General features: G+C 41.5%; 7 protein-coding genes and 1 long non-coding RNA gene across 15 annotated transcripts; 6 read left to right on the forward strand and 2 right to left on the reverse strand.

Moving 5' to 3' along the window:
- Nucleotides 1-45074: 45074 nt before the first annotated feature.
- Nucleotides 45075-634322, forward strand: LOC119649052 (inactive dipeptidyl peptidase 10). 4 transcript variants are annotated; one of them, XM_038051060.1, is made up of 13 exons: nucleotides 45075-45848; nucleotides 53297-53792; nucleotides 561883-561997; nucleotides 601012-601110; nucleotides 601246-601340; nucleotides 601439-601524; nucleotides 615229-615503; nucleotides 615580-615724; nucleotides 615818-616957; nucleotides 617019-617213; nucleotides 621519-621679; nucleotides 629320-629525; nucleotides 633289-633429. In XM_038051060.1, exons 2-13 carry the CDS (start codon nucleotides 53727-53729, stop codon nucleotides 633427-633429), a joined length of 2724 nt encoding a protein of 907 aa, XP_037906988.1. In that variant the 5' UTR covers nucleotides 45075-45848; nucleotides 53297-53726. The 4 variants fall into 4 exon arrangements, with proteins under 4 accessions (XP_037906988.1, XP_037906980.1, XP_037906971.1 ...); XM_038051052.1 differs by having other exon boundaries at nucleotides 45075-45777; XM_038051043.1 differs by having other exon boundaries at nucleotides 45075-45747.
- On the forward strand, nucleotides 69645-72414 carry LOC119650851 (SCAN domain-containing protein 3-like). The gene is made up of 3 exons (XM_038054001.1): nucleotides 69645-70028; nucleotides 70858-71790; nucleotides 71949-72414. Exons 1-3 carry the CDS (start codon nucleotides 69735-69737, stop codon nucleotides 72204-72206), a joined length of 1485 nt encoding a protein of 494 aa, XP_037909929.1. The 5' UTR covers nucleotides 69645-69734; the 3' UTR covers nucleotides 72207-72414.
- Nucleotides 326144-372112, forward strand: LOC119649088. The gene is made up of 3 exons (XR_005249088.1): nucleotides 326144-326249; nucleotides 326320-326386; nucleotides 371655-372112. It is a non-coding gene; the product is annotated as an uncharacterized LOC119649088 (long non-coding RNA).
- A 3150-nt stretch (nucleotides 634323-637472) lies between the features above and the next one.
- LOC119649075 (dysbindin protein homolog) lies at nucleotides 637473-647875 on the reverse strand. 2 transcript variants are annotated; one of them, XM_038051082.1, is made up of 4 exons: nucleotides 647274-647875; nucleotides 647041-647202; nucleotides 637878-637954; nucleotides 637473-637784 (listed from the first exon to the last, which is right to left on the reverse strand). In XM_038051082.1, exons 1-3 carry the CDS (start codon nucleotides 647779-647781, stop codon nucleotides 637905-637907), a joined length of 720 nt encoding a protein of 239 aa, XP_037907010.1. In that variant the 5' UTR covers nucleotides 647782-647875; the 3' UTR covers nucleotides 637473-637784; nucleotides 637878-637904. The 2 variants fall into 2 exon arrangements, with proteins under 2 accessions (XP_037907010.1, XP_037907001.1); XM_038051073.1 differs by lacking the exon at nucleotides 637878-637954 and having other exon boundaries at nucleotides 647274-647874.
- On the forward strand, nucleotides 646692-668109 carry LOC119649045. Its single transcript, XM_038051023.1, has 7 exons — nucleotides 646692-646981; nucleotides 655880-656522; nucleotides 665268-665556; nucleotides 665617-665720; nucleotides 665781-665831; nucleotides 665891-666376; nucleotides 666439-668109. Exons 1-7 carry the CDS (start codon nucleotides 646940-646942, stop codon nucleotides 667914-667916), a joined length of 3093 nt encoding a protein of 1030 aa, XP_037906951.1. The 5' UTR covers nucleotides 646692-646939; the 3' UTR covers nucleotides 667917-668109.
- Nucleotides 668110-681055: 12946 nt separating this feature from the next.
- On the forward strand, nucleotides 681056-681632 carry LOC119661267 (protein POLR1D-like). The gene is made up of 2 exons (XM_038070525.1): nucleotides 681056-681213; nucleotides 681272-681632. Exons 1-2 carry the CDS (start codon nucleotides 681113-681115, stop codon nucleotides 681567-681569), a joined length of 399 nt encoding a protein of 132 aa, XP_037926453.1. The 5' UTR covers nucleotides 681056-681112; the 3' UTR covers nucleotides 681570-681632.
- A 10544-nt stretch (nucleotides 681633-692176) lies between these two features.
- On the forward strand, nucleotides 692177-707169 carry LOC119646697 (XK-related protein 6). 3 transcript variants are annotated; one of them, XM_038047261.1, is made up of 6 exons: nucleotides 692177-692601; nucleotides 692667-692750; nucleotides 693603-693677; nucleotides 693738-693868; nucleotides 693933-694085; nucleotides 706564-707169. In XM_038047261.1, exons 1-6 carry the CDS (start codon nucleotides 692294-692296, stop codon nucleotides 707013-707015), a joined length of 1203 nt encoding a protein of 400 aa, XP_037903189.1. In that variant the 5' UTR covers nucleotides 692177-692293; the 3' UTR covers nucleotides 707016-707169. The 3 variants fall into 3 exon arrangements, with proteins under 3 accessions (XP_037903189.1, XP_037903190.1, XP_037903191.1); XM_038047262.1 differs by lacking the exon at nucleotides 693603-693677; XM_038047263.1 differs by lacking the exon at nucleotides 692667-692750.
- An 11105-nt stretch (nucleotides 707170-718274) lies between these two features.
- LOC119646650 (prostaglandin reductase 1-like) lies at nucleotides 718275-738402 on the reverse strand. Of its 2 annotated transcripts, none has more exons than XM_038047167.1 (6): nucleotides 738130-738402; nucleotides 721513-721615; nucleotides 721250-721450; nucleotides 720879-721152; nucleotides 718608-718713; nucleotides 718275-718550 (listed from the first exon to the last, which is right to left on the reverse strand). In XM_038047167.1, exons 1-6 carry the CDS (start codon nucleotides 738233-738235, stop codon nucleotides 718321-718323), a joined length of 1020 nt encoding a protein of 339 aa, XP_037903095.1. In that variant the 5' UTR covers nucleotides 738236-738402; the 3' UTR covers nucleotides 718275-718320. The 2 variants fall into 2 exon arrangements, with proteins under 2 accessions (XP_037903095.1, XP_037903096.1); XM_038047168.1 differs by lacking the exon at nucleotides 738130-738402 and adding an exon at nucleotides 737782-737854.
- Between the last annotated feature and the right edge of the window lie 100230 nt (nucleotides 738403-838632).

The following is an 838632-nucleotide window of genomic DNA, read 5'->3' on the forward strand; positions in this document are numbered from 1 at the left end:
CAAGGAAACGGACTTGGATGAGCTGGAAAGACTTCAAAAAAGGGTCATGAAGGCGAGAAGAGACATCTCCGATACCTGAAAATTCTATAACGGCAACGCGCTTAAAAATAATGATACGAAATAACGAATAAGCTTGAAATAGGGTTTTTTTTGTGTTCGTTATTTCGAGCGTCTAACTTTTATACAAAAATGTTATACTTTTGCTACTTTTTGTGAAACAAATCCGGAATCTTCTGGAAGGACCAGAGAAGACAACTGATTGCAGAATGGGAGATTACGGAATTAAAGAAAAATTTGCTTTTGTTTTTGTCTTCCTCCCCTTTATACTAATAATATCATAACTGACATATACAGAATATTATCGTTCGTTCCCTACCGTTTTGAATCTTTCTGTTATTTTTATGGCTCTATTATTGCAAAAGAAGGCAGTCTAGTGAGATGGTTCTCCCCTTGGCTTTAAAATAAAAACGATAGCAATAAAATTTTCTGAAAATGAAAATCAATAATCGAATGCTTCCATAAAATAACACCCAAACTGAACCATACTCTAACTGGAACAAAGATCTTCCTACCAAATTTTTCACTTTAGTCGTTTCATAGCTATAATACAAACGGAAAAAGGAGGAAAATTTTGTAGATAGACATTGAAGTTAGTTTATTAGAGCTCTCATTATGATTTCTGGACTCTAGAGGCAACCCAATACTAAGCCATAGATCCCTTTGTCCACATTTCTCACCCGCAAACCCCACATTCTGGCGTCTCTGTATTACATACTTATGTCCAGAACAGACGGAAACCAACAAAATTAAAATGGGGTTGAGTGAAGTGTAGGGGCGAAAACATGATATTGAGAGGTCTAACGTAAATGTGTGAGTAGGTCATTTTGAATTTATTCCCTAGGCAATCTAAAAATTGACTGCATGCTCACAAAGATAGCCTTGTTGTGTGAGTTGTTACAGTTCTTTACAAGTGCTTAATGCGTTAAATGCTACACTTCCCCAGTTTGCAATAGTTTTCAGATGGTATTTATTTTACAAGCTTCTTTGTGCCTGTTACGCATTGTTATCATTACTTGACCAAAACGTTAAGAACACTTTTATGCAGCCATTACTAATTAGGTAAGGCCTTTTTGCCAGAAAATTCTCTCAAACTTTAAATAAATGTATAACTTTCATCAACTTAAGTTTTGTAGATTTTCAAATTCCACGAAAAATAGGCAGTGGGGCGTAACTGTCAGGATGAGCAGACATATTTCTTTAGAAGTTTTCACTTTATCCTGTGCAAACCCAGCCTTCAGTTTATCCAAGAAGCATAATGAAGACACTTCGCCAAGGTTCTTCTATGAACATTCCTTAAGCAGCAAGAATTTTAAGAATTTCTTCCACTGGAGGTATAATATACAATATCTGCGGATGAAAGATATTTGTTGAACTTGAGAAATGTATTTACACAACTCCCTCACTTGCAATAGAAACTCTTGAGTAGAAAATCGGGTTTTCAAAACACATCACACAGCACAACTTGGTGTGAAGCCTACATAACTTCTGCTAACTTGAAAATGTTTATTTTAATATCCGAGTAAACGTAACTCATTACGAGTAATGGGTACGAACCTTGTAAAAGCGGATGGGTTGAATGAAAGCGAGGTCAACGAAATCACATACATACCATATGTCTTCACATATTATTATTGGATGAGTTTAAGAAAATCGATGCATACCCCTTGAAAGTAAAATATACGAGTAAATAGAAAAGAAATATGAACACATGTGATTGCTGAGAATCCGCAGCTGGAGGACTAGAAAATTATTCGGAACAATGCCTTCTGGATGTAAAAGCGTCGATAAGAGAGAAAAATTTGCATAAATGTTACAAAATCCGGGATTGACATTTTCTCTTATTTTCGAAAATTGTCCAAACCATGCTGTTGATTTGAGAGAACAGGGGTATTCTGTCATACCTGTACATACTGTCTATCTTTGCCTGAGACTTTGAAGGTTTAGTTACATGCGAGTAAAAATCTAGTTAGCGAAGACAAGAAACGTTTTTCAACGATCATTGTACGTGGAAGTCGTGTGGGTGTGGCCGTTGGAAACTATCTGCACAGCAAAAGGTTCTAATAGGGCGTCAAAAGCTCGGTAGAACAGTAAACGTCGAGGGTTGCGGGAATGTAGGGAAGGTTAGTCTCTAGTATACGGACCCTGGGCAATTAAGACCGTTACTCTGATGCTAGCTAGCCAGGATGTACATTTTTCCCAGATTGGACGTGAAACCTAGCCATAGATTCAAATTTCAAAAACGGACCACGATAGGGGTTATCATAGAGAGAACATCAACATCGCCCTGGATCGAAGGGGGCATAATCATCAATGGACTCCAAAGCAAATAATACAATTTATGTCGTCGCACAAGATACACTGAATACCCCAGGAATAGCACGCCTTTTGTATTTAACTTGAATTCCGGTGACCAAACCGTGGTTAAACCGAACCAGACGGGATGGGAGAACGTCTATATCTCCTCGCACAGCTCCGCTGGAAGGATTGCAACATCTGACATTTATCATCGCAGTGAGGAATGCCAACCTGTTGATAATCAGCGATGCCAATGCGAGGCACACACTTTGTGGCAGTTCGGAAATCAACTACAGGAGTTAATGTCTCTTCGATTTGATTGTGAACGTAAACCTCCCTACTTATGTAACAGGGTTAGTATAACAGGCTTTACCTTCCCTAGTTCGGAGAACTATGGCTGTTGGGAGAAGGCGAGGATTCAACGAAGGCTCTATAGACCGCTGCGCACGATGGCGGGCGTGATATGCTCGAAATCCGATACTGACCGGAAATCCGAGAAGTTCAGCGTAGTGTGCGCCAAAAGAAACTTTGGTATTACGCTGGTCAGGGAAGCGGAAGATTACGCTGTCGCTCGACATTACGATGAGACGGTAAACATAGTGAGTAACTCTCCTGAGAACATCGATGAGCATGGCAAAGTCATCATCAATGCTCTCTTATCGGGTGGTGCATAGGTCGTCGGTCACAGTCTGAAGGGGTGTCATAAGATCTGAAAGACTGCAGAATAATGGGAGAGGCCCCATGAACGGAATGGGTTGAAGGCTTTATTTACCGCTGGGAGTGATGAAGGGCATGATGCGTTATCTGCGTGCTCCCTGCCGTAGCAAAGATAGTAACTAAAATAACCCTAAAACGCAACAATGAACATCTGGAAACTTAACCGGCAGAGATCAGGCTGGTTTTCGCTTCGGATCCTCCTGCAGTGACCACGTGAACACTCTCCTGATCAATTCAGAACATTGCACGAAGTTTAGATCTTCGCAGCACCTGCTCTTCATCGATTTTGTTTTTGGGTCATCACATTCGCCCAATCTGCGTACACGGCCCGCGTATCAAAGGCATCGATCAATTTGTGTAACTAGGAAGGATGGTTTTTACCGACGGTGGCACCGAACTGAATGTCACCCGAGGAGTTAACAGCGCTAGTTCCGCTTTTGATGGCTTTTCTAAAATCTGAAAATGTAGCTTTCCAAAATCAGGTTGAGACTGTGTTGTGCGAGCGCTCTTTCTTTGATGCTATATGAGTGTAACATATGGAAAGTGAACCCCACTGTTACTCAAAAGCTCCTAGCCTTCGTCAACACCTGTCTGCATCGCATCATCACAGTACGCTGGCCTGAAACTCTCACAAACGACGAACTTGTTGTTGGCACGCATGCCTGACACTCGAAGGCGGAAGTGGCAGTACATAGGCAACACCTTAAGGAGAAATAACAATTGCAAGTTTGGTCCAAGTGTAGGTCCCTAGCTTGGTACCCATAATGGATCAGAAATCCTGAGACACGCCTGCTAAACTAACATCAACAGATCTACTACCAAACCCCATCTCTATCTCCATGTGAGCACCGCTGCGGATTCTTTCTTAATGAAGAGCTGCAGATGGAGAAGGATGATGGCGAAACTCTCGCGTCTAAGAACGGGGCAAACAGTACCAACTGGTCCTTCAGGTTGGGGGTTGGGTAGGCCTGACAACCATGCACGGAAAACAAACTTGTTACGACCTGGATGGATTTTACAACGACGAACGACAACGCTCACTGTACAGATCGGATGCCGCCCAGCAGCTACCCGATACCCTATCCCAATATAAGGCTATTGTAACCGGGTTGTGAGTGATACGTTGAACCAGTAAACCATGTGTCCAGAGTATGTTCCCTAGGCAATCAAAAAATGAAATCGGCTTCCTGCATACTTGGTGATTTGAACAGCCATGTAGGAATGGAACCCGATATTTTGGCTCCCGTAGCTTACATAAGGATAGCGATTACATGTACATTACATGTACAAACTTACTTAGACACTCCAGACGAGACTACTTTCAATCATATTGACCGCACATTGAATGAACGTAAATGCGAGAGGCACGATCCTCTTTAAGTCCACCCAACTTCAGGCCTATGCTAACGATACCAACACCATGGGAAGAACGGCCCGAGACGTTCAAACTGCCTTCATGCAGATCGAGCAGGCCGTGCGAGGTCTTGGGCTGCACATCAATAAAATATATCGTGGCGACGTCACCTTAAAAAACTAACCAAACAACAACATCAAATCGTACTGGCCAAATAAGAAGAATAAAGATTGGAGAGTACAACTTTGAGGTCGAAAATCACAACCGATAACAGCTATGATCATGAAATCCGCGCACGGTTGTTGGCTGCCTATTTCAGCTTACGAACGCTGTACTGTACAAGACTATGATTTTGCCAGTTCTCATGTATTCCTCAAAAACCTGGGTTCTTAGCAAGCAAAGTTGGAAAAATTGCCACGTTCGAGAGAAGAATCCTCCGAAGAATTTTTGGCCCCCTACATGAGGATGGACGATTTCGTAGCCTTCATAAAGATGAAATCTATGAGCGATACCACGGCCGTTTGGTTGTGGACAAAATCAGCTGTTGGGGTGGGCGGGTCACTCAATCCGTATGGATGAGGATGCTCCAGGCCGGAAAGTTTATAAGGGCAGTATCTATGGTAGAAAAAGAAGATGTATAGAGTTCCTTATTAAGGCAGGCCTAGACTGGATACCGGTTATTGCGCCGTTGATGATGATTATGATGACAATTGTATTGACAATTGCATTGCAGACTACCTCACGTAGGGGAATTCACTTTCCTAAGATTGCTTACGAGTGGGTCAGCCCTAGGTTACTTGGCCCAGAACTGTAGAGGGGTAGTGTAGACGTCGCGGGAAATCGTGGCGGGAGCTGAACGGCATTACAGGTAACCTCGGACGCGCAATAGAGGTGAAGGTGGGGTAAAGGTGTAATTGAGGACCATATATGTATATATAGGTGACATAGGTGAATCACAGTTCGAGACTTTTTAGGCAGCATCACACTGACGAGGTTTTCTACTCTTCCAGAGATCACAGAAAGTTTGGTCAACTTATCCAGGTCAAACTCTGCAGTGCTCTCAATGGTACTACCATTGACAGCAAAGACGAACAGAAGTTAAAGGTTAGTGTTTTGCAGAAGGTATTCAAAACCGGGTGCTTCTGCGCCAGCGAGTCATACTACAGAAAAAACAAGAGAGGGTTGTCTCGTTGTTTGTGGGTATTTATCAAAGCTGCATATCGTGCAAATATGTTTAACTCCATCACGGGAATGTATGGATGTTCCCGAGGGGAGGGAGAAGTTTTCAGTAGCTTCCATCAGTATTCCCCATCCTCCATAGCCGGTTTGCTTTTGTTCGTGAAGGCTACGTGCTGGGTCTGAAGATCGATAACGTTCGATAAAGTTTAGGTCAATGAGGAGAATTTTGAATATATTTTTTCTAGAAGGTGCTGGTAAAGGTTTTAGAATTATTTTTTTTGCGATTGCCGAACGTGGCAAGGATTTTAACCTCTAAAATGCGTGACAAAACAACTGCAACTACATTGTCTTTGCCAGACACGTATTCGAGGTGTCCGAGTTGGTGAGGGGACGCTTTATCGGGCTTCTGCTTAAAAGGGAAGGTAAGAGGCTTAGCGTCCGTGAATACTGTGAGCGTCTCGCTTCTAAGGAGTATCGGAAATATTTTATTGCCATGTACGCGGCTAATAGCTCACGATCGTAGTTAATGTAGCTGTATTCAATTTTTTAGACGGTCTCTGTAGACCGCGCAATCACGCGTAAGTCTTTGTTCTTGGGTCCAGACAAGTAGTCATCGAGGTTCGCTTGATGTTGTGCGGCTTGACCAAGAAACGACCATTGAAGTTTAACCTGTCCAAAAACCTTCGCAGATCCTTGGCCGTTTTAGGTTGTGGACGGCCTTGCTTGGATCCGGTGGAAATCCCGCAAAGGAAAACCTGTGGCCTAAAAACTTTATCTGCTGTTGAAGGAAATTGCTCTATTCAACGTTAAGCACAAGATCGGGTTCAAGGAGACGATGAAAAATACATTCGAGATGTTCCAAATACAGAACAAAGAAGAGGCGAATGAAACGTCATCCAAATACACTGATGAAGGGAACAAGTGGTTCCCGAAATATCGGTATTTGCAAGAATAAATACCCACACCAACGAAAAAGAAACAACAAGTTTTTATTACTTCAATTAATTAATCGTTGGAAACACCGCATAATTTCACTCTGACAAACATGTCCGTTCTTGCAGTTTTTTAATCACCAATTTACTTAGTTAATACTGGCGGCAGACTCCACCTGCCGTCAACAGGTAGCAGGCGCGTGAGTTTCCAGCCGTGGTAAACCTCGCTAACCTGGTGTGGAGCTGGGAAGAGTTTTCGCTAAGCGGGTCCACACTAGAGCACATCCACAGTCGCAAGAAAAGTCGGAAAAACGGTTGGCTCGACGATGAATGTAAGCTAGCAACGGAATGAGAGAATGTCGCATACCGAGTTATGTTGCATTCTCAAAGAAAGCCGGCACGCGCGGAAGCTTATCACGAACTCCGTCAAGCGGGGAAGTGACTTCATAGATAGGTAAAAGGAAGCCTAGGAGAACCAACAAGTCTGTGGACTCAAAAAGTACAGGGAGGAACCGCACCAGGCGCGCAAGTTTTACCAACAAGTCATCTATAAGGTATTCTCCGCTATCTTGCTAGGTCGGATAGACCTTACCAAATAGGCCTCACTCCAGGCAAATCAGCAACAGGTCAGATTTTCTCACTGCGGCAAGCGATGGAAAAACTGTTGGAATATGGACATCAGTTGCACCATCTTTTTATCGACTGTAAGGCCGCTTATGATACCATAGCCAAGGCAAAATTGCAGCATCACTCCCGACACCATTCGACATGAACAATGGTCTGAGAAAAGTGGACACCCTGTCATGCATCCTCTTTAATCTGGCCCTGGAAAAAGTAACCCGTGATGCGGAGATAAATGCAAGGGGCATTAAGTTCACCCAAATAATGGCCTATGCTGACGATATCGACATCATGATTAGAGCGACCCGAGACGCTCAAATTGTCTTCATGCAGATCGAGCAGGCGGCGTGAGATCTCGTGCTGCACATTAATGAGGGAAAGACGCAATATATGGGGGCAACGTCAGCATCGAAAAACCAACGAATCAAGGACATTAAATCGCACTGGTGAAACGGGAAGAATAAAGATAGGAGAGTACAGTTTTGACATCGTTAATAATTTCTCCTATCTGGGGTCGAAAATCACAACCGATAGCAGCTACAATGATGAAATCTGCGTACGGTTGTTGGCAGCCAACAGAGCCTATTTCAGCTTACAAAAACTGTTACACTCGAAACGTCTCACCATAGGGTCAAGGCTCTTACTGTACAGGACAATGATCTTGCCAGTCTTCATGTAGTCCTCGCAGACATGAGTTCCTAGCAAGAAAAATTTCGAACTCTTAGCCGCGTTTGAGAGAAGAATCCTTCGAAGAATGTTTGGCCCCCTACAAGGGGATGGACAGGGGACAGGGGATGGTAAGTACAAAAGAGAAAACTTGAGTCAGCTTTTTTTATTTTCTATATTAGTTCTCGCTGACTTTTTACTTCCCGATTGCTCTGTCAGCCTCGTGATTCTCACCCTGCTACCTACAGGTAGGGAAGCCACTCAGGCTGGTGTGCTAAACTGCATCGTTCCCATGCCGAGCCCGGACGAATCCGTGTTAGTTAGCCTGTGCCTCCACAGAACGATGGCGTAGGCAGGACGCCCGACAACTTTTAGGGATATCGAATTGGTGAAACTCGGCGCAAAACCAGGATATATTGAGTGCCTTATTATGGTGGAGCTAGACTGGATACCGATTGTTGTGCCGTTGATAATGATGGTCAGAGACAGTTCATTCTAATATCTGCCCAAATAAAATTAATAATCTATATTTTCGAAAAGGCTCCAATCCAAGGTCGTCCTAGACTAGTAAAATTTGGCAAGAACGTAGATGATGGTATAAAGTGTATTACTGCTAAGTTTGTTTAAATCCCACTAAAGTTAACAAGTTATAGTAGGATGGTGCAATGAATAAAAGGGTGAAGGGCTTGTCTCTTAATCTAGTTACCCCAAGTTCAAATCTCAGTCGCAATTAATGTTTGTAGTCCGCTGGTGTATGTCATGGGCTTGTCACTTGCGCAGCCGCCTACTGAGATACTAAAAGCTGATATGAACGGAGGGCTGCATGGGAGCATCTTACTTTTATTTTCTTAGGTTTAATATTATAGCGAAAATAAAACCTTATTAAAGTCGGTTCCCCGAGACAAGAAATTTTGTAATGGTCTGTAGACTTATAGTTAAAGCAAATTATCATTCGGGTTGACCAGGATCAATTACGATGTGTGAGCTTTCGCAAAGCCTAAAAAATATCGCGAATCAGGGCAGGTCTTCGGAAGCATTTCTGCGACATGTGCTTCTACGCCTTTGTTCCAGCTAAGTTCGGCTATATCGGATGTCGTTTTAGACATTTTAGTATCTCAGCCGTTACTCAATTAAATGAAAGAGAAATTCCATGTTAACAATAAAATATAAATAAATGTAAGGATTAAAAATAAAATGATAGAAAGTACTGTATATTGATTAGAAAAATTAAACTATAGGTTGTTGCAAATGAAATGTCGGATATTTGAGTAAAATTTCAAAAAACTATAACTTTTATGAAAATTAATTTTATTAGTCAAAATAAGAACCAGCAGCTTCAATGCACTTCTCCCAACGAGATACAAGGGCATTTATTCCAGTTTCGTAAAAGTCTGGGTTTCTAGAGCTAAGAAATTCTTCAAAGGCACTTTTGACAACTACTTCATTGCTGAATTGTTTCCCCGCCAAAAAGTGATCCAAATGCTTAAAAAAGTGGTAGTCGGCTGGCGAGAGGTCGGATGAATATGGTGGATGAGGAAGAGTCTCATATCGTAATTCATTTAATTTTTGGACCGTCATTCTGGAAACATGAGGTCGGGCGTTATCATGGAGCAGTATCACTCCATCTCTGTTGACCAATCTAGGCCGCTGAACACGTAATTTCTCGTGCATTTCATCAAGTTGGGCACAATATTTCTCTGCCTTAATTGTTTCACCACGCTCCAAAAACGAATAATGAATAATTCCAGATGCAGACCACCAAACAGTTACCATTACCTTCTTCGGGTGAAGGCTCGGTTTTGGCATGTGTTGTGGAGGCTGATCGGCATCTAGCCATTGCGCTGATCTGCGACGGTTGTCGTACAATATCCACTTTTCATCGCATGTCACTATTCTGCGCAAAAAGTGATTGTTCCTGTTGCGGTTGAGTAGAGAACTGGATATTTCCATTCACAGCGCCATGTTTTGCTCGTTGAGCTCATGCGGAACCCACTTATCAAGCTTCTTCACCTTTCCAAGCTGTTGTAAGTGCCGAGATACTGTCGAATAGTGTACGCCTATTTTCTCTGCAATGTGACGAATCGATGATCGGGGATCAGATTCCACTATCAAACGCAACTCGTCGTTGTCGATCGATGGTCCTGGGTGTCCACGAGGTTCACTTTGGAGGGTCATGTCGCCTGATCGGAATTTTTCGAACCACCGCTGTGTCGTTCGTTCGTTTGCTGCGTCAGCTCCAAATGCTCTGCAAATGTTTCTGGTTGCCTCCGCTGCGTTGTGACCAAGTTTAAATTCATATAGAAAAAGTAGACGTTTTTGACTCCCTTCCATGCTTTTTTCTTTGAGTTTTACTTGGAACTTCAATGACGATTGAAACTGAAATGACTCCTTGATCGAACGAATGACTATTTATACTCAATTATCCCATACCACCAGAGTCACCTTGCGGCAGTTTTAAACATTAAAATCATAACTAACTTCACTTCATTGAAAAATCCGACATTTCATTTGCAACAACATATAGAATGAAAATGATGGTAATAATAAGAAAAGGAAAAGAAAATAAATGATTGAAATAATGAATAAATAAAAAATACAAAATAACAACGAAATAAAGCAAAAAAAAATAAACTGACACTCGGATTATGTGAATGAGCCCCCAGGGTAGGCTCTTGAAATTATATAGGTGCATGAATATTATAAACTATAATGGACATTTTTTGTTACGGGGTGGGTCAGAAGGACGAACAACTATATTTTAGTGAAAAAGCCCTTGAAAGTGGACATTAAAATCAGAAATTCATTTCAACATAAATTTTGACCTTGCTTAGATTGCATTATTAAAATTATTCAACAGAATCAAAGTTGTTTGTTTTGTCCATCATAATCGTTTCAATATCTTATCGAGCATTCGAGCTTTTTGAAGAAGCAATCATTAAACTGGCTGGCTGAAACTGTTTACAGCAATGAATGAAATGGAAACAAATCTACATTTATCATGGGGAAAAGGCCACTATGAATAAAAGATGATGGAAATTGAGGAAAACCTTACTGTCACTTAACCAAATGAATTGGAATTGATCTCTAACCCAGTAGCCACCTTGTTTATATGCGTCTGTTGCCAGTACAAAGAGATATTCTTCCATTTGGTAGCAGGATTAGCTCATCCAGACTGTATCCTTCACTTTTCAACACTAGTAGGAATCGCATACATACCATTTCCGTAGGTCGTAAAAGTTTTATATTAAGTAAAAAAACATATAATCAATATTCTAGGCATATTTATAACCCGACCCGTATTGCTCTAATTCTGAAACCTAACTGAGCCTTTAATATTCCAGGATTTTCATCGGTCATCAAGTATTCTAACTAACTAACTCTACTCGTACACAATTTTTGTTTGAGCGAATTTAAATAGGCATTGCCATTCTTTTTCAAACTGATTTTCGTTACAGTCTATATATATTTACTCACTTTAAAAGGGGGTCTGAAATGTGTTTTTGCTTAGGATGAAGACAATAGTTGTACGACTAAAGTATTGTGGGTTCGATAACTAAAGGGCCACATCTGATTTGGCTAATTTAACCCGAACCAATAACTAATAATCTATGACTTTTTCAGAATTGTCAACAAATTTGAGAAGGCCATTACTCACAGTATCAACGCGTAATTTTAGATTCAGTACTATTCCGCGCTGGGAATACTGCTGATACTGGGTGTTGTTGTTGTGAATTCTTCGAAAATTATTAACCAAAGGCTCTCCATTAAATTTATGTTTGACGAATACACACGGTATAGCAGAATATAGATTCCTAGAGCACCAAGCGTATAACTAGATTCCGACCTGGAATATGAAATCGCTGATAAATGTAAGGGTCTAGCTTCTTTCGGATGACTTCAACATACTTGAAGTTATTTACATGAAGTAACACGCTTTAGGATAATGTCAAAATCACACACAACGTACACTTACAGTATGGACAGCAAATCGTTGCTCCTACGTTGAACATTTCGACCATCCAAAGAAAACTCCATATTTCGAGTGCGCTACAATAGGAAGGTTATCCAGAGAGACCTATAGATTTGTATTAATAAAGAAAAAAATAAAAACAAATCTGATTGTGAAAACTTCCTGTGGTTTCCCCTTAAAGCGCGGAATAGTGTCAAACAGTAGTTGATATAATGTGGGACATCATATTCTGAAACTTATTGGCAATTCTGAACAGCTCATAGATTAGTAAATATCAACAACCTTTTGCATCATTATGAGTCACATTCCGCGATATTAAAAAGTTTGATAAGATTTTTATCATTAGTAACGAGGTTATACCAGCACGCTCTGTGAGCCGGAGAACTGTTTGCGCAAAAGGCGACGTAAAGGAATGAAAATTTGTGGCCTGCAAATTTCGAAACCACATCGCTACCAAAATGTCAACAATGGTTTGAGTAGTGACTTACCTGATGGCTTTTGATTTGTTTCCGGAAGGAATTTTTTTAAAACTGATTTCTGCAACTTTCACCGCCACCGCGCCACCGCTACATTGAAGCGTGAATGGTCGGACACAGCGCCTGCAGCAAGCCCAATTAGGTTCTGTCTGAGCGACTATGGACATCTGAGCGACCATGATTAGTAGTAGATTTGGAATTTCTCTTCTGAATTTTCATAACACAAGCATTGTTGAGATTGCTCCCGAAATGAGTCATGATACAATGGTTATTTACTTTCTTTGGGGTTTCCCTATTGTACCTCATCGCTGGGGAATAAAGCGTGGGCCGAACAAATTCAGTACCGACCATCTCCGCAATTTAATTATCTTTCATCAATTAGAAACCCTTTTTCCAGCGAATGCGGTGCCAACTTTAAGCAACTTGACAGAAAATGTTTGTGAGCATTCGACCACTTAAAATAGGCCCATGATAATCATTCTCTTATTCTACTCACTGGAGGATATGTCGGATTCCCAGGAGGCTCTGCAGAAATTGCAGGAGCTGCGATGGTGGGTTCCGCAGGAAAATCTTTAAGTCCAAATGCCCGTCCTGAGTGCATTTCTAGCGGAGATTATTTCACTTTTTCTATTCTGATAAAGGTAAGCTTAGACCAACAGAAACAAGTCAAGAAATCGGAAGTTCAACGCTTCATTGTATTGTATACGCATTTAGCATGCCTTTTTGCTACTCTAGGATAAACTTAAGAGGGGTTTCTACACAATTTCCCCAAAAAGATAGCAATATACTATCAGTAAATTAATTTGAGCGATATGAAGAGTACTTTCAGGCCTGGACACCGTATAGAGGTAGCTTCATGATTTTTGCCAGATTTTTCAGTTGCGTAGTTTCTGACAATGGGCCCGTTAAAGAAACCAACACTTACGATCCCACTCCCCCTTTCCAACAAATGCCAAAACTAACACTTTCGTCGAAAAGTGCTAATCAAGGCCTTTCATTTGACATCCAATATGACGACATTCGCTAAAAAAATTGTACACTCTCCCTTTGCATGTATGAGGACTCCCCCCACCCCCGGCCTAATCTCAATGCAGAAAAATGTACTTCATTGCATATCGTTCAGATTTTCCACCTTCTCACCAACTTTCGTATTAATCGGTTTAGCCGCTTCTGAGAATAGTATAGTAGACAGTTGTACAAGCAAAACCTTAAACAAGTCGGAATACCGCAAGCTCGCGGTTCGGGTATAAAGGTTTTGTGTTCATTTATGTAAGAAATTTCAACGCACATTTTTCTATCCGTATATAGCTACAAACCCAACATATTCCTTCACATTTTTCCAAATTACGAGACATACGTACATATTACAGCCATAGATATTACGCTCACCCTAAACAAACAAACTGCCTATTTCCGAATACTGTACACATATATGCACGTATATAAATTGATCGTACCCATATTTCCGATTTACGTCTTATATATATCTATCTGAATTAGGCACTACTTGCAAAGTTCATTAGCACGCATATATTATATACCTACATATACACATGTCTGGTTGACAAATAACTAAAAAAACTAAAACAAAATAATTCTCTGGGACCCAATTCATAAGAACTTATTTCGTCGTGGTATTGACGAATATGTGATGATGACGTCATACAGCTTGTAGAGTGCACGAAATTCACAAAAAATTGTAAAGTTTCACCCCCTATAACTTTGTTAATAATGGTTGGATTCTTCAAACTTGATCAAACTGTGCATTATGTTCTTGATTACACGCAGGCCAAATTTTGTACTTCTAGGATGAACATAAGGGGGGTGCCGGGTAAATTTCTAAAATGTGGAAATATACTGTGATTAGCTTTATTTGTGCAGATATCGGAACCGGATATATTTTGAGGCCTAGATTTCGTAGAAGTACACCACTGTGATTTTTTCAGATTTTTCGGTTGGATAGGTTCTGAGAACGAGACCTGTTACACTTTTTGGGGGTCATATTTTGAGCCCTCACTCGCTTATGTTTCACCCAATATCAAATATTGAACCAGTTTCGATAAGTACTAATTAAGACCATGGCTACATCCTGTGAAAAAAAAATTTGGACCCTCCTTTCACTTGTATTGGGAGCCCCCCTTAAATTTAACACAAGATGGCGCCACTTGCTGCATGTAAAGGGAACACCAGATCACATACTCTCACCAATTTTCGTGATAATCGGTCTAACCGTTACCGGATAAATCGGGTGTGACAGACAGACAGAGACGGAACGCGTACGTTGGTAATAACGAACGTGAATTGGAAGCGCTGTGAGAATTAAATAGCATAGGAAGTGAAAAAAACAAGGATTGTTTTAGTTAAATTCCCGGAAAAAATTGACGGAAAGTGTATGGTGCGCGAGTGCTTGGAGATGAAGTGAAATCAGAGCCACTTCTTATTTAAACCACGAACAAAAATAGCAAGTCTTTCTTCTTTTTATTTGTTGTTTCCTCGCTGAACCGGTCACTTGGTAGCACAGGAACAGATTTCACAACGTTGAGAACAGCTGGGTGGCAGCGCGGTTGCTCGTGGGCAAGTAGCCGCTGGTTCGATTACATTCGTAAGCCTTTTTAAGGTTTTGTGTAAACACAAAACCTTATTAAAATCGGTTTACCGTCTGTCTGTCTGTATGTCTGTCCGTCCGTCTGTCTGTCTGTCTGTCCGTCCGTCTGTCCGTCCGTCTGTCTGTCTGTCTGTCTGTCTGTCCGTCACACGCATTTTTCTCGGAGACGGTTATAGCGATTGACACCAAATTTGGTAGAAAGGTGGGAACTGTAAACGCTCACACATACAGTAAGTTACATCCTTTTACGTTGAATGTTAGGGAAGGTCCCCATACATGCAAAAGGGGTGTGTAAAATTTTTTTTCATCAAATATAGTCATGTGGGGTATCAAATTAAAGGTCTCGATTAGTACTTTTCGAACCCGGTCTTAGTTTTGACATTTCTTGGAAACGTGGGGAGTGCGGGGGGTTGAAAATGATAATTTCTTTAAGGGGGCCATTCTCAGAAACTACCAAACCGAAAAATCTGAAAAAAATCAGGAGGCTGCCACTATATGGTGCCTTGGCTCCGAAATACCTTTCATACCGATGTCTGTTCAAAGAAAGTTAATAATAGTATATTACTATAATTTTTTGTATTTGGCTGGAAACCCCCCTTAGATTCATCCTAGCGGCACGAAATTCTGCAGTGATGTAGACTATAATGTAGAGCATGATCGTACCATTGAAATCACACTATTACTAACAAGTTTATAATACGTCGAAGTTGTTGCTTCTTTGAAAATTGAAGACTATCAATATCACCCGAAAGTGGACATATGCATATATTACGTGCTACGTACTAAGAAATACACAAAACCTTTCGTACCTGAAGCTATGATCTATTTATTTCTATTTAAACAAAGAAGAAAATTACAAACAAAAAATCGTAAACTGGATCAAATCGAAGGTACATCTAAGTTTTGAATCGGTCTTTGGTTCGTTGGTGGTTGGAGAAACCGAAATACAACGGGAGCAACTCTTCCGCTTTATTCAGCTCTCTCGCTGAGTGTTGAATTGAATTTTTTCTAGTCGACTTCATTGAGTTTAACAATTACGTGGTCTACACTACGCAGAGCTTATGCTTTCAAGTAGTGCGCAGCTTAGAGGAAGCACGTTTCGCCCCTGTTTCTCAGGATCGAGGTTCAATCACGGGCTGCAGTGCGGGACGATTCTTTTTTTTTTTTGTTTATTGAAACATCTTAGAACCATTTGCGGGTGGAAAGCCCTCAGTTCGATCTACAGTCAAAGCAAGAGCGTGTTGGAATCAACTGCAAATTTGTTTGTAAATTACTTCACTGCAAGCAGTGGAGGAAGTCGAGAATTTCCGGGGGCTTCCCACTAGCAAAACGGCTAGTGGGGAGTCGCCTTTGATGGTTTTTAGCTTTAATGATCCTTTTAGGCGGAGCGGTAAATTAGTGCGATCGCCTCCAGCGAAATCGAGTGAGAAACATATGTCGGATCAAAGGAGCAGCAGCGGTGGAGTCAGTTCTTTAAATGAGGCTGACGCGTTCACACAGCTGGAAGCAATGATCCAAAATCTGATGGAGTACGTTGGTCAGCGAAATAACGTCCATCACGCTATCAAAGATCAAGTGCGCTCTATCAGGGCGAAGTACTTTAAGGCTAAAGAGGATGTAAAAGCACGCGAAGAAGGTATACTGCCGAACAGCCAACAGAAAGTGATGGTTACTGTAGCAACACAAACTATGGTGAAAACATCTCTTCCCAAGAGGCTCTTTGACAAAGAAGGTATCCAAGATTAAAGAGACACCTCAGCAATGCGCAATAAGCGACAAAGAGATCCCAACGAAGAGGTACAATCACCCCAACGGACAGCGAAACGCAAAAAGGAGAAACCAATTCCGGCGCAACCTAGGAAGACAGGAGACGGAAGCTTATCGGTCCACCCGGAAAAGGCCACTAACCGCGCCGAAGAATCTACCTGGACTAAAGTAGAAGGTAAGAAACGGTTGCAAAGGAGAGCCAGGCCAGACGCGCTGATCATAACAAAAACTAGCGAGCTGGCGTACGCGGAGATTTACCACTGAGCGTAAAATAAAAGCAGATACCTCCCTGACTGAACTAAGTGGTAATGTTACGCGTATCAGACGTACGCAGAAAGGTGATCTGTTGCTGGAGCTTAAAGCGGGTGCAGATGTAGGCGAAAATCTACGAAAAAAATCGAAGTGGCACTAGTTGAGGCTGCGGTAATCAAAATCAGCAGAGATTCAGTGGTGATAGAATGTAAGGACTTGAATGAAATCGTCACGAAGTTGGAGATCTGTGAAGCCTTGCAATCTCAATTAGGACTACAGTCAGTGAGCGAGGCCAACGTGCTACCACTTAGGAAGGCGTACGAGGATACACAGATAGCGTCGATAAGTCTTCCTGTCGAAGCAGCAACAAAGGCGATAGCAGCAGGTAAAGTTCATATTGGATGGGTGGTTTGCCGGATACGAGAGCAAAGTCAGGTGCATAAATGTTTTAAGTGCTGGCAGTTCGGCCACATTGCGAAAGCCTGTACCAGCTCACAAGATAGATCTAGTCTGTGCCGCAAGTGCGGAGAGCAAGGCCATTTTGCGAAGGATTGCAACGGAAAGCCTAAATGCGTGTTCTGTGTCGAAATGGAAAATAGCGACAGCGCCCACATTGCAGGAAGCAGTAATTGCCCAGTATTCAGAAAGGTGTTAATAAATAAGCACAAATGAAGTTTATGCAACTAAATCTGAACCACTGTCGAGCGGCCCAAAACCTGCTCTCCCAGAGCGTGTTTGAAAACAATGCCGACGTAGCTATTGTATGCGAACAATATGAAAATCTTCATAGCAGAGTATGGGTACCTGACAAAAATAGCAAAGCCGCGATATGGAGCTGCTATAGAAGATGTAAAAAAACATCCAGAGAACGGATTAACACGTGCCAAAATGGGAGGTATATACATCTATAGTTGTTACGCAGCCCCGAGCCTCACGCTGGAGGAATTCACTTTATTGCTTGAGAAACTATTTTTTGATGCCAGGCGCTATAGTCCCAAAATAATTGCCGGTGATTTCAACTCATGGGCAGAAGAATGGGGAAGCAGAAAAACAAATGCAAGGGGGCAAATACTGCTAGAGGCATTCTCGCGTCTAAATGCCGTACTTGCGAACTCTGGGGGAACCAACACATATCGGAGGGGAGAATTACAATCGGTAGTAGACCTCACTTTCGTCAGTGACACCCTTATCAAAGACTTGCAGTGGCATGTTAGCGAAGAGTACACACACAGCGATCATCAGGCTATTGTCTTCCAAACCTCGCGTAGGAATTATATGAAGCCACCAAAAAGAATAACGATGAGCTGGGTAACTAACAAATTCGATGAAGAAATGTTCAAGGAGGTACTTCTAGATGACACATTAGTATCGGGAAGCGCACAAGAAAAAGTTTTACAGGCCGCGGAAAAATTGCAGCGGGCATGCGATGCCTCTATGCCACGGCGTAGCGCGTTCCGAAGACGAAATCCCAATTTCTGGTGAAATTCAGAAATGTCGGAAAAACTGCCTCAGAGCTAGGAGATGCTCCCAGCGCAGAACAAATCAACCTGAATTCGTTGAGCTGCACATGCAATACAAGCACGCGAGGAAAAAATTGCAAGTAGTTATCACGAAGAGCAAATCCGAAGATTTCAAGCGGATGTGTACCGAAGCTGATTCTGATCCATGGGGTGGCGCCTACAAGTCTGTGATGTCATCACTGAAAGGCAAGCGCTCCCCACCGATTACCTGTCCAAAATTACTACAAAACATATTGGACACTCTCTTCCCAGAGGATGTGAACTACACAAATCTGCCTAAAGTGCATGTAAACCCCGACGAAATTCCTGAAGTGGTAGAAGAGGAAATTTTTGATGCAACAATGAAATTCGCTGAAAATAAGACCCCAGGGCCAGATGGAATCCCGAATATCGCCCTGAAAGTGGCAGCCAGGTCAGCACCAGGTATGTTTGCCAAAGTTTTTACGGCATGCCTTAGAAAAGGAGAATTCCCCGAGCAATGGAAGCTGCAAAAGTTGATACTTATTTCGAAGCCAGGGTAAACCATTGGGAGACCCCTCCTCATATCGACCGATATGTTTGGTTAATACCATTGGTAAACTATTTGAACGAGTATTATACAACAGGCTGCTCGCTGTTGCGGAAAAGGAAGGAGGCATATCCGACAAGCAATTCGGGTTTCGTAAGGGGAGATCAACCATCGATGCAATCAGCATGGTGACTGGCCTGGCTCGCGCTGCAATACAAGATGACAAATGCTGCGCAGTGGTGACACTCGATGTAAAAAATGCTTTCAACACTGCAAAGTGGACGAAAATCGTAGAGGCTCTAACCAAACTAAAGGTTCCAAAGTACATTGTACGCATCGTTGTTGCATTTCTTCTTGAAAGAAGATTATATTGCGACTCGGACGATGGAGAGAAATTATTCCCAATGATGTGCGGCGTACCACAGGGGTCTGTCTTAGGTCCCTTACTGTGGTTAATTATGTACAACGGAGTGCTGACGCTACGCTTTCCTAACGGCGTGACAACTATTGGCTTTGCGGATGATATCGGGGTAACAATAGTGGCAAAACGCTTAGACGAGATCGAAATCTATGCAAATGAAGCGATATGGGAGATCAATTCCTGGTTGAAAAAGTCCGGTCTATCACTTGCTGATCATAAAACGGAACTAGTGCTAATCAGCAAGAGAAGGAAAGACACGACCGTGAAAATTAAAGATGGTGAAAAAACAATTTACTCCCAAGAGTCGCTTAAATATTTGGGAGTAATGATTGACAAAAGACTCAACTTTAAAAAACACATTGATTACGCTGCAACTAAAGCATCTTCCATCGCTGTAACGATCTCGAGGATACTACCGAACATTGGTGGACCAAGACAAAGTCGACGTCGTCTTATTTCAAGGGTAGTTAATTCCGTGCTACTCTACGCAGCTCCAGTTTGGGCAACCGTTCTGGAAAACAAATCAAACTGCGGAAACTAGGAATGGCGTATCGACTAAGTGCACTCCGGGTATCCAGTGCTTATCGAACGACATCAGGAGAAGCAGCATATGTACTGGCAGGCACAATCCCCATAGACATCTTGGCGGATGAAGGTCGGCGTCTCTACGACAATATGTATGCAATCGGTGAGTCTATTGTACTTCGACGGCAACTACCACGGCGAGAATCCATCGCAAAATGGCAAAAGAGATGGAACGAGGCGCAAACTGGCCGTTGGACCTACCGTATCATTCCACACATTCGAAGATGGATGGAAAGGAATCACGGGGAACTAAGCTACGAGCTAACACAGTTTTTAAGTGGACATGGAGGTTATCGGACTTATCTTTATCGATTTGGACACGACGAGTCACCATGGTGCCCAAGATGTGGTAACGTGGCTGAGAATGCGGAGCATGTTGTGTTTGAGTGCCCAGGGTTTACACCGAACACAGGGTTTACACCGAACATACCGAACTAGGCTGGAGGCGACCGCAGACAGGCGCTTAACACCTGGAAATATAGTGGAGTTTATGTTGGAATCAACGGAGGCTTGGAATCAAGTGGTAATTGAGCTGAAAGTGATTCATGAACAGCTAAGGCATGAAGAACTGCGAAGAAAGCAAGAAAGGGAGCGAACAATAATGCGCCGCAGTTAAGAACTGATCCAGCCCCACGATGCAATGCTTATAGCAGTCCCGTGGGGAGAGTGGAAGAAGAAGGACGTGGTTTTAGTGAGTAGAAGTCTCACATAACTGTATGGCAGGAGGCAGCAGTAGGTTTTGAACCTTTTCACCTTCCAACGATGACAAAAAAAAAAGACAGACGGACAGACACCGTCTCGATTCTAATAAGGTTTTGTTTCACACAAAACCTTAAAAAAGCACAACGTGACTACGAATTATTATATATTGAGCGCAAATCCGCCTTGTTGGCCAGAGCATGGGCAGAGCTGAAAATATTTTTTTGAGAATTGTGGGGTCCTAAGACCGCATCAACTTAATTCCGGACTGGCCCAAGTGGGAGGCAAGTTACTACAGTACACTGTAAGAGTCAGCATTGCGCTTGCCCGAGATTATTACCCTGATTTGACTCAGGTACTCATTCACAGCTGAATCGACTGGTATTCGGCGTCAAACCACGATACAAATCCCACTGCTTCTAGTGAGATATGAACCGCGACCATTCGTACGACAGCCTTCTGATCTAACCATTCAGCTATCCGGACGGTATGTTATTTACATATACATACATATAATTTATAACTCGTGGTATGTTATCCACGACATTCGCTTGGTTGAAGAACGGTTCTGGATCTTTCAATTTTGATAAGTATCTCTTTACATTTTGCGTAGTTCTATAGCTGTGTTTAAAAAAAATTCGCGGGATTATTCCCAGTCTCTTTGAAATGTATGAAACGTGGTTCAGGTGAAGAATTTCCTCGCCCTATTCTTTTGCAAGCACTTTTCTGATCATCATCATCACCGGCGCAACAACGGGTATCCGATCTAGGCCTGCCCTTAATAAGGAACTCCAGACATCCCGGTTTTGCGCCGAGGTCCACCAATTCGATATCCCTAAAAGCTGTCTGGCGTCCTGGTCTACGCCATCACTTCATCTTAGGCAGGGTCTGCCTCGTCTTCTTTTTTACCATAGATATTGCCCTTATAGACTTTCCGGGCTGGATCATTTCCATCCATACGGATTAAGTGACCCACCCACAGTAACCTATTGAGCCGGATTTTATCCACAACCGGACGGTCATGGTATCGCTCATAGATTTCGTCATTGTGTAGGCTACGAAATCGTTCATCCTCATGTAGGGGGCCAAAAATTCTTCGGAGGATTCTTCTCTCGAACGCGGCCAAGAGTTCGCAATTCTTCTTGTTAAGAACCCAAGTTTCCGAGGAATACATGAGAACTGCCAAGATCACTGCCTTGTACAAAAAGAGCTTTGACCCTATGGTGAGACGTTTCGAGCGGAACAGTCTTTGTAAGCTGAAATAGGCTCCGTTGGCTGACAACAACCGTGCGCGGATTTCATTATCATAGCTGTTATCGGTTGTGATTTTCGACCCTAGATAGGAGAAATTATCGACGGTCTCAATGTTGTATTCTGCTACTTTTATTCTTGCCGTTTGACCAGTGCGGTTTGATGTTGTAGGTTGGTTCGTTTTCGGTGCTGACGTTGCCACCATATATTTTGTCTTGCCTTCATTGATGTGCACCCCAAGATGCCGCGCCGCCTACTCGGTCTGGATGAAGGCAGTTTGTACGTCTCGGGTGGTTCTTCCCATGATGTCGATATCGTCAGCATAGGCCAGTAGTTGGGTGGACTTAAAGAGGATCGTACCTCTTGCATTTACGTCAGCATCACGAATTACTTTCTCAAGGGGCAGGTGAAAGAGGACGCATGATAGGGCATCCCCTGGTCGTAGGCCGTTGTTGATGTCGAATGGTCTTGAAAGTGATCCCGGTGTTTGAGGTTCAGCCTAGTCAGTCATATTAATTTTGTCGGGATACCGAATTCTCTCATGGCCGTGTACAATTTTACCCTGGCTATGCTATCATCATCATCATCAACGGCGCAACAACCGGTATCCGGTCTAGGCCTGCCTTAATAAGGAACTCCAGACATCCCGGTTTTGCGCCGAGGTCCACCAATTCGATATCCCTAAAAGCTGTCTGGCGTCCTGGCCCACGCCACCGCTCCATCTTAGGCAGGGTCTGCCTCGTTTTCTTTTCCTACCATAGATATTGCCCTTATAGACTTTCCGGGTGGGATCATCTTCATCCATACGGATTAAGTGACCCGCCCACCGTAACCTATTGAGCCGGATTTTATCCACAACCGGACGGTCATGGTATCGCTCATAGATTTCTTCATTGTGTAGGCTACGGAATCGTCCATCCTCATGTAGGGGGCCAAAAATTCTTCGGAGGATTCTTCTCTCGAACGCGGCCAAGAGTTCGCAATTTTTCTTGCTAAGAACCCAAGTTTCCGAGGAATACATGAGGACTCGCAAGATCATAGTCTTGTACAGTAAGAGCTTTGACCCTATAGATAGGAGAAATTATCAACGGTCTCAAAGTTGTATTCTCCAAACCTTATTCTTGTTCGTGTTTGTGTTTGACCAGTGCGGTTTGATGTTGTTGGTTGATTCGTCTTCGGTGCTGACGTTGCCACCATATATTTTGTCTTGCCTTCATTGATGTGCAGCCCAAGATCTCGCGCCGCCTGCTCGATCTGGATGAAGGCAGTTTGCACGTCTCCGGTGGTTCTTCCCATGATGTCGATATCGTCAGCATAGGCCAGTAGTTGGGTGGACTTGAAGAGGATCGTACCTCTTGCATTCACTTCAGCATCACGGATCACTTTCTCTAGGGCCAGGTTAAAGAGGACGCATGATAGCGCATCCCCTTGTCGTAGACCGTTGTTGATGTCGAATGGTCTTGAGAGTGATCCTGTTGCTTTTAGCTGGCCTCGCACATTGGTCAGGGTCAGCCTGGTCAGTCTTATTAATTTCGTCGGGATACCGAATTCGCTCATGGCCGTGTACAGTTTTACCCTGACTATGCTATCATAGGCGGCTTTAAAGTCGATGAACAGATGGTGCAACTGTTGTCCATATTCCAACAGTTTTTCCATCGCCTGCCGTAGAGAGAAAATCTGATCTGTCGCTGATTTGCCTGGAGTGAAGCCTCTTTGGTATGGGCCAATGATGTTCTGGGCGTATGGGGCTATCCGGCCTAGCAAGATAGTGGAGAATATCTTATAGATGGTACTCAGCAACGTGATACCTCTATAACTGCTGCACTGTGTGATATCTCCCTTTTTATGTATGTGACAGATTATGCCTCGTTGCCAATCGTCAGGCATTGATTCGCTGTCCCATACTTTGAGCACAAGTTGATGGACCACTTGGTGTAACTGGTCGCCTCCATATTTAACCAATTCGGCTGTAATTCCATCGGCTCCTGGCGACTTATGATTTTTTAGCCGATGAATTGCACAGACTGTTTCTCCTAAACTTGGTGGTGGCAGTATTTGTCCGTCGTCTTCAGTTGGCGGGACCTCCAACTCGCCGATATTCTGGCTGTTCAGTAGCTCATCAAAGTACTCAACCCATGGCTCCAATATGCCCATTCTGTCGGAAATCAGATTTCCCTCTTTGTCTCGGCAGGATGAGCATCGAGGTGTATAAGGCTTCATCCTGCTGACTTTTTGGTAAAACTTCCGCGCCTAGTGCGGTTGCTCCCTGTACTTTTCTAGTTCACAGACTTGCTGGTTCTCCCAGGCTTCCTTTTTCCGTCTGTGAAGTCGCTTCTCCGCTCGACGGAGTTCGTGATAAGTCTCTGCGCGTGCCGGCGTTCTTTCAGAATGCAACATTACTCGGTATGCGGCATTCTTCCGTTCCGTTGCTAGCTTACATTCATCGTCAAACCAGCCATTCCGACTCCTTTTGCGGCTGGGGCCAAGTGTATTTGTGGCCGTATCCATGATAACGTTCTTCAGGTGGTTGTGAAGATCATTAGTTGATGCTTCATCTCCAGGTCCTCTGTTGACTGCGGTTATTGCGGCATCCATTTCCCTCTTATAGGCGTCGCGGAGGGTTGTGTTGTGGATGGCTTCAGTGTTCACTCTCACCTGATTGTCAGAGGGGATTCTAGGTGGTATTGTTATTCGGGCTCGGAGCACCATGCCAACGAGATAGTGATCCGAGTCTATATTGGCCCCCCTATATGTTCTGACATTCATCAAGGCTGAGAGGTGGCGGTGTTCGATCAACACGTGGTCAATTTGGTTGAAAGTGGTCCCGTCTGGAGAGGCCCACGTATGTTTGTGGACCGCTTTCCGCGCAAACCAGGTACTTCCAACAACCATTTCGTGTGACCCTGTTAATTGAATAGTCCGCAGTCCGTTATCATTTGTTTTTTCGTGTGAGCTATGGGAGCCAACGTATCGCCTGAATACGGGCTCCTTCCCTACTTGGCTGTTAAAATCCCCAAGTATGATTTTGATATCATATCTGGGACAGGCTTCGAGGGTTCTTTCTACTGCCTGGTGCTATCATAGGCGGCTTTAGAGTGGATGAATAGATGGTGCAGCTGTTGTCCATATTCGAACAGTTTTTCTATCGGTTGCCGCAGAGAGAAAATCTGATCTGTTGCTGATTTGCCTGGAGTGTTTTGTTGGTTTCTGATGGTTTTCGATAATGTTAAAAATAGTAATAAATTCAGAAATGTTTCTCTAAATTTCTATATAGTTTAATTTAGTTAATTTAGCAAAAAATGTATACACCACTAACACATATGTTTTATTCTGTTTCAGGTATGTACATGATAAATTGACATTTGTGCACCTCAGATTGAATTACAATCTCAAAATTTGGTAAGGCTCTTACGGTTAGCTGATTTTCAAATGTTTATTTAGTATAATCATGCAATGATATTCCCATAAAGATAAAGCAATTCTTAGCGAATATTCATTTTTGAGGTTTTATGCATACAGCGAGTGGCATAAATTTATGTGAAGTTTAAAGGGGGGCTCCCCATACATGCAAAGGGGAATTCAACATTTTTTTTCACAGGATATAGTTGTGACATTAGTTTTAGCATAAATTGCAAAGTGCGTGAGTAAGGAGTCACAATGTACGCACTTTAAGGACTCATTTTCGGAAACTGTCCAACCTTAAAATCCGAAAAAATCAGGATGGTGCGCCTAGATGAAATCTAGGCCTCAAAATATGTCCCATCCTCATATCTGCTCAAATAAACTTACTAATAGTATATTACTACTTTTCAGAAATTTACTGAAAAATCCCCCTTAAATTCATCTCAGGATTTCTGAATTTTGTACCAGCATAGAGGACAATATTTCGTATATATATGCATTTCGTGGAAATCTGGCCATGAACGCCAAAGTTATAGCAGTTCAAACTTAGCAATTTCGTGCGAATTTACTGCTTCCAAAGCCATGCAAATCAGATGCTGAGATCATAATTACCCGGAATAATTGACATTCGCCTGAAATATTAAAGTCGCATTTATGAAGAATCTATTTATTTGCAGCCCTTTTTAGGTTTTATGTAAAACACTTATATGAAATCTAATCTTCGAGAGATGTCCCATTCCGGTATCTGCTCAAAAAATTTACTAATAGTACATTATCAACTTTTAGAAATTGACTAAAAAACTCCCCCTAAGCTCATCCTAGGTGTACCAAATTTTGCACCGGGATAGAGGACAGTCTCGTGCATACACATGCCAAATCCAACTATTGGTGTCAAAGTTATAGAAGTTCAAATTTATCAATTCCATGCTAACTAACAGCGTTCTAAGCCATACAAATAAGATGCTGATGTCATAATTAACGAGAATAATTAAAATTCCAGTGAAATATTAAAATTTCATTCAAGAAGAATCTAATTCTCCCTAACCCCTTTTAAGGTTTTGTATAAAACAAAACCTTATTAAAAGCGATTCAATGTCTGTCTGTTTGTCTGTCACATGCATTTTGCTAATAACATTAAACTCAGAGTGTGAAGCGTATGAGGTTGTCCATTATCAATACAGGGCCTTCCATCAAATGATTTATTTAATCGCTTTCTAACAAATAGGGGGCATTGAATTTTTTAGTCATGTGACACGGAGCTGTCGTGCACTCGCCGCTCCTCACATCTTTTTCTTCAGCTTTTGTCCCGTTCACAAGCGGGGTCGGCTCGTCGTGATCGGTTTAGTCATTTTATTTTATCACATTCCTGATCAGGATGTAATCGCGAGACCTTTAAATCCCCATCCAGTGTATCAAGCCACGATTGTTTTGGCCGGCTTTTTGGTTGCTTACCATTGACTTCGATGTTCTGACCAATACCGGTTATTGAATCCTCGTTAGCGGGAATTACGTGACCACACCATTGAAAACGCCTCTCTTGCAGCTTTTCAACGATCGGTACAAACGCACATCGATCGCGAATATTCTCTTTTCAGACGTGATCAAAACGTGTCACGCCACCAGTGCAATGCAACATCTTAGCATCTATATAGAGCGGCAGACGGACGACATTGCGGTAAATTTTAGATTTGCGTGCGCTAATACGTCGATCACAAAGAACACCAGTTGGGTAATGCCGCTTCATCCAGGTTGCATTAATTCGTGAAACAATTTCATTACGCAGTTCTCCATTGGCTGATAGCATTGACTCGAGATATTTAAATCGCTAAGTTCTGGCAATGGCAATAACCTGCCCTTCGAGATATTTAAATCGCTCAGTTCTGGCAATGGCAGGAACCTGCCTAGAACTGAGCGATTTCAATATCTCGGGTCAATGCTATAAGCCAATGGAGAACTACGTTATGCTCCTCACATAGGGAAACACAAAACCTTTTATACCTGAAGCGTCAAGCTTCCGGTTTCCCGACTTGTTTATAAAGATCCCGGGAAACGAACAAAAAGTGGTCAAATTCCAACCAGTTTTGACTGATAAAGCAACTCAACTACACTTATGGGGGGAAATCACATTAGAAGGCTTATTTTCAGGTACTTTTCGAGATTTTTTCTAGTGAGAAGGAATCATTGAAATTGCGTCAATCTTGGATTTTATATTAGTCATAGCTAAAACAACTTTTAAAAATTTTTTTGAAGTAACCATGGTTCTCCAATCGCGGGACACGGGAAGGTGTAGCGACTTCAGTTTTTATTTAAAGCCAAAAAGATTTTTTTAATTTATTTTCTGTGAATAAGAACCACAATTCAGCTGAAAATAATCAAAATTAAAAATTTTACTGCTGTTGAGAGAACAAATTTAAATTTCCTCCATTTTTCATTACTAATAATGCAGTAAAAGCACCCTTAAAAATATGATATCCTCCTAAATTCCAACGGTCTATTATCTTTTAAGTTAGAATTCCTGCAAACGTGAAAAATGTGTTGGAAAAAGAAATTGTTCGAAAAGTAGCTTCTGAGATATGAAGGCATTTATCACCCTGAATTAAAAACACAATAATAAGGGAAGAAACCACATTAGGTGGTTTTCACAATCGATTTTTCTTGGCTATATAGATCGTTTACGTAGCCATTCCAGAATACGCTGCTAAAATGTCGAAGCGGTAAGCTTCAACAAATAGTCGAAACGTATGAACAGGGTGTTTGGCTTGGTATGTCTACGTTCGCTAACGCTTTCCGCCGATCCGAACGAACTTCGCCGACGTGGAGCGCTTATTTGTATGTTACAGTTGCAGCTATTTTTTCTGCTTACTTGCTTTAAAAGTGAAATTTCTGTTTTTTTCTATAATATGCTTGTAAAATATATAATAATATTACCCACTTACCCAATGAAGTTGATATTTATAGCACCGCCCTGTTGTGATTAAAACTTTTATTCATTTCACTGCCCTTGTGTAAGAAGAATTACCAATTTTAAAAAAAGTTCATGCGCAAAAACAAAAACAGAAGAATAACTAGTCAGAGAAACTGGAAGCTCAGCGCTTCAGGTATGAAAGGTTTTGTTTGCTTCTTTTGTGAGTATATTTGAGTGCAGAACTATGCCATTTGTACGTAGCAGATTATGTATATGCAGTTAGCATGTCACACTACTCACTTTAGTGTGATATTGATATTTAGTTGCAGTAAATTTACAGGGTAAAGTCAATTTTGAGCTACTGTAACTTTGTTAGAAATAGTATGATTTTGACCAAACTACTCTCTACTTTTGTGCGTCTGGGATAAACTTAAGGGAGTTTTTACTCAATTTCCCCAAAAATATGGTAACATACTATTATTAACTTAATTTGAGCAGATATCGATATGAAGAGTATTTTGAGGCCTAGACACCATATAGAGGCAGTTTCATGATTTTTTCCAGTTGGGTAGTTTCTGAGAATGGGCCTGTTAAAGAAATCAGCGCTTTCCACCCCTCCCACTCCAAGCCTTTCTAACAAATATCAAAACTAAGATCGGCTTCGAAAAGTACTAATCGAGACCATTCATTTGATACGCATCACGACTATATACGGTGAAAAAAATTGTACACCCCTCTTTTGCATGTTTGGGGACCCCCCTAAATCTCAACGTAGAAAGATATCACTCACTTCATTTCTGAGCGTTCACAATTTCCACCTTCTCACCGAATTTCGTGGCCGACCGACAGACAGACAGTCATTGAACCGATTTTAATAAGGTTGTGTTTTGCAAACAAAACCTTAAAAATGTATATGTACGCGCACTTCCACCAAACTTCCGAAATGTAATTCGCCCACAGATTCCATTTAGATCAATTAGCAATAATAATAAATGAATCCTTAAGGAAGCTCTGCATTTGGTTGTTGCGGCAAACAGCAAATGTGTTGGGCTAAGTTAGTACTAACAATATACGTGCAAACAAGTTGTCAAGTTACAATTACAGCGAAATTGCACGTCTGCGGACAAGAAGCAGTTGGTTGATCAGGTTGCCGAAACCGCAACATTAAACTAGCAGAGCTAAAAAGACAAATTAAAAAATCGCATCTTCTTTAGTCGGAAATCCAAAATAAAGTTACAGCAAATAACTATAAGTAAATATTTTGAAGTCCGGTCTATTTCTAGATTCGATTAGTACTTTCCGAAGTCGATATTAGTTTTGGCATTAGTTGTAAGTGGGGGAGGGCTGCGTGGATGGAAAGTGATGAGTGATTTCACGGGGCCATTCTCAGAAACCACCCAATCAAAAAAGCTGAAAAAATAACGAAACTCCCTCGATATGGTGCCTAGAGTTCAAAATATTCTAGATACTACATTAGCATATTTTTGAGAATTGAGTTGAAACCCCCTCGAGTTTTTCCTAAAATTATAAAAGTCTGCAACAATATAGGCTCTTATATAAACCATGATACTGCCAAGTTTGCTGGTAATGTAACAGTTACTAACAAAGTTAGAATATGTCAAAATTGCCGTTTTTGTTCCAATTTATTGCATTCTAAGATTTTTGAATGATAACGCACACTAAAGTGAAAAATCTGACTTACTAAATACATAAACATTACACCTGGGTACAACTGGGACAAATGTCTATTCAAATATGTATATTTGAAATACAGAAAATCTTCCATACCTGAAACGATAAGCTTCCCATTTCCGGACTTGTTTTTGGATTAAATAAAATTCTAGAGCTCTTTATGGAGGATATAAACTAAATGATTTTAATGATACTGAAAAAAAATGCTAAACTGTCTTTTGCTTTTCCGCATGATGACTTGATTACTTCGTTGCTGAATTATTCTTCTGTATTCGTTCCTTCAAAATATGATTTATGATGGTTAAACTCACTGAAAAAATAGTAGATGGTAGATGGTCGAGGTGGTTGAGCACCAGCTTCTCGATGCCGGGGGTTCGAAGCTCAGTTTGTATGAATAATAACTGAAATGAGTTTGGTCGATAGCCAGCCAATAAAAGCCATAAAAAAGACTCAGCAGGCAATTTTAGAAGATCCAGGGCGTTTTGTTCGAAAAATGGCGGGAATTGTGGGTATGAATGGTATGACAATGCGTAGAATTTTCAAAACAAAACTCCAAACCATTCCTACATGATGAAGGTTAGGCTGTACTGTCTAAGAATTCGAGAATGAAGCGAGTGGATCGCTGTCACCTGCTTATCTTTTTCTTGAAAAATGAATTAGCGAACTAATCAGTTTTTTTTTAGATGAATAAATGTACACTGTTGATGCAAAAGTTAATTTTAGAAATGATCTGTGGCCTGGCCGCAACCCCCAGGATATTCCTGTTCTAGTTAGAACGAACTAAGTGTTGTGTCCGGTGAGGGTGATGTCATGCCACCTAATTTTTTCCAAAGAGGAGAAACTGTAACCAAAAAAGTTTATCTAAGAGTTTTAGAAAATATTGTCAAGCTGTAGATAGAAGACGTTGCATTCGGAAGACGATATATTTCCCAACAAAACTATGCTCTGGTTCACACGAGCCATTTGGCCCACAAGCGGTTTCCAGATAACGGAAACATATATTGGTCCAAGAAATTTTTGGCCTCTCAATAGTTCTGACTTAAATTCCACGCATATTTGGAGGATAGTTGAAGGGGCACTAACAAGTCTCGGCCCCCACCTAAACTCATTCATAATTGCGGAAATGAACAGAGATACCGTGAGGAGGCCTTGCGAGCGATGGTTTGATACGAATTATCAACAAAATTAATCAACATAAAAAAAAACAAAATTAACTCTGGAGCTGACGAGTTTGTACAAATTAGCCGCAAATACGAATTATCGAAATAACACTGTAGTTCTTCCAAAATTATGCCTACAGAATTTATACTGATGCCAAGTTCTGTACTTCTAGAATGAACTTGAGGGGGGAGGGGGAGCTTGGGTAAATTCCTAAAATATGCTAATATGTATGACTTGCGGTTTCGTCCAGGACAGAGGCAACTCATCAGAGGCTGCCTCACCTTTGCCCTGGGAGCAGAGTGACCGAAGTGGTTACAAGGTGGCCTCCCTTATATTAATTCAACAACACGACATGTGTATGAATTATAATGAACACAAGACCGCCTTGTCAAACTTTAGGCCTAAGCCGGCCGAGGCTAAACTAAAATTTTGTTCAAGAATCGAAGGATTCCTAAGTCCGTCATCCACTTAATGGGGGACCAGACCAGTTGGAAAGCAACATGCCTCCTCGGTTGTGGCCAACGGAACCCTCATCCTTGGGCAAGCACCCAAGTTACAAAATAATAACATGGTAATATGCCATTATTAACTTGATTTGAGGAGATATCGAAATGGGATGTATTTTGAGGGCTAGATTTCTTACAGATGCACCATTATGAATTCTTCTTTTCGGTTTGATATTTTTTCAGAACGAGACCTGTTTCACTGTTTGGAGCATCTATTTTGTTTCACTCAATACCAGTTTTGCAAAGTGATACTCCTAACTATACATAATTTTATTTGGTAAAAAAATTATCACTCCCCTCTCACGTGCAGGGAGTTTCCCTAAAATTCGGTGTTTTACACAAATCCTTAAAAATTGGAAAACCATGCAGCAGCATTAAAAGCATTATTGGGGGAAAACCCTGAAATTTTCCACAAGTTTGCGTTAAGTCTAATAAACTTTAATTTTCTTCATTGAAATGGTTTCCCAACTTTCCGTTCATTATTCTAATTATCCTTTTTAAGGTTTTGTGTGAAGTAAACTCTTACTAAGATCGATTCAATCTCTGTTTACTCCAGGATAATCTATCATAGATACGCATCTAGCTACTACTGCTATACGCGGTCTTAATCGCAGTGGATTCCCTCCTGTTTGTTTTTGTCGTTCGTCCGTTTCACCTTTGCAACCGCCGCGGTCCACGCAGTATCTAATTTCACAATGTCGCTTACCGTAATTCCTTAAACGGGTCTTTGGCGCAATGCCGACCACATTGCCTCCTATAGGGTATTGTATTCCTGTAGGGCACCGTTACGGTCTTGAATGAAGCGGTCTAACTCAATTCCCCTGCCCTGCTCCAATCCAATTGTGGTGCCAACGATTTTTATTATTATTTAACGAGTCTTTAATTCAATCTTGAGGTTTCTATTTAAACTTTTAAATCTGGGGCAGGTGAAGAGAACTTCTGCATTTTCGCCTGAAGCGGAACTATTCAGGTGCGTGCGATTAATGTAGATAACTTCATATATTAGGCTGGGAACTATGGAAGAGAAATGGACTAGAAATAAAAATCGAAAAGCTCTATTTTCCACAGTGTTTTTTACGTAGGTAGCGACATACTCTATAATGGGCCTTGCCACAGATCTGTAGAGATTGATGGCCTTAAGGAGACCCCAAGAAAAACCAGTTGAAAAATTAATCAATCTACCTGCCTTTATGGTTCTAGGAATAATAGGGTTTAAGTGGCCTCTAACCGAACTCGACGTAGATTTGCCTGCCGAATAGGCATAGCAGTTAGCAGGCAGGACTTTGTATTCATCAATGAAATTATTTATACCACCCTTGATCATGAAGGTAAGCAGTTTGACAAACACATTAATGGGAGCAATATGGCGGTAACTGGTCAAAAGTTCTGGGTTCTTAAGTGCTTTCGGGATGGGTCCCACCAGAATAATAGACCAGTCAGAAAGACCCAACCTGCACCAAATGAGGTTAAGCCCCTGTAACAGTGCAGAGTATGTACTAACTTGTTAGCACTGATGACGGGAACAAGTGGTTTCCGAAACATCGCTATTTGCAAGAATAAAAACCTACACCAACGAAAAAGAAACAAGTTTTTTGATTATTCCAGAGTATGTACGCCAACCAGCGTACATGTTGATAAGTGATATTATCCGTACCAGTGGCGGAGGCACGCTTGTGCCTTAGCAATGCAGCTGTCAACTTTTCTAGAGAGAAGGACTGAGAAACAGTGGGCTATCTAAGGACATTCGGAAGAGAGAGGGAAGGGGAGCTGTACTGCCCAACCAGAAAATCAAGATATTCAAGGCTTTTCTTAGGATCCCAACATGGGGACTTGTCGCTGAGGTAATCACGAAAACCTTTCATCGGTTTCCAGAAGGACTTGACATCTTTCGTCACAGATAAGTCAGACTAAATTTCACGCCAACGCTTCTGCTTCGCGTCAGCAACAACCACTTTCCTTCGAGCCCGATTGATTATACATAGACGGAGGATTGAAAAAGTGGGCATCCCATTATTAAGAAAATTAAATGAGAAAATGATACCATCCCTTCGCCACTACCGAGATGGTTACCCAGATTTTTGTATCTAGGATTAACATCAAATTTAAAATTTATCGTAATATCGTCCGCCCTGTCGATCTCTGAGTACATTCTTACACTTGTCACAAAAAGTGAGATACTGGGTGGAAGATAGATGGACAGGATCACGAAATTAGAAGCAAGGTTGAGTGTTTCAGCTGTAACAATATCATAATCTGAAACATAGTTGGCTTTGCGTAAACGGATGGATTTGCGCCAAAATGACGCCACCGCAGCTGTCTTTCCCAAACTTTGCTAGGTAAAAACGCAAAATAAACTTTGAGAGGGGAGAATGGTTAGAAGTAGAAGTTTCTTGCAGAGCAAGAAGAAAGAAGTTGTTGCTAGGATAATATTCTATGTTTGATTTATTTGCCCTTCTGCTTTAAATATTATATAGAAGTATTTTCACTATTTTTACCAAGGGAAATTGAGTGATCACATTCCAAGCCGCTCCTTGAAGAGGACTTTAACAGTCCTCCAACTAGCCTGTACAGAGTGGACGACGTTCTGAATATTAACCCGTTTGATTTCATAATGTAACTTCAGTGAGTTACCAACAAAGTTATAATAAGTCAAAGTTGTCACTTCTTTAAAAATTCAAAAGTTTGAGTGACAATATCACTTGAAAGTGGATATTCTCATATAATATATGCAGTGCTACGTACTAATGAAGCAAATGTATACTCAAATGTCTTTATAAAAGGAATACACAAAACCTTTCATACCTGAGGCGTCCAGTTTCCGGTTTCTCGACTTGTTAAATTTTATCACTATCTTTCTGTTCAAAATATAAATGATAAAATAATTAAAGTAAGGAAACGCACGTACAAATCTATTGCTTTTTCCCCCAATAAATTATCTAAAAGTATAATCTGATTTTCAAGATATATGACTTGTCCAATCTCTAACAGCTCGCAAATATTATATATGGGAGAATATTATGAATTTATAACTGTACCATCATCATCCACGATGCAACAACCGGTATCCGGTCTAGCCCTGTCTTAATAAGGAACTGCAGACACACCGGTTTCGCGCCGAGGTCCACCAATTCGATATCCCCTATTGTGAGACGTTGCGAGCGAAACAGTTTTTGGAAGCTGAAATAGTCTCTGTTGGCTACCAACAACCGTGTGCGGATTTCATCGTCATAGCTGTTATTCCCTGTGATTTTCGACCCTGAATAGGAGAAATATTCAACGGTTTCAAAGTTGTAATCTCATTTCTTCTTCTCGTTTGACCAATGCAGTTATCAAACTTGATTCTTGATTGGTTGGTTTTTGGTGCTGACGTTGCCGCCGCGTGCTTCACCTTGCCTTTATTGATGTGCAGCCCAAGATGTGCAGCCCAAGGTAGACTGAATATCTCGGGTCGTTCTTCCCACAATGTCAATATCGTCAACGTAGGCCAATAGTTGGGTGGACTTAAAGAGTGTGGTGCCTCTCGCATTTATGTCTGCATCGCGAATCACTTTCTCCAGAGCCAGGCTGAAGAGGACGCATGATAGGGGATCCCCTTCCCGTACACCGTTGTTGATGTTGAATCGTCTCGAGATTGATCCTGCTGCTTTTATCCAGCAAATTGTCAGTCTTATTAGTTTCGTCGCGATACCGAATTCTCTCATGGCCATATATAGTTTTACCCTGGCTATGCTATCATAGGCGGCGTTAAAGTCGATGTAAAGATGGTGCAACTGATGGTCATATTCCAACAGTTTTTCCATCGCTTGCCGCAGAGAGAAAATCTAATCTCCTCTTGATTTACCTGGAGTGAAGCCTCTTTGGTATAGGCCAATGATGTCCTGAGCGTATGGGGCTATCCAATCTAGCAAAATAGCGGAAAATATCTTATAGATGTTACTCAGCAACGTAATACCCATCTAATTGCTGTACTGCGTGATATCTCTCTTTTTATGTATGAGATAATGCCTCGTTGTCAATCGTCAGGCATTGATTCGCTGCCCCATGCCTTGAGCACAAGTTGATGAACCACTTGGTGTAGCTGGTTGCCTCCATATTTAACAAATTCGGCTGAAATTCCATCGACTCATGGCGATTTATGATTTTTAAGCCAATAAATTGCAGGGACTGTTTCTTCTATACTTGGCGGTGGCAGTATTTGTCTGCCGTCTTCAGTTGGCGGGACCTTCAACTCGCCAGTATTCTGTTTGTCCAGTAGTTTATCAAAATACTTAACCCATCGCTCTAATATACCCATTATGTTGGAAATCAGACTCTCCGCTCGACGAAGTTCTTTGTAGTCTTCTGCGCATGCCCGCGTTCTTTGAGAATAAAATATTACTCGGTATGCGGCATTCTTTCGTTCCGTTGCTAGCTTACATTCATAGTTAAACCAGCGGTTTCGACGGCTGGGGCGAGGCATATTTATGGCCGTATCAATGATAACGCTCATCTCCATCATGTTTGCTGGGGTTATTGCGGCATCCATTTCCCCCTTATCGGTGTCACGGAGGGCTGTGTTGTGATTCGAGCCCGGTGCACTATGCCAACGAGATCCGAGCTTATATTGGCCCCTATATGTTCTGACATACATCAAGGCTGAGAGGTGGCGGCGTTCAATCAGCATGTGGTCAATTTGGTTGCAAGTGGTCCCGTCTGGAGAGGCCCACGTATGTCTGTGGATTGCTTTCTGCGCAAACCAGGTATGTCCAACAACCATTTCATCGCCTGAATACGGGCTCCGTCCCTACTTGACTGTTAACATCTCCAGGTATGATTTTGATAGCCTACTTGGGACAGGCTTCTGGGGTCCGCTCAACTGTTCTCCGACTGTGCAGTCTCCTCCGTACGGGCGTGAACGTTTATGAGGTTTATATTTCTAAATTTGCCTCGCAAACGCAGATTGCATGGCCTTTCGCTTATATTTTCAAAGCCCATAACAGTAGGTTTCATTTTTTGGCTGATTAAGAAACCCACTCCGAACACATGGCTTAGTGGTTGGCCGCTATAATATATGGTGTAGTGGCTCTTCTCCAGGAAACTGGTCCCTGTCCAACGCATTTCCTGCAACGCTTTTACATCAGCTTTATATTGGGACAGGGTATCGGCTAGCTGCTTGGTAGCTCCATCTCTGTACAGGGAGCGCACGTTTCATGAGAAAATGCACAAATCATTTTCTGTTGTCGTTGCCGGGTTCTTTTGTGGCTTCGTAACATCCACGGGGAGGTAGAGGTAGAGTTTGGTGGTAGAGCTGTTGATGTTTGTTCAGCAGGCTTTTCCCAGATTTTGTGCTCCATCGTGGGTACCAATCCACGATTCGCCCTGGGACCTTTTTGCCCTTTGACCACCTTTTAGTTCTGTACAAATAGAAGAACGTGCATTAAAACTTCCTTCCATAAAATACAATACAATACAAATAAATACAAACCCTTCATACCCACAGCGTCTAGCCTCTGGTATTCTCACTTACTTGCCTTTTGTATTTAAGATTTCTGTTTTCTACGCATTCCATTAAAATCAGAATCCATCTGATCAATAAAGATAAATGAACCTTACCGTTTCAAGTACAAGATTTTTGCATCCCACTATACATATACTACATACTTTGTTTTAAATGGCATATTTGTATTTCAATGAATAACGATTATATTTTATTGACTATTTCGTATGTGCTGTTATTATACTTAGAGTAAAGTTCCCAAATATGTAGTAAAAATCATTCTTCTCAAAACTCGCTTATTTCGTGTCGATATAAATCACACATTTTGCTTGTGCAACCCAGCCCGAGCAAAGAACACTCCATATTCTGATTAGCATATTCTTGATATTAAAGTTATATTAGGCAAAATGTGACATCCAACAGCCTCTGAATTTTAATGCAAATTATACCTTTTTGCCTGTTTGCTGTTTTTATGTAATTTTGTGGAATTCTTGGGTAACCATTCACCCTGGGTCAAATGCAAATCCTTGTGCTCAGCATCTTTCTCTTCGGATCATCTCCTTCTAAGAACACAAATCATATGAAATGTTGGAAGAGCATCCAATCCAATAAAAATAAGTTTCGGTTATACAACATCGGTGTATACGTAAACATGTACAGATGTTTGTCAATCTATGTGCAAATGTGACAAACAATTTACTACACATTTATATGTATATGCACATATGCTGAAGTATAGTACTACAACAATTTCACATGGAATATTGTATACAAATGTCCTGATGTGAGTCCTCTGATTTTTGTCTGGAGGCCACTTTTATCGTTGATATGATAAGGGTTTATAAGTGGAAGTACGTCGTTTTCTTTCCAACTTTGATGTGATCTATTGGAAAAATTATGGTTATTTGAATTGCCTATTTGGAATATTGGCAATTCGTCTTATTTGCAGGGATTTTGGTGAGTGTATTTCTGTATTGTGAAACGATATTTCGCTTGTGATTCAACAAGTTATTTCGAAAGTACTTGAGGCAACCCGAAGTTGGCAAAACCTTTTATTGGGTAAATATAATTAACAAAAAGTTTCGCTGGGGCGTAATACAAAATCTAACGCATCTATTGTTTTGTAAGATCAAGTGGCTCTAAAGAAGAAATTATATCCAGAGACACGGAACTCTCATCATAAGTGTAAATTACAAGCTGTAATGATAAACTTATGTTCTTGACCGAGCAGTAGCCAAGAACATCATTTGAAGAGCATCCACATTGCTTAATATTGGAATTTCGTCACAAATGTGTGGGGCAGAATTTTAGTTTGTAAATCATCATTAATGGCCCAACCACTGGTGTCCGGTCCACGCTTACTTTAATGAAGAATTCCAAATATCTCGGCTTTGCGCCGGGGTACTAATTTTATATCCCAACCTCGCTGGATTAGAGGCAGGGTCTACGACGTATATATTATAGATATTACCCTTACAGACTTTCCGGGCTGGATTGCAGATTAAATGACCTACCTATCCGTCGTGGTATCACTCTTAAATTTGACCGTTATGTAGACTACGGAATCTTGTAGGATCTATCTATCTCCATTGAGAATATTTCAACTTTATACAGCAGTAAACACCAAAGAATAACAAAACAAAACCTTATTATTGGAGTGATATATGTATGTAATATTTGGTTTTAAATGACTATCCAATGACCAATGATGTACCATCTATCCTTAAAGTTTTCATTAAAATGTATAAATGTAGTATTTCTGCATTGATATACCTTGTTTTCAGATAGGACCAACAATTTTTCATTAGGTTTAAGTTAGGAGAATTGCCCGGCGAAGGCAGCAGATCCAGATTTGGGGAATTTAGACAATTCATGCTAGCTCTGGAGGTATGGCAAGGGGAACCACCCTGCATGAAGGCATATTCTGTACGAAAAAGCTGCAAATTGTTGATATGTGGCACACATACTATACGTTAATATAGTGCTCCGACCGCGTTGTATCTTCAATAAATTGTATTGCTTCAGAGCCTTCTTTAGGAAAGCAGCTACAAATCATTACCGCTGGTGAATATTTAATCTTCGTCATTAAAGATAACCTACAAAAAATTAAAAAAAGGCAACGTTTTAAATTTAATTTTCTAAACATGCTCGAACTGCAATCCTTATATGCCCCCCTCTTTAGTCTTCTAAAACTAGCTGGTCTACCCTTTAAGTAGCTTTCCCTTTTCCCTTGACATTTTTTCTTCTGGTTTATCGCGAACAACACTGAATTTTCTTGCTATTTCAGCCACTGATGATTTGCAACCACCGACATTTAAAGCAATCGCTATATAACATAGCTTTTCGTTCCCTCTTTCAAAAGGAACACAATTTGCATCTTCTGTTTTACGTTAATATCTCCTTTCTTACCCATTTCCTGTTAATTTACCGTACGGGTACGGATTCTCTCGAAAATTGGTGAAAGTATGTAATCTGGTGTTCCCTTTACATGCAGTAAGTAGCGCCATCTTGCGTTAAGTTTAAGGGGGGGCTTCTCATACATGTGAATGGAGGGTGCAAATTTTTTTTCACAGAATATAGCCATGTGGGGTATCAAATGAAAGGTCTCAATTAGTACGAAACTGGTTCAAAATTTGATGTTGGGTGAAACATAGAGGAGTGAGGGCTCAAAATATGATATCCAAAAAGTGGAACAGGGCTTGTTCTCAGAACCTATCCAACCGAAAAATCTGAAAAAAAACCACAGTGGTGAATCTCTACGAAATCTAGGTCTCAAAATATATCCGGTTCCGATATCTGCACAAATAAAGTTAATAATAGTATATTTCCACATTTTAGAAATTTACTCGGCACACCCCTTATGTTCATCCCAGAAGTACAAAATTTGGCATGCGTGTAATGAAGGACATAATGCAAAGTTTGAAATCCAACTATCAGTAACAAAGTTATAGGGGATGAAACTTTACAATTTTTTGTGAATTTCGTGCACTCTACAAGCTGCATGACGTCATCATCACATATTCGTCAATACCACGACGAAATAAATTCTTATAAATTGGGTCCCAGAGAATTATTCTGTTTTAGTTTTTTAGTTATTTGTCAAGCGGACATGTGTGTATGTAGGTATATAATATATGCGTGCTAATGAACTTTGCGGGTAGTGCCTAGATATAAGAAGTAAATCGGAAATATGGGTACGATCAATTTATATACATGCATATATGTCTACAGTATTCGGAAATAGGCAGTTTGTTTGTTTAGAGTGAGCGCAATATCTATGGCTGTAAAATGTACGTATGTATCGTAGTTTGGAAAAATATGAAGAATTATGTTGAATTTGTAGCTATATACGGATAGAAAAATGTGCGTTGAAATTTCGTACATAAGATGAACACAAAACCTTTATACCCGAAGCGCGAGCTGCCGGTATTCCGACTTGTTTAGCTTTTTTAAGGTTTTGTTTGTAAAACAAAACCTTATTAAAATCGGTTCAATGTCTGTCTGTCTGTTTGTCTGTTTGTCTGTTCGTCTGTCTGTCTGTCTTTCTTTTCCCCCCCGATAGGAGGTGGAAAGCTTCAAAAGCTACCGCGGGCTCCTGCCACACGGTTATGTGGGACTCTTACCCACTAAAACCACCTCCTTCTCCTTCCACTCTCCCCGCGGGACTCCCATTTGGTATTACGTCGCGGGGCTGGATCAGAATTTGTTCCGGGCTCATGTTCTCGTTGCTCGTGTTCCTCTCGCGTTCATCCTTTCAGATGACTTCTTCCTGCCTGAGTTTCTTTCCGATGGCTGCAATCACTTTTTCGACTTCGGTCCATATCCCCTTGGCTTTCACCATAAGTTCCATGATATTCTCGGGTGTAAAGTGTTCCCCGGTTGTAGCTTCTAATGTAGCCCTTTGGGCTTCGAATCTGGGGCAATGAAAAAAGACGTGTTCTGCGTCCTCTGCAATATTTGGGCACTTTGGGCAATATGGCGAATCATCTAGCCCAAATCGATACAGATATCCGCGATAGCCTCCGTGTCCACTCAAGAATTGAGTTAAGTCGAAACCTACTTCGCTGTGGGGTCGCTCGATCCATTCTGTCTGTCTGTTTGTCACAGGCACTTTTCTCAAAAACGGCTATACCGATTGACACGAAATTTGGTGAGAAGGTGGGACCTGTGGACCCCCAGACATGCAGTGAATGATATCCTCCTATGTTGAGATTTTAAGGGTGGTCCCCAGATATGTAAAAGAGGGGTGTAACATTTTTTTTCACCAAATATAGTCATATGGGGTATCAAATGAAGGGTCTCGATTAGTACTTTTCGAAGCTCTGAGATTTTTTGGAAAGGCGGGGAGTGGGAGGGGTGCAAAGTGATGATTTCTTTAACGGACCCATTCAGTAAATTGAGTAAAACCCCCCTTAAGTTTATCTCAGAGTTATAAAAGTTGGTAGTAGTATAAAACATAATATGAAGTATATTATTTCCAAGTTTGATCAAAATCATACTATCAGTAACAAAGTTACAGTAGCTCAAAGTTGTCTTTACCGTGTAAATTTACAACCCGAAGTACTAATTCTGACATGCTAAATGCATATACATAACGGGCTACGTACAACAAATACGCTCAAATATACTTTCAGAAGAAGTAAACAAAACCTCTCATACCTGAAGCGCCCAGCTTTCGGTTTCCTGACTTGTTTTTAACTATTTGTATGTCAGTATGAATTACTCGAGACGTACATGCGGCTTCTATATGTATGTTTGCGGGTAGTGTAAATAGGATAGACATGCGTGAAGTGAGCACCAGTGGTATTCACTTTAAGGGCATTCATGTTTGCTTTTGTGCACGGAGTAAAGTGGAAATGTATGTAGAAGCGTTATGGCCTATCTCCATGTTTGCCAAGCCTTAAGAAAAAGTCGCAAATGCAAACGTGTGGATAGTGTATTTGGCTTAGTTGTAGCGTTTGTAGACGATCTTGCGCATCCATGCACTTGCCAAACCTCAGAAAACCATCCTAACGAAAGCGTCTGGATAAATTATTTGGCATGGTACCTAGCGTTTGCCATCAATCTGATGGAGTGCCGCTTTTTAAAAGGGTTTGTGTGCGAGATAAAGGAGCGGTTTAAAATGCAGTTTGTGAACGAACTTTGCAGACTTTGGAACGAACTTCGTCCATGTGAAATTTTAATTGTACATTGCAGTTGCAAGCGACTTGCAGCGGACATCGCACGTTTCCCAGCAGGAAACGAATCCATCAACAATATTTTTGTGACGCGGGGTTAAAAAACAATACATTGCTTTCTTGTTTTAAAAATGAAACTTATGTTTTTTTCCAATGAAGTCTATATTTATAACACTACACTGTTGTAACGTTTGTTTATTTAGGATGAGTACATTATTTATATCTTTGATATAAAGACATCGTCTTCTTTTTCAATCACAACCTTTGCACTTTCCCTGCTGGCTCATCCTTACCCATACGGATCAACTGATTCGCTTTCATTAATGTGCAGATCTCTCACCGTCTGCTCAATATGGCTGAAAGTAGACTACACTCTCAGATCGTCCCTCATATAATATCAATATCGTCAGCACATATCGTATATCGAATTCTCTTATGACCGTGTGCAGTTTTATTCTGGTTACTCATATCATAGGGGCCGTTGAAGCCAATGAAAGGATGGTGCAACTGATGGTCATTTTCCAGCGAGTTTCCCATCAGTTGTCATAAAGAGAAAATCCAATCTGCTGCTGATTTGCCTTGAGTGAATCTTCCTTGGCGGGGGCCTATGATGTTCTGAGCATATGAGGCTATCCGGCCTAGCAGAATAATGGAGAACATCTTTTAGATGGTTTAATATTGTTTCATTTCGTGATATTTCCCTTTTTCTTTACGAAACAGATAATGCCTCGTTGGCAGCCATCAGGCAATGATTCGTTGTCTCACAGATTGAGCATTAGTTGATGGACTGCTTGATGTCGCCTTCATATTTAACCAGTTCGGCTGAAAGTCGATGGACTCCTGAGGACATTAGGTTTTTAAACCGATGAGTAGCACTAACTGCTTCTCCCATGGGTGGTGGTAGCAACATTTGTTCATCGCCTTCAGTTGGGGAACCTCCAACTCGAACCTGCACACTCGCCAATATTTTGGTAATTGAGCAATCTGCCAAAGTTCTCAAACAATCTCATCTATATGCCCATACAATACAAAATTAGATTTTTCGCTTTACATCGGCTGGATCAGCATAGATAAGGCTTCATCCTGATGAATTGTTGGTTAAACTTCCGCGTTTAGTGCGGTTGCTTTATTCAGGCTTCCCTTTTCTGTCTGCGAAATTTTTTCTCAATTCGGAGGATTTCGAAGTAGTCATTGCCCGGTATGCAGCATTTTTTCCTTTCCATTTCTAGCGTACATTCATCGTGGGACCAGTCGTTCTAACTTCTTTGCGACTGGAGTCAACTATGTTTGTGACTGTATCATTGATATCATTCTTCAGCGAGCTGTGATGATCATTTGCTGATGCTTCATTTGCAGGACCTCTGTTAGCTGCGATTATTGTAACTTCTATTTCCCCCTTTTAGGTATTACCTAGGGCTTTGTTATTAATGGTTACAGTGTTCACTCTCGATTAGCTCGTGGTCAATTTGGTTGAAACTGATCCCATCTAAACAGATTTATGTTCGTTTGTGAACCGCTTTCCTCGCAAACCAAGGTTTTCCAACAACCATTTCGTGTAATACTGCTAGATGAAAGATATGGATTCCGCTGTCGCTGGTAGTTTTATACAAGCTGTGTGTTTATAATGCCAATCTGAGCTTATGGGGCTCAGCATTATTTAAGGACTTATTAAGAGTTTCTACCTCAGGAAGATACACTATTTCATTAAAAAATGACAGTATGAACCTATCTAACGGTATCTTGTATTCTGCTTGAACGCAATGTAAATAAGAGACACAGTCAACCTATTGCTATGCCAACCGCACAAAACTAAGCTATAGACAGAAAATAGACTTCAGGGGCTGCTTAGAGCGAAACCGTAAACAACAAAAATGGGGAGGGAAAAAACTTGACCCAGGAAATATCTATGGTATCATCTTGAAGGTTGGATTCTTGGTAAACGGTTGTTGCCTTCACTAATTGTGGTATTGAGGACATAAAAGTACATCGATGTTTGCCACTGTCGGATAAAGTTTCTTCGACGAAATGTCCTTGCTTAACTTCAACGCTGACATAAAAGAGCTTTATCCGTGACTGAAAACCTGAAAGAGGAGGATAAAACGTCCATGGTACTTATATAAAGCTTCCATGCCATGTGCTCCCTTTTATTCTTCGGTGCAAACACCGCAATTCAGGACTTGCGCCTTAGATCCTTCTTAGCACACTCAACTCACCTAATGCCGACAAAATTTGCATTCTTTCTCTGTGCGTAGGCCTACTCTTTAAAGCTTCTTCCACTTCTGAAAAGTTTTCGTCTCCGTTTACAAAACATACATTGGATTCTTGATGTAATATTTGGTGCTTGTCATTGAGCTTACCCCAAAATAACATCGCGGCTTTGTATAACAGCCTGTTGCTTCACTACCATACATCTCCACACTCACTCACCCCAAACGCATGTTCAAGATGTAAACAATCACGGTGAGCCATGTTGGGGTGGATCAGAAAATATGGGAAGCAAATTTTTCCTTAAGAAATACCCTTTCAAGTTAATGTGAGAAGAATATATGTGGGAGACTGGTGGAAATAATCAGGGTAAGAGTTGTTTATGTTGTCTTAGACAGGAAGCAGGCATTAATGGGAGAAGCCTTGGCCAAGTCTCTATGCCTACCTTCAAAGTAAATGATTGAATGTTTTAATTTAATGCAATGGAAACAGTCTTGAACGAGAGCGAACAAAGTTTCCGCAAAGGGTGTGATTCTTTCTGGGCTTTTCGGCATGGTTTTTGCTTCACTGCGTAAGTCTCCGTGAAACGGCATCCTAACCTAGCGGAGCTTTAACGCCTGTCTGCTCCTTGCCGTCTTGTTTAGTTACGGCGCAGCGTTCATCTCGTCCGGACACATTATAATTCCAATTGTTGGGTCCTTGCGTATGTTTATCTCCGATGAATATAACAGTTATCATGAATATCGAAAACAGTTTTTAAGAAAGGTTAAGTCCTTTTGTAGTGTGCCTATAACCATGGACCCACCTAGGGTACCCGAAAATGCGTCCAGCATCATTTCGTTTGGATCGCAAGCCGGCTCGACGCACGCAATGCAGCATTCTTCTGCAGATGTTGGAAGTAAATAACGTGACTTGTGTGCTGAGCAGTCTTCCTTGAACCATTCCTGCGGTCGGGAAGAAGGTTTTCGTCGTCCTTCAGCAGTTTGGTCTCGTGACAAACATGCGGCTCTCTTTAAGTCGTCTAGTTCTTCCGTATTCCTAAGTTTGGAATGGTCTTTTCGGTGAAGCGTGCTAATTTTAGATTGTGTTAATCAACGAAAATGTTTTAGGAAAGTGAATTCCTGTGGCAGTGGCGTTAACGGTTGTATCACAGCGGTTTTAGCAATTTTGTGTGGATGTTGGCTTAAATGCTGTTAGGCCTGAAGGCTAATTGTTTGTCTTAATTAAGCTAATGTCTTGCAGTTGAGTCCGGAAGTTGCTTCGCTTAAATTTTGCCTATTTCGTTGGTTTATGGTGGCAGTGGAGTGAATCCTAAAGCCGATGTATTTGGAGTGAAATTTATTGTGTAATAAATAGAACAGCTTGTGAAGTTTGGGTATGTTCACTTCGTCATATACTACGTCAGAAGTTAAACTCGCATTTTTATGGTAGTTCATAAAATCAAAGGTTATATACTCGCAGTGTATGCTCACTTGTATGTAATTCCACATATTTCTGGGAAGCTTTATTATTGCGCTTACAGAAGAATATTATACGTCCTATAACTTTTATGTGACAGTGAAGTGACTGGATAGCAGTTTTAATTTTCATACTCCTCGAAATTACAATATCTAACTCCACAACTTATTTTATGAAATGTAAAAAACAGGACCAAAAATCTAAAAAGCCAAAAATGTCGATGCATTTTCTTTGGGAAATATATATATTTCTATTCACTTTCGCAATAACGATAAATAATCAAGTCGACTTCCCGAAACTGAAATTCTGCTGGTGAAAGTAACACCAACTCTTACTTTTACCTATATGAGTACAGTCGACTTTCTATCATGTCTAAAGTTTACCACAATTCCTTCCAATCTGTATAATTAGCCACAGTTTTGTTTCCGTGTTTCATAGAATGGAACTTTGGAAGCAATCTTTCTCTTCATCTCCTTGCTTTCTTATATTCCTTCCATGGTCGCGAATCCTGGACCGTCATGGATGTTTGTGTTGGTCTTTGTGCTGTCCCGCTGCGTAGACTTATCACTTACAAAGCGTTAAGTGTTAGGTTCTGTGGATGTTCTATGCCGCGTAAAGGAGTAAACAGCGGCATTCGTTATTACCGATATATAGATAGATATATTCCCGGAAGGAACTTCTATGGTTTTTGGCCTTTTTATGAATACTCCCTTCATCTTCAAGTTAGTTCGATCGTGTGGATGTCGAAACAAGTGATGGTGAGAGATAAGTTTCGCCAAACATTATGAGGATTCAACTTAAACAGCCATGACCGCTTTTGGTTGTCGAATATCTTACATAATATATTATTGTCACTGAATTCCAATCATATCATAGATACTAACTCGATCCATAGTATTTTTTCTGATCTCAGAGAACTCACACAAAGAGGTAATGAAAACGTAGTTGGAGTTACTCCCCTATGCTAAACCCTACCTCGCCCATCGTATAACCTGTCTCTTTCAAGAAATGCCGGCCAAGAAATACATTCAATGTCTCTTTAAAAAACACTATGCATTGAAAACTTTTGAGAAATTCTAGTGCGTTCTCCCCAGTCGACACAAAATGGTGGGCCCGATCTTGTCGGGAAATGAGCAAGGATTCTTGTTTCATGGATGGCGTCAGGACATAAGTTCGCACTAACCAAATAAATTTGTCTCTGCACGCTGAATTTTGATACTCCCACTGGGAAGACGCTGGAAAAAAAATTAGATGGACAATGATAAAAGCTGCGACTTGCAGAGCAAATGGGGTAAAAATCGTTATAAACTTCTCAATTTTGGTAGCCCACACATTCAATATGGTATAGGTATTGTGTTTTCTGGGGGTTTCTGTGGCGTTATTAAAAAAGTCGAACGATCTAATAAGCTGCTGATGAAGCTCACTATTATAACATTTGATCGGACAATTCATTCGATCATCGCGTCCCACAGACAGGTCGATCCCATCCCTTCTGGTATCTGTTTGACACAATGATCCTTATTGTGCCTGCTGATGACTATATGAACCTTTTAATTGTCAACAAAGGATTTACTGAATGGTTGTCGCATCTTCCATCACTTTTTGTAGTGGAAACATTGAAACGAATCTTCCATGGTTTACTGGTAAATTCACAAGAATAGGCACTCGGAACCAGGTATATTTCGAACACTGGTTCACTGAATTTTTCAATCGCGTTATTGAGGAAGGTAGAGTACCATCTGACTGTCCAGGAAGCACAATCGTTACAGTATGAAAAAGAAAAGCATACCAGCAGGATTTTCAAATTACCTACCGATTTAGTTGTTATTCCATACCAGAAGATTTTTGAACACATTGTTGACGCATTTGCTATACCTTGACACTCAGTCAAGCCGGTTTTGTCAATAATTGGGAAACTACTCACACACCACATATATACGTGAGAAGTATCGCGTCCCCTACATTGCGTGTGCAACACAATTTCATCTGATATGCATGGTGGCAACGCCTAGTGTCAAAGGAACTCGCGCGCTGACTTAAATTGCTCCACCGAAATCCAAACCCGCGGATATTCATTAAGAAAGCACCCTCTCGCTGTTCACCTCAGTTATTCTGGTGGACACGGTTATTATTCTGTTAAGGGGAAGTGACATCGCGTCCTTAAAGAACTATTGAGCCTCTTTTTCTGGTTGCGATGTATCTACTAACAATAGTGTCTCAAGCAGGCCAATAACCGTTACTAATTTTAGTATATTCCCTACTTCCAAACCTTTCTCTTGTGCATCTGATATTAAGGTTCTCCTAGTTACCCCGACCTTCTTTGCACAAGTGCCGAACACTGTCCCAAAATGTGCACAGAGGTTTGATTATACTCCGCGCAAAACCTGCAGGTAGCGTTCATAGATAACCCCAGCTTCCCAAGGTGATAGTTTAGTCAGTGACTAGCGAGAATTCCCGCTATGATTCGGTGGTTCTTCTTGGTGGTTCTTCTTGGGTTCACTGGTAAACCCGCTCAATATAATTCCCTTAGCTGTTCCTCTTCATTTTTTAATGTCATAGCCATAAACTCGTTTCCGATTCCACAGAAGCGTTCTGGCTCATGTATAGGCGTCCCCGTTTCCTTCTTGGCTAGTTCGCCAACTGCCTCATTGCGTTCCAACCCAACATTGCCTAGATCCCAGAGTATCCAGACCTTATTAAATGAGCCAAGCGTATTTAGTCCCTCAAGGCATTCCCATACCAGTTTAGAGTTCACCTAGTTGGACCTAAGTGCCTTGATTGCCACTTGGCTGTCGGTCAGAATAGCAATGTTCTGTCCCCTGTAGTTCCTTTGCAAATTAAAGGAGGCACATTTTTCTATGGCGTATATTTCCGCCTGGAATATGCTAGTGTGCTTAACCATTGGCTCCAAGTCATTTTCCTTAGCCCAAAGACCCCGGCATTTGCTCCATCTGCTGTGAGGAATCCAGTGTGCTAAATAATCAGCTGCTGATTTAAGCCGTGTGTCACAGCTACTGTTACTCCAATATGTTATCCCTTGGTATCAATAATCGGGGTACCGCTTAGAAAGAATATCAATCTCCCGACCACCCTGAAGATTGCCCGTTCGGATGAAGAGGAGACCCGCCATCGATGATAAGATTATTTTCAGCATTGAAGTCGATGGAAGACGGAAAAGACAACAACGACTAAATACGGTGGTTAATGCAATCGATCGAGACTGCACGGGACAAAGGCGCATCTGTAATATCCGTTTCACTTGACTGCCACTAAGGCTCATTGGCACAGACCACCTTGTCGCAAATAAAATTTCGTTAATTCGTTATCCCCTGCTTCTCGTAACTCCTGTTGTTTACATGAAAGGGACCTTACAAATTAAACTGAGTTTAGAGATGCCAAGGAATTTAAGAGCGCCCAGGTGTTTATTTCCTTCATTAAGGTATTTTTTTGTGAAAGTAAACTTGGTGGTTTGCAATTTGTTGCCTCACTTTTTTCATTCATTCGAGCCTGGAAAGTTTTTAAGTTAACCCCCGGCTTCTACTATACTAGTGAGTGACTTTTAGTCTCCAAAACCACTGCTTCTTTCTTCGCTTAACCTGCATGATTATCATTACGCTAGTGACAATAAGTGACCTGTGCCACTTCTACTTGTGAATCTGCACATCAACGAGCGCCAGGTCTGGACGCCTATCCCTCGATTTTCATTAGTTATTGTATTAGACTGAAATATCCCGATGATTTGTCGCAGTCTTGAATTGATGATAGCTTGGATTTTTTAAGTAACAGTGGTGATCACCTTCCGTGTCCAACTCCCATATGATACCACAAAGACAACACTGGTCCTGAATTGCATGACCAAGCAAGTATCACTATAAAGGTATAACCTTGGCTGACTCCGCTTTGGGCTTTAAATTCCTTTAGAGATAATGATTTCGTGTTTCTCCGGAATGTCCTTCATACGTAGAGCACTCCAGATACATTCCAGGCTTTCGCTGTTGAAAATCCATAAAGAGCAGGTGAAATGGAAGTCTACCCTCCGCAATGGTACTAGGGGTGTTGATGTGTTCAGTGTAGAAGGATATAGGGTAGAAACCAGCTTGATCTCTGTTGATCTAGCTTTCGAGATCTTCCTTGATACGGTATTATTTTAGTTACTGTCTTTCTTCAACTATTGCACTCAGGATGAGTTTCCCAGTCGCCCGCCTTTGCCGCTCTTTGGCAAAGGTCTCGAACGAGTAGAACTAGTAGGTCTGCATAAACTGGAGGAGCATTAATGAATTAAGCTCTGTGGGAAGATCGTCAAAACCATCGGCTTTACTCCATGTAAATGCATTTATGGGACTAACTTCTAAACTACCTAACGACTAAATAACTTCTCTCCTATTTGGAGGAGCACTCCCTATTCGCATATTACGGTGATTAACTATTTCATTCACAAAAGGTGAAACTTCTAGGATTGTGATTCGGTTGACAACCGTAGTTTTTTTCACCTCTTAAGCTACTCATCATCGTGAATGAGGAGTCGGTCACTAGCGTCACTCCCAGGACCATTGGAAGATATGCGAGCACATGTAAACTCTTTCGTGATGCGGTATGCTATCTATGCTAGGTTTTGCTTCCTTGGCCAGAGCATGCTGAACTTCTCGGAGTTTCGCATAATATTGGAGCTGGAGCGCATTATGTTCGCCTTCATTCGCGGCGATCAATAGAGTTCTTTTATCTCTTGCATTCATTAACCCGCTTCCATAACCCTGCAGTCAGCTCGATCTTGTCACGCCCATTCGGAATGTGGGAATGTGTAACGACTTGAGTAATGCTCGAGAAAATAACATTTTTAATGGCTGCCCAATGACCATCAATCTTTTCAGGTATATTATTGTTGCTGTCAAGCAACAGTTGGATCATATAGTTAATGCTTGACCTGGGGTTCGCAGCTCTCCAACCTTACGAGAAGCGCCAGACGGAACATGCGGGGGGTTGCAATCAATTCTTAGGTGGTGATTCCTTCCGAGGTCTATATCAGTACCTATCTTGTTAGGTACATCCAAGAGACAACTCATAGATTTACTGCTGACCTTAATGTGGTTTATCTAATTGTTGATATATTGGCTATCAGTCGAGACCCAACTGACTTTATGGCAAGCTATGTACTCGAACAATGTGCAACCAACGAGGCGGTAAAGTCGCAGAAATCTACAAAATCTTTCATCAATATCATTACGGTCGCCAAAACGATTCCTCTCCCCAACTGTATTCAGTTTTTAATAGGAACCTGACTTCTCTTGCATCAGATGTCTGGGTTGATACGTAACATTTTACTATTGAAATGCTGTTCATTCTTAACCAAAATCCTATCCTGTCGGAACTAAAATATAATAACAACTCTCGTTGCTGTAAGTATTGATCCAGTACTGGATTCGCACTTACTTACGCCAGGCTTCTGGACCACAATAGAGAGCAGTGCACTACAGAGCCCCACCGATTAACCTAACTTCACTTAAGTGTATATGTGTATATGTAGCCTGTAACACTGCAATGTGTATATGTAGCCTGTAACACTGCAACTCACTCAACTTGACGAAAGGGCAGCATTCAGGGGGCCTTCGGGGCCATTGTCGAGGAGTATACGCACATTACAGAAACCAACTCGTTTCTTTTTAGGACAGTCAAACGTAGTTACCGGTAGATCAGTGCTTATCCAAGACATGGATGGATTCCATACGAATGGAAAATTTGAAGTCTGCAGGTTACTTGCCCACAGATTTATATCCCTTTTGGGAGGGGTTTTAGGACAAGCACTTTGAGTGAAGTCGTAATTTTCACTTTACGGGAAAGTCACTATCTAAATACTGTTGGAGGTCTCACTTACTCTTCTCCCTTAGATATCTGAGCGTTAAACGACCCCTCAGACTTTAGTGACTCGTCGCTTCCCTGTGGAATAATAAATATAATTTTTCCTAGAAATACTGCCTTTTTCGACAATTCCGATAACCCCAATTGGACCTGAAGACTACATCTTCAGACTGAGGGCTTATTATTATGCGTTCCATGCTTAGTTTCACCACAAATTTAGGAGAATAGCTGGATTCACAATTCAAATGTTCGCCCTGTTACATAAACCACGTAGCTCGCTGATCGAAGTTGGGGCACATGTCTATCAAGTTTTAATGCACACCATAGCAGCTTTTTTCGCTACTTCCTTTAAGGGGTATTTTAGTCTATTAATTAGTCCAAGACTAGCTTCAGAGTATAATATCAATTCGAAAATATCCCAGTCATGAAAAAACACCATTTAAATGTTTATCTAATGTAGAAAAGTGAGTTAGAACTAATATCTTATGGGCAATGGATGGATTGGAGGTGGGATTGTTGAGAGGATTGGCCGTCAGCCTTTCAATATCGCTGCCCTGGCTTTGAATGCAATTTGTCATGGGTATCTGTGTTCATCTTGTGTTTGTATCGTCGCTACTATGAATTTATCACTTGCACGTTAAGTGTGAAGTCCAGTCCACTAAGGAGTGAACAGGAAGCGCTAATGGATGGATTACATGATCAAATTTTGTCAATAATAGTCTTTCCTTATCCGTGATGGGCTTTCTTTTTACCATGTCCTTCGGTATCCGCCAGGAAAAGTCTCTGTTTTTTACATTTAGGACATCTCTGAACCAATCGACCGAAAGAGGTCAAAGATGAGAGAACTGACCTAGATCGTGCCCCGAAAACAAAAAAAGGAAAAAAATAAAATGATGAATTTCCCTCCTCCCGTGCGAGATCGAGCCTTTCTTGTTGTGTTATTACAAACTTCACGTCGCCGTCGGTTTAGATGCAGCAAGTATGAGACTTGTGAAGTTGATACATGACACGTGAAGGATTGAGGTGCTAAGAAGGACCTGCATGTAATTGCAGGCCGACAGAACACTTTAGTTGTCCTGAAGTCCCACGAGGTCTGAACGGGCAGCCTTCTCTCATTTTTATGTATTTTGGGTAGTTTTTGGTATATTTGCAACTGTTAAGCTACCGAGATTGAAATTGCTGGAATTTTTCGAAGACGTTTAAATTTACGCACTTTGATATCGATTTTAGACTCCAGAAAATAATTTAAAAACTTAAAAAATAGAATTTAAATAAACGGGAATCTATGCATATCTATGTAGTCGAAAATATGTTTTTCTTATAAAATATGTTTGCAATTTTAGTTTGTTTAAACGCATAAATTATTTGGTGTATGTAAATTCTTCCAAAAGTACTCTTAAATAAAATTTTCTTGCTGCAAATTATCACGCCATAGACGTAAAGTAATGGAATTACATACAAGTTGAAAACTTAAAAGGAAGTTGGTGGTCGGAAATTTAATAACTTAGTGAACATACCTAAACATTCCTAACTGTAACCGACTGGTGCAACGTTTCTCACCTCACACAATTTCTCTCGTTTAGCTTCAGCCTTTCGTCAAGAGAAAGCGGCTCCGGTAATTTCAAAAGGAAATGTGAAAATTGCTCAGACTTTTTGCTTCTGCTTTTTCCCAGCAAACAAACTTTCCTCATTTTCACTAAGTATCTGTTTGACGGTCATACTACACACGCTTCTATGTACATATATACCCTTAACGCCATCAAGGACCTCAGCAACATTGTGTGTGACGACGATGTTGAAATCTAATCTTCGCATCCACTTGACGATAACAGCAAGAGTAGAGAATATTTATAGTGGGACAATGAAAGTTGCGTTCCTGCGAAACAAAACTGTGCAAAAGGATATTGGATACAAACAACGACTTTTCGAGCAATAGTCGGGCGAAGGCAGTCGGATTAAGTGGAGACGTAGAAGGAACAAGAGCTGCCTGGTTAGTTTACAACACTTGACAGCATGAATGCGGCGCAAAGTGGTGGCCACACCGGCTCGTCCGTGGGAAAGAAAGGATCTCAGTTGGAGGTAAGGTAGATTTTGGAAAACAACCACTTGAGGAAGATGTTATTTGTCGGAATTTCCAAGAAATTCTGCACAGACAAAATAATTCTGTAATTTACTCGTGTTATTACATTTTCTATGGTTTCTTCAAGTTTTGGGAAAACTGCTTGGTTGATAAACGTTTCAGTGCAATTGATTTTTGGATTAAAAGCCATCTGGTAGTCGACATTCAAAGTACGTGTTTAAGCTGTACATTAATATAGAAACAGCATTGTTAAGTGGGGCAGAAATGAAGCTAAAACATAACAATAGTCCGGTCGGGCCCGAAATTTAAGCATGATCCATTTGATTGTACGCTCATCAATGATAAACTTCCAATCTGTTAGAATGCTCAAATTAAGCTACTCGTAAACTGTCCCACGTTTCATGCATATTTGCCAACAACTTCTATAATAGTATCACAGCGATAACAAGTTTATGACTTGCATACATGTGGCTAAATCTCCCATCCAGAATGCCGCTATCCTAAAGGGATAACAGCAATGGTGGAACACTTGGAGTTTCAAACAATAAAGTGGCCACCGCCAAAATGTTTTTATCGTTGACGACTATCTTTTTAAACACAACAATAAAATACAATAGCATGAACCTTTTTCAGATAATTTGGTATCTAGGGATTTCGGCCAAAGGTCGTTTCTTCTATATCTGGTTTTCTATCTTTTTGTAGATTGAACTTTTTCGAAGGTTCCGAATTTATTATCTAATTAGAGAAAGTTTAATTTACTTTTTGTGAAATTAATGAATTTAAAAGAAAAAGTTCGTAAATACAACAAAACTTTGGTCCTTATTTTTCCATACTCAACGATCTCTTTGAAGTTTGCTACTGTTTTTCTTTGGCCCTAGAGAAGTTATCAAAAATAAATGCAAAAATAATACGGAGTACGTGGGGAACGGCCGGGATATAACTCCACTGGAGCAAACTATGAAAAATGTAGATATGAGTTTTGCCTCCATAACCCTGGGAAGAAGATTTGCGTTAGTTTTTACGATTCAAACTAATGACGATAGGATTGGAAGAATCCTTAACTAGGAATCAAAGTGAAATTCATTACGTGCCTCAGACCTAAAATAACATATTCTTCTAAAGCTGCTGAAGGTTGAGTAACGAACAATAGCAAAGAACATGTTTCATTGTTTCTTCTCTATTTAGTTCTTACAGTTACTGTTAGCTATAGGTCTCATCTTGTAGGCACGAGTATCATCTACATAGTAGCCTTATGTTGGTACTTTTACGCTAGACATCTCAGCTTTATAGTTCTCGACTGTATTGGCTTTTGCTAGTGTATAATATATCCGCTAACTTCGTTAGACCACTACTGACTGACTAGTTTCTTAATTACTTGTATTGACGCAAAAACTTTGTCGTCTCTTCACTTGCAATTTTGTCATACAAATCTTAAAGTTCAACTCTATTGCAAGCGCATTCGGATTTATCGATAAAGGTATAATTTAATCACACCTGCTGGCTCTGTACTTAAGTCTTCGCATCAAGCAGTATCGCTTAGTTATTGTTTCTAAAGTTTGGTAGAACCTAAGGCAGCTTCTTCCACATTCTACCATAAATGCTGCTCTTAAAGGCTTTCCAGGTTAGATCATCCTGGCTCATGCGATTAGGTGATCCGTCCACTGCAACTTATTGAGCCGAATTTTATCCACAATCAGAATTTCGACGTTATAAAGGTTTCCGAATCGTCCTTCCTCATGCTGAGGATCAAAAATTCAACAGAGGATTTTTCTCTCGAATGCGCAAAGATTTCGCAATTCATTTTGGTAAGAACCCAAATGTCCGAGAAATGCATAAGCACTGGTAAACTGTTTATCATGTGCACTAAGAAATTTGACACTATGCTGACATATTTTGAGCAGAACAGATTTTATAAGCTGAAAAAAGCTCTGTTGGCTGCCAACAGGCCTGTGGCACTTTTGTCGTCATAGCTGTTAGTGCTGTTTGATGTTGTTTCGTTTTGTGGTGCTGACGTTGTCATCATGTAATTCATCAAGCTCTCCCTAATGTACAGGCCCAAATCTCTCGCCAATCGCTGCCTGCTCGATCTGGGTAAAGCCAGTTTCTACATCTCGAATTGTTCTTCACATGATATTGATATCGTCAAATAGATATATATAGGGAAGCAATTGAATGGACTTAAATAGAATGGTACCTCTCTCATTTACATCAACATCATTACTTTTTCCGGGGCTAGCTAAAAAGGATGCATAATGAGCATCTTGCCTTAGGCCATTGTTGATGGTGAAAGTGGTCTGGATCTGCTTTTTTCTGGCCTGATCCTTAAGCCGATGAATTACACAGATCGTTTCTTCCATGCTTGGTGATGGCAGCATTTGCCGATTGTCGTTAGTAGTCGTTAGTTTATCCTTTTTCCTTGTCAGGTGCGTGGTTGTAAGATCACTCTAGTCCAAGACTCTTTCTGTGACTCTGTAGCTGTAGTTTCGCGGTTAAGGCTATCAGTAGTGTTGAAGTTTTAGTACCAGTGGTACTAATTAGCACCTTTTCATCATCAGTACCTCAGTAAATAGATTAAATAGGTACTTTTCAACCGAAACAGAAATATAGTTAATATTTGGCCATATCACGTTTTGCGGAATGAAAAAGGACCGCAAATTTGAACGGGCAACCTTTCGCTGCCTGCCATCACTTGTTGAAATAGGCCAAAATTTCCGTAAAATTGCAAAAACAAAATAACGATTTCGGTGAGTGCAGTCCATCATAGCTAGCAGTTCAAAAACAACGCAACGTCATTCCCGATTCACATAAAACTCAGTTGAAGAGAGCCATAACATTGGAATATGTCGGAACAAGTACGAACCGAGTTGTTCGTTTCTAGAGCATGACCGGAGTATTGTGAGTAGCGAAGTCTCATAGTCGCCGGCCAGAAGAAAACCGTTCATCTTCTAAAATAGCCTGCCTCTGTGAAAAGGGATGTTATCAAAATCTTTGAGTAGTAGGTATTCAGTTCCGTGATTCGGCAAAAGAGAAATTAGGAATCTGTAGGTAAGCCAATGCGGAGTTTAAAACTTACGATATAAATGCAAGCTTCAAACATGATGACGGGAATCAGTTGGGGCTCAAACGCGGCAAGAGTGAATAAATTGCTATTTATTGACTAGAACATGAAGCAGAAGTATACTCTAATGTACCCTGTTTTAATTAATTACAAAACGCCACTTTAGGCATAAAACAACCGTTTGTCTTTCGGTAGGACCAGAACCGCACTTCCTTCTCAACACGAGAGTGTTATTTGCTCCAATTCCATATTTAGATTCGCGTTCTTTAACCTCCTCTCTCCTAAAAAAAATGTAAAAACAATGTTGGCAGCCACAATATATGGTACATAATACAACTGATTATCTCATTAAAGTCAGCGCCTTCCTGAATTCCAGGCATTTAGTACTTCCGGAAATATGCCGGTTATCCGGTCTATCCTTGCCTTCGCAGAATAAGCATTTGGGACCTTTGCTCTCTTTGCCAATATGGCCTTTCTCCTCACCTTTCCTGCTTCGAACAGACTGATCAATGCTGCTGGTTCATGCTTTCGCGAAATTACCAAACGTGATCCACTTGAAGCACCTCTTTAAAAAAATTTGCTCTCTCAGCCGCCAGACAATCCATCCGATTCAAACTTTTCTGGAAGTCAGTAACTTCTACGCTGCGTCCTGTGGCGATCGCAGTGTGGCCGTTTCAGTATTGCTATTGGTTTTTCGCAAGCTCACCATGGAGTTCTCGGCAAGTTCCTCCAACTTGAACTGTTCCTTCATGACAGTGCACATTTCTCCTTTGTATGTCACTTGATCGGCATCCATCTCATGTAGACTTCAGGCTCGTACTGTGACACTCACCCCAAGTGAGTTCTTACCTTGGGTTCGAAAGCCATCCGTTTTCCCTTGCTGAATTTTTTTTTCAGTTCAAACATGAGGTCACCCTTCTCCGTCCCTTAACTCTTGGTGACATTGTCGCCTAGCTCTTTTAGGTAGGGGTCAGATTTCCACGTACGTCCCTGTAGGGAAATTCGCACTTTTGCTTTCTTCTTCGCCTTTTTATTAATTATATTGGCTCATACATCGTTCCATTCCGGTTGAATTTTGAATTGATTGCAGGAGCTTGCATTTGGGAGACCTGCTTTCTCTTTTCGGTGCTTTTAGTTTCGGTTTTCGAAACTATTAGTATGCTTTTTTACCTTTAGGCACCTGTTGATTTTCTAGAGGATTCACATCTTTTTCCCGCACTCTCTTCTTTGCTAGCTGGGTTGCCTGTGGCACCATTGGGGTAGCAGGTTGCGGCTTGTCCTTGGGATTTCATTCTTCTTGTTGCCATTTGTTTTAGAGCACTCTAATAGCTCTCACCATATTATTTATGGTTTGGTGCATGTTGTGTTTGTCCTTGACGAACTCGGGCGGCTCAATAATTTTTTCACCAAGCTGTGTGAAAAATAATTTCTCCGGGTCAATGTTGTGATCTCCATAAGCCCCAGTGGGATTACATTTTTTAAATAGTCCTTCACCTTTGGAATTCATTGACCTTCCCTCCGCACCACCTTTTATGATCTTTGGGATTAGCAGAACTGTCAGAGCTGACGAACTCCCCTCAAATAGGTCCTTTTCTTGGTGGTGAAGTACTTTCTGCTGTCGCTTCTCCTCAACAGATGCGGTTAGTGTTGCTCTTGGTTTTGTCGTCCAGCGATCATCTTTCTCCGATTTCGTTGCTGGTGTTGTAGGTAGAATGATAGTTCGCTTGAACACCTTCTTTTCTAAATCTAAAATTCTTGTGGTATTAAATGCCACTGCGGCCAAGTTGCCCACTGCGGAGGCGCGGTTTTACGTTCTGGGTATCCTTCCCATAGCCACGTACCAGAGATGAGCAAATACTAATCAATGCACAGCCAGAAAAATGTACAGTTAAGTCCTCGGTGTTTTACGTAGGTACCTGTCGTGGAGACTTAATCCTACGGTCCTCTTCAGATACGGATTGATTTTGTGACCATAATCCGAGCCCCGCTGAGACAAGCGCAAGGGTACCAGTCTATACCAAGTGCATGGCTTAGCATTCATACTGGTGGATGCAAGAATTACCTAAATCTCTACCGAACTATGAAGTACGGTACCCGTGTTGACACGCAACACCACGTCGAGGCCCGAAGGTCTCTTCTCGCTTGAGCACAACGACAGCCCCATGAAACTCCCACTAGGGAGCCAACCGCAACCAACCGAGCTGTACTCAGATACGACAGGAATTCTCAGGAAGTATAAGAGTCCAGGGGCTACCTTGGTTCCCATGGTACCAGTATACCCCTGGTAAGGTTTCGTGACCGAAGCCACTTTAGATGAGTCCCCGTGCAGACTCGGGTCTGATTGCCCTAGCTAGGCCTACTGCATCACGGCCGGCAAGCCAATGCGATACAGCGTTTCCTAAATAATCTCGTTCAAATTTTTGGACACCGTAAAAGTGTTGGGCATTAGTGCAGGAAGAATCTTGTTATTACCAGGCCGATAAACCTTTCCATAATAATAATCGTTGGCGGGAAAGTCCAATTGAATTTGGACCTTGAAGCATATTAGAGCACAGCTGAGTCGATTGGTATCCGACATCCAAAATCAAATCGCTCCCAGTGAGATTTAAACCGCCACCTTCTGCTGCGACCGTCTAGCGCTCTAACCACTAAACTATCCGGACATGGAAACTGTTGTTCAAAAGTTTCTGTGCATTTCCCGAGTATTTTCTGGATTCAAAAGTTCAGTCCAAATACAAGAATATCCCCAAGTTATAATATAAGAAGAAACCGAACTGCGCTTCCGTGATTCCAGCTACGAGCTCAGGTTCAGCAACACCAGGAACCAGGCGCTGTGCTAATTTCGGGGACGTGACCGCCCCGTAATTGAGTTTTACCGAGGACGTCCCATATCAACGCCGACTGGAAGTGCTGAAATCAGCCACCAAGAAGCGGAAGCTGACTTCGACGACGTCGCCACAGGGAGCCGGATTCGCCGTCAAGAATCAATCGCAAGTTACGACGGATTCAGTTGACAACAGCAACAACATCAACAATTCTCATCGGGGGCGTTGAACAATAATTATACAATTTATATTAATTATGAAATCCAATAAGTGTTAAAATTAATAATCACCATAAAACCGCCGCAAGGGACGGCGTTGATACTCTAGATTTCCGCTCTTTTGGCGAGTTCTTTATTTTGGTCTGCGCATCAAGCGTCCGCTTCGGGGTGCGTCGGTGGTGTCTCTTTTTCTGTCGAACGGGGCATTTGTGGGTGCGGTCTGCCGTAGTCAGATTCGGGCCTTTAAGAATTCGGTCTTCGACAAAACTCGGGTCATAAACTTAGCTGTTGTTATGTCGATGGAAGACAAAGACGCGGGAGGCCCATCGCTGTGCGCGTCCCTCCATTTTGGCGGCGGAATCCGAAGCTGTGGTTCATCCATCTGGAGGCGCAATTCCAGATGTCCGGAATAACGGCGGACGCGACAAAGTTTAATTATGCGATTATGGGCCTAGATGAGGAGTCCATCCTCCTGGGGGCAGACATAGTAAAATTGGCCTCCTACACGATATTGAAAACAGAGTTGATAAAGCGCCTGTCGGTAAGTGAGTCAGCTAAGGTGGATAACTTGCTGGCAGGTTTGACGTTGCGCGATCGAGTGAAATGAGGCAATTCGGTGGGAGCAAGATCGACGACGATCTGTTGAAGTCACTCTGGCTGCGACGACTTCCGGTGAGCCCCAGGCGGTCCTCGCGTGCGTCTCCGGTTCTTTGGCAGCTGCGGCCGATAAGGTGCACGAGGTGCACGCGCCTCCAACTATAGCGGCCGTTCAGCAGCCTTCCAACGAAGTTGGCGAGCTGAAGCGCGAGATGGCCACGTTGTGGCCAATATGGCTGACATGAGGGTGACGCTGGACGCTCAGCATTCGGGCTCGCTCGCGGTCTTCTGCTCGAAAAGGGCGGTCGGGTAGCAGGTCGTCAGGAAAACCTACGGACCGAAGCATTTGCTGGTACCATCGCAGATTCGGCGAAAAAGCCACCACCGTGTAAATTCGCACCCACCTCAAAAAACTAGGTTCGCGGGGGTCCTGGCGACGGCCACCCAAAACGCAGTGCCACGTCTCAGCAGGCGCAGGTATCTTGTAAATACTGGTGCGGAGGTTTCGGTTCTTCCCGTATCCCGGCATCATCGGCAATTTCCTCAACCTTTGAAACATGCGGCGGCATATTCCTCGCGTATTAACATCTACGGATACAGGCAAGTGGACGTGAGTCTTGACTTGCGTAGGACGTTCCTGTGGCGATTCATCTTGGCGGATATCAGCTTCCCCATTCTAGGCGCAGACTTCTTATATCACTATGGGTTGTTGGTGGACTTACAGAACAGATCCCTTATAGACTCCACAGCCAACCTTAATTCGTCAGGCAGAATCTCATCTCTTCCCGACAGCAATCTTTCGGTACTTTTGGAGAACATAACTTAATTCAACCAGATTACTACCGAATGTAGTCTCTCTAAACCAGTGAAACACAATCTGCAGCACCGCAATAACACTACTGGTTTCCTTATCTTCTACCACCCCAGAAGCTGGCTATTGCACGGAAAGAGTTCGAACAACTTATGCAACAGGGTATCTGCAGACCTTCGGACAGCTGTTGGTCTTCCCCACTCCATATGGACCCTAAGCCAAATGGCGCCCCCGTGGGGATTACAGAAGGCCTAACGCGCAGACTGCTCCAGACCGATATCCTATTCCACTCATCCACGACTTTGCGCATCATGTCGCAAACTGCCGCACCTTTTCGACCTTTGATTTAACCAAGGACTATCACAAAATCCCGGCAGCTCCAAAAGACATCCCAGAAACGGCAATATGCAGACCCTTTGGACTCTTCGAGTTCACACGGATGGTTTTCGGGTTGTCTAATGCACCGTAAACCTTTCAAAGGTTTATGCACTAGGTCTTGCGAAACCTCAACCTAGCACTTAGCCCAACTCGAGTGCATTTTTCAACATCTCCTTCAGGCCGGTTTAGTCCTAAACGTTGAGAAATTTAAGTTACTTCAGACACGGATGAGATTCCTCGGCCATTTCATTTCCCCTGAAGGAATACAGGCCGGCCCAGACAAGCTGCAAGCGATCTCAAGCTCTTCGCGTCCGAAAACCGTGAAGGATTTGAGGAAGTTCTTGGGCATGCTAAACTTCTATCGTTGTTTTCTGCCCAAGGCCACCCAACACCAGTCCGTTTTGAACGCGTACTTGTCTGGCCCCAAAACCAAAGACACACGAGAGATTGTATGGTCTGAAGAGGCTGTCCGCGCGTTTGATAAATCCCGCCAACAACTGGCTGATGCTACGCTCTTAGCATTTCCTCGAGAAGATGCTCCCCTAGCCGTTTTTGTTGATGCTTCTGATATCGCAGTAGGTGCTGCTCTTTACCAAAAGGTGAAGGTCTGGCAGCCGTTGAGCTTCGTCTCCAGACAGTTAAACCTCGCTCAACGGAACTACAGCACTTACGATCGGGAACTGCTCGCCGCGTACTTGAGCATTAAGTACTTCCACTTCTCCCTAGAAGGCAGGCCGTTCACAGTGTTCGCGGACCATACGCCTCTCACATATGCTTTGAAACAGAAGCCCGACATATGCTTTGAAACAGAAGCTTCGACACCTGAGCTTGATAAGCCAGTTTACGTTCGACATACAGCACGTGTCCGGCAAGGACAACATAGTTACTGACGTTTTGTCTCTTGCCTCCGAGGTTAATATCCCCGCCTCACTCGACTTCCCGGCTATCGCCAAGGCGCAGGTGAACGACGCAGTACTTCAGAGCCTCAAATCCAACCCCAAATACAAATTTCGGGAATTGCCCATCTTCGGCTCGAACCTCTCTCTCTGCTGCGAATACTCAGAAAAGGGACCCCGGCCATACAATCCGTCTACTTTTTGGAAGGAAGTGTTCAACGCGGTTCATGATGTAGCGCATCAGGACATCAACTCCTGGGCCAGAGAGTGCATTGTATGCCAGAAGTGTAAATTCACCAGGCATGTAGGGAAAGAAGTGGGCCTGCATTCCCCTGCACTACCAAGCAGTTCCACTCTATACACCTCGACATCGTAGGCCCTTTGCGAGACTCGCACGGTTTCAAGTATTGCCTTACAATCATCGACAGGTTTACGCGGTGGCCTGAGGCAATACCTCTGAAAGACATTACGGCGCAATCTTGTGCCGAGGCCCTCTGTCGACAGTGGATCCCTCGCTTTGGCGTCCCTGCAGTGATCATCACTGACCAGGGAATGCAGTTTGAGTCCACCCTTTTCTCGGAGTTAGGGAAACTCAAAATAAACGTCGCGTTTGCTTCGCCGAATGTGGTGCAGCAGGGTTAACAACATTCGAAAATTTCTCTCTTAACGAACTCCTGGAACATTGTTGCGTGCGCAATTGAAGTTATTATCATGAATCCAACACTGATTTCATGTCCTCTACCGCAGGGTTAACTGACTGCTATTACTTTATTTAGACTTAGGATTTCCATGTGATGACGTTGAGATTTTCGGCCAAATTACAACAAGGAAGTATTCGCCGTACCCTAATATGTGGTCTACAAAAAAGCCCCTATGTGGGGCTTAGGGCGTCAACTATGCCTACGTGTCATCGCGTTTCGGCTGTACATCTTTTCTGCTGTTCTGTATGTACGCCGACCTGTTGTTTTTTTCATTAATTGTTGTCCAGGCCATGATGGCACAACACAGCCATGAACTGATGAAAATTTATAGCCTTTGGGTAACAGTGGTGACAACTTTCCGAGTAGTACTCCGATACAACAGTGCAAAGAGAAAAATTCTATACAAAACAGCCAAGGCCGGTTGAGTGTTGTTAATGCATCGGACGGCACCAAGTTCGGTGCTACTGGGGACAAGCAACGCTTGCTAGATATGCAAATTGACCAATGCCTTGAATGCGATTCATGCCCATTATTGCAAATAGGAAGATTGGGTGATCAGTCTAATTTAGAACCTAGATTTTGTTGGTGTTTGTGCTTCAATCCAATCCTTTCCAGATGGAGAGCCATTCGGCCAAAATTCATTATCCCATGAGAGAGCAAGCAAACCTTGCTGTATAAACAAAAAGTTTGAGGAACTATCGCATAATTCATTGAAGCTTTCCTCATCCTGCGATGAAGGCATTATAATAAATGTCACCGATAAAGGGAAAAAAAGTCTCAGCCACAAGATGTAACCCTGACGTATTCCGCTTTGGACCTCATATGTGGATTTACTAATTGATAAACTAATCTCCGGAATGCCTCTCCTGCGAAGAGCATGCTAGATACACTTCCTGTTCAGGCTATCCAAGGCTTACTCGAAATCAGTAAAGAACAGGTAGAGCGATGATTTAAACTCCGCACACTGCTTCACAACGATATGTAGGGTTTAATGTGGCCGGAATGCAAGCAATGAGGGCGAAACGAAGCCTAGCAATCAAGTTTTCGAAGTGTTTTTGGTAGAAGTAAAGAATGATTTTACCTTATATCTTCGCGCCAGCAACAAGAACACAAATGCCGTTCTCGCGGGTAACCTTTTTCGAAACATAACCATCATCCCCCTATTGCAATCATTGGAAAAGATTTCATATTTCCAGAAGTTGCAAATGCGATGAAATTGCTGCATGAAAAAGCTTCACAGGGAAACTGTCAAGGCCGATGGCTTTACTCTGTTTAAGCGCGTTGATAGCAAAGATGATTTCTTTTTTGTTTGGTGGTCTTGTGGCCTACCATATCATTCAAAAGTGGTAGAACTGTATTACTTCTTCATCTGTTATCATCGCCGATGGAGGGAATATTGTCAACGTTCCGTGCAGTAGAATCGAGTTCTACCACACCCACTAGTGCAATGGTGGAATTCCTTTTGTCCCGGCTCGCACTATGTACTTCTCATACTTTTTCAAGGTAACGGAGCTCCCATCTCCACGTTTCCACAGTTAGTCAGGTCTTGTAACGTCCTTTTCGGACGTAGCCGATAATTTCATCCTGGTCTGAGATGGAACACTTTGGACTTCGGCACAGTGCTGATTCTTATAGAGTCTGTGTCGTTAACAGCCGAATGTGAATGACGGCCGTTTTGAGTTTTGGCACCAACGCTCGCCTGCGAGCAGATGTTATAGTGACACCGAAGCGACGATGAGCGACCACGAGGTGATTATCCCTTTTTATTACCCATATTCAGAAGACAATTTTCAAATCTATTGCTGATTGCGATATGGTCGATCTGATTAGATATCCGTACCCGGTCGGTCGAAACTCAACATATTTTGTACCACTCGCTGTTCTCGAACAGTGTACTGCTGACGACCAGAATGGCAAGATGGTGAAAATTGCAGAAATTCACAAATTTTCACCATTATTGTTGCGTTCATCAAGGCCCCATTACGTGCCCGTACAAAGTTTTCACAGAGCCCACCTTGGCATATACATCACTCATCACCATGTAAACGTCACCTACATCGAAAGCATCTGCATCCACCCGGTTCACCAGAGTACACAAGTACAGTGACGCAAACTCTCCAGAATACTATTATATCATGTCACTTCTCCCTCGATTTGGAGAAAGCGAGTATTAGATGCCTTATCCTCCATTACAAATGCATAATTTGCCGCTTTTTAGCACCAAAATGTAATTTATGCTGCTTCTTGTATTAGTTGGATAATGAAGGACTTACCGAGGGTTAATAGAATCTTCCAGCTATGAACCGCATATTTGAATTTCGTCATTGTTCCTTAAGAACTTTCGAAAATAGACGAATATATTGACGGTTGGTGGAGTGGCAAAGTCAAACGGCGACCCCTTTTCTCCGTATTTCACTTGAAAAACTTGAAATAAAGTTTGTTTAGGCGCATATAATTAGTCGTTCATTAATTGAGAAGTAGGGTGGAAACAGGAAAAGTTCTCCACAATTTCGGCACAAATTCTAAATTTTGGCAAAACAAAAATATTAAACGTATGTGTGTGCAATAAGTACATTCCAGGCCATTAATTTAACTGAGGCAATCCATATTTCTAACCATGATTGAATTTTAATTACAATATTACCATTAGCACCCTACATTCAGCTTCACATTTATTTATAGCACGAATAATTGACCCATTATCTAATGCAGGTTTTGTAATCGGTGCGCACACATATACCGTATTCGGTGGTACATCATATCGAATTCTACATATCTGCAAATATCTGCTACCATTAACTAAATTTTCAAATCCTGCATTGCATCTGAATCGAATGCTAACCCCATTTATCTGTTCGCTAGCAATGCACATAAATCCTCATTATCTGATTGACGTTTGTTTATTTACTGCTTCATTACTATGTGCCTTAGTCCTATTTATCCAGCATGTTGGGTTTCCGCACAGATACATTTCGTTCATTCTTTTATCCGGTCCACTAGTCATAGATAAAATCCTTTGGCATAAAAAATGGAGGAACGTGTGGAGATGTGAGATTCATCGGATTAACCGTATGTGTTTGCGAGAGTTTACCGATTTTCGGACTCGAGGACTTTTATCGATACAGGATGAGTTCGAATAAATCGATGTTAACTTGATTTGTGTGGAACGAAGGAAACTTGAATTTAATGAGAATTGCACTTTTAGCAGGGCTCGAAAGGGTTCGGATTTCAGATCAATTTTAATGGATTGCGTGGGTTATAGGTATACGTATTACAAGCGTATTGAATGATTTTGGTTTATTGGAAATTTTTGGGTTTATCTGGAGTACTTTGTCACTTCAGAAAAATAGCAAGATCATTCCTATAGATATCAATAACGTACGTATTTATGTGAATAAACTAAGTTAGCTGGAATAGTGAGAAAAAGCAAAGTATCCATCGTAATAAAATCATCATAAACTATTATTTTCATATCTTCTACTTAATATTTTGACCCCAGAAAGGGAGGAAATTCTATTGAAGTGTGGGGCAGTTACAGCTACAAATATCTCCGGGCAAACATGTATTAAAACGTGACGCATTGACCATTGAACTTGAAACTTTGACATCCGTTTTAGTCCATTCACAAATACTCGTAGCTTCCCCTGGTTCGCAATGGATGGGAAAAGATCTCGGAATGAAAAAAGATTTATTCACTGGCCTGGAAACGAGGGCAAATGGAATAATTTGGTTAGTCAAATGATATTGTGTCTACTATGAATAATATTGTGTCTACCATGTTAGTCGTATGTGTATGTAATTACACACATGGGTATACCCACGCAGTAAAAGGAGCGTCACAAACTTCATTTCCACCGAGCTTATGTTTGCCTTGACGTTTCCTTGCATCATATACATAGCTCCTAACAATGTTAATTAGAGATGCTACTTATATAAGGACAAAATTGGATATCTGATCAAATTAACAAGCACAATAAAGATATCAGAGTTTCCGAGAATCTCCCAAAATAAAATTTATGAAAAACATGGGATTTATATAATATAGGCAGAGCTAACCAAAATGTTTTTTTAGATTGAAAAATATGGTTTAGGTCTACCCACACGTAAGTGCAAATACAGATACAAGCTTGCTCGCCCCTTTGTAAGCCATTTCTTTGCCGCCATTTAAAAGTCTTGCATTTTAAATGGCGGGAATCTGAGCGGAACAGGCTTTACATTAGCTTTTTATTGATATATCGATGCAACATAATAACATAACACAACAGTGTTCAGATTCCACTCATTCACTCCATAACACTTTAAAATAGTTAAACCTACAATTTCGGCTAAACCCCTCGATCACGCTACATCAAAGAGAAGAAGGACGCGCGTCACCCAGTCTTGATCTGGCATTCAGTCTTGCCCATCGACTTCAAAGGAATTCAAAGGAAGGAAGGGATGGCTTTGTCCGCTATCATCTGCCTTCTGTCTTCTGTTCTGTGTCCGGTGTTTGGTATGACCAATCTAAAAATGGGCAAAAGTTAACATTCAAAGGTCCGCGTCACAGCGATTACTTCAAGTAATGGCGTGATGCTTTCAACTGCAGAGACATGTACATAGTAAAAAGAAGACAGTGCGCATCTAGAATAAAACCCACTAGGCCAGACTGTTACCGAACAACACTTGTCGGACTATATGACAGGTTATAAGAATTTTTTTTCTAAAGACGTGGAAATCTTCAAAACACTAATCCTAGGATTCATGTTCCCTAAGAATGTGGGATTTTTACCCGCTTAAATCACCCCTCGCCAAGCTGCAACTGAGCAGCAGATTTTTTTGCATATTTAAGTTTCGCTTTTATTGGGAGATGGCTCTGTCGTCAACCACAGCACTTTGGTTGGCTTGGCTCATTATCATTAGGCATCCTTCGTGTTAGCAGGTCGTTTAACTTTACTCTTTTCAGCCGTCTGATTATTGCAGAGATATCAGTCAATTTTCAGGCTTCGTTATTTTCTTGTAAGTGTAGCTAGCGGCTATCCGTATTTACTTGCTCTACTATGCTTTTAAGCGCTTTATTTTGGAACGCTTGTTTGACCATTAGGTTTGACTCTTTGGCACAGCCCCAGAGCTGGATGTCGTCCGTTCATATTTGACTTAGGATCTGCTTGTAAATTAGCAACTTATTTCCGACGGTCACGCTGGGAATTCCTCCCCAAAAACCAGCATATCTGCATCTGGCATTTAATTCGTCTTTCTTTCTTAGCATGTGTCTTTCCCAACTGAGCTTAACATCGAGTATCATACCCAAATATTTGACGTCACTCGGCTGGGACACAACTTGTCCGTTTATGATAACTTTAGCAGGATTTTCTTTTTTTTTGTGAAGATAATATGCGTTTAATTGCTTAAGTTTAACTTTATTTTCCATTTCTTGGTGTATTCTACAATGTGGTCAATCCTCCGTAGTCTTACCCGTGGTAAGAGTAGCTTTGCCATCCGCAAATGTCGCTATGTCGGCTTCTTCACAACATCGCATGCCATCGGTATACAAAAGAAATAGTGAAGTAGTGTCCGTGGCACTCAGGGGTGCAAACTCTACTTATTTATAAGGAGATCTACTTATTTTCGACTCGATCTACTTATCTCCTTATTTTTGCATGAAATCTACTTATTTTTACACGCTATGATTGATTTTTCAATTTTTGCAAAGCGCATAAATAGTCATTGAAGTAGAAGGTTATATTACAACAATTTTCGTTTAGAGTAGAATGGATCTTGATGCTGAACTAAAAACAGTAGTATAAAGACTACCATGGTAGTTCAACGGTCAAGTCTTGTGGCTTGTCACTTGGTTTGTATATGCATGACATGAGGCCGTGCATGTGTATAAATTGCAGTTGGAAAATGTGTCAAAGTGTGTCAGAGTGTGTCATGACATGATTGTGTTTTTTACTTGTTTAACTGTTCGCACTTTGTTTAGCGCCGGTGAGCCGGTCGGTTTCGTTTGAATTCTATGAGATTGGAATTTAAATTTATTCATGTAATCGTAAGTTGCGTAAGTAAGAATTGAAAATTAAGTTTAGCATGTAACTGTAAGAAAGATAATTTTAGGCATGAAAATGAAAAGATTTTTCGAAGTAGTTTCGAAGGACCCGCAGCGGACATCTTCAAGTTCTTAACCTGACTCGGAAAGCACCGAGGGAATTAATGAAAGTCCGGAAAAGGATAAGGAATGTGAAAAATCGAAAAAGCAGAAATATGAACAAAAGTACGTAAAATACTGGGAAAGTAAATTTAAATGGTTATCTGAAGGAACAAAAGGTTGTCATTATGCATTCTGTAAAGTGTGCTCTGTAGATGTATACATAGGGAAGATGGGTAAAAAAACGCTGGAACGATTTCATTAAACCTAGTGCAACAAAATATTGAACCATTATTTAGTTCAGCATCCAAGACTGCTGTTATTGATGCCGAGATTATGATGGCAGTATTTGTTGCGGAACATAATTTGGCATTCCAAATAATGGGTCACTTACCGCAATTCGTTAACAAAATTACCCCGGATTCGAATATTGCCAAAAAAGTAAAGTGTTCTAGGACGAAAATGGTAAACATTTTACGGAACGTTTTGGGAATATCTTACATAGAAGAAATTGTTGATTTGTTAAACGCCAATAAATTTTCTTTAATTATTGACGAGTCCATAGATATATCTTTAGTAAAAACCTTGTGCTTGGTGGTTAGAGTATGTAAAAATTTTAAAGTACATGACTTGTTAAGGTTTTGTGTAAACACAAAACCTTATTAAAATCGGTTTACCGTCTGTCTGTCTGTTTGTCTGTCTGTATGTCCGTCAGTCTGTCTGTCTGTCTGTCTGTCTGTCCGTCACACGCATTTTTCTCGGAGACGGTTATAGCGATTGGCACCAAATTTGGTAGAAAGGTGGGAACTGTGAACGCTCACGCATACAGTGAATTACATCCTTTTACGTCGAATTTAAGGGGGGGTCCCCATACATGCAAAAGGGGGGTGTAAAATTTTTTTTCATCAAATATAGTCATGTGGGGTATCAAATTAAAGGTCTCGATTAGTACTTTTCAAAGCCGATCTTAGTTTTGTCATTCGTTGGAATGGTGGGGAGCGCGGGGGGTTGAAAGTGATCACTTCTTTAAGGGGGCCATTCTCAGAAATTACCAAACCAAAAAATCTAAAAAAAATCAGGAGGCTGCCACTATATGGTGCCTGGGCTCCGAAATACCTTCTATGCCGATATCTGTTTAAATAAAGTTAATAATAGTATATTACTACAATTTTTGTAATTGGTTAGAAACCCCCCTTAAGTTCATCCTAGTACCATGAAATTTTGCAGTGATATAGGCTATAATATAGAGCATGATCTTGCCAAGTTTGGTGGAAATCGCACAATCACTAACAAAGTTATAATACCTCAAATTTGTTGCTTCTTTGAAAATTGAAGACTATGAATGTCAATATCACCCGAAAGTGGATACTCACATAATATATGGATATATTACGTGCTAAGTACTAAGAAATACACAAAACCTTTCGTACCTGAAGCGTCCAGCTTCCGGTTTCCCGACTTGTTTTTTGATTTAATTGAAGTTGAATCTGCAGATGCTAGTAGTCTGTTTTCTGCTGTAATCAATAGTTTCACGAAGAATAATATCATGTACAAACAAAACATGATTGGTTTCGCAGCTGATGGAGCCAATGTTATGATGAGTAGGAATCATTCCGTATCTACATTATTGAAAGCAGACATAAATGATCTGTTCGTTCTTAAATGTGTTTGTCACAGTTTTCACTTATGCGCCTCATACGCATGCGAAAAACTTCCCGGCGAAGTAGAAGATTTGGCGCGTAATATTTTCAATTATTTGAAGAGTTCATCGAAACGTCTTAAGGATTTTTCTTCCTTACAATATTTTTTTGAATTCAAAGCAAATAAAATTTTACACCCTTCTCAAACGAGATGGTTATCATTATCTGCAGTCGTAAGTCGCTTAATAGAACAGTATGATGTGCTTATAGCATACTTTTCTATTGCAGTCAAAGAGGAAAATCTACAAACAGCTAAAAATATTTTAACGTCGCTGAAAGGTCCTATAACTAAATTATATTTATTGTTTTTAGAATTCGCACTTCCTTTTTTCATTAAATTAAATAAACTTTTTCAATCAGAAAGCTCACAGATACATAAGTTGCACAGTTCGGTTAAAGAAATAGTAGTAACATTGTTAGAGTGCTTTGTAAGGAAAGATTATATTACAATGTTTTTAGATAGTACCTCAGAATTTAATCTCCCTCCAGAATGTTTGTTAGATTTGGAAAGTATATACCTCGGTATAAAAGTTGAATGCTTTCTAATTACGAATGAAATCAATGTCATTGAAATAGATACTTTTAAGAATAAGTGTCGTAACTTTTATATTGAGGCCGTTCTGCAAATATTAAAAAGATTCGATTTGAATAACTCTTTTTTTAGGAATCTTTCCATAATCGCACCTGACAATGTATACTTTTACAACAAGTCCCACGTTTACTAGCTGACAATATACAAGAAATTGACTCGGAATACCGTACTCTGATAAATTTCGTAAAAGATAAAGAACAAATTTTTGACATTGAAGAATTTTGGCGTATGGTTGCTCGCATTGAAATTGGTAACGAGCAAGCATTCCCGAATTTAGTTAAATTAGTATTTGCTATTTTGTCCTTCCCACATTCGTCTGCAAATGTTGAAAGGGTATTTTCCCAAGTAAATTTAATGAAAACAAAAATCAGAAATCGATTAGAGAATGCAACCATTAAAGCATGCTTACAAACGAAAGGGTTACTAAAACTACAAAACTCTGATTGCACAAATTTCAAAGTGACTACTGAGATGAGAAAAAAGTGCAATAAAGCTATGTATGATATTCCCAAATAACTTAATTTAATTTTTATTGAATTTTTATTTTGTTGGTTCCTTTTTTATTTTGGAATTAAGTTTTGTTTTTCAATGTTGAATGAATTATTTTACATTTTATTTATTGTTATATTTTATCATTAATTCTGAATTATGTTATGTTTTTTGTGTTCTGTACCTAATACTTTGAATAGATTAAAGTTATAAATAATATTACGAATTTTTTTGAGGTAACAGGGCTCTTAATGGCACAAAAATAAATCTACTTATTTTATCATCAAATCTACTTATTTTTTTCCTCAATTCTACTTATTTTATTTTTTTTGAGTTTGCATCACAGTGCCACTGGCACTGCCCTGTGGTAGACCGGCTGCTGCTTTTCTAGTTTAAAGTGCATTCCTTCGTGTTCCACTCTGAATATGCGGTATGATTTCAGGATATAGAAAATTCTTCTGGCAGGTTGCCAGGCAATTCATATAGTAGACATTGGTGCCATACCTTATCGAATGTCTGGGCGACATCGGGAAAAATTGCTATAGCATTTTATATCAGGTGTGTGATCCTGCGCATCTGTGGGGTTGTGGAATGCTTCCACGTAAACGGAACTGGTGAGGTGATATTCAGTTTCGATCCTCAATCATTTGTTTCCATGTCTTAAGGAGAATTGCAATGCAATTTTCGCCCCTTCTTAATGCATGACCTGCTACTTCTGTCATGCGGTCACAGTGCGGACCAGTGTCATGACTGTGCGTCGACCAACTCCTTTGTTTGAAATACTATCAGGTCAGAGCACTCCGATGATATGACACATTCAGGTATTGATGAAACTTTGGAGCTTTCGGGCAACAGTGGAGTTCACTTTCCATGTGTTAGTTCCATATAGTAACAGAGAAAGAACACTAGCACAGAACAGTTTCAACTTGATCTTGGTGTTGATATAACTGCATTTCCAGATTTTAGACAGGGCAACGAAGTTGGACGACATCCGGTTCGTGCCTTCTTCGGCAGAAACGTCCCTTCCTAGGTATCTAAATTAATCGAAGCCTTCGATGCTTTCTCCATTAATGCAGATAGAGAGAGTGTAATGACCCGTCAGACTGAAAACTTTGGTTTTGTTGGCTTTTTCCATCAATTCAACTCTATTTTCCTGTCTTTCCAAGTTCAGAGCAATTTAACGGGGTGAGAGAGCAAACAGATGTCATGAGGGTAGTCAAGGTGATTAAGGAAGTACGTCATTGTCCATTGAATTCCTCCAAGCCCTCGGAGCAAGGCAGCTTGATAAAAGTCACCGATAACAAGAAGAAATAGTATTGGTGACAAAATGCAACTCGATTTGAACGGTGGTGAATTATTCTTTCCACCTTTTCAGTTCTTCATGATCGTGGATGAGAGGTCCTTCTTACTACTGACCAGAGCAATAGCAGATTCTTTCCTGTCACGCGTTCACTACACTAAATTTCTCGAGATTTCTCGCGTCAAGCCCGGCATCACTCGTTGCAGTCAATAGAGCCTTCAACCCCTTCCGTTCATCAATCCGGTTCCACGATTCCGCAGTCAGCCAGATTTTATGACGCCCCCTCGATCTGTGTAGCACACGCGAAAAGAGCATTTTTAATGACAGCCTAATGCTCATTGATATTCTCATGCGGATTATTCAGTACATCTTTCGTTCGATCAGCGAGATAATTCTCCCACTGTGGATCGACAATTGGGTCATACCAGCGGTCGATGTTGAACTTTGGGGGTCGCAGCTCTCCAACTCTGCGAGAAATGCAGGCACAACATACAAGCCATCTACTGCTTATCGCGAAGTGATTGATCTGATTGCTCGTGAGGCTTTGGTCAGCTGAAACCCAACTGACCTTACGGCAGACTCTGTGCTCGAAGAATGTGCCACTAGTGGCGATTCCTAGGTCGAGATTTTGCGCTTGCGGAATCCGGAAGAAGTAGCCCGACACCAGATTCACGTCTGCTACCGCGTGGCTTTCCAGATTACAAAAGTCTTAAGTTGCAAAAAGCGAGCCTTCTGAGGACCCTCGGTACCGTAGTTGAGGAGCGTGTGCACATTCCTCTAATTAATCATAGTCCATTTTCGATAGTCAAAGGTCGTAGCCGACGGGTTGTTGACGTTTCGTTGGCAATGAAAATTCAAAATTTGTAAGTTGCTAGCCCACAATCCCTTCCATTGCCTCTTACAACGTGCAGCGATATATTCTCGAGTCCCAACTCAGGGATTCATCAACCGGGGTACTTGATTTTGGCATATCGATGTCGAAATGAGGGTCCGTGGAAAGAATAATTTCTACCACAAATTTCTCGACAACAAAACGCTAGTCACCTGGCAAATTTATAAGAATAGCAACGGGGGAACAAAGAAACCGATCGCTATCCATTAGAAGGATTTTTACGATAAACTGGACACTCGGGATGGTGAAAGAGATGTCAAAAGCTGACACGAACGTACACAGGATATTGAGCATGTTCATCCTCCTGTCAACGCCACTGAAGTCGAGGAAGCAATAAAACTAATGAAACCGGGGAATGCAACAGGACCTGACGTCATTGCATCTGAGCGCTGGAAAGCAAAGAAGAGAGCCAGCCCTGTGGTTAAGTGAATTCCTCAATTGGGTTATAGAGGAAGGTAAAACAACATCTAGCAGGCAAGAAAGTATCACAGTTTCAGTATGGAAAAGGAAGGATAGTCCAGCAGATTTTTTCGAACACTTGCTTATTATGTTTCTTGGTTGTCCAACCACAACTGCAGTTTTATTGTTTTATTTTGTCCTTTATATTTATTTTGTCGAGTATACTTACTGCCTTACTTGTTATTGGTGGGCCTTTCCATAACAAATGTAATATCCATTGCGAAGTTGATATTCCTTATCATATTTTATTTTGTTTGTAAATCAGGAGAAGGAGGAATTTGTTGCCCGGTACGAATAACCAGTGGGATTCGTCCCACTTTGCAACTGGACGTAATGGATAGCATTGCGTCGAAACTGCTAATCGTGGGGCGGTGTGGCGTCTATGCGCCATGATGACCAGGAGGATGGGTCCGCCTGCTGCAGCTGTCTCGCAAACAATCTGTGCGACCACCTCATGAGATTCGTGGGCTACGGATGAGGAAATGAACCCCTTTATCATCCGCTCCTACAACGAACTAACAGCGGGGCCAGGTACACTTACTGCACCAGAGATTCATCGAGCGTTTGGGTTGCAGACCAGGACCGCTTCATTACTCGCGGCGGCACAATTTCGGCCATAATCAGGGAATATTGACTTGAGATCATCGCGGAAACTGGTGGCCAAAACTCAATGGGGACAGAGGCGCGGCATCAATTACACCTCGTGGCAATGCAGGCAACCGTTTCAGTACCCACCGAAGGACTCTCTTTCAACATCCAGCAGAAGTCTCCGCTACGGAATGGGACGAATTCCAAAGGGCGTGTGTAGACTCCATGCTCTATTTCAAATCAATGATGAGATTGCATCTCGACTGTGTTGATATGCCGCTGCTGCAACTGCAATCACTTGTGTATTTCGATGCAATTGCGGCTGCCAGATTGCACGTTCAGGAGATTTGCTTTCATGTTATTGGTTTGTGTGACCGAAGAGATTAACCATGGAAAATTCGTCTGGAACGTTGGCATGACTCACAGGACAGGCCATTGCCAGACTGATATCATATCTGGAAACGCCTGCAGACGGATGACGTGGGCAGAACTTCAGCCGCAGAACAAGTAACTATAGGCCAAAGAAATCTCTTTTGCTGCTATATCGATTATGCCAACGCTTTCGATAGCGTTCCGCATAGCTGGTTAATCGATGCCCTACATCTGCATCACATTGATCCGAAACTAATAAATTTTTCCGCGAGAAGGGAAGGAGAAGGGGGCATATCACATTATCATCGCATTCATCTGTCGATTTGCATTTGTCGTACTGCTAGTTGACAAGACGGGTCGATCCGCTTATATTATTGATGTTGCTATCCCCCATATCTGTCCAGATAGTTCAAATTTTTAAAGTGCTGGGCTGTCGTAGCCGAAGGTCGCAGATCAAATCTCCCTGGTGGCAGAGGGATTTAGTATTATGACTAGATGTCGGATACCAGTGAGCTCAGCTCTGAATAAGTACCTGAGTCAAATCAGGATAATATTTTCGGGTGAACGCAATGCTGACCATATTGCATCCTATAGTGTACTGTAGTGTAAACCTGACCTGATCTAATGTGGCTTGTTGCGCCAACGATTATTATTATTATCCCCCATAATAACAACATTGAACGGAAATACGTGGAGAAGAAGGTCTACTATGAGCAACTGGCTCGGGAAATGAAAATGGTTGTAGTCCCTCCGCTACACGTATTGTACCCAAATCCCTTTCGGCTTCCCTTGGTGTCTTGGGGTCTTCTCATGGTCTAGTTCATGTCGCGGGGAATCCTTGGCGAATTCTCTTTTTAACCTAGCACAGACCACCACTACGAGGCTCTTTTTATCTTTTAAGTTTTCGAGATCGTGCGAGCCTAAATACTTGACACCAAGTGGTAGTCGTAGCTAAAATCCAGCATCCGCCGTGATTGTGATAACTGGGGAAAACAAGATGAAATACATAAATATATAAAATAATCGAAAAGGAGAGAAAGTAGAAAAATAAGAAAACATTCATACACGAATGCAGGTCCTACTCCTTCTAGAGCTCCAAGAGTTCATTTCCACACGATTCCAAAATAGATCACATCTAAGGCTAACACATTGTCATTCAATATGATTTTATATGAACACAAATTACATTTTTTTGAGAATTTCTACCAGTGGACTGATTGGCACTTCTGTGTTTTAACCAAGTGGCTAATTCTGGCTTGAAAATCGGAGTTTGAATTACCCCGAAAGAAGAGCAAATAAAACAATAAGCATTCTGAACCTTGTTAAAGCGGTGCACCATGAATTACAGGTTGTTTTTCCAAAAAATACGGTCGCCTTTGCCATTATAATTTGAGAAACAAACAAATTGTACACTTTCTTGAGGACTTTGCTGAACGAACGATTTTCATCACTTGATCACAAACTTTTTGGCGGATCGCTAACGAGGAACAATTTGATCCAGGGAGGCGATCTCCATCATGCCACCGCAGCAGAACTCCTGCGTCGTTATCCCACTTCGTTCACTTAGATGATGGCTTCGCCTTCTTCGACAGCGGATTCCTGTCTTCACATCCAGAATCGCTGTCTCTGGTGCTGAAGGCAGGTGGTTTAAACATCTATCCACTTTGGACTTTAGGGAATTTTTCTAGGAAAATTCGGATCCATAAGGTGTTCGCGGATTACAGGTAAAAATAAACTGCCAACTCGAAGCCGACGCGAACCAGACGACACCACACCAGCCGTTTCTTTTTTCTTTCCTATTCAAAGCTGAATGAACTCTCCCGCTTTTGTCAGGACCCAGTGCGTAGGTCCGGACACGTAAATTTTGGTATAACGACACGGGTGGGATCGAAGTGCTTGAAGGTCCTCTCCCCTGAGCCTGGCTAATACAAAGGCGTGCAGGCACGTGCCAACGGAGCACTTCGATGTAGCTTCAATATTTGCGGGCGGATCCCTTTTGGTCTTCTTCAGCCACTTGGTCTTTGACCATCATAAATCTCATTCTGTCCTTACAAACTGAAATCTCAGATCAAAACCTTCCAGAAAAAACTGGTAGATATGAATGCTTTGTAAGGTTGTGTAAGTGTGAAACAAAACCTTATTAGATTCGATTCATTGTCTATCTGTCCGTCTGTCACACCCGATTTACTCGCAAACGGCTGAATTGATTGTTACGAAATTTGGTGAGAACGTATGCTCTGTGAACCCCTTTACATACAGTCCTTGCCATTTGTACTGAGTTTAATGGGGGGAGCGGCTCCCCATACATGTGAAAGGGGCCTGTGCATTTTTTTTACAGAATATGGTCATGTAAGGTATCAAATGAAAACCATTAGCATTATACTTTCAGAAGCTTATCTGATTTCTGATACTGGGCGAAACAAGGGAGTGAGGGCTCAAAATGTGCGAACCCAAAAATCTGAAAAAATTAGCAATTCGCAAAATACGAAATCTTACCCTCAAAGTATATCACATCACCTCCCCCCATATCTGCTTAAATAAAGCTAATAATAGTATATTGCCTTATTTTATAAATTTGTTCGACCCCCCCTCGGAGTACAAAATTTGATACCGATATAGGTAATAATATAATACAAAATTTTTGAGTTACTGGAGAACTCTTATTAACGAAGTGAATAGCAGAGCTAGAGTTTGGAAACACATACATATATCAAAGAATATTTTGGATTTTTAGCCATGGGCAAATGGGAAAACCTGAATAGGAAATTTTCCACACAAGATGAACACAAACTTTTATACCCGAAGCTTTCAGTAGTCTGAATTATTTTTTACTGCGCTCAAAGTAAGTCGCCTGTACAAATAAACCCATGAGCTATGAATGAGGTGTCCAGTTATCCCGAGGTTTCGTGGCATTTTTGAGTGAATTCCACTCCACACCTTTGGAAGAGAATAGATTATGTATACAATGTAAATGCATTGCAACTTTCTGTTTCCGTATTATCGAAAATTCGAGATAAATATCTGTAAAGAATGTGCTTCTGTTCGGTATGGCTATGAGGTTTGCTGACCCATTAAATCCATTACTCGTCCAAATATTATTAACACCTGAAATATTTAACAAATGGATTGCTCAGTTGTGACAGAAAACACATCTGATGCTCGCCTTGCCGTCGTGAGCGATTATTCCGTCAATTCAGTGGAACTGAACCGAAGTCGTTGATGGATTGGATTTGTTAATATATTAATGCTATTTTTTAGAGAAACATAATAGCTGGCTGTTCGGATGGAGCCAACGCTTTTATAGTTTCATCAATATCGTTTGTTTGCGAATCGAATATTATGAAAGCACCAGCAATGCCGAATAACAAGCATTATAAGGCAGATACACAACTTTTTATGTTATCCTTGTTGTGTAATGTTCTGTAATGTAATCTTTTTTAACACCTATTTCATGTCAGGTTCCATTTGTGATGAGCAAGTGCTGCTTTAGATATCCGGAATATCATTTTCCAGTTAAATTTTACTAACCATTACAGCAGAATTTAATCTGCGTAAGGTGAAGTCACCATGTACTTTTGCACGATTCCTCCCAACCCAATGTGAGTTGTGACTGTGCCTTTGTGGTTAATAGAAACCCATTGAAGCTGCTCATTAAATATCGTCAAAAAACCTCAATCATTTAAGGATAGGTTGCATAAGAAATGCAAACGCATTTAAACTGAACATACGATATAACTACTTTCTAAGGAATCTGATGCTGATTAAACTGCTTCGCCATCACCAAGGATTTACTATATGTTGCTTAACCTAGTTAATAATATTTACGGGCACAATGACACTTCATTATCTTCGTTATTTCGCTGAAGCAACATTGCCTGATCGGGTACATGTACATATCCATACGCTACTACTGCACCGAACGAGTCAGTCATTATCGGAAAAACTGCAACATCATACGATAAACTGGGTGGTACAAGGGTACTTTTAATCTTCCATAACTTTTTAAGAAGAGGTCATAAAGTGGGTAAATTGGAATTAGTACTGTGTTGCTTGTTGTGGTCTGCTCCCAACGCTTCATGTTTCTGCTGTGATGGCCACGTATGAGAACCCCATGTGAATAATAAACGTACATGTTGCAACAATCCTACCCGTTGTTTTTTATTCATCTGCATAATCCCGGAATGCATATGTATAAACACCTACAAGCAAGTTGAATAGTTAAACTTTTTGAAATGAATTGCATACAGTTATGAACCTACATTTCAGGACAATGCAGAGCAGCTTATTGTGAAATCCTCTACAGACTTCTAGCACGAACGCATACACGCCTTTCTGTTGAAATGTACCACGTCATTAATGAGGAGCTTAACGCTTCCAGTCAGTTTTCCCTTTCAAGGTCTTCTAGCACCCGAGGCCTTTTCTACTTCATCACGATTTTCTGTAATATTTCAATTACTTTCAAATTGGCACTTACTATTCAAATCCATTCTATACTCGTATGTATTCATTTGACTGTATCTGAAATTTCGGTTGTCAAATTGAACAGATTAAAATAATTGGAACTTTAGTTTCTTGAAGTTCATGTGGATGATTCTTTTAATTTAGAACAAAACATTATTGAAATCGATTCAATACATAATTTATTCTGAAATGTCATGAAATTTGCTATGACCATTTTATTCTGAGTTTAAAAGGGAGTTTAGGGGAAAGCTTCCCTGCGAAAAGGTCGAGCATTTTTTTTCCTTATGGTAGAATATGGTAACATGGACTCGTAGGGAGGGAATGTCTCGATCAAGATCAGCATGAATGACATAGAATATGCATATTATATATCATCGTCACCATCAACTTCACAACAATCGATATCCGGTAGACGCCTGCTTTAAGAAGGAACTTCTGATATGCCGGTGTTCGGTCGAGTTCCATCAATTCGCTTCCATCAAAGCTATCTGGCATCCAGGCCTACGTCATCATTCCATCTCAGGCAGAATCTGCAACGCTTTTTTTTTCAACCGTAGATATTACCCTTGTAGACTTTCCGACCTGGATCATCGTCACCCACACTGGTAAAGTGTCCTATTGAGCCGTCGTGATATAGACTACGTAATCGTCCATCGTCTTGTAGGGGGCCAACAATTATTCCAAGGATTCTTCTCTAGAACGCGGCCAAGAGTTCGCAATTTTTCTTCCTATCTAGTAAGAGCTTTGACCTTATAGTGGGTCGTTGCAAGCGAAGCACTTTTTGTAAGCTAAAACTGGCTCTGTTGGTTGCCAAAAACCGTGCGCGGCTTGCATCGCTTGAGATTTCCGACCCTAGATAAAAGAAATGATTAACGGCCTCAAAGTTGTACTCTCCTATCTTTTTTGTTCTCATTTAATCAGCGCTATTTGGTCTTGCTGCTGCTCTCATTATTTTTCGTTCTGTCGTTGTCACCATTTATTCGTTTTGCCTTCATTAATGTGCAGCCCAAGATCTTGCACCGCCAGCTCGATCTGGATGAATACAGTTTGTACGTCTCGTATCGTTTTTCCCATGATGTCGACATTTTCATCATATATACTTACCAGTAGTTTGGTAAACCTTAAAGAGGATGGTTCCTCCTGCATTTATCTCAACATTGCGAATAATTTTTTTCCAGAACCAAGTTGAAAAGGACGCAGATAGGGCATCCCTTTGTGTTAGACCGTTATTGGTATGTTAAATGGTCGCGAGAGTAATTTATCTGGTATCGCACATTGGCCAGGGTCAACCTAGTCAGTCTTATTAATTTTTTTGGACACCGAATTCTCTTATGGGCATGTGCAGGTTTACCTGGGTTATACTATTACAGGCGGCTTCGAAGTCGATGAAAAGTTGATGCAACTGACGTCCACATTCCAACAGTTTTCCAATCGCTTTCCGCAAGGTAACTACCGCACTGTATCATTTCCTCCTTTTTATGTAATAAATAATAATAATCGTTGGCGCAACAATCCAATTGGATCAGGGCCTTGAAGTGTGTTAGAGCACTTCATTCAAGACCGTTACTGTACACTACAGAATACTGTAGGAGGCAATGTAGTCAGCATTGCGCTCGCCCTAGGTTATTACCCTGATTTGATTCAGGTACACATTCACAGCTGAGTATGGGAGAGACAATATGTCATTGCTAATTATTTAACCAGTTCGGCTGTGATTCCGTCCGAAACAGTGGAGTTATGGTTTTTAGTTGATTTGATTTGGGATTTGATTTGGGAACTGTTTCCTCTATGCTTAGTAGTGGCAGTATTTGCCGTAGTCAGTTGGCTAAAACTTTCGTGCCCGGTGCGGCTGCCCCCTTTACTTTTCGAGTTCACAGGCTTGTTAGTTCTCCCAAGCTTCCTTTTTGTTTCTGTGAAGTCGCTCTACTTGATGGAGTTCGCAACTACTCGTATTCTTCCGTTCCGTAGCTAGCTTACATTCATCGCGTCAATGGTAACGTTCTTCAAGTGATTGTGAAGGTGATTTCGAGATGGCTCATTTCCAGGATCTTTATTAGCTAACCCTTTATAAGTGTTATGGAGGACTCTGCTGTGGATGGCTTCATTGTTTACTCTCACGTAACTGTGAGAGGGACTCGAGGTGGTGTTGTTATTCGAGCTCGGAGTACCATTTCAGCGAGATAGTGATGCGAGCCCGTGTCCGGATAGCTGAGTGGTTAGAGCGCAAGGCTGTCATACGGAAGTTCGCGGTTCAAATCTCACTGGTGGCAGTGGAATTTGTATCGTGATTTGACGTCGGATACCAGTCGACTCAACTGTGAATGAGTACCTGAGTCAAATCAGGGTAGTAATCTCGGGCGAGCGCAATGCTGACCACATTGCCTCCTAGTGTACCGTTTCGGTCTTCAATGAAGTGCTCTAACACACTTCAAGGCCCTGATCCAATATGGATTGTTGCGCCAACGATTATTATTATTATTAGTGATGCGAGCCCATATTAACCCCCTATATGTTCTCACATTCATTAAGACGTTCGATTAATACGTGATCAATCTGGTTGAAAGTGGTCTATCAATCTGGTTGAAAGTGGTCTCGCTTGAGAGGTCCAGGTTTGTTTGTTGAACGCCTTCCGAGCAAATAAGGTACTTCCTACAATCATTTCTTGTGACACTTCCCACTGAATAATCCGCAATCCATTATCACTACTATACTAAGAGCTATGGGCGCCGACATATCGTTTGAATACGGGCTTTTTTCCTATTTGATAAAATCTCCAAGTATGATTTTGATATCATACCAGGACAGGCTTCGAGGGTTCGTTTTACTGCCTCATAGAAGGTATCCGTCTCTAACTCTATAGTCTCTTCTGTATGGGCGTGAAGGTTAGTGAGCCATGTATTTGGAAATTTTCCTCGAAAGTGCAAAATGTGTAGCAATTCTTAGCTAGTGACGGTAGGTTTGATTTTTTGCCTTACTAAGAAACCAACTCTTGTGGAGCAGTGTGCAGAGTTTGAACCACCGCTTTACCTATTCTCAATTGATTTCCGCCTGGTTTTGGATGCGGTTAGCAGGACGTGTATTTCAGTTTCTTTGCGCAGCAGAAGCAGTCCGCGAAAGCTTATAGCTATTATGAGACGGACAGATGATGGCACAAAATGTCATGTGCTTCATCGCTGCTTTTTTTAGCTGGTTGTGGGGGGTAGGAGGGTAGGTTGTGCTCTCAGTTATTTTCGGAGATGAGTGGATGCTTTCTGGTAAGACGACTATAAATCTTCGTTACCCATAATATCGGTCGGGGCGTGTTGTATTCTCTTCCTCTAATATCGTAGCGCTTTTTAACTTGCTTCTTTGTGAATTGCGAATAACGTTGCGTTGTTTTCGAACTGACAGCTTCCACGGTATTACGTTTCACTTTATGCTCAACTCGGTACATTATGTGATATGGTTGTTGTTTTTGCGCTTTTACTCAAATCTTGACCTATTTCAAAAAGTCACCACAATCTGCATAACGCTCAAATTTTCTTTCATTTTAACATTCAGCAAAACGTAATATTGACAATAATGATAGTTTTATGGTGAAAAGTACTCATTTAACGAAAAAGTAATGAAAAATGGGAAACGGACCTGATCAACTTCAAAAGGTACTAAATTTGCCATAGCTGGCACTAGAAAATCCGTAGGCATCAAGTCCATTGACCAAAATGGGGGATTTTGAAGTGTCAGATACTTTAAGGTTGAAATGTGAAACCTTATTTCAAGGCTAATCAAAAGAAATGTACGATCTCTGCTGTGGACTTAGAACTTCGATGATTCTCAATGCAATCGGTCGAATTAGTTAATTTTCTATATGAGCTGTTACGATATTTCAACTTAATGTCACAAATATAAGCTTTCATTACGCTAACCGTACATATGAGGTTGTATCATCAACGTCAAATATTAACACTCGGCAGCCCATGAGACCAAATTTTATTTATTATTAAAATAATTTTACCTGTATTTATTACATTACAATTCCAGACATCCCGATTGTGTGCCGAGGTCCACCAATTCGATATTCCTAAAAGCTGTCTGGTGTCCTGACCTACGCCATCACTCCATCTCAGGCAAAGTCCGCCTCGTCTTTTTTTTCTACCATAGATATTGCCTTTATAGACTTTCCGGGCTGGATAATCCTAATGCATACGGATTAAGTGACTCGCCCACCGTAATCTATTGAGTCGGATTTTATCCACAATCTCACGGTCATGGTATCGCTTATAGATTTCGTCGTTATGTAGGCTACCAAAAATTCTTCAGAGGATTCTTCTTTCAAACGCGGCCAAGAGTTCGCAATTCTTCTTGCTAAGATCCCAAGTCTCCGAAGAATACATGAGGACTGGCAGGATCATTGTCTTGTACAGTGAGAGCTTTGACGTTGAGACTGAGAGACGTTTCGAGCGGAACAGTTATTGTAAACTCAAATAGGCTCTGTTGGCTGACAACAACCGTGCGCGCATTTCATGGTGGTAGCTGGTATCGGTTGCGATTTTTTACCCTAGATAGGAGAATTCTTCCCGACCATGACCAATGCGGTTTGATGTTGTTGGTTAGTTGGTTTTTGGTGCTGACGTTGCCACCATATACTGCTGATTTGCCTGGAGTGAGGCCTCTTTGGTATGGGCCAATGATGTGTGAGCATCCCCTTATCGTAGACCGTTGTTGATGTCAAATGGTCTTGAAAGTGATCCTGCTGCTTTTATCTGGTCTCGCACATTGTCGCCTAGTCAGTCTTACCAATTTCGTTGGGATACCGAATTCTTTCATGGCCGTGTAAAATTTTACCCTGACTATGCCATCATAGCCGGCTTTAAAACCGCATTCATAACGTAAAGTATATGACGGCGCCAAATAAGTACTAATGAAAAATAATGAACCTTTTAATAAAAGATCCCATTTGGATATAAAATAATAGACAGTTCAATATTTCCACATGAAAAAGACAAGGAATCGTGATTTTTTTTTAACGAATATTACTTCACTTTGATGGTACCTTTGCTTCGCATAATTAAAGCTTGCCTATCACACACAAAATTGAAACCAACTTTTCACATCAAAGTCCACCGAGAAAACAGATTGTACTAGGAAATATTACGTAGACCAACGCCGTGCACACATCAACCAGCATTCATTTATTCCAACTCCTTATAACAAGTCAATTACTTAAAGCCTTTTTGGCTTTTTCCATCCCCATATGCACAAGCATCCAAAATCACGTTCTAGCTCGAAGCCATTGGGCTGGAACAGCTCCAAAGCTTGCTCGATACTCGGCATCGGGATCTACAACTGCCGCCGAGACTTGTACTGCGAAGGGTAATGTTAGGGATGCTATATTACAACATCACTTTTGTAATGCGGTCGTGATAGGTAATAGAGTGATGCTTGGTAATGCGGTCATGTTAAGTGATGCGATAACGTGAGGTAATGCGGCAAAATAATATTAATAAACGGAAAGCAGATTGCAATTCCACTATACTTCCCAAAGGAATGAATAAAAGACATACATTCTAGATTTCAGTAGTTGTTACCAACTAGTAAGTATACTATTAAGTATATCATAGTTTCAATGGTTCCACCATAGCGTACATATTTCATTTCTACTCTTCTGTCGGGATCACCAACAACGATTTGAGTTACTCTGGTCATGCCCCGACTGAATGATTTGTGTCAACTTCCCAAGGGTATTGTCTGTGAATTGAATAAAAAAATGTTAGCAAGTCATTCCGAGAATTCGAAATTTGCTTGGCATAAAGATTGTTTTGAATGTTTGTGCAGCTATAATCCAATGATGAAAAATTTGGTTCCGAGGATATATCACTTTTTTCTTGTAGAGTTACCCAAGGATATTAACAGCATCACTTCTGCCACCATCGACGAAAGAGTGATGAAGTGCATAATAATCCTTGATGGTACACGGAGAAATCTTAATGAATCCTTGCTGCAGCAAGGAAGCCATGAACAAATGACACTGAGTTATTTAGTACACTTCACCTGCAAACTTCGTCAACCTCTTCAGCGCCACCGCAGGGCGTCTGGTTCTGGTTTCTTTAACTTCGTTCCTTCGTACTCCCTTTTACAAGAGAGGGAAACTTTCCTTTGATATGACATATTACGTTCCAACTGTTCTTCAGCAATCATATTTAAAACATATCATCTATGTACGTATGTAGATGCCCTCATATTTCCTATTTATGAACAAAAATTGGATATCCTCTGTATTGTCGACGACTGGAAGTTTCAAAGTTAGAGGATGTATTCACGTATGCAAATTCTAACATCCGAGTGGAAAAAAACTGAAAGAGAGCGTAGAATGGAGGAAATGGAAGCTTTGGAGTGTTTTATATCTCCTCATATGAATATGTTCGCTGGATAAGTTGTTGATGTAAAATAAAGACCTCGTGCCGGCTGTTATTACATTCTGTCCTACATATTTTCCCTTGGATTGGTCACCATTTCTTTGTTGTGTCTCGGCCCACATCGTTTAAGAGTCAGTTACATTGGATGCTTTCTGCTGATATTAACTTCTGTGCTAGCGTTATTGGCAGTAGATAGATTTTAACTTGGAAAAAGCCATGGAAAGCGTTGACCTTTGTATGAGTGCCAATATCAGGGAAATATTTCATCGCCTTTAAGAATAATTCAGAATATTGCCTCATGATTTTTTTGGGCATAGATTCCGTTCCATTACAGAGCTTAATTGGTCAAAATATAATATTCCTTGAACTTCAGAAAATGATTCTCGATTAAAAGTGAAAGCCTCAATTTTGGAAAATTAATCTGAATTATTAAGGACTGGAGCATCAGGCGTGTCACTTAAATTCAGAATACTAAATGGTTTGATTGCGTTTTATCTACAGTTTTTAATTTTTTAATTGTTTAATGAATTTATCGAACTGAAATGTCGAAAAAACTGAAAAAGTAGAAAACTAAAAAGTACCCACACCCATTAGTGTCCGCGTTTTTGTAAAAGAAATATAAAGTAAGCTTTCTTAACAAACTTGCTTTCAAGCTTCGAAAATATGCAACTTCGACCATTAAGTAAATTAGATTCAATCTTTCATATTCTTTCAAACACTGTTCCAAGAGGAGGAATGTCGGTTTTTTGGGAATAAAGGAATGCAGAATTATAAACATACATATTTGTTTTTGTTCGTAAACGGAGGTGGAAAATCTTAGACAGACATGTCCGCCCAAGCTCAGCCGCTCGAACGTCAGAGTTGAGATTTGCCCATGCTAAAAACCACCTCCGATCTCCAGCTCCAGCCCCGTGGGACGACTATGCAGCTATTGTATGTTTAGGATTGCGGAGGAAGTAGTCGTACTCCTTCAATCCAGCATCTACGCAGCTATATTCTCTGGGCTTACGCTCTTTCCCCCTCTTCACAAGGAACCTACCCTTTGGTAGATTTGTCTCATCTGCGTCGCCAGAGATCATACGATTGTGACTTGCCGCATTCTGGCTTTCTGTGTTCCCGTGCATAAATCTTACTTGGTACAGCAAGCTCATTTCTTTCCACGACTGAAGTTCTAAAAGCATACGCTCCACATACACTCCACGAATGCTTCAAGCAGTACACAACCTGCCATATTCATTATTGGGCTGACCCATTCCAGAGCCCACGCGTTAAAATCCTTCGCTTTGATTTTCGTCCCGTCTTTGACCCAAATGCTAATTTCTACTATACTGCTAATTATCGCGATATCGATGTTTTTCTAGTGAATAGTTTGCGAGACTAGGTTCTGCGTCGCTTAGCAGTAGTTGGGGCTGATTTGTATCAACTTCATCTACAATTTACGTTGAATGCTCTCGTGTACCTGCTTCTGTATGCAATGTGTCGATGTTTCACACTCCCCTTCCTTCCTTTTCCTGTAAGAAATTTAGGCTAGTTCCACAGTTCTTCGACCTGTCACTTGAACTGGTGCATGCCTTCGTAATCTAACTCGGCAAGCCAAGGTATTTAAATCATCTACACTGCCACCTACAATGTCCCCTGCTCTCTAAGCCGACATACAATCCAGTCTGTTTTTACTCTGCCTACTGCCAACAGTTTAAGTGTTACTCCTACTGGTGGGATGATGATGGCGGTTTATGTTCTACCGTAGGCTTTCCTTAGCTTTTTGATCATTGTCTCTTTTAGTTGGATAAGTACGAATTGCTTTTCCAAGACCTCGTGAATCTCATTCTTCTTGGTGATCTCATCTATATCCTTATATACTATAGTGATTTGCGACCTACAAATGTTCCCAATTTGGCCCCTCCGATTTTTTGAACTTCAACCGAGGACGGTTTAATTCGGCTATCGTTATCTTCCAAATTGGTGAGTTCGGGCTCTATCTTCACTCTCCTCAGAATGTCGGCGTATGACCCTTCACCTGGTTTCTTCCGGATCTCTCTTGAGAGATCCACTCTCTTTTCCCGGGACCAGCCAATATGCTTCAGCCCTCTTCCAGCCCTCGCTTGGAACAATTCCTCCTGTGCGCTTCTGTAAGGTTCACATTACTGAGGTATTTCGCCCTTTGGATGTCGACAGCCGGGACCTCGACTCCCCGCACCATAACTTTATTTCTCTTCTGTTTATCCATGTTTGCTTTTATTTCTGGATACTGTCCCTATAGTCGATTTTTATCCACGGGTAGGCATTTTGCTCCCACCTACCCCGCCTGTGCATAAGCATGCCCATACATGTACATCTCCGGAGGCATGTATGCGAATCCCCATAACTCATCGTCCGATTATTTCTTTACGAGATGTTTGATGGCAAACTCCACACAGGATAAACGTACATATATTATACTTACTATGGAACCTAGTAATATTTCTCAACAACTTCATTTCAATAAGAAATAAGGTTTCAGGCTTTGAAGCGTCAGAAAACTTGCCAACTTTATGGGAAGGATTGAAACTGAACTATGATGCTTCTCCTCTTGGGAAACAGTATTTGAGTAGGTAAACGTAAACATAATAAATTCCGACATACTAAAAAGAGTGACTTTTATATAAATTTAAGGAAATTAGGTAAAAACACAGCTTGAATTATCACCTAGCCTTAAACTTACTTACCCCCTTACTTTAAATTCTTAAAGTAGAACACTAAATAAATGGAAGAACTCTTGAAGATAACAGCAAAAATTACCTTTTTACCTGTGGGGCTTAAGCTAGTACTTTCAAAAGGCCATTGCATCTAGCATTCTTATGTTGCACCGAACACATAAAAATATGAAAGCAAACGTTTTTTTTGCTGAACCACACTCGAAAGCGACGGTCACCTACTTCCACAAAAAAGCCCTTGGCGTAAACAAACATCAATTATTATGGTTGAAAGTGCTGCACTTGTTTATATTCGTTGAAAACGTTTCCTCTTGGGAATAAAAAAGCCGAACCGTAAATTTAAAGCAAACCTACCAGCTTTGTCTTCTAAAATGCGAAACAAACATGGAGAGCTGGAGTTTAAATCTGTGCAAGTGAAGAGTAGTGGAAACAGACCAAAATTGAGTAATCAAATGAGAGAAAAGTTCATTAATTGAAAGTCTAGTAAATCGTAAGCACTCAGCATCGTAACTCAAAAAGTGTCCGTGACAGAAAAAAATAGTTAAGGAAGGGGAGGGCTATTAACGACAAGCGAAGCAGAGCTATTTGAACTCGGTGCAGAGTTGCGCTTTCTTTATACCGGAAACAGATTCTTCAAAGATGACATAGATATCAGGTGAGCTTGGTATCCACGTATAAATATATCAGGCACGAATTAGCAATAGACTGTTTAAAGATGGGCAAATCGAAACAAATGTCTGTTTTTGTCTTCATTTTTTTCCCACCACGAATTTGGATTTTGCTCCTATTTCTTTCATTTGAGGTTTAGCTGTTGATTTTAGGTTGATTTTGAAATCAAGTCAATTCTGACAGTTGATCCTTTGATGTCTTTTTCTCTGCATTTAAGATCAAACGGGAAGCAAACAAATTTACTAATGCATTATCCTTCTCCTCACACTGGGATCCTCTGTCTCTGATGTCTGTGGCTAAATACCATGATAAATCTGCTCATGTGCTTAAAGACTGGATTTGGCTAGGACTGACAATCCTAGATAGAAAAGCACTTGTCGCAAAGATGTCTCGGATTCATTTTGCAACGGCAGACGTGGAAACGGAAACGGACAGTGGTTTAAAAGAGAGGTTTGAGAAGTCAAAAGCCGATGGAATTACAGCTGAACTTGTGTCCCTTTTGCTTGTATGGAGACTCCCCCACCCCTAAACTCATTGTAAAAGAATGAAACTCACTGTATGCGTGAGCGTTCACAGTTCCCAGCTTACTACCAAATTTGGTATCAATCGCTGTAGCCGTCTCCGAGAAAAATGCGAGTGATGAACAGACCGACAGACAGACAGTAAACCGATTTTAATAAGGTTTTGTGTTTACCACCCAGCACCCTACACACTACTATATATAGACGACGTTTTCCTAACGTCTAATAGCAAAAATTGAATGGTCGCCTGATGAAACACGGTCTCAGATTGAATCTGAATAAAACTAAATTTCTGACGGCCGATCCTCATCCCTCTCAAACAGGCACTATCACTGTAAGTGGCACTGACGTGCTCAGAACCGAGCGATTTGAATATCTCGGTTCAAATTTATCAGTCAATGTAGAACTGCGCTGTGACACTATTAAAAGAAAAAGTTTCCGGTTTTACCATAGATTTATCGTGGTTTTTTGAAGGAATGCAGACACGTGTTTCGGGCACAACATGTGTCCAGTGCCTGTTTTGTACTAATATATTTCACTTAACTGTATAGCCATATATATTTTAACCTATGAAACCAAATGATCTATAAATAATTATCTGAAATGGTAATGCCCCTTAATTACCTGGAAGAAGCCCATGTCGGTGTTCAACAACCTGGCGTTAGTTTAAATATTTCCAGGCCTTCTGCGGCATCTAGTTTGTGGACTTTATGTCGTTGTCCCAGGAAATGTTTGCTTTTTTTTAAAAAAACACAATAAATCTATAGTAAAACCAGAAAATTTTCTTTTAATAGTTTTACTAAAAACGAACTATAAAAAATAATACTTTTATAGAACTTGCTTAACGTAACTTGGAAGAAATGGCGTTCCACAACTGCTGTTTTTTATGACGGACGTAGGGTTACACCGATCGTGGAAAAAATGCGAAAGAGGTATCTTTGATGGTATGCTCACGTAATTCGCGCCAAGGATAATTCACTTCTGAAAATTAGTCTGAACATCGAAGTCCAGGCATCCAATAGGCAGGTCGAAATAACAATAACTTGATACACTGGCGGTGCTCCCCCGTTAAATTCAACTTCCGGAAAGCCAACTTTGACGGTCCAAACTCATCCCTAGCGTCAATCAATTGGGATCATATATTGTCAAGCTCTTGGCACCTTTTATAATATCCCGTCCGATCTCCTCTCCTGTTACGTCCTTTCTTCTCCTACTAGCCTTCCTTCTTACAAAACTTATTTCACCACGGAGTTTCTTACTAAGATCCGCCTAAGCGTACTTTGCGGGAAAAGTTTCGGACTTCAAAAGAAAGACACCGCCCTTTCTCATTTCAAGGCTATAGATATTTGTTTAGGGTCGAGGCCGCCCTTGCCGGCGGTAACTTGAAATCATCTTGGTGCCATATTTGTCATTCCCGCAATCCCACCCAATCTTTCCCTTCTTCCATCAATTGTACTGATTCCACTGCTAACCAAAAACCTTAAATTATTTGTCTCTGTTTCGTCTCCGCTGGATTGTGCTCACTTGTGTTTCAACCTTAACTCTTTGGTCCATTAGTGCTCGGGAAATAAGCTCGACCTGAATATCGACAAATGCCACCTGGTGTGCTATTCACCTAAACCCTCCCCGCAACCTTTCCCTACTATCTTGGCGAAGAGCCCCTTTCACAACTGACCTCCGTTCTAGACCTCGGTGCAATGTTCGATGACAAACTTCGTTTCAGTTCCTACTTCAATGACATCTTCAATCGACCTTCCAAAATATCAGATTTTACCGTACATTCCATCTCCGACTTTACGTCAATTCAGCCCTCCTTAACACTTTTCAACTCCCTGGTCAGAAACATCCTTTCCCTTTTTCGCAAGCGTTGAAGTTATACAAGGTAAATTCGCCCGCATCATTGATATGTGTACCCTTTTCAAACTCTGTAATTGCCTAATGGACTGCTCTACCAACTCCGATATTATTTTCCGCATCGCCTCTGGGAGTAGACGTAGCGCGGTTATTTTTTAGGTACCCTTCGCGGAGCTCGGCGTATACTTTGACTCGCCGATCATGAAGCTATACTGGATGTTGCTCGAAACATTCACAGCACTAGATATGCTTTCATTGCCCTGTGTAAAATCTGAAAATGCAGTTCTCACAACACTAAGATCAAGTTGAGACTGTCCTGTGTTAGCGTTCTTTCTGTGTTGCTATATGGGAGTAGCCCATGGAAAGTGAACCCCACTTTCACCTAAAAGCTCCAATGCAATACTTGTCTGCGTCATATCATCGAAGCTAATGTCTCAAGCGAAGAATCGGCCTCAGTCTTACGTACCTGTGATCGATAGATTGAACTGACAGTCGATAGTTTATACAGTGGAATCCATTCTCAAAAAACGGCCAATGAATGGAGAGGGGAGTGTGAGCGTTTCGGATGTCCTGAAGGGGATTTCAGGTAATCGTGAATGATAGCGCGGAAGTGTGGCAACCATATATATACACAAGAAGACAAGAAGGTCAACACAACAATACTCATCTTTAAAGGCAATGACTAAATTGAATGACCACAATTACGGAAATTAGGTAGCTATAACGTAGGAGAATGAAGAGGTGAACCAGGAAGCAGAGGCTTTTTTGAGGCGCGTGACAAGTCTGACATTACGAGAGGCATAGAAACAACAAAGAAAAGCTGTATAAAGTGTGTTGCTCTTAAGGGAAACACATTGAACAGTCACACTTATTTTTCACTTTGTGGGTACTACATACTCTACTCTTGGAGTCTAAAGAAACATTTTGAATTTTTAGTTTTACACGAATGGAAAAATGAGTTCCTCAGTTAACAGAAACAAATCCTTTCATACCCGAAGTGTCCAGTTTCTGGTTTCCCGACTTGTTTATTTTCATTTTCATTTGTTATTCTCGTCAAGTAGTCAGTGCTGAATTCGAAATATGAAATAATCATCTATTTGTTGATTTTTATTGAGAGAGGCAATGTCTCCTCTACGCCATAGTGTCGAGAAGCAGAAATCCATTTTTCCAAAACAACATTTTTTTGAACAATTCTTGAATTTTTAGCTTAAAATTCTTCAAATTGTCAAAGTTGCATCTGAAAATAAAACGTTAGTCTTTTTAGTCCTGCTAAAAAATGCAATTTTGGACACTTTTGCCTTTCATGCTAGGAGATATGAATTTATCCATATTTTTCTAAAAATTTACACCGATATCTGTTGTGTTTATAGAAATGTCACACAAAAGCTGCAGAAGTATCGGTAAAGTATATTATGCATATAAAATATATTTGCCAGTAAAAAAATAATTTTCGCAACATCATCCTGAGGCTTTGTCCCGTTCAAAAGTGGGATTGGCTCATCTTAATCGGTTCCGCCATTTTGCTCGGTTATATTCCTGATCTAGATGGAGCGGAGAGGCGTATTACGCCACTGACGCAATGCAACATTTTCGTCTCCATCACCGCGAGACGCCGTTCATTACTTTTTCCGGTCAGTCAACACTCCGAATCATATTCCAAGTATCTGCATTACATAATCGTTTTTCCAGGTTTAATTCAATAGATAAGAAGAAGAATTTCTCTCAAATTTCTGCAGGAACAAGCTTATCAGGTCTATCAGTGGAGATCTAATTGAGATGAAACTTCCAAGTGGCGCTTCACAGATTATAATGGAATATTCATTTAATCACTCACAATGGGCTCAATTATTGTTCCTCCTTACGTTCCATTACACGTAATCTACCCAGAGAACGGAAGTGAATAGTGGGCTAATTTTCGATGAGTAAGCATGCAGTCTCCGGGCAGCGAAGGATAACGTTGAAATAACTATAAAAGCAAATGTAGAGTTATCTCATGAGATCATTACAGTAGCATTGTATGGAAAAAGTGAAAGAATATCACGGGCTTTATGCATGTAGCATCATTATGGGATGATGAGCTTCATGAGGGCATCAGCGAAATAATATGGATAAGCACAGGCAAAGCGAAACAGTTTTCTCCCTGTATGTAGATGTAGCAATGCTGACATCCCTTTCTACGTTGCTAGTAATTTCATTTCGGGAAAAAATGTGGGTTGTAATTTGATTTTATTGTACAAAAGAATTGTAACGGAACGTGAAGAGAATCCCAAGGATACTTCGTGCTTTGTAAATCCACAGAAGTGAAGCAAGCTTTTACATTCCATTCCCTTTGGCGGCTTTCTTTATTCATTTTGATTATGATAATTTCGGTGATTTGGTACTTTCCTCAGGGTGGCTGTAAACTTGATTTCCTGATAGCATTTGAACTATGCACAGTAGGGAAGTACATTCTTTTAAAGTTCGTAATAATGTAAGATTTTTAATTTATTTCATGTATATACTTTCCTTTAAACCTTTGAATTATAATCAAGCAGGCGAACGGAGAGAAATAGGCAACATATTTATTTAAGTTATTCCTCTAAATTTCCCTACCTGATTTCCACTTGCAATTAGCAGTTATCATTATAATCGTAGGAAATTAAGGTGAAACAGTCGAAACTTTGCCAAAATATTCTAGAAAGGGCGAAAAGTAGGCAAAAAGCGGAATTGAGATGGTACGGCCAATTTGTTATCAATAAAATTGTGCACATTCATCAAACAAGTCCTCCAACTTTTAGTACGATTTTTCAGCAGTTTGTCGTTACTAGTCGAAATCGTATTTCTTAAGGTGGCCATCGACAATCTTGCAGACCTGTCAGTTACGCCTGGGTAGTCTACATTTATTCGATAGCCCCAAATGTGAGTGGAATCCGTGCCTGTTAGTTTGGACTGCCTGTGATCGAATGAAAAAGGATTCGGCTATCCGGAGAGATCACGCAAGCCGGTATGTGTGTGACTTAATACATCCCACCAACGGTCGCCGCATAGGCCGTTTAGGCAGTGAACGAGAATTTCATTCCCAAATTTATCGCTGGTAAACATTTTTTCTAGATGCTCAAACACAAAATTATCTTGAATTTGCATCTGAACACTTTCACGGCCAGAGTTTAACCGCTGGTATCGTCCGGCATGCCGGTAGGTGGATGGTGTTTTCAGTCCAAAAAGGCAGCCGGACGGACTGCAGACTGTTTAGGTGTAAATGACCGGCCTGCTGGATCGTAGATAGCCGCCTTTAGCGTTTCCTTTGATGGGGAGCACATATGATTTTTGAGCGGAGGTGTATATTAGCAGCTGGGCATGGATCTAACTTATGCTTTATATAGCAATCTCTTGCCATTATGAGTCTATGTACCATAGTTGGCTTTGACGGAAGAGCGATGTAACGTTAGAGATATTTCATACAATTTAATATTGGCTTATTTCTGGTACACTCACTGTACCCGGCAGTACTTGTCGCATAATATGCTCTATATTGCAGAGCATCAGTGGACCTGTTTGGAAATACCGCGTCATTGATGTGTTCTGAATTCTTAACGTGTGTCAGCCTTTTCGTCCATTATTGCTGTATATTTTCTATGCTCATTATGTTTGGCTATGTCCTGCAGTGATTTTATGCTTCATGTGCGTGCGTAGTGAAGATATAATATTAAGGATGCTCAAAACGAACATTTGATTTGACGATTTGGCTGTATAATAATTCCCGTGAAAATTTGTGGTAAGTGTGACTTCAAAACAACATTTACTTACACGTTTTTATCTCACTATGCTAGTTGCTTCAGCAATGTGAGCAAGGACCTTAGTAATCATTCTCATTTTCGGTCATTCGCAATATTCTCTGATTTTGAACCTGGCACATTAAAAACTTGACCAGGATAGATCCTAAAATCCAAATATCTTTTAGCATTGCGAGTATAAAAGTTCTGATACCGCGATCGAACTCGAGTGGAACAGATCTCGTGCCGCCTACTCAATCTTCGTATAATGTCACTATCGTCAGCGTAGACCAATAATTGGAGGGACTTGAAGAGGATGGTTCCCTCACATTCACATTTCCATCACGAACCATGCATGAGAAGGCATCTCCTTTTCTTAGACCGTTGTTGGTGTTGAATGGTCTCCAGCGTGATCCTGCTGCCTTTATCTGGCCTAGCACATTGGTCATGGTTTAGTAAGTGGATCATCACCGGGATGCTGTTCGTTGTTATTGCCGTGGATAGGTACGTTTCAGCCACCTTCTTTGCTTGGGCTTGGCAGGCTTGGCGTAAAAAGTTGTATCGCTATCATTGATATAACGACGTGAAAAACTTTCTGTGGAAAGTCCTGAAAGGGATCCTTCCGCACCACTTGTCGCTCGCGTATTTGCTGTTGAGAGGGTTCTTTCGACTATTAATGGTCGACTTCTCGTATTCGTGGTTCGGATTTCTTTTCCTGCTTAACTATGAACTTCTATTCTATTCTGTAAGCAGCAGAACTGATTGAAAGTCGACGGCAAATTTAGAAAGCGGTAAATCAAAAAACAATTTGCAATTTAACAACAACATTCAGGATCTCAGGTGCAACGGACTTAAGGGCTGGGACAGAGTTTCTTAAGGGGGTTTTGCTATGTGATGCTGGATATTTCAATCTTCCTATTGAATTTCTTTTATGATAAAAAGAAATGTAATCTCTTCAATTCTTCTATATGTTATTATTGGGGTCTTGAGTTAGGATATAAAATTGTTAATTAAGATATTTAATTATTATTTGTATTTGTTTTTTGCGATCAAATTGGATTCCTTGGGAAAAAGTGGTTAGCTTGAGGGAGCATATTCCCATTCGTAGTAATTTAAAATCTCCCTTTATCATCCGGACTGCGATTATAATTTTAGCTTACTAAACATTAAAATGGCGAAGTTGTAAAATTAAATTTGCAAAAATTGGGTCTATTTTTCATACAAAATCCAGAGTATAAAGAAGAAATTATTAACGGAGATACTTAATCGTTGTTCGGAAATGTCTTCTCCATAGATATAAAAGAAAAAAATGCATTTCTGAGAACAGTCACATAGAAAGACTCCTGCAATAAATCCAAAAGGGAACCCAATTAGATAATTCAGGCCTTCCAGTATGTGAAATTGAGGAACTCCACAACTCCTACGGAATCCCATTGAAAATTTCTTTTTCTTTTGCTGGTGCCAGAAATAAACAAGTCGGAATACCGGAAGCTCGTGCTTCGGATATAAAGGTTTTGTGTTCATCTTATGTAAGAAATTTCAACGCATATTTTTCTATCCGTATATAGCTACAAATCCAACATATTTCTTCATATTTTTCCAAACTACGAGACATATGTACATATTACAGCCATAGATATTACGCTCACCCTAAACATACAAACTGCCTATTTCCGAATACTGTATACATATATGAACGTATATAAATTGATCGTACCCATATTTGCGATTTACTTCTTATATCTATCTGAATTAGGCACTACCCGCAAAGTTCATTAGCAGGCATATACTATATACCTTAATACAAACATGTCTGGTTGGGGTAATTGATATGCAAATGACTAAACAACTAAAACAAAATAATTCTTTCCGACCCCATTCATAAGAGCCCATTTCGTTGTGGTATTGACGAATTGATATGTGATGATGACGTCATGTAAAGTTTTACCCACTATAATTGTGGTAATAATAGTTGGCTTTTCTTCAAACTTGACCAAATTGTGCATTATATTCTTCATTACACGCACGCCAAATTTTGTACTTCTGGGTTAAACATAAGGGGGGTTGTCGAGTTAATTTATAAAATATGGAAATATACTACTATTAACTACTATTTGTGTAGTGATGTTAACTACTATTTGTGTACTATTAACTGCTATTTGTGTAGATATGGGAACCGGATGCAATTTGAGGCCTAGATTTCGTAGATGCACCACTGTGATTTTTCGGTTGGATAGGTTCTGAGAACGAGACCTGTTACACTTTTTGGAGGTCACATTTTGAGCCCTCACTCGCCTATGTTTCACTCGATATCAAATACTGAGCCAGTTTCGAAAAGTACTAATTGAGATCTTTCATTTGATACCCAACATGGGTACATTCTGTGAAAAAAAAAATTGCACCTTACATTCACATGTATGGGGAGCCCCCCTTAAACTTAAGACAAAATGGCGCCACTTACTGCATGTAAAGGGAACGGCAGATCAAATACTCTTACCAATTTTCGTGACAATCGGTCCAGCCGTTTTCGAATAAATCCGCTGCGACAGACAGACAGACAGACGGACAGACAGACATCGACTCGATTCTAATAAGGTTTTGTTTTACACCTGTGTATCTTTGTAAACGCCTGATGATAGTTCTGTTCTATCACAATAGGGAACTAGAAAAACTTGTATGAGATCAAATGTCTCTGTGGAGTTTAAATTCTGGAGAATTTTGCTTTTTTGTTTACAATTCAAAGAATGCACTAAATGGAAAGAAATAGTACAAAATATTATAGATGTCATATTATCCCATTTTAAAGCCCTGGAAACGAAATTTGGGTTCATTCCTGCCCTACCAACGAGATTTGACAATATGAACTGATAATGCAGGACCAGAATTCGTCTTTCGTCGTAAAAATGGTTATCATCAATTTTGCTTGGCTTTCCAGAAGCTTTCCGACAATGGATTAATTTTCTGTGATACTTCGTGTTCCCTAAGCCGTAGCGTCAGAGTCCTTGGTTTCAATTAAATGACCGAGCGAAAATATCGGAATTATATCATAAGTAGGAAATTCCAATATCCGAAAATATGCAAATGCACAAAAACACTTCTGAGTACTAAAAGTTGTAAAAATTACTGTCAAGCCATTATTTTATGCATCAGCCTTTTCTCTTCCTTCTGTAGTTTCACCTACCCCTGAATCAAGAAAAAAGTTTGACTTGTCCGCTTACTCAAGAACCATTGAATCATTCCGATTAAGCAAGCACTATGAGCGCCTTTAGAAGCGCTTCCGCCATTAGTGCAAAACTATTAAGAACAATTTCATTCACATCAAAGTTCTAAAATAACGTTCAGAATCAGAAATAGGAAACCCACTTCAGATACCCAAGTGATACCGAGCACGAAAAGGTTTCACGTAGAAGTTTCCGAAAACATCTTAAATAACGAATCTGCTACGAGCAAGGCAAGAAATAAATTCGTTAAATGGATGTAGTAATTTAATCGATTCTCTCCAAGTTTCCAAAGGCACGGAGATATAGATGTTTTCGTTCAAATTGTCCTTACGTGAGAAGAATTCGGCACCATAGTCGTTTTTAACAAAAGTGTTTTGAAGGAATTTTTGACATTATCATGAAAGAGCCAAGCGTTAATTTCAAACTATTTATTTTTCAGTATCTACGTAGAAAGCCAAGTAATAATAATCACTAAGGTTTCTCACCATCCACTGCCCTGCGATAGCGCTAGTTCTGCAAACTGTGTACATACATTGTCCTACGAGATTGGATCTAGATTCAATGGTAGCAACCCTGGATAGCTGTAAATAAAAATTTCATTATTTCTATGTTTTCTCTGCCACAGTTCCCGGCGATTGAAAAATATTTGCTACAGGATAAAATCCTCTTACGCTCCATCATAGTAATCAATTTTATGCACACGCTTGTATTATGAAACCCACCAGGGTTTGGCTCTTGCAATCACTTTGCCATTGCGGATGCAGTTTGCGTCGCACTCTGTGCAAAGTCGTGGTCGGCGCCAGCGAACCCCAAGAACCATTTTTCTTCTGCTCACAATGGCCGAAGCGTGAATCTTTGCAGTTCTGATCGCCGGTAAAGGAATGGCCAAGCGATATCTATGTATATGCATATGCATGCATCCACGTAGCTATGTGAAGAAAATAGGAAATTTATTGCGACTGCTTTGAAAAATATTGTGGAGCACGCCCTTCACTCGGCGAAACACGATATGGCTGGGAGGAACTAGAGTGCCAGCCAAAACAGCGAAATGGGATTAGCCAGGTTTCGCCATCAGAATATTTTATGCGCGTAAACTTCACAGAAACTTTTTTAGAACAAAACCGATGAATACAGGGCGGATTAGAAGTTTACTGATTTGCATCAGTACTCGAATGTACTAGCAGATACATACATATATAGAAACAGGTTTACATCTGTAGGATAGGTTTGTTATTTTCAAAGTTTTCGAAAAAAAATCAAATTCACAAATCCTCTGTGATCCTATCTATGTACATAAGTATTGGTTTGAATTGCATGTATATGCAACATCTACAATTTGTGTACTATGCTGTGCAAGTAGATATTATATGAACATAGACAGTCGCTAAACGTGCAACAACTGTCACCAAAGATGCATAGAGCCAAAGCATATACGAAAATTGTAGCTAAAACAATTTTCCCAGTAAATCCTGTCTTGAACCAAACTTGAATGGGTACATTTATTAACAAAAACCTGCATTTAGAGCATTTAAGTAAAGCTACCATCATCATCATCAACGGCGCAACAATCGGTATCCGGTCTAGGCCTCCCTTAATAAGGAACTCCAGACATCCCCGTTGTGCGGCGAGGTCCACCAATTCGATATCCCTAAAAGCTGTCTGGCGTCCTGACCTACGCCATCACTCCATCTCAGGCAGGGTCTTCCTCGTCTTATTCTTCTACCATGCCCTTATAGACTTTCTGGGCTTAAATGGCCCGCCCACCGTAACCTATTGAGCCGGATTCATGGTATCGCTCATAGATTTCTTCGTTATGTAGGATACGGATTCGTTCATCCTCATGTAGGGGGTCAAAAATTCGTTGGAAGATTCTTCTCTCGAACGCGGCCAAGAGTTCGCAATTGTTGTTGCTAAGAACCCAAGTCTCCGAGGAATACTTGAGGACCGGCAAGATCATAGTCTAGTACAGTAAGAGCTTTAACCCTATGGTGAGACGTTTCGAGCAGAACAGACCACAGACCACTTTCTCGAGGGCCAGGTCAAAGAGGACGCATTATAAGACATCCCCTTGTCGTAGACCGTTGTTGATGTCGAATGGTCGTGATAGTGGTCCTGCTGCTTTTATCTGCCCTCGCACATTGGTCAGGGTCAGCCTAGTCAGTCAGTGTACAGTTTTACGCTGGCTATGCTATCATACGTGACTTTAAAGTCGATGAAAACATGTTACAAATGTTGTCCATATTCCAACAGTTTTTCCATCGCTTGACGCACAGAGAAAATCTGATCTCTTGCTGATTTGCCTGGAGTGAGGCCTCTTTGGTATAGTCCAATGATGTTCTGAGCAGATGGGACTATCCGGCCTAGCAAGATAGCGGAGAATGGTACTTATCAACGTGATACCTCTATAATTGCTGCACTGTGTGATATCTGCCTTTTTATGTATGAGACAGATAATGCCTCGTTGTCAATCGTCAGGCATTGATTCGCTGTCCTATACCTTGAGAACAAGCTGATGAACCACTTGGTGTAACTTGTCGCCTCCATATTTAACCAATTCGGCTGTAATTCCATCGGCTACTGGCGACTTATGATTTTTTAGCCGATGAATTGCACGGACTGTTTCTCCTAAACTTGGTGGTGGCAGTATTTGTCCGTCGTCTTCAGTTGGCGGGACCTCCAACTCGCCGATGCTCTGGTTGTTCAGTAGCTCATCAAAGTACTCAACCCATCGCTCCAATATGCCCATTCTGTCGGAAATCAGATTTCCCTCTTTGTCTCGGCAGGATGAGCATCGAAGTGTATAAGGCTTCATCCTGCCGACTTGTTGGTAAAACCAGCAATTATAGAGGTATCACGTTGCTGAGTACTATCTATAAGATATTCTCCGCTATTTTGCTAGGCCGGATAGCCCCATACGCCCTGAACATCATTCTCCCATACCAAAGAGGCTTCACTCCAGCCAAATCAGCAACAGATCAGATTTCCTCTCTGCGGCAAGCGATGGAAAAACTGTTGTAATATGGTTCCACCATCTATTCATCGAATTTGAAGCTGCCTATGATGGCATAGTCAGTGTAAAACTGTGCACGGCCATGAGAGAATTCGATATCCCGACGAAATTAATAAGACTCACTAGGCTGACCCTGACTAACATGCGAGGTCAGATAAAAGCAGCAGGATCACTTTCAAGACCATTCAACATCAACAACGGTCTACGACAAGAGGATGCCTTATCATGCGTCCTCTTTAACCTGACCCTCGAGAAAGAGATCCGTGATGCAGAGGTAAATGCAAGAGGTACGATCCTCTTTAAGTCCACCCAACTACTGACCTATGCTGACGATATCGACGTCACGGGAAGAACCACCCGAGACCTACAAACTGTCTTCATCCAGATCGAGCAGGCGGCGATTAGCGCGAGATCTTGGGCTGCACATCAATGAAGGCAAGACAAAATATATGGTGGCAACGTCAGCACCGAAGACGAATCAACCAACAACATCAAACCGCACTGATCAAACAGGAAGAATAAGGATAGAAGAATACAACTTTGAGACCGTTGACAATTTCTCCTATCTAGGGTCGAAAATCACAACCGATAACAGCTACGATGATGAAATCCGTGCACGGTTGTTGTCAGCCAACAGAGCCTATTTTAGCTTACAAAAACTGTTCCGCTCGAAACGTCTCACCATAGGGTCAAAGCTCTTACTGCACAAGACTATGATCTTGCCAGTCCTGATGTATTCCTCGGGAACTTGGGTTTTTAGCAAGAAAAATTGTGAACTCTTGGCCCCCTACATGAGGATGACGAAATCTATGACCGATCTATGACGGTTGTGGATAAAATCCGACTCAATACGTTACGGTGGGCGGGTCACTTAATCCGTATGGATGAGGAGGATCCAGCCCGGAAAGTCTATAAGGGCAATATCTATGGTAGAAAAAGAAGACGAGGCAGACCCTGCTTAAGATGGAGCGATGGCGTAGGTCAGGACGCCAGACAGCTTTTAGGGATATCGAATTGGTGGACTTCGGCGCAAAACCGGGATGTCTGGAGTTCCTTATTAAGGGAGGCCTAGACCGGATACCGGTTGTTGCGCCGTTGATGATGATGATGTATATATATCGGCACGAGATGTATTTTCAGGCCTAGATTTCGTTTGGATAGTTTCTGAGAACGAACCTGTTATACTTTTTGCGCCCCACTGTGTTTGCCTACGTGAGGAACTATGAGTGCACAGCAGCTGCACTTCAATAACAATTTAAAATTCAACTGGTTTATAAGTTTGGCGCTATTGGCCGGATTTTCATGATACTTGGCATGCGTATGCGGGACATTGTCCTCTATGGTGCAATCTAAAGGGGTCTTCAGTCAATTTAAGAAATTTGATAACATACTATTAGTAATTAAGTGGTGAATCGATTTTAATAAGGTTTTGTGTAAAGCAAAACCTTAAAAAGACAGAGAGACAAGCAGATTGACGGACAGACAGACAAATCGATTCTAACAAGGCTTTGTTTTACACAAACCCTTAAAAAAGGCTCAAATGGCAAAAGCGCTGGGAAGAAGCAACTTCTTCCTATATGGAACTTTGATATTTCATTCGAATGTCAATTATTCTCGTTAATTATGACGTCAAAATATTTTTTACATGGTTGTAGACACATTAAATTGGCAACTTTGAACTGCTGTATTATTGAAACTAATAGCCGGATTTTTTAAAACTTTGCAGCTTTGTGCGCAGTACTGTCATTTATGCTGCTGCAAAATTTGGTAAACCCAGGATATGTTTATCGGAGGGAGGTTTTCTTTAAATTAAGAAAAGAACTAGGTTTTGTTCTTTATTCTATAATTTTTTTATTTTCGTTGCTCGTACAATTATTTCGGTGACCACGTGTCTCCTTCATCAGTGCTAATACCTAATTAATTAATCTGTCTTAAACTAGCCCTATTTATACGGTCACTTTTAACTCTACTAATTACTCGGTAATTGTTTTTCATTTTTGCCACCTTCCCGTTTTCCCCCTATTTTTTATTACCTATCATACCAAGCTCGTTGCGCAGTTTCCTTCATCATGATTTAAGGTGACCTGCCTCCCTTCTTTGATGCTTGAGCTTGAGCTTGCCGCTGTATCCAAAAGTTATTAGCACTGATGAAGGAGGCACGTGACATAAATTTCAACTTCTGGTCAGCTTCTAAAAGTTAGTTACATTCTATCTAAGTTTATTTGAGCAGATATCGGAGTGGATCATATTTTGAGGCCTAGTATGAAAAAAGTGCACGGCGTTGAATTTTTTAAGATTTTTGGGTGGGGTAGTTTCCGAAAATGAGTCCTGTCTCACTTTAAATCTGCACATTTTGCTTCTTGCATGCGCATTTTTCAATTTACCTCAAAACTGAAAGCTGCTTGTGAAAGTACTAATCGAGACCTTTCATATGATCTCCCACACCGGGTACATCAGGTGAAGAAACCCCTTTGCATCCCCATGCAAGCAATGCCCCTTTAAACTCCACCTACATTTTATCACTCACTGCATGCGTGGGATTTCCCATATGTCCATGAAATTTGGTTTGAATCTTTGCACGAGAAAAGTGCGTTTGACAGACAGAGAGACTGACAATGGATCGATTTTAGTAAGGGTTTTGGTTTGGTTTAGTTTTTAATTTAACAACTTATTCGTCGATGCCCGGCTGGTAACATCATGGTTAAACGAGGGCAAAGCTAATCCAAAAATGAAAGGAGAGACAAAACCCAACCGAGTATATCCGCCAACATACTCAGCTCCGTTAAAGTATGGCGTCGACATGTGCTTGCACATCTCTGTACTAACGAAGTTCGGGAATTTCTTCCGCACGAGTGTATTAAGGCACACACTCATGGGGACCAAATTCCTAAACTTGGCCAGTACATATGAAGCGCTTGGATCACACAGAATTTGATGATCTGACGCTCTACTGCACGTATGGAGAGTGCCGTAACCGGGGAAGGAAGAGCCACGACGGATCACATCCCCTTCCAATATCTCTGGTTCAGGTGTCGATTTAGTATTGTCTATGAGGTTTCCTGTCAACCTGCGATCCTCCGTTCATTTTTCATAACGCACTCAATTTCTTTTACGATATTCAAGAGTATATGCTTATGACTTAAACTTAACGCTATGACTCTTAAAGATGTCAATTATAAAATTATACCTAAAGATAAACCTATTGCTTAATTCTATGCTTAATTTAACGTAATACTAACTTAACTAAGACTTATGACAAGGCCAAGGCGATATTTGCTGTATGGACGGTTGACTAGAATTAGCCTATCATCGTGGTTAATGCTTGGTAATGATGTCGGGAGGAGTGGGCCGTGGGGTCTTCTTGTATGGTGGTGTAGGATCGGATAACGTCGTTATCATGACATTGGGAACTTAATGAGGATTTGTTGAAGTGGGAGAAGAATCTGCCGATACGGATGGAGTTGATACTGTCATAGAGGAACTGGTTGGAACGAAGATAGGAATCGGAGGTGGCTGGACGGAAGAACTCCCTCTCACATTCGTGTCTTCGCTCCATTTGGTGAGACAAGAGGTCGCACCATGGGAGGAAATTGTATCCGATCAAAGGTCTTATCAGTTGTTTATAACAAAACAATTTTTGTTGAGGATGAACCATAAAGTTGTTAAAACAGTGCGATGTTGGAGATTATGGAGGTGACGTGAGGATTTGGTGATAACCGGGAATTTAGATGTACACCAAGGTACTTGATAGAACGATAAGAGGGGATAGAAGCTGCTCCGACATTGATATTCACGCGTCATGCGTCTACTTTCATCTTCCGGGTAGAGTGGGCTTTGGAACTGGGAAGACAATAGCTTCGCACTTGGTTTGGTTTAGATGGAGTTTCGAGGAGTGAAGGACCCTATTGAAGAACTGGATATTAATGTTAAGTCGGATTTGAGCGGCTGGGATATTATGTGGTGCGGTGTACAGGATCAGGTCGTCGGAAATGTTTGTAGAGTGTTCAAGTGGGATGTCAGCAGTATAGAGCGAGAAGAGGGTGGATGACAAGACTGATGCTTGTGGGGTACTTACTGGAGAGGAGTATGGGTCGGACAGTAAGTCGGAAATATAAACGTGAGATTGATGGTTGAAGATGTTACTTAGGATTTATTCGCAAAGGTGGGGTGTAACTTGAAGGAATTACATAACTTAAAGATCAGGCCTTCGTGACAAATGGAGACGAAGACCTTCTGCATTTCAAGGGGGCAGGCAGTGGTGTGGATGTTATTGTTCATGTTGGGGTATATCGTATGTCAGTTTTAAGGATAATGTGAGCGTTGGAGGTGCAATAGGTTCGTTTGTTGATTTGGAAAGTTTTTTATAATATTATTATAGGAGATGTGGGCAAGGAGTATGCCCTGGAGAACATGTTTTAACATTTTCAAAGTGGTGTTTAAGTACAGAAATTCGCCATTCGTTGTTCGGCAAGGAATGTTGTTTTTTAAGAATGGAAATAATTTGGATGTTTTTCGAAGTAGTGGGGAAATGGGTTGTAAGAATACATGAATTAAAAAGATGGGAAGGAAGGCGAGTTATTTTGAGGGATAGGAATTTTTGGGTGTACCAATTGGCTAACCTATTACCGGTCAGTTTCATGGTGGTATTGTACAACGAACTATGTTTATGTTTAGGTCGCCACTTAATACGAGGGAGGAACGTTTGTTTTGTGTGATTGGGAGGGTCCTGAGATAGTGGGCCAGGTGTGTAGTATCCGTTAGCAAACATTGTTAGCGGAAACCTGACAGTGGAAGGAGAGTATGTGGGGAGGAAGGAACTGAGTTGGGCGACTAGTTGGGACGTGGAAAAGGGGCTTGGATTTCTAAGTTTGCGTCAAAAGAAGTGTGAGGATGTCTAGCGCTTCTTGGGAGGGGTAGGGAGTAAAGTTAATGAGTTTGGGATGTAGGGTAGGTTTGGTGAGAGGAACGTTGCCTAGTTTTGAAGGGAAAGACATTGACTGACTTAAGGTGGCTTGTCTTATACAACAAAAGGAGATGCGCTTTTGCCGTGTCATATTGAGTTTGAGACGAAACGAGTACATGTTTGGAGTTTACAGATGTTTCTTTTAAGGTGAGGCTATTGGGCAAGTTGGAAATTGGAAGGTTGTTTGTAATAGATTTAGTGGCTGTTGAGCCTGCGCGTATGATTAAGGACGGGAATTTCTCTTGACTTACTCCTCTTGGTTGGGAAAAAAAATTAAAATTTCTAGAGAAATAAATCGGACGCGACTGAAAGAGCGACCGATGTTGCTCGTGGCTTTTCGAACACTGTTCTTCCGTTAATTGACTATAGAGGTGCCTCTTGTATGTGAGGCTTACAGGGACTTAGGACGGGTAGGGATAAAGTGCTACATACCTAAATATAACATGAATGCGTCAGTTGCGTCAGATTAGAAAGTAAATGATAAAAACGCATAGCTTACTTCTACTTCAAAAGTTTCATGTATATAAGTGGCGAAGAAACAGGTGTTTAAATAGCGAGTGGAGATCAATAACAATTAAATAATTCAACCAACGATTCTTAAACTATCCCTCTCCAATTATTGCTTCTGTAGGCGATCATTTTTAGTTGGTCTAGTTTTCGTATACAATTACCGTCGTCTGTGTTCAGCAATTTCTCCAAACCGTTCCGAATTTTTCCAATCTTTGTCAGGGGTCGCATGTGTGAGCGTTATTCACATATCGTACTAGTTTCGAATTATCCCTGGTTACGGAATTTCTTTCTCCGATAATATGCATTGTTATTGCCGATTTAATCAAATTGGCTCTCCCATTCTTCACCATACCTATTTCTTTTACGTACATTTCAGTCAGTGTTCACTCCTTAGTGGAGTTTAGGGCAGTGAGCAGTGAGATTACGAGGCTAGCGCTCTACTCACTCAACCATCGCGCCATGCTCTTGTTATTATAAGTAGATTTGTCTGTCCTATATCAAATTTATCGCAATCGCCGCTGTCGAGATTCAACTTTTCTGCTTTATCATTTCAACACCACATCATCTACATTACTGAAACGAGGGTGGATGATAGGATTTTAGGAGCTGAGCTCCTCGAAGGTTACTCTGTCTTTCGAAGTGACAGAGACTGCGCTGCATTTGGCAAGTCAATCGTTGGAGGTGGATGGATGGTCATTGAGTCTCCTTTTCGTGCCGAAACCATTTTTTCCTCCTATTCTTCCACCTATCATGTTTCTTCATCGTATCCTGTGTATATTTTGATGGCCCCTTTTTCCTGTACGAAAATTTTTACCACAGATTATCAAAAGTTCTAATCGTATTGTTCCCTTCTCTTCCTTTCCGGCTTTGTGGTAATTTAAACCTTCCTATGTTACTTATGCTATTCTAGATTGTTCGTCCTGTGTCTGCACATTATGTTTGGTTTTGTGTTGGATGTCGAGTTTTATACATTTAGCAGAGCGAAAGCGAAGCGAAAGAAATTAAATCAGAATTTTTGAAAAAAAAATATAATTGCATAAAAGAAGCTCTACCAAGTAATGGATTTCCTGCAAAATCTACTAGCATTGTAAATCGCAAAATAGTCTTTCAGCCTCTTTATCACATTGAGCTGCCACCATCCAACCGTAATTTGGAATCCCATGAAAAGCATGCGCTTTGCAATTTTCGTTATTTACTATGTCGAAGTACCTCGTAAAAGAATCGGTTCACTTCAGTGTCAAAACTTTCAAGGGCTCGGGCATACAAAAGCTTGCAATCGTTTCTGATCCGCGCCGATTTGCAGTCAACATCGAGCTACGAGACAAACATTTTATCATTCCCGCAATTTCTGAATCAATTCATGAAGTCTATACAAATAGATAGAGGAATTATTTCACAACCAGTCGTGAATACTTCCAGTTTTACCCAGTAAATGAACATCCTCAAATCATGTCATTGGAATGCAACTGGTATAAACCAACACAAACCCAAATTGGAATGCTTTTTTAACAAAAATGAAATGGATATTATGCTCGTCTCTGAAACACACGTAACGGACGAATACAACTTCATCATCAAGGGATTCACATTCTCCAATACGAAAGATTCTGAAGGTAAGGCTCGTGGTAGTACCGGGAACCTTATCAAATCCTCTAAAACATCATATCTTTGAAAACTATCGCACCACTAACCAGAAAGCAACTTCTTTTCGCGTAACAGAGATGGCCGATGAACTAACTTTATCATCAGCCTACCTTCCTCCAAAGTTAGCACCAAGAATTTCAAGACTTTTTTGACTTTGGGCAATACGTTCAATCCGAAAGGTAAACGGCACAAAAGACTATGATTTTATTTTATCTGGGTACCAACCGCCGCAAAATCCTCAATCATATCGATTTCGAAATTACAAAGATTTTCCTCGAAAAACGATTTTAGCTGAACCATCTTACCCGCTCTCATCCGATCACCCTCCTGTCATCATACAGCTGTTCGAACAGCGTTATAGAGGAAGCAAGACATAAGCTCTAACAAACGAGGAATGTTACCTGGCTGCATGACTATCCACGAAGCCAATTAAAAATTAACCGATCGATATATGCCCTCAAAGCTGATCCTAGGATTGATTAACAAAAAACGAAATTCGAGACGTGCAGGGCAAACACATCCTTCCCCAAGATTAGAATTTGAATTATTAGCATCAACAAATAACCTGCAAAGCTCTAAATGCTCAGCAGTATAGAAAACTACCTTGAAGTTTTAACTGAGACAGTGGACACCGATTATTCTCTTTGGCAGGTTTGTAGGAATCTAGAAAGACTGGAATAACGTTTACCATCCTTTCGCCTAGGAAATGGTGAGTGGGCTCGTAGTGACGCTGAAAAAGGTGCTGCACTCGCGGCCCACTTAGGAAGTGTTTTTAGACCAAATTCAGTAGAAAATAAAGTTCAACTTCCGAAATATTCACCCTCATCTGCTAAAATAAATACCGATCCTTTAAAAGGCATGTGGCTGTGACAAAATTGCAGGAAAATGGTAAAAGAGCTCTCTTTCCATGCCATCAAGCATTTTATTAAGATCTTCAACGTGATGACACTTATTGGTTACTTCCCAAACATGTGGAAAATGTCAGTTATAATTACTGGCGTAAAACTAGGAAAAGATCCGACGCAAGTAGCATCGCACCGTCCGATAAGCCTATATCATATCCTGTCAAAAGTGTTTGAAAAATTACTGGCGTCTAAGATTTTGCCGTTGCTAAAAATTCTCAATATGATCCTCAACCAACGAAACAGGTTCATCGTATCGTTTCGGCAATAAGACACGGAATAACGGAAAGGAATATTGCTACAACATCTTTCTCGAAATTGCCCATGCTTTCGGCAGAGTACGACATACAGGGCAATTGTATAATATCAGAAAATGTATGATATTTTGAAATCCTATATCGAAGGCTGGTCATTTGAATTGAAATACAGAACTTCACATTCAAAGGCCAGTCTATCAAAAGAGGTATCCCTCAAGGAAGCGTACTAGAACTATTACTGTAGCTGGTATGTTTCTGACGTATTAGTTGACGCAAACGAAATAAAAGCTGTCATGTTACATCCACACTAAATAGGAAAACGTGCCCATCCATTTCGTTAAATGGAACAAACAATTCTACAAAGTGACAATGTCAAATATATTAATTCCCATCTCGATCGACGTCTTACTTGAAGAAGACACATCGAAGTAAAAAGAACACACGTAAAGCTAAAGGAGAAAAGTGTCTACTGGCTAATCAACTAAAATTCTAGCTAGCTAGTTCAACCTATCTAGACCTACAGAATTCAGTTATGGAATGCAACGAAAATTAATAACATCAAACTGCGCCAACAAATGCACTCGAATATCCTACGAATGAAAGCAAATGTACCTTGTTTCATAAAAAATATTAGCCAACATCAATCTCGAGATCTAAATGCTCCTCTCATAGATGAGGAACTACTTTGTCAAGTTAAAAAATGTCAAAAAAAACTCAAAGGGTATCCACATTATTTTTGCAAAGAACTTATTACATGGTCCTCTTAACATGTTATAATTAATGTTCGTAATTGTACCTGCGAAGACCTTAGAATATTGGGAGGGAATTTATATGTTTTTGTTGTCGGTAAGGTTTGATCATTTATAGTTAAATCTATAAAAACAGAAAATACAATAATATGCAGTTGTAAAAAAGAATGTTTTTACGTGCCTCCAGCTTTTTTCTTTGGCAGCAGTTATTTCTACCATGATGTACCTCATGCGTTCGCTACTCAATACTAGGCTGTGTATTTTATGCATGTTGTCACCTTTCGAAAGTTCACAGCCTTGCATTCACATTCTCTTATTAAAATATAACATCTGGTATTATATTCTCCAAGGTGCCTAAAACCTCTTTTCCTAAGTACCGAACACTGTGTCAAAACATGTGTGGAGGTTTCATCACTCTCATCGCAGAATCTACAGACAATGTCCGTAGATATCCCTAGCTTCCCCAGGTGACAGTTTTGCCTGCAGTGGCCAGTGAGAATTCCTACTATAATTAGGAGGTTTTCTTGGTAAGGTTCAAACAATGTTTCAAGTGCTTGGGTGGGTACCTCCCATCGGCACACTGGACTGTTCCATACCCGGTAAGTTCTCTCAGCCGTTCCTCTTCATTTTTCAAGGTCGTAGCATTGAACCCATTTCCGACTCCACAGAACGGCTTTGGCCTGTATAGCCATAGCGGCGTCGCTGCTCCTTTCCTGGCCAGCTCGTCCGCTGCCTCACGGTCTCATGGCATATATGTAAATTTTGTAGAACGATCCGAACGTATTTACTCTGTTAAGGGATATCAGTTTGGAATTTAACTGGTAAATGCATTAATAATTGGCTGTCGGTTAGCATACCAAAACATTGCTATCACTGCGCAGAATACTGCGCTTATAGTTCCTTCCGAGGTTGAAGGAAGCACATCTACCAATGGCATATATTTCCGCTTGGGATATGACAGTGTGGCGGCACATCGGATGCGGGAATCTGCCGCCGCATTGAACGACCGTGAAAGAGCTGAAAGCCAAAGTGTTGTTATTATCAGAAAACGGATTTTATTTATCATCGTCAACGGCCCAACAACCGGTATCCGGTCCAGGCCTGCCTTAATAACGAACTCCAGACATCCCGGTTTTGCGCCGAGGTCCACCAATTCGATATCCCTAAAACCTGTCTGGCGTCCTGACCTACGCCATCGCTCCCTCTTAGATAGGGTTTGCCTCGTCCTCTTTTTCTACCACAGATGTTGCCCTTATAGACTTTCCGGGAGGGATCATCCTCATCCATACGGATTAAGTGACCCGCCCAACGTAACCGATTGAGCCGGATTTTATCCACAACCGGACGGTCATGGTATCGCTCATAGATTTCGTCATTGTGTAGGCTACGGAATCGTCCATCCTCATGTAGGAGGCCAAAAATTCTTCGGAGTATTCTTCTCTCGAACACGGCAAGAGTTCGCAATTTTTCTTACTAAGAACCCAAGTTGCCGAGGAATATATGAGGACTGGCAAGATCATAGTCTTGTACAGTAAGAGCTTTGACCCTGTGGTGAGACGTTTCGAAAGGAACAGTCTTTGAAGCTGAAATAGGCTCTGTTGGCTGACAACAACTGTGCGCGGATTTCATCATCGTAGCTGTTATCGGTTGTAATTTTCGACCCTAGATAGGAGAAATTATCTACGGTCTCAAAGTTGTATTCTTCTATCCTTATTCTTCTTCGTGTTTGTGTTTAACCAGTGCGGTTTGATGTTGTTGGTTGATTCATCTTCGGTGCTGACGTTTCCACCATATATTTTGTCTTGCCTTCATTGATGTGCAACCCAAGATCTCGCGCCGCCTGCTCAATCTTGATGAAGGCAGTTTGTACGTCTTGGGTGGTTCTTGCCATGATGTCGATATCGTCAGCATAGGCCAGTAGTTGGGTGGACTTGAAGAGGATCGTACCTCTTACATTTACCTCAGCATCACGAATTACTTTCTCCATGGCCAGGTTAAAGAGGACGCATGATAGAGCATCCCCTTCTCGTAGACCGTTGTTGATATCGAATGGTCTTGAGAGGGATCCGGCTGCTTTTAGCTGGCCTCGCACATTGGTCAGGGTCAGCCTAGTCAGTCTTATTAATTTCGTCGGGATACCGAATTCTCTGATGGCCGTGTACAGTTTTACCCGGGCTATGCTATCATAGGCGGCTTTAAAGTCGATGAACAGATGGTGCAACTGTTGTCCATATTCCAACAGTTTTTCCATCGCTTGCCGCAGAGAGAAAATCTGATCTATTGCTGATTTGCGTGGAGTGGAGCCTCTTTGGTACGGGCCAATGATGTTCTGGGCGTATAGGGCGATCCCGCCTAGCAAGATAGAGGAGAATATTTTATAGATAGTACTCAGCAACGTGATACGTCTATAATTGCTGCACTATGTGATATCTCCCTTTTTATGTATGAGACAGATAATGCCTCGTTACCAATTGACAGGCATTGATTCGCTGTCCCATACCTTGAGCACAAGTTGATGAACCACTTGGTGTAGCCAGTCGCCTCCATATTTAACCAATTCGGCTGTAATTCCATCGGCTCCTGGCGACTTATGATTTTTTAGCCGATGAATTGCACTGACTGTTTCTCCTAAACTTGGTGGTGGCAGTATTTGTCCGTCATCTTCAGTTGGCACGACCTCCAGCTCGCCGATGTTCTGGTTGTTCAGTAGCTCATCAAAGAACTCAACCCATCGCTCCAATATGCCCATTCTGTCGGAAATCAGATTTCCCTCTTTGTCTCGGTAGGATGAGCTTCGAGGTGTATAAGATTTCATCATGCTGACTTGTTGGTGAAACTTCCGCGCCTGGTGCGGTTGCTCCCTGTACTTTCCTAGTTCACAGACTTGTTGGTTCTCCCAGGTTTCCTTTTTCCGTCTGTGAAGTCGCTTGTCCGCTCGACGGAGTTCGTGATAAGTCTCTGTGCGTGCCCGCGTACTTTAAGAATGCAACATTACTTTTTGTTCTTAACACATTCAATTTATTTTGTTTGATTTTGTTACAGGTAGTTTATGACTAAAATTAATACTAGACTTATCTCTAACAGCTTAACTTTACCTAGAAATTAACATTTTGCTTAATACTAGACTTAATTTACGGTGGTATTAATTTATCCTATGGCTAATGTTATAGAGGGGAAAGTCAGGAAAAACCCCTCTTATGTTGTTGTTTGTTCGTTGGATAATTGTGTTGCATGAATGGATGGAGGAAGGATACATATAGGGGAAGGTGGTGTTATTGGGCGGTGGAGTAGACGAGGCCAGGGCGATGTCGATCGTATGGGCGGTTGAATATGATCATCTTCCCGCCGCGATAACTGCTGTTTTGGGAGGAAAGGGTTAGGAGGTCTGAAGGGAGGGGATGGTGGCGGTATATGGGGTTAGTGTTATGGTTTCGTATGTGGGAGTAAAACTGGATGAGGTTGTTTTCATGGGCTTGACATTTGATGAGGAATTTGGTTAGTGAGGTAAGGAGGATCTAGTCTATGCGGGAGCACTTTACCTCGTCGTAGACAGCTTGGTTGGAGTGGATATTGGATTGGGAAAGGGAGAGGCGGAAGAACCTCCTTTCGCGTACCCGAAGGCGCTCCATTTGAGCTGAGGAGACGTCACACCATGCGACGAATCCATATGTAATTAAGGGACGGATTAGCTGCTTATAGCAGTAGAGTTTCACTTTAGGGAGGATGGCGGAGTCTTTCTTAAGGATGGGCCATAGGGTTTTTAGTCCTGTTAGGGTCTTTGAAATGATGGAATTTACCTGGGGTATGGGTGATAGGCGGGTATTGAGGGTCATTCCCAGGTATTTAGTGGATTTGACGGAGGGAATGGTAGAAGGTCCGATCTTGATAGTGAGGTTGCGGGTGTCGGCCAGCATCTTGCGGGTAAAGGTGGCTCTACCGCGGAAGACGATGGCTTCGCATTTGCAGGGGTTGAGTAGGAGTTTCCAGGATTGGAGGAATTTGTTGAGGGTTTGGATTGAAGTATTGATGCGGTTTTGGGCGGATTTTATTCTCCGGGAAGAGGTGTAGAGGATCAAGTCGTCAGCGTATTGGATGGTTTTGACTGCTTGGGGGGAGATGCAACATTACTCGGTATGCGGCATTTTTTCGTTCCGTTGCTAGCTTACATTCATCGTCAAACCAGCGGTTCCGACTCCTTTTGCGGCTTGGGCTTGGGTGTTTGTGGCCGTATCCATGATAACGTTCTTCAAGTGATTGTGAAGATCATTTGTTGATGCTTCATCTCTAGGTCCTCTGTTGACTGCGGTTATTGCGGCATCCATTTCCCTCTTATAGGTGTCGTGGAGGGTTGTGTTGTAGATGGCTTCAGTGTTCACTCTAACCTGATTGTCAGAGGGGATTCTAGGTGGTATTGTTATTCGAGCTCGGAGCACCATGCCAACGAGATAGTGATCCGAGCCTATATTGGCTCCCCTATATGTTCTGACATTCATTAAGGCTGACAGGTGGCATCGTTCGATCAACACGTGGTCAATTTGCTTGAAAGTGGTCCCGTCTGGAGGGCCCACGTATGGATTTTATTTATATTGGGGGAAAACTTATCTCCAAAACTGTATACTTACCCATTCACTTGTTAAAAATACGCTTTCCTTGGACCAATGATCCCAGCGCCCGCTCCCTCTACCGGAAGGGATTCGTGAGAATACCTAATAATCAGTTCCTGGTGTAAACCATAGATCAATGCCACCCTCGCCGAGTTTGCCTTATTATTCCTACGTGTTTCAAACTTCTTTTCGAAGTGAAACCTAGTTGTTATATTATCCCTTGGTATCAGTAATTCGCGATTCCGCATAAAAAGAATATCAATCTTCCTTCGATTTAGGCAGCTTCCCACCTCACTGGTACTCCCGAACCTTCTGAAAATGGCCCTTCCTGCGTGCATCTGTATGTGCAGATAGAGCGGATTCAATCCCAGAAGGATCTCTAAGGATGCCGTTGGACATGTCCTCATTATCCCCACTGATAGTCTTGATGATAGTCTTAGAAGTTTATGTAACTCCCTGGATGTTGTACTAAGTTTCGTTCTGTCTGCCCAGATTAGGCCCCATAGATAACCATTGCGGTTTATATCCAGCGGAGCATTTTCGGAGTGCCTCTCCATTTTCCCGCTGTGGAAATGCAAGTCATCAGAACCCTTGTAGCTTTTCAACATATGTCTTCAATATATGCCCTCTAGGATAGCTTTTGGTCTAGTGTGATTTCTCGTCCATGCCATGTCATCTAATGACTCTCAGGTGGTCAAGCTTCTACTTGCTAGTGAATGGTCCAGTTTGGATTCTGTCAAATACGGTATCCCCTACAGATTAAAACAACTCTACTAGGAGTTCATCAAATGCTCCACATTATTGGTAATAATACCCCACCTTGTGAACAGCCTTCGGTAGTGTTCCTGATAATAGAATTTGTACCTGTCGGCATTTCTATTTGCCTACTTTCTAATATTTTACCCATCCAGGGGCCAGGATGTTTTTTATTCCCTTGCGGAGTAACTAATCTTGTATCTCTCTGTGCATTGCGTTATCGAAAACTCCTTCGATGTCTAAAAACGCACACAGTGCTATTTCCTTTGTTTCTATGGCATCATTTAATACATCTCTCAGCTGCTACGGGTCAATTTCGGTTAACCGTCCTGTCCGATAAGTGTGTTGGCATGTATGTAGGGGATTGTACATTAGAACGTAGAAGTTCTAATACAGTTGTCTTTGATCTTCTCCAACGTTTTAAGTAAGAACGATGTCAAGTAGATTGGTTTCAAAGATCTAAGATGAAAAGAATCTTTTTGGAGTAAAGACCAATTTTGCCCTCCTCCTGTTCCTTACTCCTTACTCTTAGGGGTAGTGCTGGGCAAATGTCATCTACTCCGGGTGGAGTAGGATCTCGGGAAATGAGTTCTGAAAAGCAAAGGTGCCATGTTCTCCTCATTCTTAATAAAGTCCCATCCTTTTTCAGACAGACCGAAGATATTGCTTCGTCTTTGGCTATAGTTTTGTATAGCAGGGATGCTTCTGTGATTTGTTCCATCCCTTCGCAGAATTCACTGAATCTCTTCTGATAGCACTGCTAATCGTCATCAGGGCTCTTTTGTACCTCTACTAGTTCCCGGTTTGTTTCGCCCGGTTGGAGAGTTTTCGCACCTTCTGTCGCATTCCGGCTGAGCTTCTATTTCACCAGGATACGTCCCTTAATGACTTGACTCTCTTTATAGCTGGCCTCATATGCATCAATAGCAGCTTTTTTGAGGCTTTCCACCACTGCTTTCAACTTTATTTCGCTCCTGATGTCACCGGCCACCTCAAGATATCCCATGTGTTCACTAAGCTGCCTTGTGTAGGAATCTTCTCCTGGGATTCCTTATTACTCTATCTAATTTGGAGTTGCCGTCAATTGCGAATCTGATTATTCTGTGATCTACAAAGAAGGCTTATCCAACATCCTCCAACTCTTGAGCAACCCGCTCTTCGGAGTGTTTCCTAGGATTATGTCTTGTACCTCTTGCCTGGTACTAGTCACGAATATTAGCCTGTTTCTTACATTATGTGTTTCTTACTTGTTGTTACGAATGAATTCACTTCTTCGATTGATGTCGCTGCTTCCCTAGATCTCATGGTGGGCGTTGGCATCGAATCTGCCTCTCTTCGCAGAACTTTGCAGACTAGCGTCTAATTCCGGAGGAATCTAGATGTTGTCTACTAGGAAGTATCCTAATGCCATATCTAGCTCTTCCCGCGGCTTCCAGTGCAACTTGGACAGCCACAGGTTCTCAAGTTAGAAGCTCTTCAAGAGTGACTTTGAAAGTGATGCAAGCTCTTGGTTTTTTAGAAGAGGAATTCCAAATTACTTGCATGCTTCCTCTTTACAGACCGCGAGACTGCCCCAGTACAAATCAATGTTATCATTGAAATTCCTTGCCCTTGGTATTACTGCAGATGCGGTTTTTATATGATGGTGTTTTAGCTGGACAATTTAAGTGCTGGCCATAGGCTCCGTTAGTGCTTGGAGCTCTTCTCCGCTTCCGATATTTTACTTCCTTTCGTTTCACTGTCCGACTTGAGCCCTAGAAGGTCTAGATCATTCTGCTTTTCTTTTTCTATGAGCAGCAGGTTCACTTTATTGCTCAGCCCTCGTCTTTCAGCCTCGATGGCCTCGATGATTCTTTCATGCACGTCGGGAAGCTTGTCATCCTGTGTGTCCTGCGAAGATCCCTAATTAGTTTCTCCCTACGCACATCCGCAGATATACTACCAAATCTGTAATTGATCGGGCAGTTAACGCGTTTAATTGCCATCACAGACTGGTCGTCTTCCCAATCGGGAGGAGTTTGCTTTTGCCCTTTCCTTTGCTTCTAGAAGCTCCTAAATTTTGTGTGAAGATCCATGGTTTAAGTGATGATACGTAGAAGCTTCCTTGTTTCAAATGTTGCGGCTTTAGAATGGTAGAGCGCCACCATGTATGTCCCTGGTTTATCATCGCCACCACATGTTGACAGTTCCATTCTCTTCCATCCTGGCAGTTTAAGGGCGATAGTTCTAAGTCCACGTGCCCTCCGTAGTGCAGTCTATTAGTATAAGACCTGGATCACAACGTGTACCGGTGTACTCATTATTCAATCCCTCATACATTTCCACCACGATGAGATGTTATTTCCTGCTTTTCAAGAGTGAGTATTTGCTGAGGAAATACCTTAAGCAGTATGGTCAGTCGAGTGGTCTTTACCGCATTAGTGCAGTTAACGACGAGTCTCCTGCCTCCTATCTTCACCTTAACCTCTGCGGGATTTCCACTTTAAGATTCTTAGGAACATTTTCCTCTTGCGGCCTCTCCCTTTTTGGATGTAATCGCCTGCCTGACAGTGTTACGGAGATGTGCATCCGCCTAAAGGGCCAGTTTGTGTGCAATTCGAAGTTCCGCTTGTTTGTTCTTTGATTTTTTGCTTTGTTTTATTGTTGTATTCATCCGACAAGTGCCATCGGCCGTGCCATAGCCCACTGTAGCACAGCAAGGTCAAGCTTACTCACTGAGGCAACCAGGTATCAGCGAGTCTCCATTTGAATACAATCAGTTACTCCCGATAGGAAACTTTACAATGGGGGCGCATAACAGCCGGGATTGCGGGAGGTGTTTTTCGACTCGCCAATTTTGTTTCCTAACGCTTTGTTAATAATAGATTCCCCCACTTAACTCCTGAAGAGGCACATATCAACCCCACAGAGGGTTAGGTTGGCTCCCAGTAGGCTGTATTCCGCATTAGTCTATCCTGCTTCTACCGCTTGATCCCTAATGGTGCTCATGAAACAGACTGAAATCTCACGCATATAGTTAGTTTAGTGGGGTTAGGGGGGTTTAGGGGTTTCGTATAAAAGTGAAAAGGTGGTGAAGAGAGTGGAAATGACTAACGATCATCTAGAACGTCAAATCAACGACATTTGGTAGTTTGCAGCATCGAGCTGAGCAAATGCCCTTTTCTTTTGTCATGATACATTGTCTTCACCTATGAGTAGTACATATGCGAAATAAATGATAGGCTTACAATCGTGCAATTTAACAATTTAAGCACATTTGTAGGTTAAGAAGGGGCTGTTTTTGTATATAAAAGATAATTTTAGTACTCATTAACATGCTCTTGATCTCCCAGCTTACTGAATTTTCTAATACCAGAGAAACTTAAAGTTCAAACCATAAATCATTCTGATTGATACCTACTTTTTCATACAGCTTCGATTCATCACGTAGTATTATCATCCTTAGCGATGGTGAACACTTTCCTACTATATGAAGTGAGGCAATAAAGGCCAGGCTGAACTCAAACTGCTTCAGTTTGTCTCAATAAGACTTGAAGCATAATCATCCTTCAAACAGCTACACGGAGCTTCCATTCCAGGACATGTATGTGGTGATTTAAATTTTCCAAGAGGCTTCTCCACCAAATGAGTCTGTTTTCGCACTTGAGATAGATACGAGAAGGTATGCACTCATCATCACCATCATTTCCTTATTCTCAATTCCCCACATGAAATTGACAGTCGCAACGGTTCAACACGATTCTCATAAATGACCTTTAAAAGAAGAAATATACACAAGAATACACTGAACTGTACAGGATTCTATTTTCGCATAAGTACGTATGCTTTGTGCTTGTGTATACATGTGTACATATTCGTACGTATGTATCCGTCCACTTAAATTGAATACGCCAAGGGAGCGAAGGAGGAGGACTGATGAAAAAGGAATTACCCACCTTCTCCTCAAGGACTCAAGTTCTTTTCGTGCTTTTCGCATAATTCAAAACCAAGGATAAAAATGAAAAATTTACAGGCCTCCGAGCGCGCATAAAGACTTCTGGAAAATCGAAATAGAAGTGGATGATGGAAAACCGCATTGAGTGGTGCAAGTTTCCACTGGTGTTGACATAACGGGTGACGTATAAAGGTAGATTATCCTCAGGGTTATGCGAGAGCTCCACTGGAGGAAAAGAGAAGGAGGTTGCTCAACGACCTACTTTCCCGCAAGCCGTGTGCAATTAAACACAAAGTGTCCATTTGGGTATTTAAGGAGTTCATTCCTTATGGTGGACGTCGCAATTTTCCATTTCCCTCCTTTTCTTCCTTCACATTTGGCAGTTAAAGCGAAGTACACACGTAGCAATGAAAGTATACAGACAACTTTAAGCGTTATCTAGTGGTTTGCTCCACGTTGAGCTCGTTTTTCTTGACCGCATAGACCTTTTATTATGGCAAATAATGATTCTTAAACCGAACGAAATTCTAAGGAAACCATGAAATGCGACTTCGTATTAAATGTGTGTAACTCCCCTGAAAGAAAAGTCACGCCCTCACTCAAATGCTGCTTGAATGGGAAATCACGACATTTGCATATTACTGCTTGATAAATGGCATTAAATGAAATCTTGACAGTCGGAAAAGTGTACTGGCCTCCATTTCCTCCCTCTGCCCCAACACCGGATTTCCATTCTATTTTCAATCGCAGTTCCGCCGTGGTGTCTATGGTGTTAATTCCATAGTGCGATTCTTATAAATCGATTTAGTGCTTTCAACCTTTGAAAAATTGAATAATAATTTTTCGTGCCTTGGCGTTTCCTTGCTGATATTATTTTCGTACACAGAAACCTCCGATTGATTCCTCCAGAAGATTAATGAGCGAGCCCAGCTTTTCGGCGTTGTTCTATGGATGACGGCATTAGCAGATATGCTTGATGTTTATAAACGAATGTTAATGCGATAGTTTCAGTTTAATAGAGGACGGATTTGGTTGGAGGTAGTCACGCACAAGGAACGTTCTATTTTTCTTCCCGTTACTAATGAAGGGCTCTAGAAACCTTCTGCAATTAACAAAGACTTTCAGGCAGAAAGTCACCGTACCGTAATTAGACTCTCCCTTAGCGAAAATAACTTATTCAACCTACTTTTGAAGTGGCCCAGCGTTAACCGTACGAAAAAAGGGTCGCTAAATGGGACAATTCGTGGTTGGCACGAAATATAATCCTGGCTCCTTTGCCAAATTCATGTTCTCCAGAAAGGTGCAATCTGTTGCTGAAAGGCGATTAAAATTGTTAAGGGGCGATACGATATGTTAAATTAGGTCATAAGTACTTTCATTTAAGGATTCAAGGTATTCCGAATACTGAGCTCAGGTTGCGGGGAATGTGAAATTAAATTTCAATCAGATGCGTAGAATATTCAAACTATGTTTAAGATGTCGTGTAGTACTCGAAATTTTAAAGTTATTTCACTTTACACGATTGTTTCGAAATATTAATACAACTTTGAGAGTTTGAAAAGTAGACTCCTTGAAAAAGGTAGCCACTTTCGGAGGAGTACGCGACCTTCTGTGGTGGTCCAAATTCCAAAAAGAGGAATTTCTTTCTATTCTGTACACTTGCCAAAATATGCGGAAACTCAAATATGCAAATATATTTCAAAAATAACAAAAAATGGTAATTGTGAATAAAAAATTTTCAAAATCGAGGCATTTTTCTATTTAAATTATTTAACAAAAATTTATTATTGGAAAATTAAGTATTTCTGAGGCATCGGCATGAGTGTGTAAATTAAAGGACCCAAATTCCAAGTAAAGTCCGCTAAGTATAATAGTTTTTGATGACTGTTTGTAGGAAACTTTGAAAAACGTGTGTGTAAAATATGTTAAAGGCTTTGAAACAAAACTTCGTAACAAAACTTGTGTGTGTGTGTGTGTGTGTGTATGGTGGGGGAGAAGCTACAGCTTCTGAGCACTCAGGCCGTGTTGACCGATTCTACTCGCCACCCCCGTCTAACGGAATATTCCGAATTCGTTAACGTATCGCAGGATTTCCGTTAGTGGATGTGATGCTACCCGTCGCAATTGGAGAACATCGGCACCAAAGATCTGATGCCTGATGCGTCCATAGGCGGGGCATTGACATAGGAAATGCTCCGTGGATTCCGCTTCCTCATTACAGGAGGGACACGTATCATCTTGAGTAATTCCTATTCTGAACATGTGCCCAGCTAGTGAAATACACCTGCAAGCCCTCCTGCTTTTTGATAGGATAAACTTTGCGGTACGTATGTTCGGTTCTCACTAAAGCGCTCGAGAGCTAAAGCGTCCGAGATTTAATTTCCCTCTACGCCACAGTGACCAGGTATCCAGAGTAATTCAACAATATTGAATCTAGACATAGAGTTCAAACGGTTTCTGCATTCCTGAACGATTTTCGAGGGGATCACTGCAGATTACGATGCGCCTGCCCTTCAACCGCTCGTCAATCACCCAGTTTGCCGCCTTAAGGACCACATAAACTTCAGCTTGAAAAACCGTTGCGTATTGTCCCAAAGGACAACATCTGGTTTTTATTCGAGAGGTGGACTCCGGCTCCAGAACCCTCTTCTGTTTTTGAGCCATCGGTGTAGAGGACTTCCGTATATCCCGCCACACATTCCTCTGGGTCTTCCCAGGTCTCTCTACGCTTCAGGGTAACTTCATATCTCCTACCAAACAGATGTGAGCATTGTAAGACCCGGATTCAGTCCTCCCAGTAACTCTTCTAATGCTCTGTGCCCCCCACATCCGTTGTTTTCCCATAGATATAATCGATTAGTCTAGGAGTTGCTCTCATTGCAGTGCTTTGAATAAACATATCCAATGGCTGCAAATTGAGTAGTGCATTCACAGCGGCTACAACAACCTTTTGTTTAGGGATGAGTGGTCCTGAGCCTGCCACCTACTGAAACGCGGAGCGGAGCGAGTTGCTACTCCAATTATCGCGGCCTCCCATTAGTAGATGGTGGGCTCAGCACCTTTGGACTATAATGAATTCACACGGATAAAAAACTTTGACCTTCCAAAACCTTCCTCGTAATTGCTTCCTTCGAACTTTCCAAAATTCTGTCTTAGATTATCACTTACGCTGATGCCAAATTTCGAACTTCTAGAATGAATTTAAGGCTGGTTTTCAGATCGTTATGGAATGTATTTCGGGGCCTAGATTTTATATCGATGCATCACTGTCATTTTTTCAGATTCCTCGGTTGGCTAGGTTCTGAGACCAAGATCTGTTACACTTTTTGCGACATTTTGAATGCTCACACTCCTGCATTTAATCCAATATAAAGAAGATATATATGCTGGGCCGCCACCCCTTAGCCCCAAAATAATCATTCAACTTATAGCGGTTCATAGACCACATAGTCTCTCCAAATTTCGTCATAATTGCTTACGCCGTTTCAGAGTAAATCGGATGTGACAGACGGACAGACAGACATTGAATCGACAACCTGACAAAGAGGAACAGTTGAGGGGGACAGGGTGCTTATAGGGAGATATGAACCATAGCACTCGAAGGATTGGTTAAACCTTACCAAGAAGGAGCTTCGCATCGTAGTAGGAATATTCATAGGCCATTGTAGGCTAAGCTATCACCTGGGGTCAGCGAATACTGTCTACAGATTCTGTAGATTCTGTCCACATAATGCAACATCCACTCATATTCTGAAACAATACGAGGCATTTGTGCCACGATGGTTCAAATTATGGGAGATGGCGTAAGGACAATTCATGCTGCCCCTGACGGAGACGAAAACGTTGCGTTAAGTCAGTGACGCACTACGCCACGATCACCCCCAAAATGCATGGCGTAGTTGTGACGGAGATGTTTTTATTGATGAGATTATGGTATTTCTTCTGATGATAAACCTGCTAGCAAGCTCAGCTGGACTGAAGATTCAAGTTCATGCCAAACGTTTTAGAAGTCAACAAACCACGACCAAGCTGAAAACTACTGTAAAGGGCGAACCTGATCGAGACGAGCTTATTTCTTCAAACATTCGGACAAAAGCTTAAGAAGGAGTGGATAACTATGATTTATATAAGCGATCAATTTTTACGAGATTCCACAAATGTGAATTAACAATTGTCCTGGTCAAGTGCAAGTGAAAATCTCCACTCTTAATGTAGGGATTCGTTTCGAAAAATTAAAATTCTCGTGTAAAATATACCATCTGTGTATTTCTTCATTAATGCTAAGCCTACCTCTCCATAGTGTCATGACTAGCACAATCACATTCTACCATCAGATGACCACCATTGGACTTTAAGTAGTATTACGGGAATTTCAATCAAATCAAATGTATCTGTCGTAGGGGTCGACTGTGTGATTTCAAAGGGGCAGCATCTGTAAGTTTGAATGGTAAATAAATAATAAACAAAAGATTTCGTGCTTTACATTATTATTGGAAAAATTTTCGTCTGATTCGATTTTGGTTCCTAAATGGCCGGAAAAGTCAAGCATGCCGTGGAGCTCCTCCGAAACCAAAATAAAATGACTGACACGAAGGAAAGATTCATGACACCTTTCTGCGAGATTGTTTGGGCGCTCAATATACGGCTTGACTTCATAACCCATTTCTCACAGACCTGAGCCAAAGAAAAAACGTCTTCTAACACGCACAATCTATTATAGCTCTTCCTTCGATCTGCTAACGCACGCAGCTCATATCATAATTGTTCTATACTCCGCAAATAGATAATAGTACAAAACAAATTTTAACAAAAAATAAGATTCGCTGGCTGTGATTTAACCAACGATGGTGCTAATTTTTAATATCCATTAGAAATGAACTTCTCCTCCTACAAAGAACAGCACGAGAAGTATCTGAGTTCTGTGTAGGCGACGGAGAAAGTGAAAACTACATGATGCCACCTAGGCTTTTAAAATTTGAGTTTAATTAAGAATCCAGTACTGTTTTGAAAGTACAAATCTATCACAGTTTTTTATGAAATTTTGCAACGACTCATTAAACCAACATGGCCGAAGCCATGCGCGATATAGGTCGGTAAAAAGGATGAAGTGGGCATAGGTTTGACTGGGTAAAACTACCAGAAGTGGTCTTTACAAAGGTGCAATGTGCACACACCATGTTTTCTACTCGGTATACTCATAACCTCTTTGTCCCTTCATGGAACCCCAAGTTGGTTCATACGCACTTTCTTTGTTTGATATAAGAGAACTATGAAGCACTTCTTTCTGAAGTGCCCACATACTTGTACTATAATTAAAGTAAATGAGAACTTTCATTTAAACAATTTTTATGACGCTGATGTCTACGCGATTTTTTTTCAGAAATCAAATTGAAATTTCTCTGATAGCGTGTCAATCCAAAGAAATATTGGTTAACGTAAACTATATACAAATAAATCCCGTTTACTAAATGAAAATTGAATTGCTCTTAATGACGAATTTCCGCTTGAAAGCTGTCCAAATAACAACAAACACGTATATCCCGGTCGAAAAGGCTATTCCAGAACACATACACGATCTTTGTTATATACTCTTTCAAATTCCATCCAGAATGAGGAAGAATCAATTACAGCAAGTGTCATTGCTTGGAAACTTCTCAGAGCGACGGATTGCTTAACAATCCTTCATACATTCGCCAGAAAGCAGAAAGCTGTTGGAATCTAATTTGGATGCAGCCCAACTAAAGTGGAATCCACATACTCTTCCTTTCATTATAAAGTTATTTTCCTGCATCGCTTAAGGGTTTGCAATCAGAGTAAAATCATCGGACGTGAACCGGCAGGAAGAACCAAAAACAAGGGGAGGAATCATGAATAATTTACTTGATGAAAATCTCATTCAGGCATTAACCAGCAGCGCTATCATCGTCGTCTGGAACAATTTCCGAATTGGCCAATATCGTCGAAGGCTGGTTGTTGGATTTCCTTTCACAATTTATGTTGGCATGCTCTTAGTGGTTTGACTGAATATGTAGGGCGGGGGAAGGGCTCTAAAAACGTAGGTCCTGTGAAGTAGAAATCATCATTTATGCAACCGATGGATATGGGTTTGTTTATACCTCAATGCATGCATTGAGTAAATGGAAGTCTTACCCAACATAAAATTGAATGGACATCAAAGAGCCATTTCAATTCCTCTAATTCTGGTTTATTGAGTTTTTAGATCTTAGCTTACGTTAATGGCACTCTTAACACTAGCCTATATTCTAAAAACCCTCGCCAGTGCATTGCAGGTTTCCACAATTAAACTCTGAAATTAATTATTTTTATTATTATTGTCCTGCCTTGCCCTATCTATTGATAAAATTCAGGGATTCTTTGCCACAGGTGCCCATAGGTCTTTCACGAAAAAGTTCTCTATTCGGATATATCTGTTACCCATTAGAAGACTGAGTACAATTATGATGGCTTACATGTGCTCCGATTCAACACTGACTGGATTTTCTCAATCATCTCCTTGGTGAGACCACTATTAGATTTCATATGAAGGGACAGAGTTAGTGGCCTCTAGCTAGATCTCCTTTCATCCATACGCATTCGTAACCCCTTTTTCATGATATCTTCCGCTTTTTGCAGTTTACCTTGGATAAACTCGATCATCAAGTTGATTTTCCTTAGCTTTCCAACATCACGTCCGCTGCATTACTGAAACCTGGTTGAGTGACAGGATTTTAGATTGAAAAGGTCACGCTGCCTTTAAGTCAAGTAACCTCTCCGTGCCCAAAGCATTCCTCCTCCATCTACTATTTTGCTCTCATTCGAGTCATTCCCCCAAACGTATGCGCCTCATCATATCCTGTGTATATTTTTCCTGCCTCAGCCCCCTGGTCTGTGCAAAGTTTTTCGACGGCTTATCAGAAGTCTTAACCATTTTATTCCCCTCCCTTTTTCAATCTCTACGACGCTTGACCTACTACTACTACTTCCTTCCATCCTCAAAAATTCCACTCAACCTTCCTTAATCTTTCCAAAAATCAACTAAATCGCTGTTTCATCTTGTCTTCTCTGACGATCCAATCATGTCGTGCCCGATTTTATGTTGCTCCCGACGTTCATAAATAATTTTTTTCAAAACTCTTCATTCCTTGGTCAAATCCGCAATACTTAATACCAGAAAGGAATATTTAGCCAGTGTTGAAGAGTCACTGGAGCGCAGAAACTTCACACCATTCTGGTCCCACCCTAGTAACTCGCGCAGTTCCATTTATTAAATTTTCTGGCTGCTCTGCTAACTCCTCCCAACTATCTTGTGATTTACTATGCCACTACTTTTCCTCAGCCTATGTTCCCTCTCCTCCTTCCTCTTCTCTCTTACTAGTGGATGCGGCCCGCTACGTATCTCCTACCGATCTCTTCCTTACCTCTGGCCCTGTCGAGTATTTCATTTGCAAGCTTGACACCAATATCGGCCCTTGTCAAGATAGTCTTCTAAACCTCTTTTTGCTAAAAGCTTATCAGTCCATTTCGCTACCCTCCTCATTATTTTCAACAAGAGCCTCGAAGAGACCCATTTTCCAAGCTCGTGAGAATTACTGTACCATTTCGCTCGCCTCCTCCTGTTCCAAAATCTTGGAAAGGTATATCAGGGACTGGTTGCCTGTCCACTTTGGACAGTGAAAGAGCAACATGTCATTTTCAAGCGTTCATCAACGTCGTGGCCATATATTTAAATTTTTTTCAAATATCTCCTCTCTTATCGTTCCCATAGCGTTCCCATGTTTCATAGCTTCGCTCTTACTTCTCCAACTGAACTTGCCGCATCTTTTTTGACGGTTGCACATTCCGTTCCTTCCTCCTCTCCTCTGGTATTTTAATTGGCTCTATTCTGTGCCCTTCATTATTTTTGCTCATTATCAATGGCCTTTCCTCATCCTTACTTGTCCCTGTTTCCTCAATGCCGAAGACGTTACGCTGTTTTTCACTATATCGTCACCTACAGGCTCTATATGCCACTCGCTCAAATCTTCACCCACTGGCCTTTTCTACTATCTTGAGGGGGGTTGAGACATTCTTTAACAAATCAGCAATACACTTAATACCTCAGAGTCACTTTCGACAATAAGCTTCGCTTCGGAACGGTAAGAGGAATTAACCTAGTCCTCTCTAGGTTTCTCCTTTCTTCCATGAATCTCGGACATTGGGAAAATACGTGCACTACTTTTTTCGGGACCTCATCACAGTTTGGACAATCAAGTGTAGTATCCAATTTAAACCTTTAGAAGTATCTCCATCTCCATGGAAAAACTCGTTGAGATTATAATTGATTTTCCTTTTTTATCTACAAGTACTTCCTGGAGGCAAAAATGAACCTGTACCACCAAGGACCCTTTTTTGAGCGGTGCTATCGCTGTTTTCATCTATTCATAGATCTCTCGCTATCTGATTTTTTCTCTGAGGTAAAAGAAGGGCAGACTTCGTTTATCAAGATGTCGATCCGCATTATCCCTGAAGTTTGGCGAATGCCGTATTATCTGAGCCGATTCCGAAAGTAAAACACAACCCTTGCCTTCTTCTTCTGTAGATTGCAGCCAGTTTACGTGTGTTCCAAAGAATATGCGGCATCATCCCCTCCCTTTGCGAATGTATACAGCAAAATGAAATTAACCACTTTGGTTATAAGCAACTGTAGTATCCGTGATTTTCTCTGCCTGTTGATCATCTCATTTCGTCTTTGTTATACACCTAGCTGACGACAATATTAATTTGCTTATATTCCTACGACCTAGCACTTTCTTTATTTTCAAATTTCCTAAAATTTCCCAAAGCATATTTAACCATCATTCCATTATATAAATGTTTATACATCTGGAGCGCAAATTTTCAAATCCAGAGAAAATGAAACTTATTGGGGTCTAGCACCTGTACACGTATCTATGCGCAACATATTTTTGCCGACATAAAGCCACTACCGACTAGTTCATGGTACAAGGTGGGGCAAAAGTAATCACTCTATTGGAAAACGCTATAAATTTTGCAAATGGCGCCAATTGCCAATTTGGTTTTGACATTTGTGAAGTAAACAAATTGACAAGCCATGAATTGGTTTACTCCCCAAGAACGCGGTGTAATTCTTTATATGCTTTTGCGCGACAATTCGTCGGTCGAATATTTTCTGGTCGCCCGACACCAACTGGACAAACACTACAGGGTTTGGCCACTCGCCTTTAAGAGACTGGGATACTGGGACCACAGCAGTACCCACACTAAAATGACCCCACTTGCGAATAATCTTGCAGAAGCTTATCTGTACACATCAGAGACGCTAAACAAGGAAAAGGCATAATCTTCGTCAAATCGTATTGGTAAGAGAGGGATCGGTGAACTTTTCCTATTCTGGTACTACGGCATGCTCACTCATATAGCAAAAAGTTGTTTCACCAGCCAGAAGTTCTGGCAAGCGTGATAGAAAATGTCATAAAACAGAGTAAATGGAATTGGATTAAATAAACAAGTCCCACAAGCAGAACCAAAGTTTTTCAATAAAAATGCAGCAAAAGAACATCGGGTGATTAGTTTTGCTCCATCTGTATATGGTATTGCTTATATTGCTGCTCGAATTTGTGACTCATGCACCATGGTCAAGGCTTTTGCAGGGTTAATTTATGATAAAAATGCTCATATCTGTCTACAAAAGCAAATCTTGAGCGACCCAGTAATGATTGATGGTTTGTTGGATAAGCTCTGGCCATATGTCGGTTACCCCGTCCCTCGTATCCTTCGCACGAAACGGATTTGGGATCTCCAGCTCAAGCTGGTTTTTTCAGCTCGAACATCTCCTGGTTGCATCGGCAGACATTTCTACCTAGGGTTCTTAAGCCGGCGTCAGCTTTGACAGTTTTTAGTATCTTCGGACACGGTGGATTGCCTTTACTGGAGATAACAAGTACCTAATTCGTACTTTTGGTTTCTTCTGCAGCCTTTTTTAGATGATCTTGGTCCATCAATCGTTTTCATTTGCCTTGCATTCGATGGATTTTTTTTCCACCGACAGACTTTGATCAAATTCAGTCCTGTAATAATAAAAGTCTTGCGTTAAAAAAGCAGTTAGTAGCAGGTACCACAAAGCTCAGGAAGGTTCTCAAACACGTTCGAGATTAGAACCTGAAAATGTATTTGAGCCATTCGAAAGGCTGGAGAATAATGCTTAGGGAAGAAATGAGGGGTCGAATGTTTAGCACCATCCGAAACAGATACGCATAAGTAGCTTAGTCTCTCCCGACATATATATCTACGTTTAAAACCAAAAATTGTAGTGTGTAGGAAGTTACTCCTTTTCGATTAATTTTAGGCTGGACTACAAGTGGCAGACGAAAATCTTATCTTTTAGATACGCATCTTCTAAGAATTACTCCTCAAACAGGACAAGAATGTACTCCCTGCACGGACAGCAAGCAGAAAAACGACATTATTAAAAATATATCTATTCAAAAATGCCATAACGATGACATTATAACAGGAAAAATAAAAAAGATAGATTACTGTCAACTGTCAAATAACATTTTCAATATAACTCTCTCTTCAGCTTCAATATTATTCTAAAAAGAATTTACAAACTTCGATTATTCCAAAATACGGGAAAGTTGAAACAAAGTTACTTCTTATAGACTTCCTCTATTTTTTCTGTGATTATAAAAAAGTGCTCTTTTCGAGAACATTGCCGTTTATATCCAAAAAGAACATCCTCTTTATCAGTTTAGATTTTGCGCAACTTCTTCGGAAAAAAACCGAAAAGGGACATGAAGAAACAACACGCCGTGTCGCCATTAAACCGTTTTTTGTAAGCCAAGACTGACACGAATGGCGGAGTAACAGAAGAGAAAGCGGAAAAACGGAGCAGCGCTAGATCACTAGCTTTACCGTTAAAACAACGGAAGATAACATCTCTAATAAAGCCTCAGCCATGTCCGCCTTAAGATCAAGCACCTAGCCCCTGGAGTAAAAGTGTCTTTCATATTGAAAATGAAGAATAGTGGAGTTAGTTCAATTAGGTCCGAAAACAACCTATAAGAGTGCCTTCCATGCAAGGGTCAATGGCCAACTAGGGAGAAGGTTCCGATTTCTAGCCTAGTATTCTCGGAAGATCGCTGATATTAACTGTCTTATAGAAAAGACAGAAATGGAAGACGCTAGCAAGCATGAATGCCTAGAGGTATTCTACGGGAGAACTGACTATTCAGCCTGCTTGATACAGCCAGCCAGACTTGCCGGGGCAATATCTGCTTCCCACACTTATCCCCAAGGCAGTTCGATTTTACAGCAGCGAGAACCACAGTGGAAGCTGTCGTGAATGTGATTCAATGACCCGAGGAATTCCGGCAGAAGTGTCGTCCCAGAAGCGCTGATGAGCAAGTGCAATGCATAGTTAGCATTTCGGTTCGACAAGTAAGCGGATGGAAAATAAAATCAAGTACTCATTTTGAATAAAAGGGGAATTCTCACCCTGTCGTCGGCAAGTTGATTGAAGCGCCAAAATCAACAGTTAGGTACCTTGGATAGACGCTCCACTTGAAGATGAGCAATCAAAACAGCACCAGACAAGGCTGCAGCTACAATTTTGGCATTAAATCGGCTAATGACCATCGTTGCAGGCTTTAGCTCTAGCAGGAGAGATCTTCTCATAAGTCCAACCCACTCCATTCTGCTCTCCTCTGGGCAAAGTCAGAGGCAGGCAAAATGAATCAAGAGGCAGATGGACAGCATGGCTCCTCCACAGCTTAAGTCCGTGGTTAAACCAAACTTCTCCTTCGGTTAATTAAGGAGATTTTTTGACTTAGAAATTTCCTTAGACGGAAGAGCGGGGTGGCTAGCCCGAAGTGGAAATGGTTTCAGGGTTTCTCCCTTAAGATGAGCAGGCGTATATTTGGCAGTCTGGTGCTCAAAACGTAAATCCAATCATCCACCCTACCGAGGGAAACAAGTCGGAATACCGAATGTTGGGTGCTTCAGCTATTAATGTTTTGTGTTTATCTTACGTCAGGAACTTTCAAAATATTTGCAAACTTTCTGACTTATGTATGTACGTATTCAAGATATCAATATTATGCTCATTTTAAGCAAACAATGTCTATGTCCGGATAGCCGAGTGGTTAGAGCACAAGGCTGTCGTACGGAAGGTCGCGGTTCAAATCTTGCTGTGGCAGTGGGATTTGTATCGTGATTTGACGTCGGATACCAGTCAACTCAGCTGTGAATGAGTACCTGAGTCAAATCAGGGTAATAATCGCAGGCGGGCGCAATGGTGACCACATTGCCCCCTACAGGTAGTGTACCGTTACGGTCTTGAATGAAGTGCTCTAACCACACTTCAAGGCCCTGATACAATATGGATTGTTGCGCCAACGATTATTATTATTATTATTAATGTCTATTATCGCATACTAATGTGTACATACATATGTGTATACGCGCATACATATCTAAATTGATAGCACGCATCTGAATATTTTCACTTTATGGAATGCACCAAAGCATACATATGTACATACACATTAAAGTACATAAGTCGAATAGCGATGGAAAAAAAGATTCTGGCTGGTCGGTCTTGATCGCAGGGTGGAGACGATCTCACCAGACGCTACCTCGCGCCTTCACCCTGAGGTGGTGTCTTTCTCCATTTTTGTTTAATTTAAAACCCGACAGTGGTCCTGAGCCCACCTTCGACTGATGAATGGAGCGGAACGAGCTCCTACTGAAATTAGCGCAGGCCGTCAGTAGATGGCGTTTGACTTGAGTTCACTTTCTATTAGAGGTTCTCAAACCTATTTTGTCTAATACCCAATTTGATAATTGTTTATTTTCCAGCAACCCCTATTTTTTACTTTACCACATCTTAAAAACCACAATGACATACATTACTTTAATTATTTTATGATAATTTTCATTATCATCATCATCATCGGCGCAACAACCGGTATCCGGTATAGGCTTGCCTTAATACGGAACTCCAGACATCCCGCTTTTGCGTCGAGGTCCACCAAACCAAAAATTCTTCGGAGGATTTTTCTCTCGAACGCGGCCAAGAGTTCACCATTTTTCTCTCTAAGAACTTAGGAAGAATATATGAAGCCTAGCAATATCATTGTCATGTACAGTAAGAACTTTGACCCTATGGTGAGACTTTTCGAGAAGAACAGTTTTTGTAGGCTGAAATATGCTCTGTTGGCTGATAACAACCGTCCGCGGATATCATCATCGTAGCTGTTATGGGTTGTGATTTTTGACCCTAAATAGAAGAAGTTATCAACGGCCTCAAAATTGTAATCTCCTATATTTATTCTTCCCGTTTGACCAGTGCAGTTTGATGTTATTGGTTGGTTGGTTTTTGGTGCTGAAGTTGCCGACATATATTTTGTTCAGCCTTCATTGCTGCACAGCCCAAGATCTCGTGCCGCCTGCTTGATCTGGATGAAGGCAGTTTGTACGTCTCGGGTCGTTCTTCCCATGCTGTCGATATCGTCAGCATAGGCCAGTAGTTGAGTGGACTTAAAGAGGATCGTACGTCTTGCATTTACCCCGGCATCTCGGGTCACTCTTTCCAGAGTAAGATTAAAGAGGACGCATGATAGGGCATCTCCTTGTCGTAGACCGTTCTCGATGTCGAATGGTCTTGACAGTGATCCCGCTGCTTTTATCTGGCCTCGCACATTGGTCGGGGTCAGTCTAGACAGTCTTATCAATTTCGCTGGGATACTGAATTCTCTCATGGCCTTGTACAGTTTTACCCTATCTATTCTATGATAGGCAACTTTAAAGTGGATGAAAAGATGGTGCAATTGATGTTCATATTCCAACAGTTTTTCCATCGCTTGCCGCAGACAGAAAATCTGATCTGTTGCTGATTTGCTTGCAGTGAAGCCTCTTTAGTATGGACCAATGATGTTCTGAGCGTATGGGGCTATCCGACCTAGCCAGCAGTAATTGTCTGTCGTCTTCGGTTGGGGGGGATCTTCAAGTCGCCAATGTTCTGGTTATTGCAGGCAGTTCATCAAAGTATTGCAGGTTATTACAGGCAGTTCATCAAAGTGGCAAAGTACTCAGATTTCCCTCTTTGTCTTGACAGGATGAGCAGCGAGTCGCTTCTCCGCTCGCCGCAGTTCGTGATAAGTCTCCGCGCGTAGCCGCGTCCTTTGGCTAGCTTATATTCATCGTCGAACCAGCCTTTCCGCCTTTGCGGCCGGGTCCAAGTATTTTTGTTTGATGATAATTATAATGCGCAATATTAGTCTTTTCTGGCGTTTAAACTCACGTTCTAAACGGGACTTTTTTTACCGACAAGAGCAATTAAAAAGCAACTTTATAATATTAAGAATATCTTTAATTCAGATTGAAGCAAGCCGCATTAACTCCCAACATTTTTTCTGGACCATTTCGCGCCCTTCTCTCCAGACATCCAGCGCCTACAGGAGGGTGTTATCGCCCACTTTAAGAAAGACTGATTTATATGATGATGACATCATACATATTTTGGAACGCAATGAATTTGCGTGGAATACAGAACTTTGTCCTACTATAACTAGTAATAGTTGGATTGCTAACCTTCCAAAATTGTGTCTTATATTATCGTTTACACTAATGCCATATGATTTTAGTAAAGTTTTGTTTCACACAAAACCTTAAAAAGATCCGACTAATCTCTAAGTATTTTGAAGCTCGTCTGCGCTTATGACATTCAACTCTGGTCAGCGTGGATCTCAACTATTGCACAACTACAATAAAGTCAATCAAGTAGTGGTCTGTGGCACCTCAGCATCCATTTAGCTTTGTTCTGTGACGAGCGGATGAGGGATTAATTTCCTGCATTTAATGAATATCGGCATGGAGTGGCTGGCATTTAATGAATATCGGAGTGGAGTGGCTGGGACTGTTTCGTTACAAATTTCGAAATCAATGCGTATATGATCAGAGAATATGATATCGTCTAAAATCACTACTCTCTGACAATAGCTACTATGATATTGACGAGTTCTCGCCTGGGTGCATTGAGGAAAGTATCTTGAAGTTGATAATCTGAAACTCTGTTTGTAAATCATCATCATCAACGGTGCAACAATCGGTATCCGGTCTAGGCCTGCCTTAACAAGGATCTCCAGACATCCCGGTTTTGCGCCGAGGTCCACCAATTCGATATCCCTAAAAGCTGTCTGGCGTCCTGACCTACGCCATCGCAGGGCCTGCCTCGTCTTCTTTTTCTACCATAAAAATTGCCCTTATAGACTTTCCGGGCTGGATCATCCTCATCCATACGGATTAAGTGACCGGCCCACCGTAACCTATTGAGTCGGATTTTATCCACAACCGGACGGTCATGGTATCGCTCATAGATTTCTTCGTTATGTAGGCTACGGAATCGTCCATCCTCATGTAGGGAGCCAAAAATTCTTCGGAGGATTCTTCTCTCGAACGCGGCCAAGAGATCGCAATTCTTCTTGCTAAGAACCCAAGTCTCTGAGGAATACATGAGGGCTGGCAAGATCATTGCCTTGTACAGTAAGAGCTTTGACCCTATGGTGAGACGTTTTGAGCGGAACAGTTTTTGTATCTGAAATATGCTCTGTTGGCTGACAACAACCGATTTTCGACTCTAGATAGGAGAAATTATCAACGGTCTCAAAGTTGCATTCTCCTATCCTTATCCTTCCCGTTTGACCAGTGCGATTTGATGTTGTTGATTGGTTTTTTTTCGGTGCTGATGTTGCGACCTTGCGGCCCAAGATCTCGCACCGCCTGCTGGATGTAGATGAAGGCAGTTTGTAAAAGATATTCTATTTATTTTGATTCTCTCGTGGTGATGTTAGAACTTCCTCAATAACTATCACAGCTATCTACAGCCCCCATACCTTAACTCCTGGAATATTGAATAATCTTGACACAGAAGTTCCTCCTCATCGTGAGAGAAATGAGCTGAACATGAGAGCATCTTCTTATTTCGCTGCCGACTTTTTCTAATTAATTTGACCATTCGGGTATCAGAGTCAGAATAATCAGGTTTTACTTGGAGGGAGGAAGAGTTTCGTGAAGAGAACTATCCCTTTTTCTGGGCGAGTTGCATACCAATTCGAGTTACTTCAGCATGAGTAGGAAATATTATTTTGTCTTTATGGATACCACGAAATTGTCATTTCATAGAGAGGCAATAATAAATAAGATTGATTATGAGAATATGAGTATGCTTTGTGGTCGTTTTTGTTTTGGTTATTTTATAATACATATCCATTCATATTTAAAAGGATTGTCCTCCTTCCTACCCGATACACAGCGGACCGTTAGTTATTATAAATCTCAAAAGAATACTGGGTACTAGATTTAGACTAGATTTGCTATTGCCATGGTTGGTATTTAATTCCATTGCCAACTACTCGCTAAAGGAGATACAAAAGCAGAACAGAACAGGAAATAGGGTCCTTGTGGAAATGTAAACATTACTTGAAACTTCCCTGAAACTTGCTATCACTTATATTGAATGATTTTCAGCACTTTTATTTACACGTATGCAAATTATGACGCCCTTCATCAACGATCTACTATTCCAGCCATCTTGTTTCATACTTGATTTCTAATCCATTCATACCATCCTTTCGAAAACCCTGAAAAGTGTTATTTCAAGGAAAAATATTCAAAGGTCAGAATAGTCACACGAAAAGTTTTTGATATTCAAATTTCTTCGTGAGATCTAAAAAAATCCATACCAAACAAGAAAAAAGGCTTCCACGTTCCTTCTTCTACTTTCCTTCCTTCATGTCTCCATGTTTTCGCGAAGAAGACTTGAATAGTTCTGGAAATCAGAATTTAGGAAGAATAATTATCCTGATTAAATCAAGTTGCCCAACGACGTGAATCCTTGCATTATTCAAGTCAAGTTTAGTTTTATGCTTCTCGTTACGCCGATGTTATCTGGAAAGAAAACATCTACTCGTACAGCGATGTATTACCTGAAACACGACTCGGCGATTTCCTTTTGAGAGGGTATATATATATATGTATGGAATTACGTTCTTGCATAAATATATTCTAGCTTATGAAAGCAAAAAGGAGAAAAATGAAGTAGGACAAAATGGGAATATTAATGTTTTGCAATTGTTGCCGTTCTTGTTTCCTTCAAATTTTAGGTAAAGAAGTTGCATTGTAGCGTGTTAAGAGATGGCTTCAGCCATCAGTCCGCTTCGTTCAACTCAGCAGCATATAAACTGCGACAAAGCAGCTAAGTTATACGCTCAATCGAATGTGCATAGCATAAGAGCTTTTAATAGGAAACTAGGAATTGAGTTTTCCGGCGAGTCACTTGCACGGTTGGTCCTTCACAATTTAGCATTTCATTTCAAAGTTTCACTAGCGCTCTAGCAGTACTTCGCAGCAAAACTCATATCTACTTGTTATCGGTCCACAGCGCCGACACCACTTGGCGTCAATCATACACACATCTGAATCAGAATAGAGCGAGGAATTGCATCTAGGAGTCTGCAATTGAAATTCTACTCTCAATTTAAATCCATATAAGACAACTTAAGAGGAAATCATATTTTTTACGGAAAGCGAATTCGATCTGCCTTCAAACGACATACGACGGAATTTTGAAATTTTGAGCTGAGTGAACAAAGTATGTTACAATAGAAGTATTTCAAAGTGTGATTCATGTGTAGACTGTCGCACTAGAGGAGATCTACAGGAAAGGGCTGTCATCTTGTCATAGTCAAAAGCGAGCAGGAATTTCGAAAGTTGTTATTCTACTGAAACTGCTTTAAGGGGGGTCACCCGTGTGAAGTCCGTTTTTTGGCTTTTTTTAAAAAATTTTTGTGAAGAATTGGATCAAGATACAAATACAAATTTTTCCCTATATATTTGTTAATATCTTGAGCATGCGCAATAATTTCTCCAGCCCGATAGCAAAGTTCATTATTGAAGTGCAGAGTACTTTATACACCCATCTCCAAAAAAAGGTGTTTTTCTGCTGCCACGCTAGAGGGCGCTGCGATCACTTTAAAGAAAAAAGTAAACAGCATTTGAACGGGCAGATCTAATTTCAGTCCGCAAACTAGGATTATTTCAAAGAATTTCGTTGGATCGATTTTGCGCTATGGTGGCAGCCGATTTTCAATATGCAGTTTCGAGAAAAACGCATTTAAAAAGTAGAATGTGAAGATAGATATTGTCTTTTATCTGTAGTTAAGTCTAAAGTTGAGTAGCTTACTCCAAGCTACAATTTTATTTTATAGTGTATATATATATATTCCGGAAGCAACTTACACCCTACATCAGTACAAAGCTACATGGAGTGGAGTAGCTTTGTACTGATGGAGGGGGGTAAGCTGGTCCTGAAATATATGTATACGCTATAAAATAAAATTATAGTTTGGAGTAGTAAACTACTGGTCCATCAATCAAAGTAAAATGTGATTTTTAACCATAAAATCTTAACTGACCATTAATCTGCTATACCTAATCCATAGACCTTAGGTTTCTTCAAGAAACACATGTACAGACTTGGCTTCAATTCTTGCCCGTTAAGCGAAGTCATTCGAACGGCATTCGGACCGATAAATACGCGCTTTATTACGGGGATCGACATAAAACTGGCATGTGACTTATCACGTGTTTAACACTATATTTTTCGAACAACTTCGAATATCAAAAAATAATGCCAGCGGAGGAACGTTCGCTAGAAATCTAACGTGATTAACATAGTTTCACGTTGAGTTTAGGGGGAGGGGAGACATGCAATAGGCGGGTGTTTTCTCATCAGTTACAAAGGGGTGAAGTTCGGTGATTTTAAAAGAGTCAGGTATTTAAAAGACCCGCTCTCAGAAACGACCTAAATCAAATATCTGAAAAGAAATATGGTGGTCCATGCACTTGGTATCTAGTCCCCAAAATAGAATCATCAAGTTTTGCAATAATATAGGCTATATAACATGATACTACCAAGTTTAGTGGAAATCGCACCATTACTAACAGATTGATAATAAGTCAAAGATGACACTTTTGTGCAAATTTCCTGCATTCTAAGACTTCAAACGCCAGTACCCAATTATGAATAAACATTACGTGTCAACTATGTTTATATAAGCAATACACAGAACCTTTTTATACCTGAAGCGTTTAGCTTCCGGTTTTCCGACAAAACCTTATTAAAATAGTTTCGAATTCGGAATGTCTGTCACACCCGATTATTCGGAAACAGCTGGACCGATTGTCACCAAATTTGAGGAAAACGTGTGCTCTCTGAATCATGCAGCCAGTGGTGCCATTTTATGTTGAGTTTAACGGAGGCTCCCCGTACATGCGAAAGAGGGATGTAATTTTTTTTCGCGGAATATGGCCCTGCTGGGTATTAAATCAAAAGGCTCAATTAGTATTTTTCCAAATTGGTTTGATCTCGGGTGAAACGCAGGGCAGTGAGGGCTCAACATATGACCCTCAAAAAGTGTAACAGTTGGAAATCTGGAAAAAATCACAAAAGTAAACCCAAATGAAATCTAGGCCTCAAAATACATCCCGTTCCGTTATCTGCACAAATAAAGTTAATAATAGTATATTTTCATATTGTATTTTGGAAATTTAGCCGGAGACCCGCCTTAAGTTCATGCTAGAAATATGAAATCTGACAGTACCATAAGGGATAACGTAAGGCATACCTCTGAGAGGTTTGAAGGAAATCCAACTATAATTAACAAAGTTAAAGGTGAAACTTTTACATTTATTTAACGTCGTACATTCTAAAATGTGTATGACGCCATCATAACATATTAATTCGTCAATACCACAACAAAGCTCATATGAATGGGGGTCGCAGCAAAGTATTTCGTTTTAAGTTTTTATTCATTTAGATACGAATATCAATTACTTGAGGTAAACATATGTATGTATTTATATGTATATGAAAAAAGTGAAGCGATGGCGGCTTTACGGTTTCTTACCAGGGCAGAGGCAAATCGTCAGACGCTGCCTCACCTCTGCCCTGGGAGCAGCGTGACCGTAGCGGCTCGCAGATGTTGAGTGCTCCTTTATATAATTCGTAGAACACGACATGACTACGAATTATATTGAGCGCAAATTCACCTTATTGACCAGAGCTTGGCCAAAGCTGAAATTTTCGTTTTAGGAATGATGGGGTCCTAAGTCCGCATCAACTTAACATCTGCGAGCCGCTACGGTTACGCTGCTCCCAGGGCAGAGGTGAGGCAGCGTCTGACGATTTGCCTCTGCCCTGGTAAGAAACCGTAAAGCCGCCATCGCTTCACTTTTTTGAGAAGTTTGGGTGCAAGCCCTAAGCGAGGGGTCCGTGGACCAGGAAAGAGGGAGTAAGTTGCTTCCCATTTGGTCCGGTCCAACATTAAGTTGATGCGGACTTAGGACCCCATCATTCCTAAAACGAAAATGTATATGAAGTTTTGGGGTAGTGCCTAATTCAGATATATATATTTGTACATTGAACCAACGTATTCAATATACGTACTGCATATGTACATAACCATGCTTTTGCACACCAAGTAAATCAGAAATATATGTACGATCAATTTATATATGTGAATGTATAAGTATAGTATTCGGTAATAGGCAATGTTTGTTTATTTAGGGTGAGCATAATTTAAACGTCTGTAATATGTATGCATATCTTGTAGTTTGAAAAAAATATGAAGGAATATTTTGGGTTGGCTATATATGGCCAGGCAAATGTGCGTGGAAAGTTTCTCCAGTAAAATGAACACATCTTTATACCAGAATCGCCAGCTTCCGGTATTCCGATTTGTTTTTAAGGTTTTGTTTGTCTGTCTGTCACACGCACGTTTCTCAGAAACGGCTATACCAATTCACACGAAATTTGGTGAGAAGGTGGAAACTGTGAGCGCCCTGATATGTACCGAGTGATATCCTTCTACGTTGAGATTTAGGGGGAGGGGGGTCCTCATACATGCAAAACGGGAGTGCAAATTTTTTTTCACCGAATATAGTCATTATGGGTACCAACTGAAAGGTCTCGATTAGTACTTCACGAAGTCTTAGTTTTGAAATTTGTTAGAAAGGCGGGGAGTGGGAGGGGTGCAAAGTGATGATTTTTTTAACGGACCCATTCTCAGAAACTACTCAACCGAAAAATCTGAAAAAAATCATGAAGCTGCCTCTATATGCCCAGACCTCAAAATACTCTCCATATCGATATCTGTTCAAATTAAGTTAATAATATAATAATATATGATCATATTTTTGGGAAAATTGAGTAAGTTTACCTCAGAGCTATAAAACTTGGTAGTAGTATAAAATATAATATGAAACATATTATCCCCAAGATTGATCAAAATCATACCATTAGTAACAAAGTTACAGTAGTTCAAATTTGTCTTTACCGTGTAAATTTACAACCCTTACTAAATTTGACATGCTAAATGTATATACAAAACGGGCTACGTACAAATGGGATAGTTCTACACTCAAATAGACTTACAAAAGAAGCAAACAAAACCCTTCATACTTAAAGCGTCCAGCTTCCGGTTTCCCGACCGGTTTTTTTTTTGGGTAGAAAGGTGAAATGCCACCAGTATGGAATGCGATCGGAATGACTCCTGCAATCACCATTACTACTGGCTCCGAGATGGTACAATATGCAGGAAGAACTCACCAAGGCTCGCCGTTGTACTTGAAGTACATCACTTTACCGAGAAATTCCGCCCGTATCGAGAAATTCAGCGGCCATCAGAACCATAATGAGAGACGGACTGAACCATACTCATCAGTAAACAACACGCCTATGGATAAGGGACCTTCGACATTGAACATCAGCCGGAAAATCGCAAACATTCTAGCCGCAGCCTGTTCTGCAGTGTTGCTAATCTGCTCGAAGAAGCTCATCTTCGTGTTTATCATGACGCCGTGTGTGCGGTAACCAGTGCCGCAAAATCATCTGCACATCTCGCAAAATTACAATCGTTTCTTTATGTCTTACGCCTATGGCCACACGACACGCTTTCTTCTCTGATACAGTGTCGTTTGGAGTCGACATACGTAACTCCCACCTTGATGTTGCTCACATTTAGATAATCCATTTTCCTCGTTTCATCCACCTATTCCGCGTTAGTGAGACAATCTAGATCCTCTATTTCAAGGGTGCTCATGGGTTCTACGTTTGAAACCATTGCTTCCTTGCCTAGAATGCCTCGCAGACCGTACTCTTCTTATCGGTCTTCGATCCAAACTTGACAAGCATATTGCCAGTTCGAGTTCGCCGAATAGATTTAACGCCTACCCCAGCATCTTCTGGCTTTGCGTTGTTGCGGACTTCTCGAAGAACTTCCGAGAAGTCGCCTTTCTTTCTACTTGATAAGAATGGTCTCTAACCATGACTATTCACAAAGGACAAGACAAATGCAAAGGTATCTGGAGACGGATAACCCTCGTGCCCTACTGAAGAAGCATAGCCTAAACAATTTTCAGTAAGAGATCGGGACGTGTAATTTGCGCAGCTGCCTTACCTTTGAATCTGTCCGTCTATCTGTCACACCCGATTCACCCAAAATGATCGAATCTCACTAATGTGTTTAAAAAAAAACCTTATTAAAATCAATTCTTTCAGGTTGTCAGACAACTGTTGTTGGCAAACTTGGGTGTTTAGTTGTGGACCCCAAAAGAGGAAGTAAGTTGCTTCACAAGTGGTCGGGTCCTCATCAAGTGGATGCAGTCACGCTGCTCACTGGGCAGAAGTGTGACAGTATCTGGCGAGTTGCGTCTGCCCTGGATGAAATCACCAGTTAACTTTTCCATGCATGGAAAGCTCTTCACATAATGTGCACACCATCTTTATATCCGAGACGCCCAAGTTCGGTTATGCTGACCAGTTTAACTACTAATTCTTAGAACCTAATTATAATACAATGACAAATTAAAATTTATTTTGTATGCGTCACTAAATTATATGAACTTAGATATACAGTGGGTCAAACGCATAATCGGACAAAGAGTACTCCTTATTTCTAACATGTTTATTTGTATTAAATTATGTGTTTTTTTCGCAGAATTTATATGGAGCTTTTATATACTAAACTTATCTTTCAAGAGATGTGTATAATTTAATCGATTTTCATTTAAAATTATTATAAAAAATCAAAATTACAATAGGCGGCAACTGATATTTGATCTAGGCCTGCCTTAATAAAGAACTCCAGACATCCCGGTTTTGCACCGACGTCCACCAATTCGATATCCCTAAAATCTTGAATTATTGCACCAACAATTATTATTGTTATTAGGATAATACCGATATCATTTATACAATTTAATCTGCATGGCTCTGATGGTAAACGATACATGTGGCCTTAATCAGAGTTTAATTATCAGATTATTTGGGTCACTATCTAGCATGGTGGAGGGTCAGTTATGGTAGGGGGCGTTTTTCCAGCGCAGCATGATCCCAGGCACATTTCCTATGTTCCTGAAGTGTGGCTCATCTATAACTGCCCGAAATTTCTCAAAACACCTTCAGAGTCATCCAATCTGAACTTTATTGCATACGTTTAGGAAGAATTGGCGTGAAAAGTACAGCAATTAAGATTCAAAAATATAGAGAGCTTAAAAAAGCTATTAAGCAGGAGTGGAATAACATTTCTTTAAAATTTGGTGCAAATCTACACGCTCGATACCGTTACACTTAAAAGCGATGATAAATGCAAAAGAAAATACTTCAAAATATTGAAGTCGTTTTGTTGTTACGTTTTTTATAGGGATGTTTAATACAAATATATTATACATCTCTTGAAAGGTGAGTATATTATCTGAAAGACGCATATAAATTTTGAATAAAAAATTAATAAAATAGAACCAAAAAAACATGTTCAAAACATGATTCGTCCTTTGTTTGATTATGCGTTTGAACCACTGTATATTAACCCGCAAATTCTAAAGTCAATTTCACACTTTCGCCCATGTGAAGATGGTTATGCCATAGGGAACTCTCCACCTGTGGTAATGTTTACATTCTTGTTTATTATTATTATTTATTTATTTATTTAATTAACGGACAACAAACAGAGAAAATTCCAATTAATTATTGTCCTCAAGAGGAGGAGAAAGCAAAAAAACATATCCTACGTTTAAAACTACTTAAAGTAGGGAAGCTGTTTTGCATTAAATTTCGGCAAAGCCTGGGAATCGGGGAATGAAAATAGACTTCGAGCTCCGCGAAGGGCACATTGAAAATGTCTGCGTTACGTGTGTTATCAGACGCAGGACGGCAGGTGATCTCGTCAGCGGCGGAGCAGTCCATCACACCCGAGGAAAGTTTGAAGAATATGCATAGAAGGAAGGGAAGGTTCAGAAAGCGGAGGCGGAAGGGGTAATCCACACGAGGGAAGTTTTTATTAAAGAAGAGGGAGAGGGTGAAGTTACGTTGGACATTTTCAAGGGCAAGACAATCACAGTTACGGGAGGGTGACCAGATCACGGAGCAATACTCGAGGTTACTCCTCACGAGGGAATTGAAGAGAGCTAAGAAGGGTTGGATGGAGTCAAAATCAGAGGAGGAGCGAAGAATAAAGCTTGACAATTTTGCTGCTCGTTTGATGACATCGAGGCAATGGGTGTCAAAGCGGAGCTTATTGTCGAAAGTGACTCCGAGGTCTTGAGTGGAATTTAAGCAGGATAAGGAATGTCCGTCAAGTGAGTAGGAGAAAAAAGTGGGTGAGGATTTTAGGGAGTAGCACATAGAGTGACACTTTCTGACGTTTAGCGCTTAACCATTAGTCGGGCACCAACGGATCAGAGTGTCCAGGTTATTCTGAAGGGGTCCATAGGCGACGATATAGCGGAAAACAGCTTAAGGTCGTCTGCATAGAGCAAACAGGGACAAGTAAGGAGGGGAGGAAGGTCGTTAATAAAAAATAAAAATAGCAAAGGACCCAGAATAGACGTCTGTGGAACGCTAGAAGAGGGGGAGAAGGAGCGGGAAGTACAGCCGTCAAAAGAGACGCGGCATGATCGGTGAGAAAGGTACGAGGCAAGCCATAAAACAAGTGGTATGGGAACGTTTAGGGACGAGAGTTTGGATAGAAGTATCTTGTGATTTACAGTGTCGAAGGCTTTCGCGAAGTCAGTGTAAATGGTATGCACTTCTTCCCGTGAATTTATACATTTGGTGACAAAGTTGGTAAAGTCAAACAGGTTGGAGGCAGTGGACCTACGTTGTTATTTCATAGACCATTTTTGAGTGCTGTACTCGCTAGCGGGTAGTTTTGGGTGCGCATGAATTTATATGTAAGCGCTGTTTCTTCTGCAAAGTTGTTGTTGCTGGTTTTTATTTGTCCCCTGTGACCCGGCAGGCTAACAGTCCAGACAGGACCTAAGTACTCCAACTGCACTGATAGCAAGCATTTAGCCTATGTTGCCAGAAATACACTATGGTTTATGGTCAAAAACACAAATTTATTAAGTTTGATTCTTTTTTAATTAGCCGACACACTTACAAATATATAAGTATCAAAGCCTGTCCGAACAGACTGGACACGTGTATTAGTTATTAATGTTTTTTTCTAATTCACGTGATGATGCATGTTAGTGTCTTTTGGTCGATATCGTGGTTGATGATGATGACCAGGATGCATTATAAGTTTTAATATACAATAAGTAGAGTTCCGGGAGATCCTGTTTTCTCCTGTCGAGGGTGGTTGAGGTCGAGAGAAGCAAGATTCACTATTCTTTCGAATGAACTAAACTGCACCCTCCATCCGAAAGGCCCCTAGCACAGACCGGAGAGCCGGTTGTAACTTGAAGCACAAAAACGCATAGAGGTTGCTTGATAGTTTAAAGGTATCTGACACCGTGTACTTGATCTACCCCGACTGTACTAACCATTGCGAACCATTGGAGCGCCGAGGAGTAATGATAGATCCATGCAAGAAAAAAGAACGGGGATCGCAGAAAATCCCGTGCCGCGAAGAAACGGAAACTATACGTATAATAATCTGAATCTAGCCTCCTTAGAGAAATATAATAGGTCATCCATCATGCAAGGATCTGTACACAAAAAGATTTGTTCAACGTTAAAAAACTTATTATACCATCTATACTTAACCCGAAACCGGGCCTTATACCTTATACTCCATGAATACATGTTCGTTAGTTACGTTTGTCCGTATCCATGCTTCCACACCTTTCGAGAAACACTACGTAATATGTGTGATTCTTCTCAAGACGATTCAGTAATTTTAATTCTGAAGCTGTAAGCGTACGCGTAGCCTCCGGTTGAATTATGGGTGATATCGTCAAAAAATTATCTTCCCACTCTCTATAGTACTATAGAGAGTGCATTAGGAATCACAGTGTCAAACACAATGCGAAACTACTTATAAATCGAGAAGAGACCATTTTCAGCATCTGGTTTCTGAACCACGAAATTATAGGTTTTGGGATTTCTTTCGTTTAATTTAAGGGATTCTTTGTCTGCCAGGAGGCGCTTTCTGAAATGGAGAGGCGGCTCGTTGACCAAAGCGAAAATGTGATGCAGAAGAGTGGTTCTTGTTAGCCCCAAGCATCTTCTCAGGATACAAGCAGATATTAAGTTGAACTTGTCTTCAAAATTTTTGGCGGCAGACTCTATAACGGGCCTTACCAAAAATCTGTGGAGATTAATGGTCTTACGGGATGTGAAATCCCAAGAAAACCCAGTTGAAAAATTAATCAACCTGCCTGTCTTTATGGTTTTAGGAATAATGGAGTTCAGATGATCTCTGACCGAACTCGTCCTCACTCACTCTCCCTGCCTAAACAGGTGATGAATTTGCCATGGGCAAGGGTAAGATTACTAATTTTAATGAGCAAGGGTGTTACCCTGCTACTCTTGGAGGATATAGGTTGGGATTTAATTATGTTAATTGGTAGGCCGGGATTCATCAACAAAGGACATTTACCTGTCTTTGTAAATATTTGGAAGTCGACAACTAATCGTCTCCAGTGGTCAAAATAAGAAAATCGTCCGTGCATTGGAAGATTTCAATGCTACCAGAGCATTTATTATGTAGGGATGTTGTATAGATATTAAGCACCATTGGACATAAAACGCATCCTCGGAGAATGCCAACTTGAACGCTATTCAGCCCTAGTTGTAGGCGTCGTTTGGACATTATCCTTGACACCCATAAAACAATCTTAACAGAAAAGCGTAAATGTGACATTATGTTGCTAAGGATAGTCAGATCAACCTTCTCTTAGGCGTGCTTCACATCCAGCACCACAGCCAACATCTGCTGACCTTCATCTTTTGCTGTTGAAATGAGTAAAAGGATTAAAAGGATATCAGTGACCCAAGCAGACGTAGGTTTGCCTTCCAAATAGGTATAGCAGTTAGCAGGCAGGTCTTTGTATTAATCAATGAAATTCTTGATACGAACTTGGAAACACATTAATGAGAGCACTAGGGTGTTAACTAGTCAGAAGTTCTAAGTTCTGAAGTAAGTGAAGTGAAGTAGGACGGATACCACCCGAATAATAGACCAGTTCTCAGGAGGACTCAACCTGCGCCAGATCAGGTTAAGTCCCCGTAGCAGTGCAGAAAATGTTTCCGGCGCTAACTAGCGTACATGAAAATAATTGAAGGGTATCAAGATAAAGGCTGCAGACCCAATCGCCAAATTTTTCCTTCAAAACTTCGGGGTTTGCATCGCTTGTGCAGCTTGTAACCCTTTGTTAGAATTACAGCTTAGATATATCGTTCTTGTCAAACTGTGGTCCTAGTTAGTTAGTTGGATAACGTTGCTATATACTGAGGAACCTTGGCAGTTACGGTCTACCTTCTCTCTTACTGGAAGGAAAGGGGTCCTGGGATGCATTGATGCTTGATCGAACACTTGTGGATTGTGATCACTCTAATACCCGCAACATTGCTTGTTTGCATGTGTCTCGTTCGCAGAGATGATTTTTGTGGCCAAAATCCAATCTCCGGGCAGAGGTGCCCAGTCAAAGAATTTACGGTGTTGTCTATGGTGGCTGGGCTTCAATTCTTGCGTCAGTATAATCTTATAAGGATGCTTGGAATCCAATCGCAAAATACCCGGGGTTTAGCTTTCTGGGTATGCCTAATTCAGCTGGTTTTTGCCGTCTCGACATTTCGAGCATTGCTGCTATGCTGTCAACTATGGCGGCTATGTTTTCTTCGTTTGCATTTGTCTTACTCTTGGCTAAAGATCTAAAATAGCGTGCTCATGTTTAAATGTTTCCATACTGTGACGAGTTTCCTGCGCCTGAATTTTGATAGTATTTCTTTTATAATTTCCGCACGTTCTGCAAGCGTGAAACCATTCATGACAGAAAAGCGAGCTTATTGAATATTTTGACAGCTGAATATTATTAGTGATTCTAATAATTTGAAAAACTATCATTGCTACCTAATCACCCTATATTTGTACACTTTTCTCGTTGTTATGAAACTTTTTGCTGGTTTGGCAACTATATATATACAGTGAGCAAATGTATGTCAGTAAACTTTTATCTGTCACGCGTCGCAAAAGTTCAAATTTCCGGACTTTTTTGCGTGCCGCTTTGGGCATCGGACTTGTAATGAAGTCCGTGTAATGAACTTCATATGACAGCTGTGTTACTCCGCACGCACGCAATCATTCCGCTAAACTTTGCTGCGTACTAACCGAAACCGAGGAATGAAATGTTTCTCTCTTCTTCACTTGTACGGATCCCTCACAAACTCCACACAAAAGAGTGCCTTTTACTTTATTCGCGGAACTTCATAGTCTCCATATGCCCACCAAGTTTCATCTCAACAGGTTTGGGTGATTTCATGAAAAGTTTGTGTGACTGAGAGAAAAAGCAGTCAGTACACCGATTTTAAAAAGGTTTTGTTTTCACAAAAATCCTTAAAAACACTTTATGGACACCCTATACTAAACGAAGGGTTGAACAGGAGACATACATATGCTAAAATAGACTATTTCAATGCTTTACAGCCGACGAGAAAAACACACATTATCACCCAGAACGGAATTATATCCCATCATGATGAAACCCACCTGATTTTGTTACTATTCCATTTTCAGATTCATCAAATAAATTTAATGAATGATCACATCGCAGCACGAAAGCTATCTTCATTGTCCGATTGAATATGGTACCGGTTTCGGAAAAATTAGGGAAGATATCCGTCACGTCGCTTCCCACTATAGAACTTTGTAGGATAGAACAAATAACGCGTTCTCTCCAATGACTTAATTTTCATTTTATATCGACTTACAATCACCTAAGTCACGATCCTATTAAATATTCAGCACGTGTTCCTGGAATTGACAGCAACATTCCATATAGCTGAAGCCGTGAAGGAAAAACCCAATTCATGGAGCATTTCAATTTCCTAGTTCAGATTTATCTTAAACGAAATTGATCTGAGAAAATCGTATTACAGTCGACTGAGTCATGATTGTGTACATAAGTAAATGGAATGTCTGCCGTAATTTTGCTGCGAAACAAATTTTCAAGAATATTTCACATAGCACGTGAAATTCGATAGGAAAAAAATCAATGATGGCACTGCAAACGCACAACAGCCACACAACGGGGATGAAAAAAGGAGCCGAATCTCACAAGGATTCAATGATTAATCACAATGTTGTTGTCCATGTTCCAGTAACGAACTCATCAAAGCCGCAATATAGTCAGCGTCGCCAAGTTGAGAGACTGTGATGGTCTCATCAATCTTTGTCCTCGATGCTTCACTTTCATCAAGCAGTCCTCTGGGTAATAATTGTGGAAATGACCTTTCGCATAAAAGGGGATGTGTTTCTTCGGAACGGAAAGTGTTACTGCTGAATAAAGACTATAATCTTAGTGATGAATTAGTTACTTTGAATGTAAGCGAGGATATGTTTTTGAAGAGCCAACTAAGTCACTAGCAGAAAGGATGATTCGAACTTGAATAGTGTGTGAATCTTATGAGTGAATTAGGTCAAATCATAATTGATTTGATGAGTTACTCTAAGGAAAAGAAACGTTTCAATGACCGTTATTTGGATGGAGTAGGCGTCATCCTCCCGGCTTTGTTTGCTAAGAAGAGCACTTGTTAATAAATGGGGATAGATAATGAAGGCTTCATTGTAAATAGGAGATATGACTGTATTATTAGGCAGCAGCTATTACGTCATAGATTGCAATTAGTTAATTCCGGGTATGGTTTTAATCGAGCTACGCGGAGATTCAATCATCCTTTGGATCAGCAAAGATTGCATCTCTTGTGGCAAGAAAATATAAAAATCAAAGTATTTCTGAAGGGGCCGGCTTCACTTAATAATTCCTCAGTTTCAAAAAGAGGAGCACGTCAAGGCGTCCCTTAATAAGCTACCAAGAAGTTCTAAGAGGAATTAGGTTTGGAGAATCTATTTTTGAATAAGTAATGGCACATAAAGAGAAACTAGAAGGTATAACGACATAAGAAGTTACATAGATCAACTGAGATTAATATGCAGAGGAAAGATACATCTAACTTTAATTATAGTAAATGCCAATAAATGTAATAAACTGAAACAGATACAATACGCCTTTGTACCATCTTTGTGATGGAATATAACCATAAACATTGGACATTCTACTCGCTGGGCCAACAAAGTTTGACATGTTGCGTAGCGTGGCCGGCATTCCTGCTCAGTTTCCGCTAATCCTCATTGTTTTCATTTGCAAACAAAGTTTCTTCTAATGTGGTTTCCCCTTTAGGGCAAGCCGTGTTTCCTTTTTTTTTTGTGTTTACTTATTTATCCTCCTCCCCTCTTGATGATTCTCTTATTGGGTACATTTTGTATATTAAGAAGTTGAGATGGCAGTTTGCCACTTGTAAGTTTTGCGAGTAATTTTAACTGGATTAGAGCGATGGAAGTTCCTCAAATATTTCTTTCGGAAAGCATGGAATGAGGCTTATAGGTCATACATTCACACCAAATTTTTTGGGAATAGGTTCACACCTTTTCGTATAAATTGGGTGTGATAGACAGACAGATAGTCAAATTTACAGACAGACAGACATAGAAAACTGTAAAAAGCAGCAAACCAAAAATAACTACATATACTATAAAATAAAAATGTTTCGATTTTGCGTACTTTGATGTGGTACAAAGAATATTTTACCCTTCTTAAAGTATAATTTTCGATGAAGATTAACGCTTATAAAATTACCCTAAATTTCCATTTTTAAGGTTTTGTGTGACACAAAACCTTATTAAAATCGATTGAATATCATACCTGGCCGCCTCTCCGTCTGTCTGTCTGTCTGCCTGTCTCTCTGTCTTTCAGTCTGTCACACCCGACTTACTCGAAAACGGCTGAGCCGATTGTCACGAAATTTGGTGAGAACATGTGGTGTTTATGCCCTTTAGACAAAACAAGTGGCGTCATTTTGCATTTAGTTTTCAGGGGTCTCCCCATACATGCGCAAAGGAGGTATAATTTTTTTTTACAGAATATGGTCATGCGGGGTGTCAAATGAAAGGGCTCGAATAGTACTCAGCAAAAATGTTCTTGTTCTTGATATTGGGCGAAACCTAGGGGAGGTAGGGCTCAAAATGTGTGCCCCAAAAAGTGAAACAGGTCCCGCCCTCCAACCGAAAAATCTGAAAAAAATCACAGTGTCTCAAAGTACATCCCATTTAGATATTTTCACAAATAAAGTTAATAAAAGTATATTACCTTGTTTTGGAAATTTACCAGAAAACTCTCCTTAAGTTCATCCCAGAGTTACAATAGGAACGTCAGCATAGGCGATAATATAGCACATAATTCTGAAAACTTTGAAGACAATCCAACTATTATTAACAAAGTTATATATGATCACAGTTTTGCATTTCAGGAAAATTTATCGCACGCTAAGACGTGTATGATGTCATCAACACATAGAGCCAACTTGCATGAACGGCGGGGCCTAAGAGGACGTTTTAGTTTTCCTTTTTTGGCTTTTTAAGGTTTTGTGTAAACACAAAACCTTATTAAAATCGGTTTACCGTCTGTCTGTCTGTCTGTCTGTCTGTCTGTCTGTCTGTCCGTCTGTCTGTCTGTCTGTCTGTCTGTCTGTCCGTCACACGCATTTTTCTCGGAAACGGTTACAGCGATTGACACCAAATTTGGTAGAAAGGTGGGAACTGTGAACGCTCACGCATACAGTGAGTTACATCCTCTTACGTCGAATTTAAGGGGGGGTCCCCATACATGTAAAAGGAGGGTGTAATTTTTTTTTCATCAAATATAGTCACGTGGGGTATCAAATTAAAGGTCTCGGTTAGTACTTTTCGAAAACGGGCTTAGTTTTGACATTTGTTGGAAAGGTGGGGAGTGCGGGGGGTTGAAAGTGACCATTCCTTTACGGGGGCCATTCTCAGAAACTACCCAACCGAAAAATCTGGAAAAAATCAAGAGGCTGCCACTATATGGTGCCTGGGCTCCGAAATACCTTCCACACTGATATCTGTACAAATAAAGTTAATAATAGTATATTACTATAATTTTTAGTAATTCGCTGCAAAACCCCCCTTAAGTTCATGCTAGGATGACGAAATTTCGCAACAATATAGGGTGTAACATAGAGCATGATGTTACCAAGTTTGGTGGAAATCGCACTATTGCTAACAAAGTTATAATACGTCAAAGTTGTCGCTTCTTTGCAAATTCAAGGCTATAAATGTCAATATCATCCGAAAGTGGATATTCTTACATAATATTGTATATGCATATATTACGTGCTACGTACTAAGAAATGCACAAAACCTTTCGTAACTGAAGCGTCCAGCTTCCGGTTTCCCGACTTGTTTTAGTTATTTGCATATCAATGTCGATTATTCGAGGTAGACATATGTTTGTATATATATGTGCTAATAAAGCATGCGGGTAGTAACCAGCTGCTATTAATTTATGTACATTACACATATATGTATACTTTTGTACACGGGGTTAAATGGAAATGCGTGAAGATGCGTCAGATCAATTTAGATGTGCACATATATATTATGTGCGTCGTGATGCGCTTATAGACAGTGTTTGTTTATTTAGGATGAACACAGTATTTATAGCCTTGATATGTTATGAGTATCTTGGAGTTTGGCAAGATATGACGGAATATTTTGTATTCTTCGCTATGTACGAATGGAAAAGCGTGCATAGAAAGTTTTTCACATAATATGATAAGATAAAGAAGAACATAAGAACATAAAGCCTTCATACCCGAAACGACCAGCTTCCGGTATTCCAACTTGCTTTAAATTATTATAAAATAAACTTTTTCTTGTTACGCGCAACATTCTTTTGAAGCAAGACTTTCTCAGTGCTTTTTATTTTATAAAAGTGGTCTGAATAAGAAAACGTAGAGAAGTAGCGGCGTATTTCTGCCATATCCCTCTATTCCCATGATGATGACCCCAATTTATAGCCAGAAACAATTAAAGTACTTTGTTGCAATGAAAAGAACCACAATTGAAAATATCTCATCCATGTAAACTCTGAAAGATGTATTCTTCGCTCCTTCCTCTGGGGGAAAGATAACTTCTTAAATATCTTTTAGCAATTTATATATCATAAAGGCGAAGGCGGAAATATTCTCCTTCGTATTCATGCTTGGATCCATATAAAGCCCTTCTCTAGCTATTTAGTTTTGACTTATACATACTATACACATACCTGTATACATTATATATACTTATATTTTTCGTTATTTTCGAATGTGCACTATGAAATTTCTGGAGTAGAACAAGACTTCGGAACTTTCAAGAGTTTCGGTTGGAGTTATCCTTTGCAACAGAAGGTAGAGAAATGCTTTTATAAACAAAGAAGCAAAACTTAAGGATACTAGGGAATAGCTGCTCAAGTTTGAGAAGAATGTATTCCAATGCAGCTTTGCAAGTCAGCTGCTTCCACACTCAACCGGTTGCACTTTCTCGTCCAACAATTTTAAAATACGGTTTTGTTTACCTGACATTTCTGCTTGTGCATTTTTCGCATTCTCTTCATGCAAGCTCGAAATACATAATTCGAAAGCTCAATTTGCTAATGAGTCCCCACTTTGCTTCTTGATTCATATATCATACATTTGATTGCATTTTATTTTCCTTTGTTTATAGTTGATAAAACATATTTGTATTGCACCACTACTAACATGTTTTTACTAGTCTTCATCTGAACATATTCGTAGTCCACTCCACCCCCGTTTAAAATATTCAGATTCCACTTCTCCGTTCGTAGCACCCGTAAACCCTAATAATTATTGAATTCAGTGTTGGGCGGGATAGAGTAAAAAACTCAGCATTTTCTCTATGCAGTACGTATCTAAAAATTCTGTCAATAGAACGAAATGAGAGCGCTTTAAGGATCATTTTCAATTATTTTGCCAAGCTGACAAATGAAGTGGAAAAGTGTGCGCCACGGGCATTTTAATTGAAGGATTTGTGGGAATAATTCCAGAAAATAATTAAAACGAACTAGGTTATGTTAGTTGTATCTTCGCCCTGCCGGTAAAGTCTTGAAGAATAGAAAATTAAATTATATTTCAGACATCGATGTAGATAAAAATTAAAGTTCAGTATTTGAATTCTTTAGATAATTTTCGCTACTTTTACGGCATCTTCTAACGAGTATAATGCCTAAAAAGTTTATGGTGGAAAAGTTTCTTAGCTTAGCAACGTTTTCCTTCAACCAGTCCTTACTTTCGCAGATTTTTTTCTATTGCATTTTCGTCGGTGGAAATGAAACACTTCGCAGACTAAGCATGGGAAACGATCTTCATTTATATCAGTAATTAATTTGAGATGAATTCTCGATTGGGCTGGGAGAGGAAAAATGGAGTACTACTACTACTCAGTAGGAAGAATGAATTTATATTTGTTGGACTAGAAACGACTATAGGTGAATGTGTAACACAATTCTGATAACTGGGTCTGATGATACACCCTGAATACTCCAAATCCAAAGTAAAAGTAACCCACTTACCGTATTTTCAATTCGAACAAATGTATAATAATCTTTTACATTTACTGGTTCAATGTTGGAATGATTACCTATTTATCTAATGACAACATATACATCCTCTGCATAACATCTACCACTTTTTATGAAATACATCTCAAACAAGTCGACAACCGAAGCTTGGTTTGAATATTTCTTATGTTAGAATGGCTTTTCTATAATATAAAGTCCTACGGGTTACAATTGTGTAGTACTGTGTAACAGCTCCGATTTAAGATAGATTAGAGACGAATGTTTTCTATGAGTAAAAACACGCAGTTCACGAAATATTTCCCAAGAATGACATTGGGATCATGATTGGGGATCTGAGTGCCAAGGTATGATAGATTCTCACAACACCTTCGACTGCCTTGGTGACTGCAATAACAATGGGAAACGGTTTGTTGATTTCTGCCACTTTCATAACCTCGTTATTCTTGTCACCACCGGCATACGGTTCAAACGCAGGGCAAGAGAGACGAATGTGCGTAACAAAAGAGGTACCTTCGTTTGCGTCTCGCTATTGCTGTAGGAGAACAGAGCGTTGGCTTTCCAAATTCAATACGGCTGTTTCCACAATGAAACGGTCATACAGCAGTGGGAAATATTTCTCGCTATCTAAACAATGCTAACTTTAACCAACCCACCCGAGAATATTGATGAACACTGAGCAACCATCAAAAGGTGCTTTATTTCCGATGCGGGTGAAGTTAACGGGAAGGTGCTGAACATTAAGACGCCATCATCAAGAGTATCTTTTCCCCAGGCTTGGATGAAGTTATCGGCGACGTCCCAATCGGATTTCTCGACACTTGGCTCTCTAGATGGCTGTAAGCGGGGGTAAACGTGGCACACCGGAGCTCCGACACCTCATGGTAAATTACAATTACAAATTATTCAACGTAGCATATAGCATTTTGCCATTACATTGGTGAGGAATGCAACGCTTTAACTACCGAATATTGCAATTCTTGGAACTAGTCGTAGAATTGATGATCGTTTATGTTTCGAGGAAGAGTAACTAAAAATTGTAGTTCGGAGAAAGCTACCCATGGTCTACGAATTTTAGCCTAGACTACAAGGAGCAGACAAATATCTAATTTCTAAGAGTGCCCGCCTTGAGTGCAGAATGTGGAAGGGTATTTGAGCAGCTTGATAGCAAGAAAGCTCAACGGAGAGGAACTTGGTTTTAGCTCTGGATGGTCCTGTATACACCACATAAACAACCTTTGGATCATTGTGGGATTCAGATATCCGGTTCATCTACTCTTTGTCTATTCAGAGAAAGCTTTCGGCAATCTGACAATTTATGCTAAGCTCTACGTAGAAGGGGTATTCCGGAGAAACTAGTAGCTATTCTCAGAACGAGCTATGATGACGGAAAATGTCACGTAGTGCACTCTACTGTAAAGTCTCAGTGGAATTTCAAATCGAAAACGGAACACGGTGACATTGCTTATATTGCCTTGATTGAAGTACAATGAGGACTTCAATGAACTATATATTGCTTCCTCACCCGCATCGAGTATGTTAATGAGATCTGTTTACCTCTTATCGGGCCGTGAATATTGGTCAAACGACTCTGGATTTAGAAAGGGATACAAGCAGAGCCGCTTTGAACTTCATTGCCTTCTTCCTATCTATATTCATGAGCGGAATCTCGAGAGCTTGAAACTATTTATAAATACAAGCAAGGTATATCCGAATAGCTGAGTGGTTACAGCATAAGGCTGTCGTACAAAAGGTCACTGTTCAAATTTCGCTGGTGGCAGTAGGATTTGCATCGTGATTTGAAGTCAGATACCAGTCGACTCAACTGTGAATGGGTACCTGAGATATAGATTGTTGCGCCAACGATTATTATTGTTATTTACGTTATTTTTGTAGACGGCGGCACCGAACTAGATATCAATCGATATATTAACACCGCTAAACCCATTTGCATTGTTTTCTCTAAAATGTGAATACCGAGCTATCTCAATACCAACATCAATTTGATGCAGAGGCTGTATCACGTCAGATGGTAGTAGCACATGGAAAGAGATCGGCACTTAGAAGTTTCAACCTTTCACCAACTCATGTCTGCGTCAAGTCATCGGGGTATTTTGACCTGAGGCAACAATAAGCTTCTAGAACTTGCCCGTTGGACGGGTTTGATACCACTGCAGATATTGATGGCAGCAGGCGGGTCACACATTTACAAAAAGAATTATATTGCGGGTTGTGTGGTGCAATGAAACCCATTACACCAGGACCTCTGACGGTTATCCGAGATCCTCGTGGAGGAGTACATTGGAAATTCATGTAATAAAATGTTCTGCAACCTACTTACATACGATATGGTAAGAGCAACAGCAAAATTACGAATATAACGATACTTCAACTTTAATATGCGCATTAGATGCCACACGTTTGCGTGAAATTCGCTTAGCCGCAGAGAAACTGAACTATCAAATCCTACTAAATCGCAGAAAGTGAATCACAATTTTTTGAAATTGGGAGATAAATACCGCATTTCTACTTCAAATTTGCAGGAAACATGAAGATACCCGGCCCACAACTTAACATTTTCAATGGGAAAGCCACTAAGAACAGGCTAAGCACAGCGCAATTTGCGCCAAATTGAAACTTTCAACTAGATAACGTCGTGTGCAACAGATTTTATGTACACTGCTTCTTATCCTTAACCGGTTGTATCCGAATGCTCTACTGGTTGAGGTAACCCAGAATCCACGTGTATGAATCTGCCTTTTGAGGTTTTACGTCAGATCTGAATATATTAATGTTACCCATTGCCTTGGCTCTGGGTTTGATTCCTGGAGGAATGTCGAAAGTTGTTATCTTGATACGGCGTAGTTTCTTTTGGATCTGATTTGCGATGATATTCCTGTTATACCCGTTTTTCTTGGCTGTGTCCGAATGTAGTTCGTTTCCTTTTTTGTCTCCTTGTTGAGCGGAGATCTAGCCATCCTGTGAATCAAAAAGTTGTATGCCGAAGTCTTGTTGTGGAAATAGTGGTTTGAGGTGTATGTGATGGTTCGTTCCGTTTGAGTCGGTTCCCTTTAAATGTCGAATTCAAAGGACATTCTTTTCCGGATTATTTTTAAATCCAGGAAAGGTATCTCCCCTTCTTCTACGATCTCCACCGTGAATTATATGTTTCTGTGCACCCCGTTGAGTTTCTCGAGGATCCTTCCTGTTTCTTCACTTTTGATGATTGCTAGTACATAGTCCACATATCTGATCGAGATTCTAAGGAGTGTACTAGCCCCCTGTTTTATAAAACTTATTTGTAAATGTGAAATGGTACTCACTCATGCATGTGAAAGCCAGTTTTCTGTACCGTTTGACCTTCGTTGTACATTCAGTTGAGTTTTCGTGCGTCATCATTCACTCTTCCAACAAGTGTAGAGCTTTCTTTATCGGCACGCTTAGGAATAGCGCTTTTATGTCGAAGGTTATCAGTATTTCGTCATTTTATATCCCCCGGGCGATGTTTCCTACTGTTCATTTTCCTATTTTTAGGCCTAACCTTTTGACTTCTTCCAGAAGGCACTTCGCAATATTTTGGGTCGGTGAATTCGTTGCAACTATTATCTCTCTGCATCTCTGGGGAGGCATTTGATTCTAGGCATTCTCAGTTCCAAGACTTCTTAGTGATGGGTTTACATTCTGCCAGAGCCTTTTCTACTCTTTTAACGGAGTTTGGTAGAGGGTCCTTCCGATGTTATGAATTGGATTATTTTCGTGTTCGTCACTAATTTATTAAAATTCACTTTGGTATCAACATTTTGGAGTTTGGCTTTTCCTGATCACTGTGGACACAGAAACAAGAGATTAATAGCCTATAATAAACTGAATACCTAATAACTGCTAACTTGAACGTACGAAACCAATTATGTTTGTTAATAATCTTTAAAACAATGCGAATTTTTAAAATTTAACTAGTTCTACTGAAAAGATACCGGACTACTTGATATCGCGGGGGCGATGTAGTGGTTTTAACACTTTGTTCACTTCCTGGCTTCGGAGTGACTTCCAAAAATCTGTAAAACTTTTCATATTCACAAAACGAAGTTTGCAGTTAGTAGTTTGGGTATAGATAGAACCGCTTGTAGCTCCGTATCCCAGCGCAGGTGTCCTTTTCTAAGGCTTTGTGTGAAACGAAACCTTACTAAAATCCATTCAGTGTGAGTCTGTTTGTCTGTCCGTCTGTCACACCCGATTTTCTCGGAAACGGCTGAACTTATTATCACCAAATTTGGTGAGAACGTCTGGTCTGTGAATTCCTTTACATATTGCCAGTGGTGCCGTTTTCTGTTTAGTTTAAGGGGGGCGCTCCATACATGTGAAGGAGGGTGTAAATTTTTTTCAGCAAATACGGTCATGTGGGGTATCAAATGAAACAGTTCGATTAGTACTTTTCGAAGCTGGTCGTATTTTTCACATTTGGTGTCACATAGGCAAGTTAGGTCTGATTCTCAGAACCTATCCATTCGAAAAATCTGAAAAAAACACAACGTTGCATCTATACGAAATCTAGGCCTCAACCAACGTTAAGTTCATTCCCGAAGTCCAAAATTTGGCGTTGGTATTAGTGATAGTATAGTAGGCATAATTCTAGGAAGTATAGAGGAAATCCAACTATTATTAACGAAATTATAGAGTGTGAAAGTTTCATATTTTATATGAATTGACTGCAGTCTAAAAAGTTTATGATGTCATCATCATATAAAGTGGGTTTATCTGAACGGCAGGAAACATTTAAACATCTTATTTTTACCTTTTCTAGTTGTTTCTATATCAGTATCAATTATTCGAGGCAAACACACGTATGTGTGGATATGTATCCTCATATGCTAATAGAGTTGCCAAATTTAAATAGATGTCTGCATATATGCGTACATTAGCATCAGCGGTATTCAATTCAATTTGTGTGCGGGGTAATTTGGAGATATTTAAATGCGTACAAACAACCTACATAGATGCGTGCATATATAGATGTGTATTCATCAGTATGTGATAATAGAAAATGTTTGTTTGTTTAGAATGAAAGGAATATTTATGTTTTTAATCTGCACATGTGTGAATCTTACAAATTCGAAATTTATGAGCGACTACTTTGAATTTTTAAGTATACACAAATAGGAACCCGTGCATAGAAAGTTTTTTACATAAGATGAACACAAAAGCTCGACGCTTCCGGTATTTCGGCTTGTAACATAAAAAAAATAACAAATAAATTCCGGCAAATCGGGCAAATATTTTAGCGATTTACTTTTCAAGATCTGCCGGTTGCGAGATTCTTTATTAGTAAACTTAAACATAAATCTGCAATGTGCATTGTTATTATTACTGTTAACAAACTTTCCTTTTTTTTCTTTGCAGGTATGTTTTTGAGCAGTTTGTAAGATGTATTTCAAACGAAATGGGACAGGTAAAATATGAAAAAACGCAAATAAAAATTTAGTATCGATATAAAGTAGACATACAGGAAAACGGTATCTTCTGAACGAATTCAGTGACATCGACTTGTGTATTGTTTTTCCTTTAAAATTTTAATGTGCCAGAAAATACTAGAAAAGTATTTTTGAACAAAAGATTTCAAATAATTTCGAAAATCTTGATTAAATTTGGGACAGTTAAATGATTAGTAGTATGGAGCAATATCAAATAAAGAGACCGTAAGTGAATGAGGGATGACTAAACAAAGATTCTTTGGGCGGACTACAATAAGTTTGTCTTAATTTCGCCTGATTGCCAAGTTTATCACCATGATAAGTTCAGACAACCCGCAATTCAAAGCTCTCTTAAAACCACCTAGTTAGCGGCTTCTTGCCTACAACAAGCTTTTGCGAGTCTTAAAATGTGCCTCAGAGGCAGAAAGTACTCATTCTAAACAGGCAAGGCAGTTGCAAAAGAAATGCAGATTCGGCTCCCCCTCTTCCTGGCAATGTGTATATATACTCTGCACCTTTGTTTATGTGGTAGGTCAGGCAACAGTGCCCCCTTAAAAGTCCTATCACTTCTCGCATCTCCCTTCTTATGGGAGAACACAAATGCCGCTCCATGGCAGGAATTCGAATTTCTGCATTCGTCTACGTAGACTATTTCTACTTAATACTTTAGAGTAAACTCAACAGTGGATTGCCTAACGCCAAATTTTCCCTCTGATAACCCTTTGAGAATTGGTCTGCCAACCCTGCTGTGAAAAATCCAGCCATGTAAGGTAATAGCCTAGTCTGGCTCTCAAAATTTCAACGTTATTTTATTACTTCTTTTAAACAAGAACATAATACCCTATCGTTTTGAAATTTTAATACGATTTTAATAGAATGTTTAAATATGAATATAAAAAAAACATAAATATAAAAACAATATTTTTTTACTTAAATTTACATTTATATTAATTTATTAAGCTTTTTTAAGGTTTTGTGTAAACACAAAACCTTATTAAAATCGGTTTACTGTCTGTCTGTCTGTCTGTCTGTCTGTCTGTCTGTCCGTCTGTCTGTCTGTCTGTCTGTCTGTCTGTCTGTTTGTCTGTCCGTCACACGCATTTTTCTCGGAGACGGTTATAGCGATTGACACCAAATTTGGTGGAAAGCTGGGAACTGTGAACGCTCACGCATACAGTGAATTGCATCCTTTTACAACGAATTTAAGGGGGGGTCCCCATACATGCAAAAGGGGGGTGTAAATTTTTTTTTCATCAAATATAGTCATGTGGGGTATCAAATTAAAGGTCTCGGTCAGTACTTTTCGAAGCTAGTCTTAGTTTTTACATTTGTTGGAAAGGTGGGGAGTGTGGGTGGTTGAAAGTGACCATTCCTTTACATGGGCCATTCTCAGAAACTACCCAACCGAAAAATCTGAAAAAAAATCAGGAGGCTGCCACTATATGGTGCCTGGGCTCCGAAATACCTTCCACACTGATATATGCATAAATAACGTTAATAATAGTATATTACTATAATTTTTAGTAATTCGCTGCAGAACCCCCCTTAAATTCTTGCTAGGAGCACGAAATTTCGCAACAATATAGGGTATAATATAGAGCATGATCTTACCAAGTTTGGTGGAAATCGCACTGTTACTAACAAAGTTATAATACGTCAAATTTGTCGCTTCTTCGCAAATTCAAGACTATAAATGTCAATATCATCCGAAAGTGGATATTTCCACATAATATATGCATATATTACGTGCTACGTACTAAGAAATACACAAAACCTTTCGTACCTGAAGCGTCCAGCTTCCGGTTTCCCGACTTGTTTTTTGACTAAAGTGGACTCTCTGAAAAAAGTGAAGTCGCTCGAGGAAGTACGTAACGTACCGTGATGATTTAAATTGATAAAAATATCTTTTATATAATATTGTATAGATTTTTGAGATTTCACACTTTTTTAGAATCGATTCGATGTCTGTTTGTCCATCTGTCTGTCTCTCGGTCTGTCGGTCTGTCGGTCTGTCTGTCTGTCACACCCGATTTATTCGGAAACGGCTGGACCCATTGTCACGAAAATTGGTAATAGTATTTGACCTGCCGTTCTCTTTATATGCAGCAACTGGTGCCATTTTGTGTTAAGTTTAAGGGGGGCTCTCCATACAGGTGAAAGAAGGCTGAAAAAATTTTTTTTCACAGAGTGTAGCCATGTGGGGTATCAAATGAAAGGTCTCAATTAGAACTTTTCGAAACTGGTTCAATATTTGATATTTGAAACATACGGGAGTGAGGGCTCAAAATATGACCATCAAAAAGTGTAACAGGTCTCGTTCTCAGAACCTATCCAACCGAAAAATCCGAAAAAAATCACAGTAGTGTATCTCTATGAAATCTAGGCCTCAAAATATATCCGGTTCCGATATCTGCACAAATTAAGTTAATAATAGTATATTTCCACATTTTAGAAATTTACCAGGGACCTCCCTTGTGTTCATTTCAGAAGTACAAAATTTAGCATAGGTGTAATGAAGAACATGGTGCATAATTCGGTCAAGTTTGAAGAAAATCCAACTATTATTAACAAAGTTATAGGGGGTGAAACTTTACAACTTTTTGTGAATTTCGTGTACTCTACAACCTGCATGACGTCATCATCACATATCCATTCGTCAGTACCACAACGAAGTTAGTTCGTATGAATTGGATGGAAAAGGATTATTTTGTTTTAGTTTTTTAGTCACTTGTATATGAATATCAATTATTTCAACGAGACATGTGTGTATGTAGGTATATAGTATATGCGTGCTAATGGAAGTGGATAAGAAGTAAATCGGGAATATGGTTACGATCAATTTATATACGTGCATATATGTGTACAGTATTCGGAAATAGGCAGTTTGTTTATTTAGGGTGAGCGTAATATCTACGGCTGTAATATGTACGTATGCCTCGTAGTTTGGAAAAATATGAAGGAGTATGTTGGATTTGTAGCTATATACGGATAGAAAAATGTGCGTTGAAATTTCTTACATAAGATGAACACAAAAACTTTATACCCGAAGCGCAAGCTACCGGTATTCCGACTTGTTTTAAATTCAATTTCACAATCGTTATGTTTTCCAATGCTAAATAGTTAAAAACAATATTTATTACTAAAAAATTAAAAATTCTAAATAATTTCAAATAAATCGGTTGAATAGTTTTTTAATTTTAGCATTTCACTGACAAATGTGGTCAGCGTAAGCATCGTAGCCCGCTTTTACCGCATGTTTTTACTATTGACATACTGGATACATCTTTCACTGGGAATTTCGTTTTTGTTGTAAGGGTTGAGTGCCAAAGAATTTTCTTATGTTCCTGTTGACCTTTTATGGTTAACGTGATTGCTGCAGAGTTGTCATCACGGAGGTCGTTAATTATGGTAGCTTAAAGGTCTGGCGTAAACCATTGATAAGATTTGGCATGAATACTTTGACAATATCAGGAAAATCCTATTAGAAAAATCACATTATATTTTGAAGTGCCAATTCAAAGAGAAAAACAGAAGTCTTGCGATTCGTGACTATAACTTCCGGGAAGCAGCTTTAACAAACGCAGTTCATGAACAAACATTATCCTTGTTTATACTTCAAAATTAGTTAACTGTACACTGAAAAACTCGCAAACGATGATAATGCTATTCCTTCTTGAATTGCGTTACAAAATCTTCAACCTCAAAAAAATGAGGATAGCTTTTCTAAATAAAGAATTCACATAAACGGGGCCAAGTGTTTTCATATTGTTTTAAAGTTATAGTGAACCATATTTGACAGCACTAGTTAAAATAACTAGGTATGCATCTAGGCAGATGACGAACGTCTTTTAACTCTAGGGTTTACCATGTTGCAATAGCGATTGATTACTGGCACGGCCTTTGTACATGACAATGTAAACATCCACGCGGATGTTGAAACGCAAAGGATTGAAGAGAATATTTCGATCCAAAAAGGTAAATGTGCGGGAGAGCTAGTTTCTCACCCCAATCCCTTTGGGAGAAGCTTACTATAATACAAAAGTCTAATGCTAGTCGTTTACAATAATGTTGACTTTTCTAAGCAATGTGTTCTAAGGAATATACGTCATGTGTGTGTATAAGGTGGGGGAAAGGTTCAGTTCCTGAGCACGCAAACCATAGAGATCTACTAGATACTTCATCTAACGAAATATCCCACATTCGTTAAGTTACGCATCATTTGACAATCTATCTTGAGATGTGCCTCAATTGAAATGCAAATTACATCATTCACAGCAGATATTAAATTATTTTATTGGGCTCTTTTCGCACACCACCTTGTGGTTGTGGAGTTTCCTGTACAAACATGAAGATGAAGTCTGAGGATTTTAATTCTCGAAGTGGTAACAATTCACACACTTGGAATCCACCCATGGCTATGAGTAACCACTGCGGTCACGGCACAGTTATTAGAAGCTTCATTCTATTCACGTTTCCCACGGGGACCCAATAGGAAGTTGGCATTTACTGCGTACGGCGCAGTCAGCCAAAAATGCAAATCTGCGTCAATATTGTCTAAATCTACTAGAAAACAGATGAGGAAAGTTCGCAAAATGAAACTTAAGTCTCTAAGGAGGGTGATTGCAAGCTTAATACTGTCTGGGGGAGGTATATCACCCACCCTTACCGAGGAGAACGGCAGAAAGGGAAGCTGGTGATTTAGATGCAACTGGTCTAAAGTCAGCAAGTGATAATAAAGTTATACGGATCAAACACCTACAGCCGTGGAAGGCTCCCATCCGACGGCAGACGAAAGCGAAGTTCCTTAGCAAAATCTTTAGTCAACGGTTTTTTAGGGAAAAGGGGGGGGGGCTAGGATGGTGAGAAGATATGAAAGAAGCCGTTCCCTCACATATGAAACTATTCTGAAAGCGGGAAATAATAGGACATATGCGCAATCGCCAACCTCGTTTCTGGAAGGTGCCAAGGATAGCGAAATATCAAAGCAAATCTTTAACCAAACGAATCAATCTGCAAGACCCAAAACCTCTTCCTTCCTGCTGGCAGCATCATTATGTTTTTCGGTCTAAGAACGATGGATGCGATTTAACAAAGTCATCATCAGTTAGATCAGTTAAATGGATTATGAAAGATTCATAAGACCGGGAACTAATGTAATGATGGCAAAAATGTTGTCATCTAGGAATACAGATTAATTAATTAATTAATGTCAAGTGGAAAAAGGCGATAGTTGCCTTTGCGTACTTGATTGGGTGACCTTGAACTTTCAATTGGCTGTGATGTGAACGCCCACCATATTTGTTATAGAAGTAGCAATTCTAAAACAGAGAAGTTATTTGGTTTCATCACTTCAGCTGTGCCCTTACGTTAGTGGGGCCTCGAGGTAGTGAAGGATTTGACATCAGAATGTGTACTTAAAATTGTAACACTGGTGAGCGCTGGGTGAAGTCTCTCTGTCAGACTACAGTTCCTTAGAATTCAGTATGACTACTGTTAGCGAAGAGGCTATAATAAAAAGACGGAATCGTGGGAAGGCAGATCGGAAAACTTCTTGAGAACAAGGTGATAGTTGTGAAGAGCAAACCAGACAGCAGTTACTTTTTGTCTGCATTATATCGACTAATCACCAATGAAAACTTGCATATGTTCGCAAATCTTTCGGAAGCCATGTGAAGGCCGTTAACGGTCGACTTCTCATCCACGATGATAAGTAATTGAAGAGGTTGAAAAACACTTCACTTCGGTTTTCAACCGTATCACATCCGATGAAATTCCTCCTCTTCTGGATGAAATGGCTAGTCACCGTAACATGAGCATACGGTCTGTTCCTCCAAGCAGAACAGAAATCATTTCGGCTACCAACGTATTCAAGCGGAGTAAAGCTGCTGAGTTTGACGGTTTCCCCGCATATTTATTTATCGCTGCAACTGCAATTACTGCAGATGTGCTACTTCCACTCGTACGGAAATTTTGGAATTTCGAAACCCTCCCCAGAGAGTGAAAGAAGGGAATGCATGTTAAGATGCTAAAGAAGGCCTCCCGTTTTGAGTGTGATAGTAGGAGTGATATCTGTGTGCTTCCTGTCACCGCGAAGATGATAGCTATCTCGAAACTTTGGTTACCGAGAGCAAGCTGGTTTTTGCTGGGGATTGTCCTGCATTCACCACGCCATCGCCTTATGAATCAGCTTAGACGAGTGCGCGGAGTTTAGATCTTGACTTCACTTGCTCTTCATCGATTTCGACGAAGCTTTCGATGGTTTGAACAGCTTGTGTATATGAAGTGCTCTACGCGGCATTAGCATTTCGGAGAAAGTAATAACTATTATCGCGAGCGACATATGATGGCGCAAAATGCCACGTGGTGCACCGAGGCATAAGAGGATTTTCAGGTCCAAAGCGGAGTCTACCAGGGTTCTATTTAGTCAGCAATATTATTTTTTCTCGTTATCGACGACGTTCTTCATACTGCTCTATCTAGAGAACATGGAGGAGTTCAATGGACGATGACATCTTTCCTTAAACAACTCGACTACGAGGATGACATCCTTTTGCTCCCTCACTGGATCATGGACCTTGCCCAGATGGGAAGAAAAGATAAACATCAACAAAAGGAAGGTTGTCAGTCTGACGGGTCATCGCACTCTCCCTATCTGCACTTATGGGCAGAGCATCGACGGCGTCGATCAATTTGTGTTTCTATGAATCGTGGTTTCTGCAGGCGGTGGCACTGACGTGGATGTTCAACGCTAAATCCGCTTTCGCTGCTTTGCCTAAAATCTGGTGGAAATGCCGTTCTCTCAACAGAAAGACCAAGGTTTGAATTAGATGGTAGTTAGTTAGCCGAAATTTAAAGTAAAAGATTTGCCTGTCAAGATATTTTCCTTTTTATTGGCTTAAAGTATTTTTCAAAAGCAAATCTTCCACAAAAATAAAGTTGAGACTGAGCTAGTGTTCTTTTTGTGTAGCTATGTGGGAATAACACATGGAAAGTGAACTCCCCTGTTACTCGAAAGCTCCAGGCCTATGTGAACATCTGTCTGGGCCGAATCACTGGAGTACGCTGGCCTGATACTACCACAAATGAAGGATTTGGTTGCTTCGCACAGGCCGGTTATCCATGGGCGACATGATCAGAAGGCAGTCGATAGGTCACACTTTAAGGATGGGCGACAATCGCGAACAATGCCATGCAGTGGAATCCTCTCTGGCAAGATGGTCGGCGGAAAATCGCATTTCAGGTAACCGTGAACGATGTCGTGTAGTTGTGGTTGACCCACTATCATCATCATCAACGGCGCAACAACCGGTATGCGGTCTAGACCTGCCTTAATAAGGAACTCCAGACATCCCGGTTTTGCGCCGAGGTCCACCAATTCGATATCCCAAAAAGCTGTCTGGCATCCTGGCCTACGCCATCGCTCCATCTTAGGTAGGGTCTGCCTCGTCTTTTTTTCTACCATAGATATTGCCCTTATAGACTTTCCGGGTGGGATCATCCTCATCCATAGGGATTAAGTGACCCGCTCACCGTAACCTATTGAGCCGGATTTTATCCACAACCTGACGGTCATGCTAATAGATTTCGTCGTTATGTAGGCTACGGAATCGTCCATCCTCATGTAGGGGCCCAAACTTTCTTCAGAGGATTCTTCTCTCGAACGCGGCCAAGAGATCGCAATTTCCCTTGCTAAGAACCCAAGTCTCCGAGGAATACATGAGAACTGGCAAGATCATTGAGGGAGTTTTGACCCCATGGTGAGACGTTTCGAGCGGAACAGTTTTTGTAAGCTGAAATCGGCTTTGTTGGCTGACAACAATCGTGTGCGGTTTTCATCATCGTAGCTGTTATCGGTTGTGATTTTTGACCCTAGGTATTAGAAATTATCAACAGTTTCAAACTTGTAGTCTCCTATATTTATTCTTTCCGTTTGACCAGTACGGTTTGATGTTATTGGTTGGTTGATTTTTGGTGCTGAGGTTGCCACCATATACTTCGTCTTGCCTTCCTTGATGTGCAGCTCAAGATCTTGCGCCAATCGCCGCCTGCTCGATCTGGATGAAGGCAGTTTGTACGTCTCGGGTGGTTCTTCCCATGATGTCGATATCGTCAGCATAGGGGGGTGGACTTAAAGAGAATCGTACCTCTTGCATTTACCTCAGCATCACGGATCACTTTCTTGAGGGCCAGGTTAAAGAGGACGCATGATAGGGCATCCACTTTTCGTAGACCGTTGTTGATGTCAAATAGTCTTAAGAGTGATACTGCTGCTTTTATCTGGCCTCACATATTGAATTTTCTCATGGTCGTGTACAGTTTTACCCTGGATATGCTATTTGTAAAGTATTTAAACGCACAAATATAGAAACACAAAATTAGTCCGTCAATTTGTCTTTTATTCAATGTTTCGTGGTCGATATTCCACCGAGATCTTGTCTCTTCTATGTTACCGTTTCACCGCGTATCTCCGATTGAGGTCCTTTCTTATCTTAAGCGTAAAATTGGACAAGTCAAGCGGAAGGGTTTCAAGCTAAACCTGTTTTCACACACACATATTCACCACACACATGTATTATTGGAAGATCTCCGTCAAGATTCATTCCCGATTTTCTCATTTGTGTAGGATTGCAAGCTATGGCAACAAGTTAGTACGTCTGCCAATTGCATGTTACCATGCTCGTCCTAGACGTTTAACTAAACCTCTTCCACGACAATTATGTAATTACATAGTTTTCATTCGATTGCGCATTGATAATCAATGAGACGGAGACACCTTAACTCTCATTGTACATTCAGAATACGAAATAAGTGAGAGATATAGAGCTCATATTTTGTCTCAGTTTTAGCTTTTTACACATTTCGATTTCACCACTTAACACTATCATAGGCGGCTTTAAAATCGATGAACAGATGGTGCAACTGTTGTGCATATTCCAACAGTTTTTCCATCGCTTGCCGCAGAGAGAAAATCTGATCTGTAGCTGATTTGCTGGAGTGAAGCGTCTTTCATATAGGCCAATGATTTTCTGGACGTATGGGGCGATCCGACCTAGCAAGATAGCGGACAATATCTTATAGATGGTACTCAGCAACGTGATACCTCTATAATTGCTGCACTGTGTGATATCTCCCTTTTTATGTATTAGACAGATAATGCCTCGTTGCCAATCGTCAGGTATTGATTGGCTGTCCCACACCTTAAGCACAAGTGGATGAACCACTTGATGTAATTGGTCGCCTCCATATTTAACTAATTCGGCTGTAATTCAATCAGCTCCTGGCGACTTAGGATTTTTAAGCCGATTCTCTTCAGTTGGCGGGACCTCAAACTCGCCGATGATCTGGTTGTTCAGTAGCTCATCACAGTACTCAACCCATCGCTCCAATATGTCCATTCTGTCGGAAATCGGATTCCCTTCTTTGTCTCGGCTGGATGAGCATCGAGGTGTATAAGGTTTCATCCTGGTGACTTATTAGTAAAACTTCCTGCTGCCGTTGCTCCCTTTTCTAGTTGACAGACTTGTTGGTTCTCCCAGGCTTCCTTTTTCCATCAGTGAAGTCGATTCTCCGCTCAACGGAGTTCGTGATAAGTCCGCAGGTCCGCGTTCTTTGAGAATGCAAATTACTCTGTATGCAGCATTCTTCCATTCCATTGCCAGCTTACATGCATCGTCAAACCGGCCGTTCCGATTTTTTTGCGGCTGGGGATCTTCGTGGCCGTATCAATGATAACGTTCTCCAGGTGGTTGTGAAGATCATTTGTTGATGCTTCATCTCCAGGACGGTTATTGCGGCATCCATTATCTTTTTATAGGTGTCGTGGAGGACTGTGTTGTGGATGGCTTCAGTATTCACTCGCACCTGATTGTCAGAGGGGATTGTAGGTGGTGTCGTAATTCGAGCTCGTAGCACCATGCCAACGAGATAGTGGTCCAAGTCTATATTGGCCCCCCTATATGTTCTGACATTCATCAAGGCTGAGAGGTGGCGGCGGTCGATCAACACGTGGTCAATTTGGTTGAAAGTGGTTCCGTCTGGAGAGGCCCATGGATGTTTGTGAACCACTTTCCGCGCAAACCAGATACTTCCAATGATGCGCAATCCGTTATCATTGATATCCCTATGTAAGCTATGGCAGTCGACGTATCGCCTGAATACGAGCTCCTTCCCTACTCTCCCTTCCCCTTAGTGATCATACTTGGGATATGCTTCGAGGGTCCGCTCAACTGCATCGTAGAAGGTATCCTTCTCCGACTCTGCAGTCTCCTCTGTAAGGGCGTGAACGTTTATGAGGCTTATATTTCTAAACTTGGCTCGGAAGCGCCGAGTGCATAGCCGTTCGCTTACGTTTTCAAAGCCGATAACAGCAGGTTTCTTTTTTTGGCTGACTAAGAAACCTACTCCGAGCAGATGGTTTACTGGATGACCGCTATAATATATGGTGTAGCGGCTCTCCTCCAGGAAACCGGTCCCTGTCCATCGCATCTCTTGTAACGCTGTTATATCAGCCCTATATTGGGACAGGGTATCGGCTAGCTGCTCATCAGGTTCATCTCTGTACAGGGAGCGCACGGTCCATAAGAAAATGCGCAAATCGTTAATCCGTTGTCGATGCCTGGTTCCTCGTTGTAAGATCCATCCTATCCGAGGCTCCTTTCGTGGATTCGTAACATCAGTTTTCCGTATAGGGTTGTCAGCCCTACCCAACCCCTCAACCTGGAGGACCCGTTAGTACATTTTGTCCCGTTTTTAGGCGCGATAGACTCGCCTTCATCCTTGTCCGTCTGCAGTTTTTTATAAAGAAAGAACTCCCAGCCATCACCACGTGGAGGTGGAGATAGGGTTTGGTAGTAGACGTGTTGGTGTTGGTTCAGCAGGCGTTTCCCAGGTTTTATGCTCCATCGTGGATACCAACCCACGTTTCGCCCTGCGACCTATACTACCCTTTGACCGCTGACCCACTATTCCTACTTACTATATATAATTCATTTGGCACATATGCGGTCCAAATCTTCACAGTGCATTGTAACTGTCGAATGTGGTGGCGGATTTTCTTTCTTTTCTTTCTGAGTTCTTTTGCTTCTCGTAGCCATTATCATTTAATTATCTCTTCCAGCTTTCTGGAGCGTATAATCATTAATTTATCAATTTGTGCGCCATCGCTTGCAACAAATGTTCTATACATTGTAATCGAAGATTCTAAAAATGCTCTCTTCCGCATAAAAATTTGAAAACTATGTATATGGCAATATAGCACCATCAACTTGATAATTATTATGCAGGTCAGCCAATCCGGAAAGACAAAAATACGCCACCAAAGAAAAGAAAAGTCGCCAACAACTTGAATATAGTAAAATTTGGGTACTAGAAAAGGATCTACGTATATCCAAGCTATGGTAAATCGGTAAACGCGATTAGAGGAAAACTAATATGGTTCAACAGTTCTAGATACAAGGATCTATAAAACGTGACCACAAAACGTAGAAGTAAACAGAAATCATTTTGCTCAATAGATCCACCACCATTTCTAAGGCAAGAGAAAATCCGATTGCCACTTTCTCCCGTATCTTGACCAACTAAGATAATTTGTGAGTTACTCAAGAATCAGAACTGTGTAAACGACTGTAATATCAAATCTGTGCGATTGAACCGCTCTTCAAACGCATTAAGGACGACCCCATCTACCATCCAGAAATTGTTTGAAAGCAAACCTATTAGAGTAAGATAATACGGCACAAAGGCTGATAAAACATCTAACGAAAATCTTTTACTCTCGTTAAGTTTTGATAAAGCAAATCCTCAACAAAATTTCATGTCAGATTCTATCTCGATACGAAAAATGGAATTCAAGCCGAAGCACATCTCTTTTATTTATTTTTTCAATAGATGATAGACCGATAAAATGGGCAAAATCTTGAAATCCAGTTTAATTCAGCTCGGGCAGATACAAACTATTTGGCTTTGTTCGAAACGGTCTCTTGCCACAAAGGACATTAATCGTTTCTGCACGATGAAGTATAAACCGCTTTCACGTTCGTACTGCTGGCTTCGTTATCCTTTGGTTTGGCCTCTTTTGCCAGTTATCCAATGGATCCCCACTGAGATTTGGAACACAGAGTGAGGGGAGGTTATTTGGAAACATCTGTAAATCATTGAAAGTTGAATATTTCTTCCTTAAGTCTCAATGATTCAACGAAAAAGTACAAATTGTTGTCTCTATGTATTACCAAAGGCCGCGTTACGAAGCGTTTTCAGTGAATGGTTTTAATATTCAATGAGAGTATCAGCAGTATCTATATACATATAGAATGTGCACACAGTAATCAAGGCTTTATTTCCCTTATCGGTTCAAGTATTTATCACGCATAATACTTGCAACCTCATAGATGATGTATGTCACGTACAGAAAGCATTTGCTATGAAGAGCATTGCTTATGAAATGACGACAGTTTCTACCAGGGATAACAACATTCCTTAAATACTGGTACTGCCTCTAGTGCTGGTGAACCATACGCTGATGTGAAGTGGTAAATCGTAAGTGGTTTCTCCGTTCCACGATATATCGGAAGTCAACCTCAAGGCAATAATGGAAAATTGATGGTTAAGAGTCTAAGGTCAAAATTGCACCACTCACCCAACTCACTTAGTGGAAAAACGTAATTCGTTTTACAATATTCTGACACCGTATTTGATGTCCATGATAACTTGCATATTTCGTCGACAGGTTTAGAATTGTTTCCATTTTGTCCTTTCATTTTTAGTTATGTATTTAGTCCATATGTCTCTTTCCCTGTCTATGAAAAACGGAGCTCTCCTCATTTATCTGGGTAACCATTTTCTCGTTTAATGCTGTAAAGTAATGACTTAACCATTTAATCTAGCACAGCATTAAGTGTGATCGTATTGAAACTGAAGCACATTTCAGGTATGAAAGGTTTTGTGCATTTCTTACATGAAAATATTTGAACGGACATTTGTCCCATTCGCACCTAGCGCGTAATATATGCATATATTATTTGAGGATATCCACTTTCAGGTGATACGGACATTCAGTCTTGGATTTGCACAGAAGCGACAAATTTTATTCTGTACATTGATGCAAAATTTGGCGATTTTAGGATGAACTTAAGGGGGGTTTTGCAGCCAATTACTAAAAATGATAGTAATATACTATTATTAACTTTATTTGAATAGGTGTCGGTATGAAGGGTATTTCGAAGCCTATACACCCTATGGTGGCGTGATTTCTTTTCAAATCTTTCGGTAGAGCAGTTTCTGGAGAATGGGTCCGACAAAGAAATGATAGCTTTGGAGCCCACGCACTCCGCCCTCTTCAAAAGATAGCAAAATTAAGACCGGCATCGTGAAGTACTTATCGAGACCTTTCATTCGACACTCCCATATCTATATTTAGAGAAAAAAAATTTGCACACCCCCTTTTGCATATATGGAGACCGCCCCTTAAGTTTAACCTAGAATATAATTCACTGTAAGCGTAAGCGTTCACAATTCCCACTTTTCCACCAAATTTGGTGTCAATCGCTACAAACGTTTCCGAGAAAAATGCGTATGCCAAACAGACAGACACAAAATCTTAAAAAGGATGAAATCGTCCCTATATTAATCAAAGAATTGAAGAGGAACTATAACTAATCTTGCAAACCCTTCGGGATTAATCTTATTTTCTAAGAAAGTTACAGGCGATGAACCCGTGATGATGATACGGGATGGTAGGATACTTGCAAACGGCTACAATCGGTTTATAACCTCAATTTTCAAAAGTTTTCATCATCGTAAGATTAACAAATAACAAAATCGTAAGGGTGAAAATTGTCTCTCCAATTAGTTCGCCTTCTCGCATGTAGTCCTAACCAGCTTGTCAAGGATGGAGCACCATGCATGTTCCATTTCAACACCGACATTGCTTGTTCAGATCCAACCTATCTAGTATCTATCTCACAAAACCAACCAAACAACCAATACCCAGAAGGCGCTCACCATTCCATATAATCGACCACCACATCATATGATTGACTGTGTATCAAATCTGGAGGATCATTCACTGAATTTTTCAAAGTCTTCCTGCAAAATCGAGGCTGTGAAAGTGGATGGCCAAGGCGATTTCACTGTTACTCGGAGATACACTTAAATATTAAGATGAATTGGTACTTTATCGCAGAATCCAATCTAATTTCTGCGAGCTAGCGGTAAAAAGGTAACAACTCACTGTACACCAGTATGATGAAGTTATGCAACCTTGTCTACCCGGAGTAATCTGCGTTTGATAAACTTATACAGCTACATGGGAATATATGTAACTTTCGAGCAATCCCTTTTTAGCGTTTATGAATCAGTGTGCTGGGGTTTAATAATATACTAAAAGGGATTGAAAGTTATAGGCTGGTATACCACAAAACTTCAAAATTCTTTCCTACCGAAACTTCGACAACGCCTCGGATAGTTGTAGATTTCACAGCTACGATCTTGGGATATGCAAAATAATTTATGAAGGGTTTGTCGAAACCGCACACGCTCCTCCAGAACCGTACTGAAGGCCCCATCTAATCGTAATTAGCAGTCAATTTGGGAACTGTGCTTTAAACGTGCTTAACAAAAAGGGAGCCGACATGGGCTTCGAAAGAGGCTATCATCTGATGATGGCTTACCTTACGTCCAAAATTTAATGCGGGTTGGCTCGGCGATTCGACTGTCATCCAGCATGGGAGAATTTTTTACAGCGCGAACGACAGAATTATAAAAAAACCCGCCCACCAGTATCGTGAACACTGGGCCGCTATCAAAAGTATTCCATCTCTGTCTGTAGTGAAATCGTTGATCGTATTGCAAAGGGATACCACTTGTCTTTATTTTCTCCTGACTGACTACGAAAATGTGGAGGCGTATCCATGAACGTAAGATGTCGAGGGTTCTGTTTGCAACTGCCAGAATTAACTCCCTTGGAAAAAAACAAGAAGTACAGCGTAACAGGGAAAACAAAAGCTAACGTAAACAACAATGATTTCAGTACCATAGATGGCACCACAACAGGATTTGCAGCTGATCGTGAGTTTTCTGAGGGATTGGAACATTCGGGAAATAACACACTCCATCAGGATTGTTAATATATGATTAACATCTGGTAAAGCTATTTTCTGCGGACAATTGGCGTAATATACGAACATCGACTTCTACTCCAAATCGATGTGAAATTGTCATCAACGCCTTTTACCTCGGCGGCGCTGACGGTCTCGTGCCAAATTATTGCTTGTAACCCTTGCAATTTCTGCAGGACTGATACCTCCGCTCACGCATAAATCCTTTAAATCTGAGTTATTCCTAGCTAGGGGAGGAAGGGAATGATCGTTTAGATTCATGAGCACGAAATATTGTAATTGATAGTTATTATTAGAACGACATTTAACAGTGCAAAATATTACGTCCTACATCGAGGTACAAAATCAAAGCGAGTAGAATTCCAAAACGGAGTTCGGCGGGGTTCCATTTTGCTATCGTTGTTTCTGGTAATCGGTGGCATTCTTTTGACTGCCTTGGCTGGAGGTCGTGAAGGTTTTCCAAATCTGTTTGCTCTCTTATCATGGACTTTAGCCAAACGGCTCTGGATTTGGGGTGGGAGGCACAGGTCACACTGAAGATAAATACCAACAAAACGAAGGTTTACAGTCTACTGGTTTTGCGCTCTGTTTGGATTAATGGACAGAACTTTGAAATATTAACACCCCTAAATCAGCTTTTGCTCTTAGGGCGGAGCAAGGTGAAGCACATTGCTAGGTACCAGCAGTGATGACGCCTAGGCGTGGTTGGAGTTTATCCCAGAGTCAATTCCTTTCATATGTTATAATATTGCTAAGATGTGCTTTGCAAAGAATTAGAATCTAACATTTTGCCGTGCCCTTGTCAAATTCTATTCGTGGGTTCGTTATGAGTTACCTTTCAAGTGTGAGGAAGATCACCTTAACAACTGCGTTTCAACCTTATCGAAAGTTCAAGCAGCTGCAAAACGCTGGCCTCCTGTACCTCGGAAAGGTATCTGTAACAGCATTAGTTTGGGAATTTCGTTCCTTTAAAAAAAAAAATAATTACATTGATATTGATTACCACAGCTTGAAAATTGTCTCTATAAGTTAATTTAAATTTAAGAAAAAAATGTGAATATGAAAAAAGGGTTTAATGCTAAAACAGAAAATTTTCGCAATGGGATGTTAATAATTTACTAGTTTTAAGAATGGAAATATATTTGAAGCTTCCAATCAAAAAGTCCGATTAAAGTCTAACTTTTTAAAAAAGAATTTGTACGCGCATCCAATTACTTCATTTCTATTTAGAAGATAAATATTACGATTATTGTATGTATAAGCTTGTCATCGACGATGAAATTCATTTCGAAAATAGGCGACTTGCAACTCTGTCTAAGGCACAGGTACCTCACCAGACCCTGTCTCACCTTTGGCTCGAAAGCAGCTACTGTTGATCAACACAAGGTTGAAACGCTTTTTGTCATGGCACGCTACGCTTCACTCATCGTACTTTTGCTCATTCAGGTAAGGTGTTCCCAGAGACACATTCGCATTACAATCACAATATCACTATTAGGAAGCCCCGAATTAATGCCTCAGGAGATATCTGCTGAAGAGAATGGTCTAGTGAATAGAATTCTTTCTTTTCCTCCTTATCGGAAATATTTGTTAGTGTGAACCAACCCAACAAAATTTTGATGAACGATATTCCTATATATACGTATTTTGTACTTCGCAGTGTATATACCTATAGTATGTTGGGCTATACAGTACGATGTGATACTGGAATTCTATATATGATGTCCTTGTCCTCAGTGGATTAATTCGAAATAAGCAACTTTGGCTCACTATATGTTCGTTAATAAAATTACAACCTTCACCAAACTTCTTAGTAGTTAGCCTATATATTAGTGAAAAATTCCACACTTCCATACTTCCTTTTCAAAGTATGGGACCCACATTCTCTTAAACTGGCCGTGAAATAATGCCATTTAACACACACGTCAAAGTTCGCAATTTATTCCGAGCATGACTGATCAGATTTAACACACACGTCAAAGTTCGCAATTTATTCCGAGCATGACTGATCAGATCCACAAACAGACGAATATTTCAGTAGGATTTTGCTTTGCACAAAATCTTAAAAAGCCATTTTTATGGACCTGCATAATAATATTATCAAGGCACGTCGCATTGCTTCCTAAAAGAACTATCGTGCATTTTAATGGTTGTAGCATAACTATAAACTATAGTATGCCATTTAAACATATAACCGAAAAACCTTTATCATGTTCCCCACTTTCGAATGTTTCAGCCAGGCATCTGGTATGAACGTACTTTTCACAAATGTCGGATACTGACCCAGAACACGTGTGGAGGTTTCATCACTCTCCACACAGGATTTACAGGCAGTGTTTGCCGATATCCCTAGCTTCTTCAGCTGATAGTATAACTTGCAGTGACCAGTGAGTATTCCCACTATATTCCCACTATGGCTCTACTTGACGAGGTTTAAACAACCGTGGATTGTTCCATTCCTGGCAAGTTCGCTTAGTGCAGTTCCCTTACCGGCTCTTCTTCGTTTCTTAACGTAGTAGCCATGAATCCATGTCCGATCGAATCTGAAAAAAAAGATAACAGTTATAATATAATAATAATCGTTGGCGCAACAATCTATATTGGATCAGGGCCTCGAAGTGTGTTAGAGCACCTAATTCAAGACCGTAACGGTACACTATAGTACACTGTAGGAGGCAATGAGGTCACCATTGCGCTCGCTCGAGGATATTACCCTGATTTGACTCAGGTACTCATTCACAGCTGAGTCGCCTGGTATCCGACGTCAAGTCACGATACAAAACCCAGTGCCACCAGCGAGATTTGAACCGCGGCCTGGCGTATGACAACCCAGTGCTCTAACCACTGAGGAGATCAGCATCGGTAAGTTTTGAGATCGACTAGGTCAAAAATTTACAAAAATGAAATAATTTGATGGCATTTATAATATTGTTACGTTCTATAACTTTAATATAAGCGTTTTTACACTAAATTATGCAACCATACTGTACAATTAATTATGGAACAATTCCTTCAACTGGTACTGAGTGTAAATATTGACACTCCCATTGGAAAGACCGAGGAACTCGTAAGAGTTCTTCGGAAAAGACGAATTGATATTTGCGCTCTGCAAAAAACCCCATGGTCTGGTGCCAAAAGCTTCAACATAAAACGAGAGGGTTGCCGTGGTGACATTAAAGAAGTCGAAAGATTTCGTGATAGGCTGTTGAAGCTCACCATTATATCAATTGATCGCACACGATAACAGGTGTCATGGGGGAAAGGGGTTTGGAGCGCGCAATGAGTGTGTGGCGCGGCAGGATTCGCGGCATTCGAAATTTATTTTGAATGTTGCGAATGCTAGCGGACAGATGGCGCTACCGGCGCTCTCCACTCAGTTTAGACCTCGCCACAGGAAAGCAGAGTGCCATGAGTGGACGGCAGAATGTCATTTAAAAAAAGAAAAAATAATTGCTGGATTTCCACCTACTACTGATGACAACTACCGAAAAGGCAAACGACATCCGGACTCCGCTTACGATTTGAATTTTAAAAAATTTTTATGAAATGTATTGATTTATGAATAGAATTTTGTTTTTTAAAATAAAATTAAGTTTAAATAAAATATAATTTATTAAATACTAAAAGTGTGTCGATTTTGCGGACACCCATGACATCGTACTTATGAGTACATGGTTCATCAAACGATTGTCTCATCTTCGTTGATTTTATAGTGGAACAGTAAATCACATATATTCTCATAAGACGCCGACATTTTACCACCGTCACTGATTGCAAAACCGTTCCCATCGCACCTCAACATCGATTGCCGTTTTGCAAATTAAGCCACCGGTAAAACAGCATGAGGAACACACTGGTCCGCTGCACATTAAATGGTGGCGATTTCATGAGAAGTAATGACCTTACTTACGCGATTACCGACCGTTACAAATGTGAAAGAATCATGGAACCTAATAAAAGACACGATCCACAAAGTGACCTCTTCATACCTCAGGGTCACCAAGCCAGATTAGCGGTACATCAACCGAGATACTTGGCTTTGGAATGCCGATGTTGAAGTGAAGGTCCATGAAAAGAAAAAAAAATCTTTACGATAAACTGGATACTCGGAATGGCGAAAGAGATCTGTATCGACTTGCCAAAAGCCGAAACGAACGCACACAGGATATCGAACACTTATGCTGCGTTAGTGACAAGAACGGTACTTTGCTTACCAACCGTCAAGCCGCGACGAATAGATGGCAAGAATATTTCAAGCAGATTTCAACTGAAGAATTTGTTCTTCCTCCACGTGCACAATCATTGCCGACATTTGGAGCCTGTCAACGCAACTGAAGTCGAGGAGACAATAAAACAAATGAAATCGGGGAAAACAACAGAACCCGACGCATTGCATCTAAGCTCTGGAAAGCGAAGAGCTGGGACCCAACACTGTGGCTCAGTGAATTCCTTAATTGGATTATTGAGGAAGGTAAAATAACATCTGACTGGCCAGAAAGAACCACACTTACAATATACAAAAAGAAAGGTAGTCCAGCAGAATTTTCAAATTACCGTCGGTTCGGGTTACTTTCTCTTTCTTGACAACCGTATTCGCGAAATGGTTTAAATAACCGTGAATCAAGCCGGATTTCAAAAACTGCGAAACTCACGCAATACACTCTGCGCGGTTACATATGGAAAAACACCGGGAGAAGGATCGCCCTCTTTACATTATATTTCTGGATCGGGAGAAAGCGTTTGATCGTGTGGTACACGAACTCATCTGGTATGCTCTAAGATAACACTAAGTGCCAGAAGAACTCGCGCGCTGGGTTCAATTGCTCTACCACGATCCGAAAAGTAAAGTTTGAAGTATCGCGGTTGTATCAAAACCGCTACGTGTCTCTGTTGGTGTTCATGAATGAAGCGCCCTCTTATCACTCCTCTTTGTGCTGGTTATAGACACCATCACACGGGAGATTCAACGTCCAGCACCCTATACACTGCTTTATGCAAGTTATGTTTTCCTAGAGTCTAATAGCAAAAATTATCTCGAGCAACTTGTCCAAACTTGTCCGATTGAATCTGAATAAAACTGAGTTTTTGACGACTGATTCCCGTGAAACAGGCGCAATCACTTTTAGCGACAGTGACCTGCCCAGAACTGAGCGATTTAAATATCTCCGATCAATGCTTCACGCATTAACGCAACTTGGATAAAGTGGCATTCCACAACTGGTGTTCGTGTTCCCTTCCGGAAGTATCAGCGAACGTCTCAAATCTAAAATTTACCGCAATGCCGTTCATCCTATCGCTGTCTATGGTTCGGAGTTTTGGCCGTCTATAAAAGGCAAGACAAGGCGACTTCGATGGTATAGTCACGTAATGGTAACTTTATACGCTGGATAGGGATTTAAAAGTCTCACGATTGCATCCAGATCAGGCGTTTGAGAGAAGCAAATGGCAAAAGCGATCACGACGAGCCGACCCCGCTTGGGAACGGGACAAAGGCTGAAGAAAAAGGAGAAGGTTTTACACTAAATTATATAACCATACTGTACAATTAATTATGGAACAATTCCTTCAACTGGTATAATTTGAGGCGCATTCAAAACCGACGCGACCTATTCTAACCTTAGAACTGGACTCAATCCATGGGCGGACCTCTGCCCCTTTTGGACCCCGTGGAACATTCCAGAAAGTCATGCATTGGGGACAGGTATTAGAGTCATCTGTTAACAATTATCTTTACCAAATATTTGCCTTACTGTTACATCATCTTGGTGTTCTGGTTAATTATTATTACTACGATTTACATTGACGTCACACATAATTTTATCAAAGTGATTTTTGTCGCAAAATCCATTTATTTGGTAACGAATTGTAGTGAAACATGCACTGAAAATCCAAACTACATTGTGAAAGTTGGTTCACTGTTACCAATAAATGTACTTAACCAACTTTGAGGGCAGATGGAGCCTTTAATCATAATTCAAATCATCTCAGCTCACCTCACTCAACTTTTCCGTCGCTACTTATTACCGGACTAACTTTTTACCCTTCTAGCTAATCTTGCCGTCTATCTTTTAATAGTTCCACACCTCTTTCCTTTGCCTTTTTGTCTGATATGCATGCAACTCAATTCTAGGGTCCATATTGTTTTTATGCATGTCTTCCCTTCTCTTTTCACTTGTCCTGACTTACTGCACGTTGATGATCTTCAACTATTTGCCTTTGTTGCCCCCATGGACTGCGTCGCCCACTAAACTAATCTAGAACCTTTGGTTCGATGGTATTTGCTTTTGCACTGAACGGCATCAAATGCTACTCGATCGGTTATTAGCTGAAAACCTCAACCTTGAGCTCTTTCTGAGACTATGCAAACTTAGCCAATAACCTCCGATTCGGCAGACTCTGCCATGATGTCATCAATAGACCACCAACAAACCGATCTATGCACTACGCTCCTATTCTTATTGGGTGGAAGGTTGCTTCGTCTCTATCGGCGTATTTTCAACGTTGTTCAATGCAAGCATTTTGGCAATACCTTTTGTGAAGATCGATAGGTGTTAAAATACTCTATAGTCTAACCCCTTAGACTCCTTTTCCTATAGTCGTTTTAAGCATAGATTCGGTTTTATTCTTCCTATTGTCTCTGAGGACAATATGCAAGTAGAATTACTACCTTCGTAGTCCCCTCTTATAAATGAATTAATAGATATTACTGCAACCTAAGTGGCTTTATATTTCCTTCGTAATTTCCCCTAAATCTGCGAGATGTTAAGTAACGTTTCTTGGATCCGCATCCGACTTACACGACAAAAGTTAAGCTTTCATCGATTTGAAGTTATCATCTGATATTATGTCGGAAAAAGACAGCAATCACTATTACTAAATCCGTTATCATCCTCAAAGTGGAAGTTTCGCAAATGTAATTGTTTGCACAAAATTCACATCACGTTCCACATAAGCAACGCTAGTTAAGTTTCAAAGTGAAATATTTGCTAAATTTCAGTTCTCTTGTCTTCGTTCCTTATTTTCACGATAACGAAAACTACAGGATTATTTCTTCCGCCCGGTTGCACAATAACTATCCCCATGGCATCTCGTTTCCTTGCAGTACTGCATTTTCTATATAAAATTCGTGTTCAGCAATATCACGGAAACTTATTTCTGGAAGGAAAACTTATTTTTGAGAGAAAGAAACCTACGGATGTGACATTGATAGATGTTGTCGCTCGAGTGCAGCGTACGAAATACGTATGTATCTATAACTAGTTCGAACATGTCTTACATATTCAAATATTTCATTTGTTATATTTTCCGAGCTACATATTTTGCAATTTTAAGAATTCCCAATTTGCTTAATGAACCTTCGCCACTAAATGCAGCCCTTGTACTCCCCCCATATTGAGATGCTTTTGAAGACCGCTCCCATTTTATCATTTATTTTAAACATCTATCTTTAGCTGAATAAACAATTCTGTTAGAACAGTTCAACTCCATATCATTACATTTGAAGTTTACATGGCGACTTAGAGAAGTTTATCTTGGTGTTACACAAGAATAAGCATAGATATGGACGCAATATTGTGGTATGATAGCTTTGATCTTGTGGAAATAAAAAAGTTGCAGATTGTGCACACCTAGGTAAATATTTTTCATTGCAGAATACTAAAGGGTAAAACATATTCTGCTCAATCTCTACCACATAATGGAAGCGCAGTCGAAAAAGTGGTCCAACGGCGTCCTTGCCTCCAACATCCTTCCGATTGAAAGATTATAGAAAACATTTGCGGATAAATGTCAAGAAAAGTTCATAATCTTGGACGCAAGTGTTATCAAAAAGCTCTTACCGGCTATAAAGGCAATTTGGAACAATGCCAATTTGTCCTAACTTGTAACTTTCCTGATTAAATTTTTCAGCTAATTAAGGGATTATGTCTATTGTTAAATGGATTTTTTTAAATAAAACTTCTTCCTTTTTTAAACAGCAACTAGAAAAAAGTAGTTCATTCTATCGATTTTAATGGAAAATTGGGAGAAAACGTTAAAAGTTTCTGGGGTCCCACTTTATGCAGGAAGCGTCATTGTGTACCCTTTGTAGTCCTTTCAGAGAGCCAGCGCACACAGATAGCGTTCTGCGTTTAAAGTTCTGTGTAGTTATACACCCTGTAGGCGGCCAGAATGCGGCGGTCAATGAGAACTGTTGCTTGCCATTATTCTATCTTTATCTTCTTGCACAGAAGCTGTGCTACTTCTTCGTCGGAAGATGAACTAGACGAACACCGGACCGCGTTCTTTGTGCGCCGGGTATACAATTTAGATACATCTTCCATCGTATCAATCGAAAAGAAAGACAAGTCGGGAAAGTGTTGGCTTTGTCTATTCATTAGTACCTAGCAGGTAATATACATACATGGCAGGATTATGCCGTGTACTATGGCCTGCATTACTTTATGATTGTAGGATCAACATGAGAGAGCTTATTCAGCCAATTACTAAACCTTATAGTAATATAGTATTATTAACTTTTTGAAAAGATATCAGTATGAAGGGTATTTCATTGTGTAGACACCGTACAATGGCGATACTAATTGAGATACCACGTGGGTATATTCGGTAAAATAAAATTTGACGCCAATCTTTTGCATGTAGCTTGTGTGTGTTTGTGTGTGTGTGGTGGGGAGAAGCTACAGCTTCTGAGCACTCAGGCCGTGTTGGCCCATTGTACTCGCGTCCCCCGTCTAACGGAATATTCCGGATTCGTTAACGTATCGTAGGATTTCCGTTAGTGGATGTGATGCTACCCGTCGTAATTGGAGAACATCGGCACCAAAAATTTGATGCCTGATACGTCCATAGGCGGGGCATTCACATAGGAAATGCTCCGTGGATTCCGCTTCCTCATTACAGGAGGGACACGTATCATCTTCGGTAATTCCTATTCTGAACATATGCCCAGCTAGTGAATTATGGCCTGTCAGAATGCCCACAATACACCTGCAAGTCCTCCTGCTTTTCGACAGGATAAACTTTGCGGTACGTATGTTGGGTTCTGGCAGGAAAAGTTTGGTGTGTCGAGCAGCATTAAGGCTCTGCCACCTGTCATTATGGGAAACCTGTTCCCAGTTTTTGAAAACAGATTTAGCCAATGCTACTGATACCCCAATTGCTGGCTCCGGTCCCGGCATAGGGGAGATTGACCCCTCTTTCGCTAAAGCGTCCGAGATTTCATTTCCTTCTATGCCACAGTGACCAGGTACCCAGAGTAGTTTCACCGTATTGAATCTAGACATAGAATTCAAACGGTTTCTGCATTCCTGAACGATTTTCGAGGTGATCAAAGGACTGCTCAATGCCCTCAGTGCAGCTTGACTGTCACTGCAGATTGCGATGCGCCTGCCCTTCAACCGCTCGTCAATCACCCAGTTTGCCACCCTTAGGATCGCATAAACTTCGGCTTGAAAAACCGTTGCATATTGTCCCAAAGGAAAAGCCCACTTCTCGTTTTTATTCGAGAGGTAGACTCCGGCTCCAGAACCCTCTTCTGTTTTTGAGCCATCCGTGTAGAAGACTTCCGTATATCCCTCCACGCATTCCTCTGGGTCTTCCCAGTCCTCTCTACGCTTCAGGGTAACTACATATCTTCTACCAAACAGATGTATGGGGACACGAGAATCGGAAGGCATTGTAAGAACTGGATTCAGTCCTCCCAGTAACTCTTCCAATGCTCTGTGCCCCCCACATCCGTTGTTTTCCCATAGATCTAATCGAATTAGCCTATGGGCTGCTCTCATTGCAGTGCTTTGAATAAATATATCCAGGGGCTGCAAATTGAGTAGTGCATTCAGAGCTGCGCCGGATGTCGTGCTCATGGCACCAGTGATACCCAGACAAACAGTTCTTTGCAGTGCAGCTAGTTTACGGTGAAAACCTTTTTGTCTCACTTTAACCCACCACACTACGGATGCATATACGAACATCGGCCTAATGATGGCAACGTATATCCACATTACCACATGAGGTCTGAGTCCCCATGTCGAGGCAAAGGTCCGTCTGCACAGCCCATAAGCTGTGAGAGCTCGTTTCATCTTTATCTCTACATGTTTGTTCCAAAGAAGTTTTTTATCTAGAGTAACCCCCAGGTATTTCACTTCTTCGGAGAGTTGAAGGGTAGTACCCCTCATCTCAGGGAGGCAAAGTCCATCCAGTTTTCTCCTTTTTGTGAATAAAACCATTGTGGTTTTATTTGGATTAACGGACAAACCATGTCTAAGGCACCAGCTGTCTATCAAATCAACGGCACGCTGTATATTCCTACACACCGTTCCAAGATCCCGATCAACAGCAAGTACAGCCACGTCATCAGCATAAGCTTGAGCGTGTATTGGCAAATTTTGCAGTTCGCATAGCAGTGAGTCGATCAGCATACTCCACAGAAGCGGCGAAAGCACACTTCCTTGGGGGCAGCCCTTCGTTGCCTCCGTAGTCAGGTAGCGATCGACCCCTACCTCAGCGCACAGCAATCTTTGCGTTAGCATAGCATGGATCCACTTAATTAAAGCATCATCAACACCATGCGCTCTGGCGGCATCACAAAGTTTTTGAAAAGGCGCACAGTCAAAAGCCCCTTCAATGTCCACAAACACCCCCATCGCGTACTCACCATTCAAAGTTGCATCCTCTATCTTTGTGACCAAAGAATGAAGAGCAGACTCACAGGACTTTCCACGTTGGTAAGCATGTTGGTTTTCACTAAGTGGGTGTGACATAAGTGCCTTTCCACGAATGTGACGCTCCACCAGTCTCTCCAAACCTTTCAGCAAGAATGAAGTCAAGCTGATCTGTCTGAAGTTCTTTGGATTAGAATAGTCATCTTTCCCAGGTTTCGGTATGAAAACTACCTTAACCTGTTGCCAAAAAGAAGGCACGTAGCCCAGAGCAAGACATCCTCGAAAAATATTTGTTAGAGGTCGCTCTAAATGCTCCATACCCTCCTTTAGCATTGCCGGATAGATGCCATCCATGCCAGGTGCTTTGAAATGTTCAAAGGACAGTATCGCAGCTCTCACCTTTTCAAGGGTAACAACCGCTTTTGCAGTGTTCCAGTTCCTCTTGCAACACTTGCGTGTTGAAGGGGTTGCAAGAACCGTCAACTCTCCCCCTACCACTTCTCTCACCCGTTCCCCCGGGTGGTGTACTTCCAGGAGGGTCTGTACTGAGTCCAGTCTGGAGTTCGTGAAAGTACCGTCGGGTTTTCTAAGAGAATCCAACTTGGCCGACTCATCCCTTTTGAGGACTCTGCACAGCCTTGAAGTCTCCCTTTCGCCTTCCAGTTCCTCACAGTACGCTCTAAAGGAGTCTCGTTTCGAGCACCTCACGAGCCTCTTATATTCACGTTGTGAGTTCCTGAAATTTAACCAGTCTTCTGAATTCTAGATATCGGTGATCTGACAGTGAGACCTCGTCTAGCACTCGCCAGTGTGTAATCAACTCTAACACTTTTGGGGTACAGATTGTTAGGTCAATTACTTCGCTTCTTCTCGGTCCCACGAACGTAGGGGCGCACCCCACGTTTGCAGTCATAAGACCAGCTGAAGTGATGAAATCAAATAGCTTCTCTCCTCTTGGATTGCATTTGCTACTGCCCCAACAAATATGTTGAGCATTCGCATCGCAACCTATTAAGAGTTCGAGACCACTTGATTCTGCATACGCCACCAGATCCCTAAGTTCTTGCGTCGGTGGAGGATACAAAGAATCATAGGGTAAATAAGCGGAGGCAACTATGATGTTTTTCCTCTCGCCATTTATCTGGTATTGTATGATGACCGTAGCTAAGTCCTGGGAACAATATTGTCTCAGCATAGTTGCCTCTAACCGTCTTGACATCAGGACGCAAGCTCTCGGTCTTATGGATCTTTCGTCGTAGAAGATCCTAGCCCCCTTTACTGATCCAATACCACAGATTCTGTTAAATCGAACCCACGGTTCTTGCACCAGAAAGATATAGGGGAAATCCTGCAGCTTTGTCATTCTCGCTGCCAACAGGTAGGAGGGAGCTTTGGCATGCTGCAGGTTGATTTGACCAATCTTTATGTTTTTCGACATAAACTTAGTCTATTGTCTTATAGAAAACAGTTAGAAGCGTATGCGGCAGTCCGCGTATGACGGGGTTTCCCCCACACCGTACCGCCAGAGACTCGATCCCCTCGTGATTGATTTCTCTGAGAAAAGCCGTACTTGGGAGTACCGCAATTCCCATGTTCTCATCCACGAAAGATCTCACCTCATCCCGCAGAGCATTCGTCTGTTTTCTACTTAGCACCTTACTTGGTTTGCGGTGTCCGGGTTGCATAGATTCGATCACTTGTGCGAGCCCCCATACGGGGGTTCCGCCCCTGTATGCACTATCCTCCGCGCACGTCTCCATTGTGGGAGAGCGCACCGAAGATGCTGCAATTTGCTCTATGTTGTGTAAGTCGAAGACCATCATTATTCTTCGCTCTCAAAAATGGAGATGATGCCCTACAGTCCCCTGATATGACTGAATTTCAGTCTATATAGGAAAAAGTGGAGCACCATATGGTGACTTCCCCTGAGCACATTTAGACTCTGTTGGTCCAGTTCGAATACCAAGTTGAAGCCCTCCACGTTTGTAGATTGGTCCTTCCTGGCATTCATGAACTTTACCCTCCAGTGTCCAAAGTCCATGCCCGGGTTCTGTTCACCCAGCAAGCGGATGATGTCCTTTGCCTTCCTTCGAGGGCCCGGTAGCCAACATCCGACATGTTCTGTCCTGCGTAGCTCAGTGTTCACAATAGTGAACTTGGGCCGACCGCCTGAACTCAAAGTTGGGATTACCTGCTGGAGCCACTTTAAGGCAGCCTCGTCAGCGCACTCCAAATGTAGAAGCCCATCACAAAAACCTTGATCGTTAAATCGTGGCTTCGTTCCGTGGCATTCCTGGAGGATGGTAAATTGTCCCTCTGACATTTTGCCATCCTTGGAGGAAACTCCCACGGCAGCAGTCAGAACAGAGGCCGCAGCTTGCGCATACGTCCTCTTCCTTCCCGCCTTCGTGTTCGTATTCCTGTGGGAGGGACCAGCTTCATTGAGATCTCTCTCGCTGATTTGATCACCTCCCGGCACACCGGTCCTAATCCCCGCGAGACGCGTGGATGTAAGCCCTGGTGCGGAGCACAATAAAGCGTCGGCCACAGCAGATGTGTTGGTCTTACGCTTCTTGCGCGCATTACCGCTGACTGAAGAGTCTGGTGCGTCCAGTGTGGATCTTACCGGGGTTTCCAGTTTATCCCCACCTTCCGCCGGAGATTCCGCTACCTTGCGTCCGATTTCTCTGGGCGTTACCGCGCCTAGTGGTACAGCCACGTCCATGTCCTCATTCCCAAGGTGCTTCATCTTCCTTCGCAGTGCTCTCTTCTGCCGTCGGCTTAGGGCCTTTCCAGGTTCACGGTGTTCGGACCGCTTGGATCCATTGCCACATACTGGCGTTGAACCAGTAGCGTCCACGTCACCAGCTTCCCGTTCTTCCGCTCTTCCCAGTAAGGATGGCGGAGAAGGTTCTGACAGGCAGGATTCAGCCTGTAGTCCCCCCCCCCTTAGTGGCCGAAGTTCCCTTCTGCCAGGCCTTTCTCTTCCGCTTGCGGGTAGATTTGGGCTGTAGTACCGCGGACGGGCCGGCCGTAGTCGGATTTCCAGTTTCTCCCAATTTGAGAGTTTCCGTACTTTCCTTTCTGGCTAACTTCGCCGTAGGCACTAAATGCAAACTTTCCACTGAGTCGGAAAGCATGCCTTCTACAGATTGCTCTATAGGCAAATATGAACGTGGTGAGGCCTCCAAAATCCGCGCCTCGGCCGCGACATGATTGCTCATGATCGCGGGTGGATTCGAAGTCTGTGACTTCTTACCACTTGGAGAGTTTATATCCATTGTTTCCATATTCATATTTTGGACACCCTTAGTGTAGCAGTAAACTACTACAGGCTCCCCCACCACGACAAGGTGGTGTCCCAGGGGGAGCATGTAGCATGTAGCTTACTCCAAACTATAGCACAATTTTATTTGATTGTGTATATAGCTAGCAAGTAGCTTTGTACTGATGAAGGGAGTAAGTTGCTCCCGAAATATATATATATATATATACATAATAAAATAAAATTGTAGTTTGGAGTAAGCTACTCTTCTATCAATGTTAGACTTAATTGCAGAAGAAAGACAATATCTATCCTCTTAAGTGATGATGTGTTTACCAACTTTAATGCGAATGTAATTTCGCTTACAGTTTGGTAATAACCTTTCGCTTTTTCTTCCGGAAGTCTCAGTTCGGCTCTGACCCAGATGCTTTGCAACTACGATCAATGCTAGGTCATGGACGTAATCCACGACCGTGGCTTCTTCTGAAAACAGGAAATTAAAAACATCATTAAATATGATGCCTACCAGTCGCAGGCCCAGTGCGGGAACATCTACGGAGGCAACGTACTTCTGGGGGACTTTCTTATTAAGCTCCCACTGGCCGAATTGTATACATTTCCCATGTCTAGGGTAATCACAATGCAATATTTGCTGGTACTGCTCTTTCCTTGAGTTTTCATCCAAGCCTGTAAGCAATTTAGCACCTTTGCACTTCGTTCAATTGCGTCGAGAATAGTATTGCCTAACAAATGTTCAAATTCTGGCAGTGTGGGGCTTCGTGGGACGTGGCAGTTTTTGATCTAGGAGCTTTTTATGGGAGGTCGGTTCTTTATTTGGGGGGGAAGCTTATCCATTAAGAAGTCGACAATGTTGCGCACAAGGTACTTTCTGTCTTTTGACTACTATAATGCTGTCACTCGCTTTAACATTTCGAATATTATGGTCTATGTTGTGCTTTACGATTCTTTATAATTCTAGGACGAATTTTTCAATACAATTCGAAAATACACATATAGTTATATATAGAATGTATTTTGTATTTTGAGGCGTAGATTTTACATAGACTCTTCATAATTTTTTCATATTTTTCATTTGGGTGTTTCAGATTTGACGTTTTGATCCCTCACTCCCCTACTTTGCTACTGATGTCAAATCTAAAACCTGCTTTGTAAAGTACTAATCGAAAACTTTCATTTGATGCCCCACACGACTATATTTGAGAAAAAGAAATTGTGCACGCCTTTTCGAGGGCTTCGAAAAGTGTATGTAACAGACAAATGGACAGGTATACAGACAGAGAGTAAATCAATTTTAAAAAATTTTTCTTGTATGAAGAACCTTAAAATAGAGTTAAAGCAGCAATTAGAAAAGTATGAAATGAGAGATTTAGTCGAAATTCAAAAAAGAGCTTAAATAATGATAGTGGATATAGCGAAATAAGGTTTCAGTTTACCAACGAGTTCGGTTTACTAGGTCGTGTGTGTACATATTCTAGCAATGCCAATATTTAGACCTGACGATAGGGGGATAGAAAGTAGGGATTCTCTCCGTGCGCCCGATATAAAAAATAAATTTTTCCTCGGCCCAGGATTTCCTCTCGGCCATTGTCTTACTCGATTTAAAGAAATGAATTTCCAATTCAACGGTATTGCTAGAGCTGCGGTCCTATTAGAAAAACTTATTTCATTATCATATTGCTATTGATCGGTGAACTAGGGTTGCTATAAGAACTGAAACAGCAGCGTGCCGCCCGAAAGCTGAGGCAATGAAAGGCTGAGAAAATCTCTTGCCTTTATTTTAGAAGGTTGTCATTCGAAACGATGGCATTCGCTGCGATAGTCGCCGAACAATCAATCTTGTAGAACTAAATATCCAGATCTTAGAATTCTGCTGGAAATTTAATGATTGCATATAAACCAGACATGGTGGGGAATCATAATGATTTTTTTTTATTTTGATAACTTTCGAGAATGGATCCCATTTCAAGTCAGTACTCCACCCAAAGACATCAAATTTGTGTTATAGACATTGCTATTTTCTTCAATTAAAAATAAAAAGAATAAACTTTACATGTGAAGATCATTTAATACACATAATACATGGTATTGTATTAACATTTACTAATTATAAGCTTCCAACATTTTTAGGGTCCCAGTGACGGCTTGCGAGCGCGATTTGCAACCAAAGTCGCCCCTGAATCGCTTGAAAACCGTCTGGGTGATACGAAAGTCAGTCTGTGCGACATTATCACCGCAGATGAAACCGCCACGTGATGCAGCAGTCTCATTAATTATTAAGGTTTTGTGTAAAATAAAACCTTATTAAAATCGGTTTACTGTGTGTCTGTCTGTTAGCCTGTCTAGCTGTCTGTCCTATTGACACCAAATTTAGTGAAGGTGGAAACGGTCAACGTTCACGTATACAATGATTAGTACTTTTCAAAATTGGCCCATGTCCTCAGCTGAAAGGAGACATTTCCTTCACGGGGTCATTCTTAGAACCTACCCAATAGAAGAATCTGAATCAGGAAGCTGCCACTTTATGGTGCCTAGGCTCCGAAATTCCCTTCATACTTGATATATGTTCAAATAAAGTTAATAATACAATATTACTATAATCTTTAGTAACTGACTGCAGAACCCCCTTAAGTTCATCCTAAAATCGTGAACTTTCGCAGTAATATAATAATATAAAACATGCTCCTACCAAGTTCGGTGCAAATCTCATCATCATTAACAAAGTGATAATAGGCCAATGTTGCCGCTCCACCGAAAATTCCAAAACTTTGAATGTCAGCGGCACCCAAAAGTGGACATTCTGATATAATATATTCATATGCTAGGGGTGGCTTGATTTTATGAAAGGAATACGCATAACCTTTCATACCTGAAGCGTCCAGCTCCCGGTTTCTGGACTTGTTTTTCTAATTCACAATGGTGTCGTGATCCGTGATTTTGCGAACGTGAATTCTGCAAACCACTATAAAGGCAGAGGTCAAAGTAATTTCTCTCTTATTGCTTATTTCATCAAAATAAATTGATAAGGGTTTTATGAATTTAAAATTCATTTTTACTCCGTGCACCGTTGGCGTAGTCTCGTTGTTATTCCGCTCAAGTAACTTTTAATTAACATTTCTGCAAAAGATTACGTAAATGGGTCGAATATTTATGCCTTTATCCTGACGCGAATCCACTGAAAATAAAGTTCAGAATTTTAAATGTAATAATTTCCAGAATTTACACTTTGAATTTGGCTCTTGTATTTATGGAAGCTCTCAAAGCCCTGGGCCAGATATAAGAGATTGCCACTTAATCGTCCAGCAAAAATACAGTCCGCTGTGGTGGTATTCGTTTCTGTGAGCTGAAACCAATACGAATACAATTTCAAATGTAGCATATTCCGGTAATGATTTCAGAAGAATGCACTTCGAAAGTTTTTAGAATAAAAAATAAACGATTCTAAATAAACTTTGTAAATAGTTGCCATCCACATGTCCACTACTTTTGCAAAATTTAAAAAACAAGTTGGCAAGTATTCCGTGTGGAATCCTAAAAACTCCCTAACACGCTTCCGAGTAGAAAACCTAAGGATAAATTACATCTGTATTACAAGCATGTCACTGAGGGGCAAAGTTAGTATCATGTCAAGTTTGTCCTGGCATTGATGCCGTGCATTGTTTTTTGTGACTGAGATTTAGGGAAGCCACCAAAAGTTTTTCTTTCCGATGCCAGCACACAAACTTCCCGAACCAGATTTCACTGAAGCATAAATTTGCATTTCATTAGCTCTAAGCGCATATCCTGAATTCTAGTCCCAGAGTATAGATTACCACATGGTATAAGTTTTTAGAGCGAATTCGGTTATATGCAAATTCATGGTTCGAGTAGGAGCTTTTGCACCCTCTTGCAGGTGAGGTCGGGTGCTATTATGTAACTTGTGAAGGCACAATAGGAGTTGCACTGGAACATATGTCCTTCAACTTATCGCCGCTGAAAGTAACTACAGTAACTTTTCAGCGTTAATGAACGCGACTGTTAGTTAGTCTTAACGAAATTTGCTGTGTAGATTTTGTGGAATTAGTCCGTAAGCAAACAGTAGTAATTTATTGCGCGTCATGCGCCATTTAATCAAACTTGGAAAATATAGCAATCGAAGCCAACAACGCAACAGAGTAAAGTATATATACATATATAATTATATGATGCACAATTACTACCACTATCATCCTTTTCATTGGCTTTATGTACATATTCATTCCAACAATGTCCTGGCAGAAACTAAATTATGTGCTTTCTGTTATTTTCTGATATTTTCATTTAATTCGCTTAAGAAATTCAAAATATATTTGTTGCCCATGCAATGGCGGAAACGGAAATGAGTGACGCTCATGAATATTTATTCCAAAACTTTTTCCTGGAATAATTAGCTTGGGTATTGTCCTCGACAGCAACTTGCCTCATTTCTTATCCTCCTTGTTGAGTGCTGCTTAAATCCAAAATGCTAATGCTACCGAGGTGAGTAACGTGCATAATTGTTTTTAGGACAAAATCCACCAGGCGAAGGGGAAACTAGATACAGGGATTTAAAATTTAAACCAAGGGAATCTGAAGTAAATATATGTATATGCACAGAATACATTAAAATGTATGAGTATATGCTTAGCTTGGAACACTTTTCAGAAATTAACTTTGAACACGTTCCCTGCTGACATTATCTTATCTGTCATCTGAGGCTAACAAATCAAAATTTTTTGCAGATACGATTGTTGCTCTTGGCTGAAAACTTATTTTGGAGATGGCTTCATTTCAAATTCCATAGTACAAAGGCAATGTTAGCTAAAACTTAAATGGATTGACAAATAATATATACATATAATGATTGGGATGCCTATTTCACATGATAGTACTAAACAATTTAAATAAATAAACTCGTGACCATATATATGACTACAACGTGAACAAACTCCTCCCACAGAAATGCAACTAAAACTCAGAGAAACAGAAATATCTGGGGCCATCTGGAAATCCATCCATCTGGCCGCTTCTTTATACTTGTCTCTCCATTGCTACCTGTATATATAATTTTGTATACTTTTGCGTAAAAGAAAAAGCTTGTTAAGATCGATTTGGTGTCTGTCTGTCTGTTGCATGCATCTTTTTCGAAAGTGGCTATACTTTTTGAGGCAAGGATTAGTGAACATATGCGGTTGTGTTATAAAATACGATTCTATGATATAAGGAGTTTGCCACAGAGCAAAGAGGGGGTGTAAAATATTCTGCTGTATTGAGAATTAAATGAAAGCCTTATTTAGTACTTACGAGTACGAAACTAGTCTTAGAGTTGACAATAGTTGCAAGGTATTAAAAAGTATAAGCTTGAAGTGCGATAGGAATCATTCTCAGAAACTTTTCAATCGAGAATCTAAACAAATCGTAACGGTGCCTGCTTTTTATTTTTTTCAAAACCACTTTCATTTTAATCTCTGTCTTCAAACAAAGCTTATAATAGTATATTACTAACTTCTCAAATTTCACCTTCCTCCTTATATTCATTGTAAATTCGCATAATTCATAAGATTGCTATTTACCAATTGTAGAGTATTGGGCCTAACCACGCTACCGCCTTTGCTCGTGGTTAATCGCAATACGCTTCAGCTACTTCCATGACTTTCAGAGAGGCCCGCATTTCTTTTTCACTGGGGCGACCCATGCAGTGGCTATCTTAGAAGAGTGGATTTTGCTTCGTCTCGTAGCACTCCTTAATGCGTGACCTATCCACTGCCACTTAGGCCTTCGGAACATATCGCCAAGGCTAACAAGTCTATGCACCAGTAAATTTCTTCATCTGAACTAGTACCAGGCCAGCGTACTCCGATCATACGTCTGAAACCGATGTCGACGAATGCTTGGAACTTTCTAGTGACAGTTATTCCCACATAGCAACACAGAAACGACATCATCACAGAACAGTCTCTACTTGATCTTAATTTTAAGAAAATTGCACTTCCAGATGTTAGACAAGGCAACGAAGGCGGATCTAGCGCTGACAATGCTTCGTGTAACATCTAGTTTGGTACCATTGTCGTCAGAAATCACGCTTTCGGATATACAATGAATATGCTCTGCTCGTCAGTGCAGAGGAGAGAGGAAGAGTGAGAACAACGGTGACTCGTCAGACTTAGAACTTTGGGTTTGTCGGTGTTAACCTTCATTCCAACTCTATTCGCCTCTCCCTTTCCAAATCCAGAGCCATTTGGTCAAGGTCCATGGCCCGTTTGAGGAAAGATTTCATGGTCCACTGAATTCTTCCGCATCTTCAAGACAAGGCAGCATTGAAAACGTCTCCAACAGTAAGGTCAACAAAAAGAAATAATATCCGTGACTGGATGCAACCCTGGCAGACTCCGCTTTGGACTTCAAATTCCTCTGAGATTTCACCTCGAGCTGCATGCTCGTAATATTGGGTAACAACATTATTTTAGCCATTATCTTTATGATGGTAGGGAGTAAATAAATACCTATCTAATTGTCACACTCAAAACTGCCCTTTGGAATCCTAACGACCATCTCCTTCTTCCACTCTCTGGGAAAGGATTCAGATTCCCAGGTTTTCGTGCGAGTGGAAGTAACAGATCTGCAGTAACTGCAGAAGCTGCGATGAATTACTTTGCGGGGACACTACCAAACCCAACGGCTTTGCTCCATGAGTGGATTTCTTTTCATCCATAAGAGGAGGAACTTCAACAGATGTGATACGGTTAAGAATCGTGGGGAAAGGTTCTTTCCACCTCTACAGCTGCTCCTCATCGTGGATGCGAAATCGACCGTTAACGTCTTTCACAGGACCATTGAAAAGTTTGCGACTACTTGCAAATACTTTTTTGATGCAGCATTCACTTCTCAAATGATTACCTTCTGCAACATCTTCCCCTTCCCTGACCAGCGCGATAATACTGATATGCACCCTTTTCAAGGCGAACACTGTTGAACTTTCGAGGATTTCGTACGGTATCGGAGTTTGATCTAATGCAGCGATTAATAGAGTCGTCAATCCCTTCCGTTCATCAATCTGATTCAAAAATTCCACAGTCAGCCAGATTTTCTAACTTCTTTCTCCCCTTTGCACGCACGTCCAGAAGATAACTCTTAAATCTACTGCTCATCGCAAAGTGGTCAATCTGTTTACTCGTACGAGATCGGTCAGTTGAAACCCAACTGACCTGAGAGGCTCTGAGCTCGAGCAATGTATCACCAATGATGAGGGAGTGGGAGCTGCAAAAATCCATAAGCCATCCCACCAATATCATTATGATTGCAATGTCACCTGTACTGTGTTTAATTGCTTGTAGAAAGCAATAGCACTTAACGGTTGTGATGCTTCTTAACCGGGACCGGAACCTTCCAGTCATAAGTCTGTCATAAACAGACTCCCAGGTGAATAGAGCGTACCTTCCGGTACCCATCAGTAACAGTCCGATACCATATTCGCGTCTACAACCACTTGGCTTCCCTGAGTACAAAAGTGTATTGCCATTAATGTGACAAGACGAAGAAGAGTGCTATCCACAGTCCCACCATCTTACTTCGTTTAAGCCGAGAATTTCAGGTTTGTCTCGACAGATTTCTCACTCTAGGTGGTGAAAGCGAGCATTCTGGGCACCTTGTCCATCGTTGTCAAGGAATGTACATATATTCCATAAGCCAGTTCCCATCCAAAACGTTGTTGATATTTAGGTAGCAGTAACGTTTCTAAATTTGCAAGTCGCTTGCCCGGAAATTTCTATCCATTTTAATCGCCGTGAACAGAAACAGGGAAGACTCTCGGTGTTTTTTTAAACTATAATTCACAGGGCATCCTTAAACCTTCTTAAATTCATTTGAAAATTATGAAATTTGACAGTTTTATTATTGTCAATGTTATATTACATTGAAGTTGTCTCTTTTATTTGCATTTGTGAAACCGCAAGTTTGGTGCTTCAGGTATGAAATGATTTGGTTGATCTTTGGTGTAATAATACTTGGGTTCACGATGATTTCATTTATACTTAGCATATTTATGTTTAACGTACTCGATATTCAATTCAATGTGGTACTGACATTTCATCCCATGAGCAACACCAATTTGACGCAAAAAAGGCAACTTTGACCTATCGTAACTTTGTAAATAGCAGGATTTCTACCAAACTTCCCAATATGATGCTTCATATTAGAGAGAATATTAATGCAGGTATACTTAAGGGGGGTTCGCAGTAAATTCTAAAAATATATTAATATGGTATTATTAACTTTATTTCGAGACCTAATTGTCAAATAGGGGCATTATCATGATTTTCTTCAGATTTATCTGGTGAGAAGTTTTCGAGAGTTTCCCCTTTATTTAAATGATCCTTTTATGCCGGAATAGTTTGCCTTTTTTGGAAATAAGTACCGTCGGCACGTGGAATTTGAAGGACATGAACAGAATAGAAAAGAATCACATAAGAAATAAAATATGTGGGCAAATTTCCCCCTTAGAGCTCCGAAGTGCTTCAATATTACCGATTTGTATATTAACTGCTTCGTGTATATTAACGCGGTGTAACGGTGTATATTTCTACCGCGTTGTGACTTTCGGAACAAAAATCTCTTTCGAACAATTCAAATTCTCCCATGTTTCGTCTCACTAGTAAACCTTGCGTAAATCACAAAATAAACCAGTAAATAGACGTGGTAACTATGGAGATTCTGTTATCTGTGTGAATGAGCAAGATTTTCATGTCATTGATGGAACCAAAAACCCATGGTTCCATTTATAATGAGTTCTTAGCATATATGTATGAAATAATAAAAACTTGTTGTTTCTTTTTCGTTCGTGTGAATATTTATTCTTGCAAATATACGATATTTCGGGAACCACTTGTTCCCTTCATCAGTGCTAACAAGTTGTTAGCATTCTTGCGAATACCGATATCTCGGGAAACCCTTGTTGAACATGTTTAATTATTTTCGAAACCGGTGAGAGTGCGGGGGTCCCAAAAAGGTCAGCCACTTCGAGGACCCGTTCCCAGAAGCTACCCACCACAAAGATCTGAAAAGAAATATGGTTGTCAATGCACATAGTATTTTGGGCTCAAAATACTTTCCATTTCGAAGACCAAATAAATAAGTCAATAATACTATATTATCATATTTATTATATGTATATTTTCTCCTGTGTGGAGTTGCCAAATCTCCCATCAGGCGCGTCCCTTCGTGCGGATAAGGGAATCATCATCATCATCATCAACGGCGCAACAACCGGTATCCGGTCTAGGCCTGCCTTAATAAGGAACTCCAGACATCCCGGTTTTGCGCCGAGGTCCACCAATTCGATATCCCTAAAAGCTGTCTGGCGTCCTGACCTACGCCATCGCTCCATTTTAGGCGGGGTCTGCCTCGCCTTCTTTTTCTACCATACATATTGCCCTTACACACTTTCCGGGTGGGACCATCCTCATCCATACGGATTAAGTTACCCGCCCACCGTAACCTATTGAGCCGGATTTTATCCACAACCGGACGGTCATGGTATCGCTCATAGATTTCGTCATTGTGTAGGCTACGGAATCGTCCATCCTCATGTAGGGGGCCAAAAATTCTTCGGAGGATTCTTCTCTCAAACGCGGCCAAGAGTTCGCCATTTTTCTTGCTAAGAACCCAAGTTTCCGAGGAATACATGAGGACTGGCAAGATCATAGTCTTGTACAGTAAGAGCTTTGACCCTATGGTGAGACGTTTCGAGCGGAACAGTCTTTGTAAGCTGAAATAGGCTCTGTTGGTTGACAACAACCGCGCGGTTTCATCATCGTAGCTGTTATCGGTTGTGATTTTCGACCCTAGATAGGAGAAATTGTTAACGGTCTCAAAGTTGTATTCTCCTGTCCTTATCGTTCCTGTTTGACCAGTGCGGTTTGATGTTGTTGGTTGATTCGTCTTCGGTGCTGACGTTGCCACCATATATTTTGTCTTGCCTTCATTGATGTGCAGCCCAAGATCTCGCGCCAATCACCGCCTGCTCGATCTGGATGAAGGCAGTTTGTACGTCTCGGGCGATTCTTCCTATGATGTCGATATCGTCAGCATAGGCCAATAGTTGGGTGGACTTGAAGAGGATCGTACCTCTTGCATTTACCTCAGCATCGCGGATCACTTTCTCGAGGGCCAGGTTAAAGAGGATGCATGATAGCGCATCCCCTTGTCGTAGACCGTTGTTGATGTCAAATGGTCTTAAGAGGGATCCTGCTGCTTTTATCTGGCCTCGCACATTGGTCAGGGTCAGCCTAGTCAGTCTTATTAATTTCGTCGGGATACCGAATTCCCTCATGGCCGTGTACAGTTTTACCCTGGCTATGCTATCATAGGCGACTTTAAACTCGATGAACAGGTGGTGCAACTGTTGTCCATATTCCAACAGTTTTTCCATCGCCTGCCGCAGAGAGAAAATCTGATCTGTTGCTGATTTGCCTGGAGTGAAGCCTCTTTGGTATGGGCCAATGATGTTCTGGGCGTATGGGGCTATCCGGCCTAGCAAGATAGTGGAGAATATCTTATAGATGGTACCTCTATACCTCTATACCTCTATAATTGCTGCACTGTGTGATATCTCCCTTTTTATGTATGAGACAGATAATGCCTCGTTGCCAATCGTCGGGGGGATAAGGGAATGCTCGGCGAATGTGTCATGGCCATGCACATACACGCATCCGGAGATGTGCGTGTATGGGCATGTTTATGCGCAGGCCGTGTAGGTGGGAAGTAAACGCCCACCCGTGGATAAAAATTGACTATGGGAAGGATACCCAGAAATAAAACCAAACATGGAGGAGCAGAAGAAGAATGAAGTTACGGTGCAGGGCTTCGGAAACCCAGTACCGGCGGTTTTTGGGAGCGGGCTCCCGGCCGTCGATATCCAACGACCGCAGTGCCTCAGTAGTGGGAACCTTGGCTACTATGGCATCTAATGTTACAAGCGTACGGGAGGAACTTGAACTGGCTCCAGTGATGGACCGTTCAGAAGGAGCTCTATTTTTCGCAGATCCCCTCCCACACGGGCACAAGCCCCCACGATCGCTACCCCCAGTGGGAAGCGTATAGCGGGAGTCTTCGATGAGGAAGAATCACTGACGCCGATTCACCCGAGCGATGTTTTAGGCAATGATCAGTCTGGAGCTGCCTTTACTGCCCTCGGTAAAAAGATCATGGAGCTGTGTGAGTTTATAAAGGAGCGCAGGAACATTCACCAAAATATAAGGGCCATGATAAGAGGCATCCGTTTGACGTACGGCAAGGCCCAGGATGAACGAGTAGGGAAGTCGCCGATTGGAAAAGTGAACCAGGCAACTCAAGTAACGCCGGTTCAAAACACAAAAGGGGAGAAACCGGGGAAGAGGCTGCGCGAGAAGCTGAATGACTCAACAGGCCAGCAAACCCCGAAAAGAAAAAAGGACTCAACTCCGAAAAAGGGATCGAACCTTCAAAGACAGATGCGGAAGCTTGGAGGAAGGTAGAACCGCGGAAAAAAGTTATCGGAGGAAGATTCGACCGGAGGTGATTTTCATTTGCAAACGGGGCGAAGGGTCATACGCCGACATTCTCAGGAAAGTGAAGGCAGACCCCGAACTCACCAATTTGGGAGACAACGTCAGCCGCATTAGACGGTCCCAGAAGGGAGATCTTATGTTGAAACTTAAGAAATCCAAGGATGTAACCGCGGACAAATTCTTGAGCCAAATCGGGAAGACTTTAGGACAAGAAGCCGATATAAGAGCTAGCAGGCCGGAGATCACTATAATCGGCAAAGATATAGATGAAATCACGGTGAAGGAGGAGGTTCGCGAAGCGTTGGAGAAACAGTTCGATTTTGCCGGACTACAAGAGTCAGTGGTGAAAACGCTAAGGAAAGCCTATGGGGGAACACAAACCGCCATCATCAGCCTACCAGTGGAGAACGCACTCCAACTGTTAGCAGCAGGGAGAGTGAGAATAGGCTGGGTTATGTGTCGCCTTAGGGAACAGGTGGCGTTAAAACGGTGCTTTAGATGCCTTGGCTTTGGTCACATTGCGAAGGCATGCACTAACCCAAATGACAAAACAATGCAGGAGATGCGAAGTGGAAGGCAATATCAGCAAGGACTGCGGAACTGACCCAAATTGTCTATTGTGCAAAGGAAAGGAGGGTGCGGACCATCGACACATTGCGGACAGCAGCAGGTGCCCGGAATACAGGAGAGCCCTTAGCACAAATCGCAGATGAGGTTGATACAAATCAACCTCAACCACTGCGAGGCGGCGCAGGATCTACTCGCGCAAACCATCCGCGAGAAAAAAACATAGATGTGGCCATACTAAGTGAACCATACCGAAACCGCGGTGGTAGCGTTTGGGTCAAAGACCAAACGGGCCAAGCAGCGCTGTGGACTTGTGGGGAAAAAGCCTTCCAGGAAATAATGGAGCACCCGGAGGGGGGCTTCATCAGAGCGAAGGTGAAGGGCATCCACATCTACAGCTGCTATGCTCCACCCAGCGCTATACTCGTCGAGTATGAGCGGATGCTTGCTGCTCTTGTTTTGGATGCAAGAGGACGTTGGCCGATCATAATAGGGGGCGATTTCAATGCGTGGGCTCTTGAATGGAGCAGCCGAATAACTAATGTCAGGGAACGTGTTCTTCTCGAAGTATTCGCGGAGCTGGACGTGGTACTGGCGAATGTTGGGTCTTCGTACACTTTCCGGGGAAGGGGCCTGGGGTCTATAGTGGACCTGACATACGTAAGTGCCACTTTTGCCAGTAGAATCGCTTGGCATGTCAGTGAGAACTATACTCACAGTGACCACCAGGCAATCTGCATAGAGATCAAGGACGGATCGAGCTCGAAAAAGAGTTTTCGCAGAATGCCAGGTGGCAGGCTTGGCTGGACAGTGAAAGCTTTCGAGGGGGACACGTTTTCCCCGGTGCTCAAATCCGACATATCCCTGAATGGTATGGCTGGAGAGAAAGCCACCCAGATCACTCGATGGGTGACGGAAGCATGCGATGCTACTATGCCCAGAAGGCGATTGCTCCCCAGTAGGCAACCCAACTACTGGTGGAACAACGAAATCGCAAGTTTGCGAGCCGCATGTTTCCGGGCAAGGAGGCTTTGCCAGAGGCTCAGGAGAAAACCCGGTGGCGACGGTCGAGAGGAGGCACACAAGCAATTGCGTGGCCGCCTAAAGGAAGCCATTCGGAGGAGCAAAGGGTGGTCAAAGGGTAGTATAGGTCCCGGGGCGAAACGTGGATTGGTACCCACGATGGAGCATAAAACCTGGGAAATGCCTGCTGAACCAACACCAACAGCTCTACTACCAAACCCTATCTCCACCTCCACGTGGTGACCGCTGAGAGCTCTTTCTTGACGAAAAGCTGCAGACGGAGAAGGATGAAGGCGAGTCTCCCGCGCCTAAAAACGGGACAAATTGTACCAACTGGTCCTCCAGGTTGGGGGTTGGGTAGGGCTGACAACCCTACACGGAAAACAACCGTTACGAAGCCACAACAGGAGCCTCGGATAGGATGGATATTAAAACGACGGACCCGGCAACGACAAAGGAACAACGATTTGCGCATTTTCTCATGGAACGTGCGCTCCCTGTACAGAGATGAAGCTGATAAGCAGCTAGCCGATACCCTGTCCCAATATAGGGCTGATGTAACAGCGTTGCAAGAGATGCGATGGACAGGGACCGGTTTCCTGGAGAAGAGCCACTACACCATATATTATAGCGGTCATCCAGTAAACCATGTGCTCGGAGTAGGTTTCTTAGTCAGCCAAAAAAATGAAACCTGCTGTTATCGGCTTTGAAAGTATAAGCGAACGGCTATGCACTCTGCGCTTGCGAGGCAAGTTTAGAAATATAAGCCTCATAAACGTTCACGCCCCTACAGAGGAGACTGCAGAGTCGGAGAAGGATACCTTCTACGAGGCAGTAGAAAGAACCCTCGAAGCCTGTCCCAGATATGATATCAAAATCATACTTGGGGATTTTAACAGCCAAGTAGGGAAGGAGCCCGTATTCAGGCGATACGTTGGCTCCCATAGCTTACACGAAAAAACAAATGATAACGGACTGCGGACTATTCAATTAGCAGGGTCACACGAAATGGTTGTTGGAAGTACCTGGTTTGCGCGGAAAGCGGTCCACAAACATACGTGGGCCTCTCCAGACGGGACCACTTTCAACCAAATTGACCACGTGTTGATCGAACGCCGCCACCTCTCAGCCTTGATGAATGTCAGAACATATAGGGGGGCCAATATAGACTCGGATCACTATCTCGTTGGCATGGTGCTCCGAGCTCGAATAACAATACCACCTAGAATCCCCTCTGACAATCAGGTGAGAGTGAACACTGAAGCCATCCCCAATACAACCCTCCGCGACACCTATAAGAGGCTTCACTCCAGGCAAATCAGCAACAGATCAGATTTTCTCTCTGCGGCAGGCGATGGAAAAACTGTTGGAATATGGACAACAGTTGCACCATCTGTTCATCGACTTTAAAGCCGCCTATGATAGCATAGCCAGGGTAAAACTGTACACGGCCATGAGGGAATTCGGTATCCCGACGAAATTAATAAGACTGACTAGCCTGACCCTGACCAATGTGCGAGGCCAGATAAAAGCAGCAGGATCACTCTCAAGACCATTCGACATCAACAACGGTCTACGACAAGGGGATGCGCTATCATGCGTCCTCTTTAACCTGGCCCTCGAGAAGGTGATCCGTGATGCTGAGGTGAATGCAAGAGGTACGATCCTCTTCAAGTCCACCCAACTACTGGCCTATGCTGACGATATCGACATCATGGGAAGAACCACCCGAGACGTTCAAACTGCCTTCATCCAGATCGAGCAGGCGGCGCGAGATCTTGGGCTGCACATCAATGAAGGCAAGACTAAATACATGGTGGCAACGTCAGCACCGAAGACGAATCAACCAACAACATCAAACCGCACTGGTCAAACACAAAGAAAAATAAGGATAGGAGAATACAACTTTGAGACCGTTGACAATTTCTCCTATCTAGGGTCGAAAATCACAACCGATAACAACTACGATGATGAAATCCGCGCACGCTTGTTGTCAGCCAACACAGCCTACTTCAGCTTACAAAGACTGTTCCGCTCGAAACGTCTCACCATAGGGTCAAAGCTCTTACTGTACAAGACTATGATCTTGCCAGTCCTCATGTATTCCTCGGAAACTTGGGTTCTTAGCAAGAAAAATTGCGAACTCTTGGCTGCGTTCGAGAGAAGAATCCTCCGAAGAATTTTTGGCCCCCTACATGAGGATGGACGATTCCGTAGCCTACACAATGACGAAATCTATGAGCGATACCATGACCGTCCGGTTGTGGATAAAATCCGGCTCAATAGGTTACGGTGGGGGGGTCACTTAATCCGTATGGATGAAGATGATCCCACCCGGAAAGTCTATAAGGGCAATATCTATGGTAGGAAAAGAAGACGAGGCAGACCCTGCCTAAGATGGAGCGATGGCGTGGGCCAGGACGCCAGACAGCTTTTAGGGATATCGAATTGGTGGACCTCGGCGCAAAACCGGGATGTCTGGAGTTCCTTATTAAGGCAGGCCTAGACCGGATACCGGTTGTTGCGCCGTTGATGATGATGAAAAGGAACTACTTCAAACAGCTGTGTGACCATGCCGACATAAGCCCTTGGGGCGAGGCTTACAGAGTGGTGATGAAAAGGCTGCGGAAATCACCCCAGGTGACCTGTCCGCGCCTCCTGAAACAGATTGTTACCACTCTGTTCCCTCACCACGAAAATAGGGGAAGGCAAATTTTTGTCCAGCTAAATGACGGCATAATACCGCCTGTAACTGTGGAGGAGCTGCGGGAAATATGTGGTAGGTTCGGTGACAACAAGGCCCCAGGTTTGGATGGCATCCCCAACCGAGCTTTGAAACTGGCAGTGAAGACTAGGCCCGACCTTTTCGCCAACACCTTCGAGGCGTGCCTAAAAGAAGGAATATTCCCTGCCCAGTGGAAAAGGCAAAAGTTGGTGTTGCTTCCGAAGCCTGGCAAGCAACCTGGAAACCCAGCGTCGTATCGTCCTATCTGCCTGTTGGATACAATGGGGAAGATGATGGAGAGAGTCATCTACAACAGACTCCTGCCCATCGTCGAAGCCAACAATGGTTTGTCGGAACGCCAGTTTGGTTTCCTACGCGCCCACTCTACGGTGGACGCAATTGCCATGGTGGTAAACCTGGCAAAAGGTGTACTGATTTCTGGCGGCTGTTGTGCCGTGGTGGCGTTGGATGTCAAAAACGCATTCAACTCCGCCAACTGGAATAGAATTAAACGGGCGTTGGCTGACATAGGTGTCCCCGGATACTTAGCGAATTTGGTGGAAAACTACCTCTCAGAGAGGACTCTCTGGTACGGGACGGATGAGGGTCCCAAAGAGTACATTGTCACAGCCGGGGTACCACAGGGATCGGTACTTGGTCCCCTGTTGTGGAATATCATGTATAATGGGGTGCTTGCTCTTCCCGTCCCAGAGGGGACTACGATTGTCGGCTTTGCTGATGACCTAGCTGTGGTTGTTGCAGCAAAACACCCAGAAGATGTGGAGGTTTACGCAACGGAAACAGTGAGAACGGTAAAGTCCTGGCTAGAAAAGGCCGGGTTGACCTTGCCGGACGCGAAAACGGAAGCGGTCTTAATAACGAAACGCAGGAAAAATAATACTGTAAAAGTGGAGGTCGGTGGACTTACGGTCGTATCAAAGCCGGCTATCAAATACCTGGGGGTAATAATTGATACCAAATTGAGTTTTAGGGAACACCAAGAGTATGCATGCCAAAAGGCAGCCAGTGCCACCACGGCGCTGGCAAAAATGTTGCCAAATATTGGTGGACCGAAACATTGCCGGAGGTTGGTGCTAGCTGGAGTGGTGCGCTCCATCCTGCTCTACTCGTCGCCTGTGTGGGCAGAGGCGCTTGCAAACTCTCAGAGACGGAAGTAGGTGAACTCGGTTTACCGGCGGATGGCTTTGAGGGTTTGCAGTGCTTTTAGAACCACATCAGATGAGGCAGTATTGGTGGTGGCAGGCATGATCCCGGTTGACATTCTGGCCAAAGAAATGAGTGTCCTGTACAATGAAAGACATATGGAGGGGCATGCACAGCGTAGAAATGCGACAAGGTCAGAGTCGCTTGATGTCTGGCAACGCAGATGGGACGAGTCTACGAAAGGTCAGTAGTCGCACAGGCTCGTTCCTAACATTAGGGTGTGGCTTGAGCGAAAACATGGGGAGGCCAACTACCACATTACCCAGTTCCTCACGGGGCACGGTGGTTGCTACAGGCAGTATCTGCACCGCTTTGGGTTGGATGATTTTCCGAACTGTCCCAGATGCGATGGCATATCGGAGGATCCAGAGCATGCGATGTTTCACTGCCCACGATTTGCGATGTAGAGAAGGAGCTTAAACCAGGTGCTGGGCAGGAACGGGACCCCGGAGAGCTTGATTACTGAGATGCTGGAGTCCGAGGAGAAGTGGCTTGCGGTTGGCTCTGCAACCATCCAAATGCAGGAGGAGTTGCTGAAGGAACAAAGAAGGAGGAAAGCCGGAAATGGGAGAAGGATGAGTGCCTAAGAACACACCTACCCCGCGAAGTAATACCTCAATGGTGGTCCCGCGGGGCTGGGGCTGGAGGGACCGGGGGTGGTTTTTAGTGGGTGTGAATCCCACACGCGCCCGCTATAGTTATAGCTGCGGCGGACGTGTCTTTCTAAGATTTTCCACCTCCGTGTACGCACAAAAAAAAAAATATGTATATTTTCTAGACATTTACTGGATACCACATTAACTTTATCCTAGAATCATCAACTTTTGCAGCAATATAGGCCATACTATACATCATGATACTATTAAGTTCGGTTGAAATCGCATTATAACCAATAAAGCTGCAAGAGGTTAAGGTTGTCACTTTTGTGCAAATTTCTTTCATTCTAAGACTTTGAATCAGAGTCATACTATAGCGAATGGTTTGACAAACGAAATACATAAACGTTACGAGCTGGGTAAAAATGTGATAAATTACCTTAAATATACTTATACAAGAAGCACACAAAACCTTTTATATCTGAAATACGGAATTTTGAATTTTCACTCTGTACATAGCTGGACTGAGCCCGTTTAGAGTTTTGCACGTAGATTTTGTTTCAATTCTGCGGGTGAAGCTATGTATTACTAAGTGTAGATGTTGGTCTTCAGTGCAGTTTCAATGAAGATAGCATCGTGCTCATTACCAAACAAGTCCGGAAACCGGAAGCTGGACGCTTCACGTACGAAAGGTTTTGTGTATTTCTTAGTACGTAGCACGTAATATATCCATATATTATGTGAGAGTATCCACTTTCGGGTGATATTGACATTCATAGTCTTCAATTTTCAAAGAAGCAACAAATTTGAGGTATTATAACTTTGTTAGTAATAGTGCGATTTCCACCAAACTTGGTACGATCATGCTCCATATTATAGCCTATATCACTGCAAAATTTCATGGTACTAGGGTGAACTTAAGGGGGGTTTCCAACCAATTACAAAAAATTGTGGTAATATACTATTATTAACTTTATTTAAACAGATACCGGCATGAAAGGTATTTCGGAGCCCAGACACCATATAGTGGCAGCCTCCTGATTTTTTTCAGATTTTTCAGTTTGGTAGTTTCTGAGAATGGCCCCCTTAAAGAAGTGATCACTTTCCACCCCCCGCGCTCCCCACCCTTCCAACGAATGTCAAAACTAAGATCGGCTTTGAAAAGTACTAATCGAGACCTTTCATTTGATACCCCACATGACTATATTTGATGAAAAGAAATTTGCATGTATGAGGACCCCCGCTTAAATTCGACGTAAAAGGATGTAATTCACTGTATGCGTGAGCGTTCACAGTTCCCACCTTTCTACCAAATTTGGTGTCAATCGCTATAACCGTCTCCGAGAAAAATGCGTGTGACGGACAGACAGACAGACAGACAGACAGACGGATAGACAGACAGACAGACAGATAGACAGACAGTAAACCGATTTTAATAAGGTTTTGTGTTTACACAAACCTTAAAAAGGCCTAGACCGGATACCGGTTATTGCGCCGTTGATGATGATGAATTTGAATGTTCTCTTTTGCCAAGGAGTGAACTTTACCTTTGCGGAGAGATCCTGTATTTCGTGCGTGTTTCTTGGTTTTCTTTTCAATTTTGTATTTTTTACACATTTTTTATACAAAAATCATAAGTTTATTATTTTATTACCTAATATCGTTCTAGATCATTAAATTTTGGTTTGCTTTCCTTTTATTCGTTCCGAGTTGTCACAATCCCAGCAGATGCCGGATTTTACCTAATACCAGCACTAAGTGAGAAGCAGTTGATGGTGGTGGACACTGGAACTTCAATGGGAGAATCCGTCGAGAACTTCCCGCAACATCAAGCACGATGCAGAATGCTTCAATTCTGCATGGTTCGGACCAAACTGTGTGAGAGTCTCAAGACACAATACCTGTACATGACAATATTATGAGAACTACAACACCCGTTCGAGACGCCAAATATCTTTGATTTCTCGAGCAAGTAGGACATAGTTCACATTCTTCCCCACATATTTCTGCGTTCAATGTTGCTATTACGGGGGATAGCAACATCAATAATATACGCGGAGCGACCCGTCTTGTCAACTAACACAACTAACGTCAGGCTTGTTGTGTGGAATGTGTCGATAAGATAAACCTCAGTACTTATGCTTAAGTATTCAGGAAGAGAGTAAGTAGCTCCCGAAATACGTATTTACTAACTATTAAAATATATTGTAGTAGGAGCAACCTCATCATCATCAACGGCGCAACAACCGGTATCCGGTCTAGGCCTGCCTTAATAAGGAACTCCAGACATCCCGATTTTGCGCCGAGGTCCACCAATTCGATATCCCTAAAAGCTGTCTGGCGTCCTGGCCCACGCCATCGCTCCATCTTAGGCAGGGTCTGCCTCGTCTTCTTTTCCTACCATAGATATTGCCCTTATAGACTTTCCGGGTGGGATCATCTTCATCCATACGGATTAAGTGACCCGCCCACCGTAACCTATTGAGCCGGATTTTATCCACAACCGGACGGTCATGGTATCGCTCATAGATTTCGTCATTGTGTAGGCTACGGAATCGTCCATCCTCATGTAGGGGGCCAAAAATTCTTCGGAGGATTCTTCTCTCGAACGCGGCCAAGAGTTCGCAATTTTTCTTGCTAAGAACCCAAGTTTCCGAGGAATACATGAGGACTGGCAAGATCATAGTCTTGTACAGTAAGCGCTTTGACCCTATGGTGAGACGTTTCGAGCGGAACAGTCTTTGTAAGCTGAAGTAGGCTCTGTTGGCTGACAACAAGCGTGCGCGGATTTCATCATCGTAGTTGTTATCGGTTGTGATTTTCGACCCTAGATAGGAGAAATTGTCAACGGTCTCAAAGTTGTATTCCCCTATCCTTATTCTTGTTCGTGTTTGTGTTTGACCAGTGCGGTTTGATGTTGTTGGTTGATTCGTCTTCGGTGCTGACGTTGCCACCATGTATTTAGTCTTGCCTTCATTGATGTGCAGCCCAAGATCTCGCGCCGCCTGCTCGATCTGGATGAAGGCAGTTTCGACGTCTCGGGTGGTTCTTCCCATGATGTCGATATCGGCAGCATAGGCCAGTAGTTGGGTGGACTTGAAGAGGATCGTACCTCTTGCATTCACCTCAGCATCACGGATCACCTTCTCGAGGGCCAGGTTAAAGAGAACGCATGATAGCGCATCCCCTTGTCGTAGACCGTTGTTGATGTCGAATGGTCTTGAGAGTGATCCTGCTGCTTTTATCTGGCCTCGCACATTGGTCAGGGTCAGCCTAGTCAGTCTTATTAATTTCGTCGGGATACCGAATTCTCCCATGGCCGTGTACAGTTTTACCCTGGCTATGCTATCATAGGCGGCTTTAAAGTCGATGAACAGATGGTGCAACTGTTGTCCATATTCCAACAGTTTTTCCATCGCCTGCCGCAGAGAGAAAATCTGATCTGTTGCTGATTTGCCTGGAGTGAAGCCTCTTTGGTATGGGCCAATGATGTTCTGGGCGTATGGGGCTATCCGGCCTAGCAAGATAGTGGAGAATATCTTATAGATGGTACTCAGCAACGTGATACCTCTATAATTGCTGCACTGTGTGATATCTCCCTTTTTATGTATGAAACAGATTATGCCTCGCTGCCAATCGTCAGGCATTGATTCGCTGTCCCATACCTTGAGCACAAGTTGATGAACCACTTGGTGTAACTGGTCGCCTCCATATTTAACCAATTCCGCTGTAATTCCATCGGCTCCTGGCGACTTATGATTTTTTAGCCGATGAATTGCACGGACTGTTTCTCCTAAACTTGGTGGTGGCAGTATTTGTCCGTCGTCTTCAGTTGGCGGGACCTCCAACTCGCCGATGTTCTGGTTGTTCAGTAGCTCATCAAAGTACTCAACCCATCGCTCTAATATGCCCATTCTGTCGGAAATCAGATTTCCCTCTTTGTCTCGGCAGGATGAGGATCGAGGTGTATAAGGCTTCATCCTGCTGACTTGTTGGTAAAACTTCCGCGCCTGGTGCGGTTGCTCCCTGTACTTTTCTAGTTCACAGACTTGTTGGTTCTCCCAGGCTTGCTTTTTCCGTCTGTGAAGTCGCTTCTCCGCTCGACGGAGTTCGTGATAAGTCTCTGCGCGTGCCCGCGTTCTTTGAGAATGCAACATTACTCGGTATGCGGCATTCTTCCGTTCCGTTGCTAGCTTACATTCATCGTCAAACCAGCCGTTCCGACTCCTTTTGCGGCTCGGGCCAAGTATATTTGTGGCCGTATCCATGATAACGTTCTTCAGGTGGTTGTGAAGATCATTAGTTGATGCTTCATCTCCAGGTCCTCTATTGACTGCGGTTATTGCGGCATCCATTTCCCTCTTATAGGTGTCGCGGAGGGTTGTGTTGTGGATGGCTTCAGTGTTCACTCTCACCTGATTGTCAGAGGGGATTCTAGGTGGTATTGTTATTCGAGCTCGGAGCACCATGCCAACGAGATAGTGATCCGAGTCTATATTGGCCCCCCTATATGTTCTGACATTCATCAAGACTGAGAGGTGGCGGCGTTCGATCAACACGTGGTCAATTTGGTTGAAAGTGGTCCCGTCTGGAGAGGCCCACGTATGTTTGTGGACCGCTTTCCGCGCAAACCAGGTACTTCCAACAACCATTTCGTGTGACCCTGCTAATTGAATAGTCCGCAGTCCGTTATCATTTGTTTTTTCGTGTAAGCTATGGGAGCCAACGTATCGCCTGAATACGGGCTCCTTCCCTACTTGGCTGTTAAAATCCCCAAGTATGATTTTGATATCATATCTGGGACAGGCTTCGAGGGTTCTTTCTACTGCCTCGTAGAAGGTATCCTTCTCCGACTCTGCAGTCTCCTCTGTAGGGGCGTGAACGTTTATGAGGCTTATATTTCTAAACTTGCCTCGCAAGCGCAGAGTGCATAGCCGTTCGCTTATACTTTCAAAGCCGATAACAGCAGGTTTCATTTTTTGGCTGACTAAGAAACCTACTCCGAGCACATGGTTTACTGGATGGCCGCTATAATATATGGTGTAGTGGCTCTTCTCCAGGAAACCGGTCCCTGTCCATCGCATCTCTTGCAACGCTGTTACATCAGCCCTATATTGGGACAGGGTATCGGCTAGCTGCTTATCAGCTTCATCTCTGTACAGGGAGCGCACGTTCCATGAGAAAATGCGCAAATCGTTGTTCCTTTGTCGTTGCCGGGTCCGTCGTTTTGAAATCCGTCCTATCCGAGGCTCCTGTTGTGGCTTCGTAACATGCAACCTACCTAGTTTTATTTTTATTTAGCTTTTTGTAAGTTCGGTGACGGCCACGTCCTCCTGAATGGCATAAATCCCTCCGTCTCAGTAAGGAACTCCCCAGTACACAGCCATCTGTGAGACAAATGGTTGCCAAAGACATTTCACGCGTTTACTGTGCATTGCCTTCGGCTTTCATTCATCGATCCGCTCTTGGTTTGACTTCACCTCACTCACAGGATTGAAAGAGTGAAGTTGATTGCAGTCAGTCCACAATCTGCCTTACAAACAGTCTCATGCAAGGGACTCACTTGCTCTGTGTGGTAAAATTAAGCGCGCGATGAGTCGACGATGTTGTGTCGCCACATCAACCACGTCCCTGCATCCGATGTCGCGAGGCAGGTTCATCAGTTCCACGACAGAGTTTGAATCATGCATCCCGAATTCGGACATTGTAAAACGCACAAATATTAAAACACAAAAAAGTTCGTCAATTTGTCTTTATTTCAAATTTTTCGTGCTCGATATTCGACCGAGATCCTTTCTCTTCTAAAATCTTCTATTTTATTGTTTCACCGCGTATCTCCGATTGAGATCCTTTCTTATCAACTTTAGAGCGTAAAACTGGACAAGTGGAAGGGTTCAAGCTAAACCTGTTTTCACACACACATATTCACCACACACATGTATTATTGGAAGATCTCCGTCAAGATCCATTCCCGATTTTCTCATTTGTGTAGGATTGCAAGCTATGGCAACAAGTTAGTATGTCTACTAATTGCGTGTTACCATGCTCGTCCTACACGTTTAACTAAACCTCTTCATCATCAACGGCGCAACAACCGGTATCCGGTCTAGGCCTGCCTTAATAAGGAACTCCAGAGATCCCGGTTTTGCGCCGAGGTCCACCAATTCGATATCCCTAAAAGCTGTCTGGCGTCCTGACCTACGCCATCGTTCCATCTTAGGCAGGGTCTGCCTCGTTTTCTTTTGCTACCACAGATATTGCCCATATACACTTTCCGGGTGGTGGTCAAAGGGTAGTATAGGTCCCAGGGCGAAACGTGGATTGGTACCCACGATGGAGCATAAAACCTGGGAAATGACTGCTGGACCAACACTAACAGCTCTACTACCAAACCCTATCTCCACCTCCACGTGGTGACCGCCGGGAGCTCTTTCTCAACGAAAAGCTGCAAACGGAGAAGGATGAAGGCGAGTCTCCCGTGCCTAAAAACGGGACAAATTGTACCAACTGGTCCTCCAGGTTGGGGATTGGGTAAGGCTGACAACTCTACACGGAAAACAACTTGTTACGAAGCCACAACAGGAGCCTCGGACAGGACGGATTTTAAAATAACGGACCTGGCAACGACAACGGAATAATGATTTGCGCATTTTCTCATGGAACGTGCGCTCCCTGTACAGAGATGAAGCTGATGAGCAGCTTGCCGATACCCTGTCCCAATATAGGGCTGATGTAACAGCGTTACAAGAGATGCGATAGACAGGGACCGGTTTCCTGGAGAAGAGCCACTACACCATATATTATAGCGGTCATCCAGTAAACCATGTTTTCGGAGTAGGTTTCTTAGTCAGCCAAAAAATGAAACCTGCTGTTATCGGCTTTGAAAACATAAGCGAACGGCTATGCACTCTGCGCTTGCAAGGCAAGTTTAGAAATATAAGCGTTTATGAAAACGTTCACGCCCCTACAGAGGAGACTGCAGAATCGGAGAAGGATACCTTCTACAAGGCAGTAGAACGAACCCTCGAAGCCTGTCCTAGATATGATATCAAAATCATACTTTGGGATTTTAACAGCCAAGTACGGAAGGAGCCCGTATTCAGGCGATACGTTGGCTCCCATAGCTTAAACGAAAAAATAAATGATAACGGACTGCGGACTATTCAATTAGCAGGGTCACAAATGGGTTATTATAGTTCTCTCAAGAAAAAAATCTGTAGGCACCTTAAACGTCTTCACAAACTAAGATCAGTCATAGTCAACAGTTCTGCTGAACTAGATTGGGAAGAAACACATTCAATCGAATCGAATCCTGATGAGTTTGTCTTTGGCTTAGAGGAGTTCCAGCCTAATTCGTCTAAAACAAGATTAGAATTAAAACATTTCGATTTACCAACCCTCCATTCTCATTACGAAGTATTCCAACATCTGCGACAACTGAAGAGACGGCAACAGGATCCATGCGCATTACTTTCAACAAAGTTAGCACTCTCTAAGAAAATTATGAGATCAGTTAAGAGGGAGGAGGTGGAAGGGACAGTCCAACAAGATGAATATGAGTATTTGGCGTTCTACAGGAGACGGTTACGCAAAAGGAAGGAAATTATGACTCGGCGGAAAATAAGGCTCGCAGCTAAGCAGTTGCAAATGGCTTTGAATGACGACTTAATATGCTAAATGTATAATTAATTTAACTTCAATGTAATTTAACTGTGTTTTATCAATAAAAACTATAGATTCGACACTGCACTTTTTGAGTTAGGATTCATAATTACTTACAGCTTTTACTCCAACCATCCCTTTCCTTATAATACTTTGTTTAGAAAAGTTTGTTGGAAAGGTGGGGAGTGCGGGGGTTGAAAGTGATCATTTCTTTAAGGGGGCCATTCTCAGAAACTACCAAACCGAAAAATCTGAAAAAACTGCTACTATATTGTGCCTGGGCTCCTAAATGCCTTCCATATCCAGACATCCAGGTTTTGCGCCGAGGTCTTCTTCTTCTTCTACCATAGATATATATTGCCCTTATAGACTAGTCACCTATTCTTATTCTTCCTGTTTGACCAGTGCGGTTTGATGTTGTTGGTTGATTCGTCTTCGGTGCTGACGTTGCCACTATAAATTTTGTCTTGCCTTCATTGATGTGCAGCCCAAGATCTCGCGCCGCCTGCTCGGTTAGGATGATGTCGATATCGTCAGTATAGGCCAGTATATAGTATATTACTATACTTTTCTGTAATTGGCTGGAAATCCCCTTGAAATTCATCCTAGCACCACGAAATTTTGCAGTGATGTAGGCTGCAACATAGAGCATGATCTTACCTTAGGTTTGGTGGAAATCGCAAACTTATAATACGTCAAAGTTGTTGCTTTTTTGAAAATTGAAGACTAGGAATGTGAATATGACCCGAAAGTGGATACTCTCACATAACGACGGACGCTTCAGGTATGAAAAGTTTAGGGTATTTCTTTTATAAAAACATTTGAATGTGCATTTGCCCCTTTGAAAGTTATACGAATAGAAAAATGTGCGTAAAAAGTTGTATAGTAAGAACACAAAATCGTTAATACCCGAAGCGCCAGATTCCTGTATTCCAACTTGTTTATTATTGCGAAATTAAATCGATTGGACCCTTAAATTTGGACATATCGGTTAGAACGACCTACTGGATATAATAAGTAAATTTCCCGGTCCCTTCAGCGTCGCTATATCCGGTTTTGACTATATATATGTTTGTACCAGTGAGGCATAGATATAAGTATGAATATCTACTCGTGAATGTAGGTATACGCATTTGTTGCTTCTACCTTATGCTCGTCTTTACTTTTATCTTGTTTTACTTAATCCGTAACAATTAAATCAATATTCAAACAGTGTTTATGTGCTTGTTCTTAGATAACGCCATTGCGTGCATTGAAACCGTAATCGCAAAAACAATATGGAATATTTTTAGATGTCCTTAACGATGGAAGTGGTAAAAAGTTCATTTTCCGCATAGTCTTGGGCCTTGAAATATTGTTGGATATGGGTTGATCAGAAACCACCTTCAGCTGTTGTGCTATTCATGTTTATTTAAGCTCAGGGGCTAATTTTCAAGGCATGCGAACACATTATTTGGTGGTAAATACAAAGTCACGCTATGAAACAATTATGTAATAATTTTATTAGGGAAATCGGAAAGTGTGGATGAAGCTGTTTACCGGAATGGTTCGGATATAAAGATTTAAAGTAGTGTAAATATTGGTTTTACGGACAGAGGGGTTTTGTACCACCGTATACCAGCGTATAATTACAAAATCCAGCTACAGAACTTGAAAAAATCAACTTGCTTCATTATGTAAAACCACCTGGACTTTGGGTTCTATACAGGTTTGGGGATACAAATAAGGGGGAAAACTCTTGTAATCTTCCCTTTCTTCAATTGGCCATCTTCAGAGAGGTTAGCTTTAGTCTCATCAGCAGTTTTTCTTATTGAGATTAGATCTACATAGTTACTGGTATTTCCAATTAGCCGTTTATAATTCCGTTCATCATCGGATTGGCCGCCTGGATCCAATTATCTTGATCACGTGACGGCATCCTCCAATCTTGGAAGCCCAGTAGTTGCTCGGTGTTCGTTATATAGGGCTCTCCCGCCGTGGTTTCGGTCTCCCTCCATCGACACATCATAAAACTCATGGTTGTAAAGGATACGCCATCCATCACGGTTTCGAACTGCTCCGAAAATTCATCGAAGGACTTTCCTTTCGAATGTGTTTAGCAAATTTTCGGAGGCTTGGATTAGGGTCCAGGTTTTGCGCTCACACCATTGCACTGGACTTATGATGGTTTGCAGCTTCGTGTTTCTCTCCACATGCGTCGATTTCATTATAAGAAGGACTGAGAAAAAGTCTTGTTGCTAGTTGTATCTGCCGCTTGACCCTGTCAGTCAGTCAGTCTTTTAACAGGCTGCTACCCAGATATATAAGCCGGTCTACGAATTCGATGTTGAGGTCCCCTAGGTTGATGCTCCAATGAACTGGCGCCCTACTTGGTGATTACATTATCATTTCCGTTTTGCCCTAATTGATGCACAGTATACAGAAGTGTCTCTGCACTCTCTCACAATTGTGTTGATTTACTGGGTAGCGTCCCGCTAGTTCAGGTATACATTGCTCCGATGGCGTATTCGAGTCCTAGGCTGAAGATCGTCGGCGCCTGCTTCAAACCAGTAGGTGTTTCAGAAGGATCAATCAGCATTATGTTGTACAGTACTCCACAAATTATACTGTCGTATGCCTGCCTGAATCGACAAAGAATGATACACGTCGTGTAGGTGGTGTATCGCATTTACTAACTGGTCGTCAAAATATTTCCACTTCTTACGTCGAATTATTCTGTTCGAAATTCTCCATAGTTCGTCATAAGCTTTTTTCTTGGTTCCGGTTGCACGTTGGATATGTTATCTGTAGATTTCGTTCTTTGCGTAAAGTGATATTCTGCATTCATCGTCAAACGAGTCAATTCTCGTTCGCCGGGATTTGTATCCCATAACCCGTGTACATCTGTGTTTTGCTGATGTCGTATAGCATGGATGATACTTTTTCCTCCCGCCTGCATCGTAACATCACCCAGGAGTTTATCAACCGCGAAGATTTTGTAAGGGCTGATTTCCGATTGGTGCGTGCATTGAAAAGATTCTGCACGGAGATGTTGCCTCCATCAAATGATGGTCTGAACCGCAGTTTGTTCCGGGCTGGATTATCCTCATCCGAGGATTCTTCTTTCGAACGCGGCCAAGAGTTCGCAATTCTTCTTGCTAAGAACCCAAGTCTCCCAGGAATACATGAGGACTGGCAACAGTGATTGTGTACAGTAAGAGTTTTGACCCTATAGTGAGACGTTTCGAGCGGAACAGTTTTTGTAAGCTGAAATATGCTCTGTTGGCTGACAACAACCGCGTGCGGATTTCAACGTCGTGACCGTTATCGGTTATAATTTTCGACCCTAGATAGGAGAAATTATCAACGGTCTCAAAGTTGTATTCTCCTATCTTTATTTTTCCTGTTTGACCAGTGTGGTTTGATGTTGTTGGTTGGTTGGCTTTCGGTGCTAACGTTGCCACCATATATTTTGTCTTGCCTTCATTGAAGGGCAGCCCAAAATCTCGCGCCGCCTGCTCGATCTGTATGAAGGCAGTTTGTACGCCTCGGGTGATTCTTCCCTTGATGTCGATATCGTCGGCATAGACCAGTAGTTGGGTGGACTTAAAGAGGATCGTACCTCTTGCATTTACCTCAGCATCACGGATCACTTTCTCGAGGGTCAGGTTAAAGAGGATGCATGATAGGGCATTCCCTTGTCGTAGACCGTTGTTGATGTCGAATGGTCTTGAGAGTGATCCTGCTGCTTTTGTCTGGCCTCGCACATTGGCCAGGGTTCGCCTAGTCAGTCAGTCTTACTCATTTCGTCGGGATATCGCATTCTCTTCTGTTCTTTTTATGTATGAGACAGATAACGCCTCGTTGCCAATCGTCAGGCATTGATTCGCTCTCCGATACCTTCAGCACAATTTGGCTCCTGGCGACTTATAATTTTTTAGCCGATGAATTGCACGGACTGTTTCTCCTAAACTTGGCGGTGGCAGTATTTGTCCGTCGTCTTCAGTTGGCGGGACCTTCAACTGGCCGATGTTCTGGTTGTTCAGTAGTTCATCAAAGTACTCAACCTATCGCTCTAATATGTCCATTGTGTCGGAAATCAGATTTCCCTCTTTGTCACGGCAGGATGAGCATCGAGGTGCATAAGGCTTCATCTTGCTGACTTGTTGGTAAAACTTCCGCGCCTGATGCGGTTGCTCCCTATACTTTTCGAGTTCACAGACCTCTTGGTTCTTCCAAGCTTCCTTTTCCCGTCTATGAAGTCGCTCTACTCGACGGAGTTCGTGTTAAGTCTCAGCACATGCCCGCGTGCCTTGAGAATGCAATATTACTCAGTATGCAGCATTCTTCCGTTCCGTTGCTAACTTACATGCATCGTCAAACCAGCTGTTCAGACTCCTTTTGCGGCTCGGGCCAAGTATGTTTGTGGCCATGTTTATGATAACGTTCTTCAGGTGATTGTGAAGATCGTTTGTTGATGCTTCATCTGAAGGATCCCTGTTGACTGAGGTTATTGCTCGGCGCACCATGCCCCTATATGTTCTGACATTCATCAAGGCTGAGAGGTGGCGACGTTCGATCAACCGGTGGTCAATTTGGTTGGTTTGGAGAGGCCCATGTATGCTTTTGGACCGCTTTTTGCGCAAACCGGGTACTTCCAACAACCATTTCGTGTGATCCTGCTAATTGAGTAATCCGCAGTCCGTTATCATTTGTATGTTGGGAGCCAACGTATCGCCTGAATACGGGCTCCTTCCCTACTTGGCTGTTAAAATCCCCATGTATGATTTTGATATCATATCTGGGACAGAATTCGAGGGTTCGTTCTACTGCCTTGTAGAAGGTATTTTTCTCTGACTGCAGTCTCCTCTGTAGGGGCGTGAATGTTTATGAGGCTTGTATTTCTAAACTTGCCTCGCAAGCGCAGAGTGCATAGCCGTTCGCTTATGTTTTCAAAGCCGATAATAGCAGGTTTCATTTTTTGGCTGACTAAGAAACCTACTCCGAAAACATGGTTTACTGGATGACCGCTATAATATATGGTGTAGTGGCTCTTCTCCAGGAAACCGGTCCCTGTCCATCGCATCTCTTGCAACGCTGTTATATCCGCCCTATATTGGGACAGGTTATCGACTAGCTGCTCATTAGCTTTATCTCTGTACAGGGAGCGCACGTTCCATGAGAAAATGCGCAAATCGTTAATCCGTTGTCGTTGCCGGGTTCGTCGTTGTAAGATCCATCCTGTCCGAGGCTCCTGTTGTGGCTTCGTAACAAGTTGTTTTCCGTGTAGGGTTGTCAGCCCTACCCGACCCCCAACCTGGAGGACCAGTTGGTACAATTTGTCCCGTTTTTAGGCGCGGGAGACTCGCCTTCATCCTTCTCCGTCTGCAGCTTTTCGTTAAAAAAGAGCCCCCAGCGGTCACCACGTTGAGGTGGAGATACGGTTTGGTAGTAGAGCTGTTGGTGTTGGTTCAGACAGGTATTCCTCGGGTTTTATGCTGCAACGTGGGTACGAATCCACGTTTCGCCCTGAGACCTATACTACCCTTTGACTACCACTATTTTAATTATACTACAGGAAAAGTATACCAAAAACCTAGATAAGTTATCTTGTAACTACCTTAAAGTTAACTCAATCTGCCTTAATAAATATATACTTGCTGTCTTTTGCTACAAGCGGAAACAATAGGACGGCTCTCATTAGCGGATTTTCTGGAGATATGGGTTTTTGAAGAAATTTGACAAACCTTGTATTAGTCATGCTCCTAATTTTTTCATCATTTGCCACGACGGTGGCAATTAGTTGAATTGTACTATGGTTTGTTAAGGATTATTTTGGTGTACTTGCTTCGTGGAACATGGAGTGTTGTTTTGCGACACTCTATTGGAGACCAAACTAAAGCATTCTATGATATGTTATTATGGGTTGCATATTTGTACAGTATTTTGTTCTAGGGTGATTTCATATTTATTAGTGAATATAATGTGCAAATACATCTTGTGAGCAGAATATTCACATTGTTAACGTGATTGTTGAAAGTGAGCTTCCTCTCCAATGTCATACCACGTAGTTTATTGAGTCGCTCCAAGGGATAGATTGAGCGAGAAAATTTAGCTTCTTCCAGAAATATATAGTACTTCTCTTAGATGTATTTAATTTAATGCGTCAACCATAAAAATAAATAAAATAAATAAAATTTAGTCCATCTTTATTCACAATGAAAAGGGGATCTACTCCTCTCTTATATAGACATATGGATGTCGCCCGCGAACATCGCTAAATCGTAATTAGCTCTTACGGAGATGCCTGCTGTATAGACGTTGAATAGCATTGCATGAAACCTGCGGAACACCAGCAGGTATATCACGAGACAGAGATAGAGAATTTCTAACCCTTACTACATAGCGCCGATTTCAACGGAATGGCTTTAATATTTTCGTTAGATATGAGGGAATCTCAAATTTTATAAGTTTATACATAAGCCGTCATGACATACAGTATCAAATGTTTTTTCTATGCCCAGCGTAATAAATCCTATATATTACTCAATATCGTTAATGGGTGATTAAGTAGCCTTTTCGAATCCAAATTGAAAATGCGGTATTATGTCTCTTGTATCCATAAATCTTTTCAACGCGTTATGGTATTTATTCGCCTCTCAATTTTCGGGTTCCAATTCCTTTGCCATTGTCGCTCACCTATGATATTCTGTATCTTAGAATCTAGATTAAGGAAGCAATGTCCTTGATTTATATGGACTTTAGGTCTGGTTTTCTGAAGAGCTTGATCAACGCTGTCAGTAAATGCTGCTACCGTATCATCAATATTGCTGGTTTCCACAACATTTGGTAGACTTAAATCATTCAAGGATATGCTGCCGTCAAGAAGTTTATGTAATTCTTGACAATTTGTATCATCGAAGGATAATTTCATTTTATTACACTGTGGAGAAATGCCAGGTCTTCATTAATGGCGGCTAGCACCGGCACATAGGGGGCATTTCGAGCACATTGAGTTGTGACTTGTCGAATATTCTCTCCTCCGCCTTTGACACTTTCCCAATCATTTCCATAAATTTTATAGAAGTCAAGTTTCGGTAATTGCTCCACCTTGAATCTTCCTTAAAAATCTGACAACTCAATAGTTTTATTTTTAATAATTTGTGCGTTCTATGTGGGCAAATTTAAACAATTTGCAATTGTTTGCAAACTTATTAATTTGAATTAGTTGATTCGCCCGCGTTTTGTATTGTTTAAGTTTCCTGGGTAGCTCCGCTTGAATTTGGAATAGTTGCTCAGTTGAGAAACGCTCCTAATTTGCGTCATGGCGTTCTCGCTGGTTATAGTCAGCAGAGTTGCCTGCAACTTGACTATTTTGACGGGGAATTTGATTATCATTAATAATATGTTGCTGATTAGGTCCCGCGTTAGAGTGGGGCATATAGTTTTTCGCTATGTTAACTATCTTTTGCCTTATAGCGATATAATCTGCCCTTTTTTTGAATGCTATATCATTAGTAATGGGAAGTTCTTAATAATAATAATAATAATCGTTGGCGCAACAATCCATATTGGATCAGGGCCTTGAAGTGTGTTAGAGCACTTCATTCAAGACCGTAACGGTACACCACAGTACACTGTGGGAGGCAATGTGGTCAGCATTGCGCTCGCCCGAGATTATTACCCTGATTTGACTCAGGTACTCATTCACAGCTGAGTCGACTGGTGTCCGACATCCAATCACGATAACAAATTCCTCTGCCCCCAGCGAGATTTGAACCGCGACCTTCCGCTACGACAGCCCAGCGCTCTAACCACTTGAGCCATCCGGACACATGGGAAGTTCTTAGTAGTCTATAAATAGTTGCTTGATTATTCACTTGACGGGTGGACAGTATAGGTAAAAAGTATGCCTAATTCCGTAAACTTAGGTTTGAACTCTTTAGGATTGAATTCGGCAAATAATGAGTTGATGACATCCAATCAGTAAGTTGATATTTAGTTTGCTGAACATATAAATTTAACTTTATCATCAGAAAAAAGCATTGGTCCCGCGAAAAACGGAAACACTTCAGCTTAGTGCAAAAATATCAAGGGGTTAATTTAAGGTCCTATTCAAGATTTTTTTGTAAGCTACGAAACTGTTTTCAACAATCATTAGATCACTTTATCTTCAGTAATTTTGTAATTCAAAAATACTATACAGTTATGTTACAAATGGCCGCCAAAAATGTTTTTTATTTTTGTGTTTTGTGGTAACCAAAAGTATGGCGAAATGGATTATCTGAACAAACGAATATCAATGGTAACTAAATCCAACAACAGTAAAAATTAGTGCTTGAATGAGGAATTTAAACAAGTCCGTACTTTCATAAAATGATGGACAGCCAAAGTTAACGGTTCGATTATTCACCAAAAAACCGGTCGCTTTTGGGCTATAAAACGACAGTTCTTAAAAACTAAAACTTAAAAACCCTTAAAGGTTTCAATCTCTGCCTGCGTGTCACACGAAACTTACTTCGAAATGGCTAGAGCTATCTTCAGGAAATTTGGAGAGAATATGTGGTCTACACGAGTTGCATTATCCTGTGCTAGTTTTAATGCGAAACGGGGGAACAAAATTTTTTGTCAGAGAATATGGTCATATGTAGTATCAAACAAATGAGCTCAATTAGTATTTTTCGAAAATAGTTTTATTTTTGATATTGGGTGAAACGCAATGGAGTGAGGACCCAAAATGCTGACCCATTGTATGCCAATGGAAGTGATCGACCCCGCACATGGATGGTAGTCTCAAGAGACTTCCAGGCTAATTTGGTTAAGGACCTATGTGATGGCGACACCACATCGGCTAAGCTAACCACAAAAAGTCAACAGGGAGATAAAGAGATACTATGGTGCTCTGCATATTTTCCCTACGACGCAAAAGACGTTCCCAGTGGAACGTTCATCAGAGCTATCCAATATGCCAAAAGTAGAGGCATGGGGGTAATAGCAGGATGTGATGTCAACGCTCACCACATATGCTGGAGAAGTTCCAACATCAATGCAAGAGGATCGATACTACTGGAGTATCTAGTAGGAACCGATTTGCAGGTCCTAGTTTAGGTAATGAACCCACTTTCTTCAACGTGGTCAGGCGAGATGTCATCGACATCACTGTGGCATCTCCTGACATCGCGGCTCTGATCGGAGAGTGGAGAGTATCAAACGATATCACACTCTCGGATCACAGACGCATTGATTTCATAATGGGCATGGATCCACCTCCACCCACTCCGTTTCGGAATTCGCGGAAGACAGATTGGGTGATGTATAAAATAGAATTGAGCACCCGAGTCACGATCCCTGGAAAGCGCAACAAATCCATTGCTGGAATTGAGAAGACAGCCGGTGCATACAGTCCTGAACCGAGAGACTGGAATATGGCATGCAAAGTAGTATCACTGGAACGAGTAAAATGGGCATTTAACTCGTTCCATAGATACAAGTCTGCAGGTCCGGATGGCATCAACCCTGCGCTAGTAATAGAGGGAATGGATGCCTGGGTCTACACATTCGGAATATATATCGCGCATACCTAGCACACGCTTATCTTCCAATTAAATGGCGTGATGTGAAGGTGTTATTCATTCACAAACCAGAAAACCCACCTACACAGACGCAAAAAGCTTCCGACCGATCAGTCGAACGTCCTTTCTGCTAAAAGGACTAGAAAGACTAGTAGATCGGTTCATAGGGGATACACACATTCCTAAGTGGCCACTTCACCATAGGCAACACGCCTACTCGAAAGGTAAATCCACGGAGACAGCACTCCATGAACTTATGGCAAAAATTGAAAAGGCGATGTTCGAAAAAGAATACGCCTTAGTCGCATTCATGGACATCGAAGGTGCCTTCAATTATGCCTCATTCACGGCAATTTGTGATGCGGTAAGACAACTTGGAATGGAACCGCTACTAATCAAGTGGATCCTTCACATGCTAAAGTGGGGGAAAATCCACATATCGGTCGGCCAGAAGTCTATTGAAGCAGGATGTCTCAGGGGCTGCCCATAGGGAGGGGTTCTCTCTCCACTGTTATGGCTCTTGGTAATGGATACCCTGCTGTGGCTCCTGGAGGACAAAAGGTCTTCGCGCAAGCATTTGCGGACGACTTAGCCGTAATAATTACCGACAAGTTTGCGGACACAGTATGTGACCGCTTGAATGCAACTCTGCATGAAATCCACAGCTGATGTCTCCGCAATGGACTCACGGTGAACGCTAGGAAGACTGGACTAGTTATGTTCACTAGGAACGTCAGGTGGGGCAGCTATACGCTACCCACTTTAGCAGGGGCGGAAATTTAGCTGGCACAAACAGTCAACTACTTAGGAGTGCATTTCGACTCCAAGTTAACGTGGAAGCATTATATCCAGGAGCAATATCAGAAATCCTGGAGATTGCTCTGGTGCTATAGGAATACGATAGGTAAGACCTGGGGACATTCACCTAAACGGATATACTGGATGTATACATCCATAATAAAACCCATTTTGATGTGTGCATGCATCGTCTGGTGGCCAAGACTGAACTTTGCTAACTGCAGGAAGCTGCTAACGCAGATTCAGAGATTTAGTTGCCTAAATATTACTGGAGCAATGAGTACTACGCCGACTGCGGCACTTGAAGCTATCCTAAATTTACCCCCCATTCACTTGGAAGTGACCATTGGGGTGTGGAAAGGCGGTAAATCACACCGTCATGCGTCTATCTGGAAATTCCTTGAAAAACATCCGGTAGCCCTGATGCCGACCGATCATATGGTTTCCAGATTCGTCTTTGAAAAGACATACACTGTCCTAATCACCGAAGGAAAAGAATGGTCGACAAGTGGCCGTGAGTTTTTTCAGATAACAGACCTAATAATCTCCACCGACGGGTAAGTCATGGAGGATGGATCGGGCACAGGGGTGTTTTCGGAGAATCCGATTAAAGAACTGGTCCGACCCCTCGAAAAAATGGCGACCATATTCCAGACGGAGATATATGCCATCAGGTGCTGCTGAAACTTGGCCGACTGAACGAAACATTCCTGATGTGGGTGCCGGGGTACTCTAACATCGTCGGTAATGAGGAGGCTGACAGACTGGCTCGCCGGGGGTCTTCAACTTTTGCATTTAAATATGTACATATTGTGCGTACATCAGTATGCGATAATGGAGAGTGTTTGTTTTGGATGAGAATAATATTTATGTCTTCAATATGTACATATATCTGAAAGTTTGGAAATGTATGAAGTAATATTTTCAGTTTGTAGCGATATTCAACGAGAAAAAAACGTGCATAGATAGTTTTCCCATATAAGATGAATACAAAATCTTTATACCTGAAGCGCCCAGGTTCCGGTTTTCCGGCTGCAAAAAGATCGGTTCGGAAATTTTCAAGTAATTTTGGTCACCGATTTCAAACATGTCATTTGTAGTGAAATGCGTTTAAAATTTCAACTTCAAGTCATGTACGGAACGAACTTTTTTTTTTTAAAATTGGGTTTTCAAATTGAAAATCCAAAATAAAAGTAAGGAATTGTTATCGAAAATACATAATCGAGGTTCGAACCAGAACTGCTAACTTGTAGAATATCGCATAAAAATTGCAGCCCGATCCGTTGATCCGTTGGTCTTAGTTTTAAGATTTTAAAAAGGCGGGGAGTGGGAAACGTAGAAATTGATGATTTCTTTAACGGACCCATTCTCAGAAACTACTCAACCGAAAAATCTGAAAAAAATCATCAGGCCTCAAAATACTCTCCATATCGATATCTATTCAAACTTAATAAAATTATATTTACATATTTTTGGGAAAATTGAGTAAAACCCCCGTTAAGTTCACCTCAGAGTTATAAAAGTTGGTAGTAGTATAAAATATAATATGAAGCATATTATCTCCAAGTTTGATTAAAATCGTACTATTACTAACAAAGTTACGTAGCTTAAAGTTGTCTTTACTGTGTAAATTTACAACTTGAAGTACTAAATCTAACATACTAAATGCATATTCTTAACAGGCTACGTACAAATGGGATAATTCTAACCTCAAATATACTCACACAAGAAGGAAACAAAACCTTTCATACCTGAAGTGCCCAGCTGCCGGTTTCCCGACTTGTTCAATTTCTGTATAGTTAAGAATTCAAAGCATTTCACAATTTTTGTTATTGTTGTTTTTTTTTATATGTGGGATTTTAAGTCCACATCTACTTGATGTTGGACCGGGCCAAATAGAGAGCAACTTACCCTCACATTTGTGGTCCTATTGTTCTCCATCTGGTCCGGTCCAACATCAAGTAGATGTGCTTTAGCTTGGCTTAGGCTTAAAGTACTGGCAGTTTTAAGTTGGATATAATTCGTAAACAGGAGCGATTTCTATCTGTTGACATTTTCGGTCACGGGGCTCCCAGGGCAGAGGTGAGGCAGCATCCGATGTGTTATTTCTGCACTGGATGGAACCGTTAGTTATTTTTTTTCCATTTCATATATTATATTTTCAAAGTCAAACTCATCTTCAAAGCAAACAAACAGTGCCCTTCCATTGCGGTCATATTCAGTGGGAAAAATTGACCACCCCTTTCGAATGTAAGGGGAGCCCCCCTTAAGATTGACACGCCACACGTTCTCACAAAATTTCGTGACAATAAGTTCAGCCGTTTTCGAATAAATCGCGTATGAGGAACAGACAAATAGACAGACAAGCAGTCATTGAATTGATTTTAACAAGGTTTTGTTTCACAACCATAAAAATGTTTTTTTGGGGAAATATGTGTTTCAAATATTTGTCTTGTGCGCACATAGCATGGCGAGTACGCTACTATTTATTGTAACTTGGTAAATATTGTGTATTTCCTTATAAAATCTTTACATATTCTGCTACCAAATTTTTTTATTTAAGAAAAAATTAGGATTTGGAAATAGCAACATAAGAAACAAGTTCAGACTATTATTTTCTAAATATGGTTCGTAATCTTCACGCAGTGCACTGCAGGATAGACTGATGCGGAACGTAGCTCCCTGAGGCCAACCTATCTCTCTCTAAGGATGAGTTGTCTCTCCTCTGAGACGGTGTGTGCCTTTTCAGGGGCCAAGCCTCTCGTCTACCAAGACCGTTAGTGAGTGGTGATAGCCACACCCTGTACGAGATGACCCTACTATTAACAAAACGCTACGGATCTAGACTGGGGAGTCGAAAAACACCTCCCCCAATCCAGGGTGTCATGCGAACCGTGCCCATTGGATAGTTTGCAGTCGGAGGTAACTGACTGTATTCGAACGGAGCCTCACTGATACCTGGTCGCCTCAGTGAGTAAGTTAGACCTTACCGTGCTACGGGGGGCTATGGCACGGCGGACCTCTTAACCCCCATACTCGTGGGAATCAAATGAGTACAAAGCTAGAAAAGGAAACAAAAACCAAAAAAGCGGGGCCCCGTACCGCACCAAAACTGGTTAATCAGGCGGAGGCACGTCTCCGAATTACTGAAAGCCAGGTGACTACACCCAAGAAGGGAAGTTGGGACGTCAAGCAGTGGATCCAAGGTGAGCATTGGTATGCTGCGTGGATTACAGCCAACGAACACCACTGCTCAAAGAGTAGGGACCAGCAAAAGCACGTCTGAGATAAATATAACAGACGTCAGGAAGGAGACAGGTCTCAGTGGTGTCGGGGTTAAATTGTACCTGCGCTATCTGAAGGAAGGCCTGAAACCAGAAGAGGCCCTTAAGCAGGCTCAGGACAGACCTAAGCCATCTCTACCGGAGCCGAGAAAGCGGGGAGCAGCAGAGATCAGCCCGCATGAAGGGAATGCTCCCAAAAAACCCAGACCAGAACCCACGGGAGGAGAAAACCCGGGCAGGTCAGGAGTGAAGGCAGGACCCAGGAAGCCCGGCATTAGCTATGCTAGCGCGGTCAAGGGCATTCGACTGGCCATACTGCCAAAAAGGTTTCCCGAGCCAATACTCACTCGGGAGAAACAGGAAATCATTGAGCAACTTGTCGTCAAGCAGGTGATCAAGGGTTGGACGTCGAAACTGGTGTTCACCGGGATACGCTTTCGACCAGGCCTTATACTGGTGGACTGCGCGACGGAACGCACCGCAGAATGGGTTAGAACCATAATTCCTAGATTACCAGGCTGGTAGAACTGTCAACATGTGCTGGAGGTGATATAACAGAAGCCCACATGGTGACAGTTTTTCTGCCAAAGGCCGCGGCAATAGAAACAGAAGACCTTATGAGGCTCCTAATTGCTCAGAATGAAGATCTCCATACTCGACTATGGAGAGCCTTCAGAAGCAAGGTGGAGGGAAAGGGTAAACTCCTCACGATCGGGGTAGATGACCGATCCCGAGAGGCAATTAAACGTCGGAGTTGTCGTACCAACTACCGATTTGGCAACATACCCGTGTATGTGCACAAGGAAAAGCCAAGGACCTCAGAGAAGGCATCGGGTGGAAAACTTGCCGAGGTCCCTGAAGAAGTCGCGGAAGCCATAGAGGCGGAAAAAACTGGATCAACCAGGGACCAACCAACCACGAAGTGTGGGGAAGTAGCGACACTAATCGTAGAGGTGAGTACCTTCTCGAATTTATTCTTAGTAATAAGTTAGAAATATACAACGTAGGGAACACTCCAACATTTGTGACCAGCACCAGACAAGAGGTACTAGATATAACTCTAGGAAATACCCTAATGAACGGGATGGTCAGGAATTGGAGGGTGTCGGATGAACCCTCAATGTTTGATCACAGGATAATCAGATTCGACATTGAGGGTAACTCCGAAATAAATAACAAGGAATCCCAGGAGAATGGATTGGGAATCCTACACAACGCACCTGAGCAGCAACATTGCCCACCTTCAAGGGGGCGGTGACATCAGGAGCGAATTGGAATTAGAAACGGTGGTGGAAGACCTCAACACAATCGTCATTGACGCATATGAGGCCAGCTGTCCGGCCAAGACAGTCAAGTCATCAAGGGATATACCATGATAGAACACGAACTTAGCCAGAATGAGAACAGAGGTACGAAAACTCTTTAACAAACCGGAGACTGGCGGAGGTATAAAAATGCACTGACTACGTACAGCAACGCGATCAGGAAAGCGAAACGGAACAGCTTTAGGGAATTCTGTGAAGGGATTGAACAGATCACAGAAGCAACCAGGCTGTACAAGGCTGTAGCCAAAGACGGGGGAATATCCTCTGTCTGCTTGAAAAAGGAAGATGGGACATTCACCGAGAATGAGGAGGACAGGGTACACCTGCTTCTCAGAACTCATTTCCCGGGGTCCTACCCCTCGGCGACAGGCGACAATAATTTGTCTGACACCCCAACAACGAATAAAAGGGGAAGGAAAGAGAGTTTGAAACTAGCAAAAAAGGTATGCTCAGAAGCTAGGCTAAGATGGGCAGTGGGAACTTTTCAACCAATGAAATCTCCCGGAGTGGATGGCCTTTTCCCAGCACTTATCCAGAGAGGCCTAGGAATTATCTTAGAGTCTCTTCTGAGGTTGGTAAGGGGGAGCATACCACTGGGTTACATACCAAGGGCATGGAGACGGGCAAAAGTGGTCATTATTCCGAAAGCGGGTAAAAAGGATCCTTTTCACCCTAAATCTTTCAGACCAATCTGCCTAACATCGTTCGTACTCAAAACGGTGGAGAAGGTCATAGACAACCAGATTAGAACTAACGTTCTAAAGCGTAATCCCCTACATCACTGTCAACACGCTTACCGGGCAGGAAGGTCAACTGAAACTGCTCTGTATCAGCTGACAGAGGTACTACGGGACGCCATAGAAACAAAAGAAATTGCACTGTGCGCGTTTTTGGATATCGAAGAAGCATTCGACAACATATCGCACACAGAGATACAGGATGCCCTGAGCCGCAAAGGAGTGGGAAACACCCTGGCACTCTGGATGGGTAAAATGCTAGAAAGCAGACAAATAGAGGTACAAACAGGGACAAATTCTATTATCATGAACACCACTCAAGGCTGTCCACAGAGTGGAGTACTATCGCCGCTGATGTGGAGTATGGTAGTGGATGAGCTCCTGGACGTGTTAACTAATACTGGAATACAAGTCCAGGGCTACGCGGACGACATTGTTCTAATCTGTAGGGGCAAATATGAAGATACCCTATGTGATAGAATCCAAACTGGATTAAGAGTTACTAGTGCCTGGTGCAGGAAGGTGGGACTGCGGATCAACCCAACCAAAACCACCATAGTACCATTCACTAGGAGGCGTAAGCTGGATCACCTGAAAGCCATAACATTACATGATACGGAGGTGAAACGAGAAACAGGGGTCAAATATTTGAGAATCACGCTAGACCAAAAATTACTCTGGAAGACACATGTCGGAAACACTTGTCGAGAAGCCACGAGGGCTCTGATGACTTGCAAATCCATAGCAGGAAAAAAATGGGGTTGCAGCCCGAAGATACTACTTTGGATACATACTGCAATAGTAAGGCCAATGATTACCTATGGAGCGGTAATCTGGGCAGAAAGAACCCAACTCAGTACACAAGCCAGGGAATTACATAAGCTCCAAAGGCTGGCTTGCGTGTGTATCAGTGGAGCAATGAGGTCATGCCCAACGGCATCCCTGGAGGTCCTTCTGGGATTAACCGCTCTCCATCTGCACATACAGATGCAGGCAAGGAGATCAATATTCAGGATGGCCGGTAGTATGAGTGAGGCGGGGAGCTGTCTAAATCGAAGGAAGATCTGGGCAAACTGGGAGAGCGTGGCTGCGACATACGGCTTAAACCAGCAACTGATTACTTGGTACCCTGACGGATCCCTCACAGCAGAGGGAGCGGGTGCCGGTGTCATTTGTCCGAGGAAAATGTACTTTGAGCCAATGGGCAGGTACAGTAGTATATTCCAGGCGGAAATTTACGCCATAGACAAATGTGCCTCCTTTAATCTGCAAAGGAACTACAGGGGGCAGAACATAGCTATTCTCACCGATAGCCAAGCAGCGATCAAGGCACTTAGGTCCAACCAGGTGAACTCTAAACTGGTATGGGAATGCCTCGAGAGACTGAATACACTCGGCTCGTCCAACAAGGTCTGGATACTTTGGGTTCCAGGCCATGGCAACGAGGCAGCGGATGAACTAGCCAAAAAGGGAGCAGGGATGCCTTTACACGGGTCAGAACCCTTCTGTGGAATCGGAAACGGTTTCATGGCTATGAATCTAAGAAACGAAGAGAAACAGTTGAGGGAACTATATTGGGCGGGCCTACCAGGGATGGAGCAGTCCAGGGTGCTTATTGGGGGATACGACCCCATGCGCACAAAGGATTGCTTAAACCTCACCAAAAAGAACCTCCGAATCATAGTGGGAATTCTCACTGGTCATTGTCGGCTGAACTATCACCTTGGGAAGCTAGGGATATCTACGGACACTGGCTGCAGGTTCTGTGAGGAGGAAGACGAAACCTCTATGCACGTCCTGGGACAGTGTCCGGCACTTGTGCAAAGTAGGTCGATACATCTGGGAGAACACTTAATACCAGATGTAAAGCTGAAACTTCTGGAAGTAGGGCACATACTAAAGTTCCTAACGGTTAGAGGCCTGCTTGGGATACTATGACCAAGAGGTACACTATAACCAGTAAAAGGGGCACAATAGTTCTTCAAGGACGCGGTGCGACTTTCCCTTAACAGAACAATAATAATCTTCACCCTTTAACAGTTAAGGTGCAAAATGGTTAGCTCGTGGGAAATATGATTTTCAAAAGTACTCAGAAATTAAGTGTTATTTGTTTCCCGAACAGAGACGCCTATCTTAATCCAATAAAACATTTCAAGGAAAAATTATACTGAGAAAAAATGTGGAATAGCTTTAATCGATTATTAATGAACAGTGAGTACAAATTGGCGCGTACATATCACACAATTTAATAAATAACAAAAAACTTTAATAAATAAGGCCAATAATAAATGTTAATATATGATATTTTCCCAAAAATTTACAAAAGTGCGCAAGAAAACCCTGTTCGCTGCCTATAATTATCGAAAATCCAATGATTTCGAGGTAAAATTTGTCGTGTGTCGACTCAGGTTGATTTCTGTGTAGTCCACGCTCCGCATACTAACTTTGCATATCCTCCTGTATTCGTTAGTTCACTTCTTGCAATCAACACTACCTAACAGAAAATTTATATCAGGATACATGTCAAATATCTACTATGTATCAGAAATAAAGAAGTATCGCTAATTATATCGCTAGGCCTGCTTTTTAGTAGAATGAAACGGCTGAAAAAGAGGAAGGAATCCAGATGTCACTCCGGAATTGATACCAGTCGTGCTCTAAATATACTGGATGCCATTGTATTATCACAAACTTCCGGCTGTAACACCAGAGTCAAACACTAAATTCCCGTTATAATTTTCCAAGCCACCTGTTTCACCGCCTTTATAATTAATTAATTTAATTAATTTCACGCTTTTCAGGAATCGATTCCGAAATTTTGAATTAGCAGGTAAAATTTTAGATTTATAAATTAGTATCACCACTAAATTAAGAAGCTAGGAAATTGCGAAGAAAACGCCCAATTAGCAGATGGCTGCATGCTATAGAGTGTCAGGCATTTGCTTTTCAGGATAAAGTTAATTAAATGGTTGCAATCATATACTACCACCGGAATTACTTTATTTTCAAACAAATTACAGGCTATTAATTTATTCCAGAATTCAGTACAATTAGAATTTCTCATTAGCAGAAGCATCGATTCTTTGAAGTGGGGCTAAATATTCAAATACCTTCTTCTAAATTTATAAGGGGGTATTTGCAACAAATTGAAGGCTTTAGATCGCTAGTGCGGTCAACAACTGTGAACCTCACCAAAGCCACCGAGAATGTACACCCGAAGGATTGCTTGAATTTTCTGTGCAAAAATATTCTGAGAGTATTTCCTTCCAATCGCTTTCCGTAACTCTTTATTAAGCACAAGCCCAAAAACCATTACAAAGTTTCGAAATTTTCTACCACAAAATATAAGAGTCAACAGCGCTTTGTCTCAGGCGTGACATTAAAACTTGGTAATTTTCTTTTGTGTTACATGAGAACAATTTCTGTCTGTTCACTAGGTGGGGTTTGTCCTCGAGGCGTTTCTCTTCACGGCCAAATGGAGTTTACGACGTACCCGCAGAGGACAAGAACGGGGTGATGATTGGCATTAACGTGATGTTTGTGCTCTTTATCCTTCTTAATTTGAATGTTGAATGAGGCAAATCTCCTGGACCACAATAGCTTTTGCTTGGCTTTTTCTCGGCTCTAGACGGTGAACTTCGTAACAATGAAAAATTGACTGGGTCGACCTGTCATCCAATTTAGTCTCGAGGGATTTTCAAATATGATAAGGATATCGTAGGATTGAAAAATATTGTTGTCGTTACTATGATAGGGGTTAGAGTGACACAATTCAAATTTCATGTTTTCAACTATCTGTAAGGATGTAACTTTGAAATACATTTAAGGTCCTCTAATTGTGATTACGCTGTTCAGGAACACAACGGTTTCATTTCAGAAGCGAACCTATCAGGCTTCTTTAATTTAATGAAGAAGTGCAAGAATTTGTTGAATTTTTTAGTAAATACTTACCTTTGTCGTTTCATAACTAAATACATGACTGTCATATGCTCTTATGTGAGGCATAGCTCATTAACCACACACGCGCCATTGCTGTTTGCTCATGGCAATGTGCTTCAACTGTCTGTCTGTCTATTCTATACTTTCTTTTTCTTTCGCCTTTGTCCCGTTCAGAAGTTAGGTCGCCAGTTACACTTACAAGCTTGGGGTAATTAGTCAATTCCGACTCTGCTTGCCTCTTTTCCAAATCCAAATCTATGCGGCCTCAGGGATCGTCTGCAATCTTTAGCGGGCAGACCTGATACGGGGAGTGACGTTCCCAAACAAGTAGTTCTATCCTCCTGCGTCCTAGGTAGTAACATCGTGAAGGCTTAGTAGGTATTAGTAGACCCTGGTGCCCCGAGCGAGCGTTAATCCGTCCGTGAGTTTCGGAATCAGTTAAGCGTATGCCAGGCCTCAGGGAAATGATGTAGGGACTTTGCTTCCGACTATTGCGGTAGGCTTCCTTACATATGATCCGCGGGAAAAAACCCTACGGAAAATATAACAAAACAAACTAAAAAAAAAACGATGCAATAATAGGAAAGAGTTGACTCCGTTTGAAGCAGCATGAAAATGCGTCACTCAACGCAGCGCTCAGCGAAAGAGCAACGCAGGCTAAAACACCCGATGTGATACCGAGGCGTCCAAATAAAGAGGCCTTGTAAACTGACGCGGCTGCCGGTGTGGGGACGGAATCTTTAGTAACATCAAATGTTCCTGTCCTGCAAAAAAACCCAATAAAAATCGCTAGACCTAAGCGGGTTGATTCGGACAGGAACCGAGTGGGACTGCAGTCGATCATCCTAGCTAGAGCCGAAGAGGGAAGACTCATCAGGAAATTTGCGACAGTGGTGGACCGTATGTAGTCGACAACATTTTGCCAGAAGTACATCAGCAAAGGCGACTTCCCGGTAAGTGGCCGGGAAATGACATGCAAATGGTTGACGCTATTTGTTGGCGTGAACCAACACGCGCTCTCCTTGCGCGTGGAACGACGTCAACGAGGTAAATTGAAACCCGTGGCGATTTGGCTGTAAACACCCTGAAAATCGGGGCTTTACTAGGACCCTGAATAGTATATACCGACCAGATAGACCGAATTGTCACTCGCTAGACATCCTGTACAGGTTGATGTCAACAGCGCGTTACAGGGTGAAGATGCAAGGAGCCTTATGGTATCCCGGCGGAAGTTTACGCGAACGGCCAGACTTGCTCGGGCGTTCAACGACTCCCTGAAGGAGGGTATTTTTCCTTTTGGGCGGAAAGTACCAAGGCTCCCGCTGGTCAGCAAAGGAAAAGGAGTCCCGGAGCTGCCGTCTGCATACTGATCGCTGTGTATACTTGACACGGCTTGCGAAGGTCCTTAAAAAGCCCATCAGAAATAGACTTCCTGGAACAATCCCTGTTACCGAGAATTTATCTCCAAAGTTTGGGTTCAGAGCAGGGAGAATCACGGTTGATACTGTTATGGAAGTCATGGATGTGGTTTATCGAACCGAAGCACTCAGCCGCTCCACATTCGAAAGCTCTTTCCACGCACTGACCTAACTCTTTCGGATTTTGAGGGATTATCTACTCTATGTGACGACAGAATACCAGAGGAGGATAAAGAGCACGTCGGGAGTAACATAAGAATCTTCGCTTCCTACAATAGTCTCCTAAAACTCGGAATGTCGGAAGATTCGCGGCTGGTACGTTATGCAAATGACGTTTCAGCAGTTATTGCTGGATCCACTGTTGAACACACACTATTGAAGTAGTTATCGTGACCAGAAAAGGAATCCTCCCCCCCCCCCCCCCCTGCGTCGCATATCGATTAACGAGTTAATTATAGAGTCAAAACTATCCGTTAAATACGGTTTAATGCTCAAGTCGAAGATGAGCTCCGTTTTGCTCAATGGCGCGGAGGTATGGACAGATGCCTTTGACAAAGGGGTGTCTCCTGGGCGCTTTTGCTCAAGTGCTGCAACGGAGAGCTTTGCGGGTGGCGTTTGCTAATTGCACTGCCTCAGAACCGGCTGTGGTGGTGGTCGCTGGAGTGATCCCCGGCCCTTCCTTGCTAAAGAACGTAAAGCCATCTACAGTCGCAAGGGCAAATATAATATTTAAGAGAGATGATTGCCCGTGAAGAACTTCCCCACAACTTACCCATTGCAAAAATTCTTGGTAAAATGAGCTAAGAGACAGATGGATTGTGCAACTCATCGGCAATCTAGAGCCATTGCTGAACCAAAAGCATCGGCTTTTTTCGTACACAACCTTTAAGTGGACAAGGAGGTGTTCAGTCTCTGCTGCACAAGATTGTGTGTGATTTTGATGGCTTGATTTTGAGTTCTGCAATGGAGTGGCCGACGACGCCGAATACACATTTATCTTGTGAAACGTAGGATGGTTTTCGTAGGTATGCAAATATATGAGAGCTCTCTCCAGACGATGTTGTCAGAGAGATGCTGAGGAGCGCTGATGGATAGAATCATGTTGCCCATTACGTTTGGGTTTTTCTTGTTGCGAAGACGATTGACCGATGAAACGGGAAACCAACACTCTGTGCCCAAATGCACTCACCTAACCTACTAAAAAACAATCCGGGAGACCTGGACGCTTCAGGTTTTGCATATTTCGTGTATAAAAACATTTGATTGGACATTCCTCCCATTTATACCTAGCACGTAATATATGCACACATTATGTGAGAAAATCCACTTTCGCATGATACTGATATTCAATGTCTTGAATTTATACAAAGCTACAACATGGATCTATTATAACTCTTAGTAATAGCGCAATTTCTACCAAACTTGGTAGGACCATGCTCTTAATTATAGCCCACATTGCTTCTTGATTCTAGGATCAACTTAAGGGGGCTTTTGAAGTCAATTACCAGGAATTATATTAATACACTATTATTAACTTTATTTGAACAGATATCAGTATGGAGTGTATTTCGGAGCCTAGGCACCATATAGTGGAAGCTCCTTGTTTTTTTCAGATTTTTCGGTTGGGTAGTTCTTAAGAATGGGTCGGTGATAGAAATTATCAATTTCGACCCCCTGCGCTTCCCACCCTTCCAAAAAATGTCAAAACTAAGACCGACTTCGGAAAGTACTAACCGAGAACTTTCATTTGATACCCCACGTGACTATATTTGGTGAAAAAATGTATATGTTGTATATTGTTTTAGACAAAACCTTAAAAATCATTCGTAAAGTACATGACTCGATGCAAGAGCCAGTAAAAGAAGTCATCAGCACATTCAAGGTGTTTGATCCGTTGAAACCCTCCACGTCCTTTAACCGAGACAGCCTGAAGACTGTCACCGAGAAGCAAACTTTCGACTTTGAATTCCTCGGAGTTCATCACGGTGAAATAACAATAGATATTAGTATCTTTGGGATACGCTCACCATTACTGTAATATCCGTCGCTTCGCAACATGTGCGAGGTACGGACGATTCATTTGCTTGTACGAAGCAATTTTCCCTTTCTCCTTATCATCATTCTTTAGACGGGGTCTAACCTTCCTTCAAATCGATACTACCCATCCTGGTATCATATTACACCCGAAACATTAACGTATATTTTAATATTCACTAGCAAGTTATCACTTTAATTAGCTTTTGAAGTTTTAATCACAAAATCGTCTCACCTTGCGAATTCCCCTAAAATTCATCAAAATATCACTTTTCAATTTCTTGTTTTCCCCATGCAGTGTATGGCTCGGCATGCCATGTTGTATATTAGCAAATGCATTTTTAGCGTTTACCCCAAGCTAATGCAAAACGAGTTTAAGTAGGTAAATGTTGGTGTGGGAACAGTTGATTTTGCGGGGATTTTTGTTGTGCATATAAGGCTAAGGAGTTTTGGTATTTTGTTCAAAGAATTTTTGAGTGGTTGCTTTGTCTTGTCCAGGAATGGGTTTAGAGATTTGAAGGGAGGCTATGAAAGACGTTTCCTCGTGAATCATTAGTGTTATGCAATGCTTCGATTTTATTAAGGATCCATAGATCTTGTGAATAGACTGTTTTTTTTTTGGCCGAATTGTGCGCTTTTTGTTTGTGTATTTGAAAAAGTTCTTTTGAAAACGTAAAGGACAACTAGTTTCCGGCAAAGACAAGTCAATTTTGTGGGACAGTTGAAAATTCCCAACAGAATGAAGCGCAAGTAATCCGCTCTAATTGGAATGTTCTTTTACAGGACTCCGCAAATGTTATTGCTTGAAAATTGTGTTTCTTGTGTGATTCCTTGGGCACTAGTTTCAAAATGCCGCACAAACTAAAGCGGGTATCGGAACATCCATTCAAGTAAATAAAGCGGAAAATTTACCATTTTTTGTGTGTTCAATGTTTGAAGAAAAGCCAAATAAGCATCATTTGAGAATGACATTGTGGCAGTGATTCAGCGAAATCAAGGAGGAAGATCTTAAGCTCACCGGTAATGGATCAAATGACACCTTTATAGCGGAAGTGTACCACGGCTTTCCTATGTTTGGGTCACTCTTGCTAGAGTTTCGACGTGCATGCCTTGCCACAAGTGCACTCTAAGTGTCACCATTTGTTGTCCGAGCTGATTTATTCCATTTCCAGAACTAGCGCAAATCCCTCAGGAGCGGGCTGCGTAGAAATTTTCCTGTGCGCGCATGTGTGTCTCGTGATATATAAGTGAAGTAGTCAAGATATTAACAGATTTTTCTTTTCGACTTTTCAATTGCTTAATTCCACATTATTTACTTGTTATCTACAAAAAAGTGTATGGCGATCGGAAAACATCATCATCATCAACGGCGCAACAACCGGTATCCGGGCTAGGTCTACCTCAATAACGAACTCCAGACATCCCGGTTTTGCGCCGAGGTCCACCAATTTGATATCCCTAAAAGCTGTCTGGTGTCCTGGCCTATGCCATCGCTCCATCTTAGGCAGGGTCTGCCTCGTCTTCTTTTTCTACCATAGATATTGCCCTTATAGACTTCCGGGCTGGATCATCCTCATCCATACGGATTAAGTGACCCACCCACCGTAACGTATTGAGCCGGATTTTATCCACAACCGGACGGCCATGCTATCGCTCATAGATTTCGTCATTATGTAGGCTACGGAATCGTCCATCCTCATGTAGGGGGCCAAAAATTCTTCGGAGGATACTTATCTCGAACACGGCCAAGAGTACGCAATTCTTCTTGCTAAGATCCCAAGTCTCTGAGGAATACATGAGGACTGGCAAGAGTATTGTCTTGTACAGTAAGAGCTTTAACCCTATGGTGAGACGTTTCCAGCGGAACAGTTTTTGTAAGCTGGAATAGGCTCTATTGGCTGACAACAACCGTGCGCGGATTTCATCATCGTAGTTGTTATCGGTTGTGATTTTCGACCCTAAATAAGAGAAATTATCAACGGTCTCAAAGTTGTATTCTCTTATCCTTATTCTTCCTGTTTGACCAGTGCGGTTTGATGTTGTTGGTTGGTTGTTTTCTGGTGCTGATGTTGCCACCGTATATTTTGTCATTGATGTGCAGGCCGAGTTCTCGCGTCGCTCACCGTCTCCTCGATCTGGATGAAGGCAGTTTGTACATGTCGGGTGGTTCTTCCCTTGATGTCGATATCGTCAGCATAGGCCAGTAGTTGGGTGGACTTAAAGAGCATCGTACCTCTTGCATTTACCTCAGCATCACGGATCACTTTCTCGAGGGCCAGGTTGAGGGGACGCATGATAGGGCATCCCCTTGTCGTAGACCGTTGTTGATATCGCATAGTCCTGAAGGTGATCCTGCTGCTTTCGGAAAGCATACCATCCCTATATCCGCCCTCCAGATCTCTGTGGGAACATTCCAAGTTGAGAAGTTTTTGAATACATTTTGTTATCGTACTTGAGGTACTGGTTTAATTGTCCTTGTGGTGGTTGATAACTTTTCAATTTAGTCCCTTTTTTTCCCCCCAAGTTGTCACAATCTCGACATATGCCGGATTTTACCTAATACTAGCACTAAGTGCCAGGTAGTTAGGCTCGGATGATCAAATCTACTTCAAAATAAATAAGGGCTTTGGTGGTCACGCGATTATGGTTTCGTCCAATGTTACCATTGGGGGAAATAGCTACATCAATAATATACGCGGAGCGACCCGTCTTGTCAACAAAAAGTATTCAGATTTGATGCGTACTGGAGTAGTTGAAACTTTCCGGTCCCAGTACATGCCGCAAGCAGAACTATCGAGTACTACTTGTGCTTCATATCGTTAAACTAGACATATTCCCGCGTATTCATATCAGGTTTTGGTAAATCAGTTTACATGCATACTGCATACATATTGTAGCCAGAAATAAAATAAAAACACCTAAAAGGGGGAAATAATGGAAATGATGCATCAACAAATGATCTCCAGAGCTACTTGAAGAACGTTATAATTGATACGGCTACAAGCATATTTGGCACCAGTCAGTAAAAATGTCGAAATGCCTGGTTCGATGATGAATGTAAGCTTGCAACGTGAGAAAAAGAATGCTGCATATCGGACAACATAGCGCTCTCAAAGAAGGCGGGCATGCACAAAGACCTGCCACGGATTTTGTCGAGTGGAGAATCGACTTAACAGACAGAAAACCAGAGCTTCGGAGAACCAACAGTTCTCAACAACAAAGTTTTACCAATAACAAAAAAATCGGTGAGTTGGAGGTCCTGCCAACTGAAGATGCCGGAAAAATACCTCCGCCAGCAAGCAAGGAAGAAACAGTCTGTAGTTCTGATTAAATGTTAAATATGGAGAAGGGCAATCAAGCGGCTTATCAGCAGACATCATCACTCCGAAGATGTAACTGTTCAAACTTTAAAGAAATTCTATCAATCAATCTTTTATCTAAATTTCAGTATTCATTATTATAACGGTACTTTATATTTACAAACTCGTAGTTGCCAAAAGTTCGTTTTGAAATCAGGTTGCTTCACATCGATACCACGTTTTATCCGATTTGTTGCATAATATTAATATCATCATTTTTACATGTCAGTTGAAAACTAACAGAATGGGGCGACTTTTGTCAATTTTGTAAGTTTAAAGTACCGTTACAATACTCCATTCTAAATTCGATTTTAAAATTTCTTTAAAGTTTGAAAAGTTATTTCTTGGAAATGATGATGACCTTTGTAATTGGAAAAGTATTCATTCATAAGAAATTTCATGTATCGTCTAGCATTAAATGATTGCAGAGTGGCAAATTGTGCTTTTGTTGAGAACATGACACTATTCACGAGGAAAGCTATAAACCTGTAACGTTTAAAGATGAAGTTCCCATTCCATGGACCAATCTTCCCCAGGCAAGTTATACTATCCCCCATTCAAATTTCTACCATCATGAAAGGGACACTTTCAACCAAATTGACCATGTGTTGATCGAACGCCGCCACCTCTCAGCCTTGATGAGTGTCAAAACATATAGGGCAAGATCATTGTCTTGTTCAGTAAGAGCTTTGTGCCTATGGTGAGACGTTTCGAGCGAAACAGTTTTTTTAAGCTGAAATATGCTCTGTTGGCTGCCAACAACCGTGCGTGGATTTCATCATGTCAGGTTGTAGATAAAATCCGGGTCAATAGGTTAGGTGGGCGGGTCACTTAATCCCTATGGACGAGGATGATGCAGCCCGGAAAATCTATAAGGGCAATATCTATTGAAGAAAAAGAAGACGAGGCAGACCCTGCCTGAGATGGAGCGATGGCGTAGGTTAGGACGCGCTTTTAAGGATATCGAATTGGTGGACCTCGGCGCAAAACCGGGATGTCTGGAGTTCTTTATTAAGGCAGGCTTAGACCGGATACCGGTTGTTGCGCCGTTGATGATGATGATGAAAGAGACACCCTGCATAGTGGTATTATCGTAATTTTTTTTAGATTTTGCGTCCTGTAGTTTCCAAAAATACTTCTGTCGTACTTCAAGTTTCTATTTTGTTTCTGATTCAAAACAATACCTGCTACCAATAAACACATTTCGTTCTCTATCTCACACCGACACATTTAATGAAACACAAGTGGGGATATCGCAAGCTGGACGCATCAGATATTTTGGATGAGAATCAATTCACAAATACCTCCAATTCAAAATATGCTTTGATATACATATGTATTTCTAAACTCCAACTCCGCCGTTCATATGAGTTCACCTTATATGATGATGACGCCATACATTTGTTAGTGTAAACTGATCCAATTTGGGCCCTCTATAACTTTGCTAATAATAGTTGGATTTGAATTGAACTTACCAAAATTATGCATTATCTTCTAAGGTAAACTTAAGGGAATTTTCGGGTAAATTTCAGAAACATGGTAATATTATTAGCTTTATTTAAGCATATATTGGAATGGGATGTATCTTGAGTATGGATTGATTTTTCGGTTGGATAGGTTCCAAGAAAGAGATCTGTTTTACCTTTTTTGTCGCACATTCTTAGCCCTTACTGCCTTATGTTTCACCCACTATCACAAATATCATCATTTTCGGAAGATACGAATTAAGTCCTTTGATCTGATATCCCACAAGACTATATTCTGTGTAATAATGTACGCCCTCATTGCAAAATGATACCACCCGTTGTATGTAACGCGATTCACAGGCCTCACCAAATTTCGTAACAATTGGTTTAAATCGGTGGTAAATCGAGACAGACGGACATCGAATGGTTCTAATAAGATTTTCTTTTGAATAGTCTCTCGCAGTAAATGACAGTTACGTGCCTATCTGAATATTTGCTATTTAGGAGAACCACAATTCTTTCATTACAAATGCCAGTACTAGTTCCCAACTTATATCTGGAAGTATAAATCTTTTCAGGACAATTTCCGGACAGCGCGAACTTTTTCCCAACAAAACAACTTATTAGATATTCAAATGCAAAAAATAAATATTCAAGTGACTTGCACTTACCTAGTCATTTTCTTCGGGTGCACTCACAGATTACATTAGTTGCATTCCTGAAAAGTATAACATAATGGGATTTGAACTCGAAAAGTTTGACCTACAAACTTTTCCGTACAATCGCAAATTATCATCTAGCTTAATTATGCATGTACATGCGTATCCTTATCCCTAACGACTGCCACGAAATACAATTGAATAAGTTCAAGTATGATTATATTGGTTTCGAACAAGCGCTATTGTGTCATTTCCTCCTCAATATCTTCTGCCTATGGTTATACGCTCTCTGAAAACATTATTCTATTCTATTCTATTCTTCGTCTGTTAATAGCAGAGCATAATCTTGGTTTCTAGGTTAACGCTATAAATTAATTTGGGAATGGTTTCAATATCACAAGGAAAAGGGGATCGAATTGTTGAGTAATCACTTTATTGCAAACGTAGTGATTGATATCTAAATTGGAGTTGATATTTTATGGGACCAAGGAAATTCGGTCCTTCGTTTAAGAGTGCGAATACATATAAAATTAATATGAATGTCGCACTTTTCGTACAAAGAAAGTAACATGAGTTCAATTGTAGATTCCGTTTTCGTCACAAATAAAGTTTTTTATTTCGCAAACACTAGCATTTTGAAACGCGGAAATAGGCCTGTGCGCTAGCCTACTCCCATAATACAATGCAGGCAGGTGTTGATGCAGGCTTGAAGCTTTTGAGTAACAGTGAGGATCACTTTCCATTTGATACTCCTATATAACAATGCAGAAAGAGCACTAGCACAGAGTATTCACTATTTGATCCTGATATTGAGATAACTGCATTTCCAGATGTTAGCTTGAGCAGCGAAAGTTAGTCTAGCGCCGCTAATAAGTCGGGCAATATCCAGTTTGGTGCCACTGTCGGTAGAAACCACGCTTCCGAGATATACAAATTCATCGCCGCCTTCAATGCTCTGCCGTCTATTGAATTTCTCTAAGTCCTCCGGAGATGGCAGCATGGAAAACGTCACCGATAACAAGAAGAAATAATATCGATCACAGGACTCCGCTTTGTACCTCAAATCTCACTGAAATTTTACTTCGGTGTAGCATGTGACATTTTACGCCATCATATGTCGCTCTGATAATGGCTATTAGTTTCTCCGGAATGTCCCTCCACTGCGTACAGCACTCCATACACACTACCTGTTCACGCTATCGAAAGCTTTCTCGAAATCGATCAAGAGCAGGTCCAACAAACATCTAAGCTCTACGCTCTGTTCCAAAATGTTCCAAAAGGTGTTGATGTGGAAAGTGTAGAATGATTCGAAGGAAAAACCGAGCTCGAGATGCTTTTTGAAGCGTTCCAGGATTATTTTATTATTTCCGAGTTATCACAATCTCGGCAGATGCCGGATTTTACCTAATACTAGCACTAAGTGCCAAGCATTTAGGCTCGGACGATCCTACCTACTTAAAAACTAAAGGGGCACTGGTGGTGGTGGCCGGTGGTAGGTCAGTGGGAGAATCCGTCCAGTACTCCCCGCAACATCGAGCACGTATGCAGAATGGTGTACTTCTGCATGGTTTGAACCAGACTGTGCGAAAGTCCCAGGACATCAAGGGAAGCCGTGAGGGATTTAGGTACAATACCTGTAGCTGACAATATTATGGGAACTACGACCACCCGCTCGAGACGCCAAATTTCTTTGATTTCACGAGCCAATGGCTCATAGTTCACCTTCTTCTCCACGTATTTCCGTTCAATGTTGCTATTATGGGGGATAGCAACATCAATAATATACGCGGAGCGACCCGTCTTGTCAACTAGCAGTACGTCAGGCTTGTTGTGTGCGGTATGGCGATCAGTCAGAACTTGCCGGTCCCAATACATGCTGTAAGCAGAACTATCAAGTACTGCTTGCGGCTCATATCGGTAAACCGGACATGTTCCCGTGATCAGCCCATGCTTATATGCAAGGTTTTGATGGATAACCTTACATACAGCATTATGCCTGGTGATGTATTGCACCGGTGCCATAACAGTACAGCCAGAAATGAGATGGTCCAACGTCTCTAACGCCGAACCACACATTCTGCACTGGTCGTTCTCCACCCGTTCTTTCATGATGAGCTTTTTATAAGCTCGGGTGGCGACCACGCCATCCTGAATGGCACACATGAACCCCTCCGTCTCAGCAAAGAGCTCCCCAGCACACAGCCACCTGTTCGACAGATGCAAATCGACAAATGGCTGCCAAAGACAATTCACGTGTTTACCGTGCATTGCCTTCGACTTCCATTCCTCGATCCGCTCCTGGTCCGACTTCACCCCACTTAGAGGATTGAAAGATCGATCCTTCAAGTTAAGTGGAGTCAGTCCACAGTCTGCCTTACAGACAGCCGCATGCAAGGGACTCGCCTGCTCTTTACTGTAAAAATAAGCGCGCAGCGAGTCGACTTGGCGATGATGTTGTGCCGCCACGTCAACCACGCCCCTACCTCCGATGTCACGAGGCAGGTTCATCCGCTCCACGGCAGACTTTGGGTGATGCATTCGGAATTTGGACATAGTTGTCCGTATCCGCCGCTGGACGTTTTCCAGGTCGGTCTTCGTCCACGGCAATATTCCGAATGCATAAGCCAGTGAAGGGATAGCGAATACATTCAACGCGCTTATTTTATTCTTCCCCGAGAGATGCGATTTCAGCACCAGCTTTACACGTCGCAGGAATTCGGACAGCAGAGCTTCCTTCAGATCACCAACTCGAGCATGGGTTCCTTGCAGAATTCCTAGGTACTTGTAGAAGTCTGTCTCGGTCATAGCTTCGATGTGGAGGTCACCAATGCTATGTCCGGCATGCGGCTCGTGATGACCTTTGCGAATGGCTTGGATTCGACATTTGTCTAATCCAAACTCCATCCGAATATCACGGCTGAACATGTCTATTATTCGCAACAGACTTCTAAGATGGTTGTCAGTACCAGCATACAGCTTGATGTCATCTAGGTACATCAAGTGTGTCAGTTCGCACTTAGCACGTAGGCCATATTTTATTGCAAAACCATGCCCTCTAGCATCATTCAGTAGCCATGAAAGGGGGTTCAGTGCCATACAAAACCAAAGAGGACTCAATGAATCCCCCTGGAAGATGCCCCTCCGAATACGGATGGGCTCTGAGGTATTAGCACCCTCAGATGTACGGACTGACAAGGTGGTATGCCACCCTTCCATGACTGTCGCCAAAAACTTTATTAGTTTCGGATCAATGCGATACAGATGTAGGATGTCGATTAGCCAGGTATTATTATTATTATTATTATTATTATCTATGCAACGTCAGGGATCACGCAGGCACCCCTCCAATGGTGACAATCAAAATAGGTCCCCTTCTTTGGAATTATAACGACCATCCCTTTCTTTCATTCCCCGGGAAAGGTCTCGGATTCCGAAAATTTCCGTATGAGTGGAAGTAGTAAGGAAACCGTCTCCCCTCCACTCCGTTTGAGTGCATTAGTGGCCGAAATGATTTCTCTTCTTCTTGGAGGAATTTCATCCACAACAGGGGGACTTTACCGTATGTTATACGGTTGAGAACCGTCACTTCACGACGAAGCAGCCTTAGAATATCGTGAATTAGTACAAAATAGGCAATTTAGATCAACTATAATATATTTAATAAACTTTCCATATATTGTATGTAAGGATAAGGTTGAGTGGGCTTAACTTTACTTTAACAGACGTGAGTTTTTTTTCAGTTTTTCGGTTCAGTAGTTTGTGATAATGAGTTCTGTTTGAGACGCCTCACTTCTGAACCAATGTCAAACCTCTCTTGCAAAGTACTAAATGAGATCTTTTAGTGCACAGACAAGCAGCAAGCGACCTCAATAAGTGTTTGTATTTGACCCCATCTAGAGATGCTTGTGATTTTATAAACTTAGGATTGGCAAAAGGCTCAAATTTGTAAATTGAAGCGATAATGTCTAAGTTGCCTTTCACCATAGTGTGTAAGAGGTGAGTACCCTAGTACATTTCACTGTAAACTAGATGATTGTATGGAAAAATATAGCTCTATCATATACACGAAAGTCTTACTGCCTCATTAAACAAGGATCCAAACGGTCCTTTATTTCCCATCGAGGATTTATTAAAGGCCCTTCATATAGTCCAAGTGCCCAATCCATACGATGCTGGGCTGAACTTTATCTGGTCATCACCACACTGTACGTTACAACTAAATGTAGTTTCAATCGAATGTTTCCGGCAGTTTTTACTTTGGTCAAGAGGACATGTGTATTTTAGGCGTCTTGAACAAGATTCTGGTAGATTACAAAGTTCTTCCCAAAACTTTTTGACTTCGAAAGAGTCGGCTTGTGAAGATCATTTCACTTTCCAACTTTGTTTAGGTTCGATGTCGCTGTGGTATTTGTTTATCGTTCAAAACATAACAAGTTAATAACACTTACGCGCCATTGTGGTCAGTTCCTGGCAATGCGCTTCAATTCCCTTCACGATTCTCTGAATAACATGTATTCCTTCTCCACTGCTTTATGTGGGATAGTTACAAAGCGACTTATTCCTTTGCTTAATGTGTAACCAATCGATTACAACCTGTGCTTTCTCATCAACACGTCCTATAGGTACCCCGATGAAACAACGCTTTTAAATAAAAGTGCGGATGTTTTTCCATGTACTACCCTTCTTTAGCAGCACAGAGAGAATATTGACACGAATAATCTCACCTTGTGTTGATGTTGAAACCATTAACCTCGCCCGCCTCGCCGCCTCGCTGGGTCAAGAGGGCGCGCTTTGCGGTAGCCGACCCCCCCCCCCCCCCCCCCCATGCTATTAACATAGTATGCTGGTCCCAAGCCCAGGTAAAGGAGGAGGGTTTGAGGCAACGTACTCTGTACTATCCTCAGTAAAACAAAAATAAAATGCTGAGATCAGGGAAAGAGATAAATAGAGTATAGTTGGATTTATTCTACTATGCAAAATCCTACCTGATCTCTCTTGGTGACAGGCCTCGCGACAGGTCGACCAAGAAAATGCATAGAATGTCGCTACAAACATGATGATCGGATTAAGTCAGAGGCCTCGGAGAAATGCTAGGGCGTCCACCTCAGTCGACGCGGCAGGACGGGCCCCGGTCCTGTCGAGAAATGGGCAAGGGTTCTTGACGCATAGACGGCGTCAGGACGTAAGCAAGTTAGTCCGCACACAACGAACAAAACAAATACGTGTCCGCACGCTAAATGTTAATACCCTAACTGGAAAGACGGAGGAACTCGCAAGAGCCCTTCGGAAAAGGTGCATTGACATCTGCGCTCTGCAAGAAACCCGACGGTCTGGTTCCAAAAGCTGCGACATTGAACGCGAACGCGGTAAAAATGGCTACAAACTTCTCTATTTTGGTAACCCACACACTCAATATGGTGTTGGCATTGCTATCTCAGAGGGTTTCCGTGATGCCATTAAAGAAGTCGAACGATTTGATGATCGGCTGATGAAGCTCACCATTATATCAGCTGATCGCACTATTCACTTCTTCACCGCGTATGCACCACAGACAGGTCGACCTGATGCCGAGAAAGATGCCTTCTGGCAACTTCTCGATGAAAAGACTTGTCACGTGCCTGCTGATGATTACATAATCATTGCCGGCGACCTTAATGGTCATGTGGGTGAAAAGGCAGACGGTAACAGGTGCCATGGGGGAAAGGGGTTCGGAGCGCGCAATGAAGGTGGCGAACGTATAATCGATTTTGCGGACACCCATGACCTTGTACTTATGAATACATGGTTCATCAAACGATTGTCTCATCTTCCCACATTTTATAGTGGGAACAATAAAACGCAAATCGACTATATTCTCATAAGACGCCAACATTTTACCACTGTCACTGATTGCAAAGTCGTTCCCTATGAGACCATCGCACCTCAACATCGGCCGTTGATTGCTGTCCTGCGAATTAAGCCACCGATAAAACGGCGTGAGGAACGCACTGGCCCGCCGCGCATTAAATGGTGGCGATTTGGTGAGAAGAACGAAGAAACGGTCTCACTCATACGATTGCCAACCATTACGAATGTGGAAGAATCATGGAACCAAATGAAAGACACGATCCACAAAGCGGCCTCTGCAACCCTCGGGGTCACCAAGCCGGGTAAGCGGTACATCAACCGTGATACTTGGCTTTGGAATGATGATGTTCAAATGAAGGTCCGTGAAAAGAAACGCCTCTACCACAAATTTCTCGACGATAAAACGCCTGCTAATTTGCAAATTTATAAGAATGCCAACCGGGAAGCAAAGAAAGCGGTCGCTGTCACCCGAGCGAACCATTTCAAAAATCTTTACGATAAACTGGACACTCGGGATGGCGAGAGAGATCTGTACCGACTTGCTAAAAGCCGTGATGAACGCACGCAGGATATCGAACACTTCTGTTGTGTTAATGACAAGAACGGTACTTTGCTTACTGATCGTCGAGCCGCGACGGATAGATGGCGAGAATACTTCGAGCAGATTTCAACTGAAGAATTTGCTTATCCTCCACTTCCACAATCATTGCCGACATTTGGAGCAGTTCCACCAGTCAGCGCAACTGAAGTCGAGGAGGCAATAAAACAAATGAAATCGGGGAAAGCAACAGGACCTGATGACATCGCATCTGAGCTCTGGAAAGCAAAGAGCTGGGACCCAACACCGTGGCTCAGTGAATTCTTTAACCGGGTTATTCAGGAAGGAAGAACACCATCTGACTGGCAAGAAAGTACCACTGTTCCAATATGGAAAAAGAAAGGTAGCCCAGCAGAATGTTCAAATTACCGTCCGATCCGGTTACTTTCCCATACCATGAAGATTTTTGAACGCATTCTTGACAACCGTATTCGCGAAATCGTTGAAATAACCGTGAATCAAGCCGGATTTGTCAAGAACTGCGGAACTACTGACGCAATACACACTGCGCGGTTACTCATGGAGAAACACCGTGAGAAGCATCGCCCTCTTTACATTGCCTTTCTGGATCTTGAGAAAGCGTTTGACCGTGTGCCACACGAACTCATCTGGTATGCTTTACGACAACACTTCGTGCCAGAAGAACTCGTGCGCTGGGTTCAATTGCTCTACCACGATCCGAAAAGTAAAGTTCGAAGTATGGCGGGTGTATCAAAACCGCTTCGTGTATCTGTTGGAGTTCATCAAGGAAGTGCCCTCTCACCACTCCTCTTTGTCCTTGTTATGGACACTGTCACACGGGATATCCAACGTCCAGCGCCCTACACACTGCTTTATGCAGATGATGTTTTCCTAGCATCTGATAGCAAAAATGATCTCGAGCAACTTGTTCAAAAATGGAATGATCGCCTCATGCAACACGGTCTCAGATTGAATTTAAACAAAACTGAATTTTTGACGACCGATCCCCATGAAACAGGCACAATCACTGTCAGCGGCAGTGATCTGTCCAGAACTGAGCGATTTAAATACCTCGGGTCAACGCTATCAGCCAATGGAGAGCTGCGTTATGAAATTGCTTCACGCATTAACGCAACCTGGATGAAGTGGCGTTCCACAACTGGTGTCCTTTGTGATCGACGTATCAACGAACGTCTCATATCTAAAATTTACCCCAATGTCGTCCGTCCAGTCGCTCTCTAGGGTTCTGAGTGTTGGTCGACCATAAAAGACAATGAACGGCGTCTTGCGGTGATGGAGACGAAGATGCTACGTTGGACTAGTGGCGTCACACGTTTAGATCACATCCGAAATGAGGATATCCGCGATCGTTATGGGGTTGCACCGATCGTGGAAAAGTTGCGAGAGAGGCGTCTTCGATGGTATGGTCACGCAATTCGTGCAAACGAGAATTCACTTGCAAAGATTGGTCTGAACATCGAAGTCGATGGTAAACGACCAAAAGGCAGACCTAAGCAACGGTGGCTTGATACGCTGGACGGGGATTTCAAAGCCTCGAGATTGCACCCAGATCAGGCATTCGATAGAGCCAAATGGCGAAGCCGATTACGACGAGCCGACCCCGCTTGTGAACGGGACAAAGGCTGAAGAAAAAGAAGAAAGATACATTAGCTGGCAATCCTGCCAGCCCTCATCATATATTACACGAGAAGTATGCGCATATTCCTGAAACTTCATTTTCAATGGGCAAAGGTGGTAGCCGTCAGGCCAGCCCCTATCCAAGGCGTTATTTACATTTCTTTATAGGTTACTAGCCCACAAAATCTCTATCCTTTTTAGTCGCGTTTTACGACTAGCTGAGAATATTTGAGTTCTTAAGGGGGCTTTCTTATGCGACCGCTTTCAGGGACCGATCTTGATTTTGTTTCACACAAAACCTTAAAAAGACCACAATGATGCAATGGTATATAAACTCTAGGCATACATCCTATTACGATATCTGCCCCAATGAATAATACCATGTTTTAGTAATTTATCGGAAAATTCCTTTTAAGTTCATCCCAGAAAAACCAAATTTTCGCATTAGTATAGACTAACGTATAGGACATAATTTTGAAAAGTTTGAACGCAATCCAATGAGTATTGAGAAAGTCATAGGAAATCAAAGTTTTGCATTTCAGGTGAATTTATTGCACTCTAAGACGTATATAATGGCAAGGTTGGCGTGTGGAGCCATATCAAGGAATATTTTCAATTTTTAGATGAATCGGGTGGAAAAACATATACATAAGATGAACATAAAGCCTTTGTACCCGAAGCGTACACCTTTCGGTTTCTCGACTTTTCATTCATTAAATTATCATCATACCAGTGCCTCTCATCAAGAATCCCTTAATGAATAATGGGATTGTTGGCACTCCAGGCGACCATTCTGATGAGCCTTGATGGGCAGTTTCCTTCGTCGGTGTTTAGTAGCTTTTTCAGGACGCTCCTCATTATTTCCAGGCTCCACCATTCTTCCAATGGGAATGCCATATGAGCACCTTCATCAGGAAAAGGATGAAAATGAAGTCCTTGAGAAATACTATATTACAAATCCATGCACAACATGAGAGACAATAACAAGGGAAATATGAGAGATGTTCAGAGAATAATGGGAATTTTCGTTTTTTGAAAAAAAATATCTATTTATTCGTCCACATTAATGTTATCGCCTTTAAAATAGTCCCCATTGGATATTATGCACTTGTGCCAGCGCTTCATCCAATTGTCGAAACATTTCTCAAAGTCGAACTTTCGAATAGCCTTTAGCTCTTTCAATGATATGCATTTAATGCCATCAATCGAATTGGTGGACCTCGGCACAAAACGTGGATGTCCGGAGTTCCTCACTAGGGCAGGCCTAGATCGGATACCGGTTGTTGCGCTGTTGATGAATACTTGCAAAACGACGACCTTTCAAGGCTCTATTTATTTTTCAAAACAGCAAAAATTTACACGGTGTCATATCGGGCGAATATGGCAGCTGGAACATCATTACAGTATTTTGTTTGGCAACCAGGAATGAAGTGTGAGTAGGTGCGTTATCATGGTGAAAAAGCTATGATTTTTTTGCCACAAATCCGGGCGTTTTTTCGATTTGCTTCCTATTGACCGTTTGACCTGGGGGCAAGAATTTGTGGCGCGGCAGGATTCGCGGCGAATACCTGCGGACAGATGATGTCACCGGCGCTCTTCACTCAGTTTAGAGCTCGCCACAGGGGTAAAGAGCAGGCAGTGGAAGAGTGCCATTAGTAGACGGCGGAATGAAAAAAAATATTGAAGTTTTTAGCTTGTCTCTCGTTTTTCTCTTGTATCGTTTTCCAATTTAAATTTTAATTGAATTAGATAATTTTTAATTATAAAAACGTCATAATTATAGTAACATCACCTTCACATTCGACCGCACTTGTCGAGCCTTTTTCTATCTTGGCGATTCAGAATTTCTCCACTAAGACGATTGAACTTTAGTTTCTACGGCATATCCGTAAACCCATGATTCGTCACCTATTATAACACGTTTCAATAATCCTGGATCGTCGTCGACTTCATTTACTGAAGAATTCCATCCGCCGCTGCTTTGGCTCAAAATTCAACAATTTTCGAACAAATTTTGCTGCCACGTGTATCATACCCAAAACACCCAGAAAAATTTCATGACATGAGCCAATCGGTATGCCCACGTCATAAGCGACTTCTCTGATTGTGATTCGGCGATCGTTCATAACCATTTCTGGGGCGTCTGGGTCGTTCATCGTTTTCAACGTCTTCACGGCCTTCTTGGAAACGTTTTTACCACTCGTAAACTCTTGTTTTACACATAGCAGACTCACCATAGACTTTTGTTAACATTTCACCTACTTTTACACATACATTTAATTCCATTTTGTATGCATCCATTTTATGATTCACTTTTTTAACACATGAATACAGTTGAAAAGAAAATAATAAAAAAATAAACAATGAAAAAAAAAAACAAAATGATAATCAGACTCTCCAAACCCGCGCAATTTAAAAATTCCCGTTATTTTCTAAATACACCTCGTCTAGCACGCATTTAAAACTGGCTAAAGACCCATTTTATGTAAGAAACTTCAACGCACATTTTTCTATTCCTATGTAGCTATAAATCCAACATATTCCTTCATTCACTCTCTTCCAAACTACAAGATATACATACATATTACAGCCATAGATATTATCCTCACCCTAAACAAACAAACTGCCTATTTCCGAATACTGTACATATATATCATCATCATCAACGGCGCAACAACCGGTATCCGGTCTAGGCCTGCCTTAATAAGGAACTCCAGACATCCCGGTTTTGCGCCGAGGTCCACCAATTCACTATCCCTAAAAGCTGTCTGGCGTCCTGACCTACGCCATCACTCCATCTTAGGCAGGGTCTGCCTCGTCTTCTTTTTCTACCATAAATATTGCCCTAATAGACTTTCCGGGTGGGATCATCCTCATCCATACGGATTAAGTGACCCACCCGCCGTAACCTATTGAGCCGGATTTTATCCACAACCGGACGGTCATGGTATCGCTCATAGATTTCGTCATTGTGTAGGCTACGGAATCGTCCATCCTCATGTAGGGGGCCAAAAATTCTTCGGAGGATTCATCTCTCGAATGCGGCCAGAGTTCCAGTTTTTCTTGCTAAGAACCCAAGTTTCCGAGGAATACATGAGGACTGGCAAGATCATAGTCCTGTACAGTAAGAGCTTTGATCCTATGGTGAGACGTTTCGAACGGAACAGTCTTCGTAAGCTGAAATAGGCTCTGTTGGCTGACAACAACCGTGCGCGGATTTCATCATCGTAGTTGTTATCGGTTGTGATTTTCGACCCTAGATAGGAGAAATTATCAACGGTCTCAAAGTTGTATTCACCTATTCTTATTCTTCCTGTTTGACCAGCGCGGTTTGCTGTTGTTGGTTGATTCGTCTTCGGTGCTGACGTTGTCACTATATATTTTGTCTTGCCTTCATTGATGTGCAGCCCAAGATCTCGCGCTAATCGCAGCCTGCTCGATCTGGATGAAGGCAGTTTGTACGTCTCGGGTGGTTCTTCCCATGATGTCGATATCGTCAGCATAGGCCAGTAATTGGGTGGACTTGAAGAGGATCGTACCTCTTGCATTTACCTCAGCATCACGGATCACTTTCTCGAGGGCCAGGTTAAAGAGGAGGCATGATATCGCATCCCCTTATCGTAGACCGTAGTTGATGTCGAATGGTCTTGAGAGTGATCCTGCTGCTTTTATGTGTCTTCGCACATTGGTCAGGGTCAGCCTAGTCAGTCTTATTAATTTCGTCGGGATACCGAATTCATCCCATGGCCGTGTACAGTTTTACCCTGGCTATGCTATCATTGGCGGCTTTAAAGTCGAGGAACAGATGGTGCAACTGTTGTCCATATTCCAACAGTTTTTCCATCGCTTGCCGCACAGAGAAAACCTGATCTGTTGCTGATTTGCCTGGAGTGAAGCCTCTTTGGTATGGGCCAATGATGTTCTGGGCGTATGGGGCTATCCGACCTAGAAAGATAGTGGAGAATATCTTATAGATGGTACTCAGTAACGTGATACCTCTATAATTGCTGCACTGTGTGATATCTCTTTTGTGTATGAGACAGATAATGTCTCGTTGCCAATCGTCAGGCATTGATTGGCTGTCCCATACCTTGAGCACAAGTTGATGAACCACTTGGTGTAACTGGTCGCCTCCATATTTAACCAATTCGGCTGTAATTCCATCCTGGCGACTTATGATTTTTTAGCCGATGAATTGCACGGACTGGTTCTTCCAAACTTAGTGGTGGCAGTATTTGTCCGTCGTCTTCAGTTGGCGGGACCTCCAACTCGCCGATGTTCTGGTTGTTCAGTAGCTCATCAAAGTACTCAACCCATCGCTCTAATATGCCCATTCTGTCGGAAATTAGATTTCTCTCTTTGTCTCGGCAGGATGAGCATCGAGGTGTATAAGGCTTCATCCTGCTGACTTGTTGGTAAAACTTCCGGGCCTGGTGCGGTTGCTCCCTCTACTTTTCTAGTTCACACACTTGTTGGTTCTCCCAGGCTTCCTTTTTCCGTCTGTTAAGTCGCTTCTCCGCTGGATTGGCGGTACATATATATGCACGTATATAAAGTGATGGTACCCATATTTCCGATGTACTTCGTGCACAAAAGCATACATATGTACATATATAGTACGTATATTAGATATGGCTGGTTTAATGTACAAATATAGCTATCTGAATTAAACTACCCGCGAACTTCATTAGCACGCATACGTCTGTTTGAAGTAATTGAAATTCATTTACAAGTGACTATAAAACTAAAACAAAATAATTCTTTGCGATTCCATTCATAAGAACTCATTTCGTTATGGTATTGATGAATTGAAATGTAATGATGACGTCATACAGGTTTTAGAATGTACGAAATTCACCAAAAATGGTTTCACATTCTGTGAAAAAAAATTTTGCAGCCTTCTTTCACATGCATGGGGAGCCCCACCTTCAACTTCACACAAAATGGCGTCAGTTGCTGCATGTAAAGGGAACAACAGATCACATACTCTTGCCGATTTTGGTGACAATCAGTTCAGCGGTTTCCGAATAAATCGGCTGTGACAGACAGACACACACACAGACAGACAGACGGGCAGACAGACTAGCCTTCGATCGATTTGCCACAGAGTCAGACGAACGGCTCAGAGGGCAATAGGTAGGATCGATGAAGGGCAAAAGGAGCATGTCTATAGGGAAGCTCGCAAGAACCTCAAGCTCGCCATCCTGCGGAGTAAAAGGGAATGCTTTAAGAAGCTCTTTTTGGAAGCGGACATAAATCCGCGGGGTAGTGCCTATAAAATCGTGACAGGACGATTCAGAGGCCGATCATCTCCGCAGATCACGTGCCCTATACCCTTGTTGAAAATAATCCAGTGGTTGTTTCCCCAGTAAGAGGGGGGTATTGACACTTTCCAGAATGTCCAGTGTCTAGAATGTGACGCCGATTCCACCAGTCACCAGGGACGAATTGCTGGAGATCTGCAGTCGAATAGGCGACAGCAAAGCCCCGCGTCTGGCTGGTATACCAAATAATGCGCTCAAACTTGCCGTCAAATGTAGACTGGATATGTTCGCGGAGCTGTCCAAAACGTTCATGTCCGAGGGTATCTTTCCAGCATCGTGGAAGCGGCAGAAATTAGTGCTGCTGCCTAAAGCTGGCAAACCGCCAAGGGAGCCGTCCTCCTATAGACCCATATGTCTTCTAGACACTATGGGGAAAATGTAGGAGCGGGTTATTTATAATAGACTACTCCGAGCTGTCGAGAGCCAAGGGCAGTATGAGTTCCATAAAGCCAGATCAGCCATTGATGCCATCAAAATGGTTACTGGCTTGGCCGAAAATGCAATTCACGGAAGGGTTGTACCAGCAAATATTGTATGGTGGTAGCCCTGGATGCCTGGATTCCAAGCCGGCCATCAAATACTTGGGGGTGATCATAGACGGAAAACTCAATTTTAAGCAGCATATAGAGCATACTTGTAAAAAAGCATCCACCACAAATATGACTCTGGCAAGGATGATACCGAACGTAGGAGGACCGCGCCATACTTGCAGGCTGCTCATAGCCAGGGTGGTGAGCTCTATCATGCTGTATGCAGTTCCAGTTTGGGAAAACGCGCTGCAGGTTTTAGGCAATGCATGTAAACTGAGTACGGTAGGCAGAAAAACAGCCTTAAGGGTGTGTTCTGCCTTTAGGACCGTCTCAGACGATGCAGCGTTCGTCATCTCGGGAATGATGCCAATTGATATCCTGGTAACCGAAATGATGAACATTTATAACACCAGGTGCATCTCTCCCTTATCGCAGGTGAAAAAAAACCGAAAGAGAGAGATCCATAAGCAAATGGTAACAGCGATGGGATCAGTCAGAAAAGGGTCGTTGGACTTACAGGTTGATCCCTTCCATCAGGGAGTGGCTGGATAGAAAGCATGGGGAGATCAATTATAATCTCACCCAGTTTCTCATCGGCCATGGAAGATACCGTCAATACCTGTACAGGTTTAAATTGGACACCTCGCCTAATTGTCAAAACTGCAACGGGGTTTTAGTAGGTAAAAATCCCACACTCTGGCGTGCCCAGGCCAGAGTCCTTTGAAGATTTCCACCTCCTTAAAAAAAGATAAAAAAAAAAGACGGACAGACAGACATCGACTCGATTCTAATAAGGTACAAAACCTTAAAAACAGGAAAACACAAAGGAACAAGTCGGAATACCAGAAGTTAGCACTTCGTATGTAAAGGTTTTGTGTTCATCTTATATGAGACACTTTCTACGTACATTTTTTCATTCGTATGTAGCTAAATTTTAAAAACATTCCTTCATATCTTTTTCAAACTACAAGATATACGTACATATGTACAAAACAAACAAACACTGCCTATTACCGAATACTATACTTATGTATGCCTGTATATAAATTGACCGTATACTTATTTGCGATTTACTTCATGCATAAAAGTATACATATGTATATATAAAGTACGTATATTGAATCCCGCTTGTTCAATGTACAAATATATCTATCTGAATTAGGCACTACCCCAAAGCTTCATTAGCATAGACATATAAATACATACATATGATAAAAAACTAAAACGAAATGTTTCCCTGTGACCCTTTGTGTGGTATTGACAAATTGATATTTTATGATGACGTCATACAAAATTTATGAACGAATGTTGAATGTGTATAAGGACTCTTTGACTTCAATTAGTACAGTATAAAGATGGTTGCTGAATTTAAAAGTAGTCGTACAATGCTTCAAGGCGATCCACGTCGAGGACGTCCGAAATCAGCAACAACACCAGAAATGATAGAAAAAATGCAGGATATCGTATTGAAAATCCGTCGAGTGACTGAAATAAATTTAGTAGAAGCCCTTGGCATTTCATTAGGCAATGTAGCCAATATTTTGATTGAAGCATTGGGTTTCAGAAAGCTGTATGCACAATGGCTGCCACATCCGCGAACAATGGAACAAAACCACGTTCGAATTCGAGTTTCTCAGCAACATTTAGAGGGTTTTCGAAAGGAAAAATTGTATTTTGTGGGTCGGTTCATCACTGTGGATGAGACTTAGGTCTATCACCACGATCCTGAATCAAAACAAGAGGCAAAGACTGGAGTAAACCTGGTTCTTAGGCTCCTAAACGAGTTCGTGTCCAGAAATCGGCCAAGCAGGTGTTAGCATCAGTTTTTCAGGATGTGAAAGGAATTTTGTTTGTGGATTACTTGCAAACTGATAAAACAATAAATTCTGAATATTAATGTAATCTTTTAGACCGGCTGAAGGAAAAACTCATGAAAAAAGACCAAGTTTGCAGAAGAGAAAAACTCTTTTTTATCAGGATAATGCACCGTGTCACAAGAACATTTTGACAATGGCTAAAATCGATGAATTCAAGTTCGAATTGTTGAAGCATCCACCGTATTCACCCCTAGCGACTTCCAGTCCTAAAAAGTTTATGCGTGGAAAGCGTTTTCCATCAAATGATGAGGTTATCACAGCTGTGGAAGTGTATTTTTCAGCGCTTGCAAATTTTCATTTCAGGGATGGAATTCCTAAATTGGAATCTGGTTGGAACAGGTGTATGTCAATCCACAAAATTGTGTTGTTCTTATCGAACCGCAAAACTTATTGAACAACCTGGTATCTGCCATTAGAAGAGCGGGCGTGGTCTTCCTCTTGCCTAGTGGACGAACTGTGTTGTGAACATCAGATGCAATAGCTCGTTCAAGTAAGAACTAATGGAATGCTAAGTTTAAATAAAACACACTTATGTAATGTTAGCGTTTCGTCAGGATTTAAAAATTCAATTAGCTAACATATTCAATTTTTACTACATTAATCTTCTTAGCCATCAAACTATTTGTTGACTTGTTTCCCGATGGCTCAGTGTTTAGAGGGGTATTCGGCCTTAGCAGAAGGTCACGGTTCAAATCGTTCTGTATTGAGATTTAATGTCGGATACCAGTCGACTTAGTTGTGAATGAACCTGAGTCAAATCAGGATAATAATCACTGACGAGGGCAACGCTGATTACATCACCTTCTATAGTGTACTACAGTATACCGTTACGGTTTTGAAGGAAGCGCTCTAACACGCCTCAAGGCCCTGATCTAATTGAGTTGTCGCGCCAACGATTATTATGATAGTAGACTAATTACGAGTTATTCTAATTCACTTGTTATAATCCAATTTATCTGCTTATTTACATAATAAACCAATACAAAATGTTATTTCTGCTCAGTTGTGCAAGGTGGGCAGAGAAACTTTCAAACAGACAGAAGAGTCTACAAGATTCTGGCGGTGAACTGATATACGAAGTGCTTCTAGCCCAGTGCCCCAGGAATTTATAACTAACAGTTGATTCGATATCAACATCATTTCCATTCATTTAGTGTTAACAGTCCAGCTTGATTCAAAATAGCTTCATGTTACAATGTAACGCGACCCTTTTCATATTTTCATTGTTGCACTGGACCCAGACAAAGCAATAAATGTACCATAAATGTTATTATGTGATAATCTTTCCTAATAGACTGTCCCACAAAGGCTATATCATATCCGCGACTGCAATATTCTTTTCAAATTGCCACAATATAGCCCCCATAATTCCCTCTTCCTGACAGCAGCATTTTCACCATCTCCGCAACGGAATGGGCTTCCGACAAATGTTGTTGCACTGCTGGCGTGAAAACAGCGCCCGCGGAACATTGCCAACGCAATTTATCATTCATTATAACTCGAGGATGTCGTCTCCCATGAATTGTAGAAATGTACACAGGACGAAAGTTGTACAATGCCATCCCTGCAGCCATCTTTCCTGTTTGTGCGCTTGTCGCTTGTACCATATAATTTGCCGGGTTTGTTACTTCAGCAGTTCCTTTAAATTCTGTATTATCCTAGTTGGGTTTGGAGGATATTGTTTTTGCTTTGTTTTAATACGAGAATGATGACGGAATTTTCCGCAATCAAGCGTGCATTCACGTTTGAAAAGCGCTTTGCACAGCAAAGTGCACAGAAATGCAACGAAAGAAACTACGCTGGATCAGTGTGCCTGTCATGAATAGAGAATGGCCCACGGAAATTCTGCAGCGTACCGCAATTTTAAATGTCGTGCGCGTTTACTAATCCAAGAGCAACCTCGCAACAAACTATAGAAATATTCGGGAAGGACGTTGGATGGAATGCAACTAAAGGATGCCAGCTATGCGAACAACGTCACGGAAATATTATCTCCAAAAAGGGTAGCGAAGCTAGGTACCGAACGACCAACCTAAAGAAGCCTACTTACAGCACTATTAATGTTTTCAAGGAAAATGCCACTATTTGAAATGCATTTCGAGGGACAATAGCCAACCGACATTTTATCTGTGTTTATAAATAGTATCTACGAGTAGTTTGTTCAAAGATCGCCGATTGCGTCAACTTCAGGTAGCTTACCCTACGATACGAAAAGAGATGCATCTGTTGTAGAATAAATCAACTCCGAAAATGTTTTAGATATGAAAGGTTTTTTGTTCTATTCTTTTTATGTGAAGATCTTTAGGAGCATCATTGCTCTATTTGCGTACTAATTTCCAAAACCCATTTATACAAGCTCTTTTTGAAGAAGACTGTATTGGATATAATGTCCTTGGATAAGTATCTGCCCTCAAGGCACATCCATTCTAGGATGAGATTAAAGAGGATTTACATTAAATTTGTAAAATAAAATAAAATGAGATATGTTTCGATGTTTGGATTTTACCCTTGAATATAATTATGGTCGGCGCAGCACTTCGTTTACTATTGGATCCGGCTGTTGTTAAGATCACATGAAGAGTATGATGACAAAGCCAAACTGTCAACTTTGGATTTATTTATTTATCTGCATAGCTTGCTTCCTTTCCCTAATCCAGAGCCATTTTATCAAAGTTTACGTCTCGGCGAGAAAGCAAGCAGATACCCCATCATTGTCGTCGAACTGTTTGAGGGAGGAGCCAGTGACGACACATTCAAATTTTCTACGTTCTCCGGAAGAAACGACATCGGCTACAAGATTAAATTTTGGTAGACTCCACTTTCGAAGTCAAATCCCTAACAGAGTTTGCCTCGTCGCATCACGTGACATTTTACGCCGCTATTTGTTGTTCAGATAATAGTTATGAGTTTCTCCGGAATGTCCCTCCTCTTCTCGCAGCCTTCTCGAAATCGAGCGAGGTCAGGTGAAACGGTGATTGGAACTCTGACCAGTGTTCACAAATGATCCGAAGGCTATTGATGCTCTCAGTATAGGGGGATCCAAAGCGGACTGGTTTCCGGGTCTTTATCGATTAAACCGGGGTCAAATAGTATATTGCAGGATAAACTGATGCGGAATGCAGCCTTCTGGGAGCTAATTCATCTCCCAGCTACACATCAGGCTCTTCAGAAGCCAAGCCTCTCATCTACTAAGACCGTTAGTTGGTGGTGATAGCCACACTTTGTACGATATGACCGAACTATTGACAAAACGCTATGGATTTAGATCGAGGAGGGGAAAAACACCTCCCCCAAGCCAGGGTGTTATGCGGATCATGCTCATTCGATATTTTGAAGTCATAGCTAACTGAATGTATTCAGACGGAGGCTCATCTCCGCAATACTTAGAGCCAGGTGACCCAAGAAGGAGACAGGCCTCAGCTGCGCAGGTATCAAATAGTATCTGCGTTATCTGAAAGACCGCCTGAAACCAGGAGAAGCCCTTAAAAAGACTCAGGATAGACCCAGTCCAAAAGGGAGAAATCTCAGAACGGTCAGGGGTGAAAGCAGGAGCCAAGAAACCCGCCATTAGCAATGTCAATGCAGTAAAGTACTGCCGAAAATATTTGCGGAGCAAATATTCACACGTGAGGAGTAGGAAGTAATTGAGGACTTTGTGGTCATGAAGATCTGTGAGGGATGAAATAAGGAGCTCGTATCACCGGCGCAATTTTTAAACCAGCACTTATACTGAAAGACTGCGCGGGCTGTAGTCCCTAAACTGCCAGGATGGAAATTCCAAGGATAACATTGGAATAGTGCTGGTTCAAGAACCCTGGGTGTGTCAGGAACAGATTCCCCTTCGGAAGTGGGAGCCTTTAAACCACTGAAGTCACCCGTAATAGATAGCATTTTCCCAGCACTGCTCCAGAGGGGCCTCCTAAGAGTAGTAAGGGGTGGGATAGCCTTGGATATACCAAGGGCATGAAGACTAGCAAAAGTGGTCTTTATTCCGAAAACAGGTAAAAAGGATCCTTTTCACCCTAAATCTTTCAGACCAAGCTACATGACATAGTTCGTACTTGCGACGGTGAAAAAGATCATGGACAATTATATTAAAGCTAATGATCTAATATGCAATCCCCCGCATCCATGTCAGCACGCTTACCGGATAGAACGGCCAACCGAAACTGCTGACGGATGTATTACGATATGCCATAGAAACAACGGAAATAATACTGTGTGCGCTTTTGGACATCGAGGGAGCGTTCGATAATACCTCGCACACAGAGATACGAGATTCCATAATCCGCAAGGGAGTGGGAAACACCATGAAATTTCGGTTGGGTACAATCGTGGAGAGTAATCAAAGAGAAGTACCGACAGGTACAAATTCGATCGTCATAAACACTGCTTGCTACTCTGGCAAATACATATTGAAAACCTATGTCGAAAAACCACATGGGTTCTGATGGTTTGCAGTTTCAGTGAGGCAAGGAGAACCTGCCCAACGGCATCCCTGTAGGTTCTTCTGAGATTGACTACTCTCCATCTACACGTACAAATGCAGGCAAGGAGGGCAAATTGCCCGGGAGTACCTGTGAGGCGAGGAGCTGCCTAAATCGAAGGAAAATTGATATTCTTTCCGGGAAGTATCCCCCCCACCCAAGGGATAACATGACGAAAAGGTTCCACTTCGATAAGAAATTTAAAACACGTTGGAACAACAAAGCAAATTGCAAGAGCGTGACATTGACACTCGGCTTAAACCAGCGATCCTTACGGCAGAGGGAGCAGGCGCCGGGATCATTGTTCTAAGGGAAATGCGCTTTGAGCCATTGAGCTACCATACCAGCATATTTAAGGCGGAACTATAGCAGCAGAACATTGCTATTATAACCGCGAATCTAGCGGCTATTAAGGCATTTCGGTCCAACCGGGTAAATTCTAAAACAGTATGGGAATGCCTTCTTCTTTTGGCCTGGATACTGTGCATTCCGAGCCACATTGGGTTAGAAAGAAATGAAGCAACGGACGAGCTGGCCTGGAAAGGAGCAGCGACGCCGCTATACGGGTCAGAGCCTCCTGTGGAGTCGGATATGGGTTTATGGCTACGATATTGAAGCAGAAAGAGGAACGACTGAGGGAATTTTTTTTGGGCAAACTAACCAAAAATGAAATAATTGAGGGTGCTCATGGGGGTTACGAAACCAGGTACTCGAAAGTTTGTTTCAATCTCACCAAAAAGAGCATCCAGATTTTAATGGGAATACTCACTGGTCACTGCATGGTAAACTATCATCTGGGGAAGTTAGGGATATCTATGAACATGCGTTGTGTGGAGAGTCCTGAAGCCCCCATACATTTTCCGGGACACTTGTGCCAGATGCCGGATTGAAACACTTGGAAGTAGGGAACATATTAAAGTTTCGGTCGGTTATAGGTTTAAAAAACATACTCATTTTAACTTAGCTTTAACTTTAACTTTGATGCCCCAGGTTTGGACCCAGAGTGCCCAGCTTATATTCACTCTAAGGTCGTCAAGGAGCGTCCGCACATTCCAGAATCTAATCATAAACCATTGACGAAAACAAAATAACCTAGCCGAAAAATCATTCCGTCGCCGAGGCATAATATACTTTTCCATAACCGCGATATGCAGGTTAGTAACTCACAAATCTTTATTCTCTTTAATCGTCTTTCAGAACAAATAGGGAGTACTTTCAATGAATCCTGAACCCCTAACCCCCAGGCCACAGGAAAATTATTGCTTTAGCGAGTTCGGTCTTAATAATTAATACTGTTAGCTTATGTAAAGTTTACCATACCTACTTCCTGAGCCTTACACGTCCATTTAGACTCTACTTACGCTTCTCTCATCCTCTTTGAAACGACTTGAGACCATCATTGGCGTAATTAGAGAGACTATGTATATGAATCTCTTCAACTATTGATTGGAGTAAACAGGAGACGTACATTCTAGTGAATAAGGACTGGCCCAAACGTTTAGGACTATTTTTAAGATATCGTATAAAACAAAACCTTTTTTGAGGAGATGGAAATCTGAAAAGACACTGGCCGCCGGATTCTTACCCACTAAAACCAGCCCCGACTCCTTCAATCCTCGTGGAACCACCATAAGGTATTATATCACGTGGCGGAGTCAGCTCACTTTAGTTTGGTCACCTTTCCTTGCCATGCCGCGTAGGTAACCGCGCTTTTCGAGTCCCCTCTGCCTTTCGCAATTTGCTCTGGATAGGCGCGACCATGGGGTTCATAGCATCCCAATCTTCCTGAAATGCTAGCATTCTTCCCACCGAATTTTCTGGTACAAGCACCTCTCCTAGGTTGATCTGGGCCCTCTGGGGCTGGGAATGCGAGCACGCACTTGGGACTATTCTTCTGTAGATCATAAGCATACTGCACGTGTTGCCTATAGCTGAGCTTCCCATCTATCACCACCCCCAAGTATGTGATGGCACGCTTAGGCTCTTGGCGATGAGGACCGCTTCCGTTTTTCCCTCGAGTGTCAGACTAGAACTATCTAGTCAACCCTTAACAGCATTGATCGTTTCGCATAAGTATAACTCAGCATCTTCGAAATCCTTTGCGACTACAACCAGTGCTATATCGTCGACGTAACCCACCACCGTGACTTCCTCCGGAAGGAGAAGTTTGAGTACATCGTTGTATATGATGTTCCGCAGCAGTGGGCCCCGTACGGATCCTTATGGAACATCAGCAGAGAGAATGTACTCCGGGGGTATTCTGGTAAATAGCTGTTAACAATAGCTGCAAGATAAGTGAGAATACCAATTTTCACCAGAGATTTCCGTATTAGGTTCCAATTGGCCGAATTGAATGCATTTCTCACATCCAGGTTCACCACCATGCAATATTTGCTAGTACTACTCTTTCTGTGGATTGCATCTTCGACCAAGCCAGTAACATAGCCATCAAGTGAAAGGTCTCGATTAGTATTGAAGCCACTATATGGAGCCTAAGCTCTGAAATACCTTTCATGCCGATATTTGTTCAAATAAAATTATTAAAACTATTTTACTATAATTTTGAGTAATTGGCCGCAAAACTCCCCTTGAGTTCATCCAAGAATCACAAAATTTTGAGGCAATGTAGGCTATAATATAAAGCATTATCTCTCCATTTGATGGAAATTGCACTATTACTAACAAAGTAACAATAGTTACAATATGTCAAAATCATTGCTTCTTTGCGAATTCGAGACTTTGAGTATCAATACATGTCAATACAACATACAACGGATATTCTCACATAATATATGCATATATTGCGTGCTAAGTGCTAATGCGACAAATGCAAACTTAAATGACCTTATAAAAGAAATACACAAAACCTTTCATACCTTTCATAGTAGTCCCAATTTGTTATGTTTTTCAATTTCGGAGAAAGTTTATAATCAAGTAAATCACAACTCCGAAATGTACAGGGTGGAAACTCCCAAAATGGTATGTGGTATATGGTGGGGAAACCAGAACATGGGACTACAGGTATGAAGCGTTTTGTGTATTTCTTATATAAGATTATTTGAGTGATCATTGATGCCATCTGCATCTAACTAATAGTATTTGTATATGGGCCTTAGCGTCACACTGATATTCCAAATCTTAGATTGCAGTAAATTTGTACTGAAACGACAAATTCGGCTTATTATAACTTTGTCAGTATTAGTGCGATTTCTACCACATTTAGTAGCATTATGCTGTATGTTAAAGCCTACATTACTTCATAATTCTCAAATAAGCTTACAAAGAGGATTCCAATCAATTTCTGAATAATATGATAATATACTTTCATTAACCTTGTTTGAGCAGATATCGGTATGGAGGTATTTCAAAGTGTAGACATCATATAGTGGCAGGTTTATAATTTTTTTCAGGTTTTTCGGTTGGAAACATTATCTCTTTAGAGCCCCCGCAACCACTTCCTCCTCTTTTACATCGAATATCAGAAAGTACTAACCAAAACTTTTCATACTTTCATCCCTTACATGACCATATTCTGCGAAAAAAAATACACCCCTTTTTGCATATATGCAGATCGATGTTATTCACTGTATGCGTATTTCCACCTTCTCACTAAATTTCGTGTCAATAGGTGCAGCCGTTTCTGAGTAAAGTTCGTGTACCAGACAAACAAACAGGTAGGAAACCAGTTTTAATGTTGTTTTGTTTTACACAAAGAAATAAGGATTGGTATTAAAAAAATAGCAGATGACGAGGACGAAAGGACAGCCAAAGAAAAAATCTTTACGAACGGAATTCACTGTCCAGGAATTTAACTGACAGTATAATCATACACTGGCTGTTGAGCTCTATCAGGAAATACTTATAACGCCTGTCATGATCCAAGAGCATTCAATGCTAAATGTTGGGAGTATGAGAGTTGTGAAAAGTTTCGAAACACATCACTATCACACGAGTTGCAAGAACGGGGACTTCTTCTCACTGCAAATTGCCTCAGACGTCTCCAGTTAAAAACTTGATGAGAATTCAAACAACTTAAAAGTGGGTGAAACTATAAGCAGACTAACCTTCGCGGTGACACGTGGTTGGTTGTGCTATTTTCCTCTGTCAAAAGACTGATCTGGATGCAGTTGCGTTGTTCCGGCCGCCCTTGTTCCGTTTTCCATCGACTTTGATGTTTGGACAAATCTTTGCAAGTGAATTCTCCTTGACCATACCATCGAGAATACCTTGCAATTTTCCTAGGATCGATATCAGAATGGAGGATATTCTCATTTCGTATGTGATCAAGGCGTATTATGTCACTCTATTAACGCGAGTCACCGTCATTGCCTTTTGTACTCGGTCAACAATCAGAACCATAAAGGGAACCCTCGTTGATAAGTTGGTCACAAAGAACGCCATTTAGGGAACACCACGTCATCCAAGTTGCGCTAATGCGTGAAGAAATTCCATAGCCCAGTTTTTTATTGACTGATATCATTAAAAGGTCATTGCCACTAACAGTTCCTGTTTCATTGGGATCGATCGGCAGAAATTTAATTACATTCTGTCTGTCACACGCATTCTCCACTGAAACGGCTATAAAGATTGACACCAAATTTGGTGGAAAGGTGGGAACTATGGACACTCATGCATACACTGAATTATATCGATCTACGTCGACTTTAAGGCGTGGTCGGGATCATCATCATCATCAACGGCGCAACAACCGGTATCCGGTCTAAGCCTGCCTTAATAAGGAACTCCAGACACCCCGGTTTTGCGCCGAGGTCCACCAATTCGATATCCCTAAAAACTCTCTGACGTCCTGACTTACTTTGACTCTATGGTGAGACGTTCCGAGCGGAACAGGTTTTTCAAGCTGAAATAGGCTCTGTTGGCTGGCAATAACCGTGCGCGGATTTCATCATCGTAGTTGTTATCGGTTGTGATTTTCGACCCTAGATAGGAGAAATTATCAACGGTCTCCAAGTTGTACTCTCCTATCCTTATTCTTGCCGTTTGACCAGTGCGGTCCGATGTTGTTGATTGGTTGGTTTTCGGTGCTGACGTTGTCACCATATACTTTGTCTTGCCTTCATTGATGTGCAGCCCAAAATCTCGCGCCGCCTGCTCGATCTGGATGAAAGCAGTTTGCACATCTCGGGTGATTCTTCGCATGATGTCAATATTGTCAGCATCGGCCAATAGTTGAGTGGACTTAAAGAGGATCGTACCTCTTGCATTTGCCTCAGCATCACGGATCACTTTCTCGAGGGCCAGGTTAAAGAGGACGCATGATAGAGCATCCGCTTGTCGTAGACCATTGTTGATGTCGAAAGGTTTTGAGAGTGATCCTGCTGCTTTTATCTGGCCTCGCACATTGGTCAGGGTCAGCCTAGTCAGTCTTATAAGTTTCGTCGGGATACCGAATTCTCTCAAGGCCGTGTTCAGTTTTACCCTGGCTATGCTATCATTGACGGCATTAAAGTCGATGAATAGATGGTGCAACTGTTGTCCATATTCCAACAGTTTTTCCATCGCTTGCCGCAGAGAGAAAATCTGATCTATTGCTGATTTGTCTGGAGTGAAGTCTCTTTGGTATGGGCCAATGATGTTCTGGGCGTATGGGGCTATCCGGTCTAGCAAGATAGCGAAGAATATCTTACAGATGGTACTCACCAACGTGATACCTCTATAATTGATGCACTGTGTGATATCTCCCTTTTTATATATGAGACAGATAATGCCTCGTTGCCAATCGTCAGGCATTGATTCACTGTCCCATACCTTGAGCATCAGCTGATGAACCACTTGGTGTAATTGGTCGCCTCCATATTTAACCAATTCGGCTGTAATTCCATCGGCTCCTGGCGACTTATGATTTTTTAGCCGATGAATTGCACGGTGGTCGTGATGCATGGAATTTAAATGAAAGGTGTCATTTAGTACTTTCCGAAGCCGGTCTTTGTCTTGACGTCTGCTGGAAAGGTCTCGAAGTCCAAAAGGGGGTGGGCTCGAAAGTGATCATTACTTTCATGGGGCCATTCTCGGAAACTACCCAATCGGAAAATCTGAAAAAAAAAATCGATTAGTATCACGAGAAAGTGGATATCCTCCCGTAATATATGCACATATTATGTATTTAGTACCTAACATGTTTGCATAAAACAAATACACAAAACCTTTCATATCAGAAGCGCCCAACGTCCAGATTCCCGACTTTCTGGAAAAGTAGTTTAAGATCTTTTTTTCTAGGAAAACATCTTCTGCATACAGCACTATATAGGGCGCCAGAGATTGAATGTTCCATGTGACAGGGTTCATAGCAAGAACAAAGAGGAGTGGTGAAAGGTGGTTCCTTGATTAATAGCGACAGAGGCACGTTGCGGTGTTGATGTTCCCCCAAGGTTACTTAATTAGAGATCTCTCAGAAACTTCGATTGCACGTTGCCCGTGTTCTGTCTACTTTTAATATACTATTATTCATCATCAACGGCGCAACAACCGGTATCCGGTCTAGGCCTGCCTTAATAAGGAACTCCAGACATCCCGGTTTTGCGCCGAGGTCCACCGATTCGATATCCCTAAAAGCTGTCTGGCGTCCTGGTCTACGCCATCACTCCATCTTAGACAGGGTCTGCCTCGTCTTCTTTTCCTACCATAGATATTGCCCTTATAGACTTTCCGGGTGGGATCATCTTCATCCATACGGATTAAGTGACCCGCCCACCGTAACCTATCGAGCCGGATTTTATCCACAACCGGACGGTCATGGTATCGCTCATAGATTTCGTCATTGTGTAGGCTACGGAATCGTCCATCCTCATGTAGGGGGCCAAAAATTCTTCGGAGGATTCTTCTCTCGAACGCGGCCAAGAGTTCGCAATTTTTCTTGCTAAGAACCCAAGTTGCCGAGGAATACATGAGGACTGGCGAGATCATAGTCTTGTACAGTAAGAGCTTTGACCCTATGGTGAGACTTTCGAGCGGAACAGTCTTTGTAAGCTGAAATAGGCTCTGTTGGCTCACAACAACCGTCCGCGAATTTCATCATCGTAGCTGTTATCGGTTCTGATTTTCGACCCTAGATAGGAGAAATTGTCAACGGTCTCAAAGTTGTATTCTCCTATCCTTATTCTTGTTCGTGTTTGTGTTTGACCAGTGCGGTTTGATGTTGTTGGTTGATTCGTCTTCGGTGCTGACGTTGCCACCATGTCTTTTGTCTTGCCTTCATTGATGTGCAGCCCAAGATCTCGCGCCGCCTGCTCGATCTGGGTGAAGGCAGTTTGTACGTCTCGGGTGCTTCTTCCCATGATGTCGATATCGTCAGCATAGGCCAGTAGTTGGGTGGACTTGAAGAGGATCGTACCTCTTGTATTCACCTCAGCATCACTGATCACTTTCTCCAGGGCCAGGTTAAAGAGGACGCATGATAGCGCATCCCCTTGTCGTAGACCGTTGTTAATGTCGAATGGTCTTGAGAGTGATCCTGCTGCTTTTATCTGGCCTCGCATATTGGTCAGGGTCAGCCTAGTCAGTCTTATTAATTTCGTCGGGATACCGAATTCTCTCATGGCCGTGATCAGTTTTACCCTGGCTATGCTATCATAGGCGGCTTTAAAGTCGATGAACAGATGGTGCAACTGTTGTCCATATTTCAACAGTTTTTCCATCGCCTGCCGCAGAGAGAAAATCTGATCTGTTGCTGATTTGCCTGGAGTGAAGCCTCTTTGGTATGGGCCAATGATGTTCTGGGCGTATGGGGCTATCCGGCCTAGCAAGATAGTGGAGAATATCTTATAGATGGTACTCAGCAACGTGATACCTCTATAATTGCTGCACTGTGTGATATCTCTTTTGTGTATGAGACAGATTATGCCTCGTTGCCAATCGTCAGGCATTGATTCGCTGTCCCATACCTTGAGCACAAGTTGATGAACCACTTGGTGTAACTGGTCGCCTCCATATTTAACCAATTCGGCTGTAATTCCATCGGCTCCTGGCGACTTATGACTTTTTGGCCGATGAATTGCACGAACTGTTTCTCCTAAACTTGGTGGTGGCAGTATTTGTCCGTCGTCTTCAGTTGGCGGGACCTCCAACTCGCCGATGTTCTGGTTGTTCAGTAGTTCATCAAAGTACTCAACCCATCGCTCTAATATGCCCATTCTGTCGGGAATCAGATTTCCCTCTTTGTCTCGACAGGATGAGCATCGAGGTGTATAAGCCTTCATCCTGCTGACTTGTTGGTAAAACTTGCGCGCCTGGTGCGGTTGCTCCCCGTACTTTTCTAGTTCACAGACTTGTTGGTTCTCCCAGGCTTCCTTTTTCCGTCTGTGAAGTCGCTTCTCCGCTCGACGGAGTTCGTGATAAGTCTCTGGTTGTGAAGATCATTAGTTGATGCTTCATCTCCAGGTCCTCTATTGACTGCGGTTATTGCGGCATCCGTTTCCCTCTTATAGGTGTCGCGGAGGGTTGTGTTGTGGATGGCTTCAGTGTTCACTCTCACCTGATTGTCAGAAGGGATTCTAGGTAGTATTGTTATTCGAGCTCGGAGCACCATGCCAACGAGATAGTGACCCGAGTCTATATTGGCCCCCTATATGTTCTGACATTCATCAAGGCTGAGAGGTGGCGGCGTTCGATCAACACGTGGTCAATTTGGTTGAAAGTGGTCCCGTCTGGAGAGGCCCACGTATGTTTGTGGACCGCTTTCCGCGCAAACCAGGTACTTCCAACAACCATTTCGTGTGACCCTGCTAATTGAATAGTCCGTAGTCCGTTATCATTTGTTTTTGCGTGTAAGCTATGGGAGCCAACGTATCGCCTGAATACGGGCTCCTTCCCTACTTGGCTGTTAAAATCCCCAAGTATGATTTTGATTCGAGGATTCTTTCTACTGCCTCGTAGAAGGTATCCTTCTCCGACTCTGCAGTCTCCTCTGTAGGGGCGTGAACGTTTATGAGGCTTATATTTCTAAACTTGCCTCGCAAGCGCAGAGTGCATAGCCGTTCGCTTATGCTTTCAAAGCCGATAACAGCAGGTTTCATTTTTTGGCTGACTAAGAAATCTACTCCGAGCACATGGTTTACTGGATGACCACTATAATATATGGTGTAGTGGCTCTTCTCCAGGAAACCGGTCCCTGTCCATCGCATCTCTTGCAACGCTGTTACATCAGCCCTATATTGGGACAGGGTATCGGCTAGCTGCTTATCAGCTTCATCTCTGTACAGGGAGCGCACGTTCCATGAGAAAATGCGCAAATCGTTGTTCCTTTGTCGTTGCCGGGTCCGTCGTTTTAAAATCCGTCCTATCCGAGGCTCCTGTTGTGGCTTCGTAACAGGTTGTTTTCCGTGTAGGGTTGTCAGCCCTACCCAACCCCCAACCTGGAGGACCAGTTGGTACAATTTGTCCCGTTTTTAGGCGCGGGGGACTCGCCTTCATCCTTCTCCTTCTGCAGCTTTTCGTCAAGAAAGAGCTCCCAGCGGTCACCACGTGGAGGTGGAGATAGGGTTTGGTAGTAGAGCTGTTGGTGTTGGTTCAGCAGGCATTTCCCAGGTTTTATGCTCCATCGTGGGTACCAATCCACGTTTCGCCCCGGGACCTATGCTACCCTTTGACCACTATTATTAACTTGATTAAAACAGATATCGGCATGGAGGAGTGACAGCTTCTTGATTTCGGATTTTCAGATTCGTCGGTTCGGTAGTTTCTAAGAAACAATCTCTTGCAAACCCCCGAATTCCCTCTTTTACATCAACTGTAAGAACTCAAGCCATCTTGGGAAAGCGCCTTCCATTTGATACCATACGTGATTATATATTAGCAAACTTATAGTGTCAAATTTGCCTTCTTCGTTTGAATTTACTGCATTCTAGAAACATCGGAAAATATCAACGCCACATTGAAGCCGATAGTCTGAAATACCCTATACCAGAGTCCTACACGTATATAAGACGCACGTGTTTTTGTTTCCTGTAAACTAGTGGAAAATTTCTTTAAAACGCTTTCAGTTGAAAACCGTTTTCTAAATGTATTAATTACCAGTTATGAGCTAATCCTATTTCTGAACCGGACAAAGCCTAAAAAAGAAGATAATTACCAATTCCATATACACACCATCTAAGATTATCATATGCTCAAGCCACTGAGGTTTAGCTTGTTGAATTGTAGATGATGCATGGCTGGATTTTGTTAGATCAAAACCGTTAAAGGTGAATTGGGCAAGATGAGAATTCTTCGATGTCTGTCTGTTCATCTGTCTGTCACATTCGTTTTATTCGAAAACCGCTAAAGTTATTGCCATGAAATTTAGTGAGAACTTGTAGTCATACAGTACATACAGCAAGTGTCGCAATTTTATGTTGATTTTAAGTGGAGCTGTAAATGTGTTTTTACATGATCATATGGGGTATCAAATGAAAGGGCCTTCTTATACTGGATGAAATATAGGGAAGTGAGGGCTCCAAATGTATGCCCCGAAAAGTGTAACAGTTGTCGTTGTCATAACTTATCCATCCGAAATATCTGAAAAAAAAATCATTAGTATTATAAAGTTAAGGTAATTTGCTATACCATATTTTAGAAATTCATCCTAGCACTACAAAATTTGGTACCATGTTGAGCAATTTGGAAAGTTTGAAGAAAATCCAGCTATTATTAATACAGTTATGGAAGGTCGAAATTCATGTGAAATGAATGATCATATAAACTGAACTTATAAGAACGGTGGACTTGGGTATATCAGGCAATATTTTGAATTTTTAGTTATGTACAAATGGAATGGAAGCGTCGAGCTTCCGATATAAAAGTTCCGACACACTTATGGCTCAAGGGGGTTCACAGTTCCAAAGTTTCTACCAAATTTCGTGTCCATCGGTGTAAGTGAAAGTGCCTGTGATAGACAGACAAACACTGAACCGAGTCAAATTAGGCTTTCTCTTACACCAAACCTTAAAAATTAACTTGAATGCGTTCGAAAAAATTATACTAAACATTGAGGCGCCTACCCAATTACGAACTCAGGCGCCTCTCTCCGGTAGTTCGTGCCGAACACTCAGTCACTTTTATAGTATAATAATAATAATAATAATCGTTTGCACAACAATCCAATTAGATTAGAGCCTAAGAGTGTTAAAGGGCTTTATTTAAACCCGTAACAGTATAGTACAGAATTACAATATCCACCAGGAGGCAATGTGGTCAGCATTGCGCTCGCCCGTGATTATTAGCCTGATTTGACTCAGGTACTCATTCACAGTTCAATCAACTGGTATCCGACGTCAAGTCACGATACAAATTCTACTGCCATCAGTAAGATTTGAACCGCGAATTCACGTACGACAGCCTACTCTTCTAACAACTGACACATGCTTGACTCCTCTTTGAAGGCATTGTGAATGTTTATTATGTTTATTCAAGTCGTGGGAGAAAAGATTCACAAACTACTACTTTGTACTAAAACAACTACGACAACTGTACTTTCAAGCCGCAAACATTGTATACGTGTTGGGATAAAATCATCAAAAAGATATATAAAATCGTTTCCAAACGCAGGTTTGCATCAAGTTTTTCTTCCGAAATATTAAAGTGTTCTTGACAAATTCAAAAGAACACAATACATACTTCCATTACATTCGTGAGTACTTTCTGCAGTTTTGAATCTCACGTAATTCTTTCAAACGAACAAAAAGAAACCCGCAGGAGCCTACAAACACTTTCTTATACTTCAACACTCTTCCCTTTCATGTATATCCAATTATTGTAACCAAAACAAGGCAATGTACCCAGAATCAAAGGAAAAAATGTGTCATTTAATCACAACGCGGTCTAATTAAATTTGACCCTTCAGCAAATTAGCCACTCTACGTCGCTCCCTCCTTGATGAAACAGTCACCATTGATTTCCATGCTATACGTGGGTACTATATGAACTAGGGTTTGTTCTCAAAGTTGTGTCCTTTTGTTCCTGCGTTGTATATCTTTTGAAAGTATGTGTTGCATAATGTATGAAGTCAGCCTTTGAATGGGACCAGTAGACAAAGCAAACTAGCTTAAAGCACAGTGACTTGTTAGCGTTGTTGGTGTTGTGGGAAACTCTTTCTCCGGTGGCCATGAAACTTAATACTAACTACTATGAAAGTTCCTAAGGGAGGACATCTTAAAAGTGCACAGTAAATAGATGTGCAGGGAATTTAATATTATCAAGTAGATTAAAAGATAAAGCAGATTTAACGTAGTTTTACTTAGTGTTAAGGAGCGAAAACATATTTTAGACAATGAAAGAGCTAAATCAAAAGGTACTGTCGAGCTTTTTCTTCGATACTCCTGATTTTGCTCTGCCACCTGCTTGCCATTGTCACATCATTGTTACAAATAATGAATAGTTGTGGGGTTCGATAAAAAATATAATGAGTGGCAATACAGAAGCAGAGATTCACAGTATGCGTAATCAGCAGTTGATATGTGCATGTGGTAAACTGAACTCCTGATAACGTTACATGAACCACAGATGATCTCTAATCACACCAGCCTCCATATCCATCTGATCGTTTTGGGATTCTGCCTCTTGAGGGTAAAAAGGCGTATTATTACGAGAAAGGATGCCAAAGGTTCGGTAGGTGAAAAGCCGACCGGCTCTGCAAACGAGTAAAGCCAAAAGCCAAAGATGAAATAAGAATGAACCCAGGTCGAGCAGAATAGATCAGAGGCAAGAGTAAGTAAGTAAGAGGAAATTGCAGATTTAATAATAATGGTAAACAACCTGGCGGACAGTAGGTAGGATTAATCACAAAAGAAGTCCAGTGAAGCATGGAGTAAGAGATGGCAACTACTCCTGGAAAGTTATAGATGTCCGCCTAGATGATATCTACAGCGTGATGCGCTTCGACAGCGTTATCAGGACTCTATATTCAGAGAGTTGCTGCGAGGCATTTACATGACCTGATTGCTCCACATGGGTAACGCAAAAACTACGAAATCAATTGTAGCAATTGGAATCGAATTTCTGCTTATTACTCTGCGACGAATTAACCAAGATGAAAAGCTTGATGAGCTTTCAAGATATTTTGAGAAACCATTAAATACTCCTGCTTAACTGTGGGGGGCTAGATCCAAAATTATAATTCATATTCAGTATATAAATCGACTAAGCACCCCTTCATAACTAAGAAAACATAAACTGTTCAAGATTCGTCCTAGGTCCACTCCGGGGGGCAGTAGAATTCTGCTGAATCACCGTCTGAAAGCATGAAATTTAGCTAATGAACTACACACTATTATAATTTTGCATTTTTTTCGCATGTTGGCTTGGATTTTTTATTATTTTATTCATCAACTGTTAGAAGCATGTGTACTTCACTAAATAATTAAGTGAAGAAGTTACAGTTGCATTTTCAAGCCAATCGGAAGAAACCTGTTCGCTTTTCATTCCGTGACGACTTCGCAGACATGGTTTCACGAAAAATGCATTGGAAGTTTGAGAACGATGCAACCTTTCGAAATCATAATAATATCGTCTATCAAATTTTTCTTAACTTTTGGTATCCCAACGCCATACAATCTTACTTCCCCAGCTCTCTTCTGGTCACTGTGATGCTGCGGCAAATTGCCAAACCAATAGGAAAGTGAGTGATTAGTACTTGGGATTTGGTTTTCTCCTTGGGAGTTATATGGTGGCCATTTGCCCGTTGGTAGGGTACGAAGTGTCAACTACACCAACCCGCCATTGTTCGCAATTCGCTCGCGCCCATGACTTCCTGAGATTCCCGCACTCCTCCTCTGCTGTTTTACGTCAAGTGCTCTTGAGATGACCCAATCGTCATCCATCTTGGGAGCATGACGTACCCAGCAATGTAATTGTCACCTCAATGTGTGACCTATTCACTGCCACTTCCGCCTTCCGATCATATCGTGTACGAGTGATAGATCTGTGTGTCGACCTAGTTCTTTGTTTGAAGTAGTATCAGGCCAGTGTACCCAAATGACAGATTGCAGGCAGATGTTTACGAAGACTTGGAGCTGTTGAGTAAGAGTAGGGATCACTTTCAATGTGCTATTCCTATGTATCACAAAAAGAACACGACCACAGAACAATTTCAACATGATCGTGGTGTTGAGCTAACCGCATTTCTGGAGGCAAGAAAGCTAGGCGGTGCCACCGTCAGCAGGAACCACGCTTCTTAGATATACAAATTGATCGACGCCTACGCTGCTCTGTCCATTAATGCAGATAAGGAGAGCGTATTTACCCGGCTGACAACTTTGGTTTTCATGATATTCATCTGCACTCCAACTCCACTTCTCCTCTTTTCAAATGCAGAGCCATTTGGCCAAGGTACATGACGCACTGAGAGAGTACACAGATGTGATGAGCGTAGTCGAGGTGTTTGAGGAAAGCTGTCATAGTCCGCTAAACTCATCGATACGATATTTTCGGGAGCATTACTCTGTGCATTTACCGTCCGATAAACGTGATAGCCCTCCCACTGCCAAGCGACAGCGCGATCATCCAAGTGGTCGATGTTGAACTTGCGGGGACGCAGCGCGCGGTCTCAAAGTTGTATTCACCTATCTTTATTCTTCCCGTTTGACCAGTGCGGTTTGATGTTCTTGGTTGGTTGGTTTTCGGTACTGACGTTGTCACCATATATTTTGTCTTGCCTTCATTGATGTGCAGCCCAGGATCTCGCGCCAATTGCCGCCTGCTAGATTTGGATGAAGGCTGTTGGTACATCTCGGGTGGTTCTTCCCATGATGTCGATATTGTCAGCATCGGCCAGTAGTTTGGTGGACTTAAAGACGACCGTACCTCTTGCATCTACCTCAGCATCACTGATCACTTTCTCGAGGGCCACTTTAAAGAGGACGCATGATAGGGCATCCTCTTATCGTAGACCGTTGTTGATGTCGAATGGTGTTGAAAGTGATCCTGCTGCTTTTATCTGGCCTCGCACATTGGTCAGGGTCAGCCTTGTCAGTCTTATTAATTTCGTCGGGATACCGAATTCTCTCCTGGCCGTGTACAGTTTTACCCTGGCTATGCTATCATAGGCGGCTTTAAAGTCGATGAATAGATGGTGCAACTGTTGTTCATATTCCAACAGTTTTTTCATCGCCTGCCGCAGAGAGAAAATCTGATCTGTTGCTGATTTGCCTGGAGTGAAGCCTCTTTGGTATGGGCCAATGATGTTCTGGGCGTACGGGGCTATCCTAGCAAGATAGCGGAGAATATCTTATAGATGGTACTCAGCAACGTGATACCTCTATATTATTCACTTCGATGCTCTTAAATTGTTCCAAGTGTAAGAGCGTTCCAGAAAGAATGCTCATTAATGGAGCCCATAGTCGAGATTGTTTAAAAAGATTAACTTTGGAAAATAATTGGCCGAAAATGTTTATCTTTCTGTTTGCATGGCAGATAGGCAATCTAACTTTTGTTTATACACATATAGATGCCGCAGCTAATAAGTTTGTCCTAATTCACGCTATAGAGAAAGTTTCATCAGCAAGAACACAATTTAAAAACTTAGTAGGCAGTCAACATTACAGCGGAATACATGAGTTATTTCCATTACTAATTTCCTAAATTTTTCAGGGCTGTTCCACAAGATCGGAGAGTTCCACAAGTTCAAAGAGAGAGAGAGAAAATTGAATGGTGTCAACGCGCAATTCGCCTTAAAATCAGGGGCCTGCAAAGGACTCGTTTATTGTTTACTGTAATGCCGTCTCCACGTATTTTTCAAGCATTAAGAAAAAGTCGCAAACACAAACGTATGGCTAGGGAGTTTAGCTTGGTAACTAGCGTTTGCCGTCGATCGACGGATTATCGGTTATTTGGCACAAATCAACGGGTTTGTTCGTGAGTGTGTGCAAAATTAAAGAGCGGTGTGAAATGCAGTTTGTTAATGAACCTTGCCGACGTGGAATGAACCTCGCAGAAGTAGAATGTTCATTGTACATTGCAGTTGCAAGCGAGTTACAGCTCAGATCGCCCCATTTGGGGGAGCAGGAAACTTCTTCTTTTTCTTCAGCATTCGTCCCGTTCATAAGCGGGGTCGACTAGTCGAGATCGGTTTCACCACTTGGTTCTATCACATGCTTGATCTGGGGGCAACCGCGAGACTTTTAAATCCATATCCAACGTATCAAGCCACCGTTGTTTCGGCCACCCTTTTCATCGCTTACCATCGACTTCGATGTTCAGACCAATCTTGGCAAGTGAATTCTCGTTAGCGTGAATTACGTAACCATACCAACGTAGACGCGTCTCTCGCAGTTTTTCCACGATCGATGCAACCCCATATCCATCGCAGATGTCCTCATTTAGGATATGATCAAAACGTGTCACGCCACCAGTCGAGTGCAACATCTTCATCTCCATTACCGCAAGACGGCGTTCATTGTACTTTATAGTCGGCAAGAACTACAGAGAGCGACAGGACGGACGACATTGCAGTAAACTTTAGATTTGAGATGCTCGTTGATACATCGATCACAAAGAACACCAGTTGTGGAACGCCATTCCATCCAGGTCGATGATAGCATTAACCCGAGATATTTAAATCGCTCAGTTCTAGGCAGGTCGCTCTCGCTGTTTATTCATATTCAATCTGAGACACTGTTGAATGAGGCAATCAGTCAATTTCTGGATAAATTCTGCATAAAGCAGTGTATAGGGCGCTGAACGTTGGATGTTATGTGTAATAGTGTCCATAACAAGAACAAAGAGGAGTGGTAATAGGGCGCTTCCTTGATGAACACCAACAGAGACGCGAAGCGGTTTTGATACACCCACCATATTTCGAACTTTACTTTTCGGTTCGTGATAGAGCAATTGAATCCACCGCACGAGTTCTTCTGGCACTAAGTATTGTTGTAGAGCATTCCAGATGCGTTCGTGTGGCACACGGTCAAACGCGTTCTCTAAATCCAGAAATGCAATGTAAAGAGGGCGATGCTTCTCACGGTGTTTCTCCGTGAGTAACCGCGCAGGAAACAAATGCATCAAATGCATTGCTTGCTTAGTTTGAAAATGAAACTTATGTTTCTCTATAATATACTTGTAAAATGTAATAAGTGGAAATATAATATAGCCCAATGCAGTCTATATTTATAACACCACCCTGTTATCCTTAAAACTTTTATTTGTTTCACTACTCTTAAGTACGTGACTTAGACTCCGGGTTTGATATGTACCAAGCATATCTTCTGCTTGAATTTATATTATCTTCTTCTCCAGATCTAGAACTAGTTGGTCAAGCTCCATGATTGGGTAAGAGGGGAAACAAATGTCGTCAGCATGATCGAAATGCTTGGAGGAAAGATCTCTTAACCGATAGCCCGCCCTCCTACGGCGATCTGACATCAAATGAGTTGATATCCATTCATGCTCCGTACAACACATTTGGATAATATCAAGATGATTGTCATGGACAGAAACGTAAATCGCGATGTTTAAATTTGTAATAATAATGGAGTATTATGAAGGGAGCCAGAGAGTGATAACGGCAAAATTCTTTATAAGTTTTTGATTGTACCAATTTTGCGTCATCTGCTGCAGTTATAGATGCACTGTTATTATTAATTGCGACAGTTAGTAATGAAAGGTTTCCGCTGTTCTTTCCCCGGTTTAGCTCTACCATCTTCATTAACGTTGTGCTTCATATTCTGCTCCGTCGAACAGCCAAGCCCCGTTCTCATCTTTGTCCTCGTCTCTGTCTCTCGTGCATACATTTCCAGCGATATTTGTTTTTTCTAGTCTCAAAGAATCATCTCTGGACTGTATGGTTGCTTCAGAAACCTTGTCATTTCCACTAAATTGAATTGGATCAAGGATGAATTTCCAACCTCATCCCCAGGAGAGGACGACGAGGAAACTTAACCTTAATGAAAACTAATGGTGGTCATCTTCCTTAAAACGTAATGGCACATGAAAGTGTTTTTTTTTTGTTCTTCTTCTTTTCATCATAGTAAAGTTTAAATTTCATTTTCAACTCTACTCTCAGAGGGAGGGGAGGGGCAATGGGGTATATAAAGGTAGGAAGGGGATCCCTCTTTTCTAGCTCCGTTGGAGAATGGTCGAAATCTCTCCTCTTTAAAAAGCTATGGTGTCCCAAAATAAGACTATGTTAATGTAAAAACGGTTGGGTTTAATTTTGAACGCTACCCTCGAAGGATAGTAAGAAGATTACTAAAGGAGAAGCTCCTCTCGTTGAAAAGTTGCAGCGGTCCCCAACTGCCTCTTCCTTCTTACAAAATGATGACTTTTCAAAAGAGGGTATTGATATACTAACTTCTTTCTACTCTCGGAGGAAGCGGGGGTACAAAAGGCATATAAAAAGAAGAAGGAAGACGTTTCCCCCTCTTCTAAGCTCACTAAAAATTCGTAGCGGTGTAGCCCTTAGAGAGCTGCGACTTATTGGTACGACAATAATTTGCCTCCCTAAGGCTTGGAATTTTTTGATTATTAAAGCTTAACTTTGGCAATATTCTTAAGTGAAGGATTATTCAAAAATTTTCTGCCAAGAATATTATTTTGATGTTTCAGGATATTTATTAGTTTGAGAAAGTATTTCCTCATCTAGGAGAGGAGTATGTAAACTACCATTCTTGATGAACTAAGGGGCATTTGCTATTATTCGAAGGATCCTCGACTAGATTTGTTGGAGCAGCTTGATGTTGCACTCCATTACCTTAGGTCCAGATAGGTTTAACTAATGACTTGCACAAAAGTAACGTGTAGTCTAGTGGTAGACTAGACTTTCGGTTGATTAGCCAGTAGATACTTTTTACTTTAATTTTCACTTGCATTCTTTTAGCTTTGATGAGTCTAAGACATCGATCGAGGTGGAAGCCAAGATATCCGGCATTGTCATTCTATGGAATATTTTTTTCCATTTAACGAAATGGGCGGGCACGTTTTCCAATTCAGAGTAAACGTATGAGGCTACTTGCATTGGATCTACTCTCGGTTTTCCGAACGTAATCATAATAGAAATCCTCGACATATTCGGCAAGTAACCAATACCTGTGAGAGCTTTAAAGATCTTAATCAGATGCTTGACAGTATGGAAAGGGAGTTCTATAACAGTTTTGCCTCTGAAGCAGAGATTCGTTTAGCAGATGAGGGTAAGCATCGAGGAAATTGAAATTTGTTCTTCACTGGATTATGAATAAAACCATCTTCTAAATGAGCCGCCAGCGCGACACATTTTCATCACCATCAATTCGGGCCCAGACTCAATTTCCTAGACGCAAAAGTGATGCCTATTATTTCGGTCTTTTCAAATTTCTACAAGCTTTTCAAAGGAAATAGTCGGTGCCCACTGTCGAAGTTTTTTTTATAATTCAAAGCTGTTCATAGGCCTTTTGTTGCCTCTGACAGTTCGACTCTTAGCCTTGAGGAACGATGTGTGTGGTGTTGTGTACGCCTCAAATTTCGTCTTTGTTGATAATCTCTGGTATTCGCGCTGAGGGCTACTCTTTAATTTGGTTTTTTGCATAGCCGTGTATTCAGATACAGGGTATTGGTGAAACCTTCAATGGCTAAGTCAATGTCAAGTTTCGTATTCTGAGTTATAACATTGGCTAAGTGAGAACTTACATATTTCCGATATTTCAACCGGTTTGTAGGTTTGTCTGTTAGAGCTTCCAGTTCGCTTCCACTGGCATTCTGTTCGAACATGTGTATGATGACAGGAGAGTAATCGGGTGAGAGTTGGTAACTTGGTTAATTGAAATGGTTTCTCCACGAATATTTTTTATAATTCTAAACCGATGAGATTGGGCGTTTCGGGTGTGCCGTTCAGACAATTCCAAAGCTGCATACCTTTCGGGTTGACAAGTCGGGAGTGAGTATGCTTTGTGTTATAATCTTCTACAATTATAAAATTACTTCGAGCTAATTTTGAACTTTGGAAGGCAGTAAATTGATGATATACCATGCCCTTGCTGAGAATCACAGCTCTATTTCGCTCCTCTCATCCTGCTCAAGATTCTCGAGAGCGTCAATGACTGGTTGACCACCCACTTCGGTCACCTTATAGCCAAGGAGCAGCACGGCTTCATAAAACGCTGATCCACTGCTACCAATCTTCTGGACTTCTCCAACTTTGTAGCTCCATAAATGCCTCAACTCTCGGCAGGAAGTCCACGTCATTTACACGGACTTTTGTAAGGCCTTCTATTCCGTTAACAACGAGATGCTATTGTCCAAACTCGCCTCTCTCAACATTCCTCTAACACTTATTACATAGTTTGCCTCCTACCTCGCCTTTCCATGCTGTAGCGTTTATTTGATGATTGCATTTCTAGTCCTTTTTCTCCTTCTCTGCTATGCCCCCAGAGTCTATTCTGTTTTCTTTGTTTCATCTCCAATGAATTGCGCTTCCCTGCAGGAAAATCTGGATACTTTGATCGATTGGTGCACAGTTAATAAGTTGGCTCTTAATGTCAACAAATGCTACTCGATCTGTTATTCGCTCAAAACCTCTCATACACCTTTCTCCTACTCTTTGGTGGTTGGTCTCTGTCCTATCTGAACTCTCTCCTCGACCTGGGGGTAACCTTTGACGATAAACTTCGTTTTGATAGCCACTATTTCGGTATCACAAACCGTGGTTCCAAAATGTCCGGTTTTATAATGCGTTCTTGTACTGATTTCATCTCGGTCCAACACTTCATAATACTTTTTAACTTCCTTGTGAGAAGTATTGTTCCGTGATTTGATTCCGTTTCTGTATTGGGATTGTCTTGCCCTAGAGAATATACCGCGCACATTCACTCGCTTACTCTTCTTCAAGGTCAATCTCCCCCGTGTTGACTATCCCGCCCGTCTCCGTACCTTTCGTCTCCCTTACCTCCAACAATGTGGAATCTGCTCGATTTTACTACCCTCTTCAAACTCTCTGCCAGCCTGATGAACTACTCCGCCTCTGCTGATATCGTTCTTCGTAATGCATCATACAACACGCGTAACGCTAACATTTTCCACATGCCCCTCGCGTAGCTCGAAGTTTATTTCCATTCCCCGACCCTGAGAATATGTCGGAGTTACAATGCACTACAGCCTAGTCCCGTGGACTCCTTTTTAAGGTTTTGTGTGAAACAAAACCTTATTAGAATCGAGACGGTGTCTGTCTGTCCGTCTGTCTGTCTGTCTGTCTGTCTGTCGCACCCGATTTATTCGGAAACGGCTAGACCGATTGTCACGAAAATTGGTAAGAGTATGTAATCTGGTGATCCCTTTACATGCAGTAAATGGCGCCATCTTGCGTTAAGTTTAAGGGGGGGCTCCCCGTACATGTGAATGGAGGGTGCAAATTTTTTTTTCACAGAATGTAGCCAAGTAGGGTATCAAATGAAAGGTCTCAATTACTACTTTTCGAATCTGGTTCAATATTTGATATTAGATGAAACATAGGGGAGTGAGGGTTGAAAATATGACCCACAAAAAGTGTAACAGGTCTCGTTCTCAGAACCTATCCAACCGAAAAATCTGAAAAAAATCACAGTGGTAGATCTCTACGAAATCTAGGCCTCAAAATACATCCGGTTCCGATATCTGCACAAATAAAGTTAATAATAGTATATTTCCACATTTTAGAAATTTACCCGGCACCCCCCCCTTATGTTCATCCCAGAAGTACAAAATTTGGCACGCGTATAATGAAGAATATAATACACAGTTTGGTCAAGTTTGAAGAAAATCCAACCATTATTAACAAAGTTATAGGGGGTGAAACTTTACAATTTTTTGTGAATTTCGTGCACTCTACAACCCGCATGACGTCATCATCACATATCAATTCGTCAATACCACAACGAAATGAATTCTTATGAATTGGGTCGCAGACAATTATTTTGTTTTAGTTTTTTAGTTATTTGGGAGCCAGACATGTGTGTATGTAGGTATATAATATATGCGTGCTAATGAGCTTTGCCTAATTCAGATAGATATAAGACGTAAATCGGAAATGTGGGTACGATAAATTTAGATACGTGCATATATGTGTACAGCAGGTAATAGGCAGTTTGTTTGTTTAGGGTGAGCGTGATATCTATGGCTCTAATATGTACGTATGTCTCGTAGTTTGGAAAAATATAAAGGATTATGTTAGATTATACGGACAGAAAAATGTGCGGCTCTTACATAAGATGAACACAAAACCTTTATACCCGAAGCGCGAGCTTCCGGTATTCCGACTTGTTGCACTTTAGTTTTGAGTGTAAACTACGATCTTTGCTTTTTCCTCCTTCTGAGGCAAAATGTAATTGGATTTTTTTCTGTTTATTGTCCATTTCATAAATAAATAAATAAAAATAGCTATTTCATAAGACATCATTGCTACTCGAATAAATGCCGCTCCCAGGTAATTGGTACAATAGTTTTCAAGGACATAATGTTTGTGATAAGATTTTATAAAGATAGCAGTACCTCATGGTAGTATCTTATCTTCAGAATGTGCCTTAATATAGAATGCAAATCCTTTGATGCTGAAATTGTATTTATCTGTTAGGTATGTTGTGATGCAGTAGGTGAATGCTCCAAAGGCCTAATTAGGGCGATCAGACCCGAGTCTGCACGGGGACTCATCTGAAGTGGCAAATTGGTCACGAAACCTTACAAGGGGTATACTGGTACCATGGGAATCGGGATAGCCCCTGGACTCTCATACTTCGGGTGAACTCCCGTTGTGTATGAGAACAGCTCGGTTATTTGCGGTAGACCCCCTAGTGGGAGTTTCATGGGGGTTGTGGTTATGCTCAAGCGAGAAGAGACCTTCGGGCCTCGGCGAAAATCAATCCGTGTCTGAAGAGGACCGTAGGATTAAGTCTTCACGGCGGGTACCTACGTTAAACACCCAAGGGCTTAACTGTCTGTCTCAGTGTCTTTTCGTTTTTGAGGAGGTGGAAATCTTCAAAAGACACTGGCCTCAACATCCCTGTGTGGGACTTTTACCCACTCTCGACCCCACTCCTACTACACGGCACCGCAATAAGGTATTCCATCAGGGAGCGGAGTCAACTTATTCTAGCTTCGACACCTTTCTTGTCCACACGGTGAACATAACCGCCTTTTCTCGTCTCCTCTCTACATGCTCTAGGTCATCTTCTATGGCTACATCGCAATTTGGACATTCGGATGAGGTGTCCAATTGAAACCTGTGCAGGTACTGGCGATATCCTCCATGCCCCGTGAGAAACTGAGAGCATTACCATAATTAATCTCACCGTGTCGTGTCATCCACGCCATCCTTCCTTGGCAGGGATGACCCTGTGAGGCGACCGACCCTTTCCCGAGCATTTCCAATGCCTTTGCCATCTATTTACAAACCTCCCCATCTCAGCGTTCCCCGTCCGCGATAAGGGAGAGATTGACTTCGCATTGTACATGTTTGCCATGCCATCTGCCAAGATATCAAAGGGCGTCATTCCCAAAATTACCAATGCTGCATCATCTGAAACAGTCCCGAAGGCAGAGCATACACTCAAGGCTGTCCTTCTATGCACTCCAAACGAATAAAGCGTGAATGAGTTCACTACCCTGGCTAGAAGTAACCTAGAGGTATACCGTGGCCCTCCCACGTTCGGAATCATCCTGCCCAGGGTTATACTTGCAATGGATGCTTTATCGTAAACATAATGCAAGAGTTGCTTATAACTGAACTTCCTGTCTGTCACCACTCTTAAGTATTTGTTAGTCGGCTTGGAAGATTCTAATAAAGGCGTAATTTCTCTTTCGACCCTTAGTGATGAGAACCGCTGCCGTGTTTTCGTCAGCAAGTATCAGACCATAGCTCTCTAGCCAACCCTTAACAGCATTGATTAGCTCACCTGAGTAAAACTAAGCATCTTCGAGATGCTTTGCGGGAACAACGAGCGATATGTGGCTTATGTAACCAGAAGACATTTGGGGAGGGGGGGAGGTTGGAGGACCTGGAGGTTGACCATACTTCGGCAGAAGTACCAACTTCTGCCGCTTCGATGCTGCTGCAAATATCCCCTCGGACATGCACGCTAGATTTAATAGCAATCTTAAGGGCCTTATTCGGTACCTCGTCCAGGTCCGGGGCTTTGTTATCCCCTACTCTACCTAAAACCTCCAGCAGGTTGTCTCTGCTGACTGGCGAAATTGGCGTCATATTCGGAGGTAGCTGGAACGTGTCGGTGCCCTCCTCTTGCTAGGGAAATTAACAAGGGGATGATTTTCGGCAAGAGGGATTAACGGCCTCTGAATCGTCCCATCACGATTCTATAAGCACTCCCCGACAAGTTTACTTCTGCTTCTAAGCAAAGTTCCTCAAAGCTTTTTTTCTCGCTTTGCTAGATGACAAGTTTGAGGGTTTTGCGGACTTTCGAATACGCATACTCTTTTTGCCCTGATTCTAACCACCGCCCTCTGAGCCGTTCTTCTGGTTAGGTGGCGGCCTGATCGAAGGCTGGCCAGTTCATACCACCGGTAGCTTGGTCTTCTACTGGGGAACGAGTAACCACTAGGTCCACTTATGATAGCAATTTCTATCTTAGACTCGTAGGTGGTTCGCTTGAGTAAATCCTGAGCGACTTCGCAATCATTGATGATTATTTGAATAAACTTAGTTTTCTCATGGCAGTCAGCACCTCCATAAATTGCTGCCCATAGAAATTTTTGTCCACCCACCAGAGATCACTAGCCCATGCAAAGGGCGTGCACATATATTTATACATAAATAGGTATGCCCTTATCCGCCACCTGGGGCCGCGTCTGATGGGAGAGCTGGCAACCCTCAAGGGTCTGCCTGTCTGTTATACCCAATTTACTCGGAAACGACTAAACTAATTGTCACGAAATTTGGTGTAGTCTATGAATCTCTCTAACTACAATGGGTGGCGCCATTTTTCACAGGGTCTAAGGGGGGCGGGCTCCTCACCCATGTGAAAGGGGGATATAAATTTGTTTTTCGCAGGAAATGGTCGTGTGGGGTATCAAAAGGGCGGTATCGCACTCGAAGACCGCGTCGCCATCATATAAACAAGAGTTCAGTTTATATGATGGCGACGTCGTTGTTTGGAAATGTATATGTATATCACCGTATGTGTACTCAGTACGAATCCATGATGTGCTATGGAAAAATAGTACCTCAAGATACACTCAATTGAAATAAATTTCCGGAATTTAAAATGTATAAGCTAAATTCAATCCAAAGGATCTTTTACCAAGAAAATCGAAGGTATATGGATTGAAACGAATCACATATTTTATATATTTATTGAAAATGACCTAGCTTTAAACAATTTCAATAATTTTTATTTTATTTGCAGGTAAGTGTGTCGGGCTGGAACTTGATACCTTCATGGAAAACAGCGTAAGCAATATGCAGGAGCATTAAAAATACATTATGGTTTCAAGTTTTAAATGGGAATATCATTAAAATAAAAATGAGATGTCAAAAATTTCATGAGTAATATCTTCTGAAAAAAAAGAATATTTTTTGTCAGGATCTCCATGGCACCGAATATCTCCAATGAATTCTCCATAACAGGATGGAATTCAACAAAGTTCATTTTTGAAAAGTATATTCAATGATGGAATTTTATGGCAAACTGCGGTATGCAAGCTTTTGTGGAAAGTTTTCGCTGTAAATTTCAATTTTGTAGGACGATATAAAGTATGAGTAGATATGTATGTATGTATCCTTGATATGAAATCGTAATGCATTTACGGTCGAATGGTTGTTTTCAATACGAGAAGTTATATAACTTTGTGTACGCTTCAAAGGTTTATTTGAAAAGCTATAAATTTCCCAATAGTCCATGTGAACGGTAGGTATGAAGTGTGGCACAAAAGAGAATAAAGTAAATTGCGCTTTAGTTCGAGAATATTGAACGGTATTTTAGTGATCCTATGGCATAAGTTAGGAAAAAAATAATGTAAGTGGTATTTGTTTTGTTTATGAAAAGCCTTGAAGCCAACATACTGCTAGGAATGAAGTAAAGCGTGTTCGTCACTGCAAACTACCAAACATGGAGGTGACCTTATTAAGTAGTAATTTGAATAAAATTATGTAGCCACAATCGATCTCAGGCTACTAATGTATTTTACGCTCAGTGGTTATGCATTTTACCTTCAGTGGTAATATTATGATTTTTGATATGGAGGAGTGCCCTAGTTTGAAAGCTGCTACGAAGTCGAATCAATTTATTCAAAAATTTCTGATTAATTAGGCACATGAACATTTTCTTAGCAGCATTCTTGCTATAAATAGTGGATATGACGAGGCAAGGGGAGGTTCTCCACCCCCATTTGGTTGAAAACTCATGGCGGCAACCTCCCGTCTTGAAAGGTTTTAGTAGTTGAAAGTATGAATGTCTGAATTTTCAACCACCAAATGGACACGTGGGATTTTTGGGGGAAAAGGAATCTTCCCGCTCTACGCACCTAACAACTTCCAGCAATCACCACCCACCATTTAAGAGGTGATGGTGTTTCAAAGTGGAGCTGCTTTGATGTCCTTAGTAACAATAATCGTTTGCGGAAGAATTCAATTGGATCAGGGCCATAAAGTGTGTTAGAGCATTTCATTCAAGACTGTAACTTTACACTAATACGTTCGCCCGAGATCCGAGATTATTACCCTGGTTTGACTCAGGCACTCATTCACAGCACGACGTCAAATGCCACTGCCACCAGCGAAATTTGAACCGCGACCTTTCTCACGTGCTCTAACTACTCAGCTATCCCTGGAAAGGAAAATATCGCTTCGATTTGGGGAAGAGTGGTGGTTGAATAAGGAATCACCTCCTTCCTTCTCTGGGTGCCCTATATACAAGGGCATACAAATCGGGTGGTGCTAAAAACACAACCTTAAAGGCAAAATTATTCTCAAAAACTACAAATTTCCACCAAGACTGGTGGTAGTATAGTTGAGCGATACTAAGCGTCCGCTTCACAGCTCTGGGACAACTAATGCGCGGCAACAAAGTCCACCCCCATTACAACTTACGACTACTCGCAAGTAGACTTACGTGAGTCTTGGCTTGCGTCGAATCTTTCCGTTGCGCTTCATTTTGGCTAACATCAGTGTCTCCATATTAGAGACAGACTGCATCACTATGCGCTGCTGGAAGATATAAAGCATGGGTCCCTGATAGGCCCTACAACCTCTCTTCGCTCGTCAGGAATATTTTAAACCTCCCCGAATGACAACACTCTTTCCATCATTTTCGGGGACGTTGCCGACTAACGTTTTCGCGCACTTCTCCGAAATTATCGCAACATTACTACCGGATGTAGTATTTCTCAGCCAGATAAACATGATGTCCAGCACCACACCAACACTATTGGTCAACAAATCTTCTGGAAGGTGCATCCTCTGTCAAACCAGAATGTTGGAATTGTGCGGAAAGATTTCAAAGAGCGAATCAAGCAGAGTATATGCAGACGTTGGTCATTAAGCCTGAATGCTCAGTCGATTCCACATCGATACCCCATTACACTAATCCAAGACTTTGCCCATTATTTAGCAAACTGTCGTGTGGACCTTGGATTTGACCAAGGCTTACTATAAATCTCAGTTGCTCCTGAAGGTACTCCAAAGACGGTAATTTGCACACCTTTTAGACTCTTCGAGCTCATATAGATTACTTTTGGTTTCTGCAATGCGATGAAAACCTACAAAGATTCATGCACTTTGAACTACGAAACTTGGACCTTTGTTTTATCTATTTGGATGGCGTTCAGGTCGCCTTTGGCACATCACGTCAATGGCCTAATTCTTAGCATTGCAAAGTGAAAATTTTTACAGTAAATTTTCAACGGCTTTCAATCACCAATGACGGCATACAACCCGATCCGGACAAGGTGCAAACGTTCCCGAGCTTTCCGCTTACAAAAACGGTCAAAATCGACTGTCGTTCCATGCGCAAAGATTCACAGAAGGCTGTGTGGTCTTTAGAAACCGTCCAAAGATTTGAAACGACCAGGAAGCTGCTGGTGGCTCTACCTCACCGCAAAAGCCCGACAAACAGTCCCCTTGGCACTTATGCTTCATATGCCATTTCACATCGGACATTCAACATGTGTGCTTTAAAGACAACCTAGTCCTTGATGCTTTGTCCCGGATCCCCAAGATTAACATTCTAGCCGCAGCCTATTTTCCGGCAACGGCTGTAACCCAGGACGGCGCAGTTCTACAGAGCCTGCAGTCACACTCCAAATACAGGTTCAAGGAGTTCCCCATCTTCGGCTCACATTTTGCTATCTACTTCGAGATCTCTGAAAGGGGGCCCAAGCTATTTATCCCGATCGCTTTTCATAAGGCGCTTCACTCGGTACACGATCTTGCGCGCCCCAGGATTCGAACAATGACGCGGCTAGTCTCCAGCAAATATTGGGTTGGGGAAAAAGAAATGTCGTATTTTGTCAACAGATGGCGACACTTAAACATATCTTGTGTTGTACTTATCGCATCGGGTCATACTATACGGCGATATCAAGACGACAATCTGTGCTACAAGTATCTCTTTGACAGTGTTGTATTCGTGTTTCAGTCTCAAGTTATAGCGTCAAAGATGGAGTCCACCAAGCAAGAAATTCGTCATATTTTACGTTTTTACTACCTGGGAGGTGAAAATTCAACGAAGGCAGTCAAAAAAATTAGTTTATGGGCCCGATACTGTAATGATTCGCACAGCACAGCGTTGGTTCGATCGATTTCGTTCTGGTGTAGTGGATGTTGAAGACACACCCCGTACTAGTAGGCCAATCGTCGTAGAAACCGATAAAATCGTTGAAATCATCCAAGTAGACCGGCATGTGAGCATTCGCTCGATTGGCCAGGAACTGGGTATAGACCATAAAACCGTCTGGAACCATTTGCAAAAGATTGGATTCCAAAAAAAGCTGGATGTTCGGGTGCCACACGAGTTGAAGCAAATAAATCTCTTGGCCCGAATCAACGCTCGCGATGCACAGCTGAAACGGAACGAATTCGATCCATTTTTGAAGCGGATGGTGACTGACGATGAAAAGTGGATCACCACAAGATCGTGGTCGAAGTGCGGCGAGCCGGCCCAAGCCATCGCCAAACCCGGATTGATGGCCAGGAAGGTTTTGCTTTGTGTTTGGTGGGATTGGAAGGGAGTCATCCACTATGAGCTGCTCAACTATGGCCAAACCCTCAATTCGGTCCTCTACTGTGAGCAACTCGACCGTTTGAAGCAGGCGATTGACCAGAAATGGCCAGAATTGGTCAATTGGAATGATGTTGTGTTCCACTAGGACAATGTTCGGCCTCACACATTTTTGATGACCCGCCAGAAGCTACGGGACCTCGGATGGGATTCCTGTCGCACCCACCGTATAGTCCGGACCTGGCACTAAGTGATTACCATCTCTTCCGGTCCATGCTACTGGTGCTACTAAGTTGGCCTCAAAAGAGGCTTGCGAAAAGTGGCTGTCTGAGTTTTTAAGGTTTTGTGTGAAACAAAACCTTATTAGAATCGATTCGATGTCTGTCTGTCCGTCTGTCTGTCTGTCTGTCTGTCACACCCGATTTATTCGGAAACGGCTGAACCGATTGTCACGAAAATTGGTAGGAGTATGTAATCTGCCGTTCCCTTTACATGCAGCAACTGACGCCATTTTGTGTTAAGTTTAAGGGGGGCTCCCCATACATGTGAAAGGAGGGTGCAAAATTTTTTTTCATAAAATGTGGCCATGTGGGATACCAAATGAAGGGTCTCAATTAGTACTTTTCGAAACTGGTTCAATATTTGATATTGGGTGAAACATAGGGGAGTGAGGGCTCAAAATATGACCCCCAAAAAGTGTAACAGGTCTCGTTCTCAGAACCTATCCAACCGAAAAATCTGAAAAAAATCTCAATAGTGCATCTCTACGAAATCTAGGCCTCAAAATATATCCGGTGCCGATATCTGCACAAATAAAGTTAATAATAGTATATTTCCACATTTTAGAAATTTACCCGGCAACCCCCCTTATATTCATCCCAGAAGTACAAAATTTGGCATGCGTATAATAAAGAACATAGTGCACAAGCTAGTCAAGTTTGAAGAAAATCCAACCATTATTGACAAAGTTATAGGGGGTAAAACTTTACCATTTTTTGTGAATTTCGGGCACTCTTCATGCATGACTGCATGACGTCATCATCACATATCAACTCGTCAATACCACAACCAAATGAGTTCTTATGAATTCGGTCCCAGAGAATTATTTTGTTTTAATTTTCTAGTTATCTGTCAACCAGACATGTGTGTATGAAGGGATATAATATATGCGTGTTAATGAACTTTGCGGGTAGTGCCTATTCAGATAGATATAAGAAGTAAATCGGAAATATGGGTACGATCAATTTATATACGTGCATATATGTGTACATTATTCGGATATAGGCAGTTTGTTTGTTTAGGGTGAGCGTAATATCTATGGCTGTAATATGTACGTATGTCTCGTAGTTTGGAAAAATATGAAGCAATATGTTGGGTTTGTAGCTATATACGGATAGAAAAATGTGCGTTGAAATTTCTTACATAAGATGAACACAAAACCTTTATACCCGAAGTGCGAGCTTCCGGTATTCCGACTTGTTTACAAATAAGGAGGCGGGGGGGAGGGCGTTTATAAGGGAGGGATAATGAAGGTGCCTTCTAAATGGCAACAAGTTTGCGAACAAAACGGAACATATTTGACTTAAATCGGATAATTCTAAGTATGTTAAATAAAGCGTCAAATTTTGGTCACAAATACGACATTTCTTTTTCTCCAACCCAATATTTCTGGTCTTCCATAAACAAGCACATAAACTCTTGGACCAGAGAGTGCATTGCATGCACTGGTACAAACTCGAACTTGTACAGTACAAAAATATAAATACCATCGTATGCCAGTTTGAATTCGACGAAAATTCGTTGAACATCACCATTATATTTCTAACTCTTCCACAACACTCGTATCTGCTTCATTGAGAATATCTGATCAGTCGTTGATTTTCTATGATGAATTCTTCTTTATTATTTTTTAAGAGGCTTCGAGCGTCACGTCACGTCCCGACAGTTTCACTTTAGTGCAGAGTATTGTGGACAGTAAAGTTTCATAGTCGCCTGGCCACAAGAAAACCGTTAATCTTTGAAGGTAACCAGGAAAACAGCCTGCCTTTATGAAAGAACGTGCTATAAAAATCTTGGACTATTGATATTCAGTTTGCTGGTCTGGCAAAAGTAAATACAACCTATTTGGGTTTAATAGAAAGCAGTATGTCTATAGATAAGCCAACACGGAGTTTAATCGTTAGCAACATACATGCAGATTTTTTTTTTCGGGTTGTGTGTGTTTAAATGCAAAATAGTTTTTATTCCTCATATACAGGTATTTCGAGGACCAGTTGTCCTCTTCCTCAGTTTTCTCAGTCCTCAGTGAGTTTTTGTCTGAATTGCTTATAATCCAGCTTGTCCTTATATACTTAAATCCAGACCTTAATTGCTAGTTAATTTTATTACCTGATTAACCCAAAAAGCCAACTGTTGAATCATTGTTAATTCTTTTTTCCTCTGGTATCTTTCGTCTGTGTCTTTAATCTACAAGATAGTTACTGTATAACGTTTATGCCAACTCTGCTTGCTTTAGTCGGTTAACCTTAACCTGGTTAAACATCTGTATCATTTGCTCGAACACCAGACCAATTAACGGCACATCTCGTCAGAAGTTAGGGAAAAAATTTGCCCTGCTATGATTCAATACCTTTCCAATCCGATGAATCGTTGTCTTTATCGTTGTTATTGAATACAAAACATTAAAATTGAAATAGAAGTTTGACTTACGTAGGTTTTCAATTAGATTCCATTGCTTTCTGCATCGTTTGATGCGTGCACACCTAAAGCGTTCTTCAACAATGTTGATAGTCAGATTATAGGATATACATGGATATGACACAAAATACAGCAACAACAGAGGCGAAAACTTCTCTTTTTGCCTGAATATAAGTCTGCTCATACAAAACTACTGTTTAGTACCTTCTTGTCACATTTTTAGTACCATCATTTTTCCACTTCCTACAACACTGTTGTGGCTAAAACCTAAGTTCTTTTCGTCGTTTGTTATAATTTCCATATCATGCTAGGGGCAGAGGTGAAGCTGTGTCTGATGATTTACTTTGCCCTTATTGAAACTGTCGTCTAAGGATACATTCAGTTTTTGAGCCATTGAGGGATGAAAACCAAACAAGCATTCATAAAAGTGAACAAAGTAAAAATATTTTATTCTGGGAATACCAGTGAATATTGTACTGTTCAATTTCATTCCTTCATTTCATCTGAAGAGGTCAGACCACATTCGTTAATCTAAAGAGCAGCCCCGAATTGATGAGTGAATGTATACGGATTTATTCGGATCATGAAAGATAAAAAACCTTCGCTTTGTAGTGATTTATTACATTTACCTCGCTAATGCAAACCTTCGTAGCTGGTCCTGGTGATTTTCGCAATAACAGTTCCAAGGATTCTCGTATTGCTGTGTGGAACCATATGAATCCATCGGGAAAGTTACAGAAACGGACACGGAAAAGGCGTTTAATTGATTGAATACAACTCCAGACTTTCAAGATAGTAGTGGGTTTTATTTTTCCTTTTGCTTGTTTATATATTTTTGACAATCAAAGATGATCTTATCATACTAGGGAAAGGGAAAGAGTTTAAACTGTACAAACGCTTCATTCTGTGCATTTTCTGAGACGCATAGTAATAGTTTCCTATTTAGCTTCTCCAAGAAGTGCAAATAAAAGGTAAGAAGCTAGATTCCACGCTTTATACAGAGGACATACATATGTAAGTGCATGTTCGGTGGCCGCTTTGAAAAACAAAGTAAGCAGCATTCAAAGCGAACTATCTCGTACTGCTTTCCTTTGAGAATGAACTGAAATTCCAACTGGAGGAACTCAACGTAATTTCTTCCACCAGAAGAAAAATGGCTCGTCTGTTTGCCAACGCTTCAGTTTCCCAAAAAATTACTTGGCCCGCAGCCAAATGGAATTTTGAACGTAACGAAAACGGTGCTCGCAAAATTTGAATTTAATACTACATTTTCCGTCATTATTACTCACTGAAAATTTGAATATTACAACAGAACGTGTGTTTCAAAACGAGGGGATAGGACACACTAACCAAAGAACGTCCATGAAGGAGCTGTTTGCGGAGGCTTCAAACGGTAGTCGTATCGATTTCGCATAACGAACGTGTCGTACTCGTAAAAAGAAAGCACCCTTTCAGTATCGAATTTATAGAGAAAATGCTGGGACGGATTGTAGGTACCAGAAAGATTCTCAGAAAAATTTGTTAAGTTTACCTAGTTAGGTGTAATGATTGCTGGAATCTAATCTAAATAACGGTTCCATTTTCAATTTTTTTGCGGTATTTTCGCTATTACAGCTAGAAAGCTTTCAGCAACGCAGGAATAATTTTATGTTAATACATTGAATTGGAAAGCCAAGTCAATGATGATGTTGGTTAGCAAAAATATTTAGATTTGATTAAGGTTTTCGGTAGTTAGATGCGTACTGAGAACTTGAATATTTAAAAGCTCAAAGAAGGTTGAAATGCTAGAACCCTTCGGTAAGTGGCTTCAGTACATGGAGCCTTGTTTTCATAAGCAAATCGAGGGAAGTGATCCCAGCCATAATGCTACACGTCCCAACAGTCCGCCATCATCGTGACAAAACGTGAACAACTCGGAAACCGAAAGTTTGACGCTTCTGGTATGAAAAATTTCATGGGTTTTTGTTTTGAGAATAATAATAATAATAATGCACGTGACTATGCAGCGAGTCGCAGACCAGTACCGCTTTATTACTCGCAGCGACACAATCCCGGCCACCATCAGGGAGCGTGTTCGACTTGAAGTCATCGGGGAAACTGGTGACCGAGAGTCGATGGGGGCAGAGCCGGCGGCATCAACAACACCATGCCGCACTGCAGGCAACAGTTTCAGTACTCGCCGAAGCACTCTTCTCCATCGTCCAGCTGAGGTTTCCGCTGAGGTTCGGGACGAATTCCAAAGAGCGTGTATAGAATTCTCGGACATGGATCCTTTGGATAGACCAGGTATTCCCAGGCTCTATGCATCTCCAGCAACTCCGGGAATTCTATCTCAAATCAATGATGAGATTGCATCTCGACTGTGTGCTGATATGTCGCTGCTGCAACTACAATCACTTGTGTATTGTGGTGCAGTAGCGGCTATCAGATTGCACGGTCAGAAGATTCGCTTTCGTGTTATTCGTTTGAGTGACAAGGGATCCACCATGGAAAATTCGTCTGGAACGTCGGCGGGACTCACTAAGGCAGGACATTGCTAGACTGATTCAGATCAGCACTGGCAATGCCAGCCGACGGATGAGAAATAAAGTGCAGAGGGTTTACCGGACCTATGGCATCCCCTGTGAGACACCCGTAGTTGAAATTCTGGACACACTAAAACAGAAACTTTCTGTCATATGTAGTCGGTTGCGACGGTATGGCGAAAGTTATTCCAGACGTGTCCAGAATGCAACATACGCGAGGAACCAGCGGAGCTTTTTCAGATCTCTCAACGAATCCCAACAGAGCGCCCAGACAATACAGTCCTCGGTGACGGAAGCGAACGAGTCTTGGGGTGGACTTTGCGGGTTACCCGCCCAGCATGCTGAGCATACTGAGTGGATCCCCGCCGAAGGCACCCGCCATGCCAATACACCTGGCATGAATTTCGCGGATGTTACCGAAGAGAAAGTTCGACGAGCCATAAACATCTCGAATAACTGGAGGGGCCCAGGTCTGGATCGGGTGCAGAATTTCTGATATAAGAAATTTACCAGCGTACACAGTCGGTTGGCACGCAGTATAAATGAGGTCATGAGTCGGCCGGAGGAATTTCCACCTTTCCTCACTGCGGGGATAACCTACCTTATCCCTAAGAAGGACACGGTGCAGGACCCCGCAGACACAAGACCGATCACTTGCTTACCAACCCTCTACAAATTCATCACGTCCATTATTAGTGGAAGGATCAATGCGCACCTCGAGACCAACAACATTCTGTCCGAGGAGCAGATTCGCGGATACGGACAACTATGTCCAACTATGTCCAACGAGACATTATCTGTCTCATACATAAAAAGGGATATATCACACAGTGCAGCAATTATAGAGGTATCACGTTGCTGAGTACCATCTATAAGATATTCTCCACTATCTTGCTAGACAGAATAGCGCCATACGCCCAGAACATCATTGGCCCATACCAAAGAGGCTTCACTCCAGGCAAATCAGCAACAGATCAGATTTTCTCTCTGCGGCAAGCGATGGAAAAACTGTTGGAATATGGACAACAGTTGCACCATCTGTTCATCGACTTTAAAGCCGCCTATGATAGCATAGCCAGGGTAAAACTGTACACGGCCATGAGAGAATTCGGTATCCCGACGAAATTAATAAGACTGGCTAGGCTGACCCTGACCAATGTGCGAGGCCAGATAAAAGCAGCAGGATCACTCTCAAGACCATTCGACATCAACAACGGTCTACGACAAGGGGATGCGCTATCATGCGTCCTCTTTAACCTGGCCCTCGAGAGCAGGCGGTGATTGGCGCGAGATCTTGGGCTACACATCAATGAAGGCAAGACAAAATATATGGTGGCAACGTCAGCACCGAAGACGAATCAACCAACAACATCAAACCGCACTGGTCAAACACAAACACGAAGAAGAATAAGGATAGGAGAATACAACTTTGAGACCGTTGACAATTTCTCCTATCTAGAGTCGAAAATCAGAACCGATAACAACTACAATGATGAAATCCGCGCACGGTTGTTGTCAGCCAACAGAGCCTATTTCAGCTTACAAAGACTGTTCCACTCGAAACGTCTCACTATAGGGTCATAGCTCTTACTGTACAAGACTATGATCTTGCCAGTCCTCATATATTCCTCGGAAACTTGGGTTCTTAGCAAGAAAAATTGCGAACTCTTGGCCGCGTTCGAGAGAAGAATCCTCCGACGAATTTTTGGCCCCCTACATGAGGATGGACGATTCCGTAGCCTACACAATGATGAAATCTATGAGCAATACCATGACCGTCCGGATGAGGATGATCCCACCCGGAAAGTCTATAAGGGCAATATCTATGGTAGAAAAAGAAGACGAGACAGCCTACGATGAAGCGATGGCGTAGGTCAGGACGCCAGACAGCTTTTAGGGATATCGAATTGGTGGATCTCGGCGCAAAACCGGGATGTCTGGAGTTTCTCATTAAGGCAGGCCTAGACCGGATACCGGTTGTTGCGCCGTTGATGATGATGATGATGTCCAAATTCCGAATGCATCACCCAAAGTCTGCCGTGGAGCGGATGAACCTGCCTCGTGACATCGGAGGTAGGGGCGTGGTTGACGTGGCGGCACAACATCACAAGTCGACCCGCTGTGCGCTTATTTTTACAGCAAAGAGCTCGCCTGCATGCGGCTGTCTGTCAGGCAGACTGTGGACTGACTCCACTTAACTTGAAGGATCGATCTTGCAATCCTCTGAGTGGGGTGAAGTCGGACCAAGAGGGGATCGATGAATGGAAGTCGAAGGCAATGCACGGTAAACACGTGAATTGTCTTTGGCAGCCATTTGTCGATTTGCATCTATCGAAGAGATGGCTGTGTGCTGTGGAGCTCTTTGCTGAGACGGAGGGGTTCATGTGTGCCATTCAGGATGGCGTGGTCGCCAGCCGAGCATATAAAAAGCTCATCATGAAAGAACGGGTGGAGAACGACCAGTGCAGAATGTGTAGTTTGGCGTTAGAGACGTTGGACCATCTCATTTCTGGCTGTACTGTTATGGCACCGGTGCAATACATCACCAGGCATAATACTGTATGTAAGGTTATCCATCAAAAGCTTGCATATAAGCATGGGCTGATCACGGGAACATGTCCGGTTTACCGATATGAGCCGCAGCAGTACTTGATAGTTCTGCTTACAGCATGTATTGGGACCGGCAAGTTCTGACTGATCGCCATACCGCACGCAACAACGCTAACGTACTGTTAGTTGACAAGACGGGTCGCTCCGCGTATATTATTGATGTTGATATCCCCCATAATAGCAACATTGAACGGAAATACGTGGAGAAGAAGGTGAACTATGAGCCATTGGCTCGGGAAATCAAAGAAATTTGGCGTCTCGAGCGGGTGGTTGTAGCTCCCATAATATCTTCAGCTACAGGTATTGTACCTAAATCCCTGACGGCTTCCTTTGATGTCCTGGAACTTTCGCACAGTCTGGTTCAAACCATGCAGAAGTACACCATTCTGCACACGTGCTCGATGTTGCGGGGAGTACTGGACGGATTCTCCCACTGACCTACCACCGGCCACCACCACCAGTGCCCCTTTAGTTTTTAAGTAGGTAGGATCGTCCGAGCCTAAATGCTTGGCACTTAGTGCTAGTATTAGGTAAAATCCGGCATCTGCCGAGATTGTGATAACTTGGCGCAACAATCCATGTTGGATCAGGGCCTTGAAGTGTGTTAGAGCACTTCATTCAAGACCGTAACGGTACACTAGCAGACAATGTGGTCAGCATTGCGCTCGTTGTTTTGAGAATATCTAGGATAATTGCATTTGTATGTTACATAGCTCATATTGTATAATTGATATTCAATTCAATGCAATACTTGCATTTTATTACTTAGAGAGCAGTAACTTAACATGAAAGGGACTCTTTGGATCTACTACAACTGTGTTAATAGTAGCAGGATTTCCACCAAACTCCCCAGTATGGTGCTACACATTGGAATCTATATCACTGCAATTTTACTCAATTTCACGTATAGAGTAGTATGCATACACATATTTATCACTATTATTATTAATTTTATTTAAAGAAGCTATGTCCATTGACCACCATAATTTTTTTCAGATTTGTCTATCAGGTGATTTGTCAGACTGAGTCATATAGTCGTACTTGCTGTACCCCCAGTTCCATTTAAAAATCGAGTCAAATTGTAGCTCGTATCGCCGTAGTTTTGCGTAGTCCACATACTTGCGTTGAGGATTAACCTATATGTACACCGACCCTTCTTCGCCTGGTCCACAATTGCTTGCTAATAATAACTTCCTGACTCTTGTACAAGCGACTTCATTGACTAACGTATCCACTGGTCATCCTCGCGATTACGCGTGCTGGGATATACGATGTTGCCCGGTAAGCGGAGCATGGTTGGAGTGCACTTACCCCATATGCAAGTTGTCTACGATTTTCTACGATTTTTATTGCTGATTACCACGTTGATGCACATATAAAAGAACAGAAGCTAATGACTCTGCAATCAAAAGTATTTCGGGCCGCCTCTATTTGGATGTATCCCTGCTAATATCCAGCTGATGGTCACTGCTCTTTGCCGGTAAGCTTTAAATAGAGTTTGAAGCTAAACACCGAGTTAAATTTCTTTACTACTATCCGAAAAGTAAAGTTCGAAGTACGGCGGGCATATCAAAACCGCTTCGTATCTCCTTCGGTTTTTATGAAGGAAGTGCTTTCTCACAAAGGGGAGTGTTGTTCTTGTTATGGATACTGCCACATGGCATCTTCTATGCGACACGGTCTCATATTGAATCTGTATAAAACTGAATTTTTGTCAACCGGTCCTCAAGACACAGGCATTATCACTGTCAGTGGCATTGATTTAAAGCTTTGTGACTTAAATGCCTCGGATCAATGCTATCAGCCAATAGCTTATGAAATTGCTTCACGCATTAGCGCAACCTGGATGAAGTGACGTTCCACAACTGGCGTTTCTTTTTTGTGATCGACGTATAAACGAACGTATCAAAACTGGAATTTAGTGCAGTGTCGCCCCCTGCTGTTCTGAGTGTTGGCCGACTATAGAAGACAATGAACGGCGTTTCGTGGTAATGGAGACGTAGATGTTGCAGTGGACCTGTGGTGTCACACGATATGATCATATCGGAAATGGTATTGTCACATAATTCGGGTTGACGAAAATTCATTTGCCAAAAGGTCGACCGGAACAATGGTAGTTTGATACGGTCGATGCTCTCGCGACTGCATGCACGATGAGCCGACCTCGCTTCTGAACGGGACAAAGGCTAAAGAAAAAGAAGAAGCTTCAGCCCGCAGTCTTCAAGCCAAGACGTGGTCGTACAAATAGTAGTCTCGCTCGCATGTCTAATGTTATCAAATATTACGAACACATCAACGTCATCTACTAATCCGACGGCTTACATACTGTCAAACGCCATCGTACATTGTATTCCTTAGCAGCGGACCCAGAACAAACCCCTGAAGAACTCCTACCGTTATATCGTACGTTTTCGACCTTTCGTCCGAATCGTAAAGTAACCTGCGCTTCCAGAAGTAGTTGAAGATTATATTTATTATATAGTTTGGCATTGGTAAAACGGTTCCGTCTGGCAGAATTGAATGGGATTTTGATGAGAAAAGTCACCGGTGCGAGGCATTTTCCTTCCTCAAAGATTTCCCTGGGTAGTTCAAAAACCGCTGGTCGAGCCTTCCGGAAGCCGAACTGCCTACTTGATATATAATCGCCACTATCAATTACTAGATATAACCGGTTACTTATTATCCGCTTCAGACCATTACCTATTGTATTCAGAACTATAGGATGGTCTATAGGTCTACAGGATGTTAACTGACCTATCGGCCTACCAGGATTGAGGATCAATAAAAGCTGTTGTAATTTCCTACCTGCGGGGAAAGAGCCCCCTTTACAGCAGTCTGTGAACACCTGTGCGAATACGCTTGGTGCCCTTCTCATTACCAGTTTTAGCGTTTTGTTGGAAATTCCATCAATACCGGAGTTGGTATTACACCATAATTTTTTTACTGAGTCCAGAACTTTGTCTGCGGTTACTGGAGGTTGCCAGATGTTTTAGAAACAACGCAACCACAGCAATATGCGACACATAATAGAAGAAGATCTTTTATCTTTTACTGCAGAATTTTTTTTCACCGAATATATTCCTATGGAGTATCAAATTAAAGGTCTCGATTAGAACTTTTCTAAGTTCGAAGGTCTCGACTAGTAAGTATTTTCCGATGGGACGGGTTATAAAGGGAAAAAGTCCGGAGGTCCGAAAGTGGTCAATTACTAAACTGACTCGTTCTCAGAAACTACACATCCTACATATCTGAAAAGAAATATGGTGGTCCATACATATGGTATCTAGTCCTCAAAATACCCACCATATAGATACGTGTTTAAATAAAGTTAATATTTTTTTTTTGAAATTACGTGAGAATCCCCTCTTAAGTTTATCATAGAATAATCAATCGCAGTAATATAAGCTGCACTATAGGGGATGATACCGCCGTTTAATGAAAATCGCAGTATGGTTAACAGAATTATAATAGATTATGTTAAAGTTGTCACTTCTGTGCAAATTCTCGCATTCCAAGACTTTGAATGTGAGTATCATACTAGAGTGAATGGTCAGATAAGCGAAATACATAAACACCTTGGATTCCTCTCTTCGTGGGCGCTGTACGGAGCCCTGTGGGACACACGCAGGTACAACGTACTCCTAGGGTCCGTCATCATTGTCATACCAAAGCATCCGTTCTTGTAAATAGCTATTAACAACAGATGCAAGATAAGCGCAAATACCAATCTTCGCCAGAGATTCCCATATTAGATTCCAATTGGCCGAATTGAATGCATTTCTCACATTCAGGGTCACTACTATGCAATATTTGCTAGTACTGCCCTTTCCATGGATTGCATCTTCGGCCAAGCCAGTAACCATTTTGATGGCATCAATGGTCGATCTGGCTTTACAGAACCCATACCGTCGATCTGAGAGGCCTCCCTGACTCTCAACAACCGGGAGTAAACGATTATAGATTACTCGTTCTAGCATTTTCGCCTCAGTATCCAAAAGGCAAATAGGTCTGTAGGAGGTTGGCTCACCTGGAGGTTTGCAGCCTTAGGCAGTAGCACCAACTTCTGTCGTTTCCATGATACAAGAACTATCCCCTCGGACATGCATGCTTCGAACAACTTATCGAACATGTCCGGTTGGATTTCACGGCAAGTTTAAGGGCTCTATTCGGCACCCCATCCAGAGCCGGAGCTTTGTTATCTCCTAATTAGCGCAGATCTCTAGCAGCTCGTCACTGGTGACTGGTGGTGTTGCCGTCACATTCAGAGGTCGCTGAAAGCTGTCTGCGCCCTCCTCTTGCTGGGGGAGTAACCCCTTTGGAATATTTTTAAAGCGTGTAAGAGTGAATCGCCTCATCACGATTCTATAGGTTCTCCCCCACGGGTTTACGTCCGCTTCCGGCCAGAGCTCTTAAAGCAGCTCTTGCTCCGTGGGATGGCGAGCTTGAGGGTTTCGCGTGCTTCCTTATTGGCGCGCACTTTTTGCCCCCGGTCGATTCCGCCTACTACTCTCTGAGCCGCTCTTCTGGCTCGGTGACAGTCTGATCGAAAGCTGGCCAGTTCAGTTTTCCACCAGTAATTTAGTCTTCTACTGGGGAATGAGTACCTCCTAGACATGGACGCACCACACGCTCTGGGGATGTTTTCCGTGGAGGCGCCTGCTTTATTAGGTTGATCTAGCTCCACCTCTATGAAGGTCTACTCACCCAAAGCTTCCACAGACCAGCCTGACATCTTTCTCGGTTTCAGGTAAGATGGTCTTCTGCCCAGTGACTACACCCATAGTCCAAAGAAGATTGCCCAGTGATCGCTGTGGGTGTAGTCCTTACTGACGCACTAGGACATACCACATGCTACTGCAGGGCTAACAAAAGTTGGGTGTACGATTGAGGCAGACCACCTTTCCGTTCGTTGGCCAGAATTATATCCAATTGTTCAAAAGCGTCTCTCTGCTCCCCCACTCACGGCCCAAGCATTCTAGTCACCAGCAGTCACTCTTGGGCTACGACCCTTGCATCGAGAACAAGCCTGTCAAGCATTTCCTTGAATTCGGACAACGTCAGACTTGGTGCGGCGTAACAGCTTTACACATATACCCCGTTTATTTTCGCCCACAAAAAGCCACTGGCTGTCTGATTCCCAGTACATTGAAAGACTTGTCGACCGCTTGCCCATATCGCCGCTCTACCAGTCGAGTCTGTAACCCATACGCCACCGTGATGGTTTCTGTAGGGTTTGCTAATGATGGCAATTCCTACCTCCGATTCGTAGGTGGTCTGTTCGAGTAAATCTTAAGCGACCCTGCAATGGTTGAGGTTTATTTGAATAAACCTCATTTTTTTAACGAAGTCAGCGTTTTGCTAATTTCCGAGCTTTTGGCACTTCCGACAATATGCCGGTAAACCCGTCCCCTCATTTCCTTCGCACAACAAGAATTTGGGGTCCCTATTGCAGGCTTTGGTAATATGGCTTTCTCCCCACACCTTCTGCGTCGATCGGATCGATCAATGCCGCTAGCGCATGTCTTCGCAAAATGACCAAACGCAAGGCACTTGAAGTGCCTCTGCTCTTTCAGATGACAAACAACCCATCCGTTTCGAACTTTCCCGGCCGCCAATAACTTCTGCGCTGCGTCCACTGGTAATCGCAATGTGACCGTTTAAGTATTGCCATAGACATTCCGCAAACTCACAATGGACTACTAGGCAAGTTCTTCCAACTTGAGCTGTTCCATCAAGACTTCACAGACTTCAAGACTTCAAGACTTCGAGATCCTTGCACTGTATATACACTGTATATAGACCTCCTCAAGTAAGTTCCTAGCCTGAGTTCGGAAGCCATCAGTTTTTCCCAAGCGCTTCCTCGTGTAGGACAAACTTCCATTGCTGGAGATCACAATGGCTTCTGGGCGATTTCGCATTTTTGACTTTTTTTTGCATTTTTTATTAATTTCTTTGGTCCATCCACCGTTTTCATTCCCCTTGGATTTTCCGGTTTTGATTGCCGGAGCTCGCACTTGGGGGACCTGCTTTCCCTCTTCGGTGCATGTAGTTACGTTTTCGGAACTTTTTGTATGGCCTTTTTCCTCTTAAGCGGCTGCTGATTTCCGAGAGGATCCACATCTTCTTCCCTCACTTTCTTGTTTGGTGGCAGGTTGATTGCAATACGATTAGGTGTCGCTTGGGTCGCCTGTGACACCGTTGAGGCAGCAGATTTCGACTTGCTCTTGGAATTTCGTTCCTCATGCTGTGATTTGATGTAACACTCTAATACCTCTCACCATATTTTTTTATGGCTTGGTGAACGTTGTGCTTGTCCTTGATGAACTCAGACAGCTCAACTATTTTTGCACCAAGCTGTGTGAAGGGTAATTCCTCTGCTTCAGGGCCCTGCTGCCCATGAGTCCCAACCGAATTACAACTCTTAAATAGTCCTTTACATTTGGCATTGGTTGACTTTCCCTCCATTTCATCTTTTTAAGGTTTTGTGTAAACCTTCGGTTTACTGTCCGTCTGTCTGTCTGTTTGTCTGTCTATCTGTCCGTCACACGCATTTTTCTTGGAGATGGTTGACACCAAATTTGGTAGAAAGGTGGGAACTGTGAACGGTCACACATACAGTAAGTTACAGTGAGGGGGGGGGGGGGTCCCCATACATGCAAAGGGAGGTGTACAATTTTTGTTCATCAAATGTAGCTATGCGGAGTATCAAATTAAAGGTCTCGGTTTGTACTTTTCGAAGCCAGTCTTAGTTTTGTTAAAGATATCATTTCTCAGAAACTACCAAACCGAAAAATCTGAAAAAAATCAGGAGGCCTGGGCTCCGAAATACCTTCCATACACATATCTGCTCAAATAAATTAATAATATAATAGTATATTACTATATTTTTTGATAATTGGAAACCCGCCCTTAAGTTCATCCTAACACCACGAAGTTTTGCCGTGATGTAGGCTATAATATAAAGCATGATTTTACCAAGTTAATATTACTAACAAAGTTATAATACGTCAAAGTTGTTGCTTCTTTGAAAATTCAATGTCAATATCAGCCGAAAGTGGATACTCTCTCATAATATATGGATATATTATATGCTACGTACTAAGAAATACACAAAACCTTTCGTACCTAAAGCGTTCAGCTTCCTGTTTCCCGACTTGTTTGATGTGTGGCATTGGTGAAAATCTCAAAGTTGACGAGCTTCTTCTGATTGGATCCTTTTCCTGGTCCTGGAGTAGCTACTACTAATGGTCCTCTTAAATATATGCGCTAGGTGTTGTTGCTGCTGTCCAACGATCTGCTTTGAATTCTTCCTTCTTCGATTTTGTTACTGAAGTTCTTGGTAAAGTGGTACTTCGCTTGAAGACCTCCTTTTCCAAATCTAAAACACTTGTAACATTAGATACCATAGTTGCCCAGTTGGTCACCACCGAGGCACTGCGCTCGAGGGATATCGACGACCGGTCGCTCCCTTGCTCACTCCCAAAAGCCGCCGGTACAGGGGTTCCGAGCTTCTGCACAGTAAGTTTCCTCCTTCTCGTGTCTTCCATAGTGGTTTTATGTTCCGGATATCCTTCCAATAGCCATTTTAGTCCACCCACCAGAGATGAGCAAACACTAGCCCATGCACAGTCAGAAAAGTAAAATGGTTGAATATATATTTACACAACAATAGGTATACTCCAATCCGGCAGCTGGGTCGCGCCTGATGGGAGTTCTCGCCACTCCTCACGTCTGTCCGTCTGCCTGTCTGTGTGTCTACCAGTCTGTTACACCCAAAACGGAAAAACAATCCCAGTGAACATTAAATAGGAAACAAAATTACAACCAGTCTCCTTTTGATTGTATTATTATTCGTTTGTTTAGTCTTTGTGAGTGAACAGGATACTTATAAGTCTGTGATTATTTTCAGTTAGGTCACGAAAGTTGTTTCTGATTAAAACTAATTGCAGTCAAGGCAGTCCTTCTCGAGTCGAATGAATTCCAGATTCATTTAACCTAAGCCTCTACCAGCTTTGGAATTTCAAGACAAATTCAGTCCTCGTAGTTTGTAATTAATCTAGCTTAATTAAAGCCTAGGTGGAATACTTTATCAACCCTTTCGTAGAAAAAAAGAAGAGAGATAAGTAATAGTATTTCTCCTCTTACTATTCAGCCTACCGTTCGATTTCCACAACAGATGGAAAATAGAATCAAAATGAGTTACGATAATAAGTTATAATTAGTCTTGGTACTGCCCTCTAGTGTACCGAGAGATTCTGTCGAATTAATATAACATAAAACGGAACGTTTACGTTTCTCTATCTAACTATAATATGCCGCAACATCTGTAGGAGTGGCATCTTTCGTAAACTATTACCATGATAACAAGACCCATTTTCACATCACGACTTCTCTCTATTGTCCGCCGCCTAAGACGATAATAATTTCATTTCCTTGCCTCGGTTACACCTTTCATGGACTTCGCAATTCCATCCACGAAACCTTTACGTCCATTATAATAGCAAAACAGGTCCGTCCGACGCGGCGCGTTTTGACGCCGGATAATTCGCTAAGATTTTTTTTTCAAATTTCATCTGAATCTGAGTTCACATTGTTTTGATGACGATCATTCTGGCTATTGTTACTTGTATTTTTCAATCATTTTGCCAGTTTTTCACTAGTCCCAATATTATGACTGAATTTTAACGTAATCTAAATATTCATATATAAACACATATAAAGTGCATATGGGCGGGAAAATGTATAGCAGTGCGACAGTACATAGGTAATGAACAGAAAAAATAATAAAAGAAAATAAAGATCGGTGAAACGAGGAATGTATGCTGCAAAATATTGTTATGTTTAAGGCTATCGTTATATATCGTTAACGACTTTCATCTCGACTGTATACATCAATATTAAATTGTTCACTGCATTCTAAGGTTACAAGAGGGATAAAAAAAATCACACATATAAAAGATATATTGACTGCCGAAAAGTAAAGCTATCCATTCAAAGTCATTGAAATTTAAGAAGGTTTTGTTTTACAAATATTTATTAAATGTATGAAAGGTAACCAAAAATATTTTAAAACATAACCGCCCCTGGTAGCGAAGTAAACCATTATAGCTTCCGCATAGGGAACTTTCTAAATTTCATCTTCAGTAACTTATGAGGCTATGTCTACAGCAATTAACACCTTAAAAATTGTTTGTGAAAAATTATTTACTTACTTCTCAAGAGAATAGACTTCGGAATAAATCGCTCGAAAATATTGATAAACATTGGGCACCATCAGAAGAACTTTATCCCCGTCTAGTTGGTCAGCCACGTCCTAAAAGGACGTTACTAGGCTTGGCTGATTGCAGAAATGTGCTGACTGATCGATGAACCTATGGAGCTGGAGTTCGGTTAATGGTTCTAGTGGGGTTGAATTGCACTGGGTGACTCCCTCGGAACAAAATACGATAAGCGTGGCCTACCGTACGAATCAAGGAAGAAGGAAACGGCCGCAAATGGCAATGTTTTCAATGCCTTTTACCCTGTCCCCAAAGTACTTGCAAGTGACCGTGAGACTTTCGATGATCGGCAGAAAAATTAGAATAAGCACTTCACCACGGTTCTCAGTTGTATAATATCTGTCGAAGTTCGAACTCTTGTGTGGCAAAAGACTAATATACCGGCACAGACTGCTCCTCTAAACAGGGGCGAAATTAGATATCTACCGCATCAACGCGCCCAAGTGAAACGAAGCCGGCGGCCTTGACAGTCTCACTGCAGAACTGCTCCTTGCAATTGCTCCGCAGGGCATCGTCTCTTGTTTTTATGCGTCAGGATGTTTATGTTCGACTTTGCGGTTACATTAAATTGAATAACAACAATAACAATTGAATAATAATGAAACTAAACCATTATTAAAAATGTCTGCTTGCTAAAAATAAAATTAGGAAAGAAGAGGCGTGCGGATACTATATGCTACACAAAGGAGATAGATGAAACTCTATAAATTTAAATCAAAGGCTTGATATTTCTGCAAACATAGATTAATATCTCAAATATTTCCATTCAGCGCCAATTGCTATTCATCTTTCAAAGCTAACACTTCGGTTAACCTCCCAATTGCAAATTTCCAATTGTTACTCGGACTAGGAAGGACACCTCGACCAAGGGTGCCTTGAAGTGCATCCTGCTATAATGAACATTTTCCGTAGAATATGGCGAATTGCCTTCTAAATCCGGAATCGAATCGAATTAATGCTATTCACGTGGAAATTGAATGGAATTGCAATCAGTTCCAATTTGAGGTGTATCTATTACAATTGAATTTTCTGTGTTTATGGTCGTTCTTCGTGTAGGAGGCCGACTGCTTTTATAATACGAAATCACTGCTTTTGTTTAAATGAAATGGCTTACAAATTGATTTCGACTTTTCACAATAGCAAAGGAACAATCGGCAATTGGCCACAGTCGCAATTGAATTACTTCTCGACATCGCCTTTGGTTTTTCACAGGAATTTTTCCTGGCAATTCTGGTTTTATAGTGCTTTTTGTCGGAAAATGAACAATTGTAACAAAGGTGTTACCCCTAGTTTAATTTAATTTTTAAGCAGATAGAGAATGTACCTTTCCAGTGTATACAACTTTGCTGGAATTCCTTCATATTAATTGCAAATACGTAAAGTATAGTCTTATTTATAAATTGAATCCTCATTAAATATTTAGCAACATATGTTGGGACATGGCCCATTAGCACATCAGCCCGCTGACAGTTTAAGTAGACCGACTGACAGAAGATGGATATTTAGTGTTTCAGATATGCTGCACTTCTTGTAATTAAGGTCATCATGTACTGCAATTTTAATGTTTGTGTATTTTGCAACCCCTAAATTATTCTCACTGCCCTAAAATAACTACTATGAGTGTGCGACTTGAAAAGCTAATGAATTCAAAGCAAAATTAGGTCGTATGGGTTTTTGGAAAGGCAGTTAAATGAAAAGGTTTCAATTGCTAGAAAGGCATAAACGAAAAGTGAAGATTATTCATATATTGACGAAAATGGGAATCCTTCAGTACTCCGGCATATACATAGAACGATGGATGCATTCCCTTCATGATTTTTAAGGTTTTATGTAAAACAAAACCTGATTAAAATCGGTTTACTATCTCTTTGTCTGTCACACACGCTTTCCTCAGAAACGGTTACATCGATTGACACCAGATTTGGCTGGGTGGGAACTGCCAACACATGCAGTGAGTTACATCGCTCTATGTGAAATTTAAGGGGTGGTCTTCATGCATGTAACGATGAAAATGAAAGGTCTCGACTAGTACTTTTCAATGCTGGCCTCACTTCTAACATGTAATCCAAAATTGGAGAGGGCGGAGGCTGAAAAGTGGGTTTCGCGGATTCATTTTTAGTACTTACCCAATCGAAAAATCTGAAAAAAAAAACACGAAGCCGCCACTATATGGTGCCTAGGTTTCGAAATATCTGTTCAAATGAAGATGATAATTGTATACTACTATAATTTTTAGTAATTGTCTGTAAAACCCCCTTAAGTTTACCCTAGAACCATAATGCAGTAATATAGATTATAACACAGCACACGATCCTTCCAAGTTTGGTGAAAATTGCACTCACTAACAAAGCTACCATAGATCAAAGTTGCCCCGTCAGTGTAAATTCTAAAATTTTGAATGAATATTCTGACGTAATATATGTATATACATTACCTGCTAGGAACAAATGGAACAAATGTCCACTAAAATATTTTTATATAAGAAATATACATGGTGAAGGGCAAGTCCAAAACCGAAAAATGGGAGACCCTGCAATCCCATTCATATGCAGATTTCCTCATTTCCTCATCCATTACTGCAAGGTGACGTTCATTGCCGTTGAAAATCGGTCAGCATTCGGCACCATAGAAGATAACAGAACGGCTAACACTACGGTAGATTTAAAACGTTTGTTGATGTGTTGAACGCAAAAATCTCCAGTTGTAGAATTGCGTTTCATTCAAGTTGTGCTCATACGTGAAGCAGCTTTGTTGTGAAATATCAGGAAAATATTATCTACATAGAGTAGCTGGTCAGGCACTGGGTGTTGGATATCTTGCCTGATAGTATGTACGACGAGAACGGAAAGGAGTGGCGGCAGCCCGCTTCCCTTTTGATATACAGGGTGCGGCAGCATAACTTCCTTTTTTCAAAACTCAATAAAAACTATTGTATGCATCGGAAAATATTTATTTATTTTTAATAATGTAGGTACATGTCTAAAGTTTTTATTTACATTGTTTTGAAGATCAAATTTGTTAGGTGACATCCCCCATTCTCCATACATTGCGTAAACCGATTTCTGGCGTTTGTCATGACTCTTGTTAGCATAGCAGATATTATGTTGGCAATTTCTTCTTGGATGTTGGTCTTCAAATCTTGTAGGCTTCTTGAACGCTTCACATAAACACGGGATTTCAAAAAACCCCATAGAAAAAAATCACAAGGGGACAGATCGGGAGAGCGTGCCGGCCATTGAGATAAGGCGCTCTGGAAAATGTTCCCTCAAAACAGCCATCGATGCTCTTGAAGTGTGTGCCATTGCACCGTCTTGTTGGAATCAAGTGTCCGCCAAATCCAAATTTTCTAGCCGTGGGAAAAAAAAATTCTGTAGCATGTTTACATACCGGTCCGAACTCACTGTCACTGTAACCTCATTTTCCTCAAAAAACCAGGGACCAATAATTCTAGCTGAGGAAATTGCACACCACACTGTGACTTTGGGTGAATGCAAAGGCTTTTGATGCAATTTTCGAGGGTTGGTGTCAGCCCAGTAGCGCATGTTTTGTTTGTTAACCGACCCACACAAATGAAAATGGGCTTCATCGCTAAAAAAAAACAATAGCACCCTCGGGAACGACATCAAGAAGAGGCTCACACGTGTTCATCCGAGAATTTAGGTCACGTTCTGAAAGTTCCTGCACTATCGCCATCTTATAGGGATGAAAATGAAGATCATCATGAAGAATTCTTCTCACAGAATGATTGGATAGTCCAAGGGCAGATGCGTGTTTGCGCGCAGAACGCCGTGGCGATCGCAACATTGACGCTCTCACTGCTTCAATGTTCTCAGGTGATCTAACGGGCCGAGGGACTCCAGTTCTTCCTTTTGTCGCACTTGCAGTTTGTCTGAATGTACTGACCCATGTAACAATTGATTTGCGGTCTGGAACGGGAGCCAACGGGGCTAAATTAAAGCGATTCCGAAATGCACGCTGTGTTGCAATAACCGAACATCCGCTTGAAAAGTAAACCTCAACGGCAAAGGCACGCTCCTCACTATTCCAACACATGATGGCGGCTGAACCGTGTCGGGACAAAACTTTACAGTATCCCCTCTTGAACGAGACCACTAGCGCTCCGCTATGACATCAACTAACTGAGTGGCGCGCATTTTAAAAAAGGAAGTTATGCTGCCGCACCCTGTACATTCACCACTTCGAATGACGGTAGAACCATTTTGTTAAGCGGATGAATTGTTTTGGTACTAGGTGTTGTCACAATGCATACTAAATGAGTCTTTCTTAAATCGGAGGTCCTGATACAACAAGGTTTTTTTATGTCCTGTACGGGTTGGTGTCGACTTTTGACAAGTCAATACAAGTCTCTCTCGTCATCCTGAATGTCCAGTTTATTGTAGAGTTCTTGGTGTATATTGTCCGGATAACAGCGATCGCTCCTGTTTCTTCCGGATTGCCATTCTTGTAAACTTTTTGATGAAGGCACTTTTTCTCCCGATTCTTCATTTGGACGTCCCTATTCCAAAACCAAATAGCTCAATTGATGATTCACTTATCAGGCTTGGTGTCCCCCAAACTTTTGTAGGGGGCTTTGTGAATCTTCTTTTTGGTTTGATTTCACATTTTTTCGACACGTAATGTTGGGCTGTCGCTTAAGTGGTATCACTTATTCCTTTTTCTAGCAAAAACCTCACCATGTAATTTGCAGTGGGCAGGTACGCTCCCCGCGTTTTTTTTTTCAACGTCAACGGCGGCTTGAAATTGAATTAATCAATGGCCGATGTTGTGGTGCCATAATTTCGTAGAAAACACTTTGATGACACTGAGGGTGAACGTCTTCTAAGAATATAGCCCATTGGTGTCTTACTATCTCCACTATTATATATAGAAATATTAGACAACCGTTTAATGCACCATGAATTTACAAGCTCCCGAGCGTCGCCAAAATTGACAATAATCACGCCATTATCATTGTTTGCTCTAAAACCTTTACCGTCATAACAACGGTTGCCGTCTGCCTCTTCGTCGACCTGGCCAATAAGATCGCCGGCAATACTGATATAATCAACGGCAAGCAAATTACTAATAGCGATAAAGCAAGAAAGAACTGAAAACATATACTAAATCAGGAAAAAATAACAATTGAAAGTAATAAATGTATTGAAAAGCTGAAGATCACAAATAAACCAAAAATGAAATAATATACATAAAGACAAATTAGTAATCCGATTTCTATTAAGTCTGCATAAATGACCATTTCAGCAAATGGCATAAACTCAAAAATTTAGTAGCTCGGGTATTTCTTCATGAATAAATTCATTCATTAACAGCCGTTATACCGCAGTTAAAGGAATTAAACAGGAAATAAAGGCCAAATATTTAGAAAATTATACAGATGTTGCTCTGGAGGACACTGGTTAAAAATATGTGGAAGAAAACTAAAAGAGCTTGACGATTTCCGGGAAAAAAGGGACTAAATCCCGAAAATACTAAGGGTTTTAATGTGTGTACCTATCGTGTAGGTTTAATCCCATGGCCCTCTTTTGGCACGAATTTATTCAGAGTCCAAAGCACTGTAAAGCATGGTTCCAGATACTGAGCCCTCAAAGAGCTCTGCCCATGATATGGATGAAATCGCTATCAGCATGAAACTCTGAACTGGGCCAACTTCAAATAACCGAGCAGAGAGTATATCCCTTAGGAACTCTCCTGTAGTCCACTTAACCTCCCGGTCCACAAGGTCCTAGATTTTCCTCGGCGAGGTTTAATGGCACGAATTACTTCGGTTGAGTCTCTTCTATTCTTGGGTTTGATAACCCTCCTCGAGTAATCTGGGTGAGCAGAATCAAACACAACATAAGACTCGGAGATTTATCACTGGGACAATAAAAACATGTCCAATGACAACGATTGAAGTCCTTCTGGGATTCTTTATATTGACATATTGATATAGGTGAAGAGGCCAATGTTTGAAATCTTCAGTAGTATCAACGATGCAGAAAACTACCTAAACCGCAGGAAGATTGTCATTTTCTCTAAATGATGAATTTTGGCAAGAAACCACAGCAGCCAGATAATATAGCAGTTCTATTGAAACCAGCAACTCATCACTTGGTATATCAACGGGTTCCCCGCAGCAGATGTGCCGAATTCAAAGGTCATTAGTGCAGGGAAAAACTACTTCCAACTAAAGGGTAAAGATACGAGTATATTTCATGTGGAAGTAGGTATATGCCATAGATAGGTATTCCAACTTTAGTTTTCAAATTAATAAGACACAAAATACATTGCTGCAAATGCTTTTAACTCTACGAATTAACCGTCAATCAACCTAGTTTGTTGCTTATGGAGAAACACCATGAAAAGAGAATCATCGACTTCCTCTGTATTTAATTTCTGGATCTAGAGAAGGCATTTGACTTTACGCCACACAAACTCATGTGGTATGCTTTTCGGAAAAATCTAATGACAGATGAACTCGTGCGCTGGGTGAAAATGCTCTATCAGATCCGAAAAGGAAAATGGGAGTGTAGCAGGCATATCAAAATCGTTTCGTATCTCTGTCGTTGTTGATCAAGGAAGCACCCTCTCACCACTCTCTTTTGCTTTTGTTATGGACACCTCTCTTACCTCTCTCTGCTATCCATTGTCCAACGCCCACACGCTACTTTATGCAAATAATATTTTCTTTGCATCTCATAGCAAAACTGATCTCAAGCAGCTTGTTCAAAAATGGAAACATCGCCATGCTGAATGACGGTCTGAGGCTGAGCCTGAATAAAACAGAATTTTTGGCGAAAGATATTATTGAAACAAACACTATTACTATCAGTGGCAGTGACCTACCCAGATCTAAGCAATTTCAATATCTCGGAATAATACTATTAGCCAATGGTGAACTGCTTTATAAAATTGCTTCCAGTTTCAGCGCAACTTAGCTGAAGTGGTTTTGCGCAACTGACGATCTTTGTAACTGGCGCGTCGACAAACGTTTCAAATTCAAAATCCACGGCCCCGTGGCCCTCTATGGTTGTGAGTGCTGCCTGACTATCAAAGACAATGATCGGTGTCTTGCTGTAATCCCTGGAATTTCATTATCGCTATTAGCAAGAAGCCCTTTGTAGCTCAGTTGATTGTACCGATTACCAATTTGATATCCTCAAGTGGCTGTGGTTGTATAAGCTCACTATGCTCCTTGTCAGCGGGAAAGTGCTTTTGGACTAACATCTCCATCGTCAAAAGGTTTCGTCCAGGAACCCTGCGTACGTACTTCTCCAAGCAGCGTTCTGACTCATAGTCCTCCTTGTTTGCGAGAAATTACGTGTGGGCAAGCAGTTCCAAGGTCCCGTCAAAAGACTGCATCCCAAACCCCTACTTACGAATGAGGACCATGCACGTCCGTCATATCGTCGATCTTCATCTACTCCAACGGCTCGTTGGCGCAATACTTTGATATTTGAGATTTCTGATTTCGAACCGCACTTCGTAGTCTGCCTTTCCATTGCCTTCAAGAACTTTCTTCTGTTAGCACTACTTTCAGGATAGCATATGGTGTTAAATATTATTCCAAGTGCCTAATTCTCCATACATGCTCTCTATGCTCTCATGCTCTCTCCCTCTCTCTCTCTATAGACATACTGTCCCAGAGCTCCATACATGCTCTGAAAGACTCGCTACACTTTGTTCAAAGTTCACTCACTCTGCGCACAGAATCCGTAGACAGCATCTATAGATATATCATTGGCTTCCCCAGGTGATAATTTAGCCTACAATGACCAATGAGTGTTCGCGTTACGATCCTGTTCCTTAGCATCATAGCCACGAATCTGCATGGGAAGTTAGGAAAGAGTTTTGGTTCGAATAGTGGCGTTTCTGCTTCAGTCCTGCCCAGCATATCCGCTGTCTCAGGGCCTTCTAAACCAATATAACCTAGAACCCAGAATATCCAGTTTATTAAGGCGTAGTTTCTCCTAAGGAGACCTTTAATTTTTTTCACCAAATTTAGTCGTGTGGGGTATCAAATGGAAGGTTTCCGTTTGCACTTTCCCAAACCAGTTTTCATCGTAATATCGTCAAGTTTGGTGTAAATCATAATATTGTGGCGGAACGCACGGACAAAATAGATGCTTTGAAGGTTTTGTGCAACAAAGTAAGAATCTTCTAATTGGAAACAAACCGACGGAAAACGGAATTCTCGGATCGTTCGCTCATGCCGTGAGTGAGTTTCCGCGTCTGTGCATTTCCTGAGTAATTTCCAAAGTTCGCCACCTAAAAGGCCAAATACCAGAACTTCGTTCTGGTGGAGGAAAATCAATTTTCTACGAATTTAAATATGCCGATAAATATTGTGATAAGAATTTTCCGAAGAAAAGTTGCCCCGCAAAACGATGTCCTCGTCAACCACCGTGACCATACGGGTGACCCCATTTTGGTGTAGGAGTCCGGCAGCATGGTCACAGCGGATGCCGTTCGTTTTGATTACGCGTTGCCCGGCCTGGATGAGGAGGCAGTTGGGCTAGTCTCCAATGTCCTCGAAGGCTGCTCTTATAGACAGTTTCAAAAGCAGCTCGTGAAACCCCAATCAGTAAGTCAGACGGCTAAATTTGACCGCTTACTGACAGAGCTAACGATGGCTGACTGCGTACCAAGCCAACTGCTGCGTGAAGAAGTTGGGTTGAGGCAAAGTCGGAACCGAGCTGCTACCGTCTTTGTGACTGCAGAGGCTTCCGGCGAGCACACAGGCCATTCTGACGTGTGCAGATTCGGAGTCTCTGGATACGCTAGCCGTAATCGCGGACAAAATTCATGAACTTCACGTGTGACCCCTGATTGGTGGTGTCTCCCGCGACCGCTTAGATTAGGTGGCCCAGCTGCAGCAGATACTGACAGCATTAACAGCCATCGTTTCTAAGATGGCAGTCGCGCAACTACTTGGTCCATACATTTCGGCATAACAATTTAATATCACAATCATTGAAACTCGCGGCAGCAAAATCTTCGTCGATTCGTATGTCTAGCGCCACATCATTTTTCTCTCCATTTTTCTCCAATTTTGCATCCATTACCACCGCAGAATCTCGCAGTTGCGCGGATAAAGTTCGAAGAAATTCAGCAGGGTATTTGCAGACCTTCAGACAGTTGTTGGTCTTCGCCATCACTTGTCCACGACCTTGCGCACTCTATCGCCAACTGCGACCTTGGACTTAACCAGGGCACAACATCAGATCCCTGTAGCTGCCGAAGACATTTCGAAAACGGCAATATGCACACCTTTGGACTCTTCGAGTCCAAAAGGATGACTTTTGGACTGTGCAATGCGGTGCAAGCCTTTCAATTATAAATCCATTCTGTGCTACGAAACTTCAACTTCTGTTTCGTATATTTGGATGATGTTCGGGTCGCATCTTCCTCTGAGTCCAAGCATTTAGAGCACTTCGAATGCATTTTTCAACGCCGGTCTAAAAATAGTTTCTCGATGTCGTGTCCAACTTGATTCGAACTCGCGTACGTGTGACACGCAAGTTGCTCGTTCCTTCACACTATTATTCACAAATCACATAAATTTACTTCAACCCTAATACTGAATATTAATGTTACACTTAAGTGAGTAATCTGAGATGCTAAGTGCATATACATTGCATACAAATGGAACAATTCTGCACTCAATTATACTTACGCAAGAAATGCACAATACCTTTCATACCTGAAGTGTTTAGCTTCCGGTTTTCAATTTGCGAGACATATCAAACCATTTTACGCGGCCTTGCAAAATTATCATAAGCATTTTCAAAGATGTCTGTCACTTATATATAGTCTGAAGTTCTTCAATATTTATAGAGAGTTAATGTACTATTTAAGAGTTAAAAACGAAACACTTTCGGCAGTTTTTTTAATGGATCCGCGATACGTACAAAGTTACTAACATATCGATCAAATTATTCTAACTATTCATTTAGCAATTGTTACTAATTTCCCATGTATGTTGCCACCACAAGAAAATTTAAAATCATCCTTTCGCAATTTTCAAATTTCCATAAATTTTCATATCACATGCGGAAAACAATGCATCCTATTGCTATTCATCACTGTTGCCGATATAAATTCATATTACATCTGTTTGCAAATGGACGATAACGGTTGACTTTCTGCAATTTAACGAACAATTGCCGTGACTAGAAACACTTTTGACTAACTATCGTTTAATTGAGATACAACCATTTTAAACGAAGCAAGGGCTTTTGTTGCATTTGTGGAGAATGGAGGCACATCGTTTAATAGGAAAAATATATTTTAGTGGAGTCATCAGAGCACTTCACTGCTGATATAATCAGTCACAGGTCAAAAGATCTTTTGTAGATATGAGCCCAAGACTTACTTGACCTGGGCTAATCTAAGATCAAGTGAAACTTTAAGTAGCGCAACCTATTAGCTGGTGAAACAAAAGCGGACGAAATGCCACCTTCACTAACTAGTATCAGTTACCCAGGAATAGTGTTTATTTTTTGAGATTTTTACAACCACCCAACACCAACCAATTTTGGCAGGAGCAAAACCAGTTTAGAATGTGTCCTTCAGCCAGCGGTCACTGTTGTAAATATGGATTCTTACTTACCGCTACTTTCGAATTTGCACGTAAGTTGTCGTCTCCACGTACTCAAGGAGTGCGATCAGACCCAAGTCTGCAATGGCACTCATCTGAAATGACTCATACCACAAAGCGGTCATCTGATATCACGGGAATCGGGATAGCCCTCTGAGACTATGTGTTCCTTTCTAGATATGTTCTCGGCCCTATTATTTGCGGTTGGGCTTTTTTGTGGGGGTTTCATGGTGGTTGATTGGTTGTGTCATATTGCGGGCAGAGCTCCTCTGTACAACTTCGGCGCCGCACCTATTTATTTCGCAGAAGTGTTAGAAGGTTAGTTAGGAAAGAGCTAGGACACGGTCAACATGATTCGCATCCTACAAATCAATATGCATCGGAGTGCAACCGCTCACCAGTTGCTAGCGCAGTTCGCTGCGAAGACCAAAGTTGATTTAGTACACATCAGCAGTACCGAATCAAGGGCCCAGTTTCATGGCACCCAGACATATCAGGTACAGCTGCCATCTGGATTCGGCACGGCACCCTCCTTAGGGTTCTTGCCCAAGGCCGAGGGGACGGCTTTGTCTGGATTCGGTGTTCAGGGATAACGCTTTTTAGTGTCTACCTTACGCCGGACTTTCAAAGGAGGCTTGATGGTTTGGAGTACAATCGTAACACTTGACGTCAGAAACGCCTTTAATTCCGTAAGATGGAAAGACATTCTAGGCGCACTAGACAATACTTTCAACGTGTCGAACTATCTCTTACGGATTTTGAGGGACTATCAGAGGAACCGCGCCCTGCTCTATGAAACACTAAAGGGTCAAAGGTGGATGGAGGTCACGCCGGGGGTAGCACAGGGATCCATCCTAGGGCCGGACCTCTGGAACGCTACCTATGATAGTCTACTTAAACTCGACATGCCAAAAGAGTCGCGCCTGGTCGGCTATGCAGATGATGTCGCAGCGCTTGTTGCTGGACGCACTGTCGAACAGGCGCAAAGCATACTCGGCATATTGATGCGACGGGTAAGCGGATGGATGACTACTCATGGTTTCAACCTTGCACTGGAAAAAACCGAAATAGTCATCCTGACTAAAAGCAGAATTCCGACCTTGTGTCCCATATCGTTCGGCGAATCGATAATCGAGTCAAAATCAGCGGTAAAGTACCTAGGGTTTACTCTTGACTCAAAGATGAGCTTTTCTGAGCAAATCAAAGCAGCAGCGAACAAGGCTGTGGCTGGAGTTTCGGCGTTAAGTAAGCTAATGGCAAACATTGGGGGTCCTACGTCTAGCAGGCGACGTCTCCTGATGGGCTCAACGCAGTCTGTCCTGCACTACAGCACAGAGGTATGGGCTGGCGCTCTTAACAAGGAGGTATGTCGTAAACGTCTCGCGCATGTACAGAGACGGGGAGCTTTACGGGTGGCGTCTGCGTACCGCACTGTCTCTAAACCGGCCGTGATGGTGATCGCGGGAGTTATCCCCGTTGCCCTTCTTGCTAGGGAGCGTCAAGCCATATACAAGCGCAAGGGAGATGAGCCAAGGGAGGTGGTTGCTCGCGAAGAACGGCAACACACTCTAGACGAGTGGCAGCTCTCTTGGCAAAATTAAACTAGAGGCAGATGGACTGCTCATCGGCAACTTAGGTGCGTGGCTAAATCGGAAGCATGGTGAGACTGACTATTTCCTTACCCAATTTTTAAGTGGGCATGGAAGTTTTCAGTTTTACCTGCACAAGATTGGAAAGGCGCGTTCTCCGGATTGTGTGTTTTGCAATGGAGTTGTGGACGACGCCCACCACACTTTTTTGCTTGTGGAAGATGGGATGGGGTTCGTCAGCAGCTCTATTTAAACACAGGGGATCTCTCTCCAGACAACATTGTGGAAGAGATGCTGAGGACTGCTAACAGGTGGAACCGTGTTGCCCATTACGTTCGGGCCCTTCTCGTTGCTAAGAAGATAGAATCCGACCGGTGGAGGAGCCGGATGGCAGGGGGTTCCTTGAACTGACAGTTCCCTTCCTCCTCTCCCCTCCCGTTGGTGAAAGGAATTCCCTGACTTGAAGGCTCTCCAAAGCGGGAGAGTTCGGGGACTAACCCGAAGTAATGTGACAAACGGTGGGGAGGTGTTTAGTTTGTAGTCCGACGACGTATCGAATCGGGAGTCCAACACTGTGTGCGTAAATGCATTCACCTACCCTACCCCAAAAAAAAAAAAGTGTTAGATAAGCCTGAGACCCACTGGTATGAATGCTGAACCTGTACTCAAGGCAAACTATTAGCACTGTGCCTGTCACGGCGTCGCTCTGATTGTGCTCATTGTAGGTGAAAATTCACTAGTATGAACTTATTTTTGTGTCCCTTCAGTTATTCAGTTTTTGTTCCATAATCGAAAAGCACACAGCCGTTGATCGGTTTGAACCCTATAACAAGCTTCACGATTTTATCAGCAATGAATGCCACTCCAAAGTCTCCCTTTCGCCACCTATGGTCATTTCGTTTCCTAAAGGTCCCCCCACCACTATGCTCCTTAACTTCTCTTATGCTCTTAATTGTATTGAACGATATTTCTTAAAGCAGTGCACGATGTAAATTTATTGATGCTTGCTCCATGTTAAAAAAAAAATTAAGGACATAATGACATCACCTCCAACAATTTATCCGAACACATAAAATTTCGTATGCTATGAACATTTTATTGTATTCGTATGATTTCATATTATAGCAAATGTAAGTCAATTGAGTTCCCCAATTATTTCCATTTCACTTATTGATCACTAATTTCGGGTAAAATATTCACAAGGACGGTGAAATTGGCATGAAGAATTAATTTCATTTAAATATAACTCACATGTGATTGCTTTTTGTGTTAATTTGCACACAGGCACAAATAGGTTAACAGAATAATTGTATAAACATCGAAACCTGTGTTTGCGCATATAAAATGCATTCGCGATGCATTTATCATAGTTCCCAAATTAATATTCACATCATTAGTTTGCACAACCTGGCGATTATTGCACGCATAAATTTTACGCATTTGCATTAATGCAAGAGCTAAATTTATCAGCAGCAAGTCCTCGCTTGAATGAAGTGAATAAATTTATTATTTTCTCGAAAATCAACAACTTTGGATGTTGGAAAACCTGCGGGAAATATTTCAAACTAATTTGGAGGATGGCAGATGTCATGCTACTCCTCAACTTAGGCTTAGAGCTATATTATACTCATATAACTGTAATTTGAATAAAATTTGAATTATGGAACGTGACGGTGAGTACCCTTATCGAGGCAATAAACCGAAGCCCCTCAAAGTCAAAAACTGATTTTATTATAACTAAACATGTCGAACGGGTTCTTGCTCCTTAAAATATGGCACCTACTTGAAAACCACATATCCTTCATCCATAAAGCATCTGCACTGCCGGCTCATATCCTTGACACTGTAATAAAAAAATTTTAAAAGGAAAAAGTTCAAGCACGTCATTAAATTGATAGCGGCAAGGATGGCTGTGATTTATGTCGTTTCTTGTGCTTGCCGTCTTTAAGGAGAACTGATGATAAAATCTGTGCGAATAAAACTTAAGAGTGCAAAGTTTCACAAAAGCTTGGTATAAAGCGTGCTCATAATTTTTTTCAAATCTGTGTACATCACGCTTTGCTGTCTCATGCAGTTCTGCCGAAAAAAAATAAATAAATGAGAAAAAGAAAGTTTTAATAGTCCCAAGCTAAGTACAAGGCAGAAAACTTTTCTACTTAGGCTAATGTTCAAAAGGTAGCTTTCGTCAGAAAATAATAGGAAAGTGGATATAAAAGATCACAGGATGGTTGCTCAAGGCTTGAATTGAAGTAACGAATAAAATGATTGAAGAAGAGGAAATTGATATACGAAAAGTTAACTTTCCATTACTAATGCCTAAATAAAACACCACTAATGTGCGAATGACAAGTCTACTGCAGCGGGATAGCACCAAGACGAAGGCAAACATATATGATCAACCAGAATTCGAACCCGAAGTAATGAGTAAATAAATTCGAAATTATTCTTGTTGACAGCAAAATCGATAAACACAAAGTAAACCTCAATTTCAGTAATTTCGAAAATGATCTAACTACTATCTAAGGTTAACCCATTCAACACGGCAGCCATTTTGGTGGCTTCATTCTGGAACTGCATTTTTTTTCGGACTTTCTTATCCGACGGTAAATTTTTTACTACGGGATTGGCATTGTTAGGCCAAGTTAGTAGCAGTAAAAATAGTTAAAAAATCATTGATAATTAATTTAACATCAGAAAACGTCCGTCTGGTCCGAACCATGGCCTAAAAAATTCACGGCAAAGATTTTACATTAATATAAATTACGAATTAATATTATAGAAAAAAGTAAAATAATAAACAGCCTATTAAAACTTACCACAAACGGAAATTTCTCTAAAAAATATTGTGCTGCATGGATTTCAAAACGGCCAACGGCACAAGGTCACCCAAGAACTTCTCTAACCACTGGGATGAAACTGAAAGCTTTCGTCAAACCCTGTTCACTCTACAAACGTTTAAACGAAACTAAAGGAGGACGCGTTTGTGAGCGCTCCGTGGCTGAGTAAGGGAGGGGATCCGCACGAGCGCGCTCTCAGTGTCTCGAAATGGACTCCATGACGCGTCAGTGCGCTCGCCGTGTGGAATGGGTTAAACATTGTAGCTACCGCGGCTTTGAAACAGGAGCGGAATATCATTCGCCTTTTTCGGAATTAATTTATTCAAATAATGCATTCCATAATGTGCAATTACCCTAATTTGCGCCACAGATTGCACATTATTTAATGCATTCAAGCGAATTGATCTTGACAGAAGGGAATGATTTGCTGCATCCGTAGACGCCCGCGTATGTTGCTGCAACATGAACTCTCGGAGTTTAATACAGGTCAAGACGAGCGTAGCGGTATGGGTACCGGTTCTTGGGTGGACAGCTGATCAACGGCCAATGGGATTTAAAAATTTCATTGTTTGTGCAAGAGCCGTGTAGAGTGGAGTTGGAAGTGATTTATTCGTCTCCCGAATTTCACCTTCGGGTATTAAGTAAAGTAAGTTTCCTTTTAAAAATTCTAAGAAGTAATATACTGACTTGAGTAATGCATTCCATCCTCGTAATAGGTGGACCTCAATGGATTTTTTTAATAAGACGAGAAATGAAAAACGCTGGCATTCGGAAAGGAAGTTGGTAAGAAAAGCGATGGTTGTCGTGGAGGCGAAGCCGGAAAATCAGGGAAATAGTTCGATGAGATAGCGATGCATAGTTTTGATGTTGTATCGATGTTGATTAAGCTTTGGCAAATTTGTGCATGGGCCTGAAGCGGCAGGATAAAAAGCCACTGAAAATATAGTCTGCCAAGAGGACGTAATTAACGAACGGCAAAACGTCTGTCGAAGAGAAGCTGCCGCTTATGTGAATTTGCTCAGTTTCTCGCGGGAACAATCGTGTAGTGGCTTTGTGCTGAAGTTTTAGTTTCGAGCTGCGGGAGACCTTCCCCATAGAGTATGCGATGTCCATAGGGGATCGCATTTGTGGTCTCCAGGAGTTTCTGGTCGCAGTGTGTGCGAGAAGTTTTCCCCCTCGCGTGTGCGTCGCTGGGAGGACCCCTGAAACGAAAACTAGGCAAGGAAAAACAAAAGTCTTTCAGTATATTTTTTTGCCTTAATTCAGTAATATTTCCATATACATACATTTTCTTCTTTCTTTTTGAATCAAGCAATTTCCTTATTAGGCCCTGATCCAATATGGATTGTTGCGCTAACGATTATTAATTTCCTAATTAAACAGAAAAAAAAACAAAACAACAACAGATACACGCGACGCCAAGCTCGGAGTGTAAACAACGTGTAAGTTTTTTGCTTTGATTTATTAAATTCAGTTTACTGTCTGTCTGCCAGTCTATCCGTTTGTCCGCCATTTTTTTTTTCTTTGAGAGGTGGAAATGTTTAAAAGGCACTGGTCTGGACACGCCAGCGTGCGGGATTTTTACCCACTAAAACAACCCCCGACTCCCTCCCTGCCCCGCGGAACCACCATAAGGTATTTCATCACGGGGCGGAGTCAACTCACTCTAGCTTACCCACCTTTCTTCTATACGCGGCGAACATGACCGTTCTTTTCTCCTCTGCTCTGCTTTTCGCAGCTCATTTTGGATAGGTGCGATCATGGAGTTGATCGCATTCCAATTCTCTTGACGTGCTAGCATTTTCGGCACCAGATTTTCTGGTACCAGCACCTCTCCCAGGGTCTCCTTTAGATTCCTCCTCTCTTCCACAAATCCCGGACAGTGGAAGAATACATGCTCTGGGTCCTCTGGGAGTCCATCACAGTTTGGACAGTCGGGTGAGGTCTCCAATTTAAACCTGAAGAAGTACTGGAGATATCTTCCATGCCCCGTGAGAAACTGAGTGAGATTATAATTAGTCTCTCCAACCACTCCTTGATGACAGGAATGAGCCTGTGAGTCCACCGACCCTTTCCCGAGCGTTCCCATCGGTTCTGTCATCTATTTATGGATCTCTCCCTCTCAGTCTTCTTCGCTCGCGATCAAGAAGAGGTTGGCTTCGCACTGTATATGTTCGCCATCTCATCTGCCAAGATATCAATCGGCATCACGATGACGAATGCTGCATCATCTGAGACAGTCCTGAAAGCAGAGCATACCCTCAGGGCTGCCCTCCTATAAACTGCACTCAGTTTGGTAGAGTTCTCTGACATCCGCAAAGCCTCCCTTCAAACTAAGTTTGCATAGAGCATGATTGAGGTCACCACCCTGGCTATAAGCAGTCTAGAGGTATGCCGTGGCCTTCCCTCGTTCGGCATCATCCTTGCCAGGACCATACTTGCAGTTGATGATTTGTCACAAATGTACTGTACGTGTTGCTTATAGCTGAGCTTCCTATCTATCACCACCCCCAAGTATTTGATTGTCGGCTTGAAAGTGATGATATGATTCCCAATTCTAATACAGGCGTAATTTCTCTTCCGGCGCTTAGTGATGAGGGCCGTTTCTGTTTTTCCTCCGCATATGTCAGACCAGAGCTCTCTAGTCAACCTTTAACAGCACTGATTGCCTCGCTTGAGTGTAACTCATCATTTTGGAGACGCTTTGCGACAACAACCAGTGCTATGTCGTCAACGCAACCCACCACTATGTCTTTCCTCGGAAGGGAAAGATTAAGTATATTGTTGCACATGATGTTTCACAGTAGTGGGCCTGCGAAACGCCCGCGGAAACAACGTACTCCTGGGGTCCGTCATCGGTGTCATACCAGTCCTTTCAGTTAAATAACTATCCACGATAGCAACAAAATAGGCGGGAATACCAACCTTCGCTAGGGATTTCCGTATTAGATTCCAATTAGCCGAATTGAATTAATTTTTCACATCCAGGATTACTACCACCCAATATTTGCTGGTACTACCCTTTCCGAGAATTGCATCTTCAGCCAAGCCAGTAACCAATTTCATGGCATCAATGGTTGATCTGGCTTTACGGAACCCATACTACTGATTTGAAAGGCCGCAGGGCTCTCAACAATCGGGAGTGATCTATTATAGATTACCCGCTCTAATATTTTCCCCGCAGTGTCTAAAAGATATTTGGGTCTATATGAGGATGGTTCATCTGGAGGTTTGCTAGGCTTAGGCAGAAGTACCAACTTCTGCCGCTTCCAGGCAGAGGAAGTATCCCCTCGGACATGCACGCTTCGAACAACTCAGCGAACATGTCCGGTCTAGATTTTACGGCAAGTTTAAGGACCTTATTCGGTACTCCGTCCAGATCGGACGCTTTATTGTTTCCTATTCTACCGCAGATATCCAGCAGCTCGTCTCTGGTGACTAGCGGAATTGCCGTCACATTCAGAGGTGGTTGGAATGTGTCGGTGTTATAGCATTTCCTCTTGCTTCACTGAATAGCGAGCTTGAAGGTTTTGCGGGCTGCCTTATAGGCGCACTCTTTTCGCCCCTGATCGACTCTAACTGCCGCCCTCTGAGTCCCTCTTCTGGCTCGGTGGCTTAGTATTCCACCGGTAGTTTGGTCTTCTACTGAGGAATGAGCACCTCCTAGGCATGGACACGTCATATGCTATGGCGATGCATTGGACGGCTCTTTCCGTAGATGCGCCTACTTTATCAGGTTGGTCTAATCACACCTCTATGAAGGTCTGTTCATCCAAAGGTTTTGCAGACCAACCTGAAATCTTTCTCGGCTTCGGGCATGTTAGCTCTTTGCCATGTGGCTGGATACACGTCTCAAAGAATCTCAAAGATCGTTGTGGGTGTAGCGTTCGATGAAGCACTAGGACAAAGATCAGGTCTACAACCGAACCTGACCCTCCTTTCTGGAAGGTGTTCACAGCACCTTCGTTAGCCAAAACTATATCCACCTGCGTAAAAGCTTCTAATAAATTACGCCCTCTGGCATTTGATTCTCTGCTACCCCACTAAAGGGTCCAAGCATTGAAATCACCAGCAATCATCTTTGGATTCGTCCGCTTGCGTCGAGAACAAAATTTTCAAACATTTGCTCGAATTCAGACAGTGTCAGAGTTGGTGGCTGTATACATATACACCACTTATTTTTGTCCACATAAAGCCACTGACTGCCTGACTTGCAGTACATTGTATGACCTGTCGACCGCAAGCCCATATGGCCGCTCCACCAATCAAATCTGTGACCCATATGCCACCGTGACGATTTCGGTTCAGTTATGATGGCGATTACCATCTCAGATTCGAACGTGGTCAGCACATGTAAATCCGGGGCGACCCTGCAATGATTCAGGTTTATTTGAATGAACCTCATTTTTTCATTGCAGTAAGTGCCTTCCTAAATACCGGACATTTACTCCTTCCGGGAATATGCCGGCTTTCCTTTCCTCTTTTATTTCGCACAGTAGGCATTTCGGGTCCCTGGCAGTATGGCCATTCTCCCCATACCTTCTCCATCGATTGCCCAAACATGAGGCATTTAAAACCTCTTTAGTGAAGTTTGTTCTCTTAAACGGCAGACAACCCATCTAATCCGAACTTTTCCGGCCACCAACAACTTCTTCGCTGCCTCCGCTGGTACTTTTATTGTAGCCGTTTGAGTACCGCCATAAGCTTTTCGTAAACTCACAACAGACTCCCCGGCAAACTCTTCCAACTTGGATTACTCCTTCAGAGCAGTACAAATTTCTCCTTTCGATGTCACTTCATCGAGATCCTTACATTGTGTTTGGGCACGTACTGCGATATTCTCCCCAAGTGAGTTTTGCACCTGAGTGCGAAAGCCTTCAGTTTTGCCCACGCTGGATCTTTTCAGCTCAAACATGAGATCCCCTTTCTGGGTTCTTCGGATTCTGTTCGCATTTCCGTCCAGGTTTTTAGATCGGGATCTGCTTTGACATTTCTGAGGATCTCCGCGTAGGACAGGTTGCCCTTACTGGAGATAACAATCACATCTGGACGAGTTCGCACTTCTGCTTTTCATTTCGTTTTTTTGCTGGTAACCTTAGTCCATCCATCGTTTCCGTTTGTCTTGGGCTTCGGAACGCTGGTCCACTTTTCTACATTTGCTGTAAGCTTTCCTCCTTCAGAGCTATTAGTGGTGGTTTTCAGAGTTTCCTGTCCGCCTTTTTTTCTCTTAGGCGGGGGGTTCAACGAATATAGTCATGTTGGGTATCAAATGAAAGGTCTCGATTAGTACTTTTCGAAGCCGATCTTAGTTTTAACATTTGCTGGAAAGGCTGGGAGTGGGATGGGAGGAAAGTGATGATTTCTTTGACGGACCCATTCTCAGAAACTACCCAACCGAAAAATCTGAAAAAAATCATGAAGCTGCCTCTATATGGTGTCTAGGCCCCAAAATACTCTCCAGATATCTGCTAAAATTAAGTTGATAACAGTATATTACCATATTTTTGGGAAAATTTAGTAAAAACCTCCCTTAAGTTTATCCCAGAGTTATAAGGGTTTGTAGTGGTATAGAATATAATAGGAAGCATGTTGTCCCCAAGTTTGATCAAAATCATACTATTACTAACAAAGTTACAGTGGCTCAAGGTTAACTTTATCGTGTAAATTTACTGCAACTAAATATCAATATCACACTGAAGTGACTAAGTATAACATGCTGAATTCATGTACATAATGGTGTACGTACAAAAGGGACAGTTCTGCACTCAAATACACTCACAGAGGACGCAGATAAAACTTTTCATGCCTGAAGCGCCGAGCTTCCGGTTTCCCGACTTGTTATCCTTTTTATGGATCAGATAATGCCTCGTTGCCAGAAGGTAGTCTATGTGGTGTTTTTTCCAAGCCCTGAACACCATGCCAATGAGATAGTGATCCGAGTCTATAGTGGCCACCCTATATGTGCTGACATTCATCAAGGCTGAAAGGCGCGGCGTTCGATCAACACGTGGTCAATTTGGTTGGTTCGCTAGTAACATTCATTAATCTTGCAAATACCATTCATCAGTGCTTCAAGTCTTTTGGCATCAGTGCTATAAGTCTTGTAGCACTGAGTGGTTCCCGAAATATCGGAAGTGTTATTAGCGAAAAGAAGAAGCAAGTCTTAATTATTTTAAAAGATTTAATCGCTAAAAACACTGCGATTTTACACGTAGATAAGGAAATAATATCGGTGACAAGATGCAACTCTGTTTTACCTCGATGCAGCACGTGAGATTCATCGCCGTCATATGTTGCTTTGATAATAACTATTAGCTTCTCGTGTTCACGCTGTCAAAAGCTTATTAATGGTTTCGGAACGATGGACAGTTACCATATGTATGAAGCCCGCCATTCACGTTCAGGTTGCCCTGCCAATTACGCCGGAATATGAAAGAAATAGGAGACTATTAACGAAAGTACATAATCGATCGGTTGAAAAGAATTTTAGTTGGGCATTTGAAGTTTTCGTTTTGGATGCACGTCAATATGATACGTTCTCTTCTACCTGCTATGACTTAGTAAATACTTTGAATTTTGGTCGAAAATTTCTGCAATATAGTCCCACCGTATTCTGCTTTCAAAATATATATCAGAGGAAGAATTGACTTTTGGAAATCGTCATATAGGAAAGCTCCCTTAAACGAGTGGTTTGCTTGATTTTTGCTCAATTGCAATCTCCTTTTCTTCAGCCTTTGTCCCATTCACAAGCGGAGTCGGCTCGTCGTGATCGGCTTCGCCATTTGGCTCTATCGAATGCTTGATCTGGCTCCAATCTCGAGGCTTTTAAATCCCCATCTAGCGTATCAAGCCAACGTTGTTTTGGTCTGCCTTTTGGTCGTTTACCATCGACTTCAATGTTCAGACCAATCTTGGCAAGTGAATTCTCGTTGGCACGAATTGCGTGACCATACCATCGAAGACGCCTCTCTCGCAACTTTTCCACGATCGGTGCAACCCCATAACGATCACGGATATCCTCATTTCGGATGTGATCTAAACGTGTGACGCCACTAGTCCAACGTAGCATTATCGTCTCCATTACCGCAAGACGCCGTTCATTGTCTTTTATAGTCGACCAACACTCAGAACCATAGAGAGCGACAGGACGGACGATATTGCGGTAAATTTTAGATTTGAGACGTTCGTTGATACGTCGATCACAAAGAATATGAGTTGTGGAACGCCACTTCATCCAGGTTGCGTTAATGCGTGAAGCAATTTCATAACCCAGTTCTCCATTGGCTGATAGCGTTGACCCGAGGTATTTAAGTCGCTCAGTTCTGGGCAAATCACTACCACTGACAGTGATTGTGCCTGTTTCATGGGGATCGGTCGTCAAAAACTCTGTTTTGTTTGAATTCAATCTGAGACCGTGTTGCATGAGGCGATCATTCCATTTTTGAACAAGTTGCTCGAGATCATTTTTGCTATCACATGCTAGGAAAACATCATCTGCATAAAGCAGTGTGTAAGGCGCTGGACGTTGGATATCCCGTGTGACGGTGTCCATAACAAGAATAAAGAGGAGTGGTGAGAGGGCGCTTCCTTGATGAACACCAACAGAGACACGAAGCGGTTTTGATACCCCCGCCATACTTCGAACTTTACTTTTCGGATCGTGGTAGAGCAATTGAACCCAGCGCACGAGTTCTCTCTGGCACTAAGCGTTGTCGTAAAGCATACCAGATGAGTTCGTGTGGCGCACGGTCAAATGCTTTCTCTAAATCCTGAAAGGCAATGTAAAGAGGGCGATGCTTCTTCCTTCCTGGATAACCCGGTTAAAGAATTCACTGAGCCACGGTGTTGGGTCCCAGCTCTTCGCTTTCCAGAGCTCAGATGCGATGTCGTTAGGTCCTGTTGCTTTCCCCGATTTCATCTGTTTTATTGCCTCCTCGACTTCAGTTGCGCTTGCTGTGAAACCCATGGTGTTTTACATAGGCACCTGTCATGAGACTTAATCCTACGGTCCTCTTAAGACACGGATTGATTTTGTGACCACAATCAGAGCCCCGCTGAGACAAGCAACAACGGTACCAGTCTATACCAAGTGCATGGCTTAGCATTCATACTGGTGGATGCAAGAATTACCTAAATCTCTACCGAACTATGGAGTACGGCACCCGTGTTGATACGCAACACCACGTCGAGGCCCGAAGGTCTCTTCTCGCTTGAGCATAACCACAACCACTATGAAACTCCCACTAGGGGGGCCCACCGCAAATAACCGAGCTGTCCTCACATACAACAGGAGTTCACCCGAAGTATGTGAGTCCAGGGGCTTTCCCGGTTCCCATGGTACCAGTATACCCCTGGTTAGGTTTCGTGACCAATCTGCCACTTCAGATGAGTCCCTGTGCAGACTCGGGTCTGATCGCCCTGATTAGGCCTTTGGAGCATTCGCCTACTGAATCACGGCCGGCTAACCAAAGTGATTACAGCGTCTCCCGGTGCCGCCACTATGGAGGTTCTCCTCGGCCACTTGGTTTTGGTTTGGCCGATAGGGTTGCCGCCACCTCTGAGCACCAGTTGCGCTGTCTGGTGGAATTGCTCCAAATGTCGGCAATGATTGTGGAAGTGGAGAATGAACAAATTCTTCAGTTGAAATCTGCTCGAAGTATTCTCGCCATCTATCCGTTGCGGCTCAACGGTTGATAAGCAAAGTACCGTTCTTGTCATTAACGCAACAGAAATGTTCGATATCCTGTGTGCGTAGAGGCGTTTCTTTTCACGGACCTTCATTTCAACATCATCATTCCAAAGCCAAATATCTCGGCTGATGTAGCGCTTACCCGGCTTGGTGGCCCCGAGGGCTGCAGAGGCCGCTTTGTGGATCGTGTCTTTTATTTGGTTCCATGATTCTTCCACATTCGTAATAGTCGGCAATCGTATGAGTGAGACCGTTTCTTCTTTCTTCTCACCAAATCGCCACCATTTAATGCGCGGCGGGCCAGTGCGTTCCTCACGCTGTTTTATCGATGGGATAATTCGCAGGACGACAATCAACGGCCGATGTTGAGGTGCGATGGTCTCATAGGGAACGACTTTGCAATCAGTGACAGTGGGAAAATGTTGGCGTCTTATGAGAATATAGTCGATTTGCGTATTACTGTTCCCACTATACAATGTGGGAAGATGAGACAATCGTTTGATGAACCATGTATTCATAAGTACAAGGTCATGGGTGTCCGCAAAATCGATTATACGAACCCCTTTCCCCCATTGCACCTGTCACCGTCTGCCTTTTCACCCACATTAAGGTCGCCGGCAATGATTATATAATCGTCAGCAGGCACGTGACAAGTCTTTTCATCGCGAAGTTGCCAAAAGGCATCTTTCTCGGCATTAAGTCGACCTGTCTGTGGTGCATACGTGGTGAAGAATTGAATAGTGCGATCAGCTGATATAATTGTGATTTTCATCAGCCAATCATCAAATCGTTCGACTTCTTTAATGGCATCACGGAAACCCTCTGAGATGGCAATGCCAACACCATATTGAGTGCGTGGGTTACCAAAATAGAGAAGTTTGTAGACCCTTTTACTGCGTTCGCGTTCAATGTCGCAGCTTTTGTCACCAGACCATCGGGTTTCTTGCAGAGCGCAGATATCAATGCGCCTTTTCCGAAGGGCTCTTGCGAGTTCCTCGGTCTTTCCAGTTAGGGTATCAATATTTATCGTGCAGACACGTATTTGTTTTGTTCGTTGTGTTCGGACTAACTTGTTTACGTCCTGACACCATCCATGCCTCAAGAACCCTTGCCCATTTCTCGACAGGACCGGGGCCCGTCCTGCCGCGTCGACCGAGGTGGACGCCCCAGCACTTCTCCGAGGCTTGTAACTCAATCCGATCATCATGTTTGTAACGACACTGTATGCATTTTCTTGGTCGACCTGTCGCGGGACCTGTTGTCAAGAGAGATCAGGTAGGATTTAGCATAGTAGAATAACTCCAACTATACTCTATTTATCTCTTTCCCTGATCTCAGCATTTTTTTTTTTTTTGGTTTTACTGAGGATAGTACAGAGTACGTTGCCTCAAACCCTCCTCCTTTACCTGGGCTTAGGACCAGCATACTATGTTAATAGCATGGCGGAGTTTTTGCTCAATTGCAATATATAATTACTATATAAATGTATAATTCAGAATTTTATTTTCAATTTCTTAACCGAAAGACAAAAATTAATACCATCCCTGGAAGAAGTAAGCAGATGCTAACATACAAATATGTATATGTAAGGTTACATATGTACGCAAATAAACCTATATGAAGTACCAGTCCCACATTAGCATATGTACATTTTTTGAAACCGATCAGCCATCCTTTTCGCAATTAAAATAGCAAATGATTCACTTCCTCCGTCAGGCGTAAATACAAAAAGCCCTCACCAGAGATGAAAATTAGTTTTCCTGAATAAATGCAATGGAAAGAGTTGTTTTTCCTGCAAACGAGAATTAAATTATTGTTTGCTCTCTTCTTTGTTTGGTTGTTTTCACTGGGAATTCGCATATATTATTCTATATTGGAAATTCAATTTGCCCGTATTTATGTACATTCACGCGTGGTTGCAATAAATTCATTTAAGCTATTTGGCGATGGGTTTCGTTTGAAATTAGAAGTTTGCTGCCCATATGTATTCGCGTGTTGTTGCAGTTTTGAACTATTATAGATAATTGCTAATGTTTTTTCACTACTGTCATTTCAGTTGAATGTCTAGACATTTAATATCTAATTAAAAATTGAAAATTACAGATAATTTGTATTATTCATGATTTTTCATTATTAGAAAACATGTTCATTGAGTACAGTGTCATACTAATTTATTTATTCCTTCAATAAGAATTGAAGTCAATATTGCACTTAAAATCGGAAGGAGAAAGTAATCAAAAAATTAAAGCTAGTGGGGGGTACCCAGCTTTACTTTCATAGGTCCAATCTCACCATTTATGCAAATATGACTATAATTTATCTATGAAGAATTTAGCTGAAGCGAACGCTTGACAAAATAAACATCGGAAAGACGTAATAATTTAGTGGCAAAATTCAAAATGAAGCTTTTTCCTGGACAAACATAACAGTTCCTGTCGAATGTCTTAATGGAAACCGCTTAAGAACTTAAACGAACAGCCAAATTGGTTAAAGTACGGAGGTATCAATGGTCGCTTCGAGGAGCCCAATTAGCGCCATGGTTCGTAATTTGGACGCCACAAACTCCTTATACCGTGACTGATCTGGTAAGAGCAAAGAGACAGCAGCGCCCAGCTGGCCCACATCTTCAGAACCAGCGCGTAACATTCACGAGGGAAACCAATTCTCTCACCCTGCGGCTAGAGTTCCCCCTAAGGTCTCCAAAACATTATTTACCTAGTACCGTCCGTGAAGAATACAGTATCATAGTCTTCCAACACGCCAGCGTCTTTCACCTTGGTCTGGTTGGAAAGTCCACATCAAAGTTTACTGTGAAGTTCGGTTTGTGTGTGGCGTATTCTGCGGGGAATGCATAGGGTTCCCATCTGAGGAGAGATTCTTAACCCTCAGTTCTGTGTGGAATGTCCAATTTAAATTCGGATCCAGGATTACACCCAAATTGCTCTCTATGGACCAGCTATAGCAGATTAATGGTGAGTTAAAATTTTACTGTTGATAATCACATTTAAATTTTCAAATGCGTTGTTCTCGAAACTGCATCTTGAAAATCGGTTGCCACCATAGCTCAAAATTAATTTCACGAGTAGATCTTAGTTTCGCCCTTCGATGTCAAGCAGGAGTCGAAAATTGCAAATTTTAAGTGAGATAGGATTTATTTTCGGAAACCACCAAACCAGAAAATCTAAAAAAATTTCAGAAATGACTAACTAAATTTGGAACTTATTAATTTCTAGGGAATTCACTGCATCTAAATGTGATGTTGGTCTGATAATTGGCAGGAATAGTTAGCATATAGTACTAGAATTCCATGAAGTAGCTATTTATTCCTATCCCTTTTTAAGGGGGGAAACTACATAAGGAAGTTTTCAGAATCGACTCTTTTTATTAGACAGATCGTTAACTTAAGTATCTGAGAATATTCTGCATAAATTTCAAAACGAAATTCGTCTTTATCTAAGTGTAATCTTTCGACGTTTCTAGCGATTAAGTTATTCTCTTTTCGCTAGTAACATTTATTAATCTTATAAATTCCGATATTTCGGGAACCACCAATGTTACAAGGCTAAGTAGGAACAAAAAAAAACAAAAAAATTTATTTCAAAGAAATTCCTTCTGCTTTAGATTTTATGAACGTGGCACCGAGCGCTTACCGGGAACAGGCTCAGGCTCGTGGGACCAAGATTTAGTCGCCTTATGTCCTTACTTAGTTTTGTAGTACAATGTAAATAGGGTAGTTATAAATAAGTGGCGTTAATCCTTTCCACGAGCGTGTTTGAATTTGATGTAACTGCGTTTTGGTAGTAATTAAGAATGAGAAAAGTTTTCATATCTTAAAAGTGACTTTTCAAACAATTTTGTTTCAAACCCGTTTACCTCAAAATGACGTTTTTTCAGATATGCGGGAATTTCAGTTCAAAATGTAATAAACCGGTCATTATGAGGTATGATTCTCTCAAAAATTGCCACGAATATGAACCAACATTTGGGATATCATTGCTGTCTGTTGTCCGGATAGCTGAGTGGTTAGAGCGCAAGGCTGTCGTACGGAAGGTCGCGGTTCAAATCTCGCTGGTGGGAGTGGGATTTGTATCGTGATTTGACGTCGGATACCAGTCAACTCAGCTGGGAATGAGTACCTGAGTCAAATCAGGGTAATAATCTCTGGCGAGCGCTATGCTGACCACATTGCCTCCTAGTATACCGTTACGGTCTTGAAGTGCTCTAACACACTTCAAGGCCCTGATCCAACATGGATTGTTGCGCCAACGATTATTATTATTATTGCTATCTGTCTGTCTGTCTCACACCAGCTTTGGTGGCCCACGCATACAGTGTAGTTACTACTTTCTATGTAGAACTTACAAAGGATAGAATATAGAAGGATAATAGAACTTAAAAACATGGCTTCTCCTTTTTAAAACTTAATGCAAATAAGTACTTATTTTGGGAACAACTTACTTCCCTTTTGAGTGCTTTGCTAAGTAAGTGCGGTGCATAACGCTATTCTATTTAGATGTTCCTCATTCATGCCCGGAATGTCACAACCAGTATTTGGTCATTCAGATCATTTCAACTAATCCAATTTTACTTTGGTTTGTATTTTTTAGATAATCATCATCATAATTATTGGCGTAACAACCGGTATTTGGTCTAGGCCTGCCTTAATAAGGAACGGTTCCACAACGTGTGCCACCAATTTGATATCCCTAAAAGCTGTCTAGTGTCCTGTTTTACATCATCGCTCCATCTGAGGCAAGATCCGCCTCGTCTTCTTTTTCTACCATAGATATTGCCCTTGTGGACTTTCCGGGCTGAATCGCCTTCATCCATACAGATTAAGTGACCCACCCATAGCAACCTGTTGAGGCGGATTTTTAACACAAACTCGCCAGGAAACCGGTCCCTGTCCATCACATCTATTGTAACGCTGTTACATCAGCCCTATATTGGGACCGGGTATCAGCTAGCTGCTCAACAGCATTCAGTCTGTACAGGGAGCGCACGTTCCATGAGAAAATGCGCAAATCGTTAATCCATTGTCGTTGTTGGGTTCGTCGCTGTAAGATTCATCTTGTCGGAGGGTCCTTTCGTGGCTTCGTAACATCGGTTTTCCGTGTAGAGTTGTCAGCCCTACCCAACCCCCAACGTGGAGGACCAGTTGGTACATTTGGTCCGTTTTTAGGCGTGGGAGACTCGCCTTCGTCCTTCTCCGTCTGCAGTTTTTCATAAAAAAAGAACTCCCAGCGATCACCACGTGGAGGTGGAGATAGGGTTTGGTAGTAGAGCTGTTGGTGTTGGTTCAGCAGGCGTGGGGGGACATTTTTATTTTTTTGGCTTTTTTTAGTTATCTGTATATCAAAGTCAATTACTCGAGGTAGACATGTGTGTGTATATATATGTGGTAATAAAGCCTGCTGGTAGCAACCAATATAATAGACATGTGTCCATTTAATTAGCAGCGGTTTTTAACCTTGTGAACCCAAAGCGCCCAGCTTCCGGTACCCCGACTTGTTATATAATAGATTGCTGATCCATATAGCCAATTGGGACGGGGATTTCGGGATTTCTTGTGCATAAGTCGGCATAGATTTCCAAAGGCCCCTTATTCATTTTTCATTTTTTTTAATATAACAATTTTCCAAGTTAGTCTCATGTCCAGATAAATCCTTAGGCATTTTACTGTTTTAACTCATCTACTTCGTTTTCGTTTCACAGTAACAATTGCACTACAGCGCTAAAGCATGGACTAGCAAACCAGAAAATCAGGTCCATTGGAATTTTCGCCCACTCTGAATTATTGGCGGTGTATAAGCCAGTTGTTTTTATGAAATTGCGTTCCCTAATCTTTCTGTAAACGATTTCCCAGAAATATTGGCTGTGATTAAAGTTAGGGGTTTGTTTAGCGCATGCAAAAACGGTTACGTGTGTGTTGGCCAGCCAACTTTTCGTCATTAAAGTCGAACGCTACAGATTATTGTACTGCATAAAAATCCAATCATTGCCCAATTAGTCGCGGGAATGAAGTAACGGAGATCCTGGTAATAAACTACAGTATTTGCCAGCAGTAATTAAACCTATGACCTTAAATATTAGAATAACTACAACACGTGGAAAAATGGACCGAACCATCATGGACCGGCCTTCATATTTGACCACCAGCACTGGGTATTTGGTATTTGTTTCTCAAAAGGTAGCCGAATATGACGAATCAGTTCTGTTGAAAAGAGCATACATTTTGATTGGCCGAACCATAAGATACGGCAGTCTAGCCTTTGACACGCCATTCAATGCACCCTTTCGTGAATTATAATCTTGCGCAACAGTTTTTACCGATGCTAATGGCTTTCGGGTGGGTCCGAACGAACGACTCTTTACACCTAGATATCCAACAACATAATGTAACATAAATAAGATAGTCGGGAAACCGTAAGCAACACACTTCAGATATGAAAGGTTTTGGGTATTTCTTTCATAAAGCCATTTGAATGTGCATTTGTCCCATTAGAACCTAGCACGTAATATATACATATATTATGTGAGAATATCCATATTCGCCCATACCAAAGAGGCTTCACTTCAGACAAATCAGCAACAGATCAGATTTTCTTTCTGCGGCAAGCGATGGAAAAACTGTTGGAATATGGACAATAGTTGCACTATCTATTCATCGACCTTAAAGCCGTCTATGATAGCACAGCCGGGGTAAAACTGTACAAGGCCATGAAAGAATTCGGTATCCCGACGAAATTGATAAGACTAACTAGGCTGACCCTGACCAATGTGCGAGGCCAGATAAAAGCAGCAGCATCACTTTCAAGGCCATTTGACATCAACAACGGTCTATGACAAGGGATGCCCTATCATGCGTCCTCTTTAACCTGGCCCTCGAGAAAGTGATCCGTGATGCTGAGGTAAATGCAAGAGGTACGATCCTCTTTAAGTCCACCCAACTACTGACTATCGACATCATGGGAAGAACCACCCGAGACATACAAACTGCCTTCATCCAGATCGAGCAGGCGGTAATCGGCGCGAGATCTTGGGCTGCACATCAATGAAGGCAAGACAAAATATATGGTGGCAACGTCAGCATCGAAAATCAACCAACCAACAACATCAAACCGCACTCGTCAAAAAGGAAGAATAAGGATAAGAGAATACAACTTTGAGACCGTTGATAATTCCTCCTAGCTAGGGTCGAAAATCACAACCGATAATAGCTACGATAATGAAATCCGCGCATGGTTGTTGTCAGCCAACAGAGCCTATTTCAGCTTACAAAAACTGTTCCGCTTGAAACGTCTCACCATAGGATCAAAGCTCTTAGTGTACAAGACAATGATCTTGCCAGTCCTCATGTATTCCCCGGAGACTTGGGTTCTTAGCTAGAAGAATTGCGAACTCTTGTCGCGTTCGAGAGAAGAATCCTCCAAATAATTTTTGGCTCGCTACATGAGGATGGAGGATTCCGTAGCCTACACAATGAAAAAATCTATGATACGATGACCGTCGGGTTGTGGATAAAATCCGGCTCAATAGGTTACGATGATCGGGTCACTTAATCCATATGGATGGGGATGATCCAGCCCGGAAAGTCTATAAGGGCAGTATCTATGGTAGAAAAAGAAGACGAGGTAGACCCTGCCTAAGGCAGGCCTAGCCCGGATACCAGTTGTTGCGCCGTTGATGATGATCCACTTTCGCCTGATAATGACATTCAAAGTCTTAAATTTGCACAGAAACGGCAAATTTGATCTGTTATAACTTTGTTAGTGACAGTGAGATTTCCACCAGAATCATTCTCTATAATATAACCTACATTACTGCAATTTTATGATTCTAGGATGGACGTAAGGGGGGTTTGCAGTCAATTAATAAAAACCAAGGTATATACTATTATTAACTTTCTTTGAAAAGATATCGGTCTGGAGGATTTCAGAGCCTAGGCACCATATAGTGGCAGCCTCCGGTTTTTTTTCAGATTTTTCCGTTGGGTAGTTTCTGAGAATGGGACCGTTAAAAAATGATCACTTTCGAACCCCGCATTCCCCCCCTTTCCAGCTAATGTCAAAACTGTGCCCCGCTTCGGAAAGTACCAATCAAGACTTTTCATTTAATATCCCATATGACTATATTTGGTGAAAAAAGAATTTCCACCCTCCTCCATACATGCGTATGGGATCCCCTTAAATTCAACGTAGAAAGATGTAACTCACTGTATGCGCGAGCGTTCACAATTTTCACTTTTCCACCAAATTTCGTGTCGATCGCTATAACCGTCTCCGAGAAAAATGCGTTTGACGGACAGAAAGACAGTAAACCGATTGTAATAAGGTTTCACACAAAACCTTAAAAAACAAATTCTATTGGCCAATGCAAAATATTTCTAACCGCACCTGCCGGGACTCCTAACTTGCACGAATTGTCGGCGTAATCTACGACGTGACGACCCTACGAAGGGATCTTTTCACACAATACGGACAAACATGCGGTCCTGAGCCTCAATTGATTTCCTCAGATGTTTGCTACCTTTCTTTCTTGCAACGAGGTTCGTGTTGCGTAATCAGACGTCGAGATCTTCAATTCCTTAGTAACTATTTTCCGACTAGTGCTTTTAGATACCATTTCAACGATAAAGGGCTTCAGCTTCTCCGGCAATTGTTTCCTAACAACACAACAAGTCAACAATAAACTAAGAAAATTGATTTGGGCTCTCTTTTGTCCGAAAAATCTACCGTAAATCAGAAAAATTACTTTGAGAACGTTTTTCCTCGCCTGAAAATTGACGAAAACGGAAAATATGAAATTGGTTACTTTATGGCAACTTTTTTCAAAAATGGAAATTACTTATTTTGTTCTATATAAAATATGCTGCAAAGCCAGCAATGGAATTTCCGCGCCTCCTTAATGTGTAAACTATCCAACCAACGTATCCGATGATACGGCTGCAACAACGTTTTTTGAATATACAAATTGATAATAGTTCATTGAACTCCTCCACATCCTCCGGAGAAAGCAGCATGATAAACGTCTGCCATCACAACGGGAAATAATAACGATTACAAGATGCAACCCTGGCCGCTCTGGACTTCAACTTCCTCCAAGATTTTACCTAAATGGAGCACGTCGCACGGCCTGTCAATTTTATTTCTACGAACATCAACAAAACCGCGGGACCGAGAAAACGTGACAAAAAGCCGGGAAACCCTATTACCCACCGAATTCCAACTCAAGGTCAAAATGGTTCACATCCGTCTTCCAGCGAGTTGATCCTACCTCGTCCACCGTCCCAAGTCGAAAGATTTATCACTGGATTCGCAGTTATTGGTCTCGACCTTCCTTCCTCTCAGTCTCAAGTATTCCCTCGTGTGACGGGGACATGAAACACAACGGGTCCTTCTGAAGCTTTTTTCATTTAGCCTACGCAGCTTCAGAGTGAAGTAAAGGATGATGCAAGAACAGTTGTGTGTGTATGTGTAGACTGATCGGTTGAGGAGAATAATCATGATTTAAAAGATTGAGAAATAAGCTCAGTGAATTTTGCATGAGCAACAGGAGGAGCGGTCGCGGAGTGGAACAAGGAACCAAAAGATCTTGACAAAGGGCTCTGACGGAGCCGTCAATACATTTAAAAATTATTAAACATTAAAAATATACAACTAGCATATTTACTAGCCCAAAACATTCATATTTTCAACTTTGAAGGCATTCTTAGGAGTCAGACGACATAGAGTAGACTGATTTAAAGTGCAATACGTATTGCTCTACCAAATTATTTTATGAGATGATCACTTTATAAAATTATATCCTTATCAGCATTCACATACTCAAGTTTTGGTAGATTAGATAAGGAATTCTCTTTAGCATTCCTTTTTCCTCCAATAAACTGAAGTAGATTCGTGAAAAGGCCATAATTATAATTCAAGCTCACGTCCGATTACAACAGAAGAACAGAGAAGACTTCTTAATTAATTAGCTCTTGGAGAAAATGCTTTGAGTTTCACTTGGATTTGCTCCGAGGTACCTTTCACGATAAGCTAAAATTAATGCTTATGAAAACGACACCTATCGTGCATAAATCATCTCTTCAAGGCCAACGTTTATAAGAAGCCGAAGATTATATCGAGCAAACACAACGCTAAGAATAAGAGCACATTATCTAAACGAGATGCGAGTTGAACGGGGTGAACAACGAAGAAGTGGTCCGAGAGCAAAAGGAGGCTAATAAAATACTTCTACATAAATTTAATACGAGGACGTGGAATCGACTTAACGCTATGTTATATTAAGAATATTGGATATCGCAGAGCAGAGAAGAAACTGGCCCTTTTGCTATTATACAGTAAAGGGCTTGATTAGAATTCTGAATAGGATGGTGAAGACGAGTTAAATTGAGCTCCATTTTCTGAGTATTCTAATTAAGACATCAATCAATGATTCTAATTCCCGCCATGAAAAGATTAAGTCGAAAAAGATATTGTTGCCTACGTTGTATGAACTTGTCGCAATAGAATAAATCGGCCTAATGTAAGCATGAATACTTAAACTTTCTAGAATAATTGCCATTTATATGGGAGCAAATAAAGACAAAATTGCTTGAGAATTGACATAACAACTATGACAGCCAAGCACCTGCTCCTGCTAGAAATCTATTCGCATTTATTATACGAATAATCAATCAATCAAGTCACTACGAGGATATTAGTCATCAGCAATTGAAAATAGATGAAAACGATCGATCACTTAAAATCAGCACAGGCTGCTGCCTTCACTTTCCCCGTATTAAGCAATGGGTTCAGGTTTCAAGACTTTTATTACTATATTCAAACTTTTAACAGGCTGAGCTTATATAACATCTTTTTCATAGAAATAGATATATCTATAGACATATATCTTTAAAACTCTGATTTACTTTTTACTAGAATGTGACGGAAAATATACTTTCCCTTTCCAGCAATTGAGGTATCCACCTGGTTTTCTTTTCACAACAACTTGTTCCTTCTTCTCGTCGTCAGTATTCATCTTACAAACAAATATGTATTTCGATTGTCACATTGTTCGGGGTGTTGTTATGACATTACAAACAAACCACTTTACGTGAACTGCCTGCAGGAACTGTCTAGCATTTGGTCAATCACGGGCTCATTTATTGACGGGAAACCACTGGAAATTCTAGGGATTCCGTTTTGGTGTCTTGCTGACTGATTGCTGACTGATTGACTAATATTTGACAGGCGATATTAGGGAGAATGGTGTGTGCAATAACTGGAGACTCTTTTAAAAGAACGCTTTCATTTTTCAATCTTGACTGCTTGAGATAATTGCAGTGCTTTATCACGGATTTTATAGCAGTTTATAGGTGTAAGTAAGTTTAGGTTAATTGATAAATAGATACATAGTGATGATAAACATAGTAACATATATTAGTTAAAAATGTTATATGAGTCAATTTGGAGTGTATGTAGCTACATTGGATACGAAAACTGCTCTAGATGGCTTAGAGCTACCAACTTAATCTAAAACGGAAACAGACTTCGTAAATATTATCATCATAATTGAAAGGATCTCTTAGTGAGCAGACAAGAAATGTAACGCGTCTCCTTCTCTTCTAAATTTGTTTTAAAAGATTGTTCCACAAAAAATTGCCTGGAAATATGATCCAGAATGAGGAACGATTCAGAGGCACAGAGTTACGCACCAAAGGAAACTTCCGATACATAGGAAAATGAGACTTTCTATAAGCTGTTCAATGGGGTCCAGGGAAATTTAATAAAGGTGGCATTGTGATCATGATGTGTGATCTGAGCGCTAAGGTGACCTTGGCAACAGCCTTCCTGGACATACAATGGGGGAAACATGATCTTGTACAGCATGGCTCTCGGTACTGCGAAAACTTAAAATGTTCAGCGTAGCACAAGCCACGACAAAAAGAAGCTTACTATGGTGTTAACTATAAAAACTGTAGCAATTATGGTGCACCACACAGGATTAACTAGAGTGGCTGCCTAGCCTATGCGAAAATCAAGCAGAAATCGCAACCGAAACAGCAAATTCAACACGGCGAAAAAAATACAACTCCTGCCAGTACATCTACGGTTGCAGGCTCTAGAAACATACCTCAACAATGTATTAGCTATGCTACTGTTTTGAAATCCACACCCCAATGCCAAGAAAATACACGCGCCCCAACCAAAATCTGGAAGGGCTTCTATTTACACTAACCCAAACGATGAACCAGTTTATGGCATCAATGCAAAACATTGTGCAACCAGCTTAAAATGTGTCACTGGAATGCAAAAGGCGTCAACCAGCATAAACTCGCAATACGACACTCTCTCTTTGAAAAAGAAATCGAAATAATGCTCATATCAGAAACGCACCAAACTCATAAAAATATTTTGCAAATTGATGGGTATTGCTTCTACGACACTAAACATCAGGAAAAGATTACTTATAATATTCCACATTGAGAATTATCTTCTAGCAGATTACCGCTTACTTCCAGGCAACTTCAATCCGACAACTGGAGTAGGCCAGCGAGCTAACCGCACTCATTGAGGATCCAGACTAATCACCCCCAAGGGAAGACAGTTGTGGGATGTGCTAGCCCGAGACACTGGACTTGACATCGTCTCATCTGGACAGTTCACTTATTGGCCATCGGATCTATGAAAATTCCTAGATCTAATTCACTTTAGTGTTATTAAAAATATGAAGCGTGAATGGATAATGAACGAGCCGTGCTCTGAGCTGTTTTCAGACCACTCGCCCGTCATTATAATACTTGCGAGCGTGCTTTCTATAACAAGCGATGCAAGTAGTATATTAAGAACCAACTCAACGGACTGGTTGAATTTCTGTAGGTATATAAGCACTAATCTTCAAATCGGCACTCCCTTGGAAACCAGAGGTGAATTAGGCAAAGCTCTACCGAAATTTAACAAAATAATGACCATGGCCAAACTACTCTGTACCCCACATCCCAGCTGGTGCAGTTAAAACGGAACCTGAGAAAACAATGGCAGGCATCCAGATCTCCAAATTTAACGAGGTTTACCGCCTACTGCATCAACTAATTTTTCCCTGTGGAATGCTACAAGAAAGTTAGAACGGCAGGCGGCAGCTGGGCAAAAAGTTATGCCGAAAAAGGGGCGGCATTAGCAAAACACCTGCAAAAAGTATTTGTACCCCCTATTTGCCGAAGATGGAGTCAAGTCTTCCAAAAAGTCCATGTCTATACTGAAGGACAGCTTCTTATCCAAACAAGTTGCTTAAGCCTTTAGAGAATAAGTGGACCTGAGAAAGCTCCAGGACATGACCTAATTACGGAAAAATATGCTTACGGAACTTCCAGATAACTCAATCAGTCACGTGATTCACATTTTCAACAAAATTGTACGTCCCACCATTGCACCAAGGCTTGGAAGGTTTCAGAAGCTACAGTGATTCCTAAATGTGGGAACCAAACGCAGGTTGCATCATACACACCTATAAGTCTGCTACGCATCCTCTCGAACGTATTCGAAAAATTACTACTTTTAAAAATATCACCACATCTAGTAGAAAACAAAGTAATTCCTTGGTACCACTTTGGTTTTGAATAGAAGCATGGTTCAATCAAACAAGTTCACAGGATCGTCTCTGAGGTAAGGAGTGCGCTGAAGAATAGAAAGTATTGCTCATCGGTCTTTCAAGATGTAGGACAAGCCTTTGACAATGATTTTGAAAATAAAGACCCTGCTTGCAGTACAGTTTTATGGAATTTTGGAATCTTTTCTCAGGGTAAAATAAAAAGGCCACACGTCTCGTGAGTACAACATCAACACTGGTGCCCCTCACGACAGTGTCCTTGGATCGATACTCTACCTGATCTACACTTTGAATCGACCAATTGACATCGATCTGATAACTTCAACTTTTGGAAATAATACTGCCATTTTAAGTATCCACACAAAACCCAGACTACATCAAAAAACTTACAAATCTCTAGACGATTTGAAAAGTGTTTTACAACAACGAAAATTTGCGTAAGCGAAATCAAGCGCTGTCATGTCACTTTGACCTGCACTAAAGTCTCAAACGCTGTAACGAAGTTAGCCATGAGGAAAGTGCCCGCGAAGTTGAAGCTCAGTGTTGTCAGAGGCCAACCGGAAAGCGATCTGCCAGGATCTTTTCCATCATGTGAATAATGTCCTCGACAATTTGGACTTGGTCCCGCCAAATTTTGTTCTACTCCCGAGAATAAAAGCGACGTTCAACAAGGGAGTCAAACAGCATTCCAGTCCAAGCGTTCCTGGAGGCGCACGAAAACTGGAAAACTCGTTGGCAGTAGTGTGTAGATGAAAAATTCTAGTCGTTTGTAATATTCTCATGAATACTTTCTTTCAAATGAGTCCAACTACTTTCAGAACAGCCCATGCGCCTTTGCTTCTCTTGGTTCTTTAACAGGCACTATGTTTTTGTCCTAATCTAAATATACATAAGTGGTTATCGATTTCCCAGCAGAATATTTTCATTTGCCCTGTATAAAGCAAAGTGCATACACATATGAATAACTAATGAATAACCACGGAGGGCTCCAGATTACAGCTGGATCTGCACGAAGTTTTAGAATTAAATTAATCATCAAATCCATTCGTAGCTGCGAATGCAAAACCTTCTCGGACGATTTGCTTTCAAACATGACTAAGACTTATCATGTAACATCAATCGATGGAATATAGCCGATGGCTTACCAAACTGTACTTAAAACAAGATATATGATCTATCTTGCAAACTATAAACACGTACCTAATAAAAAAGAAGACAATAATAAATGAAGAGATAAATACAATCGTTGGTACAGACCATCCATATTTATAGTAACAATTTTGCATGCAAATATGATATATTCCTCACGTTCGTGAGGAAATTAATGTTGCTTTCCAGTCTTACCTTCGTGTCGCACCTTACGATAAATTCGCCCAAAAGCTTTAACTTCTCTATAATCAACGCTCGTTATAAACCATAAAGTCATCAATTTCATCCCCGAATACAGCGCCTACTTGGCTATACAATAAGGAGCGAGCAAACCTGTGGAAACATTGTCGCCTCACCAAAGGAAGTGATGTAGGCACTTGAAAAGTGAAACCGAATGCGAATTTAATTTCGCTTAAATTGTCTAGACATAACGTTACATGATATAATTCGACATAAAACATGGAGTGCATAATTAAATTTTCAGATCCTTTGGAGAGTATAAAACCCGGACGATGGAAATATTTCATCCGCTATTTAAATATCATTTTCGCAGAGATCCCTGTGTGACGTTCATGGAATCGTTTCACTTACACATGACTCCGAGACGGGGCAGGCCATTTACGGCATCTTGTGCCTACAAAGCATTTCACCTGGGCAATTTATCTCTTTATCATCCACTTAACATTATTCCACTGACAGGTGAAACTCTGGAGGATATTTAAAGTAGATGTAGTAAAAGGCGGTTATGTGATCACGCGTGGGAGGCTCCTTCGCCAAAGGGAGAATGGTAGCAAATTCGCCGTCAGGCACTTATTTTGGATCTGCGCTCCGCAACACTGCACGAAGTTATACAAGATACTTCGCCATATTCTATAAAAGGGAGCAGTCGTAATACACATACATCTGAAGCTTTATTGGTTTTGTTTTACCTGCGAGTGATGCATTAGCAAAATTACAGGACGTAAGGGAAAAAAGTAGCGAATTAAATGGAAGCTAAGGCAGAGTTTGGGAATCAACAAGATAGGATTCCCAGCTGGACTTATATTGAGTCGTATACGTATATATTTATGGTCTACTTACTGTTTAGAGACTGAAGTTACTGTTTAGGCCCAGAAGTTTATTATTACTGCAGCACTTTTATTGAAATCATATTTTTCAAATTTGAGTCCAACCCATTAAGCAAACAGAATCATGCCAGAAAGATTTTTGGTTGATAGGCAACCGCGAAACGATGTACCTTCGGGCATAACTAGAGTGTCCCGACTTGGATGGGACCATAATGAAAATTTACTTTCACAGAAGGCTTCCAGTCTGATCAACAGGTTCTGCAGGACTTTTCATTGCAAAGCACAACCGGATGACGGAACATATGTATATGTAACATAGATTTCCATAATTAGTTTGCCGCCAAAATGACTAGATAAGATGATTTCCGTTAACAAGGTGAAAATTCGATACGTCATCTGCAGACTCTTTTCTTCTACGTAGTTATCTGGTTAGGATCTACAAATGTGATCCAGGCAAATAGAACTGCTGCAAGAAGTATAATCAAGGAGGACATTTCGTAAACGACTGCTAAATGGACCCGGTGTGCATACTCTACCCAAAACTAGAAAAACAGAGCAAACACAAAGTAGGAAGTTAGTCATGTACACTGTATCTGAAAGCTGCGCAAGATCTGGGAAGCACTATTGCAAAAGCTGACAATATTTTTTTAGTTTCGTGTAAAACAAAGTCGTATCACGATTGATTTACTAATTGTCTACCTGTCTATCTTTTACACGTCTCGAAAGTGGCTGCATCTTCATTCACTCGATTAAGGATTCAAATTATGCAGTGCTACCCACCGATTCCCAATATATTGTAGAAGGATATTTTCTATGAGTGATTACAATGCTGTCCGGGAGAGGCTTCCTAAACGTGACATAATAATCGCGATTAGAAGTCAGCACAACTGGACCGGGTATATAATAGTGAAGTACGGTCTTGGTGGTCCTAACAACTAAAGTGAATTTCTCCAACATTCACCGCTTCTTTCTCGGTGGTGCAGTGCCTACCACAAGGGCAGTTGGAGGGGGCAACGAAAATCTTAGTAGATCGACCATAGCGCGATCAGCAATAGATTGAGGAGTTGCCTTCTGAACGCAAGTCAAACAGATCGGAATACCGGAAGCTGGCGCTTCGGATATAAAGGTTCTGTGTACATCATATGTAAGGAACTTTCTGCGCACGTGTTTCCATTCGTATATGGCTAAAAATCCAAAATATTCCTTTATATTATACTTTCTTCAAATTACAAGATATACGTACATATTACTAACGTAGATATTATGCTCACTGTAAACAAACAAACATTGCCTATTGTATAGAATATTCTACTTATCCACCCATATAAATTGTCGTACACCTATTTCCGATTTACTTCCTGCATAAAAGAATGCATATGTACATTTAAAGCACATATATTGAATACCACTGCTTAATATACAAACATATCTAACTGAATTAGGCGTTACCCCGGAGCTTCATTTACATATTCATATAAACACGTACATATGTCTGTCTGGAGTGATTGATATTGATATTAAATTATTTAAAAGTTAAAATGAAATGTTTCTTTGCGACCTAGCATTCACGTGAGCCTACTTTGTTGTGGTATTGACGAATTGATATGTTATGATGACGTCATACACGTTTTAAAATGCATGAAATTCACACAAAATGTAAAATTTTCACCTTCTATAACTTTGCGAATAATGGTTGGATTTCCTTATCCCTTACGTTATCCCTTAAGCAAGTGCCAAGTTTTGTAGTTCTAGCATGAGCTTAAAGGGGATTCCCGGCAAAATTTCTGCTAATATACTATTATTAACTTTATTTGGTTTAGGTCTCGTTCAGATATACGACTGCGATTTTTTTCAGGTTTTTCGCTTGGATAGGTTCTGAGACTTTTTGGGGGTCATATTTTGAGTCCTCATTCCCATTCCCTCCCCTTCCACCATTTGATACTCCACATAGCTACATTCTGTGAGAAAAAATTACACCTTCTATTCACATGCATAGGAACCCCCCTCAAACTTAACACGAAATGGCGCCACTGTATGTAAAGGGAACAACAGACAACATGATCTCTCCAATTTTCGTGACAATTAGTCTTGCCGTTTCCGAATAAATCAGGTGTGACAGACAGATTGACAGGCATACTTGCAGGCTGTTCATAGCTAGGGTGGTGAGTTCTGTCATAGTGTATGCAGTCCCAGTTTGGGGAAAAATGCTGCATGTTTTAGGCAATACACATAAACTGATTACGGTTTACAAAAGAACAGCCTTAAGGGTGTGTTCTGCCTTCAGGACCGTCTCGGATGATGCAGCGTTCGTCATCTCGGGAATGACGCCGATTGACATCCTGGCAACCGAAATGATGAACATTTATAACACCAAGTCTACCTCTCCCTTACTGTAAATGAAAAAAAAAAACACAAGGAAGAGATCCATAAGCAGATGGGAACAGCGATGAGACCAGTCAGAAAAGGGTCGTTGGACTTGCAGGTTGATCCTGCCATCGAAGAGTGCCTGGTTTTAGCGGCAAGCCAATGCGATATAGCGTCTCCCGGTGCCACCACTATGGAGGTTCTCCTCGGCCACTTGGTTTTGATTCAATCGACAGGGTTGCCGCCCCATCTTCCTCACCGCCACCTCTGAGCACCATCCTAAATGAATAATTAAGTCCTTAAGGGTTTAACGTGAACACCTGTCTGGACGACTTAATCCTACGGTCTTCTTAAGATTTTTTGACCACAATCAGAGCCCCGCTGAGACAAGCAACAACGTTACCAGTCTATATCAAGTGCATGGCTGAGCATTCATACTGGCGGATGCAAGACATACCTAAATCTCTACCGAACTAAGGAATACGGCACCCGTATTGAAACGCAACACCACGACGAGGCCCGAAGGTCTCTTCACGCTTGAGCATAACCAACAACCCCCATCAAGCTCCCACTAGGGGGCCAACCGCAAACAATCAAGCTGTACTCACATATAATACAACGGGAGTCCGGGGGTTATCCCGGTTCCCATGGTACCAGTATACCCCTTGTAAGGTTTCGTGACCAATTTGCCACTTCAGGTGAGTCCCCGTGCAGACTCGGGTCTGATCGCCCTAATTAGGCCTTTCGAGCATTCGCCTACTGCATCACGGCTAGCAAACCAAAGTGAGTACAGCGTCTCCCGGTGCCACCACTATAGAGGTTCTCCTCGGTCATTTGGTTTTGGCTTGGCCGACAAGGTTGCCGCCCCGTCTTCCTCACCGCCACCTCTGAGCACCATCCTAAGTGAACGTGAAAGTCCTGGGGGTTTTACGTGAGTACCTGCCGTGTAGGCATAATCCCACGGTCCTCTTCGGACACGGATTGAATTTGTGACCACAACCAGAGCCCCGCCATGCAAGCACACCGGTCCTGGTTTATACTGAATGCAGGCTCAGCATTCATACCAGTGGATGCGAGGCCTATCTAACACCTCTACCGCAACTAAGGGGTACGGCACCCGAGTTGTACAGCGCAACTCCACGCTTGAGCTCCGAGGAGCTCTGCCCGCGATGTAGGCATAACCACAACCACCATGAAACTCCCACTAGGGGGCCAACCGCAAATAACCGGGCCGAGAACACATCCTCCAGGAATTCTCCTGGAGCAAATGCTCTTAGAGGGCCGTCCCGGTTCCCATGGTACCAGATAACCTCCGGTGAGGCTTCGTGGCCGGAGCCACTTCAGATAAGTCCCTTGCAGACTCGGGTCTGATCGCCCTCCTCGAGTACGTGGGGACGGAACTCCCCAACGGGTTCCTAAGTGAACAAACAAACGCCACCCGTAATTGATACTGATATTCAAATTACTAAAAACAGTCAAAAAGGAAAGAAAAAAATGAACCCATGGGCCCCGCCGACCCAACACAAAATGACGCCACTCGCTACCTGTAAAAGGATTCACAGACCACACGTTGTCACCAAATTCCGTGACAGTCAATTCGGTCGTTTTCGAGTAAATCGGGTGTGACAGACAGACGAATTTAATAAGGTTTTGTGTTTACACAAAACATTAACTAGGCTCGCTGGGTGCCTCGGCGGCGGCTACCCGATGCGCAGTACCACGTCGACTAACTATTTTCTAGCCTCTGAGCAGGCGTTGCTTTCTGGTCCGTGGAGGTGCCGGTTTTCCTCGTACCCCGTCCAAACACATTGATACCGCAGAAGTTGCGAATGGCTGTGCGAACTTCTCTCCCAACCGCACTTACGACTATAGGCAGGTGGACGTGAGTCTCGGATTGCGCTAAACGTTTTCGTGACGATTCTTTTTGGCGAACATTAGCACCCCCGTTTTAGGCGCAGATTTCGTGTATCACGTGTTGGTCAACCTGCAGAACAAAGCCTTAATAGACCCCGCAACCCCTTTAAAGTCATCAGAAATATGGTCCCTAAGACAAATGGCGAATGGAGTCCTTGTGGGGATTGCAGACATTACCGACAATTCCCACCCGACCACTCATCCATGACTTTGCGCATTCAATGACGTCCATGGATCTGGCAGGGTGCATGACCAAATCTCTGTTGCTCCCGAAGACATACCGAAAACGCCAATCAGCACACTTTTTGGACTCTTGAAGTTCAACAGGATAATATTTGGCTTGCGCAGCGTTGCGCAGACATTTCAGAGATTCATCTTCTCTGTCCTATAAAACTTTAGCTTCTGTTTCGTTTACATGTTTTCGCCGCCTCTTCTTCCGAATCTGAGCATTTGGACTATCTCGAGTGAATTTTTCAAGGTCTTCTTCAGGCCGGGTCCGTTATAAACGTCGACACATGCAAATTTCTACAGAAGCAGATGAAATTTCTCGGCCATATGATCACCCAGAACACAGAATTTAATCAGCCCCAGACAAGGTTGAAGCGATCAAAAATCTGCCAACCACGATGAAGGATCTGTCAAGGTTCTTGGGCATGTAAAATTTATATCGTCGTTTATTGCATAAGATCACTCATCACCCGGCGATCCTCAACGGTTACTTGTCTGGGCCCAAAACGAAAGACTTCCGCGAGGTTGCGTGGTCTACTGAGGCCGTCCAAGCACAACAGCTTGTTGATGCTACACTATTCGCATTTCCTCGGCCAGATGCCCTAGTCGTGTTCGCCGAAGCCTCAGAAGCAGCGGTAGGCGCCGCTCTTCACCTGATGGGTAGACCTGGCAACCGTTGAATTTCTTCCCTAAACAACTCAATCCAGCTCAATTAAACTACGGCGCAAACGATTGTGAACTATTTGCCGCGTCCCTCTCCATCAAATATTTCCGCATCTCTCTTCTGGGCAGGCAGTTCCTTACCTTCGCGCTTAAACAAAAGCCCAAAAAAGAATCTCCTCTCCAACTTCGGCAGCTCAGCTTCATCAGTCAGTTAACGACATCCAACGCGTCTCTGGAAGAGACAACGTCGTTGCGGATGCTGAGTCTCGAATCTCGGAGGTCACAGCAAAAGGAAACGCTTCAAAATTTTAAAATGTTTGTGCGGTTATTTATTGGACTTACATTTTTGCTTATGTTTTGTTGTTAGGTTTTTAATATGGACGTTTAATGTTATATATTTCTCTTAAAAAAATCTTGGTAAGTTACTCCTTGTACGATTATACATTTGAACCACTGTACATAACTTGAAAGTGTTCATCAACAATCGCTTCCATCTATCCATCGTCAAGATGCGTTTAAGTTCAGCAAGATAGAGATTTATAATTCGACTACCATCGTATGCAAGCGTCTTTTCATTAATAGAAATAAAATTCCTTTCGAAAACTTTTAAAAACAAGTCGGAATATCAGAAGCTGGCGCTTCGAGTATAAACGTTCTGTGTTCATATATGGATAAAAACCCAAAATATCCCTTATAATATTTTCCAAACTGCTATTGAACATTTTACAGACGGACGCTAAACAAACAAAGATCGTCTATTACCGAATACTGTATTTTATATGGAAGTATATAAATTGATCGTACACCTATTTCCGATTTACTTCGTGCATAAAAGTATATATATGTACATATAAAGTACGTGTATTGAATACCGCTTGTTCAGTGTACAAATATGTGTATATATCTCAATTAGGCACTACCCTAAAGCTCCATTGACATATACAAATACATGCATACATATCTCTGCCTCCAGTAATTGATATTGATATATAAATGATTAAGAAACTAAAACGAAATGTTTCCTTTCGCTCCCATATTTATATGAGCTCACTCTGTTGTGGTATTGAAGAATTGACAGATTATGATGACCTTATACAAGTTTCACCTTCTATAACTCTGTTAATAATGGTTGGATTTTCTTCAAACTTCCCAAAGTTTTGCCTCATGCTATCCCTTATGCAAGTGCTAAATTTTGTACTATCATAAACTTGAGGGGGTTTCCGGCTAAATTTCTAAAATATGCTAATATACTATTATTCACTTTATTTGTGCAGATATCGGAATGGGATGTATTTTGAGGCCTAGATTTCGTTTAAATACACCACTGTCATTTTCTTCAGATGTTTCGGTTAGATAGGTTCTGAGAATGAGACCTGTTACACTTTTAGGTGGTGGCACTTAACCACATTCTGTGAAAAAAAGCTTTGCGCCCCCCCCCCCTTTCGCATGTATGGGGAGTCCCCTTAAACTTAAACGCAAAATGACATAACTGTATGTAAAGGGATCCACAGATCATACGCTGCCACCAATTTTCGTGACGCCATTTCGGAATAAATCGCGTGTGACAAAAAGACAGACAGAGACACGGACAAACTGGCATTGGCTCCATTATAACAAGGTTTTGTTCTACACAAAACCTTAAAAAATCTATTAAAATGTCGACCGTGAAGAAAAAACATTTAATCGCAGTCCAACTACACTTGTATAGTAGCCTAAGGCAACTGAATACTCATTCTGTACAGAATATATTTATCGAAAGGCTAATAGCTCGAAGAAGCTTGACAGCAAATCGAATGAATTTCATGATAATAATGATAACTATGAAGCATCTACTTCTTCGTCAACAAAGACTTTCATAAAATAAACTGGAATCCATCGCTGCATAACCATTGACGTCGCAGTCTACAGTCGCCTAATGTCAGTAATGCAAACAAAGTCGCAAAACGCAAATTCCACCTTTTGGCATTAGAAGCTGAAAACAAACCGACGAACAAAAAACCTGCTCCGATTTACTTTCGTGAGAAGAACAACGAAAGTTTAGTGGACAATACTTGAAAAACAACTTTCTCATTAACCAAGTCGGGAAATCGGAAGCTCGGCGCTGCAGGTATGAAAGGTTTTGTCTGCTTCTGTGAATATATTTGAGTGCAACTATCCCGTTTGTATGTAGCCCGTTATGTATTTCCATTTAGCATGTCAGAATACTCACTTTAGTGTGGCATTGATATTTAGTACTTTGGGTTGCAGTAAATTTACACGGTAAAGTCATCTTTAAGATATTGTAACTTTGTTAGTAATAGTATGATTTGGTTAAACTTGGGGATAAAATGCTTCATATTATATTCTATCTTACTATAAATTTTTATAACTCTAAGATAAACCTAAGGGGAGTTTTTACTCAATTTCCCCAAAAATGTAGTAATATACAATTATTAACTTAATTTGAGGAAGTATCGATATGGAGAGTATTTTGAAGCCTGGATACCGTATAGAGGCAGCTTCATGATTTTTTAGAGATTTTTCGGTTGGATAGTTTCTAAGAATGGGTCCGTTAAAGAAATTATCACTTTCGACCCCTCCCGTTCCCCGCCTTTCCAAAGAATATTAAAAGTGAGACTGGCATCAAAAAGTACTAATCAAGACCTTTCATTTGATACCCAATATGACTACATTCGAAAATTATAATATTGACTTTGACGGTTTCGATCGCATGGCAGAGGCGATCTCATCAGACGCTGCCTCAGTGCCTCTTCCCTGCGGCGCAGCGTGACCGAAAGCGGTAATGGGTGGCATTTAGCTCCTTTTTATTGAATTCAAAACCCGGGGTATGAATTATAACGCCCGAAATCGCCTGGTTAGAACCTAAACTGGTTTAAGCTAATAAAATGAATTTTTTTTTTGTTTGGGATTAGTTGTCCTGAGCCCACCATCTACTTGATGGCGGGCTGCACGTGCAGCGTGTAATGAGATCGCCGCTGCCCTGCGATCGAAACCGTCAATGCCAATAATATAATTTGTAAAAGTACTGGGCGCTTGCCCACGAAAAGACCTCTACTTAGCTACCTACCAGCTTAAGAGCAGCAAAGTGTTGTACATTGTAATCAAGGGTATTGACCGGAAGTTGATTCCAATGAAATAAAAAAGTTATTTATCGAGATAGGACATGCGGTTAAATCTGTTAGCTTTATAATAAATTGAAACAGAATATCGGAACCTTTATTCAACTTTGAACTGAATCCAGAGGCGCGCAAATTAGGAACGAAAGATGTAGCAATTGTGCACAATATCATGCTGCCAATTACAGAAGATGTAAAGTATATAAAGCGCTGAAACAGAATACGCCTCCTGTTCAAAGATGAGAACCACAACAAATGAACACTGCGGCAAAAACTCAAAAAGTGTCTGGCTCCAGCAACTTTCCAACATCAATTATTCGCCCTGGAGTGCGATGCGCCAACATAATGAAACCACAAGGTCAAAAAGAAACTACAACTGAAAGTTTACGGCCGGAACTATCTCTGATTCTCGCTGCACTGTCCAATGTGAATTGATTCATGAATACTATTAGCATCTTGATCCAGAAGCTAATAAAACACCGAAATATGATGCTGCAGATCCTTTTAAATAAAATAAACACCATCAGCATTGCCCATTGGAAACCGATACAAAGTTGAAATTATACTCTACTTAAAATTTGATATTTTATTTATTTCTAATATCGGAAACTTACTTCACAGGAAAAATAGTAAGTTCAATGGCCCTGGCTACATGTTCTATAATGCTAAATACCTGGAGAAAATAGCCAAAGGCAGATCTGCTATTTTGATTAAACGCAAGCTCAAACACTAGTGACAAGTAATAACTTCATGCAAGGAAAGTTACCATATCCTCCGTTTATTGCCCCCCAGAATATAAAATAACGCAATTCGCTTTGGGGAACAAATTCATCGTCAGACCATTCTCCCATATTGATCAAAACTCGGCTGATGAACAAATACAGACAGGAAATCGCTAGACAGTGTTTCGCTAAACATAAGATCACAGAGCAAATCTGCTATTGACGAAGTTCTTGAGCGTTTCAACCAAGTTATACTAATTATACGGTTCTACAGCAACTCCAAAATTGTCGACAATCTTAAACCTTTTGCGCAACATAAGACGATTACAGAGAGAATGGCAATTACATAGGTCTCCACGAGCGAAAAACAAACTCGACGAACCCACAAAACTGCTTAAAAGTACCAAGCCAGAGCAGTTGCTGCTCAGCTGGAAGAAGTATTCAATCCAGTCGATCGAAACTGTCATTCGAACTTCCCAGATACCCAATTAGCACCAACCAGCTTCAAACATCGTTAAAAGAAGTTCAAAGTATCATCAAGAAAAAAGTCACATCATCATCATCACCAACGGCGCAACAACCGGTATCCGGTCTAGGCCTGCCTTAATAAGGAACTCCAGACATCCCGGTTTTGTGCCGAAGTCCACCAATTCAATATCCCTAAAAGAAGCTGTCTGGCGACTACGCCATCACTCCATCTTAGGCAGGGTCTGCCTCGTCTTCTTTTTCTACCATAGATATTACCCTTACAGACTTTCAGGGTGGGATCATCCTCATCCATACGGATTAAGTGACCCGTCCACCATAACTTATTGAGCCGGATTTTATCCACAACCTGACAGTCATGGTATCACTCATAGATTTCGTCGTTATGTAGGCTACGGAATCGTCCATCCTCATGTAGGGGCGAAAAATTCTTCGGAGGATTCTTCTCTCGAACGCGGCCAATAGTTCGCAATTCTTCTTGCTAAGAACCCAAATCTCCGAGGGATACATGAGGAGTGGCAAGATCATAGTCTTGTACGGTAAGAGCTTTAACCCTATGGTGAGACGTTTCGAACAGAACAGTTTTTGTAAGCTGAAATAGGCTCTGTTGACTGACAGTAACCGTGCGAGTTAAATGAACAATACTTGTTCAATTTAAAACAAAAAAAAAATTGTGATATTAATAATAATATTTATTATTAGAAAAATAGATCTTAACTCTAATACTGACAGTTAGGTAATGATAATGATAGTATGGATAAGAACGACTCTGCTCTGTTGATTTCCCATCATAGAACACAGTTCGATCGTTATCCTCTCGTTTTATGATCACGTTACATTTCTTCGTAACCATCAGATAAGATACACATTTGTTTCTTAAGATGTTATTTTCTTATCTATTGGTTTGTTGAAGAAATGCAATTCTTCCTTATCAATATTGGATTGTGAGTGTTTATACATAACTCCTCCATCCTTAGATTGATCAATGTCCTCATGATCATTGTTTACAGTTATTTTGATTTTTGGTTGTTTACATTTAAAATAGAGATTCATTCCTATTAGGATGAAAATCATTGTTAATATTAATGATGTTCCAAGATATAGTACATGTTTTTGGTATTCCACTTTAATCTCTTTTATTTCTTTGAGATTTTTTTATGTTTTAGGTGCATTTCATTTTCTGGATTAATTATTTCTAAATTTTTTATGTTATTATATAATGGTATAGGAATAATCTGTTGTACTTTGTCATTAGTATTTTTGTATATTGTATTGGATATTTGTACGTTACAGTTATCGAAATTGATGACATATTGTCCGTTTAAAATGTATTCGTGTTCATTACAGTTTTGATCTATTGATACATTGTTCGCATTTTTAATAAGTAATTGGCCTTTTTCCAACTCTTCTATAGTGAAATCTTTATTAAAAAGTTTATTACATTTAATTTTGGAATTTTCTATGATACTAGTTAGACATTCGAAGGGTTGTTTATATTTACTTAGTATATTTGTTTTGAAAGGATACATTTTATCGTTAATCTTTACGAATTGATTAGTTTCTAACGTAACTTCGTAGCTTGCATCATTGGGTGTACCATATGCTTCGTAAACTTTAAATATTTCTGTTGTATATATAGGTATGGCAACTACAAATACAATTTGTTTATTTTTTGCTAAAACGCTTAGTTTAATACCTTGTAATTTTTCTAAGGTTATATTATATTATTGTTTTTCATATGTATTTGACATGAATCTTGCCATTTGACGATTTTTCGCATTTGCTATATTCTTGAATTTGTTCAATTATATTCTCCAAATGATCTAATAGATTATTGTACTGTATATTTTCGATGACTATTTTGAGACTGTTAATATTTTGATTTTGGGTATCGATAGTATCATATAGGTGTTTTGTTTCATTTATTATATGATTTTGAAGGGTTTTTAAATTGTTATTTATGTCTTCGTTTATTTCAATTTGACTATTGATTGTGTTAATCATATTTTTATTATTGAATGTTACTGTGTCTAAATAATTCATTATTTTCTCTCTGTCCTCTTCATCTAAGACTCCAAAAAGAGATTTAAAACCAGTAGTTATTACATTTATAAGTCCTCTTCTAGATCTCGTGGGGTATAAAGTTTGCAATTTAATGAATATACTTTCTTTTCTAAGTTGAATTGGTTTATCATCTGACGTTACTAAATCTAATGATTTTTCTATGTCCTCTAAATTTATGAAGTGTAAAACATTGAAATATTCTGAAATTAGGTTGACTTGCTCTTTTTTCAAAAATGATTATTCCATTGTTACTATTGGTTTCGTGTACTTGAAACATTCCTTGTATTCCTTGTACTACTGCTAGAATTATTTCCGAGTTATCACAATCTCGGCAGATGCCGGATTTTACCTAATACTAGCACTAAGTGCCAAGCATTTAGGCTCGGACGATCCTACCTACTTAAAAACTAAAGGGGCACTGGTGGTTGTGGCCGGTGGTAGGTCAGTGGGAGAATCCGTCGAGTACCCCCCGCAACATCGAGCACGTATGCAGAATGGTGTACTTCTGCATGGTTTGAACCAGACTGTGCGAAAGTCCCAGGACATCAAGGGAAGCCGTCAGGGATTTAGGTACAATACCTGTAGCTGACAATATTATGGGAACTACGACCACCCGCTCGAGACGCCAAATTTCTTTGATTTCACGAGCCAATGGCTCATAGTTCACCTTCTTCTCCACGTATTTCCGTTCAATGTTGCTATTATGGGGGATAGCAACATCAATAATATACGCGGAGCGACCCGTCTTGTCAACTAGCAGTACGTCAGGCTTGTTGTGTGCGGTATGGCGATCAGTCAGAACTTGCCGGTCCCAATACATGCTGTAAGCAGAACTATCAAGTACTGCTTGCGGCTCATATCGGTAAACCGGACATGTTCCCACGATCAGCCCATGCTTATATGCAAGGTTTTGATGGATAACCTTACATACAGCATTATGCCTGGTGATGTATTGCACCGGTGCCATAACAGTACAGCCAGAAATGAGATGGTCCAACGTCTCTAACGCCGAACCACACATTCTGCACTGGTCGTTCTCCACCCGTTCTTTCATGATGAGCTTTTTATAAGCTCGGGTGGCAACCACGCCATCCTGAATGGCACACATAAACCCCTCCGTCTCAGCAAAGAGCTCCCCAGCACACAGCCATCTGTTCGACAGATGCAAATCGACAAATGGCTGCCAAAGACAATTCACATGTTTACCGTGCATTGCCTTCGACTTCCATTCATCGATCCGCTCTTGGTCCGACTTCACCCCACTCAGAGGATTGAAAGATCGATCCTTCAAGTTAAGTGGAGTCAGTCCACAGTCTGCCTTACAGACAGCCGCATGCAAGGGACTCGCCTGCTCCTTGCTGTAAAAATAAGCGCGCAGCGAGTCGACTTGGCGATGATGTTGTGCCGCCACATTCATTGCATTCAGTAGCCATGAAAGGGGGTTCAGTGCCATACAAAACCAAAGAGGACTCAATGAATCCCCCTGGAAGATGCCCCTCCGAATACGGATGGGCTCTGAGGTATTAGCACCCTCAGATGTACGGACTGATAAGGTGGTATGCCACCCTTCCATGACTGTCGCCAAAAACTTTATTAGTTTCGGATCAATGCGATACAGATGTAGGATGTCGATTAGCCAGGTATGCGGAACGCTATCAAAAGCCTTGGCATAATCGATATAGCAACTGAAGAGGTTTCTTTGGCCTCTAGTTGCTTGTCCTACAACTACCGAGTCGATAATGAGTTGCTCTTTGCAACCCCTTGACCCAACTCGGCAGCCCTTCTGCTCCTCGGACAGAATGTTGTTGGTCTCGAGGTGCGCATTGATCCTTCCACTAATAATGGACGTGATGAATTTGTAGAGGGTTGGTAAGCAAGTGATCGGTCTTGTGTCTGCGGGGTCCTGCACCGTGTCCTTCTTAGGGATAAGGTAGGTAATCCCCGCAGTGAGGAAAGGTGGAAATTCCTCCGGCCGACTCATGACCTCATTTATACTGCGTGCCAACCGACTGTGTACGCTGGTAAATTTCTTATACCAGAAATTCTGCACCCGATCCAGACCTGGGCCCCTCCAGTTCTTCGAGATGTTTATGGCTCGTCGAACTTCCTCTTCGGTAACATCCGCGAAATTCATGCCAGGTGTATTGGCATGGCGGGTGCCTTCGGCGGTGATCCACTCAGTATGCTCAGCATGCTGGGCAGGTAACCCCCAAAGTCCACCCCAATACTCTTTCGCTTCCGTCACCGAGAACTGTATTGTCTGGGCGCTCTGTTGGGATTCGTTGAGAGATCTGAAAAAGCTCCGCTGGTTCCTCGCGTATGTTGCATTCTGGACACGTCTGGAATAACTTTCGCCATACCGTCGTAACCGACTGCATATGACAGAAAGTTTCTGTTTTAGTGTGTCCAGAATTTCAACTACGGGTGTCTCACAGGGGATGGCATAGTTCCGGTAAACCCTCTGCACTTTATTTCACACCCGTCGGCTGGCATTGCCAGTGCTGATCTGAATCAGTCTAGCAATGTCCTGCCTTAGTGAGTCCCGTCGACGTTCCAGACGAATTTTCCATGGTGGATCTCTTTTGTCACTCAAACCAATAACGCGAAAGCGAATCTTCTGACCGTGCAATCTGATAGCCGCAACTGCACCACAATACACAAGTGATTGTAGTTGCAGCAGCGACATATCAGCACACAGTCGAGACGCAATCTCATCATTGATTTGAGATAGAATTCCCGGAGTTGCTGGAGATGCATAGAGCCTGGGAATACCTGGTCTATGCAAAGGATCCATATCCGAGAATTCTATACACGCTCTTTGGAATTCGTCCCGAACTTCAGCGGAAACCTCAGCTGGACGGTGGAGAAGAGTGCTTCGGCGAGTACTGAACCTGTTGCCTGCAGTGCGGCGTGGTGTTGTTGATGCCGCCGCCTCTGCCCCCATCGACTCTCGGTCACCAGTTTCCCCGATGACTTCAAGTCGAACACGTTCCCTGATGGTGGCCGGGATTGTGTCACTGCGAGTGATGAAGCGGTACTGGTCTGCGACTCGCTTCACAGTCACGTGCGCGAATTGCGGGAAACGCTCGACGAATCTCTGGTGCAACAAGGGGCGGTAAGATGTTGTACCCGCCCCCGCCGTTATTTCGTAGTAGGAGCGGATGATGAAGAGGTTCATTTCTTCAGTCCATTTCATCCGCTTCCTACGCGAACCCGCTGAAGTGGTCGCCACAGATTGTGGCGAAACAGCTGCAGCAGGTGGAGCTGTGCTCCTGGTCGTCGTGGCGCCTAGACGTCGAACCGCCCCACGACTAGCGGTTTCGACGCCGTGCTGTCCATTACGAGAGCCCGACCCAGTCACCAAGTCAGACGACTCCCGCCGGTTATCCGTACCGGACCTCAAATTTCTCCTTCTTCTCATTTTTTGGTGGTGCATTTTATCCCTAGCTGCCAGGTGTGTAGATAGCTTCCTTAGTGAGTAATCTGCAAAACTGCAAAGTTCCTGCACTTTCCTCACCTACCCCCTGAGACGCTGCGGTGGCGTACAGCCATTCAGACTGAAGCTATCTATCCCTCCTCCTTTCACAACCGGGCTTGGGACCGGCTTCGGCGGAGTTATTATTAACTGAATAATTGACTTTCCTAGTATTCCCTCTTCTTTTCGAAAATTCCTTTTCTTGTTCCGGGGGTCCTAAAAAGAATTTCGTATGTCTTTTTAGACTGTTTTTGTTTCTTTCATGGTTGTAATTTATATTTTCCCTATTCTTGTTAAAATACTTTAGCCGTTTTTGCTTTATTTCTAAGTTTTTCTGAGAAATTGCTAGCCTTTGATCGGGTTTAAAATGGAATGGGATGTTATACGGTTTTTCTTTTAGAGTTTATTCATTCAACTCTAAAAGAAAAACCGTTGAGTTATATTTTTCAACAGCTTTATACAAATTTACTTTGAATGAATTCTTCTTTTTGAGTTACACTAAGTATCCTAAAATGTTCTAATAGACTGCTGTGAAATCTTTCAACATCTGAATTCCCTGTATGTGTATTTGGTTTAGTAAACTGTATTTGTATGTTATTTTCCCTGCAAAAATTTTTGATTTCAATATTGTTAAACTCATTGTCGGCAATAATTTTGTTTGGTTTCCCTAAATTCGCCATTCTTTCTTGAAGTTTTTCTTTGACCGTAACCATTGTCTTGTCTTCTAGTTCAGATATGTGAGCATATTTTGTCATTTTGTCTATACTTGTTAGGAAATAATGATGTTTTATATGGAATGTATCAATGTGAATTACCTCATTAATATTTTTTGGAGTTTCGCTAAGTTGATATTCCATTTTAATTGGTTTTCTATCGTATTTAAACATCTTTAATTTAAACATCTTTAAATAAGCTTGGGTTATATACCTCATTTTTCAATTCCTCATAATTCTCAATTATACCTCTGTGGTTTGTTTCTTGATGTTTTTTATCAATAATTTTATGTAGATCTTCTAAATTAGATACATCCTTCAGAAATTTTGTTGTTCTGTAAAATTTCAACCTAGTGTTATAAGAAAAAAGTTCTATTAACTTATTTTGGAGTTTTTTGTATTCACGATCTTCCAATTCACTATATATGGCTATTACCCCTTTAAATATATATCTTCTTAATATGTTAGATAGATCTTCGGGATTATTAAGAATGTTTCTGGAAATAAATACTCTTTTTTTATTAAAATGTATTTCTAATTCTGTACTAGGACTATCCTGCAAAATAATTTGTGTTTTATATTTATTCACGCAAGTATCATTTATGAAAATATGTTCATTTCTTTCTTCTCTAGAAGTATGAACTGTTACCATAGTTGCATCATCGTTTTCGTCAATGTGATTTATTTCATCGAATTTTAAACGACTTAGAAAATCTTATATTTATTTATTCTCTTTCCCTTGAAGATATTCGATTTCATAATCAAATTCGTTTAATTTAATTTTCCAACGAATCAGTTTTTGATTTGGTTCTTTTAGATTATTTAACCAAACTAGCGGTTTATGGTCTTAAAATTAGTAAGTAAATTTTACTGCAAATAAATATGGTCTGAAATACTTAGTAGCCCACACAATCGCGAATAATTCCTTTTCAATAGTCGCGTAATTGGTTTCACTATTGTTTAACCCATTCAACACGGCAGCCATTTTGGTGGCTTCATTCTGGAACTGCATTTTTTTTCGGACTTTCTTATCCGACGGTAAATTTTTTACTACGGGATCGGCATTGTTAGGCACAGTTAGTAGCAGTAAAAATAGTTAAAACCACGATTATTTTGTAAAATTACTTTTTATTTTCGTTTTTATAGACTAGTTTGAAATTTCTAGGATTTAAAAATATAAAAGCAGTAAGGCAAACATAAATGTATTTTCACATCTAATACTATAAAGTATTAACACACATAAAATAAACTGCAAATGGGTATGGGTATTTACAAACCTAATCGAAGAGATATTTTGCAGATCATTCGGTTGTTCAGAGGATCCGAACGTCTTTTTTCCTCCTCTGGTCCGAACCATGGCCTAAAAAATTCACGGCAAAGATTTTACATTAATATAAATTACGAATTAATATTATAGAAAAAAGTTAAATAATAAACAGCCTATTAAAACTTACCACAAACGGAAATTTCTCTAAAAAATATTGTGCTGCACGGATTTCGAAACGGCCAACGGCACAAGGTCACCCAAGAACTTCTCTAACCACTGGAATGAAACTGAAAGCTTTCGTCAAACCCTGTTCACTCTACAAACGTTTAAACGAAACTAAAGGAGGACGCGTTTGTGAGCGCTCCGTGGCTGAGTAAGGGAGGGGATCCGCACGAGCGCGCTCTCAGTGTCTCGAAATGGACTCCATGATGCGTCAGTGCGCTCGCCGTGTGGAATGGGTTAACGTTCTAGAAGCATATGCTATCGGATGGCTGTTTTGAGATAAAACCGCTCCGATTCCGTAGTTAGATGCATCTGTTGTTAACGTGAATTGTTTCTTAAAATCAGGATATTTCAATATCGGATCTGATATTAGAACTGCTTTAAGTTTTTCGAAACTCTTTATGTATTTGATGTCATTGATATTAATTTTCTGATCTTTCTTTAAACATGTTGTTAATGGAATTGCTATTTTCGCATAATTAGGTATAAATTTCCTATAATATCCGGTTATTCCTAGGAAACTTTTAATTTGTTTCTGTGTTTCCAGAATTTTAATATTCTTTATTTTTTCAACTTTTTGTGGGTTCGGCTTGATTCCATCCTTAGTGAAAATATGCCCAAAATGCTCCGTATCTTTTTGTAGGAAGCTACATTTATCCGGCTGTATTTTCAAATTGTATTCTTTTAATCTGTCAAATACTTTCCCCATGGAATCTATATGTTCCTGTAGAGAAGTACTAAATATAAGTATATCGTCAAGGTATACGATACATATTTTATTAATATAATCCTTAAGGACATGATTAATCATTCTTTGGAAGGTAGCAGGTGCATTTTTCAATCCGAAAGGCATTCTCACGAATTCATAATGACCTGTATTAGTTGAAAAGGTAGTTTAGCTCTGTCTTCGGGTTTAACCAGAATTTGGTGAAATCCCTTTGCTAAATCCAGCGTGGAAAAATAGTTTGCTCTACCAAGTTTGTCTAAAATGGATTCTATGTTAGGAATTGGCATTTTGTCATCTATCGTTTTTTCATTAAGCTTACGATAGTCAATAACTATTCTCCATTTAGCTTTGCCACTATTGTCCATTTTTTTGGAACTACCCATATCGGACTGTTATATGGAGAAGTTGACTCTTGAATAATATTTTGTTCCAACATTTTGTTTATTTGTAATTTGACTGCCTCTTCGTGAACTTGAGGGAATCTATAAATTTTAGAAAATATAGGTTTCTCGCCTGTCATAACAATCTCGTAGAAAACGTCTTTTATGTTTGTGAGATTCGTTCCTTCCTGATAGAAAAGACTTTTATACTCTTTTAATGTTTTACCTAAAGATTTTTTTTCCTCTAAATTTAGGTGAATTAGATTTAACTCGCAATGTTCAATTGGTTCTATGTAATTAACATATTCTAATGGACATGAATAAGTAAATGGGATTTGCTTTCCGTTTACTTCAAGAATTCCTTTTCCTAAATGAAGTATCGCATTCATATTCTTTAAAGTGTTATTCCCGATTATTCCCTTAAAGTTTTTATTCCCTAAATCAGTTACATTCCAATACATGTTACCGTCATCATTGAATTCTGATGGTAAAGCGGTCAAAGTTTCATGAGTTATAACTTGCGAACCAGTTACCGTTTGGACTCTTAGAGGTTGAGAGAGTTTTAATAAATTATTTACTTCACGTTTATCAAGTAAATTGACAGTACTTCCCATGTCTATTAATATTGGAAGTTTTTTATTATTAATTGAAAGTATGACTACCGGTAAGACATCTTCGAGGCGTGTATTGTAAAATTTACATCTACATCCATTGGTTCTTCACGGTTTCTAGAAGCTTGTGTTGAAGGTTTGATAAAAGATTTTTTTTCAAAATTTTTACGCAAATTATCAATGTTACGATAATTGAAAGAATTATTGGTGTTACGAAAATTTACATATTTATCTTTAGTAGAACTAGCACTAGCACGATTGTGACTATTTCCTTGATGCCTTTTATTACATGATTTCAATAATCTAACTGCGGATTCTAATTCTATCGCGTTTTTAGTTTCTAATAAAATAACTTGATTTTCACTCAAACACGATTTAAACTTTTCTAAAACAAACGATTCGTTTCGGTCAGGACTATATTGATGCGGTTTATTTGCGTCTAACTGATATTTCCGATTCATTTTCACTAATATTTGACTTAGGCAGTTGTACACATTTAAAAAGTTTTCATGGTATCTTATACTATTCACCTGATTAATTAGCTCCATGTATTCCTCCTGTACTCCGAATCTGCTGATAAGTGCCGTTTTCACTTGGGGGGTTTATCAATTTTCGAAGTTCTTCTCGAGCTCGTCCTTGTATCTTTGATTTTACAATTTTCGTTAAATACAGCTTTTGCGATGCGTCGGTAACCATAGCCATGATCGTTTCTCCTTCGTCCAAAAAGCACTCTAGATCATACTCCTGGGTTCCATTGAAATTTGGGATGCTTCTCGCTTCTCGTAGAACATCGTTGAAACTGATTGTTGCCATTTTCGTCACTTTGCTGGGAAATTTTCGTTTCAATAATTATTTTCGGGTTAAGTTGGTCAGATTTTCCGCAAAGAGCGAAAAAATTTTTTTGAAAATGTTGGCTTGCTCGAATTTCTCGGCAAGGGGCGAATTCTATAAAAATTCAGCCTAGTCGTCAGTGTAAGATATTTTTCTTTTTTTTTATATATTTTGTAATAAGGATCTACGCCGATTTCAAATTAAAATTTGACAACGTTTTTATGCTAAGTAATTTGACTTTTACGTTGGGCGATCCTACCGACTGCGCCAGTTAAATGAACAATACTTACAATACAATTTAAAAAAAAAAAAAAAAATTGTGATATTAATAATAATATTTATTATTAGAAAAATAGATCTTAACTCTAATACTGACAGTTAGGTAATGAGCAACGGTTCAATAGTCGTTCTCATATTTATAGTATGGATAAGAACGACTCTGCTCTGTTGATTTCCCATCATAGAACACAGTTCGATCCTTATCCTTTCGTTTTATGATCACGTTACATTTCTTCGTAACCATCAGATAAGATACACATTTGTTTCTTAAGATGTTATTTTCTTATCTACTGGTTTGTTGAGGAAATGCAATTCTTCCTTATCAATATTGGATTGTGAGTGTTTATACATAACTTGCGCAGATTTCATCATCGTAGCTGTTATCGGTTGTGATTTTCAACCCTAAATAGGAGAAATTATCAACGGTCTCAAATCTATATTAATATTAATATAAATTTTTTAATAATGAAACCCAAATTAGAGATGAAATACAAAGATACTCTCAGGGAACAACACAAAAAACAAAGTAGGACTTCCTAAGGGGAGTGTACCTGCACGGCACCTTATTAACGCGGTAAATTTTCCTATCAGCGGGCTAACCACCACAGCTACTTTTGCTGATGATGCCGCAATTTTAAGTTCACATGCAGTTCTAGAACTGCCTTCTCTGCATCTAGAGTTGCATCTAAGGCAACTAGAACAAGTCGGGAACTGGAAGGTTTTGTGTATTTCTTTTATAAAGACATTTGAGTGTACATTTGACCCATTAGTACGTAGGACGTGATATATATTGCATATTATATGGGAATATCCGGTTTCAGTTGATATTGACATTCAAAGTCTTGAATTTGCAAAGAAGCGACAACTTTGTAAGGCCATGCTCTATGTTATAGCCTATATAGCTGTAAAATTTCGTGGCGCTAAAGTGAACTTAAGGAGCATTTCGCAGCCAATTACTAAAAACTATAGTAATTTACTATTATTAACATGATTTAAACAGATATCAATATTTCAAAGCCCACACACCGTGTAGTCGCAGCCTCTTGATTTTTTCAGATGTTTCTGTTAGGGAGGTTTTCAGAATGGGTCCGTTAAAGTAATCATAATTTTCAACCCCCCGCACTCCCTATCCAACAAATGTCAAAACTAAGACCGGATTGGGAATCCCACGTAGAAGGATGTAAGTCACTGTACGTGTGAGCGTTCGTAGTTCCCACCTTTTCACCAAATTTGGCGTCAATCGCTATAACCGTCTCCGAGACAAATGCGTATAGCACGCAGACAGACAGATAGTAAACTAATTTTAATAAGGTTTTACATAAAACCTTGAAAGTAGTTTCGATGTTAACGAGTCGAAGTGTGTGCAATTACTTGTAATTTTTACATTTTGAAAAGGAAATTGCCCTCACGTGAAGATCAACAACATAGCTATACCCCAATCAGATGACAATAAATGCCTGGGAATACACTTCCAGTTTAAATTTTTTTTCGTAGATGTTTCACAAAAAATCACCACTCTCTGTAAACTATGTGGACTGATGGGATTCAACTATGGGACTCTGCCAAACCATCCAACATTAATCTTCTGGATACTTCTGGTATTTCCGCAACCTCCATAAACACTTGAAAACCTGGACAATAGTCGACTAGACAGACTGAGGAGTCACTCCAATACAATAGCTCTGTCTCATCTGAAATTCAATTGGCTGAAACGAGTTGACCGCTTGCACTTCAAAAAGGTGTCTGCAGTATCATAAGATTGAAATGTTTGCTCTTACTATTAAAGAATTTCATCAATATTGATCAAAATTTTGCCTTTAACTTAATTTAAATTAAGAAAAAAATGTAAAAATAAAAACACTTAAGGTCTAATGTTAAAACATGAAATCCGCAGCAATGGCATGGGATTATGTAAATAATGTACTAGCTTTTTGAATTTAAATGTATTTAAAGCTTCCAATGCGCGTTTGCAATCAAATATTTATTTATTAAAAAAGAAAACAAAGTTAAAGGCCGTATCTATTATGTAGTGCTATGCACCATTTTCAGATTTCGGATATAGCGGAGAAAAAAACTTCAGGAAAGGCTAATCGTGATGGGCGATCTGAATGACAAGGTCACCCACGGCGAAACTTTCCTCAGGCAAATATCAATGGTAAAGGATTCGTAGGTTTCTTGCACCTATACGCCAAACAGCGGCATACTGAAATGAGCACAGCGCCTGTCACAAGCCGTATCCCTTTTTTGTGGAGGGAGGTGGTAGATATTCCTCACATCCACGGTATGAGCAGGAGGCCTGCTCTCAGCTTAAACCGCTGTATTAGTGAAAGCGGTACTCTAATTATAGTCACAAAGTCAAATCATCTTCGTGGAATAATGGTAGGTATTCACTTTAAACCCTCAGAACATTCCCTACTGTTACTCGGAGGATCTTTGACGGCGTACGAGCCAGGTTCTTATAAACATGTAAATAATTGAGGAGATGTAGCAGTGAGAATAGGCAACACATTGAAAAAGGCGACAACTACATTGGATGTTATGCCGTGTAACCGGCTATCACAGAATTGCCGCTAAGTCGGTCAGGAGGATATGAGATGTTGTTGACGGGTTATGCCCCACACAGAGGTTGTTGACCACTAAAGATACGACAAGCATCACCATAATAAGTAATGTGATATCACATCACCTTTTGGAAGAGTCGTATTTCAAAGTAATTTCATAAATACCACCTTATATTACCAAATATTACTTATCACTAGAGGGATATTGTCCCTGTAAAATCTATAACAACACCAAGTAGATATGATTGAAAATTAACACATGCAAGAGAGGAAAAGAAAGAAGAATCCTGATTTTTACTTAGAAGTACTTTCATTTTTTTTTTTTGTTTTGCCCAACAATGAATTTTCGTTGAGAAAAGTTATTTATCGCGCATAAACTTTAAGTTATTTTTCCACGACAAAACCAGCGAAAACGATACTCGGCGTCAGGTCGTCACTCAACAGCCATTACCGCTATTTGTACTACGGAGGACAGTGATTTTTGGTGATGTTTGGTAATGTGATGTCACATTACGAAACAATACCTAAGAGTGCACTTCGCTGATGCGGTGATGATGAATTTGAAGTGATATTTTAATGTTTACAGGGTGATTGATGATGGTAATGTCATATGACACTTTACGGTGATATCACTTTTGTGATATTACATACATCTTTAATGGTAAATTTGAAATAAAATATATCTTTTCTTTTGTGTGACAAAACTCAGAACGGGAAGGATTTTTTGTTCTCAGGGCTGGTTTCCAGCAGAGAAAAGAGAATGTGTACATTTCAAGGGCATGAAGAGTTAATGGTGATCCACTTGTGGCTTGTTTTGTCTATGACAATGGGGCTGTTTCAGGCTATTAGAATGATACATTGTTAGGAATATATAATCAACAATCTGCTTCTCTATTTTAAAGATATCTTGTTGCTAGCTAGTTAAACTAGGATAAGCCTTGTGAAGCTGCTTTTCATTCTACTTCAATAAATCTTATGATAAGCAATTGAAAAAAATCAACAAAACGCCGTAGAGAAGAATCAATCTAGCATTGAATTAAATTTAATCGTAGAAAAGAATGATTTAATTCCTTGATATTTTCCCTCTCAAAGGCCGACATTTTCATCACAAATCAATTATTAAATGGGCAGTAAAGCAGCATCCTTTGCAAATAACACCACCTGCACATCTATGTATATCAGTGTCCACTGTGTACATACCACAATCAAGAACCATAATCTTGTATATATATATATAATGCTCGAAAAATGCGAAATCAGTTCTATTTAACCCTGCTACATATGTTACATGCCTAAATCTCACATCGTAAGCATTTTTTTACAAATCCTGAAAACATTTTCAAAAGCCTTTGCTAAGTAGTGTAACCTTAAACCCTTTAATACTACAGCTCTTGAAATCCCTACATGAGTTTGTTCACGTTTGCGGATTTTTTCCAGAAAACCAATAACACCACTGCTGACGCTCCCTTCACTCAAACGGTGACATCATGATAGTCTATGGTTAGAGTCCTTTCGGTTCAATGGTATAAAATTAGTGTGATGTGTGGCCCACAAATCCTTTTCGTGCAGCTTGAAGGAATGAACACTATGTAAGGTTCGGAAAATCACCGTATTAAACCTAACAACAAGTACAACGTTGCCATGATTAATATCGACTTTGAATCATGGAAAATTTTCTCAACTTTGGGTATCACATTTATAGTCATTATATTTGCAACCCTAGCGGAAATAACTTGTTCCTTTATTTTATATACTTTGTACATGAGCCACTAATGCCTTGAAGGAAAAATAAACCGAAAGGTCAATTTATTATAAGAACTGTATATTCGGCAACACTCACACCATTAATGATATCCTTTTATCGACACTCGGAATGAGTCCATTCCTAACGTCGTTATTATCTGCGGTAGCTGGTGTTTCTTTTGTAAAGAAGCAATTTTCCTTATCCTGTCTTCTACAAAGTGCTATCCTCTATCATGCATCCGATATATCTTTTACCAAGGTGAATTGAGCTGGTAGGACAACGACGTAACTATCCTTTACAGTTTTGCTTACTCAGGACAATAGGAGACTCCTAATAGGGAATAAGTAGCAGATTTTACGTCCGACAACATTGATACATGGATATATAAACACGTACATATATATTATATATAAATACGTACCCGCCCACATATGATTTATGCTACTTTGGTGTTATGGGGATTTGTCGTAAACAGGTCTTAATGGACAACAAGTGACATGTGATAACAAAGTAATAAGTAAATACGGGCAGAGTTGAAGTAAGGTTGAAGGGGTTGATTTCTGGGAAACAGTAATTAAGCTCCACTACAGAGACATTCCCGTGGTGTTCTGTTGCCATTTTCGGGGTGTGACAGTCCGAATTTGTTTCAAAACACATTGGGTCAAAAGAAGGTATGACTAAATTTCGAGTTATGGGGAATAGTACACCTCGAAATGACTTTTTCATCATTATACATATGTATGTATGTAAGATGCACAAAAGCTGAAGGAGTTATAAATTACGCTCGCGGGTTTCTTCGACCCTAATTTTCCTTAAAGTGAATATAAATTAAACGATTCAAAGAGCGGCAATGGAGGTATTCTACATCTCTTAAGGATAGAAGGTATAATCTGCAATAGAACTTACTAATTTACCAACTACAAGTTACACATTTGATGGGTGGTTACCGTTTTCAGGGTCGGCATCCTTTTTTGATTGTGCTCATACTTAAAATTGAGGGAAAGAGAGGAGATGACGTAACTGATAGTTAAAGTTGAGCCTTAGGACATTCTATTGAATGCCATGTATAAATCGATTTCATTCTGTTCATCTTCGTTAATAATGCCACAATAAGAAAGTCTAAACTGGTGAGCATAGGTTGAATTTTCAGTTTAAGCTTCAAAGTATTAGGTGCGATGAAATGGCTGAATAAAGTTAAAGCACTCTTTGCGGTATGAAAAAAAATATAAAGAGTATACTTTATTCAATTACTTAACCTAATACAAAGGATGCACAGATGATGCGCCGTGCGGCTACAGCGTGCAGGTGAGAACTGAATTCGGTGTTACAATATGTAGATTTCTTAATTCTATACTCACACATGCACACATTTGTATACGTTTGTGCGACCAAGATGTATATAATGTATGACGCATGATTTGTAACATATATAATTTATGAAAACGATTGGATTACCGTATGGCCATCAAACATAGGTGATCTTACCTCAGTTGCATAAAATATTTAACCAGTATACTGCTAACCCAGCTAGGTATTCAAATTATTAAAATATTACTAGGAGAATGGAGTATCTTAGTTCCAAGGACCAATCTCACATTAGGTATTCATTGCGCTATTCGCAGTACACTTATTTCGAGAGTTTGCATTGCTTGATGATGTACTATACCCATCAAAAGAGCGCAGTCATTCCTCAGAAGACAGTGTAAATTATCGTTATATTCTTATTATCTCAGGTTGTGACAATCTCAGCTGATGCTGGATTTTACCTAATATTAGCACTAACTGCCTTGCAATGAAACTTGGATGATCCTATCTACCTCCGTGGTGTGACGGCATGCACGTCATTGCGTTTCGCTCTTTGACCTGCACCAAGCTGATGAAAGATCAATTTGCTTGTATGCAGCATTTTTCCTTTTCAAACTACTTAGCATCCTTTGCCCTACATTATCCTCCCATAAGGGGCCGGGCACGTGCTGAATTCACGTGCCCATGCTGAATTCATTTTTGACCACCTATATATCCCCACAGTCACTTGGGTTTAACTGATGAATTCCGGGTTAAGTAACGAATTTACCTTAGCGTTGTTAATTCTGAACCAGAAGATTCTTGGCACGATGAAAGGCATTCGGCTTACAATTGTCGCCAGCTTGTTGGTTTCCAGTATTGGAATGGACAAAACTTTCTTGCACACAACGATTATTACGGCAGTCTCGATAGTGAGACAACTTTAATTGGGATGGAGGATTCTGATTTCTCCGCAAATTATTCAGAAAAATACTAAGCGGAGTCGGTGCCTAGGCTTTCTTACCTTCATAAAAGCCACCACCGCTAAAATTACGACGATTATCATATCAAAATTAACTTTTTGTAAGCTTAATCTCATTTCGGCTCAAACTCAATGAAGTGGGACAAATTGGCACTAACGTTGCACCGTTTTCAAATTAACTGTCGAAACCCGACTCAGCCTATCTTTGTCGGGCTGGCATCGACCCAACGACCGAACCGCTAGATTCCAGTATCTACATGTACAATATTTCGCTTTAGCCAGAAACAATCGTTAGTGCTGCGTTTCGTAATATGCGGCATGATTAAATCTATTGTGTGAAACAAAACCTTATTAAAATGGATTCAGTATCTATATCTTTATCTGAGAGCCAGGAATAACAAAATATAATCATGCAGGATCAAATGAAAGCGCCTGATTAGTACTTTTCGGAACTGATCTTAGTTTTAATGCTGTGTGAAACATAAGAGAGTGAGAGGCCAAAATGTGTGCCCAAAAAGTATAACAAGTCCATTTCTCAGAACCTATCTAATCGAAAAATGTGAAAAAATCACGATGTATGAAATCTAGGCCTCAAAATATACACCATTCCGACAGCTGCTCAAATAAAGTTAATAATGGCATAGTATCATATTTTTGGGAAATACACCCAAAAACCTCACTTAAGTTCATCCTAGAATTACAAAATTTGGCACCGTTATAAATGCATATTAATATAAGACTCAATTTTGAATGAAATCCGGACATGTGTGATGTCATCATTATATTAACTTGAAAAACATCAGTATATATATAATTAAGGTGAATATGGATCTGAATATTGCTGGCAATAACGTACGTTTATATTTGCCTTCGATTGAGCACTACTCGCAAACATCATTAGCATATACAAGTACACATATGTCTACTCGAACCATTGTTACTGATAAAATACAAAAAGCTGAGAAAGAAAAAATAAGATGTTCTCACACGACCTGCCATTCACATGAGTTATATACGCGCTCAGCCTCGGTAACTTTAATAATTATAGTTGGATTTCATTCAAACTTCCTAAAGTTATGCCTCATAATTTTCCTTATACCAATATCAAATCTTGCACTTCAGGAACGAAATTAAAGGGGACATTCGGGTAGATTTCGAAAATATAATAAACTGCTATTATTAACTTTATTCAATCAGACGCGCTATTGTGATTTTTTAGGGCACATATTTTGAGCCCTCACGCTCTTATTTTTCACCCAATATCAGAAATTAAGGTGAATTAACTTCGAAAAGTAGTAATCCAGTCCTTTCATTTGATGCGACCATATTCTAAAAGAAACTAACTGTCTACGGAACCCTGCTTTGTTCTAAGCTCCGATCATTCGCTGGTTCTCATAACTTTTTCAGATATCCAACCAATCCCTAGCGAGTCTGCAAAACTGACTACAAAGAAAACTGATTGGCTTAAATAAATAGGGAGTTACACGAACTCCAAAGGCTGGCTTGCGTGGGTATCAGTGGGGCAATGAGGACATACTCAACGGCATCCCCGGGGATGCTTCTGAGATTGACCCGACTCTATCTGCACATGCAGATGCAGGCAAGGAATGCAGGAAACTGATATGGAAATGTCTTGAGGAATTTAGTACGCTCGGCTCATATTCTGGGTTCTAGGCAATGTTGGGTTAGAAGGCAATGAGACAGCGGAAGAACTACCCAAGAAGGGAGCAGGGACGCCTTTACACTAGCCAAAACCATTCTGTGGAATCGGAAACGGGTTCCTGGCTATGATGAAGAGGAACTATACTGGGTGAGTCTACCAGGAATGAAACAGTCCAGGGTGCTTATAAGGGGATACCAATCCATGCGCACAAAGAACTGTTTAATCCTCACCAAGAAAAACCTCCAAATCATGTGTGTGCGTCTTTAAGGTGGAGGAGAGACAAGAGCCCTAGTGGTCCATTATATTCGATTCACCCGTCTAACAGAATATCGTGGATTCGTTTATGTATCATAGGATTTCTGTTAGTGGTTGCAGTTGTAGGATATCAACACCAAAAATCTAATGTCCGATGCGTCCATAGGCGCAGCCCATAAGCTGTGGGAGCTCGTTTCATCTTTATCTCTACATGTTTGTTCCAAAGAAGCTTCTTGTATATAATAACTCAGAAATATTTCATTTCTTCGGAGAATTGAAGGGTTGTACCCTCACCTCTGGAAGGCAAAGACTATTCAGTTTTCTCCTTTTTCTAAATAATACTATTGTGGTTTTATTTGGATCTACTGAAAATGCCTGAGGCACCAATTGTCGATCAAATCAATGGCGCGTTGTGTGTTTCTACACACCATTCCACCAACAGCTAGCACCGCCCCGTCATCTGCATAAGCTTGAGCGTATATTTGCAGATTTTGCAGTTCGCATAGTAGTGAGTCGATCAACATAGCACTTCTTGTTGAAGGCAGCCTTTCAATCTCCGGGTTGGCATAGCGTAGATCCACTTAATTAAAGTTTCATCAACAGCATGCTCTCTGCCGGCATCACAGAGATTTTGGAGGAGCATCAAGTTCCAGGCCCCTTCAACGTTCACGAACACCCCTCTCGCGTACTCGTCTTTCAGAGTTGCGTCCTCTATCTTTGAAACTAAAGAGTAAAGAGCAGACTCGCAGGATTTTCCACATTGGTAAGTATGCTGGTTTTCATTTAAAGGGTGCCTTCTCGCGAATGTGATGCTCAACCAGTCTTTCCAGACATTTCAACGAAAATTATAATATGTTAAACTGATTTGCTTCAAGTTCTTTGGATTTGAATAGTCAACGTTCCCAGGCTTAGGTATGAAAACCACCTTAACCTTCTGCCAAGATAAAGGCACGTAGCCCAGAGCAAGACAAGCACGAAAAATATTTCCTAGAAGTCACTCTAAGTGCTCTATACCCTCCTTTAGAGTCCAACTTGGCCGACTCATCCCTATTAAGGACTCTGTACAGCCTGGAAGTCTCTCTTTCAATTCCTCACAGTATACTCTAAAAGAGTCTCGTTTCGAACGTTTTCCGAGCTTGTTATATTCACGCTGTAGATTCCGGAAGTTTAACCACTCTTCTTTCTTATTACTTTTGCAAACACGATGTAGAAGTCGTCCTGTGGATTTCCTAAGTCTTTGCAGTTCTCAGTTTGATCTTCTCCATAAACTCCATATACTCCACTTTCTCGCCAAGAAGTTCATTGAACTTTATCGAATGTTTTCCTAGGGTTCCGTCTTTGATCTTCTATCGCCAAAGGAACAAGAAGTTCATTGAACCTTCTCGAATCGGTTTTCCTAGGGTTCTGTCTTTGTATTACAGAGTGTTCGCCCGCCAGACTAAGACCGTCAGATTAAATTTTAAGTAACCGTGATATGGGGGTGAGACCTCATCTAGCACTTGCCAATCTCTAATCAACTCTAGCAGCTTTGAAGTACAGATTGTTTGGTCAATTGCTTCACTTCTTCTTGGTACCACGAAGGTAGGTCCGCACCCTTCGCTATCATCAGATCAGCTGAAGTGATAATATCTTCTTTTAAGATTGCATTTGCTACTGCCCAAACAAATTACTAAGCGTTCGCTTCACAACCTATTAAGAGTTCAAGGCCACTTGATTCTGCATACACTACCAAAACCCTTAGTTTTGCATCTGTGGAGGATACAAAGAATAATAGGATAAGTATGCAGAGGCAACTATGACGTTTCTCCTCTTACCATTAACCTGGTATTGTAAGTTGACCGCAGCAAGGTCCTAGAAACAGAAATGTCTCAGCATGAATGACATCAGAACGCAGGTCCTCAGTTTCAGAGATCTTTCATCAAAGAATATCCTAGTCCCCTTGACTAATCCAATTCTACTGATTTTGTTAAAACGAATCACTCTTGAACCAAAAATTTATGCATGCTGCAAGTTAATTTGAATAACTCTTATGTTTATGGACATAAGTGCAGTCTAATATGAAAACCGCCGCTAACTAAATTGTGCTGCGTTCAGTATGGATCTCCCCGGGGTTGTAGCTTGACCTCACCTTTCGCCGAAAGTTCCTCTCTTTTGCGTCCGATTTATCTGGACATTGCCACACTTGGTGGTGTAGCAACGCCTATGTCCTCATTCCAAAGATACTTCGCCTTCTTTCGAAGTGCCTTCTGTTGTCGTCGGCTGGGAGCCTTCCCAGGTTGACGGTGTCCGGGTTGCATGGATCTGTTTCCACACACCGGAATTAGACCAGTTGCGTCCACATCATCAGCTTCCCTTTCTTCCGTTTTTCCTGAACCGGAGGAGAAGATTCCGAGAGGCAAGCATGTAATCTCTTCTCTTTTGCAGCTGAATTTTCCTTCTGCCGAGTCCCCATTTTTTTGGAACAGTTAGGCAACAGTGTCATAAGCAGGTGATCGTAGTCAGGTTTCCATTTCCTCTCATTAAGAGAGTTGCTGTGTTGTCCTTTCTGGCTGACCGCGCCGTAGACACCGGGAGTAAGTTTTCCACTGAAGCGGAGAACCTATCTTCCAGAAATTTCTCCGCTGGGAACATGAATCTGATTGGATCTCCAAAATTCGTGCGTCGGCCATAAGCTGATTTCACGCGGGTGGATTCGAAATTTGTGACTTCTTATCACTTCATATACATTTTGTGTTTTTGGACAATGGCAACAGTTTTGATCGCGAAATTTGAAAAAGAATCTGGCAGCAGCTGGAAAGGAGCTACAAGAAGCATTGAAAAAGCAGAAACGCTAAGATCTGAAGGACTCCTGATCTAAATCTAATACCTTTTCCTACTAGTAATTATTCCCTTTGGAGAGCGGTGAACAAGCTTAATAAGCCAATCCTGCGCGAATCACCAATCCGATTGTGGAATCGCAGTTGGGCGAGGAGAGATTCCGAGAAAGATTCAATCTGTGCTCAAAACTTGAGAGGCGTCTTCTAACCAAACCCACATATCATGGTGAAAGAATTACTACTTCCGATTCCCAATGGTGCCGATTCGTTCCAAAGTTTCCGAGGTCTCGCGAGACCACATGGATCCTAAAAAGGCTCATGGTTTCGACCTTTTTACAGGCAAAATGATCCAAGAACTGCAGAGATCTGCATTCACTCAACTAGGACACATATTTATCGGTGCCTTACGCCTTGGTTACTGTCGGAAATGCTGTAAATTTTCGAAAATAACGAGGTCCCGAAGGAAGGTAAAGATCCTATGCTCGTCACGTCCTATGAATCGATAAGCATTGCTCCCAAGCTATTCGACGAACTCCTACTATCCAAGCTGCACCAACACTTGGGCGAAAAAAAAGTTATTCCTTCTCACCAGTTCGTATTAAAAAAAAAGCATCGAACTGTTGAACAAGTTCGTCGACTAACCTCCGAGATAAGCTGACAAAGTCAGACATGAAGGTCTCATCTACAAAATCAAGGAGAAGCTACCTACGAATACCTATGAATTTTCGAGTCGTATCTGACTGGGAGGAGATTTGTTATTAAACAAAAAACTTTCACTTCACGAGACTGTAACATCAAATCGGGGGTGCCCGAAGCTAGTCTCCACAAACGAACGCCTATTTACTTCTACCTTCGCTGACAATATGACAATGCTTCGCATACATTCCAATCCTAGCGTCGCATGTCAAGGCAAGTGGTGAAGGCAGTGCTTTACAGTTGAATGAATGTTTTTCATTTCCAAAGAAATTGGTTTTGGCTTCATCCGTGAATAACACTTTTCTCCAAAACTCTTCATATTTTTAAATGTAACGCCTTGCAACATTTATTCAAAATCTATGCGGGGCTTCTTGTTCCTTTTCAGGAATAAAAGATTTCGTGCAAGGTATTGTACTATTATAACCACCAGAATGGATAACTTTATGAATGGTTTTTGGATAAATAGCTTTATTGGAAATTTTCGCCACGTATTGTGGTGGCTCTTATCTAGTAATTTTCTGACTTTCATTAACTTTACCGAAAACGACTCTACATTCTCGACAAGAAAGTCCTTTTGGTCGACCGCTTTTCGCTTTCTCATAAACCCATTATTTTTATATTTCGTAATGATGGATGGTTAAATCTTGGCTGAATTAACTAAACCACCAATTTCACAATTAAATTTCCATAAAATATGGAAATTGTTTAAATGAATGAAATCTTGAATTTGCATACAAAATTTAAAATATATCCAAATAATTATCAATTAACATTGAAAAGATAACAATATTTCAGCAGTTTTCCTATTAAATAAGTAGCTATGTATTGCACATTAGGTAGTGCGCGAACACTTTCGTCCACATCAAAATATCGTTTTTTAAGGTTTGGTTTGTAAAACAAAACCTTATTAAAATCGGTTCAATGTCTGTCTGTCTGTCTGTCTGTCTTTTTTTTTCGGCGTTGGAAGGTAGAAAGGTTCAAAACCTACTGCTGGCTCCTGCCACGCAGTTATGTGAGACTTCTACTCACTAAAACCACTTCCTTCTCATTCCACTCTCCCCACGGAATTTCTATCAAGTATTGCGTCGCGGGGTGGATCAGCTTTTAACTGCGGGTCATTATGGTTCCCTCCCTTCCTTGTTTTCGTCGTAGTTCTTCCTGCCTAAGCTGTTTTTGAATAGCTTGCAGTTCCCTTACAACCTGGTTCCAGGCACCCGTTGACTCCAGCATAAACTCCACAATGTTTTCGGGTGTTAAACGCCTGTCTGCAACCGCTTCCATTCTTGTTCGGTGCGCGGTGAACCTAGGGCAATCAAATATGACATGCTCCGCATTCTCAGCCACATTACCACATCTTGGGCAGCATGGTGATTCGTCGTGACCAAATCGATGTAAATAAGTACGATAACCTCCGTGTCCACTTAAGAATTGTGTTAACTCGTAGCTTAATTCCAAATGGTTTCGGTCAAACTATCTCCGAATATCCGGAATGATGCGGTATGTCCAACGACCAGTTTGAGACTCGTCCCATCGCTGTTGCCACCGTTCAATAGATTCCCACCGTGCCAGCTGCCGTCGAAATGCGCTAGACTCTCCAGCTGCATACGTTTTGTCGCAGAGTCGCCGACTTTCCTTCGCCAAGATGTCTATGGGGAGCATCCCTGCTAGTACATATGCTGCTTCTCCTGATGTTGTCCGATATGCACTGCATACCCGGAGTGCACTTAGCCGATACGCCATTCCTAATTTTCGGCAGTTCACTTTGTTATTCAGAGCAGTTGCCCAAACTGGAGCTGCGTAGAGTAGCACGGAGCTGACTACCCTGGAGAGCAGAAAACGTCGACTTTGTCTTGGCCCACCAATGTTCGGTAGTATCCTCGAGATTGTTGTAGTGATGGAAGACGCTTTAGTTGCGGCGTACTCAATGTGTCTTATGAAGTTGAGTCTTCTGTCAATAATTACTCCCAAGTATTTGAGCGATGGCTGGGAGTAAATTGTTTTTTCGCCAACTTTGATTTTCACAGTTGTGTTCTTTCTTCTCTTGCTAATGAGAACTACTTCTGTTTTATGTTCGGCAAGTGAAAGGCCAGAATTCCTCAACCAGGAATTGATCTCCAATATCGCTTCATTTGCATAGATCTCGATCTCGTATTGGTGCTTTGCAAACACCGTTATTCCGATATCATCGGCGAAGCCAATAGTTGTCACGTTGTCCGGTAGGCGTAGCGTCAACACTCCATCGTACATAACTAACCACAGCAAGGGACTCAGGACAGAACCCTGTGCCACTCCGCAAGTTATCGGGAAAATTTTTAGCCCATCGTCCGAGTCGCAGTAAAGTCTTCTCCCAAGGAGAAACTCGACCACAATGCGTACAATGTACCTCGGGGCCTGTATCTTGTCGAGTGCCTCGATTAGTTTTTCCCATTTTGCGCAATTGAACGCATTTTTTACGTCGAGGGTTATTACTGCACAGCATTTTCCTTCCTCTATTCCTTCCTCTACGAAATCCGAATTGTTTGTGGGAAAGGCCTCCTTCCTTTTCCGCAACAGCGAGCAGTCTGTTATATATTACTTGTTGAAATAGTTTGCCAATGGTATTGACCAGGCATATCGGCCTATATAAGGAGGGGTCACCCAATGGTTTACCTGCCTTCGAAATGCGTATTAGCTTTTGTACCTTCCATTGCTCGGGGAATTCTCCTTCCCTAAGGCATGCCGTGAAAACTTGGGCAAACATACCTGGTGCTGTCTTGGCGGCTACTTTCAGGGCAATGTCAGGGATTCCATCCGGTCCTGGAGTCTTTTTTTCAGTCAATCTTTTTGCTGCATCTAGAACCTCCTCATTTACCACTATCGGAACTTCGTCGGGATTTAAATGTACTGCAGGCAGACTTGTACCATTCACATCCACTGGGAATAGAGTGTTCACTATATTCTGCAACAACTCTGGGCAAGTAATCGGTGGGGAGCGCTCGCCTTTTAGTGATGACATCACCGACCTATATGCGCCACCCCATGGGTCAGAGTCAGCTTCAGTACACATCCGCTTGAAATGTTGGATTTGCTCTTTACGATAGCTACTTGCAATTTTTTCCTCGCATTTTTATATTGCAGGTGTAGCTCCTCGAACTCAGGTCGGTTTCTTCTGCGCTGGAAGCGTCTCCTAGCTTTGAGGCACTTTTTCCGGCATTCCTCAATTTCGGAATTCCACCAAAAATTAGGATTTCGTCTTCGGAAAGTGCTACGTCGAGGCATAGCGGCATCACATGCCCGCTGCAATTTTTCCATGACCTGTGAAACTTTGTTTTGTGCGCTTCCCAATAGCAACGTATCTTCCAGAAGTACCTCCTTGAACATTTCTGCGTCGAATTTCTTCGCTACCCAGCTCATCGTTATTCCTTTTAATGGCTTCAAATTATTCCTTTGCGAGGTTTGAAAGATGATAGCCTGATGATCGCTGTGTGTGTACTCCTTGCTGACACGCCACTCCAAGTCTCTGATTAGAGTATCACTAACGGAGGTGAGGTCTACCACCGATTGCAATTCTCCCCTCCGGAATGTGTTGGTTCCCCAGAGTTGGCAAGTACCACGTTTAAGCGCGAGAATGTCTCTAGCAATATTCGTCCTCTTGCGTTGGTTTCTCTGCTACCCCATTCTTCTGCCCATGCGTTGAAGTCGCCGGCTATTACTTTGGGATTGTAGCGACTTGCATTGAAGGATAGTTTCTCCAGCAATGACGTGAATTCCTCTAATGTGAGGCTCGGTGCTGTGTAACAGCTATAAATATATATCCCTCCAATCTTGGCACGGGTGAACCCGTCTTCTGGATGGTTTTTCGTATCTACTATAGCTTGTCATTTTGGCCGCCGCAGCCTCACCTAGTGATGCTTCAATTTTCTTCCGTAGGTTTTCGCCTCCGTCGTCACCAGTTTTAAGTTCGAACAACAGGTCGCCTTTCTGTGTTCGCCTTATCCGCGTGACGTTTGCACTCAGATCCGTCAAGGAGGCATCTGCTTTAACCTTACGGAAGATTTCCGCATACGTCAACTCGCTGGTTTTTGTTATTATCAGCGCGTCCGGCCTGGCTCTTTTTTGCAGCTTCTTCTTAGATCCTACCTTAGTCCAAGTGTCTTCGGCGCTGTTATTGGCCTTTTCCGTATGCCCAGATAATCTTCCGTCTTTCCTAGGTTGCGCTGGCATCTGTTTCTCTTTTTTCCTTTTTGCTGTTCGTTGGGAAGATAGCACTTCTTCATTTGGGTCTCTTAATCGTTTGTTCCGAATTTCCGAGATATCCTTTTCACTTTGGAAGAGTTCTATGCCAAAGAGCTTTTTGGGAAGAGATGTCTTCTGTGTGGTTTGGGTTGCTGCGACAACCATCGCTTTTTGTTGGCTTATCGGCACTGTTCCTTCTGCCCGTGCTTTCACGTCCTCCTTGGCCTTGAAGTATGTTGTCCTGATAGAACGCACATGATCTTTAATCGCGTGGTGTACATTATTGCGTTGGTTAAAGTACTCCAGTAAATTATTGATCATCGATCCCAGCCTCGTAAATGTCACCCTCGGCTTCAGCAGTAACTACACTGGTACTACTCTTATGGCCCAACATGCGTTTTTCCGTCGAATTAGCTGCTGGTGATCGCACTAATTTTGCGCTCCGCTTGAAGGGATCACTCGCCATTTTGCTAGTGAGAAGCCCACCCAAAAAAGTGAAATTATAATAATGTAGTTGATAAAAACTTATTCGCTTTAAGTGGGGATCGAACTCGGGCTTCACTCACCAACCGATTAATTAAAATTTAAAAATTTATTTGTTATATAATATGTAAAAACATAACCTTCCGCGCTCGAAACGAGAACCGACCCCAGATCACGCGTGACTTGAAGAAAACGCACTGTCAGCAAGCTACGCACTCTCGCTTGGAAATTACACTTTATGTGGATTAGTCCAGACAATAATTGCACTTTCTACTCGCATTCAGTATGAGCGCCTTGAATGCCCAATTCAGCATTCAGCGAGAGAAATGTCTGTCTGTCTGTCTGTCTGTCACAGGCACTTTTCTCAGAAACAGCTATACCGATTGACACGAAATTTGGTGAGAAGGTGGGACCTGCAGTGAGTGATATCCTCCTACGTTGAGATTTAGGGGGGTCCCCATACATGTAAAAGAGGGGTGTACAATTTTTTTTCAGCAAATATAGTCATGTTGGGTATCAAATGAAGGGTCTCGATTAGTACTTTTCGAAGCCGGTATTAGTTTTGAGATTTGTTAAAAAGGGGGGCAGTGGGAGGGGTAGAAAGTGATGATTACTTTAACGGACCCATTCTCAGAAACTACCCAGCCGAAAAATCTGAAAAGAATAATGAAGCTGCCTCTGAATGGTGCCCAGGCCTCCATATCGATATCTGTTCAAATTAAGTTAATAATAGTATATTACCATATTTTTGGGAAAATTGAGTAACCCCCCCCCCTTAAATTTATCTCAGAGTTATAAAAGTTGCTAGTAGTATAAAACATAATATGAAGCATATTATCTCCCAGTTTGATCAAAATCGTACTATTAGTAACAAAGTTACAGTAGCTGACTTTACTGTGTAAATTGACTGCAACTGAATATTAATATCACACTAAAGTGGGTAGTCAGACATGCTAAATGCATGTACATAAGGGGCTACGTACAAATGGGATAGTTCTACACTTAAATATACCCGCAGAAGAAGCAAACAAAACCTTTCATACCTGGAGCGCCCAGACTTGTTATTTTTTTAATTTAAGGATAAAATACATTGGATTAAATACATTAAAACTTTCGTACCAGAAATTTATTAAATTTTTGAAGACATACCATGTGTACGCAGTTTGGAATGGAAAAATCAAATCCATAAAACTATCTTAATAAACTTTGTAATGCTTAGTACAACAGACAAAACCCTAAACATTCATTAGTTATGTTTTCCTAGACCAAAAGCCTCATTGACTCTTCCATAATATCACCGAGCGTTGACCTACGATAGTGGTGATAAAAGTTTAGGATAATAATTGTCCGTGTTAACTGGAGCAGAAAGAAGGCATTTGGATTCCGCTGGCAGATGGCATATTTCGTTTAACAGCATTGTCTAAGGGGAAGTGCCTGTTGTTATTAATGTGAATTAATGTTCGGTCCTTAATTCATGACAAATGAAAACAGCATATTCACTGCACAAAGGGAGCAGCTTCTCTACGAATCTTTCCTCTTCCTTTATACTTGAACTGTCGTTTCCCAAGTAGTGTTCTTCCGGGCATTTCTGCGACCATTTATAAATATTACTGACGCTTCTATTTCGGCATTAATATATCTGAGGGTAATCAAGCATGCAAATCATCTTATTAAATTTTCATATTTTACAGTCTTTTACACATCATCAAAACCGAAAAGCAAATGAAAGTTATCTAAAGCTCAATTTAAATTAATTTTCAACCACTTGAACCTGTACAAATCAACTTGAAAGCACGGAGGAATGATTTCATCTGCCTAAATACCTTATAATGTAATCAAGTCACTCACCAGCAACGAAGAATTACGAAATTCTGGTCTCAATAACGAAAATTCGAGATCAATTTTTGTTGATTCCACTTCGAAAAGCCATTGAGGAATGCTAGAAGCGTTAGAAAATGCCGGAAATTGAAAGTTAAGAAACCAATATGCATGTACAACATTACCTAGAGAAAACCTTTGTTGGTGGTGGAATTAATAGACTTTGGTGGTTTCTTTTGCATTATTGTGACACCGTCTCTCACCACGGAAGAGTATTAACTTTAATAATTCACGTTACGAGCCTAGAGTCATGTGACTGTCCATTTGATAAATGGAAGGCAGCACTTAGCAGAGTTAAAATATGCAAACTTAAAGTGAGGTGGCCTCACTTTCGGAAACTACCCAACCCAAAAATACGAAGAAAATCAGAATGATGAGCTTATATGAGATCTAGGCCTCAAAGTATCTGAATAAATAAACTTACTATTAGCATATTATCAACTTCTTGAAATTTACTGAAAAATCCCTTGAGTACCAGGTGGGAACTGTGAATCCCTTGGCGTGCAGTGAATAACATCGTTCAATTTTCAATTTAAGGGGAGATGCAAAAGGGGATGTAGAATTCGGTATCAAATGAAAAATCTGGATTAGCACATGGTATCTAAGCTTCAAAATACTCCCCACTACGATATCTGCTAAAATAAAGTTAGTAATACTATACTATATACTAGTTTTCCTGCAAACCCTCGTTATGTTCATCCTGGATCTGTAAAATTTTACATTGGAATAGACTTTTGAAACATTTGGTGGAAATCCTATTATTTTTAACAAAATTATAATGGGTGATTCTGTGGGTCCTTCCACCATTCTCTGACTCGTTCCACCTGTCCTGCCCGCCGACGGGCAGAGGGTTCTCCGGTGAGGTAGGATCGATCAATTAGAATCATCCCTGGTATCACGCAGGCCTTCATTGGATATTGTTCGGTATTTTTTTCTTTTCTTCTTACTTTTTCCCACTGCATCCACCCACACTGGGATTACATATAATAGAATCGAGCTGACCACTCTTGAAACAAGAAGGTGACGGCTCCTCCTTAAGCGCCAGCAGTGTTCCGATGTTATGTTCCCTGGTTGCTGCACCCTCCTGATTGAGCCAACCCCGATTCTAAACGGGGCAAGAGCAGAAAAGAAGAAGCTACACTCTCCACATGTAATTTGAATTTTAGCCTCTGGTCGGTTACTACACCAAAATTCTTGCGCGTAAGCTGGGCTCTTCCTCCGCTTAGAAATAAGTACTATTTCCGTTTTATGCTCTGCGAGAGATAGGCCTGCGTTCTCCAGCGCGAACTCGAGGACTGATAAAGGAAGCCTGCAAAAAAACCAACCCAATGTCGTCCACGGAACTGATGATATTCAGTTATAAACAATTGTGCACAAGAGTGGCCATAATACGGACCCTTGTGGAACCTTGCATATTGTTTGAAATGAGTTAAGCCCTCCATATGAATCACAGCGCAGAAGCCTATCGATCTGTTTGTCTGCCAATCACACTTTTCTCAGTAACGGTTGTACCGATTAACAGGCAATTTGGTGGGAAGGTGGAAACTGTAAGCTATGAACACATACAATGAGCTACATCCTTCTACGTTGAGTTTAGCGGGAGGGTGCCCATACATACAAAGAGGAGGTTAATTTTTTTTTACCGAATATACTCACATGGAGTATGAAGAATCTCGACCGTTACTTTCTGAAACCAGTCTTAGTTTTAACATTTGTTGGAAGGGCGGGCAGTTCAGGGACTATAAAGGGATCAGTTCTTCCACGGATCGATTCTCCCAAGCTACCGAACCGGAAAATCTGAAAAATATCACGAAGTTGCCTCTACATGATGTTCAGGTCTACTCAAATTAAGTTAACAGACGCATATTATTATTATTTCTTCGGTTGTGTATGTGTTTTCCGGCTTATTTTATAATGAAAAAAAGAGAAATTTAATTTGTTCATTCTGAATAGTGAGCTTTATATATATATCGGTAATTCGAGGACCAGTTGTCCTCTTCCTTAGTGAGTTTGTGTCCTACTGAGGAAGAGGAAAACTGGTCTTCGAAATACCGGTATATGAGGAATAAAAAACTCACTAGTCGGCATTAAAAAATAAAATTTGTCTTTTCTTTTCATTATTGTATATTATTATTATAGTATTCCAAATAGCTTAATGGTTAGAGCACTGGGTTGTCATACGGAAGGCGCGGTTCAAATCTCGCATGTGGCAGTGGAATTTGTATCGTGACTTGACGTCGGATACCAGTCGACTCAGCCGTGAATGAGTATCTGAATCAAAACAGCGTAATAATCTCGGGCGAGCGCAACGCTGATCACATTGCCTCCTACAGTGTACTGTAGTGTACCGTTACGGTCTTGAATGAAGTGCTATAACACATTTCAAGGCCCTGATCCAATATGGATTATTGCGCCAACGATTATTACTATTGTATATTATAATTCTTTTCGGTGAATTTACCAGAAACCCTTTAAGTTTACCTTATAGTCATCAAATAGTAATATGCTTACACTAGATATATACAGCGTCAAGTTTCCGGTTTTCGACTTTTTGGAAACGTAGAATCGGTTCTCCCCTTTAGGTGATAGTAGTGACTTAATTGGCCGTGGTTCCTGATCTAGTTGTTCAGAAATGTTTCGAGTATTTCAGAACATGTATATTTGCTTTGAATAAGCAACTTTTTTCGTTTGTTGGTGTCTTCATGTCACCGTGAATACCGTATTTTCTAATATAGCACGGTTTGGATGCACTCTTTGAGGAACTTCGACATAGGAGGTTCGAGCAGAGTCGAAAAGTTGTATGTTTCCTCCACCTCCAGAAGAGTCACTACACCATATATTATAGTGGCCATCCAGTAAACCATGTGCTCGGAGTAGGTTTGAAAACATTAGCGAATGGCTATTCACTCTGCACTTGCGAGGTAAATTTAGAAATATAAACCTCATTAACATTCGCAATACTACAGAGAAGACTGCAGAGTCGGAGAAGGATACCTTCTACGAGGCAGTGGAACGAACCCTCGAAGCCTGTCCCAGCAATGATTTCAAAATCATACTTGGAGATTTTAACAGCCAAGAAGGGACGGAGCCCGTATTCAGGCGATACGTTTAGTTTACAGATAGTTTACACCAAAATACAAATGATAACGGTCTGCGGATCATCCATTTAACAGTGTCACACGGAATGGTTGTTGGAAATACCTGGTTTACACGGAAAATGGTCCACAAACATACGTGGGCCTCTCCAGACGAGACCACTTTCAACCAAATTGACCACGTGTTAATTAAACGCCGTCACCTCTCAACCATGAGTGTCAGAATATAAAGGGGGCCAATATACACACGGATTACTACCTCGTTGGTATGGTGCTCCGCGCTTGAATAAAAACACCTTCCAGAATCCCCTCTGACTATCAGGTGAGAGTTAACACTGAAGCCATCCACAACACAGCCCTCCGCAACACCTATAAGAGGGAAATGGATGCCGCAATAACCACAGTCAACAGGGATCCTGGAGATGAAGCATCAACAAATGATCTTCACAACCACCTGAAGAAAGTTATCCTAAATACAGCCACAAACATACTTGGCCCCAGCCGCAAAAGGAGTCGGAACGGCTGGTTTGACGATGAATGTAAGCTAGCAATGGGACGGAAGAATGCCGCATGCCGAGTAATGTTGCATTCTCAAAGAACACGGGCACGCGCCGCGATTTATCACGAACTCCGTCAAGCGGAGAAGCGACTTCGCAGGCGGAAAAAAGAAGCCTGGGAAAACCAACAGGTCTGTGAACTCGAAAAGTACAGGGAGCAAACCGACCAGGCGCGGAAGCTTTACAAACAAGTCAGGAGGATGACGCCTTGCACACTTCGATGCTCATCCTGCCGAGATAAAGAGCTAAATCTGATTTCCGACAGAATGGGCATATTGGAGCGATGGGTTAAGTACTTTAATGAACTACTGAACAACCAGAATATCGACGTGTTGGAGATACCACCAACTGAAGACGGCGAACAAATACTGCCACCACCAAGTATAGAAGAAGTAGTCCGTGCAATTCATCGGCTTAAAAATCATAAGTCGCCAGGAATCGTTGAAATTACAGCCGAATTGGTTAAATATGGAGATGACCAATTCCACCAAGTGGTTCATCAACTTGTGCTCGAGGTGTGGGACAGCGAATAAATGCCTGACGACTGGCAACAAGGCATTATCTGTCCCATATATAAAAAGGGAGATATCACACAGTGCAGCAATTATAGAGGTATCACGTTGCTCAGCACCATCTACAAGATAATCTCAGCTATCTTGCTAGGCCGAATAGCCCCATTCGCTCAGAACATCATTGGCCCATACCAAGGAGGCTTCATTCCAGGCAAATCAGCAACAGATCAGATTTTCTCTTTGTGGCAAGCGATGGAAATACTGTTGGAATATTGGCATCAGTTGCACCATCTTACCATCGACTTTAAAGCCGCCTATGATAGTATAGCCAGGGTAAAACTATACACAGCCATGAGAGAATTCGGAATCGCGACGAAATTAATAAGACTGACTACGCTGACCCTAACCATTGTGCGAGGCCAGGCAAAAGCAGCGGGATCACTCTGAAGACCATTCGACATCAACAACAATCTACAACTATCATGCGCCCTCTTTAACCTGGCCCTCGAGAAAGTGATCCATGATGCTGAGGTGAATGCGAGGGGTACGATCCTCTTTAACTCCACCCAACTACTGGCCTATGTTGACGATATCGACATCATGGGAAGAACGACCCGAGGCCTAGAAACTATCTTCATCCAGGTCGAGGTGGCCACGCGAAATCTTGGGCTATAATGAAGGCAAGACAAACAATATAGTGGGAACGTCAGCACCAAAACCCAACCAACCAACAACATCAAACCGCACTCATCAAACGGGAAGAATAAAGATACGGGACTACAACTTTGAGACCGTTGTTAATTTCTCCTACCTAGAGTCGAAAATCGCAACCGATAACAGCTAGGATAATGAAGTCCGCGCACGGTTGTTGACAGCCAACAGATCCCATTTTAGTTTGCAAAAACTAGCCGCGTTCCAGAGAAGACTCCTCCGAAGAATTTTTGACCCCCTATATGAGGATGGATCCCTACATGACCGTCCGGTTGTGGATAAAATCCGGCTCAATAGGTTACGGTGGGCGGGTCACTTGTGGTCTTGTGGATAATTATGTATAACGCGTTCCGACGTTAGATTTCCTTACCGACGTGACCAGCATCGTCTTCACGACCGACAATAGGCTGACAGCTGTTGCACGCATCCTTGATGGGGTTGAAACTTGCGCAAATCAATAAATTTACGACATTAAGCCCTAATTAGAGAACGCGGACCCTTCGCTCGCAGAACAGACGGAGGTAGCACTTATCACTAAGCGGTGAAGTACACGTCTCTGATGGTTGAAGCTGGAACACAAGCAATACCTTCCCAGCCCGCGATCATGGATTTAGGCGTATTAATCTACCAGAAGCTAAGTTTCAATTTACATGTGGATGGTACGGAAACTAGGGTATTTAACAGCAAAGCCGAGTTGCGGTGCACTCCGAACATGCTCCGCTTATCGAACCATATCTGACGAAAAGGCCTGCGTCATAGCGAGAATAATTTCAATTGGTATTCTGGCGAATCTTCTGCCCGCTGACGGCCGTTCGCACGGTATGAAAAATCGGGAGGATATTGACTGAAGTTGAAAAGGTGCAGGGCAGTTATCCTTAAGAAGCTTAGGCAGGAAGAAGAACCGAGTGAGGAATACGAACACGAGTCCAGAATAAATTCTGATCCAGCCCCAGGTTTTAGTGGCTGGTTTTAGTGGATAAGAGTTCGTCTGGCGGGAGCTAACGGTAGCTTTTGAAGGTTTCCCCATTCCAGCGCAAAAAAATAGACACAAGGCAATGTGCAATAAAGGAATGCTCCTCGTTTATTTTCTACCATCGCCGCAGCGTTTTCGATGCTGTTGAGGCCCGCAGATCGTGGTAGTCCCTTATTGGAATAATTTTATTGCTAAAGAATTTCTTGTTCTTCTTCGTGTTCCATGATTTGCTGCATTTTCCTGCGTTTTAATTTGTTATTTATCGACTCACTTATTGCGAAACGAACTGCGTCCACACTATTATCCACGACAATTTCAAGCGCGGTTCGCCAAACTCCATCTATTATACAACCCAAACAAAAGAGAAAACGAAATCCAGGAAATTAATGAATTGAATGAGATAAAGAAATCATAAAAATCTGGTAAATACTCGTCCTCTGCCAAAGCTCTTGGGTCAGATTACATGAATTTATCTTATGTGTGCGCGAATTATGTCTATTATAAATACCATTTTTAAGGTTTTGCGTGAAACAAAACCTTATTAGAATCGGGTCGATATCTGTCTGTGCGTCTGTCTGTCTGCCTGTCCACACCCAATTTATTCGGAAACGAAACCGATTGTCACGCAAATCGACGAGAGCGTGTGGTTCGTTGTTCGCTTTAGATACGGCAAGTGGCAACATTTTCCGTGAAATTTAAGGGGAGCTCCCCATACATGTGAATGGAGGAGCAAATTTTCTTTTCACAGAATGTGGCCATGCGGGGTATCAAATTAAGGGGCTTAATTAGTAATTTTGGAAACTGGTCCCATATTTGATATCGGCTGAAACGAAACCAAAATATGACCTCCAAAAAGTTAACAAGTCTCGTTCTCAGAACCTATTCAACCGAAAAATCTGAACAAAATCAGAGAGGTGTATCGAAACGAAATCTAGCCCTCAAAATACATCCCGTTCCGATATCTGCACAAATAAAGTGAATAATAGTATGTCAGAATATTTTAGAAATTTAGGCGGAAACCCCCTTATGTTCGTAGGAATACAAAATTTGACAGTGATATAAAGGATAACATACGGCATAACTAAGTTTGAAGGAAATCTAACTATTCTTAACAAAGTTATAGAAGGTGAATCTTTTACATTTTGTGTGAATTTCGTGCATTCTGAAACGTGTGTGACATACCAACATATCAATTGTCAATAGCAGCAAAATGAGCTCACTTGATGGGAGGTTGCAGGGAAACATTTCGTTTTAGGTTTTAATCATTTATATATCAATATCAATTACTGGAGGCAGACGTATTATATGTACAAATGTATACTTTTATGCGCAAAGTTAATCAAAAATACGTATACGATCAATTTATATAGGTACATGCATGTAGAATACAGTATTCGGTAATAGGCAATGTTTGTGTGTTTAGCCTGAGCATAATATCTACGTTTGTAATATGTACGCATTTTTTGTAGTTTGAAAATATTATAATATAGAGGAATATTTTGGGTTTGGAAAATATACGAATGCAAAAATATGCGTAGAAAGTTTTTCAGAAGATGAACACAAAACCTTTATACCCGAAGCGCTAGCTTCCGGTATTGCGACTTATTTTGTCGAGGTGAGTCATCTTACCGGATACCATACCGCAGCAACAAACTAAACTATTAGTGAACCCGGGAAATTTCAAGGATTAGCTCAGGAAGCAACAGGATCTGAACAAAGAATACATAACAAGGTCATACGGAAATGAAAACAAAATTGCCACAGGCAGCTGCCTTTCAACTACTATAAGGAAGATAAGAATCTGATGTACAATCTAGGTAGACGGTATTCTGTCAGAGTAATAGTATGGGTTTCGCCTCGGCAGGCAATTGTTAGGTAGCAAGATTTCTAATTTATCTAAAGAAACTGGGTTTTTTTTCGGTACTTAGCTCCGTTCATTATTTATCACGGCGTGCTTGTTTTTCGTGTACCAGAGGAAGCAACAGTAATTAATGGGACTATATGAGAATGAAAGCATAAATGCTACCAAATATGGTTATGAATGAGCGAAAACGAAAATACGGAGTTAATCTTTATAACGAATTGCAGTAAAAATACTGTTGTCACTATCCATATTGGTGAACACGATCAGTTATTAAATCGGGAGATGACGCAGCACTTCCACTATACGCTATATATGCTGCTTGCTGAAAGCAGTACAGTATAGGACAATGTAGTGTGATCCTTCAACATAACTGTCGGATCCCATACTCAAAGATCCCATGTTAAGGAGATATTGAAGGCAGAGAGAAACTAGCGACGGGCAGTCGATTTTACCATGCGAAGTAATACTTTATCTTGGCACCACGAGGATTTGGACGGGGAATTTGGGTTAGCATTAGTGGGTATGAATCGAACAGCTTTGTGTAGCAGTAGCTGTTTATTGTGTATAAGTGTGCCGTTAGATAGGTTCTGAAAACAAGACCTGTTACACCTTATTATTATTACTTTCTTTCCTGACTTCTGTAAAGTACATAATCATCATCAACGGCGCAACAACCAGTATCCGGTCTAGGCCTGCCTTAATAAGAAATTCCAGACATCCCGGTTTTGCGCCGAAATCCACCAATTCGATATCCCTAAAAGCTGTCTGGCGTTCTGACCTACGCCATCGTTCCATCTTAGGCAGGGTCTGCCTCGTCTTCTTTTCCTACCATAGATATTGCTCTTATAGACTTTCCGAGCTGGATCATCCTCATCCATACATATTAAGTGACCCGCCCATCGTAACCTATTGAGCCGGATTTTATCCACAACCTGACGGTCATGGTATCGCTCATAGATTTCGTCGTTATGTAGGCTACCGAAAGTACATAATTAAGCCCTTCCATTACCATATTCCAAACAATATTACCTCCCTTTGTTCGAAAACCTTCCTTTAAACTAAACATTGAAATGGTTTCATAGGCCACATGCTTCTAGATGGGGTTTGGCAGTTGAGTACAATTTAATTAGGCTTCATTTTATAAGACTAGTCTTCTAAATGGAAACGAATAAAAATGTACACTTCATCTTCTGATATGGTTATGGTATCTAAGATTCAGCAGAAAGTATAGAAATTTTGTTATCTTACATTTAGCGTCGCCCAACCCATGTCTACATATTTGTTGACATTATATTAAAACACTTCAAAATGGCCTTTCTCCATTCACCGGTTTATTTTCTAGTCAACAATTTAGGCTCTAACGGCAAAAAAAGGAATTCAGTGTATGTTATTCTAAGTACGAATCCTGAAAACTCCAATATCCTGTAGTCCAATACCCTAGAAATGCCCACAAATTGCCTCTTTCTATTACATCACATTCTTTCTCTCCAAAAATGTCTTCCATATACAAAACATAACATCTAAATAATTCTAAACTGGATACCCTTGCAACGGAAAAATGTCTCTCCCTTAAGCCAAACGGGAGACGTTCCTTTTGAAAGATCTTCTTTCACTTCTTTCACTGTGAAAAACCAAATCAAGCACAAACAGACATTGAAAAAAATATAACGTGTATTCACTTGCTGAGAGCTGGAAAGTTTATTTAAGAAAGCTAAGAAAAGAGATGTCTGCAACGGAATGAGGAATGGCAAAAAAGTGGAAAATGGATTTCGAAGAGAATACGTAGTGCAAATGGAACGAAGCAGTAATGGAAATTTTCCGAAAAATCAATTTTGAATGTACATACTCTTCTGTGCGAACTGCTTATGACAACCATTATACCTGAAATTGTGTCATGCACAAAAAGATAAAAATTAGAACGAATGCTTTCAAGATACAATTTTCAAATATATGGAAAAAGGTAATTTTGCTAATTTAAAAGACTTGGCAGCCGTCGTTTTAAGATTGGAAGGAGCTAAGAAATTATTTATTCAAATTTAAATAACATCTTTCTATTATAAAATAGATTGTTGCTCATATATCATGTAAATGTCTATTTTTTATTTTCAGGTAAGTTCCGACCAACCAGAATGAATAGGATTTTTACACGTGGTATGTAAACAACAGCTCAAGAGCCTTGAAGCAAAGTGATTCATAGTTTTTCAGCTTTTTGAGTCCTCCAAAGACTCACGAACTAATCTAATCGCAAAACAACAATTTGTTATTAGTTTTGTGTAAACACAAAACCTTATTAAAATCGGTTTACTGTCTGCCTGTCTGTCTGTCGGTCACACGCATTTTTCTCGGAGACGGTTATAGCGATTGACACCAAATTTGGTAGAGAGGTGGGAACTGTGAACGCTCACGCATACAGTGAATTACATCCTTTTACGTCGAATTTAAGGGGGGGTCCCTATACATGCAAAAGGGGGGTGTAAAATTTTTTTTCATCAAATATAGTCATGTGGGGTATCAAATTAAAGGTCTCTATTAGTACTTTTCAAAGCCGATCTTAGTTTTGACATTCGTTGGAAGGGTGGGGAGCGCGGGGGGTTGAAAGTGATCACTTCTTTAAGGGGGCTATTCTCAGAGACTACCAAACCGAAAAATCTGAAAAAAATCAGAAGGCTGCCACTATATGGTGCCTGGGCTCCTTCTGGGTACCTTCCATGCCGATATCTGTTTAAATAAAGTTAATAATTGTAAAAATATTACTACAATTTTTTGTAATTGGTTGGAAATCCTAGTACCATGAAATTTTGCAGTGATATAGGCTATAATATATTTTTACTACAATTTTTTGTAATTGGTTGGAAATCCTAGTACCATGAAATTTTGCAGTGATATAGGCTATAATATAGAGCATGATCTTACCAAGTTTGGTGGAAATCGCACTATCACTAACAAAGTTATAATACCTCAAATTTGTTGCTTCTTTGAAAATGGAAGACATTCATAGATGACATTCATAGATGTCAATATCACCCGAAAGGGGATACTCTCACATAATATATGGATATATTATGTGCTACGTACTAAGAAATACACAAAACCTTTCGTACCTGAAGCGTCCAGCTTCCGGTTTTCCGACTTGTCTATTCTTGAAACTTAGACAAAACACTGTGCAGTGAAACTTTCTGCCCAGGAGCAATACTGAAAGCCCTAATTTCTATTTGTAATAACCGCGCAGCATTCCTATTCATCCTTGGCCTTAAAGCGTGTTAGAGCCCTTCATTTCTACATCTTCGCACAACGTTCACAAAACGATAAAGTTGGCACCTGTGATGTCATTATTTTCATCGAAATTAATCAATAAAAAAGCTAGTCAGCTTATATGTAGGACATTTATTTGGCTAAGTTAGTTGTCAAAGACATTCATTAGTAAAGTTGTATTATATCAAATTTGTCTTTTTTGGGGTGAATTTATTACATCATAAGACATCACAGAATGTCAGTATCATATCAAAGTCAATAATCTGAAATACATTGCATTGAAGGACCATATACCCCAAATTGACTGAATGGGTAACGCGGTGGTTGTTTGATTACTAACACTAAGTGTTGTTGGGAATGGTTAGTAGTTAGTTGGGGAACTTATGAAAGTTTTATTTTCATTACTTCGCGCTATTTTAATCAATTGTGAAATAGAATCTATCTAGCATAAAGTTTTGTGGAAATTCCGCAATTAACACAATTACATAACAATTATATGGTGGAAGTTGTCTTGTCATATGGATTTGGTGCATCCCCTGATATTATGTTTATATGTATGGGGCTAGTAGAAGACTAACTCGAAGCGGCAATAGTACATCAGCTAGGTTAGGCGCTGTTGGATGGTATATAGATGAAAGATGGGATGGACGTTTTATTTTCACTTTTTCCTTCTTTTCTGGTTAATTATGAGAGAGATGCATACTAAAAAGTTTTATAGAAATACATTTATTAATAAAATTAAAAATTGATTTTTGAGCCACGTACAGATTGAACAATCGTATTTCCTTACCTATTATCAAATAAACAAAATCTTTTGTACCTGAAGCGCCGAGCTTTCGGATTCCTGACTTGCACCTTTATTTCCTATCACTTGAAAAAATATGCTCTTATCAACAGTAAATATTTTAACTGATCAGAAAGTAAACAAGTTGGATCTCAAAACATTTACTTCAAACATTTAGATATGCTCAGAATTGTCATGACGTTCAAATTTCCCTCGAGGTGTAATATAAATTTCTAGAGAAATTGTGTACCACATTGAAGTCATATATCGGAAAAAAAGTTTTTGGAATTGTATCGTATTTCTTCCCAAAAAAGTTCCCTTAAAACACAAAAAGTTCAATTACGCGCAAACAGATTCCAAATCTTCTATATGAAAACAAAGATTCTGGTCAAAATATTATAGATGTGAAGGAAAAAATTAATTCTCTTTACGCAAAGTTAACAAATTGAAGACACTTTCAACTTCATTTAGGATATAATGGATATTTTAGCTTTTGAAGGACACATGTAGTTGAAGAAGGCAACAATAATAAAAGAATTTTTGAGGGAGGGCTTTGTTGAGAGACTGTTGGTGGGTGGTTTTTCCCTGTCAAATCGTATCTTCGTATACATCTCAGGTGGCGAATTCTTTTTAGCCCCATCCATTCATCTACGAGCAAACGACATTTTAACATTTGGAATTGACTACCGTTCACAAGCTAGGATTATTTAAAAATATCAAAAGGTAAACTTTTCGCAGCTTGTTCATTTTTTTTTTTTTGTAAATATTGATATTTTTTTTATTTTTAGTGGGGATACCGAAAGCTGGCCGCTTCGGGTATAAAGGTTTTGTGTTCATCTTATGTGAGAAACTCTATACACGATTCTCCATTCGTACATGGCTAAGAATACAAAACATTCCGTCATATTTTGCACACTCCAAGATACATTCTAAATAAACAAACATTGTCTATTATCGTATTGATGAATTGATCTAACGCATCCTAATTGGTTACCACCCGCAAGTTTTATTACATGTTTGCATATACATACACATCTCTATCTCGAGTAATTGACACCAATGTGCAAATAACTAAAAAAAAGCCAGAAAACGAAATCCACAATGATCCCATGGACCCTGCCGTTCATATAAGTTCATTTTATATGATGATGACGTCATACATCCCTTAGGGTGCAATAAATTTACCTGAAATTTTGACCTTCTATAACTTTGTTAATAATAGTTAGCTTAGCTTAGCTTATAGATGCATAACAGTGATTTTTTAAGATTTTTCGGTTGGATAGGTTCTGTGAAATGTTGGGGCACACATTTTGAGCACTATCTCCCATATATTTCCCCCAATATCAGAAATAAGATCAATTTCGGAGTACTAGTCGAGACTTTCATTTGGTATCCCACAAAAAATGTACACCCACTTCTGGCATGTATAGAGAGCCCCTCTTCAAACTTAAGACAAAATAGCGACAGTCGATCCAGGCAAAGGAGCATACAGACCACATGTTCTCACCGAATTTCGTGACTATAAGTTCAGCCGTTTACGAGTAAATCGGGTGGGGCAGACAGACAGACATTGAATCAATTTTAAAAGGGTTCTGTTCACACAAAACCTCTAAAAGGGCTGAAAACAAGTAGATTCTTCATTAATGGAATTTTAATATTTCTCTTGAATTTTAATTATTCTTGTTGATTATGACGTCAGGATCTTATTTACATGGCTTAGGATGCAGTTAATTCACACAAAATTGATAATTTTGAACTGCTATAACTTTTAAACTAATAGTCGGATGTCCATGAAACTTGGCAAGCGTATACGCAATACTGTCCTCTCCTAGGATGAACTTGAAGGGGGTTTTTCTGTCAATTTCCGAAAGTTAGTAATATACTATTAGTCAGTTTATTTGAGCAAATATGGAATGTTTTTCATATAAACGCACCTTGCTAATTTTTGTCGGATTTTTGTGTTCAGTTGTTTTTGAAAATGGGTCACGTCAAGACTAATATCATATTCGGAAAGTACTATTCGAGACCTTTCATTTGATACCCCACATGATTATATTCGTTGAAAAAAAATGTACATCCCCCTTTGCATACATGGGGGCCCCCCTTTAAACTCCACGGAAACTTATGTCACTCACTGTATGCGCGGAATTTCATAGTTCCCATATATCCACCAAATTTTGTTCAGATCGCTTTAGCCATTTTGGAGAAGCGTGCTTCTGACAGGGAGACAATGAGTAAATTTTTATAAGATTTCATTTACGAAAAACCTTAAAAGAACGGCCCGATGGATCGCAATTACCCTAGTTTGCGAACCGTGGAAATATACTTGTATTCTAAATAAGTCGTAGAAATTTCAAAGAATGTCATTCTATAGATTTGGAACTATGGTGGATAATCAGAATCCAGTTTCGAGAAAAATGCATTTAAAAATTGAAATTTGATTATTAACCATAAAATCTTAACTGACTGTTAATTTCCTATACCTGGTCTATAAACCATCGGCTTTTTCGAAAAGCACAAGTAAAACCTTGCTTTCAATTATCGCTCTTTTAGAGATGTCATTCGAACATCCTTCGGACCTGACATATGACACTTTACCTATTCACCACTGTAATTTCCGAATGATTCTGAATACCGAAAAATCACTTTGCCCGAACATTCTACACTATATCTGAATACAATTGATAGCACAAACAAATCGATTCCTCGAATCCGACACACCGAGTGACCCCTCAATTCAGGTTTAATTGTCTTCTGTGTTGCATAAAATGATCATTCTACTTTTGAACGAGCTACGTAAGTCGCTGGACGATGGATATCTCGTGCATTACAGATGAGCTTGCTTGACCCACGATCAAACACTTTCTCTAGATCCAGGATTGCAATGTAGAGAGGGCGATGATTTTCACGGCGTTTCGCTGTAACCGACCATATAGCGTATATTACGTCCGTAATTCCATAGTCCTTGACAAATCTGTCATGGATCACGGTAACTTCAACGATGTCGTGGATGCAGTTGAGAAAGATAGTAAGCAAATTAATCAGACGGGTATCTGACGACGCTGCTCAGTAAGCATAAATAGTCGAGGGTGATCAGCATGATTATCCGAATTGATTATCGTCAATCACGAAATCAGAATTTTAGAATGAACAAAAATGGCGGAAGTTGAGTATACAGGTCCACCGCTAGCCAGGTATTGCGAGTGCCCCTTTGGACGCTCTAGTACACCCGAAAAATGTACAAAAATTCATGTGTTTAAATAATATCGCACTGTGATCGTAAATTTCAAATTGATAAAAGTCTGAAAAAACTCCGAACAGTAGAGGAAACTGGTGACAGCGCGCGTGAAACCAAAAACTCGCCACCCTCAAACCACAATTCAAGAGAATTGGATGCTTCGTTTCTCAGGTTGTAGTAAGAGGTTGCCTATTAGGGTCCATCCTATCTTTAGATTTTCCAGCCATACAATGAGGGGAGTTTAAAAAAACTAGAAGGAAAGATCCTCAAAATGAATATACAATAAAAGGAGGTAAATTTTTTTCACTGAATGTAGTGGTGTGGGGTATCAAATTAAAGGGCTCGTATTTTCGGAATACGTATTAGTTTTGACATTGGTTGCAAAGGGGCCGAATGCGGGGATCCGAAAAGCGCCAGTTACTTTGAAGGCTCGTCCTGAGGAACTACCCAACGCAAACATCTGAAAAAAATATGGCGGTCCATGAACAGATACCTATTTAAATAAAGTTAATAATAATATATTGCCAAATTCATTATTAGTATATTTTTTAGGAATTTAGGAAATGGAGTGTTGAACTTCCGGTTTCCCAACTTGTTAAACTTAAATTGAATACTTTGCTATATGGAAGCATAACGTTGGATTAAACGCGATATTTCTACGTTGTTGATTTCGATTCCATCGATTTCATTCAACTTCATTTCAGGCTTCGACGAATGGACTTTTCGTGTATATCTTTGACTTGCAGCATTGCGAGTTCTGCGACCCAAGTTAGTACATCTAATTGGTGGTTTTTTGAAGAACCAAAATTCAGCTGAAAATAAAAACTTGACTCACTTGACGTTTCTGCATAACTTTGTGCACACGTGGCGTATCAATTAAAACTTGTCAAAAATCGACATTACATTTAACTTTTAATATAAGGCGTGATCGCGGTGATCTAACTACGACCTTTGAGCAAGCAAGCAAATTCTCTTTGGTTTGTCCAAGAAACCATAGAATATAGTCACGTGGGAAAGATCTCGATTAGTACTTTCCGAAACTGATGAGTTTTGATGGGAATCGTAAAGTGTGTGAGTAGGGCGTCAAAATGTGCACATTTAAAGTGAGACAGGGTTCAACCTAAAAATATGAAAAAATTGGGGGGGGGGTGCGCTTACATGAGATCTAGGCCTCAAAATATGTCCCATCCCGATATCTGCTCCAATAAACTTACTACTAGTATATTAACAACTTTTAGAAATTGACTGAAAAACCCCCCTTAGGTTCATCCTAGAAGTACACCAGCATAGAGGACAATGGCTGACTATTAATGTCAAAATTATAGCAGTTCCATCTTATTTCACGCGAATTAACTGAATCTTAAACCACGTAAATTAACTGCTGACTTCATAATTAACGAAAGTAATTAAGATTCGAGTGAAATATTAAAATTCCATTCCTAAAAAATCTGTTTCTCCCCAGCCAATGTATCTGTTGTAGGTTAACTTCTTCACATTTACTAGTCCGGATAGCTCAGTGGTTAGAGCACTAGGCTGTCATACGGAAGGTCGCGGTTCAAATCTCACTGGTGGCAGTGGAATTCGCATCGTGATTTGTCGTCGGATACCAGTCGACTCAGCTGTGAATGAGTACCTGAGTCAAATCAGGGTAATAATCTCGGGCGAGCGCAATGCTCACCACATTGCCTCCTAGTGTACCGTTACGGTCTTGAATGAAGTGCTCTAACACACTTCAAGGCCCTGATCCAATATGGATTGTTGCGCCAACGATTATTATTATATCCGAGTTATCACAATCTCGGCAGATGCCGGATTTTACCTAATACTAGCACTAAGTGCCAAGCATTTAGGCTCGGACGATCCTACCTACTTAAAAACTAAAGGGGCACTGGTGGTGGTGGCCGGTGGTAGGTCAGTGGGAGAATCCGTCGAGTACTCCCCGCAACATCGAGCACGTATGCAGAATGGTGTACTTCTGCATGGTTTGAACCAGACTGTGCGAAAGTCCCAGGACATCAAGGGAAGCCGTGAGGGATTTAGGTACAATACCTGTAGCTGACAATATTATGGGAACTACAACCACCCGCTCGAGATGCCAAATTTTTTTGATTTTCCGAGCCAATGGCTCATAGTTCACCTTCTTCTCCACGTATTTCCGTTCAATGTTGCTATTATGGGGGATAGTAACATCAATAATATACGCGGAGCGACCCGTCTTGTCAACTAGCAGTACGTCAGGCTTGTTGTGTGCGGTATGGCGATCAGTCAGAACTTGCCGGTCCCAATACATGCTGTAAGCAGAACTATCAAGTACTGCTTGCGGCTCATATCGGTAAACCGGACATGTTCCCGTGATCAGCCCATGCTTATATGCAAGGTTTTGATGGATAACCTTACATACAGCATTATGCCTGGTGATGTATTGCACCGGTGCCATAACAGTACAGCCAGAAATGAGATGGTCCAACGTCTCTAACGCCGAACCACACATTCTGCACTGGTCGTTCTCCACCCGTTCTTTCATGATGAGCTTTTTATAAGCTCGGCTGGCGACCACGCCATCCTGAATGGCACACATGAACCCCTCCGTCTCAGCAAAGAGCTCCCCAGCACACAGCCACCTGTTCGACAGATGCAAATCGACAAATGGCTGCCAAAGACAATTCACGTGTTTACCGTGCATTGCCTTCGACTTCCATTCCTCGATCCGCTCCTGGTCCGACTTCACCCCACTCAGAGGATTGAAGGATCGATCCTTCAAGTTAAGTGGAGTCAGTCCATAGTCTGTCTTGCAGACAGCCGCATGCAAGGGACTCGCCTGCTCTTTGCTGTAAAAATAAGCGCGCAGCGAGTCGACTTGGCGATGATGTTGTGCCGCCACGTCAACCACGCCCCGACCTCCGATGTCACGAGGCAGGTTCATCCGCTCCACGGCAGACTTTGGGTGATGCATTCGGAATTTGGACATAGTTGTCCGTATCCGCCGCTGGACGTTTTCCAAGTCGGTCTTCGTCCACGGCAATATTCCGAATGCATAAGCCAGTGAAGGGATAGCGAATACATTCAACGCGCTTATTTTATTTTCCCCCGAGAGATGCGATTTCAGCACCAGCTTTACACGTCGCAGGAGTTCGGACAGCAGAGCTTCTTTCAGATCACCAACTCGAGCATATTATTATTATTATTATTATTGAACTCCTAGTGTGAAGTGTATTGTATTGCTACGTCACCAATATATGTATGTTTATATTTATTTGACACTGTTACGTGGATCCCGAAAAAAGGCTAAACACGGACATTGGTAACAATTTTTCCACCTTGGTGGAGCTTTGCGGAAGGATTAGGAGAAGAGTAGAAGCTTAATTAAGATATTGTAAGTACAGGGATAGCTATAAAAACCCAAATTGTAAAGAACATTTTCAGAAGATAAAACACTGAAGAAGGGGGCAGTTGGTCCCCAAAATACGTATTTGTATATATTACCAAATACTTTTAGCCAATAAAAAGAAAAATGTCTTCAAAGGCAAAACTTTTCACTCCAAATTCTTGTTTTGAACATTTTTAGCGTAATAACTACACCCCTACACGATAAGGGCGAAGGTGGACTGTCAAATCTGTCAAGTTTTCATTAAAAACTGACTTCTTGCACAACTGGATTTTCGCGTTGATATCCAGTAAAGATCCACAAATAGGCAGGCCTAGACCGGATACAGGTTGTTGCGCCAGTGATATTGATGATGCTTTCTAATTAACGGTCATGTCTGATCCATATACCGACCGAATTGTTCATCTTATATTGTCTCAGACCGGAGTAATATATCTGCTTTTTCGGATTTTGGACAAAAAGCAATTAGGTCAATCTTAGCTGGCATCGAATTCAGTGCCGTTGTCGGAAGAACGAATCCTAGCTAAAATTTAGATTATTTGACGCCTTAGATAGTTTGCCATTAACTCAAATAAGAAGAGTGCGATGTCAGTCAGACTGAGAACCTTAACGTTGTTGGAATTTATTTTCAGTCCAGTGCTTACCTCCAAATCCAGTTTAATTCGACCAGGGTTGATGACTCCGTGAAAGAACATACAGCCTTAAAAAGAAAGTGTCAGTGGCAGAATGCAATACTGGTGGACTCCGCTTCATAATTCAAATTCCATATAATTTTGTCCCAATGCAGCACGTGGCATTTTACATCGCCTTTGATAATAGCCTATTGCGTAGACAACTGCAGATATTGCCTAGTCTCCGCTGAGGATATCGAAAGCAATTTCAAAATAAATGAAAAGCCGGTTATGTGGGAATCCGAATTTCGCGTGCTGCTCACCAATGATGTGAAGGGTGTTAATGTAGGCGGCAGAGGAGGAAGCACAACGTGTCAATTACCGTTCGAAATTCAGTTTTACGCTTTGCAGGGTTCTTTCAGCTGCTCTCTTTACATCATCGGAGAGAAGCAAATTTTCATCCAATTGTGGCGCTCAGCATAGACATCCGTCTTCAGGATCCGTTACCTCTCCTATCAAAATTCCTTATTCACCCCAGAATTTCCGTAGAAGTATATATAATAACTATGTACAAAATGTGGATTCTGAAGAGAGCAGTTCAAATGAGAGATCTTATATATCGTGCTTCCTGCTTTCATCTTCTTAATAAACTATCTCGTAAGCCAAGAATGGACACCGAGATTTCAATAAGAAACGGAACATTGATGTCATAGTGAACCTCAACAAAAATAAGAAGTACAATGAACTCGAAATTCATTACTGTGCTTAGTTATGCTTAATTATCCAGACAATTTGTATTTCCCTAATAAGTTTCCACGAATTGGTCTGCACTGCCATGCCAACGGAACATTGAATTAGAGGAAAGATAAAGCTGGAACTAATGAAGTCTGGTTAGAGCAAATGTCCACACGCCAAAAAATTTAAGCAACTGGATTTATTTGAATAAGTCACGATACACATTTATGGCACGTGGATAATTAGTGGAAGTGTTTAATTGCGTCCGAACATTGAAATTTGTTAGATTTGCAAATTCATGAAGAACAAATTGGGTACACTCGTACATGGGTAATGCCGCGAAAACATTTATTGTAAACGTCGAGATTTATGCTCTGTTCGAAGAATGAGGAATGAAAATGCATTATACAATTCAAAATTAATAAGGTAAAATATATGGAAAATTCTTCCGCTCTTAATTTGAGAAGAGAATTTGCACACAAGCGACTGACAATTTCGTCCGTCATCAAATGGATGCGAGCTCGCGATTCCTTCAATCCCTTAACAAAAATTTGTTAAACAGAGATTTAGTTTTTTCAAATCTCATTGTTCCAATACGCCATGTCATCGGCAATTGATATAGAGTTGCACCGATCTTGGAAAGATTTCAAGAGAGTTATCTTCGATAGTATAGACATTTGATCCGCGCTGATGAGAACTCAATTACCAAGTATGAACATCGAATTCAATAGAAAAGGACAACCGAATCACCGCTAGCTTGATATACTAGATGATGATTTGAAAACCACTCAACTCCGTCCAGAATAGATAGGTTGACCCGCTTTTGAACGGGACAAAGACGGAAGGAGAATAAGACGAAGTTGTTCGAAGGATACTAACGCATTATAGTGACCGCGGCTTTGCGACATACGCAACAGTTCATTCGCCTTGTCCGATGACAGGCGGACGAGAGAATGCATTTGCTAATATACCTCCCGACAGTCACCTATTTACAAAACTGTCACCGTTTAACTTTAGCAAGATCCATAAATCTATTTCCATTTAAAAATTTCCTAAATTTAATAAAGCAATTTTCTAATATTACGAAATGATCGTTGGCCTTTTACTTTCACACTGAGTTGCTCATGCTGCTTATTATTACGGGTATCTCCTACTCCCTGGGGCGAAATGCCTGCGAATGCCGACTCAACATACATAACTTATGAAAAAATCCAGAAAGTTGCTACTACTGTCTCAGCCGACGTCAAATTTTGAGTTCAACCTCGGCATCAACCAAAAAAAAAAATTAGCCGGACATTGAGCAGCTGAGGGAGGTGGACTTGGAGAATTTTGCTAGATGCAGTTGCCGGAATAGGACGGCATTGGAGAATTATATTAATATCCCCAGCTGAACGCACTGAAAAAGTTTCTGGTTAATGCAATACAGATGTAGGACATCAATTGGTAAGGTGTGCGTAATTGATATAGTTACTAAAGAGATTTCTTTGGCCTGTAGTGGCCTGTCTTTCAACTACCAAGTCAATAATGCGTTGCCTTCTGCAAAGCTTTGACCCAACTCGGCAGCCTTCTTAGAGACAAAATAGGTAATTCCCGCAGCGAAGAAAGGTAGAAATTCCACAGGCCGACTAATGACCTGGTTTATGCTGTTTGTCAATCGACCATGTATACTGGTAAACTTTTTACATCCGCAACTTCATGCGTGGCATATTAGCATGACGGGTGACTTCTGCGATAATTCACTCAGCATTCTGGACAGAGGACAACCAAAGTCACTTTTGCTTCCGTTACCGAAAATTGAACTATCTGCACGCTGTGTAAGTTTTGAACACGTCTGAAGTGACTTCCGCCATAGCGTATATGACAGAAAGTTTCTGCTTTAATGCGTTCAAAATTTCAACTAAAGATGACTCACTGGAAACAGTTTCACTAAACCCTCTACACTTTATTTTTCACCCGTCTGCTGACATTGCCAGGGCTGATTTATATCAGCGCAGGAAAGTCTTTCTTTAATATGCCACGCCCACGTTCCAGACGAATTTTCCATAGTTGATCTCTTGGGTCACTCAAACCAATACGTTATTGTTATCCATTTCCAAGAATTCTATACACGTTTTTCGGAATTCGTCCGGAACTTCAGAGGAGACTTCATCTGGACGGTGAAGAAAAATGCTTCGGCGAGTACTGAAACTGTTGCCTGCAGGGCGGCGACTCTTGATCACCAGTTTTCGCGATGACCTCGAATCGAACACGTTCCTTGATGATGGCTGAGATTATGTCGCCCCCTGAGAGGCTGCCGTGGCGTACTACCATCCAGACTGAAGGTATCCGTCCCTCCGCCGTCCAAAACTGGGCTTGAGACCGGCTACGGCGAAAGGTGGAAAGTGTGAGGTGTTGTGTGAATGCGTTTACCCATAGAGTGTCAGACTCCTGGAACGGCACAATACGGACTATCAATTAAACACCTCCCCGTCGTCAGAGAACTAGCCAGGAACTGTTTGTCTCATTACTTCGGGCTAGCCCTCCAGCTCTTCCTCCTTGAGGAGCCTTCAAATCAAGGAATTCCTTTCGCCAACGGGAGGGGGAAGAGGAAGGGAACTGCTAGCTCAAGGGACCCCCTGCTATCCGACCCTTTCATCGGCCGACCTATTCTTCATAACAAGAAGAACCCAAAAGAAATTCTTAACACAATTCCACTTGTCAACACTCCTTAGTATCTCCCCAAGAATGTTATCTGGAGAGAGCTCACCTGTGTTGAGATAAAGTTGTTGATGAATTACATCCCACCTTCAACAAGAAAAAAAGTGTGATCAGCATTGTCTGCAACCCTATTGAACAACACAAGATTTTGGAGATCGTGATCTCCTAATCTTGTGCATGTAAGACTGAAAATGTTCATGCCCGCTTAACACCTGAGTGAGGAAGTAGTTAGTCTCATCATGCTTTCGATTACGCCATGCACCTAAGTTGCGTGCGAATAAGCTGCGCAATCCATCTGTCTCTTTTCTTGTTTTGCAAAGAGTGCTGCCAATCATTTAAACTACGTTGCCGTTCTTCACGAGGGAGGGTGGTTCCTCTCCGCCTGCTTCCTTTCGCTTATATATGACATAGCAAGAAGGAAAACTAGGATCACTGCTGCGATCACTATCACAGCCGGTTCAAAGACAGTGTGATAGACAAAGCTTCCCGTCATTATACTTGCGCAAAACGCAAGCGCTTACGATGTACCTACTTGCCAAGAGCATCAGGCCAAACCTCCTCTTCGTAGAGCAGAACACGCTGCACTCTTTGAAACACGTCACCTGCTAGATGTAAGACCCCCAATGTTTGCCATTAGCCGACTTAAGGGGGTCATCCCGTGTAAAGGCCGTTTTTTTACCTTTTTTGGAAAATTATTTTGAAGGACTGGATGAAGATAGAAACGTGATTTTCACCATATGTTTATAGATATCTCTAGTATATGTGATAAATTTTTCAGCTTGATATCGTAGCTAGTTTTTGGATTACGTGTCAATTTATGCACCCATCTCCAAAAAAAGGTGTTTTTCTGCTGCCACGCTGGAGGGCGCTGTGTTCATCTGAGGAAAAAAAACTAAACGGCATTTTAATGTGGACAATATTTCACGGTCCGCAAACTAGGATAATTAGAAAATATTAAAAGGTAAATTTTTGGTGGGCTTTTAAAGTTGATTTTTTGAATTCTGGTGTTTTTTTACGGCTTTTTTTATGAATAAAAAAAACGACCCGTCCGATTGCAATTATTCTAGTTTGCGGACCGTAGAAATATGTATTAAAGAAGTCGTGAAAATTTCAAAGACTTTGGTTGGATAGATTTTGAGCTATGGTGGCAGCCGTTTTTCAAGATGCAGTTTCGAGAAAAACGCATTTGAAAATTTAAATGTGATTATCAACAGTAAAATTTTAACTCACTATTAATCTGCTATACCTGGTCCATAGAGAGCACCCTCCGTTTCTTCAAAAAAGTCTTATAAGGCCGATTGTTGCTCTCTGGTTTCAATTCTGGCTCTTTTAGCGAGGCCAGTCGATCGTCGTTCGGGCCGCCAAATTCGCGCTTCATTACAGTGGTCGACATAAACCTGACCTATGTGACCAACTTGACACCCCATTGTCACTAGGATTTTGAGAATGCCATTGAATCCTTCATTTAAAATAATTACAGCCAGAAAAGTGGCTATTTCTACGACCTTGGCTCCAGAATGAAGGTGTTTAGAAGCGAAAGTCCAGATCAATGCATTTAACGACTCATTGTTATTCCGGGTCTCTGCTCCTAAACATCTGTTCAAGAGATCATCTCGTGACAAATCTTCGTAGATTGGTTTGATGACTGTTTGAACTTCTTCAGTCAAAGGTGCCTTCTCGTAGTGGAAACTATCCAGTTCTCCTTTAGCTTCCGCTTTGCGCCATTTGCACCAACTGTCCTCGCCTGCTGGACAATTTTGATGCTGAGGATTTTCGTCTGTAGAACATTTATGGAAGAAAGCTTCCCAAATTTCTTGCTTCATTCCTTCTATCGAATTTGCGTGTCGACGAATAGCTAGCCCAGAAAATGTAGTAAGGTCCTTATCGGTAAGTTTTCCAGCCCCTTTTCCACCAATGCCTTTGTGATTCTTCTTTGCATTTCTAAGCCGCGTTCCCATTCTTTTCTCGACATGACCTACGCATTCCTTTTTTATTACCACGTATATTTTATTATTTGCAGAAATTCGCAGAAATACCGAAGAAAACTCCAGCAAAATCCAATATACAATATACAAAACTTGTCGCAATTGGAACATCCATGTTCATGCTTGCTAAAAGTTTCTTTGCTGATGTTGATGCGAAGTCCTTTTTCTTCCCTGATAACTATCGATTCCCATGAAATACTCGTTTTTTAGTGCGAGCATGACGTTGAACGTTAAAGCGATCTCCCTTCGTACGATCCATTTAAAAAAATCACTGAACACACAAACAGCACAATACTTACAACAAAATATAACTGAGTATAGCTTGAAAGCCTTTTAGTGCTTACTCTAGACTGGATTATCCTTTTTATTCCAAACAGCAAATAAGTTTAGACAGTTGATGGTTTTCCACCTTTTTATTAAGGTTTTGTGTGATACCAAATTTGGTAGAAAGGTGGGAACTGTGAACGCTCACGCATACAGTGAATTACATCCTTTTACGTCGAATTTAAGGGGGGTCCCCATACATGCAAAAGGGGAGTGTAAAATTTTTTTTCATCAAATATAGTCATGTGGGGTATCAAATTAAAGGTCTTGAATAGTACTTTTCAAAACCGAACTTAGTTTTGACATTCTTTGGAAGGGTGGGGAGCGCGGGGGGTTGAAAGCGATCACTTCTTTAAGGGGGCCATTCTCAGAAACTACCCAACCGAAAAATCTGAAAAAAATCAGAAGGCTGCCACTATATGGTGCCTGGGCTCCTTCTGGTTACCTTCCATGCCGATATCTGTTTAAATAAAGTTAATAATAGTATATTACTACAATTTTTTGTAATTGGTTGGAAATCCCCCTTAGGTTCATCCTAGTACCATGAAATTTTGCAGTGATATAGAGCATGATCTTACCAAGTTTGGTGGAAATCGCACTATCACTAACAAAGTTATAATACCTCAAATTTTTTGCTTCCTTGAAAATTGAAGACCATGAATGTCAATATCACCCGAAAGTGGATACTCTCACACAATATATGGATATATTACGTGCTATGTACCAAGAAATACACAAAACCTTTCGTACCTGAAGCGTCCAGCTACCGGTTTCCCGACTTGTATTTATACTTGTGTGCGAATTTATAAGGCTCAGGTAAAAAATTAACAGGTAAAAGAAGATTCGATGCTCTTTCTCATCGAGTACTCTAGCCGCGGCTGCAAACTCGTTACCTGTTTAACCCTGTAATTTCTGAACGACCTTGAATATCGGAAAATCCCTTTGCCCACATATTCTCCACTATATATAGATACAATTCATGCAAAAAAAAATCGATTTCTCCAACCCGACACACGGGATGACCTCCTTAAGGTCGAAACTGCAACTGCAGCCCTGTTCGCTGCTGAAAAAGCTCATCATTGGGTCGAGCGTTAATCCAGAGTACTTAACCATTGGTCACCATTGTCTGGTCAGGATTAATTTTTAGTCAGGATGACTACCTCGGTTTTTTTTCAACGCAAAGCTGAAACCGTGAAAAGTCATTCATTCACTTACGAATCGCATCAATATACCAAGTCAGAGCAGCGAGCGATTTCTCAAATATTTCCCCAATATCCGTAAGAGATAGCTCGGAACGTGTAAAGTATTGTCTAGTGTGCATAGAATAATATTACATCTTACTGAATTGAAGGCATTTCTGACATCATACGTTATGAGAGAGTTAGAGGAGCGGCTCCTCCACGTATAAGGAAACATTTTGCACGAATATTCTATAATTCACTGCTAAACATGTGCTGGAGACCTTACCATTTATAATACAATATCGGGCAAATGTCTCCCATGACCATGTTTACAAACAGACAAAGAATATCTCCTACTCATAAACTTCTTTTTTGGTCTCTGCAATGTTCAGATGTGGGGTCGTCTTATCTGGATCGATGCGCAGTTTAGTCTATCATAGGCCTGACCTGGATGGAGTCGAGGAGCTCTTAAATAAAATACCATCCAGTGTGTAAAGCCATTGCTACTTTGGTCGATCTTTTGATGGTTTCCCATCGACCTAGATGTTCAGACCAATACTAGCAAATGAATTCGCGTCAGCGTTTTGTGTAAAACAAAACCTTATTAAAATCGGTTTACTGTCTGTCTGTCTGTCACACGCATTTTTCTCAGAGAATGTAGCAGCGATTGACACCGAATTTGGTGAAAAGGTGGGAACTGTGAACGCTCACGCATACAGTGAGTTACACCCTTCTACGTCGAATTTAAGTGGTCCCTATACATGCAAAAGAAGGGTGCACATTTTTTTCACCGAATACAGTCATACGGGGGCATCAAATGAAGGGTCTCCTTTAGTACTTTTCCAAGCTGGTCTTAATTTTGACATTTATTGCAAAGGTGGGGATTTCGGGGGGTCCAAAATTATCATTTATTTAACGGGGCCATTCTTAGAAACTGCCCAACCGAAAAATCTGAAAACAATCAAGAGGCTGCCACTATATGGTGGCTAGGCTCCGAAATACCTTCCATATCGATATCCCTTCAAATAAAGTTAGAAATAGTACATTGCTATAATTTTCGGTAATTGGCTGCAGAATCCCCCTAAATTCATGCTAACACTAAGATGTAGGCCATAATATAGAGCTGAAAGAAAGAAAGTGTTTGATCCCGGCTCTACTTTTTCTGGAAGTTAGCTGCAATGTCTTCAGGATCTCTCTACGTCCTATTTCCAGTTGAACACTTTAACGATCTTAGTTTTTGACCGGATAGCTGAATGGTTAGAGCACAAGGCTGTCATGCGGAAGGTCGTGACTCAAATCTCACCGACACACAGATGGATTTGTATCGTGATTTGGTGTCGGATACCAGTCGACTCAGCTGTAAATGAGTACCTGAGTCAAATCAGGGTAATAATCTCGGATGAGCGCAATGCTGACCACATTGTCTCCTACATTGTACTGTAGTGTACCGTTACGGTCATGAATGAAGTCCTCTAACACACTTCAAGGCCCTGATCCAATATGGATTGTTGTACCAACGATTATTATCACTACTATTTGACCACTCGGTTCACAGCGATCGCTTTCTTCGCTTCCCGGTTTGCATTCTTGTAAAGTTACTAACTGACCAACAATTTATCAATGAGAAACTTACTTCCTCTTTCTTCTCACCAACCTTTATTTGCATATTGCCATTTCAATATCAAATCTTTCGGTTGATAAACCATTTACCAGGCTTTGTGTGTGATGTGATTGCATAGATCACTTTATGGATCGTGTTGATTTAATTTGATTGGTTTGTAACGGTTGAGAATCGCTAACATTTTATCTCTTTTCACACAAAATTGTCACCATTCAGTTCGCTGTCGGCCTCACGTAATTTTAAGTTGACTTGATCGAGCTTTTTATATAGCGCAGATATCGATATCAGGGTCGAATCATCGGAGTACGCTGGTCTGTTACTATCTCAATCGAAGCACTTGATCGGTGCACAGGCGTGGCACTTGTACGCACTGTGATCAGAAGACGGAAGTGTCTGTGGATCGGTAACAAAGAAGGGCGGCAATTGCATTGCAGGCTACGCCATACAGTGGAATCCACTCTCCCAAAATGACTAACGGTTGGTTCGCTCCAAAGACACTTGGCACAGAATAGTAGAGGGTAGTTCTCGGGTCTCGGTGTCACGGGAATTCAAAGGAAAAACTCAAACCGATTTCAACTAACCTAGGTGTGGTTGACGCGCTATACCTCCCCCAAAAGGTAAATGGCAATCATCTACAGATATCGATGCGCCTCTTCCGAAGGCGTTTTGCGAGTTCCTTCATCTTCCCAGCGAGGGTACCAATAAAACAAAGGGGCGAAGCACGAATTTTCTTGCCTAGAAGGGTTGTGTTAGTACTGGATGCCTTAAAAGGGTCATCCCGTGTGAAGACCGTTTTTTTTACTTTTTTTTAAGAATTTTCTGTGAAAAGCTCAATAAAGATATAAATTCGATATAGACCATATATTTACTAATATCTTGAGCATGCGTTACAATTTTTCCAGCCCGATATCTTGGTTGATTTTTGAAGTACAGAGAAGTTTATGCGCCCATCTTCAAAAAAGGGAGTCTTTCGAGCATCAGGCTAGAGGGCCTGAACTATGGTGAGCTCTAGTTTTCAACATGCTGTTTTGAGAAAAACACATTTAAAAATTAGAATGTGATAATTAACCATAAAATCTTAGCTGACTATTAATCTGCTATACCTAGTCCATAAACATTCGTTTTCTTAAGAAACACAAGTAAACCTGGCTTCAATTCTCGCTATTCTAGCGGAATCATTCGAATGTCCCTCTGACCGGTAAATTCGTGCTTCATTACGACGATCGCCATAAATCTGACATATAACACTTTACCTATGTGAATTTTCCGAATGACTGGGAATATGGAAAAATATAATTTTTCGAAATATTGTACACTATATCTATACAATTGATACCCAAAAAAGCCAATTCCTGGAATCCGGTATTAGAGATGGATATTTCACAAATGCCGCTTAAAATGTCATCTGGTGTTAATCATTACCCAAGATATTTGACAGTTAATTTCGCTATAATGATTTGTTATTAAACACCCCGCTGCCCACCTGCGAGGATAACGTACTCTTTAGGTCCATAATCAGCATCGTACCCAAGCCTCCTTTTTAAGGGTTTGTTTGTGAAACAAAACGTTATTAAAATCGATTCAATGTCGGTCTATCTGTATATCACACGCACTTTTCTTAGAAACGGATTTCCGCAACAGTCCGCTGTCGGACTACCAACTAAACGCAAAATTCAATTTTCTTCATAATAAGAAGGGCCCGAACATAATGCGCAACTGGATTCCAGTGCCAGCGCTCTTCAGCTTCTCTCTGACAATGTTGTCTGAGGAGAGCACCTCTGTGTCTGCATAAAGCTGCTGAAAAAAGCCGCCCTCTCACAAGAGAAAAAGGTGCGTTCAGCGTCGTCTGCCACTCTATTGCAGAACACACAATAGCGCCTTCCCAATCCTGTGCAGGTAACACCGAAAGCCTCCACGCCCGCTTAGCAGTTGGGTAAGGAAGTAATCAACCTCACCGTGCGTTCTATTCAACGACGGGTCCAAATTGTCAATGAGCCGTGCAGTCCATCGGCCCCTTGTCTCATTTTGCGCAATGTGCTTACGGTGTACCTCCATGTCAAGGGCATCAGCCCATACCTCGGCGCCATAGAGCTGAATCGACTGTGTTGCTCCCATAAGGAGACGTCTCCTAATAGATATAGGGCCTCCAACATTCGCCATTAGCCGACTCAAGGCCGCGACTCTAGCTGGAGCCCTGCCCGCTGGCACGGGAATGAGTCTTCTAATGTGCCTACCATATCTGTCCATTTTACGGAATTGAAGGCATTTCTGAGGAGCACTATCCGTCGGCAGCTAGGTGCCTCGGCTCGATGAACCGCATCTACGACCTCCATAATAACATCCACTGTGGATCTCCCTGTTCTGAACCCGAACTGCCTTGAGGATAAATCCCCGGCAGCGCGGATCGTTTCAGCGAGTCTACTCCTGATGAGCTTCTCGAGCACTTTCCCGACCGTGTCAAGCATACACAGCGATCGGACGGGACCTCCGAGTCTCCTTTACCCTAGCTTATCAGCGCGAGTCTAGCCACTTTCACAGCGACAAGTGTGGAAACTTAACCAAAGCGGGAAAGCCAGAACTCCGGGAACTGCAAAATAAATACCGAAGTCTCCAAAGCAACTTGAAGAAAGCTGTACGAGTAGGCAAAAAGGATTGTTACCGGCAGTCATACCTTGATGCTAACAAAAACCCATTGGGCAATATCTACAAGGTTCTAACGAAAAAAATAGAAGAAAATTCGGTGGTCGGGAATCTGGCCCGAGAGGCGATGTTCGTTAATGACGTTAAATTACAAAAATCCCTACGAATTAGGCTGAGATCAGATTAAGGGCACTTTGGCTAAACTGTGTGACGTGGGCAATGTGTGTCATCAATCCCCCTGGATCTTGTAGCGAATTAGGCGTACAGGCTCTACCAGAGAAATAGGGCGAATCCATCTAAGTGACTCTGGACTTTCGAAAAACAACTAAGAAAGATATGTATATATAGAATAGAAACTATAAGATGTTTCTGAAACGGGAGAAGGAAACTATCAGACATAGGCGACAAGTTTTTTCAGTATAAAAAGCAAAGGAAAGATTTTGTTGTCGACTGTTCAGCGTAAAGCCAACTGTCAATTCGACCACTACTGGTGGCTTCAAAAACTGGAAGCAATTAAGTGGGCTTGGACAATTAAAAGACTTCAGTTTCATTGATTCTCTCGGAATATTGTATGATGCCTTTTTCTTTGTGAACAAGGCAAGTTTCTCAGCTGCAACCAACCTTGTCGACTTCCTCTAAATTCTTAATAAGTTTTGGATATCCAGAATGATTGTGGCTAATCATGAAAGTAGGACTATCCCAAAAACCTAAACGAAAGTGTCGAAGTCAGCTGTGTAGCTCCGTCACTTTTCTTTCAGTTCCAGATGATCAAAATTACCACCTTATAATACCAAGAGAAGTGAAGAGACTGTTAACGATCCAATAAAAAGGTTGAAGTAAAGTTTGGTCATGTTTGAGCTATTGCCCTGTAATGTGGAATTTCTTACTTAAAACGACAAAAAAAATCAATTTAAAAACAACTAATATTCTAAACATGTGCTTCAAAATGCACTCCTCCTCCACTCATGTGGACTTTGCTACTCTGGGGCAATACGCTAGTCGGCCATCTTGGAGTAGGAGGCTCCATTGCATTCGCAACCTATCCACTACCACTACCGACATGTGGCTTCTTTTACTTTTCCAGCTGCTAATCATTGTGAATGAGAGGCCCGCAGATAACTTCCTCACAGAACCATCGAAAAGCTTACGACCGCCAGCAAGCTCTTTCGTCATGCAGTACACTGAAGTGAAATCGGCCACTTCTACTTTGCTCACTTACTCAACGGTGAAGTTCTATTGGTCACGGTATGTACCACAATTAATAGACAAATAATTCTAGAACGACATACCCCCTTCTTCAGTACGAAAGCTATAAGTCGAAACGAAATGGTAGTTTGGGTATATATTCTCTTTTGTCTATTAATTATAGGCTGAACTAGAAGCGTCAGACAAAAATCTTATATTTTAGATGTGAACTATGCCGCAATTCTCATATGCTTTTACAGTAACTCAGCTTCAGCTCGCCGGGCTCACCCCGCTCATAGCCTTCATGTTTCCGCATTCAGCCACCTCGCATGACTGTCAACTTCACCTGCCCCACAAATGAAGGTACTTTTGATCGCTGCCCAGTGCCCACCGGTATTGTTTTTCAGAATTTGTTTCGAAACAAGAAAGATTTCCCACTACTGGATGGCACCCACTTTGTGAAGGCGGTTGATATTGAATTTGCGGACCAACGCAAATGCCAGAACCTTTATTCTTACCCACGTTCAGAGAACAACTATTGTTGAACATGATATGGTCAATTTGTTTCGGTGTCCATTGCCGTCAGTTGAAACCGGCTGATATTCTTGTGCTTGAAAAATATACAGTCGATGACAAGACTGGGAAAATTCCAAAAATGTATACAACTTTCACCGTTATTGTTATAGTTACCAAGAGCCCAATTTTGCATTCAAATCACGAACCACAATCACTCCTCCGCTACTGAACTACGTGCAGTTACTCATAGAAATTATTCCTCTGTTCACCTTTCTAATTCATTTCTTAAACGCTTTACCATAAGTTTACATCTTTTATAGATGTGAGGACATCAATTTGATACAGATATCAATCTGACCTGGTTCATGATCATGAATTCTAACAAAACTATGAGCCAAAAACCAAAATCATCGTTATGATCAATGGCGCAACACTCGGATCTGGTCTAGACCTGTCTTACTAAGGAAACAACGAGTCGAGGTCCACGAATTCGATATCTCTAAAAGCTTTCTGGCTTTATCGGACGCATTGCCTGCCACATTATCTTCTTCTATTACCTATATAGACTTTGCGGGCGGGATCATCCCGCCTACCGCCACCTATTGAGCCCGAATTTATCCATAACCAGATGGTTGGGCTCGATTTCATTGTTAATATACTACTGAGTAGTTCATCCTTTTGTAGGGAACTAAAAATTCTTCGGAGGATTCTTCCCGCAAACGCGGTTAAGAGATCGCAATTTTTCTTGCTAAGAACGAAGGCTCCAAGAAACACATGAGAACTGGCAAAATCATCGTCTTGTATAATAAAACTTTGAGCCTTTGGTGAGACGTTTCCAACGGAACAATTTTTGTAAGAAGGACTAGACTCTTTTGGCTGCCAACAACTGTGCCCGGATTTCATCGTCATAGCTGTTATCACTCGTGATTTTCGGCCCTAGCTAGGAGAAATTATCAACCGTTTCAAAGTTGTATTCTTCTAACTTGATTGTTCTCAGTTGACCAGTGCTATTAGATATTGTTTCTTTCGTTCTTGGTGCTGACAATCCCGCTCTGTACTTCATCTTGCCTTTGCCAAGATTTCGTGCGGCCTCCCACCGACTCGTGTTGTTCTTCCCATTATATCGACTTCATCAGCATAGGCTAGTAGTTTGGTGAAGTTGAAGATGATGGTGCTTCTTGCATTACATCAGCGTCGCGGTGCATGGTAAAGCATCTCTTTGTCTTGGGCCGTTGTAAATGGTGAATGATCTCGAGAGTGAGCCTTGCATATTGGTCAGGGTCAGCCTAGGTAACCTTAGCAATTTGGCCAGGATACCAAATTCTCATGGCCACTTTTACAATGGCTATGCTATTATAATCGATGAAGAGAATGTACAACTGGTGCCATATTGTGTTCTTTATTTACCTGAAGTAAAGCCTGTTTGGAATGGGCTGATGATATTCTAGGCACTGGGGCTATCGGGCCTATTAAGATAATGGATAATAACTTATTGCACTGTGTGATATTCTCGTTTTTATGTGTGATAGAGATAATAACTCTTTACCAATCAACAGGCATTGATTCGTCTACATTGACCGTTGTGACTGCGATAAAATACGTTAGTAGCCATTTCAATGACAATTTCCTTCATGTGGTTATGGAGATCATTTGTCGATGCTACCTCTCTAGGATTTCTGTTAACTGCGGTTATTGTGGCATCGATTTTCCTCATTAGGTGCTACGAGGGCTTTCTTGTGGATGGCTTCAAGATTCACTCTCACCTGATTATCAGGTGGTGTTGTAAATCGAGCCCGGACCACTATAATAACAAGATAGTAAGCAGAGTCTATATTGACCCCCTCCCCCCCTGAGAGCGTTCAATCAAAACGTAGTCAATTTGCTTGCAAGTGATCCCTACATTTGTTTGTGAACCGCACAAACTAGGTACTTACAACAACCATATGATGCCGTACTGCTAAGTGAATAATCCGCAGTCGCCTCCATTGATGTTTTTATATGTGTTATGAGAGAAGTGGTATGCTTGGATACGAGCTACGTCCCTAGGTTGGCTGTTAAAATCTTCAGACATCATTTCGATATTATACCTGGGACAGTCTTCAAGGATTCGTTTCAATGGCACATAGAAGGTATCCCTCTCCGACTTTGCAGTCTGCTCTGTAGGGGCTTGAACATTAACGAAACTTAAATTTCTTACTTTGTCTCGCAACGGCATACTGCATAGCTTTTCGCTTATGTTTTCAAAGCCGATAATGCACATTGTTCTACTATAATATATGGTGTAGTGGCTCTTGCCAAGAAAACCGGTCTCTATCCAGCACATCTCTTATAACGCTATAACATCAGATATATATTGGACAGGGTATCGGCTAGCTACTTGGCAACTCCTATTCCGTACAGGGAGCGCACGTTCCATGCGCAAATCGTTTGTCTGTTTTCGTTGCCCTTTCGTTGTTGTGTAGTCAGTCCAGCCTGACCTGGATCTGTTTTAAATTTAAATTATATAAAAGGAAAATATAAGAAGAGAGAGAGGAGACCTCTTTATAGCCCTTGACCCATTTCATGTAGGATATTTTCTCTATAGCTTCTGGCAACCCGTCCATAGCAAGCTTGTCCAACGATCGCTTTAAGGTGCCTTCTTTGGCTCAAAATGGACGCCGTCTGTGAGTCCAATTCCAAGACTCCATCAGTATTAAGACACCGGACCTTCCATTTTAAAAACTCTTCTCAATTTTAAGCCTAGGATCATTTATATTAGTGACATATTTCACCCATCTTCTGAAGGTATGTCATCTAAGTTTTACTTATTAATAAAATAATAATTCAGAATAATCATTCCAATCGAAAGAACCGCCTGTCCTGCCCAGCTAAGTTTAATGTATACATTCTATATTAAATTTATTTAACGCTGACATTCGTTAGAAATAATTAAATAGTTCTTCAACAAAGAACATTTTCCGAATGCTTTGACTTAATAAGAATTCCAGCGTTGTGAGCGCTTTTCCAAGTCACTATTCAAGTGGCTACGTAGAAAAAAACTCACAGGGAATATGCATTCCAGAAAATAAACAAGAATCATTCAGAGAAAGTACAAGCAACAGGTCGCCCATTACTTGAGTACTCGATTTTCCAACCAACAGTGTCGCAATCACTTCAGTGTTCAATGCCTCCTTACGGCTTTCGGCACTTCCAGGTACATTTGCTGCATTACAATCAACGAGAAAATGCTGTAGTTCGCATTACACATAAAAATATATCTTTAGATACGTTTGTATATTCGCTTATATTTACATACTCCTCTTATAAAATTCAGGTCCTATTCTAAGGCCATCTGATGATAAACGTGGAAATCTGGTAGCAGAAGCTTCAGAAAGCTCTGGTTTGTGGCTATCCTTGCTGGATTTATTGTGAGTTAGTTGGTATCGGCTAAAAGTTTGGTTCAGGACTGAAAGAAAAACGGAGCTTCCGAGGGAAATTCCGCTAGATAGCTACCGAGTTTAGCACAGAGAAAATTGCATACACCCACCCACAATTTTCCAGCCTGGAAGATTTTTGGAAATTTCTATTTTCGCCGGGCAAAATCTTATTTAGAATATGCGTTTTCCATTGAGTCTGTCCAGTTTCAGCTGAGCTTCGCTTTTCGATAGTACAATTCGTCCGTGCGCTGGTATACACTCATTTTCGTAAAACGCTTGAAAAATTAAGGGAATTACTATAAGGTTTCCTGTTATTTCGAATTTGTAAATTTTGAGCTAGTGGCCCATTAGCAAAGCAAGAAGTTTTCCTAGCAACAGAATATTTCACTTAAGTTCGTGGTCAATTTAGAGTCCAAGGCCTTCCCTTCTCGAGGCACACAAAGAAACCCGTAGTTGTTGTTTCATATCTAGTGGCACCAATTTACCTGTCTTGGGACTGGCACCTAATGTGTATATAATCGGTCTAGATAATTGTTATTAGAATATGTTGATTGTGGTGGTTTCTATCAATTGTTGACGAGAGAACCCAGCGTTAGTTAAGTTCCTCCATGTGTCAATTATTGTGTCCAGTGCTAGAACGCGTATCTAACTACAAGCAATTTTGCAGTCCTTCGTGAGCCTTCTTAAAGTCCCTTCCTATTAAAAAAAAGTGTCTGAAATTCCTTCCGCTACCGACAAATAAGGCAATGAGCTCCTTGATAGAATTTTATCGATTAAGACGCTACATTACACTGCCAACGACTACGCAGTACCCTTCTGTGTGAATATTGTACTTCTCTCGTTGATTGACTGCTACCTAAAAGGCACCGAAAACTCGCGAGAATTGTAAAATATCCTGTGGGAGCTTCCACCAGCATCATCAATATCGTCGTCATCACGTGTACGCTGCCGAACAAGTACATTAGACGAATTGCTCATTGGTAAACGGACAGCAACAGTGTGTCCTACCCTACCGTCACTCAGGACTCGTTAACTCCGCGTGCCGCCTTAAATTACTCTCCGCCCGAACTTCCACACCATAACTCATTCACGCTGGAAAAGGATTCATCGTCACTCGCCATGGTGGAGATCCAAAAGGGCAAAGCTGTGAAGCAAGCAGCGTCCTCGAAACGAGAAACAGCGGTAATAGTCTCAACTCCACTGAAGAAAGTTACAGTCGTTGCGAAGGACGAGGTAAGTGCTTCGTTTGTTGCAAAGGGGGACTGATGTTGTTTAGACAATCTCCTGGAATATAGGATGTACGCTTTGCTTTGAAACTGGGGAAGCTATGGGGCTATCAGCGTGCGCTTTCCGTGGAAATTTCTGTATGAGGGACAGATTGACTTCAACTTTGATGTCGAGCAATAAAATAAAAATTGGGCCGCTGAAAGTCTCTTATAGGTTTGAAATGTGACAAAATAAGAACCACGGTCGCTTCATTCCAGACGAAATTTCATTTTATTGAATCGTTCTGAAATAAAAATTGTCCCGTTTTGTTGAAATACATGAAACTCAAATAAAAGAAGATAAAAGGAGGCACGCGACTATTTGGCTGCGGGCCACTAAACACCAAGCGAAGTTTATATAATCGTATGCATTTAACCAAATGGTGATAAACTAATTGTCACGCTATGGCGGGCTGTAGATGTAATTAACGTTAACGCTTGGAAATTTAACATTACTTAGAATTGCTAGAATAAATACCAAGCATACTATGAATACTAGACGAAAAAATATGTTCCCCAACCAAAGGTCGTGCAACAGGTTTTAGTACATGCACACCCCTTGAATTAAAAGCCTCCACAGAATTAACACCTATCATCATACCCTAGTCGAATGTCTATGGCTAAATAGTAGGTGAGTTCCAGTCCATAATGGGAAAAGGAAGGTAGTCCAGCAGAATGTTCAAATTACCAGCAACACCTAATGTCAGAAGAACTCGTGCGCTAGATCAAATTACTCTACCATAATCTAAAAAGGAAAGTTCGAAGCGTGACGGGTGTATCAAGACCGCTTCATGTCTCTATCGAACTACGTCAAGAAAGCGCTCTCTCACCACTCTTCATTGTTCTCGTTATGGACGCTGTCACACGAGACATTCAACGTCCAGCGCCATATATAATGCTTTATGCAGATGATTTTTTTCTAGCGTCTCATAACAAAGCTGATCTCGAGCAACTTGTCCAAAAATATAATAGCATGATCGCCTCATGCAACACGGTCTCAGATTGAATCTGAATAAAACTGAATTTTTGACGACCGACCCTCATGAAACTGCCACTATCACCGATAGTGATATTGACCTGCTTAGAACTGAACGATTTGAATATCTCGGGTCAATGCTATCAACCAATGGAGGACTGCGTGATGAAATTGCTTCACGCATTCCCGCAACCTGAATAAAGCGGCGTTCGTCAACTGGTGTTCTTTGTGACCGACGTATCAATGAACGTCTCTTATCTAAAACGTATCGAAGTGTTGTCCACACTGTCACCCTCAATGTTTCTGCGTGTTGGCCACCTTTAAAAGAAAATGAGCGACGTCTCGAGGTTATGGAGATGAACATGTTGCTTGAAGCTAGTGGCGTAAGACGCCTTGATAACATCCGAAATGAAGATATCCGCGATCGATATTGGGTTGTACCGGTCGTGGAAAAATTGTCACAAAAATTTATTTCAATGGTATGATTACGTATTCCGTACTACCAAAAATTAATTTGCCAAGATTGGTCTGAACATAGAAGTCAATGATAAACAATCAAAAGGCCGACCGAAAGAATGGTGGGTTGATACGCTGGTTAGCGATTGAAAAGCCTCGCCTGCATCCAGACCAGGCCTTTGATAGAACAAAATGGCGCAACCAATCAAGGCAAACCGACCCCGCTTGTACACAGGACAAGGCTAAAGAAGAAGAAGTAGGTGAATTCCAGTAAATTAAAAGGGAAATATCATTTTACTTTCGGGAATTCATGCAAACTCCAAGCTCTCTCAGTCGATGCTACCCTATTCAACCGTTGGCCTAAAATGCAGGATGTGCTCAGCAAGTGCAATAAACTCATTCGCAACACTTAAGTTCAAGAAAACTTGATTCCGTAACGTATCCAAAGTCAGCCACTCCCAGCATTGATTGCGTTTCATTGTGTGGAACTCGCTTCATTGACTGCGTTCAGGCAAGACAGGGATTAAGTAGTCGAGCAATACGATCAAGTTATGTGTCTAACTTGGCAAAAGTTATATTGATAAAAATCAGTTAACTCCGTATTCCCACGCGGACCTTTCTCTGTCGACTTCATTCGTTGACTGGTTCAGTGGTTGATGATGTCTACAGAGGGCCCGGAAAAGATGAGCAAAAATCCCCGCTTTCAACAGTTATCAAATATCCACTCCAATAAAAAGGGGAATAATGGCCATAGCCTGCTTAACTCCAAAATAACAAAAGATCTCAAGTATCTTACGGTTTGCTCAAAGCTAATCTTCAAAGTGAAATGAAAATGAATGAGCAAAAAGCCAATTGAATTGAATCAATTTTCGGATCGTTTCCAAACTGTGCCTCATTTTTAAGCTTTTGTTTATAAAACAAAACTTTACTTAAATCGGTCTAATATCTGTGCGTCCGTCTGTTTAACATGAAATTTGGTGAGAAGGTGGGAAATGTGAATGCCCAGACATGCAGTACGTCTCGTCTTTCTACGTTGAGTTGAGTCCTCATACATGCCTATCACCGAATATAGACATGTTGGGTATGAAATGAAACGTCTTGATTAGTAGTTTTCGAACCCATTACCGTTGAGATTTGTTGGAGAGGCGGGGTTCGAAAGTGATGATTTCTTCAACGGACTCATTCTCAGAATCATGAAGCTATACAGTGGCCAGGCTTCAAAATACTCTCCACATCTATATTACTATAGCTTCGGGGAAATTGACTAGAAACCCTCCATAAGTTTATGCTATAGTTACAAAAATTGAAATTGTAACATAGAACGTAATATATGATATACCCAAGTTTGATCAAAATCCTTCAATTACTAATAAAGTCGGAGTAACTCAAAGTTGTATAAATTTACTGCAACCCAAAATACAAAACATCAACATCATATTAAAGTGAGTAGTTTGACAACTGGATTAGTTCTGCACTCATATATACCTACATAAGAAACAAACACAACCTTTCATATCTGAAGCGTCCAGCTTCCAGTTTCCTGACTTGTTCTAGCTCCCTTAGATATAACTCCAGGTGCAAAAAAACTAGTTTTGCGTTTGAACGGAACAGAAGAATGCATACCGAGTTATGTTGCAATATCAAAGGACGCGAGCACGCGCAGAGACCTATCACGAACTCCTGTGAGTGGAGAAGCGACCTCACAAACGGAAAAAGGAAGCCTGCGAGAACCAACAGATCTGGGAACTCGAAAAGTATGGAGAATAACCGCACCAGGCGCGCAAGCTTTGCCAACAAGTTAGCAGCTTGACGCCTTACACACCTCGAAGCTAATCCTGCCGAGACAAAGAGGTAAATCTGATTTCCGATAAAATGGGCATATTGGAACGATAGGTACTTCGATAGGTACTTCGATGAGCTACTGAACAACCAGAACATCGGCGAGTTGGAGGTCCCGCCAAATAAAGACGACGGGCAAATACTGCCACCACCAAGAATAGAAAAAACAGTCCGTGCAATTCATCGACTTAAAAATCTTAAGTCGCCAGGAGCCGATGGAATTACAGCCGAATTGGTTAAATATGGAGGCCATTACACTAAGCGATTCATCAACTTATGCTCAAGCTGTGGGACAGTGAATCAATGTCTGACGACTGGCAACCAGGCATTAACTGTCCCATACATAAAAAGGAGATATCACACAGTGCAGCAATTACAGAGGTATCACATCGCTGAGTGCCATGTATACGATCTTGCTAGGTTGGATAGCTCCATACGCCCAGAACATTATTAACCCATACCAAAGAGGCTTCACTCCAGGCAAATCAGCAACAGATCAGATTCTCTCTCTGCGGCAAGCGATATAAAAACTGTTGGAATATGGACATCAGTTCCACCATCTATTCATCGACTTTAAGGCCGCCTATGACAGCTTAGCAAAGGTAAAAATGTACACGGCCATGAGAGAATTCGGTATCCCGACGAAATTGAAAAGACTGACTAGGCTGACGCTGACCAATGTGCGAGGCCAGATAAAATCAACAATGTCACTCTCAAGACCATTCGACATCAATTACGTTCTAAGGCAATTCTATCCTATCCTACTTCCTCTGTGTGGATATAATCCGGCTCAGTAGGTTGTATATATAAGGATGATTCAGCCGGAAGAGTCTAGAAGAACAACATCTATGGTAGAAAAATAAGACGAGGCACACCCTGCCGGAGACGGAATGATGGCTTAAGCAAAGGCGCCAGACAGCTTTTAGGGATATCTAATTGGTGGACCTCAGCGCAAAACCGGGATGTCTGAAGTTCCTTATTAAGGCAGGCCTAGACTGGATACCGGTTGTTGTGAAATTTAGAGTACGGTTAACCTGCGGTTGGTTAACCTGCTAACATGACAATTTGCGGTGTAAATAAGGCACAGCACTCTCCCCTGAGGAACTCTTGTTCAGGTCTTATGTTGTGTATTGAGATTATCTTTGTATTTAACCTGAAATCAGGATTTCGTTAAATACGATATTGATAGATTATGGAAACAGTAGTTTGATTTTATTAATAAGACATGCGAGCCAAAGCTTGTCGGATGCTTGTACACCTTGGTATACTGCGGAATGTCTTTTTCCTTCGCAAGCATTGTTTATTTCTGATACAATCCGCTGGAATTGCTCTATTTTATTGTGCTGTTAAATCCCAATTGGTAATGAAGTATCACGTTGGTGTCTACCAAGATTGGCTATAGCTTCTCAAGAAGTAGTTTTTCGAATGCTTTCAATATTGTGGGAGGAAGGCTTATCGGGTGGTACGATTGGGTTCCCTTGCAGGTTTTCGAATGAGTGTTACAATTGGATTCTTCTAACAATTTGGGAAATATCCGATTCTCAACATTACATTGCAGATATAGCTCATCCATTTGACTGGCAGGTGTTTCAACAGCCTTTCTGGGTTTGACTCATTCCTGAATGATTCTTTGAACTTCTTTTAAAAATGTTTGCTAGTGTTTCAGGTTGGTGCTAATAGGGCATCTGCATCACGTAACATTATTTCGCTCAGTAGCTAGCCTACAATCGTCGTCGTCATTCCAATCGGTTTTCCAATGGGTACCAAAAAATAAGGAATTGTAATGTCTACAACCATACCCAGCTAGTCAAACTGCGTGTTTTTTCATAGAACATAGCCTACGGCCAAATTTGTAATTTGGGTTGAAGCCTGTGCCCAATTGGTTGAAAAAAGTCATATTTCGTACTGTCAAAAACGAGAGCATATACGACCAGTACCGAATTGCACGTACCAACAGTGCATTTCAAAACCTTTCCTCTTCTGGCGGTTGAAGGGTTGAGAATTGTTTCCTTGTTTAAGCAATAAGTTATCCTTTTGTTCACCTTTTTTACTCATTTTTTAAACGGACTGCTACCATCTTACTATCATATAAGCTCACATCTGCTGTAGATCTGAGGACACCAACTTGATACAGACATCATTCTGAACATGAGCCAGATCATGAATGCTACGAAAACCATGATCCAGAAACTAATATTACCATTATCAGCGTGCTGTAGTAAGGAACTCGTGACATCCCGGCCTTGCACTGGAGTTCATCAATTCAATATCCCTAATAGTTGTGCGGTGTCCTAGTCTACGTCTTCATTCCTTCTGAGGAGGTTTTGCCATGTCTTATTTCTTTACCGTAAATATTGCTCTAATAGAGTCTTCGGTCTGGATCATCCTCATCAGTACGGATCAAGTCACCTGCCCACAGTAATCTACTCAGCGGGATTTTATCCACTATCTTCCAGCCTCTTGGAGGAGACTTTACATTTTTCGGAGGATTCTTCTCGAGAACGCAACTAAGATTAAGATTCCAAGTCTCCGGAGAACACATTGAGGGTGGCAAGGTCTATGTATTTAACAATAAGGCTTTTGAATCTACGGTGCGACATTTCAAACAGAACAGTTTTTGTGAGCTGAAATAGGATCTGTGGGATGCCAACAACTGCGCGCGGATTTCGTCATCATAGCTGTTATCGGTTATGACTATGGAAATCCTGGCTCCGATAGAACGCTGGCGTAGACCAGGACGCCAAACAGCTTTTAGCCACATCGAATTGGAGAACCAGAGCGCAAAAGCGAGATACATGGTATTTTTAACTAAGCATGCCTAAATGGGATGCTAGTTGTTGCAACATTCGTTCGCGTGTGAGACAAACCCACCCTGTATGCTTTGCCGTATCACCACGAAACTCACCGCTCTTCTTTGTTTTTCCGCTGTGGGCAAGGCGCGCTTTAAAATCAAAATTTTCGTTAAAAATCGCCTGAAAATTATTTATAAAAACCAAACTATATAGTATACTGCAAAATTCCTATGTAATTCTCTATGGAATGTAATTATAAATATACAGTTAAAATTAACATGCAAATATGTAGTTTGGAGAAAAACGCGTTTCAAATTGTCGGTATGTTCGCAGCGGACTAACAGGGAGTTGCGCCAAAATGCAAAAGAAATATTTAGATACTTTGCCTACCTTAGTCCTTTAACTAGGTCATTCTTAAGGTAGTAATTCATTTTTTCAGCAAAAAAAACCATTTTTTTTAAATTTCTACAACCAACGGTTCTACAGCCAACGGTGAACTGCGTGCTAAAATTGTTTCATACGTCAACGTAACTTGGATGAAGTGGCATTCCACAATTGGCATTGTTGATGATCGACTGCCCTGTCACCCTCTATGATCTTGAGTGTTGGCTTCCAAAGACAATGAGCGACGATACCGTTGTCGGGGAGCATGCGCATATTCCAGAAACCAAACATTGTCGCTTTTCGATAGCCAAAGGTCTTCGTTTGGGTAGTTTCTATCCCACAAATTTCTATCAAGAGGACTTGAGCCTCTTACAATAAGCGAAGAAGATTTTGAGTGTATTCGTAAACCCCAACTCCCAAGGCACATGCTGCTCTGACTTTTCTTCAGTGTGGAATAAATCTTTCGTCTTTTACTTCATTGTGACATTCATACGCGATTGGTGGTCCGAATGTGTGTGTGTGTTTGAGATAGGGGAGAGGCAAATCTTCTGAGCACTCAGAACGTGGCGGCCCATTGTACTCCATTCCTCCGTCCCCGTCTAACGGAATATCCCTGGTCCGTTTATGTATCGCAGTATTTCGGTTAGTGGATGTGATGCTACCCGCTGCAGTTGTAGCACATCAGCACTAAAAATATGATATCTGAGGCGTCCATAGGCAGGGCACTCGCATAGAAAATGTGCCATGGCTTCCACTTCCTCATTATAGAATGGGCGCGTATCCTCTTGAAGAATTCCTATTGCGAACATATGCCCAGTTAGTGAATTATGGCCAGTCAAAATGGCCACAATACTGCTACAAGTCTTCCTGCTTTTCGATAGGATAAAGCTTGGTGTGTTTAGCAGCATTAAGACACTGCTATCTGTCATTATGAAAAGCTTCCTAGTTTTTGATAGCAGCATCCCAATAGTTGGTTCCGGTCCGGGTGTTGGGGCAATTAAATCCTCTTTTCCTAAAACATCCGAGATTTCATTTACCTCTACACCACAGTGAGTAGTTCCACCGTATTGCATCCAGAAACAGAATTCAATCGATTTCCACATTCCTGAACGATTTTTGAAGTGATCAAAGCACTGCTCAATGCCCTCAGTGCAACCTGCCCTTCAACCGCTCGTCAGGCATCCAGGTTGTCAACATTAGGATCGCATAGACTTCAGCCTGAACGGCCGTTTTATATTGTCCCAGGAGAAAGCTCACTTCTCATTGTTATTCGAAAGGTAGACTCCTCCTCCAGAACCTTGTTTCTTCTGTTTTTGAGCCATCAATGTAGAAGACATCAGTATATCCTCCCACGCATTCTTCTGGTTCATCCCAGTTTTCTTTACATTTTAATATATTTTCTTATCTTCTACCAGAAGCTATTGCAAAAACTGGATTTAGTTATCCCAATAATTTTTCTAACGCTCTTTGTCAACCACGTCGTTTTGTTTCCCCATAAATATAGCCAAATGAGGTTAGTAACTGCTTTCATTGCAATGTTCGGAATAAGTAAATCCATTGGCTGCAAATTGAGTAAAGCATTTAGAGTTGGGCTGGATATCATCTTCATGGCACCGGTAATACCCAGACATACAGTACTTGACAATGTGGTTAGTTTACAACGAAAACTCTTTTATTTTATCTTAACTCACGACTCTACGGATGCATAAGCGAGCATCGGCTTAATCATAATAACATTAGGCTTAAGTCCCATGTCGAGGCAAAGGTCCGCCTACACAGCTTATAAGTTCTGGGAGCTCGTTTCATTTTGACCTCTACATTTTTAAGGTTTTGTGTAAACACAAAACCTTAGTAAAATCGGTTTACTGTCTGTCGGTCTGTCTTTTTTTTTGTTGAAGAGGTGGAAATCTTCAAAAGTCACTGGCCTGCACCCGCCAGCATGTGGGATTCTTACCCACTAAAACCACCCCCGACTCCCCCCCAAGCCCCACGGAACCATCGTCCGATATTAAATTACGGGGCGGTGTCAGTTCATTTTAGCTTGGTCCTCTTTCGTCTCTACGTGGCGTACGTAACCGCGCTTTTCTAGTCTCCTCTGCCTTTCGCAGTTTGCTTTAGATAAATACGACCATGGAGTTGATCGCATCCCAGTCTTCCTGACATGCTAACATTCTTCACACCAGTTTCTCTGGTACGAGCACCTCACGTAGAGTCTCCTCTAAGTTCTTCCTTTCCTCCACAAATCTTGGACAGTGGAAGAATACATGCTCTGGGTTCTCTGGGACTCCATCGCAGTTCGGACAATCGGGTGAGGTATCTAGTTTAAACCTGAAGAGATACTGGCCATATCCTCCATGCCCCGTGAGGAACTGAGTAAGATTATATATAATTAATCTCACCGTGCCGTCTCTGCAAACGCTCCTTCATGTCAGGGATGAGCCTGTGTATCCATCAACCCTTTCCCGAGCACTCCCGACGCTCTTGCCAGTTATTTAGAGATCTCTCCCTTTCGGCGTTCTTCATCTGCGATAAAGGAGAAGTAGACTTCACATATATATTCGCCATCTCATCTGCCAAGATGCCAATGGGCAATTCCAGAGATGACGAATGCTGCATCATCTGGAACAGTCCTGAATGCCGAGCACACCCTTAGGGCTGTTCGTCTGTAGACTGAACTCAGTTTGTTAGTGTTAAATGCCTTTCCCGAAACAAGAGCTTCATAGAGCAGGATCGAACTCACTACCCTAGCTATGAGCCACCTGGAAGCATGCCGGGGCCCTCCCACGTCTGTCTGTCTATCTGCCGGTCTGTCCGTCGGAGACGGTTATAGTGATTGACACCAAATTTGGTAGAAAGGTGGGAATTGTGAACGCGCACGCATATAGTGAGTTACATCTTTTTACGTCGAATTTAAGTGGGGTCCGGATACATGCAAAAGGGGAGGGTAAATTTTTTTTCATCAAATATAGTCATGTGGGGTATCAAATTAAAGGTACTTCTCGGAGCCGGATTTAGTTTTGACATTTTTTGGAAAGGTGCGGAGTGCGGGGGTTGTAAGCGATCATTTCTTTAACGGACCCATTCTCAGAAACTACTTAACCGAAAAATCTGAAAAAAGTCAAGAGGCTGCCACTGTATGGTGCCTAGGCTCCGAAATACCGTCCATACCGATACCTGTTCAAATAAAGTTAATACTAGTACATTGCTATAATTTTTAGTAATTTGCAGGAAAACACCCGTTAAGTTCATCCTAGAATCACGAAATTTTGCAGCAATGTAGGCTATAATATAGAGCATGATCCTGCCTAGGCTGTCATACGGAAGGTCACGGTGCAAATCTCACTGGTGGCAGTGGAATTTGTATCGTGATTTGACGTCGGATACCAGTGGACTCAGCTGTGAATGAGTACCTGAGTCGAATCAGGGTAATAATCTCGGGCGAGCGCAATGCTGACCACATTGCCTCCTAGTGTACCGTTACGGTCTTGGATGAAGTGCTCTAACACACATCAAGGCCCTGATCCAATATGGATTGTTGCGCCAACGATTATTATGATCCTGCCTGCTGTGGAAATCGCACTATTACTAACATAGTTAAAATAGACCAAAGCTGTCGCTTTTTTGCAAATTCAAGGCATTGAATGTCAATATCACTTGAAAGTGGATACTTTCACACTATATATGCATATATTACATGCTACATACTAATGGGACAAATGCACACTCAAATCTCTTGATAAAAGAAATATACAATACCTGAAGCGACTAGCTTCCGGTTTTTCGACTTGTTGTTCCAAAGAAGGTTCTTGTCTAGAATAACTCCCAGACATTTCACCTTTTCGGAGAGTTGAAGGGTTGTACCGCTCATCTCTGGAAGGCAAAGACCATTCAATTTCCTCCTTTTGTAAATAATATCATCGCCGTTTGAAAGTCTATGGATGAATTACCAATTGGTAATCAAATCAAGGGCGCGTTGTGTAATTCTACCAGTGTTGGACATATTTGTATTTATAAATACGAATAAATTCGTACGATGGTTTCTATGAATACGAATACGAATATACGACAATGCACATATGCACATATAAACTCGAAAGATATTTTCAAGCCTGAAGGATTGTTTTATGAAGAGAACGCACTTGAAACCAAAGACATACCATTCTTGTTCTGAGAGTGTATCAGACCTCAGATAGACAAAAATCTGTGTCAACCAAATGTCTGTTTCAGACAATATCGGCTTCTGTATTAGACAGTCTGTATGAAACACCAGGCAGACAGGTGTCTGTGTCTGAAGCAATTGGTTTGGCAATTGACTCACATAGTACGCGTTAATTCAACAGAATTCGTATTCGTACTCGTAAATACGAATTCGTTTGTATTCACTTTCGGACATAAGAATACGGCCGTATTCGTATTCCCTTGCCTGAATACCAAAATATTCACTTTTTCGAATATAAATATATTCGTACGTTTTATCGACGTCGTCCTGCAAACAAAAGTAAATCGCGGGCTATGACTGCCACAGGATTTTATTTGAACAACCCAACTAAAATGAAACAGGTCGGAAAATAGGAAGCTTGACGCTTCAAGTACAAAAGGTTTTGTGTTTCCCTATGTGAGGAACATTACGCATCCATTTGTTCCATTGGCTGACAGCATTGACTCGAGATATTTAAATTGCTCACTGCTGTCAGCTTCAGTAACCTACCCAGAACTGAAAGCATTAAATATGTGGGGTCAATGTTATCAGCTAATGGAGAACTGCGTTTTGAAATTGCGTCATGCATTAATGCGACCTGGATGAAGCGGAATTCCACAACTGGTGTTCTTTATAATCGACGTATCAGCCAACGTCTCAAATCTACTAAAATTTACTGCAATGTCGTCGATCTGCCGTTCTCTATAGTTCTGACAATGAATGACAATGAGACAATGAACGGCATCTTGCGGTAATGGAGACGAAAATATTGCATTTGATTGGTGGCGTGATACGTTTTGATCACATCCGAAATGAAGATATCCGCGATCAATATGGGGTTGCACCGATCGTGGAAAAATTGCGAGAGAGGGGTTTTCGATGGTATGGTCACGTAACTCGCGCCAACGAGAAGTCAACGGTAAGCGCCCAAAAGGCCGGCGGAAACAACCGTGGCTTGATACGTTGGAAGAAAATTTAAAAGCCTCGCGATTACATTCAGATCAGGCAGTTGAGCTGACACAGCTTGTGAACGGGACAAAGGCTAAAGAAAAAGAAGAAGATATTGGGAGCGACGAGCACATGACAGCTGCGTGTCACATAGCTGAAAATTCCATTGCCCTCTATTTTTTAGACAGCGATTTAAATTCATCATTTGACGGAAAGCCCTGTCTTTATAATAGTCAACCTCATACGCTTCACACTCTGAGTTTACTATTATTAGCAAATGCGAAGAATGTAATCCACATCAGATGTAAACAAGTCGGGAAACCGGAAGCTGGGTGCTTCAGGTATGAAAAGTTTTGTTGCTTCTTCTGTGAGCATACTTGAGTGTAGAATTATCCCATTTGTACGTAGCCCGTTATGTATATGCATTTAGCATGTCAGATTTAATAGTTTGGGTTGCAAATTTACAGGGTAAAGACAACTTTGAGCTAATGTAACTTTGTTGCTAATGGTATTATTTTTATCAAACTTAGGGATAATATACTTACTTAAATATGTTAATATACCATTATTAACTTAATTTGAACAGATATTTATACGGAGAGTATTTTGAGGCCTGGGTACCATATAGAGGCAGCTTTATGAATTTTCTCAAATTTTTCGGTTGGACAGGCTTCGAAAAGCACTAAACGAGGCCTTTCATTTGATACCTCACATGACTATATTCGGGGAAAAAAATTTTACACCCTCTTTTACATGTATGGGGACCGCCCCCAACCTCAACGGAGAAGGATGTCACTCACTGCAAGTCTGGGCGTTCACAGTTCCCATCTTCTCACCAAATATTCTGCCAATCGGCGTAGCCGTTTCAGAGGAAAGTACGTGTGACAGACAGACAGACGGACAGACAGACAGACGGAAAGGTTTGTCCGGTGAATGGTAGCTTGCCTGGAAGACTGGGCTGCGATCAATTCCATGATCGCAGCAATCCAGGATAAACTGCGAAAAGCAGAAAAAGTGAGTATGGCACGGGTAGACGGAAGGAGATCGATCTAAAGTAAGCTTACTCCGCCCTGTGATGCCATACCTAAAGGTGATTCCACGGGGTAGGGGGGGAGTCGAAGACGGTTTTAGTGGGTAAAAATCTGACGTGTTTAGGCCAGTCTTTTGAAGATTTCCACCTCTTTTAAAAAGAAAAGACAGACAGGCAGACAAACAAACATTGAACCGATTTTAATAAGGGCTGGGGAAAAGTAGATTCTTCATGAATGGAATTTTAATATTTCACTCAAATGTCAATTATTCTCATTAATTATGACGTCAGGATCTTATTTATATTGCTTATGATGCTGTTAATTCGTACAAAATTGATAAGTTGTAACTGCGATAACTTTGACACTAATAGTTGGATTTTCATGAAACTTGACATGCCTATGCACGGCACTGCCCTCTATGGCGGTGCAAAACGCATATAGTGAGTACTGATAGAATGAACTTAAGCGGAGCTTTTCAGTCAATTTCTAAAAGTTGGTAATATACTATTAGTAGTAAATAGGCACTGATGAAGGGAACAAGTGGTTCCCGAAATATCGGTATTTGCAAAAATAAATAAAAAAATAAATAATAAATAAATAATAAAATAAATAAATAAAGTGAAAAGGAAAAAACAAGTTTTTTATTATTTCAAATAATTAATCGCTGGAAACACCGCATAATTACACTCAGATACTATTAATAAGTATAATAAGTATAGATATCGGAATGGGACATCTCTCGAGGCTTAGATTTCACATAAGTGTTTTACACAAAATTTTAAGAGGGGCTGGGGAGAAGTAGATTTTTGATAAATGCGACTTTAATATTTCTTGGGAATGTCAGTAATTCTCGCTAATTATGACGTCAGTATCTTATTTGCATGGCTTTGGAAGCAATAAATTCTCGCGAAATTGCTGTTATAACTTTGGCATTAACTTTGGCATTAATGGCGATGAAATTTGGCACGTGCATACAAACTACTGTCTTCTATTTTGGTGTGAAATTTTCAAGGATCAATTTAAGGGTTTTTAGTCAATTTCTAAAAGTTGGTAATATACTATTAGTAAGTTTATTTGAGCAGATATCGGAATGGGGCCTATTTTGAGGCCCAGATTTCATCTAAGCGCACTTTCCTCATTTTTTTCGCATTTTTGAGTAAGGTAGTTTCCGAAAATGAGTCCTGTCTTACTTCAAGTGTGTACATTTTGACTCCTTACTCACGCACTTCGCAATTCACAATGTCAGTTTTGGAAAGTACTAATCGATTGGATTTGATTTCATTTCATTTGATACCCTACATAACTATATCCGGTGAAAAGTTTTTTTAATTCCCTCTTTGCATGTATGGGGAGCCTCTCTTTAAACTCCACCTAAATTTATGTTATTCACTGTATGCGTGGAATTTCCCATCTGTTCACCAAATTTCATTCGGATCGGTTTAGCCGTTTTGGAGAAAAGTGCGTGTGACAGACAGTGAATTTTAAAAAACCTTAAAAATGAGCGCCTATATGCTGAATATCGAAACAAAACAACTACTACATATTTGCAGCTATAAAATGGAGCAAAATTTTATAGAAGAATTGACATCTTCAACTACCATACACTTTATTCGACTGCTGTCATGGCAAATTCAATCAGTACAGTTCTCATTACCTGCCATGGGAATGTCTATTGCAGACGTTGTTATTAAGTATTCCCTCTAGTTCTGATAATCAATCAAACCCATGAAGTGGTTCTACTATCTTTTCATACTTGAAAACTTTAGGTTTACCACAGACGAAATTCCAAAGGGCACGTTAATCCCTATTAATCCATGGGATTGATGTTGCGTACTTTCGCTCTCTAATAATTTCCTCAGTAACATTTATCTAATCCTAGCCCCAAATAAAATTAGAAATCAAGTCCCATGTAGACTATCGCATATATATCTAACCCTCTATTCCTCACGCCCACCACAAAGACAAGGCAAGTGCTTTTCTGTGAGCTTAACTCAAAGGATTAAAAGTTGATTCCATTCGAAATCACAGCATATCAGACAAGGCTATCATAATAAATTAATTCCAAGGTCTAACTCCAAGGAACACTAGTGTTGGTTGACTAGATCCGAAGGTTCAACGGGACCAATCCATAGAGACAAGGGTACATCTCCTCATGGTCTCGTTTGCAGATTCGAAACCACATGCCTATTCGGCCTCCTAGATTAAGGATCCATCCGCTCCCCACTTCATTACAAAGTCAACGGAATTTGCGCTACATTAAACACGGCGAGAGGATATTGCATTTAATTTTCCCAGTGTAATTCTACACATAGAAGCGTTTAGTGGGGGCGCAAGTGTTTTTGTTGAGTTCAGAAGTCGACAGTTGGGAATACACAAAAGCAGCTGGATGCATTTGAATGAGGTGGAAGTGGAGTTTTAGTACGCTTGAAAAGTTTCTCAGCACTTCAGAGGATAGCAGGATCTTCTAGTGTGCGGACAACGTGGTTTGGTTCCCAGTAAATTTACAAATTGTAAAAGGGAAAGCTAGAGATGTTCAGCGGGAGACTTCTGTTCCGCCTTAGTTTCCCACATGTAAATGTTTTTCTGAATATAAAGTGCTTGTACTTTTTTATTCTATGTAATAAAAGTGTTATGATTATTAGATAAAATTTTATTGTGATGAAAATGGAAGTATTTGGGAACTTCCTTCCATGTGCTTTTACAATTTTTTGCTATATGCAGCAGTTTCTTTTTTTTTTCACCGAATGTACATTTTGAGATTTGTTATAAAGCCGGGGAGTGAGAGGGGGGGGGGGGAGTGATGATTTTTTTAACGGACCCATTTTCAGAAACTGCCCAACCGAAAAATCTGAAAAATTCATGAAGCTGTCCCTATATGGTATAAAACATAATATGAGGCATATTATCCCCAAGTTTGATCAAAATCGTACTATTAGTAACAAAGTTACAGTAGCTTAAAATTGACTCTTCCCCGTAAATTTACTGCAACTAAATATCAATATCGCATTGAAGTGGGTATTCAGACATGCTAAATGCAAATACATAACGGGCTACGTACAAATGGAATAGTTCTACAGAAGAAGCAAACAAAACCTTTCATACCTGAAGCGCCCAGCTTCCGGTTTCCCGACTTGTTTTTAAATAAATAGATAAAAGTAAGGGTTCGTCTAAAACATGGAATCCACCCATCAGTGGATTTCTGTTTCACGAATACTGTGTCCGATATTACGCTGAAGTGTTTGAATACTAATTAGAATGGCTGCATAACTTTCATTTTTAATGATCTTGGAAAAATCAACTTCTAACTTCATATTGCAGTTTCGATGGGGTTACCTATGTTTATTACGCATATAACATGGTCTCCAATGTGTTTTTTTGTCACGTTTAATGTGATCAAAGCCAGATTTAGGAACAATTTATGAAAGGGATGCTATTTGGTTTTTCTGATCGGTGAGTTAGCTGCTGTAAATATCAAAAACATATGCAATGGACTGCGGTCTGATATGAACTGGCCTTTTTGTCGTAGTGAGATATTTATTTTAAATTCATTTGGTGGTGTTTTTGATGAATTATAAATGATTTTGTCAAAATACATGGGATATATACTCCAAAATGTGTCCATGTGAGATTGTTGAACTATTAATTGTTCAATTGACGTAGTTGCCAAAAACAATTTACCCTGGGGGATGTCCAATGCACTTTGTGCATGGAAACAAACTCGGATGCCAAATTTGATGAGCCCACCAACAAATATTTAGTAAAACAGATTTTGCCTTAGAGTCCGAGGAAGGATGCTCGAACCCTCTAAAATTGGCGAAGAAGCCAAAAATAAAGTAAATAAGTAGGTAAATGCTATGCTACCATAGACGATAAACACACCACGAGGGCTTCCAGCTGAGGCACGAACTGTGTCATTGACAATAGTCCAGTCATTAAAGCTTTCAACCTAGGAACTCTTTCAGTCAAGACGGATTGACATGAAATATGGGGTGGGGGTAGAGGGTGGCATAAGATATAAAAGTTATATAGCGCCCGTATGTGTTACCGCAGTTTTTGATATAAAATCTATAAAAACAAAATGTGGTTTTCTCATATGAATTGAAAGTAAGCCGAATACCACTATCGTCTTTATTTTTGAAATATTTAAAAAAAATAATAATAATAATCGTTGGCACAACAATCCATATTGGATCAGGGCCTTAAAGTGTGTTAGAGCACTTCATTCAAGACCGTAACGGTACACTACAGAACACTGTAGGAGGGAATGTGGTCAGCATTACGCTCGCCCGAGATTATTACCCTGATTTGACTCAGGTACTCATTCACAGCTGAGTCGACTGGTATCCGACGTCAAATCACGCTACAAATCCCACTGTCGCCAGCGAAATTTGAACCGCGACCTTCCGTACGACAGCCTTGTGCTCTAACCACTCAGCTATCCGGACACCTTTTTCCAAAACTACGCACTCTATATCCACCAAATTTTCAAAATGTATTGCGAAGGCTTAAATACAGTAAATTCTCAGAGGATTCGGCTTAGTTTCGATTTATATGAGAAAACCAGGTTTGTTTTTATTGATTTTTATATAAAAGGTTCAGATAATTACGTTATTTTGGTCATAGCTCCGTTATTATTTGTTGCACTGGGAAGCAATGCAAAGCTCCTCTCAAGCACTTCAAACCAGATAAACCTTGCTAATTTCGTGTTATTTGACCTTGAAAGTATTAATTTTTTTTAGACTACGAATTTACGTTTGAAGATCTATAATTCAGTCCATTTTTCACCTACAAAAAATAAAATGATTCATTCTTTTTATTATTTAATATGATTTGTTTCTGCTCCATATAATTTTTACAATGCATGGTTTTCGAGTTATTTGCGAAAAACCGTTGAAAACCATGCGTCTTTTCGGTGAAAAACCGACATGAAAAACCTGTACGAACAATTTTCACAAAATAATTTTTGCTTAAAATTGACCATTTAATCGATGTTTGTGGTCATTTCCAAAAAAAAAGTGTTTCTCCTCTCCCTTGGACGGGTGTGGCAGAGAACACAAGTGATTGTAGTAGTCCAAGTGAGGCGCACATCGGCCCTTTTGCTTCTTACGCCCTCCTCAACCCCCCCAACCATCTGTGGATAACTGAGTGAGTACCTATTGTTTTCCGCGAGATCTCGTTTGATTACTTCAAGTTGAAGTGCCAAAATTTTTGTAAAATTTCAAAAATAAAGTACCGGTGAAGTCGGACACTTCATGAAAGGTGTAAAGTAAGATATCAAATGGAACGAGGCCCTGCGAAATCTGACAATCCGAAAACAACGCGACGTCATTAGCAATTCACAGAAAAACCCATTCAAACACCACAACATTGAAGAAAGACGTCGCGGTGTAAACATACGCCAAGTACTGTGGGTAGCAAGGTTTCATAGTCGCCTGGACAGAAGAAAAGCGTTTATCTCTAAAGTTCTTGGTATAAGTATCCCAATGCCGCTGATGTCGGAGGAGTAACACGCTCACGAAGAAAAAGGAAACATTCGCTTCCGAGGACTTTTCTGCGACAACTGACACCCTGTCCGAATACCCTTCCCTAAATCGTCACCTCTCGCTCTTTCTTGTTGGCTTTCGCATGGTTTTATCACAAGCCGGCACTAATTTATATGAATTTTAAGGACGCATTCAATTATACCCTTTTCACAATCAGCTGCGCAACCAAAGTGCCTATCCCAAATCCCAATGTGCAAATAATCCCCGGTCCAACTATTCCGCTGTCAATTTATCAGCCGGCCTCGGTCTCGCTAATTTCGTGCAAAATGCATGTTCATCCGCCTCAGCCTCCATTTCGAAATAAAGGAACCAGTCAAGTTTAAATGCAACGTCAATGTTCTTTTTTAACCGGTCATAATATTTGAACATTGTTATTATGGCAAATTGGGCATTTGTAAATAAATATATAAATGAGTTTTAGAAACTTTTGGGAAAGATAACAGGTGGAAGGTTTTGATAAATAAAATGAACTGATTTTTTTTAAATTATTAAGGTAAATGAATGTTGAGGAAGGGAAAAAGAAAATTGAGAGAAGTATATTGAGAAAGGTAAGGAGTGTTAAAATGGAAGAAAAAGGGAAAATATTACATATAGGAAGATGCATTTCCTTTTAAGATTGTCTCTGGAAAAGGCATCTGTCGCAAAAACACGGACACTAGAAGAGCATTAAGCTTTTCTGAGGTTGGAGTACGCTTTTCATATCGGACACGGTCAGTAGAGCGTTGGTTGCAGTATTTGTAAGGGTATAGTCAAAATTAAGTTTAACAGTAAACACGCTGTCTACCGTCCTGTCAAGGAATTTGACATGGCTGGCGTGTGAGAACAGTTGATCTCCTACCCTGATACTGGGTCCGTCCTTTGCAAATTCGACAAATCTTATGGTGATGGACTTGTCGATTGACGGGGAGCGCCAATCTGTTCCATAGGCTGGCGAATTGATTGACCTTCAATTTATTGCTTGCTGACGTTTCTCCGATGTTATCAGACTAAACGATGACTAAATCGTCAGCATATTGAAAGACTGCTGTTGAGGGGAAAGCACATTAGGAGGTTTTCAAAGTCGACTTTTTTTTATTGCATAGATCGTTAGCCTAGCTATCCTAGAATTTGTTGTAGAAATCTCATGGCGAAATTCATTGTACTTTCGATTTTATAGGGATAGAGCTTAAGATCTACCGCCCAGGAGGTAGTCGCTTTACGAAATCTAGCGAATACTTAGAAAACCAATAACCATTAACTACACGATGTGGATATGACACCAAATTCACCTTTGTGTTTTGCTTGTACTTCAGCACGCTCATATAAAGTTACTACATTTTTGTCACATTTTTCATAATTTTTTCCATTCTGACAACACTGACCATAGAAGTTGTTCTTAAAGACACTCCGAGCTAGGTGCTTTTTTACCAGTTAAATGGTATTCTACTTCTTCTTCTTCTTATTCAGCCGTTGTCCCGTTCACAAGTGGGGTCGGATCGTCGTGGTCCATTTCGCCATTTGACTCTATCAAATACCTGATCTGGATGCAATCGCCACGCTTTTAAGTCCCCATCCAGCGTATGAAGCCACCGTTGTTTCGGCTGGGATTTTGGTCGGTTACCATTGATTTCGATATCCAGACAAATCTTGGGAAGTGAATACCATCGAATATGATGTGATCAAAACGTGCCACGTCACTAGTCCAACGCAACATCTTCGACTACATTACCGCAAGACGCCGTTCATTGTCTTGGGTCGGCCAACACTCAAAACCATAGAGAGCGACAGGACGGACAACTTTGCCCTAAATTTTAGATTTGAGACGTTCGTTGATACACCGATCACAAAGAACACCAGTTGCGGAATGCCACTTAATCCAAGTTGCGTTAATGCGTAAAGCTATTTCATAACGCTGTTCTCCGTTGGTGATAGCTTTGACAAGAAGTATTTAAACCGCTCAGTTCAAGACCATTGAAGAACTCTCTGAGCCAGAAGAGGTCCCAAAGCTGTACATCTACGCTTTCCTGAACTCAGCTGGAATATCGTCACGTCCTGTTTTATTCCCAGATTTCATTCGTTTAATTGTTTCCTCGACTTCTATACCGCTGACTGCTCTAAGTGTGGAAGTGGTGGAAGAGGAAATTTATCCGTTAAGATTTATTCGAATTATTCCCGCCACTTATCCGTAGTGCTCGTCGCTCAGTAAGCAAAGTACCGTTCTTGTAATTAACTTAACATAAGTGTCCAATATCCTGTGAGCTGTCATCGGCCTTTAGCAAGTCAATACAGATCTTTCTCGTCGTGCCGAGTGTCCAGTTTATCCAGTTAAGGATCTTTGTAATTGCCCCTGAGGTAACAGCTATCGCTTTCTTTGTTTCCTAGTTGGCATTCTTGTAAATTTGTCGTTTCTTCTCATGGACCTTCATTTCGATATCGCCAAATATCTCGGTTGATAAACCGCTTACCAGACTTGGCTTTGGACTTGCTCCTGACGGCTGTATAGACCGGTTTGTGGATAATGCTTTTAGATTGATTCTACGTTTCTTCAACATTTGTAATGATCGCGTAAGTGGGATCACTTTTTCTCTCTTCTCACGAAATCGCAACCAGTACGCCCCTTAGATTGTTTTAACTGTAATTTGTTTCACAGGACAACAAGCGACTGCCGATGTTGAGGTTCGATGGCTTTGCTGTCAATGATGGTGCGAAAATTACGGTGTCTTAAGGAATAAAGTGGACTTGCGTGCTACTTTTCTCACTATAACGTGTATTAAGAAAAGAGAACCGTTTAGTCAACCATGTACAAGGTCGTGAGTGTCCGTAACTTGGACAATGCGGTCGCAACTCTCACTACGTGTTCCAAACGGTCTTTATGAAACAAAAACTTAGTACCGGCCTAGGTTAGGCCTGAACTATGGCGGTTTTACTATGAATATAATATAATATAATAATTTCTAAACAATGAGAATATTCTTCACGTACTGGAATAAGTTAACCAATCTGATATAACACTTGTCTTTCCAGTTCCAGTCCAAACAATGCCGTTTGAAAACATGCATAGTATACAGTCGACTACTTTCGTCCAGGGCAGAAGCCACTCATCAGATGCTTCCTCTGCCCTGGAAGCAGCGTAACCGAAGTGGTTATCAAATGTTTTCTCCGCAACCACGTTATGGGATTAATATGAAGAAGCAAACAACATTTGATAGCCACTACGTTTACGCTTCTTCCAGCGTAGAGGCAGCATTTGATGATTAGTTCGAAAAAGGCCCTCATGGACAAAAAACGTGGGGGGAGTTTCTCTCCAATTGGTCGATCACGGACATGGCAGACTTAGGGCTGTCTTCCAAAATAAAAAAAAAACTGTCTAAACTGTTTGGATTCTTAAGTATCTGATATCAGCGGTACCAAATCGACTTTGCCAGTGGAACAGTACATACCAGGCATTTCTTACTGAAATTCCAAAGGGCGACAATATGAACACAATATAATCATTAGATCAATACGGACATTTCGATCCAATTTGTAATTGTAGTCTTCGATTCGTCATATGTCTTGCTTTTCAGAAATGGCAGTAGACGCTTTTGCCTGAAAATTTTTAATTCGTACACCATTTTGCTGAGATGTTTCTGACAATTATCGTGTTTGGTTGATCTTCCAATGTCCGATTTTTGGGTGACATTTTCGATAATTTTCAGAATTTCAATCCCCTCTCCAGACTCTATAACCTCCCTTACATATCGCGACGATAATTAATTGCCCTACTATTATAATTGGCTTATTAAAGTGGCGAATACAATTCTTTTCCAGGGAATTATAATATTTCAACGGGTGATGGCCGCATTCTGCGTACCTTCTCTCAGAAGTGGCGCTGATAAATCAAAATACTCATGTGAGGAGCTATTATAATATTTTTTAAAGGGAAGGTGACCGGTACGATTTGTCAATGGCTTTGGGTGAAAGTCCTGGGGGTTTAACGTGAGTACCTGCCGTGAAGGCATAATCCCACGGTCCTCTTCGGACACGGATTGATTTTGGGACCACAATCAGAGCCCCGCCATATCTAACAGCTCTGCCGCAACTAAGGAGACGGCACCCGAGTTGTACAGCGCAACTCCACGCTCGAGCTCCGAAGAGCTCTGCCCGCGATGTAGGTATAACCACAATCACCATGAAACTCCCACTAGGGAGCCAACCGCAAATAACCGGGCCGAGAACACATCCTCCAGGAATTCTCCTGAAGCATATGCTCTCAAAGGGCCATCCCGCTACCCATGGTACCAGATAACCTCCAGTGAGCTTCGTGGCAGAGCGACTTCAGGTTTTCAAAATCGACTTTTTAAGTTTTTGTTTGCAAAACAAACCCTTATTAAAATCGGTTCAATGTCTGTCTGTCTGTCTGTCACACGCACTTTTCTCAGAAACAGCTTCACCGATTGACACGAAATTTGGTGGGAAAGTGGAAACTGTGATCGCCCAGACACACAGTGCGTGATATCCTTCTAGGTTGAGATTTAGGGGAGGTTCCTATACATGTAAAAGGAGGTTGTAAAAATTTTTCCCACCGAATACAGTCATGTAGGATATCAAATGAAAGGTCTCGATTAGTACTTTTCGAAGCCGGGCTTAGTTCTAAGATTTGTTAAAAAGGCGGGAAGTGGGAAGGGTGGAAATTGATACTTTCTTTAACGGACCCATTCTCAGAAACTACTCAACCGAAAAATCTGAAAAGATTCATGAAACTTCCAATATATAGTGCCTAGACCTGAAAATACTATCCATGACGATATCTGTTCAAATTAAGTTAATAATAGTATATTACCATATTTTTGGAAAAATTGGGTAAAACCACCCTTAAGTTTACCTGAGAGTTATAAAAGTTGGTAGTAGTATAAACTATAATATGGAGCATATTATCTCCAAGTTTGATCAAAATCATACTATTACTAACAAAGTTACAGTAGCTCAAAGTTGTCTTTACTGTGTAAATCTACAACCCGAAGTACTAAATCTGACATGCTAAATGCATATACAACTCTTTTATTTTTAGCTTAAACTTTTCAAAAAATATTTAAAAAGTTGTTTTTTTAATTCGGCTAATATAATGTCCAAATTTAAATTTGAATTTCAAATAATTTGTCCCATTGGAAAAATCTCAAAAATTACGCTCCCCCCTTACATACATGTACCAATTTTTATAACGATCGGTTAAAAGGTTTCATAGTCTATCGGTCACAAACGAATATATATACCAACCACATTTTTAGGGTTTTGAGTAAAACAAAAATTTTTAAAATCGGTTTACTGTCGATCTGTCCGTCTTTTTTTGTTAAGAGATTCATAATTTTTTGTTAAGAGATTCATAAGCTACCGCCGGCTCTTGTCGGACGGTTATGTGGAACTCTTACCCATTAAAAGCACCTCCGTCTCCGTTCACCCTCTCCGCGGGACTCGCATATGGTATTACGTCGCGGGACTGGATCAGAATTTAATCTGCACTCATGTTGCCGTTCATTTTTCCGACCTACATCTTCCTGCGCTTCTAATGGATGGCTGCTATTATCTTTTTAATTTCAATCCATATCCTCTTCAACTTTGACATATAATGCATGATGCTTTCGGCTTTTGAGTGTTCCCTTGTTGTAGCTGTACATAAATCTCGGACAGTGAAAAAAATGTGTTCTGCGTCCTCCGCATTGTGCAAATACTTTGAGCAATATGGCTAATCGTCATGCCCAAATCGATAGAGACATGTTCAGTAACCTTCGTGTCCGCTTAAAAGCCTTGATAGGTCGAAACGTACCTCGCCGTGTGGTCGTTCCATCCATTTCCGAATATCCCATATAATTCTGTGGGTTCAGTGGCCTCATTTTGAATCGCCCAACCTCTTCTGCCATTCATCGATAGTTTCAGCTCATTCCGAACTACCGCCGATATACAGGAATTTCTCCGATGAGATACGCTCGATCGTAAAGATGTTTCCTTCCTCTCGACAGAATCTCAATCAGGATCATTTCTACTATCACGCAGGCGGCTTCATCGGAAATTGTTCCGTGAGCACATGTTCGGAGTGCACTTATGTGATACGCAGTTCCAATTTTTCTCCTATTTATTGTATTATCCAGTCCATCTGTCCACACTGGGGTTACATATAGTACGAGTAAAATCAAGCTGACCCCACCCTCGAAATAAGGAGTAGAGGACTCGGCCTTGGGTCACCTATTTTTGGGAGCATTCTTGCAATCAGTGTTCCAGTGTTATATGCCTTCGTTACTGCGCATTTTATATGTAATTTGAAATTCAACCTCTTTTTAATCATTACGCCTAAGTACTTGAGCATAAGCTCGGAATTTTTCGTTTGTGTTCTAACTTTGATTTTCATGGACGTGCACTTTCTCCCCTTGGTATTGAGTACTACTTCCGTCTTATGTCCATTCTGCAACCAGGACAGCCTTATTCGCAGCACAAAAGACCTCTCTTTCGAAAACCGAATTGATACTCAGAGAGACCGCCCCCCTATTCGGTAATTGGAAATAATCTGTTATAGATTATTTGTTCGTATAGTTTTCCTGTATTATTTAGAAGACATATCGGTCTGTAAGATGAAGCTTCACCGAAAGGTTTGTTTGGTTTGGTGGTTAGAATTAGTTCCTGCTTCTTCCATTGTGTAGGAAATGCCTTAAGACATGTGATGACCTCGGCAAGCATATTTGACGTTAATTTGACTGGCACTCTGAGACCTTTGTTGGGGATACCAAGCACTTTGTTCCAACTATTTTTTTCGCGGCTCCTAGAACTTCCTCCGTCCTTTGTAAGGTTAGTGGTGACTGTCTGTCTGCCACACGCACACGCTGAAACAGTTGAACCGATTGGCGCCTAATTTGGTGAAAAGGTGGGAACTGTGGACGCCCACGCATACAGTAAGTTGCATCGTTCTATGCGGAACTTAAGGAAGATGGGTATCCATATATGCAAAGGAAAGATGTAATTTTTTTCACCAAATATATTCATGTGGGGAATCATATAAAAGGCCGCGATTAGTACTGTCGAAATAGGGAGGGTGGGGGCTGGAAATTGGTCATTCGTTTCACGGACCCATTCGCAGAACTCACTCAACCGAAAAAATCTGAAATAAACAAAGCTGCCACCTTCCAGTGTCTAGCCTCCGAAACACCCTGCATATCGATACGTGTTCAAATAAAACCAATAATAATATATTACTATCATTACTGTATTACTATCATCATTACTAATCATAAAATATAATGTAAAAGATGATGCTGGCAAGTTTGACGCAAATCGTACTATTATTAACAAAGTTATAATAGGTCAAACTTCGGCGTAAATTTAAAGTCTTGAATGTCAGTATCACACAAAAGTGAATATTCTGACATAATATATGCATGTACATTACGTGCTAGGTACAGATGGAACAAACACCCACTCATTTTCAGATAATTCACGCGGACGAAATTATATATATATATATATCTAAATTGACCGTAAGCTTTGTTCGCCCAGCATTGTACAGATTATCAAAATACTCTCGTGTTATATATGGATATACTAGATTATTCACTGTAATATGGCACTCATATACTATGACGTCTTAGGATCCAGGGAAATTCAGTTATGTCAACATAAACATCAAATCGACTCCCCTACACCATTTCTCTGATCGCTCTTTTCATGCTGGCATATTTGATTATCACGTAGAAAGTGGCAGCCACTCCTACTTGAGAGTTCCAAGCTTTCATCAACTCGTGCCTACTTCGGGTCTAAGGCAATATCAAAGAAGAACTGCGACTGCGTGTCTGGTCCAAATACTCGAAGATATATTAATTAAGAGATAGAAGTGTTAGTGAATAGATACCAGTTACAGGAAGATCAACAGAACATGCCTAGCAATGGAATCCTTCCAGGGCAGCCAACGATGGAGAATAGCCTGGCTCGGGACAATGGAGGAGGTGTCCAAGCTTCTCAGAGAGTCTTGGGCGGACCAGAAGTACATGCTAAGAATCGTCAAAGATGGAGCATGGGCCTAAAATCAAGCAAATGAGTAAAGAATGGATGGATTTCGTTCACGACAAGAGAACGATTATTTCTTCCTATAATTAGACCCTCCCAAAAATATAGTAAAACGTGTTCGGGGCAAAACATGTATATAAAGAAATGATACAGCTGTGTCAACAGTGAGATTTCATGTATAAATTATTAAAAACAAATTTTCGTTTAAATATGAATCTCATTCGATCCACAATTTACTATCGTTATAGCTTCTCTGATGGGTTTCATTTATCAGCGGATTCCAAGAACATTAATTTATCCTTGAGTGAACAAAAAGTTGTCATGTTCGTCATTGACTGTCAGAATTGCATCACTCCACTATCGCCGAAGCTCTTTTCAAGTCTAAACTTTCTTTAACGGGTCTGTGGGACGGAATTTCCTTCCTTCCTTCTAGATACTGCGTATAGATTTGAACCTTGGCATTACTTAAGAAAAACTAATTTAATTTCCTTGAACTCCTCATTCAAAATACATAGATACAGAACACACACGGTTTACTAAAAAAAAAACAAAATAAACGTCCCAAAAGGATATCGCCAACATCAACTTCCCAAATGGTTTATGTCATTAATTAACCCGTATAAATGTGCTTGAATATCTCTATCTCTTAAATCGGACCCATTATTTATGCAAGTTGAAAAACAACACACTCTAGAAGCAGGTTTAATCTAGAATGAAGACAGGCATTGGGAGAAAGTGAGATAAACGATGACAATGGTTACTAAATTCCGAGGACGAACACTTCATCACCTAATAAATAGAAAATACGTTTGGTACGACAATACGAACGGGAATCTCTTCGTCTTTTGTTTCCGCACCACTCATGACACTGATAAATCCTTATGTGACAGAGAAAATATCTGAGGTTACGTACATATTTGTAGTGCGTCCTGCCTTGATAGGGCTAAAGTCCTGGGAAAATATAAGCTGATACTTATTTGGAATGATTATTACTAATGGTGGAATCAGAGTGGAGGAAATGTGAAATCATTTCTCGAAATTATCATAGAACACAGGCGTATTGTTTTATGTTGTCTGCGTACAGATGATAAAGGACATGTAGCAGTCTAAGAAGATACTCTCCGACTGGTTTGGTGATTTTATCAATTTGTCAAAGATTTTCAGTCACCATATCCTACAAATACTTTATCCTCACGCTTCCAGCATTAGGTGGAACAGTAAATTAACTACCTTCCATTTTGTGTCGTTTAGAGCACCTGATTCACTCTCTCTCTCCAAGACACTAAATCCCTGAACATATCAAACTCAAATACATCATCAAGATTTAAGATATCTTCGTGAGTTTGTTAAGTTAAAAGCCTCCCCTTTTCTCGGTAGTTGAGCCATTCCTTAACTTCCTGCTTGGATTAAAGTTTACGTATTTCGTTGAAAGTACGTGGACGACATATTCCCTCCAAATAGAAGAGGAGCACATACTCATAAGAGCCCTGCCTAATGCCTCCTAAATGCTGGCGAAACGGAGAATCCGGCAATGCCAAGATGTGCGAAAATACTTTATTGATGCTTAAATATTTAAAGCCAGTGAGTAAGCTGGTGGAAATGTAAAGACCGAATCGTAGTAGTTGTGAATATGTATTGTATTTTTTATGATTCGGCGTGTGTCTAGAAGCCCTTAAATTGTGCAACGTTACGCAATAAAATATCCCGTGGGAATATTGGGTTGGTATTCTCCGAGACTTTTTTCCTTGGTCGTGGTGCTTGAAGGCGGTCCTCAAATTGTTTTAAATTGTTGAACAATAATTCAACAGAAGTAGACGTGCTTCGTTTTCCCTCCATACTATAAATTGTTAAGAATGAATCTAAAGGATACCGAAATCCTAGTTGGCGGATTAGAATCTAAATTGTTGCTTCCTCCCTTGCTCCAGTTTAATAACTTTATACTTCTCGGGGGCTCTATAAAATCCAATGAACGGAAGATTTTAACAATTAATTATTCACGGGTTGGGTTGGGGGCAGGGGTTGCGTTGAAAGAACGCAATTAGACTTTCTTGCTAATAGACATATATATATATTTACACTGCATTTCTTTATTTCCACCTTTTTTATTCTTCTTCGAAAGCTCCAATATTTTACTTGAAGCGCGTTCCTCTAGTCCATCTTTACCTTTACCATAAAACTGCTGATTAATTTTGCAACTGGTTTTTCTTGGGACCTTAGACCCCGAAACGCCATCAATCTCTCTTAAAGTATGCAGCTATACTCTATATCTACTTGTATTTTGAGAAAATGCCTGGGGCTGACTAGAACTCTTCCACCAAATTTTTGCTTTGGCTAAGGAGCCGTCGCTCCTGTTCAGAAGGACCCTCTTGGCCAAAGAACTTCTTAAACTAAGGGAAAAGAATCCCAAAACCTAGAATTTGGTGGGACGAAACCCGTATCCTGACAATGGTCTGTCTTTAATCTATTGATCGTTTCGGAGCCTGTCTAACACCCCGTGATTTCAAATAAGGTTCAGATCATCTTGTCTTATGATTTGAGAGGAATCTGTGGTAGGTCCCATGTGGCGGCTGCTTGTGGTAGGTTGGCCGATGGCCTTAAATCTAGAGGTTTCCTGGTCCTGGCGTCGGATGCTGCCTTCAAGCGTGATGGTTCGGCGGTGTGCGGTGGTTGGTCCCACACTATTCCTTGAATGTTAGGTCGTTTTTGGCGGCTTAACTTTTTGCCCTCCTTCAGGCCATCAAGGTGGCTTCCAGGATGGTTGAGGAAAAAATTGCTTCCTATACAGACTCTCTCTAGAGTAGTAAAAATTCTCAAACAACGACTACGCGATCGCACTACCTAGTGGATAAAATTCATGCCCTGGCTTCTAACCCCTGTTTTAAGTTACTGAAAATTCTCTAGTGTTCAGCTAATGTGGGGCACCTATCAAAACCTGCCCACGTAGAGGGCCGCAAATCTCTGGGATCATATCACACGAGAGCGGTCGAGCCCTCCCCTGTTGATTTTCTGAAGACCGTTCAAGAACACCCATACAAGGAGTGGAAGGATGACCTTTTGGCAGCATCACGGGTGAAAGGATATTTTTTCGTCAAATTTTACGCGACTTTACCTATAATTAAACCGGAGGCCACGCGTGTTCTTACAGCTTCCGAGAAAAAATTACTGAATCGTCTTCAAACCAATCACATATATAATAAAGTCTTTCTCAAGAGGTTTGGAAACATAACTTTGAACATATATCATCATCATCAACGGCGCAACAACCGGTATCCGGTCTAGGCCTGCCTTAATAAGGAACTCCAGACATCCCGGTTTTGCGCCGAGGTCCACCAATTCGATATCCCTAAAAGCTGTCCGGCGTCCTGGCCACGCCATCGCTCCATCTTAGGCAGGGTCTGCCTCGTCTTCTTTTTCTACCATAGATATTGCCCTTTCCGGGTGGGATCATCTTCATCCATACGGATTAAGTGACCCGCCAACCGTAACCTATTGAGCCGGATTTTATCCACAACCGGACGGTCATGGTATCGCTCATAGATTTCGTCATTGTGTAGGCTACGGAATCGTCCATCCTCATGTAGGGGGCCAAAAAATTCTTCGGAGGATTCTTCTCTCGAACGCGGCCAAGAGTTCGCAATTTTTCTTGCTAAGAACCCAAGTTTCCGAGGAATACATGAGGACTGGCAAGATCATAGTCTTGTACAGTAAGAGCTTTGACCCTATGGTGAGACGTTTCGAGCGAAACAGTCTTTGTAAGCTGAAATAAGCTCTGTTGGCTGACAACAACCGTGCGCGGATTTCATCATCGTAGTTGTTATCGGTTGTGATTTTCGACCCTAGATAGGAGAAATTGTCAACGGTCTCAAAATTGTATTCCCCTATCCCTATTCTTGTTCGTGTTTGTGTTTGACCAGTGCGGTTTGATGTTGTTGGTTGATTCGTCTTCGGTGCTGACGTTGCCACCATATATTTGAACATATAGAACACTTCTAAAGTTGGGGAAACTAATGAACACATAATCATCTGGTGTAAGGAGTATACCAGATTTCGGGTAATGTGTAGATGGTATGACAAGTATTTTTACCTTCAACAGATCCTGTTGAGTGGGGATCCTTGCATGATTGATAAATTTTTATACTTTTTAAGGAGGCTAGAGTCAGATTCTGATACTATTATATTGTCTCCCGGCGTGGCATTTCCTGCCACCACCATCTTCGGCTCTTGTCATTGATATATCCTTGCCCCTCTACGCACTAGTGGTTCGCTGTGGTGAGTAAAGTCGCGATGAACTTCCTGTTTCACACTTGGTTGGATACAGTTATATTATCAAGCAGCTTTCATGCGTTCGAGTGTCATGTTTTTCCGTCCTTTTGGTCCGTTCTGAGCCTTTTCAGATGGAGATTTAATATCATCAACGCAACGGCGACTAAACACTCACAATCCTAAAGCATTGTTCCGGATCTCATCGACTATACACTAAAACTTAAAATAAATCATTCATTCAACTGGATAATGACTAAAGCTGCTAACATTAAGCGAGTTAATATTATCAACTTAACGATTGCAACTCATTAACGACTAAACACTCATAATTCCAAAGCATTATCGACTAATATTGACAAACTTGCAACACGTGTCCAGTCTGTTCAAGTGGGCTCTGACACTCATGTGTAGTGTATCGGCTAATCAAATCGAAAACTGGTTTCATTTTCAAGCTTTCAACTATATTAAAATCAGTTTACTGTCTTATAAAGTCTAGGACACGCATTCTGGACTCTCACCGATTAAAACCTCCTACCTTTTCTCCACACTTTCCCCTCGGGACCACTGTTCTGGTATTTTAATGCGTTGCTGTTCGTTCCCAACTGTTCATTCTAAATGAGCTGCTACCACTTTTCGTGGTGTTAATTGCAGTATCTTCCCTTCTATGCCTCCGCTGGTGAATCCGTCGCTGCTGGTGAATCCGTTTCCCGATTTATCTGATTTGGTTGCACCTTACCAGGTAAAAAACATGTTCTGCATCTTCACTAACTTCTCACATTGTGGTTTCACGTAGTCCACATACTTATTTTAGGGAGAGACCTATGTGTCCAGCGGCCATCCTCCCCGTGGACCCAAGTTGTTTACCATGCCGCCAACGACCTCATTCGCTCACTTTACTTGCCTCATCAGCTAAAATATCCACTGCCATCATCCCCGCAACGACGCATGCTACCTCATAAAAGTTGTCCGGTGGCACAGCATGTTCAAGAAGCGCTTAGCCGATATGAAGCTGTCATCAATTTTCTACGATCTTTATCGCCGACGTCCACTGGTGCCGCATATAAAAGAACAGAGCTGACGACTCACGATAAAAGTAATCGTCGCGTATATTTCGGGTCATCTATATTTTGAACCATCCTTGCCAGTGTTGAGCTGATGTTGGCCGCTTTCTGCCCAGTAAGCATGGGGACGACAAGGCTTGCTTTGCTGGCCGTAGAACGCCATGAAGTTCCATAACAGAGAACTCAGAATAGACCCCTGCCATTATATCGTACATATTTGAGCCTTCGTCCGAATCGTAAAGTAGCTTCCACTATATATGGTTTGACGCTTGTGCAGCGATGATCGCTTCTATGAATTGGCTCCATCCGACGGAAAGGAACACGTTACTGCTGTCGAGAGTCGCCAGCACGTAGTATTTCCCTCCGTCGAACGCTTTCCTGGCCATCCCAAAACCACTTTGGTAGCATAAACGACCAACCGAGCCTTTTGGAAGCCAAACTGCGTATTTTATAAATGCCCGCCACTATATAGAGCGGTTTTATGGTTACCCGCCAAGGACTTTGCCCATTGTATTCAGGGGGCAGATAGGTCTATAAGTTGTAAACTCACCTATCGGCCAACCTAGCTTGAGGATCAATGCAAGCGTTTGTATTTTCCACTCTTAGAAGAAGGACCCTTCTTTTAGGTAGTTTGCGAAAATCTGTGCGACCATTCTTGACACCAATCCAATTGCGAATTTCAGCGACTTGATGGGAATTCGATCAACACCCGAGACTGCAGTCGAAATTATTTCCCATTGCAATATAGGGCACATATTGGAGGGAGCCTTTCACTTTTTATTGGCGATATAACTGACTAGTACGCGCCTCCTCATGGATCAGAGTCTGCCTTATTACAGAGTCGCTTGAAGCAATACTTTTCGTGATGGCCCACTGAAACTTTTTGTGTGCGTGTTTGTGATCGAGATATCTTTATTCATATTCCGGTTTTGATTAGAACTTTTCAAGGCTGGTCCCAGTCCTGACATTTGATGCAAAAGGGGGGAAGGGCGGGGGCTAAAACGTAGTTATTTCTTTCTCAGAACTTACGAAAAATCTGGAAAATTTCACGAAGCTGCCACTATACGGCGCTTAGGCTCCGAAATATCCACTGATATCTTTTTAATCAAAATTAACAATAGTATATTACTATAATTTTTACTAATTGACAGCTAAATGTCCTTAAGTTCATCCTAGAAGCATTAAATTTTAGTAATATAGGCTATAATGTAAACCATGATACTACCAAATTAGGTGGAACCCACACTATTACTAACAAAATTATAATAGGTCAAAATTCTCGTTTCAGTGCAAATTCTAGCACATATTCTCACATATGCATATATGTTACATGCTAGGTACTAATGGGACAAATGTGCACTCAAATGTTTTTATATAAGAAATACACAAAACAGTTTCTGGTTTCCCGACTTGTTTCTAAATATTTTGAATCAACAAACGCTGAAACTAAATGAGATTACACTCCACTATGCCATCTTCCCATTGAAAGTACCGCAGAGTGTTATACTCCGCGATCGACTTAGCTCTAGTTAATTCTTCTCTTACCCATCGATTGTACTTTCAACCGCATCGTATCATGCCAGTAACGGTTTTCCTTACCACCAGGTAATCAGTGGCTAGTTTAAGCCGTATGTCAATGTCATGCTCTCCCAGTTTACCCTGTTGCTCCAACGTGGGTCAAACTTCTAATCGAAGTGAAACCCTCGTTGGCACCCGATATCAATAATTCGGGATACCGCCTATAAAGAATACCAATTTTCCTTCTATTTAGGCAACTCCCCGCCTTATTCCCGAACATTCGGAAGATCGCCCTCCTTAACTGTATTTATATGTGCAGATGAAGACGAGTCAATCCCGGAAGGACATCTAGGTATGCCGTTGGGTAGGTTCTCATTGCCCCACTAATACACACGCAAGCCAGTCTTTGAAGTTTGCACAACTCCCTGGCTGTTGAGCTGAGTTTTGCTGTTTCCCAGATTACTGCCTGATATTTAATCCTTGGCTTTACTATTGCAGTGTATATCCTGGGCAGTCCTATACCTAATATCCATCCTAAAATCTTTTCTTCCATAAAAAAACTGCCTCGAATCTCCCGGGACTCCGCTGTAGTTGGGCGATTAGGCGAACTGTTCATTTTAAACCTATGCAGGCATCTCTCTATCAGTATCCTTCATGTATTGAATAATATAATTAATCCCTGCCGTACATTCTATGCATATCGATCTTGATGATTAGAACCAATGTGTAAATCCAAAGGCAAATTAACCGAATAATATGGGCGTCACAGAAATCTCTACATACATAGCCATCAGCAAATATTGTAAAGTAAAGCACAATATTGCATCAGGCAATAGACAATAATTTTATTCGATAATTTTTATTCTTATTTACACATATTTGTTCAGATGAACTTTATATTTATATTTGTTCTAAGAATTAAAGGCAGCCCAAGGTCCATGACTTGCATAAACGAATGTCACATCTTATGATATCTTATTGACTAAAGGTCGTTGCACAAATCATGATTAAGAGATCTGTACATATATGTATGAGTAAAATACCCTACACTGAGTTGGAAGACTTCCACCTTATTATACCTTATATGCATACTATACAGTAAACGCCACTTGTAAGTTCTTACTATGCTATCATTTACACCATCCGCAAAAACTCCTTTCGAACCTAAACCCCCAGCCAATATAACATAAACCCCACATACGCAATCTGACCTCGTCACGTTTGAATTTTCGGCCTGAGAATATATGGGATTCACTCCATACTGAACCAAATAACTTTAGCTAGTTTTTCGTCCTCCTGACATTGGAAGACACAGCGGGAAGATGAAAGACGGAAATGGATTTAGCATACAACTGATTCCCATACTTTTCGTGGAGAAAAATACTCGGCTAAGTTTTACGCTTGCGACCTTGAGCGAAAATGTTGTTCAATATTAAGGAGTTTTTTGCCTTTATCCAGTTGTAGTAGGTCGTTCTTGTCGCCAGTTTGGCGACCATATAACTTCTGTCCAACTTCGGCATAACTTATCTAGTATTTATTACATGTGCTTAAAACAAAGTTCCGTATGGAAATTTTGATGAATACATTAATTCTGAGTTACATTTCAAGGAATATTCGAAAAAGCCATTATCCGAGCAAACTCAGCTAAAATTTTAATCAGCAAATATCTAACAATCAAATACCTAATTTCTGTATTTTATCAGTAATATATAATTCATTCAAATTCCAATGGTCCTATCAAACAGCAAAACCATTATCGTAATTGGACATTTTACATTTTAATTAGGCTACAAAACTCAAAAGGGGTACTCAAATGCTTTTAGCTCTGATTGAAGACTAGGACGCAACTAAATATCTACAGCGCAGGTACAGGCACCAGCAGAATAGGCACAAATCTATTTAGAATCATTTGATAGAAAGCTTTGTCCCTGTGATGAAATATATTTCATAAAAGAGATTACATCAATTATGAATTAGATTTAGATGACACGGGGCTGCCGCTCTAGAAGAGTGGGATCGATCTTTTTCACTTCGGAACCCTTCGGATCAAGGAATCGAAATTGAACCGGATTTAGATTGTAATGTTATCGCATATAGTGTCACCAACGTTTACTATATTGTAAGAGAATCTTTTTGTGATTCCGTTCTTGCAAGCTTTCCACTCAACTTATTTGGCTTTCTACCTACCGATACTTTCAAGGATTCCCTGTGAGACCCTGTTTATCGTCAAATAAACGTGAATGAATGTCACGTAAATTCTCACTTCCTCATTTATATGTACATTTGTACATGTGAATGTATATCCGTATCCTGATCTGGATAGGTGCTGAATAAGTTGCACTAACACAGATAACCGTGCCTGTAATTGCTTTCTCAAACATCCCATTCGTTAGAGGATCCAGCTTGGAGCCGTCTTGTTGGTGGTGTAAACTTATTACCTACCAGATGACAATGCTGGAACGTGAGTTGGGGTCTAATTACGTGCGGAGTCTTCAAATGATGGAATGTGAGGAATACTGGTCGTTGAACATCCGCTCAGTTATTTCGAAGATATTGTATTTGTAATGGATGTGGCCTAGCCACCATTTGTTACTTCAACACAATAAATGTTCTTCTTTGGATATCGATTGAATTTCAGTTATATACCCTTGATTGGGCTTATACACATATTGGAATGGAAAATACCAATAATATTTTGTACACAAAATGTATCGAAATGTAAAGCTAGATACTTTCTTGAAATATGAAATTGCTCAACTGGAATGATTTTTTAAATGTCCACACGAGAGTTGGGTAGCCCTTCTGTATTTATTTTCATGCATGTGTGGTGATTTAGTCGCCAAAATCTTCGAATTTTTGTTGGGATTGAATGGCATGACTAGAAAAGCCAGGAGCAGCTGCAACGTATCATAAAATTAATATTACACGATACGAAAGTAATGAAACCCAAAAATGAAAGCATACTATAATACATGGGATGAAAAGTTCGTGGACTCAAAAGAAAACAGAAACCCTTTAGCCCTCCATAGCTTTTATTTAAGAACGTCATAGATTCCTTATAGTTATAGACCACGCATTTTTGTTTCTCACACCCTACTTCAAAAAGAATTAAGCTGTTTTCTTATAAGCAGCTTATCCGTCCGCTCCTCATTTTTGGCTTCACTTTCTGGTCTGATTGCTCCCCATTCCAAATGGAACGACTCCGCTTTAAAGACCCCAGGATCTTTCGCTACTGCGCCAACATTTTTAAAAACGAAAACCGCTACATTTTCAGCTGTTCCTCTAGGAGTCCTGCCAAACCCCACGTATCGATGTCTTCCTTATCCGTCGTGCCCTCAACTTTCTGGTCAAGTGTCAATCCCATCCCAATCCTCTTGTCTCCAAAACCATGCAGACCGAGTCCGCTGAAGATAACCTTCTTCGAATTCATCTGTTTCCCCAGATTCTCTTACCCCTCCAATCACAGAACCGTCTTTTTGATCCCCAAGGTAGAGTAGTCTTCTACACAGGCAATTTCTTCGACTCCCAATTTTTGAAACCTACCCATCATTAGCGCCCCTCTCAGCTTTTGATTCCCATCCCCCTCCCGCGTATCACCTATCCCATCCCATTCTTTTTACCCTCCCCGTCCCACCCTCTTTTTAAATATACTCAACGAGTGGAGGTTTTTTTCGACTTTTCCTCCAAAATAGCTTGTAAATATTTTTCCACATATATTTCTTTAATGAGGTTAGGCTTCATTATATACCTTAGATTAAGTTTAACTGTTAAGGTAGTCCCTAAGTTAGTTATAAGTTTATATTAGGAAAAAATTGTTGCTTTTCGTAATTTAGTTTAATACATAATTATTATAAATTATGTTTCAAAATAATAATTCAATTAAATTATTTTTTTATTTAAGAAAAATATGTTCTCATTGAAATTGAATTCAATATCTCTCATCAAACTTTGTAAAATTCATTTTTATTCTCTACTGGTTGATGGCAGGCTATTTTTCTACCCGTTGTTTCGCCGACCTCGTGGCTGCCAACATGCTACCGACAAGTTGCAAGCCACTCAGGCGGGTGAACGAGGTGAGTTCCGCAACTTTGGTGTGGAGCTCGGTCAAATATCCGCTAAGACTCTCCACACTGCAGCGCCTCCAGACCTTTTTCAGCGATGCGCTTTAGCTGCGTTCCTCCATCGTTTCTACACCTTTCGTAGTCTCGGTCTTTCTCTCCATTCAAGTAATATTTCCTGCTCTGTAGCCACCCTTCCAAGCTCAGGAACAAAAACTAATCAACCGGTACCATGTCGAATTTAGTCATTACTTTTTCAGTATCGCATTAGAGCACTTTTTCCTCAATTTTTGGGATTTTGTGTGAAAAAAGACCTTAATAAAATCAGTTCACTGTTTGTCTGCATGCCTATTTTTCTTCATCGTTTAAAAGGTGGAAGACATCAAACCCAACTGCAGGCTTCTGCGTCGCGGGGTTGGATCAGTTCCTAATTGCGGTTCATTATTGTTCTCTCCCTTTCTTTTTTTCTTCGGAATTCTTCGCGCTTAAGCTGCCAGCGAATAATTCCTAAAGATTTTTCCACTTCTTTCCAAGCCTCGCATGAGCTCCACTACTCGTATATCTTCAGGGCATAAGCACCTATCTGCCTCCAACGTTATCCGGTGTATAGTAAACCTGGAGCAATGAAACGCAACATTCTTCACATTTTCAGCCATATTCACGCATTTTGAACAATCGTCGTGCTCAAACCGATGTTGGTATGCACGATAACCTCCACACTCGCTCAAGAATTGTATCAGCTTGTAATTTCGTTGACCGTGGCTTCAACCAATTCATCTTTGAGTGCCAAGAATGATGCGGTATGTCCAACAATGTGTGATTCGTCCCATCGCACTAGACACCCTTTTTGCATACTTTTTATCGTAAAAGCGCATGCTACTTCTCCTGATGTTGTTCGGCAAACAATCATCCAATACGGCGTCTCTAGTTTCCTATATTTTAGCTTATTTTCCAGCACAGTTGCCTATATTAGAACAGAGTTGAGAAGCGCATAACTACGACTTTGGCTTGACATCAATATTGGGTAGTATTTTCGAAATTGTTGCATCGGTGGAAGACGCTTTAGTTGCTGCAGACTCAATATGTTTTTTGAAGCTATGCCTTCTGTTGATCATTACTCCATGTCTGATATTTGAGCGTTGGTTGAGAGTAAATTACTTGTTCACCAACTTTCATGTTCGCAGTTGTTTCCTTTCTTCCTTCCTTCCTTCTATTTTATTTTGGGCCAGCAGTAGGCTTTATTTTTAAACCAGGAATTGACCTTCGTTTGCATAAACCATATTGGATGCTTCGGCGGTTGATCTCGCTTTATGAAATCCGAATTGCTTGTGATAAAGACCTCTTTCCACTTCAGCAATTGGGGACAACCTATTGTATGCCAGGGGGGTATCACCCAATGCTACACCTGACTGCAGAATGTGTGTCAGCTTTTATAGCTTCCATTGCTTCAGGAATCTCCCTTTTTGCCATAAAAACATGGGCAAACATACTTAATGCTGTTCTGGCTCCCACTTTTAAGGCGATATTCAGAATTTCATCCAATCCTGGGGTCTTATTTTCGATGAGTTTCTTTGCTGTCTCCAGCCACTACGAGAACTTTGTCGAGGTTTACATGCTCTGCCAGAAGCCTCATATAGTGTACATCCTCTTTCAAGCGTGTGTTCACTATATTTTGCAGTAACTTAAGACAAATAAAAGATAGGGAGCCCTTGACTTTTGGTGATGATATCATTGACCTATTGCCCCATGGATCTGAGTCAGCTTCGGTACATATCTGCTTATAGTGTTCGGTTTTAATCTTCATGATAACTCCCTGCAATTTCTTCCTCGTGTCCTAGCTTAGAGGCCGTTTTTCCTGAATTGCATCAAAAATTGAGATTTTGTCTTCAAAAATATCTATGCCGAGGCATAGAGGCATCGGACATGCGATGCGTGCTACAATTTCCTAACTATCTGTCAAACTTTTTCTTGTGCGCTTCCCGATAATGAAGTGTCTTCGAACATTTCTGCATCGAATTTATTGGTTACCCAACTCATCGTTGTTCTGTTGGTTGATTTCATATTATTTCTATACGAGGTTTGGAAGATGATAGATTGATGATTGCTGTGTGTGTACTCCTCGCTGGTATGGCACTATAAGTCCTCGACTGGCGCATCACTAACGAAAGTAAGGCTCAATACCGATTGTAATTCTCCCCTCTGAAAAGTGCTAATTCTTCCAGAGCTCACAAGTACCACATTCAAGCGTAAGAGTGTCTCTAGCAGTATCCGTCCTCTCTTAGTTTCTCCGCTACCCCATTCTTCCACCTAGGCGTTGATATCGCCAGTTATTACTTTAGAGTTGCAGCGGTTTACAGCGAAAGTTCTCCAGTAATGTCGTGAATTTCTCTAAAGTGAAGCTCGGTGCTGTATAACAGCTACTTTCTGTCTTGGCATGTGTGAATTCGTCCTACAGGTATTTCTTTGCGTCTTGTCTTGACTTCCACAGCCTTTTTGTCTGCTATCCATACTCCGCTATGCAAATGTTCTAATTATTCGTACATAATGGCTACATCAACATTGCATAAATGTAATTTGCACTTAGTTATGACCGCCTTTGTGAACACTGAGCATACACTGTCTCCTGCAATGTTGGAGTCCTTGGCAAAATGGTCTTGAAACAAGCCTCGCTATGTGGCAAAACTGCCAGAACTTAAAGCATTTATTAAATGAATTCTGTTTACGTAGCCGACAGACCTCCCATCCGACACGTAAGTCCATCTGCCTGTCTGTCCATTGCACCCATCTTCTCAGAAACGATTGCTCCTATTGATTCAAAAGTTGGTGTAAAAGTAGGAACTGTGAGTCCTCTCGTATGCAGTGAATAACATCGTTCGATGTTAAGTTTGAGGAGTGGTAATGTGTAATTTTGTTTAACCTAATATATATATAGTAATTCGAGGTATCAAATAAAAGATCCCGATTACCACTTTATTAAACTCATTGATGACATTCTATGCAAGAGAAGATAAGCAGGGTCTGGAAGGTGATAATGTCTGTGTAAATAGCATGGCTTTTATATTTAACTTGAAGGATACAAAATACTCAAAAATTTATCCTCCTCAATTTGATTTACGGCCTTCAAAGGGCACATAATTTTAAGCTTAACCAGAATTGAAAATATTTTTTAGAAAATATTTGTCATCCACTTGGACGCGGCTATACTTCACAATCTTAAAATTGCAGCAAGTAACTTTGCAATTCGATTAGCATCGAAATGCAGCTTAGAAGAATCGATCGTCGACACTCTCTTGTATATCGCTTCCAATTCAATGCCAGCCAATTTGAGAAAGTGGACGAGCCTACGACTGTGAGATGACTGATGGAAGTTAATTGCTAGCTTTTTGGCCTTCCCGCGCGTTGCAAGTGGTTTTTCTCGCGCATTTAGCGTAGACGATCGAACATACCCAATATAAACTAGCAACTGATTACTTGGTACACTGACGGTTCCCTCACAGCAGAGGGAGCGGGTGCCGGTGTCATTGGTCCAAGGAAAATGTACTTTGAGCCAATGGGCAGGTACACTAGCATATTCCAGGCGGAAATTTACGTCATAGACAAATGTGCCTCCTTTAATCTGCAAAGGAACTACAGGGGGCAGAACATAGCTATTCCCACCGATAGCCAAGTAGCGATCAAGGCACTTAAGTCCAACCAGGTGAACTCTAAACTGGTATGGGAATGCCTCGAGAGACTGAATACACTCGGCTCGTCCAACAAGGTTTGGATACTTTGGATCCCAGGCCATGCTGGGTTGGAAGGCAATGAAGCAGCGGATGAATTAGCCAAGAAGGGAGCAGGGATGCCTTTACACGGGCCAGAACCCTTCTGTGGAATCGGAAACGGTTTCATGGCTATGAATGTAAGAAACGAAGAGAAACGGTTGAGGGAACTATATTGGGCGGGCCTACCAGGGATGGAGCAGTCCAGGGTGCTTATTGGGGGATACGAACCCATGCGTACAAAGGATTGCTTAAACCTCACCAAAAAGAACCTCCGAATCATAGTGAGAATTCTCACTGGTCATTGTCGGCTGAACTATCACCTAGGGAAGCTAGGGATATCTACGGACACCGCCTGCAGGTTTTGTGAGGAGGAGGACGAAACCTCTATGCATGTCCTGGGACAGTGTCCGGCACTTGTGCAAAGTAGGTCGATACACCTGGGAGAACACTTAATACCAGATGCAAAGCTGAAACATCTGGAAGTGGGGAACATACTAAAGTTCCTAACGGTTACAGGCCTGCTTGAGATACTATGATCAAGAGGTACACTATAACCAGTAAAAGGGGCACAATAGTTCTTCAAGGACGCGGTGCGACTTTCTCTTAACAGAATAATAATAATAATAATAATACCCAATGATTTTTTTTTCATCATACAATTTCAAGCAATGAGATGAATCTCCTGTATAGTCGTCTCTTGATCTAAATATTTTCGTATATATATTCGCACTATAATAGTACGCTTCATCATCGGGGAAAAAATTATTTCCCGATTTTCAAAATAAGTGCCTATTCGACGAACACCATAAGTTCAAACAAATCGTAAACCATAAGCTAGATACTTCAAGTGGGAAGTGTTTCCTATGGAAGAATATTTCGGTGCACAACGGTTTCAATTGACTGTACCTAGTCCTTTACAATGTATATGAATTGCATAATACAAACTGTTCACTGTGATGTAATACTGACATTCTATGATGCTTAAGGTATTGTAACTTAACAATAGAAAGTAACTATAACCTGCTATACTTTTGCTAATAAATGTGGGATTTCCTTTAAACTTTGCAACATGGTGCCTTATGTTAGAGTTTATGTTCATGTAATCCTGTAATGAAGTTAAAGAAAGTTTCCCATCAAATAATAAATTAAAATATCGTCATTTGAAATTGCTGGGTGAAACCATCGCGCCATGCCAAACGTGCCGATCAGAGAAAGAACCGGGCCCATCATAGATTAGCTCTCATCGGCCAAAATGTGAATCGGCATCATTCCGGCTATCGCATAGCCCGCTTCGTCTGAGATAGCTTTGAAGCCGCTAGACAGTCTTTGGCGGCCCTCCTACAAACCCCATCTTTTGAACATTGCATTTGATACGCAGTACATGTCCACAGACTGGCGTTGCGTAGATCAATATAGAGTTCACCACTCCAGTTAAAGGCAGCCTCCAGAAGCATCGCATACTAACATTGGACGCCTTGATGCAAGCATATTGCTTGAAGTTCAACCTAGCACCTATTATCACTCCAAGGTATTTGATTGCTGGTTTTGAAGTGATGATGTTGTTCACCATTTTATAACCCTTCATGATAAGCTCCGCATTTGTTTTATCCACCGCAAGAGTAAGACTTGCATTTTTCAGTCAGTGCTTTATAGCTGTGATTGCTTTGAATGAATAAAACTCTATACCCGTAACATGTTTCGTAACAACGATCACCGCTATGTCAACATAACGGCTACTATCATTGCTTCCCTACCAACCGAAACGTCGACGACATCGTTATATATGATGTTCCATAATAGTGGACTCAGCACAGAGCCCCGTAAGACACCCACGGAGGCACGTCCATTTTATATGTCACACCAAAGACTTCTCGCTTTTATAGAACTATTAGCAAGCGCAGCTAAGTAACTGAATATACCAATTGTTGCCAAATACCTCCTTTTTATATTCCATTTGGTAGCGTTGAATGCATTGTGTATATCAAAGGTGATCACTGCACAATACTGGCTATTACCCTTTTCGTTTATCACATTTTCAGACAGTTTAATTCCAACAACCCCAAAATGTGTCCTGTTACAATCTTGTAGACGCTTTCCAATAGGTTTACCTCCGGCTTTGCACAGACTTGTTTGAAGCAGTCAGTCTTGGTTCGCTGAATAGCTCAGTTCAGGTTTCTTCCTTCCTTGTAAGCATGCTACTTTATCGCCTCGTCAGCCCTCCCCGTTGCTTTTGGCTCGCCCATTTTGCCCCACGATGCGGCATTTAGGTATTCTACACGGGAGAGTATCACGTCTCGGCATCGATGTGTCGCACATAATCGCTATATACTCCGTAATATGACAGCCTCTCTCTGAGAGTGTGCTCATATAGATCACTGATCCCACCACACTTCTGTTTGTCAGTTGAATTCGCAGTTATTGACGGACAGATACCTTCTGGCTGATGATTGCCTGATGATTGTTGTGGGGGTAGTGTTTGCTAACGTTCCAGTAGAAATCGTGAGCTTGAGAAGGACTAACAAAGGAAACAACGAAACCGGACTCCCCTTTCGAGTATAGACTAACTTGACCTTCGTTAACAAGTATAAGGTGTGATTGTGCGAAGGCCTCTAGAAGACAATGTCCTCTTGCATTCATCAGTGAACTTTCCCATTCTGTAGCCCATACATTAAAATCGCCGCCAATGACTTTTGGTCTCCGTACTTACGAGTTTAAGACCAATCTGACTAACATGTCTTCGAATTCAGCTAATGTCACACTTGGAGGCAACTATTAACGCATATACCGTCTATTTTTACCCATACCAACCCAAATGCAGCCTGCGTCATATATTTCTACAAAGGTCGATAACTTCATGCTTACAAAACCGCCGCTTTTTATATCCGCGACCCGTACATTATTGTTAGGTTTTCTATGGAATTCCCTAACTATAGCCATTTGCACCTTCAATTCGTAGGTGGTCGAGGTTGACTAGAATCAATCTCATTTCCTCACCGCAAGTAGCGCCTTTTTGAACTCAGAACAATTGTCGCTTACGGTATGCCTGTTACCCAGGTTCTCCTTCTCGTCGCACACTTTTCCGAGGCTTACAAAGGATGCTTCCTGTGATCAATGAACCGTGATGTTGATGTTTCCTCTCAAGTCTTTAAAATCAGCTTTAGTTTCACCTTGTTAGTGTTCCTGTGTAAGACCTGCTACCAGTGCTAGAAATAATAATCGCTTTGCGGTAGATCTTCATTTTCTACTAATCTTTTTTGACTTAACCTTATAACCACCATGTTCTTTTTGATAGAACATCACTCTCTTGATGGTACTAACGCTTTGGGCACTATTCTCCCACCTACCGGGGTGCAAGTGAAACCCTTGTTTGTTTTTTAACACCCAATCAGCCAAGGGTGTTCCTCCTCCTTTTCTTGAATGGGTTAGTTCCTTTGCACATCTGTGAGTATACGGTTGGGTGTAACCTGCGTTGTTTGCGTTACCGACGAAAGAGAAATTTTTTTCAACCCTTTTTTATCTTCTTATTGTCAAGAATCCTGATGGCTATCAAAATATTCTTCTCGCTTGGTGCAAGTTGTACTTGGTTTGATGGTAGTAGTACGGTGTAACGTTTGAAATTTCAGTATTGTTTCATATAATTCTTCTTTTTATTTTTTGACAAAAAAAAATAACACTTGACAACCTTAAAATTTTAATATGCTCTAATGGAATTTTTTGCTTAATCTTTAATTTACTTAATTTTTTCCTGCATAAAGTAGTCTACTTGAAAAGAGATAATGTCACTCGACAAACTACGGGGAAAAAAACTGGGCTGGCCTGAATTTAAAAACAAGTCGGGAAACCGGAAGCTGGACGCTTCAGGTACGAAAGGTTTTGTGTATTTCTTAATACGTAGCACGTAATATATGCATATGTCCACTTTCGGGTGATATTGACATTGATAGTCTTCAATTTTCAAAGAAGCAACAATTTCGACGTATTATAAATTTGTTAGTAATAGTGCGATTTCCATCAAACTTGGCATGATCATGCTCTACATTATAGCCTACATCACTGCAGAATTTCGTGCCGCTAGGATGAATTTAAGGGGGGTTTCCAGCCAATTACAAAAAATTATAGTAATATACTATTATTAACTTTCTTTGAACGGATATCGGTATGAAAGGTATTTCGAAGCCAAGGCACCATATAGTGGCAGCCTCCTGATTTTTTTCAGATTTTTCGGTTTGGTAGTTTCTGAGAATGGCCCCCTTAAAGAAATGACCACTTTCAACCCCCCACGCTCTCCACGTTTCCAAGAAATGTCAAAACTAAGACCGGCTTCGAAAAGTACTAATCGAGACCTTTAATTTGGTACCCCACATGACTATATTTGATGAAAAAAAATTTTACACCCCCCTTTTGCATGTATGGGGACCCCCCCTTAAATTCAACGTAAAAGGATGTAACTCACTGTATGTGTGAGCGTTCACAGTTCCCACCTTTCTACCAAATTTGGTGTCAATCGCTATAACCGTCTCCCAGAAAAATGCGTGTGACGGACAGACAGACAGACAGACAGACAGACAGACAGACAGACGGACAGACAGACAGACAGACAGACAGACAGACGGTAAACCGATTTTAATAAGGTTTTGTGTTTACACAAAACCTTAAAAAAGGAATTCTTTGTGCTATAAATTTTGAAATATTTTGAATTGAAATCTAAGATTTGAACAGTAAATTTTTGATATGTTATATTTTTGAAATATGTAAAGAAAAATTATATTTTTTTAAACTCATCAGAAATTTCGACAGCTCAACAATTTTAGTTTCAAAGTGAAGGATAACTCTTCTTGACTCCATTTTTACTTCTCCACATTTGTTGTTATGTAAAGAGGTTCTTTAGTGCTTCTTCTTCACTGCTTAAAGGAGTATAGTGCAGTCACACAGTCTTTTTATTAAATTTAAAACAAGTCGGGAAACCGGAAGCTGGGCGCTTCAGGTACGAAAGGTTTTGTGTATTTCTTAGTACGTAGCAGGTAATATACCCATATATTATGTTAAAGTATCCACTTTCGGGTGATATTGATATTGATAGTCTTCAATTTTCAAAGAAGCAACAAATTTGAGATATTATAACTTTGTTAGTAATAGTGCGATTTCCACCAAACTTGGTAACATTTAAGTAATCCAATTACTTTTTATTTTAATAATTTATTTACCGTTAAGTAATTAACACCACTTCTCATTTCAACAATCCTTATAAATATTTAAGATATTTTAAATTAACAATTCATATGTTATTTTCATTAATGTACACTTAACATTACTTTTTAATTCAACGAACTCAAAAAGACTTCTCTCTTCAATTCCCAACTTGATATCTCTATAATTTGTGACAGGTCTCCTAAAACAAAATCATTCATCGCACACTTTTTTGAGATCTTCCACTCCCTTGGCGTGCCACGCAAAGTGGATAGATCCGCGCCATCTATTTGCTCGCACTCGCAACATTCGAAATAAATTTCGAATGCTGCGAATCCTGCCGCGCCACATCACTCCGCCCCCAGATGAAACCTAGGGGTTTCAGCGACTGATCCCCGAACTTCGTTCGCCGTTAATCCACAAAGCGGACACGACGTTGCTTCGGGGCGCACGCGGGTTTCAGTCTGGACAAAGAGACCGCCTTTTTGTGACCACTGATCTCGAGCTGGAAGAAATGTTCTCCCCGCTCGAGAACGCGGTACGGGCCCTCATATGGAGGCTGCAGCGGCTTCCGGACGGCATCCGTCCTGATCAGCACGTGCGTGCAAGTGTCCAGCTCCTTGGGCGAACAGGCAGGTATGGATGAGTGTCGAGTGGGTGGTGGCGCTTTGATGCGTCGGAGATTGTCTCTCAGCAGACGCACCAACCCCGACTCCGTGAGACCCGATCTCTTGTCGAAGACCGGATCGCTTGGGAGTCTCGGGTTCTCCCCGTAAACCAGCTCCGCGGGGCTGGCAGCAAACTCCTCTCGGCGGGTTGTTCGAAGGCCGAGTAGGACGAGAGGCAAGACTTGCGTCCAGGACGGGTCGTCGCGTGCCATAATGGCGGCTTTCAGCGTCCGGTGCCAACGTTCCAACATCCCATTGGATTGTGGGTGGTATGCCGTAGTCCGCTGGCGTTTAAAACCAAGGAGTTTGCCTAACTCGGAGAAAAGGGTGGACTCAAATTGCATTCCCTGGTCAGTGATGACCACTGCAGGGACGCCAAAGCGAGGTATCCACTCTCGACAGAGGGCTTCAGCACATGATTGCGCCGTGATGTCTTTCAGAGGTATTGCCTCAGGCCACCGCGTGAACCTGTCGATGATTGTGAGGCAATACTTATAACCGTGCGAGTCTCGCAAAGGCCCTATTATGTCGAGGTGTATGGTGTGGAAACGCTTGGTAGTGCGGGGGAATGAGCCCACTTCTTTCCTAACATGCCTGGAGACCTTACATTTTTGGCATGCGATGCACTCTCTGGCCCAGGAATTAATATCCTTGTTCATGGAGGGCCAGAAGTATTTTCCGGTGACTAACCGGTTTGTTGTCCTGATGCCGGGGTGCGCCAAGTCGTGAACTGCGTGGAACACTTCCTTGCGAAATGTGGCCGGAATGTATGGCCGAGGTCCCTTTTCCGAGTCTTCGCAGCAGAGCGAGAGGTTTGAGCCGAAGATGGGCAACTCCCGAAATTTGTATTTGGGGTTGGACTTGAGGCTCTGAAGTGCTGCGTCATCCACTTGCGCCTTGGCAATAGCCGAGAAATCGAGTGAGGCGGGGATGTTAACTTCGGAGACACGAGACAAAGCGTCAGCAACAATGTTGTCCTTCCCGGACACGTGCTGGATGTCCGACGTAAACTGGCTTATGAAGCTCAGGTGTCGAAGCTGACGAGGGGACGCTTTGTCGGGCTTCTGTTTCAAAGCGAACGTGAGAGGCTTATGGTCCGTGAACACTGTGAACGGCCGGCCCTCTAGGGAGAAACGGAAGTATTTGATGGACAGGTATGCGGCGAGCAGTTCGCGATCGTAGGTGCTGTAGTTCCGTTGAGCGGGATTCAACTGCTTCGAGAAGAAGCTCAACGGCTGCCAAACTTGGTCCACCTTTTGGTGAAAGGCAGCACCTACTGCGATGTCAGAGGCATCAACAAAAACGGCTAGGGGTGCATCTTGCAGAGGGAATGCCAAGAGCGTAGCGTCAGCCAGTTGTTGACGAGATTTGTCAAACGCGCAGATAGCCTCTTCAGACCACACGATCTCTCGTGTGTCCTTAGTTTTGGGGCCAGACAAGTACGCGTTCAAAATGGACTGGAGATGGGCGGCCTTGGGCAGGAAACGACGGTAGAAGTTCAGCATGCCCAAGAACCTCCTCAACTCCCTCACTGTCTTTGGACGCGGGAAGCTTGTTATCGCTTGCACCTTGTCTGGGTCGGGCTGTATTCCTTCAGGGGAAATGAAATGGCCGAGGAATCTCACCTGTTGTTGAAGGAATTTGCATTTCTCAACGTTTAGGACTAAACCGGCCTCAAGGAGACGTTGAAAAATGCACTCGAGATGGGCTAAGTGCTCAGACTCAGTGGTAGAAGCGACCAAAACATCATCCAAATATACGAAACAGAATTCGAGGTTTCGCAGGACTGAGTGAATGAACCTTTGAAAGGTTTGCGCCGCATTGCACAATCCGAAAGTCATTCGGGTGAACTCGAAGAGTCCAAAGGGTGTGCATATTGCCGTCTTTGGAATGTCTTCAGGAGCTACTGGAATTTGGTGATAAGCCTTGGTTAAGTCCAAGGTCGAAAAGATGCGGCAATTCGCGAGGTGATGCGCAAAGTCATGGATGAGTGGAATTGGATATCGGTCAGGAACAGTCTGTGCATTTAGTCTTCTGTAATCCCCACATGGGCGCCATTCGCCGTTTGGCTTAGGGACCATATGCAGTGGGGAAGACCAACAGCTGTTTGAGGGCCTGCAGATACCCTGTTGAACGAGTTGTTCAAACTCTTTCCGTGCAATTGCCAGTTTCTGAGATGGTAGAGGACGCACCTTCGAGAAGATCGGGGAACCAGTAGTGATAATGTGGTGCTGCACATTGTGCTTCACTGGTTTGGAGAGACTACAGTTGGTAGTAATCTGGCTGAACTTTTGGAGAAGTGCCCGAACACGAGAGTCGGTAATGTCTTCTAAAAGAACGGAAAGATTATTGCCTGGGTGAGATACCATATGTCCCGACGAATTAAGGTTGGTCGTGGAATCTATAAGAGACTTGTTTTGCAAGTCCACCAGCAATCCATAGTGACACAGGAAGTCTGCGCCTAGTATGGGGAAGCTGACATCCGCCAGGATGAAACGCCACGAAAACGTCCTACGCAAGCCAAGACTCACGTCCACTTGCCTATACCCGTACGTGTTTATGCGGGAGGAATTTGCTGCCGCAAGTTTGAGCGGTTGAGGGAAAAGTTGATGATGCTGGGGTACGGGAAGGACCGAAACCTCCGCACCCGTGTCGACGAGGTAGTTGCGCCTGCTGAGAGGGTCGAAAATAGTTAGGCGACGTGGCGCTGCGTTCTGGGTGGCCGCCGCCAAGACCCCCCGCGGACCTAGTTTTTTGCGGTAGGAGAGAATCTACACGGTAGCGTACATCTTGTCGCTTTATCCCCGAATCTGCGGTGGTACCAGCAAATCCCTGGGTCCGTGGACTGTCTTGACGACCTGCTACCTGATCGCCCTTTTCGGATGGCAGACCGCGAGCGTGCTCGCGATCTGGCGCCCGAACGCTGAGCGTCCAACGTCGCCCTCATCTCGGCCATACTGGCTGTTAATGCAGCAATCTCGCGCCTCAATTCACCCACCTCATCCGACGGTGGTTGAACGGCCGCCAAGGTTGGGCGTACGTACACCTCCTGAACCTGGTCGGCCGTCGCTGCCAGTTCCTCCAAGGAACCGGAGACGCAAGCGAGGATCGCCTGGGTGCCCTCCGGGAGCCGACGCAGCCAGAGCGACTTGATCAGGTCTTCGCCGATCTTACTCCCACCCAATTGCCTCATTTCACGAAGCAATTGGCTGGGAGTTCGATCACCTAAGGTTAAACCTGCCAGCAAGTGGTCTAATTTTGCCGACTCGCTTGCCGACAGGCGCCTGATCAACTCGCTCTTGAGCTGCACATACGATGTCGACTTCACCACGTCGGACACCAGAAGTATGGACTCTTCGTCCAGGCCGACCACCGCGTAGTTGAAGCGGGTCGCGTCCGATGTGATGCCGGACATTTGGAACTGTGCTTCCAGATGCACGAACCACAGTTCGGGGTTCCGCCGCCAAAACGGAGGAACGCGTACGGCGAGGGCGGTCACTTGCGGGTTCGATGGGCCCGCCGCGTCCCTATTGTCAAAAGACATCTTGTTTCACGAAAAGTACGAGATTGAAATGCAAACGCGGTGAGTTTATTCTGAAACGCGGTGAACTTTACACCGACACGGCAGGCCGCACCCACAAATGCACGCACGAAACGAGAAAAAAACGAAGCGGACGCTATCCAGCGCAGACCAAAAACACCGCCAATGAGAATGGAGGACTCGCGATGTTAAACACCTGCACGCCGTCTCTTGCAGCGATTTCAATTTTTTTTTATTACTATTATTTTTTTTTTTAAACTGAATCAATAATTTCACTTAAATATAAATGAATAATAACTTCTCTTAAGAATAACTCCTCGTTGTTTGTCGGCTGTAGCTGCAGCGTTGGCGGTGCTGGGGACGTCCGTTTGTTGCTGTTGTTGATTGTTGTGGCAATGATGACTAGTCCGGTGCGTGAAAGGTGTTGTGCAGGAGGGCGTGCGTACGGGAAGTCGCGTGAAAATCCACTTCTGGTGATGGTCCGACGTGTGTCGCGCAGTACACTGTGTAGAGAAGGTTTGTTGATGGGGATGATGATGTGCTTGAGTTTTTCAATTATATGACACCTCGTGCACAGCATTGAGGAATTGAGACTTCTGCATTTGGAGCATATCGATCTTCTCGATTTGTTCTTGGACGTAATCCACTTTCCGTTTGAAGTAGTCTTTGGAGTCTTGTAGAATTTGTAGGCCACGAAGGAGATGGCTAGCAGGCCAATGGTAAGGACGATTCCTCCGATGAACGAGGGTCCATCGAAGTGGCGGCAATTCGGAGACTTGACCGTGGTTGTTGTGCTGGGACTAGGAGGCGTCGTTGGGGTTCTTGGAATTGGCGTTGTTGAAGTTGAGGTGGTCGAAGTGCTAGATGAACTTGAGGTAGTTGAACTGGTGGTTGTGCGTTAGGAAGTTCCGGGGTCACCAATTAAGTAATCCAATTACTTTTTATTTTAATAATTTATTTACCGTTAAGTAATTAACACCACTTCTCATTTCAACAATCCTTATAAATATTTAAGATATTTTAAATTAACAATTCATATGTTATTTTCATTAATGTACACTTAACATTACTTTTTAATTCAACGAACTCAAAAAGACTTCTCTCTTCAATTCCCAACTTGATATCTCTATAATTTGTGACAGGTCTCCTAAAACAAAATCATTCATCGCACACTTTTTTGAGATCTTCCACTCCCTTGGCGTGCCACGCAAAGTGGATAGATCCGCGCCATCTATTTGCTCGCACTCGCAACATTCGAAATAAATTTCGAATGCTGCGAATCCTGCCGCGCCACAACATCATGCTCTATATTATAGCCTATATCACTGCATGGTACTAGGATGAACTTAAGGGGCGGTTTCTAACCAATTACAAAAACTTGTAGTAATATGCTATTATTAACTTTATTTAAACAGATATCGGCATGGAAGGTATTTCGGAGCCCAGGCACCATATATTGGCAGCCTCCTGATTTTTTTCACATTTTTCCGTTTGGTAGTTTCTGAGAATGGCCCCCTTAAAGAAGTGATCACTTTCAACCCCCCGCGCTCCCCACTCTCCCCCCAACGAATGACAAAACTAAGATCGGCTTTTAAAAGTACTAATCAAGACCTTTAATTTTATACCCCACATGACCATATTTGATGAAAAACATTTTACACCCCCCTTTTGCATGTATGGGGACCCCCCTTAAATTCGACGTAAAAGGATGTAATTCACTGTATGCGTGAGCGTTGACAGTTCCCACCTTTCTATCAAATTTGGTGTCAATCGCTGTAACCGTCCCCGAGACAGACAGACAGTAAACCGATTTTAATAAGGTTTTGTGTTTACACAAAACTTTAAAAAGAGCTAGGGAGAATTAGATTCTTCTTGAATGGAATTTTAATATTTCACTCGAATGTCAATTATTCTCGTTAATTATACCGTCAGCATCTTATTTGTATGGCTTAGAATGCTGTTAATTAGCACGAAATTGATAAGTTTGAACTGCTATAACTTTCCCACTAATAGTTGGATTTTCATGGAACTTGGCATTTGTATGCAGGAGACTGTCCTCTATGTCGGAGCAAAATTTGGTACACCTAGAGTAAACTTAAGGGGAGCTTTTTAGTCAATTTCTAAAAGTTGATAATATACTATTAGTAAATTTATTTGAGCAGATACCAGAATGGGACATCTCTCGAAGATTAGATTTCACATAAGTGTTTTACACAAAACCTTAAAAAGGGCTGCAGACAAATAGATTCTTCATAAATGCGACTTAAATATTTCACGCGAATGTCAATTATTCCGGCTAATTATGACGTCAGCATCTGATTTGCATGGCTTTGGAAGCAGTAAATTCGCGCGAAATTGCTAAGTTTGAACTGCTATAACTTTGGTGTTAATAGTCAGATTTCGACGAAATTTAGCACGTATATACGGAACATTGTTCTCTATGCTGGTTCAAAGAAAGAGGTCCTAGAATGAACTTAAGGGGGGTTTTTGAGTAAATTTCTAAAAAGTAGTGATATACTATTAGTAAGTTTATTTGAGCAGATATTGGAATGGGATATATTTTGAGGCCTAGATTTCATCTAGGTGCACCACCCTGATTTTTTCCAGATTTTTGGGTTGGGTAATTTCCGAAAATGAGTCTCACTTCAAGTGCGTACATTTTGACTCATTACTCACATACTTTGCAGTTCACACCAAAACTAATGTCAGTTTCGGAAAGTACAAATCGAGACCTTTCATTTGATACCCTACACAACTATATCCGGTGAAAAAATTTTTGAATCCCCTCTTTTCATTGCATTGTCCGCGAAATTTCGTTCGGATCGGTTTAGCCGTTTTGGAGAAAAGTGCGTGTGACAGACAGACAGACATTCTCCACCAATGTCAAAGACGATGAAGGATAAAGTACAGGCCAAAAGTGAAGGATCATGTAAAAGGAGTAACCCTGCCGGGACTTATAGAGAGCAGCGTCTCGATCCGGAGGAATTACCCTTCACCCAGCTTGGGGCAAAAATAGTTGAGCTGTCCGAGTTTATCAAGGACAAGCACAACGTGCACCAAGCCATAAAGAATATGGTGAGGGCTATTAGACTCCTCTATAATAGATCACAGATGGAGGAAAAGAATAATAAGAACACGCCGAACCCGGCTGTGCCAACAGTATCACAAGCGACCCAAGTGACGCCTAACCGTACTACCATCGAATCCCAGCGAAATAAGCGAGTACGTGAAAAAGAGGGGGATCCTTTAAATAATCAGCAGGCGCCTAAGAGGAAAAAAGACGGACAGGACATCCTGAAAACCAACACCAACAGCTTAGAAGGAGGAAAGCATACAGCGAATCTAGGAAACACGACCAGCGTTGCGAAACCCAAGCCGAACGAAAACGATGGATGGACTAAAGTAACCAACAAAAAAGCGAAACGAAAAGCAAAAGTGCGAACTCGTCCAGATGCGATTGTTATCTCCAGTAAGGGCAATCTGTCCTACACGGAGATACTCAAAAAGGTCAAAGCTGATCCCGACCTAAAAGACCTGAGCGGAAATGTGAACAGAATCCGAAGAACCCAGAAAGGGGATCTCATGTTCGAGCTGAAAAGATCCAGCGGTGGTAAAACTGATGACTTTCGCACCCGGGTGAAGGACTCATTTGGGGAGAATGCCGCAGTGCGTGCCCAAAAACATGAGATCTACATACAATGTAACATCAAAAGCAGAAATTTGTACTGCTCTGAAGGAACAATTCAAGTTGCAAGAACTTACAGAGGAGTCTGTTGTCGGTCTACGGAAAGCCTATTGTGGTATTCAAACGGCCACCATACGAGTGCCAGCGGAGGCAGCGCAAATGTTGTTAGCTGCCGGAAGGGTTCGGAGTGGATGGGGAGCAAACTTCACTAAAGAGGTGCTTTAAATTCCTCATGTTTGGGCACTTCGCGAAGGCATGCACCAGCAACATTGATCGGTCCAATCGATGCAGAAGGTGTGGGGAGAAAGACCATATTGCCAGAGAGTGCAATAAGGGCCCCAAATGCCTATTGTGCGAAGCAAAAAAGGGACATAATAACCCGCACATTGCCGGAAGTGGCAAATGTCCGAAATTTAAGAAGGCGCTCACTGCAATGAGAAAATGAGGTTTATTCAAATAAACCTCAATCATTGCAGGGTCGCTCAGAATTTACTTGAGCAGACCACGTTCGAATCTAAGATGGAAGTTGCCATCATAAGTGAACCGTATAGAAACCGTCACGGTGACGTATGGGTCACAGATTCGATTGGTGGAGCGGCGATATGGGCTTGTGGTCGACAGGCCATACAATGTACTGCAAGTCAGGCAGGCAGTGGCTTTATGTGGGCGAAAATAAGTGGTGTATATCTATACAGCTGCTACGCCCCACCAAGTTTGACACTGCCTGAATTCGAGCAAATACTTGATAATCTTGTTCCCGACGCGAGGGGACGAAGTCTAAAGGTGATTGCTGGTGATTTCAATGCTTGGGTCCTAGAGTGGGGTAGCAGAGAATCAAATGCTAAGGGGCGCAGTCTATTAGAAGCTTTTGCGCAGATGGACATGGTTTTGGCTAACGAAGGTGCTGTAAACACCTTTCAGAAAGGGGGGTCAGGCTCGGTTGTAGACCTGACTTTTATCAGCCCTGCGCTGGCGCGTGGTATGTCCTGGTGCGTCAGCGAACGCTACACCCACAGTAATCACCAGGCAATCTTCTTTGAGACATGTGTGGAGCCACAGGGCAAAGAGCTGTCGTGCCCGAAACCGAAAAAGGTTTCAGGCTGGTCTGCAAAATCTTTGGATGAGCAGACCTTCATACAGGTGTGGTTAGATCAACCTGATAAAGCAGGCGCCTCTACGGAAAGAGCCGTCCATCTAGCTCAATGCATCGCCAAAGCATGTGACGCGTCTATGCCTAGGAGGTGCTCATTCCCTAGTAGAAGACCAAATTACTGGTGGAATGATGAACGTGTCCCACCCTCTTGCTGAAAATCATCCAGGGGTTATTCCCCCAGCAAGAGGAGAGCACCGACATATTCCTACCACCTCTGAATGTGACGGCAATTCCTCCAGTCACCAGAGACGAACTGCTGGAGATCTGCGAGAGAATAGGAGATAATAAAGCGCCGGGCCTGGACAGAGTACCGAATAAGGCCCTTAAGCTTGCCGTGAAATACAGGCCGGACATGTTCGCTGAGTTGTTCGAAGCGTGCATGTCCGAAGAAATACTTCCAGCGGCTTGGAAGCGACAGAAGTTGGTACTTCTGCCTAAGCCTGGTAAACCTCCAGGTGAACCATCGTCATACCGACCCATATGTCTTTTGGGCACGGTGGGAAAAATGTTAGAGCGGGTAATCTATAATAGATTACTCCCGGTTGTTGAGAGCCAAGGCGGCCTTCCAGATCGGCAGTATGGATTCCGAAAAGCCAGATCAAGCATTGATGCCATCAAATTGGTTACTGGCTTGGCCAAAGATGCAATTCACGGAAAGGGTAATACCAGCAAATATTGTGTGGTAGTAACCCTGGACGTGAAAAATGCATTCAATTCGGCCAATTGGAATCTAATACGGAAATCCCTAGCGAAGGTTGGTATTCCCGCCTATCTCGGTGCGCTCGTCGATAGTTACTTAACTGAAAGGAGGCTCTGGTATGACACTGATGACGGACCCCAGGAGTATGCTGTTTCCGCGGGTGTCCCACAGGGCTCCGTATTGGGCCCACTACTGTGGAACATCATGTACAACGATGCACTTAATCTTCCCCTTCCGGAGGAAGCGACAGTGGTGAGTTATGCTGACGACATAGCACTGGTTGTTGTTGCAAAGCATCTCGAAAATGCTGAGTTATACTCAAGCGAGGCAATCAGTGCTGTCAAATGCTGGTTGGAGAGCTCTGGTCTGACGCTTGCGGAGGAAAAAACGGAAGCGGTCCTGATCACGAAGCGCCGGAAGAGAAATTACGCCTGAGTTAGAATCGGGAATCATATCCGCCGACCATCAAATACTTGGGGGTGGTGATAGATAGGAAGCTCAACTATTAGCAACACGTGCAGTATATTTGCGATAAATCATCCACTGCTAGTATAGCCCTGGCGAGGATGATGTCGAACGTGGGAGGGCCACGGCATACTTCTAGGTTGCTTATAGCCAGAGTAGTGACCTCTATCATGCTTCATGCTACCCCAGTTTGGAGGGAGGCATTGCGGATATCAGTTAACACTAGCAAACTGAATACAGTCTACAGGAGGACAGCCCTGAGGGTATGCTCTACTTTCAGGACTGTTTCAGATGATGCAGCATTCGTCGTCTCTGGAATAATGCCGATTGACATCTTGGCAGATGAGATGGCGAATATATATCATGCGAAGCCAATCTCTCCCTTAACGCTCGGGAAAGGGTTGGTGGACTCACAGACTCATTCCTGCTATCAAGGAGTGGCTGGAGAGACGACACGGTGAGATTAATTATAATCTCACCCAGTTTCTCACGGGACATGGAGGATATCTCCAATACCCTCACAGGTTTAAATTGGAAACCTCACCCGACTATCCAAATTGTGAGGGAGTCCCAGAGGACCCAGAGCATGTATTTTTCCACTGTCCGAGATTTGTGGAAGAAAGGAGGAATCTAGAGGAGACTCTAGGAGAGGTGCTGGTACCAGAAAATCTGGTGCCGAAAATGCTAGCACATCAAGAGAATTGGGATGCGGTCAACTCCATGATCGCATCTATTCAAGATAAATTGCGAAAGGCAGAGGAAAGGAGAAAAACGCGGTCACGTGCGCCGCGTATAGAAGAAAGGTGGGTAAGCTAGAGTGAGCTGACTCCGCCCCGTGATGTAATACCTTATGGTGGTTCCGCGGGGCAGGGAGGGAGTCGTGGGTGGTTTTAGTGGGTAAAAATCCCATACGCTGGTATGTCCAGACCAGTATCTTTTGAAGGTTTCCCCCTCCTCAAAAAAAAAAGACAGACAGACAAACAGACAGACGGACAGACAGGCATCGACTCGATTCTAATAAAGTTTTGTTTCACACAAAACCTTAAAAACGGAATTTCTTTCATTCTGTTTTTACTTTAAATTCTTAAAATAAAAACATTTACTTCATTTCATTTTTTTTTTCTCGTGTACTGTGTCAAATTTTTGTTTTCTATATATATTGTATATATATTTTTACATAATCCGTAGCCCTGAGTCAGCTGATTATAGCAATAGAGACTTACAGGTATTATATAGAAGAAGCGATTGGAGGAATAGTTGAAAGCTCCATTCTTTGTAATATAAATTTTGAAATACTTTGAATTGGAATCTAAGATTTGGACAGTACATTTTTGATATGTTATATTTTTGAAATATGTAAAGAAAAATAATATTTTTTTAAACTCATCAGAAATTTCGATAGCTCAACAATTTTAGTTTCAAAGTGAAGGATAACTCTTCTTGACTCCATTTCTACTTCTCCACATTTGGTGTTGTGTAAAGAGGTTCTTTAGTACTTCTTCTTCACTGCTTAGAGGAGTATAGTGCAGTCACACAGTCTTTTTATTAAATTTAAAAAAAATTATGGTGGTGTCCGCATATAACATCTAGGCCTCAAAATACTCTCCATACCGATATCTATTCAAATAAATGAATGAATAACAGTATATTAATTAATTTTGTGCAAACCACCATGTGCATTCTAGGCCCACAAAATTCCACAGTAATACACACCATAATATAGGACACCATACTGGGAAATCCTACTATTATTAACAAAGCTGTACTATTAGAGATCAAAGTTGAATCCTTACCCCACTCTTAGACATAAAACATTGCAGACAGACTCCCCAAAACAACAAAGCAGTGTTAGTCACAATATTCTGCAATTTAAAAAAATCACGTACTAGAATGCATTTATCCCACAACATTTCGTATGAACTTTATAAATAAATTAGATTATAATTGCATGGTCAGTCGTAATGCATGGTTTGGACAAATAATTAATACTAAATGAGTTTCATTTGAATAATACAAAATAAATACCAATTGTAACTCTGCCAAAATACAAAACGTGCTAGTCCTGGTTGGTTACATATTTACATTTGTTAACAATTATCAGAACGGGGACCTGTTCTCTCATTTCCCGTGGCATAGTTATTTCTCGAAATTTGTTCTCCAGTCATTCTAGTTTCCGGCGAATGAATAAATTGCCACAACGCATGCAATTCAATTTAGCGTCAATTAGTTGACCGTAAAATTGAAAGGAAAGGATTATAATCATTCTTCGTGCTGGATTTCGATGAATAATTATTAGATATTAAAATAAAGGAATATAAATGTATGTAAAATCTATCAATAGCTGCTTGAAAATGAATTGGAACTAGTGTTTCCCGTTTCTAAATCATCCAGATGCAATTTGGGTCAACACTAACCTACCCTGCTAACTATAACTGAAGAATACAATGGTTTATTGTTTTCGTTCACTTCATGGCATTTTGGAAAAATTTAAAATGTAAACAACCACACATGTAATTGACTCCCCCACATCAAAGAGTTTTCAAGCCCAATTATCTGTAAAAATAGATTTCCCATTCATTTGCTTTTTAATTGTACATATATTGGGATTTGGGGAGCTGAATCCAAATGCATAACTCAAATACTCATTCATATAAATCTGATCAACAAGTGGTTTAAAAAAAGCCACAATAAGCAGAATTGCATTTATCCAGATCGATTTCAATTTGCAAATAACGAAAAAATATTAAACGAAGATACAAACACAATGTGTGACAAAATATAGTATTTAAGAGCAAAATAATATTGCCGCCTCAAGAAGTTTATTTGCAAAAGCATGTACATACCTGCTACGGAAATAAAGAAAAATACTGAATATTATTAACAGCAAATGAAACGTTGGACTTTTTCAAGGCGAAGCATTTGACAAAGTGTCCGATATTTCAGACAATGGAAAAATAAGCAGCTCTCAATGCCTCTTCCCAGATTCAGTAACATTTTACCCAAGTCTGTATTGCGGTCTATCAGTACGTTCAGGAAAGATACCGTCAGCATTGCAGGTATGGTAAGTAAGGTTACTTTAGAGTGTACGCAGAAGAGCGAGCTGCAACTTCAATTCGAAGGGAATGCAGAACGGCGGACATTGAACGTCTAAAGTCGAGTTAAAAATATCCTGAGAGAGAAGACAACTTTGCTATACCCATGGGAAAATACTGTAAGTGTAGATATTTGGATGTGGGTACCACTAAATACGACTTTTAAGTCAGTTCAAACCACGGAAACTATTACTATCATCCAAGGATTGTCAATCAACTTGTCGGTGGAATGGGCAAATTAAATGCTGGAAAGTTGAATGGTAGTCTTTACACTATGAGAAAAGGTAACCACGACGAGGCACTTGGACGCCTGGACCAGGACCACTGCAAGAGAACCTGTAAAAGTAATATGGACGGACCTCACCAGAACATGTAGTGAAAAGGCCAACTCGCTAAAAATTATAAGAGAAACCCAATATATGCACTCAGTAAATAGGCAGTTGAAGAGAACCGTTTCTGAAAGTACCCCTTCCAAGAGCTCTTAACAACCACGAAGACAGAAAAGAACGAAATCAGTAGTGAACATATCTCTTATTAGCAGCACTTATGCTGGTATCTTAGTGAACACTTTGTGTTTCACGATACGATGTGACCCTCCGGTAGGTTAAATTGGAACGAAGCTAGAAGAAACCAGGGGAATTTAAAAACCTTGGATAAGGATATCATTACCGACTGTAGTATCGAATGCGAATCTCCTTATTGTAACCTACTAGCGAAGGGCCTGCAACCCATTCTTTCATTAGTCTACTGCCATGGATACAAGGATCCGACGCAAACGGGTTAAATTTACCCTCTTGGATCCTTGCTTTGACTTCGGACACTAAACACCCACACGAACAAGTTTCGCAGTATCAGTTGAATGTAATGACAATGCAACAAACGAAAAACTGCTATGCAGTGAGATTATAGGCATGAAATCGAGTGTGTGGTCGCATGTATGAGGTAGGGGAGGAGCAAAGCCTTCGAAAACTCAGACCCTAGTGGTGCATTGAACTCGATTCCCGTGATTAACTAAAAACCCCGCTAGTGGATGTAATGATACCCGTTGTAATTGAAACACATCGACATCAAAAATCCACTTCCTCATTACAGGATTCCGGTTCCTCATTAAAGGATAGATACATCGGGGAATATCCCTGTTTTGAACGTATGTTCAGCTTGTGAATTATGGGCAGTCAGAATGCCCACCATACTTCTGAAAGCCTTCCTTCCCGCTTTTCAACAGAATAAACTTTGCAGTATGTTTATTTGGTTCTGACAATTTTGTATCTCTAGTAGCATTTAGACTCTGCCAGCGGTCATTATGCCAAGCTTGTTCCCAGTTTTTGAAAGCAGTATTAGTTATTGTCACTAATATGCCAATTGCTGCTTTCGTTACCAACATGAGGAAAGTTGAACCCTCTTTTGTTAAGGCATCCGAGATTTCATTTTCCTCCACACCACAGTAACCAGGTACCCAGAGTAATGCCACCGCAGTGAAGCTAGGAATAGAGTAGATTTCTGAACGATTTTTGCGGTGTTCATCTCTCAGTTTAGCTTGACTATCGCTGCATATTGCGATGCATTGCAAAAGTTCGATTGATTTCTCCCTCACGTCGGTTGTTTCACCACAGATCTAAATATATTATCAGATCTAAATAAATCATCTATGAGTGCCTTGGATATACAAATCCAAGGACGGCAAATTGAGTAGTGCATTTAGAGCTTCGCCGAATGACGTGCTTATGACACCACCAGAGTTCTTTTGTTTCACTTTAACATAAGAGAACATCGCCCTAATGATAACAACATACATTAACATTGCATGATGCGTTAGTTGCCATTTCGGCTTTAATGAAAATCTATGCCTGAGACAACAAATATCAATCAAATCAACGACGCGTTGTATATCTCTACAGATGGTTCCGAATTATCGAGCCATGACAGCGGGATAAACTTGGACGTATATTGGCAGATTTTGCACCTCCTTGTTTTCAGGTAGCAATCGACACGCATTGCAGCGCACAGTGCATACATCATACTGTCTGATAGCATCACAAAATTTCTGGAAAGGCGCAAATTCAAAGGCCCCTTCCTTTTTGCGTTTTTCAGAGTTACGTCCTTTATCTTTGAAACCAAAAAGTGAAAAGCAAATTTACAGGGCCTTGCATGCTGGTAAGTAAGTTGGTTTTCATTTAGTGGGTTCGAATATTTAAGTGAGAATGAAAGAATGAGCTGATTTGTATGAAGTTCTTTGGATTTGAACAGTATCCTTCCCAAGCTTAGGTATGATGAGTAACTCCATCGCCTACCAAAAAGTAGGCGCCTTGCCTAAAGCAAGACATGTATGAAAAATATTTCCTGGAAGTGACTTTTAGTGCTCTAGGGCATCCTTTAGCATCGACGGATAGATGCCATCCACTTGACGTGGAAGTATTCAAAGACCATTATGGTCGCTTTCGCTTTTCCATTATCAACCAATGCTTTCGCAATATTCGAAAGGGTCAATTCTTTCTCCTCCACTTCTGTCACCTGTTCTCCCGGATAGTGTACTTCCAAAAGAATCCGCACATTTCCAATCGATCTTCTATCGCTAAAGAAGTCCTTAGTAGCAGGAGCATTACTTCGTTGACAACATCAGTAATCAGATTAATGTTAAACGTTCGCATCACAACCTATTACGATTTGAGATCCCTTAGTTCTTGCGTCGACAAACGATACAAAGAATATTAGGACAAGTAGACACAGATAACCATGACGCTTCGCCTCTTACCATAAACGTAGTCATGTAAGATGATCACAACTAGGTCTAGGTAATAGAATTACCTCAGCAGTGTCCTCTAACAGCTTTCGGCTTCTTTTATGGGGGCAGATCCTAGCCCCCTATACTGATCCAACACAACAGATTTTTTAAAATCGAACACATGGCTCTTGTGCGAGAAATATATAAGGACAACATTGGTATCCAGCCAGTAGTGAAATATAACAACTGCGAAAGAGCCTACTACATCCAATGCTTGTCTCTCCGGATTAACCATCTTGTGTCCACTTTCTGCCAAAGTTCCAATTCTTTGCATCCAATTTCTCTGGGTATTGCCGCACTTGGGGATGTGCGCATTAGGTCAGTTTCATCTATATCACCACCTTCCTTTGCTACCCTTTTTCCTAGTAGAGGTGGAAGTTAATGATAGAGAAAATTTAGCCTATAGTTCGCTCTGCTTTATGACTAAGTTTCCTTCTACCGCACTTAACTCTTCAGCATGATGAGCATTATCATTACCTCTAATTGCACAAAAAACACTTTTAACTAAACGCTAAATTTCCAATATAGTTGAAGAATTTTGCCGAGCGGCGTCTAACTTTTTCACATTCGAAAATGCCTGATAATAATAAACTTAAAAGCGTTATTCTATTGCATAATTAAATTTCAGGGTTTCTTGAAGCTATTTTAAAATTTATTTAATTCTAAAAAAACATAAATGCAACTTACATCATCTACATGACTTATACTTCGAACTGACTAATCCATAAATTAATATTTCTGTTTACATTTAATCATGCGAAACACCATTCAAGATTCATTAACTATGAATAAATATACAATCCGAACGTACTCATAAAAACAGAAGATTTCAGGATAGCTAACTAAGAACTACATGTATTTATATGTTACGCTTTCGTACATATACATATCTTAGAAATTTTCTACGTCAATCAGGTTTCGTTTACCAAACTTTCAAGGAAGTTTTATTGCCACATATGATTTGTGGTAATTTATTCTGAGATAAAGAAAGTATTACGCCAGTAGTAAACCAAAGGAGATAAGTAAGCAGTTTTTACGTATGTTAACAGTTTCGGATAATACAAGCAATAAAATCTTTAATATCTGCTGATTCATATTAACACTTTGGGCCCTGGAAAGTGAATAATTTCGCCCGAGTCTTTTGGGGGTGAACATTGAGCAGAAGTCAACAACCCTAGCTATTCTTTCTGCGGGAAATTGGCAATTGGTATGGTATGGTAAGAAACAAAAGATCGCAATTGCAATGGCAAGGATTCAGTCGTAGTACACGTTGAAGTTAGGGGTTCCATTACCAATCAACTTCTCAAGCAGTTTACCAGCTAGATAACTAGAACCAAATTTTATAAGAATTCCTTCTCGATACGTTCAACATCAATTGATGCACTGTGATACTCAATCCAACCTATTAGGGAGTGATTACGTGTATCCAAGACTTACCACTGGCTTCCGTTATGCTAGATGACCCCATAGTGTTGTGTACTGTGATTTGGGGACTATATTTTTAAGATTTTATGTAAAACACAACCTTATTAAAATCGGTTTACTGTCTGTCTGTTAGTCTGTCACACGCATTTTTGCGAATACGATTAAATCGATCTACACCAAACTTAGAGGAAAGGTGGGAACTGTGAACTCTCACGCATACAGTGAGTTACATCATTTTACGTCGGGTTTAAGGAGGGATCCCCATACATGAAAAAGGGGGTGTAGACTTTTTCATCATATGTGGGGTATCAAATGAAAGGTTTCCGTTAGTATTTTCCGAAACATTATTGGAAAGTCAACTGTATCTTTGATTTTATGCAGTATCCTACTACAAGCGCCCAAATTACCCTTTACTACGAAGCGTCAGCGGAGGTTATCTTGTACCATGGGAACCGGAATGACCCCCTAAGAGCACATCCTCTTGTAGAAGTACTGGGAGATGTGCTCTCGGACCAGTTATTGGCGATTAGTTACCTTTTAAGAGTTTCATACTCATATCGCGGGTAAAGATTCCTGTGCGAGCATCGTACATAGTGTTCGCATTTTTTTTTTTGGTGGATGGAGGTGGAGAAAGACGCTGCTGCGCCAGGTTGCAGCAGTGTGTGGGATTCGCACCCACTAAAACCACCCCCACTCTTCCGCCCCTCCCCGCGGGTCCACCGTGAAGTATTACTTCGCGGGGGAGGCTCTGGTTCGCTATACCAGCTCGTCCATGTCACGTCTCCGTCGCGCCGCCTTCCGAGCTCGATCCAACTCCAGGAGTTTTGTCTGCGCCACGGCTACTGCCTCATTTACCGCCATCCAGTTTTCCTCCGACTTCAACATCTCTTCGACCAGGTTGGAGGGCTCGATGTCCGCCCCTAAGATGCTGTTCAACCACCTTTTCTGCTGCAGAAATCTGGAACAATGAAACATAACGTACTCCGGATCCTCGAGTGTAGCACCGCATTCAGGACAGTTGGGAGACTCGTCCAACTCGAAGCGATGCAAGTACTTCCTATAGCCACCGTGTCCCGTAAGGAACTGTGTCAGGTGGTAATTCAATTCTCCGTGCTTTCGGGATCAATGTATGGGTCCACCTGCCCTTGTCGGAGTTATCCCATCGTTGTTGCCAGTTGCCACACAACTCTCTCCTGATGGCTTTTCGGAAATCCGCATTCACCTCGGCTGGATTTGCCTTCCGTTTTTCGTAGAGCCAGTGTGCCTCGCTCGCTAGAAGATCTATAGGGATCATTCCTGCGATGACACACACTGCCTCCGTCGACGCCGTCCTAGATGCGCTGCACACCATTAGCGCAATTGGCCGGTATGCCGAACATATCTTCCTACGGTTGATAACGTGGTTCAACACTCCCGCCCAGACAGGGGCCGCGTATAGCAGGATCGACCTCACCACTCCCGCGATGAGTAGCCTGCAACTATACTTCGGCCCTCCCACATTAGACATCATCCTTGCAAGGGATGAGTTGGCATTTGCTGCCTTCTCTCGCGCATGATCCAAGTGTCCAGCTTGGCATCGATCATCACCCCCAGGTATTTGACAACCGATTTTGAGACAACCTCACGATTACCAACCTGGATGATAACCGTGTTGTTCTTCCTACGGTTGGTAATGAGGACCGCCTCCGTCTTTTCGTCCGCCAGGTCTAGCTTGGCCATTCGTAACCATGACTTGATGGTATGAATGGCTTCATTTGCATAAAGCTCCACGTCTTCGGGATGCTTTGCAATTGCAACTACCGCCAAGTCGTCCGCAAAACCAATCAGCGTTGTCTCCTCCGGCACGGGAAGGCCAAGCACTCCATCGTACATTATGTTCCACAGCAGCGGTCCCAATACAGAACCTTGAGGCACACCTCCTGTCACAATGTACTCCTTCGGCCCGTCGTCCGTCTCGTACCAGAGAAGTCTGTCGAAAAGTAACTCTCGATGAGCCGAGCCAAGTAGCTAGGAACACCCAGTTTGGCCAAAGCGCCCTCAATCCAGCCCCAGTTGGCTGAGTTGAAAGCATTTTTGACGTCCAGCGTCACCAGAGCACAGCATTTTCCCATGACCATTGCATTTCGAGCCAACTCCACGACCTTTGCTACTGCATCGACCCTAGAACGGGCTCGCCGAAACCCATATTGCCGCTCTGAAAGACCACCCGCAAGCTCGATGAACGGGAGCAGCCTGTTGTATATCACCCTCTCCAACATCTTCGCCATGGTGTCTAAGAGACAAATAAGGCGATATGAAGAGGGCACGCCGGTTGGTTTTCGGGGCTTCGGTAGCAAGACCAGCTTCCGCCTCTTCCACTGGGCGGGAAACACTCGTTCCGCCATGCACGATTCGAATGTGCTTGCGAACCACCTTGGTCTGGCCTTGACCGCCACCTCCAGAGCCCTGTTCGGAATTCCGTCCAATCCCGGAGCCTTGCTGTCCCCAATACGTCTGCAGATTTCCCAAAGTTCCTCTTCGGTAACTTCAGGGATCGAGAAGACGTCCTGCCGAGCTGCCAGTTTGGGTTGTCTTTCGTCCTGCTCCTGCTGCGGGAAAAGGGTTGTAATTATTTGCAACAAGAGCCATGGGCATGTCACCTGAGGTGATTTTCGCCCGCGGATCTTCTTCATTACAACTTGGTAGGCTGTACCCCACGGATTCGTATTAGCCTCCATGCAGAGCTTCTGGTAGCATTCCCGCTTGCTTCTCCGAATGGCCTTCTTAAGGTTGCTTCGCAGATCCCTGTATTCCTCCTCACGCTCCTGGTGCTCCGGCCTTCCCCTTGTCCTGCCCTCGTGGCATCGTAGCGTCGCATGCTTCGGTTACACGCTGAGACAGCTGTGTGACCCTTTCCACCGCTGTTCCATCCGGATCATGGATTCCCTCCAATGCGGCCAGGAATGTCTCCTCGTCGAAAGCTCCGATAGACCAGCCAACCACCTTAGCCTTTCCACCTCCAGAGCATCGTTGACTGGTTCCCCGGTTCCCAATGCGGAGGAAAATGGCCTGGTGGTCACTGTGGGTGTCGTGCTAAATCACTTGCCAAGCCATCTCCCTCACCAGTGAAGTGCTAAAAAATGTCAGGTCAACGATCGGCCCCGACCCTCTTCCTCGAAAGGTGGGCACGCATCCAACGTTGGCCAACACAATGTCCACTTCCGCAAATGATTCCAACAGAATTTGACCTCTGGTGTTCGTCGATCGATCCAGAGATCCCGGTTTTGCACCGGTCTGCATCGTCTTCTTTTTCTACCATAGATATTGCCCTTATCGACTTGTCTGGTCGGATTATCCTCATCCTTACGGATTAGGTGATCCGCCCACAACCTGACGTTTATCGCATCGCTCAGGAATTTCATCGTTAGGTAAGCTACGGAATCGTCCATCCTCATGTAGGCAGCCAAAAATTTTTCGGAGGATTCTTCTCTCGAACGCGGCCAAGAGTTCGCAATTGTTCTTGCTAAGAACCCAAGTCTCCGAGGAATACATGAGGACTGGCAAGATCTTGTACAGTAAGAGCTTTGACCCTATGGTGAGACGTTTCGAGCGGAACAGTTTTTGTAAGCTGAAATAGGCTCTGTTGGTTTCCAACAACCGTGCGCGGGTTCTATCATCGTAGCTGTAATGGGTTATGATGTTCGAGCCTAAATAGAAGAAATTATCAACGGTCTCAAAGTTGCCTTCATTGATGTTCAGCCCAACAGCCTGCTCCATCTGGATGAAGTCAGTTTGTACATCTCGAGTCGTTCTCCCCATGATGTTGATCTCGTCAGCCTAGGCCAGTATTTGGGTAGACTTAAAGAAGAGCATCATGGACCACTTTTTGCAGGGCAAGGTTAAAGAAAACGTATGATAGGGCATCCCCTTGTTTTAAACCGTTGTTGATGTCCAATGGTCTTGAGAGTGATCCTGCTGCTTTTATTTGGCCTCGCACATTGGTCAGGGTCAACCTAGTCGGCCTTATAAATTTCGTCGGGGTACCGAATTCTCTCATGGCATGTACAGTTCATAGGCGGCTTTAAAGTCGATGAAAAGATGATGCAGCTGATGGCCATATTCCAGCAGTGTTTCCATCACCTGTCGCAGAGAGAAAATCTGATCTGTTGCTGATTTGTCTGAAGAGAGGTCTTTTTGGTATGGGCCAATGATCTTGAAGGAGAATATCTTATAGATTTTACTCAGCAAGATGGTACCTCTATAATTGCTGCACTGCGTGATATCTCCCCTTTTATGTATGGGACAGATAATGCCACTCTGCCAGTCGTCAGGCATTGATTTGCTGTCCCACTTCTTGAGCATAAGTTGCTCAACCACTTGGTGTAACTGGTGGTCTTCATATTTAACTAATTCGCCTGTAACCCCATAGGCTTCTGGCGACTTATGATTTTTAAGCCGATGAATTGCACGGACTGTTTGTTCTGTACTTGGTGGTGGCAGTATTTGTCCGTCGTTTTCAGTAGCGGAGACTTCCAACTCGCCGATGTTCTGGTTGTTCAGCAGTTCATCATAGTACTCAATCCCTCGCTCCAATATGCCATTCTGTCGGAAATCAGATTACCTCTTTGTCTCGGCAGGATGAGCATCGAGGTGTGTAAGGCGGCAGCCTGCAGGTCTGTTGGTTCTCCTAGGCTTACTTTTTCCATCTGTGAAGTCACTTCTCCACTCGGCGAAATTCGTGAGAAGTATCCCTGCGTGCCCGCGTCCTTTGGGATAGTGATCCGAGCCTATATTGGTCCCCTATATGTTCTGACACATAAACGCTCAGAGGTGGCGGCGTTTGATCAACACGTTGTCAATTCGGTTGAAAGTAGTCCCTTCTAGAGAGTCCCACGTTTCCGTATCCTTCTCCAGCTATGCAGTCTCATCTGTAGGGGCATGAACGTTAATGAGGCTTATATTTCTGAATTCGCCTCGCAAGTGCAGAATGCATAGCCGGTCACTTATATTTTCAAAGCCGAGAACAAAAGGTTTCATTCTTTGGTTTACTAAGATACTCCGTGCACATGGTTTACAGGCTAGCTGCCTGGCATCCATCTCTGCACAGGGAGCACACGTTCCGTGAGAAAATACGCAAATCATTATTCTGTTTTTTTGCGGGGTTCGTCGTTATGTAGTCAATCCAGTCCGAGGTTCCTTTTGTGGCTTCGTAACAGGTTGTTTTCCTTGTAGGGTTGTCAGGCCTACCCAACCCCCAACCTGGAGGTCCAATTGGAACCTCATCCTTCTCCATCTGCAGTTTTTCACTAAAAAGAACTCCAAGCGGTCACCACGTGGAGATGAAGATAGGGTTTGGTAGTAAAATTGTTGGTGTTGGTTCAATAGGGATCTATACTACCATTTGACCCCTACAGCAAATAATTAGTTTAGACTCATTAAAGTGCTCCTCTCCACGGGAATCTCGAATAAAAGGCGAAAGATTTATTCGACACTGAAGAAAAGCTCCATGTCCATGTATTTTGAGCGTGAGTGTGCAATTATCATATTTTATTATTATATTCCTTTGGCTGCTGAAATTTACTTTGCCATTGCAATATCATATACCATGTATTTTTTTCTGAAATGCGACAACGTAATCACAATGTAGTCATTGGAGCTATGAGGATATTTAGATATATTTTTAATCGTAGCCTATATGGTATATGCTATCTCCACCTCTACGTGGTGACCACTGGGAGCTCTTTCTTGACGAAAAGCTGCAGACGGAGAAGGATGAAGGCGAGTCTCCCGCGCCTAAAAATGGGACAAATTGGACCATCTGGTCCTCCAGGTTGGGGGTTGGGTAGGGCTGACAACCCTACACGGAATATAACTTGTTACGAAGCCACAACGGGAGCCTCGGACAGGACGGATTTTAAAACGACGGACCCGGCAACGACAACGGAACAACGATTTGCGCATTTTCTCATGGAACGTGCGCTCCCTGTACAGAGATGAAGCTGATAAGCAGCTAGCCGATACCCTGTCCCAATATAGGGCTGATATAACAGCGTTGCAAGAGATGCGATCGACAGGGACCGGTTTCCTGGAGAAGAGCCACTACACCATATATTATAGCGGTCATCCAGTAAACCATGCGCTCGGAGTAGGTTTCTTAGTCAGCCAAAAAATGAAACCTGCTGTTATCGGCTTTGAAAACACAAGCGAACGGCTATGCACTCTGCGCTTGCGAGGCAAGTTTAAAATATAAGCCTCATAAACGTTCACGCCCCTACAGAGGTGACTGCAGAGTCGGAAAAGGATACCTTCTACGAGGCAGTAGAACGAACCCTCGAAGCCTGTCCCAGATATGATATCAAAACCATACTTGGGGATTTTAACAGCCAAGTAGGGAAGGAGCCCGTATTCAGGCGATACGTTGGCTCCCATAGCCTACACGAAGAAACAAATGATAACGGACTGCGGACTATTCAACTAGCAGGGTGACACGAAATGGTTGTTGGAAGTACCTGGTTTGCGCGGAAAGCGGTCCATAAACATACGTGGGCCTCTCCAGACGGGACCACTTTCAACCAAATTGACCACGTGTTGATCGAACGCCACCACCTATCAGCCTTGATGAATGTCAGAACATATTGGGGGCCAATATAGACTCGGATCACTATCTCTTTGGCATGGTGCTCCGAGCTCGAATAACAATACTACCTAGACTCCCCTCTGACAATCAGGTGAGAGTGAACACTGAAGCCATTCACAACACAACCCTCCGCGACACCTATAAGAGGGAAATGAATGCCGCAATAACCGCAGTCAACAGAGGACCTGGAGATGAAGCATCAACAGATGATCTTCACAATCACCTGAAGAACGTTATCATGGATACGGCCACAAACATACTTGGCTCCAGCCGCAAAAAGAGTCGGAACGGCTGGTTTGACGATGAATGTAAGCCAGCAACGGAACGGGAGAATGCTGCATACCGAGTAATGTTGCATTCTCAAAGAACGCGGGCACGCGCAGAGACTTATCACGAACTCCGTCGAGCGGAGAAGCGACTTCACAGACGGAAAAAGGAAGCCTGGCAGAACCAACAAGTCTGTGAACTAGAAAAGTACAGGGAGCAACCGCACCAAGCGCGGAAGTTTTACCAACAAGTCAGCAGGATGAAGCCTTATACACCTCGATGCTCATCCTGCCGAGACAAAGAGGGAAATCTGATTTCCGACAGAATGGCATATTGGAGCGATGGGTTGAATACTTTGATGAGCTACTGAACAATCAGAACATCGGCGAGTTGGAGGTCCCGCCAACTGAAGACGACGGACAAATACTGCCACCACCAAGTTTAGGAGAAACAGTCCGTGCAATTCATCGGCTAAAAAATCATAAGTCACCAGGAGCCGATGGAATTACAGCCGAATTGGTTAAATATGGAGGCGACCAGTTACACCAAGTGGTTCATCAACTTGTGCTCAAGGTATGGGACAGCGAATCAATGCCTGACAATTGGCAACGAGGCATTATCTGTCTCATACATAAAAAGGGAGATATCACACAGTGCAGCAATTATAGAGGTATCACGTTGCTGAGTACCATCTATAAGATATTCTCCACTATCTTGCTAGGCCGGATAGCCCCATATGCCCAGAACATCATTGGCCCGTACCAAAGAGGCTTCACTTCAGGCAAATCAGCAACAGATCAGATTTTCTCTCTGCGGCAAGCGATGGAAAAACTGTTGGAATATGGACAACAGTTGCACCATCTGTTCATCGACTTTAAAGCCGCCTATGATAGCACAGCCAGGGTAAAACTGTACACGGCCATGAGAGAATTCGGTATCCCGACGAAATTAATAAGACTAACAAGGCTGACCCTGACCAATGTGCGAGGCCAGATAAAAGCAGCAGGATCACTCTCAAGATCATTCGACATCAACAACGGTCTACGACAAGGGTATGCGCTATCATGCGTCCTCTTTAACCTGGCCCTCGAGAAAGTGATCCGTGATGCTGAGGTAAATGCAAGAGGTACGATCCTCTTCAAGTCCACCCAACTACTGGCCTATGCTGACGATATCGACATCATGGGAAGAACCACCCGAGACGTACAAACTGCCTTCATCCAGATCGAGCAGGCGGTAATCGGCGCGAGATCTTGGGCTGCACATCAATGAAGACAAGACAAAATATATGGTGGCAACGTCAGCACCGAAGACGAATCAACTAACAACATCAAACCGCACTGGTCAAACACAAACACGAAGAAGAATAAGGATAGGAGAATACAACTTTGAGACCGTTGACAATTTCTCCTATCTAGGGTCGAAAATCGCAACCGATAACAACTACGATGATAAAATCCGCGCACGATTGTTGTCAGCCAATAGAGCCTATTTCAGCTTACAAAGACTGTTCCGCTCGAAACGTCTCACCATAGGGTCAAAGCTCTTACTGTACAAGACTATGATCTTGCCAGTCCTCATGTATTCCTCGGAAACTTGGGTTCTTAGCAAGAGAAATTGCGAACTCTTGGCCGCGTTCGAGAGAAGAATCCTCCGAAGAATTTTTGGCCCCCTACATGAGGATGGACGATTCCTTAGCCTACACAATGTTGTGGATAAAATCCGGCTCAATAGGTTACGGTGGGCGGGTCACTTAATCCGTATGGATGAGGATGATCCCACCCGGAAAGTCTATAAGGGCAATATCTATGGTAGAAAAAGAAGACGAGGTAGACCCTGCCTAAGATGGAGCGATGACGTAGGTCAGGACGCCAGACAGCTTTTAGGGATATGGAATTGGTGGACCTCGGCGCAAAACCGGGATGTCTGGAGTTCCTTATTAAGGCAGGCCTAGACCGGATACCGGTTGTTGCGCCGTTGATGATGATATATGGTAAGTGGAAGCTGCTTTATAGGGATCGATTCACATTCTTGATCGAGTCTATCGTGAGCGTTAAATTTCTCGTAATGTGCCTAGCTCTTCAGATGTTGCAGCAGCTCTCAAAGTAGCTCTTGCACCGCTTGAGGTGGAAGCTCCCACTCCCAGGTTGTCAAATTAGGTGTTCCCCTTCTAGTGGTGCTTACAAAGTAAGCTATGATCGGGTTCCAGAGTGCATTTCGCTCTTTTGGTGCTTGCACAGCCTTTGAAGCAGCGATTAGATAGAGGTTTGGTTTCTAGTCGTGAGTTTCGTTTTTCGAGAATTTCATCAGTTCTACTGGCTGACAGTTGCAATTCATGCCTGATTGATCTTCCAGTGTTCGATTATTTAGGTGGCATTTTCAACATTTCTCAGAATGTAAGGTCTATAACCATTTTAATTTGCCTATGTTTCTATTTGCTGTAGGCATAATTATAACAGAAATGATATTATTTTTAACACCTTAACCAATAAGTGATCCCTGTTACGGTGATTAGTTGCCATGACAATCGGTCGAGAGGTGAATAAGTTGACCCGTTGCACCGCCATGTGATGGCAACAACGTGGATAAATATTCAAATAAATAAATATATTCAATGGAAGCATACATATATATACTACTACTATTATCATCTTTTACGGCGCTATCTATTAGCGAGTTACAGCAACGTATACGGCATAAAATAGGCGGTGTACTTTTTTCCCTCAAATATAGCCACGTGAGTATATGAAATGAAAGATATTGATTAGTACTTTCTAAAGCAGCCTTAGTTTTGTCATCCGTCTTAAAAAGGAGAAGACAAACACTGATTAGTTATTTCATGAATCCATTCTTAGAAATTACTGAACCAAAATATCTGAAAAAAAATCATGGAGCTGCCCTTATACGATACCTGGCCCCCAAAATAAACTCCATACCGATATCTGCTCAAATAAAAATAATAGTATATTAATGGGGTATACATGCATGTATGTAAAGAAAATACAGATCATTTTCAAGGTTTTGTGCAAAACAAAACCACATTAAAATCGATTTACTGTTTGTCTTGTTAGCTTTTGTGGCAAGATGGCAATGTGCAGGGAACTGGAAAAGGATGATTTTTTTGTTTCGGGGACCTTGGTCTCAAAAACTACTCAACCAAAAAAAAATCGTGCAAAATTACGAAGCTGCCACTATATGGTATTTAGGCCTCCAAATACCCTCCATCTGTTCAAATAGGATTAATACTATATTTTTAAGAAATTCAATGCAAAATAATAAATGGGACAAACGTCCACACAAATATTTTTCAACTGTCCAAATTTTTCATACCTGAAGTGTCAGCTTCTGGTCTCGGACTTGTTTAGTAATCTGTAATATAAGGCACTCGCGTGTGAAAATTTACTGCAATTCAAGACACAATTCACTCGGCCAGGCAAATGCGAATAGGCTGACATACTGAATTCGTACGTGCAGAATATTCTTCTAAATCGTCTTACAGATGGCGTTAGGTTTTCCAAGGCAACTTTCTTTGCTTCTTTTCCGCGAACGATTTGTATAAGGACAGAAACTCATGAAATGGTATCTTTATTTTTTTATCTTTTTATGATACTAAATTATATTTATTTAATATTAATTGCCGCAATAGCCAATCTCGAAGCCGGAAGACTCTCTCTTATTTTCTTTTACGTCCTGCCGTCAAGTCATGGTACTCTGCTCTCCACTCCTGTGGCGAAGTCTAAACTGAGTGGAGAGCGCCGGTGGCGTGATCTGTCCGCTTTCGAATCCTGGCGCGCCACAGGCTCTTGGCAGCCAATAACCGTGCGCGGATTTCAGCGTCATAGCTGTTATCGATTGTGATTTTCGACCTCAGATAGGGAAAATTTTCAACGGTCTCAAAATTGTAGTCTCCCATCTTTATTGTTTTCGTTTGACCAATGTGATTCAATGTTGCCATAATGTACTTCGCTGACGTTGCCAGCATGTACTTCGTCTTGCCTTCATAAATGTGCAACCCGAGATCTCGCGAAGCCTGCTCGATCAGGATGAAGGCAGACTTTACATCTCGGGTTGTTCTTCCCATAATGTCAACATCGTGAGCGTAGGCTAGTAGTTGGGTGAACTTGAAGAGGATGATGCCTCTTGCTTTGATATTTGCAACTCGAATCACTTTCTTCAGGGCCAGGTTAAAGAAGACACATGTTGGAGCATCCATGTCTTAGACCGTTGTTGATGTTGAATGGTCTCGACAGATCAGGGTCGTCCTAGTCAGCCTTATCAATTTCGTCAGGGTACCGAATTCCTTCAAGGCGTGCACAGTTTTACTCTGGCTATGTTATCATAGGCGGCCATGAAGTCAACGGATAAATAATGCAACTGATAGCCATATTCCAATAGTGTTTCCATTGCTTGCCGCAGAGAAAAAATCTGATCTGCTGTCAATTTGTCTGGAGTGAAGGCTCTTTGATATGCACCAATGATGTTTTGGGCTTATGAGACTATCCGGCCTAGCAAGATAGCCGAGATTATCTTGTAGATGATGCTGAGGAACGTGAAACCTCTATAGTTGCTGCACTGTGAGATATCTCCCTTTTTAAGGTTTTGTGTCTGTGTGTCTGTGTCACACGCACTCTTCTCCAAAACGGCTAAACCGATCCGAATGAAATTTTGTGGACAGATGAAAACTATGAAATCCCACGCATACAATGAGTGGCATAAATTTAATAATAATAATAATCGTTGGCGTAACAATCCATATTGGATCAGGGCCTTCAAGTGTGTTAGAGCACTTCATTCAAGGCCGTAACGGTACACTATAGAATAGCCTCAAACAAACTTACTAATAGTATATTACCAGCTTTTAGTAATTTACTGAAAAACCCCCATTAAATTCATCCTAGGACTTCCAAATTCCATAGAGGACAATATTTCGTATACACGTGCTAAATTTCATGGATCTGGCCAATAACACCAAAGTTATAGCAGTTCAAACTTAGCAATTTTGCGCGAATTAATTGCTTCCAAAACCATGCAAATAAGATGCTGACGTCAACGGGAATAATTGACATTCGCGTGAAATATTAAAGTCGCATTTATGAAGAATCTACTTATCTGCAGCCGTTTTTAAGGTTTAGTGTAAAACAATTATTATAATCTTCGAGAGATGTCCCATTCCGGTATCAGCTCAAATGAATTTACTAATAGTATATTACCAGCTTTTAGAAATTGACTGAGTTACAGCATTTTACGTCGAAGGGGGGGGGGGGGGTCCCCATTCATTCAAAAGGGGGGTATACATTTTTTTTTATCCAATGTAGTCATGTGGGATATCAAATTGAAGGTCTCGGTTAGTACTTTTGGAAGCTGGTCTTAGTTTTGACATTTGCTCGAAAGGCGGGGAGCTGGGGGGGTCGACAGTGATCGTTTTTTAACGGACCCATTCTCAGAAACTACTCAACCGAAAAATTCAAAAAAAACCAAGAGGCTTCCACCATATGGTGCCTAGGCTCCAAAATACCCTTCATACCGTTCAAATAAAGTTTATGATAGTCCATTACTATAATTTTTAGTAATTGGTAGGAAATCCCCCTTAAGTGCATCCTAGAATCACATTGGCTGATAGCATTGACCCGCGATATTTAAATTGCTCAGTTCTGGGCAAGTTACTGCTATTGCCAGAACTGAGCGATTTAAATATCTCGAGTCAATGCTCTCAACCAATGGAGAACTGCATTATACTCCTCACATAGGGAAACACAAAACCTTTTATACCTAAAGCGTCAAGCTTCCAGTTTCCCGACTTGTTATGTAGATAATGCCGCGTTGCCAGTCGACAGATATTGATTCGCTGTCCTACACCTTAAGTGTCAGTTGATACCCCAGTGAGAAACATTAATCATCCTGTTCCTCTGGATAAATCTATGTAACTTATCTCCATAGAATAGAAAAGCAATCTTTAAATAATAACCCAAGTATTGCAAAGCATTTGTTTAGATATTGTGTAGCCTTAACATTCAAACATTCAACCATACAAATTGTCGTTCGCGTTATAATAAGGACTTTGAACGTATTTTACTTTCGCATTCTCTACTCTAGAAACTCTGGAAACCCTGCAACAAAATATGATTTGGCAGATTGACTTGAGGATGATACTTTGAAACTTTCAAGCAATATTCTCATACTTTTTAATCATGGATACGCATCTCATTCTCATACTCTTTAATCATGGATACGCATTTTTATACACAGATAACTACTAAAAATAAATTTATATTATATTCTCATTTTATCTGATTTCAGGTGAGTAAATTCACGGCAACGCCTTAAGTCGTAAGTATAAGACATCCCAATTCGATAGCTACGCAAAATAAGATGGCATAATTATTCATGTCATTGAATATTATTGGAAGGAAACAAAAATAGGATATGAATGAAATGATTTGAGTACAAATACACAAGCAGATTCCACTACTCCATCAGTCATACTTCCTTGCGTGCAACTTCCATACATTCCAGGAAATATCCTGTTAACATTGATAAAACGAGAATCTACTCAAGCTTCCCAGGAATCTGATAAACTCACACTATCTTGATAAAGTCTGATAACAATAGGATCCGCTTCTGAGAAAAGATATTTCAATTATATAAAGCGCCAACATGCTTCGACTATTTATCTTTCGTTTAGAGAAGTGAGCAAAACATAAAAATCTCCCTTTACCTTCTACTGAAGAAAGGTTGGGTAGACGTTTGTAGATACACCAAAATCCTATATTGACGATCATAATGAGGATGGGATTTTGTTGTACGTGTATAGAGAATATCCTTAATTGAATGAGCTTATGTATGCCTTATGATGCGATATCAATCTTATACATGTACGCATCCCTGTTAATTCAACGGCTGGCAGTATTAAGCATTCTTTATTCGAAATTATGTTTGATTTTGATCTTTGAAGACAATTTAGAATTTTTTTCCATTTAATCGGAAATTTAAATATGAGTACTTCAAATTCGAAAGACTTTGTTGCCTTTTCATATAAATAAATTGCCGGCTAATAAGGTTGTAGCTAGAAACAATACGTAAACATTGTGCAATATGCAATATGATACTGTGGTTTTTTAAAACGTAATTTCATTAACGATTGCAAGGTTTACGCCTTACTTTATAGTATTGCTCTAATATCATTCATCATTACCTGGAATTTCAAGCATCCACCAATTCAAGGCCCCTAACAATTGCCTGCCAATCGATTCTGTGTCTGTCTGTCCGCCAATCCATATGTCACCCCCATTTTATTCAGGCAGCCTATTTTGGATGGTCTGTCAGCAGCGGCTGTCGGTCAGGGCAGAGTTACTCAACGTTTGGAACAACAAAAACTTTTTTGAATTATTAGGAATTCGCTAAAAAAAAGTGTTTCGTGGTTTATACAAAACCATGCCAGTCCCTGAAAGTAAAGAATTTCACAAACCACGTATTCTCAGCAAGTTTCGATGTAATGCATTCAGTCGTCTGCAAGTAAATTGCACGACACGATCTCTTGATCAGAGAGGTGGTTTCTGACAGACCTCGGATTGCAAGATTCCAGTCCAGTTTAAGTAACATCACAAGCGTACAGTGCTATGTACCAATGGATGCTTGATGGGCGATCTGAATGCCAAGGTGGTCTTTGATAATACCTTGCTCGGACAGTAGATAGGGCAACATGTTTACAGTTAGGTTTCAACTGACCAACACCGTACGAGCAATCAGAGTGACCACTGCAATCAACAGTAAATTTAGGGCTGTATGTGTGTAACAAAGAAGGTACTGACATCAGGCTCGAAAAAAAATATCGCTAACGTTCGCTTGTCTGTTGCGTCCGCCACTTCTTGTCGGACTAGAGAGCTGCGCCCCCCCAAGTTCAACATCGACTACTTTCTACTATCGCTCGTCAGTGGGAAAGACATATTGCTGATCAGACGGCAGATACACTGAATAACCCACCTGATAATATCGATGAACGTTATGCCCTTCACTCCATTTCCGGGTGATACGCAGGTCGTCGGCCGCGTTCCGCAGGAGCGTCAGAAGATCTGGCTGGCTGATGAGTTATGGAAGCGGATCGAAGAACGAAAGGAATTGAAGGTTCTATTGATTGTCGCGAGGAATGGCGGAAGTGACGAATTCGAGCTCCGATACCGTGCAAAATCTCGGCTAGTTCAACGTAGCGTGCGCTTGTCAGGGGTCCAAACGTTGACATTGATTGCAGTGATCTCAGAACAACATACCACATCACAAAAGAACTTGAACTATGTTGCAAATGGTCCTGTGAGGTACGTTAACGGTCGACTCCGCAGTTTGGATGACGAACTGAAGAGGTGGAATGAACACTTCACCACGGTTCTTAATTGCATCACATCTGGTGAAGTTCCACCTCTTCTGGATGAAATGACTAGTCACCGTAACCTCCAAGTAGAAGAGAAATCATCTTCACCATCGATGAGCTCAAACGGAGTAAAAATCGCCGGGCTTCACGATGGAGGTCGATCTCAACAGTTCGGCAACAATAGCTTGTACGCATGCTTGACGCGCTATGCCCCTTACAGGGGTGAATAGCAACCTTATACATAACAGTACCGGAAAAAAACGCGTTCAAACTTTTCAAATATGTTTTTCATTCAAGAACAGGTAAATTTTTAATCTTTGTATTATATGGCTATATATTTTATAGAAAATAAGATGTGTGATCACAATTTTCTAACACACTTCAAGGCCCTGATCCAATATGGATTGTTGCGCCAAGGATTATTATTATTACTAAAGACAATTTTTGAAAAAAGATGATAAAGTAATCATTTTCGTTTTTGCCGGTTTCGTCAATATTTTAGGCGAGAAATACTCATTTAAAATATGATATTTTTACCCAAAAATGTTGACAAAAATAAACTAGTAGTAATAACTACACGACAGCGCTGAAGCATGGAGTTAACAGTTCAAAAAATTAGATTCATTGAATGCCCTGTCCGCTCTCTGCTAGTGCGTAGATCAGTTGCTTTTGTTAAATTTCGGTCACTGATCTTTTTGTCAACGATTACCCAGAGATGTTCTATTTGATTCAAGATAGGGCTTTGTGCAGCCTAGTGCAAGACGTTTACATGGTTGTCGAATATTCAACTGTCCATCATTCGAGCCAAAAGCTTCAAATTATTCCCATGCATAAAAATCCAATCGCCGTCTAATTTGTCGAGAAAATGACTTAACATGGATTCCGAAAATAAATTACTGTATTTGGCTGCAGTCATTACACTTCCAACCTTAAACAAACAAACAAAATCTACTGAAATATGACGAATCCCTTCTGTTGAAAAGAGCAGAGATTAGCCGAACCATAAGATACGACGATCCAGCCTTTGACACTTCAATCAAGGTGATCTTTCACAATTGTAATCTTACGTAACAATTTTTTTCTGATGTTAGTGGCTTTCGAGTGAGATGCATGCCTAGACATGCAACAATATAATGCAACATAAGAAGGGCATGAAAAAAACACCGCAAAATACTTCTAGCCGTACTTGTCGTGACTCTCAATTTCCCAGATTTGTGTACGTAATCTGCAACATGAGAACACAATTCTAAATGAATCTTTTCACACAATATGGGACAAGCAGGCGATCCCAGGATTCAGCTGATTGCCTCGGGCGTCCGCTACCCTTCTTTCTTGCAACGAGGTTCATGTTACGGAATCTGCGTAATGCTGAATTCTTTAGTAACTACTCTCTGACTAGGGCCTTCGTGCACCAATTTAACGATACGGTTTCAGCTTCTCGCAAAATTGTTTTCTAAGAACACAATAAATCAACAATAAATTAAGAAAATTACTTTGAGTACGTTTTTCTCCGATAAATAAACGGTAAATTGGGAAAATTACTTTGATCACGTTTTTTACTGTCCCTTCATAACAAATTTTTTCGAAGATTGAAATTACACATCTATTTCTATATCAGAAATGCTACAAAACCATATATAACATGAAGATTAAAAATACATCAGTTTTTTAACGAAAAATGTCTTTGGAAACATAGAATCCTTTGCTGGTGCCGACACATTGCATGCGGAAAAGGGTGAGGTGAATCACAACACATCCTCAACAAACGCTTTCCCAAGGCATAAATGGGGAAAATTCATCTCAATTACTGGCTATACTCTTCAAACACCAATTTAAAGGGACCGCCTGATATCTTTTAACAAATTTTTAAGAACTGTTTTTCTGAAAGATTTATTTATACATATAATCGTTTTCACACAAGAAAGTGAGTGTACAAATTGAAACATAGGACAAAAAAAGTCTAACTTATTTGGCCCCTAAATGCCGGTATTACGAACGCCACAAAAAAGTCATTGTTTTACCTGTTGACACGATATCTCAGTTCTGTAAACTTTAACAAGTCGGGAAACCGGAAGCTGGACGCTTCAGGCATGGAAAGTTTTGTGTATTTCTTTTATAAAGATATTTGAGTGTGCATTTGTCCCATTAGTACCTAGCACGCAATAAATGCATACATTATGTGAGAATATCCAGTTTCAGGTGATATTGTCATTTAAAGTCTTAAATTTGCAAAGAAGTGTCATTTCCACCAACCACCACTTGGTAGGATCATGCTCTACCTTATAGCCTACATTACTGCCAAATTTCGTGGTACTAAATTTCGGCTGGGTAGTTTCTGAGAATGGGTCCGTTGAAGATATGATTACTTTCGACCCCCTGCACTCCCCCGCCTTTCCAACAAATATCAAAACTGAGACCAACCTCGAAAAGTACTATTCGAGAGCTTTCAGTTGATACCCCATATGATTATTTTTGGTGAAGCAAAATTTACACCACCCCCCCCCCCCCTTTTTCCATGTATGGGGACTCAAAATGACCGCTGAGCTAACGGGAAATATTATTTGTAAGCAAATAACAACTTGTGTCCGAATTGCTGAATGGTTAGCGCACAAGGGTGTCGTACGGAAGCGGTTCGAATCTCACTATTGGAATTGGATTGTTGCACCAACGAATATTATTATTACTAAATAAAAACTTTCTTCTATTCGAAAAATAGCGATATTGTAGTAGACGAGAACCATCGTACTTTTTGAAGTTTTGTGTAAAACAAAATCTTATTAAAGTCGGTTTACTGTCTGTGGATATTCTCACATAATATATGCATATATTACGTGCTAGGTGCTAATGGGACAAATATGCACAAAAATATTTTTATAAAAGAAATACACAGAACCTTTCATCCCTAAAGTGTCTAGTCTCCGGTTTCCCGACTTGTTTGCATCTATAAGATAATAATAATAATAATAAGCTTACATCAGTTTGGAAAAAACTTCCCTCTTTTCGAATCTACATAAGAGAAAGCTTTTAACGGAAATAGAAAAACCCGTATTCATTTTTTCACATCGAGGAATACTTTACTAGAGAAACAGGGCATAGAATTAAACCGTCCGAAGTTGCGGTGCGAAATTATTTGAAAGAAGTCGGGAAACCGGAAGCTGCGCGTTTCAGGTATGAAAGGTTTTGTTTGCTTCTTGTGTGAGTATATTTGAGTGTAGAACTATCCCATTTGTACGTAGCTCGTTAAGAATATGCATTTAGCATGTCAGATTTAGTACTTCGGGTTGTAAATTTACACGGTAAAGGCAACTTTGAGCTACTGTTACTTTGTCACTAATAGTACGATTTTGATCAAACTTAGAGATAATATGCTCCATATTATATTTTATGCTACTACCAACTTTTATAACTCTGAGATAAATTTAAGGGGGGTTTTGCCCGATTTCCCCAAAAATATGGTAATATACTATTATTAGCTTAATTTGAACAGACATCGATATGGAGAGTATTTTGAGGCCTGGGCACCGTATAGAGGCAGCTTTATTTTTAGATTTTTCGGTTGGGTAGTTTCTGAGAATGGGTCCGTTAAAGAAATCATCACTTTCCACCCCTCCCACTCCCCGCCTTTCTAATACATCCCAAAACTAAGACCGGCTTTGAAAAGTACTAATCGAGACCTTTCATTTGATACCCCACATGACTATATTCGGTCAAAAAAATTTGTACACCCCCCTTTTATATGTATGGGGACTAAATCTGAACGTAGAAGGACATCACTCTCTGAATTTCGGGGGTCCACAGTTCCTACCTTCTCACCAAATTTCATGTCAATCGGTATAACCGTTTCTGAGAAAAGTGCGTGTGACAGACAGACAGACGGGCAGTTTTGCAAACAAAACCTTAAAAAGCCTAAGTCCAGGTAGTTGCTTAAATAACGTCGTAAGGACGCGCAAATGGAATTTGTCAATAAGCACGTGAGGACTACCGACTGGGAAAAATTTGTTTTCTCAGATGGAAAAAAAGATTAATTTAGACGATCCTAATTCTTTTCTTCGCAATTGTTTGGGAATAAGGGAAAAGGATGTTCATACATATGAAAACAATTTTGGAGCGGGTGTACGTTGTAATTTGGGCGCCATTTCCAGCGTCTGGAAAAGTGAATAATTGGTTCATTTCTCAAGAAAAGAATTCCTTTATATGTAATGAAATGCTGGAAAGGGCTCCAGAAATAGAATGCAAAATAATACTAATGGAGTTGTCAGCGTATAGTCCGGGTCTGAATCCCACGGAAAATCTATGGCGTTACATGGTACTCAACATTTATAAAAATAAAACGCGAAGTCACACTCCCCGTGCTATAAGAGAACTGAAATTGAGCCTTAAGAAGGCTCCAAACTTATGAAGCCTACGTCAAACAGAATTTTCGAAGTTGTCCTAAAATATGATAGCCTTATTAACTATTAATAACTTTATTTTAATAGGTTTTCATAAGTGAGTTTAAACATATGTATATGTTTGTGGCCAAATTTGATGAAGAAATTTACAAAATTGTTATAAAAAGGTAGAAGTATTTTTTTGCTAAAATCCTAAGAATATGAAAGGAAACCGACTTTATTTGAAGTGAAAATTTACTAAGCCTTATTTTTTGTAACATTTAAAATTTCCACTAAAACATGTGATTTGTCAAATATGCGTTTACATGCATATATGTGTCAGTGTATTATTAACTTGAAGTTATGCATATTGAAAACACGACTATTAACTTATGTCTGACCGCGACTGCCATAAACAATAGACAGACAAATGTATGTTTCTGTATTAGATAAATGTCTGCCTTAGCCGAATGTCTGTTTCATACAAAGTGTGCTTCTATATCAGGCGAATGCCTAAGTCTGCTTCGGACATCAGGCCGACAAATGGATGAGGCTGTATTCTGGCAACAGACCGACAGATGTCTGTGTCTCACACAGTACATACCTATAAACAATTACCACTCACGAAATACGCATTTATAAATAATTATGATTCTGGATTTACAATAGCTCACAGTGCATCCACATAGTATTTGGGGAGCCAATGCGCCTTTGAATTTATATATGTGTACGAACTGCAAATAAACCCTCACTTTCCTAAACACTTACATGATCCCAATTATGATATGAGGTCGGCTGTTTGTAATTTGTGCCCAAAGCGTGAAAGCTCCACACCTTTGCCGCTTGCCGCAAACTCCAAACCTTCACAAACGTTTGCATTGATTTTCCATATCAAACATTGTTACACTAACACTTCGCAACAAAGTTGTCCACCAAGTTGTTGGTTGCAGCAAGGTTACACTCGCAGCGTGATAAGCCAGCTACAACTTATCCACCGCAACTTGTCTACATTCTTGCAATCTGAAACCTCCAACTCACTTGCAACTGCAATGTAGAGTGAACATTCCACGACGGCGAAGTTCGTTCCAAGTCGGCAAGGTTCGTTCACAAACTTTCATCCGCTCGTCCTTTCAAAAATACAATTTTCATAACTTTTACACGTGCCACGTTGCAAGTTCTAGTTATTGTGCATTGCCCTATTCGATTGCCTAGACTAGTCACACATTTCACTAAACAAGTCCGAATACCGAAAGTTGGACGCTTTGGGTATAGAGGTTTTGTGTTCATTTTGTGTGAGAAATTTGCATGCACGCAATTCAAGGTTTTCTTCTAAAAATTGAAAATATTGATTGATACATGTATTTTCAAACTCCAACTACGCCATTCATATGAGTTCACTATGATGTCAGATATATAAACAACCACTTCAAAGAAAGTAATTTCGAGAAAAATGCTTCAGAAAAGATACCAAACGGCTCACTTAATTAAATTCTTATTAGCCCCTCAGAAATCACAATTCCATTCTTTTCAATTTGATCATTTCCTTTTGATTTCCACTTTAATTACAAGTCCATTATGTGAAAACCTAAATTAAATGTAATTTTGTACTTTTATTCACTACCTGGATCATTCCTCTTACGTATTTTTTAACAGTTGTATTATCAATAACATTTGATCAATGAAGTCAGTCCAAACTAAAATCTAAAACAAGCTTTTTGAAGGTCTTGTGTGAAACAAAACCTCATCGATTCGAGGTCTGTCTGTGATACCCGATTTAATCGGAAATGGCAGACGGTAACAGGTGCTATGGGGGAAAGGGGTTCAGAGCGCGCAATGAGGGTGGCGAGCATATAATCGATTTTGCGGACACCCATTTTGGTTCATCAAACGATTGTCTCATCTTCCTACATTCTATAGTGGGAACAATAAAACGCAAATCGATTATATTCTCATAACACGCCGACATTTTACCACAGTCACTGATTGCAAAGTCGTTCCCTATGAGACCATCGCACCTCAACATCGACCGTTGATTGCCGTCCTGCGAATTAAGCCACCGATAAAACAGCGTGAGGAACGCACTGACTCGCGGCGCATCAATCGTGGCGATTTGGTGAGAAGAAAGAAGAAACGATCTCACTCATACGATTGCCAACCATTACGAATGTGGAAGAATCGTGGAACCAAATGAAAGACACGATCGGCAAAGCGGCCTCTGCAACCCTCGGGGTCACCAAGCCGGGTAAGCGGTACATCAACCGAGATACTTGGCTTTGGAATGATGATGTTGAAATGAAGGTCCGTGAGGAGAAACGCCTCTACCATAAATTTCTCGACGATAAAACGCCTGCTAATTCGCAAATTTATAAGAATGCCAAGCGGCAAGCAAAGAGAGCGGTCGCTGTCACCCGAGCGAACCATTACAAAAATCTTTACGATAAACTGGACACTCGGGATGGCGCGAGAGATCTGTATCGACTTGCTCAAAGCCGTAACGAACGTACACAGGATATCGAACACTTAATGACAACAACAAGCAAAGGCTTACCAACCGTCGAGCCGCAACGGATAGGTGGCGAGAATACTTCGAGCAGATTTCAACTGAAGAATTTGCTCATCCTCCACTTCCGCAATTATTGCTGACATTTAAACCAGTTCCACCTGTCAGCGCAACTGGTTCCGTCCCCACGTACTCGAGGAGGGTGATCAGACCCGAGTCTGCAAGGGACTCACCTGAAGTGGCTCTGCCACGAAGCCTCACCGGAGGTTATCTGGTACCATGGGAACCAGGATGGCTGTCTGAGAGCATATGCTCCAGGAGAATTCCTGGAGGATGTGTTCTCGGTCCGGTTATTTGCGGTTGGCCCCCTAGTGGGAGTTTCATGGTGGTTGTGGTTATGCCTACACCGCGGGCAAAGCTCCTCGGAGCTCGAGCGTGGAGTTGCGCTATACAACTCGGGTGCCGTACTCCTTAGCTGCGGCAGAGGTGTTAGATAGGCCTCGCATCCAATGGTATGAATGCTGAGCCTGCACTCAGTATAAACCAAGACGGCTGTGCTTGCATGGCGGAGCTCTGATTGTGGTCCCAAAATCAATCCGTGTCCGAAGAGGACCGTGGGATTATGCCTTCACGGCAGGTACTCACGTTAAACCCCCAGGACTTTCATGTCAGCGCAACTGAGTGCTCAAAGGTGGAGGTGAGGAAGACGAGGCGGCAACCCTGTCGGCCAAACCAAAACCAAGTGGCCGAGGAGAACCTCTATAGTGATGGCACCGGGAGACGCTGTACTCACTTTGGTTTGCCGGCCGTGATGCAGTAGGCGAATGCTCCAAAGGCCTAATTAGCGCGATCAGACCCGAGTCTACATGGGGTCTCATCTGAAGTGGCAAATTGGTCACGAAACCTTACCAGGGGTATACTGGTACCATGGGAACCGGGAAAGCCCCTGGACTCTCATACTTCGGGTGAACTCCCGTTGTATGTGAGAACAGCTCGGTTATTTGCGGTGGGCCCCCCTAGTGGGAGTTTCATGGTGGTTGTGGTTGTGCTCAAGCGAGAAGAGACCTTCGGGCCTCGGCGTGGTGTTGCGTTTCAACACGGGTGCCGTACTCCTTAGTTCGGTAGAGATTTAGGTAATTCTTGCATCCACCAGCTAAGCCATGCACTTGGTATAGACTGGTACCGTTGTTGCTTGTCTCTGCGGGGCTCTGATTGTGGTCACAAAATCAATCCGTATCTGAAGACGACCGTAGGATTAAGTCTCCACGACAGGAATCTACTTTAAACACCAATGGGGTTAACTGTCAGCGCAACTGAAGTCGAGGAGGCAATAAAACGAATGAAATCGGGGAAAGCCACAGGACCTGACGACATCGCATCTGAGCTCTGGAAAGCGAAGAGCTGGGACCCAACACTGTGGCTCAGTGAATTCTTTAATCGGGTTATTCAGGAAGGAAGAACACCATCTAACTGGTAAAAAAGTACCATTGTTCCAATATGGAAAAAGAAAGGTAGTCCAGCAGAATGTTCAAATTACCGTCCGATCCGATTACTTTCCCATATCATGAAGATTTTTGAACGCATTCTTGACAACCGTATTCGCGAAATCGTTGAGCCTTGAATCAAGTCGGATTTGTCAAAAACTGCGGAACTACTGACGCAATACACGCTGCGCGACTACTCATGGAGAAACACCGTGAGAAGCATCGCCGTCTTTACATTGCGTTTCTGGATCTAGAGAAAGCGTGTTACCGTGCGCCACTCGAACTGTATGGCGGGTGTATCAAAACCGCTTCGTATCTCTGATGGTGTTCATCAAGGAAGCGCCCTCTCACCACTTCTTGGTTGTTATGGACATCGTCACACGGGATATCCAACGTCCAGCGCCCTACGCACTGCTTTATGCAGATGATGTTTTCCTAGTATCTGATAGCAAAAATGCAGCAACTTGTCCAAAAATGGAATGATCGCCTCATGAAACACGGTCTCAGATTGAATTTAAACAAAACTGAATTTTTGACGACCGACCCCCATGAAACAGGCACAATCACTGTCAGCGGCAGTGATCTGCCCAGAACTGAGCGATTTAAATACCTCAGGTCAATGCTACCAGCCAATGGAGAACTGGGTTATGAAATTGCTTCACGCATTAACGCAACCTAGATGAAGGGGCGCTCCACAACTGACGTTCTTGGTGATCGAGGTATCAAAGAACGCCTTAAATCGAAAATTTACCACAATGTTGTCCGTCCTATCGCTCTCTATGGTTCTGAGTGTTCGCCGACTATAAAAGACAATGAACGGCGTCTTGCGGTAATGGAGACAAAGATGTTACGTTGGACTAGTGGCGTCACACGCGTTGATCACATCCGAAATGATGATATCCGCGATCGTTATGGGGTTGCACCGATCGTGGAAAAGTTGCGAGAGAGACGTCTTCGATGGTATGGTCACGCAATTCGTGCTACCGAGAATTCACTTGCCAAGATTGGTCTGAACATCGAAGTCAATGGTAAACGACCAAAATAATAATAAGAGATCGGTGATATTTATAATTCTGGAGGGAATATAGGGGAGTGGAGGTTCAAAATATGTGCCCCAAAGAATACAATATCTGCTTAAATAAAGTTAATAATAGTATATAAATGTACCCGAAAACCCCACTCATAGAATTATCCTCATGCGAAACAGTAGCCAATTTCCTTTGAAAAGCTTGCCCGTTCTCGATTTACGATTAATGATATTTTTCTAAAGTTTATGAAGCAAGGTTAAGTTGTGCTTTCATCTTCTTAAGAGACGCTACTACGAAACGGGCGATTTATAACAATCGCATTACCGCTATTTTACAGATGTTCGAGGATGTTGAAAGAAAAAAAACTGTCAAATTACCTTATGAACAAGAATCGTTCCATAAGTGAACAACAACCCTTTCACATGACACCGATGAAACATTAACCTCATAGATCTTTAAACAGATTTTCTATGGGTGGAGGAGCACTTTTTTTTTCTTTCTTGCATATAAATCCAAGCACCAAGTCAAATAATTGATAAGGTGGATACGACGTAGAATTTACAACATGAGAAGATACAATTCGCAAAAGAAGATTACACATCACACTTACTCTAAAATATAACAAATGCTCTGCCCTTTCTCTAAAATTCTCTTCTTACCAAGTTTTGTAGAAATCAAATTAAAACCTGTAAGAAATTCTCCCTTCTAAAATTCTAAAATATGTATAAGCTTTTTAGTCCTTTTTTATCAACCGCTCACCCAGCAACTTGCCGAACCGAGGAAAACTTTCCGAATTCATATTAGCCCACAGTTCCGAAATATACATTCAATTATATTCCAGTCCGTTCAATTATATAAACAGGCTTAAAAAATCTCGTTATAACAGACCTTTTCCTTTTCTAACTTTTTTTTTAAAATCCTGGTACTGCATGCAACGTTATGATGAAAAAGTTGGGATTGGAAATCGCCTCTTCTTATTTCTCCCTAAAATGTCCAGACATGGATCAAAAGATAGCGAAAGTAATCCTGTCTGAAAAAGGCAAAGTATAAATCAGCTGGAAACATTCAGATTGCAGGAGCAGCATTCAGTTACGTCCAACGAACTCCATCGGAATGTTAATTTCAAGCAATGGTATTTGTTACAATTAAGCTGACGTCATCAAAAAGGCATGAGCCCACACCGAAGGGAACAAAAGACTACAAATTAGACATCAATGAGAATTCCATACTGAATTCAGGGTGTCATTCCGATGTGCTAGTTCTCAGTATTCACCCCTAAGAGATGAGTGGAAAATCGAACCAAGTGCCACCAACTCTATTGATTTTTATTCCCACTTTCATACATTCTCCCTTCTATACTATTCTCGTCCTTACTCGTCTTAGGAACTCCTTGATGCCGGTTCTACCCTCGAAAAACTCCAATGTTCAACAACACTGACCTCAATTCCGTAAGAACACACGAAGCCCTTAAGTGTCTATCTGTCATCTGAGCTGACAGGAGGTGGGGAAAAAGTGAAAATGCGAAAAGTTTTCGAGCTGTGACAGTGATTGTATGGAAATTAATGTTTTCCCCGAAATTTTCATATCTGGAGTGATAAAAATAGAAGAAAGTTTCTATGAACTCGTACATTTGGATAAATTTGAATTGGAAGGCAGTTGACTGCTTCGAAAGGTTTCACAAAACATATTGCACACGCGTTTGTAATGTATACCCAAACTTTTTTCCGACGAAGGCTTTTTGCTCGGTAAGAAATTATTTTTATTACATGCCGAGGAGTAATAACTGATACCTATAACTCTTTGAGACATGACATTTATTGCATGACTTCACAAATAAGGCGATATGTAAAAATGAACATGACACAAGGATGGCTTATGTTGACAAACATGCATATTTTTATTCGTTCATCAGTATTCACTGCTGAGATAGAAATATTTTGCGCCCTATTTATTTTACACAAAGCGTCAGGTAACTAATATCATATAATGTCTGTTGACTAGAGCATCCATATAATCACATTCCTATGTTGTTACAATCTCAGCAATAACATTAGCACTAAGTGCCAAGGATTTAGGCTCGGACGATCCTACCTCCTTAAAAGCTAAAGGGACGCTAGTGGTGGTGGCCGGTGGTAGGCCAATGGGAAAATCCCCGCAACATCGAGCACGTATGCAGAATGGTGCACTTCTGCATAGTTTGAACCAGACTTTGTGAGAATTCCAGAACATCAAGGGAAACCTTGACGGATTTAGGTACAACACCTATAGATGACAATATTATGGGAACTACAACCAACTTCCATTCATCGATCCGCTCTTGGTCCGACTTCACCCCACTCAAAGGATTGGAAGATCGATCCTTCAAGTTAAATAGAGTCATTCCACAGGCTACCTTACAGATAGCCGCATGAAAGAGACTCGCCTACCTTTTGCTGAAAAAGTAAGCGCGCAGCGAGTGGACTTGGCGATGATGTTGTGCCGCCAAGTCAATCATGCCCCTATCTCTGATGTCACAAGGCAGGTTCATCCGGACCAAGACAGCGTTTGAATGATGCATTCGGAATTTGGCCATAATTGTCCGTATCCGCCGCTGGACATTCTACGTCCACGACAGTATTCCAAATGTATAAGCCAGTGATGAGATAGCGAATACATTCAATTCGCTTATCTTATTCTTCCCCGATAGATGCGATTTCAGTAGCCGCTTTACACGTTGCAGGAGTTCCTTCAGATCACCAACTCGAGCATGGGTTCCTTGCATAGGAATTCTGCAAGGAATCAATCCCGAAATATATATTTCCATTGAAAACTAAAAATTGTAGCAAGGAATTGGAACTGGAGGAAGCTGCCCTTCTCTATCAATTTTACGCTAGACAACAAATACCGCCCTCTTTAACCTAGCCCTCGAGAAAGTGATCCGTGAAGCTGAGATGAAGAGGTGCGATCCTCTTTAAGTCCACCCAACTACTGGCCTATGTTGACGATATCGACATCATGGGAAGAACCACCCGAGACGTACAAACTGCCTTCATCCAGATCGAGCAGGCGGCGCGAAATTTTGGGCTGCACATTAATGAAGGCAAAACAAAGTATATGGTGGCAACGTCAGCACCGAAAACCAACAACATCAAACCACACTGGTCAAACCGGACGAATAAAGACAGGAGAATGCAACTTTGAGATCGTTGATAATTTCTCCTATCTAGGGTCGAAAATCACAAACGATAATAGCTACGATGATGAAATTGGTCGCGCACGGTCGTTTTCAGCCAACAGAGCCTATTTCAGCTTACGAAAACTGTTCCTCTCGGAATATCTCACCATAGGGTCAAAGCTCTCACTGTACAAGATAATGATCTTGCCAGTCCTCATGTATTCCTCGGAGACTTAGGTTCTTAGCAAAAAGAATTGCGAACTCTTCGCCGCGTTCGATAGAAGAATCCTCTGAAGAATTTTTGGCCTCCTACATGAGAAGGGAGGGTTCCATAGCCTACACAATGACGAAATCTATGAGCGATACCATGACCGTCCGGTTGTGGATAAAATCCGGCTCAATAGGTTATGGTGGGCGGGTCACTTAATCCGAATGGATGAGGAGAATCTATAAGAGCAATAGCTATGGTAGAAAAAAAGATGAGGCAGACCCTGCCTAAGATGGAGCGATGGCGTAGGTCAGGACGCCAGACAGCTTTTAGGCATATCGAATTGGTGGACCTCGGCGCAAAACCGGGATGTCTGGAATTCCTTATTAAGGCAGATCTAGACCGGGTACCAGTTGTTGCACCGTTGATGACGATGAACAAATACCAGCCATAATTCTAATCACTTGTAGAACTCTATCTCGGTCAAAGCTTGGATGTGGAGGTCACCCGTGCTATGTCCGGTGTGCCGCTCGTGATGACCTGGCTTGGATTCGACACTTATCTAATCCAAAATCCATCCGAATATCACGGCCGTACATGTCTACTATTCGCAACAGACTTCTACGTTGGTCGTCAGTACCAGCACACAACTTGATGTCATCTAAGTACATCAAGTGTATCAGTTCGCATTTAGCACGAAGGCTATACTTTATTTCAAATTATGCCCTCAAGCATCATTCGATAGCCACAAAAGGGGGTTCAATGCCATGGGAAACCAAAGGAGACTCAACGAATCCTCCTGGAAGATGCCCTTCCGTATATGGATGGGATCTGAGGTATTAGCACCATCAGATGTACGTACTGATAAGGTCGTATGCCACCCTTCCATGACTGTCGCCAACAACTTTATTAGTTTTGGATCAGTGCGATACAAATGCGTGACATCGATTAGCCAGGTATGCGGAGCGCTATCAAAAGCGTTGGCATAATCGATATAGCAACTAAAGAGGTTTCTTTGGCCTCTAGTTGCTTGTCCTACAACTACCGAGTAGTGAGTTGCTCTTTGCAACCCCTTGACCCAACTCGGCAGCCCTTCTGCTCCTCGGACAGAATGTTGTTGGTCTCGAGGTGCGCATTTACCCTTCCACTAAGAATGGACGTTATGATTGTGTAGAGTGTTGGTAAGCAAATAATCGGCCTTGTGTCTGCGGCATCTCGCACCATGTCCTTCTTAGGGATCAAATCGGTAATCCCCGCAGTGAAAAAGGGTGGAAATTCCTCCGGCCGACTAATGATCTAATTTATGCTGTGTGCCAACCGACTGTATACTAGTGAACTTTTTGTATCAGAAGTTCTGCCACGGATCCAGACCTAGGCCCTCCAGTTCTTTGAACTGCTTATGGTTCGTCGAACTTCCTCTTCGGTAACATCCGCAAAATTTATGCCTGGCGTATTAGAATAGTGGGTGCCTTCGGCGGTGATCCACACAGCATGCTGGGCGGGTAACCCCCAAAGTCCACCCCAGTATTCTTTCGCTTCATTCACCGAAAACTGTACTGTCTGGACGTTCTGTTGGGATTTGTTGAGAGATCTAAAAAAGCTCCGCTGGCTCTTCGCGTATGTTGCATCCTGGACATGTTTGGAATGATTTTCACCATACCAAGCGACTCCACACGACAGAAAGTTTCTGTTTTAGTGTGTCCAGAATATCAACTACGGGTGTCTCACTGGGAATGACATAGCGCCTGTAAACCCACTGCACTTTATTCTTCACCCGGCTACTGGCATTGCCAGAGCTGAGTTCAGTCAGCCTAACAATGTCCTGTCTTAGTGAGTCCTGCCGCCGTTCCAGACGAATTTTTCATGGTGGATCTCTTCGGTTATTCAAACCAATAACGCAAAAGCGAATCTTCTGACAGTGCAATCTGACAGCCGTAACTACACGACAATACACACGTGATTGAAGTTGCAGCAGCGACATACCAACGCACAGCCGAGATGTAATCTCATCATTGATTTGAGATAGAATTCTCGGAGTTGCTGGAGATGCATAGACCTTGGGAATACCTGGTCTATGAAAAGGATTCATTTCCGAGAATTCTATACACGCTCTTTAGAATTCGTCCCGAACCTCACCGGAAACCTCATCTGGACGGTGGAGGAGAGTGCTTCGAATACTGAAACTGTTGCATGCAGTGCGGCGTGGTGTTACTGGCGCCGCCATGCTGAGCGCCATTGACTCTTGCTCACCAGTTTCCGCGATGATTGTGCCGCTGTGAGTAATAAAGAAGTACTGATTTACGACGCACTGCACAGTCACGTGCGCTAATTGCGGGAAATGCTCGATGAATCTCTGGTGGAACAAGGGGCGGTGAGATGTTGTATCCGCCCCCGCCGTTATTTCGTTGCAGGAGCTGATAATGAAGGGGTTCAGTTGTTTAGTCAACTTCATCCACTGCCTACCTTCAGCAGGCGGAGCAATGCTCTTGACCGTCGTGGCGCCTAGACGTCAAAACCACCCCACGACCAGCGGTATTGACGCCGTGCTATTCATTACGGGATCCTGACCCAGTCACCAAGTCCGACTCCTGCCGCTTATCCATACCGGACCTTAAAATTCTCCTTCTTCTCATTTTTGTAGTGTACAACCATTCACATTGAAGCTATCCATCCCTACTCCATTTACATCCGGGCTTGGGACCTGTTAAGGCGGAGTTTAAATGTTGCTATTTTTTTTGTGTCCGGATAACTGAGTGGTTCTCACTGGTGACAGTGGAATTTGTTTCGTGATTTAACGTCGGATACCAGTCGACTCAACTGTGAATGAGTACTTGATTCAAACCAATCTATATAATTAAAAGGCTATTATTTTCTTGGTAGCGTAGATTTATCAAAAAAGTTTTTTATTTCTTAGAAGGAAAGAAAATAATGAACGATATCGAGAAAGTTGCTCGATTAAAAGAAAGTTAAATCTCACTAGTATGCGACGGATTTGTATCGTGACTGCATATCGGATAACAGTCAGCTCAGCTGTGAATGAGTACCACAAAAAATTACGGTAATAACGGGTGAAGGCAATGCTGACCATATTGCCTGCTGCACTACTCTAATCCTGTAATGTACCATGACGGTCTTGAATGAAGTAATCTAACACATCTCCGAAGCGATCGTCAATCGATGCTTGGTTACCATTACGTTCACCAGATTAAGATTCTGGACAGGATTCTTAGCATTAACTATCATCCTTGTGCCGCTACCCGACACTTGTTATTTGCCGCAATCTCCAAACCTACGGGACGCCATAGAAACAAAAGAAATTGCACTGTGCGCATTTTTGGATATCGAAGGAGCATTCGACAACACATCGCACACAGAGATACAGGATGCCCTGAGCCGCAAAGGAGTGGGAAACACCTTGGCACTCTGGATGGGGAAAATGCTAGAAAGCAGACAAATAGAGGTACAAACAGGTGCAAATTCTATTATCATGAATACCACTCAAGGCTGTCCACAGGGTGGAGTACTATCGCCGCTGATGTGGAGTATGGTAGTGGATGAACTCCTGGACGTGTTAACAAATACTGGAATACAAATCCAGGGTTACGCGGACGACATTGTTTTAACCTGTAGGGGCAAATATGAAGATACCCTATGTGATAGAATCCAAACTGGATTAAGAGTTACTAGTGTCTGGTGGAGGAAGGTGGGACTGCGGATCAACCTAACCAAAACCACCATAGTACCATTCACTAGGAGGCGTAAGTTGGATCACTTGAGCGCCATAACATTACATGATATGGAGATGAAACGAGAAACAGAGGTCAAATATTTGGGAATTACGCTAGACCAAAAATTACTCTGGAAAGCCACGAGGGCTCTGATGACTTGCAAATCCATAGTAGGAACAAAATGGCGTTGCAGCCCGAAGATACTACTTTGGATATATACTGCAATAATAAGACCAATGATTACCCATGGAGCGGTAATCTGAGCAGAAAGAACCCAACTCAGCACACAAGTCAGGGAATTACATAAGCTCGAAAGACTGGCTTGCGTGTGTATCAGTGGGGCAATGAGGGCATGCCCAACGTCATCCCTGGAGGTCCTTCTGGAATTAACTCCTCTCCATATGCACATGCAGATGCAGGCAAGGAGATCAATATTCAGGATGACCGGTAGTATGAGTGAGGCGGGGAGCTGCCTAAATCGAAGGAAGATTGATATTCTTTCTAGGCGGTATCCCGAATTACTGATACCAAGGGATAACATGACAACGAGGCTTCACTTCGATAAAAAGTTTGAAACACGTTGGAGTAACAAGGCAAACTGGGAGAGCGTGGCTGCGTGCCTAAACCAGCAACTGACTACTTAGTACACTGACGGATCCCTCACAGCAGAGGGAGCGGGTGCCGATGTCATTGATCCAAGGAAAATGTGCTTTGAGCCAATGGGCAGGTACACTAGCATTTTACAGGCGGAAATATACCCCATAGACAAATGTGCCTCCTTTAATCTGCAAAGGAACTACAGGGGGCAGAACATAGCTATTCTCACCGATAGCCAAGCAGCGAACAAGGCACTTAGGTCCAACCAGGTGAACTCTGGTATGAGAATGCCTTGAGAGACTGAATACACTCGGCTTGTCCAACAAGGTCTGGATACTTTGGGTTCCAGGCCATGCCGGGTTGGAAGGCAACGAGGCAGCGGACGAAGTAGCCAAGAAGGGAGCAGCGACACCTTTACACGGGCCAGAACCCTTCTGTTGAATCGGAAACGGTTTCGAGGCTATGAATCTAAGAAATGAAGAGAAACGGTTGAGGGAACTATATTGGGAACTATATGCTTATTGGGGGATACGAACCCATGCGCAGGAAGGATTGCTTAAACCTCACCAAAAAGAACCTCCGAATCATAGTGGGAATTCTCACTGGTCATTGTCGGCTGAACTATCACCTAAGGAAGCTAGGGATATCTACGGACACTGCCTGCAGGTTTTGTGAGGAGAAGGACGAAACCTCTATACACGTCCTGGGACAGTGTCCTGCACTTGTGCAAAGTAGGTCGAGACATCTGGGAGAACACTTAATACCAGATGCAAAGCTGAAACATCTGGAAGTGGGGAACATACTAAAGTTCCTAACCGCTACAGGCCTGCTTGAGATACTATGATCAATAGGTACACTATAACCAGTAAAAGGGGCACAATAGTTCTTCAAGGACGCGGTGCGACCTCCCCATAACAGAATAATAATAATAAACCTTCAATAAATATTTACCTTCATTTTGCGTATCAATCTGTGAGCGAGTGATGCTTCAAAATTCCTCTATAGGCTTGTTGGAAGTACATGTGCATATTCAATTTTTTAAAATCAGTTTACTGTCTGTCTGTCTGCCTGTCTGTCCGTCGCACGCATTTTTCTTGGAGACAGTTATAGCGATTGACACGAAATTTGGTAAAAAGGTGGGAACTGTGAACGCTAACGCATGCGGTGAGTTTCATCCTTTTACACCTTTCCAAGAAACGTCAAAACTAAGACCGGCATTAAAAAGTACTAACGGTGACCTTTGATACCCTACATGACTATATTTGGTGAAAAAGCATGTATGCCATCCTTTCGCATGTATGATGACCCTTCCCTTAAATTCGACGTAGAGTGATGTAACTCATTGTAAATCAAAGTTGATGAAGGAGGGAAATCAGAGAAGCTTCCGAAAGGGTAATAAATACGGAAGTGACCAAAGGGAAAACCAAGCGGAGAAGCAGTGTGAAAATACGGACGAATCATTCTTTACCCTACTCGGAAGAAAAATAATAGTGTTGTCCTGGCCTGCCATAATCAGGGAGCCTTATCGCTATAATAAGAGCGGTGTCTCGACTGCAAATGTTACTGGCAAGGCGGCAATATAGACATGTAGAAATCAAACCATTCAAGATGTGCTGGTCAGTTGCAATACGAACACCAGGGGCCGTATCTTGCTCGAGGTCTTCGCGGAGCTAGACTTGGTGCTTGCAAATACGGGAAATGTTTGCACTTTTCGTGAGACAGGGTCAAGCTCAATAATCGATCTGACATATATGAGTACCACATTGACAACGAAAATGGCATGGTTTGTGAGTGAGCATAAAACTCATTGCGACCACCAGGCAATTTTCTTCCAGGTCGAATATGGGCCATGCGGCGACGTGCTTTCCCCTCAAGCTGGAAACTAGGGCGAATCCGTAGAAAAGTTTGAAGAGGATGCATTCATAGAGATGCCATTGGGAGGCCACAATCTCGGTGGTGCTACTACAAAAAAGGTAGAGCAAGTGATGGGACGCATAACGAGAACATGCGACTAACCACCAAGCTGGAATGCTTCAACGAACTTTGCGCAGAGGCAGGTCAAAGCCCCTGAGGAACAGCGTACAGGGTGGTTATGAAAAAGATGAGAGGGCGAACACCACAATTGACCTACCTGCATTTTCTGCTCAATACCGTGATGGCGCTCTTCCTCCCGGATAAAGGGGAGCAGAAACAACACAAGCAAGCATTGGAGATCTATGCCATACCTGCGGTAACTGAGGAAAAATTTGCGCAAATTTGCCGGAGAATTGGTGATGACAAAGCACCCGGTCTGGAAGCTGTTCCCAATAAAGCTCTTAAACTCGATGTTAAGACCAAACCTGACTGGTTTATCAGCGTATTTGAAACATGCATGATAGAAGGAGTTTGCCCCAACCGGTGGAATATTCAAAAACTAGTTTCGTTCCGAAAGCCGAATGAGCACCCAGGATATCTATAATCATACCGCCCGATTCACCTCATCGACACGGTAGGAAAGATGCTTGAAAGGGCCATCTACAATAGACTGTTCCCTATCATTGAATATAAGGATGGACTATTGGAGTGACAATTTGGATTTCGACAAGCCCACTCAACGATTGACGCCGTTGTCTTGAAGCTGGCTCGAGACGCGATGTCGTCTAATAAACGCTGTGCCGTGGTGACGATGGAAGACAAAAATGCGTTCAATTCACTGACTAAAACGGGTGTCCCTAGTTATTTGACTAAACGCCTCGAAAGTTACCTCTTGGAGAGAAGAGTTTGGTATGGTTCGGATGAGGGATCCAAGCAGTACACCGTCACGGCAGGAATACCACAGAGCTCAGTGTTGGGTCCTCTCCTGTGGAATGTGATGTACAATGGGGTCCTTGTCCTTCCCGTGCCAAAGGAAGCCACGATAATCGGTTTCGCAGATGATCTAGCTGCGGTTGTCGTCGCGAAACAACCTTAAGTCGTTGTAACGAATACCTGGAGCTGATGATTGACGCTGAAATCAATTTCAAGGGACCCCTGGACTAAGCCTGTCAGAAAGCGGCAAATACCAGCGTATCATGATGCGTATGATGCCTAACATTGTAGGCCCAAGATGCTGTCACAGATTACTTGTGGCTGGAGTGGTTCGCTCCACACTATTATACGCGACACCAGTTTGGGAGCAAGCACTAGTGTGTAAGAGTAATCGGAGGAGGGTAAATACGACTTACCACTTAGAAGCGCTAAGGGCGTGCAGCGTCTTCAGAACAATATCAGGCGACGCAGCGTGGGTTATTGCGGGAATGATCCCGATAGACCTTCTTCTATATTAGAAAAGGAAAATGAATCCACCTGCAAAAGATGCAGAATACCGAAAGGCGGCAAGGTGAGAGTCACTGGAAAAGTGGCAGCAACGGTGGGATGACTCCCGGAGGGGTCGCGGGACGCACACTTTGATTCCCCATATTGAGGAGTGGATCCAGCGACGACATGGCGCGATTAACTACCATTTGATGCAATTCTTCTGAGGACATGGTGGTTACATGGAAGTATCTGCATCAATTCAGGCGAACGGCTAATCTCAAACCTAGCGGAAAGTTTTATGTAAAATATACCTGCGTTGAAGTTCGTTGAGTATTGATCTGTCTGCTTATTCACCACATCCTTCTCGAGGACTGAAATTCTCGAAAGAGAAGAGTTTGTATCCACTAGAATCATCCCTTTTCAGTGGATTCGCATTACATGATAGGTTGCTGTAGTTCGCTCTAGCTAAGCTCTCTTTGTAAAATTTTATGGAAAACGAAGCCTTATTAGAATCAGTTCATTATCTGTTTGACCGTTGGATGCACTTTTCCCTACAACGGTGAGGATGACGGTGATGGAAAGGTTGTACCTGTAAACCCAAACATGCAATGAACGACATCGTTCTACATTAAACTCAAGGGACCATATGAGATATCAAACCAAAGGTTTCACCTTTCCGCAACAGCTTTTAGTGTTGATATTAGTTGCAAATTTGAGGGCATTGTATAGTTACGGGAAGATCACTTACATGAAGGGCCCATTTTTGGAAACGACCCAGCTTAAAAACATGAAAGAAATGAAAATGATGCTATTATATGACATCTTCTTCTATTTCCTTCTTTGTGCCGTTCAGAAGCGGGCTCGGTTTGTTCCGTAAAAGGCTTATTCTAGATGCAATCGCGAGGCTTTTAAATGAACATTCATATACCATCGACTTCGATATTCAGATCAATTTTGGCAAATGAATTCGCGTTAGCACGAATTACGTGACCATACTATCGAAAACACCTCTCTTGCAATTTTTCCATGATTGGTGTAATCCAATATCGTCCACGAACATCCTTATTTGAAGTGTGATCAACGCCTGTTTCGCCACTTTTCTAACGTAACCTCTTCGTCTCTATTACGGTGAGATGCTGTACATTATCTTTTATAGCCGTCCAACAATCAACTGTAGTACCGATATATTCTCAGTTGGGGAAGTGAGTTCACATCATCATCGAAAAACATGACCATACCTTCAAAGACGTTTCTCTAGCAATTGTGTCAAGGTGCAACCTCACATCGATTACGTATGTCTTTGTTTCCATTACTGCGAGGCGCGTCTTTTATAGTCGGCCAGTATTCAGAATCATAGAGGGCGCTAGGGTGGACTATACTGCGGTAGATTTTGGATTTGTAACGCTCATTGAAGTATTGATCTCGGTGGGCCACTGCCACTGGAACTAGTAATATCTACCTTATGGGGATCCGTCGTCAAACATTTTATTTTATTCAAATTGAGTGTCAGACCGGTCCACGCGAGGTGTCATTCCACTTTTGGACAAATGACTCGAGATAAGCTTTACTATGAAACGCTAGGGAAACATCATCTACCCAGGCAGGCAGTGTATAGGACGTCGGACGAAGGTGTTCATAACAAAGACAAGGTGAAGTGATGAGATGCGTCTCCTTGATGAACACCGACAGAGATTGAGAGCGCGAGTTCTTCTAGCACAGAGTGTTGCTCATAGTATCCCAAATGAGTTTGTGTGCCGTTCTCGACAAACTCGATTTGACTCAAGGTTATTTCAACTATCCCGAATGGGTTCAACAATTTTTATCCGCTTTATTGCTTCTATGTTGACCCAATATTTTGGTTGGTTGGAGCGTGTTCCTTTCCTTCCTGGTCAATTCTGTCTACCGCCTTACAAACAGCTAGTTTGGCTCAGTGGCAAGTTTACTATTCTACTACTGGCTGGGCCATCTACTCTTATGTTTGCTGATCACTCCTTGGTGAAGTATAGAACATCCACACAGTCAGACTGTGCTTTAGTTTCACAATCATCACACTTAACGCTGTGAAAGTGATAAGCCCACAAAAGCTAGACAAACACAAGATGAACACAGACACCCATGACGACTGGGATTCGACCGCAGAGCAGCGAGATTGGAAGGCGCTATTGCGTAATTATATCACATACCAAGAATTGTCAACCTAATCCAAGCTTTATTTTCGAGTGAGCCCAAGCAAATGTGCTAACACTTCTACTGAGCTTTCCTGCTAAGATGAATACTTCAAGATAATATGCAACCCCCAATCTTAAGCTCTAGATCCCACGTGTTCATGTCACCAGCAATCGCATTTGAGTTTGGCTCCCTATATAAAAAAGCGGGCTGTCCTGAATTCTGACAATCTTAGGTTTGGAAAAGTGTTTCTACATACCGCAAACTAGCAACGTTCCAGATAACATTAACATATTTCCAAATCAAATTCACGACCTTCCAAAGGAAAATTTTCAAAATCTAATTATTTGGCAATCTAAAAAAACTATAAATGAAAGGTGATACCATTTCTATTGTAATATGCTGTATATTATAATGAGACTCATTAATGTACCTCCTGTTCAGTCGATACAGGTGGAAGAAGCATCATCATATCAAGTAGCTACTGACCTACGCTGACGATATTGACATTATGGGAAGAACAAACCGAGATATACAGTCTAGCTTCATCCAGATTGAGCAAGCAGCACGAGATCTCGGGCTGCACATTAATAAAGGCAAGACGAAGTACATGATGGCAACGTCAGCACCAAAGAACAAAGAACAGACAACATCGAATCACACTGGTTAAACGAAAACCATAAAGACAGGAGACTTTAGTTTTGAGACCGTTGATAATTTTTCCTATTTAGCGTCGAAAATCGCAACCGATAACAGCTACGACGATGAAATCCGCGCACGGTTGTTGGCAGCCAACAGAGCCTATTTCAGCTTACAAAAATTGTTTCACTTGAAGCATCTCACCATAGGGTCAAATATTTTATTATTATTCTGTTAAGGGAAAGTCGCACCGCGTCCTTAAAGAACCATTGTGCCCTTTTTAGTGTTCATAGTGTACCTATTGGTCATAGTATCTCAAGCAGGCCTATAACCGTCAGGAGCTTTAGTATGTTCCCTACTTCCAGATCTTTCAACTTTGCATCTGGTATTAGGTGTTTGTGTACTTTGCACAAGTGAAACGGTTCTTTTGGTGATGTTTAAGCGATCCTTCCTGCGCATGGGTTCGTATCCCCCAATAAGCACCCAGGACTGCTCCATCCCTGGTAGGCCTGCCCAATATAGTTCCCTCAACCGTTTCTCTTCGTTTCTTACATTTATAGCCATGAAACCGTTTATGATTCCACAGAAGGGTTCTGGCCCGTGTAAAGGCATCCCTGCTCTCTTCTTGGCTACTTTACCCGCTGCCCCGTTGCCTTCCAGCTCAGCATGGCCTGAAACCCAAAGTATCCAAACTTTGTTGGACGAGCCGAGTGTATTCAGTTTCTCAAGGCATTCCCACACCAGTTTAGAGTTCACCTGGTTGGACCTAAGTGCCTTGATCGCTGCTTGGCTATCGGTGAGAATAGCTATGTTCTGCCCCCTGTAGTTCCTTTCCAGATTAAAGGAGGCACATTTGTCTATGGCGTATATTTCCGCCTGGAATATGCTAGTGTACCAGCCAATTTGACTCAAAGTACATTTTCCTTGGACCAATGACACCGGCATCCGCTCCCTCTGCTGGGAGGGATCCGTCACTGCACCAAGTAGTCAGTTTCTGATGTGCCGTATGTCGCAGCCACGCTCTCCCAGTTTGCCTTGTTACTCCAACGTGTATCAAACTTCTTATCGAAGTGAAGCATCGTTGTCATGTTATCCCTTGGTATCAGTAATTCGGGATACCGCCTAGAAAGAATATCAATCTTCCTTCGGTTTAGGCAGCCCCCGCCTCACTGATACTCCCGGCCAACCTGAATATTGCCCTCCTTGCCTGTATCTGTATGTGCAGATGGAGAGGGGTTAATCCCAGAAGGAGCTCCAGGTCCTCATTGCCCTACTGATACACACGCAAGCCAGTCTTTGGCGCTTATGTAATTCCCTGACTTGTGTTGAGTTGGGTTCTTTCTGTCCAAATTACCGCTCCATAGGTAATCATTAGCCTTACTATTGCAGGATATATCCAAAGTAGTATCTTCGGGCTTCAACCTCATTTTTTTCCTGCTATGGATCTGCAAGTCATCAGAGCCCTCGTGGTTTTCCGTCAAGTGTCTTCCAGAGTAATTTTTGGTCTAGCGTAATTCCCAAATATTTGACCTCTGTTTTTCATTTCACCTCCATATCATATAATTTTATCACTCTCAGGTGATCCAGCTTACGCCTCCTAGTGAATGGTACTATGGTGGTTTTTGGCTGGGTTGATCTATCACATAGGGTATCTTCATATTTGATTAAAACAATGTCGCCCGCGTAACCCTGGACTTGTATTCCAGTATTTGTTAACACGTCCAGGAGTTCGTCCACTAGCTTTGAGTAGTGTTCATGACAATAGAATTTGTACCTGTCGATACTTCTGTTTGTCTGCTTTCTAGCATTTTGCCCATCCAGAATGCCAGGGTGTTTCCCACTCCCTTGCGACTCAGGGCATCTTGTATCGGTGTGTGCGATGTGTTGTCGAATACTCCTTCGATATCCGAAAACGCGCACAGTGCAATTTCTTTTGTTTCTATGGCATCCCGTAGTACCTCTGTCAGCTGATACAGAACAGTTTCAGTTGACCGTCCTGCCCGGTAAGCGTGTTGACAGTGATGTAGGGGATTGCGCTTTAGAACGTTAGTTCTAGTATAGTTGTCTCAAAATGGTCTGAAAAATTTAGTATGAAAGGGATCCTTTTTACCCGCTTTCGGAATAACGACCACTTGTGCCCGTCTCCGTGCCCTTGCTATGTATCCCAGTTCTAAGCTCCCACTTGTCACCCTCAAAAGAGACTTTAAGATCATTCCTAGGCCTCTCTGGATTAGTGCTGGGAAAATGCCATCTACTCCGGGAGATTTCAGTGATTTAAAAGTTCTCGTTTCTTATCATTTCATTCGTTGTTGGAGTGTCAGACAGAATGTTGTCGCCTGCTACCGTGGGGTAGGACTCCGTGAAATGAGGTCTGAGAAGCAGGTGTATCCTGCCCTCCTCATTCTCGGTAAATGTAAATATAAAGCCTGGTTGCTTCTGTGATCTGTATGACCCCATCACAGAATTCCCTGAAGCTGTTCCGTTTTGCTTCCCTGATCACGTTACTATACGCAGTCAGTACATTTTTGTACCTCTGCCAGTTCCCGGTTGGTTTTGCCCGGTTGAAGAGTTTTCGTGGCTCTGTTCTCATTCGTGCCAAGTTCCTGTTCCACCATGGTACATCCCTTGATGACTTAACTGACTTAGCCGGACAGATGGCCTTATATTCGTCAATGACGACTGTGTTGAGGTTTTCCACCACTGTTTCTAGTTCCAGTTCCCTTCTGATGTCACCGCCCCCTTGAAGGCGGGCAATGTTGTTGCTCAAGTGCGCTGCGTAGAATACCCAATCCGTTCTTTTGGGAGTCCTCATTATTCTTTTTATTTCGGAGCTACCCTCAATGTCGAATCTGGTTATACTGTGATCAGACATAGAGAGTGCATCACCCTCCAATTTCTGACCATTCCATTCATTAGAGTATTTCCTAGAGTTATGTCTAGTACCTCATGTCCAGTGCTGGACATATTTCGAACTTATTGCTAAGAATAAATTGAAGAAGGTACTCACCTCTACGAATATCTTACTGTACAAGACTATGATCTTGCCAATCCTTATGTATTCCTCGGAGACTTGGGTTCTTAGCAAGAAAAATTGCGAACTCTTGGCCGCGTTCGAGAGAAGAATCCTCTGAAGAATTTTTGGCCTCCTACAAGAGGATGGACGACGAAATCTATGAGTGATACCATGACCGTCAGGTTGTGGATAAAATCCGCAAGAGCCGTAAGGGCAATATCAATGGTAGAAAAAGAAGACGATGCAGACCCTGCCTAATATGGAGCAATGGCGTAGGTCAGGACGCCAGACGTCTTTTAGGGATATCGAATTGGTGGACTTCAGCGCAAAACCGGGGTGTCTGGAATTCCTTATTAAGGACGATGATGAAGGTCCTAGACGTACCTACTTGCCATGTTGGTACGATCCCAGGGTACCTACGGCATGATCCCGCGGTGACTACTACAGCGGCACGGAATGATAATGAGGCTTAGTATTCATACCAGTGAATACGAACCCTATGTACGACACTCGGGTTGTACAGTTGAACCCAACACTTGATCGCATATGAATCTTTAGCCGCGATATGAGCGTGAAACCCTTACAATGTAACTAATCGCCAATAACTGAACCGAGAGTTCATTTCCCAGTACTTCTTCTAGAGGATATGCTAGAATTTATCTTATTTGAATTCATTTTTGTGTTGTGTTTTATGATTGAGTTGTGATTGGCATCCATACAATCTCAGTTTCAATTTAATTTGTCGTCGCAGTCGTGCAGGCGAGAAGTCTATAGAAGTGGGCCAGCACAAAGACGAATTCAGACACCATGATAACTGGGATTCGAACCGCAGGGACAAAATCGAGCAACTCGCACTCAACCATCTCTACTACAGCATCTAACACTCGTGCGGGCCGTTTTCTCATTACCGTTTTCCCATATTTTCCTTAATCTGTGTCAGCGACACTTTGTACGGCAATATACAACAAAACGCACAGTTCCCGATTGGGTGTTTTAGTGGGTGTGAATTGCATTGGATGAGCATCTGATCACGATTTCTGCTGAAAAATCTTCACACACTTCCTATTTAACTTATGCGTCTCGCTCCTTAACATCCTTAACCCTAATAAAATCGGTTCACTGATTCGTTGTCTGTCTGTTTGTCTGTCTGTCATACGCAGTTTTCTCAGAAATTTGGTGGGAAGGTGGGAGCTGTGCACCCCACGCACGTAGTGGATCACATTGCTGTATGTTGAACTTGAGCGAGGAGGAGGAAGTCCACAGATACCTAAAAGAGGAGGTAAAATTTTTTTTCACCGTATATAATCATGTGGAGCATTAAATGAAAGATCTCAATTACTTTTGGAGGCAGATATTAGTTTTGGCATTAGTTGCAAAGGGTATTAGTGCGGGGATCTGAAGGAGAACAATTACTTCAAGGATTCATTCTCAGAAACTATCATACACAACCGATTTTGTGGTCCGTGCACATGGTATCTAGACCTCAAAATACTCTCCGCTACGATATTAATTCCTAAAAGTTAATAATAGCATATTTTTATATTTTGAAAATTCGCTGCGAGCCTCCTAAGTTCATCATAGATCTGTAAAATTTTACAGTATGATATATAGGTGTTAATAGGATACCAGAAAGTTTGGTAGGAATCCTACTGTTATTAGCAAAACTATAATAAGTCAAAGTTGCCCCTATAGCGTCAAATATCTACTCGCTAAGAGACAAAATGTCAGTGCTATGTCGAATTGAATAACGGGTATATTCAACGTATATCGACTACGGCTACAGCATTATATAAGTGGGACCTTCGTGTAACCAAATACTCTTACATGAAAGATGAACAAAACCTTTTATACCTGAAAAGCCGAATTTATAGTTTCCGCTTTGTTTTTATTTTAAAGAGGGCCCTATGGTTCACGACCACAAATCGCCGGTGATCTCCGAATAAATCCGGCCGCCTCCATGTCCAAAAACTATACCCCACCAGGGTGTAAATGACCGAAATTATATACATTATCTAATATATGTGTATAACTTTTTCACAAATATCAAATCCTTTTTGAAGTGAATAGGGTTTAGCACTGAACACTTACCATTATACGCATTGTAAAATCTGCACTCCATTTTCCCAGCCCTATTATAGCATCGCTTAATAGTAGCAAGTCGAATGTATGCTCCATTTGATTCTATTTGCATAAAATTCGCACAAAACCTTCATCAGCAAGATTTCAGAATAGCACACAAGGGGGTCTACCATGGCACTAATTTGTGTTAAGTGAAAAGAACCTCAAGGGTCCTTTCATCGCCAAAATTTTGTTTCTATTAGATCAAGCAATACCGTCAACTTTATTACGACACACAATGCAAATTAGGCTACATCATGCCGCAATAATCAAGAAGATATATATGGGGATGTAAGTTTTAGGCAAGAACCACTTAACGGTAATTGGCTTCAGAATATTAAATTTATTTACAATGGAAAATATAAATGATAACAGGATGTCTCAGTGGATACAATCAAAAACAAAAACAGCGATGAAACATAGATTAAATTAGCTGCCTACGGAAATTCTGCATATCTGCTAAATGTGATTCATTGTAAAGTTGAATTAGTGTGTACATTATCCTTCTATATCATTTGGAGGAAAAATTCACTATTCCTCCAATTAACAAATAAACGAAATTACCTATTTAGCAAATAAAATTAACTTTCAACAAATGTAATTTCATTTAGTTGGTTTAATTTGATTGAACTATCCTTTTTATAACTTTTCTGATTTTTAGAGTTTTATTTTCAAACAATTTTTTATTAAAATTAACCAAAACTTGATTAAAATCGGTTCACTGATTGTCTATCCGCACGTGCTTTTCCCAGAAACAGCTACACCTTTTGGCACGAAATTTGATAAAAAGATTGAAACTGTTAGCCCTCACACATGCAGTGAACTACATTGTTCCAAGCTGAACTTAACAGGATTTGCATATAAGTAAAAGAGAAAGTGCTAAATTTTTTTGTCATATCTATAAAAGGACTGGGTTAGTACTTTTCAAAGCAGGGGGTCCAAAAAGGGTCAATTACTCCAACGGTGTTCTGAAAGTAATTGACCGCCTTCCCCCCTAAGAAACTACCCAGCTGAAAATCTGGAAAAAATATGGTGGTCAATGCATGATGATGATATTTACTCAAAAAATAAGAATATAACATTATTATGTTTTGAAAATTTACTGCGAATCCTCGTTATGTTCAAACTAGATCCATAAAATTCTGTAGTAATGTCGGTTTTAATATAAAGCATCATCATTAACAAAGTTGTCTCATTTGAGTCAAATTGCTACTCCCTAAATTTATAACTTCCCAAAACTACAACATCGAATTAAATAATTGAAATGTTCATTTCATTTCTGCACATTCGTGCAGATATTTACGTTGTTTCTCTTGTTTTTAAGGTTTTGTGTGAAACGAAACTTTATTAGAATCGAGACGGTGTCTGTCTGTCCGTCTGTCCGTCTGTCTGTCTGTCTGTCTGTCTGTCTGTCACACCCGATTTATTCGGAAACGGCTGGACCGATTGTTACAAAATTGGTGAGAGTATGTAATCTGGTGATCCCTTTACATGCAGTAAGTGACGCCATCTTGTGTTAAGTTTAAAGGGGGCTCCCCATACATGTGAATGGAGGGTGCAAATTTTTTTTTCACAGAATGTAGCCATGTGGGGTATCAAATGAAAGGTCTCAATTAGTACTTTTCGAAACTGGTGCAATACTTGATATTGGGTGAAACATGGAGGAGTGAGCGCTCAAAATATGACCCCCAAAAAGTGTAACAGGTCTCGTTCTCAGAACCTATCCAACCGAAAAATCTGAAAAAAATCACAGTGATGCATCTCTACGAAATCTAGGCCTCAAAATATATCCGGTTTCGACATCTGCACAAATAAAGTTAATAATAGTATATTTCCACATTTTAGAAATTTACCCGGCACCCCCCTCATGTTCATCCCAGAAGTACAAAATTTGGCATGCGTGTAATGAAGAATATAATGCACAATTTGGTCAAGTTTGAAGAAAATCCAATTATTATTAACAAAGTTATAGGGGGTAAAACTTTACATATTTTTGTGAATTTCGAGCACTCTACAACCTGCATGACGTCATCATCACATATCAATTCGTCAATACCACAACGAAATAAGTTCTTATGAATTGGGTCTCAGAGAATTATTTTGTTTTAGGTTTTTTAGTTATTTGCCAGCCAGACATGTGTGCATGTAGGTATATAATATATGCGTGCTAATGAACTTTGCGGATAAGAAGTAAATCGGAAATATGGGTACGATCAATTCATATACGTGTACAGTATTCGGAAATAGGCAGTTTGTTCGTTTAGGGTGAGCGTAATATCTATGGCTGTAATATGTACGTATGTCTCGTAGTTTGGAAAAATATGAAGGATTATGTTGGATTTGTAGCTATATACATATAGAAAAGTATGCGTTGAAATTTCTTACATAAGATGAACACAAAACAGCACTGGGTTATCATACGGAAGGCCGCGGTTCAAATCTCGCTGGTGGCAGTGGGATTTGTATCGTGACTTGACGTCGGATGCCAGTTGACTCAGCTGTGAATGAGTACCTGAGTCAAATCAGGGTAATAATCTCGGGCGAGCGCAATGCTGACCACATTGCCTCCTACAGTGTTCTGTAGTGTACCGTTACGGTCTTGAATGAAGTGCTCTAACACACTTCAAGGCCCTGATCCAATATGGATTGTTGCGCCAACGATTATTATTATTATTATTATTGTAGCTATATACGGATAGAAAAATATGCGTTGAAATTTCTTACATAAGATGAACACAAAACCTTTATATCCGAAGCGCGAGCTTCCGGTATTCCGACTTGTTTAATTCGCTGGTGGTTAGAGGGTTGCTGTTAACACCATTGATTTGATTATGATGTACTAAGATGTTAAATCAAAGATAGTTTGTACAATATACTGCACATTTAGCAGCAATGCTTTCAAATAACATCCTCTAGACGGAATCGATCTTGTTGACAGAATTTCTGTTGATCGTCCCTAGTAAAGTTTTTTTTCCTGCAACGGTACTGATATCTAATTCGATTTCAGTATTCAATTGGATAGCATGGTGGGGGGGGGGGGCGATATCCAACGTCCAGCTCCCTACACACTGCTTTATGCAGATGATGTTTTCCTAGCATCTGATACCAAAAATGATCTCGAGCAACTTGTCCAAAAATGGAATGATCGCCTCATACACCAGGGTGTCAGATTGAATTTAAACAAAACTGAATTTTTAATGACCGATCCCCATGAAACAGGCACAATCACTGTTAGCGGCAGTGATCTGCCCAGAACTGAGCGATTCAAATACCTCGGGTCAACGCTATTAGCCAATGGAGAACTGCGTTATGAAATTGCTTCACGCATTAACGCAACCTGGATGAAGTGGCGTTCTATAACTGGTGTTCTTTGTGATCGACGTATCAACGAACATCTCAAATCTAAAATTTACCACAATGTTGTCCGTCCAGTCCCTCTCTATGGTCCTGAGTGTTGGCCGTCTATAAAAGACAACGAACGGCGTTTTCCGGTAATGGAGACGAAGATGCTACGTTGGACTAGTGGCGTCACACGTTTAGATCATATCCAAAATGAGGACATCCGCGATCGTTATGGGATTGCACCGATCGTGGAAAAGTTACGAGAGAGGCGTCTTCGATGGTATGGTCACACAATTCGTACCAACGAGAATTCACTTGCAAAGATTGGTCTGAACATCGAAGTCGATGGTAAACGAACTAAACAACGGTGGCTTGATACGCTAGATGGGGATTTGAAAGCCTCGAGATAGCACCCAGATCAGGCATTCGATAGAGCCAAATGGCGAAACCGATCACGACAAGCCGACCCTGCTTGTGAACGGGACAAAGGCTGAAAAAAAAGAAGAATTGAATAGCATGGTGGGCTCTAGATTCTATGCCACACTTGCTACCACGCTCCTAAATTATTTTTAGCTGTTTTGTCCACCAATTAAACAAATCGAAATACCGAGAGCGGGTATAAAGGTTTTGTGTATTTCTTGTGTAAGAAATTTCTTATCTACATTTTTCAATTCGTACATAGCTACAAATTCAAAATATTCCTTGATATATCTACCTCTGCTTTCATATTCAAATACAAAACTTTGACCTGGTATAACTTTGTTAATAATAGTTAGACTTTTTTCAAACTTTCCAAAACTGATTTATAATCAGACCCCCCTGTGTAGAGTACACAAAATGGCGCCACTTACTGTATATAAAGGAATTCACAAACCATATGTTTTTACCAAATTTCGTGACAATAGCCTAAACCATTTCTGAATAAATCGGGTGTGCAGACAGACCAGACAGACATTGAATCGATTCTAATATGGTTTTGTTCCACACAAAACCCTTAAAATTGAACATTTTCTACAATACATTTGGAAGTCAAATATCTTGAAAACCAGATGATATTTTTAAAGGAGCTATGAAAGATAAAACAATAATTTTTTGTGTGTTTTCTACATTTTACATTTTTTGTGAATTTGCTCAGACTTGCAGGACATATGTAGGGAACAACCTCAAGACAACTTCCATTGCAAAAAATTTGAAAAACGCAGACTAGAAAACGGTGAATCCGCGAACCGTTCGAAATTTATGCTGAAAAAAAGGAAATGGAGAACAGTTTAGCTACAAGTTGTAACCAAGAACCAGAAAGTTTTATTCCTTTCTATTTGAAACAGATCCTACGTGATATCTGATTCTTTTTTTCGGTTACAAGTTAAGCAGTAACTAAATTTGAACAATTTGTACTTCTGTCTCGAATACTACTCTGGCAACAAAACAAAGTAAAGTAGAGCGTGAAAGGACCCAAGGAGATTTCAGAGTCAGAGTGGGGCCGGGTAAGAGTGGGTTTTCTCCCGGGCCCGAAGTTTCCTTGGAGGTTTGGACTAAAGAAACTAAAACAAAATTAGATTAATCGTGCAAATCCGGGCTCATGCGCATTATTTTCACTCGGGTCCCGATTTTCCTCCCTATGAACCTGATAGGAGCATTTCCATGAGCTCCAATCGCTTCAAGCGTGCTTTGTTAGATCGTTTTAATTAATAGTAAACCAAAGGCTGCTAAATGGGTACTCTGTGAGTTTTTAGCACACCCCCTAAAATATTTGTGGGTGCAAAGGAAAGGCATAAAGGATGCTTTGCTATCAAAATGTTTATTCCTAGTCTGAAACTTTGTACGTGTTTCCTAACTCTAACTCATTATTCATGTTATCAGTCGAAATATGGCCGCCTTTGGCAACTTCATACAACAGAAGTTCAAATTCTCGCATCCTTCCAGAATGCTTTTGAAAAAAAGTTTTTTAATCTCTCTCGAAAAGCGACACATGATTAAAACTTTATTTGTTTGTCTGCGTTGGAAAGTAATTTCATGTCTCAGCAATGAATCATGAGAAATGTGGAGACAAATTTGCAAAGGAATGAGAGAGTTCAAGCCAAGAAAATGTAAATATTATGTCTCCACACAAAACTTCCATTAAGGTAATGAAAACTGTGTGACTCGGCCCGATCGCAAATATGTCGTCCTTGTTTGGTTTGCATGAATATAATTGTTATACATATCTACGAATGATTACATATTTACATAAATGCTTACATATTTAGATTGTGGCATATACTACACGTAGTATATGTGGGGCACCTTTCTCGAATTGATGGAGGGAGAGTCCCTTGTGATACTTTTTCTGTTTCCTTCTTGCTGACTTTGAATTGTCCTTCTGTATTTTTATTTATGATGATGCCGGTTATGGTCAATAAGGGTGTTGTTTTGGGTGGGTACGTATGTATTTTTTCCAACAGAATACAATCGATAATTTATAGCAGCCATTCATACTTCTGTAGAAGTCCTGATTTGTCTAAAGGATACGACCATGTACGTCATGTTATTTATCTCTGGAAAATTGGAATTTCAGACAGTCGTCTATGTTTGAGTTTCTTTATAGTCAATTATTTATGGGTAGTGATACAATTTTATGTAGTATGATTTTTCGGTGCTATGTCAGTGATCCTTGGATTGTTTTATTCGTGTGCGAGAACACGAATTTAAGACGAAATCAATAAAATATTTTCCTGCGTAGACGCACATATAGCTGTTCCCGCCATAATTTAATTTAGAATCAAGTTATATTTTCTGTCAGAAATTGTCAAACCTATGTAGGGTAGATCAAAGAACTGTCGGTTAAACGTTTCAGAAAATCGATTGATTTTCTCTTTGCCTACTTGCTGCCCATATTTTACTCAGAATTTGAACTACCATAGAAGGGTTTCGTGAATGTGTTGAAAACATTCAATTTTGCTTAGACTATAGAGTTAAGTTATAAATGAACTTCTACAATAGAATTTTTCGCCACCTACAAAAATATTATATATAACGGTAAATCATTGCAAAGTGACAAAGTTGCGGCTCTAAACGATAGAATGCTATGCCACATTCATTTTCTTATCTGAAACCTATCCTAAATCGCGCTGACACAAAGTTGTACAACTGAAGTCGTTTTTCAATGACAAGCAAAACTAAATAAAAGTATTTGTTTAATTTTGAATTAGTATTAGACTAATTGGTTAGATACTTTTTTAATAATAATCGTTGGCGCAACAACCCAGATTGGATCAGGGCCTTCAAGTGTGTTAGAGCACTTCATTCAAGACCGTAACGGTACACTAGGAGGCAATATGGTCAGCATTGCGCTCGCCCGAGATTACTACCCTGATTTGACTCAGGTACTCATTCACAGCTGAGTCGACTGATATCCGACGTCAAATCACGATGCAAATTCCACCGCCACCAGTGAGATTTGAACCGCGACCTTCCCTATGATAGCCTAGTGCTCTAACCACTGAGCTATCCGGACATTTTTGGTTTACGAAACTTTGAAGCAGCTCCTCAGACACTTGTAGTGACCGCGGCTGCGCGACAGGAGCGGAATCTCATTCGGCTCTTTCTTAATTAATTTGCTTAAACAATGCATTTAATAGTGTGCAGTTGCCTTAATGTTCGCCGCAGATTGCACATTATTGAATGCATTCGAGCTAATTGATCTTGACAAGAGGCGAATGATTTGCCGCATCCGCAGGCGCATGCGCATGTTGCCGCAACATTGCCTAGCGAGTGAGAAAGGCTATGTAGCGGGAATAGAAGCGGTGCACGAAGAGAGAACGAGGAGAGTGTTGCTTGGTGAGGGAAACGGTGCACAGAAAAATAACTGGGAGTTTTGGATTTGGCGTTGGAGGAGGTGGACAAGTTGAATGAGCAACAAGAAGAGGAAAGATTTGGAGAGGTTGGAGAAAAGAAAGAGAGTAGGTGGACAGGTTAAAGGAGCAAGAAGGTGAAAAGACTGGGAGAAGTCGGGGAAAAGAAAACGAGGAAGTGGAAAGATTGGAGGAGCAACGGAGGAAGAGCAAGAAGGGAGTCTTTTCGTTTGGAGTGGAGGAGACGAAGCGACAAAGGAAGTGAAGTTTTAAACACGGAAAGTAGAATGCTTGTTTCGATAAAAGAATATAATATTTTGAAAGTTAATTGGATTATAAACAGAAAAAGAAAATAAGAAAGTGAGTGATAGAAACCTGGGTTTATGCCTAATTTGAAATTGCATTAAGGTGTAAGTAGGAAACTAACAGAATTATTATTTAAGTGGATTTTACTCTTTCGTTAATGCTCTAACGGGAAATGTTTGAAATATAAATTAGAACAAATCTAAAATTACGCAAGCACTTTATACAAGAGTAAAAATTAGTGCGCTAGATATTGATGATGTCCTGTGACTTAAATAGCGATCAGATTTTTATGCATTCAATATTTCGTGTATATTATCACTGTTAACGTCAAAGGACACAGAGCATGCACAACGGCCAAAGCTGCTACTTGCATAACTTGCACTAAGTGTTATTGATACATGCATGTAAATAGTTTAATCATATTCTTGTTAAAATTTTGGTTTTTTTAGACTTTGTACACCAGCCGCCAACCGAGCTCGGCGTGACGACCTGGGTGAGTCATTGTTTTGATTTTCTTTTCTTTATTTTCTTTTTATTTTTTTTATTTATTTTTCATTTTTTTTTATTTTCTTCTTTGAATTTGACAAATTGCTTATTTTTATTTTCATTTTTGTTTGTTATGATAAATGTGTCCGGATGGCTCAAGTGGTTAGAGCGCTGGGCTTTCGTAGCGGAAGGTCGCGGTTCAAATCTCGCTGGGGGCAGAGGAATTTGTTATCGTGATTGGATGTCGGACACCAGTCGACTCAGCTGTGAATGAGTACCTGAGTCAAATCAGGGTAATAATCTCGGGCGAGCGCAATGCTGACCACATTGCCTCCCACAGTGTACTGTGGTGTACCGTTACGGTCTTGAATGAAGTGCTCTAACACACTTCAAGGCCTTGATCCAATATGGATTGTTGCGCCAACGATTATTATTATTATTATTATGATAAATGTTAAAGAATTGGATAAACAATGAAGTGTGAATAATCTGAAGTAGTTTGAGGACTTCCTCCCCTTAGTTCGTCCTTACTCCCGCGGAATTCATATGAAAGGGACATCCTCTAATCGAATAACTGGCCGGAGGATGTCGAGGAAGGGCGGGAACCTCACAGGCCGCGCCTCGTACAAGATCTGAGGCGGAAGAGACGGCAATCGAGACGGTGATCCGTCGTGGATCTTCCCCTCCTTGATCGCGGCACTCGGGTCCGGAGACTTACGGCTCCACGCGCGCGGTCGAGCCGGTTTTTTTTTTATTTTCCAATTTAGCTCGCGTTCTGGTTTTCATTCGATAGGCCGTCGCGAAATCCTACTTAAAATCGAATTTAAAATCCGGTGCGAACCCACGCATCGGAAAAGGCACGTTGTTTTAAGTAATGAAGCGTCAGGGATCAAAGCGCTCAAAGGACCCCCCCACATTCCCGAGCCTGGCTAGCACAGAGGCGTGCAAGAACGTGTCGACCGAGCACTTTGATAGAGCTCCAATCTTTGTGGGCGGACCTTCACGGTCAAATTTTGCCAATTTGTTTAGCTTTTTGGGATAGCTCTGCCCTCTAGGTCATTATCGGCCACTCAGGATGATCGACTTGATCTCCTATCTCCACTCTTATCATTACACACTTCCTTGGCACTCTAAAAAAATTCATCTTTGCCTAACCCTCGAGGTACGGACTGGGTTAGCGTAACTCAGTCGATTTTCATAAGTGGTGCCATTTTTGAAAAAGTCGATAATTGGCGGTTGGTTGAGAAGCATAGCTTCTGAGAACTCAGGCCATAGTGGTCGATTGTGCTCGACTCCCCCGTCTAACAGATTATCCCGGATTCGTCTATTTATCGCAGGATTTCCCTTCCATTGCAACTAGAGCGCAACAACACCAACGATATGATGTTTCGACTCAACAAAAGAGTCGAAAAGTTGAGAAAGGAGATTGGTCGTGTGACGCAAGCACTCCTTGGAAATCCATCACCAAGAGTGCACAGATGCGTTGCGAACATCATTGGAAACTACCAATGCCAATCGAAGAAATTCTCGAGGTGCTGAAGCAGAAACTTGCGGTATGCTCCAATCGCATCCGTAGGTATCAGAAAAGCTTTCAGCGAAGGACAGACAACACCTTGTTCTTCCAGAACCAACGGGGATTCTTCAAAAATCTCACCAGCTCAGATAGGGAAAGTAACCTCAATCTGGATCAGGCAGAAGACTTCTGGAGAAGTGTTTGGAGCGAATCCAGCCGTTGCAATTTAGAAGCAGCGTAGCTCCCACACCTTATGCGTTCATGCGAGGCCCTCCCCGAAATGACCATGCCTGACGTAACTGAAGTCGACGTTAAAGCAGCCCTTGACAAGGCAGGTAACTGGAAGGCGCCAGGAGTTGACAAGATTCACAACTTCTGGCTGAAGCGGTTCAAGAGCACTCACAGGATATTGGCAAATCAATTTAATCAGATGATTGCCGATCCTGATTTAGTTCCACCATTTTTCACCAAGGGGATAACTTTCCTCATCCCCAAGGAACAGGGTGCCTCTTGCCTTTCAAAATGTCGACCAATTACTTGTCTTCCTACCATCTACAGGGTCTTCACTTCAGTTCTGTGCGCGAACATCTCAAAACATCTTGATGTTCATAAATTGATAGCTGAGGAGCAAAAAGGATCCGCAAAAGGCTTCCGAGGCTGCAAAGAACAGCTTATGATCGATACGGTAGCTGTAAAGCAGGCTGTCCACCAAAAACGAAACATATCGACAGCCTACATCGATTATAAATCAGCCTTTGACTCCATATCACATTCGTGGTTACTACAAGTGTTACGCTTGTATAAAATCAACCCGAATGTCGTTCTTCTACTGAGAACAGTAATGGAGAATTGGAGCACGAAGCTATCGGTATCCTCACAAACATCAGGAGAGATACCAATCAGGCGTGGCATTTTCCAAGGCGACTCTTTAAGCCCACTGTGGTTTTCTTTGGCTTTGAATCCGTTATCCCATCTTTTGCATGAAAGCAAATACGGGTTCCAAGTCAAGCATGGCATATTGTCGAAATGTGCATTAAGCCATTTAATGTACATTGACGATATCAAATTGTATGCCAGAGACGAGAACCAACTTCGCTCCTTGCTGGATATCACCATCCAGTTCAGCAGGGATATCGGCATGCAGTTGAGTTTGGAGAAATGTCGCATAAAAACAATTGTTCGGGGAAAACACACCGGCAGCCATAATAACATCCGAATTGAGGGCATGGATTCGGACGACGTCTACAAATACCTCGGCATATTGCAAGCAACAACACCTGCTGTGGCAATAATTAAATCTAAGTTGCTGGGGGAATTCGAGCATCGTCTGGATCCTGTCCTTAAAACTGAGCTGTACGGGAAAAATAAAATCATGGCAATCAACACCTTCGCCATTCCCGTCCTTCTATACACTTTCGGTGTGATACAGTGGAGTAATACTGATTTAGAATCTGTCAATAGACGGGTAAGGGTAGTTCTTGCAAACAACAACATGCACAATAGAGCTGCCGAAAAATTGAGGATCACTATCCCACGTCATCAGGGAGGAAGGGGGGTACTTGATTTAAAAACGTTGCACTACAACGCACTACACTTCTATGAGAAACAATCCTCTAACCAAATACATCAGGCTACCGTCATGGCAGATAATAAATTATCTCATTTGAACTTGAGAAGCAGAGAATGGGATCCCATGTCGAATGTTACTTCAGTCCAACAGAAGATCGACATGTGGAAAGAGAAACCCATTCACGGAGGTCATATCAAAAATTTGTTGTTGTCAGGCATTGACATCGAAGCCTCCAACAAATGGTTGTCAAATGGTGTACTTCTCTATGAGACCGAAGCATTCCTAACTTCAATTCAGGATGCTTCGCTCCCAACAAAAAATTATAAACGGTACATTCTTCACGACTGCTCAATCACCAGCTCCAGTTGTAGGTTATGCAACTGTGAAGAGGAGACCATCCAGCACATAACATCTGCGTGCAGGATGTTGAGCAGTACCGAGTACACCAATCGTCATAACTCCGTCTGCAAGATTCTCCATCAAAACCTTGCGTTGAAGTATAACTTAGTGGCAACCTACCATCCTTACTATAAGCATACTCCGCAGAGAATCTTGGAAAATGATCGGGTCAAACTACTGCGAGATAACATTATTGTCACTGACCACAGTGTTTATCATAACAGACCCGATCTAGTTCTGCTTCGGAAGGAAGAACGAGCGTGCTTTATAATCGATGTAGCCATACCATTGGACCGGAACACTGTTGAAAAGCATCACGAAAAAATCCGGAACTATGGCCCCTTGGCCCCTTGGAGACTACAAAAAATCGAAGTAGTCCCAGGAGTAATTTCAGCGACGGGATTAGTCCCGCAGAACTTACATAAAGCGCTGAAAACGCTCGATCTTAGGGCTGGACTATACATGGAGATGCAAGAAGCGGTTATGCTTGCAACCTGTGCTATAGTCCGAAGAGTCCTGTCCCGGAACAATCTGACCTAATGGGTTTCAGTCTTGATCCGCACTGTCTTCGATATAAGATCCATGTCTCTGTAGTGTAGAACCTCCGCGTCATTGGCTGAAGTGTTTGCGACAATCGGGATGTAGTAATACATTTTCGCATGGTCGCACACACTTTGCGTTAAAACGCATCATCGCTGTGATGCGGCCCTTTGGATGTTGCCTTCAGCCCATCCTTAGGTTGGTCGCTCCTCGGTCCGGTTGGGCGGGAAGAGGGTCCGTTTGCTTTTTGAACTATATATAAATACAGTGGAATTTCGATAATTCGATGCTTTTAAAACATACCCCCTTCCTCTCTGATGACACTGTGCATGTTGTTGTTTGTGAGAACTACCCTTACCCGCCTATTGACAAATTCTGAATCAGTATTACTCCACTTATCACACCGTCCGCATAAAGAAGGACAGGGCAAAATCCAGACACGTACAAACCCCCAGCAACTTATATTTCATAAATGCCACAGCAGATATTGCTTGCAATATGCCGAGATATTTGCTTATGGCGTTGTGGTTTTATGATGTGTTTTCCCCAAACAATTGTTTTCATTTCTTCAAACCCAACTGCATTCCAATATCCCTACTGAACTGGATGATGATGCAGTAGTGAACAGTATACATATCTGTGTATAAGTTAACACCTGTACCCGCATTTCACCTGGTCAACTTCCGTTCACACGATGGTGCGACTAGATGCAAGTTGCAGAGTCATCTGCAGTAATCAAATATCTATAGAATTAACATTAAATATTATTGTCAACTAGAAAGTCATTCGTAATCCAAATTTGAAAAGAGACACACATGCCCAAAAGAAAAATATATTTTTTTTAACACTTAAACAGAACGTGTTGTTAATTTTCGCCCGAGCAGGGACCTTGGATAGCGAAGCGGTTCCAACCTTCAACAAGGAGAACCAGGAAAATGGCTGTGTTAATGATAATATTACTGTAAGTCCAATCTCTCTGAATAATTTTTGTTAAAATTTTGCGAATACTGAATTCGAAAACCTATTAAATTGTGGATCGATTAAGTTGATCGAAATATAATTAAAGATAAGTTTAACCGTTCAGAACTTGCAGAATTTCCATGAATATTAAAAATACACTGTGTACACACAAATGCATTAAACAGAGTCAAGGAAGTGAACAAGTTTTAAAAATTTTCGTCTCAAATAAGTGCACAAAATTTACTATTTACTAATAAAATCCAGTTGCCACAACGAATATTGATTATTCTTCGTGTTCCGCATCTAATCTCTTGCTTCTCAGTACATTCCTTTTTTTCTTCCGTAACTAAAATGTCAAACCCTAATAACTTACTGAACACCTAGACTCAGGTTAGATAATGCGGGCCCTGCCGAAGAAAATCCACCACCAAATGAAGGTGGAAACCCGCAAGTATTAGACCATGCGGGGTTAATAAATCTAATGACCGGTATAGTGACTGAAACGATGAAAATTCAGGGAGATCAATAACGACGTTGATGTCCAAATTGACGCTGGGGACAATCAAGATCTCTCCGATATGGACAGAATCCCTGACGTAGTGAAAAGTTTACGTGTCTTTTCTGGCGAAGCCGGTGAATTTTCCTCATAAAAAAAAAGTGTGGACCGTATCCTTAAGATCTACGGACACTTACGAGGTACTCCTAAGTATTATGGAATACTCTCGATAATAAGGAACAAGATAGTAGGTCACGCTGATGTGGCATTAGAATCCTACAACACTCCCTTAAGTTGGGAGAAGATATCTAAATGCCTAACATTGCATAATGCTGACAAGCGTGACCTAGGAACTCTAGAGTACCAATTGACAACTTTGGTACAGGGAAACAACACCATCCCAGGTCCTTTACCACCATCTGTCCCTAATACTAAACAAATTAGGATGTATGGATTTGAGCCAAGAGTCACTTAACATTATGACTCAATCCTATAGGGATAAGGCATTGGATACCTTCGTGAGAGGTCTCAAAGGTGAATTGCGCAGATTGTTGAGCATACGCGAACCGGCTGATTTGCCGCAGGCACTACACTTGTGCCTGGAATTGCAGAACATGGATTATCGCGCACATCATACGAATAGCTCACAAGACGTGCGAATGCCCCAAACAAAGGCGCCACCTCCAGTATCTCCCAGGAGAACTAATGTGCCTTTACCAGCCCCTATTCCTGCTCCAAGAAAACAATTCTACCCCGAGTTACTACACAACATCAGCCATGTGGTAACTAAACCTGAGTATACCGAAACGGATCTCATAAATATCTTTAAAAGATATTTAAACCCTCATACCATCAATGGGTTACTAACATCTGGAGAGATCATGGGAAAAATACAAGAATTCTACCCAACCCACTTCCGTGACTACCGAATAAGGTTCACACAAATATTGGTAGAAGACATACCCGGCGACGTTGAACAAGAGAAGAAAATTCTCCAGGTCCACCGGAGAGCTTACCGGAATGCCGACGAGAACAGAAAACAACTACTACGCAACTTCTATTTTCCTAAGATGTCTACAAAAATTAAGCGGTTAGTTCAGAGATGCGTCACCTGCAAAGAGAGTAAATATGACCGGCACCCCAATCAACCTTTCATAAATGCTACACCTATTCCCACCTATCCTGGATAGACTATTCATCTCAACCGAGAAACATAGAGTACTCACCGCCGTAGACAAGTTCACCAAGTACGCAGTCGCTAAACCCGTCAGCTCAAGGACCCTCTATTGGATGTATTATTCTTCTTCTGTGTTCCCGAGAACGTTGTGATCGACAACGAAGGGGCACTCAGGTCACTCTCTCTGATAGCCTTGATGGAAGAAGAACTCCATATCAAAATTTACAAGATACCACCTTACCAAAGTGAGGTCAGTGGGCAAGTAGAACGCTTCCATTCGACTCTCACACAAATAATGAGGTGTCTGAAAAGAGACGGACCCCCACGTACATTTGATGAACTACTGCAAACGGCTGTAAATGAATATAATCTAACAATTTACTCCACCACAGGAAAGAAGCCTGTAGAGTTCCTCATGGGACGAGTGCCGAACATCAACTCCGAAGAACTTGAGAACATACGACTTACTAACATACAAAAACTGAAACGAAAACAGTACATTGACATGGGACACCATAACAAGACAAGACAACCAATAAAACACTACGAAATTGGGGACACTGTTTACATAAGACAAAACAAAAGAAAAGGATCCAAATTAACTAGCAGATATAAACAAGAAATTGTAAGAGAAAATAACCACACCACAATCGTTACAAATTCAGAAAAAATAGTCCACAAAAGTAAGATCAAAAATTAACCTATCATTTCAATCCTAATAGACAGAACATACGCAGACGTACAAATTCTGGACTTTTCGAACTCACAAATAATATCCCTTCACATTGGACAAACAAAAATTCAGAATGGAAACTTCAAACTTATTCATACCATCGACATAGGACAATACGACGACTTCATTACACGAACCGAACCAATATTCGACAACCCGGACCATTCTTGGACATACCCTTTTCCTCGTTCCTCCTCGTTCAAAATTTAAGACCGCGAAAAACCAAAAGATCGTTAAACTTTATAGGTACTGCCTGGAAATGGATCGTGGGCTCATGAAGATTACATTACCATCAAGGAAAAAATCATCAATATATTACAGAACAATAACAGACAGGTGGTAATTAATCAATTGTACAATGAAAAATTAAATCAAATCACTAACGTAACTAATCGAATTCAACAACTACTCAGGTAGGACACCCAAGTAACTAACAATATAATTCTGGAAATACAATTCAAATTACATTTAATCAAACAAGAATTACGTAACATTAACCATGCCATCCATTGGGCCAAACTTGGCGTAGTAAACTCATTAATTTTATCAAAAAAAGAAATAGAGATTTCAGCAAATGTCCTAGATAACGAAGTGTTCACATACCCAACTATTGAAGAAGCCTTAAACTTTTCGGAAGTAAAAATAATAACAAACGACTCTGTAATATTGTACATCGTAAACACACCCCTTACAACTAGAGAGACATATCAAACAATCCTGTTAAAACCAATAAAGAAAATAAAATATATTACCGAAATTCCTTATAACAAAATTATCAAAAACGAAAACGAAATTTATGGCATAATTGGAAACTGCAAAAATTACAACTTTATTAATGTATGCAAATCATCCGAAATCATAGATATATAATAAGTAAAACTAGCTGTATTCCAAATTTGCTGAAAAGCGCCAACTCCACCTGCAATATCGTAAATAATCAACATGTGCCGACTACGGAAGAAATCGCCCCCGGTGTCCTATTTTCAGTTCTCCGGCTCCCTGCAGATCGGAAACTCGTCCTATAATCTAAACGGAACATTTCTTGTCAAATATAGAAACACCAGCATCATGGCAAACGGAAGGAATTTTACATCGAACGAAATATCAACGACTAAAATACTCCCCGCAATCCTGTAACCAACACCTGTAGGAAAGGAGTATCGACAACTCCTCTCATTGGAAATGATTAACGAAATACATATAAATAATACACACAAAATCAGTCTCATCCAACAACAATTTAAATACCGGATAGCTACTTTTGGAACTTTTTCAATTTTTATCCAAATTTTCAGTATCTTCAGAATTCGAAACACATTCAAAAACAACAAACAAATACAGATAACTACAGAACCATCAAATTTTCCACATCCAACCATTCCACCTTACCTAGTGAAAATAGTGCAACACGAAACCCAACAAACAACATTACCGGAAACACCACAATTCAACAACATTCCGTATTTTTAACGGTTGTGGACAATCGGATTATCGAGGGGAAGAGTTAAAACCTGTACTCGCATTTCACCTGGTCAACTTCCGTTCACACGATGGTGCGACTAGATGCAAGTTACAGAGTCAGCTGCAGTAATCAAATATCTATAGAATTAACATTAAATATTATTGTCAACTAGAAAGTCAGTCGTAATGCAAATTTGAAAAGAGGCACACATGCCCAAAAGAAAAATATATTTTTTTTAACACTTAAACAGAACGTGTTGTTAATTTGTATAGTCTCGTCAACAATGAAATAGGCAGAAATAACAGATAGAAAGAAAGTATATTTTGAGGATTGGTTCCAATTGATTAGAATGATGGTATCGTTAAAAAATGTGAACCCTAGATAAGGGAAAATATTGTTAGTCATCCCGCGGTGTAAAATAAATATTGCTAAACGAACCTGGATGCATGTCCTTCCTCTTCGGGATTATACATATTGAACATTTAGATTGAGGTAAAAGAAAAACTAAAATAATGACAGAATATGTGTATACTTACATATATTGGACGAACTTCAACCAAACCATTTACGTATCCACGTTTGATTGGATAATTACACTTTCGAATGCAAATTTCGCTGCGTATGAAGAAAGGTCACCAATGTTCCATAAACTTTTCCCAATTCATAAAGTTACGTAACACTTTGGAATTCAGTGTGAGGAAGTACATAATTGATAGCCCAACTGATAATCTATTCGATTTTCCTCCACTTAATGGATTTCTTTGTGCTTTCTGTTTACCTATTGATTTGGACTGACAAAGCGGCTAACAGGCAGCATATAATTTGCTAGTCTTTAGTGAGAGATGGGCCCTTATGGCTGTCTCTAGCCACAAGGACATAGCAAAATCATAGCAGTTCTCTTCAGTTGCTCAAGTCCTCTGAAATAGTAAACTTTTAGATCTTCCATTTTTTGAAACTTTCTATTGTAAAAAATAATAAAGTGAATAAGTAATGTGTTGTATTATTTAAATAAGAAAAGACTTTATTTTTGCACAAAAGTATACTGCAACCTTCTGTTTTATCGGTAAATGTGCTACTTAAGAATTCAATCCTAATAAGTTCAAGGTTCAGCATATTCTCCATCTACGAAGGTTGATTTTGAAATGCATATTTCATCTAAAGAAGATTCTGGAGGATACATATTCGGTGTAAGTGTGCTACATACATTACATATGAGAATTCGAGTACATGAAAATAGAATAGATTCATTTGCTGCTCCTTGAAGCATTCCTTTAAGTACGTGCTTTTAGTGAAGTTATGTTAATATTAAAACAAACATTATCAATCAATCCCACTACCATTTTTTCAATATTAAGTTCTCATAAACAGTTTCATTTGCTCCACACCACCGTTTCCCATAAATTTAACTGTTGTACTTCTACACATAATAAATAAAATAACCAAAATAATATTTAAAAGACAAAATGTAAAAAAACACAAGTGTTTTGACTTTAAATGGTCGACAATATCCATTTATGTACAGAAGCATGCGTATTTCATTACAATAAGAAAATGTACTCGTGTTTTGGAACCTTATTGCTTTCCTGTTATTAACGAAAAAGGTTTGTTCAGTGTATCCGAAGATCAAGCAAATATCAAAACCTGTCAACAAAAAAACTCCGAGAGATATGTAGCATGCTAGTCCCAAAGCAAGATGAAGGAGAAGGGTTTGAGGCAACGTACTAAGTAAAGTACAATTAGATTTGCTAAATTATGCTCTTACCTGATCTCTCTTGATGACTGATCCCGCGACAACCCGACCAAGAAAATACATTCAAAGTCGTTAAAAACAAAAATAGTCGTCCTAAATTCAAAGCCTCGGGGAAATGCTACGGCATTCACCTTAGTCGACGCGACAGAACGAGCCCCGGTACTGTCTAGAAATTAGCAAGGTTTATTTAGGCATGGACGATCTAAGGGCGTTCGTAAATTAAGTTAAAATCCGAGCAAAATCAATGCACGTCTGTATGCTGAATACACCACCAACGCTCTCTGGAAAGACGGAAGAACTCGGAAGAGCCCTTCCGAAGAGAGGCATTGATATTTCCGCTTTTAAAGAAACTCGCATGTGAACGCTGTAATAATTTGTGATGACAAAATTGATTAGCGGAAGCTCCAAAAAACAATCTTAAGTGGCCGAAAACGGCCAGGGGAGGGGAGATCCCAAAACCCTAAAAAGATAGTGAAATTGGCGGTGAAGGTCCGCCCACAAATATTGCTCCCTCGACACGTGCTTGCATGCCTCTGCGTTAGCCAGGCTCGGAAATGTGTTTTTTTCAATGCGTTTCACCGGTTCCTAAAAATTCCACAAACAGGGGGATTCGCGCGAGCTTACCGAATTAACATCACGCAAGCTAAATTCGAAAGTGAAAATAAAAAAAAAAACATTTGAACCACGATCTTCCGTACGACAGCCTTGTGCTATAACCACTCAGCTATCCGGACACACAATGAGATACGGAAAAATAATAAAGTAAAATCGAAATAAAAAACTAGTCGGATTACCGGAAGCTGGGCGCTTCGGGTGTAAAGTTTTTGTGTTCATCTTATGTGAGAAACTTCTATGCATATTTTTCCATCCGTATATCCATCCAACATATTCCTTCATATTTTTCCAAACCACAAGATATGCGCACATAATACAGCCATAGATATTATTCTCACCCTAAACAAACTACCTATTACCGAATACTGTACATAGCCATGCATATATAAATTAATGGTACTTATATTTCCGGTTCATTTCGTGTACAAAAGTATACATATGTGCATATATAGTACGCATATTGAATACCGCTGGTTTAATGTACTAATATATGTATCTGGATTAACTACCCGCAAACTTCATTAGCATTAGATTTTTCGGTTAGATAGGTTCTAAGAACAAGACCTGTTGCACTTTTTGGGTGCTCGTATTTTGAATCATCACTCCCCTACGTTTTACACGATTTCCAATGTGGGGCCAGTTTCGAAAAGTACTAATTGAGTCCTTTCATTTGATACTCCACATGACTACATTCTATGAAAAAAAAAATTGTACCATTCACACGTATGGAGAGCCCCCCTTAAACTTAATACAAAATGGCGCCACTTGCTTTATGTAAAGGGAACCTCAGACCACACGCTCTCACAACAATCGGTCTAGACGTTTCTGAATAAATCGGGCGTTACAGACAAACAGACAGACATAAATCGATTTACACAAAACCTTAAAACAATAATTTATATAAAAAGTTTCTTAAAAAGGAGAACATAATACAATAAATAGGAAAATAATAAAAGAAAAATTAAAGAAAAATATGTAAAGAAGTCGGGCGGTTCTGGTATAAAGGTTTTGTGTTCATCTTATGTGAGGAACTCGCTACGCACGATTTTCTATTCGTACATAGCTAAGCATACAGAATATTCCATCATATTTTGCCAGACCCATATGTGCATACAAATCAATGACATAAATACTGTATTTACCGTAAATAAACAAACACTGTCTTTTACCGCATACCGATACATATGTGTTAGGTTCGGAAATTTAAAACCGCTGGTAACAGAACACACATGTCTATTATATTGGTTACTCCCGGCAAGCTTTATTAGCATATACATATACATACACATATCTACCTGGAGTAATTGACACTGAAGTGCAAATAACTAAAAAAAGTCAAAAAAAGGAAAACTAAGACGTTCCTATCGACCCCGCCGTTCATATAAGTTCACTTTATATGATGATGACGTCATATACGAGTATGTCTTGGGGGGATAAATTTCCCTGAAATGCGAAACTTGGTCCTTCTATAATTTTGTTAATAATAGTCAGATTGCCTTCAAACTTTGCAGGATTAAATCCTATATTATGTGTTTACGCAAAATCTTAAGAAGAATAAAATTAAAAAAAAAAATGGAAATAATATTTTGTGTGCTTCCCTCTATATATTCTCGCGGTTTAGTTACATTTTAATTATTATATTGTATGTACATCGGATACATATGCCAAACGAAACAAGTCGGAAAACCGGAAGCTTGACGCTTCAGGTCTAAAAGGTTTTGTGTTTCCCTATGTGAGGAGCATAACGTAGTTCTCCATTGGCTTATAGCATTGACCCGAGATATTTAAATCGCTCAGTTCTGGGCAGGTTACCACCATTGCCAGAACTCAGCGATTTAAATATCTGGAGGGGCGGATTACTGCCATTGAAAGAACTAAGCGATTTATATATCTCGAGTCAATGCTACCAGCCAATGGAGAACCGTTTCAAGCATTAACGCCACCTGGATGAAGTGACATTCCGCACCTGGTGTTCTTTGTGATCGACGTATCAGCGCACGTCCCAAATCTAAAATTTATTGCAATGTCGTCCGTCTGTCACTCTCTATAGTTTGAGTGTTGCCTATAAAGAACAATGAACGGCGTCTTGCGGTAATGGGGACGAAAATGTTGCATTGCACTGGTGGCGTGACACGTTTTGATCACGTCTGAAATGAGAATATCCGCGATCGATATGGGTTTGCACCGATCGAGGAAAAACTGCAAGAGAGGCGTTTTCGATGGTGTGGTCACGTAATTCACGCTAACGAGAATTCAACAACCAGTATTGGTCAGAACATCGAAATCAATGGTAAGCAACCAAAAAGCCGGCCAAAACAATGGTCGCATGATACACTGGATGGGGATTCGAAGGTCTCGCAATTACATCCTGATCAGGCATTTGATAAAATAAAATGACGAAACCGATCACGACGAGCCGACCCCGCTTGTAAACTGAAGGCTGAAGAAAAAGAAGATGTGAGGAGCGATGAGCCTGACAGTTCCGTGTCACATAGTTAAAAATTCTATTGGCATCTATTTTTTAGAAATTTAAATAAATCATTTGATGGAAAGCCCTGTATTGAAATAGTCAACCTCATACGCTTCACATACTATTAGTAAATTTTTTGAGCAGATACCGGAATAGGACATCTCTCGAAGATTAGATTTCACATAAGTGCTTTATACAAAATCTTAAAAAGTGCTGCAGATAAGTAGATTCTTCATAAAGGCGACTTTAATATTTCACGCGAATGTCAATTATTCCGGGTAATTATGACGTCAGCATCCGATTTGCATGGCTTTGGAAGCGGTAAATTCGCGCAAAATTGCTAAGTTTGAACTGCTATAACTTTGGTGTTAATTGCCATTTTGCATGTATATACGAAATATTGTCCTCTATGCTGATACAAAATTCGGAAGTCCTAGGATGAGTTTAAGGGGGTTTTTTCAGTAAATTTCCAAAAAATAGTAATATACTATTAGTAAGTTTATTTGAGCAGATATCGGAATGGGACATATTTTGAGGCCTAGATTTCATCTAGGCGCACCACTCCGATTTTTTCCGGATTTTTAGGTTGGGTAGTTTCCGAAAATGAGTCCTGTCTCACTTCAAGTGCGTACCTTTTGACTCATTACTCACGCACTTTGCAATTTATGCCAAAACTAATATCAGTTTCGGAAAGTACAAATCGAGACCTTTCATTTGATACCGTACACAACTATATCCGGTAAAAAAAAATTTGAATCCCCCCTTTGCATGTACGAGGAGCCCCCCTTTAAACTCCACCTAAATTTATGCCACTCACTGTATGCGGGGGATTTCAGAGTTCCCATCTGTCGACCAAATTTCGCTCGGATCGGTTTAGCCGTTTTGGAGAAAAATGCGTGTGACAGACAGACAGACATTGAATCGATTTTAATAAGGTTTTGTTTTACACAAAACCTTAAAAATGAACACTTTTGTCCATCACCTTTACTAAACCGGCAAGTAATCGCACAATACTTTCCTCGAAGTAAAGAAGTCGAACGATGATGTGAGCTGATCACACGATTCATTTCTTCACCGCATACACACCATAGCCTGATCAACTCGAATCAGCCCACCGGTAATCAAAAATATAAGGAACTCATAAAGACAAAAATTTGGACGCTCTCACCGTGAGCTTTAGGGTTGTTCACATCAACATTTACATTCGTGGCAATGAAATTGCTTGAGCTAAAGATTATGTTATATTTCTGCCGAATGTTGAGGAATTCTTCATAGATTATTGTATAATCATTGCTAAATATTATATATGACACTGTCCAATTTTATAGTTCGCATTCAAAATCAACTTTTTATAAGTTAACTATCGTTTAGCTGGCCATTCGTTCCATCCAGTCTTCGAATTTCTACTAAATTACAAAATGACGGCACCATAACCGACAGATCCTGATGTAGCGTATGCCCACTTCTACGCGTTGTCATCCCAGGTCCGGCTGGAAATTGGTCGTTTCTTTCACGGCCCCATTCTCAAAATCTACCAAACCAAAAAATCTGAAAAAAATCACAAAGTTTTTAGTAATTGACTGTAAAACTCCGCTTCAGTTAGCAGAAGAATCATGAAATTGCAGTGATTACAAAGCATATAAAGCATGATACTACCAAGTTTTGCGGAGATCGCATTATTACTAACGAAGTTATAGTAGATCAAAACTGTCGCTTCAATGCAAATTCTAAGGCTTTGAATGTCACTATCACGCTAAAGCGAATATTCTGACATAATATATGCATGTACATTACGTGCTAGGTACAAGTGGAGCAAATTTCCACTTAAATATTTGTACGAATATTTAAGAAATACACAAAACCTTTCGTACCTGGAGCATCCAGCTCTGATCCCGGCCTGTGAAGTGTTAGCCAGTTTCGTCCGACGGCCTCTGGTCCTCGGATTTGAAACCTAACAAAGTCTACAAAAACCGGCGGCACCAAACCAGGAAAAATTATACTTTTATATAATTTCCGCAGATTGGCGCTCCCGCTTTTCCTACTCATGATGATAACGAATTCGAACGCGTCGTATTTAAAGAGCTATCGTTGTTAATGCCACTTAACCGGGGAATTATCCTCTAAGCTCAGTGTTAAATTTGAGTGGGAAACACTCTGTCATTCTGGATGGGCAAAATGCTAGAAAGCAGGCAAATAGAGGTACCGACAGGTACAAATTCTATTATCATGAATACCACTCAAGGCTGTCCACAGGGTGGGGTATTATCGCCGCTGATGTGGAGTATGGTAGTGGATGAACTCCTGGACGTGTTAACAAATACTGGAATACAGGTCCAGGGTTACGCGGACGACATTGTTTTAATATGCAGGGGCAAATATGAAGATACCCTACGTGATAGAATCCAAACTGGACTAAGGATTACTAGCGCCTGGTGTAGAAAGGAGGGATTGCGGATCAACCCAGCCACCTTAGTACCATTCACTAGGAGGCGTAAGCTTGATCACCTGAGAGCCATAACATTACATGATATGGAGGTGAGGACATACCCAACGGCATCCCTAGAGGTCCTTCTGGGATTAACCCCTCTCCATCTGCACATAGAGATGCAAGCAAGGAGATCAATATTCAGGATGGCCGGTAGTATGAGTGAGGCGGGGAGCCGCCTAAATCGAAGGAAAATCGATATTCTTTCTAGGCGGCACCCCGAATCACTGTTACCAAGGGATAACATGACAACGAGGCTTCACTTCGATAAGAAGTTTGAAAGACGTTGGAGTAAGAAGGAAAACTGGGAGAGCGTGGCTGCGACATACGGCCTAAACCAACAACTGATTACTTGGTACACTGATGCATCCCTCACAGCAGAGGCAGCGGGTGCCGGTGTCATTGGTCCAAGGAAAATGTACTTTGAGCCAAAGGGCAGGTACACTAGCATATTCCAGGCGGAAATATACACCATAGGCAAATGTGCCTCCTTTAATCTGCAAAGGAACTACAGGGGGCAGAACATAGCTATTCTCACCGATAGCCAAGCAGTGATCAAGGCATTTAGGTCCAACCAGGTGAACTCTAAACTGGTGTGGGAATGCCTTGAGAAACTGAATACACTCGGCTCGTCCAACCAGGTCTGGATACTTTGGGTTCCAGGTCATGCTGTGCTGGAAGGCAACGAGGCACCGGACAAACTAGCCAAGAAGGGAGCAGGGACACCTTTACACGGGCCGGAACCCTTCTGTGGAATCGTAAACGGTTTCATGGTTATGGCTCTAAGAAGTGAAGAGGAACGGTTGAGGGAACTATACTGGGGGGCCTACCAGGGATGGCGTAGTCCAGGGTGTTTATTAGACGATACGAACCCATGCGTGCAAAGGATCGCTTAAACCTCACCAAAAGAACCTCCGAATCATAGTGGGAATTCTCACTGGTCATTGTTGGCTGAACTATCACCTAGGGAAGCTAAGGACATCTACGGACACTGCCTGCAGGTTTTGTGAGGAGGAGGACGAAACCTCTATACACGTCTGGGGACAGTATCCGGCACTTGTGCAAAGTAAGTCGAGGCATCTTGGAGAACACTTACTACCAGATGCAAGGCTGAAAGATCTAGAAGTAGGGAACATACTAAAGTTCCTAACGGTTATAGGCCTGTTTGAGATACTATGATCAATAGGCACACTATAACCAGTAAAAGGGGCACAATAGTTCTTCAAGGACGCGGTGCGACTTTTCCTTAACAGAATAATAATAATAATCTAAGTGAAAAGCCCGAAAATTTCAGGTATGAAAGGTTTTGTAAATTTCTTTTATAAAAACAACACAAGAATTTGCTCTGAAGCGTAAACTTTGACCTATTATAATTTTGTTACTAACAGTGCGATTTCCACCAAACTTGGTAGGAGCATGCTCTATATAACTATATTATAGCAAAATTTCATGATTCTCGGACGGACTTAAGGGAGTTCTGCAGTCAGTTACTAAAAATTATAGTAATATTATTAACTTTATTTAGACAGATATCACTATGAAGGGTATTCCGGAACCTAGGCATCATAAGGTGACAGCTTCCTAATTATTTTAAGATTTTTAACTTGAGTAGGCTCTGTTAATGGCCCCGTGAAAGAATTTACCTATTTGAAATTATTTGTTACTTATAGGTACATTATTAAAGTTTACTTCCAAACGTAAAGAATATGGTAGTAATGGCTGTCGGTGCCAGAACAACAAAACAACCCCTGAAATCAGTAACCTAAAAGCACCTATAAGGCTACATGAAGGAAGTAAAACTATTTAGATATTATACAACGTTATAAACAAAAATTTTCAAATTCAAAATAAGAGCAGAACTGCTCAGTATTCCATGTTTCTTAATCATCATCATCATCAACGGCGCAACAACCGGTATCCGGTCTAGGCCTGCCCTAATAAGGAACTCAAAACATCCCAGTTTTGCGCCGAGGTCCACCAATTCGACATTCCCAAAAGCTGTCTGGCATCCTGGCCTACGCCATCGCTCCATCTTAGGCAGGGTCTGGCTCGTCTTCTTTTTCTACCATAGATATTGCTCTTATAGAGTTTCCGGGCTGGATCATCTTCATCCATACGGATTAAGTGACCCGCCCACCTTAACCTATTGAGCCGGATTTTATCCACAACCGGACGGTCATGGTATCGCTCATAGATTTCGTCATTGTGTAGACTACGGAATCGCCCATCCTCATGTAATTTGTCTTGCTAAGAACCCAAGTTTCCGAGGAATTCATGAGGACTGGCAAGATCATTGTCTTGTACAGTGAGAGCTTTGACCCTATGGTGAGACGTTTCGAGCGGAACAGTTTTTGTAAGCTGAAATAGGCTCTATTAGCTGACAACAACCGTGCACGGATTTCATCATCGTAGCTGTTATCGATTGTCTGTGAAAATGTTTCTTAATGGGAAATGAAAATTCTAAAATAAATAATATATATACCCAGAACGATTTAGAAAAACATGTTTGTGCAAAAATGGTTGAAATTTTTCTTGAGAACGCCATACATCAACAAGTAAAAAAAGTTTCACGGCTTTAGCTCCGTAAAGAATATTTTAACAAGAACATTGACGGTTAATATTGGAAGCTTTTGTAATTCAAATTATTTTTAACCCCTTAAATAATACAGGCATTATTTACTCAATTTAATCTGCATGGCTCTGATGGTGAAAAATACACGTGACCACTATTAAGCATAGTGGGGGGTCAATGATGGTATGGGGGCGTTTTTCCAGCGCAGCACTATGAAATATTTATTTTACAGACGGTGCTGAAGAGCTGAATAAGTTCTATTATTTATCAGTACGATGACTACACGCACATTTCCCAGATTGCTGAAATGTGGCTCATCTACCTAAATTTACAAAAGCAACTCCGCAGCCACCAGTTCTGAACATTATTGAGCACGTTTGGGAAGAATTGGCGCGAAAAAAGATGTAAAAATGTAGAGGTTTAAGGAAGCTGTTAAGCAGTAGTGGAATAATGTTTCGCTAAAATTCGCTGTAAATCTCGTGCACTCAATACCACGATACTTAAAAGCGGTGATACAAACAAACAAAAATAAAACGCTTCAAAATATTGAAATTCCGATTTCGAAGCATTTGTCCAAATATTTATTTGACTTAAACTTTAATTGTATTGTATTATTACGTTTCTTACAGGCACATTTAATAAAATAATATTATGTTATATACTTCTTTTGAAAGATCTGTTCATCTAAATGATGCATATATAAATTTTGAAAAGAGATCTGTTCATCATCTAAGAGATGCATATATAAATTTCGAAAAAAAAGTAATAAAATAGTACAAAAAAACAAGTTTAAAACATAAATCACTCTTTGTCCGATTATGCGTTTGAACCACTATATGCTCAGAATAGGCACTCTCCAAGGTAAGTCCATCCCATAATGAATATGGCATTTATGGACGCATCAGACATGAGATTTTTGGCGCTGACGTGCTCCAACTGCAGCGATTAGCACCACATCCACCAATAGGAATCCTTCAATATATTCGAATTCGGAAGATCCGGTAAGATGGAATAATCCAGTACAACGGACCACTATGATCTGGGTGCACAGAGACTTTACCTCTTCCCCTCCTCATACACACACCTCCTCCGCTCTTTAGTGTTCGCGGAAAATCTATGCCTACACCCGCACTCTTTGGGAGCACTACATTCCTTACAATCATCACCGTTTTGACTTTTTTGCCACCAAATACATTTGCGCCAGACCCATGATAACATTCTTGGGAAGGTTGTGAAGAAGAAGAAGAATTTCTGAGGGCTTTGTTATGGATGCCTTCAATGTTCGTTTGCTCCCAACTGATTCGTTAGAGCGAGTTCGGGGTGGTGTTTTTTATTCGAGATAGTGATTCGAGTCTATATTGGGCTTTCTATATGTTCTGACATTCATCTAGGGTGAGAGAAGGCGGCTTTCGATTAAAACGTGGAGGATTTAGTTGAAAGTGGTTCCGTCTGGAGAGACATGTTTGTGGATCTATTTCAACACAAACCAAGTACTTCCCACGACCATTTCGGGTGACACTGCTGGTTGAATTGTCATTAGTAATTTTTTACACTTTTTACGGCGCTGTGATTCAGGGAGCAGCACGTTAGCCTCTTTATCGCGCTTCTCTAGGTTCGAATCCTAGTCATCATGGATGTCTGTGTTTGTCTTGTGTTTGTCTCGTTGCTGTTAACGTATCACATGCACAGCATTAGGTGGAATCAGAAATAGTGTGGGTGCCCTATACATCACTAAGGAGTGAAAAAGAAACTACTACTACTACTACTACTTGCAAGCAACATTTAAGTGGATTAAAAATGTCGGGGAACTAGGAAAAAATCATCCATTTTGACTCCCCCCACACAGTGTCTAATGCTTATTACATAAGTGATAACATCAACCTTATAGCATTACTTGACCACTTCTTCATTCATAAAATCGCATCTGCTTGAGTTTTGAATTAAGGACTTCAATAGAGCAGGTAACGTTTACTGATTGCTTTCGACTTCAGAAAAAAATCGTGCGTCACAGTGAAAATAAACATCAATAAAGCAAACAAACTTCAAAAGAGATGCAACCTTCCCACATATCTTCCTTCCAATGTGCCAAACCATTTTTCTGCTTATGTACATAGTTTGACGTTTGAAGACGTTATGACGATAAATACGTCTGTTCTGCTGGAGCTGGAGAAAAGTTTAGAAAGGCCAACTCATGTCGCAAAGAAGAAAAAATATGATTTGATTAATGCTCAAATGTTTGTAATGTCAAAAACTTCGGAAATAATTTTTGATTCAAATTTATTTTCTTGTGATGTTCCAAATTTTGGTTGATAAAGACGGCACGAGTTAAAGAAATTTTAAACAAACAGTACTCCCTGAAGGGAAAACGTCATTGAATAAACGACATCGGCAACTAACTCATGCCTGCACATATCACTCGTCGAATGTTCTCTGAAAAATCATCCCCAACTTCATCACTTTAGACCACCATTATGGTAAATTGTACTTCTATAATGACCTTTAAATTTCAAAATGAAAGGGAAGGAGCCACGTTAGACGTAAGCTCTGTCGAACAGAAAATAGATGCTTTGAAAGAAAACCCTTTCACTTTCCTTTTGGACTTGATTGAGCACAAGTGTAACTAGAGAAAGTGATGGTTGAAGAAATGTTTCTAAACCAGCAGTAAAAAGTCAAAAGGATTTTTTTTGATTATGCGGGGAATCTCGTGAGTTAAAAGCTACCATGAAAATTATTATTTCCACACTGAAAGTCATTCAATTATTTTAGAAATCATTCATGCAGTGATAACGAAAAGAAAAGAAAATAAATAGACTTTTTTTTGTCTTTGCAGGAACTTGTAGCCATATCCCCAGAACGACGAAATTGGCGGGGAATTTTTATTGCACTTCTAGTTATAGCAGCTGTTTTTAGTCTAATTATATTCTCCATATTCCTATTATCGCCCGGTAAGTATAAAACCTGATTGTATTTTATATGAACTGACACTTTTTTTAACCAAAAAGAAAGAGCTATTAACATTTAAATTTGGAAACCATCAAATGACCATCCCGTTCGCAAAGCTAGACTTCACCTAGGCAACATTGACAAATAACTAAATAACATTTAAGCCCGCCCACATCTAAGTAAAGCTTCACTAAAGTAAACTATTTTTTGTTTAGGGATGAATGGTCCTGATTTGAGGAGCAACTCACTCCTTCGGTTTAGTGCAGGGACCACTCTTTTCTTGGGCATGTCACCGAAGTTCCCACCCTCATTTTGCAAAAATACCCATGTCTTCTGTTCAAAATTTTATAATAGAAGATAAAACTAAAGCCCACATCAAAACGCTGAATTAAATAAGGTTCAAAATTAAAAGGCTGACCCACGCGAAAAACTCCTTGTGGAGCGGCATTTGGAATTGTTAGCCTTCCTTAGTATCCCATTACTAGCGAAATTGCAAAGGCCGCTTTTCAGAGTTCTGTTGTAAGTCAAAGGAGAAGAAAGTCCTCAAAAGAAAAAGCTTGTTAATCCATAAAAATTCACTATTAATCCTATTTTACATACAATAATTTTTCAACTAGAAATTCAGATACAAATTTTTTTCACTGAGGGCCCATTTCGCTTTTTGCGCTTTTAGAGAAGGAGAAGAGGAATTTCCTTAATCAGAAAGAAGAAATGGAAATGAATCGGAATACCGGAAGTTTGGCGGTTAGGGTGTGTTCGTCTTATGTGAGGAATTCTCTACGCATTCCATTCTTTTATAGCCAAGAACGCGAATTATTTCTTCTTATATGTACACATATATTAAAGACATAAATATTGCGGTCTTCCTAAACAAACAGACGTTGCCTATTACCGTATACTGATGCATACGCATGCTCTAACGCATTTCAACAAATTTCCACTTTACCCTGTGCTCCAAAGCTGGTGCTAATGTACACGTATGTTCATTTTATTATACACTATCGCAAACTTAATTAGCACATACATATTCACATATGTCTGCCTCCAGTAATGGTAACTAGAAAAACTAGTGATCGCCCTTGCTGTCCTTGCCAAAGAGCGTAAAGCTATCTACCGCCTTAAGGGCGAAAACTTAAGAGAGGTGAACAACGTCAGTCGCAACTCTCTTGGCAAAATGAACCAAGGGGCAGATGGACTGCGCGGCTCATCGACAATTTAGACTCATGGCTGAACCGAGCGCACGGTGAGATTGATTACTTTCTTACTCAACTTCTACGCACAGTTTAGTTGGTAGTCCGACAGCGTACTGTTGCGGGAGTCCAACAATCTGTGCGTACACACATTCACCCAACGTACTCAAAAAAAACTGGAGATGACGTCAAACACATCTTAGGAGGAAATACATTCACGTCAAATACAAAACTTTAAATTCTTATAAAATAACTTGGTTAGCAATAATTAGATTGCGCTTCCAGAATTATGTCCTACATTATCGGCTACACTTTCACCAAATTTTGTACTTCTAGGCTGAACTTGAGGTGGGTTTTTGGGTAAATTTCTAAAGTAGAATTATATACCATTATTACTATTATTTATACGTGCAGATACCGGAACGGTAGGATAAGTTTTCATGTAGTTGTGATTTTTCCAGGATTTTTCAGTTGGTGGGAACAAGACCTGTTCCACTCTTCGAAGCACACATTTTGAGTCCTTACTCCCCTGTGTTTCATCCGATATTAAAAATGAAATCAGTTCCGAGAAGCACTAATTTACATCTCCTTTCGGAAATATGATGCCATTCGTTGCATGTAAAGGGACTCACAGACGATATTTTCGCATTACATTTCGTGACAATCGGTTCAGACGTTTCCAAGTAAATCAGGTGTGGTAGACAGGCAGACAGATAGACATTAAATCGATTTTAATGAGGTTTTGTTTCACAAAAAAACCTTAAAAATACGAAATGACGTTATTAACGACTTCATATAATCAAGTATTCTAGTGAATTCCATACCTCTGGAAACGTGTAGGTGAATCAGTGAACGTAATAAACTGACAGCTCGGTTGCCCTTGGAAATAAGAGTTGGCAAGACGCGAGGAAACTCACACCGCACACAAAATATGCCGTGAAAAAAGGAATTTGGTGAAGGAAACAAAAGGTACCTCAAATGACAAAAATTTGGCTGCCATATATCGCATCGACCTTTCGATGGTCCTATAAAGAACAACGTTAATTGTAGCCTTATCGTTCACGATGAAAAGAAGCTGAAATGGGAGGATTCTCATTTGTGCAATATCCAGTAAAATTCCACTTCTATTTAACAAGTGGTCAAAACATGAGCAATCCCTTAATCAATTTCTTGAAGCCTTTCGACGGCGTAAACAAGGATATCGGAATAAGTGAAATATCCGGGAGTCAAACATTTAAATGTAAAAAGGAAAGCAGCTTTAGCACCGGTATATGGGGGGATAGGCCTTAGGCCTTATGCATTAATGGGGATATATGTATGTTTCTATAATTAGGCCGATTGTTTTCACTGTAAACTAGCTTCACAGTAAAAAACCGTGTGTCTGGGTACTAGCAGTGCCCTGAACACGTCATCTAGCGCGGCTCTAAATGTATTACGAAATGTATAACTTTTTGAGGACTCCTAAGCTATGTATCTCCCCCCATCTCAAACATACGCCCATACATCAGAGCAAGATGTGACGGTTTAAAATATCACGTACTTCATCGAGTCAGTCGAAACCAAATGGGTCAGGGTTGCATTCTGTCACCGTTCATTACTCTTCTTCTGATCTGTGATATCCTTCATGCTACCTGGAAGCGGTCAAGCCAAATGGTTCTGAATTTAGAGAAGGAGACAAGTACGGTCTCTTCAACTCTGCCACTAGAACCAAGGCTCCAGTCTGGAAGTCGTCAGCATTGAGACTCAAAAGTTTGAAGCTTTCATGAGCTCATATCTGGTCTTCAAGGTACTTTGGCCTCAGACATTAATGAATGAAGAACTAGTCTAGTCAGATACCCGCTTACGTGTTGATAAGAAAGAGGAAGTCCAATGAATAGGTGCCATATTGATAACGAGCGAAAACTCCATTGCGATTGTGCCATCCAACGGAACTCACCATCCTAAAGTAGTTGACGGGCAGGCCTTGCTACAAATGCTTGACGTAGAACAGTAAAGGCAGAGCAGAAAGTGATGGAGGGAGCAAAAGCATATTGCCAGTCATCATCATCAACGGAGCAACAACCGGTATCCGGTCTAGGCCTGTCTTAATAAGGAACTCCAGACATCCCGGTTTTGCGCCGAGGTCCACCAATTCGATATCCCTAAAAGCTGTCTGGCGTCCTGACCTACGCCATCACTCCATCTCATAGATAGGACAAATTATCAACAGTCTCAAAGTTGTAGTTTCCTATTTTTATTCGTCCCGTTTGACCAGTGCAGTTTGATGTTGTTGGTTGGTTGGTTTTTGGTGCTAATGTTGCCACCATATATTTTGTCTTGCCTTCATCGATGTGCAGCCCACGATATCACGCCGCCTGCTCGATCTGGACAAAGGCAGTTTGTACGTCTACGTTCTTCCCATGATGTCGATATCGTCAGCATAGGCCAGTAGTTGGATCAGGATCGTACCCCTCGCATTTACCTCGGCATCACGGATCATTTTCTCGAGGACCAGGTTAAAGAGAATGCACGAAAGGACATCCGCTTGTCGTAAACCGTTGTTGATGCCGGATGGTCTTCAGAGTGATCCTGCTACTTTTATCTGGCCTCACATATTGGTCAGGGTCAGTCTAGTCAGTCTTATTAATTTCGTCGAGATACCGAATTGTCTCATGGCCGTGTACAGTTTTACCCTGGCTATGCTATCATAGGTGACTTTAAAGTCGATGAAGAGATGCTGCAACTGATGTTCATATTTCAACAGTTTTTCCATCGCTTGCCGCAGAGAAAAAAACCTTCTAATTGCTGTACTGTGTGATATCTCCCTTTTTATGTATGAGACAGATAATGCCTCGTTGCCAGTCGTCAGGCATTGATTCGCTGTCCCACACCTTGAGCACAAGTGGATGAACCACTTGGTGTAATTGGTCGCCTCCATATTTAACCAATTCGGCTGTAATTCCATCGGCTCCTGGCGATTTATGATTTCTAAGCCAATGAATTGCACGGACTGTTTCTGCTATATTTGGTGGTGGCAGTATTGGTCCATCGTCTTCAGTTAGCGGGACCTCCAACTTGCCGATGTTCTGGTTGTTCAGTAGTTCATCAAAGTACTCAACCCATCGCTCTAATATGCCCATTCTGTCGGAAGTCAGATTTCCCTCTTTGTTTCGGCAGAATGAACATCGAGTTTTGTAAGGCTTCATCCTGCTGAAGTGTTGGTAAAAGTTACACGCCTGGTGCGGTTGCTCACTGTACTTTTCGAGTTCACAGACCTGTTGGTTCTCCCAGGCTTCCTTTTTCCGTCCGCTCGCCGGAGTTCGTGATAAGTGTCCGCGCGTACCCGCATCCTTTGAGAATCCAACATTACTCGGAATGTTTTCTTCCGTTGCTAGCTTACATTTATCGTCATACCAACCGTTTCGACTCTTTTTGCGACTGGGGCCAAGTATGTTTGTGGCCGTATTTATGATAGCGTTCGTCAGGTGACTGTGAAGATCATTTGTTGATGCTTCATCTCCAGGATCTCTGTTGACTGCGGTTATTGCGGCAGTCATTGCCCTCTTATAGGTGTCGCGGAGGGCTGTGTTGTGGATGGCTTCAGTGTTAACTCTCACCTGATTGTCAGAGGGGTTTTTAATTGTGTTGTTATTCGGGCTTGGAGTACCATGCCAACGAGATAGTGATCCGAGTCTATATTGGCCCCCCTATATGTTCTGACATTCATCAAGGCTGAGAGGTGGCTGCGTTTGATCAACACATGGTCAATTTGGTTGAAAGTGGTCCCGCCTGAAGAGGCCCGTGTATGTTTGTGGACCGCTTTCCGCGCAAACCAGATACTTCCAACAACCATTGCGTCTGACACTGCTAATTGAATGATCCGCAGTCCGTTAGCATTTGTATTTTGGTGTAAACTATGGGAGCCAATGTATCGGCTGAACACGTGCTCCTTCCCTACATAGCTGTGAAAATCCCCAAGTATGATTTTGATATCATATCTGGCACCTGGGCACCTGGCATCTGGGTTTCGAGGGTTCGTTTTACTGCCTCTGCAGTCTCCTCTGTAGGGGCGTGAACGTTAATGAGGTTTATATTTCTAAATTTGCCTCGCAAGCGCAGAGTGCATAGCCGTTCGCTTATGTTTTCAAAGTCGATAACAGCAGGCTTCATTTTTTGGCTGACTAAGAAACCTACTCCGAGCACATGGTTTACTGGATGGCTACTATAATATATGGTGTAGCGGCTCTTTTCCAGGAAACCGGTCCCTGTCCAACACTTCTCCTGTAACGCTGTTATATCAACCCTATATTGGGACAGGGTATCGGCTAGCTGCTTATCAGCTTCATCTCTGTACAGGGAGCGCACGTTCCATGAGAAAATGCACAAATCGTTATTCCGTTGTCGTTGCCGGGTTCGTCATTGTATAATCCGTCCAGTCCGAGGCTCCTGTTGTGGCTTCGTAACAAGTTGTTTTCCGTGTAGGGTTGTCAGCCTTACCCAACCCCCAACCTGGAGGACCAGTTGGTACAATTTGATCCGTTTTTAGGCGCGGGAGACCCGCCTTCATCCTTCTCCGTCTTTAGCTTTTCGTTAAGAAAGAGCTCCCAGCGGTGACGACGTGGAGGTGGAGATAGGGTTTGGTAGTAGAGCTTTTGGTGTTGGTTCTGCAGGCGTTTCCCAGGTTTGATGCTCCACCGTGGGTACCAATCCATGTTTCGCCCTGGGACCTGTACTACCCTTTGCCAGAAGTCGACTGTAATTGCGTATAAGATTAGTTAACTCGCTATACCCCAAATAGGAGTTTTTGGCAACCAAATCGGTTAGAGTCCGTCCTCTTAGCTAACAACAGTCACTTCGAAATATACTATGATCATTGCATATATGGAAAAAATCACCAAACATCTTTCTCAATTCATCTGATATCGTTTCTGTAAAATGCTGATAATTTCAATACCTCATTCTTCATCGGAATTAATCAAATCGTTCCCAAGCTCTGTACACTCAAATATTTCTCTCTGTTCCGACAAATATTCCGATAATGGACAAAGGGTAGCGATGTTCATCCAAATCCGCTATTTCGCAGTTCAGTACAGCCATACTTGCGTTAGAAAGAAAGGAAAGCTTTAGTTTTTCGATTCTCTAAAGGAAGATAATAGTAACAGATTCTATTCAACCAGGACGAAGATGAATTCAAAAGGAGGAAGAAATGCTCTCCATACCATTCTATTCTCAGCGGGCAAAATATTAAACATTAACCATTAACAAGCTTAATTTTCTGTTAAAAATTGAATTTTAATTTCACCCAATTTTAATCACGACAAACTTAACGGTCTTTCTAGAGGCAGCTGCATAAGATGAAAATATGTTTGATATCAGGTACGGAGTCATTGAGGGCTGAGAGTCAATCGTGTTTATCCTAGATTACGAAAACATTGTGATCTACTCTCTGCGGAAGAAAACATGACATTTTCGATTAATCCAATGTTTAGTTTCCATCTTTAATCTTTCCAGTACCACACGTATCTCGTAAGCTCAAGATATCTCTTGAGTTAGCAAATGCATCAACATATGAACGTCATAGCGTAAGTTATAAAATAAATAAAAATGAACCGTCGTTGGAGCACTTCATTGAACAGAAGTTAATCGATATTTTATGTCTTCTTCATTCCTTTGTGGAGTATAAGGCATCCCCGCAGTATTTTTGTTATTCTTATTTTTTCACCAATTTTCGGCGAAACTGTACTTCAGTTACATTATCATCACACTTAATGAAGTGATAAGCTCGCCGCAACGGGAGACGTACGCAAAAGTCCGCGACAACTGGGATTCGAACCCAGAGCAACCAAATTGAGATACTAGTGCCCCAACCTCTTAACCATCGTGCCGTGAATCGTCAAGTTTGACCTATCAATAATTGGATATTTGAAATGTATGTTACTGAACCTTTTACAAAAAACACACTGAGGTAAGCAAAGGAAAAGGCTGAACTGAAACTTTTGTTTATTTAACTTGTTGCTACAAGTATTGTGCAGGCGGTACACTCTAATTCCTCCTTCATCCAAATTGGCCGGTCCTAAATTTAGATTATTTGCAAATAGAGAACGCAAAACGAATTTTAAAAGTTAAAGAAATCCCTCAAAATATGACTGTCTACTCTTTTCCTGGATCATAAAACATCTTTTTCTTAATGATATATTCCCCAATTTTATTTTCACTACACTGTGCTTCAGTTTCCTATGCCAATCGTAAGCCTACTTCCGCTAATTCGAACGCGGATATGGGCGGACTTGTCTCTCTGTAACATTTTATTTCGTAGCAATACTATTTGATTTAGGGAAAATCGACAAAATTTAAATATTTGCTCATCTTTTCAAAGAAATCCATATCCACGAAAGAGTAAATATTCATGGATTGTTGGCGAACCTTGATATGCAGCCAACCTACCCATTAGGTGAAAATCGGGACGTTTTTATTTATAGGGAAGTCATTAATTGATCATATTATTATAAAATTAGATATTTCTCAATCAGCGAAATCATTAGCTATCTTAAGGCCAGAAATAAAGATGCTCGAATTGCTACAATTTCAATCACCACCAATGTCACTTCAAATCATAATGTCTTGTATTACCGATTGGCTAAGGCGGCAGTTTTTTGACATCAGGACTGAAATTTTTATTAGTTGTCGAATTGGATTTGCTGATTTGTGTTGAAACGTGGGCACTGCCAAAATTCACTTTCATATGAACATATCTAAGTACATGTATTTTCATGGCATGCCTTAGAAAAAAATATTCATTTTCATGGGAACAAGTGCTTCCAATTAACGACATCATTGGCTCTTGAAATGTATTTAGTCACTCAAAGTGTCTCTGCAAATTCGAAATTTTTATTATAATCCACAGCCTCGAAGTCGACGTCCATATTGAAATTGAATTTTGGTGTTGATACATATGCTTGTAAGTGTTCTGAATTTCCGAATATGAAAAATGCTCTGAAGTGATCGTTGATTGAGAAAAAATAACAATAAATAACATAATAATAAAAAGAAAATAACGCCGCGTTGATTAATTAAAGATTATGTGATTTTCCTGTTTCAACTTAAGGGGACATTTCATCTAGAATATAGCATATTCTATATAGCATATTATATACTTTTTTAAACCATCAACTTCACTCTTCTGGATGTTGAATTTAAATATAAATACAAAATCTGAATATAAATACATCAACTACATTAGATACTTAAGAGACAATCCACAGTTCCTCTTGGAAAAATCATTATGTAAAACCGTAAAGTAGGCTTTAACAGAATACTTACTGTTAGATTAACTATTTTTAAAAGTTTTATCTACTATATCTTACAAAATGTTGTTTGATCCTTCTTATCTTCGTTTGTCGCTTACTTCTACGAGTTCGCATTCTACTCCGTCATGGGTTACAGGTCAACCGGACAAGATCCATTTCAAGCAGTTTGTCTTCCAAGTAAAGTCTACACCTGCATCTACACCATGATAGAAGCTATTTTGAAGCTAACGGTTATATGTTGTTTGTTAAAAATGGCGGAAAATAACGTCGTCACTACTGGACGATGAACACCCTTAGTTCGGCATCATTCACATATCCAATTTTTATGCCGAGTCTCAGATATAAGCCTTTAGGATCTGACCCTGAATGGAGGGTTCATCATATTGTTAAGTGTCTGCTACGTGCATCCTGTAAACTGGTTTACGTAAAAACCTCGGAATTCTAAAGCCTCTTTACACGAAAACTCGAAACATCCCTAATCGAAATCATCCCGCGTGATTCTCAATAATAATAACAATAATCGTTGGCGCATCAATCCATATTGGATCATGGCCCCGAAGTGTGTTCGAGCACTTCATTCAAGATCGTAACGGTACACTACAGTATACTGTAAGAGGCAATGTGGTCATCATTGCGCTCGCCCGAGATTATTACCCTGATTTGACTCAGGTACTCATTCACAGCTAAGCGACGACAGTCACAATAACAAATCCTTCTGCCACCAGTGAGATTTGAACCGCGACTTTCCGCTACGGCAGCCCAGCGCTCTAACCATTTGAGCCATCCGGATACATCCCAATATTCATACGAATTATCATCACTGTATTGCGAAATGTTCAATAGAAACTCACTTTATAACTTTATACCTCGCTGAATATTGCAGGAAAGTACGCAAGTCCTTTGCTAGATTAAGGTGAAACTTCTTACTGATAGTCGAGTCATTTGTAATCAAATCTTGATTTTCTTTGGCCGTTCTCTCGTTCGCAAGAGGGGTCGGCTCGCCGCAATCGGTTGGGCTATTTTGTTCTATCAAAGGCCCGATTTGGATGCAATCGGGAGGCTTTCAAATCTTTCAAATCTCCATGTATCAAGCCACCGTTATTTCGGTCGGCCTTTTGGTCACTTACCATCGACTTCGACGTTCAGACCAATATTGGCAGGTGAATTCCCGTCAGCGCGAATTACGTCCCCATACCATCGAAGACGCCTCTCACAATTTTTTCACGATCGGTGCAAACCCTAATCGAGAGCGGATATCCTCATTTCGGATGTGATCAAGGCGCGTCACGCCGCTAGTCGGACACAACATCTTCGTCTCCATTCCCGCAAGACGCCGTCCATTGTCCTTTATAGTCAGTCAAACTCAGAACCATTGAGGACGACAGGGTAGACAACATTGTGGTAAATTTTAAATTTGTGATGTTCGTAAATATGTCTATCACAAAGAACACGAGTTGGGAACGTCGCTTCATCCAGGTTGCGCCAAAGCGTGAAGCAATATCATAACGCAGTTCCCCATTGGCTGATAACATTGACTCGAGATGTTTAAATCACCCAGTTCTGGGCAGGTCACTTCTACTGACAGTGTGGTCAAAAATGCAGTTTTATTCAGATTGTATTTGAGAAAAATTATTTGGAGCAACTTGTCCAAAATGGAATGATCGTCTCATGCATCATTCCATTTTTCGACAAGCTGCTCGAAATCATTTTTGTTATTAGACCCTGTACAGAAAGCAATGTGCAGGACGCTGGACGCTAAATGGCGGGTGTGACACCGACCATAACAAGAACAAAGAGGAGTAGTGAAAGGCCGCTTTCCTGATAAATACCAACAGAGGCACGAAACGGTTTTGATATATCCGCGACACTTTGAAATTTACTTTTCGGATCAAGATGGAACAATTGAACCCAGCGCACGAGTTCGAGGCACCAGGTGTGTTGTAGAGCATACCAGATGAGTTTGTGTGACACACGATCAAACGCTTTCTCTAGATCCACAAATACAATGAAAAGAGGGAGTTACTTCTCGTGAGTAAATGCTCAGAATGTATTGCATCAGTAGTTCTGCAGTTTTTAACAAATTCGGCTTAATTCACGGTTATTTGAATGCTTTCGCGAATACGGTTGTCAAAAATATTATACTTTCAAAAATCTTCATGGGGCAGCAATTCGATCGGTAATTTGAACATTCTGCTGGACTGCCTTTCTTTTTCCATATTGCAATCACACATGATGTTTTACCTTTCTCATAACCCGATTTAGGAACCCACTGAGCCACATTGTTGAGTCCCAGCTATTCGCTTTCCGGAGCTCAGATCAAATGTCGCCATATTCTGTTTCTTTCCTCAATTTCATTCGTTTTATTCCTCAACTTGACGCTGACAAGTGGAATTGCTTCAAATGTCGATAGTGCTTGTGGAAGTGAAGGATAAACAAATTCTTCCGTTGAATGTTCTCGACACCTTTCCGTACCATATCATTCCTGTCAGTAATGCAAAAGAAGTAATCAATATTCTGCATGCTTTCGGGTCGGCTTTTGACAAGTGGAACTGATCTTTTTCACCATCCCAAGTAACAAATTTATCGTAAAAATCTTCGTAATGAACCGTGCGGATAACAGCGTTCGCTTTCGTTGCTTCCCGCTTTTCGTTCTTGTAAATTTGGCCATCGTCGAAAAACGCGTTTCTTCCCACCCTCTTTCGAGAAATTGCCACCATTTATTGCGCGGCAGGTCAGTATGTTCATTATGCTTTTTATTGGTGGCCAGATTTGTAAGACAAATCAATGGTCGTTGTTGAAATGCAATGGTCTCATAGCGAACGGCTTCGCGTTTAATGACGATAATAAAATCCCTACGCTTTTTGAGGATATAATCGAGTTGCATTTTACTGTTCCTACTATCAAATCTTGGAAGACGAGACAATAGTTTGATGAGCCATGTATTCACCAGTACAAAGCCGTGGTCTGCAAAATCGGCTTTACGCTGGCCATCCTCATTCCGTGCAACAAACGCTTTTACCCATGGCATTTGCTGCCGTCTGCATTGTCACTCAGATGACCATTAATGTCGCCCTTAGTAACGATGTAATCATCAGTAGATGCGTTACAGATCTTCCTATCGGGGAGTTGCATCTTGCTCGGCATTAGGTCCACCAGTCAGCGATGTGTATGCCGTGCAGAAGCAATTTGTGCGATCACCTGATATAACAGTGAGGTTCATCAGCCGGTCATCAAATCGTTGGATTCCTTTAATGGCATCACGGAAAACATCATAGATGGCAAGGCCAACATAATATTGATGATATTGAGTGGATTACCGCCGTCGCAACTCTTGTAGAGTTTAAATGTCAATGCGCTTTTTCCGAAGTGCTATTGTGAATTCCTCAATCTTTTCGGTGAGAGTTCAGACACGTTTCATTTTGCTCGAACTAATTTACTTCCTTTTGTGCGTCAATAACCCTTACCCATTTCTAGATAGGATCGGAGCCGCCCTAGCATTTCTTTGAGTATTGAATATGTCAACACGATCATTTTCATTTTAAACGACATTGGCCCTGTCACGAATCCTGTCATCAAAAGAAATCAGCTTGGTTAAATCATGACTGGAGTGGTGGAGTAGCTCCAACTATACTTTATTTATCTTTTTCCTTAATCTCTGCGTTTTATTTCTGTTTTACTGAGGACCGAACAAAGCACGTTGCCTCAAACCCTCCTGCTTTTTCTGGGCTTGGAATTTGCATGATATATAAATAACATGGCGAAGCAAAATACTTAATGTAAGTAAGAGCTACGAGTGCCGTCATTTTCAGTTTGCCTAGTTTCAGAGCTTCAGCTGCTTTGATCAGCCATCCGTCCTGTGAGGCTAATTTGCTATACCTATAGCTCATCAAAGTCCTCCCTCAATGAGCTCCCTCTGTCTTATGGTTCTTAAAACTGCGGCTTCTCTGATTCCCAGCTCCCTTCTAAGTTCATCCGCCCTCCTCTAGTCGTTTCAACGTAATCTCACTTTTGACGGCTGCTGGCATTCTCATATTATCTTAGATCTAGTTTGAGGTGATCCGATCACTTTCAATGACGCCCGACGTTCAGATAAAACATCATTTTGGCACGTTTTTACTTGCTCTACGAATCAAAGGCACAGGTTTACTGTATATACCTCTGCTTGAAAAGCAGTGGTATAGCACGTCGGCGTCACTCTATCTATCCATTTGTTTACAGCATGTGGCTTCCAATTCCAATCTTTCCAGCCCGAGTATTTAGGTGTCATAAAACTAGTATACACTTTCGAAATGGTTCTTGTGAAATACGTTGATGATTCTACTATGCTCTCCTCTCTCTATGGCATTGCCGCCAACAAATCGATCAACTAAAGCACGTACGCTACAAACCCCACCTATCTCTTTACCACGAGTTCTAAGGGTAGCAATTGTAGCAACGTCTCCAATGTAAGGTAGTGCAGAGGCAGGCAAATCTTTGGAACATGTGCAGTTTCTTTGGAGCATGGGCAGTTTTTAACACATGGGTCATAAAGTCCCAAGACTCACACACACAACGCGCGATTACCATACTATCATTTTTTCAGTAGAACCAACTTTTAGGGTATACGGGTGAAAATTTCCTGTCAATCGGTTCAGTAGTTTTTGAGATATTGAATGCTAAGTGACGATAGATTTGTGTTTGTTTAAACGATGGGAAAAAAACCGAATTTCGTGTGTTAATCAAACACTGTTTTTTAATGAGAAACAAGTCGGAAAACCGGAAGCTAGATGCTTCAGGTATGAAAGGTTTTGTGTATTTCTTTTATCAAGAGATGTGGATGTCCCATTAGCATGTAGCACGATATTGACATTCATAGTCGTGAATTTGCAGAGGAGCGACAGTTTTGACCTAGTATAGCTCTGTTAGTAATAGTGCGATTTTCACCAAATTTGGCAGGATCATGCTCTATACTGTATCCTACATTGCTGCAATTTTGTGATTCTGGGGTGAACTCAAGGAGGGTTTTCCTGTCCATTACTAAAAATTATAGTAATATACTATTATTAACTTTATTTGAACAGTATGGGGGGTATTTCGGAGCCCCCTGATTTTTTTCAAATTTTTAGGTTGGGTAGTTTCTGAGAATGGGTTCGTTAAGAAAATGATCACTTACAACCCCCCGCACTCCCCGCCTTTTTAACAAATGTCAAAACTAAGACCGGCTTTGAAAAATACTAACCGGGACCTTTAATTTGATACCCCACATGACTATATTTGATGAACAAAATTTAACACCCCCCTTTTGCATGTATGGGGACCCTCCTTAAGTTCGACGTAAAAAGATGTAACTCACTATATGTGTCAGCGTTCACAGTTCCTATAGTTCTACCAAATTTGGTGTGAATCGTTACAACCGTCTCCGAGAAAAATGCGTGTGACGGACAGACAGACAGGCAGGGAGATAGTAAACCGATTTTATTAAGGTTGTGTGCTTACACAAAACCTTAAAATATCATTCAAAATGAAAAATTTCTATGAAAGTGTTATCCAGAAAAGTGTCCGTCGAAGGCAAGTATTTGCCAATGTTATGCGAACTTTAAACGTGGTCAAACATCTCCCGAAGACAAAAGGGCGCCCAGGTCGCCCAATGGAGATAACTGCGCCCGATAACATCCAAAAATCATAAAAATCGGCTATAGAGCAAGGTTGACGGTAGGTAACATCCTAGAGAGGGCACTGTGTCCAAAATTGTGCATGACAATTTGGATATGTAAAAGTGGGTGCATCGTTTCCTCACGGTGGGGCTAAAACAACTGCGAACTGATGGTTTAGAACGTATGTGTTTACGCGGGGTAGAAAGAATTTTTTTGCGTCAGTACATAAAGATGGATGAAACGTGGATTCATCGTTATTCTCCGGAGTCAAAAAGAGCGATACGATAATGATCCCGATTGCCAGATTGCTCGTACACCCCATATTCACCAGATCTGACTCCATCTGACTTCTACTGGTTCGCAGATCTCAAAAGGAAGCTCCTGGGAAAGGGATTCTGCTCCAATTATGAAGTCATAACCGCAACTGAGTCCGATATTCAGGCTAAAAACACAGTATTTTATCTCCTAAATTCATTAATTAATTAATCAATATATATTTATATTTTGCTTTTATTTTTGTCTAAATTAGATTGATGGTTATGAATATTTGGTGGTTGTTGCAATGATGATGGTTCAAGAAAGCGAACTGTTAACGAGGAGCTGCTTGCATAAATGATGGTTAGAAGCAGGTGACTCGTTGCCATCAGCTAGGAAGTCAATGACTTGGTTGAAAACGGAAAAACAATTTAGGAGATGCCCTTCCAAAGAAATGAGTCGAAACAAAGTTAAGACGTCTACGAAAATGAATATTATATGGTGGGCCCGGTCCTGTCAAGAAATGAGCAAGGGTTCCTGCCGCAAGGGTGATGTCAAAACGCAAATGAGGAGTATACCAATCCGCGTCTGCTCACCTCAAATAATTACGCTCGCCGATAAGAAGATGTAGAAACAAGAATTGCGGCACAGAACCTGAAAGTAACTACAAATTTTTATTTTGGCAGCATAAACCCTCAATATGGTATCGGTACTGCGATCCTCGAAAGCTTTTAAAATCACTTCTTGCAATATGATCGCTCCTATTTCAATAACCCATTAATTCTTTGCAATAAAACTGAAGCACAATTCCTGAGTGAACGTGACATATCCGCATAACCAAATTTCATGGATATCCACATGAGTGCAACGCACCGAGTGTTGAGTGACTTATTGATGATGCTAAAAAAATATTAAATTGAGTGTGTAAACACTTTTACATTTCTTTATTTAATAGCAATCAATATTTTTGTATAAATTTGTGATCGATGGTGGAAAATACTCACCAATAAACTAGGATGCGACTAGTAAGGTTACTGTCTTATCCAAGCAGATCTCGGGTTTGGTTTGAAGTATCGCCGACAAAGTACGGCCACTCCGACACTTATCACATTGTTCACTGACCCAAACACAAACTATGAAGCTTAGGCAGCACCAAGGATAACAGGAGAAGTGGTAATCTTTACGAATAATATATTCATTACGATTTAATAACACAAAACAGGAACCGACCAGTATCGAAGGCCAACGGAAAGAGGTAATTGATATTACCCCTTTTACCGCTGGCATCACTGTTGGCTTAGAGGTTATAGCGCTATGGTCGTGCGACGAAAGATTGCGATTTAAACTTCACTGGTGGCAGAGGGATTTGCATACTGGATATGATACATATATGATATGATATACCGATTCACTTAGATATGATTGAGTACTTATGTCAAATCAAGGTAATAATTCCAAGCAGGCGCAATGTGTCAGCATTATACCTTCGATTTTAAACGGTGTGGTCCAGCGAGCTTGAAGGTCTAGGCCCAAATTGGAGTCTATTGCTCCTCTGATCTTTGTTATTATCGTCTAAAGTGCATACTACAATGCACTAACGCAAGCTAGTTACCAGCAAAGCCTGCCAGTTGATGCCTAGGGCGAAAGTAGAGTAATTAGAACCACGTACAACATCGAAGTGACATTAGATAAGCTAGATGCTCGATAGACAATGATCATCTTGTATGAGAATAATTTTAGGTGCAGCTGATGAAATTAAAATTTTGCAGACTTACGGCAGCACATATGCCGACTGTATATATCTATTACGGAACACTTGCCTGGTGTAACAAAGAGACCCAGAAAGCCAAGAAGGTCTCTTGGGGGAGACTCTGTGGATAAACGGAAACACTTCCAAAAGACTTCAGACAGCCAAGAGAACTAACGGTGCACGATTGCGGGAGACAAATGGAGATTTAAACGACACATACTGTATACACCAAGTCGTAATGAATTACATGCTTGCAAAATTCGACTTTATTCACCAAGATAGCTACCTTCCATACTGATACAATCATTTCGGCGTTTTGCGTTTGTAGTGTATTTTGAGGCTCCTTATAGATTTTTCGGCTGGATGTTTTCTAAGAAATAAGTGACCACTTTCTACCTCATTTACAACTGGTGTGAAACTTAAGACCGACCGTCACAAAGGCCCATCGAAACTTTTCATTTGATATCTAGTAAATAAAATGTACACCCTCTTTGACATGTATGGGGACCCCCTTAAACTCACCGTACAATAACATTAATACATGCGTGGGAATTCACAGTTCCAACCTTTCTACTAAATTTCGTAACAACTTCGTAACTTTTCCTGAAAAAAGGCATGTAACCGACAAATAGGCAGGCAGATCGTAATCCGACTTTAATAAGGTTTTGTTTTACACAAAATCTTAAAAAGAAACTGGAACGCAAAGTTCCCCAAAATGGCTTTATTACGAAAGTAACAACTCTTCATAAAGTTTCCAAGCAAATGATATACTTTTTTCAATATAATCGAAAGGAAATCACCTGGAAATAAATGATTTGGGAAAGTGAGTTATAAACTATATCAACAGCTTTCATTATGTGTGTATCAAACATACTACCTCCTCCCGGATAAAAAAAGACCCGTTGTTTGGCTTTACTTTTTCAAATTTTTCGAATGATAATCTAAAGTGGATATAGATAGAAGATGTTTTTCCTCGTTTCGACACCGTGAGTGTCAAAATGAAATTATATTTACATACGCCTAGTACATCATGAATGAAGAAAATTTTTCCCTTGAAAATATCAATTTCTTTTCTAGATAGAAATACAGAATGATCCTATTATACCCCAGTATATACAATGGAAGCTCTTTTAGATTGAATATTTACGGATAGCATTATACCTTGAGCCCATGGTTTGGAGAAGATATGCCCGTTCCAATTTGTTTATACGTTATCGCATTTAAGAAAGAAGAAGTCGAAAGATTTTGTAATGTGATAACGGTCGCGGCAGGTGATACTGGAAAAAGTGTAATGCGACGAAGGCTATATAAGAAAGTTGAAGCTGAATCTAAAGCATATTTCTTTCGATACCACTTACCCTAACAATTTGAAATAGCGAAATCGACTCCATCCTCTGCAATTGTCAATAGAATTGGAGCGTAAAGAATACCGGTATTGACAATCTTTTTTCAGATCCTTATGTAAATTGTATGTGCAAAGGTAAAGAGTTTTCGTAGGACTCACGAGGAATTCTCAAATCTGCAGAGCTAAGAAGTAGAAAAAGAAGATTACAATGAGCTGAATAGTAATGACTTTCATTATTGCGATGTTTTCATTTTTTATTGGAAAGTTATACAATTGTATTATGAAGTAAGTTACGAAAAATCGTACATGCCACTTGCAGAGGATTCTATTGCATGCTGTAGCCAACAATGGAATCGCCGTGGTTTCTTAGCACAAGGCACACCTAGAAAATTATTTGAAAGAATATTGGGCCGCTTTTGTTCATAGGTAAGTTATTTTTCAAAGTAGCGATACCGGTACTGAGATGGGGGATTTCGATTGCTACCGCGAAAAGTCTCCAGCTAGCTCCTTCGCCGATTGGTACACGTCCTGCTTTGTACTGATGAAGGGAGTAAGTTGCTCCCGAAATATATATATACATAATAAAATAAAATTGTAGTTTGGAGTAAGCTACTGGTCTATCAATTTTACGTCCTGGTTTGTTAAAAACTCTTTTTCTGTCCATATGCATGTATATGTATCTGAGTGGATCGCACCGCATTATATTCTCCTAACTAATTTATGAAACTATGTCTGAATAACCCAGCGGATAATTAAAAAAAAAACTGAAATTCAGGGTACAAATGGTAAGGCACTACGAAAAAATATTGTCTCTTTCTTCGGGTGTGATCATTTGTCCTGAAAAGAAGACAGAAATTATTTATACAATCATTTTTCAATATTTGAAGGCGATTTCTAACTAATTTTGTGTAGTCAATTCATAATAATCATCATCAACGGCGCAACAACCGGTATCCGGTCTAGGCCTGCCTTAATAAGAAACTCCAGACATCCCGAAGTTGAATCATCCTCATCCATACGGATTAAGTGACCCGCCCACCGTAATCTATTGAGCCGGATTTTATTCACAACCTGACGGTCATGGTATCGCTCATAGATTTCATAGTTATGCAGGCTAGGAAATCGTCCATCCTCATGTAGGGGGCCAAACATTCTTCGGAGGATACTTCTCTCGAACACGGCCAAAAGTTCGCAATTCTTCTTGCTAAGAACCCAAGTCTCCGAGGAATACATAAGGACTGGCAAGATCATTGTCTTGTACAGTAAGAGCTTTGACCCTATGGTGAGACGTTTCGAGCGGAACAGTTTTTGTAAACTGAAATAGGCTCTGTTGACTACCTACCATCAGTTGCGACTTTCGACCCTAGATAGGAGAAATTATCAACGGTCTCAAAGTTGTAGTTTCCTCTCTTTATTCTTCCCGTTTGACCAGTGCAGTTTGATGTTGTTGGTTTGTTGATGCTGAGGTTGCCACCATATATTTTGTCTTGCCTTCATCGAGATGCAGCCCAAGATCTCGCGCCGCCTGCTCCATCTGGATAAAGGCAGTTTATACGTCTTTGGTTGTTCTTCCCACGATGTCGATATCGTCAGTGTAGGCCAGTATACTTAAAGAGGATCATACCCCTCGTATTTACCTCAGCATCACGGATCACTTTCTCGAGGGCCAGGGTTAAGAGGACACATGACAGGGTCTCGAGAGTGGTCAGGGTCAGTCTAGTCAGTCTTATCAATTTGGTCGAGATACCGAATTCTCTCATGGCCGCGTACAGTTTTACCCTGGCTTTGCTATCATTGGTGGCTTTAAAGTCGAAGAAGAGATGGTGCAACTGATGTCCATATTCCAACAGTTTTTCCTTCGCTTGCCGCAGAGAGAAAATGTGATCTGTTGCTGATTTGCCTGGAGTGAAGCATTTTTGGTATGGGCCAATGATGTGCTGAGCGTATGGGGCTATCCGACGTAGCAAGATAGCGGAGAATATCCTATTGATGGTTGTTAAAAAACGTAATACCTCTATATTGGGTTTACTGCGTGATATCTCCCTTTCTTATGTATGAGACAGGTAATGCCCCGTTCCCAGTCGTCAGGTATTGACTCGCTGTCTCACACCTTGTGCACAAGTGGATGAACCACTTGATGTAATTGGTCGCCTCCATATTTAACCAATTCGGCTGTAATGCTATCGGCTCCTGGCGACTTATGATTTTTAAGCCGATGGTGGTGGGAGTATTTGTCCGTCTTCTTCAGTTGGCGAGACTATGCAGAATGCATACCCGTTCGCTTATGTTTTCAAAGCCGATAACAGCAGGTTTCATTTTTTGGCTGACTAAGAAACCTACTCCGAGCACATGGTTTACTGGATGGCCACTATAATGTATGGTGTAGCGACTCTTCTCCAGGAAATCGGACCCTGTCCAACGCATCTCCTGTAACGCTGTTACATCAGCCCTATATTTAGACAGGGTATCGGCTAGCTGGCTGGCAGCTCCATCTCTGTACAGGGAGCGCCCCTTCCATGAGAAAATGCACAAATCGTTATTCCTTTGTCGTTGTCGGATTCGTCGTTGTGTTATCCGTCCAGTCCGAGGCTCCTGTTGTGGATTCGGTTTTGCGTGTAGGGTTTTCAGCCCTACCCCCAACCTGGAGAATCAGTTGGTACAATTTGTTCCGTTTTTAGGCGGGGGAGACTCACCTTCATTCTTCTCCGTCTGCGGTTTTTCGTTAAGAAAGAGCTCCCAGCGGCCACCACGTGGAGGTGGAGATAGTGTTTGGTAATAGGGCTTTTGTTGTTGGTTCAACAGGCGTTTCCCAGGTGTTATGCTCCATATTGAGTGCCAATCCACGTTTCGCCCTGGGGCCTATATTACCCTTCATAAGTTCATAATAATGGGAGACTAAAGCCTGCCAAGGAATTGAACATAAATGAAAATCATAAAACGAAGAAAAGCCCATTACAGGAATTGTGAGTGTGGAGCAGATCTGCGATCCATACCTTTATTCGGGACCCTGGAAATTAGAAGAAAGAAGAAGAAGCAAAGGTCAAAAGAACTGCCAAGAATTGCTAGTTCTAGATGCGAATGGAAAATTATTCGATCAGCATCTAATTGTACACCACCCGCAAGGAAAATCGCGACCAAGTCGAGCATTGATACCAAGACTATCATTTCCATAATTTAAAGAAAAGAGCAAACATTTCGCCTAAGAGACAGCACAGTGGCGAAAGTGTTATGATAGATACGCAGCTGAAAAACAGGAGATATAATTTTAATGCCACTGTAGTGAAAGCTCCATCTCTAGTAACAACGGAGTGAAGGAAATCATCGTCAATGAGCTTGTAGCTCTCCAAAAGGAGAAGAGGTCTGCACTCTATTCAACTTGTATTGTATTGGGAACCTCCTGGCAAACAGTTTCCGAAATTCGAAGGTTACTGTAATTGTTTCGTGCGGCAAAGATATGGTGATTCACGAAAATATAACAGAAAGTTTATCTATCGTCAAGTCGCGATCGTCACATTTTCTCAAAAGTTTATTAACCACAATTGAAGATCTTCATAAGATCATCATAAGCAGTTTCAATCTTGTTGACAATCTTAACTGGAGGTTTTCCTTCAAAACGAAGTAGCGGAAGACGTCACGGATTGCGCGGATTGCGAGATGCTCGTGGGTCAATAATAACCTCGGTAGTTAGACCCCATAGCACTTTCCAGACGTTGCCCATATATAACCGGTCCCCTGCCATTTTCACCTTCAAGCCAACATGTTACTAGACAAGGATAGGTCACGGCTACGATCTTTGGGTATCGAAAACGGTTTACAGTTGGTTTCTCGAATGTGACCACGATATTAAAGATTCCCAGAATGTTCGCTTTCTCCAACTCTAGCGAGACTTCCAGCGATATAGGCTGGACCTAACCGAAGTGAGATGGGGGGATAGTGAACTCTTGCGGCACTGCGCTTTTGTACTCTGGAAAGCCATAAGAGATGTAAATCCGGATTGTTACTGGCGGCTACTGTGTCCTCTCTTGACTAGGGAACCGCATTCTGATAGGATTCAAGTCATCACAATTGTACAATTCTATGCACCAACGGCGATTTCCGATATAGTGGCGAAGGACGCTTTCTATGAGCAGCGGTGGGAAAACACAGCCTTGGCGACCATAACGATAATAGTGGAAGATTTCGTGATTTCTGCAGTTTCCGCAATCTTGTCATTGCCGGCAAATTTTTCGGGCACAGAACCTGCCATAAGGTCAGTTAGGTTTCAGTTGATCAGAGCCTGCCATGAAGTCAGTTAGATTTCAACTGATCAACACCGTACGAGCAAACTTATCACCAATTCGCGATCAGCAGTAGATTTAGCAGTTGTCTCCTGGAAACGCAAAAAAAGGGAGACGCTGACATCGGCCTCGCGTGTTGCGTTCACTACTTCTCGCAGAGGCGAAGGCCTGCGATCCCCAAGTTTAACATCAACCGCTTAAATGAACCTGTCGCTCAACAATGTGAGAGTTACCGACAGAGAATATTCATGTGTATTGGGCAGTCATAAACAAGTCGGAAAATCGGAAACTGAATGTTTCAGGTATGGAAGGTATTGCGTATGTCTTATACAGTGAAATCCCATTAACTAGTATTTCGATTAGCATAATTCTTTCACATTTGCCAATCCTCAGAGTTAATTTTCTTTATTAGGTACTCCATTTAATTGGTAATCCCGATAATTCGTAACAAACCGTCGGACTTTGGACCGTATGAATTATCGGGATTCTACTCTATAACAATATTTAAGTCAAAATTTGTCCCATTTGTATCTAGGTCGTAATGTTTACGCATTTAGTTCAGACTATTCACTTTAGTACGATACTGACATTCCAAGTCTTCGAATGCCCCAAACTTGGCAGTGTCATGCTCTATAGCATAGCCTACATTACTGCAAAACATGATGATTCTAGGATAAACTTCGAAGGGGTTTGCAGTAAATTTTTACAAAATACCTGCAATAAATGCGGTTATAATTAATTATTAACTCAATTTAAATAGGGGTCGGTATAGAGGATATTTCGAGGTGTGGGCACCTTATAGTGGTAGCCTCGTGATTTTTTCAGATTTTCGGGTTAGGTAATTTCTGAGAATGAGGCCGTGAAAGAAACTATTACTGGGGCACTGGACCACACTCCCCTCGTTTACACCAAACCTCAAAACTGATTATAGCACTAATCAATATATTTCATTTAATACCCTGCATGGCTATATTTCGTGAAAGAAAAATATACACGCCCCCTTGCATGTATGCAGACCCCGCCCTTTAAACTCATCGTAGAGCTGTAGTACTCACTGAATACATTTCTCACTTTTCTACCGAATTTCGTATGAATAGGAGGAACCGTTTCTAACATAATAGGTGTGACAGACAATAATTCGATTTTAATAAGGTTTTGTTTTCCGCATAACTTTGAGAACACTGTTTTATCAGGTGTATCAGGTGTATCAGGTGTATTGTTTCAGCATTCTCCTAAACGGCCTCTTCCAGTGAACTACCCTGCTTAGGCGTTGGCCAAGCTCGCGCACTAGCTCCTGGATGTTTATCTAGAGGACCGTGGTTGCTCTCGTTCCGGGTTGCCGAAACTTAACTTCGGAACGATGGGGTAATCAAACACTACTGAAACAGAAAACGCTAAAAGGGTTAGGGATAATACTTACTTGATTGGCTTGGCTTAAGTTGAAGAAAACACTCGCGACTCCACTTCAACAAACCTTTTATTTTCTAAGCACAATATTCTTTCTTTCTTATTAATAATTTTTACTTAATTAATCTCAAAAGCGAGTTAAAGTAATTCCCGCGCGTAATAAAGTGTTCTCGGATAGAACCCTTTAGCTCTGTTCAGAGGCTTTTGAACTACTCAAAATTAAAAGTTACGTTATTCTTAAAATCACCTATGTTTGACCCTTCCGTGTTTACACATTGCTTTAAAAGTGTTCTTGTACACAACACAATAACACTTGTTTATTATTATAAATTTGGTTGTCGGCGGCAAATCGACACCTGCTGCTGCGCTGCGAATTGCTGACACGGAAGAAAGTCATGTCGAGGCCAAATATACCATTTGGTAAGTAACATGCTGATGCAAAGGCGGAAAAGAATCTCGTGATGTCCAAACAGGCCATTTGCATAGCATGTGATGTAAGGACGGAAGAGGTTAAATGCGCAGGCAGACTGGGTTTCATGGGGCTAGCTCCAAAGATGCGGCTGCTGGAGAAAATCCGGTGAAATCGCTTGAACATCCTCCCGCGCAAAGAAAGTCCAATTGCCTGGACCTGGACTGTTATCTATTGGCAAACGGTCCCAAGTTTCTGGATATGGAAACTCTTGTATTGGTGTCACTCGTTGCCAGCTTGCATTCTAAGGGTGTAAGGCCATCCTTCTACCTCTAACGATCGAAATGATGCCGCCCAAATCGGAAACCCCTAAGTAGTGCGTAGCGCCTTAATAACCCCTTCCATCAATAGCCTCCCCTGGTAGATCTCCGATTGATGCAGAATTGTCTTCCGGGTGTTGATGTGTTGTTTTTTTTTTCTCGATGAAGTCGATTGTCTTGTTAGTATTATACATATCAAAGCTTATGCCTAACTTCCTTTTTGCGGAAGGGTCCACAATTTTGTTTGTTCTTAAATGTATCGTTCTTATTTTCTTCATTGTGTTCATTATTCTTTTATAATCGAATCTGCTCTTTAAAAATTATAATAAAAAAGGCTATTTAACCCTAGGACTTTGTTACAAGAAGATGAAAATGAAGAATGTAATAATTACACAAATATAAATACTTGGTCGTTTTTTATAAACGCCTGGAAAACTTGAATCGTTTAATTGGATGCTATTTTGCTTGTATATGATGTAGTTATCATTATGTTCATTTGCATTTTGTGTTTATAGTTAATTTTAGTGTTGATTTAGAAAATATTCATACTTCACAAGATCACCACATTTCGTTTTTTGCTTACTATTTCTGCAATATTTTTACTCTCAGTTAATTGTTCTCAGATTACTTATATTTCGGTTTTTTTTTTTTTTTTTTCATTGTGCACTTAAGTGTGGTACCTATTGGTAGTAATTAAACTACACGCGTAGTAATCAAAATTACTCGGAAGCGATTCAATGCCTAGGGAATACCTCATCAGCTCAATTTCACGATGACGTACCACGGTAAAGAAATGTGATCCATCAGGCATGGACTTTGCACATTTGAAAACAGAGCGCCGGCTGCCCCAGACATTGAATCACTTTTGCACGCGTCTGCATTCATTTTTGCTTGCACTCATGCTACCAACAACAACACATATCAAGCGACCGTCACCCAACATAACAAAAAACAAAAAACAATCAAAACAAATCTGATACCTTGACACCATACTACTGTTCTTGACCGTGACTTTTTTGCCGCCGGTCTGTTATTAATTTGTATTATTCACTTATTTACAATCCATTTATACGTAGGTTAGTGATTATTATTTAATTTCATTTATTTACATGACAATTTCGGATCCAACTACGGTTTTGTTTTTTTTTTTTTTTTTACATGGGAATGTATACACAGGAATTCTAGACTGAGGAATTTGCGGGTGACATGATACCTATAGGGTTTGTCGATTCTTGACCCCATCTCCCGTGCTGCCGATCCACTGTTGCTAGATGGCTTATAAAGGTAGGGTGATCGTCATCCCCCTTTCGCTTCTTTCTGGCTAACCGTACCCAAATTCCTACGATAACGGCCCCTACTAACAACCCTGCCAAAGTACAACCGTGGGGAATGTATTGTTTGAACACATTATCGTCATTAATTACTCCATCGAGTTCTCTCTTTAATGTGGCTATAAGGTGCTTGTTGTCCCGGACGAGACTGATCTCGGTTGATGGAAGATTAAACCGAGGAGTGACTGTTTCATACACCTTTGTCCAGTTTACTGTAATGGCTTGTGGAATCTCTTTTATCTGGAAGGGGACCTCGCCCATGGTACAATAGTCGAGCTCTACATTACACGTGATTGGTATTTTATCAACTTGCCCTTTGAATATCACTCCAACATGGGGGCTAATGCGACCGATGTAGGTCTCATTGCTCCACCGCGTGGTCGAACACCAATCCTTTAATTGTTGGCCTCCCCGTATAATTTCCTTAATACATGATGGTCCAGAGCGTAACAATTTTGTCTCATATAGACGAGGGAGAATCTCTGTAGACTCTTCCTCGAAGAAAAACTTGTCCGCATTGGGCCCAACGAATAAGATGCGGAATGGTATCGTTGTCCCCAAGTCCCAAGTGTTATTTTTAGAATCTGGAGGGGTGATAACTGCTACCTGTCTAAATTCCTCTTTATACGCAAGAGGAATTGTATATTCGATCGTAACGAGATCATTCTGAAGCCATGCAGACACTGGATTAACCTCGAACACTCTTTCTGGCTCATCTTGTTTCGGCAGGACTACCCCAGGGACCTCCCTATTAACCTGGCTTATAAAAGCCGCCAGTTCCTTGGTAGGTCGAATGTTTCGCAATTGCTCATGTTTGGCAACGATTTCGCTAATTAATGTTTTAATTCCTAGGGAGAACTCCGACAGCTCCTGCCTTAACATTTCTTTCCCCTGCTGCTCCATTAGCTGATTTATCTGGTTCTCCACCTGATGGTACTCTAGGTCCGTGATGTTTAACGTTAACGCTGCGATTTTTGTCTGTTGATGTCTAAGAGCTTTCACTTCCTCGCGAATAGCTATGTCTCGGTAACTAAGGTAAGCTACTGTCCCCGCCGCTAAGAGACCTGGGATATACTTAGCACCTGTTTTCAATAAACTACTTGATATAATGGGGCCCGCCTAACTCGGTTGACCTTATAGGAAGCGGTCAACTGTCGATTAACATCAGCGACTTGCAGTTCGCTTGTAAGTTTCAGCTCGTTGCAATGTTCTTGGACTTCCTCCACCATCTGCCGCTCACACATCCTATGGAACTTTTCCAACTGTTGCGACATTGTGTCGAGATCACGCGTGAGGTTTACTGAGGTTGCAATAGTATATTTTAGGTCAAATGCCTTTACCTGCACTAATCCCAATTCCAAAATTCTGGTTTCCAAGACCGGGTCCACTGCCCAGGACACCACTGTGGCGGGCATTAGGCATATACACAGCAGAGTAGCCACTTGCGCTAGAGACCACGGCTTCCATCCCTTTCCGCTTCGCGTTCGGGAGGGAATGTTAGGTGGAACCTTGTCCGGTTCTAACGCATTATCATCTGCTTTCTGCGCTTGAGAGGGCTCAGCTTCCTCTTCTGGAAGAAGGGGAACGAGCTGATACACGGCACGATGTATATTGTCCCTACCAGCAGTTTTTAGTTTTACTTGACGGATGGTGCCCTGTAGATCTGGAAAAACTTCTAACACTCGCCCGGTCTTCCAATCTAATGGCCTGTGACCACTTTCTTTGATTAGAACAAGTTCACCTGGCCTCAGTTGTCTACCGGGGGCCTTCCATTTATACCGCTTCTGGAGATACCCCAAATAGTCAGTCTCGAATTTGACCCAGAAATGCTTCTGCAGTTCCTGGATCTGAAGCCATTTTTTGGTTGCTGGGAGACTTTCATTTAGACCTTCCCCAGCCGGAGGTGACAATAGGCCTCTTTGAATGATGAAATGTGCAGGAGTTACTACCTGTAGGTCATGACTATTATCAGCCAGCAGATACAATGGTCGGCTGTTTAATATTGCTTCCCATGTGCAGACGGCAGTTTGAAAACTTTCATATGTCAGGTTGGAAATTGAAGGCATCCGCTTTATGTAGCGTTTTAGACTCCCCACTGCTGCCTCAAACAACCCTCCGTAGTGGTTGGCTCTTGGGGGGTTATGATGCCATACGATCTGACGCTGAGCCAACCTCTCCTCGCATTCACTGGTCAACTTTCCCCAGGCTTCCCTGAACACTTTGGAAGCCCCTACTAAGTTTGTGCCGTTGTCGGAGCGAACCACTTTCGGCTGGCCTCGCCGGCTTACGAACCTTTGAAACGCAGCCAAAAATGCAATTGGGGTAAGATCCGTACAGAGCTCTAAATGTATCGCTTTAGTAGACATACATACGAAGACCACTATGTAGACCTTCATAGATTTTGTGGTCCGTAAATTTGATGCTTTTATTTGAAATGGTCTGCACAGATCGGTTCCCACATTTTCAAAAACAGCGGATGACCTGATTCGCTCGGGAGGAAGGTCTGCCATTTTCGGGATTATAGTGGCTCCTCGCATTCGAACGCACCTAACGCATCCCCTAATCCACTTCTTCACCCTCTGCTGCAACGCTGGAATGTAATATCTTTCTCGGATGATAGCCATTGTGAGTCCTGGTCCACAATGTTGGTGAAACTTATGAACATGCTGAATTATGAGGTCAGCTAGGTGACACTTCCCGAGAATTATAGGGTGTTTCTGCTCAAACGGGATGAGCGCCTGCTCTAATCTTCCTCCCACTCGGAGAACCCCAGATACCTGATCGACAAAAGGGTTTATCGTGGACAGCCAATGGTTTTTCTCGATATTCAATCCCTTCTGAATTCTGAAAATTTGCCTCCCGAAGAGTAATTTTTGTTGATACCTGACGACTGCCCACTCCGTTAGCGGAAGTTTACCTTTCCCTAGAGTTTCTGTGATTTTTCGGATGACGTCTTGAGCTTCTTTTATACTGGACGCCCCGTATAACAGATCTTCCATATAGAACGCGTTCTTGATGATCCAGTTGACCTCCTCATCAGGAGCATTGTCGTCCGCCACCTGGTGAAGCGTTCGAATTGCTTGCCAGGGTGCACAGTCTAACCCGTAGGTCAGAGAATCCTAAGCTTGATCTGATCCTCCGGTCTCAAAGGTATCTGCCGATACATCTTAGTAATGTCACTAGAGTATACATACGCAAACCTGCGTATTCTAGTGACAATGTCGAAAATATGGTTTTGCAACTTTGGACCGGGATGGATCATCTCGTTAAGGCTCACACCATTTGATGTCGGACTGGAAGCATTGAAGACATTCCGCAATTTCGTCGACGTGGCCTCTTGGCGAACCACGCTTAAATACGGGATATAATATACTTCGCCGCTAGTGTCAGATTGATGACCCTTTGGAACTTTAGCCATGTGGTCCAAATTAAAATATTCTTCCATAAACTCATCCGATTTGAGCTTGTGGTCTTTGTTTTTCAACCACCTTTTCTCCTGACCGAGATAGTGCTGCACAGCCTTGTGGTACGAGTTTCCTAGTTTAATATTATCTTGTCGCCACGGGGTCGGTACCACGTATCGGCCATCGTTCTTTCGGTAATGACCCTTTACGAATAGGTCCTCACAAATTTCGTCATCTATGCGACTAGATTCATCTCTACTTAGGGGCATATCCCAAGAAGCCCTTAAGTCCTGTTCCCATTCCTTGATAGTGACATGTGTTGAGGTGATCTTCGATACCGAAGATTCCGCCGGACCAGACACAATCCATCCCAATTTCGTGTTCTGGAGCAGGAAACTATCTACGGTTTCTACCCCATTCACGAAAAGTTGTGGAAGGATACTAGACTCTAATAAAACTGGAACGTGAGATGCATGTTCCGTTACGGGATCCGCCAACTTCTTCCCTTGAAACAATGCCTTTACTTGCGGCGGTACTTGTGGAAGGGAACCTTTAGTTACCCGTCTGACTACTAACGCTTTAGTGTTGACCTCGGAACCATCGTCCAATTTAAGGGTGAGACACACAACCGCTGACACTTTCCCTGCTGACACACCACCTACCCCTGAAATTTCGATGTTGGTCTTTTTCTTTTTTAACCGAAGTTTCTGTACTAGATCTTCGGTTATATAGCTGCTCTGACTACCTTGATCGATCAAACACCGAACTGGAACGGCATGTCCTTCTCTTGCCTCTAGCTTAACGACAGCTTCTTCCAGGATGCTGTTTCAGCATTCTCCTAAACGGCCTCTTCCAGTGAACTACCCTGCTTAGGCGTTGGCCAAGCTCGCGCACTAGCTCCTGGATGTTTAACTAGAGGACCGTGGTTGCTCTCGTTCCGGGTTGCCGAAACTTAACTTCGGAACGATGGGGTAATCAAACACCACTGAAACAGAAAACACTAAAGGGGTTAGGAATAATACTTACTTGATTGGCTTGGCTTAAGTAAAAGAAAACACTCGCGACTCCACTTCAACAAACCTTTATTTTCTAATCACAATATTCTATTTCTCTCTTATTAATAATTTTTACTTAATTAATCTCAAAAGCGATTTAAAGTAATTCCCGCGCGTAATAAAGTGTTCTCGGATAGAACCCTTTAGCTCTGTTCAGAGGCTTGTTAACTACTAACTCTTCTGGAAGAAGGGGAACGAGCTGATACACGGCACGATGTATATTGTCCCTACCAGCAGTTTTTAGTTTTACTTGACGGATGGTGCCCTGTAGATCTGGAAAAACTTCTAACACTCGCCCGGTCTTCCAATCTAATGGCCTGTGACCACTTTCTTTGATTAGAACAAGTTCACCTGGCCTCAGTTGTCTACCGGGGGCCTTCCATTTATACCGCTTCTGGAGATACCCCAAATAGTCAGTCTCGAATTTGACCCAGAAATGCTTCTGCAGTTCCTGGATCTGAAGCCATTTTTTGGTTGCTGGGAGACTTTCATTTAGACCTTCCCCAGCCGGAGGTGACATTAGGCCTCTTTGAATGATGAAATGTGCAGGAGTTACTACCTGTAGGTCATGACTATTATCAGCCAGCAGATACAATGGTCGGCTGTTTAATATTGCTTCCCATGTGCAGACGGCAGTTTGAAAACTTTCATATGTCAGGTTGGAAATTGAAGGCATCCGCTTTATGTAGCGTTTTAGACTCCCCACTGCTGCCTCAAACAACCCTCCGTAGTGGTTGGCTCTTGGGGGGTTATGATGCCATACGATCTGACGCTGAGCCAACCTCTCCTCGCATTCACTGGTCAACTTTCCCCAGGCTTCCCTGAACACTTTGGAAGCCCCTACTAAGTTTGTGCCGTTGTCGGAGCGAACCACTTTCGGCTGGCCTCGCCGGCTTACGAACCTTTGAAACGCAGCCAAAAAAGCAATTGGGGTAAGATCCGTACAGAGCTCTAAATGTATCGCTTTAGTAGACATACATACGAAGACCACTATGTAGACCTTCATAGATTTTGTGGTCCGTAAATTTGATGCTTTTATTTGAAATGGTCCGCACAGATCGGTTCCCACATTTTCAAAAACAGCGGATGACCTGATTCGCTCGGGAGGAAGGTCTGCCATTTTCGGGATTATAGTGGCTCCTCGCATTCGAACGCACCTAACGCATCCCCTAATCCACTTCTTCACCCTCTGCTGCAACGCTGGAATGTAATATCTTTCTCGGATGATAGCCATTGTGAGTCCTGTTCCACAATGTTGGTGAAACTTATGAACATGCTGAATTATGAGGTCAGCTAGGTGACACTTCCCGAGAATTATAGGGTGTTTCTGCTCAAACGGGATGAGCGCCTGCTCTAATCTTCCTCCCACTCGGAGAACCCCAGATACCTGATCGACAAAAGGGTTTATCGTGGACAGCCAATGGTTTTTCTCGATATTCAATCCCTTCTGAATTCTGAAAATTTGCCTCCCGAAGAGTAATTTTTGTTGATACCTGACGACTGCCCACTCCGTTAGCGGAAGTTTGCCTTTCCCTAGAGTTTCTGTGATTTTTCGGATGGCGTCTTGAGCTTCTTTTATACTGGACGCCCCGTATAACAGATCTTCCATATAGAACGCGTTCTTGATGATCCAGTTGACCTCCTCATCAGGAGCATTGTCGTCCGCCACCTGGTGAAGCGTTCGAATTGCTTGCCAGGGTGCACAGTCTAACTCGTAGGTCACCGTTTTCAAGTAAAACTCTCTTATCGGTTCTTGAGGCTTCGCCCGCCAGAGAATCCTAAGCTTGATCTGATCCTCCGGTCTCAAAGGTATCTGCCGATACATCTTAGTAATGTCGCTAGAGTATACATACGCAAACCTGCGTATTCTAGTGACAATGTCGAAAATATGGTTTTGCAACTTTGGACCGGGATGGATCATCTCGTTAAGGCTCACACCATTTGATGTCGGACTGGAAGCATTGAAGACATTCCGCAATTTCGTCGACGTGGCCTCTTGGCGAACCACGCTTAAATACGGGATATAATATACTTCGCCGCTAGTGTCAGATTGATGACCCTTTGGAACTTTAGCCATGTGGTCCAAATTAAAATATTCTTCCATAAACTCATCCGATTTGAGCTTGTGGTCCTTGGTTTTCAACCACCTTTTCTCCTGACCGAGATAGTGCTGCACAGCCTTGTGGTACGAGTTTCCTAGTTTAATATTATCTTGTCGCCACGGGGTCGGTACCACGTATCGGCCATCGTTCTTTCGGTAATGACCCTTTACGAATAGGTCCTCACAAATTTCGTCATCTATGCGACTAGATTCATCTCTACTTAGGGGCATATCCCAAGAAGCCCTTAAGTCCTGTTCCCATTCCTTGATAGTGACATGTGTTGAGGTGATCTTCGATACCGAAGATTCCGCCGGACCAGACACAATCCATCCCAATTTCGTGTTCTGGAGCAGGAAACTATCTACGGTTTCTACCCCATTCACGAAAAGTTGTGGAAGGATACTAGACCCTAATAAAACTGGAACGTGAGATGCATGTTCCGTTACGGGCTCCGCCAACTTCTTCCCTTGAAACAATGCCTTTACTTGCGGCGGTACTTGTGGAAGGGAACCTTTAGTTACCCGTCTGACTACTAACGCTTTAGTGTTGACCTCGGAACCATCGTCCAATTTAAGGGTGAGACACACAACCGCTGACACTTTCCCTGCTGACACACCACCTACCCCTGAAATTTCGATGTTGGTCTTTTTCTTTTTTAACCGAAGTTTCTGTACTAGATCTTCGGTTATATAGCTGCTCTGACTACCTTGATCGATCAAACACCGAACTGGAACGGCATGTCCTTCTCTTGCCTCTAGCTTAACGACAGTTGTTGGAAGAACGGTTCCGGACCATGACAATGCTGTCGAATTTTTGGCATGATGAACAGCAGAAGACGTGTTATCCCCTTTGCACGGATGCATGGCAGTAAGATGTTGCCCTTTGCATATTTCGCATTGGAGATTCTTGCGTTTATTGCATGCTTCCCCCCTGATATATTTGTGAGAGAGACAGTAAATGCAAACATGATAACGGCGGAGCAGTTTCTCCTTGTCGGTACTTTCAATGAACTGAGGACACTGGGCTGTGAAGTGCTTCCCCATACATAAGAAGCATTTAATCCAGTTTCTCTTTTCACCATCCGACTTGGAGAGCAAGGCTATCTCCTTCTGGGTTTTCCTCTTATTCCCAAGATCCTCCGCCTTGGATATCCCACTTAGACCATCCCAACCGGGGGACATGACCACATATCTATTTTCTAGAAATTGGTCGATGTCGTTTATCGTAACGGGCATTTTTGGATCTCGTAACGTTAAGTCGAACTCCCTCCGAGTTGTCATATCCATTTTCCTCGTGAGGACGAACGGAATGAATGGAATACCTTCATCTGCATTGAATCCTGCTTTCCGTAGGTTCTGAACTGCGGAACGCATGGTATCCAATGCTCTTCCCAGCGATCTAGCCTCCCTTTGTTTTATCTGAGGTAAGTCAACTAACGCCTGAATTTCCTTTTCTATTAAGGCCCGACGATTACTGTATCTTCGGTCAAGAAGAACCCATGCTTGTTGGTAATTCTCTCCGTATATCCCTAAATGGTCGATTACACGTTTTGCATCGCCTCTTAACTTGCTCTGAAGCATCATTAAGCGCTCCGCAAAACCGATTTCAGAACCATCGTATACAGAGTTAAAGAGGCTTTTGAATGGTTCGTATTGACTGATGTCCCCACTGAATATTGGAATATCTGGGATGGGTGGGGCGGGTCTAAAACGATATCCTGAGTTCCAAGGGGAAAAATGGCTCGAAGGACCAAAATGGTTTGGCCGGGTCTGGCTGGGATCCAAGAAGGATTCTGAACGGTTTGGTCCAGGAGTCCGCAAATATTCTGGGCGGGGCTGACTAGGGTCTAATAAATAGTCCGGTCGTAGATGGGTGGGGAAGGGCCCAAGATTAGATGTACGCGGTTCGTCTCTCCACGTTGGATAATTTTGTCTATCCTTATCACAGGCCCCCCATGCCCCTCCAAATGCAACTTCACACCTGCTTGAACTCCTGGGCAGATCCCTAGCTGTCGCTTCACCTTGGAGTCTGTCGTTGACGTCTATGCCCAAGTCTCGTTCTAATAACTCTGTTTCAACTTGTCTTGGGACGGCCCCCCTATTCGAACTTCCTTCACCGGGATCTATATAATTTTGAGGCACTGGCGGGAGTTTAGGGACTTGTTCCCTAACTGACCCCAAAGTTAACGGGTCGACCTCTGTTTGTCTCTCCTCAGGAATAAGGGAGGGATGAACTCTCTCAACGAACTCCTTTGTTTTCAAATAAACTGATTGCATGAATCCCAGCTTATTCTCTCGAAAATATATTAAATCTGCCGAGGGATTCAATAATAGAAGCCGTTTATGTTCTGCAATGAACTCTAAATAGATCTGCCGGACCTCACTCCACGCGGTTTCAAAGCGTTCCTTAGTTCGCTTCTCCTGCCGCAGTTTGCATAGCGTCTCGCGAACCTCTTCAATTTTCAAAACCCGCTTTTGCTGAGCTTCAGTGATCTCCTGGATCTCCATTTTTGGTTCTATTTCAACTGGTTGTCACTTAATTGAATCAAATATTTCCGTTTGGCACGGACAGTGTGTATGAACGACACACAGAATACGTGGGAGGCGCAACACTATAAGGACCTTTCCTTTGGTCTGAACGCGCCCACGTAACAACAACAATAATAAAAATACACACCAACGATGTTAGAGTGTCGTTTGAGAAACGTGGGAGGCGCAACACTAAAAGGACTTTGCCTTGGGTCTGAACGCGCCCACGGATCAACAACACCACAAAAATTCACACCAACGATGTTAGAGTGTCGTTAGAGAAACGTGGGAGGCGCAACACTATAAGGACTTTGCCTTGGGTTTGAACGCGCCCACGGATCAACAACACCACAAAAATTCACACCAACGATGATAGAGTGTCGTTAGAGAAACGTGGGAGGCGCAACACTAAAAGGACTTTGCCTTGGGTTTGAACGCGCCCACGGATCAACAACACTACAAAAATTCACACCAACGATGATAGAATGTCGTTAGAGAAACGTGGGAGGCGCAACACTAAAAGGACTTTGCCTTGGGTTTGAACGCCCCCACGGATCAACAACACAAAAAACAATGCACACCAACGTTGACGTTCAAGTAGTGTTTTATGTTGTGTAGACGAAACACAATCACTATAATTTCCCGCACTTTATATATATTTTTTTTCACAAGAGAAATTATTTTTATAATAGTAATTTTCTTTAAAAACTTACTTTGGATCGTTATCCGGCTCGACGGACCAGCTGTTTCAGCATTCTCCTAAACGGCCTCTTCCAGTGAACTACCCTGCTTAGGCGTTGGCCAAGCTCGCGCACTAGCTCCTGGATGTTTATCTAGAGGACCGTGGTTGCTCTCGTTCCGGGTTGCCGAAACTTAACTTCGGAACGATGGGGTAATCAAACACTACTGAAACAGAAAACGCTAAAAGGGTTAGGGATAATACTTACTTGATTGGCTTGGCTTAAGTTGAAGAAAACACTCGCGACTCCACTTCAACAAACCTTTTATTTTCTAAGCACAATATTCTTTCTTTCTTATTAATAATTTTTACTTAATTAATCTCAAAAGCGAGTTAAAGTAATTCCCGCGCGTAATAAAGTGTTCTCGGATAGAACCCTTTAGCTCTGTTCAGAGGCTTTTGAACTACTCAAAATTAAAAGTTACGTTATTCTTAAAATCACCTATGTTTGACCCTTCCGTGTTTACACATTGCTTTAAAAGTGTTCTTGTACACAACACAATAACACTTGTTTATTATTATAAATTTGGTTGTCGGCGGCAAATCGACACCTGCTGCTGCGCTGCGAATTGCTGACACGGAAGAAAGTCATGTCGAGGCCAAATATACCATTTGGTAAGTAACATGCTGATGCAAAGGCGGAAAAGAATCTCGTGATGTCCAAACAGGCCATTTGCATAGCATGTGATGTAAGGACGGAAGAGGTTAAATGCGCAGGCAGACTGGGTTTCATGGGGCTAGTTCCAAAGATGCGGCTGCTGGAGAAAATCCGGTGAAATCGCTTGAACATGTATCAAGTATGAATACAATGCTACGCACCAACGGAGACTTCCGTTGCAATGATGAATTATACTCGGCTTCATCGTGATCGTGATGGATGATTTGAATGTCAAAGTGGGATCCGAAAACACCTTGCTTATACATGTGATTGAGAATCACGGTCTTGGCGGCCGCAACAATAATGATGGGAGGTTCGTAAATTTTTGCAGCTTCCACCGCCTCGTTATTGGTGGCACATTGTTCGCAATTTAGGAGCTATCTCCTAGCTGTGCGTAACAAGAGAAGTGTTGATATCGGCTTTGAAGGGAATCACTATCGCTGACGTTCACTTTCATGTTATGTCCGCCACTTCTCACCGCGTTTAGGATTTGCGACCCCTTCACGTTGACCGCTTGTATAGACTAGCTGTCGCTCGACAGTAGGAGAGCATTCTTGCTGATCGTACGGCAGATATACTGAGTAACCCACTGCTATTGACAGCCGCGAGTGATGACGGACGTGACGCGCTTAAACTCCTATACCGGGTGAAATCCCCTGAAGTTCTGCATAGTGAACGCCGTGGCACGAGAGAATTTGTTATTGCGCTGGTCACGGCAACGGACGGTATACGGCATCACGAAAAAACTTGCATATGGTAGCAAATTTCTCGATGGTCCTGTGAAGGACTTCAGCGATCGGCACCTCATCCAAGATGATGAACAACTGAAGAGGTGGAAAGAACACTTTACCACGGTTTTAACCGCATCACATCCAGTGAAGATGAAATGGCTAGTCACCGTAACATGCGGATACGGACTGTTCCTTCAAGCAGGAGAGAAATCATTTCGGCCATCAATGACCGCTATGTCATTAGGCCGCATAGCCACATACGCCCAAAATATCATCGGTCCATACCACCAACACCATCACTCCAGGCAAATCAGCAACAGACCAAGTTTTCTATCTGCGGCAATGTATGGAAAAACTTTTGAAATGTTCTATCATGCAATCTGTTTAACCTGAAAAAGTGATCCGCGACATTGATGTAAATGTGAGAGGCATTATACTCTTCAAGTACTTTTCACTGCTGGCCTATGCGGACAATATTGACATAATGTGAAGAACTACCGAGATGTTGAAAACTGAAGGTTGAAAATGAAGGCAAAACGAAGTGCATAGTGGCAACGTCAGCACCAAAACCAAAAGTCAACAGCAACATCTGATAGGACTAGTCAATAGGCAAGAATGAAAATTGGAGGGTATCACTTTCACACCGTTCAAAATGTCTCCCATCTGAAGTCGAAAACTGATGACAGCTATGGAGGCGAAATGTGCGCACGGTTGTTCACAACCAATTGAACCTATTTCAGCATACAAAAACTATTACGCCGCAAACGTCCCTGCAGCTCCTACTGCACAAGATAATGATCTTTCCAGTCCTTAAGAGAGCTTAGGTTCTTAGCAAAAAAAAACTATAAACTCTTCGACATTCTTCGTCTTCGTCTCTTCGGCATTTGTCATTCGACAGAACCCCCTCTGCAGAAGGAATTTATGAGAGATACCACGACGGTTTGGTTATGGATAAGATCTGGAATGGACTATCAAATCCGTATGGGGGAGTATGATCCAGTCCAGAGAGTCTATAAGGGCAATATCTACTGTAGGAAGAGAAAACGGAGAACACCCTCCCTTAGATGGAACGGTGCTATTGACTAGGAATTGGTGGATCTCGGCGCAAAAGCGAATTGTCTGCAATTCCTTACTAAGTAAGCCTACCGGACACCGATTGTTGCATGGTTAATAATGATTAGATTTCTACTGTATGGGATTATTACAAGCCTATAAGAAACTGCACCTTCGCTTGAAGGCGACTATTGAATTCTTCCTTTGGTGCGTTGTCCGCATCTTCTCTTGGAACATGTACTCACAGTTATTAAAGTTTAAGAGAGTTTAAAAATACTACTGTGACTATGTTAAGCACTAAAACAGGCACTACATATTTCTAGCATTCTAAATTTGCCTTTACATTTCCGATATCGCTTGTAAAGAGTATTCAAAAGAAGTTCATTTTTGAATCTCAAAACGGTTAAAGTGATGCTGCACATTGATAATTTTTCACCATAGGACCATTTTCAAACAACAATCCCTGTACTACGATCCCCCAAAAACGCTAAGAAATTAATTGAAATTATACATCAAAGCCTTAAATTGGGAGAAAACTGTCGTCTAAAAATGAGATCCTGTTTAATCTTTTTAATCACCAAAAACTCATGATATCAATTAGAATTTCACAGTGAATACACGACGAAAATAGCATTTACCTATATGTACAACACATACATACCATAGCTACATATCTGCATATTCGCATATCAAAGTGCATATAATACCTTTGATCTGCTGTAGAGCTCAACGTCACAACCATTCTCCGGTGCTGAAGAATCTTCATCTATTCATACACACAATTAAATTGATTGAGCTCATAAAGGCTTTCATCGTCGTAAAGCATTCTCTTCAGTCCTTTGGAAGGTTTTTTTACCTTCCTTCCGGCGCGTTCGTTTTGATAAGAATATCCGTGCCGTGAGTTTAAAGCTTATGCATACATATGTATATCTTGCAGGATGTCCTTTTCATACCAAAAGAGTATGTTTGCCAACAAAGTATTGTTCCGAGAGTGTTGTCTAAGATTTCAACTTCAAAGAAAGAAAGCGGCATATCTACCGCTTTACTGATGTTTTGTACACTACAATCAAAAGCAGTTTTAATATTGTGTTAATTCTAATCGAACTGCAATGCAATTCCCGCAATTGTTATAAACTTTTATCCATGTATGCAATGTATCTCCTGCTGAGCTGGATATCCACGTGATTGCATTCGCTTTCTTGTAGCACATTCTATAAGCATTTCACCACCTTTCACCACCTTTGTTATTGTATCATCTTCCTCCGAACACATTTGCTGCTAACGTGGAAAACTAGGAACAACGGAGTAGCGAGAAGTACTACTTCGTACTCGCATTCCTTTCATGTCACCCTTTTTGATATGGATGAGCTCCTTTTGAATATACTTAACATTTTCTATGTCTATCGCTTGCATTTTATTTGTTCTTTCCACGAATAAAAAGGACGATCTTTACTACATACGCAGACGAAAGTATCATAGAATACTGTTTCTTGCAGAAGCTCGCCATTCTTCTCTTACCATTTTTCTTTCTATCACATTGCAGAAGACGAGGGTGCTCGGATTAAAGGAAGACGTATGACATTGTCAGATATTACAGGGAAAAGTTTACGATGGAAACCATTTAATGGTACATGGTCAAATGGTAAGTGGAGACTTTCAAACAGAATTTTATGACCAATTTGCTCTCTGATATCTAACGGGGAAGTTTCGGACTGCTCAATGTGAATCTTTTGTTTTGGGATGCTGCTTTTATTGCTGGACCATTGGAATAATATAGACGTAGAGCTTATCTATAGAGATCCAACCGGGGGTCTATCTATTTTAAGTTTAGAAAACTACACAACGAGAGTTTTAATGACCAATTCAACATTTGTAAGTATCAAAGTTAAATGTATTTTATTGTAGTTATGAACGTAAAGTGGAGTAAAATGAAGCAAATGAGTCTTTCATGTGTATTTTGATTATTGCAGAGACAATTAAATGCAGAATCCTTTGTAGTGTCACCAGATCAAAAATATGTACTGCTCGTATCGGACTCAAATACTTTAGGATCTAGGTGAGTATGTTTGAAATTTATTTTATTATCCATGCAGTACCCGCAAGTGTTATTTGTCACACTACCTTATTAAGACAGCGGACTAAGTCAACCTGGATATATTCGACATTAATAAGTCCTTTTCCAAAGAAAAGACAGGTTTCATTCGCTCTCTAGCATGCACTGAACTGTCGTAAGTAGCACTGATTCCAGTTAACCCGTTGGGGAGTTCCGTCCCTACGTACTCGAGGAGGGCGATCAGACCCGAGTCTGCAAGGGACTCATCTGAAGTGGCTCTGCCACGAAGCCTCACCGGAGGTTATCTGGTACCATGGGAACCGGGACGGCCCTCTGAGAGCATATGCTCCAGGAGAATTCCTGGAGGATGTGTCCTCGGCCCGGTTATTTGCGGTTGGCCCCCTAGTGGGAGTTTCATGGTGGTTGTGGTTATGCCTACATCGCGGGCAGAACCACATCTCCACCTACTTCTTAAAACACCGCTGCACCCCAAAGCTACTACGTTAATCCTCCCACCTCAAACCTCTTCCAACCTGCGCGTTCCATCATTAACTTACAATTTTACCTATTGGGATAACACTTATGGCCACATTCGTCTTTAGCTCCACAACTTTTCATTTTTATTTTTGTCGATATCAATCGAAAGAACAATAAATGTTGTTTTTGTGGATGAAGATCTAGGATACATTAAAATTAAAGTTTGCTTACTTCATTCCCCTCTCTTTCGTGAAAAGCTATCAAAGGGTATCAACCCCGACCGAATGGCAATATACACATGTATGTGTGTGTTTATAGTGGGGGAGAAGCTATAGCCCCTGAGCACTCAGGCCGTGGAGGCCCATTGTACTCCACCGTCAAACGGAATATCCCAGATTTGTTAACGTATCGCACGATTTCCGTTAGGATGTGATGCTACCCGTTGCAACTGGAGAACATCAGCACTGACGATATGATATCTAATGCGTTCATAGGCGAGGCACTCACATAGAAAATAATTCGTGGATTCAGATTCCTCATTACAGAATAGACACTTATCATTTTGGATAATTCCTATTTTGAACATATACCCAGCTAGTGAATTATGGCCAGTCAGAATGCCCACAATACTTCTGCGAGTCTTCCTGTTTTTCCACAGGATAAACTTTTCCGTATGTTCGTTTGCTACTGGCAAAAAAAGTTTGGCGTGTCTAGCAGCATTAAGGCTCTGCCACCTACCATTCTGCGAAGCTTGTTCCCAGTTTAGCCAACGCTATTGATACTCCATGGGGCATGGGGAGATTGAAACGTATTTTTCTAAAGCTTCCAAGATTTCATTTCCCTCTGCGCCACATTGACCGGATAACCCGAGTAGTTCTACCGTATTGAATCTAGAGATGGATTTCCAACGATTTATGTATTCCTGTACGATTTTCGCAATGATCAAAGGACTACTACCCTCAACGCAGCCTGGCTATCACTGCAGATTGCGATGTGCCTGCTATTAAGCCGCTCGTTAATCACCTGGTTTGCCGGCCTTAGGATCGCATATACTTCGGCTTGAAAAACCGTTGCATATTGTCCCAAAGGAAAAGCCCACTTCTCGTTTTTATTCGAGAGGTAGACTCCGGCTCCAGAACCCCCTTCTGTTTTTGAACCATCGGTGTAGAAGACTTCCGTATATCCCTCCACGCATTCCTTTGGGACTTCCCAGTTCTCTCTATGTTCCAGGGTAACTTCATATATTCTACCAAACAGGTATGAGTACTCGAGAATCAGGGAGCATTGTAAGAACTGGATTTAGTACTCCCAATAACTCTTCCAATGCTCTGTGCCCCACATGCTCTCATTGCAGTGCTTTGAATAAATATATCCAGGGTCTGCAAATTGATAAATTCATTTAGAGCTGCGCCGCATATCGTGCTCACGGCACCGGTAATACCCAGGCACACAGGGCTTTACAATACCGCTAGTTTACAGTGAAAACCTTTTTGTCTCACCTTAACCCACCACACTACAGATTTGGCCTAATAATACATTACCACATGAGGCCTCAGCCCCCATGTCGAGGTAAAGGTCCGTCTGCACAGCCCACAAGCTCGTTTCAGCTTAACTTAAAAGTTGTTAATGTTTGTTCGAAAGAAGCTTTTTGTCTATAATAACTCAGAGATGTTTCACTTCTCCAGAGAGTCAAAAGGTTTTACCCTTAATCTCTGGCAAGGAAAGTCCATCCAGTTTTCTCCTTTTTGTAAATAATACCATTGTGGTTTTATTTGAATTAACTGAAAGTCCATGCCTGAGGCACCAACTGTCTATCAGCTCATCGGCACATTGTATATTTCTACACACCGTTCTAAGATCAAGAGCATTCACAGCCACGTCATCAGCATAAGCTTGAGCGTGTATTGGCAAATTTTGCAACTCGCATAGTAGTGAGCTGATCAGCATACTCCACAGAAGTGGCGACAACACTCCTCGTTGGGGGGCAACCTTTCGTTGCTTTTGCTGTTGGGCATTGCAACCTATTAGGTTAGACCACTTGATTCTACATATGTCACCTGATCTCTCAGTTCCCCCCAGTTCATCCCTGTTCTTATGTCGGGGAAAGATACAAAGAATCATAGAGTAAATAGGCGGGGCAACTGTGATCTTTTTCCTCTCGCCATTAATCTGGTATTGGACGACTGTAACTAAGTCTTGGCAACAGACCTGTCTCAGCATGGTTTCCTCTAACCGTCACAAGTTCTCAGTCTTATGGATCTTGCATTGGCCACAATGATCATTATCAATGGTACGACAACCGCTGTCAGATCTAGGACTGCTTTAATAAACTTTCTAGCTTTACCATGTAATCTACGAATTCAACATCGCTAGCAGCTGCCTAACGTCCTTATTTATATCATAGCTCCATTTAAGCAGGATGCACTATGTTTCCTTCTTCCATAGATATTGCCACACAAATTTCTCGGTTGGATGACCTTTCATCCATACCGATTAGATAACCCACCTACCACATCCTGTTGAATGGAATCTTGTCAGTGAAAAAAGGTCGAAGAATATTCCTCTTCGATGTGATTTTGTTTCCCAATAACGCAAGTCGTCGAAATATATGGATATTATCCTGTAGCGATCACTTTAGCCCACCCAGAATCCCCTTTGACAATCAGATGAGAGTTATCACTGAAGCCATCCATAACACAACCTTCCGCAACACCTATAAGAGGCAAATGGATGCCGCAATAACCAACAGAGATCCTGGATATGAAGCATCAACAAATGTTCTTCACAATCAACTGAAGAACGTTATCATAAATACGGGCACAAATATACTTGGCGCCAGCCGCAAAAAGAGTCGGGACGGCTGGTTTGACGATGAATGAATGTTGCATTCTCAAAGGACGAGAGCACGTGCGGAGACTTATCACGAACTCCGGTGAACGGGGAAGTAACTCCACAGACAGAAAAAGGAAGCCTGGGAGAACTAACAGGTCTGAGAACTCGAAAAGTACAAGGAGCAACCGCACCAGGTGCGCAAGTTTTACCAACAAGCCACCAGGATGAAACCTAACACACATCGATGCTCATCCTGCCGAAATAAAGAGGAAATCTGATTTCCAACAGAATATTGGAGCCATGGGTTGAGTATTTTGACGAACTACTGAACAACCAGAACATCACGAGTTGGATGTCCTGCCAACTGAAAACAACGATCAAATACTGCGACCACTAAGTATAGAAGGAACATTCCGTACAATTCATCGGCTTAAAAATCATAAGTCGCCAGGACCCGATGGAATTACAACCGAATTGGTTAAATATGAGGCGACCGATGAGCGGTTCATCAACTTATACTCAAGGTGTGGGACAGCGAATCAATGCCTTCATAAAAAGGGAGATATCACACACTGCAGCAATTATAGAGGTATCACGTAGCTGAGTACCATCCATGAGGTATTCTCCTCTATCTTGCTAGGTCGGATAGCCCCATACGCCCACAACATCATTGGCCTATACCAAAGAGGCTTCGCTCCAGGCAAACCAGCAACAGATCAAAATTTCCCTCTGCGACAAGCGATCGAAAAACTGTTGGAATATGGCCATCAGTTGCACCAACCTTTTTATCGACTTTAAAGTCGCCCATGATAGCATAGCCAGGGTAAAACTGTACACGGCCATGAGAGAATTCGGTATCCCGACGAAATTGATAAGACTGACTAGACTGACCCTGACCAATGTGCGGGGCCAGATAAAAGCAGCAGGATCACTCTCAAAACCATTCGACATCAACAACGGTCTACGATAAGGGGATGCCCTATCATGCGTCCTCTTTAACCTGGCCCTCGAGAAAGTGATCCGTGATGCTGAGGTAAATGCAAAAGGTACGGTCCTCTTTAAGTCCACCCAACTATTGGCCTATCTGAGTGTAATTATGCGATATTTCCAAGGATTAATTATCTGACATAATAAAAAACTTGTTGTTTCTTTTTCGTTGGTGTGGATGTTTATTCTTGCAAATACCGCTATTTGCTAACAAGACTTGCTAGCACTGATAAAGGGAACAAGTGGTTCCCGAAATATCGGTATTTGCAAGAATAAATATCCACACCAACGAAAAAGAAACAATAAGTTTTTTATTATTTCAGATACTGGCCTATGCTGACGATATCGACATCATGGGAAGAACCACCCGAGATGTACAAATTGCCTTCATCTAGACCGAGCAGGCGGCGCGAGATCTTGGGCTGCACATCAACGAAGGCAAGACAAAATAGATCGTGGTAATGTCAGCACCAAAAACCAATCAACCAACAACATCAAACCGCACTGGTCAAACGGGAGGATAGAGATAGAAGACTACAACTTTGAGACCGTTGATAATTTCTTCTATCTAGAGTCGAAAATCCCAACCGATAACACTTACGACGATGAAAGCCAACAGAGCCTATTTCAGCTTACAAAAACTGTTTCATTCGAAACGTCTCACGTAAGAACTGTACAAGACAATGATCTTGCCAGTCCTCATGTATTGCCCGGAAACTTGGGTGCTTAGCAAGAAAAATTGCGAACTCTTGGCTGCGTTCGAGAGAAGAATGTTCCGAAGAATTTTTGGCCTCCTACATGAGGATGGACGATTTCGTATCCTACATAACGACGAAATCTATGAACGTTGCCATGACCATCAGGTTGTGGGCGGGTCACTTAATCCGTATGGATGTTGGATGATGAGGATAATTCGACCCGAAAAGGCTATAAGGGCAGGTAAAAAAAGAAGATGAGGCACACCCTACCTGAGATGGAACGATGGCGTAAGCCAAGACGCCAGACAGCTTTTAAAGATATCGAATTGGTGGACCTCGGCGCAAAACCAGTCTGTAGTTCCTTATTAAGGCAGACCTAAACCGGATAACAGTTATTACGCCGTTGATAATCCTGGAAGCCCCACAGATCACCTCTATATAATAGGATGTTGCGGATGAAATGCCAGATTAGGTAGTAGACATTTAAAAAACCGTAACTCTCATAAAAATTACTTACCATGTCACAAAAAAGAATAGTGGATAACTCCAGCTGAAGACCTCCAACTAATCAGCATCTAACCATTGCGATAATCTACGACACACTTGTCTTACCCTGTCACTATTCTGTTCAGTAAGGAATCCTTTCGATTACGGATGAGCGGAGAACTGTGAATTTCCATTCGAAAGACCATGTTTTACTCAGTAGGTTCATGTGGAATCTATTTATCAAGCTTCTTCACCTTTTCAAACTATTGAAAGCGCGTCGTGGTCGTGCTTGCCAGCGTTGTTCACGCGCCACGCTGCGGCGATTTGTTCAAAAAAGTTCTTACTAAAAATGATGCTACATTCGGAAGGCTACTGGAGCCATTTCCGAAATAGGTATCAATATGATATACGGTATTGGAGAGGCTTGGAACAGAAATGAAATGAGTACAAGATAAATAACATTCAACCGTACCGTCGACGGAAGCATGCGTGTAGGCTGAAGCAAATACACAAGAAAAAATATCACATTTAATGCTACAAAAAGAAGAAGTTGAATAATAAATATTGCATGATGTAATTTTAGTCGGTAGGCAAAAAAAAGTGATTTCCAAAAACGAAATCAGTAGCTACCGTGGCACCAGCCCTACGGCCTTGGTAACATTCTAGATGAAATACCTCGAGGACTTTGGATATTCACCACACTCAAGCCGAGCTTCATGAGAAGTCTGCTATGGACTTTCCAACCAGGGCAGAGTGAAATACTGGCAGCGTGTTGCAAGACTATGCAACAGTATTCTTCACTGACGGATCAAAGATGGCCTGTGGAGTTGGTTCGGCAGTTTTCTTGGAAACACACTCTGTATTCGAGTCATGCGGTCTTCCAGAATTCGCCAGTCTATTCCAAACTGAAGTACTGGCGATAATGGAAAACTATCGACGGCTGGGGCACGATCTGAGCCCCGGCGTAGCAGGAACATTTTGACCAATAGCCGAACGGCCATTAAGGCTTTGTACTCAACGACGATATTCTGCAGGCTGGTCGACAGTACAGAAACGCCCTGAACAGCCAGAGTGGTACGCTTAAGGGTATCCTCTTCTGGGTTCCCGGTCATAGGTACATAGAAGGGAATGAGCAGGCTGACAGACTGTCCAGACGGGGCTATGTTCTTGGCAATCGTTCGATGGACACGACCTGCGAACTGATGACGACTGTCAAGGGTGGAATCTACCCACACTATTTAAAAGCCGCGGACCTCAGATGGTGAAAGTTCGCTTCCCGAGGCAGATTCACAACCATTGTTATCGCATCATTGGTAGAGCCAGTTCGCTGCAACCCCCCTGATTGATGAACCCCGCCGCCTTCCCACTAAATCGATGAACAGGAAAAAAATGTTATATGTATTATATAATACGCACACAAGGGTATAATATGTTTAAAAATGATTTCAGTTTGAATGACGCTGAATGAAAAAAAATGAAAAGTGGGTTACGATAATTCGTAGAGGGGAAGTCCTAAGATTATAATAAATACTAGTCAAGTCAAGGAGGAGTTGGCCCATTTATAATAAAACCCGATCGTGAGAGTTCTTGTGCCAGACCCGTGTAAAATTATAAGATTACTGTTTTCTGCATATAACACTGGCCTATAGAGGACTATGCGCGCCAGGCTCAGCAGAGCCTACAATTCGGATTGCCGAAGAGAGTGGAATCCATATATGCGAAAGTAGGGTGTAAATTTTCTATTTGCAGAAAATAGTTATGTGGGATATCAAATGAAAGGACTCAATTAGTACTTTTCAAAACTGATTTTATTTCTGACAATGGGCGAAACATAAGGCTTAAAATGAGTGCCCCGAAAAGTATAACCCGTTTCGGTTACATCACATATCCAACCGAAAAATTTAAAATAAAATCAGAATGATACATTTATAAGATATCTATGCCTTAAAATATATCCCATATCGGCTCAAATAAGGTTAATAATAGCTTATAATCATATTTTAGAAATTTATCAGGAAAAAGTTCATCCTAGAAGTACGAAATTGACACCGTTATAGGTAAAAATATAATCCACGTGCGCAAGATGAACACAAAACTTTTGTACTTGAAGCTTCTGGTATCCAACTTGTTTTGGATTAACTGAAAGCCCATACCTTTCACACTAACTGTCAATCAAATTATAGGCGCGTCGTATATGTCTACACACCGTTCCGTATTTACGCTCAACAGTCAGCGGAACCACATATACTTGAGCGTGTGTGGACAGTTCAGGCAGAAAGGAATCAATTGGCGCACGCCACAGAAATGGTGATGCCACAACTTCTTGAGGGCCTTTCACTGCTTCTGCTGTCATATAGGCAATTTCTGCGTTAGCAAAGTGTAGGTCCACTTAACTAGATTGTCACCAACACCGTACTTCCTGGTAGCATCACACAATTCTTGGTATAGCTTTTAGCCAAAAGTTCCTTCATTGTCCGCAAACGGCTCCATCGTGTAATTGTCTTTCAGAGTCGTGACCTCTCTCTTAGAAACCAAAAGATAAAGAGCAGACTTACCGAACTTTCAACGCTGGTAAGCATGTTGGTTTTTACTTAACAGAGATCTTAGCAGCTTTTTTTAAAAACTCAAAGAATAGTATAAGCTCTTTCTTTTCCATTGTTAATCCCCGCTCATGGAATGTTCCCTAGGATTCGAACGTTTGGCGAACCTCTTGTACTCACGCTGCGAGTTCCGGAAGTTTAACCAGCCTTCATTCTTATTGCCTTTAAAAGCACGATTCAGAAATCATCTAGTCGACAGCTAGCTCTCGATTCCACCAAAAAACTGTTTCAACGCATTTACTTCGGATCGTGGGCCAAGCCTCTTCAACGCCCTCTAAAAGTGTATGATTCAAAGATCCCAACTGGATTTATAACCCCAAAGGAGTCCTTAATCGCCTAGGAAGCTGTACTTTATTGCTAACAAGTTCCTTGTACTTTGTCTAACCCGTTTTCCTAAGATTGCAACTTCATATCATAATCTGGTCGCCAGTAATAGTCAAATTGAATTTTAAGTAACGAGACTTCGTCCAGCATCAATTTTAAGATTTTTAAAGTACAAATTGTTAAGGAGGACATCCCATGTGTCGGATCCGAGGAATCGAATTTTTTTTTTGGGCACCAATTATATCTAGATATAGTGTAAAATATATGGGCAAAGTGATTTTTTGATATTCGAAGTCGTTCGGAGATTATAGTGATAAGCACGAAATAAGTCACATGCCAGATCTATGTCGATCGCCGTAATAAAGCGCGTATTTATCGGTCCGAATGACGTTCGAATGACTTCGCTAAAAGGACAAGAATTGAAGCCAAGGCTTTACATATGTTTCTTGAAGAAACCTAAGGTTTATGGACTAGGTATAGCAGATTAATGTCAATTAAGATTTGGCAACAGAAAAACGTCTTTTTTGGGGATGGGAAATTACTCTGTATTTCAATAATGAACTGTAAACTATGAATCTTTATCCAGTTCTTCACAAAAAAAATTTTAAAAAAGCGAAAAACGGCCTTTACACGGGATGACCCCCTTAAGTCAACTACTCCACTGCTTCTTGGCACGATGAACGTTAGGGTATACCCCACCTTCGTTGTCATGAAACTGATTGAACTACTCTTCATCAAACAGTTTTTCTTCATTACATTTTTGCCAACGAAGCTCTTGATCGCTCCCATCAGAGCCTATTAAGAGTTTATCAAAGTTCAAGGCCATTTGATTCTGCATATACCACGAAATACACTCAGACAATTACGTCGTTTCTCCTGTTACCATTAATCTGATATTGTAAGATGACGCAGCTATGTCCGAGGAGCAGAATTCTCTCAGTATGGTTGCTTCTACAAAATTTAATATCACAATACAGGCTCTCGGTATTGTTGATTTTTCACCTTAAAAGATCGTAGTTCCTTTTATTGATCCAATTCCAAGGTTTAATGACACCGAACCTGTGAATCTTGTGCCAGAAAGATATAAGGGCAGTCTTGCAATATTACCAGCCTTGTTGCCAGTAAAAAGGAAAAGGTTTGGCATGTTGCAATTTAATTTAACTAGCTTTTATATCTTTAATCATAAATCTAATCTCAAAGAAGAGAGAGAGTCTGCTGCGTTTCATGTGGATCTCATCAAGATTAGCAGCTTTTTCCCACATTCCGCCAAGAGCTCCGATAAATTGCGATCGATTTGTCTGTATATTTCAGAAATTGGTGATGCAATAACGCCTCATGCCCAAGGAGCTTGGCCTTCTTCGCGGTGCATTCCTCCGACGTTGATTTTTAGCTTTTTAGGTTCGCGCTGCCTGGTCAGCCCGCATCCGTTTCCAAACACATGTTGTAATGATTTATTTGATCAGGCGATAATCAAAAGACTATCCATCAATTCTGGATCCAAGGTATCCAGAATTGATGATGAGGGTAGAGCTATCCCAAAATCCTAAATTGACTGTGGAGGTCCGCAAATACTATAGCTTCATCGAAGTGTTCAGTCGAGATACGTTTGGACACCTCTGTGCTAGCCCAGCTCGGTAATATGGATGGTAGTATCTTGTATCATTTTACAAAATTTCACGTATCTTCGAACGAATCAAAGCATTGGAACCTAGAATACAAATAAGGGGCATACTCCACTCTTATGTCCTGAAGATGTCAAGAAAGGAGAAAACCTCAAAGGCCGCATCACTTTCAGATCTGAGGCGGGGGAAACACCGATTGAGATTGTGGACCTTAAAGATGGCCTCAATCAGTTCAATCATCTATTAAGTCCATAAACTGCTGGCGAAGAGTTTCACAAAAAGAGTTCTACTCGATTCGTCCAACAGAGTGCTGGTAATCCCAGTGCCAATCCGCAAATATACCTCTAAAAAGTGTGTACATAAGTACAAAGCAGTCCAAAATCCCCCTGTGGGGTTGAGTTGTCCAATGCAGCGGAAATAAAACCTAGATGCGATGATAGTGTAAACACAATCCGCTATAAGAAAATTAAACGGCCATACCTGATATAAATAAATATAAATATATAGGTGAGTCATCATCGTCCAATTCGTCAAATTCCAACGTGTATACAGGTCCGAATCTGTCAGTTAAGCCCGTAAAAGTTGTCAGATCCGGACCTCCGGTATCTCTGTAAAAATGATAACTTATTATGTCGCTTGAAAGTGCCGCACGATTTGAAACAGACAATTGTTGGCTGCGTTACAATCCTCGAAACCGTACACGCACCCAATGCGCCTGATACCGAGGATTGTAACGTAGCCAATCGCTTTCAAACCCATGCACTAACTCGTGAAATGATGTATACGTCCGATCAATCCAACCCGCAGGATTTCTCGTAATGGCCCCATGTCACCGCCAACCATCGCAATGCACCAAAAAGTTAAATTCAAAAGAGTGATCTGGCGGTAGGAAGAAGGCGTTTTTGGTTATTGTGTTCTTATTGATGAAACAACTTTTCAATTGTCAAAATTAATCAAATAAAGGAAAGTGCAATCACCTCAATTGCAAAGAAACCAAAGGAAATTTATAAGTCATTAAGAGGAATGTAAAAATTACCAAACAGAATAACATGACAAAGGCAAAAGAAAGAAAACACGTATATATCAAAAGAGCGGAAATTAAACAACAACAAAAAAATGGTAAAGCGATGGGCTGAAGAATAAAAAAGAATGAAATAGGGTGAATCATTAATAATTAAAATCAACAAAAAAATGAGTTACCAAGGAACCTCAAGGACTTCTCTTTCCACGCAGTTCTACGAAAGTCAGTGTGCAATGTCACTCAGTGTGCGAAACGTCCCCCTCGTTTGAAATCTGAGAACAAAGTGAAGATGTAAGAGCACGGAATAGTACAGCTTAGGTCAGTTGCCACCGTCTTCCTTCAAAGTTTCATCTCACCATGAAGAAAGGATGTAATACTTTTCAAACAATTGATCGAAGAAATTGAATTTTCACACAAAGGTAGGGTTGTCTGTTAGCCATCGCCCAATCGAATAAGTCATATCACGGTATTAGACCAGCTTTAAATTTTTCCGCTTCTCCTGACGGTGGCGAAAGGAAAGGTTCTGACATGGAGGGTTAAGATAAATAGGAGGGGAATGAGTGGGTTAACGGATTGGCCAGGCAAGGCTTTGCTCTTGGCAGCCCTTCAGTGAATACAGTCGGTGTTTCGCTGACAGCTGTCAGGGGCGGAGTCTACTCGCACTACTTAGCAGATGCGGCCTTAGATGGCGAAGGCTTACCAACTGTACCGAGTCAAGGAGAGCCCGATTACGAGAGCTCCTGTGTCAGACGCGTGCAAATGCATTCAAGATTACAGCGGTCTGCACGGAGCACTGACCCATAGGGGGCCTCAAGGGTCGGCATACCCTACAATTCGTATTACCGAAGCTGCGGAGAAGGAAGGGGAACCCTTATGCACTTTCTCTGCGATTGCCCAGCTCTAGCTACGAACACTGGGTAAACAATTCTTTGGGGACGTCAGAGAGATTTCTAGCTGCAGGGCGGGAGAGCTGCTTTCCTTCGTGAATGCTACGGGCTGGCTTTGAAGATCTGAGTCGGCTCGACTCTGCCTATCTGCTCTCATAACAGCAATCACGCCTTAGGAGTTTGTGGCATCAAAACGGCGCACCGCAGCGCTAATTGCGCTTCTCGGAGCGGCCATGATACCTACCTACCTACCCTTGGCAAATAGTATCCTTGTTTGTGACGGAAGTCTTCTTATGCCGTGCTTTCCTCTTCTGTTTTTTAGAAAATTTAGGCAAAAATTACACGGACAGTTGTAGTGGGGTTTCCAGTTTCTCCCATTATGAGGGTTACCTCCCAGGCTTTCCCCTGAAGTGGAGTACATGGCTTACACAAATTCCTCCGTGGGGGAACATGAATTTGGTGAGGCCTCCACAATCTGCATCTCGACTAGATTGTTCAAAGTTGCGGGTGAATTTGAATCTGTGACATCTTACCACTAAAGAATCCTTAGCATCCATATTCATATTTTGGACACAGTTATTATAGTAGTGAGCTGCCGCAAGCTACCCAACTACACCCAGGTAATATCCAAAGGGATACTGGAGAGATCACTATTCTAATGAATTGAATAAACAACAAAGTAAAGCAACGACATCTAGGTTTTCAACCCCATACTTCGATGTTTATTTATTTGATAATAGCCAAATAACCGACAATGCAGAAGACGAGAAAACACCTCCTCTTTTTGGCATAGGAATAGGAAGAACATCAAAAGAAAAATACTATATTTGTATATGTAGAAAATCGATGACAATATATGTTGTGCCTCTCTTTTATAAATTACTAAAATTAGATGGTGATATCACTGTGCCCAAATTGTTGAAAATATTATCGATTTAAGGAAATAAATTACAATAAAATATTGATTCATTTCGCTGCGTTTCATTCTGTGTGTACTATTACACGAAAGCTGAAAAGCATGAGTAAGGAATTGGTAAAATAAGTAATAAATAATAAATAAAAAAGGTAATTGCAATTACAGCAATTAAGGTTCAATTGCCTTTGGAGGTAAAGCCCCATTAGGGCAACCTACCTTTATTCCAACTCAGTTTATCTCTGATGTGCTATTTGTCCATTCATAGCTAATCCTCCTTTTTTTCGAAACGAGTGAAAGTAACATCTCAACAGAGTGGAACAGATATATATTTTCTTAAGTTTTAGTTAGTGCTTCACTTTATAATTCTCTCCAGCAGCCCACCCACATAATTTAAGGCAAAACCATCACTCATCAAGTGTCCTTCCGCCAATTAGAAACCCATGAGTGCGTTGCCCCGCTGCATATACAACTGTATTCATCCACAGGTTACGATGAGCATACATATGTACAAACATCCAACTTTTTACTCATCGGTGAAAATTGAGGTTGCGGAATGATGAATAGCTGCCTTGAGCCATAAAACTTTGAATGACTATACAACATAGTCAAGAGTGCTACTTCCATTTTCTCTCGAAGTGAAGAGGTGGACAATAGAGAATCTCCATCAAAGTTGTCCTACTGCCGTATCCCAGATGTTTCCGAAATAAAACTTTTCCAACTCAGATCAAGTTTTATGAGCCCCATAATAATTACAATGGGATGTCCTCAATCTGTGTGAAGAGCTGACTGAAACGTGTTGCCTTTAAATAAATGTCCTTTCAAAATCTTAGAAGTGATGTTCTCATAATGTCTCGCAGATATCATGTGTACGAAGTCCAAACACGGAATACATTCCCGCTGGCGCCTAAGGAAAACACAGCAGATGCACCCCTGCTGCAGCTAGTCATGTGGGCTCCAAACAGTGCGACTTCCAATGGTTATACGAGCGTGAATAATGGAAAACAATCAGGATCGAGTCAGTCATCAAATAGCGGGAAAACTGTGTCGCAGGCGATAGCCTTTGTTCATGAAAATGATTTATATTACAAACCTAAAGTACAAGGAGACCTGGTTTGCAGATTAACGACGACAGGCAAGTATTTTCTACAAATGCGAGGATTCCGCACCATAAATGTATGAGTTTCTAATGGTATGATTTAATATTGCAGGCGATACGGGAGTTATTTTCAATGGCATCCCTGATTGGATGTACGCTAATGTTCCCGAGCTAATGAGCCAAACTCTAGCCTTCTCACCGGATGGGATGTTCTTATCGTTTTTATCATTTAACGATAGTCTAGTCAGGGAATATAAGTAAGTTCAAACAAAACCGTGTTTTAAGAGGTTCCTTTTGTATGTTCGAAGATAGTTATAGCCAGTTAATGAAAATTCGAAAATTTCTTGCAGATACACATGGATGGGGGATAACATCAAATATCCTGAAGTGCGAACCGTTCGATATCCAAAAACAGGAACAATAAACCCAAACGTTACCGTATACGTTGTCAATTTAACAGTTCTCAAATATATATTTCCACAACAAATTAAACTACCTGCGGAGCTTTCAAATGGAAGTTACGTCGGCGGCATGACATGGGTTTCTCCAACTGACCTCTCCGTAACAATAACAGATCGAGAACAAACCAAAGCCATGACGGTGATATGCCGTGCTCCAGCATTTGCTTGTTTCGAAGTCCATACAGAAGTGACAATAAGCGATGGATGGGTCTTGCCATCCGAAGCACCTATTTTTTCAAAATATAAGATAACAAATCCGAATATTCCTATATTAAATGCCACGAATACAACTAAAACAGATGGCAATGCTTCAACCACTAATAGCGAGGGTGACAAAGTAACGAATGAGTTCACTAAGGGAGGCTATATTTTGAGACGTTTGCCTGTCAGGGATGGAGAGCATGGGTATTTCCGACATGTTGTATTCATATCATCCTTCGACAAAAGAACCGTTCCCCTGACCATGGGCCGATTCGAAGTCACAGAAATCCTTGGATGGGATGAAACAAATGAAGTTGTATACTTTATGGCTGCACCCGAAAGGAAGCCTGGCCAACGTCATCTCTATAAGATTTATGTGAGGTCAAACGTGATAAAACCTAGTCGAGTTTATATAACCGCATCACCACCCACATGCCTCACGTGTGATAATTCTCAATCCACTTTCAAGCTAGTGAGCTTCAATGAAAATCAAACAACGATCGTTACAACAGATGAAGAAGAAACCGAGCTACCAAACAATTGCCTATATAATAAAATCTACTTCAGCAAAGACTATTCATACTATGTGCAGGAATGCTTAGGGCCTGATTCGCCTTCAGTTTATCTCGTAGATACCCAAACAAATCACAAGATATACGTACTTCATGCAGGGGACCTGTTGCGTCGACGTCTGGGACAACTAGCTCTACCACAAATACGAACATTCAGTGTTGAAATTCGACACGGGTTTCAAGCGCAAGTCCGATTGTTTCTCCCGCCTGGAATGAAGGAGGATGAAGAAGTAGCGTTTCCGCTCGTCTTACAAGTGTAAGATTTTTTCTCTAATAAAGACTATCACTTAATTTATGGATTTCATTGAAATATCCAGGGATGCAGCACCAGGGTCCCAACTAGTTTCCGAAAAGTTCCAGGTGGACTGGAACTGGTATTTATGTAGTCAACGATCCATGATTATTGCTCAAATTGACGCGAGAGGAAGCGGCTTCCAAGGAGAACTTCTACGAAATCAAATTCATGGAAAGCTGGGAACGATTGAAATCGAAGATCAACTGGGTGTATTAACGTAAGTAATATACGCTTTATACGCTTCTTGCACTAACGTAGGAAAAGATCCTGTAGCTTCAGGGAGAGTTGATTCATCGACTGTAGGTACTCTTTTGATTGATTGGTAACAATAGACTTAAAGTATACGCTTAGTTCTGCTGATGAATTTCTCTGAACAGAGAGTGAAACGGATGATATCATCATCCTTAAAGACGGTTTCGCTCCTTTGTCCGTTGTACAGAACGTACGAAATCGTTGATGAGGGGATTGCATATATCCAGATATTTGGAAGAATCGAATTCATGGTAACTCGATCCCCCGTAACTTATCCCTTCGCTCATCTGCTTGTTGATTCCACACAACCTAGTCTTGTTTTGGATTATCTCTCGAATTTTAATATTAAACTTAAATTTCTCACTCTCACGATAGTCGTAACATTTAACGCACAATGTGTTATATTGGTCTTTAAGAGACCCTATAAGTCTCTTAAGAGCATAACAGAGTGGTTAAGAATGGTTATTTGTGGCGGTTACCATTATAAACCGCTTTCACCTGTGTTATAGCTTCTCGTGTGTATTCATCCTTTACTGGTAAAGGATAATTTTACTGTTAATTGTTTTGTAATATGTCCATTCATTTTGGTTTTTTGCTGTCAGAACTAGCACATTAGGTCCTACCTGCACATCGATAATCCGTGCCAGTGGGAGGACGATTTAAGATTCGAATGGATTTCAGAACTCAGTTGAAAGTTTCTGTGTCAGTTGCTATCTTCGTAACTTTCTAACATTGTCCAGTATTTGGTCTGGAAGTTCCGATAAAAAAAAAATGCTCAGGAGTGTTGGCATCTCACACATTTTCGATTTCGATTCGATTTCACATGCCCGCATTCCTAATTTCTGCCAAAACTGCCTTTACTATAAGAGGATAGTGCCTCTCCCATTCACATCATGGATTACTTTTTCCATGGCCAGGTTAAAAACAAGTCGGAATACCGGAAGCTCGGGCTTCGGGTATAAAGGTTTTGTGTTCATCTTATCTAAGAAATTTCAACGCACATTTTTCTATCCGTATACAACCACAAAACTACGAGACATACGTACATATTACAGCTGTAGATGTTACGTTTACTCTAAACAAACAAACTGCCTATTTTCGAATACTGTACACATATAGGCACGTATATAGATTGATCGTACCCATATTTCTGGTTTACTTCTTATATCTATCTGAATTAGGCACTACCCGCAAAGTCCATTAGCACGCATATACTATATACTTACATAAACACATGTCCCGTTGGAATAATTGATATTCATATACAAATGATTAAAAAACTAAAACAAAATAATTCTTTTCCACCCAATTCATACGAACTTACTTCGTTGCGGTATTGACGAATTGATATGTGATGATGACGTCATGCAGGTTGTAGAGTGCACGAAATTCACAAAAAATTGTAAAGTTTCACCCCCTATGACTTTGTTACTAATAGTTTGATTTTCTTCAAACTTCACCAAATTATGCACTATGTTATTCTTTATACGCGTGCCAAATTTTGTACTTCTGGGATGAACATAAGGGGGGTGCCGGGTAAATTTCCAAAATGTGGAAATATACTATTATTAACTTTATTTGTGCAGATATCGGAACCGGATATATTTTGAGGCCTAGATTTCGTAGAGATGCACTACTGCGATTTTTTTCAGATTTTTCGGTTGGATAGGTTCTGAGAACGAGACCTGTTACACTTTTTGATGGTCATATTTTGAGCCCTCACTCCCCTATGTTTCACCCAATATCAAATATTGGACCAGTTTCGAAAAGTAATAATTGAAACCTTTCAGTTGATACCCCACGTGGCTATATTCTGTGAAAAAAAATTTTGCACCCTCCTTTCACATGTATGGGGAGCCCCCCCTTAAACTTAACACAAAATGGCGTCAGTTGCTACATGTAAAGGGAACGGCAGATCACATACTCTTACCAATTTTCGTGATGATTGGTCCAGCCGTTTCCGAATAAATCGGCTGTGACAGACAGACAGACAGACAGACAGACAGACAGACGGACAGACAGACAGACAGACAGACAGACAGACGGACAGACAGACATCGAATCGATTCTAATAAGGTTTTGTTTCACGCAAAACCTTAAAAACGCAGGATGGAGCATCTCCTTTTCTTAGATCGTTGTTGATGTTGAGTGGTCTCAAGAGTGATCCTGCCGCTTTTCTTTGACCTCGCACATTAGTCAGGGCTACACTAGTCAGGATACCGAATTCTCTCATGGCCATGTACAACGTGGTGCAACTGATGGCCATATTACAACAGTTTTCCATTGCTTGCTGCAGAGAGAAATCTGATCTGTTGTTGATTTGTCTGGAGTGAAGCCTCTTTGGTATGGGTCGATGATGTTCTGGGCGTATAGGGCTATTCGACCTAGCAATACAGCGGAGAACATCTTATAGATGGTGCTTGGCAAAGTGGTAGCTCTATAATTGCTGCTCTGCGTGATATCTCCGTTTTTATGTATGGGACACATAATGTCTCGTTGCCAGCCATCAGGTAATAATTCGCTGTCCCAAACCATGAGCATTAGTTAATGAACTGCAGTTTGGCTATAATTCCATTGACACCTGATTACTTATGATTTTCAAGCCAATGAACTGCACGGACTGTTTCTTCCATGCTTGGTGGTGGCAGCATATGCCCCTGGTTGTTGAGCAGTTCATTAAAGTACTCATCCCATCACTCCAATATGCCGATACGGTCGTTTATCAGACTTCCCTCTTTGTCTCGACCGGATGAGCGTCGAGGTGTATAAGGCTTCATCCTGCTGACTTGGCTGCGGTTGTTCCCTGTAACTTTCAAGTTCACAGACTTGTTGATTTTTTCAGGCTTTCCTTTCCATTTCTGAAGTTGCTTATCTGCTCAAAGAATTTCGCGATAGGTCTCTGCGGATGCCCGCGTTCTTTAAGACTGGAGCATTACCCGGTATGGAGCAGTTTGGTGATCCGTTCCTAATTTACATTCATCGTGTAACCATTCGTTGGGACTTTTTTGCGACTGAGGCTAAATATGTTTTTACTCGTATCAGTGATAACATTCTTCAGGTGGTTATGAAGATAATTTGTCGATGCTTCATCTCCAGAACCTCTGTTAGCTGCGATTATTGCGGCATCCATTTCTCCCTTATAAATGCTACGAAAGATGGAAGGTATGGAAGACTTCAGAATCCACGCTCTAAACGTCTCCAGTCGTGCTTTCAGAGCATCGTTTGATTCGTTTCTCTGTGTGTTTCGTCCGTAACGTCCCTGCTTATGCTTTAGTAATATGTTATCAACCCTTACTATGATTGTGATTGCCATGTAATTGTATCAGTCCAGGGATATTCATTCTCTTAACCTGTTCTAGATTACATTGATCGTCTGGTTTTTCTTAATCTGTCTCCTCTACAGCACCAAAGGGGAGTGCCCTAAATTTTTTAACCGCTTGATGAATAGCTCTGCATCTTCCGAAATACAATACTGTGACTTATCTTGCAGTGTTCACGCATTTAATGATTTTAAATTCCCAATCACTTAGCTGGCTTCCGTGCCTAAAATATAACATGTATTTCAGTGCCTTGGCACCATATGGTGGCAGCCCCCTGATTTTTTTCAGATTTTTCGGTTGGGTAATTTCTGAGAATGGGCTGGTTAAAAAAATGATCACTTTCAACCCCCCCCCCCCACTCCCCACCTTTTCAACAAATGTCAAAACTAAGACCGGCTTCGAAAAGTACTAACCGGGACCTTTCATTTGATACCCCACACGACTATATTTGATGAAAAAAAATTTACACCTCCCTTTTGTATGTTTTGCCCCCCCCCCTCTCCCCCTTAAATTCAACGTAAAAGGATGTAACTCACTATATGCGTGAGCGTTCACAGTTCCCACGTTTCTACCAAATTCGGTGCGAATCGCTACAACTGCCTCCGAGGAAAATGCGTATGACGGACAGACAAACAGACAGACAGACGGAAAGACAGACAGACAGTAATCCGATTTTAGTAAGGTTTTTTGTTTACTCAAAACCTTAATAAAAATAAAGGGAACATGATTATGAAGCACGATTAAGTTTAATTCAAAATTAATTCGGCCTTTCAGTGTAGGAGGATTGGTGTCCCTCAAGCTAAGTAGTAGGAACATTTTTATTTGATCGATCAACTTGGAAAAATGTTTTAAGTTAAAGGTCGAAATAAATAACAAATAAACAGTGCTCAATTTATCTACTACTTTAAATAATTAAAGCGATTATTAATCTATTCATTTTCTTTCCACAGGTACCTACGCGACAATTTGAAGTTCGTCGATCCGGCGCGAATATGTTCTTATGGCTGGGGATATGGAGGATACGCAGCGGCTCTAACTTTAGCCGATGATTCTCAGCAAGTTATACAATGCAGCATATCCATCAACCCTGTCGTATCGTTTGGCTACCACTGTAAGTAAAAGTGCTTTGGAAATTATGTACATATTGAAATACTCTCTCAGTGAAAATGATATGAATGATAAACAGGTTACAATTTTCTTCCACGTACCTACCTGAAAAGTATAACTACATAACGTGAAATGTTAACTTTGTCTATCAGCAATTCCCATTCAGCCTTAGGGAATTGAATAGAACGGATACCATTGTTTCTTTTATTTGTTGTGATTTTCAAATTCAATAAGTATTGGCCAGAGAAAAGGAGCAGGATTTCAAACCTCAAAGGAGAAGAGTTCTGCAGCTCCCCGAAAAAAAACATCAAGTCATAAATTTGTTTGTTCAGGATTTCCTATTTGCAAAAACAATGAAAAGCGACGATCTCCACAAGTTTTAATATATGGTTACCATGAAGCCTATTTGGGGCGGGACGCGTCAACCACATTTATGCCCTATCGCTCTCAATTGCTAGCAAGTTGCTCCAACGGCCTCCATACTTTTCGACAATTTTGCACTCTTCCTCCATTGTGCTTGGCTAAATAGTTCTAGGACAACCTCAACCATCCAATAGATTCCATGTATAGCATAACCCGCAAGGCAGTTGTTGCCCTTTCTTCATGTGTGATCCACCCACTGCCACTGCAGACAAAGCGTAGGAGCTGCACGGAAAGTTCGGCAAGGGAGAATTGTCAAGACCAATTTCTTTACTCCGTTTGAGCGCGTTGATGGCATAGATAATTTTATTTTTGTTAAACGGAGTCGTTCGTATATGCATGTTAACGTGATTTGACACATCATCTAAAAGAGGTGCAACTTCACAATAATAAAAAAAAAATAAAGTAATACAGAATTTCGGTGAATTGCTTCTTCAATGCTTGGCTTGCAGCCATCATGAGAGCTCTCAGCCCTTTGCGCCCACCAATCCGCATTTATATTTCCACAGCCAGACAAACATCTATATCTCGGCAAGTTCTTTAAAGTTTGTGTCGCTTCCGGAACAAAATGATTCCCCCTCCACTTTGAAAGGCAGATACCAGAAACGTTCGACTAGACATCTTAGGCCTAAAGAAAGTAAGACCGTAATACATTTGGAGCATTTCGCACTCCTCCCCTCCGCACAACACTGTATCGTTGGATTTTGATAAGCCTTAGTTTGTCCGCATAAACGCGAAACCGCGTTTGGATTGCAGATAACGGTATCCGCAAGGAGTGGTCTCCTAAATTGAAAGGCGTTTTTAGACAAAATTCTGACTGCGAGGTTCAGATACGAAGTCCCGGTCCATAAGGAAGAACATCCCAATAGTACATTATTACACGCTGTGGATATAGGGGAGAAAGATGTTTTCCAAGAGTAACTTAATGCAATCGGGGACGGGCCTTCTCAAGATGACATTGTGATCGTGGTGATCGTGACGGGTGATCTAAACGTTAAGGTGGACTCCGATAAAACCTTGCTCGAATATGTGATGTACAATAAAAACACACAAAGAAAATGGTTGAAAATTTGTGCCTTTCAACAACTTCTATCGTCTCCTCATGGACAGTTGAATTTCAATTAATCAGCTATGTTCATCTAATCAAATCGATCACATTGCCGCCAGTGGCGCTTGTCTTCTGGACGTGTGAAAAAAAGAGAAATGCTGATATCAATCGCGAACATGATCATCACTTGATTGACCCTGGCTTGCATATTTTGTTCGTGTCTGCTCACAGGGTCGGAGAGTTTCGACACCTTAAGCTCAACACGATCCGCTTCCGCGTTCCAGATATCGTCCGGCCGCGTCTCGAGGAAGCACCATATGTCTGACTGTGGAAACGTTGAAGTGGATTGACGAGCGTAAGGAACTGAAAAGTAACTGCGAAGCAAAATCGTCGTGCTTGTCCGTATCCCCGTGAAACTGTTCCTTATTAGCCCTGCAATTTTGGCAGAATTGCTATCCCAGCTAATTGTAGATACTGACAATCTGAGATTTTTTCCAATGAATTGAAGATAGATTCCACAAAAAGGCAATCTAGCAACATTTTCCATAAAATAATAATTGAAATCCGGGCTTCACAAAAAAAACTTAGTGTTTCGTGGGAAAGTTTCAGACGCACGAGATGCATACAGTAAGCCAGAAATCGGAAGTTGGCGCTTCATATATAAAAGTTTCACGTTATAAGCTATATTCGGTAAATATATTCCCCCCTCATTTTACGGTTACACTGTTCACGGTTCTCTGTCTCTCTGTCTATCACACGCGGTTGTCTCAGAAAGGGTTAAAGGAACCCACATATGCGGTGAACTTCATTGTTGCACATTGAATTTAGGGAGGGTCCCCATAGACGTAAAAGATGGGGGCAAACTTTTTTTCACCGAATATATATATATAAGTTTTGACATTGGTTTCAAAGGGGAGGATTTCGGGCGTACCAAAGGGGTTGCTGGTCGTAATTTTAACTTTTAGTCATTAATGTCACTATACAAGCATGTGTATTGTGTCATTCAACAAACTCATGATCTACCGTTCCCGCTGAGGATTGCACACTTTTCACCATGAAAGACCTGGAAGAGGTAGCCCTCTCTATAAAAAATAAGAAGCCGACAGGACCCAAAAATATCTCAACAAAGTTACGCAATCTGGTGAGACCTCTCGGCGCATTCAACGCTTACCTGAAGGGAGTAATTTTCCTTGTCGCTAGGAAGTGTCAAGACCGACGCAGAGCAGCTGAGGTAAAGGAGACCCTGAGATGCCGCCGAAAAACTTATTAGAAGCAGATTTGCTGAAGGGATATGTAATGCCGGGGACAAATGGTTCCATTTTAGAGCAGATAGATCTACAATAGATGTTTTCATCGAAGTTGTGGATGCCATTCATCTAACTGAGACGCAGAGCTGTTGATGTCGACTCTTCGTAATGCTTGATGTCAAAAATACCTTCAACTCTGTAAGATTGCAGAAATGGTAGGCACACTTAAAAATTCTTTTCACATAACAGGCTACCTTTGGCGCATATTGAAGTGAGATGCTGGAAAAACAGAGGAGAGTGAAAATCACGATGGACGTAACATAGGAACCCATGCTAGGATCGAGCCTTTCTAACAATACTTACGAAAGTCTGCTAAGACACAATATGCCAGAAAATTCAGACATATGTTACTGTTGATTAGACACAAAGCAGACTTGGCATATTGATATGATGAGTAAGCGGATCAAAAACGGCTTTTTGTTTCATCCTTCCGCTGGAAAAGAACCGAACCCTGCGTTGCGTATCCATCGGGGAGATTATTAAAGAGTCAATGGTTAAGTACCTTGAATTGACCCTCAACTTGAAGATGAGCTTTTATGAGTAAATTAAAGCAGCAGCGGAAAAAGCAACTGGAATTTCGGCTTTGAACCGACTGATGACAAATATTAGGGATTCTACCATTAGCAAGAGGCATCTTTTCATGAATGCAACGCAGTCCGTTTTGTTCTATGGCGCGCAGGTTTCGGCTGAGGTACTTGGCAAGAAGATGTATCGTAATTACTTTATGCTAGTACAGAGACAGGAAGCTTTGGAAGTGATGTGTGCCTACCACGCTGTCTTAAAATCGGCAGTGATGGTAGACCTGGAAACGACTCCCGTTACTCTTCTTGTCAAAAAACGTGAAACGATTTACTAGTGCAAAGGAAGGTTAATTGCTCGTGAAGAACGACAACATGCACGCAGGAAGCAGATAGATTGTGCGGTTTATCAGTAAGCAGATTCGTGTATCAGCAAGCATGGTGAGGAATTTTTCAGTGCTGCTTACATAATATTATGAAGTACGATAGCATGATGGTGTGTTTTGCAATGATGTGGTGAACGACACCAATCACATTTTTTTCTTGTGGAAATTTGGATCGGATTCATAAGCAGCTTTATTCAGATACAGGGGAGCTCTCTACGGACAACGGTTGTCAGAAAGATGATGAGGAGCACTGACAGATGTTCAGGTACTTGTCGCGAAGAAAATAGAACTCGAACGGTGGGGGACTGGATGGGAGGGGGTTTTTTGAGCTAACAGTTCCCTTCTTCCCCTACCCTCGCTTTGGTGAAAGGAATTCCCTAACTTTCAGGCCTCCTACGGTATGGCTGGACCCAAGGAATGTGTCAAACGGAGGTATCCAATTGGTAGTCCGACAATTTACTATTACGAAAGTCCAATACTTAGTGCGTAAATACATTCACCTACTCTACCCAGAAAAAGAGACTAGTTGAAGAACGGAAAATAAACCATAATAAAATACTTTGTAAACAGAATTTCGTTTTCTCTATCTAAGCTCGGAAATTAGAACCACTTAATTTCAGATCAACACATGTAAATAAATTGTTTGCCCTAATTTCGAAGCTTTTCTAATTTTTGCAAATTCTAATTTTCGAGCCGTTACTGTAATAGTATATATATGACTGTATAGTTGCCCATATGAATAGCTCAATTAATACTTTTCGAAATTGATATTATTTCTAATATTGGGTGACAGATAGAAAAATCAGGGCTCAAAATGTCTACCAAAAAAAAGTGAAACAGGTCTCGTTTTCAGAACATATCAAACCAGAAATTCTGAAAAAAATGGCGATGGTGCGTCTATACGGAATCAAAGCCTCAAAATAAATCCCAATCCTATATCTGCTCAAGCAAAGTTAATACTGACATGTTGCCATATTTTATAAATTTAGCCGAAACTCCCCTTTAAATGCCACTGTTGGTGATAATATAAGACATAATTCTGGAAAGTTTGAGAGAAATCCAACTATTATTAACAAAGTTTTCTATTTCGTGTAATTTTTTGAATTTTTGCTTTGTACGAAAGAAACGCATAAAATGAACACAAAACATTTATACTCGAAAAGTCCAGCTTCCAATATTTCGACTTGTTTCATTCACTGCATAAATGAAACTAATAATTCCCACGTACTACCTAATTTCATGCCAACGCTTTCCAGATAAGCCAGTTTTATAGAGGTTTTTTTTAATTAGCCATGAATAATACAGTATCCCCATTCAGAATATAAAACAATATAGAGAGTTCCTTGTAAAGGCTTTGTATGTAACGCTCAAAGTGATCGAACAACGGCTAAACTGAGGAAGTGATATAAAAATTCAATCGATAGCAAATTGCAAATCGACTTTGCAACTCAGTAAAATTAAATATCATTTAAAGCCGAATTACAATACTTATCCATTATCTAAATATGAAACCAATTTAAGAGAAATGTTCACAAAACAGGGGCGTTTAAATATATATTTTAAACCTAAATTTGTTAATTATAATTGGAATTATACATCCGTATTTAGTAACAAGATATTCAGGAAATTTCGAATTCTACGTGAAGGGGTAATACTACCCTTGTATGCATGAAATCACGGGTCATTTTTTAGTTCTGTTTCTTTGATATGTTAATCTTAAGCTTAAGGGGGTCATCCCGTGTGTCGGATCCGAGGAATCGAACTTTTTTTTTACATCAATTATATCTAGATATAGTGTAGAATATATGGACACAGTGATTTTTTGATATTCGGAGTCGTTCGGAAATTATAGTGCTAAACACGTAATAGTCACATGCCACATTTATGACGGTCGCCGTAATAAAGCGCGTATTTGTCGGTCCAAATGACGTTCGAATGACTTCCCTAAAATCATAAGAATTGAAGCCAACGCTTTACTTGTATTTCTTCAAGAAACCTAAGGTTTATGGACTAGGCATAACAGATTAACGGTTAGTTAAGATTTTATGGTTGAAAATCGCATTGTACTTTTTAAATGCGTTTTTCTCGAAACTGCATGTTGAAAATCGGCTGCCACCATGGTCCAAAATCAATCCAATGAAATTCTTTGAAATTTTCAGAACTCATTTAGAATATATTTCTACGGTCCGCAAACTAGGATAATTGCGATTCATTCAGCAGTTTTTTTTTTTATTCATTAAGAAAACCTTAGAAAAACACCAAAATTCACAAAAAAAAGTTTAACACGGCACCAAAAATTTAGCTTTTAATGGTTTCTAATAAACCTAGTTTGCGGACTGTAGCTAAGTCTGCACGTTAAAATGCCGTTTACATTTTTTCTTTAAGATGATCACACCGCCCCCTAGCGTGGCAGTAGAAAAACACCTTTTTTGGAGATGCGTGTATAAATTGCTCTGTATTTTAATAATGAATTATGCTATCGGGCTGGAAAAATTATTACGGATGCTCAAGATATTAGTAAATGTATGGTAAAAAATTCGTATTTGTATCTTTATCTACTTCTTCACGAAAAATTTCTAAAAAAAGCGAAAAAAACGGCCTTCACACGGGATGACCCCCTTTAGGTATAAAAAACATTTCTATATTATTTTAAAACAAAATGGCAGCGCAAACGCTGATTCAATGAAGTTCTACTTTGAATGATCTCAATGGGCGAAAGTGCAGGTCCTGATTTTTTATCTAGGGCAAAAAACCAAACGCTACTGAAGTACGTAAGATTTTTTGAAAATATTAATTTTTAATAAAATGGCGTCAATTAGAAGTGTGTTTTTTCTATGAAAAAATGGTCTACAATCGGTTATAAAATAGCTAAATTTCAGCCAATCGAAAAAAATCCTGCGTAATTCACTAGAAAATATTACTATAAAGCTACAGCTCAAATTTGGATTTGATTGAATGAAAATTGGAGGCGCTAAATTTTCGTCCAATTCGAAAAATGTAGTTTCCACAAAGACACTTTCTTCGTTGGTGAAAAATGTGCTCTATGGGCTTCTTTGGCGTTTTCAGTCGGGGAACGCTTAAAATGCCCTATACACGTGGCGTTAGTTTCTGAACAAAAGTTATAACAATAACGCCATTGTAATACCAAGTTGATCCATAACTACCATTATAATCATCATTGAGATAAATTACTGCACGGCGGGCACTAACATCGAGGACAATTTTGCTAATGGAAACAGATTTAGGACTCATTGATCATACTATCCCCTTCAAACTTTTGTCGGAGTTTTGATTTAATCCGCTCAAGGAACGCGTTAGTAACTCATCTTTGCTTAACTAAGTTACAATGAGGTTCTACTGCCTTAGATGTAGCGGTTTTTCGTGCTTAGACATTTTATGACAAAGCGTGACTCAAATACGTTTTTTCATATATTCGGTTGAGTTGCTGTTTTTACGCGTAGTTCCCCCCATTTTTAAAATATACTACAATATAAATGGTTGACGAAATCAATTTAATTGCGGAAAACAGGAGTTACTCGCGCCAAAACCTAAAACGAGCTTTTTGGCATCAGCTCTTATTCTAGGATGAACATTCAAGTACTAAAAACATGTAATGGCCAGATTAATAAACACCGATAATTTATAACTCATCATTAGCCACTAAACAAACTCTAGATTAAAATGGCGAAATCTGCTTCCAAATTACCTGCAAATCGATGCCACGACTTCACTCACAAAATCAAATTTTTCAACCAGTTAAAAAAAATTCTTCACAAAAGTACTTTTGGATATAATTCTTAAATCATTATGGAAGCATTTTAACCAATAAAAGTAAATAAATCATCTTCTTGCATAGTAGTCTATATCATGTGTGATTTGACCCTATTAACTGCTATTGTATATTTAAATTAATTTTCAGATGACACATACGTATAACTTACTGATACGAATCCTTTTATTTACAGATTCCTTCTTTACGGAGAGATATATACCCATGGGCGGAGACTATCTTCGAGCACTGCAAGAATCTGATCTAACATCTCGAGTAGAAAACATCAAGAACCGAAATTTAATGATTGTACATGGAACGGCTGATTTGTTTATTCACCAAGAACATTCCTTAATGCTAGCAAGAGCATTGATTGACCATGACGTAAAATTTAGACACCAGGTAACTTTTTGCAATAATTTTTATCACTTGAAATTAAAATTTCATTGTAGATAATGGCTAAGCCTCCGTTCCCAATGCAAAGGGTATCTTTCCTATAACCAAATTCAAACTGCGCCGACCTTCGGAGGCAAAAAACCTAGTTTTAGCTCCCTCCAGCACTTCCCGAGACGCTTGCGCTCCAGTGGACAATGCGCTCCTGAAGCGGCCCACCCGTCGGCCACCTTGGGTAGTGGATTCCAATGCATGGCCTAGCCAACAATGGAATTGTCGGCGTTCCTTAATGTGCTCCACTGCTACTTTCGCTTTCTAGTCAACACATCCACACGTCCATGGCAATGCGCTTACAAATCGCCGACAAGAGTTGATGAAGGCTTGGGGCTTTTGAGTAACAGCGGTAGTCGTGTGTGTGTGTGTGTATGGTGGGGGAGAAGCTACAGCTTCTGAGCACTCAGGCCGTGTTGGCCCATTGTACTCGCCTCCCCCGTCTAACGGAATATTCCGGATTCGTTAACGTATCGCAGGATTTCCGTTAGTGGATGCGATGCTACCCGTCGCAATTGGAGGACATCGGCACCAAAGATCTGATGCCTGATGCGTCCATAGGCGGGGCACTCACATAGGAAATGCTCCGTGGATTCCGCTTCCTCATTACAGGAGGGACATGTATCATCTTCGGTAATTCCTATTCTGAACATATGCCCAGCTAGTGAATTATGGCCTGTCAGAATGCCCACAATACACCTGCAAGTCCTCCTGCTTTTCGACAGGATAAACTTTGCGGTACGTATGTTGGGTTCTGGCAGGAAAAGTTTGGTGTGTCGAGCAGCATTTAAGCTCTGCCACCTGTCATTATGGGAAACTTGTTCCCAGTTTTTGAAACCGATTTAGCCAATGCTACCGATACCCCAATTGCTGGCTCCGGTCCCGGCATAGGGGAGATTGACCCCTCTTTCGCTAAAGTGCCCGAGATTTCATTTCCCTCTATGCCACAGTGACCAGGTACCCAGAGTAGTTTCACCGTATTGAATCTAGACATAGAGTTCAAACGGTTTCTACATTCCTGAACGATTTTCGAGGTGATCAAAGGACTGCTCAATGCCCTCAGTGCAGCTTGACTGTCACTGCAGATTGCGATGCGCCTGCCCTTCAACCGCTCGTCAATCACCCAGTTTGCCACCCTTAGGATCGCATAAACTTCGGCTTGAAAAACCGTGGCATATTGTCCCAAAGGAAAAGCCCACTTCTCGTTTTTATTCGAGAGGTAGACTCCGGCTCCAGAACCCTCTTCTGTTTTTGAGCCATAGGTGTAGAAGACTTCCGTATATCCCGCCACGCATTCCTCTGGGTCTTCCCAGTCCTCTCTACGCTTCAGGGTAACTACATATCTTCTACCAAACAGATGTATGGGGACACGAGAATCGGAAGGCATTGTAAGAACTGGATTCAGTCCTCCCAGTAACTCTCCCAATGCTCTGTGCCCCCCACATCCGTTGTTTTCCCATAGATCTAATCGAATTAGCCTATGAGCTGCTCTCATTGCACTGCTTTAAATAAATATATCCAGGGACTGCAAATTGAGTAGTGCATTCAGAGCTGCGCCGGATGTCGTGCTCATGGCACCAGTGATACCCAGACAAATAGTTCTTTGCAGTGCGGCTAGTTTACGGTGAAAACCTTTTTGTCTCACCTTAACCCACCACACTACGGATGCATATACGAACATCGGCCTAATGATGACAACGTATATCCACATTACGACATGAGGCCTGAGTCCCCATGTCGAGGCAAAGGTCCGTCTGCACAGCCCATAAGCTGTGAGAGCTCGTTTCATCTTTACCTCTACATGTTTGTTCCAAAGAAGTTTTTTATCTAGAGTGACCCCCAGATATTTCACTTCTTCGGAGAGTTGAAGGGTAGTACCCCTCATCTCAGGGAGACAAAGTCCATCCAGTTTTCTCCTTTTTGTGAATAAAACCATTGTGGTTTTATTTGGATTAACTGACAAACCATGTCTAAGGCACCAGCTGTCTATCAAATCAACGGCACGCTGTATATTCCTACACACCGTTCCAAGATCCCGCTCAATAACAAGTACAGCCAGGTCATCAGCATAAGCTTGAGCGTGTATTCGCAAATTTTGCAGTTCGCATAGCAGTGAGTCAATCAGCATTCTCCACAGAAGCGGCGAAAGCACACCTCCTTGGGGGCAGCCCTTCGTTGCTTCCGTAGTCAGGTAGCGATCGACCCCTACCTCAGCGCACAGCAATCTTTGCGTTAGCATAGCATGGATCCACTTAATTAAAGCATCATTAACACCATGCGCTCTGGCGGCATCACAAAGTTTTTGAAAAGGCGCACAGTCAAAAGCCCCTTCAATGTCCACGAACACCTCCATCGCGTACTCACCATTCAAAGTTGCATCCTCTATCTTTGTGACCAAAGAATGAAGAGCAGACTCACAGGACTCTCCACGTTGGTAAGCATGTTGGTTTTCACTAAGTGGGTGTAACCAGTCTCTCCAAACCTTTCAGCAAGAATAAAGTCAAGCTGATCTGTCTGAAGTTCTTTGGATTAGAATAGTCATCTTTCCCAGGTTTCGGTATGAAAATTACCTTAACCTGTTGCCAAGAAGAAGGCACGTAGCCCAGAGCAAGACATCCTCGAAAAATATTTCTTACAGGTCGCTCTAAATGCTCCATACCCTCCTTTAGTATTGCCGGATAGATGCCATCCATGCCAGGTGCTTTGAAATGTTCAAAGGACAGTATGGCAGCTCTCACCTTTTCATGGGTGACAACCGCTTTCGCAGTGTTCCAGTTCCCCTTGCAACGCTTGCGTGTTGAAGGGGTTGCAGGAACCGTCAACTCTCCCCCTACACACTTCTCTCACCCGTTCTCCCGGGTGGTGTACTTCCAGGAGGGTCTGTACTGAGTCCAGTCTGGAGCTCGTGAAAGTACCGTCGGGTTTTCTAAGAGAATCCAACTTGGCCGACTCATCCCTTTTGAGGACTCTGCACAGCCTTGAAGTCTCCCTTTCGCCTTCCAGTTTCTCACAGTACGCTCTAAAGGAGTCTCGTTTCGAGCACCTCTCGAGCCTCTTATATTCACGACACAGCGGTAGTCACTTTCCGTTTGATACTTCCATATAGCGACACAAACTTGATCTTGCTATTGAGATATTTCATACGCTCCTTCCACCTCTTTAATTACTCAACATCGCGGATGTGGAGTCACCCGTTAACATCCCGTACAGAATCATTGCCAACATGGTTCTGAAATCATAGCTTCTGTCTCCCTGAGGAGCATAATAAAAAATTTCCTTATATAAAAGCGTACATTGTACTGAACTATATATATCCGTTTTTGTTGCTTTTTATCACAAACAGGAAATGCTAATGAGAGAATTAGCAATCCTTACCTGGCAGGGTCACTATCTCAGTGATAAACGAACGCCTACTCCCTGAGATACTTGGGAGTTACACAACCATTCAAATTATAGTCACTCGACCCTCCTCCTTTCTCAAATGGTTTGTAATAGTCCTTGGTGGAGTCTTTCGCCAACTTAAATTACATTCCGTATGAAAATGCACTCTACCGAACGCGTCATAGCCGCGAGAAGGCGCTATGGTCGGACCCAATAAATGAAAACCAATCTGCCTTGGGCTTTTTTTAGCACTACTGTAATTCCAAGTAAAGCTAGTTTTTTATACCTAATAGTATTCACTTGTGATATTAAACAAAGTGCTTTCGGATAACTTTTTTAGGTTTACACGGACGAAGATCATAAACTGTCTGGATCGCTAGTGCATCTCTACAAAACCCTTGAATGGTACATTGACGACTGCTTCGGACCAATGGATGACAATGAATGGGATCCTGCGGGATTTTTTGTTTTTAAACAGTAGAATCAATTGTACTTAGTTTCTATATTATAACAATTTAGATGAAAGAATTCTTTACAAAATAAAAGAAAATAAAATAACTATTCAATCGAAACACTAAACAGATCCAATGAAATTAAAATCATAAGTGTATTATTTTTTAATAGAAAAAGATGAGCGTAGCTACAATTTTAATGCAATTGGAAATTTTCACATTTTTATAAAAAAATATTTATTAGACTGGAATGCATAAAAAATAAAAAATAAAATTGTTTACAATTTTGTTATGTATATAAATTCTATTTATACAATATTGAACCGTTTTTAGTTATCGTAAATTATTAAAGTATTTGTTGTGAAGTCCAGTCATTTGAAAACGAGCCCGTTTTAGGTGCTGTATATGTAGCTCAAAAAAAAGTCAGCAGTTTTCCACCAATATTTTGTAAATTTAGTTCATAATGTAAAAATGAAACAAAAACGTTTTGTGATCAAGCTGTGAAAATTTTATATTAATATTAGTTCTCTGTAGTGTAAAGAAAATTATGCTTGAATGTAATTTTTATTTGAATGATAAGTGGAGCGCATTATGTGAATATACGAGCATGTTGGGAATATCTCCTCATAGTACTCCATCCCTCTTTTTTACATGCAAAAATTGGAAATAGCAAGCGTGAAGAGAGGCGGATGGAAAGATAGACACTCCCCCCACACTTCCCTCGAGTGCCCGAAATAGAAATTTTAATAAAAGAAACGAAAAATGGATGGGCCCTACAATTTTCACACTCAGTTCAATTTTCCCGCATATCTTTCCCCTATTGGCGTAGAAATAACCTACCGTAGAAACAAATATGCCCCAAATATGCGCAATGATTATCAATGATTTCAACGATAAAATTAAATTAAGGATTACCATGCCAGAAACGATGCTGCTCACACGTAATGCGCAAAGCCTCTAATTAATTAATGTTTCACATTTAAGTTTTTTAACGTCAGCAAATTTCGAGCGTACGTTGCTAATGAATCTGCGATGAAAAAATTTGAATCAATCTATCACTTTTGACTTCTATTTTTCTCTCCTTGATTGTTTATAATGTTTTCTAAAATTATTCAAAATGTTTCCCCTTTACAGACTAACGTCTTTCAGCTATCTCATCCATACATTCAGTTTCTATACGCATAGAACAGCTTCCTGGCCTATCAAAAAATACGAAGGGTCAAAATATTTATATTTGTAAAATGTATGATGATTGTGCCTAATTTAAAGAAAAATAAAATCTGTAACAGTAAATTTTAAAAAAGGCAAATAATATGAAAAAGTAAGCATTAAAATTTAATTCAAATGGTGGATGGTTAAAGATAAAAGTAACTATATTTTAGCGACACGCTTATGATCACATTAGAAGATGCGAAAACATGACTAATATGCAGTCAAGTACCGGAATATAAATATGAACAAAGCATTTATTCGTAAAATAAAGCAAAACACGCATATATATTGTATATGTATAATTTTGAATAACCTACCCTAGATTTTCTAACCAGAAATACATATTACAAGAAATAACAAGACACAAATAGTTTTCTAGAATAACTATTACACAATACAAGAAAAACAAGCTTTAAATGTGACCGTTATCCTTCCTAAATATCATTTTTTCCTTGAACTCATGCGAATAAAAAAGAGAGACAGGTTTCCATTTGAAATGAAAAACAAAATATTATATCATATTATATATAAAAACATCGAAACTTAGTTAACGTCCAAAAGTGGTTGCTAAACGGTATGAGACTTATGTATATCATTATGTCCTTCATTCACCAAAATCATATAAATGCATGCTTTGCTAACAGAAGCACGACATTGTCGAGAAGTTATCTATGTAAAGCGCACGAGGTGTGGGTGTGTTTGGACGTCGCAATTTCGGCAGAGCAGACAACAGCTATAAAACAGATAATTGTTAATATTCCAAACTGTTACCGAAAATTCGCTTAAATAAGGAAAGATGCCATTCAATTTGAATTGAACATGCCTATCTATAGTCAATGTGCACCAGTGTACCCGTATGTTCCATCATTTCTACTTAAAATTATTAAAATTACTGAACCTGAGAGAGCGCACGGTACTCAACCACCGCGCATTTAACAAAAGCAGACGAACGTCGCCCTCAGCCAAATGAGATAGAATCGCGAAGGAGTCTCGCTATTAACCCATATGCACGCCAATGGCAGAAGTTTAAATACATCTACTCATAAATGAACATTATTACAATGCGTTTCCAATTTTTCCTTGGCTACTGCCAATTTATACAAACCTCACAAGGAACTCTACCTCAATTTTACAAACAAATTTGGAGGTCTTCCCTCGGATGTTATTTGATATAATATGCAGTTTGTGCAGACTTGTCCTTCAAAACTGAAAGCTTCCATACGGGTTAGGAACGTTTGTTTTTGCCGTCTAGTGTTCGCTAAATAATAATGGCTTCAAATTATTGTATCGTTTGTAATTTAAAAAGAATAGAATAGTTTCTAAAGCTTGGTAAAAAAAAGTCTAGTTTTGTTCCGGCTACTCTATGTCCACCACACAATGAAATGTTACATTTCGAACTCTAACCTAATATAATGGAACAAAATATAAAATTCTGCAAGGGTGTAAACTGTCAGGGTAATTCTAACTCGTTTAGCGATCATTTTTTTAATATCAATAATATTGAATGCTAGTTCAGCGTCAGTCCGTCGATCTTAGTAGCTGGCACTCAAATCCTGGCTGGGGTCTTCGATGTTTGCATTTGTCTTTCGCTTGGCCCTCTGCTGCAGACTGTTTACATGCGTAGCCCTGAGTGATCAACAGTAAGTGACGATTAACTGGTGGCATATATTTATCTAATTGGCCTTGGGAATAACACAAATTTTACCTTTCCTAAACCATTTTGATAATAAATTTGACATCAGAGATAAAGAGCCGAACTGAAGACAAATTCTCCCAAAGCCAAAATGCTCAGTATGAAAACTGCTGTACCCCTCCTATTCAGAACTCAAGTGAACAACAAGATTACGAAAATCACACACATTTATTGCCACCTAAATAGTCATATTGGCCGACATTGGCACAAAGTTCAATGCCCGTTCTGATAAATCCTACTGAACTCGCGTTTGAAATTCTATACTGGGTTAAAGCCGGGATTGAAATTAAATCATACAGACATGTTCATTCAAAATCGAGGTGTCCATCTGTTCTTGACTCGGATCACGCTGGACCAGTTTAATTCTATTTCAAAAGTTACAAATGTATAACTAATTTGAGGTGCACGTTGACTCTCCTAGTAAAGTCTCCTCCAATATTACAGACAATTCGGCTTCTCCGCGAATCTACAAACAATCCAAACATAACTCACTAGTGGCGAATTTACACTGTTTGTCTAAGCCTAAAACTGCAAAAGCATCCAAATCTCATGCTAACCAAGCACTTTAGTCAAGAGATTTCTTGAGCATGATACCATTGTAACCATTGATCAATATCTAAATGCTCTTCAACAATAATATTGGTATGACTAACTTTCCTAAAAGAATATTATAACATTTCATTCAAATCCAACGAAAAACTCAAAAAGGTTTCTATTGCCAATACTTCCGCATGCAACACACTCAACATGGATATTTTCTGTCTCCTTTAACACAAACAAAGCAAAACAAAAAACAAAAATATAATGAAACGGCTGATGTATATTAAATGTTAAATAAAGCAAATAATAAAATTTAAAGTAACTATTAAGTGTTAAATTTAAGATTAAAAAACGCAAATCTTAAACATGACGTAGATGTTTTTAACACATATTATATATTTGAAAAAAAAAAGAAATATGAATAAATGGAAGTGATAAGACAAAGAGAAAAAACCAAAAATTTATTGAAACGTCACGCTCCCTAATGACTCACAAATAAAAAATGTAAAAAAAAAGTGTAACGAAAACCACTGAAATTGCGAAATCAATGGAAAATAACCACCAGAAAAAAAACGAATATGTTGAATGTATGTTAAACGTTGAATGTATATTAAAAAACGTTTCGAATAAAAATTTAACGTATTATATATTTTATTCCGCCCTACTTTCCTTACATACATATAAAAATATATATCCTTATAACAAATGTTTTTACAAAACATTAATTTACTTTTTCATATACAATAATGTCAACAACGTTTAACGTGACTACTTAAAAAGGCACCGATTAAAGTGATTCATTCGTAACAATCAAAAGATTAAAACAGAATTAATCTTTCAAAAAATCCTCTAATTGATTTTTGCTATCAGTGTCGTCTAATGTGATCTCCTCGAGCGATAGTTCCGGCTCAAGAGGATTTTTTTTCGCATGATCGACTTCTGAAAATATATAAAATGAAAGTTTTTAACATACTCGTGTTCGCGGAAAATATTAGAATTTATTTCTTTGACTAAAATTTAAGGAAGTCTTACATATAATGTGAAATATTTGCTATCCAATTAGCAGGGGTTCCTAAGAACAAAGTGAGGCCCCGACAACACTGCCAAATCTACAATGAGATACGAAATCCCTAGTTACAACTGAATAAACTATTGTCAAAAAGGCCCTTTGGTATTGGTATTCCTCAAATGTGTCCGGAGAGCTGCATGGTTAGAGCACAAAGCTGTCGTAAGGAAATTCGCGGTTTAAATCTCGCTGGTGGCAGTGAGGTTTGTATCGGGATTTGACGTCGGATACCAGTCGAGTCAGCGGTGAATAAGTACCTGAGTCAAATGGGTAATAACCTCGGGTGAGCGCAATGCTGACCACATTGCCTCCTAGAGTGTTCTGTACTGTACCGTTACGGTCTTGAATGAAATGCTTTAACACACTTCAAGGCCCTGATTAAATTGGATTTTTGCGCCAACGATTATTTTATTATTATTCCTCAAATGCCGCTGGCAAAAATCACGTGTCTTAAAGCCGCTCTTAACCTTCCACTGAAATAGGCTTTAAAACCAAGCAATGGTTGATGTGAGCAAATTGCAATTGAAATTGAAAACTGGACACCACCGTAAACACACTTCTCCACAGTGCCGGGATTATAATATTCTTGACAAACTACGGGATTATGACGACGATAGATTCTGCGAAGGTCCCATTTCGAGCAAAAAATATTTGATGAAACGTCTTCTCGAATAATGGAACAAAATTCGAGCCGAATACTAACAACTAACAAGTCCGATCAAATCTTTACAATTGTGAAATAAATGAAAAAAATTTCGAAAATAGCTTGACTCAATTTTTCAAAATTAAATATATTGGAAAGTATACAAACAAATAACACAACGACATATTCTGAGCCCTGACTTCCCTATGTTTCACCCGATATCAAATGTGGAACCAGTTTCGAAAAGTACTAATTGAACCCCTTCATTTGATACCCCACATGGCTAAAATTTATGAAAAAAACTGTTGCATCCTCCATCCACACACCCCCCCCCCATAAACTTAACACAATATTATGCCATGTAAAGGGAAAAACAGATCACATACTCTTACCAATTGTCGGTACAATCGGTTCAGCCGTTTCCGAATAAATCGGGTGTGACAGACAGACAACTATAACTTTCAAACTAATGGTCGGATTTACATGAAACACGCTTATGCACGATACTGTCCTTTATGCTGGTGCAAAATTTAATACTCTTAGGATGAACTAAAGGGGGTTTCTCAGTCCATTTCTAAAAGTTATTTGAGCAGATATCCGAATAGGACATATTTTGAGGCCTAGATTTCGTATAAGCAGAATGCCCTGATTTTCTTCAGATTTTTGGGTTGAACAGTTTCCGAAAATGAATCTTTGACTCCTTACTCGCGCAATTTAAAATTCATGTGAAACTAATACCAGATTCGGGAAGTACTAATCGAGACCTTCCACATGACTATATTCGGTGAAAAAAAATTTTACACCCCACCCCCTCCTTGGATGTATGGGAAACTCCCCTTTAAACTCCATGTAAATTTATGTCCCTGACTGTATGCACCAAATTTCGTTCGGATCAGTTTAGCCGGGTGAACGCTGAATGCTTGGAATCATTATAGTACTGTAATATCATGTCCGAAGCATTTTTTCCCCATTTTTTAAGGCTCTCATTCAAACTATTATTTAAAATACCTAACCCATATCTCCTCCCCCTACCCGAACTGTAAAACAAAGGTAAGTGAGTACTCAAAACGTGTGCCCTATTGGGACCCAGTCCGTAACGGAGGAACCGAAGCAGTACCCCCCGCCTGTGGCACCTGCGACTAAGGACAAACCAAAGCGGCAGCGGTCTTCTGATGAACCCAACAGCAATGGCCAAGTCTTCATTTGCAGCCAAGACTATCGAAGCCGATGGATGGGTCTTGTATGACGACACTAATCCATCCGATTACGACACAAAGAAACTTAGAAGAAAGCTTCTCCTAGCTGTAAGGACTAAATTCTCGCAAGGGATTACACTTTGATTCGGTAGGTGTATATCGTAAAATGTTAATGATAAATTTTCCCGACGAAAGCACGAACGAGTGAGTCAGACAATACTGCCCCTCCTTCAACGATGCGTAGGAGGGTGCGCGACTGACGCTGAAGAGGATTTCCGAGCTAGCATCGTTTAAAAAGAGCTTTCTCTGGCTTCCTGAAGGGGAGCGTAATGAAACTGAGGTCTTGAAACAACTTAGAGTCCAGAATAACCTCAACACCTCCATCTGGATGCTATTAGGGAGCAAAGCATGAGGAAGAGCCGCTAGGCCAGAAACTTCCCTCACTACCGAGGTTCCTGAACCGGATATTAAGAAGAAGGTTCGGGAACAAACGGGCTACGGACTCTACTACGGTCTTGGGACCGTCACATTACAAATATCGGCTCCCAAAACCACCGAAGAGGATGTGCAGCACACGACATATTCATGTGAAAATATGTATATACCTCATACAACAACCATCGGTTGTTGGTGGGGTAGTCAACTTCCAATATGCTGACTTATTGTATACCAATAAAAATGATAGACACCGCTCCTGCGTGGTGGTTCCATAAGACTTCCAAGTTATCCTACTAAACGACCTACGTGGTGGTGACACCACAATGATCAAATTGACCATAAAAAGTTAACAGGAATATAAAGTGATTCTATGGTGCTCTGCTTATTCCCCTTATGACGTAGACGAAGCTCCCAGTGGAACATTCATCAGAGCTAACCAATATACCAAAAGGAAAAGAATGGGAATAATAGCAGGATGTGATATATATATGCTGGGAGAGTTCCAACATCAACGCGAGAGGATCGAGACTACTGAAGTATCTGGTAGGAACAAAATTGCAGATCCTCAATTTGGATACTGAACCCACTTTCTTCACAGCCCCATTGATTTCATTATGGGCATGAATCCACCTCCACCCACTCCATTTTGGAATCCACGTAAGACAGATTGGGCCACGTTCAAAACAGAACTGAGCGTCCGAGTATCGATCCCTTGGAGGCACATCACATCCATTGCTGGAATTGAGAAAGCAACCCAGATGATCACAACTAGCATGAGGGAAGCTTTCGAACCACCACCATGATAGGACTCGGATTTGGCAAAACAGTGGAGAATGACAAGGGTGCTCCTCACCCGAGCTCTAAAGTCTGATTCCCTCGCTGGCTGGATTCGATGCCAGGAGGCCCAAAGAGCCTCCTGAGGGAACCTCAAAGTTAAAGCGGATCCTTGTCAGGGAGCGTAGCCAGCAGTTGGGTTATCTACGTTTATAGAGCGGGAGGTACATAGAAAGCACTCCCCAGGCAGCATCCAAAATCTTATCTCAGGGCCAACAGATACATACAACCCTCAACCGGAAGGTTGGACCTTTGCATGCAAAGCAATTTTACTGGAAGAAGTGAAATGGGCATTTAACTCATTCCATAGATACAAGTCTGCTCTAGTAATAGAGGGAATGCATGCCTTGCATCTACACATTCTGAATGTATACCGTGCTTGTCTAGCGCACGCTTATATTCCAACCTGCTGGCAGGATGTAGTAATATTTATTTCCAAACCAGGAAAACCCACCTACACAGACGCAAAAACCTTGCAACCGATCAGTCTAACTTCCTTTCTGCTAAAATAATGGAAATATTAGTAGATCGGTTTATAAGGGATATATATATCCCTAGGTGGCCACTTCACTGTAGGCAACATGCCTACCAGAAAGGCAAATCCACGGGGACAGAACTCCATGAACTAACGGCAAAAATTAAAAATGAGGTGTTCGATGGACATCGAAGGCGTCTTCAATTATGCCTTATTCGCAACGATTTGTAATTCGGCAAGACAGCATGAAATCGATCCACTGCTAATCAGTTAGATCCTTCACATACTAGAATGGAGAAAGATCCACATATAGGTCGAACAGAAGTCTGTTGAGGCAGGGTATCTCAAGGTTTGCCCACAGGGTGGGGTTCTCTCTCCTCGGTTATGGACACCTTGATATGGCTCCTGGAGGACACGAAGGTAGAACTGCAATAGTTAAGACCTGGGGACTTTCACAAAAAGGGATCCATTGGATGTATAAATCCATAATAAAAACGATTTGAATGTAAGCATGGATCGTCTGGTGGCCGAGACTGAACTTTGCTAACAACAAGCAGCTGCTGACGCAGATTCAGAGGCTCGGTTGTTGTACGCCGAACGTGATACTCGAAGCTATTCTAAATTTACCCTCAATCCATTTGAAGGTGAAACAGAAAGCATGGCCACGATTCTTTTGGGATTACAGACTTAATAATCTTCACCGAACGGTCAGGCATGGAAAACGGATCGGACGCGGGAATGTTCTCGAGAAATCCGATCATGGAACTGGTTCGACCTCTCGGAAAGATATTGACCGCATTCCAGGCGGAGATATATACCATTTTTGGCAGCAAAAGAATGTTTGCGGCAAAAATGGAGGGGTCACACCATTCCAATCTGTTCCAGCAGTCCGGAGTTGTCATAAGGTACTGCTGAAACTTGGCCAACTGAATGAAACACACCTGATATGGGTGCCACGGCACTCAAACATCGCTGGAAATGAGGAGGCTGGCTTGCCAAGGTCTGAATTCACAATAGTGGGGCCAGAGCCAAAGCTGGCATCCGGCCATCAAGTCTACTCTAAAGGGCGAAATTGCAAGGACTACCATATGGAAAAAATCGAAGTGGTGGTCTCGGCCATATGCAGCCAATGTGAGGAAGAAGAGACGCTCCTGCACTTCGTATGCACCTGCCCGGCCTGTTCAGACCTCAGACGAAGATACCTTGGTAAGCTTAAAAAAAAGAAAACGAAACAAAATCCTGACTAATTAATATTGCACATTTGAAACTCACTCAACTGATCGAATGTAGGGTTTCCATTTTCGCAAAAATTTAACAGTATTTTTTTAAACGCGGTCAATATCAAGTCTAGTACACAAATTATAATAGCCTAAGTTCAACAAGTCCATGGCAGTATTTTGTTTTGCAAATCCAACAACGGTTAAAAGGGCTTAAATATGTTCGAAATCCGATTATTCGATCATATTTCTGAGTCACTGTATGTCCACCGGTTAGAATCCATGACACGAAGTGAAGGTTGCAATGATACTAAAAGTCACCATACGGAGTATTAACTGGTCATCTTTTGCGTTTTTAATGTTATCACGATTTTTTAGCTCTGTCTGAATTTTCCTTTCCTTCTCTACAAGTAATTACTATGCTCCGCTTTCTGAATTTGTTGAACATCACTCGTACTGAGAACGTCATATATTTATATCTGAATTGGCAGTACCAGCAAACGTCAAGCGCACATATACGAGTTCTGTATGAAAAATATCCGGGCTGCCTACATAGCTTCGTGCTAACGATATTCTGTGTCATCGGGCTAGTGACACTCTTCAAAGTAGTCCCCATTTGATTGAATGCCACACTCCCAGTAGTCCTGAAGCAATCCTGAATTTTAGTTTACGTAACAACTGCGGCACAAGATTCAATTAGAGCGGTAGCATATTATCATGATGAAAAAATCTGATTTGAAAATTTAATTGTAAAATCTTCTATATAGGTAATATACTACCACCCTAAATTCCTCAACCTGTTATAAATAAAAATATTTATTTGCCGTTTTGTTGTTGTTAAGGTATGCATTGTCTACCCTGTGAACATTTAGATGGACGATAGATAAATCAGGACGATGCTAACTGGCTGTGCCAGTGCAATGGCCCGCAATATCACTTTGATTTATACTCAACAGGTGGCAAAGAGGCCATTTGAACATAGAATGAAGAGATTACGAGAAATGAAAATGGTTTTCTCATTTTCTATAATCTTTCTTAATGCTATTTTCCTATTTCCTTTTAACTAAAACTACGCTTATTCTGATGCAAGTAAAAAGCTTAGAACCTAGACGTGTCCTGAACTAGGGGTCAAACCTGAACCTGAGATTGGGATGTTCAAGGAAAACACATAGATAATAACGGAAGGAAAAACGTTGGAGGAGAAGCATTTAAAGAGACGCAGATCAACGTACCCAGATGATTAGACCTCATTGCATTATCACTTCTGCATCTCATCACACACTACCCCACGCCTCCGCCCTGCGGAGTAGCGTGTCCGAAAGCGGCTACAGATGGCCTTTTGTTTTTTGTTTTGTTTAATTCAAAATCCGACAAAAGCATAAATTATATTGTCCGAAACCGCCGTTTGCACCTAGACTGATTTCAGGAGGTCCTGAGCCCGCCACTGAAGAGCAGATCGAATTGCTTTTCAAATTAATGGGGCCTGCCATACGAAGATGGCGGGATCAGAACCATTGTAATACAATGAATTCATGTGAAATACAAAACTTGAAACTTCTATAACTTAGAACACGAAAGTGTTGCAGGGGGAATTGGGACACTACCAGGGCAATTGTTACCAATGAAAACGCGAGAACTATCCTTTGAACTTAGAGCAACTTATAAGAAATATTTTTCGTGGATGACATGCTCTTGGCAGAAAGTAAAGGTAATCTTCATACCTAAGTACTATTCAAATCCGGTAAGTCTGCTCTTCACTCTTTGATTCCAAACATAGAGGACGCAACTCTGAAAAGCGAGCACACGATGGAGGTGTTCGTGGACACTGAAGGGACCTTTGACTGTGCGCTTTTCCGAAAGCCCTGTGATGCCGCCAAGAGCATAATATTGATGAAAAGCTTAAATTAAATGGATCTATGCTATGCTAATGCAGAGATTACTGTGTGCTAACGTATGTGTTAATCGCTACCTAACAACGGAAGCGTCGCAAAGAAGTGTGCTATCGTCGCTTCTGTGAAATATGATGATCGACCCACTAAATCCCCCAATAATAATAATTGTTGGTGCAACAATCCATATTGGATCAGGACCTTGAAGTGTGTTAGAGCACTTCATTCAAGACCGTAACGGTACACTACAGTATAGCCTGTAGGAGGCAATGTGGTCAGCATAACGCTCGCCCGAGATTATTACCCTGATTTAACTCAGGTACTTATTCACCGCTGAGTCGACTGGTATCCGACGTCAAATCACCAGCTCTCAGAGCTTCTATAGGCGGAACTATACCTCAACATGGGGACTTAGGCTTCAAATAGTAATGTAGATATATGTTGCTGTCAGTAGGCCGATGTTTGTTTGCGCATCCGCAGTGTGGAGGGCTAAGGTGAAACATAAGTGTTTTCACCGTAAACTAACCACGCTACAAAGAATTGTATGTCTGAGTATCGCCGGTGACAAAATCATGACATGCGACGCAACCCTAGCCAATAGACTCATTTAGCTATATGTATGGGGACACAATAGAGAGACAATAGAGCGAAGGATTATTGAGAGAACTGAATCCACTTTTTGCAATAGCTTCTGGTAGAAGATAAGAAAATATATTAAAATTTAGAGAAAACTTTGACGAACCATAAGAATGCGTGACAGGATATACTGATGTCTTCTACACCGATGACTCAAAAGCAGAACAGGGAAGTCTACCTCTCGAATAAAAACAAGAAGTGAGCTCTTCCCTTGGGTCAATATACAACAGTCTTTCAGGCTGAAGTGTATGCGATCCTAAGGACGGCAGCTTGAGTGAGCAGTTAAAATGCATCGCGCATCGCAATCGGTAGTGGTAGTCACCCTGCATAGAGGGCATTGAGCAGTTCTTTGACAAATTCAAAAACCGCATTGCCTAATGCAGCTACCAAAAACTGAGAACAAGCATCGCATAATGAGAGTTGGCAGAGCTTGTAATTTTGCTAGACACACGGTACTTCTCCTGCCAGAAGCAAAACAACATCCTGCAAAGTTTATCATCTGAAAAAGCAAAAATAATTGCAGGAGAATTTAGAGCAATGTTCAAAATAGGAATTCTCCAAGATATGTATCCATGTAGTCAGGAAGCAGGATCCACAGAACATTTTCAATGTGAGTTCCCCGCCTATGGACGCATCAGACAGCAGATTTTTTGCGTTGATTCAACTGCAGCGGGTAGCATCACATTCACTAACGGAAATCCTGCAATTCATAAACGAATGCGAGATATTCCGTTAGACGGGCTTTACCTCTCCCCCAAACATAAACACACTCCCACACGAATTTTGATTTGATTTGCCATAATTTACCAAACAATCCCATGTTTTTATGATTTTGTTATACCAAAGGAGTTTAATGTTTCATTTTTTTCAAAAAAAGAAGCCAAAATTTGAATTTGATCTTATGTTTTATATAAAATAGAACTAGTGCACTATTTCTTTAACTTCTTTAGCTGTATATAAACGAGGGTTGCCCAAACAATCGAAGGGGGTATACAATTTATTCCCCAGAATATGGTCATGTGGAATACTTAACGAAAAGCTTTAACTAATAATTCCAATCGTTCAAGACTTATCACTACGCTCCCTGATAAGTAATCTTGAAAGTAAATAAAAGTGATCTTCTAAACTGTCCGGATGGCTCAAGTGGTTAGAGCGCTGGGCTGTCGTAGCGGAAGGTCGCGGTTCAAATCTCGCTGGGGGCAGAGGAATTTGTTATCGTGATTGGATGTCGGACACCAGTCGACTCAGCTGTGAATGAGTACCTGAGTCAAATCAGGGTAATAATCTCGGGCGAGCGCAATGCTGACCACATTGCCTCCCACAGTATACTGTGGTGTACCGTTACGGTCTTGAATGAAGTGCTCTAACACACTTCAAGGCCTTGATCCAATATGGATTGTTGCGCCAACGATTATTATTATTATTCTAAACTGAGAACTGAAGTACTAACTGCACAGCACACTCACGGTTAGACAACGTTGCCTATTAATATATCGAAACTGTGCCCGACTGGGAAGAGCTGCGTTTTGTTCCACAAATGAAATCAACAAATCTGTAGTATGCTGTGCTTTTTTAATCGCTTTCTTCAAAAATTCCGAAATGTATATTTATATTCAGTCCTAGGCATAAATTTCGATTAAGGATCGGAGCGTAACTACTTGTAGAAAGAAATCCGAACACCTTTCAGCAAATGGGTACCGATGGATCCGATTGAAAAGAATCAGCAACAAAAGGAAGACATCGTAAGTCGACTTCAATTACGTAATTCTTCCTAATGCACAGATTAAATGGTAGAACTCACTTGGTATCATTCCCTGCTGTTTGTATAGCTCTAGGTCATGTTGAAAGGCATCTTGGAATACGGCCTGCCGCTCTCTCTGGATTTTCTTCAATTCGGCTTCGTATTGACTGACGTTGTCCGCGTACTGTCGTGCGAGACGGGTTCGAACTTCCTCCAGTTGCGCTGCAAATGCAAAAAAGGATATGTTTTGTCGCTGATTCCTTGAATTCATAATTGGCGCACAAAATATCTACCCATTTTCTTCTGCTTGTACAATGACATCTGGAATTTATGGTCGAGTTGTCTCTGTTGCAGTTCTATCTCCTCCGTGACATCCTCAAACTCCACTATCTTGGTCTCAAGGCTTCGACAGAGAAGTCCCACGTTCATTATCATTTCATTGCAAACTTTTAAGTCTTCCAGGATCGCAGGAATTGTTGCTAAACACGAGCTCATATCGTTCAGGTCGACCTGCAGCTTCTCAGTCCGCCCCTTTATACTTGCTATGGATTTGTCGAGGACCTCAGTTGCGTAGGCGTTTTTCTCGTTATTTTTGTGGAGCAGATACCAGGTCTCTTCATTTTTGGCAAGTAGTTCACAGCCAGCGGACAAATTAACGTCGGACGGAATACCGAAATCTGCTTTGCTACTTTCGAAAATCGGCGATGTGGACGGCTTCAAGTAGTTGGTTGAGATGTTCTCCGATATGTTAAGGCCCTCCGAAATGACATCATTAAGTTTCCGCCGAATGTTTCCAAACATACTTCACTGATTTCCACTTGTCAGCACTTTATGGGGTTCATCTCAGTTTACTTTGGAATTTTTTTATATTGACGTTTAAAAATGAAATGACATTTGCAATCAGCTGTGCGATGGTATATTGATAAAATGCCAACAGAGGGATGCACGTTACATCCGGGCGCGAACATTTAGAGGAAAAAGCTTCTGAGAGGATCTAGCAAGACGCCATGGACTATTTAATATAAATCTGGTCCTATTTGATTTATATCCGATGGAAATTGTAGAAGTAAAATTGCGTTTTGAAGTTAAAAATTAATTTAGCAAGCACAACCGTAAAGGCGAGCGCCCAGGATGATGAAACCAAGTTGGCCGAGAAGGGGGGGGGGGGGGGGGGAATAAATGAAAAAGATTAAGTTGAAGCCCAGACTCATCCTCAGAAACTATTCAACCGACATTTCTAAACGAAAACCATGAAGATGCCACTATATAAAATCTCGACCTCAAAATACATCTCATACCCATTTCTGCTCATGTAAAGTTACTATTACTAACGTGCTGTCTTTTCGAATTATACTAGAAAGCCTCCTTTCAATTCGCGCTTTGATTACATTGCGGGGACCTAAAACGCAATATAAGGCTTCATATTGGAAATTTTAAAGGGATTAACAAAATTCTAGCAGATCAAAGTTGTCTATTTCATCTGAATCGTTTGTGAGTGTGTTCGGGTAGAGAAACTACTAGAACAACAGCATTCAGTGACAGTATCACGTAAAGTATCATGTAAAGTGTCAAATGGAATCATGCTGTAACGAAATATTCTCATATATGAATTACACAAAACCTTTCATACCTAAACATTGATGGTGAAAATTGTTTGGTGTTTCTAAACGTCTTAAAATCGTTTTAAATTTTGAGCAAGGGCGGCTTTGAGTTATGGGAGCTCTTAAGAAAACATTAATTAATTAACATGAATATGGAAGCTGTGGGTACGCATATTCCAAGTAGTAAAAATAGGCCCTTAGCGCAATTTAGTCGCGGTTGGAGCACCCCACTTATAAATTAAATCCATTTATTTGCAAATAAATAAAAACATTTTACTGTCCGGTATAATTATTTTGCACCCTGTAAGCGAATTCTCCAAACCCAAGTTAGGGCGATCAGACCTGAGTCCGCACATGGACTTATCTGAAGTAGCTTCTGCCATGAAGCCTCTCCAGAGAGTATCTGGTACCATCGGAATCGGGAATCGGGTTCATATGTCTTAGGAAAATTCCTTGGACATGTGGTATCAACCCCATTATTAGCGGAGAGCGACCCTCGGGCATCAAGTGTGGAGTTGCGTTTACATTTCGGGTGCCGTACTCCATAGTTCAATAGATATTTAGATGGGTCTTGCATCCTCCAATATGAATGCTGAGGCATCACAAATTAATCCGCGTCTTAAGGACACAATGGGGTTATTCCTAAAGGACGGGAACTCACCTTAAACTACCAAGAACTGTCAACCGTCAGTATCGGGTTCCCCTAATCATCATCATCAACGGTGCAACAACCGGTATCCGGTCTAGGCCTCCCTTAATAAGGAACTGCAGACATCCCGGTTTTGCGCCGAGGTCCACCACTTCGATATCCCTAAAAGCTGCCTGGCGTTCTGGCCTACGCCATCGTTCCATCGTAGACAGGGTCTGCCTCGTCTTCTTTTTCTACCATAGATATTGCCCTTATAGACTTTCCAGGCTAGATCCGCTTCATCCATACGGATTAAGTAACCCGCCCACCGCAGCCTATTTATTTATTTATTTAATTTACGGACAACAAACAGAGAAAATTCCAATTAATTATTGTCCTCAGGAAAGAAGTTTTTCTTAGAGAAGAGGGAACGGGTGAATTTACGTTGCACATTTTCAAGGGCAAGACAATCACAGTTACGGGAGGGTGACCAGATCACGGAGCAATACTCGAGGGTATTCCTCACGAGGGAATTGAAGAGAGCTAAGGAGGGTTGGATGGGGTCAAAATCAGAGGAGGAGCGAAGTATAAAGCCTGACAATTTTTCAGCTCGATTGATGATATCGAGGCACTGGGTGTCAAAGCGGAGCTTATTGTCGAAAGTGACTCCGAGGTCTTGAGTGGAATTTAAGCAGGATAAGGAATGTCTGTTAAGCGAGTAGGAGAAAGAAGTGAGGATTTTAGGGAGTAGCACATAGAGTAACACTTTCTGACGTTTAGCGCTAAACCATTAGTCGAGCACCAACGAACTAGAGTGTCCAGGTTAGACTGAAGGGAAACACAGTCCATAGGCGACGATATAGTGGAAAACAGCTTAAGGTCATCTGCATAGAGCAAACAGGGACGAGTAAGGAGGGGAGGAAGGTCGTCAATAAAAAATAAAAATTGCAAAGGATCCAGAATAGACCCCTGCGGGACACCAGAAGAGGGGGAGAAAGAGCGGGAAGTACAGCCGTCAAAAGAGGCACGGCATGATCGGTTGGAAAGGTAAGAGGCAAGCCATAAAACAAGTGGTATGGGAACGTTTAGGGACGAGAGCTTGGATATAAGTATCTTGTGATTTACAGTGTTGAAGGCTTTCGCGAAATCAGTGTAAATGGTATGCACTTCTTGCTGTGAATTTAGACATTTGGCGACAAAGTTGGTAAAGTCAAGCAGATTGGAGGCAGTGGACCTACGTTTAACGAAGCCGTGTTGCTCTTTCATTACGTGTTGGCCAAAGTGGGCGGACAACCAGTCGCTGACATATCTTTCCAGGATTTTGGAACAAGAGGACCTGACGGTCATGGTATTGCTCATAGATTTCGTTATGTATGCTACCGAATCATCCATCCACATGTAGGAAGCCAAAAATTCTTCAGGGGATTTTTCTCTCGAACGCGGCCAAGAGTTCAATTTTTCTTGCTAAGAACCCAAGTCTGCGAGGAATACATGAGGGCTGGCAAGATCATTGCCTCGTATAGTAAAAGCTCTGAGCCTATGATGAGACGTTTCGAATGAAACAGTTTTTGTAAGCTGAAATAGACTCTGTTGGCTGTCAATAACCATACGCGGATTTCATCGTCTTAGCTGTTATCGGTTGTGATTTTCGACCCTAGATAGGAGAAATTGTCAACGGTCTCAAAGTTATAGTCTCCTATCTTTATTCCTTTCGTTTGATCAGTGCAGTTTGATGTTGTTGGTTAGTTTTTGGTGCCCATATTGCCACCATATATTTTGTCTTGTAATCATCGATGTGCAGCACAAGATCTCGCACCGCCTACCTGATGATGGCAGTTTGTAGGTCTCAAGTCATCCTTCCCATGATGTCAATATCGTCAGCATAGACCAGTAGTTAGGTGGACTCAAAGAAGATTGCATTTTGCTCAGCATCACGGACCATTTTTTCCCCTATGCATCTAGTAAAGTCTCCGCGCCCGGGAATATATTCCACCAATAGCTGGAACGCCTTCTGCGCAAAGTAACCTGCTGCCGACACTCATTGGGTGATCAGGGTGATTTTTTCTATGGTCATACCATTTAGGAATTAGCGCCGGAGAGAACGTGTCCCCCTCGAAAGCTTTCGGCATCGCCCCGGGCAACCCATCCGCCTCTCTGTGAGAGCAGACTACCGGGGAGTTACTACACTAATGTGACATACCAGAAGAGTTGCGCCTAGTCGGTTATGGAGATGATGTCGCGGCGCTTGTTGCTGGACGCATTGTCGAACTTGCGCAAAGCAGACTCGCCATATTGATCCGACGGGTATGCGGATGAATGACTACTCATGGTTTCAACCTTGCACTGGAAAAAACCGAAGTAGTCATCCTGACTAAAAAGAGAATTCCGACCTTGCGTCTCATATCGTTCAGCGAGTCAATAATCGAGTCAAAACCAGCGGTAAAATACCTCGGGCTGACTCTTGATTCAAAGATGAGCTTTTTTGAACAAATCAAAGCAGCAGCGAACAAGGTTGGAGCTGAAGTTTCAACGTTAAGTAGGCTAATGACAAATATTGGGCATCCTACGTCTAGCAAGGACGTCTCCTGATGAGTTCAACGCCATCTGTCCTGCTCTACGGCGCAGAGGTATGGGCTGACGTTTTTGACAAGGAGGTATATCGTAAACGTCTTGTGCAAATACAAAGGCGGGGAGCTTTGCGGGTGGCGTCTGCGTACCTTACTGTCTCTGAACCGGCCGTAATTGTGATCCCCATCGCGGGAGTGATCCCCGTTGCCATTCTTGCTAAGGAGCGTCAAGCCATATACAAGCGCAAGGAAGGTGAGCCAAGGAAGATTGTTGCTCGTGAAGAACGACAACGCACTCTAAACGAATGGCAGCTCTCTTGGCAAAATGAAACTAGAAGCAGATGAACTACGCGGTTCATCGGCAACTTAGGTGTGTGGCTGAATCGAAAGCATAGTGAGACTGACTATTTATTTAACCAATTTTTAAGTGGGCATGGAAGTTTTCAGTTTTACCTGCACAAGATTGGAAAGGTGCGATCTCCGGATTGTGTATTTTGCAATGGAGTTGTGGACGACGCCCGGCGTACTTTTTTTTCCTGTGGAAGGTGGGATGGGAACACAGGGGATCTTTCTCCAGACAAAATTGTCGAAGAGATGCTGAGGAATGCTGACAGGTGGAGCCGTGTTGCCCATTACGTTCGGATCCTTCTCGTTGCTAAGAAGATAGAGCTCGACCGGTGAAGGAGCCGGATGTCAGGGGGTTCCTTGAACTGACAGTTCCCTTCCTCTTCTCCCCTCCCATTGATGAAAGGAATTCCCTGATTTGAAGGCTCCGCAAGGCGGGAGAGCTCGGGAACTAGCCCGGAGTAATGTTGTAAACGGTACCGAGCTAGCTCTCTAACGATGGCGAGGTGTTTAGTTGGTAGTCTGACGACGTACCGAACCGAGAGTCCAACACTCTGTGCATAAATGCATTCACCTACCCTGCCCCCAAAAAAAACTACACTGACGTGTAGTCCTCACTAACTTGTCAGCGACTCTTCTAACTAAAGCGCCTCCTTCCTCTGGGAGTGTATGTGGTTCCACATACTCCACATATTTTCTCACATTCGTTGTCCGGCTGCCACATTCAAGAACCCACACATCAAAGTCAACTGCTATGATTAGCGGCCGCCTACGTCCTCTCGTATCCAAAACCAGAGCATTCAGTGGAAGATAGCAGCTTTCACCTTAGTTCTGATGAATCCTTCCTCCCTTGATTCATCATTTTCCAGATTTTCCAATGCAACCGCTGTAATTCCGAAATAGCTTACTAATCCTGGTCACGGGGATATCTTTCTCAGGCATTGTAACGCAGTGGGCAATTTGGGTCTGCTGTAGCCGTAAGAATTGGAGAAGAGTTCGCAGCAGCCAATCGTAAGTTTTGTTTGAATGTGTTTGGACGAGGTACGAGGAGAAAGCAAAGTCTGCTCAAAGGGTCGAATATTATAAGGCGACGTGGTACTGCGCTTCGGGTAGCCGAGAACCCAGCGAGCCTAGTTTTTTGGTTAAAAGTAGGTACATTTAGTTGCTTTGTCTCCAAATTTACGGTGGTACCAACAAGTTGTCGGGCCCGCTGACGTCTGTGAGATACGACTACCCGAACGCCCATTTCGGGAAGCAGACCTCGACCTTGACTGGGATCGACATCTACCTCCCGAACACAAAATACTCACAGTAGCTATCAGCTTTGAAACTGCGGCCGCCTGTGAAACCATCGTTTGTTTACTTCCGCGCCCATGAGGCACGCGTACACCTCGTAGAATTTGTGAGCGGCGGTGGCAGACAGCACCTGCAGCGACCCCAAGTCCGCGCAAGCCAAGATAGCGAGGGTGCTCTCCGAAAGTTGCTACATTCATGAGGATTTTAACAGCTCTAAGTGACTTTATCCGTACCCAGCTGCCTCAGTTTTCGTAGCAGGTAATTGAAAGCACGGTCGCCCAATGTCAGTTCGTGCAGCAAGTGATTCAGCTCCTCGCTCCCTGATAGCCGGCGTATGAACTACTGAATAAACTAAAAGCAATCTTTCACTCGAAAACAACGGATGTTTTACTACCTTTTTAAGGTTTTGAGTAGATTCAATGTCTGTCTGCCTGTCACGTCCGATTTATTCGGAAACCACTGAACTAATTGTTACGAAATTTAGGAGTGAGAAGATGTGGTATTTGCATATACCAAGTGGCGCCATTTTGTATTGAGTTTGAGGGGGGGGAAAGGGAGATGTAACATTTTTTCACAGAATATGATCACGTGGAGTATCAAATGAAAGGACTCGATTAGTACTTTTCGAAACTGGTCTCGTTTATAATATTGGGTGAAATATAGGAGAGTGGAGACTCAAATGTAAGCCCCAAAAAGTGAAGTAGGTCTCGTTCACAGTATCCAACCAGTATCCAACCGAAAAATCTGAAAGAAAATCACGATGGTGCATCTATACGAAATCCATGCCTCAAAGCACATCCTTTTCCGAGATCTGTTCAAATAAAGTTAATTATAGCATATTATATATTTTAGAAATTTACCTGGAAATCTCCAAGCAATATAAGGCGTAACTTTTGTGAGTTTGAATGAAATCCAACTATTATTAACAAAGTTATGGACATTCATTCTGCGACGTATAACGCCACAATCATATAAAGTGAACTTGTTTGAACGGCGGGATCCACGGAAACATTTTAGTTTTTCTGTTTTATCTTTTTTTTTAGTTATTTGCATCTTTTTCTTTTCTTCAGCCTTTATCCTGTTCACAAGCGGGGTCGGCTCGCCATGATCGATTTCGCCATTTGGCTCTATCAAATGCCTGATTTGGGTGCAATCGCGAGGCTTTAAATTCCCATTCAGCGTTTCAAGCGACCGTTATTTCGGCTGGCCTTTTGGTCGCTTACTGTCGACTTCGATGTTCAGACCAATCTTGGCAAGTGAATTACTCAAGGCAGACATTTGTACATGTATCTATACACTAATTAAGTTTGCGGGTAGTATCCAATAGGATAGACATGTGTGTACGTTCGTACCAGTGGTATTTACTTTAAGTGCATAAATCTTTGCTTTTATGCACGGAGTAAAGTTCGTTTGTTGAGAACGAAATCTTATTAAAATCAGTTCTATTTCTCTGTCTGTCATATGCCCTTTACTCGAAAACGGTTACATCTATTGAAATAAAATTTGATGGGAAGTTGAGAATTGCACTGCTACATGTTAAACTTAAGGGAGTGTGGGAATACCCATACCCATGAAAAAGGGGTACACTTTTTTCCACTGAATTTAGTCATGTGGGGTATCAAATGAAACATCTCGATTAGTACTTTTCGAAACAGATATTAGTTTTGACATTGGCTGCAAAGGATAGGAGTGCCAATTACTTTAAGGACTAGTTCTCCGAAACTATCCATCCAAAAAAATAGAACAACGGAATGTCGTTCCATACACATGGCATCTAGGCCTCAAAATACTCTCCACTAGGATATCTACTAAAAAAGATAATAGTATATTATTTAATTTTGAAAATTTCCTGCGAACTCTCCTTAATTATTAACAAAGTTGTGGTGGGCAAAGTTGCTTCTTTCGCGTGAGAGATAAAATGTCAATACCACATCGAATTGAATAACGTATATATTCAGCGTGGAACCAAGCGTACCCAAATATTTTCACACATAAGATCAACAAAACCTGTAACACTTGAAGTACCGAGCTTCCGATTTCCGACTTGTTTTAGGTTACTAAATAAATTTATTTGTAACTTAAATGACGATTCAATATTCCCCCATGGACCGGACTGAATCAACATCTTGCAACTTAGATAACATCTTGCAACTTCCACAACGAAGCAACTAATATTCTGACTTATTATAGTAGTTCTGTAGCGAATAATATGCTTGCATATGATGCAACATAAAATTTTATTGTTGTATAAGAAATTAGTACCATTCATTCATATAATTTCCATTCCTTGATCAAATTTTCACGCCAAATGTTACGGCAAGATGCCCCTTAAAATCATACCCAACGGAAAACAGTAGCTTCTCTCTCAAGTCTGAAGCAATATAACTTTCGGAATATATATGCATATGTACACCTATGATTCCTTCTTCATGAACCTTCCTAATATTTTGAAATCATTTCAGGGCAGAGCATCAAAAGGCAGTGATCACTCCCTCGATCGACAAACTGTCAAGAAATCCCGCGAGAAAGGGAATCAGAACCGCAAATCCGAGAAATCGACCATTAGCAGTCAAAAAAGCCCTTTTAAGAGCAAATATGCGAGTGATAAGCAATTCGCCAGGGCTCCTTTCGGCCATTCAGGACTGTCCTCAAAAAGTTTTTCTCGTCGTCACATCCAAGATAACGGAACAACTTTTTATGCCAAGCCTGCTAAGTTTGGGAAGATCGCCAAGGAGCTCAAGAAGCAGCCCGCTGTTGACATCAACCTGTCGTCGGTGAAGAAGGGGAAGCCACTGAAACGTTATTCGCCAATCCACGGCAGTAGCGACGAACAGCATTACGATGACGATCCTCTTACTAACGGATCAACGTATTCATCAAGCTCAATACACATTTCCATGTCAGACAAGAGCAGCAGCAGTCGCAGCCCGGAAAACCCTCCTCGTCACCGGAAGTGCTACACAAACAGCAAGCATGCCGAGTTCACCAAGACGCTGAAGCTACTAGACAAGGGGCAGAGCAAGGACATTAAAGTATCTCAGTCCGCTGGGAATTTGAAACGGAACAGTAGCAGTGGCGATGAAATGAAATATGCTTCAGCTGATGGTGAGTTACTCAATGTTTTTGACTACGTTCTGGTAATTTTGATTAGACACCTGTTATCGGTTGTTCCACTTGACTGTAATAAGAATATGTAAGCGATGAGAGCTAACACCCTCGAGCAATTTTTGGAAACTTCATATTGTGCTGCGATATCATATATCCGATATTCTACTCCTAATGTCACCTAAATATTGGTCTATCAATCCATTTGCCTATGTATTTTCGGAAATCGTTTTCACTTGATGAAATATGGAGCTAAATATTACGCTAATTCTTTAGTGATTTTTCCTTCCTCATTTTTTTGCGCATAGGAATTAAAATTTGATGTTCAAAGCAAATTCCAAAAAGTTGCATTTTATAATTGATTCTATTTCCTCTTGTTATGGGCGACGTGGAGGGCTTCAACGGACGACTGCCTCCCTTCTCACATGCTCCCTCAACTACGTTAATGCTCTTCCACAGAGTCTTGAGCTTCGGAAAATAAAAACTGAAGTTAAATACCAACGAGACTAAGGTCCTTAATATGACAGCTTATCGCACTGTTTCTATTTGTACTAATGAACAGAACATCAAAGTTGTTGAACAATTTGTATACTCGGTTAGCCCTATTTCTACCGATACTGGTACCGAGGGAGGCATTAATAGCATTCAACCTGCTTTCGTTATCGTCGGTCGGCGTATTCTAGCCCGAAACAATATCAAACAAGGAACTACGTCAATAACTAGACTAGATACCGGTGGACATATTAATTAGAAGGCGGAAGTGCGGTCAAATTATTACAAAGGGCTAGTTATGTCCCTACTATCTGAGAATTGCCGACAAGTGGGTCGTCCTAGAAATACGTAGGACAGGACAGTGGCAGGGGTTGCAAGCTTTCGGAATTATGTTCATTGCCTGGAAATCTGACTATTACTAACAAAGTTATACTAGCTGAATATAGTCTCTCCCGCCTCAATTTCCTCCACACAAAAATATCGTATGTAGAAGGTTAGTATTACATTGATTGAAGTGAATAGTCGAATATACTAAATGTATGTATGTATGTAACTGTCCAGATTGCTCAAGTGGTTCGAGAGCCGGCTCAGATCTTTAGAGCCAGCCCGTAGCATTCACGAAAGAGAGCAGCTCTCTCACCCCGCAGATAGAAATCTCTCTGAGGTCCCCAAAGAATTGTTTACCCAGTGTTCGTAGCCTGAATCTAGCTAGAGCTGGACAATCGCAGAGGAAGTGCTTGAGAGTGTCCTCCCTTCTCCGCAGCTTCGGCAAAGGGAATTTTAGAATATGTCGAGCCTGGCGACCACGTGCAGACCACCGTAATCTTAAATGCATTTGCACGGGTCTGACACAGGAGCTCTCGTCATCGGGCTATGTTTTAAACAAGCCAAATCCTCTTTGACTTGGCATCGCCAGTATTTCCGCTTGGAATACACTGGCGAACACTGGAAGACCATACGACTCGGATACACTGAGTGTATTCGAGAAAACCCCGGTAGCGACTCCACAGACCATCCTTAATACATCCGTGAAGAATACTGTGTCATTACCTTGCAACACGCTGCTGGCCTTCCACTCTGCCTTGGTTGGAAAGTCCACAATAAAGTTTCTCTTCTTCTTCATTCTTATTTAGTTTGGGATCCAAGATTACACCCAGATGCTTTTATTTGGGTTTATGCTGAGTTCGCATCTTGCGGCCCACAGACACACTTTCTGCAACGCTCCTTCCATGATGTCGCTCGACAGAAACATCCCTGGCACTAATATCACCAAGTCGTGGGCATACGCCACTTCCGTCACCCCGCTTCTGTCCAATATTCGTAAAATTTTGTCCATCACTATTAACCAGAGCACCGGAGAGATGCGCCACCCTGGGGCGTGTCTCTGTTCACAGCTCTGGTCAAGTGGTTGCCTCTCAGATTCGACTGGATTATTTTGGTACTTAGCATGGATATAATGCAATGCATAAGATACCCCTCCAATGCAACACTGGTCAAGGCTTCCTTGGAGACCCGTTGGGAGCGGTTTCTGTGGATTTGCCTTTAAGATAAGCACATTGGGACTTAGAGCTGTTCTCTTCATAAGAGCCTTTAAATGGATGTCCAGGACGCGCCCTAGGGTCTTTAACACGGAAGAGGTGAGGCTGATTGGTCGAAAGTCTTTCGGGGACTCATGACCGCGCCTGCTTTCGATATGAAAATCACTCGTGATACAACTCCGGTAAATCTCAACAAGTCGCGGTACAATCCTATCCTTCTGCTGCTGTAGCATGACTGGCATTATGTCATCTGGACCCGGAGATTTATATGCGGAGAAGCTGTTTATAGCCCAGCCGATCTTGTCCTCGGTAATTACTGATTTGGGTGGCCGCAAACCCTCCAAGCGAAACTCTGACTCACAGTCCTCCTCGCTGGGGGGAAAGTGCGTCTCCAGTTCTCCACCCTAAGAATCCCATTGTCTGTTAGTAGGGTGATATCAAGAACCTTTTCCCATCCGTCATAGTTCTGCGAGCTGGGGAAATGGAAGGTTGGTGTACTGCCCCTGTTACACACCGATAGGTTTGTATTAATAACAAAATCAAAGAATGACTCGTCTCTTCAGTTGATTTCCGAGCTACCCGAAAGCCTATGTCTTGCATTGGCGTCGCAGCCTGTCAACACGTTCTCTACTGCCATGGTGCTCGCCAAATATTCTAGTTCTTCTGGCGGAGCTGATCGGTCATGAGCCATATAAGCTGAGGAAATATGCACGTTCTTTGCACCAGCCTGCTCCACTTTGACCACGATAGGTCGCTGGAACTCAGATCTAGACACAAAAAAGCGTTCAGACTCTTCCTCGCAAGGATGCATGCTTTAAATCTCTCTTGATCAGCGTCTCCTAAATTAAAATGTTTGCTTTGGAGCCCTTTGATGGTTCGTTCGCCTCCGACCCAAGGCTCCTATATTAGTGCGATGTATATGTCTTCCTCTAGGAGGAAGACAAACAATTTAACCAAGACGCACTTCGAGTGCTGCAGATTTATCTGCGTTACCCTCAGCATGATCTGGAAAGTGAGAAATTGGTGTGTCAATGGACAATCCTTCGATTAACTTTACGTTTCGACAGTAATAGTAACAAGCTATATAGCAAATTCTGACATCTTTACCTGGGCGGTAGTAAAACCTACGTTTCAGAAAGATTCAGAGGCCGCAAAAAAATGGATTTGCACTGGGCGGAATTCGAGCCTTGGCCCGAGTTGAATATTCTGCAGTATCTCTTCTCTACTTTATTTGAATTTGAATAATAGTGACAGACAATTCTAACGAAATATTATTAATCAAGATTGGAGTTGAAAGTTCAAGAAATATTAACTCACATTGAAATGATCCTTACAGTTTAAGGGGGTCATCCCGTGTGTCGGGTTGGAGAAATCGATTTTTTTTTTTGCATGAATTGTATCTATATATAGTGGAGAATATGTGGGCAAAGGGATTTTCCGATATTCCGAGTCCTTCAGAAATTACAGGGTTAAACAGGTAAGGAGTTTGCAGCCGCGACTAGAGTACTCGATGAGAAAGAGCATCGAATCTTTTTTTATCTGTTAGTTTTTTACCTGAGCCTTATAAATTCGAACACAGATATAAATATAAAAAGATGGAAAACCAATCAATTGTCTAAACTTGTTTGCTGTTTGGAATAAAAAGGATAATCCAGTCTAGAGTGAGCACTGAAAGGCTTTCAAGCTGTACTCAGTTATATTTTGTTGTAAGTATTGTGCTGTTTGTGTGTTCAGTGATTTTTTTAAATGGATCGTACGAAGGGAGATCGCTTTAACGTTCAAAGTCATGCTCGCGTTAAAAAACGAGTATTTCATGGGGATCAATAGTTATCAGAGAAGAAAAAGGACTGCGCATCAACATCAGCAAAGAAACTTTTAGCATGAACATGGATGTTCCAATTGCGACAAGTTTTATATATTGTATATTGGATTTTGCTGGAGTTTTCTCCGGTATTTCTGCAAATTTCTGCAAATAATAAAATATACGTAGTAGTAAAAAAGGAATACGTAGGACATGTCGAGAAAAGAATGGGAACGCGGCTTAGAAATGCAAAGAAGAATCACAAAGGCATTGGTGGAAAAGGGGCTAGAAAACTTACTGATAAGGACCTCACTACATTTTCTGAGCTAGCTATTCGTCGACACGCAAATTTGATAGAAGGAATGAAGCAAGAAATTTGGGAAACTTTCTTCCATAAATGTTCTACAGACGAAAATCCTCAGCATCAAAATTGTCCAGCAGGCGAGGACAGTTGGTGCAAATGGCGCAAAGCGGAAGCTAAAGAAGAACTGGATAGTTTTCACCATGAGAAGGTACCTTTGACTGAAGAAGTTCAAACAGTCATCAAACCAATCTATGAAGATTTGTCACGAGATGATTTCTTGAACAGATGTTTAGGAGCAGAGACCCGGAATAACAATGAGTCGTTAAATGCATTGATCTGAATTTTCGCTCCTAAACACCTTCATTCTGGGGCCAAGGTCGTAGAAATAGCCACTTTTCTGGCTGTAATTATTTTCAATGAAGGATTCAATGGCATTCTCAAAATCCTAGTGACAATGGGATGTCAAGTTGGTCACATATGTCAGGTTTATGCCGACCGCCGTAATGAAGCGCGAATTTGGCGGTCCGAACGAGGATCGACTGACCTCGCTAAAAGAGCCACAATTGACAGAGCAACAGAGAGCAACAATCGGCCCTATAAGACTTTTTCGAAGAAACGGAGGGTGCTCTCTATGGACCAGGTATAGCAGATTAATGGTGAGCTAAAATTTTACTGTTGATAATCACATTTAAATTTTCAAATGCGTTTTTCTCGAAACTGCATCTTGAAAATCGGCTGCCACCATAGCTCAAAATCTATCCAACCAAATTCTTTGAAATTTTCACGGCTTCTTTAGTACATATTTCTACGGTCCGCAAACTAGGATAATTGCAATCGGACGGGTAGTTTTTTTTTATTCATCAAAAAAGCCGTAAAAAAACACCAAAATCCGAAAAATTAAGTTTAAAAGCCCACTAAAAATTTACCTTTTGATATTTTCTAATTATCCTAGTTTGCGGACCGTAGAATATTGTTCACATTAAAATGCCGTTTAGTTTTTTTTCCTCAGATGAACACAGCGCCCTCCAGCGTGGCAGCAGAAAAACACCTTTTTTTGGAGATGGGTGCATAAATTAACACCTATCCCGAAAATTAGCTGCGAAATCAATCTAAAAAATGTATCACATATACTAGAGATATCAATAAACATATGGTGAAAAAATCACGTTTCTATCTTTATCCAGTCCTTCAAAATAATTTTTCAAAAAAAAGGCAAAAAAACGGCCTTCACACGGGATGACCCCCTTAAACCTGACTCCAAAGAAACTGGATTCCGTTGGCGATGGCGATCCACTTTTTCCGAAAATCTCCTTTCGAAACAGCCTAAACAGCTTTCTGCGGAGTTTTTATGAAGTTATTTGTGCAACCAAGCACTATATTTGATCGTCCTTCTTAGCGTTTCACGCGGGGAATTAATTTTGACAGTTTTATATTTTTGTTAGTAACCTCAGTCCGTTTTCAGGTTTATTTAATTCCCAGATGGTAAGTTTCCAACGCGAGTGTGCGGAGTAGTCAACTATGATATGTGTAAACCCCCATCATGCATGACTCAGTACAGTTATTAGAATTAGGACACTGATAGTCCTAATTCAAGTTTACTTATTTTCAGCGTTTCGGCTGTTTCAATCGGCCGTCCATCTTGTAGAATGCATTTGCTATGCCTATAGCCCGCCTATGTCCTCCTCCTAAAAATAATGCTATGTTGACCTAAGAGTTGCGACATGTGGCGCTTGGCGTTCATTCCATGTATGTATCCCAGCCCCAATCCCGTCTTCTTACTTAAATTTTAAGCATATTACTAATTATCTAACATATTTCAGTATTCTAAACGATGTGGTTAACCATCACCCTTCATCATTTTATTTTTGATAGGGTCGTAGCCAGTACTCTCCTTTAGATCTTACCGCTACTTCGCAGACAAATGTTGATGAACGCTTGGCGCTTTTCAGTAACAGCGACGATTACTTTCCATGTGCTAATCCCATATACAAATTCAGGAATAGTATTTACACAGAGCAGTCTTAACTTGATCTTTGTGTTGAGCCCCTGAATCTGAAGATAGAGAGGATGCATAAACCCATCAGATTGTAAATCTTGATTTTGTTGTTTTTCTTCAGTCCGATTCTACTTGCCTCTCTTTCCAACTTCATAGCTACTTGACAAAAGTCCATGAGCCTTCTGAAAAGCAGCATGAAGAACGTCACCGATAACAAAACAAAATAATATCGGAGACACGATGCAACACTGCGGACTCCGCTTTGCACTTAAAATTCCTCTGAAATTTTACATCGGTGTAGTACGTGACATTTTGCCCTATCATATGTCGCCCTGATAATAACTATTAGTCTCTCTGGAAAACCCGTCCTTTGTAGAGACTCCGGATACACTCCCTGTTCACGCTGCTAAGAACTTTTACAAAATCGAAGAAGAGGAGGTGAAGCAAACATCTAAACTCCGCACACTGTTCCGAAATGATCCGTAGGGTGTTGATGTGGTGAATGCATTAAAATTTGAAACGGAAACCAACCTGGTCCCTGTCGACCAAGCTTTGGAGATATTCCTTGACGTGTTGCAGGGTTATTTTAGTTTTATCTTTCCGACGACAGGGAGCACGCGGATAGCCCTCTACTTATCACACGGGTCTTCTCCTTTGTAATCTTAAAGATCATCTACTTTTTCCATTTTCTGAAAAAAGGATTCCCAGGATCTCGACATCAGTGGAAGTTGCAGTTCAGCAGTAACTGCTCTGCGGAGGGTCTGTCAAGTCTAGCGGTTTTATTCTGTTTTAGTGCGTTGAAATAACTTCACTTATGCATGGAGGAACAATCCGTTTTCGCATGCTACAGCGACTAGCCAATTCACCCATAAGAGGAGGAACCCCACTAGATGTGATATGACTAAGAACTGTAGTGAATTGTTTGTCCACCTTTTCAGTTGCTCGTCAGCGTGGATGAGAAGACAACCGTTAACACGTTCTTCATAGGACGATCGAAAAATTTGCGACCACAGCAAGCTCTGCGGCACTTTCCGGGATAGGTATTCCACTGTCGAGCGACAGCTGGATTATACAAGCGGTCGATGTTGAATTTAGGAGATAGCAGCTCTCCAACCCTACGAGAAGTGGCGGACGCATAACACAAGCGAACGTAAGCGACCATCAGATGGTGCTCCCTTTCAAGGCCAATGTGAGCACCTCTCTTATTACGCACATCCAGGAAACAACACGTAAAGCTACTGCTGATGGGAAAGTAGTCAATCTGAGTGCTTGTATGGTGTCGGTCAAATGAAACCCAACTGACGTTATGGCAAACATTCAGATCACCCATCATGATCGCAATGTCACCTATAGGAGGCCTTTCCTGAACTGCGCATAATCATCATCATCATCAACGGCGCAACAACCGGTATCCGATCTAGGCCTGCCTTAATAAGGAACTCCAGACATCCCGGTTTTGCGCCGAGGTCCACCAATTCGATATCCCTAAAAGCTATTTGGCGTCTTGACCTACGCCATCGCTCCATCTTAGGCAGGTCTGCCTCGTCTTCTTTTTCTTTTTCTACCATAGATATTGCCCTTATAGACTTTCCGGGCTGAATCATTCTCATCCATACAGGTTTAGTGACCCACGCACCGTAACCTATTGAGCCGGATTTTATCCACAACTTGACGGTCATGGTATCGCAAATAGATTTCGTCGTTATGTAGGGGGCCAAAAATTCTTCGGAGGATTCTTCTCTCGAACACGGCCAAGAGTTCGCAATTCTTCTTGCTACATATAATATCTCGTAGAAAGCATCCTTCTCCACTATATGAGAAATCTCCGTTGGTGCATAGTACTGTACAATTGTAACGCTTCTTAACCTGCACCGTAATCTTGTAAGAGAGCGCGCCTTGCGGTAGCCGTCGGAAACAACCCGATACTGGATTCGCGTCTGCTACCACTTAGTTCTCCAGAGAACAAAAGCACGTTGCCATTAGTGAGGAAAATGGAACAGGAGTAGTCTCCAGAGTCCCACCATCTTACTTCGCCTAGGACTAGAGTGTCCAGCTGATATCGTTGAAATTCCGGACCTTCTGAGGACCTTTCCTACCATGTTAAGGAGCGTAATCATAGTCCGTTTTCTATGGCCAAAGGTCTTCGGCGTAACGTCAGCCCCTATCCGAAGCGTTGTCAAGGTTTCGATAGCAATAAAGTTTCAAAATTTGCCCACAAATTTCTATCCCTTTTAGTCGCCTCTTACGACAAGCAGAGGAGACTTTGAGTGTATTTCAAAGCCCTACCCTTTTCCCTGATCTCAGCACTTTCGTTTCTTCAAATCCTCCTCTTCATCTGGACTTGGGACTAGTACACTAAGAAAATAATATATAAGGTTTCTATTTAGCTTTCCTTTCCTTCACAATATAGGACAGGTTTTTTCGAAATATACCTTCTATCTTGAGAGGACCAGAAAGTCTTTAATAGCTGGCCTATTGAAATTTCTAACTTCCAGTTTTAAGCTGAACAGTAACGGTTATGAGTTGGCTCATATACTGTTCAATTTGTTTTATGTATCGTACCTAATTTTCTCGAAGTACATTAAGAGCTGTTTTCAAATATTCGCCATTTCAGATATACATTCATATGCGGAAAAAGAAGATGCAATTCTCTCAGATAAAGATATTCAAAAATCCAATTCGAACATTTACAAGACTCCTAGCAAAAGTGAAAATCGTTTGTTCAATGGAAATTCGAACTCTACAATTACAATAACTAAACCTGTAACACCAACGAAAGAGGAAGTTACATTTTCATCCTTCGCTCCCGACATAAATGCCGCAAACATATTAGACCCTAAATCAGACTGTGACCAATCGAAGTGCAATTTGAATTACTTTTACAAAGGAACTGATAATAAAATGTAAGGCTTTGAATATTTCCCAGAAAAAGCATGAAATAATACTACCTATGTTCTGGCTAGGAATCTGGAAGGATCTGATATAAGCGGAGTGAAAATTTTGCTGCGCGGCGATTTATTGGGAGCACTCAACTGCTTATTTCCGCAGCTTAATTTGGTGGCGTCAGGTAAAATTCAATTAGATTTGCATGTTAATGAGTTGAATTAGATACTTTTCTCAACTTCAGAAACGAACCCGAAACGACCGCTTTTGGATCCCAACTTTTCATATTTTAGTGGTAAAGGGTTTGTTCCTATTTTATGAGCCCGGTTAATTATGCACCTTATGTATTTTCAGATTCGTCTGATATTTTAATTGAAACTTTCGCATTAGCTAGAAAACTTTATAGTGAACAGTCAGCTAAAGCAGACACTAACAATACATCACCCAATGAAAAATTATCCGATTCCTCAAGTTTTTCATCCTTGCAAAGCGACAAAGTGAAATATCCTTATAGTTTCGACGAACTTCCTTTCCGAAGTGCCGAGCAAGACTTTAACGGTGAAAATCATGGCAACAGCTGTAAACTTCATGGAAATAGTCCACAATTAAGCCTAAGAAGTATCGTAAGTGCCAAAGATATCCACACATCGTCTAACCCTAGAAATTCGAGCAGCACAATTAAACTAGCGTCTAGTAGTAGTTCACAACATATCCTGAAGTCTTCCCACTCAGAGCCTAAAATTCCGAATGCAGCAGCTCGTTCTCATAATACTCGTCTGAATATGTCGCTGGAGAGTTTCGTTGATGAGCAAAAAAGAGCAGCGAGCTCGACACCCTATGGTAGTTCAGTTCTCAGTTCTGGTTAACTGACCAAATTTTCTTAAAAGTTGTATGATTTTCAGATCGCTTAAAACCTTATCGCGGTATCGAAAGCATCATGACGGAGATAGAAAAACTACCAACAAATTGTCAAGACCGTACATTCTTTCCAGAAAAACAGGAAAGCCCAACCCGACTGGAACTAAACTCTCACAAAAGAAGCCTCTACTCATCAGTACTGAAAAGTTCAGTTTTTAAAGATACTGCGTCCAGCATCGCTGAAAAGAAAACGATACATCACAATGGATATCATAATTCTGAAGCAAGCCAGTGGTGTGAGAAAGCAACCGAACAAAAACCTGTTTTCAAAGTTAACAACGACAGTGATCATAAAGTAGATAATTTCAACCATACCTTGCATTCAGATGATAATACTCCCACGAAAACAACTCCAATAACGGACTTGAGACCACCAATTTGTTACGATTTGGACGAGCTAGAGAAAGACATAACAAAGTCGCTGGAGAAGCTTGTGGACGAAGCAGATGATCCGATAATCCTAAATCAATACAACATGCAATATTCAAACGCTTCGACGAATCTATACGGGCTGAATAACCCGCCCACCAGTCAGTATTTTCACAACCAAACACAAAAATTCAATGAAACCTGTTACCGTAAGCCTCCTATAGCAAATTCGGGATTGAATAGCTTACAAAATCGGCTAAACTTCCTACGTACGAAAGGACGTCCATCGGATTTTGAACAGTTCTTCAACCCCCTAGCATTTAACACTCAACTCACAGCTCAATTCTTTCGTCAGGAGAATATAACGAACAATATCAACTCAATGCCGATGGATAATATGAATCACGTCAATCAACTGTTTCCCAAAGCCGACGTGGCCAAGTTGGCCACAGTAAATACGCCTTACTATCAACAAAGCCCGGGTAACAACTTCGAAAGAGACATTAAAGAACTCTTGACTCGTTATCCTCAAATCATGCAAAACACGGCCACTAGTATCAACCAACAAAATATTTTAACTGGAAACAATACTAACATCACAGCCAACACCACTCCCTTCGACTTAACATCTTTATACGCACATCTCGCGACGGCTAAAGTCCAATCAACACCTCTCCCCCATACGCTTACTAAACCCAACTGCAATGATGAAAACATGATCCTCAACCAATTTATTGCCTCACAAAGCTTAGACAACATGTACACCAACAATGCAGCCCTAAACCGATATCAAATATCCAGTAACAAGTTTCCGAGCCAAATACCACTTGACTACGGAAAGCAAGGTCACTCCTCGGGGCTAGGATCAATGGGCATGGTGGATCAGGAAAATTTTCCAGCACCACATTATCTGGAGGGCAGCAATTGTGGAGGCAACTCTTCGAGTGGAATAAGAACAATAATTTCCGTCTCCGATTTGGAAAAGCAAGCATTGGAACAGTATCGAAACTCTGAAGAAAGTATCAACGCCCGCTACGATGTCCTGGAGAAGGAAGCCGAAGAACAATATAACAATTGTTTAAGTCAGAAGTGAGGCAGTATTATGTACGAGTAGCATGTGTTTGAGACATTGTGAACGCAAAAAGAACGGAATGGACAGCGCAATTTCAGAGCAATAAGAAATGAAAATGTTTTCTTTATAAGTATGTCGATTTTTTATCGTCCATTTTTCATTATTATTTAATAATTTCAATTTATAAATGCGAAATGATTTTTTGACAATAAACATGAAGGACAATTAAATTTTCTGGGCTGTTCCTTTGGAAAATATTAAAACGAAAATTTTCGATAGGTAACACCTTTTACTGACCTGAAAATACAAATCAATCTAAAACTTAAAATCTAGACAGGAGTTGAGGTTGATGCTAATAAGAATAAAAGGATGTGGAATATGTATTAGTCTAAATAGCCCAGAGATTACTGAACATCTTAATGATTCTGATAAGTGACTGATTTATGATCGCGGTGCGCGGTGGTATTGTACTCTTATAATCAGAATTAGCACTCACTCACTCATGATCTGGACAATTTTGAAAACGATTCTAAAATACAGTGCGAAGCAGTCGGGCCGATCGCGTGCGAAAATGAGGTGAGACCAAGTGTGATTACCTCCAAGTGCGAGCTTTCTGGGGACCCTTAATGGCGAAACAAATTGGATTAGTTATGTTATGCAAATTCAAGCCCATAATTTCCACCCCGGACCGAATTTTCACTATCATCTAGTGTTCGTTCCTTCGCCGGCATGTTGTGTCCACCGATTCTCATAGGTTTTGGGAACTGCGACTCCTTCCGTCTCACAAGATCTAGTTGATGGCAGCATGGTGGGAGGCGGATCGATGATTGTAAGAAATTGAAAGCTCTCTCAATTGCAGAGAGTGGTGGAGTTGGTCACGGAAACGTAAACTGATACAGACAGGGACCATTTTATAACCATATACCGCATCAAGATAGGGTCGCCCCAGGAACACATGACGAAAGTTTGTCGAGAGACCCTAGAGGGAACTGAAACACATTTCAGTAAGTCGTCGACAATAGCACGTATGTGGGGTAAAAGGGGTAAGTGGCAACTATATATACACAGACGATTCAATAAAGCTATCGGAGGCTCCTTAAGGACGGCAGTGCAATCAAAGTAGATGAGAAAAATGGTAGAATAGGCTTTGGCGCCAGTTTTCCATATAGGCAAATGTTTGGAAATTTTTTCAATAACTTTGTAACTTGATTTCAAAGCTATGTTTTGTATATATATATATAATAGAAGATATCCTTGAGGCGCAAGTCAAAACCGCAGTGCGTTCGGTGCATCTGTTAATGTAATGAAAGGCAGCCCACAATTCCTATAGCACTTCTATGTGTACGAATCTATGTAACAAGGCAACCAGTTATAAACAACCAATAGACAATTTTTAAAGTGGCATTGCTATGTAATTGGGATTGCTGCCGTCTACGATTGATTTTGGCACCAAGATGGAAAAGTTCCATGACTATGTGACACGTGCACCAAGCCATGACGCAAATGGGAACCAAAATCAATGAAGATGCGCAGAACGTAACTGTGATCTTGACAGCCACCGTAAGCCACTCCTTTTGTTCTATGCATAGTCCTCTTGGGTATGATTAAAGTTGGGGGCAGTCTGATAATTCGTTTTATTTATTTAATATTTAAGATCTGAAAATTACCCTAATCCTATGATATGATGAAAAAAGTATTTGCTCTGCTTGCCTGAGCGAAACCTATTGTTGCAACTGTTCATACTTATGGGCATATAATTCCTTTTTCTTCCTTTGTTTCTATGGTATCCCGTACAGTTGTTCGTCAGCTGACATAAGGCAATTCAAGCGAAACTGCCCACCAGATTTTCCACCCGGTTATCTGCGTTCTACTTTAGCTTTGAGTATTGGAGAATTGGTCTGAATGGGGATAATCCCTTTTGAGGTCTATATGAATATCCCATTTTTAATGAAAATTCAGAAAGCCATTCTTAAATTTTCCGTTAATCGCGATATGGTAAAACTAATTAATTGCATGTTGCGGTCAGTCGAAATTCGACCAACTTTGACTCCCTTTTGGAACAATCTGCCGCCCATAATACGGCCAATTAAATTTCAGAAATTTACAAATATTTAACCGCTGTCTTTATAATCACCAAGACCGTACCTCCCCTGGCATCAAGTTCACCATTCACGACCACAATGTCACTTTTAGGAAGCCTTGTCTGAGCTGCACGTAATTGCTTATATGTAGAAAGCCAACTTCTCCACTATATTGGAAATTTCAGTTGGTTCGTAGCACTGTAATATTGTGATGTGCCTTAATTTGGGCCGGCATCTTACAATCAAAATCTTGTCAAAAACCAGTTCCTCCTCCTGTTAGCAACTTCCTGCAGAAGCACACACTCATACTCAGCAACTGCCACATACTCAATGAAAATGGCCTTAGTCCTGTTTTATTCAATGTATATACTTCTATCCCTAACAATATTGCGGACGTCTTAGCGGTAATCTTTACTGATGATTTCCTCATCATTTCATCTGGAAAGACCAGAGAATTAAAAAGTGGACTCCAACCGCTACAAAAGCGTTATGCTTTATAGGAGCTTTATCAGACCCAGGCTTGAATATGCTGCAGCGTCCACTGTCAACGGCCCCAGAAGCTGGACAGCTTTACAGCCTCCAAGCTGCGACGTTGTGTAGGACTCGCTAGTTCCACCCGGACGGATGCTATCTTCGCAATTACGGACGAATCTGCCGCCGCCATTAAATTTGCAACCAGTGAAGCACAGGACCGAGATCTCCAAAAAATTGTCATTTTAACCGACAGTCTGGGAGCGTTCAAATTAATGATATCTTCAACACCCATCCACTACTCAACCCGAGAAATTCATGCCTCAGTTGAGGATTGTCATCATGAGGAAGTCCAACTAATTTGGACTCCAACACACAGTGGGGTTCCTATTAATGAACTAGCACACCAGGCTGACCAAAGTTTTACCCTAGCGGGCACACCCACAAACGTCCTCTCGATCTCTCACGACGAACTGACAACAATCACCAAAAAGGTTATGGACACATGGAATGAGAAGTATCAACAAACCTCTAGGACAAAAAAAAATTTCTTCGCCAACATCTTCCCACGAATTCTAAACAAGCATTGGTTCTACATAATGTAACTAAAATCAGAAACTACCAAATTAGTTAACCGTATGCGGCGAAGTTGAAACCAATGACCACATCATCTTCCACTGCAGCAAAGTCCAGCAATTTCGCCCACGGCACTTCCTCTTCAAAGAAAAGAAATTAAACTAGCATCTTTCATTGAAGACTCAGCATACATCAAGCTCTTCAACCATAACCTGGAAACAATCTTTTGGACACAAAAGCCCTTCCACACCAGGCCGAAATAAAAACACATGCTCACAAACGGATATGCACACATAATCTAATACAAATCACATCAACCAAATCAAAATTATCGAAATCGCTGGCTTTATAGGCTCAGCCTACCAACCGGCCTCGCAGGATAAACTTTCCTTTGCGCGAATTCCCCATGTCATTAGCCATTACTCTAGCTTTTTGAGATAGAATTCCAAGGATCTGGAGGCACCCTCAGGGCTTTTGTGAAAACGAAAGATCGCTGCGTCATCCGCAAACGTCGATATAAGCAGGTTATCGTCAATTAGTATGTCGGGAACATATACCAAACACAAAAATGATCCTAGTGCGCTTCCCTGGGGGACACCTACTTGGATAGAATGGTCTTGCATGTGAAGCTTCTGTATTTCAATCGGAACGACTGACCATCGATGTAGGATTTGAAAATAACGTAACATAAATGGTTTCCAGTAGGAGTTTACTAAATTTTGTGCCTTACTCTGTCGTAAACCTTGGTAATATAGAGAAAGATGGCGGAGCAATATTTTTTTTCATCCAAGGGTCTTATTTGCGAAACGATATGGTAAACCTCTTCTGTTGTGCCATGCTTTTCCCGGAAGCCAAACTTGGTTGCGGATTATATTGAAAATTTTTAGCAACGTCAGAATCTTTGATATTGATATTGATGGTATAGGAAGCAGGCTTATCTAACGGTACGATGCTGTAAGTGGAAATAAGCAATACGTGTAATCACGTTAAAGATCTTAATTTAGTTCTTACTGCACGGTTAGAAAAAATGGTTTAAATTTGATAAATTTTGGTGTACATATAAGTCCATAGGAATTACTGTATTAAATCAATACACTACCGATTTATTGATTAGTATTACCCATGGCTTTTATAAAGTTTGTACAAAATGTGTATAAAATATTTCAATAACCTAACATAATAAAGATTATCGGACTAGAGTATGAAAAGTGTTCACCTGAATATAGTATTAAAACTATACATTGAACTTATTAAGCCTTTAAACTTCGGTGGTATAAAATTAATAAAATATTTTATTAATTTATATACGACGAAAGTATAGAAAATTGTATATGTTGGCATAAATATTTTATACGGAATACTTATAAAAGTTATACCTAGAGTCGTGGATTTTTATATACATTTATTCGATTATCTTATACATTCATAACGAATATATTGGTTTTTATCATTTCTTCTTAAAATGGCTGCAGAATAAATATCTGCATGTTTATGATCATTGTACTTGACTATTTTTCTTCACATTTTTCTTCCAACTCAAATGCATTTTGAAATTCAGCAAATGAAGATCCTAATTCTATAAATAGTATCTTTTCGATAGTAGAAAATATATATTATTTCCAGAAAGGGAAAGTATTCATCAATTTAATAACATTGCTTTTCAAATATAGCCCTGGTCTTATGTGGTTAAGCTCTTCGATTCATCCTGTGATCATTATTTCATCAAGCTGAGATATATCCTGCATACTGAGATATAAAATGTTTATTTGCAGGCAGGCATTTGCCAACGTTTATAATTTGTTGTTAATGAATCTGATAATAAATGGTGGCAAAGCTTTGCTGGTGTCGTCGAGCCAAAGTCTAGCAAAGATTTATATAATTTTTTAAAGTTGAGTTTATAGATTAGATTGTTTGATGCTTCGATTCATATCTGATGGCAGTGAAATGGGAAGGTCCAATTTAGAAATTAGTGTGGGGTAATGGGTTAAAATATGATGTTTTGCAACCAATATCGAATGAAATTCATCAAATATAATGCGTAAATAATTAGCAATTAAATCTTTTAAACGAGATATATCCCGAACTTTAATTTGTCCAGCAAAAACAATAACTAATATTTGCAATATAGTTGTTATTACTTGCCATTTTGTAATATCTAAATCATCGATTAAGTCACCAATAATAAATGGAAGATGTACAATTAAACACCAGCATTGAGAAACGGGGTAAGGAAACGAATCTTTTGTTAAGGAAGCGTTTGGCAATTTTTTTCTATAAAAATAGTCGGAGTTCAATGGAATGGAATCAATGAATACGGTTGTCCAAATCTTCTAATTTAATTGTTTTGCTAGTGACTAAGTGCTTACAAATAATTGTAATAACGTACGGTACAACACCTTCCAATAAATCATGCATTGGTTCATGTACAGTACATTTGTCAATTATATTGTAATTTTCAATTTGATTAAGGGTTCATCCCGTGTGAAGGTCGTTTTTTTCACTTTTTTAAGAATTTTTTAGTGACGAACTGGATAAAAGTACAAATACGAATTTTTCACCATATATTTATTAATGTCTTGAGCATGTGTAGTAATTTTTGCAGCACGGTAACATCATTCATTATTGAAATACAGAGTAACTGTATAACCCATCTCCAAAAAACGGTGTTTTTCTGCTGCCACGCTAGAGGGCGCTGGGATAATCTTAAAGAAACAATATAAGTGGTATTGTAACGTGCAGACCTAGCCGCTGTCCGCAAACTAGGATTATTAAAAAATATTAAAAGCTAAATTTTTGGTGCCATGTTAAACTTTTTTTTGTGAATTTTGGTGTTTTTTCAAGATTTTTTAATAAATAAAGAAAAAACTACTGAATCGATCGCAATTATCCTAGTTTGCGGACCGTAAAAATATATTCTGAATATGTCGTGAAAATTTCAAAGAATTTCGTTGGATAGATTTTGGGCTATGGTGGCAGCCGTTTTTCAACATGCAGTTTCGAGAAAAACGCATTTAAATTCTTCTCGAAAAACAGCAACAAACGACAAATTTACAATGGTTTAATTTCGCCTTTAAATGAATTTGGCGACTTTCCTGCTTTGTGGCACGAGACAATATAAACATTTCGCTACGATTCCAACCCGTTAAATGCAAACAAATTTATAGCAATTCATTTTTTGATAAACTTTATACGTTATTAGAATCGAGTCGATGTATGTCTGTCCGTCTGTCTGTTACATCCGATTTATTCGGAAACGGCTTAACCGATTGTCACAAAAATTGGTAAGAGAATGTGATCTGTTGTTCCCTTTACATACAGTAAGTGGTGCCATTTTGTGTTAAGTTTGAGGGGGGCTCCCCATAAATGTAAATGAAGGGTGCAAAAGTTTTTTCATAAAATGTGATCATGTTGGGTATCAAATGAAAGGCCTTAATAAGTACTTTTCGAAACTGATTCCATATTTGATATCGCGTGAAACATAGGGGAGTAAGGGCTCAAAATATAACCCCCAAAAAGTGTAACAAGTCTCGTTCTCAAAACCTATCCAATCGAAAAATCATCTCTACGAAATCTATGCCTGTGTACGTAGGTGGGTGTGTGTGTTCAATTAAGACAGATATATTTGTATATTAAACCAGCCGCATTTAGTATACGTACTATATATGTACATATATATCTCCATTTGCGCACGAAGTAAATCAGAAATATGGGTACGATCAATTTATATACATGCGTATATATGTAACACACAGTATTCGGAAATAGACAGTTCGTTTGTTTGGGCTGAGGATAATATCTATGGCTGTAATATGTACGTATGTCGTAGCTATCTATGGATGGAAAAATGTGCTTTAAAGTTTCCTTCATAAGATGAACACAAAACCTTTGTACCCGAAGCGTGAGATTTGAACCGTGGCCTTCTGCTACGACAGCCCAGCGCTGTAACCACTTGAGCCATCCGAACACGGAGAATATTGAGCACTTTAATATGATTCACTGATAATTTCTATTGAAAAATAATATAGAGCAAATTCATATATCGCAAATTATAGAAATTTTTGGTATAAATCTCATTGAATTCACGAGCTTTATATTATAGTTTCAGTTGTTATAAATAATACACCAACATTTTTAACCGAGTGGGTGTGGAAAGGGACATCATTTCGCTTGTAATTTTATCGTGGTCACATCATTTTTTAGAATAGAGGTTTGGAGGTTTGTTTTAGCATTTCGGAAGTTGCACTATGTTTTCCACTGAATTCAGTGTAAAAATATTTCCGAAATGGGCGCCGCGAATGCAGCACCTTTTTTAAGCGTCACTACGGTCGCAATCAATATTTCCTAGGCACAAGAGTGGTTTTTCCAATCTTGAGGTAGGTCATTTTTTACCAAAATTCGGACCCTTTATGAACTCATACAGTTCATTTATCCGTTCATTTCTTGTAGTATTTTATGTATAATACTCAACATTGGATATCGACAGCCCGAAGCGTGATTTACTAATTTTTGAAACCCTATACGGCGGCGATGCTCTTACCCACATCTTTCTATATATTGTTTTTTTCGTTTTGCGCACCCCTTCCTTTACGAATTTTCACCTTCCCTACTTAACATAAACATCCACACGACAGTAAATTTATAGACGCGAGCATATGTAATAATAATAATAATCGTTGGCACAACAATCCATCAGGGCCTTAAAGTGTGTTAGAGCACTTCATTCAAGACCGCAACTACACTACACACTACAGAACACTGTAGGAGGCATTGTGGTCAGCATTAAGTACGGCAGCCTTGTGCTCTAACCACTCAGCTATCCGGACAGGTTTTGTTTTCCAAACGAAACGTTAATAAAAATGGTATCGAAAAATTATATGATCGATATAATCGTTATATCGCTCTCTAAGGCAATTATCTTGAATAATAAAATCAAATTTTATCGAAATAAATTTTTTGCTGTCAGCCTACGAACTTTTCAGGCCACCTGGTGCGCATGTTCAGAAGCCTCAGCTAAGAAATATCTATAACTTCAATTGACTTTTGACGAAATTGGTAAGAATTTTATCATACTTGCATAAATAGAAGAAATATCTGAATATTGCTGGAACGTCCATATGGCGATATTGATTGGACCAAAGCTACGTCTGTTTCCGTTAAATATGTGGTAATCAATATCTACTAAACGGAGTACAGCGCGTCCACCACGCATCGTTCTCAGTTCGACGAAATGCGCTTTAGCTCGCTCCAGATCTTCCCGAGGAGCCTACATTCCTCTTGTATTGTTCACTTTCCATGTGATAGTCCGATATATCAGCACAGAAAGAACGTTGGCGTCGAATCAATGATGTTAATGATGTCGGAGTTGAGAATTTTAGACAAAGCAACGAAAGCGAATATAATGCTGTTAATGCGTCAGGTGGCATTAAGCTTGTTGCGTCAGCAGAAATAACTACTAGCAAAATAGGTAAAATTATCGACACCTTTGATGTTCTGCCGTTTCATGCAAATAGGAAGAATCCGATAACTCATCAGATTGGAGACCTTGGTTTTATTGATGTTTATTTTCAGTCCAACTCTACACTACTCTCTTCTACTACTCCAGCGTCATTTGGTCAACTCTCCAACGGCCTCCGGACAAAACAGCATGAAGAACGTCAACGATAACAAGAAGAAGTACAAGACAAAATGCAGTCCAAGCGGATTTCGCTTTGAACCTCAAAATGCTCTGATATTTTACTTCGGTGCCGCACGTGATAGTTTGCACTATCATATGTGGTTCTGATAGCTAGTTCCTATGTGGAGTATTTCAGATAGACTCCCTGTTAACGCTGTTGATATCTCCAAAATGATCCGCAAGGTGTTGATATGGTCAGTGCAGGGGGATGGAGAGCGGAACTCTGCCTGCTCTCTATCGGTTAAGTTTTCAAAATATTGTTTAATATATTTTAGGATAATTTTAGCTATTATAATTGCGATGGCAGAAAGGATGCAATTGTGCAAATTGTTGCATTCAAGAGGGGTACCCTTCTTCGGAATCTTGACAATTATATTCACCGGAAAAGATACCAGGTTCCCAGGATTTATGGATCAGTGGAAGAAGCAATTCTGGAAGAAGCAGTTCCGCAGGTGACCCACTTGAGGACGTTGGTGGCAGAAATAATATCCTTTCTAAAAAAAGTTGGATGGAATCCTCTGGTGAAACCCTAGAGCTGCTGTTTCAGACGCACTTCCTCGCCAGCGAGGAGGACTGCGAGTCCGAGCCTTGCTTGGAGGGTATGCAGCCCCAATCGATAATTACTGAGGAGAAAATCGGTTGGGTTGTAAACCGCTTCGCCACATATGAATCTCCGGATTCAGATGGGGTAATGTCAGTCACGCTACAGCGGGAAAGGACCGGAATTGCATCTCTTTGGGATACATACGTCTTGGAGACGCGCGCATGTGGTTTTCATATCGCGAACCACATGTGTATGAATTATATTCAGGGCGAAATTGCTAAAAAAAATTCAGGCCTAAAGCCGGCTTTGACTAAATTAAATTTTGTTTAGGAATTGAAGGTGTCCTAAATTGAATCCATATAAGGGAACAAATGCCACCTTCGGTAACTGTGCTCCCAAGGTAGAGATGAGGCACCATCTGATAAGTTCCCTTTGTCCTAGGCGAAACAGCAAGTCTAATTTTTGCATCTTGGGTGCTTGCCCAAGATTGAGGGGTCCGTGGACCACAACCGTGGAAGTAAGTTTCTTCCCAAATAATCCGGTCCGTCATTAAGGGTGTGGACTCAGCACTCCCAGCATCCTAAACAAAAAAATATCTCACGCTGCTCCCAGGGCAGAGGTGAGGCAGCGTCTGATGAGTTGGACGAAAACGTCAGTCAGCCTTTTCGTTCTTTTTTGAAAACTTGGGTTTAACTCGAAAAAGAAGAGTCCGTGGACTACAAGGAAGAAGTAAGTTGCTTGCCAGGTGGTCCGGTCCGTCACCAAGTGGGTGCAGACTTAGGACTCCCAGCATGCTCAACAAAAAAATATCTGTTTGGAGGAGTAGTCCATATCAACATGTTGCGGTGACTAGCCATTTCAATTGCAGCAGATGGCACTTCACCTGATGTTATACGGTTGAGAACGCGGTTATCGTCATAGATGAGGGGTCGGCGTTATCACTCCCCTCTGACTACTTGCAAGTTCTTTCGTGATGCAGCATACAGTAAAACAATTTTAATTGTTTGCGGCAGCTTCTATTTCCCTGACTAGTGTACTAGCAAATTCACTTTTGTGACGCGGTACGTTACGTTTCTCTTTCTGCGACACAGCAGCTTAAACGCGTCACACGTTCGCCCCACTCGCAACAGTAATAACAACCCTCATTTCCCTAAGCTCCTCGATTCGCTTCCATGTCCCAGAAGTCAGCTAGAGATTATGGCTTTATTCCTAGTCCAGTCATTATTCTCAAGGGATTCGAGTTACTTTCAATTTACATGAGAAAATCAGGTTTTGTCTTTATTGATTTTTAAGGTTTTGTGTGAAACAAAACCTTATTAGAATCGAGCCGGTGTCTGTCTGTCCGTTTGTCTGTCCGTCTATCTATCTTAACCGATTGTCACGAAAATTGGTAAGAGTGTGTCATCTGCTGTTCCCTTTACATACAGTAAGTGGCGCCATTTTGTGTTAAGTTTAAGGAGGGGCTTCCCATACATGTGAATCTTCTTCTTTTTCTTCAGCCTTTGTCCCGCTTACAAGCGGGGTCGGCTTATGAATGGAAGGTGCAAAATTTTTTTTCATACAATGCATACAATTAAATTTCATACAACACAATTAAATGAAAGATTTCAATTAGTACTTTTCAAAACTGATTCCATATTTGATATTGGGTGAAACAAAGGGGAGTGAGGGCTCAAAATATGTCCCACAAAAAGTGTAACAGGTCTCGTTCTCAAAACCTATCCAACCGAAAAATCCGAAAAAAATCACAATGATGCATCTCTACGAAATCTAGGTCTCAAAATACATCCAGTGCCGATATCTGCACAAATAAAGTTAATAATAGTGTATTTCCACATTTTAGAAATTTACCCGGCAACCCCCCTTATGTTTATCCCATGACATGAGTGTAATAAAGAACATAATGCACAATTTGGTTAAGTTTGAAAAAAATCCATCCAATCCAATTAACAAAGTTATAGGGGTCAAACTGCCATTTTTTGTGAATTTCGTGCGTTCTGCAACCTGTGTGACGTCATCATCACATATCAATTCATGAATAGCACAACGAAGTAAGTTCATATGAATGGGGTCGCAAAGAATTATTTTGTTTTAGTTTTTTAGTCATTTGTATATGAATATCAATTACTGCAAACAGACATATGTGTATGTAGATATATAGTATATGCGCGCTAATGAAGTTTGCGGGTAGTGTCTCATTCAGATAGATATATTTGTGCATTAAACCAGCCGCATTTAATATACCTAGTTCATATGTACATATGTATCCTTTTATGCACGAAGTAAATCGGAAATATGGGTACCAGTTTATATACGTGCATATAAATGTACAGTATTCGGAAATAGGCAGTTTGTTTGTTTAGGGTGAGTATAATATCTGGTTGAATAGGTTAGATTTGTAACTATATACGGATAGAAGAATGCGCGTTGAAGTTATGTAAGACATAAGATGAACACAAAACCTTTATACCTTAAGCGCGAGCTTCCGGTATTCCGACTTGTTATATCAAAAATTCAGGTAATTACATTATTTTGATCATAGCTCCGTTATTGTTTATTCAACCGACTTCTATCATACTCTATTTTAAAGGCCTTTTCACACTTTAAAAGAGCTATAGATCAATTTCTACCAGAACTTTTTGCGTTTTTGCGTTATTTGACTTTGCAAGTTCTAATTTTTTAAGACATTACGAATTTACGTTTGACGAGCGATAACTTAGTCCATATTGCACCTACGATTTGTATCGTGATTTGACGTCGGACACCAGTCGACTCAGCTGTGAATGAGTACCTGAGTCAAATCAGGGTAATAATCTCGGTCAAGCGCAATGCTGACCACATTGCCTCATAGTGTACCGTTACGGTCTTAAATGAAGTGCTCTAACACACTTCAAGGCCCTGATCCAACATGGATTGTTGCGCCAACGATTATTATGTTATTATTATTAAAAAAAATAAAAAGATTCGTTCTTCTCGAAAAACCGTTTTTTCGACGAAGAACATGTTTGAACATGAATAACTCGAAAACTACTACTTGTACGAACAATTTTCACTAAACATTTTGTGTACCCCACCCCTCCGGGGAGGAGGCGCACATCGGCACCATATGACCTTTGTTTCCTATGCCACCCTCTACTCCCCCCCCCCCCCCCAAATTTCATGTCAATCGTTCACTGAATGAATTTGGAGGTTGAAACTTTAATGACTATTCGGGACTTGGACAACGACCTCATTTGCACCGGAGATAATATTGCTTTTGATAGTTGTCGAGCACTCATTAATATTCTCGAGCCAGTAGTTTGAGATGCCTGCCGCCGGTCAGCAAAATATTTTTTTCCTATTTCGTAAAACTTTTCCTTCGTCACTACAATTTTAAATTTCTATCAATTTCCGAAGAATTCAATATTTGACCTTCTACCATTTTCATCAATATTGAATTTGTTATTAAAAGTTGTTTTACGATCTCCTCTAAATGACTATATTATGGTATTCATTTCTTGAAAGTCAAGGAAGGAGACATTTAAACTAATTAAGGAGAAGTGTATTATCTTTTATCGTTTTTCGCACCCAAAAATTATAAAATTTGCTGCAACAGTTAACATATTGAAAAAAGCTAAATGTCTTCAGGTAAAAATGTGCATTTGTGCATAATGAGTGCGCATATTTAAACCGAAGCTTCCAGGTGTTAGCATTTCAGTGTAGTATCAAAAGAAAATTATCAATTCCGTTTCTCAAAGTCGTTTAAACACAATATTGAATGATATATACTTGTCTTTGCCCAAACTTGAATTGAACGTACTTATTTTTGTTTTCACCACTCTCACCACATTCTAAAATGTGAAATAAAAAAGAAGACATAACTCGTTGACAGATGGCTGAAGGCAGCAAAAGTGTAAACAATAATAAAGGGGACGCAACGAAGGTTTTAGCAAACCATGAAAAAACTGGAAGCCGGAGCAAGTCACTAGAGCAGTAAGCACAGAAAATAATTTCACCCCCGCCTAGATTTTAAATGCTCATATTTTTTCAGGAAGGCAGTTGACGAAATTCTCCGCGAAATAAAGCTGAAATCAATTCGAGCGGAGGCGGTTGGTCCGTCCGGTTGGCTGGACGCCCCTGTAAAACGTACAAATAAGAGATTCCTTGGGAATACTTTGAAAGCTGCTGTGAAGCACAACACTCGCAAGGCGGACAGGGAGAAGTTCCAGTCGGAGAAGAAACTGCTCGAGATGGACTATGACAAACATCCGTCGAGAAGACCGAAATTTGGTGACCGCAAATTCATCTTCAAGAAACCCAGCAGTGCGAACGATTCTAAGCAAAAGTAGTACCTGAATTATTCTCTTTATTAATTGTGTTTATGAATAGAAACTATACAAATGTCTACCTTATTGGGTCTGTTTCATATATTTTTGGAAGTACGGCTTTTGCTGCATTCAGTATAGCCGAATGTAGCCGTATGTGTGTGATATTCAGGGCAGCAGTGATCAGCTTTTACCCTAAGATCTTTCCAATTCCGATGGAGAATAGAAGTAAATGGGTCCAATAGCCGTTGAATTGTAAACGCTGTTTTGACAGTTTGATGGTGTTAAGGTTGTTATAGATTTTAGACAAAACAGCGCAGGTGGAGTGACCGCTGGTAATGCATCGGTGGACATCCAGTTTGGTGCCCTTATTGCAGGGACGCTTCCTAGATATAGAAATTGAACACCGCCCTTGATGGCCTGCCCATTTATACAGATAGGAAGAGTGCGGAGAACAGCCATACGGAAAACTTTCGCTTTGCTGGGGTTTATTTCCAGTCAAACCCTGTCTCATTCTTTCTCAAAGTCCAGAACCAGTTGCCGAAAGTCCATGACAATGAGGAGCAAAAAGATGTCAACGACTTACTAAACCCATCGAAGTCTTCCGGCGAAGACAGTATGAAACAGGGGAAACGTATTGTTCACAAAATGCATTACAACCGGACTCGGTTTTGAAACTCTGAGATTTCACGTCGATGCAGCACATAACAACTTGGGCCCTCATATGTCGCATCCTAGCCATTTGTTTTTCTGGAATACTCCTCCAAAGTAGATCATTCCAGCTACACTCGCACTCGCTGTCGGACGCATTCCCGAAAACGATGAAAAGCAGAATGTAGGTTTACCCGGCGTTGAGCGACAGTCGGATCGAGGAAGCGAAAAGTCCATGCTCTAATCCTCCGCGAGTAAACGCAGTAGCGATGCCCAAACAAAGTGAAGCAACCATCGGGTGATAGTCCCTTTCGAGGCAGATATAAACGCACATTCAGAAGATAACTAGCTTGCAATTATCATCAAACTACTCACTCCGATTGCATTTCCTACTGATGCCAAAAGAGTTGATGAGCAGACCAATGATACAAGTCCGTGAGTTATTTTCAGGCTTCGTTTATTGTAGCTTCAACCCCTGGGCAACTTGAACTTGATTACGGTTAAAAGTGATATTAACTCCTTTTACACAGAATGAAAACCCAACTCAGCAACCTCAACGCTCCCATCTGTTTTTCAGACGTCCTGGAAGTGATTTTAGAGAGCATAATGGTCTTCCATTTTGCTCAGGAAAAAGCAATGATAACAATTACGTAGTGTGCTCATTGTGTGATTAACCATAAGCCATACTAATGGAGGAATAATTCATTTTAGACGGGATAATCCTTAGAAATGCTGCTTGTCTTTAATTGCAGTAGCTTCGGTGCTTTGGTAGTTATTACAGTCATTTAGTTCGACGGATCGAACGCTACGCTCTAGAAATGTCTCCGTGGTATAAGGTAAATGATGACTCAAATGATTTTATAATAATAAAAAAAACTTGATTATGACAAGGCTTTCGCTAGCGTTCCGCATATCTGGCTAATCGATGTCCAACATCTGTATTGCATTGATCCCAAAATGATAAAGTTTTTGACGACAGTCATGGAAGGGTGGCATACCACCCAGTGCGTACATCTGAGGGTGCTAATCCCTCAGAGCCCATCCGTGTACGGAAGGGCATCTTCCAGGGGAATTCGTTGAGTCCCCTTTGGTTTTGCATGGCACTGAACCCCTTTTATGGCTACTGAATGATGCTAGAGGACATGGTTTTACAATAAACTATGGGCTAGGTGGTAAGAGCGAACTGACACACTTGATGTACTTAAATGACATCAAGCTGTATGCTGGTATTGACGACCATCTTAGAAGTCTGGGCTAGTAGAAATGTTCAGCCGTGATATTCGAATGGAGTTTGGATTAGACAAGCGTCGAATCCAACCTATTCGCAAAGGTTATTGGTGACCTCCACATCGAAGCTATGACCGAGATAGACTTTTACAAGCTTCTAAGAATTCTGTAAGGAACCCACGCTCGAGTTAGTGATTTGCATGGTGGTCTGCTGTTCGAATTCCTGTGACGTGTGAAGCTTGTGCTGAAATCGCATTTCTCGGGCAAGAACCCGAACCCGGCCCTTTACTGGCTTATGCATTCGGAATATTGCCGTAGACGAAGACCGATCTGGAAAACGTCTAGCGGCGGATGCGGACTACTATGTCCAAATTCCGAATGCAACATCTAAACTCTGCTGTGGAGCGGATGAACCTGCCTCGTGACATCAGAGGTAGGGCTGTAGTTGACGTGGCGGCACAACATCATCGCCAAGTCGCTTCGCTACGCGTTTATTTTTACAGCAAAGAGCAGGCGAGTCCCTTGCATGCGGCTGTCTGTAAGGCAGACTGTGGATTGACTCCACTTAACTTGAAGGATCAATCTTTCCATCTTCTGAGTGGGGTGAAGTCGGACCAAGAGCGGATCGATGAATGGAAGTCGAAGACAATGCACGGTAAACACGTGAATTGTCTTTGGCAGCCATTTGTCGATTTGCATCTGTCGAACAGATGGCTATGTGCTGGGGAGCTCTTTGCTGAGACGGAGGGGTTTATGTGTGCCATTCAGGATGGCGTGGTCGCCACCCGAGCTTATAAAAAGCTCATCATGATAGAACGGGTGGAGAACGACTAGTGCAGAATGTGTGGTTCGGCGTTAGAGACGTTGGACCATCTTAATTCTAGCTGCACTGTTATGGCACAGGTGCAAAACATCACCAGGCATAATGCTGTATGTAAGGTTATCCATCAAAACCTTGCATACAAACATGGGTTGATAACGGGAACATGCCCGGTTGACGGAAATGAACCGCAGGCAGTACTTGATAGTTCTGCTTACATGCACAAACAAGTTGTAACTGATCGCCATATTCAGGTGGCTCCGCGTATATTATTGATGTTGCTGTCCCCCGTAACAGCAACATTGATCGGAAATACGTGGAGAAGAAGATGAACCATGAGCGACTGGCTCGGGAAATCAAAGAAATTTGGTCTCTCGAATGGGTAGTTGTAGTTCCCATAATATTGTCAGCTACCTGTATTGTACCGGTCTATCAATTTTCTATCATTATTTGTATTCGTTTTAATGGAATGTCTTGAGAAAACTGCATTTAAATTTAAAAAGATTTTACATTCTGAATGGTCACAAACATCTTCTAATTCTTAAACGCATTTGCTCAAAAAGACATTCAAAACTTCTCCTTATTTTTCTTAAGAACTAGTGGATTAATTTCAATATTTTTTGTTCATCAAAATGACCGCAACACTCGTCATTAAGCGGCTTTTTCGATGTTGTAGGTAAAAAAATGAGGGCAATTTCGAAATTAATTTTTTTAAAAGGTGCTAACCGCTTCCGTTAGTTCTAGTTCAGGCGACAACTACAACTATTCTAAGCAAAACTGTATTCACACTTTCTTCTTCGGGTTCACGGTTTGGTTAAAAACACAGGGCAAGATTGATCATGTCTAAGAGAGTTCAATTTCAATTTCAAATATTACCCTACGTATAACAACACTATGCAAAATACCGTACGTTGCGGGTTTTACTGCTATTTGCCTTCAGAACACTTTATAGTCGAAAATATAATTTTTCTAGCGCAAGTTCATTGTATCAAGTGAATTTAATAATTTCCTTCAATTTTTAAATATTATTGCGTTGATTATTCTGCTCAGCTTTTTAGTAGTTTTCCATCGAATTCGATGTTTAGACCAGTCGTCCCGACTTGACTGTTAAAATCCTCAAGTATGATTTTGATATCATACTTGGGACAGACTTCGAAAGTTCGTTCTACTGCCTCGTCAAAGGTATCCTTCTCCGACTTTGCAGTCTCCTCCGAAATAGTTGTTGAAAGAACCTGGTTTGCGCGGAAAGCGGTCAACAAACATATAGGCAATATAGGCCCGGATCGTTATCTCGTTGGCATGGTGCTCCAAACTTGAATAACAACAAGGCCCAGAATCCTCTCTGACAATCAACACTGAAGCCATCCACAACACACCCCTCCGCAACATCGAATTGGTGGACCTCTGCGCAAATGATGATGATGATATTGCTAAATTTGCCTGACAAACGCAGAGTGCATAGCCGTTTGCTTATATTTTCAAAATCGATAAAAGCAAGTTCGATTTTTTAGCTGGCTAAGAATCCTACTCTGAGCACATGATTCACAGGATGGCCGCTATAATATATATAGCTGCTCTTCTTCAGGAGTCCACCGCACTTCTTATAACGCTATTGCATTAGCCGTATATTAGGACAGGGTATCGGCTAGCTACCGGGCAGCATTCAATTTGAATCGGTGGTGCACGTTCCATGAGAAAATGCGTAAGTCATTATTTCGTTTTCGATGCCGGGTTCGTCGTTGTGTTAGCAATCCGGTCCGAGGCTCCTTTTGTCGGTTCGTAACATCGGTTTTCCGTGTAGTGTTATCAGCCCTACCCAAGCCCCAACCTGGAGGACCAGTTGGTACAATTTGTCCCGTTTTTAGGCGCGGAGGACTCGCTTTCCTCCGTTTCCCTCTGCAGCTTTTCGTTAAGAAAGAGCTCTCTGCGGTCACCACATGGAGGTGGAAATAGGGTTTAGTAGTAGAGCTGTTGGTGTTTGTTCAGCAGGTGTTTCCCAGGTTTTATGTTCCATCGTGGGTACCAATCCACGTTTCAACCTTGGGACCTATATTACCCTTTGACCACTTGTGTGGAACGACATTTCGTCAAAAATTCTGTTTCGTTTAGGTTCAGTTTCATATCCTGCTGCATAAGGTAGTCCTTCCACTTTTGGACAAGTTTCTCGAGATTATCTTTACTGTAAGACGTTGGGAAAACATCATCTAAATAGATCAGTGCATAGGCCGCTGGACGTTGTGTGTCCTTTGTGACAGTGTCCATAATAATAACAAAGAGGAGTGGTGAGAAGAGGTGCCTTCTGATGAATAACAACAAAGGCAGGAAGCGTTTTCGAGATACCTGCCACATCTCCAACTTTTCTCTTCGAATCCCGGTACCCACATAGGTTCCTCTAGCACTAAGCATTCCCCTAGAGCATACCACATGAGTTAGTGTGAGACAGGGTCAAACAGCTTCTCTTAATCGAGAAATGCACTGTAGAAAGGGCGACGCTTTTTATAGTGTTTCTCTATGGGTAACGGCGCAGTTTGAATTGTACTAGTAGTTACGCAATTCTTGGCCCCTCCGCTTGGTTCACGATTATTTGAACGATGCTGCGAACTCGTTTATTAAGTGTTCAAAAATCCTCATGGTATAGGGCAGCAATCGAATCGGACGGTAATTTAAAGTTTCAGGGCTGCCTTTCTTTTTCCACATTGAAACAGTTATGCTTTTTTGCCGGGCAGATGATGTTCTAATCTCCTCAATAACCCGATTGAAGAGCTCACTTCGCAACAGCTAAGTTTCATTTGGGGTTCATAACGTTCGCGAGCCTCGCGAAGCATGCCGTTCGAGGTTTAAGTCAAACTGCGAGCGTTATTCGTTAATGTCAGTTTTTACTCGCACTTCGCTCGGGACGATCCATATCCGTTGGTGGGTCATTAGCTCAAAAACATTGAGATGAAATGTCTTTTTTTCGATACCAAAAGAACGAGATTGTTCAGGTACTCGTTATATTAAATTACATGACATACAAAATAGATACAAATGTATTTCCTAAATAATTACTTCCTCAAAATTCCGTTTTGATAGTTGAAACTTTTGATTCTTGAAACTTGTTTCGTTTGGAAGTACACATAAGACGGGACAATTTTCACCGCGCGGGTGCCATACGGAACGCAGCTAATATTGGGTTCCCCTTTCCAGAGCTCAACTGTGAAATCATCAGGTTCTTTTTTTTTGAACGATTTCATTTATTTGATTGCTTCCTCGATTTCAATGGTGTTGACAGGAATTGGTCGAAATGTCGGCAGTGTTTGAGGAAATAAAGGATGGGCAAATTGTTCCGTTAAAATTTGCTCGAAATATCTCTGCCTTCTACCGTGCCACCCACATAATCATTAAGATCGCCCGCAACGACAATGTAGTCATATGTAGGTGGGCAGGTACAAGTTTTCGTGTCAAGTAGTTGAATTTTTACCGCTATTGCATCTTTTGGCACCACACCACCGAGTTTCTTATGAAGCGCAAATACCAATGCACCTATTCGGGAGGGCTCTTATCAAAAATCTTTGCTCATTTCTCGACAGGCCCAACTTGACACGTTAACTGAGGTAGATGACCTAGCATTTCTCCGAGGCTTTTTACTCAACGCGATCTTTTTTAAGGTTATATGTAAAACAAAAATTTATTAAAATGTTTACTGTCTGTCTGTTTGTCTGTCCGCCCGCTTGCCCGTCACACGCATTTTTCTCGGAGACGGGTGTATTTTTTTTTCATCAAATTTAGTCATGTGGGGTATCAAATCAATACTACTGCTTTCTGAAGCTGGTCTTAATTTTTTATATTTGTCGGCAAGGTGGTTAGCGCAGGGGATCGAAAGTGATCATTTCTTTAACGGATCCATTCTCAGAAACTACTCCACCGAAAAATCTGAAAAAAAAATCAAGGAACGACGCTATATGGTGCCGAGGCTCCGAAATACCCCCATGCCGATATCTTACAAAATAAAGTTAACAATAGTATATTAGTATAATTTTTAGTAATTAACTGCAAAGCTCTTCTTAGGTTCATCCTAGCACCAGAAAGCAGCACTACCGGATGAAGCAACGTAAGCTATAATATAGAGCATGATCCTTTGGTGGAAATCGCACAATTACTAACGAAGTTATAATAGGTCAGGTCCCTCAGGGATCGTCAACGATCTTTCACGGGTCGTTTACGATACGGGGAGTGGCGTCCCCGAGGTGCCCAGGCAAGTAGTTCTGACCCCCTAGCTGGCATAATACTTACATCCTAGGTAGTAGCTTCGAGAAAGTTTCTCGGTGAAGAGCGAACTGCTAATGACCGATACACGCCGGGACACACTGGGAGTCCCCGGAGCCGTCGACAACTCCCTGTCGACGTCGATGGGGTGATATGAGCCTAGCTCTGCCAAGGTGGTAGTTGTGGCGTGTATCAGGAGCCAGCCCCTTCGGGACCCTGGTCGGGTAGTGTGCATTCAACCGCGTTGCCCCGAGCGAGCGCTGATCCATCCGCGTTTATTCGCAGCACGAAAATGCGCCGTCCGCCCCAGCGCCCAGCGAAGGACGCGACAAAGGCTGAAATACCCGACGACACATCGGGACGCGCACGCGGAGAGAAAGACTCACAAAGTGATGCGGCACCTGCAACGCAGATAGGAACCCAGACCATACCACATAGTGCTATAATTGGGGAAAGTGGCACAGTGGAAACTGCCGAAACTAATCAAATGGTTTCGAATATAAGCAGAGTGGGAGGACTGTCGACTACTCTGGCGCAAGCTGCAGAGGAAGCTTATTAAGGAGGCTTATTAAGAAATGCACGGCAGCTGTCAAGCACATGCGATCTGCGACGTTCCTCCAGAAAAACGTCGACAAGGGGGTGAAAAACGGGCTAATGGAACTGGAAGAGCTCCTGGACAGGATTTCATACTATAGGCGAACATGGAAAGTAAGACAAAAGTAAAAAAAAAGTCTTAGTCAAACTAGGCCCGAAGACTGTGAAGCAGTCAAGGGGCTTCTTGGAGAAAAAGCTTTGGTTTCTAGCCTGGAACCCACGTGTGCTTTGGAAATCCGAGACCTTGACTGTCTTACGGAAAAGAACGAAGTAGAAGAAGCCATCAAACGCGAATGCCCGGAGGTAACTAATGTCCGGATTGGTATCACCTCCGCGAACTCCCGAGGCCAAAAACTCGCTGGGGTGGAAGTTGCCGAGCAATCCGCGAGGAAGCTTGTAATAGCGGGAAAATAAGAATTGGTTGGGTAGTGTGTAGGATACGAATCCGGGCTACCCCAATCAAATGTTACAGATGTTTGGATTATAGTCACACATCTGCAAACTGTCGGGGACCTGATAGAAGGGCAACATGCCGTAAATGGAAAGCTGCGTCCTATGCAGGGACCGTGGCGCGACTGATGAGAGCGTTGCGCACACAGCTGGATCGGGGTGGTGTCCAGTTTTTAGAGCAGAAGTGGAAAGAGCTAGGACACGGTCAACATGATTCGCATCCTACAAATCAATATGCACCGGAGTGCAACCGCTCACGAGTTGCTAGCGCAGTTCGCTATGGAGACCAAAGCTGATTTAGTACTCATCAGTGAGCACTATGACACATTCTAGGCACACTAGACAATACTTTCAACGTGCCGAACTATCCCTTACGGATTTTGAGGGACTATCTGAGGAACCGCTCCCTGCTCTACGAAACACTAGAGGGTCAAAGGTGGATGGAGGTCACGTCGGGGGTAGCACAGGGCTCCATCTTAGGGCCGGACCTCTGGAACGCTACCTATGACAGTCTGCTTAAACTCGACATGCCAGAACTCGCGCCTGGCCGGCTATGCAGATGATGTCGCAGCGCTTGTTGCTGGACGTACTGTCGAACAAGCGCAAAGCAGACTCGGCATATTGATGCGACGGGTAAGCGGATGGATGACTACTCACGGTTTCAACCTTGCACTGGAACTGGAAAAAACTGAAGTAGTCATCCTGACTAAAAAGAGAATTCCGGCCCTGCGTCCCATATCGTTCGGCGAGTCGATAATCGAGTCAAAATCAGCGGTAAAGTACCTCGGGTTGACTCTTGACTCAAAGATGAACTTTTCTGAGCAAATCAAAGCAGCAGCGAACAAGGCTGCGGCTGGAGTTTCGGCGTTAAGTAGGCTAATGGCAAACATTGGGGGTCCTACGTCTAGTAGGCGACGTCTCCTGATGAGTTCAACGCCATCTGTCCTGCTCTACGGCCCAGGGGTATGGGCTGGCGCTCTTAACAAGGAGGTATATCGTAAACGCCTTGCGCAAGTACAGAGATGCGGAGCTTTACGGGTGGGGTCTGCGTACCGCACTGTCTCTGAACCGGCCGTGATAGTGATCGCGGGAGTGATCCCCGTTGTCCTTCTTGCTAGGGAGCGTCAGGTCATATACAAGCGCAAAGGAGATGAGCAAAGGGAGGTGGTTGCTCGCGAAGAACGGCAACACACTCTAGACGAGTGCAGCTCTCGTGGCAAAATGAAACTAGAGGCAGATGGACTACGTGGCTCATCAGTAACTTAGGTGCGTGGCTGAATCGGAAGCATGGTGAGACTGACTATTTCCTTACCCAATTTTTAAGTGGGCATGGAAGTTTTCAGTTTTACCTGCACAAGATTGGAAAGGCGCGTTCTCCGGATTGTGTGTTTTGCAATGGAGTTGTGGACGACGCCCACCACACTTTTTTTTCTTGTGGAAGGTGGGATGGGGTTCGTCAGCAGCTCTATTTAAACACAGGGGATCTCTCTCCAGATAACATTGTCGAAGAGATGCTGAGGACTGCTGACAGGTGGAACCGTGTTGCCCATTACTTCCGGGCCCTTCTCGTTGCTAAGAAGATAGAACTCGACCGGTGGAGGAGCCGGATGGCAGGGGATTCCTTGAACTGACAGTTTCCTTCCTCCTCTCCCCTCCCGTTGGTGAAAGGAATTCCCTGATTTGAAGGCTCCGCAAGGCGGGAGAGTTCGGGGACTAGCCCGAAGTAAAGTGATATACGGTTCCAGGCTAGCTCTCTGACGATGGGGAGGTGTTTAGTTGGTAGTCCAACGACGTACCGAATCGGGAGTCCAACACTGTGTGCGGAAATGCATTCATCTACCCCCCCCCCCCCCCCCCCCCCCCAAAAAAAAAGAATAGGTCAAAATTGTCGGTTCTTTGCAAGTGCAATATCAGCTGAGAGTGGATATTCTCACATAATATATGCATGTACATTACGTGCTAGCTACTTATAGGACAGATGCCTAGTCAAATGTTGTTATAAAAGAAATGTACAAAACCTTTCATGCCTGAAGCGCCCAGCTTCCAGTTTCCCGACTTGTTTGTTGACATTGAATGCGTTTGTATGGAACCTGCCATCAAGGGAGATCAGGTAGAATTTAGCATATTTGGAGTAACTCTAATTATACTTTATAAGTATCTACACCGCTTTCGGTTGGATGATTCTCCGAATTGTGCCAGATGCGATGGCATACCGGAGGATCCAGAGCATGTGATGTTTCACTGCCCAATATTTGCAATGGAGAGGAGCTTAAACCAGGTGCTGGCCAGGAGCGTGACCCCGGAGAGCTTGGTTGCGGAGATGCTGAAGTTCGAGGAGAAGTGACTTACGGTTTGCTCCGCAATCACGCAAATGCAGGAGGAGTTGCTGAAGGAACAAAAAAGGAGGAAACCCGCAGGTGGGAAAAGGATGAATCCCTAAGGGCAACCCAGGCGAAGTGAAAAAACAATACTTTATTTATCTGTTTCGTTGATCTCAGCATTTTATTTTTGTTCTATCTCCTCCTTTAGCTTTTTGTTTTTTCATTATTATGACTATGAATATTTTAAATTATCTTACTAACGTCAAAATATCCAATCATTGCCCACAGCAATGGTTCCAACTACCTTTTAGGCTCTCATAACATCTGTCAGTTTGACGTTACTCTAAACAGTTTTGCACTTTGTTTTGCTTTAGCTTTGTTTTGATTTAGATTTCATTCATGGCAGAAAAGGTGATAGTGGAAGTGTACTACATCAGCTGATGGATAAGATGACGGAAATACCGGGCGAAACCATGGAGAAGGAATATTCATTGCAAGCGCTTACGTCTGAGCCCGACAGCAACACAATCCTGCGAAGGCTCAGCCAACCGATCAGTGAGAACTTCTCAGTCGAATATTATGAAATTGTCTTCACTGGGATATCAATGCTTCTGCGTCCTGCCGCAATTATATGGAATCTGCTCCTGGCTGTTGAGTATTATAACTTGAATAAATGGAACTATTTCACGTGGACGCTTTCCTATATTCTTGTGCCCATGGTGATAACCACTTTGCTCGGAATTCACATGTGAGTTGATGGCATTGAGAAACTTCCCGGCTTTGTGAGTAATACCGAACTTACTTCCTTTGTAGGTACGTTTCCGATCGAAAGAAGGAAAATAAGAAAATTTGTTCAAAGTTTTTGTGGCTGGTGGTTTTGTGCCCGTTCCTGTTTCGGTTTGTATTGTCTTTGATATTTCCAATGTTTAGCTAATTGTTGTGCAGAGGGTGTTGGATTATCTCTCTTTGCATGCGCTTTAAATAAGTCTCATCCTTGAAATTAAGAGCCCGCTGTAGTCCCCGATATTTCTGCTATCGAGTTTGTTGGGATTCCTTCAAAAATCTTTCCACTGAGGCAGGATTGATTCACACGTTTTTAAACGTCATTAACAATATCGTTTACCTAAATCAATCAAATTAACCTTTCAAGATTGAAATTCGACTGCTTGATTTTCATTTTGAATGCTAATATTATCGTAGAGTGCATATGTAATACAATCACTGAAAATTTGAACCAAATCATATGAACCACTTCAAAAGACATAGTTTCGAAATACAGTACAGCACTCTCGAAACAAGTTATTTCTTTGGTTGACCTTACACGATCAGTCTGGAGTCAGTCAGAAGCACAAAATTATTACAAACTGAAAGTCTAGGTTATTTCTATGACCAAGGCTGATAAACTGATAAAAAATTCAATTTTTAAATAATATCTGTCAGTCTAGCTGAGCTGATGATTAGTTGGTGGTTTGGTGGTGGCGGGATTGTTTTTTGCCTTGGGGCCAAGCCATCAGACCATCAGTTTTTCTTCATTCCGTTTTTGATGGATTGACTTATAGTAGTTTGATGGTGTGAGATGAGGTCCTATATACTATAGGAAAACAGGGTTTTTAGAAAATTGAATTTGTGAAAAAATATGCTAAAAGGCCTCCTTAATCAAAAAAGTGCAAACTGTTTTGATGTACACTAAAGAACGCTTTATTTTATTATTAGCTGTACTTGCTTAGGCTATCAAATTCTTCATTGCAGATATTGTAAATCGCTTAAATATGCGTTAATAAGCAAACATGCGGAACGTCAAAATGATTATGCTATGCAAAAAAAGTAAGGATTGATTGAACTCAAAGGTTAATTGTTTTTTTCACGAAACTCTAATTTGTCTAGGTATTATAAAATCATGATCGAGGAGGAAACTGACATTGCGCTTATTCGAATTTTCGAATCAGCTTTAGAAGTAGCTCCACAGAAGATACTACAAATTTCAATATATCTCGCTGGAGAGGACAAGATGACTTGTAAGTTTGTTGCTATTGATAAATAACCACCTTCACGGGAGTATAAACGAATAAATTTTCGTAGGGTTGCAGTTTTTAACAATTTGTGGCTGCTTTTTTACATTAACTTGGTGCATTGTTGGTTACCATAAAAATATTAGAACAATTCAACCGGACAAGGAGAAAATATCTATAATTGGGATAATAGTTCAAATTGCGTGGCATTTTTGTATATATGGTAAGTTTTTTTATAGATTCGCCTACTTTCAAGAGCGGTCTTAGAATTTCCTTTTCCTCTTCGGGCAAACAAGAGGTGTCATTTTAAACGTATTATTCTTTAACTCTCATCGTACACTACCGTTGCAATGACATCTAGCAAGTAGTCACAACGCGGTTTTCTAGAAACCACACATTGTATTAGAAAATATCCCCTGCAAAGAACACAAACCTATTGCGGGGGTGTCAGGTAAGTTAGGGTTATAAATACTTGAGGTGAGTGATGCTGAAAACCAAGCCTTATGCATTTCGATATGGTAATAGCAAGATGTTATATCAATCACAGTGGACCACATAAAACGCGCTATGTTTATGGATTGCGTGGTAGGGACAAACTAAAGTTTTTTAAACAATATTCGGACTAATTGTCACATCTGGAGCTTCGAAAATCGAACGTTAGTTTATATACTACACGTATAGTTTTCTATGACTTTCTCCACCGTTTTGAGTACAAACCATATTGGGCAAATTGGTTTGAAAGATTTAGGATGAAAACGATTGCTTTTAGCCGCTTTCAGAATGAAGACCACTTTTGCCCCCCATCCTGCCCTTGATACATGTTCCAAAGTTATGTTGCCCCTTACCACCCTTAGGAGAAATCCTGAGATGATTTCCAAGTCTCTCTGGAGTAGCGTTGCGAGAATGCCATCTACTCTGGGTGATTTCAGTGATTTAAACGTTTCCACTGCCCATCTTACTCCAGCTTCCGAGCATATATCTTTTGCTAGTTTTTCCCTTCTGCTCGTCGTTGGGGTGTCAGGCAGTATATCTTCCAGTGTGGGTAGAACTCCGGGCAATGAGATCTGAAAAGCAGATGTACCATGTCCTCCTCATTCTCGGCAAAGGAAGGAAAATGTTCTTTCTTCAAACAAAATATATTGCCCTGGCTTTGGCTATAGCTTTGTATAGTTTGGATGATTTTGTGGTTTGTTTAAACCCCTCACAGAAATCCCTGAAGCTGTTCCGTTTTGCATCCCTCATCGGGTTGCTATACGCAGTCAGTTCATCTTTGTACCTCGGTCAGTCCCCAGTCATTGTTGCTCCCTGGTCCTGGTTCCTCTCCCACCAGGGTATATCTCTTGATGACTTGACTACCTTAGCCGAACAGCTGGTCTCATATGCCTGAATAATGACTTTGTTGTGTCTCCAGCACTTCCGGTTTGCTCCTGATATCGCCGCCCCTTTGTAGGTGAGCCGTGTTCCTGCTCAGATGCCTTGCATAGGAATTCCAACCTATTCTCCTAGGATTCCTTAGTATTCTTTTTATTTCAGAGTTACCGGCAATGCCGCATCTGAATATTCTGTGATCCGACATAGAAGGCTCACCCGATACCCTCCAATTCTTGACCAACCCGTTCATCAAAGTATTCCTTAGAATTGTCTCTAGTACCACTTGTCTAGTGCTTGTCAGGAATGTTGGAGTGTTCGCTATATTTATATTCCCTACTTATTGCGAAACATAAATTCAAGAAGCTACTCACCTCTTCGATTAATGTCGCTAGTTGCCTAGATTTCGTGATGTGCGTTGGAATCGCAGGGAGAGGAAGAGAGGAGAGGAAGTAAGTTGCTTCCCAAGTGGTCCGGTCCGTCATCAAGTGGCATCCTCAACCAAAAATGTTAACTTGGTTGCATAAAGAAAATAAAAATAAGAAAAAAATGTCTAAACAAAGCGTGTAATTGCTTGTTTTTATTTTTTCCCACACGGTATATATTTCTTTATTGCAATGGAGACTGCCTTCTGAAATTATGAGATTTATCACTATTTAATTAGTTATAATTAAAGTACACCAATATTTATTTAGAAGAACTAAATATGTGACTAGAAGTTCCTTGAGGTTACACAACCAAGTAGGAAGCGGCAACAACAGTAGTAGTAGAATTGTTAAAAAGTGCGCTGGTCTCGTTAAAATGTACATGCCCAGGCATATGTTCTATAGACAAATAATTCAAATTAACAATTTTAACTCTTATAACTTGTCGTACAAAACGATATCTTATATCAATGTATTTGCTTCTACTATGGCGAATATGACTGTTACATAACTTCTGTGCTAATTGGCTATCATTATACAAACTTATAGAAAAACATTTTCCTAAACATTCGTACAAAAAGTTTTTAATAAATTTAGCTTTTTGCTGTCTCACATAAAGCCATGTATTTAGCTTCAGTGCTTGATAGCGCTACGATTCTCTGCTTACGACTTTCCCACGGCACACCCGGATTACCTATTTCGAAGACATAGCCCGTGTAAGAACGTCAAACTATTTGGTTTGAAGCCCAATCAGCGTCGTCATAGCCCGTAACATTATTTGAGGGCTTTTTGAACACAATGCAATAGTCTTTGTTGCCCTTCAAGTACCGAAAAATTCACTTCGCTGCCGTCCAGTGTCTTTTGAGCAGCAATTGTTGAATTAACTTAATATACTTACTGCAGGCATCATCCAAAGGGTAGTGTAGGTCCCAGGGCGAAACGTGGATTGGTACCCACGATGGAGCATAAAACCTGGGAAATGCCTGCTGAACCAACACCAATAGCTCTACTACCAAACCCTATCTCCACCTTCACATGGTGACCGCTGGGAGCTATTTCTTAACGAAAAGCTGCAGACGGAGAAGGATGAAGGCGAGTCTCCCGCGCCTAAAAACGGGACAAATTGTACCAACTGGTCCTCCAGGTTGGGGATTGGGTGACAACCCTACACAGAAAACCGATGTTACGGAGCCACGAAAGGAGCCTCGGACAGGACGGACTTTAAAACGACGGACCCGGCAACGACAACGGATCAACGATTTGCGCATTTTCTCATGAAACGTGCGCTCCCTGTACAGAGATGAAGCTGATGAACAGCTAGCCGATACCCTGTCCCAATATAGGGCTGATATAACAGCGTTGCAAGAGATGCGATGGACCGGTTTCCTGGAGAAGAGTCACTACACCATATATTATAGCGGTTATCCAGTAAATCATGTGCTCGGAGTAGGTTTCTTAGTCAGCCAAAAAATGAAAACTGCTGTTATCGGCTTTGAAAACATAAGGGAACGGCTGTGCACTCTGCGCTTGCGAGGCAAATTTAGAAATATAAGCTTCATAAACGTTCACGCCCCTACAGAGGAGACTGCACCCTGACTGAACCCTCGAAGCCTGTCCCAGATATGATATCAAAATCATACTTGGAGATTTTAACAGCCAAGTAGGGAAGGAGCCCGTATTCAGGCGATACGTTGGCTCCCATAGCTTACACCAAAATGATAACGGACTGCGGATTATTCAATTAGCACGGTCACACGAAATGGTTGTTGGTAGTACCTGGTTTGCGCGGAAAGCGGTCCATAAACATACGTCGGCCTCTCCAGACGGGGCCACTTTCAACCAAATTGACCACGTATTGATCGAACGCCGCCACCTCTCAGCCTTGATGAATGTCAGAACATATAGGGGGGCCAATATAGACTCGGATCACTATCTCGTTGGCATGGTGCTCCGAGCTCGAATAACAATACCACCTAGAGTCCCCTCTGACAATCAGGTGAGAGTGAACACTGAAGCCATCCACAACACAACCCTCCGCAACACCTATAAGAGGGAAATGGATGCCGCAATAACCGCAGTCAACAGAGGACCTGAAGCATCAACAAATGATCTTCACAATCACCTAAAGAACGTTATCATAAATACGGCCACAAACATACTTGGCCCCAGCCGCAAAAAAAGTCGGAACGGTTGGTTTGACGATGAATGTAAGCTAGCAACGGAACGGAAGAATGCTGCATACCGAGTAATGCTGCATTCTCAAAGAACGGGTACGCGCGGAGACTTATCACGAACTCCGTCGAGCGGAGAAGCGACTCACAGATGGAAAAAGGAACCCTGGGAGAACCAACAAGTCTGTGAACTAGAAAAGTATAAGGAGCAATCGCACCAGGCGTGGAAGTTTTACCAACAAGTCAGTAGGATGAAGCCTTATACACTTCTATGCTCATCCTGCTGAGACAAAGAGGGAAATCTGATTTCCGACAAAATGAGCTTATTGAAGCGATGGGTTGAGTACTTTGATGAGCTACTGAACAATCAGAACATCGGCGAGTTGGAGGTCCCGCCAACTGAAGACGACGGACAAATACTGCCACCACCTAGTTTAGGAGAAACAGTCCGTTCAATTCATCGGCTAAAAAATCATAAGTCGCCAGGAGCCGATGGGATTACAGCCGAATTGGTTAAATATGGAGGCGATCAGTTACACCAAGTGGTTCATAACTTGTGCTCAAGGTATCGGACAGCGAATCAATGCCTGACGATTGGTAATGAGGCATTATCTGTCCCATACATAAAAAAGGGAGATATCACACAGTGCAGCAATTATAGAGGTATCACGTTGCTGAGTACTATCTATAAGATATTCTCCACTATCTTGCTAGGCCGGATAGCCCCATGCGCCCAGAACATCATTGGCTCATACCAACGAGGCTTCACTCCAGGCAAATCAGCAACAGATCAGATTTTCTCTCTGCGGCAAGCGATGGAAAAACTGTTGGAATATGGACAACAGTTGCACCATCTGTTCATCGACTTTAAAGCCGCCTATGATAGCATAGCCAGGGTAAAACTGTACACGGCCATGAGAGAATTCGGTATCCCAACGAAATTAATAAGATTGACTAGGCTAACCCTGACCAATGTGCGAGGCCAGATAAAAGCAGCAGGATCACTCTCAAGAACATTCGACATCAACAACGGTCTACGACAAGGAGATGCCCTATCATGCGTCCTCTTTAACCTGGCCCTGGAGAAAGTGATCCGTGATGCTGAGGTAAATGCAAGAGGTACGGTCCTCTTTACACCCACCCAACTACTGGCCTATGCTGACGATATCGACATCATGGGAAGAACCACCCGAGACGTACAAACTGCCTTCATCCAGATCGAGCAGGACGATATCGACATCATGGGAAGAACCACCCGAGACGTACAAACTGCCTTCATCCAGATCGAGCAGGCGGATATCGGCGCGAGATCTTGGGCTGCACATCAATGAAGGCAAGACAAAATATATGGTGGCAATGGCAGCACCGAGGGGTCATCGAGGGTCGAAAATCATAACCGATAACAGCTAGGATGATGAAATCCGCGCACGGTTGTTGTCAGCCAACAGAGCCTATTTCAGCTTACAAAGACTGTTCCGCTCGAAACGTCTCACCACAGGGTCAAAGCTCTTACTGTACAAGACAATAATCTTGCCAATCCTCATGTATTCCTCGGAAACTTGGTTGCGACCTCTTGTCCGCATTCGAGAGTAGAATCCTCCGAAGAATTTTTGGCCCCCTACATGACGATGGACGATTCCGTAGCCTACACAATGACGAAATCTATGAGCGATACCATGACCGCCCGGTTGTGGATAACATCCGGCTCAATAGGTTACGGTGGGCGGGTCACTTAATCCGTATGGATGAGGATGATCCCACCCGGAAAGTCTATAAGGGCAATATCTATGGTAGGAAAAGAAGATGGGGCAGACCCTGCCTAAGATGGAGCGATGGCGTGGGCCAGGACGCCAGACAGCTTTTAGGGATATCGAATTGGTGGACCTCGGCGGAAAACCGGGATGTCTGGAGTTCCTTATTAAGGCAGGCCTAGACCGGATACCGGTTGTTGCGCCGTTGATGATGATGATGATGATCATCATCCACACATCCTAGAGGGCTTCTGTACATTGACTCATGATCATTTTGATCCCCCTTCTCAAATTATACAGGGTGCGGCAACATAACTTCCTTTTTTCAAAACTCAATAAAAACTATTGTATGCATCGGAAAATATTTATTTATTTTTTATAATGAATGAAGATCAAATCTGTTAGGTGACGTCCGCCATTCTCCATACATTGCATAAACCGATTTCTGGCGTTTGTCATGACTCTTGTTAGCATAGCAGGTGTTATGTTGGCAATTTCTTCTTGGATGTTGGTCTTCAAATCTTGTAGGTTTCTTGGACGGTTCACATAAACACGGGATTTCAAAAACCCCATAGAAAAAAATCACAAGGGGACAGATCGGGAGAGCGTGCCGGCCATTCCAAATCGCCTCTAATTGAGATAAGGCGCTCTGGAAAGTGTTCCCTCAAAACAGCCATCGGTGCTCTTGAAGTGTGTGCTGTTGCACCGTCTTGTTGGAACCAAGTGTCCCCCAAATGCAAATTTTCTAGCCGTGGGGAAAAAAATTCTGTAGCATGTTTACATACCGGTCCGAATTCACTGTCACTGTAACCTCATTTTCTCAAAAAACCAGGGACCAATAATTCCAGCTGAGGAAATTGCACACCACACTGTGACTTTGGGTGAATGCAAAGGCTTTTGATGCAATTCTCGAGGGTTGGTGTCAGCCCAGTAGCCCATGTTTTGTTTGTTAACCGACCCACACAAATGAAAATGGGCTTCATCGCTAAAAAAAACAATAGCACCCTCGGGAACGACATCAAGAAGAAGCTCACACGCGTTCATCCGAGAATTGAAGTCACGTTCTGAAAGTTCCTGCACTATCGCCATGTTATAGGGATAAAAATGAAGATCATCACGAAGAATTCTTCTCACAGAACGATCGGATAGTCCAAGGGCAGATGCGTGTTTGCGCGCAGAACGCCGTGATGATCGCAACATTGACGCTCTCACTGCTTCAATGTTCTCAGGTGATCTAACGGGCCGAGGGACTCCAGTTCTTCCTTTTGTCGCACTTGCAGTTTGTCTGAATGTAGTGACCCATGTAACAATTGATTTGCGGTCTGGGACGGGAGCCAACGGGGCTAAATTAAAGCGATTCCGAAATGCACGCTGTGTTGCAATAACCGAACATCCACTTGAAAAGTAAACCTCAACGGCAAAGGCACGCTCCTCACTATTCCAACGCATGATGGCGACTGAACCGTGTCGGGACAAAACTTTACAGTATCCCCTCTTGAACGAGACCACTAGCGCTCCGCTATGACATCAATTAACTGAGTGGCGCGCATTTTAAAAAAGGAAGCTATGCTGCCGCACTCTGTATTACTTTGTAAAGGTGTCCTTATAGGTTTATAAGCAGTCATGTGGAACTTTTCTAATATAGTTTTCCTGATTAAGAATAATTTTATTTTGTTCTTGCCTCGATCGCATTCCCAATATGTGTACGGCTAGGCCAAGGTATTTTGTATCAAAGATTCTCATTAATTAATCTTTCAGTTTCTTCTTTTCAGGAATGTCTACATATTTTGCTCTTAACAGATTCTTTCCCTGTAGGTAATGTCTCCCAGACTTCATTCTCTTCAAACCACTCATATTCATCTGTAACAGTTCGTTCCAAAGCTCTCTTTCAGGTTCTGAAAGCGCTTCTTGTATTGTCTGCGGTTCATTAGTATAACTCGTCATTGCCGTTGCCACCACAATCGCCGCCGTGTTATTATTCATATTCACTGAGGCCATATCAGGCTTCCACGTGCTATCCAGTGAATGTTCGTTACTGTCATTATCACTGCGGACGTCGAGGCTAGAATTAGATATTTCTATAACTGACGTTGTTGGGGATTGATCTATATTTTACTGCGGACAAATTTAAACTTCCATGATCTTTATTACTTATGATATCTACTTGACAATCAGTAATTGTATACATTTGATTTGACTTTAAGTTCTTTTAAAATTTGTGTCCTAAAAATGCACATCTCTGGATAGCATGTTTTTAGAAGGACTATCGGGATCTCCTCTCTTCTCCTCTAGCATTGCATTGACTTGTTGATTTATTCTTAATATACAGTCTGTTACATAAGAGCGTGGTCACTGTTACACGTAGATAAAAAATCAGAGCGTCCTGTTTCTTTTTCTATGACATAGAGGGCACCTCAGTCCTTCATGCTTTCTGTAAAAAGTCAGCTCTCTGTCAAATTTAGTCTTCAATTGAGTGGTTTTTCGAAATGATTGCTGTTTACGCCTCTCGCTTTGAGGCAATTTTTCTATGTTTGCATGAAAAAGGACTCAAATTAACGCAAACTGCTGCTGCGAAATATATAGGAAAGTTGAAGCAGTCCGTTAGCAAGTGGATAAATCGCTATAAAATGGTCGGTAACGTTGATGATTTTCCTGATCGCGGAAGTGCAAGCAAAGTCTCAAAAAAAGACGAAAAAAAGATTCTCGCATTGTTCTCGAAAGATCCAACTTTGACTTTACGTGGAGCTGCTGTGAAATTGAAAGCAAAAGGTGTTGACATATCTTACGGAACGATTCGCAGGCACTTGCTTGCCAATAAACTGAAATATCGCAGTACTTTGGAAAAACCAATGTTGAGTGCAAAACACGTTGAAAAACGAGTGGAATGGGCGAAGGAAAACTTGGACCGCGATTGGAGCAACGTAATTTTTTCTGATGAATCCTCCTTCTGGGCATTTCCGAGCATCAAACACGCCTGGGCAACCTCCACCAGTAGGATGCTTCAACGGACTGTTAAACACCCCGTGAAGGTCCATGTTTGGGGGTGCTTCTCAAACAAAGGTTTCGGTACTTTGTTCTTATTTACCGAGAATTTAAATGCCGAAAAAATGAATAAAATATATCAAAAGGCTTTGTTACCATTTGCTAAGCAATGGTATATCAAGAAAAATGAAAGCTGGATCCTTCAAGAGGACAACGATCCGAAACATCGGAGTCGAGCGTGTAGCGAGTGGAAGGCGCAAAACGGAGTGGTCACTTTAGATTGGCCATCTCAGTCACCGGATGCAAATCCCACAGGAAATGTGTGGGCTCTGATGAAAATGCAGCTTCGCAGATGCAAGCCATGTAATTTATATCAACTTTCTCGACAAATTCGGAAAATTTGGAAGTCTTTTCCGGTAGAATATGCAGAAAAACTAGTGGAAAGTATGCCCCGACGGTGCCAGGCCATAATTGACAATGCAGGAGATTGGACTTGCTACTGAGATATTTGCATTGAGTATTGACGACCAAATTATCAATAAATTTGCGAATTTTCGAAAAATCAATTGTAGTTATTATTTAACAGTGACCACGCTCTTATGTAACAGACTGTAGATTGCTGGGTTTATTGCGTTCGCCAAGAAACTTTTGCCCATTCCAGCGTCCTACATCATTCATCATTTATTTGTTCGTTCTGTCACTCCATTTTCCATTTTCCCCTGAGAAACCTTTTATTGACATATTCACGTCCATTTTCTGTTCTAACGGCTGCAAATGTTAATAGATATTTTGTACCACTGAAGCAGGGAGCAGAATATAAAAGACCTAGTTTCGCAGTTGCTCTCTTGTCAGACCTTTTTGAGAACGGTAATCTACGTTGCTACAATGCCATCAATTCCACTGACCATACCTCCTTTGAATAAGTCCTTACTTCGCTTAGTCAGGTGCACGAGTCTTTGATGCCACAGCCTTTGGGTTGGTGTGGTCCACCCAGAATCGTGGATTCTATTCCATCGGTAGGAGACTGAAACGGTTTGACTCTCAGTCGCTGAGTGGAAAACTGCAGCCAGCTCACTTCCATTTGTCCATTTCCATTTGTATTTGAATTTATTCTGTATCCTGGGCCCATAACCTAATGGGTTATGATTAATGTAAACCAAGATTTATTTCATCATCATCATCAACGGCGCAACAACCGGTACCCGGTCTAGGCCTGCCTTAATAAGGAACTCCAGACATCCTGGTTTCGCCCCGATTTCCACCAATTCATATCGCCATCGTTCCAGCAGGGTCTGCCTCGTCTTCTTTTTCTACCATAGATATTGCCCTTATAGACTTTCCGGGTGGGATCATCCTCATCCATACGGATTAAGTGACCTGCCCACCGTAGCCTATTGAACCGGATTTTATCTACAACCGGACGGTCATGGTACCGCTCATAGATTTCGTCATTGTTTAGGCTACGGAATCGTCCATCCTCATGTAGGGGGCCAAAAATTCTTCGGAGGATTCTACTCTCGAATGCGGACAAGAGGTCGCAACCAAGTTTCCGAGGAATACATGAGGACTGGCAAGATCATTGTCTTGTACAGTAAAAGCTTTGACCCTGTGGTGAGACGTTTCAAGCGGAACAGTTTTTGCAAGCTGAAGTAGGCTCTATTGGCTGCCAACAACCGTGCGCGGATTTCATCATCCTAGCTGTTATCGGTTGTGATTTTCGACCCTAGATAGGAGCAATTGTCAACGGTCTCAAAGTTGTATTCTCCTATCCTTATTCTTCTTCCCGTTTGACCAGTGCGGTTTGATGTTGTTGGTTGGTTGGTTTGCGGTGCTGACGTTGCCACCATATACTTCGTCTTGCGTTCATTGATGTGCAGCCCAAGATCTCGCGTCTTTACCTCAGCATTTACCTCAGCATCACGGATCAGTTTCTTAAGGGCTAGGTTGAAGAGGACGCATGTTAGGGCATCCCGTTTGTCGTAGACCGTTGTTGATGTCGAATGGTCTTGAGAGTGATTCTGCTGCTTTTATCTGGCCTCGCACATTGGTCAGTGTCAGCCTAGTCAGTCTTATTAATTTCGTCGGGGTACCAAATTCTCTCATGGCCGTGTACAATTTTACCCTGGCTATGCTAGGCGGCTTTAAAGTCGATAAAGAGCCGATGAATTGCACGGACTGTTTCTTCTATACTTGGTGGAGGAAGTATTTGTCCGTCGTCTTCAGTTGGCGGAACCTCCCACTCACCGATTTCTGGTTGTTCAGTAATTCATCAAAGTACTCAACCCATCGCTCCGATATGCCCATAATGTCAGAAATCTGATTTCCCTCTTTGTTTCGGCAGGATGAACATCGAGGTGTATAAGGCTTCATCCTACTGACTTGTTGGTAAAACTTCCACGCCTGGTGCGGTTGCTCCCTGTACTTTTCTAGTTCACAAACTTGTTGGTTCTCCCAAGCTTCCTTTTTCTGTCTGGGAAGTCGCTTCTCCGCTCGCCGGAGTTCGTGATAAGTCTCCGCGCGTACCCGTTCTTTGAGAATGCAGCATTACTCGGTATGCAGCATTCTTCCGTTCCGTTGCTAGCTTACATTCATCGTCAAACCAACCGTTCCGACTCTTTTTGCGGCTGGGGCCAAGTATGTTTGTGGCCGTATTTATGATAACGTTCTTTAGGTGATTGTGAAGATCATTTGTTGATGCTTCATCTCCAGGATCTGTGTTGACTGCGGTTATTGCGGCATCCATTTCCCTCTTATATGTGTTGCGGAGGGCTGTGTTGTGGATGCTTTTAATGTTAACTCTCACCTGATTGTCAGAGGGGATTCTGAGTGGTGTTGTTATTCGAGCTCGGAGCACCATGCCAACGAGATAGTGATCCGAGTCTATATTGGCCCCCTATATGTTCTGACATTCATCAAGGCTGAGAGGTGGCGGCGTTCGATCAATACGTGGTCAATTTGGTTGAAAGTGGTCCTGTCTGGACAGGCCCACGTATGTTTATGGACCGCTTTCCGCGCAAACCAGGTACTACCAACAACCATTTCGTGTGACCCTGCTAATTGAATAATCCGCAGTCCGTTATCATTTTGGTGTAAGCTATGGCAGCCAACGTATTGGCTGAATACGGGATCCGTTCCTACTTGGCTATTAAAATCCCCAAGTATGATTTTGATATCATATCTGGGACAGGCTTCGAGGGTTCGTTCTACTGCCTCGTAGAAGGTATCCCTCTCCGACTCTGGAGTCTCCTCTGTAGGGGCGTGAACCTTTATGAGGCTTATATTTCTAAATTTACCTCGCAAGCGCAGAGTGCATAGCCGTTTGCTTACGTTTTCAAAGCCGATAAACAGCAGATTTCATTTTTCGGCTGACTAAGAAACCTACTCCGAGCACATGGTTTACTGGATGGCCACTATAATATATGGTGTAGTGACTCTTCTCCAGGAAACCGGTCCCTGTCCAGCGCATGTCCTGTAACGCTGTTACATCAACCCTATATTGGGATAGGGTATCGGCTAGCTGCTTGGCAGCTTCATCTCTGTACAGGGAGCGCACGTTCCATGAGAAAATGTGTAAATCGTTATTCCTTTGTCGTTGCCGGGTTCGTCGTTGTGTTATCCGTCCAGACCAAGGCTCCTGTTGTGGCTTCGTAACTTCGGTTTTCCGTGTAGGGTTGTGAGCTCTACCCAACCCCCAACCTGGAGGACCAATTGGTACAATTTGTTCCGTTTTTAGGCGATTTATTTACATTATAATATATGATTCATTTAGAAGAACTAAATATGTGACTACACTTCTGTTGGAGGCTACACAACTAGGTAGGTGGTAGCAACATTGGAGATAAAGTCTACGCTTCAACACTGAAAATTCAATATTAGAAGTGGATTACTACGGAATATAGCGTTTTTCTGTTCATTTAAAATGACACTTCTTGTTGAAAGACCCTTTATATTTACAGAATAGTTCGATTGCACTGTTTATTAACTGTTTCGTATTATTTTTCTAGTATCCCGAATATTAAGTATTGCGACTGTGGCCAGCATATTTCCGTTGCCAACGATAATAGCATGCAGTTTGCATGCTTTCCTAATAGGTTTTTTTATTTTTTTCTTCGAGCGACCAGTGTTTTGTTCTGAAACCATTTGTCATCGTATTATGTTTTCCTGGTCGATTGGCATCGTTTTCATTTTTACGTACATTTCGTTGAAGGATGTGCGAACAAGGAATCGTTACGCTCTTTATTACATTCTTTGTGCCATCGAGAACCTAATATTTATTGTGTTATATTTTAATTATGCCAATGCAGAGTTTAAACAGAGTTTTTTTTTTATTCCGTTATGTACAATATCGTTCCTATCGTTTTATGTTGGAATTTTTTTTATGCTAGTTTATTATGTACGCCTCCATCCAAATGTTCTCGCCAGAAGGGATATTTTTGTATCGAATAGTACTACTTAATTTGTTGTTTCTAGTTTTTTACAATGTGTACGTTTTCTAAACTAATAATACTAATGATAATTGTAATTGTATTTAATACTTTTTAATGTGACATTTTATATCGTTTTTTACCCAAAAATTAACTATTTTAATAAAAAGATATGCAAGCAACAGTTACAGTTGTTTTTATTACGATATTTTGATAGAAACCGTGGATGAATTTGTGATTGAATGCACAGGTAACTCAGGTGATAAGAGATGAGTTTTGGAGTATGCAATTTTTCGCCGCTCTAGCATACTTGAAGAATAATGTTGATTAATTTTATTCAAGTTAATCTGGAATTTACACGATATTTTTCGCCTTCCATGGCACTACATACCGATTTTTGGCCTTCCAAAGTCTACGGCAGTATCCTTCTTGGTCAAGCCAAAGCGTCCTACAATTTTTTACGTGTTCCGGAAAAGGAACTATAGGGGGCAGAACATAGCTATTCTCACCGATAGCCAAGCAGCGATCAAAGCACTTAGGTCCAACCAGGTGATCTCTAAACTGGTATGGGAATGCCTTGAGAGACTGAATACACTCGGCTCGTTCAACAAGGTCTGGATACTTTGGGTTCCAGGCCATGCTGAGTTGGAAGGCAACGAGGCAGCGGACGAACTAGCCAAGAAGGGAGCAGGGACACCTTTACATGAGCCAGAACCCTTCTGTGGAATCGGAAACGGTTTCATGGCTATGAATCTAAGAAACGAAAAGAAACGGTTGAGGGAACTATATTGGGCGGGCCTACCAGGGATGGAGCAGTCCAGGGTGCTTATTGGGGGATACGAACCCATGCGCACAAAGGATTGCTTAAACCTCACCAAAAAGAACCTTCGAATCATAGTGGGAATCCTCATTGGTCACTGTTGGCTGAACTATCTCCTAGGGAAGCTACGGATATCTACGGACACTGTCTGCAGGTTTTATGAAGAGGAGGACGAAACCTTTATACACGTCCTGGGACAGTGTCCGGAATTTGTGCAAAGTAGGTCGAGGTATCTGGGAGAACACTTACTACCATATGCAAGGCTGAAAGATCTAGAAGTGGGGAACATACTAAAGTTCCTAACGGTTATAGGCCTGCTTGAGATACTATGATCATGGTACACTATAACTAGTAAAAGGGGCCCAATAATTCTTCAAGGACGCGATGCGACTTTCCCTTAACATAATAATATATAATACATAATAATCGTGTTGTCAATCGCACCCCCTTTTGCTTTGAGGCAGTCTAAACGGTTGTTGCCTTCTACCTTTTTCCCCTGTCAACCATTCACTCCATATGGCATGTCTCCCCGAATTTTGATGTGGGTGGCAGTTTTTGCCTATGTAAATGATATATCCGCCTTGTTTGCAGCACGAAGGTATCGATTGCCTGTTCTTCGGGCTGATTAATTGTGCAGGTTTCGCTGGCCCTAATTAGCGCCCCTCGGACTCTACCTTATTGTGGTGGAGCAGGCTGCAGTACTTCACTACTACACTAAGAATAGCCAAAACATAAATATCGACGCAATAGATACTGCCAGACCCATGGGGAAACCGGTGGAAGATATACTGTTCACTTCAGAGAAAATACTGTATTTAGTGCCTGCGGCGCGTTCAACCAGGAAGGAAAGTACAGCCACTCCCGTAATAGGGGAAACTGAAAACCTAATTAAGGACGGTCTGCTGGTGCCTTAGTCTTCCAGAAAACAGAAGGCGAAGATAAGCCAGGAGGAACCTTGAGCCACAAAGCACAGAGACCTGTAAGCTAAATCTTGCCTGTGGGAAAACTGGTGATGTGAACGGAACTGCTCTGATACCCGCATGTGGAAACGGATCCATTCGGGCTCGGCAATTTGAAATTGAGGTGATCTCAGTCGACACGTCAGTAGGAGGAATTAGGAAAGAGCAAAGATGGGAGGTGTAGTAAAATCCATAGTAATCGGATGCAAGGAAACGAAATCTTCGGCGGAAAGTAGGAACAAGTTGATAACCTCGGTGGAACCTGACACAGCGCAAACTACACTTATGTTTGAAAACGTAGATATTAGTCAAAATAACTTGCAGCATGCCAAAGCCTCATCCTTTCTACTGGCAACAAGGCTGGCGTATTTGTTAGATCGCCCTTATATAATATCTTTCTGTTACAAAGGCCATTGGTTCGATTTTACAAAATTTGTGGTATTGAACAATAAACGGGGGTTAAGATCATCTACGGTGAAGGATATATAAAAGCGAGAACCTGACAGCAAATTCGTTAGAATCAAACATGTTGAGACTATTCTGTGGTTAGGACATAATCGCGGTCATCTTATAATACATGTTAATGGTAAGAGGAAAGGCATGTCATACTTACCTCCGTATACTCAATGATTCTCTGTGTTCTTTACTCACGCAAGTACTAAAGGATCTGGTAGCACATGGAGAGTCAAGTGGTCTTGAACTCGTAATAGATTGTTATGCGAACGCTCAACAAATTTTTTGGGAAAATAGCTTATGTAATTCTAGAGGAGAGAAGTTATTTCATTGTATTACATCAGTTGGTCTAATGACTACGAGAATGGAATGTACCCAATGTTCGTCGGGCCAACGAGAAGTGAACATTTAACATTTTTTTTTAAAAATTTTTTAGAGTTTTTTAGACGAAACCTCACTGTTAGACCATTTTTACTTAAAATTTAGTTTGATTATTGCGGGTGAACAGACTATATAAAATACAAATACAACGAAAGCGGACTTTGGCCAAGTTCTATGGACTTCTTGGCAGCAAAGTGCAGTTTCCTAGGCGACCATCAGTCCTTAGGCAATAGAAGATCAATTGGACGCGCTTTCTCTAAGTCGTACACTTTTAGAGTGTTTTCAAAAAGCCTGTTTTATTGCTAGTGACAACTGCGATAAAATGAAGAGATGCAAAAGCTTAGGAAATCGACCAGACGATTTCTGAATCGTGCTTATAAAAATAATATGAATGAAGACTGGTTAAGCTTGAGGATCTCCCAGCGTGAATATAAGAGGTTCGTAAAAATTTGGAAGTAAGACTCCTTCAGATTATACTGTGCGGAACTGGAAGGTGAAAGGAATTTCAGGGCTGTGCAGAATCAATTGATGGAGTGAGCCATTCAAGTTGGGCTTTCTTAGAAAACCGGATGGAACTTTCACAAACTCCAGAGTAGAGTCAGTACAGATTGCCTTGGAAGTATATCATCCAAGAGAACAAGTAATACAGGAAAGAAAAGAATTAGCGTGACAGATATCGCTGCCTTTTCGACACGAAAATTTTGCAAGAGGAATTTTGAATAAGGGAGAGCGGTGGCTACCAACAACAAAGTTACAAGCTAACGATAGCATTGCTCTAGCCAGAAAGGGAAGGAACACAACAGTTTTGCAGAAGAAACGGGAACATTACTTTCCCTCATTAACATTCTCTTTTTCCACTCTTTGGGAAAGATCGCGGGTTATCAGGACTGTACACGCGCGGCGATGAATAGCTCTGCGAAAAAGCAAGAGCTTTTCTGTTTTACTTTGAGCATTTCTGTGCACTTGGCCTGGGTGCTATTCAGCTTTTGACGAGTTACCGCCCGATCGCCCTCATTAATGTGTTTGCCAACTATTAATTTCGATGATCATATTAATAATTTCATTTCAGCAGGTGTTGTCTGTAGTGTTGGATGTAAAGAATGCTTACGAGAAGATGGATCTTACGACTCTGTGTGGCATAATGCCACGTCTCCGTTTTCCTGCTGAAATTTCAATCGACGTCTTCAACTAGGCCTGGACAGCGTTCAAATTGGCAATGGCATTTTTAAGTCCAATGTTGTTCAACCTTTATAGAGCATCCCTGTACAATGAATATTCTGATAGTATTGAAATCTTCCAATATGCGGACGATTTCTTTATTTTGGTAATCGGAGACAATTGGAGTTCGACCTCCAAACGTCTGCAAAGGCAGGTTAATCTCTTTGTTGATGAATGCTGTAGATTGGAGCTACCAATCAACACAACCAAAGCCCAATCTATATCCTTTAAAAGAAGCAGGGTCACACCCCTGCTCATTAAAGTTAGTAATCACACCCTTGTTCATGTCAAGTCCATCACCTTCTTAGGAAGGGAAATAATGAGGACTTATTCGGTCAGAGATCTTTTGAACTCTATTATCCCGAAAGACCGGCAGGCTGATTAATTTTGCGACTGATTTTTCTTGGGGCCTCATACCCCAGAAGGCCATCAATCTCTACAGATCGATGTTAAGGCGTAGTATCCGGCCAGATACTTTGAAAACAAGCTTAACTCAATATATACTTGTGTTTTGAGAAGATGCCTGGTGCTGATCAGAACCACCCCCTTGCACCAAATATTTGCTTTGACTAAGGAGCCGCCGCTCCGCTTCAGAAGGCCCCTCTTGGCGGGCAAAGAACTTTTTAAACTATAAGAAAGGAATCCTAAAACCTACAATTTGGTGGTAAGAAACCTAAATGCTGACAATGGTCTGTTTTCGATCTGTAGGTCATTCTGTTGCCTTTTTGACACTATAGTTCCCAAAGAAGTGCCCGTGATTTCAAATAAGATTCAGGTCATATTGTTTTTTGATTTGGGAGGAACCTGTGGCAGGGCACACGTGACGGTTATTTGTGGTAGGTTGGCCGATAGCCTTAAATCTAGAGGTTTTCTTGTCCTGGTGTCGGATGCTGTATTCAGGGGTGATTGTGCGGCCTGTACGGTAGTTGGTCCTGACGGGAACCAGGTCTCACACTTTTACTGAATGTTAGTTCCGTTTTGGTATCTAAACTTTTTGCTGTCCTTCAGGCCATCAAGGTGGCTTTCAGGATGGGTGAGGAGAAGGTTGTCAAGTAGGGATCTTGCATGATTGATGACTTTTTATAATATATCTTTTTTAGGAGGCTAGAATTAGATTATGATACTTTTTCTATTCTCTCGCAGCACGGCATTTCCTGCCACCACCGTCTTTGGTTCTTTGTATTGATATATCCGTGCTGTGGGGAGTAGAGTCGCGATGAACTTTTTGTTTCACACTTTGTTGGGTACAGCTATATTATCGGCCAGCCTTCATGCGTTCGTGCGTCAAGTTTTACCGTTATGAGCCATTTCGGATGGAGATTTAAAATCATCACTTTAACTTCATCAACGCAACAACGGCCAAACAAACATAATCGTAAAGCATTATTAACTAATATTTGAATACATACTGTATTCCAGATCTCATTGACTATACACTGAAACTTAAAATAAATTATTCTTTGGGATATGGGGGATCCTAAGTCCACATCCACGTGATGTTGGACTGGACATCTCTTAAATATACAGACGTATCCCAAACAATATTCTAGCTTAGGCTGGATAACGACTAAAACTGCTAATATGCAGCATCGCTTGAATTAATATAATATTATCAACTTAACGATTGCAACTCATTAACGGCTAAACGCTCATAATCCCAAAATGTTAACGACAAATATTGACAATTTTGCAACGTGTGTCCAGTCTTTTCAGGCAGGCTCTGACACTCATACATTTGTAAGTGTATTGGTTAATCAAAATATAGTCTAATTTTTTGGCCATAAACGATAGTGTTTTTCTGGCAACACAGGTTAAGTGCCTTAACAACATCAGTCCTGTTGATGTACTTCGTGGGTAGTATCAGGTCGTTTTTGGAGTGTTTGGCTGCGGGGTCCCAGGGGACAAACAAAACAAACAACAACAAATAAAACGATGATTTTAGACTTGCGCTTTTGTCCAGGGCAGGGGCAACTCATCAGACGCTGCCTCATCTCTGTCTTGGGAGCACAGTTACCGAAGGTTGCATTTATGATGAATATATATGAATTCAATATGAATTCAGTTTAAAACATCCTCAATTCCTAAACAAAGTTTAGTCTCGCGCCGGCTTTAGGCCTGCATTTTTTCAGCGGTTTTGTCCTGAATATAATTCATACACATGTGGTTCGCGGTATGAAAACCACCTGCGCGTGTCTCCAAGACGTATGTATCCAAAGAGATGCAGCTCCGGTCCTTTTCTGCTGTACCGTGATTGCCATTGCCATCTGGGCTCGAAGAGTTACATGTGGAAAAGTTGTTTATAGCTCAATCCATTTTATCCTCGGTAATAATCGACTGGGGCTGCATACCCTCCAAGCAAGGCTCGGACTCGCAGTCTTCGTCGCTGGCGGGGAAGTGCGCCTGAACCTGCGGCTCTATGGTTTTACCAGAGAATTTCATCCAGGATCCTTCCGACTTTTTACGGAACGCTGGGCTCCTATGGTGCTTGGTCAGAATCATACTGAGTCTCGCTGATTCGCTTGTGCTTCCAATGTTTTGGCAATATTCCAAGCAAGATCGTCTCTTAGCAGTCTTGATGTCCGACTTGTAGTTCTTCTGTCTTCTGTCTAAGATCTCCCTGGTCAGCTTCCTAATGCTGGACAGGTTTTCATTCCATCACGGTGGCCGTGCTTAATGGCTGTATTTAGCAGGGTTCGAGAATTCAGTGGTGGTTTCGAATGCGTTTTGCATAGCTCCGGTCTTTGACTTCAGTTCGCCTGTCGTTCCAATCTTACGTATTTGCGCACCAGGGAATTTGTTCTTAATAACATGATTAAACTTCTTCCCGTCGATCCTCTCTAAAAGAGTTTGAGATCTCTGAACCGAAGTCTAGATTGAAAAGGATGTCTGGTAAGACACTATCCAGTTGCCCATCACAAGAATCCCATTGTCGGTTAATAGGGTGATGTCAAGGACATCCTACCAACCGTCACAGTTCTCAAGTAGGGGAAATGGAAGGTTCGTGTACAGCCTCTGTTACAGACCGGTAGATTTGTGTTAATAATAAAATCAAACAATTACTCAGCTGGTTCTGATGGTTCGGCCTCCTCCGAAAGCTTGTTGGCGGCGCTTCTTGGCGGCGAGCAACCGCTCTCCTGGGTATGTGTTCGTAAAGGGTGACTTTGAACTTCACGCCCTCCCAGACTTCGCTGATCTTAGCGACGCACAAACCAAGCGGAGGCAAGAACCACCGACTCCATTGCCGGCGGGGAAAACACTTCCGCCGGCACACTGAACTGTTGCCGACGCATGTCTTCCTTCTTGCTCCGACTGCCGGAAAGTGCGGACGCTGGCCATAATGTAAGACTTGAAAAACGTGATTTACAAAAATTTCAAAGTGTGGAAATGATCGAAAGGAAATTTTAAGTACCATCTCGCCTTACAATTTTCGACCCTCTGAGCAGATGTTGTTTTCTGGTCGACAGGGGTGCGGGGGTGTCGGTTCGCTCCGTACCCCTTCCAAACACCTTAGGTCCGCAAAACTTGCGCGAATTCCCATCCGCACTTACGTCTACAGGCGCCCGCATTTTAGGCGCAGATTTCCTGTGTCACTATGGGCTGGTAGTAGACCTGCAGAATAAAGCCTTAATACACCCCGCAATCTCTTTGAACTCGTCAGGAAAAATTTCCACCTGCGAAAATGACACTCTCCATTGTTTTTGAGAACATTGCCGACCATCGCATTCGCGCACTCCTCCGAAAATATCGCAATATTACTGAAAGTAGTTTTTCGCAGCCGGTTAAGTACGATGTGTGGCACCACATCAACACTACCGGTTCCCCGATCTGAACGATCAGGGACCACATCTCCTGAAAGGTTGGTCCCCTTTCCCCCAGAAACTAGCTGTTGCAAAGAAAGAGTTTGATTTGCAGACCTTCCAATAGCTGTTGGTCATTTCCACTCCATATGATCCCTAAGCCAAACGGCGAATGGAAGTCTTACGTAGATTATAGACGTCTGAATGCTCAGATGATTCCCGACCGATACCTTATTTCACTCATCCATGACTTTTCGCATTACTTGACAAACTGCCTTGTTTTCACGACCTTAGATCTGATTAAGGCGTATCACTAAATCCCTGCTGCTCACGAAGACATACCGAAAACGGCTATTTGCACACCAGGATGACATTTGGCTTGTGCAGCGCAACACAGGCATTTCAAAGATCCATCCACTCAGTCCTACGAAACTTAAACTTCTGTTTCATCTACATGCATGAAAATTGAAATGTGATCACGATTTTCGCTCCTTTTCCCAAAATTCTTAATATTAATCTAGATACAAGTTTTTAAATTTTTTCCCAAAAGTCTTCCAAATTTAAGCAATTTTGAAATTGATTTTGGTCGCCTCGTCTTCCAATTTCAGCATTTGGACCATCTCGAGTGCATTTTTCAACGTCTTCTTGAGGCCGGGCAAGTTCTAAACGTTGAAAAATGCAAATTCCTACCAAACCAGATGAAATTTTTCGGTCACATGATCAGCCCTGGCGAAATTCAACTAAACCCATACAGAGTTCAAGCGATGAGAAACTTTACTCTGCCAACCACGGTGTTGGATCTGCGAAGATTTTTGGGAGTTAAGCTTTTATCGTCGTTTCCTGCCTAAGACCATTCATCATCAAGTGACCCTTAACGCTTACTTATTTGGGCTTGAAATAAAAAACTCACGCGAGGCTGTGTGGTCTACTGAGGCTGTCTAGGCGTTCGAAACTGCCTCTTTGACAGTTTCAAACGCTTGTGGATGCAACACTACTGGAATTTTCTCGGTCAGATGCACCTCTTTCCGCGTTAATCGATGCCTCAGACATACCGGTAGCGCCGCTCTTCCCCAACGGGTGAAACGAATCTGGCAACCGTTAACCTTCTCTTCGAAACAGCCCAACCTAACTCAACGTAACTACAGTGCTTACGATCGTGAGCTATTCGCCGTTCTTTGTGTTCGTGGGCCATAAGCCCCTTACTTTCGCATTTAAATAAAAGCCCGACAAAGTGTATCCTCGACAACTTCGGTAACTCAGCTTCATCAGCCAGTTTACTTCTGACATCCAACATGTGTTTGGAAAAGACAACGTCGTTGCGGACACTTTGTCTCGAATCTCGGAGGTCACAGTCCCCGCCGCGCTTGCGGATCCCGCGCTTTGATGCGCCAGTTGTAATCATCACGGACCAAGGAGTGCAGTTTAAGTCTACTCTTTTCTCGGAGTTTAGCAACCTCGTGGGTTTCAAACGCCACAGGACCACTGCACACCATTCACAGTCCAATGGGATGCTGGAACGTTGGAACCGGATGCTAAAGGCCGCCTTAATGCCTCGTGACGAGCGGTCGCCTTTCGTCCTCCTCGGCCTTCGCACAACTCATCGAGAAAAGTTCGCGGAGAATTTGCGGCTCCCCGCCGACCCTGTGCTGGATATCAGAGAAGGGTTAAATGACTACAGTATGCTGCGTCTGGTCAGGGACGCAGCTTCGAAACTGCGACCGACTCCATCTTCCTTAAATACGACGTCGGAAGTCGACACCCACAGGGACTTCGAGACATGCTTGCAGGTCCTCATTGTCCTCATTAGGGTGGACGCTCCTCGGAGGCCCCTTTAAAGTCCTGGAGTGACGGAAGCACACATTCAAGCTAGCCGTCGAAGTTAACGGCTTTCGCCGAACTGGGTGACATTCCAAAAAGCGTCCGCGAATTGTCGGGTTCGGCTGGTAGCACCATTGGCGAGATCACGTCTCGGGTTCCTCCGCTGAACTCGTACAGTTTCAGGTGGAGGCGGAGTGACGTGACGGTACAGCGGAGGCAGGAACTACCGACTACATTGCCAGCGGTGAGAACGCCGACGAACTGAACTGAATGTTGCAATGCCCCATGGTTACCTCCAAAGGTAGGGAAAGTATTTTGAAGGAATCCGCTGAAATGCATCGCAATTTATCCGATATGATCGTCGATTCCTTCATCCTGAATTATGGATTGTTTAAGGAGATTTACTCCCCCAGAAAAGAAAGAATAGTTTCTGTTTGCCTGGGGCTACTTATTCAAGGATTAACTTGCGATATACGTAGCTGACTCGGTGGGTCATGCCATTATCCGCACTCATGACATCCTCCTGGTTGCATGTAGTTCTGCGTTTGCAATTAAAGCCGGGATTAACTTATACACCAGGATGGAATACATATGGTATATATCTATATATATAATTACGCGCCCATATACATACTATATAAGGAAAGTGTGTAGCAAAAGAAGGAAATGAGGAGGAGGAAATGAAGATAACATCTACCCACTAACATGAGAATAAGAATGTATACGTATACGCATGTGCATAATACGTACTATACGCACAGATATACATAGGGCAAATGTGTTGTAAAGGAAACGGATGAAGAGGATGGCCGACTATTCATATGTGAATAAAACTACAGGGAGTATTTTTCCAAAAGGTGAAGTTGCTTTATATTTTTTTTTGAAAATTCATATAAATGAAGTTGTTATTTCTTGCAATTGCGAGAAAACCAAAGGTGAAAGGGTAGTAAAGGTATCAAGGTGAAACGTTGATTAGTTCCCACAATGGAGCATGAAAGCTTGCAAAACGCCTGCTGAAATAAGACCAACAACTCTACTACTAAACCTTATCCCCGCTTCCACGTGGTGGTTGCTGGGAGTTCTTTCGTAATGAAAAACTGCGACCTTTCGCGTTTAAAAACACAAGACAATGATCTTGCCAGTGCGCATGCATTCCTTGGAGACTTCGGTTGCTAGCAAAAAAAAAAATTGAGAACTCTTGGCCGCGTTTGAAAGAAGATTCCTTTTTCTCGCTTCTAAGGCCTATATAATGATGGGATTTATCAGCTATACCACGACCGAGGATAAAATCCGGCTCAATAAGTTGCTTTGGTTGCGTCACTTTATTCGCATGGGTGAGGATGATCCAGGACAGAATGTCTATAATACCCTTCTATATCGGTCAGGACGCCAGGCAGATATCAAATTGGTGGACCTTGAGCTAAAACCCGAATATCTGCAGTTCTTATTCAAGCAGGCTTAGACTGGATACGAATATGGTGATAATTCTCTCCATGACGATTTTCCGGATTAATATAAGAGACCGAATAACCATGGTAGAAGTGTGGCAGCAGCTAATGAGTTACCTCTGCCATGGACGAAGCCGTAGTCCTCGGTGAGCTCTTAATTCGGAGGGTCACTTTAATCGCTGTTAACCATTAAAGTCTTTACACGCTCTGGTTAGATGATATGAACTACCATAGTTTCACTTCCTTCATTCAGGCCTGAAGGAGAAAGCAAAAGCTTCACAGATTCTGGGTATTGACACAAAAAGGCGAATGCATATTCCAGCAATTATTAATGGTAGATAAATAACAGACTTTATCTGTATTCGGGAAAGGGAGAATAAGATTGAGAAAATCGATAATTAAAATATACATTTATTCATAAACCAAAAATTATAGCTGCTTTATTAAACCTGAACAATTGCTTTGCCCAAATTGACTCCTTTCAACAGCTCAATGAATCCTTTTGGCATATTTTCAAAACCTTTGGTAATCGTTTCTCGATATTTAATCTTGCCTTCCTGTATCCACTGGAATATTTGGTTGAAACTCTCGGAGTATCTATCAGTCCATCTGTAGACAAGCAACCCTTCCATTTTCAATTCATTATTGATGAACATTCTTTGCAGCATTGGGGCTGTAGACAAATTAAATAATCCAACGCCTTAATTCAAATTAGGGAAGAATTGCATACCTTTGACTGGCTCTGTTGAATTGTATGCGCATATACTGCCACATACAGCGATTCGACCATGACGTCTCATATGAGCAATGATAGTGGAGCTCATTTCGCCGCCAACCTGGTAAGGGAGATTCATGCATTTAATTAATTTCTTGAAATATTTTGGATAATGTGCAGTTGTTTTAATATATCTTTATAAGAAGAGGATTGACTTTAAAAATAGAAATAAGTTTTACTATTCTACATATGTATTTTAGTTTCAAACTCCAGAAAGTAAATGAATTCCGGCTGATCTAAAGCTTATTGGAGCTGACTTCTGGCAGTATAGGGTATAATGTCCGATTATTACCATTTTAGAGTGTTTTCAAATATAAAACACGAAAAAATTGAAATTTTTTGAAAGAAGAAACTGAATTTTATTTCACAGTGTCCGCTATCTGTGCCCGTAGCAGTTTTGTAAGAGGAGAAAAATTTCCTTCAGGGGTAGAAGGCGTTTAACAGAAGCCTAAGAAATGCAATCAGTTGCTTGTGGAGCCTAGCTGAGTATAAGGCTATGATGGTGAGGTCATGTCCATGCGGTAAACCAAAAACAAATTTGGGACCGGAATAGGCTACATTCCATAAGTTCACGGTTTTAAAACCTAATGAATGTCTGACCCTAAGTTGGGCGGTATTAGGGGCATGCCCATATTTAATGGTAGGGAGACACTTCGTTAGACGCGTTTCATCAGACTTAAAGCAAAAGGAGCATCTTATTAATAGTAAATTTTCCCTACTTGATCACGGGTTCCAAGTTCGTTCCGTATTCGTAACTTTTTGTCGTCGTCGATACGCGAGTAAATATGATGAAGTGCCAGGACGTTCATATTGATTGATTCAATCACAAGGTGTCTCCTAGTGTCGGTCGTTGAAACCTTCATTCAAGATAAAAAGGACTTTAAATTTTTCACCGTTCTTCGTTCATGTGAATTTATTCTGGAGTTTCTTCAAACGTTCCAAAATAATTCTTCTTTTCATCTTTGCAAATGATAACAATAATCGTCAGCGCAACGCAGTGGAACGATACACTACATGATTACAGTACCCTATAGGAGGCAATTTGGTCAGCATTGTGCTCGCCTAAGATTATTACCCTGATTTGACTCAGGTACTCATTCACAGCTGAGTTGACTGGTATCCGACGTCAAGTCACAATACAAATCTAATTGCCACCAGGGAGAGATTTTCATCATCTTCACACTTCCTGAAGCTTTGCTGATCGCGATTGAAGGCCTAGAGGCGTTGGCTGTAAGTGAAGTTGAGTGACAATAAATTCACTGCCATTGTCGGAAACAATAGATGTACAAATGGGTCGACGTCCTCAATATTTTGCCCATTAAAGCAAATAGAGGGAGTTCGATGAACAGTTACTCTGAGGACTTTTTTTTATTATCATTCATCCTCAGTCCTATTCCTCTTGAATCCTTCTCTAAATGCAGATCAATTTAGCCAATCTTTATCAACGAATTAGGAAAATGACATAGCCCATTGTACCTCTCCACGGCTTCCAGCCAAAGAAACATTAATGATTCTATTGATAACGTGAAGAAAACACCCGCGGCAAAATACAACCCTAGAGGACCCCGTCTTATAGATATATTTTTTTTTGGAGTAGGGTAGGTGAATGCATTTACGCACACAGTGTTGGACTCTCGGTTCGGTACATCGTCGAACTACCAACTAAACACCTCCCTATCGTCAGAGAGCTAGCCTAGAACCGTTTGTTATATTACTTCGGGCTAGTCGCCGAACTCTCCCGCCTTGCGGAGCCTTCAAATCAGGGAATTCCTTTCACCAACGTCAGTTCAAGGAACCCCCTGCCATCCGGCTCCTCCACCGGTCGAGTTCTATCTTCTTAGCAACGGGAACGGCCCGAACATAATGGGCAACACGGCTCCACCTATCAGCACTCCTCAGCATCTCTTCGATAATGTTGTTTGGAGAGAGATATAGATATTAACTTCTCCGATATGGTCCTCCTTTATAGAATGTTCCAATAAACTCCTCTCTCGAAATCGATGAAAAGTAAACGGAGCGACAACTATAGTAGCAATAGGAAGAAACTTCATACTGTACGCATAAATAAGTTTCTAGCTGAGCTGAATTGGACTGACCAATCTTCACGATGATTGTAGAATGTTGAACAAATTGAAAGCAAATCAGAGGTTTTACTATTTATTTGATTGGCGCAAGTAGAGGATGCAGAATATCGCAGGCGAGGCAAAGTTAGTATATCTTACTTACGTTATCAAAATAACAGTCAATTCCGCCTGGGGCTGATTTCTTCAAGCAAGCTGATATGTCATTGGTCTTATAGTTGAACGCGAAATCAAAACCTAAATCTTCTTTTATCCATTTGCATTTTTCTTCAGACCCTGCAAATCCAATCACAGTACATCCTTTTATTTTAGCTATTTGACCGACTAAAGAACCAACTGCTCCAGCAGCGGCTGTTACTACAACTACCTCCCCTTTAGTAGGTTTACAAATGTCCAGTAATCCAAAATACGCTGTATGGCTGCAATAAATGAACATCTAATAATTCGTTAAAGTTGGGTGGGTGGATGTCAATATTTTTTGTTCCTTATGGATAAATAATGAAAATTTGAAATTACCCAGGCATTCCTAAGTATCCAAGAGCCAAGGATCGTGGCAAATTACCAAAGTCAGGCAATAAGTTAGCAATGTCCGTGCGGTCTTTTTGCTCATAAGGCAAAACATTCGTTCCCGGTTTCACCACAGTATGAGATCGCCATCCAAAGTTTCCAAAAACGTATGATCCAACCGGATATTTTGGGTTTTTGCTTTGAAGAATTCTAAAAACGATGATTTGAATGACTTTTATTGACAATGAAGTTTTCAGAGGATCAAAAAGTACTTTGCTGTTTGTCTTCCAAGCATAATAGTATTTACTGGCCGATTGGCCATAAGCATTCGCACATATGGATCCAAGCTTAGATATTCCGCTTCACATAGGATTTCTGTAAAGAAAAAGTAGTTCTTGGTTAAAATAAGCTGCTACACGACAATTAAACTGTAAATTTTGCATATGATTGATATGAAGCCAAACGTCGGGCATAACATTCCAGCATCCTTAAGACCTCACTATTCGACTTAACTCTTTGTGAGGAATAATATATATAAATAAAATATCTAAGGTCAGGGAGAGAGATAGATAAATTAAAGGTGGGGTAACGTCGGTACGCTATATTGCACCTGATATCGCTTAGTAATGGGTCCCATAATGTTCAGTTTGATGTGGTACTGAAATTTTATCTCCTAGCGTGTAGTAACTAGACAGAAAAGAGCAGCTTTAACCTATTATAAGTTTGCTAATAATAGTAGAGTTTCCACCAACTTTTGCAGTGTTAATGGGCAATGGATAATTTGGCGGATCTAGGAAGAACTTATTATTAACTTTAGTTGAATATATAACCAAACGGAGAGTATTTTGAGACCTAGTTAACATAAGTACAAACCACCCATTTTTTTTCAAATTTTTGGGTTGTGTAGATTCTGAGAATAGGTCCTAGAAGTAATTGTCACCTTTTGGACAACCACTCTTCTACCTTTCCAACCAATATCAAAACTAATATTTGCGTCGAAAAGAATTAATCGACACCTTTCATTTGATACTCCACATGACACGGTGGAAAAAAATGTTGCACCCATCTTTAACATGTATGCTCCTCCCTTAAGTTCAAGGTGCAGCAATGTAATTCACCGTGGGGGTTCACAGTTCCCACCTTCCCACCAAATTTCGTACCGTCAGCAAAGTAGTTTTTTAAGAAAAGTGGGTGTGACAGACAGACGGACGGACAGACAGACAGACAGTGATCCGGTATTAATAAATCCTCGAAAACATTCAATTTTCATAGCCAGCGATTATGCATTCCTTGAAACATTTTTCTCTCAATTTTGAACTGTCACTTAGACTTTCCAAAAACTTTGAAATTTAATTGCCAAACTCTAGATATATCATACATATGTACATACATATCAAAGACATAAATATTGTGCTAATTCTAAATAAACAAACGTTGTCCATCCAATTTGATCTAACACTTTTTCACACATTGCCACTATACTCCGTGCGCAAAAGTATACATATATGTATGAAAGTAAATACCACTAGTACTAATGTTATCAGAAATAAAATCAGTTTCGAAAACTACTAATCGAGCCCTTTCATTTGATGCCCTACCTGACCATCTTTCGCATGTATGGGAAGCCCTTTGAAACTCAATACAAAATGCCACCTCTTGCTATATATAAGCTATTCTAACTTTAGAATATTCCCTACTTCCAGATCTTTTAACTTTGCATCGGGTGTTAAGTGTTCTCCCAGATGCCTTGACCTACTTTGCACAAGTGCGGGACACTGTTTCAGAACGTGTATAGAGGTTTCATCACACTCCGCACAAAACCTGCAGGCAGTGTCCGCAGATATCCCTACCTTCACTAGGTGATAGTTTAGCCGACAGTGACCAGTGAGAATTTCCACTATGATTCGGAGGTTCTTTTTGGTGAGGTTTAAGCAATCCTTTGTTCGTATGGGTCCGTATCCCCCAATAACCCTGGACTGCCAATCCCTGGTAGGTCCGCATAGTATAGTTCCGTCAACTGTTCCTCTTCATTTCTTAGTGTCATAGCCATGAAACCGTTTCCGATTCCACACAAGGGTTCTGGCCCGTGTAAAGGCGTCCCTGTTCCTTTCTTGGCTTATTCGTCCGCTGCCTCGTTGCCTTCTAACCCAGCATGGCCTGGAACCCCGAGTATCGAGCCGAGTGTATTCAGTTTCTCAAGGCATTCCTACACCAGTTTAGAGTTCACCTGGTTGGACCTAAGTGCCTTGATCGCTGCTTGGCTATCGGTGAGAATAGCTATGTTCTGCCCCCTATAGTTCCTTTGCAGATTAAAGGCGGCACATTTGTCTATGATGTATATTTCCGCCTGGAATATGCCAGTCTACCTGCCCATTGGCTCAAAGTACATTTTTCTTGAACCAATGACACCGGCACCCGCTCCCTCTGCTGTGAGGAGTCCGTCAGTGTACCAAGTAATCAGTTGCTGGTTTAAGCCGTATGTCGCAGCCATACTCTCCCAGTTTGCCTTGTTACTCCAACGTGTTTCAGACTTCTTATCAAAGCGAAATCTCGTTGCCATATTATCCCTTGGTATCACTAATTCGGGATCCCGCCAAGAAAGAATATCAATCTTCCTTCGGTTTAAGCAGCTCCCCGCCCCACTAATACTCCCGGCCTGTATGTACAGACGGAGAGGGGTTAATCCCAGAATGACCTCCAGGGATGCTGTTGGGCATGTCCTCATTGCGCCACTGATACACACACAAGCCAGTCTTTGGAGCTTGTGTAATTCTCTGGCTTGTATGCTGAGTTCGGTTCTTTCTACGCAGATTACCGCTTCGTAGGTAATCATTGGCCTTACTAGTGCAGTATATATTCAAAGTAGTATTTTCGGGCTTCAACTTCATTTTTTCTTGCTATGGACCTACAAGTCATCAGAACCCTCGTGGCTTTCGGACAAGTGTTTCCGACATGTGTCTTCAAGATTAATTTTTGGTCTAGCGTAATTCCCAAGTATTTGTCCTCGGTTTCTCGTTTCACCTCCATGTCATGTAACCTTACGGCTCTCAGGTGATCAAGCTTACGTCTCCTAGTGAACAGTACTATGATGGTTTTAGCTGGATTGATCCGCAGTCCTACCTTCCTGCACCAGGCGCTAGTAACCCTTAGTCCAGTTTGGATTCTATCACATAAGGTATCTGGCCTTGTATTCCAGTATTTGTCAGCACGTCGAGGAGTTTGTCCACAATCATACTCCACATAAGCGGCGATAGTACCCCGCCCTGTGGACAACCCTGAGTAGTGTTCATGACAATAGAATTTGTACTTGTCGCTACTTCTATTTGTCTGCTTTCAAGCATTTTGCCCATCCAGAATGCCAGGGTGTTTCCCACTCCCTCTCCTCCCTTCCAGCTCAGGGCATCTTGTATCTCTGTGTGCGATGTGTTGCCGAATGCTCCTTCGATATCCAAAAACGCACACAATGCTGTTTCTTTCGTTTCTATGCCATCCCATAGTATATCCGTCAGCTGATACAGAGCAGTTTCAGCGTCCTGTCCGGTAAGCGTGTTGACAGTGATGCGACGGTTAGTTCATCTGTTACCGGGTAAATTGGGTATGACAAACACACCGACAAACATTGAATCGATCGCAGGTTTTGTTAGTGTATTCGGGAACTGAATTTGAAAACAAAATTTCACAATTTCAGCTCTTTCTTGTGGTATCTATGTTCTATGATAAAAATTGTACTGATTTGACATTCCTAACGTGCTCTTGTCGTTCTAATATCGGGGAGTAATGAACATCTAGTGATTAACAACTTTGAAGCCTAGGTAGCAAAATTTATGTTCATTTGTTAAAAGTGACATGTAGGCAACAGTCAAAAAGTTGGCCAGTTACTGCAATATATTTTGATGTAAAATCTCTCGAAAGTCAGTTTACATTTTTAAATAACTTAAAACCGTTATTATTATTTGATTAGTTTCATTGTAAACACAAAATAGGGATAAAACGAAACAAGTCAAAATACCGGAAGCTCGCGTTTCAGCTACAAAAGTTTTGTATTCGTCTGTGAGCAACTCTTTATGCACGTTTTTCCATTCGTACACAGCTAAATATTCCGTCATATATTTCCAAGTAAAATACGCACATGAACATACATATTAAAGACATAAATATTGTGCTTAAAATTGATCTAACGGATCTCCACACATTCCCATTACTCTGTGCACGAAAGCATACTTACGTACACACACGTCCATCTTATTCAATACCATAGCATATGCACACCTGCCTCCTTTCATTGATATTGATATTCAAATAACTACACAAAGGCAAAAAAGAAAAGCGAAAATGTCCTCATGGACCCCGCTGTTCAAATAAATGCACTTTATACATATGATGACGGCATACAGACCCTAGATTGCAATAAATTTACAGCAAATCCAATAATTTGACTTTCAATAACTTCGTTAATAATAATTAGATTGCTTTCTAACTTTCCAGAATTATGTCCTATATTATCGCCCAAACTGGCACCAAATTTTGTACTTCTAGGATGAACTTATGGAGGGTTTTGGGTTAAATTTCCAAAATATGGTAATATATTATTATTAACTATATTCGAGCAGATATCGGAATGGAGTGTATTCTGAGGCTTAGATTTCGTATAGGTGCATCACTTTTAGATTTTTGGTAGGATATGTTCTGAGAACGAGACATGTTTCATTTTTGGGGCACACATTTTGAGCCCTCAGTTCCCTGTTTCAGTTAATATCAGAAATAAGATCAGCTTCGGAAAGTACTAATTGAGCCCCTTTATTTGATACCACATGACCATATTCTGTGCATGTATGGGGAGCCGCCTTCAGGCTAAACACAAAATGGCACCACTCGCTGCATGTAAAGGGGCATACAGACCAAATATTCTCACCAAATTTCACACAAAGCCTTAAATAAAGATAACAAATTTTGTGATAACAATTGAGGAAATTAATATTTTGTATGGTGATCATTTACATCTTAAATTGCAGGAAGTCTTCTTTTCACTGATCCTATTATACATGTTTTTCTGCAAGAAAAGACCTTTAGATATCCTTTATGTGATTCTCATGTTTACCTTTAACCTCCCTTTTGCGTAGCTCCTTTTCGACGTATGTTCCCAACTGTTCTATCAGATTTAAATCCAGGCTCTGAAGTGGCTGAGCAAGAGTCCTTTTGATATTAAAGTACTCATTCCTGAATGACAGTGGATGTCTGTTTTGGATCATTGTAATGATCTAATATTATATCAGATTATATGTGCGGAGTTGCCAAATCTCCCATCAGGCGCGTCCCTTCGTGCGGATAAGGGAATGCTCGGCGAATGTGTCATGGGCATGCACATGCACGCATCCGGAGATGTGCGTGTATGGGCATGCTTATGCGCAGGCCGGGTAGGTGGGAAGTAAACGCCCACCCGTGGATAAAAATTGGCTGGGAATTGGGAAGGACACCCAGAAATTAAACCAAATATGGAAGAGGAGAAAAGTAGTTTTTTTACTGTGCAGGGCTTCGGAAACCCAGTGCCGGCGGTTTTTGGGAGTGAGCAAGCGGGCTCCCGGCCGTCGATATCCAACGACCGCAGTGCCTCAGTAGTGGCAAACTTGGCTACTGTGGCATCTAATGCTACAAGAGATAATGGTGGAGTGGAAATTAGATCCACACCGGATCCCTTTAGGAGGAGTTCGAAGCTTGGGAGATCACCACCGAGAACAATGGTTCTTTTTGGTAGTCGAGATTCGTCGCGGGACTCTGAAAGAAATACGAATAGTTCCTTAATCGAGATCATTCCTTGTGGCGCAAGGCGCGAAAGCAAACGGGAACATACCGGAATGGCGTTCGTTACACTCGGGGAACGAATAAATGAATTGTGCGAGTTCATCAAGGAGAGGCGGAATATCCACCAAAATATTCGAGCCTTGATAAGAGGCATTAAATTGTCTTATATCAGGGCACTCGAAGAAAAGGATTCCCAAGCGTCAGTTGGCAAGGTCACAAGGGAAACGCAGGTGACGCCTCCCCGTGATAAAGCAGGCGGGAAGACAGGAAAACGGGCTAGAGACGGTACCAGCGAGCCTCTTGGACCACAGCAAGTCCCGAAGAAGAAAAAAGCCTCTTCACCAAAGAAGGCGGAGCCGGCGAGAGTACCCGCGAAAGTCGGTAATCTCACGATTGCAGCCACAACACCTACAAAAGTGGAAAAAACCAACGCCCGGAGGCCCGAACAATGGACTAAGGTGAGCAACAAGAGGAAAAAGGACAAAAAGAAGCTCCGCCCGGAAATAATAATTATTTCCAAGAAGGGAAATATGTCCTATGCCGACATCCTCCGAAAGGTGAAGTCAGACCCGGAATTGAAGGATTTGGGGGATAATGTGAGCCGTATTAGGCGAACACAGAAAGGGGATCTGATGCTGGAGTTAAGTAAATCCGCCGACAAGTTGGCCGATAACTTCCGCGGGAAGGTGGAAAGTGTACTTGGAGAGGAAGCTGAGGTAAGAGCTCGGAAACAGGAGATAGTGGTTGAGTGCAAGGACCTAGATGAAGTCACCTCACGGGAGGACATCTGTGCTGCGCTAAGCCAACAGTTCAACCTTGGCGATATAGACCAGAGTGCCATAAAAAGGATGAAGAAGGCATATGGTGGCACACAGACCGCTATTATTAGTTTGCCGGCGGAATCAGCTATTAAGTTGATTACCGCGGGCAAGGTAAGAGTAGGTTGGGTCGTGTGCAGGCTCAGGGAACAAATCTCTCTAAAGAGATGCTTCAGATGCCTCGATTTCGGCCATTTTGCGGCGGCATGCACTAGCCAGCATGATAGGTCGAGGAGTTGCAGGAAGTGTGGGGAAGAGGGCCACCTCATCAAAGATTGCACCGGAGATCCACGGTGTATGTTATGTAGTGGGAAAGAGGGCGTGGACAGCCGGCATATTGCGGGAAGCAGCAGATGTCCGGTATATAGGAGGGAGCTGAACCGCACAGGAAAATGAGATTGATACAAATCAATCTCAATCACTGTGAGGCAGCTCAGGACTTGCTCTCGCAAACCATTCGAGAGTCGAATGTCGATGTCGCGGTTATTTGCGAGCCGTACAGAAACTACGGCGGTGCGACTTGGGCGGTGGATGCGTCTGGCAACGCGGCAATCTGGGCGTGCGGAAGACAGGCCATTCAGGAAGTCATGGCCCCCCCCGGCAGCCGGTTTTATAAGGACGAAGGTCAACGGTGTCCATATTTACAGCTGCTACGTTCCTCCTAGTGCAACCTTAGCACAATATGAGGAGATGTTAGACAGTCTGGTGTTGGATGCTAGAGACCGCAGCCCTAAAATCATTGCGGACGATTTCAACGCGTGGGCCCTGGAGTGGGGAAGCCGATCGACGAACACCAGAGGCCAAATTCTGTTGGAGTCATTTGCGGAGCTGGACATCGTGCTGGCCAACGTTGGATGCGTGCCCACCTTTCGAGGAAGAGGGTCGGGTTCGATCGTTGACCTGACATTTGTTAGCACTTCACTGGTGAGGGGGATGGCTTGGCAAGTGAGTGAGCACTACACCCACAGTGACCACCAGGCCATCTTCCTCCACATTGGGAACCGGGGAAGCAGTCAACGACGCTCTGGAGGTGGAAAGGCTAAGGCTGTTGGCTGGTCTATCGGAGCTTTCGACGAGGAGACATTCCTGGCCGCATTGGAGGGAGCCCATGATCCGGATGGAACAGCGGTGGAAAGGGTCACACAGCTGTCTCAGCGTGTAACCGAAGCATGCGACGCTACGATGCCACGACGACGTTTGCACCACGGCAAGAGGCCAAACTACTAGTGGAACACGGAGATCGCTGCCTTGAGATCCTCTTGCCTCCGAGCGAGGAGACTTTCCCACAGGACAAGGGGAAGGCCGGAGCACCAGGAGCATGAGGAGGAATACAGGGATATGCGAAGCAACCTTAAGAAGGCCATTCGGAGAAGCAAGCGGGAATGCTTCCAGAAGCTCTGCATGGAGGCTAATACGAATCCGTGGGGTACAGCCTTCCAAGTTGTAATGAAGAAGATCCGCGGGCGAAAATCACCTCAGGTGACATGCCCACGGCTTTTGCTGCAAATAATTGCAACTCTTTTCCCGCAGCAGGAGCAGGACGAAAGAGAACCTCAACTGGCAGCTCAGCAGGACGTCTTCTCGATCCCTGATGTTACCGAAGAGGAACTTTGGGAAATCTGCAGGCGTATTGGGGATAGCAAGGCTCCGGGATTGGACGGAATTCCGAACAGGGCTCTGAAGGTGGCGGTCAAGGCCAGACCAACGTGGTTCGCAAGCACATTCGAATCGTGCATGGCGGAAGGAGTGTTTCCCGCCCAGTGGAAGAGGCGGAAGCTGGTCTTGCTACCGAAGTCCCGAAAACCACCCGGCGTGCCCTCTTCATATCGCCCTATTTGTCTCTTAGACATCATGGGGAAGATGTTGGAGAGGGTGATATACAACAGGCTGCTCCCGTTCATCGAGCTTTCGGGTGGTCTCTCAGAGCGGCAATATGGGTTTCGGCGAGCCCGTTCTACGGTCGATGCAGTAGCAAAGGTCGTGGAATTGGCTCGAAATGCAATGGCCATGGGCAAATGCTGTGCTCTGGTGACGCTGGACGTCAAAAATGCTTTTAACTCAGCCAACTGGGGCTGGATTGAGGGCGCTTTGGCCAAACTGGGTGTTCCTAGCTACTTGGCTCGGCTCATTGAGAGTTACCTTTCGGACAGACTTCTCTGGTACGAGACGGACGACGGGCCGAAGGAGTACATTGTGACAGGAGGTGTGCCTCAAGGTTCTGTATTGGGACCGCTGCTGTGGAACATAATGTACGACGGAGTGCTTGGCCTTCGCGTGCCGGAGGAGACAACGCTGATTGGTTTTGCGGACGACTTGGCGGTAGTTGCAATTGCAAAGCATCCCGAGGACGTGGAGCTTTATGCAAATGAAGCCATTCATACCATCAAGTCATGGTTACGAATGGTCAAGCTGGACCTGGCGGACGAAAAGACGGAGGCGGTCCTCATTACCAACCGTAGGAAGAACAACACGGTTACCATCCGGGTTGGTAATCGTGAGGTCGTCTCAAAATCGGTTGTCAAATACCTGGGGGTGATGATCGATGCCAAGCTGAGTTTCAAGGGACACTTGGATTATGCGCGAGAGAAGGCAGCAAATGCCAGCTCATCCCTTGCAAGGATGATGCCTAACGTGGGAGGGCCGAAGTATAGTTGCAGGCTACTCATCGCGGGAGTGGTGAGGTCGATCCTGCTATACGCGGCCCCTGTCTGGGCGGGAGCCTTGAACCACGCTGTCAACCGGAGGAAGATATGTTCGGCATACCGGCCAATTGCGCTAAGGGTGTGCAGCGCGTCGACGGAGGCAGTGTGTGTTATCGCAGGAATGATCCCTATAGATCTTCTAGCGAGCGAGGCACACTGGCTCTACGAAAAACGGAAGGCAAATCCAGCCGAGGTGAATGCGGATTTCCGAAAAGCCATCAGGAGAGAGTTGTGTGGCAAGTGGCAACAACGATGGGATAACTCCGACTAGGGCAGGTGGACCCATACATTGATCCCGTGCATCGAGAAATGGGTCAACCGAAAGCACGGAGAATTGAATTACCACCTGACACAGTTCCTTACGGGACACGGTGGCTATAGGAAGTACTTGCATCGCTTCGAGTTGGACGAGTCTCCTAACTGTCCTGGATGCGGTGCTACACTCGAGGACCCGGAGCACGTTATGTTCCATTGTCCCAGATTTCTGCAGCAGAAAAGGAGGTTGAACAGCATCTTAGGGGCGGACATCGAGCCCTCCAATCTGATGGAAGAGATGTTGAAGTCGGAGGAAAACTGGATGGCGGTAAATGGGCAGTAGCCGTGGTGCAGACAAAACTTCTGGAGTTGGATCGAGCTCGGAAGGCGGCGCGACGGAGACGTGACATGGACGAGCTGGTATAGCGAACCAGAGCCTCCCCCGCGAAGTAATACTTCACGGTGGTCCCGCGGGGAGGGGCGGAAGAGTGGGGGTGGATTTAGTGGGTGTGAATCCCACACACTGCTGCAACCTGGCGCAGCAGAGCCTTTCTAAGATTTGCACCTCCATCCATAAAAAAAAAAAGATTATATACATATACCTATTTTAGTGACGTTTTCTTGGATTACAATCAGTAATCTTTGTCCTTTAGACGTTGTAGCATACGACATCATGATACTGCCACCGCCGTGTTCAACTGTTGGCTCAATATTACGATTTTGTAAGGCATTGACCACTCTCCTCCATACCAATTGCAGGCGATCGGAAGCGAAAATGTTGAATTTAGATTCATCATCATCATCAACGGCGCAACAACCCATATCCGGTCTAGGCCTGCCTTAATAGGGAATTCCAGACATCCCGGTTTTGCGCCGAGGTTCACCAATTCGATATCCCTAAAAGCTATCTGGCATCCTGGCCTACGCCATCGCTCCATCTTAGGCAGGGTCTGCCTCGTCTTCTTTTTCTACCATAGATATTGTCCTTATAGACTTTCCGGGCTGGATCATCCTCATCCATATGGATTAAGTGACCTGCCCACCGTAACCTATTGAACCGGATTTTATCCACAACGGGACGATCATGGTATCGCTCATAGATTTCGTCGTTATGTAGGCTACGGAATCGACCTTCCTCATATAGGGGGCCGAAAATTCTTCGGAGGATTCTTCTCTCGAACGCGGCCAAGAGTTCGCAATTCTTCTTTCTAAGAACTCAAGTCTCTCTCATGATCATTGCCTTGTACAGTAAGAGCTTTGACCATATGTCGAGACATTTCGAGCGGAACAGTTTTTGTAAATAGGCTCTGTTGGCTGACAACAACCGTGCGCGGCTTTCTTCATTGTAGCTGTCATCGGTTTGTTTGACCAATGCGGTTTGACGTTGTTGGCTGGTTCGTTTTCGGAGCCGACGTTGCGACCATATATTTTGTCTTGCCTTCATTGATGTGCAGCCCAAGATCTCGCAACGCCTGCTCGATCTGGGTGAAGGCAGTTAGGTTCGTCGCAAAAAAAAACGGTTTTCCAGAGCTGGCTAAAATCGTAATTATCATTACGTGATTATTATTGCGAATTTCATGATTACGTGCTTGTAATCATAATCAAGTTCCGGTGATTATGATTGTAATCACGTAATCAAGCAATCATAATCATATAATCGTGCAATCATAATCCTGCATTTTCAAATGCAAATGTATATTTCTATGATTTCCAGATGAGATGCGAAGATGATATTAAGAATGCTTTGCAATGCTTGGTGCTGTTGATGGCTTAGTTACTGGTCAGATTTTGGTCTTTCTACAGGGCTTAACTTATAATTATTATTTGAATTGCGTTATTTGCAACAGTAGAAGGAAATGAAAGTAATTACAACAACATTGCAATCGAGATGAAAAATTTGCACTTTTTGGATTGGTTTTGAGTATTATTTAAATTTTTAGGATGGTCTAATTTGGTGGATTTCAGACTAACGCTAACGCCCACTCGGATGCACAGCAAGACAGAATATTGCCTGCTGTATTGACAGGATACGCGTATTACAAACACTATTATTAAATTATGTCTGGCTTAGCAATTGCTTTTGTTTGCCTCAGACAACAAGCGGACAAATGTCTGTGCCTGTTTCAGACAAATGTCTGTTTCAAATAAGGCAGACAAATGAGTGTACCTATGACCGGCAAATTGTTTCAACTGAACCATACTTCACGACAATTGCCACTTCCGAAATGCACCATATATATGTATGACATATGTTTCTGAAGTGAAAATATTTGTATATTGGGCGCATTTGAAATCTCCATTTCGGCTTGGTACGGACGCGCTGGTAGATATGTAGGTATTATGCATATACTCACATTTTGAAAGCTGTCGATCTTATAGCCAATTTCAGGTCATCTATGTATATGCGTACCGTGAGGGGTTGTTTGAACTTTGTAGGGATATCCCTATGTATCTACGAGCGTATTCACAGCAAGTCGAAATGGTGAATGGAAATGTTCATAAATATATATTTGTACCGCAACCACAGCCGCAATTGTGAAGTGATCTTTTCTTTAACGGGACCATTCTCAGAAACTACCCAACCCAAAAATCTGAAGAAAAAGGTCAAGAGGCTGCCACTATATGGTACCTAGGCTCAGAAATACCTTTCATACCGATATCCTTTCAAATAAAGTTAATAATAGTATATTACTATAATTTTTAGCAATTAGCTGCAAATGTCAATATAACTCAAAAGTCGATACTTTCACGTAATATATGCATATATTACGTGATACGTACTAATGGAGCAAATGCACGCTCATATGTCTTTATATAAGAAATATACAAAACCTTTCATACCTGAAGCGTCTAGCTTTCGGTTTTCCGATTTGTTATAAGATCCTATAGGTCCTATCTGAGTGATACGGATCGATTTTGTGTCTTTGGGAGAAAGGTCGTGTAACACACATTTTTAGTATGAATAGCAATTATCAATTCAATATCAGAAATAAGATCAGCTTCGTAAAGTACTTGTCGCATGACAATATTGTGTGAAAAAATTTTACACTCTCCTTTCGCATGTATTCGGAGCTCTCAAACTCAACACAAGATAGGGCCATTTGCTATATATAAAGAAATTTACTCACAACCTTAAAACAAAAGTATCTCAGCAAAGAGGCCGCCTGCACAATTTTTTCAAATAAACTCAAATTCGCTCCTTTATAGAAGTTTTCAGTTTCAGTCGTTTCCAATAAATTAGTAATCGAAGACAAACAAACAGAAATTCAGTTGGTTTTAAAACGTATTTTTCTTATATCAGCACAAACCCTTAAAAAGAGTTCCAATTCCAATTTGCGTAACTATGCCCTAAATTCAATCTACAATTAAACCAATTGTTACTTACTCCGTCCATTGTATCTACTAAATTGTTAATTAAAATATTTTTTTTCACAGAATGGGCTCATGTGGGACATGAAAGGGCTCGATTTTTACTTTCCGGAACTGACAGTATTTATAATATTAAGTGAAACTTAGGGAAGATAGGGTTCAAAAAGGGTGCCCTAAACAGTGAAACAAATCTCGTCCTCAGAACCTATCCAACCGAAACATCTGAAAAAAATTGCAGTAATGTATTTATAGGAAATATAGGCCTCAAAATACATGTCATTCCTATATTTGCTCAAATAAAGTTGTTAATAGTATATTTCTATGTTTTAGAAATTTGCCGGAAAACCTCTCCTTAAGTTGATCCCAGAGTTATATAATTTGACATCAGAATAGGCGATAATATAGGATATCATTCTGAAAAGTTTGAAAGCAATCCAACTGTTACTAAGAAAGTTATAGAAGGATCATCCTCATCCATATGGATTAAGTGACCCGCCCACCGTAACCTATTGAGCCGGATTTTATCCACAACCGGACGATCATGGTATCGCTCATAGATTTCGTCGTTATGTAGGCTACGGAATCGTCCATCCTCATGTAGCGAGCCAAAAATTCTTCGGAGGATTCTTCTCTCGAACGCGGTCAAGAGTTCGCAATTCTTCTTGCTAAGAACCCAAGTCTTCGATGAATACATGAGGACTGGCAAGATCATTGTCTTGTACAGTAAGAGCTTTGACCCTATGATGAAATAGGCTCTGTTGGCTCACAACAACCGTGCGCGGATTTCATCATCATAGCTGTTATCGGTTGTGATTTTCGGCCCTAGATAGGAGAAATTATCAATGATCTCAAAGTTGTATTCTCCTATCCTTATTCTTCCTGTTTGACCAGTACGGTTTGATGTTGTTGGCTGGTTAATTTTCGGTGCTGACATTGCGACCATTCCTTCATTGATGTGCAGCCCAAGATCTCGTGCCGCCTGCTCGATCTGGGTGAAGGCAGTTTATAAGTCTCGGGTGGTTCTTCCCATGATGTCGATATCGTCAGCATGAGCCAGTAGTTGGGTGGACTTAAAGAGGATTGTACCTCTTGCATTTACCTCAGCATCATGGATCACTTTCTCGAGGGCCAGGTTAAAGAGGACGCATGATAGGGCATCCCCTTGTCGTAGACCGTTGTTGATGTCGAATGGTCTTGAAAGTGATCCTGCTGCTATTATCTGGCCTCGCACATTGCTCAGGGTCAGCCTAGTCAGTTTTATTAATTTCGTCGAGATACCGAATTCTCTCGTGGCTGTGTTTAGTTTTACCCTGGCTATGCTTTAAGTTCGATGAAAAAATGATGCAACTGATGTCCATATTTCAACAGTTTTTCCATCGCTTGCCGCAGAGAGAAAATCTGATCTATTGCTGATTTGCCTGGAGTGAAGCCTCTTTGGTATGGGCCAATGATATTCTGGACATATGGGGCTATCCGGCCTAGCAAGATAGTGGAGAATATCTTATAGATGGTACTCAGCAAAGTGATACCTTTATAATTGCTGGACTGTGTGATATATCCCTTTCTATGTATGAGACAGATAATGCGTTGTTGCGAATCGACAGGCATTGATGCGCTGTCCCATACCTTGGGCACAAGTTGATGAACCTCTTGGTGTAACTGGTCGCTTCCATATTTAATCAATTCGGCTATAATTCCATCGGCCCAAGGCGACTTATGATTTTTTAGCCGATGAATTGAACGGACTGTTTCTCCTAAACTTGGTGGTGGCAGTATTTGTCCGTCGTCTTCAGTTGGCGGGACCTCCAACTCGCCGATATTCTGGTTGTTCAGTAGCTCATCAAAGTGCTCAACTCACCGCTCCAATATGCCCATTCTGTCGGAAATCAGATTTCCCTCTTCGTCTCGGCAGGATGAGCATCGAGGTGTATAAGGCTTCATCCTGCTGACTTGTTGATAAAACTTGCTCGCCCGGTGCGGTTGCTCTCTGTACTTTTCTAGTTCCGTCTGTGAAGTCGCGTCTCCGCTCGACGGAGTTCGTGATAAGTCTCTCCTCTTTGAGAATGCAACATTACTCGATATGCGGCTTTCTTCCGTTCCGTTGCTAGCTTACATTCATCGTCAAACCAGCCGTTCTGACTCCTTCTGCAGCTGGGGACAAGTATGTTTGTGGCCGTATCCATGATAACGTTTTTCAGGTGATTGTGAAGATCATTTGATGATGCTTCATCTTCAGGATCTCTGTTGACTGCGGTTATTGCGGCATCCACTTCTCTCTTATAGGTGTCGCGGAGGGTTGTGTTGTGGATGGCTTCAGTGTTAACTCTCACCTGATTGTCAAAGGGGATTATGGGTTATCTCATACTTTTTGTGATGTGAAGGACTGCATTTATCGAAGTCGCTAATTTGTTTTTGCGATTTTACGGAAGCTTTGACCTACTTCGTGACCACATTCAGCGAAACGTTACCAATTCAAATATTCGGTCATTTGGTCATTCCGCAAAACGTGATGTTACTAAATAAATAATAATTTCGTTTCGGTTTATGTTGAAAAGTACTTATTTCACTATAAAAGTAAAGTATTAAGGTACTGATGATCTTCAAGAGGCACTAGATTTGTTACCTATGGCATCAAAAAGACAAAAGTACAACTGATTGAAATGTGGTTGCACGAATGTGATGGAGAATTGTTTGTGGATTAGTTCCACAATAGTATGACCACTGAGCTGAAGATAGTACCAGAAACCAAAATACTATTGGAGGATAATTTGAGTGGGCTTCTAAAATGTTACTGCGCCACTAAAATCCTCCAATGTTGTTCAACATATTGATGCCGAGGCTTTCTGGCCATGTATATGTTGAGGAACAAAAACGTTTTCCCAGTTGCCTTTTCAAATTATTAAGAAGAATTTCTTCAATTCAAGCACAACCCTGTCGTACGGAAGGTCACGTTTCAAATCTCACTGGTGGCAATAGGATTGGTATCGTGATCTGATGTCGGATACCAGTCGACTCAGCTGTAAATGAGTACCTTGTGCTGATCACATTGCCTCCTATAGGGTACTTCAATCCTGTAGTGCACTATTACGGTCTTGAATGAAGTACTGTAACACACTTCAAGGCCCAGATGCAATATGGATTGTGTGGCCAACGATTATTATTATATTTCTTTAATACTTGCAGATAACAATCCAATGTGATCCAATCGTGTTTCCCTTCAACCTCAGATAGACTAATAGTTGAAGAACCCTCCACTTGACGATGTTACGATGCCCGTATATAAATCAGAGCTTAACGATTTTCCACACGGTATATGGACACCGAAGAAAAGTCAATCTATGAAATCAACAAAATCAACCTGAAAATCTGAAAAAGGTACAGAAGGCCGCCATTTCCCTAACTGCTATCTTAGCATATTTTTACTATTCAGGACCAACGTTTTGCAGTCCCGCACCGAGCCTACTACGGTATGGTTCAACTAACTTATATGTTGTACTAATATCCTTTTTTAGTTTCAATCTGAATTCACTTGAGCGGTTACTATCTTAGTGAGATTGTTATTAAGCGACTTGAGATAAACGGTGCTCACTGCACTTATGTTTTCTTTGCACTTATAGATTTTAAAATTGTATCAAATTTCTCCGATATCATCAAACTTCGAGATTATATTTTCAAATGAACATGACAACTTTTCATGAACACTCTACATCTTTACTTTTTCAAAAAGCAAACAGAATTAACTTTCTTGGCTAGGTGTGTTATCAGTAACGTAGAGGCACTTGTTCCGCTGGGCGTGAACCGGGAAATGTGCATATCACGCTATTTGCTTGGGCGACTATTATAGCAGCTGTTCTCTCGTTGCTTCCTAGTGGAGTTTTCCGAGCAAAGCTCTAATATATTTAGCAGAAACTACTTTATTTTTGTTTACTCATTCGATCTTACTTACCATCATCTTTGAGATCTGGCAGCTGCTCTTCTTCCAGCTTGAAATCTGAGAGTTTTGGTTCCCCGACAAACTTAGATACATAAACAAACTTCTTTGCAATCACCATTTCTTCAACAAAATTGTAATTTCTTTAAGAAACGGGACACACTGAATTCAGTAGAAATAAATCACCGACCTAAATTGAATGACACTTCTTTGCTATATGAACAAAAGTTTCCAGCTCGGACCGGCTAGTGCAAAGGAGATTAATCAAAACGCGATAAGATAAATATAAATTTGTTTGCCGGGAACCGGTTATTGTTGATCAACGGCCGATCTCAATTTCTCTCTGAATTAGAAAGCTTTCCATAGAGTAAAGTAGGCGGAATGCCACACCAGTGGCGTAGGAATAATTATATGAGTACACATATACACATTGCTTATACAGGACAGTACGAAACTTGTATTTGAGATATGGGTAATTAATTAAGATAGGTATAATACCTCTGTTCGAAACAGAAATACATTGTACATTCGCTAAAAAGTTTGCTTTTCTAGCCAGAGAAATATTCCCTAAAGTATTTAAGAAAATTTCTGCTTTCAATTACTCGCCCATTGAAAAGTCATAGTAAATATGTTCGTATTTCCTCCTCTCCATCGTTTTTAATAAAGATATTAATGTACAAAATATTCGAAAGCAATTTAAAAGCAAGCATTAATTATGACATCAGCTTTACATTTCTATGGCTAAAGGGGGATTATTTTTATGATATAAGGGGATTATAGGTTTTATACACTATTCCCTGAATTAGATATTGACGTAATTCTTTCTGAATTCAATGAAAAAAAAAAGCATTCGAACATTTATATATTATAATTTTTTACATAATTCTCGTAACCATCCAGAAAAAGTATAGTAAACCATGACAGCGATGGTTGATGGGGTTGAACGTTAGCTTCTCAACGTCGTTGCTCTGGGTTCGTATCTCAGCCCTCGTAGATGGCTCTGTTTGTATAGGGTTTGTCTCTCTCACTGGGAGCTTATCACTTATACAGTATTGAATGTGATGATAAAGAAACTAAGCCACCATCTTATCAGAGACTGTGTTAATGCCCTATACAGTGAGTGAACAGGAGATACTAAAAACTAAACATTGGCAGTGATCCTTTAGTGAGAAACGGTTTGACACAAAGAAATTACAAAGGATTTTATTTAATAAGGCAATGACTATCGTGTGAACCAAAATTCTCATGTCATATATAATAATAATAAAATGACAGACTGTTGGGTATGAATTCATGAATCTCAAATTTTTCTTTGTGACTTTTAAGTTTGAAACAAGTCGGGAAACCGGAAGCTGGACGCTTCAGGTACGAAAGGTTTTGTGTATTTCTTAATACGTAGCACGTAATATATCCATATATTATGTGAGAGTATCCACTTTCGGGTGATATTGACATTCATAGTCTTCAATTTTCAAAGAAGCAACAAATTTGAGGTATTATAACTTTGTTAGCAATAATGCGATTTCCACTTCCATATTATAGCCTATTTCACTGCCAAATTTCATGGTACTAGGATGAACTTAAGGGGGGCTTCTAACCAATTACAAAAAAATTGTAATAATATACTATTGTTAACTTTATTTAAACAGATATCGGCATGGAAGGTATTTCGGAGCCTAGGCACCATATAGTGGCAGCGTCCTGATTTTTTTCAGATTTTTCGGTTTGGTAGTTTCTTAGAATGGCTCCCTTTAAGAAGTGATCACTTTCAACCCCCCGCGCTCCCCACCCTTCCAACGAATGTCAAAACTAAGATCGGCTTTGAGAAGTATTAATCGAGACCTTTAATTTGATACCCCACATGACTATATTTGATGAAAAAAAATTTTACACCCCCCTTTTGCATGTATGGGGACCCCCCTTAACTCCGATGTAAAAGGATGTAATTCACTGTATGCGTGAGCGTTCACAGTTCCCACCTTCCTACTAAATTTGGTGTCAACCGCTATAAACGTCTCCGAGAAAAATGCGTGTGACGGACAGACAGACAGGCAGTAAACCGATTTTAATAAAAAAATAGGAAAATGGATTTGACACGAGTTTCACATGATAACTACGTACATATTTTTCTGAGGATTAAGGGGTTCAAAGTTCGCATCCACTTGATATCGGAGTGGATCAAATTGGGAGCAACTTACTCCATCTTTTCGGGTCCACGGACCGCTCGTTTAAGGCTTAGCACCCAAACTTCAAAAATATTAGGCGAGGACGGTTTTACGATTTCTTGCCAGTGCAGAGGCAAATCGACAGACGCTGCCTCACCTCTGTTCTGGGAGCAGCATGACCGAAGCGGCTCGTAGATGTTAATTGCTTCTGCTGTTTCACCCGGAGAGTATATATTATGTACTATAATTTCACGAAATCATGTAATTGGACTTCGGTGAATGCAAATGGCCCCCTTTCTTCCCTTTCACGGCGTCCGTCTATCTCCAACCGAAATACGATAACTTTCTCGAGGGCTTCTCGACTTTAAAGCCGCCTATGATAGCATAGGCAGGGTAAAACTATATACGCCCATGAGAGAATTCGGTATTCAGACGAAATTGATAAGACGGACTAGACTGACCCTAACCAATGAGCGAGGCCAGATAAAAGCAGCAGGATCATTCTCGAGACCATTCGACATCAACCATGGTCTAAGACAAGGGGATGCCCTATCATGCGTCCTCTTTAACCTGGCCCTCGAGAAAGTGATCCATGATGCAGAGGTAAATGCAATAGGTACGATCCTCTTTAAGCCCACTCACTACTGGCCTATGCTGACGATATCAACATCATGGGAAGAACCACCCGAGACGTACAAACTGCCTTCATCCATGATGAATGAATGAATGAAGGCAAGACAAAGTACATGGTGGCAACGTCCTATTTCAGCATACAAAGACTGTTCCGTTCGAAACGTCTCACCATAGGGTCACGGCTTTTACTGTATAAGACTATGATCTGGCCAGTCCTCATATATTCCTCGAAGACTTGGGTTCTTAACAAGAAAAATTGCGAACTCTTGGCCTCCGAAGAATTTTTGGCCCCCTACATGAGGATGAACGGTTCCGTAGCCTACATAACGACGAATCTATGAGCAATACCATGGCCGTTAGGTTGTGGATAAAATCCGGCGCAATGGGTATCGATGGGCGGGTCACCTTAATCCGTATGGATGAGGATGATCCCACCCGGAAAGTCTATAAGGGCAATATCTATGGTAAAAAAGAAGACGTGGCTGACCCTGCCTGAGATGGAGCGATGGCGTAGGCGAGGACGCCAGACAGCTTTTAGGGATATCGAATTGGTGGACCACGGCGTAAACCGGGATGTCTGGAGTTCCTTATTAAGGCAGGCCTAGACCGGGTACCGGCTGTTGCACCGTTGATGATGATGAACAAGACGGCGAATTTGTGAAATTGTTGTTTTTTGTTTATGTTAACTAATTAAAAAAAAGTATTTATTAATATAAATTTAATATTTTTGAGATTTCACATATCGGTGGGAGTTTAAAGAAATAGGGATTGAAATTTCAACAAAGTCGGCTTAGTAGTTTTTTGTGAGTGCTTCCCCGCACCTTTAAAATTGTGGTTTGGAATAAAGCGCGTTTAAAGTTTTAGCAGCAAATTCTTTATAGCGCCTACTAATGAGATGTTCCAAAGTTTTTCCGCTTTAACTAGGTCAAATTCTAATTTTCTCACATACTTGAGTAAGCTGACTATATAATATAGAATCGAGGACATTATATAAAACCGATGGTTCAAGCAGCTGCTGCTGGCTAATTTGCATTTCAGTACCTACTGCGATGCGTCCATTCATTGCGATACAACTTTAAAAATATTTTGAATTTCAATCAGAGATTTTGACAGTATATTTTCAATACGTTCTCCATTCGAAATATGTAAAGAAAAAAAATTATTTTTTGAAACCGTCATGTACTCATATACTCCTAACTTAAAGTTTTAATTACTGATTTCATTGTTATAGATCGAGAACTATCGTCCCTACTGAAAATTCTGGGACCATAAAATGTACCTTCCTTCTCTTTGAGAGACAGATGTTTGGCTGCTGGAGCTATCTTAGAGCTAATCAACTCTCTTTCGAAAAACCTGATTAGTAACTCAGGTACAGTCCCTAAGTTAGGATAATTTTTGAACTGATGTTCTGGCAATGGCTGTATCTCAAAAGCTACTTAAGATATTCGCTTTAGTATATTATTAATGTTAATTAGATATGCAAAAACAAAAAATTAATTTTAACAAAATTTCACCCTAGTCATGTCGCTTAAGACGTCTGCAACATATTTCAATGGTCTCTTAAGATTTTTGGCTTGGGTAGTTTGCGAAAATGAGTCCTGTCTCACTCTAAGTTTGTACTTTTTGTACTTTTGAGCCCCAATTTGCAACCGAAACTAAGGTCAGTCCGCGAAACTTTAAATGAGACCTTTCATTTGATACTACCCGTGAGCGCATTTGGGGAAAAAATTTGAACTCCAAATGAACTCACTCATTGTATACATAGATTTCATAATTCCCAAATGTTAGCTGAATTTCGTCTCAATCGGTATAGCCGTTTTTGTGAAAAATGCACTGAGCAGGTGAAAAGAGTATTAATTGGCTTTCGTTTCCACCTATTTAGCATCTTTCAGCAACTCTATTATTTGCTTTTTAAATTCCTAAATCCCATCGCGTATATTTTAGTTACTCACTTATACATGATCATTTTAATTTCTCATCGAAATTTTAATGACAGAACCTTTTCATGTTTGAATCCCCAGAAACCATATTTAAACTTTTTCAAACATCAAAATTATCATTAATCCCCTTCTATGGTTTCCCCGTAAATCGAATGTTCAGCCAAATGAATTTTTGCCTAGCGGATTGGTTCCGGCAACTGCGAAATAGTGATTGATTTATATATTGCCACCAAATAACTGAAATCATGCGGCATGGGAACGTTGTAATAGCGCATGTGACAGGTATATATCTGACAGGTGGCTGACGGAGATCCCTGCGTTGGAAAGGAACATGTGTGTCGGGAAAACACTATTTTTCGCAGGATTTTTCGCGTAAAAGATTGTGCTGGTTGTGTGTTCACCTGTCGATTTAATAGTGCAATTTGCGTTTTCGCAAATGTGAGCATTTTTGGTTTTGAATAATTTTTTTGCTTGGAGGCGAGCCTTACAGCGCAGATTTTTTAAAGGCTTGGTCTAATTGTTTATACCACACTGATCTAAGATGTGTTGAACGAATTACTCTATAATTCGAACTTTTTGGCGTTTCATTGGCGTTCCCGTCAATTTTCTATTTAAAAGTGGAATTGTCCAGAATACCCTACATACACAATCTCCATTTTAGTTTTTCGGAATTCAAAAACTTTGGCTCTCTCTCTGCAAGAATACGAACGACTGAGGCAAGGATTAGAGTTCTAAAAGGATAATTTTGCTAATTACTCTTAGTATTTTATCTGCCATTTGGGCAGATAAGGGCGGAAAGTTTGTTAGTTTCAGTGAAAGTGCTAATAGCAACAGAACATGGAAATACCAAACAGTTGATAAAGCTGCCCATAAGCCAATTAATAGAAAAGAATTCGCAAAAGTTTAAACCGTCCGACTTTCAGAGCACGCCATGCGTTCAAAACTAGGTATGGGATCTATTAAAAAAATCAAAATCTGGAAGAAAATGCAAGAATCAACAAGCATTCGACCCCCGAATATATAATTCGGCTGCTGAGAATACCTATAAAAAAATCAGTTTTTCTTTACAAATGGTCGCAAATAAGCTTAAATATCTACTTACTTACTTTTTAAAATAAGGAATCGACGGTCCTGGACTGCCTAGCATTCTCGTGATCCGAACTCCCGTGTTATATTCCTTGGTTGTTGCATGCTCCACATGTAATTAAAAAGTTAGCTTTTGGTCAATCATAACGCGGGGTCGGTTCGTCGTGATTGGTTATGCCATTTCATTTTATCGAAGGCCTGATCTGTAATCGTGTGGCCTTCAAATCACCATCTAGCCTATCAAGCGACGGTTGTTTCAGCCGGCCTTTCAGTCGCTTACCATCGACTTCGATGTTCCTGATGTGTCTCTGTTGGTGTTCATCAAGGAAGCGCCCTTTTACCACTGCTCTTTGTTTGTTTCATGGAGATCGTCACACGGGATATCCAACTTCCAGCACCCTACATACTGCTTTATGCAGATGATGTTTTCCCAGCATCTGATAGCAAAAATGATCTCGAGCAACTTGTCCAAAAATGGAATGATCGCGTCACGCAGCACGATCTCAGATTGAATCCAAACAAAACTAAATTTTTGACGACCGGTCCCCATGAAACAGGCACAATCACTGAACTGACCGATTTAAATACCTTGGATTAACGCTATCAGCCAATGGAGAACTGCATTATGAAATTGCTTTACACATTAACGCAACCTGGATGAAGTGACATAATGCGAAGCGGGTCAGTGCGTTCTTCACGCTGGTGGCTTAATTCGCAGGACGACAATCGACGTCGATGTTGAGTTGCAATGGTATCATCGGGAACGGCTTTGCAATCAGTGACAATGGTAAAATGGCGGCGTCTTATGAAGATATAGTTCATTTTGCGTTTTATAAAATGTAGGAAGATGGGTCAATCGTTTGATGAACCATGTATCCCTAATTACAAGGTCATGGATGTCCGCAAAATTGATTATACGGAAACGGCAACCCTCTGAGATAGAAATGTCAACACCGTATTGAGAGTGTTAGCTACCAAAATAGAGAAGTTTATCGAGCTTTATCGAGTTCGCGGTCTATTGGGTTTCCTGTAAATCGCAGATATCAATGTGCCTTTTCTGATGTGCTGTCGCGAATTGCTAGAAAGGTTTAGCATCAGTATTCGGCCGTGGATAATTATCAACAAAAGTGGGCCTAGGATAAATCTTTGTGGGACTCCACAGGTCGTTCTACAGATCTTGGTAATGATACACACCACACACTTTCATCCGCCTAGTTTGACAAGGGATTTTAATATTTTGCTCCATATCGCGGAATTTATGATATTCTTTACATCAAGTGTTATCGTTGCACAGGGTTTATCTTCTTCGAGTAGGACTTTATCTATATTATCTCCGGCTCTTATCTATAACCAAAAACTCCACTGTATTGATCCCTACAATGCTCGCAGACAATCGTGATGCCGATTTTTTCAAATACCGTGTGGGACAGTAGCCTGGTTTTCGATGAATTTCGAAAATTTGGCAATATTTAAGCTTATTTGGAATCTATTTTGAAACCTACATTTTATATAGTTGTATCCTCGTTCCTTTCTCATCGATTGTAACAATGAAAGAATGAAGTACATAAAAAAATCTTTGCTAAAAAATACAAAAGAAGAATAAAAAGGAAAAACTAATGTATTTAAAAATTATAAATTATTATTTTTTTATTGCTGTAACGCTCCTTATGTGTAAATGACGGAGTTCAGTTTCCGAGTTAATTTGAATGAAATATTAATTAATAATAATGTTTTAAACAATGTTCTATATTGTATTAAAATTTTTAATACTTTCAGCGCCCAGTAAATTTTTTTCAGTTATTTAACTGGGTTAAGGTGGTTTTACTTTAGTAGTGGTAAAGTTGCGGTACACCTCCAACCTTTATCACTTACTAATCTTCGTGATTTTTACAATCCCTCAATTCTTCAGTTTAATTTTGACATTTTTCAAAGTAAACTGAATTTTTTTTTTAAATTGGAATATTTTTAAAGAAAATTGAGACTGTATATTGCTTCTACAATGATTTCCTTGGAGTGAACTGGAGACACATTGTTATATTGACTTCAGTAAAAAACGAAGTAAAACCCATACTATTTCGAAAGTAATGGGTGGCTTACATGCTTCAAATCACTTTACACTTTTTTCGAATGCAGTAATAGCTTTCCAACTTCTGTTGCCAAGCCTTGAAGACAAAGTTTGACTAACCTTGTTAAAAGTTAAATTCAATTAAACATTATGAATTATGCAATCTGAAATGAGTCGGGAATGAGTTTTAATCCTTATAGATGTCAAACAGCGAGAAATAATCATGAAAACTGGGCAACTTGTAATTCCATAATGAAGATGACGGAGATTTGTCGGAACATTAGGAGAATAAACTTTTTGGAATTAAGAGCTGATTATCAATGCTGGAGACATTGGGATGACAAACCTTAGAGATAGTTTCCAAGCCTTAGGGATGTGAATGATGTATTCGATTATTAAATTTGAATTCTCTGATACTAGAATATGTGTGAGTCCTCTTATTAAAAGTTCCGTTTACATACCCGTACTTGCCATTAGAGGAAAATAGAGAAAAATACGTTCAATATTTGAACATCCGCATATTGGAAATAGCTGGGTATCTCCTTGTTTCATTTTTCGCAAACATAATTCACATTCCCTATAAGAGCAAGCTTGCAGTTTCCCATTGTCCTTGATACTCCGTTCCCTCAGAATCTGGGGACTTTAAAGAATGCCATTATTCTGCTTTTATTAAAATTTATGGTGAAGTGCACTCTCGGCATATCGTAGCGCTAAACATTTCGATAGAACTCCATTGTAATCTCGATAAAGTTTGTTGTTGGAATTTTTTCGCACCGTACGACAAGACGAAACGTTGACTTTCCCATTTACACCCAAGGAGTATTCAATTCCATTCCGTTAAATTCTATTTACAATAGAGAGAAAATCGAGAAAATGGAAGATGAAGTTGATGAGGCTATATCGACAGATACATGCTGTCCAAAAAGAACGTTGATAAGTTAGAAACATTTTAGAGCTTATGGCGTCTAATATTGAGTGGAATTATTTAGATTGGATTCAACGAGTGGGTGAACATAATCCCTTTTTAATCCATAGATTCATTGAAGTATTAAGTACATTTCTCTGTTTTTCTGTTCCTATAAAGAGCTTAAACCGTCCTAATTTCCTGATGATAGTCTAACTGTACAAGCTCAAAAGACTAGTTAGAGGGTAGTGCCTTTTCCTTTTAGATAATCTAGTAAATAATGGAAAAACAGTAAAGGAACTGATAGCAAAAGCAAAACAAATCGAAAACGGGAAGCTCCATTCTTCAGGTATGAAAGGTTTTGTCTATTTCTGGTGTAAGAACATTTGAGTGTAGAACTGTTCTATTTGCACCTAGCGTGTAATGTATAGGCATTTACCACGTCACATTACTCATTTGCTGCAGTGTGCTTACCTCCTGTTCACTCCTTTGGAGTATAGGGAAGCAACACAGTCAAACTATGCTTCAGTCCCATTATCATCAGACTTAATGATGTGCAAGTGAGAAGCTCAAACCAGCAAGATAAACACAAAGCGAACACAAATATCCACGACGACTGGAGACTAGATCGAGAGGCCAGCGCCATCGTGCCGTCAAAGAGACAACTTTGACCTTTTATAACTTCGTTAGTAATAGTGCGATTTCCACATACTCTATATTAAAGCCTATATCACTGGGAAAATTGATGATTATAGGATAAACTTAAGGGAATTCCCAGTCAATTTTCAAAAAGTATAGTAATAATAAATAGTCATAATACTACTAACTTTGAACGGATGTCGCTATGGAGGGTGTTTGGAGGCCTTGATTTTTTTTTCAGATTTTTCGTTTGAGTAGTTTCTGAGAATAGGTACGTCCAAGTTTGGAAAGTGCTAATCGAGACCTTTCAGTTGACATCCCACACGACTACATTTGGTGAAAAGAAATGTACACCTCGCTCTTGTGAAGAGAAAGCCGTAGTACCTTGAGAATGACGTGCCGTGCCGTTTTTGTAAAAGTTGTCATACCGAAAAATTACAATGAACTTTGCTAGCTATGGACGAGTATGTGTCTAAACGAAATAACAAATTTGGTTTCTGTTTGCGGGACCTTCCAAAAAGAAAACGTTGTAGAAGGAAAGCTGTGTTCCCACCATTTTGTATTGCATTCCTTTAAAAAAAGCCCCTATTAGAATTAATATCATTTCCCTTCCGAAAAAATCCCAAAATACGCTTATTTATTAAGCTGCTACAGTGACAGAGAAAACAGATCCATATTTTGGAGAACCGGCAACGATGGCACGCAGTCGTGGTTGACGTACTGTCCCGTTTAGGGAATATTGACAACCATGTACGAGTATATAATTGACTTCACAGATAGCTTAATAGTTTTGTTTGGTATACCATTAAGGTACATCGCTTCGTTATCAAATCTTCAGTGTTCCTTTCATCGTTATTGTGCGCCTAACTGTCACGTTTAAAGGTCAACAAAAATTTTATTTTACGCAAATACGCATTTCCGTAGCTGTTCACTCCCTTTTTCAGTGCCTAGTTAGTAAGTCATTAGTAAGATTTGTGTAGAGAGTTCAATAATAATAAAATAAAAATTAAACCAATGCCAGCAAGCGGGTGAGAAATAAAGTGCAGAGGTTTTATAGGAACTATGCAAACTGGCGAAAGTCACTCCTGACGTGTCTAAAATGCAACTAACGTGAGGAACCAGAGGAGTTTTTTTTAGATCAGTCAACGAATCCCAACAAAGTGTCCAGACGAGCAGCGGAAGGGCTCTCGAGTAGGTCAATATTGACTCGGTAGCTGTAGGGCAAGCAGCTAGAGGACAAAGAAACCCCTTTATTTGTTATATCGATTATGCCAAGGATTTCGACAGTGTATGGTATACCTGGCTAATCGATGTCCTACATCTGTATGACATTGATCCGAAACTAACAAAGTTTTTGATGAAAGTCATGGAAGGGTGGCATACCACCTTATCAGTGCCTTCATCTCAGGGTGCCAACGCCTCAGAGCCTATCCATATACGGAGAGGCATCTTCCAGGGGATTCGTTGAGTCCCCTCTGGTTTTGCATGACACTGAACCATCTTTCATGGCTACTGAATGATGCTTGAGAGCATGGTTTTGCAATCATAGCCTAAGTGCTAAGTGCGAGCTGACAGATTTGATGTACTTAGATGACATGTAGCTGTATGCTGGTACCGACTACCACCTTAGAAATCTGTCACGAATAGTAGAGATCTTCAGCCGTGATATTCGGGTGGAATTTGGATTAGACAAGTGTTGAATCCAACCCATTCGCAAAGGTCATCACGAGCCGCATGCCGAACGTATCATTGGTGACTTCCACATGCAAGGAACCCATGCTCGAGTTGGTGATCTGAGTGATACTCTTCCGTCCAAATTCTTGCGCCGTGTAGAGCTGATACTGAAATCGCATCTCTGGGGGAAGAATAAAATAAGCGCATTGAATGTATCTAGTATCCCTTCACTGTGACATCGGAGGCAGGAGCGTGGTTGATGTGGCGCCACAATATCACAGTTTACAGTTTTTACAGCAAAGGGCAGACGAGTCCATTGCATGTGGCTGTTTTTAGGGTAGAATGTTGACTCCACTTAACTTGAAGGATCGACCATTCAATCCACTGAGTGAGATGAAGTTAGACCAGGAGCGGATCGATGAATGGAAGTCGAAGGCAATGCACGGTAAATACGTGAATTGTCTTTTGCAACCATTTATCGATTTGCATTTGCCGAATAAACGGTTGTGTGCCAGACCATCTCATTTCTGACTGCATTATACTGGTACCGGTGCAATATACAAGCAGGCATAATGCTTACAAACAAGCATGTGCTGATCACGAGAGCATGTACAGTTTACCGGTATGATTCGTAAGCAGTATTTAATAGTACCGTTTACAGCATATATTGAGATCAGCAAGTTCTAATTGATCGCCACATGCCATACCACATGCCTGACGTGTATATATTATTGATATTGCTTTCCCCCATGATAACAAAATTGAATGCAAATATGTAGAGAAGGTAAACTATGAGCCACTGGCTCGGGAAATCAAAAAAATTTGGCATTTTGAGAAAGTGGTTGTAGTTCCCATAATATTGTCATCTAAAGGTATGATACCTAAATCCCCCGAGGTGCAGAAGGAGTGGGATCAAGAGGAGAGAAAAAACAATTTATTATCGACTCGGTTGTTGTAGGACTATTAGAGGCCTAAAAACTCCTCCACATACCTGAAAAACCGATGTTCTATGTCTGCATCGTTCGATCCGAAACTAATTTATTTTTAGGGACATGGAAGGGTGCATATCACCCTAACAGTAAGCTCATCTGAGGGTACTAACACCTCATAGTCCCGCATACTAAGAGGCATTTTCCAAGGGGATTGACTCATTTCCCTTTGGTTTGAATGAAAGTGAACCCCGTTGCAAGGCTACTGAATAATTCTACATAGCATGGTTTTTGCAATTACACGTGACGTGCCGTATGGTTAATTGCGGTTCATGTTATTGATATCGTTTTCCTCCAGAATAGTAACATTGAGCGGCAATACGAGGAGGAGAAGATGAACTAGTCACTGGCTCAGCAAATCAAAGAAATTTGGCGTCTTGAGAGGGTGGTTGCAGTTTCCATAATAGCTGGCTATAATAGCGACAGTCATTGTACCTAAATGCCTCACATCTACTTTAGATGTCCTGCTGACACATACATATAAAGTCTAGTTCAAACCATGCAGAAGTACACCATTTTGCAAGCGTGGTTAATGTTGCGGGGGTTTTAGAGAAGGGAGGTATTAGAGAAAATCCGGTATCTTTCGAGATTATGAGAGCTTGGAAATAAGTATAATATGCCTTCAACTCCGTTTCCGGATAGCTGAGTGGTTAGAGCGCAAGGCTGTCGTACGGAAGGTCGCGGTTCAAATCTCACTGGTGGCAGTGGGTTTTGTATCGCGATTTGACGTCGGATACCAGTCGACTCAGCTGTGAATGAGTACCTGAGTCAAATCAGGGTAATAATCTCGGGCGAGCGCAATGCTGACCACATTGCCTCCTAGTGTACCGTTACGGTCTTGAATGAAGTCGAGATGCATAGCAACTGTAGATGTACATACATGTCGTTTATTTTTGCCCATTCGCAGCCATTTGCAGGTTACTTCATGCCAGTTGGCTTCATCACCGCATGCATATAACGCGATCCCATCTGCGAAATCGATTCTTAGCTGGTGCGGGGGAGTAGGTTTTGACCCATGCTGCAGTTATTCAGGTTGATTAAAATCAACTTCATTTTCCTATTGCAGTTGATGCCTTTCTGAACTTAGAACACTTGGCACTTTAGATAATACATTTGTACGATTTTGTAGTCGCTCTCACATTCTCGGGTGATGTGGGACTTCTATTCAACAGATTTTTCTACAGATTCCATGGTTTTGGATGTCTAGGGAGCTCTCTTGACTCAGGTTTCTTATCACCCCAAATATTGGAGGAGATCTCGGCGGAGCTTCTCTTTAATGGATCGTAAATAGCTTCTTGTGACCCTATAAGCTCGAGTGCTGCTGAGGTCATTAGAACTTGTGGCGTCCATCGTCCTCACCTGGGCACATAATTTTGCACTTTTATTATGGGTGTTCTAAACTCCTTGTGGTATTAGATGCATCTTCGTCGATCAAACTGCCTGTCCGTCAGTCTATTCATCTGTCACACGCGATTTATTCGGAAATGGTTATATCTATGTATGCCAAATTTATTGGAAAGTTTGGAAAGGTGAATGGCGTTATATTGCGTTGAGTTTAAGGGGCTTATATAAAATATATAAAATGAATTAGTACTTCTGGAGGTAAGTCAAAGCTTTGGATTTATTTGGGGGCAGCAGTGCAGTTGTGAATCACGCACCCATTCTCATAACTGAAGAATAAAAATAAAATAAACGGAACTTTACCGTATAGGCGTAGGAATATTCTTCATACCAATATCTGTTGAAATTTAGTTAATAATAGTATATTTTGATACTTTGTTTGCTAGAAATACTGGCTGAAACCCCTTAAGTTCTCCTTAGAATCATGAAATATTGCAGCAACTTAGTTGTTTTGCCTTGGTCAAGTTTGTCTTTGGTTTCAGCGGGCTTTTTCAAAATTGCTGTCAGCTTTTACAGAATTCCTTCCAAGGTTCGGACGGATTTCCTCTTTTGCATATTTAAAGACAATGGAAATCATTTGCTAGAAGATCTAAAAGACACTAATATGTGTTTCGAACAAAGTGAAGAAATACCATTATAGATGTCTTTTCGTTTTATTATTGAATATACTTGTGCTCCGGGCTCCTTTGCACTATCATCATCATCATCAACGGTTCAACAACCTTTGCACTGTCTTCAGTGCAAAGAGGCTTGAAGAATATGCAATAATCAAATCTTGACTAGATATACTATATATGGGTTATTTCTGAAATTGCTGCCCCATCCGAAGGTATTCTAAGGCATTGCATACTAATTCTTCTTAGATGACACCGCAGCCCAATACTCCGGCCCAAACAAGACATTAGCATGGCTCTCGGCCCTCCAATACTTGTCATCATCCTTCTCTTGAGCATAATCGCAATGCCCTTTGAAATTTAGCTACGTTGCGATTATAACTTCCAGGTACTGAATCATCGAGTCGTACCTCTACCGCTGACACAATTGTTTTTCCTATATTTGGCAAGGACCGTATAGGTACGAATGGTTTTTCTAACTTTCAGCTCAATGTTTACAGCACTCTTCGCGATTCCAGCAATTGCCAGATTGTCTGTAGAATCGGTAACTGTTAGCGGCTCTGAAACGCATTCGACTATATAGGAAGTTCCATTAAAATAGGTGTCGATGTTGAGGAACTCTCTCGTGGGAGACTGACTGCCCCGAGGCTCTGATCAGAGGGGGGCGTCCGAAAAGGGAAGGAGAAGAAGAAGAAAGGTGTTTAAAGTAGTATGCTGTTTCTGCTGTTTTGAAACAAACGTTAGAAATGCATTAAATAATATGTAGCATGAGCACGTCTATGCGAAAACAACAATAAAAAGGATTACTGATCACTTTCAGAATATTAGAAAATTGTCATATTAAAATTTAAAACATTTAATTGGGGCCAAGGTGTGTTGTAATTAAAATTGTCAAACCTAACCTCTCGTCAGCTCGTCACAGGACACATCAAATTAGATGATGCAGATCAAAGAACATTTCGAAAGCTTTATCGAAAGACATCAGCTGACAACACTCTAAGGATGGAGGAATAAGTAAAATGCTACTAGGCGGCATTATGTCATTGATACTACTCTTTTTTGTTATAGATTATGCTCTCCATGCTGCCTCGTCTGGACGGGAGGGCTTTGATGAATGATGATGATGAATTCGGGTTATACACCGACCATGGCATACGCTTTGAACAGTTTTGCATTACAATTTGACTAGGTTTATGCCGAAAAACATGGCCAAATTAACCTGCAACATGCAAAAGTACCTTATCTGCTGAGTGCTTTCATTGTGAAAGATCCATAAGACCTGGTGCTTGTGTCCTGGCGTCAAGACGGTTAGTAGCTGCATGCCGAGATAGTTATGTTGTATGGTCATTTTACAATACCAGATTAATGGCGAGAGGAAAAATATCATCTTCACCTCTGCTTATTTACCTTGTGATTAATTGGATACTCCACTGATGCAAGAACTAAGGGATCTGGTAGCGTATGGTCTCGATCTCTCAACATATTTGTCGGAGCAGCAATTCCAGTGGAGAGAAATTACTTGATTTCATCACGTCAGCTAGTCTTATAACTGCAAATGTAGGGTGCGCTCCAACATTTGGAGGACCAAGAAGAAGTGAAATTATTGACCTAATAATTTGTACTTCACAGGTGTAATAGTTGATTACACAATGGCGAATCTGTCACTGTCAGATTACCGATACCTAGAACTCAGTCCAACTTTCGCAAGCGAACAGTCTGTAATACGAAGACGAAATCCTAGGACAATGAATTGGACAGAGTTCACTGCGATTGTTGGCAATAAAGTGCAGCTCCCTAGGCGATTTATAACTTTGAATTGCACACTTTTAGAGTGCTAGGGGCTCGTCCTACTTCCCAAAGGAAAGGGGTGATACAATTTTTCGGTAATACCGAAAACTGCAAAAACTCATGAAATCGACGCGACGATTGCCAAACAATAAGAATGAAGACTGGTTAAACTTCTAAAACCCACAATGGGACTTCTTTGAAACATACTGTGAGGAACTGGAAGGTGAAGAAGACACTTCAATGCTCTGTGCAGTCATTAAAAGGGATGAGTCGTTCAAGTAGGACTATCTTGGAAAACCAGCTGCATTTTTCGCGAAATCTAGATTGGATTCAGTGAAGATCCTCTTGGAAATACACCATCCGGGAGAATTGGCGAGAGAAGTGGAATTGCTAGAGAGTTGGCGGCTTTTGCAAACCCTTCAACACGTAAGTGTTGCAAGAAGAATTGGAACACTACGAAAGCGGTTGTTACCAATGAAAAGGGAGAGCTGCCATACTGTCCTTTCAAAACTTCAAACCACGTGGGGTCTATAACACTTTAATTAGATGAATCTAGGCTATGGTTACGCAGAGATTGCTGTGTGCTGAAATGGGTGTACCTAACAGTAAAAGCAACGAAAGTCTACCTCCAAGGAGGTGTGCTAACGCCACTTCTGTGATCAACTTACTACTATAGCTGTCGATCGAGATTTCGGAAAGCTGTGCAGAAATATGCAACGTGTCGTAGATTTCGTTGAGCTGTGTGTGTCTCCGCCGTGGCCTTTTAGTAAATCCAAATAAAACCACGATGGTATTATTTTCAAGAAAGAGGAAACTTGATGGACATTGCCCCTGAGAGATGAGGCTCTGAAGTATTGGAATATCTTGGAGAAATAAGTAGCTTCTTTGGAACAAACGTGTAGAGGTAAATATGAAACAAGCTGTGTTAAGAAGATGGAAATTTGCTTCGACATGGGGACTTAGGCCTCATGTGACAATGTGCAGTGTAGTGGATCAAGGTGAGATGGAATTTTTAGGCTGAAGTGTATGTTAACCTGGGTCATTGATGAGTAGTTAAAGGCCAAACGTATCGCAATCTGCAACGATAGTCAGGCGTTGAGTAGACCTTTGATCGCCTTGAATATTGCTCAGGAATGTAGAAGCCGATTGAACTCTATTTTTAGTTTCATAACGTGGAATTCCTCTGGATATTTGCTCACTGTGCTGTAGACAAAAATGAGATCTTAGGTACTTTAGCGAAAGAGGCTTCAACAGGAAACCATGCATTGGCTAAGGCTGCCTGTAATAGCAGGGAGCAAGCTGCCCATAATAGCAGGTGACTTCCAGACTTCCCCTGTCAGGAACTAACAAGCATATTGCAAAGTTTATTTTGTGGAAAAACAGGGACGCTCAGACTTCAGGGGCTTTATATCTCCTCAGCCTCAAAAAAGAATAACAACCGTCCACTATACTAATGACATCTGCTTGTTTAGGATATTGTTTAGGATATGGGGGATCCTAAGACATCTGCTTGTTTCTCTCCCAGTCATGGACCTTGAATAAATTGCTCTGAATTCGGAGAAAGGGACAAATACTGTCAGATTGAAGATAGACAATAAGGGCAGCAGTTTCAAAGATAATCACAGTCTTTATAAGTACATTAACGGGCAAAACTTCGAAGGTGTCGATCAATTCGTCTATTTTGATAGCGTCATTTCTGGTGTCGGTGGAATTCAGCATGATGTCGCCCAACGTATTGCTAGATCCACCTTCGTTGTTTTACCTAACATCTAGAAAAGCAGATACCCCGGCGCCCCGGCTTACGAACCAGCTATATATAGATAGATAGTAGCACAGTGGATAGATTACACTTTAAGAAACGGCAACAACTGCATTGCTGGGTATGACATGGAATGGGGTCTATTACTTCATAGTGATCGGTAAGAATGAGTATAGGCTTTTCGGGAAGTCTTGGAGAGAGCTGAACCACATTTTTACGAATTGGCAATAATAGTAGATGGTCGTGAATTGAGGGGATAATGCCAACCGTATATATGTGTATATGTGCTGCCGAGTAGCCCTCCTGCCTATGATTTGAGCGTTGACGTTGGGCTCGCGTGGCCTATGTTCGGTGTTTAAGCGGACAAAACCTGCTACTGCGTCTTCTAACATGGTCGCCTTGTATGTAGCTATTTAGAGCTTTTGATATGTTTCGGTCCAGTAGTAATATTAAAGGACCTGTATTATTCATAAACTGTGGTCTCGGCGCACTATTTCTTGGTGTATTTGGAGAAGTACATTGCCATTCCTAAAGTCTTCCACCAGTTCTTGGAAGTACCTCCTAAGATTTGCCGAATGAAATGAAAAATTGTCCGCAGAGCCAAAGTGCTATTAGACTGAAGTACTAACATACGTACAGAAATTAATAAAGCACCTATTTTATTATATCTACAACGTGCATATATTCATGGATCCATGTTGGATCTTTGAATATGTCGAATATTTACAATTCACACAAAATACTAATAATCTGAATATGTCAGTATATTTCTGCTTGAGCACACTGTTAAATTCCGGAACCCTGTTAAAGGTCTTAGTCATAACTAAAGGATCCATGCGTAGGAATATGCCATGATACAATTTGTCTCTGGTGACGTAGATATTCATATAAATACATAGGCCTGCAAATCCTAATTCAATTCAAATAGAAGAAATTGCAAGATATAGGAGAATGAAATTCAATAAGAACGATTCGATTTCGATTTCGCTAGCAACTCATTCTTTTTCGGCAGATACATAGGTAGTGGAACAGCTAACATACACACAATAATGTATAAGGACATAGGAAGTTTCGGAAACTACATACATGTGGTTATGGCATTAGACTAAATCTTTGATTTCAAACTCAATTTATATACATTTAGAGTTTCCTCGAAAACCATTTCAAGTTTACAAGTTTCGGTTCAATGGATTTATGGGCTCGGATAGCCGAATACCCAAGTAAGTCAACGTAAAAATATACTTGTTTAGGAAAGTACGAAGTTGGAGTCTTTCAAGTGTGGATATATCCTTTCAAACTAACATAATTTTGCGGAAATAAATCGGAAAAGTCACTTAAGACAACCATTATGTGGCTGGAGTTTTTTGTTCGAATGTTCTGCTAGAAAGTGAGAACAAAAATCAATACAGTAAGACAATAGCTAAGACCTTTCCAAATTGAACACAATTAATGTTCTTCATAAGAGTGACTTCTGTCTTCAAACTAGATAATGTTACGTAATACCTGAAGAGAAATTTGAAGTAATATATCCACGCTATGCCACTCATGCGGCAATCAAAAGACACTCCCACTTGATCATATGAAGAGGAAGGTGTTATGGTGCCGCAGGGGGAGAGGAAGATATGAAGGGAGAAGCAGAAGGTCCTTTTTGCCCAAGCCAAGTTAATGGAGCCTCAAATGGGGGTATTCCCTGAGTATATTTCCAGCTCCATGGAGGTGGCAGAAGTTGATATTGCTGACTAAGGCTGGTATACTTCCAGGCGAGCCAGCCTCCTATATCTCTTATATACTATGGGGAAAATACTGAACCAACAAGGTCTTTTGAATCGCCAGTGTAAGTTCGGTTCAATGCATTAATTAGCCGAGTACACGATTTATGTAATGCATAGCATCAGCAAATACTGTGTAGTGATGACCCCAAAGCTGAGAAATGCTTTTAATTTGCTATCTCGTTGCTATTGTCGATAACTGATTAAAAGTGAGAAGGCTCTTGAATGACACCGTTGATGGACCCAAAATGCATTTTTTTTTGTTAGTAGGGTAGGCGAATGCGTTTACGCATAGAGTGTTGGACTCTCGCAACAGCACGCTGGCGGACTAACAACTAAACACCTCCCTGTCATCAGAGAACTAGCCTGGAACCGTTTGACACATTACTTCGGGCTAGCCCACCTGCTCTCCCGGCTTTGGGAGCCTTCAAGTCAGGGAATTCCTTTCACCAACGGGAAGGGAGGGGAGGAAGGGAGTTGTTGTTAGTTCATGGAACCCCTTACCGTTCGATTCCTCCGCCGGTCGAGTTCAATCTTCTTCGTAATAAGAAGAGTCCGAACATAATGTGCAATACGATTACAGCTGCCAGCGCTCTTCAGCATCTCTCTGACAATGTTGTCTGGAGGGAGCTCCCCTGTGTCTGCATAAAGCTGCTGGCGGAGGCCGTCCCACCTCTCGCAAGACAAAAAGGTGTATTCAGCTTCGTCCACCACTCCATGGCAGAACACACAACCAGGAGATCGCGCCTTCCCAATCCTGTGCAGGTAAGACTGAAAACCTCCATGCCCACTTAGAAGTTGGGTAAGGAAGTAATCAATCTCACCGTGCGTTCTGTTCAACCATGGGTCTAATTTGTCGATGAGCCACGCAGTCCACTTGCCCCTTGGCTCATTTTGCCAAGAAATTTGCCATTCGCTAAGGGTGCGTTGACGTTGTTCACGGGCAACCCCCCAACCTAAAAATGCATTGGGCCCACAGCTATGGAAAATCATATCTAACATCTGTCTATAATCTGTTTAAGAATTCAATCTTTCGGCTTCGTAGTAGGCTACGTTGATGGGTTGCGCCAACGACATAGCACTGGTTGTGGTTGCAAAGAATCTCGAGGATGCTGCGTTATACTCATGAAAAATAATCACTGCTGTTAGAGCTTGGGTTGCAAGGGTTGGACTGTCACTTGTGGAGGAAAAAATGGATGCGGTGTGACCTAAAGTCATGGTCATCCACTGGTGTGGCCTTGGAGCCTTGCTGTGGAAACAGCTTTAGGGGCGGATAACTCGGAAATTGCTGCTCGCTCTCCCAGAGGAGCTGTGCAGCTGTACCTCTGGCCTGCGCAGAATCATAGGAATGGACAGCTCGTAAGCTTCTTTCCATATACGCAGAGGAGCTCAAACACAGTATCTCTGCCCTACGCTTAGATTCAATGAAACAAAGTGTTTGCTTTTGAAGTTTATCTGTGTATTTTGTTCCAATTCCTTAGCCTAAACTTAATCTAATTTCTTATCACCATTTTCACATGAGAGCTTTTCTAACACAAATTTTTATTCAAATTCCATATTTATTAATTTTCTCACACTCACTTTTTCCCATTTCAATGACCTTTCTGTGGTGTTATTTTTCTCTACAGGTTGTAATTTTCTATACTTGCAATATCTGTAAGTTATTCGCACAAGTGAAATTTGATATGCAGTCTGTCCACAGGTAATTTCAAAATTTTTCTTGTGCACTAGGCGACTCAAGTTTATAAGTATTTTTTTTACTGTATGTTTATTATAATTTTGATAACTAATAAATGGTTTGTTTAATCTGCCAATCACAAGTGTATGTGTAAGGTTTTGTGTAGGTTTACTTTTAAATTTGCTTTTGCATATTTATTTCATGTATTCTGTAGCGGTTCTTATCAAGAAAAGTTATATTCGGAATAGAATTGGTTGCCATGTCATTATTAAGTGCTAACAAGCATGATGGAAACTGTAGGAGAGCCGTTATATACCTAAAAGCTGCTTATTACCAAGAAGGTGACTTACATCTGGCCAAAATTTGCAGAAGGACTACCATAGAGATGTCCTGTCATCAAAAGTTTCTCGGATGATGCGTCATTTTATTCCCATTGTCGCATTCGGGAAACGTGAGATAAGAGTGATTTATGAATAGATTGCAAAAGTGATGGTAAAGCTAAATCAAAGGTCGATGGACACACAAACTGATCCTTGTCATCGAGGATCGGATGAAAAGAAAGCATTGAGAGTTCAATAATAATCTCATCAAGTTTGTAACGGTCTCTATAGGTTTAAATTAGATACATCAAATAATTTTCCAAACTACAATGATTGCTAATGCTAGTGGGCCACTTCATATTCTGCGTTGTTCATATTCTTCAAATTTCTCACACGCACTTTTCTCAGAAACGTGATAAGATGATGGAGGGAAGAAACTCAGAAACGTGGTACGAAATTCGGTGGGAAGATGGTAACTGTGAACCCCCAAGCATGAAGTGAGTAACATCGATCTACATTGAGTTTAAAAGACGGTGTTCATACATACAAAGGTCTCGATCATTAGTTTCCAAAGCTGGAAAGTAGCAAATTTGGTGCAAAGGAGGGGTATGCGAGGGCTGAAAATTAATCACATTCTTAGAAGCTACCAAACCAAAAAATCGTAACAAAAAAAAAACCCCGCTAAAAGCTTTTTTGGCGGTTCCGAAAGGATATTTTCGGAAGAAGTGGATTACCATCGTCCAGCGGAATCCAGTTTCTTTGAAGTTACGTTTTAATTGTGAGGACCATTACAAAGTGAGTTAACATTTTTTTTAAACATTAATTCCAATTTTCACTTGAGTACCGCCGAATATTCAACGTGTCCAAGGTTCGAATCCTCCTCAGTGCAAATGCATTTTTTTGGGCCTATGAATCTTTCAGAAACGTACGTTTTATCGCCGTTCAGGTAAAAATGTCAGAATTTTCTATACAGCTTGTTACCGTTACTGTCAAAACGTAAAGTATTATAACTTGAAGGATTATCCATTCACGCATCAATTTCCCACTTTCATGTTAAAAACTGAATGACTACTTGAAACAAACACTAAACCGGATGCCTTCATGTAGATAAAATTCACATTGCTGACTGGTCACCGTGTTTTCTTTCCGGCTTTTTGAGAATTCAATTTTCAAACCATTATAATTAACAAATGAGCGTTATGAGTTGGTTTTTTAACGGATATGATAATTTGGCATGCGAAGCTACTATTTCGGCGAAAAGCAACAATTTCTAACGCGGAGAGTTTATTGGGCTTCGAATTGTTTCCGCATCCACCGTATTCTCCAGACCTGACCCCCAGCGACTATTTCTTGTTCTCAGGCCTCAAGAGAATGCTCGCTGGACAGAAATTGAAAGAAGAGGTAATTGCCGAAACTCAGGCCTATTTTGAGGCTAAAGACAAATCATACTATAACAAGTCGGAATACCGGAAGCTCGCGCTTCGGGTATAAAGGTTTTGTGTTCATCTTATGTAAGAGACGCACATTTCTCTGTCCGTATATAGCTACAAATCCAACAGAATCCTTCATATTTTTCCAAACTACGAGACATACGTACATATTAGAGCCATAGATATCACGCTCACCCTAAACAAACAAACTGCCTATTACCTGCTGTACACATATATGCACGTATCTAAATTTATCGTACCCATATTTCCGATTTACGTCTTATATCTATCTGAACTAGGCACTAGCCGCAAAGTTCATTAGCACGCATATATTATATACCTACATATACACATGTCTGGTTGACAAATAACTAAAAAACTAAAACAAAATAATTGTCTGCGACCCAATTCATAAGAATTCATTTCGTTGTGGAATTGACGAATTGATATGTGATGATGACGTCATGCGGGTTGTAAAGTGCACGAAATTCACAAAAAATTGTAAAGTTTCACCCCCAATAACTTTGTTAATAATAGTTGGATTTTCTTCAAACTTGACCAAACTGTGCATTATATTTTTCGTTACACTCATGCCAAATTTTGTATTTCTGGGATGAACATAAGGGGGGTGCCGGGTAAATTTCTAAAATGTGGAAATATACTATTATTAACTTTATTTGTGCAGATATCGGAACCGGATATATTTTGAGGCCTAGATTTCGTAGAGATGCACCACTGTGATTTTTTCCAGATTTTTCGGTTGGATAGGTTCTGAGAACGAGACCTGTTACACTTTTTGTGGGTCATATTTTCAACCCTTACTCCCCTATGTTTCATCTAATATCAAATATTGAACCAGATTCGAAAAGTACTAGTTGAGACCTTTCATTTGATACCCTACTTGGCTACATTCTGTGAAAAAAAAATTTGCACCCTCCATTCACATGTACGGAGAGCCCCCCTTAAACTTAACGTAAGATGGCGCCACTTACTGCATGTAAAGGGATCACCAGATTACATACTCTCACCAATTTTCGTGACAATCGGTTTAGCCGTTTCCGAATAAATCGGGTGTGACAGACAGACAGACAGACAGACAGACAGACAGACAGATAGACAGACGGACAGACGGACAGACAGACACCGTCACCATTCTAATAAGGTTTTGTTTCACACAAAACCTTAAAAATGGTATGACCGTTATAATTGTTGTGTCGCCCTTGGAGGCAACTATATTGAATAATAAAATCAAATTAAACAAAAATTTGTTTTCTATGTTAACCTACGAACTTTTCTCCTCAACTGATATGCTGGCTGATACTATTTACATTCCTGTGACATATTTTTAGCTAGTGCATTAGCTTCCAATAAGGACTTGTAAAATGTGGGTCTGATTACGTTCAATTTCAGCGACTCCGCAGGCTATTTAGTTAGCTGTGCAAGTGGCTGCTGCATGTCGATTCGCACAAGTGATACAAACACTGGGGTTCCTGACCAATATTAAACAAAACGGTGGATTTCAAAATAATCTGGTCATTTGGCATTGGATTTGCCGGGGCAGAGGCAGAGAATGGTAGTTACATATATATTCCTATTGACATTGGTCTCCGAAAATAATTCAAATGTTACCACAATATAACCCCTTTAGGACAACGCCTTGTCGTGGGGGCTAGACTATCCTAAACACATGAACATGGAAGCAACGTATTTAAATTCTTTAAGTGGTAGGGGGTCACAGTTTTCCAATCCATCCACGACTTTGACCAATCAGGTCACGGCCGATGCACGGATTTTGGAGACCACACGAGATTCATGTTCCCTACGGAGGAATTTGTGGAAGGCACGGTCTCCATTTCAGTGTTTACTGCGCAGTCAGCCATAAAGAGAGTGCAGCAACATCAATAACAATCGAAACTGACCGGGCTGGTTAATTGGTAGCACTGTTGCCTAATTCTTGTAAGAAACGGGAGAGGAAGGCTCGGTAGAAGAAAATTTCATTCGCAAAAGAAAGAGGACCTTAAGATAAATGTTGTCAGAACCATATCTTCCGTCTACGTCAGGACAAGCGGAAGAAAGGAAAGCTGAACGCAACTGATTTATTACCGGGATGTCGAAACGGAGCCATGCAGACTGGTCGTCGTAAACCTGGAAAGGTTCCCAGCCGGCGATAGTGGAAAGTACTGCAAAGGAAGAAGAAGCTTCTTGTAAATGAGGACAATGGCGCTGCTACACTAGCAAGTGTGGCAATGTTCAGAGAAGTCGGACGCAAGAAAATGGAACTTTCGGCGCACTGGACCTAGCAGATTCTTCAGTTAGCAGCGGTTCCCACATTAGACCGCGCTTGTGTCTACAAACATAGGTCAAACTACTTTGCAGCATGCCAAAGCCTCTCCCTTTCCACGCAGTATAAGTACAGTATACATTTCTGGCACAAGAGCGATGTGTCCAGTTAGTAATATCTGTGGTATTGTATCACTAGAGTTAACTAGGATTTTCTTCGAAGAGGGATTCTTCAGATCGAGAGTCTGTATCCGAATATCAAAATAACCACACTGGGACAATTCTCTTCCTAAGAGCTAGTTGTGGTCATCATACGATGCGAAGTTAATAGCAAGAGGAAAATGTCACAGTTGCCTCTGCTGTCTTACACTATGATTTTCGGTGTTCTCTACCGAAGCAAGAACTAAGGAATCTGGTAGCTTATACAGACTCCTCAACATATTTGTATATCCTCGAAGAAAGCAGTTATTTGACTTTATCACTTCAGCTTTTCTCATGACTGCGGGGTGGGACTAGGTTAGGTTCTACGTTCCTGGGACCAAGAAGAAGTAAAGTAGTTGACATAACAATCTGCACACAACGCCCCCCGGATACCTAGTTTTGCGCGATCTAATTGATCCTGGATCTCAAACATCCTTTATCTCGCTGGAAGCCACTAACAAGTGGGCCCCAAAGAAAAATAAGACGCTTTTTTCAACTAGCGCAATTGGTGGTGTACACGTAGCAACCAGCTGGAAAGGCGCATCACAAAGCATTGCAGGAATATGTTGATTTGAGCCACATGCGGAAGGTGCGTACGCTGAATTTAAGGCTCAAACTACAGGGGTAAATCGAATATCGTTAGGAGATGACGGAGATACTAGAGCAAATAAAAAGATATGCAGAAAAACCTCAAAAAATGTACCAACTACGCACTGTGACACCCTGTTGAGACATCTACCATTCAGATATGAAGGGATCGTCTGGAGGATCGACGAAGTGCTCAAGGTCCCGGTACCAAGAAGACAAAACGACCAGCTCGTGGAGTTGCAGACAGCCATCCAACCGAATGTCTTACTGAACCTTCAGGTAGAGGCTTATCATTCAGCTTGTCCGAATGATCCGCCAATGGGGTTGCAATTACCTCACTAACTTGTAATGGGAAGCGATGTAAACTTACATTGGGAAGTATCGGTATTACACAGACGGACGACAGCTACAGCTTCCAATCAGGTTGCATAGATATGTGATCCGCGCTTTCGCAAGTAATAAAGGTGATTTTGACTTTCACTATAACGATGCTTCCTGGGAAATTGGGGATAATACTGATTAACGATTTCCGCACCATTGCTAACGTCGGATATCAGGTGGTTTGCCCAGAACAAGATTCATTGTCACCTCGTCGTCACATGCCTGAGTTCTGGGTTATCATCATCGGGGAGTGTTAGCGATTTATTGCAGGGCGGTGCAGACCATCCTAGAACCTAGCACAGACTGAACTCATAGAACCGATTGGAACATCAACTAGGGAACCTAGTCAGCCGGCCAGCCCCCGCATTTAAACTGCCGACAACTTCGCTGGCATCGAATGTTCATTGTACATTTCAGTTGCAAGCGAGTTGCAGCTCACATCGGACGTTTCCGACAGTTTGCAGTTTCTCAGCAGGAAAAGAATGAATTCAAAATACTTTTACTGTGCTGGGTTAAAAAACAATACTTTGTTTACTTGCTTTAACAATGAAACTTATGTTTTTTTCTATAATATACTTATAAAATATAATATTTCCCCTCACCTCGTTTCACTGACCTTGAGCAAGTGACTTAGATCAATCAACAAATGTACATGGGCGTGTACTTCCACCAAGCTTCTTATAGAGGAATTATGAAACATCATTCACTCACAGATTCCATTATGATCAATTGTCCTTAATCTGAATTGTCATGTAAGTTGTTGGTTGCAGGCAGATTGCACGTTTGTCGGCAAGCGATTGCAGCGAGATTGCACGTCTGTGGGTAAGTTGTTATTGGTCGATCAAGTTATGGCAACCGCAACTCGCCCACTCACCTACAAGCTCGCACCAACCAACAACATATTCGACAGCTTGATTTCAATTCAACTTGGTAACGGACTCACAGTGAACGCTAGGAAGACTGAACTAATTATATTAATAAAGTTAAAAAAGTTAAAGAGTTACAGTACCCACTTTACCAAAGACGCAAATCCAGTTGGTACAAACAACAAAATATTTACAGTACATTTAGGGGCTCGCCAAACAGAAAGCGGACTGTCCGCGCGGACAGGGCGAAATTTCCGACGCGAACTCTGTATTATGAAATATTGCATCATCCTAGTCAAACAGCAAGCAGTCTACCACGGCGAGAATCCTTCGAGCAAATTTCAACTGAAGAATTTGCTCATCCTGCACTTCCAAAATCACTGCCGACATTTGGAGCAGTTCCACCAGTCAGTGCAACTGAAGTCGAGGAGGCAATAAAACAAATGAAATCGGGGAAAGCAACCGGACCTGACGACATCGCATCTGAGCTCTGGAAAGCGAAGAGCTGGGACCCAACATTGTGGCTCAGTGAATTCTTTAACCGGGTTATTCAGGAAGGAAGAACACCATCTGATTGGCAAAGAAGTACCACTGTTCCAATATGGAAAAAGAAAGGTAGCCCAGCAGAATGTTCAAATTACCGTCCGATCCGGTTACTTTCCCATACCATGAAGATTTTTGAACGCATTCTTGACAACCGTATTCGCGAAATCGTTGAAATAACCGTGAATCAAGCCGGATTTGTCAAGAACTGCGGAACTACTGACGCAATACACGCTGCGCGGTTACTCATGGAGAAACACCGGTTTTTCAAGCTGAAACTTATGCTATCCCTGCAACAGTCGGGGTGATTGATGGCAAGCGCATATAATCTTTGCTGATCGTCGATCTGCACGGAAGGCGTTGAGCAGTCCTACAATCTATCTTGTAATGGGGAATCCAGAGAACATTTTCTATGTGAATGACCCGCCTATGGACGCATCAGACATAAGACTTTTGTTGCTGATCTACTGCAGCGGGTATCATCACATCCACTATTGGAAACCCGATACATAAACGAATTTTGGATATTCCATTAGGCAGCGGAATCGAAAAGAAAAGATCATATCTCTGAGTGCTCAGAGCCTTAACCACACATTTTAAACTATTGTTAATCATTCTAGGGCCCGCAATATTTAGTTTTTGTTTTAATTAAGGACTATTATATTATTATTATAATTATTCAGATCAAAAATTCAAGGTACGTTCTCTAAGTAAGGTAGTATTCCAATAGTAGTAATACAACGAATGTCGTTTAAGAACGAAAACATTATTAAAATATAATAATTGAAGGCTTGAGCCCGTATACAGGCGATACGTTGGCTCCCATAGCTTACACGAAAAAACAAATGATAACGGACTGCGGATTATTCAATTCGCAGGGTCACACGAAATGGTTGTTGGAAGTACCTGGTTTGCGCGGAAAGCGGTCCACAAACATACATGGGCCTCTCCAGATGGGGCCACTTTCAATCAAATTGACCACGTGTTGATCGAATGCCGCCACCTATCAGCCTTGATGAATGTCAGAACATATAGGGGGGCCAATATAGACTCGGATCACTCGTTGGCATGGTGCTCCGAGCTCGAATAACAATACCACCTAGAATCCCCTCTGATAATCAGGTGAGAGTGAACACTGAAGCCATCCACAACACAACCCTCCGCGACACCTATAAGAGGGAAATGGATGCCGCAATAACCGCAGTCAACAGAGGACCTGGAGATGAAGCACCAACAACTGATCTTCACAATCACCTGAAGAACGTTATCGTGGATACGGCCACAAGCATACTTGGCCCCAGCCGTAAAAGGAGTCGGAACGGTTGGTTTGATGACGAATGTAAGCTAGCAACGGAACAGAAGAATGCTGCATACCGAGTAATGCTGCACTCTCAAAGAACGCAGGCACGCGCAGAGACTTATCACGAACTCCGTCGAGCGGAGAAGCGACTTCACAGACGGAAAAAGGAAGCTTGGGAGAACCAACAAGTCTGTGAACTAGAAAAGTATAAGGAGCAACCGCACCAGGCGTGGAAGTTTTACCAACAAGTCAGCAGGATGAAGCCTTATACACCTCGATGCTCATCCTGCCGAGACAAAGAGGGAAATCTGATTTCCGACAAAATGGGCATATTGGAGCGATGGGTTGAGTACTTTGATGAGCTACTGAATAACCAGAACATCGGCGAGTTGGAGGTCCCGCCAACTGAAGACGACGGACAAATACTGCCACCACCAAGTTTAGGAGAAACAGTATGTGCAATTCAAGGGCTAAAAAATCAAAAGTCGTAATCAGTTACATCAAGTGGTTTATCAACTTGTGCTCAAGGTATGGGACAGCGAATCAATGCCTGACGATTGGCAACGAGGCATTATCTGTCTCATACATAAAAAGGGAGATATCACACAGTGCAGCAATTATAGAGGTATCACGTTGCTGAGTACTATCTATAAGATATTCTCCACTATCTTGCTAGGCCGGATAGCCCCATACGCCCAGAACATTATTGGCCCACACCAAAGAGGCTTCACTCCAGGCAAATCAGCAACGGATCAGATTTTCTCTCTGCGGCAAGCGATGGAAAAACCGTTGGAATATGGACAACAGTTGCACCATCTGTTCATCGACTTTAAAGCCGCCTATTATAGCATAGTCAGGGTAAAACTTTACACGGCCATGAGAGAATTCGGTATCCCGACGAAATTAATAAGGCTGACTAGGCTGACCCTGAGCAATGTGCGAGGCCAGATAAAAGCAGCAGGATCACTCTCAAGACCATTCGACATTAACAACGGTCTACAACAAGGGGATGCGCTATCGTGCGTCCTCTTTAACCTGGCCGTCGAGAAAGTGATACGTGATGCTGAGGTAAATGCAAGAGGTACGATCCTCTCCAAGTCCACCCAACTACTGACCTATGCTGACGATATCGACATCATGGGAAGAACAACCCGAGATGTGCAGTCTACTTTCATCCAGATTGAGCAGGCGGCGCGAGATCTTGGGCTACACATCAACGAAGGCAAGACAAAATATATGGTGGCAACGTCAGCACCGAAGACGAATCAACCAACAACATCAAACCGCACTGGTCAAACAGGAAGAATAAGAATAGGAGAATACAACTTTGAGACCTTTGACAATTTCTCCTATCTAGGGTCGAAAATCACAACCGATAACAGCTACGATGATGAAATCCGCGCACGGTTGTTGTCAGCCAACAGAGCCTATTTCAGCTTACAAAGTCTGTTCCGCTCGAAACGTCTCACTATAGGGTCAAAGCTCTTACTGTACAAGACTATGATCTTGCCAGTCCTCATGTTTTTCGCGGAAATTTGGGTTCTTAGCAAGAAAAATTGCGAACTCTTGGCGAAGAATCGTCTGAAGAACTTTCGGCCCCCTACATGAGGATGGACGATTCCGTAGCCTACACAATGACGAAATCTATGAGCGATACCATGACCGTCCGGTTGTGGATAAAATCCGGCTAAATAGGTTACGGTGGGTGGGTCACTTAATCCGTATGGATGAGGATGATTCCACCCGGAAAGTCTATAAGGGCAATATCTATGGTAGAAAAAGAAGACGAGGCAGACCCTGCCTAAAATGGAGCGATAGCGTAGGTCAGGACGCCAGACAGCTTTCAGGGATATCGAATTGGTGGACCTCGGCCCAAAACCGATGTCTGGAGTTCCTTAATAAGGCAGGCCTAGACCGGATACCGGTTGTTGCGCCGGTGATGAGGATAAATTGAAGGCTGACTAAAAAATTCTTGGCATACCATCAGGTCGTTTTAAGCTTAGCTGCTGGAATACGCTGCTTTAATAACCTCGTGTCAATAATCGCACAGTTCTTTACTGCTAACAACAGTATACCGCCTAGGATGACTAGTACATTCCTCCATTTCCAGCTGGCCTTGTGGTTTTCCTTTTTAATACTTCTTAACTACTTTTGAATTGTCTATACGTTGTAGGTCGGTATCACAATTTCATTGTACTTCATGCTTGTTTTGAATTATATATATTTAGCACAAAACTTTTTGTATATGCAGCTTGGCAGACATACCCGTTGAGTACATTTATAATAAAGTCGCTATATTCAGTTACTTCTTAGAAGTAACTTTATTGGCGTATTTGTCCTCCGAGGGAGGAATACATACACAGGAAGGATTGAAAAGCACTGAGTGACAACCTTTTGGAAAGCGATGTAATGGAGAAGTTGCTGTGGATTTAGGAACAAAGTTTAAAAGTAACTGCAACTGAGAACGAGGAACACAAGAAAGAAAATGAAAGTCTTGTCTCTACAAGGAAACCCGTCAAAATTCATAAGGCTTGAATGAATATATTTGTATACCTATAAATATGTATATTAGATGTAGCTATCATACCACCAGGACGAAAGGAAACTTATACTTTGGCAAACTAGTATAAGTTTTCTAATAAGTTTTAGTCACTAACTTACTGAGCCGAACCAATAAACCTGATTTGGCAAAATAAAGTGCAACTTCTGATGAAGTTCACTAGAATGTGGTCAGTTATTTTGTAGAGTTTATCTATCTCTCCTCATGGCACTTTGTGAAAGTAATCTATTTGCAGACAGTCTCTTTCCCTTTGAATTCACTTGGCTTACATGGGGTTTACCCTGAAAGCGTTTTCATTTGCAATAATTCGGGATGTTGATTTTTCCAATTGCCGGTGCTCGCTCTCCCTGGGTTTATCGGAAGTTGGCACAACCTTTTTTCATGGTACTCATCATCATGAATTTTGCACAGCTTGCTCTACCGCCTGAACCTTTCAGCTTCGTTCCGTGTGCAGTACATCAAACTTTCCCGATTGATTACATGGCAGGGAAGTAAGCATGTGGATATGTATGGTAAGTATATATGTAGGTGGGCAAGCTTCGCTCTGCCGAGAATATTTCCATTTTTGTCATATTTGTAGTCGGCTAACACCACACCTCATCGCCTCCATTTGAGCAAGTCTATCGATTCAGTAATGAATATTTTGCATGGAAGCTCTGAGGATTTTTAATTAGATCTGTCTGCCGGGTCTATTGAATTTGTCGCAATTGAATTTTGTTTGTTTTCGGCGTGGCTTTTGAAGTTGGCCAAAATGGACTGGTCACGGATTGATGAAGCTTAATGTTGACAGAATTTATAAAGCCAACGGAACGCAGGAGTCTTCCTTGTAAGTCGTCAATTCTATTAAGCCTCGGAAACAGGACGTTTCCGTCTAATTGGAAATTAGAAAATCCTTTCAGAGACCGTACTTATTATCAATAATTGAAATGAGTTTGATTGGAGCGTTGGAGGAAAATTGAATTTTCCTGCGGCTGTACTAAGTCCTTGCAACCCAAATTCAAATTGACGACAACTTCTGAAAATAGAAACCTTTTCACTTCCTAACCACAATGCAAGAGATTAAGTTGACTCTTCAAACCACTCAGTCTGAATTCACGAACACCCACACAGAGTAATTCCACTTGAAAGATTTTCCTCCTTGTTCAGCACCCACTGCAAACTAATTGCAAGAAAGCTTGAACTTTGCAAATTCTTATTTTTATTTGGGCGCACACTTATGCTTTCCATTATCCGCATTTTCTGGCAAAAACCGATAACAGTTCTATCACAAACGGAGAGTAAACCAGTTCCTCCGTGTTCGTCCCTGTGTACTTCACAATACCAGTGACATAAGTTGGTAGTAGGTTTAATCCGCTTTTCCGACTAAGTTCCGAGCGAATTGGAACAGAGAACATGGTATTTGCATTACCATATTTTAATGTTGTGAGTGGTATTGGGGAGCCGGAAAAACCAGTTTGTGATGGAAATTTTCTTTAAACTTAAAGCGTGGAAAGATAATAAAATATACACTTGGAGTTTTAACTAGCAATGGAGATTGGACTCTTTCAGGAAAGTTCTTACTTTTTTGGGAGGTGAAGAATCTTGTGCCCACTTAATTCAAATGCTTACTATCGGTTAATGCAATTGGTGTCAAACATAACTTTTCCGTTTGTAAATTCAATGAAGTTCAACTTTTTAGTTAAATAAAAATTACATTGGTTTTAGGTTATGTATGGGCTGCGAACTATGCAAATAACGAAAAATGAAATTGAATGCAAGGTTGTATCATTATGCTTTCAGGGAGGGGGGCGGTTAACGTTTTTAAAGTTTTTTTTTTAATTCCTTTTGATTTGAGCAAAACTAAGGAAGATACAGCGGTTTAAGCAACCACGTCTCACACATGACTCACGAATGAAAAAATGCCGTCAATTCTGTCTGAGTAAAGATCCCCCCTGTTCGAGGGATGTTTTGGAACTTTTACGCAGAACAACAATGACAACCAACTTATTTGGAAAATCTCACCAATGCACTTGAGTGGAACTTCTGTCATCTCGCGATTGTAGCTTATGTGGCAACCTGTGTTTTCAATGAGGGTTCTTTGCTTTAGTAACCTTTATGCAAGGCATGATCTTCAGTAAGGCACCAAGCATCCATGAATGGGAGCGATAAAGCGAGTGGAGCCAGGAGTAGAAAAACAAACTAAAGAAGGCAGGTATTCGCCGTAGACAGGAGCAAAAAGGTGATTTAGACATCTTGGATGATAGAAATATCCTTTATGGACTTAGCATCGATGAATGAATGATGAGTTAAGCCGATCAAAATTGCTTATAAACGTTTTTTTCCAATTATATAGTGTTCAAAACATCAAAGCGTTTTGCCCACAACGCCAAAATTTCTACACAAATCCTTTTGAAACTTTAATTACGAGGTAACGCTACAATAATAGTCGATTTTTTCCGAAAAAATTGCCTTTTTCACTCCAAAGTGCTCCCAAAAAATGAAAAATTGAAATCTCGCAAAACCCTTCCAGGGTTACCTGGGGAAAGTGATCATGGAATGAAGGAACGTGCAGCGTTGAACTTTTTGGTTGTCCTGTGTTTCAATGAAATGAAAGGATTGTTTTTTGATTAGCGACAACCCTATTGTTTCCATTTGCAGATATCGTTTTTTACCTTTTACAATTTGTAAGCACTGAGGAAAGGAACAACTGGATCCCGAAATGTCGATATCTGCAAATAAAAACAATAGGGGTACCCATAATGAAAAAAACATTCTTTTCGTTTCATAGAGAGAACTTTGATTTCAGATGATCCAGCGCCGAGTTGCCATTACTCTTTAATATTTTTTCAGGAAAATTTCATACCATTGGTTTTAATCATTAGATTTTATCTGTGTTAAAAAAACAAAAATTCACGAAATTCTGCCGTTTTTTGCACAAATTAACGTGACCTCCCTGCTGCCTGACCGTTACTCTGAAAGCAACGTGATTGAAAGTGGTTTCCAGTGTGGATCACATTCACAATGAAAACCGGTGAATAGCGCACGTGGGTGTTAACACTTCGCTTCTTAAAGTTATAATCTACTTTTGAGATTTCAACGCATCGATTTGCTTGTTTCGAACAAAACCTTATTGAAATCGGTTCACTGTCTATCCGTCCGTCACGCCCACCTATTGACACGAAATTCTTTAGAAAGATTTGAACTGTAAACTCCCCGCACATGCGGTGACTTACATTTTAATAATCGTTGGTGCAACAATCCATATTGGATCAGGGCCTTGAAGTGTGTTAGAGCACTTCATTCAAGACCGTACCCACAGTAGATCTACTATAGGCAGTACCCTTACAAAAATGACCCCACTTGCAAATGTGCTTGCAGAAGCTTATCTGTACACATCAGAGACGCTAAACAAGGAAAAAGCATAATCTTCGTCAAATCGTATTGGTAAGAGAGAGATCGGTGAGCTTTTGCTATTCTGGTACTACGGCGTGCTCATCCATATAGCAAAAAGTTGTTTCACGTATTCACTTATACATTAGCCAAAACTTGCCAATCTCACCAATACATTGGCAAGTCCGGGCGGTATGTCAAACACAGCTGATCGGGTTTTCGGTACATCTCGCTCATGCTCAAGGGCAAAACAATTTGAAATCGTGTGTACTCGCACTGATTTCCCCCCTTGAGGGGCAAGGGGGAGTGAGGTAGCTGTCTAGTATCTAACTGTGACCGTACCGGTCACTACACTAGTAACACTGTAGGAGGCAATGTCCCATTAAACTTGAGGAGAGCGGGGTGGGTGTCACCATTCACATAAAAGATGGGTGTTTTTCACCCCCATCCCATGTGGGATACAAAGTGCTCAGATATTAATTTTGACATTGGTTACGAACGAGTGGAATGCGGGGGTTCGAATTCTCAGAAACTGCCCAAAAAAATATGATGGTGGATCATGCACATGGCATATAGGTTTCAAAATATTCTCCGTTGCGATGTCTGCCCAAATAAATTTAATAATAGTATATTATCATATTGTATTTTGAAAAGTTATTGCGCGCTGAAAAACAATTTTCGCTGTCAAAAATTGGTGATGTCATGGCCACCACGATTCACACTTGCGTGCTTCCGACACCCACGTTGTTTCTTTAGCTTGCGCTATATATCTACAGTGCAGTGCCAGGAAATTATGATGCGATGAAGCTGGTCTCAAATCATATCGTCCTACAAAAAGTTGAATTTTCGCAAAACAGTGCTAAACATTCACTGCAGCTGACTGGGAAAAGGTAGGACTTGAATGAAAAGTAATGTCAAAGCATTTACTACCGCAAAAATTAGCTGTGGATAATTTTGTTTTCCAGTTTTTGTTTAGTGAGGAATTTTGAAGGCATTGAGAACCAATTCGTTTCTGTTCAACGACAATCGGGGGAAAGATAATGGATTGGGGGCCGTCGTGAACGAAATTCCTCGGCCTCTGCACTTTGTGTATGGTTTTTAACCAGTCGGAACATCGCCGCTCTTCCTTGGCGACCAAAGTCTCATCGTATAAACCCAAAGGAAAATGGTTGGAGTGTTTTAAAACATAATCCTGCGAAGACAGTGTGATCATCAAGTGTGAAGTGTGTTTTAACACAAAATATTCGCGAAGTATGCCTGGACAGTATATCTTAATGCATTGAATCTTATGTTCAGAGTAGGCCACTCAGAATTGAAAGCATAATGAAAACCAAAGGTAAATGCATGAAATGTTAATAACTTAAAATAAAAATAAGTATATTCATTTTATTAAATTCTTTTCCTTTTTATCTCTTTTAATAACATAATTTATTTTATGCTGCTTGTAGCTTTGTTCGGGTGCTTTCTTTCATCTGCCATCTGTTACAAAGAACGGTTTGGTGCATATTGTGCTGATCCCTAATGAAACTGGGCAGCTCATCTATTTCTGCTCCAAGCTGTGCGAAGGATGATTATGCCGGATCAGGGCTCTGTTGCGTATGAAACTTGGCCGCATTATTCATTTTCATTCATTCAAAAATGACCAAAAATTTGATTTTTTTATTTAATTAAAAAATTCATTGATATAACTACTGTAAAGATCATAAAATTGGAACTGCTTCTAAAAATTACACGAAACCCATTCCACCAAAAAGGAATGAACAACTATGTACAATATATTATGTCAGAATATCCACTTTTGAGGGCTACTGACATTCAAAGTCTTAGAATTTGCAATGAAGCGACAACTTTGACTCATTATAACTTTGTTAGTAATAGCTCGAATTCCACCAAACTAGCAGGATCATGCTCTATATCGTAGCCTATACTACTGCATTTCATGACTCCACGATGGACTCCAGTAGGGTTTTGCAGTCAATTCCTAAAAATTATATATATATGATATATATAACTATACACGGCCATGAGAGAATTCGGTATCCCAACGGAATTTATAAGACTGACTAGGTTGACCCTGACCAATGTGTGAGGCCAGATAAAACCGGCAGGATCACTCTCGAAACTATTCAACATCAACAACGGCCTAAGACAAAGGGATCCCCTCTCATGCGTCCTCTTCAACCTGGCGCTGGAAAAAGTGATTCGCGATGCCGATGTAAACGCGAGAGGCACCATTTCCTTCAAGTCGACCCAACTGGCCTATGCTGACGATATCGACATCATGGGAAGAACAACCCGAGATGTACAGTCTACTTTCATCCAGATCGAGCAGGCGGCGCAAGAACTTGGGCTGCACATTAATGAAGGCAAGACGAAGTACATGGTGGTAACGTCAGTGCTAAAACCAAAAAAACGAATAACATCGAATCGCACTGGTCAAATAATGAAGACGACAAGTTTGAGGCCGTTGATAATTTCTCCCATCGCCTCACCATAGGGTCAAAGCTCTTACTGTATACCAGTCCTCATGTATTCCTTGGAGACTTGAGTTCTTAGCAAGAAGAATTGCGAACTCTTGGCCGCGTTTGAGAGAAGAATCCTCCGACGAATTTTTGGCCTCATACATGATGATGGACGATTCCGTAGTCTACATAGCGACAAAATCTATGAGAGAGGTATCGACCGTCTGGTTGTGGATAAAATCCGGCTCAATAGGTTATGGTGGGCAGGTCACTTAATCCGTATGGAGGAGGATGATCCCGCCCGGGAAGTCTATAAGGGAAGTATTTATGGTGGAAAAATAAAACGAAGCAGACCCTGCCGGAGATGGAGCGATGGCGTAGGTCAGGACGCTAGACAGCTTTTAGGAATATCAAATTGTTAGATCTCGGCGCAAAACCGGGCTACCTGAAGTTCCTTATTAAGGCAGGTCTAGACCGGATACCGGTTGTTGCGTCGTTGATGATGGTAGTGACTATATTTAGTGAATAAAATTGTGTACCCCCCCTTTTGCAAGTATGGGGATTCCCCTTAAATTCCTCGTACAACAGTGCAGTCACCATCCCACCAAATTTGGTATCAACAGGTGTAACCCTTTCCGAGGAACATGTCTGTGATAGACAGACAAACAGTAAACCGATTTTAATAAGGTTTTGTTTTACACAAAATCTTAAAAAAACTGTAGAAACCGAAAAACCAAAAAACCAGAAAGAAAGCTTTTCCTGAAAGCGATTAAAAAGTATTTTTCGTGATCACACCACTTAAAACAACCGTAAAGTGAAGGCAAGGCAAAGGCTCCATCGAGGGTGAACAGTAAACTCGATATAGAGGTAAGAGGTTTTCTCAGAAGCTGCTGCACGAACGTTAATGAAGTTTAAGGGTACATAATATGAATCAACATGAACCTACAGAAATCTCGAGGATGTCAAAATTTGAACACGGTCAAAGGAAAAAAATAATTACGATAACAAAATTGGTTATAATTAGTTGATATTTTTAGTTAAAAATTGTTCTTTCATACTACCGATGAGGTTTGGATGTACTGGCTCGGATTTGTTCTATCTGATCCATTGTCTTTGCATCAAATGCCGTTAATTATTTCTCTCCTTGCCGCGGCGACTCTGGTAAACTTTCTAGTGTCCTTTCTTGTTATGTTTCCAACTAGCATGATTACGATGCTCAACCCGCTTTTATGGTCGGCCTGTGGTGGGACTAGCTACTAGGGGATTTAGTAAGGAGGAGTAATAGCGCCAATAAAGTGCAGTTATTAAAGCTTTCAACCTCCGAATTCTTTCAGTCAAAACCGATTGACTTTTGGGGTGGGGGAAAAGGGTGGCATAAGAAATAAAAGTTATGTAGCGCCGATGTGCGCCCGGAGGAGTTGATCACCCCCTCCGGGTGAACATCTTTTTCGAAATAACGACAGAAATCGATTAAATGGTTGATTCTAAGCAAAAAATGTTTAGTAAATATTTTTCATACGAGTAGTATAATAGTTTTCGAGTTCTTCATGTTCAAACAGGATGTTTTTTCATCAAAAAATTGCATATTATTCAACGGTTTTTCGGAAATAGCTCGAAAACCATGCATTTCATATAGATATAATATTAAACAGAAACAAAACATATTGAATAACAAAAAGAATGAATCTTTTGATTTGTTTGTTGGGACAATATGAACGGAGTTATGGCTCTTCAAATGTAATGTCTAAAAAAAATAATACTTTTAATCAATTAACGCAAAATCAGTTAACTTTTGGTGGAAATTGATCTATAGCTCTTTTAAAGGGCTTGAGAAAGCCTTCCAAATGAGGTAAATGTAAGTGCATTCTTTTTGTTATTTAATATGCTTTGTTTCTACTTAACATTATTTCTATATGAAATGCACAGTTTTGTAGCTATTTGCGAGAACTCGTTAAAAAATATGCATTTTTCGTTGCGAAAACATGTTTGAATATGAATAACTCGAAAACTAGTTAGAATCGATCATCATCGTTATTTCGAACAAAATTTTCACACCCCTCTGGGTGCGCATCGGCGCTTTATAACTTTTATTTTTTATGCCACCCTCTACCCCCACCACAAATTTCAAGTTAGTCGGTCTTGACTGAAAGAATTCGGAGGACTACTCTTTCCAGGATCTTATCAATTTCTTCTTTATTCCGCTGAGGAGAGTATAAGGTACATTATCTCGAACTGGGTGAATATACTCTATACCTGGACTTGGCACGAAGGAGTTAAGCAGATAATATGGTGAAGCTAACTAATTTTTTATTTATTTCGATCATTACTATGATCTCGATGTTGTTGCGCTTTAGTGGTTTAAACTGTGTATATATATCATATTTACCAGTTTTGTTATATTTGCTAAAATGTTCATGAATTTTAATATCAAAAGATATCATTTAGAGTTTAATTTTGTTTTTCACTATATTTCCAGTTGAGTTGAATTCGAGTGTAATTATTTGCGCTTTTATTGGTAAACACAAATAAATTCCGAATTTTAAAGAGGCCCATGTAACATATTCCATTTTTTGTATATCTACATATATATATATGAAACTTAATTACACTTCATCACATATCTTGCCAAGGCAATGCCACATTTGAAAATGTGAATGAACATTTTGCGTTTGATGGTAATATAAATTATTATTTACGATTTTACTCGATATTGCGGATAAAATGATTCTGGAATTTGCATTTATTACTTTTCAGTCTTGCATGAAATTTCAATAAATATTTATGTATAATATTTAGATAGTTTAAGGCGTGCTTTTGGTGTTTGCTTTTTGAGATAACTCCCAATTTACAATTTCTAATTCCCATTGCGAATTTTGTATAACGATATTGTGGCATGGAAGATACTTATAAAATTTTCTTAGAAATTCTAATTTAATTTTTGGAACTAAATTGAAGCCTAATTGCCGATTTGATTGTTTAATTCTATATGTCATAAAATATATAAATTATATTTTTTCTTCAAAGAAGCTTCCTTTTTAAGGGTATGTGGGCGAATCAACCACATCCATAATTTTTTTACAATTATACACATGTATAACTATAGAGGTAGATATATCAATTTTTGTAGAAATGGTTTTTTAAAATGTAGATTCAAAATTTTTGAAAAAAGTTCGAAAATTATTTATAACAAGTCGGGAAACCAGAAGCTGGGCGCTTCAGGTATGAAAGGTTTTGTTTGCTTCTTCTGCAAGTATATTTAAGTGTAGAACTATTTCATTTGTACGTAGCCCGTTATGTATTTGCATTTAGCATGTCTGACTATCCACTTCCATGTGATATTGATATTTAGTTGCAGTAAATTTACAGGGGAGTGTCAACTTTGAGCTACTTTGTTAGTAATAGTGTGATTTTGATCAAACTTGAGGATAATATGCTTCATACTACTACCAATTTTTATAACTCTGGGATAACGGGGGTTTTACTCAATTTCCCTAAAAATATGGTAATATACTATTATTAACTTAATTTGAACAGATATCGATATGGAGAGTATTTTGGGGCCTGGGCACTATATAGAGGCAGCTTCATGATTTTTTTCAGGTCTTTCGGTTGGGTAGTTTCTAAGAATGGGCCCGTTAAAGAAATCATCATTTTCCACCCTTTCCATTCCCCGCGTTTTTAACAAATCACAAAGCTAAGACCAGCTTCGAAGTACTAATCGAGACATTTTCTTTGATACCCCACATGACTATATTTGGTGAAAAAAAATTTTACAGCACCCTTTTACATGTATGGGGACCCCCCCTAAATTCAACCTAGAAGGTTATCAGTCACTGTATGTCTGGGAGTCCACAGTTCCCACCTTCCCACCAAATTTCGTGCCAATCGGTATAGCCGTTTCTGAGAAAAGTGCTTGTGACAGACAGACAGACATTGAACCGATTTTAATAAGGTTTTGTTTTACAAACAAGACCTTAAAAACTATGTAGTATGTCGCGAAATTCCTAATGGATCGCGGATACAGTGCTAGGCTGTCGCTGCAGAAGGTCGCGGTTCAAATCTCATTGGGGTCAGAGAGATTTGTTTCGTTACTGGATGCCGGTTACCAGCCGACTCAGCTGTGAACGAATAGTTGAGTCGAATTTAGGTAATAATTTCGCGTAAGCGCAATGCTTTCTCATTTGTGAATTTATCATGGCCCGATTTTTTCGCATAATTTTCACTCCGGGTTTGGATTTCTGCTCTATGGCCCTGTTGTCTCTTCGCCCATCTACCTGTTACACGCAATCTTTTCAAAAAGAAGTTGTACTCTTTGACACGGAACATTGTGGGAACATTTCAACTGTCAATCCCTACACATGCAGATACTATTATTAATCTATAATACATTTGGTTAAACGGGATCAAGATACAAAAAACGGATGTAAAATATTTTTCCCCAAATATAGTCAATTAATACTTGTCGAATCCGGTCTTAGTACTGACATTAGTTATGAAATGAGAAGTGTGGGAATTAGAAATTGGTCAGGTATTTCAAATGCTGAAAAAAATCATGAGGTTGCCCCTACGAGATATCTAGACTGTAAAATGCCCTCGACATCCACTCAAGTAAAATTAATAATAGTAAATTATTCTATATTTTGGAATTCGACTGGACCCCTATTAACTTATTTCTAGAATCATAAAATTGTGCCGTAAGACTATGCATTTGTAATAGAACAGGATATTGCCAACGATACTCACATTAGATTGCAGTAAATTTGCGATAAGAAAGACAGCTTTGTCCTATTATAACTTTGTTAGTAATAGTGTGAAATTCCCAAAAATTTGACAGTATCGTGCTTTACAGTATGGCCAATGTTACTGCTTTCTGATTCCAGGATAAGCTTAAGGAAGATTTACAGTCAATTTCTAGAAAATATACTTAAAATAAATATGGTACTTTGATTAACTTTATTTAAACAGAAGTTGGCATGGAGGCTATCTGGAGGCCCAGGCACCGTGTTGTGTTAGCTTCATGGTTTGTTTTTAGAATTTTTTGGAGAATGGTTATGTGAAAAAATTGTCGCTTTTCAGTCTATGCACACCCCCGTTTGCATTGAAAATCAGAACTGTTGCTAACTTTGAAAATATGACTATATTCGGTGAAAAAAATGTACACCCCCTTTAAATTCAACGTGAAATTATGTTATTATCGGCATTTGAGGGATTGGCAGGTATCAAATTTCGTATCAATAAGAGTAACCGTTTCTGAGACAATTGGCGTCATAGTGTGAGAAGTTGCTAGTTCGTGGGTATAAGGAAATCCTTGACGGATACGTATGAATATGCACTTGTACTCTTTTGGAGATTGGTAGATTATGCGCAGGTCAGGCAGTTGGGGAAAAACTGTTCACCTGTGAACAAAAATAGCTATAAGAAGTTACCCAGAATAGTAAACCAAAATGGATGAAGAGAGAAGGTGTAAACTGACGATGCAAGGGCCCGGAACCCTAGTCATTATCAATGGCGTGTCATGATATGAAAAGCCTTACTGCCACCATGAAATCGGACCTCTTTCTCAAAGTGCAGCAGTCCTTTCATAGTTTCATGTTAGCTTGTCTAGCTTGTATACTCATACGGGTAGCCCCCAGTCTCATTTGGGTTCTACCTCGTACTGCCACTTTTTCTAGACCAAATTAAAAGAAGAATGTTATCTAGAAGATAGTTCTTGACTGATCTTGTTTATTGTGTACAACCACAATCTTTGGTTATATATATATTTGGGCCAAAATTTAACTATGAAATGTCCTAGAACCCCCGATTGATAAGCAGACCAGGTCCATTGGACGAAAGCGTAGCAACAACCCTCGGCTCAGGGTCAACTGGAGTTGCTACGCCTTTCCTAAAATAGAGTTTCCGGCATGAAGCCAGGAGAACTTTATTATAAAGAAGGTGAGAATCGGCTTGGAGCCAACTAATGACAGATAGGTCATTAGTAGCATCCAGTGTAGAAATTAAGATAGGCACTTTTTCCATCCTCAACTCAACTTTTATTTCAATTTTGTGAATCAGCAAAAGTTCGTAATTGCCGATTCTGCAATTAAGCATGAAAAGGTCAGACAATAAAGAAAATGCAGTTCATCAATATGCAAGAAGTGCATAAAAAATGTATACACAAACAACAACTATTACTTGAAGCATATGGTGGTAGTGGTTTAGGGGGGCGTGCGAGCACTCGGAGCGAAGCAGCACGAGAGATTCATTCACTCTCTATGCTGGCTCGGGATTGTACTACTGCTACGTACCAAAAGTGTCTGAACCTTTTCGCATGGACTTTTCATATAATAACGGGCGAGTTGCATGTGATCTACACACTCCATCCACCCTTCACTCCGACAAATATACCAACATAACTCCTTTGTTCCAAGAATAGAGTTATCTCCAAATTGCAACAATGTAGATTCATTATTAAAATTCATATTTCTTAAACATCCGGTCATCAAACTGAAACAATATTCATAAACTGCAAGCAAATCATATCCGTTGCATATCAATATCTGTATCAGCACAATTTAATTAAAACCCTTTCGATCGTGGGAATAAACAGATAAGAAACAGATCAGAGATCTTGAGACAAGAGTATATAAGGAGCAATGACAGGCACAAGCTGTCTTCAGTTAGTTCTTCAGTTGAGTTGAGTTCAGTTTAGTGGTTCAATCGTTTAAGTTGTCTTTATAAAGTTACGAAGTAATACTTATTAAATTTAAGAGTTCATTAATAATAAAGTGTATTAATCCTTAAACAAAGTATTTCATTCAGTTGGGTCGGTTGCCCAACTATAAAATATATTTTTTGGTATTTTGCGAAAAGATTTGTCTTAATAAGGAACTCCAGACATCTCGGTTTCGCACCGAAGTCCACTAATTCGATATCCCTAAAAGCTGTCTGGCGTCCTGGCCTATGTGATCGTTCCATCTGAGGCATGATCTGTCTCGTCTTCTTTTTCTACCATAGATATTGTCCTTATAGACTTTCCCCGCTGGTTCATCCTCATCCATATGGATTAAGTGACCCGCCCACCGCAAATTATTGACCCGGATTTTATCCACAATCTGACGATCATGGTATTGCCCATCGATTTCGTCGTTATGTAGGCTACGGAATTGTTCTTCGGAGGATTTTTCTCTCGAACACGAACAAGAGTTCCCAATTTTTTTTGCTAAGACTCAAAGTATCCGAGGAATACATAAGGGCTAGCCAAATCATTGTCTTGTACACTAAGAGCTTTGATCCTACGGTGAGATGTTTCGAGCGGAACAGTGTTTGTAAGCTGAAATAGGCTCTGTTGGCAGTCAACAACTCTATGCGAAAAAGCAAGCGATGGCGGCTTTACGGTTTCTCGCCAGGTCAAAGGCAAATCGTCAGACCCTGCCTCACCTCACCTGTTGTATTGTGGAATGCCTTTCGCGGATACCAGATTAGTAAGGTGGTATTAGGTTTCCGTCCACAATGATTTGCCTCAGTCTCTTAAGAAGAATGCTTTCAAATAACTTGGCTGTAGTAGGGAGTAGCGATATTGGCCGATACAATTGGACTCTACTTGGCTCCTTCCCTGGTTTAGGGACCATTTTCCATGGCAAGGGATATATTTTAATTTGAAAGTTGCATTAATTATTTGTAATAATTTGATTTGATCCTTTTCTGGCAACATATTCAGTATTTTTCCTGTAATGATGGGGACTAAGCATTAGACGCTTGCGTACTTATAGGCTGGAAAGTACTTTCTAGATGTTTCGCGAAAAGATCTGCCTAATCCTGTCCAAAAGGAACCCGTTTTTCGTTTTCTGATTTAATAAGGGGGATTTGTTATCTGTGTCCTTTTATATCTTTCGCAGCTTTCCACAGTGAGCAGCTTGTGTCTTTTTGTTCTGTCAGCTTTGAGATATATCTGTAGAAGGCATCGGCTAATTAAGGCCTTTAGTTTATGAGAAAGTTTAGGATTTTTTCGATTCCGCTGTGCACCATATTTGCCACAGTTTACGTGCTCTACGTTTCTCTTTGGTCGTTAAAAGTAGGGCAAGCAGTATATTTTTTATTCAGTCCCTGAAGAGTAGGAGTGCTTTTCCAAGCCGCCTCTCATATCTTCAAACAGGCGGGGCCCCGTACCGCACAAAAACTGGTTAATCAGGCGGAGGCACATCTCCGAATTACTGAGAGCCAGGTGATTTCACCCAAGAAAGCAGAAGTTGGGACGTCAAGCAGTGGACCCAAAGTTAACATTGGTATACTACGTGGACAACAGCCAACGAATACCAGTGCTAAAAGAGCAGGGACCAGCAAAAGCGCGTCTGAGATAAATATAACAGACGTCAGGAAGGAGACAGGTGTCAGTGGCGTCTGTGTTAAATGGTACCTGCGCTATCTGAAGGAAGGCCTGAAACCGGAAGAGGCCCTTAAGAAGGCTCAGGGCAAACCTGAACCATCTCTACCGGAACCAAGAAAGCGCTGAGCAGCAGAGATCTGCCCACATGAAGGCAATGCTCCCAAAAAGTCCAAATCTGAACCCAAGGGGAGAAAACCCCGGGCAGGTCAGGAGTGAAGGCAGGACCCAGGAAGCCCGCTATTAGCTATTCTAGTGCGGTCAAGGCATTTGACTGGCCATACTGTCAAAAATGTTTCCCGAGCAAATATTCACTCGTGAGGAGCAGGAAATCATCTCAGAATGAAGATCTCCATACCCGACTATGGAGAGTCTTCAGAAGCAAGGGAGGGCAAGGGTAAACTCCTCACTATCGGGGCAGATGACCGATTCCTGGAGGCAATTAAACGTCGGAGTTACCATATCAACTACCGAATTCGCAACATACCCGGGCATGTGCACAGGGAAAGCCGAGGAAAGAGACCTCGGAGGAGTCACCGGGTGAAAAACATACCGAGGTCCCCGAAGAAGTCTCGAAAGCCATAGAGGCGGAAAGGACTATATCAACCAGGGAAGTAAACCTGCTGCCCAATGAAGAGCAAAAGCTGGACGACCTAGACTTAGGACTCCTAGGGCTCAGGGCGGACAGCGATGCGCAGGAATGCGCATGTCGGAGGAGGAGGGCCATACTCCGACCGTGGAGAAGAGCTCCAAACAATAACGGAGCCAATAGTCAGCACTAAGATAGCCCAGATAAACCTCCACAATGCGAAAGCTGCATTTGCAGTGATTGCAAGGGCAAGTTCCAAGGAGAACATTGGAATAGGGCTGGCTCAGGAGCCCTGGGTGTACCGGGGGCAGATTCGCGGTCTGCAAGGAGGAATCATGCAGGTAATTTGGGACTCCTCTTGCAAAAAAACTAAGTGCTTGCATAATTCTTAAACGTAATTTAAAATATATACGTCTTTCAGAGTTCTTAACCGGGGACCTTCTGGCTATCCAAGTCCGGAGGAGCACTCGAGAGGCAGTTCTGGCATCGGCATACTTCCCAGGAGATGAAATCCGGGCTCTACCGGAACAAGTCGCAAAGCTGACGAAGTATTGCGAGAAGAGGGCGTTACCACTTCTTTGCGGCTGCGATGCCAACGGCCACCACGAAGTCTGGGGAAGCGGCGACACCAATCGTAGAGGTGAGTACCTTCTTGAATTTATTCTTAGCAGTAAGTTAGAAATATACTGAAATATCTATCTAAATATACCGAAATTTCCCGGAGTTGATGGCATTTTCCCAGCACTTATCCAGAGAGGCCTAGGAATTATCTTAGAGTTTCTTCTGAGGATGGGAAGGGGGAGCATAGCACTGGGATACATACCAAAGGCATGGAGATGGGCAAAAGTGGTCTTTATTCCGAAAGCGGGTGAAAGGATCCTTTTCACCCTTCTTTCAGACCAATTTGCCTAACATCGTTAGTACTCGAAACGGTGGGGAAGGTCATAGACAACTATATTAGAACTAACGTTCTAAAGCGTAATCCCCTACATCACTGTCAATACGCTTACCGGGCAGGACGGTCAACTAAAACTGCTCTGTATCAGCTGACAGAGGTAGTACAGGATGCCATAGAAACAAAAGAAATTGCACTGTGCGCGTTTTCGGATAGCGAAGAAGCATTCGACAACACATCGCACACTGAGATACAAGATGCCCTGAGCCGCAAAGGAGGAGGAACACCTTGGCATTCTGGATGGGCAAAATGCTTGAAAGCAGGCAAATAGAAGTACTGACAGGTACAAATTCTATTGTCATGAACACTACTCAAGGTTGTCCACAGGGTGGGGTATTATCGCCGCTGATGTGGGGTATGGTAGTGGATGAACTCCTGGACGTGTTAACAAATACTGGAATACAAGTCCAGGGTTATGCGGATGAGATTATTTTAATCTGCAGGGGCAAATATGAAGACACCCTATGTGATCGAATCCACACTGGACTAAGGGTTACTAGTGCCTGGTGCAGAAAGGTGGTACTGCGGATCAACCCAGCCAAAACCACCATAGTACCATTCACTAGGAGGCGTAAGCTTATCACCTGAGAGCCATAATATTACATGATATGGAGGTGAAACGAAAAACAGAGATCAAATATTTGGGAATCACGCTAGACCAAAAATTACTCTGCAATACACATGTTGGAAACACTTGTCGGAAAGCCACGAGGGCTCTGATGACTTGCAGATCCATAGCAGGAAAAAATGGGTTTGCAAGGCCAATTATTACCTATGGAGCGGTAATCTGGGCAGAAAGAACCGAACTCAGCACACAAGCCAGGGAATTACATAAGCTCCAAAGGCTGGCTTGCGTGTGTATCAGTGGGGCAATGAGGACATGCCCAATGGCATCTCTGGAGGTTCTTCTGGGTTTAACCCCTCTCCATCTGCACATGCAGATTCAGGCAAAGAAGGCAATATTCAGGATGGCCGGGAGTATCAGTGAGGCGGAGAGCTGTCTAAATCGAAGGAAGATTGATTGTCTTTCTAGGCGGTATCCCGAATTACTGATACCAAGGGATAACATGACAACGAGATTTCATTTCGATAAGAAGTTTGAAACACGTTGGAGTAACAAGGCAAACTGAGAGACCGTGGCTGCGACATACGGGTTAAACCAGCAATTGATTACTTGGTAAACTGACGGATTCCTCACAGCAGAGGGGGCGGGTGCCGATGTCATTGGTCCAAGGAAAATGTACTTTGAGCCAATGGGCAGGTACACTAGCATATTCCAGGCGGAAATATACACCATAGACAAATGTGCCTCCTTTAATCTGCAAAGGAACTACAGGGGCAGAACATAGCTAATCTCACCGATAGCCAAGCAGCGATCAAGGCACTTAGGTCCAACTCTGTGAACTCTAAACTGGTATGGGAATGCCTTGAGAGACTGCATACACTCGATTCGTTCAACAAGGGCTGGATACTTTGGGTTCCAGGCCATGCTGGGTTGGAAGGCAACGAGGCAGCGGACGAACTAGCCAAGAAGGGAGCAGAGATGCCTTTACATGGGCCAGAACCCTTCTGTGGAATCGGAAACGGTTTCATGGCTATGAATCTAAGAGATGAAGAGAAACTATACTGGGCGGGCCTACCAGGGATGGAGCAGTCCAGGGTCATTATTGAACCCATGCGCACAGAGGATTGCTTAAACCTCACCAAAAATAACCTCCGAATCATAGTGGGAATTCTCACTGGTCATTGTCGGCTGAACTATCACCTAGGGAAGCTAGGGATATCTAGGGACACTGCCTGCAGGTTTTGTGAGGAGGAGGACGAAACCTCTATACACGTCCTGGGACAGTAATCGGCACCTGTGCAAAGTAGGTCGAGGCATCTGGGAGAACACTTAATACCAAATGCAATGCTGAAATATCTGGAAGGAGGGAGCAGACTAAAGTTCCTAACGGTTATAGGCTTGCTTGAGATACTATAATCAATAGGTACACTATAACCAGTAAAAGGGGCACAATAGTTCTTCAAGGACGCGGTGCGACTTTCCCTTAACAGAATAATAATAATAATCGGCGAGTGATCGGATATTATGTTTTCATTGGCGACAACATGTACGAGTGTATGTATATTCGTCTGAGATCCCTTTAGTTACGAAGAAATCGATGACATTGGGTGTTTTTGTTACGTTGCCAGTATGTAGGCTTAGCACTGGAATGGAAATTGCACTGTTGTGGTCATCTCGTTTCAAATAATGCTCGCCCTCTGGATGTTGTTAACCTAAAACCCCTGAATGAATTTTTTGCAGTAAAGAGTCGAGCGAAATATCCTTTCTATGGTTTTTGTAAAACAGAAACATTTGGTGTGGCCTCTCCATACCGATACCTGTTTAAATAAAGTTAGTGAGAGTATATTACCATATTTATAGTACTACAAGGAGAAATTTGGAAAAATTGACTGGGATCCTCTCTTAAATCTATCCTAGAATCATCATCTTTTGTAGTAATATACTATATAGCATGATACCACGAAATTCGGTTGAAATTGTACTATCATTATCAGAGCTATAATAGGTGCAAGTCGTCATTTTTGTGTAAAATTTCTTGCATTCTGAGTCTCATACTAAGGTGACTAGTTTGACAAACTAACTGCGTAGACATTACGAGCTTGGTACAAACGGGAGAAATGCCTATTCAAATATGCTTATATAAGCAATATGCAAAGGCTTTCATATCTGAAGCGATCAGCTTCCGGTGTCCCGACTTTTTTAGCACTAGATCGGGGCGGATAGTTTACTGTTGAGATCTTCACAGTTTTGATAAATAGTTGTATACCATAACGTACGCTTACGCTTTTGTTTATCAAGTCTATCTAAAATAGTTTTCAGTATTTGGTTGTCATCGTCATTTTTTTCTGTTAGTGCACCTTGCCTTACCACCTGCCAACATTCTATTTTCTCGGATCTAACAACAGGCTTTGGGTGGTTTTTGCGTGGCTTAGGTTGCCGTTTTTCGGGACTAGTCAACTTTGGCGGCAGCGGTCCTGTACGTCAGCTTCTGTAATTCTTTCACTACATTACAGCCTCTGTGACTGGCTGGGTGTTGGCCCTTACAATTTACACATTTTGCCGGGGAAGCTCTGTTGTTTGGACATTTTGACGATTCTTTGTTATCAGCGCATTTGACATAGCTCGGATGTCCATTGCAATACCTTTGAGTGTGATTGAAACCTTCGCATCTTTTGCACTGGGTTGGTTGGTTGCTGACTTTTCTCAGAGCTTCTATTTTGGCTTTCATAAGGATAGCTCTTAAAATGTGAATTTTGTTTGGATCTTCACTATTGTCGAAAGTAAACAACAGTGAACAGTGGTCCTCACTTACTGATTATTGTTCCATCCTTTTCATTGGGATTTTTCCTTTTTAAGTTTTTGTGTGAAACAAAACCTTATTAGAATCGAGTCGATGTCTGTCTGTCACACCTGATTTATTCAGAAACGGCTAATCCGGTTTTCATGAAATTTAGTAAGAACGTGTGGTCTGTTGTTCCCTTTACATATAGCAACTGGAGCCATTTTATGTTAAGTTTAAGGGGGCTCCCCATACATGTGAATGGAGGGTGCAAATTTTTTTTCACAGAAAGTGGCCAAGTGGTGTGTCAAATGAAAGTGTTCAATTATTATTTTTCGAAGCTGGTCCTATATTTGATATCGGGTAAAACATTGGGGAGTGGGAGCTCAAAATATGTCCCCCGAAAAGTGGTACACATCTTGTTCTCAGAACCTATCCAACCGAAAAATCTGAAAAAATCCCAGTGGTGTATCTGAACGAAATCTAGACCTCAAAATATAATACATCCCGTTGCGATATCTGCACAAATAAAGTTAATAATAGTATATTAGCAAATTTCAGAAATGTAGTTAGAAACCCCCCTTAAGTTCATGCTAGAATTACAAAATTTGGCACTTGCATAAGGTATAACATAAGGTATAACTCTGCGAATCCTACTATTATAAAAGGTGAAACTTTTACATTTTGGGTGAATTTCGTGCATTCCTTAACATGTGTGACGTCATCATAACGTATCAATTCGTCAATACCACAACAAAGTGAGTTCATGTGAATGGGAGGTCGCATTGAAACATTTCGTTTTAGTTTTTTAATCATTTAATATCGATATCAATTACTTGAGACAGGCATATGTATGTATTTATATGTATATGAAGCTTTGGGGTAATGCCTAATTCAAATTGACATACTTGTACATTGAGCAAGCGGTATTCAATAAGTATAGTAATAGGCAATGTTTGTTTGTTTAGGGTGAGTATAATATCTATGGCTGTAATATGTTCGTATATTTTGTAGGTTGAAAAAAGTATGAAGGAATATTTTGGGCCATATACGAATGGAAAAATGTGTGTAGAAAGTTCCTCACATCAGATGAACGCAAAACCTTTATATCTAAAGCGCCAGCTTCCGATATTACGACTTGTTTCAATATATTTACGGTGTCTAGGATCTTAAAACCCCTTTCCTTTAGGTTTTCTACAATGTCGTTTTTTGGCGCGTTGGGTGGAGTCCCCTAGTCATAACCTTCATAGACCGGTTGTTTTTTTCAAGCATTCCTCCTTTAGAATGATTATTGATCATATCATGACTGCCGAAAGTAGGCTTTTAAATTTCTGGTGCTTATTGATTCCGCTAATATTAATCAGTAGAGGAAGCACCACTTTCAATATCGTTGCGTTTTTTGCCTCCTCCTTTTTTTCTTAGACGCTTTTCTTGTTTTCAAGATCCAGTCAGTGCCTCTAGCCAATTCTTCATTTATGTGGCATTCTTTTGGTTTATTTATACTAGAGCTGTACTTCGCTGGGAGTGAACTAGCATGAGTTGCTTTTTGAGGATTTCGTTTTCCTAGCTCGTTGAGTTTTTCGCAGTTCCTCATTTTCCATGAGATGTTTTCGCTACAGTACTGGTTGGTTTTATATTTTTAGGTTTTCCTTTGGTGTTACCGCTATTTTTTTATTAGTTGGGTTACGTTTTGATCGATAGTGGTGATTTTGTTACCCTCGAACTCCTATTAAAATAGTCGATCAAATGCAATAAGGGGTCCTCCCGGACCGACCTCCTGAGAGGGAGGCTTTCCCAATATAACTGGTCTGCCACCTGGGATATATAATATTTTCCATTGGTTTATCCCATTGTATATGTGGGGGGAGGCAATTTATACATCTTAACAGGTTCAGCGGTCTCTGTTTTAGAGTTTGTGCAGGGACACTGCTCACACTGCTGTTTGTTCACCAGACCATGGTTGTCTAATGGTTATCCAGGACTATCACTGAGAGGTCTGAATCGACTTGTGTATCTGAACCCATTCAACTGCCGCCAGCGAGATTTGAACCGCTATCTTTCCTCTGACAGGCTAGTGCTGAGCTATCAGGAACCGGCTTATTGATTGAATTAGCCCAAAAAAACTATGATATGTATGGTCAGTTCATGTACCTGGAATGAGGGAAAGACACCAAGAACTCAGTATTTTAGATAGATATTGCTAGAGTTTATTCCATTCATAAATAAAAGTATTTTAGATAGATACTGCTAGAGTTTATTCCATTCATAAAGGTAAAAAAATGGCCGAAAAATCATAACAATCTCAAAAATTTGGCATTATCAATGGCTGGTAGATGTATCCAATCAATTAAAACAAACAACAATGCAATAAGTAAATAGAAAAGAAAAGATTTTGTCTAATTTCTTATGAAATTTTAATTTAAAATTTTTCGTCGAAAATGTTTTCAACGTCATTATTTCTTCATCACCATTAACGGCGCAACAACCGGTATCCGGTCTAGGCCTAGGCTCACCAATTTGATATCCCTAAAATCTGTCTGGCGTCCTGTGCCACCGTTCCATCTCAGGCAGGCTCTGCCTTGTCTTTTTTTTCTACCATATATATTGCCCTTATAGACTTTTCCCGCCCACCTCAACCTTTTGAGCTGGTCGTGGTATTGCTCGTAGATTTCGTCGTTATGTAGGCTATGGAATCGTCCATCCTCATGTAAGGGGTCAAAAATTCTTCGGAGGATTCTTCTCTCGAACGCAGCCAAGTGTTCGCTGGGGCCAAGTATGTTTGTGGCCGTATCAATGATAACGCTCTTCAGGTGGTTGCGGAGATCATTTGTTGATGCTTCATCTCTAGGGGATCTGTTAGCTGCGGTTATTGTGGAATCGTTTTCCCCCGTATAGGTGTTGCGGAAGGCTGTGTTGTAAATGGCACCAGTATCCACTCTCATCTGATTGTCAGAGGGGATTGTAGGTGTGATTCGAGCCCAGAGCAATATGTAAACGAGATAGAGATCCGAGTCTATACTGGCCCCTCTATATGTTCTGACATTCATTAACACTGAGAGATGGCGCCGTTCAATCAGCTCGTGGTCAATTTGGTTGAAAATGGTCCCATTTGGAGAGGACCACGTATGTTTGTCGACCGCTTCCCGCGCAAACCAGGTACTTCCAACAACCATTTTATGTGATACTACTAACTGAATAATCCGCAGTCTGTTATCACTATGTAAGCTATGGAAGCCAACTTATCATTTATAATAGGGGCTCCATCCTAATTTTTTGAAGAAAATGCTCAGCCCTCCTATTTTCTTCTCATTATACTAAGATGTACATCCATTTGGTCAACAAAAGTGACTACTTTATTCTTTCAATCAAAAAACTGAGGTGCCGGAAAATGTTATACCACACTATAATTGAAACCATTTTTTTATATACATAACGAAAAGAATATTTTACTTTTTATGCAAAATATTTGTATTTTAAAAACATCCCCAAAATAATCAATAGTAAGAATAACGTCTAAACAGTACGCAGTTCGTCTGAAACATAGGATTATTTTTTAAAGTTCCTTAATAAACTCTTAAGAGTTTCTGTTCTATTCGTTTTTTTAAGGTTTTGTGTAAAACAAAACCTTATTAAAATCGATTCAATGTCTGTCTGTCTGTCTGTCTGTCACACGCATTTTTCTCCAAAACGGCTAAACCGATCCGAACGAAATTTGGTGGACAGATGGGAACTATGAAATCCCACGCATACAGCGACTGGCATAAATTTAGGTGGAGTTTAAAGGGGGGCTCCCCATACATGCAAAGGGGGGATTCAAAAATTTTTTTCACCGGATATAGTTGTGTAGGGTATCAAATGAAAGGTCTCGAAACTGATATTAATTTTGGCATAAATTGCAAAGTGCGTGAGTAAGAAGTCAAAATGTACGCATTTGAAGTGAGACAGGACTCATTTTCGGAAACTACCTAACCTAAAAATCCGAAAAAAATCAGGGTAGTGCGCCTAGATGAAATCTAGGCCTCAAAATATGTCCCATTCCAATATCTGCTCAAATAAACTTACTAATAGTATATTACTACTTTTTAGAAATTTACTGAAAAACCCCCCTTAAATACATCCTAGGACTTCCGAGTTTTATATCAGCAGAGAGGACAATATTTCGTGTATATGCCCCAAATTTCATAGAAATCAGGTAATTAACGCCAAAGTTACGGCAGTTCAAACTCAGCAATTACGCGCGAGTTTACTGCTTCCAAAGCCATGCAAATCGGATGCTGACGTCATAATTACTCGGAATAATTGACATTCGCGTGGAATATTAAAGTCACATTTATGAAGAATCTATTTATCTGCAGCCCTTTTTAAGATTTTGTGTAAAACACTTATGTGAAATCTAATCTTCGAGAGATGTCCCATTCCGGTATCTGCTCAAAAAATTTGCTAATAGTATATTATCAACTTTTAGAAATAGACTAAAAAACTCGCCTTAAGTTCATCCTAAGTGTACTAAATTTTGCACCGACATAGAGGACAGCCTTGTGCATACACATGCCAGGTTTCATGAAAATCCAACTATTAGTGGGAAAGTTATAGCAGTTCAAACTTATCAATTTCGTGCTAATTAACAGCATTCTAAGCCATACAAATAAGATGCTGACGTCATAATTAACGAGAATAATTGAAATTCCAGTGAAATATTAAATTTCCATTCAAGAAGAATCTAATTCTCCCTAGCCCTTTTTTATATTTGATGTTGGTTAAATAGTTTTCATTCGCTAATAATATTAAACTGAGAGTGTGAAGCGTGTGAGGTTGACCATTATCAACATAGGGCTTTCCATCAAATGATTTATTTAAATCGCTTTCTAGAAAATAGAGGGCAATGGAATTTTTAGCTATATTACACGGAGCTGTCGTGCACTCGTCGCTCCTCACATGTTTTTCTTTTTCTTCAGCCTTCAGTTCACAAGCGGGGTCGGCTCGTGATGATCGGTTTCGTCATTTTATTTTATCAAATGCCTGATCGGGATGTAATTGCGAGACCTTTAAATTCCCATCCAGCGTATCAAGCCACCATTGTTTTGGCCGGATTTTTGGTTGCTTACCATTGCTTTCGATGTTCTGATCAATACTGGTTGTTGAATTCTCGTTCGCGTGAATTATGTGACCACACCATCGAAAACGCCTCTCTTGCAGTTTTTTCACGATCGATGCAAACCCATATCGATCGCGGATATTCTAATTTTAGATGTAATCAAAACGTGTCACGCCACCAGTGCAATGCCACATCTTCGTCCCCATTACCGCAAGACGCCGTTCATTACCCTTTATAGTCGGCCAACACTCAGAACTATAGAGAGTGGCAGACGGACGACATTGCAGTAAATTTTAGATTTGGGACGTGCGCTGATACGTCGATCACAAAGAACACCAGTTGGGGAATGCCACTTCATCCAGGTTGCATTAATGCGTGACACAATTTCATTACGCAGTTCTCCATTGGCTGATAGCGTTGACTCGAGATATTTAAATCGCTGAGTTCTGGCAAAGGAGGTAACCTGCCCTTCGAGATACTTAAATCGCTCAGTTCTGGCAATGGCAGTAACCTGCCCAGAACTGAACGATTTCAATATCTCGGGTCAATGCTATAAGCCAATGGAGAACTACGTTATGTTCCTCACATAAGGAAACACAAAACCTTTTATACCTGAAGCGTCAAGCTTCCGGTTTCCCGACTTGTTTTACTTCTTACCATATTTGCTTCACATTTTTTGTAATAGTTGTATCTTTTATTCTATAGGAAAAAGTTTTCCATGTAACTTGGCGTTTCAGTCACCATATCCCTAATAAGCATAAATATCTCTCTAAATCATTTCGAACCATATATATATATCGACATCAATTCACAAATCGAGTCACCCGTCACTTTCACCAGTTTGTGTTCAAGCTCTTTTAAAAATCTTCTCCAGAAATTGCGAAAAGAAAATTCATTCATATATGCTGAGCTGGCAGAGTCGAAGGACAAATCAGATAATTGAGATCAGCAGTGAATTCAGCGTAATAAAATCGAAATAGCAAGAAAATGGGATTCACTGGATTGATGAGTTGTGTGACGAGAATTTTAAAAGGTCGTCTGACTAGTGTGAGTCCCGATTTAACAGTTTTTGTTACTATTAATTACGAATCAGTTATCGAAAATGATTATTTAATGGGGAATGAAAAAGATAATTTTAACCTATGAACATATCCCTTTTTATCTTAATACTTTATGACGTGGACAATCAAATTTTTAAATTCGTCTTTAAAGATGGACCGCCTTCACGATGACGATGCCTAATAACTAGGTGAAGGTAAGGTGTTACTTTTAACAGGTCCAGGTTGCATGGCTAATCATATTGCAAGTTCATGTTCTCGTGACAACTAAGTAGTGAAAGATACATTTCAGTTGAGTTGGAATCAAATTCAGTTATAGAAAAAGACTGAATTAAAAATATGGTTAACCATTCAGAAAGTGGAATTCATAGGTGCGTCTGTCTATGCGGGTTATATCGAGGTAAAATCTCAGAGGAATTCAGGTTCCAAATCAGAGCCTACTGGAATTGCATCTTGTCACCGATACTATTCTTCTCAATACCGATAACGTTCTTCATTGCCGGAGAACGTGGAGACGATATTATCATTCTTCAAACACTTACATCAATTACATTGTTGACATCTGTTTGCTCTCTCAACGAGTCATGCACTTTAGCCGAATGGCTCCGAATTTGCAAAGATAGAACAGTAGAGTTGGACTGTAGGCAAGCACCAACAAAGCCGAGGTACCCAGTCTGACGGACCATCGCAGTTTTTCTACTTGCATTAATAGGCGAAGCATTCAAACTGTTAATCAATTTGTCTATCCTGGTAGTTTTGTTTCTGTTGACGGCGGCATCGAACAACGTTAAATTCGCTTCTGATGTTCTGTTTAAAATCTGAAAATGATATTATCTGGAAACCAAGGTCAAGTTGAGGATGTTCCGTGCCAATGTTCTTTCTGCGCTACAATGTGGAATTAATCACTGGGAAAATTACCTCGACTAATACTCAAAATCTCCAACCTTTCATTAATTCATATCTGAATCCTGTTATCGGGATATTCTAGCTTGAGTCATCATACGGGCCAGAGACCGGTGGACGTGTTGATGAAAAGGCTGAGGTGATCACGAATAGGACACATATTGTGGAGGTGTTAACCCAGAAATGGAATGCCTTAGCCATGGATTTAATGGTAAAAATATATGTCTCTTTTTTATTTCTTTACTACTGCTTTTTGAAACCTGGATGCGTCAAAATGTTATGTTTTGTATTATAATAATAATAATACTCGTTGGCGCAACAATCCAATTGGATCAGGGCTTTCCAGTGTGTTATAGTACTTCATTCAAGACCGTAACGGTACACTACACACTGCACCCTACACCCTATAAGAAGCAATGTGGGCAGCATTGCGCTCGCCCGAGATTATTATTGATTTGACTCAGGTACTCATTCACAGCTGAGTCGACTGATATCCGACGTCAAATCGCGATACAAAACCCACTGCCTTCAGTGGGATTTGAACCGCGACCTTCCATACGACAGCTTTGTGTTCTAATCACTCACCTATCCGAACATTGCATTATAAGTCTAAAGTTAGTCGATCAAGTGCAAAAGCAAGTACAATGATCGGTGATTAGGGCCATGATTCGAACCCGGAGTCCGCGAATCAGGAAGCACCTTTCCTATTGCACTAAATGCTACAATATGCTATATATTATGAATAGGTTTATTAAATGCGTTATAAATTCAGACCGCCTGAGGGTTGTCCAAAAGAAAGAAACGCATACGACAATGGGCTTAAGTTGTTTTTTGAAAAACAAGACCTTATTTAAATCGGTTTACTATCTCTCTGCTTCAGAAGCGATTATTCCGATTGATGCTAAATTTGTTGGAAAGATGGGACCTGTGAATGCCCTCACTGCATAGTGAGTTACATAGTTCCACGTTGAGTTTAAGAGGGGGTTCCCATACATGCGATTATTCCGATTGATGCTAAATTTGTTGGAAAGATGGGACCTGTGAATGCCCTCACTGCATAGCGAGTTACATAGTTCCACGTTGAGTTTAAGGGGGGGGTTCCCATACATGCAAAAGGGGAATGCACCTTTTTCTTCATCAAATATAGTCACGCAGGATATCAAATTAAAGGTCTCGATTAGTACTCTCTGAAGCTGATATTAGTTTTGAAACTGGTTGCAAGGGGGAGGAATGCGGGAGTTCGAAAGGGGTTATTTACTTCAATGGCCCGTCATCAGAGAAGAAAAGAAATATGGTGGTTCATGCACGGAATCTACCTACCGATAACTGTTTAAACAACATTAATAATAGTATTCACTACATTTATTAAAAGTATATTTTCAGAAATTGAGTTGGAACTCGCCTTAAGTTTACCCTAGAATCATTAACTTTTGCAGTAATGTAGGCTGTACTATAGAGCATGGTACTGTCATACTGGTGGAAATTGCACAGAGTTATAATAGATCAAAGTTGCTACTTTCGTGGAAATTTATTGCATTTTAAGACTTTGAATGTCAGTATCAAAATAAAGTATCTGAAAAACAAAATGCATAAACATTACCAGTTTGGTACAAATGGGGCAAATGCTCATTCAATTATGCATTATAAGCAATACACAACATTTTCCGTACCTGAAGTGTTCACCGTCCACTTTGCGGACTTGATTTTTATTTTACTGATAATAGGATCAATTATATTCTCTCCAAAACCACCCACCATTTAACGGCAATCGGGGAATAATGAGTGCCATCCGAATGTTCCACTTGTGCTTACTCCTGGTGCGAGTGGCGTAAGGCCGAGACCACTAGCAATTTAAATTTTTCGAAACCCACCACATCTCATTCTATCTGATATCGAGTCCACCTTTCTTTCCATCTACCAAGATCTTTCTAAGCGCGATCTCCTGAAACGGTAATGAATCCTTTAACAGGGTGTGGCGCATGGTCCCAAAGCACTTGAATTTTGGCAGGAAAATTGTTGATTACTTCCGGACTATGCAATAGTGGCTAGGGAACAATTCTGAAGCTGATGGGGTTGTTGAACTTAACCACTGAACATCAGTGCAAGGCATTTCCCGATCATATGAACGGCATTCAAGTATAGTACGCGGGCTGACGTCAAATGAGTATTTTGAGGAAGCTGAGCATTTACTCAGTGGTGGAACCGATTAACATCACATTTCAGTAAATGAGGAACGCACTGGCCCGCCGTGCATTAAATGGTGGCGATTTCGTGAGAAGGAGACACGATCCACAAAGCGGTCTATGTAATCCTCGGAGTCATCAACTGAGATACCTGGTAATGCAAATAATGATATTGAAATAGAAGTCCGTGAAAAGGAACACACCTACCACAAGTTTCTTAACGATAAAACGGTGGTGAATTGGCACATTTACAAGAAGGAAAGAAAGCGATTGCAGTCACCTGAGCGGCCCATTACAAAGGTCTGTACAATAAACTGGACACTCGGGATGACAAGAGGGACCTGTATCCCCTTGTCAAAACACGTCTCGAGCGCACAAAAGATATCAAACACTTCTGCTGCGTTAATGTCAAGAACGGTACTTTGCTTACCGACTGACGAGTCGCGACGGATAGATGGCGAGAATATTTCAAGCAAGTTTCAACGGAAGATTTTGTTCATCCTTCACTTCCATAAGCATTGCCGGCATTTGGCGCAATTCCTTCTGTCAGCGTCTTGTAGTTCTCGGTTCCACCAAGGAACCGCTTTGGCTTCGGGAAGTATCCGATTCAGAGTTTCCAATTGATCTACTATCACCAAAGGGGTCCTTAGTCGCCTAGGGAGTTGCACTTTATTGCCAAGAAGCTTATTGAAATCGCCCCAATCCGTTATCCTAGGACTCCGTCTTTGTATTGAACACTGTCGGCCTGCAACAGTCAGATTAAATTCTAGGTATCGGTCATCTGACAGTGAGACTTCGTCTTGCATCCACCGGTCTGAAATCAACTCTAACACCTTTGACGTGAAGATTATTAGGTCAATTACTTCACTTCTTCTTGGCCCCACGAACGTAAGGGCGCACAGTTGGATCTGTTTCCACATACCAGAATTAGGCCAGTTACGTCCATATTACTAGCTTCCTTTTCTTTCGCTTTTCCTGTTAGAGACGGTGGAGAAGATTCTCTCCGGCAAGCTTGTGGTCCCTTTGCGGCTAAAGTTTCCTTTTTACAACTTGGAGAGTAACAAAGTGTTTTTGGGCCCCTTTAGTGTAGTTGGAAACTACCACAGATTCGCCCACCACGATAAGTTGGTGTCCGAGGGGGAGGTTGGTGACAGATAGTAGCATTTTATGCAGGGATATAGGAAAGTTGGCTACAGTGATTCCTTTGGCGAGAGGGGTAGTGCTCACCATGATTATCGCTGGTCAGGTAGAGAAACATTTAGAGCTACGATTCCTTAGGATGGGATTTAGTTGTTTCGAGTTGGGCTAGCAGTATGCCCAGTTTGGTAAGAAGAGAGAAGAAAGCGTATTCAATTTCCAAAATCCTGTCTATCACGAGAGTGAGTTTACCAGTATTTACAGTGGTAACTTGTTTGTTTTCCTCAGTATAAGATACCATCTAACAGTCTCTAAGGACTCTCGTGTGACAAAAGAGTCTGGTCGCGTAGTTGGTCCATTTGGGTATTCGGAGTAGGGCGCATTCCTAGTTGGAGATTCTGATTCGAAAGAAATAAAGATGATAAGAGTCTTGATACGATGAGCAATCCTAAACCATGAAATATTCGAAGAAACACAGAGGCAGAATGTATGTTGAAAAGATGGCAATCACACTCGGTAGATACTGGCGGTACATGGCGGCGGTTTTCGAGCATAACAGAAGTATTATTATTATTATTCTGTTAAGGGAAAGTCGCACCGCGTCCTTGAAGAACTATTGTGCCCCTTTTACTGGTTATAGTGTACCTGTTGATCATAGTATCTCAAGCAGGCCAGTAACCGTTAGGAACTTTAGTATGTTCCCCACTTCCAGAAGTTTCAGCTTTGCATCTGGTATTAAGTGTTCTCCCAGATGTATCGACCTACTTTGCACAAGTGCCGGGCACTGTCCCAGGACGTGCATAGAGGTTTCGTCCTCACAGAACCTGCAGGCAGTGTCCGTAGATATCCCTAGCTTCCCTAGGTGGTAGTTCAGCCGACAATGACCAGTGAGAATTCCCACTATGATTCGGAGGTTCTTTTTGGTGAGGTTTAAGCAATCCTTTGTTCGCATGGGTTCGTATCCCCCAATAAGCACCCTGGACTGCTCCATCCCTGGTAGGCCTGCCCAATATAGTTCCCTCAACCGTTTCTCTTCGTTTCTTAGATTCATAGCCATGAAACCGTTTCCGATTCCACAGAAGGGTTCTGGTCCGTATAAAGGCATCCCCGCTCCCTTCTTGGCTAGTTCATCCGCTGCCTCATTGCCTTCCAGCCCAGCATGGCCTGGAACCCAAAGTATCCAGACCTTGTTTGACGAGCCGAGTGTATTCAGTCTCTCAAGGTATTCCCATACCAGTTTAGAGTTCACCTGGTTGGACCTAAGTGCCTTGATCGCTGCTTGGCTATCGGTGAGAATAGCTATGTTCTGCCCCCTGTAGTTCCTTTGCAGATTAAAGGAGACACATTTGTCTATGGCGTAAATTTCCGCCTGGAATATGCTAGTGTACCTGCCCATTGGCTCAAAGTACATTTTCCTTGGACCAATAACACCGGCACCCGCTCCCTCTGCTGTGAGGGATCCGTCAGTGTACCAAGTAATCAGTTGCTGGTTTAAGCCGTATGTCGCAGCCACGCTCTCCCAGTTTGCCTTGTTACTCCAACGTGTTTCAAACTTCTTATCGAAGTGAAACCTCGTTGTCATGTTGTCCCTCGGTATCAGTAATTCGGGATACCGCCTAGAAAGGATATCAATCTTCCTTCGATTTAGGCAGCTCCCCGCCTCACTCATGCTACCGGCCATCCTGAATATTGATCTCCTTGCCTGCATCTGTATGTGCAGATGGAGAGGGGTTAATCCCAGAAGGACCTCCAGGGATGCCGTTGGGCATGTCCTCATTGCCCCACTGATACACACGCAAGCCAGCCTTTGGAGCTTATGTAATTCCCTGGCTTGTGTGCTGAGTTGGGTTCTTTCAGCCCAGATTACCGCTCCATAGGTAATCATTGGTCTTACTATTGCAGTATATATCCAAAGTAGTATCTTCGGGCTACAACCCCATTTTTTCCTGCTATGGATCTGCAAGTCATCAGAGCCTTCGTGGCTTTCCGACAAGTGTTTCCGACATGTGTCTTCCAGAGTAATTTTTGGTCTAGCGTGATTCCCAAGTATTTGACCTCTGTTTCTCGTTTCACCTCCATATCATGTAATGTTATGGCTTTCAGGTGATCCAGCTTACGCTTCCTAGTGAATGGTACTATGGTGGTTTTGGTTGGGTTGATCCGCAGTCCCACCTCCCTGCACCAGGCACTAGTAACCTTTAATCCAGTTTGGATTCTATCACATAGGGTATCTTCATATTTGCCCCTACAGATTAGAACAATGTCGTCCGCGTAGCCCTGGACTTGTAATCCAGTATTAGTTAACACGTCCAGGAGTTCATCCACTACCATACTCCACATCAGCGGCGATAGTACTCCGCCCTGTGGACAGCCTTGAGTGGTGTTCATGATAATAGAATTTGTACCTGTTTGTACCTCTATTTGTCTGCTTTCTAGCATTTTGCCCATCCAGAGTGCCAGGGTGTTTCCCACTCCTTTGCGGCTCAGGGCATCCTGTATTTCTGTGTGCGATGTGTTGTCGAATGCTCCTTCGATATCCAAAAACGCGCACAGTGCAATTTCTTTTGTTTCTATGGCGTCCCGTAGTACCTCTGTCAGCTGATACAGAGCAGTTTCAGTTGACCTTCCTGCCCGGTAAGCGTGTTGACAGTGATGTAAGGGATTACGCTTTAGAACGTTAGTTCTAATGTAGTTGTCTATGACCTTCTCCACCGTTTTGAGTAAGAACGATGTTAGGCAGATTGGTCTGAAAGATTTCGGGTGAAAAGGATCCTTTTTACCCGCCTTCGGAATAAAGACCACTTTTGCCCGTCTCCATGCCCTTGGTATGTAACCCAGTGCTATGCTCCCCCTTACCACCCTCAGAAGAGACTCTAAGATAATTCCTAGGCCTCTCTGGATAAGTGCTGGGAAAATGCCATCTGCTCCGGGAGATTTCATTGGTTGAAAGGTTCCCACTGCCCATCTTAGCCTAGCTTCTGAGCATACCTCTTTTGCTAGTTTCCAGTTCTCTTTCCTTCCCCCTTTATTCGTTGTTGGGGTGTCAGGCACATTATTGTCGCCTGCCGTCGAGGGGTAGGACCCCGGGAAATGAGTTCTGAGAAGCAGGTGTACCCTGTCCTCCTCATTCTCGGTGAATGTCCCATCTTCCTTTTTCAAGCAGACAGAGGATATTCTCCCGTCTTTGGCTACAGCCTTGTACAGCCTGGTTGCTTCTGTGATCTGTTCAATCCCTTCACAGAATTCCCTAAAGCTGTTCCGTTTCGCTTCCCTGATGGCGTTGCTATACGCAGTCAGTGCATTTTTATACCTCCGCCAGTCCCCGGTTCGTTTTGCCCGGTTAAAGAGTTTTCGCACCTCCGTTCTCATTCTGGCTAAGTTTCTGTTCCACCATGGTACATCCCTTGATGACTTGACTGTCTTGGCCGGACAGCTGGCCTCATATGCGTCAATGACGATTGTGTTGAGGTCTTCCACCACCGTTTCTAATTCTAATTCGCTCCTGATGTCACCGCTCCCTTGAAGGTGGGCAATGTTGTTGCTCAGGTGCATTGTGTAGGATTCCCAATCCGTTCTCTTGGGATTCCTCATTATCCTTTTTATTTCGGAGTTACCCTCAATGTCGAATCTGATTATCCTGTGATCAGACATTGAGGGTTCATCCGACACCCTCCAATTCCTGACCATCCCGTTCATTAGGGTATTTCCTAGAGTTATATCTAGTACCTCTTGTCTGGTGCTGGTCACAAATGTTGGAGTGTTCCCTACGTTGTATATTTCTAACTTATTACTAAGAATAAATTCGAGAAGGTACTCACCTCTACGATTAGTGTCACTGCTTCCCCACACTTCGTGGTGGGCGTTGGCATCGCAGCCGAAAAGAAGTGGTAACGCTCTCTCCTCGCAATACTCCGTCAGCTTTGCGACTTGTTCCGGTGGAGCCCGGCTCTCGTCTCCTGGGAAGTATCCCGATGCTACAACTACCTCTCGAGTGCTCCTCCCGGCTTCCAATGAAACTTGGATAGCCACAAGGTCCCCGGTTAAGAACTCTGAAAGACATATGTATTTTAAATTACGTTTGAGAATTATGCAATCTCTTGGTTTTTCACAAGAGGAGTCCCAAATTACCTGCATGTCTCCTCCTTGCAGACCGCGAATCTGCCCCCGGTACACCCAGGGGTCCTGAGCCAGCACTATTCCAATGTTCTCCTTGGAATTTGCCCTTGCAATCACTGCAGATGCAGCTCTCGCATGGTGGAGGTTTATCTGGGCTATCCTAGTGCTGGCCATTGGCTCCGTTATTGTTTGGAGCTCTTCTCCACTGTCGGAGTGTCACCCTCCTCCTCCGACATGGCGCTTTCCTGCGCGTCGCTGTCCATCCCGAGCCCTAGCAGTCCTAGGTCTAGGTCGTCCAGCTTCTGCTCTTCACTGGGCAGCAGGTCTATTTCCCTGGTTGCTCCCGTTCTTTCCGCCTCTATGGCTTCCGCGACTTCTTCAGGGACCTCGGTAAGTTTTCCACCCGATGCCTCCTCCAAGGTCTCTTTCCTTGGTTTTTCCTTGTGCACATGCACGGGTATGTTGCCAAATCGGTAGTTGATATGACAACTCCGACGTTTAATTGCCTCCAGGGATCGGTCATCTACCCCGATCGTGAGGAGTTTACCCTTTCCCTCCACCTTGCTTCTGAAGACTCTCCATAGTCGAGTATGGAGATCCTCGTTCTGAGCAATTAGGAGTCTCATAAGGTCTTCTGTTACTATTGCCGCGGCCTTTGGGAGAAAAACTGTCACCATGTGGGCTCCTGGTATATCATCTCCAGCACATGTTGACAGTTCCACCCCTTCTCAGCCTGGCAATCTAGGAATTATGGTTCTGACCCATTCTGCGGTACCTTCCGTCGCGCAGTCCACCAGTATAAGGCCTGGTCGAAAGCGTATCCCGGTGAACACCAGTTTCGACGTCCAACCCTTGATCATCTGCTTGACGACAAGTTCTTCAATGATTTCCTGTTCCTCCCGAGTGAGTATTTGCTCGGGAAACCTTTTTGGCAGTATGGCCAGTCGAATGCCCTTGACCGCACTAGCATAGCTAATGCCGGGCTTCCTGGGTCCTGCCTTCACTCCTGACCTGCCCGGGTTTTCTCCTCCCGTGGGTTCAGGTCTGGGTTTTTTGGGAGCATTCCCTTCATGCGGGCTGATCTCTGCTGCTCCCCGCTTTCTCGGCTCTGGTAGAGATAACTTAGGTCTGTCCTGAGCCTTCTTAAGGGCCTCTTCTGGTTTCAGGCCTTCCTTCAGATAGCGCAGGTACCATTTAACCCCGGCGCCACTGAGATCTGTCTCCTTCCTGACGTCTGTTATATTTATCTCAGACGTGCTTTTGCTGGTCCCTGCTCTTTGAGCAGTAGTGTTCGTTGGCTGTTGTCCACGCAGTATACCAATGCTCACCTTGGATGCACTACTTGACGTCCCAACTTCTCCCTTCTTGGGTGTAGTCACCTGGCTTTCAGTAATTTGGAGACGTGCCTCCGCCTGATTAACCAGTTTTGGTGCGGTACGGGGCCCCGCTTTTTTGGTTTTTGTTTTTTTTTCATTTTTGTACTCATTTGATTCCCACGAGTATGGGGGTTAAGAGGTCCGCCGTGCCATAGCCCCCCGTAGCACGGTAAGATCTAACTTACTCACTGAGGCGATCAGGTATTAGTGAGGCTCCGTTCGAATACAGTCAGTTACCCCCGACTGCAAACTATCCAATGGGCACGGTTCGCATGACACCCTGGATTGGGGGAGGTGTTTTTCGACTCCCCAGTCTAGATCCGTAGCGTTTTGTTAATAGTAGGGTCACCTCGTACAGGGTGTGGCTATCACCACTCACTAACGGTCTTGGTAGACGAGAGGCTTGGCCCCTGAAAAGGCACACACCGTCCCAGAGGAGAGACAACTCATCCTTAGAGAAAGATAGGTTGTCCTCAGGGAGCTATGTTCCGCATCAGTCTATCCTGCAGTACACTGCTTGACCCCTTGGTAACAGAAGTAAGTACATCGACTTATATTCATAGCGTCAATATTGCAAATGAAACTCACTGTACATATACGTATTCTGTAATATATTTCTTCAGATCGGATCATTACACTACAAAGAAATTATTAATTTCGTTTAATATGCTTTGGGGACATGTCATTGAACAGTTCACGTTCAAAAAGGAATAAAACACAAGCAATTCCAGATGAGGAAAGATAACCTTTCAGCGTGAACCAACGCAAAGTGGTGGTTAATATAGTGCCCAAAGGCAGACATGGTGGGAGCAGACAGGGCGGAATTTTTGAGTAGGAGTCATTAATTAAATTGCTTGAAATTGTACAAAATGGCAATTTTCATTTCGCCCTCTTTTATTCTGCATTTCGAACGATAATCACCAACTTTCCATCTGCATATAATATGACAGTGTGTATATTTGCACTATGGGAATATATTTATATCTCGGCAAATATTCAGATATGAAAAGCATGAAACGGTTCCAATGCGCTTCTGTTGGTTCTTTTTTTCGTCCATTTTCGAAGTCCATATGCGATTTGCATTGCACTAATTATAGGCTGCATGTAACTGAGTCGTACTAAAGTGCTGCAAGGCTAACAAATTCTAAATTTTTGCTGTCGTCACGAAGGGAGCACTAGGAGCTCAAAACTATGCTTCCAAATGAGCTCATTGAAATGGAAGGTGTACGCAAAAGATATCAGCTTTCCGATGATTTAAACAAGTTGGGAAACCGGAAGTTAGACGCTTTAGGTACGAAAGGTTTTATGTATTTCTTTTCTATGTGCCCCATTAGTATGTAGCACGTAATATATGCATATATAATGTGAGAATATCTACTTTCAAGGGATATTGACATTCAAACTCTTCAATTTGCACAGAAGCAACAGCTTTAACCTATTATAACTTTGTTAGGAATAGTGCGATGTTCACCAAATGGAATCATGCTCAATACTATAGCCTACATTGATTCAAAAATTTCGTGATTCTAGAATAGAACTGTGATGTGCTATTAGTACCTTGACTTGAATAGGTATCGGTATGGAGGGTATTTTGGAGCCTAGACACCATACAGTAGCAGCCCCTTGACTTTTTTCAGATTTTTCGGTTAGGTAATTTCTGAGAATTGATCCGTTAAAGAAATGATCACTTTCAACCTTTCCAACAAATGTCAAAACTAAGGCCGGCTTCGAAAAGTAATCGAGACATTTCATTTGATACCCCCATGACTATATTTGATGAAAAAAAAAGTACACCCCTCTTTTGCATGTATGATAACCCCCCTTAAATTCGATCTAAAAGGATGTATCATTATATGCGTGAGCGTTCACAGTTCTCACCTTTCTACCAAATTTGGTGTCAATCGCTACAACCGTCTCCGAGAGAATTGCGTGTGACGGACAGACAGTAAATCGATTTTAAAAAGATAAATAATTGGAAGAATTACAACCTGTCCATCCCTAAGGGTGTAGTCTATGTTCCTCGTTTATAATTGGGCTTTTACCTCTTTTGGTGCTTAATATAACAAGTTTATTTATCCGCTCGCCAACACCTTTTCTGTATGCTAGTAGATACTATTTCCAATTATTAAATTAAACGGAAATCTTCTGCGATATTCAACTGTTGTGTACACTATTCTACATTGTATAGGGACAAAATACAGTTTTCGGGTAAGTTACAGTTGCAACAAATATAGTAACAATCAAATCATCTTCAGGAGATGAATAGCTTTTTTAGTGAACATCCATCTACACCGTTGAGTCTTGATATTGGGAGAACTAAATAGTAAATGAGTGCGAGTATTTCTGAATATAGGTAAATGCAGCCCATTATTTATAAAGCAAAGCAGAGCGAAAAAAGACAAAAAAATTATACTTCTTCTTCATGATCTTGTCAATAAATACCAATCATTGTGATCGCTTCGCAGCCCCAAGTGCGTTGGGGTCGGCTTTTGACAAGTCAGTACAGATCTCTCTTGCCGTCTCGAGTGTCCAGTTTGTTGTAAAGGTCTTTGTGATGGACCGCTTGGGTAAGAGTGATTGCTTTCTTTGCTTATCGAGTGGCTAGCGTTTTATCATCAAGAAATTTATGGTTTTTATGGATCATTTTCCCGACCTTCATTTGGATATCGTCATTCCAAAGCGAACACTCATGATTGAAGAATCGTTCACTCGGTTTGGTGACTCTGAAAGTTGCATAGGCTGCTTTGTCGATGGTGTTTTACAATTGGTCCCACGATTCTTCCACATTCGTAGTGCGCAGCATTTTGTTGTACGCATAGTATAATATTCATCGACTATCTTTCGAAGGTAGAAACCATCAACAGCGGTCCCTCGCGTAAAACGGTCCCATTTGAAAGAAAATGCTATGTCATCTAGATAATACACCGTGTCACAAATCAATGAGAACGATGGTAAAATTGCGTGAAAGGGACTTCGAATTGGTTTCGCATTCACGGCATTGTCCAGATGTGGCCCCCATCGATTTTTTCCTGTTCTCAGATCTCAAAGAAAGAAGAAAGTAAAGAAAGAAAGAAATTTAGCGTCAATGAAGAGGTAATCGCCGAAACTGAGGCCTACCTATTTTGAGGCTCAAGACAAATCGTGCGGCAAAATATATCTATGTCACAGTGTGAATGAAATATAACAGAAGTTTTCAAAGAGTTAGAAGCAAGTTTCAAACACATGCAAGTTGCCAGCTTGTTCTGCGAAAATGCTTCTTAATGTTATTGATAATAAACCGGAAACTTTAGTATTTGATGAACTTTTCTAAAAAACTGTGGGTTATATGACTTTATGATGCTAATAATCGATGGCGAAACATCTCAATTTAAACCTCGACCTTGAAGCATGTTTCAAGCCCGCAACGATACCCTAGGAGGAAGTGTGATCAGCTTTTTGCTCGGAAGGGGTTATTACTCTGAGTTGACTCAAGTACCTATTTGTAGCTGACGTGATATCAAACATCTAACCACTATACCAATCTCTCTGCCCCAGAGAAATTTGAACCTCGACCTCTCGTTGCCAGAGTTTATTGTTCTAAATATTAAGCCAACCAGACAGAGAAACATTGTTTGCTATTAAAAACCTCAGGAGGTATTATGAAGGGAGCTTTGTTCGCTAAAAAGTTGAGTTATCCTTGACCGATAATCCTGAAATTCGGTAGGTTCACATAATATCTATCACGGTAATAATCTTCGATCAAGGCACTTAGGTCCAACCAGATGAACTCTAAACTGGTATGGGAATGCCTTGAGAGACTGAATGCACTCGGCTCGTCCAACAAGGTCTGGATACTTTGGGTTCCAGGCCATGCTGGGTTGGAAGGCAACGAAGCAGCAGACAAACTAACCAAGAAGGGAGCAGGGATGCCTCTACACAGGCCAAAACCCTTCTGTGGAATCGGAAACGGTTTCATGGCTATGAGTCTTAGAAATGAAGAGGACGGGAAAGGATGGAGCAGTCCAGGGTGCTTATTGGGAGATACGAACCTATACGCACAAAGGATTGCTTAAACCTCACCAAAAAGAACCTCCGAATCATAGTGGGAATTCTCACTGGTCATTGTCGGCTAAACTATCACCTAGGGAAGCTATGGATATCTACGGACACTACCTGCAGGTTTTGTGAGGAGGAGGACGAAACCTCTATACACGTCCTGGGACAGTGTCCGGCAACTTGTGCAAAGTAGGTCGAGACATCTGGGAGAACACTTAATACCAGATGCAAAGCTGACATATCTGGAAGTAGGGAACATACTAAAGTTCCTAACGGTTATAGGCAGAATAGTTCTTCAAGGACGCGGTGCGACTTTCCCTTAACAGAATAATAATAATAATACATGGTGCAACATTTTTTTTTCATAAAATGTGGCCATGTGGGGTCAAATGAAAGGACTCAATTGATACTTTCAAGACTCCATCCATATTTGATATCGGGTGAAACATAGGGAAGTGAGGGCTCAACATTTGACCCACAAAAAGTGTAACCGGTCTCGTTCTCAGAACCTATCCAACCGAAAAATCTGAAAAAAACACAGCCCCAAAATACAGCCGATTTCAATATCTGCACAAATAAAGTTAATAACAGTATGTTTCTGCATTTCAGAATTTTAGAAGGTAATCCCCCTTATGTCCATCGCACAAAACTGGGCATGGATGTTTTTTTTTGGGGGGGGGGGGGATTGGTGAATGCATTACGCACAGAGTGTTGGACTCCCGCAACAGCACGCTGGTGGACTACCAACTAAACACCTCCCTGTCATCAGAGAACTAGCCTGGAGCCGTTTGACACATTACTTAGGGCTAGCCCTCCCGCTCTCCCGGCTTTGGAAGCCTTCAATTCTTTCCACTAACGAGAGGGGAGGGGTGGAAGGGAGTTGTTGTTAGTTCAGGGAACCCCTTATCGTCCGATCCCTCCGCCGGCCGAGTTCAATCTTCTTCCCGAACATAATGCACAATACGATTCCAGCTGCCAGCGCTCTTCAGCATCTCTCCAACAATGTTGTCTGGAGAGGGCTCCGCTGTGTCTGCATAAAGCTGCTGACGAAAATCGTCCCACCTCTCGCAAGAGAAAAAGGTGTGCTCAGCGTCGTCCGCCACTCCATTGCAGAACACACAATCAGGAGATTGCGCCTTCCCCATCCTGTGCAGGTAAGACTGAAAATGCTCACTTAGAAGTTGGGTAAGGAAGTAATCAATCTCACCGTGCGTTCAGTTCAACTACGGATTTAAATTGTCGATGAGACACGCAGGCCATCTGCCCCTTGGCTAATTTTGCCAAGAAAGTGGCCGCTCGACGTTCTTTACGGGTAACCACCTCTCTTAAGTTTTCGCCCTTACGGCGGTAGATGGCTTTGCGCTCCTTGATAAGGAGGGCAGCGAGGATCACTCCCGCGATCACCATCACAGTCGGTTCGGAGACGGGGCGATAAGCAGACATCACTCCCAAAGCTCCCCGCCTTTGCACTTGAGCAAGGCGTTTAGCCCATACCTCCGCACCATAGAGCCGAAGCGACTGTGTTGCCATAAGGAGACATCTCCTAGTGGATACATGGCTCCTGACATTCGCCATTACCCGACTCAATGGTGCGACTCTAGCTGCAGCCTTGCCCGTTGCTGGTTTGATTTGCTCGAAGAAGCTCATCTTCGAGTCGAGCATTAAACCAAGGTATTTTTAACCACTAGTTTTCATTCTATAGTCAACTCGTCGATCGATATGGGACGCAGGGTCGGGATTCTCTTTTGATCAAGAAGATTGCTTCGGTTTTTTTTCCAGCATAAGGGTGAAACGTGAGTAGTCATCCATTCGCTTACCCGTCGCATCAATATGCCAAGCCTGCTTTGCGCCTGCTTAAGTGGGTCATCCCGTGTGAAGGCCGTTTTTTTGGCTTTGGTGTTTTTTCAAGCTTTTTCAATGTATAAAAAAAAAACTACTGAATGGATTGCAATTATCCTGCGGACCATAGAAATATCTTCTAAATAAGTCGTGAAAATTTCAAAGAATTTGGTTGTACAGATTTTGGGCTACGGTGGCCGATTTTCAACATGCAGTTTCGAGAAAAACGCATTTAAAAAGTAAAATGCGATTTTTAGCCATAAAACCTTATCTCACTATTAATCTGTTATACCCAGTCCATAAACCCTAGGTTTCTTCAAGAAACACATGCACAGCCTTGGCTTCGATTCCTGCCCTTTTGGTGAAGTCATTCGAACGTCATTCGGACCGATAAATACGTGCTTTATTACGGCGATCGACATAAATCTGGCATGTGACTTATCACGCGTTTACCACTCTAATTTCCGAACGACTCCGAATATCAAAAAATTACTTTGCGCATATATCCTACACTATATCTAAATGCCAAAAAAAAATTGATTCCGGGGATCCGACACACGGGATGACCCCCTTAAAGGTGCGTCCGGCAACAAGTGCCGTAAAGTCGTCTTGATAGCCTACCATATCGAGTCTCAGCAGACTACTATAAGAAGCGTTCTAGAGGGCCGACCCTAGGATGAAACCCAGTGCTACTCCCGACGTGATTTCCATCCTCCTCTGGACCTCTACCGTCCCACAGAGCAAGGAGCGGTCGTTTAAATAATGCCTCAATATCTGGCTACTTTCCAGCGACAAGGAAAAATGCCCTGCTTGAAGCAAACGTTGAACATTCCAAGCAGCAATTCTGGCCGTTGGTGGAACACAGTTTGTAAACTTCTGCCAGGATGCCATCAAGGCCTGGCGGCTTCTTGTTCTCCATAGTGAGAACCGTTTCTTCGAGCTCTCTCATTGTGAAAAGGGGGCAACCCTCGACGTTTTCCGCGCTATTTGCCCCAACCCACACAGGGTGTCTGGGGAACGATGCCCGCATAATGCGGTCCATCTAGTCGGTACTTAGTATGTAGGGCCTCCGCAGAGCCCCGATTTGCCGGGTGACAAGCTTATATCCAAGTCCCCACGGGTCCTCATTCACCTCGTTAACAAAGTTCTGCCAGCCGCCAGCTTTGTTTTTATTTATAGCGCTGTGGAGTCTCGTTTTTGTTGATCTATACTATGCCTTTATGGCACATGCCTCCTCGTTGGCGTGTAAACATTGTACCAAACGGCGGAGCTTATGGCACTCCCTCCGTAGGTGGCAATTTCTGGCGTCCAGACTACATAGAAGGCTTGTCGCGCCTGGGGCCCCTCGGGCATCGAAGCCTCACACCCGGTCGTTATCAGGTTTATAACTGAATTTACGACGGTGCCAGCTGCGACACTAGCAGAGGGTCCTCGAGCGCGGCCCTGCCTGCTGCAAGAGCTTCAACGTACTTCCCGATGTTCACCCTCGTGACATTCCACAGGTGGATGGAGCGTCGCGTTGAGGCACGCCGGCAAGTAACGTCAACCAGTTCGAACGCAATGTACTGGTGATCACTTGCCGAGAAGTCTTCTAGGACTCGCTACCGATGATGCCAGAGATTCTGACGCAAAAGTGATGTCAGGAATACTTTTTTCACAGCCTGGGCGACAAAACATTGGCCTGGGCCTGGTGTTTAAAACTACGAGCCCGGTTACCGCCGCCATTTCCAGAATCCGCTTCCCTCTGGAGTCTGACTGAGGCATGCCCCATTCAAGAGCCCTGGCTTTAAACCTAAATCCCTGATCCAGACAAACCCGCTCCCCCGGCTTTCGGCAAGAACACGAAGTCGAATGTCGTCCCGAACCCAGATGGCATCGGTGCCCGATAAGTCGAGATGCCATGAGGACAGGTCCTTGTTTCGGTATTGCTTGCTAATTAACACTAGTTCAGCATTTACTTCGACAGCGAACTATGCTAGCAACTGGTGAGCGGTTGCACTCTGGTGCATGTTAATTTGTAAAATGCAGATCATGTCGTTCGCACCCTAGTCCTCTCCAATTTCACCTTGATGATCGGACACCGTCCCGAGCCTGCAGTGTGTGTGACGCTCTCACCAGACGCTCCACGATCCCTGCAGAGAACGCAACTCTCGCTTTCATTGCAGGTCTTCGCTTGGTGACCCACTTGGCCGCATCTCCGGCATGCTGTCCTCCTGTCCAGTCCCTTGCAAGCTAACGTGTGTCCATATTCCAGACACTTGTAGCACTTGGTGGGGACTATCCGCCTTCGCACCCTGCATATTACCCATCCCATTTTGATTCTCCCGCTACTAACGAATTCCCTCGCATATTGCTCAGGGACTTCCACAACGGCGAGCATTTACAGAGATGATACCTACCCGAGTATTGGTTACCTCTTGACATTCATGCTTTATCACCTCCTCTACTTCAACCTTTTCTGCGAGGCAGTCAAGATCCCGGATTTCTAGAGAGCACATGGGTTCTAGGCTGGAAACAAGAGCCTTCTCCCTGAATAGCCCGTAAAACGTAATCTTGTTAGTCGTTTTTGGGCCCAGTTCGATGGGAACTTCGCCACTCCTCGTTATCCGTATAGAAGACACCTCTGCTCCGTTGCTTTCGGGTTTCGTCCTGTAGTGGATTTCATTAAGGACTTCCGCAAATGTCTTGCCTTTTCTGCTCTTGGTTTTTGGTTGGTAGCCTCCTTGTCTTTGTACAGACGTATCTCTGGCGGCGTAGTCAGTTGTTTTCTTTTTTCCTTCCTCGCCTTCTTTTTTTGGGCCCTGGTGCAATAGTTCCTCCTGTTCCATCAACCCGTTTTTGACGCCTTTGCTGCCGTTCCTTTGGAGGAACGTTGCTGACCACATACGCTTGACCACTGCTGCGCATTTCCTGATGAGCCTTCCCTCTTGGGTTCTAGCTAGGACGGTCGACTGCACTTCCACTCGGTTTGTATCTGAATTCATCTGCTCAGGACTAGAGATTCTGACTGAGCTGTCTTCCGGAACAAGGGCAAGGAATTGAAGTTACCATCTCAGCACGGTCAGCCGCGCCAATTGATGAGGCTTCCTATTTATTTGGGCGCCCCGGTATTACATCTACCCCTACCTCAATTCCCTGAGGCCTGACCTAAGCTTAGCCGATCCCGGAATTCACGGACGAGTCAGCGCTCGCTCGGAGTAACACGGTCTACTAACACCGGTTCAATGCACACTACCCGACTAGGGTCCCGAAGGGTTTGATTCCTGAAACACGTCAGAACTACCATCTTGGCAGAGCTACGCTCACATCACCCCGTCGACGCCGGCAGAGAGTTGTCGACGACTCCGGAGACTCCCAGTGCGTCCCGACAAGTACCAGTCATTCGCAGTTCGCTCTTCTTCTTGGACGCAGATATACTGCTAGCTAGGGGTTCAGAACTACTTACTCGGGCACCTCGAGGACGTCACACCCCGTATCGTAAGCGACCCGTTAAAGGTCGCTAACGTCGCCTGAGGGTTATGGGCATGGGGTGTATTGTACAATCTAGTCAAGTTTGAAGAGAATTGAAATATTATTAACAAAGTTATAGAGGGTGAAACTTGAATTTCGAAAGAATTTCGTGCATTCTACAACTGTGTATGACGTCATCATCACATATCAATTCGTCAATACTACAAGGAAGTGAGTTCATATGAATGGGATCGCAAGGAATTATTTTGGTTTATTTTTTTAGTCACTTGTATATGAATATCAATTACTCCAAACAGACATGTGTGTATGTAGGTATGTAATATATGCGTGCTAATGAAGTTTGCGGGTAGTGTCTAATTTAGATAGATATATTTGTACATCAAACCAGTCGTATTTAATATACCTACTATGTATGTGTATATATGTTTGCTTTTGTGCACGAAGTAAATCAAAAATATGGGCACGATCAATTTATATGATATATGTGCATATATACGTACAGTATTCGGAAATAGGCAGTTTGTTTCTTTAGGGTGACGATAATATGATTGTAATGTCTTGTAGTTTTGTCTTATAGCTGGGAAAAATATGAAGGAATATGTTGGATTTGTAGCTACATACGGATAGAAAAATGTGCGTTGAAGTTTTTTTACATAAGATGAACACTCGAATACTCGAATCGCGAGCTTCCGGTATTCCGACTTTTTTGCACCTGTTTTAGGTTGTCTTCTTTACATTAGTTAATAATACTTAGCTTCTTGTGTGAAGAGTATAAGGTTGACTGCTATCAATATAGTGCTTTACTTTTAAAAAGTAGAGGACAATTGAATTTTTAACTATGGACACAGGGAACTGTCAGTCATCGCTCCTCACATAGGGAAACACAAAACCTTTTATACCTGAAGCAGCTAGCTTTCGGTTTTCCGGCTTTTTTCCCAATTTTTTAAGTTTGCGCGTAAAACAAAATCTTATTTGTATAAAACAAAAGCTTATTAATATTGGTTTACTGACTGTCTGTCTGTCTGTCATACGCATTTTTCTCGGCGGCGGCTGTAGCGATTGACTTGGTGGTAAGGTGGGAACTATGAACGCTCGCGTATACAAGGATTCACATCCTTCTACGTCGAATTTAAGGGGAGTCCCTATACATACAAAAGGGGGATGTACATTTTTTTTCACCAAATGTAGTCATGTGGGATATTAAATGAAAGGTTTCGATTGGTACATTCTGAGCCCGGTCTTAGTTTTGACATTTATTGTGGGGAGCGCGGGTGGTTGAAAATGATCATTTCTTTACGGGACCGATTCTCAGAACCTACTCAACCCAAAAAAATCAAGAGGTTGCCACTATATGGTGCCTAGGGTCAGAAATACTCTCCATACCGATATCTGTTAAAATAAAGTTCATAATAGTATACTACTCTAATTTTTAGAAATTGGCTGGAAAACCCCCTTAAGTTCATCCTAGCACCACGAAATTTTGCAGCAATGTAGGCTATAATAAAGAGCATGATCCTGCCTGCTGTGTAAATCGCACTATTACTAATAAAGTTATATGAGGTCAAAGTTGCCGCTTTGTTGCAAATTCAAACCTTTGAATGTCAATATCACTCAAAGATGGATATTCTCATATAATATATGCTATTTACTAATGGGACAAATGCACACTCAAATGTCTTTATCCAATTTCCAGTTTCCCGACTTGTTTGGTTTCTGGTTTCTGAGAATGAACCCGTCAATCAAATGGTTCCCTTCTGACCCCCTGGTCCTCCCCCTCCCTCGTTACCGAGAGAAGTTTGTATGTAAAATTATCGTAAATGTTCAAATAATGGTGGCTGGGTAATTATGAAAATTGGAGAGCTTAGTCAGTATGATACAGGAGCTATTTTAGAGGCTGATTATGAACCTCTAAATATACGGTAACTGATGTGACTCATCACCATTATATGGTGCTTAAATAAATTTTGGATAAAGATAAAAATTTACTAAATATATTCACATATACATATGCACGTATATGTGCGCGCATTTAATTCACTTTCAAAGATCAGCTAAAGAATATAAATTCCATTTCCATTATCTTCCAACAAATTCTCGCTTTCACCCATTGGGTTTAGACTCCACCGCCGAAGAATGGAGGACATATCTTTGAGCCGTACAAATTGCTTTCAACAAAAGACCAGTCAAGGTAATAAGCTCAACTATTGTTCGCTTGGAATGTATCTTCTACTATTCCACTCTATACCCACCAGAATACGTAACTCCTATATATCATATGTAAGTAGAATTGAAACCATTTGTTGAATCCACTGAACGTCGGATTTAACCACAAGACCGCTTTTGTCAATCAACAAGGGACAAGTAGATTGTTATTGGACTTAATCAAATTTATGTTCATTGGTGAAATATCTTCTGGAAATATGTGCACATATTATTAACCATATATGGACGAGTATATTACAAAAGAGTATTGATAGTTGACAAGCTTAATTGCTTGCTTGAATTGTTGCAACTTTATCGTAAAGAAGATGTCCTCTAATTGATAAGCTTCTCTTCTAATCACGAAGCAAATATTTTGGTTAAATATTGTGTCAGATTTGTAGAAAAATTAATATTATTAGTGGTATCACCATGCATCTAATGTATTGTAATCAATACCTGTTGATTACGAAAATGTTCTGATTAGGACCGTCGGGAGGGTATGAGAAGGGGATATTTCCTCCGAACGCGGAGTTTAATCTGGGGCCCGGGAGCAGAATTGTTAACAAAATTAAGTTGATTGTGGTATCTTGGGAGGGGCCCCCTCTATGTCATCGATTTATTTGAACTATTTCAGCTTTTTGGTGGTTTGATTTCATATTGGTCCCGCACGGTACGGAGAAGGCCATTTTATATTTATTTATTTATTTATATTTTTATTTAGCGCCGTTGAAGTAGCTCCTTCTGTGTATAGTCTTCTAGGATGAGAAATATCACCCTCTTCGCATGCAGTAAGTAACATCGTTCTACGTTGACTTTAAGAGAGGGGGGGTGATCAAATTAAGGGCCTCGATTAGTACTTTCCAGGGTATTTAATGCGGGAACGCGGGGACTGGAAAGTCGATTAAATGGAACATAAATATGTGTGCTATCAACGCCTCAGATAGGGACTGACCTTACGCCGAAGACTTTTAGTTATCGAAAACAGACTAACGGAACGGGCGCACACCCATTGACAACAGTATCGAAGGTTCCTAGAATGTTCCCTTTCGCAAACTCGTGCGAGAATTTCAACGATATAAGATGGAGTACTCATCTCCCTCTTGTGGCAATGTGTTTTTGTATTCTACGAAGCTAAGTAGCAGCAGATGTGGATCTGGTGTTTCTAACAGCTACCACATGGCTCACTTTTCTGACAGGATTCTGATTGTCAGATTCGAGTTAAATTTTAAGGAACTCCTTTGTACCAACGGAGACTTCCGAAATAGTGGAGAAGGATGCTTTCTATGAGTAATTACACCTGTGTGTTTCAACTGGCCAACATCGTACAAACAATCTCTTTCTTGGTTTTCTTGGGTGGTGCGCAGATTGTCGGCAATGTCCCGAAAGGAACGCACAAGATCTGGCTAACTGCTGAATCGTGGAAGCGGGGGTATGATTGGAAACGACGGAAGGCTCCTTTGGTGCGAATTGATGGCGGGCATGATGCGGTCGAACTCCGATACCGTGCGAAATCCCGGGAAGTTTACCATAATCTGCCCCGTGACAAAAGGAAATTTGTTATTGCCTTCATCAGGGAAGCGGAAGCTGTCACAGAACGCAATGATTTCAAAAGTATAGATTGCATATTGAAAGAACTTGCACGTGGTCGCAAACCTTTCCAGACCAGTCCAGACAGGCTGTCGTATGGAAGGCCGCGGTTCAAATCTTACTGGTGGTGGCGTTCTCCCCAAAGAGTAGGATGGTTTCCGCTCTGGATCCACCTGCATTCCCCGTCGGATAGTTTTTAAACAGTACGTGAAGTTTTTCAGCGACTACGAGAAGCCTTTCGACAACGTGAACGGGAAGGGGATCGTACATGCTCTACGTAGAAGGGGCGTTAGCAGAGCAACATATAATGGCATAAAATGGCACGTGTTGCACCGCGGTAAAATCTCAAACGAATTTGAAGTCGAAAGCGGGTTCCATCTTGTCACCAATATTTCTTCTGCTTGTTATCGGTGACGTTCTTAATACTATCTTGTCCGAAAGACGTGGGGGAGTTCAATGGACTATGACATGCTCTCTCGGCGGGTCATGGGCCTTGACCTGAATTTGTAGAGAGAGGCAAGGAGAATTGGACTGAAGACCAACCAGCAATTTCATTTTGCAATAGGGTAACCTGGATGAAAAGGCGTTTCACAACCGACGTTCCTTGTGACAGATACATCAATAAAAGTCTGAAATCCAAAATTTACTATGGTCTCTCCCGGTTTTGAGTGTTTGGCGACTATAGAAGGCTATGAACGGCGTCTCGCGTTTATGGAAACAAAAATGTTGTGTTGGATGAATGGGGTCATGCTTATATCCGAAATGAGGATATATGGGATTGCATCGATCGTGGAAAAATTGCGAGAGAGACGTCTTCAATGGTGCAGACAAGTAATTCCCTCTGACGAGATGTCAAGATAGGTCTGATCATTGGAGTCAATGGAAACGGTTAAAAGGATGGCCGAAATAACAATCGCTTGATGCACTAGGACAAACGCTGAAGTAGAAGAAGGCATTCTTCTTCGTAAAAGCGGTGTCAACCGAAGTCAGCTTTCATGCAGAATATAATTATAAATTTAAAGTTGAAATTTCAAGTCGGTGGATTTGACTTATAGGTTTGGCTAGCTTCGGTTTCGAGAAAAACGCTTTTCACATTTCCAATATGTTTGCCTCGGATTGAGACAGCGTACGTCCAAACGTAATAGCTCGCAACAGCGGTGTTCAGGTTATTCAGTTCCTGGTTTGAGATAAGCGACATCTCAGTAACCTGCTTCAAGGTTGGCATACCTTCCCTTATGCTATTGAGGGGGCGGTTCTACTTGGCCTACCGTTTGTGTTACCTGCTTTAGAGGAAGAACCTGCTGGCTTCGTATTTCCTTCACTGACCTTAGGAGCTGGCACTTGTACCATCACATCATGAAGTTGTTACACAACTTCCATAGAAAGCACTTACTGAACAATGAGAATTCAGCAGCTTTCATTAGGGTTAGACTGAACCCTCCTATCCTGCTTTTACATTCGTCGGCAAAGTGAAGCACCAACATTTTACTGGATATACTTACTGGCCCAAGCTATGATGCAGTCCTGACATGTAAGAGGAGTTTCATTATAAGCTTTTCGCAGTGCTCATTATCTTAACTTGATGAATTGGTATTGTCATGCAAGATCCATTTATCGGCTTTGATAGCCTTAGCTGGAAATAAATACTAAGCCGTTGTCAGCTGAGCCTTATCTGCTGTCATTCCATGCTAAATCTTCGGAAGATTACTGCTGCTTCTGTTTGTCCTTAGCTGTAGATGCCCAGGACGACACGGAATTTTGTATAACACAAAGCTTGTGGTTTGCCCGAAGGTAGTTTAACCGGAAATATGGCTTTGGATTTAAGCAATTTTTTAGTCGGATGCAAATGTTCACCCTCGGCCTCCGCCGGTGGCGCTGAATAAAGTGTATGATTAGGAGCGCTGACAGGAGGGGTCTGCCATTGCTTGTCTGGTAAGGATTGGGAGTTAATTGGTTTACACTAAGGGATGTTCTTCGTTGGCCTTAGGTCAGTTCCTTTACTTTGTTGAAGCTGAGCCGTCGCTATAGAAAATTAATTGTTTCTTTTTTGGATATTTCAGAAGACTTGCTTCATTTTTGTGTTTGAATCAATAATCACAGAAATTCACCATCTTATCTTAATCAGAAGTGGTCTAATCTAATGAATATTTGTTATCGAACTTTGGTTTGGTCTTAAAGCTCCATTATCTGGTCCAGCTCACAGTAACCAGAAGATCATTACTTACTAAATCTAAATTTACTCAATATTTTTTTTAGGCAGACTTTTACCTTCTACATTTTTTTATGCTGAAGGTAACCTACCAATGTAATAATGTTTGTTAATGAACTGACACTTATAGAAACCTTATTTTCAAAATAAAAAGCAACCTATAAACATGCGAATCTTTCTTTAATACGATAATGGTTAGCCAGGGAATATTGAGTTTCATTACCATGAAGCAAATGAGTTCTTTCCCTTAAATTTACGACTCCATAATGGACCGAAATCATGAGATCAAACTGACCGTAATTAGCGTAATCACTTAAATTCGATGGAATTTATTATTCAAGTTCATTTAATTGACCCTTGGAAGGATTTGTACGAAAACTTTTGAGTAACCGGTAAAGTTTCCACTTCAAATCTTATTTAGTGGAATTGAAGAAATCTGTTCGGATGACGTCGCGTTCGATAATACCAGTCTCATTCTAAACCATTAAACTTTGCAAGCAACCCCTTTAATTGAACTAATGCAATTTCAACCGTTCTTTCAGCATTTGCAGGGAAAGTGGTGAAGCCCGAAATGAAATTCGTCTGCCCACGAAATGTTACAGAAAGGACCAAACATATATTCGTAAGCGGTGCAGCGGCTTTGAGACATATTGCATACCTCCCACCCTCTGTTGTTGAGATTACTCCTGGCGCCAGCTGTAAAATAGACTGGGCTTCAAAGGGTAAAGCTTCTGATCGGCATCAAAGGGAATCCGATACGCCTTTTGAACACCTGAATAAACGCCGTTAGGGAAGAATGTTCCTAGTCGAGTAGAGCTAAATCCGCTTGGAAATGCATCGGTATGCTGCATGTCGTGTTTTGCATACACATTATGCGGAAATTGGGAGCATGGCCTCCGACCTGCAATTAGGGGCGGTTGTGTGGGAGTAACTATCGACCAGCGATATTTGTTTTTGCTCTGGGAACTTGAGAACATAAGTTAAACGATAGTAATTAATTTTGTTAAGAAAATTGTCTGGCAAAAGGAGGTGTTATTAAAATTAGATAGTCTCATCCAATTAAATGTAAAATGTTTGACACAAAACTCTTTTCGCGTACACTGCATTCAGAAAATCCCACTTGGGGGCCTGACCTGATTATACTTCAAGTTAAGGTTGCATTATTCGGCAAGTCCTCACACAGGCTGTTCGCGGAGGTCGCAGGAAACCATCTTCGGACCGGTCATGCGTGTGTAGGGTCGGACTCTGAGTCGGCGCATGCAACGGATGATAATCTGTTTGCCTGCGGGTCATGTGGTAGGGACGAGCGGACCTGGTGGGGTATGAGCCGAAGCAACGACCCGGGAATCGTCCTCTCTGGACTGGAAAAAGTGTTAACAGGATCCCAAGCCAAGGTGGAACAGCATACGCCGAGGGTTTCCTGGCCAATAAGGAGCCTGGTTTTTAGTATGCCACCTCTAAATAGGTTAGGGCACCTCCAAATAAGACCTTTAACCTGGTGACAGGTTGATGATTGATTGTGTGTGTGTGATTTCGGACACATTAATGTCGATCACCGGAAATTGGCTAAGAAACGGGGGTCCGCTGGAATACTTCTCAAGAGCCAATACGAAAATACCATATATATTCTGAGTAAGACGGTACTGTCGTGCTGTCGTACCAGGCGATTGTTGAGAACATAACAGCCAAGACCTGTGAAACGAGTAGAAGGCGAAGCTTACCGTTTTCAAATCGTTCTCACGATGGGGTTGAACAACAACACAAGCGAAGTGGCGTGCAAGCGCTCGAATGCAAAGCAAACTCCGGAAACAGGTAAGCAGCAACAACCAGCCGACGACTCACGAAGGTGAAAGTGCTTCGTACCGTTGCGGTCTTGAATGAAGTACTTTAACACACTTCAAGGCCCTGATCCAATATGGATTGTTGCTCCAAGGGTTATTATTATTACACACAATTCAAGGCATACGATTTGAGACAGCTCGGAAATCAACGGATGAGGTGTCATTCTTTGATTTTATTATTAACACAAACCTATCGCTGTGTTACAGAATTTGCAATCAGAACAGAGTTGAAGACCGGTGGCGTGTTGTGAGGTTACTACACAGTATTCTTTAGAGTCGATGTGGAAGTGTTCGCTTATCCACGTCGTGCGGCCTCTCAGGATTCGCCACTGTATTCTAAAGGGAAATACTGGCGATACTGGAGACCACCAAAGCTTCCTTTAAGGCCTTGTACTCAACGGCGATATCCTCCAGGCTGGTAAGGCAGAGGAGAATGGGCGGGCTGACGGACTGGGAGAGTCGAAAGTTTATGGAATGTGAAGAGAATATCTTCCTTTTCAACCTCCATGAAATCTCGCAACTGTTATACATTTAAAAAGATATGTCGCCTCAAAGCGGAGCGGTTTGATCGTCGCTATTTTCCAGAAAATCTAGAAAGAAGAGACATTTGTTTTTTTTCTGTACCCCATCCCCGTCTCCCTGGAAGGGTAGAGTTGAAAATTTAAACTTTAAAATAGAAAAGATCCTATTTTAACCACCAAAAGATTTCAACGTGTTTGAAGGGGAGGGTCTCGTGGTTTTCTTTCAGGCAGCATCACCCCGCAGTTAGAGTATCATAAAATAGTTTTCCAATTTTTGTTTTAGATAGAAGAATAATGAATACTGAAATATTTCTTACGCAAAAGTAAATTTCTGTGCAATAACAAGTTTTATAATCTTATCTGATTAAAGTTCTTAAACTAATAGAAAATAAATATATTTCACAGTGAAGTAGCAGAATAATAGTAAAAACCATGCTGCTATTTCACTATGGGGTGACCGCAATGCGCGGTTAGCCAGTCATTGTCGCATCTCTAGTGGAGTTTGCAGAAGAAGAGGGAAGAGAGTTGGAGCGGTAGTTCAATGCTAGAGCAAAGTCTCCACTTTACAGAAGAAAATAATAATGACCTCTCCCAAAGATGGTGAAAGTAGCAGTCTCTCCTCAATTTTCGATAAAGATTATGCACATAGGGGGTTAACAGGCAACAAGGAAGAAGTTGGGATGCCTATCCGGACCAAGTTCGACATTAGTGTCAAGATTACCAATGAGTAACTTATTCAAAGAAGGAGTAAAATGATAATTGGCCAGAGATTCTGAGCAGTCTACATCTAGGAGAGGTGTAAAGGGGCCGAGGAGGTAAACACGGTAGAGTAGTGAGAACAGAGTAAGTCACAGGATTGTTGTAAGGAGTTAGAAATGGAGTCAGTAAAATTGAAGGAGATGAGGAAAGATTGAGCTATGGGAATAGGGAGCGAGGAACCAAAACGGTTTAAAATTGCCGCGAGCAAGTGGGGCTTCGACCATTATTAAGTATCGCGCTTTTTTAATTACAGTGGAGCGCATGGGAGGACGGCGTCATTGTAAGAAGCCAGAAGCTTCTTCCACAGTGCTGTGTAAGAGCGCAGACATGTGGTAGAAGAAGGGATGTAACAGGAGAGAAAATCGAAAAGGAGATTGTAAAAATTGCTAATAGCTTGATCACACGTTGAGTTAGATAATACGTGATCTTGGTTGATTAAGTCTCAGTTGAGACCGTCAAAGTTGGCTTTGAGGAAATTGAACTTAACTGATTTAGGCGCTGTTTTGTAGTTGGAACGAAATAGCTCCGCTTCAAGTTCAAGTGGCGGATGGGTGGCATCAATTTGAATGGGCATATGGGGTGCAAGGAAATGAAAAGCTTGCGCTCGGGTCGGTTGGAAGGGTAGAGGTCGAGAGTGCGGTCCAAAGATTTTTTGATGGTATTGAATTGTAAGGTAGAACAAGTATTCATAAAAGAAGAAAAAAGATGGAAAGAGTGGAATAGGTTTTTGGAAGAAATTGGAAAGCCAGGATGATTTGGTCAATTGAGCTTGGAGAAGATAAAATCTCCGCAGAGGAAGAAAGGGAGAAAATGGAATGGAATGGAAGTATATACAAGAAGAAATGATCGGGATGGGGTTCGACGGAGGAATATCTAAGGCAATCATAATGAGAACAAGAGTAGGAGAAGACATTTTTTTGTATTTGGGACCCCACCGCCAGTCAATTTATGTGATTCAGTCCGATCTCCGTCGAAGCGAAAAATGGTATATCCTTCGGAGAGCTCGGAGTTTAACCAGGTTTCGGAGATGCGGATCGCCCTTAACATTCTGGTAAAATAAGCGAACAGCGAACAAGGAATCAGTTGCAATTTACTCGCAAATTAGTGCACTTGTACGGTTTAATAAATATACCTGCAGGCCAGAAAGAAGGATTCGCGATTGAGTCAATTTCGTAGGGATAACTAATTTTGCAAGAAGCTATCACTTGTCCGGGGCTGCTGTCTGTAGTAAGTTTAACACAAGGGAATGGTAGTAACGCTTCTATAGTGAAGAATAGTTTGAAATCCGCAGGTTGTTAGCCCACAGATTTCTATCCCCTTTATTAACTTTTTATGACAAGCAAAAAATATGTTACGTATATGTATATTATAATTTAAAAGGAGAATGGGGTTTAATTTTACTATCTGTTCAAATGACCCGGACTGGTTAATTTCAACTTCGCAGGTAAACCGAATCGGCAATCGATTCTTTAACATACGTATGAACTTTAAGCGGGGGTTGAAAGCCATTTGTTTATGACACAAAAAGATTAGCTAGCAATTCTTCATCATCATCAACGGCGCAACAACCGGTATCCGGTCTAGGCCTGTCTTAATAAGGAACTCCAGACAATCCGGCTTTGCGCCGAGGTCCACTAAATCGATATCCTTAAAAGCTGTTTGGCGTCCTGACCTACGCCATCGCAGGCAGGGTCTGCCTCGTGTTCTTTTTCTACCATAGATATTACCCTTATAGACTTTCCGGGCTGGATTATCCTCATCCATACCGATTAAGTGGCCCGTCCACCGTAACGGTCATGGTATCGCTCATAGATATCGACATTGTGTAGGCTACGGAATCGTCCATCCTCATGTAGGGGCCAACAATTCTTCGGAGTATTCTTCTCTCGAACGCGGCCAAGAGTTCGCAATTTTTCTTGCTATGAACCCAGGTTTCCGAGGAATAGATGATTACTGCAAGATCATTGTCTTGTACAGTAAGAGCTTTGACCCTATGGTGAGACGTTTCGAGCCGAACAGTTTTTGTAAGCTGAAATAGGCTCTGTTGGCTGACAACAACCGTGCGCGGATTTCATCGTCGTAGCTGTTATTGGTTGTGATTTTCGACCTTAGATAGAAGAAATTATCAACGGTATCAAAGTTGTAGTCTCCTATCTTTATCCTTTCCGTTTGACCAGTTGGTTTTCGGTGCTGACGTTGTCACCATATACTTCATTAATGTGCAGCCTAAGATCTTGCGCCGCCTGCTTGATCTGGATAAAGACAGTTTGCACATCTCGGGTCGTTCTTCCATGATGTCGATATCGTCAGCATAGGCCAGTAGTTGGGTGGACTTAAAGAGGATCGTACCTCTTGCATTTACCTCAGGATCACGGATCACTTTCTCGAAGGCCAGATTAAAAAGGACGCATGATAGGGCATCCCATTCTCTTAGACCGTTGTTGATGTCGAATGGTCTTGAGAGTGATCCTGACTAGGCTGACCCTGATCAATGTGTGAGGCAGGATCTAGCGATTGTTACTATAGGGAAGTTGAACACCTGATTAGCTTAAAATATTGTATTTCGAATGAAAGTATGGCTACGGAATTACTGAAACTGCTGAAGAACCATGGAGAGGTTGCGAGGTCTTAGAAAACTTTTTAAATGCTAGTAAAGATTTGTATTAAAATAATTTTTTTTTGTAATAAAGCTTTATGAAAATTACGTAAGTATTAGATACAACAATACATCTCTATTTGACATTACTTCAATTCTAAGCCATTTAAAAAAAATTTTCCTTCCGCCAGTGTCGTTACGTCTGTGGTTTTACGTGAGTACCTGTCGAGTTTATTTTCTGCCGAACTAAGGAGGACGGCACCCATGTTGAAACCCAATACCATGCCGAAATCCGAAGGTTTCTATCCGCTTGAACGTAACTACAACCCCCCCCCCCCCCCCCCCCCATGAAAACCCCACTCCCACTCCGCTATAACCGAGCTGAACGTACACGAGACAGGATTTCTCCTGAGATATGTGAATTCAGGGGCCATCCCGGTTCCCATGATACCCGTATACTATATATTGTCAATTCAGATGAGTCCCCGTTCAGACCCGGGGCTGATCACCTTAATTATGCCTTTGTAACATTCGCCTAATGCATCACGGCCAGTAAACCATAGTAAGAACAGTGTATCCCGGTGCCAGCAAGTGGAGGTTCTCCCTGACTACTGGGTTTTGGTCCGGATGGCAGGGTTGCTGCCCCGTACTCCTCGTCGCCACTTTAGAGCTCCCGACAATGCAGTTGGGATTTGGTATTTGATCGTTCATTAAGGCAAGATCAAACGTGTTGTTGATTCTTGAACACAGATCTTTATGGAGTGTTTAACGCCTGATAAAGATTGTTGATTGTTGAGAGGGGCGTCTAATGTTTATATTCGTACATACCGTTCATTGATGCAAAAGGTCGTTGGCAGAAGGTACTGATTGGGTGTCGAAAGACAATGGGCACGGAGTTTACCGATGTTACTGTTTAGCATTAGTCGGACGAGATTGACCTGTTCTTTTTTAGGCCTCGGTATTATTCTTGTACAGCTAATATAGGAACGATACCGCCACAATGGTTGTGAAAGCAGTTGACATATTGTTTGTTGTTAATAATTCTTGAGTTTATATTAACCGGCGAGTTCAAAATCTCGCTGATCTGAGTTCGAATCCCAAGCGTCATGGGTGTCTTTGTTCACAGCGTGAATGTGATGATAGTGGAACTCAAGCACAATCTGTCTATGTGGATGCCCTATACGTCGCCAAGGAGAGAACAACAAACAATTTGCTGGAAATGGGGGGGAATGCGAATTGCTATCTTGTGTTTATGTCTAAGGTTCTAGATTTTCTCAAAGGGCTTGGTCATGTCTACGAATAATGCCAGGCAGTATTTATTGCGCTCCATTATCGATTTAACTTTGTTTATCTTGTGCGTTTGTTCAATAGCGCTGGGCTTGGTTTTGAATCTAAATTGATGGTTTAGGATTACTCTGTTTTTCTCAGCTTTGGTGCGAGTTTATCAGGAAGCATATGTTCAACCAATTCCCTGAAGCTTTTTTAGTATGGAGATCCTTGATCTTGGCGTTCAAATTCATGAAAGTGAATTAGAGTTATCTTGGTTTTTCTCTTTAGGCTGTTGAAGTCTGTGGGTCTGTGTCCGATGAGGTGCCTGTATTAGGTTTAACTGTTTTCTCAAGGGATTTGGCAAAGGCTTGAGCTTTATTAGTGGGGTTAGCAATCCAATAGTTTTGGTCATCACTGAGTGGTATCCCCAGTGATCTGGTATTCTTAATTCTTTTAGTAACTTTCCAGATTGGGTAGATGGAAGCAGCTCTTTATGTTAGTGTTTTTTTCGTTTTGAAGTCTTAGCGGTTTTTTTTTTGGTTTTTTCGCTTATTTGGAGCACAGGGTGAGCAGATTCCGCACAGCTTTTTATGCCTTTCGTCAGGAAAAGCATGGCATTATCGATGTAAACGTTTGTCTTCAGTATGGTGTTTAGACAGAAGGTAATGTTAAAAATTTGTTGAAACTTGTCCCAGTTGGTTTTTAGATTCATTTCGGCTTTCATAATGGCGTCATGATTGCAGTTTAGGATGATCATCGGGCGCCAGTAATTTGAGGAAAGATTTGTGGAAGTTATTCCTTTATATGCTTGGGTGTTGATTTCATTCGTAACAGCAAAATCGATTAGGTCAGAAAATGTTCAACGATAAATTGGCCAGTAGGTTGGCTTGCAACCTGATAAACAGGATGAATGACTGTCAAGGATAGTAATTAGGAGTTTTTTACCCTTGGAGAATGTTAGGTAGAATCCCAGACCAGGTTAGTTCCGTTGATGTTCCGTCGCACCATCAATTGGTGGACCTCGGCGCAAAACCGAGGTGTCTGCAGTTCCTTCTCCTAGCCCAGTTGTTGCGCCGTTGATGATGATCATCATCATTTACATTTGATGCATTGTTTAGTTGCTGGATGTTCTTGTATAGTTTATACAGCTTTTTCCTTTGGGTGCATCAGCGTAAGACCCCTTCGACGACTATCTATTGTTGACAGTTGCGTTAGGGAGCAGTTTCTTTTGGATGCTGGAACTTTGTGACCGTTTTGAGTTCACTACTCAACTCAATTACTTTGTCTATTTACCTGGTAGAAGGCAGAGCACTCTCTGTTGTTCGCGGTGTGGTTAACATTATAATTGCTGCATCGTTTTACATTCAGGTTGTTTTGTTTTTATCACACTCTTTGGACAGATTAATGTCCCCGCAAATATGCTTGGGAGTCGATAATATGTTTTCGTGTGCCCAAAATCGCGCCAATTCGGACATTGGACCATGGAACCTCTTTTGAAAGGCTATTCAACTGTGACTTTCCGATGAAATACGAATTTGAGATCGTATAAAGGGTGTGTTTTTTCGTTAATTTACTGGAGTCTGGTGTTAATTCTGCTTAAGGGGGACATCCAGTATGAAGGCCGTTTTTTCGCTTTTTTAGAAATTTTTTATGAAGAAGCGGATAAAGGTACAAATACGAATTTTTTATCATATATTTACTAATGTCTTGAGCATGCGTAATATTTTTTTCCACCTGGATATCATAGTTCATTAAGACAATACAGAGCAACTTATAAACCCATCTCCAAAAAAGGTTTTTTTGCTTCCACGATAGAGGGCGCTGTGATCATCTTAAAGACAAGTCGGGAAACCGGAAGCTGGACGCTTCAGGTACGAAAGGTTTTGTGTATTTCTTAGTACGTAGCACGTAATATAAGCATATGTCCACTTTCGGGTGATATTGACATTAATAGTCTTCAATTTTCAAAGAAGCAACAACTTCGATGTATTATAAATTTGTTAGTAATAGTGCGATTTCCATCAAACTTGGTACGATCATGCTCTACAATATAACCTACATCACTGCAGAATTTCGTGCCGCTAAGATGAATTTAAGGGGGGTTTTCAGCCAATTATAAAAAATTATAGTAATATACTATTATTAACTTTCTTTGAACAGATGTCGGTATGAAAGGTATTTCGGAGCCAAGGCATCATATAGTGGCAGCCTACCGATTTTTTTCAGATTTTTCGGTTTGGTAGTTTCTGAGAATGGCCCCCTTAAAGAAATGATCACTTTCAACCCCCCGCACTCCCCACGTTTCCGAGAAATGTCAAAACTAAGACCGCCTTCGAAAAGTACTAATCGAGACCTTTAATTTGATACCCCACATGACTATATTTGATGAAAAAAAATTTTGCACCTCCCTTTTGCATGTATGGGGACCCCCCCTTAAATTCAACGTAAAAGGATGTAACTCACTATATGTGTGAGCGTTCACAGTTCCCACCTTTCTACCAAATTTTGTGTCAATCGCTATAACCGTCTCCGAGAAAAATGCGTGTGACGGACAGACAGACAGACAGACAGACAGACAGACAGACGGACAGACAGACAGACAGACAGACAGACAGACAGTAAACCGATTTTAATAAGGTTTTGTGTTTACACAAAACCTTAAAAAAGGTGAAGACATGCAGACTTAACCACAGTCCGCAAACTAGGATTTTTAAAAAATACTGAAAGCTAAATTTTTGGTGCTTTGTTAAACTTTTTTTTGTAAATTTTGGTGTTTCAAGGCTTCTTTAATGAATAAGAAAAACTCCGAATGAATTGCAATTATCCTAGTTTATGGACCGTAGACTTCTACGCTTTGAATGCTCTGAATAAGTCAAGAAAATTTCAAAGGATTTCATTGGATAGATTTTGGACTATGATGGCATCAGATTTTCAACTTCCAGTTTCGAGAAAAACGCATTTGAAAAGTAGAATGTGATTTTTAACCATAAAATCTTAACTGACCATGAATCTGCCATACCTAGTCCATAGATTTTAGGTTTCTCCAAAAAACACATGTAAAGCCTTGGCTTCATTTCTTGTCTTTCTAACGAAATCATTCGAATGTTATTTGGACCGATTTATTACGGCACAAACCTGGCATGTGACACTTTCTCTGTTTAACACTGTAATTGCCAAACGACTCCGAATATCAAAAAACCGCTTTGCCCATATATTCTACGCTTTATCTATATACAATTGATACCAGAAAAAATCAATTCCTCGAATCCTACACACGGCATGACCCGTTTAAAACATGGGTCTGGGTAATTGGTATCAAATCCCTCCCCCCTCGATGCCTTTCATTACCATTCTGAGTGCCTTGCCTCTCTTGAGTTGATAGATATAGAAGCTTTTTTTGAGGTGTTCAAGTCAGTTTACCACCTGACAGCAGTGGACTTCGTGAACTTCGTTGAACTTTTGTTTCGTTGATGGGGCCCTTTTTTAGGTCGACTATGTATGTATATTACCAGAGCCTATAAGTTTTTTTCAGTTCGGTTACACGTTCTTCTCTTATATAAATTAGTGGAGGTTTAAAGTGAACCTTAGTCGTTGGATCAGGTTCAGAGGAGGAAGTAGATAGTCGATTAGCTAGAATAACATAGTATTTGGAATTAGTTTGCTTTTTAAAAGCCACTTCATTAAATTTGGACTGTGGCCTACGTTTTCTTTTATATGTAACTTTAAGATATCTTTCAGTGCCAGGATTTTTTACTTAACCTTGAAGCCAATAGTTTCAGAATTGTCAAAACTCCATTAGTTTCGTAGAATTGGTCAGTATTTATGTTGTGGTCTTCTTTTTCTTCAGACTTTTTCCCGTTCACAAGCGGGGTCGGCTCGTCGTGATCGGTTTCGCCATTTGGCTCTATCGAATGCCTGATCTGGGTGCAATTTTAAGGCTTTTAAAACCCCATCCAGCGTATCAAGTCACCATTGTTTCGGCTTGCCTTTTGGTCGTTTACCATCAACTTCGATGTTCAAACCAATCATAACAAGTGAATTCTCGAAGTTTCGCGCGGTTGTTCGCTGCCAACAGAGCCTATTTCAACTTACAAAAACTGTTTCGCTCGAAACGTCACACCATAGGGTCAAAGCTCTTACTGTACAAGACAATGATCTTGCCAGCCCTTATGTATTTCTCGGAAACTTGGGTTCTTATCAAGAAAAATTCCAAATTTTTATCCGCGTTCGAGAGAAGAATCTTCCGATGAATTTTCGGCCCCCTACATAAGGACGGACGTTTCCGTAGCCTATATAACGACAAAGTCTGTGAGTGACACCACAACCGTCTGGTTGTGGAGAAAATCCGGCTCAACAGATTACGGTGGGTCACCTATTCGGTATGAATCTATGGTAGATAAAGGAGACGAGGCAGACCCTACCTGAGATGAAACAATGGCGTAGATCAGGACGCCAGACAGCTTTTAAGGATATCAAATTGTGGAACCTCGGCGCAAAACCGAGGTGTGTGGAGTTCCTCACTAAGGCAATTCTAGACCGGATACCGGCTCTTGCTTTGGCTTCTATTTTCGCCTTTTTAGCGATGTCATTCGAACGTCGTTCGGCCCTGTAAAATCGTGCTTGATTACGCCGATCGACATAAACCTCCTTGACACTGAAATTTCCGAACGACTCACAATACCGGAAAATCTCCGCTATATCTAGATGCAATTGGTGCTAAAAAAAATCGATCCCTCGGATCCGACTTATCGGATGACTAACTTAAAGAGATATTAACCCAGGTGAATGAAATGTTTATTGAGTACTTGTTGGGTTAAGCTGAGCTGTTAGCAGAGGCAACGCTTCTTACATTTGAGTTATATTAAAAAGCTTGAAATGAAAGTTGAACTTTAGCGTTTAGTTTACCACCACAACTCGTACCTTTCTCGGCATATTTTTTCGTATTTTATCACTTCTAGCCTAGCCTGTATAAATTCTTACAAATTGTACGAATTCTTCTCTTAACAGCTATATTTTTTTTGAAAATTTCGTCTTTCATTGATTTTGAAAGGTTTTCAATAGGCTTAACATCCGATCAATTTCCAGGACAACAAACTTTTAGGCTGAGTTTGATTTTTTTTTATGATGCAATCCTCTTTTTAATCGGGCGTTCTTCTCTTCTAATTTATCAGTTAAAGTATTCATGTATGATAACTTGTCAAAGAAGCAAACTTGAAAAATATTATTGCAATGAGAATCTCCAAAACTGAAATTATGTAAAAATTAAATGCACCATCATTAAAGGAGCCCTTTCAAACAATGTCATGACATGACCCTTCCTGTTCCCTCCTTGCAAAATGGTTAATTAATTTAATTTAATTTAATTAATTTAATTAGTCAGTGAATTAATTAACAAAATATGCGGAAAGATTATAGATGACGGTTTGGTGTGTAGTGTGCAATTTATTGCAAATACCAAACATTCAGTTGTCTTCCAATCGTATTTTCAATATACTGAACCCAGTTTAGACAAAGCGGTTGCTTCCACTCCGGTAGCATAGTCGCAGCGCTTCTCCTTGTGGATAGTCGGAATCTAGGTTCGATCCTCCCACAGTGCAGTCTTCTTCTCGCCTAATTTCAATAACTTTCATTTCACTTAGTTTGCTTTTTTGCTGATAGAAGGTGTACAAGAACCTTTCGATATTTTCTTTAAAAGAAAATAGTAATTACGAATCCGCTGAATGTTGCTTTGGAAGATGGTTTTGGACAGCGCTCCTCCTCGGTGGCATAGCTCGATGCTTCGCCTGAATAAATCTACAAAGCATCCAAAAGACTTCCATATTTGCATACTATGCTATGCTAAAACGTTTATCACGCAACTAAATTTACCGTTTGAGCAAGTCCGCGCTACCAATACCACCATCCCACGCCTAAATCAAGCAAGTAAGATTCCTCTCCCAAAAATTCGGTTGCTGTGGTAGAAACCACACTGCCAATTGTAGTGGATGTCTTGTTTACGTTGAGTAAGATCTCGACCACCAACCAAAAGACTGTTACTAGGCGATTTAACGCAACCACTGTGTCCAACGCTACGGACAGACTTGTGCTTATTAAAACTCATTCGACCTTGTCTTATGCTGCTGCCGTTAAATGTAATCGTTCTGAACCAACCAGCGTTCCAAATCCGTAATTAATTTAGAATCTTATCTTATATATTCAAAGCTTTTACAGCATTAATACAAAACATGATGCAAAAACTGATGAGAAACAAGACGCTAGCTCTAAAAACCTTCCTCATAAAAAATAAGTTTTGCTATAATATAATACAATCTGGCTAACTAAAATGGAATTACAAGTATTCCTCGGCTACAATTGGATCGACATCTTCCTATCAGCAAATCACTTCTATATGCGTACATAGAAAAATAATAAAAAATAAAAATAATAAATAAAATACCTGACCTTATGGGCTTCGCTATTACGAGGAATATAAAAAGAAACTAACTATCTGCGCAACCGTGGTTTGACCTAGGTTCCAATCATTCAGCGGTTCTCATAAATTTCTCAAATTTCCAACCAATTCCTAGCTGGACGAGGATGGTTCAATCTTTGCTCAACACTTGAGGTGCGCTTTTCAACCAAACCCACAGCTAACGGAGGAAAAATTATCACTTTCGATTCTCCAAAGTGCACCCAGTCGATTCATTTCAAAGTTCTCGAAGTCTTAAGATTTTCGCAAGACCACATTGACTCTAAAAAGGCTGTTGGTTTCGACTTTTTTACCGGCAAAATAATCGAAGAACTGCCATGATCTGTATTCATTCAACTAACACATGTATTTAAGGGTGTTTTACGGTTTGGATACTTGAAAATTGTCACAAATAACGATAATTCTGAAGGAAGGAAAAAATCTTGCCCTTGCCGTCTTATAGACCGATAAGCCTGCTCCGTTCACTATCAAAACTAAAAGTCTTACTATTTAAGCTACAACACTTGGAAGAAAACAAAGTTTTTCCTTCTCCTTGGTTTCAGGAGAGAAAATAGAATTGTCGAATAAGTTCGAATAAGCTCTGTTTTGTAAGATCGAAAGTACTGCTTGCATTCCTTGACAAGCATTTGACAAGGTTTGACATGACGACCTTATCTACAAAGGCAAGGAAAAGCCAGCTACGAAAAGCCGTAAGATTCTCGTCGTATCTCACTAGCAGGAGATTTATTATTAAACAAAAAACTTCCACCTCAAAAGAATCTAACATCAAAGCGGGGGTATCCCACCGTAATGTTCTTGGCCGTCTGTTTTATTTGATATATACCGCAGACTTGCCTATAGATGAGCGTTTATTGACTTCCACTTTCGCTAACGATATTAGAAATGAGCATGTCTCCGAGTTAAGCTTAATGGCGTATTTATTCCTCAGTTTAAGGAGGTAAAATGCCTAGGAATTCACCTAGAGAGGCGAGTTACTTGGAAGAAACATATTGAAGCCAGAAGAGCTCAACTTTTGGCAGCTTTCATGGTGTAAGCCATGAAATCTTGACAGCTATTGTTGTATTTTCATCACATGAACTCTAATAAGTAAATAAGAAAACAATAGTGAGGTAATACTCTAACATAATGTTATGATAGAGATGTAAAGAACTGAATGCTGCATCAGCTATAGACGTCAATTTTTATATACATATACATAATATGTAGTACATATAAACTGCCTACTACTTTTTCTTCCAAAAATCTCCCCTCAGATATTCGTCCCCTTCTCCATGATATAGAAACATCGGTGACAAAGCCTCCCTGCTACGTTAGGAGGGTTACCAGATTCAGATGAAGGTGATTCATTCACTCATCTTCAGGACGATCAAGCTTTGACTTTGGAAAGATACTAGACCAAAGTTATTCGCCCAAGAAGGGACAAATGATTTGGTAAGAGATCTGATGCTGCTGGGTTGCTTGGATAACGACTCAAAAGCAAAAAATTAGTACTGAGCTGGAGTGTCTATTTGTTGATTCAGACATGGTGGAAAAAAATGAGTGCCTTACTTCAACCAAGAAGAAAATTTAGTTTACTGTAGTGACACTAAAGGGTTAATAATTCCGTAAAATCCAGTATGAATCCTGTCAAGGGCGTCTTCTCTCTTGCCTGTATCTGACCTTACGCTCTTTAGCAAGAAGGGCATCCCTTCGGCGATCACGATTGCGGCTCAGAGACAGTGCGATATGAAGAAGCTACTCGCAAAGCCCCCCGTCTCTGTACTTGCGCGAGACGCTTTCAATACCGTGCCAAGAACATCACCCCATACTCCTGCGCCCTAAGGTAAAGCAGATTGCGTTTATGTGCTTTGATGCTTTGATTTGGTCGAAAAAGCTCATCTTTGAGTCAACAGTCGGTCCAAGGTATTTTACCATTGGTTCGATATCGATATGTGCCGCAGGGTCGGAATTTTCTTTTTAGGCAGGGTGACTACTTCGGTTTTTTCCAGTGAAAGGTTTAAATCATCCACTTACCCGTCGCATCAATATGTCAAGTCTGCTTTGCGCCTGTTCGACAGTGTGTCAGTAACAATTGCCCAAACATCATCTGCATAACCGACCAAGCGCGACCCTTCTAGAATGTCGAGCCTAAGCAGACAATCATAGGAAGCGTTCCAGAGGTGCGGCCCTAGGATGGATCCCTGCACTACCCCCGATGTGATCTCCTCATTGAGCAGCGACCGGTTCCTCAGATAATCTTTAATATACGCAAGAGACAGCTCAGCACGTGGAAAGTATTGTCTACTGTCCCTAGAATTTCCATTTTACGGAATTAATGGCACTTCTAATATCAAGCGTTATGAGGAGCACCACCTCGATAAACGGCAATCCACGACTTGTATGGCAACATCGACTGTGAATCTCTCCAATCTAAAGCGGAACTACCGTGGGGATAAGTGTCCGGCAGCACGTATCGCTTCACCGAGTCTACTTCTGATGAGCTTTTTGACAACTTCCCCGACAGTGTCAAGCATACAGAGTGGTCGGTATTAAGATGGCAACTCGGAGTCGCCTTTCCCCTTTACTGTTGAGCGCAGAACTTACCACCTTGCAGTTTGTATTCCTCTGCTGGGACACCATCGAACTCCGCCGCCTTCTTTTTTTCCATAGAATGGATTGCATCTTCCAACTCCTTTATAGAGAACAGTGGGCAGTCCTCGGCGTTCTCCGCGCCGCCGTCATTATCCCGTATAGGGTGCGCAGGGAATAGTGTCCGTATAATGCGGTCAATTTGAACAGGGTTTCCGCAGAGCCCCAATTTCTGGGTTATCAGTTTGTAACCGGGTCCCCACTCATTTCGTGGAACAGGTGCTACTAGCATCCAGCTTGACTCCTGTTTATTGCGCTGCGGGGTCTATTTTAGATCATGTGTCCTCTGTCATTACGGTACATGCTTCCCCCGGGTCGTTTAGACGTTGTGTCAAGCAGCAGAGTTTGTGACACTTGTTTAGGAGTTCTGGAATGTTCGCAGTCCACTCATACATAGAAGGCTTGCCACGTCTCAATGCCTATGGAAGATTCGCAGGCCATCGTTATCAGGTTCATGACCGAATTTACGACAGTATCAGCTACAGCGCCACCACCCCCAGAAGTACCCTCCAACGCGGCCCCACCTGCTTCAAGACTTTCGACAAACGTCCCGTTGTTCACCTTCTAGGCATTCCGCACACAGAACGAGCGCTGGGGTAGCACACACCGGGAGTTCGTGTCAACCACTGCGGTTACAAAGTATTGATGGTCGCTTGCCGAGAAGTCTTCCAGAACTCGCCACCCGTTCACCATCGACACCAGTGACTCCGACGTGAAGGTTACGTCTGGAATGCTTCCCTCGCGGCCCGGGCGCCGGAACATTGTGGTCGATCAGGTGTTTAAAATTCCTGTTCTCTTTTCGCCGCCATTTCCAGAATTCGTTTCCTTCTCCAGTCTGGTTGAGTTATGCCTCATTCCAGTGCCTTGGCATTGAAGTCACCCCTGACCAGGATGCGTCCCTCTGTACCCAAGATACCGTCCTCTAGAGCATCAAACATGCTTCGAAAGTCCGGCATCGTCTCACTTAGTGTTACATAGACACTGAAAAACTATACTTCTAAACACCAAATTTGGACAAAACCGTCTCCACGGCCATAAGCAAGAGCCCTAAAGTGGGTGCCGTTCCGCGCTAGTAACTCATGAGCGGTTGCACTTCGGTGCATATTTATCTGTAGAATGCGGATTATGCCGACCGCGTCCTAGCTCTTTCCAGTTCTACTCTGAAAGCTGGACACCACCCCCAGCCTGCAGGGTAAGCAACATTCTCATCAGATGCGCCACGATCTCTGCAAAGAATGCATCTCTCCTTTTTGTTGTATGGAATGTATGCCCGCATCTGTGACATGTGGTAAATATGTGCCTATAATCGAAATATGCGTAAAATATGGTTGCGGCGGCCTGGATTCGTATCCTGCATATTACCTCACGAATTTTGATGTGCCCGCAGAGGTGATACCAATCCGGACTTTCGGGTTTGATGGCTTCTTCTATCTCGTTCTTTTCTGTGATACAGTCATGGTCTCTGTATTCCAGAGAGCACGTGGATTCCAGGCTAGAAACTAAAGCTTTCTCTCCCAGTATCCCCATAACTGCTTCAACCGATAAAGGTACGTTCTACCTTTATCCATCCTCCGAGTTCGTTTTAATTATAGGCAGAGGTTTTTCTGACAAAGCAACGTGCAACATATTGTTGCTTCGCCTTCTTATTTTGAACCCTCGAGAATACCTGAGTGCAGTCTCCTTCAGATGACCTTCCTCCTTTTGTTTTTTTCATCAGTTCGCTCTGCGTTCTGTTTGGGTATTCGGGGTTGTTTCTGCTTTTTGCGCATCTTCTGTTCCTGCACATGTCCGCTTGTAGTGCGAAATTCTATCCAGGACTCCTCCATCAACCCGTTTTTCTCGCCTTTCCCGAAGTTTTTCTGAAGGAACGTCTCGGCCGGCATGCGCTTCACAACTGTCGTGAATTTTTTGATAAGTCTTTCCTCTATGACGAATAGGCAGCAACGGGTATATCCTCGGGGACAAAGCTGCTACCCCAATTCCCTGAGGTCTGGCCTACGCTTAGCTGACTAATAAATTCATGGACAGATCAGCCCTCGCTTGGTTTCAATGCGGTCTACAAAAATCGGTTCAATGCACACTACCTGAGCTCGGTCCCGTAAGGGGCCGGCTCCTGATGCACGTCATATCTTGGTAGTTGGCAGAGCTAGATTCCCATCACCCCATCGACGTCCCGCCGTGTATTGATCATAAGCAGTTCTTTCATCACCGCAAAACTTTCTCGAGGCGTATCGTAAGCGACTCGTTAAGGATCGCTGACGACCCCTGGGAATTTAGGGGCTTCAGGTGAAGAACCAGGAAAACGTTTCAATCAAGATATCAAGAAGATGGAAAGAAGATATCAAGGAAATTGCAGAGAAGCAATGGTGGCAGACTAGTCCTATATGGTACAGAGGGAGATCCCAGACGCTATTCATAATGTGTCCAGAGAAGTCTGACAGTGAAGAAACAACGATTTCAAGTAAATTAAATTCACAAATAAATCTTTAAAATAACAAATATGGCTCCACATATTTTTATATCCACTACTTGTATCTCTTTCAGCTAATACATTGGAAAAAATAAATTTG

Source organism: Hermetia illucens, chromosome 1, assembly GCF_905115235.1.
Source record: "Hermetia illucens chromosome 1, iHerIll2.2.curated.20191125, whole genome shotgun sequence".
Taxonomy (NCBI): domain Eukaryota; kingdom Metazoa; phylum Arthropoda; class Insecta; order Diptera; family Stratiomyidae; genus Hermetia; species Hermetia illucens.

What these genes read in the sequence shown, in the direction of transcription:
- LOC119646650 (XM_038047167.1), bottom strand. Translation starts at nt 738,235, where the DNA reads ATGGTGATTGCAAAGAAGTTTGTTTATGTATCTAAGTTTGTCGGGGAA. An exon ending in CTTGGAAGACAAACAGCAAA is followed by an intron (nt 721,451 to 721,512) that starts GTACTTTTTGAT and finishes CATCGTTTTTAG; the next exon opens with AATTCTTCAAAGCAAAAACC. An exon ending in TTGACTGTTATTTTGATAAC is followed by an intron (nt 718,714 to 720,878) that starts GTAAGTAAGATA and finishes CTCCCTTACCAG; the next exon opens with GTTGGCGGCGAAATGAGCTC.
- LOC119649052 (XM_038051035.1), top strand. Translation starts at nt 425,139, where the DNA reads ATGGTGGAGATCCAAAAGGGCAAAGCTGTGAAGCAAGCAGCGTCCTCG. An exon ending in CATATTCCTATTATCGCCCG is followed by an intron (nt 561,998 to 601,011) that starts GTAAGTATAAAA and finishes ATCACATTGCAG; the next exon opens with AAGACGAGGGTGCTCGGATT. An exon ending in TAATGACCAATTCAACATTT is followed by an intron (nt 601,341 to 601,438) that starts GTAAGTATCAAA and finishes TGATTATTGCAG; the next exon opens with AGACAATTAAATGCAGAATC.
- LOC119649045 (XM_038051023.1), top strand. Translation starts at nt 646,940, where the DNA reads ATGGATCCGATTGAAAAGAATCAGCAACAAAAGGAAGACATC. An exon ending in GAAATATGCTTCAGCTGATG is followed by an intron (nt 656,523 to 665,267) that starts GTGAGTTACTCA and finishes TCGCCATTTCAG; the next exon opens with ATATACATTCATATGCGGAA. An exon ending in AAAGGAACTGATAATAAAAT is followed by an intron (nt 665,557 to 665,616) that starts GTAAGGCTTTGA and finishes TGTTCTGGCTAG; the next exon opens with GAATCTGGAAGGATCTGATA.
- LOC119646697 (XM_038047261.1), top strand. Translation starts at nt 692,294, where the DNA reads ATGGATAAGATGACGGAAATACCGGGCGAAACCATGGAGAAGGAATAT. An exon ending in GATTATGCTATGCAAAAAAA is followed by an intron (nt 693,678 to 693,737) that starts GTAAGGATTGAT and finishes TAATTTGTCTAG; the next exon opens with GTATTATAAAATCATGATCG. An exon ending in GTGGCATTTTTGTATATATG is followed by an intron (nt 694,086 to 706,563) that starts GTAAGTTTTTTT and finishes TTATTTTTCTAG; the next exon opens with TATCCCGAATATTAAGTATT.
- LOC119650851 (XM_038054001.1), top strand. Translation starts at nt 69,735, where the DNA reads ATGATGGCAGTATTTGTTGCGGAACATAATTTGGCATTCCAAATAATG. An exon ending in AAAATTTTAAAGTACATGAC is followed by an intron (nt 70,029 to 70,857) that starts TTGTTAAGGTTT and finishes CGGTTTCCCGAC; the next exon opens with TTGTTTTTTGATTTAATTGA. An exon ending in CCATAATCGCACCTGACAAT is followed by an intron (nt 71,791 to 71,948) that starts GTATACTTTTAC and finishes ATTGGTAACGAG; the next exon opens with CAAGCATTCCCGAATTTAGT.
- LOC119649075 (XM_038051073.1), bottom strand. Translation starts at nt 647,781, where the DNA reads ATGTTTGGAAACATTCGGCGGAAACTTAATGATGTCATTTCGGAGGGC. An exon ending in GTACAAGCAGAAGAAAATGG is followed by an intron (nt 647,203 to 647,273) that starts GTAGATATTTTG and finishes TTGCATTTGCAG; the next exon opens with CGCAACTGGAGGAAGTTCGA. An exon ending in ACAGCAGGGAATGATACCAA is followed by an intron (nt 637,785 to 647,040) that starts GTGAGTTCTACC and finishes ATATATTTTCAG; the next exon opens with AAGTCGATCATGCGAAAAAA.
- LOC119661267 (XM_038070525.1), top strand. Translation starts at nt 681,113, where the DNA reads ATGGCTGAAGGCAGCAAAAGTGTAAACAATAATAAAGGGGACGCAACG. An exon ending in CGGAGCAAGTCACTAGAGCA is followed by an intron (nt 681,214 to 681,271) that starts GTAAGCACAGAA and finishes ATATTTTTTCAG; the next exon opens with GAAGGCAGTTGACGAAATTC.